At 41.4% G+C, this 1,089,409-nt stretch overlaps 5 protein-coding genes, 2 long non-coding RNA genes and 2 pseudogenes across 30 annotated transcripts; 5 read left to right on the forward strand and 4 right to left on the reverse strand.

The window, feature by feature from the left end:
• The first annotated feature begins 145,280 nt into the window (after nt 1-145,280).
• On the forward strand, nt 145,281-145,406 carry LOC114690760 (annotated as a pseudogene).
• A 29,977-nt stretch (nt 145,407-175,383) lies between these two features.
• LOC114690655 lies at nt 175,384-185,813 on the reverse strand. 3 transcript variants are annotated; one of them, XR_005092990.1, is made up of 5 exons: nt 184,149-185,813; nt 183,207-183,352; nt 181,396-181,544; nt 179,507-179,688; nt 175,384-176,812 (listed from the first exon to the last, which is right to left on the reverse strand). It is a non-coding gene; the product is annotated as an uncharacterized LOC114690655 (long non-coding RNA). The 3 variants fall into 3 exon arrangements; XR_003734111.2 differs by having other exon boundaries at nt 175,384-176,985; XR_005092991.1 differs by lacking the exons at nt 175,384-176,812; nt 179,507-179,688; nt 181,396-181,544 and adding an exon at nt 182,103-182,537.
• A 6,818-nt stretch (nt 185,814-192,631) lies between these two features.
• On the reverse strand, nt 192,632-201,109 carry Zbtb18 (zinc finger and BTB domain containing 18). 5 transcript variants are annotated; one of them, XM_028865506.2, is made up of 3 exons: nt 198,595-200,429; nt 195,640-196,327; nt 192,632-195,527 (listed from the first exon to the last, which is right to left on the reverse strand). In XM_028865506.2, exons 1-3 carry the CDS (start codon nt 198,605-198,607, stop codon nt 195,518-195,520), a joined length of 711 nt encoding a protein of 236 aa, XP_028721339.1. In that variant the 5' UTR covers nt 198,608-200,429; the 3' UTR covers nt 192,632-195,517. The 5 variants fall into 5 exon arrangements, with proteins under 5 accessions (XP_028721339.1, XP_028721336.1, XP_028721337.1 ...); XM_028865503.2 differs by lacking the exon at nt 198,595-200,429 and adding an exon at nt 200,809-201,109 and having other exon boundaries at nt 192,632-196,327; XM_028865504.1 differs by lacking the exon at nt 198,595-200,429 and adding an exon at nt 200,632-201,048 and having other exon boundaries at nt 192,632-196,327.
• A 68,647-nt stretch (nt 201,110-269,756) lies between these two features.
• LOC114690604 (splicing factor U2AF 26 kDa subunit-like) lies at nt 269,757-270,510 on the forward strand. The gene is given in 2 exon segments (XM_037211078.1): nt 269,757-270,185; nt 270,187-270,510. Coding segments are annotated over 2 exon segments (753 nt in total).
• Nucleotides 270,511-407,697: 137,187 nt separating this feature from the next.
• Akt3 (AKT serine/threonine kinase 3) lies at nt 407,698-652,580 on the forward strand. Of its 4 annotated transcripts, none has more exons than XM_028865526.2 (15): nt 407,698-407,856; nt 417,408-417,589; nt 480,820-480,933; nt 532,782-532,907; nt 554,797-554,908; nt 564,756-564,900; nt 571,249-571,380; nt 587,434-587,499; nt 589,011-589,079; nt 606,263-606,385; nt 615,793-615,921; nt 626,826-627,040; nt 635,482-635,569; nt 646,141-646,243; nt 652,318-652,580. In XM_028865526.2, exons 2-15 carry the CDS (start codon nt 417,544-417,546, stop codon nt 652,401-652,403), a joined length of 1,554 nt encoding a protein of 517 aa, XP_028721359.1. In that variant the 5' UTR covers nt 407,698-407,856; nt 417,408-417,543; the 3' UTR covers nt 652,404-652,580. The 4 variants fall into 4 exon arrangements, with proteins under 4 accessions (XP_028721359.1, XP_028721361.1, XP_028721363.1 ...); XM_028865528.2 differs by having other exon boundaries at nt 407,699-407,856; nt 480,856-480,933; XM_028865527.2 differs by lacking the exon at nt 407,698-407,856 and adding an exon at nt 408,549-408,613.
• A 2,175-nt stretch (nt 652,581-654,755) lies between these two features.
• On the reverse strand, nt 654,756-859,744 carry Sdccag8 (SHH signaling and ciliogenesis regulator SDCCAG8). 6 transcript variants are annotated; one of them, XR_005092992.1, is made up of 19 exons: nt 859,356-859,538; nt 848,825-848,977; nt 847,180-847,265; nt 844,812-844,922; nt 842,549-842,674; nt 836,878-837,018; nt 832,557-832,621; nt 832,082-832,270; nt 824,872-824,959; nt 814,469-814,621; nt 807,127-807,261; nt 803,381-803,497; nt 765,553-765,695; nt 734,772-734,899; nt 732,601-732,709; nt 724,710-724,841; nt 666,163-666,289; nt 665,380-665,504; nt 657,377-657,663 (listed from the first exon to the last, which is right to left on the reverse strand). XR_005092992.1 is itself a non-coding variant. In XM_028865520.1 (18 exons), exons 1-18 carry the CDS (start codon nt 859,420-859,422, stop codon nt 657,634-657,636), a joined length of 2,151 nt encoding a protein of 716 aa, XP_028721353.1. In that variant the 5' UTR covers nt 859,423-859,744; the 3' UTR covers nt 657,377-657,633. The 6 variants fall into 6 exon arrangements, 3 of the variants coding, with proteins under 3 accessions (XP_037067092.1, XP_028721353.1, XP_028721358.1); XR_003734112.2 differs by having other exon boundaries at nt 824,821-824,959; nt 859,356-859,537; XM_028865520.1 differs by lacking the exon at nt 665,380-665,504 and having other exon boundaries at nt 824,821-824,959; nt 859,356-859,744.
• Nucleotides 838,216-838,861, forward strand: LOC114690661 (annotated as a pseudogene).
• A 680-nt stretch (nt 859,745-860,424) lies between the features above and the next one.
• Cep170 (centrosomal protein 170) lies at nt 860,425-962,532 on the forward strand. 10 transcript variants are annotated; one of them, XM_028865507.2, is made up of 20 exons: nt 860,425-860,507; nt 886,941-887,085; nt 887,908-887,997; nt 893,659-893,737; nt 901,702-901,760; nt 901,849-902,008; nt 903,641-903,775; nt 908,775-909,251; nt 913,972-914,129; nt 914,316-914,609; nt 926,582-926,731; nt 929,450-929,570; nt 930,781-932,598; nt 937,873-938,107; nt 945,414-945,591; nt 948,012-948,182; nt 950,779-950,867; nt 957,200-957,293; nt 957,950-958,001; nt 960,616-962,532. In XM_028865507.2, the coding sequence occupies exons 2-20, from the start codon at nt 886,981-886,983 to the stop codon at nt 960,903-960,905; spliced, it is 4,755 nt and encodes a 1,584-aa protein (XP_028721340.1). In that variant the 5' UTR covers nt 860,425-860,507; nt 886,941-886,980; the 3' UTR covers nt 960,906-962,532. The 10 variants fall into 10 exon arrangements, with proteins under 10 accessions (XP_028721340.1, XP_028721343.1, XP_028721342.1 ...); XM_028865510.2 differs by having other exon boundaries at nt 937,981-938,107; XM_028865509.2 differs by having other exon boundaries at nt 945,414-945,510; nt 960,616-961,009.
• Nucleotides 904,382-933,369, reverse strand: LOC119089150. The gene is made up of 2 exons (XR_005092994.1): nt 933,034-933,369; nt 904,382-904,983 (listed from the first exon to the last, which is right to left on the reverse strand). It is a non-coding gene; the product is annotated as an uncharacterized LOC119089150 (long non-coding RNA).
• Nucleotides 962,533-1,089,409: the final 126,877 nt, after the last annotated feature.

Below are 1,089,409 nucleotides of genomic sequence, written 5' to 3' on the forward strand. Positions count from 1 at the left end.
TTGGTTAGCTTGAGTGAATCTGAGATCCACACAGCACCGGAGAAAGGTAAGATCAACTACAACAACAAAAAAGAGCCATATTGGGCAGACACAAAACAAAGGTGTCGCAGGCTGGTGGTGTGATTTTAAATATCTCCTTTTGTTTTTAGGAGGCCCAGAGGCTTGGCACAACAAAGCTCAGCGTTCTGTGGGTTTCTTGCTCTAGTCCTTCAAAGACCTCACTTCCTTCTCATGCTGTCCCATCATTGAACTGGTCAGGATGACTTCTCTTCGCCGGGCCATGCTGCTGGGTCAAAGCGTGTCTCTATTATTAACCTGTCTAACAGCTGGGAACAGTGAAGTACCCCGAAGCTACGTGACCCACCCAGGATCACGTGGCAGAGGCGTGGCTTGGGCTCCCACTTCTGATGATGGTGCTGCCCGCTGCCTGCCCTTGGCTCAGGCAGAGCTAGCCACAGACATTCAGCAGCTCACATTACACAAGGGGTCAAGGTCTCAGCAGAGGCCGCCCCCCTTCCCCCGAGTTCAGGGTCAAAACAGCAGTAGAGAGAAGCGACGTGGAACCTTGGTAGCTCTGTCCTGGAGAGTCTCTTGTGGCAGAGCGTGGGGGCTGTTGGTGACATTTTCATTAAGTGTGGCGTTCTCCTGGTTGGGTTAGGAGGTCCCGGGTAGGTAACTGAATAGTTCACAGTGGCCCTCCGCTGACAATGCTGTGTTCCAAAGGGCACGGCAGCTGTTCAGCCTGAGGGCTGCGGAGAGAGGCAGGGGCAGGCAGGCCGGAGGCTCGCTCTAGGGAGTGCCTGCCACGAGCCCGGCACCTTAAGGGACCTCCCTGGGATGCTTTCCTCAAGACTTCTACCCACCCCAGAACCCGTGTTGGTTCTGCCGTTAAGCCTTCCATTGCCAAACTGCTGGTGAGCCGTGAGCCAGGAAAAACTTTTGTGATTAGTCTCTTTAGAAGGAGAACTCAACTCTCCTCTCCCCTCTCCTCCCCTCCTTTCCTCTCATCTCCCTTCTTTCTTTTCTTTTTTTTCTTTTTTCTTCTTTCTTTTTTCTTTTTTTTTTTTTTTTGGTTTTTCGAGACAGGGTTTCTCCGTGTAGTTTTGGTGCCTGTCCTGGATCTTGCTCTGTAGACCAGGCTGGCCTCGAACTCACAGAGATCCACCTGGCTCTGCCTCCGAGTGCTGGGATTAAAGACGTGCGCCGCCACCACCACCTGGCTCCTCCTTTCTTTTCGAGACAGAACCTCACATTTGTAGCCCAGGCTCCCAGGCTGGCCTCCAACCCCAGCTATCCTCCTGCCTCAGCCTCCCAAATGCTGGGACTGCAAACGCGGCTCCACTCGGAGCTGAGAAGTCTTTCCTTGAAGGGGCCCTTCTAAATCTAGCAGCGATACCGCACTTTCTTCTTTCTTACCCAATGAGTCACGCAAGGAGCGACTGCAGTCAGGCTTTCCCTCTGAAGCCCTTGCTGGGTTTCCCTCCCGACAGGCAGGGGTGCGGGGGCACCATTTTGGCTACAATCCCGTGGAGTTTCATTTTCACGTTTTTATTGAAAAATCGAAATCCGGGGAATTAGAGCCTTTCCATATTGATTTTCCAGGGGCAAGTGAAAATTGCATTTTGTATAAGACCAAGGCAGTGCCACCTAGAGTGGAGACGGGGCGGACACCGGAGATGGCGAGAGACCAGGGGAACCATGGGGCTGGCGGGGAGAGTCTCAATAAAATTTTGACATGACAAAACCAAGAACCAAGTTTGATCCATGTGATTTGATTTCCTGCATTATAATATTAATTTCATTTTGTTTTCAGTGGACAGGAGAGAGAAGCGGGAACTTTGGGCATAGAAAACTCAAGTTTCTCCTCTGGGCATGTTGGGGTCGGGCATCAAGTCTGTACACACACCCACACTTCAGCCAGGCAGGACGCTCTAGGACAATGCAGAGACCCTGCCAGAGTTCCAACCAGTGCGTTCACTTTGAGGCCCACATCTGCGTTCTGAGTTCAGATCCTGCTGTTAAAGCACTTTGAAAAATTAGTTAATGTTTTTGAACCTCAACTTTTCATCTATAGGTGGACGATAATAATAGCAATATTAAGTAAGATAGTAAGACTTAGGTGATTAATCGAAGAAATAAATATTACTTGGCTGACCTAATGAATAAGTAAGACAGCTGTTGTAAATCATTTGAATTGTTAATTTAGGTATTTTCTGGGTACAATGACAGTCTTTTGATGAGATGGAAATATTACTTATTTTTCTTAAAAATTTAAATTCTACTAGTTTATGGCCGGGCGATGGTGGCGCACGCCTTTAATCCCAGCACTCGGGAAGCAGAGCCAGGCGGATCTCTGTGAGTTCGAGGCCAGCCTGGGCTACCAAGTGAGCTCCAGGAAAGGTGCAAAGCTACACAGAGAAACCCTGTCTCGAAAAACAAAACAAAACAAAACAAAAAAAAAATTCTACTAGTTTAGTGTGTGTGTGTGTGTGTGTGTGTGTGTGTGTGTGTGTGCGTATGATGTAGTACACGTGTAGAGGTGAGAAGACCTCTACCTGTGTGAGATCTCTTCCTCTACTACATGGTCCTGAAGATCAAATTTAGGTTGTTAGGTGGCAAGTGTCTTTCCCTACTAATCCTTGCTAGTCTCAAGACTAAAGCATCTTTTGATGCACTACGAAGTATCACAGGGTTTGTGACATTGGGGTGACCTTGTAGAAGGTGTGCTCTGTCATGTTGGATTTTAATGTCTTCTGCCTATCAGGCTCAATGCCTTATCGTTGACTGAGAGTGAAAAACTATGATGCCCCCACAAAGTTGCTTTCTGGGAAAGACATTTTAGGAGTTCATATGCAGGAATAATTGGTTCTTCGTTTGCTACATCTTTTTCTGCCTACCCTTTCTAACACCTGTACAATGTCCCATCTCCTACCCCTTCTAACACCTGTACAATGTCCCATCTCCTACCCCTTCTAACACCTGTACAATGTCCCATCTCCTACCCCTTCTAACACCTGTACAATGTCCCATCTCCTACCCCTTCTAACACCTGTACAATGTCCCATCTCCTACCCCTTCTAACACCTGTACAATGTCCCATCTCCTACCCCTTCTAACACCTGTACAATGTCCCATCTCCTACCCTTTCTAACACCTGTACAATGTCCCATCTCCTTACTTCCTCTCTTACCCTTTCTAACACCTGTACAATGTCCCATCTCCTACCCTTTCTAACACCTGTACAATGTCCATCTCCTACCCTTTCTAACACCTGTACAATGTCCATCTCCTCCTTTCCACAGCAGGCTGGTCATGAACATCCACCAAAGCACTCAAAATGATTCTGGCAAGAAAATAAACATGTCTCTGCAAAGCAGATGAAAATCCTGGGACTTGGAATAGAGTGGGTGGGCAGCGGGGAGACACTGAGCCAATCACAGGATACCCCAAGGTGTTCCCCGGGCACCCCAGCTTTCAGGATAACCCACAAACGTTTCAGCCAGATGTGCGGTTCTTGGAGTAAGAAGTTAACAACTGCTCTGAAGATGAGAAGCACTCGGAGCCTGCTAAGTAACTTTATTGTTGCCTTGTAGTGTGTGTTGCTAGGAGAGACATCAACGTTACTGCTGGGGAATTGGTGAGAGGCAAGCTCAGCCGGAAATGCTGAGGGCCAAAGAAGAGAAGGAAATGCTGGGGTGGGAGGGAAGGGTGGGGAAGGGAAGACAGGGGTGGGTGCCTGGGCGTTGGAATTCTTCCTCTTCAGTGGATCCTTTTCCAACCTGCCCGAGTACAACAACTGGACATGGCATGTGACAGGCGCCACAGATGGATCACGTTTCCCCCACGCAGCTGTAGTATCTGGCACACAGGTGTTCGGTTGTCCGCCAGCTGCTCCGCAGTGGCCTGCTTCTCTGCTTGGGGGACAGGGGAAAGCTCCACACTTGTTGCTGCCGAAAGGATGGAGGGGCCTGGGAAGTCCGACTGCCACCGGGTACTCAGGATTTGAATTAGTGTGTGGGTCTCCACCTGGGTCTGGAACCTGACTCGGAGGTGTCGGGGCCTCTGCCCACAGACTTACTCAGGACAGGCTACAGGCAGGGGTGTGGGCATGGGGTGGGGTGGGGTACCTTCAAGCACAGCGGGTTCGCCGCCAGAGGCCCAGGGAGCCTGGCAGGGAGGTGGTGGGTCCAGGGATATGAGACCACTGGACTCTTAAGTCAGGTCTCATCTCCTCTTTTGAACAACTGGAGATCTTCTGCCAGGTTACTGACTTGGTCTACCCCTCATTTCCTCATCTGAAAGCTGGGTGTGTATTACCCCATCCTCTACCTCCTCACAAGGACTCTGTTAGGCAGAGTGTAAAACGTTTAGGGAAGCCCTGTCCCTTACTCCTGCTCTTTGCAGCTGGAGAAGGTAGGACAGGGTCAAGGGCTTGTCAGGCTCCTGGGACAGGGCCCCGGGTGCCTATTGTTCAAGCTTGGCTGAAGGGATCTGAGGTTCCAGGCTCAGATATCAGGAGCCTCCCAACCTGGATGACTGGTTTCTGGCCCGCCCCACCCCCACCCCGCCCCATGGAAGTAGAAGGCTGGCTTTCAGGAGCAAAGTTATGGAAGAAAGGGAAAGGGGAGACCCACGTGATGGCCTGTACCACAATAAGCCAGATTTGGCCGCTTGTCCTCAATAAGCCAATTGAAAGAACTAAATTAATGGTGACAGGTAGAGAAGGGAAGTTCAGTCAACGTGGCCACACTGGGCAGAAGGTCGACGAGATCAAGCAATCCTCCTCCAAAGCCTTCTTCAGGGTCCTGTCATGAGGGGAAAGCTTAAATAGAAAGCTAGAGACAGGAATAACCAAGCAGGTCACCGAGGTGTGGCTCTGTCCACTGTTGTCTAAGCTCTAAGTCTCCTGCAAGGTCCACGGACCAGCTGTAAATCTTTCTCCAGGAGACAAGTTCCTCCTCTGGCGTCCCCTGGATTTCAGCCTTTTCTTTTCCTGGGAGGCCATTCCTGGGGGAAATTCTAATTTCTTAGGGTCCATTGCTGGGTCATTACATGTGATAGCCAAAGGGAAGGACACAAGTCAGGCCCTTGCTTGCATTTCCACCACAGCTCGTCGGTCTGGCCCTTCGCCTGAGGTCTCTCTTTTCTCTTCTTAGCACTTACGGGTTTGAGTTCTTCATGGTTGCTGTTATTCAGAGCTCCTCGGCCACTGTGGATGCTCTGGAGGCCCTGGGTCACCTGCCTGCCCACTTGTCTGTCCTGGGCGTACGGAGAGGCTTGGGTAAGAATCTGCTGAAGACTCAAAGGAGGGAGGGCAACAGCAGAAGGATGCCCTCACTGTCCGCCACTCCCAGCTCTTCCAGTGGACAGGCATGGTTCACATCTGAAGCATGGCCCTGTGGGTACACGTCCCCCATCTCCTGTACCTCGACCGTGGGAGACGAGAATAAGACTGTGGGAGGAAGATCTCATGGGGTCTCCTGGAGGAAGGGGCCACCCCAGACTTTGTGGTTTGGACTCGGTGACTCACTGGTTGCCTTTCTGGGTTTGCTTAGGGAAGGGACATCACTAACTTTGTTGAATGAGTTTCGACTCTCGTTACTTTTCTGCGGCAATGGTAAAACACTGACCAAAAGCAATTTGGGAAAGGAAGGTTCATTTGGCTTACACTTCCAGGTCACAATCCACACACTGAGGGAAGCCAGAGAAGGAACTGAAGGCAAGAACCAGGAGGCAGGCACCATGGAGGATGCTGCCTGCTGGCTTGCTTTCTGCCTCGCTCACAGGCTCTTGGATAGCTAGCTTTCTTGTGCTACCAGGGCAACCGTCGAAAATAGTCATGCCCATGGTGGACTGGGCTCTTCTACACCAGTTAAGACAATCCCTCATAGACATGTCCACAGACTAATCTGGTAAAGACAATTAGTCAACTGCAATACTTGTGTGTGATTCTAGAGTGTGTGAAATTGAGAGTTAATGCTAACCCAGCCTCCTCCACTCCAAATCCCTCCTGTGCGTATTTAAAGAAATCGTCACAAGCTTATCTATTTCCAAGAGACTCATTCTCCTCTAGTTAGGCTAAGCAGGTGAGGTGGTCACTCCGAGGTCTCTCCCCTGGATGGGCCTTATCTGTACTTGCCTGGCATATGCTAACTAGATGTTTTTCCTGGAGGCGCCTCCTTCCCAGCCAAAACCCTCCCAAATACCCCTCTGCCATTTTTTGTTAGCATTCAAGCTACTTTCTCTTCTGGGCCACCCAGGAAAACTCCTGCCAGAGACTGTGCTAATTGCCTTATATGGAATGGGCCATTGAGGCGGGCACAGTTCACAGGTAGGAAAATCGAAGATCAGAGTGATGTTACAACTTTCTCAATGTCACGTAGTTGTAAGTGACGGGTCTGATAACCCAATAACATCCCTGAGCCTTTGCTCATTCCTTGCCGCTAGCTGTCGCTAAGCAACGCTTGGGATGGGATAACAACGTGAATTGTAGGACCCTGCCCTTGCTTCCCAGGTAACAACATGCTCTTGGGGGAATAATGCCATTCTTCATTCATTCATTCATTCATTGATTCATTCAGTGAGTCGACCCTGGGCACCAGCTGAGTGCCAGTGTCTGTTCTTGTAGATGGAGAGAATCTCAGCTGGTGATGGACCCGCCCACCACTGCAGTACTTCTGAAACAGTGGAGAGGCAAATGCTAAATGGATGTGCAGCACACAACTTGATTTGCTGGTTACTTATACTTACATTAGGTGCTACAAAGGAAAATGTATTGTGTTGGAAGGGAAGCTTGTTTGGGGGGCAATTAAGGAGAAATTTCCTGAGGAAAAGACTGTATCGTCACCTTTGATCCAGTGAGGACAGTGTCCTGGCACTCTGTGGGGGCTGGAGGAGCACCCACATGGGTTGATTTCAATGGGTCAAGCAATTCAAGTTCTTGTGCTCAGCCTAGAACAGAGGAACCAGTATGGGGGACCTCAGGGAGGAGCCCCCAGCTGGAATAGATTTGATGCTAGCAAACTGCTGTCTGTGGGCCTGTATTTTTCCTGGTGCTCAAGGGACAGTCTTGGTGACCCTCACAGGCCATTTCACAAGGAATGGAAAACCACTTGTTGAAAATGTGATCAGAGTTTCAAGACCCAGGCAGCAGGTTGCCGTCCCTCCTCTTGCCCTTCCTCTGATCCAGCTGTGAGATATTCTCTGTGTTTCCTAGCATACGTTTGCTTCTCTCTCGAAAACAGACAGAACAGCTCCTACAACCTCTGGACCTCGCCCAGGTAGCGTCTCCCTGTGGGCATCGGCTGCAGCTCAGGCAGGTACAGTGTAGACAGCTCCAGAAGGGGGAGGCAGAGGCAAGCCTGTGGAGGTTGGTTTCCGATGGGATGGAGTGACGATCCTCCTCCTTACCATCCTGATACAGCTGCCCAGATCCCTTCACTGCACATTCTAGAACTTCCCTCAGAGCTGTTCCGGACAAGCCAGATACCACACATCCATATTTTATTCCCTCAAGATATGTGCTAGGCAGAGAAGTGTATTAAGCAGCAAAGCTACCTTCCTGCTCATGAGAAGTTTGGAGCACTCTGAGCTATGCAAAAGAAGCAAGGAGACATTTTCCACACAACCTCGGAGGGAGATCCCTCCAATTGTGTCCTCACTCAGATGGACACACAGCTGAGCCTGGCACACGCTGGTAGCTAATTATTGTTCCAGACCTCTCTGCAGCTACTGTGTGACTCGTGAAAACAAAATTCACTCTTCCTACAAGAATCCTGGACTCCCAGTCTGTGATGTTTTGACCTCTGGTCAGCCCACCCTCTGGATGAATTATAATTTGCCCCACGGGAAAGAATGCAGCAGCTCAGATTGGGAGACAGACTAGAAGATGGACTGGTGGTGGTTAACCTTCCTCCATCACCAACTTGATGCGTCTCCTAGGAGACATATCTCTGGGTGTGTCTGTGAGGGTGTGTCCAGAGAGAATAACTAAGGAGGGAAGATTCACTCTGAATGTGGTGGCACTACCACCTGGGCCACCTGGTCACCCACCCCAGAAGTTGCGTTCCTCCTGACTGCAATTTTCCTTGGGACTGTTCCTGTCTTAGGGAAGACTTGGTGAGTAGATAGCCGAGGATGCCGAGGTGCAGCCCCATTAAATCTCAAGACTCCAAGAACTGATTCAAAGGACATCTCACTGTTTTCCCACTAACAATCCTTTTATGCCTGAGAATTTTTTACATGATCCTGGGTATATGGGTATGCAAAATACATATACAAAGCAAACATTTACTGATATATAGAATGTAGTTTTCAAATAACATATTAACAAAAAGCAAATTCTCATACGAATGAGATGGATGCTTGTGTTTATTTTCATGTAAAGAATTAAACTGTGGCTGAATATTCAGTGCTGCCGGACACAGGGCATCTTTAACATTTTCAGAGTTGATTAATATTTTTGTATTGCTGCTGAAAATATGCTGGCTTCACACACACACAAAATATCAGCAGTGTGTTTAGAGCCGTTTCAGGAATTTCTAGAAAGTGTCCCCTAGTTCCAAACCAAAATTTATTTTTATGAAGCTTAAGTTGGAAACTCAGATAGGAAACTTTAAAGTAAAGCACTCTAACACATTACGACCCGGAAGTCCACTACTGTGCTACCTGCTGAGGACCGCTGACAGGAAAACGTGAAAAATCTTTGTTTTCTGTAATTAAACCATCATGCTTCTGCAAGAGCGAAAACTTGGTACGAGCTGTGAAACCCTGCAATTCATAACATACAAATCCGAGCCAAGGTGTTTCATTTGGAATTTGTTGATGTTGCATGTCACGGCACCGAGCACGGTGCAGAGTGCCTGTGGTGTGTTCAAAACCCAGACTCGGTGGAGTTGCAGGATGCGGCGTGTGTGAATGCTGCACAGACTTGTTACGTCTGCTTTCGGATTCATATTTGGTTGTTGCATGTCCAGAAACCTTTTACTGATGCCAAATATTTTGCACCCCCACATTCGCTTACACATAACCCACGGTTTAAGAACTTGGGGTCTGGGCTGGGGGTGACGGCTCAATCAAGAAGCAGGGGGACCTGTACCCTGTCCCCCAGAACACACATAAAAGCTGGGTGAAGTGGTGTGGACCTGTAATCCCAGCACTGAGGAGACAGAGACCTGAGGATCGCTGGAGCTTGCTGGCCAGCTAGTTTATCCTTCTTGCTGAAAGATCCTGTCTCACAAAATGATGGAGACACTACACATGTGTGGCCTCTACACATGTGTGTGTGCAAATGGGTGTGCATGTACACACACACACACACACACACACACACACAAACACTACACACTGGAGTCTAACTCACGTGCCTGTATCCTATCGAATCCACCCCAGTTTTAAGCAGCCATCTAATGTGTGCTATTTCAGCCTTAACGATGTAGAAGTTTACAAGGAAAATTGCTTTTAGGGTTGGGACGTAGCCTCATTTTCCTTTGCCACCCCTATCTGGGCAATGCAGGCTGTGGTCTGGCAGCTAGAAAGCGCTGTATAACTCTGCTTGCAGATGCCTCCTCCTTTAAAAGGGTTGTGTGTGCTCATGCAGGAGTGTGTGTGCATACACATTTGAATAAGTTGATTCTGTGGCAGCTGCAGATCTCCACCAGCAAACAGCGTCATACTTTGGAGCTGACTCATGCACCTCCCATCCTCCAGTGCTTTCCAATTCCTGAAGAGATCTCTACAAGAATCTGATCCCCCGCCCCCCCCCCCCCCCCCCCATCTCACCAAATCCCCTTCAACATCAAAATTCAGACTTTGAAAATGGGCTTCTCCATTTCTCGAGAAGAATGGGGTAGACCGTTCTTACAGGCTCCATGTTAAGAAAAGTGTTCAATACATTCAGGAACTGAAACAGACTCTTCCTGAAAGGTGCTGTGCATCTTGGGTCCTGTGCTAACGTGGGCACGCTGTGCATTGGGGTCACGAGCGACGTCCACCACTAGTGCTTGGGAAGGTTATGAACAGCTGCTGTCTGTTGAAATACAGGTTGAACGATTCTCAGTAGACCCTCAGTGACAGACAGCTCACACTGTTACACTCAGTTCTCTAAGAGTTGTTACAGATGCAGTGCTTCTCTTCAGCTCAGTGAGCATTGAGTCCGAGTCTCTCGTTTTTAACAGGCTTTATTATGTACAGGAGTTTTACGTTCACAGCAAAATTAAGTGGGAGGTCCAGAGAATTCCTGTGCCACTCCCCCACCTTCACACACGTGTAACCTTCCTCACTAGAGGGTACACCTGTTACAGTTGGTGAATTCCCTCAGCCCGTCATTTCTAGCTGACGTTCATAAGACCATTTTGAGCCTGAATTCCAGGCCACTCTTCAGAGCTGAAGGGAACCAGTTCTCTTGAATTCCTAGGTCTGACCCGATGTTGGAAACTGTTAGAAATTGCAAAACAAACAAAAAAACAAACAAAAATAGGTTCATAGGAATGAGCTGATGTGGAATTGCCCTTCTGATGAGCTTTGTTAGGAGAGAGAGCCTCATGACCACAGGCCTCAGAGTGGCCAAGCATTAGAAGAGGCAGCATCACATCAGAGGTGGTGGTGTGGGGTCTTGAAGAGCGAGAGAGGACTTTAGTTCTGCTAGACAAAGAGAGTTCCTGCCTCAGAGGTTTTCAGGTTGGGGGAAGGCATGCTCCTCACCACATGACCGCCTGTGCCAGAAGGCACTGATGAAAATAAAGTCACACTTCAAGGTTGTCCTGAGCTGCTGGGCAAAGGGAAGGCTGTGGCGTGCTTTATCAACTCTGCCCCAGAGAGGGCTGTGGTGTGTGTGTGTGTGTGTGTGTGTGTGTGTGTGTGTGTGAGAGAGAGAGAGAGAGAGAGAGAGAGACAGAGAGAGAGAGAGAGAGAGAGAGAGAGAGACGGGCATGATTTCTGGGAGAAGACAGCAAATGGTGGGTCTATAACCTAACAGAGACCACCATCATGTTCTCCAAGCTTACACGCGCCTCTCCAGGAGGGTTGTAGTCCACAGCTTCTAAAACATTTAGGAAAGGGATCTTTCTGAGAACCAGCTCCTACAAATCGTTCTCTAACCTCCATATCACATGCGCTGTGATGTGTGGGCCCCATCCCAAATAAACAAACAAATGTAATAAAAAAAATACAAAAAGAGAGGAAGAAAGAAAAGGCTCCTTCCCATCTTCTTCCTGATTCAGAATGCTGACCGCTGGCAGGAAAATGGCCCAGCTCCCAGCATCAGCACCTCTCTGTGACTCCAGCCCTACAGGGCAGACTTCCTGGAGTCCGATGCTTCCTCTCGACACACATACTGGAGAACTGAACAGGCCACGTTTGTCACTCATCGCTTTGGAGCTTGGGCTCTATCCCTGGATGTCTGTGAAAGTTCATTAAAATGTAAGAGTCTTCGGCAGTTGTGAACGCAGGAAAACAGGATGGATGAGGCATCTTCAGGGTCCTGTGTTGTGCCCGAGTAAGAAAAGGGAATGCTGGGGTGACTTGGCTCATTCAGTTTGGCACTGCTCCGGAGAACAGGGCGGCCAGGAGTTTTATTGAAGGATGTGGTAAAGTCCTACAGACAGATCCCCTTGACTGAGGAGACATCCACCATGGGTGTCACTAATAAAAATGTGGTTCCGTGCTAACAGGAGACAAAGGCCTTACTCACTAATTGCCCTCAGCATTTTAATTACTTTTTAATAACATGTCATTACTGTTATCAAAATCTGACATTTTCTCATCAGAAGTGTTTCTGGTTTTGACTTCCACTAAGAGGAAGGGACTGTGTGCGTCGAAAGGGCAGATTTTCTTCTATTTCTGGGCCCTGTTGACTTTCGGGGTAGTAGATATCATTTGTCATGTCCCCAGTGAGAAGTCTAATAAAATAAAACAGTATGATAATGTGATCCTGAGAGAGAGAGTCCATGTGCAGGGTCATGACTCTCATCGATCTCAGAGATTGCATTTTCTTGGAGGTACCAGGGACTGATGCATGCCATGAGGGCAGGGTGGAAGACACCACACAGCACGTTTGCGCTCCTTCCTGCCCACTGCTGCTGTGACCCAAATGTCATGCATCTCCGTGCCTGGATCTTATCTATGGCTCCTTCCTGGCTGGTGGTTCTTCCTGACCCATCCTTCCCAGGGGAATACTGTCCTTAAAGCTGTGTGCCTGTCACATCCCTTCTCACAGAGGAGATCCTCTTACACTCCATTGGGACTAATAGGAACCATGAAAACAGCATTTTATAGGCCAAACACAATTAAAAAGTTTCTTTACTGCAGGACTTTTTGGAGCCTTAAGATGCTAATAAGCATTGCAAATTTTCAAACATGTCCCCCAAATTTACTTGACTGCGATCCTGGCAGGAAACAGATGGCCCATTCAAAGGAGTAATTGCAGGGACTATTAACAAAAGTATGAACAGATTAAGGAAATCAACAAGGGGATGACGAAGTACCCAGGAGCCCTGGCAGCAGCCAGGAGTTGCTTTTACCTGAGGTTTGAGCTAAAGGAAGGGGGCAGACGTGCCAGGGGTGGGTACAGCTTGGGAAAGGACACCGCTCATCAGAAGCTGGGACCTACCACCGAGGGCCATGTCACTGGCAAACACAGCATTGCAGAGGAACAGTGCCCTGGCGTCTTCCTTCTACTGTGTTCTAGAGTCAACAACGGTATCCAACCCAAAGCCAGAGGCCTGGGTCACATGATTCAGAGACGCCAGCCTCCCCGGAAGCAGTAGAACCAAGGAAGACAGAAGGGAGCTGGGGAAACGGCTCAGGAGGTAAAATGCTTGCCATGTAAACACGAAGACCCAAGTTTCCATTCCCAGCCCCTGTAAAAGCTGGGCATGGTGGCCTAGGCCTGCAATCTCAGCACCGGGGAGGTGGAGACAGGAGATTCCTGAGCTTGTTGGTCAGCAGTCTAAACCAATAGGTACCATGTTCTGAGAGACGCTGTCTCAAAGAAATAAGGAGATGCAATTGAGGAAGATACCTAATGTCGACCTCTGCTCTCCAGACCCATGTGTACCTACACAGATGTGCGCGTCCATGATCACATACACAGGCACAGACAATGAGGAAAGCTGGGCTGTAAGGACACCTGCGAACAGCAGGTAGAGCACCACCTTCTAGGCAAAGTTGGCATGAACCATCCAGTCTACTCACTGGGCTGGGCACCCTCATGCCGTCTGTACACATGGAGCTCCTCAGCCCTCCCCCCACCCTCTGCTGCATTCCTACATATCTACCCATTCCCACGCAACCTCAGAAATACAGTCCGGGCTTTCAGGTCATAACTGTGGCTGCACGGGCCTCTCGGTGGAGACTCCATCGCTTGACTGAGTGGCCATTCCTTTTTCCTCCTCTCTTAGGGGAATTCTCTGGCCACCTCAGGTCAAGTTCATTTCTGTACTGTCCTCCAGAATGGGGGGCGGGAGGGGGAGTCACTGTTTCCGATAGGTGGGACACATTCTGAAGTGATTTTTGTGTGGCTTTCAGAGTGAGTGGTGACCTGGGGAGGGGGTAGTGTTTGGGGAGCTTCAGCATATCAGAAGACCTGGAATGCCGTGGTGGCCTTTGTGATTGGAATATTTGAGACCAAGCATTCCTGGGTGACTTGGAGGCTCTGCCTTTGGGGCCTTCAACACTTTCAACCCAATCACGGATCTTACAGTAGAAGTGGGGTTCCAATCCCCCACCACCCTCATTCCCTTCTCTGTGTGACTAGCGTCGTGGTCCTTGAGTCCATAGCGCCTCCTCCTCGCCCCAATCTGTCATCGAGACAGGAGGATGGAGCAGACAGCTGTGTGCCGGGGCAGGTCATGAAGGAATGAGCTGAGAGCTACTTCTTGGGGTAGAGGTGCCCTTCGTGTCTGGGGAGCTCACTTTTCTGGAATCAGGATGGAGCCACACCTGGGTTCTCCTTGGCCAGGGGCACGTGGCTGTGTGCTGGACCACCCCTGCACAGGGAGTGGGGAAAGGGGCAGGCAGGATGGTGTTCCCTGGGCAACGCAGGTGCCTGGGCAAGCCTGGCCTGACACCCCAGTGATTGCACCCTCCTTTCAGCTCAGAGCTGGAAAACTGCTTCCTCACCAACCAGCTCTTCCTCATCTGTATCTTCTTGTCTGAGTTTCAGTTGAAGTGGGTGCAGGTGACAGGGCCCTGTTCAGCAAGAGGAGGAGAGTGTGACACTTGTGTGAAACGAGGACATGGTACGGTACCTGCCCCGGGCTCCGCTCCATCTTTATCCAAAGGCAGCATGCCAGTTTCTGCATCCTGACCACCCTTCTCCCCTTGAGCTGTTCAAAATGATCTGACTGGTGGGCATGCAAGGCCTTGTCAGCGCAGAACCCAACACCAGCTAGAGAGACACCCACCCCTCACCCTCTTGGAGACACCGGGCTCAGATTTGAAGGGAACCAATGAAAGGACGGTATCTCTAGGAGTTTAAAGTTGCAGTGAGGCGTTGGTCTTCCACTCCTTTTGTCTGTTTTGTCTAAATGTTCACCTTTTAAAGATTTAAATAGCATTTGTGTGTGTGTGTGTGTGTGTGTTGTTTGTTTTTTTTTTTTTTGTTGTGTGTGTGTGTGTGTGTGTGTGTGTGTGTGTGTGTGTGTGTGTGTAAGAGGACAATTTGTAGGAGTCAGTTCTCTCCTTCCACCATGTGGAGTACCAAGGGATTGAACTCAGATTGTCAGTCTTGGTGGCAAGCACGTTATTCACTGAGCCAGCTGTCTTGCCAGCCAGCCCCTAAATATCAGTCATGACATGTCTAAGGGTAGGCATGTTGCTTTGCAGTGTGCTAACAGTATAAGACGTGTGTGTGTGTGTGTGTGTGTGTGTGTGTGTGTGTGTGTGTGTGCATTGCTGGTGTCAGGGAACAGAAGAACAAATATAATTCAGAATAACTGTAGATCCAGGGATTAATTTTCAACAGCGAAAACATTTTAAAAGACATGAACGCAGAAGGGAGCTTGTTGTAAAGAAGAGTTGTGGTAGAAGGGGAGGGGCTAAGAGAATGACTGACAGGTGTGGTCAAAGCACATTTTATCATGCATATGATATTGTAAAAATAAATTAATCAAAATTTAAAAGTTAAAGGCTTCATGGGAGGTCATTGGCTTTTAAAGAAGAAAAGAAGGAGGAGGAGGAGAAAGAAAAGGAGAAGAAAGAGGAGAAGATGGAAAAGGAGAAGGAGGAGAGTATGCTCTGTTTCCATCTCTTTACATGTCCCCTTCTCTTTCCCTTGAGTGAGTTTAGATCTGGAGAAGCCCATTGGGCCTGGGTGGCATTTCTAGCTGCCAGCTGAACTTTCATCTCTGGATCTACAGATCTACATCCCTGCTCTGTCTCCCATCACACTCCGAGGCGGGCGTTGCTGCCCTCGATGAGCCCAGAACCTGGACTCAGTGGAACGGAGCAAACTTGTGACCCTGTAAGGCCAGGGATTTCTTTGTCACCATCTGGGCGCCCTACAGGGTCAGAGGGACAACAGAGGTCATGTCCTCCTCTCTGCACACGCTGCTGGGTCCTCCCACCAGCCCCTGAGGACTGATGAGCTACACAGCCATTGGGCTTTTCTCTGTTTGGGGAGTGGGCTTCCCTTTCTGTGCCGCGGGAATTGGGGCCTTCCTTCCTTCTTTGGTCACAGCCTGGTCAGTCTGCCCCCTGTCTCTCGGCACCAGCAGGGCTATACCTCCTGGAGGTGGCTCTTCCCCAACCAGCCCTACCCCATCTGCCCTTTGCTCAGAATAGACATGTCCTTTTTCTCTTCCTCCTCCCCCTTTTCTTCTCCCTCCCTCCCCTCCCCTCTGGCCATCCTGATTTTCCAAGCATGGGACCCAACACTATCACCCTGGCCTCCTTGAACTTTACATTTCTCATTGCAATATTAGTACTTTGATCCAAGGGTAAAACCCAAGATCCATTTTCTTCTGGAGACTAATGGACTCTAGACTGTAGATGAATTTCTAAACTGTCTTATTAAATAAAAAACGCAGAGCCAGAAATTGGGGTTAAAGCCTGAGAGAGATCAGAGGAATAGGAACAGTCACAGCTAACCTTACCTCACCAACTCTGCCATTTCCAAATGCAAGATACTTCCTGTCTACCCATGCCTATATGCCTTGCTGTTCTGCCATCTGATTTGCTCTCTCTGTCCAGCTACATCACTTCCTCTTCCTGACCATTTCCTGTCTGTCTGTACAGACCTCCAGGGTTAACTAGTGTTGGAATTTAAGGCGTGTGCCACCACGCCTGGCTCTGTTCCCAGTGTGGCCTTGAACTCACAGAGATCCAGACAGATCCCTGCCTGCCAAGTGATAGGATTAAAGGCGAGTGCTATTGTTGCCTGACTTTTGTGTTTACTTATAATGGCTTGGTTTTTCCTCTGATCTCCAGGCAAGCTTTATTTATTAGAGCACAAATAAAATATCACCACACTGGACTCCATTAACTGTCTTCCAGTATCCTATTTTTCCCCTAGTCGAATTATGATGTTACACAAGAAGGGCAGAGAATCCACAAGGAGACTCTTTTGCAATGTATCCAGTTCCTTTTGATTTAACATATTTGGAATGCTGGCCATTCACAGGGCTCTGAGCTCAGAATGTCAGAGAACCCCAACATGTTTAAGACACAGTTTCTGCTTTCTAGAAGCTTTAACCAAACCAATATGCTAGTGCTCACGGGCAAGGCAGGTCAAGTGGTTCAAGAAAAGGCTACACCAGCCCCAGTGGTGACAGCCTGCACCAGGCGGGGACCTTAGAGAGTTAGCTAGAGGGAGATCCAGGAATATCTGGCCATCTTTCCTAAAAGAGTTTACTGGATAGATCGGGGAATTCCAAACTTGAATGATCATTCATTCTGTAGCATCCCCACCCCCAATTTCTTCAAGTTCATGCTTGGTGCTGTTCATTAAATCGAGGTGCATGGTTGGTCCCGGGAGTGCTGGGATTACAGGTGTGTGCCGCTGTACCTGGTAGCCTCCTCGCATCTTGCTATTGTTTCTTCTTTAGTGGCAAAAATATGAGCCCATTTCCCAGAGTTCCTGCGGTATGTAGATCTCTGGAGGGACGCACACGTGTAACTGGTTTCCGGCTCCCATTGTGCAATTTATTCTGAATCCGCAGAGGGATCCTGGGAGGGTCCGGGCTTGTTAGGTTTGCCTTCCTTTACCCGTGGTGAGAAAGCCGCGAGTCCCCGCAGCAAACAAAGGGTCTGAAGCCCCTGCTTGAGCTCAGGGCAAGTTGGGATATGGGTGGGGCTGGAGGGCCGTGGTGGTGGCACTTTCCAACTTCTCCTCCTCCCTTTCCTCCACTGCTTCTGGGTCTGCTGTGTAGATGAGAGACAGAGATGGGCAGAGAGAGTGAAAAACACTAGGAGGAAGTCACTGAGGCTAGGCAGCTGCACGGGGCTGTGGCGTGAGCTTGCTAGCGGCGTGATTGGAGGCCTCACTCCCATTTCCTTCAGCCACCCAGGCTGCTGTGGCCTCCCTCCTGAGAACTTGTAATGTCACTCCCCTGGCCAGTGGGAGGCTGGCCTGGAAAAGCAGGCACCCGTCTTGGTGGTGGCATTCCTGGGCTCAGGACCGGCAGGAGTCTGGAGCAGGCAGGGTGCCTCCGACCTCAGCTCCGCTCTTCCCTCTAGCTGGGAGGACGCAGGCCTGGCTTATTGATTTTGATCCTGGAGGCACTTAAACAACTGATTTCCGATGGATTCTCCCCTTAAAGAACCCTTGGCAGCCATGCTGGCCTCTAGGTTCTGTTTTTAGAAATATGAAAGGAAAGCACTTTTGTGATAAGGGCTCACCTGATCCATCTCAGCCTGCCTTCTGCAGCCCACAGCAGGGGATGGGCGGGGAGCAGCCGCTGCTTCACTGGCTTAGGTGAGCGGCATTGCATCCCGGCTGCCTGGAGCCTCCTCTGCACTGCCTGCCTGCCCAGCTTTCTACACACACACACACACACACACACACACACACACACACACACACACACAGTGAGCAAGAGAGACAAAAAGAAAGGCGGTCATATGTATACATAGACTGATCTATATATTATGTATATATGTGTTTTTCTCAGGTACATATTAAGCATATATGTGAATAAACAAATATTGGTGTTTATATACATAGATACAGCTCAGTGTGTATTTATACAAATTTATACACACTGAGTTATATTCATGTATAATTTGCACCTGCATGAGTAGGCGTATTTACATGTACATACATGTGGGGACATGTGTATATCTTTGGGTGTATATGTACGTTTTAATCTTTACTGTGCCTAGTACTTCACCCACTGGTTATCACGGCAACCTATCCAGTAGGCGCCATTCTGCAGAGGAGGAATTTGAAGCTAGAAGACACCAGTTAGCAGCCCATGGTAATGTGGCTAGTCAGTAACAGAGCAGGGATTGAACCCAGGGGCCCCTTTCCTCTAAGGACTGTGCCGTAGTCTGCGGTTGGCTAGTCTTTCCTAGCCTGGTGTACCCTTGGGATGAAACCCTCAGCCCTCAGTACCCCTGGCTTGGGTTCCCTTTGAGATAAGCCAATGTGGCTATACTCTTGTTCTTTTCCCAGACTTGGCCCATTTTTTTTTTTTTTTCCTGGCTTCGTATTTTCTGATGTTATCAAAACAAACAGCACGGTTCATGGTGCATGGGTCTTAATTTGCCTTATTATATAGATGGCACATATTCCTTAAGAATCCATTAGCTTTAATGTAGCGCAGGCTGAGACCACGTCTGAGGAAGGGCCAGGGTTCATCCACAGTTCACGTGGCAGAAATGAGTGAGTCACTCCTTAGTGGCACAGCCAAGGCTGGATCACCCTGCGGCTTCCTTCCTTAAATGGACAGAGATTCCAACTGCTGCGTGAATAACAAAGACCTTGATGTCCCACTGGCCAGTGGAGGCCAGGCCAGCCAGCAAAGAGACCGACCGCAGCAGCTGTTTTTTTCCAGCATGCTGAAGGCTGCAATCTTAACCCTGCTCAGCTGTCACGGTGAGACCTTGTGGGGGTCCAGCTGAGAGGGCACAGATGGCCCAGGGCCATGGGTTCCACCCCTGGAAAACCACTCTCTGACTCTGTCCCATGGACAGGAGACTCCCAGTGTGCTCTATAGTCAGCTCCCTGCCCAGAGAAGCATTGCTCTCTGGAGGAAGAGCGGGCGATGCTTTGGGCGGAGGACATGACAGTGTTTAAGAATTCAAGGGAGACAAACCTTATCCTCTATGTGATGCCTTTAATGCCTTCTCCACCCTCCACATTCTTGTTCTCCCCTTTCCAATCTTGACTCTCTATGTCTGCCTTTCTGAACCTGGCTAAACACTAGATAGATGGAGTTGTTGAATGGTCATTATGCAATGCACTTCTTTGTTAATTAGGGATGCAAAAGGTCGAATCTATGCGAAGGTCACTCCTCTAGAAACTTCTAGTACTTTCCTGCACGAAGTGCAAGTCTATTAGAAAAAAAAATTCGGTAAGATTCCACATTAATTATGATCACCTGGAAAAACTCATTATTTTCCTGATGAAAGGGGAAACGAATCAACAACACAGCAGAAAGAAGTCTGAACAAGACGTTGGGACCGGAGTAACAAGACCATGAGTTACAGGAAGCGGGCCACAGGGCTTCTGGTGCTAACTGCTTTCTTAGTGCATACCAGGTAAGTCCCCAAAGCAGCCTGAACCTCAGCTTTCTCATCTAAGAAATGGGAACAGCTTTCTCAGGGCTATTGTTAAAACTAATGAGGTCATGTGGAATGGCCCACAGCTGGCCAAAGTTTAGGAAATGGGAATTCTGTTTCTCCTTATTTTTTTTTCCTTCATCTCCACCCCCATCCCTTAAGGAATCCGTGTTTTCCACTTAGGGTACAAACATCACTCAGATCGACTTTGGCAGATCGTTGAAGGCACAAGCTGGCTACCCAGAAGAGTTTGCTCTGTCCCAAGACCTCTCTACGTTACAGGGTCGATTGTGTGACGGGTGCCGGTGCCTCTGGTTCCCAGCCAGGCTGGGGAGGCATGAGGGCCTCTTTCATGCTTATGAATGACTGGGGCTGGTGAGCTCCGTGGATGAGCTTCTTTGTCCTCACGCAAAGGAATGGGGTCAGTGTCCCTCCCTCCAAACACTGTGCCCACATGGCCGCCCCATAGAGACTGCTTTGTTGCTGCTGCTGCTGTTTTATCTAAACTTTCTTTAAACTGACCTCCTTTCTCCCCAGTGTATGTGACAATAATTGGCCCCCTATCAAATGTTTCTGAAAGGAGCCCCAATGGCCTTGGTCAAATGCCAAATAAACAGTCCCCACCCCACTCCCGGAAGGGGATCCTTCTCTGACAGAGTGTGGGGGCACTGACCACTGTGGTGTCCGCAAGATGGGAAGAATCTTAGGGTTCCTCCCAGCTGAAGAGAGGCAGGACAGTGCCTGGTCATATCTGAGTGACTATGCCCCCACTCTTTGTCTGCCTCCCCTGTGAGGCATCCCTGTCCTCTGGCTTGGCAACTGGTCCAGAATCAACAAACATGTTGACTTATGCTAAGTCCTGTTGGCTTCTGTTCCCCGGCTCTTGCCTGATGCCCAGGGCTATGACACAGAATTAAAATGTGGCCAAGCACCCAAGGAAGCAAGCTACTGTGGTTTGAACCCACAGAGCATGCCCTGCCCATGCCCAGGCTGGTTGGGTTTCAGGACTGAAACTATCCAGTGTGCTCCGAGTTATTTCTTGACACTATTTTTTGTCATATAAAGTGGCCTTGAAAGTAAGGACGGTGCACACTGTAACCTCATCCTGTGAATGAATTTGAGACGGAGACCGAGCTGGAAGAACACGCATCGACACGCTAGGAAAAGTATCCATTGTAGCTCTGTAGTTTACTGTATTGTTTTATTGCTTGGCAGATGATCATGTTCCATTTTCAGAGAAAAAACGATCAAAATGTGTTTTGAAGATTACAAAAACAGTTGACCACAAAACACATCATCCTTCCCTCCTCGATGAGCTCAATGGTGTCCCTTCCCCACCCCCGGCCCGCTTTTTCAGGTATAAATCCTTATTTGCTTTGTGTGAGCTGCTGAGTGCTATTTACAAGTCTATTTTCAACTAACAAGCTTACTTTGGAAGGACAGGGTAGACTTAGAGGGAATTACAGGATTTGAGTTGGGCAATGTCTTGGATGCCGTGCCTGTTTTTGATGGACAAGAGGAGAAATGACTAAGTGCCTTTGGCTGAGAGGAAGCCCAAGCGAGCCACTTTAGGTCTGCGATGGGCTCCAGTAATTGCTTTTTTCATAGTCCGTTAAAAAGTCGGTACCCCCTGAGGAGCCTAAGCCTGATCCTTTCCCTCCCACTTCTCCAAGACCATTCGGTTCAGAAGAATATTTGTATAATTAGGACCCTTGGTGCTTGTGAGCGTATGTGCTTATGTTCTACCTGCGTTTAAGGACATCAAGGCTCTGTTTGCGACATAAGAGACCTGCTTGGTGGTGTCTGACCCGAGTGCCTGTATTCAGCACAGGGAGCCGCCGCCGCAGGACCTGCACTGACTCCAGCAGGAGGTAGAGGGCGCTGTACTTGGACCTGCCATTTGTTCCCATGTTCCCTGTGATGAGGGTCCCCCATTCTTTCAGCTCCATTGCTTCCTCTCTGTCCATGAGTGATGGACTTACTGATCCAGGGTTTCAGTGAGTGTATTCTTCCTTTCCCCCCTGTGCCCCAGAGAGATGCGAACGAGCCAGAGCCGGCCCAGGGCCTGTGTGCAGACTGCGGCTGCTGAGGGCTGGCACGGCCTGCTGGCCCGTGAGCTGCAGCAGCGGAGCAGGGGCATGCCAAGTCTCAGCAGAGCAGACAAGGCTTGATGGACGCTGGCTCGGTGCAGGCAGGGTGAACATCCTCCGTTTTGGAGAGGATGAGGAGACGCTGGAGGACTAAGGCCCAGGTCTGTGCAAACACCATCGCTTCCCTCCCTACCTGTTTGGATTTGGTGATGAGCATTTGGGGTTCGGAGGCTGGTGGGGGACAAGGAGCAAAGGGATTTTCAAATACCCCGGAGCTAACCTAGGGAGCGGCTGGAGATGAGCTCCGAGGATGCGGAAGAAGGAAGCAATAAACCAACCCCAAAACCTCTAGTGCGACCACGTTACTGTTGTCCCTCAAAAATGGCTCTGGGGCAGAGTCAATAGTATGCTCGGGGGTCCAGTGCTGAGAAGAACCAGAACTGGGCCCACAAGATGGTTCAGTCGGTAAAGACACTTGCTGCCAAACCTGACAGTCTGAATAGGCCCCCTGGGACCCACATGGTAGAAAAAGAGAATCCACAAGTTAACCCTCTGACTTTCATACTTGTGCCCAGTGACTAGCATGTCCACACGTGAACAGACACACAGAGATGCATGGATAAATAAATAGATACATAAATATAAAGTTTTTCCTTTTTTTTTTTTTTTTGAGGCAGTGTCTTAATAAGTAGCCCTGGCTATCCTGGAACTTGTTTTGTAGCCCAGGCTGGCTGGAACTCACAGAGATCCTCCTGCCTCTGTCTCTCGAGTGCTGGGATTAAAGGCACGCACCACCATGACCAGGCTAAATAAATGTAATTTAACAAGTAATTGAAACCTTGAATCTAAAGAGAGCATTAAAGATGAGGTACTGGGAAAACAGGCCAATCTCGAGTTCCCAGACACGCAGCTTTGCTGAGGGTACAGGAGTCCCTGTCAAAGGTACTTACAGGTTGTTAGGTAGCCTGCCAGCTAAGCCAGTTCCTGATCAAAAGCCTGTGGGTTTCCCCCTTTTATTGAAGACAGATCTTCCTCACATAATATATCCTGGTTACAGGCCCCTACCTCTTTACCCCTCCCAGCCCCTCCCCACATTCCCTCCCATCCAGATCCACTCCCCTTCTGTCTCTCATTAGAAGACAAACAAGCTTTTAAGGGATAAAAATAAAATAAAACATGATAAGGTGAAACAAAAACAAACACACTGGAACTGGACAAAACAAACAAGGAAAAGAGCCCAAGAAACGAGGATTAGAGATCCACTTGTTCCACTCTCAGGATTCCCATGAAAACACTAAACTGGAAGCCATGATACAGACACAGATGGCCTGTGCAGACCCGTGCAGCCTGTGCATGCTGCCTCAGTCTCTGTGAGTTCACACGAGCTTTGATCGTGTTGGCGTAGAGGGCCATGTTGTTTTCTCGGTGTCCCCCACCTCTTCTGGCTCTTACACTCTTTTTGCCTCCCCTTCCGAGGGGTTCCCTGAGCTCTGAGGGGAGAGATTTGATGGAACATCTCCTGTAGGGCTGAGTGTTCCAAGGTCTCTCACCCTCTGCATAATGTCTGGCCCTGTTCCCGTCTGCTGCAGGAGGAAGCTTTTCTGACGATGGCTGAGCATGGCACTGATCTATGAGTACAGCAGAATGTCATCAGGAGTCATTTTATTGCTTTTTTTTTTTTTTATAAAAAGAATAGTAATATTTCATTTTATGCTCAGTCCCTGGCCTATCTAGTCTCAGGTTCTTGGTCACCCAAGTAGTATTGGGTGTGGGCTTGCTGTCACGGAGTAGGCCTTAATTAAATCAGAAAATGGTTGATTTCTCCCATGAGCTTTGTGCCACCATTGCCCAAGCATTCCTTGCCAGTGGGACACCATTGTAGATCAAAGACTGGGTTGGCGTTTGTTTCTTTTTTAGCAGTGTGCAGAGTACCTTCCTGTACCAAAGATTAGCACATGGGGTGAAGGCTTCTCCATGTTCAGCTCAACTTCTCCATGTCCAGTGAGTTGTGTAGATGTTATCTTTAGCAAAGGGGCCTTGCCTCCGTTTTCGGAGAGCAGCCCTATAGCCTTGTCAACAGCCCGGGTTATTTAGGGATTCCCATGAGACCTAATTACAGAAAAGTGACATCCCTAAATCAACCTATGCTGAACGTTGCTGGTTTTCATGGGGTGGAGGTTAGTGGGGGAGCTGTGAAGGTGTGTATCACAGGCTCTGCTGATAGCATTCAAAACCAGCAGTATCCAGGGTGGCAAGATGGCTTCGGCAGGCCAAAGTCTGCGGATGCATCTCATCATGGGAACCTGTCGCTGGAGTTTTCTCCAGTCCCGCCTGGCCCACGGTCAGGACAAATCTCTCTCACCCGCCAGTCCCATAGCTGCTCAGACCCAACCGAGTAAACACACAGAGACTTACATTGTTTACAAACTACAAGGCTGTGGCAGGCTTCTTGTTATCTACTTCTTCTATCTTAAATTAACTCATTTCTATTAGTCTATACTTTGCCACGTGGCTCATGGCTTACCGGTACCTTACATCTTGCTTGTCATGGCGGCAGCTGGCAGCATCTCTCTGCCCCAGCCTTTCTGTTCCCAGAATTCTCCTCTCTCCTTGTCCCACTTATACTTCCTGCCTGTCTATTGGCCAATCAGTGTTTTATTTATTAACCAATCAGAGCAATACATTTAACATGCAGAACATCCCACAGCAGGAACCCCTAGTGGAAGGAGAGAAATGACTCCTGAAAGTTGTCCTCTGACCTCCACACATGCCTTGACATGTGAGTGCTAGAGTACACACACACACACACACACACACACACACACACACACACACACTAAAAAAAATTTAAAAAATTAAAAAAAAAATAAAGCCAGTGCTATAGACTTAAATTACCCCAGTATACAACAGACCAATCTAATCTAAATTTTTAACTGTATTGCTTTCGGGCCCACGTTCTCAAAAGGAAAAGTCACAGTTCTGATGTGTACCTCACAGTGACCTGTGAGCCTACCAACTGGCTGAAATCTACTGGCAGTCTTGTTGCTCTGGGCTTTGGTGGCATCGAATGCTATCGCCTGTTTTCAGCCTCTTGTTTGCAATCATCCCTGCTCCCTTTCTCAGCCCAGTCCAGGGGTATTTTTCTGAGGCCCTCCTCACTTCTCTCCCGGTCTCCTAGCCCCACTCTTCACTCAGGGCTTCATCTCACATTTTCTCTTTTGTCCGAGCGCTTCTTCTGCACATGCTCATAAGCTCCCAATGACCCAGACAGACAGTGAGTCAGAAATAAGTGTGAGCTGCCTCACCTCCAGAGCACCAAGCAACTTAGAAGAAGGCTATTCTCCTAGCAGCGCAGAGAAGAAGCTAGATGTGGTACAGCAGAGGAAGCGTGAGGCTAGAAGGCTTTGTGTTCGGGGAGACGTTAGGAGTGCTTTCTACATCTTGATCTCTGGCACACTTACTTCCATTCTGCCTCTTGCTACAGCATTTTGAGTGATGGGTTTTTACACACACACACACACACACACACACACACACACACACACACACACACACCATTTCTAGTCTGGGAGCTATTTGAGAGGAAGGACAGACTTACAGCTTTATAGATTTAGTCTGCTCAAAAGAGAAATTGTGGTGTGAGTTTCAGCAATAGGGCAGCTGGGATTGGGAGGAGGGAGCCATCGGGACGCTGATGGCATCTGTTGATGGCGCTTGTAGACCAGTTGGATGTGAGGAGGTGGGAGGCGATGAGGAGGACTCAATGCCAAGCCAGGGTGGCTGGGGATGGTGACACCATTGGAGGAGAGAAGGTGCCCAGGAAAGAAAGGGACAGTGGCGCGGTGTGCTGGGCCCGGGTTGCAGACACATCAAGACGCTGTGAAATTTGGATGGGGAGATGTTTAGGAGGCAGATGGAAACACAACACTACGCTGATCTGCCGTGACTCATTCCAGGAAGCCAAAAGCAGCTGAACTGGAAACTTAAAAAAAAAATTATATCACACACTGAACACTGGCCTCAGGGGTATTAGAAGGGCCCTTAAAAATCACGAGTGCAATTGTTTATTGACCACTTGAATCCTCTCTAGAATTCACCTGCTGACCTTCCTGCATTTTGGTCTCCATTGGCAAGCTTTTTCTGCACTTACAGCATTTTTCTCTTGGAGTCACCTTCAAAGACTTCAAAGGTTCACTGAACTCACAGAATTTAGTCTCTTGCTTTTTCATCACAGATTTTTATCAGTCGTCTGTTTGGAGAGATCATCTTATCGAACATTTATCGCCCTGGCTTGGGTTTTCCCTAAATTTACTGTGGAGATTCTCTGAGACTGTTGTTTTAGAGTCTGTAGGAAGCTTTAAGTTAATGAAGAGTCCTCTTCACAGCTCCGGGGCTGGAGCACGGGCGCCTGACTCTGGGGAGAGCCGGAAACACCCCGCCGCGTGTGGACCTCAGCTGTCCTACAGTTGGGAGACATCGGGCAGGTGACTCAGCCACTTCGAAACTTTGTTCCTTTCTGGAAATGAAGATGCTGACGGTGTGAATCTAGAGTTCTTGGGAGGGTTCGCTGTGAAGGGGTTTAAATCTTCGTAAATCTTAGACATCATTCTTACGGTCTTAGACACAACCACCTGTAACACAGAGAGCTCGGTGAAGAGGGGAAGATGGCGGATGTTCCTCTCACCTCCCTTATTGACAAAGAAGGGATGACTAGACTCTCTCAGATCTAAACGAAATGTGTAGTGAGGAGGAAGCCACAGCGAGGAGCCAAGAGTTACAGTTTTCCCGGGGAGAGAGTCTCGGGGAAGGAGCGGCTTCCGGCATTTAGAAGTGAGAATGTTTGCGTCATCATTGGGAGGCCTGTTTGAAATACTTTGGCTAATTAGGTGATGATTAAATCGTGCAGCTCCCATATGCTGTGCCTTCTTCTACACAGAATACATCTGCTGGGAAAGTTCTAGGTCTACACATTCATGAAGGAACTCTTGCAGAGTTCGCACACAGCCTGCCCTCGTGCAGTGAATGGTAAATTACTGTCTAAAGCTAATAATCATCATAAGCACTGAGCATGTGCTTTGTGAAGTAATCTGATTTAAACCTCGTGATGTTGACACTCTTGTTATTTCCAATCCCCCCCCCACCCCCGCCTCCCTCGGAGAAACTGAAGTCTAGCAAGCTACACACGGATCCACTATGGGACCCAGACCTCCCTGACTTTATTTCTTTGCGTGAGTACGTGAACTTCTTTTCTTGTTCGGTGGGGTGTTATTAGAACAGAACACACCCACAAGAGAAATGACCCACAATCAATCTCTAAATAGATGTGGCCGCTCAAGAATCAAGAGGGACCGGCCTAGGGCTAAGCTGGTCGCCGCCACCTTGAGATGGTGGGATGAGTCCTGGATATGCTAGACAGAGGGCCGAGGAGGGAGGAGGAGGAGTGACCTGGAGGTGCCTGTGACGGAAGACTGACAGAGAGCCTCTGGGCAGGTCAGTCTCTAATCATCTAGAAGGTTCTTTCTTCTCTCCCTGGACAACACTGCACCCATTAGAAACAGACTCCAGTGGCCTGTCCATTCCCCTTTCCTATACTTTCTCTCCTTTCAACACAGACTTGTTGTTTCCAAAACCCACCATTTCTTTCTCCTGTCTGTCTTTCCACATGATTTACCTTTTACCTGAAATGCCCTACTTCACAGCCCTAGGTGCTAAATGCAAAAAAGCCAGCGTTTATTTTGCGTACATATACACGGGTTATCCACAAATTTCTATAACAATTTTGCAAGGTGATGACTCTTTACGTTTTGCAGATGGAGAAAGAGAGGTCCACTCAGTCTAATTAAAGAAACCAATTTTACATAATTAGATCTGGGGCTAGGATGTAGGTCTGACTGATTTTACAGGTGGTCTCTCTGTCATTTCCCGATGCCTGTTGAGACTTCTGGTTATCACTTAAGATGTGGACCTACTGTCTTCTTCCCTTCAGTAAAGTGTGAATGGGATCCTCAGGAACTGCACATTCCCTAGTGGTTCCCTCACAGACTATGAATGCAGCCAAAACCTGCACTTTTGTTTGTTTGTTTGGTTTTGGTTTTTGGTTTTTCAAGACAGCGTTTCTCTGTTCAACAGACCTGGCTGTCCTGGAACTGGCTTTGTAGACCAGGCTGGCCTCGACTCATAGTGATCTGCCTGCCTCTGCCTCCCAAGTGCTGCCACCACCATACCCCTTGGCAAAACCTGTGCCTATTAACGATATATTACAATTAGGTGTCTATACGGCTTTTGAAGTATAACTTAATGATAGAGACAGGTATATCTTCATAGATCTATGTAATAATACATCTTCTCCCTCTCTTCCATCTTCCAACCTAACTTTCTACACAGCTCATCATGTAATATGCCACTAATAAGTTATTGTTGAATTAATGAATAAATTAATCAATACTAAGGAGCTTGTTTGTAAAGCTGTGAACTTCCTCCTCTTTGCCAGATGATCGATTCTGTCTCTAAGGATGTTCTCTGTCTGCATCCCACACCAGAGTGATGAGCATGAAGCAGATGGCTGGCCATGGAGACATCCATCCTCGGAACCCAGTGCCTGCTTCCTAAGCCAGTGTGCTGGAAAGGATTGGAGATTGAACCAGGCCCTTGGCCACCTTCTTTGTGGCCCCAACAAATGCAATATCCGCCGTAGTAGCAACAACAACAGCGGCAGCACCTAACCTAAGGACTGTGTGAGACTCTGGTTCAAACCCATCATACAGCGCACACGAGTCCCTCACAGCAACACTATTCCACGGAGATGTGTGCTAAGTGCTTCTTCCACGGCTATCGTGACTCGTGTTTTCTCCCAGTGTTTGCTTAGCCAAATGTCCAAGCGGTTTATGTTTTAATATGAGAAGAATCGCTTGACCTCAGAGAGGTTCACTCACATTCCTTGTCAGTCAGTCATTCCCCAGCCTCTGTCATTCTCTGACCTACCTTCTTTTAGATTCCAGCCGCCTTTCTTCCTTCAAAGCATGATGAGACTTTCATCTCTGGAGTCTGAGCTGATTGCAAACTGGACTGAGCTGGCCTCTGGGTTTGAAAGAATGAACACATCTCCCCCAGCAACTGAGCAAAGATGAGTTGTCATCCAAGAGAGTGATACATCTGTACAATGAAGACAGTGTTAACAATGGGCACTCCGAGTCCAAAGGAGGAGGCATTTGTCCCAATGTTCTGGCCACAGTGTGAAAGGCAATAGGTCATTTGACTCTGATTCTCAGAGTGGGTTTTCAAGGAAATAGACTTCACACTGTGCATGTTCATCTTGCCTCGAGTTCGTCCACCTTGCTTTGGACTGGTTGCCCGAGTGTCATACTGTCTTCTATTTGACACAACAGAAGTGTCTGAGTTCAAGAGATAAAGGTTTCCTCACTCCTCTCTGCCTCCTCATTCCACCCCAGGATGCAGGTCCAGCGGTAACTATGTATTGAGCTGTGCATCTGAAGTAGGGAAGACCCCGGACATCCAAGGACAGCCAGGCAAGCAGATGGGTCAGACATAGGAACTTCTCCTCCATCACCAGATCAGGGCTCAGGAAGGCAGGCAGGCTGCTCCTGGGACATGACAGTCACCCAAGAGTGGTTCCTGTCACTGGACATGGCAGGCTCACCCCAGAGGCATTCCTGGGGGCCTCGGGGGAGATTACAAATTTCTTCAGGCTAAAGACATTATGCAAATGCTTAGGGAAGAGCCATTAACTGATTAACAGATGAGTGGGAATTGCCTTGTCTGATTAGGTGATTAATACCTATTGTGAACCAGCGGAGTCCAAAGAGAATACAGTCTGATGAAAGAGGACTAAATATTTGGCCTATACCGTTACAAGCCTTCTAGGTGGGTGTGTGCTCTCTCATTTTGATCTGCCATACAACAAAAACGATTTCATCCCAGGGACAGAAGAGGCGAAGGGTAGAGAAACCTAGTCTCCAGGAAACCTAGCTGTGTTTTCTCCTCCCGCACAGGGGGCTATGGCAGCATCCCCTAGGAAATGGCTGTTTTCCCATGTTGATGAAGAGTCAGGCTCGGAGCAGAGATCAATCAGTCCAAGGCTCAGAACCAGGATGGCGAGAGGGGTGGGGATGGACTCACAGCTTTCCTGAGGGACCAGCCTTCCACTGGTGTTGAGATGGGTAGCAGGAAAGCATGGCTTACTCTGGGGTCAGTTGTTCTTAGTGTGACTGTGAAGACGATGGTGATAAAAAAAAAAAAGAATTTGTGGCACCGGTGATGCTGCTGCTGAGCCCGTCACATTCACTATTTAATTTAGTCTTGGGAGAAACACTCTCAGAGTAGGCGTTAGGAACGTTATTTTACAAATGAAGAAATTGAGACTCAGAGACAGGAACCAAGTGTTTGCATCAGAATTTGGGCCTTTCTTTCTCTGATGAGGAAGCAGTCCCCTGTGGCTGGAGGAGAACTCAAGTAGGGTTGAAAACACCCATGTTAGCTTTTCCATGACTGTAACAACCCCCCCCCCCCCCCCCCCCCAGGTAATCAAGTTAAAAAGAGGAAAGGTACATATCAGTTCATGGATTCAGAGGTTTCAGTCCCTGGTCAGTAGGTCCGTGGTGAACTAGTATTTCCTGGTAGGGACTATATGGTAGAACAAGCTGTGTGTAGCGTTGTTGCTAAGAAACAAAGAAAGAGGTGGAGGGGACAGGGTACCAATACCCCCATTAAGAGCATATTCCCAATGCTCTAATTTCCTCTAAGCCCCACCTCCTAAAGTGGCCAACTTCTCAAGAGCTCCATGGGCTGGGGACTAATCCTCTAACACACGACTTTGGAGGATACTCTATATTTAAACTACAGCAACACTCGGAGGCAGTATGATGCTTCCAGCACCCAGAAGCTCTGAACTCTAGGACTTTAGGATAGTGTCTGCTCTTCATCAGGGTTTTGATTTAGAAAAAATCCTGAGTAATTTAGTACTAAAAGAAAGTGAAGCACTAAATGATGTCTAAAATATCACACATTAGCTAGAAGAATATCGAGAACATTTTCTCTGAGTTGCATTTGTTGTCACAATTTGGGCGCCATATTGATTACTCTTCAGACAGGACAAGCGACTCAACCTTTCTGAGGTTTATTCTAGGGAGAGACCGAATTCAGCAGACAGTGCAAGACCTTCGGGTGCTCAGGGCTGGGGACCCACAGAGAGGAAAGTAGAGTAAGGCTAGGGTGCTGAAATGGGATTTCCAAATTGTCCCAGGCGTCTTCCCTGAGACACGGGAATGGAGTGCCTAACTGTCCAGTGGAATGGCGGCAATTTGGTCACAGTGAGGCGGAAGTGGATCTGTTAGTTCAGTCACACACACCTCAGCGGCAGCAAAGCTGAGAAGCAGGGGAGCACTTCACAGTCTCCCCTGTTCTGGTTTTCAGAATGCCATTTCCTGCCGGTGAAGTCCAGGGATGCTAAGACAGCTTCTAGACATCCCAACGCCTTGATGTGGGTGGATCTCACTAGAACACTCCACTGCTTCTTCAGCCCTTCTTCCCACCCACATCACACACTGTCTTGGAGACCATTTTCAAATCAATTTGTCAAGTGAACAAATGCATGCGGACCCTGAGGAATTTGTCACTAAACTTCACAAGGTCTGCCTCAACTATTGCACATGAGCATTTTAGGATCTGGGGTTTGGATGGAAGGATCTACTTAGGAAGGGAGAAGCATATGGCTGTGTAGACCTAGATGGGTCTCTGGTGAGAGACCATGCAGCCCCACATGAGCATGGATAAGTGAATTATCTCAAGACAAATGACCATAGGCTGCCGAGTATAGTGGACCCTGAGAGAGAGAGAGAGAGAGAGAGAGAGAGAGAGAGAGAGAGAGAGAGAGAGAGAGAGAATAATCCTTTTGCTTCAAATTCCTGAGATTCTTGAAGGCAGAAACACATTTTGACTCCACATGAAGCAAGTGGTCATCGCACATATTGATCAGCACTACCCACAGTGGTGAGGAAGAAGAAATGTCCATCCCCGACCAGCTCACACATCTGTATTCCTCGTGGCTCCTCCGAGGTCTCTGAGTAACCCTACCATCCGTGTACCTGATGTGAGATCCTCCTTTCGTTTTACCTGTTTGGCCTCTGGTTTTTACATGCCTGTGTATTTTATTTTATCACATATATTTTGGTAATCCACTTGTGCAACAAGGCAGCCGGAGGTGCTCATGGTGACAGCGTAAGTCACTTGCCTGGCCATATCTCAACTCCTCTATACAGAACATGTGCAGTAGTGTAGCGGATCACTTCCTGCTGCCCACTGCCTGCAAACGGCCTTTCCCTGCGTCTCCTCTGTGCAACATTATGTCATAATAAGGGATCATCTAGATGTCAGTGTGGTTTATAACTTGCCCTTGAAGGTCCCTGTATCCAGGACATACTTTCTTCACTCAATACCTTTGGAAATTTCTGCTGCAGTCCTCTGACAATGAATTGAACTTGGATTCTGCAAATGCGTTTGAGCTTTGACTTTCTCAGTATTTGTAAATAAGGTTGAAAAAAGATTGCCCTCCCAAGAGAGGAACACATCAATTCCGTGGAAAACTGGGGCACACACACATTAGGAGACCTGGATCCAGAATCCCTGGGGCAGGAAAACAGGTAAATCAGAGCCCAGTTTGTGCCCAGTATTGGCCATGCTGCCCTGTCACTGGGGTTGGGAGGCAGCTGAAGCCAGGTGGGCGAGGAGCAGAGCGGCTGTGAGCTCTCTGAGGTGGCCAGATGGCAGGGAGCAGCCTGCTGGGCATGGTAATGGCCAACCGAGGCATGGGCACTTTTTGCTGGAATTTGCTTTCTGTTATCAGGACGCCAGGTGACATGGGTCATCTTCCGCTTCAAGCCAAGTTACAGGACAACAGGAGAAATCACCACCTGGCCGAGACACCTCGGCGAACAGCTCGCACACGGCTGAGCCGCGAGTTCATCCTCAGAGAACAAAACTCTAGCTTGTCTGATTTGAAAGGGCTCCTACTGTCCAGACCTGTGCAGGCCTTCAAGGGCTGATCCCGAAGTCAGTGTTCTTGCTGAGCTTTGCAGCTGACCCTGAGGGCTCTCACTTGCTCTGCAGACTGTGACTCCGTTCCAACCCACATTTGGCTCTCTGCCCCCCTCTCCACACACCCATTGTCTTGTGTGCCGTTTACTTATGGAAGGCTGGGAGCGATAGATTTTTGTAGGCGTTGAACAAAGAGACTTTATCAAAAAGTCATTTTATGTAAAGGAAATGGAGAAAGTAGGATTCTGGGTTGGAGGGGAGTACTTAATAATGAGCACGCCATGAGCATGGGCAAGCTCCTCCATGGAGTGCCCTCTGTGGCTGTAAGAACTGCCATCCAGCTAACTGGCCCTTCAAGATGAAAGACTATATCAGCCTTCTCACTGTTTCCCCAGGGCCCTGTACCTTTTAGGCCAAGGGCAGTTGCCACACAGCAACAGAGTCACAGAACTGAAGAGGACCTTCTGCTTGCTGCTCTTCCGTTAGGGACAGGAGGCCCATGCGAGTGGCAGGTGTTTGTGATGGGGTCTCTGCTGGCACACGTTATTAGCACTTCTTAACGTTTGCACGTATTTCCGGGCGAACCACGGCAGAGTGAAAGAATGGGCAGGTCCCCCAAAGGGCGATTCTGCATCTCATTTGTCCTGAACTCCAAGCTGGAAGCAATAAAGCTTCATCAACGACAGTGGGAGGGTTGACTCGGGGTAAAAGGCTGGTTCTTCAGCCTCTGAGATCAGTTCTTTGTTGTCCACAGGCTCAATTTCAGTCCCCTGTGGGGGCGGAGGTGAAGGATCCCACAGGTGTTCATCAATCCAGAAATAATACTAACATGGAGGACAATTCGGGATCCCTCGGGTACCCTGGAATCAAGGGGTATTGCAAAGAGAGAAGGAGAGGACCCCAAAGGCATGTGTAAGGACAGAAGGAGGCTTCCAAGGTGGAGGGCAGGTGCCCAGGGCATCCACATGCAAGCCAGGAATGAGGTGTGTGTACACCCCTGAGTGTCCTCATGCGTCCACTGTGGAGAGGAAAACTGGGCTCTAACTCCAGGCAGGAGCCCTGAATGAGAGAGACGGACAGAGCAACTCCACACACAATCCCAAGGCTGAGTGTAAAGAATGGCCAGCGGAGATCTGGGCTTGGAGAACACTCTCAGCTGGGCAGCTTTGGGTGGAACCTAGATCCTTGCCCTGGGCCATACCGATGGTCATCTAAAGAAGTCTGGGTGGGTTGTGGTGTACTAAGAGGACAGAGGAAGGGCCTCAAGTGAGAGAGGACAGTCAGATTCATGTCTCTCCCCTGGCCTTCTAGCCTCTTCTATTTCCAGCTTACTCCCTCTCCTAGATCTTGCTGAGGTGATTTCTCTCCACCAAACGGCCACAGATGCCGTGTTAGCCTGGCTTTCAGTTGTGTGGCCGTGAAGATGACCCACAGTTCAACGTGGCCCCAAGGCTAAAGTGGACCCAGTCCATGCTTCCCTATTTTCATGTCCTTTCCCACATGCAGGCAGCTCATAAAAACATGGTTGTAACATTGGCAGGGCTGGGATAGGCAGGGATTTTGCATTCTCAGTCAGTACCCAGTACTGGGTGGAGGACCTCACTGGAAAAAATGGAGAGCTGAGCCATCTTTGGGGGTACTTCTGAGTGAGAGGCTGGATGCTGTCTTTCATCCAGTGTCATTCTTAGAGATAAGAGACCCCCTCCTCCCCCAGAGTTCCTGATAGCTGGCGCTCTACAAAGTTGCCTCATGAGAAAGGACGTGGTAGGTCAAGCCAGAGCCACCAGCTCAGAGCTGAGGCCAGATGGTTCCCAGGAGGTCCTGAGGGCTTTGGGGATGATAGGACACAGAGTCAGGGGTGGGGTTAGCCAAGGCAAATCTTGCACTGAGAGGTGACGGGGTGTCCCTCATCTCCTCCTTGTATCTCTGTTTCACTTCCCCCAGAGCCTAGTGTTTCCCTTTTGTCTGTGGAAATCTTTTCTGTGGAAATAATTCTTCAAGATCTTAAGAAGGGCAAAACAGTCATGCACAGAAAGGGGTAGTGTCAAATCAAGTCCCAAACACTGTGCGGCTTGCAGATCTGAGGAGATCCTTATAGGCATGTGAGCCTCTGCCTAAACCAGGAGGGATGGATGCGCCCTGTGCCTGCAGAGGCCATGAGCGTGGCACTTAGAGGTGGGTCCTTGTCTGGTGGGATTGTGGTGCAAACACCGGGGTAGCAAGCAGAACAGCTTTTTGTCTAGGTTCTCATTCTCAGCCTGCAAAATGAGTGATTTGATCTAAGTAGAGGGCTCTTAAGAGCATCTTTTTTTTTTTTTTTTTTTTTTTTTTTCCATTTAATGTGGGCCATGTTGGCCTTGAGCTCACTATGTAGCCGAGGATGACCTTGAACTCCTTATCTTACTACTACTTCTGCTTCCTGGGTGCTGCATATAGACAGGCACCATCACCATACCTGGGTTTTTGCAGTGCTGGGGACCGAACTCAGAACTTCATGCATGCTAGGCAAATACTCTGCACATTGAGCTATATCCTCAGCCTGAGAACTTTAGTTCTTAAGGCCAGCATGAGATCCCTTCATGATGAATTGGAAGAACTCAGGATGCTAGACTAGGCGCCATCTAGAAGTAATTCCCATTCAAATGGACCACAGAGGAACTGCAGCATTAGAGGTCAAAGCCAGCAGTCCATTACAGTTGTTTTCGAAGCTGTGGGGGAGGAGAGCAGAAGCTAGCCTCCTAGGGAAGGACCAGTCTCTCTGTGGAGCCCCAGCGTGACCTCAGTCAGGCCAAGGCCAGCCTGTAAAAGCTGCTGTCTGAGATGTAAAGCTGGAGACATCCTCATCCTTTCCCAGGGAACCGAACGGAGGTGCCGTTCCCGAGAAAGCACACCCGAACAGACATTAGCCTCTGCCAGCTGCTCCTGCAATTACATTTAAATTCACTTAGACTAATTTCTCACACTTGATCAAAGCAGTTGTCTCTCCAAGTTATTCCCACATTCTTCCACTCCAAACACAATATGAAAAACATTGGGGCTCAGTGAGGGGGATCTTCCACTCCGAGAATCTCGGTTACCCTCCACCCTTCTCCACCTCCACCCTTCTCCACTTGGGACAGCTTCTGCTGCAGTTTTCGGTTGGGAGCCGAGAATGTGGCACAGCCCTATTAGCATAAGATGTGGTGACTCACTGACTCACAGATTGTAGATCAGACTCACATTGGGCTTTAATTAATTATATTAATTTTAGGGGAAAACAACAAAACTGGATTCTGCGGCGCTTCATTTACTGAGAAGCTCCAAAATGTCTTTTATTTTTAACCGCTGCCATAAAAACATCTTCACTGAAATAAAGTAAAAATCAAGGAAGGGCCTATTACTCAGCGTGATCGCGCCCTTTAAAAGGCTTTGACATTTTCTTTATTTTTCTAAGTTTTTTTTTTTTTTTTTGAGGAAGCAAAAAATATATGTATATGCGCTATTACATACACATCCATGCATGACACACACCGCACCAGCTCCTCCCTGTGATGCTGTGCTCTGCAGGCCCTGGTTTCCAATCAGGTTCTTCCCTCTCAGAGCCTCACAAAGAGAGATTCTTTACTGGATTCTCATAAAGAACTTGCCTTTACTTAGCTTCGTCTCCAAGAATGTTCCACGTCAGGGAACATTCTCAGATATCTGTTAGAAACACGCACGTGCCGTCCACTTTTATTTCTTGCTCATTGGCTCCAGCGAACATCTACCGGTGCCTCCCCTGTGTCTGGTGCCTGTGTGGGTGCTGGGAATGTAAAGAGGAGCCTGGAATCAGATGGCCACCGGCTAGGAGGGGAAGGAGATGGGGTTCCACGTGGTTTGTGGGGTGATAGATGAAGAGCAGGCCTGGGGTGCAAGGAGGGAGTACCCAGAACACCCGGGAAATGGGGAGGTGACAGGAAGGAGAGCTGCGGTGGAGGTCCGGAGCTCTCTACCCACGGAGGGCCAGACACCGACTCCGCTTTGGGGGAAACCATTCGTAAACAAGGTAGACACAGTCACAGCACTGGTGGACTTTACAGTCTGGCAGAGGGGTGACGGCTGGCCCAAAAGAACAGGTGTCACATTGCTATTGTGGTTGGAGCTATTAAGGAATACCACAGGTTTTCTTTGTTGCTGTTGTTGGTGTTGGGTTTGGGTGTGAAGAATTGAACCCAGGGCTTTATGCATGCTGGGCAAGAGCTCTACCACTGAGCTACATCTCCAGCCTTCCTTTTAAATTTTATCTTTTGAGATAAGGTCTCATTAAGTTAACCAGGGTGGCCTTGAACTTTCTGCTTTGTCCTAAAAGGTAGCTAGGATTACAGGCCCATGCCATCAGATCCAGCCCAGGTTCCTGGATGTTATATTACTGGAATGCTAAGCAATATGCTGGAAGTAAGGCCAGGCTTCCCTGAGAAAGGGACCAGTGAACCTCACAGACAAACAGGAAGGATGCACTAGGTGGAGAGGGGGAAAATGCATTCCAGGCAGAAGGAACAGGTATGCTAAGTATGAATAGGAGAGGAAACCTGGAGTTTCTAGAAGCTGATTGTCTTAGTCAGGGTTTCTATGCTGTGAAGAGACACCATGACCTCGGCAAGTCTTATAAAGGAAGCATTTAATTGGGGTGGCTCACTTACAGTTTCAGAGGTTCAGTCCATTATCATCATGGTGGGGAGCATGGCAGCATGCAGGCAGATGTGGTGCTGGAGCTGGAGCTGACAGGAGTGCTACATTTTGTGGTCAACAGGAAGTCACCTGAGACACTGGGCAGTGTCATGAGCATAGGAAACCTCAAAGCCTGCCCTCACAGTGATGCGCTTCCTCCAACAAGGCCATACTCACTCCAACAAAGCCACACCTCCTAATAGTGCCACTCCCTATGAGATTATGGGGGCCAATTACATTCGAACTCCCACACTGATAATACCCCACACTGGAGCAAAGGAAAGCAGGTAAAGGCACCTTGGGACCAGAGCTGGACAGTTGGCAATGCAAGAGTATATATGATTTAGACCTGGGTTAAGAGCAATAGGAGCATAACACACACACACACACACACACACACACACACACACACACACACACAGAGAGAGAGAGAGAGAGAGGATTTATTTGAAGAAGACAATTAAAGTACTTAATGCTGTACCTGAGGCCTAAGAAAATTAATTATGCCCTGCACACAATTTTTTGTCCTCAACTTTGATCCATCTACTTGGCTGGTCTCTGTAATCTGGATTTTCCTGGTCTGCTTGAGTGTATTCTGTCCTGCTCATTTCTAACCTAGTCTATTGACTGTCATCTGCTTCCATAACAACTTATGATGTACCTAACACTAAACCGTCTGACGGTGGAAATAGATCGTTCAGTTACCGTATAAAAGAAGCCTGTTGAAGAAGCAGGCACGCACATGAGGTGGTGTGAATGAGAAACGTCCCTCCTTAGGCTTGTCCCCAGTGCCATGTGGGAAGCCTTCCTGGGGGAAGTAAGTCACTGGGGGCAGGCTTGAGAATTCACAACCTCACTCCGCTTCCAGTTCACTCTCTCCTCAGTACTTACCGTTAAAAAAGATGTGACCTCTCAACTTCCTGTTCCTGCCAACGTGCCTGCCCCTTGCTGCCACGCTCCCCCCCAATCCCCACCATGCCATGATGGATGCATCCCTCGGAAACCACAAGCTGAGATGAACTCTTTTAAAAGTTGCTTTGGGTCATGATGTTTTAACCCAGCAACAGAAAAATAACTACCACACCATTCCTCCTGGAGCTGATCACACTGCACAGGGATAAGATGCATGCATAAAGAATCTGATAAATATGGCAGTGGTGGCTATAGAGCATGCATGAGAGAGGGGGAGGAAAGCAAAGTAAGAGTATGTTAATAGGAAACCAGATAGCTTTTTAGAATTAATAAGATATATTACCCAAACTGTTGGATAATGTGTTAGTCAACCCTGTTACTGTAACAAATATCTGAGATAGAGAGAGAAGAGGATATATTTTGGCTCACAGTTTTGGGGATTTCTGGCCATGGTTAGTTGTCTCCAATGCTTTGGTGAGGTAGCACATCATGGTGGGAGACACAGCCGAGCAATACTTCTCGCTCCATGGTCAGGAAGCAGAAGGGAGAGGAAGGAGCTGGAGATGCATAATTTCCTTTCAAGACACGACCTCATGAGTAGAGGACTTCCCACTGGGCTCTAGTTCTTAGGAGATCCATCACCTCCCTGTACAGTCACACTAGGTACTAACATGTGGGCCTTTGGGGTGAACAGCCATACTAGGTACTAACACGTGGGCCTTTGGGGTGCTTTCAAGATCCAACCTAGAGCAGATGCAATGCCAGCTGCATTCCCATAAAGGAGAAACAAAATATGTTTTAAGATATGAAACACTTAACATATACATACACAATACACACACACACACACACACACACACACACACACACACACACACACATATATGACGTGGCCTCTATGGACCACATTTTAAAGGCACATTGAGAGATCTGATACATGGAAGAGAAGAACAGCTCAGACTTGGTTTCTCCAACTACATACTCCCTTCTGTGACTTCTCGGAGTATAGGGCTTTTCCCCCGCTAGCAAGTAAGTAAGCAGTCCTGCTGCAGATACCACAGTCTGCCCTCTAATCCGGTTCATTTCTGACTCCGTATTCCTGGAGACAGTGACAGATCCCACACACTAAGAATCAGTCCCCAAGACAGTCCCCTGCCCACTTCAAATGCCAGTTGGTTTGTTGTTGTTGTTTGAAATAATAAATTTATTTCTGCTTTTGCATAAAAACTGAGTATTACTAAATACTTATTAGTGAGAAATGCCCAGGTTGCTTCTATTAGTCAAGATCCACAGAAGCCGCTCCTCTGATTCAGTTAATTTGCTGAGTGGCTCCGAGCAGCACTCATGTTCCATGGCTCAGTATAAAAGGCATTACAGAGGTCACAGACAGATCGAGACGCAGGAACCCTGGCCTTCTAGGTTTGCATGGAGACATCATAGCACAGGTGTGATTATCAAGCCAAGCAAGGTCTGCTTATGTTCAGAATCTTCTTGGCTTTTCTGCACAGCATTTCCATACCCAGGGCATGGGACAGGACCCCTCTGGAATGAGGAGGGTCCCATGGCATACTCTCCTACATGGGCACATCAGAGAAGTTCTGATGGTCATTGCTCAGACAGAAAAGTGTAAGAAGACTAGAATTTATATGGTTTGCCTTGGAGAAGAGAAATCCTCTGCCATGGGGAGGGAGCTGTGAACCAGGAACTACGAATGAAACCAAATACACATTTTATGGTATCACAAAATATTCAATGAAGCTGAAATTGAGAAGTGTACCAAATCTATGAATAAGAAGACCCAATTTTGTAAAGATACTTATGATCCTTAATTGATTTGTAGGTACCATGTTTTCTAATTTGAACCCAAATCTCAGCTAGACTCTGCTGTTAGTTCAGGAGGAGACAGATAGGCCAGTGGAACAGAACACAAAAGGCAGAAAGGGACACGGAACACACAATAGAGGCCCCCAGGGGGCCAAAGGGAAAGGAATGCCTTTAAGGTAACAGAGTCTAGGTAAAGACCTGAATGTGATGCTAATTAGACAGCAATAATGGATATCCAAAACCAGAGAGAGAGAGAGAGAGAGAAATTGTGCAAACTCCGGCAACTACTAAAGAAGACATCTACATGGCCAATCCATATGTGTAAAGCACTTTATTATTGATGAGGGAAATGCAAATTACGACCACAAAAAGATAAAACTCAAGATACCACAAAGAGATAACACCTCTCAGGCTGGCAAGAGTGTAAATTTGACAACATGGATTGCCAAAGTCTGTTGGTAACATTGTGTAATTCTCAGAAGTCTTGTGAGCTGCTGCTGAGGGAAGGGAGTAAGCTGACGTAATTGCTTTGGAAGACAATTGGGTGTTACCCACAACAGTTTAAGATGCACCCAGAAGTCAGCACCTCCACTAATCCCATCTTAGAGAAACTCATGTGTGTGTTCAAGGTCCTGTGAATCAGGCAGAGTTGTTTACAATGACTGAAAACAAAGGCAAGTGTCCTTCTACAAGAAAGAATAAAACATAATTTTTTTTGAATACATAATTTTAATTTCATTTGTAAATACATTTAAAAGCACTAATTAGCACATAGTAATTCCACTTATTTATGGAGAACACTGTGATGTTTCATTACATGTGTGATATAGTGATAGTTAGATATGAACAACTGGTATAGTTATATCTTAGATCTTTATTTTTGTGTTGGAAATATTCACAAGTCTCTCTACCAGCTATTTTGAAAGAATCCAGTTAATGATTATCAATCATAATTATCCTACATGAGAAGTTATTCATTCTACGCATTGGTTCCTCTGCACCCATTCATGGGCCTTTCTCCATCTCTTCCTGGCCCCAAATCCTTCACAGCCTCTGGTAACTACCATTCTATTCCTTACTTCTATGAGGTCAATTTCTTAACTTCCGCATATGAATGAGAGCTTGCAGTATTTATCTTTCTGTGCCTGGCTTATTTCACTTAACATGCTGTCCTCCAGCTCCTGTCTATGTTGCTAAAAATGACAATGTTTGTTTTTCAATGTCCAAATAATACTACATTGTGTGTCTACAGAGAGATCACATTTTCTTTATATAAATTGGGCATTCATGCAAAGGAAGAACAATTATCAATAAAAATAAATGCAGTTATTCACAACAGGGTGGAACAGCAGATCTAAGAATACTTGCAGGGGCTGAAGAGATGGCCCAGTGGAAAGAGCACTGGCTGCTCTTCTGAGGGCTCAGGTTTGAGATCCTCAGCATCCACAGGGCTGCTAACAACTATGTGTAACTCCAATTCCAGAGGATCTAATTCTTCTGGCCTCTGCAGGCAACATATACCTGTGGTGTGACATGATGCTCAGACATACATGCAGACAAAAACATTCATATACATAAATTAAAAATACTTAAAAATACATGTGATAAGGTTTCTATTCATGTTCCTCCTGCTTCCGCCTCTTCAGTATGTACTAACTTGGTTAGATAGTTCATGAACCCTAGGCAAGAACTACTACTATTTTTCTGCTAAATGAGCACAATATTGGAATAATTAATGACTTACTGGCATAGATCAGTGCATCTCTTAACCCTCATTAAAGGAGCTGCTTCTTGTAGTAGACCACACTTAACACAGAGACCCACTCCTGGTCCAGTGCAGAGAATGAGACTCTGAAGTGCTCAGCCCTAAGTGAACACCCTCTCCTCAAGGCTCCAGTGATCACTGAAGAAGAGGAATCAGGAAGATTGTCAGAGATCTGGCTCTCATGATGCTCTGGGTGGTGCATGGCCACAAGGAAACCGTTTTCTGGGCACAACTGGGAAGTTACACGTTTGACCTCAGCAATTGTGACCTGGGAAAGCTCACTCCGAGCAAAACATCCCAGCACGGAGGGGAGGAGGTGGGCACAAAGTCCCACCTCTAGCTGAGGAGCATATTGGCAATTGATAGCTTCTGGGTGAGGAAGAGTTAGTTTTCTTTAAGGATGTGGCCCCTGGTAGGTCAACCACTTCCGAGGGCAGGCCTCAGACCCAAGAGCATCTGGGCAACACAAATGGCTTAAAAAATAGACAAAACTGGGTGAGTGTGGAGGAGCAGAGGATCTGGGAGGAGCTGTGTGTGTGTGTGTGTGTGTGTGCAAATGTGATTAAAATACATTGCATGACATTCCCAAAGAATTAGTAATGCTATTATTATTAATAATAAAAAGATTTCCATTCATTTACTATGCAGTGTGTGTGTGTGTATGTATTTATATATACATACATATATATGTACTTTAATTTTCCTTTTTGTCTGAGTAGCATTTTTTTCAACGTCTTAAAAACAACTGTGGTATAATTTGAGTCTTCCTAAAGATTTCCCGTCTTCTGTAGTTCTTCTGTTTACATCTTCATGAGAAGGGTGAGGCCCCATTGTTAGTGAGTGAGAGGAATGCAGTTCCCATGGCCACAAAATGCTTTCAGGTATCCTGATTATTTTTAGTGCCTTCTCACTCCAGGCTGCTGTCCCAGGCTGGGCCACTGGGCCACTACCTCTCCTGCCATAATGCTACTGCAACCAGGTGGCATCACGACCAAGAACAGGTGCTTCCTGCCACTCACTCAAAGCAAGGACTTGGCAGTTACCAGGCTTTTTGATCAGGCAATCCACCAGTGAACTACTTTTGAATATGCACAAATACTTAACTATTTGCGTATTTATAACTTTTAGACATGTACTGGCCATAGTACCTAATATTTAAAAGGAACAGTAAGTCCATAATTAAAAAATGCTAGCCGGAGCATAGTGGTACACGCCTTTAATTCCCGCACTGAAGAACCAGGCAGATCTCCGTGAGTTTGAAGCCAGCCAGGGATACATAGTTAGACCCTGTCACAAACAAACAGTCCAAAACAACAACAACAACAACAACAACAGAACAAAAATGCTAACATTCTTGGCACCTTCACCAAATTTGATTAATTATTGGTATTTTTTCCTTTGAAATGTGTTCACTGAAGAGCCATTTTCTTGGGATCCAATTTGTGTGTACTGCTCACTCTAACCTTCATTTTCTTTGTGGGAATCTTTTAAAAATCATTTGTCCAAACTTAGGGCACATTTAGTGAAAACAAAGGGACATAACCCATGCAGTTATTCAGCTGCCTATGTACAAACGACAGCCTATCATCAAAGACCAGAAGACACGACTACCATTTTATAACAAACTTCTATAAATAAATTTCTAACTTAGAATAAACAACATTATCCCCGCACTGGATGTCAGGAACCCAGGCAAATGCTATCTGGGTGACTGTACAGCAAGGTCTCTCATGACGTTGACTGTCTCATCCAAGGGTGTCATCATCAGAAGGCCTGTTGGGAGGGTAGGAGTAAGGAGAGGTGTCATATTCTTCCACACTCACCCATTAACTGGCAAGCCTCCTTCCCAGTCTAGCGCAGGCTCAACTTTTATCTTATGAGCCACTCTCAGGCCAGGATGAGCAAGGGAGAGAAAACCTAGTGCAGTAGTTACGTTGACTTTAGCCAGAGACATCATGGGCACATGACCTATGTTGCCATATTGGGCTGTCTCTTTCTGAAAAGGCTCTCCACCCTCATTTAAGGCCCCACGATGTCACCCTGACATTTTTTAGTCATTGTTCAACAAGACACCACACATTTTCCTTTTGTAGCCTGCAGATTATGTGGTCAACTTTGCCTTTGGAAGCCTGGTTTTTGCCAAAGGTCACTGCCATCAGATTAGAGATTTATTTTTAGTGTTGGGAGTAAGACCTAGGACTATATGTATACTACGCAATGCTCTACCACTGAGCTGTACCCCCAGCCCAAGACACCTAGTGTGAGAACAGTCAGATCCTTTATCTGGAAATTCATCTAGAGTTGGAGATTAGGAATGGAAATCAAGTCACAAAAATGGTAGGACTCATGGAACTGGAAGGTGGCTCAGCTGCTAGAATGTCTGCCAAGTGTCCATGGGGCCCTGGGCTCCATGACCAGCACTTCACAGTGCATCCGTAATCCTAGCACTTGGAAGGGAGAGGCAGGGGGAGAGAAGTTTGAGCCTATGTTTAGCCAGTGAGTTCAAGCGTATCCTTGGTTACATGAGACTGTCTAAAACTAAACTAGACTGAATCCAAAATGGTAGAAGTCTGGAGAGGAGGTGCAGATGTGTACCGCACTGGAGATCACCAGAGCCTGTTGGCGCTTCCCGAGTTGCTATCATGCTGCTCTTCTTGGATTTCACTGTATTCCAGGTTTTCAGCAATACATTTCTCTGTGTGCTTGATCTAATTGTGTTTAGGTTCTATTCCTTGTGATCAACAAATGTGAGTGTGTGTGTGTGTGTGTGTGTGTGTGTGTGTGTGTGTGTACATACACACATGTATGTATGTAGAGGCTCAAAGTCAGTATTGGGAGTCTTCTTTTTTGTTTTGTTTGTTTGTTTTTCAAGACAGGGTTTCTCTGTGTAGCTTTGCACCTTTCCTAGAATTCACTTGGTAGTCCAGGCTGGCCTCGAACTCACAGATCCACCTGGCTCTGCCTCCCAAATGCTGGGATTAAAGGAGTGCGCCACCCCTGCCTGGCTGGGAGTCTTCTTTAATTGCTCTCCACATTAATTTTTGAGACAGAGTCTCTCACTGAACCTGGAGCTCATCAGTCTTGCTAGACCAGCAGGCCAGTGAGCTCCAGAGATATGTGTGTCTCTGCCTCATCAGCTTTGGGACTAGATACACACCACCAGGCTTGGCTTTTACATGGGTCCTACCTTTACCAACTGGACCATCTCTCCAGCCTGTAACCAGTGACTGCTAATGAACCACATACTTTACTACCTGGTGACGCTTTGGGTTGGACTGTCCAGTTGACTCTGACCTAGCCATGAGTGAGCTGCTGGTGGTTTGTGCACACATTCATGAGTCAACTTTGGGCATCTTTTTCTCACTACAAAGTCTATGGCTTCATGCACGTAGCTTGAAACCCACAGTAGTAGGAGTCTTTGCACTACAGAGTGCAAATTCTGCAGATGAGGAATCTGGCCCTCCACCCTTGCCGAGTCTGTTCTTAAACATTTACCAGCCTACAACTGGACCTCATCCTGTTTTAGATAAAATGAGGGAGTTACATGGGACTGGTCTCTACAGGAATGGAAGGCCACTAACGCATCAAAATCCCAAGTCCTCAAAAACTCTTGGTTTGTGGATTCTTTGGAGTTCTCTGTCCATCTTATAATGAACCCTGCTGAGAACCACCTTGGCAACTGTGAGCCCCTCCTATATTGCTTATTGGTCAGAGGTGGACCAATTAGATTCTCTGTTTTAAAACTGAAATTAGAATTAATAAACTCTTTTTCAAGGTTATAAGATGAGAATGTGCTTTTCTCTCCTCCTTTCTAAGAGCCTAATAAAATGTAAGAGACTAAATCTATAATATGGAAGCTATCATCAGTAGGCAGAGCTTTTCAACAAATTCCTGGAATTTAAAGAGAGCCTAGAAGACTGCCAACAGACACTGGTCTGGGCAATCCAGGAGGTTATTATCACAGGGAGCATTACCTGCTCAACAGACACCAGGAAAGCCTCTGTACTCAGTTGGTAGACACAGAATTCTGCACACTGATTGGCTGGCCATGTTCTCTCCCTGTGTCCATCTGCTGAAGGCAGCTCGGAAGAGACAAAGTGGTGTACAACCTAACGTGAACGACACTGCCCTGGAGTACATCCTCTCTGCTCCTTATTATAAGTATTTCCAGGCCGAAATCCGGTGCTGAAGCAAGCTACCTCTTCCTTGGCTTGTTTTGAAGTGAAGCCTCTCACTTAACAAATGCTCAGGGTACCGTAGAGATGGCTCAGGAGTTAAGAGTGCATCTCGCTCTTCCAGAGGACCCGAGTTCAGTTCCCAGCACCCATGCTGGGTGGCTCACAACCACTTCTAACTCTAGCTTCAGGAGACCCTATGACCTTTTCTGAGTTCTGTGGGCATTTGCACACACATGCATATACCCCCCCACACAAATAAATTATAAAAATAAAAAAACCCAAGTGTTCAAATCTACAATTTTTTTTCCAGTCAAGCATATCTTTTGTAAATGAGCAGGAGACTAGACATAGGCACACCACAGCGGGGGAAAGACACCCAACTACCCACAAATAAATCCAATATATCTCCCTTTGATTAGAAATAGACCAAGTTAACCAGACCTCATAGTTTAATGAGCAGCATTAAGAAGTGCAGAATGAAAACCAATAAGCTGAACCTGGGGGAAAAAGGAGAGAATTAAAGGCATACAATAGAAAGCTGAAAATTAAATAAATAACAACACAAACTTCACCAGATTAGTGTCAAGAGGAGAGATGAGAAACATCACATTCACAGAACAAGAACAGGATGCTTTGAGAAAGGAACAAGAGCAACCAGTTCAAAGGGGGCCACAAGAAGGAGTTCAGGGATGCCGATGCTTGTCATCTTTTTTTTTTTTTTTTCAATCAGAGTGAAACTCTAATTTGGGAGTGGACATTCTCTCATTGTGGAATGGGATGGAGAAATGGAGTTAGGTTCCCCTCCCCCCACACCGAGTGGAAGGGGCAAGAGAGAAAGCCAGCCTCCAGAGAAAAGCAGAGTGAACAGGGAACAGAGAGAAATGAACAGCACGAGGGCACAGCCTGGCTTCCTGACGACTTCCCAGTTCCTATTTGTGCTCTTGGAGGGGCCCCACTGCCTGTGGGTCCTGTGAGATGACCCAGTAACTTTTTAATAAATTCTCCTCTTGGTTCAAGAGGAGGTCAAGTTAGTTTTCATTAGAAGACAAAAAACAAACAAACAAAAACCCCAAAAAACCAAAACCAAACCAAAACAAACAAAAAAAAAAACCCCAGTCTTCGAATAAGACTAAGTGGCTGAGGGACCGGAGGGTGATCAAGTCTCAAGTCCCTTGGGATCAAATGAGACTAACTGGAGGGTCAGAAGCAGAATGGACTCCGGTGAGGACCTGCTACCCTTGTTCTTCTGCTTAACTTTTCCTAAGCGTTGCCCTGACATTCAGATTACGAATTTGGACAGCAGATGCCTCACATGCCGTGTTTTCTGCATTTACATTTATTTTCTTAGCATCTTGAAAGAAAGATGGGGCTGAGCCTGCCAAGTCTCTAAGCACCTTATAATAACCTATTCAGACATCATGTGGAAGGATTAATTTAGCCCTTTCACACATCAGTACAGTAGCAGACAAACCGACTCACCTTTTCATGGACCTTAGAAATGTGAACTGAAACTGTGGATTTACCTGACAAGAATACATTATATTGTTTTAATCCTTAAAGCCATAAACAAAACCCCAAAAACCCATTCTAGCAATTTGAATGGGAGACCACTTCAGCTTCTGGTCCTTTGCCTTCTCCCCAGCATCCCCTTGGGATGCCACTGGAAATGAGGTACCCAAGACCCTTTAAGACAGGGCATCCCGGATGGTCTCTATGGTGTGAGTCCACTAAAGAAGACAAAGACAGCTTTAGTGGGGGAAGGAAAGGAAACCTCGTGGAGGACTCCCCAAATGCAAAAACAGTTACTAGAGGGAGAGAGGGCGTTCCTCATCTTCAAAGTGGCTCTGCCTTTTCTGAGAGTACGGGCATTCATTTTTCTTTGTTGATTTTGGTCTTTTTATTTGTTTGTATTCCAGGCTGGGACAAGGCGCCTTCTCAACCCAGCCATAGTCCATGAATTGGTGTTTAACCCAAATCCCATTGAATGCTGCGGGAGAGAGGAGAGGAAACATCCCACACCCAAGTGGCCAGCGCCATGAACAAAGGGGAGTCTCGCGGTGCCAGCTCTTGGCTTCAGCTGGGCCCAGCGGGAATCTGAAGTCCCCGTGCCAGGGTGAGGGCAGCCACTGAAGCAGATGCTGGGCAGCCGAGAGGAGCGATGGTTTCAGAGAGACTCCAATTCTTGTGGTGGGCACCTTCCTCGTCTCTTGGTGGGAGGCTGAGGTGGCGGGGGGTTGTGCTGTCCACCGCTGCTTGCCAGCTCGGCTCGGCTCGGCTTGGGAAGAGTTGTCCCCGATCTCTGGCTCCAAGCAGGTTTGTTAGGAAGCAACACTGCCTACTTATGAAGATTTATGGAGAAGCCGACAGACATTAGGCTCTGACGCAGACCTCAGGTGAGCGCTCTCCCTGAGGTGGAGGGCTCAGGAATGATCGAGAGTGATTTACTCTCCCCTCTGGCTCCGTCAATATTCCAGCCCTGGGCCTGGCCCAGGAGGAGAAGGAAGGCTGAGGCCTGGCTTTCTGGCGATGTTCATCCTTCTTCAGAGAGAAAGAGAGAGACTGGCACCTTTTGTGGCATCTCTCACGGAGGGGGAAGGCCAAGATAAATGGATAGTTTCAAGGTCATTAGCTTTCTGAGCTCATAGGTTGCTTCCCTCTGCCAGAGGGCTGCTTGGAGAGGTTAGGATGCTTTGCGGCTGGACCAGGGGAGCCCACATTTGGATCAGGGGCCCTGGGACCTGCTGCCAGTGGAGAACCCAGATTCTAGGCCTGTGGAGTATGTTTTCTCTCTCTCATAAGTCTGCTTGCTCTGAGAGGGCTTGAGCTTTCAGACAGGGGGCCTGCTCTCATGGAAATCTCCAGAATCCGTGTTATAGGCAGTGTCAACCCAACACTGACATTCGGTCTTTCTCATCAAAGATGAAAAAATATAAAGAGAGATGAAGATGGGCACTGCCGGGGACTAGAGGAGAACTGAAAATCAGGACAAAGGTCAGGAGATGGAGGTCACTAGGAAATCCATCTTTACTCCATCCTGGATCTCCCACGTCCTCTTGGCTTACAGCATCGGCATCTCTTCTCCCTCATAAGTTCACTTGTATTGTGGCCTTAAATGCCTGACAGGGAAGTGACATGGAGTTAAAGTTGCACCTATTTATAGCTCTCCAAGTGTGTCTCCACGCCCTGAGATTGCACTTGTGTGCATTTTGACACCAGTATGTACCGACTACTCTGTGCGTCTCTTGGTTGTCCAATGTGATTTATGTACATGTTTTCATGTATTAGCGTAGAATACATTACTTGTTTTTCTGGCACTGGGGGGGGGAGTCGAACTCAGGACCTTGCACTTGACGGGCAAGCACCCCACCACTGAGCTGCAGCCTCAGCCTCTACCATTCTTGTCTCTTGAGTGGTTGACTAAATCACTCTAGTAATGTCACAATGGGCACGGCCATTCCGCTCTTCCTGGATATCTGGGTTAAATATCCATCCCTGCACATCTGTCCTATAATTCTGTCACTCTCTGCATTCCTAGACCAGAATAGTGTTAGCTGCCCGCCATTGTCTCCTGGAGCACACAGTTTATAGTAGAGCTCACTCACTCTTGGCATTGCTGTATGTTCTGTGGATTTAGACAGATCTTTAGTGCCATGTCTCCATCATTAAAGTACCTAACAGAGTGCTTTCACTGTCTTCAAAACATCCATGTATTTGGGTTATTTGTATATTTCTAGTTGCATCCCCAGATGTTAAATAATTCACCTTTAGGTAGTCTGTGGTTCTCTCCCCCCACTTTCACTGCTTCCCTCCCATGGATGGAATTCAGGGCATCAAACATTCCAAGCAAGCAGTCTACCTTAGACCAGAACCGTGTCTGCAGCCTTTCTAAGCTATACCTTTAAGAAGTCCAGTTACCTTCTCCCCAAACGTATCTTTCATAGTCCTTGGTTCTCTGAGCTCTAGAAAGCAAACCCTGACGTGTGGACTTGGTAGAGGGTGCCGATGGCAGGTAAGGCACTTTCTCTCATCGCTGTCACCTTGGAAGTTGACTGTCCCTTATTTATTTCCACAAAGGCTGCCTCTTCCGCCTCTCGTTCGCTCTACCTGCCCTTTCCCCCACAGTCATTTCCCATCTGCCTCCACACACACCCCGCTTCCTCTCCTCACCACTTGCGGTCTAGTGGAGCATCCAGCCCACTGTGTGGCTGGCAGATGACCGCCCCCACACACCTGCCGCCCAGTAGAATGGCCCAGAAGGGAGCTTGCCACCGGCCAGTTAAACAAGCACTTCTGAGGCTTGGCCTCCAGACACGGCGTTTCCGGGCAGGAAGGCTTGCTTACTGCTGCTGCATGCTGAGACCTGGGTGTTCTCCAACCTCACCTTCAGGATTCCCTTAGTGGGCTGCTGGGGGTGGAAGGGGAGGCTGTGACTACAGTCCAGCCTGTCCACCTGGCTTAGAATTATGGGTATGGAAAGGCGAGGAAGCGAGACTGCATGATTTCCTGGGGGACCTAGCTTGGAAAAGTCAGAGGAGTAGAAAGCCATGAAAATGGCTGCCGTTCTCTACCCCAAGGATTCAGGCACCATGCTTTCATGGTGACCAAGAAGGATATGTGTTCCCACACATTCTGAAGGACTGATAAATGTACCAGGATAGCTTTCCTTAGGTGAGGGATAGAGCTGAGGGGCACACTCAGATCAGAGCTTTTCTTCTGCCTGGATTGGCTGATTCCAAAGGGTATTGTGAAGGACACCCATGAAGAGCTGCACAGAGTGGGCCATTGAGGAAGAGGCACAGAGCTGCCAGGCCCTCTCCAGGAACAGCACCCTCTAGCAGCTCCACATTCAAACCAGAGAGTCCTTGTCATGTGGAGACTTTGGAGGGTCGTAGATCCTAGAGACTGGGTATCTCTCAAGGACCTTCTCACTTAGGGGTTTCACTGACGAGCAGACACTGATAAAATAAAAAGCAAAATGAAGTAAATAACATCCCTGGAAACAGTGTCGCTAGAGTTCTGGGAACCTGTTGGTCTCTCTATGCCACCTAGATCTGTCTGTCTCTGTGGGGTTGTGATGTCCATAAATGTGTTATCTGAGTGATTCCACTCATGGGTGCTACATGAAACAGTAGTTGCCACTTCTAGTTTAAAAGACCTGACGAGTTTCATCCGGAGCATATCCCGCCCCCTTTCTCAATGGTGACATTTCCGCCATGGCCCGGCAGGGCAGGTGGCAGAAAGGGTCTCTGTCAACAGGTGTGACCAAATGAACACACATGAGCTTACCATGACCACTTCAGTGATGAGGAGCCCTTGCTCAAGGAAGAGCTTGCGGAGGGTGGGGGTGATGAGACATACTTACTTCTTGGAAACCTGGACCAGAATGTGGCCTCCTGGCCCTGACTGGGCTCTTTCCCTTTTCCCTTCTTTGTAAGGTAGCAATGAACAATTTCTGCTCATTTTCTTAGGAAATGTTATCACTGAATAACACAGGTTGGATGACTGACTTATAAAGAATGATAAGGCTGTGCTTTGGGAAGGCTTTCTTGTTCATGGGCCCTCTTCTCTCACTACAAGGTTAAGACAGGATAAGCTTGTTGACTTGGATATATGTTCCTTTTATCTCTTACAAAGCCACATTGCCATCATAGGGCCCCACCCTCATGACCTTGCAAAGACCCAACCTCCATCATATGTAATGTTGGGGATTAATACTCCGCATGACATCTTTCATCAAGGAACCTTCTTTTTTACAATAGATGAAGACTTTATAGGAAGCCATAAGCCCTCAAAATGCAGTTGTAGAACTCAGTCCCATCCCCTGTGCCTAAGACTGAGGGATCAGCTCAGAGGAGGGGCGGAAAGATCGCAAAGCCAGAGGAACAGGAAGTTTTCTGTGAGATTGAGTTTCTTAGAAATGTCAGAGAAGCTACACCATGAGACTGTGCTTGGAGAAAACTTTCATGTTCATATCCCTCTTCTCTCCTACACCATGAGATCTCACTAACATGGCTGCCTAAATGTGAGCTGAGCAAGGACACCATCAATAGACACACTCATGTGGAAGAGGGACGCTCACAGGTCTCAACCCTACGCAACGAACTACAGGGATGCTGAGAACGGGAGAAATCACCTTCCCCAGGGTAGAGCACACCAATCGGTTACCCAGTACCAAACGGTCAGTCCTGAAAACATAGACATACAAGTAACATTATATGGACCTAGCAGGTTGTATTATACATTTAAGAATACACACACACACACACACACACACACACACACACACACACACGTAACAACAACTAAAGAAAAGGAGGCTATGAGTTTGTGAGACAGCAAGGGACGGATTGGAGTGAGGAAGGGAGAAAATAACATAATTATATTAATCTCAGAAAATAAAAAAAATTGACAATTTAAAATTTCAAACATGACTTTAGAAGGCTCAAATTCTGTGGCTTTAGCAAGAATCAAGTTTGAGAGATCATGTTAAAGGCACATGGGGAACTTCTTTACCCTTCCTGCAGCAACCACCAGCCAGCAGCCTGAGATCCCTTTCCAGAAGAGATATTCGACCCTCGAAAGAACAAACACATCACCTACTCTGCAGTATCACCCCATCACTCGGCCTTTGTATGGCTTCGTGCTGTCCACAGAGTGTTTGCATGGGTATGGCTTCATTTGGTTCCTCTAACAACTTCATAGCTTCAGCTATCGCTGTTACATTTGCCTGTGAGAAAACCGGGAAACAGGGCAACTTGGTCCTCTTCATGCTCACACAGCCAGTGAGAGACAGAGCCAAGGACAGCCATCTAGTATTTCCTCTAAGCAATCTTTAACGTCAAGGATGGAGACGAGGTCCTGGAGAATGCAGTGTCCTGGGATCTCACAGTCCTACATTGCTGAAACATTGTGTCACTTGAATGTGACTCATCTGTAGTAGGAACTTTAACTCCTGATCTTCTCAGAAGAAAGAAGCAACAGAAGGCTGGGGGTGTGGCTAAGCGATAGAGCACCTGCCTGAAAGGTTCAAGGCCCTGGGTTCCATCCCCAGTGCCATAGTAAAAATATTCTGAAATACAGCCACACACCCTAGCCAACAATCAGGTCTTGCGCATATCCCAGCAATGCACCTATGACTTGGCTCTGTGGAGTTTGCCCAGGCTGTTGAGGGCAGATCTTAGGGGTGGGTGTGGGACGCACTAAGAGGAAAGACAGTTCTACAAAGCTACAGAACCGCACACAACCGCTTCATCAGAGTCCAGAAATGGTTCTGATGCTGTGGTCATCGCCCTTAGCAAAGGGATGGGGTTGTTCTTTTGAGTTTCCTTGACCTTTCTCACTGAGTACTGGGAGTTGAACTCCACACTCCCAGTGTCGGGAAGGGATGGGGACAAGAGAATGCTGCTTGCTGTAGCGACTTGGCCCTGGTAGCTGAAGGTAGTTGGCAGGGCTCGGCATGGCCTGGGCTGCTGAGGTAACATGCGTGACTGCTCCCAGCAGTGGCCCAGGCTCTGCGTGGGGATCGGTGCCTGCAGCCTGGCCTTGGACAAGTGGTCCGCTTTTGCAGAAATCTGTTTCCTTTTTCAGAATTTTCTCTGGTCACAGTGTGCTTATTGTTCTGTAGGAGGGGTGAGACTGAATGTTCCAGGGTCTCCATTTCCCAATACCCAATTAATTAATTCATTGATCTGCTAACTCACCCGCAAATCAGTGGGGATTACTGGTGTGCTCAGGAACTGGCCCCTGACTGGAAGCGCTGCTTATGGCAGGCTCAGCAAATACAGGGCACACATCCCCTCAAGGAGTGCCTAGATCCACCTAGGTCAAAAGAAAACACAGCAAAGAATAAGGAAACAAGGGTCTGAGAGCCGCTGTACCCAAAGACAAAGAAGGCTGTCTGGGTCTGTGGTCTGCATGCCTCTCTGGATAGCCATGAATGAAGCCCAAACTCATAAACATAATTAAATTTTATGAGATGATTTTTGAGACTTAAAAAAACCTTTTTATTAGCATATAAGGTATTAAGTATCTTTGTGGTGTTTTTGAATAAGAGTTTTTTCTTTTTTTTTCTTCTTTTTCTTCTTCTTTTTCTTCTTCTTCTTCTTCTTTTTCTTTTTGTGTGTGTGTGTGTGTGTGTGTGTGTGTGTGTGTTTTGTTTGGCAAGCTAATCGTACAATTCCCAAACACAAAAATGGTAGATGACCACACCACTGACAGAAGGTTAGATGCCTGGAACTTTAGAATGTCTCCCAAAGGACACATGTAAAGGCTTTGCTCACCAGCCTTTGTCACTGTTGGGACGTGGTGGGACCTTTAGGATTTGGAAGGAACTTTGGCATATCATTCAAGCAGATACCAGGACTTCACTCCTTTCTGTCTCTTAGCTTCCTGGAGTTACGAGGTGAGCAGGTTCTCTCTGTCACATACTCTCTCACAGCCCCAAAGTCACAGAGCCAAGCCACCATGGGTCTGAAGCCAAAATCAAAATAAACCTCACCTCTGCCTTAGGGTTTCTATTGCTGTGAAGAGACACCATGACCATGGCAACTCTTATGAAGGAAAACATGTAATTGAGGCTGGCTTCCGTTTAGCCCGTTGTTGTCATGGCTGGAAGCACAGAGGCACGCAGACAGACATGGTGCTGGAGAGGTAGCTGAGATTTCCACATCTGGATCCACAGGCAGCAAGAAGAGAGAGTGAGCCACTAGGTCTAGCTTGAGCTTCTGAAAGCTCAAAGCCCACCCTCCAATGACGCACTTCCTCCAACAAGGCTACACCTCCAATAATGCCCTCCCTATGAGTCTGTGGGGGCCATTTTCACTGAGACCACCACACCCCCTTATAACTTACTTCTTGTGGGCATTTTGTCACAGTGATGTGACACAAACTGACACAATGTCCCACGAGGTGACTGCCCTTGTCCTTTCTTGTGTCTTCAGAGAGGTGATAAGGGTTACAAACTGGAGTGGGGTTTTGGTTCCCCAGATAGCCTAGTGACAACTTCTGGAGGCTTTTCTGGCTTTCTCAGTCCACACAAGGACATCATAGAGTCAAGGAAGAAGAGTCCATTAGCCCAGTAAGAAGGAGACAGACAGTTAGAAAAGCCTCTGCAGTGTGGATGCGGCCACCAGGGTTAACTATATCACAGACATTTTATCCAGTCAGTCATCCAGTCTTGGAGCAAGCCTGCGAGATGGACACCATCATCTCTATCTGCTCATACAGCAGCGTGCAGCCCAAAGAGGCCAAGTAACCCACAGCTGGCCTCACAGCTGGACACCTGGTAAGTGTTTGAACTCAGTATCAAAGATTCTCCAAAAATAGACAGGAAGGGAAGTTACGGCCAGCTGTTGCACTTGACGCCACATTCCTGGATGCCCCAGGACCTGGGGAAATGACTCACCAGAGGTATTCTGTGGAGGGATGCAGGAGAAAAGGCAGTGTCAAGGATTTGCTTGCAGGACTCTGGTTTTTGTCCAAGGATTTGTGGAGAGCTTATGGAGAAGCAAAGCTTTGCACTATATTCCTGGCTGGGGAGTGACGTGGGTCTGTGCACAGCCTTCTCTGCACAGGTGTTTGAGTGACAGATCACTCAGGGGAAGAACCTAAAGAAAGGCGATGGAAACTGGGTGGGGACCTGCTTGAGAGGCATTGCCTCTGATGGAAGAAGGGACTTTGTAATAATAGTGGGAGGGATGTTCCTAATGAGGTTACAAATTGGGAGGCTTATTATTAACTGTCTGGAGAGGGAGAGGCAGCAGGACAGGTCTTACTCATAGCTTATTGAATTTTTGTCTTGAGGAAAAAAATCCCAAAAACATATAGGCTACCTTTCTTGTTTTACAGATGAGGAATCAGGGAGATGAAGAAGGAGGAAGAGGAGGAGAGAGGAGGAGGAGCAGTAGAGAGGAAGAGGAGCTGGAGAAGGAGGAGCAGCTGGAGGGAGAAGAGGAGGAGCAGCTGGAAGAGGAGGAGCAGGAGGAGGACTATCTGGTGGAGGAGCAGGAGGAGGAGCATCTGGAGGAGGAGCATCAGGTGGAGGGGGAAGAGAAATCCCAATGCATCCAGAGCCATAGAGGTAACTGGAGCTGGAGCTGGGTCTTGGCTGCCTTTCCCTTCCTATCAAGAACTATTCCCACCATATGTTATTCATGTGGTACAGACAGAGGTCAGCAGACTCTTCCTGTGAAGGGCCAGGTAGGCTCAGTGGGCCACACAGCCTGTTGTAACCCTCCGTAGCCATTGACAGCACACAGACAAACGTGCGTGGCTGTGTTCCGGTAAAAGTGTATTTGTAAAAGTGGGTGGCAGCCCTCATTGGTCCCCAAGCCATGACTTGCTGACTCAGGTCTTGGTATTTTTCTTTCAAGCACACCTCTGGTTAGAGCCAGTGGTTGGTGATTTGGAAACTAGTACATTATCCTCCCAACGCCAGGATATCTGAACAACCAAGGCTCTGGGCTAAGCCCTTCAGAGAGTGGACAGATGTAGAATAGCAACAATGTAAACTAGAACAGGAAGAAGTCACCAAGGAGGACTGTGAGAGGAGAGAATGGGGGTGGGGGGCAGAAGCAAGCCTGCTGATTAGTCCTTCCCAGCACAGCGACAATCCCCATGTGGGCTGGTGATACCCCCAGGACGGCTCAGTGGGTAAAAGTGCTCGTCACCAAGCCTGATACCCTAAATTCAATCCTGGGACTCACACTGAGAAAGAGAACTGATTCAAGTTATCTTCTAAAATCCAAGTGTGCACAGTGCTATGAGCATGCATCATACACACACACACACACACACACACACACACACACACACACACACACACACAATGAGTAAATAAATAAATGAGTTTTTTTTTTTTTTTTTTTTAAGAATCCCCTATGAGGGTCTGTGTCCAGCGGTGGTGCATGCCAACTTTGTGATCACCACAGCCAACTTCTCCCTAATTTTGAGGGCATGCAGATTATAGCTGTTCTGGGAACTACAGTCAATGATAACTGCCCTTCCCCCAAAATCTCCACCTCACCCACTCAAGGGGAAATGGGCACATGTGACCCCAGGTCACTGTTTAATCCTGTCTGGCTACATATGGACTCAGCATGAGATGGGCAGAGATGGAGGGAGAGTTAATATGAGCCCCCAAAGCCCTTTGCTCAGACAACACACAGCAAATAAAGGGAAAGTACTTGAAGCCACACCCGTAATTCTAGCACTAGGGAGACTGAGGTGGGAAGACCATGAGTTTGAGGCCAGCCTGGGCTACATAGTGAATCCTGTCTTAAGAAACAAAAACAAAAAAGAGCTAAAAAGAACTTATTAATACCTGTACTGATGGGTCTGCATGGTTTTCCAGTTTAGAATCCAAGCACCTCGTCAGGAGAGATCTTCCAGACAGCCACTGTCTTTCTTTTAAGGATTTATTTTCGATTTGGATTATGATTATGTGTATGAACATGTGCACAGGGGTTCAGGTACCCTCAGAGGTCACCATACCACCGTTCCCCCGGGGCCTTCCAGAGCCTTTCAGCACATGCAGGAACAGCGAGGCAAATGGTGAGCAGGCTCCTTAAGATGACCCGAGTGTAACTTGGACAGGCTCAAGACAGTTTGCCAGGGTCCTTTCAAGAGCTGGGGGTGGCAGGGTAAGGGACTGGAGGTGTTATCTAGAGAGCCTCCTGAGAGGTATGTATCTGTGGTACTGGTGCTGACTTTCTATTATTCAATCAACTTCCTCCTAGGTCAGTGGTCTCAGACACCTAATGCTGCTGCTGGAGAATCTCTGGTACTCATGGTGTCCGTCCCCTGTCTTCTCCCTTTGAGATATTTTTGACTACTCCAAGAGGCAATTAAAAATGGCTACCCATGCCCATGAGGTTTTCTTAAATTAATTTGGATTGTGTGAAGTGGATTTTGACTGCTAGGAAGCTGGTGCCTTTTTATCTGAGTAGAAAGACTATGGGAACATTTCTGCCTTGCCCTTCACAATTTGATTGATACTTTTCACTTTGAAAGCTAATTATAGCCGATGTGAAAGAAAAATGGAATTCAGAAATATGGGTTCTTTTTATGAATGTTCACTCTGAAAATTCAGGTCATCTGGTTAGTTTTCTCATACCTCAGTTTACTCATCAGCCGTCAGCTTGCTGTGGGTGTTAGTCATCTTTCTGTGGCTGTGGCAGAATACCTGGGGACAATAAACTAAAAGAAAAAAGGTTTATTGGTTCGTGATTTCAGAAGTCTCTCAGTCTATTGCTGCTTGGCCATATTCCTTGGGCCACAGTGAGGCATGGTGGATGGTGTTTGGGAGGTGGAGGGGGGACACAGGGGAGGGGATAGGGGACAGATGGGAAATGGACAGATGCACGAAGGGGAAGTGACCTAACATCCTTCTGCTAAGCCCTACCTCCCAAAATGTGTCTCTCCAACAGTACCAGGGCTGGCGACACATGACTTTTTGTGACATCTTGTATCTAACCCACAACACTTATCTATGAACTATGGTGCTATTCTTTCTGACCTCCAAACACAGGAAGTTATGGGTCTGACTCACTATAACACATCTTGGTCTAACAGAATCCCAGTCTGTTGAGGATCTCTATGGTCACCCATCTGATCCCTTTCTCATAGCAGGGATGCTCATGTCATCCCTGAAAAGTGGCAGTCAGCCCCAAGCATATTCTTCCTGAGACTGGAGACCTCTATATTCCAAGTATTCAATTCATTTTGAAATCCACATTGTTGTTGAACATGTTCTTCCTATTCTGAGGCATCTTCCTATGCTCTCTACCTGTGTGTTGAAGCTCTGTTTTCTGAGTAGAGCAAAGCAGACAGACTCTTCCTGACTTCACAGCTGTTCGGGTCTGACTACTCTTTTATAGGCATTTTTTATAAGTTGTTTGAAGTACAAGAGGCAGAGCATTTTGAGAAAGGTAAATGTACCACTGCATCTGTGGTGGTTCCTCCTGCCATCAGCCAGTTCTCAGTTAAACAAACAAAGATGTGTTCCAGTGAAGTGGGAAACCTGTAGGGTGCACTTGTTCAATACATTAGGTTTCTGAGATGGAGGTATCCCCATTTCAGGTTCACACATCACTACACCCTGCCTGGATGATGATTTTTCTCTCATCAGGAGTGTTCACACAGCTAATGAGATGGCTACATTTTAAAGTCTGCCCAGGAAGCAAAGGACCTACTAGTCTGTTTAAGATTCCAAGTGGGATCCTTCGGTTCCGTTTATAGACATTAACACTTGACATCAAGAATCTATAGTAGTAGTTAGGAAGGATTTCTTGTAGTGTAGATCTTTACCTCAGTCACAGAAAGAGATATTATTCTTTCACTTGTTTAACACGTTTGTCAAGTGGCTATTGTATATCATGAACTGTTTGTAGATATTTGTGTTATGTAAGTAACAGAAAAAAAAACAAAACAAAACAAAACAAAAAACCCAGATACAATCCCCTGTTCTTGTAATGCTGACATCCTGGAAAAGGGATATTTTTAGAATGTGTGTTATGACACTATAATAAATTACATTGTAGGCTAAAAGATGGCTTGGTTAAGGTGTATCTTAGAGGTAGAGTACTTTGTCTAGTGTGTGGGGTGAGGCCTTGGATTTATCTCTAGCACCAGAAGTAAATTAAAAGTAAGTAAGCAGAGGGCCCACAGAGTCTGAAGTCGCAGTCTCAGAGCCTGCATGGGTCTGCCCTAGGTGCTCTGCATGTACGGTATGGTTGTTAGCTTGGTGTTTGTGTGGGATTACTGACAGCGAGTGAGGGTGTCTCTGACTCTTTTGTCTGCTCTTGGGGCCCTTTTCCTCCTCCTGGGTTGCCTCGCCCATTCTTGATATGAGGGTTTGTGCCTGCTCTTACTGTATCTTGTGCCGTGTTTAACTGATGCCCCTGGGAGGCCTGTTCTTTTCTGGGGGAGGGGGCTGGGGGAGAGTAGATCTGGGGGAGGAGCGGAGGACTGGGAGGAGGGGAAGGAGGGCAAGCTGCAGTTGGGTTGCATTGTATGAGAGAATAATAAATAAAAAAAAAAAAGAAGGCAGGCTAAGCAAGCTCCGGGGAACAAGCCACTAAGCAGCACCCATCCATGGCCTCTGCATCAGCTGCCCTGACTTCCTTTGAGGATGAACAGTGATATAGAAGTGTAAGGCAAATAAAATCTCCCCCTTCCAATAAAAGTAAAATATGGAAAGCTCTTCTTTAGTTTTTAAAAAGTTGTGTGTGTGTGTGTGTGTGTGTGTGTGTGTGTGTGTGTGTTTATGCACGTGCATGTGTACAGGCCCATGCACATACATGCAGAGGTCAGAGGAGGAAGTCGATCTCTTTCTCTATTGCCCTATGCCTCATTCCCATGAGACAGTGTCTCTTACTGAATGCAGAGCTTACAGTTTGGGGCTAGACTTGGTTGGTCAACAAGCGTCAATGATCCTCCTGCCTCTGCTTCCTCCTGCTCCCCTAGCGCCGGGGTTATGGACGTGGGCAGCCACATCTGGCTTTTAACATGAGAGCTCAGGAATGGGACTCAGTTCCTCACACTTGTGCAGCAGGTACCGTCACCCGGTGAGCCACCTCTATAGCCCCAAGGTTGTACGGTCTTTAAAGAAGAAAGCAACAACTAGACAAGGTCAGGAGCAAGCACACCGGGATGTAACTGGGGCAAGTGGACGATGGCCGAGGGTGATTTGGAGACAGCGCTTCGTCTTCTAAAGCCCAGGGCGTCAGAGCACTGAGACTGCATCCTTCACAGACAGGGAAGTAGCTAGCAGTGCTGGGAAGCTGGGATAAAAAGAGAGAGATCACCTGAAGAAGAGAGTGAGGGGATGGTGGGCGTTGAGTTCACAGCTAGGAATGGGGCCTTTGGGATGGCCTCCAGGGGAATGGGACAGTCAGACAAGAGATGCGCCAGAAGTGACCAGGAAGTCAGGAAGAAGCTAAGAGGAACTAAAATACAAAACGGATGTCTTGAGTATCTTGACAGTCATGAAAGGGGGCCTTTATTTTATTGTTATTCTTGCTGTTACTATTTTGGAGGTTTGCTTGTTTGTTGGAGACAGGCTCTTTCTCTACAGAGTTGGCCTGGGACACACTAGGGACTGGCCTCAAACTCAAAGCAGCCCTTTTGCCTCAGTCTCCCAAGTGCTGGGCTTATAGATATGGATCATCACACCCAGCAAGGAAGATTGCCTTTGTTTAGTGTGTGTGTGTGTGTGTGTGTGTGTGTGTGTGTGCATGTGGTGTGCGAATGTGGAAGCCAGAGCTGGTGTGAGGTGTCTTTTAGCACATTGCCTTGAAAATGAATGTGATTTGGTCATTGTGCACCATTGTTTTGGGTTAGGGATCTGATCTTGGTGGGAATTTGGGTGAGGGATATTTCTGCTGGGCTAAGAATAGATGATACCTAAAGGGAACAGAGATAGAAAGCCATGGGTGGTATGTGAAACTCTGGAAGATGGAGGCAAAACTCCAAGGGTCAGAGTCACAACCCTAATGAACTGCATGTAGCAGATCCAATATGGCACCTCACCAGAACAGGAAGCAAGACGAGACCTGTCAGCATAGCCAAAGACAAGGAAAAGGTCAAGAAAAGGCTCTTGCCTCTGCATATTTTACCTCAGGGTATTACAGTTAATGTACCTGCCATGGTTTATATCTCTGTACTATTCTAAGAGCAAACTAAGCCAGGGAGGCCACCCCAGGAGATGCCCCCCACCGCGTTCTCCAAACTGAGCTGGAGGAGGTGCCTGTACCTCCCCTTAGCTTCTGTTGTGGTCAGACACGTGAGGATGTCCAGGCCTCGGGCCTAAGTCCTAAGGGAGCTAATGATAGACTCTTTTGCATCTGAAATGCCCCCTCAGGTTCATGTCTTTGTTGGCTGTGCTATTTTAGGAGGCCACAGTACCTTTTGGAGGTATTGGGGGCTTGCTGTTAGAAGCAGGACACTGAGAAGAAGCCTTTGAAGGCTCTATCTAAGTCTGTTTCCAGCTGCTCTCTAATTCCTGGTCTGCTGGGATGTGGGAACTGCACACTCCCACCACCATGCACTCTGCCGTGCCCAGATCCCCCCAGCACAATGGACTGAAACCTTGGAAACCAAGAGTCAAGATGAAGACTTCCCTCCTTCCGTTGTTTTGGTCATAGAGACGCAACAGATAGCTTGAGTGGTGGACAGGGTGTCAGTTCCAAAGCATTCATGATGAAGGATGGAACTCTTGTCAGCAGAGACCATCCTCTCAAGGACTCAAGGTCTACTGAGAGAGGGCTCAACTATCAGGAGTATCACAGGACAGCAGTCTGGGCACCGTCATGAGTTCTGGTTGCTTAACTGTGAGGAAATTATAGAGGACCAGAGAGCTGGGGGGGGACTTAGTTCATAGAGATGCAGCATCAGATGAATGGAATCTCCACACCTCTACATGTGATGCTTTTCCTCTCAAGGGTTTGCGATTTCAGAGTCCATCCTTAGATACAGGTGTTTAGGAATCTATAAAAGTGGATGAGAACTGAAAACTTTATTGTCCCCAAAAGAAAACTATTAAATTGAATTAATAAAATTTTAATTTGTGGAAATGGCATTATAATGATTTATTTAATTGCTAACTTAGTGCAGTTGTCCTTTAGTATCCATGGGGGACTCACTCCAGGACCATACTCCCACATCTAAATCAGTAGACATTCCTGCGCTGTACAAAATGGTGAAATATTTGCATATAATGTGTACAACCCTCAAATAATTTAAATCATCTCTAGATGACTTTAAGCATCCAATGTAGAGTGAAAGTGCTATTGAAATAATTATTTTACTGTATTGCTTAGGGGATAATATAAAGTAAAATAAAATAAGGCCTGTATGAGTTCTTAACAGACACACTTTCTCCCAAGTACTTTCTATCCAGCATGGCATGTAGAACCTCCAGATATGGACAACCGACTGTTAATCAAATGACACATTTGAAACTGACAAAATCTATAGTTTTCTTTTTTTTATCCGGCAAGAATTCCTAAGCAGGCGTAAGAACTGCCAGGAAGCTGCCGCCAATCATCATTTAAATTACTCGTAGCCAAAACATTTCAAAAGCAAAAATTATCATTTTTAAAATGTGTTTTTGAGGCAAAAAAAAAAAAAGTACTCACTAGACTGGATATGAGATGTGGGGTTAGGGTCCATAACTCAGAAGTTGTCGGCGAGGTCCTGACAAGTGCTCACCTGATCTGTGCAGCCAGGCGGATAAAGGTGGAATGGCGGGCCCACTGCAGAGACCCGGGTTAGGAAAGCCTCTCTGCTCCAGCTCCGTGGGCACCCTGCCTCTCCCCACCCTGCCTTCCACACCATGGCCTCATTCATTTACTTCAGTAACTCTTTTTCTGGAACAAATTCTCCCGTAGCTACCCTTTCCAGAATGCTACAGTAACAAGAGTTCTCAAAGACTTTGATTGATGGGGTTTGAAACATGCTTTCTTTTTGGCAATATTTATATTTGATCCCTTTTGGACCAACTGCACATAACTAGAGCTTATCACATTGCTGGAAATTACGGGAAGACTCAGAAGCACAGGAACTCCGAGCCTGTCGAGCCCCGAGAGAACAAAGATTAATAACCGTTTCTGCTCCGCTGCCCCTGACCTCTGATATCTGTAAATAACATTTGGAAAAGATGGGGCACATCATGATCTATGATACAGTGGCGGCCATTCCAGTTGTTCTATCTTCAGATGTGATTTATCATTCTCTATGGTGACACAAATCATGGCCCTAGCCTGACATGCTGGAATGTTTGACCTACTGACTGCAGCAGCGATGAACCTGAACAATGAACATCCTAACATTTTTAGCCTGGGTTAGACCTATCCTCCTGCTTCAACTCAAAAATATGTTGCAAAACCACACTTTGCAAACCCTTTGGTTTTGCTGCTGGCAGGGAGCAGCGACTCCTTTCCAACTCTTGGGAGAACCAACGAGAAGGAGTACAAAGAGTGAAATGATCTAATTTTTTAACTTAAATATTTTCATATTTATTTTATGGGGCTGGAGAGACATGTTAGCAGTTAAAAGTGCCAGTTGCTCTTTCAGAGGACCTGAGTTTCATTCAGGCACCCATGTTGGGCAGCTTACAACTGCATGTAACTCTAGCTCCAAGGGATCTGACAGCTTCTTCTGACAAAGACCATTAGGTGAAATAGCTGTTCTGCTATGTATCTGTGTGAGTGTATGCACACGTGAGTGCAGGTGCCTGAGGATACCAGAAGAGGGCACTAGATACTTCAGAACTGGAGTTACTGGCATCTGTGGGATGTCCAGCTTGTTATATGGGTGCTGGGATGTGAACTCCAGTCCTCATGATTTCTCAGCAAGCTCTCTTAACCAGTGAGCCAATCCACCAGGCCAAACAAGGTCTAATTGTAGATGAAAAGTTATCCTCACTTTTATTTCTTTCCTGCCTTCCTTTCAGCACAAATACTATGCCAAGTGACCACTGAAACTATTGGAGAAATTATTTTGGTCACTCCACGTAGTTAAAAGGATATTTATTTAATGGTGTAACTCACAAATTAAGTAATGGGTAGGTCGGCAGGGTCTGGGGAAGGTGTAACGCAGTCCAGCGGTGTTCTCCAGAGCTCTGCACAGTCAACCTCCACCGGCACCGAGAGAGTGCACCGAGAGAGCGCACCGAGAGAGCGCTGGCCCATCCAGCTCTCGGGTCCCCAGGGTCCCCAGGCGCCTCCCCTCACCCCGCCTCGTAGGCGTGACAGTTGCCAGAGTCTCAATGGGGGTTGGAACTTCCAGATCCAAGCTGGAATGGCTACCCACTACAGAAACTAGCCTGGTTACAGCTATCTTCAGAAGCACTAAATGGAAGGAGGTCTTTCTGGTTTTCTATCTTGAGACCTGAAACTCAGCAGCATGCTAGTTAGCTCTCTGTCTTATGTGGAGGGCCTGTGGGCTACTGTCAGTGAGTGCTTGCCTCTGTGGAGGTATGTATTTGTCCCCCAAAGAGGATGAGCAATCAAACTCCACCTCTTCAGTCTGCCCCTCAGTACAACCATCTTCGCTGAAATGAATGGGGACAAGAAAATGTGAGGAGGTTCTATATGAAAACACCCCATCTATTTGGATCCTGTTCCTTTTTGTAAAGAGTGGCACCTATAGAAAGTAAAATAACTTTAATAGAAATGACAGTGTATCATTTCTCTTTGGAATGACCTTCATATTTTAGCCCAAATTATCATTATTTTTTATTTACTTAAGGAATCCAGGGATCTTGGATTTAAAAATAATTTGGTGATTTTTGCCCTCTCTTGGGACAGAGACTCACTATGCAACCGAGGTTGGCTTAACACTTGCTCTGTAGCCCAGGCTGGCCTCAACTGCCTCACCCTGCCTCAGTCTGGAAAGTTCTGGGATTATGGGCATGTACACCTAGTAAAAATAATATTTGAGTTGCAATGAGTCACACTTACATGATACCTTCAAAAGGCTGCAGCTGTATGTTAGATCAAAATCTTAAAAATTAAAAAATAATTTGTTCTAGATTCATGTTTTGTTTAGACAGAAATGCGGTGCCTAGCTTGACAGAGCAGCGAGGAGGATTTTTCTCCTCTTGGGTCCCACCTCGGTCAGAGTGTTGATGCTCCCACCAACCCGGGCTTGTCTTACCTGATGTCCTCCCAGTCTCCTTGCTTCACCCCCATATTGTCCCCTAGTTTCAAATGCCTGTCACCGAGCTGAGATGACAGATTTACCCGTCATGATATGCTCAAGCCTCCTGGAAGCAGCGTCTGTGGCCCTGCTGAGCCCCGCGGCGGGGACTTCGAGGGCATGAGTCGAGGTGACTGAATCCTGGGCAAGGGGAGACCAGAGCGAGCGGTCTAAGCGACCGCCATCATCTCACTGGGCAAGGAAGACACTGTCGCCTATCCTACTTTAATTTTCCAGTGTTTAGATGCCGACTTCTGAGCCACTCTAGAGACAATAGAAACTTGCCCGGTGCTGTCCAAAGTGACATTCATTTGCTCATCTCAAACCCAGATGAGAAGCGACAATGAACTTTCAGTGCATAGCAGCACTTTGTCATATAGAGTGGGTTATTAATACTACCCCGGAGCCTTGGCAAACGCTGTCCTCCATCACATTCCACATTCCACTTTTTCATAAACATCTTATCTCATCCAACCTAACATAGCTCTTAATTCTTTATATAACCATGAAACTCAACACTCCACCTTCGTTGGATGGGTCCTTTCGCAAACCCGGTCCCTCTTCATACTCGCTTTATATTACAACAACATTAATTGCTATTTTATGCACATCCACAGACAGACATCTTCACAACTTCTTGGTAACTTACAAGTGATCTGGTTGACAGCATCTTCAATTAGCAGAGTCATTTCCATATCCTGGACATATACATTGATCAGAAAAGATGACAATTTATTTTTAGACAGACGCAGCCTGCATAATTTAAATATATTTCCCATTTGGCAAAAATGGTGTTGTAGCTAATGTATGTTCAATATTTCCAAAAACATTGGTACTTTCCCATAAATATCTTCCATATTTTTTTCAGTGAGTAATAAAAAAGGTTGAGGTGGGATGTGTTTTAGCCCACCACATTATATCACTCCTATTTTTCCTCTTTGTTGGATGGCAATCAGGGGCCCCGATGCCAAGCTTTGGAAGCAACAGCATCTGGCTCCTTGGCAGAACCCGCAGGCAGACTTGTTGCCAGCCTCTAAGCTGTGTCTGGGTCTGTTGCAGGGTTTGGCTGCAGATGGACGCTCTGGGTTGCCTCGTGCTTCTGGAAGCTAGTCCTGGCTTTCCTTTGATTCTGAGGACTTTACTCATTTTTATTCATTTGTGAAGAAGGGCCCATCCAAATGTTTTATGAAACCAACACAGGAGAACATTAATGGATCAAATTTTGCCTTTGAAGAGGCAGAGGTCAGTGTGCGTCTGGGCAAGAGATACGACATGCGGGAGACATGTCCGCGCGTGGGTGAGCTTCGTCCCGTGAGCTCCTTTCTATTCCAGAGGGCTCTGAAGGAGGGTGGATTTGCATTCCTGCCTCTCCCTCCCTCAGGATGAGGCTGTGTGCTTACTGGAAAAGCAGAAACAGGGAGCGCTCAGCCACCCTCAGATGGAGAAAGTCCCCCGATTCTTTTGTCTTTTTAATGGCTCCAGACCATGAGGACAGAGGCCCCACGAGGGAGGCTCGCTCCATACTCCTCTCCTGTACTGTTCACCTGAGTGTGGAACTACGCATGACGAGAAAGAAGCATGCATGTTAAGTCTTAATTTAGTCTGAACTGAGCACATACATTGAAGCCAGATTACTTCTGCCAGCTTTGCCAAGACTGTGGCCTCTAGGGCAAGACTTCCCCGTTTTCTTAGGATTTTGAAATGCTGCCTCTAGCTCCATGGGGTAGTATAGTCCTGTGATACCAGGGATCGGGGAAGCAGAAGAACAATAGTGAGTTCAAGGCCAGTCTGGGTAACACAGCACCCTAGATGTCATCTCATGAAACAACAACAACACACACACACAAGAAAAAACATCGCAATTCATAGCAACCCACTGACAAATGAAAAACTCCTATCACCATCCATGTTATTTACCCCTCAGCTCCACTGGGGAGAAAAAAAAAAAAAAAAAAAAAAAAACCTCCAAGCCTGGAGTTCAATTTCTAGCACTTACAAGGTAGCTCACAACCAGTCCCAGGGTATCTGATGCCTTCTTCTGACCTCTGTATACACATGGTGCATGGATATGCATGCAGACAAAACACCATACACATAAAGGCAAATAAAGGGCAAAAAAAAAAACCAAAAACAAAAACAAAAACCCTCTGTCTCTTACACATACACAAATACCACTATTTTGGTCAACATATATTTTATGTTTGTTCCAAAAATGTAACCATTTTGTGGTGTTTCCTGCATGTACTCCTTCTCTCATTGATTCATTTGCTGGCAGCTTTTGATTGAACACCTACTTTTTTTTTTTTTTTTTTTTCAAACACAAAGTCCTGCTCTCAGAGTGTTGATTTCCTAATAGGAGAAGGGAGGGTGCTAACAAATTGACTACCAAGATCGCTGTAGACAGTGAGAGTGCTAGGAGGAAATAAGACTGTAGCATGCAGAACACCCCAGGGCAGGTGGACAGCCGTGCCCGTCAGACTGGGGCCCACTTCTGGGCACCCATCCAAAGGAGATACAATCGCTGTCTCAAAAGAAACCTTCAGAAGCTGAGGCTTGGTTAAGAGCACTGGCTGCTCTTGCAGAGGACCCAGTTCAGATCCTCGCCGCTATACTGGCAGGCCTGTAACTCCAGTTCCAGGGGATCTAATGCTGTCTTCTAGATTCTATTGGCACATGCACATGCATGTGAAAACACACACACACACACACACACACACACACACACACACACTCAGAGCAGAGGGGGTGGTGGTAGATAATTCTTCACTGAGGGTTGCCTTCCCCTGTTCACTGCAGCAGCATTTTCCACAATGGCCAAGCCATGTGTTCCTCCACACATGACTCAATAGAAAAAAATGTAGTATGCATACACAATGGCATCTTATTTAGCGTAATGAGAAGGAAATCCTGTTATTATTCCAAAATCGTGTGTGTGTGTGTGTGTGTGTGTGTGTGTGTGTGTGTGTGTGTGTGTAAAGATTACCCAGAATAATGCCCAGGAAATCATTTAGGGCACCATCAACCTCTAGGATACTATGCTAAATGAAATAAGCTAGGCATAGAAAGACAGATACCACATGATTATCATTTATTTCTACAACTTTAAAACAAGATCATAGAAACAGTGATTGCCAGGAACTAGAGGAATGCAGAGATATTGCCAAAAAGGATACAAAGTTTCTATAAGATGGCTAAGTTCCGGACACCTAGTTTACAGAGTATGGAGCAGGACTCACAGGCATGTGTTTCATGTTTGAAATTTGCTGAGAGTAGATCTTAACATGATCACACACACACACACCACCTATGTAAGGTGATGTATATGTCAATCTGTTTAATGTGCATAATTTTTCTTTTTTTTATGACTGTGTGTGACTGTGTGTGACTGTGTGTGTGTGTGTGTGTGTGTGTGTGTGTGTGCCCGTGTGTGTACATGCTGAGGCCAGAGGAGGGTACCAGGTGTCTTCCTTTGACACTTTGCTTTACTCTCTTGAGACAGGGTCTCTCACTCACTGGAAGCCTGTTGTTCTAAATAAGCTGACTGGCCAGCAAACGCCCAGCATCTCCTTGTCTCCATCTCCCAACATTGGGATAATAGTCACATGTGACTATCCCTGGCTTTTTCATGTGAGTGCTGGAGACTCAAACTCGGGTCCTTGGGTTCGCAGTGAAAGCATTCGTATCCCCTAAGCCATCTCCCATATTTCTGGATATATATCATTTGTTTTGGCAGTTCTATCACACTACAGCGTGAGAGAGGCTTGACCAGAGAGATTGTTTAAGGGAGTAGCATTAGGTCTAAGATCACATTAGCAGAAAACAGCCAGCCAGCGGTCTTCAGGGGCAGTGGCCTGCAAGAGGAATTAACAAGGAAAAGATATCAATGAAGAAAGACCCTGGCACAGCTGAGCCACAGAGGGCATGGAGTGGTAATCCTGCTGACTGCCAGGCAGGGGCTTGCTCACTGAGAGCAGATTTGTGAGTCCCTGAGTATAATCTAGCAGCAATGGGAAGGCATTGGTGCTTTTCAGTAGGGGAATGACATGGTTGGCTCATAAGTTTGAAAGGTCACTTTGGCTACAGTGTACAGGGAGAAAAGAAACAGAGAAGTAGGGAGTCTAAGAGATGACATTCAGTAATAATGATTATGTTGGGTAATCTTTACACACACACACACACACACACACACACACACACACACACACACATACACACACACACACACGATTTTGGGATAATCTCCTGCACCTAACAGGACAAACTGTAGGATTCCAACTGCACATCAAGAAGATATGTTACTTCCTTGCACTATGAAAGCAGACTAGAAAAGCATTACCTTTTTATTTGTCTTTAAGCAAGAACAAGACAAAGTTAAGCCTAGGTATAATAGTGTATTCCTATAATCTCCAAGTCTACTACAAAGTGAGACCAAGGGAGAGGAGAAAGGGAGGGAGAGAGGGAGAAGAACAGGAGGAAGAGGGAGATGAAAAGGATATATTCAGTGGGAAGTGATGGCACCTTTAATCTCAGCTTTCAGGAGGCAGAGGCTGGTCTCTGTGAGTCAGAGGCCAGCCTGGTTTACATAAACAGCTCCAGGCTATTCAGGGCTACTTAGTGAGAGCTTGTCTTTTTTTTTTTTTTTTTTTTTTTTTTTTTAAGATTCATTCAGATATCAAAACTTTAAATGTTAAGAAAATGAACCAAGGGGGTTGGAGATTTGGCTCAGTGGTAGAGCGCTTGCCTAGCAAGCACAAGGTCCTGGGTTCAGTCCTCAGCTCTGGGAGAAAAAAAATACTGAAGAAATGAACCAAATAATCTGGGGGATTGAAAATACAGCATGGTGGATTGCTCAGGAAACAGGAGGAGGTCAGGCAGAGGTCTCGGAACATGTTTCTGTGTGTGCTAAGGGTGGGAACACGGTCCTGGTCCTAACTCAACGAGCTGAGTTCTCCTTGGAGAGCTAGCTTCAGCTCCTCCCTCACCCCAAGTTCCAGTGCTCCCCAGATGCTCTAATAAGAGCATCTTGATCCACTCATGGGCCATGGAGGACGATCTCTTCCCTTGGGCTTTGCAGCTATTCTACCCCTCATATACTTTAGACTCCATCTGTTGACCTCCCTGAGCTGAAAACTTCCAGTGATACCAAGGAAACTGAGTTTCAACAGACCCAGGAGGAGGAAAGGTCTCTTCCAGCTAGTGTGGGGAGAGGTTCTTGTTTATTGTTGAACATGTATCAGAAAAAAAAAAAAAAAAAACAAAAAACCCAAAAACCTCAAAAGACTATAAGATGTAGTCACTGACTGGTGACTAATGTGGGGGATACACAACGCACACAGTCATGTGATCTATTGACCTCTTGGGTGTCTATGGCTGTGGTAATCTGAAGGACTCAGACCTCACATCTCTTTCCTCCTTTTAAAAATCACCACGAATGTCAAGTATCGGTACTTCTCTATCGCTTCCCAATTCTGGCATGCTATCATTTTCTATGTTAGCCAAAGGGTTTTTCTTTCCCCTCCATTTTTAGTAAACTGTTATTAAACATTGCCAAACCTCTTCAATTAGTCTAAATAAGTGTAATCTACTTAGTGTAAATTGAAGTGTTCTATCCGTTTTTGAGTGAGCAAATGCCTCTACCATGATGATATGTCCATGTGGACAGCAACTTTTATAAGTCAAATACTGGACTCAGTTGACCAATCATTTGCTTGAATGTATCCATCAATTTACAAAAAGAATATATGTACTCATGCATAGGTGCATGCGCGTGCGTGCGTGCGTGCGTGCGTGCATGCGTGTGTGTGTGTGTGTGTGTGTGTGTGTGTGTGTGTGTGTGTAATATGACCACAGTATTAAACTCATTTTCCTTTGAATCTACTTTTCTCTAATACCATATAGAGCAAACTATTGTACATTTTCCCTTTTATATGGAAACTCTGTATGTTCTCCCTCTAAATTCTGTCCCTTGATTTCTACCAGGTTTTTTTGATGTCTGTTGAAGGCCTATAGATTTGTCATTACAAGTTATGACTAGAATGTGGCTAGTTTCTCATCCTTATCATCGAAGGCTTTTAGGATGTTGCCAGTGACCTTGAAGTTCCTCATTTAGATCAGAATGGAGTGACTATTGCTTCTGACAGAAGAGGCAGCCTGGTGTCCCCTTGGCTAGATGGGCTCAGAACCTTCCTAAAACATCAAAGTGTTGTCTGGCCTCAAGACTAACAACTTCTGGGCTCCTGCTTTTTCCTGTGGAGTTCTCTGAAAGCACGGTGCTTGAGTTGTGGTGATTGGGGTCAGTTCCAGGACAGGAGCCTGGCTAGAGCTGGCTGCCAGGACCTGAAGCATCTACGGGGTCTTCCCTTCCTTGGCAATGAATTTGAGTGGGCACCAGCCTCCCCAGTCCACATGGCAGCATCTCATAGGCTGACTGGCGGCAGATCCAGGGATGGAGTCTTCAGAACCACATGATCTCTTGACACTCTCGAGTGTGGTGAAAGATGTGAGGCAGGTAGTTCCTAACCCCAGCACTCCCCTGGTACAAATTAGATAAAAATCTGTGATATGCAGAGCTGGGGAGGGAGATGGTTCATAAAGTACTCGCTGTACAAACTTCGGGACCAGAGTTCAGATCCAGCACCCATGTGAAAAGCCTAGCGTGGTTGCATGCACGCGTAACCCCAGTGCTGAGGCAGTCGGAGACAGGCAGATGCTTGAAGCTCATTGGTCAGCCAGTCTAGCCAAATCATAAACTTCAGGTTCAGTGAGAGAGACTGCCTAAAAAACAAACAAACAAACAAACAAACAAAAACTGGGGGGATGTAGCTCAGTGGAAAAGCACTTGCCTCATATATATGATGCCTTAAGTTCAATCCACAGTATTGGTAGCTGTTAATCCCAGCACTCTGGAGGCAGAGGTAGGCTGATCTCTGTGAGTTAGAGGTTAGCCAGGGCTGTTACACAGAGAAACCTTGTCTCAAAACACCAATAAATGAATGAATGAATGAATTAATGAATGAATGAATGAATAAAGAAAGAAAGGAAAGAAAGGGAAGAAAGAGAGAAAGAGAGAAAGAAAAAGAAAGAAAGAAAGAAAGAAAGAAAGAAAGAAAGAAAGAAAGAAAGAAAGAAAGAGCAAAAAACAACCAAGGAAGTTGCCTGTTTTTTACCTCTGGCCTACACACCTACACACACACACACACACACACACACACACACACACACACACACACGAATGCACATAGCTACATTAACAAGTACACACACACACACATACACAGGAATGCACATATCCACACTAACAAGTACACACACACACACACACACACACACACACACACACACACGAATGCACATATCTACACTAACAAGTACACACACATATACACAGGAATGCACATATCCACACTAACAAGTACACACACACACACACACACACACACACACACACACGAATGCACATATCTACACTAACAAGTACACACACACATACACAGGAATGCACAATCACACTAACATACACACACACACACACACCAGACATGCACACAAAAATTTTTAGTCTGTGCTATGTATGGAGATTTGTATTTTCCAGGCAAACAGCCATGGTGGGACTAGAGTCCATGTCCAGGTATCTCACTGCAGCTGTCCTTGAAGACATTGGAGAAATTCATCTATCCTTTCTTTTTGCCTGTCTGAAAGTCTGCTTTGCTACTGGAGTGATGTGTTCTGAGTTCTGACATGTTCTAAGGACCTAGCTGTCCCTGCAACTCTATATCTGTGGGTCACACCCTCAGAGGCACGCTAGCTACCCTGGTCTCTTTGCCGACATCTCTTTTCATCTTTCCAAACCCTCCTGTGAAGTAGATGAGCTCATCTGCTTTCCTCCCTCCTCCTTAGACCCCAGTCACCTCTGGCACTCAGGGAAGACTTTGACTCTTGTGTTCACAATGCCCCTTCCCATGGCCATCATTCCTGGACACTCCATCCTCCACAGCAATGATCCAGCTTACACCCTGGCTGGTTCTTGATCTTTGCTCAAGAGCGCTTTGCCTGAACTCCTATGTCCAAATCCAAGATGTCATCATTCACAAGTGTCTTCATGCAGATCAGCCTCAGTTTTTGTGCTTCCCATAAGAGGAGAGTCTCCAGGTTGATGGGTCTCCATTGTTTCCATATCCTCACCTCATAGGCTCTCCTAAAAACAGCCCAACCCAACCTCTGTCCCCTTCACTGAACCAGCATGGCTCTGGTCCTGGGTACCAGTGCCAATGCCCTGTAGTAGCTCTCTGCCTTCTCCTCCCAGATTTCTCAGCAGTACGGGGCAAGGGCGTGGCCGCCTCTGGAACCCTCCATTTTGGGGGCTTCCAGGGCGCTGTACTATCTGGGCTGTTCTGCTTCACTCTAGGCTGTGTTCCTCTGACTCTGGACTCCGCTCTTCACTTTCTGGCCACCTACATTCTCCCAAGGTGCTCACCCATTCCCACAGATTCAGGACACATTTATTCCTCCAACCATCACACTGACTTATGTAGCTCTGATATTTCTTGAACTCAAGTCAACACACATGACCCTCTCTTAAATGACTGACAGGCTCCTTACACTTGGCTGTGTCAACACTGAACCTTGTTTTTTTGTTTTTTGTTTTCTTTCTCGATATAACTGAGCGTTCGCGGCATCTCAGTCTATGTCACAGCCACCCACCCAACTGCTCCGACTAAGAGCCTTGGGGTTATTTCTCATTCTTCTCTTTCACTCAAACTCCCCATCCAGTCCACAAATAAGTCCTATCAATCCTGCTTTCAAAATACATCATGACCTCATCCCAGCACTACGACCCCTGCAGCCAGAGTATCAGCACTCATCATCCAAACCGCTGCTGCTGCTCTGCCTCCCTGCCTCCACCATGCCTCCTATTGTTCGTCTTGCACAGGGCAGATGGCAGATTTCCCTGAAGCATAAATCAGGTTACGTCACCCCATGCCTGACACTCGGTGCTGTCTTTTAATTAGGCTTCGAACTGAATCCAAAATGGCTGCCCTGATCCGATCCTGCCCTACCCTTTCCTGTTTCTCTGTATCCTCCAGCCTTTCTGTCCTTTCAGCCACACTCATTCCCATCTTAAGACCATCGCACCTGCTGCCCAGATGGTATGAAGCATCCTTCCCTCGGGTCTGTGTGTGCTTCCTGCTCTCCTTCAGGCCTCAGCTCACACGGCACCTCCTCACAGACTCCCTTGTCAAGCAGTGCCCTGTGTCCACCCCAGCCCACAGCCTCTCCTCTTAAATGCTCAATGTATCTCTCAGGGCACATAGAAAAACTTGAAGTCATCATGCTTGTTTTCTACATGTGCTCCTTGTCTCTATCAGATTAGAAAATTGCAACATCCCATGGCCTCAGTCTCAGATGATATTTCTGTCCACCAACCATGGAACTAATAAAATAAATATGCCTCCTTCCACGTGTTCATCACCAGAAGTAGTCATACTCAGAGAAATCTGAGTGCATACATACATTTATATGCCTATACATACATACATACATGCATGCATGCATGTGTATATATGACAATGTGCCTACTCAAGGTAAAGTGGTAAAAGATCATTGACCTACCAATGTAGACATGACTTCTCTTTCTCATGGTTCATGTTGATTAATTATCCAGAACAGGTGTCTGGAGCAGAGTGACAATCACTTTGAGAGGGTTTAGTGAATCTAAGGTTTCACTAAGCATTCACCATGTGCCAGCACTTGATCAAAGGACATGATGGGTCTGGGGAGAGCCTCATGAGACCTTTAAATGTGGCTCACTTCTAGTCCAAAGTGAAGCTTTTGTTTGGCTAACACTAGGGGTCATGGATTGCCCTCACTGGTTTGGAGGGGGTGCATCCAGATCTACCTGGGGTACAGGAATAGGATCTGAGGAGGTACTCTGAAGATGGAACTCCTGCAGGTGCAGATCACATCTATGGTAGGTGCTGCCCCCCCAGGGACCAGTCCAGCACTGAGGCCATTTTAGGTAATGCCAAGAGCTATGAAGATGGTGGTGTGTGGTTAAAGCACCCTCAACAAAGCCTGAAAACACCAAGGCAGTCAAATGAAAGGAAAGTGGGTAGCAGCAAAGGCATTCAAAGAATCTCGCTGCCTTAGGATTCACATGGAGGAAATTCTGTCCCAGAAGGGAAGAGAGTCGGAACTTGCTGAACAGTATCGCAAGAGGACAATTGGATTTGAGAAGAAACTTAATATTTTACACTGTTAGACTTTAAATTGTCTACCATGTTTTTTTCATGCTCCATTGTTGAATCCTTCAAAAGGTGTCTCAGGAAGGGTCTTCAGGTGAAGCCATCTATGACAAGAATAAGTCTAGGACACATTCTGATGGTTAGGTCACACTATGAAGAGGCCCCACCCCGACAAGGGGTTTCCGGTGTTCCCATAACCTTGTTGAGTAGCTGGTAACTACTTGAGAACTATATCTTATCCCGTCCTGTGTGAATGTGAAACCAGTGCTGGGTGTATGTGGTGCACAGAGGCAGGTGGTCTGTCTATAGTTTACATGTTACTTAAAATTCCCCAAGCCACCTACAGTAAGTGCTTGAAATAAATGGTGGGAATTCGTTAGAATAATCTTGCAAGCATCCATGTAACCCTTAAAGGCCACCCAAAGACCAGGGAGAGGCTGGCAGCCTGCTGTACCTGGTACCCCAGGAAGCATGTGGGAAGACATAGGAACTGCTCGTCTGAGCATCACAAAATCCATCTACTCTCCCCTCTCTTGTCAGAATATTTCACCTGCCAACTCTCAGGCTTCACTCAGAGGCTGGACAAGAACATTATTTCATATTTAATAAGCAGCCAATTAAAGCGCTACCATGAAGGGGGTGGGGGAAAATGCCACGAGTGCCAGGGGTTCTATTTCAAGGATAAACCATGAATGTCCCCATCGTCTCCCTGATTCCTGGGACTCTCTTGTTCTACTGTTTGGTATAAAAGTCTCCTTGGGACCCTTGGCGGCCTTGGAGGAAGGAAGGATTCTAATGCCACCACTCATCTTTGTACAAGGGAAATGGTAAATGAACTATAAAAGCAAGCAAGGAAGCAAGCAAACAAACCCATGCCCAGGCAAACAGTAGCCAGCATGCCAGGCCATGGGCAATTGGAAACAGCACTGTGCCCGGTCTCTGTCACTTCACAAGGGCTAGGTTGTTCCATGTCTCAGAGCTTCCTGGCTAGAATGTCATTTGCTCTTCACATCCTTCCAAGGGCTGATGAAAAGCTATTTATTACTCTGTTGGGTTGAGACTCTTGACATATACAATCACCTGGAAGGATTCCTTCAAGGATGATCTACTGGCGTTTATTTGATCACCAACCACTTGCTCATTCTCTATAGAGACCCTTGTGGGGTCTCTAAAGAGCCAGAGAAAGAAAAGATACTTCCTGCTCTCAAGGGGCTGGTGGACCATGGGAAATGCAGGCCAGCAAGTCCACAGTAGAAGTCCCAGGGGCTGTGAGGTATAGGAAGGACCATGTTGAGATAAGGGCAGGGTATCTAATTCAACCTCAGAGACCTCCAAAAGGAAATGCTTTCGAAGGGAGGGGACTTTCACATCTCCAGATTTCAAGGAGGAATAGAAGCCCAAAGAAATGGAAGACAAAGAGAAACTGAGGTGTGGTCCAGATAAGTCAGGCCCTCTTAGGCCCACCTACAGAAAACAGCGGGTGCGCCCATCTGAAGGAAGAGAAGGCCGGCAGGGCCAAACAGTGGAGATTCTTCTAGACGACTCTGTGAATGCTGCTATTTGTTGTGGAGGCTGTGGGAATGCTGGCCTGGTCACGGCTGAAAAGTCCTCCTCGAAGTAAGGACAGAATGCAAAAGAGCAATCCCGGGGGCTCGGGTGGGATGAAGGTGTGGGGTTGAAGCTAAGCAGAATTCACAAGCCACCAAATGTAAAGGAGTGTGGTGTGATGCCCAGCCTTCCGATACAGACAAGCCACTCTCGCTTTTCATGTACTACGGATAGTGCATTCCCCTCAATAGCTACAAAATTTTCTTTATTTCCACAGGAAACCCCCCTTTCTAGGGTTAAGCTCAAAATTATTTCAACTCAAGGAGTTTACTCTAGGCCACGCTTTGACTTTGAATCAAGAGTCAGAGTGTGAAACCCCAGGAGGACTCTGGATCACAGAGCTGAATTATGACGGCTTGATGTTCTCAGGGTATATTACAATTCTCGCTTAAATGGGGTGTGACCTGGGAGACACAAAGGATGGGGATCCCAAGAATAGAGGCTGGGCTGCCATGCAAGCAAGATATATAAATATGAATGTCAAGCCACTCGAATGCATGAAAGGCTTTTAAAATGCCAGAGAGTTCCAAAGTACACCAGGCCTCAGAGCCACAATGAGATGATAATGGGGGCGACCAGCGGCAGGGACCACCCACCAGTGGTTTCATTGCTGTAGCTAGGAGTGAAGGGTCTCCCTGGAACTATTGACACTGGATGGCATTGTCATTTTTAGCACATGCTAACTCTGGGCCTGTGAAAGGAATTGTCTCCGTTAAGCTGGGGCCAGACTATTTATGGACATCCCGGCTCCCACCACATTCCGGTGCCATGGCCATAGGTAAGAAAAAAATGGAAAATGCCTGCTTGGTTTCCACACACTGACCCATAAATTCCCTGTCTGTGCTTAATTAACCGAGGAAGAAATATGCTCCGGGGCTCTCTTTTCTTTCTTTTTCTCGTCTTTTTTGGGGGGGAGGGGGTGGTGGTGGTGGTGGTGGTGAAGCTTAAGTTCAGTACAAACTCCTACCTTCGTACTCATTCCCTTTTCTTTTGGCCAACCTTGGGTCACAGTGGACACTGGGGCCACCCACAAAGCAACAGGTCAAAGGCCTGCCCTTAACCCTTTCTCCAGCCGTAAAGAGAGACAAAAATCACTTGCTTTCTTTGCGGAATGCAAAGATCAGACAATAATTACTCCATTGTCCTTGCTTTAGAAATATACACACATGCACACATACATGAATACACACATACACTCACAGAAGTGGAGGCGTATGTGCGCGCGCACGCACACACACACACACACACACACACACACACACACACACACACACTGTGCTCTTACCATCTGTCCTGTGAGAAGTGAGCATGGTAGCAGGCCTGCTGATCTTTCTGTTACGCCAGAGTTAAGACTACCCAGCGCATGAGGGAGTAGGGGAGGCTTTTGTGATTTTTTTTTCTGTCCTGCTGGATTTCAACTCAGCACTCCACCTTTGTGACTGGGGCGGGCAGGGAGCTAAGGGGTGACAGTAGACAGTCGGCAGTGGCCTCTACGTGGTCAGCACCACCTTGAGGGTAGGCCAAGGAAAATGAAATCGTGGTGGAGTCTACAGACTCGTCCACCCTAAGAAGCTGGGTAATAGGTAGCCAACACGGGTTTAGGTAACAGCAAACAGCTCTCATATTGCACCATACGGTGGGGTGACTAGAGGTCACAACAGTCCAATCGACATTTTGTGAATAATGAAAAGGAGGAACTGGAAGGCTCCAAACACAAAGAAACAAGAAAGAAATGTTAATTACCTTGACTGGGTCATTATACATTTTATACATGAATTGAGAGATCACATTACCCATAAACACGTACAAATTCTGAGACAGGAGTTTGACTGCCCTGATACAGTATAGGGTAGGGCTCATGATGGATCCCTTGATGGTCAGGTCCCATGGTTAGGACCCATCCCCTGAATGGACGAGTTATGCAGTATTTTCACTGACTTGGCTCTTAAACTTTCAAAAAATGTCCAGTTTCAACAAAGTACCTCAGTCTTCATCTTGCTCTTTCTATAAATCCATACAAGATCACCGGGTGGGCCGGGTCAGCCTCTTTTCTTTCCTGGGCCTTCCCACATCTTCAGGAGTTTCTGGTCTAAAACGCTTTCTGTTTTCATAAATTTTTTATTTGTTGTTTTGTGTGTGAGTGTGTGTGTGTGTATGTGTGTGTGTATGTGTGTGTGTGTGTGAGAGTGTGTGTGTGGTGTGTGTGTGTGTGTGGTGTGTGTGTGTGTGTGTGATGCAGCATTTGTACAGAGGTCAGAGGAGACTTGCAGGAGTCGGTCCTCTTTTTCCACTCTGTGGGTCCTGAGAATTGAACTTGGACTGTTAGGCTGATCACCTTTTCCTGCTGAGCCATTTCAGGGCCCCTTTCTCACTTTTCTTAATGAATCTGTGTTAAGTGGCTTCGCTCCTTGTGCGTGTTTTCTTACCGTCTTGGGTATGAAACAAAGAACTCAGAAGCCACTGGTTAGGGATGGCTTTGGTGACCTTTAATCATCCAGTGCCTTAGATCCTTGAGGTAAGCGCACCAAGAGCTGAGCAGGCTTCAGCAGCACTCCAAGATCCCACATGAATGTTATATATTCATGAAAAACCATTAAGACAGGGATGTCAACATTAAGACATGGGATGTCAACATAGCACGTGCTTAGCATGTGTAAGGCCCTGGATTTCACTCTTAACAAGAAAGAAAGGGGAGGGGAGAAAGAATGAAAGAGAAATGGAGAGAGAGGAAGGAAGCAAGGAAGGAAGGAAGAAAGAGAAGCAAAGAAGTTTAAGGAGAATATTAACTACTCCTGATTTGATCATTTCATACCATGTATAAAATTATAACACTATACTCCCCAAATTAGTACAATTAAAATAAATAACTAAATAAAAGGGGGCTTGTGAGTTTTCTCATCCCAAGTCCATTTCACTTAGCAGCTGGCTTATTCTTATGATTTATTTTATGTTTGTTACCTGGCTGTTAGGAGAGTCATTTAAAAACAAAAACAAAAAAGGTGTGCTCTAGACACTGGAGAGAGTGGGGGTTGGCACAGTGCAGATTTCTTCACAATATAAGGAAGTAGGGCTCACACCACAGGATGTCTGGAGGCTGGCAGACCCATAGGAAAACATGAAGACCAAAACGGACTCCCTGGGAGGAGAACTGAGGTCAAGTGTGTGCTGATGTAAAAGAGATGAGCAGAGTCAGGTCATTGGAACAGCACATGAGAGGTTGAGGCATTGGAGGGGCGGGCACAGGATCCCAACAGCCTACATCTGAGCATGGTGTGGTTCCTAGGACACCCAAAGAACCATTAGTAATGAGTCCCAATAAGCTGGCAGGGTAGCTAGCTTGGATTTCATGCACCTCGCTTGGATCTCACCATTGCCCTTCGTGAGCTGAGTAACCACAGAAAGGTCAACCTTGTCAAGCTTCAGTTTCGTCATCAGTAAAAATGGGTGTGAACAGAATTCCTGTGGAATTATGATGCGATTGAATGAGATGTTTCGAGTTCCCCAGCATGCAGTAACGTGAGCCACTATGGTATCGCTAAGGGACTGGGGTGGAGGCAGAATACTGATACCTAACAGCTCTATGTCTGGGAACCCTGACTAGGGACTGTTACAACTCCCAAATAGGAAATAAGGAGTCTACTCTAGCAATCTCTGTTCTCATTCACCGCCAAGCTCCACCCAGCACTCCACACTGCTCACTAGGATGCAGTGCCAAACCAGCAGACAGGCTCACGGCATCACATCAGGCTCCCGTTGTCAGGGGACACAGATATATGGCATTCTCTCCCTGTCCCTAGACCAATGAGTAAAGTACATGTGTGGGAAGCCACAGTCACTACCCTTATTTCATTATGGTCAACAGAATGTGATTGCACCCCCTTGTACTCAAATGGCCTGAGGTTACAGCTGTTAAAACTATCCATTTACAGATGGGTAAGAGACTTGCTTTGTCTTTGCTGAGGGTCCAGGGCTGGCGGAGAAGGGAGCAGCTGGGAAGCAAGAAAGCAGAGAGACACAAAGTTGGCAGCTGGGAATGTCTCTGCATTACCTACCGACTTACTGCAGATGTGGCTTTCAAGAAGAAAAGTTCTCCATTGAGAAAAGAGGTTGGAGCCGGGCGGTGGTGGCGTACACCTTTAATCCTAGCACTCGGGAGGCAGAGGCAGGTGGATCTCTGTGAGTTCGAGACCAACCTGGGCTACAGAGTGAGTTCCAGGAAAGGTGCAAAGCTACACAGAGAAACCCTGTCTCGAAAAACCAAAGAGAGAAAGAGAGAGAGAGAGAGAGAGAGAGAGAGAGAGGAGAGAGAGAGAGAGAGAGAGAGAGAGAGAGAGAGAGAGAGAGAGAGAGAGAGAGAAGTTGGAGGTGTGGTGGGGCTTGAAGACAATCTGATGACGTCAGCTGACAAATGATCATTAGATGAGTAGATGCGACTGTGCTCAATGCCTATGGTTTAAAAGGAAAAAGGACTATATCTCCACCCACGAGGTACCATTTCTGTCACAAAATGCCAAATTAGGGGGTAGCTCATGGCAAATTATGTAATTCATGAAGAAAATTGTATATTTGTACTGAAACAATGGTCCCCTCATGTCTGGCATCATGTAAAAACTCTCAGGGCCTGTGGCTAATGTCTGGATGGTGCTTGTTGCGATATTGGCTGCCTCTAATAGACATGAAATTGTGAAAGTACATCTAATGATTCTTGGTATAAATTCTCTGCTATGTTCCGATTTTTAAAATAGCATTTGAAATGTAATGCCAGAGAGAGTCAGGGGAAAAGGAGGGGAGGGAGGGAAGGAGAGAGGGAGGGAGGGAGGGAAGGACTGTAAAGTTAATAGCTCCTCACATACACCTAAGGATTCTGTATACTGTGTGTGTAGTTAAAATGTTTCCACGAGTCCTTGTCCAAAACACATACTTCTGTGGCAAGTCAGATAAAAGCTGTTTACCCTCAAAAGGCAACCGCCATGGCACAAGGAAGCCAGACGGTGCTATGATTTGCACGTGAGATGTCCCCAACAGGCTCCTGTGCTTGAGCACCTGTCCCCAGGTCACAGTGCTGTTTGGGGATGCTGTAATACCTGTACGAGCTGCCTTTAGCCTGTCCAGAGGAAGCAGGTGGCTTGGACATTGAGCCTCTCTTGTAGCCGAAGCTCTCTTCCTGTTCCAGCCAGACGTAACAAGCTGTGTCCCCAGACACTACGCCTTCTCTGACACGATGGACAGGATCTCTTAACTCTTCTGTGCAAACAAACCTCTTCTTTAAACTGCTTCTGCTGGATGTTTTGTTGCTGCAGTGAGGAGAGTGGCTAATTCAGATGGAAACGTGTCCATGAACAAGTAAGTGGGTAACACAGCGTGGCACACCACACTGTGGAATATTACTTAGCCACCTGACTCAAGCTACAACATGGATGAACCTTGAAAACACAGTGCAAGAGATAAAGGAGATGAGCCGCTCGGGAAGGACAAATACAGTGTAGCAACTTAGAGGAGCGACTTAGACACAATAAAGATTCTCAAGGGCTGCAAGAGGATATTGCTTCATGGTGACAGTTTCTATTTAGGGCTGGGGATGGAACTCAGTGGCGGGGCACATGTCTCTTTAGTGCAACAAGCAAAACCCAGAGCTTCCATTTAGAAAGATTAAAAACTCCCCAGATATATAGACAGTAATGGTGACCCAGTGTCATGAACATACTTAATGCCACACAGCCGTACACTTTTAAAAGGTGGCAATATTATATATAGCTTTATCACAACTGTCAGCAAGCAAGCGAGCAATAGAGGAGTCCCACTTTGCCCTCTGCTTTTCGGCATCTAAAACTTGTGAAGAACAGAACTGTGCTTGGTGTCTCTGGACTCTAATGATAAACCCTTAAATTCCTGCTCACCAAATGCCCTGAGGGGCCTGTGGAGTGCCAGCCCAGGACAGGCATTGGGGTAAGGTAACATGTTTCTGAGACTTGCAGGTAGTTGCCTAATGAATGGGCAGGGGAGGTGGGGTGGGATTAAAATATACGTTAGAAAGTTAAAAAAAAAATTAAAGTTTCAAAATAGAAAAATATCAGTCAAGAATGACAAAACCGTGAATATGGAACTCGCCAGGGACAATATCAGAAATTCGATGCATGGGGATAATGTTTCCTGCCTGTGTGTTTCTTCTTAGACTCTTGAAAAGAAGTTGAACATTATTTTTTTTCTCCTTTCAAATGCCTAGAGCTGTGTTTTTTGGTTTTGACTGCAATAAGAAGTTAATGTATTATCTTTTCCTGAGCACTGGGTGTCGCGTGACTGCATCATGATGGAGGGAAAGCCGGCCCAACATTCTCTTGTAGTTGATTGTAGTGGGGTGGGGTGTGAGCCTCCCACACTTGGAGGAGATTGCAACAGAGCCCGTCAGCTTGGCCCTAATAAAAGGAGAACAATGTAGAAGAAAACAAACAAAACACCAACAGTGGCTGTTTTCAGGCATTCCCAGCCGTGCCAAGGAAGCACACAGACTGAAGGGCTGAGAAAAATGGTCTGATAGGCTTTCAGACTTCAGTGACCCCGTCACCTCACATCCACGGGTTTGGTTTGGGCGACACAGGGCAGCGACCGAGAGCTGGGGCCGATACCTTTCTGAGGGATCTGACACAATTCAAAGTCAGTTTCCAGTGGTGGCATCCCTGTATGCCTTACTCCTGCCGGCTTCCATTGCTCCCCATAAGACGTTCGGGTGGCCAGCGCGGCTCCACCAAGAGGGCCCATTTCTTCTGGGGTCCAGTTTTGAGAAAGACACCAGTGCAGCCCCGCAAATGGAGCAGAGAAGATAGGATCTGTACCTGCCTCAGCATACTTAGGTGGCCAGCCACACAGCTGGAGTCTCGTGTGTGTGTGTGTGTGTGTGTGTGTGTGTGTGTGCGCGCGCGCGTGCGTGCGTGCGTGCGTGCACGCGCGAACACGTGTTTATGCATATGTAAAGGCCAGAGGCAGATGTCAAGTGCCTTTCTCTACGACTTTTCAACTTATACTTTTGACATAGGGCCTCTCACTGAACCTAGAGTTTGCCAATTTGGCTAGAATGACTGGCCAGTGACCCCCAGCCATCCCCCTGTCTCTGCCTCCCTAGTGGTAGGATTAAAGGCTTTACATGGGTTCTGGGGATTGAACTCAGGTCTTCCCGGGGGCATAATAAACACTTTACTGATTGAGCCATTGCCTCAAAGCTGGAGTCTTGTCCACCAGCAAAACAGGGTGCTGCGGATTTGGACGGCACTGTACGGAAATCAAGCTGAACAGGGATGTCCTTCCAGACACTATCTGATATGATTTCAGAGCTCTGACTGGGCTAAGGAAACGTTTGTGTGACCTGTGACCAGAGCCCCATCCAGGCCATTCACATGTAAAGATCTCTTTGAGCAGGCTGTTGAATGCAGCTGCCCAGCCAAGCTTTGTGTGACTCTGCACAATAGCGTCATCCCACCCTCCCTTCCAGGGTCCTGGGGGTCCATTTGTTGCCGCTGCCCCGGCCGCTGCTGCTGCTGTTCTTCAGCTGTCTGCGTGAGGCCGCATGTTTGAAGTTGGGCACAGTGTGTCTTTGAGGTGGCTCTTTGGCCCGTCCGTTGCAGCTGTCCCACTTGCTCTGGCACCGGGAGAGCAGCTGCCCAGAGGCCCCCTGGACACATCCGGCCCACAAAGCCCAGCATAGACCGTGTGCCCTTCGGTTCTAAGAAGGGTTCAAGCCACACCCTGCCGGCCACCACTGACCTTGTCCCGTGTCCAGTGCTGGCTGCTGGTTGCTTTAGCATAACCTGGGCCAAAGTCGCAAGTCTGATGTCCACGTGGTCTGGCTCAGTCTACACTTTATTTGCGAGGCCCGACTAAGCCCATACCTCCTAAAGGTGAGCTTTGATTGACTGCCACAGAGACTGGACAAGAAAGCAGGGGCTGAACCCATAAAATGTCATGATGAAATCTGATTCTACGATTTTATTTTTTCATTCTAATTTGGTTTTATTTTATTTAATTCATATTTTGCACAAAGCCTCATGCCTGACACGCAGCTGTCTTACCAAGCCCTCTTCCCAGGCCCCTGACCCTGGAATTCGAGTGTAATCGTGCCACAGTTAAAGGTTTTTCTCAATCAACAGTTTTCTTGAGTGGCCTGCCTGACTTATTAAGGCTAAATCATTTGTGATTTGTGAAAATCGTAGCCTCTGTGGGGCACATCATTGAAAAGGACTGGAAGATAAGCTCGATTATTTTGGCCACTCCAGCATAGGGTACTGAACTTACAAAGGAGATGAAAACAAGCTCAGAGTTGCTATGTCCATGGTAGACTCAGGGCCTGCCTTGTTCTCAGGGGACTGACTCCGGAACTAAGAAGTATGCTTAAGGTGTCTTGATTAGAAAATACTTCCCACAGGTTCTGAATATTTAAATTTACTTATGCTTATTTTTTAATGTAATGTTTTGAAAATTTCACATCAGTATTATAGTTATATCATTTCCATCCGCTTCTCTCTTCTAATGCCTCCTGTGTCCCCACCTCTCAAATTCACACCTTTTCTTCTTCAATTTTTATTGTTTCTCACACACACACACACACACACACACACACACACACACACACACACACACACAGCCTGCTGAGTACGTTTAGTGTTGCGCAGCTGTACAAGTGTTTAGGGCTCACCACTTGGGATTGGATGACCTATCAGAAGGCTCGTCCTTGGAGAAGTCTGACTCTCTCTTAGCAGCTATTAATTGGCTGTAGCTCTTCATCTAGGTGTGGGACTCTGAGATTTCCCTCCTAAGATTCGGAGCCAACTTCCTCAACAAGCTGCTTTCCAGATTACTTCTGCCTTACAGCTTTCTTGAATAAAAAACAAGTGATGTTATCTTAGTATGCAATCCTGCTGATTTCAAATGCAAGGCCAAGCAGGAAGCCACTCAGTCGAAGAAAGAGGTAAAATGGTTGATGGGAAATCTTAATAAAAATAATGCTTTGGTGAGACTTGACCCTTGACCCAGAGTACTCGTAGAATAAAGGAGATTGACAAGTCACTAATAAATGCGGTTCTCAATGAGAATTTTTCTGGCTCTTTTTGAGATTTAAAGGTCTTAAAAATTAATACTTGTTTTACCAAAATTTGAAAGTTTCACAAAATTTACAACCTAATTTTTCCTCAAACCTTTAGCTTTAACTCACACATCTTGTTATTCTATTTGTACATTGCACAGATTTTTACAACCTCTTTTGAGATTTTTTTTCACTTCTGAATTAAACTGCCTTAAATATTTTAAGGTAATTTTAAGGCTGTACCAAATTTCCCTTTTAAATGTTTCAATTGTCTGATCAAAAAAAATTATCCCCAAGTTCATGAATCATTCCTTAAATCTAATAAGGAGGGATCTTCTACACGTGACAGATCTCAAGCTGGTTCAGTGAGGGGACCGAGGGGTAAAGGTGCTTATCATGAAGCTTAACTTGAGTTTGAAACCCAAATCCCACAGAGTGAGAGAGGAAAAAACCTGACTCCTACAGGTTGTCCTTGGCCTTCTACATGTTCCCTGGGGCATGAACTTTCCTCCACAAAAGTTTGTTATTATCATAAATATTAACTGTGTTGTTACAACCTTTGTCATATTTTCTTACAGTTTTTAGCTTATAATCATAAATCAAATGAATTAACTCACATTTAAATTGAATTGTGAAATTTGATTTTATATATATGTGTGTATATATATTGGAATGTGCCTATTCTTCCTAAAAGTTGCAAATATTTGATATAGCAAATATATACCTATTATCCAGAAATTTAGTTTAAAATATTAGTATTTTGTTTTGATTCATTTTTCAGGCTTTTAAATTTTCATTTATTTTTATTTCATGTGCACTGGTGTTTTGCCCACATGAATGTGTGTATGAGGGTGTCGGATCCCGTGGAACTGGAGTTACAGCTGGGAGGGGACATGTGGGTGGTAGGAATTGAACCTGGGTCCTTTGGAAGAGCAGCCAGTGCTCTTAGCCACTGAACCATATCCCCAGCCCTCATTTTCAGGTTTTAGTACTTAATGCTATATATTTTGAGCATAAGATCTTTAGAAAAATTTAAAACTTACCTGTTAATAAACCAAATTTGGGGCTGTGAATTGGCTCAGGGGGTAAAGGGCTTGTGTTCAAGCCTGGCACTTGAATTTGACCCCTGGAACCAACAAGAATGGAGAGAATCAACTTCTGGCCTTAACATGCACACACACATGCATACACACACAATCTTTCTAAATATAATCCATATTATATTACATATTAATATATTTATAGCTCAATCAATAAATAAATAGAATTTTTATCACACAAACCCATGCAAGCATATTGAAGTTTCTTAAGGACTTGGAGATACCTGTGAACTCACGTTTTCTATAATCATGGTGAAACACCATGAGATTGTTTATTGTCTGAACAATAGGCATTCGTCTCTTGTCCATGCCCCTTACCTAAGTCCTGTTGGGTCTCAATTTTTGTTCACTCTCTGAAATCTTCAATCTCTACCAAGATACAGCTAACCGTCTCCACCGCCTCTGTTGGACTTCTCTTGTCTTTGACTCTCGTGATACACAACCAACGTCTTACTGTATTGCTTGTATTTCCCCCCAAGTCATAGCCTGCCTGGCTCTCTATACACAACTAACACAAGGCTGATCGTGTCGGTGTGGCCTACTGAAGGCAGTACAGGAGAGGCGTAGAGGTCCTCTGCCTGAAGGGACCTAACTGAGCCTAAGGGAGAAATAGGTGCTACCAAAGGAAGAATCCAAGCTGCTTGGATACGTGCGTGTTTTTACAAGAGAGCATGTTGACAGCAGAGGGGACTGTCATTGGTCAGTCCTCAAGGCAGGGAGGTGACGGCAAAAATCCTAAGAGATGTCACTGGCCAGTGAGTTGTGGTCCATAAATGGCAGGGACTGAAGAGGACAGATCAAGAAGAGGCAAGAAATCCCGTGCCTTAAGCAAACTGCAGAAACAGTTGACTTCTGTCTGAATTTTTAAACAAGTGTCTTTAGGTAGCGGTTCCATGTTGCCATGCTGAAAGTGAGACAGAAGTTTCTGAGTGACAGCTGCATTGGGGTTGGGTAGGAGGACAAAGCTGTCATCTAGTTATGAACATTCGGGAGTTGGACATGTGTTCCCGCTGCTCCTGAAGGTCGTCTCCCTTAGCTTAACAAGCCCTTCTCCAAGAGGGACGGCCCTCTTCTCATACTCATATCCCTCCTGCTCCCTAGATTGTTCTTTGACTAATGCATTCAAATTGTGATTAAGGAATTATTTGTGTAATTACTAGGACGATATCTGTCTCTTCTCCCTGGGAACCAAGGCCAGGTCTGGTTTGCTCCCTGATCCATCCTCAGCATCTAGTTCAATCTCAAATCTAAAAGGTACTTACTCGTTCTTCATTGGAGGACAAAGACAAAGAATGCAGTTCTTCATTGGATGACAAAGAATAACTGACTTAATTCATCAGACAAAGTAATAGATAGTAGTCCCTGGAGGTAGCCACAAATCTGACACATTCTTTTAAGGGGTACTTAGGATGCTGTCCAAGCACACATGGACCACCATCCTACAATGCTCAAGGCCATTGCCTTTGCTCTAAGATTCATATTCATACACACACATACACCTACACATATGTCTTGGTTAGAGTTTCTATTGCTGCAATGAAACACCATGACTAAAAAGCAAGTAGGGGAGGAAAGGGTTTATTTGGATTACACTTCCTTATCACTGTTCATCGCCAAAGGAAGTCAGAACAGGAACTCAGTCTGGAACCTGGAGGCAGGAGCTGATGCAGAGGCCATGGAGGGGTGCTGCTTACTGGCTTGCTTAATATGGTTTGCTCAGCCTGACTTCTTATAGCATCCAGAACCACCAGCCCAGGCACAGCATCACCCATAATGGGCTAGGCCCTCCCCCATCAACCACTAATTAAGAAAATGCCTTACAGGCTTGCCTACGGGTTGATCTTATGAAGGCACTTTCTTAATTGAGGTTCCCTCCTCTCAGATGACTCTAGCTTATGCCAAATTGATATAAAACTATCTGGCACAATTGACTTCTTGTGGACCTGACACACAAACACATCACCATTAATCCACAACCATTCCTTTCTCATTCATCCCCAAGAGTTCATATTAAAAATATAAATAAGTTTACACATCCCCCAGTCTTTACAAATTCAAACACATTCAAAGTTCAGTCTCTTTAAACTAGCCAATCTCTTTTAAAATCCAAAGTCTTTTAAAATTCAAATTCTCTCAACTGTGGGTTCCTGTAAAACCAAAACTAAATTAAGTACTTTCTCACTTCAAGAGGGAAGAACCACAGTACAGTCACAATCAACCCAACCCAAACCAAACTCCAACAGTATAAATAACTCAACGTCCAATATCTGGGATTCACTCACTGGGCTTCACAATCTTCTGGGCTTCTCCAAGGGGCTTGGGTCCCTTCTCCGGCTCTGCCCTCCACAGCACACACATCTTGTCTTCTAAGCTCAGGCAGGCTCCACTCTACTGCTGCTACTGCTGTTCTTGGGTCAACCCATGGTACAACCCAAGGAGCTGGAGTCTTCTGCTGCAACTGGGGCCGCACTTTCACCAACAGCCTTTCCTAGGCTTTCTTCATGGTGCCAAGCTTCAACAGCTGCTGAGGTTGCCCCTTCACCAATGGCCTCTCCTGGCCTCTCGCAGTGCCAAGCCTCAGCTGCTCTCCATGACTTCATGCCTCAAACCCAGCAGCACCTGGGGGACTCTTACACTACCAAGTTCAGCTGCCAATGCAAGGTACAACCCTGGCCACCTCTGGAACACAGCTTCTGTGTGCTGACCCTGCAGAAACACGTCTCAGGAGATTTCACCTCGGTGATGCCGGTCTTTTTAATCACCTCTAAGTTCTTAGGTCCAGCTAATGAGCATCAGTTGTCCCAGTTTTTACTGAGATTTGACTTTAGTAGTTCTAGTCTCTTGTTCATCACAGCTGATTCATCAGCTCCAGCTGACCATAACCACAAATGCTTCACACAAATGGCCCGGTAGTATTTTTGCTTCCCCCTGAAATTTCATGAGCCAGGCCTCCATCATTTGCACTCAACATCCTTCTCCCTCAGGCTTCTACAGAACAGCTCACTGAGCTCTCAACACGCCATGGCTTTTTTAGCCTAAACTTCCAAAGGCCTTCCACAGTCCCCCCCAAACAACACGGTCAGGTCTGTCACGACTATGTCCCAACATCCTGGTACCAACTTATCTTAGTTACGGTCTCTACTGCTGTGATGAAACACCATGACCAAAGCAAGTTGGGGAGGAAAGGGTTTATTTGACTTACAGTTCCCTATCATAGTTCATCATTGAAGGAAATCAGGACAGGAACTCAGAGCAGTAGCCTGGAGGCAGGAGCTAATGCAAAGCGCTCTCTCTCTCTCTTTCTCTCCTTTCTCTCTCCTTTCTCTCTCTTTTCTTTCTCTCTTTCTCTCCTCTCTTTCTCTCTCTCTTTCTCTTTTTCTCTCCTCTCCTTCTCTCTTTCTCTCTCTCTTTCTTTCTTTCTTCAGGGAGGGATGCTACTTACTGGCTTTTCCCCCATGACTTACTTATTTGCTCAGCCCGTTTTCTTTCTCTTCCTCTTTCTTTCTTTCTTTCTTTCTTTCTTTCTTTCTTTCTTTCTTTCTTTCTTTCTTTCTTTCTTCCTCTTTCTTTCTTTCTTTCTTTCTTCCTTCCTCTTTCTTTCTTCCTTCCTCTTTCTTTCTTTCTTCCTCTTTCTTTCTTTCTTTCTTTCTTCCTCTTTCTTCCTCTTTCTTTCTTTCTTTCTTCCTCTTTCTTTCTTTTTTTCTTCCTCTTTCTTTTTTTCTTCCTCTTTCTTTCTTTTTTTCTTCCTCTTTCTTTCTTTCTTTCTTTCTTTCTTTCTTTCTCTCTCTCTCTCCCTCTCTTTCTCTCTCCCTCTCTCTCTCCTTTCTCTCCTCTCTCCCCCCTCTTTCTCCTCTCTCTCCCTCTCTCTCCCTCTCTTTCTCTCTCTCCCTCTCTTTCTCTCTCTTCCTCTTTCCTTCTCCCTCTCTCTCCCTCTCTCTTTCTCTCTTTCTTTCACAGGGTTTCTCTGTGTATTCCTGGCTGTCCTGGAACTCATTTTGTAGACCAGGCTGGCCTCAAACTCAGAGATCCACCTGCCTCTGCCTCCTGAGTGTGGGATTAAAGGTGAGCGTCACCACTGCTTGACTAAGCCTGCTTTCTTTATAGCACGTAGGACCCCCAGCCTAGGCATGGCACCCCTCACAATGGGCTAGGCCGTCCCCCATCAACCACTAATTAAGAAAATGTCTTACAGGCTTGCCTACAGGTTGATCTTATGAAGGCATTTTCTTAATTGATATTCCCTCTTTTCAGATGACTTTAGCTTGTGTCAAGTTGACATAAAACTATCTGGCATAACATACATATATACATACACACTTATACATACATATACATACATTCATCTCTCTCTATACATACATATACATCTATCATCTGTCTGTCTGTCTATATGCTGCATGATCACAAACAATTCACTTAAGCTCCGGGGCTACCGTTTTCCTCATTTGTAAAATGGGAATAATTATGGTTTAGTGTGTCGGGGGTCAGTTTGGTTTTATACAGGTGGGGATTACATACGAAATAATTTTCAGCAAAGCCAGTGTCTCAAAATCAGCTACCCGTTACGCTCATCACTCTTACTTTGCCTTGTGTAGAGAGGTGTAGCGTCTTCTAGAGTGCAAACATGCATGTCTATAGATAGGAAGAGGTAGGTCAGAGGCAGGCTGGCGGGAGATCTGAGATCCCAGGAAACTCTTAGAACCTTCGTGCAACTTTCAAAGAATACAAAGGAAAATAATCCCTCTGTGAACTGTGTTAGCCAAAGATTGCAATGAACACTACATTTGAAATGTTTTCAATGCTGTGTTGACATTGCACCTATGAGCCTTTTGACATTACAGTTCCTTCTACACGGTAGTCGTACGCATTCAGCATAGTAAGTGTCTTAGTCATTGTTCTATTGTCTGCTGTGAAGAGACATCATGACCATGGCAACTCTTATAAAGGGAAACATTTACTTGAGGTGGAGGCTTACAGTGCCAGAGGTTTAGTCCATTATCATCATGGCAGGGAGCATGGCGGCATGCAGGCAGACACGGTGCTGGAGAAGGAGCTGCTACATCTTGACCCACAGGCAACTGGAAGTAGACTGAGACTCTGGGTGTGGCTTGAGCATATATGAGATGTCAAAGCCCGCCCCCACAGTGACACACTTTCCCCAACAAGGCCACACCCACTCCAACAAAGCCACGCCTCCCAATACTGCCACTCCCTATGCGCTTTTTGGGGCCAAATACATTCAAACTCCCACAGTAATTATTTTAGATTGTTAAAAAGGATCTTAAGTCCAAGGTCAGTCTGAACTTCGTAGAGAAATCCTGTCTTAGAGAAAGAAACAATGCAAATTATAGAGTCTTATTACTGGGGAATTCTGACCTAAGCCTTACATAAAAGACAGCTTCTCAAGTCTGTTTGCAAGGTTTATGATACTTTGATTTAAACACAGACTATAGACCTGTTTGATTGCTAGAAACTTCTGACTCATAGTCTGAGGGTGAAGCTTATCTCTCAAGTTTATTGCCAGGTTTACAATTTTATGGTGATGTTTTATAATTGTAAAGTTACCATAAAACATTCTTGTTTCTTAAACTACAATTATCATAATATTGTGATTTGGTGTTTTTGTGCTTCTGAAGATTTTATGGCCCACAGGAGAAGAACCCACAGAGGGTCTGCTCTGCTGATAACCCCTGACCTTCTAAAAGGAAGCAGTCTCATAAGAACTCTACGAAATATTCCTATTACATCACATGAGACACTATGGATGGGCTCAGGGTTTTTAAAAATGAAGTATTTCATGAAAGTTCATTCAGACATTTGCATAACTATTAAAAGGAAGATGGACTCTGAAATCAATTGGCTGCATCTGTTCCAAGACTCTCATCTTTTAGCACTTCCTTTTAGTAATAGGAAGTGAGATGATTTCCAGGCAGGATTAGGGTGCACGAGGCATTCCAGGACTCTTTCACACCTTCAGTTTTGTGCTTGCAGGAGCTATTTCTACTCCAGGTCAAACTATCCACACAAAGGATGAGGGAACTTCACTGCTGGGAAGTACCTACTAATCGCGAGAATTCTAGAAAGTTCTGCATGAATCTACAGAGAGGAATACTGACTTAGGCCAAAATGTAAACTAAAACCAACGGCCATTCCCACTTGCCTTGTGGGAAAGCAAACAGAAGTTAGAATTTGCGATGTTGCCTGGCTGCCTGCATCCTCGGCTAAAGGAGAAAGGAGGCCTGTTTACCATTTTCTCATAAGTGTGGGCTTTCCAAAGATATGGCAGTCAGCTTACTTTCACATATATATATCTTGGTTTAGTCATACTGAAGAGGAGTTGGTTTTGAAATGTCAAAGCGCTGGCCTCGAGCAAGTGGGCGCAGCTCCATTTCTACTGCGGAGTGTGGAAGCCGGCCTAGAGAGGAGGCGGGGGCACTGAGCTGGATCCCTACCTGTGGGCTCCTCCTTGGGACTCAGGGGCTCCGTGCATGCTTTGCGGTGCGAGCAAAGCTCAGAACACCCACCCAGTCAGCCTGCTGGGTCTGCCTTGATCTTGGAGCCAGCTTCTGGAGTCGGCCTCCTGCGCACGAAGATTTCCACCGTGTTCCGTGGGGGCGAGTGCATAGTTCAAACTCTGTACAATGTGGCTTCAGCATGGTGGGCTAGAAGCACGTGGCACATATTCATACTGTGTCAAAAGAGTACAGCTAGCCCTCCCTTCATGCCTGCCCCGGGGACTGAATGACAGCCTAAGCGGTCCTTGAGAAATTCCAAGTCTGTGACTTTTAATTCCTGCTGTGCTGCATGTGACCCCAGAAAAACCCCTTCAGTATTCCATTCTGCATCAGTGTCCACATCTGTGGGAGCCGAGGCCCGACCACACAGCTGGTAAGTATTAGCAGCATGTTACTGCTGAACTGATGGATGAGAGCCCTTCAGAACTTTGCTACCTTTTCCTTAGAGAATGGGGGAACGTTTCTGAGACACGAATCCATTTAGGGCTTCGGTAGCCCCTCCACACAAGCCCTGGCCCATTTCTAGATAAAACTCCAGCCAGTTCCCCACTCACAGCCATCTGTGTGAGCCTTTCAGCAGCTGCCATTGGACGGCAGGGGTGGGCAGAAACCCCAGCAAGCAAGAAACTGAAGCAGGAGGAAAATGAAGAGATTGGTTGAGCTGGGCATGGCGGACCATACCTCTAATCTCAGCATTTGGGAGACTGAGGTAAATCATGAGTTTGAGGCCAACCTGGGCTATATATCTGGGCTATACCTTAGAACAACCAAAGCAAAAACGAGGAAGCTGGCACTGGAAAATAAACATGTGCCAGGGAAGAGGGGTTCAATATATATCTTAGGGACATAACGGGACTCAGACACCCAGAGCTGAGTTCACATGCCCCATGCAATGTTCTCTCCATCATTCAATGAAGACGAGCATAGGCTACCAAAGGTGAAGCCCATGGCTGGGGGCAGATCCCCTTGCACAGAGTTGGCATGAGTAATAGCCATTAAAATTCATGTCATGCCCAGTCTATCACATGGCATAATGGACACCTGTCTGTTCCCGTCTCTGAGTCACCAGAGCCTCAGAAGCAGGACTCCTACTTCCCAGGTCATTAAAGGGGGTGATGTGTACGGGGTACTTGGCCCGATAATGAGCATGTAATTCCTACTGGTCAGGCCTTAGGAGACATAGTAAATATTTGTTGAACCTAACTCTGTGGTGAGCATTTACAGTTTGTGCCTGGACTGCCAAGGTGGTTTGACATCCTTGAGCCTATACAGTAAAGAATGATAAGAAAAAAATATATTTTGTGTGAAACTCTAGGAAATGTTGTGGCTAACATTAGAGTGATGGTTTCCCATCATTATAGGCTGAAAGGGAACTCACAGGAGAGTTCCCACAACGGTCCCTGTGCCGCTTGGTGTCTGATACAGCCCAGAGAATGTGTTTCCAGCGAAGCTGTTCTACTCTCCAATGGACGTTGTTCTTCTCGGTCTGCTAGTGTTTCACTGAACCACATAGATCTTCCATTTCCGCTGTAGGCCGAAGATAGCCAGACATCGACGTCATAAAACAGGAGGGATGTGCAAAAATATTTATTTCATAAAACGAGGGATTGGCTGTCCACTAGCGACGCTTTCAATGGCCATTTTCTCAAATGAGCAAAAGAGGTCAGGAGTTCCCATTCTGGATCCTCAAAGTTATGGTCAAAATGAACCACATTTCTAGCTCTTCAAAAGCCTGTGCATGTGTTTAAAGACTTCAGCCCCAGAGTTGTGACTGTCATTTTCTCCCCAGGGTTACTCTGGGAATTATTTTATCACTAAGCAACAATAACAACAAAATAGTGTGTGCGTGTGTGTGTTCCTGCATTATATGAAGGACAGCTTTATCATTCTTCAGACACTCTCCATCATTTGTTTGTTTATTTCTACGTTCTGCCTCCCCACTGCTGGGATCACGAACACAGACCACCATGCCTGACTGTTTTAGAAATTTGGGTTCTGTCCATCAAACTCAGCAAGTACTTTACCAGCCGAGCTCTCTTCGGCTCTTTTGAAGTTGTTGTTGTTATCATATTAAAAAAAAAAAAAAAGACAGATGAGGTCATTATACGTCAGGCATTGTTCTAAGCACTTTAGACCTATTGACTCGCATTAGCCATTTGACTCTATTTTTAGTATATGTGCTGCTGGTGTGAGCATTAACCTCCTGATTCAAACGAGGTAGGTTCAATTAGTGTTCATCTTTTGCAAACAAGGCAAGAGAGGCAGAGTGGTTAAAGAAGCTTTCATGAACTCATACAGCTATGCCAAAGGGGAGCACTGAAGAAGGGGCTAAAAAACGACCCAACTTTCCTCTTAAAATTTTTATGTGTATGTATTTGTTGTGCGCGTTTATATGTATGGGCATGTCAGTCCACAAGGCATGTGTGGAGGTCCGAGGATCACTTGCAAGAGTGGGATCTCTCTACCATAGTGTTCTAGGGATTTAACTCTGGTCCCCAGGCTTAGCAGCATGCACCTTTACCCACGGAGTCATCTTGTTGCCCCTCCAAAGAACGTCTTGACTTAATATTCCCCCTTTTGTTAATGGTCAGGAACATTACTATACACATGCTTTTATTACTAGTATCTGAAACTGCTCCATACCTTTGAGATGTGCATGTATATAAATGTCTTAGTTAGGCTTTCTATTGCCATGATAAAGGCAATTACCAAAGGCAACTAGGGAGGAAAGGGTTTATTTCATCTTGTGATCTACAGTCCATTACAAAGGGAAGTCAGGGCAGGAACTCAAGGCAGAAACCTGGAGGCAGGAACTGATGCAGAGGCCATGGAGGAGTGCTGCTTATTGGCTTGATCAGCCTGCTTTCTTATCGAACCCAGGACCTCCTGTCCAAGGGTGGCACTCCCCACAGTGAGTAATGCCTCCCACATCAATTATCAATTATCAATCCCCAAAACACCCTATAGACTTGCCTACAGCCCAATCTGACGGTAGCATTTTCTCTGTTGAGTTTCCCTCTTCCCAGATGACCCTAGTTGTATCAAGTTGACAAGCAAACAAACAAACAAACAAAACACCCAACTAGAATAATAAATAAATAACATCTTAATGTCTTGTGTAGCTGAGACTAAAAAACATGATATAGGTCAGGACTTTGTTCTTATTCATTCTCTGTCTTCCTCCTTTGAGAATGCTTGTTTTAAGGGTGCTGGTAGAGAAACAGGTACTCACCACACATTTACTTGGCTGACTGGACACTTTACAGCCAGTGATTTCTGTTTGCATTTGTAAGTCTGGATTTTTTTTTTGTAGTGCTATTGAGCATTTAAATGAGTTTTGTAAATATATTCACATTTGCATTTAATATAGACAGAAATTAGCGTTTGGAAGATTGCATTTTAGCCTATGCTGTGCTCATAATAAACAGCCATAATAGCATGAAAGAACATTCTTCAAATATCTGTACAGGTAGCAAATGCTGCAATCATAACTTAAGAGTCAAGAAAGCAGACATGGAACACTTTCTGGGCCTCCAACTTAAACCCCAATCTACAGCACAATAAAGAGTGTCTTGAATACCGGTTGACAACTTCCCAGAGAAGAAACCGGCCCCATCGAACAAGACACCAATTTCTGAACAGCTTAATTGAATTAACGGGAAGATTATTCTCTTGGCAGGATGTTGTGTGTATAGTGGGGGGTGGTAGCTGTTGGTCGCAAAGCAGACTGACTCAGGCACAATTGGCCACTGCTGGCAATTTAATTGGTAGCGTAACTCCTGCCTCGAAGACTGCGTCCCGGCATTTGGTGTTAAAACAAGCATCGATCATCCTCAGTCTCTTCGGGTGAGTGTGTAAGTAACACCCCTGCTTTTCAAAGACATGGTGTCTTTCTCTGTCCTGTTTATTCATTTCTTCTATCCATAGTGAGTACCCGGTAGTGTGCAAGCAGGATACAGGACAGGTGTGAATCTCAAAGGGAGAAGAGTTTGAGGCCTCTACTGAAGGAGGCTTCCTTTTTGTACCTCCAACAGCTTTCCTTCATGGATAATTTGAGGTTTCCTTTGAGAACACATGAATAACCACGTCCTAATATGTTAACGGTAGAATCTGAGCATTTGAACACAGTGGCTTCAATCTCTGGTTTGTGGCATTTAAAGTTACATTGCCTAAAATGTAGAGAGTTGTGGGGTTTTGTTATTGTTTTGTTTTATTTTCTGGTTGCTTTAAAAAGTGTTTTTTTCCCTTTATTGAAAATATTTTTTCCATATAATACATCCTGATTATGGCTTCTTATTCCACTATTCCTTCCGGTTCCTCCCACCTCCCCTCCCATCTGGATTCACTAATGGTCTCATTAGAAAACAATATCCCTTCTATGGGATAATAATAAAATATAATATAATACAATAAAACAAAAACTAACACCCTGGAATAGGACAAAACACACAAACAGAAGAGGGGAAAAAAACCAAGAAAAGGCGCAAGAAACAAATATAGACACAGAGACCCACTCATTCGTACACTCAAGAATCCCATAAAAATACTAAACTGGGAGCCATACTATGTATGCAGAGAACCTATAGGGTAAAAAAAGAAAGGGGTAAATAAATAAATAAATGATATATGTAAAATAAAATAAGAATTAAAAACTAAAATAGATAGATGATAGATAGATAGATAGATAGATAGATAGATAGATAGATAGATAGATAGATAGATAGATAAAATGCCCTGATGGGATATTATGAGACAAGAAACTTCCAAAGAGGACTTCGAGTTTATTTTCTGTTGGCCATCTACAGCTGGGCACGTGGCCAACCCTTAAGAGTAGTTTGTTTCCCCAGTGAAACCCTTGGAGAAAACTAAATTTTCATTTGTAATTGGTTATCAATTGGAAATTGTTTCTGGGTTACGGACGGGGGCATGTGTCCACTTCTTTAAGCTCTAGGGTTCCAACTCGTGTGGACCTGTGCAGGCTCTGTGCATGCTGCCTCAGTCTCTGTGAGTTCACATGAGCTTTGACCATGTTGATTCAGAGGATCTTGTTCTCTTGGTGTCGTCCATCCCCTCTGGCTCTTACACTCTTTCTGCCTCCTCTTCCAAGGGGTTCCCTGAGCTCTGAGGGGAGGGATTTGATGGAACATCTCATTTAGGGCGGAGTGTTCCAAGATCTCTTACTCTCTGCATAATGCCTGACTGTGGGTCTCTGTATTTGTTCCCATCTCCTGCAGGAGGAAGCTTCTCTGATGATGGTTGGGCAAGGCTCTGATCTATGAGTATAGCAGAACATTACTAAGAGTCTTTTTTTTTGGCTAGGTTCTTTAGGTCTCAGCTTTTTAGTTGCCCAAGCCATGTCAGGTATGGGTTCCATCTCTTGAAGTGGGTCTTCAGTCAGAGCAGGTATTGGTTGGTTACTCCTACAACCTTTGTGCTACTATTGCCCAAGCATACCTTGCAGGCAGGACACCATTGTAGATCTCAGGGGTTGTAGCTGGGTTAGTATTTACATGTCTCCTTTGGTAGCATGTGGAGTACCTTCCTCTAGTACCAAAGATGCTAGCCAGGATGGGCGAAGGCTCCATATAGCCACCAGCTGACTTCTCCATGTTCAATGACTGTGTAATTTTTGTCTCCCTCAATGGGGCCATGCTGTCAGTGTGTGGAGAGGAGCCTATAATCTTGGCAACAGCCTGGGTTGTTTGGGGATTCTCATGGGATCCCTTTGGTCTGGTTGCTTTCTAATGTGGTAGATGACAGAATTGGGAGTTTCCACTTGGGTCATCCCACAGAGGAGGCTGGCCTCATGACATGCTGAGTCAAGCTGGCCCAATTCCAAGAGACTTTGGACTCAGCTATCCAATTCTCCCAATTCCTTGGCTCTCAGTTGAGTTTTCTCCACCGGAGCATCATTATTCTGGATCCCAGAGGCTGAGGTGACGTCAGGAATCCCCTCTTACGTGGGATCCAGAGGCCAGGGCTGGAGGTGTATAGCTCAGAGGAAAGAGTTACATGGCATGTGCAAGGTCCTGTGCTAGCCACCTTTCAAAATAAACAGAAAATTATCTATATCACAGAAAGGCTGGGATGGGAGCCAGTTGTGGATCAGGGAACCTGGAGAGGGAGGAGCTGGTAGAGGCATCTGAGACACATGCACCTGATATCACCACCTGGCCTGCACGGAGTACTCCCACTCAGAGATAGAAGGACGGAAGGCAGGCATGTGGGATGAACCCTCCCTCTTGTGCAAAATGGGGGCCTCCTTTTCTGACACTGGTAAGGCGTTTGAGGGTCCTAACCCCGCAGAGCCTCTTTCCTGGTTAGCTTCAGGCGCCATCTTGACACAGCCCAGAGTCAGCGGAGAGGGTCTCCCTTGGGGGTTCGGTTCCTGGACCAGATTGGCCTGTGGGCGTGGCTGTGGGCCATTTTCTTGATTCTAATTGATGTAGGAGGGGCTAGCCCACTCTAGGTGGTGGCATCGTCGGGCGGGACAGGCCGGTATAAGAAGCATGGAACCTGAGAGCGAGTCAATAGGTGGCATTCCTCCCCGGTTTCTGTTTCAAGCGCCTGCCCTGCTGGAGTTGAGTTCCCACCCCGACTTCCCTCAGCCAGGGACGGTAAGATGAAATAAAGTCTTTTCCCTCCAAGTTGCTTTTGATCGTGGCTTTTATCACAGCAACAGATAGCAAACCAGCACAGCCTCTGAAGACTCGCTATTTATATCCTAACTGTTACCCTATATCACAAGCTCCAGAAAGGAGCCTTCTTCTTAGGCAGGGAACTGAGCGAGTTTATCTCTGATGCTGGTCCCTGGGATGGTAGCAGATGAGCTTTCAAGGAAGCAGATTGTCCAGTGGGGCTGTAGTGTAGGCTGATACATTTAAACACGTGGTCCCAGGCTGGTGGTGCTGTTTGGGGGAGATTATGGAACCTTTAGAAGGTGGAGCCTTGCTGGAGGGGAAATCACTGTGTGTGTGTGTGTGTGGGGGGGGTTTGAGAATGTATAGCCTTGGCCTACTTCTGGTTCAGTCTCTCTGCTTTCTGCATGCTCTTAAAGATGTGATCTCTCAGCTTCCTGCTCAGGTCACCTGCTTCCATACGTCCCCACCATTATGGACTCTCTCCCTCTGGAACAGTAAGCTAAAATAAATTCTTCCTTCTAGAAGTTAGAAGTCGCTTTGGTCATGGTGTTCTATCACAGCAACTGAAAAGTAACTGATACAGGGGCTTGTGGCCACTCGTTAGGATAGGGAACACACACACACACACACACACACACACACACACACACACTTAATTTGGTATAGAGCTAGCCTCACCAATCTCTCTGTGAACCAAGGCACGAAACTTGCAGCCTAAAATTCTTTCAAGGACACTTCAATATCCTCGAGCCACCTACAACCCAATCCATGATGCCCTCTAGGAAGGAGTCCCGTCAGGTGCTGCTTCGTGATTTTAGTGTCGTCAGTCTCTATGGTCTCACATTTAATGGCTCTTAGCTAAGATGCACATCTTTATTTACATAGCAACTGATGAGGGTAATTTGCTTCAAATAGAAGTTATGACTTGCAGGACCATCTATGCACTTAAAGCACTCCAGAAATGTCATAATTAAGCTGTTACAAGGATGTCAGCTGGCAGACTTTCTTATATGCATCGTACTAGTCACATACATTCAACCTTTAAGATGTTTTAAGTATTAGTACATGAAAGTGATTTCTGCAATAATGTCAGTTCCCTGAATATAACACTTGGTTTGAATGTTCCCCAAGGGCCCATGTGCTATATAAAGGCTTAGTTCTCAACCTGGTGACATTGGAAGGTGATAAGGTGATGGAATGCTTAAGAGTTGAGGCCTAGATAGGGCGTGAGTAGCTTTAAATCATTGAGATATGGTCTCGAAGAGTGTAGAACCTCCCTCCCTCCCTCCCCCTCCCTCCCTCCTTCCCTCCTTCCCCCCTCTCCCCCCCCCCCCCGCTACCATTTCTCCTCTGTCGTGGTGTGCTACAGATCCAAAGTAATGGGTATTAATCAATCGTGGAATGAAACCTCTGAAAGTGTGAGCCAAATTATACCTTTCCTCTGTGTAAATTGATCATCTCCCAGGATCTTCTTATAATGATAGAAAGCTGTCTATAACACAGAGAGTGGTCTGGTTACCTACTGCTGTTCAACACACCACCAGGAGACCACCTGTAATCATTCACCTTTTCTCGTAGTCTGCTCTGGGAGGGGTTGGGGGGATAGGCACATCTCAGGTGTTCAGCTCTTGGCGAGACTCCAGTAGCTGAGGTTTCAGTCCTCTAAAAGGTTTTCTTCAGTAACATATCTGGAGTTGGCCTTGACAGCCAGCCAGCATCTTTTATTCTGAAGCTGTAATACCTGGGGTTCCATGGGCCTGAAGGAACACTTCTCCTAGGGCTGGTAGATTCGAGATGTACCCAACTGTTGAGAGTCCTTACTCCAATCACCCCCTTTATTAGGTTCCCTCAGACTGGGCCACTGTCCACCTGCCAGCATCACCATAGATGAAGGTACCAGACAACTAAAATGGTCTTTATTTTCTAAAGGCTCTTAAATTACACAAATAAGCCAAATTTAAGATCCTAAATCTAAGCCTCCCATGATGCTTCTAGACAAAACCATGTTAAAGGTCTTTTCTCCATCCCATCCCTTTGCTTCTTGACCCACACTGATGCACGCCTATGTGACCCCTCCCCCATGGTGTGACATGTCTTCTGAGATCTGCAAGCAGAAAAATGTCCTTCTTTCCCAGAGTCCTTTGTGTGTCTGAGTATCCAAGCGAGCATCACTCTTCATTCATGTAAACCCAACAAGAAGTTTAAAGCTGGGACCTCAAGTCTCTATGTCCAGGATCATCGACATAGAGCATCTCTGTGTGAGTTGGGCTTCCTCACATCATGGCCGCTGGGTTCCCAGGATACTTATCCAAGGTGAGAGAGCCAGGTAGAAGCTGTGTCGCCCTTCTCACCGCTCCTCAGAGTTACTTAGCCTGACTCACTGTGAAGTCCAAGGCGATGCTAAATCTGTCATCCTGCTGCCTCAGCTTCCTGAGTGCTGGAAGGCTCTGTGCACAGCTTTTGTCTTATTCTCATTGACAGAATTTAGTCTGTAAGGCAAACCTTCATTCAAAGAGAAGGCTATTAGACCCACCTCAATGGAAACGTGATGAGTTTGCAGCCCTGATCTGCTCCTGTGAGTCTCCAACAAACTACTTTATGAATAGTTCGGCTCGGTTCAGATGTTTCCACAAGTGTTCCATTTCCCATGGCTATTTTTTTTTCCTCTTTCCTTTCACTATTTCATGCTAGCAATCTGCATATTCAAAAACTGTATTTCTTTCAGTATTTTATGGCTCCTGCATAGTAATCTTTAACGCCTCAAATTTCTGGGTTAAATTGTTCAAAATATTTTAAGGTTTGAATTTGAAACTTAAGTTTGTCTTCCTGTCAAGTCATTTCCTTAACACAAATTTGAGGAATAATATACACTCAGAGAACTGAACTGTGGTCCAAAATTAAAAATAAAAATAGACACTCAAAAACCCATCAATTAAAATGTAAAACTTAGGCTGTGTGAATGTGGAAAGTTGTTAATGGGATTTTAGCTATGGTATTACTTAAATGACAAGAATTTATATTTTCCTGATCTAAATTTTACTTTAATTTTCATTAATTTAAAAAGAGGAAAAAAATGAAGCAGGGTAGATGGGGCATTCAATCAACTGATGTACAATAATTAGTTCAAAATTCTTGATAGCTATTTTGACCTAAAGAAGAGGGAGGGAGGAAGGGAGGGAAGGAAGGAGGGAGGGAGAGAGGGGGCAAAGGAGGGGGGCAGGAAGGAGGGAGAGAGAATGATTTGGTTTCACTGGCAAGTATGAACACGAAGCTGAGCCCCTTCTACATGTCAATATAATAAAGACATCTTGAATGGGCTAACGTCAGCATCAGGAAAGGGCAAACCTTTGCAACTTGGAACAGAATTAGCTCTTAAAAAATAACCAACATTAAATGAGAGTTTGGTCTTGGCACGAAGGAGGACTATGTAGGCATAAAAATGGCAAGATGAATGATAAAACCAAAGGAAGCAAGGGGGACAGGAAATACCCTTGAAGGAAGGGTGCGTGAGGAAAGGTCCCCAGGCCCACTCTCTTTTACAGATGGGTCCCATGCACAGAAACCATGCAAGAGGCAAGGTGAAGCAGCAGTAACTGGGACTCGCAGGGTCCTCTGAATCTACAAGTCCTGAAGTTTTCATCCCCATTGTAGAGGTCAAGCCGTGCACCGTGATGAGATTAAACAGCCACAGAAGGATCCATACCAAGTGCGATAACCCCCAGAAAGTGAAGGAGGGACCTCTTAGATACTCAGTCCTCTTGTCTCTAGGAAGGACCATATAAACATCAGCCAAGCATCTACCCCCTTAAAAGCTGCAGGAGTGAATCAAGAGTGGGCCCTGGGAACAAGCTCCCGCAAGCCACCCCTGTGGCATTCAAAAAGAATGCATGTATCGTTTGGCCCTTTGCTGAAACAATGTATTCCATTCATCTTTCTTAATCAGCAACTCTTTCCTGTTGTCATTTATAAAATGACACATCTCTATTTCCTCCTGTTTTCTCAACTCTCATCTAGGCAGTGCTAATTCCCTTACCATTCATGTTTGCTGGAGTCACAGCCATTTAAACTTCAGGGCTCCTTGATGGTTGTTATATAACTCCTGGGGCACTTTGACCTAGAATCATCTTCTATTCCATTTTGCACTAACAATAACCACTTGTAGGATTTTTCTTCCCCTTGCATTAGACATGGGAACTGTCCCCAGTTTTAAAATGCTATAGATTACAGTGTAATTTAGAGTGTGTAAATGGCACATTCTTCTTTGCATGAGAGATATTCATTCAGTGTTTTAGCTCTCCTATTACTTGTGGTAAAACACCGTGACCAGAAGTAACATGGCGAGGAAAGGGTTTATTTCATTTTACACTTCTACATCACAGTCCATCACTGAAGAAAGTCAAGGCAGGAACTCAAGGCAGGAACCTGGAGAAAGAAACTGATGCAGAGGCTGTGGGATAATGCTGCTTGCTGGCTTGCTCTTTGTGACTTATTCAGTTTGGTTTCTCATACCCTGCAGGACCTCCTGCTTGGGGGTAGCACCACTCACAAGGGTCTAGGCCCTCCTATGTCCATCATTAATCAGGAAAATGCCCACAGGCTTACCTATAGCCAAGTCTTATGGAGGCATTTTCTCAATTGATGTTCTCTCCTCTCAAATAACTGTAGACTGTGTCAAGTTGATGAAAATCCAGCCAGTACAACATGCTAAGCCTTCATGAGGCCCTGGGTTTCTTCCACATCAGTAAAAGAATCCCTGCACTCATGTGACACCTACTACTTTCCTCCTCCTCCTCCTCTTCTTCCTCCTCCTCTTCTTCTTCCTCTCCCTCTTCTTCCTCTTCTTTCTCCTCCTCTTCTTCTTCCTCCTTCTCTTCTTCTTCTTTCTCCTCCTCTCCTTCCTATTCCTCCTCCTCTTCTTCCTCTTCCTCCTCCTCTTCCTCTTCTTTTTTCCTCTTCCTCTTCTTCCTCCTTCTCCTCTCCCTTCTCCTCCTCTTCTTCTTCCTTCTTCTCTCCTTTCTCTTCTTCCTCCTCTCCTTCTTCTGCTTCTTCCTCCTTCTCCTCCTCCTCCTCCTCTCTCTCTTTCTAATCTCATGGTGTCAGGGAGATGTGTGCATTTTGTCACAGCTGTCTTCTTTGATTTTGAACCATCATAAAATATGAGTCAAGGAAAGATGATTGACAGATTCAGGAAGAAGGAAAAGCAGCATCAAAATTGGGGAGCTCACTTGCATAAAATAGGAATTGTGTCATTTGGCTGGGAAAGAGAGTAGCAGGGAGACAGACATTTCTCTCATTATTTTTTGTTCACAGTCACTCTCGCTGTTCCACATGTCACCACCTAAGAGGCCCACCAGCGCAGAGCAGGACAGCTGTGTGCTGCCTGTTCCTTGTGACGTCCACCAGAGCCCAAGTTAAGGAGGCATAGTTTGAATTGTTTTTGTCTTAGAGTCATGGCTCTTAGTGTACATGTGTTGAGCAATCGTATGTTCCTAACCTCATGAGACAGCACTCAACTATCCTATCTCTGTAACATAGCATCTTTTTAAGTGGCTCTTTGTGGGTAGACATTCAGTAAGAGACTGAAAACCAGGCAAAGAAAATAGGTGAAAAATTCCAAGTCTGAGTTTCTCTTCTAGTTTACCTTAATACACACACAACAAATTTATGTTGGGTTTTTACTTCATACAAGCACCTTTGGACCTGGTGATGACTTTTCAGCTTGCTCTCGTGCCTCCCCCTCTGCTGTGTGGGCATTGTATTGTGTGACACACACATGTCTACATGTTCATGTTGATGCGTGCATGTGTACATGTACACGCGTGGAGGGCAAAAGTCAACACTGAGTGTCTTCTTCCTTTTGTCACTTTTCACCTTATTTTTTTAGGCAGAGTCTCTCATTGAACCTAGAGCTCATTCATTTAGACTGCCTGGCCAATGATCTCTGGGGATCTGCCTGTCTCCAAGCTTCCAGGCTCTGAGCTTACAGACCCTGGGCACTGTGCCCAGCTTACAGTGGGTGCTAGGGACCTGAACTCAGGTCCTTGTGCAGCAAACACTTTCCCGACTGAGCCGTCTCTGCCGCCCTCCAGTTTTCTTGGTCAGAGAATGTGGGTATCTTTTCCGGGCTGACTCAAGCCCACCCTTGCAAACACACAGAGCTCCTGGGAGTCCAGGAAATGCTGCATTCTTGTCTGTGTTGGGCAGGATTTCCTGCAGAGGTCAAGAAAACATACTTTTCCAATTCTTTGTTTATATTGCAGAGACATCCTTGCCTCCAATTGGAGAAGCTGTTAGTTGCTGTCATGGCAACAAACGAAGATGGGCAGACCACTCTTTGGCACTGTTCACAAACCCCTAATCACCTCCTCAACTAAAGTAATTGAGAAGCCTACCTGTTTCTGAATCTGTCCACGGCTTGCCACAATGCTGCAGTTTACCTGGTAGGTAAAACAGGGCAACTGGAACCAGGAGAAGCAAGAAGAGATGAGGTGACATGCTGTAGGTCTAATCTGGTCACTAGTGTTCCTGCTCAAGACATCCTTACCCTCTGTCTCCTTAGGAATGATGGAAAGGAGTACCGGTGTCCAGCAAAATCAGGAGGCAGAGTAGAAGTAACACTGTGAATCTCAAAGTGACCGCCTCAGTGTCTTGCCTGTCATAAATAAAGTCCTAAATGGGTTAGTAAGGGAGAGCCAGCAGATGGATAACTGATCTAGAAGATGGGATGTCTGGTTCGGGTGTTAGACCTGAGCTGGCAACAGTGAAGGTAACAATTGGAGCAGTAAGCAGAGGGTCTCGGATGTGACTCCAAAGATGAGTAGAACCCAAGCTCTGGCCTCCACAGCTAGAAGCTGCTGGCCTCCTGGCTGCTGGTGTCTGGGACTTTACCACTGTTCACCCTCTGTCTTCCTGCTCCCTATAGGCCCTTCAAGGAGCTTGCCCTGTGGTGATTTCACTGGGTTTGTTTGTGGCTATTTGGAGTTGGAAATCCACAGTGAATCCCGAGGGCCATTTTCTCGGTCAATGTTTCCCAGAATGGGTCCATTAGGAAGCTGCCTTTCAAAGCCTCCCTTCTCTGTGTCTCAGAACAGCCCATTTGCTGTGGAGCTGAGTGCACCGTGAAGGTCAGTGACAGCCAGAATACCAGGCATGAAGGAAGCTTCTAACGAGGCTGAAAGTGAAAGTAAGTGATACAGAAAAATATTGTCAGAAGAGCGGCATGCCACTTGCCTGGCTTTTACAGAGTTAATAGCAGTCACCTGTTGAACAAACAAAAAAGAAATACTGTCGGTCATGGGCATAAGAATCTTTGAATAGCGTTATGGTAGTTCAGAATTTCCTAGGCTAGGTAGAAAGGGACCTTCCTGCCCATGTGGCCACTGATAGGACCCTTTGATCAGATTGATAGGATCCTCTATCAAGCAATGATGTCACTAGAGAGAAGCTATGTGATTAGCTAGCTACCTTGAAGGGCAACAGTATGTCAACTCCAGTCTGGAGAAACTACATTAATATAATTAAGATGGGGGCTTATGTTTTCATTCATGCACTGTTGCAGAAATCCTGGCTTATTTAGATATTGTTAAGTTGACACAGAAAAAAATTGACACACGTACACACATAAACATATATTCACACACACATATACTCACATAGTTACACACATATACACTCACATACCCATATACACACACTCACACATGCTCTCACACACACCACACACACATACACTCACATAGTTGCACACACACATATATATCACACACACACACTCATACACATGCTCTCTCTCTCTCTTTCTCTCTCTCTCTCTCTCTCTCTCACACACACACACACACACACACACACACACATCTTTTGGAATGTTGACTAGAGTAGAAAATGGGATCCTCATTTCAGCCAAGTTCGCAGTAAAGTCTTAAATCTACATCCTCTTGGGCTCAGGTCAACTGAACGATCCAGGCACATCAAGTTTAATATATTTGGTCGCAGGTACTGTTTCAGAGTCCATTCTCCTCTGCCAGGAAGTTAATTAAGGAATTCAGTTTGGGTCTCTGAAGACACACAAAACTTATAAAAAACAACTACCCAGACAGCATGTTATAAATGCCTAGAGATAAAAGCATTATGATTCCATTTATGTAGATGTGAAACAGTTAAAGCTGTGCTTCCAAACGGTGGGATAGCAGTGACCCTTATTGGGAAGTGAGAGCTAGTGTTCTAAGAGAGACTTCTGGGGTGCTGGTAACATTAGCTTATTGATCTGGGTATTGGTTATAACAGAATATTCAGTTGTAATCATGTGAATTTGTGCACACAATTTTTTTTTTTGCAAGTTTCATGGTAATAACTTCTTATTTAAGCTGGTAGGTAATGCAGAACTGAGGTCAGAGGTACCCCCATATCAGGGTACAGCCTGTTTTGGGAAGTGAAGTTGAAGCTGGGTTGAGATTGATGGAAGCCCTGTGAATCAGTGGTGCCCACTCATTCCTAGAACCTAGAACAATTCTTGGCACATACCAGGCTCTCAACAAACACTTGTCAAGAAAGTGAATGGATTGACGAGTTAAATATGCACATTTTCCAAACAAAGGATTCAATAACACAGTTGTGTAGATCAGACAGCAGGGTGATGCTTCCATCTTGTCGTATCCTGAACTTACCTCTCAGAACCGCATTATGGTAAGTCAACCTAATGCTGTAATGAATTGGTCCAGGGCTTAAAAAGTCACATGATGTGTACATGCATATATGTCTGTGGGTGAGGCTTGGATCTTAAACATCCTCCAAGGCTATGTGTTAAGGGGTCTGGTCACTAGGCTAGACACTATCAGGAGGTGGCAGGCCTTTAAGAGATGTGACATAGTGAAAGGAGGTTAGCCCATTGGGGGCAAGCCCTTAAAGGGGATTGTGGGACCACAGACCCTTGTGCTCATGTTTTTTTTTTTTTTCTTGTCTCACAGCCATAGTGAACTAAGTAGTTTGGGCTCTGTACGACAAGACACCAAAGTAATGGAGCCAGCTGATCACGGACTGAGGCCCCAAAGCTGGGATAACACAAATCTCTCCCTCTTTAAGTTGGTGATCCCAGGTAGTCACAGTGGCGGAAAGCTGACTAGCACAACTGCATGCTTGCCAGTTCTCACTGCCTCTCACTTTGGACCCATTTTTGTTTGGAGGATTCCACAAAGGCTATCAATAAATGAGGCAGAGAGCCAACCATTCCTTCAAATAGTTAAAAACCTCAGTTTGTTCAAGTGCGTTCTAGAGTATGAATTGGTCCAGGGCACTTCCCATGTTTACAAGGACCCAAGACAGAGGTTAGCACATAACTGATACACAGGGAATTTCACTCAAAAGAATGAATAAATTCAGGGAAGTCACCACATGGCTTACTCTACACAGAGATCTCTCCGTGCCTACTCAGTGGTTTTGAACACTAGTCAAGTTCTAATCTGCTTTTTCAGGGCTAAGGCACGCAGAGTTAAGGATGAGGGAGAATACTAGCTGATGGATTGAGTCTGTACCTCTGAAGGCATATGCTTTTGACATGGTCATCATAGATCTGGGCCTGGTCCTTATGTAGCTTACAGGTCAAGAGAACAGGTTATATCATATTAGTTCACGCAGGAACAATGGCCTATGGAAAGTGACTCATAAGAATCAAGGGGCACACCTATGTACACACTTAGAAATTATTTTCCACAGCTTAGAAGCAGATAGCTGCCTACTTCTCAGACCTCTGTGTTCAGCCTGCACTTACACTCCAACCATCAGGGTGACCCAAGTCCTACAAAGTATCTACCTTTGGCCCCAGAGTCACCAACCCCTATATGAGTGTGTCTGTAGCTTGAGTTTTCCTGCCTTGCCCACAGTCAGGACAAATCTTTGTCACCCGCCAGTCCCACAGCCGCTCAGACCCAACCAAGTAAACACAGAGACTTATATTGCTTACAAACTGTATGGCTGTGGCAGGCTTCTTGCTAACTGTTCTTATAGCTTAAATTAATCCATTTTTACATACATCTATACCTTGCCACGTGGCTGGTGGCTTACCGGCGTCTTCACATGCTGCTGGTCATGGCTGCGGCTGGCTGTGTCTCTCTGCCTCAGCCTTCTTTTATTTCTCCTCTCTGTTAGTCCCGTCTATACTTCCTGCCTAGCCACAACCAATCAGGTTTTATTTATTGACCAATCAGAGCAACTTGACATACAGACCATCCCCCAGTACAGCCAAGTGCAGACCATCTCAGACACCTGCACTCAGGCCCATGGTCCTAATCATCCTCTATGCAGACCTGCTGGGTAACGCCACAAGGAACCCAAGAAGGGCTCCCACAGGACATACATTAACATCCCACAGCACTTCCCCTTTCTTTTTTTTTTTTTAAAAGGAAGGTTTTAACTTTTACACATCCCCAAAGTCAGCTTGGTATATTTGGGAATTTGGGCATAGCTTCTCTTACTACTTCCTGCTGAAGGGGGGCGCTGTATCTTATGGGGACACAAAGAAAATTTTAGGATCATGGAGTAGTCCGTGAGACAGTATCGTCTGAGCCAGTTGCCTTGAAACGATTCTGGATGTTGGATCATCTGGGCCATGGTGTCATCGGAGACCTTTCAGGTGGTCTTGGCTGGTCAAACCTGATGTATCTTAATCTGGAACAAATCCATAGCCTCTGGCTTTCTGTGGGAACAAAAGCAGAGTCTCCTTTCCAAAGCAAAACATCCTTAAACATAAATTTCAAAATTGAAATACCTTTAAAATATACACATTGATTTAACTGAGCAGTCTTTACAATCAAATGTCTTTCTGCAGTTAAAAATCCCAAAGACAATATAATCCAGACTCTCTGTGTGATATCCATCTTTACATGGCTTATTTTTTATATTACTTTTACTTTCTCTTTAAAGACTTTATTATTTTAAAACTTTCTATTTCTTTATATAACTGTCTATGTTCCTTTTCCTCTCTCTTCCAAGCCTATGTACATTTTTACTCACATTGTAAAGCATTTTAAGTCTTGTTCCATCTGAATCTGTCTTATTGTGAATCTATTGCTTTAAACTGCAGCATTTGTAAGACTAAAACGGTGCTATGGCTGCTGGCTCCGCCCACCTCAGCTTCCCAACATGGCGGTGGTACATTCACCGCCAGCTCTGGGAGCTATTGAGGGTCTATGCTTTTATCCAAGCAGCGTGTAGCCCAGAAACCTTTTTGTTTTGTACTAGCAAAGGCTAAATCCACCACACAGCTTAATGTGCCACTTGCAGAGGCCTCATTCCCGCCATACTGCAGGTCGAGCACACACGCCAGGAACCTGCCAGTAACTCAAACCGGCAGCTGCTACTCATTTGAGAGAGACAATTAGGAAGCTGTTTTTAGCTCCATTTTAGAATCTTTTCTCAGGTTTTAGGTAGAAACTTTTGCCAACACGTTGGGCGCCATTTGTGGCTTGAGTTTTTCTGCCTTGCCCACAGTCAGGACAAACCTCTGTCACCCGCCAGTCCCACAGCCTCTCAGACCCAACCAAGTAAACACAGAGACTTATATTGCTTACAAACACTATATGAGTGTGTCTGGTGAACTTATCAGCTCCCTTAGGCGGACTTGAGCTTCTGGAGGAGCTTGAACACCAGCATGGGTCTGGGCAGTGGCTATATCAGGGCCAGTGTGCGGTATGGTCATGGTGAACCAGAAATTGCTGTGTTCCTTGGAGCTAGATATGGACTCCAATATCTAGGTCATGCACACCCAGGAGAAGGAAAAGATCAAGACCCTCAACAAGAAGTTCCCCTCTGTAGTTGGATATTTCTCCAGTCCCGCTCAGGCCTGCAGCCGCTCAGACCCAAGTAAACACAGAGACTTGTATTACTTATAAACTGTATGATGTGGCAGGCTTCTTGTTGTCTAGTTCTTATATCTTAAATTAACCCATTTCTATTAATCTATAAGTTACCACGTGGCTTGTGGCTTACCGGTACTTTATATCTTGCTTTTCATGGTGGCAGTGGCTGGCAGTGTCTCCTGACTCAGCCTTCCACTTCCCAGCATTCTCCTTTCTGCTTATCCTGCCTATACTATACTTCCTGCCTGGCTACTGGCCGATCAGCGTTTTATTTATCAATCCACCAGAGCAACACATTCACAGCATACAGAAAGACATCCCCAGCACTCCTCCTTCACCCTCAGCAGCAGAACAAGATACTAGAAAGCAAGTGGGACCTTCTGCAGCAGCAAAAAGTGGGTGAAGCAACAGGGCTAACAAATGTAAAAGCTTCATCAATAGTCTGAGGTGGTAGTTGGACACCTTGGGCCAGAAGAAGCTGAAGCTGGAGGTGGAGCTTGGTAACACGCTGGCTTAGAAAACTCTAAGAATGAATAGAAGGATGAGATCAAACAGACAGAGATGGAGAATGAATTTGTCCCCATCAGGAAAGATGAGGATGAGGTCTACACAAACAAAATGGAGCTGGAGCTGGGTCTGAAAATGCTAGTGACTTTCCTCTTGCAGACCCACTTAGCGAAGGTGCATGTGCCACAGTCCCAGAGCCTGAAAATGGTTATGGTTCTGTCCACAGACAACAGCTGCTACCTGAACATGGATGACATCATGGCCAAAGTCCATGCCCAGTATGAAGAGATCCCAACAGCAAGTAGCTAGGTTGAGGCTGAAAGCATGTACTGGGTCCAACATGAGGATCAACAGATGCTGTCTGGGAAGCACCAGGGTGACTTAAGAGTTCTCCAAGATGAATCATCAGCCATTTGCAGCAGAGATCAAGGCCCTACAAGGCCATGTCTGAAGGCTTCCACTACTGGTGCTAAGCAGAGTGTGGAGAGCTGGTCATTAAGGATGGCAAAGCCAATCTGACCAAGCTAGAGTCTACAGGCCAAGCAGGTCGTTGGCTGGAGCTGCGTGAGTGCTGTGAGCTTGTGAACTTCAAGCTGGTTATGGACACAGAGATTGCTACCTACTGCAGTCTGCTGGAGGCCAAGAGAGCTGGGGAATCTGGGATGCAGAACTGGGGGTTCCATATGAACATCACTGACGGTTACTCAGGAGGGTCAAGCTCTGTCTCCAGGGGCCCCAGGAGGCCAGGCTCCAGTGATGGTGTGAGTTCTTTCCATTTCAGCTTCAGTTCTGCTGGAAGATCTGCAATACCAAGGCCATGGTTATGAAGACAATTAAGAGAGAGTCACAACAGGCATCTAATCTTTGATGTCTTCTCCAAAAGAAGGTTCACAGCAAATCCCCCAAGCCTGTTTCCCTCCTGCATCTTTATTTAAGCCCTGGGGCCTATCGGGGGACAGCTCTTTGGGTTAGTGCAGAAAACAAGGGGCTCACCTGAAGCTTCAGTCCATGATCAGGAGAAGTCTCCTGCCTGGGATACCTGGGCTCATGTTTTCACCAAAACCCAACTTAATTGTCTCTCCTAAAATAGAGTTGCGGTTGGCTTTGCCACCCCCTCCCCCAAAGTGGTGTTTTAAGGTCAGCCATGGCAGTATTTATACTTATAATCCCCATGTTTGGAAAACAAGACAGAAAAATGGCCAATTTGAAGCCAGCTTGTGCAATACAACTAATTCCAGATTAGCTTGGGCTAGTGAAATCCTGTCTCAAACAAACAAACAAACAAATCTTTTAAAGATTTTAATCTTATTTTTGTTTGTGAATGTGTAATGGGTGTGTGTGTGTGTGTGTGTGTGTGTGTGTGTGTGTGTGTGTGCACATTAGCACCTGCCACAGCTCACGTGTAAAGATGGAGAACCTTGAACCTGTCCTTGCCTTCTCTCTTGATGGAGGAAGGGTATCTTGGTTGTTTCCTCCTGAATATGATGGTCTATCTAGCTCCAGAGCTTCTGAGGACCTCCTAGTACCATCTCTTGCTTCCTGATAGGAAGGCTTGGGTTTCAGATGTCTCTCTATGTGCACAGCTTTCTGTATGCATTCTGGGGATCCGAGCTCAGGTTCCAATGCTTGCACAGTGAGTCTTTTGCCTACTGAGCCATCTTCCCCAGGCTCCAAACACGTATTTGGAGGCATGTATTGACTAAAATGAGGACCGTACATCAACTCCTTTGTTCTTTTCATTTCAAATCAAAATTTTCTTGAAGGATTAAATTAGCATGACAATGTTGATTGATGAATACAGTCAGAGTGAAGGGAGTGAGATGATCTTGAGTATGCATTTAAATTTTATCAACACCTTCTGTGTATAGAACAATGTGATAGAGTGAGCCTAGATGGCTTCTAACCTCTAATATTTGTGTTATTTTGTGAAATTCATATTAATGTTTTCATGTTACAGATGAGTTAACCAAGGTTCAGAGGGGGTAACTAATAATCCTGACACCATGAACGGGAATAAATACACAAGTTACCAGTGCTTACAGAATCAATGCATAAGTTAATAAGTCACATAGGTTCTGAACTCAGGCACCCTGGTTCCAAATTCATCAGTCTGGAGTTTGGATGTGATAGGCTTTATGGACAACATAAAGACTAATTCAGCACGTCGATTGGAATGTCTCTATCAAGGATCCTTCCCTGGCTGGTGGTAGAGCTAAGTGGACAAGTTGTTTTTCTCATGCCCACTCTCATTCATTCTGTCAACTAATTCTAATAAGCATGTATCATGAAGCGGGTACTGCTTATTAATTACTCTGAGAGTTAGATAGGAGGTGTGCAAGGCAGAATGAGGAATTTCTACCTTGTTTGTTTTGTTTTTTGCTTGTTTGTTTGTTTGTTTGAGACAGGGTTTCTCTGTGTATCTCTGGCTGTCCTGGAACTCACTTTGTAGATGAGGATGACCTCGAAGTCAGAAATACGCCTGCTTCTGCCTCTTAAGTGCTGGGATTAAAGGCATGCACCACCACCGCCCGGGCTGAGGAATTTCTACCTTACATGGTTATTATGAGAAGCCATTGACTCTGGTAGGGACACAGGAATTCAGTCTAGTGGAGAAAAGACAAGAAAGCAAATGGATACAGTAGGATTGCATGGGAATTCATGGGTGAGCCTTAGAAAAAAATGTCTTCTAAAAAAATTTCACCTTTCAGTTAACTTTGATAATTAATTTCCTTTACAAATGGTGCTCAGGGACTGAGGAAATGGTTCAGCTGGCAAAGTGCACGTCGTGTAAGCATGAGCTTCTGAGTTCCCTGGATAAAATCTGGACGTGGTGGTACCCATCTGTAATCCCTGTGTGCTGAAGGTAGGAGGGGGCAGAGATAGGAGGATCTCTAGGACCCATCAGCTAGCCAGCCGGCTGAATCTCTGAACCAGGTTCATCAAGAGACCTCAAAAACAAAGCAGAGATTGATGGAGGAACACGTGCACTCAGCCACACAAACCCATGCACATGCATACACTATACACAAACATATACCACATACACACACACAAAAATAAAAACAAACAAAAGTAGTGTCATCTTACTTCAAATGTGCAGGTGCCAAGGGAAGTAATTCTGCATGGTCTTGGAGGGCAAGCCCAGCCATCATTACCAGGGTTTGGCAAAAGACTCATCCCCTGCAGACAGTAATGAAGGGGGGTGGAGCTTGACATCTACTTTCCCTGTAGGCCTGTATTCAGCTGGGAAACTGTCAGGAAAAACCCTAAGGTGTCTGTGTCTTTGTCTCTGCATTCATGAGCATCATCAGCTACAAAGCCATGGTGTTCTCTTGTGGCTCAGACCCTCCCAGTGGAAGCAAGAATCTGACAAAAGCTTTCGTCTTCTCAGCATGTCAGGCAAGGTAGATATTTTCGGTTGGAACGTTACCAAAACACAGCTTTGCTTCAACACACACACACACACACACACACACACACACACACACACACACACACTTTGTTTTTGTACATCTCTCAAAGCTGCTTATAATACTCCTCAGGAAAGGGATACACACACAATGTTGAAACCACATGTCTTGGAAAAGAGTCAAAAGATTTATAGCTTGGATTGGAGAAGTATTAAAATAGCGTCTCTATCAACCATAACCATCCACTCCAAGATCACACATGCTCTTTCAGTCCATGGGTGAAGTCATGCAGGGGTTGGCTAACAAGTCATTTTCCTTGAAGATAATTGTGGACACCTTCCAATGCATTGGGGCACACCAATACTATCAGAAATTCCTACTTCATTAATTCCTTTTGGAAACATCAAAGGCCACGGACATCTCCAAAACCATGGTAGACTGTACTAATCAGACATCTGACATAGGTATAAAACCTTAAGGCTCACTGATGTATGATGTGCTTGCTACATTTAGCTTTGATATATCTGGCTTATTTTCTTGGCAAATAAAGTGGCACAATACACCATCATGTTCAAATACCCTCAACACCAGTGTGTGCTCACCTCTGAGACTTGACCAACAATTTTGAAATCATGCCCATTGCTGCTTGACATTTCTATTAATTTCATCAGCACCAGAGCTTTGAGTTATCCATTAACTAGCTAAGAGACTTTTTATTAAGGGCATAAAAGAGAGTATGATATTCTTTATTCATCCTCATGAGGATAATGACTTTCTACATGGTAAGTTTAAAGTTTCAACTTCAGACAGAAACGTTTGGGGATGGGGAGATGGTCATTTGATAAAATGCTTGCATGCATGAAGACTTGAATTCAATTCTCAGAACCCAAATAAAAAGCTGGGCATAGTGGCATCAGCTTGTAATCCCAGTACTGGGGAGGGAGAGACAGGTAGATGCCTGGGGCTCTCTGGCCAGTCAGTCAAGTCTACTTAGTGAGGTCTAGGTCATTAAGAAACCTGTCTCAAAAAAAAAAAAAAAAAGTGGACAACGTCTGAGGAATGACACCCGAGGTTGTCCTTTGACCTCCACAAGCATGCACATACACACATGCACTACTTACATTCATGAACATGTACACAAACACACATACACCCATACTCACAAAAGAAAACATCTTGTTGTCGTTTGCGAAAGGCACTAAGAAAATAGAAAGGTTTTCCCCAGAACATGGTGCTGTGCTAAGCACAGCTTTCTGCTGTGACAAAACACTGGAGACGTTCGCTTAAGAAGAAGAAAGGTCTGCTTTGATTCATAGTTTCTGAAGTCCAGAAATTTCCTGTTTCATGAATTCCTTTTGGAAACCTCAAAGGTCATGGACATCCCCCAAATCACAGCAGACTCTACCAACCAGATGTCTGACATGGACACAGATACTTTGTTCTATTATAATGATGTCAGTCTTCCATTCAAATCAGATCCTTAGGATCCTGGGTCTTGTCACTCTGAGAGAAGAGGGTAGTCAGTTGAGTAAATGTCCTAACTTGGTAGGTTGAAATTAAAAGTGCCAAGCCTGATTGAAATCTTCGAAGAAAAACAATCTCCTGCATGGTTGACAACAGCTGAACTCCTAACATCCCTGTATGTTCATTTCCTAGCTATTTAATTCAGTATATGGTCATATTCATTTATGTGGATCTGTACTAGATTCCATTTCTTTCTTGTTTAAAATTTTGTGTGTGTTTGTGGGCATATTTGTTTGTGCACATGTACGTGCATGCATGTGTGGGTGTGCATACATGTGCAAATATGTGTGAAGAGCGGAGGTCAACGTTAGGGGTCGTTCCTTAGAAAAACTCCCCTTTTGTAAATTTTTTTTTTTAACATTTTCAACTATTTCTTTTGTGTGTGCTTGCAAACGCATGTGTTATGGTGTGAGTGTGGAGGTCAGACTGTTAGTAGGAGTCGAGTTCTCTCTTCCACCATGTGGGTTCTAGGAGTTGAACTGAAGTCATCGGCCTTCAGCAAGCACCCTTACCTACAGAGCAAGCTCACTGACCCCAGCCCTTATCTTTTGAGACTGAATGTGGTGATATATTGTGTACCCTAATAAAATTTACCTGAAGATCAGAGAACAGAACAAGCCACTAGATTAGACATAGAGGCAGGCAGTGGTGGCACACACCCTTAATCCCAGTACTTGCGAGTCACACGCCTTTAATCTCAGCACTAGGAAGGTTGAGACAAGAAATGACATGGTTGGGTGGAGAAAGGTATATAAGGCACGAGGAGACAGGAAGCCTTTTCGGCTGAGGAAGCTCATTCAGCTAGAAGCCTATTGGCTGAGCCTTTTCAGGCTGAGGAGTTGGTGAGGTAAGAAGTGGCTGTGGCTTGTTCCTTTGTCTCTCTGATCTTTCAGCATTGACCCCAATACCTGGCTTCCAGGTTTTCTATTGATAAGAACTCTAGAAATTCGAGCAAAGGTGTCCAAGTATGCTTCCGGCTGCTGCCATACAGCATTGACAAAAGCAATTTGGGGAGAAAGGGGCCCATTTCAGCGCTCAGTTTACAGCCTGTCATCAGAGGAAGCCAAGGCAGGGACTCAAGGCAGAACCTGGAGGCAGAAGCCAAAGCGGAGACCACAGAGAAACACTGCTTACTGACTTGCTTCCTCTGCTCGCTCTTATCTCATCTTCTTACACAATCCAAGATCACCTGCCCGGGGGTGGCACTGCCAATAGTGGGCTTGGCACTCCCACATCAACCATTAATCAAGATAATGCCCCACAGACATACCCACAGGCCAATCTGATGGAGGCGATTCTTCGACGGAGGCTTCCTCTTCCCAGGTATATCACGTTGACAACCAAGATTACCCACCACAAGTGCAGACCATGGCCTTTCCAGGCCAGAGCTCCCAAATCTTCCATTTTCTTCCCACAAAACAGTTCCAAGCATAAAAGCCACGTGGTCAGGTTCTTTGCAGCAACATCCCACTCCTACCAAAAGCAACTTATGGAAGAAAATGCTTATTTGGGCTTACGGCTCTGGAAAGAGAGTTCAGAAGCTGCAGGGAGGCATGGCAGCAGATGGCCATAGCAGGAAGCTGAGAGATCACATCTTCAACTGCAAAGCAGGTGCAGAGAAAAATCCATGAACTCTCAAAGGCCACCTTTCTAAAGGTTCCACGACCCCCTGCAAACAGCCCCATCAACTGGACCAAGTGTTTGAATAAATGAGCCTATTAAGGACTCAATTTCTTATTCAAACCACCATACAAGGTCTCTCACTGGCCTCGAAGTTGCCAAATTAGGCTAGGTTGGTTATCCAGTGAGCTCCAGGGATCTGCGCATCTCAGCCTCCTCTGCAGTGGGATTACAAGTGTTTGCTGCCACCCCAGCTTTTTTACGTGGGTGCTGGCATTCAAACTCATCTCATGCTTTAAAGACTGAGCCATCTCCTCCTCCCCAGGAGCTTCCATTCTAACTGTACCCCATAGGGTTATGTCCCATTCGAGAGGAATACTATTTCTGAGGTCAACAGCTCCCCATACTGTAGCTGGAAAAAAAAAATCAGAATATCATGCCAAGGTGCTGGGGGAAAACAAGAGACAACCTCATCCACTATCCGCACTTACGGACTTCGTCTCATGACTCAGCATCATGGGAAATTCCTGCCTGCTTTGAGGTTGCCTAATTCAGCCTGACCCTTGGTTAGGGGTAGAATTTGCCTAGAGTTTTGCTGCCCTTTTTGGTTTTTAGAGGTCTCTGCACCCCTTGGTTATGGCCCCTTCCTCCATTTTCAAAGCCAAGAACTTGAGTTGGGAACCTCTCATGTTACATCCCTCTATTATTCCCCCCTCGTCTTGCTCTTTTTAGCCTCCTTCCTCAGTTCTAAGAACTCTCATGATTACTCTGTCAGGCCACCTGGATATTCAGGATCATTTGTCCATTACAAGACAGTCACATCTACAGAGTCTCCCTTTCCGTGTAAGGTCCTGTGTCTGCAGGAATTTAGGATGCAGACAGACATTTGTTCTGTTTTGTCAAAATATCCTTGGGACTGTGTAAAAAGTAATGTCCCTATGCCTGGGATGGTAGAAAACTTAGACAGTAGATGCAGGGTACTCAGTTTGATCTCCAGTGTCCCAAAACAGTAGCAATGTTCTTCCCCCTGAAAAATGGTGTTTCATCAGTTATGTGAAGCAAATGAACTTCCCCCAAAACTGTACCCAGAATGTTGAGTAGGCAGACATGGCAACCAGCAGCAGGAGCACCTCTTCCTGGGTCATGACCTTCCATATAAAGGACAGGGAATCCACAGCCCACGAGCAAGCTCTGTCTAGCAGGAACCGTGTGTTTCCCAGAGTCCCGCTACTGCTATTCTAAGGCTCCTGAGGCATTTAGCATTAGTCCTCTAAGAGTTACTGTTACATTTGGACAGCTTTATTTTTAAGAATATCTGATCCTTAGGGAAGAAAGGTATGTCCTAAATTTGCTACACTTGAAAAGAACCAGAGGGCAGCCAAGACTCCTTCCCATTTGACATTATTCTAGTCTCTCCTCCTAAGAGGCAGACACTTCGTCGATCCGTCGATCCACATTTTGGATTTTGTTAACCATTTTCCCCTCAATGATCATTGGTTTTAGATTTCAGCAAGCAGAACATTTTAAAATCATGCTTTAAAAACAAAACAACCTTCTAATCTTTATAATACATTTTCTTATCCAAATCTTTTCTTTCTCCCTTCCAACTTTCTCTCATTCTTTCCTTCCTTCCTTCTTCCCTTTCTTGGCAGCTACAAGGGCTTGAACCTAGGTTTCATGCTAGGCAACCACTCTGCCACTGAGCAGTACCCCCTGCCCGAAATTCCTATTTTCTTACTTTCATAATTTATGATTGGTATTATGTAGAACTGGGATGGTTGTGCTCCATAATTTAATAGCTTCATCAGACGCATCCTGTTTTGATCAGGAAACTAGATGCAAACAAAGTAGTTACCATCACTAAGGGCACGTGTTGCATTGGTCAGAAGCTTCTGTTAAACAAGGCCTTCCACATGGGAACTTAATGCACCTGAAAACGCTACCTGGCATTCCCCACTTGAAATGAGCGGAAGCAGTGTCCTTTTGGGCTCCTTAGATAGGAGTCAAGACTAAGGCGAGTAAAGGAAGATTTATTTCTCTGCCGGGCAAATGGCACAGAATTCCTTTTGATGGTAGACCTGTTGCCAACCCAGAAAGAGACCCAGTGTCCACAAACGCTGCCCTTGATCATGGATGCATTCAAAGCCACAGTAAGGATAAATGTAAGACATGTGCGGCCCACATTTCCTTTCCTCTGGAAGCATCTTGGACAAACGAGAGGGAAAGACGCAGTATTTTTTTTTCCACCCCCGCAGGTGGTTTTAGTTACTCAATATGTATGTCTAATTGCTCAGATGTTACCTGAGTGATGTGGAGAGCACATCGTCTTTGGAAAAGTCTCTTCACCCCGCCCCCCTCCGGAAGGTTGCCTGCACCTTCTCCAGCGCATGGCCCTTTTTCTGCATGCAGAAGCTGAAGCGTGCCCTGCTCCTGTCTCACCCTCTGCCATGGAAGTCTCAAGAAGCTGGGGCTGACGAGCGGAGCCGCCGCCGCCAAGGGCTTGGGGGAGGGACCGCCACCAGCTGTTGCTAATAAAACAACTGCAGCCCCTGCCTCAGTAGCCTCCTCTGACTTCACATCCCTGTGGTGTTGGCAGTAATTGGGAGGGGAGTTAAGGGAGCATTCCTCTCTCTGGGGAGACAGCAAGAATATTAATATTAATGTGATTTTCTGTTCCCTTAGATGGGAAAGGATAGGATAAAATGTTTTAAAGGAGGCTGATCAATCATTCCAATTCTGGCAAGAAAATGATGCCTTTGCATTTAAGAAAAAAAAAAACCCACATCTGGGTGGAATCAGGGGTGCCTTTTTTTTTTCCAAAAGGGGGTGTTGGCAATCCCAAATTCATCTCTCTAATAGAATAAGCATTTGCCCCTTCTGAGACCTTTGGCCCCACGGGGGAGAAAGTAAAACTTTGAAATGCATCCCTTGAAAAATTAGCACTTGTATTTCAGCGCTCCTTCTGTGTTCTCCTGCTTCACTGAGTTATTACCAGAGTCCGTGAGGGCGCCTGGGGTGGTCAGTCAGTGGTCAGACGCTGAGGCAGAGTGGATGAGGCATTGAGAGCCTTTCTGACCCTGTGAACCCACATCTGCCCCAACCAAGACTTCCTGATTTCTGGGCAGCTTGGGAAGTGTCTGCGACTACAAGCTCTTCAGAGCCATGAGGACTCGGAGCCCCGCCTTTCAACGTCTGGGAGGCTGCTGCTGGCCTGTGATCAGGGCACCAGGGAGGCTGCACAAAAGGCTTTGGAGGTGGGCAGATAGACATGGGTTTCTCAAGACTTGAAAGGTTTCAAGGTTTTGTTCCTGGAAGTACAAGTGGAGCCTTGTGTGGGAGACAAAGATGTGTGGGCTTGGGGAGGGGGTAGGGACAGCCTGATCCTTTCACTGTCCTCTTGCTGAATAGTGACGGGCCCAGCATGGAGACATTTGTGACCTCCATCCCCCTTGCCAGATGCCAGACGGCCATTAGTTAACCAGAGAAGCGACCTTTCCAGTGACATTCCGCCACCCGTTCACTCCCCCTGAGGAGGCTTTGGGCGTCGGAGCTGGAGTCTCAAAGCAAGGTGCGGCTCCGTGGGGCACAATAAGCTCACAGAACGAGTTTGGGAAAGCAGAGGAAGGCAGAAGCACCAACTCTAAGACAGAATGAGGAGGAGGCACACATTCAAAGAGGCTTTCTGTCTAGTGGGAGTTTTTAAAGATCACTGTGCGAGCCCGAGGGGATGGCTGGTTTTCCTGAAGAGCTTTACGCACATGCTGTCCACCCCCAGCCTTTATATTTGTCTGTGATTCCTTAATTATCCAGATCCCTGAGACCCTTTCTGCTGCTTCAACAGTGAGCCCCAGCCAGGCCTTCCCATCACAATATCTGGCAGAGCGACCTGGGGGACCCCCTCTCATTCTCCACTGTCTGTCGCCCGCTCCCTGTGTCCTTTATCCCATTTCCTGTTCAATTCTCGAGGAAAATTTAAATCAGCATCAACCTCATTGAGAAGGCCTTGCACTGGGTGACGTGGCATCCCCTGTTGTTTAGAGAGACTTTTATTTTTTCCCCATCAAAGTGTCACCTCCCTACTGCCAAGAAGCCCCATGTAAACTGGCCCTGCGTATATAAAGTTTCTGATAAGTTTTCAGCTCAATGAGTGAACACAGCTTTATTGCTCATCCACTAAGATCACATCCCAGGAAGGTATCATACAGTGCCCCAAGGAAGAAGGCTGGCCTCGTTTAAGTGCACAAATAAATACCTGCTACGTTACTTTTTCTAAGATTCATTACCATTGTTCCATTTCTGGACCACACGCAGGTGAGGTGCTTCAAAACCCCTCCTGGGAACATGCATCCGTGCACGTGGTTTCTAAAGAAACCCCATTCTACTCTTTAGTACATTGTGTTATTGCTATGGAAACGACGATATTTTAAAGAAGAACACTGGAACTTTCCAAATACAGTATTTATTCTTCTGCTGCTAGCAAAATAATGTGTTTCGCCTAAGAACTTGTTAGGTGGCCTGCAGCTAAATATAAAAAGACAGATTCTCGTTGTGTATAAGTCTATGGGAAAATTTGGACCAGCAGCTTTTCAGGATACATGTGAAAATAAACTCCCTGCAAAAATTCTAAACGTAACCGGGGCCTTCACTGAAGCACTTAATATGTCAGATTTCCCTTTTGAGTCAGAGAAGCAATTTAGATGTGGACCCTGGAAACACCCTCTGCAGGTTCCAAGCTGGTAGTGCCCTGGGGTTTTCGAGGATCAACGTTGCTTATTACTTTCATCCATCTGGTTCAGTGGCCCCAGCTTTCCTGGGCTGATGCCTTATTTAATCAAGATGTTAAGGGACAAAGTATGAACTCTTCGGCTAAAAGGAACAGAACAGGACGGCTTGGGTGTTGCCAAGGGGCTGCTCAACTCTTACGTGCACACTCCACTTTCAACATTAGCAGATACCATCCACTGAGAGCCTCGCCCTCCTTCAGGGTGATAGTTTGTAAGTCCGTGTGTGTTTGTGGTGCTGGGTACTGAGCCCAGGGTCTGGCACACAGTAGGTACGTTCTCCATAGTTCTGCTACACCCTGAAGCTCCTGAGCACACCTTGGCACTAAATAGCTGGTGCAGCTTAAATGCCTTTGCCCTCTGCCAAGGCCGCTGCACTGGGGCTCGGTCCTCAGCTTGGCATTCTGGGGGATGGTGGATGTTGAGATGGGGCCTGGCAGGATACCTGTAGGTCAGATGAAGGCATGCCTCCAGGCGAATTGTAGGACCCTGGTGTCGTCCTCTTTCCTCTCTCATTGGAGGTATGTACCCTCGACACTCCAGCTTCACCGAGTTCTCTGTCCTGTTAAAACAATTGTTTTAATTTATAATTACGATGATCGTGGGGGTGTGGGTAGAGGTTAGATGACCACTTTGAGGAGTTGGTTCTCTCTTCCCACCATGGGTTCTGGGGATCAAACTCAGGTTCCTGGGGCTTTGCTGCAAGGCCCTCTGCCTGCTGAACCATCTCACCAGCCCGAGTCCCCCATTTTACAGGGCTGCCTTGAGGATTAGGGGAGAATGCACACAGGAGGCCTAACGGGGCCTTAGTAAATGTGAGTTTCTTCTCTTCCCTGCTGGTTAACATAGCCATCACACTTTCTCCTGTCCTTTATCTCCTTTTCTCAGCCTGTTAAAAACAAGGTGGTTGTTTGTCTGTTTATTGTTTTATGCTCAGCAGCAGGAGGTGTCAGATCAGGTTTCCATGGACATAGTCCACTTTAGCAGACACTTCTCCTTCGAGTAGTTCAGTCTGGGTACGAGATCAGAGCTCATTGGACAAAATCTGTCAGTTCATACTCTTACAGTCCACAAGCCTTTCAGGCAAGAACTCTGAGCAGAGTCAGGAGCGGGGACGCAAGTCTGTGAAGTTTTGCATTTTGGAGCATTCTGAAGTTTTCAGATCAGAATTGATCTAACAATGCACCAATGTGCCCAACGTTGCATGCCACCTTGACGGCATAACTGAGCAAATGGCAGAACTGCCGGCTGACGGTGTGGCACCTAGACCCAGCGTCTCCCGGGACCTGGCCTGTGGACCCAAATCCATCACAGCCATGTCTCGTGTTGATCCCCAGAATTTTCAACACACAGAACTCAAGGTGACCTCCATCAGGCAAGAGGAGTTAGTTTATTAGTTTAAATCTCTGAGTTAGGTGGTTTCCCCAAGTTTTGATTTCATTAAAGATACATTTCCATTTCCATAGGGGAACTAAAAGGGTTATTTGGATACTTTCACGTTCACTTAAAAAAAAAGTCAGTGAAAATGTACTTAGTTCCCATTTTTAATTGGGCCAGACATAATTAAATTCCCAGGACAATAAGCCTAGAGGAAATCATATCCATGTAATTCTCCAAAGCTTTGCTCAGGCCACCATGAGGCCCATCCCTTTCATTCACTGTATTTTACCCCTCGCTCCTCTCCGACTCCCCTTCATCATCAAGCTTTCTCTCTCTTACTGTCTCTGTCTCCCAGATCTTTTCTTGGTTGGATTCTCTGAGGAAGTCCCCACCCTGTCTGGCTCCAATATACATTCCTGACTTCTGATCACACAAGCTGCTCTGTGATCTGTCTCCATCACCAGAGCTGGCCATTGCCCCACCCTCCCATCCTTCCCAAGCATCTCACCGAGCTTCTGAATCTTCATTTTTTTTTTTTTTTTGGTCTATCCCTCCAGCTTCCTTAACTCAGCAGATGCCAACCTGTCACAGAGGATTCAGATGCTCTCAGCTAAAGTCAGCCACAGCAGACTGCAGTCTGCTAGGGCTTCGGTGGACGCCTCATCTTCTTCCCTTGCGTCTCCCGCCTCCTCTTGGCCCCATGTCTCTCGTCTGATACAGGACCCTGTGCCCGTTCTTTTCCTGCCCCTCTCCTAGCATACCTTTAGGACCTTTCTTTGAATTCTCTTAGAGATAGAAATGAGATCTAAAGTATGACAGTGCCAGGCATGATGGAACACGCCTGTCATCCCAACACTCGAAAGTAGAGGCAGGAGGATGAGGAGTTCAAGGCCAGCCTCAGTCCCATGTAGAGTTTGAGAACAACCTAGGCTCCCCGAGAGCCTGACTCAAGAGACAAATAAACCGCAGCCACACAGAGCACGGCCCACACAATTCCACACAATTCAGCTCGGCAACAAGCAACAAGAAAACGGGCAGCAGCCAGGCCTTCCACAGACCCCAAAGGGCCATGCAAACCTTTGTGCTTCATCCCTGTCCCGTGGCTTCGCTCCTGCTCCGTCTACCTGGGGTGTAATTCTGCCTATTTCTGTACCTCCAAATCCTGCCCTTCCTTAAGACCCAAATCGAATGTGTTTTCCTTCCTGATAATCCAAACACAAGTCGTCCTCGGCTCTGGCAGCATCCACACCCTCCCTCACTTCCTTCCTCACCTCTTTCTTCCATGTGTGTAAGTCCATGTACAGCTTGTCTCGTAACTCCTGGAAATTGAGGAAGGGTGGAATCGGTGCCAGGTGCATGTAATTGTGTAAGCTGTATTTCGGAGGGGGTAGCTACTTAGCATCGATGACAAAACTGTGTCACAAAAGGCTCCACGATCGTTTCTAAATGACAAAGCCTTAAGGGTCAGCTTCACCATTCATTTTAATGTCCTTTTAACTCTGATACACAATCCTGTATTCTCTATTTTTTTTTTCTTCTTCGATTCAGTCACCACGATACCACTTTTATGGACTGCAGCAAGTCTCTTTGGGCACCAGCTTTCCGAGGGCATTTTAAGCCATGTGTTTCATGATGTACACAGTAGGAGCTAAATCAGCATTGAATGAATGAGTGAGTACATTTTGGGGATGTTATCCAGGAAGCTTGATTTTGTTAGGTGAAAAATCTGAAGTTTTTGCTAAGTGTGGCCGCACACGACCACAAGCCCGGTCCTCAGGAGGCTGATATAGGCAGGATGCAAGTTCCAATCCATTCTGGGCTACTTGTAGCAAATTCCGAGCCAGCCTAGGCTACAGAACAACAACAACAACAAATCCTGTTTTACACCCCTACACACACACACACACACACACACACACACACACACACACACACAGGGAAGGTAAAGGAGGTAAAGGAGAGGAGGAGGGAGAGGAGATGAGGGGAAAGGAAGGAGGAGGAGGAAGAGGAGGAGGAGGAGGAGGAGGAGAATTTGAAGTGTTTGAGCTAGAAGGAACATATTTGTTTTTCAGTTCTGGGGATGGCGCTCAGGGCTTCACTCATGCCAGGCAAATGTGTTTCCACTGAACTAAAGCCCCAGCCCACATAAGCCGGCTCCCTGCCAGCGCTGCAGCCCTGCAACCCAGCATGCACCGCAACCCAGCATGCACCGCTCTAGACCTGAAGATCTGGGAAGAGTAGAGATTTCTCACTCCAACCATGTGGCTCCATAACCCTATTCTCCCTGTGGTCTCTGTCTCTGCCTGTCTGTGTCTCTGTCTGTCTGTCTGTCTGTCTGTCTGTCTCTCTCTCTCTCTCTGTGTGTGTGTGTATGTGTGTGTGTTTATATAGGGGAGCACATGTGTGCACATATGTGTGGAAACCAGAGGTGTGTCCTTTTTTTTTGAGTCGGTGTCTTCCACTAGTCAAGAACTCACAGATTAGTCAAGGCCGGCCAGCCTGAGAGGCCCCGGGAGCCTCCTCTCTCGGCCTCCAGCCCCGGGTTAGAAGCATGCACTTTTATGTGGACTCTGTGGGCTCTCAGGCAGTCCCAGCTCAAGCACTTCCTTGTCTCGGCCCCTGCCGCATTCTCTTTGTTATGTCAATTCCATGTTTAGGATTTTGGCAAATTAACATATTTTTTAGATTATAGTGTAAACATCATTTGTTCTCAAATTCTAGCTGCCAAGTTCTGATTCTCATGGTCAAAGCAAAACCCTTTTCCGGTCATAAGAAGCTACTAGACGGTTTCTTTGTGTTCCCAAAGTTTCATCCCAATAAGCATCTCATCGAGCCAGGGGACCGAGTCCAGATGATTCTATTGTTTCCTTTGTTTAGAATGACATGGACTATAAATTCCAATATGCATCCAGTTGGGCACAGTTCTACTGAAGGGTTTTCAGGTTCCTCTCTTGTTCTTTGTGAGATGTGCAATAACTGATACTTACCTGGAGCTCAGTTTTATTTAATTTGACAATGATAGGATGATACAGAAATCTCCAGGTACCACGGGTGTCTTCAGGTCAATGCACGACCCTTGGGTAATAAGTGGTTTGAAAGTGTTGAGGGGTGGATGCATACTTGATCACTGCAGGGCACACTGTGGTTCTTATTAGAGCTGGAGAAAACAATCACTGGGATCCAGAAGAGTCTATTATCCAGGAATGTAAGGACCCTTGTATATGGCTTAATAGCCACCACAGATTACCACACTCAAACAAGGAAAGGAGGCATTAGCCTCCAGCAGAATTTTCCAGCAAACTTTATGGGACCTGTAAGCATATAAAGGTAGACTTAAAGATGTACAGAACAATGGAGCACATGTAAGTGCACAAGGTAAAGCTGCATGTATTTGCATTTTGTTACTCTCCTGGTTAGGTTTCTGTTACTGTGATAAAACACTGACCAGTCAACTTGAGGAGGAATGTGGCGTATACATCCCCATTACAATCCACCACTGAAGGACATCATGGAAGCCATTCAAATAGAAACAGGGATCTTTGAGGAAAGCTGCTCGCTCTTCAGGCTTGCTCAGCTTGCTTTCTTACACAACCTAGAACCACCTTCCCGGGATTGGCACTGTGGACTGTGACCCCTCACACCAACCAGTAATTAAGAAAGTGATCCACAGACATGTCCACAGACCAATCTGATGGAGGCAATTCTTCAACTGAGGTTCCCTCTTCCCATATGACCCACTCTGATGGAGACAATTCTTCAGTTGAGGTTCCCTCTTCCCAGGTGACCTGGTTCATGTCACGTTAACAATATCCAGCACAATATCTGTGCAAAGTAACCGTGGGATTGAATACAAAGGCTAAAATATATCCCAATTGCTTTAGTCAAGCGAACAGACTCTGTATCTCACAGGGACCCGCACACATCACTGAGGGAGGGTTGTGCATTGAAATGAGGCATCAGTGACAACTCTGGTTTGCAGCTACCTAACACAACTTGTCTCCCCAGAATGGATATTTTAATCTCTAATTTATTAAAAGATGAAATGTTGGAATGTTGGAGAGATTGAAATCATTTGTCAGATCACGAAGTCCTCAAAACATTTCTCAGCCTTAATAACACATCTGCTCTTAGAATGTGGTCTCTTGGTAATAGCTGTCTGAAAGTGTCTGAATTTAGGGATTATTTGAGACAACAGATTTCCTTCTATTTGGAATTGAATGAGGCATCTGCTCCCTCCCCTGTTAGCTTTGTGCGATAGTCTCAAGGCATTCATAAAAGGCCAGATCATTTTGAACATTATGAGAAAGAAAAAAAGACCCCTGTTGATGGTGCAGATTCAGAAGGAGGAATTAAGAACTTTAAAGGTAGTGGTTCATGCTTGGAGATATTTTTCTGTAGTTTGTTTTATAACCTGGGGGGACTATTATATCTCCTACTAAAGGAGAGTCACGGTATTCCAAAACCAACAGTTGAGGGAAATTTTTGATAGGAATCTCAGTAGACATTCACATTTTTTCTCATTTGATTCACCACAACCAACAGAACTCAGTGGGAATGGGCCTCTCTGATCATACCAAAGACCATATGCCAAATTAATGCCTAACTGAAAGATGAGACTATACACAATGAAAAACCACACATGCAAATCATGCTCTTGAGCTCACTGCCCAGAGAGCATCTTCTAAAAGATGAACCATCACCAGCCTCCAGAATCTCTAAGAACAAATGCAATGAACCCAGAGCAACTCAGGCACATTTAAGGGAGCTTACCTGATGAAAGAGTCTGGCGTAGCTTGTTAGTTGCAGTTATTTGTTCAAAATCACCATTTAAAGATCTGATGAAATAGTGCAGTTGGTAAAGTGCTTGCTGCCCACAAGCGTGAGGACCCGAGTTTGATTTTCCAACACCCATGTAAAAAGCTGTGCTTGGTGGCCATGCTCATAAACCCAGCATTGGGAAGGTAGAGGAAAGCAGATCCCCAGAGGTCCCTGGCCAGCCTAGTCACATCAGCAAGCCCCTGATCCTCCCAAAGACACCCTGACTCACAAAACAAAGACAGTTCCTAAGAAACAACACCCAGGATTGGATTCAGATGCTGCCAAGAGACCACCATGTGGCAGAAGATCTGAAGAACCAGGGCAAAAGGGCCCCCAAGGGGAAGGTGATCACTGGCAGCAAATATATAAAAGATGCCAGCAAGTAAGGACACCCTGGAAAAACAGAAGGCAATTGGACAGGTGTTCCACCTCTGGTTATTCTGAAACAACTACTGCTGTCCTGTATGGGCAGTGATCAGCCAGCTGTATTGTCCTTAGGCAGGGTCCATCGTTACACTTCACTGTTATACTCATGTTTGCAAAGTGCTACCATCTGAGAGTCTAGCTCATTATTATGCACATTGTGCATGTGTATTTGTACATGTACATGGGCTGATTTATAGGAAGAGTGGTTTTACAAGCAACAAAGTTGCTGTCTGTGAAGCTGTCTGCTGGACCTTTCTCCTCTTCCTGACCTTTTCTGGCATGAGTTTGTCTACTCTTTCCTTGTCTGATACTGTTCCAAATTCATCTTCAAACCCTCACCAGGATTCCAGGATGACAAGATGCAAAATTTCAAAATTCAAAATGAATGTGTCCAATGATAAATGTTCGTGTGTTCGTGTGTGTGTGTGTGTGTGTGTGTGTGTGTGTGTGTGTGTGCACTTATGATCATATTAGGGTGGGTGTGCATGCATATTCATGTGAAGGTCAGATATCAATCTTGGGTGTTGTTTCTTGGGATCTGTCTTCTTTGTTTTGTGAGACAGGGTGTCTCACAAGGATCTGGGGCAGGGTGTCTCACTAGGACCCGAGGCTTGGGCTGGAAGATCCACTGCCACATCCAGGGCAGTTTGACTCTAAATGTGGCCTTTTCCAGTTTTCCCTATGGCTGGAAAGTACCACTGGCATTTAATGGGGAGCAGAGGGAGGAGGAGGCGTGGAGAGGAGTTAGAGCCGACACTGTTCTGTGGGAACACAGATGGATGCTTGCTATGGCAAAATGCAAACAGCACCACACTCCTGAGAAACAGTCTTGAGCCCCTTGCTTCCACTGGGGGTGAGTCTCCTACATATTCACAAGGCAGCCTCCCTTCCCACCCGGACATCTGTCTTATCTCCTCCTTTACTGCTCTTCTGACCCATCATGCCGGTAGCTGCCAAAGGACTCCTGATGGACAGTTCCTGCTGCCATCCTCCCAGAAGCCTGGCACCTGTCGTCTTCTGCCTGTCCTTTCTCCTTTACAGACCCGAGTGCTTGGGCTCTGCAGATCTGCTCACCTACAGCGTCTTTGGACCCGGTTTCTTTGTCAGGGTCACAGCTGGTCCTTAGCAGACATCTTTGGAACCTTATGCCTGTCCTGATGGCCTTCCCCGTAGAAAGCCTCCCTTTACAATACGCCTTTCACTCAGTGTAACATTGCCCTTCCTGAGGACTCACATGGCAAAGCCTGCCTATTGGTTGTCATGTGTGACCCTCCCTCCTCTCCTCCATGATCTCCCCAGCCTTCCTCCATTCCACTTTCCCCCAGTTGAGGATCCTGTCTGTTGTGTTTTCTCCTTCAGTGTTTTTTGACACAAGGTCTCACTAACCCAAGGCTGGTACCTAACTACAATTGCAGCTTCAACCTCCCCATGCTGGGATTACAGACAGGTAACCAGCAGAGCCGGGCTGGCCAGGCTGGAATGCACTGTTAGGCACTTGTTCCCACTTAGACGATGCTGTGTTGTGATAAAAGCCTGAGCCAGCCCTCAGTGGTCAGGAGATGAGTCCTGGTGGGGCTGCAGGGGCCACGTCTAAGGATGGAGTCTGGAGGAGGGAACGTCGTCGGTACAAAAGCCACACTGGGGAGGGAGGAGGGAGCGAGAGCAGGGTGATGGCTGTCTGGTCGCTGGGCACAGGCTTTTGGACTGTTTTGATGTTGCTGTTCTGATACTAAACATCTAACCAGCTGTGTCAATCACACTTCTGGACTTCATCGCCCACCGTATTTGAAGCCATTGCTGAGCGTGAAATGAGTACGCCTTTCACGTTGGCAAGCTGAACACAGGCCACAGTTTACAACAGGGGCTCCTGATAACTGCACTGGAATCATGGAGGAGCTTTACAGTGATGGACACCCCGATTCTAGCAGTTGGCCCGTGTGTAGCCTGGTCACCTCAGGACTAATGCTTGTTAGACAAGCAGCTGCTGCCTGTGCTTCTCTGGCTTTCTCGTCTCTCACCCCGTGAAGCTACCAAGAGTAGGTAGCACCGTCCAAATCTAGTAAGGAAAACAGTGGTCCTGACCGAGACAATGGCCTCAAAATACAAAGAGCAACAAGCAGTAAGACTAAATTGAGAGCGGAGGTTCATGTATACAACCCCAACACTCACAAGTCTGAGGCAGGAGGATTTACCACAAGCTTGAAGTCAGCCTGGGCTACACAGTGAGTTCTAGACTAGCCTGGGCTACAGTGTGATGTCTTGTTTCAAAAACAACACACACACACACACACACACACACACACACACACACAGAGAGAGAGAGAGAGAGAGAGACAGACAGACAGACAGACAGACAGACATACAGACAGACAAATAGAGGCAGACAGAGATAGAAAGAGACAGGCAGATGGATGGATGGAGGGAGGGAGGAAAGGAGAGAGAATATGAGACCAAAATGTTAATTTTTAAAGGGTAGGAACATTGCTTCTTATTCTTTTCTTTTTACTTTTTTACTTTCACTTTTCCTGAGGTGGGGGAGGGGTCTCACTACGTAGTCCAGCCTACCCTGGACCTCTCCACACCCTTGCTTCTGTGTGTTCAGGGCTAGGGTTAGAGCATGAGCCTCCATGCTCAGCTACCTTCACCTTTCAGCATCGCCTTCCCTAGACCTTCTGTCCCAACCTGGTCCATCTCCCCTACAGGATTGTCAGAATTTGCATATTTTGTTGGCATCTTCCCATCTACCTCTGCCATCAACTCCATAGTCTTTTCCTCCCACTCACAGACTCTCAGGGGAGCCTGAGGGGAAAAGGAGAAATCAGAATACTAATTGTGTCTTTCTTTAACACTGTGGCATTTAACTCGTTATTATTATTATTATTTCAGTTGTGATTTAAAAACTACTGCATTCAAATAATCTTTTTCTTGGTGCTCGAGGTTTTTGGTGCCCTCCCTAAGTTTTGCACAGGAGCCCAGTGGTTCCTGCCTCCTCTGCTCTCCTCGATGACTTCCTCTCCTTTCGTACCGCTGCTCCAAAGAGGAGCTGCTGGAAGTTCCATGTGGATCCCACCCTTGGAATCCACTGTGAGCACCGACCTCACACTTTGCCACAGGATATCTCTGCAGGTCTGTGGTGGTCGATCCTCTCCAGAACCAGGATTCCCACGCTACTCTCTTCAGTAGAGAGAAGGGGGCCCTCCGACCAGTGGATGCTCGATAAAGATCCACGCTCATTCCAGAACACAAGAGCTCATTGGATCTAAACCTAAGCTAAGGCATCAAGATGCAACAACAGCCTGCCAATGTTAGAGACATAGAGAAACAAATCGAATATCCTTAACATCAGTGCACTCTTAGTTTTGCTCTGGATGTAGCTGAGACTGCAGCTGAGCACTTACTTACCAAGCATGGGAAATCACCTGCAAATAAACCTTCGCTACTCAAAGATCTGGGAAGTACATAGATAGGAAAGTTCAAAGGACATTAGACAGGTCAATGGCGGCTTGGAGGTAAGTCTGTGCAGCACTTGACTTGTGCTGAGCAGCCACCTCCACGACTGCCATTTGTCACTGCGGACCCTCTCTGTTCGCAAGTCTGTCCTCTCATAGTGAAAAAGAGTGGGTACTGGTCCTCCCCCCTTAGTGTGAACCACTCAGCTATCAGGCAGCAGGGTCAGTATTCCTGAAGCACGTGGCAGAAGAGATTAGTTTCATCTCCCTAGAGGATGGAAACATACCCTGTAGAAAGACAGGCAGATGTGAACCCAAAGGCAGCCCTTCGGGGGCTGAACAGGACCCGCTGATACCGTCTGGACAATCAGTGGGTCAAGCATTTGGACCCTTGGACTTGAGGCTTCTGGAAGTTCTGGGTTCTCCTTCTCCCTGGCAGCACTGAACTGAGTTCTGATGTCCAGAGAATGGGCAGCTGGGAATCTGGGTCAAACCTGCTTTCTTTCTCCTCAGCGTCCTTTTCTCTCTCCTTCCTCACATATCTCCTGTCCAGACACTTCCTTTTCCTTTCCCACCCAAATGCCCCTCCTTATCCCTTAGATGAACAACAGCCTTCACAGCACAGGAGGGAATATGAAGCAAATTTTGTGGCAATAAATTATTTCTCCATGTGTATACCCTGCTAGTTTCTCTCTCTCTCTCTCTCTCTCTCTCTCTCTCTCTCTCTCTCTCTCTCTCTCTCTCTCTCTGTATGCAGAGCAAACACATACTTTATACACAGGCTGTTCTTCTAAAATGCAATGATTTCTCTGAGATATGGTTATTTTGAATGCTCAATGGGCCAATAAGAAATATATTTTCAGTATATCGTGGATCTTGAATGTCTCAGAAGCCCATTTGTTCAAGGGCTGATCCCCATCATCACGCTCTCTGGAGCTGATGGGACCTTTAGAAGTTGGGGCTCAGTGGGAGGTCATTGGGTGATTTAGGGTGTGTCCATGAAGGGAACTGTGGGACCCCAGCCCATTCCTGTTTCTTCCAGCTCTCTTTCTTTCCAGTCATCGTGAAAGATAGGACCCCTCTTACATATGCACCCACCAAGCTTTACTGTGAAGCCAGAGGTACAAAGTAACAGAGCCAAGAAACCAGAGACTACAACCAAGACCCAAATAAACCTTCCCATCTTGGAAGCTGCTTCTGTCAGGTGTTTTTTTTCCTTTTTTTTTTTTTTTCTTCCTTTTTTGTCACAAGGATGGAAAGCTAATGAATACACATTTTCAACAAGAGAAAGATATAGAAGTCATGGCATCTGAATGTTCTGTGGGCATTCACTCAGCTGCCCTGTCAGGAAGATTACAGATGGTGACAGGGTGGTTAAGGATCTGGAGGGATGGATCAGCAGTGAAGAGCAAGCACAGCTCTCACAGAGGACCCAACTTTAGTCTCCAGCACCCACATCGGGCAGCTCACAACCACCTGTAACTCCAGCTCCGGGGGATCTGATGCCTCTATCTTCCTCTGGTACCTGCACTTACACACACACACACACACACACACACACACACACACACACACACACACACCTATAAAAGAGGAGTTGAGGTTCCCTAGGGCCGTGAAGGATGTTGGGATGCAGAGGAAGCTTCCCATGGGTCACAGGTTGGCCCTATCTTCTCCCAGCAAGGCTTCTCCTTGCACCATCAGCTTATTGAACTCTCAGTCATCAGTAGATCATCTAGTCTAGAAACATTTCGTTTACTGGACAAAAGATCTCCTATGTTAAAAAGTAACAGATGAGCATTCGTGGGGCGAGGTCCGCTGTTACAGGAACACATATGGAATGTACTTTACAGAAACACAAATAATATGCATAAAGAACAATAAAGTGGGGGGTGAAGGTTCAACCCAAGAAGTTGACAAAACAGAAGCATGAAGAAGATGGAAGGGGGTGTGTTAGTTACTGTGACTGCTGCAGCAAATTGTCCAGTGATTTAACGGCTTGCAGCCATGGGGATGTATAGAATAAGACTCCTTAGGGGTGTCAGCAGCTGTCCACATCCTCCAAGGGACAAAAGGACTCTTTCCCTGCCACTAACTGTCTTGTAGTTCTGTCGCTCCAGCCTCCCGTGGGAATCCACGGCATCGCCCTCTTCTGTCTGTGTTAGATCTTCCTCTGCCTCCTTTTCACAAGGAGGTGTGTGATTACAGTTGGGGCCCACCAGGATGATCCATGCCCTTGATGTAATCATGTTTGCAAAGTCCTGTTCCCCACATACGTAATATGCACAGGCTCCAGGGGTTAAGGCTGAAGCTTCTGTGAACCTTATTTTGTCTACTGTAGGAGCTGAGATTCAGGATAACAGCGGTAGCAGCTGGACATATTAGAGGCAGACACGATGAACGAAGAAAGGCAAGGCTTATGTCTTAGGGGTAGAAAAGGATGAAACAAATGACTTCTAACTGCTTCCAGTTCCTCCAAGAGGGAGAACTGCCTTCCTGCTTAAAATGGTTGCACACTAACTGTTTCCATTAACTGATAATTAACGACAAAGTTGAGTGAGGAGCTACTGTGTGCACATTTGGCCATGTGTGCGTTCATTGATGTGTGTTGCTTAATCCAGATCTGCATGCCAGGCTCTCGAAGAGGTGGCAAATACAATCCCAAGACTCTACTAGGAAGAAACAAAAACCAAACCTTATTTGTTGTATAATTGGTTGTTCTTCGGGATGTGGCTTGAACATCACTTCTTGTGGAAACTGATCACCCTGAGGTTTACCCCCATCACACACACACACACACACACACACACACACACACACACACACACACACACTGCTGCAGATCCATGGGTGATGCACTCTTTCCTATTAGTCACCAGCATATACCAGCACCTGTCGCAGTCCTTGACACACAGGACTTCATTGGTGTTTGTTAAATGAATAATCGTAGTCCATATTTTGGGTACTTCATTGTGTCGAGCACTTTAATGAGTGCTTTTTATTTGTTAATCCTCTGAGGAGAATTAGGAAATAGAGAAGAAAAAAATGAGAATAAGAGAAGTATGGGAAGACAGATGAACAAATGTCTCCATTTTTACAAGAGGGATAACAAGATATAGGAAAGACGAAAAAAGTGTAACCCTGATGCCTATTCCATATGAAGATCGTGAATGAATTATTAAACAGATATGGGGTGTGAACAATGTCAGATCACTTCAAGCTTGGCACAGATCTTGAATTTGGGTTCCCCTACACCTGTCATGTGAGTACATGAGCAGAACAGGAAACAAAACATGAGTGAGTCGCTCAAGCCCTGAGCTGCTGCAGGTTTAATACGGGCTGGCGTCGTGCTCCGCAGGGGAAATGTCACCATCTCCTGCTCCCGTTGCAGAAGCAGAGCACACCAGTTGTGGGAAGAGTAGAAATCACAGGGAACGTGATGCAGCAGAAAGACCACGAGTCCTTCGACACTGATGATACGAGCCGATGACTTGAAATGTCGAAGTTTTTTTGTTTTGCATTTTACTTTCCCAGCAAAGTGCATGCCTGGCCTTGGGGTTACTATACTAATAAAGGAAGAATGGAGGGTCTGGCTGTACCCTCTAGTGTGTATTTTCTTCTCCTTTTCCTTTCGATTGTACATTGCATGAGGCCAACAATAGCCGAGCAGCAAATTTAACCTAGGCAGCCTGCTTTAGGAGGACAGGACCAACTCTAGAAACTGGCAGAGGAAGGGTACTAGCCTGATGAATTAGCTAGAAACTGTCTTATAATAATACTATCTTTTGGTGGTTATGCAATATTTTTAGTAATTCTTTGAGAATTTCATACATGCATGCAATGTATTTTGATCATGTTCATCCCCCCAATCCTCCTGATAACTTCTTCCAGATCTACTACCCTAACCCCCATCAGTCTTATTGTGTAAAAACTGGTAATTCTTAGAGGGTTTGACTCACCCAAAAGTACTACCACAGAAGCAGATGAATGTCAGCATGCCGTCTTACGTACATCATGATCAAGGGACTCACTGAAAGTCACATCACTCATAAAATCCAAGGTAAGACACAAATGTATGCTAACTGAGCATTCAATCTAGAAACTCATTTCTAGTGAAGCCTCCCTTAAAAGCAATAGTAGAAGGTTCTGGGAAGTGTCATTCTGGAGATGCCTAAAGAAAGACACAGCAACTGTCAGAAACCATTTATTGGACTGTCCCGAGCTAAAGAGAAGAGAATGCTCCTGCATGTAGGGACCAGGAGTGCTGGGTGACCATTACAGGCAGACAGACTTTGGCTCAACTAGGAGGTGGGGATGGAGGCAGGGCAGGGGGACTCCAGAGCCCTTGGAGGTAAGCTGTCATAACAAAAATGGACTAGGGACTAGTCCATCTAAGAGGAGATGCCTGTCCTGGCACATCCATGGAACTCAGTTCGTTCATTTATTCCAAGGTTGAGCACAGAATGATTGAACCCAATGCAGCACCGGGCCTTGAGGGAGATGAGTAGATTCTTAAGATGTTGTCTCTGGGATGGAAATCACCTCAGATGCCCTCCCCAATTTTAGAAACCATGAGTGTTTGACATTTTTATTTCAACAGATTTTTGAAGACATTTGGGAAAACACAATTGGCATCAGCAGCGGAGACCTTCACAACTGCCAGATAATGCTTATACTCACCTAAATGTGGCCTCACTTTGTGATATTCCACGGACATACAAAAAGAGGGTGCAGCTCTGAGAACCTTGTGTTCATCTTCCCAAACCCGAAACAGATGATGTGACAAGGTGATGGTGTTTTCTCTTTCTCATCTCCTCTCTGAGAGAAATCATTCCCTTTTTCTCACACAATCTAGAATGTGAGCTGAAATTCTGAGAGAGGTCGGGTCAGGTCAGTTCCCAGGCCTTTGAAATTTTGAAAAGGTAGCCACGTGCTAGCCCAAGGCCTCTCAATATTTGCACTTTAAGCCCTATGAATTATAAGCATTTGTTTTATGGAACTTGGAAAGATTAGTGTTTGTCTCAAATTGCACCGGTTCTGCCGGCATCCCACCAGAACACAGAATGGTGGAGCATATGAGAGAGAAACCTGACACCCAGTTCTGTGCGATGTGTTAAACAGAGGGGGAAATGTACTGCTGTACAAAAAGCTGGATAATCAGTCTCGAGCTGCAAATTAAAAGATTAAATCAGTCAAAGGGACAGAAACGATGTGAAAGGTTCCCTTAAATCTGAACCTCTGAGAGAGTCCAGGAGCGGAAGGCAGGGGGAGCAATGGAAAACCAAATGCTTTTAACATGACCTTGAGGTTATTTACTTATTTTAATTTTGTTTATTTAGCAGTGGGGATTAATTCTAAGGCTTTGTGCAAGCCAGACTAGTGTGTTACCACTGAGTTATAACCAAGCTATTGAATTTATAATCTGGATTCAAAGTGGGGTTTGTGCGGCTCCATAGCTCATGTCTAATTCTCCTAATGTGTTGAAGTATGTTTGGGGTATTGGGTAATTGTTGTTTTTTATTGTTAATTTAAAAAATAACACTATTGCAGTCCCTGCCATGTAGAATAGTTTTTTCTATGATTGAACAGTAAAGGAAAAAAGAAAAGGATGGTCTTTTCCAATACATTAGTTTCAAAATTAGAGCCTCACCAAACAAGCAATTTTCAGCCCACAGTGTTTTCTCAGACCATTCTGCATATTTAAGTGTTAAAATAATGATACCTCTAATAGCAGTAGGCCATGAGAACCTTAACGAGCCACCAACGAGGCCACGAGAACCTGAATAAGCAGATCAGCTTCCCGAGTCCTAGGAGAACTCCCACTTCCTACACAGACCTTGTTTGAACCTGACTTATCAGAGGTGATCCCCCCAGACTCCCATGTCTCCCCAAAGAACTCAGACACAATGAATCACTAGATAGAGCAGATCTTGAGTTCTTGATGAAACTGATGTATTGTTTCAAAAACAACACACACACACACACACACACACAGAGAGAGAGAGAGAGAGAGAGAGAGAGAGAGAGAGAGAGAGAGAGAGAGAGAGAGTCCCCTTACTTGCTCACAGCCTTCCCTGGCAGCGATTCATCTCTGGACTGTGCTCTTCCAGTTGAGGATAATGAAATGAGACCACTTTTGATTCTCAGAAGTCTGCAGATGTGTGGCTCCCATGAGCTCAAATGACTTCCTCCAAGAGGATCATAATTCCAGGGGACAATTTACAAAGGATGATAATTACATAGTCTTAGAGGGATCGAGTCTTGGACCTTTTCCTGTGGACCTGCTCCATTTCTGTTTAAAGGAAAACCTGCCCTGTTAGTTTTTTTTTTTTTTTCATTTTTCTTTATTAAGAAATTTTCTACTCACTCTACATACCACCCACAGATCCCATCTCCTCCCTCCTTCCACCCCCAAGCCCTCCCTCCCAAGCCACCCCACATCCCCACATCCCCCAAATCAAGATCTCCCATGGGGAGTCAGCAGAGCCCAGAAGACGATTGTTTGGCTCAAACTGTTTGGGGGCACCCAGACAGGGGGATCAGGATCTGTCCCTGGTGCATGGGTAGGCTTTAGGAGCCCAGTGCCCGTGGTGTGACGCCTTACGCAGCCTTGGTGCAGTGGGGAGGGGTTTGTGCCTGCCTAGGCTCAGTGTGCCCTGTTTTTTAAAAAGAACTTCTGCAAGATGGTCTCACAGTTCTCTATGTAGGAAGATAGTTTGTACATTGAACTAAAATCTTTCATATTCCTGGTAAGATCACCTCTTAGAACAGTTGTATGGGTAGTTCTGTGACGCGTCTGTGACAGCACGATTCTGAGAACAGAACCAATTAGCACTCAGCCCTTTCTCTTCCATAGCTTCCTCTTCCCCCACCGTCCTGCACAAATGCTCCCATTAGAGATATTTGCTACATTAAGAATCTGAGTTTGGAGGTTGGGGAGATGGTTCCGTGGATAAGAGGACTTGCTAAGCATGTGTGAGGACCTGTGTTCAAATCTTCGGTACCCACTGAATGTGGCAGGGAGTACCTGTGACCCCAGTGCTTAGGGAGCAGAGACAGGTGGATTGCTAATTACCAGCCTGGCTCCAGGTTTAGGGAGAGACCTCATCTCAGGGAAGAATGAGGAGAGTGATAGATCAGAATGCCCTGTGTCCTCCTCTGGCCTACATGCTCACACTTGAGCACACACACACACACACACACACACACGTACACTCACACATGCACACGCACACACGCACACACGCACACACATACATACACAGATTTTTTTAAAGAATCTGAATTCAATATTGCCATGTCTCACATGGGGATCAGAGGTTCAATTTTAGGTGTCCCAGCTCTGGTCCCTTCTCTAGCCATGACTTTCTTGGACATGTGATCAGGAGCCAGTTGCTTCCTAAGGGGGAAACTCCTAACACTTCCCTCAGAAATCTGTTGCGAAAGCTGGCCGTGGCGGCACACACCTGTAATTCCATCACGCAGCACCCAGGAAGTAGAGACAGGAGGATTCTGGCTTTAATGGCAGCTTGGGCTGCACACTAAAGTCCTGTTTGAACAAAGAAATAGTGGGAAGGTTCAGTTTGATAGTGCACAGAAAATATTTAGTTCACCGCCTATGTACAGGCAACCCTTGATACATGTTAACTAACACCCACAGATTTAGACATTGAGCTGCGATGGGAATAACCATAGATAGTCCCGAGAGCTGGCTGTTTTTATGTACCCTCAAAACCATGTGGTATCTAAGGTTCTGTTTGACACCGGTTCCTGAGAAGCCTGGTTGATTTCGTTTTTTGTGTCTGCGTCATTTCCTGTAGTCCATAAAGCCCCTACGATGCCCTGGTGCCTTGGCAAGGTTCACATGGACAGAGGGAGAAATAACCCAAGGACTTTGGGAGAAGGGCCTCATTGGGGCAGAACCCTGCATGCCAAGGGGCAGAAAAAGGCTAGTGTGGGAAGAGCACAGTTGTCAGGAGTGAGCGTCTAAGAAAAAGGTGAGACTGATGTGTGCGAAGCCGCTGGTCCTGATGTGGATACTCTGGAGTGTGGGATGATCAATGGAGGTAAGCGTGGGGCTGGGACACACCAGGATCATCTACACAGGCAGCCTTCGTGCTGAGGAGAGTTTGTTCAATGCCCCTTTCGGAAGGCTTCATGGTATGCATGGTGTTGAGCAGGAGTCGGGGAACACACTTCCCCAGTGTTCCCCCACTTTCCAAAGTGCTGAGGATCAGAGGACATTTTAAAAGGACTTTCTAGGTTACATCCCATAATGGGCACAATGTTCTCAGTGTGCTAGGAAAGTACCTAGCTTCCCGTATCGCTGAAGTTTCTGCATGATTGGCTTCGGGGGTTGTAATGGAGATGCCTCAGACACGGGTACCATGATCTTACTCTGAGTGCACACATGCGCTACGAGCTAGCAAGCATGCCTCTCTGTCCCTCCTGGCCGTGTCCTTACCACCTCCTCTGCATCTCCTCCCCTCTCCTGCAGGAGACTTTGCAGTTTTCCTCTTGTTCTCGGTCCTCTACAGTTTCACAAGCAGATTTGAAGTACATGCCCAGGATAAAAACTTACCAACGCCAAGTATCAAGTGAGGTATTTATTGAAACAAAACGAGAAGGGAGTCTCCTCATTGCATTTTTAAATAGTATAATCCATGTGTATATAGTGTGTGCATAGATTCACAGAAAGGGGGCAGTGTCAGGGGATCCGACTGTAGCTGTGGAGTCAGAAAGAAAAAATTCGCCTTTCAAAGCTGCTTTCTGGGGCAGGGGGATGGCTTGGTTGGTAAAATGCTTGCTGCAGGAGCATGAGTCTGGACCCCGGCCCCCACGTGATGAAGCGCCGTGGCTGTGTGCGCCTGCAGTCTCAGTGCTGGGGGCTGCAGACAAAGGGTCCCTGGGGCTCGGTGGACCGAGGAGCTGAGTCTGTGAGTCCAGGTTCAGCGAGAGACTCTGCCTCAAAAAATAAGGTACGTAGTGAATGAAGGAGACGCCGGGGCTGACCTCTGACCTCAGCGTGAATGTGCACCATGTATTTCCATACTCACATGCACATGTACACACACACACACACACACACACACACACACACACACACCATTTCTCAGAGTAAGCCTCACACATCATAATCTGCTCCAATCAAGCAGATACAATTACAAGGCTGGCCATTTCTCTTTTCTCTGTTGCTCTTCACTGCAGAGGCCTTGCCATAGAAGGAGCGGTATTGATTTCAAACTCAAAACCACCAGTTTCTTCAGGGAAATTGCACTTGTGATTAGGTGTTCTTCCTAAAGAAACAGCGGCACAGGGGGACAGATTGCTGTGATTTCAGGGCAGAATTTCAAGGAGGGAGAAAGAACCTGGGTTGTTTGCTCAGCCCCAGCAAACCCTGGGTGAAAGTTTCCTTTGCAGGGCTCAGGGTGGGTCAGAACAGGGAGGATCTTGGTGCTCATTGGACAGGACATCTAGTTTTATGCTGGGGAACCTGAGACATTGAAAGGGTTAAGTGACTTGTGGGTGATGCCCAGTTATTAATTAGCGAAGTCAGGCAGAGACATCTTTAGGGTCATTGATTCAATGCCCTTTTCCCCCCTACAATGTTACTGCCTCTCTTGACAGAAATGGAACCTGCATGTAAAAAATCTCCTGAGAGATGTCATGTGGAATATATATATATATATATATATATATATATATATATATATGATGCATTTTTATTCCACTTTGAGAAAAATGCTGCCAAACTGCTCTCTGGGGAATGGAGCCTCTATGAAGAGAGGAGGGCTTCTGTGCTTGAAGATCACAATGAATAATCATTCCTTTCACACCTAGACTGCATCCCAAAGGCCACAGCCACCCTGGGGGAGATGGTCACGTGGAGGAGGGGATGTGAGCTGGTTAAGGAGGAAGGTCCCCTGAGTAAAACAGAGGAGTAGAGCAGTCAGGGGACCCTGGGGAGAGACGAAAAACAAGGAAAACTAGACACCGCCAGAGAAGCCTGATCAGCTATAGCTCATATCGATATTAGATTATTTTTGTATGTGTGGAACATCTTTCCTCATAGGCATTGAGAGACCTATAAAGAACTAGAGAGATGCCTTTTGGCTAGGCTGGGTGGGGGGAGGGCTTCCAGCATCTCTGTGTGTGTGTGTGTGCTCTTTAATTCGCTGAGCCATTGGGCAGTAGAGGCCTGTGTAGGAGACAAGAATCTAGATGGGTTCAGGCCAAGATAAAAGCAGAAAAGAAATAGACTTGAGATGCCGATGGGCAAACACGGAGAACTCTGTTCCCAACTCAGTGACAAAGGGCGATCAGTTTCTTTAAGGCAGATGCATTCTCATCTCCTCAAATTTCGTTTCTCTTTGGAAAACATTTAAAATAATAATTTACTCACTACTTAGTCATTTATTGAAGCTTTGCGCAGTGGCAGTATCGTAGCCAATGAGGTTTATCCGAGACGCAATTATTGCTAATTGAAAACTAGATATTTATTGAGACAAACCTCATGATGTTGTCTAGGCTGATCTCCATTCCTGGACTCAAAGGATCCTCCTGCTTCGGCCTCCGTAGTAACTGGGAGTGCTGGTGTGTGCTGCCACACCCATTTGTTGTTGTTGTTGTTGTTGTTCTGGAAAAGTCTTGGTTTCCACCACCACACCACCCCCTCCACCACCACTACCACCACCTCCTCCTCCTCCTCCACCACCACCACCACCTCCACCTCCACCTCCACCACCTTCACCACCAAAGTCTAGATATTCTCAGTACATCAAAGTTTCTGATAAAATTATCTTACTACTCAGATGTCAGTAGATATTACAATACATAGTGTATTTCTTCCCTTAGTAGGTACTGAGGAGCTATCCACATGCCATGCAACTCTTTGCTAAAGGACTTAGCACAGCACTCATGGAAAACCATGTGACCTGTTTGCACAAACCCAGGGAGGAGCATCTTGTTGGGCTTTCTCCTGCTCACACAGTCTCAGAACACCCAGCATCTCAGGAAACCCAGTCAGGTCTCACGTCTAATTGATGGCAGTTTTTTTTTTTTCTTCCCCACTTTTCACTCACCTTGAAAAGAATCCTTTCAGCTCTTCCTGAGAATAACACAGTTTGACACTTAGATCTTTCTCTCCTCCACCTGAGCACAGAGCAATTCGGGGACAGCAAAGAGCGCATTCTTCCTCTGAACTAGCGAACATTCTTCCCATGCTGAGTCCAGAGATGAGGGAGAAGAAGCAGAAGCTAGTCTCACTGAGGTGTGAGTCTCCCAGCCTCGTGTCTGAATGCACACGGCCCAGAGGCTTTCACCACAAACGCCTTCAGCTTCCAGAGAGTTCCACACACTGCTCTGAAAGAGCAGTCCTCATTTCTAACCAAATTTTCATTTACAATTTCATCATGAAGAACATCTAAAAAAAAAAAAAGAAAAGAAAAAGAAAGAAAGAAAATCCAAAACCATGTCTCCTCACACGAAAAGAAATATTCAACGGAAAGAATACACATCTCTCAGCTCATCAAGTATTCGAGTTCCTTCAGGCCTCTGCAAACCCCACAGCACAGATGGCTTGTGGGAAATGTGTCCCCTGCAGACACAAGCGACCTGAGAGTTACGGAGGGACCACACCCTCTCGTGAGCGGGTTTTCCTAGGGAAACTGTAAGAAGAGGAGGACATCACATGTTGTTCACAAGAAGCAGGATTCTGGGCACAGATTTCTTTGTCATATAAAACTCCCTTCAGGTGACTCCTGCTTTGTTTCTTTTGTTTTTAAGATATGGTTTTGGATTAAAAATTTATCATTTTGAAATATGGACTTTCAACAGTCCTACTGTTCTTATCAAATTATGATAGTTGCCATTATTATTATTATTATTATTATTATTATTATTACTTTTAAGACCAAGGCTCTCCATGTTATTCACTCATGGTAGCTTAAGCAAGGACTATCCTTGAAAAACGCTGCTCCATTTCACTGTTCATCTGAATGAAAGTGCTCAGAATTCAGTATCAACAAGCACCAAATGACCTTTCTAAATACACCCAATTTACTACATCCATTAAGTTTATGATAATAAATAAAACCTCTGCAATGCCTCATAATAGCAGTAACGCCTTTCAAACGACTCTGCACTTAATGGCCAATTTTAGAGCATTAAATGTTGTTAACAATCAATTGACTGGATATCACTGTGCTTCCGTTTATAAATATCAAATTATATAGGTCACAGTGTTACCTTTGCTGGCTAGTTGCAGAATTTATATCAATGTTCTGTAGAATAATTACTAGACACTTGATCACGGTGATTTTTTTTTATTAGAAATGAGAAAACTCTGACTTTCCAAAGGTCCCAGATTCTCCCTCAGATACTTTCTCTAACACCCCCCCTCCAACCCCAGGATCAGGTAATTAAAGGGGTATTGATGCAGAGGGAAGCAGAGCACCACATGGCTTGGCAAAGTGTTTCCGTAAAGTTCTGTCCTGTAGCTGTGGATACAAACTCAAGCTGGTCATGTGCAGAATTCCAGCATGTCAGCCCACTACCCCTCGGCACAGCCAAATGCTTCAGCAGCTGCCCTTTTGTCCTGTTTCTTAAATAAACAAAGAACAGATACAAATTAATGACCTAAATTTATGGCAAAACACACTGCCTTCCCAGAGCAAACAGCCTTAAAAGAACAGATGCTAAACTAACGTTTCTTACCCACAGACCCCCAGAGATCATTCCGGAGAGCACTCCTAGTCCATAGAAGTGAAAATAATCATGTGTTAAAATGTAACGGTTTTGTGCAAAGTCACGTTCACAAGCCAATTTCACAAGCTTCCGGGTGTGGTCAGTGGGGTGGGTACCCAAGGTTTGCTTGGTGGTCTGATGCCCCCCGTTCTGCTCCAAGGGTCTCAATAGCTTTATTTCACTTACATTTTATTTGGCTCCCCCTCCCCCCCCCCGAAAGATGAAAAGACCATTTTCTTCTAGAATTCTAAATAATATGGAAAATGGATGTGGTTAATAGTGTGTCACTGTGGTTTCTAAGATTGTCGGGATGGGATGGTAGAAAACCTTTGTTTTAGTGTCTTCACTGTGGAATGAGGGTTGTGTGTGTGTGTGTGTGTGTGTGTGTGTGTGTGTGTGTGTGTGTGTGTGAAGATGAGTTATTTCTGTGGAACTCAGTTCAGAATTTGGTTTTTTTTGCATCTTTCCTTGCTTTATGTTTTACCCAATGCCAGCCATACATCACCACCGCTCTCCCCCCCCCCCCGCCCCCAGCCCCCTCCCCAGGAACGATGAAACTAAAAGTCTAAAAGTCTCGTTGCTAACTTTGCATCCAGGGATGGAGCTAGGTCACCTCCAAGCAGACATTGGCGTGGAAAGGTACAGCGTGTTCATTGGCCACACGCCGTGCACTCTCTTTATCCCACACCGTACAACATTTCCAATCTTATTCAATAATTTAATATACATTTTCTTGTCAAGCTTCTTGGCAGCCGGTTATGCAGCTTGCAAGATGGACCGAGAATGCTACAGGTGGGCTGATTAGCGGGTGGCATTTCTGAATTCGAACAAGCTGTTAGCATTATGTCTGTTTGCTTTAGGTACAGATGTGAAATGATTTGACAGTAGATTTCAAAAGTGTGTGAGTACATTTTTTTGTATGTCAAACTATGGAAATCTGTGTGTGTTTTTTTTAATTTCACACATTGATAGTATGTATTGTATTTATTAATTTCAGAAAGTATATGCCACTGGCATGGTATAAAAATTAAAAAGCAGTATCCATAATGTATAAAATGAACAGATTGGCTAAACATCCCACCCCCAGTTAATCAGAAAGTCTTATCTCGTGCTTCAGAAAAAGTCAGAGGTTGGAATATTGGAGCCAGAAATGAGAATCTTTGCAAAGTTTGTTTTAATTGGTTTTATAGTGCTATGGCGATTTAAAAAAAAAAAAGAAAGAAAGAAAGAAAGAAAAAAAAGCGGGGGGAAGAAGCAAAAGGAATAACAACGACCACACACAACAAATGGCGTGTGGAACATTTGCCAGTCACATTAAGTGACATCTGCCCTTGTCTAAAATTTCAAAGGTGATTTCAGGATTTATAAGGGAAAGTCTGCTTGACATATAAAAAGAAAAGTTAAAATAAATCTTAGGAATTTAAATTTCCATGTATGCTCAGGCTACAAGATGAATGTGAAAGCTGAGATGCGGGGCTGGTGAGCAGCCCGGGTGGCTTCTACAGCCAATTCCAGGTGACTGGGGGAGATAGGGACTTTTGGTGGAGGGGTCATTCACAGCAGTTGAGGAGTTCAAAGGGAATATTCATGATCAAGGCTGGTGGGCATAGGTTCACTTTGAAGCTATGAACAGTTAGGACGGCCCATTGTTCTCTCATGTATCTTCTTCCTCTTGGAGAGTTCGTTGTTAATACATCGAGCCTCATCTCTACCCACAGAAGAACTCTGTAGAAGCAGTAGATGGCAGAACTCCTCCATCCTTCCCAGTGCCCTGGTCCTGTTCCAGTGTCTCCAGGGGAGACTTGAGCCCAGTAGAAGCTATACTAATCCATTGTCTATACAGATTTGTGTGCACAGGAATGTAGGACATGGGAAGGACCCCAGAGAAGCACTAGCAAGAGCCCTCACACCTGTAAGGACAAGAAGTGGAGACCGTTGGGTAAAAATGCCACTCAACCCATCACCTGTCATTACAGCTAGTGCCAGGCAACAGGAGAGAGGCTCTCATCCTGTTTCCCTCATCACCATGGTGTAAATAGCACTAGGCAACCTTGAAGAATAGCTCACACGATGTTCCGATTTTTACAGATGAAGACCCACGGCTTGGAGAGGGAATGTGTCAAGGCATTTTACAAACAGACTCCGTTTGTTCATCTCAGCAGATTTTGTGGCAGGCTGGAAAAGCCTGCTTCCCTAGGGATAGAACAGATGTGGGGAGAGCCATTTGCTCATGGCCACACAGGTGGATTTTCAGGCTCCAAGTTTTGCTTAAGATATATTTTCCCAAGATCGGACCCATTCAGCATTGTTTTCCGGACAGTCGCTCTGTGTCTCACACCATCCTCTGTGCTGAGAGTAAGCAGAGACTGAACGAGAGCAGCACCTCTGCCCATAGGAGCCCACTTCCTGGTGGGGGAGACCAACAATACACATGGACAGTGTCTAGGGTGGTGACAGAAAATGAAAAAGTTGAAAGGAGGTGAGCAAGGGTGATGTCAGAGGTGAGGTGGGCTGTGCCCAGTGAAAATCTCTTTGAAGGGAATGAGGCAGCCACCTTGATTGGGGACTCACAACAAAGGCATGGGGCTGAGTACAAAGTCCTGAGATGGAAACAGCCTAGTGAGACCAGGCAACAGGGAGTCAGCTTGGCTGGACCAGCATGAGCTAGGAGTCAGCAGGCAAGAGGGCATGGGAGGTGGAGCATGGGGCTCCGAGGCCATGCTAGAGAGGAAGAAGGCTTTCTCAGGTGTTAGCAGAGAAGCCCTGACATTGTGAATATTCCTCATAGTCATGAGGCAAAGCTTCCCAAATTCTACATAGCAGATTTCCAAACCAGCTTTTGGAGCACAGCTCATTGAAAACTGGGTGCAATTATGCAACAGGCCAGAACTTGCTGACTTACCTTGGGTTCAAGTCCTTTGCACATAACATTGGAATATTGCTTTCAATCCCTGCTCTGGTGTTCCTGGGCGCTTGTCTCTACCTCTTACACTTGTATGACCATCATTTCCATCCATTTGGACAGTCAGTAATTTGAAAAAAAAAAAGTGATCGCTTTAGCCCCTAGACTTTCATTAATTCTGTTTTTCTGATTATTCTTATAATATATCTTCAGTTATTAAATACACACGAGTTTATATATTCTGAAATAATAATCAAAATAAGTAGTCATAAATAAAAAGGCATATGATATGGAATCCATATGGAAATATTTAAGGACCCATCCCACATGAGGGTCTGTATTGTCACCCCTTGACCTGGCTTACTGTAGGCACCTAAGCAAAATCAGATGAATGTTAAAAGGCATTTTCATCAGAAGAAGAAAAAGTGGACAGCTAAGAAAACTTCTTTCACATTTTACCTTTTTGATATGATTGGAATGTGGGTCATTTTCTCCTCCATCAAAACCTACTTCTAAAAATAGCTCATGCTAGAAGAAGGTGGCTCCATCTTGGATGCGGAGCTGAAATGTTCTCCTGGAACAGCATGCTGGGAGTGGGGAGCGTTATACAGAGACACTGGCCTGGCCATCCTTCCTGGGTGCAGGGCTTTGATGGCGCCCACCCACGGTTCAGAGCTGAATAGGAAGAAGTCAGGGTCCACAAACACTTCTTGACCTCTTGCATTTGTCCAGCTGTGCCAGCCCCCCACTCCCACCCCCCGCTGGAGCCCAGCTGCTCCATGCTGCCCTTGTGTGCCTGGCATCCCCCATCTGCACCATCAGGTCTTAGAACCTGCAAGTATCCCCTGAACTTGATACTTATCCTTTTTATCAATAATATCCCATAAACACCACCTGTGTTCATATATACATATGCCCTTCAAAGACCCCAAGCCATGAAGTTAAATACCAATCTATGTTTATTTGCAGGACAAGAAAAAAAGAGTCTCCTTTAAAAACCAACACAAAAATTGAAAAAACAAAATAACAAACTTCATTGCAACGTGTGCATCTCTGCTAGGAGGTGGATGCTGCTGGCTTGTCATGATGAGGGCCAGCGCCTGAGTGATGCATGCGGAGAGATGATGGATTTGAGCCGATCCATCTCCACTCCCAGGTTGCCTGGTCCCCCCTGTGACCAATGGCAAGCATTCGTGAGACAGCTGGCGGGGTGAGGGGTGCAGGCGAGGCTGTGCTTCTAGCTCACAGGCCTCTGCACAGATCAAAGGCTCATTAGCATTTTCCTCTCTCCAGATCAACTTATTGGCTCCCATGATCTGTATTGCTCTGAACCTTTCGACAGCTGTAAAGTTTGTCAACCAGGCGGGGTGAGGATTTGGCTTTTGACACTTCGGGACACAATCCCTACCCGACATGTATTATACCTGTGGTGATTCAAGGGGTTTGTGTTTGGTTTTGTTTGTTTGCAAGGACAACTTTGAAAAATTATTTCCCAAAGTAGCAAAATACTGTTTGGGTTACACATTTGACGTCTAGGTCAGAAGAAAATGGAGGGAAATGGTCTCATCTCTCGCATCTGGCAGCAAACTACGCAAGAAATGACCTCAGAATCTGTGGAAAGACGTGCAAGGCTGGAGATTGCACGCAGTGTTCCTTGTGCTTCCTAGGCTACACATTGCTGCCCATGGGCTCATCCAACATCACCAAAGTGGGGAATGTGAAAGCCATCACCTTCCAATCCCAATTCATTTTTGCTATCATTTACTTGCGTTTTTATGTATTTATTGATCGATTTATGTTGGATACAGGGTCTCTTATGTCACTCAAGCTGTATAACCGGCTTTTTCTTTGGGCCACCAGCTCACAAAAAATGACATGGAGACTTATTATTAATTATAAAAGCTTGGCCTTATCTTAGGCTTGTTTCTAACTAGTACTTATAACTTAAATTAACCCTATTTTTAATCTATGTGTTTTATTTTTGTTTTTGTTTTTTAACATGGCTCAGTTATCTTTACTCTGCACTGCCCATCCTGCTTCCTCCACCTCTGCTGGTGACTCCTTCTTCCCAGAGCTCTCTCTGTCCAGAAGTTCCCCACCCCATACCTCCTGTCTAGTTATTGGCCATTTAGCTTTTTATTAAACCAACCACAGTGACACATCTTCACACAGTGCACAAAAAGATTATTCCACAACATTTCCCCCTTTGGGTCTATATAAAAAGGAAAGTTTTAACTCTAATATAATAAAACTATAAGCAATAAGAACAATTATCAGGTAAGAATTACGTTCATAATGTCCAGTACATTTGCATTTGGAAAATTCAGAGAAAAACTCCTGTGTTCAAGGGACCCTCCTGCCTCAGCTCACAAGCAGCTGAGAAAGATATACGTGTGTCACCAAGCCACTTGGAATTTAACCCCGTCTGCTGACTGCCTATGTAACAGCAAGTTCATTTCTGTGTGTCCCACAGTTACCAGGCAGAAAACGAGTTATCAGAACCAGATATATGTCCTTTGGATCAACTTTGGAATGAATTCTTTTTAACTCAGAGTGCTTTTTACAAACGGTTTAGTTAAGAGTCCATGAGACTCTCTTTCCCTAGAAGGGACATGTGTGTGGAAATGGGAGCTCTCCATTTTGTCTCTGTTCAATGGAGACTCTCTGGTCCTCTGCGTAGGGTGTCCAGTCTTTTGAAACAGGAAGCACATGGAACTCTTTGCTGTTCATTCTCCTTTAAGGACCTCCTGGTTCCCTTTTTAGAGTGTCCTGGAAGGGAAGGAAGACACCAGCCTGCATTCCACGTGGTTCCAGACATGTGTTTTGTGCATCCCACTTTCTAGCAAGGCCCCAGCATGATGCTGACCATGGAGCTCGCACTATGGGAAGGGCTGAGGGGGCTGTGCCCTCCTCAGCCTCAGTGACCCATCTCTACCTGTCCAGTTCACTGAGATGTCTACCCCGAGACATCCAGATGCTTAGACTCATGGTGTCAAATAAAGTCATGAGAGCGGCCATTTAGTTAGTCCCAAAATGAAATCATGAAAATGGTATAAACATCTCTTTTTTAAGGCTTAAAATAAAATTAAAAAACCTTGTGGTGTGTGGAGTGCAAGCAAGAAACAGCTGTTGAGAGGATGGGATAATGGATAACGGATCTGGCGAGCAGCTTGGAGGAGATGGCTCTGTGGTCCTAGGCAGGGGCGAAGATGCTCTGGCAGGGAGAAGGTAGGGCGCCAGTATCATCAATCAAGTCAGGAATGCCAACCATTTCATTTTACAGCGAGGACTTGCTTCTCAGTGGGTTGCATTTTCTCACTCATAATTCTCTTCAGTGGAAGAGAGGGTGAGGGAGGAAGGGAGGGAGGGAGAGAGAGAGGGAGGGAGGGAGGGAGGGAGGGAGGGAGAGAGAGAGAGAGAGAGAGAGAGAGAGAGAGAGAGAGAGAGAGAGAGAGAGAGAGAGAGGAAAAGAGTCTATTTTATAGGCAACTTTCAAGGAAGGACCTTCTTGCTATTCTTTGCTAAGCATGCAGTCAGGCACGCGAAGTCCCTCCCAGTCACACTGCCTTGGAATGCGTGGGCCTACAGTTCATGTAACTTAAAAATGACTTTGAACTGTGGTCCCAGCTACTGAGAAAGCAGAGGTAGGAGGATTGCTGCTTGAGCCCGGGATTCAGAAGCCACCCTAGCCAACATATCAAGACTCCATCTCTTCTGGTAAGAATAAAAGGGCTAGAGGATCAATGTGGTGGCCAAGCAGATTCCAGAGGAAGGGACCATTGATCAGCACCGCTGCCCCACCCAAAGGAGAAGAAGGAGATGAGCACACCAGACATCTTGGTGTCTTCTGAGCCTGGGTGTTTCAGAGGCTCCATCATGACATCTCTTTTCTGTTCTGTAATGACCCCTTGCATAGTGTTTTTATATGAATTAAATAGTGTATCCACTATTTAATGTCTGTTCACATTTCTAACAGTTTGAAATCTTTAACTGGTATATTTGTCAAGAGGACAGCCATACTTATTTATATACAAGGTTAAATTGTTCTCAGATTAATACACCAGTACATGGCTTAAATGATGTTAACAAAATGTGTCAAGGATCTTAGTTAACAGCATGCCTTCACATCCAGATTGAGCATATTGTTAGCACTGGGTAGGTTTTTTTTTTTTTTTAATCCTATGCATTTTACTAAAAATAGTTTACCAAAGGAAAATCTGCTTTAATTTAATTGTGCTTAAAAAAAAAATCCATCATCTGCCAGGAATTAGTTACATTAACATTAGCATTTGAAACTATATAGTCAGTGAAAGGAAACTCCACATAAAAGAAATCTCACCGGTGCTGAAGATGTAGCTGGATGGAAGCATAAAACAAGGGCTTCCACTGCCAGCACCAAAAAGAGGATGGGGGATGCACAAATGTGTTCGTACAGTTTTACCTATCTATCAACCTTCATTTCTATGGGAAACAGAGATCTAGAAGCAACATGGAGCTCCGTTCGGTGGGGTGGAAGGCTTTGCTGGGCACATGGGATGACCATATCCTCTTGATGCTGATACAGAGAGAAGGGTCATAGCTGTGCCAGGGCAGTAACAGCAGGGGCAGCAGCCTCCCCCACAGGCACATGATGCTCAACTTGGTGTCTAAGGCAACGGAATCGAGCCATAGAAAGCCGGAAGACTTCCCTTACCAGGAGCACTTCGCTTCCCAGAGGTGGCCTCCCCTCGCCCAGAAAATGCAGGGACCGCACAGTTTTCCTCCATCTTACGAGCTCGTTCTAAACCATCGGCATGTTTGATGTGTACTGTTTCCTCGCTTGCGGCCATGCTGAACTAGCAGCTTAGAGCACAGCCAGAAGTGGGGGGCTCCCTTCCTCGGGGGCTGGCTAAACATTTAGGAGTGGAAGGGAAAAGAAGCAAGCTGAATGAAGACCAGAGGGGTGCAGAGAGGGAAAGGGGTCAAAACGACAGCAAAAACCAGACAAAAGGCAGTACTGCCTTCTGGGGAGGGGTTCTTGGTTTAGCGTGGAAGAAGTTTTTAAAGGGATCTTTTTTTTTTTTTTTTTTAATGTGAAGGAAACAATTCTCTAAGTGAGGATGCACCAAGATGTTCTAGACAACTATGGAAGGAACGACAACAACATTTTAAGGGTCACAAAAGTGAGAAGAACAACCAGACCCCATAGGGCAGGGCAATCTTGATGGCCAGCTGGATACTTGATATTCAAGGGGCACTAGAAAGATAATAAAAGGAATATGTGCTAATAAATCTGAATTATTTAACCATATCATCTTCAGTCACTTGAACTTCTGAGTAAGTCAAAGGTTGGCTGGAAACCTCAGACTGCCCAGATGAATGAATATAGTGAATGCTTTTCTTTTCTTTCTTATTCCATTTCTTTCTTTCTCTTTATCTATCTATCTATCTATCTATCTATCTATCTATCTATCTATCTATCTATCTATCTATTTGTCTGTCTGTCGTTCTATCTATCCATCTATCTCTCTATCTGTGTGGATAGGTGCACACATACCATCATATGCACGTAGAGGTCAGAGGATACCTAGGAGAGTCGTTATTTCCTTGAACCAGATGGACTCCATGGACTGAACTTGGGGACTTGGCAACAAGTTCCTTTACCTGCTGAGCCGTCTTGCCAGATGATGGCAAGTCCTCCTGAACCTCAGCTCTTCCCTGTTACTAGAAACTTCCTTTCTGTAGTTGAGAGTCATGCTGAAGGACAGAGTGTGGGTTCTGGGACTGTACAACCTGGGTTCAGACTGGAGCTTTGTCTTTGAGCAAGTTGCTTAAAACTCACCTGCACAGAGGACAATAGAAATGATGACGTAGTCGTGGGATTGCCATGAGGCTAGCCAGAGGCAGTGACGTAAGCCACTTAGCACAATGTCTGCCACATAACAACTGCTCAACAAGACTTAGTTGTGTCACTATTATTTATGAGGAGACATGAAGCGAGTACTCATCAGTCTGGTCACATTTCCCATGTCACAGCTATGATAAGTTAGCTTTCTTGGGCTCTACTGTCTCTGCCTTGAATATAGAATATGTTAGGAGATGGGGTTAGACAGGCCAGCAGGGTAGGGAATTTGACCAGTTGAGGATCCCAGGTAGACAGGACTAAAGTTCATCATTTTGTCGATGTCTCTGATTTGATAAATTATAATATGCTTCACCTCAAAGTCACATTTAGAAACTTCCTGTCATTGTACTAACTGTAAAATGGAAGTCTATGACCACCCTCTATTTTCCTACCTCAAGGACTGGGGTTCTAATTCCCTCTACAATAATATTTGATCAACTAGTCCAGCACATGCATAAAATCTTCACATCATTCTTCTATTTTAAATGTATTTATTTATTGTGTGTGCACATGTGCATGTGGTATTCATGTGTGTGTGTGTGTGTGTGTGTGTGTGTGTGTGTGTGTGTGCATATGCCTCTGTGTGTGCATATGCCTTTCTGTGTAAGTGCATGGTGGGGCGTCAGAAGACTTGTGGGAATTAGTTCTCACCATGTGAATTTTGGGAGTTGAACTCAGGTCCTCAGGCTTGGCCTCAAATACCTTTATCAACTGATCCCTTTCGCTGGCTCCTTCAAATCATTTAAAAAACACTGCTGAGCCTTAAATTTCTAAAACTAGAGAAAAATAATAAAGACAAAGCTTTGAAGAGAGGATTGGCTGCAGCAGCTTCAGACAAATTGGTTTTACAAGATTCCGGAGTTGCTGAGAAGGACACCAGTGTGCTCAAGAAAGACCACAGACACCCAAGTCTCAGTGCAGACAACGACGATCAATTCTGCCGATGGAGTGGAAACTTAGGTGCACTCAGTATGAACACATGTAGGCAGGGAGGGTCTTAGAAAGGGAGAAGACGCTTGTAGATTTTGTTTGGTCTTTTAGGATATGAAGTTCACCATCTCAGAGTCTGCTCACCCAGTAGCAAGGACATCATCCTTCAGAGGCCCTCAGGTACATCTTCCCAAGAACTGACCTTACCCAGTGTTGATGAGCTGACAGAAGTCAGGACCCGAGATGGGAGGATGGCAGGCAGCTTGACTAACCGAGGTTATCACAACAGATAGAAAACCAGACAAAGCTTTCCATAGAAAGAGACTACCACAAAACTGCTTGATGTGACAGAAAGATACTAAGAACTGCCCCTTCTTAATGGAATAAAATTGCTGGAGTTTTAGTGACCACCCCTTTTGAAAAATTTTAAATTCAGGCCCCTCCATCACGTGTAAAACTCACTACCTACTACTAGGATGTGTGACGATTCCTGGTGCGAGGAATGGCAGGCTCCTCTTTAAATGCATGCTCCTGCTGTCACCCTGACCAGGGACCTCTCGTGGGTACTGCCCAGCAGTCATCTTCCAATAGGTGCACACACTTGGACGTGCCTTGCCGGGAGAGCGTGTTTCACACCCTCCGCCAGAATGCTTTTTGATCATTTCAGTTGTTTTGTTTCATCTCTGTTTTTTGTTTAATTTCGTTTACAGTGCAAATAGCCTCAGCAGAAGCCGACCATTAATTCTGGGAAACAGAGCCAGCTTCTAGTCTTTCCCTCCCCCATAGACCAGCTCTTCATGGACTCGGAGGGGCCTTACTCACACTCCTTCTCCTGTTGCTGGAAGGAGGAAGAGCCCCGTGTCCCTTCACGTCTGCTGCAGGACAGGGGCCCGTGAGGGCCTCAGCACACCGGCTGTGAGACAGAGGGAGGTGGTCAGAGCCAAGGCTGCAAGATGCAAGAAAAGCTCCCTTTTTCAGATCCAAAGAGCCTTCCAGTGCTGGGTAAGGGTGCCAGTCAGTGCTGGAGCCTTCGGATGCTGCTATGATTTCCTCCTCCCCTTCCCCATACCAAGGGAGCCCCCTCCAGCAACTTCGCTTAATTAACCTGTTCTGAGATGCTGGAAAAATCCCCTCAGCTGAATTAGCCTACAAATGGAGCCTGAACGGCCAGCAGATTCCTGTCATGTATGCCATTCAGAGTATTAATTATACTACCAAACCCTCTGTGTGCCCACCCTGCCATTAAAGGACCAGAATTAAGAGGAGTACCCATTTGCTAAAGCAAACCCAGGCACAGGAACTGTGTCCGGGGAGGCTTGGAGCGGCGGGAGCCAGTGCACGCCTGTACACTCAAGTTTCAAAGGATGAAAGTCGGGTTGGAGAGATGGTTCAGCGGGTAAGAGCATGAGCAGGAGGACCCGAGTTCAAATCCCCAGCACTAGTGAAAACTAACGCAGCTGCACATGCCTGTGGCTCCGGTACCATGGCGGCGGCATGGAGATAGGAGGATGCCCACATAGTCCCAGGTTCAGTGATGAGCCTGTCTCAAGAGAACCAGGTCAGAGAGCAATAGATTGGGACAGACAGTTCCCTCTGCACAGATGTGCATACGCACAAGCAAACACACACGCACATAGTGTAAGTTACTCTGTGGGTGTAGACCCAGCAGAAGGCACTAATTCTCAGGTATGCTGTTCAGGATTGTATCTACAACTACGGAAAGAGTGATTTATAGATTAGGTCTGGGAAAAAATATTAATTAATCACAGGTACAACAAGGGGAACAAATGCCATAATTAAAAGTTACATTTATGCGAATGTACTTTTCCCTCACTCTCCAAATACCTTAACGAGACACATCCATCCTTTCTCCTGTGATGGGAGATGATACAATGGCTACGTGAAGAGATGTGAGCTAAATGACGTAAGTACCACGCTGTGGCAGTAAGTTACTACGACAGGCCTCCCTGAGGACCGTGTGACTAGGACAGTTGACTTGATAACGAAGAGGGCTCCCGAGTGACTAGCAGGTGGGTGGTGTGGACAGTGTGGACAGTCTGAACCAAGGGAAGACACTCATGTCTAGAGATTTTAACATGCTATGCAAAATGGCCTGCCATTTAAGACTTACAGATTGTTTCTGGAACTTCCCATAAAAAAAAAAAAAAAAAAAAAAAAAAATTTTTTTTTTTTTTTTTTTTTTTAACTGCGGCTGGCTGTGGGTAACTGAAACCACAGAAAGTGAAACTGTGGATAGAGTGGCTACTGGCTTTGCCTGCAAATGGTCCTGGAGGATGGCTGGAAGGCCAAGGGCAGAGCACACTGGGCTGGAGGTTTGCGGTCTAAGTTCCCATTTCTGCCTTGATTGGCCACCTGCCTGTCTCTCGGGGATCTTTCACTCACCCTCCCTCAAAATGAGTGTCCCGTGACTAAAATTCCAGGGAGGAGATTTTGGGGATGTTACAAGAACCTGTGACATAACAACACACGGGAAAGCAGAGGGCTAGTCAAACACAAGGGACAGAGGCATGCCCTCCATCTCCGGCCACCCGCTCCGTGTCTCATGAGAAACGGTTGTCTGCTAACCTGTTTCCATCAGTAGTGAGATGATTGACTCTGGCTCCATGGGTAAGTCGGGCAGCATGGATTTCATATGAAGTAGAGAACTATGAACTGGTTCAAATTAATTAAATTAAACTAAATGGGAGTTTTGGGGTCAGAGACCAAGTTCAGAACCTTTTTTTTTGTTGTTGCTGTTCTTTGCCATGCAACATTGGATGAGTTATTGATCCTCACAACTGCCACTGCCGTATTACCTTGCTTTCCACTGCCGTGATAAAACACCATGACCAAAGCAACTTGGGGAGGAAAGAATTTTTGGTTTACGATGAGTGTGCATTCTAGTCCATCATTGAGAGAAGCCAGAACAGGAACCTGGAGGCAGGAACAGGATCAGAGACCAGGGGCAAACGCTACATACCGTTTTCTCCTCAGGGCTTACTCCCCCTCCTTTGTTATACAACCCAGGACTGTCTGCCTGGGTAGGGGTGGCACCACCCACAGTGGGCTGGGCCCTCCCACATCAATCATTATTCAAGAAAATGCCCCTTGCCGACTTGCCTACACGCCAATGTGATAGAGAAATGAGGTTTCTTCTTCCCAGATGGCCTTAGGTGAAGCTTCTGTCCCAGTGCTCAGCAAGTGGTCAGCCCAATAAATATGACACAAACCTGTACTCTGGAGCCCTTGGCACACACCCAGATTCTAGCAAGTATTGTGGGAATAGCGTGCTCACCATTCGCTGAAGCTACTTTTCCAGACTCCACTCAAGTGCCACAACTTCCCTAAAGCTGTTCTTGACTCAGTTTCAACTCAGCCAGGTGAGTTAAAGTACTGTTGGCCATGAGCTCAAAGTTAACAAATTGATAATATATATAAATTAATTTGCATATACATGGAAACATGACAACAAGGATGTGTCCTGGTATCATTTCTGATGCTGTGGTAAAACACCCTGACAAGTACTTTAGTAGAAAAGGGTTACTTTCAGCTCACAGTTTAGGCTGTAGTCCATCACTGCATTGACATCATAACTGCAAGAGCTTGAGTTAGCTGGTCATATCAGATCTAAAATCAAGAGCAGAGTTATATGAATGCATACATGCTCGGTTGCTTTCTTGCTTGTGCCCAACTTGATTTCTCCACTCTTCTACAGTTCAGGATCCCTCGTCTAGGGAATTGTACCACCCACAGTGGGCTGGGTATTCCCACATCAATCAACTTAATGATAACAATCCCCTCCCACAGACCTGTCCACAGGACAACCCAATGCAAACAACCCTCTTCGAGATTCTCTTCCCAGGTGATTCTAGGTTGTGTAAAGTTGACAATGAAAGCTAATAATCACAAATATAACGATCAACTGGTAAAACTGTGAGAAGAAGCTTGAAGAAACATAACCTGACATTTCTCGCTTGGAATAATTACTCAGTCCTCACCGAATTCAATGCTTACAGCAAGTTACCAAACGTAACTATCACTTGTCACAAGAATTACCTCTAACGTCTTTTGAATGATGTAATAAATGTAATAAAACCTGGCTTTATTAATTTTCATATTTTCCCATTGTCACCACCCTCTGGCTGACTGCTAAAAACATAGTGGTAGTCACAGAAAGTTAGCTGACTTATGAGGTCCGAAGAAGCTTGAGTAGCTACTTCTGGATGCTGGATGTCGCTGCTTCTTTTCTACATAATCGGAGTCTACTTGTGATGCTGTAATTATCCAAAATGGCTCTACTCTGCAAGAATTGTCGGCTACTCCATCCTTTCCTCCCTAAGATGAAATTGTATGGCAGCAAATGGCCATGGCCTAGTTGTCCCAAAATGTTTGCAGTTCTCTGGTAAAATCTGGAAAACCTAGATTGAATATGTGTCAAGGAAAAAGATATCACAAAGTTCCAAAGGGGTGGTTAGCCAACTAAAAGGTCTATATTTTACAGGGATTTCTGGATAGGGGAGAGATCTGATTCAGAGTCCCTCTGAAATGAAGCATTTGTCAAAGGTTATCTGGGATAAAGATCCTGGTGAGGAAGAGTACCCACCACTCAGGACAGGGCTGACAGATGTCTGGGATAAGTAATCGCTTTTGTATTTAATGCAGTTAAGTGTGCTGGATCCCAGACTAAGAGCACCCTAGAGTCTACACAGTACAGAAAGGAACAAGGTGCTTTTGTTAGTTACTAACAGGTCGATGGTAAAGGCCATTCTACTCTCTCACAGGTGAGCAATAGCTGAGTGTAGTTTTCCAAATACAAATATCATCCATTCTCTATTGGATGAGTCCAAAATCTTCTGCTCGGACTCGCCACGGCCCTCTTTAGGAGGAAAGTAATCAGTCGCTTTATTCAAGGTACTTGAAGAGCAGCACATATATTGCATATATTAGGGCTGAGAAAATGACTCAGCAGGTATAGCACTTGCCCAGTGAGCATGAGGACCTGATTTCAAATCCTAGAAGCCACATAGCGCTATTATGGTAGCATGCATCTGTAGTCCTAGTGCATCTCTATGATGAGATGGGGGGCGGGGAGGGGAAGAGGGAAGGGGAGGGGAGAGACACAGGAAAATCCCTGAAAGCTTTTAGATCAACTAGCCTGGCACATGTGGGGGGTGGGGGTGGGGAAGAGAGAATGAACAGGAGACCTTGTCTCAAGATGGGTAGGAAGGGTCAACACCCAAGGTTGCCTCTGACCTCCACGCTTGTACTGTGGTATGTGCACACCCACATTTACACACATGAATTGAATGCCTGTGTGCACACACATGTATCTACACACTTCAAAAAATCATAGGTGAATCTAAAGGGGTCAAAAGGAGAGACATCTGGCACTCCCCCACCCACTCGGGACCCTCCTTTCATAAGCCAGACAAGAGTCTCCAAGGGGGCCTTCCTCAAAAGCAGACAGCCCAGGCTGCTAAACAAACAAATAAGGCTGAGGCAGACCTGGCCCTAAGATGGCGAAGCTTAGAGCTAGTCCACAACCTGTTGATGTAACAGGCATGAGAGGAGAGCAAGTAATGAGGACACCCCTGGTGTGCCCTGACAGCCGCTATAATGTCTAGACCATGCATCTCTTCCGAGAAAGAAATGAAAGGACCCCCTTGGCCTTTGGTTGCATTTCTTTGGGTTTGCCTAGCAAGGGTCATATAAGACTGGAAAGACTTCCGGGACAGACAGGCTCCAGGAGAAGGGAGCAGAAATCTTCAGGGACCAGGAGGGAGGAAACAGGAACACTCGTGGGTGAGAAGGCAGAGGGTGACGGGGACTATGGGAGGCGCAGGGAGGACAGAGCCCAAATTGCTCAGTGAAGTCCAATAAAAGCCCCTTGAACTGTGGTAAAGGGGTCTGTAAGCCAAGAGACAATGGGGACCCACTGTCATCTCTCAGCAGGAGATCACAGTGCTTAGAACAAGATAAGCACCTGAGAGAGGCTCAACCATGAGGAGGTTTAACCTCTGTAGGCAACAGGGAGGAAAGGTGGACGCCGCAGCCGTCAATCACGGGCAGGAAAGCTGGGTCTGGGGTCCTGGGGACCGAGCCAATGGGGCAGGGTGCTCAGGGAGAGGGAGAGGTTTGGGGCACAGCAGCTGGGAGGTGGAGGTGTATGGTGAGCGAGGTGGATGGAAGGGTTTGGCTTGTGGTGTTTAAGATGCTGGAAGCAATTGAAAATTGGCAGGGTCTCCATATGACTTCATCTGAATTGCATTTCAGATATTAACTCACCAACTGTTCCGACTTGGTTTCTTTGTTACCTACCGGTATTTCCCAAAAAGAGTGTGTCCAGGCCTCATTTCTCAGACCAGGGCTAGCCGAGCGGAGTTTAGTCTATCCCTGACAGCATGCTTGTTAGAGAAAGTGCTTCTCAACAAAGGCTGTGTGAGGATCGCATCCTCGGACTCTGGGCGGCTGATGCTAGCAGCAAAATCCTGATCTGATCTTTTTTTTTTTTTTTTTTTTTTTTTTACCCCATCCTTCCGTCAGTCTCACTTCCACATAAGTACACACACACACACTCACACTTCCTGTTAGAGTAAACCCGGATGCTGTCGACTGTGAAGGACAGATGATACACAGGTGAAGAATCACCATGTGCCTGTAACAGAGCTCACAGATCTGTCGAGGACTCTCGCGGCTGGCTGTATTTATGGTTCCAGAGCACCCAGTGTGCCTAAAACAGTGAGCCAGGCAGTGTGGAAACATGCACTCTTCACTGCCGAGCCACTTCTCCAGCCCAGATTGGCCTTCTTGTCTTTGTAACCAAATTCCTGACAGAAACGATCTGAAAAACTTATTGGGTCCACGGTTTTAGAGGCATGGTTGCTTGGTCCTCTTCTATTGGGTAGAACACCGGGGTAGCGCAAGTGTGTGGTAGAAGAGATTCTTTACCTGGAAGCAGAGAGAGGGAGACAGGAAGGGGCTAGGAATACCATACCCCTCACTCCAAGGAGCCAGACTAATTGAGCTACTTCCTCCTAAACTTTTCAGAATATCCCCAAATAGTACCAACAATAACAAGACAGATAGCGGAATTCGAAAGTTGTTGTACTGCTTATTAATATTGAGAATTTCAATTAAATGATTAAAAGTTCTGATGATGCCTCAATCTTATTTGTAAAATGGCAGCAAAAACCTTGCTCCACAGGGCCTTACGAAAATTAAATAATAACTGTGACCTAGCTCAAGGAACTCACTTATGGTCCCGGTATATGTTAAGTGGTCAGTACATCTTGGCTTTTATTAATTGGTAGTGCATTCAAATGGGCTATGTGATTTAATCCTTGCTGCAGTTCAACAAAACCAGGATTACTTTCTCCACTCATAAACGAGGACTTCAAGACCCAGAGGAAAGGGCCAACCTGCCCCACGTGGCTGGCAATGCCATATGTTTTGTTTCAGGGCAGAGCGAATTAAGGAAGGATGCTGTGACTCTCAGTCTGACCTGTAACCTCAAAACTGGAGACAATTTAAAACTGGCCAATCAGTAAATAATCAGCAATAATGAGCGCTGCTACCAGCATCCCCTAGCTTAAGCTTATCCCACAGATAGCCAGTTAGCATTATTTGATTGTGATAATAAATTAGATTGGCCAGGTATTTTCTTCTTCGATTTTGTGAACTGTCCTCAGAGACCAGGTTTATTGAAAAATTAGCTTCTAATTTCCCACAACTGAAACAGTTTGCTGTAATTAATAAGTGGATTGATGGAGTTTTAGACAATGTCAGCTTATAGTCAGAAGGCTCTGTGAAAATGTTCACAGGAAGTGTGCATACACAGAGACACGCGAGGGCAGTTAGGAGGCCGCAAACAAATGCTCTGGGCTGCGCAGAAGTGGGTGGCTTCAGAGGGGTCCGCTGCCCACCAAGCCCCTGTGAAGACACCTACTCCAGACTGGCTCTCCTTAAGCACTTTATCCTTCCTCCTTGAAGACATTCTTCCCTTTCTTTTCTTTCTTTTTTTTTTTCTTTCTTTTTTAGACAGGTCTCACTACTATGTAGCTCTGGTTGGCCTGGAACTCGTTATGTAGCCAAGGCTAGCCTTGAACTCAGAGAGATTCTCCTGCTTCTGCCTCTTAAGTGCCAAGATTAAAAGGGTATGCCACCATGCTCAATTTTGAAGTCTTTTTTAAACAAGATGTATTTATTTTTATTTGGTGTGTATGAGTGTTTTGCCTGCAGTGCCTGAGAGGAGGCTGGAAGAGGGTCTTGGATCCCCTGAAACTGGAGTTACAGATAATTGTGAGCTGCCATGTAGGTTCTGGGAACCAAACCCAGGTCCTCTGGAAGCACAGCAAGTGTTCTTAACCACTTAGACACCATGCCAGGCACTAAAGAGTCTCCCTTTTTTTTTTTGTTTGTTTTGTTTTATTTTTAGAGACAGGGTTTCTCTGTGTAGCTTTGTGCCTTTCCTGGAACTCGCTTTGGAGACCAGGCTGGCCTCAAACTCACAGAGATCCACCTGCCTCTGCCTCCCGAGTGCTGGGATTAAAGGCGTGTGCCACCACCACCTGGCCCTAAAGAGTGTCTTAAATCTCTAGTTTCTTTGCTTTCTAGTTGACCTGTCCGAATGAGTTTGGGGCCAGATTTCCTCTCAGGGTAAATCAGGTAAAATGTTTACTTGGAGTGGCCTCAAATCACATGATCGACCTTGGCTCAAAATGAAAGCCACTGGTCAATATAGACAGAGTTGCAACAGGCACCAAGATGAAGAAACAAGAGTAAGACCACAAATGAAAAGTGAAAATACACGTGAGGTCAAAAGGACTCTGGGGCTGAAAAGATTGCTCAGTGGTTAAGGGTGCTCACTGCTCTTGGAGAGAACTGCCTGTATGTCCAGTTCCAGGAGGTGTAACACCTCCATCTGGCCTCCAAAGGTTCTGCCCACACGGTAGCTCACATAAACTCACTTATATACACACACACATGCACACAGATGTGGCGGGGCTGGGAAAATGTCTCAGTAGATAAAACGCCTGTTGCACAGCATGAGGACCTGAATTTAAATTCTCAGGACCCACATAAAAAGCCGGGTGTTCCTGCAGAGGTCTGTGACCCCAGGCCCTGTGGGGCAGAGACACACAGATCCCTGGAGCTATTGGCTAGCCAGCCTAGCTGCATCTGTGGGCTTGAGGTTCCATGAGAAACCCTACCTCAAAAATAAGGTAAAGAGCAATGAGAAAAACACTCACTGGTCCAGAAAGGAGAACACTGAGCTTGAGATGGTAAATGCCTCATGGAGCATGCAGGAGCATCCCAGGCCTGTTCCTATAGGTGCTCACTGGATCTGACAGGAGCAGAGCAATTGGTGTGTGTGTGTCCTCTCTACAGTAATGGAAGCCTTTGTCATGGCTTGTCATTTTGTGCTCCCCATAGGGTCTGACATATGGCAGACACTCAGCACATATCTATCAAATGGGTGAAGTAATGATTAATGTTGGAATGTTGGAAATGTACCCTGTGTATTGCTCTAACCTCATCCTGCAGTAACCACCTGTCAAGGGTGAGACTCTTACCACGTGTCCAAAATTGTGCAAAGCATAATGCATCGATATATGTGCGCGAGTATGTCTGTTCATTGGTTCTCACAAACATGTTTATAAGGGAGATTCTCTTAGTCCATTTTTGTAAAGAGGCAAATTGAGAAGTAGGGAGGGACTGAGGCAGGGTCTCACGTAGCCCAGGCTAGCCTTGAACTTGCTTTGTAGCAGAGGATGGCCTTGACTTCCTGGTCTTTCTGTCTTCAGGTGTGAGTTACCACACTCAACCTCACTGCACTTTCTCTGCACTCTTTAGGTGTGTCTCCACCAGCACACTCAATACATTGTCAACTAATTAATTATCTGGTTAGCTGGGCATCCTGACAGCGGGGACTCGTGTTCACTTATGTTCTCCCATTGTGAATAGCGAATGCCTGGAATACTCTAAGGGCTAAATAAATGTTTGTGGAGTTGATTAATTATCAAACTCTGAATAAACATTGGTTATTTAGAAGACACGTTGGCTGGAGACAATTTTGACTTTGATCCAGGGATTCCTTCATGCAAGACCTGAATGGTCTAGGTGATAAGATAGCACAATGGTTTCTCTACTTCTCAGCAGCTCATGTGGAGCACAATGCTGACCTTCAATTTTGCTGCTCAGTCAACCAGTGTGAGGCTGTTGACTGGAAGCCTAAAGCTCTGCCTGGTACTGGAATGGGGGATTTGTTATGAGGTGTTAACAGGACCGCTGGGTCCCCAACGAGGGTGAGCAGAGGAGGCCAGCAGGAACAGGGAACATGATGCTCCACTTTAAAAGTTTTAACGGCAAAATAAAGGATGACTTTTTAAACTAAAAAACATGAAACTCTGAGTAAAACACGAGCTACACATTTTAGAGCAGTGGGTAACAGCCCAGGCTTGGGAGTTCAACTGCAAATAATCTGTTTCCTTTTCATTGTCATAACAAATATCTGAAGTGAATCCGTTTTCTAAGACAAAAGGTTTATTTTGCCTCACTATTTGCGGGGTTCAGTCTTTAGTTGTTGACTCCCTTGCTTCGGGGCTTGTCTATAGCATCGCCTCATGGCTAGGACACAGAAGACAAAGAGGAAGAAACCTCTGTGCCATAGTCCTCTTCAGGACACACCCCCAATGGCCTGTCATTGCCCATTAGGCCTCACTTCCTAGAGGTCCCACGGCCTCCCAGGAATAGCAGACTGGGGACCCAGCCTTTCATACACTGGCACTTGAAGGGACATTCAGTTCCAAACTGCAACATACAACTGAGTAAGCATCAGATACTGCATGCGAAGTTGTGAAGGTCAAGTCCATAACAAAGGCTCAGTCAAAGAGATACTTGCTTGCATTCAAGCAGTTAAAGATACAGTTGGGTCTGGAGAGATGGCTCAGCGGTTAAGGGCAGGCCCAAGCTGGCTTCCCAAAACTCACACTGGCAGCTTATGACTTCCTATAACTCTGACTCCAGGGAATCTGGTGCCTTTTTCTGGCTCTGCAAGCATCTATACACGGGTGGTAGCCGCGCCCCCCTCCCCATATACATAATTATAAATAATAATATAAATCCTTTTTAAGACACAGGGGCTGGAGAAATGGCGCAGCAGTTGAAGTTGGGTACGATTCTTGCAGAGGATCTGGTTTCAGCTCCCAGGACACACAATGGGTAGCTGTCTCACAACCTGCTGTGACTCTAGCTGCAGGGGTCTAATGCCTCCGGTCAGTCACTATGCTGCCCACTTCTCCAGAGAAAGATAAGCAAGCACATACAGGTTCTGTACTCCCACTGAACTTGGAGAGTGAGCCTGAGCCACAGGCTCTTCTCCCTGTATCCTGCGTTCCCTGCCAGCGCTGCCCCCGTCCCACCATGACCATGAACTCAGTCGTTACCCTGGCTCTGATCAACACAATGTGTACAGACTTGAAGCATGCCGTCTGTTGGCCGCTCTGACCGTTCACAAAGCCACCAAAACCACATGAGAAAGCCAAGCTAGCCCCGTGACTGAGTGCCACTGTCTCGTTGGCCAATATCCATGAACTTTAAAAAAAAAAAAAAAGGAAGACTATTTTCATTAAGATCACTGCCAGGTGTGGTGGCACACTCCTTTAATCCCAGCACTCTGGGAGATAAGAGGCAGGCGGATCTCTGTGAGCTTGAGGCCAGCCTGATCTACATAGTGAGTTGTGAGTTCCATGACATCTAGGGCTACACAGAGAGACTTTGTCTCAGAAGAGGAGGAGGAGGAGGAGGAGGAGGAGGAGGAGGAGGAGGAGGAGGAGGAGGAGAAGAAGAAGAAGAAGAAGAAGAAGAAGAAGAAGAAGAAGAAGAAGAAGAAACTACTGCTAGTCGATCTAACAGACACATCAGAGATCCTACAGAAACTGGTTAACTAGGCCCAGATCTGAAAATATATCAAACCAACTCATAGAACTGTAAGCTCAAAAAATTGTAGTTGTTCTAAACAGTTAAGTATGGGGGGCAGTTTCTTATGCAGCCAAAGCTAACTGATACAAGCTTTCAGCCTACACTGGGACTAATAAGCTTTTTTTTTGTAAAGGGGCAAATGGTAACAATTTTAACTTTGTAAGCTAAAGGCCTTTATTGAAACTACTCAAATCTGCCACTGTCACCAACAAGGAGCCACAAGACAACATGGAGGACAGCCATGCCTGAATTTGGCCAGAAAGCTGTTTCCTGACCCTTGTTCTAACACCACACAAATAGGCAACAATCACGCAAGAGTGTGTCCCAGCCAACCGCCCTTGGATTTGAGCAGCTGGGTCTTGTGTTCTATTAGAAAGAAACATCGGAGAGCCCATCACAAGTCTCGGCAACTTGAATGAGGTGATGCATTCAAATGTACCTTCCCCTGCCCCAAAGAGACCCCCAGATACCGATACAGGGGCAAACAAACTCGAGCAGGGAATCTTGACTTGGGAGCGCGGTCAGAGAGTGGAGATGTGAGACAGGAAGAACATCAGTATGGAGTCAGTATGGAGCAGGGGAGCACAGGCAGGGGAGGTCAGGAGATGGCCAAGGCCCTAGGAGGGGCAAGGAAGCTGGGTCATATGCCCCCCCAACCCCACCGCTGTAACAGAGTGCTCCTGGAAGCATCAAATCTACAGCATTCTCGCCTGACCCCAACCTAATTACTACAGCCCGAGAAAGTCCTGGAACAGAGGGTAATAGCATAAAGTAAGAAGCTGGCCTGGAAATGAGGGGGCCAAGAGGGTGGGCCAGCATCCTCTGATACAGAAGGCTTCCCTATGGGGATGTCTGGATGGGAATACGATGGGATTTATAAGTGAGAGAAGCTACCACTGGAGGGCAGGTGGAGGAGGTCACCTAGAGGGGAGGTATGCAGAGAAGCATTAGGGGCAACAGTTTGACTGAAATGTGCCCTGCAGACTCAAGTGCTGAAGCCTTGGCCCCATTTGGTGGCACTGGAAAATTGGGGAGGTGGAGCCTGGTTAGAGGATATAGTTTACTGGTGTGGGGGATATGTCCTTGGGCCGTACCTTGGCTTCTTTCTCTCCCCCTCCCTCTCTCTGGTTCCTGACTACCATGAAATGGACAGATCTGGCTCTATGGTACAGTCCCTCACCTCGTCCAGAAACTGAACCCTCTGTACGTCAGAATGAACCCTTCACAAACAACACAGTCTATGAAGATCCACATCTGCTGTCAGCTGATCCTGGGGTGGGGACATATATCCAAGGTTGCTTTAACAAATTGCCACAGACTTGGGGACTCACAGGACGGAAATGTGTACTCCCACAGTTACAGAGGCAAGGAGTCTGAAGTCCTGGCATGACCATGAGTGTGCTTTCCCTAAACGCTCTGGCCAGGACCCCGCTTTGCCTCTGCTTGGTTTCTGGCGGCTCCACTAGCACTCCTTGTCTTGGGGTGTTCCACTAGCTACTCCCTCCATCATCCCTTCCCCCAAACACCCCTCTTCTTACAGACATTTGGACTCAGATGTCCCCTAACCCAGTGTGACCCCATTTTAACTGGGTTATATCTGCAAAGCATCCATTTCCAAACAAGTTCTTGTTGTCAGGTAGCAGGACTCAGATCTGTCGTTTTAGGAATGCAGCCCAAACCATGAGAGAGAATGAGGAGGCACAGCCACAGGAAGATGAAAAAGCCAGAGACTGTTTCCCACAAACCCCTAGGACTCACCCATTGACACGTTTTGAGAAGAAAAGTGTGATTGTCATAAATAAGAGGAAGATGGAACTATGTCTGTGGGACTTACAAGTGTGGACAACATGGTTCTTCTAAGAGATGAGAGAGAGAGAGAGAGAGAGAGAGAGAGAGAGAGAGAGAGAGAGAGAGAGAGAGAGAGAGAGAGAAACAAAGGAAAAACAGTCAAGGATCACAGTGGTAGAGATGAAGACCAGCAAGGACCGACATGAGCTCCTGGAGACAGTGCCGATCCAGCCCCATCAAGACTGAACTGTAAAAGGAAGAAGCAGACGGAGCATAGTTTGATGAGGCCAAGGGAGGTTTTTGCTTGTTTTGTTTTGTTTAAGATGAGACTGAGAACATTAGGAGAAAGGACACAGTTTCGAGGGGGGTTGATATGGAGGTATTGAGCCAGGTGCTGTGACGTGGTGGTCGCTGGATTACCAGGTTCTGGCTTCTCTGGAAGATGAAGGAGAGAGGAGCCTATGAGCAAAAGTTCTGGAATCCCCAGCTTGCTACACGAATGACCCTGTCTGCCATCATTACCACCCTCTTTGCAACAGCCACGCCCCGCAGGCTATCATGACTACATTTTCCTAGAATTGCCCTTTTGTGGCCCTTTTACTAAAACATCAATGAGTGCTTTCCTATCTGTCGTGGGCTGTGTGTCCTAAGCACTAAGAGGAGGAAGCATCAGGTTGCAAGGCTGGATAATACAGGCCTTACTCTGCTGATCTTGACTGCAGCCCCTTAAGGAGGCTGGACAGGATGTATCGTCATCCTACACATAGAAAAGCAACCTAGATTCAGAGAGGAAACCACTCTCAGTACCATGTGAATCCACAGCTGTTCTTGACACCATGTGGATCCTCAGCCATGTTTTCAGAAATCTGGTTGATGCCTAAAGCCGCCACCCTTATCATGGGACAGCCATGGCCCTTCTAAGTCTAGACAAAAACAGGAATTTTCTTTTCTTCAAAGGGAACCCAGAGGGAAATGTGTTGCTCTTTTCAAGATTTATTGAGTAACAAGAAATACTCATGGCCTCGATGTCCTGGAAGGAATAAAGGATGATGGTTAGTGGCTTAGGACTAACTTTGCCTCCCTCAAGAAGGCCATACAACTGAAGAACACAGAGAAAAGGAAACAAGGACCATTTCTCCATCATATGTGAGCATTCTCTGTCCAGCAAACAGTTTTCTAAGCTCTGCTCTATGCCAGGAATTATTCTCAAGACTTCAGGTTGAAAATAAGTCAGACATTCTTTTTCCTGTTCCCAAAGATCCAGTGCCATAGTTTGTGTCTAGACCCTTTCCCAGTGTTCAGGGATTGTTCCCAAGCTAGGCACTACTGAGTAGTGGGAACTTTAGGAGGGGGTGTCTGGTTGGAGGTAGGGATTGAAGGACCTCTGTAGCTCGAGTTTTCCTGCCTTGCCCTCAGTCAGGACAATTCTCTGTCACCCGCCAGTCCCACAGCCACTCAGACCCAACCAAGTAAACACAGAGACTTATATTGCTTACAAACTGTATGGCCATGGAAGGCTTCTTGCTAACTGTTCTTATAGCTTAAATTAATCCATTCCCATAAATCTATACCTTGCCACGTGGCTCATGGCTTACCAGCATCTTCACATGCTGCTTGTCATGGAGGCGGCTGGCAGTGACCCCTTCTGCCTTCCTGTTCTCTCCATTCTCCTCTCTGTTAGTCCAGCCTATACTTCCTGCCTGGCCACTGGCCAATCACTGTTTTATATATTGACCAATCAGAGCAATTTGACATACAGACCATCAAACAGCAGACCTCTTTCTTCCTTCTGCAGTGATGGGAACAGGCTTGCTTTATACCACACACTTCCCCCAAAGCAATGAGTCCAGCTGATAATGGATTTAAGTCTCCAAACCCAAGAGCTCAAGGAAACCGTTCTCCCTTTTACGCTGGTGCTGGGGTTTTGTTATGAAAGTAGAAAGCTGACCAGCATACCCAGGATCTGAATAGGCAGATACTTCCTGGTACAGATAATCTTGGTCACACTGGTCACAGGGGTCAAGGAGCACATATGTTTGTGGAGTTGAGGACATGTCAGGTAAGCTGGTAGGACATAGGGTCTTTAAGAAGAATGCAGAGGTGAGGAGGAGGGAGTCCTAGGAGGAGGAGAAGAGGAATGAGTCCAAAATGGTGATAATAGTAACAGTAACATACAACCTTTATGTGGTATTTATGGCTTACAACATGTTTTTACATAATTTTTTCTGCATGTAGTCTTTATAATAGTCCTTGAGAAGCAAACAGAAAGGTACCTTCCCTAAGAAGATTAAGTCTATGAAATGACTGCTCCCTAAGCAGCAATATGGTCAAAAAGAATAAGGAGATTTCCACCATTATTCCATGACATGGTCATCAGACATAGCTTCCTGAATTCCACTTGACAGTCTTGTCTAGTTTGGGCACATGCTAACGTATCCTAATTAGCCCAAGCAGGGTCTCCCCGATTGCTGTGTCAGAGAGTTTCCCACCACCCCAGCTGATCTCCACTTCCTCAGCCAGATGTGTATCCTTCCTGCCTTTTTGTTGACTGCCACCAGTGAAGGACGAAGAATGAACAGCCCCCACTGGAAAACTCATTTAGGTGGAGTCCCAAGCTGTCTCCCAAGGATGAACTTCCTTCTTGACAAAATGACTCATCCACCCACCCATTCATTCAGTAAACTATAGAATGCCTAGTGTATACAAGACTTGGGATAGTTTTTGTAGAGGACTTAAAAAGTCCATGAATCTCTTTGTTTCTTCACTAGTTATGAGGAAGGGATGAGACCAGGGCATACACGTTACCTTATTGACTCCTCCCAGACTGTCGATAGATGCTCTTACCTCCACATCATAGGATACGTCAAAGCTCACCTCTCTGCCTCTTAACCCAAGAGACTTCATAGAAGTTTTCACTTTTGTTCAGTTTTCTGCCTTTGTTTAATTTTACTTCCTGGTGTTGATTAAGCTGAACTTTGGATCAACTTGTAACACAGAGGCCTGTGCAGGTGAGCCTTCAGGTCACCAAGCTAACATGAGTCCTTACCAAGTTCCTAGGAGGGATCGCAGAGATGAGTTCATATCTCCACGTGTTTTTTTTTTTTTTTTTTTTTTTTTGAGGTTTCCCCAAGTAATGCATTTTTTGGGGTTCTTTTGCTCAAAGACACTGCCCTGAGTCAAGTAACCTCCAGACCTCATGTGATCAGGATACATCTCTGCATTTGAAAGAGGAGTAGAGGACACAGAGAAAGAGGTCAGGGCTGGGCAAGCAATGGAATGCAGAAAGGTGGACACTTGTGGAGTCCTATCAGCTTGCTGTCCCTGTAACAAGAACACTGAGATAATCAGCGTCTATGAAGGGAAGAGTTCTTTCTTCGTTTTTGCTCTCAATTTTTGAAATCTCCAGTTCATGGTTCCCTTGCTTTGGCGCCTGTGCTGGGGCGGCACATCATGGGGGGAACGCTTGGCAGATCAAACAATTGTGAAACAATTGGGGACTAGGAAAGGAGCCAGGGTCCCATTCAAGGTCACACCCACAGGGACCTAGCTTTTTCCCTACTAAGTCCCACTCCTAAGGGTTCCGCCTTAACCCAGTATCAGCATGGACCGCTAAAGCAAGCCTTTTTGTGCATGGGCCTTCTCTGTCTTAGTTACTTCTCCTGTTGCTGGGACAAAACACCTTGAGAAAGGATGGGCACCTTCAGGCTCACAATTTGAGGGACCATTTTCTAGTATGGTGGACAAAGCACGGTGGCATGAGCAGGAGGCTCATATTTCATCAGCAGTCAGGAAGCAGAGAAAGAACAGGAAATGGGGCTGGATTATAAAATCAGAAGGGGGAGAATTGCCATGAGTTCTAGGCCAGCCAGGGCTACATGCAGCAATATGATATCTCAAAAGAACAAACAAAATAAATGGAGGAAAGGAGAGAGAGGCAGGGGAGGGTGCAGGAAAAAAAGAGAGAAGAAAACCTGTGTAGAACCCTTACCCACGGTTACACAGAGTATAAATGAGATACCTAGTGTGGTGGTTTGAAAGAAAATGGCCCCCAAAGGGAGTGGCACTATTAGGAGGTGTGGCCTTGTTGGAGGAAGTGTGTCACTGTGGAGGCGGGCTTTGAGGTCTCATATATGCTTAAGCCACACCTACTGAGACAGACCACTTCCTGTTGTCTGCAAGCCAAGATATAGGACACCTGGCTAATTCTTCAGCACCATGTCTGCCTGCATGCCACCAGGTTGCACTGTGATGATAATGGACTGAACCTCTGAAAATGCAAGCCACCCCAATTAAATGTTTTTCCATTATAAGAGTTGCCGGGGTCATGGTGTCTCTTCACAGCAATAGAAACCCTACCTAAGACAGCTAGTACACTGTTAGTGACCACTGGTAACGCAGGCTCGTTGGAAGGTATCTGGGAAGCCCAGAATCTAAGAATCGCAAAGGAGAATCACTCCCCTCCCATCAATGGCAAAGTGTCGGTGAGTGTGTCTGGTTCTCTGCAGCAGGCGTTCCTAAGCAAGCAGATGCAGTGCCAGCTTTGGGGCTGGACACAGTTCAACCCATCACTCCGTATGACCTTGGGCATGTCACCTTACCCTTGGGAGCCTTGCTTCTTCGGTATCACAGTTCTTGGGAACCACCACGTTCCTGAAGCTGATGTGAGTCACCGTCAAATGTCCAATTCGCAGTAGGTCTCGCAGTCCCCAAAGTGAGTGGGAACAGACACTCAGGTCGCAGGTAGTGAATGCCATGGTGTGTAGGAATGACCTTGCAGAGGGAGCAAGGGAGGCTGGGAAGGGCGGCAGGGTGTCTCTCCAGGCCAGGCCTGGGAAGGCAGTGACCTCCGCACTCCATGGCTCCTATCTCCCATCTCACTCCCTCCCCACCAGGTCGCAGCTCTGGCAGGAAGCAGCCTGTGGGAAGCTGTGACAGTAATACCAACAGTAGCTGTAGTAATAGCTGGCGCCTTCCCGGAGGATCGCTGTGTGCCAGGCACAGAGCCAAGCCCCTTTCTCACCTCCCCCTCAACTCCAAGAAAGGGGGATGGAGAGGTGGGGGGGTTCTGCTACAGCATCTAGGCCTGTGAGCACCCTCCTGGAGATTGGGAGTCTGCATGGAAGATGCCTGATCCACATCACCAGGCGCACCTCCTTGAGACCTGTGCAAAGAGGTGCTTCTGAAAACAACCAAGTTGGTGGCAAATACAGAGAGTCTGATACACAGTCCAGAAAGGCTCCAGCGAGTGAGAGGCAGTTTCCTTCTTAGATCGGAACCTGCTCCATGAACCTCAAATCCACATTCCCAAGGAAAGCAAGCACCTCCCACCCCCTAGCTCAGGACGCCAATGAAATATAAACTGAGTCCTCAACACAAAGAGGAGATGCGGTTGGTCGGGCTGAGGCCGCTGGCCAGGTTTTGTCCACGTGGCCCCGGGGAAGTCTAGCTCCCATTAGAAGGCACAGGTACCCCAGAGCACATGCACAGTCAGAATAATTACACTGTAGTTTTCTCCACCAAACATGAAGTGAATATGAGCATTTCCCTGAGCCAGGGTGATGTAGGGTGCAAGCATCCCCTTTACCGCTCTGAGTAGCACCAAGAGTACATGGTACATGGACATGGAAGTACATGGGGGAAAATACCAAGTCTCATGTCTTCACTAAAAGCCAGCTGTGTGACTCTGGGCCAGTCACGTCTCCTCTCTGAGCCTCATTTTTCTTACCTACAATAAACAGAAAGTTGACTGAGTCGACACCCTGCTTTGTGGCTTTTCCAAAGACTCTCTTTAGGCACTTCAATCTGAACTCCTCGGCCGCCAAATCGAGGCAGAATTTGGTTGGTTCTAGATGCCGCATCAAACATGGTGGCAAAGATTTATACGGTAAGTTGGTGTATCTGTGAGATTGTGGGGGAAAGTCAGCCAGTTGAGAACTATACGGTAGGGGGACATTAAACCAGTGCGGGGGCTGGGGGGGGGGCATCTACTACCAAGGAGAGGAGGCTACAAAGAAGAATGAGTGAAATGCATCAAGAGGAAACCACAGTTCAACTTGCCTTTTCCAGAGCTAGACAGGGCCAGCCACCCCTTGGAATGTTTGCTGCGTGAGCGATGTAAGAGAACGAAGCCACCACCACCAAAGGGGCAAGCTGAGTGAGTACTCCAAGTCTAGATGCCCAGACCGCCCACCTCACAGCTTGTTGCCTTTACAGCCAGCCAGGCCAAGAAGAGACATTTACTGAAAGTTCCAGGTCAGTGGAGAGGGTCCCTCTGAGGACAGGTCCCAGGAGACAGAGGCTGCAGGTGGAGTGGGAAAGAGAAGTAAGAGCTGGGCACAGCTGAGCCCTGGGGAAGTACCAGCCGGAAAGGGGACAGGCCAAGCAAGAGGAAGGAGGGGGAGCGAGCACATCGGGGTGCTCGCAAGATGCCAAGTCACAGACCCATACCCTACTCATAACATCATTTAATTCTTTCAAGAGATCTATGAAATGGAAGGAAGCTCTGGGACTTGAACTCAGATTTTGCCAACCTTCTTCCCATCTCCTAGGGCGGTCTCCTGGGGAAAAGCAGTATGTGGACTCAGATCAGGATGGTACATTCTGTCTACAATTCCCATGCCTCCACCATGCCAGCCACCCTACTGCCCCACTACCTCAGGTCTATTGACTGAACAGACCTGTGATCTAAGTGCTTTTGTCTATCCCTTGCTCTGGTGAGAGCTTAGCCAGCTCCCTACCTGCTCCGGACCCCAGCAGTGATCTCCAGCAGTGTAGATACCCTGTTGCCACTTACTATCAAGATAGCTAATATTTCTTCTGGAATGTACATGGAAATAATTCTGCTTTCCTGGCTCCAGAGACCCCGAGAGTCGTCCAACAACCCAGAACACACTCCCTATTCACCCTTCTGTTGTGGGTTGGAGGCAGCTCACTAAAAGATACCTCTTCATCTTAGCGCCCAGATCCTGTGAATGTTTGAGGCCAGTCTGGGGTACATGAGACCCTGTCTTAAAGCAAAGCAAAACATCCATGCTTTCTACTACACCCTTCTTTTTCCTACCTTCCCACACCCAAAGTTCCTTTCTAGAGGAGGAACTCTGAGTAACTGCCTTGTAAAATTGTCTCTGTTCTGACCTTCAGAACTGTCTAGTTCTAGAAGACCTAAAGTGAGGCTTACATATGGTCCCCAAGCTGTCCTAAGCATAGCTCCCTTCCCCAGGTCACAGGGGAGCACACTGTCTAAGGGAAGCCTAGGTAGCTCTCCCCTTAGGAGTTAAACATAGGCACTCAGAGGGTGCCATCCCCTACCTATTGGGGCCACTAACTGAGGTATGACCATCTTTGTCCATGTTTGATTATCTCATCATAAAAAAAGAAGGCCTATTTTCAGCTGGAATTATGGGGATAAACCCAAGAAATGTGGGAAAGGAGGAAGGAGAAAGTGAGAGGAATGCCATCACCCAAGTCTTGTGCATCACTCCTTCCCTATACCTGGTTACCACCAAGACCATCGTCACCTCTGGACTCATCAGTTACATGAGTTAATAAATCTCATTCTTTTCTGAATCTGGTCTGAGTCCATTTTCTGTTCCCTGAGACTGCCAGTGTCTCAGCTGAGACAATACTTCTACTTGGACAAGAAGAGGGTTGCTGAAATTTCTGTTTTATCACAGAAGACAGATTTCAAGGCTTGCAATGACGAAAGTCAATGCTTCTCCACCTTCAGGGCTCACCTTTTGCATCTTTAGAGACAGGACCTGGGGTGGTTTGAATGAAGATGGCTCCCAAGGGCTCATAGGGAGTGGCACTATGAGGAGGCGTGGCCTTGTTGGAGTGAGTGTGACTTATTGGAGGAAGTGTGTCACCGGAGGCGGGCTTTAAGGTCTCAGTTGCTCAAGCCAAGCCCAGTGTGGCACTCTCTTCCTGCTGTCTGCCAATCTGCATGTAGAACTCTCAGCTACCTCTCCAGCACCATGTCTGCCTGCATGCCACCATCCTTCCCGCCATGATGACAATAGACTAAACCTCTGAACTGTCAGCCAGCCCAAATTAAATGCTTTCCTTTATAAGAGTGGCTGTAGTCATGGTGTCTCTTCACAGCAATAGAAACCCTAAGTCAGGACCAAGGGCATCTAGGGACGGGCACAGCCTGTCTGTCTTCCGATTTGTGTGGCTCTTTTCCTGATCACTAGACAGCAGGTCTCCCCTAAGCTTGGTCTCCCCTAAGCTCTTTCCAGGAGGCAGACAGACACAAGAAGGTTTACTCATAAGCAACAGAGCTCAGTAGCTAACCCTCTGACTGTGGTCAGTGTGCTGTGCTCCCAGACTCTTAGGACTTGGTTCACACTAGCTCAACATCAGTATTCCTAGCCCCTCTGTGGGTCCCTGCATCTCTACACGGAGGACACGCCTTTCTCACCTGTGCCAGGGCAGAGTTCTTCGTGGACACAGAACCTCTCTTCTGGGCCCCAAACAAGTAGAGAGGAGGTGCTTTCTCTGTTCTCAGCTCCGACTGTCTGACTACCCACCGCTGAGCTCACAAGGCACATCGGTCAGTATTCAATAAAGGAGATCAGTATTTGCAGTTGGGTTCCATGGACTCTGCAGAATGAGCCAGGTAAGGACGTCACAAACATGCACATGGAAATGCTCCAAAATTATGAAATGATAAGGGAGGGAGTTGACACGAAAATTAATTTTTCACAGTGCTTTATCAAACATACATTATTTCACTTAGCGCTTGACCGTGGGTTATAAATTAACTGCTGTTCCACCACAAGGGAGAACATATTATTCTCACTTCCAAATAAATATCTTTTCATAGTTTCCCTTTAAATTCAGTCCAGAAACATGATGGGCCCCTATTGTTTGTCAGACTAGCATCGGCCTCATTTCTGGGAACCGTGTCCCTGGCTCCTGGGAACTATTCCTCTGCCCCCGGCCCCCTGAACATGCAGGCCCCTCAACATGCATATGGCACCACAGGAGGCTGCCTGTTGGCACAATGGGATGCACTCTTGGCCCTGGCCATTGGTGGAGAGGTGGGCACCTGATTCAAACTGACCAATCAGAGCCCTCCCCCAAGATTTGGGAACTGCAACTGACAAAAAGAAGTCAGTCTCCCTCCGAGTGTCTGAAAATGAAGACATGTAAATGCAGAAGCAGTTGGCAGCCCCGTTCCACCATGTGGACTGAGGAATAGAAAATGCCAATCAGCAGAAAGAGAAGCAGAGACAAGAGAAGGCGAAAGAATCCAGACAGCCACTGAGCTGCGCGGTCTAGCCGCTCCCCCAGGCCCAGCCATATTCCTCTTTTGGATCCCACCGAATCCACGGAGCCTTATGACAAAAATTCTTTTTTGGCTTCAACCAACTTAAGTTGGATTTCTCTCCTTTGCAACCCCAAGAGTTTTAATGAATATGAGCACATAGCCTTATTTCAATCTTGCCTCTGTGTCAAGCTTGAATTTCTCAATCATTTTACTTTGTGACTTCAGAATGGAAAAGAGAAAAACGAAAATATTTTAATTAGACTCCCACACATATTAATCTGCACTCGTTCTCCTGGATGGTTTCTACACAGAAAATTCTGGAAGAATTTTCTTCCACCTGGAGTGGATTAATAACACCCTAGATACACGGGTGTGTCATGAGAGTCTTCACTAAGAATTTAGTTTTCTTAGGATCTGGTTGGAGAGGTGGCTCCGTGAATAAAGTACGTGCTGCAGAAGTATGAGGACCCGAGTTTAATCCCAGAATCCACATAAAAAAAATCTAGCATGGTAGCAAGCCCTTCCAGCCCTGGGAAGGTAGAGACAGGCCAGCGGATCCCTGAGGCTAGCCAGTAACCTAACCAGCAAGCCCCAACTCCTAGAAAGAGACCCCACCTCCAACAAAGCAAGAGTTGGTTGTGGTGACTCAAACCTGTAATCCTAGCACTTGGAAGACTGAGGCAGGTGAATCGCAATAGGTTTGGGGCCAGCCAGTGTGGGCTAAGTAGTGAGTTCCAGGAGAGTCTGTCTCACAAAACAGTAACAGTAACAAACGAATCAAAAGCAAGGTGGCTGGCTCCTGAGAAATAACATACCAGAGAGAGGGAGAGAGGGAGAGAGGGAGAGAGGGAGAGAGAGAGAGAGAAGAGAGAGAGAGAGAGAGAGAGAGAGAGAGAGAGAGAGAGAATCTGCTTTTCTCTAATTTTAAAGCTTATCTTTGAGAACAGCATGTTCTCTTTTGGTAATCTGACTTCATGTGGCCTCTGACCTCTAGATCTATAGGAATCCCTTTGGCCGCTTGTTGAAGTCCCACAAACCTTATGAGAGGGGCCGTAGTCTGGGCAGCAGTCTGTTGTTGCGTGCTTTCCTTTGAAGGCTGCTTAAGGATCACAATTAGCCTTTTCGTATGCAAGGCCCTGTGATGCAAGGTGGCTGAGAGCTGTCCAGAGGAAGCTCTGTGGAGAAACTGAGACAGAAAATCCCTTTGCAGAAGGAACAGAAAGAGCTGCTTAGCTAGGCGAACTCTCTATATGTTCCGTGGTCCTTAAAATAATCAATAACGAAATGTACAACATGGCCGACTCTGTCTCCATCCACGTTCTTAAGCGTGGATACTTAGTGTCAACAAGATAAAACAAACCACGAAATAAGTTCTTGCTGTGTATTTATTTAGAATCTCTAGGGGTTTGCCTGTTAAAAAATAAAAATTAACCCTAAACCCACTGGACTTGACCACAGACAAGAAAGCATATGCTTAGCACATGGCTGACATGTGTAAACGTGAGTGCAGTTAGATATTAAAATCTCGCCAGCCAGGAGAAGCCCTCCCCATCCCTACCCCCTGCCCGCCCTTATCGGAGCAAGCATGCCTTTGATCACACAAGCCTCAGAAGCCTAGCGATATATTAGCCACCATTTCTACTCTAATTGGAAAATATTTCCCTGTTCAAGTTCAATCAGCATTTCAGTTAAATAGGTAAAGGATGCCCAAGAACTTAGAGCCGGAAAGAACCTCAGAGGCATATCTGGCTCAAAAGGTTTATTTTAAAGATGAAAAGATAAAGTCACTTATTCAAGACAACACGGCTTAGTCAGCAGAGAGCAAGAGGGCAGATTTCTCATCACCTCCCTCCCTCCTGGTTTCCGGTTTTTAGAAGCAAGACCTTTCCAGAAAGCTCCCAAGCCCTTTCTCCTCAGCTCCTGGTCCATCCTGCCTGAGGCAAGGCTGTGGATGCTCCAGAAATCAAGGGCACCCCACCAGAGAAAGTTGCAGGGCACTGGGGGGCCAGTGCTACGGGGTTGTAAAGGCACGCCTCAGGAGCTCTGCTTGCAGGGATGCAGTCCAGATGTCCTCACATCCCCTTTGCACACGCGAGCCTCATACTGCAGCAGTCCCGCCACGCGACAGCAGAGCTGCAGGAGGGTTCCAGGAGCCCCGGGGGATACATTTAAAGGATACCTAGGAAAGCAGAGCAGAGGATGTCACCACACCAGAAAGAAAGGCAGCCCGCTGAAGGGCAGGGGGATGGATGCAGGGACCCTGCCCTCCTGTGCCCTGCCAGCTTCCTCTCATACCCCATCATTGGCTGTGGTGGGGCACGAGGAAACCGCCAAGTGGAATGGCGCACCGTAGTCACACTGACACAGCCACCCGTAGAAGAGAGGGCCCAGTTGCTCGGCAGCTTGAGTGGGAATGTGAGGAAAATCATGGGGATTTCACAGCGCAGGTGGAGTTCAGCACAAACAACGTAGAGTGTCTCGCTAATCATTAGAGATGGCACCTCTGTACAACATCAAGAAGCGGGGTTTCCGGGGCCTTTTTGAAAAAGACAACTGTACAGATAATACAAATTTGTTTAAGCTCAAGAAGAACAACAGGTCAGCTCCAGTTTCCCAGGTAAAGGGTTGGGATGGGAATTTGGTACCACATCTCATTGCGGCATCACACCCTCGTTCAGGATTCACACGCACACGGAGAGACAGGCACCCTGCTCTCGGCTCCATCTTTGGAACAATAGGCATGCCCAGGACATGTGGGTTTCAGAGCTGCTGTTGGAAGTGTGTGGAAAGGCGTTCTCCATCCCTGACATCTCACTGCCTGTGAATGGTTTTTCACATCAGTTGTTACCTGAACAGAGGTGTCGATTCCACATAGGCTGGCCCTGAAAAGAAGACAGCTCTCACGCAGCTCCTATAAATTACCCGCTTCTCACTTTAATATCAAGTATGATATGTATTAGAGTGCAGGCTTTGGGCTAGACTCAAGTTGGAAGGCTGTCAAATAAAACACAAAATAGAAAAATAAATCCAAAGTGAAATTTATGACATGATTTTTACTCCCATTACATTCCACTTAACAAATGCATATGTTTTACAATATCTTTAATAATAATTATTAAACATAGTAAAATACTTCCAAACTTGGCTCATTGCATAATTGTACTTCGAGTGAAAAAAAAAAAATGATCTGAGGCCTTGTCAGGATGCCACTGCCTCCTCCCCCAGCTTTTAACAGAAGCAGCCTCCAGTGGGATAATCCAAGCTGTGTTCAAGAAGTTGGCAAGTAGGTCCAATTAAATGTGGTTTTACTGTATTCTGGCGTCTGCATATCTAGTTTGCCAAGAAGTAATCTTTCACAAAAAAAAAAAAAAGAAAGAAAAAAGAAAAAAAAAGACGGAAAGAAAGACAGAAAAAAAAAAAAAAACTGCACTGGCCCAGAATCAGACTGGATGGTACAATGTATCATATAACTTTACCTCATGACTAAGATAATCTCTTTTTTCTTAAATAGCTATGGAAAATGTATCATCTATCCATCATACTCCTGTATGAATCACAAAACACCATCCTGTGTGGGACATCTTACATTTATACATGACAAAGCTGGAACTCATCTCAACAGCTCTGTTTATTTTAATTATTAAACTCCGAGGGGTTAGTGCTCAGCCACCTGAGCTTGATGTATTTATTCAGGTGTACTCCAGTCGGATTATCTGAATGAGGCTGTAAATGATCCTATTGACTATTAAATACCCACTTGTCCAAGCAGGAGTTGTACACAGTCACAAACCTGGGTACCTGGAGCTGGGAGGGCCGCCTCTCTGAATTTGCAGCTGAAATGCTAGGCAGTTCCTTTGCTGGAGTTTTACTGCCCCCGGGCCTTCATCGAGGAGCTGACTTGAGCAGACCTTCCCAGCTAACCCAGGCTCTCCATGAACGGCCGGCCGTATCCAAAGTCCAGATGGAAAGCTGTCAACAAAGAGAGTCCTTCCGCCCTGCCCACTGCATGATTCATCCCTGGCATGAAGACAGGCCCGGAGATGGCCCCACCGCCGTGACTCCCATAGGTGAGCCAGGCAAGGAGCACAGGTGCTCACTCTGCAGGTCAGCGGGAAGCGATCAAGTCCGGAAAAAAAAAAAAAAAAAAAAAAAAAGACTGCAAACCTTACAACCTGGCCTTTGTTACGAATCATCATGAGCTCATTAAAAACACATGCAGAAATGGTTAAACAAAACCCTCTCAAACCTTTTACAAAATCGCCAGTCTATTAGGGAGACAGAGCCCGCAGCAAACTCTGCCTCCAATGTGTGCAACGGAGCAGCTAATGTCCTTTGGACTCTTGTCTATGGCATCAAGCAGAGGGAAGGTTGGTTTTTTTTTTTTCCCTCCCCCAAGGGGGGGTGTGCTTGTTTGTTTTGGGTTGTTGTTGTTGTTTTATTTTTTTTTCTTTTTAAAGACAAAATGATTAAATATAGCGACAAAGAACTGTTTTTACCAAACATGTATTGTTACGCTCATTGCCTTTTACAAAAACTAATGAAAATGATAAGACTGAAAAGGGAGATTGTGTCATAATAACAAGGGGGGGGAGAGAAAAAAAAGATGACTGTGGCCCGATTGCTTTTGTAACGTGGCATGGCATCAAAGAGGGAAGTGGACAGATTGAATGGGGCACTCTGAAGCCATCCAGTGCTTGGCCCTGCCACACACACACACACACACACACACACACACACACACACACACTTGGATCGTATCTTAGTATAAACACAACTCACAGTTGTATTCCGCTGCTCTGTGGACGTCACCCAGATGCAGTGTGTCCCCCCCCCCTCCCCCGTGGATGGACTCACACCTGTTTGCACCACGTATGCCCACAACAACACAGGGCACATCCGAGACACGGGGGCCTGTGCACTGAGATGCTCTGGCTGTGACCTGGCGTGTGCCACCTTCTCCTGGTTACAGGGAGTTGTGTCTGTTTTCACTCTGTGTATTTGTCACACTAGTTTTTACACTTAACGATACTCCAGTGAACATCAATCAGAGCTTTTGCTCTTGATTTCTTCAGCATTGGGGGGTATGTCTGGGGAGCCTGTATCCAGTGCAGGCTTTGACACAGCAGATTTTCTCTGAGAAGTCAACGATGGTGTATCTTTATCTCCCCTTTACACCCCAAAAGAAATGATACGGACGTGGGACCCTGTATTAATTAATGGGCACAGAGAAATTTGTCGGAAGGAACCAAAAGTGTGATATCAATGAGAAGAATTGCACACCTGTTCGTACCTACAAGCCTACCTGAGAGTGTGTAAGCTTTCCTCAAGTATGACCCTTTCGTTTTCACACAGCGTGCAGAAATTGCTGAAAAACCTAAGTTAAGTTTGAAACTGTTAGTCCTTGATGGACTTAAACTTTTAAAAGGAAAAATCGAGAGCCACATGGTGGTGGCGCACACCTTTAATGCCGGCACTCGGGAGGCAGAGGCAAGGGGATCTCTGTGAGTTTGAGGCCAGCCTGGTCTACAAAGCGAGTTCCAGGACAGCCAGGCCTGTTACACAGAGAAACCCTGTCTGGAAAAACAAAAAAAACAAAACCCAAAAAAAAAAAAAAAAAAAATGAGAGAGAGAGAGAGAGAGAGGAGAGAGAGAGAGAGAGAGAGAGAGAGAGATCGATCTACATTAAAAAAGGAAGGCTGGGAAGGCTTGTGATTAAAAAAAAAAACTTTATCTTGGTGTAAAAGCAAATTATTTTTATAGTAGTATTGCTCCCTAAAAATCTACTGAGCATCTTTCCTCTACGAGGAAAATGATGTGTACATCCATGTTCACATTGTGCCAAGGAAAAAGTGATAGGGTATTATTCTGTTCTTCTTAGAAATGAAGAAATGAATGTGGCAGAGGAGGACCTCTCCTCCTGCGTGGCATGAATATGTCTTCCTGACTTTGCTTTGAAGCTTCTTTCCGGTAGATGACGGTGAGAGGGAGTGAGAAGTAGTCTAAGAAAACGGGGCCAGGAGGGGAAACACGGAGTCTCCCACTTGGGCAGCAGAGGAGCTCTGAGGATCCCGAAGGCTGGCACCTCAGCACCTGACCAACGCTTTTCTTCTACCTTCCTATGAAGTACTCTGGTCATTCCCCGGCCGGATCTGCCAGGACTGAGTACTGCCTCGTTGTGGCTGAACAAATAACATTTTGTTGTTGTTGTTGTTTTGAAACCCAAGCAACTCTTTCCTAGCTGGGGGCATGAAGGGAAAATGTGAGTTGGGGAGATGCTGTTGGGTTTCAGTTCTTGCGGTGAAGGAGAGGACGTCAAACAGCCCAGACCCCAGCAGAGAGTACCCTGCCGTATTGAGACCAGTTGGATTGGGCCAAAGTCGAGGAAAAGACAGCATTCCAATCTAGATTCCAATAGTAACAGTGTGTAGCAGACCCCAGGCAAGGTAACCGTGGCACATATTACAAGTGAGAATTTCATCACAGAGGTATGGCCAGGGTGGAGATTCAGATTCAGCCTTGATGAACCTAAAGCAAGGGATTTGACCATCCTGTGCCTCTAAAGAGAGAAGATGTCCATCTGTAAAATGAGACCCACCTAAGGTTTGGGGAATGTGTGAAGTATGTGCAAAGACCTGAATCCGCTTCTCTCTCCCACATCTTGCCTGGGCTGGTTTCTTACCAGAGTGAATGACATGGAAGATACTTCTGTGCCTGCCAGCTTCGAGTGTTCATGATTCTAGGTTAGTCCCGATGTGAGAGAACATGCACAGCAGCAGCAACCCGGGAGGAGAGACAATCAGACAAACACCACAGATCTTGACATCGGGGAGAATTTCTGAGCCATTCAATCCTTAGATTTTCATAATTTGAACAACAAAACTAATTTATTATTTTAAAGACCATCAGTCCAGAATGCAAATATTCAGACTAGAGATGCAGACTTAGGTTTCGATTTGTTTCTTGCTTATAAAGCTTCACTGTTATTTTTGGAGAGATTAAAAAATATATATATATGTATTAATACATTAAAAACAACATGAGGATTGATAGCCTCATTCTTGGAGGTGTTATTTGACTGACTTTTAAACAACAAGCACGTCAATCATTCAAAACCCTTGCATGCTGGTCAAGCCTACAGAACGCCTGTCATATTTTCACTACAGTATTATTTTTACTGCACCTGACATAGCAAACCGAATAAATGACGAGGCACTCCCTCCCTCCCTGAGCACAGAAGTGGTTCTAGCACCGCTTCAAGGCATCCCTCAAGTAAAATAACATATAAATAGAACGTGAGAAATCACCACATTTTTCTAGACTTCACACTTACTATGAAAAGCAAAAGTTCTTTGTGCCCCAACATATCCTCTAATTTCTCTGCCTTTTGCTGAAGGTTTTCATCCAGTTTGATGTCATTTATTGTAAGGAGCCCCAGAAATGCCTCAGCTCCTTTATCTTCAGGCTCAGGACCCCCCACCTCACCCCCTGGCCGGGGTATATTAACACACAGCTAGCTGGTACCCAGGGTGGTACATAGGCCAATCTAAATTGGAGTTTTCATTTCAAATTTGTTCCCCCCCCCTTTTTTTTTTTTTCAAAATGGTAGAGAGACATGAAAACAACTTGGCTGGAAAACTCAGTTGTGCCATGGTGTCAAAATCACTCAGTGAATAAACTTTACCCTCTTGTAAATAAAAGGCCACGGAGAAAACTACAAAGTAACATCCGAGGTAAGAATTGCAGTTTGTGCTTCGTGAACAGTCAGACCTAAGGAAACACTCATCCAGCAGACATCAGCTTCTCTTGAGATTATTCACTTGCAAAATCTTGGGATTTTGAAGAGATCTGAAATTTTACATAAGAGACTCCGGCCTTATGACTGTACGTTGGCTATAAACCTCTGTCGTTTCTCCCTCCTGCCATACTGAATCTAGAACCACCTTTGTCAAAGCCAGGTAGAAATAACTTTACAAATCTGATTTTCTTAAGATATAGTTTGTTTTTCCTTTGCTTGCTTTCTCTCTTTTTTTCTTTTTTCTCCAATTTCTTCTATTTGAAAATGATTTTAAGTAATGAAGAAACTGTTCTAAATTAGAAAATGGGATTTTTTTTTTTTTTTTTTTTTTTTACCAAATACACATAAATGTCACTAATTTCTATGGTCGCTCCAGCTCCAGCCATACTTTCCTTCAGTATTTTAATTACTGTGCTATTGTGCTCTTCCCAAAATGGTCCACAGCGATCTGCTCAGGAGGCATTGCTCTCTAGTAAACATGCAAATGTTTCAGTATTACCAAGCCGTTCTATGTGCTATAGTTTCAAAGAAAAGGTTTCCAGAAAAGGCCCATGTATATTTTCAATCTCTTAAAAATTTTTTTAAAGAAAGAAAAGTTTAAATGCTTTTACTATGATCAAAGCTCATCTCAGATCATCAGAAACACAACATGTTAGTCATTAATAATCCCCTTAGATTTTAAGGTGACCCACATTTCAATGAACTGTATGTCTTCTTTTTATAGGTTTGAGTAACTATATTCATACATGCATGATTGATACGTATCTTCTAAGTTCAGTCACATATCAAAAGTTAGCTCTGGTCTGGCATGACACATAAATAAAGTCATGCTACTCTTTCAAGTTCAATGGCATCTGCATACTTTCTGTATTAAAACAGATTTAATCTACTCCCACACGTTTACCAATATTAAAGCGCATTCTTTATGCTCCACTTCATATGAACTACGAGGACACTTCTGACAAACTTGACTGTTTGGGACGATGACTTTTAAAAATTCCAGACTCACATTAAGCATGCATATTGACACCTAACAAAAGCCACCTCATTTAATGATTAACTGCAGAGATCCTAACAGACTGCACGCGGTGCTTCCGGTGAACGGACTCTCTGAGTGTCCCAGGACTCTCAACCCACCCTGCACACACTCGGGAAACTGCTCCTGACTAAAGGTGCTACACTCTAAAGCCAAATGGGTTTGGGTTGTTTTTGTTTTGTTTTCCCTCTCCTTCCCAAAGGAGACAGTTTCCTAGGACCTAATAGCAAATCCATTCCTAACGTTTAGAGAAGGAATACCTTATTGAGGGAGTAAGTGACCACAAATTCAAGACAATCTTTGGTTTTAGAAGATATTGTTAAAGATACCCTTCCAACTAAAGAGAAGCATCATCCCACATAAAGCTAGAAATTGAAATGAAATTAGTAAATACCAGAATAGAATTAGGGAAGGTAACTGGATACTTCATCCCTCTCCTTAAAGCCCCTGGTCCAGGTTTTTTGTTTTTTTTTTTGTTTTTAAACAAAAACAAAAAACAAACAAACAAACAAAAAAACCTAATTTCTTTCAAGGGCTTGAATGTGCTAAAAAAAAAAAAAAAAAAAAAAAAAAGCTATTCTATATGTCTGAACTACCTGGAGAATTAATTACAACTTATTTAGCATAAGCAGAGACATGATAAAGAATTTTGATTTTTAAAGAAAACAAAACAAAACAACTGTTCCACTATTGCTAGTCATTGATTCATTTCTACCCAGGCAACCCTTCTCCTTAGTGTGGCGCATTTGGAGTTCAGTTTCTTCCACAAGAAGTTACGAGAGTCATCAGGTGAGGATTTTTATTTTAAAGGTACTGGTTTGCAAAACTGCCACAAGCTTCATTCTGAAGTTTCTCTTCAAACCAATTTCTAAAAGTTCTCAATGTTGTCCCCAAGATGCCACTTCTCTGCCGCCATTCTGTAGGCTGATGAGCAGGGTGGCGAAGGCTCCAGACAGAAAACGGCTGACAGAGCTAGCTTGACTTCAAGTCTGATAAGTGACTGTCCGTCTGTCTGGACCAAAGGATCACAGATAATATGCCAGGATTCCGCAGGCAAAAGGTAGGAAAAAAAAATCTAACATAAGGGGACAAAGTCCTGTCAGTGTAATAAAGTTGGACTCTGGCCAAAATGAAATTCCTAAAAGCTTAAAAAAAAAAATAATAAAGCCACTGCTTTAATTTCAGATGGCATTATCTCCAGTTTTTAACGGCAGAGGACTCTAGTGGAAATGACAAGCTTTTCTGTCCCGAACTTCAAACCTCAGCACTTACTTCATCCACTGTACCTTATCAGCAACTTCAAACATTGCAATAAATAATAATCATCAATTTAGGTCATTATCAACAATTAAAGATTTTCTACCCAGAGGCATGTGCAATTTCCATTATTAGGTTAGAACTCGAATTTCTCAACTTTATAAGAATGAACTAGTCAAATGGTGCAGAAAATTTTGAGATCTTAAGATATTAAAAAATTTTGTATTGGATTTTAAAAATGGGATCTCTCAAGGTTTGTTTTTTTTAAAAAATGTATCTTATGTGTGTTTTATCTGTAAAACTAAGATGTTCAAGATTTTTAAAACAGAATTGCTTCTTAGTTTAAAAAACCCAGCTATTTTTATAGTACTTCGAAACCAAAATTTACTTGAAAAAAACAAGCATTTTTTAATATGTATTAATTTAACGTGAGCTCATCCTTACTAATATAATGTTCACTTTCTTTCTAACCTTCCAAAAACCTGTTTTTAGAGACTCATGTAAAATCTGTTAAGGGTAAACTCTACTCAATTCACCTATTAATCCGATAGCATAATTAACCAGGAAGGAAATCCCCAACTGGCATCCTTAGTGTCCTCTCCTTGTCGGCTATTCCCCAGGGTTCACCTAGCACACAATGCTGGGCCCACAGCAATCCAGGCCATAATTGATTATCTGAAAGAAACAGATGTTTTCAAAAGTAAGTGAAACCATATTTTTACCCCGCATTTAGGGATCAGCCAGATGTCACTGGAGGGCCTGATTGTACAGGTTTCCAACTAGATTGATTGCATGACAACTTTCTTCAATGTAGTGAATAAACAATGGATTCTTGCATATCACTCGCCAAATGTGACCATTTGTGTAGTAACATTCTATGTCTGTTCTACGGTATTTTAAGGAGTTATTTCCAAGTCATAATCAGAACGCTGTGTTAAGGAGTACATCCTGTGAAGGATGTACTAAGGTGGTTCTCACTTAACATTAAGACAGTCAATGGGACTGAATGATACGTCAACCCTCAACATCTTCGGGAAGCTTTAACGTACAGAAAGATGAAAGGCATCTCTCCTTCTCACTTGCTAACTGCTCAGGGAATTGGGGAGGCCAAATGAAAATGTTCCCTTCAAGTGAAATGTTGTTTAAAACCAATCGTGAGTTGTTACATTATTTTTTTTTTCAGTTAAAAATTGAATATCATTCCAAACTGCAAATTATTGCTTGTATCTTATGATAAAATCTTTATGGATTTCTAGCCAAAGCCATCAAAGACCTTCTAAAGGGTGTGTTTCACACTATAGATCCCCCATAAAATATTAACCTTACCATGGGCTTTTTGGTGTAATATCTTAAGACAGTAGTTGTGTAAAACTATTACTTCCACATTTGTCTTTAGGATTGGGAGTTATGGACAGTTCAAGATTTAGTATTTATACAACCGCAGGACCTGGGCCCCACTGCAATCTAAGGCCAGTGTGACAATTCCCCCAAGTCCTGCATATGTGTGTTCTGTCAATTCTGCGGGCCAACCAGCCCTTACCAGACACATACCCAACAGGACAGGGAAGAAATTGGGGCAGGGCAATGACTAAGAGGAGGAATAGTTCTTTCTAATGATGCACTGCTTAAGTATGTTTTAAAATTAGAACTTAAACACTAAGATCTTTTGAGTTCTGGTAAGAAAAACGGACATACACAGCTAATCTTAACAACCGAATGCCTGCTAATTCGATTGCCTAGACTTCCACTCATTAGCCAAGCAGTGTTCCAAATTAAGACATCCGGTCTCCTTCAATTTTCCACTTAAGCCAGAACATGGGAGAATGGATTTGACCAATCAACTTAGGATAAAACCATGCATGGAAAGTGACTTGCAATTGTATATGGGTTAATAGCTGCGTGTCTTATGAAAAACCTACCTCGCCACTTGAAGTTCTTTGTATTCACAATTATCTAGGGAATTACCTTAACAGTCTTGATCTACACTGTAGAAATGGGTCATATTTTTAAATGTGTATTTAGTGTCTTCTTAAATGATGAGAACATGAACATTTCCATTTGGGTGATCCTAAGCATTCTAATAACTTCATAACCTGAACGAAACTGATATTAAAATGAAGATGCCACACACTATACAAACTTCAAAATCTGTTATGCAATCATAATACAAAAACCACACAGGGAATTCTCAGTTCATATAATTTATTGCAGTTAGCACACAGTTTAAAAATTCACCAACACACCAATAGTACAAAACTAAACAGCATTATAAGTTATTCCCCCTCAGGAAATAAAACATACTATGATTGTCAAAGCTAGATGTCAGTCTAAGATTTAGAACAAAGGAAGAATGTGAAACTAAGAAAAAGAAAAAGCAATCACTCACAATGACCACAAAAAAAAAAAAAATCCAAAAAAGTCCGTTCTCTCACAGACATTGATTGTCTTCTCTAAATTAATAAAGATTATTTTAACATAAACTGTATTAAAAAAACAACAACAACAACAAAAAAAACAACCTAGAAACTCTTCAAGTAACTAAAGATAATGCTCCAAGGCCATTTTCACAGCTTTTTTTGTTTGTTTGTTTGCTTTAAATGCCATTACAGCCAAATTAACATACATTTGACCAAATATTTCCAAAACAGTCCAGCAACACACAATGGAGTTTTCCATTCAGTATCTTAAGCACAAAAATAGGCTATGTTTACAGTAGTTAAGGCGATCAAATTTTAAACAAAAGCAATTAAAAAAGAAAAAGGGAAAAGAACAAACATTTTCCATGCTACTCCCATAGACCTTATTTGTAAGTGCAAGACAGGAAAACAAACACTGTGCAAAATGCTTCTCCCTTGCGTGCTGGTCATTAAAACCACACGTTGGGCTGCAGCCTGTGCTGCCGATACACATAGTCTACTAACCCCCTTCCCCACGTCAATCAAGGCAGTTCAGTCCTTTCAGCCTGGGGCTTTTTCAGTCCATAGAATCTTTTCATGAGTTAGGGGGTAGGGGGAAGGAAAGGAAATAGGGAGAAAAAGAAAAGGGAAGCAAAAAAGGAGAGAGAGAGAGAGAATGACCTATGACCTATTGTCAATTTGTGCAGTAGTTATTCTAAAAACGCTCAGCTGGGTACATGTGTACACCTAAACTCTGAGCTGGCATGGGTTCTGTGCAATTACAAGTGTGTTATAAATGCACACTGCACATGCAAATCTTTAAGCCGTTTGTAAACATTTATATGTTCCTTGTAATGTAGCGAAGTTATCAATTTGCAGCTTAAGTTTTTATTCAGCTTAACAGTTTCAACTTAAAGACAGTGGGAAAAGTCAATTTAAATTATATAAAATAAAAATAAAAACAGTGCATTTACGTTCTTCGTAACACCAGTTTTTTTCCCAAATGGTGCTATTTTTTTTCTAAGGAAATTAAATAATTTTAAACTCACTCGTTAAAGTTATACAATGCAAACAAAGACAAAAAATATATTGAAACTCATGCATTTCTGTAGCGTTAATATTTACTTTTCAAGACTCAACTAAGAGCATCAACACAACCTGTCAAGTTCTTTGACACCCCCCCAGCCCGTGTAATCAATTACAGTATACAAGAACAGTAATTCACATTTTAACACACAGTTCAACACTGCTGAAGCTGCAATATCCTTTTTCATCCCAAGCAAACCTTCCCAGACAGCCCCAGTGACCCAGTGTACTGTCAGAATTTCTCTCACTGGGAACTGTCAGAAAACCACAAGTTGCCACAGAAAGTTTTAAGTCAACTGCTTGTTTAAAAATAGATAATCCAGCATTTCAGAAATTTTCCATTTGGGTCTAAAAGCATTCAGGTTTCCAACAGCCAGAAAATATTCATGCAATTTGAGACATATAAAGAGGCTAATAAAACTGGAGGGAATTTCTACTTTGAAAACCAAACAAAACAAAACAATGTGGGGCACAGGAAAAGCGCTCAAGACAATGCAGTGTTTACAAAATTAAGCCATATGAAAGCATTTTGTGACAGAACCATTTGTTGAGAAGGATTTATTGGCTAACTTGGCCTACCCCTCAAAGGAAAGACACCTCTCTACTTCTGACTTGCTCTAAAGTTTCTTTTATCAGAATGCTAAATTAGTGAGATTCTCATGCTATTATTCTAAAGTGCAAAAACAAGTTAAGATCCCAACTTTTCAGTTCCAGGAAACAAGACTGCTTTTAGACCGTACCACAACTATATAGAGATCTATGTATATATATGTATATGTATATATATATATATATTATTTATATATATATATAAAATTATTTCCAAAGTTCTTGAGAGCTATCTTCTAAGGTCCAGTCTCTGACAGTGGGCAAGCTCAGCGCTTCGCTTTTGACCGACAAGGAGTTCACCAACTCACAGTGGAACTTGCGGATGTGTCTGTACAGGTCTCCCGACTGCGTGAACCTGCGCTCACACCACTTGCAGGCGTGGGGCTTCTCTCGAGTGTGCACCACGGCGTGGCGGCTCAGGTTGTGCGAGTACTGGAAACTCTTGCCGCACTGGGTGCACGTGTAGGGCTTCTCCCCCGAGTGAGTCCTCTCGTGGCGCTTGAGGGTGTACATGCAGGAGAAAGTCTTCCCACACAGGGAGCACGTGGGCACGTTGACATCGGCGGCAGGCTTGCTGCGGATGCCATCCTGCTCGCGGAAGTGCGTGCTCAGGTGGATCTGCAGGATGTGGGGGCTGGGGAAGACTTTGTTGCACAAGGGGCACATGAAGATCTGGCCTGCGGGGCTCAGGATATTGGAGACATAGGGAAGCAGACTGCTCTCCATGCCCCCTTCCACCTGGACCCGCTCGCTCTCTGGGGTCATCATCTCATCGTCGCTGGCTTTGTCCTCCCGATCCAGCTCCCTCAAGACCGAGTCCTCCCTCAGAGGAGCCAGGTGGGCCGGCTCATACTGTACCCTGTTGTTAGTGCTCACACTCTCTTTCACAGTGCTATGTTCCATGTCATAGTCATTAGTGCCAACATCACTCTCATCACAGGACGCCTCTTTCTCCACCTTCACCTGCACCAGGTTGCTTCTCAGCACGTCCTGTGAAGAGAAATAAGAGCTGTTCAGATTTTCAACTCCTGAAAGGCTGGACTTGACAGACAGGTCCAGCACACAGTCAACATCTGCCGAATCCCTCACGGAGGTGACAGACCTCTGGGACAAAGACTCTGTTGAGCTGCAGGGGCTGGCTACTGTTTTTCCAGCTGCTGTGGCGTGTGGCTCGGCCTCTCCGCCAGCCTGGGGGATGCCTGCTGAGTCTGAGGGCAATCGCATCCACATGTTCCCAGGCTCAGCTGCCAAGTCCCTTTTGCTGGGTAGAATGTTCAATTTCTCATCTTCGCCTTCATCTTCATCACTGGGCAGGTCACCTGCCATGTGGCTGCTGCCGTCTGAGAGGCTCTCGACTTTGTCCGAACAACTTGAAGCGTCTTCTTCTTTTTTGGTGCTGTCTGCTTCTGTGGTGGCTTTCTCTTTCAGCTTCTTTTTGCAGACTTTGACAATGTCATACATGTGGAGATAACTGGCAGCTGCTAGCACGTCCTCAATGGGCAAGTCTTTGAACTGGAGTTTCCCTTCATACATGAATTCAAGCAGGAGAGCGAAAGCGGGGGCTGTCACAATGTCGCTGTTCAGATGAACAATGTCTCTTTTGTCCAGCTGGTCCTTGTAAAAGAGGTGGAAATACATGCTGCACGAAGCCAGCACAGCTCGGTGCGCCCGGAACTGGGCATCTCCCACCAGAACAGTGCAGTCACAAAGAAAGCCCTGGTGTCTCTGCTCGCTCAGACACTGCAGCAAATGTCTGCTGTGGTCTGGAAACTCCATGCTGTCTTCATAACCTGGGGAAAGAGGAGGTTCTCATTAGAGCCTGGTTAGGAGTTTAGCCTCTGGTCCCCACTTTAAAACAAATCCGCCTTAGTGGAGAGTTCCATGTCTATGAATTTTAAATCAGGCTCACACCCCACAGGACTCCCAAGTCACACATGCGACCTAAATGCACTTGCCAAGGACTCCCTCACCCTTCTCCGAACTCCTGGTCAAGTTTTTAAAGACTTCCTTTAGCTACAGCTTATTGCTGAGGACAAGAATCCAAACCTCTTCCAGAAGAAATTTAACCAACTACTCAGCAGATGACGTTCCACAAAACCTACAAGACAGCTTTAACTTCAAGAACTCACAATAACAAAGCAAAGTTCCACACAAATTCTGAAGGACTCAAGGAAACTTGCCTAACCATTCTTTGGATTTGATCACTTCTCATACCTGACTACTTAAGAGAGCAAACTGAACAGACACATTTGGCTGAATTGAGGAGAAAAAAATGAAATTGCATAATTAGTCCAGAAATCAGCAAACAACTTACTTTTAAAGTCAGAGTGTTACAACAACAAAAGCCCTGTGTGTAAGAACAGATGTTGGTGCCGTAAGATTTGCAGGTAGTACACACGCCGGAGATCAGACAGAACTGCACCCCGACAGATGGAAAAGATCATCTTTACTATGAACAAATGCAAACATTTTAAAATGAATGGGGGGGGGCTGTTTCTTTGTAGAACAATATTATTAGCACCCAGAGAGGCTGTTAACTCTGAATATTCTCATCTAAACTTTGATCTGCTACAGGGCAAAACAAACTCCATATTAAAATGAATCAAACTTTTACCACTATAAAATGAGGTGCAAAAACTTTATAGGTTCAATATTTAGTATTTTTAAAAAGCCTTTCTAGAAACACAAAACACTTTTTTTCCCTGGCTCTGCCTTCCCTCACCAACAGAAAATACTTTGTTTCAATAATAACTTGATAGATCTTGTTTTCCCAGCAGTTCTGTTCTTTCAATTATGCATCTTTGCCTTGTTTTCCGGCAAGGGAGGAGGTGAGGGAGGGAAGGCAAAGAAAGGGTCAACATTCAACTGCAGTGGCTACAGATAAAGAGAGCCCACTTCCCCATCCTGGGAGCAGAAGCAGGGCTCCCAGGCATCCACCCCAGCAAGTGCATCTGAGGATGGTGGCTACGGAGTTAACATGCAGAGCCAGCTTCCCTCCTGTCCACACGCTGCTGAGACAGTCAAACTTTCATCCTAAACTCAGATACCTCCTGAAAGACACACCGACAGAATAAACCAAGATTTACAATACAATCACTTTAAGTGCCCCACAGCTAACATCAATCCTAATCCTGGAGAGGGCTAAAAATAAAGATTGGAGGGCAGCTCACAAGGTAGCCGTGATCAAATTAGGAGGCTGAGAGGACAGGGAGGGCCGAAGAAGGAAGCTTATAAACATCTGATCCAGCTGACTGTGGCCATATGGCAGCTGCTGCCCAGATAAAGAGATTAAGAATAGAGGGTGCGATTACAGCTGTCTGGCCAATTCAGGCAGCTCGAATCTACAAGTTCTAAATTAGTCGCTAACACTGAAACTCCTGCAAATAATTATTGTTATGCTGAAATAAAAGATCTCTTAAATATATATTTGAAAGAGAAATGAGGAAACTGGTCAAACTATTCTCCTAGGGACAAAAGTTGTCTTTCTTTCCCCCCCCCTTCTTAAAAAAAAACAAAAAACAAAAAACCCAACAACAAAAACCCTCCGGTTTCAAAAGCACTACAGCTGTATGCTGCTTTCAGTAATGCCTGCCGAATGTTTTGAGGAATAAAGTTTCACAGTGGAATTAATTACACAACAACCTAGCTTCTTAACCAGAATAATCTTCTCATGTAAGTTTGAAAGCTGGATTCCAGACAGTTTGCTGTTTCTGCCCCCCTCAAGCAAAAGGAATCTAAACAGCACCGAACAACAAAAGGCACCTTAATCCAAAGTGATCTCAAAAAGCCATATTCCAAAGCCTTTCTTACCATCTGAAAACTTGAAATATTTCTGTGTATTAAAGTTATTTACTTCCTCAAAGGGAAAAAAAAATAAAAATTTAAACCAAGCAAGCCCAAGACTTTCAACTCCAGTAAGACCATCACTTCATGCTCAATTTCACATATTATTCATAAAGTGGATTAGAAAAGTAATGTGATTTTTTAAAAAAAAAAAAAAAATTAAATAAAACACCCAAACAGAAAGATGCTCCATCTAATCTCTTGCTACTCCTACCTTTAGGACACATAAACTTGATTAAGTCCTTCCCTCGGAGTCTTGCTGGCTCCAGGTCTGTTACATCGGTGGAAAAAAAGCAGACTAAGAGAGACAGATGCAAAGTGGAGATGATGTTGGAGAGGAATGAGATACCTTCCCCACCACAGATCCGCACACACTAACTCCCTGTCTGTGTGTTAGAATAAAAGGCTGAGGGATGGCAGGCTGTCAGCTGCTCTGACATCATGTTCAGATGGAAATGCTACCTCCAGCTGCGCTCCTTTAATGCCATATGCTACTCCTCTACACTCCTGCCACCAGCTTTTTCTTAGGAGAACTTTTCTCTTCTGTTAGTATAAACAAAATACTTCAAAGTCTTCCTTTTCCCCCCCAAACTTTCTAACAGAAGAAATTGAAAAACTCAGCATATGGAGTCCTACTGTATTTATGGAATCGCAACACTTCTGCCTCAAGTTGGTGGACTGGCTTACATATGACAGCACACTCGAGCTCAGTGCTATTCAGGAAACCCACATTCACTTTTATTCAACTCCAACGTCTAGTTTCAAAGGCAGCTTAGGGATATTTTTAAACCAACCCATTTGACATCTCCAGTCCCATTTCAACATTATTACAGCATGTTTTTCCCCCTGCGGAGATAATGGTAGACATCTCCAAAATGTTGGCAGACTTATTAAAAACTATTACTTCAGCGTGGCTCACCTTATTATTTCACTCTTACTTAGCAACTTATCTGCAACTACCTCCCAGGAAAATAATTCACACTGCCACCGTGAATGCAAATTTCCATTCTCAGCATCAACAAACTGAAACTGCACTTTCTGAAATCCTGGAAAGTATTTCAGCTCAATAAGGCAAATTAATAAACCAACACAACCCGCTACAGTCACTTAGAGTGACCACATCTCATCTTTCTGCTCAGAAAAGGCGTCACTTTGTTTTGCCCTTGGTCTCTATCACTTTGGGGAAGGGGCTGTAATCACCAGGAGAGGTGGGAAGCCAAGTGTAGACTTTGGGAACTTTCTTGGCTAGAGTTTGTGGGTCTTTTCTAATGGCTGATGAAATGTTAATGTAACCGGGGCTGGGCCGCCCGGTTCCCTGCAAGGTGCTGCGACATCTATGAATGTCAGGACACATCTCCACAGACTTGGAAGGGTGAAGAGTAGAGAAAAAGAAATCGGGGCCGGAGGCGCACACGTCCCAACCCAGGCGACAACCACTTGGGCTCGCCTTAGAAAACCGAGGCAGGGAGCTAGAGAACAAAAACCCCAACTCTGTCCTGCCCTCGCTCACGACTCACAAACCTAACTTTCTCTAACTTCGCCGTGAATGACATAATTCTCAACTCGTTCTGGAGGCACCCTGTGCAGATACATTACTTCCCAGCCACACACACACCCTCTTCTCCGCAGATGCCCTCGCCCCATTCCAATATATCCGACATTAATCACCCCGTTTACCCAGTGGGGTGGTGGTGGGGGTGACTGACAGTTTAATGAGCCCCAAGCACCGCAATGGCCCGGAGACATCCACTCCACAGACCAACCCGTCCAAGTCTCGCTACCGCGGACCCACGGAGGTTCTGTGAGGTTTGGGGTTTTGTTTCTCGGAGGTGGGGGCAGGGTGCCCCGGGGTGTGTGTGAGGTTTGAGGTGGGGGGGGGGAGATGCAAATCTTCGCGCAGTTCGCCGTGCATAAAGCACTCAGGGAAAGAGGAAGGGTGAAACCACCGGGAAGGAGGTGCAGGGCAGAGAGCCGGTGCAGCAGGAAAACACCTTCCACAACGGCCGAGAAAACAGACCCGGGTCGCGGCAACAACAAAAGAAAAGTCGCAAGAAGCGGCGCGGCGACCGCTCCCCCGCTGCCGCCGCGCGCCAGCCCCCGGGGCCTCCCGGCAACCGCAACCCGGGCGCCGCGCCCTCCCCCTCCCCCGGCCCTGCAGCTGCACCGGCCCCGGAGCCGCGGCCGTCCCGGGCGCTGCAGCTGCGGCGGCCCGGACCCCTCCCCCGCCCGCCCGCCCGCCCGCCCTCCGCACCGGGAGGCGCCGCCGCAGCTGCACCGAGTCCGCCCCGCGCCGCAGCTGCACCGGCCGGGGAGCGCGGCCAGGCGAGGCGAGGCGAGCCCGCACCGCCCGCCCTCCGCCGCACTAACTAACTCCGCCCGGCGGGAGCCCCGCGGCCGGCAGCGGGGCAGGGCGGGCGCGGGGACTCACACGGAGCGGCCCGAGTCGCCGCGTCCCCGCCGCGTCCTCCTCCTCCTCCTCCTCCTCCTCTGCCGCCGCCGCTGGACTTGTGGGCGTCCTCCGCCGGCCCCCGCCCGCCCGCCGGCCCCGGCCCGGGCCCCGCGCGCCCCCGCCGCCCCCCGCCCGCGCTGGCAGCCTGAGGCGCGCGGCCGAGCCACAGGGCCCCACTCTTTCAACGGCTCCCCATGGCAGCAGCCCAGCGGCGGCCGCAGCCTGCCAGACGCACGGGCGGGAGCGGCGGGCGGGCGGGCGAGCGCGGCGCCGGGCCGGGGGGCGGGCGGGCGGGGCGCGGGCGGGGGGCGGACGACGCACACGCACGCACGCGGCGGCGCGGCCCAGATGTGGCCCCGCCCGGCCGGGCCGCCCCGCGCCGGCCGCTCTGCGATTGAGCGAAAGCGGCGGGCCCCGGTCCCTGGCCCGCCCCCGGCCGCAGCGTTGCCCAGTAGGAGAGCGGTGTTTCGAGGGGGGCGGAGGAGCGGCGGGACTGACGGGGCAGCTCGACCAATGGCAGTGGCGGGCCGGAGCTGCCGCCTGCGCGCGCCAATCGCAGGCGGCGACTGTTGGGTGGGCGTGGCCTCTTCGGGGAGCGGGCCGCGGCGCGGCGGCGGCGGCGGCGGCGGCGGTGGCAGCAGCGGCGCCCCTCTGGGTGACTTGGCCGTGAGAAAGTGAAAGGAGCCCGCAGGCGGCGGCGACAGCTGCGCGGGGAGGGGCCTGTTTCCAGGCTGGAGACGAGCGCGTTCTGGGGGTGTGGAGTGAGTGAGTGAGTCCGCGTGCACCGCGACGGCCATAAGTATACTTTTACACGGGGCAGGTGTCCCGGGGAGGCCGAGCGCGCGGGGCCGCAGCTGGCCGGGGCCGGCCTGGGGCGGCTGGGTCTGGCCCTCCTGCGGTGCACGCTTGGGCCGCGTCCGCGGGGACGCGCCGCCTCCGGCCTGCCGTGTCTGCCGCCAGGTGCACGGGGGGCCGCCAGCTCGGAGCGGCTGCGAGAGGCGCCTTTTCCCAGCGTCCTCCGTGCAAGTTTGCAGCTGCGTTCCTCTTCACGATCCCCGCGTCCCGTCTGTACTCACGGTGATAAGCAAAGACACTGCCCCGAGACCAGTCTTAGAGTTTTCCAGGGAGATTGATACTTGGAGCCGCTTTAGCTTGCTCCTTAGTGGTTACTTAACGAGCCACGGCTTTACTTTACGGAGGGGAGAGGCGTTATTTTGTGTGGCGCTTTCCTCCCTTCAGATAAACTTCCTCCGTCGGTACCTGTTCTTTGTAGCTAACCTGTGCCGATCGCCGCCGCAGCAAGGAGGAAGTGGAGAAAGGTTCTGCTCTCAAGACAGTGGAAGGCAAGAAAAAAGTTGAGTAATAAGTGGGGGAAAGATGATTCAAGACAATAAAACAGAAAAACTGCCTAGCGAGGCAGCCAACACACTGTCTACACGGGGTGTGTTTACTCTTTGCGAAGTGATCCCAAACTGGCAAGTCCTGTTGCTAACCAACTCGCCAGGAGACCTTGCTAGCTGAGCAAAATCTGCTTTCGCCTTCTTCCAGGTCAACCGGGTAAAGAAGTTGAAAGTAATTGTGTGGGCAAATCAGACATATTGAATTGCTAATGAAGAAACTCAAGAGTACACAAAGTCTCTAGAACTTTGATATTCTGTTAGAAACGGTAATGGCTTCTACTCTTTGCTCAGCCCTCTTAGGTTCTCACGATGGGTGTCAGGGGGGGTCACAACGGTTCAGATCTGACTCAGACTTATTACTCCATGCTTCCCAGAAGAAAAGAGACCCAATCTCAGTCTGTTTCAAGTTAGATGAGTCTACAAGTGTTTTTGGTTTGGTTTTTTCCAGACCATGTCTCTATACTGTCCTGGAACTCACTGTGTAGACCAGGCAAGCCTCGAACTAAAGAGATTTGCCTGCCTCTGCCTCCCAGACTCTGGGATTAAAGGCATGCACCACCACACCCTGCTACAGGTATTCTTGATGAATGAAACACACTTAAAAAGCATAAAAAGGAATATATATGTTTCATGGAGAATTCATGAGGATAAAAGGAAAAAGACGTTTGTATTATTAAAGTAATTTCTCACCAATTTTTTAACAAGTGAATATGTAAATAACTGATAATGCTAGGATATCAGATCATAAATTTATAAGAAAACTGGGACATTCAGATTATCCACCAAAGCTTACACGCGGTTTTATGGTCCCCAGAGGGAAACCACAGCGCTGACAACAGGTTTATAGAATGGACCTGGAAGTGGAGCTGAGGGTCCCAGAGATGGTCTGCAGACACTGGTGGGTCGAAAGTCACAAATGTCGCTTGCTTTATTTGGGGGCTGTTTTCCTCCTAAGCCATAATTAGTATCCATTTTGAGAACTGAAAAAATATGTCCAGGAAATACAGACTAAATGGATATTTTAGGAAGCCAGTCTGTCACCCCTTATTGCTGTGACAGTCTTATCCAAGGTCCCTGGTATAATTGTATTTTCTCTCTCCCCCCACCCCCCAGCTTCATTTAAACTATCTTACAAACTTAATGCATGAATGGTATTTTCAATTTTGGTTGAAAAATCATCAACATACAAACAGTATGATTGGTGTCATAGGTGCCTATACAGAAGGGCTACTGTTGGTATTCTGCATCCATTGGTTCCATGGCAGGTAAAAAGTCAAGAATCCCAAATAACTCCTCTGAAGGATGCCCCACTCCTGTACAGTAGTCTAAACACATTAACCATGAAGCAGAGAGACTTGACAGTTCATTGTTTTAGAGCTGATAGACTGCCCCCAGCGCCCACCTCACACGGTGAAAACAAATAGGCAAACAGTACCAACACTGATCTACCGGAGAAAACACAACGCAGTTGCTTTCTCTCTGAAGAGTGGCTTTACTGCACGATTATGATTCACTCAAGCGTTTCTGGGAGTTCTGAAATTTAAAAAAAAAATGGTAGTAGAGATTTCTTGCTAGGGGACAAGTTTTATGTTTTTATGACGTACGTGTCAAACAATAACAATCTAACAGAATAAACGTTGACGGATCAAATAAAATTTGATTTGATGAGCAGCTCCATAAAATGAATGTCTGGTTTTTTTTTTGACGTGAATCACAAGTTAGAGCGTTGAAACGCCATCATTGATTTTATTGCCGGTAACATAACCATGTTGAAAGGTATGAAAGTAAATTTTAAATATTGCGTTTATGAACATCAATTTCATGTATAGGTGGAATTTTTACTAAAAAAAACAGAAGTAAACAATAAAAGATCAAGTAAGCCGTGTAAGATGTATAACAACTGTTACAGGTATCGAAGTATGACTAGAATTTAACACGATTGTTTGTTTTAGGTAAGCACTTCCTGTGTTTGCTTAGGCTGCCCTTGACCATCTAGAGTCAAATAACCACACTGCATCCCAAACAGCAGCCATGCTTGGCTCTGACTTTAATCTATAGATCTGTAGAGAAAAGGCACACTAAAATAAAAAGTTTGTTCAAACTTCTGTTAAACTCACTACTTTCCATACATAGCATGAATGAGACTCTGTGAGCTTTCTGTTTCTTTTTGAGACAGATAGCACTCTATGTCACTAAGCTGCTTGAAATTTGTAATCCTATCTCAGCCTCCCAGGTGCTGGAATTACAAGCAGGTGCCACAACCCCCAACTGACTCCCCCACCCCCACCCACTTCTGTGGCTCTTAGGAAAGAGCAGGTTTATATGGTCTGAAGGGAAGAACGGGCACAGAAACACAGCGAACGAACTGGAATTCACACCGCAATGATGAACAAAGAATGTGCTCTCTCTCTCTCTCTCTCTCTCTCTCTCTCTCTCTCTCTCTCTCTCTCTCTCGTGTGTGTGTGTGTGTGTGTGTGTGTGTGTGTGTGTGTGTGTGTGTGAATGCAAAATACACTTGGGGCCAGTGAGATGACTCAGTAGGTAAAAGCACTGGGTGCATAAGCCTGCCTGAGGACCCACATTTTTAAAAAGCCTGATGGGTGATTGCAGTTGATATATTGTGCACCCCAATAAATTTATCTGGGCGTCAGAGAACAGAACAGCCACTATATTAAACAAAGGTTTCAGCAGTGGTAGCACATGCCTTTAATCCTAACTTTCTAGAGGCAGAAATCCATCCGGATCTCTGAGTTCAAAGCCACACTGGAGAACAGAGCCAGGCCTGGTGACACACACTTTTAATCCCAGGAAGTAATGGCAGGAAGCAGAAAGGTATGTGAGGCATGAGGACCAGGAACTTGAGGCTTTTAGCAGCAGTTCAGCTGAGATCCATTTGGGTGAGGACTCAGAAGCTTTCAGGCTGAGAATTCATGGAAACAGGATTAGATGAGGAGTTGTTGAGGTGAGGTTAGCTGTGACTTGTTCTGTTTCTCTTACTTTTCAGAATTCATCCCAATACCTAGCTTCCGAGTTTTTTTTTTATTATTATTATTAATAAGATCTTTTAAGATTCGTGTTACAGATGATAGGGTGAAAGGTGTCTGTAGCTCCAGAACTATAGTGAGAGGCTAGGGAACCATCCAGCTTCAGGGCTGGCTAGCCTGGAGCAGGCTGTATAGCAGCAAAAGAGGACAGACTACCTCAACAATATGGAAGGTGAGAGCCTGCTTCTGAAAGTCCTTCTTTAACCTCCACATACATAGTATGGCATGCACTCACCTGCATTCAAATACATACAAAATAAGTAAAAATATTTCTCTTTAAAGATAAGGTCTCGGGGCTGGAGAGATGGCTCGGAGGTTAAGAGCACTGACTGCTCTTCCAGAGGTCCTGAGTTCAATTCCCAGCAACCACATGGTGGCTCACAACCATCTGTAATGAGATCTGGTTCCCTCTTCTGGCCTGCAGACATACAGGCAGACAAAACACTGTATACATTAATAAATAAATAAGTAAATAAATCTTAAAAAAAAAAAAAAGATAAGGTCTCACTACGTAGCACTTACTAGTCTGGAACTTGCTGTGTAGACCAGGTTGGCCTTGAACTCACAGAGAACTGCTGCCTCTGCCTCCTACGGGCTGGGATTAAAGGCTGTAACACCATATTCAGCCAATAAAAATGCTTTAAAACACTTAAATACATATGCACACATTTATAATTCTATAGAGCACATTATGTACCAAATCATTTCCCAGGCTATAGATTGTGTGACTAGGAACCTACACATTAAATACTTGAACTATGATTGCCCAGCATTGGAGATAATCCCTTCAGATTGTCAGCCCCAAAGCCAGAAAATGTGTTAGAAACTCTTGAGGGAAGATGCTTGCACAAGGTGCAGGGGCAGTGGGATCACCTCTGTGCTGAGAACAGAGCGAGCTACACCGGTAATTCAAAACAGCTGAGGGGTAAGAGAAGCAATGCTTCTTCCGGGAATGGTTTTTCCTGTGTAGCAAGTTCTCGGCTGCCCTCTGTAGAGTGGGCTCTGATAGTGTAGTAGCTGAAGGAGGTCAATAGTTCAGGCTTGCTTGGGACCAGGACTGGTTACTTAGAGACCTTAGGAAGAAAGCAAATGTATTTCAGTAGTTTTTCAACCCACGATCCCTCTTCTCGGTTTCTTTTCTCTCTCTTTCGTAAAATATTTTATGCCTTATGGCATATGGAAGTTTAAAAATGCATACAGTGGTGCTTTAATAGTCAACCTTGTTCTTGCTTTCTGTGTGTCCATCATCTGCTTCATAAGTAACACAGGGCCACCACCACCCCCAACCCTCCCAGTTACACTGGTAATAGAACCCAGGGCCTTGTGTATGCTAGGCAAGTGCTGTACCACCCACCCACATCCCTCACTCCACCCCAAGCTGGCTCCCTTCCTTGCTAAACAGAAAGTCTGCCTACCATCTCTTAATGGGAGTTCAGTCACTTACTATTTATTAAATGTCCACCTAAACAAAATAAGCTGGTACAGGCAAGGCTACCATCCTTGAAGATCACACAGAGCCTCCTGAAACCAGATGTTGAAATGTTGAAGGTACATTAATTTGGATCACTAAAAGACGCATTCATTTCATCTGCCTGTTTCTTTTCCCTAGACTGAATTATTTGTAATAATCTTACTTACATAACTTTTCCAAATGAGTATTCTAGCAAGAAAGATTTAGTATGAACTTAGAGACTAAGGGGATCAATTTTTCTAGAGTCCCACAAAGTATGTAATAAACAAGTGATTTGTTTTGTTTTGAAAAAAGAATAAAAATTCTAAAGACGTAAATACTAATGTTCATGATTGTGTTTGGCCACTTCTGTTGGATTGTGTCAAAATACAGGGTACAATGAACCCAGAAGCCAGTGAGGTCTTTTCTTCACTTTAGAGGGAAGGCAGCCATGGGGGTCTGAGGGAGTAGGAGGAGTGGGGATTGGGAGGGAGTAGGGGGCATAGGACATGGGGTGAGTGTGTGTGTGTGGGGAGGGGTAGACCATACCCTTGTTCTACTCCAGGTGCTGAGTAAATGACAGAAACAGTGTCTACCCATCTGCATTCCAAATAGGGTAGGAAGGCTCTCTCTGATCTGTTTTATTTCTATCCTTCATGGACTCAAACAGGCAAAAAAGAAAAAAGCTAAAGATACATTCCAAAGTTATTGATCGAGCGCCTGCAATGAGCCAGAAAAACAAATATGGACCCACATTCTCATGGGTCCTGTAGAATTTCTGCTGTGTGCTAGGTGCCAACCACACACGGATTAACATCACCCCTTTTATTTATTATGTATAAATGTCATCATGAGTCTTATTTCAGTGGCTAATATATTGATGTCTGATAAATGTGTAGCAATCCCAACCATCATAAAAAAAAATCTTTTCATTAAAATCTTTGGTGATAAAGAAATTCTAAACCTTTAACACAGAATTCTTGATACCTACCAGATTCAACCTAGTCTCTGTAATAAGAGCAGACAGAAGGTTAAATCTCACTCCAGAATTTCCTTTGCCCTTAGCGATCACATGCAATTCAGGAAGTTACTTCCTTTACAAAGAACCAGCATTTATGCTCAAGACTAAAATGATTATTTTTAAAGAACCCATTTTACAATGCAAATGTGTATCTAAATTAAACTCAGTAAAAAAAATAAGCATCTTAAATTGAATCTACAGTAATGACTTTATGGGAGACAATAGGGAAAGTGGTTCTTCAGTATGAACTCAGGGAAAATAGATTTTATATCCCTCTTTGGGACTTTTTTTCCGGGTAAGTTAATGTCTGGCACAGCTTGTACTGAGAACCCATTGCTCAGAAGTTACTTTGTAGCACTGAGGCTGTTCAACCGGATCATGTCTGTAGGAAACATTGGGTAAAAAATAACAAGCAATCTGGTTTGGTGGTCAAGGGCAGCTGGCACTCCCAGCACTCAGGAGATGGGCTGGAGAATCAAAGTTCAAGGCTAGCAAGGTCTACATAGTGAGTTCCAGGTCAGCCAGGACTAAGCAGAGACCCTGTCTAAAACAACGGAACAAATAAACCCAACTGACAGCAGTCTACAATGCCAAGCCATACCTTAGCACTTGGAATAGGGGACAGTCACAGAGACACCAGCTCCCTAAGACACAACAGCCAGCCACAGAGACCAGGGCACAATGACACACAACAGGACATTTAGACAGAGACAAATGCAGGCCGAAGAGGACAGCGGTAAGAGGCACTAGCCTCTCAGAGTGGGAGTGAGGAGATGGTGACTGGAGGTTGACTGAAGAGATGGAGAAATGGCAGGCCCCCAAGGGAAGCGGGAAGTGGTCCTTGCATGGTGAGGAAGGAGCACAGAGAAGCAATGGCCACAGCAACATATATAAAGCAGACATCAACCCTCCTTTCAGGGCTCTGCTCATCACCGCCACTAATTTTTTTTTCAACCCTTGTCTGCTAATTGTCTTTAAAAAATGCTTTGTGAAGTTACTAGCTCCACCCCCTCTACCCCCCACACACAAAAAAAGACTAGAATACACTTTGTATTGAACATTTCCTAGGCACAAAGTATGTCTGTGTTGGTTCGCACACACTTGTATGCCTTGCTCATTTGTTAGGTTGATTTTCCTGATGAGATCTGCTTAGTACCATCTAGAATTCTTAAGATGGGTTCATTGATTGTTGCTTTAGATTTAGCCTACGGGGAACATGTGGGCCCGTGTTTGTTTGACTTTTCAATGAGAAATATGAACTTCCTTTTTGTTTTTGTTTTTTGAGACAAGGTTTCTCTGTATAATAGTCCTAGCTGTCCTGGAACTAGCTTTGTAGACCAGGCTGGCCTTGAACTCACAGAGATCCGCCTGCTTCTGCCTCCTGAGTGCTGGGATTAAAGGCATTTACCACCACGCCCAGCTGAACTTTTTTTTTTTTAAACATAACTAACCATACTTTAAAATAAATTCATTAATTTGACCGTCACTGAATCACTATGATACAGGGTCTGGAACTAGGGATATTGATGTAATTGTTCAACGTCAGTTGCTGAGCAAAAGACAGAAATAGTGTCTACCCATCTGCATTCCAAACAGGGTAGGAAGGCTCTCTCTCTGGTCTGCTTTATTTTGATCCTTCATGGACTCAAACAGGCAGAGAAGAAAAAAACTTAAAGATACATTCCAAAGTTATTGATCGAGCACTTGCAATGAGCCAGAGAAACAAATATGGACCCACATTCTCATGGGTCCTGTAGAATTTCTGCTGTGTGCTAGGCAGTACATTTGACCCAAGGGTTCATCCTAGGTGCATAAATCAGCTTTCGAAAGAAATACGTTTGTAGAGGCTAAAGCTGTGGTTCTCAACCTGTGGGCCATGACCCCTTTGGGGATTAAAAGACTCTTATATGGGGGCCACCGCGGACCATCAGAAAACACAGATATTTACATTACAATTCATATTACTAGCAAAATTACAGTTATTAGGTAGCAATGAAAGTAATTTTATGATTGGGGGTCACCACAACGTGAGGAACAGTATAAAAAGGTCATAGCATTGGGAAGGTCTAGGACCACTGGGCCAGAGCCATGGCTCAGTAGTTAAGACCTCCTATGGCTCTTCTGGAGGACTGCCTCTCCAGCTCCACAGAATCGGCTGTTCTCTTCTTGCCTCTGAGGTCACCTGTCCTCAGAGACACACAGCCATGCGCACGGCCCCCTCCACATACACACAAACACATAATAATAAAAAAAATCAAATATGTCTTTAAATATTTTAAAAATAAAGAATGTTGAACTACTCTGTTAACAATTCAGGAAATTTGTACAGCCTCGGATACTTTTCCACTTTTTATTTTCATTTGGTTCTGTTTTCAGTGCTAAGGCGTGTGCAAGCTAAGCTGTGCTCTACTCTAGACCCACCCTCCACGTCCGGGGGCTGTGCTCTGCTGCAGACCCACACTCCACGGCTGCAGACCCACCCTCCACGTCCGGGGGCTGTGCTCTGCTGCAGACCCACACTCCACCTCCAGTGGCTCATTTTCTTCCTTGTCTTCTTTGTGGGATTTTTTTTACGGTTTGGACATTTGTGCCCTTAGCATGTAGGATGCTACTTGACATACAATAAGCATTCAAGAAATATTTTCAAGAAGAAGAGGGAAAAAGAACACACGGAAAATAAACCTCTTCATTTGTCTGGAAGCTTCAGGGAAAAGTAGTGTTTTACACAGCCGGAACTTCCCTCAAAGTGCAGAAGTTGGGACAGGGTGAGAAGCAGAACTTTCTTTGTAAAATACGCATCCAATCTCTTTCCCTCCCTCCCTCCCTTTCTCCCTCCTTTTATCCACCAGGGTTTCACTCTGTGGCCTCAGCCTCCAAAGTGCTAAAATTACAGGCATTCTTGACCTCACCCAGCCAATTTGCATTCTTGGAAACAACAACAACCACCTAAATTCTGGAGGGGTGATTGGGGACAGGAGGAGTTGGAGGGGGAGGGAGGAGTGTACTCATTCATGTATGAAATTCTCAAATTAAAAAAAAAAAAAATATATATATATATATATTATTGTGTGTATGAAATTTGTGCATGCTATGTGGGTGTGTGCATGCCATGTGGGTATGTGCACGCCACAGAACAACTTCATGAAGTGGGTTGTCTTCTTCTTTTTTTGAGACAGGGTTTCTTCTTGTATCCTTGGCTGTCTTGGAACTAGGTTGGTAGATGAGACTGACTTCAAACTCACAGAGATCCACCTGCCTCTGCCTGGGATTAAAGGTGTGTGTCACCACTGCTGGCCTCTTCCATTTCTAGAAGCATTCTGGAGATTGAACTCAGGCTACCAGGCCAGCATCCCCTTTACCCACTGAGCGATCCCGATGACCCTCCGGTTTGCTTTCATGAGTGGACTGTAATCCAACAGAGAAACCGCCCTGTGCGTGTGGCAGAGGTGTGCAGGATCTTAGCATCTCTACGTATTAGGAACGGAGTTCGGAGTTCGAGGGCTCAGGAGGCCCAGGCAGGAAGACACTTAAGCTCCTTCAGGTGTTTGGAGGTCAGTCTAGGCAAATTAGTTAAGACTCCCAAGGGGGAAAATCCTTTCTCTTTATAGATGAGTTAGCTCTCAGAACTTAGAGGTGTAAGGGTGTTCTTTCCATCACCTGGAGATTGTCCTAAGTAAGTGACTTTCCAAGATCCTAAATCAAATCGGTGCTCCTGAGAGCTGGCCCATCATCATCACTGCTGTTCCATGTAGGATATCGGGAAATGAAAAAGAATCCCCACCACCACGACCACCACGGTAGTCCCATCCATCAGGGGAGGCCAATGCCCAAGGCTTTTCCTGGCCAACAGAGTGGGACTCTGTTTCTTTACAAAAAAAAAAAAAAAAAAAAAAAAAAAAAAAAAAAAAAAAAAAAAAAAAAAAAAAAAAAAAAAAAAAGCACATAAAAAACATTATTATTTTTTTTTAAAAAAAAAAAACCAGAATCAGCTGTACTTTATAAAGAAATCATCTATCGAGTTCCTATATTTAAGGGAAAAGCCCACAATCTGTGGTGATATATTGTGTACCCTAATAAACTTTGCCTAAAGATCAGACAAAGGAACATACCACCTCTTACCTCTAAGACTCCTCAGCTTGAAAAGTCCTCTAGGTCCTGTCTCCTCACGCCTTATATACCTTTCTCCTCCCAGCCATCACTTCCTGGGATTGAAGGTGTGTGTTCTTCCCAGTGCTGGGATTAAAGGTGTGTGCCACCACTGCCTGTCTCTGTTTCCCTCCTAGACTGAGTCAATCTCATGTTGTCCAGGGTGGCTTTGAATTCACAGAGATCCAAATGGACCTCTGCCTCCCGAGTGCTAGGATTAAAGGTATGTGCCACCATTGCCTGGCCTCTATGTTTAATCTAGTGGCTTGTTCTGTTCTCTGATCTTCAGGCAAAGTTTATTAGGGTATACAATATATCACCACAACAATCTCCATTGAACCAGACAGACAAGCTAAAAATATAATAGAATAAACAATTCCTGACTTCTCGGGTGAAAACATACACTGGCAGTGGATTGAAATAAAGATGTTTTCCTCTTTGTAGACGCTGCTGAGACCAGAGGGTCCTGAGACCAGAGAATGCAACACTGCAGAGGACTGGCTAAAAAAAAACGCTATCTGGGTGCATCCTGTGACTACGAGAGATAAAAGATTATATTTTCATTTGCATGGTTTGCTGGCTTTTATTTGGCAGATATAATAACACAGGCTACGCGGAGCCCATAAAACAAAGTGAGAACAGCGGCTCATTCGGTGGCAGAATGGAACGGTTATGGCTAAAGGGCTTACATAATTCATTTCAAACCCTTACGCCTGTATTTATTGTTGTTTAAATGAAAATTAAACTCTCACAGCCATAAGGAGGGATCTGGTCAGCAATGTGATTGAGATGCTTTCTTCTTGCGTAGCGTCTGAGATCAGCCGTCTGTGGTACTTAAAAACAGCCATGGAGCTAGAAGGAATACACTAGTTACCCATGCCTCCCATTCTGCTTTGCTAATGAGCTCAAGAACTCCTACCTAGCATTAAAACAAGGCGCAAGAGAGGTCCTACACACTAGCTGTTGTGGAGTTGCTGGTTTGACTTGGAGCAATTGGTATTCGTGGCTAAGGGGCATTGTTTAACATCCACACAGAGTTAGCCTAGGGTAATACTCTAGGAGAATGCCACAGAAAGGCTGAGACTAAAGACACCAGCCCCACCATTTCACAGGAGTGGAGTGGGTTTTAATATTATTAAAAGCTCTCCTATTACATCACACTTCTAAAATATTTTTAAATTCATGAATTTAAATCACTTTATTTTCATAAGAGAGTAAACATTTTAACCTTGATTGTGAGCCCTAAGACCATGGATTAGCTATTAAAGAATAATTTGGGGCTTTGAAGAAACAAACTTGAAATATAAAATTTTAAATGAAAACCTACTGCCCTTCCCTCAGCTGCAGGCATTGAACCCAGGTCTTCACACAGACTAGGCAGGAGCTCTGGATAAAATTCGAAAATATCAAAATTCCAATGCCAATTTAATTGAATTTCAATGGTATGGCTTACAGCAAGCATTTAAAATAACATTATAGTTTTACTTTCTTCCTATTTCATTGAGGTAATCTATAATACTACCATACAAGGCTATAGCTTACAATAGTTAAAAATTGCAAGTCATTCAATATGCTAAAAAAGCTTAATATTTTTAGACCATTATAATACCTATAATCAAAATAGGCTTGAGGATATTAATTCTTCATTTTTATATTTTATGTATTTATTTCTCTTTTTGAGACAAAGTCTCATTATGTAGCCCTCATTTGCCTGGAACTCCCTATGTAGGCCAGGCTATCCTTGAACTCACAGAACTCCGACTGCCTCTGCCTCCCAATCACAGAGATTCAAGTTATATGCCACTACACCTGGCCCAACTCTTTTTTGGTTTTGTTTTGTTGGTTTTTTGAGACAGGGTTTCTCCGTGTAACAGTCCTGACTGTCCTGGAACTTCCTTTGTAGACTGGTCTGGTCTTGAGTTCACAGAGACCTTCCTGCCTGTGCTGAGATTAGAGGTGTGTGCCACCATGCCTGGCTTCTTCATCATTTTTAATGACAGTATTTTTTGTCTATGCAATTCGAGTTAAAGTCATAATGGTTTATTTACTTAAGAAAGTCAACCAAATAATGCAGCCTGAGTTTTCCGCCAGTGCTGTTTTCGAGGCTGGGCTGTCACTCTTGGTTTGAGAGCTGCTGCATTCTTTTTAGGTAAATCAGTATGGATGTGCAAGTCATCAGCTTGAACTTTCCAAATTTGAAGACTTTATGCCATGTAGGCAGTTACTATCTATATACAGAAACCAATTTAGAGAGAAAGATAAATACAAAAGAGAAAGTTATTTTAAGCCACTATTAAGAGTAAGTAAATAATTCATTTTCTAAGTAATGAGATAATTGACGGATTTCATTGTCCTTTGGTAGTAAGCCCAAGCAGAGAGTGTGTGTGTGAGTGTGTGTGTGTGTGTGCGCGCGCGCACATAGCTTTAATTGTATATTCTTCTAGTTTAATAGGACTCAACTAGGAGAGAAAAAAAAACACAAGAAATATTAAAAGCAAGAAGAATATTTTGCCTTTGAGTTTAAGACCAAAATGTTACTGCCATGCATATACTGTAGCCTTGCGCATTTACTCTCCTTGGGAAGATGTTTCTTTGGTAATTCATAGTCATTTTTCAATCAGCTGACCATGATGGCTTCCCAGTGGCTGCAAGAAAATCTGAGAATTAGACAGAAAAGGTAATTTAACCCTGATTAGAGGAGAATTCCAGAAAGAGAAGGCAAAAAGGAGGAAAAGCAGATGGGGAGAACCAAATAAGATTAGGCAATATTCTAGAAACAGCAGTTTTACCAGTTTTCAGTTACTTCATTTTTCACCAATACACATACATACACACACACACACACACACACACACACACACACACACACATTGCATCTTAGGGGACGGAACTGAACACCTTGTGAATTTGAGGTAAGTGCTATACCTAAACTAAGTTACAATCTTCCTTTTTTTTCTTTTTAAATGAGAAATAATGTGTTTTAACGCGTTACTTTTAGAAAATTTCCCTTCACTAAACTACAAACAAGGGACCTGCTATGGGCAAACCTGAGTATTCAATACCTACTACCATATTGATCCTAAGATGGAAGGCACTGCCCTGTATTTGGGATTATCGCTCTGCTAGGAGGTGTGCATGCTGTTGAAGCAGGAAGACCTTTTAAAATAAGAGGATCTTGTGAGAAAAGTTTTACTTTCTTTGAAAGACGCTGAAGCCTGAAGAAGCATCCCTTTCACCAGGGCCTCCCGTCAATGAGAGTGGATGTTGGTTTGCCCAAAATGGGAACACCCAGATCCCATTTTCCCAAATGGTTTGCATGTTTCCTACCTCCATGCCATGTGCCTCAAACCTCACCTTCACCCCAAATGTTTTTCTTCATGCTGTTTTTTTACACTGGAGCTCTCACAGCGTAGTATTATTATTTTTAGGGTTGCAATCTCCCATAGTCCTTATTTTCACTCAAAATTACAATACAGGGGACTCTGGCCAATGCTATGCAGATGGCCAAATAGATAATAAAGACTCGGTTCATGAATAATACCCACTCAGAAAGAGGACAAAAGCAACAGGAAAAAAGAGACCAAATTGGACAAAATGTGCATGCTATATTTAAAAAAAACCACACAGGCGATCATTGTCAGAGATCATTAAGGGTGCCCTGTAGTTTTAATTATATGCCAGTGGCACCAATTTGATGTGACTGTTTGCTCCTGTAGTCAATAAAAAAAGTCATAACTGCCATCAAATTTAAATTTAATTTATTTTCTACACAGCCCTTTCTGTTTTCCTTGTTTTTTTTTCTTTTATAACATTAACACTTTTTTTTTTGTTAAAAAATGTGTGAAAGATTAATTTGTAGAATGAGGGAGCTGAGGGTGCACAGCAAAGGACAGATGGAGTGGGTGGGACATGACAGTTTGTGTCTGTGGCATCGTTTTGTTGTTGCTATTGCAAGGGAAATGAAGCTTACCGCTACCACGGTCCTTCTTGGGGGGGGCGGGATTGGGGGGGGGCTCAGAGAAGGTGTGCTACCTGCTGGCCCCTGCTGTCGGAGACCACAGACTCCCTACCCCCTGCGTTACCAGCCTGTTCACGAGCGTTGCCTGCCCGAGTGCACTTTCGTTGCACAACTGAGATTCACATAGAATCCCACCCGACTTTTGTATAAAGCAGACCGAAGCATCGCTGCTAGGTGAATATGCTGCAATAAATCCAAGACTTAGCTCCTCTGGATGCTGTATCGTAAAGCCAAGTGCACACAGGTCTGGTGGTGGTGGTGTGGATTATTCTTTAAATGTAAATGTTTGGGGCAGAAGTCAAGAATTTTACCTCATGTTGAAGGGGGTCTTTTTTTTAAATGTCAAAAATCACAATGTAAAACTTTCAACTTGATTTTTTTTTTTTTTTTTTTTTTTTTGCCTTGAAACAGCTCTAATTTATACGTGTAAGTGTTGTGGGAGCTCACTATTGTAAAGTTTCTTATTGAAGAAGGCAATTACCAGAGAAAAATCACTGTCATACGGCACACACAGACACTCTGAGAAAAAGTAAAACTTGGAGAAGGAGGAAGAGGGGAATTCAGGACAGCACGTGGGAGGGGAGATGGGAGTTCTTTTTATGCACAAAGAGATCCATTAACAAAATCTTTATCTGTTTCCTTCCCCTTGTGAACTGAACCAACTTGCAGTGCCCAGAATATGCGAACGTGATTGCAAATAAATGGCTCGGGTGGCGCGGAGGAAATGAGCGAGCGCATGCCGATAAAGACCGGCGTTTGATTCCGTGACAAGAGAAAATTTACATGGAGGAAAACCTCCCCAACATCTTTGCCTCGAAGGTTCCCATCTGCCTTTTCGAGGCAAGGCAGGGCAAGGTGGTCCCCCAACGGATGTCAGCGGCGCCAACTGAACCCCCCAGTGCTAATTCTGCACTCCCCAGGCCACTGCAGCAGATGACCCCTGCTCCTATGGATAGGGGATTTGAGATTCAGGTCATGCTATTTTTCCAACTAGATAGTAGGCTGTACTCGAATCAGAGTATAATCTAAGTGACATGGCCGTGGTCTGCAAATGTGCCTCGTCTACAAGACCCCTCTGCTCAGATCATGGGATGGTGTGGAGGCCATAGGAAACAGTGTGGGGCCTACCACCCGCGTCTAACATCAGGCTAGCTGCCTCGCTGCACCCCAGTGACCAGTACACCCACTCTGTTTCTGTTTTTATAAAAGCAGTCATGACATTAACAGCATGTGCCTTCAGTGGAATTCAGACCCTATCTGGCAGGGAGTTCATTAGCTCTAGCTTGCAAAGAGAGTCAGGCTTTGGATGTCTCCAACACCCTATCCCTGAGGGCACGCAAGCCCCCAGATCTTCAGTATCAAAGAGCTATTCTGTGTCATTAGGAAAAATATGGTGTTGAGAATAGATACAACTTAAAAAAAAATACAGCAGTGTGATGCAGGCAGAGTGAAACTAATATTGTAGAAAATGGGGCGTGGGGGGGGTGTGAGTGGGCAGTCTGGTGTATATGCTCTGCACCAGTAAATTACAGTACACAGAAAAAAACCACAATGGTGTCCATTATCTAACTAATCTAAAAAGAGTTATTTGGTCTTTCTTCTCCCATACTTTCTCCTGGATTCTGTATGGTAGTTGGCATGACAGAAACGGAAAATACAGCATGTTTTTGTCCAACACATGCACAGACACAAACATGCTCAGGAGAGAGTATCTACCCACAAATGAGTACCCCAATCTCAGCTCTAGCCTTGCTGGTAGTGGGACAATGGCAGCCTGATGTTATATGCCTCTAGCTGCGTGTCGTTTTCTCTCTCCACAGCAATGAACGAAATGGAAAGTGGCCTCCTTCCTCCTTTCCTGTAAGATGCGTGTAAGTCTGTTCTTCACTCTGGAGGATGGTTAATTCACTGACTACAGAGGGATTCTGATGGGCTAAGAATTGGATAGAAATGGCAGCCATCTGCATTCTGTCTTACTTCTTTTATGGTCCTGAGGATGGAAGCCAGATCCTCATTCATACTAAGCCAAGAGCTCTGCCATGGAGCTACCCCCTCAGTCTGCTTATTTTCTAAAATTATAAACAGGAAAATGTCCATATGTATATGTATACAGATGTATATCCAAAATAGAACTTTGTACAAGCTGACTCTTCTGTACAATGATACATTTTCAGTGATTAACTTGAGTAAGTTTTTCTGGTCATTACCCTCATAGCAGTTATCTCTTCCTTAGTGATAAAACTCAAGTACATGATGCCCTCAAGTAAACTGTTTCCCAGCTTCCTTTGCAGCTAGATATCCATATGGCAAGCTCTGGGTGTGTAAGTGAAAGCATTTTGTGTCCTCATTAAAACATAGTCAATATACTTTTTGGTGTTTTGGGGTTTTATTGCTATATAATGTCTGAAATACAAGTGTTATAGATGGAGCTTAGGCTGATATAACGGACCCTAGTGATGAGATGTATGTATCTGTGATAGTTTATATTGAATGTAACTAGATGGGATATAGATTTACCTAGAAGGAAGCTTCTAGGCATGCCTATGAGGGATTATCCAGATTAGATTAACTGAGGTGGAAAGAGCCACCTACTCTAGATGGCAACATTCATGGGCTGAGGTCCTGGACTAAATAAAAAGAAGGCATTAAGCAGAAATTAAGGACTCATCACTCTGCGTTGACTGTGGATGCAATGCAGCCAGCTGCCTCAAGCTCCCTGTCATGGCTCCTCTACCAGGAAAGATTATGCCCTCAAACAGAGAACCAGAATATGGTTCTCACCAATTAGACTAGACTAGCTGGGCAGCAAGACCCAGGGATCCTCCTCTGCTGCCTCCCTGGTGTGGAGATTACAAGCATAAGCTACCATGGCCAGACTTTTCCATGGGTTCTGAGGCTCAAACTCAAGTCCTCATGAGTGTGCAGCAAGCACTTTATCATCTGCACTGTCTCCTCAGCCACCAGTGCTGTGTTACATACTTGAAATTTGCTAAGAGAGTAGATCTTAAGTACTCTCAAAAGCCGGGCAGTGGTGGCGCACGCCTTTAATCTCAGCACTCGGGAGGCAGAGGCAGGCGGATCTTTGTGAGTTCGAGGCCATCCTGGGCTACCAAGTGAGTTCCAGGAAAGGCGCAAAGCTACACAGAGAAACCCTGTCTCGAAAAACCAAAAAAAAAACAAAAAAAAAAAAAAAAAAAAAAAAAAAATACTTACAGGATTACATTCTCAACACAGCACGCAAAACAGCAACACACAGCACATTCATCTGAGAAATACACTTATACACACACCTACTCACATACATGATACTTTTATTAGAGCTCGCGACTCATTGCCACACTCTATACAATATAAGCGATTCAAATCACATGATAATATGACACGTACATCAATGCATGGCCATATCACACACAATCGCAGATATACATGGTAACTAGTAAGCAAGGATATATATGACATGTTGAGATTAACCGACTATGGTGCACATACGATGCAGCGACGTATAAAAGAGCAAATATAACTGATATGCCAAGTCGTTAAACGATGGTCCATCACTTTTTTACTTTGATAACGAAAGATAACGAAAAGAAAGTTAAATAAAAGGCACAAATATGGATGCTCCACACCATCACCTCTAGAGGTGGGATATAGAGTATATATGGCCACTGGTGTGTGCGTGAGTGTGACTATTGTGAGTGAATACACTGGAGTACTCACACAATGGAGATATAAAAAGTTGAAAAGTTTTAGCTTCGCACCTCGAAGAATCTGAAGAAGCGATATTATCATGCAGACGAAAATTAGTAGTCAAGTACTCTTTGGCTGAGAATGTCTTCGCTAATTTGGAAGCATATTGCGGCGGAGTGTGCGAGTACCAAAGTTTTCTTTCTGGCTGAGAATTGGATAATGTAAACTGTCTATCGAATCACACTCCACGCACTCGCTCACGCGCGCGCCACCACTTACCAACCTGGATGAAACAGGAGGTTGTTTCCACCTTTAAAGTGATGTCTATGTAAATTATAACATCAGAGCTAGAGAGACAAGAAGCGGAAACAAGTTTACTAAGGGAAAGAAACTCTATATATTTACGTTGGTTGTAAAGACCATGTGCGGAGCGAGGAGAGGAAGTTAAATCAGGCAGAAGGGTATGTGTGTGGGCGATACGTTCTATTGTGTGAAACAGAATTCGACTGTCATACTCTCGAACTGTTACAAAGGAGTCAAACGCGTTTTGTTACCTGAGTCAAAAGCTTGATCCTATCACCTTTATCGAGCACGAAGGGGCGCAGCACACCAATGCCATAGGGATTTGAGAGCACAGAAATGGTGTTAAGCGAGGGGTTGGAAGAAGGAACTAGCACAGTCAACTCCTGGCAGACCTTAGGAAGCAAAGGAGAAAGAGGAATGAAGAAGGCTGGGATCCACACTCACTCTTTCAAAGATGCGAATGCGGCTCCAGGTGACCCACCAGGGCCACGATCAATGCAAAAGTCTCATGCATTCTCTATGGCGTCATAGATTAACGTACTCTCGATGCATTCTGTGAGGTGACACGTATTCGGCCTTCCACGACACAGACCTCATGTGGGTGAACAATATTTAAGGAGTCCACACGTGGTTAACACAGATCCAGTAATGTAGAGCACGCACGACCTAGAGGTCAGCGTAAATTAGAGATAAAACTGCGCGAGCGCCAGCAGCCTCAGCACGCTGGAGACAACAGGCCATTAGCTCAGTTTCGTCTGAAGAGTCGCTGTCTGAATGATGGGAAGTCCACTCTAGTCCCAGGCCGAGGATATATTGGGTACCAAGACTTTCTGTCTCTGGCAATGTGCATCTCTATATATCTGTTAGATCCGACGTAAGATAGCTCCCAAGATCTCACTAAAAGTCGAATAAGCTAAGTAAATGTGAATTAGATCATGAACGGAGACAACATACTAGGGTAGCGAGAAGTTCTTAATTGGGTCAGGCCTCAGTGATTTAATCATGCAATACACCCACCTCCTGCCAACCTTGGACGCATAGGGACCCGGGATCTGAGTCCGTCATGATCCGCAAACCTCACTCATAGTGAAGATATCCTGAGACAAATAAGTGACCGGCATGTGCATTGCGCGAAGAAAGGAAAGAAAAGAAACATAAAGCCCATAGATGAACCATGTCTTACTGACTAGTCCCAAAAGTATGTTGAGGAAAAGTGTAAGTTCAGTAGCTCGTGTTTATTCACCTAACTCTTGCGCTGTCGCTCATCTCAGTCTATCCTCTGTCTGAACTGTCTCGTCATCATCTCTCTGTTCTCTGTGTGAAGGGTGCGGTGCGTGATTATGCGGTGCGTGTGTGATGTGTGGTGCTAGTGCTGTTGGTCCGTGTTGTGTGTAGCAGGTGCACTCACACTCGTGAGGAAGATCAATGGATTGACGACTCTGGATCATGAGATGTCTCCGTACCACACAATCCTCCTCTACCATCTTAGAGTGTTTGAGTTGTTGGGTCGTCGGAGGCACTGAATCTATGAGGGAAGCTATTGCTCACTTTCGTCCTATGACTATTAGCTCTAACGATGCTTGGTGCCGAAGAGGGGCCTTTCTGACAGATAGAGATGCCTATCAGGATACCACATGTTCAGCTGGTCCGACCTACTCCCCTGCAGTGCGTAATTACACATGAGGAGAGAACTGCCCAACACGGAAAGTGATGGGACGCGTCATGAACGCGATGTTACACTTTGGTTACGTTGGCGTGCTGGAGGAGTCATGAGAGACATCACGGGTGTCCCACGCGGTCGGCAGAGAAGCATTTATCCCCGGTGATTGGAGAGTAAGTCCAATACCGTCTCGCGCGAGCGCAGCCGTAACATTAACCCGAATACACTGCGTGTTAATCCACCGGAGACACGCACTCCACGCCCTGACAGGCAAACTATAGCCTCATCGAGAGCGGCGATTTTCCAAAGCACCACTCATGTGTGCGAAGTTATAGGCCACAGAGCTTAAGTATAGTCAGTGACATCAGACATTCTAAGTGCCCTGGGTGCGAGTGGCGTGAGCCGATCGCTTGGAGAGAGGAGCGTGAGAGTTCAACATATTCTCTTACTTTGTCGCCACGCTCGCGCAATCTTCTATTAGTTCTCACAGAATAAGAACTGGAGTATAGATGGGTGTAGGCATTCAAAGCACATGGGGAACTAGATGGCAAAATTCGGTACCCGAGTGACTTATCCAGCCCTAAGGTATTGAGCTAACTGACATACCATGATTATATCTCATTTTAAGGTGCCTTTCCCACACACGAGAGAGATTTTTTGAAACTCCAAATCAGCGAGTGAGATATCACGTTTAGACCTTCGATATAGAACTAACGGACAGGCTAAGTCTCATTGTATATGACCACAAGAAATTCACGGTTCTATCTGTGAGGCAGCTATGGATGTTTAAAAGATTGCGTGCGCACTGGTTATTTCAGTGTTCTCTGCGTTACAGGAGCTACTGCAAGTTGACGTGAAGTGATTTCATGGGCTATAGACAAAATAAGATCAGTTAAGGAGTTTTTGTAGTATATAGTGTGGTAGAAATACCAAAAGTGGACAGGGAGGATGGGAGAGCGAGGGAAATGAGGATAGGGAGAGGCCAGAACAAACAGAAGAGGGGGGCGGGGAGGGGGGGTGAGGGGGGGGAGGGGGGTGGGGGAGGGGGAAGAAGTGATCGCTCGCATGAGACGAAATACGATGGTGTATGATCTATATCCTTATATTTTGCGTGTCAGTTGATATATAACACGAATAAACGTTTGTGTAGAAATCGCACTGCTATGAGTAATTCACGCATCCACATGTAGGAAACAATTATCTAACTAAAGAGAGGTACCATCTGTGATGAACAGTATTGGCTGAGGAAGCGAGAAGTAGCGAGAAACTAGCAGAAGCAAAAGCAAAAATAGAGAGCGACATCTAACAGCATTTACACAAGAAACAAGATTGTCGCAAGAGTGTGTATAGGAGAGACCATCTCTAAACGCACTGAGTTACTCTCTCTCTATCTTCTGAGCTGAGGTGCATGTTGCGCGTGACATGCATTCCTATATTAGCCACTCATCTGTCAGTGACCTCTGTTCTACTAGAGGAGTGGTTTGGATAGCGATCTTCCCGCGCACGTGAGAATATCAAGCCTGGCCTTTCTTTGAGTGTGCACTATTAAGCAGTAGTTACATAGCGTTTGGGCGTAGCTGAGATGGGGCTATAACCTATACGAGGTGGTAAAAATTCTCAGGGAAGAGGAGTCCTACTTGGAGTAAAGGTAAAGGGCGCCTCACACTGCGTTCACAGAAATTTCATAGCCAGCCTGCATCTGGCTCTTTTCACTGCGAGATCCTTGGTCATGCGCTATATCAGGCATTTATCGGGCTTTCACTTACGTACGAGCGAGAGCTGCCACTGCTGGTGTGATTATGTGTATCACTCAGCTTGAGCGCGATAAGAGCGACAGAGTGCAAACTAGATATTCACGAAACCCAAAAATAAAGACTCTCTTCGTGCACCTTATTTAAGGCTGATGTCTCAGGTATTTTTTTCCACTCCAGCAACGCAATGGAAAGGACTGACAAGACCAACACCTACACTTAGGGAGATCAGAAATCAGGAGAAGGAAGGGACTGAGAGAAGAAAAATCGCCCACGTACGACACTGTAGACGATTGGGTCGTAGGAACAGGTTCAGAGAAGAGAGATGTGTTCATCAGGAAGGTGCATCCAAGAAGATTTGGTGGCTGAGTGACACGGAGAGGAATATGGGAGCTCAAGGCATTCTATGCTCCTTGCGGGGAAACCAAAGATATGAGCGTCGAAGGTCTCACACTTGTTCTTCGTCATTAGGCGCAAAAGGGTACAGGAATGACCATATCGAGCATCTAAATAGAATAAAGTTGGGTCCGAAGTCGCAGGAAGATATATTGCGTGTGCGCGCGTGTGAGGAGTGGGACTTTTTGAGAATGCTGCAGCCACCTCTAGTGAGGGTTAGAGAGGCCACACCACAGATAAAGTTGTATATATCTCTGCAGTGTTATGTGCTGATGTCTAAACAAATTAGTTAAAACAAGTTCGAGTAATGCTTCATTGAGTCCCAGACCTGATTCTGAAGGAAAGACAATATTATTAGAGAATACTAATTGGCTTGTAGACGTGACGAGAAATCTGAGAGCCGCAAGCTCGATGCTGAGTTTACGTATAAGGCACAAAAAATGCACGCACCACAAAAAGAGCGCTATTCGAGTAGAGAGCTCAGACAAGAGTTATTTCAGGAGCCTAATAAACTAAAAACACACTTCAGTATGAATATTGTCGTATTATAATGCACAAGGAGGACGCGTATAGACATATACTTTGGATTAATGTGTGAGTGGAAGACTCTGTAGTAACAAGAGCCTCGAGCATAAAGCAAGTGAGAAACGACGTCAATCATTTTGCAATGCTGAGTTTGATTTACTAAAAGCACCACCAGGAGGAGTGGAGAGTAGAACGAGAAAAGAAGATGAGTCATTGAGGGTGGATGATTGGCCTCAAACTATTATCAAGTGGAGAAAGACAGTGGATTGCACTATGGCGGTGGTCCCTGCAGCACCCGAGAGAGGTGCGCGACCCCTTCTATAACCCACTCACTCTCCAGAGGAGTGAGAACTATACCCGTGAATATGGTGAGACTATTATGCACACATCTCTATACATACGATGCATGAAAGGAAACCAGCCTAGTAGTCGCTTGAGCCGCTTTAGGATGATAGAGGGCAGGAGGGGAGAGAAGGAGGAAGGGAAGGGCACACGGAGAGAGGAGGATAGGAGGAGAGGGAAGGATGGGAGAGAAGAGAAGAAAGAAAGAGGGTGAAGGAGGAGGTTGAGCCGATGGGGGAGTGTACGTATATTATCACGCACAGGGAGGAGGAAGCCAGAGGGAAGGTATTATTATTATAGGAGGAGGAAGACAGTGAGAAGGAGAATCAATGGGGTTATCACGGAAGGCACTAAAGTGAAAAAAGGAGAGGCGGAGGTAGGAGGGGAGAAGAGAGGAGCGGGGCACAACAGTAGGAGAAGGAGATATATGCCGGAGCTGCCCTTGTGAACCGCGTGAAAGAGCGGTTCTGCGTGCCGATGATCTATATATTATGCAGACAAAACACAAGCAAAGCTCTCCAGGCCTCCGGTTCGTTGTACTGTGGTGATAGGCACATAGGCCCCTAAGAACTTAGTCGCGAGTCCTATTTCTGTCTAAAGGATGCAGGTAAGATAGCCATAGGTCATCCACGCCTGAAATTAGAAGCCCTGAGTCGGGCGTTCAAGTAAATGCGAGTGGATCTTGGAAAAACTCAAGGTACACGCGCGTGACAACTCTAATGTCGTCTATCTGAGTATCTCACCAGGCACTGAGGAGACGTTTTAGAATATTCTAGTCGAAAGCCAATCATCTGGGACTGTCTAACATCTCGGGGGAAGCTCTAATAAGGAGTGATGCAATACCCAAAATTAAGTAGAGCATTCTGAGCGATCGGAATCTGGAAATTCGAGGATGCTATGGAGGGCTATTGTGCCTTCAAACGCATACTGGACTGTTGAGGCTACACTAATAACTTATCACAGATAAGAGACAAGTTTATATTAGAGAGCCCGCACCCTGTGTGAGTTTCTCTGGGAATCTGCGGGGTGATAGTCTGACATGGTAGTTATGGGAGAATTTACTTACAAAACATGTGCAAATTAGGATCGAACTTCTACGCAAGAGAAGACCTGTAGTGCGTATCCACACGCGCTGAGGTCACCTCAGTCAGCAAATAGAGAGCTCAGCTGCCGATTGCCTATTTTGTCAGATGAGTAGTTATGGGGATACTGATAAATTGACGGGACTCTCCTATGAAGACACTATGGATAGTGAACGGAAGATATTGGGGGGCGAACCTTAGAGCCAGTAAGGGAGGTCCTATTAAGTGAAGGAGGATCATAGCTTGAGTCCAGACGGTGAGAGGGGAGGGGTCATTGGCCCGTTGAACTAAAGGGATTGCGCATCCGGACTCACACACAGGGGAAGCCACCTACATTACCTTTCGATTGCTCCTGCACATCTATGAGCCAAGCACAATACACTTTATCCAGACCGCAATGCTGTTAAGGACTGTGCGAATGCTGCAGAGGTCCAGAATAGGCCATGGGGGGCACCCCGGAGACAGTACTACGCAGTCTGAAATCCCTGGTTGAAGAACGCGATGCCGTGAGCATCAAAGAGAAGGCGCGTGGTGGTGTGGTCGCTGTATCTAAAGGGAGGGTACTTTATACCGGTCCCGCGTGATGAGTTGCTGCATACGGCTATCAAAGAAACTGGCTAACAACATGGGAAGCTTAGTGAAAGAGACCGAATGTCGCGCTCAGTCAGTGTGACTCATCTTTGCCGCACCAGTAGGCTGGACACTCCATTCAAGTAATAAATTCGACTACCTTCAAATAGTCGTTCTCTCGACAATAGTACACAAATCCACCTCAGGGATAGGAAAGGGAGAAAGAAGTTGGGCGTGCCGGACAACGTGGCCTCTAAATAAAAAATGCGCAGCATCAGACTTAACAGCACAAGGCGCAGATCTCACTAAAGCCACCTGTGACGCCGAGTTCCTCGTGAGAACGATATGCAGCCAACATGCAGAAAAAGAGAAAGGATCGAGAATATAAATTCGCCAGATGGAACACGAGATTACACAACTACACGAAAATGGCTAAACACTGAGAGCTCAATCACAAATAGCCAGCCAGGATCCCTACTTAACGATCAAAAGATTCATAAGCATTTCTTCTGGTAAAAGCGTAATGGACTAGAGAGTAATGTATGAGATAGGATTAATACTGATTTCTTCTTCATTTACGAGGAGAGACAGAGCCAAAAAAGGTGAGATTCCTTATTCCAGATTGATTTTGCGGACACAAACACTAGGTACTAAAAAATAAACCTAGAAGTAAGATGTTAAAAAACGAGCGCTGTATCGAAATCCGAATTACCGTGATATCTGCAAGCTCTGAGGGCTATTAGCACACTGGGAATGGAATTGTAAATGTATAATCTCTCTCTCTTATGAGCTAATTGGCGGCTGAAAGTCTGCACACTGAGTGGCTACTTGATTTAGATGATACTTATGTCATATCGTAAGCTTGAATTTGGTACAAGCTGATCTTTCTACGATACTGCAGAGCGATACTTCCATGCTACTGGTCTTTTAGTGACAAACTCCAGCCAAACCAAACAGAATGAACACAAAGGCGCTTGTAGTGGTCTAAATTTGCTTGATTAAACGTAATACGCCAGAATGGAGCTTCATAGGTTATAGCTTTTTTTTTCCCCGACCCTTGTGCGAGAGGTAAAATAGACTATATCAATTAAACCACCCACTTGCATACTAGACGCCAACTCTTTTTCAACTATGTCAACGAGCCAGCGGATTGCGTTTATATTCAGAAAAACATCACCACCCATCTCTCTCCACCACCAAGGCCATTGGACCATATAACATAGAGCACAAAATGTAGTCAGTTTTGAACTTCAATATTCAGTGGCCACGGCAAAAGATCAGCAAGAGATACTCAATCGTTCAACACCATCAAGGCGGCAGCCTGACACCGACACATAAAATATACTGACATTTGGCACACGACAAGATTTTTTGCATGTGCACGCCCAATCCTACGGGTGTACAGCTCAGAAGGAAAAACCAAAGTCAAAAGATTTACCCTGAGAAGTAAAAGAAATGTGTCCTCCTCAGTATTCCAGTTAGTAGGTAACTAGGGGCTAAAGAGTCTACAGAAATCCCAACATTGTCTCAAGCCTCAGCAGAGGATTAACAGCACAGCAAACACACACATTTCTAGCTTGATCCCCATTTCCTTAGTAATAAATATCACCAACTTTGCCATCTGATGTCCCAGTAGCAGGCAAAACAAATTATTTTGGGGAGTCTGGCCAAACAGCATTTACTCATTCATGATGGTGTGGTCTAAGAAGCCCAAAGCCAAAAACACCAAGAAAGGCCATTGTCAGGGCTATGGTTGCAGAACCAAGACACTTTGTAAGGGAAGTGCCATCACCAGAGACCTAGAAGAGGGATGATGTGTGGGTACCACGAGTCTATCAGGATTATTTATGAGAGAAATACGCAGAAGCATGCAAAGCAATGCATCCACATGGCGGCGGGGGATTTGACATTCAAAGGGCTGTTTATCCATTGGTTTGGCTGAAGTTTTGATCAAGGGATGTAACAGGCAGAATTCACCTGAAGACAAATTTTCTTAGGCAAGACATTCAGGCAGGGAGACAGCGGCAATTCTGTTGAAGACAGAATGGCTCCTTACTTGATCCCTAGCGTTTCCTAACTGCTCGAGAGAGCGGTGAGACCGCAGCTCCCCATTCTCACCAAAATGAACTGCAGCAAGCCAGCAGTGACGTGGGGGCTGCAGAACGCCCTTCCGGTGTGGGATGCGGGGAGAAGCTAGCCACAAGAACTGCCTGGTGAACTTGCGGACGGACGTGGGATGACTCCTCAGCCCGTCCCACTCTTCGGCGAGGCTCTGCAGCGCTCCTCTCACCTGTTCCGTGCTGTGCCAGGTACCAAGGTCACCAGGACGTGTACTACCCTGTCCCAGAGAGCTTACATGCCTGTTACTTGTAAATAATAAAAACGCCAACGACTCTTGCAGTCGGAGTACATTTCCTTGGGCTTTCTGGAAGAGGACGGGTAGGAACCTATTCACCATGGGATCAATGATTCTCACTACAGGGTGACAGCGTTGCTCACTGCATTTTGTCCTTGGGGAGTCATGTGAGTCTCACAGGTTGAAAGGAAGGTGAAGTACCCTCACATCCATCTTCAGCTGTCTCCTCCCTCATCAAGGTCGTTAGAGACAAGACCAGCTTTGCTGATGGAGCCATAGTAGGAAGACAGACACCTAGCAGGGGAACCCAGCTTACCTCAGACCTCCCAAAATAAGGAACAGTCCACTGCGGTGTGAAATCACTGAGATCTGGTACCCCCTTTTCAAACCACAGCATAACATTAGCCTATGCTGTCCGAGGCCACTAATGAACATCTGTTTCACTCAGGACTTTCAGAGGAGGCAAGAAATCACAGACTGTAGAGACATTCGTCACCCAGGCGGGTACAGCTCCAGGCAGGAAGGGATCAAATTCTCCCCATTGTGTTTTTTCCTCTCAGTCAGTGTAGCTGTCACAGTGCCTTTCCCAAGATGTCAGGTACCACAGGCTCTGCTGCCTTCCATCCTGGTTCTTGCAGCACCCACTACCTGGAAGAAGGTATTTCCCAGGTTAGGGCAGACAGCAGTGGGGTTTTCTAAGCAAACTTTTGTTACTAAGAAGGGAAGATAAAATTCAAGTATATAGGGCCTAGAGAGATGACTCCGTAGTTGAGAGCAAGCATTGCTTTCCCAGAGGATCTGAGTTTTCTTCCCAGCACTCACAGCAGGTAGCTCACTACTTACCACCTGTAACTCAGCTTCAGGGTGGTGGTCTGTGTCCTCTGGCCTCCACCGTTTTGACTCTTGCATCCTGAATCCATCCCGTGAAAGTCTACCTGGAACCAAAAGGGAAAGATTCGAAGCGGCTCATGTCTTGACCAGATGCTAGTTTCCTTTATCCCTCCAAAATGGGGCCATGTAAGCTCCTTCTTTTCTGTGGAGCGATCATTCTCCCCATGAACAATATAACTCTTCAGGAGCAATATTCTCATTAGCAATTAATTTGTGATTTTAGAGTGTGTTGTGTGCTCCTTGTGAGCTGCAGGCGCATGAACAATGCCACTCATCACCATATTTTAAGTCTATTCATGCACAGGAAAAGAGTGAGGAAGTGCTTTATAATGGAAATCATTCCTAAATTCTAGACATTCAGTTTACCCTGATAAACATTACTTAATTTCAAATTCTCCTATTAAAATATGGAATTGTTGGAGCAACAAGCTCCCTACATAATTGTCAATTCCTTGAAGCAAAAAAGAAAAAAAAAATGCCAACTGAATCTTGCATTGAGTGAGAGGAAAGTGACCGCAGACAGGAAGTTGATGCTTCCAGGGTGTGCTTTAACCATCTGGAAGAAGTCAGCTCTATTTCATTTACCCTGTTTCTTGTTTTTTTTTAACTGATTTTTCTTCCTTCCTCCCTCCCTTCCTTCCTTCCTTCCTTCCTTCTTCCCCCTCTCTCTTTCTTTATTAATATGTGTGTGTGTGTGTGTGTGTGTGTGTGTGTGTGTGTGTGTGTGAGAGAGAGAGAGAGAGAGAAGAGAGAGAGAGAGAGAGAGTTATTTATTAAGCAATGCAATTTTATTTATTAGGCAACGCTGTTTACAGTGCAAGAAAAGCCAAGAGGTACAACAAAACCCACTATAAGAGTTTATTAAGGGAAGGGAACAGAAGGTGTGTGCATAGACTTATGGAATGATCATGTAGGAAGAGAAGGGGGGGAAATAGGTGGAACTTTCTTTTATAAGTTCCCTTCACACATGTGCATATGGGCTTATGTAGCTACACCACACATGCGCATAGATTGCGATCACACTGCACTCAATTACGTGCTCACACAGAGCACAGATTATGTAGGACATAAGGCCCTGGGATGACTAAGCATCTTGCTTGCCTACTGGACAGTGAATGTGCGGACGGTGGTATAGCTGGGGGAGTGGCTAGGAGTTCTAACATTCCAGACTCTTTGTTTTTATTAAAATGGCGGGTGAACGGGAATGGGGGTGCTGTGTCTCCCGAAACTGCTTCCAGCTGACTCAGTGGGCATCAGTTAGTTAACTTTTGGGGGTAGGGAAGGGGACTTTTGGGGTAGCTGGATGTCCTGAGGTAGTGGATTGTCCTCTGCTGCTTTGGGAATCGTCCATCGCCTTCCACTGCTTTGGGTTCTGTGACTATTTGGGCCTGCCAAGGTGCTGGTGTGGCAGAAGAGGGAGTTTAGAAAAAAATTTACCTTGGGGTAGTCCCCAAGGGGTTCCAGAGGGAGGGAGGAGGGTCCTGGGACAAGAAACGTTTGAATTATACTTATCTGGAGTGGATCTGACCTGTCCAGGTGGATTCAAGCTAGCTCTGGAGCTTGGAAGAATTTTTAAACATATTAAGAAGCAGCTACAGGGAATTTAAAATCTTGAGCTGGTAGCCATGATGTTATAATGTTTAGTACTCTGCTATCAGAATTTTATTGGTTAGTGTTAGCAAGAAAGAGAGAGGGACTTAAGTCCTCTAAGGCTCTGGAGTGAGAGAGGGTACTAAACTTGGGTAATGTACCTGGTAGGGTCCTGCAACTAGATGCACTGCAGATAAGTATAATTCAAACTTTCTGGTCCTGGGATCCCCCTCCCTCACTCCGGAACCCCTCGGGGACCTTCCCCAGGTAAAATTTTTTTCTAAACTCCTTCTTCTGCCTCGCTAGCATCTTGTCAGACCCAAACAGTCATAGAGCCTGAAGTAGCAGAAGGCAATGGATGATTCCCAAAGCAGCAGAGGACACACTACCTCAGGACACCTGGCTACCTCAAGAGCCCCTTTCCTATTCCCAAGAGTTAACCAATGCCCACTGAGTCAGATGGAAGCAGTTTCAGGAGACAGGGTGCCCCATTCCTGTTCATCCACCATTTTTTTTTTTTTTTTTTTTTTTTTACAAGAACAAAGAGTCTGGAATGTTAGAATTTCTAGCCACTCCCCCATGACCTTGTATGTGCTGGTAAGATGCTTAGTCATCCCAGGGCCTTATGTCCTACATAATCTGTGTGCTGTGTGATCACTTAATTTGAGTGCAGTGTGATCATGTAATCTATGCATACGTGTGGCATAGCTGTGTAAGCCCATATGTGCTTGTGGCGGTGGTGGCGGTGGCGGCGGCAGTGGCGGCAGCCGGGGTGGGGGGACCTATAGAAGCAGGTTCCACCTATTCCTCCCTTCTCCTCCTACATGATCATTCCATAGGCCTATGCACACCCCTTCTGTTCCCTCTCCTTAATAAACTCTTATAGTGGGTTTGTTGTACCTCGTGGCTTTTCTCAAATGGTAAACAGTGCTGCTCAGAAAATAACAGTGTGCATGCTCATTTGTGCATACATGTATGGTGGCTAGAGGTCAACACTCAGTCTCTTCCTCTATAACTCTCCATCTTGTTTTTGAGACAGGGTCTCTCATTGAACCCAGACCTCATGGATTGGCTGGGTTGTCTGACTAGCATGCTCCAGGAATTTCCCTGTCTCTGTCCCCCTCAGCTCTAGGGTCACGGACCTGTGTGCTGTTTCCACCTGCCAGCTTTCCCATCAATAGTGGGGATCTGAACTCAGGATCTCACACTTGAGCCTTCTCCCCAGCTCTAAAGTGCTCTTCCTGTGTGCACTCCTGCAAATCCACAGTCTAATAGGGAAGTGTAGCATAACGGGTAGACTCAGAAGTTAGAGCCCTGGGTTTGAATCCCTCCTCGGCTACTCAACTAGCTCTGTGAACTTCTTCTCTCTCCTAGGAGGCCTCACCTTGCCCATAAGAGAAAAGATTATGCTCCTGTCCCAACTCAGTATCTGGTATAGCATATGCAGTCACAATGACTACTGATCAAAAATAAATTTCTAATCTAGTTCTGAAGCAGAAGTCCAGGCATGCCAAGCCACGATACTCCAAAGCAGAATGCAGAAAAGGCAAGCTCCCTTAGCCGACAAAGGCCACAGAGACTGGCTATTCTGAGAGATGAAGCCCTCCTGATTCCTGGGTGACACTACCCCACCCATATTAGCTCTTCAGGTATAGCCTAGGAATCTGAGTTAGCACACAGCACACATCTGCAGGCACACACCAGGCAATCGTGAGGCGAGCCTGGCTTCAGCGTCTCTGCAGGCCTCCGCTGGTGAATGTGACCATTGTCTTCTCTGGGAACTTCATTTTAAAGACACTGCACTGTTCCCAGCAGGAGGCTGGAGGGGATAAGAGCAGGAGGGCCAGCAGTGTTTCAGTCACATCAGGCATTTCCACTGCTCTGTGGAAGAGCAAGCAAGCTGATGAAATTGACTTGATCGACACCGGTCTTCACTATTATAACTTACTCCGCGCCTGCCTTCTTTGGGTGATTCAGGGCCACCCTCTTCACTGATAAACTCTGCTATGGATGAACGTGAGAGCGACTCACCGCAGAGGGAAGGCTGGCTCACAAGCCTGCTGGGGTAAGAGGCAGAAAAGGAAATTAAGCCCTTAACCCATTCGTGTTTCTGTTTGTTTCAAACCAATCACAATTAGGAGGCAAATAGAAGATTAATCTATCAGCTCTGCTTTGAGCTGTCATTCCAGTCATCAAGCCATGTGCCCATCATGCCTCTAGGATAATGACTGGGCTCAAGAATGGGAACAAGAATGAACTGCTGAAATACTGGAGAAAAATGGCTTTTCTTCTCCATAAACCCAAACTTTATCACTTACTTGAATGATAAAAACATCAATGCTGTGGGTAAGGATTTTATTTAATGAAAAAAAATAATGGGAAACACATTTAAATTTGAATTTCTGATAAATAATTTTTTGTATATGTATATTTCAAACATAAACATTGCCCAACACACTTGAAAATGATAGGGACATACTTACATAAAACAATTATTAAACATTCTTTTGATATGTGAAATTCAGGTTCTAAACAGGTTTTTGATGTTTTATCTGACATCTTAAATCACACAGTATTTTTACTTATGGATGCTAATCTATATTCTTTTTCTAAAGTAGCATTAATAGAAGATGAAAATGAGCACCTGTACTGTCTGGTTGTGTGTGTCAACTTGACACAAGCTAGAATCATCAGAGGAAGGAGCCTCGTTGAGGAAACGCCTCCATGAGATCCAGCTATAAGGCATCTTCTCATTTAGTGATCAATGAGGGAGGGCCCAGCCCATGGTGGTTGGTATCATCCCTGGGCTATTGGTCCTCAGTTATATAAGAAGGTGGGCTGAGCAAACCATGGGAAACAAGCCAGTAAGCAGCTCCCATTCATGGCCTCTACATCAGTTCCCGCTTCCAGGATCCTGCTCTACTTGAATTCCTGTCCTGACTTCCTTCAGTGATGAACAGGAATGCTTAAATGTAAGTCAAATAAACCCTTTCCTCCCCAACATGTTTTTTTTGGTCATGGTGTTTCATTGCAGCAATAAAAACCCTAACTGAGACAGCATGTAACATAGATACAGCCTTCTTTAGTTACCATCTCAGAGTTGTAGTTTGGGTTAGAGAATGGAGCCCAGGAAACCCTGGACTGGGTATGATACCAAATATTTAGCAAGGCAGAATTCAGCCCAGGTCCCTGGGAGTCCAAAGGCAGTTAGTTCTTCTTCCCCACCCTGTTTACAGGGACTCAGACATCCTGTTACTAAGACAGGCAACCTTTGTTTTTAAAAAATAATATGATAAAATACGTATAATATTACATTTACTATGTTAACTACTTGCCCCTGTGTCTCCTCAGCCCCTGGCAACTGTCATTTTATTTACTGTCTGCAAATTTGGCCACTTGATACTTCTGAAAGATGGCACCATGCAGTGTTTGTCTTTCTGTGTCTGGCTTATTTCACTTTGCTCAGTGTCTTGAGGTTCAGTCTCATCTATGTTGTGCCATAAGCCTAATCTTTCTTTTCAAGGCCAAGTGGTATAATATACACTATATGTAACTATTCTCATTTTTGCATTTTCATTACCCATCCATCAGTGGACACTTGGATCACATTCAACTTTTGTTTATTATGAGTAATGTGGCTTAAACAAATATCCATTCAAGACCCTATTTTTGGTTCTTTGGGGTTTATACTTAAAAGTATAATTGCTCGATCATACAGTAATTCCAGTTTTCAAAATTTTGCAGCTCTAGGGCTTGAAGGCATAACCTTAAGTATGCTAGGCAAACACCCTACACTGAGCTGCTTCCTAATCATAAACTTTATTTTTAATCTTTGGAGAGACCATCACATTGGTTTTCAGCATGAATGCAACTCCCCGACCCCCTTTTTTTGTTTTTGTGAGACAGGGTTTCTCTGTGTAGCTTTGCGCCTTTCCTGAAACTCACTCTGTAGACCAGGCTGACCTCAAATTCACAGAGCTCAGCCTGGTTCTGCCTCCCAAGTGCTGGGATCAAAGGCGTGCGCCACCACCACCAGGGGAATGCAACACTTCATGTATCCTTGCCAACATTTGTACTTTCTGTTCCTGAAGTATCCTTTCTAATGGAAGCAAAGGAACATTGTTTATTATTTCCATGACAAAATCAAATGAAACGTTATAGTTAATTTTAAAAAAATAACTTGACAAGTTTTTTGGAGTCTGAAGAGCTAATTTTATAGATCTGTATATACTCTTTATTCCCTGAGATTTATTTTTATTTGTAGATGTGTGTGTCACATCTGTATATGCCCAGAGAGGCCAGAAGAGGGCATCAGGGCCCCTGGAGTAGCATTTTAAGTGGTTGTGAACAGCCAGATACAGGGTGTGAGAACAGAACAGGAGTCCTCTGGAAGACTGGCAAGCTCTTTTAACTGCTGGGCTATCTCTCCAGCTCCTAGGTCTATATATTTTAAATCATTTCCAAATTGCTGACTATATAGTTGTTTAAGTAGGTTGGGAAAAAATGGCAAGAAAAAAAATAATATACAGACCCAAGTTTTTAAAAGTGCTTTCCAGTTTTGGTTGGTTTTATCTTTGGATATGGGATCCATAGAGGACCAACTAAACTTCATTTTTTTAATGGCCAAATAAAATTGTTTTCTGTTGGTATACTACAGTTTATCTATTCAGACATGATGGGCATTTGGATTGTGTCCATCTTTGTCCGTTGTAAATGTTCACATACAACGTTTTATGCTGCCCCGTGTTTCCATTGTCTCTTGGAGTACTTTCTTAGTCTCCTGGGCTGCTGTAACAAAACCCCATAAACTGGGTGGCTGCGGGGAAGTAAAGTTTACTTCCCAGAGTCCTAGAGGCCAGGAAGTCCAAATTATTAGACATCTGATGGAGACTCATTCTTCCCGGAGGGGAGGAGTCGGGAGCTCTCGGAGGCATCTTTCATAAGAGTACCGAACCCATCTGTAATTGTGGCGCTCTCATGACCTAATAACCTCCTGAAGGCCCCACCTCCAAGTCCCACTGAGCTTCTATTGGTTCAGTATATAAACGGTCAGTCTGCAGTACCTACCTAGGAATGGAACAAGTGGATCCCAGGATAACTCTGGGTCGAGCGAGTCAGGAGCAGCCAGGGTGCTTCCCAAGGCCCCTGAACCATAGGACATTCTAACCAGAAACATATGAGTAAAACGCAAGGTCCTGTAGTGTGGCCCATAAGACACAATCTTGATCTGTACCTACCATTAGAGTTTTCCCTCCTTGCAGATACACCCTGAGCTTTATCAATACCCCGCCATGTCACGCCATAGAGAATTAAGTAAGTACTGAACTGGAAGCCTCATCACTACTGGCCAGCGATTTTTTTTTTTCCTGGAATGTGCCATACACACTACTGAAGAAGAAGAGTAATCATCAGTCTTTCTCAGCTTCAAACCCTGTGAACTGCAGCAATGATTGTTCTGACAACATTGTACACTAGTGGTACAAACGTTATGGGAGTAGCCAACCACTTTCTGATTGGCTGTAAGACCCACTCACAGGAGGAAATACACACCCAGTACTGTAAATCTGGTCAAGAACCCAAGGTTGGAAAGTCTCATAGGTCCTGAGGATGAACCTTTTACTATTCTTTTGCTAAAATGGACATGGAACCAAACTACCCTCTAAATTCATATCTCTGATCTCATCAGAGATGTTTCTTTGTGCCAGGGACAGCAGTTAAGGCAGAAACTCACAACTGATCAAAGTGCACAGAGTAAGTTTCTGTGGAGTGCTTGGCCAGTCACAATGGGCCGTCTAGATCACACCCCCTCCCCAAGTTTCACCATTATAGACTAGGGAGTAGAAATGGAAGAGCCAGAGATCCGGAAGGGCTGGCCTGAAAGAGTGCTTGATTCTGGACACAACAGGATGGCTGCACTCATGAATCCATAGCAGCTGTGGTTGCCTGCATAATCCTAGACAAGATCAAGCTGGTCAATATGCCAACACAGAGTGGGGAGGCTTTCATGAGCCCCCACCTTTAGTGGAAGAGCTATTGACAACTGATAGATTTTTGGTTGGTGTGATGGTATACACCCATAATCCCAGGACTCCTGAGGCTGGGGAGGTAAGTCTGCTTAGTGTATATAGTAAGACACACACATACACACACACACACACACACACACACACACACACACACACACACACAGAGAGAGAGAGAGAGAGAGAGAGAGAGAGAGAGAGAGAGAGAGGAGAGAAATAAAATATAAAATAGTGTCAACAAACACTGCTTTCTTCCACAGGTGCAATATAGTTTACCTTTAAACTACAAGGTCCCAGTGCTAAATTATTTTCTCCTTTAAGGAGGATATGCTCTCATATTTAACCAGCACAGCATTTTCTGGCTTATAATTAAATCTGCAGAAGCAATTATTATCACCCTTATGGTTACAATCTCCCCAACCTAGCAAAAACCCAAGGATGAAATGCAAACAAAGCCCCACCTAGAAAGGAAGGAAGCAGGCTGCTAGAGTGAGCGAGCCTCGATGCTGACTTTGGAGAGTCCCACATGCCCTTGCCAAGCTGGGCGTTAATAAGTAGGCGTCACACACACACAGAAGGACATTTCTATGTATCTTGGACTTGGGCTTTTGAATTTGATTACATTCAGAGTTCAGTTTTGCCTCGTAATCTCTGTTGGCGTTCCCACTGAACTTGGCTTTTCCTGGCTGGCTCCATCAAGCAGTAGAAGTAACCATTTGAAAAGTCCAGCGACAGGAGTGGGGTTTAGAACCGCAGCAGCCAAGCTGATTCCCAGCATTGGCTGCCTTCCCAGGGAGAGAGTTGCTGTGGGCTGGAGCAGAAGCAGCTCTGGGTGTGAGAGAATGGAGAGCCTGATATGGAACGTCTACTAGAGAGTGGTGACTTCTGGGCTAGAGAGAGCCTTGAATTAAGTTGGTACATTCAAAGTTGCCATAGAAACCCTGTTGGAATGCCCTAACTTTCTGCAGAGTGGATTTCATGTTTAAATGTTAGTCTTTTACATTGAATGGTATATGAAATAGAAGATTAATAGGAAAGAAAGAAAACACACTCCGAGGTCTGTGTCACCTAAGATACTGAACGGTCTTCCGATATTAAGCCACTCTGTCCAGTGGACACACCGAAGAGGTGGGTTGCTGCCGTTGGGAGCTGCCCAGGAGACTCTGCATGCCTTTGCGTGAATGCTGCACCCTGAAAGGCCCCCGCTGCAATTCAGCAAACCCAGCTTGCACTTGAAGCCAAATGAAATGCAAAGATCCTTTCAACAGCAAACCTCACTGGAGAGGAAAATGCCGGTTAGCGATTGTGGGAATTCCAGCTACTGTATTTCCCCCACCACTGACTGAATCTTACCCCTCAACACCCGTGAGAAAAACATCGGGAGGCTCTTTTAAAAAATGGTTACATTATCAATTAATCTATAGTATGTTTCAAATAAATATTTCCAGTAAATGGAACAAAACCCAACATTTATATGGCTTGCACCTAAATTATCATCATCTCGGAGCAGATGCGGAATGCAAGACAAGGCGAACAATCCACACTGTAATTTGCCCAGTAACATTGTCTTAGATCTAATTAGTGCTTATGCAGATCCTTTACAAAAATGTGAAAACGGCACCAGGATGTAATTGTTTAATGAATTTAGTGCAAAGCACATCTGCATAAATTCCATTTTAGCTGAAAAAACTAAGTTCAGCCGCTATTTGCTCTAGAGCCAAAATATTGTGAATTGTGCCCACTGTGCCGTTGCCTTGCTCTGCTGGCTTGGAGATTTCAAATAATCCTACGGAGTTAAAGCCTCCAGCTGCAGACCAGCCCATCTGGAGATGTTCGTTAGAGTTGGCAGTACTCTAGAGTGATTGTGCCTTACTGCTCAGAAAAGGGGGCAGGAGGTAACCCAAAGTTTCGTCAAGAAAAAAAAAAATGGGGGAGATTTGAAATATTTACTACCCAGAAAAAGTAAAAATTTTGAAACTGAATCTCATCTACTTAGTAAATTTTCAACATCTATTGTTGTTGATTCTTGTATGAAAATTGGAATGGTGTTCTGTCCAACATCTAGTTTGGGTGAAAAGAATCACAGAAAGTTGAACTGGGAGACATAAGTTTATAGAAATTGAAGTTTGAAACTGCCCGTCTGCTTTTCTGAGATTTGACTTGACTCATAGTCAGGGTTTCATACAAAATCCAGTAACTTCTGTAACAAAGAGATGAGTCAGTCACGTGCATTTGTGCCGTGGTTAGCAAGGGACAGCTCCAGGGTTGGTTGTATTTTGTTTCTTTCTTTTTGTCGTTGTTTTTAGGTTTGGTTTATTTGATGCAGCAGAAATGAACTGTGAAACCCAAACCGCTTTTTCCTCTTTGATGGCTTCTGCTGCAGATGGAGTGGGTGTGGGCAGGGTTTATGTATATGTGATATGACGATGTTGGTGCCTGAGTCAGCAGAGTTCTATAAAATGATAAACTAACTTTGTCTTTATTCATGGCGGCGATCCAGTGTAGGTATAATCAGCCTGGAAGCAGCATGTCCTGGTGTCCTGACTGAACCAAATACCACTGCTCTGTCTTTATTGGGTTTCTATGGTAGATCAACTTTCAGGCAAAGGTTCCCTGGAAACACTCTGAGGCAGAGAGATGTCTGCAGCACACTTACAGTGAAGCACCTCGGAGGGGTGGAGCCTAGAACTGTGCAGAAAAAAAATGTTTCCCAGAGCAGCCACGGATGCCTTAGCGACCATGGGTACCAAGGACTGGGGATGTCACTTCATGCTGGGACTGAATCGAAACAAAAGGACTTGACCCTAACTCCTCCTGTTCCCCATCAATCACATGGTGGATGTACAAGGGAAAGGCATAGGCTTGTCTGAGCTCTCTGGGGGGAGGGGACACAATTCCCTGTGGCTGAGGGATATCTGTGAACTGACTGAACCTACACCCTAGAGGCCGGGTCCCGAGTGAGGACCTTGGCAGTGAATTATCACTTCTCCTGCAGTCACAAATTTCAATCTACTTATTTTGTATAATAATTTTGCCCCATCTGGGAATCGTGCCTGCAAGACTCTGGCCATCTCTTCTCCTGGAGAAACTGAGGGGAAGGCCAGTGGGGTGAACTGTAGGAGTTAGTCTTGGGACTACACCTGCTAATCATCTCTCCATCTCCCCCCCCCGCCCCCTCATCCTACGTGGCCCTCTCCCTCAGCTGGCACCCCCACTGACAGAGCTTATCTACTAGGGTAAGCTAACCTTGTCCTTCAGCCCTGTCACCCTGTGCTTCCCAGACTGTGCAAGCTGCACTTATCTGTTGTCCAGATTTGCCAGGGGAACACCAACAGATCTTAACACAGGCCACCAGGAAAGTAGGCACACAGTCCTTTGCCCTGTTATGTACCAACAGCCCTACCTCCTCCTGATGATCAGAAACAGTTACTCCCGTTGAGATGGCACCTCTTTCCCTTGCACAGGGTACTGAAAGGACTGTTAGCACTTCAGTCTTGAGGTATAAGGTGACTCTTGCTCTGCCCCCTGGTGGAAACATTCTCATGGGAGCCAAACTTCTAATCTTGCAAAAGCTGTTAGTAGTGGGTGGGAAGTGCAAATTCCCCAGGCAGAGCCTCAAGAGCAGGGGTGGAACTACACCTCCCTCCTATGTTTTGGTTTCCAGGTCCTCTATTCCACATGTTGAGGAAATAGAGTCATGAAATGGTTGCTGATTTAAGGTCCTAGAGATTGGTGTCCCACCCTGGCAGCCTATCACCAAGATGCTTCATAAACTCCTCCTTGACAAGCTTGCTTCCTCTTCCCATCAGATGCTGTCTTCTATGAAAGCTCTGTTACCAGTCATGGTCAAATGCTTCCCATCATATCTTTAATGCTATGATGTAGACTACAAAGTGCAATGCAGTGTTCTGTGTGATCCCATGTCAGTGCCACAAATACCTAGTGGGCCTCCAAACAGTAGTTTAGAGCCTATAAGCAGAAAAACAAAACCTCTATCTGGAATAAGCGTTGATTCCAATCAAGATAAATCAGTTCTCTTTCTGAGGTAGAAATACACAATGTGAGCAACTCCTGTTACATGGTCACTTGCTTTCTCTGAGGGATGATGCTCCATGTGAGAATTAGTGTTTGCTTTTGGTCTATAGGTTAAGACACTTATCAGGGTAATAATCAAGTCAGCCTTGATGAGCATGAGTCCATGAGTTCGAACATCTACAGGGTCTCCAATCTTGTGGAAGTACCCACCATGTTCATGCACCAGTTGTACCGTCCCTTAGGTGGCCAGTGACAAAAGGTGGCTAATATTGCCTGGTGAATCATCTTGTCTGTTTGGCTGGTTTTCTGTTCTGCAGCAGATACTCTACTGTGCTAGAGAGGGCATAGTGGAGTGCTTGCCTAGCATACAGGAAGCTCTGAGTTTCATTCCAGAACTGGCTTCAAACTCCCGACAATCCTCCTGCCTCAGCCTCTTAGATTCTGAAATTACAGGCAAAAGATGCCTAGTTAATGTCCCTGATATTTATAGTCTTGTTCCTTCCAGACCCTTAGCCTAGGCTTTTGCCACTGTCTATGAATTCCCACACGGGAAAATTTTTCCTCTTCTCAAAAGTGCATAATCCAGCGCATAGTCTGAAGTGCTTCCTGTGGGGAGACTTTCCTTTGCCTGTCTTTAAAGTCAGTCCTAGGAGGGCTCACTATGCAGTCAGTGTGTATCTCAGGCTAGCACTCACAAACTCCTCCATAAACTAAGCCTAGACTTTTTTCCTTTTCCCAATTGCCCAATAGGGGATGATGTAACTCTTGTTATCCTGCAGTCAACCATCATATATATGAACTGAGGAAGAGAAGCTGGTGTGAAGATGATGGGTAACATGGGGACCTAAAACTTTTCTTGTGCTTTCTTGCCCTGCTTTTATCCAATTGGGACGTACCATTTCTGCCTAGTGAGGGATGCTCCCAGGCCCACCTGACCTTATGAGTTGATGGGTTGGATAGAACTCAGATTATTATGGACAGTTTGGCCACATGGTCACTTGATATCCCTTGTTAAGCACTTCATCTCAACTGGGGCCCACTGGCATGCCAAGAGCTATTCTTTCAAATGGTATATAATTCTCCGCTGCAGATGGCATGGCCTTGCTCCAGAACCCCAGAGGTCTTCACTGTGAGTCTCTTATTGCCATAAACTCCACATGGCATCTTTTCCCACCACAGATACCTTGAATCACAGAGTCTGCTTGTCATGGGGTCCAACCAAGGCCTCTCCTTCCTTACCACATCTTGTTAATCTGAACCCATTAGCATAATGCAGTAGCTCGGCAAATCAGTGTGTTTCCCTTAAACAGACAGACTAGTCCTTTTAGACTGAAGAACTGCAGACGACAGGAGAATTAGCCCAGGGCTTGGGCAAGAGGTAAACATAGAGTAGTATCTACTTCATGCCAATGTAAACTGCTTCTGAACTCGCTCCTAGAAGGAATGGAAAAGGCTACCTTCTCTGGACCCAAGCTCATTTTTCTGTGCTCTGCAAAACAATTATATACTATATCTGTAGTAACAGTAGTCATTAGGGTAATTACTTGCCTAAGTTTGGCTTGTAGTACCTAACATCCTTCAGAGTCTATCCGGCTTCTGTGGGACCAAGACTGATAAATCATACCAGGGCTATGATGGGCGTGATTCTGCCTGCATACCTTAGGTCTTTATGCATGGGACTAGTCAGCACTCTCCTGGGGATGCAATGTTGCTTTCATTATAATTCAATCTTTGGTCTAGGGTAGAGCCCCTTCAAAGTATTCTCATTCCCTTCCTTTGATTTGTGACTCTACAAACACACAAACTAAAAAATCATCAGTGAGTTCCGTCAACAGCCAACCACGTCCCTTCCAGGGACATATTCACAGACTAAGGGAGTGCCCTTTTGTGGGTCCAGGGTTCCAGTGATTCTGTTATAAATCATTCAGGCCTGGGTTTCTACTTAATACCTACCTGGTTCCAATATGCCCTGTTCCAATAAGAGAAACATGAAGATTCTCCAGATCCTGGGCTAAATTAAGAAAAACTCAGAACCTATGTCCAACAATCCTGGAACCCTGTGGGTATGCTCTCATCCCTCTGTGTGATGACCTGAGTAGAGAGACATAGGTGCCCAAAGGGAAATACTATTTAGACCACTGTCGTATGTAGCTGCTGTGGTGAGTCAGGGTCTTTCCTCCTAAGGGCTCAAGTGCTTTTTGATTAGTAAATGCCAATTCTGAAGACTGGCTCAGGTAGACATTGGATAAGGGCTTATGATGCTATTGGACAGCTACTCATGGCCTAGTATCCATTCATGATTTTAAAAAAGATTTATTCTTTAATTCCAGCACATGGGAGGCAGAGGCAAGTGGATCTCTGTGAGTTTAAGGCCAGCCTGGTCTACAAAGCAAGTTCCAGGATAGTCAGGACTATGCAAAGAAATCCTGTGTCGAAAACCAAAAACAAACAAAGATTTATTTGTATTCTCTCTCTCTCTCTCTCTCCCTCTCCCGCTCTCTCTCTCTCTGTGCGTGTGCGTCTGCGCGTGTGTGTGTGTGTGTGTGTGTGTGCGTGTGTGTGTGTGTATGTGCATGAATACAGGTTCCTGAGAAGCCAGAGGGATTAGGTTTCCCTAGAGCTAGAGTTATGGGTAGTTGACTTACTTGACTATGGATGCTGAGAACTAAACTTGGCTCCTCTGCAAGAGCAGAGTGTCAACCTTAACCACTGAGCCATCTCTCTAGTCTATTTCTTTTAAAATATACATAGAGAGCAATGTCCTTGTTGGGTCCATCTTTTCTGCTCCTAGGAGCACCAAACACTGTCAACCATTTGTACCCACCTTGATTCTGATGGGCTAAACCCAACATTTAACCTCCATTATTTGGGGTCCTCCCCTGTTTACTGCTGTCAGGGAGTGGGATCCTGTAACCATCATGTTCACCATCAGTAGGTCCCACAGAGGACTGTCACTCCCAGGTTACTCAATGCTGAGGCCTCTTCCATCAATGTTTTCCATGCTGCACTGGGGGCCATGTCTTCACATGCCTGCAGTACTGGGTTCCTTTTTACTCAGGGATGTGGATCTAGATGGCCATGAGATTTCCTTTCCACCCTTCGGCTCGTCTTCTTAGGCTTCTCATGTCAGTAGACGGTTTTTCCTAAAGTAGCGAATCACACCCACCCACTCGTCTGAGCCTTTTGAGCTCTTGCTCCACCCGTTTACACAGGAATCATTTAGTGGTTCTGTTTCACTTGGTGTGGATCATATTCTCTCCATGCTTCTGGGTGCAAATCTGATAAATATATGCGCAGGGCATAATCTCCCAGGGTCCTGGCAGGGTATATAGTTCTGTATCAAAGGAGAAGGGAACCATATGGACAAGCTTTCTTCTTAAATTTTGTCATTCTATTCCTCTTAATCAAGTGCTCTCAGGGGCCTGCTCTATACATCCTTCTTCAGTGTCTGGGTGCACATTAGCTGTCCCATAGCTTTGTTGGCCTTTAACCCCCTTCTGCACTCGTCAAGGCGGATACATCCTTAACCACATAATGTTCTGACTTGATTCTGGTCATTTATATGGTAAGAATTGGACCTGGGATAGGTTCTGAGGTGGGAAAGGGCTACCTGTCACCTTGAAAGGCAGAGCTCTGTTCATTATCCCCATGGATTTAGAGGCATTTAATAGCTCAGTAAGCCAAGGGACTTTAGATGTTCAGGGTTCTGGAGTGTCTAAACCAGGAGTTCTCATCCCAGGCCTGAGACTCTCTGTACTGTACTTTAGACAGTTTCTCAGCCTCTTCAAAGGGAACAGAAGAGCCCAGCTGGTTCAGAGGCTACCTACCATACGAGACTTAGGGAAAACCCTGGTTCTTAGGGGGTCTTGAGATGGCCTCATCAGCAATGGTCTCCAGAATCTGTAGGCCACAAATTCTGGCCAATGGTTTCCAGGGAGAGTTCCTGGAGACTTAGTTGCAGTCCTCCTGTAGGAAACTGTCTTGTCTTCATGGGTCACACATGCTGTGGCCATCTGCTCACAACTGAGACACCTACAGACTGGGGGAGCACACTTCAGGGAGCTGAGTCACTGATACTGCTGATCTCCCCAAACAGCTGGCTCCTGTCCCATCTGTTCTCTCTTTTGAGGAGGTGATAACCTTTTAAAAATACTTTTTAAAAGTAAAGTTATACCTACATTGAGACTATAGACTTTCCACAAATCTTACTCAGCTTCCCTTAATATTAGCACCTTCTATTAGTGTGGTACATTTGTTACAATTCATAAGCTGATAATAATATATTCTTACCAGCTCTATAGTTTCTACAGCTATCTTTAGATTTGCCTAGTGTCCTTTTTCTGTTCCAGGCTGCCATCCTGCACACTATATTACATTTTGTATTCAAGTCCCCCTGAACTCCTCTGAGCTATGACATGTTCTCAGATTTCCCTTAATTTGAATGGTTTTGACAATTTTTATGGTCATTAGAAAGATTTTTGTAGGTTACATTTTTTTCCTGCAGTTAGACTGAGTTTTCTTATTATTATATTGAGGCTATCAAGCTTTGGAAAGAAAGGGCACAGGACATGGTGTCATCTTTATCACATTATATTAAGGGAATTGTGTCAGTCAGCTTTCTATTACTGTAACAAATGCCTGAGATAAATCAATGTGTAAAGAGCAAAATTTTATTTTGACTTGTGGTTTTGGAGGATTCAGTTTATGATCAATTGTTGTGGGATAATCTTTTAGTACACTGTGAAGATGTGTCTCTGCCAAGGCACCTTCTGATTGGTTTAATGAAAAGCTGAATGGCCAATAGCTAGGCAGGAGAGAATAGGTGGGGCTTCCCGGAAGAGATAGGAACTGTAGGAAGAAGAGAGGTGGGATTTGTCAGCAAGACACAGAGCAAGTCAGATGTACAATATGGAGGAGAGGTAACAAGCCATGTGGCAGAACACAGATGAATACAAATGGGTTAATTTAAGTTTTAAGAGCTAATTGGAAATAAGCCTAAGCTAAGGCCAAGCTTCATAAGAAGAAGCCTCTGTGCCATTATTTAGGAGTTGATGGTCCAAAGAAAGTCTGACTACCATTGGTGCTCAATGAGAGGCACCAGATGATGTGTTTATCTAAGTTGTTCTTTTTTTTTTTTTTCTCCCCTTCGGTTTTTCGAGACAGGGTTTCTCTGTGTAGTTTTGGTGCCTGTCCTGGAACTCACTCTGTAGACCAGGCTGGCCTCGAACTCACAGAGATCCGCCTGGCTCTGCCTCCTGAGTGCTGGGATTAAAGGTGTGTGCCACCACTGCCCGGCCTAAGTTGTTCTATTACCAGTAAAAACTCAGGAGTCAAATATAGGGGTGAAAACCTGACAGATCAAAGAGGCGGCAAAGGAGTGGCCAGCTGACCTTCTCTCCATACTTCCCAGACTGAAGAGAGGTGAAATCTCTAAGTCCCGCCCTCCTCCTTCCTGTGCATCGTCTCCATCTGTATTTCTGGCTTCTCTATGGCTAACTCTGGTCAGCTAGTCACTGGTTCCATCTCCTGATTCAAGGTTCACTCTATCAACAAAGTTTCAGAGTGTCACAGTGCAATCAAACATCCCACAACGATCAGTTGGCCCTGTCATTTTGGGACCCATCACAAGTCAGCATGTGACCGTCAAGAAAACAAAAAGAGTGAGAGGAAGAATGCAGAGTCCCACACTAGCCTTGACAAAAATGGTCCCAATAACCTAAAGTCCTTCCGCTGGGTCCCTCCACTTCCCAGTAGTTCTAACACATGGGCATTTAGGGGACACACAAGAGCCAGACCTTAGCAGGTCCACACTTATAGTAGGATTTATCACTGTTGGTACTGGCTTTGACCTCCAGAGTACAGCCCTGTCTGTCATGGTTTCCACTGTGAATTTACTTTCTCTCTATATATACTGCCCTTTTGAAATGGTAGTTACTGTGTGCAACCCACACTTGAAGAATGATGAGTTATGTTTTACCTCCCTGAAGGTTGACTATTGACATGAAGTGTCTGGAATTCTTCTGCATAAAAGAATGATCTTTTCTCCCTCATTCATTTATTCAATCATCTATTTGTATTATTATTAATTCATGAATGTTTGTTTTATGCTGTAGTCAGACTTTCCTTGGACCACTAGCTCCTGATAATAACATGAAGACGTCTTATAAATTATGAAAACTTGGCCTTAGCTTAGGCTTGGTCCCAACTAGCTCTTAAAACTTAAATTAACTCATTTAAACAACCTACGTTCTATCACGTGACTCATTAGCTCTCCTCCATACTGTACATCCAACTTCCTCCATGTCTCACTGACAAATCTCTGCTTCTTGGATTCCTCCCCCGAGTTCCTCTCTCTCCCTGGAAGTCCTGCCTATCCTCTCCTGCCTAACTATTGGCCATTCAGCCAATTTATTAAGTTAATCAGAAGGTGCCTTGGCAGAGACACATCTTCACAGTGTACTAAAAGATTATCCCACATTATGCTTTGGATTATAATCCCACCCTACTTTATTTTGCTTTTAAAATTGTTCCAACTTTGGCCATTGGGAGAGATAATACATTTTAAAAGCTATATTCACTTTGATTGGCTTTTCTATTTCCTGAATTAGCAATGGAGTGCTACGAAAGCTGCACAAACCTTCACAGCTACTCTTCTCTGTGTACGGCTCAGCCCCGCTAACTAGGAAAAAATATCATTCGACACAAGAAAAGAATTCCAGTCTTTGATCTACTAACCATCTGAGAGCTATCATAAATATAGTGGTCAGATGAATGACAGCCAGCAAATCCTACTGTAAACTTCAACCACTTGTGCACATGTCAGTGGTGGTGAATCACTGTGTTAAAAAGAGGACGAAGTCACCAGGAAAGAGAGGAAATGCATGCCAGCCAGTATCGTATTTTAATACTTGACATGAGAATTTCCTTGGAGATTTCCATGTGTCTAATAGCCAGCATCATCAGACAAGTCTCCAAGCCTTCCTGACACAAGCGCTCTTGTCTACTCAAAGGAGACTCAAAGACAACACAGTGGCTTAAGAGATGGCTCAGAGCTCAAGGGTGTCTGTTGTTCTTTCAGAGTTCCCAAGTTCAGTTCAACCTCCAATAACTCCAGCTCCAGGGGGTCCTATGCACTCTTCTGGCCTCCACCAGTACCACCCATACATGGTATTCAAAACACGCACACACATGCACACACACACACACACACACACACACACACACACACACACACACGATAATGTCACTAAAAGTGAATGAATTGGAGAAAAACTCAAAGAAATCTGATTACTAGGTCTATTTAATTGTTACACATGTCTTATTCATATTAATATTCATGAATGTTCAGCAAATTACATAAAGTATAACTATGGAGGGATAAAGACGATCTTTCCTTTATTACCAGGTTTTCTTGGAAACTTGGCCCCACATTGAAAGTGGGGGATTGGGTTGTGGGATACATGAGGGTCCCAATTCTTCCCCTTGCTTCTTTCTCAGGTCGCTGAGGCTGTGACATATTGTCCGTAAAATATTCAAGTTTACCATGTTATACGTTGCCTAGAGAACTGTGAGAGCCTATTTTTGCTGTTTATCATATGTTCTGTGCTCTACGAAGATGCCTCATTCTGACTAGCTGAAATTTAGAAATGTTTAACCTGAAAAGCGTATTAGAAACCACACAATGAACTTTTCAAACAAAAATGAGCCGGTTGGTGGTGGCCCATGCCTTTAATCCCAGCACTCGGGAAGCAGAGGCAGGTGGATTTCTATGAGTTCGAGGCCAGACTGGTCTACAGAGTGAGTTCCAGGACAGGCTCCAAAACTGAACAGAGAAACCCCGTCTCGGGGGGGAAAAAAAAGAAGAAGAGACAAGAGACAAATGCTTCCCCAAATGCCAGCTCTTTGTGAGGAATAGGTGAGTTCAGCGTTAACCTAATAAAAACGTTGTTAGCTTGGGAATGAGGTGGGAGGGGAGAGGATATTTTACTGGTGGAGCCACAGGCCTATTTGTTAAAGTGAAAATGAGATAATAACTACAAAAACGCTGTAAAGTACTTAAGTTCATGTACAGATCTCTGCTCAGTAAAATCACTGCCATGAAAACAGTTATGTCAAGTGCTATCCAAGTCCTAGAATGATTACAGTAAATGACTGGGTCTGTGCACTAATTGGAGCATCATGACAAGATCTGTTTTGGCTGGTGGAAGTACCTCACACCCCAGAGCTATTAGGTCTCAGGCTGCCCAAGTATCCAGAAATGAACTCAAGCTGAACTATAGGATTTCTGGCAGCTAGATAAAAGCCAGCATTCCTCAGGAACTTGTGAAACTGGTTCCCATCTGCCAAAAGGTCTGGCAGAAGGGACATATGGCTCCTTTGACCTGTACCTATGGCTGCATATCAAAACCCATGCTGGCCTCCAGGCTCCCCATGCCAGTCTCCTGGCTCTTCCCTCCCCCAGCTACTCACTCTCCTTATAACCCTGGCCGTGTCCAGTCTGTTTTTCCTTCTCTCTGCTCTGGACCCTTCCAGATGCCTCTGGATGTTCTTTCTCTCCCATATCTACAATAAAAAACCTTCTCTAGGAATGGAACAGTCATGTTGGGACTTTCTTTACAGTGCCCGCTCACATACAAGAATGCATTTCTAAGACCATTTTATGCCTACATGTTAAAAAGATTTACTGATGTGTAGGGGTTTCCCATGCCTTGTTGTAGGGCACTTTATGTGGCATTCCTCCAGGCTATTGGAAACTGGGATACTGCAGCAGGAGAAGGGCTCTTGGTGAGAAACTGGCTCCTCCTAGAAGCCCTAGAGATGATAGCAGGCATTAGGAGGATATTTGTGGTATCTTCCAAGACAAGGACATGAGCATCAGCATGACCCAGGACCCCAGAGAAAACACTGCCTGAGATGAGCCAAAACCTAGCCCTCCCTGGAGTGTCCAGGGGCTGACTAGAGTAGCGGCCCTGTGGAAGGGCTTGTCTCCAGGCCTGCTGGAGGGACTAAGGTGATGTGGTGGGGCAGAACTGAGGATACCCCTTCTTTAGTCCTGTTCACAGCACTGGAAATCCTAGACAGGGTGTATTTTTTTGTACAGGTAAATATGAACATCAAGAGCAGGCAAGAAGAAAATGAGCCAGGAAATGTGTATGTGTGTGTGTGTGTGTGTGTGTGTGTGTGTGTGTGTGTGTGTGTGTGTGTACATGTGTGTGTACATGTGTGTGTGCTTGGATGTGTGTGTGTGTGTGTGTATGGATGTGAATGTGCATGAGTATATGAGTGTGAATCTACGTGTGTGTGTGTGTGTGTGTGTGTGTGTTTGGATGTATGTGTGCTTGGATGTGAATGCGCATGGGTATATGAATGTGAATCTCTCTCTCTCTCTCTCTCTCTCTCTCTCTCTCTCTCTCTCTCTGTGTGTGTGTGTGTGTGTGTGTGTGTGTGTGTGTGTGTGTGTGTGTGTGTGTGTGTATCTGGACATGAATGTTTGAGGATGTGTTTTTTTCTTTCTCACCCACCTTTCCTTGACCTCCTGAGCTTGACATGAGGCCAAAGGAAAACTCACACCCAGGGAAACTTGCAGCCATTCAGCCTTCCCCAGGAGCTCTGGTCCTGGGTTTGGAAAGGCCATTTGAGGAGCAGCAAGCTCTCCGACACGAGTTTACCAGATGACTACCAAAACTTGCAAAATCCCTGGACAAGCACATGCAAGGGATGAAAATCAGTCTCTCACAGTCAGTACATTTTAACACCCAAGTAAAAGAATTCCCAAGGATGATAGGATATTTGTTGGCTTTTAAGGACAGTGATCTTAAGGTTTTTTTTTTTTTTAAAGAACCGTAGTTTCTAAAGCTGAGATTTATTTGTTTATTATTTATTGTTTTATTTATTTATTTATTTATTTAATTGTTTGTTTGTTTTGCTAAGGTCTGAAGTGTGGGCTTGTCTTGGAAGTGGGGTCTTGAGATTCCAGTTTGGAAATCTTTCCTGGGGCCTGGGCTGGAGGTGAGCAGAGGCGACCTTCTCCCTCACAGCTCTCCGGTTTCCCCTTACTCCAGCACGGGCCTTTGCTTCTCATTGTTCTCTGCTGGCACATTTAAAGGCTCACCTGACCTCAGCCGGGGTTTTGAGCCTCTCCCTGATCTACCCAGGGAGAAAAGAGAGCACTAGTGACAGATGAGAGCGGACACTAAGGGGCTGACAAGGGAGCAGGGTTTACAGGAGTGAGGACGACAGGAAGGAAGGAGAATGGAGACTTCCGAGAGAGCTAGCCTATGAGACAAGGAGTATAAAGTCAGTTATTGGGAACTAATCCTGACTAAAGACTCTTGAGGAAAAAAATGTTAAGTGGGAGGTGCCAAGTTGGATTTCTGTGGTGCTTAATCGAATGCAGCTACAAACACAAACTACATATGCTTTATAATGACAGATTTTACAAACTGAACATTTATAAAATTTAATTAAGGCCCAGGATTCTAAGAAACTCTGGGACAATTCCTCCCATTAGGAGAGCATTTTAAAGTCACCCAGAGACCATTTTCCTATGCATAGTACAGTGATGGATTCAAATTCTTTGGGTATATTTCAATTTCTGGAAGAAAAAAAAAAGAACCACGTGGTGTGTATCTACCCATCTTTTAAAAATGATTAAATGCTAGTCTTGGAGATTAGAATTGTAAAAGAAAAAAAAAAAAAAAACGTAAAGAGGGAAATGAGATCACATGGATTTATCTAAGTGAAACAGCCGAATTTGACTTCAGCTATTCCAAACAGGCCTCCAAACTCTTGAAATTTAAGAATAAAAATTACTGCAAATGAGCCAGAGCCACAAGTGGTCAGAGAGGCTGACACTGAAATCAGCAAGAAACTGCTTATTTTGCCTCTTCAAACAAAAATGAATTGTTTTGATGAATGGGAATTCCTTAATGAGTTACCATATGACATGCCAGCAATTTTTTCAATGTCAACCACAGAAAGTTTTCATTTGTCTTTTGTTCGGCTACAGCTGCTTAAAAATAATAGAAGGTCAAGGCCACCAACACAACACTTCCCATTGTGGCCGTGGAGAGGCAAGATGTGCCCACACTTCACCTCAGGAGAGGAGGACCAGACCTCCTCGCCCGCCAATCTCCCTCTTGCCCTTCCTTTGCCTACACAGACTCCAAGCAGACACCAGTGGGCTCATACATTGTGTAAGCGTGGGGTCGGGTGGCCTCATTAAACTCTGGGCTCCCAGGACAAGGATAGTGTGGGGAAACCTCAGGAGAAGGCTTGGCACCAGGGAAAGACGTTGAGTTAGAAAGAACAGAAGGGTGTCTGGGGGCCATAGTGAGAAAACAAACAAACTGGAAACAGAGTCACTGCGTCTTACTCCACAGCCCTAGAGAGTTCTTTCTCTGTACTCACATACACTTCAGTGCTGATGCCAAATGGGTGCAGAGGAAGGAATACTTTCTCACACCATCCAAGTGTGTCCTTCAGTTTGACTGATCTTCACTGGCTTCCTAGAGCTAGCACAAGCCCCCGGGCCCCACAGGACTATCCACACCACAGATTGCTGGTTTTGTACAGGCCTACCAAACTTGTGCCTGACCGGCTATAAATCACGAGTTCCCTACATTCATCCTTCCTGGGTTAGGTAGCTTGGTCATGTTTACTGGTTCACTATGAAGGGTACGAACTCGGGAACAGCCAGAAGGAAGGGGTGCATAGAGTCAGGTATAGGGGAAGGGCTGTGAGTTTCCTTGGGGCCTTGACCCTCCCAGCTCCTCTGTGTTCACCATCCTGGAGTTCTCCAAAGCCTGTGGTTTAGGGTCTTTACGAAGCATATTAACTAGCTTCCTCATCACTTTGCTCAATATCTGGAAAACGACAGACAGACAAACAACAAGGAAGGAAGGAAAGATTGGTTTTGAGCCATGGTTTCAGAGGGATTCAGTTCGCCAGGGAAGGGAGGGGACCATGGAGCAGGGCTGCTCATGTTACAGTGGCCAGCAAGCAGCAAATGATAGGAAGTATCCAGGGATGAAACACCTGAAGGTCAGACCCTGCTGCCCAGCTGCCTGTAGTGGGTAGCCATTTCAGCTTGGATCTGGAAGTTCCAACCCCACATTGAGACTCTGGCAACTGTCACGCCTATGAGGCGGGGCGAGGGGAGGCACCTGGAAACCCGAGAGCTGGATGGGCCAGCGCTCTCTCTGTGTGCTCACTCTGTGCCGGGACACTGTACTGTGCAGAGCTCCGGAGAACACCACTGGACTGCGATACACCTTCCCCAGACCCTGCGACCTACCTTTCACTTAATTTGTGAGTTACACCATTAAATAAATATCCTTTTAACTACGTGGAGTGGCCAAAATAATTTCTCCAATAGCTGCCTGCAGCTGGGCACCACCCTCCAGAGTTGTAGCAGGCAGTCAACATTTCCAGTGGGGGCGTAGTATCCAGACACATGGGGACCTTTCAGGTTCAAACTGGAACACAGCGGCTGCACCACCACCATTCTATAGACATGACTGATGAAATCATTGGCCAAGGGGGAGAGGGCTGAAGGTGATAAGGCACATTTGTCGGTTCCCTTAGCAACCAGCTCCCATCCTTCAAGGCTTTCTCACTCAGGCATGGTTGAAAGAGACTTACCTCCTCCACTCAGGAAATTCCAAGGGGTTTTAGGAGCTCAGTACTAGGACCTGGGGATGAAGACCAAATTTACTTTCCTTATTGTGTTGTAATATCACACAGGGTGAGGGCGTAAATGGAAGAGACCATAAAACCAAAAGCATTGGGTGGAGGCGACCTAGGGCTGAGATGTGCCAAACAATCCAAGCTCAGGAACTGCAAAAGTCAAATGGACTTGGGGTTTGAGGACAGCAACTACTCAGGAGCTGTTTCTGCTAAAAAGCCATCGGCTCCTCACATGGCCCCATGAAGTACTGAAAACAAGACGAGGACTTGGCATCATTGCCTTTATTTTGAATCTATCTCCTTTACCTGGAGTGATCTGTTTACCTCCACATGCAGGCATGTTAATCAGGCCCAGGAGTGTGTCTATCAACAACAACAACAAAAACCAAGTGAATCCTAACCTATCCCAATCCTCCTTCAAGGCCAAAGGCACAGAGGTAAAGAGCAATAGAAGCATCTCACTGTCCCTTTTACAAGGTCCCACTCCAGTATGGTAAAGGATGCTTCAAGACCTCCAGCCATTGCTGAGCCTGGGTTCACCTTAGCTTCTAGGAATAGCAGAGCTTCACAGATAGTGAAGTGATGGGCTAGAACCCCACATCTCACCCTGTCTCAAGCATAGTCAAAAGCACTTGTGGGAACTAGATTGTCGTCTCAAGCAGTAAGGACTTCTTTGGACTACCCCGAAAAATAAGTACCAAGATAATGAACATCGGCCCACACTTTAACCAAGGCTGCTTACTTACACATACCCTCACCTTCCATGAAGCTCATGCCAGCATCCCCATCCCCTACCCCAGAGTCACAGGGTGCCTTTATCTGTACCTCCCAACATAGCCACATCGATTAAGTCTTTTCTGCCATTCATCATTTCTAGTCTCTTAAGTTGGGATGGTAGGATGGGTGGCTGGACCTAGTCTATCAGTATCCCAAGAGATTGGCCTTGTGCTTGGATACCCCAGAAACATTAGCAATTGCAATTCTGGAGATACATGCTCAGATAGTCCTGAATGTGTGTTTCAAAGATGGCTTTACAACTAGGAGGTTTTTGTTTGTTTGTACCTTAGTTTTAAAGATGTTTCCTAGGTTGGACCCAACTTCTGGGCTCCAGGAATCCTCCTGCCTTGCCCTCCCCAGCTACTGGGATTTCTGATGTATATCACCACCCTTGGGTTATAAATTTTCTTTCATTTCCATGTGTCCAAACAAGAACTTCTCCAGGGTAAGCAGATCTCAGTGCAATGATGGGCATACACAGTGTCAGGCAGATTGGCTAGGTATATCCCCAGCCTTTGGAAGGCTCCAGGCTCATCCTTATTAGTGCTCCAAGGGACATTTGTGGTCTTTCCTGCCACTCTCAGTCCACCTGAGTTTTGTGGGACTGATCCTATCTTTGGCTTGCATGAGTGATATGAGGCCCAGGCTTCCCAGCCACAGAACCAGATGCCGTATTTACAATGACATCAGGGCAGTCTGACCATCTAGATCAAGCTAGTTGGAGCCAGCAGGGCTCAGTTCTAGGACTTCTACTGCAACTGTTGGGAGGAGGAGAAAGATTCTTCCTGCTGGGCATACAGAGGTGAGGCTAGGTGAGGCTGGGCGAGGCCATCCTTCTAAGCCATTTGTCCCTGTGAATAGAGATCTTCCCAAGCTTTTAGCTGACCCACAAGAAATGTGAAAGAGCTTCTGAGACCAGCTAAGTCTGTGCCCCTAGGGTTTAATGTGCACACTCCATCCAGTGGTTCCTAATTGCCATCTTCCTGGGAGTCAGCTGAGTTGGCATTCCATTCACTTAAAATTTGGAATTCTGGGATGGCAAGACAGCTCAATGTGTAAACACACACATACAACAACAACAACATTGTAACAATAAAAATAGTAATAATGATGATAATGATAATAAAAAACTCTAGGGTCCTGACCAAGCCTCCTCGTCTTGAAAATAAGGAGTCTTAAGTGTGGTCCAGAGACCGTACAAACAACAGAAGGAAACTAATAGTGACTGTGAGAGACAGAGATGGAAACATGTGCGTCTTGGTACCATGACATTATCTCAGAGGGTCTGCTTTCTGTTGGAAGGAGTCTTTACCCCTTGGAAAAGTCTTCACTCTAGATCACATTAGGCTGATCAAATCACCATACTCCCATCAACTTTGATACCAGACCTGAATATTAAGAAGGTTCAGGAGAAATGGACACCATGGAGTAAGACATAGTGATCGCTTGGCCAAGCGTTAACTTTCCTGTTTGTTAGAGACAGGCTAACTGTTTAGACAGGGTCGTGTGTTGACTAATAGAAGATATTGGTTAGAAAAACCAGAGATTAAGCTGTGTATGGTGATATTCCCAGCACTCAGGAACCTGAAGTAAGAAGGTCTTGGGTTTGAGGCTGATCTGAGTTGTGAAACCTGTCCAAGGAGAAACATGTGGACCAGGAGGATTAAACAATAGTTAAGATTACTGCCCAGTATAAAATACTGGTTTTTATTTTTCATCTTTTCTCTTCAAAACTAAACACCACCACCAAATCCGAGGCTCAGCAAGAGCCACATGTTGCCAGTCAGCCTCTCCTGTGCCACCTTATCACCACAGAACCAAAAGCAACTGGGCCACCAGTCACGGGCTTTAACAAAACACCCAAGGCAATCTGGATAAAGAAAAGGTCGACTTCTGATTCACCAGTTTGACTCAGAGTCCACGGTTGGTGGCTCTGTTGCTTTGGGCCTGTACTAAGATAACACATCATGGTGGGAACACTGTGGAGCAAAATGCTCACCTCACAGCCACAAAATGAAAGACAGAAGTGGGAAGGGCCAGGGTTCTGCAATCCCTGTGGAGAAAACACCCTCAGTGACCTGAAGCTTTCCCATAGGCTCCAGCTCTGAAAGGTTCCATGACCATCCAATAGCACCAACCCAAGGAGCAAGCCTTTACCACTCACTCATGTCCTTTAGCGCCCATACTATCCATCTTTCTCTAATTCAGAGTGGCAGTGAAGCCTCTTCTTATGCTTGCCACCACTGGTTCACCCCTGCTTCTCAGTGAGTGCACACCCTCCCATCCTTCAGCCTGAGGTCTGCTTCTCACCACCACCCTTGGCCTGCAGGACCCCTCATTAGAGGAGCTTGCTGTACTCCACTGTGCTCACTCTCTGCCAGGAAGAGGATGTAGACACCGAGAGGACAGGATTATCAAAGCCCCATCTGGACCGCTCAGCAATGCGGGACTGCCTTGCTACCAGGAGAACCGGCTGACCCATTTTGTAACACCCAAAGTGAGCCAAGGCTAGCTTGCTCATTGAGACGAACCATCCCAGGAGATGTTCTTTCACGGTCAGGCACAGGAATGGCAGGTCCTGGTGGTCACTCCTCTCCACCCCAGCTCCTTAACTCATATAGAAGCACCAGAAGCAGAGGTTCCTGTTAGGTTCCCATGGAAATGATCTGCCCCGGAGAGCTGTGTTAGTCTTTCCATTACTGTGACAAACACACGAGAGAAAGGTTTAAAAAGAAAAGATTTATTTTGGCTCATGATTTCAAAGGTTTTGGTCCATCATCAGCTACTGCCATTATTTCTGGTCTGTGATGAGGTAACCCTATCCTGGTAGACAGTGTGACAGTTGCAAGCTTCATGGAGATCAGGAAGTAGGGGGAGGAAGAAGGAAGGGGAGAGGAAAGGGGAGGGGGAGGAGGAGAGGTAGGGGTGAGCGGTGCTGAGGTTAAAACCCATCTCCCCCGTTTCTGCCCACCGAAACCCCTGAACAGCAATAGTGACACACACACACACACACACACACACACACACACACACACACACACACACACACACACACCACCCCCCCCCACCACCCCCGTTTCTCCCCAGTTGACTGTACTTAATCTGTGTGGAACCACCTAGCACTTTTGTGTCTATCCTTTTCCTCGGGGAATAATTTGTTTTTCACTTCTTCAGGACAGCAGTAGAGTACTCCATCCCTCTTCCGGGTGGTAGTAGAGTCCATATTCACCAGCTCAGTAAATATCCCTGTCTGGCTGCGGGTGGTCTTCTCGTCGGCCTTTTTAGCTCCAAAGCAATATGAAAAAAAGCAAAGGGCACTGAAACCAGGCAGGCTTCATCAGCCAATGCCGTGCGGAAGGGCGTGTCAGGAGGAAAAGCTAGGAAAAGGTGACATGGTTGATGCTTGGGGCGTGGTCACACAGGGACATTTTTCCGAGACTAAACTACCCAGAATCTTTCTTTCCTGCCAATCGCTGGGGCAAGACTTTCATACCCTCCTGTTACTTCACCTAAGGCTCTTGCCATGCTGGTCACCAGTTAGTTTAGAAACTCTCTTCCCCTCTGGAATTGGAGTCCTGGCAGCAGAAGGCAGTCATCACCAGAGGAAAGGGCTTAGCTGTGATGACAGACAGGTTCACCACCTGTCACCTTCAGGTTCTGTCTCCGTGCTCAAGCCAGCACTCAGGAACATTTCTGGATCGTCCCTCTGACGCACACCTTCCCCTCCCCATGCCTCACCCACTATAATGTCCTACCAATCCAGCCTTACTGCGTGCGTGTGTGCGTGCGTGCGTCCGTCTCCTTCACATCGGCCTATTTCCTGTTGTTCCCATACCGCCTCCCTCCAAGCTGTGCCTCTCACCTGCACACTATCCATTCCCCTCCTGCCCCCTCCTCCACACGCGTCTTTCCACAGGTCCTTTCATTTTGAAATCCGGATCTGGTGGTTCAACCCTGTTATCCCAGCTACTCAGGAAGCTGAGGCAGGATTACCACAAGTTCAGGGCCTGCCTAGGGAACAGAATGAGTTCAAGGCTAGCCTGGATAACTTAGCAACACCCTGTGTCAAAAATCAATCAGTTAATCATCCACCAGCAGGGAGCTGGTGAAATATAAAAGGGTCTAGCGTCTGCTTAGCGTGATTCAACCTAGAGAAAGAGAGGGAAAGCAGGGTCCCATTGTTCCTAGTGACCTTACTTCCTCCCGCTGGTCTTTCCTAAAGATTCTGCCAGCTCCCCACACCAAGTTTTATGGATGTGTGCCTCTGAGGAGTTAATGTAGTTACTTTTCTTGTTGTTATGACAAAACATCTGAAAGACGCCACTTGAAGTGTGTGTGTCAGCTCAGAGTTGGAGGCGCAGTCAGTCCATCACGGTGGGGAAGGTCTGGCGTCTGTAATATGAGGCGGTTGGTCACACAGCATACATAGTCAGGAAACAGATGAATTTTGGTACTCAGCTAGCTCCATCTTCTCTCTTTTTATTTTATCTAGAACCTCAACCATAGGATGGTGCCATCCACATTCAGGATAGATTTTCCCTCCTTCCCTAAACCTCTCTTGAAACATCCTCACAGAAGTATCCAGAGGTATGTCACCTAGTCATTCTAACGCCAGTCAACCTGTTCCAGGGTCCAAACTATAGTACTCTGGTCTCTGCCCGACTCTCCAGTCTCGTCAGTGGCACAGTGCCTGGTCCACAGAACGTTGATGTTTGGCGACTAATGAAAAGGCCACCTATAGTTGTTAGCTAAATGTCTACATTTAAGAAATGAATTCGTCTACCTTCAGACTCCCCCGCTAGGACTGTGCATCACCTCCCACACCACGCCTTCACAGATGCGTAACAACAGATACAAGGCTCTATTAGAAGTCAAGTGCCACCATGGGCCAGAGTTGCCATCCCAGGTAGCTAAGCACCTTTCATCCATCCTACACCAACTCTTGTCTTTCTTCTCATAGCTCTTCCTGACAAGGATTCCATAATCTTGTGCATTTATCTTTTTTATATACTTCAGCTGAATATGTTGAGTGAGAATGAATCCAATTGAGTTTTTGATTAGTTAATTATGGTTCTCTTGATGTATAATCTAATTTCTCAGGACTTAGGATATTGGCTATCTTAAGAATATTTTTTTCATTTGCAGTGATGGTTCCTATACCACCCCACTACTATGCATCTCTTGGGGCCCTCTTCTCCTTCCTTGTATCTGCTGGTCAGAATGCCACCTGTTTCTATACTGTGAGTTTGAATGGGTTATCAGCCATCTCTCTAATACACTATTCTAGAATCATAGTTTCATAGTTAACATAGACCAAGCTTTATTACAGACCCAGAGTTTCCAGAAAACAAGAAGTTAGTAGGGCCTCTTTTCCTAACTGAACTCTCACCATTATGAAATGCATGATCAATTTGCTCTTTGAAGTGTGACTAACAGTCACATAGAAGAATTCTAGCTCAGAATAAATCATTTATGAATGAAGAAACGATTCAAACTTAACCTTCCCCATCAAACACACCCTTTCTGGATGTGTTTTCCACTAGTTACATTAATGGATTGTCTTTGTTTGTGTGTATTTGGTGTTTTTGAGACAAGGTCTCACCCTGTGGTCCAAGGTGACTAGGAACTCAATTTGTAACCCAGTCTGGACTTGGACTCACCACAATCCTCCTGACTCAGCATCCTGATGGCTGTGATTATAGACAAGAGCCACTGTGCCTGCTTAATGGGTTGCCTTTGAAACCAGGGCCAGTATTTGTACAAACAGGCATCTTCCCGAATACTTTCCACTTTCTATATTTGGAAACTGACAGCCAAACACCAACCAAAACCTGTCTGACTGGAGGCAGATTTACTCCATGTCTGATCTGAGTTTCTATTGAGATGAAATATTCAACAGATCATTGATTGAATTCCGAAGTAGTCTCATTTTGTATGTAAAAGCTATTAAGGTACATGGAAAACCTCACAGCCTACACATTTCCTCTGAGTGCCCTACCAATCTGATGTTAAAATAGCCTTGGCTGGAGTTAAATTAATATTTCTTTCATATTTGAAAAGCCAAATGAAAATTAGAAAATTAGCATGGAAGTCGGTGTGGAGTCTTCTTAAAAGACTGAAAAAATAGAACTAGCTCATGATTTCACTATAATGCTCCTGTATACACCTAGAGGGCTCCAAGTCAGCTTATCATGTCAGAGTAGATAGCTGTAGCGGTAATATTAGCCAGGAAATGGGACCAGCCAAGATGTCCACCAACAGATGAATGGATAAAGCAAATATAGTATACATATACAGTGCAATTTTAATCAGCCATAAAGAAAAAAATAAGACATTTTCAAAGAAATGTATGGAACTGGAGATCATCCCATTAAGCAAAATAAGCCAAATGTAGAAATATGAATACCTGTTCTTTTTCATATTACAATCTAGATTTAGATGTGTGTATACATGTGTGTGTATGTGTATGTATCTGTGTCTCTCTGTGTGTATGCATGTATGCATGTGTGTGTGTCTTATTTAGAGTTTCTATTGCTGTGAAGAGACACCATGAGCATGGCAACTCTTATAAAGGAAAACATTTAATTGGGTCTGGCTTACAATTTCAGAGGTTTAGTCCACTATTGTCATGACAGGACATGGCAGCATGCAGGCAGACATGGTGCTGGAGAAGGAGCTGAGAGTTCTACATCTTAATCTATGGCAACAGGAAGTGAACTGTCACACTGGGCATGGCTTGAGCATAGGAGACCTCAAAACCCACCTCCACAGTGACACACTTCCTCCAACAAGGCCACAACTCCTAAGAGTGCCACTCCCTTATGGGTGTCATTTTCTTTCAAACCACCACAGTGTGTGTCTGTATATATGTGTGTATGTGTGTGTGTATTTGTCTGTGTGTATATGCATATATGTGTGTATGTGTCTCTGTGTGTGTGTGTCTGTGTGTGCATACTCGTGTGTATGCACATGTATTTGTTGTGTGTGCATGCATGTGTATGTGTATTGAGGTATATGGATGTGAGTGTGTGTGTGTGTGTGTGTGTGTGTAGGTCATGAGAGTAGAAAAAGGTCTGTGAGAGGAGAGGAAGAGATATTAAGGGATAGAGAGGAAGGAAGAGGAGAAGAGAGGAATTGGAACATGTGGTAAGAAAGCAGAAGGGGGGACTGTTTGGGAACAGACCTTGCTGAGGCTCTAAACAGACACCCCACTACTGAATTTCACCTTCACCCATAGACAGGAGACAATATTATTTGTTTATCTTAGGCCATTCTTTCTTTTTTTTGCATTTCTTCCATTTATTATTAGCGTGTACTCACTGTATAAAATAATGAAAACAGTGTCACATTTCCATACATACATATCATTTTATGTTACTTACTATCTGATTACTTTCTTTTTTACCCTTTATGGTCTCCTGCTTCCTTTTCTGGGCATAGTTATTTTAAAATATATTTTTAGCTGGATGTGGTAGTGCACACTAGCAACTCTAGCACTCAAGAGGCTGAGGCAGGAGGATGGCATGCTTGAGACTAGCTTTAGCTACATAATGAAGCCTTGTCTCAAAAAGCAAAAATACACATGTAATGCTTTCAAAATGTACTTCAGGCCACTTTAGTATAGTCACAGAGTCATGTGACCATCTCCACTCTCCAGTTCCAGAACAATTCGTTACCCTGTATCCATTGGTGGTCACTGTCCCTCTGTACCACTCTCCCTGCCCCCCACAGCCTGCCAGTCATTACTCTGGTTTTCATCATTATGGATTTTCGTAACTAGGGAATCGCCTATAAATGGAACCACACACGTGTGGCTTTCACAGATCTCTTTTTTCACCTGGTGTTTTCAAGGCTCACCATGTTGCATCATGTGCCAGTAGTTTTTATGTACTGAAACATTATTGCTTTTTTTTTTTCTGGATTGATTTCCATTCTTAAAGAATTCTTTCAAAAGTGCATAAAACATCGGCATGAATTTTCCTGAGACTCAGTGTGCTTAATCACACCTTCATTCATACTCATGTTTAAATGAAATATTGGCTAAACATAAACGTTTAGATTCAAAGTTCCTTATCTTCAGTCTTTTGAAGATTGTTTCTCCATGACTGTCAATAATCCTGCTACCCATCTGATTCTTGTTCCTGCTAAGGATTGCTTTTTCAGTACAGATAATGGAGTCCAGAACCCTATATCCATTATGTAGATGTCAGGTGATTACTCTACCATTTAGCTCCAACCACTGCCTCATTCCTGGGCCCGGTAAAGTGATTTGCCCTTTCCATAAACTTGGAGAGTTTTCTCTCTGGCTTTGATTTTCTCCATTTGAGTACAACACATCTCAATGCATATTTTCCTCTCCTTTGATGGGTTAGCATTGGATACGACCTTTGACTCTGAAGTTTCCCTTCTTTCTCTAATTCTAGAAAATTGTTTCTTACATTGTTGATGTCACATGAGGGAATGGAGAAAGAGAGAAACTTCCTTCTGGGGTGATTTAGACCAGGAATGAACCCAAATTCCAATTCTCTGTTTCTCTCTGATTTTTCTATCCGTCTTTAGTTTATGGTCTGAGGCCTGTCTGTAGTCTGTCTGTTGTGTGTGTCTGATTGTCCTTGCCTGTCCCTGTTGCCTGCTCTATATTTATTGAACAGCACAGAAAACATGATGTGGGAATGAAATGGGGAAACTCTTTTTTTTTCTACAGAGATCTTTAACAGAGCTTCACAAGGAAAGAAGTAACTTTATTGACCCCAACTGACCCAGAACCACACTCAAAACTGCAAACAGATGTTTCCACCCTACATCCACATGTTGCTTCTAACATTTATGGGATATTTGTTGTTCAAGGTTGCTTTCAACCTGATGGCTGTTTTCAACAAATGATGAATGACTCTCTCTCTCTCTCTCTCTCTCTCTCTCTCTCTCTCTCTCTCTCTCTCTCTCTCTCCTCTCTCTTCCTCCCTCCCTCCCTCTGCCTGTTCCTGTTCCTCTTCTTTTCCCTTTCCCTCTCTCTTTTTTTTCTCTCCCCCTGCTCTGGTCAGGGTCATGGAAGAGTACATAACATTAAAGCTATGTTCTCCAGTCCTGTCTGGCTCATGGTCAGAACAAATCTCTCTCACCCACCAGTCCCACAGCCGCTCAGACTCAACCGAGTAAATACACAGAGACTTACATTGCTTACAAACTGTATGGCTGTGGCAGGCTTCTTGCTATCTAATTCTTCTATCTTAAATTAACCCATGTCTATTAGTCTATAAGTTGCCACGTGGCTTGTGGCCTTCCAGTACCTTACATTTTACTTGTCATGGCTGTGGCTGGCAGTGTCTCTCTGCCTCAGCCTTCCACTTCCCAGAATTCTCCTCTCTCCTTGTCCCACCTATACTTCCTGCCTGGCTACTGGCCAATCAGTGTTTTATTTATTAACCAATCAGAGCAACACATTTAACATACAGAACATCCCACAGCACTATGCATTAATTTAGGTTGTCAAAGCCGATTGTAGGGGAAGTGCTGCAAGGCATAGTAAGGTTGTTACATTGTTCTTTTAAAGGCGGGTTAAACTTAAACACACAGAGCACACAGCAGAAGAGCAGGTAAAGAACATGCTCTTAAATGATCTCAAGGCATATTACTAACTTGTTTGCAAAGTCTTGAAAAAGATCAGTCTCTTTGAAGGGAAAAGGTGTTTCCACAAAAAAGACAATGCCACAGTTTCTTCAGCTATTTTTCTCCCTGTTTGGTTTTGTTTCTTGTTTGGGATTTTCTGTGACGCTCTCATTTTGCTTCGATGCCATTTCCCCTTTCTCTTCTCCTTTCTCTGAGAATGCCCAGCTTGGTCTTCTGGCTCACTGGCCCTTCCTTCATGTGTGTCCGTTCTGATTATTCTATCAATTCTGTTCAGTGAACATTTCCTTGATGACTCTGTGTATTGTATTTCTAAGATTCCCAATAGTCTTATTATAGACACTTCTCTCTTTTGGAGGGATATTAATCACACGCATTTAAAAAAATGGTACTCAACCTTGCCATTCTTCTATTTTCCTTTTGGTCCTAGGGATTAAACATAGGGCCTCTTAATGGGAGCTGGGTGCTTTACCACTGAGCCACACCTCCAGCCCTTTCCCATTAATTTTGCTTTCTCTAGAAGCAAATGTGCACTTAGTGAGGGGGGAACAGCAATGATCAAGAATTAAGTACAATGATACATACATCTGAAAATGTACAATGAAGCCCATTACTTAGTACTACAACATAAATTTTTCACTTAAGGGCTATGGAGATGGCCAAGTCTCCAAAGGCTAGACTCACAACCAAAAGTTTCATCTAAAAGTTTTAAAATGGAAACTGGCATGGGGCTTTTATCCCTTTGGGTAAAGGTACCACAAAGGGGATGGGAGGTTGAAGCTGGAGGACCTCAGAGCCTAGCCCAAAACTAACGCGGTGGGGTGTGGTCTGCGGTCCAGAGCCTCTTGATTCTTTCCTTCCGTTTGTTCCTTCCTTTGCATGTGGTGTGGGACACACGTGCAGTGCCTGGGGAGCCTGGGGCTGAGCGATAACTCTAGGACAGCACTAGCACAGAGCACAGCAAGGCGGTGGTGGACTGCTGGCAGGAGCATCTTCCTGTTCTGTCCACACCTGAGCCTTCCTGGGACAGAAATCCTGGAGGACAGCTAACACCCAAAAGAGGGAGAAGAGAAATAGGTGAGCCAGACCTCAATACAGGGAGTGGCTCACCTCTGAGACAGACCCACTTCCAACCCCGAACCAGCCTGGAAAGCACAAGCAAGTCTTTCTTCTCTCCTCCTCCCAAAGCAAAGCCTGGGAGCCAACTTCAGACAATAAGGCAACTGTTCAGAGAAAACAGAAGTCACGGGAGAGGAGTCGAAGGTATGGCTCTGGTCTGTCATGCAGGGGAGCCACCACCACAAAGGGGGTGGGGGATAGGGAGACATCATAGGAATTTTAAATGCATATAATCAATGGCCATGAAAGGAGAAAATATGTTTAAGGTAACTGGTACTGTGTCATTAATGGATAAAGCATGGGTGTGTCTAGTGCAGAATCTGATTCATGATTTCATTTTATTGGGAGCAGTTCCTGGGCTAGGGAGATGGTTCAGTGGAGAAAATGCTTGCCTTGTAAACATGAGGACCTAAGTCAGATCCCTAGAGTTCTTGGATGAGGCGGGGAGTGAGTGCAGTAGCATGGTCGTGTAATTCTAGCACCAGGGAGGTGAAGGCAGGTGGGTCCTTTGGGCTCACTAGCCAGCCAGGCCAACCTAATTGGTAAATCCTAGGCCAGGAAGAAAATTCTGTCTCAAAAAATAAACAAGAAATAAATAAGTAGGTGGGAAGCTCCTGAAAATGACACCCACATCCAAGGTTGTGCTCTGGCCTCCACACCCATGTGCACACATGTGCTCTTGCACACAAGCAAATGCACCCACACCCACACCCACTCCCCCACACATAGCTTTTTAAGGGTAATACAAAACAGAAGGCCTAAATGGGAAGTAGGAGTGTTAAGAACAGCAAAGAATTACTTCTACAAAAGTAGATTTTATAATAGATAAATTCATTTGGGGAAGATATCTTTATTTGATGGAGTGTTTTCTTACTTGACAAAACATTCATCATGGGATTGCCTTAAAACTGAATCTCTAAAAATATGACTTCATATATCATAAATGTATTTATACTCCACTTCCCTGAGCTAATTTATTGCTTTGAGTGAGTCTCATCTGTATTGATATTCTGAGTGTTATCATAATGTAAAGGTGGCAAACAAATGTTCCCACTTCACCGGGAAGAAGAATCCAGCTTCGTGACAGTGTGAAGTGTTAGCACGGTGATGAGGAAGAACATGAAGATGGTAAGGGATGTCCCCCACACAGCGACACTCCCCATTCAATGTGTTGTTCCAACATCTTCATAAATCATTCAAGATTCCGGCTGAAGCAGAGTATTTGCAAAGTGAGAGAGTCAATGAGCCAAGGCCCTGGGATAGCCAAAACTTCTGTACTTTACAAACACCCCCCCACCTTGTCATTGCACACTGAGATCTGAGAGGGATTCCCACGGCCGCTTCGCTAAGTCCTTTCCCTTCCCACAGGTGGGGTCCAGGTTCCCAGGAAGCTGCAGACACTTGACTATGAACATGGGACCAGGAATATGCTCTCTGCCATGTCATTTCAGCCTTCTTTCCACCACCTGGTGTGGTTTATTCTCCAGTGACATCTTCACAAGTCTTTATTCATTCAGCTACTCCTTTATATTCAAGCTCAGCTGAGTCTCCTGACCATTGTTTTCCAGGGTCAGTGGTCTACCATGTACCAGTGCCTCTTCTCTTTGTTGAGACACCCATCTCACTGGGTAAAGACCGCATCTCTTCCAGCGTCACATTGGACGGGACATATACTCAACATGTTTAGAAATAATATTCATGATATTCAATTCTATTAATGAGATGGTACAGGTGTCATTTGTGACTTCTACCACTGAGACCATAATTTTTAGAAATAAGAAGCATCGTGTGGGAAAATATTCTCACCGCTGGTGAAAAAAAAAATCACGTTTTCACAGAGTTTGCAAACAGGGAAATATTTGTGGGTTTGTCTCATATGTTTTGCTTTTTTTGGCAAAAGCAAAAGGCAGTTTTCTTTGCAACGAAAACGGCCTTTCGTTTTCGCCAATGCTGCACATCCATTTTTGCCAAGCAAAAAGCTGTTTTCCCAGGAGAAAACAGCTCAAGCTGAAATAAAAGGGAAGCACTATTTGTGAAAATTTTCCCTTTTTGAAGACAAAAATCACTTCACTCAATGCAAATGTCACCTGGGGGACTTCGCAGGAAGGAAGGTAAGGGGAGGGGGCTGGCTAGGACACACATTGACATGAGTGTAGCTGGGAAATAGGAAAACAAGTCCAAGGTCACATGGGGGGTTGATTTTAAATCATGTCCAGAATTAAAACACACACACACACACACACACACACACACACACACACACACACACACACCTCATACATTCAAAACAGTAAGGGTTTGTAGCAAATTTCCTATATATATTTACCACAAAAGGGGGAAAGAAAGTGGTTTTTATTTTAACCAAGGCTATGGTTAGTATTACCAGTCTTAAAAATCAAGTATTTGCCACTTCCCTGCATGTGGCTTAGGTTGTTTCTTGGGTGGCAAACATGGAGTCTCCTTGACAAGATCGATCATGAATTTCCTGGAAACCTGAACCATGTCCATCCCTAACCTAAGTCCCTCCCAAGACTTACACAGCTAGCAGACCAGAAATCAATAATTATTGATTGTCTAAGAAGGATTTTCTTGTTTCTGAATACATTTAAATTGAATGCATTTTTAAAAGTTTTAAATACATACAGAAAGAACAGCTTCGTGGAAAATCACAAGATCACATCTTACTGTGTTATATCTCAAAACTGCCTGGGCATACAACCTCATCAACTTTATTTGTGTGTGTGGGTGCCGTTCTGGGGATTGAATTGAGGGCCTCCTCCTGCATGCTAAGCAAGCACTCTGCCACTGGACTTGAACTATAGCTCCAGGATCTCACTAAGCTGCCCAGGTTGAAGTTGAACTCACTCTATTGTTAACCCAGAAGGATCCTTCTTCCTCAGCCTAGCTTGAATTACAAGCCAATCACATCACTTTAATGTTTATTCACCGTTATCCTTTCTATGTTTAAGGAGATTTCAAAGAACCACAATGCAGCATGCAACCAGCTCCAATACCTTGGACAGCGCCTGGGCGCCCTGGGTTATCCTACGCTTACTCAGTTGACTGGGATGTTCGATTAAGTGAACCTTCAGAAAACAGACGACCAAGAAAGAGAAGAAGAGTCGGCAGGGAAGGAAGCAGCATGAAAAACAGCACACTCCTGTTACTCAATCAGAGAATCAGAGCACTCTGGAAACCCCTAGGGCACCACTTGGAAGCCTTGGGCTTCCTGTCTCCTTGGGTGTCCCCGGAGGCTTGGCACTCCTGTGAGTCTACGTCAGCCAGATGGTAGCAAGACATCTGGAGTGTGTCTGGAGTGTGTCTACGGGTGCTCAGTTGTCCCTAACCAACAAAGGAAAATGGGCTGTGGCTGCAGTGGCTCTGACGTGTGTGTGTGTGTGTGTGTGTGTGTGTGTGTGTGTGTGTGTGGTGTTGCTAGCCCTCCAGTGCTCTAAGAAGGGGTCTTGGGCTCAGCAAGTTCAGGACCCTTGTCTGTCACCCTTTCCTCTCCAAAGCGAATGTTAAGAAACTGACATTTATAAACATGACAAACACCTGCCACCAGTGAATCGTGCCCTGAATAAGGACACACGGGAGAACACCAGGAGTTTGGAATGAGAACTCGAGGCTGCTATACTGAGTGTTACCAACAGCAGGCATTCACTTACACTGAGCATGGCATTTATCACCCTCAGCCCCACAAGGAGGGACCGCTGTTATCCATGCTTCGCCACACAGACAGCGAGGTAGGAAAGTTTATCCTGTTTCCTCTTTGAGGTGCAGCCCAGAACCTCTGCTTCTCAGTTCTCATTTGTGAGATGCAGCAGGTTCATTTATATTCTGCTGGGCTTCTGCACATAAAATCCATCTCCGAGTGGGTGGAAGTAGCCCCAACTTACTTCCATGCTGTTCACAGAGTTATTTTCATTATTGGTACATTACATGCTATCTCTGTAACTCACTGTACTTGGAGAAACAAATGTTGGACTCTGGAAAGAGGAAAATCAGCTTAATTGCCTTAACTCTCTTGCCACCGCCAGGGTGGGCATTGTCTTCCATCATCACTCATCAAATGCATGCATCACTAAGCCTGGGTCTGAACCTCCAATAATCCTGGTGGGAAAATAGTCTGATGTAGATTTCAGCGGCAGAATTAGTATTCTGCCCAATGCCCTCCATTCCTATGCACAAATTATGTAAATTAGGAAATGCATGTGTTCCACATCTTCTGCTGAACACTTACTTGCATATCGTGCAAAGCTGCTTTTTGTGTCTTGTTGGTGTTTGTTTTTTTTTTTTTTATAATGCTAGGGATTAAAGTCAGTACCTTCCACATCAGTGTACAGTCCACCATTGAGCAATACCCCGACCCTCCTTTTTCCTATGTTTAAGATTTTTGTTTCGAGGAGCGTTGGAATGTTCAGGTAAAAATGGCTGAATGTTTAGCTTCGATATTCGGGACTGAGAAGGACAAGGTTAACTGCTCTTTTTACTTTAAGATCGGAGCCTGCCGGCACGGGGACCCGTGCTCCCGACTTCACAACAAACCGACTTTCAGCCAGACCACAGTGCTACTCAACTTGTACCGGAATCCACAGAACACGGCCCAAACCGCAGATGGATCACACTGTCACGTGAGCGACATGGAGGTGCAAGAACACTATGAGAACTCCTTTGAGGAGGTATTCACAGAACTGCAGGAGAAGTACGGAGAGATTGAAGAAATGAATATGTGTGACGACCTTGGAGACCACCTCGTGGGCAATGTCTATGTTAAGTTCCGCCGGGAGGAGGATGCAGAGCGGGCTGTGGCTGAACTCAATAACCGCTGGTTCAACCCGCAGGCTGTGCATGCTGAGCTGCCTGCCTCCTGTCACTGACTTCCGAGAGTCCTGCTGCCAGCAGTATGAGATGGGGGAATGTACCCCAGGTGGCTTCTACAACTTTATGCACCTGCGACCCATATCCCGGAACCTGCGCCGGCAGCTCTATGGGCGAGGACCCGGGCATAGGTCACCTCCAAGATCCCATACAGGCCACTGTCCCCAAGAAAAAAAACCGATGTTGTTCCCCAGCATGGTCACTTCTGAGACTGGTGCTCTTCACCTCTTCCTGTGCAGGATCCCTTCTCAAAGCCTTCTTCACTTTCCAGCTCCATCATCCCCAGGCTTCAGAGCTTCATGATACAAACTGTTCAACAGAGTAACTTCCTCCTCCCATCCCTTCTCTAATAAAAAGTTTGTCTAACAAAAAAAAAAAAAAAAAAAAAAAAAAAAAAAAAAGATTTTTGTTTCAATCCTTAGCACTGGAAAGAAGATTTTAAGCATAGTTTAATTTATGCATAGGTAAGGATTTGGTCCAGTTTGGGGGAGAGAAAGCTCACACTTATCTGGGAACCCTCCATATGCTAAGCATTTTCACAGCTCTATTTCATCAGTTTTGTCTTGTGATGGTTAGTGTTAATTACCAGTTTGATCAAATCAACAATCACCTAGGAAGGGGACTCTGAGAGTGTCTGTAACAGATTATTATGATTACATTAATTGAGATGGGAAGATCTATCCACTGTGGGTAGCATCATTCCCTAGCCAGGGGATTCTTGACTGTGTAAGAGTGGAAAAGAGAGTCGAACACAACTACGCACGTATGTAGGAATTCATTGTTCTTTGCTCTTGACCGTGAATGTCATGTCAATTTTTTCAAGCTCCTGCTGCCTGTACATCCCCATCATGATGGACTGTACCTGGAACTATGAACTAAAATAAGCTCTGCTTTCCTGAAGTTACTTTTGTCAGGGTGTTTCACAACAGCAAAAGAAACTAAGGCCAGCTCTGGGTGGCGAATCTTACTAATTGTATGCTACGGATAAGGAAAGAGAGGAATGGAGAGGTGAAGTCCCTTGTCAACACCTGCGCAGTTAATAAGTGGAAGAGCCAGCATCCAAACCCAGGGCTGCCACTTTTCATATCTGTGTCCTTTCTGATCTATTGCACAACCTTTCCCAGTGTGCAGGGCCCATGGGACAAGCGCTGAAGTCCAGAAACCTTTCAGAGTGCAGCAGAAGATAACAGCTGGACCCTGTTCAGGAAATTGTGAATGCAGTCTGTTCTGAGCCACACATCCACCTGGCTCTTGCTTTATAGATAACAGAAACACACCTGGATCATTACACATACTTTCTCTCATGTTTATCATGTGTTTTAATGTCCCATTAGCCTTAAATTATTCTTTCACATCTGGCACGAGTTTTCTGTTTCTAGAGACAACAGGATCTACTGAGATGGCTGCCCCAAACATCCATCTTTAACATCAGGATCTCAGGGCTTTGGGATATAGCTCAGTGGTAGAGTGTATGCTTAAGTGTTTTAGCTATAGCAGAGATAGAGATAGAGGAGATAGATAGATAGATAGATAGATAGATAGATAGATAGATAGATTGGTAGATAGATAGATAGATAGATAGATAGATAGATAGATGAAAGATAGATAGATAGATAGATAGATAGATAGACAGATAGATCCTCAGAGATGAGAGTCGTTTCTCCATAGCCACATGGGTCACGTGTTGAGCGTCAATGATAGGCTCTGTTACTTACTGATAAATCTTAGACAAATTGCTTCTCTTTGTATGTTTTAGTCATCTCATCTGTAAAATTAGAAATAGTAACAGTACATCCTTCACAGGCTCATCTGGGGACATCATGAATTAATGTACCAGCCCTTGGGAGACACCTTACCTTTGCAAGGACCCTCAATCTTTGCTGCCCTGTGGCAACAATCCTAGAAGGGAGTCCTTTCTTCCCGAAGAGCCATGGCATGACTGGCCAGGAGTCTGAAGACACGTACAATGACTAGGTGTGGGAGATGTGGTGCTTTTGTTTTCTGTTTAGTGTGCCTTGAGACAGTCTGTGTTCTTCCTGTGTAGTTATGAATTTATTTTTGCTTTCATGCCTCTGTTACTCAGGAAAGGTCAAGGTATAGATGCTGATTATACTCTTTGACTGAGAACAGAATCTACATCAGAGCCTTCCCCTTGACTTCCCTGGCATCTGTCTTGACAATACCTCAGTCCACTTCACTGTTAATAACTTACATAGTGTGGTCTACTCAATAACCCACACCATGGTTCTGGGATGTGTTCTGTGCCCTATAATAGTTTTACAGGACCCAAAAGAATTACAGAATGAAAAAATGAAGCCAATGACCTCCCAGAGGCATCCTTTCATTAGTTTTCCAATTTCTTCTATACCTACAAGAACCAATCCATTGATATGGTGCCCTTTTCAATGTAGAATCCATAATACATATGCATATTTAGATGGCTTTGCTCAATCTGATGATGCTTACTATATTCTGATAGCTCAGCATACTTATAGTTAAGAAATGTACTTTATCTACGTGTGGTGGCACATGTCTTTAAACCCAGCACTTGGGAGACAGAAGCAGGCAGGTCTCTTGTGAGTCTGAAGCCATGCTGGTCTACATAGTTAGTTCTAAGCCAGACAGAGTTACATGGTGAGATCTCAAGGAAAAAAAAAAGGAAAAAGAAGGAAGGAAGGAGGGGGAGAGAGAGGATGGGAGGGAGGGAGAGAGGGAAGGAGAAAAGGAAGGAAGGAAGGAAGGAAGGAAGGAAGGAAGGAAGGAAGGAAGGAAGAAAGGAAGGAAGGAAGGAAGGACAGCTTATGACACAATGCTGAGGACTCTATCCCCAGCACAGAAGCCCCAGACAAAACCAAAATAAACACGTGTAATGAGATCTTTTTTTAAAATGTTGCCCAACAAAAAAATCTTGGCCCACCTTTAGGGCCCAGTGTCACTCTCAGCCCTGGAGGAAAGCCCAAGAACAGAGCAGACATGCCTGCTGCTCTTGTAAAATGACACGTTAGGGGAGGGAAGAGTCAAACATAGGCGGCCATACACAGACTATTGTACTGGGTGCTCTGGAGAACACAGAGGAGGAGGAGAGAGGAGGACGTGGGGGAATATGATGGAGCAAGTCATGAGGGTGTGTGTACCAGGGCTGTCTGAAATGGGCAATGTCCTTTCGGCAGCAATGACCTTCAAGATGGCGCCTAGAGAAAGTGAAGAACCAGCACTAAGATAGAAGGCAGAAGAAACAGTACAGTAGAGGACAAGGTAGAAAAAGATCGCAATATTAACGTTGGAGAAAGCACACCCATGTGACCAGACCTAGGAGGCCAGGGGCAGAGCCCACGGTTGTCACTGTAGACACTTGTGACAGTGTCTGTAAGGCAGGCCATGGTGGCCATTGTCAGTCTATGTGGTGATGACTAACATGTCCAGACCTTGCACTGCAGGCTAGATCCAATGACACAAGGGTCCTTCTTTCCCTTCTTAGGGTAGATATTTCTTCCAACTTTAAACACCAGAAATTCCCAACAATGCCAAAGAAAACAGAGAATCATCGGAAGGAATCACTTCCCTTATATTATTATTTATTGTTTTTGAGATCAGGTCTCATTGTGTAGCTATGAGATCCTCAAGCTTGCTATTCTTCATCCTCTACCTCCCGAATTCTGGGATTCCAGACAGGGGCAGCCAATCCGCACTCAGGAATCAAGTTTTAGATACTTTGCCAAGAGCTAGATGGGAAGAGAAGAAAATAGATCTTCAGTTCTGGTGCTCCTATTTTTAAAGTTGTGGTGGCTTTCATCTGGTCTGTTATGAAGACAAAGATGGCCAGGGAACGGCGATTCAAGCTTCTTTGGGTAACGCGTTTAATTGCTTTAACATGAAGTATTGGTATCGGAAAAGGAAAGTTAATCTGTTACAGACACATTCAAAATTCCAGACACAATCCATCAATTCTCTCACAGAAATAACAGCTTTCTCCTTGTCTGGCGATCGGAACGTAAATGAAGATGAGGTGCTTAGAGCTAGGTTTGCTGTTATGTGCTGAAAATTCAAAGGCCAATGTTAACAAGCAAAAGCTTGAGGAAGGGGTGGCACAAGTCCCTTTGACGAAACTGAGTGTGAAATGAGACTTCAGCTAACAGCTCCGTACAACTCACTCGCTTAAGCGCTCAGTGTCACTGCCCAGTTTTAGAGCACTGATTTCTCCTAGAATTCTGTCCAAACTGTTAGACTAAGTAACTAATGGAGGAACAGTTAAGAGATGAATGCAAGGTGTTTGTGGGGTCTTTTCCTTTTGTTGCTTCCATTTTTTTTTTCTAAAGCTTTGACTCTGCTCCTTCCAACACCTCAAAAAGAAAAGAATGGTGAGACCCTCTTCTGTGGAAGACTATACGAGAACACTCGCGCACCTCCATGAGCAGGAGGAAGAGAAACCCAGTGATTTAGGAATCAGAGCTTCCTCTCAGCCAGATTTAATTAAATACTGAAATGTTAATGCTCACTTGTCAGTGCACTCTTTAATTACCTCGAAAGCAATACACTCCCCCACGCTCATTTTCCAGATGACAAAATTGAAAATCAAGATTTATGAAATAACCACCAGGACAATTAGGACAAGGTCCCCTACAATCTCTCGTCTGGGGCAAAAATCATCTCACCTTCCCTCAGTCTTATGAGGCCAGTGCTCATCACGGAACCTTCCCTGTGAACTGTCCTAGAAATAATGACCTCCCCAACCTTCCAGAATAAAATCATTTTTTTTTCTAATACTTCCTGTGAGAATGAGCTCTAAATAAAAACTTAAAAAACACACCACACATTGCTTCTCCATATTTACATCTTCTGCATTTACATCAGAAATGAATTTGAATTTAAGAATCACAGCAACTTAACATTTTAAGGACACATTAGCCTCATTACCTAATACAAAATGCTGCTCTTCCGGCTACCATTCTGAGCTCCCATGCATTGATCTTTTCTTTGTCACCAGAAGCCAGTCTTCTGAGGGAAGGGCAGCCGTGCACAGAGGTGCTTTGGCAGGCTGGCTGCTGCATTCACTCACCATCTTTTGCAGTTACCAAGAGGGCCGAAATGAAAGGAGGAGCGCTAAGGTGACTGAGGAAAGCGTTTGGTGGGTAGACTCTAAAACCACGTGGCAAATGGCCACCTCGGTGAGGAACTGTGTCGAGAGAAGCCAGGCTCTTGTGGGACTTCTGGGGTTTTGACAGATGAGTAATTTCATTTCACTCTTCAGTGGCGAAGGGTCACAGCCAACGCCAATCTAAAGACTTGGGAATGAAAAGCATGCTAGGAATGCATTCTTATTTTGCAGCCAGGAGCCTCCTTTCACTCCCAGAAAAGACACTTTAGTCAGTGACTTGTCACCCTCTCAGTCTCAGGAAGTGCTCCTTCATGTCAATTTCAGCCTTCCATTTTTTTTTTATGACAATTACATTTGAATCATAAATACTCATAATTTTTTTGTGGGAGGGTTTGGAGTTTTTGTATTATATTTTAATGTTTAAATTTATCATCTTAGAGTGATTATACATAATAATGTGTTTTGTGACATATCCTTACCCATATATGATGAATTCTGGTAATATTCACCTCCATTACCTGCCTTTATGTCCTCACACTCTGCTGACCCTGTTCCTCCTCTCAGCTGATTTCCTTCTATTTTCGTGTGTGTGTGTGTGTGTGTGTGTGTGTGTGTGTGTGTGTGTGTGTGTAAATTATTTTAATTAGTTGGGTTACTCTTGCTGTGATAAAGCACCATAGCCAAAGGAACTTGGGGAGGAAAGAGTTTAATTTGGCTTATGCTTTCACATCACAGTTCATCATCAAAAGGAGATAAGACAGGAACTCAAACAGGGCAAGGACCAGGAGCCAAAGCAGAAGCCATGGAAGGGTACTGTTTACTGGCTTGCTCCTCATGGCTTGCTCAGCCTGCTTTCTTATAGAACCTAGAACCACCAGCCCAAGGATGTCATCATACATCATGGGCTGGGCCCTCCCTCACTGATCACTAATTAAGAAAATGTCCCATAGATTTGCCTATAGACCAATCTTATGGAGGCCTTTTCTTAACTGGGGCTTCCTCCTCTCTGATGACTCTAGCTTGTGTCAAGTTGATATAAAACTAACCTGTAGGAACATGGGTAAGGGATTATTTACAGGAGCATGGAAAATTTACCAGAAAATGTCTCTCTCTCCCCCAGCAACCACAGACTGGTCACAGATGATAAGGGGTGAGCAGACCCTTATGAGTCCTCTGTGCTCTGTGGTGAGATGTTAAGAGACCCAGTCTAGCATAAGGCTTGTGCAGGTGATCACAGCTGCCAAGCCGTCAAAGGTACAATGGCCATGCCATGTTGGGAGACACATTCCACAACATTCCACCCTTTCCTCTGGCTTTTGCATTCTGTCTACTCTCTCTTCTGTGCGGTTCCCTGACCTGAGGAGGGTGGGGTGATATAGATGTTTCATTTAGGGCTAAGTATGCAGCAGTTGGTTATTTGTAGCATTTTGACCAGTTGTGAGTCTCCCCAGTAACTACCACCTATTGCAAAAAGAAGTGTCTCTGACAAAAACTGACACCATTATTTATGAGCATACACGTGCATATTTAGAAAGCAATTCAGTAGACATGTCTCATCCATTTAGCCTAACAGCAGCAGTAGCCTCTCCACTAGGGTCATTGACCTTCCCAGCCACAGGCTTATGATAAGATTTGTAGTACCAGACATGAAGTTCCTCCTGTGGCCAAGAACCTCAAATCCAATCAGAAAGTGGTTACCTCATAACAATCACACCACTACAGCATGGTGGGCACACTGTGCCTAGCAAGTCAGGATTGCAGCACCCAGGGTCCACAATTGAGTAAAACTGTTGATGACAATTCTCCCCGATGGCCTCCACGGCACCTTCTGGCACTGTGAAATCTAGCCAGCAGGGAGGAAGCTTCCAGATGAGTTCCAGCTTTATTTCCCCATGTTCTGCAACCAAAGCATGGGCTGTCTTCAGCATCAGGGCTTACCATCTAGTTTTCGTTGGCAATCAACGGCAGTGGAAATAGTTGGTACTGTTTCGGCAGCCAACCACTCATAAGGAGGTAGCCCCATCTCTGGCACTGGGATTTTCATTTAATAACCTTATGGCTTCTGGGAACAGCTTTAGCCAATCATACAAGGTTCCCCCAATCCAACTTGCTCTTACTTTTAAAGCTTTCATACATGTTTATGTTGTGTGTGAAGCATATTCCCCTCGTGTCCCTCACCTTCCTTTTTCTCCCCCGTCCCTCTTCCCATATGGGTCTCCTTAAAGTTTTACTCATATTTTCAGGCCAAGTACACACACACACACACACACACACACACACACACACACACACACACACGCACACACACACACATATATAGTAATGGATATATGATTTTGTGTATCTATATAAAATCTAGGAACTACAAACGAGAGAACATTATATTTGTCTTTTTATGATTGGTTTAATTCATTTAATATGTTTATCTCCAGTCACATCCATTTTCCTGCAAATGACATGACTTCTTTATAACAACAACAAAAACCCACAAAACAAAACAAAATAAAAATCCATCCCCTACATACCACCTATTCTTTCTCCTCCTTAGATGGACATATACACTAGTTCCATAATTTAACTATTATAAGTAGTCCTGAAAAAAAAACCCTGATGTGCAGATATCTCTCTGACACATTGATTTAGAGTCCTTTAGAACACTCTTAAATATAAGTGCACAATTCTTGTGGCTCATTCAAGCCGAGTCACACAGTCCATTTCCCTCATAAGCCAGCCATTACGTGTTGATCAGTTTTGCTGTCCTATGCTGATTTTACTATCTTCCTTCATATCTCCCTACTTCCAAGACCTGAGCGCAATTTTCCAGGGGTCTTCTTGCCAAATACACTAAATTACTCCATGTCTCCCTCACACAGCCCCAGATCATGTTAGCGTCTATGGTATATTGCAAACACGTCTAATTCGGTGTCTTCCACCCCACTGACCTCACTGTTTTCTGGACCTTCCTTTCTCGATGCTCACTTTTGCCATCCCCCCCCCCATCACTCCACCTTCAAAGCATCGGGGGTTGTACCTGTCTGATTTCATTCTCACTTTATTTGATCCTTCCCATATTTTTAACCTCAGAAATCCCACATAGCACTTCTCTTGATTCACTGGTGTGTTTCCAATCCTTTCTGATTTAATTTCATCTGCAAATCTAATTAACATGCTGTTTACTACATTCCCACCCCCCACCCGCCTGCCCCAGGTTACAAACAGAAATGCTCAGGGAAAAAAAAAAAAAGGCAAAGCCCAAGTAGCATTAACAGGGGTTCCCGGAGCCCTTCCCGGCGCCTCTCCTCCTGGGATAGCCTGAGAAAATGCAATTAACTTTCTCCAGCTCAGGGGATGGTTGTTTCAGCCACTTTACACCATTTTGACGGACAGCTGTGTCTCTTCCCTAATCAGCCAATTTGGAGGTAGAACAATTACAAAAGACGGCAATTATTGAATGCAGTCTGTCATTTCGAAGATGGAGGCTGAGAGGAAACGGGGGGAAGAAGAAATGGCCCGAATTCTAGTCAGAGGGGGATAAAAAGATCTCAACTCTTGAGGGAGTGTACTCCCACAGGAGGATGCCAAAAAGGACGACAGAGAGGTGGAAACACAGGCTGGGTTTCCAGCCCCTCTCGCAGGCTACTCCTCCTAATCACAGGCCAACGGTGGCTTTTTCTGTGTTTTGTTTTGATTAAAGACTCCCAGAGTTTGTTTTTGTTTTATTTTTAATCACACCCTGGTATTTAAACAATTGCTTGCAAGGCATTCACACCCCCCCCCTCTGATTTTTTTGTTGTTATAATTTAAATATATTTCACTGTTTTTTTTTTTTTTTTTTTTTTTTTAAAGCAAATGAATTAAGTGGCAACATCTTTCTGATAATAACCAGAAGCCACAGGGCTTTGAATAAATAGGTTTCTGTTCCCTCTTTCTTCTTCGGCCTCTGTAGTTCCAAGTTCCTCCTCAATTCACTTAAGTAGCTGTCTCAAAACACCATATACTTTCTCTGTATCTAATATGGAAAGCTAGAAAATGAAAATGTATCCTCTCCCGAGCCTAATAAGAATAGTTTTTGTGGTAAGGTTAAGAAAATATCACAAAAAAGAATATATCCATTTAAATATGAAAGATTGGAGTGATTCCTATGATTTATAAGTGGCTTTAAAAAATATAGGAGCAAGAGAACAAGGCAATAAAATAACATGTTAAAACTTATCAATCTTAGTAAAGAAATCCCTCCCGGCATAGGCTGTCAGAATATCCTGAAGGAGAAGGTACAGACCACAGTAAACAGATGGAGGCCAGGAAAAGTCTTTTTATATTTCAGAGGAGAGACTCACATTAGAAGATCTTAGGAATATTTTACAAAAGCCTTTGCTTCTCTCTAACTTTTTTTTTTTTCTGTTCTCAGTAAGAAGGTAGAAAAAAAATCCCACATAAAGTTCCACCCTTTTGGTGAGGGAGGGAAAGGGGAGAAGAAAAAAGCGTGGCTAGAGACGTCCAAGGGAGCTAAGACGTTGTGAAGTCAAGCAAACGCAAAATCCACCGTCAAGTCAACTGAAAATAGACCATGGGAACCTTTAACACCCGAGCTTCTTGGAGCCCTGACGGGGGTAGAAGAGGCTCCTACTAGAAGCTTCCATAGTGTTTGTACAGATGCAGCTCCAGAACATCTGCAGACAAATGTAAGGTAGAAGAACAACATGGGATAAGGCCAAGGGAGGTGGATTGCTGAGCCTGGTGACTGGCTTGCTTTCCCTCAGTTGTGTGATCTTACGTATGTTGTCCCATCCTCATCTCTCCCAACTTTGTTGTTCATGCGCCTCCTCCAATCAGGCTGCGGCAATGATCCAATTGAATGATGGCAACAGAACCTCAAGCTTCATTCGCATAGGTATCAGATATCTCATAACCAAGATTTCACAAAACCGTAAATATTTTATGGTCACTGAGAGAGTCTAGAATGACTGTGAAAACCCCCTGGAAAACATTCAGTTTTGTACTCATTAATCCCCATCTAGTAATAGTACTGCTTTAATTTTCAAACAAATAAATTGATAAGAACATAAAATATGAAATGATGGCTGGAAGTATCACTTGATAGTAGAATGCATGCGTAGCATTTATGAGAATCTAGGTTTAATCTTCAGACATCATCATCATAATAATAAGCTTAAGAACTAAAATTACTAGTAATACTTAATTGTATACTTTTGTTGTTGTTTTTTGAGACAAAGTATAGCCCAGGCTGTCCTGGAAATCACACTGTAGACCAGGCTGGCCTCAAATTCAGAGATCCGCCTACCTCTGCCTCCCAAGTGCTGTGATTAAAGGTATATACCATCACTGCCTGGTTTCTTTTCTTATTCATTCAGCAGTAATCTATTTCAAACAATCAAATTTTGTAGGTATTTTTCCATAAGATTTCAATCTTGAAACTGAAGTTTATATTTTGGAATTAGTCTGCCATTTAACTTCTAAATATTTTGCTCTATTTTCCATTTTCTTAATCAATGATGTGAAGTTAAAAAAAAAACAAGTAATTTAATACTTGATTTAGTGAAATGAAAAAAAACATTTATAATCAAATGATGAATTACTAAACAATAAATAACAGAGTGGATGTTAATTCAATTCACTTAGGCACAAGGATTCCTCAAACAACAATACCAACTATTTGGGAAGAGGCTACATATCAACCTACTTTGATTGCAATGTAACTGAGATTAACCAGACTACAAATATTCACTCTGAAGCCTGCAATTGCTAAGAGATCCTTCAGTGAACTGGGTTATTACTCATTGGTCAATCTGCAAAGGGCCTGGGCATTTGAACATGGAAAGCATGCTATTATCTATACTCAGCCTCCAGTGATAGATAGGTGACAAAAACCGCATAAAACGTGCTGTGGAAAAACAAGACTCTGTGAGTGGGTAAGTTGATACTGCCCCTTGGTAATGGCGCATCAATGACTTTTCTTGTTGCTGTGGCAAAATGGGCTAACAATGGTAACTGAAAGGAAGAAGAATTTGTTTTGTTTTATGATTTAAGAAGAGAAACAGTTCACTGTGGCAGGGAAGCCATGGCAGCGGGAGCCTCAGCTGGTTGTCACCGTGGCAGGAAAGCCGTGGCAGGAAAGCCGTGGCAGTGGGAACCTCAGCTGGTGGTCACTGTGGTAGGAAAACGTGGCAGCGGGAGCCTCAGCTGGTGGTCACTGTGGTAGGAAAGCGTGGCAGTGGTAGCCTCAGCTGGTGGTCATATTGTATCTACAGTCAGAAAGCAGAGGAAGATGGACGACCATGCTCAACTGGCTTCCTCCTTTCCTTCAGTCTCCCACATCCAGGATGGGTCTTCTCTTCTCAGTTAAAGGTCTCCAGAAGAGGTCTCAAGGACACATCCAGAGAGAGGTATGTCTCCTAGATGACTTCAAATCCAGTCAAGTTATCAGTGAAGATCGAACTATCAGGCATTTTGCTAACAAGATGAATATCAAAGGATTATTTGTTTATAACTGAAGGGCTCCTTGGTGATTATACAGAGATGCTGAGATAAAATTAGCATATGTGGAGAGAAGCTTAACGACCAAGACTTCATACCATCTGGACTCACGGAGGAATCACAGCGTCACTGAAAGTGAGACAATCAGGTAGCCTGCCCCCACACAAAGGGATGCACTAAGAAATAGATAGCAAGCACCAACCGTGAGGTGTTCTTGTCTAAAAATCACCTCCAAACCTAGTAGGCTCAAGATCTAAACACCAGTTTACAGGAAGTACCTGCAGAAACATCCCTGTAGAAAGTGTGTAGGAGACCAGGCTGTAATAGGTGCTTTTCTCATGGTCCTGACAAAATCAACTTTAGGGAGGGAGGGTTGATTTTGGCTCATGGTTTGTAAGGGCACATCCATCATGGTGGAGAAGGCATGGTGGAGGTGGGGGCAGGATATGGACTCTACAGTCTCAGTGGATAAAAAGAAGAGAGCTCAAAATGGGCTATAAACCATAAGTTCCACCCCATGACCCTGTATCTGTCAGCTGGACCCTGTGTCCAAAGGCTCCTGCTACCTACCACCCTACCAACCAACCTTCCTACCAGCCAGCACCACCACCTGAGACTGTTAAACACAAGAACCCATGGGTGCATTTCACATTCAAACCAAAGCACTGTCTAAAAGTCTAGGGACAAAAGACCTGACTTCACCCAGTGAATGCATGAAATAATGAAAGGAAGGGAGGAAGGAAGGAAGGAAGGAAGGAAGGAGGGAAGGAAGGAGGGAGGGAGGGAGGGAAGGAAGGAAGGAAGGAAGGAGGGAGGGAGGAAGGAGGGAGGGAGAGAGGGAGGGTGAGAGGGAGGGAGGAGGGAGGGTGAGAGGGAGGGAGGGAGGGAGGATGGGAGGATGGGAGGGAGAGAGAGGAAGAAATGTAGTTGGAAGTTTTCCTGTATCCTTCCCGGGCCCTGCAGTCAGGATGAATCTTTCCCACCCATGTCCTGTAGCCACTTGGTCCCAAATAAACACACAGGGGCTTATATTATTTTCAAACTCTATGGCCTAATGGCTCAGACTTCTCGCTAGCTAGCTCTTACATCTTAAATTAACCCATTTCTATAAATCTATACTTTGCCACGTGGCTTGTGGCTTACTGATACTTTTACATCTTACTTCTCCTGGCAGTAGCTAGCAGTGTCTGCCCCACTCTCCTCTCTCTCTCTCTCTCTCTCTCTCTCTCTCTCTCTCTCTCTCTCTCTGATTTTCCCGCCTGGCTCCATTATGCCCTGCCATAGGCCAACATAACTTTATTTATCAACCAATCAGAATTGCAACACATATTCACAACATAAAGAAAGATGTCCCACAACAAAGGAAGGAAGGAAAGAGAGAAGGAGAAAGGAGAAGGAAAGAAAGAAGGAAAGGAAAGGAAAGGAAAGGAAGGAAGGAAGGAAGGAAGGAAGGAAGGAAGGAAGGAAGGAAGGAAGGAAGGAAGGAAGGCAGACAAGAAACACTAACCCTTGGTGGATCCTGAACAAGCCAGCGGTACAATCACACCTCTCTGATAAGCAGGGGCCTCTCAAGATGGATTAGGAATTAGATAGTACTGAAAAAATGCTGCCTTGTCACCGTTCAGTTGTTAGAATTTTAGGCTGCCTCTGCTCATTAGGAATGAACACTGTAATCTTTCAGAGTGAAATGACATTTGAAGTTTGGTTTAAAATACTTCAGGGAAGGAGAAGAGAGAAGGGCATGTGTTGGGGGGTAGGGTGGGCATGGCAGAAAGAGAAATAAAACAAAATTACCAAAATGTTGTTAAGAATTGTCTCAGGCAATCAGTGTGGGAGATGCAAAACACTGGCTACTTATTTTGTATGTTTTAATTTTTTTTTTCACACTGAAACATTTTTTTTTTAGAAAATCAGTGGGTCTACAGTCCATTTAAGGTCTTTGTTCACATCACACCCCATAGGTACTTGCACAGCAGTTTTGGAGAATCAGCAGTCTGATCAACCACTATTAATCAGGTCAGTCTAAGCTGCAATGAAACAACAGCCCAATGACCTCAGTTCTGAACTACTCTGATTAAAAAATGAACAAGATGTAGTGGTTTGAATAAGAATGGCCCCCACAGGCTCATAGATTTGCATGCTTGGTCACCAGGGAGTGGAACTATGAGGAGACATGGCCTTGCTGGAGTAGGTGTGGCTTTGTTGGAGGAAGTGTGTCACTGGAGGTGGACATTTCAATGCTTTCAATGCTCAAACCAGGCCCAGTGTGACTCTCTCTTCCTGATGCCTGTGGTTCTGGATGTAGGACTCTCAGCTACTCTCCAGCACCATGTCTGCCTGCACGCTGACATGCTTCCTGCCGTGATGATAATGGACTAAACCTCTGAACCTGTAAGCTAGCCCCAATTAAATGTTTCCTTTTTATAAGGGTTGCTGTGGTCATGGTGTCTCTTCCCAGTGATTAAGACACAGACGACAAGCGCTCACTCCCTGTTCACTGACCTTGAGGAACGGTGGTGGCATCTGGCAGAACCCGCGGATGTCGAGGTCTGTCACTGCATCCCAAGGGATGACGCTTTTGCCCCATCTGGTGAAAGATGTGGAGAGTGTACAGGGAAGCAGGAAGCTCTAGCTACAGAGATGGTGTTACACTCTATTCTTCCTCTTTCCCCATTGGTAGAAGGCTCATCCTTGCTCCTGCATGGTCACAGCCGCAGCCCAGGACCCTAGGCTCTGGGATGCACTGGATAACAAAAAGCCATCGAATTATGAAGAATAAGATACATACCACCTGTATATGACTGAAGAGCAAACCCCGCCTAGAGCTGGACCTGGGGGTGCACATCTGTAATCTCAGCACTTGGGAGGTAGAGACAGGAGGACCAGGAGTTCAATGTCATCCTCAGCTACGTAGTGAGTTGAAAGCCAGCCTTGGCTACAGGAGGCCCTATCTTAAGAAAAAAAAAAAAATCACCTAATTTTTACCTGTGTCTCCTTCCCTGCTTCCAACAAGAGTAAGTAAGCCACTTTATAGTTATGCCATTGTGTCTCTGTGTATGTGTATATGTAGTGCTGGGAAACTGATTCCTAGGTTTCAAGTCTGCTAGGCAAGATCTCTACCACATGGCATCCCAGCTCCAATCTGTGCATCTTAGTCAACATACACCTTCTATGGTAGATGGAGGGAGGGAAAACATCCCTCTGTTGGGAAGGCCCTCCACCCCATGCATGAGTTCTTCACTCCAGAAGAGCTGAGCCTGGGGGTAAGGGGCTGTGAGGAATGTACGGGGCTGGAGAACAGGGAAGGTGGAAGACAATGTCTGGATGTAAATATGTCTTGAGTTTTCAACTTAATATATATATATAATTTCCCCTGGGTCTTTGTTTTACAGTGTCAACGGTTTTATTTTAGGTGGCTATGCAGTCTTAAATTTATTTACTAGCTCCCCAATACAACAGATTTCTTTTTATGCCCAGGAAAACGTGTCTCTCAAGTTACCCTGTGCAGAGAAGTAAAGCTGCTGCTTCGTACAAAAGGACCCCCTGCTCCCACCCCACCCTGCAGATCCAAGCACACACAGCTCCCCAAACCCTCTGGGGAGGGCAGAGAGGCATAGCACGGAGCAAATGTTGGGAGGGTGGAACAAAAGCTCATCCCCATGTCTTGGAGCTAACAGAAGGAAAAGGACATTTACATAAGACGAGACGCCAATAAATCGGAAAGTTCAATGTGCTTAGACGTAGACAGTGGCGGGGACAATGACAGGAATCAAACCGCGGCAGCAGATTGCATCTTTCATGTTTCATTTGCGTTTAATTCCTAAAGAAGGCAGAGGTTCAAAGGAATGGTTCACCCTCAGACTCCTCCTCCTGACAAACTTCTGCCCACCCCTCAAATGCTGAAGCCTGGAGACACCCCTGTTGGTTACACTCGAACCGATCATTTTTCATTAGATACTTATTGATTAGAAGCAGTGTTCATCTGAGCCTCAGCCACAAAGTAGTGTTTCAATCAAGCGAAGATGGACATTTCCAGCCTGTTCCTGTGCGCTGACCCATCTGTCACCGTCTTCGTGCCCAGAGGGAACGGGAAGCTCTCCTGCCTCCTCTTCCATCTATTCATTGCTCTTTGTCATACACAAAAATATACGGGCAGCACATGAATGTGTTTTATCTGTTCGAAGCAGAAACTTTTTTTTTTGTCAGCTCAGTCAAAAGATTAAAAAAAAAAAAAATGGATAGAATTAAATCTCTGAGTAGCCAAGAACTGTTTCATTGGGTTCAACACGAGGTTAGAACAAAGTAGAAGCAATTGGGGAAATTGAAATCAGATATGTTCAAATGACTTTAGACAGTGTTTTTTTTATTAGTAAAGGTAACAATATGCAGAGCCATCTGGAAACTGAGACCACATGTTTTTGATGGTCATGAACTTGACACCCATCGAGACAATTAACCCTTACTGTACCGGTTTCCTTCCTGATGTCTCAGGATTGTTGTGTTGTGCGAGTGATGGATGGAAGCTGATCTCAGTCCGGGGTGAACCAGGAGAGTTAAAGAACCTGGGGCTTACTCCGGGACAAAGAGAAGGTGACGTCAGCTAGTGTTCCCATCTGTGGTTGCCCTTCAGGGAAGGAACAGAGTTAAGCACTGAGATGTAAGGATTCTTATTATAAAATCTGAGGCCTTAAGCAAGACTGCAGGCTGACCTGCCTTCTTTTCTTCTAACAGAATGCTAGTCATTCCTGAGGGTGGTTACTACTGCTTAAAAATTCTGAATATTGATATTTACTTAGACTAGAGGTTCATTCATTCAACAAGAATGTAAGGAGCACCTACTATATTCAAGCAGTGTTATTTGAAATTAAAAAACATTATTTACTCCCATATTAGGTTTTTATTATTTTATAATTAGGCAATTTTTTAAAAAACTTTCCTATAAGGGGAACAGATTTGGGTTATAATAGAAAGAATTGTGGCAAAACATGGAGCCTGAGATGGCTCAGCAAATAAAGGCACTTGCTGCTAGGCATGATAACCTGAATATGATTCTCAAGACCCTCACAGTAGAAGGAGAGAAATTTAACTCTGAAAGAGTTATCCTTTGACACTCTATGGCACAAGTGTGCATATACACACACATGCATACACTCCCATACACACACATACATTCCACTCCACAATACACACACACACACTCCCATACACACACACACACACACACACATACACACACTCCCATACACACACACACTCCCCCCCACAATGCACACACACACACACACACACACAAAACAAACAAATAAATAAATAAATGTTAAAAAAAAAGAGAAATGTGATTCTACTAACAACAAGCTGCTTTGTTCTTTCAACTTTTCATCTGATATAAAATACCATTGCCCAAAAGATTATGTTATATTGTGTTCTTAATTTAAGCCCCAAATTATAGCATTTTTAAATGAAATCAGAGCCAAATCCCACTGGTATTTGAGAGTGTCAAATCATCATTTCTCCATATTTTGTATTCCAGCGTTTGTTTTTTTTTTTTTTCTTTTCCAACCTGTTCTGTAGACAGGTTTCCAATTTCATACCCCATCTTCAAGTGAGATTCTACAGGAAATTGCATACAAATGGGAAATACTCATTCTACTTCAGAAACAAATAACCCTCTAATTTGATAACAAATACATTGCACTTAAATGCAAAGCTCACTTTCACTTCCAAAAATCTGACCTTTATTTCCCACAAAACTCCTATGAAGAAACCCCATTCATGAATTTCATCAGTACCAGAACAAAAAAATATCTAATTGCCTCTTCTATGAAATCTGTATTTATCAATTATGGCTTTCTCGGGGAAATTCTAATTTGCAAAAATGCTCTGCATTCCAAGCTTTAACAGTTGGAGGTGGATGTCCTTAAGGATGGAGGGGAGAAAAGTTCTTTTTTAAATGGCACATTTACTAATTATAAAATGCTCTTATCTCGCTGTAGCCGGCGCCAACAGGAACATGTGCCTTGCACTCAGAAATCCCAGGATTGTCACAACTTGTGCCAGCTGTGGAGGTTACGACACCTGTGCCAGCATCGCCAGCTCTGCCCACTGTCATCTGTTCCAACTGTTCCATCTGCACTGTTTGTACCAATTCTCCCATTTCTGCATCTGTACCTTCTGCAGAACCGTTTCCAACAATGCCAGCTGTGTCATTGGTGCCAAATATGCCAGATGTTCTATTTGTCCACCCTGGGCCAAATCAATGCAGTTTTGTGCTCATTAGTTTTAGCTGGTAGATTCTATTTTACAATTTTTTGAGATGTATTTAGATTGAATCCAGGCAAATATCCCCCTTACAATGACAGCACATCTCTCTGTCCATCTTTTTTTTTTTTTTTGCAACCCCAACTTTAGATCTGACAGCGTGAACTTGGTTAGCGTTATCTGCATCTTGTTAAAACAACTCACCAGAACCGGTTCAATATTAATTATGGTAGAGAAGCTCCTACAATGTAAAAATTATACACCGCAAAAGGCCGTGGAACACAGCATCACATTTCCAAAGTAATTAAAAGAGAATAAACTTTGTTCCGATAAACAAATCGAGAATGCTCAGAAATCAATATGGTGAGCCGATTAGAGTAATCTGCCACATAATGTCCCATTAAGCTGCCTGTTTATTGGTCTTTTAATTGACAGGGTTATGCATGCGAATCAACAGTTATGTCATACCCTCCCATCCTCCCACTTTCTGAGTTCTGCTCTGGAGAGTATTAACCAAGGATGTGCTCGGATGGCAGGGTGAGACCCAGTAACCTTGCTACTTCCCAGTTGAGTGACGCAAACCCAGGGTCTAGTCCTCCGGCTAGAGTCTAGCTTCTCTACTGTCCCAAATGTCACTTCCACTGGGGCCAACACAAGCCATTCTTATTCATATGCTCTTCCAGCTTTTAAAATTGGAAGGGAAAAAAAAAGGACTCTTGTGCCCACAATCTCAATATTCCACATCACCACAAACCAAACCCTAATTCTTTTCTCATCTGGGAGGTTCTTTTAAGGAGTCACGATGCTTAATCTCTGGATTTCCCCTCAATTCTTTATTCTCCCATCATTCTTGAGGGAAGAGAATGAGCTTGTTGACATTTAAAAACTGATGGCCTACCAGGAATGTGAAGTCCAAGAAACACGAAACTTCTCATTTGTTGACTGTAGATCATTTAACTGAACCCTTCAGATGAAGTAAGTTTCACCCACTACCTAATGCCTCAGACTGTTTGCTATGAAATTCTTGACAATGGGTAGAACGTCAGCTCACAGACAGAACCACAGATCTGCACTCCATCTATGTACGTGATGACATACGCTCAGAATATGTCTCACCAGCTTTATTGGGTTTTCAAATTCCATACAGAAAACTCTAAGCTTGGAAGTGTATCCATCACTAGTGAACTCACCTAGTTATAACTTCCTAGACTGGGGCCTGTACACTGAGGTCCTAAAACCTACAAGACAACAGTCCCCGCATATCCCTGGTTGCTGACAACACCCTCCATTCAACATCGTCTTCCTTTATAAGGCCAGTGACTATGTCTCAGTATACTCCTCCCTTCCTCCCACCTGAGTCTGACCTGTTTCTGACCCTTTGCCTCAGAACCTTTCCCTATCCTTTTCTGAACATAGGGAGGAGACTGGATAAATATCAATTTATTAAAAATGGCAGCTTCTTAACAAAATATGCCTAGTTCTGAGCTAGAGAGATCCAATCTGAGTCTGCTGACCCTACTTCTAGAAATGTCACCAACTTTTTTATTCTAATTTTTCTGTGTTGCAAGATGCCAGGAAGGAACATCTTAATTAGGATTAAAATAGTCTGTGACTCGTCGGGAGTGCACCCTGTACCTTCTTGGTACATTTTAATTAATACAACTTCTGCTCCCTGCTGACAAAGATGTTTCCGATGGTGTTTTGGCCCAATGTATTTGCCACCGTCATTGATGTGAGTCACTTAAATACTTGGAGGAATCCACACACTTCATGGTTTCATGTAAAACAGATTGAGCGTTAAAAATGCCAGGTGGGCATACACAGCTCAGAATACTTCCAAACATCTCTCTGGCCTTTGTGGACACAGTCTCTTAATACAAACACCCCAAGACCCCTAAGGGTTTGCACATACAGAATAGGAAAACCTCACATTTCAAGATCCCAATGGCAAAGACCTGAGTGCTTTAGAAATCTGTCATTGTTGCATTTGCTTCTCTGGAATTAGTAAGCCATCATGGAGAAGAACACTGGCCATTGTTCCCTTGTGGTTTGGGGTCAACAGAGAACCACAGGCCTTGTATGTGTCTGGAGTATTTGTCTTCCTACTGTTCCAATCTCAAAGTCCACACGTTTAAATCTGGAAGGAGAAAGGGAGATTCCATCCTTGTCCTTGCTTCATAACTGGGCACCTTGGTTTAGCATGCTGTGTCCTTCCCTACATTAGAATAGAACAGCAGTTTTATAATCAATATCCATTAAGACAACATGGAAGGGGCTGGAGAGATAGCTCAGTGGTTAAGAACACTTTTTCTTGCAGAGGACCTGGGTTTCCCAGAACCCACATGAGATCTTAAAACTCTCAGTAACTCCAGTTCCAGGGGACCCAACACCCTCTTCTGACTTCTGAGGGCACCAGGCATACATGTAGTTCACATACATACACACAGGAAGGCTACTCGTACACATAAAAACAGAATAAATAAATCTTTTAAAATGATATTTAAAAAGACAGCATGAAAGGAAGCAGTGTCTCTCCCTGGGGTACCATGGCCCAGCAGTCACTATCGGTTGCTATAGTTGCCGTTTTCATTAGTTTCTCACTCATTTCTATATGGCGGTGTTTTCAGGAAATGTCGTGTCTTGATGCGCTAGTGTTTCAAGACTTGTACTTGGCTTCTAAGTGACAGTCCTCAAGTCTAGGAAGGATTTATCAGATGAGCTAGTTACAGCTAGAAGAGAAGTCTGCCCACATGTAGGAGCGTTTGAGGGAGCAGGACCAAGGTTGACAGAAGAGAAAGGAAGGTGAAAATAGAAAAGGAGTAAGTCATTGCAGCAACTGAGGGTGACCAACGGGAAGGCGTAGATGTGTCTTCACCTAAATGGAACAAGGTCAGGCAGCATTAGGAATTAATGACTCACACATTTACGGACCCATCAAGTCGAAGGCAGCCAAGACGATTCACTCATCTAAGCATAAAACTGTGAACCCAAGAGTAAGTAACATAGCCACATCCACCCATTTAATTGATAGCAAAACCAAGTCTAAAACCAACCCGTCAGCCAGGCGTTGTGGTCCATGCTTGTAATCCCAGTCCTTGGTAGCTGGGTAAGAAGCTACTGTGAGTTCAAGTTCAGCTAGAGCGTCACACTGAGTTCCAAGCCAGCCCAAGAAACAGTTTGAAACCCTAAAAACCAAGTTAATTGATTGAAAACAGTATCTTTGACCAGATATGGTGGTGCATGACTTTAATTCAAGTACTTGGGAGGCTGAGGAAGGAGGATCACACATTCAAGGCCAGCCTGACCATGCAGTGAGATTTTGTCTCAGGAAACCAAACAACCAACCACTCTGTGCCTTTGTTTCCTAGTCTGCAAAAAGGGGGTGTGTGTGTGAAAACACTCCCACCTACCAAATCAAAAGCATTCAAAATGAGATCTGACAGACTGCCAACACTGCATTCACTATCATCATCATCATCATCATCATCATCATCATCATCATTGATGTTGTTAGGATTCCTTTCTAGAAAGCCCCCCCTCTCCTCTCTCTCTCTCTCCTCTCTCTCTCTCTCTGTGTGTGTGTGTGTGTGTGTGTTGTGTGTGAATTTCAGGAGGTTGTGAGCCACCATGTGGGTGCTAGAAACTGAGCCCAGGTTCTCTGCAAAAATCAATAAATGATCTTAACCACTGAACGATCTCTCTCCAGTCCTGTCATTAGGATTCTTGAATGAACCATATGATCTTAACTTTCCTAGGTCATACCAACTAAATCTCACGAGTTACAACATCAATTGAAAGCTACGCTGTCATCTCGAATCTCATTTCTGTATTTTTATTTTGATGATCATATTTATGAGAAAAGAAGTTGGATGAGCCTGGAATTAAGCATTGACCCAACAACTTGCTTTCTGACCCTTACTGCGAAGTGCAGATTCAATCCATGTAGGGAATGAACTCCAAAGGACCCAAGTTAATAGAAGGGAAACAAAGACATGATTAACCCAGAACAATAAAGGACACCAACACTGTCATTTAGTTTTAAAAAGAAAGCACATCGTCCATTAACAGCAGCCTCACCTGGACTTGCAAAGACATTTTCTGGGGTTGGGGATTCAGCTCAGTGGTAGAGCACTTGCCTAGCAAGCATAAGGCCCTGGGTTCAATCCTCAGCTCTGGAAAAGAAAAAAAAAAGACATTTTTTTTTTAATAAAAGTAATGTCTCATTTAATGTCTAAAGCACTGTGTGTGTGTGTGTGTGTGTGTGTGTGTGTGTGTGTGTGGTGCTGAGGATGCGGCCAAAGGCCTCTAGCATACTAAGTACAGATTCTACAGCTGGGCTATGCCCTGTCTCCTGTGAAGTAACTGATGCCTCAGATTTTTTGTTTATCATCATCTGAAGCTTCAGTATTCCACCAGGATGTGAGGGCTTTAAGAAATAGAACATCTTTCTGAGTCTGGGTTACCTCACTCAGGATGATTTTTTCTAGATCCATCCATTTGCCTGCAAACCTCATGATGTCATTGTTTTTCTCTGCTAAGTAGTATTCCATTGTGTATATGTGCCACGTGTCACAATTTATTTATCCATTCTTCAGTTGAAGGGCATCTAGGTTGTTTCCAGGTTTTGGCTATTACAAACAATGCTGATATAAACATAGCTGAGCAAGTGCTCTTGTGGTATGATTGAGCATTTCTTGGGTATATGCCCAAGAGTGGTATAGCTGGATCTTGGGGGAGATTGATTCCCAATTTTCTAAGAAAGCGCCATATTGATTTCCAAAGTGGTTGTACAAGCTTGCATTCCCACCAGCAGTGGAGGAGAGTTCCCCTAGTTCCACATCCTCTCCAGTATAAAGTGTCTTCAGTGTTTTTGATCTTAGCCATTCTGACAGGCGTAAGGTGGTATCTCAGAGTTGTTTTGATTTGCATTTCCCTGATGATTAGAGATGTTGAGCAATTCCTTAAATGTCTTTCAGCCATTTGAGTTTCCTCTGTTGAGAATTCTCTGTTTAGTTCTATAGCCCATCAAATGGAAACACATGAACTATGAACCAAAGGCTGAGGGGCCCCCAACTGGATCAGGCCCTCTGAATAGGGGAGACAGTTGATTGGCTTGATCTGTTTGGGAGGCATCTAGGCAGTGGTACCAGGTCCTGTGCTCATTGCATGAGTTGGCTGTTTGAAACCTGGGACTTATGCAGGGATGCTTGGCTCAATCTGGGAGGAGGGGACTGGACCTGCCTGGACTGAGTCTATCAGGTCGATCTCAGTCCTCAGGGGAGGCTTTGCCCTGGAGGAGGTGGGAATGGGGATGGACTGGGGGAAGGGGAGGGGGCAGGAGGGGGGAGAACAAGGGAATCCGTGGCTGATATGTAGAACTGAATGGTATTGTAAAATAAAAAAAAAATGAAAAAGAAAAAAAGAAATAGAACATCGGCCGGGCAGTGGTGGTGCACGCCTTTAATCCCAGCACTCGGGAGGCAGAGGCAGGTGGATAGATCTCTGTGAGTTCAAGAGAAACCCTGTCTCAAAAAACCAAAAAAAAAAAAAAAAGCAAGCAAGCAAGCAAGCAAGAAAGGATGGGATGGGATGGAGGGTGGGAGTGGGGCTCTATACCAGAGGACATGCTTAACATGCATGAAGCTCTGGGTGTAATCCCTGGTACCAAAATATTTTGGTAAAATATAGAAATTGAATGAAAATCGCTTGGGGAAAAAGGTCAGGTATTGGTTTTTGTTTGTTTGTTTGTTTTGTTTTGTTTTTATGGTGCTGGAGAATAGCTGAGGATTTCACACATGCTAATCCACATAACACCCCTGGGCTACACCCACAGCCTTCAGGTATCTCTGTTTACAGGCTGCTCTAATGCACTGTGAAGGTTGGAAAGCCACCCTGCTCTCTCTCGCTCTCTCTCTCTCTCTCTCTCTCTCTCTCTCACATACCACACACACACACACACACACACACACACACACACACATGCGAGATATATATAAATATATATATATACTTTTATGATTTACTTATTTATATACTTGGGGTATATATATATATATTACTTTTATGATTTACTTATTTATTTACTTGGGGTGTGTGTGTGTGTGTGTGTGTGTGTGCACGCGCGTGTGTCTTTGTGTGTTTATGTGCACCATATGCATGCAGGAGCCAGAGAGGATTAAAAGAGGGTGTCAGGGTCTCTGGAATTGGAGTTATAGAAGCTGTGAGCCAGTCTGTAGGGACTGAGAAAGAACTCTGGGTCCCCTGCAAAAGTAGGGAGCACTCTTAACCTGAGTCATCTTCTCAGCCCTGAAAAGCCCCTTTTCTAAGGCTAGTCAGTATTCTTTCCTCTTCACGGAAGCAATCCCCTGGCTGGGGTGGAGTTCAACAGCCCAGCAGCTGCATGTATGCGCCCCTAGTACCAGAGGGAAAAATGGCAGCTTCTAAGGTTGGACTTTGAGGTTTAAACAGGAAGTTTTGTTTCGTTTTGTTGTATTTACAGAATGTTAAAAATGCCAAAAAGGTTCGAGTGAAACTGGCTTTACTTTTCCTGTCTGGGCTTCTGTTTCCAGACTCATTTCTTGCCTCATCTCAATCCATTCAAGTTGGACGGAGTCACAAAAGCCAGAGATAGAGATAGATTAGCCCGAAGTGTGCTCCGAATGCTCCTGTAGGAGTTGCCTGACTGTTAACCTCGCTCTGACTCCAGATCCATCAGAGCAAGTGTTGGGATGATTGGTGACACAGACAGAAGTGTGTGAAGGAGATGGATCGTGGTGCTGGTATTTAGTGGGATCACAAATACACAGTGTATCTAAGCTCCTCTTAGTATGCTAACTCGGGATCCATAGGGATTGGGTGTACAACAGATAAGCTTTTTTCCTCACTAAGGCAATGTATCAAATCATGTTAAAAGCAATACATAGCACGTTTGCTGTCCAACTTGTCGACAATGGCAAATGTACGTGGCCCAGATGGCTCACCAAGACGAACAAGCTGGTGACTCCTTTATCCTGAGGCAGCAGTACTTCTGGGCTGGTTACATTCAGATATTAGCAACCTCATCTATTGGTCATACAGATACTACTATGTGTGTACTTTGTACACACAAAGAATTGTTAACTGAAATTCCTAGAAAGAAAATCCACCCCTGTGCTGAGCATTCTCATAGGCTGATTAGCTGATTAAAAAGCCAATGGTTGTGGAGAGGTTGGGATGTTGGAGGTCCAGAGCCTGATTCTCTTGGGCTACCATTGCTCCCTAGATGGTCATTTACTATTCACCTCTGGGTATGAGCCAACATCCTTGTAACTATTGGATAAATCCTTTTGGGAGGTACAAACAGATCCTTCCTGCCCACCAATCCAACGACTACGAACAGTTTCAGACAGCATCAGTTTCATCTCATCTAGGTGAGGTTTCCTTCATGTGCTGCGACCCACCATCCTGATATTTACATCAATGTATTTTTATGACTGTGTTTGTTCTGTGACTGTAAAAAGCTTGGCGAAACTGTCACCACATTTGAACACGGTATTTGGGGCAACTAAATCTGTGTTCCTAGGCCTCAGTCACTCATATTTGGCTCCAGAATAAATCATTCTCTTACTGTCTTTGAGGTAAGGGTTGCGTATTTTTTTTTTAATGTTGACCAAATGCTGAAGAACACTGAACAGAACAAGCCAAATACTTAGAGCATCACTCAGGAGACATCTGAGCTTCAAAGGAAAACAAAACAAAAAAGACTCATGACCCATGCTTAGAAGTCCAGCACTTGAGAGGCTGAAGCAAAAGCATCGTGAGTTCAAGTCCAGGCCCCACTGGTTTGTTCAAGACTCCCACGCTGTAATGATGTCTAAATCCTTCCCAGGGAGACTTATTCATATTCTCCCTTTCCCCTCCCTCCCTCCCCCTCTTTCTCTCCCCATCCCTCCTTCCTTCCCCTTTCATTTACAACTGCTTTCCTTCTGATGTGCATAATGCATTTTAACAAGTGCTTTAAAGAATCACATTGAACAATGTTACAAAAGTACAATCAGCAGTCTACGACAGAATGACTAAATCATAGCATTCTGGAGAAGACTTCAGGGGAAACGTGATTTTACAGTTTTCAAAGACCCACTAACACCAGTACACCCTCTTCTCTGTTCTCATCCCTTTCAACATTCAAAGCATCATGAAGGACAGGCCCTCTCTCTAGCCGGATTACCAAATGATTATGCAGCATCTTAGGGCCCCACTCTGAGGCTGGGGAGAAAGCCACATCTTTTGACTACAGTTGATGTTCTGAGTTCTAGATGCATCCTGACTTTAAAGCCTATAGACTCCAGATTCATGGTAGGTTTAAACAGCTCAGAACATGAGTACCAAATCAAGACTTAAACATCAATTTAATACTTGAGACTGTTACAGTTTTAAAAAATTGAATGGAGTGGCCTGTATTTTCTTTTCATTTGCTGTAACTTTAAATGGCCAGTGTGTTTATCTGTTTTTAAAATGGTAATTTGGGGCTGGGAAGATGGCTCAGTGGATAAAAAGATGGTTCAGTAGGTAAAGCCACTTTTCATCAGGCCTGACAGCCTGAGCTCCATTTTCTGGGACTCTCATGGTGGAAGGAAAGAAATGACTTCCACAAGCTGTCCTCTGACGTCTAGACAGTGTGCACACGCATGTGCATGCAAGTGTGTGTGTGAGAGAGAGAGAGAGAGAGAGAGAGGAGAGAGGAAGAAAGAGGGAGTAATAAATTTTAAAGGTAAATTTTGCAAACTAGAGTAGAATATGATTATCATCCAGGTCTTGGATGGAACACATGGGCTATCATTTCAGTGGCGATAACAGGGTCCCTCTAACCATCTCATGGCATCCTCTCCTACCTGAGAGGCAGGTTAGGGGCAGGTGGTTGACAGACACTCCACCTGACAAGTGAACCTTTCAAACCACAAGTTATTAGGCAATAAAATCATCAAATGCCACCATGTCCTTTAGAGAATGTGTTCAAACAGTGCTATGTTTGTGGAAGATAAACCAAGCAACTGTTTGTATCATCATTTAATTGAACTCAGACCTTTTGCTGGAATCCCAGAATGACCAGATGCCTTGCATTAGCAATCTCTAAGTTGTCAACAACACAGCCATATAACTTTTGGTACCTGAGTTCCCAAGTTGGTAACAGTGTCATCTTCCCGGACTCTTTCCTTAGGCCTTTTCCACTTGGAACCAAGACTATACTGTAGCTTGTGGTTGCTCATATTCTTCTGGGATTCTGTGTATCCAGAGACCAGGAATCATTGGTATGATCCAACCTGCCTGTCTGAAAATGAGAATATATGTTCATAAGCTTCCAAAGGCAAACACCGTGCTAGGGACCACCCACCTAAAGAGGAGATACAGAGAGTCTCCTAGGATTAATGAGCTTATTTGGAAGTAGTGGAGTGCCGCAAAGAACACAAGTGACCTAGGAAACTGGGGGAATGGTCTCAGAGGCGGAGGTGAGCTTGGAAAGGTCGTATGGGGAAAGCTTCGTAGGTTCAATTATTTGTGGACACAAGGATCAGTAAAAAGGACAGCATTAGTCCAAGGCTGGTGTCTTCAGATGTGTTTTCTGGGCACGGCTGGGGTCCTATCAGAGTCTTCCATGGAATTCCTCACTGCCAGGCACCTCCTGCCATGGTTTAATTTTGTGCTAAGGTTGAACATGAGCAACTCCATTTTAATTTTGATTTTCACAAGAAGAAAAGTCTTAAACTTACAAGAAAATGTGCATGCTTATGATGTTCAGACATATTCTTAAACGTTAAAAGCTCTGTGTATATGAAAATGTCAGCGGCATCATTTAATTTTATTTTGGGCTCCACTGGTCCCCTGAGCCACAACTCAAGCCCCATCTGACACGTTTAACAACCAAAGGAAGCATGTTAGGACTGATGAAGACTAACAGCTAGTAATATCATACAATGGCACCGGGTTAGAGAACTATGCAGATATGAAGGTGGAAACAGAAACAATTCTCTGCTCCCCGAAGAGTAGCGATAATGTTTTTAGCACAGACTGCCTTTTCAGATATTTAGAACCCTCGTTGCAGAAACACGGCACATAGGGTCACCGAGCTGAGGTCACACAGACATTTGCAGTCTAACAACGGCAAACTGTCCTTGTGTTGAGCAATGGTCATGCAGTAGGTGCTTGCTTACATAACCAAGCTGAAGGTTCCCTGGCTTGGATTTTGTGTGTCTCCTGCAAACCCATGTGTAAAGGCTTGCACTTCATCATGGCACTCTTGGGAGACAGGGAGGACCCTGAGAGCGGAGACTAGTGGGAGGTTTTAAGTTGTCTGTGAGACTCCAGGCTCTTCCTCCTCATCTCTTACACATCCCAGTCATAATGGGCTGTCGTGCAACAGATCTAAAAGCAATGTAGCCATAAACTAAATCCTCTAGATCTGTGGTTCATAATAACCTTCTTCTTTATAACCTGATTGTCTTGGTTATTTCACTACAGAACTAGAAAGCTGACCATCACATTTTCAGCTTCCTCAAAGCCAGCCTCGCTGCTCTCCACTAAATTAGGACTCAAGAATAAATTGGAGTCACTTTTTCTACCATCCAGCCATGCTTCCATGATGTAATTGCAATCTAAGACCTTCTCAACTAAGAGCAAGAAGATAGGCCATATGAAATGGTATCAGGGTGGAACATGTGTGATTAGATTTGCCTTGGTCAAGCCCATGATAGCTGGGAGTTTTGTATATGTTCTTGTTGAAGGCAATTAAGCTAATGACTTGATATTTGTCTTATTTGCCTTTTATTAACTTTAGTTTAAAAATTATTATTATTAGTGTGTGTGTGTGTGTGTGTGTGTGTGTGTGTGTTGTGTATATGTGAGTGCAGGCACACAGCCACTTCATTCATGTATAAATCAGAGGACAACTTTGAGGGGTCTGCCTTTCCACCTTTATGTGAGTTTCAAAGATCAGGCTTGTGAGGCAAGTATCTTTACTCACTGAACCATCTCACTGGTCCTGTTTGATTTTACAGATGGGGTTCAACTGGCCTTAAACTCACTATATAGCCCAGACTGACCTCAAACTCACAGCCATCTTCTTGCCTCAGCTTCCCGAGTGCTGGGATTATATGAATATAGGCCACCATACCCAGCTATTCACTTGTGTTTTAAATGCTATTTTAGGTGATATGAAAATAAACATAAATTTTCACTGTGTTTAAGTTTCTCTCAAGATGTACTTGATATACAAAAATTACTCATTTCTTATGCTGTGGCTAAAAATATTGTGCATTGTGTGTGTGTGTGTGTGTGTGTGCAAGGTCAAAGCTCTCACGTGCGTCTTACTCTCGAAACACACCAGGAAGAAACAGAAAATAAAGTAATTAGTTAAAAGGAAACCAAACTGAAACAAGATCTCAGAAATATGATTTAGGACAAAGTGTAAATTGTTGTGCTTTGCACCTCTCCACAGCCTGCCCCGTGAAGGCTGTCTCTTCTTGAGCGTCCTGTCAGCTGCTGCTTACCCTTGAGAGTCTCAACATTTAACACCCATTCCCTGCCTTCTTCCCAGAATGCTTTTCCAAAATGCCCCAAGCATGCGGTATGGATCACCAAGTCTACGTTTCTGACAAGGTGATGGCCATCTCCATGGAAAAGCCTTCTCTTATCTGCCCCTGAACCCTCAGAGTGTGCCTCAGTGTCTGTGCACAGCACATGCGCAGTAGGCTCTTTTTCTAGCATAGTCAGTGCTTGAAGCCCGCCTTTCCGGTCAGAATCATTCACTGCATTGAGGTTTTTCCTGAAGCACTTGTCTCACAAGGCATTTGAGGGGCTGAGATATGACTTGAAGGGCTATGTTTCCAGAGGAATAACAGAAAAGATGGGGTTGGGCTTTGGGGGTCTATTTAGAAAAATCATAGGTATAACCGTAAATTCCAATCATAAGCATGGAAGAATAGGGTATTTTGCCTTTAAAAATTATTACCCCCCTTTCTTTCTCTTTCCTGTGTGTGTGTGTGTGTGTGTGTGTGTGTGTGTGGTGTGTGTGCATACTTGCATGCATATGCATGTGTACACTGTTTAGACGTCAGAGGACAACTTGTGGTAGTAATTTCTTTCCTTCCACTTAGCTGCATGCCCAGCTAAGGTCACTGGACCCTGCATAGGCAAGGTTGTGTGAACATTTCTCCATGGTCATAAGCCACTTGGGCAGTTCCTACTGTTGTCCTTCTTAGATAAGGCTGCCTCTGTTTTATGACTTTGAAAAAGGGACCTTGTACACACAGATGGCTGGGTCACATGCCCACAAAGACACCAGGATGTAGACGAAGTTTAAGACTCAGGGGTCCTCTCCTGCCTAGAAATCTTGTTAGACTCTAGAAAGATCCCAGACAATTTTGCATTTGTCACTATATACGCTGTTCATATACATGGATGTATAGATCCACTTTCCAGTGTCTGTCTCTGGTCTTGGATAAAAGTCCTGTGCAATTGAAGTTCATTTCAAAATAACAACATGGACACTCCAAATCCCATCCCTTTCTCTTCCCAGCACCCCAGCACCACCTACAGTGGTCCCCTCTAACACCCCCCATCCCTGCTTAGTCTGATCTTACTGAGCTCTTCTTGACCAGAACCTGGGATTGTGCAGACAAGAGCCTTGTCTTTGCCTGGACGCTCTGCTTTATGTTCCTGGGACATCCTCTTGCTAGTCTTTCTCTCCCACTTCTTAAATATAACACCAGTAGCACAGACACTGAGAGCAACAATTAATAAATGGGACCTCCTGAAACTGAGAAGCTTCTGTAAGGCAAAAGGACAGCCTACAGAATGGGAAAAGATCTTCACCAATCCCAAGCTGACAGAGGGCTGATCTTCAAAATATATAAAGAACTCAAGAAACTAGACATCAAAATACCAAGCAATCCAATGAAAAGATGGGCTACAGAGCTAAACAGAGAATTCTCAACAGAAGAATCTCAAATGGCCAAAAGACATTTAAGGAATTGTTCAACATTCCTAGTCATCAGGGAAATGCAAATCGAAATGACTCTGAGATGCCATCTTATACCTGTCAGAATGGCTAAGATCAAAAACACTGATGATAGCTTATGTTGAAGAGTATATGGAACAAGGAGAACTCTCCTCCACTGTTGGTGGGAGTGCAAACTTGTACAGCCCCTTTAGAAACCAGTATGGCAGTTTTTCAGAAAATTGGGAACCAATCTATCTCAAGATCCAATGATACCACTCTTGGGCATATACCCAAGGAATGCTCAATCACTTGCTCAACTATGTTCATAGCAGCATTATTCATAATAGCCAGAACCTGGAAACAATGTAGATGCCCTTCAACTGAAGAATGGATTAAGAAAATGTGGTATATTATATATACACAATGGAGTACTACTCAACAGTAAAAAACAATGACATCATGAAATTTGCAGGCAAATGGATGGAACTAGAAAATATCATCCTGAGTGAGGTAACCCAGTCCTAGAAAGACAAACATGGTATGTACTCACTTATAAGGGAATACTAGATATAAACAAAGGATAATCAGACTACAACCCACAGTTCCAAAGAGGCTAGCTAACAAGGAGGACCCAAAGAGGGACTCATGGATTGCCCTGGGAAGGGGGAATAGATAAGATCTCCATGAGTAAACTGTGGGGTGAGTGGGGCAATAGAGGGTAGGGGATGTGGGATGAGAACATAAGGGAATAAGATGGTCGAGCTGTAACAAGGACAGAGTAGGAGAGCAATGAAAGAGATACCATGATAGAGGGAGACTTCATGGGGATAGGGAGAAACCTGGTGCTGGGGAAGTTCCCAGGAATCCACAAGGATGACCCCAGCTTAGACTACTAGCCATAGTGGAGAGGGTGCCTGAGCTGGCCTACCCCAGTGATCAGATCAGTGAATACCCTAACTGCCATCATAGAGCCTTCATCCAGTAACTGATGGAGGCAGATGCAGAGATCCACAGCCAAGTATCAGGCCGAGCTCCACAAGTCCAGTTGAAGAGAGGAAAGAGGGATTCTATGAGCAAGGGGCATCAAGATCATGATGGGAAAACTTACAGATACAACTGAACCAAGCTAGTAGAAACTCATGAACTTTAGACCAACAGCTGTGGAGCTTCCATGGGACAGGACTAGGCCCTCTGCATAAGAGACAGTTGTGTAGCTTGGTCTGTTAAAGGGGACCCTGGCAGAATCAGGATCTATCCCTGGTACAGAAACTGGCTTGTTTTTTTTTTTTTTTTTTTTTTTTGGTTTTTCGACAGGTTTCTCTGTGTAGCTTTGCGCCTTTCCTGAGCTCACTTGGTAGCCAGGCTGCCTCGAACTCACAGAGATCCGCCTGGCTCTGCCTCCCGAGTGCTGGGATTAAAGGCGTGCGCCACCAACGCCCGGCATAGAAACTGGCTTTTTGAAGCACATTATCTACAGTGGGACACTTTGCACAGCCTTGATGCATGGGTGAGGGGCTTGGACCTGCCTCAGCTGAATGTACCAGGCTTTACTGACTCCCCAGGGGAGGCCCAACATTTTCAGAGAAGGGATGGAGAGGAGGCCTTGGGAGGGTGGGGGGAAGGGTTGGGAGGAACAGAAGGAGGGATGAGAGGGGGATCTGTGATTGGTATATAAAATGAATAAAAAATTTCTTAATAAAAGAAAGCATAAAAAAAAGTACAGTTCTCTCCTGCAGAACTCTATCTGGTGGTGAAAACAGCACAGGACTCCCAGAACTCTTAATAGAAAAGATGGTCGCAGAACTCAAGGTCATCCTGGCAAGGGAGACTCCCAGGGATCTGCACCTACATCTGATATAATAACTTTTGACTAAGCTCACCAGTACTAGTTAACTTCAGTTACTCAATGAATCCACCTTCATGCGGGCAATTCCCCCACTACTGACTAGTGTCAGGTAGAGGTAATTCCTCTGACCTCCTCTGATACAGGTTATTAGAATTCTCACACAATGAAGGTCTTTCCAACCCCAGGACACTTGAACTCTCTTTTCTCTGAGCCCAAATCACCCTTATCCCACGCTCAGGCATAGGTTTGTGACTTCTCATCCATCACAACAAGGTGTTAAATAACACTTCCTTATAAACAGTCTTCCCGTGCTCTCTACCTTCTTGGAATATGTAATTACATACGTGTTTATTTACTCCCTGCCCAGACTTTCCTTCAAGCCACAGGCTGCACAGAGGGATGCACCATGACCATCTTTACTGTACGGGAATCCGTATCACAAATCACAGCCCCTAACTCTGATTACACCCCTCTGCGGATATCTAGGGGAGAATTGCTATTGGCATGACAACAACCAGCATAATTTCTTTCTTTCTTTATTTTTTTTCCTGGCTGTTCCCACAGTGCACAGGAAGGCACAGAGCCCTTCAAGCATTTCTAGCAGGCAGGAGCAGAGGACCTGGTTAGGAAGCAGTCTCTGAGCTCAGAAGTTTCCTCCTCAAGCACACAGGGGATGCACGCCACCCCCAAGGTTCCTATATTGTCTGCCGCCTATGACTTCCCCAACAGCTAGCTCTCATGCACTTGGTTTGTGAGCCAGCCTGGGCCAGCCAAGGGCAACTCACCAGTGCCAGTGAAATGCTCTTACCGAGTTTCCTGTGGCAAGTCTTTTCCATAGGGTATTTGGTTCTCAGACACAGGTTCTCCATTTATATATGTCTCCCCCATTCCCACTGAGGAGGCAAAGCAGGCAGACAGTCCTGTCAACAACTTCTCCAGGCCTGAAGGAAGAAGCAGGGAGACTTCCAGGGTTCTGGTCCCAAAGGATGTCTCTGAGATTCTGCCCTTTGCTCCACTTTCTCCTCTGCGACAGCCTTGAGCCACAACAGTAACCCCAGAGGGCCATCAGAAGCTTATGTTGAGTTCAGGGCCGAGTGTCACTCAGCCCCAAAGTTAGGGATCTCCCCATAAAACCCAGTACCACAGACTGTACACACCAGAAATATAGCATAGGAGAGAAGAGAAGAGGATTTGGGTGATGGGGGAGGGAGGATCCTAGTTTCCACCAAGAATTTATAGTCTTGTCCAATCTGGGTTAATCTTGGTAAAATATTAGCTTGGAAGTTATTTGTTCTGGCTGCTTTTTCCTTCTCTTCATTCCTACACAGCGGTATATTTAGGTGGATGCTCACTCAGGCTACCTAAAAGACAGGAGTTTGCATTTAAGATTAATTAGAACAAGGCAGGTCCCTCATATGTGTTACAAATCTTTAGATTCCTGTCTTCCATTAGCCTTTAATGATGTGAACAGTCAAAACAGGCTCATGTGTTAGGTCAAACTTTTGGTCACAGTGACAAAAATACATGAGAGGGTCAATTAACTAAAAGGAAGAAATGGATTATTGGAGCTCATGGTCTAAGGCTCTGATCCATCGTTGCTTAGCCTTGTTACTTTGGGCCTGTGGTGGTACAGGACACCGTGGCAAGAGGTCTGTCCACCTCTTAGTATGCAGAAGGCAGAACCAGAGAGAGGAAAGTTGCTGGGATCTCAGTACCTCTACACAGGGATGCCAGTGATGAATGGCCACCCTGCCTTCAAAGGTTCCACTCAACAGCACCAGAGACCAGAGACCAGGCATCCATGCAGGAGCCTTTGGAGAGATACTTCCAGCCAATAACAACTCAAGGAAGGGACTGTTGTCCCTCCCTGGAGATCTCAGGAGGAGACAGCTGTGACCTGCTTCCTAACTCAGGACAGACAACTATGCAATTGACTTGCTCTGAGGGAGCTGTGGCGATTGTTCAGCAGGGCTTCACCCTGACACCCTTGCCAATTGCAGCTGGCAGGAAAATTTCCAGCAAGATCTGCATTTAATGTAGAAAGAAGTGTGTGTGTGTGTGTGTGTGTGTGTGTGTGTGTGTGTCATAGGTGTGCATAGGTGTGCTGCCATGGCATGCACGTGGCACTCAGAGTTGATTGTCTCCTTCTGCTAGGAGAGCTGGAGACTGAATCGGGGCGTCAGGTTTGCATGGCGAGTACTTTCACCCATGGCGCCATCTCACTGATGCAGAAGAAACTGTTCCTGAGGAACTCCGCATCGCAGGTGGAGCACTGGAACCCAAGGAAGTCAGCGACCCGGGTGGCGGGCGAGGAAAATGACAGCGAACACAGCCCTGCTCAGGCTTCCCCCATCATCTTACGGTATAGGCTTGTATTTTTGGTATCCACTGATCAATGGAGAAGATTCGTGGTGACAAAAAGCTGTCATGAATTCAGTCATGCTTTTAAATAGAGCCCTCTCTAATTAAATTAGATACAGAAGCATCCACACACATTTTAAAAACATAATGAGAATGCTTATATAAAGCATTCTACATTGGGTCCCCAGACATGGTGAGATGACTGGAGTCCTTGTGACATACCATTCCTTGCCAGGTGTTGACAGCCCTCATATTTTAGCCACTGGCTTGAGATACTTTCAGGCAGGATGCAGAAAACCATGAATATGGTGACAAGCCCAGGCATACCTTCAAGGATCATGAACCAGCAAACCCTGAGTCTGTGACTGGGTGGGAGGAGGCATATGAGTGAGCCCCAAGGGGCAAGGCCACAGAAGTCACCACAGTGGTGTGGAGAAACCTATCCAGCAGGTTGGTTTAGTTGAGGTGGCAGAAGATGCCAGTGCCTGTTGGTGGATGGAGAGACACAGGGTGTGATCCAGGATGTAGTAACTGGAGGGCATGCAGGGAGTCAGGGGTCATTGTGGAGCTGTAGGACAATGAAGGACACTGGGTGCTGAAAGGTTAGCAGACATGGCACTTTGTGGCATCTTGAGTCTACAGAGGCTTTTGACTTCATTCATTTGATACTATTGAGTCTACAGACATCTTTTCATCATCAGGACTGATTCCAGGACCTGGGGCTAGATGGAGGAAGCTGAGAAAACAGAACATCTGCCAGAAAGATGCTGGCAGGAGCGATGGATTGTGGGCTTCCTACAAGCCTAAGAAAATGGCAGAACATTCCAGTTCCTAATGCAGTATCATGGAAGTGGGGTGGGGCAGAGCTGGAGAGGGATGGTCCGGCAGTGAAGATTACTTAACTGATTTTCCAGAGGACCAGAATTCTGTTCCCAACATCCACATTTGCAGCTCACAACCACCTTATCTCCAGCTTCAGGAAGATGCTACACCTCCAGTGTCCTTCTGCACCTGTGTCCATGTACATACTTGCATGTGTGTGCATACGTGTGGGTGCAAACACACGCACATGAGTTAACGCATTTAAAAAAAAAATAAATAAAAAGCAAACAATATCCCAGGGACTCAGCATACACTCCCGGAGACCCTGAGAACGTAAGTAAGTTATGTGTTGGGGTGAGGAGGGAGAACTCTCAAAGTCTCCCCTCTTTGTGTACTCCACTTGCAAAATGCATTCCGTGGGGGTAAAACATTAATACTTGGGGCCTCACTTCCCAAAAAAGAAACTGAGAGTGGAACAGCTTTATGGGCAGAATCTTTGTGGGCTCTCTGGATTCAAATCCTTATTGTAATTCAGGAGCCAAAAGCTTTTCCACACCGCCCCCACAACTCATCCCGAAGCTGCCTCTCCAGACTGGAGGAGCGCTCCTAGAAACAGCCCCTCCCTGGGCCCAGCAGAAAAGCTGTGAAGCTTTTGTCTGTGCCTCAGAAACAGGATGATTAATTTGTGGAGATGGCAATGCTTTAAAAAGGATCCCTGAGACTGGGGATGTTATCTAACTACACGTTTCTCCAAAATGCTCTCCACAAACCTCAGAGCATTCCCCACCAAAGATACCCAGTGGAGCAGAGGAAGAAGACCAGGACAATGCAACACAAACACACAACAGTGGTGCTTGGAATAGTAAAAAGTTCCAGTAATAACCTAAAGTCAAAACAATGCCTGGTAGCTGCGGGAGGATGGCGGGGTGGGGGACGGGGAGGGGGACCTCTGCCCCGAGACTAACCTTCTTGCAAGGCAATAAATAAAACCTTCAGAATGAAGAGGAAAGGCACAACCTAAGACAACAGCAAGCACATGGTAGACTAGGAGTCTAGTCATCACTCAAATGGGTGGCACATTTTTGTCAACTTCCCCCTGAGAGAGACAGATTCTTGGTGAAGAGGATTTTGGTTAATTCAAGGGGAGAATTATCAGACGAAGTCCTTAATCTTCCTTCAGGTCTGTGCTAGCCCAGAAAAGTCCTTCAAGTAGCAGTGGACCTGACTCAAACTAGTCTCCCCCCCACCCCCAGCTCATGCCTCAGGCATACAAGTCGATCTGGGAGCTTCTTCATCTTTCTTCTGTCCTGGCCACTCTCAGTGTGAAGTAAAATTTCCACAGTCTGGAAAGGCTGGACCAGTTTCCTTCCCTACTTCACCCCTTCCTTCCACAACATAGGCCAAGTTCAACACATGTTGCTAATCCCGTAGGTGCCCAGGCCCTGATAAGCAGAAATAACAGCATGCCATCTACTCTCTACTGCATGTGGCTTTGTGCCAATGGTCCCTGGGATGGAGTGACCCACCCACTCCTTCTTTCTTCCCAACGAAATCCTGGTCAACCTCCTCCCCCACTAAACTCAGGTGACACATGGGAAATTGGCCACTATCCCCATCTCTAGAGACAGGTAATGCCAGTTCTCTATGAATTACACGATTTGCTAGGGGTTGGCTTTGGAACACAGGCCTGTTTTAGCCACTGTTACTAGCTAGGGGTACGCACAGGATCTAAGTTGGCGCCATCAGCTTGGGACCCTCTCTTCTATCCACGTAGCAAAGAAGCATGTTCTCCCTGCTGCTGTGGGTGGCTATCTCAGAACCATGAGCAGAGAGCTGACGTGTGCAGATGGGTTGAGTGAGGGGTCCTGGAGAAGTGGAGCCAGAAGCCTAATCATTGCATACTAGAAGGCTGCTTGACTCAGGACTTCCTGGGGTGTGAAATAACAGATGCCATGATTTTTTTGTAAGCAACTTTGGATTGAATGTTGTTTCTTACAGCCAAAAGCATCCTAACTGATAATAGTTTATCTCTCTTCTCTTCCCTCTTTCTCTCCTTTTCCCTCCCTCTTTTTCTCTTCTCTTCTTCTCTTCCTTCTCCTTCTCCCCCCCTCTCTCTCACTTCCTTCCTTCCTTAATTCCTTGTCTACCTCTGCTGCATATTCTAGCTGTGTGATGTGACCTTAGGCAAATTCTTTACCCTCGCTAGCCTTTGGTGTCTACCTGTTTAACGAAGGAGCTATACTAGAATGATCTGTAAGATCCTTTCAAATTTCACCACTGATAGCAGAAGACCGTAGCGTTTACAGCAGGTCTACTGAAAAGACAAATGTCATGTTGAGGATGTATCCATTGAAACGAGCTTGAACTAGTTCAAGCTGAAAGCAGAGAGTTGCCAAAGCAGTGAGAAGATGCCTGGAGAGGCCATGAAGCAAGCTCCTGCAAACAGCAGCCTTCAAGTCAATGAGCACAGAAAATCAATGAGGCGAAAGCTGTGGACCCCTGAGAATGAATGAGGTGAAAATAAACTGACCACAAAAATTGTATGTTCTCTTTTACACTCAGCCAGATATACACTCAATTGCCCATCACTCTGTGTGCCTGCTGGATCTGTCTACCTGGAGAAGATAAGGAGAAGGGGCTTCCATAGCCTTATTCATGAGGAAAGGATAGTAGAAAGTGCTGAAACAATCAGAGACAGAATGCTGCTGTACGAGTCCAGGGGTTCCGACTGTCTATCTTAGAGATATTTTTATTGATGCATATCCATTGTGCATTGTATTGGGTTTCAAGAGGACATCTTCCTATGTCTACAATGTACTTTGAGTGCATTTCCCCCACACTAATCCACATTTTTCCCTTTCATATTCATGTGGATATTTTGCTTACTTTGAGTCTCTGGTTATTATGTGCTATAGTCACCAAACCCTGGTTCAATTCAGAGCAGTTTTGCTTCAGTAAAACAAACAAAAGCCTTCTTGTTTGCAGGCCTGGGAGTGTAACTCAGAAGTAGGGACATGCATAGCACACCCAAAGCCCTGGGTTTGATCTCCAGCAGAATAATGAGGGGGGGGGATAATTGTTTGTGGAAGATTTCTGTCTCTGCACATCTACTGCTAAAAAGACAATAAAGACGCAGTTTAAGTATTATATTATTTTGTGTGTGTGTGTGTGTGTGTGTGTGTGTGTGTGTGTGTGTAGATCAGAGGATAACTCTAGGAGTCAGCTCCTTCTACTATGTGAGCATCAAATTCATGTTGGTGTAGGGGTGTCTTTACCCACTAAGTCATCTTGCCAGCCCCAGATTGAGACTGATTGATTGATTGATTGATTGATTGCCTGAGTTTTACTATGTTGCCAGAACAGCCTCAAACTCCTGGCTCAAGAATCCCCTTGCCAGAACACTCCTCCACTGTTGGTGGGAGTGCAAACTTGTATGGCCACTTTGGAAATCAGTGGGCAGTTTCTCAGAAAAATTGGGAATCAATCTTCCTCAAGACCCAGCTATACCACTCTTGGGCATATACCCAAGGAATGCTCAATCACACCACAGAGACACATGTTCAACTATGTTCATAGCAGCATTATTCATAATAGCCAGAACTGGGAAACAATGTAGATGCCCCTCAACTGAAGAATGAATTAAGAAAATGTGGTACATATACACAATGGTGTACTACTCAGCAGAGAAAAATAATGACATCATGAAATTTGCAGGCAAATGGATGGAACTAGAAAATATCATTCTGAGTGAGGTAACCCAGACTCAGAAGGACAAACATGGTATGTACCCATTCATAAGTGAATACCAGAAGTAAAGCAAAGGATAACCAGACAACAACCCACAACTCCAGAGAAGCTGGCTAACAAGTAAGACCCAAAGAGGGACACATGGATCACCCTGGGAAGGGGAACTAGATGAGATCTCCACGAGTAAACCAGGGATGAGGTGTAGGCAATGGAGGGTAGGGGAAGGGGATGAGAACATAAGGGAATGGGATGGTCGAGCTGGAACAGGGATGGAGTAGAAAAGCAATGAGAGAGATACCATAATGGAGGAGACATCATGGGGATAGAGAGAAACCTGGTGCTAGGGAAGCTCCCAGGAATCCACAAGGATGACCCCAGCTTGGACTACTAGAAATAGTGGAGAGGGTGCCTGAACTGAACTGGCTTGTCCCAGTGATCAGATTGGTGAATATCCTAAAGGTCATCACAGAGCTTTTCTCCAGTGACTGATGGAGGCAGACGCAGAGATCCACAGCCAAACATCAGGCAGAGCTCCAGGAGTCCAGTAGGAGAGTAAGAAGAGGAATTCTATGAGCAAGGGGCATCAGGATCATGATAGAGAAACCTGCAGAGACAACCAAACCAAACTAGTGAGAACTCATGAAAGTTGGATCAATGGCTGTGGAGCCTGCATGGGACTGGACTTGGCCCTCTGCATGGCTAGACAATTATGTAGCTTGATCTGCTTGGGAGGCCCCCTGGTGGTAGGATCAGAATCCATCCCTGGTGTATGAGGGGGCTTTTTGGAGCCCACTACCTATGATGGGACACTTAGTGCAGCCTTGAGACAGGGGGAAGGGTTTGGACTTGCCTCTACTTGATGTATGTCCCCATGGGGGGCCTTGCCTTCTTGTGTGGGGGGAGTGAGGGGTTGCGTTGGGAGAAAGGCTGGAGGGGTGGGAGGAGGGAAGAGGGGGATCGTTTATTGGTGTGTAAAATGAATGAAAAAATTTTCTTAATAAAAGAAGAGGAAGAGGAAGAAGAAGAAGGAGAAGAAGAAGAAGAAGAAGAAGAAGAAGAAGAAGAAGAAGAAGAAGAAGAAGAAGAAGAAGAAGAAGAAGAAGAAGAATCCCCTGTCTTGGCCTCCAGAGAAGCCAGGACTGTAGGCATGTACCACCGTTCTTTGCTGTAGAACATCAATGGAGTTAATGGAGTGGCTGTCAACTCAGGCATTAGAACAGTGGGCACTTGGTCTTGAGAATCTCAAGTAGCAACGGTCATGAGAGCTTAGGAGCAGTGTTACTAAGACCTATAGTAGGAAGGGAAAGAATGCTCCTTACACTGACCCTACAGAGCCCAATGTCACACAACAATACCCTGCCATAAAAACCAAATCAATGCTACATTGATAAATTTGGTAAAAATACATCTTACAAGAAGACACTTCATGTCAACAGGGATTGGGACACTGAACAAAGGTGGTGACAGATGGGAAATGTGCCTGGAAAGGATAATGGACTGGGGTCCAGGCTAGCGGCAAAATTTGTATATTAGTAGTTGTCAACTGTGGGTGACTTTGGAATCATCTGGAGAAACTTAAAAATGTCAACCATGATGCCTAAACCTGACCCGAATCTTTTTTTTTTTTTTTTTTTAAATTTTGTTTTTGTTTTTTGAGACAGGGTTTCTCTGTGTAGCTTTGCACCTTTCCTAGAACTCACTTTGTAGACCAGGCCAGCTTTGAACTCACAGAGATCCGCCTGCCTCTGCCTCCCAAGTGCTGAGATTAAAGGCGTGCACCACCACCGCCCGGCTCCGAATCAATTTTTATTCAGCTGCTGTGTGGTGGAGCTGAAGATTTGAAACCATGAGGGGGAAAGAATGGTTTAAACCAGCTGCCGACGTTCAGGCACACGTGTTCCCCAAAGGCCCATGTGTTAAGGCTTAGTTCTCTGCTCGGCAGTACTGGGAAGCAGAGCCTGGTGGGAGTCTTCTGCTCATGGGGTGTGCTCCTGGAAGGCATAATGGCTCAGAGGTTAAGAGCGTCTGCTGTTCTTGCAGAGGACCTGAGTTCAGTTCTCAGCACCCACACTAGGCAGCTCACAACTGCCGGTAACTCTAGCCCTAAGGGATCTAACACCCTCTTCTGGGGCTGAGAACATTCATATGCATATGCAAATACAAGCACATACCTACATAAATGAGAAATAAGATTTTTTCCCTTAATTTATTAAAGGGAGATTCATAAATTTTAAGGGCAGTGCCATATTTGCAGGCTCTAGAAAGCAGTCAAAAAACACCCAAAGAGCCCAGGAACTTTGTCCAAGATTATATGCTAAGTAGGGCATTGAGGGTTTGAAGTCATGGAAAAGGTTCATGATTCTTTTTTTTTTTTTAATATATTTTATTTTACAATACCATTCAGTTCTACATATCAGCCATGGGTTCCCCTATTCTCCCCCCTCCCACCCCCTCCCCTTACCCCCAGCCTACCCTCCATTCCCACCTCTTCCAGGACAAGCCCTTGGTTCATGATTCTTGAGGTTGCATTTTCTAACTCATTCACTCAACAGGACCAGTAGCATATTTATTCTTGTTGTTTGAAACTGGGTCTCTCTCTGTATAGCCCAGGCTTTCTTTGAACTCACAACCCGCTTGCCTCAATCAGCCTCCTGAGTGCTGTGATTGCAGCCTATACCATCACACCCAGTTCATTAGAACGTTTGTTGGAATTCAGTTCACTGAGTAGATGCATATTGAGCCGCCTAGCAGTGCAAGCAGAGTTCTGGACACTCTGTCTGTACATTTGTTGAACTGCTTTCATTCACATGTGTTTTTTTTTTCTCAGATTACCATAAAAGCCTATGATGGACACAGATTATTCTCACCAGTGTACAGAAGAGGGAACTCGGAGCTGGCAGGGTAAACTGTTTTGTCTAGAAGTTAACTCTATAAAGCCAAGATTGAAAGGTGGCTCTTTGAAGCATAGTTTTTGGAAGAAAAACTGAAGAATGCAGAAATGTGATTAAAGATCCACTACCCAGTGGCCTAGAAGAGCTGCCAATGAGCCCCAAATGTATGTGCCCACTGCAGGCCTCCAGTGTGCAACCCTCACAGAATCCGATTCTCATCAGTAGTTCATCACGCACCATGTGCCAGGCATTACGCCAAGGAGTGCATTTTTTCATTTAAGTTAATAATCTTTGTAAACCTGTGTAGCAGGCTTTTCCTTCCCTTACACACAAGCCCTTCCTTCCCCACCTTTAACCCTTCATTTTCCTCTTTCATGGAGAACTCTTCCTTTGGACCTCACCACAGACATTGCCACCTCAGAAAGAGACATCCAGAGAACAACCTATTTCAGGGCTCTCAAGTATTTAAGACCCTTCAAGACCTTTATACTTCAAAGAAAAAGAGATTTATTTTATTTATGTGGATTATATTCACTACCATTTCCACATGAAGAATGCAAAACATTAATTTGTTACTTCATTTAAAATAACAATAAAAATTTCATTGCAAGGTAACATAAATCACATATTTTATGAAAAAGAAAACAAACCCTAAGTTTTCCTAAAAGGTTATTTAAGTGGCATTGGTTTATAGTTTTGCAGTTTTCTTTAGTGTTCAGTCTAAAAAAGGGATCTGGATTCCATAGCTCCTTCACCATTCAGCCTGTTGGGATACACTGTGTTAGTTGAAGTAACTGAAGAAAATCTGACCTTGTAGAGTTAAGCAGTTAGAAAAGTAATGTTAATAGACCTTTCAGATAGTTACCTATATTCTTCTTTGATGTAGAAGTTTCTGAAGGCACTGGTGGCAGTGTGAAGTCTAAACTCAATCATGTCTATGACTTTGTCTGCCTATGATATTAAACTATGTTGCCAGGAAGACACTTGGAGCGGCCCTCTCACCCATTCCTGGTTTTATAACAGTCGGCACTGGTCATTTAGAAAACAGTATTTTGCTGAGTTCTGTTGATCTCTCAAATGTTGACATATCTCATTACACCGAGTCAAAATCAAAGGCATTAATGTCAACACTGACCTCATTAAAAAAAAAATTGAAATTCTTACCAAGTTCAAAGTGGAAGAGAGAAGTTTTTCAAACAGCTTAATTTTTACTTGGGAGCCTGAACTTTATTATTGGTAACAAATATTGTCAGTTATTGCCCTCAAAATAGCAGGCTCAGTACTTCTTTGTTTTTTGAGAAAAAAAAATTACCCAAGTCTTCCTAACAGTGATTTTTCCCATCAATCATCTTTTAAGTAAAAGATGATTTAACCAAACAAAACAAAACAGCTGGTTTCGCTAATAACTCAAGTCATTCCCCGAGTGCTTTCCCCGAAAATACACGATAACATTCTGGTTTGCAACAGAAGTGCTTTATGCATCCTTCCTGCTAAAATCCCTGTCTGTAATGTTCCCAAAGGGCCACGCGCACAGAGTTGTTTCCCAGTCCACAGAGCTCCTGGGCATGGGTAGGACCTTGAAGAGGCGGGGCTGAAGGAACTTTAGGAGACTATTCTAGATCTTAAGTCCTGAGAGGTGTGCCCTGGAAGGGGACACCGGGACCCAGCCCCACTTCCTCTCTTTTTCGTATCCTGACTGAGGTGAGCAGCTCGGCCGTACACTCCACCAACAGTGCAGTGTGCCACACGCACCAGGAGCATCACGTATTGAAATCTCTGAAACTAGAAGCCCAAATCAACCTATTTGTAAGTTGATTATTTCCAGTATTTGTTACAATACCAACACACTTCTGGTTTTTATACAAAGTATTGCTAAATGTGAAGCAACAACAACCAAATAGAACAATTATACCATGCTGTCATAAAAGCTGTGGGAACACTTTTTCTCCATCTCAAAAGTATTTTAGTGTGTGGTACTTAGCCTTCTTCCTGTGAATGATGGGGGAGGAAGTGACTTGGGGGACATGGCCACTGGGACACAGCACCAGAGTACTTTACTAGGGTTATTGGAACACAGGCTCTGCGATATCTTGGGAGCTGATCTGCTAATCAATATGGATACTAAGTTAACAGCAGGAGGGTAGCATATGAAGTGCAGATACCCTCTCTCCAGTGTTCGTGAGACTTCCATGATAGGGAATTTTCTTTGTTTCTCACTTGGTATCTATTTCCCACATGTGAACATTAGTTCCTCTTGAGTTCTTAGTAATTGCCCCATTACAGGTGTTCAATCTTTTTGTCTTTGAAGGTTTTGTTTTTCTAGACTAGCCTCAAACTCACCCTGATCCTCCTGCCTCTGCCTCCTGGATGTTGGGGTTACAGGCATGTGGCATCGCACCTGATTGATCAATGGAAGAAGCCAAAACTGGAGGGATCAGCATGCATTCAAGTTCACGCTGAGAGGAGGAGGCGAGTCTCAAGTCTGTAACTGAGTTTCCTGCTGACTTATCATTAGTCAACCAAGAGGGGACGGTGAATCAGACAGAAGGTTCTACAAAGTAACATTGTATTCTTGACTACACAAAGGAATAGGTTTCAAGTCTGTCAGACCTGAAGGATGACTTCTTGGCTTTTTTTTTTTTTTTTTTTTTTTGGTGTTTTGTTCTGTTCAGCTGGTTTTGTTGTAGCAAATAACACAAACTCTAGCCTTTGCCAGTAAGCTTGAAGCAGAGGTGTGAATGGGGAGCCGGCTCCATGCCCAGCCCTCTGCAGGTCAGCCTCACCCCTTCCCTGCCTCTTCCTTGTCCCACCCCATGCTGCTCCCAGCCTACCATCTCTGCCCTACTCTTCCTGTCATCGAAAGATACTTGACAGCTAGGACCCACTGAAATTTAGCAGCATACAGGCAGTTACAACTCCCCTAGTCCACTCAGACACTGAAAATGTCGAGCAAAACCCTGCATGCCTCACCCACTCCCACCCAGAGATGGCATCGCCACTCAACAACTGAACGGCCAAAGGTGATGTTGACAGGGACGCAAAAGGACCCAATGCCACAGCTGTGGCTCTGCCTGGGGTCTCAGCTAACGAGGAGGTTGAGACAGGAGGATCGAGCCTAGACAACAGCAAGACCTAAAAAGAAAACAAGAAAGGCGCTGAACTCATGTGCTTCCAGTGAGAGCTTTCACGTTCATGTTCATGGGTGTAACAGAAAGCCAGAGACCCAGGTTCTAATCCCAGGACTACTTGCAATTATTTTCTCAACCTAGCCTTGTAAAATGACAGACCGTGTGCCCTCCTAGGCCTAGCACCAAATGCTTTCTTTCTCAGACAGGTCGCCTGCCAAGGTCACGGCAGAATGAGATTATTATCCCTGCTTACTAAGGACTAATAGGACCTGCGCCTGTCTTTGGAGCTGTCCTGCTTTGTACAAATTCCTCCACCTTTTACAGGAACAGCCTCTGACCCAGTGGTTCTCAACCTGTGGGTCGAGACCCCTAGGGGATCCAAACGACCTTTCACAGGGGTCGCCTAAGGCCCTAAGACCATGGAGAAGCACAGATATTTACACTACGATTCATCACAGCGGCAAAAATTACAGTTATGGAGTAGCAATGAAAATAGTAGGTCCTTGGTTGGGGATTTAGCTCAGTGGTAGAGCGCTTGCCTAGCAAGTCCAAGGCCTTGGGTTCGGTCCTCAGCTCTGAAAAAAAAAAAGAAAAAGAAAATAGTTGGTCCAAGGAAAATAATATTATGGTCACCACAACACGAGGAACTGGATTAAAGGGCCGCAGCAATGGGAAGGTTGGGAACCACTGAATGCACCATTCAGCAGTATGGCTGCTGTGTCTTATAGCTGCCAGTCAACCCAAGCATTCAAAAACGAACAAAAAACAAAAAAAAAAAAAACGAACAAAAACAAAAACCAGGGGTTGGACCCAGCATCCTCTCCTTGAATCGGAGTTTGGGGCGACCTGGGTGTTGGGGTGCAGAGCACCTGCAGCTCTGTGCAGGGCGATGGGGCGGGAGCGGGAGGAGCAGCTCCATGCGGGTCTCCTGATTCGGGTGGTTTTCCTGCGCTGGCCCCGGCAGAAATCTTCAAAGGCACGAGAGGAATGAGCGAGGTTACAGGGGCGCATTATCAGCCGCTCGCCCCCTTTCACTAGCGGGACCATAATCCCCTCTTTGTGCTCGCTGCAAGAGCCCAGAGCCACTTGTAATTCCTCTCCCTTTTCCAGGTCCGCCGTGGAGACCCGCCTGGCTCTCAAGTCCCTCGATCCTGCACGGGGCAGCGCCGGGAGGGTGGCGGATTCCAGCGTGGCCCTCGGCCCACACAGCCGCGGGCGGGCAGCGATTCCCACACTCTCTGCCCGAGGGTGGCGATGCATTCAGATGAGCAGAGGAAGTGGCTCAGCCAGGGCCTGGGGCAGGCAGAGCCGATGACGCCTCTCATCTGAATCCTTCAACGAAAACACTTTCAGGATTCTTAAAAGCGAAAGTGGCATTGCTCAAACAAGCCAACAGCCCGCTGAATCCACACTAGGGGCGCCCGGGGGAAAGTACTAACGTGAGCTCACTTTCAGATCTACTTAGGGCTCAGGATTCCAGGAATTGGTCCAAAACTTCCTCGCGTGAGTAGAATGCGGAATGGGAATTTCCTACTCTAGGGACAACTCTTGGTCTGTAACCGTCCACCGGATGCTACAAGGTAAAATTAAAGAAAAAGTAGGTCCCCGGTAGAAAAAAATGGTGAGGGAGTTTCTCTAGGCGCCAGGCCTAGCTGGACACTGTTAATCTCACACAATCCCCGGTGTTGAGACACATGTTATTACTTCTCTTTTGCAGATGACACCAGAGCATGCACGCATACATATACATACATGTGTGTTTGTACACGTATACATATATGCACATATATGCGTATGTATACATACAGACATCTCAGTGATATCCGTCACATCCAGGACCCTACAGGCTAGTTTAGAACCCTGAATAGCTCGTTTCCAGACCAGGTGCCCAGCCCAGAGGTTTTCAGCAAACTCACATGAAAGGAGAACCACCCCACCCCACCCCACCCCGGAAGGCTTGCTCCTATTTGCAAAACAAGGCTACAGGGCAGGCCCTTGGGAATTTACCTGGTTTCAGGTGAATTCCAGCACCCACCCGGTCTTTTTATCTCTCTGAGCCCCAGTTTCTTTAACAAAGCTGAGCATGATCACTGTTGACTTTTCAGGAATGTTGTGGAAATCAGGGTGTTAAGTACTTTGCCGAGTAGAAAGCACCTCTCAACTGTAATTTCACATTGTCCTAGTGAATGGAGGCCCTAATCTCCATCCCTGGAGAAGGCCACCAGTGTGTCTCATCACCCCTCAGAGACACTTCTGCCTCCTTTATGGATTATACAGACGATGGGAAATCTCGTTCCAAGTACCCAGCGCCCCATCCTTTATTAGAATTCTTTCTTCAACATGTTGAATTTGGGTTGCTTCCCACAGGCACGTCCTTTGTAACTTAGAAACAAATTACTAGGCATCGTGTTGGGTCTCTGGTTAATATCCTAGACCAGAAGAGGAATTTCTCTGTTAGGCGTGGGGACAGCTGGAGAAGGACCAGCTCTCCTCCTTAGCCGCCTACCTAAGTCATGGTATACAGGAATTCTGGTGAGACTTTGCTTGAGTCCATAGTGCCTTTTAAATTCCTCTGTGAGGATGCGTTCATGGACATCCTTCTGCAAAGGAAGAGAAAACGTGCACGGCCCTGAGCACAGCTGGCTTGAGAATCTATGTGTCCCCTGCACACAGTGGAAAGCAAGAATTTCTCGGGATTCTAGAACCAGCATGGGAAGATCTAGCCCAAGCAGGGGAGTGCGTCTGAGAGAAAGGCCTTCTGTCAGGTCCAGGGGAGCAAAAGGCTGCAAGGCTAGGGCTGTTGTCTTGCTCCAGTTTAGAAATGTCCCCCAGACCTGAGTGCTGCGCCATTGGCACATGGCTGAGTTTGGTAGATGGGATCTCGTGAAGCAAGTTGGCCACTGAAGGCATGGAGCGGGCATCCTGACTCCAGCCCTTTCCTCCGTCTTTGCCTCCCTGACGCTGTGAGGAGAACATCCCACCGTGACACTGTGCCACCACACAGCCAAGGCAACAGGGGAAAATGACCATGGACTGAACCTCTGGATCCATGAGTCAAAGCAAACCTTTCCTTCCTTAGCACTTGTTTGTCTTGGGTACTTGGTCACAGTGATGAAATCCCGCTAACAGGTCTGTTGCCTGAGGCGAGACTATCCACAACCTATGAACCCTGATTACCTTGTCAGGAAGAAAACTTACATCTTTCGGGAAAATAGAATTCTTTATTTACTTTAAAACTGTAAATTCTCAAAGAAAGAATAGTTCCTTTGACTTCACAAGTCACATTTCCCATTTTACTCTACTAATCAGAGAACTTTGATATAAACTTGTTCTTTTTGGTGAAGGTCTGAGCGTTCCTGATGTATACGGCCACACTATCTTACATTGTGATGTTCTGCAACCCTGACTTAATAATTTCTCTGTTATTATACTGTATATTCTAGGTGCTGTATCTGTATTGTGGAACATCAAAAATATAAATAAATAAGATAGTAAAGGTTTCTGAACACTAGCTGAGACCTGAGCCTTAACCAAGACCAAAGGAACAGAATCACATATTAATGTATGTTAATTAATTAATATTAATGACATATTTGCTCCAGAGAACTTGAAGCTACTTCAGAAGCAGAGAGCTTGTCAATGTAGCTGAAACAATCAAGGAAGTTAACACTCTTCCAAAACCAAGCAATGTTCCATCTCTTGGTGAATATCATGTCCCGACAGCCACTGCCCTGGTTCAGCTGCCTCCCTCTGCCGGATCCACCCAGCCCCAGCCTTGAGACTCCCCTTGCTTTAGATTCACAGGTTGCGTCTGCTTTGTTTATGTTTTTAACGGCTTTTAAAATATTTAATGTAACTGAATGTCACTTCACTTTGACTCTGGATCCCCAGTTACCTATGAGGACATACACACAAGAACCAAATATCTTTTGTTAACATATTTTTTGTGGCAATACTCATTATATTATGCAAAGTGTCCTGCTACTTCCCCTTTGCTTCTTATATTCTTGGACATTTTCCCATGTCAGTACTTAAATTATATTGTCCTTAAATGGAAATACCATGCTGAGAAGACTAACTTAGTTAATCCGTGTAAGTCATATAAAACAGTGTCTAAAAAGAATTTTGTTTCAGATAACTTACAAAATTGTCTCTTGGGGTTCTAAATTCAGAATACCTTCTTGGCAGAGCAGGGTCACAATAATCAGATGCAGTCATATTTGGAGCTGTCTTAGTTGCTCTACTGAAAAGCCCTTTTTTCCACAGTAAAAGCCAGGAAGGTAAGTGCCACTGTCCAAATATTTTCCATTATGGAAGCAGGAGACCAGACAGACAGCACTAGGGTCGGTGCCACCTGAAGCTAAATTATCACTTAATATACATAGAGAACAGCTGATGTCCAGAAGTGAGCATCAAGCTTCTTGCTAACATGATGAGCAATGGCCATCTGTCCCCACAAAGCCAGGCAGCGTGACCTTCAGGCCCAGGCACTGCCAGCATCCCTCTTTCCCCATGATGAAGGATGGGAGAGAGAGCGAGAAAAGGCCTGAAGAATTTTCTGTTATTGGCAGCAACAAAGTTCTCGTCCCTGTTATGTTACAAGAATTTTCAAAACAAAACAGCACACAGCAGCCACAGAGAAAGCAGCAACAGGAATCTGGGCAAAAGTTAAAGCACAGAGCTGAGTGATTCTGTTTTCCTTATAGGGAGATAATGCACATAATTAATATGCACTCAAAGAGCAAAACGGGATGCATGCATTATGCTAGAAATTCCTTCATGTTTCATTAATCTAAACTACATGAAAATATTAAGCTGGAACAAAAGGCACAGAGCAAAACCTCCTACCACCAAACGTCTATTGACAAACAGCATCTGACACTCGGAGGTGACTGCTGTTGTTGGCATAAAGTACACACTCGTAGAAATAGGTGGGGGCAAATCACTGCAAAGATACAACCTTGCAGGCGAGGAGCTGGTGCTTTAGAATGAGTCATTAAATCCTTATGTGAATTGAACGCATTCCCCCATTTGTCTGTCAACTGAAAGCATTCTTCGCTGTGTCTGTCATACAGGGATCATTAGCATCATCCGAACAAAAAAAAAAGGCTTCTTCTCAGTGGGACTCCACCATCGGACAGAGAGTGAGATAACCACATCCAAGATCAACACCACCAGACATCATATAATGTTTTTCAAAGCCAATGCCGTTCTCATGGTATCTAACAAACATGGATGTAGCCTGTTATTTTTGTAAAGAACTCCATTTTTTCCATAACCTTTTGCTTAGCTCTTGGGATTTTTCAGATTCTTAAAAAATATGTGTCATTTCTTAAGAACTTGGTTTGACACATTTAAAGAAACAGGAAACATTCTAGATAGCAGTAGGATTGTCATGGTTGACAATTAATAGATAGTTTAAAACAGCTAGTATAGCAGATCCTCAATGCTCCTAGCACAAAAAAGTGCTGAATATCTATGGTGACAGATACACTAATTACTCTGATCTGATCATTACATATTACATACAGTACATGTCATACTGTGCTCATAAATAGGTAGAATTACTATGTGTCAACTGAAAACAAAAATATACTTTAAAAAAAACATAAGAAATAGGAACACATAAGATAGGAATCAATTGTTTTCTTAGCCTGTGTTAGATTGTAAGGAAGAGAACACTTCACCACAGTGAAAGCCATAAAGATTAATCATTGTTGGACCTGGGGTGTAGTTCAGTGGTAGATTGATAGTATAGCATGCTCAGGTCTCTAGGCTTGATTCCCCCCAATATCATAAAAGAACAAAGATTATTCATTATTTCCCCTAAAGAGTCTGAAGGAGGCATTGCTTCAGGGAAGGTAGGTGCTCTAGAATAATGCCTCTCTTTTCTCTTCTCTTATGCTCTGTGTACTGTTTTTCCATGGAAATGTTTGTCATCTCAGACTCTAAAGCTGGCTAACAATACTTCATTTACCCTAAGATCATACTGGCATCGCAACAAGTAAGAAAAGGTAGAGGCAAAAGTTTTGTTTTTCCTCCTTTTTTTTTTTTTTGTTTATTTGTTTGGTTTTGCTGATGTTGTTGTTAGCAGGGCTACCTATCTAACCCAGGCTGCTTTCAAATCCGAAATCTTCCTGCTTCTGCCTTTTCAATGTGAGAATTAGAAACCGTGGGTCACTGTGGTGATGCCGTAGGTTCTCTTTTGATTCAGGAGGGGATGTTCTCTGTAAATTTACCCTTGTGTATTCTTTGTTTTTCTCCTCACACTCACCAAATACCCAACAGAAGCAACTTATGGAAGGGAAGATCGACTTTGGCTCACGGTTTTAGAGGTATCAGTCAGTCACGGTGGAGAAGACCTGGTACAGCATGTCAGCTCACACCAAAGTAGCCAGAGACAGAGAAAGGGGGGCTAGAGGGTAAGGACACACCCATTGAACAACTTCCTCCAAAGGCCCTACCTTCTAATAATGCCACTGTCTTAGGAGTCAGTTGAAGGACTGATGCATTGATTAGGTCAGATCCTCAGGATAGAATCATCTCTGGAAACAAAGTCACAGAAACACCCAGAGCTGTGCCTCACTAACCTCTTACAGGCCTATTGATCCAATCAAATTGACAGCTAGCGCTAACCATCACACCTTCTATGCCATTGGTGACAAAGTCTCAGGTCCATCTGCAAACCAATCACTGTCAAAATGAAAAGGAGCTTCTGTTAATAATCACAATTGACTCTTGAGATGAAATCCCAACAGCCACCCAGAGTGAAGATGTGGCAAAGGCTTCTGGGAAGATGAAGAACACTATCTCAATGTCTAACCCAACAGGCCAGGCCTCATTTCCTCCCCGTGCTTCAAAACATCTTGTATCACGAGGAACTGCCAGGATGTGGACAACAAAGAAGTCCCATTTAACATAGCCATGGGTGGGGTGGGAATTTATATTGAAAGTCTGCTTTTATGTCTTTTCAGGCATTTCCCTGTGGTTTTTCGTCGTTCTAATGTCCACCTTCTGCAGTTTTTCTGTCACCTGTCAGCACCTCTCTGTTAACTCTTAGGGCTAGCTCTGGCTCTTCTTTCATAGCACATCCTATGTCTGAATACCTTTGCGTGGATCAATCTTACCCTTTGAATTCTTTTCCACGACAAAAATTGGAAACTCAAGTGAGTCTACTTAGGGATATTCAATTCAAAGTGATATTGTCGAAAGGTGCCTTCAGATTCCGGTATCAGAACTGCCCATAGCAAGACCATCTGGGCAACTTCCCCCAGCAGTAACAGCTGTATGACCCAGCAGCGGAGGCATTTACCTGAGGGCGGAAAGACAATGGTCTTTGAAAGAAGGGTTCTTGTCTGACCACCCAGTGGCTGACAGCTACTTTCTGCCTCTCCCCCCAGCTCAGCTCTACGCTAGGTGTCAGGTTCAAGGCTGACCTATGTCAGGATATGGTCAAGCAACTGCATTCCCAAGCTTTGCACTTATTGTCTGCCCCACCCTTGTAAGACCTTATAAGGACACTGTTGACCACCCCACAAAGGAAAATGAAATAAAACCAAGCGTGTGCCATTTGACGAAGAAGGCAGTATTTGAAATTTGGATTCTACTCTGTGAATACGCCAAGACGATTTAGGTCTCCACACCTAAGGTTGACCTTACCTGGCAGATCAGGGGAGAGAGCATAACCTTGAGGTCCAAGTGTGGCTGTCTCTATCTTGCTCTCAACCTTTGGGGCTGCAGCTGAGGCCAGGTTGCAATGCACCAACTAAACCTTCACAATAAGAAGGAGGTGTCAGTTTAGCTTACTGTAAGTCTAGGGGTCTACCTCCAGCTCACCTTCCCATGTCGGAGGCCATCCGCAACAGAACAATCAAAGGGAGTTCTGTGTGAGGAACCAAAGGCTGATTGCATCTGAAGACTCTCGAGCACTGGTTCTCAATGTTCCTAATGCTGCAGCTTTAATACAGTTCCTCATGGTGTGGTGACACCCAACCATCATGGAGTTGAGACCCACAGGTTGAGAACCACTGTTCTAAAGCAATCAATCTTCAGCAGAGGTGATGTGCTCCCCCTCCTCTTTCCACCCCTATCCGTATCTCCATCCCTATTCCAGGGAACACATGGCAATGCCTAGACATGTTTCAGCTGTCACAATTAGGGGAGGAAACAACACTGGAATGGGGTAGGTAGAAGCCGAGGTGTCGCTGAATACTCGGCAATGCAGAAGCCAGGTCTCATGGCAAGGAATTCACTGGCCCAAGTGTCCCTCATGCTGTAGCTAAGAAGCCTTGCCCTAGATGGAGACAGTAGCCCGGATGGAAGGGAAAATACGGGCTTGGGGCATATGGGGAAGAGGACAGGGCTGCAAAGGTCAGCATTGATCTCTACAGCTCTAGGGATGGTGCCAGCACATCATAGTCAGAGTGTGTGGTAGAGCAAAATGACTTCTCTCCCTGCTGGAAAACCAGAGCGAGAGACAGACAGACACACATACTCAGAGAGACAGAGAGACACAGAGAGAGACAGAGACAGACAGAGACAGAGACAGACAGAGATTGGAGTGCCAGTGTCTTCTTCTAGTGGCCAGAAGGCCTCTCAAGAGACATCAGTGTTGAAAGCTTCTTCACCCCTCTACAGCCACACTGGGGGAACTTAGGGCTACAGCAACCCACCCCTTGCTTATTACCACACTAGGCATCACAGCACAGGTAAGGAAGGCCCAGGATGGACACAATTCCTCAGGAGCTGAAGTATTGCCACCATTTTCCTTCTACACCAGAAAGTCAACCCACGGGTTTGAAAGTTCTTGAGTGACTTTACACAGACAGAGCCAGGAATCTATCTTCACGAATTTTCTTAAGGCGTCGCCGCTCTGCTATCGCTCCTACATAGCTACGGGTGCATGACACGCCGAGTTTTGACAACCGGGAACCAGCACTAGTTAGCCGAGAGACAGGCTGACCGGGCTTCACTTCCCAGCTGTCGTACTTGCTAGCAAGGCCTTGCCCTTGCAATCCTTTTGCTGCTGGTTCCTCACCTGATGATGAAGAGGCCTCTAGTTGTTATGGGGACTAGTGAAATGAAATGCTTTGTAAAGACTAGGGTTTCCGTAAATGTCAGCCTTCTGTGCACAGAGAGGTGGCCTGGAATGCAACTCGTGGTACGGGAACAAACCTGATTTTTGCTAATTTTACCTGTATTCTTGTACACATGTGTGTGTATTCTTGTGCACATGTGTGTGTGTATTCTTGTGCGCATGTGTGTGTGTTCTCATTGTAGAAAAAGAACTATGAACCTTTCTGTTCTTATAGCAGGACTGATGTACATGTCACCTTGCTTTCTGCTCCATGCATCTGTTGGGTGTTTTCTGTTGCAAGCAAGCTTTAGGCTTTCCAGAGCATATTTTCTCATTCTGGTGTCAATGGGTGACTAAACCATGGTCATGCCATCAAGAGCCCCACACTTCCTTCCTTCTGCTCTCTCATGCTCAGCGTGGTTGTTTTTGGGTTTCAGGAGTGTTGTTTTCCAGTCACAAGATTACTGTAAGTAGCTCTGAGACTTGTATCGTTATGCAATAACATTAGAGGGCTAGAAAAACGGAGAGTCTCTTTGCTATTTGCTTTTGAAAATCCTAAAATCCATTTGTAGAAGGTCACTTCTGGGCCATCTTCCTTTCATATGTAACTGCCCAGAACTGTATCACATGTTTATGATTAACCAATCACTGGCCAGAGTAATGACCTGACAGGAATGGCTTAGACCAATCAGGATTCACCCTGGGAGTATGGAAGAGTACAAAGACACTAGAGAATGAAGAGATAAGCAACAGTCAACTCCAACATCCAAAGCATTATATCTAGGCTAAGATGTATGCTCTTTAATCTTCACCCTCATTTTGACTGAACTTAGGATCATGCAGAGATTGGTGAGGCACACTCTGGGCTTGTGTGTCAAAGCGTTTCTAGAGAGGATTAACTGAGGTGAGAAGACCCTCCCTTGATAAAGGCAACATCATCTTCATGCTGGTGGAGTACTCAGGAGAAAGACATGTCACACCCCCTTCTCTCTGCTTCCTGTCGGTCATTGGCAGAGAAGCAAATGAAGCCAAGTGGTCGAGAACAGAAATCTCTGAAGCCAGGAAAGTTGTTTTTCTTTTCTTTCTTTCTTTTTTTTTCATCACAGCAATGAGAAAAGTAGCTCATATTGACACTGTGAGAGTCCCCTCAGTGCCGTCCCCGATGCTAGGTAAGTACCACATGTAGTGGCTGCATACAGTGATGACATCCAGTGTGAGCTTGGGGTTGCTTCTAACCAGCTCATCAGAAAAGTTCACTTCCTTGGTCTCTTGACTATCCCTTCTCCCATGCTCCTGTCATGTTTCTGACATTCCATTTCAACTTTTATCAAAATAATTATGCTCATATTTTTACTCACTTTTAAACTGAACAATTCAAAAAGAAACAAGGAAAAAGTTAAAAAAAATCACTACAAATCACACTGCTCCAGACTAATCGATATTAAGATTTGATTAGCATGATTGGAGGCATCTCTGTCCATGTGAAACGAATACCAAAATAGAGATACATTTAATCCAATGGTTTTTGAAAGAAAGGTTCTTGTCTGACCATTTAGGGACCAACAACCACTTTCTGCCTCTCCTTCCCTCCCTCCCTCCCTTCCTTCCTCCTTCTCTCCTTCCCTCTCTTCCTTCTGTCCTTTCTTCCCTCCCTCTCCCCTTCCCTCCCTCCTTTTCTCCCTCCCTCCCTTCCTCCTCTCACTCCATTCTTCTGTCCTTCCTTCCCTCTCTTCCTTCTGTCCTTCCTTCCCTCTCTTCTTCTTCCCTCCCTCCCTTCCTTCCTAAGGGTAAGTTGCTTTCATCATTTGTCATAGCAACAAGAAAAGCAATTAATTCACTGTCTGAGAGCAGTGGCTCCCGAGCAGACTCCCTGCATTTTCTCCCTGAATCAGGCAAATGGTGACCGGATTGCTGTCTAGCCATATGCTGCAATTCCTTATTCCGGGCTTTGCTGGGATACTCCTTTCTCACGGCCTAACCAGGCTCTACCTGCTCTTCAGAGGTCATGGCCAACATCTTTCCATCTCATTGCTGTCAATTCTCTTTTCCTCCACAGCACCTACCTCTTCCCAGGTGGCTCCGATTTGACAAACTGACAAAATTTGACAAATTGACAAAAACTAACCAACACAGTCCCACCAGGACTGAATAAAAAAGGGAGTGGTGGGGGGCAAGCTGAGGACTTACACTCAGCTCATTCTGCTTCATGACTGATGACACAACCTGACCAGCTGCCTCATACTCCTGCTACCAAGACCTCTGCAACATGATGACCCCACCAAACTGTGAGCCAACATAACCCCTGCCTTCTTTACACTGCCTTTTTTTGGTTTGGTTAGTTTGTTGCTTCTGTTGTTGTTGTTTTGAGACAGGGCCTCACTGTGTAGTCTTGGCTGGCCTGGAGTTTGTTCTAGAAAACAGACTGGCCTCAATCTCTTAGTGATTTCTCTGCCTCCTGGGTGCTGGGACTAAAGGCATGTGCCACCATGCCTAGCCTTAAACTGCTTCTTGCGAGGCGATTAATTGGTCACCATAATGAGAAAGTAACTATCACTCACTGTTTGCTAATCATGGACAGCTGGTGGCCTTCAAGCCCCTGCACCCTTTAGTAGAAAATATGTCTTGCCGGACAGTGGTGCATGTACCACCACCTCAGCACTCGAGGCAGAGGCAGGTGGAGCTCTGTGAGTTCGAGGTCAGCCTGGTTTACAACCAGAGCTGTTACACAGAGAAATGCTGTCTCAAAAAACTAGAAAAAAAATTATATATTATACATACACACACACACACACACACACACACACACACACACACACACACGGTTTCACATGTATAACCATGTTTTTTAAAAAGATTTTGTATGTCTGGTGGTGCTAATATTCGAACCCAGTACCTCGTATTTGTTGAGCAGGTGCTCTGTCACTGAACCCCTAGTCCCAAAAGACTTAAAGAGTTATTTAGAAGGATGGTATTTTCAATTTGTAAAAAGTCCGAGTTTATTCACTACTTGACAATTGATATTGATCAAAGGTTATGTGCTAGGTCCCGGGGATACATTATTGAACTTGATTTAACAGACTCTCCTTGGGAGAAAGGGGCAAAAAGGGCAAGCATTAACTAACACGCACCGTTTCGGTGGGCAACTCAACAGAAGAACTGCAAGCGTTAACGGGGTCAGCGAGGAAGCCTCGCTGAGTCAGGGTTCAGGAAGGCTGTACTTCGAGAGGTCTGTTTAATGCAAGAGCCGAGGGAGCTGCGGTTTCTGTCCTTTAACTTGAAAACGTTCTATTGGAAGATTATTTTAACTTTCACAGTACATGCTGAGGATTGACAACCGGGGCCTGGTGCATGGTAAGCACATGCTCTACCACTGAGCTGCATCCCAGTCCAGAGTGAAGTAAACCTTTGCACGGAGGTGTGACACTGAATGTCGGTGCTCACAGGAGGGGTGACTGGACAGGAGGAATGACTTCTTGAAAACATTTGCCAGTGAGTTACAAATAAGCACAAGAAAAATAACCAGAGCTTCTCACTATGAAACAGAATGCACAAGGCTGAATATCCCCTTTGATAAGGAAGTCAATACACCTTCCCATTGGCTGGTCCAGTAGCTCCTAGCGTTGCCTGGTCGAGGGCTCAAGATGGAAGGGCCAGTTGCTTACACACAAATTGCCTGACACAATTGCTTTTCCTCAAATGAATCTTGAAGGCTTGCTTTTTATCATTCTGTTTATGTGAAAAGCGCCCCTATGTCTTTCTATTGATTTTCTACTCTGGCGACACAACTTTCCGGCTAAGGGAACACATACATAAACTCTAGAAATAAATGCTTCCTACATAATTGTTGCAGAAATATCGAGCTCATGTTTCCGAGACAAAAGGCTCTGCTGGTCACCATTGACAGAGTGAGGTCCCAGCCATCCCAGCAGAGTTTGCAACTGCAGCTTCCCTTCACCAGCTCCTCCCAACCACCACCATTTCTGGTCCTTTAAGCACAACCGAACTCCTGGCTGAGTACCATCGAATCAGATAAGGTGCCCGGGTAGAGGGTGCGTCTCAGAGGAAGGGAGTTTGCCTAGTACACATTAAGGCCAGGAACAGGGGAGACTGGGAGGGAAAATAAGAACAGAGAGCTCTGGGTTCCCTGGCCCTTGAAGAGATTCTAACTGCAGCGACAGAGTGGGAGTTGGAGAGGATGAGTTTTGTCAGGGTCCTTGCTAAGTCATTCCAGCATGGGGCCTATGGCCAACAGCTTCTTCAAAGGGGCCTCATCCTGTCCGCCCCCTTTCATTTCCCCGAAGTGTTGCTCTGTCCTGACTCTCCTCGCCCTCTCCTCAAGTCCCCCAACTGCAAGCAGAACATCCTATTACTTTTTCTCGTCCCAACAAGAGGCTCAGAATCTCTTAATCATTTTTAAATGGTTGTAGAGTGAATTAAGAAATGAACAAATCAGGAAAAAAAAATGTCTTCACTCTTGTTTTGTTTTGAGAACAAACAGGTTTAAACGGGCCTGGTCCTTTGGCTCCCATAAATCTTCAAGAATTCCCTGTGCCCTTTTAGGGGTGGGAAGGCATCACCATGCCATGAGGAGCTCTGGCTCCTGGTTCAACTCCAGAACGTCGGTGTAGTTTGTGGCTTCGACTAGGAGTGTGTCGCCCTAGACTTCACCATCAACAGATTTTTATAGTTGCACAGACTCACGGGCCTGAGATTGTAGGTTCTGAATAATATCAAATTCCAACGAAAGAGAAATGTGTTGTTTTGGGAATCTTAGCAAGGTCCTACCCATACGTTTCTCTCCTGGCTTCTACAAACACCACGAGGAACCTAATTTTCCTCCTAAAAACTCGTTGTTGAATTAGCCATGTCTGGATAGTTTTACATTAGTATCTTCTGGACTCCTCAGTCATGGGAGGACTAAAGAAGAAATAAACCAGGGAAGCAATCGTGTAAACAAGAGGAATAGACAAGGGCTAAATGCGGGTTCTGTGGGCAGAAAGGCAGCCTCGGCTGCGCTTCTGTCGCAGCCCTGGGTTGGGACCGAATAAATGGGAGGCAACAGTGCCCCTTCCCCAAACTACAAATGAAAAGCAAGCCTAGGACGTAGCTGTTTAGGAATGCCTGCATTGCGATGCGTATTCACCATGGCCCTGCTTAAGCCTCGCTGCGGACGCGTTCACAATATAAACAGGAAGGATTAGAGTGACCCGCGTCCCCAAAGACTGCGGCAGCCCGGGAAAAGCTCCGGTTACCTTGCATCCTGCGCAGCCTGCCCCTTGATGACAAATGCCCCAGATTCGAGCATTCTTTTGTAGTTCATGGGAAAGCAGGCTAATCCGTGCCAGCCCGCCCGCACACAGCCCAGCTCCATTCAGCGCTCCCGCACAATGCGCTCTCTGGCGCCCGGCAGCCCGCAGCCGCACTCCTCCACCGCGACCTGGTCCGACCCGCGCTGCCCGTTCTGCTGCTTCCACTCCACGTGCGGGGCTGCCGCTGCAGAGAGGGTGGGAGCGCAGCGTGGGAAAGTCTGCACCGAAAAACCAAAACCAAAAAAAAAAAAAAAAAAAAAAAAGCCCCAAATCCAAGACATAGCAGGCTGGCCTTCTCCTTCCAAGAATTCGGGCTGGCCTCTGTGTTCTACCTACCACCACCCTCCCCATTTTTAAACCTTTCCATCCATTCCCACCCTTTCCCACCCACCCTTTCCCATTCCTTTGCTTTATTAGTTTTCTCTGTCTCTGTCTCTCCATCTCTCTGTCTCTCTGTCCCGTCCCCAGCCACATCCCTAGCCCTCCATTAGCATTTTAAACATGCCAGGCCATGGGAGCTTTTCTGGAGTTAGTATCTCTGTAAAGGAGGCACATTTCACGGATGAGGACACTAAGGCACAAATAAGCCCTGTGGGTACTGAAGATGGAAGCAGATCCCTTAAGCTACAGGTTGCCTTGGCTGTTGACAGCACAGACCCACAGATCCATCCAACCTACAGCAGGAGTCAGTGTGCACACACACACACACACACACAACACACACACACACACAAAAAAAAAAAAAAAAAAAAAAAAAAAAAAAAACCCGTGTTTTCGTCTCAACTACCTCCGTCAGAGAGAGAGGTCACATGCCAATCAAAGGGAGTATAGACCCATGGTTGATTCACAGTTCACTGAAGCATTTGTCACCGGCAAAGATCTGCTTGTCCAGGGTGGGCATTCTCTTCAATGAGAGCCTCCGCTTCCACCACCTGCTCCAGGTTCTCCTGCGGGAGTTCCCTCAACAAAGAAGTTGCAACTGTGAGCTGTAACCCGGCAAAATGGAGCAACCCACAGTCTCATTACAACCGAGGCTGACGTGGAAGGATCACTCGGACCCAGCAGTTCTAGGCAAGTCTGGTATCAGCATAACACTCACAAGGCAGAGCTTTAGAAACATGAACCAAGCTTGGCACTGTGGCACCAGTCTTAATCTCTGCCAGTGGGGCTGAGGTGAGAGAATCAGCTCAGACCAGCTGGAGGAAGTCATCAACAAAGCCATGAGCTGTCCACCTAGGCTATTTTTCAGTGCCATGGCTGAAAGGAAGTTGGTTTACAGGAGTCTACTGATTGGCCTCAGTGTCTTGGGAAATGCCTGAAGTAGTGGGCCATGTACCTGGGAATAAGTGAAGAGTATAGAAGACAACCAGAAAGTATTCAGACTCTAGAAGGCCCAGGTAAATGGTTTAAGGGTTTTGGAGCATGATAGAAAACCAAGCTGAGTATGTTGAGGGTCAGGGAAACTTCACAAGTGATTACAGGGATGAAATTATGAACTAAGGTTGTAGCTCACTAGAGACTGGTGTGCTTAGCGTGTCCAAGGTCCAGTAACACACACACACAAACACACACACACACATACACAATAAAATTAAATACCGAAAAGATTCCAAATCTTACCCCTGCAATAGCGTGGGAAGAAATAATAGTTAATAATATAGAGACTAGCTTTGTAGCTTTTATTTTATTATTATGGTGTGTGTGCGTGATGTGTGTTGGTGGGCGCTGGTGTGCATGTGGCGATCAAGGTTCAACTTTGTGGACTTGGTTCTTTCCTTCCACCCTTACGTGTGATGCCAGGGACTAAACTCAGGTTGCCAGGCTTGCCCATCACGTGTCTTTCCCCACCTAGCCTCTTAAACTGTGGGCATGATCACCCATAGGGTTTTATAATCGAGTGTGTGGGAATTCCACAACAATCAGCAACAGTTTTCTGAAATCAGAACGGACAGAAACGAATTACAAACCAAACCATAAAGAAGCCAAAGTATCTCCTGGAGCAGTAGCTCACATGGCATCACACAACTTTCCTGCAGCCTTGGTTATGAACACAGAACATGGGTACTTTGCACTGTGGATGTCCTCATACCACACAGTGCCAGCGTACACGGCCTGGAATACCTCTCGACTCAGATTTGAGGCTATGATGCTATGAATTACAGTGTGTTTATTGCACACACCAAGTTTTCTGCTCTTCTAGTAACATAATGGTCTGATTGCAGGAAAAAGACTTTAGTAATTATTTTCCTGCCATCATTCCGCAGCATGTGTTACATTACTGTATCTTTGTATTGTGTTAGAATGCTGGATTTTTTAAAATTGCCATTTGGGGCCTGAGAAGATTGCCCAGCAATAAAAAAAAAGTGTGTGCCTTAGAAGCAGGAGAATATAAATTCAAACACGCATTTATTTAAAAGCTGTACATGGTGATGCTTGCTTGTAATCCCAGCATAGGAGAGGAGAAGATAAGAGGACCCCTGAGTCTCACTGGCCAGCCAGCCTTGCCTGTTTGGTGAGTTCCAGGACACACAGAGACCTCATAGGGAAACATAAAAGGTTGGCCGCGCTTGATGATGACACCATTTGTTCTTTGACCACGACAGGCACATACATGTGCATCAGCACACACAATGAACACACACACACACACACACACACACACACACGCACACGCACACGCACGCACGCACGCACGCACGCAAGTTGCTGTTTTAGTGGCTGACTTGAATTCATAACAAATCATTAAATGAAAATTTGGCTTGGGATTAGGACAGAATGTCTAGCAGTTCCTGAAATGGCTCTAAACATACTTCTGCATTTTTGTACTATATGTTCATGTGAAGTGGTATTCTTAGTATTGACAAATACAAAATCAAAATATTGATCAGCTTTACAAATGTTGAGGAGGCTGGGGAGATGGCTCATTGTTTGTTAAAGTAGTTGCCACATAAGTGTGAGGACAGGGTGGGATCCACAGAAATGTGCGAGGCAGCCTCCAATAATTCCAGCATTGGAAGGTGGATCCTAGGGCAAACCGGCTGCAAGAGGAGCTCTGTCTTTGAGCTTTGAGTTTGACTGACAGACCCTGCCTCAAGGATTAAGGTGGAAGAGCAATGGAGGATGATTCCTGCCATCAACCTTAGGTTTGTGCATGTGTACACACACACACACACACACACACACACACACACAGAATTGCAAGCGTGTGTGAATGTATAATCACACAAGTGTGTGCCCCTACAAATGCAAAAGCTTTCATACACACACATGCATAGTACACACACTCACACACACACACACACACACACACACACACACACACACAAACCCAGAAAAGAAAAAAATAGAATTAAAAACATTGAAGATTCTCTATGTCCTTCGGGTATTCAGTTAAGATTTAATTCTTCATGTCAAAATGAGCACTCGCTAGGATGTAAATTTTCTTTTATCTTTGATAAATGTGGTGATATTATGTTCCCCAAAATATTGTGCACCCTAATAAACTTGTCTGGGGTCAGAGAACAGAACAGCCACTAGATATAAAGGCTAGAAAATGGTGGCACTCACACCTTTAATCCTAGCATTCCAGAGGCAGAGATCTACCTGGATCTCTGTGTGTTCAAGGATAGAGCCAAGCATGTTGTCTCACGCCTTTAATCCCAGGGAGTGATGGCAGAAAGCAGAAAGATGTATGAGGCATGAAGACCAGAAACTAGAAGCATTTGGCTGGTTAAGCTTTTAGGCTTTTGAGACACAGTTCAGCTGAAATTCGTTCTGGTTGAGGATTGAGAGGCTTCCAGTCTGAGGAAACAGGATCAGCTGAGGAACTGGTGAGGTGAGGTGGCTGTGGCTTGTTCTGCTTCTCTGATCTTCTAGCGTTCACTCCAATACCTAGCCCTGGGTTTGTTCTTATTTATTAGACCATTTAAGATTCCTGCTACAGATAAACAATAAAATTATATTTATACCAAAGAATTGTTTTAAAACGAATTTCTTTAGGATTTATTAACTTTTGATTTGTATACCTGTTTTATACACCCACTTTCCTTGGGGTTTCTAAAAGTTTCTCAAGCAAAAGGAGTGTGAACAGAAAAAGTTTAGGATATTGAGAGCCTTCTCATATTGTTGTGGGGTACAAATGGAAACAAAGTTATGAGATACACTGGAATTATGTCTCAAAAGGCATAAAATGTATATGTTTTATCACATTGGTTCTATTTGTAGTTTTCTCTTAAGGCATTTAAGAGAATTTAAGATTTCTCTTAAATCTGTCAAATAATTTAGGTACAGGAGTTAATTAAATATTGTTCACAACAGCACAAAAATAGATCTAGATATCCATCAACAAGGGATGGCTTAGTTAACTTATGGTAATCCATAAAAAGGGAAATTATAATATATTAATAATGGGACACAGCACATTTTGAGAGTATGATAGCACAATACTTTTTTGGGGGGTAAAAAGAATACAGAAATATGTCTTAGGGGATAAACAAAAGTTGTGCTTAAGGACCAATGATTGCTTTGTTTCCGTGTGTGTGTGTGTGTGTGTGTGTGTGTGTGTGTGTGTGTGTGTGTTTTAATATTTCCTAATGGACCTTCAGTTAATACATACTATATGGATGATAAAGTAAAACAAACTTGCTTTTGAGTTAGGGTCTTCTATGTTGCCTAGGCTGACCCCAAACTCCTGGCTCAAGTGATCAGCCCCCCAAAGTAGCTGTTTACCTCTGTGCCCCACTGAAGTATTTATTTTTAAAGAAAGAATTCATGTTTCTGCTCCCCTGATGATGATAAACTAGAATGGTTTCTGATCTGAAAGGGGAACAGTCCTCCAAGTGAGTGAAAATGCCCACCAGGCTTCAGAACGTTCATAACAGAACATGACTTTTGCTATCCCAGTGTCTGGTCTCTCTGCATTAATAAGTCCACAGAGAACACGGCCTTCCGTCCTCACCAGGGAACTTCACTGGAGAGCGTTGTCACTAATGCTTAGCACACGCCCATCCGGGAGAAGTGATGCTTGCGTCCCAGTTTGATCAGCTTGCAGCTGTTGCAGGTTAGGGCAGTAGAATGTAACTGCACACCAGTGAGACCATGAGCTCTAAACACTACATTACTGCTCCACAGAGGTACCTTTGCTGAGCCGTGTCTCATGTTCTACCCTCGGTTTCCAGCTGAGCTTCAGGTGAAGTGGTCACAAGCAGAATAGCCTTTTAAATGTCCAGTGCTGCGTATGCTTTTCATGCTGTGTGATATCCTTGTGTTGACTTCCTCCATAGACTCCCTCCAGCTCCCAGAAGCTATTGAGGGACCCAAGGGACCAAGCTCCTCTTCCCTTTGTACTGCGAGGGCAAACCTATGGTGATGTTATTCCCCTCTAATAGGAGCCCTCAGGAAAGAAGTTCCCGCTATATTTATTCCCTTAACACCTCTCTCATATCACAAGGTACTGAACTAATTACCATTCTTTTTTTTTTTTTTTTTTTTTGCATTTTTTTTTTGAGACAGGGTTTCTCTGTGTAACAACCCTATCTGTCCTGAAACTCGCTTTGTAGACCAGGATGGCCTTAAACACACAAGGGATCTGCCTGCCTTTGCCTCCTGAGTGCTGGAATTAAAGACATGCACCACCACACCTGGCTTAATTATTATTCTTAACTATGTTGTTCAAGAAAGACTCTCTCTCTTCTCTCTCTCTCTCTCTCTCTCTCTCTCTCTCTCTCTCTCTCTCTGTGTGTGTGTGTGTGTGTGTGTGTGTGTGTTACTGAGGACTGAAATAATTAAGAACCTGCACATGTTAAGCAAATACTATACCACCAAGTTACAACCCTAGTCCTGGGATTTTCAAGATAGGGTCTCACTGTGCTGACTAGATTGGATCTGAATTCACAATCTTCCCCCTTCCACTTCCCCCCTCAACCCCGGAGTACTGAGACTGTATACATGCTCTACTTCCCACAAATGTCAAAAACAAACAAAGAAGAAAAAAAAACTAGTAGAAGCTAGTATTATTTTAAAAGAAAGCAGAGAAAGTCAGCCTAGATGTAAGTTGCTTTTCCTAGAGTTATGTCCTCACAATTGGAAGTTTCTGGATGCCACTGAAATATGCCTTTTAAAGGGCATTTTTTAAAGAAGTGATAAAATAAATGACTACATTGCAAAAAGACCACAGACATCACTATATTTGTTTCCCAGGACTGTTGTAACAAAGTACTGATTGGCTTAAAACAGCATGCATCTATTTACTGTCTTCCAATTCCAGAGGCTGAGATCTGATGAAGGTGTCAGAGCCTTGCTTCCCTGAAACCTGTGGGGAGAATCCCTCTTCACCACGGTAGCTCCTGGTGTCCACTGGCAACTCACAGCATCGTCCTGATTCCTGCTGCTGTAACTGCATGGTGGTCTTTGCCTTGTGTGTGTCTCTGCTTGTCCTTTGAGGCTATTAGTCACTAATGGCTTAAGGCTCTTTCCTACCACAGTATCATCTCCTTGGAACTGACTGCATCAGCAATGACATAATTTTCAAACAAAGTCACATTCCAAGATACTAGGGTTTAGGATTTTAACATATCTTTTAGAGAGAGACAGTTAAACCCCATAGGTACGTCTACAGAATTAGCTTCCTACAGCCCATTGTCTGGTTTTGTATAAGTGATATTTATGCCTTGAGGTAAAATTATAATGATTATATCACACGCAGATTCAAAGACTGCCGTATCACGAATATTTTAGATGAAAAGAAAACTATTCTAGATGACTCAAAAGGAAGTTCCACTTGAATGACGAGCTTCATGTCAGCTTTCAGTTTCTGTAACCGAAACGTTTCCTCTGGCTCATTGTTCGGAGGTCCCAGTCCATGATGTGTTTGGTGCTGTCACTTTGGGACAGAGGTGAGACAGCCCGTTATGGCGGGAAACACACAGCAAGCTCTTCACTGTGGGGTAGCCCAGAAACAAAGGGAGGAAGAAGTACGGTACAATTCCCTTTGACAGGCAGGGTACTCCCAATAATTAGCCAGCCTCTCACTAAACCCCATCTCTTCTCCCAGTCAGCACAAGGAACAGAAAACAAACTTTTAAGCCCAGGGCCTTGGGAGGACGTGCCAGATCCAAAGGATAGCAATACCGATATTTTAAGTTTCACTCAAGCTGGAAGTGGTGGCACGTGCGTGTGGTCCTGATGATCACCAGCCCCGTCGTTCTGGACCTGTAACAAGGCGGAGCATCATGGCGCAGGGCCTGGAGAAACACAGCTCACAGTAAGAGGGGGACAGGAAGAGGCTAGGAACGAAGGTCTCTCTTCCCAAGCCATGCTCCCAGCGACCTACTTCCTCCAGCGAGGCCCTGCCTCCCCAAGTTTCAATGATTTCCCAAAATAGTAGCACCAGCTGAGGGCCAAAGCCTTTAACATGCAGGTTCTATAAGAAATGTTTTGTTTTCAGACTCTAACACTCCCCTGTTTTAACTAACCCAGCAAGACACGGTAACAAGATGTGTGTCCTTAGCAGCAACACAAGCCACAGGGGTTTGGATGTTAACATTAGTTTTGTCAATGTCACCAAATACCGCTTAAACTTCATCCCGACTTAAAAATTACAGCAGTCACCAGACATACACACATTACTGTGAGAGAAGCCCGTCTCTCGTCTCACGCTGCCTCCCCTTCCACCTCAATGTTACTGCTGATTTCCTTTTCAAACTTCAGAGTCCCAGAGCCAATGGCCTCCTGATGTCACTAACTGATTAACAAATGTCTCAATGCTAAAATATCCAAAAGAGGGCTCCAGCTCTCCCCGCAAACGTGTTCTCCTATCGTTTACACAGCTGCTTACAGCAGCCCTTAGAAGTCGGTCTTCCTCCTTCTTCCTCTCCTCTTACTCCTGTTAGGTTACCTTCCCTCCCCTCCCCTCAACACAGTTCTCCAGACAACGTGTCATTTCTGACTCTCCTCCAGGGGGCGCTGCACTCGCTGTGGCTTCCATTGGCCCGTTCGTTCAGAGACAAGGTCTCTCTGTGTGTAGCTCTGGCTGTTCTGGAACTCAATCTGTAGACCAGGCTAGCCTTGAACTCACAGAGATCTGCCTGCCTCTGCCTCCTGAGTGCTGGGCTTAAAGGCGTGCACCACCATCACTTTCCCATCCTTCCATCTCAGTTCCAATGTCATCCACAGCGTATCTCCCTGCATCCATGTTTCATGCCCGTTTCATGTCTCTCCCCTACCACGGCACGAGGGCAGCAATCTTGTCTGTCTTATTCTTTGACCATACAGTAGAAGGAGAAAGGGATTTAAGGAGGCTGGGAAGATGTCTCTGTGGGTAAAGTGCTTACTACAAGGATAAGGACCTGAGTCTAGATCCTCATAACCTACATAAAGTCAGGTGTAATTCCAGGGCTCCTGTGAGCAAGATGGGAGATAGAAACAAGAATCCTATGAAGCTTGCAGGCCAGCTAGTCTGGTGTATGTAGCAGCAAGAAAACGAAGAGATTCTGTCTCCAATAAAGTGGTAGGTGATAATCAACGCCTGAAGTTGTCTTCAGACCTTCACATGTGTGCCATGGCACACACCTGCAACCACACACACACATGCATGTCCACATTGAAGGTTCTGGGGAGACGGCTCAGTGAGGAAAGCACTTGCTGCTAGGGCAGGCGGGTGTGGAGGTGTGAACCTGTAATCCCAGCATGCTTACTCACCTGCTTTGTGTGTAGTTCTCTTGAAGCTTAATAAAAACAATGCAAGATCATCCCTCAGAACCATGCCGCTGTGCGGAGGTATTGATCAGCTGTCCTCCACAGAGTCCTCACTTTGTATCGACTGTCACCTTGGTGACAATCAGTGATGACACAAACACAAGGAGAAAATCCTGTTTAAGTCACGATAGAGGACACTGTGCGCAGTCAGAAAGGTAATTGAGGAAAACCAAACAAATGCGGATCCACTTAGGACAAGAAATACAAGCCAAAAAGAGCAGGAATTTTGGAGGAAGTAACCTGCTTGGCTCAAGCTTTACCGTTTTCCTGTCTAGCATCATGTGTTGGCAATATATTCCATGCCTTTGGGCTGCACAGAGACAGCAGTACCTGCCTTACGGGTTGTAAAGCCTAGATGGTAGACACACAGCAGACCCTCTCCATGCTATCACTTTTACTCTAGCAATCTCTCCTCAAAAGGAGAAGCCCCTCGAGTTGCAAGGATCCTTACAGAGCTCCGATTGTAGTGTTTAGTGTTAGACACGGTAATATTTTTTGTTGTTATTATCTTGTTTTGTTTTAATCCACACACCCTTTGCAGGATAGACTGTTACATACAAGGAAAATTTATACCAGATTCTTTACGACATATTTTTTTTTCCCTCATCAGCAATATGTTTGAAAGGATCCTTTCCCAGGCAGTCGTGCTGACACAGAATCATATCTGTATTCAGCTGGGACTCCCACTGTTCTTTAGGGGTAATTTTCAAATCTTTCTACGCAAGTTGAAGCATAGTCCCCATTGATAAATAACAGCCTCAAGCTTTTACCTCCACACACTATTTTGACAAATCACCACCCCAAGGAAGGTTTTTGTATTTGAGAACACTAATTCATCTGAAGGAAGAGGGTATTTTCAAATCACACTTGGAAAAAAATCATGTCAAAGAAGAGGAATAAAGGAACAAATGAGCTTTGGAGTTGAGGCATAAAACAGGGATGGGAAACTCTGTGATAAAAAAGAATAAGAAGATCAAAGGTAACACAGAAGGGATGGTATTGAATACAAACATTTCTTAGGTGCAGAAAATAAAGGGATAACAGCATTTCATGCAATTCTGAAAGTATTCAATGACATAAATATTAAGGGGACCAGAAAAGTGGTACTTTGGACCACAGTATTGACATGTACTAAGGATGTGGTCCCCAGCTGGAGGAGCTATTTGGGAAGGTGCTGGAAACTTCTGGAGGGGGCCTGACTAGAGGAAACGGAGCACTGGGGTATATCCTTAGGGCTCTTTCCCCGGCCTCTTGTTTTTTTATCTGTACTTCCTGGCTGCTGCAAAGTGAACAGATTTATTAAACCATACCCTTCTGACACCCTGCTCTGCTTCACCACAGCCCAGAAGCAGCAGAGTCAATGGCCACAGACCATCTGAGCCCACGAGAAAAAGGAAATTCTTCCTCTGCCTATTTTCTCAGCGATTTGGTCACAGCAACACAATAACCCACCTCTGAAAAAGTCTCTTGGGTGTGGTACACCTATGAAAGTTCAGCAATTCAGAAGACTGAGGTAGAATGGTCGTGACAGACAGACAGAGAGGGGAGGCAGGGTGGGGAGACAATTTCCTAATTGCAGCTAAGTCTGCCTTCGTCATTTTAATGAGCAAGTATTAGAACTTCAAATAACTTGCAATAAAAGGCTCAGCTATTGACTCCATCAAAACGTGGCTCAGCGAGACACTGCTCACTGAACTTCTAGATCATTTGTTGCTACTGAAAACTAAAAACGGAAGCTCAGAAGCCTCCTGTAGCAACATGAACCCGAGGTCCCTGTTGCTTGGCAGATGAAGCCAGGAGCATTTCCTGAGCCCAGTAGTTTAAGATCAGCCTGGGTAGTATAAGGAGTCCCCATCGAAAGGAAAAAATGTCAACCCCAAAGTAACTATTTCCACCTGATTTCTTTTTTTTTTTTTTTTTTTTTTTTTTTTTTTGGTTTTTCGAGACTGGGTTTCTCTGTGTAGCTTTGCGCTTTCTGAACTCACTTGGTAGCCCAGGCTAGCCTTGAACTCACAGAGATCCACCTGACTCTGCCTCCCGAGTGCTGGGATTAAAGGCGTGCGCCACCACCGCCCGGCCATCCACCTGATTTCTTATGCAGCACCCTTTATAATAGAATCTGTTAAAAAAAAAAAAAACAACAACAACAACAAAAAAAAAAAAACCTCCATTTAGCCATTCACTTTAGAAGGGTGCTTCTCATTGACCAAAGCTCTTAAATTCATTTTTCTTAATTAAACTTCATCCCAAGTAACCTGTCCCTGTGGCTGTCTCAACCACCACATTCTGTAGTTGTTAGCCTATTGTGGAGCTTTTACTACTCAAGCTCTGTGGGTCTGGAGGCTGGCTATAAGAAAGATTCATTTAAGAGAAGACTATTGGGCACCCAATAAGAACTTTATCCTTCCAAATGTTTCTCAGTGAATAGATACTCGAGGGTTTTGTTTTTGATGTATTTATTTGCTTTGTTTTTGCCTGGAGTCAAGACATCTTAAAGGGTTTCCAAAATGTTATTGCAGAATTATTAGTCGTATGCAATTTACAACTACCACACAGACTGTGGGATGAAGTAATCTGGGGAGAAGGGGAAATCAACTGTGTCAAACCATAAAGCAAGGCTATATGGAATCCTCCCCTCCCTCCTCCTCCTTCTTATCCTCCTCCTCTTCATCCTCCTCCTGCTTTGAGACAGGGTCTCTCTATGTAGCCCTGACTGTCCTGAAACTCACTATGTTGACCAGGCTGACCTCTAACTTACAGATATCCACCTGTCTCTGATTGCACCTGCTTGGGATCTTCTTTTTGAATTTACAGTGATGCTGGTTTCAGGCAAAAGTCTAGGATATTAATTCTACCTCCCTGGCTCTTCCGGTTCTTATGAAAAAATATCTCTTGAGACTGACACATACTAACAATACTGTCACTTCCATGACCCAGTGATGATCTGAGAAACACTTCATTTACGTTTTCCACCTGCTTTCATACCCACGATCATAGATGAACAACATGAGGCTTTCAGAGAGTAAGCTAAATGCCTATAGTTACCAAATATGGATCTCTGGCTCTCTGGAGAGGCAGTCACAATTCTTAGTTAAAAAAAAAAAATAGAACACCAAGTTTATAAACTGCAACCAATTCTTCATGAGTTGGAGCGTGACTATGCAGCTATGGACTTCTTAGCACCCCTCCACACCATTTTCTTAGGGTGCTAGGGATTGAACCCGTGTAGTTGTACATATTAGGCAAGTACTTTACTACTATATCCTCAGCATTATTTATCCTCTTAATTTTCTGGCAGCACACGGTAAAAGCAGAGAAAGGAGCTGGCTTCTTAGAGGACAAATCATCTTTATGTACCAACAAGCAAGTTGGCACTTAGTATGAACTCAATGAAAAACTCAGTTGGTAGGGTGCTTGCCCACCATGTGTGAGAGCCTGCATTTGATCCCCAGCACTGGATAAAGCCAGTGTGGTGGCACAAGCCTGTGATCCCAGCACTTCTCAGAGGTAGAGACGAAACAGATCAAGAAGGTCAAGGCCATCTTCAGCTACCTAGTGAGTTCAAGGACAGCCTGAGCATGTGACCTTATCTCAAAATAAATAAACAAAACAGATATGTGTGTGTGTTGGGGGGGAATGAATAGTTATTTTCAGCAAAAACAAAACAAAACAAAAATATTAGAAAAATAACAGGCTTTCTGCTAGGGCAACAGAACATAGGAGAGGACTGGGGAAATGGCTTCGTGGGTAAAGTGATTGCTATGTAGGTGTGAGGACCTAAATTTGGATCTCTCATGTAAAAACCATGCAGGGTCACGCACATCTATAACACCAGGGCTGCGGAGGCGGTGACTGACATAGGTAGATCCCAGGGGCTTGCTAGTCAGCCAGTCTAGCCAAAAGGGTGAGCTCCGGGCTCACTGAGAGACCCTGTCTTAAACTATAAGGTAGAGATAGATAGAAGAAAGCACTCAACCTTGTTCTGTGGCTTCTCTAGGAGTGCACCTGTAGAAGGGACCTACATACACACACACACACACACACACACACACACACACACACACACACACACGTTATTAGAAATAGCCAGGAGAAAATGAACACTTGTAAAAGGAGGTTACACACATAGAACCACAGCCAACATCACGCCATTGAGCTCTTCTGTAGATCCCACGTGGCCACGTCAGACGAAAAAGTCACAGCAGCTCCATCAGAACCAGTACCGGGCACTGGGTACTGCTGCTATCACTAACACTCTTGGAAGCCAGGGCAATTGCTCTTTGCTGCTGTAGCTGAGGCGGCAGGCAGTCTCTTGCCTGCTCTTTTGAATCACCAGAGCCTCATCAGAAGTCCAGGGCTAGGGAATCTCGCTCATGTGCCAGGGTCCCCTGCATCAAAGAGGACTAAGAAATGGGCTGTCCGGCAGCCCTTTAGCTTCCTAGTAATGGGAAGTGTGCTCAAGATTCCTGTGGTGAGAAATTTCCCTTTAGGAACAAAAAGCCCACGCTGTTTATGCCGCACCCATCTCATACATTTGCATTACACCTCCCACCAAGTACATTTCCAGTTAGTACATGTGTTTTGGTTTTCAGTATTGTTTGATTGTTTATTAGTTTTTTTTGGAACTCCTTATGTAGGCCAGGCTGGTCTCCACTTACCTTTTCTCCCAAGGGCTGGAATTAAAGGACTGAGCCACCATGAGTGGGTGAGATAGCTGTCTCTGGGAAGAGACTATGGAGACATAGAAACCAAAGGAACACATTACCACTGGGTGGCAATGCCATGGACATGGGCAGACAAGTAACTTTCAAGGAAAAGCCCAGGGTAGGTAGGGTATGAATAGAGCCATACTCAAGAGCACAAAGCTTCAAGGCTGAGGCTGGGCCACTTTCCCTTCCAAAGTATAGTCTCACTCTTAGGGTCCTGTTACCCCAGCAAGAGAGCAAATTTAAAGAGCCCCAAACCCTCTGATCTACTTACTGGAACTATCGCCAGCCAGAGGAAGTGACCTAGTTGGAATCAGTGGGCAGCTGCCAGCTGCCCAAGGTTCCTTGGGCATTACATCAGTGGTTACTTTTCTCATATAACAAAAGCCACATAAGGAAGGAAGGACTTACTGTTCAAGAGAGGATACATTTCAACATGGCAGAAGACAGGGCTCAGAAACATGAGATCACTGATCGGTCTGCATCTATAATCAGATGCAGAGAGAGATGAATACTGGTGCTTAGCTTCCTTTCTCTTTTTCACTCAGTTGGGAGCCTAGCCCATAGGATGATGTGTCTACATTCAGGCCTAGACTTCCATCCCCCAATTAAACTTCTTTGAAATAATAATCCTCACAGATACACCCATAGGTATGTCCCCTAAGTAATTCTAAATCCCATCAAGTTGACAATCAAGATTGACCATTAGAGTCATGATTTCATGTAATGAGAATGCACCTTAAGAATTAGTCACTCTTATTTAAGTGGCATCATATTAGGAATAATAGCTTAGGACCAGACAGACCAGGGTTCAAATTCTGACTTTCTTATCTCATCAGCTGTGTGGTCTTGAGTTAGACATTTGCCTCTCTGTGTCTGCTTCTCCCTCTGGAGATGGCAGAGGTAGGTAGAGAATGCTCCTGGACTTGGATTCATCATGCAAAATAAAGAAGAGAACAATTGTGGAGATTCCCCTTGTGCCCATGTGCAGTAAGGGCTCAGCATCTAAAGTTTTTAAGCCATATTCTGAGGCAGATAGAGCCGTCTATGTCTTCCTCCCTTGTGAGAAACAGACTCCTCTATGGGCAGCATCTGTGCTCTGCTTCTCTTGGCCCTTCTCCTGACACAAGTCATATACACAGAAGAGAAAGCCTCCTGGATCATTGGCTGGGTGGGCGGATGGGTAATTTAAAGACGAAACACATATGCAATCCAAAAGAATGAAAGCAAAGAAAAAGGGAAGGAAGCAGAGAAGGAGGGAGGGAGAAAGCTGTCGTATGCAACTCCATTTTACAGATGAAAATAGCTAAGGTGTAGAGAGTTAGGAGCCGGTAGAATCCAGCTTTGAATCCATGTCTTGTTGACTCTGCACCCACCTTCACAGACGCTCAGCACAACACAATACAACATGACTTAATCACGAAAGTAGGCCATTGCGGAAGACATTTCTGTTGCAGAATTCACAACTTTCCTGTCAATTTATTATTTATTATTTCGCTTATCGTCTAAGAGAAATCGGCGTGCACTTGAACTGGCTAGGGTAAAGGGAATGGAGGGCTGGGCTTGATGCTCTCCAAGGTTCTGAAAAGCAAGGTTTTGAAATTCAAATTTTAACTGCCAGAGGAAAGGTAGCATCATTTTATATCGGCTCTTCAGTTTTTACACTCAGGGCAAAACCATCTGTGAGCGGATGAAAATGAAATAATTATGAAATTTAGGCAGTTCTTAAAAGATGAAGTTTTCAACACACCCACATCCATTCACTAAAATTAAGGGATATGAACTCTGCAAACAGACTTCCTTTATGCAGTTTTGGCTTTCCTCCACAGTTATGAAAGTCAATCCATGCCAGTAATGTCTAAATTCACGATGGGGATTTTTTTTTTTTTTTTTTTTTTTAGTACTGCAGTGAATATATTCTTCTAGTGAGGCATCGTTGGCCCTGGTACATGGCTGAGGCCAGGGTAAGCATCTGGAAGCAGGCACCTGGTGGCAGAGGTAAGAAACAGCCAATAGGGTAAGGATCAAAGTCAGAATTGGCAGGATGGAGTCTGGAAGAGGAGAGGAAATCAGAAGGCGAGGAGGGGAGTAAAGATCTGAAATAAGAAGGTAAAAACAAAACAAAACAAAAACCCCAAACCCAGAAAGCTTGAATGGGGCCAGTCAGACGGACAGGAGGCTGTGGCTAGTGGCGAGGCAGAGCCTTTAGCTCCTGGGGAGCAAGGTATCGTTTGCTGTCTCTTCCTCGTGATGCAACTGCAGCAATGCTGTTTCTTTCCAAGTCTTTCTACAGCTCTCCACGGGGGTTGACACTGGGCTGGACTGACATCTGCCGCTACTTCTTGCTGCATTCTGTGCTATTTGGAGATATTCTATTGATATCATCTTCTTTGACCTTGCTTCGCTTCCCCCCTCCCAACTCTCCTTCCGCTGTCCTATTTGTAGCAACGGCTCTCGTCCACTAACAAGGGCTCTTTTATCTATTGGTCTTGCTCTTGCTTTTGTTTCTCTTGTCTATTTGGAGTTAGCTTCTTGATAGAAAGCCAGCACGGATTCACTCTTGTCCTTGAGAAACTGTTGAACGCAGCCGACTTGCTAGAACCAGCATGTGAAAGTATAAACGAATCCTGTATTTCATAGCAGTATGCCTAGCAGCTTTTAGTTTGAGCTAAGCAAATGACCATTTTCCTTGGCAGAAATTGTCATTGTGCCCTTATAATGATGATCCCAGGCCACTGAGTTGCAAATACCACATGCATTTAGAATAAATAAATAAAAAGAACCAGCTCCTGTCATATGGACCCTGGCTCCGGCTGTTTGGATGATACCATAGCAGCTGAAGATGTTTGCTGCTTACAGAATACTAATGGCTCTGACTATTCTGAACTGAGCTTTCTTGTGAAAGGGAAAAAAAAAAAGATATGAAAGGGAAGCTTATTTTGAGTTGGTCACTTAAAATCATAAGCTGAGTTGGGAAAAATTCTGTGTCACCAATATATGGATGAATACAGACAGATCTGCATACATATAGATATATAGACAGAATTTTTCTGAGATGCTTTTGGGTTTACACCAAGTCAGAAGTATCATGGCTTTTTAGTTTATTTAAGTTTTGTGTGCTAACTTTGTCGCAGCAGTCTGTCAACAGCATTTGCTGATGTAGCCTTCTGAACAGTCGGAGGCTGCTCTTGTTTGTCTGGTGCAATTTAGATAAAACAAATTGACCTAAAAGTCCATTTACCGGAGAGTCACCATTGATCATGCATACTTTGATGTACTATCCATCTCTTTACTGTTAACATGGGGTGTTAGGGAACTTGAAGATGAAGAGAATTGATCCTGGACTTAGATAAACAGTTTCCTGCTTGGTGGGAAGGCTATGAACTTGGAGTTAGGAGTCCTAGGAAGGAGTCCTGGCCCTGATACTTATAAGTTGCTGGAATAGAAGCAAATCATTTCCTATTTCTTAGTTCTAGTTTGCTATGTCTTAAGTGAGGGGAAAAAAAAAAAACCCAACCTGGCTATATTGCATTATAACCATAAGGATTAAGTGAGGCCATGAAGGGAGCCAGGCATAAAGACTCTATGGTGCCAGAGATTAGGAATCTTGATGATAATTTAATACTGAGGTTATGAAACAGTGACCACAATTCAGAAGCTAGCCACTTGAAATGGTAGTCAACCTATTCTCCCAAGTACAAGTTAATACAATTAAAATACATTCAAAATGTGCCTCAGCCACCTCCTATGGGGATTTCATTTCACCAGATGAAGTATTGTATTCAGAACTGAAAGACAAAACATTTGTAGGGGCAAGAAGTAATTTGGTTCAACAAAGGTCTTTTCATTTTTAATGATAATTTTTATAATGCATATACTGTAAAGAGGATCGTTTAAATAATCTAGGATCTGGAAAAAAATAAAACAGTTCTTCATATTTTTGAATTAATGGCCACCTCCCAGGCACAAAGTCCATAATAGGACCATTGGGAGGGACTTACTGAGAGACACATCCTCATGGAGAGTTAGCACTAGGACATTCTGAGACACACTGGGAGCATTCAGAGTGTGCTCCGATGCACGCTCTCCAAGGGAAAGAACATTTCCTGCTGGACTGAATTCATCATGGGCCTGGAGTAAATGTTTCAAGTGCCAGGCCAGTTATCTCCAGGTAAGGACTGCCAACCCGTTCCCCAAAGCTAAAAAACAAACAAACACAAACAAACCCCCCAAACACTGCGTGAACTGTCATAATTTGATATACCTTTTCAAAGGAAGAGCGTTATTACAACACCAACAAAATGTGTCTGGCTGGAGGGCTGCCGGAACTCACTGCTGTGCCACCCACTCAACAAGTGTGAGGCCTTTGATTCGACCCCCAGAAGGACAAGAAACAGAAAGATAAATGGTGAGATACCACACTACCTCATCATAAGCAACCCTGAAAATACAATCATTTAGCTTATTGGAAAACTAAAAATATTGTCCTTAAGAGTTGTCATTTTCTTGCAAAGTGGAAAAATGTCCCTCAGCCTTCTGGTGCCAGTTGCTATGTTGATTTATGCATTGAGGGTTGTCTAGACACCTTTTACCCTGAAGACACCATGATCACCTACATGTATTTAAACAAAACTGTTTATAGGCCTTTTAGCTCAAAACACTACTCTCCAGTTGGAATATATGAGCAACTATTTGTATGGTGATTGATAATTCTGTCCTCTCAGGGCCTCGAACTGTCATGTAAAGTTTTGATGAAATGATAATTTGATGCTTTCTTCAATGAATTCTGGTCACTCATCATCATCCAGTGATTTTGCTTTAACAGGAAAAAAAAATCTATTGATAAAACTGCACACTTTTTTTTTTTAAATATATTATAACAAGCGCTTGACATTTCTCCAGGTGCAAGGAGGTGGCATGCTCCATTTCTGTTCAGAGAACCCAGGTGCTCTTTGTCAGGGCTGTGGGATTCATCTGCTGTTTGCTATTTCTATTAGCTGAGACTCTCTGTTCGAGTTCCACCTCGAGAGCCTGACTAAACTTAGCTCATTCCAGAGAGAGCAGCTCCCGCAGGGAAGGTGCTGCTGGATTAAGTCTCATGACCTAAGTGTCTGGGAAATACAAGTTCTGCAGCTTTTCTCACCTCAAAACAGGAAAAAGATCTGCATTATAATTTGTCTTTGTGTTCCCTGGCTATTACCAGATTCTTACTAGACTGAACCTTGTTATGTGGAAGCTCAGGATCAGAATAAATGGTTTCTTAACAGAAGAAAGAAGTTTAAGAGAGAGAGAGACACACACACACAGAGACACACACAGAGAGAGAGAGAGAGAGAGAGAGAGAGAGAGAGAGAGAGAGAGAGAGAAGAAAGGGGAGAGGGAAAGAGAGAGACAGAGAGAGGGAATGAGAGAGACACAGTGAGACAGAGAGACACAGAAAGACACACACAGAGAGACAAAGAGAGACTTATTTCCTATAAATGGAATGAACAAGATTGTGACTATATGATAACATTTCAAACTTTATAAATGTGCTATACATAGCCTTTCCATTTAGCATGCAGGCTGCCTCTGCCCAGTAGAGTGGCTGAAAAGCGTAATAATTGTTTCTGTCTAAATCAGGTTTCCTTTTTTAAAGCTCCTGGAGGGACTGAGTTGATTTCTTGTCCTTATTTTCTCCCTGTCTCGCAGCCTATCTTGAGCACCAGCAAATGCAGATGAGTTCAGGGAGAATTAACCCACACCACCCTAATGCTCACTCATCCATCCACTCTTCGTGCTGACCATTTGTCGAATGTCTACCCCCTGCAAGGCACTGTGCTAAATTTTGTGATTGCCAAGATGAAAAACCAACTTCACAGTGTGACAGGATCCAAGGAGGGACCTAAGTTAGCATATATCAACTCAGAGGTGACGAAGTATTTCTCAAAAGCTTTTAAAATTATAGTCTATTTCTCACTAGAAATAGATATATCCTGACGCTGGACTCACAGAGTACACATAAATATGTGGTTATTCAACTGATGAACTAAACTGTTCTTTCCGTATGTGTTATACTGAAATGTTTCCTTTCCTAGTTGATGTAATTTTTGAAAAAAGACTCATGTGACCAACTAAAGTGATAATGGATCATGATTTGCAAAATAGCAGCCCAGGGGTCTGTGGGGAGCTAGCTCCATATGTAACAAAATAATGAATAAAACTATGATAACACACCATAGTGGAAATAAAGCAAAAAATAAAAAAATAAAAAATAAAACAATGTTGAGACAATGTGGCAATGCCCCCGCTGACTTTCCTTAAGAAAGGTATTTTCTGCCAAAAAAAAAAATGGGACATTCTTTCACCTGGAGGAGTTAAGAACTGATGAAGAACAACTTCATAAAAGGTACTAACTGGTGGGCAGTAAATTGAAGGCCTTTGTTATGTGGTAAGAAGTGGTAAATATGAAAAAAAATGGAATGATAAAAATTTCTTGACGTTAATCTGTTTTACTTCCATCCACCATGTTTGCATCCTGTACTTGCTGTAGTCCAAAGACAAGTGGAAGGAGACACAGATATCTGATAGTCGTTTCCAGAGATTTAAATCTTGCTGAGAAAAATCTGAGAAACAAGTATATGGACTATTAAACACAATCAGAGACTAATTGGTAAACTTCTTTATGAAGTTTTAAAATGTTGGTGCTTTGACTGCATCATATATTTTCTCAGAGATTTGTCTGCCTGGTCACCTTTGCAGTCCCCTGGCTTGCCTGGGAAAGCTTGTGTTGCTTGGATCCTATATAGGGAGGGTGATCATTTCTCCCCCCCTTTTTTTTTTTCAAGATGGTGTTTCTCTGTGTAGCCTTGGCTGTCCTGGAACTTGCTCTGTAGACCAGGCTGGCCCTAAAATCACAGATATCAGCCTGCTTCTGGCAGCACCAATCTGCTTACAAAAAAAAAAAAAAAAAAAAAAAGATGATGGGTATCAAAGAACCTCTATATGGAGTTCTCTTTCTTTGTGGCAAAAGCTAGCCATCTGGGCAAGAAACTGCCCTTGCCTCAACTGCTAACAATAGGCTGTACCAAGTGGACAAATAGGACACAAAAGAAAGTGACTGTTGAACTTTGCCAAGAAAGAATAAAACAGTCCTTCAAAAATTCCTGCTTCACAGAAAAGTCCGTCAGATATTCTAGGTCTATAGGCCAAAGACGGATGCCTGTTGGAGCCACAGAGGTTTCATAGTGAGATCTGAGCTTGCTTTGCCAGAAGGGCTGCATAAGAGGATGATTGGACCACAGGCCTGGGTACCAGGTGTCTGGAAGGGTCTACACTTAGTTATATCTAGCAAGGGGGAGGTCTTTTGTCTCATGCCTTGGCATTGTTATAAAAAGCTCTTTTGAATAAAGTTCTGGACTTGTGGATAAGGATCCATGCCCTCCCGAGGCTATCCTATGTTTCTGTCTTTCCTCTCATCATCTCTTTCTATCTAAATATTTCTAACTTCTCCCTCCTCAAGAGTTGCCTGGACATATATGTGGGAGCGGGTCTCCCATAGATGCTCCAACATTACAGAGGAACTTGGGGTGACTGTCCAGGCAGCAAGATGTCTCTGTTGTTTCTTAGCTTTGGAAGTTACTTGCTCTGCACTTCCTGTTTACTCAGGTAATATTATATCCTTCCCAGGTCTCTGATGGGGTTGAAGGTTAGATAGTTATAGTTGCAGATTTCCTTAGTTATGATAGAAAGTAAACTAGGTACAAAACTTTGGACTTACAAAGATAAGAGATAACAGAGTATTTCCTCTGAATTTGCCAAATACTAATGGACTGGACCTTGTGAATGTGTTTCTTACTTGATAATTATTCTTATTGTATATGATTTTACATTGATAGAGTTAAAACCTTTCCTTTTTATTTAGACAGAAGGGAGAAATGTTTCCAAATATGCCTTTAATGTGTCACTGTGATTGTTTAATAAAGAGCTGAATGTCCAATAGCTAGGCAGGAAGAGGTTAGGCAGGACTTCTGGGACTCTGAGAAGAAAAAAGGCAGGGTTGCCAACCAGATAGAGAGGGTGCAAGACATGCAGAAAGAGAGGTAAAATCCATGAGCCACGTGGCAGCACACAGATGAGTAGAAATGGGCTACTTTAAGTTATAAGAGCTAGTTAGAAGCGAGCCTAAGCTATTTGCCAAGCTTTCATAGTTAATAAATTTCTGTGTCGTTTTATGTGAGCTGGTGGCCCAAAGACTAACCTGGCTACATCTCCCAACATGGCTTCATTAAGGAATTAAGGTCCTGAAGGGAATTTGTAGAGACACATGCAAACTACAGCAGGACCTTTCAGCTTCTCTTCTCTTAGAAGACTTAAGAGTATCCATTCCTAGGTAGTTCTTACCATGAGTGCCACACTGTCCTTGGCTGATAAAGGAACCAGACTGCACAGCAGTTGACTTCAGGCCCGTGAGAAGACCCAGCACCAGAGATCTGCCAAAGCAAGGGATTCCTAGTGCTTCAGGGCAAAAGTCCAGGCTCAGGGAATCTCAACACAGTACTGGCCACTCATCCCAATACACCAATTAGAGAAATGGTGAAATCAAAGAAAGGAGATTGAGGCAACATAGTCACATTGGAAGGTACAGACAAGGGTTTTTACTGACCCCAAGGGCATATTCCAGGCACTAACACCAGCATGGATTTTAAATGGTAAGAGAATTGGGGCAGGGAGCAGAGGACCGAGGCTAACAGACGTCCTTCTCTGGACTTTGCATGTGTGTACAGTGTGCATACAGGCATCACTGTGTGTGCATGTGTGCACACCCCCCCATACCCATACACATGAAAGCAGAGATGCCAGGCTCTGATATTGCTTTGAGTTACCTTATGGAGTCAATGCTTTGGGAGAAAACAGTTTTTGAGTTACAGAAACAGAGATGTTCTGCACTGGATTAAAAGTTTTGCCAGTCAAATTCTCTATCTTCAAGAATGGAGACACACAGAGGGCCTGCAGAATAGCTGCATCTATACGAAGAGGCAACCAGGATCTAGCTAACGCTGAATGGTTGACAAGGCAACAAAGGGGCCAGGGATGTGGATAATTTTGTTCTCATTTGATGTGCAGTGGTTAATGTTGTTCCTTGTCCTCTCCATGTTCTCAGTCAATCCTGTCAGTCATCTACCCTGCATCATAGAGTCTTGATTGCTCAAAACTCTATCTAAAACTGCCCACTTTCTCCAATCTACCTCCTACATGGTTGCAAATGATTCTTCAAAAATTCAAACCTGGGGCATTCCTGCCTCATGATTCTTTAAGGCTTCTGGGCAAAAGCCTCAAGTCCTGAACGAGGCATGATCTCTAGCCTTTCTTATTGCTCTGAGCCTCAACTTCTGTCTTCATACTGGCCTGCATAACTCTGGTCTAGCTGGGTACCAATGCCTCTTGCTTCTCCTCCTGTCCCTCTGGTAAACCTAGTACTTGTCATATCTCAACTTACATGCTCTTCTCTTGGCAATGCACTTCTTGTCTCCCTGACGGTTCCTTCTACAAAGTTCTATGAAAACAATGACCAGGCATGCCTTAAGTCTTTCCACCTGTATCTAGTCTATCTTCACACAGAAAAAAAAAAAAGGCAGGGGTTTCTTGTTAATTCCTAGCATTTTTCATTTCCATTTTGATTCAATGCTGTGTGATAAAACATTTCCTGGGGAGATGCAACACACAGGTCTACTCACTGCAGATAGGGAACCCACGACAGACCTAAGTATGGATACCACCAAAGTTCAATTTGGTAAACTAATGAGTTCTACTGGGATTACCTAAAGGGATATGGGCGATGAATTACTTAGAGGAGCAGAAATGACTCAAAGACAGCTGTATCACCAAAGCCCACCCCAGCAGGGGTGACAGTTCACAAAGGTGAGAGCTTGGAGTCCACTGCACAGCCTGCAGGCAGCTCAACAGGTTGGAGATCATCCTTTCAAGGTGCCCGAGTTGGTCTAAATCTCTTCTGAGCAGTTCAGCTCTCTCTGCTTCTCCCAGGCAGCTGGGCTGGTCTCAGTCTTTGCAGACACTCTCCCCAGAAAGTCTTCTTTGCAGCTCAGCTCCACTTCATCTAAGATGGACTCTCAACTTTCCTTGCTTATTCTGGCAGGAGGAGCTGAGTGTGTCTGGTCAGTTTCATGGACCTTCTGAAGCTATTTTGAGTTATTTGCCTTCCTGCTTAAGGATCTTTCTTGGAGGATAGACTATTTCAATCTTGGAACGCAGTTGAGAAAGTCCTTTGTGATCTAGTGAGGGTCACTTGGGACCTACATGAGGAGCAGGGTACCATGGGAAAGAGTTTGGATGGGAGGAAGGATGGGGAAATGTTAACATCAAAGGAAACTGTGTGTAAAACCATGAAGGTAAGATAGAGCTTGGTGGGATTATAGAAGAAAAAGTGTTGCAGATCTTAGTGTCCACGTGGCAGATAGGAAGGTGGGAGAGGAGAACAGTGGTCAGCTCGGTGCCTTGCTTTTCAAGAATTATAAAGAAAAGTGTCCATGATGATGAGTAAGAAGAGGAGGAGGTCATGACTTCTCTTATATCGACTACTATACTTAAACTCTTAATATAATTTGTTTGCTAATAAAAATAACATACATTCACAGTTCGTGATGTAATATTTTAAATGTATGTGTCTTAGTTAGGGCTTCTAGTGCTGTGACCACAGCAACTCTTATAAAGGAAAACATTTAATTGAGGCTATCTTACAGTTCAGAGGTTCAGTCCATTATCATCATGGCAGGAAGCATGGCAGCGTGCAGGCAGACATGGTGCTGGAGAAGAAGCTGAGAGTTCTACATGTTGATCTACAGGCAGCAGCAGGCGTCTGTATCCACACTGGGCATAGTTTGAGCATAGGAGACCTCAAAGACTGCCCCACAGTGACACACTTACTCCAACAAGGCCACACCTCCTAATAGTGTTACTCTGTATGGGGGCTGTTTTCTTCCAAACCACTACAGCATATATAATGTAGACTGATTAAGCTAATACGCTAAGTAATGTAGACATATTCTGATATATTTTAATCTTTTCTTGTGATGAGGATATTAAATTTCAGCCCTAGCCATTTTTTACTAGAGTCACCACAGTGGACAATAGTCTCCTGAATTTATTTTCTTGTCCAGGTGAAACTTTGTACCCTTGCCCAATGTTGATCTCTCCATTCCAACCCCCTCCTATCACATCCTCTATTTCTTATATTTCTTAGTCAATTGTGCCCAGAATTCTTTTTTTCTCTTCTTTTCTTTTCCTTCCTTCCTTCCTTCTCTCCTTCCTTCCTTTCTTATTTATTTATTTTTTGAGATAGGGTTTCTCTTCGTAGCCTTGGCTGTCCTGGAACTCACTTTATAGACCAGGCTGGCCTAGAACTCAGAGATCTGCCTGTCTCTGCCTCTCAAGTGCTGGGATTAAAGGTGTGTGCCACCCCCACCTGCTCGGAATTATTTTCAACCTCAAGTCTTTGGGTTATAATGCCCCCTTTCCAAATGACAACAGTCTAGCAACTTGTCTGAGCTGCTCTGTGTCTCAAGTGGTCACACTAGTGGAAGGAAATGACAGCCATTCAAATAGCAATCGCTTGCTGCATCACACAGATGCTCTTGAAATTCCCTTGGTTGCTTTAAATAAAAAATTTCATGGATCATACTGGTATGTAGTTAGTTTCAATGTTAGGACTGTGTTGTAAAACTACAACATTCAAAACTACAAATTCAGCATAATAAGAAGCTTAAAGCTTGGGTTTTTTTAGGTCAAGTTTTGTGTGGTGAAAATATTACACATGCTCTGGTTCCTCTGTAATATGAGGTTAGTTCTCACTGCTCTGCCTGAGATAGGTCAGTATCAGCACTCATGGGCACCCAGGAGGAAAGAGCAGACAGAAGTCAAGTCACAAGATTACACAGCAGTGGCGTCAGAACTACAGCGTTCAGTTCTAAATATCTGGTCCTCTCAAGTCAAATTCTGCTTTTCCAGCAATAGATGTCAACTATATTATATATCTGAATTGTAAAATTGAATGTATTAGAGAATTCTGTTCACTGTTTTAACTAAAATCCTGGAAAACACAATTCCAGAAGACTATGAATATTAAAACTATAGATAATTACAAATTGAAAAAACAGTTTAAACTAACTGAGCAGCTAGCAATTTTGTTCTTCAATGACAATCCACAGCTGTTTGAAACAATCATCTCAATAATCAATGATGTATGGAGACTTACCTAGCATGTGTTTTAAGGGATGTCTTGTTTTAAACAATCATTTAAAACCCTAGTAAACTGAAGAATTAATTAGCATGTATAAGGGCTCAGCCAACTAATGCTTTAGTCTGTCAAACCATCTGCTCGGGACCACCCTTCTCAGATTTTGGCATTGTTGAGGAAGGGGGAGACAGCACTTCTGATGCTGATGCTGGTAGATAGGTTGCTCCTGGATATTTAACCATCCCATCTTCCAAAGGCATTGCAAGAAACAAGACTATACAAGTCCTGGCTCCCTCTGCACTTACAGTCCAGCCACAGGGTGAAGCCAAACTTTACAAGCCAGGACCAGGACTATTGATCCTCTCAAGGAAATGCTAAGAAGGTTCTACAAAAAAAAAAAAAAAAAAAAAAAAAAAAATCCAAGAATTCTCCTATCTAGATCACATCTTGAAGTTTCATTTTGGAATTTGCGTTTGCACTGTTTTACATATTCACCCTCAAATAGCCAAGAAAGGATCCTACTCTGTGTAGAAGGGAAAGATATTTTATGTAAAAACATCGCCTGAAGGTAAATTAATAAGACAGATTTTATGGGTTTTTAATTGGCCTGGGAGGCAATTTAAAAAATAAAAATCTAGAATTCCTAAACCATGTTGAGTCACAGACAATGTCATTTGAAGCTAGACTTAGTGGTGCAGACTTATAGTCTCAGCTACTTAGGAGGCTGAGGCAGGAGTATTATATGTTCAAGTCCTACCTGAGTTACAGAGTGAGTTCAAGGTCAGCCTGAACAACTTAGTGTGACTTTGTCACAAAATTTAAATGTTTTCAAAGGGCAAGAAGTTGCAGTTCAGTGGTAGAGTACCATGTAGTGTACATGAGGTCCTGGGTTCGATTCCCACTATGGAAAAAAGAAATGATTTGAATAAGCATGTGGCTTTCTAAGGTGGTTGTTGTATTTGAGTATAAGAGTCGCTTTAAAGAAGAAGAAGAAGGGAAGCAGGAGCAGGAGGAGGAGAAGAAGAGGAGGAGGAGGAAGTCTCTTGCTCTGAAGCCAACTTCACATAGGACTGAGGGTGTCTCAGTGTGCTTAGCAGGGACTCAGGCCTGGAATCAATCATCCTCACCAAAACAAAACACAACATTTACCAAATGAAGTATAAACCTGTTTTTTTGTTTGTTTGTTTGTTTTTGTTTTTGTTTTTTCTGCTCAGCACTAATTCTTTCCTCTTGTGATGACTGAACCCTGATTTCCCTCAGGGAGCCAGACCTTTAACCATCCTCAGTTCATTTAGCCCTAGGGAGAGTACACAGCCTGGACCAGACCTTGGTTGACAAGTTGCATCACCATGAATACAATCATTGGTTGAGAGATGAGCCCCAGACCCAAGCCAGGCTAATGAGGTTTAATTCCAGGACCTTGGCTTTGATACTGGGGAAGAACGATTTGTTATCTTTTGTGGTTATCAAGAATGTAAAACTGTAATCGCTGAGAGACATCAGAAGAGGAAATCAAACTGAGTAAGAAAGAGACAAAAGATATTCTTGACGGCACTGTTTCAGTAGCTAGATGCAGCTTAGCCTGAAGGCACATCCCTGGAATTTTCGGTTATATGAGCCACAAAATTCATTTCTGGATTTATATTCACTTTAGTGCATTTCCATATATGTAGGTTCAGCCAAGAAAAAATAAACCCGCTAGGAAAAGGTATAGTTTATATACATATAAATATAGTATGCCTTACATTGTGCCTTACCTTGTCATTTTTATCTTGCTACCATTAATAATTTGCGTATTTCATATTTTGTTTTCATAGCTACACAAAGTATTCCCAATTTTGGATTCTTTTACAATTCTGAAGACTTAGGGATAAGACTGGGGAAGAAAAGATGGTCACTCTTTAAGATACCCTTCAATGGTGACTTCTTAAGTTTGGGATGTGATGATTGTGAATAAGAGATATCAAGTGCAAGCTTATCAGACTAAGAGAACGGAAAAAAAAAAAAAAAAAAAAAAAAAAAAAAAAAAAAAAAAAAAAAAAAAAAAAAAAAAAAAAAAAAAAAAAAAAAAGAGAGAGATATCCAAAGTCAGCAAGCTTACCTCAGAGGCTAAGAGAACGGAAACAAAATCAACCTTGACATCACTAGGTTTCTGTGTGCTTGCCTGCCCTTTGCCTCAGAGGTCGGCAGTTTCTGGCCAGATATGCCCTGACTATCATAAAAGACACTCGTCTGTGACATCCCAGACCCGTGAAGCCATCATAGGCTGCTCTTCTCAAAAAATCAGATCAATACATCTGTTTCCCCAAGGGTAGAGAAAGACAAACACCGAGTTCTGTTAAACCTTCACTGATATCGTTGACTTCCTCAAGCGCTATCCTCTGCACACAGTACTCCAGTCCTTTGCTATTAATAAGTCCCTCTTGGGGAGAAGCTAAAAGTTCTAATTTTATCCAGATGCAGGCAGTGTGCAGAACCAAAGCCACTCGCCCCAACATTGTAGCAGAACTGCAGAAAGCATGGCGTGACTCACTGCCGTCTAAAACGTCCCTCCCTGTCCTCCAGCCGAAAACCAGGTTTGGAGCAGGATGCCCCGGGCTATTGACTTTTCAGCTACTGCAGCTCGCACTAAGGCTCTGTGATGTATTTCCTCCGCTCAAAGAGAAAGGCAGTTACAGATGAAGAATCCACTCAGGAGTTCAGTACCGCATCCTTAAGTCCCTCCGAGGCAAATCACAATGAGGCTCGCTGCAAACTCTAAGTATCTTCAAAAGATTTGTAAACAAGTCCTTTGCTGCAGTCTCCGCTCCTGGAACTTCTGCAGGCAGAGTCTGGAACGCATTCTTCTTTCAGGCCCAGTGGAGAGAAGGAGCATCAGGCAACCTCTTACAAGCTGAGCTGAATCTCAGCAGTGTCCTGCCTGGGACAGCCATCTGTTCCTTTCTCTGCTAGGAACCCACTCATCAGGGCCCCAGTTGCTCAGAGAAATTGCCCCCACCTCCACTTTTCTCTCTCTGTTCCTCTCCACAGTGATGTTCTGGATAGTGAGTGCTCCTAAGAGGCAATAGTATCAAATAGCTCTAGTAAAATTTTCAAGAGTGCTATTCTGGAAGTTTTGTGTTTGAAAGTTCAAGGAAAAACATTTCCACTATTTAAAAGTTTACATATGAAGAACTTACCTATCTCAACCCTACCTCTCTTCTTGATGTAAAACTTCATTAACCAAATACATGTCTAGGAGAAAAGTAAGGGTGGTGGTACATTAGAGTGCCGATAACTTGTCTAGCATGCACAAGCCCTAGGTTGGTTCCCAACACATGCACACGAATGCGCGTGCATGTGCACACACACACACACACACACACACACACACACACACACACACACACCTTACCCTAGGGGGAATAAGAAAGGAAGGAAGAAGCTGGGAAAATGACTCAGTGAGTACAGTGCTTGTATGGTTCAGATCCCCAGCCTCCACATAAAAATCTAGGTATGGCTGTGCGTAACTGTGATCCCAGCACTGAGAGGCAGAGGCAGGAGGCAGATCCCCAGGGCTTCGTGGCCAGGCTGTCTAGTAAACTGATGAACTCCAGGTTCACTGAGAGACCCTGAATCAAATAATAAGACGGACAACAATAGAGGAAGATACCCAGTGTTGATCTCTGGTCTCCATGCACACACATGTATACGTGAGACGGAGGAGAGAGAGAGAGAGAGAGAGAGAGAGAGAGAGAGAGAGAGAGAGAGAGAGAGAGAGAGAGAGAGATGGGAGGCAGAGAGGGAGGGAGGAAGAGAAGAAGCTATTGTTTCTGTCTTGGAATTGGAAGTTTGAAAGGGGCTAAATTTTCTAGACCACCCTCCTCCCAATTATAAACGTTCTACTAAAAGGATGGGCGTTTATTTCAAATGTTAAGGAAAACATTACTTGGTCAAAAGCTGTGTCTCCTTTATTTTAAATAACATCCTCTAAGATCCTTTAAAAAATGTATACATATGACACAAATATTTGGTATTTTCTTTTTTTTTTAATTTATTTATTTTCATTTTATGTGCATTGGTGCTTTGCCTGCATGTGTGTCTGCATGAAGGTGCCAGATCCCCTGGAACTGGAGTTACAGACAGTTACGAGCTGCCATGTGGGTGCTGGGAATTGAACCTGGGTCCTCTGGAAGAGCAGCCAATGCTCTTGACTGCTGAGCCATCTCTCCAGCCCCATATTTGGTGTTTTCTTTTGCCATTATGTAATTTCCAACATTGAGGGATATTCTAATATGTATGGACAGTATTCACAAATTATGCAAATCAAACATGAGACCTTTAGTTGTGATGTTCAAGTCACCACACAGAGTGACTAATTTTTCCAAGTTGGTAGAAAAAGGTAGAACTCTGAGTCAGTGAGTGGCTCGCCCTGACGAATAGAATTAAAACTTATGCTTCTCCCAGATGGACTGTATTTTATTTTTAAAATATTTATTAAGGCTTATTAGTCTTGTGCCTGAATTTTGTTAATAGATCTTCTCCATATGTGTTTTAACTCTTCAGAGTGCTATAGTGTTTAGACATGAACAGTCTAATATTGAGTCATAGGCATGCAATGGACTTGGACAGCTAATACACACAGCGATCTAATTCACTCAGAACCATAGACATGCCACTATCTTCTGTTGCGACCCTTGAAAACCCTTCTACTATTTAACACAGACCTGAGGGTCAGAGACTAGTTCTGCACCACTTGTTTGAATACCATCGACCACACTGTAGATGCAGTAATAAGAACATCCTGTGCCTACTGTTCGGACCTTGTCAAATGTCACACATAACAGATCTCCCTCAGTGTCAGGAAACAGTCTTCTTCGAGATGGCAACAAATAGATAAACAATCTTAATTATCAATTAACATCAATTCAGCAAACCTTGAGGTCATGGTAAATATTGAAACGAGTCTCAAGAATGTCAGCAGAACTCAGTGGCCTGTCTGTGACTTTGGGATGACACATACATACATACATACATACATACATACATACATACATACATACCCCTGTATATGATACTATATAATTTGTATGTGTGTGTTACCTTCCAATGTCTATTTCATGTCTATGAATTAATATGAGATGGTTCATGTATAATTGCTACATGATACTGAAGAGTCAAAATACATATTATATGCCCAGCACTGTTTAGGAGCTATGATGACTAAAGAAAACACACACACACACACACACACACACACACACACACACACACACACACACACATTTTTTTCCTTCAAGGCAGTACATTCAGATGTGGCCTTGTTAACAGATGTGATATGGGAGTGTCATGCTGATGGCTTTCCAAAAGTATTATGTACTGACTAAAAAATTATGGAGCTGGAGAGGTGGCTCAGTGGTTAAGAGCACTGACTGTTCTTCCAGATGACCTGGGTTCAATTCCCAACACCCACATGACAGCTCACAACTGTCCATGACTCCAGTTCCGGGGGATCTGATATCCTTGCACCGAAGTACATAAAAGCAAAGACACAGTGCATATAAAATAAAAATATATAAATTAAAAAAGTATAAGGCTCTAATTTTAAAATTTTAAAAACATTTTAATTTACTCATTTTGTGTGTGTGTGTGTGTGTGTGTGTGTGTGTGTGTGTGTGTGTGTGGTGGTGGTGGTGGTGGTGGTGGTGGTGGTGGTGGTGGTGGTTTGAGCATGCCATGGAACTCCTGTGGAAGTCAGAGGACAACCTGCAAGGGTCAGTTGTATTATTCCCATGTGGCCCTGGGTGTCAAAGTCAGGTCACCAGACTTGGAGGCAGAAGCCATTACCTGTTGATCCATCTTGCCAACTTTAAGGCTCTGGTTTTAAAGGACAATGACTTATGATCAAGAGAGGAAGTAAGACCTGTGAAGAAATACTTTTAATTTAAAAAGCAATAAATTATTATGAGTTTCATGTGAAGGCTAACAGTACAGTCACAGTTCCTCCAAGAGAAGCACAGAGGTGCAGAGAAAGAGCTACTAAAATTCTTTGGAGATTCTTGTTCACAGCAAAATTATATAGCAGCCAAGAGCTTGAACATGTGCTATGAATGAATCCACAGGGGTTTCAACACCAAAGTTCAGCAACTATGTAGAAGCCTAAGTAGACAGACACAAAAGAATCACAATAAAGTTACCATGGACACAACAGAGAATGATAAAGTCACCATTTGAGGAAGGCAATTGAGAACTCTTTCAATGTTAACCTGGCAAAACATCTCAGAATCTCACAGAAGTTCTTTGATTCCAAAAGAGACTTGGATGATGGACATGAGCTTCGAGGGGAACACAACTGATTGTGTATATTTGAGTGTGTTATAACATAGGATAGATTATCTTACAGATGGGAACCGTGCTGTGGAATAATTTTTTTGTACACTGTAAAGATTTGTCACTCAATGCCTTGCGCAGCCTTGGTGCAGTGGGAAGGGGCTTGGACCTGCCTAGGTTCAGTGTGGTAGGCTCTGCTGACTCCCCATGGGAGACCTTGATTTGGGGTAGGTGGGGATGCGGTGGCAGTGGGGGTGGGGGCTTGGGAGAGAGGTCTGGGGGTGGGAGGTGGGAGGAGGGGGGATCTGTGGGTGGTATGTGAAACGAGTAGGAAAATGAAAAAAAAAATGATTTGTCACTCAAATGGGTTTAATAAAAAGTTGATTGGCTGATAGCTAGGATTTTCAGGGCAGAGAGAATGCTGGGAGGAAGAAGGGTGGAGTCAATGGGGGCCAGCAGATAGAGAGGAAGCAGGACGTGTAGAAAATGAGGTAATAGTATGGATCGCCCCGGGAAGGGGAAGTAGATGAGATCTCCTGGATAAACTGGGAGTGCGGGGTAGAGGGGAGGGGATGGGAGATGCGAACATGAGGGATTGGGATGTTTAAGTTGGAGAAGGGATGGAGAGAGAGAGAGAGAGCAATGAAAGATATCTTTATAGAGAGGGCCATTATGGGGTTAGGGAGAAACCTAGTGCCAGGGAAACTCCCAGGAATCTACAAGGATGACCTCAGCTAAGACTCCTAGCAATAGTGGAGAGGGTGCCTGAACTGGCCATCTCCTGTGATCAGATTGGTGACTACCCTAATTGTCATCATAGAACCTTCATCTAGTAACTGATAGAATGCAGAGATCTACAGCCAATTACTGGGCTGAGCTCCGGGAGTCAAGTTGAAGAGAGGAGGAGGGATAATATGAGCAAGAAGGGTCAAGATCATGATGAGGAAACCCACAGAGACAACTGACCTGGGTCATGGGAGCTCATAGGCTCTAGACTAACAGCTAGGGAGCATGCATGGGACTAACCTAATACCTCTACATGTGGGTGATAGTTGTGTAGCTTAGTCTGTTTGTGGCCCCTAGCAGTGGGACCAAGATCTGTCCCTAGTGCATGAGCTGGCATTTTGGAACCTATTCTCTATGGTGGGATGCCTTGCTCAGCCTTGATACAGGGAGGGGGGAGGAGAAGCTTGGTACTGCCTCAACTTGGTATGCCATACTTTGTTGACTCCCATGGGAGACCTTACCCTTTCTGAGGAGTGAATGGGGGGAGTGGGGGTAAAAAAGAGGTAGGGGAAGGAAATGGAATGAGAGGAGGGAGGGGGAACTGTGTTTGGTATGTAAAACAAATAAAAAATAAACTCAAATTTCCCATCCCTTCTTCCAAAAAAGAAAATAAAATGAATTAACAAGCCATGAGCCATGTGGCAAAGCATAGATAAGGAATATGGGTTAATTTAAAATGCAAGCATTAGCTAGTAACAAGCCTGAGCTATTGGCTGAGCATTTATAATTAATATTAAGCCTCTGTGTGGTTACAGAGTGGCTTATGGGACAGAAATTTCTGCCTACAAATGGCACCCAAAGTAGGAAACTACATCCACATAAAACCTGAGAGATCTTGGAAAAGGGTTCAAGACGCACAGAAACAGAGCCAAGAGTAGCTTCCTAGTCTCGTGTCTCTCCTGCCAGCTGCAGAAAAGGGACAAGTCTCCTGGCCACTTGAGCAGCCAGTGCACCATGAGATAAGCCACATGGTGGGTTCCTGCAGCCTCTCACACCAGCCATGAGCTAAGCCATGTGGCAAGTTTCCACAGTCTCTCATGTGGGCCACAGTACAGAAAAGCATCTCCTGGCAGCTTCCTGCTGGAGGGACTCAGCCACCAAAATAGAGGTGGAGGTCATAGCCACACCACTTAGCAGTCTAAAGGTTCATGAGGTCAGAAAAAATATGACAGGTATACAATAAAGACAGTTTCAGATGGAAAAAAAAAACTTCTAAATGGGTTACAGTGTGTTTAAAACTATACATAGTGTAGCTAGAGTTTTCCTGCCTTGCCCACAGTCAGGACAAATCTTTGTCACCCACCAGTCCCACACCCGCCAGTCCCACAGCCGCTCAGACCCAAACAAGTAAACACAGAGACTTATATTGCTTACAAACTGTTTGGCCATGGTAAGCTTCTTGCTAACTGTTCTTATAGCTTAAATTAATCCATTCCATAAATCTATACCTTGCCACATGGCTCGTGGCTTACCAGCATCTTCACATGCTGCTTGTCCTGGTGAAGGCTGGCAGTGACTCCTTCTGCCTTCCTGTTCTTTCTTTTCTCCTCTCTGTTAGTCCCGCCTATACTTTCTGCCTAGCCACTGGCCAATCAGTGTTTTATTTATTGACCAATCAGAGCAATTTGACATACAGAACATCCCACAGCAACAGGCTTGGGAGAGAGATGAAAAAGAGCATATGCAGTCTTAGATTTAAAAACATAGTTTTAAAATAATAAAGTCCTTAAAAAAGGAATAGAGTAATAAAAGTATAATAAACCACATAAAGATGGGAAGTACACAGAGAGTCTGGATTCTGTATGTTATTGTGTTGTCTTCAGATTTTCTGATTGCTAATGAAGGAATGACAACTGCTAAGACACATTGGATTATGTAAATTGCTGGATTAAACCAACCTATATAATGTGAAAATGTCTTAGCTTCAAAATGGAAGTCAAGAGATATGTTACTTTGGGGGAGAAGTTATGCTTTTATTTTCACGGGAAATGAGAAGCTGTGGATTCATTCCAGGTTAAAGAAAATAAAGTTTGATTGGGGAAGACCCCTCCTGAAATTCTGGCTACAGATGTAAAAATAAACCTAGAAAACAACAAGACATATAATGTATATTTTATCTGCCCAAACATAAAACAAAAAATTATATTTGGGTAACTTGTGTACAATACACAGTCTATACTTGTATTAATACAAAAATGTATGTTACTGTTAAAAGTTTATATATTTTCAGAACAAGGAGACCAAACACCAATAAAAATGGATGGCCCATATGATCCAACATCTCAGAGCACCTCTGTTATAATTTTCTCATATTTCAGCATCCAGAAGAGCTTCAAGGCTACGGCTGAGATGATCCAGCTTCACAGCCTACTTCGACCAAGATTTAACAATTATCCTCATTTTCTCAATGTTCCCCTAAAGATGTCAGTGCCCACAAACAACAAGAAGTAGTCTAGAGAACAATGCCCACATTCCCAAAAGATGGGTTATAGATGTTTATTATTATTTAAGGGGGGTTGGTTACAAGTTATTATTGGTCATAGTCAGAAAAAGGATAGACAAAGGAATTAAATTCAAAGATCTCATTCTAAAGGAATAGAAATGATGATGAGATAAAAGAGTAGATTATTGGATACTTTAATCCAACAAACAACTATTAATCTCAAAATACTTTATATTGGTATGGATTTTGGTTTATTGATGCAAATTTAAAGTTAAATTTGTTATATGTATGTTTCTATTCTTGTTTAGGGTATTGTGTTTGTGTAGCTCATTTAAAATGTAATATATAATTAAGAAATAAAGATTAATAGTCATCTATAATAGTGAAACTTATAGTCCTGTTAGGTTTGTTTTCAAGGTCATACACAAATATATTTAGATAAATAGTCTTCAAACATTTCAAAAACTTACAGAATATGGCATTTAATATGTTTAATAACAAAAGACATTTTATAACAGTAAGACATATCTGCTCCTGACAGTACTGATTTACTTCAAAAGAAGATGATGGGCCTTGAAGGACTTCCACATGGAGTTTGCTTTCTTTATGGCAAAAGCTAGCCATTTGGGCAAAGAAACTGCCCTTGCCTCAATTGCTGACAGTATACTGTCCAAACTGCAGCAGGATGCAAAAAAGGTAACTGCCAAACTTTGCCAGGACAAGGTAGGAGAGTCCTCCAAAATTCCCTATTTCTCAGAAATGTCTGTCAGATATACTAGGCCTGTAGCTCACAGTTAGATGCCCCCAACGTTACAAAGAACATAGGTGACTGTTCAGGCAGCCGGATGTCCTTGTTATTAGGTAACATTTCATCTTTCTGGGGTCTTTGAAGGAATTAAAGACTAGATAGTCATAGTTAAAGTTTTCCTTAGTTATGATACAAGGTAAATTAGGTATAAAACTTTAGAGTCACAAAGATAAGATAAATAATAGAGTATTTTCTCTAAATTTGCCAAGTATAAATAGACTAGATATTGTAATTGTAATTCTTACTTAATAATTGTTCTGTTGTACATAATTTTACTATGTTAAAGTTAAAAGCCTGCCTTTTTAATTAGACAAAAAGGAGGAAAGGCTGTGGAATAATCCTTTTGTGTACTGTAAAGATTTGCCATTTTAATTGGTTTAATTAAAAAAATGATTGGCAGCTAGCTAGGATTTTGGGGGTAGAGTGATTGCTGGAAGGAAGAAGGGTGGAGTCAGTGGTCAAGCAGATGAAGAGGAATCAGGGTGTGTAAAAAATGAGGTAACAAGCCATGAGGCATGTGGCAAAACATAGATAAGAAATATGGGTTAATTTAAATGTAAGAGTTAGCTAGAAATAAGCCTGAACTATTGGCCAAGCATTTATAATTAATATTAAGCCTCTGTGTGGTTACTTAGGAGCAGCTTACACAACAGAAACTTCCTCCTATAAGGACTGGGTTGTCCAACAATGGCTTTTTGCATGCTGGAGAGACTGAGAACCTGGTAGCTGCTTAGTTCAGGAGACTGGATGCCTCCGCAGTCCCACACTAGCTCTGAAGGACTGGAAGAGTCCTCGGTAGTTGCTGTGTTCAGTGTGAGTTGGAAGTTCAAGGGAGCTGGAGTCTGATGTCAGCAGCAGTGTAAAGGACAGATGTTCACTCAGCAAGAAGTAAAGGCTTTATAGAACCCAGAACATCTGATGGCCTTCTAATTATAGCAGAATGAATAATGTGGGGTTTAGCTTGTAGCAAAGTAACATGTTTATCTAAAGAATTACAGAAACTTCCAAAGTTCCTGGTGATGTTCTGGTCAAAGAAAAAAGACATATGCCCTGGATGAGGAAGACTCAAGTCAACATGTAGTCTTCCTTCCCTCGGCCCATTGAGTTGCCTTCCCTCCCCATAGAAGCTTTTTTGTCTACTTGGGTTCCCCAAGATGATGTCTTTTCTGTTGAGGGAATGGTAGCCTCTCTACCCTCTCAGGGTGCTGGATTTCTTCCCATCAACCCTTGTTTCACCAGGACTGGCTTTCCCACAGTACACATACAGACATAGGTCTGGTGATAACCTCTTCTCTTATACTCAGAATTTATATTTTCTTAGGTGTCAAGACCCAGGACATACAGAAGGGAAGAGATGTGTTTAATAAGAGGACCACGGAGTTGTTTTTATATCGAAGAGAGATTATTGTGAATAGAAGATCCTGTCTCTGTGGTCTTTCAATTTCTCATCAAAAGAGTTTCAAAATTTCTTTCCCTAAAAGACCCAAGTCTTTGGGAAAGGATATATAGGAAATAAGTTGATGTCAGATGGGGAAGAGAATTTTGTCTCCACCGTGTGAAGCCATGTGGAGGCACATGAGGAGGTAGACGTCTAAAGGAAGAGTGGGAGTGTTAAGCAGTTGTGATTTGAGAGTGGAGGTAGCAAGTGTGGGAAGAGGAGGAAATGACAGTGCTCAGTTGAGCAGTGGGCCTAACAATCTGGCAGTAAACTGGGAGCTAACAAGGCCCACCTGCAGTGCTTAGTGACAAAAGAAACATTTGTAGCTCACCCAGAAGATTTAATTGAGGAGAAGATAGTATGGTGCTTGGCTAGCAGGAGACTCATGCTGCATCCTGGACCCAGCTTCTTTTGGAATTTAGAAATGGGCAGGAAGTGACTGACAGGTTTGTGCTTCTGGGCTGGAAACTATTTTATGTGTGTGTTTGTGTGTGTGTGTGTGTGTGTGTGTGTGAGAGAGAGAGAGAGAGAGAGAGAGAGAGAGAGAGAGAGAGAGAGAGAGAGAGACACAGAGACACAGAGACACAGAGACACAGAGATTTCAGCAATCCTGCCAGCATTCAGGTTATCTGTACTGTAGAGATGTTGCCTTTTCTCTTGTGTTTCTTATTTTGAGACATTTCATTATTATGTGCCTTATTAAAATTGTTCCATTTCATTCCTTGATTAAGTTCTTGGCACAGATGTACTTTTTTGAGCTAATCATAGATTTGTGCCTTTTAACTTTTTATTTTCAATCTTTTTCATGAAAAGTTCAACTTTGCTTTTTTCTCTGTATATTTTTTAAAACCTTTCTTCCCTGGTTAGTCATAAGAGATTCATTCACCTTAGAGATTCCAGTATTCATTTTTTTTAAAGCCTACAGTCCATCTGTTACCACCTTCCCTGATAAATTGTATTACCCTTTGTTGTTTCTTCCAACTTTTGGCAGAGGAGACTCTTCTCCAGCAAGCCCACTTGCCTCATATGGCAAGAAGTTCAAGTTTGTGCCGGTTTTGCTGAAGCCAAATCTTGAAACACGTCCAGAAATGTCTACAACGGCTATTTGTTTGTGCTGCTGGTACACTTATGGAGAGTGCTGAAGAATTAGATCACAGATATGAAGACCTGGATATTGAAATGCAGTATCAGTTTTGTACGGCGCTGCAACAAATGGCCACCAGTAGTGGCTTGAAACCTCATGCTTTCCTTCTCCCAGGCTTCTGGAGGTCAGCAATCCAGGCACAGGCTAGCTGAGTCCTCGTGTAAGGGTCCTTCAAGGCTGAGGTCAAAGTGCCAGCAAGGACGCATTCCTTCTCAAAATTTGACTTTCAAGCCCAAGTGGCAGTTGGCAGAACTCAATTCCTTGTAGCTAAAAGACTGAAAAGCATCTCTGTCTCACTCTGCAGTCAAGTCAGAGGAGGCTCAGAAGAGAATCAGGAACCTAACCATCCAGCTTGCCACCCAGTTCATATTAGGAACCATAATCTCTATTGTGGCTATATTTAGAGACAGAGTCTATAAGGGTAAAAGTAAGGTAAAATAGGGTTATAAGTGTGGATATCATCGTATTGGTGCTCTAATAAGAAAAGACATCAGAGAGCCAGAAGTGGCTGAAACAATTGTCCTTCAGCTCCAGCCCTCAGGTGAGGTCCCACCTTCTCTAAGGTAGTGAGGATACAAGCAGTCTTTACAATGTGCTTGGCATTATCATCACCCTATTTGATGTTAGTGGGGTATGCTGGCTAGTTTTATATCAGCTTGACACAACTATAGTCATTTGAGAGGAAGTAACCTCAATTGAGAAAATGCCTTCAAAAGACCTGGCTGCAGACAAGCCTGTAGACCATTTTCTTAATCAGTGGGGGAAGAGCCCAGTCTCTTGTGGGTAAGGCTACCTCTGGACTGGTGGTCCTGGGTTCTATAAGGAAGCAGGCTGAGCAAACTATAGAGAGCAAGCCAGTAAAGAGCTCCCCTCCATGGCCTCTGCATTAGCTCCTGCCTCCAGGTCCTTCCCTTTTTGAGTTCCTGTCCTGATTTCCTTCAATGATGAACAGTGATGTGGAAGTGTAAGCCAAGTAAACCCTTTTCTCCCCCAACTTGCTTTTGGTTATGGTGATTTATCACAGCAGTAGTAACCCTGACTCAGACATGGACTTTCAATCCTGGGAGAGGGAGATGGCCTTCCCCTTAATGACAAGCTTCTTGTTCTTTGCCTCAACTGTGGCATGGACTAGTTGTGAGTGGAATCATACTAGAACATGAAGACCTTGCAGTTGAGATCACAGAGAAGATGCACTGGTAGTTACAATGTCCTCTTTGCTGAATATAAAGCATGTTTGGTGACCAGGTGCTCCACACAGACAAACCCAATCACTCCTGCCTCACCATCATGCCTTGGGGATGCAGCTGGTACTGCAGGAAATGGTACCACTGTCTGCCAAACAGGGAGGAGTAAAAGCTAAAATGGATTTTTGAATGGAAAAATACAACCGAAATAAGAGTCAGTTGATGAGCTCGACAATGATACAGAGGAGACAGAGGAGAGAGTCAGTGAACCTGAATGTGAACCACAGAAATGAACCAATGTGGCAATGAAAAGAAAGCATAATGAAAACTTAACTTAACAAAGCCTCAGGGACCTGTGAGATCAGGAGGAAACACATAATATTTATGCCATTTGAGTCAGAAAGAGAAAGGAAATAAAGATAAGGCAGAAAACATTAGGCATGAAAAAAAATCTCCCAAACTTAGCAAAAGACATAAACCTGTATGCTCAGGAAGCTGAACATTCCAAACAGAATAAATGTGTATGTGTATAAGTTTATGTATATTTTTTCCTGGTAACACTATGTATTAGTGTGTTAGTAGTGTTCTCTTGAGAACAGAACTTATAGAATGAATCTCTATATGCACATATAGAAAGGGGATTTGTTAGAATGACTTACAGGTTGTGGTCCAGCTAAACCAACTATGGCTGCCTATGTATGGAACGTCCAAGAATCCAGAGATTGTTCAGTCCACAAAGCTGAATATCTCAACTGGCCTTCAGTATACACAAGAATCCTGAAGAAGTAGGCTCTAATGCCAGTGAAGGAATGGATTTGCTAACAAGGTGAAGACAAGCAGGCAAAGAGCAAAAGTTTCTTTCTTCCATGTCCTTATATAGGCTTCTAGTAGAAGGCATTGGTTAGATGTGTCTTCCCTCCTTAAAGGTCTGGATTATAAGTGGGTTGTCCCATTTCAAATCAAGCAAAAGTCCCTTGCTGTGGATATTGTTCTATATAAATAAAACACTGATGGCCAGTGACCAGGCAGGAAGTAGGTTGCCAGGCAGGAAGTAGGTGGGACAAGGAGAGAGGAGAAATCTGGGAAGCGGAAGGCTGAGGGGGGAGACACTGCAGCCACCGCCAGGATAAGTAGCATGTAAAGACTCTGGTAAGCCACCAGCCACGTGGCAAGGTATAGATTTATAAAAATGGGTTAATTTAAGATAAAAGAACAGTTAGCAAGAAGCCTGCCACGGCCATACAGTTTATAAGTGATATAAGCGTCTGAGTGATTATTTTATAAGTGGATTGTGGGACTGCGGGGCTTGGGGAACCTGGAGAGAAGCCCTCCAGCAACAAATGGCGCCCCACGTTGGGTGCCAGATATTGGAGAAATTATTTTGGCCACTCCACGTAGTTAAAAGGATATTTATTTAATGGTGTAACTCACAAATTAAGTGAAAGGTAGGTCACGCGGGGTCTGGGGAAGGTGTATCGCAGTCCAGCAGTGTTCTCCGGAGCTCTGCACAGTCCACCATTCAGAGTCCTGGCACAGAGAGAGCGCACAGAGAGAGCGCTGGCCCATCCAGCTCTCAGGTCTCCAGGCACCTTCCCTGGCCCCGCCTCGTAGGCGTGACAGTTGCCAGAGTCTCAATGGGGGTTGGAACTTCCAGATCCAAGCTGGAATGGCTACCCACTACAGTCCCTCACAGGAGTGCCCCTCCATTTTAAGGTTTTTGTTAATTCCAGATATAGTCAAGATGACAACCAAGAATCACCATCACAGATTACTGTCTTTCAGGTGCTCTGTTTTGTTTTTGTTTGTTTTGTTTTTAAAATAAAACCAGTTTAAGAGCCACTAGTTCAGGAAAAGAATATTTTTGTGTTGGTGATATTACCTTCAACAAATTTCTGAACTTCTGTGTCCACACTCCTAGGCTGGAATAATTATGATTACTACACATGTGAACTGGGCTTTTCTAAAAGTCAAACAAGGCAGCATGTGAAACTCCAACCCTCTACCTGGCAAAGAATAGACATCTGATTAACATTCATTTCTTTCCTTCCCTCTTGCTTTTCTTTCACTTTCTACCACAATTTTTTACAGATCCTTACAATTAGTTTTCAGGTTCACTCAGCCTGTGATATAATGTTTGCCCCTTTTTCTTTGTTGATTTCAAGATATCATATTCAAGATACAGTAGTCTTAATGGAGATTGTTTCTGCCATTAAATCAAATGAGGGGGGAACCTATCTTTTCTTGGGGTGCTGAATGGTCATTAAGTACTGATAAATTTTAGGCCTCCTGAAAACCTCTCTACCATCGCAACAAACAGAATCAGACCGAGTTAGGAAAAGCCTAGGTTTAATGAATAAAGAGCTCCCGGGCTATTCCCCGGCCCACAGAGAGCAGAAGAGGACAAGACTGGAAGAACCACCAGTCTGTTTTCTGGGATGCCACTTATATATCTCCTGTGGGAGTTGTCCTGATCCTCTCTCGGGGAGGAGCTGTGTTTGGTGGGCTTTGAAGGGGCAGGCTTGGAGGGGCGGGTTTGAGGGGCGGATGGGGAGGAGCTGTGTTTGGTGGGCTTTGAAGGGGCAGGATTGGGGAGGAGCTGTGTTTGGTGGGCTTTGAAGGGGCAGGTTTAGGGAAAGAGATGGGGAAAGGGACCAAGGCGGGTCTTGCACCAGACTCCTTCCAAACATTCCAGACTCTTTGGGTATAGGGATGCGAGGGTGCCAGGGGCTGAGGCGGAGCGCCCACCCGAACAAGTACTTTTAAAGCACGATTTAAGTCTGATACAATTGCTCTTCATGTCAGCAAGTTATTTCTGCTCTTGTTGAAGGAACCCCTGATGTCCAGAAGGCTGCAAAGAGCTGAAGCGAAACTGCAGTTACTGGTCATTGGAAGAGTTCCAGACAGCTAGCAAATCTTTGGGAGCAAAAACTAAATCTTCTCATAAAACAAAGTCCCCCATTGACGATAAAATGTTTAAAATAGAATCCATAGCGAGTTGGATGCAAACCACAGCAGCAAATTAAGAGAGGATCTACTTAAACGTTAAGAGGAGAGGCAGCATGCTGTCACGTGTAATCCCAGCTCTTGGGAGATAATGGCAGGAAATAGTGAGTTCAAGGCCAGCCTGAGCTATAGGCTGAACACATAAACACACAAACAAGTTGGGAAGAGAAGCAATTCTCTTCTAGTTATCATAGAAAAGAAAATAATACAGAATTTCTGTATCTATAAATAATTATCTTCCATGCCTCTTCTGAAAGCGCACACACACACACACACACACACACACACACACACACACTCACTTCACAAAAGCAAAACAAAGTCCAATAGTTGTGATCCTCCTGCCTTAGTCAGCCAAGCACTACAATTAAACACAATGCACCATCACAGCTGACCTGACACCATGACACTGTCTCAAGTCCTAAGTGTAAATGCTACAAGAACAAAGATCCCGTGATTCTATGGCTTGCATGTCATTTTCCACATACTGAGTACAAAATACATGTTAAGTGAGCAGATGAGAAGTAGTTGAAGAAAAAGAATCCAAATAGGGTGCAAAAGAGAAATTAACCAGTATCAAGAGTTTATAAATGAGTATTATCCTGGTTTTGCACTGGGGTCACCAGCAGGACATTAAGAATGCTGTCTTGGGGCTTAAGAGGTGGCTCAGCAGTTAAGAGCATTAGCTGCTCTTACAGAGGACCTCAGCTAAGTTTCCAGTGCTCACATAGCAGCTCACAAGTGTAACTCCAGTTCTGGGGCATGTGATGGCTTCTGTTGGCTTCCAGGGTACCAACACTCATATACACATGCCTGCATGTATACGTAATTAAAAATAACAAAAATAACTCTTTAAAAATGATAAAAGCCATGCTCTATAAAAATATTTTAAGAGAATTTTCCTCTCATGTTTATAGAAACTGAAATATTTGCTGAAGGTTAACAAGGCTGTAATATGACTAGGCAAAAAGGAAATAATGAAATTAGCATCATCACGAATGAAAGAAGGCTATTATTATATATAGGCAGACATTAGAAGATATTATGATTAGCTTAACACCAACATACAACAGTTTATGCAAATTGAGCTCACTCACTAAGGGATGTGAGTCCAAACTGATACAGATGAAACAGAGATCAGAAACATCCGATATCCAGTAAAGAAATTTAAAATTTAAAATCCTTCCTATGGGGGAAAAAAGCAAAACTCAAAAAACTCCAGATCCAGAAAGCTCCATTAGTGGATTCTATTAAATATTTAAGACACAGAAAGTATTAATTTTATGCAACCTCTTTCATAAAACAAAGCAAATACTTTCTAATTCATTTTACAAGATCAATATATCCCTGAAAAGAAGACATTACAAGAATATAAAACTATAGAAAAATATATATTATGGTGAGAGATGTGATAGTCTTTAAAGAATAAAATTCAGCTGTGTGGTGGTAGTGCACACCTTTAATCACAGTACTTGGGAGGCAGAAGCAGGTGGATCACTGTGAGTTCAAGGCCAGCCTGGTTTACAAAGCGAGTTCCAGGATAGCCAGGGCTATACAGTGAAACCCTGTCCCCCAAAACAAAACAAATGAATAAAATTCAGCAATATATAAAAAGAATAACACAGTATAACTAAATGAGTTTAGCCAGGAATGCAAGATTAGTCTTAACATTTAAAAAAAAATCAGCTGGACAGTCGTGGCACACACCTTTAATCCCAGCACCTGGGAGGCAGAGAACTCACTCTGTGAGTTTGAGGGCAGCCTGGTCTACTGAGTGAGTTTCAGGAAAGGCTTCATAGCTACACAAAGAAACCCTGTCTTGAACCCCCTTCCCCCCCCCCCCCCGGCCAAAAATGTGACCTTGGGGTGGCTCAGCAGGTATAGGCACTTACCACCAAGCCTGACAACATGATTTTGATCCTTGGGGCCCACAAGGTGGAAGAGAGAACCCAGGCCAACAACTTGTTCTCTGACTTGACATGAACCCTGTGGCATATGCACACCCACAGAAATAAATAACAAACTGGCACAACTTACTATACTGATGGGACAAAGAAAAAGAAAGTAACTTTCAATGGATGAAAAAAAAAGCCTTTAACAAAATCGTACTAAATTTATGTTAATAATTGTGATTAAACTAGGAATACAGAGACTTTCTCAGTGTTACAGAAGGTAGCAATAAAAATATTACAGTTAACTTTCAACTTAGTAGTGGAATATCCTTCCCTCTCTGATCGTTTCCATCAGTCCTAACCAACACAAACAAAACAAAGGAATACATGCATACAAATTAGGAAGAAAAAAATCAAACTTTTTTTTTCTTTTTGCTCATGAGATCATACACACAGGGAGTGTATTAGTTGGAGTTCTCTAGAGGAAACACATACACATATTGTTGTGGAATAGAATATTTGTTTAACTATGTAAAGATGTGTTGCATTTGTTTATGCTGCATTTGTTTAACTATGTAAAGATGTGTTGCTGTTTCACCTTGCTTGCCTAAGGCATCTGATTTGTCTAATAAAAAGCTGACTGGCCAATAGCTAGGTAAAGGAGGGATAGATGGGGCTGGCTGATAGAGAGAAAAGGGGAGCCATCCATCCATCCAAGGTCAGCCAGCCGGGTTCAGACAGACAGACAGACACAGAGGAATCAGGAAAGCAGGAGGGAGAGTAAGTAGATGAGGTAAGCAAGCCTGAGGCAGCACATAGATTAATAGAAATGGGTTAATTTAAGTGAAAGAAAATAAAGATAGCTAGGAACAAGCCTAAGCTAAGGATGAGCATTCATAATTAATAATAAGTCTCTGTGTCATGATTTGGGGGCTGGTGGACCAAGAAAGCCTGCCACAATGTGTGTGTGTGTGTGTGTGTGTGTGTGTGTGTGTGTGTGTGTGTGTGTGTGTACATACACACATATATATTACAGAAGAGTTTTTTGTTTGTTTGTTTGTTTGGTTTGTTTTTAGGTTGATTTACACAATGCTATGTGCCTGCTAGAGAATCCAGCAGCTTAGTCCAGGACACTAGATGTCTTGCCAGTCCCCATCCAGCACTGAAGGCCTGGAGGGTTCCTGGAGAGTCACTGGTCTCCAGTCCATGTTGAAAGGCTGAAGAAGCGATGTCAGCAAAGAATAGCAACAGTAGCAGCAGCAACAGAGTGGATTCACTCACCAGCAGGGAGGGAGGAAGGCAGGCAAAAGCAGACTTGCTTTCTCCTCAGACCCCTTTTCATCTGTAGTGCTGGGGGAAGGTTCTGTCCACTCCAGGGGAAGGGTCTATCCCATCCTCAGCTAATCCCAGCACCCCACACACTAGCCCAGAGGCATGTCTCTTAGTTCATCTCAGATCCAATCAAGTTGACAGTTAAGATTAACCATTACAAGAAGTTTATATAAAACTACTAGAGATTCACAAATTCAAACAGCTACATTCTATTATATAAGATCGACATATAAATGCTAGTTTCATTTTTATATGCTAGCAACAAATAATTATAAAGTCAAATTCATAAAGAAACACTGTTGAAGAAGGCTTAAAAACAATTAGAAATAAAATTAAGAAATATATAAGACCTGAACATTGAAAACTAAAAACTATTTGAAAACTTACTAAATCAGTGGTAAGACAATGCTGTCTTGCTCCATTCTCAAGCCCCTATAGCAGCATATTTGAAACTGGGTGATTTATAAAGATGGGAAATTTATTTCTTATAGTTTAGAGGTTAGGAATTCGAAAGCCAAGAGAGCTGCATTTAGGAAGGATCTTGATATGACATCAGCATATGGTGGAAAGCTGAAAGGTAAGTGTTGGGGAATATTTATTTTAAGATATGTTACTTTTGTTTACGTTGCATTTGTTTAACTCTGTGAAGCTGTGTTACTGTGCCTGTGTAGAACACCTGATGGTCTAATAAAGAATGGAATGGTCAATAGCAAGGCAGGAGAAAGAATAGGTGGGGCTGGCAGGCAGAGAGAAGATATAGAGGAAGAAATCTGGGAGGAGAGAAGAAGTAGCCAGAGAAGGAGGAGGACATCAGGGGGCCAGCCACCCAGCTGCACAGCAAGTCATGGAGTAAGAAATAATGAAAGATATATAGAAATAGAGAAAGGTAAAAGCCCAAATATAGCTGGAGTTATCTCCAGTCCCAGCAGGGCCGGCAGCAACTCAGACTCAAATAAACACACAGATGCTTATATTACTTATAAACTGTATGGCCATGGCACGTGGTAGTATTGTGTTCCCCAAAATATTGTGCGTGCTAATAAACTTATCTGGGGTCAGAGAACGGAACAGCCACAATATTAAACATAGAGGATAGGCAGTGGTAGTACATGCCTTTAATCCTAGCATTCTAGAGGCAGAGATTTACCTGGATCTCTGTGTGTTCAAGGATATAGTCAAGCATGTTGACTCATTCCTTTAATCCCAGAAAGCAAGTCTTTAATCCCAGGGAGTGATGACAGAAAGCAGAAAGGTATATAAGGTGTGAGTACCAGAAACTAGAAGCTTTTGGTTGGTTAAGCTTCTAGGCTTTTGAGCAGCAGTTCAGCTGAGGTTCATTCTGGTTGAGGACTCGGAGGTTTCCAGTCTGAGGAAACAGGATCAGTTGAGGAATTGGCAAGGTGAGGTAGCTGTGGCTTGTTCTGCTTCTCTGATCTTCCAGCGTTTACCCCAATAACTGGCCTCAGGTTTGATCTCATTAATAAGACAATTTAAGATTCATGCTACATCAGCAGGCTTCTTGCTATCTGTTCTTACATCTTAACCCATTTCTATTCATCTATAAGTTGCCATGTGGCTTGTGGCTTACTGGTACTTTTATATCTCACTTTCTCTGTGTCTGGCTGGCGACTCCTGACTCAGCCTTCCTGTTCCCACAAGTCTCTTCTCTGCTTGTCCCACCTATACTTCCTGCCTGGCTATTGGCCAATCAGCATTTTATTTATCAACCAATCAGAGCAACACATTCACAGCATACAGAATGTATCCACAGCACCCAAAGGCAAAAGCTAGATAGGATAATTTAAGTAAAGCTGGCTAGCAACAAGACAAGCTAAGACCGGACATTTATTATTAAGAATAAGCCTCCACGTGTGATTTATTTGGGAGCTGGGTGGTGCCCCCCCAAAAGAGAAAAACAACCAATAACAGGTAAAGGTGCTTAAAAAGGAAAGGCGGGGGACAGAACTCATTCTTTTTATTAGAAACTCAATTCTGTGTTCTGTGGATGGAACCTAGGGCCCCATGAATGTCAGGTAAGTGCTCTATCACTGAGCTATGTCCCAACCTGATGCTAAAGGATCCAGCCTGATCCTTATCACCATTATATTAGAAATCAAATTTGTACCCACGATCTTCATACTAAAACATATGTCATGATCATGGATTGGAAATGTTAGTGTTTTAAAGATGTTGATCCTCTACCAATTTATTTTGGGATTCTGGAAGTATTAATAAAGATATCAGTGGTTTGTGTGTGTGTGTGTGTGTGTGTGTGTGTGTGTGTGTGTGTGTGTATGTGTGTTCATGCACATGTGTCTGTGTGTAAACTGACAAGATGATTCTAAAGTTTTTATGGAAATGAAAATAATCTAAAATAGTCAGAATAATTTTAAAGAGCAGCAATGTTTGAAAATTTACAACTACTTGATTTTGAGACTTATAAAATTACCATAATCAACAGAGTGTGATCTGTACATATATATGGATGGACATCTGAATCAATGAAATTAGAGACTCCAGAATAGATCCATGCACATGAGTATGTGTTTATATGTGTGTGTGTGTATGTGTATGAGTATATGAGGAAGGAGGTGGGAGACAGAGATCTGAGGATAATATCTTTTCAATAATTAATGCTATGATAACTAAATATCCATATGTGACAAAAATAAATTCAATCATCAGTCCTTGCCTTACACTATATAGAAAAACTGATTCCAGAGTAAATTGGGCTGGTGAGATAGCTCAGTGGATTAAGGCACTTGATATACCAAGACTGATTACTTCAGATGGAGCCTCAGAACCCACATGATAGGAGAGGAGTCACCTTTTCAAGCTGTCCTCTGACCACCATTGTGCATCCTACAGGGAAGTGTGTGCCTCTCACGTACACTTCAAATAAATATAAAAGAAATTTTAATAAAAAAATTTGGAGACTCACACTTTTTTAGAGGAAAAATATACACATGGAAGGAAGGTAGAAAGGGTAAAATACCCATGACCCAGTTCCCCAGAGTAAGATTGTGGAATCCAAGAAGCTCCATGTTCTGATATATACAAGCAAGGATACCGGGGACGATGCTTTAGTCTGATTCAGCAGGTCTAAAGACCAGAGTGGCTAATGTAACTACCAGTAGGTCTCAGAAGAAGTGAGGATATGGGGGTTAGGAAGATGGGCAGGTCTTGGTTTCAAGGCTTGAGAACCAGAAGCAGTCATAGATGTCTCCAATGGTCATTTTTGTCATTGCTATTGCAAAAATCTGACAAAAAAATTCAGGATAGAAGGGTTCATTTGGGCTCAAAGATTGAAAGTCCAGTCCATCATGGTGGGGAGGCATAGTGGTAGGAACTTGAAGCAGCTGGTCACATCATGCCCATCGTCAGGAAGTGAAGACTAGTGGTCCTCAGTTTACTTTCCCTCTTCTACTAAGTCTAAGATTCAGCCCATGAAATGGTACTGTCCATAGTTAGGTGAGTCTCCCTACCCCTGTGAACCTAGTGTAGAAACCCCTTCACAGATTTGACCAGAGGTTTGCCTTCAAGGTGATTCTAGATTTTTGTCAAGGTGACAATCAATATCAAATATCAAACAGAGTAATAAAAATAAGAATACTGTATAACCTGTGTTTGAACGTTGGGTCTGATGGGACCTATTAAACAGAAGGAAGTCAGGCCATTGACAGTATTGTCCTTGGAAGGTATTATGGGTTCCTGGTCCTTTTTCATCTCTCTTTTTTGCTTCCTGGACCCCTCAAGGTAAACAGGCCTCCTCTAACATGTGGCCTTGCTCACCTTTTAAAGTCTATCAGGCCTTCATGGGGCTGGATGACAACCATCTGCGTGGTGGGAATAACCTTTATTCATTATACTGAATAAGTACTGGGAACATCCCCACAGATACACCTAGAAAACATAGTTCACTTGTTATCTGGGCATTTCTCTGCCCAGTAAAGTTGACATATAAAATGAATCCTTATACTGACATAAATACTAGTATTTTCTTGATTTTTATGGTGACAAAGAAGTCTTACTACATATTTCTCTGTAATTTCACACAGAAAAGCTGAGACTTGATCAAAAATCCCACTGCTTAGAAATCTTTCATTAATTCTGCTGTATTACATTTTTATTTATAGACTTGTCTAGAAGACAAATGAATAATCTCGGGTGTTCTTTCATAATACTCTGATGAAGTTTGTGAGCAAGTGACCTCAAAAGACATTTCATTTCCTGTTTTTCTATTATTCAATGTTGTAGAGTGGTTTCCTTTGAGATGAAAACCTTTGCATCTCAGAGGGAAACTCCTTAAGACACAGGATGTGAAAACGGAAGTGAAACAACAGGATATTTTAAGACAGGATGTTTATTGGAAGATTAAAACAAAACAACCCCAAAACAGGATGTTCTAAGGGAAGGTGCATACTCCATTCTGCAGGGAATCTCATTAATAGAAGAACTCAAAAAAAATCTCTGGGAAGTCCCTGAAACTGACCGTATTTACTATGCCCTTCCTTCTTCAAGAGTATAAAAACAATAAAGAATGCTGAGCATCATTCTCAGATGAGTCCAGCTACTGAAAGAAGCAGAAATAAAACAAACTCCCTGGAAGAAACAAAGACCAACTGAGCTGCCTAGAGGAGACTCACACCAACTGAGCCACTGGGAAAGGCCACCCTCCATGTTTAGCTGCCTGCAGGCTGTATGATGTGCTCTAGGCTTCCAGCTCTGTGAGCTGTCAACTGTGCTGGGATGGGCTTTGATGATGCAGCTGCTTTGGGTCATTTCTGTTCCTGTAAGTAACCTCTCACCCATATTTCTATAAGTAACCTCAATAAAACTCATTGGTTCACCAAGTTGGACTTTGGTGGTATCCATACTTTGGTCTGTCGTCAGATACCTATTTGGGTAAGTAGAAGTTCATTCACATTTCCTCAGGGATAGTGCCTCCCAATATTCCATAAGGATAGACTTAATGGTTTGGTATTGATATACCTCCATTGAGTCCTCTACTTATCTAGTAATTTATAGTGGTTCCTTAGATCAAGTCTTACCCCATTCCAAGTTCATTCCTTAGGAATCTCTTAGGATCATTCTTACTTAATACTTACAAAGTTATATTCATTTTGAAAAAAATGCTTTATTTTTCAAACTAAACTTATATTAATTGGCATGTTTTATAAAAATATAAGATCTGTCCATATTTTTCGGGTATTGTGATATTTTGAAGTATATATTCATTGTATAATGTTTAAATCAGTTAAATACATCTATCTTGGTGGTTAAGAGTGTTTGCTGCTCTTTCAGAGAGAAACAATGCTCAGTTCCCAGCACCCATACTGGGCAGACGACAACCAGGGGAGCTAACACCTCTTCTAGCCTCTGTTGTCATGTGCACACACATAGTACATGTGTACACACACATGCACATGCAAAATGAAATAAAAATAAATCTTTAAAAAAGTTAACTGTATGTCTTTAAACATTTATCTTTTTTTTTTTTTTTCAAGACATTTTCTGTTATTTCGCTTTTCTGAACTCACTTGGTAGCCAGCTGCCTGACTCACAGAGATCCGCCTGCTCTGCCTCCGAGTCTGGGATTAAAGGCGTGCACCACCATGGCCCGGCTAACATTTATCATTTCTTAATGCTACAAACTTTTAAAATCTGTTCTAGCTTTTTGAGGGGGTACAGTGAATTATTGTTACCTGTAATCAAACTATAGTACAATATAACAGGACTTTTTTTTATTACCATTTGCCTAAAACTTTTTTCTTCCTTCTCTCTTCCATTAATCACCATTCTGCTCTCAGTTTCTATGAGATGAGCTTTTTTAGGTTCCATGTAAGAGTGAGGTTATGTAGTTACTTGTATCCCGCTTGTCTTATCTCTTTTAACATAATGATATTCGGCTCAATCCATGTTTCATAAATGGCAGAACTTTGTAATACAATAATATTCCATTTTGTATATACATCACATTGTCTCTCATCAGTTGATGGATATTTATGGATCTTTTGACTATTTTGAACGATTTCATACTCTTTTGTATCATATGTTCTCATCATGGCAGCCATTATTCTAGTTTCTATATGCCTAAAGAGTAAAGAAGTATTAAATATTACGCAATTACTTAATAATTTCTCTTCAGAAAAACCACTATCTCTCCATCCTACCCCAGTGAAACTGAGAAACTGGGAAGGAGTTACTCATCAAATGGCAAAATAATACAAAATAAAATTCACTAATAAGACAAATATAACAATTTATCTGTAAATTGTTATACTCATAAATATGTATATACATATGTGCTGCAGAATTACTGCACTCAAAATGGAATTCAGCAAAATTTATCATGAAGTTCTGAATATACTTGTAAGAATTATTAATCAACCTTGAAAATGACACATTTTCCTGCTATGAAATACAAAGTGATAGCAGAAGTTCTAGCTTGTAGCAAAGGTAAGTTTCCACATGAGGAAACTTGAACAAGAAAGTCAAGCACATATACATTTTAGGAGCTAACGCTTTTAATCTTAGGCATTTATCTAAAAAGAAATGCATATGTTTGTGTGCTAAATGGCATTCATGTGCTCATAAAAGCATTTTTATAACTATCCCACAGTGAAAGCAGCTTAAATAGCCAGGCAAATAGACAAATGGAATGGGCTTTCTTTACGCTCTATCTATCTATCTATCTATCTATCTATCTATCTACCTACCTATCATCTATCTATCTTTATAATTATCTATCTATCTATCTATCTATCTATCTATCTTATCTATCATCGATCCATACATCCATCATCTGTCTGTCTGTCTGTCTGTCTGTCTACATATCCATCTATCTCTTGTGTGTGGGGGCTGGCACATTCTATGCCACACCTATGAAGGTGAGAGGACAGTTTGTGGAGATTAGTTCTCTTCTTCTACCAGGAGGATTCAGGTCATCAGCTTGGTGGCAAGCACCTTTACCCTCCGAGCCATCTTGCCAGCTTAGCGTCCCCTTTTAAAATGTGACATGGTCATACAATGGGATCCTACACGGCAATGTGCTTGTGTCTTGAATGTCCCCCAAGGCCCGTGTGCTGGTGTTGAAGGCCTGGTCCTCAGCCTGCTGTTCTATCGGCACGTAGATGGAATCTCCAGTAGGTTAGGAGGATGGGTTATTGGGGGTGCTTCCTAAAAGGGAATTATGGACTCTAGCCTGTCACTGTTTCTCTGTTTTGCTTCTGGGCCACCATGAAGTGAGTGTAACCATGAAGTCTGTCACTGGTCTAACTCACCACAATCTGTGAAACCATGAGCCATCGTGGAACTTCCATTCCTTTATCTCAGGTATTTTGTCACAGACAGACAAATGCAATATTGAGAAAACAAGCCAGACTTTAAAAATTATACAGCATGTTTACACCTATATGAGTTTTTTTCAATGGACAGAATTGGTGTCTGATGTTAGTAGTTATGACTATGTTGCTTTTGGGATAAGAGATTATGGCATGATGTGTATATGGGATCCTGCTGCTTTATATTTTGCCTAGGTGATAATGACATGAATACTTGTGCTTTTTTCATAACTTTCTGAGGATCATGCTCATTGGATTTCTGCTGCTATGACAAAATGCCCGAGAAAATCGAGCTAAAAGAGGGAGGGTTTGTTTGAACTCAGCTTCAGGTGCGGTCTCTGGGCCTTCTTGCTATGAGCTTTAGCAGCGTAGTATATCATCATGGTAAGAATGGATGGCAGAGGAGACCTGCTCAGCCCATGGTAGGCATGAAGCAAAAGAAAGAAAGGAAGAGGCTGGGGGTGGGGAGGATGTTCTAATATCCCTGCAAGGACACATTCCAATGACCTAACTTCCTTTCACTAGGCTCCACCTCTGAAAGGATGTATCACCACCAGGTAACACCACAGTCTGGGGACCAAGCCTTGAACACATGGGTTTTGAGGGAACACTATAGACTGAAACTCTAACAGCAGCATCCTTAGTAATGAAAACATCGCTCCTCCTTCGGTGTTTTGCCTATCTCTTGCCTCTTCTGCTCTCCTCTCATCTTCCAATGCCCCTCCTTCTCTTTCCTTCCTCTCTTGGTCTCCCTCTCATATGTTATCAATAGAAGTTTACTTTATTAAATTAAGAGTTTAAAACGGCATTTTCAAATGTATAAAAATTGAGGCAATATGTAACTAGCAGGCAGGTTCTCACTAAGGAAAAGTGTTAGCTGAGTTACTCAAAGCGAGATCCACAGACTACAAGTCTGCAGGTGCTTGCTACTAGATGACAGAAGTCCAGGGAATGGGATTGACTGTGCAGGACATTTTATAGCACCAAACAGAATGCTTTTATATCTTTTGACTCTAATAATAAACACACAAGGTTTGAATTGTATATGTCCTTTATTTTTAGTGTAATTTTCCTAGTAATTCAAGTTGGTGCTTCTTACATATGTAGTTTGTGATGATTAAAAAAAAGACCACCCTTTCACAACACAGCTTAAGTCTGCTAAAGGAAAGGTGATCCAAGATGAACGCAAGTGATAATGTCTTACAGAGCAAGGCACGGCACGGTGAACTCTGGGGCACAGGTAGGATGATGTAGGATGATAGTGAGTTCAAAGTCAGCCTCAGTCTTAGAGTAGGAATCCACAGCTCAAGGTTCAGATGCTTGTCCCTGACTGGTGACACAGTTTTTGAAGGTTGCAGAACTTTGAGAGGTGGGATAAGACTGGAGGTAGTTGGCTACTGTGGGGTGGGTCCTTCAAGGCATATTATCCCCAGGTGCTTCTGGTCTTGTTCTCTGCTTCCTGGCACTCCATGTAATGAGTTCTGCTGCTCCATCAAACCCTCCCGATCATGATAAACTGAATCTCCTGAAACTATGAGCAAAAATATATCTCTCCCCCTTTAAGTTGGCCACAGTGACAAAAAGTAGTTAATAAACTGGGCGACATGGGAAATTTTAGGCAAGCCTGGGCTCCACAAGAGATTCTGTTTTAAAAACAAAACAAACCATGACAATATCTTTCAAAGAAGAGGAAAAGAATCCCAGGACAGGCAGAACAAATGGAAGCCACCAATTAAAGTAATAACTAAATCTTGCAATGGTTATAGTAAATGTAAATGAACTACATCCTCAGTTAGAAGGCAGAAGTTGCAAGGCTTCATTTTCAAAAAATTCAAACAAAAACAAGTATACAGAAAAGTGTAAAGAAAAAGACACATCTGCCATCAGGAGAAGAGAACAGTGAATGCACATGTGCTGTGTTCAGTTTGTTTCTCCACACTTACCTGAGACGTCATCAAGCACAGGAGAAGCTGATGTGCTCAAGAGGCAAGCTGAGCATGAGCTATACAGAAACCCACCCTTCAGTTCAGACTTAAAGGACACAGGGTGTCGTTTTATGGCACACTTATGCTCATACATAATAATAAGAGTATACTACATAAACGCATCAAGAGCATCAGCCACAGTTGGTACCATGCTTTTATCTGCTTATGATTTTGTCCTGCTGTAGAGAGATTCCAGGGCTTCATGCTTTCTAAGCCAATGCTGTACCAGTGAGTTACACCCAAGCTTATGAGTTATGTTTTCACATAATTGGAGGTTCAGTTGCCATGTTTACACCAGCATCACCACAGACACATGAGTATTGTATTGTACTCAGTATGTCAAAAGGAGAGAAAAATGCAAGTGTCATGGAGCTATATGTATAAAAGAATGGATCTATTTGTATATATGCTTGTATGTTGATATTATGCATGCATATGTAAGTGGCTGCATCAGTGTGGTGGTATTGTGTTCCTCAAAATATTGTGTACTCTAATAAATTTATCTGGGGTCAGAGAACAGACAGCCATAGATACAAAGTAGAAATGGTGCACTCACACTTTAATCCTAGCATTCAGAATAGAAATCTCTGATCTCTGTGAGTTCAAGGCCACATTGAAAAAGCCAAGCATGGTGACACACGCCTTTAATCCAGAAAGCCAGCTTTAATCCAGGAGTGGTGGTAGAAAGCAAAAAGATATATAAGCGTGAGGACGAGAAACTAGAGGCATTTGCTGGTTAAAATTTGGCTGTTAAGCATTCAGCTTTTGACAGTAGTTCAGCTGAGAGCCATTGGGATGAGACACAGAAGCTTCAGTTGAGAAACAAGACCAGCTGAGGATCCGGCAAGGTGAGATAGCTGTGGTTTGTTCTGTCTCTCTGATCTACCAGCATGGACCCCAATAACTCGCCTCGGGTTTGATTTTATTAATAAGAACCTTTAAGATTCCTGCTACACATCAGCTTTTTTTTTTTTTTTGGTTATGTTTACATCCAACGTTTTTGTCCTTCCCTAATATCTTCTTGTCTTTTTCAAGCTCCTGATGCTTCCAGCACCTCCCAGTGGTGCCCTCCTGGAGATTAAGCCTTTACCATTCATGTTGGCAATAGGCATTTGGCATCCCTACCGGAGCAGTTGCCTTCATAAATTTTTTAATTGAAAATATTGCCTTAGATAAGCATATGCAATAATATGTAGCGAAATTCTAATTCCAAAAAGAGGCAAAGTTAGCATAACTTGTGTGACAGGCAACTATATTTTTTAATTAATTTGTGTGTGTGTGTGTGTGTGTGTGTGTGTGTGTGTGTGTGTGTGTGTGTGTATGTTGGAGTTCAAAACTAGGAACATGTGTGTGTGCGCATGTGTGCATGTGTGCATGTGTGCATGTGCGTGCATGCGCGTGCGTGTGCGTGCGTGCGTGCGTGCGTGCGTGTGTGTGTGTGTGTGTGTGTGTGTGCGTGTGATTTTGAGGTTTAAAACCAGGACCTTGTATATGTTCAGCATGTGCTCTATATGGGTTACATCTTCAGCCTTCAATTATTTTCTTTTATTGGGTCATTATGATGGTTTGCAATAATTGCCATATACATCTATAATTTCTTAAAAGGTCACTTATTTTGTAAATCTCTGTGGCAGGAAAACGTGTCTTCTAATTGGAGTATTAGCAAAACAAGCCTTTCTTCTAGATACTGATGTGATTCCCATGCCAATCTTATTATTCACCTCTAGTAGGTTTTCTATTTAGCCTTTGCATTTCCATTACACTGAAGTATCTTGTGGCTGGACTTTCTTTGGACTGCCAGCTCCTGAATAATGACACAGAGACTTCTTATTAATTATGGAAGCTTGACCTTAGTTTAGGCTTATTCCCAAGTAGCTCTTAAAACTTAAATTAACCCATTTATGTTAATCTACATTTTGCCACATGGTTCATTACCTCTCTTCAGTACCGAACGTCTGACTTCCTCCATGTCTGACTGGTGAATCCCTGCCCCCACCAGTTCCTATCTCTGCCCAGAATTCCCCCCATCCTCTCCTGCCTAGCTATTGGACATCCAGCTCCTTGTCAAACCAATGAGAAGGTATTTTAGGCAGGTGAGGTAAAACAGCAACATATCTTCAAACAGCGTGATCAAATATCCTGCAACAGTATCTGGTGCAGCACATGTCACTGACAGTTTGGAATTTGTTTTCACAGTCATTAGTCATACATTAAAAATGGTGTCGGTGGCTCACGCCTTTAATCCATCCCAGCACTCAGGAGGCAGAACCAGGCGGATCTCTGTGAGTTCAAGGCCAGCCTGGTCTCCAAAGTGAGTTCCAGGAAAGGTACAAAGCTACATAGAGAAACCCTGTCTCAACGCGCCCCCCTCCAAAAAAAAATTAGTTGAATTAGAAAAGTCATGTTAATCATGAAAGAAATGGAGAGAAAATGTAAAGGTTTTGAGTTTGACCTGTTTTATTGAGATACGTTCTATGAGTCAGAACTGAAGGGTGGACTTCTGTTTTGTGACTATAAAATAGAGTGTTCTTGTCTTAATCACATAATTGGTAAATGGGTTTAAAAAATTTGCTTTGGGGTAAAAATTAAAGAAAGGCTCCTGGTCACTATAGTAACAAAGATGACACAGAGGCAAGACCGTTCAGTGTCAGTTTCAACTCCGATGTGTTAGGGGCAAAAAACGCTCTGTGAGGGTCCTGGGCAATGGGTGTGTAAAGGCCCATCTTCCCAGTTTCGGTGGGTCATTCTGGAATTCGCAGCGAAATGAACAACATAGTGGGATGTTGAAATATCTCCTGTTGTTGCCCACAGCATAAGGATAGTCATTTAAAAATGACTGGCACATTCTAGAACATTTATTATTTAATGTATAGCGATTTTCTTGACATGATTTGGGTTTGATAAATCACTTGTAAGTTTTTAACAATCATCTCTTCCTGTTTCTCAAGTTATGACAGGATGATTTTCAAAAGGCATGGATTGAACTCGGGGAGGTTCTCAAACACCACTGGAGCCGACTGCCGAGTCGATGGCTTGACAAATGAGGACACTGTTACCAGTTTAATCCCCATATGGGCCAATTAGTTTCACATTGAGAAGAACTCTGTTCCAAAGCCACAGATTGCACCATTAACCCCAGTCAGTAGTCTTCAAATTGAGTGCCATTGATCACAAGAGGCCCAGGTTTGAGTGTCAATAGCTCAGCACAAACCCATCATCACCTCTGAGAGTGGAGCGCCCTGTTACCTCCTCCATTTCTCATCGTGGATGTCACAGAAAATATGACAGTACGATAAAGAAGTTCAAGGCCCCTTTGCCCTTTTACACTTCCTGTATCCTGCTATGTTACTATGAAAGTGTAAGTCACCTTTGCATAGCTTCAAGTTTTTTTTTTAATGGAATCTGTGTGCTGTAGTAAAAACAGATAATAGCATTATTGATTAGCAATACTAAGGGAAAGCAACAAATAATGAATGGATTCATTTCACCGATACTTAATGGTACCTTAAAAATTTTAACATTGACCCAAATACATAAAAAAAAAAAAGCCAAATACATATTTTCTAGTTTCTGAAATCTGTAACTTCTGGCAAAAAATTAATATTGAAAGTAAAGTTATTTCACATATGACATTTATAAAAGGCAAAGCCTAAAGCAACTGATGGATCCAATGTATAAATTTGACTTCCTCTTCTCAAAACAAACGAAATTTTACCTGACTTCTTGCTCTGGAAAACTTTCAGAGCTATCCTGAAGTTTAGACTAAGACTAAGAAATTGGGGTAATTTGAGGTAAAATGAGGTCACATTAAAGCAATTTAAAAATAGGCATTAGTACAAATAGTGTCATTCTTACAGTTACTTCTGCAAATCCATAATAGATGTTTTGATATGAGGATTCATTTAGCATACTTATCTTTTAGTCATAAAATGTAATTAAGTTAATGGTAAAAACTGATGTTAACAAAAAGCTGGTTTAGTTCTTCTTTGTAACAAAGCCAACACTCTTGAATCTTTATGAATCTTTTGAATAAAGCCAAAAACGTTGAGAATAAAGGAACAATGATTTGAATGTAATGCCTGGGAACCTGGGTGAATTCCATTTGTGGTTTACTCCTCAAACAGGAACTGCTGTATGTAGGTCCGGAGATCAGGAGCATTTTCTAACATCGGAACTCATGCTTCTCATATCATATATGTATATATATGCTGCAGCATGTTTATTTTCACATCCTCAACACCCTTCACTTGCTATTTCTCACTGTCAAGAACCACCCAAACACCTGGCAGCATTCTCTTTCTCTTCCAGAAGTACAGGAGCAAAGATATCTGAGAGTAAAGTTGGCCCTTCTGTCTTGTCTTGTGAATGTGGGTCCCAATTGAGAAATACAAGGGGAACTGGAGATAAAAACAACTCTACATTGGTAAAAGCTAGAATGTGAATGTAAGGGAGCTGACCGAAACTTCACTAGAGACTCAGAGAACACAGGCTGCTGTAGGAGTGGGCCTCTTTGGGCAGAGGGGAATAGGAAGGGCCTGTGATGGAAACTCCACTGTGGCAAGTTTTCTGGGGAGTGTTATTGGGATCCGGACCTGTGGGGAGTAAAGGAGGCCAGATGATGCAGGTGGTGTCATCAATATAAAGACCCTGCTGCTCCTTGGAGGACCAGGGCAGGTGAGGATTGTGAGAAGCCTGTAGATGCATCCTGCAAAAGTTGGGGGAACTTAAACCTTCCACCCTTTAGTGGTATCATTGGGGTGGTGATGCAATCTGTATAGTACAGTGATTTTTTTTTTTTTTCAGTAGAGGGAATTCCCGAAAAAGCAACTAATGAGGTATCTGTGGTCAACATTCCCAGCACTGAGAAGATGTCCAATTTAGTCTTCTGAGGAATGTTTGAAGATCTGAGCACGGACTTCAGCAGTCACTAGTATGTTGTCTTAGTTATGGTTACTGTTGCTATGCTCAAGCACCATGGTCAAAAGTGAGTTGGAGTGAAAGGGTTTATTCGACTTACACCTCCACATCATCAAAGGAAGTCAGAACAGGAACTCAAACAGGACCAGAACCTGGAGACAAGAGCTGATGATGCAGAGGCCACAGAGCACCTTAGGGGTGCTACTTACTGGCTTGCCCATCATGGCTTGCTCAGCCTGCTTTCTTGCAGAACTCAGGACCACTCATCCAGGAATAACATCACCCACAGTGGGCTGGTCCCCTCCTCATCAGTCACCAATTAAGAAAATGCCTTACAGGCTTGCCCACAGCCCGATCTTATGGAGGCATTTTCTCAACTGAGGTTCCTCCTCTCAAATGACTTTAGTTTTTTGTCAAGTTGACATAAAACTATTGTTCACAATATTAATGTTCCCTCTTGGGGATAAATGAGAAAGGAAAGTTTCTAATTGAAAAGTAATGTGCTTGTGTGTCAAGTTGACAAGTGGTCAGTTGTACTGGCTAGTGTTTTATGTCAATTGACACAAGCTGGAGTCATCAGAGAGGAGGGAGCCTCAACTGAGAAAATTCCTCCATGACATCCAGCTGTAAGGCATTCTTAATTAGTGATTAATGGGGGAGGGCTCAGCCCATTGTGGGTGGTGCCATTCCTGGGCTGGTGGTCCTGGGTTCTATAAGAAAGCAGGCTGAGCAAGTCATAGAGAGCAAGCCAGTAGGCAGAGCTTCTCCGTGGCCTCTGCACCAGCTCCTGGCTTCAAGTCCCTGCCTCATTTGAGTTCCTGTGCTGGCTTGCTTCACTGATGAACTACGATGTAGAAGTATAAGCCAAATGAACCCTTTCCTCTCCAACTTGCTTTTTGGTCGTGGTGTCTCACTGAAGCAATAGAAACCCTAACTAAGACACATGTGGAAGAAACTCAGATGTAACATGTACATCATCTTATGCTCAAGGAATTAAAATGTAAAGGTTTTAGCCAGTCTTTATCCTCCATACATCTAGCAAATATTGTCACGTCATCCTTCCTCTTTCAAGCCATGAACCATGAGAGATGCCAATTTTTCTACTGCCTGCTAAATACTTTGTATCTATACAAATACTTTCCCATTCCTTTTCTTCCTTCTTTTCCCTTTCTCTCTCCAGTGCTAGAGATGCAACCCAGGACCTTATACATACTGGACAAGCACAACTTTCACATTAGTCGTCATGCTAGAGAGGTACCCACCCACCTTCCCGTCAGTATTTACCCCTTTATGTTTATTCTTCACTTGAGACTTTAATAATTCTAAGAAATGATCCACTTTTCCCTTGTTTTCAATCTTTCTCTCTTAGCTGAATCTTTTCAAGCTACTGTTGCATTTCTCTCACTCTCAATAATAAATATGTTAATATTAATGATAAAACTATATACCATGTCACCTGGATCCCCTGGGGGCCACAAGTTAGTTTTCCTTCTCTATTAACAGACTTGAGGAACAAAATATTTTTGTCAGAAAGAACACTGGCAGCGGCAGTATAAAGCTGAACTTGCATGAGAATCCTGGCTTTGTAGCTGGCTGATCCGGGAAGGTTTCTTAAGCCCTCTGAACCCTTTTCATCATCTATAAATGTTAGAATGATAATTCAAGTTTTGTGAAGCTGTAAATGAGGATTAAGTGTCATAAAATAGATGTCATCAATTTCATTTTCCCATTTCAGTCAGGCACACAGGAAACACACTATTTTTAGAACTCAACTTTATTTCCATGTTGGAGCTCCGTATTGCTGGGTGACTGGAAACTTCCTTTCTGCTTTGTGTTATGCTGGTGCTCTGAAGGGAAGGCTGAAGGAAAATGGTTAGTGATTCATATGTCCCCCACACAGTAATTCACGTGGACAGAGAGGGGCTATAGTTATGCATGGACACTGGCATCTTCTCAGGTGTCAGCCACTTCAATTGCCCTTTGACTCCTAGTCCGTGTGTTGCTGCTGAGTTGCCCTCCTGTGGTCCTTGAATCCTCATTTGATGGTAGGCTGGAACAGGATGCTGATCATGCATGAGGAAGGATTCTAAAAGTCTACATAAAGTCTTGTGCAATCTCAGAAATCCTGGTCACCCAGGAATCACTGTTGCTGACTTGTTCACACCAGGCTCCAGGATATGGGTAGACCCTAATAAACTCAAGTTGAAGAAATTATTGTTAAGTGGAAGGTGCATTTAGGAAACCTAAGCTACAGAACATCTGTGCTTGGCACCACAATGCACTGTTAAGTGACTATTGTTTACAATCATGACTAGTGGCTAGTCTAGTGACTTGCAGCTACTGCCCAACATTGCAAGAGAATATTGTACCATGCGTCACTAGCCTGGTAAAGATGAAAATTCTAAGTACAATTTCTACTAAATGCACCTTGTTTGCACATAGTCATAAAGTTGAAAAAAAATTGCAAGTCAGGGACCATTTGTACTGTCCTATACATAAGCCATGTCCTGGTACAGAATTTGGGGCCCAGTAGGTAGGGTTCAAGAAATAACACTTCCTCTCCACATCTTTATCCTACCCCTCTTTCTCAATTTTCCATTTTCTTTCAACTTCAGTTCAGTGAAGATTACAACTCCATTATACCACAAAATTGCTTCAACCTAGGAAACTAGCATCTTCCATGTGTCCAGTAGGCACTCGCCAGATCCGTTCTTTTATTTGACCTCTGTGTGACATTCATACTACAAAAACCCTGCTTTCTTTCTGAGACGCTCTCCCACCTTGGCTCTCATAACTCTTTCTGATTATTTTCTTACCCATTTATGTGTTTCATTCCATCTCCTTCTGCTCGCTAATGCTAGTTGTTTCCCACGGTACATCTTATGTCTTGGTGCCATTTACCCCACAATGTTGATACAGGCCTCCATCTCCATATCAAAATTTATAGTCATACCGAGTTTATATTGTCTAGTTTTCCTCATATTTACCTCTGACAGTAAATCAGTTCATTCTGATAGAGTGCTCAGGATAGTATTTGGCACAGAGTGAGCATTCTATCATGCCACCTTTTAGGTTATTGCTTGGTGAGGTAGCTTCTGTCAGGAGGGCAAATACCCGAGATAATACATTTACAAAAAGACTTATTTTGGCTTACAGTTTTAGAGGTTTTATTCCACTGCTTCAGGCAAGACAGCTCATCATGACAAGGGCACATGCTGGAGTAAAACCACTTATCTCATAGACTGGAAAGGAAAGAGAAAAAGGATTGGGTGAGTGTCCCATAATACCTCTGGAGAGAACACCTACCATGAGTTAAGTACCTCCCATTAAATCTAATTTCTTAAGTTTTCAACATCTCTTAACAGTGCCATAGGCTAGAAATCAGGACTTTATTACATGGACTTTTGTGGGACACTTTAAGATCAAATTTTCAATATCTAGTAAATAAGAATAATACTTAAAAAATCAAAGTTATAGGACTGGGTTCAATCCCCAACAACTTATAAAAAATTCCATCCCAAACTATAGCATGCTGTGGAATAATCCTTCTGTACACTGTGAAAATGTGTTGCTCTCTTTGTTAATAAAAAGCTGATTGGCTGATAACTAGGCAGGATTTTTTGGGCAGAGAGAATGCTGGGAAGTAGGGCAGAGTCTGAGGAGTCTTGAGCCAGATGTGGAAGAAGCAACAAGGGAAGTTCACAGATGAGGTAAATAGCCTTGGGGCAGCACATAGATGAATAGAAATGGGTTAATTTAAGTTATAAGAGCTAGTAATAAGTCTAAGCTACAGGCCGAGCATTTATAATTAACATTAAATCTCTGTGTGGTTATTTGGGGAGTGGCTGCCAGGACACAGATAAACTCTGCATATAATAGCAATTACTATATGTACCTTAAGGTTTCAAAAGCATAATTTGATTTTACCAAAAGTTTATCTTCTCCATTTTATACACATGGTGTATACTTTTCTTTCCAAAATTTTGTCTCTTAATAATTTTTCCTACAATAAACAATAACTATCACACACACACACACACACACACACACACACACACACACACACTGATTGTCTGTATCTAAGACTTTATATAGCTCAGTGGAATCATTGTCTAAGTGATCTTTTCTCCCAGAAAATGTGTCTTTACATTTTCACTCTTGATTTTGTGGCATCTGTATCTTGGAATCTCTGGAGATGAAATTCCATTGTGTTCAATTTTAAACTTTCTATTTTCTTAAAGCAATATCTCATGATGTAGCCCTAACTGGCCTGGAATGTACTATGTAGACCAGGCTATCATTGAACTTACAGAATCTACCTGCTTCTGCCTCCTAAATGCTGGGATAATTTTAAACCTTTTAAGAAAAACATTTGAGGCATCAATCCAGGGTAAGAGGCTCTAAAATATTTAATAACATTAATGTAAACAACAATGTATAAAAATAGAAAAATTTGGCACATATTTGTTAAACAAAAATACAAACAAATGCAGAGAAGATATTATTTTAATTAATTTTGTGTCTTTAACACCTGTTAACCTAAATATATTTTATTCTGTATAATGTAATACCCTGTATATTATTCATATGAGCAACATATCCAAATAAGAGAAAATATTTACACAACAGAATCCACTTTGTTTTGAAGCGACTATAAAAACTCCTGACTTGGTCTTCATAGCAAAAGCAGCTTAGACCTATATCACATGTTGGCTTTTTGCCTTCTTATCTCTGCCCGGTTCAAAATGGTTGCATCTCCTAATCACTAGCATTCTTCTGGATCTCAGTTGGGCTTAACACACACAAGCCTCAACACAGACAGCATAATCCTCTTTGTAGTCTTAGCCTTTTTCCCCCAGAAAATAGGCTTAGACTGCCCACCATAGCCACTGTGTTTCTTGTCCTAAGACAGCCTCCCCTGGGTGGATAGAGCATCCTTACCTGTTGGTGCACTGTGTCATTTCATTTGGTCAGTCCTTATTACATTTCTAGCAGAAAACCCAGCATGTTTTAGGAATGTTTTCCATGTTTGCAGGAGGATATTTGTTTAGAAGGAGAGAGACAGAGGCAGAAACAGAAGCATCGATAATCTACTTTTGAATAGGAATTAAAAATTGAAGTTTCAGCTGAGAGTTCAAGACATAAAAGGAACCATTTTCCATACAAGGCCCTTATTATGAAGAAAAATAGTTCAAAATATGATTCAGATGCTTTCATTTGTTTAGGGATACAAAATGGTGGAGAAAATACCAAATAGAAGAGATTTGTGCAGGAAGTTGGGTTCACCACCCACAGTGGGGAGGGGCTGGAGGATACTTCTTCGGTTCATGCCACTGGGCTTCCCTGGCATCAGCTAGAAAGCCTGAGATATAATCCCCCAATGAGGGTGTCCTATGGACTGAGATCTAAGTCCAACTTGAGAATTTGTAAATAAGCTGCCCAACTGCTCCCATGCAGAAAAGAGAGGGAAAAGGAGAAAGAGAACAGAGAGAGAAAGTCCTGGTGGAAAAGAATTAGCCTGGAGCTATTTCGCATCCTGGATAGGACCTTCTGGCAGAGTGAGAAGATTCAAATAGGCTGAGTGAACAGAAGCTAAAAGGTGATTGGGAATAGCCAGCTGTGTAACACCCATGTCACAGGGAATGCAGGTAGAGGAGCTGGTTGGAACATTCCTAAGAACGCCTAGACACAGCCTACAGCACTCGCTAGCCTTGCCATGGATGTGGATGTGCAGGGACCTGTGCTTGGTTTAGTACATCACTGTCACTGTCTTGAAAGTCCTAATTCTTCTCCAACAAAGAGGATGACATTTTAATTTTGCCCTTGGCCATGCAAATCACCTAGCTGCTCCTTCATGCCATACTGAAAGAGTACAAAGATGGCTAACTAACATGTGACCATCTGGGTGAGGACTGTGTAGTCCTTTACTCAGACTGACTTTGAGATGGAGGAGACATACAAGTTGGAGAAATAAATAAACAGAACCTGTCTGTTTTCTCTTCTATGGCTATTAGCCTAAAGAAGGCTCAAATTCAGAGTTTAAATTAAAATCACATTACTAATTGAGTGTTTGCAACTTAAAGTGGCCATAGTTTTGTCTAGTAACCAAAGGCCAACTGAAAATTTTGCAACTAGATTTCCTTCCATCATAAACAAACTTTTCCAGAATGTCTGTCTATTTCTACAATGTCAGAATTTGTTAATTAACAATACATTTGAAAGCTACTGCAGTTTCAATGGCTTTACTTCACAGAGTCCTCTTGGTTTTGTTTGATAGTCAAGGCCATGGTGCTTTCAGTTTTACAACCCATTCTATCCCTGATTACTAAAGTATCTACCAATCAGATCACCCTTCCATGTAACCCAAAGGCTGAGAAAGGGTTAAGAGTGGCCACAAGATTTCAATAGACTTTATCCTGGAACAAAGGTGGAGAGCTGATGCAAATGTCTGGTCATCTCACAGGCATCAGATCTATCTAGGGCAGAGCTTTCCAGGCAGGTCAGGCTGGCTTGCAGTTTCAAAGTGAACAGTGTAAAGCAGAGGAATAGGACTGAGCTAAAGCCAGGGACAGAATCACAAGTTCATTGACTCGAGATCTTGTAATATGTACACACACTGGGAGGTTTGGCAAAATGGCAGGTAGATGTGTGATATGATGCCACATTCTTAGGCATTTTATGTTTTACATGAGGAGCTCTTATTGTTCGCTGATCTGGTATATTTGATAAACTCGCAATTATGGTGTTTCTGATATGGTTTGATAACTCCATGTGTCCATGCACTGTTGATTTAATTAGAAGTGTAAGTGGTATTTTTTAAATTAACACAGTAAGTTATCTGTTTGTTCCTTATGATTATGCTGTGCAGTTGGTGGCTGTAATTTGTAAGTTCTGTGTGCCCAGCATCTTGAGGCATTACTTGCTCATATAAGTTACCAAGTCATTGTATCTTACTTAGTATTTGTACTAAAGTCAGGTAAAATTGCTTTTTTATAACTTAGGACAAGGCACAAGCCTGGTAGCTGATGTTCCATACAACATGGAGTACCCCAGAGCAGAGTACAGCCCACCTCCATAGCTCCTACTAAAAAGAATTAAAAAGTATTTATTTAATGAAAGCATAGAACCAACCATTGAAAAATAAATATATGAACAAAGTTGGGGCAGATTTGAAACTTTCCATTTGATTCTGTGCATTTTTTAATTAGTAGAAGAAACTTTTTAAATGAGTGAGAGAACTTTCTGGAACAAGACTGTATTTTCCTGAGATTGTTAGAGAGTTTGAGTAACTACCTAAGTGAAGGTTAGAAATTTACTCCTATTATTTCTCTGCTAGTTGTTGGTGCATAGTTCAGTCAACACAAAGCAGACTCTCTAGAAACCAGAGATTCATCCCACCCAAGGAAGATAGGATCATATATTAAAGCAAGGCTCTGGGATGGCACTATGTATATGTATCTTTGCACACAAAGATTCCACTGCATTACCAGAAATAATGACTATGTATGCTAGTTGCTTTAGAATTAGAACATGAATCCTAGCTGGAAGTTCCAAAAGCAGTTAATTAATTGTGGCTACTAACTTTCTGTGACCCAAGTGTCTTGAAAGACAAATGTCTAGAGATTGCTTAAGTTGGTAGCAGATTTATCTAAGAGAATGAAAATATGGATAGAACTTTCACTTATACTCTAGTAACATACCAGGAAAAATGCCTGGAAAGAGGGAACTCCCCACAGAGGTTTAAGGGTCCCACTTCCATATAACCCCATAATAGTGACATAATCTGTCTTTGGGATTGCTCATATAGGCACGTGTTTATGCTTTATGATTAGAGGAGATTAAAAAGACAGCTCACACTGGTCACTATTACAATGGAGCCTTCTATTAACTCACAGTCAGTTCATGCTGTCACAGCAAAGTCTTAAAGACTGGGTGACTTAACCAACGGAAATTTGTTTCTCACACAGCTCATGTAGTGTCTGGTAAGGGCTTCAGTTTGCAATCTTCTTGTTAGGATACAAGCTCTAATGTCTCTTGTTCTTTCATGTTTTGATTTGGGTTAGCATTTTTGAGACAGTGTCTTTATCTAGCCTAGGATAGCATTGATTGGTGATCTTTCCACTTCCTACTCCTGAGTGCTGCAATTACCAGTATGTACCACTTTGTTGAGTGTGGTGAGTCTTCTTAGAAGGACACTAATCTCATTCAGAAGGGGGCTCACTCATGAACTTAGTACCTCCTAAAGGTGTCATACAACCATCACATTAGGCTTAGAACTTTAACATACAAATGTTTGGGGAGGGCAAAAAAATTTTGGTCCACTACGCATTATTTATGCCTCCGTGTTAATCACTTTTCTTCTTCTTGTGACCAAATACCCAACAAAAGCATCACTAAGAAGAAAGGTATTTTGACCCACAGTTTGAGAGTACAATCATTATAGTGGACAAGTCATGGTAGCAGGAGTCTGAGACAGGTGGTTGCATGTATTGTCAGGAAGCAGAGAGAATGTCGGTGTTGTGTTTGCTTTGTTCTTGCTATTCAGGCTAGGACCAGAGCACAGGAAATGGTGCTGCTCATAGTTAAAATGGGTCTTCCCACCTTAATTAACCCAGTCTAGGAATTCCCTCTCACATGCCCAGAGGTCTGTCTCCCAGATGTCTGTAGATCCTGTTAAACATCAATGGTAACCATCACAAGTCAACCTATTGTCAATCTGACATCAAAACAAACATGTTTAAGCCATCTCTCTACCTCCTGACCTTACAGGCTCATGACCATCTCATGATATAAAAATGCATTAAGTCTAACTTCAAAAGTCCCCATAGTCTTTAGCAGTTCCAACACTGATCTGAGACAGTCTCTTAACTGTGAGTCCCTACATTACAAAAGAAGATACACACTTCCAACATAAAGTGATGCAAAGTAAACATCCCTGTTCTAAAAGGCAGGAACCTATTAGCAAGGAAATGTTGGACCAAATCAACCCAAAATACAACAGGGAAAATATAATTTCTTATACTTCATGGTTAGCATCTGGGAATTATGATGGCTTTAATCTGGACCCCAAAGGACTTGGGTATCCCCTACTGTCCAGCTCTGTTTCCCATAGCCCACAGAGGCTCTCTCTTCATTCAGATCTACTTTGTGCAGGAAACGGTCATCGGTGAACACCCATGGTCCTGACATCTTCAGCATCCTTGAGTCTCCATTACAACTCAGACTCTACCTTCACATCTTCACACAATGGCTCCTTAAAGCCAAGGCTGACAATCAGTACCAACCATTAAAACTAACTTATCATCTTGGGAATTTCTTTATTAATCGTCCATGATATTCATTAGTTACATCTTGAGCCATCCTCATTTCATGGCCTGCCTTATGGTTAGAGGGCTTGGGTGATTTCTTACTAGTGCAAAGTTTGTGGGACTGATTTGCATAAAACTTTCTTTGAGCAATCTTCCATGTCTTCCAAAACTCCTGTGTGAGCTCAATGGACCTGTCAGAGTTCTAATATGAAAGAAATTCAGGATATGCCTGTCATTCAGGACTTTAAAAGAATAAGTAATGTACTTTCTTTTGTGAACGTGTACATTGCTGTGTTTGTGGAAGCAGTTATTATTCACTAATCTGAATATTCTCACATTTAGAGTAAAATAATTTTGGCTTGCTGACCACTCACTATTTTGGGGTATTAAAAAAAATCAACTTTAAGTCACATAAGTTATTGAAGCAGTAGTAATTGCCATTTCACAAATGAAAAAATTACATTCTAGAAAAACCAACCCAGTTACTTGAGATGACACAAAGTATGTAGAGAGAGGCTTTGGACTGAAATTTGTAGCATACTTTCTTTTGGCCACCAACCAGCTCCCAAATAAAGACACAGAGACTTAATATCAGTTATGAATGCTCAGTCCTGGTGTATGCTTTCCCCATTAGCTCTTATAACTTAAATTAACCTGTTTCCCTTCATCTACACTATGCCTCTGGCTTTTTTACCTTTCTTTTATTGTGTATGTCCTACTTCATGTCTGTCTGTCCGCTGCCTGGTTGGCCCAGGGCATCTCCCTCTCTTTCTCCCTCTTCCTTTCTTCCTTCCTCTTCCTCCTACTTATTCTCCCTGCCCACCAGCCTCACCTATCCCTCTACTGCCTAGCTATTGGCTGTTCAGCTTTTTATTAGACCAATCAGGTACCTTAAGGCAGGCAAGGTGAAACATCAACACATTTTTACATAATTAAACAAATGCAGCATAAACAAAAGCAACACACCTTTACATAAAGTAATATTTTGCAACAGACATTTACAAATTTCAAAGCACCCATGTTCTTTCCAATATACAATTTGCATCTCCATAGGAAAACACGATATAAACTGCATACTATAGGAAGATTTATTTGTCCTTTTAGTTCTTCTGTGTTTTGTGATATGTCTTTTCATAGGAAAAATACTCTTTTTTTTTTTTTATTAAAATAGAGAAACATCAGTTTAGTTTGCTTTGTTACAGGATACTCTGGTCTGAATGTTTAAGTCTCTTCCCATGCCTCAATTTATACGTTGGAATTCTAATCACTATAGTGATTGTATTAGCAGGTGGGATCTTTAAAGGTAATTAAACCCTAAGGTTGGAGCCCTCAAGAACGGTATCAGGTCCTTTTAAAAAAATGCCAAGAGCTACAGAATGAAAGAAAATCTTTACCAGTTATGTATTCAATAGAGGATTAATATATAGGTCATATAAAGAACACAAAAATTAAACAATAACCAAGTCATCCAATCATCTGCACCATAAATGTGCAGATTAATTGAACAGGGCACTTTACAAAGTACAAATGGCCAATAAATGCATGATAAGTATTCAATACCCTTTTTAAAAATTTTTTTTTATTCTTTTTATATACTGAACATGGATTCCCCTTTCATCCCTCCTCCCGCTCCTGCTCCCGCTCCCCCCTCCCCCTCTCATTCCCCTCCTCCAAAAGGGTAAGTTCTCCCATTTGAGGGACAGCTAAGCCTGGTACATTCAGTTGAGGCAGGACCAAGCCCCTCCCTGTTGCATCAAGGGTGAGCAAAGTGTCCTATCATAGGTAATGGGATCTAGAAAGCCAGCTCATGTACCGGAGATAGATCCTGAGCACACTGCCAGGGGCCCTCAAACAGACCCAGTTACACATCTCTCTCCAGTATGCAGAGGGCCTAGTCTGGTCCCATGTAGGTTTCACAGCTGTTAGTCTAATGTTCATGAGTTCCTATGAGCTTGGTTCAGTTGTCTCTGTAGATTTTCCCATCATGATCTTGACCCCCACCCCCCTTGTTCATATAATCCCTCTTCCCTCTCTTCAACTGGACTCCTACGAGAACTCGGCCTGGTGCTTGTTTGTGGATCTCTGCATCTACTTCCATCAGATACTGGATGAAGGCTCTCATGGTCCAATTGGAACCGTTAGAGTCTGTAGTTAATATCGTTAACCACTAGGTAAATGTAATTGAGGTTCATTTCACCTTGGTCAGAATGGCTAAAATTATCTGTGGTGATATATTGTGTATATTGTGTACCCCAATAAAGTTGCCTGAGGATCAGAGGACAGAGCCAGCCGCTAGATTAGACATAGAGGCCAGACAGTGGTGGCACACACCCTTAATTCTATCACTTGGGAGGCCACACTGGAAAAAGAGCCAGGCAGTGGTGGCACACACCTTTAATCCCAGCACTGGGAAGAACACATGCCTTTAATCCCAGGAAGTGATGGCAGGGTGGAGAAAGGTATAAAAGGCGTGGGGAAACAGGAACTAACGCAGTTCAGCTGAGACCCTTTCAGGTGAGGACCTAGAGGCTTTCAGTCTGAGGATTCGTGGAAACAGGATCGGCTGAGGCGTTTACAAGGTGAGGTTGGCTGTGGCTTTCTTTTCTTCTCTGATCTTTCAGCTTTCACCCTGATATCTGGCTCTGGGTTTCTTATTGAAAGACTGTCTAAGATTCGAACAACAATCACCAAGCAAGCAAACGAGTTGGAGAGATGGCTCAGTGGGAAAGAATGAGCATTTGCTTGTCAAGTATGAGAACCTGAGTTCAGACCCCCAGCTGCTTACTGTGGTCTTATGTGTCTCTTACTCCAGCACTAGTTGGGGTGAGGACATAGAGATGCTGGCAGCAAGTTCAGTGAGAGCCTGTCTCAAGGGAATATGGATGGAGCATGTACATACCACCCCCTCCAAAGAAATCAAACAACTGCCAATGCTGGTGAGGATGAAGAGGGGAGGTATACACAGAAAGTAGTATGGCAGTTCCTAAAAAGACTAAAAAAAGAACTACTGTATGATCCAGCCTTATCACTCCTTATTGTATATCACAGAAATACCTGCATATCTATATTTATTGCATCATTGGTCACAACAGCCAAGACATGGAACATCCCTAATTTTCCATTAGTGAATGAATGAATAAAGAAAATGAGGTGTATATACACAATGGAGTTTTATTCAGCTGTAAAGAACAAACATATCATTTGCAGGAAAATGGGTGCAACCAGAAGTCACTGTGTTAAGGGAAATAAGCGAGACTCTTAAAAATGAATGCTTTCTCTCACATATGGAAACTAGATTCAAATAAATATTTGAACATTGAATACTGAAAGTAAAAGGAGACTCTTGGAGTAGAACAAGAGAGGGGAATGGGGGAATGACTATGAACAAAGTACCTGATATGAATGCATGAAAGCCAGAAGGTGGTGGCGCCTGCCTTAAATCCCAGCACTTGGGAGGCAGACACAGGCGGATCTCTGTGAGTTCAAGGCCAGCCTGGTCTACAAAGTGAGTTCCAGGATAGCCAGGACTGTTACACAGAGAAACCCTGTCTCAAACAAACAAATAAACAAACAAACAAACAAACAAACAAAAACCCCCAAACCCCTCATGTAAGTATGAAGATATAATGAAATCCACTATTTTGTATGTTCACTGAAACAACCCCTCAAACAATTTTGTGATGGTGAATTTACAGTAACTGGCTCACTATTGAATGGGTCAACAGTAGAGAGCAAAGCTCACAATGAAATAACCTTGTTAAGAAAATGACACTTCAAGCAGTGATGGCACACAGCTTTGTGTTGTAGAATATTATTTTAAGACCTTCTGGGTCTTTGATGGACTTGAAGACTAAATAGTGATAGTTGCAGTTTTCCTAAGTTATGATAGAAAGTAGATTAGGTGTAAAACTTTGGATTCAGTAAGATAGGGTAGATAATGCATTATTCTCTTTGAATATGCTAGCTACAAATGGACAGAATATTGTAAATTCTTACTTGATAACTGTTTTTGTTGTATATAGTTTTACTATGTTACAGTTTAAAATCTTTCATTTTTATTTAGACAAAAAGGGGGAAATGTTGTAGAATATTATTTTAAGGTATGTTACTTTTGTTTATGTTGCATTTTTTTTAACTTTGTGAAGTTAAATGAATGCTGTGTTGCTTTGCCTGTCTAAAACACCTGATGGTCTAATAAAGAGTCAAATGGCCAATGGCGAGGCAGGAGAAATAATAGGTAGAGGCAGAGAGAATAGATAGAAGGAGAAATCTGGGAGAAAAAGAAGAAAGAGCAACAAGAAGAGGAGAGGAGGATGTCAGGGGCTAGCCACCCAGAAACACAGTCAGCCACAGAGCAAGAGTGAAAGTAAGATATTCAGAAGTAAGGAAAGGAAAAAGCCCAGAAGCAAAAGCCTGATGGGATAATTAAAGTTAAGAAAAGCTGGCAAGAAACAAGCCAAGCTAAGGCCAGGCATTTATAATTAAGAATAAGCCTCCCTGTGTGATTTATTTGGGAGTTGGGTGGTGCCCCTCCCAAAAGAGTAAAAACAACCAATACCTTTAATCTCAGCACTTGGGAGGCAGAGGCAGGTGGATTTCTGTGAGTTCGAGTCCAGCATGGTCTACAGAGCAGGTTCCAGGACAGCCAGCGTGGACACAGAGAAACCCTGTCTCAAAAAACTATCAAGCAAAAACCAAAAATAAATAATAAAATAAAATAAAAAAGGCAGGGGAAGAGAGGGGAGGAAAGGGAAGGGGAAAGAGAGAGGGGAGAGAGCAGGGACACATGAGCAAGTACAAGGATATAGTTCGGGTGGTAGAGTGCCTGTTTAAATGTACAAGGCTCAGGTTCACCCCCCACCCCAGTACTGGTGGTGGCAGTGGGGAGTAAGAGCTTGATATTATTTGTAGCGCTGCTATTATAGAGACTATTTTATTTTAAAAATATTTATTTTTATTTATGTGTCTATGTATGTGGAACTGGAGTTACAGGCATTTCGAGTGGCTTGATATGGGTGTGGAAGAGTAGGGATACCATCTCTCCATCCCCAAAGGGACTGATTTCTTAAAAAACCAAATGTCTTGGGCTGCTATCAAATGACAATCTGACCCGCCTTTGTTTCTTACACCAGGACACTGGAAACCCCATCATTTTGTCAACAGTTAATGTTAGAGGTGTGATGATTGTGGACATGTGTACTTTTTGGACAAACTGAACAGAATCAGGACTTACTCATTCAGAATTAGGACTTACTCATTCGTACCCACGACTTTTAGGAAACTATGGAGAAATGAGAAGGCCCATGACTCCTGCTTCACAGGTCTTTCCCCAGTCAACATGATTTGCATCAGCCTTGGAAAACAGTATTCCAGGCAAGACCAACCTTGATGAACTGTCTTATGGTGCTAGGTATTGAACCTGGGACTCAGTGCACCCTAGGCAATTATTTATAACCTATATCACCAATTTATTAATTGTTAAGGGGTGTTCTCAGGCTAAATGGTACTGGTCAGCATCTATGTTTTAAAAGAAAGGACAACTGTCCTAGAAGACTTGCTACATAGTAGCATAGAACAAGTACTGAATTAATGAATGAATAAATCAATGGATAAGCCTGTGAATTATACAGAATTTGGCAAGACAGGATTCCTCTATGCAGCCTTAACAGGCCAGCCTGTCATTGGTGGAACTGGAAGCTGTGTTGTGGTTAGTACAAATATATTCCTTCATTTCCACACCCCTAGAGTCATCCGAGTATTTTGGAGTCAGTCAGGAGACATCCTTGTTTTTTGTTTTTGGTAGCAATATTAGGCCCAGTGAAGGATTTCTCAAATGGTCTTTCCATGCTTCCTTGGGATGTTTACCATGGGTAGAGTGGTCGGAAGTAGTAACAGGAAGAGGAAAAGGCAGCTCCAGCTCCAGTGGCAACAAGCCATGGCAAGTAGGGGCAGCATCCAAATAGTCGGGACCAGCATAAGTGAGAGCAGGGTGGTGAGAAACAGGCGGTGGAGAGGGTGGTCATGGCAGTCATGGACCTTAGAAGTCCAGGGACTGCAAGTCTGTCACCAGGTGCCAACACAACTCAAAAGGCTGTAATCGCAGCCGTTGCTCATCGCTGCCAACTGTTGAGCTTCAAGAGTTCCGGGCCACGGGAAACCAAAGCCAGAGCAGTTAAGTCTTCACCTAAGTTCTTTTTTTTTTTTTTTTTTTTTTTTTTGGTTTTTCGAGACAGGGTTTCTCTGTGTAGCTTTGTGCCTTTCCTGGAACTCACTCTGTAGCCCAGGCTGGCCTCGAACTCACGGAGATCCGCCTGCCTCTGCCTCCCGAGTGCTGGGATTAAAGGCGTGCGCCACCACCGCCCGGCCACCTAAGTTCTTAAGAGCTGTTTGATTCTGGTTTTTAAGATTCAGAGACATGAACAATAGAGCTATGCACTTCTGAAGTCTGTCAGCCCAGCCCAGCCTTTGCAACTCGAGGACCCATGTCTTCCATTAGAAGACCAACATCACTACCAGTGATTTTCATCCTGATGGGGACCCAGCCAGCTCACCGGTAACTGTGCAGCACGCACAGACATGATGCACTCTATAGACACCGGGGAGATACAGTGTAAAACAACAGGGCTAGAACAGTGGAAGATACGGACGACAGAAGAAATGCTACACAGGAAGAAGCCCAAGGTACTAAAACAGATTCTTTCATTGGGAGAGAATAACAGGTTCTCCCAAGACTAGAGCCACCGGGATGATGTTTCCAGAAGTGACGAAACAGTTATCAGCAAAAGTAAACTTTCATGGTGTCCTGGAGTGTGTGATATGTGGTAAAATATGGTCACTTTCTAAAAACCAGTCTCCACTGGACTCACTCCCCTAAGCCATGAACTTCAAAAGAAACGTCTTCTTAGTGCCCCCAAGTCCATGAAAGCAACACCCCTCACCGGGAGGTGATTCTGAGGGACTCGGGATGTCACTACAACCTCAAGCCCACATGTGGCGCCTATGGACCGGACAGCCACGTCTCCGGGACGGTCAGATGCACGGTTTTGCACCGCCGCCGCCGAGTCCGCCTTGCTCAGGTGCGGGTGCAAGCGAGTTTCCTCGCCCCGGGCCCGCACAACCGCGGCGTCCCGGTGCGGTGGGTGGGGAAGCCGAGCCCGGCCTCGGGTGCCCCGTCGTCGTCGAGGGCCCCGCGGCGGCTCGGGGAAGCCCAGAACTTCCCGGCGGGAACGCGGGCCCCGCGGCGCGGGCTGCCGGGGAAGGTGTTCTCGCGAGAGGAGGCCGAGGGGGCGCGGGTCGCCGCGGGTCGGAGGGGCGCGGGGCAGGCAGCCTGGGGACGAGCGCCCGGCTGGGGCGCGGAGCCGAGGCGGCGAGCCGGGGCCGGGGCGCGGGGAAGCCGCTCCCGCCAGTCGCGGCGAGCCAGCAGCCCTGACGTCAGGAGTTTTCCTCAAAGTCAACAACAAGCCCGCGGCTGCGGCGGCGGCGGCCAGGAGCTTCGGCGGCGGCCCCTGGAGGGAGGAAGGAGGGGGCGGGGAGGCGGCTGCCGGGTCCGCGAGGCGAGGCCAGGGGAGGCCGCAGTCCGGGGTCCCCGGCCCTGCACGCTCGGCCCGGAGCCTCCGCCCCGCCGCCGGGCAGCACAGCCCGGCCCCCCGCCCGCCCGCCCGCCCGCGCCGGGCTTTTACTGGTGATGAATTGAATTTGTAGCCGATATCCGATTCCCAAGTAGAGTCTCCGCCTCCTCCTCCTCCCCGCGCCGCCGCCGCCGCCGCCCGCCCTCCTCCTCCTCCTCCCTCCTCCCGCTGCCGCCGCCGCCCGCTCCAGCGCCGCCGCCCGCCCGCCCGCCTGCCCGGCCGGCTCCCTCCCTCCTCCCCTGCAGCCTTCGTCTCCCCTCCCGCCGGCTGCACCGGGCTCCAGGGGGCCAGAGGCTCAGCGGGGTGGGGGGGAGGACAGGAGGGGAGGAGGAGGGAGGGGGACCCCCGAGTCGCCCCCTCTCCTCCCCCCGTCCCCCCCGCTCCATCCTCCGCCACCGCCCGAGCAGCTGCGGGGCTGCCGCCACCGCCTTTGCAGGTAACAGCCGCCGCCCCCAGCTCTCGTCTCTCCCCCCCCTCCCCAACCCCCTCCACCCCTACTTCCCCGCCTCGCCGAACTCCCCGAGGGGCCCCGCGGCTCCCTCCCTGCCTCCCTCGGGAGGGGGCGGCGGCGGCGGCGGCGGCGACGCGGGTGGGTGAGGTGGGGGCGTCTGGGTGTCACCGCGGCCGCCGCCGCCGCCGGGGGCGTGGGCGGGGGGACCGGGTTCCCCTCCCTCCGGAGGCTTCGGGGCTACGGGTGTGGAGGTGGAGGCCGGGGGATGCCCCTCGCGCGCGCGCGGGTGACACCGACACCCCCTCGCTTTTGGGGGGCGGGGGAACGGCGGCAGTGCGCGGGCGGCCGGGGAGGGGGTGTTCCCGGCCTAGCGGTACCGTGTGCTGCGTGTCTGGGTTGCCCGGCCGCCGCCGCCGCCGCGCCTTTTGGGGCTCTGCTTAGCTCCAAGCCCGGTCCCTTCACCCTCACTCGTCTGGCCGCTCGGCATGGGGAGGGGGCGGCGGGCCGGGGCGGGGGGCGGCGCGCGGCGAGGTTATGTAACGCGAGCCGCCGGTGGCGAGTCGGTGTTTGGGTTGGGGGGGGGAGGGGCCGTCTGCGCATGTGGCGGGAGTGCGGGCGAGGATGCACCGGCGTCCCCCGGGTCTCCTTCCTTCGCCAGCTCCCCACCCCACCCCACCCCACCGCACCCCGCCGGCGCCCGGGAGAGGACGGTGCTGATGGGGTGCGGGTGTGCGTGTGCGAGGTGGGTAACGTGCAAGTCTGTGTTTTTAATAGTAGTGGGGTTTTGATCCGCTAGGGAGTTGTGTGCTAAGAATAGAAATGTGCGGAAGATGCTGGGTTTGGCTGATCCACTGATGCTGTCGCTGCTGGTGGCGGCGGCGGCGGCTCAGGCTGCAAGTAAACAAACCAGCTTCTTCCTTGTCCACCTCCTCCGCCTCCTGCGCATCGGTCTGCATCAGCCATGATGCTGGTGAGGCCCTTTGGAAGCCCCAAGTTGAAGCTTAAGCTGGTGGCAATGATAGTCCTGATGCCGAGGCGGGGTCGCCCCTTGTATGGGATTTCCTGGGAATTTACACTTAGGTTAGAGATAACTGAATCTCTTTAGGGCCAGGTTTTTACACTTAGGTTAGAGATAATTGAATCTCTTTAGGGCCAGGTTTTTACAGCAGTGGTGTTTACTATTATCTTTAGAAAGCAGGAAAAAAAAAAATGCTTACCCATAAGTTAATGCTTGGATTCTCTCATGTCTCCATCAAAATAATGTTATGAAAATAAAAGTCATTTTACCAGTGTGATGTATTTTGGTTAAAAGCATTGATGGATTTTAACTTGATAAAGTTTGCAGATAGAAATTCAACAATAAAACCTGTGTATGTGTATCGATTAATTTCTGTCATTAATGGAATCATCACACTTTCAGTGTGTCCTGAAAGAGATATAGAACAAGGACTTCATATGTAATACATTGACACTTGTCTCAAATCATCAGTTTAGACATGTGGTCCGTATTTGGTAAAGTCCAGTCATATTTTTTAGTAGACCTATAAATTTCTAGACAGCCACTGCAGTTTTTTTATGGTAGGAACTCATGATATTTTACGTTATATATTCACTTAGGAAAACGTTGAAAAAGCCAAAGGTGCAAGAGTCCAATAAAGATGGCTTAAGGCATGAATATTCCAGAAGATGGTTGTCTAAAACAGTTTTTTAAAAGTATCTTCATGAATTACTAATTTTCCAGAATGTATGACCAGAAACATTCAAACTGCGTTCAAGATGCAGTTCAAGACTGAATTTTGTTCCTTTTGTTAATATGAAATCTGGTTCTGTTTAATGATAAAGTTTTTTAAAAACAGAGATGACCTCAGTATCTGTAACGAGGTTCTAATTTCAGAGTGGGGGAGGGCATATGTCACTTGAATGTGACAACTTTGGATGAATGTAGGTGTAGAGTTTTGTTTGTGTTTGTTCTGTATATTTGCAGTAGCATGTTTTCTTACAGGTTTTAAAAGTTATTACTACAAAAATGATGAAATTGTTAGCCATATTCATCTTGTCACCTACAGTTAGGCTTTCTGTAATGATGAGTGGATAATTTTCAATTAATTTATTTTTAAACTTGACATTGTTAGTTTTGCATTGTATATACATGAATACTTGGAAAATTCTTCTTTGGACTTTTTATATTTGTAATTGTATTTATTATGATTTTGCAATAGAGGAGTCTCCCTGTGTAGCTTAGGCTGCCATGAAACTCTGTAGCCTAGGCTGGCCCACTAGGGATCCTCCTGCCCCAGCCTCCTGAGTGTTGGGATTACAGGTGTGTGCCAACAGTACAGGTGTGTTTATGTCATTTTTCAACTAAAGTATTTTAAATAAGGTTCAATTCACTGGACAAATATTAAGGATGAAGAATGTGCTTTGGAGGGATAGGGTTTTAGCACTTCATTCAGAAGATCACTGTCATTAAAGTTTGTGTTGTAGAATCACTGTACAACTAAAGTCATTTGGTAAACTTCAGGGACAAATGTCAGCATGGATTTCAGTGTAGGAGTTTAGGAGTGTTAAACTCCAGGTTTTGATTTTAACGTGGAAATTTCTGAATGTTTAAGCGTCTTTCTAAAGAGGAACTTGTCTCATAAATTGTTGAAGAAGTTTAGCTTTTATTTAAACTTTGCTTATTTTCATGAAGAGATAACTAGTTACACTTTATAATATTTTTAAGTTTAAAAAATTTGTTCCTGGCATGAAAAGGTGATTCCTGTTAATGTATGGGATCTGAATCATGATTTAGTAAGATTTTGGGTTTATAGTGATTATGTTTTATGGCATTAAAAAGAAGACCAATTTGGGATCATTTTAAATTTGTACAGTTAAATGCAAGACCAAAAAGTCATTTTATTTGGCTTATTTTGTAATTTGTGTTTTCAAGTTACTTTGAATTAATAATGAAAATATTTTTAATGGGAGGTTTGTGTTAGAATCTTTGAGTAATTTAAAAGTTGCTGCTGAGCTCTGTATTTCAGCAGCACCTGTATTTGTAATTTTGGTTTAATGCAGCATGTTCTTTTGCAAAGCTAGGCTAATATTAACAGATGTGTTATTATGGTTTTTAACATCTGATAGGGTTAGATTCAGTTTCCAGTTAATTCCAGCTACTAACCCTTGAGCACTTTCATGTGCCAGATACTGCTCTATGTGCTCTATTGTCTAATCTTCAGAACAATCTTGATGCACTTTTGAAAGTGAACTTCACAAGAGAAAACACTCCATACAGTATAAAAATCATACAGTATACAATCATTTCACTTAACTTTTCCTATTTTGAAACACTTTGTAGCCATTTTTAGAGTCCACAGTGACCTTGTTAAGTAGTATATAATAATCTATACCATAGTAAGTTCCACAGAATCAAGTTCATAATAGTTTCAAAAGCTGTATTGATTAAGCTGCTAACATTTCTTTCATTTTAATTGTTTCAAATGCCAAAATAAATACCTCAACTGTTTACATATTTAATTGTAGTGTCTTTCATCAAATTACAGGTACATTTATTTCTTCTGCAAAGAAATCTTCAAATAGTAGTTGGTGAATACATTAATATGCTTTTTGACTTATAAATGTGTTTTTAGTTCTTAAAAAACTATTTAAATATATTTATTTAAAGATTGCTTTCTTAAGGTACTTGAAGGGAAAGTAAAAAGGTTTACTAGACGAAAACAAAAGATGTTCAGATGAGAATTTCTCTCTTCTGTATTAAGAAAGCCCCTGACTATATCTGGATGTTGGGGGATTTGGAAAGGAAGGTAGAATTTAGCCAATAATGGAGGTTAGCCCAGATTTGGTTTGAGTTGAATGGCTGCTTGATGTTTTGTATTAACTGTATATTCAATTTTGATAATATAGCTGTATGTAATCATGATTGTCATCTGCAATACCATTTCTGTATGAAGTCAATTGAGAATTTCAATGTGATGAATCTTAAATATTAGCTCTGAAAGAGCTGTGAAACATCTAATGCTACATTTTCTTTGCAGCGAAGGAAATTGAGGCACAGAGAATTAAAGGGACATTATCAGCACCAGTCTGAATGAGGCAGAGTTGATTCAAGTTTTTTGGTCTGTCTGGTGCTCTTTCAAAAGGCAGCTTTGAGATGAACTTTGTCAGGGATTCTAATCCTGGGGTGTGTGTGGAGGAGAAATCTGGTGGTAATGTTTAGTGGACTGTAGATAGGTCTTGTGTGTGTGTGTGTGTGTGTGTGTGTATTAAGCATTTTCATTTTACAGTTTGAGAGGTGCCTGGGGCAGATTTTAGAATTTTATGTGTATATTGAATTCAATGGCCAGCTGAGCCAGTGTTAAGTAGCAGTCCTCAGCCTGTTGTCATAGGTGCCTTCACAGATAAGCAACATTTTCTAGTAGAGGTAGCTTGTTTATTGGTTTATGTGAAGCAGCGGATAAGTAGTAGCATATCCCCAATGTTTTCAGTCAGAATGTTAGGTATATCACCTAGCACAAGCTTTTTAATAATGGACATGTTGGTGGAGCTTGTACATTGATGCCCTAAGTAGAGGGAAAGGGGAAAATGCTTTCTCTTTTTGTAGATATATTTTTAAGTTTATAAAGTCGATTTTTAAGAATTAGCAGTTTGAAAGATCTTGATAGTTTGTCTAAAAGTTCCAGGTTTTGGGAAAAAAAATTCCACAGTGTTATTAATGTATTCTAAAGAGAATTGTTAACAGGGTATCAACTCCAAGTAGGAGCAGATTACCTTGGAATTATTTTAAATACAAGACAAATTGGCTTGAATTTCATTTCCACTTTTGTGTGTTTACTTTCCTGCATATCCTTTTGAAAGTTTGATACAGCCTTGTGTATTTGTCCTGGTATATAAATCATTTTTTTTTTTTGTGGGGGCGGGGGACGGGGGACGGGGAGGATACGTTATACCACCTTTCACAACTGCCTTTTACTATTTTTGAGCCGTGGTCTCACCAAGTGGCTCAGACTAGTCTGACTAGGCTAGCCTCAAACTTGTGATCCCCCTGCCTCAGCCTTCAGAGTAGCTGGGATTGTAGTCATGTGCTACCATTCCTTGGCTTAGCATTTCTTATCATATAGTTATTGCAATCTGAAACTACTGTGGAATCTAAAGTAGTTCCTCTTGCTCATCATTTATGTTTTAAAATATTAATTGTGTTTGAATTAGTTTTCTTTATTAATTCAGTTTGGTTATCATAAATAAAGTCTATAAAATGATAGCATAGAGTCTTATAGCCGAAGCTCAACTATAGTTTAAAGAAAATTATTTTGGATTTTAATTTAGAAATAAGCCTATAGGAAGCCAGATTTGATGGGTCGTGTCTGTTATCCTAGCACTTGGGGGTTTGAGGCAGGTTCGAGGACATTTCAGGATACATAGTTGCAGGGTAGTCTGGCCTACAGGTCTCAGAGATCCCCCTTTCCCCACAAAAAAGAGATAGTTAACATACAGGAAATTATTAACATATGAACTTTGCACTTGTGTGAAAGAAAATTACTCAGTGCTTTTTTCATCCTGAGTTTAGTTCTATGTTATTTCATTTGTGATAGTTCTCTTGATACTTTTAGTTTTACTTTATTTTTTTCTTGGGTTTACTTTAAAACATTTTGATAATTACATTTGAGACTACATATTTTGTGATTTCATATAATGCAGATGAAACTAATGGAAGATCTTAATTGCAGGTGATTACTTTTATTGATTGTACCTATGTGTGGTAACTATGGGGAATACTGTCATTATTACTTTTGGCCACAGTTTTCTTAGTTTCACAATTAAGAGTCAAATAAGGTGATATAAATGACAGATCTTAGATAACAAGTATAAAATAGACTTGGGAAAGACTTAAGATACTTTTTTAGTTCTTGTCACGGAGTAGACAGAAGATATATATATATATATAAAACTTACTGACTGAGTAAGTATAGGTATAGTTCATGATTTTTGAGTGAATGACATTCTAAAACATGTTTGATATTGTTGCTTTAAGTTGCATGACTGGTTGTTACTGAAGTCTTTAGAAAATTCTTTAAAGCATTAGTAAGAAAATACTCCCTTCTCTCCTTTTTCTTCCCATAATGAATAATTTTGAGTAGCATTGAGGGTTTTTTAATTTGGAGTTGAAAATTGATGATTTCAACCAAAAGTGATTTAAAATGTCAAGAGAAAAATAGGATAGTTTTAATGTAGTCTAGTCCTTGTACTTTATGGAAGACCATAGGAAACATGATTTAACATATAGGAATTTTAATTATGTATATATAAATAATTCCATAATGTTTAAACTTAGTTTTGTTATAAAAATGGCACCATGCCATTTTTGCTATTGGCTTATTAAACTTGTTTGCATAGCTTATTTTTTATTATCTAAAGCTGTTACATCTTTGTTCATTCATCCACTTATTCACTAATTCTGTATTTGTTGAATAAGTGCCAGGCACAGTCAAATTACTTTAATAATTTATATTGTGATTCAATGGAATTAAAGATGGGAAATGTTTTGTACATTACAAAATGATATTCAAATGAAGTTATTATCATATTCTTTAATAGTGAATCATGAATGAAAATATCTTTACTATTGAATCCACTATGAATTTTGTGTGTAACTTTTAATAAGAATGATAAAAATTAGATTGCCTAGCACTAAAATATTGAATTCAACAGACTTAAAAATAAACCAGATTTTATGTTAACTCACTGGAGAGAACATATTTCCACAGAAGTTACTATGGAAGGAGGGTGAAGTTTGCTTTACATTGGAAACAGGTGACAGAACTTTGGCTCATCTAATTGATTAGTATTTAGGTAAATGTGGGAAAACCAGAGAATATGCTTAGTGCTTAGGAGCCAATCAAGTTGCTTTTACACATAAAAGACAGGTTTCCTGCTAATCTAATGATTACATTTTAAAAATTATGTTTAAAGATGGTAACATTTTAGCCATTAGACACAAGAACAGGTTTTAAAGCTGAAAGTTGTGGTTATGGGTAAAATTTGGTAATTGTTTAAAATATAATGGGATAAGACCACCTCTAATAGTTAGGTTCAGTGGCCCTAATAAAGTTTGTGAATTTTGTTTTAATTTAATGTACACTTGAAAAGTTCAGTCTTAATACGTATGCATTGATTATTCTCTCTCTTAATCCAAGAAACTAGTTTTCATAAACAGGTCTGTTATGAAATAAGATTAATTGATTTGGGTTGATCTGATTCAATTTCAGGAAGACTTCTATCCTCTCAGAGTTCTTTGTAAGGGTTATTCCAGCACAATTTACTTTAACTGGAAATATCTCTTGGATATGTTCTTTTTGATATTACCCTAATATTTATTCTAGTTTTACTCCCAAGAATGACGTACATCTTCGTTTGTTCAGATTATATAGTTTTATAGTGAGAAAAGCAGACTCTTACTAGAGATGGAGCCTTTTTGTTTAAGTAGTACCAAGGAGAAGAGCTCAGTATAGCTATGATGGTGACATCATTTTGCATTAGTGTTTTCTAGTATTTAACTTAAAATTCTTTATGCAGTATACACAGATAACCCTTTGATTTATGGAGCTGTATAATAATGTTGGGTTCTTCAGGATACGATGCCAATCAATCAAAATAAAATGTTTAAATGCTGTAGTTTAGGGCTTTTATTTTTTTTTCTGTTTGTCCTGTTTTTAATGTGAAGTGGGTATTATTTTGAATAATGTGACTTTCCCCTGGCAGTATTTAGTGTGAGATTGATTGTTGGTGGTAAATTATATCTTATTTTAGAATATTTAATGTTAGTAGAGATGTTTCAGGAGGACAAAATTATAAAATTTCCCCAAAGTTCCTTCAATAAAGGATTGATTTTCTCAAATTTCTTTTAGTTTTTAATTTTTTTCAAGCAATCTTAATTTTGGGAAAAAGACCCAGATTACAGCATCCCTCTTTATTCTGCAGCAACAGGTTCCCATGACTATGGTTTTGAGTAGTCCTATCCCTTCCTGCATGTATTGCATACGACATGTTTGTACAGCCCATGACAGGGTGGTCTCCTGGTTGAGCCATTGTAGCCTTTCTGAGATTGTTCAGAGGATGTTTAGTTTTGATCACTGATTGATAAATGGTTAGGCTTTGCATATAATTTGTGTTGGAGGAAGATTTGTAATCAAGTTCAGTACTAACTGGGAATCCAACCTTGAATTTAATGCTGTGCACTATTTATGAAAACCAACTTCATAGAATAGCACAATTACTCTACGTACCTATTTTTTTCTGGTTACCTGAAGTTCATGCTGTTTGTCCTAGGCCACTTAACACCAGCATATCTGGTCCATATTTTTGCAAATGTAGAAGCCCTTTCACAAAGTTTTGTGGAAGCATTTCCTTTCTAGATTGGGAGGGACAATAATAAAGAATTCATTAAGCTTATTGCTATATATGCAAGGAAGCCTTTTTACTCTAAATTCTCATATAAAGACCCAGGATACATTTCTAGTGTTTGCCTTAGAAAACACTATATTTCTTCTGAGCAACTATATATATGTATATGTATATGTATATGTATATGTATATGTATATATACACACATATGTATATATGTATACACACACACACACACACACACACACACACACACACATATATATATATAACAGATACTGTTAATACAGAAACCTGTCATGTTTTCAAATTTACAAGTTTCCTAAAACATTTCATTCCAAAAATTTGGCTCACCTTTCACATGTAGAGTTTTGAAATGAGAAGAGCATACTTCAAAGTCGGGCACTCTGAATTCAGATTTTAGCTCTACAGTTTACTACCTTGAAATCTAGCAAGTTACCTATTTTCTGTGAGCCCCAGTTTCTCTGGTCTGTGATGAAGTTAATGGTGCCCTAAGAGAGTTGTGAAGATTGTCAGGTTTTATGGTAGATGAACAGTTCTTGGCATGTCTTTTCTACTTCATATTCCCTTTGTTTCACTTTCTTTATCTACCAGAAAAATTTACTTAATGTTTTGTACTTAATGTAATCTACCTAAAATATGTTCTAGAATAAAGCAGATTATATAAATGTTGCTTTCTTGGCACATTGTATTTTACATAAAGTGCAGCAATTAAAAATACTTAAAGATGCTTTGACATAGCTGTTTTTGAAATTAGAGGGATTCGAGCCACTTAACTTTCATTCTTTCTCCCCATCATCTCAGGTATACATTACAAAACACGCTGTCTGTGTGTTTGTGTAGGTCTGACAGTAGTTTTGTTAGGACATTTTATTTCAGTCTCTTAAGTTCAATGTTTCACTATCACTTCACATTTGTCACAAGACCAGAGCAGTGTACTCATTATGGAGCTATTTAATAAATAAGCCCCTCCCCCACCCCCATGTTTGAAGAGCTAGACTCTATGTGAAGTCAGGCCAATTGAAGGCATTTACAAAGACTTAGTTGTTTGTTATTGCTATGTGAGTTCAAGAATGGAAAAAAAAAGAAATTCTTTCTTCAATACTTCCTTCCAGGCTGAGTCATCACTAAAGAGTGGGAAGGGCAGCAGCAGCAGCAGCAGCAGCAACAGCAACAGCAAAGAATCCAAATACTAAAACTGATCCTGCAAAGCATCATTTCTCCAAGTTGGGGGCTCAGAGGGGAGCCATCATGAGCGATGTTACCATTGTGAAGGAAGGTTGGGTTCAGAAGAGGGGTAAGTGAAGTGGTCAGCAAAACTGCAAAGAGTACGGTTGGTGACAGTGCTGGACAGTGAGTGGTGTGCTGAGAGTTACCTTTCCCTGGTGCTGCTAAGGGAAACCCTGAGGAAATAGTGCTCAACGTGGAGGTTAGGAATTTGCTTATTAGGGATTCCCTTCTAATTCTTGATTTGTATAATTTGAATTACAATAGATTTTGGACGCATGCATGTTAGTACTGTAGTTTTCTGTGGTGTCCAGATTCTACAGACTTCACAGAATTATTTAACATATAGAAAAGGACTCTTGTGTCTATTATATAATGTATAAATACTTAGGTAAAAGTACTGTATTGATCAATTTGCATGGTAGCAGAAAGGCTTAATGTATAAGGGGGAGGCTTAGTCCATACACTGTTGGTCTAAACAGGCCTATAAATTAGGTAAGTTAAAGCTCTGATATAAAAGTTCAAATGTGGACAATGATTTTCTTGGTGTGTTTAATTTGATAGTTCTTGTTTACATTATCTACCTTTATTGTGTATTTCATATCCATTCTTTAGATAAATACATTATTTTTATTAGTAAATAACTCCTGTAAAACTTAGTTTATAATCTTAGTGATCACCATTTTATATCATCTATATGTTTATTAGAGATCTAGACTTTAGTCTCGTTGCCCAGCCATTACATCTTTCTACCTGCATGACCAGTTGAATTGGATGAGGGATGCTTTTGAGTTCCATATTTTTATTTGCTAACTGAAAGTTACCTCCTAAATGCCAATTTTCATATTCTTTTGGAGTTCTTTGGTTAATACCTATGATAAAAAGCCATTGCATTGTGGGATTTTTAAATAGTCCTCATTAACTTGTATAATATTTTAATGAGTTGTGCCTAATGTTTATGGTGATGTAACAAACACTACTGTCCTGATATAGAACATGTCCACTCTAAAAGTTTCTTTCTGCTTCTTTTTGGTTCAGTGCTTCTCTTTCAGCCTTGGCAACCACCGACTGTGCTGTCTGCTATTATAATTATGCTTTTCTGAGATTTCAGTTCAATAGACTCATGAAATCCATTGTCTTTTGTGTCTGATTTCTTTCCTGTACATACATCAGTGCTTTATCCATATGGTATATGTGAGAAGTAGAATTCTGAGGTCTGGAAATACAGTTCTTCATTTATTTGTTTATTTTCAATTTTCTTTTTGAAACAGAATCTCACTTTATACCCAAGGCCATATGTAGCTCAGGTAGTCACCTAACTTGATGACCTTCCTGCCTAGGCATCTTGAGTACTGGGATTACAGGCATGTTTTACTACTGGCTTTGTCTTTTTAACTTGTTAGAAATTGGGGCCATCTCTAGAAAGTTTTTATGAACATTGAGTACATGCCTTCTTATAATGTGTTTCCATTTGTCTGGGTAATAACCTAGGATAAGATTTTGGGCTATATGGTAAGTGCCTGTTTTAAATTTATAATAAACTATCAATTTGTTTTCCAAACACACACTCACTCACTCTCTCTCTCTGTCTCTCTCTCTCTCTGTTTGGGGGAGGAAGAGAGACAATGGCAAGTCACTTTTCAATTTTTATTTATTCCTAAAATCTGCTTTTGTAAGACTGTTTTAAAACTCAAATGAGATAATGACTATGGATATCTTTATATTCTGTTTGTCTAAAGCTTAAGCCCTTGAGTCTGTTTAATTAACCACATCTTTCCTGAAATACCATGATGGAAGGTTGGTATTTAGTACATAGAATATATAATAGAAAATAAAGAAAATGATATGTAAGAAATTCTGTTGTTCCTATACTGGTCAGAGAAGCACACACAGTCCCTGTGTCTGTGTGTCTGTCTATATCTATGTTCATGTTTATTGAGAACTTGTAGCCATCTGAACATAATGTGAGTAGTATTTATGAAATGTAAAAATTTTTCCATGCTTTACCTCTTCAGCTGGTTCCTTTCTTTAGAGAAAATCATTGTAGACTTTATGTTTAATTCTTCTCTCTGTTGATCACTTTCCTAATTGTACATACAGTATACAATACTTTATTTTTAGATAGCTGTTTTTACATAATCTGGTGTCTCTGTTATGAAAATGAAAAAATTAACTTTGAAGACGTAGTCACCTTTTCCTCTTTTTATTTTTTGTCTTTATGACTAAAACTTAGATGTTGGACCATCACCTTTGAGAACATTGTCTCTAAATTTACTTTTGTAAACTGTGTCTTGACTTCCTAACATTGCCTTCATAAATTGTGCTAGCTATAATATTTATTGTATATTGTCAAGGTTTATAGTAGTTAAACTTGTTGATTATGAAGAGCAATGAACAACATTTTGATTATTTAATGCTAGTGATATGATGGTATTCTAAAGATAAGAGGGATTTTTTTTGTATCTCCTCAATTCTCAATATCATGTCTGTCTGTAGTTTGCAATCATGATTATTTTTCTTGATTTTTTCTTTTTTCTTTCCTTTTTTTGACTTTTGAGACAAGGTCTGACTATATATCTCAGGTTGACTTTCAACTTGTATTCCTCCTGCCTTAGTCTCCCAAGTTTGGAATTTTAGGTATTGGCCACAATGCCTGGCTTTTCCTTGGACATTCTTATGGCCATGTTTTCCCCCTGCTGATTGAAGAACTTATGCTTTAATTATTGATTGTTTAGGTTTTTAATCATAATATTTGAAGTACTAATGTACTGTTTTCTGGATTTGATGCTAACTAACACCATGTAATTCTCTATCAAGTTCCATGCTTTCTTGGATCCCATGTTATTATTTTGTTTTGGACTCATTTTACAGTTTCCTAGAATGTCTCCTGTGCTGATACTTGCTTTCAGGAGGAATGTGTATGGGTGCTTGTCAGTGTAATATTAAAACTGTCTTTTTGACTTTCATGTCTGGTACATTCCTTGGCTGGGTATATCATTCACATTTAAATTGCTTTCATTCAGAAATTTGAAGGTTGCATTCCTTTGCTTTTAGTAACCAGTTTTATTGAGGAGAGGTGTGATGCTCATGAGTTATTTCTTTGTAGGAAACCCATTTTTGTTCTCTGGAATCTGTTGATGCTTCTGTGTCTTTGGAATTATGAAATTAAAGGAGGGTGAATTACAGTCTCATATTTGCTTACTATATTAAAAGGTTTAGTGGACAATTTGAATATGAAAGTTTAGATCTGTCTTCCTTTCTCTAGTTTTTTTTATGTCTTTTTTTTCTTCTTGTATATTCCCTTATTTCCTAGAGCTTCTAAATAAATTTGATAAGTAAAAAAGTTTTTTTGTTTTCCACATCTTTCTAGGAAGAGGAGAGAAACTTTTTCTTGGACATTGCATTGACTTTTTCTTCCAGTCTGTTACTGAATAGTTTCAGGTGTTACTTTATATTTCTCGAAATTCTTTGTAGTTCATAGTTACTTTTATAATTGTTCAGAACATGAAGTTTTATTTTGAGTTTTCCTCTTCATTCAGTTAAGTATTGGTTTGTTGACTATGGTTCTTTTATGGTGGTGGTTTCTTCAGGTGTCTCGTGATACTCTTTGTACAGTTATGAGAGAAGATTGTTACTGGTAATGCTCTCTCGTGCTCTCTCTCTCTTTTATCATTTTCTCTGTATGTTTGACAAATACGTTTGCTGAGTTAGAATTTGTGATGATAATTAACTGTACTCTTGACAGCATTAGTTGAAACACGAGAGTAAATAAATTCTGGCATGCCCCCTCCCCCCACTATTTGTTCTTTTAGACAATTTTAGTACCATTTGAATAATAATTTTATGTTCAGTCAAACATATTTCACAATATAGACTGTTGCTTATCTTTCATTTGGCTCCAAGAATTTCTCTTTCCCAAAGCATTGTTATTTATCTTGGACAGATAGTTATAACCTGAACTTTGGTGTATTTGTTTGGAAATATCTGTCTCCTCTACCTCACAATGTGGTTTAATCATTATTATGTGTAAGTGTAGAGGAATGTATTAAAATTACTTGCTATAATGATTAAAATATAAAAAGTTGCAATGAAGTTAAATTCATTGCTGAGAGTGTTGCTTATTTGTTGTTGGAAAGCACTGAAAACAACCCATAATACAGTTCTTAGTGTGAATATTAGTTTAATTTTTCTATATATTTGAATATACATATATGTATATATATGTGTGTATGATATATATACACACACACACATTTGGATCAGTTCTTAATAATTTAGCTCCTTTCTAGATACTACCTGATTTTATTTGTACCCTTAATATACATTGATTTTTCAGTAAATAATTTCCCAAACAATGGGGAAAAGGTGCTAAACAATGATATTCAAATAGGGTAAATTCTTAATCTTGTTTGGTAGAGATTTATTAATAATGAAACTATATTCTTGTGGACTTTTCTGTACCAGTTGAAGATGATGATTCAGATGACACACAAAGATAGCATTACTAGTGTAGAATTGACAGTTATTACATAGCATGGGTTAAGTTAATATCTGTACTTTCCTCTATGGTGGACCTAAGGAGCACTTTATATCCTGGCTTTGTATTAGCATAGTAACCACCTGTATGTGTAGCAAATTCTTACTGTATTGTTTAAAAACTAGTCTATTCCAAACCTTTTAAAGTAGTTGGTGAGTTTTACTTTTGGGTTTTCTGAGTTTATTATAGCTACTGGTAATATTTGCTATGTAGAAATTTAATACATTAGTACAATAAGAAATCCAACAATTTAAAAAGGTTTACATAATAAAATTAAGCTGCAGTAATAATAGTGTTTTGTAATTTCTAATTTTTTTTCATTTTACATACCAACCACAGTTCCCCCTCCCTCCCCTCCTCCCACTCCTCCCACCCCACCCCACCCTCCATCTACTCCTCAGAGAGGGTAAGGCCTTCCATGGGGAGTCAATGAAGTCTGTCACATCAAATTGAGGTAGGACAAGCCCCTCCCCACTGCATCAAGGCTAGAGAGATGGCTCAGTGGTTCTTCCAGAGGACCCAGGTTCAATTCCCAGCACACACATGGCAGCTCACAACTGTCTGTAACTCCAGTTTTAGCGGACCCAACACCCATGACAAAACACATATAAAATAAAAATAAATAAATGAAATAGTTTCTAAAATTTTATGTTTAATAATACTGTTTCTTAAAAACCTAAATGTTTTAGGCTACTTTTTAATTCTACAATGAAATACCTGAAATAAGCTACTTTGTAAAAAGATGAGGTTTTTTTTTTTTTTTTTTAGTTTATTTACTAGTTTGGAGCCTCAGGGGCATGGCACCTACATGTGCTCACCTCTGTTGGAAGTTCCCTGTCAGGTGGCAGATGATAACTGTGAGTGTGTAAGCCATCACATTTGGAGACAGGAGACAGGGAGAGGACAACAGGGGCTGTGCTTTGTAGCAGGCTTTTTCTTTTGGGCCACCAGCCACCTCGAAATCATGACACAGAGACTTATTCGTTTTGAATACTCGGCCTAGCTTAGGCTCTCGTTTCTGGCTAGCTTTTTTTTTTTTTTTTTTTTGGTGTTTTTGAGACTGTGTTTCTCTGTGTTGTTTTGGTGCCTGTTCTGAATCTCACTCTGTAGATCAGGCTGGCCTTGAACTCACAGAGATCTGCCTGGCTTTGCCTCCTGAGTGCTGGGATTAAAGGTGTGTGCCACAGCTGCCCGGCTCTGGCTATCTCTTTTAACTTAACTTGTTTTTCTTTATCTACCTTTTGCCTCAGGGTTTTTACTTTTCTTTCCTTCTGTATATCTTTCTTTTACTGCTTCTTGTGTCTGGCTGGGTGGCATCTGCCTGGCTTCTGGCCCCAGGTGTCTCACTCATTCTCTCCTCTCTTCTTTCATTCTTTTCTTCTTTGCTTGAACCTAGATTTCTCCTCCTATTTATTCTTTTTGCCTGGCAGCTCCGCCTATCTCTCTCTTGCTCAGCTATTGGCTGCTCAGCTTTTTATTAGCCAATCAGGTGCCTGAGGCAGGCAAGGTGAAACAGATGCAGCAACATGTCTTTACATAATTAAACACATATCCTTACATCATTAAACAAATGCAGCATAAACGAAGGTAACACACCTTTACATAGTAAAAGTAATATTCTGCAGCATAAACAAATGTAACATATCTTTGCTTAGTTAAAATAATATTCCATAACAGTGCTTATTTTATAATCATTCTCTTGCAAGAACTGAAGGGCTCTTCTGAGAATCACCAACCAAGAGCTTGCCTCCAGTGACCTAAGGACTTTTCTTCAGGTGTCAGTTACTCCCAAAGCATTTACCATATCCCCACACTGCCACCATGGGGACCAAACCTAACATCACAAAGGATGCTTGGCTGACCTTTATCACACCCCAAGTATAACTCTAACTAGTAATTTATGAATGTAGAAAGTCAGTTCTTTGGTAACAAATTAGGATCTTCATAGTCTATTAATTCATAATGTAACTTTTGGGAAATTAATACAAATTTAAGAAATAACTTATTGAAAACATTTTGATTGATGAAAATGATGCCTATGTGAATTTGTTATACTTGTTGTAGTCGTGTCATCAAATAACCACTCTTGTTATTTAACTTGTATTCATAATACCCATAAACTCCATCAATGGAATACTTGTCTTGTATTCTGTGAAATGGTTTAGTTAAAGTAGATTTGGTAATGTAAACATTTTGTCTATTGTCTCATAGGAGCTAAATCCTGTTATGCAAAATAGACTGTAGCAACATAAGGATTGTGAGCAGGTTATGTTGTGATTTGTAGTGTAATAAAATTGCATAATTTATTTTGTGGAAAGCAAAACAAAAATTTTTAGGTGCAAAAGTTTGAGAGCTTTTCTTTTTTCTTTGTATTTGTGTTCTTTGTTCATGTTTTATTTATGAAGTAACTTTAGAAATAAATTATGAAGTGGTTATAAAGAGAAAGAAAACGACAACTTGATTTCCTGTTTACTACCTAGCAGTGAGCTTTTTCCATAGAGAGAGAGAGTAGCTGTGGTGGTGACTGTAAACCACATTACAGGTTAGAGAAGTATGCTATGACTGTTGAAGTTATAAAACAATGAATTACCTTTTTTCTCTTCATGGTTTTTGAGACACATCTCACGTAGCCAGCACTAGCCTTGAACTTGCACTGCAGTGAAACTGGCTTTGAACTTCATTTCTCCTGTCTCCACATCTGGGATTACCTGTGTACACTACTACCAAGTTTAAGTTTATTTCCTCATGGCTTTGAGATTCAGAGAACTAATTTATTCGTAATCTGGAATTTATTTTTCTCACAGATTTTCATACACTTATTTTGAAAATTGTAAGCTTTCGTACACTTTCTGGAGTGAAGGAATTGTGAACTGCTATGACACTGACGTGTACTTATTTTCAATGAAGAGTGAAGCTGTGTGTGTTGACTTGCAGCTTCATTCAGTTTACTTACAAATGTTAGTTTGTTTCAGGGTGCACAAGGTAAATACTTTACCAGGGGAATATGTATCTATTCCTTAATGTTAAAGATTTTCTACCTAGAAGGGCAAATTATCTGGGAAGAACCAGAATTCTTTTTCTTTGTTTCTACAAATCAGACATAGCCAACTTGTGGCCCATGGGGTGCATGTGGCCAAATACAGCTATAAATACTGCCCAGTGTTATAAGCTTAATTAAAACATGGAAACATTGAGGTTTTTTTTTTTTTTTTAAATTTAATTTGTGCAGTTTGCACGTGAACTTTGTAGATGATAAAATCATGTTGTAGTATCTAAAGGCTGGAAATATCTGCATGTCTTTTAATTTCCTTTCCTGGCCATATTTTACTAAGTATGGTCTCTAATATAATGTCCAATAAAAGTGGTGATTGTGTATTTTTGGCCTTCTCATTTTAATAGGAAAATGTGTATTTTACCACTAAATATTCTGTTACCTATTGTTTCTCCATTTCTGCTATTTGGAATGCCCTTCTTCCTGGTGTGCTGAATTTTATGAAATTGTTTTCTAGTTTTCCCAAAATATTTTATTGTTACTATGGTTATATTCCAGAATGACCATAATTCACACATTAATATATTAAAACAAAAATAAAATTCTTATTTATTAATGTGTGAATTATGGTCGTTCTAGAATAAATCCCATTTAATTGAGATGCATTTAAAATATGTTCCAAATTTAGATTTATTATCTTTTTAAGGACTTTTTTGTGTCTGTTCGAATACAGATTTCAAGTTTTGGTACTAATTATGGTGGATATATAATAGTATTTAATATTTATGTATGACAAGTTCTCTCCATGTAGCCCAGACTGGCCTTGAACTCACTGTATATCCCAGGCTGTCTTCAAACTCCAAGCAGTTTTCTTGTCTCAGTCTGCTGAGTGCTGGTATTACAGATGTGTGCCACCATGCTCAAATATAAAGTAGGTTGAAGAGTATTTCTCCTCTACTTCTGAATGAATTTGTGTTAGATTAATTTCTTCCTTAAATGATAAATGAAGGTAATTTGTTTGTATGAACATTTTGATAATCTAATTTCTTTAACAAATACAGAATTACTAATACTTCTTATTTTATCTTGTGTACATTCATTAAATTGTATTTTTTAAGGATTATTTATTTCATCTAAGGTATTCATATGAAGTGTTGAACATAAAGTTTTTTTTTTTAAAGTTTTCTTTTTAACAGTCCTTTATTCTTTTAATGTCTGCAGGTTGAGTAATAATTTACCTTCTTTAAAATCCCCCAATATTGGGAAATGATACTCTTTTAAAAATAATCTTATTAGGAGTTTATTAGTCTTTCAAAGAGGCAAGCCAGTGTTTAAATTTTCTGCAATTGTATATTCACCTGTTTTTCTCTAATTCTGTTTTTTGAAGATTCTTGATTTTTGTGACTGTATGAATAAATATTCTTTATGTATCGATTCCTTTATATGTGTCTGTCTTCAGTGCTTGTCTTGAAATCAGTGGGAAATTTGTATCACTATAACTACTCCAGATTTTTTATGACGATTGCTTGCATTTTTTCAAATGACCTCTTATAATTAGCTGATGAGTATTTTGTGTATAAACTGCTTCTCTTGTAGACAGCACATATTTGAGTCTTTTAATAAAAGAAGTCCAATTTGACAATCTCTTAATTAGGCTATTCATGTTGAATGTGATTATTGATATAATTGAGTTTTCTATTTGTGCCATTTAAACTTTATTCATTTTCCCCTATTTTCTTGCAGTGTAAAAATTTAGCATCTTTTATGTATTTTGTTTTATTGTCATTATTTGCTTGTTAGTTATGCTTCTTAAAATTTTAAAACATTTATAGTTGATGCTTATTAATTGGTGATGTAGTTAAATTAGTAATTGATGTAATCTTGTGTGATTCAGTTTTCTGTGGCTGTGACAAAGCACCCAGGAAAATCAGCTTAAAAGGAAGATTTATTTTGGCTCAGGGTCTTAGGGACTTGATGTTACTTGGCCTCGTTGTCTCTGGGTGTGTAGCAGCAGCACATCATGGTAGGGTATGTGGTCGAGGAAGTTATTCACCTCATAGTACCAGGAAATAAAAACAGGGAGAGAAAGAGGGCCTAGGGTCTCTAATTCAAAGACATGTTCTTAGTAACCTGACACACTTTACTAGCTTCTGCTTTCTGAAGATTCCTCCCTGCTACAGACTGGATTTATTTTTTTCACGCATTCTCTATAGTAGTGGTTTTCGCTTCAAACTTCTGAATTTTTACATTTATCTATATATGTATTTATCATTCAGGAGTGTGTGTGTGTGTGTGTGTGTGTGTGTTTTATTTTTTATTTTTTTATACAGGGTTTTTCTGTGTAGGTCTGGCTATCCTGGAACTTACACTGTAGACCAGGCTGGCCTTGAACTTGGAGATCTGCCTGCCTCTGCCTCCCAAGTGCTGGGACTAAGGGTGTGTATCACCACTACCCAGATGGATAGTGGTTTTAAACCAAGATGCCTTTGTTCTGAGGTGACGTTTGGCGATACTTAGGATGATTTTTGTTGATACAATGTGGGCTTGAGGTTGCTATTGGCATTTGATAGGGGAGAACAAGTACAAGACAGTCTCCCACAACAAAATTGTCAAGTTAAAAATGCCACCAATTGTACAAGGTTCTTCTGCATTCTCTTTGTGTGTTTGCAGGCCAGAGGTCTAGGTCAAGTGTCTTCCCCTGTTGCTTTCCATCTTTTTTTTTTTTTTTTTTTTTTTGAGACAGAGTCTCTGCAAAACTGGAATTCATCGATTGACTAGACTGGCTGGCCAGCGAACTCTGGAGATCTGCCTGTCTCTACCTTAGTGCTAGAGTGCTGCCATGCTGGGCTTTTATGTGGGAGCTGGGGATCTAAACTCAGGTCTTCATGCATTTTCAGCAGGCAGTTTACTGAGCTATCTATCTTCTTAGTACCTATCTCCCCAGCTTGAGACAGGATCTTATGTAGCCCAGGCTGGCCTTAGAGCTCACTGTATAGCTATATACCACAATGCCTGGCATAAAATGTGCACCTTTGACAGTTTGTATAGAATTAATATTTTCTTACATGCGACATAGTAATACTGTAGTTCGTTACATTTACCCTCACCTCTGAGTATCTTGCACTATTGTTTGGTTCATTAGTTTAAAGTTACTTTTTTTCTGGCCACCATGAGATAGTATGAGCTGTTGTTGTTTTTGTATTGCCATTCCTTATAATGTCATTTGTGTTTGGATGGTTTTAAATTTCTTTCTTGGATTTTTCAGCAATTTGACTATGCTGTACTAAGATGTTTTCTTTATATTTATGCTATTTGGAATTTATTGAGTTATTTAGATCAATAATTACATGTTTTTCATCAAACTTAAGGAATTGTTGGCCCTTATTTGTTGAGAAATTTTGTGTGTGTGTTGTATCCTCTTTGCTTGTGGAACTGCTGTGATAACTGTGTATGCCACTTAATAGTGTTTCAATAAGTCAGAAAGTTGTGTCCTCCCTCCTCTTTGAAGTTCTTTAAACTGGGTTATTTCTACCAGTGTGTTAAATTCTGTCCTCTTTAGGTTGTTAAGCCACATCTTGACGTTCTTGCATTTTATTTTTCACAGATTCCATTTCTGTGCTGTTCTCTGCTGCAGTTCCGTTTATTAGGACCATATTTTTTGTTAAGTCTGAATATTTTTCATGATGTCTGTTAGTAAACTGCAAAAGTTCTGGGTTTGGTGTCCCAGGTTTCAGCACCAAAATGTTAGTAAATTGATGGCTGAAACTGGGAGGAGACAGTTCAACCCTAGAGGGCGTGGTATCCCGGACACCTCAGAGCTACTTAGGACAAGAGCTCTGCCCTGAAGGTGTCCTGGACCCCTGAAGCTGTTTAGCAAAGCTTTGATGGCTGAGACTGCAAAGAAACAGCCCAACCTTGGAAAGGAAGGTTTTCTGACTTCTCGGGAGAGTCAGGCCTGGAACTGCTTCAGCAAGGAAGGGTATCCTGACTCTTAGGGAAGGTCAGGATATACCTGGTGTGATGGTGTGATGGGGGATGGTTTCCCCGCAGGACACGGCAATCCTGCTCCTCTCCTGGAGAGCCACAATCTCTGGCTCAGTGTTACCAGCTCTTTCTCGTTCAGTCTACTATGGGACGTCCTGGCAAGGTTCTTCTGTTCAGCTCCCCCTTGCTCAGTCAACTATGGGATGTCCCAGCAAGGTTCTTCTGTTCACCAGTCAATGAAGGTCTTCACCTAATACTCTTTTGAGAAAGAGGTTTATTTGGGAAGGAGGAGTTCAGGAGAGTAGCTGCCTCTACCAGGGTGGAGAGAACAGCTCACAACTGACCAGGCAGGGCGGTTTATATAGGTTGTCTAGGGGGTGGAGTCAACTGTGATTGGTTAGTTTATTTTCTGCCCAGGGATTGGCCAGTTTTGTGAGCAAAGGGCAGAGATGGCCCTGATTTCAGAGCCAAACTGTGTTTCTTTCACTGGCCTTTCTTAGCTTTTTGACACTACCTCTAAGGCCAGGGCACATTTCTTTCACTGACTCTGATTCTAGAGGCCAAGAGTGTTATTTTGGTACTAGATCTTGCTCTGTAGACCAGACTGGTTTTGAACTCACAGAGATCTGTCTGGCTCTGTCTCCTGAGTGCTGGGATTAAAGGCATGCACCAATGCCCCCGGCTCAAAAAATTGATTACTTTTATTTACTGTTTGTTTGATGTGTGCCCACCATGGCATACATGTGGAGTTCAGAGTACAGCCTGCTGGAGTCCATTCTCTCTTTCTACCATTTGGGTTCTTGGGATTGAACTCAGGACATCAGGAGTGCTTCTGCTGCTGAACCATCTCACTGGCATAACCCATTGTTTTGGTTACTACATATTAATCTTTTTAGTTTTTGCTATTACATTGCTATTTTATTTTACATTTATTTACTTCTGAGTTTTTAACTTTTAAAAATGAATTGTTTTTAATCCTTAGACAGTTTTCATACACCTGGCCTCTCCTCATTCCTAAAGATTTTTGTAAGTGCTTTTTATAAGTTCTTAATACTTTATCTTATTATTAATTTTTTTCAAAATATATTCTTTGGGTATGTCAGTAAGACCTAGAAAAGCTAAGTTTTAACTTTTGTGGTAAGATTTAAGGAAAGGTAGAGGGTGGGAAATCTGTTACAAGGATGAGAGGTTGTAAAGAGCTTGTTGAATCGTGTAGTAGAAATGGTAGTTCAGGTGGCCCCATGATCCCTATTCCATGATGTTTATACCTTCAAATAACCCATTTTGTTTGAGTGTAAGAACAAGCCTTGGCTATCTTCTAATCAATACAGTAATACACCTGTTGCTGTGTAATATTTCCTTAGTGGTTTTAAAGATGTAAGTAGCCTGTTACTTTTTCTTTAAGACAGGAATCTTTCTATGGCTCAGGCTGTCCTTTAACTCTGGATCTTTCTATGTTTGCCCCTTGAGTTTTGGAATTTGCATTACCCCATATGTAATTATGTAATTTATATTTAGATATTCTTAATGTGTATTATTTGATGATCATTATGATTAAGAAAATGCTTTTTTAGTTAAATAATACCCAAATTTCTCTTGGGGAAATTTCAAGAAATACACAGTGTATCATAGTGTATGATGGTGAATCCTTTACATCCTATTTTCCTTCTCAGAAGTGTTTGGGCCCTCGATAGGATTTTTTTTTTTTTTAATTTATGCAAGTACTATAACTGTTTTGTGTGTATGTGATGTGTTTCATGTGTGTACTTGTTAGTGTATGTACATATGTGTATGTAGGTACAAATATGTATGGAGGCCAGAGGTAGATACCAGGTTCTTTCCTAGATTGCTTTTTACCTTTATATTTTAAGGTATTATCGAAGCTTATTGATTTGGCTAGGCTGGCTGACCTTCTTCAAGGACTGTTGTACCGCTCCTCTCCTCAGTGTTAGGGGTTATAGAATGTTCTTCCATGCCCAGATATTTACATGGGTTCTGGGGACATGAACTCAGGTCATTATGTTTGGTTGCCAGGCACTTTATTGACTGAGATGTTTCCCAACTCCTAGAACTGTTTTTTAATTAGAGGAATTGTATAGGGTAGTCTTGAAATTCTTAGAAAATTAAAATGTTGGCTTCTGTTGACAATGACAGAAAACTCAGATCACAGTAAGAAAAGCAAAGAGCCTTTCCCCTCACACTTAAAATATAGAATAAAGATAGGTAGTTATTGGCTACTTAGCATATCAAGAGAGAATCCTTCTGTAGTCAAGCCTGTTTTATATGCTTCACCTCTTACCTTGTTGCTTTAACATTTCAGTGACAACAAGTATTATGTCTTCAAGACACACAAGTGAGAGAGGGCTGGCGCTGGTTACATCGTCCTTGATACTAAGGAAACAACAGCTTTCTCAGAAACTCGCAGTTCTTTTGTGTGCAAGGCCAAGTCTGTATGGTATACTACTTGGAAAAATACCATAATTGAGCTATATAATAGGTAACATATAATAATACATACATATATACTACATATATATATGTAGAGTGCCCTTAAGTTCATATTATGGGGGAGGGGCTGGAGAGATGGCTCAGGGATTAGGAGCACTGGTTGCTCTTCCAGAGGACCCGGGTTTAATTCCAAGCACCCACATGGCAGCTCACAACTGTTTGTAACTCCAGTTCTAGGGGATCAGACATTGTCACACAAATGCACATAAGATAAAATTAAATAAATCATTAAAAAAGTTCTTATTATGAACGTAATGACAAGTGTGATATTTTTAGTTGTCAAATTGACACAATATGGAATCACCTGGGAAAAGATCTTGATGGAGGATTTGATGTTATGTAACCGTTCTAAGTTTCTGCATCATGACTTCTACACATGGATGGATTGTAACTTTGAATTGTAAGTGAAAGTAAACCTCCCTTCCCTTGTAGTGTTTTGTCATGTTGTTTTATCACAAACATAAGTAAAGCTAGAAGAGTAAGTCAAAAGCTAGCATGAATTTTCAACCATGTGAGTAAGACAACTTGCAAGTAAATGGAGCCCAGGTGGAGCCCAAGATGATAGTACAGATCAACTTACTGCATGCAGTGCCGTGCGAGATTTAAGTTCTGAATCACCCAGTGAGCGTTTCCTATCCACTGAATGAAGTTATAGATGAAAAGTTTGTAGTGTTGAAGGTGCTAAAGCTCTTGGAGTAATTGTTACTCAGCAATAGAGAATTGATTTTAGCAGTGGAATGAATAGTTTTGCTAGAATGGTTTTGATTTGCTACAACAGAATTGCAGGACTATTCTGAAATTTCTGAATGGGACAAAAGTTTGAAGAATTTTGAGATACTAGAAAACCATCATATGAAAAGTAAAATATGAAAGCAAAGAGAGAAATTAAAATTTCCATCTTTGTATACCCAATTTAACTATAATAGAAAAAGATTGTGTATGTAGGAGACAAGTCTGGGCTCTATAGTGAGCACTTCCTGAAAAACCCCAGTCTTTCCTAACTTAGCCCACCCCAAAATGAAAGAAAAGGAAATAGTTTCTCGAAAAGAGCACATCTAGAACACTTGTGAAAAAACATAGTTACATATGAAACTGAAGGTGTGACATTACAATCCTCTTGAGAACTTTGAATGAGCCATGGTGCTGTTGGTTCCTTCTCACAAAATCATAAAGGACCACCTTTGTCCTTCCCATCCTTCCTTTCCCCTCACCTTCTCCAAATATGATTAAAGCCATGTCCCCTCTCCCTGTAGCTACACTGCTGTGTCAGTAGAAGGAGGTGCTACTTGGTTCACAGGTAGCAAGTTTTCTAGTCTTCTAAATCAGTGACTGGGAATCCTAACAATCTCATTCAGTATGTCTGGTTTGAAACCCAGAAACCAATCTGTCCCCCTGTGCTTTCCTTTTTCTGTCCTTTATACAGTCTCATTATCGTGCTCAGGCACTCCCTTAGCCTATGCCTCCTAGTACCTGGGCACTTAATTCATTTATTAATTACTAAATGTTTATTGAGTGATTTCCTGTCATACTCTTATTACTGTTTGTGTAGTTACTGTTGGAATGTGTCCCAGGTGCCTACTTTCTAATGGGAGGATAGAGATAATAAACAAGTAATTAACAAGAACATTTCATGTAGTGATAAGTGTTATGAAGGAAGTAAACCATGATATGTGTTAGAGGATTGTGGGTAAATAAGATGACTGCAGGGGTGATCTTGGAAGGAGTCTGAATAGGTGAGTCTATTTTTTAAACTCTCAAATTTACCGTTTTAAAGTGTTTTAATTCACTGCCATTTGTTAGTTCTATTGTTTATGCAACCATTCCCTCCTAGTAATCTACAGAACTTAATTTTTGTCTTGGAAAACTGAAAGTTTGTATTCATTAAACATCAGATTTTTACCTTTTTTCCAAGCAACCACTGTCCTTTCTGTATCTATGAATTTGGCTCTTCTAGGTACCTTGTATAGATAGACTCTGATGCAAGTTTGTGATGGTATAAATACTTTGAGGAATTTTCACGCTTGTGTTGAGCCCTACAGCCGGTGTCCTGATTTCAGAGACAGTCTAGCAAGTCTGAGTAACAATCAGACATATAATAACAGACATTTATCTCCTTTCTTTCCTCATTTCCTACCAAAATGGAAGAAATAGAATGAGACAAGGAGAGATTAGCACAGAAGACAGAAATTGCTATACTTGAAAAGTAATGCTGGTGGACAGGCACTAGTCAACTCTAATGAGCAAATATCACAGCCTATAAGGGACAGTGCTAGCCATAAGAAGTACAATACTGTGCTTTTCAGAACTTCCCAAGAACTTCAGCGTTTGGAGACTCCAGATACTAAGGAGGGTAGGAGTCAGAATAGGGCTGAAAACCGGTTTGATTGAAAAAACTAACAAATGGGGGTTTTCTAGTTATTCTCACAGGTTTTTGTAGATGGATAATTACTTTGAACTCAACCTATAGATTTAGGAGGTTTATTCTTTGCACAGTTACAGAAAAGGTGCCTGGATTGAAAAACAGAGTAGTAGATAGCTGAGTAGGTTAAAACAGGGAGCCAAGTCTAAATATACATATGAATGGAGAAACTTGAGGCTGTCATTTTCTACTTTTTATCCCAGCACTCCAGTTATATCTGTCCTAACCATCCCTTGCATAAAACTGGAGATATACCAACATCTTCAGATGCTGGTAGCTTACCACTGGAGCCCCTGTTTGCCAAGCCTTTTCTTTACATAGATATTTCAACTATTTCTTTTCAGAGTCATATGTTTAAATATAAGCCCAACAGTTCAAGACCATTGTACATTTGGAGGAAACATATATTAAAAATATATATAAAAACACATATAAAACATATAAAAAAGAAAGGTCAAACCAAACAAGACCTGGCAGAGGGACTCATAGACAGTTAATTATAGTGGAAAGAAATAGACATCATAAGAAAGGTCAAAAAACAAAATCCCCAAAACAATGAAGCAGGGCTGGTATGTGTGGCTCAGCAGGTAAAGCATTTGCATTAGCCTGATTGCCTGAGTTCAGTCCCTGGAACCCACGTAAAGGTGGTTGGAAAGCATCAACTCTACAGTTGTCTTCTGACCTCCACATTTTGCACCATACCTGTACCCATGCATTATACACACACTAATGATAGTAAACTTAATTTAAAAGAAAGCTGAAAAAGCAAGACTTCGAGGATTTTCAGAAAAGACACATTTCTCTCTTCATTTAAATGATATTAGAACACAAAAACATAAATGAATGAAGGTCAATAGAACAGGTGATAACACATGGACAACACCTACTAAATATTGAAAGCCAAAGAAAACCCTGATGCAGAGAAATACTTTATATAGCAAAGCTGACAACTCAAGAATGTTGTCCTAAAGAGTGGGTAATTGGCAACTAACCCTTGATTTTGCTCTAATGTTCTATTTAGGCTTTAGGCTAGTGGTTCTCCTCCTTCTCTCCCTTCTCCTCCTTTCTGTTCTGTTCTTTTGTGTTCTCTTTCGTTTGTGATATTTAGATTCATGGATTCTGTTGCTATTTTTCTGTAAGTCACTTTGGATAAATAATTTAAATTTACTGGGTCTCAATAAAATATATTAGAGAGTAGCTGTGATGATTAAGTGAAATTAAAGTAATTAAATCATTCAAACTAGCTATTGGACTTGATGGGATAAATACATTTGGTTTTACTTTTCCTATTCTGTGGCATGTATTAATAGATTATTTCTAGATCTTAAGTGTGGTGATATATTGTGTCCCCCAATATATTGTGCATCCTAATAAACTTATCTGGGGTCAGAGAACAAAACAGCCACTAGATAGACAGAGAGACCAGAAAATGGTGGCACATACACCTTTAATCCTATCACTTGGGAGGCAGAGATCCATCTGGATCTCTGTGAGTTTAAAGCCACACTGCAAACAGCCAGGCATGGTTACTCACGTCTTTAATCCCAAGAAGTGATGGCAGAAAGCAGAAAGGTATATAAGGCATGAAAACCAGAAACTAGAGCTGGTTAAGCTTTTAGGCTTTTGAGCAGCAGTTCATCTGAGATCCATTTGGATGAGGACTCAGAGGCTTCCAGTGTGAGGAAACACGAATCGGCTGAGAAGTTGGTGAGGTGAGGTGGCTGTGGCTTGTTCTGCTTGTCTGATCTTCCAGCATTCACCCCAAACCTGGCTCCAGGTTTAATTTTATTAATAAGTCCTTTACAGATTCGTGCTATACTTAAGGCAAGTTGCATATGAGTTGATGTAAGTTTTTATTTATTTTTTTGGAGTGGCAATCTTGTGCTTTGATACTTACTTATCTATCCAACTTGTCATGCTGTGAGCTAGATGTATGTCCTTGTGTTTGCTATTTCCGTAGTTTGGGAGTCATTCTGGATTTGTAAAGTAAAAGTTTAATTCTAAAAGAATTTCAGAAAGTTTGCTCTGGTGTATTATATCACTCTTTAGTCTCTGAGGCAAAGACATCTTTGTGTGTGTGTTACTTGGATTATGTGACTGTTGCAAGGACTTATGATACAATTACTGTTATAAGAGCTGCTTAAATATGTTTGGAGGATTTCAGATAATTGGAGGTTACTTGACTGTTTGACTTTATTGTTAGAAAATGATCTGAATTGTGAAGTCTAGTTCTGAGTGCAAATTGAAAAGAGGTGGTCATTGCTTTTCTTCCTACAGTGATATAATGGATTTCTTGATGTCTGCTTGAAGCTGTCATTTTTATTTTTAGAGCCATGTGAATTTTATGCTTATTTCTATTAACTCTTCTCTTCTCCCATAGTTTGACCTTTTTTATTCCTGGGGTGATAGAAAGGGGTGTGTGTGTGTGTGCACGCGCGCTAGCGTGCGTGTGTTTACAGTTGTGATTAGTGGGCTAGGGACATAGCTCAGTTGGTAGAGTGATTGCCTAGCCTGCACAAAGATCTGGGTTCAATCCCCAGCATTGCCTAAACCTAGCCTAGTTGCACACGCCTGCAATTCCAGTATAAAGGAGGTGGAAAGAAGAGGATGAGTGGTTGAATATCATCTTGCTATAGTGTAGGTCAAGTTGGAGGCTAACCTTGGTTACATGAGACCTTGTCTTTAAAGATCCTCCCCTATTTCTAATTAATAGTTGCTAAGCTAATTTCAGACTGTCATTGCCAAAGGAACGCTTTGACTTCCAGATTAAATTGTGTTACTTGCTTTCATAGTTTCCTCTTTTTGTGGCCTAGATTATGCATTTGGATAATTCTTAATCTCAGTCAGACTAAAAGCTCTTTTGTTCACTTTTATCTTTTGTATCTAGTATATAATTATCATTCAGGACATATTTTTATAAATAAATTAACAATTCCCCACAAGTAAATGAATGGAAATATAATGACAAATGAAAGCTCAACCTGTTAGGATTATAATCATAGACTTTGCTTTGGCCAAACTGAACTTAAAAGGAAAGTAAAGACTAATCAAGGTGGTTGTAGAAATGACTTTTATTATTGTTTGTTCAAGAACAGTGAACATTTCCTAGTACAGGAAGTGACTTTCAAAAACTGTTGCCAGAACTAAGAAGCCATACTGTTGTTGACCCTTAGATCAAATGTTTTAGAGCCTGAATTTCCTTAAATCTTAATTAAAAAAGAAATCAACATATTGACGTAATGGAAGATTTATTTCATTAGTATTTAGCCTTCAGATACAAAGAATCTGACTAAATTTGCTAATAAAGCAAAATCTAATTTTTACTAGTTCCATTTTAAAAAGGTTTTCTTTCGAGTACATAACACTGTCAAATGAGCTCAGCTGTGGATTAGCAGATAAACATGTTGATTCCTTCAGCCCACAGCGCCTGGATGAAGCCTGGAGGGGCACAATTTGTTCTTTACTCTGCTGCCCTTTGGCAACATGTTTTTCTTCCCTTTGTCTCTGCAGAGGGAAGGAGACTAGAATAAATTGCTCTGGCCAGCTTTACCTGAACTGTTGAGAAGGGCAGGGAAAAGAATTTCCCATCACTTCTGTTAATTTTGTCATTAGTGTAAAGCCAGTGCTCTACCCCATGTTTGTTGTGCAATGCCCATGCTGAACAGCGACTTACACCCCGATTTTGCTGACATTTCCACAAAACCATTTTGCTTAATGCTTTGTTTGGAATAGTCTGTTTAAAAATATGTGTTGGGCATCCTCAAATGTAGTCCATTTTTAGGACCTATTTGAGTTTGAAAGCAGAATGCGGTTTGCTATATCCTGCAGAGTTTGATATAATCACATGTATAAGGTTGTGGTAGAGATTTTATAGAGTTTATGTGGGATTGTTTTAATAAACAGTACAATCCTTGGTATTTTGGAGTAGCTTTTAGAATATAACCAAGACATGTAACAACTAATATAACAGAGCCCTGTATGTTTTTGCATATTGTACTGTTTGCAATGAGAAATGCAAAGTTTTCACTCCCTTCAAGTAGCTCACTGTCTTTGCACCATTTCCCCAAAGGTATATTATTAATAAAGTTTTTTCAAAATTATATTACTATCTGAGAAATACTTAGACTAAAGAAAATAAAGTTGTTTGAAATGTAGAAATTTAAAAAGATTACATTGTAGAATTTCAAAAAGTGATCTACTTAGCTAGGTTTTCTGGACTTTTTTTTTTGTCTGTTGAACTCCTAGAGTGGAACCTGGTGGAAATAAGAGGTGAGAGGGAGAGAGAAAGTACCATATTTAGTTAGAGCATAATGGTTATATTTAATTAAAATTTTTATTGTGCTAGTAGTGATTATATTTGACTAATGTAATATTCCTATTCAACCCGTGCCTCTGCTGTCTAATGTTTGCTGTAGGATCCCTGTGTTTAATTTTTTATAGGTGGAATGAGGACCCTTGGATCTTTTGATTGAATTATTAAATTCAAACAGATTAGTAAATAGGAGATATGGAACCTGTTGCCTTTAATTTAGTCTGATTTAAAGTAGACTGATCCTTTCTTTCAAAACAGTTACATGTGCTAGCTTTTCTGTTTCAGTTCTGCTGTTTCACCTTCTGTAGGTACTTAGGCTTCAAGATAGTTATTATTAACCTTTATTTTCCTTATTCAACCCTACTCTTAACTTTGGTAATGAAACACTGGCTAAGGTTTCATCAACTTCTCTCTCATTTTCTGAGCTAGTCATCTAGCTGAGAGTTATATGAAGGGGATGATTACTAAGTATTAATGATCTGGACTGTGTGATATGTGTGCTTTTAGGCCAGTGGTTCTCAACCTGTAGATCAGGGCCCCTTTGGGGGTCATATCAGATATCCTGCATATCAGATATTTATATTACAATTTATAACAGTAGCAACAGTACAGTTATGAAGTAGCAATGAAATACTTTTATGATTGGGGGTCACCACAACATGAGGAGCTGTGTTAAAGGGTCACAGCATTAGGAAGATTGTGAACCACTGCTTTAGGGTGTAGGTATAATTTGTGGGGCTTATTTTGTTTGTTTGTTTGAGGCAGGGTCTCATGTATTCCAGGCTTGTCTCAAACTTCGTATATTGCTAAGGATGAACTTGAACTCCCAATTCCCCTGCCTCAACTTTCCCAATTTTGTGATGAGCCATCTCATCTGTCTAGGCATGCCCTATTGTTTTCTGTCCTGTACTACTTTTGGTTAAATAACACTGTGTCACAAGCCATGATATAAATACAACAGATGACAATTAATAATTCAGGTGTCGATCCATCAGATGAATAACTCTCTGATGGAGGAATCTCATTAAGGAAGGCTTACGAGACCACAGACTCTGAAAACCTGTTGCTTCTGTCTGTAATTTTTTTCATGTGCCACTGCATTTCTTCCCTAAAAATAGCTATGGGTCTTTTCCCCACTGCTTGTGAGCTTATCTTGTGTATTTATCCATCTTCTGGGCTCATATATATCTGTGGATGGTTTGGAAGATGATTTCTTCTTAAATTGTATAATTTTGATGAATAAAAATAATAGTAGGATATTTTTCATAACTCAGACTGACGTAGAAAAATGACAGGATTCTCAACTACAAAGACTGCCTTTTACACATTTAGCCTAATTTAGAGCAAATCCAAATAGACTAGTTGCCCCTGGAGATGAATTGCCCAAGGGCGAGTTCCCAGGTGTCTGTCTGTTGAACCAAAGTCAGGCTCATAACATTAAAACGTAACTCCCTGCAGCAATTGGCTTTCTTCATGTACTCCTAACCTCAGTTTATGATATAAGACTCAAGGTTCAACCAACTAGTTGTTTATTGTTTAAGTCCTGAATTTCAATGTCACTCTCTGTTGGGGAATGCTGACCACTTAGAGCTACGTGTTTGCTTTCTTATTGGCCAGTCAGTGTAACATTCCAAGCCTGAGAGAAACAGTGTGATTCCTTATGTGTATCAGAATGGCTCTGTTTCTTATTGTTTACTTAAGTAATGCTATGTGTCCTGAATATGTAACTCATTTATTGTCCAGAGTTTGTTCTAGGGAAGTAGAGTGAGTGAGGAATGAGTGAGTGAATGAATAGAAAATGAATGAGGAATGAGTGAATGAGAAATGAATGAGTGAATGAATAGTGAATGAATGAATGAATGAGTAGTGTGTAAATAAGTAATGAGTAATGAATGTATGAGTGAGTGTAGCTGGAGTTTTCCTGCCTTGCCCACAGTCAGGACAAATCTTTGTCACCCACCAGTCCCACAGCCGCTCAAACCCAACCAAGTAAACACAGAGACTTACATTGCTTACAAACTGTATGGCCATGGCAGGCTTCTTGCTAACTGTTCTTATAGCTTAAATTAATCCATTCCCATAAATCTATACCTTGCCATGTGACTCGTGGCTTACTGGTGTCTTCACATGCTGCTTGTCATGGTGGCGGCTGGCAGTGACTCCCTCCGCCTTCCTGTTTTCTCTGTTCTCCTCTCTGTTAGTCCCACCTATACTTCCTGCCTAGCCACTGGCCAATCAGTGTTTTATTTATTGACCAATCAGAGTAATTTGACATACAGACCGTCCCACAGCAAGTGAGTGATGTAGAAGAGAAATGTAAGTTATGAGTGAAGAAATACATCAGGTAGAGAGATATGTGTAGAAGAGAGACATAGAGATCTAGGGGGAGAGATGGGTAAAAGAGAGAGCTGTGTGAGAGAGCTGCTGTGTAGGAAGAGCTGTGTAGAAGAGAGATGTGTGGGGAGAAGAGATGTAGCTGTTGAAAGAGTTGTGGATAGAAGAGAGCTATGTGGGTGAGATGTATAGCTATGTAGAAGAAGTACGAGGAAAATGTAGCTGTGTGGAGACAGATTTTCAGAAAGGGATTTTTCAAGATGAAGTAAAACAGAAAATTACCATCAGAAAGCATGTGTTTCCTTTTTTAATTCCCCTCAGATAGAAAAAGTCTTGCCCTTGCCACCTTTGTGGATAAGCATGCATTGACAGGAACCATTTGCAGAAGAAGGGCTGGAACCACAGAGAACCAGTGTACCAAAGATGTGATGATCCAGGACCATTTGAAGTAACAATGCAAATACTTTTCTTATTAGTTTCTCAGTAAGTGTTGGCTGTCACCATCATCCTCAGTAATATATCTTTGTGCAATAGACATCTTGATATGTATACATATATGTGGGGGTTTTGTTTGTTTGATTTTTGAGGCAGGTTCTTACTATGTAGCCTGGGCTTCCACAGAACTCAACATGTAGCTCAGGCTGGCCTGAAACTCATGATCTTCCTGCATTAACCTCCCACGTGCTTGGGCTACAGATGTGAGACTAGCTAGGTGTCTATTCAGTAAATATTAAGTGACTTTAAAATGACTGGCTTGAGTTTCTTGTGTTACAATTCCTTTTCTCTAGGTAAGACTGTGGTGAAAACTACCAGGAGATCTATTCATACCTGAAGTTGTAACTGTTATATTTATCTATTATATTATTAATATTTCTTAAATATACTTTAGAAGAATGAAAATTATTTCTGGAGAGGTTTGAAGATGAAGCAGGAAGAACTCCTAGGTGGTAAAATAAAAAGAAAGAAATGGGGACTGGAGATGTGACTCAGCTGGTAGAGTGCTTGCCTGTCATGCACAAAAACCTGGGTTTGATCTAACTGAGAGTGATGGTGCATATTTATAATGTAGACACTCAGGAAGTGGAGATTCAGAAATTCAAGGTCATCACCCTACTACTTAATGAGTTTGAGGCTAGCCTGGACTCCTTGAGATGGTGCCTCAAAACCAACAACCAAGCCACATCAAAAAAACCCAAATAATATATAAACAATGTAAGAGTTATTGTGAGTTAGGCATGATGGTGCACACCTATGATCCCAGTCCTTGGAAGGCTGATGCAGGAAGATTGAGTGTTGGAGAATAGTTTGAGTTATATGGTGAGACCATGTCAGAGAGAAGACTCACGATGAAGAGAGGGAAAGGAAGAGGGACAACAGAAGTAAGAGAAGCTGAGAAAATCAGGAACTAGTTACAGAAGCTTCCAGTATCACTATTTCAGCCTATCAGAGAGACGTCAGAGGCAGCAAAGTGACATAATTATTGAAATAAATGTTTTAGAGTTGAAGTATATAAGCTTTTCAGATTAAAAGGATCTGTTAAACACCTTACACAATGGCTGTTGATAAGACCTATGTGAAGGCAAACATGTAAAGAATCAGAAATTAAAATTGCTTTAGACCTCTTGAGCTACCTTGTATAGCAGCAGTGTCTCAAATAATTCTGGAGAAAAATTGTCCAAACTAATGTAAATAGAATATTAGTCAAGCTGAGTAGAATTAAAATACTGAGAGAGAGAGAGAGAGAGAGAGAGAGAGAGAGAGAGAGACAGAGAGAGACAGAGAGAGACAGAGAGAGAGAGACAGAGACAGAGACACCCACAATTTTGTCTCCCACAAACCCTCCAGGATGCTGGAAAACATAGTTTTACCAGAACAAGGGGTTATAACAGTGAAGAGGAGGACCTGTTAGAGAGGCAGGAGGCATTCAGAGTAGTAGAGTGATAAAAACACCTGGCTTGGTATCTGTGCTCCGACTTTAGGCTCCCCAGTCTAGATGAGCAGTCTTAGGGTAGGGAGAAGTTTCTTCTAGAATATGAACATGAAAAACTGTGGTGGGAATAGGGACACTGTATAGCTTAATGTAATATCTGTTATTCTAAGTAAAAAACTTTTAGGGAATTGAATATGATCATCTTTCAATTTTAGTGGATTTTGTATGTTGCTTTCTAAAGTGATTCCTGTCAGTTTACATCCATGAGTAATTATTGGGAATTACCACTTTTTTTCATGCATTTACCATTGTGTTTTTCAATATGTAGCTATTTAATGTTTAAATTTGCATTCCTGTAGTTAATAGTGGGATTTCTTATTTTTTTTCTGTTTATTACATATTAATTTTCTTGTAATTGCCTTTTTGTCATTTATATTCCAGTCTCGTATGCTTGTAGTACTAAGTGATTTATCTTTTTTAAAAACTTATTTACTGGAATCCTGGTATTTTAGATATTAGCCATTTGTGATTTGAATGATAAATAACATCTTTCAGTTTGTGACTTTTTTTGTTACATACATACTTTTATAATGCCAATTTTTTTTACTTTAATATAAACATATTTACCTGTCTTTTGTTGTGATTCTGGTGTCCTATTTAATATTATAATTTACATTGAGTTTATAATGACAGCCACTTTTTTATTTATCCTTTTTGGCAGATTATTATCAAAACTATTTTATGAACACAAAAATATCATTTTTATTTCTCTCCATTTCTCTGGACAGGAATATGGAAGCAACCAGGCTGGGAGATACCTCATAAAATCTTGGTCTCTTGTTAGGTTGCAGTTAAAATGTCAGGCAGGGCTGAAGTCATCTTAAGTATTGTTGGAGGATCATCTTGTAAAGGAGTTCATTCACATGGCTTGGTAACTAGTCTGGCATTTGGCAGGAGGCTCAGTTCTTCAGATAGTCCTTTCTGAGGGTTACTAGACTATCCTTACAAGATGTATTCTTTCTTCCCCCAAGAGAGTAATCTAGGAGGTTAGGGCAGAACTTAATGTCTTTTGTGTCCTAGCCTTTGAAGTTTCCGTCATCCCTGTTCATGGTATGAAGAGACAGACCATTTTAGTCTTCTCTTTTCTGTGTTTTTACCCACTTTTCCAATTCTCTGAGCATTGGCTGGGAGATAGAGTTAAATTCATTCTGAAACCACCTAGAATTAGCACAGAGGTTAACTTCAGAGGTTAAGAATTCAATCCCACAAGATTACTCCTTTCTTATCCTTTTCAGGTGTTGATTGTAAATCATGGCCACCTATACTTTGACTTATTAGTTATGCATAGAGGGTTCCCTCTTCCCTATCCTTAGGTTTAGTAATATGTTAGAATGGTTCACAGTCCTTAGGAATCTACCTTGCTTATGTTTATTGGTTTATCATAGAGGATGTTTCAATGAATATGGGTGAATAGCTATATAAAGATACAGGGTAGGATCCAAAAATATATCAGAACCCAGTATCTTCTGTCCTGTGGAATTAGTGTCACTCTCTGAGCACATGGATGCCTTCACATTCCCTAAGCTCTCTCAACCCTGTAATTTTTCTTTCTTAAAAAATATTAAAGTGTGTATGTGTGTCTGTCTGCCTGTCTCTGTGATGTCTGTGAGTATGCACAGGAGTGTAGGTGCCAGTGGAGGCAGGAAGAAAGTATCATATCCCTTAGAGCTGGAGTTAATAGCTAATTGTGAACCACTGGAAATGGATGCTGGGAATTGAAGTATGGTCCTCTGCAGGAGCAATATGTGTTCTTAACTGCTAAACCATCTCTTTTGCCCACCTTTTCTATATAGGTATGATTGATTAAATCTTTGGGTGTTAATTTGTATTCCCTTCTTCCAAAAGGATGAGTGTAGTCAGAAGATTTCCTGTGTCCTGCCTGGCCTGTAGTCAGGACAAATCTCTCACCCACAGTCCTGCAGCCTTTTATAAAATAATCACACAGAGGCTTAAATTAATTATAACTGCTTGGCCATTAGCTCAGGCTTATTACTGACTAGCTCTTAGGTTTAATTTAACCCGTAATTCTTATTTATGTTTAGCCACATGGCTTGGTACCTTTTCTTAGTTCTGCCTTGTCATCTTGCTTCCTCTGTGTCTGTCTGGCATCTCCTGACTCAGCCGTCCTCTTCCCAGAATTCTCCTCGTCTGCTTATCCCGCCTATACTTCTGCCTGGCTACTGGCCAATCAGTGTTTTACTTATCAGAGCAACACACATTCACAGCACACAGAACAACCTTCCACAGCAGATGAGGATGATGAGGGGTTAAAAAGTAATAACCTTGAAATCCTATATTAGCCTATTTGGTAACAAATTTGCATTATGGAGCTGTCTAGGTAGGAACCCTAGCCGCCAATCATCTGATTAGCATACACAAGTCCCATCACTCTGAGAATTTTAGGGATCTTAGAAACTTTATGTTAGGAATGAGTACTGATACAAATACAAGAAAAGATGCTGCTACCAACCAGGAATTTACAAGTGTTTTGTGCTAGAAACCTTTGAGCTTGGGATGAAGATCACAGAGGTATTTAATATTGAACCACAGGCTTTAGTACTGCAGTGTGAAGATCACTGGCAGCTATCTGCTAGACTGTAATAATTATAGTCTGATGTATTCTAATGGACAATCTATAGTTCTTTCATATTTAGGTCTTTTTTTCTCCACCTGGAATAGAGTGTATGTATTTGATGCTAAGTAGGAAATCTTGTTTTACTATACTTCCAACGGTATAATGTTTATTGAAAATCTGTTACCATTGTTAATATGCATAGATTTGTTTTGGGGGTCTTTGTGTACTTCTCTGCTGTGATCTGAATGTTTGACTTTCCTCCAATTTGTATATTGAAGCCATATAATTCTGGTGTAACATAGGGCTTTTATAAGTTAACTAGGTTATTAAGTGTAGCTGGAGAGTTTCCCAGCTCCCGCCAAGTCCGGAGCCCACTTATAAAATAAACACACCGACTCTTATATTATTTAAACTCTCGGCCATTAGCTCAGGTCTACCATTGTCTAGCTCTTACTCTTACACTAAGCCCATTTCTGCTAATCTATGTGTTGCCATGTGTTCCATGGCTTTACCTGTTGTCTCTAAATGATGCTCCCTGGACAGCAGCTGGTGTCTTTTTCCCCTGCCTTCCTGTCCTTTTCCTTTCTTCTCTTTGCTAGTCCCGCCTATACTTTCTGCCTGGCTACTGGCCAATCAGTGTTTTATTTATCAAACAATCATCCACAGCAATTAAGTGCAGTCTTCATGAGTGGAATTGTTGATGTCATAAAAGAGACCTCAGAATCTAGATAGCTCCTTTTATCATATGAGGCAGAGCAAGTAGGGGACAGATATGGACAATAGTTCTTTGGTGGACATTGAATCTGTTCTTGTCTTGATATTAAACTTCTGAACTCCAAGACTATGAAAATGAGTAAGGTTTTTCCTCCTATCTTTATAAGCTATTTAGTTTTTATTTATTATAGCTGTCCTGACAGACTTACTCCTTTACCTTGCTTTTTGCTTTCTTTTTGTTTTGTGTGCATATAATTTTTTATCTTGATATAGGAGTCTCACTATATAGTCCTGGTTGTTCTGAAACTCACTATGTAGTCCAGGCTGGCCTTGAACTCTCAGAGATTAGCCTATGTCTGCCTCCCAAGTGCTGGAATTAAGGTGTGTGCCACTACATTTGCTAGTACTACTTTATAGCAAGTCGTAATCTGAGCTTTCTTTTCACGTTTACTTGCTACTCTGTTTCTAAAAGACATTAAAAGAGGAATAATTAAATACATCTATAAATCCTTCCTGGATTATAGTTTTCCAGGTTCTATGAAAAATCCTGTTGAAATCTTGCTTTATAAAGAATATGTAAATAGCCCTGTTTCACTAAGAAAGTAAAGAGTGAAGATTTGTGAAATACAGGTATATTAAAAAATGTCTACATCATCATTACCTGAATGTCACTGTTACTAGCATCTGAAATCCTTAAAGATTTGGCACTATAGAAATAATTTTTTTTTTACATAAGTAAGAATAAATTAACTTATATAATAATATTCACATTGCAAACCTCTGGGGGAAACAAAACAAGAAACTAACTTAACCTCAGGAAAAGAATCAGGTTGTGAACTGAGCAGGTACTAGACAGGGGTCTGATGGTACTTTTTATTGTAGACCTTTTTAATGTTTGAGTTTTGACAAGTGGACATAGGACCTGTTTAAGCAATTATAATTTAAACCTAGTTTTGACAGTACACAAATTTAGACTAAGTTCTTAACTACTGGCCTACAGCACAATCTTACTAACGGTAAGTAACAGCATATAAATCCATTATTTTTCTTTATAGGATAATCCTTTTCTAGCCAAGTTTTTTTTTTTTGTTTTTGTTTTTGTTTTTGTTTTTGTTTTTGTTTTTGTTTTTCGAGACAGGGTTTCTCTGTGTAGCTTTGCGCCTTTCCTGGAACTCGCTTTGGAGACCAGGCTGGCCTCGAACTCACAGAGATCCGCCTGCCTCTGCCTCCCGAGTGCTGGGATTAAAGGCGTGCACCGCCACCACCGCCCGGCTCCAGCCAAGTTTTATACTTGATATTCTAGAACTGTTTTGTATAGTTCTTTTCCACAAAGCACTATCTCATATTTGTGTTTTTCCTGTATCTTCTTCATATTCATCTTAAAGAATCAGTTTGTGTCATCTTCAGCTTTTTCCAGATTAAGTTAGGTTTTTGACCTCCCTGTGTATTTTCCTATTACTCTTACCACATTGTATTTAATGATTGATTTCCTTATTGTCTGTACACACAGCCACCAAAAGACTTGCTTTAGTCTATTTTTTAAAACTATTTTTACCTATAGAAGAGGTGTCACACTTCAAATAGCCTACAGTCTTTAGTGGAGACAGATGTTCAGGAATACAGTATAATAAATGAGGTAATACAGTAGATAAGAGCTCTACTTTCAGAGGAAGTCTTTGACATGAGTAGTGATGATGGAAGTCCAGATGGAAGCATTTTGACAGGTTTTGCTTAAAGCAGTAAATACCGTGTAGAGGATATTGAGGAGTCATGACTTGTGGTAAATAGGGGAGAAAAAGAACAATGGGCAGATTGTGACAGGTCTAATTGGGAAAGTTACATATTACCTTATAAGGAGAGTTAGGCTTTTGAGTGCCCTTGAACAGATTTAATGTGATCAGTCAGTGCAAAATGATTACTTTTATACTTGGCATAGGGTCCATTAGAAAAGAGGGAGGTAAGAGGTGGAGGGACCTGCTAAGATATTTTATATTGCAAAGTACGGTGTTGACTAAGGTATTAAATACAGAATAGCCAGCCATAGTTGAAGTATGTTTTGGCCATGTGGTTCACTTAGCCTAGATTTTGCTGTTACTCTGTTAATAGGATTCTTAATCATTTAAAAAGATAATTTCTATGTTAGTGAAATCGTTGACAAGTTCATTCCAAATGTAATTGACTGTGTCTTGTTCTAGCTGCATTGTGTTTATTCTGAAAAATCTTTGCTTTATCTTGTTTGATCCACTAACATAATGCTTACTATGTACAGTGATTATCATTGATCATTTTCTGTTTTTTTTTTTTTTTCAGTAAAAGTTTCTTATGTTTCATGCTCAAGGAACTGAGTCTTTAGCAGTCCAACTGTTTGTCTATATCACATGATTAGTTAAATGAATTCCATAGGGGCAGCCTTTTAATTCTTGTGAGTAGCAAAGTTGTTAATACCGATGAGGCACTTTGTATGGTAAGAGGTATTTGTGGAGCAATATTGCTTGAAAGCTGCATTTAAAATCTGGCTTTAGTTTCTTTAAGCTATATTTTTCTCTTCTATGAATTGTATTTGTCTGTTTAGGTTGTCATAACAAAGTACACACTGGGTGTACAACAATTCTGAAAGCTGAATGTTTGAGATTGAGATACCAGTACCATAGTTTGGGGGAGCCCTACCACCCTCTTTCCTGGTTTCTTGCTTTGTTTGTACATAGTGAAGAGAATATAAAAGAGCAAATTTGGTTGTGTTTATTCTTTTAAGGGCCCTATTTCCATCACAAGGACCTTACTCTCCTGACCTCATCTAATCCTAGTCCTCTCCCAAATGCTCTATTTCCAAATATATTACACTGAGGATTAGGGCTTCAATATAGACACATTCAGTCTACAACACTGTCTTATGTTGCCCTTATGGTAATTTAATGGGAAGGATTCACGTCTGTGTCTCTAACAGAAGAAGTGATATAATTAGTCTATTACAATTATTTCCCCTTGGCATAAATTTTACTTATGTGGTGCTGGAAGAAAGTTGTTCTTTGATAGTCTATGATAACATTAGTTACCAAGGGAAATAGAGGAAGAAGAGCAAAGTTGCAGATGTAGTCTTAAGATGTTTCTTTCACTGCATCATTAGGTTTATAGGTATGTACTAATGATGCTAAGTAGAATAGAGAAGCTTTAATGTTGTTTAGACATACAGAACCTTCAAATCTCAACTTCAGTGATGGGTGTTTTTGTGAGCTTGGGGAAGCAGAAGTATCATTTAGATAACTGTCTATAGATAATACTAATTTATTTTGATAGATTTTTGAGTAGTTCTATTTCAGATATTTTGGATCCTAAGCATATTTTGGTATTTTAAAATCAGTGCATATTACTTGCTTTTACTTTCTGGTCTTTGCATTTGACTTTCTGTTCTCTAAGTTAGTTGGAGGCTCATTTTCTTAGCCTTTCTGGAACTGTGAAGAATCTCTGTTCTTGCATAGTTGGCAATTATTGTCTCCACATTTACTTTATAGAGTCCTCTTTGGTGGAACCCACAGGAGGAGAGGAAGCACAGGATTCATAAGATGGCGGGCGGGTGAGTGACTGAGAATTTGGGGTAGAACTTGATAGTGGTTCCTTTTATAATAGTAGGAATAAAACATTTGACCATTCCATTGTCTGAGTGAAAACTAAAAGGACAATAGATGGTACTAGGCTTTTTAATGTAAATTTTATCAGTAGTTTACGTGGAATACCTAGTTTGCTACCTTTCCTATGATTTTCTCCCATTTCATAATGACATGGCATAGAGACAGTAGTTTGGAACAACAGTGAGCAAGTAGTGTTTACCAATGTGGATGTTTGCTTGGGGAGGGTGGTCAAAGATGAATCGTTCCACTGGGGTTGGACTTTCTTTCCTGTTTAATAAAAATTCAGTTCTTTAGTATAAATATATTTTAAATATTTTAAGGAAATAAGCTTCTAGAACCACAGAATTCAAACTTGACTAAAAATACAAAAGTCTCTTAATTTATATGAACAAAAAATAGTTACAACATTCAGAAGGAAAATATCAGTTTTTTTATACATATAAGTTGATAAGTGATTTTGAACGGATGATGTAAACCAAGATGAAGAGGCAGTAAATAGTCGTGGAAGGAGAGGTGCCTGTAAGAGTGAGAACTCTAGTAGGTCTCTCTGTAGCAAATATTCTAGTTCTCGTTGTTAAAATAACGTGAAATTGTGCACTACCCTGGTTTACTCATGAATTTCTGTGTACATCATAGAGTGGATTTTTTTGTAAAATGGGGTTGATTGTAGTACTGAAGTGGAAAATGTTTCTAGGAGCGTTTCCCAACTTGAACCTTGCTCCTTCAGTCTCCTGTAATCCAAGCCTTTTCCTGGCCTGACAAAGGAGAGCTCTAGGAACTTTGAAAAGAGTAGGCACAGTGAAGTATTGATATGAATATTTTACACTTAATTGGAGTGATTGAAAATTCAGATGATTTGCACATAGTAAATTTGAAAAACTGACTTCTCTTGGGGGTGGGTGGGGTGCATTATTTTAGAGAAGCAAGCTTTTTGAGTCTGATCCTTAGGTCCAACCTGTTTTGTGTGGGAAGGGCACTAACACTGTTTTGGTCCTCTCTCATGTTAGTGTTTATATCTGTAAATTCCCCTACTAGAGTGAGCTTGTGAGGACTAACTAGCATTCTTAATGACAGTATACAAAAGATGACCTGAAAGAAGCGTGGAGAGACAGAATGGGCTTTCTAAAGAGCTCATAGTGGAGGGACACTGGAAAAATTGTTACTTTTAGACTTGAAAGGCTTTTGCCTTATAATGAAATCATTTTATAATAATTTTATTCCTTTGCTCTACTCATACTTAGTGAACCCATAATACTAGACTGATTTTTTCTGCTAGATATGTAAAAATGCCTAATTAGTAGAGATGGTCAACAACTTCAACTTTAATTTCTGAATACATTTGGCTAGCTGATAGGTTGTTTGCTTTTCTAATCAGGCTAGCTAATCCCAAGGTTTGTGCTTAGGACAAGAAAAGACTTATGTGAACTGCAATGTTTGAGAATTAGCACAGCACAAATTAATGAACTTCTTACTATTAACACTTTTGAGTATATTTATTTAGTATTATGGTTTAACAATATTCATTTAACAACGTTGTAAAGTACTTGCTATTTGCGAGTGCTATGCAGTGCTGTCTAGTGGTTCCTTTCCCCATAGGTGATCACCCAGAAGCATGTGTCCATGACTTGATTGAGCGGGGCAGTTTAGAAAGGAGACAGACCTGTAGGGTAAATTACTGTTTGGCATACACTGAATGGAATTGGGTAGAAGGAAGAGGACAACAGCTGTTAACTGTGCTGGAATGACAGACAGAGAGGTTGTGTCTTAAATTGTGTTTTCTTTCCCTTACTAACTTTAAAATTAGCTTACAAAACAATGGTTTATACTGCTGGCTTGCTTCTTTTTAACTTGATGTGATCTCATTTGTCAGTTCTTGGTGGTGGTGTAGAGGTCTTTTACTTCCTTGGTTATGTTTATTTCTAGTTATTTTATTATTTTTGAAGCTTCTGTGCATGGAGTCATTTTTGTGATTTCTTTCTCAAGATCATGTTCATTATTAATATGTAGAAAAACTAGTATTTTTTGACTGCTATTTTGTTGAAACAGCTTATGAGATCAGCATCTTTAGTGTGTTTAAAGCATAGGATTTTATCATCTGCAAATAGGAATAATCTGAGTTTTTCCTTTCCTCTTTGTGTGTCTCTTATTTATCTTGCCTTACCTCTCTGGCTGAGATGTTAAAGCATTGTACTGAGTAAGTGTGGGGAGAGTTGGATACCCTTGTCTTGGTCCTGATTTAAGAGGAAATACTTGCATTTTCCCCCTGTTGAGTGTAATGTTGGCTGTATGTTTGCTGTATATACTCTACATTATGTTAAAAGGTATGTTCTTTCTATGCCTAGTTTCTTTGGGGATTTTTATTATAAAAGGATATTAAAGTTTGTGGATGTCCTTTTCTGTATTGAGATGATCATGTGATTTCTGTGAGTATTTATATGCTGTATAAGACCTATTTTATTGATTTATATATTTTGAACCATCCATACTCCTTGGAATGAAACCTTCTTGATGTTAATAAAGAATTTTGAAATTGTATTGTTGAATTACTTTTGTAAGTATTTTATTGAACATTTTTGTGCCTATTTTCATTTAGAAAAATTAGTCTGAGTTGAGGGCACAGAGATCTTGTACTCACAGAGAAGCACTAAGAATCAGGAATGAATGTTAATCACTCAGGAGGAGATAAAATCAGATACCTGCATTCCATCCAGAGGAAAGCTGAGAATGGAGGTTGCTAACCACCTGGTAACCTTTTTGCTCTCTGAAGGGACAGACCTTGTCCAAATTCTTCAGAATGGTTATTCTAGAATTTTCCCTCCTTAGACCATTACCCATCCTTAGGGTAGATGTCACATGTACTTTATGGCCTGTTGACCTCTAGACTTAGTCAGAGACCACACTAAGCTAAAGAACCCACCCTCGTGGTCACATGTACTTTGTAAAGGAGTCTCTATGTAATCACACCTTAAGCTTTATTGTGCACCAGGAGTTGGACTGATTGTTGCCTGGAAACTTTTTCCCAAATTGTCTTGTATTTTAAATATGCTAACAATGAACTACCTGACTTTAGACTCCCTGAATTCAATCTGCACTGGGTTTTCATTCGTATCTCTTCAGATGCTTTGCTTCCCTGTATGACACCTGTAGGGAACAACCTCATGTCTGTAATTTTCTGGTTTTGTTCTCCCCTTCTGTGGTCTGGATAGCTTGGTAGTAAGTACACATGAGTTGTTACCATTTTCTACTTCTTAGCTTATGGGATAATTTGAGGAGGACTTGAGTTAGTTCTTTGAAGGTCTGACTAATTGACAAGGAATCCATCTAGTATTGGACTTTTCTTTTTGGGAGACTTTATTCATCTAATTGCTCACTACAGATCTATTTAAGTTATTTGCTTGTTCCTGATTTAATTTTGGTAGGCCATACATATCTAGAAATTTTTCCGTTTTTTTCTAGATCTTACAGTTTTGAGAATATGTACAATTTTAAACTATTTTCTAAAGATCCTTAAGACTTAATTTCATCTTGTAATATGTCTGTTTTCACTATTGATTTTAATTTGGCTCTTCTTAATTGTTGTGGTTACAGGTTTGTAGATCTCAAATGTTTTAGTAAGTTATATTTTCATTTTATTACAGGTTTTTAAAAAATTACTTCCCCCACCCTAATTTTAATATGATCTATTGATCAGTCAGAATTATATTATTCAATCTCCATTTATTTGTATAGTTTCTATCTGATTTCTAGTTTTATTCTATTATGATCTGATAAGACACAAGAAAATACGTGTATTTTTTATTTGTTAAGAGATTTGTCTCATAGCCTAAGATATGGCCTGTTTTAGAGAAAGATCAAATGGGCTTCTGAGTAAAAATATAGACTGTTAATTGTTGGATAGAATGTCTATAGATGTCAGCTCAGACCACTGGCTCTCACAGTCCGCCCTTCCACCCATCACTGAGAGGGTCCAGCTATGCGTTGTCATGCTCAGCCTTTTATATGGATGCTAGAGATCTGAACTCAGATCATTGTGCTCGTATAGCACATACTCTTAGCCGCCGAGCCATCTCTCCAGCCTCTGCTTTATTTCTTTTGACTAATTTTGAGGTAACCTTTGTGAGGTATGAGGATAGTCATCCTTGCTTGTTGTCAGCTTCCAGTGGCTTAATATATTGTTATCTTTATGTATTTCTTTGCCAGTGAATTATTATTGTAGACAATAAACAGAAAGTTTTAAAATATTTTATTACTCTTTTTTTTTTTTTTTAAAGATTTATTTATTATGTATACAGCATGTATGACTGCAGGCCAGAAGAGGGCACCAGATCTCATTACAGATGGTTGTGAGCCACCATGTGGTTGCTGGGAATTGAACTCAGGACCTCTGGAAGTACTCTTAACCTCTGAGCCATCTCTCCAGCCCAATATTTTATTAGTTTTAATTAATTGATTAATTATTATAGTGTATGTGTGTGCCACATACTAATGGAGGTCAGAGGACAAGATGTGGGAGTTGGTTCTCTCCCTTTACTGTATGAGTCCTGGGTATCAAACTCAGATTATCAGGCTCAGTGGCAAGAACTTTTACCCACTGAGACATCTTGTTGGCCTGGATTTTGTATTTAATCCAGTGAGTTAATCTGTTTCTTTTGATTGCAGAAATAATCACCATTTACCTACTAGGGTTATTATTGATGTTTGTCAATTCCTTCAGGTTTTTTCCTAGTTTGAGTACTTCTTTGTTCTATTTTTTTCCCCTATACATATAATAAGTTTTCTGATGTGGTGAGTTGGACATTATTCATTTCTAGTTCTCATTTGCTATTCTATTTCTCTCATCACATTATTCTTTCCTGACATCTTTGTTTGGGAGTGACTGCCTTCTCTGTGTGTAGAATTCTTGTATGTATTATCTGAGCTGCTGGCTTAGTGGTTTTGAATTGCTTTGGTTTGAGCTTTTCTTGGCTAGTCTTTATTTCTCTTTTAATTTTAAAGCAGAACTTTGCTAGATATAGTAGTCTTGGTCAGCAGTTTACTTTCAAGGCTGAAATATATATAAAAAAAAGCTGTTTTCTGGCTTTTAGGGTATCTGTTGAAAATTGATGTTACTCTCATGAGTTTGCCTTCATAATTGAGTTTCAATTTTTTTGTTATAGCCTTTCCTATTTTTTTCTTTGTTTTATGTGCTTAGGACTTTAACTCTAGTGTGTTGTGGAGAGGTTCTTTAGTCAGGTCTTTGGAGGGTTTTCAATATTTCTTGTGCTTGAATGGCCATTTCTTTCCCTAGACTTGGGGAAATTTCTGTTACAGTCTCAACGAAGAATTTTTTTTTAAATACCTTTAGTTTTTATTTTAACGCCTTCAGTTTCGTAGATTCTTAGGTAAAGTTTGCTCTGTCGTTTTTTTGCAGTTACACATTTGAATGTTTTGGTGTTAGAGCTGTTTCATTGTCTTTGGATTAGTTTATTTTGAGGGAGTATGATTTTTTTTGACATTTTGTCTTGTTTTTTCATGTTCCTTTTGAATCTGTGTTGGAATTTTCACATCTGTTTGGATGGGAATCTTCAGTTTTTATTTTGAGGGTATTCTTATTGTTCAGGCATCTTTTGACGGGATTAGTCCCTTGTACCACTCACCACAGATGAGAAAACAATTTGTAAAATCAATAATACCAAACCAGGACAGATAAAGAAATATATTTGAAGTTGATTAAATCTGACTTCCATGCCAACAATGATCACAGAAACAAAACAAAACAAACCCAGCAAAAATAATGTAGAATAAGGCATGCAATTGATGTTTAATTATTTAAAAAAAAAAAAAACAAAGGACAGAGGTAGAGGAAAAGATGCAGCAAGATTACACAAGAGAAAGGGAAAAAGAAATTAAAAGAATCTTAGAAAGATGGTTAAAAAAGAGGATTGGCTGAAACAAAACAAAACAAAACCCCAATTGCCCAATAAAGTAAACACAAACAAATAACAAATGTTAACAAAGTTAGAAGAACATAGGAATAAAAAATAAAAACAAAAAAATGAGGTAAAAGTGGTCCTAAATAGTAGTTTAAAAAAAGTGGATTGGGGGAGAGGGCACAACAACCACTAGAGTAGCTTCCTTGGTGCTCTTCTGAATATTGGAGTCTGCCAGGTAGGTGGAGGGTGTCAGTTAGATTGGCGTCTCTGCTCTTTGATCTGTTCAGGCTTATGCTGACCCTGGACCAGTGAAGGGTCAGTTGTTCTGCAGAGCAGTAGTCCTTTCTTTTACTGTGCCAAGAGCTGCCTCATCTTGCCCTGGAGCTTGTGGGCTATACATATTCTCTCTCACTGCAGATGTTCCCTAGTTTGTACACTCTGAGGTGGTTAATGCTCAGACAAACCCTCTAGTGCATTGAAGAGTATGGGAAGCAAACAGAGCTCTTAAACACCTGTATTGGATGCCTGGCTTCAGGGCTTTCAGATCACACCCAGCATTAAACATTCTGAGGGAGGATACAATGGAAATCAAGTTCTCTGCTGGAAATGAACTCCAGAGTTCTTAGTCCTGCTGGCAGCTAATGTTACATGACAGAGAGGCAGCTGTTTGGGCTGTTAGTTTCTCCAGTTACCCTAAATTGATGTAGTTTTTACTCTTTGCTACAGAGGGCAGAGCCACCAGTTACTTTGCCCCTCACAGCTGGAGACTCTTGTTGCCTGAACTCAGTGTGAGGCTACCTGGCCCTCCTCCTCTCCAGGACTGACTCTCATCAAAATAACCAAAGCAAGATGTGGCAGGCTTCTTGACTTGTGATTGATGATTTCAGTTCCCTGAAATAGCCCAGTCTCAAACGGTAGGTCCCTAAGCATGATGACACTTGGCTATAGCTCTCTGAGACATAGGGAGTCATAAAATGGATTTCTTATCCAGTGCTGACCTGTCACAGCGAAGACATTGTTACACTCACACCCCCCACTCCACCCCCCTGCAATGGGATTTAACCGTTGTGAGAACTGTGGGATAATTTATCTTAAGGACAGGGATGTCAGCTTCATCACTGGCTTACGTTTATAAGTCTGGCTCACCTCCCTTTCTGGGGAACTGGGCCTCTATCCTTGAGATTTATTTTTTCTTCTTTCCTCCCCTGCATAGTTTTTCTCCTCCCTCCTTCCTTCCCTCCCTCCCCCTGTCTTATTTTCTTTCTCTTTCTTCTGCAACCCAGGCTGGCCTGGAACTTGTGCCAACCTTCCTGCCTCAGCCTTTGGAGTGCTGAGGTTACAGATGTGACCCTCCACACACACAGGTTTGCATTGTTTTTCTGTTGATTCTTACTCACTGTTCTATCACTTCTCTTGTGATTTGTGGTTCACTATCCAGGGTATAGAGCCCATCCTTTGATACTATGCCTCCTCTCATTCAGGTAGTCACTTGTAGGCAGCTTCTTTATATTTTGCTATATTACTCTGAACTTAATGTTTTTTGATCTTAAGAAAAATTCTAGTCTGTATGTTCATATTGCATTACTACATAGTATATTTTACTCACTGTGTTAAGATTGAATACTCACTTTCTGTTTTTCTTCAGATCATCCATTATGATGCTTATTCCCCTGTTCTTAATAACGTTACAGGTTTCTCTCTTTAAAAATTTTTTTTTCTTTTGTACGCCAGCTCTTATATGTCTCTGGTTTTTAGAATAATGCAGACCCAATTTCTGCATTCTTTAAAGCACTTAGTGGTAAGTGATGCATTGTAGTTGTGGGACAACTGATTATGTTACCATTTTCTAATTGTTACACAAATAGTTTTCTTCTGTTTAGAATAATCTGAAGACTAAAAGAAAAACTAGCTAGGTTATTGAACAGAAAATGAAATTTAGAGAAGAGTTATGTGGAAGAAAACATATGCTGTGTCATAGTATTTTCTGGACCAATTTGATTATAAGGATTTTTGGCCAGTTTTAAAGAGTCCAGCATAGTTTAACTTCCCTATACATACATATCTCTGCTCTCATATACATGCATATTTCCGTACATATACATTGTGGATGCTAAAGTAGCAGTTAGTTTTATTTGAAAAACACTATGAGTTCTTATAAATGAAATGTCTAAAATAGTTTATTGATTTCCAGGGTCTGAGGGGAGAAACAAATGGGAATGACTAATAAGAGATTCAGTGTTTATTTTTGAGATGATGAAAAGCTCTGAAATTAATGGTGGTAATTGTACACCTTTGGGAATATATTAAAATCCTATGTTCTTTAAAGTGATATATAAGGAATGTAAATTGGTTCTCCACTTAAACAGTGATTTAGAAATTAATCCAAGAGAACTATTTATAGTAGACTTGTAATAGAAACAGTTCTGTGTGAAGATGCAGGCTGACATTCTGCTCCACAGTTGGGGTTGAAACAGTCTCCTGACATAGGTAATATTTAAGCAGAAACTACAAGAATGATTTGGAGTAACTTAGGTGAAATAACTGGTAGCAGTGAAAATAAGGAAACAGGGATGAATGTATCAATTACAATTGCCAGCTCAAATGCAGTGTCAGCTCTGACAGGTATTTCCTTTGTCACTATATTAAATTTAAAGACTTTGTTTAGGTAAACTATTCTGTAGGCCAGTGGTTCTCAGCCTATGGGTCGTGGGGAGTGTTGACTGATCCTTTCACAAGGATTGCCTAAGACCATCAGAAAACATAGATATTTACATTATAGTTCATAACAGTAGCAAAATTACAGTTATGAAGTAGCAATGAAAATAATTTTGTGATCAAGAGTCAACACAACACAAGGAACTGTATTCAAGGGTTGCAGCATTAGGAAGGTTGAGAACCACTGCTATAGGTAGTCAAACAATATAATGTTTATTATAAAAATATATCTTAATTTTCTAGGGAAAAGAGATCTTTTATGTTTCATAGTTAGATTATAAATATTTAGAGCATGGCATTTTATAATTTAAGTATTTCATGAAGCCAGAATTAAATCCTGACACTTGTTTATGAGACTTCTATCTTTTTCCCCTGTTTATATACTTTATAAATCAAGTTTTCATCGTTTTACTATGTAGAAACTCTTATGATAGATGCCTTTTGGCAATCTGAGGTTAATAATCATAGAAACTTGTGGACATTATCTGTTGTATCTATTTGCTGTTAAGTTGAAAACCCATTTGTTAAGAACATGTTCAAGGAATTGGAGAGATGACTCAGTGGTTAAGAGCATTCACTCACTGTTCTTCCGAATGTTCCACGTTCAATTCCTAGCACCCACATGGCAGCTCACAGCTGTCTGGTGCTTTCTTTTGGTGTGCAGATGTACATGCAGACAAAGTACCTATATACATAAAATACATGAATAAATAAAATAAGATGCTCTTTATAAAAAATATATGAAAGAATAAAAACATTGAAAATACTACATTATAACTTTGACTGGAGAGTTTGTAAAATTTGGCAGTCATATTCACAAATTTCAATAAATTGCCACTTTGGCTGTTGAATAAGTTAAAAAGTTGAAATAAGTACTGAAAAAAAGAAGAACTAGCACCCATACAATCATTACCAGTTTAAACACATTTCCCAGCTAATTTCAGACACATATTTCACAATTTTATTTATCCTTAAATGACAAGAATTCTTTAAAAATATGCTGCATTAGTCATTTTTTAAACATTAAACTTTGTAAATGAAACATTAAAAAACTATTGGTAAAAGTGAAGTTATTCATTAATGAACTAATTTAAATACATATACATTTATCAAAATAAATATTAAGTATTCTTATAGAATAAGTTGTTATATAACATCAGTTATAAACTCAATCAGTGTTGGAAGAAAATAGTTTATGTCCAAATACTCATTTTTGTAGTTAATAATGATTTACTCGGACTTGATTGTATTCAGACTTTTTGACAGGACAATTGTATTCAGACTTTTTCATTGGGCCCTTTGGCTACCAGTAATGACATACAGACTTATTACTAATTATGAAAGCTCAATTGATAGCTTAGGCTTGTTTCTAACTAGTTCTTAAACCTTAAATTAACCCATTTCTATTCATCTACATATTGCCACGTGACTCGTGACTTTGACCTCTCCTTCTGCATGTCTGATCCCTCTGTATCCACTGTCGACTCTGCCTTTCTTCTTTTACAGGGTCCTCTCTGCCCAGAAAATCCTGCCTAGCTATTGGCTGTTCACCTTCTTATTAAACCAATCAAAGTAACACATCTTTACAGTGTACAAAAAGATTATTCCACAACATTTTCCCCTTTTTGTCTAAATAAAAAGGAAAAGTTTTAACTCTAACATAGTAAAACTATAAACAATAATCACTATGAGGTAAGAATTATATTTACAATATCCAGTCCTTTTGTATTTGACAAATTCTGAGATAGTACTGTATTATCTATGCTATCTTGGTGAGTCAAAAGTTTTGTACCTAATTTACTTTTATCATAGCTTGTATTACCAACATAAAAAAATAGTTTTAGGCTTTAAAATATTTTCTTAGATAAACAATTTAAGTGTTTTAGTTTATGTATCTTAAACTTATAAACTTTACATTTTTTACATAAGTTTCTTTTTTGAATTTGGTAACAAGAAAAACTGGAAAACTGTAACCATCTAGTCTTCAATCTTCATTAGAGGCACAAGAAGGATAAAATATTACTTGAATAAATAGGAAGTACAAAGAAAGCAACTTCCAAAACTGAGAAACGACAGAGACAGCTGGCTGCCTGGACAATCACCCAAGGTTCCTCTATAATGTTGGGGCATCCATCTTCTGCCTATAGGCCTAGAATATCTTAACAGACTTTTCTGTGAAGCAGGAATTTTGAAGGAATGTACTACCTTATCTTGGCAAAGTTCGGCAGTGACTTTCTTTTGTGTCCTGCTTGTTCAGTTTGGACAGTATACTGTCAGCAGTCGAAGCAAGGGCAGTTTCTTGTCCAAATGGCTAGTTTTTGCCACAAAGAAAGCAAAATTAATATGGAGGTTCTTCAATATCCATCATTCTTTTATGAAGAAGTTTGGTGCTGCCAAGAGCAGACGTTTCTCACTGTCATGAAAAGCCTTATGTTATTAAAACATTAAAATGCCATATTCTGTAGCTCTCTGAAGTGTTTTCAGGCCATCTATTTATTTAAAATATATCTATGACCTTGAACACATACCTAACATGACTATAAGTTTGATTGTTATTGATGACTATTAACCTGTATTTCTTTATTATCCTAAATAGCTTTCAAGGACTAAAACTTTACATTATTAAATAAGCTGCATAGGTACATTACCTTAAAGAAGAAATAGAAAATTATGATACAGTCTAACAAAAATAATCTTAAATTTATGTCAATATACAAACATCCATACAAATGTAAAACATTTGAGACTAGTGGTTGTTCAAAAGTAGTCGCAACAATCTACCCTTGTATCCCATTATTTCTATACTATGTCCCCCTTTTTCCCTTCAGAAAGAGATCCCTGAATCTAATCTCCTTTGTTTAGCTTTTTCCCTGACCATGACCAGTAAGAACTTGTAACCAATTCCCTTAACTGATGACAAACATCCCTAACCCAGTGAATGAACAAAAACCACCCACCCCACCCCCACCTCTTGGGAATGTGGGTGTCGTGTTCTCTAGACTGCTTTTTGTTGTTTGGGGGCAGTGGCATCTTTGGGGGACCCTGAGAACTAGGATAATGGTCAAGTCCTGGCTAGAATAGTCTGTGAGGCTGGACCATCTTAGCCAGCAGCCTTGAAATTGTTCTGGATGCAGAATTCTGAAGAAACTGTAATAGAGGCGTCTGAGAGCCTGGGTCACCCGGGCCACCCATTTTCATTGGTATCTGGTCCCCTTGCTCTGAAAACACATAAACTTTCAAAAGTAACATGTATATCTGCATTAACGCAAGTATGGAAAGTTAAAGGTGATTTTTTTGTTTTATGTTTGAGCAGGTAAAAGGCATCTGTCAACTTGATAAGCTCATTTGGACAGCATAACCAAGTATAATATAAACCTCTATCCATGCCGTATGAAAGGATGTTATGTAATAATAAGTCATTAAGACTGTGTAACCAACAGAAGGATCAGCTTACATGTCATCTGTCCTGTAGTCTTTCTTGGCTTTCTCTCTCATGTCTGTAACCAATATCCTCAGGAATTCTCCCCTGGTCAAATCTGATCTCTATTAACCCGGAAGGAATCCACAGCCTTTCATTTCCTGTGGAAACAAAAGCGTAACCTCTTCCCCCAATGTAATATAATTTTGACTTCCATTTTAAAGTTGTCATTCCTAAAGTATATAACTCAGCAGTCCCTTCCACAATCCAAAGGCTCCCAGCACCTGTTGTCTGTTCATTAGCATTCAAAAAAAATTCAAAATTAACAAAGCACTATATAAGGTCCAAATTCCCAGTGTTATACTTCCCATCCTTAAGTGTTTTATTCTTTTTTTTTTAAACTTCTCTTTAAAAATTCTATTATTTTTAAACTGTTTTTTAAATGACTGTCTATAGCCTTATCCTTTTTGTTTCTTAAGCCTAGGTACATGGTTAAACACACTGTAACCTGTTTATAGTTTTTTTTTTTTATCTGAAATTGCTTTATTGTGTGTCTGTAACCTTTTCTGTCAGCATGAGTAAAACCTTAAACCACCATGCATCTTAACAGCTCATGGCGTGCTGGCAGCTCAAGCTCGCAGGCAGTGGCCAGGAGATGCGTCTGTACCAAGGCCAGCGTGAGAGACTATGGGACTAGGAAGCTGCACTGGACTCTGCTTTTGTGTTTGGAACCTTTTTTTTTTTAAAGCTTTTTCTCGGGTTTTATGTGGAAATACGTACCCCCACCTTGGATGCCATTCGTAGTTGGATCTTTTTGTCAGGACCGTTGGCTCTTCAATAATGACACAGAGAAAAGACTTATTAATTAGCAAAGCTCAGCCAATAGCTTAGGCTTGTTTCTAACTAGCTCTTATAACTTAAATTAATCCATTTCTATTTATCCATGTGTTGTCATGTGACTTGTGGCTTTCCTCTCTCCTCCTGCCTGTCTGTTCCCTCTGAGTCCACTGGTGACTCTGTCGTTCTTCTTTCCAGGGTCCTCTCTGCCCAGAAAATCCTACCTAGCTACTGGCCGTTCAGCTTTCTATTGAACCAGAGTGACACACCTTCACAGTGTGTATAAAAAGATTATTCCAGAACACTTGATTGTTTTATGTTTTAGTTACCTGTTCTTTATTGAAATGTATACCTTATTTGATTTCCCAGATATTTTACTTTCCAGATGCCATCTCTTTTTTACAGTGCTGTTTTTGCTGATAAGAAGATAGCCCTTCCTGAGTCAGTTTTTGAGAGTCTTTGGCTCTCTATAAAGTTTTGGTTTTTCTGCTGTTTTGGCTATGCATTTTGTTTATGAAGCAGTGAGTTGCAACTATTTCTTAAAGTACAGTGATTTAGCTTCACACCACTACAGCAAAATACCTGAAGTACTTACAGAGAGAAAGGACTTACCTTGAGTCCCAAGATGGGAAGAAGGTTGTAGTCTGAGATTGAGCAACCACATTGGTTTGGTCTTGTTACCAGGGTGACATTTATGTTGAAGAAAATCTGACAGAGCAAATTGTTTACCTGGAAACAATGAGAATGTGACTAGAATTTCATTATCTCCTGTGAGGACACATCTCCACTGACCTAAGGACTTCCCATTAGGCTCCTAAAACTTGGTAGCAGTTACCAGTAATAACACCAGCCTTATAAAACACCATTTTTAGTGGCTGGCATTCAGTAATCAACTGTAGTTACCAATGGAGAGAGAAACTTCTAGTTAGTATTGAAAACCTTTTCATGAATGACTTATTGCCACCATAAATTTACGTCCTCAGCACAACCTTTCTTCTTTTGGTTAATACTATTCTCTTTCATCTTTCCTGGGACAAATCACTAGGCTTCTTCAGGCCACTGTGCTAGAAATACCCAGATCTTCTGCCTTCTTTGCATTTGATATTCTTTTGTGCTGTTAATTTCTTCAAAATATGTACTATTTTGACCAATTCTAGGACTTTTTCTCACCAAGAAAGATTATACTCTAAGGTTAGTTATATCTCCTCCTCTGTGATTCTGTAAATCCATGTATTTTCTGTAGTAAAAATAAGGTAGTTGCTGTTCCTTGTAATTAAAAAACAAAACAGTAACTACCTTATTTTTACTACAGAAAATATAAAGAGGCAGACATCTTTGGCTTCTTGGACAGGCCATTGAAAGCTTCCTAGAGGATATCTGAATAATCAACTGTAACACAGCAGGACCTTAATAAATACTCACTAAATTTGAATGGGTGCTTGTTTTCTTCCTCAGTTGAGAACAGTACACAAATACACAATATAGTTCATCTTATGACCTTTATGAATTGTAAATTTTGATTCTGCTATATTGATAGCTACTATACTGGTATTTCTGAAGTAGCACTTCTGCAAATGAAAAAATATAATCATATTCATTCTTTACCAGACTTGATAGGTTTAGATACTTCAAAGAGAAATAAGGCATCAATCTGGTTTTAAAAACCATTTATTTTATATTTAGGTATATAAGTGTTTTACCTGTATGTATATATACGTATACAGTATACTTTGTGCATGCAGTGTTCATAGTGGCTAGAGGACGGTATCAGATCTGCAACTTGAGTTAGGGTAAGGTAGCATGTGAGTGCTGGGAACAGAACTCAGGTCCTCTGCAAGAGTGGCAAGTGCTCTGAACTGCTGAGCCACCTCTCTAGACCCCCATTACCCCGTTTCTGTATTAAAAGATGGAATTAGGGAATATAAAGAGGCAGACATCTTTGGCTTCTTGGACAGGCCATTGAAAGCTTCCTAGAGGATATCTGATATCTCTAAAAATTTAATTTTAATGGAAAAGTATTAATTACCATATGTGTACATGTATGTGTATGTATATTTTAGTGTGCATGTGAAGAACACAGTACAGTTAGTGGGAATAGGTTCTTCTTCCACTCTGTGGATCCTGGGGGGTGGAATTTAGGTTGTCAAGCTTGGCTCATGTGTTATTCATTGAGCCAGCTTGCTGGTTCTCTAAAGGTATTTTCCATTAAAAAAAATTAGTATGTTACGGGTGCGTTACCTGGGTAGCTTCAAAGAGGAAGATTGAGAGTTACCAGCAGGGAATTATTTGCTAGTCATGAGACTGCCTTCATTCTGATTAATTTGAACATTTACTTCAGTCAGAGGAGTGAAATTCAATTCTAATACTTTTTGAAGTAGAAATTATTTTTAGATTATTACTTTGCTACCTGAAGTAATTGAAAAGAATGTTCAGTTATGTTCTTTGTGGCCTCATAGAAGCTAGGTCAAACTTTGTTGTCTATGCTCTTCAATTTAAAGAAATCATTGGCGTTAGCAGTTAGCACTATTAATATTCGATGTAATTTATTACTTACTATAAGAGCAAGGATTTGTATAACTCATTCATTGCTGATATTTGCTGACAGAGAAAATTGTTTATCTGAAAATCCAGCAAACAGTGAGAATGTGACTAGAATTCCACAGTTTATTTTCAGAATGAACACATAAGAAACAATCGATAGAAGTAACAGGTATTTTCAATACATTGATGGAAATAAAAGTTAGTTTACATGGTTGAAAGTAGCCTAACTTTGGCTCAGGATCAAACAGAATGGATTGTTCTGTAGTTTGGTGGTTAATGAGTATTTATGAAAATATTTCTCTGTATCACTTTCAGTTCTTCCTATTAATGGTAGTTTATAAAGTCTTTAATATACCTCATAGATATTATAGGATTTTAAATATAAATTTTATAATCATTGAGTTCATTATTACTATAAGCTATCTAAAGTAAGTTTTTTTGTTTTGTTTTGTTTTGTTTTTAGAGAATGTGAACATTTCTGGTTATTTTCTTCTCTACTACAGCTGTAAAATGATGGGTTTTTAAATGTTAGTTTTATTTTGTAAAATCACCAACCAAATATGCGCCAAGAATAAATAAAAGTGTAAATGAATTTACATTATTCAAAATTCTAGAATTAGACATCTGTCTAATGAATGCTGTTCTAAATGTTGCTAAATGATTAATAGTAATTAAAAGGTTAAATACAAGCTGAAGAAAGCTTTGAATTTTGAAATGTTTGCAACAGCTAGTAATCTGACTGATGCAGACGTTTTTGTCAAAGTTGAAAAAGTTAGAGCTAATTAATTTCTTGGGAGACATATGATGAAATTGTAGGTGTGATAACATATTTGAGTAACATATGGTGGTTATGGGGCACCTTTCTAATGACTGAACAGCCAGTTAAATATAGACTTTTCAGTTTCTTTTCTTTCATTTCCATTCTTTGTTACTATGTATTTTTAAACTAATTTTGTTCTAGAGGTCAGTACTTAGGATTTCACAATTTGTATTTAAAATGTTAATATGAACATGTAATCTTCTTCTAAATGGGCACACATTTTTGTCAGTTTTCTTAAAAATATAGCCATTTACCTCAGCATATGTGTATATTTTAGTTAATGCTATTAAATAAATCAAAGATTGGAAAATTGTACTGACAGTCCATACTGTTTCATTCTGATCACTCTTGAATGAAGACAAAAATGTTACCATTGATACACAGCATAGATGTATTTATCTTTCTTAATAGTTAACTATTTGTCTTTTGAGTATAGTAATTTCATTTTTATGCCCTTTAAGGGACAATATAAGGTTCTTGAATATTGCTTGATAAATCAGATTTGGGTATGGAAGGTTTTTTTTTTGCATTTGTTTAATGAAATTTCAGTCTATTACATTTATATTTTGATGAAGAATTTTTAAAATAAGACTTTCCCAGTCAGAGTCAACATAACACAGTTACATATAGCATATATTTTCATTTTTAATTTTTATTTGTATTTTTACCCAAATATTATATTTGTAACGTGCATATAAGTGTGAATTTTCATTTATTAAATTATCAGTGAAATAAGAGTTAAGAGTGTAAGAAGTTTGAATGTGTTGCAGAGCTGGGTATCAGAGGATGTTCCTGTTAGCTTCTTAATAGTCTACCAATACAATTGATGAATGAAAAAGAAAGGGAAGGTTATAAATTTCCAAGTCTTCTGAATTCAAAGAAAAAGTAGTATTTGTGTCTAAAATAAAAATAAGTGGAAATAAAGTATAATTTTGAACTTCAAAGGAAAATGATGGATAAATTCTAGAATTATTTAGTACATATAAAACAATTCTAGTTTTTGCTCAAACATACTGGTCAAATATTAATGTATTTTAAAATATATTTAAAATATTTGCATATAGTTAAGAAATTCTAATCGAGTCTAGAAGTGCTCCAAATTGGTCTACTTTCTTTTTGTATCACCACAATTGTTTTTATTTAGGCCGGGTCCTGGGCTTGCTGCATGAGTTGGCTGTTTGAATCCTGGGACCTATGCAGGGACACTTGGCTTGGTCTGGGAGGGGGGGACTGGTCCTGGCTGGACTGAGTCTACCAGGTCGATCCCGGTCCTCGGGGGAGACCTTGATCTGGAGGAGGTGGGAATGGGGAGTGGGGTGGGGGGAGGGGGGGGGGGGCGAGAGTGGGAAAACAGGGGATTCTGTGGCTATTATGTTGAACTAAATGATGTTGTAAAATAAATTTACTTTAAAAAAAAAAGAAAAAAAAAAGAATTTTGGTATGAACATCTGTTGTATGAATCCTTCTTATTTCAGTCCTGTTGCAAGATTTCCCCTTTCAGTTGACATGCTTATAGCCAATGAGGGGCTGGTGAAATCTTTTATCCTGAGTATAATATAAACTCGGGTCTTCAGGTAGCAAAATGGTGGACTTTCAAACGAGTCTCAATAGAACATTAACATTAGTCACTTAGGCTACAATTTATAAGATTTGAATTGTCACTTACCATGTGTGAGCCTCTCAGTTTTACTACAGCAGAACGCTCTGAAGTAATGGATTACCAGTTCAAAAAATAACACAGAGACTCTTTCTGAAATTGTAAATTTTAAATTGATAATATTGAGAATGAAAGGAAACTTGAGAAACAAAAATCTTGAATAGGCTTATTTACTTTGTAAAACTTAGGAGTTTCAGTAGAGTAAAAGGATTAGAACTTGATTAGTTTTCATTATCAAACTACAAGTTTGATCATTTTTCTTAGAGTAATAAAGTACACAATCTGTATGGTTTAATTTTGAGCTGGTTATATATTTGAGTCTATTAGATATTTTGTTTGTTTTTATAAGTTATTAAAGTGTTTTCTGCTCTGTTAAGTCTGGCTTATGTCATAAGTTAGTAAATGACAGAAATCAGTGCTGTAAACCAGCATTAAAAATATCACTATAAAGTATTTGGCCTCATTCCTCACCTAAGGTTCATTCTGGAAATGTTTCTGAAATTGTGAATGAATGATTTTGGAATATTTAAAAGATTAATATCCTAAGAACAGTGTCAACAATCCTTACCTTCCATGCATGATTTACATTGCAAGATGGGCCAAGGGCAGTGTTTGCAACATTTTCTGAAATTCCTTGGTAAGTCTTGAAGGAACTTATGTCTGAAAGTAGGGTTTGAAAATAAAAAGAAAGGTTTGAGAGAAAGTGTACTTGATCATCTGACCAAGAGCGTGAAGTCCATTTCCCATGGGGCATGACACATGCTGTTGTTACTCAAACAGTTTGTTGGATGCTTTTATAGCTATTTGTAGAGGGAAGATCATTGCTTGTGTACCAGTCAAGTTTAAAGATCATTCTGACTTCACTCTTCATTCTCTAAATAGCTTACAATACAATTGCATGTATATTAGCTTGGTCAGATCATAGCAGACAAGTGCCAAGGAGGCAATTAAAATTTAGCAAATTCACTATCTATGATTTTATTTTAATATATGTGGTTGACATGAAAACATTTAAGAACAGATGATCCACAGTCTAGTCTGAGAATAAATGATTAATTTTCCCTTCTAGGAATGAAAGATTAATTTTTAATAAACATATTGTAGCTCTATCCATTACACATGGTTTAAATCCTTGCAAAGTGTCTCAAAATTCAGATTTGTTATGAAGATACTAAACTTCTTCAGAATATTATGGAGTACTCTTCAGAAATACAGGAGTAACTAAAAGATTTTATTCATTTATAGTTGCCAGTTACTCTGAAAAAAAAAAGTTTACTTTAAGATAATTTCCTAGAGTCATAATTTTTCTTTTTCTCTTCCTCTGTTTTTTGAAACTAGGTCTCAATGTGTATCTCTGGCTGATTTTAAACTTGCTATGTAGTTCAGGTTAGTCTTGGACTCATAGATATGTATCTGTCTCTGCCTCCTGAGTTCTGGGATTAAAGAAATGGACCACTACTCCCAGCTCCAGTTCTAATTTCTTAAGGGTTCCGAGATTTGTGTAAAAGTCAGTAATTGAGTCAACATGAGGGACTCCAGGATAAAGAAACTAAAATTCTCTTGGCTTTTGCTTCAATGAGAATACTTAACTAAACACATTCATAATGTATTCCTTTAAGTACATTTCTATTGTTTTCCTAATAAAATTTAATGTTTAATTTAATGCTAATGGATACCTCTTCCTAGCTAGCACTTAGTTTTTAATTGTGTATAAGGCAGAGTTATGTTCTTTGCATGAAATTGTATTTAAATGGTTAAGTGAGGTCATAGAGTTTTTCTTTTTGTTACTTGTCGTATGTTTTCCAGGTTTACCTGGTTGTAGTGTGTATGTTAAAAGTTCCCTTTTTAGGGCTGAATAGTGGTATATGTATGTACAGTTTTTATTACTATTATTATTACTATTATTATCAATTCACTAATGTCTTAGATTTATATGAAAAGTTACTTATTTACCTTGTATATTTGAAATTTTTTCTTTTCTTTTCTTTTTTTTTTTTTGAGACAGGGTTTCTCTGTGTAGCTTTGCGCCTTTCCTGGAGCTCACTTGGTAGCCCAGGCTGGCCTCGAACTCACAGAGATCCGCCTGGCTCTGCCTCCCGAGTGCTGGGATTAAAGGCATGCGCCACCAACGCCTGGCAATATTTGAAATTTTTTCCAAGCAGAGAGCTCTATGTCAGGTTTCATTCTGTCATACTCATCCAAGATGTTATTCTCTGTCTTTGAGTTTCTACTCTAAGTCCTAAGATGCTTGTTAGCTATTGAGTACGTCCTGTATTTGGGAGGTAATATTCCCATTTCTTAGTTCTTTAAGATCTTCTTTGCTTTTTAAGACTTGAAGTGTGTATGTATTTTATTTCTGTTTTGTTTTTGCTTTTTCCCCTTTTCTTTTCCTTTTAATTTCATCCAGGCACCATATTTGTTAGTGATATTTATAGATATCTTTAATCAGTTCAGGAAATTCTTAGCCACTAACTCTCTGATAATTCTTCTGACCTGTGTTCTTTCTCATCTTGTATAATGGCAGTTAAAAACTGAAAAAACTTTTGTGTATCTACTTTACATCTTATGACCTAATATTTAATATTGTCCATCTATTTTTTTTAAGATTTTTTTTTGTGGTGTGTGTGTGTGTGTGTGTGTAGTTTTCCTTCTTTTTTTTTTTTGTTGTCTGATGTGGTACTACATTTTTCTGTCAAGTCTTTTCATCTCAGTTTTTGAGTTCTCAAATCTTTTGCTTTTTCCTATTACTCATTTATTTTAATTTATTTCGTGTTTTGGAGGGACACTGTGTACATGAGAACTCAGAGGACAATTTTTGGTAGTAAAAGGGTCTGTTCTCTCCTGCCACCTTGTGGGTTCTAAAGATCAAACTCAGGTCTTCAGCCCTGCACCAAAGTGCCTCTGCCTGCTGAGCTTTGTTGTTCCTCTTGTTATTTACACAGTTTTCTATTTTACTGATGAAAACTCCCAAGTTTGGCCTTTGTCTTCTTTCGCATAAGATAAACATACTCATTTAAACTTATAATCTATCTGATAACCTTGACCATCTGAAATCTCTGAAGGTGCATTTTTTAATGTTTTGTTATCTTTGTTTTATTTTGCTTCTGGTATCTTGACTTCTAAGGTACCAATCTTAAATGATGCTGATTCTTGTTATTCATGGTGACCATGTTATAAAACCTCCCCATGCACACTGAATCATTACCTCTAAAAGGAATGATTTCAGGAGCAGGTTCCTTCAAACTTCTGCTTACATTTTTTTGTCAGCTGATCATGTATAACATTGTTACATGTTTGTTTCTTTTTAAATATTCCTTATTTAATAAGTATTATTTCTACAACATTGAATTTATAGCCACCGGTACTTTAAGTCATGACTGAATGAAGATTATTTAAACAGCAGGTATTTCAGAATAGCTTTCTTGCACAGAAAAACAGTATCAGTACTTAAGCTTATATGTAGGGACTATTTTAAACAATAAAGTCATTAAGATAAAGCAAAACTGTGAAGAGTGTGGCCCTTATTATACTCTTCATAATGACATAGTTTATAGGGAGTGAGTGAAAGGAATAAGATAGAGTGATACCTTGTTCACTGACATCTGGAAACATAGCATTATTAGATGTTTGTACTATTTGCCTGTCTATATGTAACAGATGACTATCAGAATAACTAGAGTGTTAACTGAATTTTGGGTTATAAATATTGTTAATGAGTAGGTGACTTTGCAAATGCAGAATCCTAGAAAGAACAGTCTCTGTGTGCTAGACATGATAATAGAAAATCACATGTAGATTCATATGCTTTGAGTTAAGTAACTCCTCTTCCCTCCCCACCTGGAAAGAGATTTTATATCTGTCAGATAGCTTGTAGTCATTAAAATTCTGGAATCAGGAGCTGAGGGTGTTGGGTAGGTTGTAAGGTACTTGTCTTGCAAACATGAGGACTTGAGTTCTTCCCTCAGAGGCCATGTAAAATGCTGTTTGGAGGTGTTCCCTTGTAGTTCAGATGCTGGGTCAGCGGGCCTGGGGAGCGCCCTGGATCTTGCCTCATTTATGAGTTTCAAGCCAGTGAGAGACCCTTTCCAAGGGAGGTGGAGAGTACTCCTTAGAACGATTTCCAAGGTTGTCCTCTGGTCTTATATCATATTTTACACATGTACAGGGACACGCACACAGAAGTACTAAAATACAAGCTCAAGGACTGATTTCTTAGTTAATTTAAATGGTGTGAATTTATGATACAAGATCTAGTTTATTTTTTTTTATTTTTATATTTTAGTGTCAATAAAATACATTTGTTATTCTTTTGTAGGAATTGATTTATCAGAATCATTTTATCTAGCATTTTAAATTGTTCTTCATGGACTATGGACTATGCCTCTGAGCAGCCTACTGAAATACGCAGAAGTAGAACTTTTCTTTCTGCCTGACTCTTAATAATGTTTCCTGCTATTACATGGTTTTTATATGACTAATGCCTCTGTGTTGTTTGTTTTTCATTATCTGAGGTATTTTCTGTAGTTATAAGATTGAAAAACTTGCTATTTAGTATATTACTTGGACTTACACTAAGGTGTGTCTTTTATATTTCTTTAGTAATATGAGAAATAAACTTGTTCATTTTTTAATACAAAAATTTGATTAAAAGTTAGAATAAAACATTGGATGTGTTTTTGTCCTCTCTTCTTTTCTCCCTCCCTTTCCTTCTAAATTTTTTCTCTCACTCCCTTCCTCCTAGCCATAACCATCATATTACTTTGGAAAGGTATGATGTAGTATGCTTGCTTTTTTTTTTTTTTTTAAAGAAAAACTTATTTAAAAATTTTTGTGTATGCGTACATATGAGTTCAAGTGCCTTCAGAGGCCATAGACTTTGAACCCTCCAGGACAGGAGTTGTGAGCTGTCTGATGTAGGTGCTGGGAACTGAACTTGGGTCCTCTGCAAGAGCAGAATGGCTCCTAATGACCACACCATCTCTCCTGTCCCATACATGGGCTTCCTGAAGTTAGCTCCCATTGTAGTCTTGTTTGTTTTGTGTGGTGTTTTAGAGAGAACCTAGTGCAGCAGTTCTCAACCTGTGGGTTGTGACCCCTTTGGCAAACCTTTTCATCTCCAAAAAAATTTACATTATGATCCATAACAGCAAAATTAGTTTTGAAATAGCAATGAAAGTAATGTATGAATGGAGGCTACCACACCATGAGGATCTATATTAAAGGGTCACAGCATTAGGAAGGTTGAGAGCCACTGCCCTAGAGCCGCATGATGATACGCTCCGTCACTGAGCTGTGCCATAGCTTAGGGTTTCATTGGATTTCATAATAAAAGACTGGATATCATGGAGAAATTAAATTTTACTCTTGTTATCCTTTTTTTTTTTTTTTTAATTACATCTGTCTTTGCCACCTTTATTCTGTTTTCTAGGTTACAGCCCTAGTGATCCTGTAAGGCATAAATGATGTGAATACCCTATTTTCATGCTCTAGCTACATCTCTGTATTAGGAAAGTTCTTTAACCTATTAGCCATAATTATTAGGGATCAAAATTAGCAAATATTTGTTAAAATTATCTTCCTTAAAGAAGCTTCTTTAGTTACCCATAACCAGAAGAGTCAGTTTTCCCTTTAAAGCTTTACATCTATGCCTTTTCTGTTCTGTATTTTTCTTCTCAGCATGCTACTTATTTCTCTTCTGTCAGGATACAGTCTCCTGAAAGCAGTGATTTTTGTTTACTTTTTTCTTCAGTGTCCCCGTTCTCTGTCCTAAGAGCAGAGCACTGAATATTTATGTGGCTAACAAGTGAGGAAAGGAGATTTATCACCAGTACTTGTTTAATTAAAAGTCTTAAATGTTAGATTAATCTACAAAGTACAAATGAAAAACAATTTTCTTTTTATTTTATGTTTTTGATTAATTTCCAAATTACAGATAAGTTGTAAGAATGCCTTTTTTCCTCCATGACTGAGTAAATGCTGTGTTACTCCTACTTTGGCTTATTTTTGTAGCAAAGAAGAAAATTCTTTTTTATAAGAGTATCAACTACCAAGTCAGAAATCAATATTGGTACACCAGTCACTACAATTGACTCATCATACCCCAATCAGATCTTTCAATAATCTTTTGCCAGCTCTTTCAATAATCTTTTATTGCAGGATTTTAATCCAAATACATACATTGATTGTTAAGACTCATTAGTTGTTTTTATTTAAAATGGCTCTAGAGGTTTTTTTTATGACCTTGATCCTTTTTCAAGACTCCATACTAATTTTGTAGAATGACTGCATTTTTGGGTTTGTCTGATGCTTCATCATGATGGCATGTAGATTACATATTTGGACAGCATCATCACAGACTTGATTGTAACAGGTCTTTTTTTGGACTGCCAGCTTCCAAATAATGACATGGAGACTTTTTTTCTTCTTCTTTGAGACAGGGTTTCTCTGTGTAGCTTTGGCGCCTTTCCAGGAACTCAGTTTGTAGCCTAGACTGGCCTCAAACTCAGAGATCGCCTGCTGCCTCCCGAGTGCTGGGATTAAAGGTGTGCGCCACTACCACCCAGCTCAACTTGGAGACTTCTTATTAAATATGAAATCTTGGCCTTGGCTAGTCTTGTTCCCAATGCTCTTAGAATTTAAATGAACATATTTATATTAATCTACATTCTGCTACACCGCTCATTACCTCTCATATTGTATGTCCCACTTCCTTTGTGTGTGGCTGGAGAATCCTACACCTCTGATTCCTTGCCAGAGTTCCTGTCTCTTCCAGGAAGTCCCACTTATTCTCTCCTGCCTATCTATTGGCTGTTCAGCTCTTTATTAAACTAATCAGAAGGTGCCTTGTCAGACACATCTTCATAGTGTATAAAAAGATTATCCGACAACACTTCATGCTTTATTTATGCCTTTTTTTTTATTATTTTTACTTATGTATATATTTATTTGAAACAAATTTTGCTTCTTAGCCCAGGTTGGCCTTGAACTTGATCCTCCTAACCAAATATCCCCATTGTTAGAATTTTAGGTATTTATTTCCATATTCAACAGTCATTTTTGACCACAGATATTTTGATGTGCAGATTTTTGCACATCTGGCTAATTGAAGATCATTAGAGTCATGTGATTTAATATGTCTCTATAATTCTTTGAACAACTTTTACTATTTGGTACAGTACTATGTTCCAGACTCACCTTGTAAAATCTCTGTCTGGACTCTGGAATCAGAATCAGTTGTTTTCTAGGGAATATGTTGGATCTTTTGCTTTTGCTTTTGCCTTTGCATTTGTTTTGTTTTGGTAGAGAAGGATACTTAGAACCCCAGATTGGCTACTAGATCATTGTATTGGGTGTCAGTGTTATTTGGCTCTTAAAGTAAATAAAATTAGGAAATGTATGTATGTATACGTTTATACTCTAGTTCTGCACCTGTAATTGGAAACCTAGTTAGCATTTATCTCTCAATTTCTGACTTACAGCAAACATTTTCTTCTAGCTTCTCCCATCTACATTTGTAACTTGGGGCAAGAAACTGAGATCTGTAATTAATCTATAGTTAGTGTTTGGTATATGACCAAGCTCTTATTTATGTAAGCAAAGCTTTATAATGCCTTTGGTCTTGTCTAATGACTTCAGGAAGACAAGAAGCATTTTCATACTTAATGTAAACTATATGGGAATCTTAAAGTTTGTTTTAATGTTTTACTAAGGACCTTTGATAATGTGGGCAGTCTTATACTTGTATTCTGGTATTTATGAGCATGATTTGTTGCATCTAGTACCTGTCCTATGTATAAAACAGTGTATAGAGACTCCCAAGTATTTCTTTGTTATTTGATTTCAGTTTTTGTTAGCAGAGTATATGATGAAGCACATTTATCTAGTAGTCTTGGCACTTTAAGAACTAATCTATGTGTAAATTTTAAGCCCTTTATATCTAGTCTTTTATGTGGGTTTGCAAATGTGACTAAAGGCAAGGAACAAGAACAAACCTTGAGAAGAACTAATAACTCATCTTGAGTGATGTGTTTATCCACTGTTTCCTATACAGTTAAACTTGTACCAGGCTTTTCTTGGACCATCAGTCCCCAAATCATAGCAAAGAGACTAATTATTAATTATGAATGCTTGGCCTCAGCTTAGGCTTGTTCCTAGCTAGCTTTTTAAGCTTAAATTTGTTTCTATTCATCTGCATTCTGCCCTCCCCCTGCCCCCCAGGCTCATTTACGTCATCTATGTGCCATCCATACTGCTTCTTCCGTGTCTGTCTGTTCGGGGCCCAGCTGGCTGGCACCTGCTCCGTTCTCTCTGTTCACCACCCCTGCCTGTCTCTCCTCTGCCTAGCTATTTGCTAGTCAGGTGCCTTAGGCAGACAAGGTCAAACTGAAACACATCTTTACATAAGTTAAACAAATGCAACACATCTTTACATAGTTAAACTATTATTCTATTTCACAACACAAACTATTCTGGGAAGATGTGAGTTGAAACAGACAGTGTCCTTGCCCTCCCAAAGTAGTTCCTCCTCCTCCTTCTAAAGTTTTATTTATTTTTATGTGTATTGAGTGTCTTGTTTTTGTATATTCCTGTATTTACACCATGTGTACAGTGCTCTAAAGAGGGTATTTGATCCCCTCAAATTGGAATTAACAGGTGGTTATGAGCTGCCATATATATCCTGAGAGCCAAACAGGGACTACAGATCCCTGTAAGAGCAGCAAGTGATCTTAACCACTGAGCTGTATCTCCAGCCCAATGAAATAATTTCTTAATCTTAGCACTTGAACCAAATAATTTTTGTTATAGGAGGCTGCTCTGTGTTCTAAATTATCTTTCTTCCTTGTTTTCCCAGCTGCAGTTAAAAAATGTATATATATACACACATACACACACTACTAGATATTTATTGAGGATGAGGAGCAAAATTACCATTCTGGTTGTGTACTGCTCTTGACAGTACAGTGAAATACAGATATATAAATTCAACAACTAAATGTAATCTTTGCTAAATATGACAAGTAAAAGTTTCATAAAACTGAAACCAAGAAAATGTGGCTATAACAGAGTTGGAGCTCAAATAGATCAAATGTTTTTATTGAGTCTATTTGATGTGCTAAAAGGAATTTAAGGAATCTTTTGCTTTAAGGACTTGAAGGTTATAACACACTACAGACTAGCACCTTTTTGATAATGTGAGTTCAGTAATAATAAGTACCCTTATTACCAACAGTGAGAAGTAAGGCAATTATTACAAAAGGATTTACGTACTGTATTTTTGGATTTTCAATGTTCACTGAAACAAGAACATGTAGGTACACGGACTAAATCAAGACAAGTTGTAAGTTAAGTGCTCTATTATATTTTTGACACAAGAAGATTCATTATTATTTCTCCATCTTGACTTTGATAAATGGCTTCAGTGGCATCTCTGTCTTTGTTTTAGATGTTCTCTGTAATGTTTCAATATTCCTGTTCTGATAGAACATTCAACTGCTTAAGCTTTGGGCTGTTGAAGAGTTAGAGTTTCTGGAGTAGACAGCAGAGAATCACTAGGGATTCTTGAGAAGTCATATTACATGGTGAAACATTTACATGCTCTAGAGGAAACCACGTGTGTTTAATTTTGATATTTCCAACATTGGCTTACAAAAATATCATCATCAAATGCACAGCTTTAAGTGGGATGTCTCCATCAAATATGTCCTCTCAGAACTCAGGGAACCCCATTGAAGAGGAGGTGGAAAGCATGTAAAAGCTGGAGGGAACAGAGGGCATCAGGAGAACAAGTCTCTCTAAATCAGCTGAGCAAAGTTCATGTGAACTCACAGACTGAAGTAGCTAGCACAAGGGAGTACATGGATCTGCACCAAGTCCTTTGTGTATATATCATAGCTTTCAGTTATTCTTTTTATGGGACTCCTCAGTGTGAACAAGTAGATCTCTGATTCTGGTGTCTTTTCTTGGGGTTGTTTTCCTTCTGTTGGTTTGCCTTATCCAAGTTGAATGCAATGGTTTTTGTTTTATCTTACATTTTATTTTGTTAAGAATAAATAAAAAAGATTAATTATCAAACACACACAAACACGCACACACACTTCTTTCTCAAAACATGTCTGCTTCTTATCAAAAACATATTTCCTAGGATTATTGAGATATACAAATGGATATCGTGTGTGTGTGTGTGTGTGTGTGTGTGTGTGTGTGTGTGTGTGTGAGATTTTAACAATAGCAGGACATTTGAGAACCAGTATGCCTAGAGAAAGGGAAGGAAGAAATCACATGGAAGTGAGGAAGTTCCTGCTCGTAGGTCTGCTTCTGTACGCGGTCCTTCCAGTTAAATACTCGGCTTTGTAGTTTTGACTTTCATTTAATTTCAGTCATTTCCTTGAATTTATTCAAGTTAGGGAAGGTATTTATTTATTTATTTTTGGTTATCTTTTGAGAAGTAGAAGTCTTCCTACCCATTCCTTTCAAGCATTTTGTACTCTTGTTGCCTGCTGAGATCTAAGACTGGTGGAGGGATAGTATTAATCCTGAAATGTGTAGAACATTTGGGCAAGTTAAGGCTGACCAAAATGGTATGATGGAAAAAGTGTGAAGAACGTGAAACTGGTACAAGTTAAAGTTAATTTTAAAAAAGAATATATAGATAAAGGGTCTGTTAGGGAATTAGGAAGAACTTGCTAAAGGTCCCCATTTTAGATAGTACTTCCCTTCTTCTGCCTTGCCAGTTAGGCCTAGATGTAGGGCTAAGGGTCTTAGTTAGCCAACCCTGATCAAAACTGTTAACAGAGTTAAATGAGAGTTTTCACAACTATTTAGTTATAATTCTTGGAACAAAGCATTCAGACTACCCAGAAGTCACTAGCAAATTAAGGGAGCATAGACCACTTATAAACCTGCAAAGTAATTCTGTTATTTAAAAAAATGACAGTTTTCTTGAGTTTGGAGAAATAAAAAGTTGAAAATGCCAAATCTAAGACTTGTGTATAATTGAAATAATATTTAGAAAATTTGGCAAGTGAGTAATCCTTAAGATATAATTGTTTTATTTGTTTTTGGAGGAATTTTTTTTTTGGTTTTTCAAGATAGGCTTTGTCTATGTAACAGCCCTGACTGTCCTTCAGGCTGGCCTCGAACTCACAGGGATTTAACTGCCTCTGCCTCCTAAGTGCTGGGATTAAAGGCGTGTGCTACCAGGCCTGGCTTGGAAGAATTAATTTTAACAGATCTATTACTATGTGAAATTTGGGTAATGAATGTGGATAGTATAAAATTTTCATAACATTTATATTGATCACAAAAGGCTGAATTAGTATCATCAAATACAAAGATTGTTCATTTCAGTGTCAAAGCTGTTTAGAAAGCACTGTTTATGGTTACGATAATTGATTCGTTGTTTTAGGACATTTAAAATGACTGTGCCATATCACTTTAGTAAGTATACCTGTCAGGTGCATAAATGCTTGATTTTGTATGTATATAGGGTTTTAGAGTTTCCAGACCTGTTAATAACTTTGTCTCAGCCAATGATTATTGATTTAATACCTAAGGTAAAAGCTACCATCAGTCATGTTAAATCAGTTAAAAAGTATACTCTAACAAGCTGTGTCAGACATACACAGCACTAGGCCAGCTCAGCTGTGACAGGCTAGCCAGATATCTTTCTTTTCCCTGGAGCTAGTAAAGGTTTGGTTGGGTGAACTGTAGATTGGCTAATCAAAGTCAGTTTATTAGATAACACTAGAGCTGAAGTTTCTGGAGGCCATATGACCCTTGGAAACTCCCTGAACTAGCTTCTGTCACTGCTTGAGCTGCTTCTCCCCCTTGTCTCTCTCCCAACCCTCACATTTGTGCAAGCCCTTTCTTCTATAGTCTAGATCCTTTTTCAGCCCTTCCATGGATGCCATAGTTCTGGTGCTGACAAAGGTCCATTCAACAAGGAGTATATTTGCTTCCTCCATTTTGCATTAATGAATCTGGGTCCCTCAGTACCTCCTCATTAAAGTGTCTTTCATAATAATGGACAAAATTTTGTTAGGATCCAATAACAAAATATTCCGACTATTCAGTGGACTAAGAACAACAAAAAAAGAAAAAATAATTATTTAAAACACGAGTAAACTTCTGTCCATTCCCACAAGAGACTATTATATACCTAAAATTTAGAGTTTGTATTAAGATATTTGTATTATAATACAAATAAGATATATTTGTATTATATATTAAACTATATAAATTATTGAGTTTCTTACCATATTACTCATTTAGGATTTCTTAATTCTCAGCATTTGGTAAGGATGACTACTTTATTTATCATTCTTTTGAACTATTAATGGAATTTTGTATATCCTAACATTTAGCTTATGTCTAGTGGTCAATGTATTATACGTTTGATGCTTAAAATGTCATGGTTATGATTCTGTGTTTATAATACTTTTGAAAGTCTTTTCTGCCTTTCATAGCTGCTTTTTTATTTTTGCTTTTTAAAAAGAATCATTTAAATTTTTTTAAAGAAAATCTTGTTTTGTATAAACTAAACTAGACTTATGGAAGTTCATATTTCACAAGTAAAATTGGTCACGTACCTCAGACTTAGAGACAATACTTTGCAAAAGAAATTAATCTATCTATAGCCTAATAGGATCAATACCAACAAACAGCTAAAATAGATCAACTTGAAAGGTTTTTTTTTTTTTTTTGAGACAGGTTTTATCTGTGTGGCCCTGGCTGTTCTTGAACTCACTCTGTAGACCAGTTTAGCCTTGAACTCATCAAGATCTGCCTGCCTCAGCCTCCTAAGTGCTAGAATTAAAGGCGTATGCCACCACACTTAGCTTAAACTTTTATATATATATATATATATATATATATATATATATATATTCACTTATGTGCATGAATGTTTTTTGTGCATGCATGTCTATGCAGCATGTGCATGTCTGATACCTGAGGGAGTAATGAGAGGGTGTCCAGTGCCTTGGATCTGGAGTTACAGATGGTTGTGAGCCTTCTTGTGGTGCTCAAAATGAAACCTGGATCTTTTTCAAGAGCAGCCAGTTCTCTTGATCATTGAGCTATCTCTCCAGCCTTCGATTTGCTTTAAAAAAAATACAATTTTATTATTTCAGTGAGTTAGCCTGTTTTAAAGCTATAGTAGATGCTGTAATTGATAGATATTACTAACACCATATTGTATAAAGAGTAGCATGTTCAAAGTCAGAGAATTTTGAAGAAATATCCAGGAAAGGAAGACAAGGACACTAAGCTTTCTGTGCTTCTAAAGCACACGTGTAGGAGAGTGTAAGGAGGCAATGAGAGGACTAACAATAAGTTTGTAGTCTGTCGGTTTGGGCTAAATGTATAGGCAAGTTAATTGTCACTTACTAAATGAGCTACTTTCTTCACAGAGACTAAAGCATGTATGGATATTGTATTTGATTCAGGCTGTGTAAGAAGGCAGAGGAGTTGGAAAGGAGCTAGAAAGAGCACAAAAGGATTACTGTGCTCTTTCCAAGTCAAGGGTGAGTGAAACTGTTTCAATTTGAGAATATAAAAAAATAGTATTGATAAGGTCAGTGATCACCTCTAAACAATTAATGTAAATAAAATTGTAATGATAAAAACTAAATTGTAAAAAAAAAAACAAAACAAAAAAACCCCCCAAAACCCTAAATTGCCTGGAGTTCAAGAAAAGAATATTGAGGAAATTGAAAAAAAAAAAAGCATAGAGTCTTCTTTTAGTTGTTTTTGGTGAAAGGAAAGAAAATTGTAGTTGGTTGTTTTTGCTTTTTTGGGGGGCCTGCCACTCACCTCCAAATAAATCACACATGGAGGCTTATTTTTAATTATAAATGCCCCAGCTTTAGTTTGGCTTTTTTTTTTTTTTTTTTTTTTTTTTTTTTTTTTTTTTTTTTTTTTTTTTGGCCAGCTTTTTTTAACTTTATATTATCCCATCTACCTTTTCCTCTGTGCATTTTCCTTTTCTTACTTCAGTGTATCTTACTTTCTTATTCTGTTGCTGGTTATGTAACTGGGTGCCTGGCCCCTTGTGTCCTTCTCATCTGTCCTCCCAGATTTCTCCTTTGATTCTTTCTGCCTGCCAGCCCCGCCTATCCTTTCTCCTGCTTCCCTGTTGGCCGTTCAGCTGTTTATTAGACCATCAGGTGTTTTAGACAGGCACAGTAACATAGCTTCACAGAGTTATACAAATGCAACATAAAAGAATGCCACACATCTTTGCGTCACTAAACAAATGTTCCACAGCACAAATGTAACACACCTTAAAATAATATTCTACAACAGAAAATAGATTGTAGTAGGTCAGAGAAAGATCTTTTGAGGTGGAAACATGTTGAACGTACGAAATGCTTCCAAACTCATAAGGAAATTCTGAAGATTTAAGGGGAAGAAATAAAAGACATTAGTAAGTATTGGAGAAGGAATAAAAACAGGACACATGAAAGGGAGCTAGCCCTTGAAACGGTCAATTGTTTCTCTGATATGGGGAAAGGAGATGTATTCTGAATGGACTTTCAGATGGAGAGCTGAGACCTTGAACCTGGAAGTTACATACACTCTTGTTTCCTAATAGGTAAGAAGGACGGTGTAGGGGAGAAGATTTTGAGTAGGTTAAAGATGCCATGGTATGATACTTTGGGTAATAATCATATAGTTAAGTCAACTAGAAATGATAAATAATTTCCCAGGGTTGCATGAATTACAGTGGACTCATTTGGCTTAGGTTTCATGACCTACTATATTTACCCTAGAAGAAATAAACAGAAGTTCATGAAGTAGGGTAGAGAATGATAAAGATATATACAATGAAAGGAAAAGTAAATGAGAAAAATATGGGGTAATCCTAGGTTCTGAACAGAACTGGATAAATGAAGAAGAACTTAAGGTTTGGGAAAATAGGGAGAAAACAGAGGAGTAGAGGTGCTGGGGAAATGAAGCAGAGCTTCAGAATACATGAAGGAATAGGAATGTTAGCTTAAAATATCAGAGTAGAATACGTATTGAACAACATCCCCCTAGGTACTGTTCCTTTGTATCGACAAGTGTTGCAGTACCAACTGCTAACTTACCACTAGATGTCACTGTGACTCATATGGTAAGTCTAGCTTTGACTTAAGATTCAGGATGTTGGAAAGTCACACAAATACAGTATGTCCAAATATATCCTGGTGATCTGTAAGAGCCTATTCTGTAGTCAGTTTCTTATGCAGGTTATCTTAAATATACAGCTACTTTGGAGAGGATAACTGCTTTAGAACAAAAACAAACCATTAAATTTAGAAATTTTGGATTTCTGATGCTACCTTTATGTTGCTGATTTGTTTTGTTTTACTATATTAATCACATTAAATAGTATTTTTTTTGGCCTGTGCACTTTAAGAAGTTTAAAACTTTTCTGAAATTATGCATCAAAATTTATAAAGATATTTTATATCCTTAGTATTGTTTTAATTATTTGTTTGCAGAATTGGTTCTGGTTTTACATGAACTAACATCATTTTATTGGTACTAACAAAAGTATTTGTTTTTAAGTGGTCAAGATTATGCATGTTGACACCAAATCTGTGAATGTAAAGTTTTTATTTTTTGCAATTTTCTAATAGAATAAAACAGTAATAACTATTGGAGTCATATTTAGGAAGTATGTCAGATTTGTTGCCTACCCACAAATTTTTCATTTGCTTCTTTCAAAGTCTCTAAACTATTTGGAAAGCTTTGCAATATGAGTATTTTAAAAACATGTAATCATACAAAAACGAACATACAGATATTCCCAGGATCATAATAAACTGTTCAGATATATGATGTACATTATAAAATATATTTATGTTCTATCGATTTATTAAACTTTTTCCACTGGTAAAGAGTAGTTGTGAAATATTATACTATTAGAATTGTTTTTGAGTTGCAGGTTATATGGTAGAAAATATGTCCCAGGTTTTTGCCTATGATTTGCCTAATGATATAGCCTAGTATTTTCTTACAGTCCTCTTTTCATTGATACCTTATTTAACTTGTGATCCATTATCATATTAAATAATTTTTAGCCATATTGGCAAAGTGCTATTCTATAATTGTAAGTAAGCCATCTTATATGATCCTTTTTAAATTTTAGTAAGTTTAATCTTCTTGGTGTCTCTTGATATAACACCCTTTCATTTGGAAAAGTGCTTGTTTGTTTAATCTACATTAAACTGTATGTTAATCAAGAAATCTCTTTGCACCAAATTCAGAGATTGGTAAGACACCGGGAAGGGAAAATATACCTTCTTTAGCATAATTAGAGATAGGCTAAAGATATCCTTGATATTTGACATAACATTGCTTATAATACTCACCGATTAGGAACTTGCTAGAATGCAGTGAAACTTTCCCAGAACCACATCTTAACTCTTCTTCTGCAAAAGTATGTGGAAGCAGTCACTATGAATTATACATTCTGATTTTTTAAAAAGCACTTCATATAACAATGCTCAGTATTGGCAATATGACGTGAAAGTGCTTTTTAAATTAAGGAATTACTCCTGAAATTATCCTAATTTCTCTTTTTTCATCCTCAAATACACTTTGTCTTGCAACTTTCAAAATGACCTTTTTTCCCCCATACAAAGAAAACTTATTTGTTTTATTTCTTAGGAATTTTACAGTTAAACTAGTATAACTTCCTTGATACATTATATGCCCTTGTTGTGCCAGAAATAGTAGTTGAATAATACTAGATGTCTATACCCTCTATTTCTTATCTCCAGAGGCCTTAACCTCCATTAAAACAAATGTAGTTTGTTTGTTTGTTTGTTTACTTGAAATGGCTTCTCAGGAAATGTAAAAACCCTTTTGACATTATTTAGGGCCTCCTATCCCTCCAGGGAAGGAATCACAACCTAACACAAAAACTTTGCAGCTGGTGAACTCCCGAAGAAGCCCCGTTTAATGATTGTTGTTGAGCTCAGCATGGCAGCTTGCAGTTGTTCTTTCCTGTATGGGCCCACCCCACCTCACATTCATGTTCTTCATGACAAAGAATTCTCCAGAGGCAAAACACAGGCCAAGATTTCAGATGCATTCCTTGTATCCTGTTCTTCCTGATTCATTTTTGCTGTAATATTAGGCATATTCACAAAGTTTACTGGATATAGTCAAGGGAACGACCACCCTCTCCACTGTTATGATAAACTTTTCATTTCTTACAAAACCGATCAAACTATTGGCTACCAAAGAGTTGAATATGCAAATATGCTATGGTACCTCATCTTTATGTAGAGTATGCTAGTTTAAAATAGACCCAAGCCAGAAGTTCAATTCACACTTCTTCCTGTGACCTAGTCTTCAAATTTTGACATTTCCCATTTTTTTATGTTCTCGGTGGGTGAATAAATGTGAGAGTATGTCTAACAAAGATAATGGCAATTAATGACCTTGTAACTTATCAACAAACTGATTGGCAAGTTTTCATTTTAACTTGTAGCTGGAAGTTGCTCTGGTCTTGCCCAGCCCTGTGGTCAGGATGAATCTCTTCAACATCAGCAGCCTCTTGGTCCCAAGTAAACACACAGAAGCTATCTTACTTATGAACTGTATGGCCTATGGGTCAGCCTTCTTGCTAGCTAGCACTTATAACTTAACTCAACCCATTTTTATTAATCTATATGTTGCCACATGGATGTGGCATTACCAGTCTACTGACATGTGGCTCCTTCCACAGCAGGCTGGCGTCTCCCCTGAGTCTGCCCTTCTTCTCTCTGTATCTCTGCTTGGATTTCCCACCTGGCTGTAAGCTTTCTTGCCATAGGCTAAAACAGCTTTATTTATTATCCAGTAAGAGCCACACATATTCACACCATTGAGAAAGACATCCCACAGCATTAACTTTAACTAGTTCTTTTAAAAATCAAATATAGGCTTGGTTTAGTGTTACTTAGATGAAAAAGGTAAACATGTTTATTGAAATATAAGTATGGAATCCATTGCATTTATCAGCTAAATAGGATATGATACATTAGTTGGTGCTGCATATGCTTGCTTAATATATATAATAATCATGTCTTGAATTAATTGAATTTAACATAAAAAACACAGTATGGTACATTTCTTTATATAGTAAAATTTCCAGTCTTAGAACCAAGGCTTAAGTATGGCAGAAGGATGGTCTAAAAAAGAGTAGTATTACCTATTACTGGCTAGTTTTGTGATCCTGGAAGGCCACTTACCTGTTATTTGTTTTGCTTTTTTAAATTGGAAGGTCACTAAAGTCTCTACATGTTTTGGTAAGCTGCAATGTTTTAAAATTGTTTTTTTAGTGTCATATCTTATTTTCTGTTTTCTCATTGAAAATAGATTTTTTTTCATGCAAATCATTCTGATCATGGTCCCCCCTCTCCCAGTTCCTTCCAGCTCCTCTGCAGCTTCCCATCCATTCAAATGTACACCTTTCTTGCTTTCTCTTCTTAGAAAACAAGCATCTAGGAAGAGAGAAAAAAAATAAAGTAAGAAAAGTAAGATAAAATAAAAACAAACCTGAATAGGACAAAACAAACAAATAACAAAACAGAGAGGCAAAGAAAAAGCATAAGAAATACATATAGACGTAGACACATGTATTGGTATGGACACAAAACCCCTAAAAGCACAAAATTGGAAACCATAATAGATAAGCAAAAGACCTTTAGAAACAAATGCCCCGACAATTACAGAAAGCTTCAGAAAGCTTCCAAAAATATCATTTGAGTTCATTTTGTGTTGGTCCTCTACTGCTGAGTGGAGCCTGGCCTTAAGAAAGATTTGTATACTCAGTGACACTCCACTAGGGAAACTTGGTTTTTCATTTGTGCATGGTTATCAGTTGGAGATAGCTTCTGGTTAAGGAGGCTTGGGTCAACTTCCACTCTCAACACCGGGATCCCATCAGGCCGTGTGCATGTTGCCATAGTCTTTGTGAGTTATGTTCACTGGTCCTGCTGTGTTTAAAGGCTTTGTTTCCTTGGTGTCCTCCATCCTCTACAATCTTTGTTTTCTTTCAGTCGAGTGTCCTGAACCCTGAGGGGAGGGATGAAGACTTGATGAAGACATCTCATTTAGGAATGAGTTTTCCAAGGTCTCTCACTCTCTGTACACCATCCAGCTATGGGTCTCTGATTTATTCCCATCTACTGTAGGAGAAAGTTCTTTGATGAGAGCTGAACAAGACATTGATCTATATGTATAGCAGAATATCCTTAGGAGTTCTTTTGTTACTTTAAGAACAGGAGTAGTTGGTTTTCTCCTGGGTCCTTGACCTATCTACTTTCTTGACCTATCTACTTTCAGGTTCTTGGCCACCCAGGCACTGTCTGCAATGGGCTCCATCTCATGGAGTGGCCTTCCATCCATCAGAGAGTGGTTGGTTACCCCACAAACCCATGCCACTAGCCCACTAGTACATCTTGTATACAGATTGTATACTATTGTAGATCAGAGGGTTTGTTGCTGGTTTGGTGTTTATTTTTCCCAGGTAGCATGCAGAGTATCTTTCAATTCCATGTGTTAACACCAGTCAGTAGGGGTGAAGGCTCTATAAAGACACTAGCCCTATTTCTTCGTGTTCATTGAGTTTTTAGGTGTTGTTCAGCAATAGGGTCTTATTATTAGTTTGTAAAGATCAGCCAGTAGTCTTGAAAATAACCTGTGTTGTTTAGAGTTTCCCATGGGACCCTTTGGCCCAAAACTCGATTAGATATAACTCATTACTAGAATTGGTTGCTTCATTTGTTGATAATAGATGTTCATTTAGGGCTCTGTTACCTCTACTGTTTGGTGAATCCGTCTAGATAACTTCATATATGTATATATTTTAGAAAGATATATAATATATATATGTATATATATATATATATACACACACACACATATATATATATATATATATATATATATTAGGTTGCCATACACTCTTTCAAATGGCCCTTAGTTTTAACTTTCCCTTCCCATATTCTCTTCTGTACTCCATCTTCCCTTCCACTTCCTGTTTGATCCTCCCATTCTAATCCTGGCCCTATCCATCTATAACTCCCTGTTTGCCTTTCCTTGGTGATCCAATCCTACCCCGAGTCCCTTAGTCTATACGTGATCTCTGTGGTTATATATATGGATTGTAGCCTGCTTATCAAAAATGGAACAGCTAACATCCACATAGTAAGCAAATACATGTCATACTTTTTGCTGAGAACTGAGAAACTGTCAACAAAATAATACAAGAAATATTAAGAGTCAAGGTGTAGCTTGGTGGTACAATGCTTCCCAAGCATGTACAAGGCCCTGGGTTGCATCCTCTACTACACTATACTACCACCTCTACTACAGGGTGAAGGTAGGAGGAATGAAATGTAAAACTTCATGTTACATGTGAAAGAACATCCTTTTGAGGAATTAATAAAGATACACTTTTGTATGAGCAAGGACTCATGGGAACAATTATAACAAATAAGGCATTTTGCATTGTTTTGGTCTTTTGTTTGGAGGCAGTATCATCACCCTGTGTAGTTCAGAATTGTCTTGTTTCCAGTATTATCCTGTCTTAGGTTTTTAGGAGTAGGGACTACAGGTGTATATCCTATTGATACTGTGTTTTTCAGCCTGCATTCCCCTGGTGACTAATAAAATTGAGTGTGTTTTCATTCATTTGGTACTTATTTAGAGTATTGAAATAATTGTATGACAATTGAAATTAAAAAAAAAAATCTTGGACTGTGGGTGCAGCTCAGTGGTAGAGTGTTATTGGTATTTGTAAGGCCCTGGGTTTGATCTCATTGTTTTACACACACACCCTCGTGTTCAGAAAGAATATTTTAAATTAGATATTATCTAAAATATTTGGCATATCTTCTAGACCTGTATTTGATGAATTTTGAAATTCTTTGAAAACTCATTCTGTATTTCAAACAAATTAATGTTCAAGACATTTCAGTACTACTAAGATTAGTTATTGATATATGTCATTTGAAGAAAGGCTAACAAATTATTTTAAACAAATGTGTTAGCTCTTTTCCTCCTAGGAAACCATAACTAGACATTGTGGAAAGTGTATTTTTTTTTTTTTTTTTTTTTTTTTTGGTTTTTCAAGACAGGGTTTCTCTGTCTAGCTTTGCGCCTTTCCTGGGACTCACTTGGTAGTCCAGGCTGGCCTCGAACTCACAGAGATCCACCTGGCTCTGCCTCCCGAGTGCTGGGATTAAAGGCGTGTGCCACCACCGCCCGGCTGGAAAGTGTATTTAAAGTTGGTGTGCCTAACTAACTTAGTGGCACTGGTCAGTTACAAACTTAGGTTCGAACAGTTTCAGATTTCCCTGAGCAGTCTTGTTTCTGGGGTGAACACTAACGGTCTCGTGTGTTCCTGTCTTTTCTAGTTTCCTACGTAGTGCAGCATGAATGCTGTGGCTAGTTTCTGACCAAGGGTCCATGACAGCAAATATGTGGTACTCTGGACTGCAGCTCTTAAAACTGGTATACCTCCTCCCTGACCTCTTGCCATACTGAACACATTACTCCTCCAGAGTCTGTATGTTAAAGCTAGTGCTGAATAGCAGTCATTGCTAAGTGACCCAGTACAGTTTCATTTTTTTTCTTTTTTCCGAGACAGGGTTTCTGTGTGTAGCTTTGTGCCTTTCCTGGAACTCACTCTGTAGCCCAGGTTGACCTCGAACTCACAGAGATCCACCTGGCTCTGCCCTCTGAGTGCTGGGATTAAAGGTGTGTGCCACCACTGCCCGGCTTACAGTTTCATTTCTTAGAAACATTTTTGTGAAAAGACACCCTAGAATTCTTGAAATATTTTGTGTCCGTGATTTCTTGTAAGCAGAGTGCTTGCTTCCTTTCTTTTAAAGACTAGTGTTTGGAGAATACCCTTAGGAAGAGAATTAGATTTATGAAAATAGTAAAAAGTATAACTCTTTGCTTTTTATACTATTGAAAGAGAAATATAAAATATATGGTATCTAATTATTAAAGATATTCAGTTTTTATGAAATCCCGTAGTTTACATTACTAAGATACATTTTAACTATGAGTTTGCTTTTAAACTATTTTTTACTTTAGGAACATTATCAGATACAGGGAGGCATGTAGCACAGACTACAGAGGGTTATAATTTATTAAATTGTCTTTGGTAAATATTTTTTGAATATTGTGACCTCAGTCTACTGCCCAATTGGCATGAAAAATAAGAGAGGGAAGTTCTTTTCATCTTAAAATTTCTCTTTTTAGTACTTTCTCCAAAACACTAGTGATTAAAAAAATTCAACAACTTTCATTTGTATTTTTTTCATACTTAATTTTGTTCTAGAAAGAACTAACAGAACCTAAAATAAACTGAATTAGTAATAAAGTAAGAAGTAACCTATGTTGCATTATATCTGCTACTTTTCTTGTATTAAATTACTTAAGCTTTAGAAGAAAACATACAAATGTGAGATTTTTTTTTAACATTTTAAATAAATGATCTTAAATAGGACAAAATGGTTAAGAAATTTAAATAAACATGAATATGTGATGAGGACTGGGGTACTGCATGGTGGTGGAGTATGTATTTAGCATGTGTAATGTGTGAGCCCCAGAAATTATTTGATGAAATGTGCAGCACTTTTGACTGTCTATTAAGAGTTGGTTGTGTTTTTAACTTCCCTTTCATTATTAATAAGCGATTATTTATTTGTGTGTGTGTGTGTGTGTGTGTGTGTGTGTGTGTGTGTGTGTGTGTGTGTGACAAGACCTGACTAGGTAGCTCAGGCTGGCCTGAAACTCAAGATGTTCCTCTCTCCCCTTAATGATCAGATTGCAGGTATATGCCACTATGTGTAGACGAATTTCTAAACAGAAACACAGAGCCAAATATAGGGGTAATAGTTGAAGAGATCAGAGAAATAGTGAGAGCCACGGACTAACCTTAACTTACCCCTTTGCCATCATTTCCCAAGAGAGCTTCTTCCTGTCTAACCTGTGCTTTTGTTGCCTTCCTGTTCTGCCTTCTCATTGGCTCTAAGCTCAGCCACATCATTTCCTCCTCACTTCTTGTCTATACAGATCTCCAGGTCTCTATGGTTGGTACTGGGATTAAAGGCGTGTGTCACCACACTTGGCTGTGTCCTTGACCACACAGAGACTCTGCCTGCCATGTGATCGGTTTAAGGGCGTGTGCTACCACTGCCTCACTTCTCTTTATGGCTCGCTGTGACCTCTGATCTCCAGGCAAACTATTTATTAGCATACAAATAAAATATCACATTTCAGCACAAATAAAATATCACCACAACTATGCCCAGTATAAGTGTTGTTTTTATAGAAAAATATTTGTAAGTATACATGACAGAATTTACCACTAGTAAAAAATTAGTTTAATCAACATTAGCATGAGAAAATAGATGAATATACCTTAATACATTTTTGGCATAAAATTAATATCATTGAAAATAGGTGATCTAGTGCATCTTCTTGCATAATGTTGGTTTATCTGTTTTGAGGAAAACACACAGAAGCATAGAAGAAACATATACCAATTTCAAAGACTAGGAACATTTCTACAGAAAATAGAGATCCATATTTTCATAAAACAGTGGACCAATATGAAAAGTAAGTCTCTGAAGGACTAGACTGGAGTTCATGTTGCTAGTTCTCCTTATTGACTATTAGGAGCATGCAATTAGATATGTGATGAAGTTAACATTAGTGATATCAATTTCCCTGATGAAGGGCTAACATTTGCTTCAAGAACACATTTCCATATATTTCATAGCTTGAACAAGCATTTGACTGAGACTGTTCCTTTTAGGCTTTGTATGTTAGAACTTAATAAATATGCATAGAAGATATACATAGATGAAATATCGGGGGTTTCTAAAAGATTGTTTCCTCCTTGGCCTTCTCAAGACAGTTAGATATAATAAGAAGAGCAAAGATGGAGGCCAAAATGCATTTGCCCCCTCCCTGCAGTGCATGCCTTAGAAAAGCATATAATCTAATATAGAATTTATTAACCCTATAATTCAAAAATTTCCCATACATCTGATTACCTACCATGATGTTTAACTTAGAAATTACACTGTCTATCACTGTTCTTGTGATAATGGGATGTCTCTGTGAAGAGATGGAGTTAAAGTAAAATGATTATTAGAGGTATTATGAAGCATTAGGCTAATGCAGGATTACTTGAATACAAGCACTGTGATACCATTGTAGTATACCTTGTAACTGAGACAGCTACCAAGTACATGATGGATATATAGCATGATACACTGGGCAAAAGGATGATTCACTTCCTGGGTGGATGAAGCAGATGGTGCAAGATTTCATCATGCTAATCAGAACAGAACAAAATTTATCAACTCTTTATTTCTGTTTGATATGCCAGACTGTTACTGACCATGGGCAACTGAAACTGCATGGAAAGTGAAACCATGTGTAAGGCATCAGCTGTACTGTGATAGCAGTTAAATTGGAGGTTTTACTGTGAGAGCCAAGTGACCTGTTGAATTGCAGAATTAGGCAGACTTTCTCCAGCACATTTCAGGCTGTTCAAGCAGGATAATAGGCTAGAGCACAAAAGTCTTTGTTGGTAATTATCTTTGCAGATAATATGGCTTTTTAATGTAATTGCAGCTACTCATCTCTGTGACTGTTGTGCAAGAAAATAGCCATGAACAACATGTAAAGTAAAGGTGTGTCTGTTCCAATAAAACTTAAAAAGAGTTTCTAACTTCTTGCTGTTCCCTTGCATAGAAGGAGAGTGATAAATTGACATTTTCTACAACCTACTGCTTTCAAAAGGAAGACAAGGCTCTGAACTGAATTCTTCAAATTAAGATGTTTCTCCCATGGTTTGTTTATTCATCAGAATTAGAATAGTAAAGACAGAAATCTGGAATGACATGCTTCCTCTTATGGAAAGTAGGGGGGAGCTTTCCTCAGTAATGACTGGGGAAATTTCCCTGACCATCAGGAGTCCTGCTCTTCCAGTGGGCTTACAGGAATAGGAGCAGAGCACATTGTTTGTACTTGACATTTCAACTTTGACTTTTGAGTTTCAGTACTGTGATACTGGGATGATTTCCCTTGTATATGGTTTATTTTTAGTTAAATGATAGTAAAAACCATGTAGTGGGCTCTCAGAAAGAAGTTATTTAAGAATGAAAAATGTAGCCTTCAGACTCTAAAACACAGTTAAAGCATAGTAAATAAATATAGCAAATAAATAAACTGAAAATTTAAGCGTGAAGACAAAAGGCAGTATAAATTAATTTTCATTGACAGTGCTCATCTTTCTGGCACCTGTGGATACATCTTCAGTGTACTGAAAAAAATCTCAGATCATTCTTAAAAATGGTTCATAATTCCTGAGTACCTGCAGAATGCTTTTTTCTCACTTTAATAAAAGCAGGAATGTGGGAGCAGGAGTAACATAGTTCCTGACCTCCTTAAGAGAGAGCTAGTGTGTTGTGTCTCTAAGAAGAGGTGGTCTCTAAACTGAAAGCTGAAGAATGAGCTAGCCTGTTGATTGGGATGGGCAACAGGGGAGTTGTGCAGATCCAGCCGTCAAACAGGGTCAGGGTGGACAAAGCTCATCATGACCCTGATCTGGAAGAAGCATTGTATAAGAAGGGAAAATGGAGCTAGTTGAGACTGAAAAAGGAAGAGGAGACCAGTGTTAGAAGACCCTTGTAAGTGTTTGGGTTTTCCCAGGAGATTAGTGGAAAGTAGTGAAAAGGCTTTTAAGTTCTAAGATGATGTGAATAATTTTCAATTGTAAATCTGTCAAGACTGGCTTAGAAGAGGCATATTGAGAACTTACAGCTATCTTGTCCAGCAAGATAATCCTAAGCTAAGTATGGCTTTTGAGCTCTTGAAGTATGGTTGGTGTGTCTAAGAAGCAATTTTAGATTCTATTTAAAAAAATTATAATTTAATAGTTAGAGCAAGTTAAAATATGTTTCAGGTATTTTTGAGTAGGTTGACATGTCCATTAAGGTGCTGAAAATTTGCGGTCTAAATTGAGCTTTGTTGTAAGTAGAAAAGGCACAATGGATTTTGAATTCATAATGTGGAAAATAAAATATTTTTCTATGAGTGCTTGTTGAAGTCATATTTTGAATATGTTTGATTAATAAAATGTCACTCAAATTAATCTCATCAGTTTCCTTTTGCTAGCTCAAATATGGCTTTTAGAAACTTTGAATTTATGTATATCTTTGACATTGTATATTAGTAGCCAGAAATCAGCCTGGAGGCTTGCCCAAGAGTCCAGTGAGGAAGCCTTATGTTTGAGTTGGGGTTGCGGCAGCAGGTAAGGAGGATGTATGAGAGAACCAATCACTAAGGAGCTAAAATTGATAAGATAGGACATTTAAGTAAGAGAATGACTGCTAAATTAGTTGTAAGGAAGAGAACAGGAGCCTCAATTCTAAAATATGAGGAAATGAATAGTAACTGAGTGGAAAATCCAAATGTGTAAACAAAAGTCATAAATATATTTTATTAACAATTTAAGCTAAAAAGTTCATTATTTCTACCATTGGACTTTAGTTTTGTTCAGGATTGCTGTGTAGAAGATATTATCTATTAGTTGATTCTTTAGTTATATAATTTTCCATTTCTTAGATAGATGAACACCAAATTTATAATTTAATGGTTTACTTTCTATGTTTCTTTGGCTCTGTTTATCTCCTTTAACCAACTACTAAGTAAAGAGTAAGTTCTGAGGTCCTTGCATACTTTTGAACATGTAAATTTTTTATGTATTTTTCACATTTAATAATATTTAATAATAGGAAATTTTTATCAACCTATATTTTAATTTTAGATTAAGCTTATTTCTGTTTGAAAGGAAAAGTACTTGGTTTTTATGTGGTTTATTAGACCCTCATTGAAACTTTTGAATCTCTGGGGTATCTGATGTTGGTTAAATGTTTAGTACTTTCTGTTGTCAACCTAAGAAATAAGATGCATGGCTAGCTGCATTTTCTAGTCTTTTAAGCTTATAAAAGTAGTCGAGACAGTTTGTTGACCCCAAGGAGACCTTGTAGTCTTTGGCTTGTTAGCCAACAGGGTCTGTACTCTTCATTGGCATTCAGATCACAGACAGCCATTGGACTCAGTGCAAAGCCAAGCACAGCTTTAGGGTTTAGACAAAGCCACCCTGGCAAAGGAACCTAGTTGTCAGGGTAGCTGGCTGGATTGTAAGAACTGTTGCATAATGGGGAGACCAAGTAGAACTATTAGGATGCAAATGTGAAGAAAATGGTGGCGCTAACCTGCAAAAACAAACATTTCTTTTTTGGTGAAGAGTCTATTCATTGTTGCTTTCTTCTGTTTAACTTCTCTGGGCCTTAGATGTAGTTGGGGCAATTGGGAGTATATTGGTTTATCTTAATCTCTGCCCATAAAGCTGGTCTACATTTAGAATCAATATCTAATTTGTGGGAAGAGACCACAGTACTTCAGTGTTTGGATTCTTTTTGTAGTACACAAATGTGTCCTGGGTCAGTTTTATATGTGTTTATTCTGGGTTAGGAAGAGGAATCTGTTTTGCTGTTGATCTTCTTACATTTATAACAAATTATTCTTATTTCTACCATGTAATTTCTGGTGGTGGCCTTTTAGAAAGGTGTCTTATACATAGTGTAGCATTATGATAGATGTTAAGAGTAATGCTGTTCAAATTCTTAGGACAGTAAGAACATTTTATTTTAATAATATCTGTTGGAAATCTGACCTTCTTGTTTTTGTTCCTTTCCATCTTGAGTACTAGCTTTAGCTTTCCTTTTTCTTTCCTACCTCTTTATTTTTAGCAAAATAGAATGCCATCTATGCTTTGGTGGAATGAGAAAGGGTAGCATAACTAGTGGGACAAGAGGCTTTTAACCAGGCTCAGAGAGTGCAGTAGTGGCCATGCTTTATTGACTAGTTATTGAATTTTCTCATTTAATTCCTAAGTACTGCCTTATGAGGTATAACATATAACCCCATTTTGCAAATGAGTATACTGAGTCAAAAAGAAATAAAATGGCTTGCTCAAGCTCAGTTTTGTTTATAGTAAAACCAAAAAATGCTTTGAGGACCTTGAGGTTAATCTGACCTGAAGGAAGAGTTCTCTGGTGAAATGTGAATGGGAGCAGGACCAAAGGAAAGTGTGATAAAGAAGAAATCCTATACCTACCAGAAGACAACATAGATGTGGCTGCCTGGAGGGAGTCTGAGGAGGAGGCTGGGATGGTAATTGCTTTGTGTTCAGATATTTTAAGTATGCTGTTTAATTGTACAAAAGTTCATTGCCTTGGCTTATCGAAGGGACTTTGAGGTTGATTTTAAAGTAGATGAATTTTTTGTATTTGATACCTCTCTTGTTTCCGATGGGCAAATCTCTGAGTTTCTTTCAGTAGTCACACTCTAGCTTTTGTACTTTTCAAGCAAGGTTCTTACCTTATTAGAAGTTGTCTTGTATTCCTGTATTTCCCATTCTTACTCTGTTTTGCTTTCAAAATAACCTTTAAGAAAAACCATAATATCACTGTTGCTTTCCCAGCCAATTAAATACTAGCTGCATTTGAAGCCATTTGTCTTTGTTTTTCTCTTTGACTTGAGTTTTATTGAAATCTGATACAGGTGATATGAAAGGAGAAATGGGAAAAATGGGGAGGGGCTTGAGTTTGTGAGAGGAAGATCAAAATAGGAGAGGGAGTACAGAGTTTGAAAAAGCCATAAGGATCATATTTTATATTTACCAAGAATTACATATATATATAATATATTTAAGTGTATGTATATAGTTTAAATGAAGTTATAACACTTGGGTGATGATATTCTACACAAGAGCCATAAACTACCTAACAAAGATGAAGTACCAGATATGAGAAACCTTTCGAGTTGTTGGTTAGGGGAGTCCAAGAGACTCTGAGAGCAGTATAGGCTGTTGCTGTAGCCCATGGTTTCCTCCTAGAAGTTGAAGGTCCTTCATTCCCTGTTCCTGAAGATACCATACATTTTGGACACAGGACTCAGAAGAATTGAGCTGGATCTTACCTGAAGTTGCTGTGCAATCTGTCAAGGGAGAAAAGCAATCAGTAGTTCTACTCAGTTGTGACACCTTTGAACCACAGCAATGACAAGCATGGCAAGATAACACTAAAGGTACAATAATGGCACTCTCATCTTCACAATAACTTGGTGGTAACTAATTGGACCCAAGGCCAGCTCAACAGAAGGGAAATGATGCCCGGTACTGGAAACTTAGACAGCTACTCATGGTCAGTGAGATCATAGATCTCACAGGAGAACCTACTACTTCTGCTTTACTGAACCAGTATAATTCCTTGCTGCATTCTAAATGCTTCTCCTTATACTCACAAATAAGTGTAGCACACATTATTAAAGAAGCTTCTCTTCATAGCAGATGAAGACCATTACAGAAAACCAAAACTGCTCAAAACTGATCTTGGGGTGCCTAGCCCCCGTTGATATATTCTACAGCACATCACCAGAACTGAGGGTGTAGAGAACATTGAAGAAGGAAGGGTGGAAAGAGTGGAAGAGCTAGGGGATCAGAATCTGCCAGGAGACCTCAACAACATGGCTGCCTAGATAAGACCTGACTAGGCACACCACCAACAGACAGGCTAATGTGGAAGGGTGAATCTCATGGACCCCTCCCTAGACAAAGAGCTGCAGGCATGAGCTACAGACTGCTGGGAAGGGGGAGATCAGTTTTCTCCATGGATGAGCCTCCTATTGGTTATCTAATACCAAGTGGTCAGCCATGATATCATATACATATAAGTGACACTAAATGGACTCAGCAGGTTGTATTTGTGTATTTATGTACACACACACACACACACACACACACACACACACACACACGAGCAACAAGAGTGGTGGGAGGAGTTAAAGGAGAAGGATATAGACAATGATGTAATTATATTTTAATTTTAAAAATTGCAAATAAATATATTAAAAGTTTGATATTTTAAAATATTTTAAAGTGATAGAATGACGTTTTTTTAAAAGTTCTTTTTTTGGCAAATAATGGTATAGGATTTGGGTTTATTTATGATCTTTGATTTGTATATGCCTTCAGTCACATATATTCATGAATTTTTTTGTTAATGAAATACTCTGAGGTGCTGGCTAGGTACAGGAGATACAGTGGCACATGGGGCTGATACAGTCCTGACGTTATAGTCTTGACAGTATCTTTGTCACTGGATTGGATTTATGAGGCTCAACTCTACCACATTTTTCCTGTTGTGAAATTACAGACTTTTCTGCTTTCTAGGTTGTATATTAATGCATTTGAAACTCTCGGTGGTGGAACTTACATTATATTTGGGGTTATATAGATATTCATTTGGCTATTTATATTTGTTTATTATGGTTAGCTATTATATTCGAGTGTTCTAAAATGGCCTTTATTTGATTTAGTACTGTTTTCTGCCATACCCAGGCTATGTAATTATGGCTATAGCTATTGGCATGCCATGCCTTTTAATTGCTATGTAGTATTTCATTTTATATCTAGTTCCCCATTTACTCAATCTTTAGTCTGTAGAAGTAAATATTTTTCTCTCTCAATTCAATCAACTCTACAATAACTTTAGTCTCTTCTGATACAGTATTATAAAACAGATTTTAGAAAAGCTTTAGCTTTTTGTCTCATTGATGCATGGTTTCAAAACAGAAGTCCTAGCTTTTCTTTCAGTATTTTTGATTGAACTGTTTTACAGAAGGTTCTAGTTGAATTAGTTTAAATTGAGTTTGAGTTTTCTTTTTGTCATACTTAAGAGGTAAGTCCTAAACTGGTCATTTTACTTGGAGTGTGGGACTTGGCATAGCACAGTATTGAACAGGTAAAAGCAAACAAAAGTGTAGGAAAGCAGCTAATTATAGTAATTGCAGCTGGTTTCAAAGTACTCCTAACAGTTTGTGTGTACTGCTTACTTGAAAGCATCAAATGGGTGCTAGTTGTGAAATAGAACACCTGTTTGTTGTTGAGCATGTGTTTATGCAGATGATTGTTGTTGTCAAAGCACCTTGATGTAGAGTAGTCCTGTTTACATTTACATTCTCCCCAAAGGATTAACAGTGTTCTCTCAATAAATTTGCAGTCTATTCTCCTCTCAAAGGCTGCTGTTTGGAGGGTGGTGTGAAAGAGGCAACAAGTGCTTGCTAATCACTTGAATATACATAATTAGCTACAGTCTGGTGCACTGGAGTCTTTGTAGGACCATAACAATACTGATTGGCAAATGCACACAACAATAGATGTGTCACCATATAGTTGTTGAGAGTACTTATTGTCTTTTCATTGGCATTTATTCTTTAATTTTCTGAACTTAGGTTTCATTACAAGCCCCTTTTTATTCTTTTTTATGAACCAGTGTCAGGTATCTAGAACTCTGTAAAGTCACCATTAAGAAATAATGTTTCAGATTTATTTACCAGGGTGAGTTTGTTATTCAAAAGACACATTGGACGTATTTAGTAATTATAAAAATTGAGAGATATCAAGTTTGTTGGATAGTTCAACTTAATTCATAGTGGAAACTGTGTGTGTGTGTGTATGTGAGAGAGAGAGAGAGAGAGAGAGAGAGAGAGAGAGAGAGAGAGAGAGAGAGAAGGAGAGAGAGAGAGAGAAGGGGAGAGAGAGAGAGAAGGGGAGAGAGAGAGAAGGAGAGAGAGAGAGAGAGAGAGAAGGAGAGAGAAAAGGAGAGAGAAAAGGAGAGAGAGGGAGGGAGGAGAGAGAGAGCAATACATTTTATTTACTTATACTCTAGTTTTGTAATTAGATTGTTAAATGGCCCTGCTCTAGGATATGTAGACCGCAAATCCTAAATTTTGGGTCTTGTGATATGATGCAAAGAAAAAAAAAGGGACTTCCTAAAAGCTGTTAGGCTCTGGTAATTGCCTCCTTTCCCATTCCCATCACTCTCACATCCATGCAGGCATCTGTGCCTGCTCCCATTAAAGTTGGAGACCAGTGGTCACTAAACTAGAGATTTAAGTGTGGGTTCTCTGTCCTCTGAAAACCACTTTAATTGCACCTCAGAAATCCTGAAATCCTGATATGGGGTTGTTAATAGAAAGGACAATTTGTATACAGAGTGAGAAAAAGCCAGTTTCCTTTAGCTCCCAGAAGATTGTATTGTTGGCTAGTTTGCCTGAGAATTCTACATTCTTGATTATAACACAGGTGCAACGTGATATTTATTAGAGTGTGACATTTGAGATTCAGGATGACACATAAGGGAAAAATTAATGGATATGACTTGGGGTACGGCTTGTGACCCCAAGTTCAATAACAATGTAAATTTTTATTAGTTATTTTTGTGTATTAGAAGAATGTAAATAATCTGGCAAACTTTTCCTGATGTAGAAATCCATGCAGACCTCCCAAACAAGGACAGTCTGTTCAGAGTTTGCATAGGGAAAGCTGCTTCCTAATGTCTTCCCTATGTGTGAGGTTCAAAGGCCAGCAGAGGAGGGAGAAGTCTTGACTGTATGGCAAGGGGATGCCTCGTAAATGTTCTCTAATTGGAGGACAAATGAACACCCTTAACATTCTCTCTGGTGAGTTCTGAATTGAAAGCATTAGTAGAATCTAGGAAAACTAGCAGTTTCTGCTTAGGCCTTGGTCTTTCTGAGCCCTCTGCTCACTACAGCTTGTTGTTTGGTTTCTCAGGCTTGTTCCAAGCTGGTTGAAAGTCTACAGGTCCGGGTGTCTGAAAACAGGAGGGAACTGCTAGGACAGCATAACATATCATTTAGTTACCTTGGAATCTTGTAGTTGTGTTCTTGTTCTTTGATTTTGGTTTGCAGTGGATAGCTTTTAACGTTCTGGTTCCTTACAAACAAAATTTATGCTATCAACAGAAATAATACCAAGATATTTTTATTTCCTAGACAAATCTCTGATTTCCCCAGTCTCATTGGGAAAACTGAAAATAATACATGAAGAAAATTATAATCTGTTTATGGTCAGCAGTGTCACTAATACTTTTGTCCTCTTAACTTTTTTATGTGTGTACATAGTTGTGAGTATTTGAAATCCAGTATTTTATACTGAGAATCAAAGTTTGGTTTAAGGTCTATCATTACAAGTGTGTATGTGCATGTGTATATAAATCTGCATTTGCTTAAAGATCATGCTGCAGCAGTACAGGAGTCAAAGAATTTTATAAACCATTGATACTATATATTAAGTGGTTGATGGATGTTTAATTTCTGTAATGGATAATCAAATAATTTACTGGGGTTATATGTCCTGGAGCAGTAAAGTTATATTGATACAGACAGTAAGTTGTTCAGGGAGTTAATAGTTTCAGTCTTCACTGCTCAAGCAGTGTGTTGTTTCCTTAAACTATTGATGTCATAGGGTGATACATATATACCACTTGTTAGAATGGAAATTCCCCCCTTATTTTAAAGAAAAGGAGTTTAGTTCCATGTCCTAGATTAACTTTGTGGCTAACACATCAGTATTGCAATTTTCTCTTCTTGTGTCTGTGTTCGCTTGTGTGGGCAGAGAATCTATGTACATGACTATGCACATGATGTGAGGAAGCAAGAAGAGGACTTGGGTATTTACTCTATCATTTTGTCCTACTGAACCTAGAGTGCATGTCACAGGGTCTCTCATTGAACTTAGAGTGCATGTAGTGGCCAGAAAGCGATCCCCCTGTCTCCACACTGCTGCCCACAGACTTGTGGTTAGGGACAACTATGGCCAAGCACAGTTTTTGTTTGTTTGTTTTTAATATAGGTGAGTGGAATCTGAACTTAGGGTCTCACACTTGTGTAGTTATCCCTTTGACTCACTGCCCACCACTCTAGCCTCATCCTTCACAATCTGTTTCCTAAGTGAGACCTATATAGTTTTTTAGTCTGATGTTTGTACATTGCTTACAATATATTTTTTAATTTTTTAGAAATACTGCGAAATACACGGGTGGTAGAGTTTCTTTTCCATAGTCTAAAAAGAACTTAAAAGCTCCATTAAAGAGTGGAGTTTTCAACTTTGAATGTTTTGATGTATAAATTGTAAATAAGGCAAGAATACTTAAAATAAACCTAGTGTTAAAATATGATTTATGCTCACTGACTCTATAGTTAAATGTCCCCTGGCTGCTCTTTATTTTCACTTCTTTTAACAGAAGCTTTCTGGTTGAGCTGCTGTAATCTGCTTTTGAGCAGTAATGTATATGCCGTGTGTGTATGTAGGTTAGGTCCCTTTTAAATGTTAATATCTCATTTACACTCACTTGAACAACAACAACTACTTCATTTTTCTTTGTTCTTTTTCCTGTTGTTGTCCTAATCTGGGGTGTGTGTAGGCAGCGGTAGAAGACTGAGAAGGCCGGTTTTACACAGCACTGACATCTCTGCATTGCCCAGACAGCAGCCATGGCTGGGCTGTCTGTGCCGGTGCTTGAGCTGAATGCACTGATAGAACCATTTGCTTTGCTTTGATTTGGTGTTGCTAGGATGTGTTGAATGCCAAATGTTTGGGTAAAGCAGGTTCTTTACTTATTCTATCCCTGTCTTTACCAAATCTTTACCTGTTTCACAAGGATTTTCTACCTTCGAGGAGCTACAAGAATAATGATGGAGGACTAATAGTACTCTTAATGTGGCTTTCTGACCCAGTTTTGACCTTGCCCCCCACCCCCAGTTTAATTTTTATTTTAGTTATCTTGGCAACTCTTTGGGGCTATAGGACTGTTTGTAGATAAAGAACTTTCTACTGGGTGAAGAAAGAGAATGTTGATTGGTAAACCTGGAAAAGTACAGTATGTTTTTCAATAAAATTGAAGCTTATTATTTTGAGAAATTTTACTTGTAAGTTATAGAAGTTGAACTTATACTCAATATGGTCATTTAATTCCATATGTGACATATTTTTAGGTTGTTATGTATATTGAGTTTGCATTTGTAAAACATTTTTAGGTTTACTAGGTATATCAAATGATTTTAAAATTATACACAGATTTAAAAAATTATTGTTATATCTAACTTAAGCATCATCTAATATGAACATAATCAGTACTTGCCTAATACTGTTCTGTCCAAGCACTAACCTTTTAAAGAGGACAGTAGATTTTCTGGTTTCCTAAGATTCTGATAAGTGCACATGAATACCTTTCTTTGTATATTGATTCTATGACTTTGAAAATTATTATACATGGAAGCACTTAGTAGTTGTAAAATTATTTAAATAAAATAAACTTTTCACAATAAATAGCTATGTGGTGGTATTGTGTTCCCCAAAATATTGTGTACTCTAATAAATTTATCTGGGGTCATTGAACAGACAGCCACTAGATACAAAGGCTAGAAAATGGTGGCACTCACACCTTTAATCCTAGCATTCCAGAGATAGAAATCCCTCTGGATCTCTGTGAGTTCAAGGCCACATTGGAAATAGCCAAGCATGGTGACACACGCCTTTAATCCCAGAAAGCCAGACTTAATCCCAGGGAGTGGTGGTAGAAGGCAGAAAGATATATAAGGCGTGAGGACCAGAAACTAGAAGATTTTTGCTGGTTAAGCTTCAGGCTTTCCAGCAGTAGTTCAGCTGAGACCCATTCCGGATGAGGACTCAGAGGCCTCCAGTCTGAGGAGACAAGACCAGCTGAGGATCTGGCAAGGTGAGATAGCTGTGGCTTGTTCTGTCTCTCTGATCTACCAGCATGGACCCCAATAACTCGCCTCAGGTTTGATCTTATTAATAAGAACTTTTAAGATTCCTGCTACATAGCTATTGCTTCTTCACATTCTCTGAGTCAGTTTTAATGATTTTTTCTCTACCCCTAGCCAGCTCCCAAATAATGACATAGAGAGTTCTTATTGATCATGAAAGCTTTGCCTATAACTTAGGCTTGTTCCTAACTAGCTCTTATAACTTAAATTAACTCATTTATATTAATCTGCATTCTATCATGTGGTTTTACCTCTCTTCCATCTTGCACTTCCTGTTTCCTCTTCGTGTCTCCTGGCATCTCCTGCTTAATCAGCACACCTAGATTCCTCCTCCTCTTCCTCTCTTCTGTAATTTCAGTTCTATGTGATCCAACACCCTTACACAGATGCACCAATGCAAATAAATCATTAAAAAAAAAGAATGGCATAATATTCCTTCCCCCTACTCCATCAGAAGTAGCACTATGTTTTCATGGATTCAGATGGTAAAATGCTCTTTCCCATCCTCAGACAGTAGTTCACTAGTCTTGATTTATCCCCTTAGGAAAGGAAAAGCCCCTTTGGAACATTGCCAGCACTTTATCATAACTTTTCTTAGTATTTACCATAGTTTTACTACTTGTGTACATGGCTCCTTTTCATATTATAAAATATCTCAGAAGAGTAGTAGTTTTTCATCCCTCTCTGAACAGTATCCAAGAAATTTGTTGACCAGAGCTTTGCTGGACGAATTTTATCTTGAATCCCCTAAAATATGTGTTAAAATTTCAATTTTCCAGAATTAGAATGTTTAGATTTGGGATTCTGAAAGGTACAAAATTATTAAATCCTTAATACTTGCATTAAGTAATTTTAGTCTTATCTCTACAAAAACTTAGACTCTTAAGTTATTATAGAAATGAATAAGAATGTATTTTAGTTTTAGAGGAACTTACTTTATAATTGTGAAAAATACCATACTTTTTTATAAAATATAGAAAGTATCCCTGTTGTATTTGATTCTTTGAAACTTACCTTATTGATTTTCATTTTCTGTTTGATTACTGATTGGTTTACATAATTTTCTGTGCAACAGGCCTACATAACTAAGAAATCAATCAGCAGGACTTATTACTCTGTAAAGTAGGAAAGAGCAGTAATCTGCACATTGAGCAAAAGGGTAGTTTTATCCTTTGAATTTCTTCCCCCTCCTCAGTTTTTCTTGAATTTTGTTATCCCTTGTATTGTTACAGGTTTTTGTTTTACCTCTTTTCCCTTCCAGACTTACTGAGATGTTGAGTTCAAACCTAGAGCTTTGCACGTGCTAGGCAAACACTCTTCCACTTTCCGATCGCCTTCCTTGTCTTGTTGACCGTGTGTAAACCTCTGCAGGGCCTTGGGGCTGAGCTCTTTGCTGTCTGAGCAGTGGTATAGTAGTGCAGAAAAACATTTCTACATACAGTAATCTGTGGACTAGGTATATGTTTTAAAACTTATGTTTTATGGATTTGACTTGAAACATAAGAGATTCGTGTACCGTTTCTGTAAGTGTTGATGACTAGTCTGTACTTTTTTGTACTTTTTGTTTTTTAAAGACAGGGTTTTCCGTGTTGACTTTCCGGGAAATTTCTTTGTAGACCAGGCTGGCCTCGAACTCAGAGAATCGTCTCCCTTTCCCTTCCAAGTGCTGGGATCAAAGGTGTGTGCTACCACCACCTGGCTTAGTCTGTACTTTTTAAGTATGGGAATCAAATCCTTGAGTTAGTAGCATTACAAGGTGAGAACATTTAATGCAGTGTAATGAATGAGTCTGTACTTTTTTAAGTATGGGGATCCAATCCTTGAGTTAGTAGCATTACAAGGTGAGAACATTTAATGCAGTGTAATGAATGAATGAGAATGTCTATAAAAACTTAAACTTGAATTCCTAGACCTGGAGATGGAGGGGTACTTCATTCACAATAGCTGCCTTCAAAGTGATAATTTTTATATTTATTAAAACAAAAAATAGGTTTAAATCATCTATAACCCCTCCCTCCCTCATTCCCTCTCTCTCTTTCTTTGTCACAAAGATGTGGCAGGCATGTATGAATAGTGATGAATTCAGGAAAACTCCTAAGCTAGACATTATCTTGACAGTTGGTAGACAGATGCTCCTGATTGGAGTGTGAGACTGAGGTATTCAAAAAGCACTTCAAAACACTCTACTATGCCAGCCAACATTATTTTTCTTATATTAGGATAGTGTTTTTAGCTACTTTGTAATAATGTTTATTGATAAAGTACCTAGTAATATCTGGATAAAAATTTGTGGGTCTTTTTTTTTTAATACAGCAACATGTAGTCACTTTTATAAAGTTTATTTTAGATCTTAATGCTTAGAAACTGATGCTTTTCTTTAAAGAGAGGGAACATGAATCTTTCACATCTTACCATGCATACTTTAAATGAAAATGAAAAATGTTGAATTCAAAAAGAAGTTTTGATTTTGGAAATAGTTACACAGGACTGGGGATGTAGGTCACTTGATAGAGCATTTAACTAGTATGTATGAGGCCCTGGGTTCAATTCCTAGTACCGCATCAAAACAGCAGTGATGGCATATGTCTGTGATCTCTGCACTTGGGAGACAGAAGCAGGAAGATCCCAACTTCAAGGTCATTTTTTGACTGCATAGCACATTCAAGGCTAGGCAGTTCTACATGAGATTTGTTACTTGAGACACATTTCCCCTTTAACTGAGGTTATAACCAATTGCTTTCATATTGCTTACATTTAATATACAATATATGAGGTGTGGCTTGTCATATTTCTTTCTCAGTCAAAGGTATATTAAAGAAACAAATCATTGTATATTTCTACATTTAGGAAGATATTTTCTAGTGGGATTGGGAAGGTCTTCCAGAGTTCTCCGTGTGTGTGTGTGTGTGTGTGTGTGTGTGTGTGTGTGTGTTTAACTGGAGTGGTTTGTTATTTTTCTTTGTAGTACAAAGGCTTTCTTTGACTTTATTACATTTTTAAAATTTATTTGCATGTGTTGGGGCACACACATGCCTGCTACAGCACATGTGGAGGTCAGAGGACAGCTTATGGCATTTAATTCTTTTCTTCTAACATGTGGGTTCTGGGGAACAGACTCAAGTTGTCAGGCTTAGTGATGAGTACTCTTGCCTCCAGAGCCATCAGTGGCCCTTCTGTGACTCTAGGCTTTGGTCTGGGAACATGAAACTTCCTGAAACTGTCTTAACAGTGCTGGATTTGAGAAGATACCTTTTGTAAAACAAATTTTGGTAATTATGTTGTAACATGAATATAGACAGAAATATGCCAGACTGTAATAAATGTTCTTAATGTTAGACATTTGGCTCATGAGAATAACATAACACCTGAGACCTTTTAAACTATGTAAATTTTAGTGAATAGAAAAATTAAAATGTGTTCATTTTCAAAATATGTTTAGAAGTTACTTAGAATATTTTTTTAGATGCCAACGTCTTATTTATTTATTTTTTATTTTATAATTTAATTTAATTTTACATATCAGCCACGGATTCCCTTGTCCTTCCCCCACCTTCCCCCTCAGCGCACCCCCCATTCCCATCTCCTCCAGTGCAAAGTCTCCCCTGGGGATTGAGTTCAACCTGGTAGATTCAGTCCAGGCAGGTCCAGTCCCCTCCTCCCAGGCTGAGCCAAGTGTCCCTGTATAAGCCCCAGGTTCCAAACAACCAGCTCATGCACTGAGGACAGGTCCCGGTCCCACTGCCTGGATGCCTCCCAAACAGTTCAAGCTAATCAACTGTCTCACTTATCCAGAGGGACTGATCCAGTTGAGGGCTCCTCAGCTATTGGTTCATAGTTCATGTGTTTCCATTCGTTTGGCTGTTTGTCTCTGTGCTTTTTCCAGTCTTGGTCTCAACAATTCTCGCTCATACAAACCCTCCTCTTTCTTGCCAATTGGACTCCTGAAGCTCCACCTGGGGCCTGGCTGTGGATCTCTGCATCCCGTTTGTTCCCTCAGTCATTGGATGAGGTTTCTAGAATGACAATTGGGGTGTTTGGCCATCCTATCACCAGAGTAGGTCAGTTCGGACTGTCTCTTGACCATTGCCAGTAGTCTATTGTGGAGGTATCTGTGGATTTCTGTTGGCCTCTCTAGCACTTTGCTTCTTCCTATTCACATGTGGTCTTCATTTAAGGAATGCTCAATCATACCACAAGGGCACTTGCTCAGCTATGTTCATAGCAGCATTGTTTGTAATAGCCAGAACCTGGAAATAACCTAGATGCCCTTCAACTGAAGAATGGGTAAATAAAATGTGGTATGTATACACAATGGAATACTACTCAGCAGAGAAAAACAATGACATGATGAGATCTAGAAAAAAAATCATCCTAAGTGAGCTAACTCAGAAAGACAAACATGGTATGTACTCACTATAAGAGGATACTAGATGTAAAACAAAGATGACTAGACTGCTACTCACAACTTCAGGGAGGCTACCTAGAAAATAGGACCCTAAGAAAGACACAGGGATCGCCCAATGACAGAGAGATGGATGAGATCTATATAAACCACCTGGACGTGAGTGGGGACAATGAAGGGCAAGGGTGGAGGGAAAGAGAGCTTAGGGGAGTGGGAGATCCCAGCTGGATCAAGAACAGAGAGGGAGAACAAGAAATAGAAGTCACTTACAATATTTTATGTTTGGCTTGTTAGAGATTTTGTTATGTAGTATTTGATTTGGAAATGGAAATCCATAAAACATTTAGGTTGCCTTTTATAATCTTACTTCTCATTTACCTTGTCCAACAGCAGCAGAAAGTTTATGTAATGTGACACTAATATCTGTATAACTCTGATATTGCATGAATCTTGAGGTTATCACATGGATAGAATAATACTTGAATAATACATTTTACAAAGAATAATGAAAAGTTAGAATTATAAGAATATTGCTTATGAGAGTATATTGTTGGTAATCTTATTTTCCATTTTAGTATGTTATAGAAAATAATGATTTTATATGCTCACTTTTTTGAGATCGATATTGTGATGTAGATATATACTGTGAGGTTTTAGAAATGGCAGAAACAGCTGGGAAGATGTAAAAAGTAAAAAGGGGAAGGTAGGTGCTGTTAATAGTTTGATTGGCCCCAAATTATCTAACCCCTTAATGTTCATCTGTGCTATAACTTTTAAAGATACTCATATTTGGAGATAGTACCTCTTTAGTTAGTTTCATTCTTTAATTAAGGCAATATTGTAATTATTGCCAATTCTGTATGTTTTAAATGTATCTTTAGATACAAACAAAAAGTTCAAGTCAGATTGAGACTCTGTTTAGGATAAAATATTGTAAAATTTTATGTAATGTGGTAAAACATGATTATTTTTAATTTTATGTATTTTGACGATGATTTAGTACTTATATTGAAATACCTTTTTAATAATTTATGCACAAATTTTATCTCACTAGAAATATTTAGGAGAACAGACTGTTCTATCCCTATATCCCTGCGTCTTTCCTAAATATATGTACCACAAAATTTATCATTTTAGTACTTTTAGACATATAGATGCTTTCATTTCCAACTTGTCTGTCATAAGGCCAAGGAAATTAAGGATGAATCTAAGACTTACAGTAGATGTTAGTATAGCCAGGATTGGCTAGCTGTTCACTAAATTCCATTTGTATCTATCATATTTACTCAAAAACCTTTCCTTTCCACAGTCTATTCTACCTTCTAGTCACTTGGAAGTTAGGTGTAGTTGTGAATATGTGTTGTAGCTACTGAAATCTGAGCAGAGATAAAGGATATTACTTCTAATCTTGGCTCATAGGCAACTCCTGTGTTTAATCCTATTTGTATTTTCCCTTTTGGATGCAATCAGGAAACCAAGCCTCTAGGAAGACCACGTCTATGGACTCTGAGTCATTATGTGGGGTAGCATGGTGGTTCACTGAACAGGATGATCCGTTTTGAGTTTACCTGAGCCAAAAATTTGAGCTAAGCCACTAAGATCTTTCTGTTAGTCAAGACTTCTTGTCACTGTGAAAAATAACTGAAAGAAAACTTCAAAGGGTAAAACATTTAATTCATCTCACTTTTTCAGAGGCTTCATTAGTCCATGCCTAAATGAACTCATTGCTTTGGACCTCAAGTGAAGCAGAATATTATGGCAGGAGTATGCAGTAGAGGCTGCTACCTCATGTTACATAGCCAGAAAGCAGAGAAAAGACAAGACAGGTACAAGATAGACATTTTCACGGTATACCTCAAGTGACTTACTTTCTTCAAGTAGCCCGCATATCTTGCTTCTCACCATCTCCCGGTAATGTCATCATGATAAGAATTTGTCAAAGAATTAACCCATTTGTTAGGTCTGAGCCCTCACTTTCTTAAACCTCCCACCTGGCAGCCAAGTCCACTGTACTTGACTTTTTAACACATTTCATACTCAGACCATAGCACTTGAGATTTATCTTCTTCAGCAGGTAGCTTATCTTTACTAATTCACTCAACAGTACTTAGAATGAATAGATTACTCAAAAGTAGTTCTTATTTGTTTAGAATGTAATTACAAGTCAAGAAAACGAGTCTGAATCGAGAAGTAAGAAATTGGGTATGGCTCCATTTATAGGAGCAGTCAGTGTGGAAGCCAATGACAGAACATGAAGGATAGTGAGAAAACATCGTATGTTGTGCTGTACAATCGTTTTAAAAAACAACAACTTAGAGATAACAAGTACTGTAAACCAGCATGGGAGAAAATTCTTGGGAATTGGAAAAACGGAATATTATGAGTAAGAAAATCTATCTACGAAATAGATTTTTAAGCACTGTTGGTTTGATAAAAAGGAAATTTGCCATCCTATATAAAGTTTGCAAGTGTAAGTTTGCTTATTGTGATGACTATCAAAGCATTTGTGATATACAAAAAACATGTACTGGCTTATAGCTAAAAGAACAGAGTTGCAATCCTATACTGTAGGCTGAAATTTGGACTCATTACTTGAATTATTGAGCCATGCTCTAAGGTACATGAATGAATTCTAATACCACTGCTTTATATGTATATAAAGTTGAATGGCTTGCATTCCTGTGATGCCTAAACATAGGTGATATTTACGTTGTATTTTGAATGTGTGAAATATTGGAAAGCATATTTTAAGAGACAAAATTCATTCCATTTTAACTAATATTTGCTCTTCATATTGAAGTTGATGGAATTTAACCCATTGGGCCTCAAAATTGGATTTTATCAGATGTTAAAAGTAGAAAAGTAAAATGTATCTTAGGTTGCTTTAAAAACAGATAGTAGCTATAAATTTTGGGTTGAACGTAAGCTCTGAAGTTTCAGTGAAATAATGGTGGGCTTATAGGTACAATTATACTAACCAAAATTTAAATCCTTGGCAAGATACATGGTAAATCAAAGTAACCGTGAACATTTGAGATTGCTGCTTTTTGTCAGGTGGAGTTACTGCTCCTGCTTCCAGTATTCTAATAGGCTCTAGTCCTTGACAGTTAGAAGTTGTACATACTTTAAAAACCAATAGACAAGACTGTTCTTACAAATGTGCAGTAATGTTAAGTAAAAGACGATAAAATAAATTGTAGTTATATGGAAATCACTTGTATACTTCTGCTACAATATTTATGTTTTTCCTGAACATTTTATGTATTAACCAGTACAAAAAACATGTTGCATTTTAGAAGTAATGGTGAATGATATATTCAAATTTGTCCTGCTTAGATGCTTTAATGGCTCTGTATAGTAGTTAGATGAAACATAGGAGTTGGGGTTTGTTACTAATACATTTAATGATTTATGCCACACAACCTTTAGTTATTTGCAAAGTTTTCAACAGCTAAGATTAACACAGTAAACTGCAAATCTGTTTGTTCCCTTTCTCCTGCTCTCTTTACTCTTCCTCTTATCCCAGCCATCCCATTCCTTTTCTTCCTGTGTTTATTCGAATTACCAGTGATTGTTGCTTCATCCATACTTAGCACTTTCTAAGGGAAGGTGGCCTTCCTACCCATCCTGTTGTTTTAGGAAGATTTGTCTATTCCCAGGCAAACTGACTGGTGGGCATTTGACCCAGGAACTAGAAGGACTAGAGGATATAGAAGACTGAAGCAGCTAAGAGATGAAATAAGCATTTTGGGTAGGATTGCCAGAAGAATTAGACAAGCATTTAGGATAGAATTAAAACCTCTGAGCAAGCTAAGGAGTTGGTGGTAGAGAGCTTGTGCCTAATACTTCAGACGTGCTGCACAGAGAGTGCACCTGGGCTGGGGGAGGAATGGAAGACAGATAAGGAAAGTGATGGACGCCAGACCTCTCACAGTCCCTGAACAAGACAAAGGGGTTCTTTTCTATCATGTTCCAGATCTCACTTGCAGGAAGTTGGGTCAATAATGCCACATCAGTGTAGCCCCCTTCCTTGACTAGTATGTATTCTTATAATAAATATTTCATCATTGTCATGGTCATCATCATTATTATTATTAATATCATCTTCATGGGTGAACTTTGTTTCTAGTAATCAAAAGAGTGCTAAGAAAGCATTAAGGTTAAAGACAAATGTCAGGGTACTTTTGCGATAAGGGACCTACTCTGGACACTGTAGGACCTTTCCTCTTCTCATTATTTTTATGTCCTCCTTAGAATAAACTCCTGTGTGACTTCTGGGTCTTTCAGCGTGAGAGCTTGTGATAAATATTCTTATTGCTTAATTTGCCTTTATTATAGAAGTCAAACATTTATAGTAAACTGATACATTGCTCAAAATTTTGCTCTGGAAGTCTGTGTGAGTATATTAGCTTTTTTGTATTACATAACCTTACATAGGCATTTATCAATATTGTTAACAAACCAATAGACCACTGCATTCTTATCTAAGTACTTTGTCACAGTGCTGACCAAATATTCAAGAGTACACCATATATTATAAATTGTGTGTGGCACTTAAACACCTCAAGTGGACTTCACTTATTCAAATTTAGTAAATTCACTTTGGTACTTTTGTGACATGTATGATCTCTTAGATTTACATTTAGGTAAATAGTAATTAAGATGTTTATCAAGCCTAATATTGGGTTCTATGATTATATGCTAGGAAAGTTTCTTGTAACTTTGTCTTGTATAATGTTCATTCTCCTTCATCCTTTAGGTCAAGAAATTGCTTACATGAAGGACACACTCTCCTTAAAATGCTATCTGGTCTCTTGGCAAATACTTAGAAAAAGCTTTTAAAGTGGACAATGAAATTTCGGAGGTTCTGTCATTCTCATTATCCCTAACAGTTTCAGGTACTTTAGAAATGGATAGACTTGCCTAAAAACCTTTTGATCAAATGCTGGAACAACACTGTTTCAGAAGCCATACCCATCATTATTCCATTAAAACTTCAGAACTTGCTTTCAATTTAGGTTTTACATCTTAAGTTGAGCTCTCAGCCTGTAAACATACCCCTAATTTAATATTCCTAAATTAAACCAAATTCTTTGCTTCTCCACCAAGAATAGCTTTCTATCATTATGTGGGGGAAGAGATCAGTCTCATCTTTGGAGGTGTTTTCTAAAACAAAGTTACTCATTTTTTTTGTCATTCAGTTACATCAATAGTTACATTCAGTTACTATATAATGTTTCTCTGCATATTTTTGAAAGGAAATTATTTTATCTCCTTTGTTGATTTATACCTTTTTTGTTGTTTTGTTTAACACCAGGTTGTGTCTTGATCTTGTTAATGTAGTTGGATTTACCTGTCCTGAAAGTATATAGGATCACAAATGATGCTGATTAAGTATTTCTCAGACAAAACAACAAACCAACCCTTTAAGAGTCATTTATATTTGACAGTGTTTAATAAACTGTAAAGCAGTATACAGAAGTGAAATACTTTTATCCAAATTAAATTGGTTGTATGGTCCAGTAGTAGTGTCATTAATGGAAGCTACCACACTGTGGTAGAAGATAAAATTTATCTTTTTTAAGCCAAGGTGGAAATGTATTATAGAAATTGGTTGTTGGCATTTGTTGGATGGAGTTCCTTATTTCTTCTGAATGTAATTATGTCTAATTTCTAGAGTGGGCTAATTCTTCTAGATTACTAGGATAGTATTACTATTGATAAATATATTTCAAAGTCAAACTTAAGTAGGGATTTGGGGTTTTGGGTTGGGATAAAATTTTCTTTAAAATATTTTACTTTAATTGTCCCCCACATTTTACAGAAGGATACTTGTGGCAGATTGTAGGAGTTCAGATTTATGCTTTTTCTCTAATAGAAACTTTGAGGATTCCTATGAGTTCTAGTTGAATGCCACAGTGTTTAGAACACAGCTGATAGTAGTTAAAGAAACACATGACATTATATGAAGAAAAACATTCATCACTTTTAAATAAATTTACCTGTGTTTAAACTAGTAAACTAATGGAACATAATTTTCTAGATTTTTTTTCAGAAGAAAAGTTGATAGATACAGGACCTTGATAAAAAGTGCACTAATGCTGTTAAAGTCTTTTTTTTAAGCAGTAAAAGATGTTACTGAATTTTGAAGTAGACAAAAATGCTGTCAATTTATGAGTGTGTGTGTGTGTGTGTGTGTGTGTGTGTGTGTGAGAGAGAGAGAGAGAGAGAGAGAGAGAGAGAGAGAGAGAGAGAGAGAGAGCGAGCTGTTCTATACTATATCCTCTTAGTCTAGAACAGTGCTTAGCACTGTTGCATAGTAATCTGGTGTTACATAGTATGTAGTATTCTGTTATTATGTATAACTATGTAATAAAGGATTTCTAACAAAACAAACCAATCCTAGGCTGTGTACAAGAAAGGGTTTCTTATAGTTTTACTGTGTATATGAGTGAGAGTTCTATATGTATCAGTGAAATGAAACAGAGGAGTTTAGTACAATATCATTTTCATGCATATCTTATTTTTGTGGTTGGCTATAGAAATCTTATCTATCCACTGTCACAGTTTATTCTATTGGAATTTTCAGAAGTACTAGAAACCCTTCAGTGAACCTGTAGTTATTAATTTCTTTTGAGTTAAGAAAGACATTTTACAAAGTGGACACATTGTTTAATTTTGTTTTGCATTTTACTAGATTGCAGTGCTAGGCCAATAAATTAAACCTAGGCAGTTCTGTTGCTAATTACACACAACTTCTCTTGGTATCAGATATTCAAATCCATTTTATGAATATGGTAGAGAGAATAACAACTGTAAAACAAAGCAGTGTGCATGTAAGTGACTGTTAGCGTGCATTTCAGAAAGGATAAATGCTCACCATATGGTACAATTACTGTGTCCAAGTTTTCAAATTAGCTTCTCTCATCCTCCTTATTACTGTCTTTAAAAAGAGAGGAAAAAACCCAACATGATTTATCTACTCTGCAGCAGAACTCTTGACGCAAAACAGCAGCCCAGTTCTGTCCAGTTTTTTTTTTCCTTAGCATAATAGAGGCTGTCGGACTTTTTTATACTAATTACTGTGTGAGCCTCAGATGAACCCCTTCAATTCACAGGGCTTTGTTAAGGGAGGAGCTGTCAATGTGTCTGCCCGTTTGCAGCTGTGCTGTGGCTTTAGCTTGCTTAACATTATGCTGCTTTTTAGACTTGACAGAAGGGATTTTTTTTTTTTTTATTAAGGCAAAGCAGCCTTGTAGCGAAATGGTTTAAGCAGCTGCATTGTAGGGAAGCACAAAGAAGTTATTATTGTGTCTGTTTAGGAGGGGGGGATAAAGGGGGAGATATTCGGCTGCTGTTGATGCCGATTGTTGACTTGCCATCTGCCAGATAGGAGAAGAAAAAAATGACAGCTCCAGCAGGGTGTTCAAGAGGTTGTTTGGAGAGACGCATAAACATGTGCAGATGTCGAACTGAATAATGGCTGGAGCTGGAGACGGTTTATGATGTGCTGCTGTTTGTGCATATACAGAATGAATGTATGTGTGGATTTGGTTAACCAAGGGTACATACTAATTATCATTGTTTTCCTGCATACCCCCCTCCTCTGATTTTGTTAATTAGTTTAGGGGTGTAATACTTCCTCTTCCCTCTCTTGTTCATGTCTAGGTTTAGAAAACAACTTCCTGAAATGGTAATACAAACTTTCTTACTCTCTATAATGAAGGTAGATAACCCATTTGGTTAATGTCAGATATGAATTCCTAACTGGTAATAGGAACTTTTGATTAAGTAATCTTTTAGTTCCAGTACCATTTTCTTAATGATTCCACTGACAGTTTAACTAGCCAGTACTTAAAACTATCATTTGAAACTGGATTGATTTATTCTATAGTTTATCATTAGAGGTAACTTAATACCATATTTTTAAAAAGTAATTATATAAAACATTGAACCTAAGTGTTTCCAATTATGAAAGAAAAAAAAAAGGTTATACAGAAACCTGGCCTTTTTCTATAATACCCTTTCTCTTGTTTTTGTTTCTGTTAATAACAGGAATTTTCATCAAGCATTGATGAATTGTTTTTCTTTCGTGTCCTTTCATACCATTTGGTCTTAGAGTTTTGAATATCTAGAATTCTCTTTGCACATAGATAGAAATAACTCTTTATCCAAATGTTTTACTTTGATCTCAAATAATTGAGATGATCCAGTGATGTTACAAAGTTTTTTTTTTTTTTTTTAGAACATCTCAATTTTTGGTAAAATTTTAAATTTCAATCAGTGTGAATGAAATGAATGACTAGAAAAGTGAGCCCTGTTCTTTTTTCTTTTTTTTTTTTCTTTTTAAATTTCTTTTTAAAATGCTGTTTGGATTTTTAATTAAAAAAAAAGAAAATGTTAGGAGAATTGCTAAGAAAGATTGTTTACTTTGAGCTTTGGTACACTCTTGCTTTTCTAAACACATAAGGTCTTGTTGCATAATTGTTAAGAAAAAAATGCCTAAAGTGGTTGAAAGGCCAGTATCCTGGCAGCTCTGGGTCCAAAATAATGTCTTTCTGAAAGGGTTAATTTCTACTCATAAAGAAGTTGAGTCAGTTCTTTCTGGCGGGGAAAAAAAAATGTGTTTTATTGTCAGTTTCTTCTCCAGCAACTCTAATCTGTGCTTGCTGGGAAAGCACAGCTAATCATCAGTTTCACTCGGCCTCACTTTGTCTCCTGTATTTCTTTCATTTGGGAAATGTGGAATTATGCACGTATTGTTTGTAGTTTCACAGTCAGTACGGCTATCCCTCCTAAGTTTGGGACAAGCAACTGACGTTTTCCACATCGAGGTTTTGTTAAATTGAGAGTGTGATTTGCCAGAGGTCAGTATGTTAATGAGCAGCTGACTGAAGCAAGCTTGAAGAAAGCAAACTTGCTGTCTGCGATATTAGTCATTTATTTTCTCATTTCTTCAGAGCCAGTTAACAAACCTTAATGCAGGCAAGTACACACAGAGGAGTGACTGAAATATTAAAGACAGTATTTTTGAAGTTAAAGGGACTAGATAAGTGAGCTTATAAAAGTCACTTAAACTGTTTGAGCCTGAATTTAGTTTCTAAAAGAAGGAAACAACAACAGCCATTGAAGAAACCTGAAAAGACTAGTGAGATAGAAGGTTTGTCTGGGACAAAGTCAGTACTAGCTGGTAGTAGTACTTCATTTTTGTTAGGTGTTGGTGAAAGTCGAGAGATGATAGCTGTTGCAGTTAGTATTTGTAAATTGTTCTGTTGGTAAATGAGTGTACCAGTTTCTAGAGGCTGGGTTAAGGGAGTAGTCACAGAAGATTTTTATCTCAGAATCCAGTGTTTAGTGACTTACTGTTGTTCCATAAATGTGAAGGGAAATCATTTGTTTGAAGAGAATGTGGAGAAAACTGTTGAATGTAAATATTTTGGCTATGTGGTTTAAGTGGCTTTTCACTGATTGTTTCATAGTGCATACTGTAGCGTCATTTTCCTATTTAAAAATAAGTATGCAATTGCAATTTAATTTAATGGTAATCTCAAAATTATTTTTGGAGGTACGTTATTTTCTACTAAGGCAAATACTCATAGTGAACAAATAGCACTAAAAGTATGGCTTCATCTCCTGAGGAGTTTTAAAACGTTATTTGATTGTCAGAACTCTTTACTTTGCAGAAGAAACAGGCTGTCAGTTTCCCTTGGCGTAAAGTGCCAGGGTGAATAGAAGTGTCTCCTTGGAGGAATTAAGAGGAAATGTCTTTATTGAGCTGAGTCAGTGAATTCCCCAGAGGAAAAGTAGTTCCCACACAGATGTAGCTGGCAGTTTTTAAGGTTTTTCTTTTCAAATGTTGTTTTTATTAAGCATCTACTCTATTAGTAAGTATGGTGCAGTAACTTTGGATGATGACTGAAGCAAGGTGTTTTGCACCTTGGAGAGTGCCTTACTCAGCACTAAAGAGTGCTCCTTAGGATTCGAGAAAATGACAATGGAGAATTTCAAACAAGAAATTGGTTGTACTAGGAAAAGTGGTGCATGACTTTAATCCTGGTACTCAGGAGCGGGAGGCCGAGGCAGGTTGATCCTGTAAGTTTGAGACCAGTGTGGTCTACGTATCAAGTTCCAGAACAGCCAAAGCTACAAAGAGAGACTTTGTCTCCAAAAACTAATAATAATAGTAATTGTGGTGATGGTGGATGAAGGTGATGCTTTACTGACATGATACTGTAAAAAATAAAAAAGCTGTTTACCAGAAGTAACTTACAAAAAAAAGGGGGACTATCTATGTGTATGAACTGTTGTATAACAGATGAAGACGCCACCTAAAAATGACTATAAAGACATTTTATAAATGAATAAAATTGTACTGCATGTATTTCCAGGACAACTAAAAAAAGATTTAGGATAGTCTAGCTTTTATGGTATATGGATGTATTTGAATTATGTTTCAAGAAAATACTACATGAATAGTAATTTTAAAAAATATTGGCCAGTATGTTGAAAACAGAAGAATATTTCACTGTCTGACATATTCTTTAAGGCATCTTGCAAAATGTTTTGGCTTAAAGTTTTTAATGTGTTTTTAGTCTCAAGGAAATCTGATTGAAGATGTTGGTAAACTTGGTAGCACACTTTTAAAAACAGAAGATGATTAAACAAAAAAAAGTGGAAAGGCATAAACCTAAGTAGTTCAAGGGCATTTCCTTCGTTCCTCTTTTTTTTTTTTTTTTTTGAGACTGGGACACGGCATCAAAGTTCATAATTTTATACTTTTAAGTGAAAACACATGGAACAGCAGCTGTCACTTCCTGGCATCTTTCTGAAGAGATATTAGTGTGTGTGTGTGTGTGTGTGTGTGTGTGTGTAAAACATAAAATGACCATTGTTTCCTTCTCTGTGTTTGTGAGGTGTTAAGACACAAAGTAGTTAGCTCACTCTACTTTCTGGTTTAAAGAGGATTTGGAATTTAATTTTAATTTCTTACCTCCCCCCTAAAATATTCATGAGATTGTGTAGTTTCAAAGGAATAAAATTGTTTAAATGTTAAAGTCCTAGTTAGAGAATAACATAGTTGGTAAGTGGGAACTAATACCTTAAGTATAGGGAGAAAAGGACTTGTCTGAAAGGTATATATAAAATCTACATAAAAACTCAATTCATGCATATGACAACTGATTGGCTGTATAAAAGTAAATTGTCACTTTCTTGTAATATTTTATCTCCCTTCAATATGACATTTTTTTAAAAGCTAGGGTTTTTATCTCCTTTTTACATTGTGTGTGTTTGTGTGTGTGTGTGTTCATGTCATTGATGTGAAATTTAGGCGTGGATAATCAACAATTAACTTACACATAAAACTGTGACAGTAACATTAGCATTTTTATTATGCTAAATAAAAGATCTATCACACCACTGGATTTTACAGGGTTATATTCTGTTTCATGAAAATGGTCAATAAATTAATTGTAGAAAACATTTTCCCCCATAATGTACTTTTTAAGGAAAAGAAATAAAATGTCCAAGGAGCATTAAGCTAGTGTTTTACCCTTTTAGAATTAGTTGTGAAAACTCTGTGCTTTGCCAGTACAGTTAACTTATTTTTGCATTATCGTTTATTAATGACTGATTTATAACAAACTTATTGGCTGTTTGCTATTTTCTTTAGAAGAAACTTTGGGATTAATCTTAGTTGTTAATCTGTGAATTATTTTATTCCTAAGAATGTACGTTGCCTTATAATTTAAAGACCATAAAACCACTGTTCTACAGAGAACAACACAATAGGCTACCTATATTACTTTAAAAAATTTCTTTTGGGTGACTTTTATGTGAGACTTGCAGACATTTTTCTTCCTGATATGTTTTGTTTTTGTTTTTTAAAGTTACTACAAACATTTCAATATAACCTATATGATGTCCAAATACAAATGATGATAACGATAGAAATAATTTTAATGTATAATGAGCAAATTTATGTTCGTTTCCAGTTTTTAAATCTGATTTTTTATTAGAATGATATATAAAGGTTGTTTCCTGTAATTTCTGGCTATGTGTTAGGTAATACTGCCCTCAGAGGGCCAAGGTAAGTAAATTCATTATTAACATTGAGAAGTGGCTTCTCTGGTATTTATCCGATGTGCAAGTTTGATTTGGAGAGGAGAATGAGTTTATTTGAATAATTGAATAGTGTTTGATTTCTTGTTGCTTTTCTTATTTTCTCTTTTTAAACATGATAAATGTATCTGAGCTCTTCAATTTGATGAAAACATTTAAGCACAGTTCTTTCTTGAAAAAATAATTAACAGCTGACTGACCACAAATATTACTTAGCTCCATATTCAAAGATGATAAGAAAATCACCTACTTGGGAAACACCAGGTGATTTTTACTTGTGTGTGTTTTGCTTTTTCATGCATTTAGCAATAGATATTAAAGTATTTTAAATTATTTGTATTTAAAATAATTTGCATACCTACATTTGAATCTATATATATAAAATAGGATTCTTTGAAATGGAAGCGTATTTTCCTTTCAATTTAAAAAATATAAAATGTTTAAAATTTTAATCAAGAATGTGTACTTTACTAATATGTAATGGTTATATATAAGATATTAGCAGTTAAAAATGTACTTTTTCCAAAGTAATTTTAATAGCCTAGTCTAATGTGTAGTTTAATATGTTTCCAAATTCAGAATGAGATTAAGTTGTACAATAAAAGAGGGAGCACAGGAAAGGAAGAACGTTAAGAATGAGACCCAGCCTTTGCTTTGTTCTTTTGGCATGTAGCAATTTTAATGAGATTAGAAAGAAATGAAATGCTTAAGTGGTCTGTCCACTTTATTGCCTTTCATGGATTACTTGATACTGAATTAGAAAAGAGGATTTTTATGAGAGTATTGGCAGTTTTTTTTTTAATTGAGATTATTGTTAATGAGAATGGTGGATAAAAACAGGAACAAGTTCAGTAAATAATGAAGTTTTATCATGTATGGTGTTGCATGAGTGTACTGAGATCAGAGGTTAACATCAGGTGTCTTCACCACTCTCCATCACCTTTGTTTTGAGGTACAAGTCACTCCTTGGAAGCTTCCATGCTCAGTGAGACTGGCTGGTGTGAGCTCCAGAGATCACAGTCTCTGTTTCCCTGGGCTGGGAATACAAACTGTGCCATCATGCTCAGGGTTCTTAGGCAGGTTCTGGAGACTGCCACAGAAGCATGAAGCCTTGAGTTCAAACACTTTATCGAGTATCTCTCCAGCCCCTAAATTTCTTTTACTTGCCTTGTGCACACCTTTAATCCCAGCATTCAGGAGGCAGAGGCAGGCGGATCTCTGAGTTCGAGGCCACCCTGGTTACAGAGCGAATTCCAGGAAAGGCGCGAAACTACACAGAAAAACCCTGTCTCAAAAAGCCAAAAAAAAAAAAAAAAGATTTTAATGCATGACCACAATGTATCTTCAGATCCTTCCCTACCCCCTGAGTCTTTTTCTTTTTGATTAGTTTTCTTTTTTATACCATAGGATGTTTTAGTTTATTAGCAAACAATTATATAATTCTTACTGTGAGTAATTTGTTTATGTTGTAAATATTAATCTGTTTTTCTATTAGTCTTGTCCCCATTTTTCAGAAGAGGAAACTGAGGCATAGAGGGATTGATGTGCCCAGTTTGTCACTCACATACTTAGTATAGTAAGTGACAGAACTGTCATTTGAATCTGAACAGTTGGGTCTTCAATCACTGTGTGAACAGGATGTTGTTTATGTAGCTGTCTATTCAAGTATCATCTCTGCCCTCTACTGGCCTTTCCTTGTGTCTCAGTTTCTTGTGACTATCTCTGCAGGAACAATGCTACAATGCTTGCCTGAAGACATCCCTTGGGGCGAAACCTGAACACAGGGCTTTGCTGAGGACTTTCAAGTTTTTTTTTTTTTTCTTTCCCGAGACAGGGTTTCTCTGTGTAGCTTTGGAGCCTGTCCTGGAACTCACTTTGTAGCCCAGGTTGGCCTGGAACTCACAGAGATCTGCCTGCCTCTTCCTCCCAAGTGCTGGGATTAAAGGCGTGCACCACCACCACCACCACCACCACCACCACCACCACCACCACCACCACCCGGCGACTTTCAACTTTTCTTTGCTTCTGTCTTAGCCTTTCTTCCCTTCACCCTGTAACCTGATGGTGATGAAAGTCTAGATTATTGTTTAAGAAAAGAAGAAAGAGGAGAGCTTTAAAGGACATGACTTTACTCTTAAAATGATAGCTGCCATGGTTTTGAAGTTTTTACATGTTTAGGATTCCATGCCACTAGAAGTTGATCACTGGAGTAGATTCCGAGGCGAAGGTCTAAGATAAAGCAGTACTCTTTCCACTCAGTTTTTAAAGTGGGGGTGAAATGAGGGACAGGTTGAACTACCTGATGTTTTTCCCCTATATAACATTAACAGGCCTCCTGATCAGCGAGCACTACAGTTTCATAGTACTTGCACAGTGGACACTAAAAGGGAGACTGAGATTCATTCCAGTTTGTATTAGACTGAGATGTCCTGAGTTTTTCTGCCATGAGTGTAGTCCTTTAGAATAGTGGTAAGTTGTTTATGTATTCAATTAGTAGTTATTTCTTACCCTGATCTGTTCTCGGCGTTGAACAGACATGGTGAGTAGGTTTATGCTATGGTTACATTGTTTCCGTATTTGATTTTATGAAGACTATTTACTATAATTAAATTATATATATATATATTACTTAGGCATAAATATTTAGAGAGGTGATGTGATAAAAGTGGAAAATATTTACAGTATAGATGTTAATTTTTTCTAATAAAATTACATGTTTAAATTAGTCCATTCCTTTGCAGATTTTTTTTTTTCTTACTGTTTTGTTTTGAGGCATGGTCTCTCTACATAGTGCTGACTGTCATGGAGTTCACTATGTGGATTAGGCTGGCCTCCAGAGATCTGTCTCCTTCTACCTTTGTAGTACTTTTAACATTTCCACATTATTAAAATAGTGTAGAAATGGAGAGGTTTTCCAATAATGTAGAAAAAGAAAGCTGTGCTTTCACAATCTACAAGGGCGTAAGTGAAAGCAAAATAATAATTTAGCTCACATTTAACACAGCAGGAAGCTGAGTACAGATTGAGTAATTCTCCACAACATATCTCCTTCTATGTAAACTAATGTCATGGTTTATTCTTCATTAAATTGCCAGGATGCTGTTTTCTGTTGGCGAGAATATGTGTTCTCTATTCCCCCTGGATTTCTCAGTAAAATTTGATACTATAATACGGTTAGGATGTTGTTGTGTTTAAAAGAGTAATTAAAAAGTATTATTTCTTGGTGTAAAGGGTGATGTTGCCTAAGAACAATAGGAACCTTGGTTTCATATACCAGGTTCCTGAGTATCATTAAACAAATACCAGAATGGTTAAAGGTAAAGTGGTAATTGTTCGGGTTTTGGAAAAAAAATTAAATAAAATACTGACAGATCAACCACACTGAGGTCTTAGAGAAGTTGAAGTTCTAACATCTTACAGCAGTGGTTCTCCACCTTCCTAATGCTGCAGCCCATTAATACAGTTCCTCATGTTGTGGTGAGCCCCCCAACCATAAAATTATTTTTATTGCTACTTCATAACTGTAATTTTGCTACTGTTATAAAATCATTATGTAAGTATCTATTTTCCACTAGTCTTAGGTGACCCTGTGAAAGGGTCATTCAGCCCTCAAAGGGGTTACAACCCACAGGCTGAGAACAACTGTCTTACATTATTCTGTTCCTAGATTTTTTTTAAGGGCTTTAGCTTCAAAGCAAAACATGGACCCTAGCCTTCCTTAGGAAGTAGACATGAAAACTATACTTAATATAAAAACGACAAGTTCATGCATTATTCAGTGGAAGCAGAATTTCTTGACTATAATGTATTTCTCAAAATAATCATGAAGGAACATATGGAAAAGCAGAGAAATGTGGGTACATCTGGAAAGCTTCTAAGGCATTTTGGAAGTACAAAGCAGCAGAGTCACCAAAGTTGTAAACAACTTCTATGTTGCCAGTTGTAGTGGTGATAATGTCCAGTCCAGGAGCAGACAAACTTCTGCAAGATGAGACCAGGTAGTGCCTCTTCATCTTAGAGTTAGCATAGCAGCAATAGAATGCTGAAATGTTGAAAGATTGTGTACTAAAATCACCCCCAGACAACAAAGAGTATCAAGTACTCTTTCTCTAGGCACATGTATAGATATTTGGAAATGGCAGAGAATCAGAGATAATGTTGTTATTTACTGTGGTTAAAGTCATTGCATAGATCTCATAGTTCAACACTGGTTAGTTAAAGAAGGAAATAATTCCTTCATTGAAGGAATCAATGAAGGAAAATGATACAGCTGTTCTTCATCAAGAATGAGTAAATACATTTTTATATAGAAAACTTTTTTTTTATTATTTTGAGTGCATCTGTGTCCTAAACTATTTTGTCAAAGCTGACCTCAAACTTCTGGGTTCAAGGGATCCTCTTTCCTCAGACTCCTGAGTGTCTGGGATTGCAGATGTGTGCCAGAGCCCAGCTTTATTTCTCACTAAAATCTCTCCCATCTTCTCTTTGTACATTTCATTCTTAAAAACTTCTTACTAGACTTAAAATTTTATGAGTGTTGGACTATACCTGCATCATTCATTTCTACATTCTTAATACTTGCATGTATTTCAGCACTAAATAATGTTTTAAGGCTTTTTTTTTTTCTCCTGTGAATGGGCGTTTTGTCTGCATGTACGTCTATACACTATAAATGCAGAGGCCAAAAGAGGGCGCTAAGTCCCCTGAAACTGGAGTTACAGGTAGTTGTGAGCCACCATGTGAGTGCTGGGGACTGAAACTGGGTCCTCAGGAGTAGTCAGGTCTTTAACCTTATTATACACCTTTTCTTAAATTCTAAAAACATGTTTTCAAGCATAGTCTGTGATCTGTGGTGCTCATTGACCACTTAGAATGAGTGACCTGGAGCCCATATTACCTTTGTTGTGTTTTGTAGACAAATCCAGTTTTCCTTTTTTAGCTTATTGAAACTAACACATATTCAAGCCAGTTAATTACAGTTATTTAGTGACATTAGTAGAGATCACAAAAGAATTTATCACTTTTCATTTACTGAAGGGCAAAGAAATAACATATTTGAATGACTTAGTGAAAAGGAAGTGACAATCTAACATTAAAATTTTTAAAAATTGGAAAAACTAAACTATATATGTGTATGAGTGTTTGTATACATTCTTATATAATATCACTGTGCAGATATAAGGTGATTAATGTCTTAGGCTATATGTTGAAATATAACTAAAACCTCTTTAATTTCTTTTGGATCATCTTTGTCTCATTTAACAAGTTGAATAAACATGAGAATAACCTACTGAGCATCATTCTTAACGGAATGATTTACTATTCTCTGAATTATAAACGATATTCCTTAAATTTCAATAATATATTTTATAAGGACAAAATTTCACTTTTAAAAATTGTATTTTTATATAGTCCTTTGCAATTACAAAGTACTATGATACTTCATTATGAAGAATACAAAATAAAATTATCAGGATTATTTTTAAGACATCTACAAAATACGGTAAGTTCAATGAGAAACCTGTTTCTTCTCCCTGAGGACATGAACAGACTTCCATTCATAGCTTTTTTGACTCCTTTGTATAGAAATGAAACAGGCAGTTTTAAAGATTGCAGATGTCATGCTATATTTAACATAATGTACTTTCCTATATAATATTTGGCTTTAAGATAGTTAAGCTATATCATATAATGCTGCATTGTACAATATTTTTTGTTTAGGGGGATAACATTTACTTACAAAATACACTGTAGAAAAAAATTCTGCTTTATACATTTAGGAAGCTCAGGTGTTTAAGTTTAGATTGCATCTGTCAAAAAAAATCTAAATATTTACTATGATGTGAACCATGAGGTTAAACAGATACTTATTCTAATGTTAGCATTAAGCATCTTTTTGTCTTCAGTTAAAAAAAATGAAGCCCATGAAGACTTTAAGCATACTGTTGCAGACAGTTTATGGAAAGATGTAAGTTTTGTCTTTAGTGAAAGGTGCTAGGTTGCAGCAGGGTCCTGTGCTGTTACTCCCTTTGGGGGAGGGGGCCAAGTAGGCACAGAGTCAATGATACAGACTCCGGGAGAATGTTGAAACAACAAGCTCAGTTTATTCAGAAAGAGGCAAGTGTTATATACCCTCCACCCCACCCTGGGGAAAGGTCTGATGAATATGCATTTGCTGGTGTGACCTGCCTGCTTCTCACTGGTCCAGGTTATCTCTAAATCATGTCTCAGCTGCTGTTGCTAAGCCCCTTAGGCAGACCCAGGTTGGCTCTCAGAAAGACAACCAGTGTCTTATTACTGGTTGGGCTTACTGTCCCTCAGGCCTGTTAGGGATGAGTTATCCCACACCAGACCCCCTTTTTTAAATATATAAAAGCATTTATTAGAATTGAATGTGTGTGTGTGTGTGTGTGCGCGCGCATGCGTGCGTGCACACACTCACACATGTATGCATGCATGCATGAACAAGTATGAGAGTGAGCACCCAAGTATGGAGATGAACACACATTTGTGTGCATGTGAGTGTGGAAGTCAGCTGCCTTCTCCTACCACTCCCTGCCTTATATACTCAAACCTAGAGCCTGCCGGTTCTGCTAGTTCAGCCATGCTGGGATCACAGCCTGACATTTATGTAGGTTCTGGGACCGGAACTCTGGTGGTCAGGTTTGTACATCTCCTGAGCTCCTAGAAAGTCTTAAATTTAATGTTTATCAGTTCATAAAGACCAGGTGGTGTGTGACTAGGACTTGGGAGGCTAAAGCTAGAGGATTGCTTGAGCTCTGTTCAGGACAAGCCTGGGAAGGTCAGGGAAATCCCATTAATAAAGGAAAGAAGTTGTGAAAGCTGTGAGACTTCTGTTTACCTTTCTGCTGTTTTATCTTTGTCTTAAAGAAGTGTTATGATTTGAACTAATACTGTAAGTTAGACATTGCAAATTGCATAATTTTTTCTTTTTCCTTTTTTGTTAATAACAGTATTTCAGGGCTAGAGATAGCTATTCTGTGTTGAAAAGCATGCATTGCTCTTGAGAGGATTTGAGTTTGATTCTTAGCACCCCTGTCAGGCTGCTCCCAACTGCCTGTTTCCGGCTCTAGGGGATCTATCATCCTCTTCTGGACTCGAAGGGTACTTGCACTCACCATGCATGTATCCTCCTCCCGTACTTGCACTCACCATGCATGTATCCTCCTCCCTTATGGATTAAAATAACAAAAATTAAAATTAAAAAAAGTTTTATATACCTGTCACCAGTTCAAAAGACCTTTTTTGGTTGATGGTATACATTTATTAATGTTTTGTGATTCTATGAATATTCCTGAATAAGTACAGTGCTGATTATAAGTTATATTAGTTAGTGGTGGCTCCATTTATTAACAAAATGTAGTACTTAATGTATGCCAAGAAATATTTCAAGAGTTTCTATATTATGTCCTTACATAATTTGAGTAGGCATAGTGATGATTCTCTTTTTCCAATTGAGATGTGGACAGGGTAAATTCTCTTAGTTTAGTGATGTAATCACAATTCACATCTAAGTTGTGTGCCCCCAGAGTCTTGCTCCAAACCATTACATTACAGTGTTTTACTTAGAGATTTTTTTTTTTTTTCCTCTTTGGAAACAGTTGCACTGTGTAACTCAGGATGACCTCAAACACAAAATCCTGCCTCAGCCTCCAGAGTATAAGTGAGTACTACTATGCCTAGCCACTGAGAGAATCATGAAATAGAGTATATATTTTAAAAAGTCCTAAAAAAATTCCTGAAGCCTAGCTTGAGAATTTTGAGTAGCTTTTTAATTTTTGATACATCAAGTAGGAATGTCCACTGGAAACTTAAACAGCAATATCACATGTATATCTTAATAATTTAAGTTTATTCACTGTTAGTAATTAGGGTCTTTAATTTCTATGGAGGAAATATGAAAAACTCATGTCCCATCCTATGTTATAAGTAGCATATTCTTAATATGATGATTTTGTATAATTGAATTCTAAATGGTTATTTTATGAGATTTGTGAAAAATAGTGCTAAAATATCAAATATTTCATCTGGATTTCATCTGTATTTGTTTTAATAAGGTCAGAATTATTTTATCTAGTTATTATTCTATATTATTAGGTTAGTCCATGTTCACATACACTGTTGAAGATAGGTTTCCAGCACATGAGTATGCAGTATTCTCCACTGGCACATCTTTCATCTGGCGTCTAACTTTGTGCTTCTCATAGCCTAGAGCTATTATCAGGTTCTTCAATACAACCTAACCTTAAGACAGAATCAGATATTTACCATCCCATTTCATTTTTAAGAGGGGAAGCCTTGATTATGTATAAGCATCTTTTCCAGTTAGATATCTGAACAAATATAGACATCTCCAGGAAATGCAGATCAGAAGCTATTGGAACATTGAATCTGATTTAGGTCCAGGCACATATGCTCCTAATTCCTACTTTGGTAATTTCTGATGCCTTCAGCTTTTAAAAGTTACAGTGATGATTCTCAACAAAGTACTAATGAATAATGAAATAAGGTTTATATGTGTGAATTTAAAATGAAGGTATCAAATGATATAATTTGACGCTAGATGGAACAACTGTAACTTTGGGAGATCCTGAGTTGAATGTATATCACCCTTCCTCCAATATGGTCCATTTGAATAGGATGTCAGATTTTAGGTGGAAAATCTGTAATATGCATTGAAACAACCTGAGAGCTAAAAGAAAATAGCATTTATATTATTTTTTAAATAGTGACAATCTACTCAAAACTGGATTATTTGTTGTAATACAAGAAATAAATTATTAAATAATAAGAAAGTTGGCAGAGACTCAACTCTAGAAGCATCATAAGTTAGTAGAACTCAGAACTCTCAAAAAACCAAAAAAACAAACAAACCATTTTCTTTCAATCCTACAGTACACAAATAGAACTCTCTATTTATTGCTTATAAGAATGGTTTAGAGCTTTTCCTTTGCATTTACAAGAAATTGAGTCTGGATCCTTCTCTCTTATGCTGAAATCATAATAGATCATTAGATTTACTTTTGTGGTTTTTGTATAGCCAAGTCTTTGATTATAGTATATAAGAGTGATCTTTAATTCCTTGGGTTGGTACATTAAATAATAAAAATGATGACGTACAATAACAGAACATTTTCTGTCATAGTTGCAGAGGCCAGAGCATAGAAAACAAGACATGAGCAAGGTTATTCTTCCTTCAAAGGCTCTAGGACAAAATCTGTTCTTTATTTCTTTAGTTTCTGGAGGCTCCAGGTATTTCCTAGCTTGTGCTGAATCTCCTGTCATTGCCCCCATGGTCACCTGCCTCCTCCGTTGCTCCATATGTCTTGTTTACTCCTCTGTCAAATCTGTTTGTCTAAGAGCACTTTAAACTTGATATGGGCTCCACCAGATAATCTAGGAGAAGCTGTTCTAAAAATCTGTACTCTCTTTGCCTCTCTTAGAAAATGAGATGATACTGTCTTCTGTTGTATAAGGCAATATTCACAAGTTCCAGAGATTGGGATTTATACCTCTTTTGAAAATCTATCATTTAGCTCATTACAGAACCCCAAAATAACAGAATCCTTTTTGGGAAATTGGAAGACCATACATGGAATTGTGGTCCTATGATACTGATAATAAAACTGAGAAATCCTGTTGCCTAATAGCGTAGTTATAGTTAAAGTCATTACTTATGTGGTTGTGGTGATTTTGGTATAAACAAATCTTTGCAGTTGATTGTGCAAATAAATGCCATAATTATATATAATGTATAATTCTTGTTAACAATTTGACTTATTGGCTTATAGCAATTGGCTTATATTTTTTCTCTACTATGCTTTTAATCATTATTTTAGAGTTACTTCTACTTAATTAAAAAATGCATACTGTAAACTAGTGCACTTTGTTCGACCAAGAGTAACTTGTGTTTATTTATCCTGGCTTTCAGTTGCATCATTTCTTCTTGATGTAATCTTACTGTTTTGTTCATTGTAATCCCAAGAGCAATAGGCTACACACATATATTATACACACAGACACAGGGATTAGGTATGTGGTAGACTGTATGATCTAGAATGTATGGTAGATAATGTTTATATAGTGACAAAATTGCCTAAGGACATAATGGAGAACACCTCTGACAATAGGCAAAGCCTGACTGTATGTGTTGGTAACAGTGGATTTCAAAGTAGATACAACCTCTATTCAAAGAGGGTAAGAAAGAAGTAGATGCACAGGGAATAGTAGCTAATAACTTAGGAAAACATTGTGCTGGAAATGTTATCCCTGGTCCCTACAGTGTCCAGCAACAGTTTACCAGGAGAGTTCCTCCAAAATTTGAATGCATGTTAGTGACTGACCACAGAAAAACTTCTTGTTGCTTTTTTTTTTTTTGACATTTTGTTTCAATCATAAAGAAGCTATCTCCTAAATTAGTTGAAATCTATGAGCGTAAATACAAAAGAAAGATAACTTGGTTTTAATGTATTGAGTATGAGCTCAAATGCAAGTTCTATCTGTAAAAGTAAGATTATGGAGGCTAGGAAAGATGGCTTAGTCTGTATAGTACTTGATGTACAAACAAAAGGACTTGAGTTCAGATCCTCAGCACCCATGGCAAGAGCTGGGTGCAGTGGTTCAGACCTGTAATCCCAGTATAGCTAAGTGTAGATGGCATCGGGTGTGTGTGTGTGTGTGTGTTAAAATTTCTTTCATCTACCTATATACATGTGTCAAATATTTATATATGCATCTTTCATTTATTTAATAGGACTATTAGTCAAGTGATAGTAAGTAGAGGGTACTAGAGTATATCACTGCAAGTAAACAAAGATTGGTATTTGCTAGGATTATGAAAATTGATCTTCAAGAGCAAAGATTAGAATTTTCAAAATATGTCCACTCTCATGAGCTTTAAAGCTTCCAGTACTTTAAAAAGAGATTTTAAAAAATGAAATCGGTTAACAGTAACAAATATAACTAACTATATATAGGGTTTCAACTGTGAAAGTTGAACTGCTTAAATCAGTAAACTAGTATCTGTATGACTAATGCATGATTTTTTAAATTGTGCACAATGTACAAGAGTTATTCAAAGTGGAATCTGAGTAAATGGGCATTCATCTAACAGAGTGCATTGGTAAAGTTGCAAATTTCACATCACCATACATATTTGAGAAACTACCCCTTATTTTGAATTCTAGTGTAGTAGTAGTCAATACTACTGTTCTCTGAGCCAGCATAATGGCATGTACTTGTAATCCTAGCATTGCCCATAGCTATTTGAATAGTCTTCCCTTTTTCAGTTGCATTTCCCCCTTATATTTCAGCCAGAACAACATACCTTCATAGATTGAATGTATTAGTAGAAAATAAGCCCAATTACTTATATTTAAGAGGTAGGTAGAAAAGCTATACAGTGCTGCTTTTCTTACTAAAAGACAGGTAGGTGTAGGCTTCAACTTGAGGTTTTTTCTTTCCTAGTGCTAGGATTACAGGTACATGCCACCACACTGGCTCAGAAGATAGTTTTTTAAATGTATATATGTTACATTAAATGTAATGAGTTTGTTTTTATTTTTTTTGTTTTTTGAGAAAGGATCTCACTATGTAGCACTGGCTGTCCTAGAACTTTCTCTCTATAGACCAGGCTGGCTTTGAACTCACTGAGATCCATTTGCCTCTGCCTCTGCCTCTTCCTTCTGAGTGCTGGGATTTAAGGAAAGCTCCACATGTCCATCAAGTTGTGTTAGAGCAGAAGAATGATAAAATCCAATGAAATCAAACATAGGGAAGATTAATTTGGAGGTGGTTTGTTAGTAGAAGCTGTGGTGAGTAGCCTGGAGAAAGCAGTTAAGAACATTAGTAGAGTGGATGTAAGGCAATAACAGGCCAGCTTAGGTAAGGCTGGCAGGAGAGACTTCTTGGGAGTCCATTCTGACTTAGCCCCTGGTCCTGTAAGGCATGGCAGAGGTCAAATGCTAGGTTTAAACTTGGTCAAAAGAAGAAGCTGCTTTGTAGCAAAAGTAAACTTTTCAGATTTTTGTAGTTGTGAGATTCAGCATTTGAGATTTAGTATCAGGAGACAGTCACATGATTCCCTCCTCCTCCTCCTCCGCTTTTTCTTCTTCCTCTTCCTCCCTTACTCACTCACTCTGTAACGCCCCCAACCCACCCCATTTTGCTTCGTAGCTCAGGAAAGCCTAGAGTTCATGGTGATGCTTCTGCTTCAGCCTCCCCAAGTGCTAAGAAAGAAGTGGGAACTGCTGTGCCTGACGTGCCGCCATTAAGTTAGAGTTACCTCCGCTATTTCAAAGTTGAGCCTAGTTTGGTGGATAGAGAGGAGCAAATATGTAAATTAATAAAGTGTACGTTTATCTACTGTTAGTCATGCTCCATAATGGCTGTGTGTTGTATTTGTTTCTATATGTTAAGTATGATGTGGTTTTGGGCTTTATTAGCTCATGTTCTTTCATCTTTGTGACTTGTCTATAGCATATGTGAAACATTATTTTCTTAGAAAGAGGAAGTTAAGGTCAAGATTTAACAAGGAAACACACCCTATAATAACCCCATACCCTGGAGGCTGAGGCAAGAAGATTCAGAGTTTGAGGCCACCTTGGGCTATATAGCAGTGAGACTCTGTCTTAAAAAAGAAAAGGAATTAACTCTTCATCCTTTTTTGAAAAACAAAAAGCAATATTATTGGTCATGAAGATGAAACATGTCTTTCACACTCTGCTTATGTTGTGTTTTTCCTTGAAATTCATAAACACTGTGGGTTATTTACCAGGGCTTTCCGAGATGGCTGAATAGATGCTTTAGCAACTGTCTGATAAGATGAAAAACTGAACAGAATGTGTATTCAGATGAATGATTTTCTGAAGGAGTAATGGTGCAAATGAGTAAAGTATGAAATTATTAAAAACAGTTTTTACTGAATCTTCATGATAGACTGACTTACTGTCTTTTATAAGTCAAATTAAAAGAAAATTTGCCTCACTAAAATTTGGGAGGCCAATATTCAGGACATGTTCTATCATAATTTATTTTCTAAACAAAAGTAACTTCATTTTTTTTTTTTTTTGCATTAACATGTGTGCTTTCTTCATGTAGGAGAATATATAAAAAACTGGAGGCCAAGATATTTCCTTTTGAAGACAGATGGTTCATTCATAGGCTATAAAGAGAAACCTCAAGATGTGGACTTACCTTATCCCCTCAACAACTTTTCAGTGGCAAGTAAGTGTATATCATTGTTAATTCACCTTGGGTCTATTGATTTGCATGGCTTTATGTGTCATGTATGTTAATGTTCTGAAAAACAGTGCAAAAGTTTATATTTAATTGCAAAGAAATTACCAATTCTGTAAGATTTTTCAGCTCCTTAAGATAGAGACTTAAATTGTGTGCAGTGCAGTATCGTTTACTATTTTTCATATTTAGAGTTTGAATATGATAAATATAATCGCCCAACTATGTGCCTTATGTTTTTCACACAAGGACCTGTGATCTTGGTTGTAAGGTGTTATGCTACTTAACTACATTTCCTTCCAGAATTCCCTGTCACAAAGGTTGGTTGGTTAGTTGATTGAGTATATAAATGTTTTCTATTAGAAACCTTTTCTGGGATTATTTTATGTTTTTAGTCGTATTTGTATTTCTTATGAATATCTAACAATGCTCATAGTTTACTTACAAATGTTGTCTTTTTTGAATTTGTTTACTGAAAGATGACTATGATAATTGTTACTTTTATTCTTATTTTTATGTTATGATCAAGCTTTTAGATACTTTATCCTTACCGATCCAATGAAAAGATCTTGCAATGTTAAACTAGAAGTAAAGCATTTTCAAGTTCAAATTGGAGTATGTAAGAACTAGGCGGAGTCTATAGTGTTAGAAATTTTAACTAGACAACCTGTACTGTGTGTTGGTTGAATGTTATCTATTAGATATAGTTGAAAAAAATAGGGAGAATTGAACTTATGAACATAATTAAATCACCAAAGAAAAATCCTAGAAAATTTTCAGTATTACAAAATTCAGTTTACCATAAAGGAACTTAAAACTTTTATTTTCAGTTTTAAAAATAAACTTAAAAGAATATAGAGTTACAAATAATTGAAGAATACTAACTTTATTTTATTTTTCTAAGTTTTTTATCTAAAAATTTTTTATATGCAGCATATTTTGATTGTTCCCTTTACCCTCCTGGGTATGTCTCTCAGATCCTCCCTGAGAATTAATTTTAAAACCCTCTGCAGTCATGTCAGTGAATTTTTGTGTAGGGAATTTTTTTATTTTTTTTGAAATGAAGCTCCCTATCGTTATATGAAGTATACATGCACATATATATGTGCATGTATATTTATGTATTAAAGAAAACAGCCTTTTCCCCATCAAAATATGTTCATTATATATTAATTGCTCTAGTAAGTAAGAAATTATTTAAATCATTTTGACAGTTGCAATAGTATCTTCTGAGTTTTTAAATTGCTTTAAGATATGCATTTTCAGTCTAAAGGTATTGTGGTTGAACATTTGCTTATTAAAGTGATAGAAATTATCTTTTAAACAATTGCCATGTCCTGCCTAGTTTGTCCATTTTACTAGCAATTCTATTGGTTTGTCTGAAATAATTTCTACGAGTACAGAAAAATCTCTATCTGCTGATCAAAATGCAGCATTTTTTGACCTTATGAAATTTCACACCCCAGCAAGTTTTAAAGACATACTGTATGTCACAGTCTGCCAACATCTGCTCTAACACTTCCACTGGCAGAGGCTGAAATAAATGTGTACTTGTGGAGAGAGACCCTAGCTAGTGACTGACAGTTTCTCCACAAAATAAATAGCAGTTGACATCTGTAATTTTTACTTGCACAACCAAGTACTTGTTGGTACTTGACTTTCACAGGTAAAGTTGTAGTTGAACCCCTAATTTTCAGGATTCTTACCATTATTTAAATATTTTTATTTGTAAAGCTTTACTATAACCTTAAATTATATAAATAATTAAGGAAATAATACTTAATTGGAAGGATATGAGTGAAAGAAATGGCCCAGACTTCAACTTTGGCACATGTTCTAAGTATGATTGGAAGTAACAGATCATGTTTTTAAACTTGGATTGTAACATTTCCTTCATCAGCATACTGGACTTCTGTGTGCTGCTCTGTAAGGTGGAGTTTGAGGAGGCCCTTGACGATTAAGTAAATCAAGAGCTAATTCAGACAAAGAAGGAGGTATTAAAAGCAGAGAGTGACAATGCTTTTGAGGCATTAATGGAAAAAACCTGCACACCCTCTTTTCTTTGGCCCATAGTTAGTTCCTCACTCGCCTTGGCCCACATTAGAGTATTGTTCTCAAAGAGGCTAGAGAGATGGCTCTGCAGTTAATAGCATTTGTTGACTGTGGCTCACAGCCATCTGTAACTCTGGTTCCAGGGGATCTGACGCCCTCTTCTGGCCCCTGTGGGCACCCTCATGCATATGACACATATTCAGGCAAACAGGTGCACACATGCACATAAATAAAAATAAATTTTAAAAATTAAAATACTTTAACTACCCTTAATATTTCTCAGACATGTAAAGAAATACTATATATCTCATTGATAGCTACAATTTGAGTCCCCCTTTTTTCTACTAATTAAAAATATTCCTGTATGGGCTGACTTAGGAGGTACATCAATTGGTTATCTGCTTTCTATGCTCATGTAAGTCCTTGAGTTTGACTGTCTAGTGACCATATAAAACAGGTGCATCAGAGCATGCCTTTATCCCAAGTCACCAGTGGCAGAGAAAGGCTGCTTCATGGAGCTTATGGCTTGGCCATCCAGCCTAATCTGTGCAATCTAGGTTTAGTGGGAGATTACCTCTAAAGTAGGGTGGAGAGACATTGAGGAAGGTACTTGACATCTGGCCTTCACATACAAGTGCTAATATGTACATGTGTGTGGATTCACACATGAACATGTATACATCTATATGAACTTCAGTGCAATTTCACAGAAATAGGCTTTTTACTCATTTGAAAAAATTATAATATGAACTAGAAAGATTTAAAATTTTTTCCAATCTTCTATTTGATTTTCTTTCCTTCTTCATAACATTGTCCTGGTTAGAGGTATAACTTAGTGGTAGAGTATATGTTTAGCATTCATAAAACCCTAGGTTGAGCCAAGCTGTGATGGCATACACCTTTAATCCTAGCACTTGGGAGGCAGAGCCAGGTGGATCTCTGTGAGTTCAAGTCCAACCGGGTCTACAAAGTGAATTCCAGGACAGCCAGAGCTGTAACACAGAGAAACCCTGTCTTGAAAAAAAAGGGGGGGGGGCAAGACCCTGGGTTTAGTCCCAGTATCTAGAAAAATAATTCTCAAAGTCTGTTCTCACTGATTCCACTTTTTTTTTTCCTTTAAAGATTTATTTATTTTATGTATATGAGTGCTCTATCTTCATGTATACTTGCATGCCAGAAGAGGGCATGCAGATCTCATTACAGGTGGTTGTGAGCCACCATGTGGCTGCTGTGAATTGAACTCAGTACCTCTGGAAGAACAGCCAGTGCTCTTAATCTCTGAGCCATCTCTCCAGCCCCTGATTGTACTTCTTAACTACTGTAGTCTAATTTCTTCCCTTACCTATTTGATTAAAACCACTTTTGATGATTTCTCCAGTGGCCACCTCATTTCTAATGTCGGGGAGGGGCAGAAGTAAATAATCTTTTCTTCCTTTGTTGGGTTCATGGCTAAGGTCCCTATAAGCAGAAGACAGGTAAACAAAAGAAAAACATACATACACATTTGTTTAGCATTGATTTTTATCTAGACTTTGGAAACTAAGACTCACTCAATGCAGACTTGTGTGTTTTTGTGCTTTGGGTCCCCTATCAAAGTTTCATTTTACAACCCTGATTGGCTTGGATCTTGCTGTGTATACTAGGCTAACTTCATACTGACAGAGATCTTCTTGCTTCAGCATCCCCAAGGATGGGATTCAAGGCATATGGATTAATGGAGTAGATAATCATGGGGAAATATGACTGGGAATATATGGGTTATAATAATGGTAATAGGCTGTGGAGAACTGAGCAAGGCCTGTTGTTGAAAACTTCAGAGATGAGAATGTTTTTCCAGGAGTAGGAAGGGTATTTGTTAAAAGAGGAACTAAGACCTGTTGCAAAGGCGAGCCAGCAAGTCTGTACTAGATTGGCTTTTTCAGGAGAAATGGGCATGAAAACATGGAAAATGACCTTTTTTCTTCAAATGCCAAGGTAATATACTTGGCTAAAGTCCCTCATTAAACTTAAACTTAATTTTTAGTTTTAATTTGTTTCCTGGATTGGCATCAAGGCTGCATTTTATCTGCTGACCAAGATTTTAAGATGGCCTTTCCTTCTGTGCTGTAAGGTTTGTCTCTGTCCTTGTGTTTTCCTTTGCATAGTGTATAATTTGTGTATAGTATAGTATTTAAGAAACTTCTGCCTCAGGACTTAATACTTGGTACATTACAGCTGGGTGGTCACCTTGTTCCTGAATTTGTAGTTAAAAAACTGTCAGCCATATTCCTACTTTTTCATGTATTCAGACCAAACTTTTCTCCTGAGAATTATGTTGTCACATTAATTTCACTATAAGTTATTGCCACCATAGATGTTTTACAGCCTTTACTTGTCCTAGGTTGTCTTCAAGGCGGTTGTCTATTTTGCCTGGTTATTCAGTATTTCAGTTCTGCCTCTGCTTGGGCAGAAACCTGGATCCATTCCCCTTCTTTTCCTTTCCATCACATCTTTACCACACTCTCAGTACATTTCTGGTTCTGCTGATTTTATTCTGATGTTTGAACCTATGAAGTAGGCTCATGCATAAGAATTTTAACTATTTTCCTGGAAGGGATCACTCTTTTAATCTTTGATACAGATTCTTAACTAGAATCTCTGCCTCTAGTTTGTGCCACTCATGTTCTTCCTTTACTTGTCTGTCAAAATGATATTTCTAAAATTATATCCTAACTATGCCATCCATCCCCCCATGAAAACCCTGCCTTGGATCTTCAGTGCCTCCTGGATGGCTTCCAGCTTCCTTACTGAAGCATACCAGGATCTCTTCAATCTGGCCTCTCCTTTCAGCTCCTGCTTCATGTCTCCTCTGCTCCGCAGTTCTGCTTCAACAGGGCTGAGCTTTTTATAACTCCCCAAAACTTTGCTGCTCTTCTGCTCCTGTCTTGGCTTCTGGTTGGAATGTCTTTATCGTCTATTTGTCTGTATAGTTTTCTTTTTGTCCTTTACTTCCTATTTAAATTTCTTTCCCATTCATTCCTTCAAAACTATTTTTTTTTTTTCTGGTTTTTCGAGACAGGGTTTCTCTGTGTAGCTTTGCACCTTTCCTGAGCTCACTTGTAGCCAGGCTGCCTCGAATCACAGAGATCCGCCTGGCTTTGCTCCGAGTGCTGGATTAAAGGCGTGCGCCACCCCCCAGCTCCTTCAAAACTATTACCTTGCCTTTCTCAAACTGGTGGTGGTGGTGGTGGTGGTGGTGGTGGTGGTGGTGGTGGTGGTGGTGGTGTGTGTATCATGTTTTTTTTGGTTATCGTGTTCATGAATATGTTCCACTTACTAGTCTGAGTTATATTAGGTGAAGTAGTTTAATCTTATCTCCTTGTATCTGTATATTAAAACTTTAATAGTTATTCTTGAATATCTGAGAACATACTATATAAATTTCCCCTTTTTAGGTAAAAAAAAAAAATGAAGCCTTTGGAGGCACTGTTTTGTTTAAGAATCTTACTAGGTATTGGTATTTAAATATTAGGATTAAAACTATATTACTATAGACCAAGGCTGAAGAGATGGCTCATTAGTTAAGAATGCATAATACTGACCTGAGTTTAACTCCCAGGCCCTGTATCAGTTGACTCATAACTGCCTGTAACACCAGCTTCAGGGAAATTGACGCCTCCCGCCTCCTTGAGTACCTGCATTTACTGGCACAAAACAACTCCCTCACATACATAAGTAAGAATAAAATAAATTCTTAAAACAAAATTCTTGCAATACTCTTGTAGCACAAATCCTAATTGGTCTTAATGGTAAAAACCCAGATTCAGATATAAGGGTGAAAGCTGAAAGATAAGAGAAGCAGAGCAGCCAGCCACTAGTTCTCACCTCTCTGAAATCCTTAGCCAAAAGGGCTCTCAGCTCTTGTCTCGTCTCCTTCCTCCTTATATTCCTCTCTCCGCCCAGCCATATCACTTCCTGTCTCCACCTTCCCAGGTGAGATCCCAAGTGCTAGGATCAAAGGTGTGTGCCACCACTGCCTGACTCTGTTTCTCTTTTAGACTGGATCAATCTTGTGTGGCCCAGGGTGGTCTTGAACTCACAGGGATCTGTCTACCTCTCCCTCCTGCTGGGATGAAAGGTGTGGCCACCACTGTCTGACCTCTATGGCAAGCCAGTGTCTTAGCTCTGCACTCTCATTTTCAGGCAAGCTTTATTTGTTAGAACACAATCAAAATACCACCACATACTCTGCCATCATTTAAATGTTATTCTTTTTCCTCCCTTCATACTAGAATATTATGTTAGTTAATGTATTATGTACTTATCTTCTCATTGTGATAAAATGCCTAAAAAAAGCAACTGAAGGGAGGAAGGTTTCTTTTGGCTATGTCATGACTTTCGAGGTTGTCCTTTATGATAGGTTCATCCTTTTGCTTTGAGTTCATAGTGAGGCACTGCTTTATGGTGGAAGCATGTACCAGAGTAAAGTGCTTTACCTTACGACCAGGGAACAAAAAAGAGGAAGGACCAGGGTCCTATAACTACCTTCAAGAATATGATACCAGTAGCATAAAGACTTCCCAGCAGGCCCATCGCTTAAAGTTTCCACCATCTCCCAAGGGCTCCAGGCTAAGCACCAAGCATCCAATATGTGTATTGGGGGAATGTTTAAGATCTACTAATAGCAGATAGTTTTCATCTTCACTTTTCATAGATTTAGAGTAATAAGAACCAGTACTTAAATTGCTAAGTACCCATTAGCATGCAGAATGGAAATTCATGAAGGACTAAAGGATGTAGATAACAACAGTTGACCTTTTTTCTTATTTGAATGTATTAAATCAAACATGGATTGTGAATGAGGTGCCTTCTAAATGCAGTGAAGTAGAGATGAAATTTATATATTTTTTAAAGGAAAGTGTAACTCAGCCGGGCAGTGGTAGAACACACCTTTAATCCCAGCACTTGGAAGGCAGAGGCAGGTGGATCTCTGTGAGTTTGAGGCCAGCCAGCCTGGTCTACAGAGCAAGTTCCAGGATGGGCTCTGAAGCTATGCAGAGAAACCCTGTCTCCAAAAAAAAAAAAAAAAAAAGAAGAAGAAGAAAGAAAGAAAAAGAAAGTATAACTCTAAAACTTGACTTATTTCTGATAATCTTAGAGTGAAGTCACCATTGAGAAAATATATGTATTGGGTTGAAAAATACTGCTAAAACCACACATTGTTACAGGTATTTTAAGCAAAGTAGCTTTTCTATCCCATAGCCATGGTCTCTGATATTTACAGCTATCATCTTTTCACTGAATTTTTAGATTCTTAAACTTCAGAGTGTTAATAATTCCTCTATGGAAGACTGAATAACTGCCTAGATATCTTCAGGTTCATCCAGTTTTACATGCTTCCTTCTTACTATGCATGGTGTGGGAAGCAGGGTGTACCACCAACTGTCCCAAGAAGCACCTCTTAGAACTCTGCCTGGGCTGGAGAGATGGCTCAGAGGTTAAGAACACTGGGTGTTCTTCCAGATGTCCTGAGTTCAGTTCCCAGCACCCATATGGTGGCTCACAGCCATCTGTAATGAGATCTGGCTCCCTCTTCTGACCTGCAGGATTACATGCAAAACAGAATACTGTATATATAATAAATAAATAAATCTTAAAAAACAAAAACAAAAACAAAAAAACCCTCTGCCTTATCTGTTGCAAGTGTTGGTCCATCCTGAAAATGTCTCTTCTAAGACTTTCCTTTAATATCTTCTATAAAAAAGAGGACAACTACATTTCTAGACAATTTTTTAAAAATGAATGTTTCCCTTTTTTGTTTGTTTGTTTGTTTTTCGAGACAGGGTTTCTTTGTGTAGTTTTGGTGGCTGTCCTGGATCTCACTCTTTAGACCAGGCTGGCCTCAAACTCACAGAGATCCACTGGCTCTGCCTCCCGAGTGCTGGGATTAAAGGCGTACGCCACCACCACCTGGTTGTAAAATGAATGTTTTCTATATAACCTATTTTTTCCTTGTTTTGAAAGTGGAAAATTATAGTCTTAAAACCACCCAAATCATCTTTAAGCCTGAATAAACATTAGATATAGATTTCAAATATGGATAAAAAATTAGTTCATGGTTCCAGTCAAGATATATGGGGAGAGAGATTTATGACTTAGCAATAACCCGGTACATCTAGAGAGCCATAAGCTGCCTACATAGCTGTGGATTATGAGAGTTCAGAAGAATTCATATTTAAAGGTTTGTTGATGGTTTTACTTGATGCCTACAGGATTAGAGCATGAAGTTTTTTATATAGGAATTTGACATAGAGACTGGATAGTATTAACATTGCACACATAGTAGGGGAAGAAAAAAATGGGTTAGTTGCCAAAATTAATTTTTATAGAAAACAAATGCCATAGAATTTAGGAAAGAAGCATCATGTATTAGCTATGGTTACTTAAGAGTTTATTTTTGAGTTGTTAACATGAGCCCTTGTAGCTCGAATTCTAATTGGTCTTAATAATAAAAACCTGAAATCAGATATCAGGGTGAAAGCTGAAAGATCAGAGAAGCAGAGCAGCCAGCCACTAGAAAGACTACTTACCTCTAGGAATCCTCAGACTGAAAGGGGCCAAGCTCCTATCTCCACCCTGCCTTATCACTTCCTCTCTCTGCCCAGCCATATCACTTCCTGTTTCTTCCTCCCAAGTGCTGGAATTAAAGGTATGTGCCACCACTGCCTGGCCTCTAGTGGCTAGCTCCGCACTCTGATCTCCAGGCAAGCTTTATTTGTTAGAGCACAAATAAAGTATCTCCAGAAGCTCTGGATGATAGGGCTTTGGAAGAAGGAAAGGTATTATTAATTACATAAGCATTTAAGTCAGAAATTAATACCTTGCTTGAGCAACTGGTTATATTGTGTGGTGGTAGATGTATATCTTCAAGCAAATAAACAGTCAGTCAGCTCTTTCTGTTACCAGCCAGCTCAGGTCTTTATTAATTTTCCTTAGATTATGTTAACAGTCTTCTAATTGGTTTCTTATGTTCAGATAGTCTCTTTTCTGCAATACTTGGAAGCAATGCAAGAATGTTGTGCAAATACCATAACTTCTCTCAGAAAAAAAAAATCTTAGAGTTGCTCCATTTTTCACATGGGGAAGCTGAATTATTACTGTTTTTTTTAATTATCCATACACACTTGTAAAAATAAAAATTATATCAATATTATATATTTTCAATATTTCTATGTTTTTAATATTCCATAATTTTGTTGTGCTAGTGGTGGAGATCGAACCCAGGACCTAACACACATTTGGAAACTGCTGGTGAGGTACCTAGCCCTCCACAAATGTTTTTTATGTAGATTGCCACATTCTGTTAAGTTCAGTGCCATGCACATTCATAAGTGGTTTTACTCTGAATTCCTTCTTAGACTATTTTATATACTTAATCCTTTGAAGACTGGATGTGTTCTTATTCCCATTTGTGAGTAAACTTTTAGATAAATAGGAAATTAAGTCTAATAGTAGGTATATCTCACTATAAGAAATAAGATGCTTTATTTAAAAATAAATCAGAAAGTGACAGTGTAAGTCTAGTCAGATGGCTTTTGAAGGATCAGGTTTCTGCAGATTGAGTGCCCACATGACAAATGTTGCCCCTGGATAGTCAGAAGTTGCCTTTTTCTTTTCACAATATTTCAGTGTCTTTCTGAATCTTTTAAAAGAAACTCTGGCTTACTATCTATTGGGAAGACATTAAAATTAAATTGTTTGTAATTGAATCGCTTACTGTTGCTTTAGAAAGGGAAAGGATGTGATAGGTAATGGTTTTAAGGAAAGCAGGCCAGGACTGGTAAGCCCCATCATTTTGCAACCTGTGATACCAGGATGGAAGTAGACTCTAGCAGAAGCAGCTTCCTCTGTTCCTAGTCTTGTCTTTCTGCCACAACGTTCCCACAGTGATCGGTCTGAAATTGTTACTGAATTACTTTGAAGTACTTTTGACATTAACTTTTTCCTTGTTTGCTCTTGTGTTCCTAAATAACAACTTTGCATACATATACTCTGTGAAACTGCTTATCATGTGTGTTAACATAATATATATGTATTATCAAATTTAATCTCTATAAGAACAGAGCTAGGAGAGTGGAAACCATATTACGAGACCTATTAGAGTACTTTAAGGGGTGATCCAGGTAGTCAATGGCTGTCTCTTGATGGCAGTTACCAACAGGATAGATGAACTTGCTAGTGAGAGTGAAGGCAAGCAAGCAAAAAGCAAAAGCTTCTTTCTTTCCTGTCCTTTTATGTGGGCCACCACTAAAAGGTGTGGCCCAGATTTAGGGTGAGTCTTCCCACCTTAAGTGATCTAATCAAGAAAAATCTCTCACAGGTGTGTCCAGCTGCTTGGTGTTTTAGTTTAGTTGAAAACCAAGATTAGCCATAACAATATGTAATATGTAAATACGTATTTTAGGAAACATAAGTTCTAGTGAATATTTAGAAAGTTTTTATTGGGAGTGTTGTGTTCTCAACATTGTACTGAGTACTCAGAGAAATAAAGAAGGAAGAAACCGACTTTTAAAAAAATGTTACTACGAGCCACACCCTTTTAGATAATGTTATCTCATTTAATCCTTCCAGCAATGCTATGAGGTAAATAACAGTGTTTTCCATTTGAAAAGGTTCATAGAATTGTGACATGCTTATTTGATAGTTTTCAGCGCCAGAAGTTCTGTGCGTGACTAGCACAATGCAAACTTGGAATTCTGTGTTAACTTCAGTACTCCACAGATAGCAGGTAATAGTCATTGGATCTAAAGAATTTGGAATATAGTAGCAAAAATGCTCTGTGACACTTGGGATTAGTGCTTGAAATGTTTTATGATTAAAATCTGGAGTAGGTTTTATAATTAAAACACGAAGTTTAAGAAAGGAAGATTCATTAGAGAGTGAGATTGTTAAGAGAAATAGTAACATTTTAAAGGACAGACTGAATATTAGGTAACAGTACTAATCTAATTAAAAAAATAATTTCTCAGAAACTTGGGCTGAATATCTTTCCTCTTGAATTAACTGGATATGGAATGCTCAGGAATGAATCAGAGCTCCATGGTATATTGTGGCTGCATTCCTGCTGGGCTACTCTTGGCCTGGCTCCAGAGAGTAGCACCTAGCTGTAATTTTTTTTTTTTTTTTTTTTGTTTGTTTAACTGATACCTTTTGTTTCTCTTGCCACCCTATGTGAGTCTTGTGTCAGAGTCTCCCAAGGATACAAAGGCCTATGCAAAACTTGGTTCAGGAAACCTGGCAAACCATAGTACCTGGTAAATCCAGGAATTTGCACTTGGCATTGTATTTTTGGGAGCTCCTTTCAGGTTGTTTTGAGCGTGTGGAAATCAACTTGCTAAAGTGTAAGTAAGCATTGAGAAAAATAAATGCCCTGGGCCAAGGGAAGTGCTTCAGTCCTTAGAGGCTGGATCCCCCTGCATCTTCGAAAGACTAGATTCATTCTTAAGGTGCCTCTGAGTCTTCTTTCCAAGTATCCATGTAAATCCACACACCTGTGCCGCAACACTTCGTGACAGTATGTCGTTTTCCTGTTTATATATAGAATAAAAAATACTGGAAGAAAAGGGTGTCTTAGGGTTATAATTGCTGTGATGAAACACCATAACAAAAAGTACCTTGAGGAGGAAAGGGTTTATTTCACTCACAGTTCCATATCACCATCAAAAGTAGTGAGGGCAGGATCTCAAGCAGGACAGGAACCTGGAGGCAGGAGCTAATGCAGAGGCCATGGAGAGGTGCTGCTTACTGGCTTGCTCCTCATGGCTTGCTTAGCTTGCTTTCTTATAAAATCCAAGGCCACCTGCTCTGGGGTGGCATCACTCACAGTGGGCTGAGCTGTCTCACATCAATCACTATTTCAGAAAATGCTCTACAGGCTTGCCTACATACTAGTCTTATGGAAGTATTTCTCACTTGGCATTCCCTCCTCTCAGGTGACTCTAGCCTGTGTCAAGTTGACATAAAATTAGCCATAGCAGTGGGATACCTTAAAGAAATAAACATGCCACTTGAAATAGTTAATAGATTGCGTTAATTACCCCAGATATTTGTTTTTCCAGAGCCAGAGTTAGGCCCTAGGAATTCTGTTAGCTTACCTGGTGTTTCGTATACAATTTCTCTAGTATCATTATTTATTGTCTTGTTTAGTAACTTATAAAATAATTTTATTGACACAGATAAATACTGCATTTCAAATCCCATCTTAAGGGCAATGTTTTAAAACTAAAAATGTTTTTAACTATAGTTTTTAGCTTAGAAAGGATAGATATCTCTTGAAATATTCCATTCATAAAACAAAACCTTTCTTTTCTGTAGGAATGGTGTAGTAACGTGGGTAGAGAGAGGATTTGAGCACTATCTAACCAATGTGTACAAAACAAGTTTCACATGGTAGACTTACTGTAGAGTTTGTTTTGCACTGAATTTCTTATTGATAGGTCAGTATATTTCAGTATTCAGGCCAGAATTTATTAAATGTATAAAGCCAACTTTTGATGCAGAGCAGGATCCTTGTATTGTTGTCTTTATGATACCCTTTCATATTTGAATGGTAAAAATAAATCTGCTTGTTACTTTCCAACTGCATTCAGTTCTGACCTGATAAAATCTATGTAAGATGTTTGGTTGAGTATATATACTTTTATCTGATTTAGTCCTTGACTATTGGTTTTCAGTAAATCATTTTTGCAGCTTAAACTTTTAGTTTCTAGAAAGTAGAGATTGTGTATGGTTTAAAAAATAATAATTAGAATCATGATTATATACCTATCATAATTGGTGCTTTAATTCCATATTAAAGTTTGATACATAGGGGATTTGGGAATTGAGTATGGAAAGAATTGACATTTAAAAAACCTACTATGTATTACTTATTTTACTTTTTATGAAGATATTTACCATAAGAAACATGGCTTAAATACTATTGCTTTTAAAGAAAAACTAGATAATAAAGCAGCTGTATAGAGAATTAAAATGTTCTTAGAGTCTCAAAGCAAGTAACTTTAACTCTTAGCTTTAATTCACTTTGATTATATGTGGAGTTACGATTCTTCAAGTAATGAGTAGTCAATACGCACAGAAAAATGTAATCTTCCTGGTATGATACATGGTGCATCCACTCAGACTCTTATATACTCAAAATACATTTGCGTATATAAGCCTATTAGGGTAGATCAGGGTGAATGTAGATATCACCATCAGGTCTCTGATTATTTTGTTTTTTTAAAAAAGAAAATACTGTGTTATTTTGAACAGATCGCATAACTGTCCTAAATCAGAATTTTGTCATATGTAGAATAAAGGAGTTAGTTGAATCATCTCAAAAGTCCTTATTTAAAAAAAAAAAATTCTTGATTTTAAATTTTTAAATCATTATACAATAGAGACTAATAATAATAAATTACCACGAATTAAGCACTTGCCTGTTACACATTGTACACATTCATTATTGCTTTTTTTTTAAAGCCATGTCTGCAGCATGGTGCTACCTGTCTGTCCCAATGATAGCTCTGGCCTTTGGGGACAGTACTCTGTTCTCCCTCTTTACTGCAGCATGCCCACCTGCCTAGAGCTTCAGGGTGAAGATTTTCTAGTGGGGACTTGAGAAGGTGAGGGCTTTCTGAGCCTGCCTCTTCACTAGTTTGTCAGTGTTAGGATCAAATCTCGTCACTCTCATCTAGGATATAAAGATACCTCTCGGAGTTTTCAGTTCCTCCCATTTGAGGCAAGTGAAACAATGCAGAGAAATCACTAATACATAAAGCTTTTAGCATTGCTCTTCCAATTACAAGAGAAGTCACAGCACAGACATTAAGTTTCAGAGGAAAGACCCTATGGATATTTGTGATAAATTTTATAGTTATCGTCATTTTTGCAAATTGTACTTGAGGTTCTCATGTTTTGTCGCTTCTCCAGAATTGTTAGTGCTAAATTACTGCCTTACTGCCCTCCTCCCATGTCTTTGTTGATTTAAAAACATTTGTTATATTTCTAGTAATGTTAAATGAGGCCTAAGGCCAGAGTGGAAGGAAGGGCCTTTCAACCTCAGTATTTAGAAACGATATAGAGGAATTGTTTTGGGTTGGAAATAATACATAATCAAGCAGATGCTAATGAAAAAATGCAATGCAGAGGAAGAGAAAAGAGATTGGGGTGCTGTTTGGAAGTTCCATAGAGGAGAGTACATTGCCCCTTTATTATAACAATGTTTCTGCACTATAATAAGGCCTTTCACTGCAAGTTCAGCCTTTTTCATTCATTTGTTTTGTGCTCTGCTTCCTCTGTTACTAATTGTCAGCACAATAGTCTTCCAACTATGAAGTCTCAGTGTCCTTTTGGACCAATTTGTCATTGTCTTTCTCTCTCACCCCCAACCCATGCACTCGGAATCTATTACCATGGTTGCATTTTTAGATATTTTGTATGTTTTAAAATGGCAGTGCTTTTGAAACATGCCAGAATAGTTCATGATAATTGAATCATCTAACTAGCAACAGTTACTGCTTCCAAAATGCATGCTGATAGTTTCTATTTCTATAGGCTATTCTAATAAGATAACTTAAAATATACATATAATATCTAAGCACTATTTCAGTCATTGTTTTTAAACTTCATTGTAATTTGTATTATTTACATATTTATTGTTTACCATGTGAACTGTTCCATGTTTTTGTGACTTTACAAAGTTGTATGTTACTTCCCCATCAATAACACCTTATTCTTACAAATAATTTTACTATGACTAAGCAATAAGCAAAATTGTCATAGACTGACAGAGCTGAATAAATTCTGGTGTAAGATCCAGAAATAGCTTAGTTGATAGACTTCCTTCCTAGAATTCACAAGGCCCAAGATTTAGTCCCAACAGCTTGTCACATTGGATCTGATGGTGCAGGGTTGTAATCTTAGCACTCATGGTAGAAATGCAAGATGACCAGAAGTTCAAGGTCATTTTCAGCTAAAAAGTGTGTTTTAGGCCAGCCTGGGGTACATGAGATCTTAAGGGGGAAAAGATACTCAACAGAAAAAAATATTTAAAGTAGTAAATTGCATTTTGTTATAAATGTCATTAATATATACACAAATGTAATACACAAAAAATACAACTTAAAGTTGTAGATTACTTATACATATTCTCAGATTTTTAAAGGCCATAGCTAGTCTATTGCAATAAATAAATTTAAAAAACACAAAAAAAATTGTGCCTAATTCCTTATTTTGAGTTTACTAAATGTTTGTGTTCTTATTAAGATTCTCTCAGTAAAGTATTGCATGTCACTTTTGTGTTTCAATTATTTTTTCAAACTTACCATAGTGTATTTTTTCTAGCAATTTTATATATGCAAAGAATGGTTATTCTAGAAAATTCTTAAGAGATGTGTTTATTTCATGAAAGGCAGGATGTGGTGGATAGACAGTATGAAAAATATTGATGGTGAAAATGCTGACTCTCAAAATGTGCTTTGGGTAAATAGTGGTGACTATGATAACCATATTCATTAAAGACAAATTTATTTTGAGAGGTTCAAAATTTAAAGCCACAAATAGTATACCATGCAACTCCCAAAATAGTAATTTAAATGGTATAGTTTGAAAAGTTTGGAATGTAGGTCATAAAGTGAAAAATACCTGCCAGAATAGAAAATAATGTTAGTAACCTGATCTTAGGCTCATCATTATTGACTATGTTATTCAATAAAGAATAAGGACTTATTTAATCCCCATTCTTCGATGTGAAAAAATATATGTTGTCTTTGGATAATAGGTAATTGGCTCAGATAGCTAGATAGCTCAGATAACTAGAAATGTAGACAAGTTTGGGAATCAGTTATTTGCCATTAGTAAGTAAACATGTTTATTGTCACCAACTTAATTGTTAATGTACAGGATGAGACCCAGCCACGAAAAGAATCCAAAGAGAATGATGTCTTTCTCCTTTACTCTACCTTACCTGAGAAACAATCAGTGCCCTGGAGCAGGATTCTGCCAGGAATATTCCAAAGAGAATGATGTCTTTCTCCTTGACTCTACGTTACCTGAGAAACAGTCAGTGCCCTGGAGCAGGATTCTGCCAGGAATATTCCTTACCCTATTCTTCCCTGTTAAGTATCAGAGCCAGGATTAAAAAAAAAAAAAAAAAAAAAAAAAGACCTCCAACCTCTTCTTTCCTCCAATATTGTTAGCAGATGAAAATTATCCTGGATTTCTTCATAAGAAAAAGATAACATAGATGGAGAGAAACCAAGCCCAGAGAAGGAACAGAAAGGGCAACAAGGTGGACTACGTCTAGCCTCCTTGTTTTCACAGATTACTCAGTTTTTTTTATTAAGAAACATTTTTCATTTACTTTACACATCAATCAAAGATCCCCCTCTTCCCTCCTCCTGCCCCACCCCCATTCTCTCCCCCTAACCTTCCTCTACTTCCCCCCACAAGAAGGCAAGGCCTCCCATGGGAGGCACATCCAGTAGAGGCAAGTCCAAGCCCTTCTCCCTGCCTCAAGACTGCATGAGGTATCCCATCATAGGTAGTGGGCTCCAAAAAGCCCCCTCATGCACCAGGAATGGATTCTGATTCTACCACCAGGGGCCCCCTCCAAGCAGATCAAGCTACACAGTTGTCTAGCCATGCAGAGGGCCTAGTCCAGTCCCATGCAGGCTCCACAACCATTGATCCAACTTTCATGAGTTCCCACTAGCCAACAAGGAAGATCCAAAGAGGGACACATGAATCACCCTGGGAAGGGGAAATAGATGAGATCTCCATGAGTGAACTAGGAGTGAGGGGTGGGTAATTGAGGGTAGGGGCTGGGAGATGAGAACATAAAGGAATGGGATGGTCGAGCTGGAACAGGGATGGAGTGGGAAAGCAATGATAGAGAGATACTATGATGGAGGGATATATCATGGGGATAGAGAGAAACCAGATGCTAGGGAAGTTGCCAGGAATCCCCAAGGATGACCCCAGCCTGGACTACTAGCAATTGTGGAGAGGGTGCCTGAACTGAGTGTCTTCACAGAGCTTTTCTCCAGTGACTGATGGAGGCAGATGCAAAGATCCACAACCAAACACCAGGCAGAGCTCCAGGAGTCCAGTAGGAGAGAGAGAAAGGAGGGATTCTGTGAGCAAGTGCATCAGGATCATGATGGGGAAACCTGCAGTGATTATCAAACAGGATTACTCAGTTTTTAAAGACAATCTTTTAGCACGTGTATTCTTTTCAGAAGAGCATGGGATTTGGATTCAGACAGCTCTAGGATACATCTTTAAACAGTTTCACACAAGCTGTGCATTTTGAATAAGTAGTTTAGCTAGTTGAACCTTATAGATTTGCTCATTTATAAAATGGAGCATAATAACAGTGTTTAGGTTTGTGCTTTGAGGTAGAAACATTCAGGAACCACTCAGTGTAGCATGTGGCCCATAATGACCATTCAGTGTTTGTGCTGGGATTGTTCTCCATTGGGCACCATTTTTACCTATCTTCAGTATATTAAATGAATATCTCTTAAGGTGGAATTATAATTGGACATCATGTCTTTTTGTCTGAACAGTAGTGAAAACATTAAAAGGAAATGTATTAAATAAAACGATATACTTAAAAGTTTAAAAATAAACTTTCAGTTGACATCATTTAATTATTCAATATAAACTATGTATATGTTTATGATAAATGGAATATATTATGATTTTTTACATTGGCTATCAGAATTTTTTGTTTAATCTTGAGTTCTTTGAGTGGTAGGAGGTGGTCTCAATCTGTATCCCTGGCTACCTTGGAACTCCCTTTGTAGACCAAACTAGCCTCAAACTTACAGAAATACACCTGCCTCTGCTTCCTGAGTAATAGAATTATAGATTTCTGCCACCATGCCCAGCCTCAGTAGAATATTTTTAAAATTAGTATTTAAAAGATTAAAAGGGTTGAAATAAAATCTTAAACTTTTTGATATAATCTGAACAGATGAATTCTCAAAATTTCTTTTGGAGATTATATATATTGATTTGGCATGTTACAGTCCTGTTAATTGGCTTTCAAGTTTGTAGAAAAATTAGAATTTTGAACAAACTTTGTCATCTGTGGTTCAGAATGGTGTAAAGTAAGCAGAGTATTTGAAATTCAGCTTGTAGTTGGTTACTCCCCAGAAGCTTAACTAGTGTAGCTGCCTAATGTAAGAGTCAGTTTAACAGACATTTGAAAGTAAGCTTCAGGTTGGAAGCAGATGCTCTTTGAGATGGTAAGACAGAGAGTGAGAAGAAAGATGCCCAGTGCCTTTCTCTGGGCTCCACATATCCACAGAGACACAGTCATACACATGTGTCACATATACTGTGCATACACACATGCCTGCACACAGGAATAATTTAAAAATTTGGTATTTGTATTCTAAATTCTAATATGTTTGCCTTTGTGAGTTGGAGGTTTTTCCCATACAGCTTTTAATATTGTTTCTTTGCATTGGATTATTTTACAGTTTGACTTTATTGTGTTTTGAATAGATTCCCATATCTGTTTGTGATTTTAAACATCTCTTGTGTTAGGCTATCTATAGATTTGGGAAGTTTTCTGCAATAATTTCATCAAATACATTTTTGGTACCTTTAATGTTTACCTCAGGTCTTTCTGTTCTATAGATTAATAGATTTGCCACCTTGATTGAATTTCAGAATTCTGAGATGTTTTGGTCCCCATTAAAATTTTCATTTCCAGTTTACCCATCCCCCTCATCAGTTTTCTTGTTGAGTTTTTCTTTTATTTTGCTTTTTTATAAATACTGTTGATTACTCCCCCTATGTTTTCTTTTTTTCTTTTTTCTCACATATTCCTGACTATGGTTTCTGGATTGAATTCATCTGCTTTCTTTTAATACCTTTTTGTGTCTTTTTTTCTGTAAACTTACGATATTTTCATCTCCCATTTTTATATTTTAGTTTATTGTACTTTGGTAGTTCATGTGTCACCAATCATTTCGGGGAATCATGATACCTTAGTTTTTCACATTTCTTGTGTCTCTGTGCTATAATTTGCATGTCTCTTAGTGTGGCTTTTTCTTATGGTTTTATTTGATGATCATATCCAGCAACTACTCTTGAAGGCTTAATCTCTAGTACAACTTAGAGAGCAAAAACCAAGCTACTTTAACAGCATCAAGTCATAGAAATACAGACATATGCTTAATGTCTATTAAAGCCTACTAATATACCAGTGGCCATAAAACAGCAAATGGAAACTACTATAATGTACTATCAAGTTAAAAATTTAGTAGAATAAGTATGGACATAATTATTACAGTAAAGTCAGTATCTTTGTTACTTTTCTACTGTAGTGACAAAACACCATGACCAAGGCAATTTACCATTTAATTTGGGTCTCACAGTTCTGAGGTTTAGAGTCCATGACCATCTATCTATACAGGGACCATGGTAGTAGGCAGGCAGGCAGGCAGGCAGGCATGGTGCTGGGGCACTAGCTGAGAGTTTACATGTGAACATCTGATCCAGAAGCATGAGGTGGATGGGAGGGAGGGAAGGGGGAGAGAGAACACACACACACACACACACACACACACACACACACACACACGCACACCACACCGAGAGAGAGACAAAGAGACAGAGACAGAGAGATGTAAGCTTTTGAAACCTCAAAGCCCAGCCCTACAGACATACCTTTTCCAACAAGGCCTTTCTAATCCTTCCCAACTTTGAACCAAGCATTCAAACAAATGAACAGATGGGGGTATTCTCAGTCAAGCTACTACAGTCAGGCACAGGACAGAAATAGAAGAGAAGAAAGGTTAAATAAATTAAAAGTAGAAATTGAAAAGAATATTATGAAGGGTTAGAAAAGAGCAAGAGATTAAGGGGAAAAAGAAGAAGAAAAGATTTACTAATGATGAAGTTTTCATAAACAAAATTAGGTAAATGAAGGAAGAGAAGTAAAGAAAAAATGTAAAAATGTATTTTTTAATTCAATGCATTCAAGTTAAAATATTATTAAAATTAGAGAATGGGAGTCAGGAGGGAATTATACAGAAGCAAAACAGAAGATCAGGAGAAGGAAAAAGGGTGAGCAACAATGAATTATATAAAATCAGAGTACTATATAAAAAGGAAAAGTCAAAAGCATAATGTAATAAATATACTAAATAAAAATCTTAATAAAATTTATTTAAAAAAATGGAAGGCAAAGATGAAAAGAAGAGGTGAAATATCCATCAGCTTCTTTGTGTGTCTTTGGAAACTGTAGCGTGCCAGGTGTGTATATAGGGAGGGTCTTTTGAAGTTCTGGTGTATGCTTTTATTGAGTCTGTACTGGATAAGTGTCTGATGTCTATCAAAACTGTCTTCACTTCGATAGCTTCCATTCTTGGTCATATGCTAGGATTTCTACACACCAAACTTAACTTTGCAGCCTGTGGGCTGGGCAGGTTATCACACCTTATCAAAATACTACCCTTTTCTTGGTTTATATGCTCCAGAAGTGGCTAATATCTAGCTAGTGGTTGTATTCCAAGTGTGTTGAAACTATTGGAGTCAGCTTTAATACTGGGCTTTTTGCAGGCAGAATACCTGCCTTTTGTACCTTTAAGATAGGTGGCTCCAGAGTTTTATTTCCTGCAGATCTCAGGCTTAGAGCTCTTGGTCTCTCCAAGGTGATTTTCAGTTAATGAGATCTGTTCCCAACACTTCCTCATCTTATTGGAGCCTCTTGCTCTACACTCTGCTACTTTTCAGTGTCTGATCCTTATTCTATATAACTGTCCTACCATGGGATTGTGGTAGGCCAAATTAAGACTCCCTGATCTATGGTTGCTCCCTTTATACAGTCTCCCAGGATAGCTCAGTTTCTTGTTTGTTTGTTTTGACAGTAGGTTCTCTTTTAAGATGGTGCCTTGCCACTGTCTTAACAGTCTAATAGAATAACACAATAGGGTTTCTCTCTACCCCTGAACCATCACCTGAAACAATCACTGTCTTATCAAACTCATAATTGGGTTCTAGGCTTGTGAGGGTTATGAGCTCTAAGGGTTAGACTACCCATGTCTTACTTGGCTTGCCTTTTAGAAGTGGCTTCTGCTTTCCTTTCCATTGTGGGACTCTAAAATTCATATTTTTAACCATTATACCATGCTTTTTTTTCTTTGAAGTTTTCCTAGATATTCTTTGAACAGAATCTGATCAGTTCATGACTGACTGATTCTAGTGACTGTGGATACCAAGAATTACAAGCAGTTTATTTTTTTTTTTTCAGAAGACTTCATAGGGTAAAATCTACCTTCTTAAGATGTTTGATACTATAATATGATGTCAAGTGAAAAACAAAGGGCATAATTATAAATAAGGAAACTATAGAGGGGGAAATGGCAAGTCTGTGTCCCAAAGTAAAAAAATAAATAAGTGAATAAATAAATAAGGAATAGGTATGATTTCACCTAGACCTTAAAGGGTTGGTTGGTATTGCTACGACAGTTGAGGCTTGCAGATTGATAGAAGTCAAATGAATAGGTGTTTCAGATAGTAGAAGCCGCTGAAGCAGAGTTAAGGGGACAAGAAAGAACAAGATGGGTTTGGGAAAAATTGAAGAGTGCCATTTAGCTGGTTGAACTGGTCATAGTGGTGATGGTCTGGAAAGAAATACTAAGGTCAGGTTGTGAATAACCTTGAATCTGTGAAAAGCTGTCAGTTGCAGTAGGTTCTGTTTAGAATAGCACTATGTAGTTGTTGTCTATTTACTTAATGGTTTAAGTACTTGTGTATTTAAAGAGATATTTGACTTTACTTATAGAATGCCAGTTAATGAAAACAGAGCGACCAAAGCCAAATACATTTATTATCAGATGTCTTCAGTGGACCACTGTTATAGAGAGAACATTTCATGTAGATACTCCAGAGGAAAGGTAAGAGACTTGTTTATTTATATTAGGTTAAAAAATAGTCTAAAGATGTGCTTGTAGCTATATTATTATTTGTTAGATATAAATACATTTGCAGCGTGTTATACTTTATTGTTCTGTTTCTGTTGTCTTGCATGTTTAACTGGGACTGGAAAATGATAAATCATCCTTGGACTACTTTAAAATAAACTTTTTCAGAGAAAACAGTTATACAAATATTTTTAAAACTTGAACACAATTATATACAAATTATCTTTTTATAATATTTACAGTTGATTATACTCTATTTTGAAATTCTGAATGAAATACAGTAGTAAATGGATTTAAGGAGCATTCCTGCCTGGATGCATATTAGCTTCAGTTGGTTGCCTGCAATATTACATTGAGAAGGATTCTGAGATTTGTGTCTTAAGTTTAGAATACTAGTAAATTATATGATCGGTTAATTGACTGATTGTCTTGTCACTGACGGGAGCACAGCAGCATGATACGGATCAGCTCTGTGCCGTTCATGGGGCCATAGTTCCAGTCTTTAGATCTAGACTGGTTTTGTACCTAATTCCCACTTTCTAGTTCTATCTTGTCTGATGGCTTGTTAATGAGTTAGGTCTGGCTACCTCAAGCACAAAGTTATTTTTCTACAGATGTTAGTATAATATATTTGACCCCAATCAACAACTTTTTAAAATAGGATGTTAATAGCCTTCTTTTCTAATGGATAACTTATTCTAACAGGCTTCTCTAAGAATTTAGTGAAAACAAAATAATCTTTTAAAATCCTAATAAATGATCAATGACAAAAAAGTTTTTGTTGTTTTTAAAATACTGTATATTGAACCAAGGGTTTGCACAGGCTAAGTGAGTGCTCTATCATTGAGCTACAGACCTAGCCCTAGCACTTTTTATCCAGAATTTTTATTTTAATAATACTTTCAATCATTAAATTGTGATTTGTCATTACTCTAGGGTATATAAAAAAATACTAATTTGACACTGATAATAGTTTATTTATTTATTTATTTAGTTTTTCGAGACAGGTTTTCTCTGTGTAGTTTTAGTGCCTGTCCTGGATCTCACGCTGTAGACCAGGCTGGCCTTGAACTCACAGAGATCCGCCTGGCTCTGATTTCAGAATGCTGGGATTAAAGGCATGAGCCACCACTGCCCCAGCTAGTTTATTTTCTATACATTTAATATTATTCTTTATTTTGCGGTGCATACAGGCTTGTGTGTCTCCCCTCCCCAATTTTCACTTTTGTTTATGTTGAACTTTATTCTTATCTACCCTAGGCCTTCTGCACACAGAGTTCTTCATTTGCTTGTGCTCCACATAGAGCTGTAGTCATGATTATTCTAGTATCTTTTGGGTCTTAGTGTCAAGCAACAGTTTTCCCCCAGCACTTACTTTGGTAGGCTAGCAATGTCCCTTGGCTGCATAGTTACATGGCTGTGTTTCTTTTTCTTTTTCACTTTATGTGTTTATGTATTTTGCCTGTATGCATGTTTATGTACCATTTATGTGTACTTCCCATGGAGACCTGAAGAGGGTTTCAGATCTCTTGGAACTGGAGTTACAGACAGAAGGTAGTTAGCTCCCCTGTGAGTGCTAGGAATCAAACCTGGGACTCGGGAAGAGCATCTGTAGATGAATTTTTAAACAGTTTTATTAAATAAGAAACACAGAGACAAATAAAGGGGTGCAGCCCATAGAGATCAGAGCAATAGCCACCAACTAATCCTAGCTCACCATGTCGCTGTAGCTTCCCAAGAGAGCTTCTTCCTGTCTAACCTGCGCCTTTATTGCCTTGCTGTTCTGCCTTCTCATTGGCTCTAAGCCCAGCCACATCACTTCCTCATCACTGCCTGTCTATACAGACCTTCAGGTCTCTATGGTTGGTACTGGGATTAAAGGTGTGTGTCATCACCCTTGGCTGTGTCCTTGAACACACAGAGACTGCCTGCTATGTGATTGGATTAAGGGTGTGTGTTACTACCACCTGACCTCTGTTTATGGCTGGCTATGACCTCTGATCTCCAGGCAAATTTTATTTATTAACATACAAATAAAATACTACATTTTAGCACAAATAAAATATCACCACAAGCAGCTAGTGCTCTTAACCACTGAGCCATCTCTCTAGCCTCTCCCCAGTTTTTTAACCAAGTATATCATTACTATAACCTTTATTTGCTTTTATAACCTTGACAGCAAGGATCATTCATCAGTTGATAGACATTTATCTTGTTTTGTTTTATTTATTTTTCTTGAAAGTATTCAGCACACAGTTCAGGATGTGATGACAAAGTGCTTGCTAGATGATTGAATTAATGCAATGCTACCCTGTTATCATATTTCTCGGAAAGTGTTATTTTGAGTGAACTTTTAACATTCACTGAAGCTTGATTTGTTTTTGAGTTGTTGTTCCCAAACCTGAATCTAAGCCAGATCTTTTCAATTTGAGGTGGGAGGACTTAGACAGTGTCTTGTTCTGCAGTCCAGGTTGGCCTGAAACTTAACTGTGTTACCCAGGCTCACTTCAGATTGTGATAGTCCTCTGCCTTAACTTCCTGAGGGCTGAGATAGATAAGAGATAGATACATCCTTAAACCTCTAAAATCCTTTGACTTTCCTGCAATATCAATCTACTCATCTGAAGAATCAGTTTTCACTTATATTTAAGGAAATGGGAATTAGTCTATTGAGTGTGCTGTTGGAGTATGCTTGTCTGCATTCCTGAGGCATCTACTGTCTGGAGGTTTCATAGAGCTCTCATCTAATGTCAGCAAGGACTTAGAGGTGCTTGGGGTTAGAAATTCTCTTTGTAATATTCTGGCCCTAGTCTGAAATTCTTTTGTGTTGTAAACTAGATGGATCTCTCTAGTGTGTGCTACATTTATTTCAATGGATAATACAAGATTATGCATTTTTTTCTATGTGGAGAGTCTAATGTCTCAGATCTTACTACTTCATTCTTTTTTACAATTATTAAATCATGTACATGTGTGTGGGGGGGCTTTTAGATTTTCATTTTCTTTTTTGCCTTCATTTTTCTGTTGTCTTTAATAGTACTCTTGGCTTTAATTAGAAAAACTTTATTAAACTTTAGCTTGAAGCAATTTTCCATATTATCTTTTGTTGTCTAAATAAAAATGTTGTTAGATATTTTACTGCATTTTTTTTTATTTATTTATTTTTTTTCGAGACTGGGTTTCTCTCTGTAGCTTTGCGCCTTTCCTGGAACTTCGCTTTGGAGACCAGGCTGGCCTCGAACTCACAGAGATCTGCCTGCCTCTGCCTCCCGAGTGCTGGGATTAAAGGCGTGCGCCACCACCGCCCAGCAGCATTTTTGTTTTTAAAATTAAGTTTATGTTAACTTATAGTTGAAAACATAAAATTATACATATTAGTGGATACAATCTCATTTTAATGCATATATAAATTTTTATATTTCCTCAAACATTTATTTAAGATAATTATTCGAATGCACAGTACATTCCTATCTGGTCATCCCACTGTTCACTACATGGTGTAACTTCTTCTCCAGCTGTACTCCTATGCAGTAATCAGCCTTTCACCATCCTCTGTCCCTTCTCACAGTCTCTGTAGCCTTTGCCCGTCACCGTCCTCTCCTTTAGACTCCTCATATCCATGAGATAATGTCCTTTCAGGGCCAGCTCTCTTAGCATAATGAGCTCTAGTTCCGTCCATGTTGCCTTAAAGGACAGGAGTAAAGAATATTCTACTGTGTGTGTGTGTGTGTGTGTGTGTATACATATATATATATATACATATACATATATACATATATATGTTGTATTTTCTTTATTCATTCATCAGTTGATAGACACTTAGGTTATTTTCACCTGTTGATTTGTGTGAATAGTACTACTATGAACATGGTCAAGCAATTGCTTTTTTGAATGACCACTTTAATTCTTTTAGATAAATGCCCAGAAATGGGATGGCTGGATCATGGGGTAGTTGTTAAAGTGTTGAAGGATTTGCATACTCCTTTCATGACACTTGCCACTAGTACCCCTACTGACACCTGCCTTCATCTTTTTCCTTATTACAATGTCCTTTGCAGCAAGGTGTGAGATACAGTCTACGACTTGTATTTGTCTGATGATGGAAATGCTAAGAACAACCTTTGTATATCTGGGGATCTTTTTTATGGCCTTGGAGAACTGCCCACTTAAGTCTTTTGTATGTTTTTAATTGGATTACTTATTTGGTTTTTGTTTGTTTTGGCCTATTGAGTTGTAATAGTTTCTAATCAAAATTTTAGAACTTATCCACTTTCTTTCTCTTTTGGGGAAAGGTGCATGGGGACACAGAGTTTCATTATGTCAAGGTATAGCTGTAGCTAGTCTGGAACTGGTTGTGTAGATCAGTCTGGCTTCAAACTTGGAGAATTTCTTTTAAACAAAACAAACAAAAACCTTTTCATGTATATATTTCTCAGACACTTTGACCCATTTCTTGGGTCTCATTTTCATTCTGCTGTTTCCTTTGCTTTACAGAAGATTTTTAAATTGGTGTTCATTTTGCAGTCTATACTTTTGGTGTTATAGTCAAAGATCACTGCTAAGACAGGTGTCATGAAGATAGCACCTATGTTTCTTTTAGCTTTGTAGCTTTTAGTCTTTATTTTGAAGTATGTATCTGTGGTTTAAAATAAGATTCATATTTTATCCTTTTTCATTTTGACACCCATTTATTCCAAAACTATTTGTTAAAGATGCTCCCCTTTTGGTTTATGTGGTTTTGGCACCCTTTAAAAGATGGCCATGTACGCATGGTTTTACTCTTCTATATCATCCTGTATTTTTATTCAGGCTCCATAGTGTTTCAGTTACTGTGCCTTTAAAATTGTGTGTGTGTGTGTGTGTGTGTGTGTGTGTGTGTGTGTGTGCGTGCGCGCGCACACGTGTGCATGTGCATGCACTCTTTGAGCATTTCATAAATGTATAAATTATTTTGATCACAACCACCCTACTCCCTGCTTCAAGTCACCATGGATCACCCTCCACTCTGTAACCCTTCCAAACTTCATGTATTCATTTTTTAAAAAAGTAATTCATTGAATCCAGTTAGTACCACCAATGTGTTCATGGGTGTGGGGATGTCTAATGCAGACCATTCTTCTGAAGACAACTGACTTTCCTTCCCCAGCAACCTTCAGTTGCCCAAGCTTCTCAGCTGGATATGAGGCCTCATGATCTCCCAGTTCATGCTGTGGTGTTGACTGGCCTTATCTTATACAATCAGCCATCATTGCTGTGAGTGCAGCAGGCCTGTCAGGTCCAGCAGGCACTGTTCTCCCCATCCTTCCCTACTTAGGACTCTAACAATCTTTCTGTCCTCAATTCCTCATTGTTCTCTGAGCCTTACAGGGAAGGGGTGTGATATACCTGTCCCATTTAAGGATAAGCACTCCATCCATAGTCACTTATTCTCTACATTTTTGACCAACAATAAATCACTGTTTTAATGTCTGTCTTAGTTAGGGTTTCTATTGCTGCGAAGAGACACCATGACCACATCTTATAAAGGAAAGCATTTAGTTGGGTCATGGGGGAAAGCATGGTGGCATACAGGATAACATGGTGCTAGAGAAGGAGCTGAGAGTTCTACATTTGCAAGCAGTAGGAAGAGAATGAGCTTCTAAGCCTTGCTTGAGTTTTGAGACCTAAAAGCCTGCCCGTAGTGACACACCTCCTTCAGTAAAGCCACACCTACTCCAATAAGGCCACATTTTCTAATAGTGCCACTCCCTATGGGCCTGTGGGGCCATTTTTATTCAAACCACCACAACTTCCATTCACTATAAAAAGAAGCTTTTCTTACGAAGACTGCTCTAATCTTTGAGTATAAAGATATGTTTAGAAGACAGTTGGATACTATGCTTAAACAAAATAACAATAATACATTCTCCCTTAGAGCCCGTGAGCTACCTGGCAGTGGTCCTTGGCTAGGTTTACAGCAGCAAACATGAGTTCCCTCCTGTATAGTGGTCCTTCAATCCAGTCAGAACGTAGTGGATTACTTCCGTAACATTCACATCACTATTGCACCTATGGGAATATCTTGTCAGAATGGTTATTGTAACTCACAGAGTTCAGTTTGGAAAGACAGTTGTTGATTTTCTTTCCCAGTAGACTGCATTGTCTCTTTTAGTAACTGTGAAAGCTAGCCTTTAGGAAGGACTTCTAGGTTAGTACCAGCTTGATTTCTCCTTGTCCTGTCTGAAAGTTATGAAGTAATTATAAACATTCTTAACAGTTACATTGTATCTAACTAGGTCTGAAATTGTCCAGTGTTTCATATATAATGTTGAAGAATCATCTAAAATTTAAGACAATGTGGTTAAAAATACAAAGACAAATATTCTATGGAATTAGATTCATAGGGGATACAGATAATAGAATTATTTTACAGTGATTAAAATTACTAAGCATGTATGTATGTATGTATGCTTAAGGCTGGGGAATTGACAGAGAAATTATAAAAAAGAAACAGTCTAAAACTGCTGTAAGACTTTTGTAATTCTGATTTCTAGTGAATGGTTTTAATTGTAAGTTATAGGCCTCACATTAGTGAACCTGAAGACCTATAAGAAGAGACTACCCAGCAGGAAGCATACAGAGATAGGACAGAAAGTAAAAACTGATAGTAGAATGGAGGGCAGATTATGCAATGAGGAGGTCTTAGAGATCATTGAACTTTAAAGTAATTTGAGAGAATGAGGCAGGAAGAATTTAAATTAACAGTGCATGAAATTTTTCTACAATGTCTAAAGATACAATTCTACAGGGCCAAAAGTTCTACAAATACCAAGTGAGTTAAATACAAAGAAAATTCCTAGTCCAATAAGATTGGTTGTTTTTGTTTGTTTGTTTGTTTGTTTGGTTTTTCAAGAAAGGATGTTTTCGTTATGGTTTCTATTGCTGTGAAGAGACACCAGAACCAAGGCAACTCTTATAAAGGGAAACATTTAACTGAAGTAGCTTACAGTTCAGAGGTTCAGTTCATTATCATCATGGTGGGGGAGCATGCAGTCATGCAGGCAGACACGGTGCTGGCTACGTCTTGATCAGAAGGCAACAGGAAGTAGTCTGTCTGTCACACTGAGTGTAGTTTGAGCATAGGAAACCTCAGAGCCCACTCCCACAGTGAAGCACTTCCTCTAACAAGGCCACACCTCCTAATATTGCCACTCCTTTTGGGGCCGTTTTTCTTTCAAACCACCCCCCAGGGTTTCTCTGTTTAGTCCTGGCTGTCCTGGAACTTGTTTTGTAGATCAGGCTGGCCTTGAACTCAGAGATAACGCCTACCTCTGCCTTCCAAGAGCTGGGACTAAAGGCGTGTGCCACCACCCCTGGCTGTCCAATAAGGTTGTTAAATACCACAGTGAATGGGAAAGATTTTTTTCTTTTCCTCAGAGGAGCAACAGTTAGGTCAAAAGGTAACATAACAATAGGAAAAGCTCATGAAGGAACCTACTGAATGAAATAGTAACTGGGGATAATGAATCATGCCCTCAGTGCTGAACCAAGTGAGTGCCACAAAACAACATGTTCCAAGAATGGAAGTAAAATTAAAATATTTTTAGTTAGAGGGATCACTGAGATGGCTCAGTAGGTAGACTTAAAAAAAAAAAACCATCACATTTTAGGGAAGAATTATATCAAATAGGTAGTATGTGTGCAAATAAACTTTAGTTGTAGTTTCAAAAAGCATTTAACTGAACTTCTTTACTTTTTCATTTTTTTAAAAAAATTGATTTTTTAGATAGTAATTTAATTTTTTAAGACTTTCATAAATGTATTTTAGTCATATATACTTTTCATTCATCCACCAAACCCCTCCCAGGTTCATGTCTTTCTCCTCCATACTCACTTGTATTTTGTGCTCTCTATTCTTCTTTAGAAGGTACTATATAGCAGTAAATAGCCTGGTCCTCCGGCTGCTGTAGTCTTTCCACCCTCTTTTCCATGATGTTCTGAGTCTGTGCATAGGAATTGTATTGTAAATGTATTAATTGCGGTTGGGCACACTGTGGTCAGTTGTTCTCTGAATTTGAACGAGTTGTGACTTTCAGTAATAGTCTCCATCTGCTGCAAAGAGAAGTTTCTTTGACGAGGGGGAGGTGAGAGCTGCACTTATCTATGGTCCTAAGGATAAGTATTTAGAATGCACTTAGAGGAAAATAGTCATAGCAGAGTCTCCTCTAGGGTCCGTGACCTCAGCAGCCACAGATAGATTGCTGAGTTTACAATGCAAGGCATAAATTTCCTAATATTGAGTAAATGTTAAGTCCAATTGGATGGCCATTGTTTACTCCTAGAATATAAGTGCCAGTATTGCACCTTTCAGAGTATCTTGCAATTTTGGTCATTGTGATTCACAGGCATTACAGCTAAATAGGACTGTTGATTACTTTCTCAATCTGGCAGCTTGTATAGCTCCTTTCAGAACTATGAGAGCTAGTTCTCAAGGAGGGGGCTTCCATGTTAGGTTATGGCTGATTACTCTAAATCCTGTGTCTTAAGTGTGTAGTGTCTTTAGCAGCAGAGTTTTGCCTTCCTTTTCTGGAAGGCAGTGAAGGGCTACAGCAATAGCCTATATTATCTGGGGTCTCTTGGACTCCTCTTCTAGTAGCTCAGAAGGGGGTTTTCTGAACCTGGCACCAAGGTAGGGGTGTGTGTGTGTGTGTGTGTGTGTGTGTGTGTGTGTGTGTTAGTGTTAAACTTCCTTTTATTTATTCTTTGTGTCTTTTACATCATACACCTCAATCCCATTCATTTCCCTGTCCCTTTGTACCCACCCCCACCCCAAATAAAATAAAATAAAATTTAAGAGATAAAAAGAAAAATCTAATCATGGAAGCTGGTAAAGGGGAGGGTCAGCTCCCTCTCCCGCTGGAGGCAGTAGGGGCAAAGAAGAAGGGCGTCTTTCTCTTAGCCCCATCACCACACCACAGACAAGGGAGGCAGTGCTAGCTGTGCCCTCTTATGCCCTCTGGGCTGGCTTCTGTACCCCTGTCTGCAGGGTCAACTCTACTGTGCTGCCCAGGCAAGGGAGAGGTCCTGTGCCCCTAAGTGCTTCAGCTGCTTCAGGTGTTGAGGGGTAAGGAAAGGAGGGCATTTTCCCTTTCCCACACCACCATATGGCGGATGAGAGGGGCATGACCTGCTCTCTCTCATTCTTACCCTTCAGAGCCAGTTTGTCCATGGCCCTGTGAACAGGGTCAGCTCAATTCTGCTGCCCAAATGAGGTGTAGGACTCTGTCCTGAGTGCTTCAGCTGGTGAAGAGCAGGACCAGTTCTCCCTAGAGTTGCAGCCAATTAGGGGTGAGGCCAGCTCTGTACAGCCCTATTAGTTCACCATAATAGTACCCTTCTGTAGGGCACCACAAGGCACCAGGTGGGCCAATGTTTTCTCCTCAGAGTCTAAAGTGTGAGTCTTCTTGGTCTACTCAGCCCGTCATGGTGCTAGGGGCACCAGGGTCTTTGTTTGACAGTTTACAGTTTGGGGAGGAGTACTGTCACCACAAAGGGTAGCTTAAATTGTGTGTGTGTGTGTGTGTGTGTGTGTGTGTGTGTGTGTGTGTGTGTAATATCTATTTGTAAGCAGATACATTTTGTGCAATAAGTGAACATCATATAAGTGCTACTTCTGACTCTAGGCCTGCAGCAAAAATGCTTTTAGGATTATTATCACCTAGAGATGATGGCAGAAAGGGTGGCTACACAGTAGACTATTTGTATTCATCTTATCAATTATAAAAGGTTTAATTTAAGTAACTTATCTTCTGTTAATGAGAAATTGTACTCACTTTTATAGAGAAGAATGGACAGAAGCTATCCAAGCTGTAGCAGACCGACTGCAGAGGCAAGAAGAGGAGAGAATGAATTGTAGTCCAACTTCACAAATTGATAATATAGGAGAGGAGGAGATGGATGCATCTACAACCCATCATAAAAGAAAGGTAGAAAATAATGACTTATTTTACTTCTAAATACAGTCTTAATATGCTTAAACTGCTTTTGAAAAAGATGTCAGCCAATTTTCTCACTGCATTTATTACTTTGTGAACCTAAAGGACCTGTTGTTTAAAACCTAATAATGCACTAGCACTCAAGTATTGAGTGTTTGTAGACTTACGAAGGAGTGCTGAGTGATGGACTTTAAAGATGACATTTTACCTTGTGGATAACAACATTTTAGAAACTTGGAAATTAAATGTTTTCCTTAAAGTGAAATATCTCTGTGATTTATTTCCATTGCCTTCAGCCTCATCAAAACTACCTATAAAAGTTTATTTTATAAATTATATTCAGGTGTGCAAAAAACAAATACTCAAAGTATTGCCAATTATGTTTTTCACTTGTTTAATTAACTAGTTGATTAATAAATTAATTAATTTTGCAGTGCTGGTATTTTAAACTATGGGGTATACAGATGTTCCTCTACTATAGAACTCTGCCATTTGGTGTTAATATAGTGAGCAGAATTGCTTTTCATGGTAGATTTCCTGTATTCAAATCCTTTCCTTTCCACATGCTATCTATCTATCTGTGAACTTATTGAAATTATATAGTCACAACTTAGAGAATTAATTGACTATGTAAAGTTTTTTCTTTAATTAACATTCTCTACTTGATGACTATGAACATTTTCTGTCTTTTTATTTTTAATTTCCCCCCATTTTATATTACATGCAAAATATGGATAGTTTGCTTTCAAGTGTATCTGTGAACCAAGTGTGTGCAGTGCCTGGGGAGTTGAAAAGAGGGGCATTAGATTCCCTAGAATTGGAGTTACAAATAGTTGTGAGCATCATGTGGGAATCGAACCAAAATTTTCTAGTAGAAGAGCAGCCCATGTGCTTCACTGCTATGTCACCTCTATATGCCCCCTTTTCTGTCCTTTATGTAGACGAATCCTCTCTTTTGTGGTTGTTGGTTTGAATATATATGTCATTATAAGTTGATTTCTTAGTCAGGAAGATGAACATAATCTATCTTGACCCATTTATTAAGATCAGAAATTTCCTTTTCCATGGATGTGTATAACTTGAAGTTTGACTGTGCTAATAAATTTGAATCAAGTTCCAGTTAATCTCGTCCTTTGAATTTTAAACTACTGCATTAAAAAGCAAGCTATACCAGCTCTACCCTGTTTAATTTTTCTGGAATTCTAAATATATGCTTAACAGATCAGTAAGATACTGTTAAGCCAGGAATTGAAAATGATGACTTTGTAACACTGTAAATTGATGTACTATATCCAATCAATGGAAGGATATTAACTATAAGTATGGACATTGATCAGCAATAATATTGAATAGACACACAATTTTAAAAGGTAATAGTGGAAATATGTGAGGGTATTTTCTTGAGAAGACTAGTTATAAATGATAACTGAATCATACTTTTTTCATAATTACTAAGTTGAATATAATTCTTCTTTATCACTAACCACTAATAAGTGTTTATTTTGTGCTTATTTTCCAGTAGGCTCTGAGCAGTACTTTTGCATATATCATAGCCATTTAAAAGTCATTTGAGGTATAGACAGTTAATATGCCATTTTATAGTTGAGACATCTGATAATACAAGTTAAATATCATACTCAAATATCTAAATCTTTTAATTATACATTATATAACCTCACTGTGTAACATTTTTTTGGATCATACATCAGCAGAACGTTAATATTGTAAAATAGTGGTAGAACGTGAAGATCCCTGAATCCTAATGCGTGGGTAGATCTCCTAACTCATCTTTTAGCTTCTTTATCTATCAAAATGGGGTAATTATTATACCTAACTCATGTACTTGTGAGTCTTAAATTGAGGGGATATTTTGCATTTAAATATAGTAAGTATAAAGTCAGTGTTAATGATTGTAGTTAGTATCCTACTTTGTCTCATAAAAGTAATTGTCTTTCTATAGATTGTCTTAGAATTATTTACTGAAACTTGAATTTAAAAATAAAAACTTAGCTGGGCAGTGGTGGCGCACGCCTTTAATCCCAGCACTCAGGAGGCAGAGGCAGGCGGATCTTTGTGAGTTCGAGGCCAGCCTGGGCTACCAAATGAGTTCCAGGAAAGGCGCAAAGCTACACAGAGAAACCCTGTCTCAAAAAACCAAAAAAAAAAAAAAAAAAAATAAAAAAAATAAAATTAAATTAAAAATAAAAATAAAAACTTGCTAGAATTTTTTTTTCAGTGTTGGAGATTGAACCTAGGACCTCATACATGTTATGCAAATCCTGTACTACTGAGCTGTATTTATGGTTACTTTTTATTCTTTTAAGTTTTTAGATAGGTTCTCACTAAGTTGTCTAGAGTGGCCCTGAGCCCATGCTCTATCCCAGATTGGATTTCACTTATAAAACCCCTGGCCCAGCTTCACAAGTAGCTGGGCGTACAGGTCTCTGCTACAGGCTCAGCTGATAGAAATATTTTTAATGTATTTGAGGCTCGAGGTCTTAACCATATATGACTCCCATTGTTTTTTTTTATATATATATATAATTTTAAGTGTATATAGTAATTTTAAATAAATTTAAATCACAGGAGTATAAAAAATGAATGTTTGTACCACTGGCTTCTCTGTATTAAGTCCAATAGTTTAAAGTGTCTAATATTAAAGTTACATATATGATAACTAGATTTAAGAACTGTTTCCTAGATGTGCATCAGTCACCATGAAAAGAATTGTGATTTACATTTTTTAAAAAATTTTGGACTTAAACCCTTTTGAAATAAACAAGTTTTCATACTTGGCAAAATACTTTTTTTTTTTGGAAAATGGACAATACTATTCAGAGGACACTTAATGGTCAAGGTAGCTATGCTGAGAGTAGTCTTGACTTCTGCCTCTTGGCCATGCACAATTTGATGTGTTTCCAGAGTAGAGTATTGCCAAAGTATTTGTTGAAACACCTAGGACTCTGTTGCCACAGTATTTGTCCAAGCACCAGGACTCTTGAAAAGGGAGACACTGCATAATGGAGAAAAGAGACAAGGTCTGACAATCAAATTTAAATACCCTTCTTTTTGAAGATGTTTCAAAGGAATGTGTATGATTTGAATATGTTTGTAAGGCTTTTGTTGTGTGTAGACACTGATTTCTTTGCTTAAAATGGCCAGTTTTAAGGGATTCATATTTCTGAAGATTATCCATGCCTCCATCTAGTGATGCTTTCTTCTGTGTCTCTGTAGATGTACGTGTGTATATTTGTGTGTGTGTGTGTGTGTGTGTGTGTTCTTCTGTGTATGTGTGTGTGTGTTCCTTTGTGTGTGTGTGTAGACGTGTATACCTGCTATGTAGCCCAGGCTAGCTTTGTATCTATTATGGGCCTATAATTTTTGGGTAATAGGTTTGTATTGTCATGCCTAGCCTTTTAATTGCTTCCTCTTTTTCGTTAATCATTAACATTTTTTTTTTTTTTTTGGTTTTTTGAGACAGGGTTTCTCTGTGTAGCTTTGCGCCTTTCCTGGAGCTCACTTGGTAGCCCAGGCTGGCCTTGAACTCACAGAGATCCACCTGGCTCTGCCTCCCGAGTGCTGGGATAAAGGCGTGCGCCACCAACGCCCGGCAATCATTAACATTTTTATCATATCTTTTTTTGTATCACCAAAAGGAAAACATTTTGGAATAGCTTCTATTTCACTTTGCAAATATTAGGTAGTTTCTGCGTATGCCATTCTGAGCATGTACATTTGCTATAAAGGCCCTTTTAATTTGTTGACGCTCTGTCAACATAGATACATTAACTGTTTTTGGTGATATCATTTAGAATACTACTTAACTAATATTAGTTTCTGTGTAAATTCCTTTTTCAGAAGATTGACAAACTGACAGAAACTGAAATTCAGTTGAAGACTGCTATATTATTTTACTTTTTTTGCCTCTTGTCCCAAAAAATTGCAACCTTCAAGGATCGTAGTAATGTTTTATGTATGTTGCTTTTCATCTGAAAATGTCACAAAGCAATTTACAAATTATTTTCCTATTTTTGTCTCCAAGACTTAGAGATAACAATAGTATTTAGTAATTGTGTGTATTAGTATCATTTTTAGTGGTTTTAGATGAAAAATAAAGAAGGTACTATATGCTATGTTGAACAATAAAATGAATTTTGGCTTGGTTACCAGATTTTACCTGTTTATTGCCATGAAAATAGCAGAAACAGTAGCTATGTTATTTCATATGGTTTTGTTGCTAGATGGGCTATTCTGCTGTTCTTGCATAGATCTTCAAACAATTTATTTTTGCCTGCCCATGTGCTGGCCTTGAAAAATCCAAAGAAAACTTTCTTTTATGTCCCAGGGTTTGGTGTTGACTTTTGCCTTCATGGTTTCTGCACTTTCTCTCTGTGCACGTGGTATCTTCTCTTACAGGCTCTTGGTGTGTAGTTCTTCCTTCAACAAGGTAACCTCAGCTTCCACACAGAAGGAAAGCCATCTCTTGAGAGTTTCTAAGAGAGAAAAATTTTAAGTGCCATGTCTAAAGGCTGGCTCTGGAACTGGCATAGACTATTTGATCAAATAGTTTAAGGAGCCATGAATTTGAAAGAGAGCAGGAACGTACAAGGAGGGGCTGGAAAGCGAAAAGGGAATGGGGAATTTGTGTGCTTACTTACTATTAAAAATGCCACGGGGGGGGGGGGTCAGGATCATGATGGGAAATCTACAGAGACAGCTGAACCAAGCACACAGGAACTCATGAACTTTAGACGGACAGCTGTGGAACCTGCATGGGACTGGACTAGGCCCTCTGCATACAGGAGAGAGATGTGTAGCTGGGTCTGTTTGAGGGCCCCTGGCAGTGTGCTCAGGATCTATCCCGAGTGCATGAGCTGGCTTTCTTGACCCTGTTACCTATGGTCGGACACTCACCCTTGATGCAACAGGGAGGGCCTTGGTCCTGCCTCAGCTGAATGTACCAGGCTTAGCTGTCCCCCCATGGGAGAACTTACCTTTTGGAGGAGGGGACTAGGGGTAGGTCGAGAAGACAGGGACGGGGGCAGGGGGGACATTCAGGAGGAGGGATGAGAGAGGGATCTGTGGTTGGTATGTAAAATGAATAAAAAAAAATTAAAAAGATAGAGACTGAGAGTTGGGGAGGGAGGAAGTGAGAGGAAGTGGGTGAATATAGGAAAGAGATGGACTGCTGCTTGGTGGCAACAAGACAGTCATATTTGGGGTCTCATAGTTTGGTCCTTATCCTCTGAGTTTTTAAATCTGTTAGTTAAATGAAATATGTCTAGCTATCTATCATTTTTCTAAATGACTGTAACTGTTTTCCACATATGTGCATCTACATTTGATTTATAATTAAATCAATAAGTATATGTTATTTCTCCTGCTCTCTTTTTGACATTTACTTTTCCTTTGAACTAGATGTGTTAAGACATTATAATTTGACATTTGGTTAAAATTACCCAAATTATAGGCAAGTGATACTAAAATTGAATGTAGCCATTCATTTATGAAATATTTAAAATGGTTTTTAATGTCAGAGTGATTCTGGCCTCAAGAAGTGAATTGAAAAATATTTTTCTCATTCTGGTTTTCAAGAAGAGTTTGTGCAGAATTGGTAACATTTTTTTCTTTAAATGTTTTGGACCTTTCCTTATTGTAAAAAGTTTTAGTACAAATTCAGTTCTTATATAGGGCTGTTCAGCTTATCTTTTACTTTGTCAGTGGGCTTTTACTGTTTGTGATGTAAGTAATTTGCTTACTTTATTTCAGTGTCAATTTTACTGGCATAAAGCTGCTCTTATGGTCCCTTTAATACCTGTAGGTTTTGTAGTGATGCCACCTTTATCATTTCATGTTGATAATTTTATTTTTTTTTTGTCTATCTTCCTGATCAATGGCTGGAAATTGACACTTTCTTTTGTTCTTTTCTCCTGTTTCTTTGAAAAATCCTTCTTTGCTTGTGTTTTAAAATGTTTATGTGTGCGTTCTTAGATATCACTTCTTTTGAGGTAGCACTTAATTTAAAAAAAGTCTGAGAACTGGGAAATACTTTTTAAAAACCTTATTTTTAAAAAACGTTCTGTCAGTTAACTAATAATTTGACTGATGGAGAAATTCTAGGTTCAAAATAATTTCTAAAAAGTCTGAAAACTCCATTATTTTCAGTATTTAAGGTTGCTCAAGAAACAACCAATAGTAGTATGTTTTTTTTTTTTTATTTTGAAATTGGTCTAGAAATTAGTAGGATCAATATCGAGTTTACAGTACAAGTATTACAAGCAGACTAACAATAAATTGTGTCAACTATTTGATTGTGGTTTTCTACTTTATATTTTTCAGACAATGAATGATTTTGACTATTTGAAACTACTAGGTAAAGGCACTTTTGGAAAAGTAATTTTAGTTCGAGAGAAGGCAAGTGGAAAATACTATGCTATGAAGATTCTGAAGAAAGAAGTCATTATTGCAAAGGTAACTTGAAAAAAGCTTTTTAGTATGAACATATATCTGTGCACATTCTTGTAAATGGTATGGAGATTTCATGAAGCAATCAAAACATTGAGTTTAAACTATTACCTGGTAGTAGACAACAGTGTTCGTTTTAAGGTTTTCAGCAGTGTATAGTATTATGTAAATTTTAGTGAAGCTGTTTTATTCCATTGAGGAAATATTTCATTTGTTAATTTGAAGGAATGTTTTAACTATATATTTATGATCCACATCACTAATTACGTTAGTGTTGCTTTCACTATTTTTCCATTATGTGTATGTGCCATATCAATTTCATTCCCCATTCATCAGTTGACAGACATGTAGGTGGTGTTTATTTCCTAGCTATTATGCAAAGAGCAGCAGTGAACACGGCTGAGCAGAACCTGTGGAGTGGGCTGTTGTCCTTTGGTCATATGCCAGGAAGTGGTATATGTGGGTCGTATGGTAGTTTTATTTTTAGCTTTTTGGGAACTCTACCACAATGATTTCCAGAGTGGCTAGATCAGCTTGCAACCCCACTAACAGTGAAGGTGGGTCCCTCTTTCCTTACATTCCCCCACCATTGTTTTTTCATTTGTTTTGTTGATCTTTGCCGACTGAGATTGGTAAGATGAAATTTCAAAGTTGTTTTGATTTGCATTTCCCTAATTGCTAGATAGTAAGAATGTTTTTGAGTGATTTTTTTTTAAGCCATCCCCACCCTTATTTTGAGAACTTTTTGTTTAGATCTCAGGCCTGTTTGTTTGTTTGTTTGTTTTTGAATGAGTCATTTGTTTTTATACTCTTGGTTTTTGAATTCTTTATATATTCTGGATATTAATCCTCTGTCAGATGTAGAGCTAGTGAAGATTCTCTCTGTTTTGTGTCCTCCTCTTCATCTGGTTGGTTGTTTCTTTAGCCATGCAGAAGCTATTTGGTTTTATGAAGTCCCACTTATCACTTGCTGCCCTTAATTCTTGGGCAAAAGGAGTATTCCGAAGTCCTTTCTGTACCTGTGTCCTGTAGGGTGCTGCCTGTGCTTTCTTCTAACAGTTCCAGTGTTTCAGGTTTACATTTAAGTCTTTGAACCATTTGGAAACAGTTTCTGTGCAAAGATGGGGGCTAATTTCATTCTTCTGCATGTGGACATTCAATTTTCCCAGCACCATTTATGAAGATGCATTCTTTTCTAGAGCATGTTTTTATCATCTTTGTCAAATATTAAATGGCTGAAGTTACATGTATTCATGTTTGAATTTTCAATCCTGTCCCAATGTCCTATATGTTTGTTTTTATGTCAGGACTATATTTTTATTACTGTGGTCCTGTAATATATCTTGAGATCTGGAATGGAATCCCTCCAGAATGGAATCCCACCAGAATTGTTTGTTTGTTTGCTTGCTTGCTCAGGATTGTTTTGTCTATACAGGGTCTTTTGTGGTTTCTTATAAATTTTAGGATTTTTTTTTCTCTTTCTCTGAAGAGGAGGAGGAGATTTTGATTGGGATTGAAATTTATAAATACCTTTGATGGAGTGGTAATTTTCACACCATTAATTCTACCAATTCATAAGCCTGGGATGCCTTTCCATTTCCTAGTGTCTTTATTTCTTTCTTCAGAGGTTTAAAATATTTATTGCAAAGGTCCTTCACTTCCTTGGATAGGTTTATTGCTAGATATTGTATTTTCTTGGAGGCTGTTGTGAATGGGAGTAGATCCATGACACCTTTTTATGGCTATTTGTTGTTGATGTATAGAAAAACTATTGATGTGTACAAGTTGATCCATTATCTTTCCACTATTGATGAATTTATCATTTCTAGAAGGCTTCTGGTAGAATTTTTGGGATCTTTCATATATAGTGTCATGCTGTGTGCAATGCAAATAAGGATGATTGATTTTAACTTTTTTTTTTTTTTTTTTGGATCTTTAATTTTCTTCTCTTACCTGATTGCTCCAGCTAGTACTTCAAGTGCAGTGGAGGAGTTGGGAGAGTGGACATCTCTGTGTGATTTCTGTCTTCAGTGGGGTTGACTTAGGTTTTCCATTTAGGTTGCTGTTGACTATGCGTTTCTAATTTATAGCTATAACTCTTAGTTTGGGTTACAATTGCTATGATAAAATACCATGATCAAAAAGCAGGTTGGGGAGGAAAGAGGTTTCTTTGGCTTATACTTCCACATCATAGTCCATTGTTGAAGGAGTCAGGACAGGAACTCAAGTAGTGCTGGTTCCTGGAGACAGGAGGCCATGAGGGGCATGACTTACTGGCTTGCTCTACATGGCTTGCTTAGCCTGCCTTTTTATAGATCCCAGTATCACAGCCAAGGGGTGGCCCCACCCACAATGGGCTGAACCCTCCTACTTCAATCATTAATTAAGAAAATGTTCCATAAGCTTGCCTACTACTCGATCTTGTGGAGACGGTTTCTCAATTGAGGCTCCCTTCTCCCTGGTGAGTAACTTGTGTCAAATTGAAATAAAAACTAGCCAGGGCAATAGCTTTTATTATTATGAGGAGTAGTATTTCCTTTAGTCCTGTTTTTTTTTTTTTTAATAGGACTTTTATCGTGAAGCCACATTGGAGTTTATCAAAGGCCTTTCTGCATCTATTGAGATGATCATATGTTTTTTTTTTCAAATCTTTAAGTCCATTATGAAGTTTGTTTATGTTTTTGTTGGTGTTTTTGTTGTTGTTTTGCTTGTTTGTTTTTGAGTGAGGGTTTCTCTGTCCTGGAACTGACTTTGCAGACCTCAAACTCAGAGCTCCACCTGCCTCTGCCTCCCAAGTCCTGGGGCTAGAGGAGTACTCCAACACTCGTGGCTACATATTTTGACTTTCTGTGTATAAGCCACCCTTACATCTCAAAGCCAGCTAGGCCACAGTTGATAATCTTTTTGCTATTTAGGTCTGTATTTGGTTTGTAAGTATTTTATTGAGCTCTTTTTGAATCTGTATTCATTAGGGATGTTGGCCTCTAGTTTTCTGTTTTTGTTGTGTCTTTGCCTGGGTTTGGTATTAGAGTGATATTGGTCACATAGAAGCTCGAATGCTTCTTCTGTTTGTATCTGTTTGAATTATTTAGAAAGGATGTAAGTCCGTCTGCGCCTGGACAGTTTTAGTTGGAAACTTGTTTGTTTGTTTTTGCTTTTTCAAGACAGGGTTTCTCTGTATAGCCCTGGCTGTCCTGGAACTCAGATCCGCTTGCCTCTGTGTCCTGAGTACTGGGATTAAAGGCATGTGCCCCTCCACAGGAAATCTTTTTTATTAGTATTTTAATCTCCTCATTTGTTATGGGTCTGTTTAGGTTGTTTACTATTTGGCTTAATTTTGGTGGTTTGGCTGAATCTACAAAGTCATCAGTTTCTTTTAGGTTCTCCAATTTAATGGAATACAGATTTTTAAAGTATTCCTTTATCTTATTGAAATTCTTTGGTATCTCCTGTAATGTTTCCCTGTTCATTTCTGATTCTATTCATTTGAATCTTCTCTTTCTTTCTTTTGATTAGTTGGGCCAAATGTCTGTCCACTTTTTTCCCCCTATGTTCTCAAAGAACTAGGTCTTAGATTCATCAATTCTTGATATTGTTTTATTTCTATTTCATTACTTTCTCCTTTTTTTCTTTTATTTCCTGTCGTCTGCTGGGTTTAGATTCAGTTTGCTTTTGTTTTTCCAAGTTTTCTGAGTTGCATCATTAATTAATTAATTGAATTTTTTGTGCTCTGATTTTTTTAATGTAGGCCCTTAGAGCTATATGCATTTCTCTGATGGACTGCTTTCAATGAGTCCTACAGGTTTGTGTTGCTTTATTTTTCTTTCATTTAGTCCCAGGAAAATTTTTCTTTCCTTCTTGATTTTTTTTATTTGACCCTTTTATCATTCAGTAATGGGTTGTGTATTTACTAGAAATTTGCTTTCAATTTTAAGTTTTATTGAATAATGATCACATGATACTTGGTGTTATTTCAGTTTTTCTGAATTTGTAAAGATTTGTCTGTGTATCAGGTCATACTGGTACACATAATTTTTTAAAAGAATTTTAGAGAAGCTTCTGTGTGCTGCTGAGTAAAATGTATATCTTTTGGTGTTTATTTAGAATATTCTATAGATATCTGTTAAGGCTATTGATATGTAATTCCATTTAATTCTGACTTTTTTCTGTTCATTTTTTGTCTAGATGACCTGTTTATTGGAGAAAATGGGGTATTGAAATCATGAACTATTCAAGGGTTGATGTTAATCTGTGTCTTTAAATCTAATAATACTTTTATTTTTTTTTAAATTACGTGAACTGGAGTGTGGTGCATATATATTTGGGATATTTGGTTAACTGTTACCTTCACTAGAAGGTAACAATAGATAGATGAAATGTCTATCTCTTCTGATTACTTTTAGTTTGAAGTCAGTTTTGTCAGTTAGGATAGTTATGCCTACTTACTTCTTGGTCCTATTTGATTGGAATTCTTTTGTTCATCCTTTTACTCTAAGGCAGCGCCTATCTCTTAAACTAAGATGTGGGCCTTGAGAGGTGGCTCAGAAGTTAAGAGCACTGACTGCTTTTCCAGAGGACTCAGGTTCAATTCCCAGTGCCACATGGCAGCTCACAACTGTCTGTAACTCCTCTTCCAGGGTATCTGACACCCTCACACAAACATACATGCAGGCAAAACCCAATGTACAAAAAATTCAAATAAATAAATTATAACACTAAGAAGTGTTTCTTGTAGACAACAGATAGATGAATTTTGTTTCTTATTACATTCAGCCATCCTTTGTTATTAATTGGATAATTGAGGCCATTGATATTTAAAGTTATCATTGAAACGTGTGTGTTGATCCTAGTCATTGTGGTGTTATATTTTGGTATTGTTATTTATGTTCTCAGTAGAACTTGCTTAGTAGTTAGTCTTCTGTAGCTAGAGTTTTCCTGCCTTACCCACAGTCAGGACAAATCTTTGTCACCTGCCAGTCCCACAGCCGCTCAGACCCATCCAAGTAAACACAGAGACTTATATTGCTTCAAACTGTATGGCCGTGGCAGGCTTCTTGCTAGCTGTTCTTATAGCTTAAATTAGTCCATTTCCATAAATCTATACCTTGCCATGTGGCTGGCGGCTTATGGGTGTCTTCACATGCTGCTGGTCATGGCAGCAGCTGGCAGTCTGCCTCAGCCTTCTGCTTCCCAGAATTCTCCTCTCTCCTTGTCCCTCTTACTTCCTGCCTGGCCACTGGCCAATCAGTGTTTTATTTATTGACCAATCAGAGCTCTTTGCCATACAGACTATCCCCAGCACTGTCTTCAGTCCTGTGGCTATGTTCACTTCTCGGTTCAGCACTAGATGTTTCTTCCTGTCTTTCCTTTAGGTTTGTTTTTTTGGATATAAAATTTTAGGCTACTCATATCATGGAACATTTTATATCTCCTTTAATTATGACAGATAGTTTTGCTCAACAGTATTTTAGGTTGGCTGTCATACTCTTTTAGGACTTACAGACTCTTCTGGCTTTCAAAGTTGCCATTGAGAAATCAGCTGTTATTCTGATAGATTTTCCTTTATATGTGACTTTCTCCTCCTGCAGCTTTCAAAACATTTTCTTCATTAGGTATACTTAGTGTTTTAAATGTGATATGCTAGGGGCGTTTTCTTTTCTGGTCTTGTCTATTTGTTGTTCTGTGTCTTTTTTGCATTTGTGTCTTTAGTTTGGTGAAAATTTTATCTTTAATCTTGTTGAAGATCTGGTCTATGTCATTTATCTGGGATTCTTCTCATTTATTGCTATAAATAGAATGTTTAGTCTTTTCGTGGTGTCCCACATTTCCTGTATGTTCCTTTTCTGTGTTTTTTTAAAAAAAATTTATATTCTTCATTTATTTGTTCAAGTTTTTCTATTTCATCTTTGAGGACTGATATTTTATCTTTTGCTTGATCCATTCTATTTGTAAGGTTGTCCTTTGAGTTTTCTATCTGGGTTCTTGGTATTTTCTTTTCCATCTTCATTTCAACTTGAGTCCTCTTCAGTGTTTCTCTTTACTGAACTTCATTTTAAAATTCTGGATTGTTTTCATCATTTCTCTCAGCCTTACATTTATGTTTCCTTAGGTATCACTCATGCATTTGTTTTAAGTTCTTTTCTTTTTAAATTCATTGAGCTGTTTATTTCTTTCTTCTTTAAGTTCCTTGAAATATTTAATGAAGTTCATGATTTTTGTTTTGTTTTGTAATTCTTTGACCTGGAGTTCATCTAGGTAATTTTCATTGGCACACATTTTTGAAGGATGGCTGGGTTTGGAGGCAGGTAGACATTGCCTTAATCTTTCATATTGTTTGTATTTGCTTCTTTTGTGGGCTTTTGTTAGTTCTGTGTCTAACATGGACAGAGAAGGTTGGGACAGAACAGAGGATGTGCAGATCCAGTTAGGCCTAGAGGGTAGAAGTGGCTTAGGTGGAATGCAGTCTTGTTGACACAGGGAACTGGGATGGTGTTTTGGATGTACATCATAGTCAAAGCCTGGAATGTGGAGGTAGATCTAGGGTTGAGAAAGGTATATGGGGGAGAGGATCAGACAGACTCATTGGAATAGACACTGGAAAATGATATGCAGGATCTGTCTGAGTAGAGAGGTTGTATATGGCGTGGGAAGAGACTGGGTGAGGCAGGGTGGGTCCTGCCTAAAACCTAGTGGTGGAAGGCTGTACAGGTAAGGATGGCAGAGTAGGCTTGAGCAGTGGGTGGGGGCCTAGGCTAGATCTCTACGTGGTTGGGGGAAGGTGTGTTGAGGGAAGGCTCATAAGGACTCAGCTGGAGACTGAAGAAGGATGTGTAGGATCAGGCTGGTTGGAGAGATTAGATATGGCCATTTGTTGAAATTTGAGATAAACACTTTAGTTCCTTCTAATTTCTTTGTGTGTGTGTTCTATAGTAGTTTTCTTTATAGATTCTAGGGTAATTATAATTACTATTTTGAAGCCAGAATATTCAGACTAGAAACATTTTGATAATGTACAAAAACTTTTTCAATAGACTTATCTTTGTCACCTCTCAGTTATTACTGTCTTTAAATTACACTTTTTTATATTATGTGAATGTATTTATTTCTTGATATTTACAAAAACACAAAGTGACATTGCAATCCAAGATAATAACTTCTCTAGTGTATTATTTCACACTCTTGACCTTTAGTAGAGGTCTTTCTCTCTTCATACAGCCTCAAGTTACTGTCTAATATTCTTTGATTCCACACAGAAAGATTCAGCTTTGTCATTTAGTATAGTGCAGCTTTAGGGGTAAAGTAGCTCACTCAGTTTATGGCGTATCTCAGAGACGCCATAATTTAGGCTTGGTTCAGTTTTTCAGCAAATGTACTGTCAGCTGTGCTGTAATTTTTCTTCTGAGTGCTCAACTTTGGTTTTGAGTTTCTTTCATTAATTTATTTTTTAGCTTGTTTTTATGCCCTTTGACATATTTTTATCCTTTGACTATTATAATCTCTCTCCATTTTTAGCAAGTAGGAGTAGATAGTAAAACATACAGAGTATTCATTTATTTTTTATGAGAATAGCTAGCTAAGTAAATCCCACTCTTACTCCTAGAGTGTTTTTATAATAAAAATAGAAATGCCCTTTGATACTAAGTAGTTATTTTTGGAAAGGTTTGAATCCCAGGTATGGTGATTGACACCTCTTGTTGGACATTCTTGGAGGCCAGAACTTTTTTCCTCCCATATACTGTTAAAGTAAAATATGTACATGCATATTTCCTAATGTATGTAGGAAAATTTGTGTTCCGTTTTTATTCATCAAGTAAATGCACACTCTGTTAGTTTACCTTTTCACACATGAATGTGAACAGACTCCTGAGCATCACCAAACAGATGAAAAAATTTGGAAGATTTAGAATAATTCATAAGCCACAGTAGAGTTGATGCTAGTGGAAACAACATAGAGAAGATGAGTTGTCAGCCGTGGACTAGTGTTTCATAGAGAGGTCTAAGTATGAAACAAAAAATAGGCTTGTGAAACAGCGTAAGAAAGAACAGTTGTAAATCTAATTATGATTACTATAGTGAAAAGAAAATAATGAAAGAGTTAGAAACAGATTTTGGAGTATATCTGGGAATGAGAAACCAAAAACAGAGAAATGGAGAATATTTAGAGAATAACTTCAACATGAAGACTCATTCAAACGAAATACAATATCTATGCGAGTTTAAAGTAAAAGTAATAAAGTCAAGATATACGATGTGCCAGAACTGAAGATTTTAGACTGGAAGGGTCGAGTGCATGCTGGCGAGGAAAGGAAGCAGCTCGCTTATACCTAGGTCTACATGTTCAGGATCCTCTGAATGTCAAGGCCATGTGCTTTGCAGCTGAAGAAGTGCTGAGGACTATAGTGACAGAATCTTGATGGCAGTCAAAGAGGGCATGACACTCCATCCAAGTAGTAGTTGAAACAGAAGCATCAAGAATAAATAGCAAACATGGTACTTGAGAATGGTGATTCACTGTTTATAGATACCCTCCCCTCTTCAAGTAGGTAAAAACATCTTGAGAAGACAAATTAAGGAATAATGTGAAAGCAAATAGAGAGGGAAGAAATGTTAGAAATTTGAAACTAGTCCAGTGCTCAAATTTTAGGATGCGGCGGGGGGCGGGGGAGGGGCTTAGAGCCATGATTTAGAGCTTGATAAGTATGGCATATCTCATAAAAAGCAAGCAGGCAAGTAGGACTAGGCTTGTGGAGACATTGAGCAAGTAAACAGTGATCCTTGGAAGTTACTGTGCTTTGATTAAAACAGTGTGCCTTCTGCACTTGTGCTCTTGTGTATAATACTCACTTCATTTTTTTCTTCCATTTCATTTATTACTCTGGAGGGAGGGAGGAAATAAATGCCTTCATACACAAAATATTCTCATGTCAGCCAGCTTGTGACAGAGTCAATCATAGGACACCTGTTGCCAATATACAGAAAATAATGTGAATGGAACAAGGATCTGGTTACGTAGACATTGAGATGTTTGAAGATAGGAGGCAGGTGAAGTAGAAATGAGCATTATATTGGAGGTACAGACGGACTAATACTGTTTGATCTATGCTTGAGAAATTATATTCTGTAAATTTCAACTTACTAATAAAATCATAATCATAAACCCAGGTTTCACCTTTGGATCTTTGTTAGTGGTATAAATGTATTCCTGTTTCATTTTTAATTAATATCCTATTTTCTTTCCTTCTCTTGTTTTTTCTCATTCACACAAACAACTGTCATAAAACTGAGTGAGCAAATGAAGGAAGAATTTTAGGCCATTTATCTTGGAGGGTTATTAATAAAATTGGAAAAAATGATTGTGCCTCATGCCCTCAGGAAATAGTCTCCTTCTAAACTTCTTACTCTGAAAGAAATTAGTCTTGAAGACTCATTGTTAATATTTCAGGATGGTTGAATATATGGAAATCTGTACTTCAAAGGCATTTTTATAAGAACATTATTCTTTTAAATTTTAGTACTTCTAAAACTCTTCATTTGTAATTATCATCAACAAATGAATTTTTAAATAAGCATCGCATTGTTTTAGCCACTAAGTTTTGCCACTGTTATTTTTAACTTCTTGTTTTGACATGTTTCTTTTAACTGTGATTAAAAATTATTGGCATCTGTGTTTACTTCTTAGCTTGTATGTACCATATCTTCATAGAAAAACTAATTAGTATGTGAAATACAGTACCATTAAACTTGCATTAATGGGAAATTTCTAACCTCAAATACAAATTATGATAGAAAATACATTTTAAAGTATTAATTTGTCTATCCTGTTACCTCTCAATTGTGTTCTTATATATATAAGATATATAAGAATATATATATAAGAATATATATATTCTATTATCAGCTTGATACAGTACAAATTCTTATCCTAATAGTGAAATGTTTCATTTAGGCTTGCTCAGTGATTGGGTAAAACCAAAACTTATTATAAGCCACAGTCATCCTAGGGTCCCTCCTGCTATGTAGCCTCCCTGGTTCTGTGGGTTGCAGTCTGATTGTTCTTTGCTTTATATCTAGTATCCACTTATGAGTGAGTACATACCATGTTTGTCCTTCTGGGTTTGGTTATCTCCCTCAGGATGATGTTTTCTAGTTCCATTCATTTGCCTGCAAATTTCATGCTGTCATGGTTTTTTTCTGCTGGGTAGTACTCCATTGTGTGTATGTACCACATTTTCTTAATCCATTCTTCAGTTGACGAGCATCTAGGTTGTTTCCAGCTTCTGGCTATTACGAATAGTGCTGCAATGAACATAGTTGAGCATGTATCTTTGTAGTATGATTGAGTATTCCTTGGGTATATGCCCAAGAGTGGTATGGCTGGGTCTTGAGGTAGATTGATTCTCAATTTTCTGAGAAATTGCCATACTGATTTCCACAGTGGTTGTACAAGTTTGCACTCCCACCAACAGTGGAGGAGTGTTCCCTTTGCTCCGTATCCTCTCCATAGAACATAGACTGTCATTAGTGTTTTTGATCATAGCCATTCTGACAGGTGTAAGGTGGTATCTCAGAGTCGTTTTGATTTACATTTCTCTGATGACTAAGGATGTTGAGCATTTCTTTAAATGTCTTTCAGACATTTGAGATTCTTTTGAGAATTCTGTTTAGCTCTTTAGCCCATTTTTAAATTGGATTGTTCAGTATTTTGATGTCTAGTTTCTTGAGTTCTTCATAGACGTTGGAGATCAGTCCTCTGTTAGACGTGGGGTTGGTGAAGGTCTTTTCCCATTCTGTAGGCTGTCTTTTTGTCTTATTGACTGTGTCTTTTGCCCTACAAAAGCTTCTCAGTTTCAAGAGGTCCCCTTTATTAATTGTTGTGCTCAGGGTTTGTGCTCCTGTTGTTATATTTAGGAAGTGATCTCCTGTGCCAATGTGTTCAAGAGTACTTCCTACTTTCTCTTCTATCAAGTTCAGTGTAACTGTATTTATGTTGAGGTCTTTGATCCACTTGGACTTGAGTTTTGTGCATTTGTAATCTTTTACATATTGACATCCAGTTATGCCAGCACCATTTGTTGAAGATACTTTTCTTTTTTCCATCGTATAGTTTTGGCTTCTTTGTCAAAAATCAGGTGTTCATATGTGTGTGAATTAATGTCAGGGTCTTCGATTAGATTCCATTGGTCTGTGTGTCGGTTTTTTATATCAGTACCAAGCTGTTTTTATTACTATAGCTCTATAGTAGAGCTTGAGGTCAGGGATGGTGATGCCTCCAGAGGTTGCTTTATTATACAGGATTGTTTTAGCTATCCTGAGTCTTTTGTTTTTCCATATGAAGTTGAGTATTGTTTTTTCCAAATCTGTGAAGAATTGTGTTGGGATTTTGATGGGAATTGCATTTAATCTGTAGATTGCTTTTGGTAAGATTGCCATTTTTACTATGTTAATCCTACCTGTCCATGGGCATGGGAGATCCTTCCATTTTCTGATGTCTTCTTCAGTTTCTTTCTTTAGAGATTTAAAGTTCTTATCAAACAGGTCCTTCACTTTTTTAGTTAGTGTTATCCCAAAGTATTTTATATTATTTGTGGCTATTGTAAAGGTTGATGTTTCTCTGACTTCTTTTTCATCCCTTTTATCATTTGTGTATAGGAGGGCTTCTGATTTTTTTTTTTTTTGAGTTGATCTTGTATCCTGCCACATTACTGAAGGAGTTTATCAGCTGTAGGAGTTCCCTGGTAGAATTTTTGGGGTCACTTATGTATACTATCATATCCTCTGCAAATAGTGAAAGTTTGACTTCTTCCTTTCCAATTTGTATCTCCTTGATCTCCTTTTGTTGTCTTATTACTCTAGCTGGAACTTCAAGTACTATATTGAATAAATATGGGGAGAGTGGATAGCCTTGTCTTGTTCCTGATTTTAGTGGAATCGCTTTGAGTTTCTCTCCATTTAATTTGATGGTGGCTGTTGTCTTGCTGTAAATTGCCTTTATTGTGTTTAGGTATGTTCCCTGTATTCCTGATCTCTCTAAGACCCTTATCATGAAGGGGTGTTGGATTTTTGTCAAAGGCTTTTTTCAGCATCTAATGAGATGATCATGTGGTTTTTTTTTCTTTCAGTTTGTTTATATGGTGTATCACATTGACAGATTTTTGTATGTTGAACCATCCTTGCATCCCTGGGATGAAACCTACTTGGTCATGGTGGAATTTTTTTGATGTGTTCTTGGATTCAGTTTGCCAATATTTTGAGTATTTTTGCAGCAATGTTCATGAGGGAGATTGAAATGTAATTCTCTTTCTTTGTTGCATCTTTGTGTGGTTTGGGTATCATAAAAAGAATTTGGTAGTTTCCTTCTGTTTCTGTTGTGTGGAACAATTTGAAGAGCATTGGACATAAATTCTACCAGATTTTCAAAGAAGAATTTTCATTGAAACCATCTGGTCCTGGGCTTTTTTTGGATGGGAGATCTTTAATGATTGTTTCTATTTCCTTAGGGGTTATTGTTCTATTTAAATAGTTTATCTGGTCTTGATTTAACTTTGGTATGTGGTATCTATCCAGAAAATTGTCCATTTCTTCCAGATTCAATTGTGTTCTTATCACAAATAATTTTATTAAATTTTATCTCTGCATATCTTTGCTTGCCTCTACACATGTGGTTAAGTAGATTGAAGAATTTAGAGGAGGAAAAGTCTTCTCCCATGAAATTTACTAACTGATCTAGGAAAATATTGTATGTAACATGGCTGTTTTACTAAAATAGTATGAAGTACCCCATAAAAATGTTTTCTAAAGCACCAGATTATCTTTTCTGATATTAAATTGGTTTGCTAGTCACTGTTTTTAGTTCTTCTCTAGTTTACTGACTCAGATTACTTAGCATACTATTCCATAGCAGTGAATGTTAACCCTTTCTGTATCTTTCTCACTGCATATAAAAACTCATTACTTTTGATTTACCTTTTTGGTGGAGGCATGTAACTTTTAGAATATTTCTTTTGATTTTAAATCTAAAAATTCCTCAGACTACCTCATTAGCCTCAATTATCTGTTTCTATCTTGGAGTACTTTATTGTTCTCCTAATTGCTCCTTTCTTTTTACTGTACCCACCAATATGGCATCGGTAAATTTTAAAAAGCATAAATCACATGGTGCTAGCCACTATGCTCTTCAGTTCCTATTGGATTACATTACTGATCTTATATGCCATTGGTTTTTCCTTCTCTGTCTCACTTATAATATCGTATAAATCCTCTTGTTAATAGTGTATTGCTCTTAAATTGGTGAGTGACTTACCTTCACTAGCTTGTGAAATCTGTGAATAAAGCACTTGCCTTTTTATTATAAAACAACTTTATACCTGTATTGTCATTAACATTTAATAAGTACACTGTGAGGAATTTTTAAATGAATTGGTTTAGTTCTATGTATCACTTGCTTAGTTATGTATTTCATGCAATTCATAGTTTTGGATGATGCTTATTATCCAATATCCACTTGGCTTTATCCATTATCACTGTTTGACTATTTAGAATGAAAGTTCTATGAGAACAGGGATTTCTCTGTTTTGTGGAAGGCCCTGTCTCCAGTGTGTAAGCTATACCTAGAGAATTCTGCATAGTTGTTGATGTAATGGTTGAATGAAGAAGCTTTTGGGTTTATGATATTCAGTTCAAATAGTAAGTCCTTGCTGTATGGTAGCCATTATGCTAGTTACTCCTGGGCATAAAAATCAGTAAGTTCATGTGTCATTTCTGCTTCTGATTTATTTTCTATTAAAATGTTACTTTAATTGATTTAGGCATAATAATACAGTGTGGCAGTGACTTTCAAATTGTTGGAGCACTTAAACCTGGCTCCTATGAAATAAGACTGAAGTGCTTTCTTTATCTTGGCTTAACTTGCTTTAAATACTACATTGTTAATTCACTTTACTTTTTGTTCATACACAGTTGGTATTCCTTTGCCCAAATTACCTTAGAGTAGTAGCTTCTTTTTTTTGTTTTTGTTTTTGTTTTTGTTTTTGTTTTTTGAGACAGGGTTCCTCTGTGTCGTTTTGGTGCCTGTTCTGGATCTCACTAAGTAGAGCAGGCTGGCCTCCTGAGTGCTAGGATTAAAGGTGTGTGCTACTGCCCGGCTTTAGCTTCTTTTATAAATCTGTTCCTGATTTTTCTTCTAGGCATAAACTAAGGTAGAATGCTTTTGTCAGATAATAAGTATAGTTCAGTGTCCTGCTGTTCTACTCTTTTTTTTTTATAATCTAATTTTTATTTGTCAACCGTATTGTTGATCCAGCAAGGTATTTATTTAAGAATTTCCTAGAAGCAAACTGTAGAGATGCCAGCTACCCTCTTTCTTTCTTTAAGATAATAGACTTTTGAAATATGGAACATGTTTTCAACTTTCCATATGTTAAAAGAAAATCCCTTTTAGTTTGCCTTTCACAAATCAAGATGAGAGTTTGATTTTTACAAATAAAGAACACAATTGGGGAAATACTTTCTTGTTTGTTTATGTTTTAAATTTTTAATTAATTAATTAATTAATTTTACATCCCAGCTGCACTCGTTGCCCCCCCCTTCTGTTTCCTCTCAGAAAGGGGTAGGCCTGCCATAGGTATCAACAAGCATGGCATATCCGGTTGCCACAAGACTAAGCACCTCCCCTTGTATTAAGGCTGGGCAAGGCGACCTAATATGAGGAATAGGTTCCCAATAGCCAGCCAAAGCATTAGGGACAGCCCCTGCTCCCATTGTTAGGAGTCCCACAAAAGGACCATGCTACACAACTGTCACATATATGTAGAGGGCCTATGTCAGTCCGATCAGGCTCCCCGGTTGTTGGTTCAGACTGTTAGACTTCCTAGCAGCCAGGCTAGGTTGTTTCTGTGGGTTTTCTTGTGATGTCAACTCCTCTGTCTCTTACAATCCTTCCTCCCTCCCTCCCTCTCTTAATCAGGATTCTCCTACCTCAGCCTAATGTTTGGCTGTGGGTCTCTGCATCTGTTTCCATCAGTTACTGGATGAAGCCTTTCTGATGACAATTGGGGTAGTCACCAATCTAATCACAGTTCAGGCTACGTATCCACTATTGCTAGGAGTCTTATCTGGGGTCATCCTTGTACATTTGTGAGAGTTTCCCTTGCATCAGGTTTCTACCTAACCCCAAAATACAGTCATCTTTTTCGGTACTCTCCCACTCCCACCCCAACCGCCCCCAGTCCACCCAGGAGATCTCTTCTAGGAGAAATACATTCTTTTTATGAAATGTGTTTGCATTTTAAAACTCACGTGAAGTAGTTTTAAAAAGAACAATATTAAAAAGTAACAAACAGGGCTGGAGAGATGGCTCAGTGGTTAAGAGCATTGGCTGCTCTTCCAAAGGACCCAGGTTCAATTCCCAGCACCCACATGGCAGCTCATAACCGTCTGTAACCCCAGTTCCAGGGCATCTGACACCCATGGCAAAACACCAATGCACATAAAATAAAAATAAATTAAAAAAAAAAGTAACAAACACAAAGATGTTCTTTTGGACTCTCTTACTTTTGGGTTTGAAATGTTTAATTTAGAATTAAAATATGTACTCCGAGGTTTCTTTTTAAATAACTTACTGTTAGTAGGAGAGTTTGTATTATGATTCTCAATAAATTGTATCTTAACATCTCCCTGAATAAAATGTATTATAACTGTGGGAATATTAACTAAGATGTGCTATAGTTATTAGCTGGTAAGTCATTTGTTTTAAAGAAAAAAACAACATATTTAATTTTTTCATCTTGAATAATTTTATTGTTTATTTTCTATCATTATTGATGTAATTTGATCAAATATGAGTGAGTTTGTATGAATTTATATCTTCTACCCCTCAGAATTACATTGTTAATTGGATTTTTGGGTGTAGTGGTGCCAGGGAAGCCAAGCAATAGAAGAAGTGTACCAGCATGTATTGATACTCTTCTTCATGTCTAAGCAGTGTCTTCTGATTTCTGAAAAGTGGAGAAAGTGTCATATTTGTAGCATAACACGTTTTTATAGGTTGTCTGTTTTTTGTAGGATGAAGTGGCTCATACTCTTACAGAAAGCAGAGTACTCAAGAACACCAGACATCCGTTCTTAACAGTAAGTGCTTAGAGAACTGAATTAATGACATTTTAGATAATGACTGCTAAACTATGGCTGTGTTTTAAGTAGCATTTATTTATCTGTGCCGAACTCTTTGTGGCAGACTGTAAGTTCAATTTCTTTGAAACTGTTGAAAACATAAATTAAGTATATAATCTATTATAGTATGTATTTATAATCCCTCCCATTTTCTGTGCACAACTTTTTAAAAATCTTTTTCTTTTTTCCCATGAATCTCCCAGTTGTAAATATATATATTTTTTGTAAATATATATATATATTTTGCAGATCAAGTAGGCCAGCTCTGGCATTTTAAGTTCACTGATAAATACGCTAGACTTTTAAAGCCTATTTTTAGTTTTAGTTTTTAACAGTGGCCCAATCCAGGCATGATGGCTCTTGACTACAATACCAATACTGAGGAGTCTGTAACAGGACGCTCTCCCCATGTTTGAGGCCAGCCTGGACTTCCTAGTAAATTCTAGGAGTGCCTGGGTTAGTGTCAGACCTGTCTCAAAAGAAAAAAACAAAAATTAAATGAAGTTTACTTTTTAAAATGACCACACAGCATGGTCTTCAGTTTTCAAAAGTCAAAATTTTAAATGAACAGACTTCACAGGAATAAGATAACTTTCATGATAGAAATACAGAAATGTGCCGGGCATTGGTGGCGCACGCCTTTAATCCCAGCCCTCGGGAGGCAGAGGCAGGCGGATCTCTGTGAGTTCGAGGCCAGCCTGGTCTACAAAGCGAGTTCCAGGAAAGGCACAAAGCTACACAGAGAAACCCTGTCTTGAAAAACCATAAAAAACAAAAACAAAAACAAAACAAACAAAAAACCCAGAAATGTGGAATGTGTTAAATACAGGATGAGTCCTGCTGTATTTTCTTCATTAGAAAAAGTTTAAACCATTCAGTATAAAGTTTCTCTGTGTTCCATACTGTACCAAGCATATTAAGGTTAAAAATAACAGCTACAGTTTAAAATTGAAACTTTTTATTAACATTTTAAGGCTATCTAAAGTAAACATTTTCCGAGTTATCAATAGATACTGGTCTTTACTAAAAAGTTTCAATGTCTATTATCTAATGTAATAACATTTTAGTGTCTTCTTATGACTTACAAAGTTACCAGGCCTGACCTTATTGAGTTGGGCCAGATTTTATCCTGAGTCTATACAAATTAAAAGCGACACTAAATTGACAATAATGAATAAAAGCAACTGTGTTCCTCGAGAAGTAGAGTTCCTTGTGGAGACTGCAGAGAGAACTAGAGTAATGAGTACTAACTCAGTCTCAGGTAGCACAGTAGGTTGAAAGTGCTTATTAATATTGCTAATTTATTTTTACTTAACAGATTCTTAGAAAGCACTCTTAAGAAGTAAATACACTCTTAAGGAACAGTGTCAGTCAGTTATGCTGACTGTTTTAAAGTATTCTATTTTTGGTACCATTATACTTTTAAGAATACAGGATTATAATTAACATTTCTTCTTTTTCATTTCAAGTCCTTGAAATACTCCTTCCAGACAAAAGACCGTCTGTGTTTTGTGATGGAGTATGTCAATGGGGGAGAGGTGAGTCAAGAAGTCACTCTAGCATGTTCATGGACTCTGATAAAAGCTTGGCAAGCAGTCTGAGTTATGGTGGTTCTCAACCTGATAAGTGTGTAGTTCTCCTGTTGAGTAATCAGAAGCTGAAGAGTTTCTAGTGGGTGTTTGGATCATTGGAAAGCATAGTCATATTCTTTATTTGACTGTATTTTTTTAAGGACATAATTCCCTTTGTTGATGGTTGATTTTAGATGTATCTTATGTATGAGTGTTTGGCCTGCATGTGTGCCTGTGCAGTACGTTTGTGCTTGGTGCCCACAGAGGTCAGAAGAGGGCATCAGATCATCTGGAACTGGAGTTATAGATGGTTGTGAGCCAGCATGTGGGTGCTGGAAATTGAACCTGGGTTCTCTGCAAAAACAAATTCTGTTAACCATTGAAACACTTCTCCAGCCCCAACAGTATGATTTTTGAAATTATGATATTAGAATGTGGAACCATAAATGCATAGTTAATTATGTTTTAGTTTTTCAAATAAGCCTTCTGTGAAACTTCTAAAAAGTTTTTTTAACCTGTTTTGAACTTAACCAAACAATATTCTATAGACACATTGCAGCTGAATTTTTCCCTTGTATGTATTATAGTGACCAAGATGATAATCAAGAGATGTAATAGATCTGACAGTTTTGGAGAGAAATTAAATCATTTCACTTGTGCCTTTCCTTTATATTCCTTCCAGTTTTGAACAAAATCAATGTGAAGGAAAAGTATAATGTACAGAAATAGTAACTGGAAATTCTTCACAATGTGAACTTTATGAAATGTATTAAAAGAAGCTTGTTTCTTACAGACTTAAACATTTGTTATTTCCCAATCAAAGTAAATACCTGCTGGGGAATATTTTTCATAAATATTATCTGGCATATAAAAATTACTTTATTTGAAAATTTTATTCACTCACTTGGTGAATATATTTTGAGTATTGAGACAGTATACATTTTTCTAAATGTATTAGAACATTGACTTTGCTATGAAGGAGTGTATAGTTTCTTTCATACAATATGTAGGAGTATATAGTTTCCATTGTGAGTATATTTTCAGTATGTCTAAGCTCTAAGTACAAATAAATTTATAAAGGACAATTCTTCATTAAAGATAGACTCTGAAGGAGATTTTATTAGTAGACTAACTAAGCTAAATGGCACTTCAGGTAGAGATGATTGTGTCTCATTGGAGGGTGAGCACAGAACAAAGAAAACTTGAGCAGTAAAAGAACAGTGGCCCAGTCATGGGAAACTTGGAAATTCAGTCCGATGTCCATGTAAATATGAAGAAGATGCATGGTTTGGAAGTGTGGTACTGGCATCTTAAGCGCTAGTTTGTTGGATGTAAGGAAAAAACATTATTGTAATCATGTGAAGTTAATGGATGTACTCAAGTTATAAAACATTTTTAGGGTGAGACTGTAAAGTTTATTTTTAAAAAGGCTTTACTTTTTGAAATAAAAGTTTTTTTTTTTTTTATCATTTTGAAGACTATATATGTTGAATTAGAAGAAAAAAGGAGAACAGATTTGGAAGCTATTCACCTAAAGGTTATAATTTTACTTGTAGAGACAGAAATGAAATTAATGAAACCTCCTTGTTGGTACCTGTCAGAATTTAAAATAAACATATTCTTAGAATCAGCGTAATGCTCAATTTTCCACTTGGTGAGGTTTCGAATTTTTTGGGAGATGGCCTCTTGGCATGTCTGTGAAGTTTATCTTACGTTAACTGCGGCGGCAAGACATACCCTCTGTGACTAGCACTATTTCTCTTAGACTGGGATTATGAGCTATATCCAAAGAACAACTGAACAAATACAAACATTCATCATTTATCACTTTTTGACTCTGAACTGTGGCTCTAGTGTGACTGTAGTGAGGCAGGCTCCTGTAACTTCCCCACCATGAGGGATTATAACCATGAACTGTAAGCCAAAATCAACCCTGTCTCCCTTTTGTTGCTTTTTGTCAGGATATTTTATCCCAGCAGCAGGAAAAGTAACTAAAACACTTAGCAATTCTATTTCCAATAATTACAATCCCAAGAAATAAAGATCTATGGCCAAATGGTACATGAATGAACACAAAAAACAGCTAGTATTATGCTGAAAGAAACATAGATCATGTACATGTGTACATGCCCAGTGTATGTGTGAATATCTCATTAGCCACTAGAATTTAGAATTGGCCTTGTGACTGAGTACAGAGTGGAAGGAAAGTTTGATTTTTACTCATGTATTCTTCTAGTGTTCTCATATTACGGATGCTGTGTATTTAATAATTAAAATAAGAAAATGGATGGATGACTAGGGAAGAGAGTGATAGAGAGGAAATGGTATTCTATGGGCAGAACTCAGAGCAGCATTGAGTGCATGCAGGCCACAAATCAGCATCTGTAGAATTGATTTTTAAAGTCTAATGATGTGAGATATCACATTGCTACTAATATGCTAAAGCCACTCTTAGTAATTTAGCTGCTAATGAATTTAAATGAGATAGAAAAATATCTCCAAGAAAAATTGTAATTTCTAAAACTAAATTAATGTTCAATTTGCTTAAAGAAGTCTCCACTTAGACCTTTTTGCAAACTGTCATCAGCTTTATATATTTTAAAGCCCATAAATTGGAATTCTGTGCTCTCTCACAGGCTCAAATTTCATCGGAGCTAGAGATTCTAGGCATGGTAAATCATGTGGACCTATTATGCATCTGATAAATTCTTACTGTTCTGTTACATTCTTTCTGTAGGTACTAATGAACCTACCATTTTCATTATTTACTATTCATGCTTGTTAGCACTGTATTAATGTCTTTGATAAAATTCATTTTAGTTTTTACAGATGACTTTCAGTTACATGTCATTCTTGAAATCTTCTCTTACTTATTCAGATTTCTCATTATTTGGCTGGCATTTTCTCTTCTGTGAACCGAAATCATCTCATTTTAAATTCACAGAAGACAGAAGTGCCGGCAGTCAGCATTTGAATTCTACTTACTAATTTGTGGAGGTGTGATTTGGGTGATTTTTAAGCTAAAAGTATTTCAGATTCATGGTTATGCTTTTAAAACTTGATTTTTTTACTAAATTTGTGGTTATATAAATATCTTTATTACCAGGAATCTTGAGTTATTAAGCTTTATGTAGGTTATGTCACAATTCTGTTGCTATCACCCAAATTTTTTAAAAATTCTCTAGCCAAGAAAGCTACATTACAATATTCACATTAACATCTAAAGTTCAAGGCAAAATGAGCTTTATTTTATATGCCATTTTATGATATAATTTTATAGTATTTCAGGGTCAGTTTCCTAACATCATTAAACAATCATAGGACTACAGTTTAAGTCAACAGGAGAAGACTTGGTAAGTTTCATTAAGATGTTGAGCTACCCAGAACTATAAGCAGTGTCCATGCGGCTCTCAGTTTTCTTGATTTCTGTGCATGGGGACTGTGGTACTCAATGCAATTTGATAGTAACTAGACTTAAAGGTTGCTTACCCTAGAGTGGCCCTTTTAAGGAATTACAAATAGGAAACACACACACACACACACACACACACACACACACACACACACACACCCCTGAGGAAGACAAGCAGGAAAATGACAGAAGTAATACTTAAATATTTAAAACTATGTCCTAAAACATAGTACATAATCTTTTGTATTCTGTATCTTTAACCTCCCAAAATCCTTTAAAAATCCTTTATGATGATTATAGCATATACCAGTAGTTTGTTTCAATTTATGGGGTTCCTACATGGCAGTTATGTTTCTCAGTGTTTGTCTCTAGCCATAAGACAGACATCAGAGTTCTTTGCAGTTTGGAGTTATTAGGTAAAGAGCTGCCATGAACATTACAGAACAAATCTTTTAAGTTTTCATTGGTTTTTAGTCATGTTTATTTTAAAAAATAATGAATTTCATTGTGACATTTTCTTTGTAATTTTTATTACATTTTAATTTATTTTGTGTACACACACAGCATGTATGTAGAGTCAAAGGTACAACTTTTGTGAGTATGTTCCATCTTGTGGATCTCGAAGAGTGAAGTCAGGTCGCCATGTTTGACTCTTGTTGACTTTACCTGTTGATCATCTTTCCAAGTGTTATGACATTTTCATGTATAAACAGGATAGTTGTATTGTCTTCCCCTCACCATTCACCCGTTTGTACCTTCTTTCTACACTGGTATTTCTCCTCAAATTATATCCTTCTAGGTTTGTGTTTTTAAATGTTGAGAGAAAACATACAATATTAGAAAATCTCCAGTTCTTTCTTATTGGATGAATAATATTACATTATGTATGTATGCAACATTTTTATTATCTGTTGCTGAGCATCTAGGCTTGTTTTATATTTTAGACACTATGAATCATTCAGCAATAAGTATGGATGTGTAAATTATCTCTATGGTGGTTTGGCTTAGACTCCGTTTTCTGTATACTCCATAGTAGATTAGCAGGGTCACTTGGTAATTCTGCTTTTAGGGGTTTTTTTGTGTGTGAAAAACTTCTGTCCCATGGTGGCTGGTCTGATCTACATTCTACCAACAGTGATCCTTTCCTTTCCCCTGCTCTCTTGATGATGACTATTGTTACTGGAGTCCAGAGGAATCTATGCAGTTTGTGTATACATTTCCTGTTTGGTTAAAAAAGTGCAGCATGTTGCCATGTAGTTATTAGCTATATCTTTTCAGTTCATTTGTGCATTTCCAAATTGGATTATTTCCCCCTTTGCCACTTAGTATTTTGAGTTCTTCATAAATTCAGATAATTAGGGGGCTGGAGAGATGGCTCAGAGGTTAAGAACACTGACTGTTCTTCCAGAGGTCCTGAGTTCAATTCCTAGCACCCATATGGTGGCTTACAACCATCTGTAATGAGATCTGGCTCCCTCTTCTGGCCTGCAGGGATACATGCAAACAGAACACTGTATACATAATAAATAAATACATCTTTAAAAAAATAAAAAAAATAAATTCAGATAATTAATCTCTGTTACATGAATAGTTAACAATGATTTTCTTCCAATTCTACAGGCTGTCTATTCACTTTGGTAATTGTTTCCTTTGATGTGCATAAGCTGTTTAATTTCAGGTAACTAGTTTGTCACTTCCTGCTATTACATTTGGAGCTATTTGAGTTGTATTCACACAGTTATTGCCTGTGCATATATCTTGCAGTTTTCTATTAGTGGTTCTAGAGTTTCGGGACTCTCAATTCATAATAGATTGAATTTTTTAAAGGTGAAAGATAAATATACAGTTTCCTTCTTCTGCATTTACAGATATCCAATTTTTTCTGCTACCATTCTGTAAATATTTATTATTTTACTTTATGTGTGTGAGTGTTTTGCTTGCATTTATGTGTGTGTACTGCTTGCATGCTTGGTGCCCATGGTGACTAGAAGAGGGTATCAGGTTTTTTGGAACTGTAGTTACAGATGATTATGATCTACTATGTATGTGCTAGGAACTGAACCTGAGTCCTCTGCAAGAGTATTAAGTGTACCTTAACTGCTGAGCCATCTCTCTAGCCCCTACAGTACCACTTATTAAAGAGGCCATCTCTTACCCATCTTGTATATTTTGGGCATTTTTGTTGAAAATCAGGTAACAGCAGTTTCAAGGGTTCCTTTCTGCTTTTTCTATTTCATTCCATTGGTCTGTGTGTCTGGTGTGTGTGTGTGTGTGTGTGTGTGTGTGTGTGTGTGTGTGTGTGTGTGTGTGTGTGTGTTATGGGCCTTGCTAGCTTTGATACTATGGCTTTGTGATAAAATCTAAACTCTTGCATTATTATACTTGCAATATTTCTCTGTTTTCTTAGGATTGCTTTGGCTATCCTTTGCATTGGCTACAAAAGTCATTTGTGCTTCCATGTGGGTGTTAGAATTCTTTTTGTAGGTCTGTGAACAATAGCACTAGAATTTTAGTAGAAAATGCATTCAGTACATAGAGTACTTTGGTAATGTAGCCATTTAAAATAATAATTATGTTGATTCACAAACATGGAAGAACTTTCCTTCTTCCAATGCTTTTTTTAATTTATTAAGTTTTGAAGTTTTTACTGTAGAGGTGTTTAATTCCTGGCTAGATTGTTTCTATGTAAATGTTCTTGTTGTTTATGCTTTTATGAATGACATTATTTCTCTAGTCAGTATTTTTGTTAACTGACATAGGAAAGCTGCTGATTTTTGTTTATTGATTTGGATCCTGCTCAAAAAGCATTTATCAGATTTAAGAGTATTTTGATTGAGTTTTTATAGTCATTTAAGTATAACATTATATAGTCTAGAAACAGATTAATTGAATTCTTTTCTCTTTATCCTTCTTTTATTTGTACTGTCTTAATGCTCTGCCTAGGAATTTGATGACTATAGTAAACATGAGCAGACAGAGTAGATACTCATGTCTTGTTCCTAATTTTAAAGCAATTTTTCAGTTTTTCCCCATTTAATGTACAGTTGGATATAATTTTGAAAACTGCCTTTCTTATGTGGTGGTATTGTACTTTATTCCTAGTTTTTCCAGGATTCTCATCATAAAGGGATATGAGGGTTGTCAAAGATTTTTTTGCATCTATTGATATGATTGTGGGATTTCAATTTTTATGTCATATTTATATTATTTGCATACCTTGACCTATCTATTTATGAATCATATTTCATTTATTGATTTGCATATGTTGAACTATCTTTGCAGACCTGGAATGAAATCTGCTTCATAGTGTAGAATATCTTCAGTGTGTTATTAAATTCTGTTTGTAAATATTTTATTGAATAGTTTTGCATATGTATTCTTTAGGTAAAGTGGCAGATTAACTTTCTTTTTTGCCTCCTTATTTGGATTTTATATGAAAGTAGTGCTGGTTTAGTAGGTTGATTTTGATACCATTCTTTTTCTAATTTTTGGAGCCATTTGAGAATATTACTGTTCTTTTTGAAAGATGTGATAAAATTTGGCAGTGAATTTTTTTTTTGGACCAGGCTTTTTTGTTGGGAGACTTTATCCGTATTTTAATTGTATTCCTTGTTATGGATTTGATTGAGTTGTTTCTGTCTAATTGCTTTATTAATAGTAGGTAATACGTTGAAAATCTCATCTGATTTTTTCATTTTGTTGGAAGGTACATTTTCAGCATTCTGAAATTTATTAGCATCTGTTGTAATATGCTTTTATTGTCTCAAATTTTATTATTTTGAGTCCTCTCTCTTGATTAGTTTGTCTGAGGGAGTTCCAAAGTATTTATTTTTTGTTTATTGGTTGTTTATATTATCCTTTTAGATTTCATTTCATTAATTTTTACCCTGATCTTTGTCATTTTTTTTTTGTACTAAATACTTTTGGATTGTGTGTGTTCCCTTTTCCTGAGAATGAAAGGTATTAATTTTTCATGAGCTCTCTGTATTTTAAAGTCTTTGGTATGTTCGGTTTCTCTTTTCCTGTGATTTTATGAATTTTTAAATTTTCTCCCTACCCTCTTTCATGACCCACAGATCACCGAAGAGTATATTGTGTTATCTTCATCAGTTTGTATAGTGTCTGGTGTCTTCTGCTATGCGGCTCATTTTAGTCCATTGTTATCTGATTGGACACAATGTTTCATTTTTTATTTGTTTAGACTTGCTTTTTGTTATAAAATGTTACCTTTTTTAAAGAATGTTTCATAGGTTGCCAAAAACATGTGTTTCACAGGATTTGATTGGAATATCCTATAGACGAAGCCTTTTAAGTCTTGAAATTTCTTGCTTTTGGGGGCGTGAGGGTGGGGTATGAAAGTAGGATGTTTGCATTCCTTACTATTTCAATATCAGGACCTAGCTTTAATACCCAATACTGTTTGCTTTGTGAAATTGATCATGGTGATGGATTCTCCCTTTATTAGTGTGCAGTAACCTTCTTTATCTCTAATGACTAATTTAGACCTGAATCTACAGTCTCAGAGGTATAGCTACTCCTGCTTACTCCCCTTTTCAACTATTTTGGCATAGTTTTTGTTGTTTTCTTTTTCTTTTTTTACATTCATTCACTTTTGGTCTCTGTTTTTCTTTGTAGTGAAGTGTGTTTCTTGAAGATGTCCAGTAGTTGGGTCTTGCTTTATAATCCAGCCTACTTGTCTGCCTCTTTTAATTGGACATTTTAGACCAGTAACATTTAGCATATTTATTGAGAGATATTTGCCATATTTTAAAATGTATGTATTTGTTATTGTTCTTCCTTCTCTCTGTGTAGGATTTCTCTTAAGTATCTTTTTAAATGCTGGCTTACCAGTTGTTAGTTACTTTAGTTTGTTCTTTTCTTGGGATATCTCTATTTTTCATCAATTAAAATAAGACTTTACGTATTATTCTTCATTGGTAGTTGTAGTTTGTTTTCTATTGCTGTGATAAACTCCATGACCCAAAGCAACTTAAATAGGAAAGAGTTTATTTCAACTTAAAAGTTACAGTCCATTGTTGAGGGATGTTAAAGCATGAACTAAAGGCAGCAATCTAGAGGCAGGAACTGAAGCAAAACCCATGGAGGAATGGTGCTTACTGGCTAGCTTTCCATATCATGCTCAGCCTATTTTCTTATACAACTCAAGACCACCTGCTCAGGTGTGGCTAGGTCCTCTCACATCAACCATTGAACAAGAAAATGCTTTCCTCCTCATTTTCTACCTTAAAGGCCAATTTAATGGAGGCATTTTCTCAGTTTTTGAGTTTCCCTCTTCTCAGATGACCCTAACTTGTGTCAAGATGATAAAGCAAGCAAACAAACACAACTATCTAGTAGTTAACTGCCACTGCTTAAAATGGTGTGTTTTCATGCTTTCCTGACTTCTCGGGTTTCTCCTAGATGTTATTACTTATAGTTAAGTTGGGATTTTCTCTTGCAGCTTTTAATATTGTTTCTTTGTTTGGTAGCCATGGTCTTTTTAAAATGTTGATTTTACCTTTTGAGATTAGACTGTAATTACTTCATTTCCCTTTCCATTTACTTCCTCCAAGCCTCCTCAGATACCCCTATTTGCTCTTGTACAAATTCATGGACTCTATTTTTTCCTCTTTATTTGTATTAATTGTTGTTTTACACATGCACACACACATGCGTGTGCATGCACACACAAGCTTACACACACTCCTAAATATTTAAGTACAACCTGCTTCAGTCTGTATAGTGTTACTTGTATATATGTTTACAGGGCTGACCATTTGGTATCGGGTAATCAACTTTGTTCTAACCCGGGGTGACTATTTCAGTTGCTCTCAGCCTTCCTTAGTTTCCCTTAGTTCTTTGTGTAGGCTTGAGATCTCCTGGGCTTGTCCCATTCATCTGAGCATGTTTATTGTTGCAGGATAACTCTAAGGGTTCAGTAATGGCATGCATTCCTCATAGTAACTAACAGCTCTCTAGTTAGACTTAAGATATGCCCAACAAGAGGGGAATCATACCTGGCACTGAAAACTAGCCAATACCCAGGGCTAGTGAAGTCATGAATCTTGGAGGAGAACTTAAAAACTGCCATTCTACTAAACCAGCGCTATTTCTAACTATATTCTAATACATACAGATAAATGTAGTCTTCACCTGCTTCAAGGAAACTTCTGTTTGCAAGAGACAGACCATTACAAAAACTACAACCAGTCAAAATGCAGTTTTGGAGCCCAATTCCAATGGATGTATCTGCAAAACAACTTCTTTACCTAAGGCTCAGGAAGCATTGTAAAAGGGGGGTACCAAGACTATAAGAGTCAGAAGACCAAGGAGTTTGCTGTGAGATTATGTCTCCTAGAAATGTCTGCAGCTAACCCCATAGAATTGCAGCAACAGGACTGCCTAAACATGAGATGAACAAGAACAATAGTTGTCATCTTTTTTTTTTAAGGTTTATTTATTGTTTACACAGTGTTCTGTCTGCATGTGTGCCTGCAGGTCAGAAGAGGGCACCAGATCCCATTATAAATGGTTGTGCGTCACCATGTGGGTGCTGGGAATTGAACTCAGGACCTCTGAAAGAGCAGCCAGTGCTCTTAACCTCTGAGCCATCTCTCCAGCCCCCAGTTGTACTCTTTTTATAGCATGATGTTAATGTGACATGGAGAAGTTATTTTTCTAGCTATACCTGCTTGCAGTTTTAAATACTTTAATACCCGTCTCTTCCTGTGATTTGGAAATCTTCTGCTCCTATTTCATTGAATGGACTTTTGTGGCTGTATTTTATAGCATAGCTTCTTCTCTTACCCCTTTAATTCTGAGGTTAATCCTTGGAGTATGTCTTAGCACTTTTGAAAGTTGTGGTCATACTTGTTTTTGTTCTTTTTTTATTATTATTTAGTGATATTTAATGTCATATTTCCTCAATCTTCTCTTTACTCCCTGATAGTCTTTATTCTGCTTGATTTAGCCTATTCACTGTGGTTTTTAAAATGTATTCTTTGAAAATTTCACACATGTATATAATTTGATTATATTTTCCACCCCATCCCTCTTCCATGGGAACCACCGAGCTTCCATGGCTGTTCCCCACAAAGTCATGCCTTTAAAAAATGAAATAATGTACTGAGTTTAACTAGTGCTACCAGTGTGCTCATGAATGTGGAAGAAGAACAACAACTAGTTCCTCCCTTGTAAAGAAAAAATATTCTCTCCCAGCAGCCTTCATCTGCCGGTAGTTCCTCATTTGAAATGAGGCAGTTTTAACTGGCTTGGTCTTATACTGGCCTTGTGCAGGTAACCATAGCTATTGTGAGTTCATGGGTCCCTGTGCAGAGGACAGTATGTCACTCTGTTACATTCCTTTCACACCCTTTTCTTTCATTTTCTTTGAGCCTTGGTGGGGGAGGTATTGATATCAATGTCCCATCTATGCCTGAGCACTCATTAAAGTAGCTTATTCTTAGCATTTTGAATAGTAGTGCATCTATATTAAACTTTACCCAAGGTCTGGAGTAGCAAAATATGTGGGTATAAATCTTAGCATTTAAAAGGCAATTTGACAATATGACCATTTAGAAAAACAGCACCAATACATTCTCTCTTAGAGCATATGCCTTCTCTATATATAGGTTTTAACCATGCTTATAGTACCAGACATGAACTCCCTCTTGTGAAACAGTATTCAAATCCATCAAAAGAGTGGTTGTTTATATCCACAATAATCTTACATTGTTATTCCAGTAGGCACAACTTGCCTGGCAGGTCTGTATTTTAGAATTCAGGGTCCAGTGCTGAGGTTTTAAATATTTTTTTGGGTTTTTTATTTCTAGTATTTCTATGCCCCTTCAGACCCCAAGTCTCAATTTCCTTGCAGAGATTCTCATCTGTGTTGCTGACTTGGCTATTATGTAGGTCTGGCATTAATGTTTTTATTTTATTTATCTTCTTGTTAAAATATTCTTTACATAGCCAGCATTTCTAACTTCAGTATCTTATAGTTGAGTTTTAAGCTTTGAAAGGCTTTATATTGTCTTGACTTTTCATATTTCTTGAGTATCTAGGTTTGAATTTCTGTATGTGTTAGTGTGGGTATGTCTTTGAGACATTCAGCAAATTTTAGGTGTTTTATTTTTATTGAAAATAGATTTTTTCACAATATATTTTTATTACGGTTTTCTGTCTCCCAACTCCTCCCAGATCTTCCCCCTTCTCCTTTCTCCTAAATCCATCCCTATAGGTGTTTTCTTAGTGAGTTGTCTTCTCTTGGGTTTGTAGTCCTATTATAATCATGTAGAGGAGATAATGTCAACAACAGTGGGAACACAGTAATTTGAGAAATTGGATGAACTAGTGCTTTAAATATTCTTAATGCTAGTATTAAAAATTTATTTCCAGATAACACTTACCTGTTGTACTCAAAATAATCTCAGTTATTTTCATTAGAAAACTCAATGCAAAAAATTAAAAAGTAGTTACTCTCAGTATCTTTTTTTAGATTGTTTCACAAAGGTTAGTGATATAGACATGGAACATAAATGTAAAGATAACTGTTTCTTATTATCAAAGTTTGATATGACATTTCTTTGTGTTATGCATCTAATCCCTGAGGTGGTTCTTGAGCCTTGCTCTGAAGCAGTGGCATGGCAGCTCTTTGCTGCTTGTCATTCATGATGTGAGCCCGTCAGGCTCCTCCCACCTCTGAGCATGTAGCAAGAACTGCATGTTATAGCATAGATGCTGGTCCAGACACTGGAGGGCGAGACCTTTAGAGATGTATTTCTTTACTTTATGAATATGAGGGTTTTACCTAGAGAGGTGTGTGTGTGTGTGTGTGTGTGTGTGTGTGTGTGTGTGTGTGTGTACACACCATATACATGAGTGCCCATGGAGGCCAGAAGAGGAGTTACAGATAATTGTTAGCCATTATGTGGGTGCTGGAAACAAAACCACAGCAGTAAGTGCTGTGAACTACTTAGGAATCTTTTCCAGCTCTTGGCAACTTTTAAAGAATTGGTGAACAGCAGGAAAAGATTAGAAATTTTCTTAGATTAAAATATCATCTAATATAAGAGGGGAAATGTGAATGGAACTAGAAGATTGTGCATTACATGAACTATGCCAGGCTTCTCCATTCCCCACCCGTAACTTATGTCGAAGCTGGTAATGTGGATCCCATGGAATTAGAGACCAAAAATGCTAGTCAAAATATGTTAAAGTACTAGTCTAGTAATAGTAGACTGGGAGTGGGAGAGGAGAAAAAGAAAAGAGTTGGTAATTAGTTACAAAAGCAGAGAGGAGGAATAGTTCCAGGGCTCTATAGCTAAGTGGAGTGACTACACTCAGCTGATTTATTTTGTATTTCATAATAGCTATAAGAATAGTTTGGAATGTTTTAAATGTAAAGAAATGATAGATGGGGCTAGGGAGAAAGCTCAGTTGGGAAAGTGATTGTCTCACAAGCACAAGGACCAAGGTTTGACTCCCAGAACCCAAGGAGAAAAAGCTGGGCATGGTGGCGTGCATTTGTAATCTTGGCATTGGGAATGTGGAAATAGAAGGATCCTTGGGGACCCATTGGCCAGCCAGCCTAGCCTACTTGGCAAGTTCTTGGCCAGGGACAGATCCTATCTCAGGTTCATAGACATCCCAGGTTATCTTTTGCTCCTTAGCTGCCCTCACACTTGGGTAGTGTTCTTCTGGAGTCATTTACTTGTTGGGAAAGTGTCTCATTTAGAACCCAGCGAACCCCAATTCGGCTAGGCTGGCTGGCCTGGTATCTACAACAATCCTGTGCCTTACTTTTCTAGATGCTGTTTTCTTCCTTACTTTGGGTTCTTGGTTTGTTTGTGCCTCTCTTTGCACTCCTTACCAGTATCCTGTTTTGCTGTTTGTCCCTGACTTTAAGTGTAGTAATACCCTGAGACTCTGCCCCTGGATTTTCTGCATTTGGGGATGGTACTTAGTTCCTTGGTTTTACCAATTTCCTTGGTATCCATAATTCTAAAAGTGGAATATAACATCAGTTGCATATTTAGATTTCAGTAGGTCAAAATAAAGCCCATTGCTCCTGTGTCCCCATCACCAATTCTTTTCCTCTATATTATTTTCAGCAACATCTACTCAGCCAGCCACAAGAAAACCTCAACATCATTGATCTCTCCCTTGGTCCAAATTCCTCTGGAGTACTGATTCTCCTGAAGGGTGCTTATGGTCTCCTTAGCCGATGGCCCTCAGAAGCACTCGTCAAGATCCAACATAACTTCTGGCGTTCCCAAACATACTTATTCTTCCAAAGCCTTTTATAGTATTTGCCATGTTTCAGCACATTCTCATGTCCTGTGGGTTAGTGCTATTTCCTTTAATGTCTTCAGGTTTTTATAGTAGTTAGTACTAAATAGGTGATGAGTAACTTTTGTGCAATTTCAGAAATTATTTACCTGAGTATAACCTCAGATCCTTTTATTTACTTATTAATATAATAATATTTCTAAGATTATAGTCTTTTGTGTGTACAATCTTTTGATATTCCTTATCTATATAATAGAATTCCAACATACCATCGTAGATTAAGTCCTAAATAAGCTGGCAATCTCTCTCTCTCTCTCTCTCCCTCCCTCCCTCCCTCCCTCCTCCCTCCCTCCCTCCCCTTTTTCATTTTTATAAATGTGTATTATTCTTGCCACATGTTCTCTGATAATATTTTTTATTTTATTGGGAACTTGTGGGTTTTGTAAAGAGAGATTGGAGAATAACAAGGGGATCCAGGAATGAAAGGAAGAACGATGATAGAGAGTAGAAATGATCAAAGCATATATAAGTATGAAAAATCACAATGAAAACCATTATTCTATATGGTGAATACACACCACCAAAAATTGCTGCTTTCTACAAATGATTATTCTTCACCTACTTATGTGTAGCTGCTATGCTGGTTTAAATAGAAGTACACAGGTGGATACATTTCAAGTAGTAATATTTTATTTCCCTTATGTTTTCCTTTGGTGAAATTCCATCTTTCAAAACTTAAGTGAACTTTAAATGTAACATATCTCAGATCATCCTATATAAATTAATCACTCTGTTTCTGAAGTGTTATTATCCACATCACAAAAATGTGTTACAGCCTGCTGTTTTTGTAAATATGCATACATCTCCCTTATCGAGCTAGAATTCCTTAATAGTGGGAATTATGTCTATTTTTTTTTGTCATTTTGTTGAAGTTTGATTACTATATAGAAAGCAACATGTAGTTAATAAGATATGTATTCTGAGGCCTTACCATGGGTGGAGCTGTATGTAAGAGTATGTCTTAATGGTTAATGTATCCCTCTTTTCCTTCTCCTACTGCCTCACAGAGTTACCTTAAAATCATTGATGGTCATTAAATAAACACAGATTGAATGTTGTTTTAACACATGGGTGGAAACTAAGAACAATGATCTAGTAAGGTAGACCATGAATCAGGAAAGCTGTGTGAAACTAAAGCCAAGAAACACACTGTGTGGAAGAGAACATGGGCAGTGTCCTAACCTCCAAAACAAGAAGGGGAGCTGATTACACATAGAGCATTGGATTTGGCAATTTCAGATCACGGCTTATCTTTACAGAGTGAATTCCATAAAGTAGCAAAAGTAGACATCATATGGCAGTGAGTTTTCAAATACAGAGCTCTTCCTCTTAATTATAAAACTTGAACTGATACTTTTATGGAAGTTGGCTGGCAGACAAATTGTAGCTGTACCATCCAAATAAAAACCTAGAATCCTGAATACATTATATTAATTTAGAGAGGCTCTATATCTCTTTTGTCTGTGGCTATCCAATGGTAGAATTGATTTTTTTTTATGAAATCTAGACACTTAGAAGACTACTGTAGCAACATTGTGATCACAGTATCCATCAGTGCTACTGGCATGTTAGACTCTTTATGGCAGGTATGATTTTTTCTGATTATCCATTCTTCAGAAATATAAAAATTGAATACAATCTGAATTTGTGGTGTTCCAGATTTGTCAAAACATTGGGATAAAGTAGGGAACGTCATAGTTTAGATATCTCTTAAATAATTTGTTCTTAATATAGCTAATGTTCTTTCAGTCATTTTTAGCAATATCAATACTCTTTTCTTTCTCTCCTTTCTTCACTTGGGCCAATGAGTCACATACAAAGCTGTCTTAAAAAGTAATTTAAATAGAGATAGGAGTAGAATAAAGGAAGAAAGAATGAATGTATAAGAAACCTATGTAGCCAGGTGGCGGTGGTGGCACCCCTTTAATCCCAGCACATATGAGCCTGAGGCAGCTCTATCTCTCTGAGTTAGAGGCCAGCCTGGCCTTCAGAGTTCGTTCTAGGACAGTCAAGGCTACAGAAAGAAACCCTGTCTCAAAATTGCTAATATATGTTGAAGAAGTCTTGGTAAGCTATAATTCTTAGCAATTTATTATGTTAGTGATCTATATGGAAATAGTTGTTTTTTGACCTTCCAGGTGAAGGCCCATTTTTTGATTGATTTTTCTTTAGTCACAGATTCGTATTGAGTACCCTCTATGACATCTTGGTAGTTTATTCAGGACTATAAATAATCTTTCATTCTTGGCAGATTTCTTTTTTTTTTCTTCCATTTATTATGTGTCTTTATTTTCCACAGAAACTTTTCTTCACATTTATATACTAGATACTGATACATTTATTACCAGACCTGCATAATTTGATTTTGTGAGCATATGCAATTCTTATAATTGATATTTTAATCTCATAATTGTGTTAAAATATGTATTATACAAATACTGAAATCAAACCTGTAGTACTTAATGTTTATACAGGGCAAAGATATTTTAGACTAGCAGTCTTTGCAGATTTCTTAATAAAGTATAATATTTCAATAGAGATCGATAAGCAGTTCATGTTCCTCAGATCTACTTTTTGATGTCTGTTGTTCTAAGAAATTAGATGATTTTATTTATGCTGTTCTTAGTGTTGTTTGTTTAGCTTTTTGTGGTGCTGGGAATGGAACCCAGAGCCTTGCGAGTGTTAGACAAACCCTGTCCTTCTGTGTCCCTGTTGAGAAATGAGATAGGTATGATGTGAATCACTGAGTGGTAGGACTTACAGTGTCATAAAGTTAGAGCTTTAGTTTGTGGTTATAGTAAGTGCCCAGGAAATATTTATCGACTGTTGACATTCCTTTGACTAACTAGGAAATGATTGGACTTATAGAGAATGTTATTTCAAACTTCGGAAGTATTTCTAGAAACATGATAAACAGCAGTTATAGACTGAGTAGCTCACATAAATGAGTTTAAGAAAATCCACGTTTTTCCTTGAAATCAAACATAGCTTAATAATTAAATAAAAGCACCATACCTATGCTCATGTTCATTTATTTTGATAATGTCAATATTTATTCCTTGTCAGAGTGGCACAGCAGCATTGTTAGAAGGAAACGCAATCTAACGGTGCCTGCTTTTTCCTCTGGTACCTGAAGGTTAAATGGGTACCAAGCAGAATGCCTTGAACAAGATTGGTATATTGATTAAAACGCTGATTTAACAGCTCGCAGTCTCCCCTTGGAAGCCTGGAGAAGATAAGCCAGCTGCTGTCTTAGAGTGCTCGGTGTCCACTGAGAGTACACTATCTATCATCACAATATGGTGATGAGAGGGGGTTTATGTTTGTGGTAATTTCCCCCACTAAATCAGTAATTATTACAATCCTGTCCCTGCTGTTTACCCTGCAGCTGTTTTTCCATTTGTCGAGAGAGCGGGTGTTCTCTGAGGACCGCACACGTTTCTATGGTGCAGAAATTGTCTCTGCTTTGGACTATCTACATTCTGGAAAGATTGTGTACCGTGATCTCAAGGTAAAAAAAAAAAAAAAAAAAGTAATCAAAATTTGGAGGTTTTTTTTTTTTTTTTTTGCAGAGACTGTAGGGACAAACAAAGTAATTACAAAGTTACACAGATTTGAGAAAAGCACTCTTTTTAGGAATGTTGTTTGCTGTAGTTGATCTGCAGTTTCATTCATTGATATGTAAGTATTTCTTTCATGTTTTGTTTTTTGGTACATAAAAATTCTCTTGACTCTGCAAAGCTGATCTACCAAGAGTAATTTCATTTTCCTGTAAATGCTATAATTATAAAAATGGTAAATATCTCAGTCAAAGTCAGATAATTTGCAACTTCATTATTATGTTCAAACATCATAAAATATTTATGAAGAAGCTTCAATAACAAGGTTATTAGAAGGAAAACATTCATTTTCATTGTGGTGTTAACTTCTTGATAGGATTATATTCTTCACATTTTCCTATAAACTTAGTAGTTTGCTTAGTTTTTCATTTGTCAAAACCCAGTATTGTATTGATAATAAAAAGCCTGGCCATCGCTGAGCTCTTTTATGATGAGGTTCTTGAAATAGCCAGAATAGGTACACATTCTGTAAGGCAAGGTAGTAAATAACTTAGCCTTTTCTACCTGTCCAGTCTCTGTTGGAACTATTCAACTCTTCCACTGAAAGGTAGAAGCAGCCCTAGCCATTATGTAAACCAGCGTTTGGCTATATTCCCACAATTTCTTTACTTACAAAAGCAGTCAGTAGTTTAAATTTTTTCTACACTCTGTAGTTTACTGTAAGCATATGGTAATTCTCATGATGCGGTCATGAATAAGGTTGACTGTGTTAAGGAATCTGATCCTGGCATATTTTCAGTAAATTCTTAGTTTTACCATCTTCCTTCAAATGCAAATCCTAAGGCCAGGAGCACAGCTCAGTGGAAGGGCACGTGCCCAGTTTAAGTATGACACTGAGTTCCACCCCAGCATTTCGGCACCCAGTGTTGCGGGGGTAGGGAAGCTAGAAGTAGTAGTCTATATCTGTACCCCACCTCCTTGGAACACTGAAGTGGGATCACAAATACGAGGGTACCTTGGGCAGTTGAGTAGGATTTTCCCTCACAGTAAAAACCCTGGACTGGGTGATAGCTTGGTGGGTAAGGACTTGCTGGGCAGCACTCGGGCTTGAGTTCTGAACTCAGGACCTACAGGTCTGTCAGTCCAGCACTACGAGAGTGAAGACAAGGGGACCGACTCGGGGATATCTGGCCAGCCAGTTTAGCCTGAATGGCATGCATGCTTCAGGTTCAGTGAGAAATTTTGTCTCCGAAATTAAGTGGAGAAGTGATTGAGGAAGAAATCCCAATATCGGTTTCTGCTTTCCACATGTTCTTGCAGGTACACTAATACAAATTAACCAAATGATTATATTTAGATTGAATTGCAGTTCACAAGATTATGCATGACAGAATGGGATCATTTCGGTATGATCCCAGAAATTCAAAGCTGGTCTGTATTCGAGACAATGTTCTGCAAGCCTAAAAATATTATCTACTTAGGTAACAGACTAAATTGACACCAGCAAGATGATTGTAACAGGGGTTCTTAGTCAGCTTTCTGTTACCATAATGTAACACTTCCAAAGAAGAGGATTGACTTCAGCCCATAGGTTCTAGTGCTTCATTCCACTCCAAGACCAGGCAGACCTTTGCGTTTGGACCGCTGCCGTGAGGAAGCCAGCCAGCAACACAGGAAGCACGGGGCAGAAGACTCTCTTGAACTCATTAGTGGGAGAGCCAGCGAAAGAGAAGGGCACTCACTCCCACTGTTCCTCAAGCATGTGCACTGGAGGCCGGGGCCTCTTGCTGGGCCCCATTTCCTAAAGGTTTTGCCCTCTTCCAACAGCACCAGCCTGAGCATGAAGCCTTAAAAGTCCAAAGTACAGCACCATGAATCTTATTTCCTAGTCCAATGTGCTTTTGTTTACATCATTCTTTCTAGAATCCAAATAAACCTCGATAAGAAAATTGCAAATGCATTGGATTATGTGTATTTAAAAGCCTTTGTGATAGGTATATAGTGGTTAGTGTGTGAGGTGACGTGTGGCACGGTAGACAGTTGGAAGTCAGATGACATCACCTTGTTTGTCTGTCCTCACCTTCCGTCTTGTTTGACACAAGGTCTCCTCTTTATGGTTAGGCTAGGTGCATCTTGAGTGTCCAGGAATTCTGTCTCCACTTACCTTCTCACTGAAGTATCACTAGAGTAGCACTTTCTCTGGGTCCTGGGAATCCAGACTCAGGTACTCATACTTGGATTGCAAGCCCTTTACTGCAGGTGAACGGTCTTATTTAATAAGAAACACAGAGCCAATGCAGAGATGAAAGCCCAGAGGTCAGAGCTAAGAGCTAAAAACCTTACCCTTCACTGCTGCTGTTGTCCTCTTCAGCAAAGGACCTACATCCTGTGTGTTTGTCCTTTTTATTGACTTTCTATTCTGCCTTCTCATTGGTTGTAAACCCAACCACATGACCTCCTCGTCACTGCCTTTCTGTACAGACCCCCAGGTCTTCTGTGGTTGGTATTGAGATTAAAGGCATGTGTCTCCATCCTGGCTGTATCCTTGAACACACAGAGCTCTGCCTCCCAAGTGCTGGGATTAAAGGCGTGCACCACCACCGCCCACCAATGGCTTGCTATTAGCTCTGACCCCTAGGCAACTTTATTTATTAACATACAAATAAAATCACATTTCAGTACAATTAAAATATCACCATATTCCCCTTATCTATTTTAATAAAAAGAAAAAAGGAAAAAGGTTATAACTAACATAAGAAAAACTATATGCAAAAGTACGATAACTATATACCATATGTACAAGTAATAAATACCTAAACAATGTCTAGTCCATTTATATTTGACAAATTCAGAGAAAATAATTCCATTATCTATCCTATTTTGGTAAGTCCAAAATGTACGTAATTCACTTTCTATCCTAACTAATCTTCAACTATAACTAACTAATCTTCAACTTTACCAATTGAACCATCTTCCTAGCCCTTATATTTATTTTTAAAGATTGAATATTTTTATTTGTGTGTGTGTGTGTGTGCATGCATGTGTGTGCGTGTTTATGCATGTATGCATATGCCCACAAAGACCAGAAAGAGCTGTCAAATCTCTAGGACCTGCAGTTACAGGTGTTTGTTAGCCATCATAGTGTGGGTTCTGGAAACTGAACTCTAGGCCTTTAGAAGAACAGTGAGTGGTGCTAAATGCTGAGCCATCTCTCCAGTCCCCAAATCCCTAGATTTTGTAAGTCTAAAATTCACTGGGGATATTTGAATGACTGTTTTAGATACTAGATGTATTAAAAACAGCATCACCAAAAACTGATTTAGGATAATCCCTGTACCCAGGAAGCAGAGTCAGGTGGATCTCGTGAGTTCAAGGCAGCCCTGTCTACACAGTAAGTTCCAGTCCAGCCAAAGCTACACAGTGAAACCCTGTCCCCTGTCTATTTTTTTTTTTTTAAGATTTATTTATTTATCATGTATACAGTGCTCGGCCTGCATGTGTCCCTGCAGGCCAGAAGAGGGCACCAGATCTCATTACAGGTGGTTGTGAGCTACCATGTGGTTGTTGGGAATTGAACTCAGGACCCTCTGGGAGAGCAGTCAGTGCTCTTAACCACTGAGCCATCTCTCCAGCCCGAGTGAAACCCTGTCTTAAAAAAGACAGCCCCCACACCCATTTAGGTACTCACTTTGATCATTCTCAGAGTGGACTCTGATTTTATTAATGAATTGGTAGCGATTTGTATGCAAATCAGTTTGAGATGCCTACAGTAGCTGGGCTTCTTTTTAAAAAAATAAGATTTACTTATTTAATGAGCGCGAGTGTGTGTGTGTGTGTGTGTGTGTGTGTGCGCGCGCGCGCGCGCTTTAGAGATCAGAAGACAACTTGTGGGAATCAGTTCTTTCCTTCCACTCCGTGGGCTCCAGTGAACAAGGGCCTTTACACGCTGAACTGTCTTTCTGGTTCCTGGATTTTTTTCTTAAACACTGCAAATAGTGTTTCCATTTAGCACTAGAAGTAAAGCCTCATGTCATATTAACTTAGGACATTTTATTAGTTTTTGTTTGGTTTCATAGTAACAAATAATTACTAAAACTTTTGTTACATTTTTGGAAAATAAATTTGCTTTAATTACTAGTGTATATCATTATAAGAAATTGTTTTATTAAGGACTCCTTAATAAATACTTAGGTTACTTAATAAAAACTGATATTGGCTCAGGATACCATAAAAATTTGAAGAGATCTCTTATAAGACTCTTCAGTAGTGCAAGTTGTATATTTTCTTTTCTACATAGTCCTTACTTACAAACACAATACTTATTTACAGTGACCATTACTGTCCATGTCCAGACAAGGCTAGACAGGGACATGTACAGATGTGAATGTAATGATTCTAGAATTACTCATTAATTTTTCATAGTGATTGTGAGGAGATAGAATGATCAGCACATTGCCACTGTATAATATTTTAGAATATCTAATTTTATTTTCTATCTAAACAGTTTTAGCTGTTTAAGACACTAATAAGAGCACCCTCCAATTGCCTTTTTACCACAGACTTATATTTTTCATAAGTCTTCCAGTGTTCTTCTGAAATAATGATACATTTTTTTAATAGAGAAAGAATGCCTTGTTTGCATGCTGAGTTGAAGACAGGTTCTGTAATTCTCACATCTTTAAATAATTTAAAAAAAATTACATATATGGGTGTTTTGCTTGCATATATATCTCTGCACCACATGCATGCCTAGTGCCCATGTAGGCTAGCAGAGGGTGTTGACTCCCCTGGAAACAGAGTTAGAGACAGCTGTGAGCCACAGTGTGGTTGCTGAGCATCAAACCTGAGTCCTCAGAAAGAGCAAGTGTGTTTAACCGCTAAGCAATTTCTCTGGCCTGTGTAACTCCCACTTCTGATAATACTCTAACTCTTCATTCCCCCTTTCTAGAAAATTTAAGGCAGTGGCGTTAAGAGCAGCTTCCATCCCTGCATTAACATGATACCATTGAGCTGTGCCCTATGTGTACATAGCAAATTGTGAAATAGTTTGGTAATGTGGGGCTAGAGTTTCTGTACTATTTTGCTTTTTTTTCTTTTAGTATTTCTGCTTACTAGGTTCCATGCTCAGTCAGCTCCTACAGGTCAGCTTATGACATGTCAACATCTATCTGGATGCACAGAAGCCTAGATCTGCTTGTGTTGAATTCTACCTTCTTGGGCCATAAGCAGTATTGATCTCTAAAACTGAGATTGGTGCATCTGTGCTAAAGTGAGGTGTAAGAGTGCATGATAAAAATTATTTAGTGATATTACATCTATGCATGTATGTATATATCTATCTATGTTCTGTCTGTTTATCCTTTCTGACCTATATGAGAACAGACCTTCCCAGTCTCTGTCTCACAACGAGGGTTACACTTGTGTTTAAGTAATGGCTTCCCTTGCCTTCAGAGGGTTCAGAAGCATCTCCAGAATATAATTGAATGAATGGTAAGTATTTCGCACACTCAGTTCCATGCTCATTCAGTGTGTTTTCTGGTGGTGGTGGATTTGTATGTCACCTAGATCTGCAATGTGCTGAGCAGGAATTCCTTGTTACCTTCTTGTGCCTGAGTCATCTTGATGCCTAAAACTTGAATTTCTCAGGCAGCCTCTCCACTGACCTTGGAATGTGTTATAAATTTTAGTTTCTTAGCTTCACTGTGAGCTATAAAAGCTTAGGAAGCACTGGTTAAGGATAGCTAAGACTTGTAGAGTTTAGTTTTATCCTAGGCACCAACAAAACAGAAAGAAACTTATTACTTAGTGTGTTATTGGTTTTTTTTTTTTTTTGTCCATGCATTACCATGAACAATATTTTTTTTGGGGGGGGGGCTGAGTGCTAACCAGCCCTCTACAACTGAGCTAAATCCTCAACCCCAAAAAATAATTTTAAAAAAGATTTTAAGCTTACAGTTTCTTCATATACAAATAGAATTAAGATGACTGTCAAATAATGTTTACCTCTTGAATTGGGCAACAAATGTTGCCATTTATTGGTGTAGTTATTCTGTAAGGCATTGTGTCTAATAACTCCCAGCCCCAAAGTGCAATATAACCCTCAGAGTGATACAAATAATATTGTCTAGATTTTTTATTTATAAGCATTGCATAAATTTTCTATTTGACATTATCCCTGCTTTTGCTATCTGTACATCCATTAGCTGTAAGCTACCATCACATTTCTTAATCTGAGAAGCTTACTGTGGAAGTAAAACAGATGTCTTTCAAATTTTAAAAATTGGAAGTGCTTGAACAATAACTGTAATGAATTTTGTCTTTACTGTTTATGAGGAAAAAGGAAAAGCATATGATTTGGAATGGAGGGTCAAAGAGAGCATTTGTAAATGTTCAGTTCCTTATTTACACAGCAGAAGGGGCTTTAACTGACCTAATACCCGAAATGTTGACACTTGTTGACGTTGAAAGTTGTGAGGTGGGCTGGAGAGATGGCTCAGCGCTTAAGAACCCTGGCTGTCTTTATGAGACCAATCAGGTGCCTTAAGTTGGCGAGGTCAAACAGATACAATGAATCTTTACATAATTAAAACAAATGCAGCATAAACAAATGTAACACATCTTTGCCCATTTAAAATAATGTTCCACAACAGGAAAGCTATTAAGTTCTCCATCATTAAGAAATGATTGTCACATTCTTACAGTTTTAACTCTGCTTTAACCATCTCATTTAATGCTTAAAACTCTCGTTTCAGATTGGTACTGTTATTTACCACTGTGTGCAAATGAAAGTTAGGTACGTAAAAATCAGTGTGTCAGAAGTCCTCAATGAGAAGGAGCAGAGCACTAATGTAATGGAAGCCCTCAGGCTTCACTCAGTGCTCTAATCATTATACTGTCTCCTCCTCCTCCCACTAGAGTGCTCCTGTGAACCTTCGCTGGGACTCCTGCCCATTTCCTACTGTCATCCTTAAGCTTAGCTCCTTAAAACAGCATCGTCGTAGTTTTGAGGAGACGTTAATATAGTAATATAAAAGAATGATAACCAGCGCCTTGAGTCACTCGGGCATTCCCAGTTATAGTGTTCTAAATTCCCATGTTTTGAGAACCAACTTCTGGGACAACTGGGAAAAATGGTCACCTTTGTTCTGTACTTGTCTACCACTCGCCTTACATTTCCTTTCATTCCTTATTAATAGATAGTGTGAATATCAGCTGATATATGAGGGTATAAATTTTGGTGCAATTTAGAATTTTTTTAAAAACAGATTTTACCCAAATTTAGAGAAAAACAAGTTTATTTTTTTTTTGGGTTCTTTTTTTTTTTAACTTAGTCATTCAGAATAGTTTTTTTTTTTTTTTCAAATGCAGAGAAATATGTTATATTTACATTCTGGGGGCTGTAGATATGGCTCAGTGGTTAAGAACATTGGCTGCTCTTCTAGAGGACCTGGGTTCAATTCCCAGCAACCACATGGCAGTTCACAACTGTCTCTACCTCTAGTTCCTGGGGATCTGACACCCTAATACAGACATACATTCAAGAAAAACACCAATGTACATAAAGTAAGAATAAATAAATCATTAACAAATTTTAAAGAATACTTTCTGATGCATATAAATCACATAAGCAGGACTGGTGTAATATATGCAAACTAGATTGTATACAGTATAAGATTTATTAGGTGTACAGTAGAAGATTTATTCACTTTTTTCTAATTGTTATTTATTACTTGATCTTTTACAAAAACTATGTTATGTTTATAAGAACTAACTATTTTTAAAGATCTTACTGAAGAATTTTTAAATTTTTTAACAAATTAATTGAACAAGCATTAGTATGATTATTAGTAACAAGCACATTTTAAAATAATTCAGAACAGGGAATACAGGTTTTATTCAGCAAGTCACCTGAGCTTCAGCATGTGTCTTTCTTTGTGCCAAGTTAAAGGAGGCTGGATAAGGAGTGTGTTCAGTAGAGGCCCGGAGAGAAGACGGACCAACCACAGCAGAGAAAAAGGAGATACTCTTGACATGTCTTGGTTGGAGTTAGTACGCAGGACTTAGTGCTGCTGTCTGTGCAAGTTAGGCTTTATTTCTAGGTTGTCGGTTGTTAGAAAATACAAGGAGGATGCAAGCAGATGTATCTGAATTTGGATAAAATAGTTTAATTTTTAGAAAATAGTTTAATGGTGTTGTGATGGTTCTTTTTGGCTTTCTGTAGATAAATTGAACAAACATTTACTCTTCAGAAGTACATTATGTTTGGAATGTATTGAACATTCAGTTCAATCAAAGTAGTCTGTTCAAGAGCTGCATAAAAAGACATAGCTGCTGTGGTTTCTGCTTTGAACATAACTTGTTCACATATTTTTGACTGTGTAAAACACGACCATATTGCAGAATATAGTGTCTACGTATTTGCGTCATTAGTATATAACCTACCTGTGTTCATATGTGGCATTCTCTACATTTTATATTAACTTCAGCATTCTGAGAAATATTTTGATTGTTATATTAAAGTATCTACTCCTTAAATAAAAGTTAAGTATTCTACACCTTCTTAAGGTGCTTTTCATACTTTGTATTTCTTATGTATGAGGTTGTATGATCATATCTCAGTCTACACAGGTCTCCATGTGATGATATCATAGCTTAGGTTTGAGTGGGAGGGCCAACTACTCTGATATTATTAATTGTGTTGGCTTTGCAAAATTTTCTGTTCCTTGGGCATTTCATTACTTTTTTCTTGAGATGTATGATTTTTGACAAAGGTTAAATCTTTACAATTCTTTTTGATATGTATCTGTTCAAGTTGAGTTCAGAGACTCCAGCTCTATTACATGTTTCACTTTGATATTCTTTTTCTTTTTATGTTTAAAAGAGTTGGGTTTTTTTATTAGTAAGAATTACAAAAGGAATTACCACCTTCTGTTACAAAAATTAAATTATCAAAAGAATGTTTCTGTAAGCAAAAGGCAGTATTATGGCTGTCAAGAGAAGTATCAAAACTGCCTATAGCAGGATGTGTAGCTTTGGGGATTATGTAAATGATACTTTCCATAAAAAGGAGTTGATATTGCTTTCAAAGATTGATTCTGTTTAGTCTTTTATCCTTAGAATTTAATCAGTAATTGTTCTTAAGGCTATGCTACTTTTTTCCACTGATGTGAAAGTCAGTAATTTTATCACAACAAATGTTTGATAAAAGATCTTTCATTTTTCATGTGAAGTTACAGATTTTCCAAGGACTGACAGCTTTGAATATAACTTTGTCTCTTTCCAGTACTCTATTAATCATTTTTCAAGACTATTCTCTCGTTGAAGCTTATAGAATAAATTATGCTGTTTTCACACACAGTTGGAAAATCTGATGCTGGATAAAGATGGCCATATAAAAATTACAGATTTTGGACTTTGCAAAGAAGGAATCACAGATGCAGCCACCATGAAGACATTCTGTGGTACACCAGAGTATCTGGCACCAGAGGTAGGCCTAAGTCCCATTTACAGGAAAATTAACACTAATGTTTCTCAAGGGAAAAAAAATTAAAATTTTTTTTCAAGTTGCAGTGTCTCTACTTTTTTTTTTTTTTAAAAAAGGTTTTAATCAGAATAATTTATTTTGCTATTAACTTATTTAATGAGATATTTTAAGGCCACAGATGTGGAAATTAAACTTTATATGGTCTGTAAGCACATAAGTTTTTAATAAAGTAGATTAAATCGTGTTTTTTCTTGGCTATACATTTTATTTCTTGGTTATATTAATTTTGTTTCATTTATTAAAATAGAGTAATTAAATAATGTCAGTAAGCATATTTATGATTTTTCAAACAATCTTGGACTTTACGTAGAAGCAGCGATTATAGTGATTGTTGGTGTTTGGTTTAACTACTGGAAATGGTTTTGTTTTGGAAACTGAAAAAAAAATGACTGAGCTCACAAGAAAGGATGAAGAGGAGGCTTCAAACTCATGCGGTGCTCCTCAGTTTATTCAAGTATCTGTTGTGTGTCTGCTCTGTGTTGAGGATTTTTTGTATGATATGCCAGTATAGAAGCAAGATAGAAAATGACTGTACTCATTGGACAGAAACTATACATATAACATAATACTATATATGACATAATACATAAAGTTCCATAGGGAAGAAAAATCAAAGGAAGAAAAAGGACAAGGTGTAATTTGGTGTAGTAGCTATCTTAGGTGTACCAGTTAGTCTTTCGGTATAAGAGCCTACTCAGATGTTCAGTGATGGGCATAATTTCCTGTAGCCTTGGGCTCCTTTACATGAAGATGGGACTGCACAGGTGACTTCTTTCTGTCCCACTCACACATGTGGCCTTAGCCGAAAGTCTTAGCAGAAGGTACCTTCTTAGAGAATAAAATTACCTACAAGCACCTTCGCTCTGCTGCTAGGTGTCCAATGACATGTCAATAAGGTTGTTGTCTCTGTAGCTCAGGCTTCTTCCAAATGGCCAGGGGCCTTTGGCCTACAGATCTAAGAGCAAATGACCTAGGAACAAATTAGAAGCAGTCTTAAACTCACCCAAGCCTTCCTCTTCCTTTTTTGTTTTTAATCTGGTAAACTGTTGGAAGTTTTTAAAAATACTTTTTTATTTTTATGATTTGTGTATAGTTCACATGCCATATAATTTTTAAGTCAATAGTTTGCATTTAAAGATGTTTAGAGTTGTGCAACTATTACTTCTAATTGCAAAATGTTTTAATAATTCCAACTATGACCTCATCTTCATCAGTTTCTCATCCTTTCTCTCTAGGCTCTCCTTGAAGCTTATTCTGAACATTTCATGTCAATAAAATTATATGACATGGAGCCTTGTATGTCTGGTGCTTTCCCTTAGCAAATTGTCTTTTAAGTTTCACCCATATTGTATCCATTTTGGCTGTATGAAAAATGCTGCTGAGATCGTTCATGTGTCATCTCATTTCCTGGCCTTTTTTTCATGAAATCCATATCACTTTTGTCATACGATTTTCTTTGCAGCAGTTGTAAGCCTTTATGGTTTCAAACAGTGCATACCGGCCATTACAGAGGAGCATGTGAGATGGGAGTTACTACAGGCATATTTGGGTAACAAACCTTCCACAGATTGATGGCTACAGAAAGGGGCGTTTGCTCAGATGTCTGAGTGCTAAGGAGGAGGAAACCAACACAGAGGAAGAGTATTTCACACAGGCAGTCAGAGGGGGCGGGAGCTGGACCAATGGGGCATCCCTCAGAGTGCAGCAAGGCCGGTGTTGCTGATGTTACAGGTAGAGGAGCCTTCCTTTGATGAGGAGGATTTCTGTTGTCAATCATCATCTGTTCCTGTGACATTTGGACTAACATGTGAAACATAGTGAAACTCATTTTTCATTTAGTAATCTGAACACAGCTAGAGGGTAGGTAATGTGAGGTAAACAGTACTGCAGGGTTCTTTTAAAAAAACAAAACAAAACTTATTTATTCTTTGAGAATATCATCTATGTAACTAATATATTTTGATCATATTACTCCTCCCTACTTTCCAGGAGTATGAGGATTCTAATTAGGGTTACTAGACCATAAAGCCTAACTTTTCATCTTTAATTATATGAATGATGGCGCAACAGGAAATGGTAATCAGACAAAATTAGAAAGTAGAATAAATTATGTATGTATTAACATGTTGCCTTACAGTATTAGTTTTTTTAAAACTAGGAGTTAAATTAACATTTCAAAGGGCTTAGTAATTATAAATAAGTGCCAATATTTAAAATGTACATTTCCAAGTATTGTTGTCTTGCCAGACATGTAATTTTCTCTGTTATAGAGGCTAGAATTAAAAATTCTGTTTTTGTGAAAGAATTAAATAAAATTTTAGAAATGGTGTTTTTGTTTATTCAAATATAAGATCATATTTTCTGGACTGGTTTGTTTTCTTGAGTGTCATGGAGACAGAGTCTTTGTTGTCCTGGCACTCAGTTACCCTTGCCATACATTTGTAATGAATGATGGCATCCCAGATTAGAATACCAAAGTTATTTATGTCACAATTAGGAGAAATTACTCTGGAGAAGATAAACGCATCTCATTTGAGAAGCAGATGATCTCCTAAGAAACAAAAATACTGTTTTCTGTGGAGACATTATCAACTGAAAGACAAAACCAAGAACTGAATGTAAAGAGACTTGTTTCTCAGAGTTACCAATACTTAAGAAACTGTTTCTTAAAAAAAAAAAAAAAAAGCAGTCATTTCTACATATTTAACATTTTTATTGCATTTAATTATTTTATGTGTTTGTGTATATATGTGTGTGTGTGCATGGGCTGCCATATGCATGTGGCAGTGAGTGGACAGCCTTCAGTCACTCGTTCTCTCATTCTCTCATCCCACCATATACATGTGGCAGTGAGTGGACAGCCTTCAGTCACTCATTCTCTCATCCCACCGTATACATGTGGCAGTGAGTGGACAGCCTTCAGTCACTCATTCTCTCTTCCCACCGTATACATGTGGCAGTGAGTGGACAGCCTTCAGTCACTCATTCTCTCATCCCACCGTATACATGTGGCAGTGAGTGGACAGCCTTCAGTCACTCATTCTCTCATCCCACCGTATACACGTGGCAGTGAGCGGACAGCCTTCAGTCACTCATTCTCTCTTCCCACTGTATGGATGCTGGGAATCAAACTGAGGTGGTCAAGTTTTCAGCAGGCACTTTGACCTCCTGAGCCGTCCCTTGATTGGCTGCGGCATATTTCTAAAGTATTAAAGCCTTTAAACAACAGTCTGTTTACTCATCTGTGATTGATACAAATTTTATTAATTGAAATCTTGACACATTTATAGAAAAACGTGATCATTACAGTTCTTTTTTTATGTAGATGATAAACTTTGAAACAACTAAGTTTTCAAGTAATTTAAATTATATGTCCAGATATCTACATCTTTTACTACATTTTTGTTAAATCAGAATATTTTGGAATGTATTTACCCTACCTGAGAAAATTTCAAATGTACTTTCTTATTCTAGTCATCAATTTGTGCCATTTCATTGAAGAATACCCATTTGCAGAGTAAAGAAATACTGAATACTTACTAGATGTCAGGCTTTATGGTAGGTGCTAGGCATAGAGAAACACTAGGAAATGATTTTCTTCCCTTAATGTCTGGAGTTATAGATTGCAGTGGAGGACAAAGTAAGCCCTCCTGGGGAGGGGTGGGACACGGAAACCCTAACACAACATAGGAAGGGAGAGAGTAGACAAGTGGATGGTGCTTGGGATGCAAAGGAACTAGTTTTAAATCGTTTGGGTAAGGGAGTATCTGAATTTCAAATCAGGAGTAATACAGTGGGCTTTACATGGTCAACTAGAGAAAGGTTATCTCACGTTGAAAATAGCCTTTCTCTATAATTTCAGATGGCATCTTCCATCTTTTGAAGCTTTCATTTCTATTTTGTACCATTATCAGTGTTGATCTTTTCTTGATAGGAAGATAAGATCAGTTAGACATAGAGTGCATTCTGGACTGCTGCTCATGTGCTATAACCACCTCAGTATTTATTCTTCCTCACTTCTGCTCTTTGAGCACTGTCTGTACAGAGTGTGGAGGTCATGCAGCAACCTTCACTTCAGCCAACATGCTCTTTTTATCTTTCAATTACATCTGTCTAATTGCAGTGGTTTGCTATTTAAACATGGATGGTGTGTCTATCAAAGATTCCTCAAAACGCATATAAAAAGTCATCTAAAGCCACTTTATGAAATGCTCTATGTGTCAGACTTACAGCATATTTGTAAATGCTTACATTTACATGGACTCCCCTTATTTTTTTTGATAAATATCACCAGAAAAGGTAAGTCTTCTAAGGTAAAATACCATTGATTGAAAAGTGAACATATAAATAAATATTTTCTCTTAACTTCTTTTGATGAATACTAAAGCTTACAGTATATTTTTTTGGTGGCAGTTTACTGGTAGGAAAAAGATTTTTTTTCAGGAGATTACATAGATTAAGTTCTGACAGTCCTGTAAACTAGGCATTTCCTTTATAGTATCTCTGAAAATGCAATGATGTTTACTGCTTTAAATGAGTTCTTTTTTGTTGTTGTTGTTGTTGTAGTCCAAGAAAATAAAACCAATCCTTTAAAAAATTATGGACCATATGAATGTCTTGAGAGGATTCTGTTTTTGTAGTCTGTGCTGTGTTAAACACCTATAAATTATAAGAGAAATTAGAAATCACATATAAACTCTTTTAAATTTAATTATTTAGTTTGGATCCTATTAAATCCAGATGATTTTATGCAGTGCTAATTATTTGGAGTCTCAGCTTTGCTCTTGAGTTAGCAGTACCTGCTCAACTTTCCAACTGTAAAACAGTTTGAAAATCAAATGTAGCTTACATGCAAGACCCAACAAAATTAAAAGTGTTAAGTGCGTTTTGGCAGTTCACTTTTATTGTGCCCAGTCCTCAAATGTACCAGCAGATAATCATCTGAACGTTAGTTATTTTTCACATGCTTATGTGATCACACAAAAAGTACATGCTAAAAAGAAGCAGATGGTGACAGATGGGCAAGGTTGAGGAAGGTGGTTTGGGGAACCCAGAGAAATGCACTTCTGTAATAGTGTAAAAATAAAACTATTTGATAACCAACTTAGAAAAAACACAGAGATTATAAAATGACTTGATTTTTGAGAAATGTATAATATCTAGCTATGGTTACTGTTGAAAATGGAACTATGAAATTTTATTTTATCTAAGTACAAAAGTGCTTTTTTTGTACACTGACTAAAAATGTAGGTTTTAATTCACTCTTACTTCTCAGAGCCCATTTCTAAAGCATTTGCTTATCAGAATTCGGTATATTTTTCTTTTGAAATCTTTGTCTAATATCTGATGTAAAATACTGAGAATATATGAAACGCTTCTAAATATTGATAGCTCTTGGTAAAGAAATCTGTTTTACTGTGATAAATCATAGTACAAATGAAAATTAACTACATAAAAATTTAATATCCAAAAAATACATTAACTTCCTAAGAAGTAAGTAGAAGCATGGGAAAGATGAGTGTGAGGTAATGTAGATGAAGGGAACAGACAGAAATAAATTGGATAAAATTTTGATCAGTAAGGATTAAATGTGAGGGTAATGTCTAGTAGACTCTTCCAGTATCATCTTTAGAAACTCTTCATGAGAAATGAATGTGGCAGTTACACATGCTTGCATCTTTAATCTGTAGGCAGAAATAATAAAGTACATAGTTATGTTTAGAGTAGCCCTTCAACAAGGTTCTGCTGTGTTCCTACAAATTATGGAAGTAGATTTCTAAGATTTGTGAGAAAGTTATTTTTGCTAACATTGTGTTAAACACCAACATTTTATTTAATTAGGAATAATTTTTCCGACATCTGTGCCTGTAAAGGACTTTGAAAACCTTTCTCTTTCTGGCAGTCTTCAAAGATGTCATCACTAGTATTAGCAGGAAGTAAATTGAAGTCCCATCAGGGCACAGTAATTAGTTCCAGTTGTTGTCTGCTTCATTGTTAGAATTCATATTTAAGAACTTCTATCAGAGGAGTTGGCTTGGTACTTGATTTATTTCTTTACTATGGTCCTATTATGCTAACATTAACAATTATCCAATTTGTCTCATAATTGGATATTGTTTAAATGTGAAGTAAAATAGAATAAATCCTCCTCAACTTTTACAGCTAGTGCTTTTTACTAATTTAGAAGTTACGAGTTCTTACACTAGCTGAATCTCACATAAGCTTCTTTTTAATGTCATGAATCAGAATATTTGATATTTTAGTGGAAGCGCAACGTTTAATTATAAATTTTCTGAATCCTAAGGATAGACAAGACAATAACCCTAAGTTATTTAAGAAACACGAATGATGCCTATTTTTACTTGAGTTACAGTGACCCAGTTTCTTAGAATTCATTAATATCTATTGCTTTGTGACAAAGCAATAGAGAACTCTAGGAAGATAATATACATTTGTGACTTGGTTACTGGTATTTATACATTTGGCTTTTGTCTTAAGGGATTTTCCTGTTCTGACTTTGGTTTGCTTTTGAAATTTTGATGTTAGTTGCCTTCAGGCATTTGTGCAATGCTAGAAGGTAACATAAAACTTAGAGCAAATAGCATTGACATTTATAGATGCTGTAGCTTAAGAATTAGAGCAGTTGGACGTTGATTATAAAATAGAATGTTACATAAAAAATAGTAATATGAAAAAACATTGACAAACCATGGAACTCAGAATTCTCATGGATTATATACTTCTCTTGAAACTGTAATCTCTTTTAAAATCTGAATAAGAAAAATTTTGTCATTTGTTTTCAGATACCAATTTGATAAGATATCAAATGATGTGAAGAATATATAAATAACCTTTGTAAGTGAAGACGTATATAGATGTTTCTATGTAGCATATATATCAGTTACCTGAAATGTGGAGTTACCAGAGAAAAAACGTGAAAAAGTGGTAAATTGGTTCCTCCAAGTTCACAGTTTACTTTCACAACATAGGTGTGTAGACAGTTTGTTTAGATGTTTGATTTTTCTCCCATCTGTTCTGTCACGATTATTGATTGAGCAGCAAGCCACTCCAGGGCATACATCGCCTCCTCATAATTGCTAGCCTTGGGTGCATTGTTTGGCCTGGCTAGCAAACTGAGAAAGACGTCCCTTTACTCTTTCAGTAAATCTTGTTTGGTAAATGGTACTGGAATTAAAATGTTTTTGAAAATGCCTATTATGTTAATATTGGAAGCCTTTACTTGATAGTGTCATTTTCAAATACATAGTTTTAAAGTATCTTTTAAAATTACTGTTTAAGAGCTTATTTATGGATTCAAAATTGTTTCATTTACCTACCACTTTTAAAAAAATAAGTATAAGTATTTTCATCAGATGTTACCAAATGATTGGTTAGCTTATGTCTGCTTTGACCTGCTTAAATATTGGGTTTTATTATGTCTGAGAGGAAAGCAGTTTCTGGGTTCTGGCAGGGAAATTGAAACGCAGCCTGTTTCTTGGAGTTTGTACTATTTGACACTTGATTTGATGTGGTTTCTCTTCACTTGATGACATATACTTTGAGTACACTTTCTTTTGCCCCTTGGCTTTGTGGAGACTGTGTTGAGTGCCAGGCTATATCTCAGCTTATTAGGATGGCAGGCAGCACTAGGTGGCTGCACCCTGCTGCATTTGCAGTTTGGGGACAAGTCTGGGTCGTTTTCAGGTAAGACACGCTTAGGTCATTTCATCAAAATCAGTCTCCTCTCGACTTCTTACCAGAATATGTTCTGATATGCAGTTATAGCCTAGTAATATGAAGAGCCAGTTGAATGGGGCGGAAGTATACTTCCCTATTACTATACCTTTAGACCACTGTACTTCATACCCTTATCAGCCTCACAGTGACCAGGGAATTAATGAGCTGGTTTGCTACAGAAAAGTCATCATTTGAAGTGACCAGAGAGATTTTTAACAATTAGCTTAAACAGTGCAAATTTTACATGCTACCAGAATTTTAGAAAAAGAAGTACTTTGAGGAAGAAAAACGTTTTTTCCAAAAATAATACAGAAGATATATTTGGAATAATTAATTTGATTTGGAAATTTGAGAGTATTTCACAGAAGTATGTCTTTAAAGCATTCTATTTAAGAGAGAAAATATATAATACGAAGGGTGGAATATATTTCACATTGTGTGCCTGTGTAGAATGTAAGTCATTTTTATTTTTATTTCTTGAACATTTCACCTCACAACCTACATAGAGAATTTCTTTGTAGTTGATAGCAAAGCCTCTTAAGAGTGTGGCTGAGTTGTTAGGGTGTGTTCTTAGCAATGCTGAAGTCTGCATGTCAGTAACACAGTGCATTCCATCAATATTGTTGACCACACAGAGATACAGCATACAGTTCCAGTTACATCATCTTGTATCTGTATGGAAGTGTCTATGTATCAGATGCAAAACCACCTATATTGAGAATTAGTGTTTATTTTGCAAAGCTAAATAAAATGTATTTCATTTTATCTAATAGATGGTTTTTTTTTTGTTTTTGTTTTTGTTTTTTTACAATGCAGTTTTGGGTTTTAGTTGCTATTCTCTTCAAAATGAAGCCCTCTTTTTCTGTACTCCTACCCTTCTGGCTGAAAACCAGGTATTTAAACAAAAATAAAGGATTGCCAGTTCTGCCAGCTGGGGATGAGAACCCGGCTGGTGAAATGTGGGTTCAGAAGGCAGTTAATCCAGCTTTTATGCTTTTTATGGTTTTATGAAAAAAGAGGTTAAAAACCACATTTGGCTCCTTTTCATGTATGCCACTGTTTTGTTGCTGGTGTAGGAGTCCAGTTAAAGATTTGTTCGATGTTTGTCTGTTATTGGGTGAAATCCTGTATCAGTTAGATAAAGGTTCAGAAAAGAGTGTACTCCACTAATGAGGTTCGAGACAGTCACAGTTACTTTAACAGGTACATAGTGTATTTCCTTTAAGAAATAAAAAATCCTTATGCTTCTTTGCTATTCTTTGTATTGTTTGTTCCCATGTTACTTACTCACATACATAAAGTGTGACTGTTTTGTCTATTAAAAAAAAACAAAACTAAAGTTTCTCATTCAGAAAATGTTTTCTTTAGTTACAATAACTAGACTTTTGATCTTAAGTTACAGATGATTTTCTTGTTTTTTTTTTTTTTTACAACAAAGCAACTATATGGTTGAGTTTTTAAAATTCTGTCCTTCATCTTTAAATACTTCTGCTCAAATGCCTTTTGAGGAGGTAACTTTAATGTGACTGTCAGAAATACCCAAAATTCAATAAAGCATTTGATTAATTCAAAATAAGAATTTTTTTAGTTGATGAAATTCATATTATAGACCAGATTTTCTCAAAGCTTGAAAGGGTCGGATAAACTGAAGTTTAATATTAATTCAAATGTAGTTACCTAAGTAAAGTGCTGGACATTGTCTCTAGATAATGAATATTCCATTGGGCAAGACTCACATTTGCAGTTGTGTTTTTAACTTAGTGGTAGAACACTTTGCCTACCATGCACAAGGCCTTGGGCTCTCTAATTGCACATCCATGCTGGGGTCAGTACTCATAGTAAATTCCTGTGTTTGGATTTGAAGAGATTGTTCTAATGTAACCAAAGTGATACCTTTATGCCATAACTAACTAGTTTTTGTATCTGATATATTTTGAGATACATATGTGGACATATGCCACAAGGATTCCATAGCTTCTCTCCTCTCTTTCCCTCTCCATCCTCCTCTCCTTCACCTATCCACCTCCCGCCCCCCCCCCGCCCCCCCAGGGTTTCTCTGTGTAGCCCTGGCTCTCCTGGAACTTACTCTGTATATCAGGCTGTTCTCAAACTCAGATCCACTGCCTCTGCCTCCTGAGTGCTGTTCCACCACACCTGGCTAAAGTTTGTGGCTTCTTAGGCTTCAGATATAAAATATATAATATTTCAAAATAGTAAATACTGATATTTATTTCATTCATTATTTTCTGAAAGATTTTAAACATAGAAGGAAGGGCTCCCAAGAGTTGCCATATTTATTATTTTACTGCCATACCCTATACTGATCATTCTTTAAATTAAATTGTTTGATGTTTTCATCTTTCACTGTTTGATTTGTATTATTGCACTTTTTAAAAAAATTAAATTTATTTTGTGTATATAAGTGTTTTGCCTCTCTTACGTGTGTGCATTATCATGGGCACCAGGTGCTCACAGAGGTCAGAGAAGGATGTCTGCTCACTTTATACACTGGAGTTACAGATGATTGTTAGCTACCATGTGGGTTCTGAGAATGGGACCTAGCTCTTGTAGGTACTCTTAGCTACTGAGACAGCTTTCTAGGCCTGTTTTCTTTCTTGTTTTAAACTTACTTCTCAAAGTAAAATGTATAATGCACAATATGTGATCTTTCACCAGCATGGCCTAATTTTAAGTTGTTGGAGGGACTCAGAATGTGAAATGCAGTAGACTTGAAAGAAAATAAGCAAATATCCTAGCTGATGCTTTTCATTTGATTATGTAGATAGAGATGTACTTCAAACTCATGTAACAAAATTTTCATGACTTTTGCTTTTTGTACATTGAATGTTTCTAATTATAAGTTGTTTTATATAAGTAATTGAAGTTGTATTCATTGTTATATAAAATTCACTTCTTTTAAATTATGCTTTAACCATTAATGTACATGGCCTGGGCATGGCACTCCAGAAGCAGACAGACAGACTTCTATGAATTTGAGGCCAGATCAGTCTATATAGCAAGTTCCAGACCAGCCAAGGCGATACAGTGAGGGTGTCTCATAATGTAATAATAATAATAGTAATAATGCATTTTGCTGGTTTCATTTCTAGGTATTAGAAGATAATGACTATGGCCGAGCGGTAGACTGGTGGGGCCTGGGTGTTGTCATGTATGAAATGATGTGTGGGAGGTTGCCTTTCTACAACCAGGATCATGAGAAACTCTTTGAACTAATACTAATGGAAGACATTAAATTTCCTCGAACACTCTCTTCAGATGCAAAATCATTGCTTTCAGGGCTCTTGATAAAGGATCCAAATAAACGGTAAGCCTTGATAACATAAGTTGCTGATGAATTTGGTTAGAGAATTCATGAAGTATAATCAACTCCAGGAAGCATTGTATTTGGTGTAGACATTTTCCCACTGAGATACTGACTTATTTTTAAGTGCATAATATAGAACAGTTTAAAAACACATCAACTCTTTCCTAACTTAAAAGTATTATACAAACTTTCCAAATAAGGACTTTTGAGAAATTCCTTATGTATATTATGAGTAAACAATGTCTTGATTACCCTAATGCTTGATCTTGTAGGCATTGGGATGTTCCCTTTTCTCCTCTCAGTCTCTAGGGCTTTATATTTCTACTGACTCACATAACAGAAAGAAAAGGCTTGTTTCTGCTCTCCCCTCCCCATACTAGTTAGGTTAACATTTCTATTTTTTGTTAAGTAATTTTTTTCCAGGTATGGCTGAAAAATTGTAAAAGCAAGACACTATAATTTTGTTTTTACAGATTTTTTTTGGTTATGACCTAAACTCTCCTATAGGCTTTACTGCTCAGTCACTGTATTTTGTCCATTTATGTATTAATACACAGTATACTCACTAGTTATATGTGAAATCATTTGTTTATAAAATGCCCATAACTTGAGATAATGTATCTTCTCCCCTTTCCCATAATGTGTGTGTGTGTGTGTGTGTGTGTGTGTGTGTGTTGTGTGTGTGACAGAGAGAGAGAGAGAGAGAGAGAGAGAGAGAGAGAGAGAGAGAGAGAGAGAGAGAGAGACTGAGATTATACTCTCCCCATAAGTATCAGAACTTCCTTGAAAGTTCATTAAACTCTAGGCATCTAGAGGATAGGTGACTTCATGTTTTTGGTCGTCCAGAACACCAGTGGTTTTTTTGATGTTTTTTTGTTTGTTTTGTTTTGTTTTTGTTTTTCGAGACAGGGATTCTCTGTGTAGCTTTGCGCCTTTCCTGGAACTCGCTTTGTAGACCAGGCTGGCCTCGAACTCACAGAGATCCACCTGTCTCTGCCTCCCAAGTGCTGGGGTTAAAGGCTTGCGCCACCACCGCCCTGCTGCTATAGTTTTTTTATGATTCATGATTAACATATATTTAGAGACTCTTTAATGAGTGAAAGAAGTATGTGAATTCTTAGTACTTGGTCTTTGTCTACTTTAGCAGAGATTTTTCACTGTAGGTATCTACTTTTTAAATTTATAAGAATGTGGGGCTGGAAAGATGGTGTAAGTGGTTACATGACTTGCTGCTGTGGCAGAGGGTCCAGGTTCTATTCCCAGCACCTACCTAATGGTTCACACCCATCTGTAACTCCACGTCACGGGCTCCAACACCCTTTTCTGACCTCCTGAGGTGCACCAAACAAGCACAAGATCCACAAATGTGCATGTGGGCAAAACACTCATGCACGTAGAGTAAAAAATAAATTTAAAAGTAAATAAATTTTTAAGAATACCATGATGCTTTAAGCAGAAATAATCAGATACAATAAAGAATTTACCATCACTTTTTAAAATTTATTTTAACTTTCTTTGATTCTTTGTGTATTTCACATCATGCATTCTGATCCCACTTATCTCCCTGTCCCCTCTCAACTGCCCTCTGCCCTTGTAACCTCTTTCCCAAAACAAAACCAAATTTAAAAGAAAAAACAAAATTAGAGCGAGAGAAGAATCTTGTTGTGGAAGCTGTAGTGTGGCTCATTGAGTCACAGTTTACCCTTTAGTCTGTTCATCTTTACTTGCAAGTGTTCATTGCCATGAGTCACTGGTCTCAGGGCTCAGGCTTCTGTTATGCCACTGATTATATGGGCTCTCACTGAGCTGCTCTTGGACACCATGTTGTCCTGTGTCATGGAGATCCTGCTGTTTTGGATCTGTAGGTTCTTCCCTTTCACGTGCCCTAGCAGTTCGTAGATGAGGTGGATGTTGAGGTAGGCTAACTCAGCCCTGGTTCTGGGCTTGGGTGGTAGTTGGATTGGTCAGCTTGTCAGGATTTCCCTATTGTTACCGCCTGGGCCAGCTCTCCTGCGCGGCCTAGGGTAGCTCACCCAGTGGAGCCTGCAGCAAGGAGTGGGCCAGTTCTCCTGCTCTCAGGGCCTCAGGTCCAGCTCCCCCACACTCACACCACGAGGGCTAACTCTACTGTTTTGCCCAGATGAGGTACAGGGCCCTCTCTCCTGATTGCTGTGGGGAGCATATTGGGGTGGCAGGTTCAGCTGTCTTGCTCTGATGGCCTCAGGGCTGGCTCACCTGTGTCCCACAGGGTCAGCACTAATGTGCTGCCCTGGCTGGAGGCAGGGATAGTCCTCTCACTCTTGAGACACTGGCCAGCTCTCTTGCCTGCCGCAGGTAACAAGAGGTGGAGGAGGGGCATCTTTCCCTCACCCATGCCCCTGCATGGCAGATGGGGAAGGGTTGGCTCACCTGTGTCCCTGACCACAGGATCAGCTCTAGTGTGCTGCCCAGATGGGGGCAGAGCCTGCTCTCTTTTGTGCTGCAGCTGGTGAGGGTCAGGGTTAGCTCTCCTACTCTTGTGATCCTGGGGCCTGCTCTCTCACCTGCTCAGGTGGTAATGGTGGTGTCTGAGGGCCATGTTACTGCAGGGGCCATACTGATCTGGGTGGCCTGTGCGGCCACGAGGGGCACTATGACTTCCAGGCCTGAACTGCCCCTCAGGAGAGCTTGCCCCTGCACTAGGGAAAGATGGCCCTACTCCTCACCACAGGTGTACACCTCACCTAGGCAACACACTAGAGCTGACCCTGTGGTCCGAGCTGGACACCCTCACCCTTGTCTGCCATGTGGAGGCATGAGTGAGAGAAAGATGCCCTCCCCCAAGACTTTGTTTTATGAAGACCAAAGAGCATATTAAATGATCTTAGTGACTGAGACGTTTCCTTAGACTTCTTTTTGTTTGTTTGTTTTTTGTTTTTGTTTTTGTTTTTTGAGACAGGGTTTCTCCGTGTAGCTTTGGAGCCTGTCCTGGAACTCACTCTGTAGACCAGGCTGGCTTCTAACACACAGAGATCTGACTGCCTCTGCCTCCTGACTGCTGGGATTAAAGGCAAGGCGTGTGCTACCACTGCCTGGCTTCCTTAGACTTCTAAAGTGTTTTTGTTTTTGTTTTTCCTTTTTTCTCCTCTGGGTACTTTCCTGTGAATTAGGGGCCTTCCAGGGTAGATACTTATAAGCATTTCATATACAGAAGGTGAGTGATTTGTTTGTGGTCTCACTGAAAGTTCATGTGGAACAGGAATAGAAATCCAGATTTCCTGATATGTGCATAGTGTTTCTTATATATCTTGTATACAGTGCACCAACTTCTCAGTATAGGTTTTGAGATGTATTACATTTATGGTGATTATTTCACAGTTAAGTAATGAGCAGAGTTTGCTGAAAGATTGTTCTTAAGCAGAGCTATGCCTACCATTTCATCCTTTTGGGTCAGGGAGAATTTATTATTTGACTTGGTTTCAAGGGTAGTGATTTTTTATCCCATTTCTTTCTGACTCTTCCAGATAACTTTGGTCATTCTTTGTTCTGTGGGTTGTCTCTTCAAGTGGCTGGCAAAACAAAGTCTTGTTTGTGTTTTTTGTGTATCATTAATTTATCTACTATTGGCTCATTCCCATCATACAGATAGCACATAGTAGTTGCTTAGGAACTTTTGAATATATGTTAGGTAATTTTCAAGAATGTTAGGGCCCTGATACTTATTTTCTTCTCTCAAGCTTATAAAGCTCTTTTATATAATGTGTCAAACCTCTGTACTGCTGCATCAAAGTACTGAGGATGCAAAGATGAATAGTATGAGCACATCTTTTTATAGATTTGTAGAATAACAAAGGGCACAAACCTACACATGTATGAAGCGTGATCCTAATTAGTGTTCACAATGAAAGCCTGAAGTCAGATATGGAGGGTGAAAGCTGAAAGATCAGAGAAGCAGAGCAGCAGCCAATAGAAACTTCTTACCTCTCCACATCCTCAGACCAAATGAGGGGGCTGAGATCCTGTCTCCACCTGCCTTATATTTCTGTCTTCACCTCCCGAGTGCTGGGATTAAAGACTCTGTTTCTCTTTTAGACTGGATCAATCTCCTGTAGCCCAGGGTGGCCTTGAACTTCTGATCTTCCTGCTTCCTCCTCCCAAGTGCTGGGATTCAAGTGTGAGCCACCATTGCCTGGTCTCTGTGGTTAACTAGTGGCTGCTCCACCCTCTGATCTCCAGGCAAGCTTTATTTGTCAGAACACAAAATATCACATAACACCTGGATATTCTTAGGCCATACTAGGTGCAAATGCTCTTGAGATCATTAGCTTAGCCTAAGAGGCTGTGAGCACCTGAACTGGCTCCAGGCATTATCTGCATGTAAATACAGCTAGGATTGTATGAGAACATAGCATTGGAAAAGTTCAGTGACTAGACTGTAGAGTATGAGCTGAGCTCTAGTGAATGATGAAACAAGTGTATTAGATGTAAGGATTTTATGTTTCTTAGGAAGTAATCTTTATTCAGGGAAGGATGAGAAACCAGAATTTTTTAAAGAAAGATGGTATAATGAGATCTGTGTGATGAGAAGGCAGCCCTGGCAGTTGTGGTGTGGTCTGATTGGAAAAGCAAAGGGCAGGAATGCAGAACACTGTGCAAAGCCTGTATGGCAGATACATCACTTAGGATGCTGAGGCAAGAGAATTTCGGGTTTAAAGCCAGCCTGAGCTACATAGGGAGATCATATTTTAAAAACAATTGACAAAAATTTTTACATAAAGTAGATTCTTTTTGAAGCAAAGGTTTTGTTTTTGTTTTTTTTTTTGTTGGTTTTTTTTTAAAGTAAAAAAGCAACAAATACAGTTTTGAATAAGTAGAAATGGTAAGGAAGTTGGTGTGGGGAATCCTAGAAGTGCCCAGCTAGGGTGATTAATTTGGGGAACAAAAAGGCAGAGTCTGTAGTGGTGGATGCTGAGAGGAACTTTAGACATACCAAGTCTGAGGTTTCTTTGGCAAACCAAGATGGAAATGTCAAGTAAGCATCTGGAGGAAATGCAACCAGTGCTTAAAAGAGTCACAGTAGGCAGCTGTGATTTGGGTGGCCACTGACATCTGGGAGGTCCCTGGAGGTGGGCAAGTAGCACAGGAAGGAAAGGGGAGGAAGAGGAGGGCCTGGGACAGAAACCTGGGAAATGATCAGTTTTCCTCTAGGAAGCAGATAAACCAGCAACAGCCCCCAAAAGGCTTTGAACATAATCAGGTATTGAAATTTCTTTTTAAATTCAGCCACTTTAAGTGATGCCTGAATTTTTCTAATTTTCTTTACTGAATTGATGTGAGTTCTCCTAAAGGATTAACCATTGTTGGGCTTTTTTTTTTTAACATAATATTTTTATTAATTATTATTTGGGAATTTCACATCATACATCCTGGTCACACTCACTTCCCAATCCTCCCAAGTCTGCCTGCCTACCCTTGTGACCTCCCTCCCAAAAAAGAAGAGGAAGAGAAAGAACTACCATATGTTCAATTTCTGTTGCACATATACTCACTGGAGCATAGTCCAACTCCCATTGGCCAGCCCCTTAGAGAAAACCGAGTCCTTCCTCCCTCACCCCCACCAGAAGCTTATTCTCTGTTGCTGTGTGACCCTTCTGCATGTCTTTCCTTTATATCCTCCAGCACAGCTTACATGAAGATCATCACCTCATGCTGGGTATAAGACTATAGGAAATGGGAGTTCTGTGATGTTCCTCAGAGAACACACGGGAGCTAAAGGTTTATTTGGTGTTGTGATGTTGAAATGTAATGGTCTTAGGCATGAATGAGTTCAAAGCATCAGTTCAAAGCATATTTTGACACCATTTTGAAGTCTTTAAATTATATATTAGGGAGCCATTGACATTGAAATGTTTGACAGCTTCACACTTTGAAGAAACTTATGCTAATTGATTTCAGCTTCTAAAATGAAATCTACAACTGCAATCTCAGATTGCATAGCATTCACGAGCACTCTTTTGTGTATTTTGACAAACATGCTAGCTATGTTCTAAGCCAATTATTGCAAAAGAACTGAGGCTTTATATAAAAATGAGTAAATCCAGATTGTTGTTTTAACTTGTAGAATGGCTGCTTTTCTACTTCATGTACCTTCTCAAGTACATATAAGATGTAAAGAATATTGTAAACTATAAACAAACTATAAACTGTGAGAAAATAAGAGTTCTGCTTTTTTACGCAAACTGCTTTGATTTATACTTTGAAATATTAAATTCCTTTCAGAAAGAAATATTTTGGTATTTTTGTTTTTCTTGTTCCTTAAGCCAAGCTTAGAATGACTTACGAACCCAGTACTGATTTAGAATTACTAACCCAGTACTGATTTCTGCCTCCCAGGGGTGCCAGCACACCTGGAAAACAGTGAGTGTAGAGATCAGATGCTAAATCTGAAATAAATGCAAATCACCAGACTGAAGGTTCCAGATAAGAACTCTGCTATCATATTTTACAATCTAATGTCCATCTCTCTAGTGGAGTATAGTTAAAGAATTCTCTGTAGATCCTAGAGTAGGCTTTCTTGCATTTCACACCAAAGCTATTTATGTATCCACTAGTTACATCAGGTTTCATTTGACGAGTTAGGTCCTTCTCAGATGTGGAGCTCTTACCCCTGATAACCACAGTTCAGGGACAGTTGATCTGTCCTTATTTTTCCATGTTTAGTTTTTTCCTCTATCTAGTGGTGTGTTAATGTTAGTATGTACAGATCACCGGAACTAGCTGTTTAAATTTCCAGGGATGTTGTAAGCTGTACCTGTTATTCAATAATCATTGATTTTTTAAAATGAAATTATGCAAATTGAATCAAGAATAGTGAAAGCAAAGTAATATCATACTAATCACTCTAATGATTTTGTTCCATAGTATTCTTGTCTTGTTTCTGAGTGGTGTTTGTGTGGAAACAATAGGTGATTTGATTTTCTACTACAGTGTTTTAAAATTGGCTATGGGGGTAGCATTTCTACTACTAAAACTGACCAGTCCTCCAAGTCAGTGTTTGTTGCTTTGATTCTTTGGAGCTAAGAAAGTGGTGAAGGAGAGGTTAATAGTACAGACTCAGTTGGAGAGCTTTTGGTCTGTGACATTGTGAATGCCAGGAGAGGAGAGTCAGTGCTCTTCCCTGTGGAGAGTTTCACATCAGCCAGCTCTCACTGACAGAAGTCATATTTGCAGTTTCTCATGGCACTGTCTTCTCTGTATTTAATATGAACAAATGAAACAGTGCCCATGACAGAAATAATTAGAAAGCATACACATTGATAGCTGAGTTTGGAATTGAGCAAAAATGAAAGATTTTCCCTGATAATTTTGTGGCTGATTGATAATGGAAATATTCTATACCTTTTTTTGTATTTATTACACTTCACATCCTTTATAATAGTAAACATCATAATGAACTCATACACATATATGTGTCTGTGCATGATTAAGTACTCAGAAAGTTTACTGTGTTAGATCCAAACTCCATTGTGGAAAAGTTCCTTTACCTTTTTTTTCTATTGTTTATTTATTTTGTTTTCCTTCTTATCCCTCCTTTCCATTCTTATTTTTTCATGTATGCTTTAATGAATAGGTACTAAATTAAACCATAGTAACTAGAAAACACTTGATTTTTTTTTTCCTATCAGGTCACATATTGTTTAAATAAAAATAACTTTAAAACTTGGGGTGTATTTTTAACTTTTATTTTTATATTCTTAATTGCATAGCAAATTGACCTGTAAGGATATTTCATAGATAACAATATTGTTTCTGCAATTCTTTTGAGATATGAAAGCAGTCTGAGTTTTTATTTGGAACAGTGCTCTCCAGAGATATCTTACTTGTTGTTCTTTTTGAGACATGGTCTCAGTCTCTCTCTGTAGCCTTGGCTGTTCTGGAACTCACTATGTAGACCAGGCTGGTCTTCTCAAAATCAGATCTGTCTCAGCCTCTCCAGTATTGGGATTAACTCTACCAGGATCACAGATATTTCTCTAACCAATTGTTTACTTTAGGATTTACATTAGCAAAGGAACATTTTGACTCAGTTACGCAGAAAGGAACAGTTATTATGGCTTCCCTTTCTTATAACATGACCCCATGTATTTCTAAATCTTGAAGCCCCAGAGGGACTGTATTATCTCTCTCTCCTTGAGAGTGGGAGCATTGGCCACTTGTCCCTTCCCTCCTCCCTAGAAGTACTTGCCTCTTCAGGGCTCTCTCCAAAGCCTTTGTCTTTTACCTCGATCTAAGGGTGGTTCTTATTTAGTAGTATGTTTGGAAATGGTAGACACTAAAGTTATTTAATTTTTATGACTATTCATTTAAAAATTCTAACAATAAATTTTATCTGCACAAAAGTTTTTATTGTGTGCCTTACGTCAGTGTTATATTTTCATTAAATTGTATTTCTATACTCACAGCCTTGGTGGAGGGCCAGATGATGCAAAAGAAATCATGAGGCATAGTTTCTTCTCCGGAGTAAACTGGCAAGATGTGTATGACAAAAAGGTAAGATGTCTCTGTGGTACTGTACACAGGAGAAAGTTATGGGAATAGACGTTAATGATGCAATGATACTTTCTATTTTACTTTGTGTTTAAATGATGACGAAACTTCTCAGCGCAAATTTTTATTTATAATTTTGTGCATCTTGAAAACCTCAAGATTGTCAAAGAGTTTATCTTTTCTTCATAATAATTTATTCAGCTTCATTTCTTCCAGTTGAAAAAAAAAGACACCTGACATTTTAGTTTTTTTCATTTAGATAAGCCAAAAAAGAAATAATTTATAAAAATTGCCTTTATGTCTTTAGTTCAAAACATTTCACATTCAAATATATAAATCCTTATTTTTAAAACAGTTTGCAGAAAAAAAAGTTTTTGTATTTAACAAAGTAATGTTTTATGGTCTTATTTGTATTCTTTCTGTTGCTTGTAACGTAACTGTATTTCCCACAGAAATGATTGCTACCAATTATGTATCTTTATTATTATTATTGTCATATGCATTTTCCTGTTGGTTTTTTGTTCATTCTTTGAGACTGTGTGTCACACTTGGCTCAGGCGGTCGTGGAGCTGCTGTGCATTCTGGGCCTGCCCTCAGCCACAGTGGCTATCTACTCTGGCCCTCACAGTGCTTGGCTTCAGATGTACAGCACATGCCTGCCTCTATCAGTTTTAGTATTTCCTTTGCCTTCAGATATTGTTAATACTGACTTTGATTTTTAAATGCTTCCATCATTGTGTGTGTGTGTGTGTGTGTGTGTGTGTGTGTGTGTGTGTGTGTGTATGTGTATGTGTGTATGTGTGTGTGGTGGTGGTGGGAGGTTGAAGTCAGATGTCAAGTATGTTCTGCATTCTCTTGCACTGAGCCTGGAGCTCACTGATGAGGCTGGCCTGGCTGGATTGAGCTCCAGGGACCTGCTTCTCTCTGTCCCCCAGCTGTGGGGAATCACTGTGTGCTACCGTGCCTAGCTTTTTACATGGGTGCTGGAACTCTGAACTCATGGTCTCATGTGTGTGTGCCAGTTACTTCACCTCATGAGTTATCTCCCTAACTTTTTACATAAAATTGTAATGTGAAATTTGGATGAAGTTTAATAATTTACTAGATATTTTATCTCATTATTTTGTCTAATACAGCCATTTCTGGATTTCTTTATTTTTTATCTGAATCTTTGTTTTGTGCTAACTACTTTCTTTCCTCTTTGAGCCCCATGAAAGGATGACAGTACAAATCACATGGGAAATGACCGGTGCTTCCTTTCTATGTCACATTGGTGGCAGTGGGAAATTTGGTGATTTTCTTTCCTTTTCTGTATCCTAATGATTGTCCATTTAAACACTTTGCTCAAATCTTCACTTCAACAAAGCTCACGTTTTGAATTCCTAGTTTATGAAAGCACGTGTATGTACTAGGTCCTTCACAGCCTCTAGGAAACTCAGGAGCATTGTGAAAGATGTGAATGTTTATTGACTTGTTATAGACAGTTGCATCCACTTCATAGCATAGATAATGACTCTTAGGAGATACACGTGTACCCAAGAAAGCCTTTGTGTATTGTGCTCTTGTTTTATCATGTCTCTGCACTACAAAAGAACTGAGAGAATGCATGGTCAGGTGTAAGCACCCTCACTTAATAGTCGAAGGGCTACTGATTTGAACCCGAGGAATGCAATCAGGTCACATTAGAGGAGCCACAGCACAACTGAGGCTGTGACAACTTTATTGAGAGCAATCCGACATTTTATACCTTTGTTAGAAACAGAAGATAATGGCAATTGCCCGGATCAATACAGTTGCAGTTGCCAAGATACAATGACGTTTGCAAGTCATTATGCAAGATTCATGTCTAAGACCAATTGTCCTGTCAAGTTTCCATGCTTCCTTGACTACTAAGGGAACATACAGAGACAAAGCAGCCTGAATGTTTCACTGCCTGAGGGCATGCATCAGTTTTTCAAGAACTGGAAGGCACATTGTGCCCCTGGAGCCATGGACTCTGAAAAACCTCTGATACATGCCTGTCAAGGCAACTAGGCCTGCAGTAGCTGGGAATATAAAACAATAAACTGTAACTTAATGTCACCGCTTGAATATACCCTCTCCATGAAGTACTCCTTCCCAAGAACAAGAGATCATGTGTGGTTTAGTGGCAGGACTCTTGCTTAGCATTTATAAGGGTGTGCATTGCACCCCAGTACCAAATGTGCAAAATAAAGAAAAGTAACTAAAACTGGAAAGAAGGAAGGTAACATTACTCTAAGAGACAGTGGTCAGGACACACTGTGGCTCTGCTAACCAATGGAAAGAGCTTCTCAGTCCTGTGAAGAAACTTCTGTGTGGAGCATGGCTTTCCTTAGCAGTGCTCAGAGGGTCGCACTAAATAGCTGTTGATGAAACCAGAGAGAGCTTTCAAATCCAAGCAGTGTTTCTGTGAAGAAACACCCTGCCCATCTACTGGGAAACATATATTCAGAGTAAAGATGATCCTCCAACTAAAATAATCAGATACCCATCTTGTGAGGATAGAAATTTGATAAGAACAGAAGCTACCAAAATGTAACTTTGTGAAATTTATGTAAAGAAATTATTTTAAGTGTAAAGCACATTACAAGAAATACAAGCACATAAATGTCAGTTTCTTTAAACAGTAGATTTACCATTGACTCATGCCTTCCCTAGGTGTCTTCTTGTCAGGTAGGCAGCTGGTGTTTTCAGACAGCCTCATATACTCGGGAACAGTCTTACCACAGCTCTCTACAGTGTTGTATCCTGGGTTCATATAGGACAAATAATAAGAAACCAACTTTCAGGTCTTCGGATAACGTTAGCAATTTTAATGAAGTTAGTAAGAAGTCAGGTGTTTTGTAAATATGAATCATGAAGTAAACTAAAGTTGAACAATTTTGTCTTTAAAATGTGTATAAATTGGGCTATTGAGATGGCTCAGTGGATAAAAGGCATTGTCCCCAGGCCTGCTGACCTCAGTTCTGTCCCCATGACACACATGGTAGAAAGAGGTAACTTACTCCTGCAGGCTGTCTTCTGACCTTCTTCCCATGTGACCTGTGCCACATGCAGACCCTTCTACCCACACTCAAATAAATAAATACAATAAAAACTAAAATGTGTAACATGCGTAACTAGGTTTTTCATCTTTAATTTGGATACTTTGTTACTTATTAGTAAACTTTGTGTGTTTATTATTTCATATATCAGTCCACAATTAATGCCCAGTTTTCTAATTAAAATTTCTTTTGAGAAAGTCTCACTGTGCATGTGTGCATGCGTGCATGCATGCATGCATGTGTAGTGTCCATGACTATGTAGTTTCCATGGAGGTTATAATATTACAGATGGTGGTGAGCTGCCATGTGTATCCTTGAGCCTGGAGACCAAACTCCAATCCTATACAAGAAGAGCAGCTACTCTTCACCATGAAGTCCTCATTCCAATCCCCAGCCTCAGATTTTCAAAGAATCAAATTAATTTAGATTTTACTGATTTTTCTCTATTCTGGGTTTGTTTCTGATTTATTTATTTATTTATTTATTTGTTGTGGGGGGGCTCTTAAACGCAAGGTCTTACGTATGCTAGAGAAGTGTGCTGCCACTGTGCTACATCACTAACCCCATTTGATTATTTCATTATTTTGCTGCATTCAAGTTTACTTTGCTAGTTTCCTTGGGTTAGAGCCATAATTATTGCTTTTGAGACCTTTTTTGTTGCTAACGTATGTACTTAATTAAGCACAAAGTTTTTCTCTAGGCCAACAGTTCTGACCCCTTTGGGGGTTGACGACCCTTTCACAGGGGTCGCCTAAGACCATTGGAAAACACAATATGCATTATGATTCATAACAGTAGCAAAATTACAGTTATGAAGTAGCAACAAAAAAATTTTATGGTTGTGGGTCACCACAACATGAGGAGCTGTATTAAAGGGTCGCAGCATAGGGAGGCTGAGAACCAATGTTCTGGGGACTTTTAGGTCTGGGTTGGTTTTTTTTTTTAAGTACATTTTCATTTAGAAAATGTTTTAAATATTTTATTTATATAACATGTAGAAAAGAAAAAAGAACAGCTAAATATTAGGGGGTGAGGAAGAGCCAAATTGCCGTTCTAACTATAGAAGTTCATTGAGTTGGCTTTGAGTCTGGTTAATTACTTTTTTGTGTGACTTTTTTTTTTTTTATAACAAAAGTTGAAAAGTTAAAAAAAATTAAATTATCAGGGATAGAGCAGGGAGGAGAAGAAGACAACACAGATTCTGCTCTAACTCCATAGCATGTTTTACCGAGATGCTTCTGTGGCTGTGGGACACATGTTCTGTTAAGACAGCAGATGGTGCGGTTCATGTCGGCGGCGTTCTTCCCGGGGCTGGTGCTCTCTGTTACTGACAAGCAGTTGTGGAAATCTTCAGCCACAATTGTAAACATCTTTTTAAGTTTGCGTTTCTTTTTTGGTTTTGTTTGTTTGTTAATTTTTTTTCAGTGATCCTCCTTAAGCCCAGATCTCTCCACGTGCCAGGCCAATGCTCTGCAGCAGAGCTGCATTATATATATATATATTAAATATGTGTGTGCGTGTGTGTGTGTGTGTGTGTGTGTGTGTATAATAAGTCTTTGCTCATCAATTTCCTCTTGTCTATTTAAATTATAAATAAGTAGATTCTGTTTTAGCATGTAGCTTATTGTTGTTTTCTCTTACTCACTGGATAACATGACTTAATGAAATGTAATGTATAGCTATCTTCATTTAATTCATTTATTGATATAGTTGTCTGGCTGATTTTTAGTTTGTGTTTTTTGCCTTTCTCTTTGCCTACCTCTTTTGTGATTTGGTGGGTATCTCTAGTTCGCCTTTCCCTCTGTCACAGTCTGACTAGCCATCTCTGTTGTTTCACTGTTGGAGGGCTGTCTAGACTCTGCAGTGTGGGTTTCACCCCGTCTGCTTTCAGCTCCGACTGCATCACATTCAGCAGCAGCCTTTCCTCTCTTCCGTTCTGTGCTGCCATTGTCTAAGATCTGTTTCCTTTCACACGGTAAACATGACAGTAGATGATAATTATAATTTTTGCTTTATAGATAACTGTTCTGATGTTTGCGGTGTTAGGAAATAAACCTAGGCTGCATGCTTGCTAGGGAAGCTCTTTACCATAGGGCTATACTCTGGAGAGCACTGCTTAAAAGTGGTTAAACATGCTGTAAATTCACCATCAACCATAGGTTCATGCATCTACCTGATGTGTTTCCTGTGAGTTTTTCTGAGCTTGCATTCTAATGCTGACTTTAGCTCTACACTTTAGTCATTGACCTTTCTGGCATTGATAACATCCATAGAAAGGAAATATAATACTGAAAATAATGGAAATGTGACATTGAAGAAAGGGAGGAACAACAATTTAAGGAAAGATAAAATAGTAATAAGTGGCATGCCTGACTGGAGAGTTGCCTAGTAACATACTTAGTTTTCAAACAGCGTTGCTCCTGTGCTTGGTGTAAGGAGATGACATGCAGTACAGGGACCTTTTCTAGAGTTCTTGGTATAGCAGTTGGGAGAAGCATCTAGAAAAGAATCCCATTAAAGGTCTGTCTCAATGATTTTCTTAGTTGGGGTTTTATTGCTGTGAGGAGACACTATGATTACCGTAACTTTTATAAAGGAAAACATTTAATTGGGGCCAACTTACAGTTTCAGAGGTTTAGTTCATTATCCCCATGTCAGGAAGCATGATAGCATGCAGGCAGACAAGAGTGCTAGAAAAGGAGTTGAGTTCTACATCTGGATCCTAAGGCAGTGGGAAGAGAATGCCACACTGGGCATGGCTTGAGCATCTGAGACATCAAGCCCACCTCCAGTGACACACTTCCTCCAACAAGGCACATCTACTCATATAAGGTCACATCTCCTAATAGTATGCGTATTCAAACACATGAGTCTATGGAGGCCATTCCTATTCAAACCACCACAATGATGTGTGTTAACTTGCCTTGGAGAATAGAATGGAGGCATCAAGAAAGGAAAGGGAAGTGTAGATTCTATAGATAACTAAGAAATAGGAACTGATTTTAATCTAAAAAGTATAAGGAAAAAGGCTCTTGCCACTTGAAGAGTGTTTAATCCAAGAAAAAAAAATGTCTAAGGAACCAACATTTGCGTATGAACAGGGAAGAATGTGAATGTCTGGGGAATCAGAGTATATAGTTGTAGGATAGATTGCCGCTATAGAAAAAAAGGTTGATAAGTCAGTGGGAAGTGAAGGTTTAAAGTGGAGAATAAGAATGCAGATGAGTGGTACTAAATATTGGGAAACATGCATGGTCAAAAATGGAGTTTGGCCGGGTGGTGGTGGCACACGCCTTTAATCCCAGCACTTGGGAAGCAGAGGCAGGTGGATCTCTGTGAGTTCAAGGCCAGCCTGGGCTACCAAGTGAGTTCCAGGAAAGGCTCCAAAGCTACACAGAGAAACCCTGTCTCGAAAAACCAAAAAAAAAAAAAAAAAAAAAAAAAAGAACACAGACAGCTGTCAAAAGTAACATTAGTTATTCCATATAATATATATAGCATAAGCTTTAATAAATACCTGTGGACAAAATAGACATAGATTGTTTTTTATAAGAATCTCACCTAAAACAAAATCTGGAAAAAAATCATAATCAATAGATATATTTAATGGCCAAGTGTCAGAGCAGTGCAGACGGGAAGCAGTGTTTGGCTCTGAGTGGATGTCAGTACAGAGTATATCAAATGTGACAAATGACATACATAGTTCAGGTGTAAATGTCAGTAGTGTAATCTTTAGTGAACATACATTCTGTACCAAATTATATGAAGAACCGCTTAAAATGCAAAGAAAACTGATAGAAGTGCATTAATTTAACACAAGTAGACCCATCCTATTAGTTTTATTAATTATTAAAAAGATTCAGCTTTTGGTTTTATTTTCTTGATTCCTGATCTAATTTTTGGTTTTCTTCTTTCTATGGATTTAACTTCCATGCAATGCTTGGTGTAGCTAAAATACCCACTGTGGTGGTTCAAGTTTATGGCATATGAATATTTATGGTATATAAACATGGTATAGACCTTGAACCCCTTGATACATTTTGCATAGGATTGAGGTCAGACATCTGAACTTCAATTAATATCATATGGTTATGGAAAAATGAAATACACTTATTTCAAATTTCTATTTTTATGTCAAGAATGCATTGGTATTATAGAGCTTTGTGTATAATATAGTTAAATAATATATGCCATAGGTGGATTCATTTTATGTGCACATATTCCCTATTCTTGCTTTTTCTAGTACACGTACACAGACGTACACAAACCATAAAGTGAGTTTTTTTTTTTTTAAAGATAAACAGGGATAAAGTAAATCAGAATTCCTACATAAGATTAACTACTTTAATCATATTGCTTTAAAGAGATAAAAATATAGTAACAGACTACTAAACCTAAGAGTGCTACCCATTATTTTTTGTTGTTGTTGCAAATGTCTTTCTTCTGGTATTTTTGATCCATATATACAAGCACATAATGATTGAGATTGCTATGGCTTGTAATGCAGTTATGACACTATAATCATGGTCTGTCACAGGAAGAGCGAGGTAATACTCTATTTCTTAAGCACCACAGCCTGAAAATAGAAAACAGACAAACAAACAAAAATTAAATGTACAGGTACCTGCTAGTCACAAGTGATTTGATGCTAAGGAAAGCCTGAGGAGACTTGCTCTCAAACATCTTAATCCTACACTCATGTTGTATTCCCAGTCCAAGTGGAAATAGGGATTGTGATTTACTCTCACGAATTTAGGAAAATTGTCTTTCCAATGTATTCCTCTACTTATACTGTAAAGAAACATAAATGTTTAATTTTAGAAAGATAGTGAATGTTAGTGTATAACTTGATAGAAAAGCAATGTGGAAATAATTTAAGGGGTTGTAATTTTCCTAGTATTTCCTAAATGTATTTGAGTTTGTACACATAAACCTTGCTTTAAATAAGCCTTTTCAATCATCTGAAGTTAATGTCTTGAACACATGTTAACTGTCTATTATAATAACAAAATAATATAGATAATCAGCACAAAAGGAGAACAGGCTTATTTGACTTACAGTTTTGGAAGTTTCTGCATATGACTGGCCATTCCTATTTCCACTGGACTTACAGTGAGACAGACGGCGGCACATCATGGTACATGGTACATGGTGGAACAAGCTGCGCAGTATGGCAGCAGTGAAGGAGAAACAAAAGGAAGAAACTGTAGGTCTGTGATCACTTTCAAGAGCACAGTGATCTAAGACAAAGCTAGGTGTCCCATCTCCTAAAAGTTCATCACCTTTCTGAAACCAAGGACTTAAACACATGGACTTCTGCGGACATTCTAGATCCATACTGTAGTAGCCTATAATCTTGATCCTACTGTTTTGATCAGTTAGAACATCTTCTAAAAATACAATGACTTTAAAGAAAGATCTGCTTCAAGTATAATGCATTTGTTGGGAAAATATATTGTTTATACTTTAATGATATGGTTGTTATTTATTGAATTAGCACATAAGAGCTAACTAATTTATAGTTAGGTGATTCTGATTTGCTAGTAATTACCGTTTCTAAAGGGAGGTTTACTGTGCTAACTGATAGAAGACTGTTTTGAAAGAGGTGCCTAGAGGAAATAGATGGAGTGATACTATTGGCTTAAGGCCAACATAAAAAAAGATCATGGAGTTGGTGAGTACTAGGGTGACCATAACAAAATACCACAGACTAGGAGGTTGGTTTTTTGTTTTTGTTGTTTTTTGTTTTGAAAGAAATAAGGGGGTGGGGGGAGCGCGAGCGATTGTTGCAAGTCCAAAGTCAAGGCTTAGTTTCTTTTGTTTATATTTGGTGAGCTTTTCTTGGGTTTTGATATGGTCTTTCCTTAGTTCATATATTTCCTTTTGTGTCCAGATTCCCTGTTTTTATAGACACTTAGGAGCAGGTTAAAGCCACTTTAATGCTATTATTTCTTTGAAAGTTGTACTTAAATAAAGTCTTATGTATTTGAGACAGGGTCTCTTTGTAGCCCAGAATGGTCTGGAACTTGCTCTGTAGCCCAGACTGGCCTCAGACCCACAGTTCTCCTACTTCTGTCTCCTGTTGGTGGGTTGTAGGCATGTGCCAGTAAATCTACTTCAGATTTTTATTGTTCTGTTTGCTTTTGCTTTCATTGTGCTGGATATCAGACCCCATTTTCCAACTTTAAAAAATCGAATCTGTCTAGAGAATAAATATTTTGTTTCTTTTTCTTTTATTGTTTTTTCAAGACAGGGTTTTTCTGTTGTTCTTGAGCCTGTCCTGGATCTCACTCTGTAGACCAGGCTGACCTTGAACTCAGAGATCCGCCTGCCTCTGCCTCCTGATTGCTGGGATTAAAGGCGTGCACCACCACCGCCTGGCTTGAGAATAAACATTTTACTATAGATTTGCTGACAGTGAGAATGAAGACAACACACTTCTCTCAATCCAATTTTGTATGTGTGTTAAGATTTTAGCAAAACATCCTAATTTCTTCATCCTGCTTCTCATTTTTCTATCCCTGTAAGAATTATATTCTGTTCTGATGAAACTCACAAGTTCTGGGACTGAGCACCTTGTTTTCAAAAGGAGACCCATATGTCTCTCTTGCCCTTTGGGGTCAGAGCTCTGACAAGTGAGAACCCTGTCACAGCCCTGCTTACTCACAGCCAGTACAGGGTAATGTGAATCAGGCTTCTATACCTTTCAGCCAACTGAGGCTTCCTTCCCACCCTGTTCCTGCTAAAGTCAGTCCAGCTCTGTCAGTGCTTCCGTAGTTCCTTCTGACTGCCTGCAGGACACATCCCTTGTGAGGAGGGAGTGAAAGCTGTAGATGCAGTTTTTCTGCAAACTTAGATCACTAAGAATTCTGATCTAAGGAAAGGTAGGCATCAATGCCTATTCCATAAAAGCAGAATTCTTTACAAATTATAAAGGTAGGGGTGTGGTCTGCTTTTCAGAACAGCTGTGTTAAGTTGACTTTTGCTTTTCTTTGATTGTTTATAGGTTGGCTTGTTGGTTTTGAAACAGGGTCTCACCATACAGCCCAACTGGGCTTGTGATCCTCCTGCTTCAGCCTTCTGAGTCCTGTTATCACAGGAGTATGCACTATTCACAGCTAAGTTATATTTTTAATATTAACCATTGAGCCAAGTACCAGGAAAGAAGGAAAGGATAGCAAGCAAGATTGCATTCTTGCTGCCCTGGGAAGAGCCACCATCTCACCTGGTGGCCAACATCCAGCACATAATTACAACCAGCTGTACAGTGTAGTTTATGACCTCCCCACTGCTCTTTTTCACATAATCAATTGTTTATGGCGTAACCAAGACCTCACTAGTCGATCTTTAGACGAGTGACAGAGGAAGCCACACACCTTGCCCACCTCACACTGTGACTCGCCTTCTAGTCTTTTGTACCATTCATTTCACTGTTTGCTCTCTAATTATTTCCTAAAAGGAATATTTCCTAAAGGGAAATATATTGACAGTACTCTTTTTTTCTTACAGCTTGTACCTCCTTTTAAGCCTCAAGTAACATCTGAGACAGATACCCGATATTTTGATGAAGAATTTACAGCTCAAACTATTACAATAACACCACCTGAAAAATGTAAGTAAATTTATTAGGCAGTTGATAACTTTCTAAAATAATTTAAAACAGTCTACTTCAAAATCATTTGCTACTTGAAAGATTAAATCCAACTGTGGCTTTCATTCCATTTCTGTTGAGGATTTGGAGCTCTCCTGTGAGGAAATGGGCAGAACATCAGGAACAGTCCTGGGTAGGAGAGCTAGAGGCCAAGTGAGTGACAGACTGACTCCTCTTCACTGCCGTCTCAGCAGGGCTTTGCTGCCTGTTAGGAGCATTCCTTAGTCTAGACCTTGTTTCTTCACATCCTCCTTACTCGGTCATTTTTAACTTTACTTTTAAAATTAGGCTTTCCTTAAACAGTAAGATCTTTAAACACAATTTTGTTTGATATTTTTATTTACACACTTTAAATTAAAAATGCATTAGGCTGTGTGTCCATACACCATTTCATGTCATTCCATATACCTTAATATATGCCTTGTACTCTGAGAGATGCCATAAATAAGTAGGTTTTGATGCAGAACAAAGATAGGGTAGAGTTTTGAGGTGATGTTTGGAAAGCTGAAAGAATCCCAGGCATCCATGTGTAGCATCCTTTAGCATTTCTTCCTTTCTTTACCTTTGTTTGAACATTTTTCTCTGCTGTTAGTTGGTGCTTCTCAAATACACTGAATGTCTGTGAGACAGAAAAAGAAAATGAAATGCTATCCCCATAGTGGTCATGGTTGACTAATTTTATTGTTGAAACAGAAACTAGGACTCATCTGGGGTCCCAGGAGAGGATATGACCTGAGGGGAAATGTCTGTGTGTACATATGTGCACTCTGGTTCTTTTGTGCCTTTAGATTTACCAAGAAGAAGTGCTTAGCTTTTATAAGTGAAGGCATTGAAGCTCAGTGTCACACACATCTAGGGCAGGGCTTACCAGCTCAGCTGGGACACCAGCCCAGCGCTTAAGATGCCCACATGCTAAAGAGAGCTACAAATGGTATTGGTAGTCTTTTAGCATCACTAAGAAGTCGGAGACTAGTCAAAAGCCTGTGGAGTTGCAGGCAATTAGTTAAGGGTTATCTGAGTAGAAATTATGGGCACAGGCCTCGGCCTCTGGTTTCAGGATAGGACGTAGCAATATAATTGTTCAAAATGTTTGGAAACACCAGTGAGTAATTGAGCAAACCAAGAGAAGTGCCTACGCTGAGTTCTTGCTGGACTCTGCCATTTGGATCTATGGTTGTTTGTTTGTACACCATCATTCCCTAGAGTAAAGCTCTCTACTGACTTCTTTTTTCAGTATACATACCCATTCAGTACACATTCTTTCCCAGAGAACCACCTTTGGTGTCCGAGCCTGAGGAATATTGTACTCTTAACAAGCTCCATTCTACTGTAATGCATCTGTGTTGATGATGCCTTTATTTGCTATTTTTCTTGTTAATTTGTTTTCTATTTTTGTCAGTGTAACATAATATTACTGAAAGGATCTCATAACTTAATGACTGTCACAGGTCCCAGGATAGATACTTGTTAAGTATTTATTAAACGAGTGAACATAAAATGTGACTAGAGCCTGGGACAGTTCGGGTCAGGAAAAGGTCCTGCTCTTAGCACAGTGCAGTTGCCTTTGGATGAATATCTGGGCTTCCTTTCCTCCCAGTTGGCATCCAAAGTCTACATTGGGATAGGAAGATCTTAGTGTCTTTTTGGAAAGTGGGTTGGAGGAACTCTCACAAGCCTAGCCTGGTCTGTAACTCAGAGGATCCTTATCCCTCAACTTCCTGAATCTAGAAGTAACATGCCTAGGCCTTAACGCCAAGCTTCATTCATGACATGTCTCTGTCCTTTTCAAGATGGTTCTTTTCTTAAACATGTTTTGGCATTTGAGGATTATTTTTAAGACAGCTGAATATGTGATTTTGGGGAAAAAATAGAAATAGGTAGGGCTTGGAAATGAAGAGGCATGAGTAGATAGTTTACTTCAGAAAGTTAAAAGTTAAAGCCAAGTTTGCAAGATAGAAACTGTGAAAACATGGACTCCAAGCTGGGGAGCCTGCTTTGTGTCTTGTCTCTGCCACTTACTAGTTCTGAGATGTGGTGCCTCAACTATCTCCTTCACAAGGAAGTCCAGGGATTCTGGAATAATCTCCAGAGCATGCGTTTCTCTGGAGTGTGCCTGACAAGCCAGCTCTTAAAGTCTCTAGATGACTCCAAGCTTGAGTGACCTGATGAACTGGTCCTTATGATCTACATGAGAAGTGAGGGATAGGTCCAATTTAATAAATCCTTGAGTGGAATGAGCATGAGAAAATGTAAGACTAAATAAACAGTAGCAAAAACAGTTTAAAAGTCTACAGAGTCTCAACCAAGTGATACTAGAAGCTATTAAAGATATTAGTGTGCTTAGTCAGGCACTGTTTCATGATTAACTTACCTCAGGAGTCAAGGACCAGGACATCTTAACTGATCCTGTCTTCATATTTGTAACTGTTCACTTACGGCTGCTCTCCTGATGAGAATGTGTATGTTGATTTCTCAGTTCTCAAAACCTCTGAAATGATGCTGAAATGTTGAAGATAAGATGCTTTATATGCTCTGCTTCTAGAATTTAACTTTCACCACTTTCCTCACCTCCACTAATCAACAAGAGTTGGCCATGTTGCATTAAGCCTCAGTGTTGAAGAATGATGGGTTCATTTCTAGGGAGAGGGGGCTGTACAGAAAGCCCTTAGGTTAGCATAATTTCCAAGGTGGGTGGTATTAGTCTGTGGGAATCTGACTTCTGTGGGCCTCAGAAGTGGAGTATGGCTTTGCTCTGCTGCTGGTCCTAGATAGTACAGTAACAAGTGCCCAGCCAGTACAGTCCATGCCTCACGAGGTATGCCATAGACTAGGGTTAGGGAGAGCATACAACTCGGCCCCCCCTCGCCTCATTCAGGATCTCTAGGATGGAAAGGCAAGTGAGAGGATGGCCAAGCCTCTCTCCGTCTGGGCTTCTGTTGGAGGGGAGGGGTCCCAGTGGCTATTAACTGAAGTTCTTGGTTCTAAGGGCCAAGGCAAGAGCTTTAACTTTGTCAGTCCATAAATCCTAGGTTTCCATTATGGGAAGAGAAAAGAGGCAATAAACCATCATTACAGAGTAGGGCTTTTTTGTTGTTGTTGTTGTTTTTTTTTTTTCCTGGTGGCCTTGTTACAGCTCACACACCCAGATTTGGTTCAGAAGTCCGTAGAAATGCCATTTGTTAACAGTTGTCTTCCCACTTGCCACCTTGGTTTTGTAAATCAAAAGAAGTCTTAATTATTTTTTAAGAATAAATCAGCAGTTAAGAAAGAAAGCAAAATGTTCCATTTTCTACAAACAGCTGCAGCAATGTGCCAGATTGTCCTAACTGGTGTTAATTAATGGAACAGATTTTAGAATGTGTTGTCTTTCATTACATCCATCAATGGTCCTATGCTTTCCTCTCACAGAAAAGGAACATTTCTTTGAGAGCGATCTGGTCACTTTTGCTACTGTCTAATTACATTTGTTAAATGTTCTGAGAAAAGCAAGTGCCTGAAGCTGCTTGGATGCAGAGATTGAGATGCAAAACTGTAGGGTTGAGCGTTTCAGTGTAGTGCATGTTCGTTATTGCTGTCACTGTGTCTGCAAGGTCCTCCAGAGTAGGAAGAGGTTCACATACATTGACCAGGTGCCATGTCCCCCAGCTCCGTTCACTGCAGCCCCCTGCCAGGGCATCACAGGTGCCAGGGAGCTGCTGCCATCCTGTCTCAGTTGGGCATAGTCAAAGAACCAGCCTAATTGTGATCAATCCTGATGGAGCAGACAAGAGCTGGAGTGGGGGCCTCACAGCCAGACTGTGGATTCAGATTGGTTCCTAGTCACAATTGCAGAATGTGTTACTCAAGTGACAGTGGAGACTGTCTTCATTCTCTGGGGGTACCCAGCAGTATTCCCTCCCTCTCCAGGCAAGACCAACACCTGCCATGTAAAGCCCTTCTGGGCTTGGGACAAGGTCTGGTTTCAGCCAGGAGCCAGGGCAGTCCTGTCATCTGGAGTAGAAGAACACAGTCTTTTGTCACACGTAGTGTCTGGATCTTGTTGCAGGTTTGCTATGCAGAAACACTCAGAAGAACAAAGCTTTTAGTGAGGAAAACTTTCTCAGATGTGATTGGCACATGTCAGAATTGCAACAATATGACTTAAGCTGACTATTTTATCAAGATTTTATGCTATGTGACTCAACAATGGATACCGCCAACCCCTCCCAGCTTTCAAACAGCTGAAGAATTTGATCTAGAAGATGCATGTAATTGGCTTGGTTCTGAACTCATATTTTCTTTTTGTTTTGTTTTGTTTTTCAAGACAGAATTTCTCTGTGTAGCTTTTGGAGCCTGTCCTGGAACTCGCTTTGTAGACCAGGCTGGCCTCAAACTCACAGAGATCCGCCTGCCTCTGCCTTCCGAATGCTGGGATTAAAGGCATGCGCCACCACGGCCTGGCTGAACCCATCTTTTCTAAGGAGGCAGATTTCCCTCTACCTAGGATTGCTGCCCAGCTGTTTGCAGAGGGGATTTGTGGAATGTCCTACACAAACTGTATGTGATGTGTTTCTACCTGCTACAGCAGTTGTTCATGGTACATTTGAGCTGAAAAATTTAGGTTAATGCCAGTTTGGTTTCACTTCTGAGGTCCCTGTTCATTAAGAAGGAATATAGGAAGGAAAAAAAAAAGCAAAGAAACAATACAAAAGTTGATTTTTCAGATAAAAGCAAAGCCTTTTCTGGGGTGCAGTATAGCCTCTGTTGTTGCTGTTACTACATGAAATCAATGCTCCTTAGGAAGGCTGGGCAACAAAAAGAATGGAAATAATCCCTTTTTAATGGATTTGAGGAAATGGAAATATTTTGGGGAAAAAAATGGTTATAAGACTGGAGAGAGATGATGTCCCAGTAATTAAGAGCACTTGCTTCTCTTATAGGGGACCTGGGTTCAGTTCTACACGGGGTGGGGTGGGGTAGGGGGCTCACAACCAGTGCTTTAATTTGTTTATATTGCTATGATGAAAACCATGACCAAAAGCAGTTTATTTGGCTTACGTGTCCTGATCACAGTCCATCATCAAAGAAAGTTAGGAAAGGGGCTTAAGGAAAGAACCTGGAGGTAGGTACTGATGCTGAGGCCATGGAGAAACTGCTTCCTGGATAGCTCCCCATGGCTTGCTCAACTTTCTTTTTTATATAACCGAGGACCACCAGCCCAGGGGTGACATCATCCAGCGTGGGTTGAACCATCCTATGTAAATCTGATGTAAGCATTTTATCAGTGAAGGTTTCCTCCTTCCAAATGACTTTAGCTTATATCAGACTGACGAGAAACTAAAGAGCCCAGTCTAAAGCAGCATACAGGGAATCTGAGGCTTCTTCTAGACTCTGAGGATACTTGCATTGCTGTGTTTCACATAAGTTCCTCCCTCCCTCCCTCCTTCCCTCCCTCCTTTACATACTGGAGAATAGAGATAGAGAGAGGGTCAGGTTCGTGCAGGCTCCCTTTCCCCATGTCTTTCAGATCCCTCGTTTTCCTGATGAAATAAGACTCGAATGCTGCCCTTTGTGTTTCTTCTTTTATCTCGTTCTCTTTATTCTAGTTTAAAGTTTTATCACAGGATAATTGAGAAGAGTGAGTTCATTGGTGGTAGATATTGACTAATATTACTTATGAAGATTAGTTTGCAGTCTTACTAGGTCACCAGAAAGAAAGAAAAATACAAGCCCTTTGAAGACCTAATGGATTCTGTAGAATTCAATGACTTAAAATTTAGAACTTCATGTATCTCTGAAATACATAATTCTTGAAAGTAGAATTCTGTCTTTTTAATAACATTTTTCTTATAATTATTGGATCTTGAAATTTTAATGTTTTAAAGATGATTTTATAAGATTATTTCTTTGTAGATCATGTGCATTTAGAAATCACAGTTTGTCTTGAAAAAGTGAACTAAGTTTTGCCGAAGTTCCTATGATTTATTGTCCCGATAGCGTGTAGTCGAGAGCTAATCCTGCGACTGTAAGTGACAATAGCTGTTTGCTGCCCACAGATGATGAAGACGGCATGGACTGCATGGACAACGAGCGGCGGCCACATTTCCCTCAGTTCTCCTACTCTGCAAGTGGGCGAGAATAAGTCTCTTTCGTTCTGTTTCTACACTGTCATCTTAGAGTTCTGTCACTGAGAATGATTCCTGGACATCTCCACCAGTCCTCGCTCTTACAGATAGCAGGGGCACTTCTGACATCCCTGACCAGCCAAGGGTCTTCCCCCGCACCACCTTTCACCCACATGAAAACATATACACAGACACTCCAGTTTTTGTTTTTGCATGAAATTGTATCTCAGTCTAAGGTCTCATGCTGTTGCTGCTACTGTCTTACTATTATAGCAATTTTCAGAAGTAATTTTACAATCTGGGAGTCACGAGCCCATTGTATCGTTCATTGTGCATCAGTTGTCATCTTTCAGTTTCTGTTCTTCCCTAGCAGTGAAGGCTAATTGAGACACACTGATTCTAGGTACATTTTTACCTTTCTAGAAGATGCATCAGGAACTAATTAGACTAAGAAGAGTTAGTTTCTATTTCTGAACAAGCAGTTGTTGAGGGGTGGTGGCGTGCGTATGTAAGATTAGCACCGCATGTCTGGTCAGTGCATAAAGTGTGTGTCACTGATATTTGCCTGGATTCCTTAGGAAGCATTGAGAGGACTGAAGGGCTGATGAGATACACATGATTTTTAATTCCTGCTGGATGTTGTGGAGGAAGCCCAGTGTCGCCCACGGACACCCAGACTTCACCAAGTACTGAAGGTGCAGAGTCACCTAGAGGGTCTTAGGATCTACATTGTACCAGAGAGTATTTTTCCCCTGGGCTTGGCAACCTTTTCCCTTGATATTTATCACCTCTGATGGCTGAAGAATGTAGACAGTATAATGACCCTGCTGTCGCCAAAATCTATACACCAAGGTGAACAGGTGTTTGCCTTACCAGTTTTGAAGTTTTCCTTTCAGTTATAGGTGAATTAGCTTTTTCTCAGATGTTAAAACTTTGAATGTCCTTTTATGATTTTGTTTCTATTACAGTAGTATTCATTTTTAGTGATAAGAATTGTATTGTCATGTTAACAAACGCAGTTCCAACTCACAGGACACTGACTGCGGTTTCTTTTGAACCGTGTGCAAGGAATGTACACACCCATTAGAATCATGCACTTTTTCTCCTTTGTATGAAAATTGGTAAGGCTCTGGAATTGTATCTGTTGGTTAGAATCTGGCTTTGGAAGAAGAGGTGCTGTAATTTAACCCCTTGGTGCCGAAATGAGAAAATCCCCAATGCCAAGGGGTTGGTGGAGCAAATGGATGTTGATGGTTGCTCACTTGAGTGGATGTGTGAGTATAGCCTGGCATAAGGTAATGGAGAAAGCTGAGACCCAAATGATAAGAAATGCACTTTACTTGGCAAAATGAACACATCACAAATATTTACACAATAGGAAGCAAAGGACAAGAAGCTGGTGTGTTTATTCTTATCAAGGTACATTCATTACTGAATCAAGCCATCAGGGAAAACAACAAAACAAAACACCTCTAGCTTTTCGTTTTCTGTACATATTCATGTCTCCCAATCCCAAACATTTCTCACTGAGAGGGGACATGTATGCAAACCTCATCTTTCTCCTTCATTAATGATGATCTTCAGATTAAACCCTTTGGTGCTAGGAGCTGACACTTTCCAAAGCAGACTATGAAGTCCAAGGATCAAAGCCTTTCTTGCAGCAAGCAGGAGGGCGTGTGCTCCAAGGAGTGATCATGGAGATGTATTAGTCTAGTCACTAACTGACAGCTCCCAAATGGAAGACTGCAGCGTGGCATAGTAGTGTTCCTGCATTGTCTTTTTGAGTAGGAAGTCATGTTCTCATGCAGATGTCTTAGCCTCTAGGCTCAGACTTGGGGAAGCAGAGCCGCTGCTGGCAGTGGCTGGCCGCTGGGACTGCTGGGGTTTAAAGGGTATTTACTAAGGCAGCTAAGACGGATTCAGACATAGAGTTTGTCCTAATTTTTCATGTTTCTACGTGAGTGAGTTTATCTTTAGTGTGGAGTAGGAAGTTAAAGTAAACAGATGTTCATTTTTACATCTGTAGTCTTCTTTTTTCCTACTTAGAATTATGTTGAATATTTCACATTGGCAGGAAAGTAGATTTGATGGTATGTCCTTTAAGTTATCTTGCATCCACTCTGTAAGAAAGAAATGTGAGAGGAAGAAAAGCAAGCTGAGCTTGGCTGATGTCAGAGCATCTATCCCTCAGAGGGAGCAGACCTGTACACTAAGCACACAGCTTCTTTTGTTCTGTCTCTCCTCACCAAGTCTTAAGGTGACTTCATGACCTTGGCCAAGGATACTTTCTAAAGATTAATGAGGGACACTGACAGTGCCTCCGGCTGGCTATCCTCACACCTGGCCTTTGGTCCCCAGCCATTCCAGGGCTTTCTCTTTCCATCCCAAGGCTCCCTGAGTGTCACAGCAGGCATATTCTTGGCTTTGATTTCCAGACTTTTTTCCCTTGCGATCCCAGATGTCAGTTAAATGGCAGAAGTCGAACAGAAGAGGTGTGGGGAAGAGATTCCTGTACCTAAGCTTGGGGTTCAGGCCACTGAAGTGGCCTGTACCCTGGAATCATTATGTCCAGATGCAGTCCTGGCTTTGTGACTCCAGCTCCTCCCAACTCCAGCTTGACCTCTTGTGGTCATGTAGGGCTGTCTTGGAGGAAACTGGCCACTTCTGCTCAGACTGCTGGCTGGGTTGCTCACAGCTTTGCTTTCTGACATAGCATTATTCCAGTATTGTTTCCATTTCTCACACCTAACCTCGAGCTTCTCTGAGCTGACTGTTCTCACAGGGACCACATGCTTCTCCTTTCCTCACTGACTGCAGGGTCTCTACCACACCTCAGTGTACACACTTTGCTGCTACTGTCTGTACTGTCCACATCACAGTTCCCTTAGCTTGCTCCTGGCAGTGCATTACAGGCAAGCATGAAATGTAAAGTATTTATTGAAATAAAAAGAAGCCTCTGAATTGGTCATCGAGTCACCTCCCTGTAGACTTGTAGTTTGTGACCTCTTTTAACTTCCTAGTTCTGCTAGATCCATGCAAGATCTGGTCATCTGGTTAAGGGTGTGGAACAGACACAGCTATGAACTTAGATGCTGTATCATTGTCACTGCTGGTCATACTACAGACGTCCCTTTCCTTACATATCTGACCCATAGGGTATAAAATAACTACAAAAAACTGGCTCTGTACACTGTACACCCTTAGTATTTCACAGGCACCTGGCAGGGACACACATTCCTTCCTTCGTCCAGACAGCTTAAATAAAGCCCTGTGTCAATCTGCTGCTTCTCTGTTGTTGTTGTTGGATATGGCTCTGGAACTTCAGAAAACGACATTTTGTTCTTTTCTGGAAAAAAATGATTATGGCCACAGCTGGAATTAAACAACCCTGTATGACGGTGTGACAGGAAAATAGGTAAATTCCTCTTAGATTAAAAACACCTAAGGGGTTATTTTTACATAAGCAAAATGCCAATAGCATGCTCATACAAACTGATGAAGGGCTAGGAGTGGAGTCACTGGCCAGAGCACTAGGCTTCAAGGCCCATCTGCTAGGATGCCAGAGACAGAATATGGTGCAGACCCTAAAGGTCTTACTAAGAAATGGTGTGGACCCAGGATTCTCAAGGAATGTAGCGTATCACTGATGTCTTCCTGATAACATACTGCTCCACACACTACCTTTGCAAGTGTATCTTTAACCCTTCATGGCAGTTTATAACTTAGGCATGAGTAATCAATGGCTAGAATGTCTGAATTACATTGACTCATTTTGGATGGGGCGTATTTCTGATTTTACCTCATAAGCTACAATTGTAGAATTTGGCTTTGCTCTTGTGATTTCAGCAGAGAGGCATGACTTTTGGGACCAGTTTATCAGACATGCATGTGTATTTCTCACAGCCAAATTTGGGGACATTCTTACATGTGCTGTCCTGAAAATCAACTGGGGTTGACAGATCCAGAAGGCTGAAATAAAGTGACCTCTATAACTCTTTATAGGTGCTATTTTTAGAATATTGTATAATTTATTCATGGTATACATAAACTAGAAGTGAGGACAGTTAAAATATGTGACAGCTTTACGTCTAGCATATTTGATGAAAGCAGAACCTTGTGACTCAATAGGAGTTCTGTCTGAGGCTTGCACCTTTGACATGCCCCGGAGATGAGGACGGCCTGTGTGCTGTCACCACCACCACCTCCTTGGCCTGCATGATTGTGAGGGGCGGGCTGAGCTTGGAGAAACCAGTCCTCTGCTGAGAGCCCTGGGCTGCTAGCTTGCTGGCTGGGAAAGGAGATGAGGTTGGGCTTGTCCCACACAGCCTTGCTTGCCCTTAGTGTCTCATTCCACCCTCAGACCCCATGACCATCTCAGCATCCAGGCTTTTTTTTTTTTTTTTTTTTTTTTTTTTTTGTGGTGCTGGGGAAGGAACCCAGGGCCTCACACATGTTGGGCAAATGTTCTACCACTGAGCTACACCCCAGACCTTCCAGTGTCCATTTGTATTCCTTTAAAGCATTTGAGGGCTTGACTGTATAGTAAAAATACTATTTTAGACTAAAAATATGATCTGTGTACAGATATTTGATATACTGTTAAGTAAATTTTCTAATTTCACATACATTTGTTTTTAGGCTCCTCTCAAATACTGCTATTGAAGACTAAAATCTGACACCATCGAGCCAAAGATGCCTTTTTTTGGGGGGAGGGGGCTGTTTTGTGTTGTTCAGAGAACGGAAAGGATAATGCAGAGTGCTTCCTGAGTACATACAGTTCAATGGTAAATACTGGATGCTGGCTAAGGGTACACATAGTCTGTCTCACAAAGGGGAGGACAGTGGCCGGCAGCAGCAGAAGTGGTCTTCAGTGCACTTTGGCTGACTCAAACATGTGCCTTTGTGTGTTTTGTTTGTCACTGCTACAAAATGAAAAGGAAACAGAACAACTCAAGTCTTTAGAGAGGTCATTTTATTAATCCCGTACGTACTCTAGAGTAGAGACAACATAAATCAGTGACTTGATGCTGTTTTGAGCACACACTCCAACTAGCCCAAGCCAGTTCATGCTGAAGCACTCCCTGTCTGTAGCCCAGGGACAGAACCATGGCATGAGGACCAGCCCCCCTGCAGTCCCAGGTGGTGTCTCCCTGGGGAGGTTTCGGTGCACTGTGGCACATTAAGTACAAATCAGATGAATGTAAATATCTCTTTGTAAATCATTTATTTCACTCTGTTTCATCCAGGTCAGCAATCAGATTGTGGCATGCTGGGTAACTGGAAAAAAAATGATAATAAAAAGTAAGTTTAAATAGATCATGGGTATTTGTTTTCTCATTTGCTAGTTTGGTCAGCTGTAATTACTGAAGTTGTGGAGAAAAGGTTTCTGTTGCTAAAAGTGTGGGAACCACATGTAGCCAACTGTATTGAAAGTTTGCCTCACCCCTTGCCTGCGGAGACCAAAGCAAGCCCTTTTTGTGTCTGAGTGTCAGGCTGTGTATCTCCAATGGTTTCCTTCTGAAAGCAGCCTGTACTCCAGGCCTGTGTGTACCTCTCCCTGAGGACAGTGGACATGATGACAGTGTGTCCAGCTATTGGTTAGAGAATGGATCTGACGTTACAGTGAGCTTTAAGGTAGGGAAGAATGAGGACGTCAGCCAGTGTCTGTATGGAAAACCCAGAGGAGCCTCTGTGCCCTGCAGCTTCTTGAACATATCTAGATGCAGTTTGACATACTGACATTCCACCCACATGCTGGAAGGTGGGACCCACGGTACTGAGGTTCCTTTCTAAGATTTTGCACTTACTGGTATGGGGGAGAAAAGGGTTGGGAAAATGCTGGACCCCATTCCCCGACGACTACACTGACCTTGCACACAAGTTCCTGCCACACTAGGTCTATCAGATGTCTCCCTAGTTCTGCGGTGCCTTCAGTGGAAGACGACCAGCTACAGTGCTGTGGGAGGCTGAGGAGGACTGTCTGTGGTGGTCCTGGAGCTGCAGTTTCCACTGGGCCAAGAGGATGGAGCACAGGCCAGGGCCTGCCCAGCTTCAGTAACTAGAGCTAGAATCCAAGGGAGGGCTCGCCTGGTGGAAGCCGTGATTATGTGTTGGGGACTTCTGAGTTGGGAGCCCAAGTGAGTCATATTGGAAATGCTCTTCTATGTTCTCTCCTTCCTTCTTCCTTCCTTCCTTCCTTCTTCCTTCCTTCCTTCCTTCCTTCCTCCCTCCCTCCCTCCTTCCTCCTTTCTCCTCCCTCCCTTCCTCCTTTCCTCCCTCCCTCCTCCCTCCTCCCTCCCTCACTCCCTCTCTCCTTCCCTGGAAAAGGTCATGTGTACCTTTCAGGTACACGTTACCATGTATGAGTAGTATGGTAGTGAATTTTAATTAACTATTAAGTAAGCAGAATGGTTTCCACACCAGGAATGCAGATGGGGCTGTGGCAAAAGACAAGGCCAGTGCAGGACAGCCTAAGGTTAAAGATGAGGAGCCTGTCGGAACTCATGGGAGCTCTGTTCCCAGACTCTTCCAGAGGGGCTCTTGGAACTTCTGTCAGTCTTCAAAGCCTGCCACCAACTGTAATCAGCAGACAGAGGCTCCAGTAGAGCTGACACCAGCCCTCACTGAGCAAGCAGATCCTGGTCCTGAGAGTGACTTGCTGGGACGCCCTCCCCAGTGCTCTGAGGATAACCAGACAGGACAGGCTGCCTGGTATCCTGGGTCCCTAGACACTGGTCTTCTAACCCAAGAAAGTGGGTGATTGAACAAGAATCAGCACAAACCATGGTAGGCACGTTTCAGAAGACAGAAGTGAACGCACTTGGGCACAAAATCCCCGCTTGAGTGCAGACAGTGGCAGAGACTCCAGTGGCAGAGGGGAGCTTGCGGCAGGGTCTTTAGTAACCCAGCTCCAGGAAGTGCATTTCTGTCTTTGAGTGCCTGTGGCTCCAAGGTCATCTAGCGATTACTGGGCTCCCTGTTGATTCTTGACCTGCTCTTCTGAGGCAGGACAGGAACCCATGCAGTCCCCTGCTCCTGGAGTCAAGGGGCTGTCCCTCTCCTCAGTGTCAGGCGTGAGTGTGGGCAGACAGACCCCCTGCATCCTTACTGCCACGGCACATCTTTCAGCGCTGCACTGGCCCTCAGTGCGTCCCTGCTACACTGTCTCCTGGAGTGACGGCTCTCAAGGCTGCCTCAACTGTGCACAGTCACCCAGAGACAGAACCGTGAGTCACCATCACTCTCGTGTATCTGCTGTCACTTACTTGTCAGGGGTGTTACTGATGTGTATTTCTGTCCTCAACACCACAGCCTTGGTGGTCTCAGTCCAGAAGAGAAGATGTGTGTCTAGGGAATGAGCCTGGGACAGCCATCTCCCCTCCTGCCACTCCCCCGTTACCATGACCCCTGGTGTGGCCCCCCTGGATCTGTGTCTGCCCTGGGAGTAGAAGAGACAGCCCTTTGATTTTTCTGGCTGTAGCCCGATGCTCCTGACCCACATGCTTCTTGTCACTTTTAACTCCTACCACAGCCTTTCCCCAAAACCTTGGGTTTTGTGCCTAATTTATTTCTCACGTTTACTTTAGGCTTGGAGCTTAAGAAGAGAGTTGCATGGGGTGACCCAAACTGTTGCCCAGTTGACCATGCTTTGGGGTCCCCAGCCCTTCCTGCTGTTGGGATAGATTCAGGCTGCCATTTCCACTTCTTTCCTTTCCTTTCTCTTGAGATAGACTGGCCCACAGGCCTCTCGGCCTTTTGATGCCAGATCCTATAGCCCCTCACTCTTTCTGGCTTTCTCTGTGCTCGTTATCCTATGTGGCCATGTCCCCAGACACTCTTTGTCTATGTGCCTCTGGCAGTGGGCATGTACTTTTAAAAGGGTGACCATTTTCTCAGTGGTCCTTCAAGCTTGTACTGAGACGACAGAAGTACCCAAGCCCCAGGCTCCTCTTTGTGGCTTGCCTTTTGTTATGGTGCTACGGAATACTCATGGACTCTGATTTGCTATCACATCACATATTCCTTGGGTTATAATCCTCCATCTGCCTGGGAGGATATGAAATGAATTCTCTGTAGTGGCCCCATGATCCTATTGTGATGTTGACAATAACTATGTGAACTTTAGTAGTACCTGGACTGGACTCCAAATGGGACCTACCCTGTACTTGAGGTGCAGAGCTGAGATCTGAACCTAGGCATGTGGTCTCCAAGGACAGTTTCTACCATGATTCTCCAGGCCTGCTTTGAATGCATGAAGAACTGAGAGGCTGGCACAGCAGCATTAGAAGTGCAATATGGGTGGCAATCCAGAATAGATCGACCCAGACAGAGCAAACAGTACTCTGTGTGCCATGTGTCATCAGTGGGTTATGGAAGTGAAGGCCACCTCGCTTAGCAAGCAGTAATATTCACCAAGCTCACATTTCAGCAGTGCCCCCAGTTCCTAGAGCAGTCTCCCCATCACAGGCCAGAGCTTCTGCCAGGAACCACCAAGGCAGGAAGTCAGAAGTCACCATAGAGCATCAGTGACTCCTTGCTAGCCACCTGTGTGGGCTTCTGAAGACGGCTGTGTCTCCCTTCCACTGATGGCCTGGCTCTGCCCCCTCTGCAGAAGCCAGAGCAAGGACAAAGCAGAGGCTGAAGAGGCTGCACCTCTGTGGACAAGGTCGAACTCCCACATGATGGAGGCAGCTGTGTGCAGGCCAGGCATGCCTGCACTCTTGTAGGAGGGTGCGCAGGGTCTCTTCTAAGAGAGCCATTTATCACCAGAGCTCTTCAGGGTCAAGTGTCCGCTGGTTCCTAAGCACTTGCTCTGCACGGGGGCAGGTGTCTGTTTTATGTGAGTCGTATTTCCATGGGAAATAAATTTTCAGAATTCCCAAAGGACAGACAGTGTCACCAACAGCAGGGAGTGGAGCCTCTGGTTGCCTCATGTTTGAAAGCGTTAAAAATGAAGACAACATTGACATTTGGGGTTGCAATGTGACGGGATTACAGTCTTTTAAAGGCAAGAACTACTTATCTCCACAGCATGTAATATTCAGTGTTTTGTTCACTTGTCTAATTGGATTAAAATATTTAGCTCCCTTTAAAAACTCGATTGTGAATTTATATTGCAAAATGTAATGTCTAACTCAGAAAGCAATAAGAGGAGCAAATGCATCAGAAGCAATATAAAATTTAACATTTTCCATCCACGATTCCTATTCTGGAAGTATGCACTTTTGGACAAAAGGAGCCGTTCGAACAGGCCTGCCTTCCTTCGATGGAGCCTGGTGTACTTTCCAGGACTAAGGACACACACGGCGCCTAGATGAACAACTACGCTAAGTGCGTGCTGTTTCAGATGCTTGGGGAAGTCTCTGTGAGATTTGCAGACCCTTGTGTTAGAAGTGCAGCCTGGGGTCTTATGTCATTCTCTAAAACACCCAGCAGCAGGGAGTTAATGACATCTTAGCTGCATATGTTCAAGTTGATTTCAAAAAATCTGCAAGTCACTTTGGTTGACAGTGTCTTGTACACAGTTTTGAAAGAATCAGGGCAAACTTTAACAGAGTCAGTTTTTATTTGAAAAATATTTTCTGGGAATGTATCAGTGTTTATTTTTGAGACTGACAATTCGGGTGAAAATCAGGATAAAAACAAAAAAACAACAATTTGGTTGAAATCAAATTGTTTGTTTTCATCTATTTAGAACTCTTTCCAAAAAATCCTGGTTTCAGAGGAGGCTTTGTAATTTATTTTATTTAGTGTATTTTCTGTTCTCGTCATAAGACACCATCTGTCTTACAGGTAGTTCACTGTGTGTGGGCCCTGAAGTGCACTAGGCAAGGCCCCTGGGTTCAGGAAGGACAGATTAAGAGTGACCACCTCTAGGTCCACACTTGGGCTGCCAGCTCCCTCGTAGCCAGGATGTCTGGGAGACGGTCACTTGAGCCGCCCATCCCTAGCCTCCATCCTGTGTCTGCTGGTTACAAGCAGGCCTCTCCTCCCCAGCATCTCCCTCCTGCTTGTTTTCAGCTCTATTCACCGAGTCCTCTGGTGGAATGAGATAATGTCGAAGATCTTGAATATAATCACATATGGCTGCTGGATCCCTGCACAACTTTAAATCAAATTAGAAAGTGCATTTGCTGCCAAGAATGCTTAAAAGTCATAGGGCCAAGAGATGAGCCCCTGACACGGCAGCTTCCGACTGTTTTCTAAACTGTGAGTGATTCCGAAGAAGGGACTCAGGGAATCCCTCCCCAGCCTGAATGCTGAGGACTCAACAGGCAGCCTGCGCAGGGTGACAGCTATTGGTGGATGCCAGGCAGCTGAAAGCAGAGTCACTACCCAGTAACTCCCAAACTCATCTTGATGGGGAACAGCCCTCCAAGTAGACAGACCATTTGTGTTTCCTTCCGTCTCCCAGACCCAAGGACAGACTCGGATTTCCTCACCAGCTGCCTCCACCCTTCCTGGCCAGATGCTAGAGTTTCTGGGCTTGGGCTGCTGACCCCTGACCCTGCTCCAAGCTGTCAAGCCTTGTCTAGTACCCCTAGGCCCCATCACCCTCACCTGCAAGCTATCTCCACACTACTACTATGGCATTTTGGCCTCCCCAGCCAGGCAAGTCTGCCAAGGAGAGAGAATGGGTAGCTGGTCCAGCCTCACATGAGAATCAGGCTGTGAGAGAGAGCTCAGGCTACAGCCATGATAAAAAGATTAAGCTAGTATGGTCATGCCCACACAGGCAATCATTTGATGGCCGTCTAGAGGCCCGTTTCTAAAAGTTCCTTTCAGTGTGAGTCAGGAAGTTGAGAGCCACCATTTCCAGTCACTCCTGCGTTCGGAGCACACTGCAGACCAGCTAGAGGATCATCCTGCACTCTGGACAGTGACTTCCCTGCCACACAGCAGCCGTGTAAGCTCTCCAGCCGCAAGTGGCATTGGCACATGGTCACAACCAGGACCGGTTTCCTCCATGGGCATGAGGCTGTGTGTGACTCAAAATCTAAACAGAAGCCATTTAGAATAATCAAGGCTTAGAAACAAGGCATTTCCTGTTGGAGCCCACCCTTCCTCCTCTGCATAGGCCAGGACTTAGGACGTAGAGCCAATCTGGGGGACGTGACTAAGCTCCCAAGCAGCTGTCTGGTCAGAAAATGCTCATTCTCTTTTGGGTACTGAGCAGACAGATTTTCAGAGTTGGACATGCAAAATTAAGCGATTATGCTTAATTCATCCAGGCTGAGAAAATGGAAGCCTTCACCCTCACCATGGCCACACTGCACACACAGGCGCTGTAAGCCTCAGATGCCCCACAGTCCAGATGAGAACAGGGTAAGGCACAGCTGTCCCCTCCAGGGCACCCAGGAACCAGTCCCCTACCAGTTAGTCAGTCAAACTTTGGCCTTCTTACTTCAAGGGTTCCTTTAAAAACTCAGTTTATTATAATTCATGTTTATTTCAAGACCAAAATGCCTCACAGAGGCCCCCGAGTGCCAGCACACAGGGACCAGTGCAACACTTGTGCCAGAAGAGCAGACTCTGGGTTTAGAGACCGAGCACAGCTTGTAGAACCAGACTGGCCTCTCGAACTGTTCCCAGCATTTGCTACTGGGAGCCAACATTATCTCTGCCAAATTTCTTGCATCTTGGTCATCTTAAAAGTAACTCCTAAGATAGAATTTCAGTATAAGAAGCCCCTTCAGAAATGCTCCAGATAGACCAGTATCGGAGAGCAAGGGGCAGACAAGTCATTCTGTTGTCACTGGTAAGGGAAGAAAGGCTTTTTCCTGTAATATTTTTTTTTTTAATGCATTCTGTGCAAATCCTGCAATGAATCTGGCAATTCTCAGGCTTTTAAGGTCCAGGAAACAGCTTCTAAACATCTCTGTTCCATGTTAAGATCTGTGTGTGCAGGTGAAGGCAGGTGAGAAAGAAAGCACCCCTCATATGAGAGGAGGCCCAAAGTCCACAGAGGGACAGGTTCGTTCACCATGGATCCCAGTCCTCCATCACAGGTGATGGAGGCCCAGTCAATAAAGGGGGCTTTGTTGACTTTGGACTTGGATTAGCCAGATCTCCCTCAGATCTGCCCACAGACCTGGGTTATGACCAGAATCAGGCTCCTTGGCTGAGAGATGGGACTCTGCACTGGGCACATCAAATGGTCCTGTCACTGCTGGCTCTCTAGGACCTCCTCCAGAAGGAGAGAGGGTGACCTCGAGTATGGGATACTTCAGCCTGCTAAGTCCCCGAGGTCCCGATGAGTATACCACTGCCCTTGTCGCCCAGCTCCCCTGATTCCCATGGTGCCCATGAGGACAAAAGCTCCGAGAGCCCTGGGTGACCTGCTCAAGGTCTTCCAATAGAGCTGTTCCTGGCTCTCACACCAAACTAAGATGTCCTTTATGGCTTTCTTTCCATTTATCCCAACAGCTTGTAAATGGAGGCCCATGGGTCCTGCTTTCAGACATGCCCAGGAGTGTCAGGGATCACCAGAATATCTCGTCCTCCCCTCTCTCTGTGTTTACACACATTCTAGACAGTTGTCAGTGCATGGTGAGCTCCTGCCGGCCTATGACCCTCGAGCCCTCCAGGCCATATTTCTACTCATTGCCAATGCCCTCTGCCTGGTGTCCAATTTGGCTCCTTCACAGCTGTGAACTCCAAGCAATTTATAGAGGAACTGAGCAGGCTGAGGTTCAAGGCAGGTCAGGATTATCAGCTCCAGGTCATTTTGAATGGAGAATGAGAACAGTCTTTCATCCTTTCATTTCTAAATGCTTCCCACTAATCATAGCAAGCACTTGGCACTCGAAGTTCCTTAGAGGCCTCTCAGAGTACCTGGGTGCTCCAATTAAAGGCAGGAGCCACCCACAAGTCTAGCAGCCAGCTCTTGGTCTTAAATTGCTTGATGGGGCAAAAACAACAAACAAAAAACCCTCTCTGGTGCAAGGAGAAGCTGTTGAAGAACAGTGGTTTTGTGCCATCCATCCAACTCACCTGGACTCTTCCGCCATTATCTAACCTGAAGGGAACAGCTTGGGCTCTGGAGTCAGACTTAGATTCCATTTGCTGTGCCCCTATTTGCTAGCTGAATATGCTTGTTTGAGCCTCAGTTTCCCTATCTGCAAAATGGAGACAATAATATCAATCTTGCTGGCTTGCTTAACTGGCAGAGTGAATGTCTAGGCTTCCTGCCGTCGTTCCCCACCCCCAGACCCATTGTTACTGAATTTACTGAATTAGGATAGGACATCTGATTCTATTCACAAGACCTTCCCTTCTGGGAACACCTCTTCCTTCGACTGTTAAAGACCTCCAGTCCTCAGGGACAGTCCGCAGCTGTCTCCTCCACATGCTGGGCCTGACCACTGCTGTCCCCCACCCCCACTTTCTCTGTCTTCCCCACTGCATGGTGTGGCTGCCTTAGGTATGACTGGGTGATCCATGTGCCTAAGGCTGATGGGAGACAAGCCTGGGTCACACTTTTCCATGCTCATTCCAATTGGCAGCCCCTCCCTCCCAGCTTATGACTTGACCCATGTGATCAGCAGGGGTTTGGGGCTGTAACCGTGCAGCCTAGAAAAGGGGAAGGAGAGGGTTCATGTGCGCTGCCACGCTGCACTAGGCCACCCTATCCTGGAGCTAGAGTGGGCTTTGTGTGTGCGCTCGCATGGTCCTGGCCTGAACTTAGCCTATCCTGGTCCCTGTGTGCACTCCCACTCTGCACTGGGGTACTCGGTCCTTGGGCTGCAGCTCATCTCCTACGTCCTCCCACCCTACCTGGGCCCGCAGACGGTCCACCTCCTCTGACAGGTTCTGTCGCTCCAGGAGAAGCTGATTCTGCTTGTTGAGCAACTGCACCAGCTGCTGGGCTGTGGCCTGGCCATGCTTATCCAGCTGCCTGAGTCTGCAGAAAAGAATTGGAGATGGGTTCTGAGAGCTGGTTGCTTTGGAGAGCACCGAGAACAATGACAGGTGGTAGCTCCGTCAATTATATGTGGTAGCATTCCAGTGCTATGACAAATACTTAAGAAGAAATGGCTTGTTTGGGCTATGTATTTTTAAGTTTCTGCCCATGATGAGTTACCTGCATTGAGCCCACAATTGCTTAGCTGTATCTCTCTGGGTCTGTGGCAGAGCAGCTTCCCCTGTTCAGGCATAGGCGGTAAAAGAAGTCCGCCCTTCAAGGAGGACGGGAAATGCAGAGAGGAAGTCAGCATCCCAAGACTACATTCGCCATCACACCAACAACCCATCTTCCTCCCTTTGCATGGGGGCTGGGAACAAAGCCTGCAAACAGGAATCATGGGAGTGGGGTGCAAACCTCCCTGGGTAGCTGAGGGGAGCTCCTGAGAGAGCTCAGACAGGGAAGTGCAGGGGAGAAACCCTTGGCTAGCACCGGGGCCACTGGCCAGCACTTGGCAAGCTAGATCGCCTTCTAGCCAATGACCAGGGACGCAGCAGTCAGCCTCACATGTTCTTGGTTAGAAAACACATAGGGGAGCTGAGTATAGAGGAAAAGCTGAGGCCTTAGACTCCTAAACAGAGGTAAAAAATGAGGGGCCTCGATGCCTCCATTGTTCTTCTGGGAGCGGCTGGGGCAGATTGCAGTCTGGCTAGGGATGGGGTGAAGCTCCAGAAACCCTGAACTAAGGGCTTTCCATTATAATCCCTGTCAGTCACAGGCTGTGGCACTGCTGACCAGATGTCTTCAAAGATCCTAAATTTGTCGTTCTGCTGATAGGCTCTCCTCCCCAGACTTGCTAATTCACTCCAGCCATTATCCTCATCTGTCCAGACAGCCCATGCAGTCGCTAGCACATGTGCCCATGGAAGGCAGCTCTGGGTTAAATTTAGAGCTGCTCTGGACAGAGAGGCGCAGCACAATCTTCCTTGACCTCCACAGTCAGGGGCAGCGCTACGGAGCGACCCCTTGTGCGGCATTGGATGTCGCGAGCTCCACGTGCAGTTCCAATGCCAGACTCCTGTACCCGGTGGCACCTGCATGCAGCTGCTGACCAGGAGACCCCTCATTTCAGGCTCTCCTCAGGCAGTGCTTCTGGTGGGCTCCAGCACAGGCAGCATTACAGAGCCACGCCTTAAGTAAGGCCTTGGAACATTTTGTTTACTAATGTAAACTGGCTATAAGCAAAATGCATTTCTGGGAACCTGGCAACAGTCCAGTATTTTACACACCCACCCACACACACACAGGGACACACACACACACACACACACACACACACACACACACACACACACACACACAATGCAAAGCATGGTATAACCTGCCCCCATCTCCCCTTCTCTGCATACACTCGACTGGCCAGAGTCATTGCCTCAGAGTTCCAGCCCCACCTCCTCTTGCCAACACTTAAGTTAGCTCCCCACTTGCACTCACACCAGGCCAGGGGGCTTCTCAGCTGCGGCATCCTGCTGTGCCAGATGAGCAAGGAAGGCAGAGCGGACTGCACACGCACACACACGCACATACACACACACACACACACACACACACACGCACACACGCACACACGCACGCACGCACGCACAGTGCCCCCTCCCAGGCTTCCTGGTCCTCTGCTATTGTTCAGATGATGAAGGACCAAGGGGCCTAGCGTGGCTTCCTCCCCAGTTGCCCCATCAAACCGGAGCAATGGCTCACTGCCCAATAAGGGTTTCCTGCCAGTGTCTGTACTACATCCTTCCTCTGCCCTTGGAGAAGGAAAACTCAAGTCTCCCTGAGTAAAGCCACCAGCACTCAGCACTGGGATGCCCGCGTGCCTCCACTCCAACACAATGTCGGAGGACCTGGTTTTCCGGGGGACCATTCTCTGTGCTAATCCACGAGGGGACAGACCTGCCTGGAGCTTGTGTGGACTGCTTTGCCTGGGAGTACTGCTATCCAGGCACTCTGCCGACACTTACATACATCCCTATCTTTGCAGCACGCTGCGCTGCTGGAGCCCTTGGAGTGGCTCCCTCGGGCCACTGACTTGTTTTTCTGAGAAGCAGTTAACTGTCCCGTGCTCGGTCAGGCAGGTGAGAAGCACCATGGTGAGCAACTGAGCGGCATAACCACAAAATGGCTTCCCTCAGATTCAGTCCTATGGAGGTCGTGGCTTTGGGCTTCCTGCCTCTGAGAACAAGTGGGACAAGAACATGAGTTAATGAGCAATCTCTAAGCCTGGCAGGGAGGTGGCAGTTCGTGGAAGGCAGACGCCAATGATGGCTGAGCACAGGGGCTTCCTGCATCGCGGCGAGGAGGGGTGGTCCCGAGATTGAAACCCTGACCCCTCCCTCCCGGAAGGAGGCATTCCTCTACCCAAGCCTCTCTTTGCTCAGGCTGGTCTCAAACTCACGGGCTCAAGGTTCAAGCCATGCTCCTGCCTCTGCCCCCAAGTGGCTGTTGCTCTAACTGCACACCTGTGCACCAGGATTGGCTAATGGTTCAAACCCACTCGATCACTCAGTGAAGCTGCTCTCCGGTATGATTTTCCCCCATTAAAGAAATAAAAACAATGGGCCCCTTCTGTTTGGGGGGGGGCAGCTCATATACTGTCATATACAGCAAGGAAGTCAGACCTAGAAACTTAAAAAGATTTATTTATTTATTATGTGCACAGAAGAGGGAGCCAGATCTCATTACAGATGGTTGTGAGCCATCATGTGGTTGCTGGGAATTGAACTCAGGACCTCTGGAAGAGCAGTTGATGCTCTTAACCTCTGAGCCATCTCTCCAGCCCCCGAGTGGATGCTTTATTACCATCAGTCGGAAGCAATTTCTTGGACAGTTTTATAGACAAAGCAGCTCTATTTCAGATTTCCTGGTATGGGTCTTTATACTCCTTTTTTGATGACCTAAACTGGCAGCTGATGGCAGCCACCAATGTTTGCTGAGCCCGTGTGTGCGGCTCCACACCGGTTATTCAGTTAGAACTGTGGAGTCACCACTCCCATTTTACAGATGGGAAAACTGACGTGATGAGTTAGCACGAATCCTGTCCAGACCTGGCAGGGCCTGGAGTCAAACCCGGCGGTGCCCGCTTGGCTATCTCAGCAGGCTAGCCAACCTTTGGCGAGCATTCCCTGAGTCCAGCACTGCTCTCCAGCTCCAGATGGCTGAGACAAAGACTGAGGTCAAGAACGGGAAGGAGGAATGCTCGGCCTCACGGTTTTCCGGGTTTCAGATCACGGTTGGGGGAAGGGACGAGTTATGCCGAATCAGACGTGCAACTCTAACAGGTACAAATGTGTGCCCTGGAACGGCACATGCCAAGCCCACCAGTCACTGAGCACCCACTGTGCAGGGCAATGTGCTCGGTGCTTTGCAAAAGTGAAACCTAGTGCTCTCCACGAGTGAGCTCTAACTCCACGTTCAGGATGAGGAAGCTGAGCCGTGGAAGTTCCAAGTCACCTGGCTAGCGGGCTATGATGTGAATAGCCCCTCAGCCTGTGGAGACTCCAGCGCTTTCTCTCTCCTCATGGGGTGTCTGCACAGGGTCTCCCCTGCCTGCTGTTCCCGTCAGTGGCAAGAGCTGCTTTTCAGTGTCAGATCTCATACCGTTCTGTCATTTGACACATGGAGGCACCATGGTTTTAGCCCTCTCCCCACAGGGTGTTCAACAGTAAAGCCAACATGAGGGGTGGTGATCTGAGGCCCGTGCAAGAGGACAGTCCTTCCAGAAAGGCACCCACAGGCTGCGAGCCACACACAGGCTCCACACTCCTGGGGAGAGACAGCCACTGCTCTCAGGACGAAGACCTGTGTTCAATGTGTCTTCTCCAGGCCTTATCCTCTCTCATCCTAACCATGTGCGGTCATCGGCCTTCACCTTGTCCTGGGGAACTGTGGCTGTCAGAGAAAGGACACCTTTTCACCAGGCAGGTGCTGGTGTGCCATCTGGGCCACAGCGCCCACATTTTTGGGACTCGCCTAGGTAGAAGTCCCACCTCTGGGCGGGATGGAGACTCACTCGGGCAGCAGCTGCCTGGGCTGCGTCACGGGCACAGGCTCTCTCCCGAGGCATCGCTGGGAATTTCAGGTGTATAAGGGACAGCGATTGTCATGACAACAAAGAAGCCCGGGGCTTCTAAAAGGACAAATGCAGATGAAGATCATAGGAGACCCCTGTGTGCTGGGCCGAGCGCATCTCTATTGGTCCAACAGCCCTGGTCGCAGCCACACTGCAGGGACGTTATCTGAAACAGCACTTTTGAGAACGAGGCAAGGTCTCGTGATAGGCTGGGACAAGTGGTAAAATACAGAACAGCTCTGTAAAGCAAGTGGGCTGGGAAGAGCGTATGCAAAGTGGCAGCAGGGCAGGCAGGCTGCCAGCTCGGGTCCTGGGCTTCAGACCCCCCTCTGCTATGAATACTGTGAAAGCCAGTGAATACATATACTTCACTTTCTCTGTTGTTTGTGAGATGGGGGATATATGTTAGCATGTGAGGTCTGAAAACTGAAGGAAGGCTTGGGTGCCTGGGGAGGTACTGCCTGCCCTCTCCAGGCCGGTCCTGCTCCTCTGCCGGGGGCGCTACCCATGTCCTGCACAGGACTCCTCTGGGTGCCTCCCACAGACAAGCTGGCGGGGATTTGTGTTTGGTTTTGAGAGGCTGGTTTTTCCGTTTTGTTTTGTTTGAGTTTTTGGTATAGCGGTAAAGTGACTTTTGTTCTGAAATGTTTGACCACAGCGCCTTCCCCACAGTGGAGATTTTGAATCCAACAGGTCTTCCTTCCTCTTCTTAGACAGGCATTCCGAGAAAGTTTAGATCCACAATTTCCCTGGGGGAGGAGTCTCCTCATAAAATTAAGGACATTCCAAACAACATACGGATCTTAAAACTGTAAATATTTTAACTGTAAAGTATGTTCGGTTCCCCCCTGCTCCCAGTGAGGCTTTCCCATTGACTGAGCACCTTGGGACTGGGCTGTGAGCATCCTGCAGTCATCAGGTCCCTCAGTCCTCTCATGTGTAGATGAGAGCAGAGGAGGGGTCAGAGCTGCCGGCTCTGTGTGTAAGGGACAGAAGTCACAACGGCAGCCAAGAGACCCTCTCCACGTCCGGTGCTTTTATTTCAGCCCCTGGCTCCAGGTGGACATGTGCCTTAGCAATCGATATTCAGGCCCGAGCAACCTCCCCAACTGGCCTCCAACTCATTTTGTGACACTCTGGACTCATTCCCTCCCCAGGAGTCTTCTCTATGGTCCTCTTCTACTTTTGTGTATCCCATGGTCAGCTCCACCTCCTTCTGCCCCGCCACTGCCCACATGAACTCAGGTGTCTTTTACCCTCTCATGCCTCTCTTTTCTCCTCTTCCTATAAACCCCGAAGTTGGACTGAGGACCAGTGCTCCACATCCAAACTGCTCAAGCATCTTTTGCAATCTTAGCATTTGCAGCTGAGACAAAGACAGCAGGATCAGGAGTTCAAAGCTAGCCTCAGCCATACAAATGTGCTGCCAGCCTGGGCTACATGAAACCCTGTTTCAAAGTAACACCACCACCACCACCACCACCACCCCATCTCTGTATCACCTTCCCCAGGGTCTTCTGCTTCTACTTGCCTTTCCAAACCCAGAGTTCCCACACTAGCTGTACCAAAAGGATCTTTCTAGAATACCACTCAGATCATGTCTCTGCTTGCTGGAAACTATTGCTCCAGCTCTTTGGTGATGTTCCTTTGCCATGGTAACAGGGCCTTTCATTGTCTGGCCCCACGCAGTCCTCTCTCCTCACACAGCAGGTACCTCAGCCCTTCCAAAGCACTCTGCAACAACGCCCTCTCCTGCACAGACCGATCTGCTCAGCTTCACACCTTCTGTCCCAGGTCCTGGTCATCCAAGGCTGATTCTCATTGTCTCTTCCTTGCAGAGTGTGACTAGAGCATCCAACCACACTGGCAGTCACTGCCCACCCCACTTACACTGAGTAGTGACACTCCCAAGGGCGGGGGCAATCTCATTCCTCTCTCCCTCCAGCCTGGGGCAAGGTGCCGGCTGTTTAACTGCAGGGATAAGCAAACAGCATACCTGTGTACAATATTTATACTAAATACGAGACCTGTGATTTCATTCACAGTGTGAGTGTGCTTTAATTCATCGTAACTGTTTTAGAAAAGTATTGCATACAAATTAAGCACTCTTAGTCACCATTGGAATCTGAAAATCTTAAAATAGGTGAACAACAGTAGACTTGGATGCAAGGATACCTCTTCAGAATTCCTTCATACTGGCTACTCTAGCCTGGGCTTGACTGTTCTCAGTTCAGTCTCTCTATCTAGAAACCAGGGTCACACTTCCAACCTGACCCCAAGCACAGAGGTTGAGCCAGCATAAGTTGTGGGCCAAAGTGAGCTATTTTGAGGAAAGCATTTGTGTGGCTTCAGTTTTTGGTCAAAACAATGGACAGTTTAAATGAGAGCCATCTTTCTCTGTTGCTGAAATATTTGGGTGTCAATCACAAGAACTTGGGCAAGTCCTGGGGCCAGTCTGAACTAAGGAGAGACACCAAATTGGGGCAAGCAAATTCAAGAGAGGTGACTGGAAAGTCAAGAGGAGAATAAAATGAAGAGTGTGTGGGACCCAGCCTGTTGTGAGTACAGCCTTGCTGAAAACCATGCACACACACACCCTCCACCTATTCTCAAAAAATTAAGTAGGTATGGAAGGCAACAGAGACCACATGGCCACAGAGCACAAAGCAAGCAGCACCTGATGAATTAGCCTAGGAGACAGCAAGTTCCCTTCCAGCCCTACAGATCCCCAAGACCACAACTGCACAGGATCTGCTGCATTGTATCTCCCCACATCACCAGCTACACAATTATAACAATGCACCGAGTGGAAGTTTTGAAAATCCAATTACCCTAATTACTGTTCGAGGTAATTAATTTTGGTGACTAAACAATGCTAATTTAAAGTTGTATACTTTGTTCCAATACTTAAAAATTGCTGCTGCATTTTACACAATCCCCTCTCATTAATGTGGGCACACAGAACCCTGGATGAAGACCTCATGCCCAGGGCTAGAGTGGTATCAGTGGCTGCCTTGAAATTTAACATCTTTGGCCTAAAACCAGCCAGGTTCAAAAAACGGTTTCAGTAACTCTGGGGAGGGTTCACACCTTTGATAAAGAGGATTTACATTCCCAGAACTGTCTGTCGGTCCTCTCTCTTTCTCAGAGAGGTTCTCCATCCGTCCTGCAGACACGGAACAGAGCTGGAGGGCAGCGATGGTAGCAAATGCCATGTTGGAGCTGAGATGTGACTAGTAATCTTACTTCAGCCCACTAGGGGGTAACTGAGGCCAGAGTGTAAGAATGAAAGGTGACTTGCCCGAGGTTCTGCAGCCTATGGAAGCATTTAGGACAGGAACTCGTTTTTTGACTCTGGACTCAACCCTTGCAGTATTTCAAAGTCCTAGGGTAAGTGTGTGTGTGTGTGTGTGTGTGTGTGTGTGTGTGTGTGTGTGTGTCTGTGTGTGTGTGTATGTGTGCGCGCGCGCGTGCTCTATCTATCTATCTATCTATCTATCTATCTATCTATCTATCTATCTATCTATCTATCTATCTATCTACCTACCTACCTACCTACCTACCTACCTACTACCTACCTATCTATCTATCTATCTATTTCTATCTATCTATCTATCTATGTGTCTGTCTGTCTGTCTGTCTACTGTGCTGCTGTGATGGAGTTCGGGGCTAAACTTGTGTTCTACCACAGAACTACAGCCCCAGCCCAGACCTTTAAAGGTGGTATCTTTAGGGCTGTGCGTGCAGCTAAAGGCTGTCTAGCAAGTGAAAGGCTCTGAGTTACATCCCATCAGTAAGATAGACAGACAGAAAGGAAAGTAGGAAGGAAGGGTGGGAGGGGGAGTCAATCTGTGTCTTCTGTGGAACACTAAGCATAAGAATTTAGCTAAGGACCTTGAGACAGGTGACACTCTGCAGTGTTCTGGAAAACTGACCCAGGCTCCTTTTCTGAGACCGGGGAGTATGAGAAAAGAGGAAAAGGCTCCTGCTCTGCACTTCTCCAGCTAGCTCAGTGAGGAGAAACAGAGTTGGTTTTGTTTGTAATTCTTTCTCAGTCTCCGACCTATTGCAGGCTGCTGGTCCTGCGCAGTGAATGTGCTCCCAGCTGCATTTTACCATTTCTGTGCTTTTCCTGGCGACCCCAGAGCAGCTAGCAAATCATCTGAGGCCAGCCCAGTAGCTCTCACTGGGGCCACAGAATAGTGCTGGCGGGTGGGAGGGAAGTTGTGAAAGTGAGGGAAGCTGTAAATCCTCAGGTGGCCTCCACGCTTGTTGAGGGTGGTCTCACTGTAGCCTTCCTTGGCTACCGGGCTCACTGGGCAGTGTTCAAGGTAAGGTGTTGGACTGCCTGAGTGCCAGCGCTCTAGCAAGTCCCCTGTGCCTCCGACAGAGCCACAGAGCTCTACCACAGATTTCTGCTTGAAACAGTGTTTCCACCAGAACCCTTCCCCTCAGGGAATTTAGGGACAGGCATTACATCCCTACTCTATCACCTTCTTAAGAGGGTCAAGGGCTTGCTGTCAGGCCGAGCCCCAGTACCTTTGGGGGACTGGCTAGGAATGACCTCAGTACATGAAAATAGGGTCAGGAGGTGAGGGCCAAGCATTTCAGACTCTGGGTTGGGGTACAGCTGGGTAACAAAGCCCTTGTGTAGCACATACAAGGCCCTGGGTTCCATTTTAGGGTCTTGAAAAACAGAATTGTTTTCTTCTGAACCTTAAAGAACCCAGAAAGTTACTTGCTCGAAGCCTAAGTTACCCCCCCCCCCCCACACACACACACTGGTTCTTTCTAAAGTAAGAGCAACGCTGTGGTGAACTCCGCTCCCCTGTGCAGACAACGGGGCATGAGAGAGACATGGGCTCAACAGTCTGCAGCGTTGAGTCCAGGGCTCAAGGCCATCCAGAGCGGAGGCAGGACAGCCCTCCTCCCCCATTTCAAGCTGGGTCTCTGCATGGATGCTCCTCCTCTTATAAAACAGTTCCCCCAAAGAAGCCAAACTTGTAAAAGTTTCCAGAATACCGCCAAGAAAGCCCACACCCCTCTTCTCCAGGTTCTGCTGTGATTATCTGCTCCGATCCCTCCCCCAGCTCTCACAATTGTTCCTTTTTCTCCTTAAAACATTATTGTATTTTATGTATATGGGTGTTTTGAGAGGCCAGAAGAGGGAGTTGAATCCCCTAAACTGGAGTGAAAGACAGTGGTGAGTGACCGTGTGGGTGCTGGAGACTGACCCTGGGTCCTCTGGAAGAGCAGCCAGTGTCCTGACCTGCCGCGCCGTCTCTCCGGCCCCTCTTCTCTTATTCTCTCTGTTCCTTGACACATTGGTTATGGAGTCCAGGTTGGTACTAACTCCTTCCTTGGTGTCCCATGTCACCTACCCTGCCCCTGCTCTGACATCCAGGCTTTTCCGTCTCATTCCACAGTGAGGCACACACCACATTGCTACCTCCTCTTAGATGCTGCAGTATGTTCCCTAAAGAAAAAGCTGTCCCTTACAGAACTGCTCACCAGCAGCGACATCATTACTGGTGTGCTGCAGAGCGGATCTACCCAACCAGCAGCTCCTCGGCTGACCCAATGCGGCCGCCTCTGCCCCTCGCAGAGGAGACCCTCTGCACTTAACTGTCAGGTTGGCTTTCCAATTTGGATCACTTGACGTCCAGTTCCACTTTGGTGAATGCTCTCGCATGTTAAGCCAACAACAGTCCTAAAGGAAGCTGTGTGACTAGCAGTGTGTGGGCTCCGATCCGCCTCCTGCCTCAGGTCTTGGAGGCACAGAGCCCTGTTTGGGGAAGATTCTCTCTTAATGAGGTCCCGCTGCTCCAGAGACCTCAGCCCTCACGGAGGGTGTCAAGTTTTGGCCCTTGCCATTTCCTTCACATTGGACCATCCTTAAGGTGGCCAAATGGCCACAGAGGTGTAGTAGAGGAAGAGTGAGCCCATGGCAGCTAAGTAACCAGATTCAGTCACTACGGTGTACCTATTGGCACACGTCTTAATTAGGTTTTAATGCTAGTAATTTGATAACAACTCCTGGCTATGGGCTAGAGAACTGTCAGTGTGGAAAGCTTTTTATTTAGTTTTTCTTCCCTTTCCACTGAGGCAGCCTCCCTGCTGACCCTTGTCGAAGACCCCCATCTGCTGGTTGCCACGGTAACTGAAGGAGACCAATTGAGCTGAACACAGCGACTCAGAAATAAAATCTGCAGCCAGAGGAATTCTGCTAAGAGTAATAAATCATTTAGTAAAAGGGGGTCCTCCACACGGTGATGAGTGTTGGGATAATACGATGGCATAACTCTTCCAGCTAGAAGGCCCATGACAGATCGGGGTGATTAGGCCGGCTGGAGGGCTCATTTGGTTTCCAGTGGGCTCCGGCATTGCAAGAGACAGATCCTGCCCAGTTATGTGCCACCGTCGGGGGAGGGTTGAGCTTAACATTTGGCCCACAACATGTTCCAGTTTTCAGGGGTGGCAAGAGAGCCAGCTGAGGCTTCCAACATACCTCATTCTTACTTCACTTTTTAAAGGTGGTATAAGTTAACCTATGTCCCGGGGACCCATCTCGGATGTCAGTCAGCAGCAGCATCTTCCAGCCTGATGCATCTGTGAGAACAGGCAGCGTCCTTCTCGAAATGGCAGGACACTTTCTAATTAGTTCTGACCCAGGATGGTCAGACAGGGGCCAAGGGCTTTGAGCCCTAATTTTGCAAGGCTCTTCTGCCTTGAATTATGGGCAGATAAAGGGCTCTTGTGCCCAGTCCTGGGAGTCCCCTGAGGCCAAAGGAGCTGCATTTTCAAAACAAAAGCTTGAGATTGTCCTAATAGTCAAGCATGTCCCTCCCTACCAGCTCCTTCCTTGGTGTGGGCAGAGAGAGACTGTCCTGACAGCAGATCAGAACAGGAAAGAGCCATACTGTACAATTAGTGTGTGAAGCTTCACCCCACCTGCCGGCCGCTCTCCTCACTGGCTACCTGACACCATGTTAAGAGGCAATGGTCGGGAACTTAGAATACTCCCTGATCCAGAGAATTCACTAACCAGTCCCTTGGAGATAATTTTCAGCCAAACCAAAGGTAGATTTTTGTTTCCTCCCTTCTGGATGCTGCCAATAAAATGTGTCTGTCTTAGTTTGCGGAGAAGAGCAGCCATCCACTTAGACCCTGCAGCCCTGAACCCCGGCTTCCACCGCCCAGGCAACCCCAGCAGCCTCCAGTGCGGATGGCCACCCCTTGCTGGGCAATTGTCCCCCTGCAGGTGCTGCAGGCCACTCTGCTCGGCATGGGCCACTGAGGCATGCCACGCCTGCTCCGCCTCTGGACACCTGGGGCTTGGCCAGCACCCCCTGCCCACCATGACAGGGCTGGCACCTGGCAGGAGTGGGCGCTGGCCTGCAGGGGCCCAGCTGGGTGGCTAGCATCTGGCTAAGGAGACTCCACAGGGGCTCCCCGGGCCTCTGGACTTGGGCAGACGGAGGGGATTAAAGAGAACTGGCAATTGAAGGAGGATGGGTGAAAGGTTCATTAACTCCATGCTCGCGGCCCAATTTCCTTCTTCTGGGAAGCCATGAGAAAAACAGGTTGATTTCCCTGCATCCACGGCAGAGGTGCTGCAGATTTTATTTGCTGTTCTTACTTTTAATTCCTTATTTGTACACAAATAAATGAGTCATTGTTTGTTGATGATCATAGACGACCCAAATTTTAATTAAAGAGAAAAAAAAATCTTGGCTAATAGGCCAAAGAAATATTACAACCCGTTTTAATTTCTACAAAGTGATTAAGCTTCTCATGTGACTTAATTGAAACTGGCAAGACTTAAGAACTCAAAGAAGTGAAAATAAAACAGCGCTGGACACCACTATGTGGGAAATAGGACTTGTGGGTCCATAAACGTACTTTCAGTGGGTACCGCTTTATGCCATGGCATTCATACTTGATTTCTGCCCCCTCTTTACAAAGTTACCATTAGTTTCACTTCTAAGCCCTGCTTAGAAATTCTCCTTCCAAATGCTTTGTCTCTGCTCACTCTCTCGAATTCCCCTCATATTTCAATTCCCAGACACTCTTGAACTTTGCACACAGTGCCAGTTTGAGCCTGCACAGAATAATCAGTGTATTAATTCCACTCAGAGACAGTGAGATTTCTCTAACACAATCTGCCCAACCTGAACTCTTTCCTTCAGAAACATTCTGCGTTTCAAAAGAAACTCCCAGCATGAACCTCATAAGGAGCGACATGTAACAGACAGTGCATGTGGCGCTGAGCACGCAGCTCAGAATTCAAAGAGAATTTGGTACTTTGCTTCTCTGGTGCCATGTGCATAATGTACATGTGGCCGAAACTGACATCAGACATGGAAAGTAGAAAGCCTGGGGGGAGGGGGATGTGAGGGTGGTGGGAAAGACAGGAAATATGTTGATAAAAACAGTAACTTCTGTTAATCTACATTTTCCAGTCACTGTCTTAATTAAGAATGTTAGGAAATATGTTGCAGTTTAATTGCATTGTTTCAAGAAACTCCAAGGCTGACAAATTCCAGGCTGTGCACACTTGGAAAGAAAAAGGGATCAGAGTGACAGTTTCTTCTAATTGGTGAATAACAATCAGAATTAGACTCCTCACAGATACCGGCCCCCATTGAATCCCGAACTCACAAGACAGTGTAAGAATAGCCCAACATTTAACTCGTTAGCAAGAAACAGGCTCTGGAAAAAAGGGAAGCGGAGTGTTTCATATGTGTAAGAACACAATTTAAAACACAAATACCAGGTACATCAAATATAACCATGGATGGTACTTGGCATGAAATCGCAGAGAAACATCTTATCTTTGCAAAAGATAGTTATTTATGAGAGAAGAAGTTGGTCAGAGTCTCTTCTGATTTTTAGATGGCCCCATTTAATGGGAATGCAGAAATGATGCCAGTTTGCAGACACATTCCCATCTCTAAAGGGTCCCTTTCTCTTACTCCAGCCCAGTGACACGGGTCCGGGGTTCTACTTTTCTTTCTGAGGGAGGCTGTGTATTTCTACAACAGACAAGGTAGAATGCACCGTAACTGTTCCGTGTTCCTCTGAGAGAAGCTGTACTAGACACACATTGCTCAGCTTTTTATTTAGTTATTTTTTATTTATTATGATGTGCATGTATGTGCATGTATATGATATGTGTGTGTGTGCATGCATCTGTGTATCTGTGTCCGTGTCCGTGTCCGTGTCCGTGTGTCCGTGTCCGTGTGTGTGTGTGTGTGTGTGTGTGGTGTGGTATATGTGGAGGAGTTCAGAAAACAACTTTGTGGAGTTGATCCTCACCATCTACCTTTGTGTTGGTTCTGGGCATCAAACTCAGGTCTTCAGGCTTACACAGTCGGTGGCTTTATCTGCTGAACCATCTGCTCAGCCCAGGGACTCAGTTTTAACCCACAAGTTGCATCCCGTCCTTGGTTCCACGTATGGGGAGGGCCTGTGCAGCTGGACTCGGACACGAAAGTCAAGGCATCAATATTCAGTGTGCTCTGTTCCCACAGGGCTCAGCACAGACCAGTCAGTCTCACAGGATCTGGAGACTGTTTACTGAAAACTTGAAAAGAACCGTTTGTTTACTGAAAGAGGATTACTTATTGAAAATTGCTGGATGAAGCTCTCACGTCAGCGGCTGCTTCTTTGCCCGTCCCCAGCTAGTTTACCTTCCATTAACCAACTCAGGACACTGAGCCCCAGAGTTAGCTATGGTCTCCAGAGGAGGTGGAGCTAACTTTTCTAGTCACTCTAGACTTTGCTGTGTGTGCAAGGGCCTCAAACAGCTCCAGAGCGCAATGCTTGCATGTAGAGACCGACCGTGTGCTGCCAGGGCCCCAGGTCTCACTTCTTAGACTCATGCACATTCTGCATTTCAGAGTAGCGCTCTGAGTTCTCAGATGCTCCAGTGAATGGCAAGCATGGCTCAACAGTCTCCTGACTTCACTGTTCCAGGCTGGCTTTAATTTTTTAAAGGTTACACTCCAGACCTACACTAGTAGAGGGTACACTCTCACGTGCTCACCATGAAGTGCACAGATGTGTCTGTCTCTTGGAATCAGGATGGGGGACACAGGCCCCCCCGGGCTCAGACAGCCTTCCTGCAAAAGGCATTTGTGGAGGCCTTGCAAACTGTAGGACTGAGCCTGGAGCCCTGGGGAGGGCAGAGAGAAAGCACACAAGAGGAGTGCTGCAACGCAACTAATTAATTACCAAATTGGGGGCAGAGACGAGAGTTCACGGGGGCCTAGAGCCCAGAGAACCCAGGCTTGTAATTAACAGTCGAAAAGTTCTAGTCAATTCGCAGAGTTCGAAGAACATTGAAAGGATACGTAATGCTGGGGGAGTGAAGCGGCACCCGCCCCAGGGCCAATTGCCTCTCCAGCAGTGGCAAGGCTGTTCCCCGGCTTCCAGGACCATTTGTTCCATTACACAATCTCCTGAAGCCATTTAGAGAGAGCTCAAACAACTGCCTGTACCAACGCGACACATGGCTTCCCATCCCGACTCTTTGCTAATCCAGACGCTCCAACCATCTTTCTTTAAGATGCCATATGGTTGGCAGAAGCCTGTAGATCTAGCAGCACATCTGCTTGTGCCTTTCTCCTTCCCTCCATCCCCCAACAAAAGAGGGCTAGCAAGACAGCCCGAGAGGAGGGCTCAGTGTGCCCATCTGGCTGGAGGCTCCTCTTAGGCACTCTAACAGAACAAGGCTTTTAAGGGATGACTAGGAATTACTTGAGGCCCCACCAATTTTAGCTGCAGGGCATGACTTTTCTTTTCTTTCTTTCTTCCTCCCTTCCTTTCTTCCTATCTTTTTTTTTTTTTTTTTTTTTTTTTTTTTGCCTATTGATGATTTAAAAACAAGATCTAAAAAGTAAAAGACAGAGTCTTACTTTCCCAAAAGTTGATTATTGAAAAGCCAGGTCAGAGCGCTCTCCTGGGATTTTTGCAATGCTATCTTCTTCTACCAGAGACAGCCTCCACCCTTGCCTGAGCAGTTTCTTTTTGGTCAAGGCAGACAGACACACAGAGAGGAGCAGAGCGGGCTTTGTTAGCTAGCAGAGCGGCTGGATGCTAATGAGGCAGCTCCACAAGGGGCTTTGTGGTGTGAGGAGCAGAGACTGTTGACACTGTTGACATCCGGGCTCTCCTGGCCTGTGAGGCCATGGGCTGTCTCCTTGGAATCTGGCCCCAGTGAGACAGTCTATTCAACTGTCTGCTGACTGAAACCTGGCTCCCAGTAATGTGGAACAGTTTGGGGGTGGGGGTTAGAAAAGAGTCTCTCAAACTCAGGGTCAGAAAGCACAGTGAAACTGATTGCTTCTGCCCAGAAAAACACTGCAGATCCGTGAGTGACAAAGACCTGAGGAGTGGAAGTGAGGGTTGGGGGAGTGGCCTCTGTTTTGGGGTGCCCCACCGGTGGTATTACCCCACATACAAGGGGCAATCAAGGGTCTGACCTTGTAAACTGGTTTGGATCTTGTGTTGGCTTACCACAAACAGTTCCTCATGTTTGTGGGAATGTGGTACAGGCGGAAAGGAAGTGGCCATCCTGCTGAGGCCAGGCAGATAAAGAACAGTGGAGGGGAGGAGGCAGGCCTTGGGCACTGTGCATGCTGTCTCAAGCACCTCTTTCCTGGCCCAGAGGCCATGAGACGTAGATGGGGGACAGGTGTTTAGAAGGAGGAATGGGAAACAACCTCAACAAAAAACCTTTAGCAATCTTCTGTAGGTAGGAAGACATCAGACTCAAAGGCCCAACACAGGTCTCTCAGGGGAGCCTGGGTCTGGTTATGAAGGTGAAGTTGCTACACAGATCTACCAGCTCTAGGCTAGGGTCCAACCCTGTGAGCCAGTGAGCAATGAAGCTAGCTATCATCAGTATGCAGGCAGGGGTATCGAATTGTAAATTCATTACTTATACTCTACAATATGAATGAAAATTCATGTAACTGAAATGTAAAAACACGAGGAATGACTTAAGAAGTACGGGGATGGAAAGTCAGCCTCACGGGCAGGTTCAGACAGCAGGCGCAGCCACCTTGAGGACAAAGTGTTCCTGACGCATTCTGTCTTTAGAATTGTCTTTGTGCTCTAGGACTGAGTGTTACAAAGACCTGTAGTTTTTAGTAAGTTGATGGTCAACTTTGTGAATGAATATAGCTTAGGTGCATTTCATCAAAGTTATGTCTCAACATAAGATTCATTCAGTGGATGTGATACTACTCCAAGAAAATATACCAGCCTGAACTAGATGGCAAGAGCTAAGTTCTACCGACCACAGTGAACACAAACTATTATTAACACTTTGGGACTATAATCATGGAGATGTGGGTGTGCAGAATGACAAGTTTGCAGTTAAAATAAAACAGATCTCAACTGAAATCTGAGCAGGAGCATGAGCCTAAGCAAATTCTTGGAAGGCTGTTGCTGCCTACCCCACAGGACTGTTAGAAGAATTACAGACAGGAGGTAAAGTGCCCAGCACCTTGTGGCCCCTGAATAACTGACCCGCGGTTCCTGCAGTTGCTATTTTAATGGTGTGCTGCGGAGCATACACCAAGTTCTGTCTACATGCATTAGCTCATTCAACTGAAAAGAGCTCTGCGATGGAGGGAGGGTCTCTGCTCTCCAATGAATGAGGCAATGAAATTCAATAACAAAGACAAGATGGCAGACAGCGTGAGGCTCTTTGCTTCTCCGTATTCTTCTTTTCTTTTCCCAACAGGGTCTGACTCTGTTGCCCAGGCTGGGCCTAAATTCCTGAGCTCAAGAAATCCTCCTGCTTCGGCCTCTCACAACTAACCAGGACTGGAGCTGTGTTCCACAGTGCTCAGCTATATCTGGAACCCTTCCCTAGGCCCAGTGCTTGGCCAAGCCAGTTTCAGGCTTAACATTACACATCATCACGATGCTCACTTTATGAAGGCCGAGAGACACTGTCAATATCTCCTCTCAATTCCTACTCAAAAATAAACCAGTGTCACGGGTTGGCCTGGGTCTACCTCTTAAGCACACAATGCTAACAATGAAAATAACAAAATGAAGATAAGATAAAAAGGCAAATTTCTTGAAAAATCCTGGCTCTGGTGTCTATACATCTGCCACGTCATCCTCTGGTGAAACTTAACTAGAGCATTTGACAAGAAAATTCCCTAGTACAACAAGAATATCTTTACCGAATATCCATGTGTGCTACCTAATTCTAAAGAGTTCTAGGGTCGCACAGCCTTGGTGCAGTGGGGAGGGGCTTGGACCTGCATAGGCTCAGTGAGCTGGGCTCTGCTGACTCCCCATGGGAGACCTCGATTTGGGAGATGTGGGGATGCGGGGTGGCTTGGGAAAGAAGGCTGGGGAGTGGGAGGAGGGAGGGGGGGTCTGTGGATAGCATGAGGAGTGAGTAGAAAATTTCTTAATAAAGAAAAAAAAAGAGTTCTAGGGTCAAGCACCCATGTTTACATACATTCATTTGGCATATGTGCTGGATGCTGTCCATACCATAGTTAAGGATAGCAGAACATGGCACATGTACTTGAATGCATCATACATGTAAGCACACACCAGCAAAGCTGTCATTTCATATTTGGAACCTGGTTTAATACTGCTATAATTGTCAGAGGTTTCTTTTCATGAGACTTTCACTAAAAATTAGCTCTCGATAGAAAGTTTCCAAAGTGAAATTATTTGCAAGGGATTCTGGAACGTTCGGAAGTTGATGATCAGACGCTGACATGAAGAATGTGAACCGACAGTGAGATCTGTATTTGTGGTGCACATATGTGCTTCACCAGACAGCACTCTCCAGATATAGCCACTGCACCGCTCTCCAGGCTCGCCTCCCGCTTCTGATGGAAGAAGGCAGGAAGCCACTGTCTCAGGTGTGTGTGCTCTCAATACTTCCGGGGACTTCTGGGTCTACTGGCCAAGCCTCTCTTGGATTCCCCTCTGGGACCACATCTTCCAGCCTCCAGATTGCACTGTGGATGTCAGTCCAATTAAAAGTCAAATAGGAGTTTAATGTAAATGCCTGTAACCACCCATAACTCTGGGGTCTACTGTCAGATCCCTGGTGTCTACTCCAGGAAGGCATGAGCCCTGGACGCTGAGCGGGGATTCAGTGAAGCCCAGTGCTGTCTCAGCACAAGGTCTACCACGGCTTCAGGTCTTTAAGGACAAAGTCCTGTAGGTATCTCTGCAGTGTTCTTGCGGGCCTCTTTATGAAGGAGCACCCCATCTCTCGGGCACCTGCAGGGTGCCTCTCCAGTGGATGGTCTCACTCTGTTCTCAGAGGCAGACATTTCAAATGACTTGTCCTTAATTAAGCCCATAGGCTGGAGCAGTCCCAGCTTGTCCCAGGAGATCCAAAGAGCTTTAAATTCCAATGTTGCTAACGGTGTGGGCAGGATGAACTTCCTCCCTACCAGAAGTGAGAGTGCTCTCTCCTTAGCCAGCCTGTCCACTCTGGGTGTGACTCTGAGGAGTGATTTCCTGTGCTGCCCTGTGTCCTGGGCTGCAGTCCTGACTCACAGAGTCCTCTTTAGTGAGCACTTACTCTAAGCCAGGCACTGTTCTGAATGTTTCCATGTCATGCTCATTCTTACAGACGAAGTGGAGGCCACACTGAGTATCTTGCTACAAGTGACAGCGTAGAGTACAGAACCTAGATCTGAAGAGATGACTTTTATTTTCTTTATTTTTTTATTCTTATTTTTTTGTTTTTGTTTTTGTGACAGGGTCTATGTAGTCTTGACTAGCAAGGAGCTCACTATGCAAACCAAGGTGGCCCCGAACTCACAGAGAATCCCCAGTGCTGGACTCAAGGTGTGTGCCACAGTGCCTGGCTGAGACCTTGCGCTCTTATCTACTCTTCCTTAGGAATCTTAGAGTCACTAAACAGCAAAGTGCATGAGGCCAGTTCACAGCCATTGGACTTGTGGCCTGCAGTGGCCTCTCTGTGCCTGGATTTCCTCAAAGTGACACAGAATTACAATACTTCCGTCTATCTCACAAGGTCGATAGGAAACTATATACATTAGCTATTAAGTGACACCACACATGTCAGTTGTCACCAGCGTCATCACAGCCCATTCGCTGCCCTCTTTTGGTGCCAACTGGACCACTAAATGGAACTACGATCCTTTGTTCTGCCAGTGAGAGATGGGACGACAACTTGCCCATGCTTACATCCTTACTCAAAGGGTCTCAGACGAGCTGCAAGGGCAGTGAAGGGCCAGACCCCAGGAAGATGCAAAGCCGTGGCCACCACAGCGGGAAGTGACGAACAAGAATGGTCTTGTCTTCTGCAGACCCCTGGGTCAGGCTGACTGTCTGAACGTGGAACACGGACTGTTAACACAATACCACAATAGCAGATGAACACAACTCAAAGGATGGAAAGGAGGGTGGCATTTTATATAAAAAGAAATGCTGCCTGTCTTCTAGAGACGGCGCAAATTGTTAATGCAAACAAACAGCTGTTTGGAAAGAAAACATTATTTCTGAAACCCAGATGAAGCTCTATTTATTACATTTCAGAGACATTCAAATTATAGTGTCTGAAAACTATCCTACCCTGGATATCTGTGACACCTAAATTATCTGAAAATTGGAGAGGTTAAGCCAAAATGGAGACTTCTCCATGAGTGAGACTGAGAGGGTCAAGGGCCTTTGTGTCCCCAGAGGTCCAGGAGGAGAGATCTGGGCCCAGGATGAGCAGTCAGTGACAGAAGGCTAGGCCAGTATTTACTCCAAGATATTAATACACACTATCTTCAAACCCTAAATACAAAATCCATCACTCCCATGTGTATGGCTTCTCTAGGCACTCCAGTGCACTTAGCCCCAGGTGCATGCCGGGAAGTTCTGGTACTTTCTGTACTCACTGCCACTAGACCAGGCCTGTCACAGGAAGTGCTGGACGTGGCAGCCCCTGCGGCAGGCCTGGGCTGAAATCTGTCTCCACTCTCCTGAAAAGAGGAGGGTCCACTCTTGCCTTTTCCAGTGACCAGGAAGTGCCTGCCCATTTCCCAGTATTCCCAAGGACCGGGCTGTCACACTTCAGCAATATGTTCTGGCTAAGGAAATAGAAAAGAAACCATACTTTACTGGGCCTAAGCAGAGTTCATCTGTGGGTTAAACGACCGGGTCTGGAGTCACACCCCCAACCCCGTACAGACTGAACTCTGTATGCTTGCTCATTCAGCTCAAATCAGAGTAAGTACATAGACTTCAGGTTGAAAAACCAACAACAGACACCCAGGAACAGGAGTAAGTCCACAGGTGCCTGTGTCCTCCACAAGCTCTTTGGATGTATTTCCCCAGTCTGGGGTGATCTGGACCTGAAGAGCCAGAACAAGCCAGGGCTAGCTGCACTCTCTCTGCCAGAATGCCTATCAGTCTCCCTCCAGGCACATGCTTCCTGCTCTCCCTCACATCCTACATACCTCACAGGGTGCCACACAGTTTGGTTAGTTAGTGAAGGCTTGAGATGTTCCTAATGAAAGGTGTTACGGTGTTATGTAAATACACAGTATTATTTTGTCTTTATTCCAGCATTACTGGTTTAAAACAGTTCAGTGTGTATAAATATGTCTAATAATGTGTATCTGGTTTTTTTAGTAACTCCTTGGCACTCCAGTTTAACTAAGTCATACAGCCTTACGTGCACAACAAAACATTCAGTATCCTCTCAGACGCTTTTTACTGGTCTCTTTCAAATCGAGTTTCTGCTAGATGAGTTCATTCAACATTATGAATATTTGCTTGACTAAACAGAATCGCCAAGCAGATGCAAAGGTTAAAGCCCACAGGGAAGCACTGGCCTGTCCCGGGGATGGGACAAGAGTGTAAACACCTGTGCACAATCAGCACCAAAAAGGCCCAAGGTGACAATAAGAAGAAAAAAGTCCAAAAGCTTTACCAATCCTACCACATGCATTAAGCTTCAATTTATAAAATAAATATCACCCGGAGGATTCAGGCTTAACTAGGGCCATGTTAGCTACTGGCAGCCATTCTGTTCCACTCCTGGAGGACCTTTTTGTTCAGGCACAGTAAGAGCTTTGGGTTAAGGGAATACTGGGAGGTCTGACCCTATAGATGAGAGGATGATGAAGGCTTTCGGGGAAACGCTTAAAAATGCATCAGATGGTGAGTTTAGTGAGTAACACTGTCATGAGTGACACTTTTTGTTAGGCATATTATTTGTCCCTTTACAAGTTGAAAAATCTGCCTATAGATTCACACCATGATTTGATGATGTCCTAGAGGCAGAGAACCTGGTTAGTCTGGAGGTCACACAGCTATAGAAATATTCCAGACTGGGCAGAGAGGAGACTCAGCAAAGCCCAGAGCCAGATCACGATATTGGGCACACATGGGTAGCCAGCCACAGGCAGGAGCTGCCCCCAAGACAGGAAACAGTCTAAGGTTGTTTTCCAAAGAAAATGGTGAGCAGAAGAGCCCACCATGCATCCACACTGCGTGGCCTCAGGAATGACATGTGAGCATTTTCTAGTTTCCCATCTTACCCACTCCTGTGATCGGCAGCTTCTGCGGCCGGCCTGGCTCTCCATGCAGTACACTGTGTATGCCTAATCCTTTCTACACCAACACGTGACCTTCTTGAACCTCACACCTAGGGGACAGCACTTTGCTGGTCCCTTTGGCACTCAGCAGGTGCCCAAGACATGTAAGTATTGAGTGAAAGTGAAGGTTGATGACAACATCATAGTGGCCTTGACTGTGTTTCTAAAGCTCCTGCCTGCCGTAGACCACAGGGCACATGGTACAAATGCACAGACCTGTTTGCCTTTCAAAGAACTCCTGCCATTTCTCTGTTCAGTTAAAACAGAGTTGTTTGAATCTGTGATCATTTAAATAGAGTTAGTTTTCCCATCCAAAGAACACCCCCTAAACCAAACCAAAAAAAAAAAAAAAAAAAAAGAAAAAAAAGAAAACTGGATGAAAGAGGGTAATGTCTTGGTGCAGAAAAGGCCTTGGGGACTTTCCAGGAAAACCATCTCCTTGGCAGCAGCTGGGAAGCCAGCAGCACTAAGATGTTGCTGACGCTCGGTAAGTGCAAAACACAATACAGATGCTGGTGCTTCCTGACTGACCCAAAGACAGGCCCAGGAAGGCAGCTGTGCGGGAAAGACATCAGTGCATCATTCTCTTTTCACTCCTTCACTTGTTCATCAAGTACTTTCTGGGCACTCTCGGTGTATTCTCTGCTGAGTACTGAGATACGGCAGCAAGCAAGACCAGACTCCATTCCACGGTGGTAGAGCAGCAGTCAGCAGGGGCCACACTTCTGGGAATCTGCAGAGAGGCATCTGTCCAAGTCTGCATTTCCATAAGCTGCATCCAAAGAGATTCTCTGCCAGGCGGTGGTGGCTCACGCCTTTTATCTCAGCACTTGGGAGGCAGAGGCAGGAGAATTGCTGAGTTCGAGGCCAGTCTGGTCTACAAAGTGAGTTCCAGGACACCCAAGGACTAAACAGAGAAACCCTGTCTTGAAAAGCCAAAAAATAAAAAATAAAAAAAATAAAATAAAATAAAAAAATAAAAATAAAAAAAAAAATCCTCTCTCACATCCATGTTACCTCACACAATCATTTATATTCTGAAGGTGTTTGCTGGGAGGCAAAGGTGATAGAACAGAGAATGCTGGGCCTTTCCACGATATGTGTCCCACCCCGCTAGAGGGGACAACTCAAAGCTAAACCTTGTGCTAAGGGATTGTTTAACCGGACAAAACTTCCTCGCAAAGAGGCCCTTCTCTTTAAAGAGGTCACAACTGCTTTGGGTCTACAAAAAGACTTGGCCAATGGGAAAAGAAAGAAGGAAATGTGGTGATGGGGAGGGATCCAGGTGGTGCTGAGGGGGTCTTAGAACTCAGAAGAGGAAGTCACGGGAGAAAGCATTTCCATTGTCTACAAAGTATTATGTGTTGCTGATGGCAAACAACAATGCTGTGTAGCTATGTTCAGATGCCTTGGTAACGGAGAAAGAAGAGATGGCTGAACAGTAAACCGCCTGTCTCGTTGGTAACAAGCATTTCTATACAATACACTCCAAGACAGCGGAAGAGTGATACAGCTCAGGGCAGCTAGGCAGCGCCAAGAACAAGAAGGGTTTCCAACGGGTTTCCAACGGATGCGAATGATCGTAGAGATAAGAAAGCTGGCTTGCAGAGCTTCTTAAAGATTGCCAATCATGTCACCAACAGGTACAGAGAAGCGAGTCCTGAGAGCCATGCTGCAGAATTAACCCAAAGACTTTGAGGGCTGCTGGCCCCAGCCATACCTAGAGGTCAGAGACAACCTTCAGAGACACCTGGGAAGGTCAGACTGACCCAGTGTACTTTCCTTTTGATCAACCTTATATTTGACTGTATTTTAGTAAATTATCCATGTAGTTGTATTTTGACAGCTCTCTTTACAGCAGTAAAACAAAATGTGTGCATCGCAAATGGCAAAGATTCAAATTTCAGCTATGTTTATCCAAAATAGCACTGAACTGCTTCTGTACTTATGCTATACTGCCTACAGCTTCACGGAAGGGGAGACAGATGGGATGAATTTAGCAGGGAAACAGCTGTGGCTTGAAGAAGAGACTAGCAAAGTTCTGCTATCAGGCTTCATTATGCATCAAGGTACCAGTGAAACGTGTATCCGTAAGGCAGCCAAAAAAAGTGTTTCTCATTTGACTCGTGATAATTACCTTTCCTCAACAGCTGACAATGTTCTAAGTAGCATTAAATAGGTATAATAATTAAGCAAAAATACCCAACAGGCAGTGTCTTGCTTAGGATGGAAGTTTCCTTCAGGAGTGCTGGGAAGCTGGGGCTGAAGAGGCACAGGCACCAGCCACCCAGGAACGGACAGGCCCATCCACACTATTGATGAGAGTACGTGCAAAGAGGAAAAGGAGTCGGGGACTGCCTAGGGGTGCTGGACATGGATCTGGGTGACTGTAACATTACCAAGAGAGGTCAATGAGCCCCTGCCTCGAGCAGGCCTATCTGTCTTCACATGAACACGCCTCACTCACACTCCACCCCACTGCTTGTAGCTACAGTGTCTTCAGCAAATATAATGGTAAACTTGCATTTTTTATTTTCAGAACCATCTTCATCCATGTTAAAATGGCCAGTCAGATGTTCTTCAAGACTAACTGGCTTCAGCTTACCAAGAACTGCAAATGTCCAGTTCCCATAATATTGGTGTCCATTTGGAGAGTGAGACCCATGCAAGTGACAATCCTGGCAGGCATCAGTTCCATTCTCCAAGGAGGCCCTCCCAGAACACACACACACACACACACACACACACACACACACACACACACACACACAGTTGCAATCCTCCAACATATCCTTCTAGAAGACATTATGCTATTATACATAATTTGTATTTAGAATAAGAAACCTACACTGTGTGTGTGTGTGTGTGTGTGTGTGTGTGTGTGTGTGTGTGTAGGGGAGGGGGTTGCCTGTTTATCAACAACCTTACAGAGAAGCTTCAATATTGGGTGATCCCAAAATAAGAAATATGTACACTACTAACACCCAATATACCACTCTGCAAACAGATTCTTACACATCTGACATATGCCACAGGGTTGACTAATATCATGTCTTACCCAAACGAGTATCATTAATATTACCATGGTAACAGAAAGGAGAAAATCAGAGAAAGTCTTTATTTTTTTTTTAAAAAAAGAAGAAACAAGTAAGACAAACAATAGATCAATGGGAAGTGATCTTTGTTAGGACAAAAGTTTCCTAAAGAGGAGCAGTACATGACAGCATTGTCATCCTCAGAAGTAGGTCCATGGGAGACTTACTGGGTTCCTGAATAGTTCACCATCTATTTATATTCCTGCTGTGAAGAGGTGGTACATCTTATTTCCTCTAATGCCCTGTGGTTCCCGCCTTGACCTGTCCACGAGCCTATGCTAGGCAGTGCCAGCGGCCTCCAGCTGGCCCACCTCTCCACTGTCAGGGAGATTCTGGTTGTCCTTGTCCTCAGGGCAGCAGAAGGAAGTACAGTCTCCTTGAAGGAGCATATACTTTGCTGTGACCTGTGGCCATTTCCCTTCCTCTGAGCCTCAGGTTCCTCAACTGTAGACTAGAGGAAGCTTGTGGGATGTGTGGAGAGCACCATAATGTAAACATGAGTGGAAATTGTCAGTTGCTGTGGGATGTCCTATATGCTGTAAAAATATGTTGCTGTGATTGATTGATAAATAAAATGCTGACTGGCCAGTAGCCAGGCAGGAAGTATAGGTGGGACTAGCAGAGAGGAGAATTGGGGAAACAGGAAGGCGGAGTGGGAGGAGACGCCAGCCTGCTGTCCAGGGAGCAGCATGTAAAGACAACAGGTAAAGCCATGGAACATGTGGCGACATATAGATTAACAGAAACGGGCTGAGTTTAAGTAAGAGCTAATGGACGAGCAGTTTAATTAATATGAGCTTCTGAGTGATTATTTTATAAGCAGTTGTGGGGTCCGTGGGGATGGGCAGGACTGGAGAAAACTCCAGCTATAGTCAGTGACTGAGAATGATTGCTTTTGTGATAGGAAAGGAAGGCTTTCCTGAATTGCCCTCTCCTCCATTCCCTTGTTTAAATCATTTATCTTTCTTTTCTCCCCATCTCCAACAATCTACCTCAAATTCAAAGCAACTCAAGTAGATCTGAAATTCAATGTTTCAGTAACTTCATTTTTTTTCTAACATAGCAAACACTATTTAACTCTGCTGGTCACAATAAAGTGTGTTATATGAGGTAGCACAATGTTTAATACAATTTCCAGTACCCTCTCACTGTACAAATTGAGGAATAAAACTGCATAAATTGGAAAAATCAAGAAGACAGCCAGTACATGAATGATGGGATGCAGAAGACTAAGGTAGGACCTCAAAAATTGAGGGCAGCCTCAGTTACACAATGAGACCCTGTGAAATGAAAAAAGAAGCCAAGGAGTCTTGAACACAGAATGACAGCTAGAGAGAGGGGGATCTAAAGTTGAGTTTCCCTGACAGCAAGGTCACATGAACTTGAATGTCACCAGCAAGAATGCTCCTAACAAAAACACTGCTGGATCCTCATAAAGATCCGAGCTCAGATGGGCCCAGAAGGTGTCTAGAAGGCCTCCATCCGTACCAAGACACCTGGCGATCATTTCTGACAGAGACAGTTGTCTTCTATCTTATTAGAAGAAGAGGTGAAGACACAGGCTTGGCCTAGCAGTGGGGTAGGTCAACACTGTCCTAGATACTTGGTGCTCTTGCTTTATCAGCAGGAACAGCTATCCTTGACAACCACTTAACATTCTGGTTAGAGGATGCCATGTGAAACACACAAAGTCTGCCTGGGGCTGCAGTTATGGGTGTACAGATAGGACCTTTTCAGCAAGCATCAATCCTGAGTGACTCAGATCCAAGTACTAAGGAGGAAAGCATGTACACCAAAGGAGAAGGTAGATTAGGTGCTGTACCTCGCCAGCAACACCAGCGACATTATCAGCACATCTGTGTAAGATGCTGCCAGACACCTGTTCAGAAACAAATGGTTTAGTTGAAAAATTATCTGAAAGGCATGCTGCCAGTCAATACGAAGACTTGTATGGGCCAAGTGTGACAGACATGGTTATATGAAGAGTGCAATTGTTCTCTGTGTCTTCCACAGTTCCTATATTACACTTCAAAAGGCCAGCACTGGACGGTGGCTTTACAAGAAAGGACAGTGGTAAGATCAGTGAAGAATGTGGACTTCTGAGTGAATCACTTTTGGTGTATGACACTTGCATTGCTGAGATGACAGTGAGAATGTAACTCTTTCCTGTCCTCAAAATCAAGGGACTGCACAGGCTCAATCTGGGTCCTTAAAATAATTCTACATAAAATTATAAAGCAGTCAATCAACTAATTGTTAAAAAGTGGGATGGACTCTGCCCCAGAGAGAACTAGAGGTCCATTTCTTCTGCACACAGCGCTAGTATCTGTGGCATGTGTGATCAACACCTATGCTTCCCACCGCTTTCCGTTTTCCAAGTTCATTACTGTGTGTTTTGTGACAATCTGCTCCCCTAGAATTCTGAATTTGAATAAAACAGATTTGGTTGCTTCCTCTGCCCAGGGTAATGCACAAAGAGCCTTAAAAATGAATATTCTTTACAAGACAGCTTGATGAGGGTATTTTACATCTATTAAAGACTAGCATCTACACAAAGGCATTCAGGTTGAACTCTAGCTCATCCACTCCAACTCCCTAATACAAAGTTAAATATGATCAGAATACAAGGTGCAAGAAAAGCACAATTACAGAGAGAGAGACAAGAAAGAAGGCTGCCCTTAAAGGAAAAAGGGGGGGAAAGGCATAATTCCACCACCAGAAACTGACAAGCAAAATATCCACTTTCTTTTCATTTATTTATTACTTTAAAAATACATGTGTGCATGTATGTGGTGGCACACACGAGAGACTATCTTGTGGGAGTTGCTTCTGGGAATGGAAGCAAACTCCTTTACCTTCTGGGCCATCTTCTACCTGCACTCTGTCCCTATAAATGTGGAGAGTGACCTTTAACCTGGGTTGTCCCCCCAGGAGTGTTCCACATCTTTTACAGCTCAGTGACTCAGGTCTTCTGCCTGCCCCAGACCGGACACAGGCTAACATGAACTTCTTGACTGCCCAGTGCAGGATTGAGAATAAGAACAAGGCCTAAAGAGTTTTCCAGACCCAATCCCTGTGAGTGATATCAACCTAGAGTGAAAGTCAAATAGCCGGGGCTTCCACCATGACACTCCTGCCTCATCCAATGGGCGAAGGGTAGGAAGACTTGGGCAGCTGGGATGATGCGATCCAGGAAGAACACCTGTGATGCAGCTCCCTTTGCCCCTTGGCAAAGAGCTGACTGCCCCACTAATCCTTACTCTGGAGAGATGTGGCTGAAATGCAGAGACCGTTCTAACCCATGTGCTTGTTTCCTAGTAAGTACTGGACAAACAGGGAATGAGTGCCTTGGTGGGTAATGTCATTAAATGGACTTTGCACTTGAAATGTGGCGAATGCAAAGGGTTCTAATAAGCTAATTCACATTTATAAGCATTGCAAGGAAATTTACTATTGCAAATTTGGTTGCTAAGTGAAGAATGACTGCTTATCTAATCCATTTTGTAAATCTGGATTTAATACATTGGGTTTCTTGAAGTGAGATCTAGTGGTAACAGCTTGGTTTTCTATCAGCTGAATTTTGAGTCAGACATTTTGAATTGGGGGTCATTTGTTAAGTCTCAGAGTCTCTGGTCTCCCAGAGTTATCAATATAATCAAGATGACAAAACAAAGCCATCAGTGTTTACAACCGGCACACTTCTGCATGGACAGGCAAATAACCTCATAATTCCCCAGGAACTCTACAAAAGCGTTTGGAAGTGCTCATCCCCTCACCAGAAAATAGAAAGACCCCCTTCTTTTACAACTGCTGTAATTCTCTCTAAAAACATGTCCCAGATTTTTCATGTCTAGTGCATTATGGCTTCTAAATCCTATGTATTATATACAATTTTAAAATTAATGCTGATTTGGGGTATTAAAATAGTATTATGTGACGGGGCTTTAGCTGTTTGGAGACAGGGCCTCTTTAAGCAGCCCATGCTGACACGAAGGCATTAAGTGTTCAGGCTTCCCATCTCACCTTCCCAAGGATCACAGCCATGTGACAGCAGGTGGTATGTGATGATGGGGTCTACTCCTTCACCAAGCATCTCACTCCTCATGGCTGAGAAGTTTTCGTGGCCACCAGGCCATGGTTATCACAGTTATTATATGTACTGACATTTTGGCTTGCTGAGTAACTACTTTGTTGTGAGGTACCACAGGCTCACTGTACCAAATGCAGAGACAATGAAAGAATTCTTCTCTGGAGCTGTCCCGGGAGAAGGTGCAGGCCTTAGGCCGTACAGATGCTCAGTATCATATCTCAGTGACTGGTCACTTTAGCTTCTCTGAGTCTTGGTCCTCTGGAGGATAATATTATTACCAAATGAGATAACATGTTGCATTTCACTGCACCCAAATCCACATTTGGCCACTGAAAATTAACCTCTCTTCTTAAAACTGATCTAACAGCCTGTGTCAGTCACTATTGAGATAATCAGCTTAGATGTAGGGAAGGCTGATTCTTGTTAAGGATTTCAGAGGTTTCCGTCTGTGGTGGCTTCCCTCTGGTGCCGTCACGCCTTGGCACGGCAGTACCAGATGGCAGGCAGTAGGCAGTAAGGTAATCCACTCATCTCATGGAAGCAAAAGACAGAGGAAGGGGCTTGAGTCCGATATCCTGGCCAAGGGCACACCCCCAAATGCCCAATGCTGGGAGCCTCCCAATAAGGCTTTACTACCTCCCATTAGCACTACAGGCCCATGAGTGAGCACAGAGGCCTTTTGAGGACACAGCCCTATTCATGGGCATGACAGCACACATTGTTGTGCCCTGGAACAGCAGCGCATGGAGAGATATCAAGAGTGGACCCAGCACTTCCCCAGCTTCAGGATAACCAAGCATGAATTAGGCCTCTCTACTCAGTTGACTAGGTATGGGCAAGTTCTGAACTCAGTCCCATGGCTCCTGGGTCTCAGAGTCACAGTCTCAAACAAAGATATCACTAATAACCCGCCTTGTGCAGTGTACATGGTGACATCACTAATAACCCACCCTGTGCAGTGTACACGGTGACATCACTAATAACCTGCTCTGTGCAGTGTACACGGTTACATCACTAATACCTCTCTTGCAGTACACAGTGACATCACTAATAACCTGCTCTGTGCAGTGTACATGGTGACATCACTAATAACCTGCTCTGTGCAGTGTACATGGTGACATCACTAATAACCCACCCTGTGCAGTGTACACGGTGACATCACTAATAACCCTCCCTGTGCAGTGTATGTGGCGAAGAGTTTCTGTTCTGTGTTTTAAAGGTCACTGAATATATAACAGCTAGATAGTTGAAGCAAAATACCATATTCATCAGTGAAATGGGGAACTTTAGCAGCATTCATCTGTTCTTATTTTAAATTTACCACAGTATGCAAATTAGAGGATTTAAAAAAGCATCAGGCAAAATCTCAGCTAGGTGCGAATGAAAAGCACAATCAGAACGAGTTTGTGACTGCTTCAAGTGTGAGAGTTTGCCAAATGGAGAGGGGCTTAGGTTTTACTACTAATCTGAGCTTACGCAAAGCCAATAGAAAGATCTCAATTATTGTTAAATACCCAGAGCAGGAATTTGCTGCTAAACTGCCGCAGAGTATTGGTCTCAGGTTGGCTTTTGGGAACATCTTACTGTATGTACTGAAATCATCGCAGGAATACCACACACAAAGCTGAACTTTAAATACACAGTGCCAGTCACACAGCCCAAAGAAAACAAACCAAGTGCCGTTGAGATTAGAGACTAAATTACCTGGTTTAAAAAAACATTTTTTCCCCCGTAACTGAATCTTTTTAGCCAGGAACAGCAGTTACTCCACCAACTTCACATTTCAAAACACGATTGATAGCAAAATGAGATAACCTGATCATTCCTCACAGGATTTTCTTACACATCAGAACATTCACACTCCATAGAAATGTACAGAGGCGGGTTTGTGATTCACACCCTTGTGGATCTCAGTGGGCCAATATGTTACATTGAGACATCAGCCTACTATTTCAACAGCACCCTGTCTGGTTTCCATGGAACAAACTACCTTCATAACAAAATGAGCTACATTACATGAAGCCAAGGGGGGAGCAAACCTCGGGTGCCACCCCCCCTGTCACATAAGCTTCGTTAGAGCTGGGCCTTCAAGCTGCACAGATCCTGCAGGCTCAGGCTAGGGCCTTGAGCTATCTGAGAACAGTCTCTGTGTATTTCAGTCTCTGAAAAGACCTAGGTCACCACAGAATATAGCCTGTGGGACAAGGAGACAGACACGCACCAGACCAAATCAAACCCTGATCTCACATGAATTTTGTGACTTCCAGCCTGAATTCCCAGGCTTAGAATTCTTTTGATTATCTCCTGTTCCACCTAGCAATATGATGATATTTAATCAAGTCTGAAAAATTAAAGTACTATAAAATCAATTCTTTCGTGACCTCATGGCGTGCCCATTCAAAATGTACTCTGCTAGGCCAGGGAAATCAGCACTGATCAAGATGAAGTCTTCACCTTGAGGCACTTAGATTCTAGAAGGAAACCACTGAGTAGGGAGAGTGCACAGTGCAGTAACTCAGCACGCTTGGATGTCCCCAAGGTGAGAAGGATCGGACCCAGACTCCAGCCTGGCACAAGCAAGCCTCTCAAAAGAAAAGAAAAGTGAGATGAGTCTGCTTGCTTCCCAGAAAAGAAATGATTCAGTACTAAATTCTGCCTGTTTTCTGAAGGTAGGAGGCTGAACTATAAGAATCCCACTGTGGGGTAGGGGGTACATGACAGCCTTGAGGAAAACACAGCAAGGAGGAGGGGGACTAAGAACCAGGTGAGATCATGAAGAAAAAAATCCAAAACCACACAGAGTTACAAAGCAGCAGTGGGGTTTGGGGCTGGGGGAAATCCAAAAGGCCAAGTGTTAGAGCAAAGATCCCAGGCTGCCTCCCAGACAGCAGCACCCACGCTGATCCTTCGCCCACTGTTCGCCTTTCCCTTTGCAGAAGACACACAGACTCAGTGCCGAAAACAGGGATTGTTGTGTGTGTGTGTGATGGTCAGAGCAACAATTCCTGTGGAGTCAGATTTATCCCTTCTCATGTGTTGATGTCCTGTGTTGTGTGTGATGGTCAGAGCACAGTTTTGGAGTCATTTTCTTCCTACCATGTGATTCCATGCACATCGTCTAACTTGGCAGCAGACACCTTAATCTGCTGAACCCACCCCCTTTATTTTTATTTATGTATATAAGTGTTGTACATAGGGGGCACTGAGTTCACACCTGTGAGAGAGTCAGGCTAGAGAAGAGGAATATTCTATTTTGGATGCAGAGCTATGTCTACTTACATGTTATGTGGGCAAAAAATTGGAGCATGCGTACACACACACACATAGACACACACATACACACCAGTTCTATTGTCTTTCCTTTTGATATATTTTGAACTTTTGGCAGTTAATGTCAATAAACATTTTTTGTTCAGCAAGTCATTTTCTTGATACCTTATGATTCCATCGTAGAGAATTTATGTAATTAATCTCTTGATACTTGACCCTCCTTCCCCATCCCCCACACAAGTTTTCTCTGTGTAGCCCTGCCTATCCTGGAACAGGCTCTGTAGAGCAGGCTGGACTCGAACTCAGAGAGTTGCCTGCCTCTGCCTCCTGGGTACTATGCTTGACATTTTTATGACTAAATATTTTATTTAAAGACTCTCAACATTCTTCTCAGAACTATAATCCTGAGGTCATAAGCAGTACAAGAGGCCAAAGTGAAGGTTGGTTATACTTCTCCCACAGAATGCCATAGTTAAGCACCTAGCACCAAAGACAGCTCCTGTGCGCACAATGGGACTCTTGTGACTCAGCAGAGCAGGGAGGAAGTCCCTGACTGGGTGGTGGGGGAAGAGCAGGTCAACGTGAAGAGATAGATGTCAGATAACGTCTCCTAGACATGACAGGGAAGAGCTGCACCCCTGAAATTGTGACAGTATGGTCTCAGACAGAATTAGTCAACATGCCACCGGGAAAGGGGAACTCTCACGAGGCCTCACCCACTCTTAGAAGAAGAGCTACAGCCATTTAATGGCTGATGAAAGAGGACGGGTCCATCTGTTCTAGGGAGGAGCTCCTGTATAGATTCCCCATCCCAGCTGGTCAGAACTAAGCCCAGCACATAAGAGCAACACGAGTTAACCTCAGCACTTGGGAGGCAGAGGCAGGCGGATCTCTTTGAGTTTGAAGCCAGCCTGGGCTACATAGTCAGTTCCAGGACAGCCAGGGCTATGTAGAAAGACCAGTATAAAAAACAAAACAAACAAAGAGCAACACTAAATAGGCTTTGTATATTTTATGTACACACAGCATGTATATGTAACAATATGTATATGTATGTATGTTTATGCATGCATAACAAGTATGCATGTGTGACTATAATAATAACAGTAGGAGAGGTCATGAATTTGAGGAAATGTAGGGAGGAGCTGGAAGGCAGAGAAGGAGGGATGGAAAAAATGGAAATATAGTATTCATACATGAAATTCTCAAAAACTGAAATTAAAAAAGGATGTAATTTTGGATACGTCAGAGGTCATATTTCTTCTGATAAAATACTTCATATCCATTTTTTGTGATTAAATACTTTTTTATAACAGCTATAAATCTGGTTTGGTCATATAAACAAGATTACATGGCTAGTGTGGTGGCGCACACCTTTACTCCCATGACTAGGGAAGCAGAGGCGAACAGATCTCTGTGAGTTTGAGGCCAGCCTGGTCTACACAGTGAGTTCCAGGATAGCTACAGCTGCACAGTGAGACTCTGCCTCAAAAACAAACAAACAAACAAACAAACAAAATATATGTACATTTTAAAATAAAAATGTAGACTTACTGAAAAAAATTTAAACTCAATGAGGCCATGGCCAACAATGGCCTTTGTTTCTTTTTTCCTTTCCTTTCTTTTTCTTTTCTTCTCTTTAGACAAAAATAAGACGTAGCACAGGATGGTCTGGGATTTGTTGTTTGCAGGATTGCTCCTCCTGCATCCACCTCTCTGAGTCCCTGCTTTTCAGAGCATTCTGCAAGCTCATTTCCAGGCATCTAAGGAGGTCATTAGAAATTAGACCAGAGACAAACATCCCTTGACTCTCCTTCACCCCCCATGGACTGTCAGACAATTTTACTTCCTAAGATCTTCTCCAATCCTTCCACTTCCTCTTCCTCTTTGGATGCCAGGCCATGATCACTTCCTGTTTAACTTCCCCACCTGGATTTCTAAAGTCCATCCATCTTCATGCTGCTCCAGGGTGAGCTATCAGAGCAGACCTCTGTTTTCATGCCTTACTTCCAACCTTCTATTAGCTCCCCATTTCTGCCATGGGCCAGGGCAACCTGCTTCCTAATTCCCTCTGACTCTCTTACCTGTTTGCAGTTCTCCTCTAATGGGATATCAACTCATTTTTAAGATTTATTTTTACTTATATGCATATGAATGTCTGCTTATGTGTATGTGCGTGTATCCAACTCCTGGAGCTGGAGTCACAGGTGCTTGGGAGCCACCAGATATGGGTGCTGGGGACAGGACTCAGGTCCTCTGGAAGAGCAGTAAGTACTCTCAGTGGGTGAGGCATCCATCCTCTCCCCCAGAGAAGTCTTCCTCTCTGCCTGCATCTGCCCTTACAAGTCCTCTAAGATCAAGCCCTGGTGTCCCTTCCTCCAAGGTGCTCCCCAGTGACGACTCCCAGTCGGGACTGTATCTCCGCTGCATACAAGTCTAGACTGGAAGCAGGGGCCAGTGGGGCAGAGAAATGTGCTACGATCCTTTCTCATTCAGAACAAGAATCTCCCTGAAACTCCTGGCCATCTAATCTATCTTCTATTGTGGTGGTATTATGTTCCCCAAAATATTGTGTACCCTAATAAACTTATCTGGGGTCAGAGAACAGAAAAGCCACTAGATACAAAGGCTAGAAAATGTTGGCACTCACATTTTTAATCCTAGCATTCCAGAGGCAGAAATCCATGTGTTCAAGGATACAGCCAAGCATGGTGATTCACGCCTTTAATCCCAGGGAGTGAGGCAGAAAGCAGAAAGATATATAAGGCGTAATGACCAGAAACTAGAACCTTTGGCTGGTTAAGCTTTCAGGCTTTGGAGCAGCAGTTCAGCTGAGAGCCATTGGGATGAGGACACAGAAGCTTCCAGTCTGAGGAAACAAGACCAGCTGAGAAGTTGGCCAGGTGAAGTTAGCTGTGGCTTATTCTGCTTCTCTGACCTTCCAGCATTCACCCCAATAACTGGCCACAGGTTTGATTTTATTAATAAGACTCTTTAAGATTCCTGCTACATTCTATATTTCTAATGCTTGAAGAGTTATCATGTGATAAGATTTTACTTTAAGTTGACTTTGGCTTGGTTTTTGTTTTGTTTTTTAATTAATTAATTTTTTTTAAGTTTTTTCCCCCCACTCCCACCCCCCCATCCACTTCTCAGAGAGGGTAAGGCCTCCCTTGGGGAGTCAACAAAGTCTGGCATACTAAGTTGAGGCAGGACCAAGCCCCCCCCCCACCGTGTTAAGGCTGAACAAGGTATACCACCTCCAAAGAGCTATTTCATGTACTGCGGATAAGTCCTGGTCCCACTGCCAGGGGCTCCCTGAACAGATCTAGCCACATAACTGTCACCCACATTCAGAGGGCCTAGTTCGGTCCCATGCAGGTTCCCCAGCTGACAGTCCATGAGCTCCCACCAGCTTGGGTCAGCTGTCTCTGGTTTTCCCCATCATGATCTTGACCTCACTTGCCCCTGTGATCCTTCCTCCCCCTCTTCAACTAAAGTCTAGGAGCTCAGCCCAGGGCTTGGTTGTGGATCACTGCGTCTGCTTCCATCAGTTTAGGGTTTTTGTTGTGAATGTACCAAACTATAGCTTAAATGGGCCAGAAAAAGTCAATAAAGCCAGGTGAGGTCAAGGCTGAAGGCCTGATGGAAGGAACTAAGGATACGAGTGGGCTTGTGCTAATCCTACCTGCTGTCTAAGGAATGGTCACCTAAGACAATGGCAGCTTCGAGTGGATTATTATCTGGAGCAATACAGTTTCCCACTCCAGGACTTCGGACATTAATAACGGTTCATGCTGGAGACAACAATCTACTGAGGAAAGACCACAGAAGACCACAGATGTACTTCCTGGGTGATAAAAATGAGGTATTTACTACAGAAGCAAGAAGGAGACTGTCTACATTGAGTTGGGGACACTAGCCTTCAGTGAAAGGGTCCTTTTGGCAGCTTTACCCCTACCCAATAATGAAAATCTTGCTTCAACAAAATTCTTGAGTAAAAATGTCTGGAGAGCAAGCCCAAACACATTTTCAAGCCTTTCTATGAAGTTTTTTTCTCTCTCTGCATTGAACAGGAAGAATTCCAAGATGGGAGCGGCTGAAGAGACTGCAAGGGATGCCCTACTTCAAGTCACTCTAGTTAAAAAGCCACAATGCCTATGATTCTGTGACCCAGCTGGGCCCAGCAGTAGACACCTGTGTGCCCAGGAACATAGGGGAGTTATTCAAATGAGAAGTAATGACTAACACACTGGCATTGCTAATATCACTGCAACATAGAGCACTTCTAGACACAGCCAGAGAAGTTACTTTAAAGGCAAGAGACATAGACGTATGTGGGTTTGGTTAGAATCGGAAATGCAGAACCTCCTTCCAAGTGCCAGTTTTTAAAGGCTGTTCTGCACGGTCAGCTGAAAGAAGACATATTCCAATCCTCAGTTGTATGTTGTTCTTTTACATAGAAATCATTAGCATTGTAGAAAATTCCATTTTAGCTGGTTAAAAAAAAACTGTCATAATTTGCACTTCAACAAGCATGTTTTAGTATATCAGGCCATTAGGGGAAAGCAAAAGCTTGAAAAGTATATAACTCTTTCCAAATGATTGGCATAAGATTGGTAAAGTCAAAGTCATTTACGTAACTGCTAACAACCTTAGCAAGCAGCTCCATTAAACATGACCTACAAAACCTTCCCAAAGAGGGGCCAACTACAAACACAATGAGCTGCTCCACGGCCTCTGTGGACAGCAGGAGCCATTTCTGCCTAATGAGATCAAATCATCTTTACCAGTTGTAGTTAATACTCAGTGGGTGCCCACTGGGTGCTCATCACTATGCACACAAACTTTAGGTTTATACTAATGGCAGTAATTAGAGACACATGGGCTGGGGAAGTTTCCCAAATGTGAGGTTATAATTAAAACCTTTTAACAAATGTTACACAGACATATCAAGTCTGTATTTTTCTCACCTTGGCTTTTCCATAATTTGAGGAAAACTATAAAAGAAAATTTGTAGGTGCGTGTAGACAGCAGAGGCCAACCCTGAGTATCATTTATCTGCTGTGGGATGTTCTGTATGTCCTGTGGGAGCTTGTTCTCGGGTTCCTCGTGGCTTTACCCAGCAGGTCCGCATAGAGGATGATTAGGACCATGGGCCTGAGTGCAGGTGTCTGAGATGGTCTGCACTTGGCTGTGCTGTGGGATGGTCTGTATGTCAAGTTGCTCTGATTGGTCAATAAATAAAACACTGACTGGCCAGTGGCTAGGCAGGAAGTATAGGTAGGACTAACAGAGAGGAGAAATAAAAAAAAAAACCAGGAAGGCAGAAGGAGTCACTGCCAGCTGCCACCCTGACAAGCAGCATGAAAAGATGCCGGTAAGCCACGAGCCGCGTGGCAGGGTATAGATTTGTAGAGATGGATTAATTTAAGCTATAAGAACAGTTAGCAAGAAGCCTGCCATGGCCATACAATTTGAAGCAATATAAGTCTCTGTGTTTACTAACCAGCAAGGCTCAGGAGCTGTCTCCATCTCCCCAGCTCTGGGATTACCAACACATGCCACCATGCCTGGTTTTTATGTAGGTGCTGGGTCCTCATGCTTGTGTGGCAAGCACATTACCCCCAGCCTTGAAAAGATGATTCATAGAATGTGTATCAAAGTGTTGCAGTCATTGAGTGATGTCCTTCTGAGTTTAGACACAGTATTACATGCAAAAGGCACAAAAATGACTAAATTTTTAAGGAGTCCATAGTCTGTTGAATCAGACCTTTATTTTTTATTTTTTATTTTTTTGAGCAATGCCTCCCAATATAGATGCCCTAGGTTGGAACTCCCAATGTAGACCTGTCTGGCCTCAGATCTGCAGGGATCCTCCTCTAGATTGTTGAACTTACAGGCATGTGTCACCACAGCCAGCACAAGTCAGACATTCTCAGGACAATTATGATATCCTGTCCATTCGATCAAACTATTGTTCGAACAAACTGGTGGGTAATAGAGAGTGGTGTCAGGAAAGGCTGCCAGCGAGCGGGGCCTGGGAAGATGGACGAGCAGGGAAGAGCACTTGGCATGCAGGATAAGGACCCCAGTTCAGGTGCTGGCCGTCGGGGAGAAGCTGGGTGTGGGGCTGTGGCTCCAGCTGTGCGGCAAGCACCCTGGAGCCCCAGTGCTGTGGACGCAGTGACTCTGTAACCAGGGCATCCCCAGGGCGTGCGTGTCTCAGCCTGGCTCTAGGACCGGTGACAGACCCTGTGTCAAAGGACATGTGCCAGCCTCTGGCCTCTGCCTGCACTCAGGGGTTGGCATACCTGCATAAACACGAACGTACAACACGCATATGCACACTCACACACAGACACATACACAAGTTATTTCAAAAAGGAAAGAAAAGACTGTACATGGAAAAGGCTATGATGGCTCATGCTTGTAACCTCGGGACTCAGGAGACTGAAGCAACAGGGTACAAGTTCAAGGACAGCCCGGGCCTTACTGCAAACACCTGTCAGAAAAGAGAGGAAAGGAGGGAGGGGGAAGGGAGAGGGGAGGAGGAATGCGGGGGTGGGGTGGGCGGGGCAGGCAGGCAGACTACACAGGAGATGAGACAGGGGATCCTGGGCTTGACAAATAAGAACTGCAGGCGGTGGGTGGGGGAGTAGGCATTCCAGGCGGTGAGAAGCAGAGGCGGGGTTCCTGGGCTGCTGCTTCTGAGGGGCCAAGCTTCAGTCTCACCCTTTCAATACCTAAGCCCACGACTACCTCACCTGGGACTCAGTAAATATGTGTGTGTACATAAACAGTGAATGGACTGGTAAGAAATGAACGAACACCAGTCTACCAATTCATATTTAGAAATGGTTCTAGATTTCTGGAAGGGATAACAAAACAATAGCAGAGAAAGCCTTTTGAGAGCCCATGAACTATGAAGGAAAATGATTTTCACCCTCTTAACTCCTCCAGGATTTACACTGTCTGAACCCATTTGAGACTGTCCTGGTGGCCTGGATTAATCACAGCACAAGCTTTGCCTGTGGGCATTGGGCTCCCCAGAGCACACACAGTAGACAGAAACAGTAGCTAAGGCTGTGAGTAGCTCCTCCAGCCCACAGACTAGAAAGCAAGGAGCACACACACGAGTATAAAGGAACTAAAACCCAGTGCTGGCAAGCATGTGATAAACGATCAGGAAACCTATCAGAAACCATGCCCATCACCCAAGAGCTGGGACATGTGCAAATTTAGACTGGTGACTCGTTTCCAACGTGTCACACTGCAGTTTATAGCTGTCTATACCCCAACCTCTTAGCCTTACCTGTTGGCTTTAAATTTTTATGAATGAATTTAAGTTGTTACTCAACTATAACTAATTTAAAGTTAAAGAATGATTAATGGCTTTTAAAAGTCAAAGTTCTTAATATATGAATGTATATTTTGATCTTCTAACAGATGGATATTGCATATGATATTTCTCTAAACCAAAATATGCAATCTTTTTTTTTCAGGGCCACCTTCTCAGAACTGGGTCTTGCACAAAAATGTGCCCCCCACCCCCAGGCTACAGCAAGTGCAGCAAAGGAGCCAAGAGTCAGGGACACATAGCACCTTCCCCTAAGTGCAGCAGCTATGTGCTGCAGTCATCAAATTTGATAAACACTAAAACTAACTGAGAAAGGAAAGTGAGCTGGATGCTGAGATTCATCCCCAACTTAAAAATGAACCAAAAGCAAAAGTCGAAGGACCAGCTTCACTTAGCAGCTACTCAGAGTCACACTTAGTCTGCTCGTTCGGTAGGTATTCAAGAAGGGTTTAACACCCTGAAGGAATTAACTTTACACCTGACACATCAGGAATCAACCTTAATCCATTGTGAGGGTGTTTGTTCCAGTGACTAAAGGTTCTTATCACCAAGCCTGGTGACTGTAGATCCCAGGGACACAAACTGTGGAAATTGAAAATTAACTCCTACAAGCTGTTCTCTGACCTCCACATGTACATACACACATACTAAAGGAACAAATGATGTTTTTAAAAAAAGAATGAATTTAGCTGAATATGGTGACACATGCCTTTGATCTCAGCACTAGGAAGAGAGAAGCAGGCAGATCTCTTGAGTCTGAAGCCAATTTGAACTATTTAACCAATTCCAAGCTGACAAGAGCTCATACCGAGACCCTACCTTAAAAAAAGTAGAGTAATCTAAATCCACTTATATTAGTTAGGGTTTCTATCGCTGTGAAGATACACCATGACCATGGCAATTCTTATAAAGGAAAACATTTAATTGAGGTGAAGGCTTACAGTTTCAGAGGTTTAGTGCATTATCATCAGGGTGGGGAGCATGGTGACATGCAGGCAGACATGGTGCTGGAGAAGGAGCTGAGAATTCTTATATCTCAAAAAGCAACAGTAAATGAACTGAGACTGGGCAAGGCTTGAGCATATATGAGACTTCAAAGCCCACCTCCACAGTGGCAAACTTTCCCCGACAGGGCCACACCTTCTAATAGTGCCATTCCCTTTGGGGACCATTTCCTTTCAAATCAGCATACCATTTCAAAATCATTTATATTTGAGCAGCATATTTTTCTAACAAAGTTATTCTCCCATGACCTTACTGAAAAATTAGTTCAGTTTCTTCTTTGTGACAGCACGGCTGCCACCCTTACCACCTTACCCTATGACCCAGGCCTCTACCATCCCCACTTATCATCCCCAGTGGGTATCAGGTCAGAAGAAACCAACATGAAGGATGACTCCTCAGGCTCTGGGGAGTTTGCTTGGTGTAAGAAATCTCCACCAGCCCAGCTTCTGGGCAGGATGAGGTTGTTATTCTTACTCAGGAACAGAAAGCCGGAGATGAACAGAAAAGGTCCCTGTTTTGTGCTTCCAGGTTGGCTTTTTTATGGCTTTACAAAAGGAAACAAAGGTTGCTTGTGGAGAAAGTCAACCTTTATACATACAAATGTTATGTTGTACATTTTCACTCTGACTCCAGCAATGTCTTTCAAACTACAGGAGAGGTGCTCCAGATGGACCACCTTCCTCCAATGAAGAGAAGGACCAACACCACTCCTCATTTCTGTGTCAAAACACACGGACCGGCCACCACGTGCGCCCATGCTCGTCAGAGCACTCAGCACACGGCCGCCGCTCTCCGAGTAAAAGGCACTTCAGCTCACTTCTGCTCTCACCAGTCTCAGCCGGCTTCGCGTCTTCCTAAGTGTGCTGATGCCACTTACATTAACACAACGGAATATTCAGTGAACTCAGGAATATAATTGCTAAAATACTGATTATCTGAAAACAAAGAGGAATGGTTTAAAAAGATTCAAGAAAACTGGATATCCCACACACAAGGTAAGGTGTGCACAAAATAAATCGAAAAGAAATGTATGTCTCCGAAGCCACCAACTGCAGATTCCACACACATGCTGCTTACCAATGTCTACATGATTGCAGTTGGTTTAGGAAAACCAAAGTTGAGTACAGGAAAAGACGCAGTTTGGGTGTGGCCTATCTGAAAAAAACAACAAAACAATAACATTGTGCCTGAAACAGTTTTCCACACACAGAGAAAAATGTCTTGATAGTCTCTCTCTGTGTGTGTATGTGCATTAAACAGACACCTGCCCATTCAATATCTTTCTCTTGCTTATTATGTTAGTCCACGTGTACTCCTCAGAGCACAAGAGTGAGTGAGAGAGTTCAAGAGAGAACAGGAGGCCAGAGTGAGAAGGCACATTCTTTCTTTTCAGGCCGCAGACTCTTCCCCTGGGAGGTGTGGACTCTGAGAAAGAGGGTATGGAGTGGGTGTAGAAGACGGGAGAAGAAATGGGGCTACGCAATCATTCAGGCCCCTTCTGAGTCTTCAAAATGTCATTCTCTGAAATTTGACTCATATAAGATAGGCAGAGCTCCTTAAAACAGTTATTAGTAGTTAGGTATATAACAGATGAAAATATTTAGGAGAGAATATAAAAATTATTAATAATGAGAATAAATAAATTTGAGAAAAGTAAAATCATTTAGAAATTTTCATTACAAAGAAAAGACAAAATTAGCAACCTATATAAAATGATTAAAATGAAACTTAAGTTTCCAACATAAAATACTTGTTTAATTTGAGAATGAAAAGGGACCTACTTTATATCTTAAATATCTAATAAGTGAAAACTTTTGTTTAATAATAATTTAAAAACCCATAAAACTAAAAAACAAAACAAACCAAACACCACCATCATCAACAGCAGCAACAAAGTAAAACTAATTATCTCAATTTAAAGTTCCAAAGGAAACTGGGCTGTGGTGGAGCATGCCTTTAATCCCAGCAGAAACAGGAAGCAGGTGGATCTGTTCCAGGATGGACAGAACAATTACACAGAAAAACCCTGTCTCAAAAGAAGAAGGAGGGAAAAAAAAGACTCCAAAGGAGATCACAGACACAAAGGAAGCCACAGCCCTTGGGGGACCTGATTGTTGAGCCTGCTGGTGATGGAGGACATCTTTAATACCAGGCAGAGGCAGGAGGATCTTGAGACCAGCCTGGTCTACACAACTCGTTCCAGGATGGCCAGGGCTACACAGAGAAATCCTGTCTCAAAAAAATAAAATAAAATAAATAAATACCCCAGCCATGTTCTGAATCATTTCTAGAGGCATTTTAACGTTACAGATATAAGACAAAAACCTGTCAGTGGAAGCAAGCTACCAAGGAAACAAATGCCACCTCCGCTGAAGTCTCTAGGTCTCAAAAAGAAGCAAATTAAGGTTAAGTCTGAGTGAGGGTCATAAAGCCAAGAATGCACCCAGTGGCCAAGCGTTGACCAACACTGCTTGAGGCCCGGGTACAACCCTCAGAACAGGCAGACAACAGCAGCAAATTCAATGCAAATTATACCGGAACTGCTTTGCCAGCCGTGGGGCTTGTGAAAATGTGTGTTTTTAGACAGAAAGAAAATTAACTATCATATTAACTTAACATTTCTTTAAAAATTGCTAACTAAAACGGTGTGTAAACTGCCCCCTATGCTGAGGTTACCCAAACTAGACCCTTTACAAGCACAACTGTCTTGCATTGAATTTCGCATCTTCTTTCAACACTCTCATTTGCCATTCATGAGGAGGCAGAGTAACCCCATGCAATAGTAATTTACATGCTGCCTGGGAGTTTATATAAATTTCAAGTTTCTTTTATGATTCAGCTATTCCAAGAGTCTCAAAATATTTCATTAAAAATTAATGTGTTATCCACACAAACGGCAAATATTGAAAACTAGGAATATAAATAAAAAATAATAAAAATAGTAAGTCTACTAATACTGAAGGGGAAGGAGACAGGAGGGGAGAGCACGTGAAAGGCAGGGCGATTTTAAACATCCGGTTTCTATTCTGGACCATTCATGGGAACAGACAGACACAGCAAGCGGAAGCCAAATATATTCCCGGCTCTGACAGGATTTGTTTTCTATCTTGTCAGTATTTCTTACTGTATTCTTCCTAATAATATTTCTTCAGTGTTCTCGATTTTCTGACTGACACAGCAGCCTCTTCTGAGCCTGTGAAGGAGAACTGTGGCAGCCTGAGGCACGTTCACAGAGCCAGGCGGCTTTGCACGGCTTCTGGCTGGGGTCTGAGGCTTTCCCTGCAGTGACTTTCCATACAAAGGCATGCACCATGTGACTTCGCCCCATGTTATACATAGTTCTCAAATTCCCTTCAACCATTTTCTTAGGATCCAACATATAAGTGGTCAAGCAATAGGTGCCTGGTCTATGGCAGCAGGTCAAGATGGGAGACTGGTTCACAAAAAACACACAGCAGACATTTGCTTCTGCCCATGTTACAAGAATCACCTCATAGCGAGGAGCAAACAAATGCTACCTTATTCTATGTCCACCCTCTTTATTTAAATGAGAGGAAGTCACACTGCTTACCCAGCATGCAGCATGGCACATACTTGATCCTACATTAGAATCTAACAACAGAGCTCCACTTCATCCAAGAGAATTCAGGGAGGATTTTGAAAATATCAAAGATTTGTTTAATGCCGACTATAAAACACCCCTTTGCATCAAAATAAGTGTCCCTCTTTATTGCACTCTGATTATTTTCTATAGAATTTAAATTGTACATAAAATTATAATTGTGCCTTGTTTTATGTAAATTGATTGTCTCAATTATTGGGAAAGGATTGGAATGTTAATGGACTATTTTGCTGGAGACATGCCAAGAAAATCAGCAAAAATTCTAACAGCTCTAACTAGAGGTATGCAGCCAAACATTTACATAAATTAAGAGACCAATGTGGTCTCAAGAATCAATCTTACAGTCTAAAACAAGAGTGAGCTTTTCTCCAGGAAGATTAAATTAGTGTTACCGTTCAGTGTTAGAAGGTTCTGTGACTGCTGAGACTCTAACTTGGATTTATTTTTCTAAAAATACTAGAAATAAAAAGCAGAAGCCGTATTTGTAGAAAGGACATCTGCAGCACCGCCCTTTCTTCTCCTTGCTTCTTACAGAACAGCTTAGCTATGAAAGCAGGGCTCTCGCCTGAAGACTGAGCGATATGAGATCCAGTGGCGTGGTGACAGACTTGAACGGTGTGGTCCACTTGATTGTCTGAGGGAAGACCACCTCAGGAAGCTGGCTACAGACACATGTGGTGTCTATAAAGTCAAACACATTTTTCCACACTTAGGATCATGGGTTTAGGCAGATCTCAGCCATTTAGTTACCAAGATGGTTACATGGTTTTTACAGTTAAGTTAGCCAGGGATGCCAGAGTATGGTTACACATCTGCTTCAAACAGCCAGCCTTCCAAAATGGCTTCCACAAACTCTCACCACCAGGAAACACTGTCCATGTAGGTATAAAAATCACCTCAGGCTAGAATACCACAAACCATTTCCTTCTCAGCCATATTTATAACTCAGATATGAGCATGATGGATTTACTTTACTGACCATTTGAAATATTTTAGGAATTGAAAATTTAAAGTTTTAAGCATCTTAGACTTGAAAAGAGCTCTTTGGCATTATTAATATAGGCATACATACAGAGACGTATGTACAGAATATAATTTAAGATTTGAAGCAGGAAATAAAGATTTCTGCTGATTTGTAAGCTGTTTAGAATGGAGTTCTACAGTGGTGAAGAATGGAGCTGAGTTTGAGACCTTTCTTTCCGTACCAAGTTCAGTATCTCTGGGGCTGGTCAGTTATTCCCAGTGACATCAGAGACTGGCTTCTTCTGGCTTATATCAAACCACTCAGCACAAAGAAAGTCTAAAGTCCACAGGATAGGTTTGTGGCTATACATTTTACAGAACCCAGGGTTTTCTGACAACAAGATGGATAATTAAAATTCCTTGTATCAAAACTGTAGATGCAGTGTGCTTGTCCAGTATGCAAGAAAGCCTGGGTTGGATCCTTCCTGGCAGTACATAAACTAGGTGTGAAATAAGGGCACTTAATGCCTCCGTTAGATATTTATACAAAATGTCTTTAAACACTTGCTCTTAAAACTGCTATTTATTTACCATGGATGAGAAGGAGAGAGTGGACCTGCCAATGTTCATATAAAAAATTATTTTATAGATAGTATTTTAAACCAATACATTTTTCAGAAACAATGGTCCAGAAATGACTGCTATAGAGCAACGAGACATCATAAAGCGAACATTCTCTTTAATCTTAACTCTCCATCCCCAGCAGAATGCCTGTTACATTTGGCTGAAAAGAGAAGCACGAAATCGCTCCCTAGGAGTCCACATCTTCACCTACACAAAGGCCAGCATCTTTTAGAAGTTGTAAAGGCATCAGTCTCCTTGTTTAATCCCCAGACATTATTCTGTTCATCATCACCAAAGGAATACCAAAAGCAAGGCACCCAACAGAGCGGCCAGTCCTCTGGCCCAGTGAGCAGACGGAGCAGGGCTGTGCACAGGGTACATGCAGTTCCAAGCCCGAGCCCGCGCCTTCCACTGCAGGTGACCCCACAAGTTCCCTGGATGAGTGCTGCCCATCCAAGCCAGGAGAAAAAGAGTGACCTTGTGGCAAAATCCCACAAAGGTGGCCTAAAATTAGAATTTCCTAGAAAGAAGCGTTCTCAGCCCTATGTGTCTATCAGGAAGCTTACTCAGCTCAAGGGGTGTCCTGATGTCCTGTTTTTCTTTTCCTCTCTGGCTTACTGTCACTTACTAAGTACTTACTGTTAAGTCCGAATGGTCAAATAAAACCCCTAAGTTCCTATTTTGCTTAACAAAAGCATATATCCTCTTCCATATGCCAGGCACACACAATTCCAGGAGCTGGGGAGTTTCTTTCCTCTTCTCATAGATGAGGCAGCTGACTAGTTACTGGAGGAAGTTACTTGCCCTAGGTCAAGAGCAGGTTCAGAGGCTGGGATCAGAACCTAGGCAGAGAGCCTGCAGAACCTGCCTGTCTATAACCACTAGGCACCATATTCTCCATGAGGAGTTAAAGTCTTTATAAAAGCTCACTGAGTCCTGCTGTAAGCCAGGGGGCCCTTGACAGCTAATTAGTCTGAAAAGTCCCAGGCAGAGAATTGGACTCTTAGATGTAGCAGCAAAGTGGGAAAGCTGCTGGTGAGCTTTGCAGAGGTGACTGTGGGCACCTGGAGTCCACATGCAGCTCAAATACTGACAAGCTGGAGAAACAGGAGATGGCAGTGAATTCAGAGTGTGGGCTGGGTTTGGCTATTTGTCCCTGTGCTTCCTCCAACCACGGTCTCAACATCTCTCCTCCATACAATCCCTCCTCTCTCTCACAGATTGGACTCCCGGAGCTCCACCTGGGGCTCAGCCATGGATCTCTGCATCCGTTTCCATCAGACACTGGATGAGAGTTCTATCATGACAGGCAGGGTGTTCGGCCATCCAAACACCAGAGCAGGTCAGCTCAGGCACTCTCTCGACCATTGCCAGCAGTCTACAGTGGAGGTATCTTTGTGGATTTCTGGAGACCTCTCTAGCACTCTGTTTCTTCCTATTCCCCTGGGGTCTTTATTCATCATGGTATCTCCCTCTCCATTCTCCCACACTGCTCCTGATCCAGTTGGGACCTCCCTCTCCCCTAAGCTCTCTTTCCCCTGACCTTGCCCTCTATTACCCCACCCCCACCCCCAGTTTGCTCTATTAGTGGAAACACATGAACTGTGAACCAATGGTGGAGGAACCCCCATGGAACTGGACCAGGCCCTCTGGATAAGTGAGACAGTTGATTAGCTTGAACTGTTTGGGAGGCCCCCAGGCAGTGGAGCCAGGACCTGTCCTTGGTGCATGGGCTGACTTTTTGGAGCTTGGGGCCTATGCTGAGACACTTTGCTCAGCCTTGGTGTAGGGAGGAGGGGACTGGACCTGCCTTGGCTGAGTCTACCAGGCTGGGCTGACTTGCCAGGGGAGACCTTGCCTTGGAGGAGGTAGGAGTGGGGAGTGGGTTGGGGAGAGTGCTGGGGGGTGGGAGGAGGGAGGTTGGGGGAATCTGTGGCTCATATGTGAAATTAAGTTAATTATAAAATAAAACTATTAAAAAAAAAAAACAAACAGTGTGGGCTGGGGCGGTAGACAGCCTTGTGTTCCCAGACTTGCCTATCACACATGCTCGACTCAGGCACCGTGCACTAGTTCTCTGAGTCCCAGTGCCTCCTGAAAACACCGCTAGTACTCAAAGGAACCGCCCGGCTCACGGGCCTACTTCCACTCTGGGAAGGACTTTCCTTTTCTTAATAAAGTGTCTCTATTTCTACTTTTAATATAAACAGGCAAAGACAAGGCAATGGGGCCATTCCATCTTCAGCGGGGTGTAGGAAGGGGCTGAGAGGCACAAAGGAACGATTTTAGTGACTACCTTAGAGTGTGCCTAGAGGTTCTGAAATGCCCCACAGGAGGGCAGGAGGAGTCTGCACTTCAAGTTCTCTGTAGACTTCCTTCTGCTAGTTCCTCACAAGATTGGGGCTTGCTTCTTGAGAATGAGCAAGGCCTTTTCAAGGTCAACGTGGAAAGCAAACTCCTGTCTGCAGGAGATATGTGGGACCTCCTGCCCCTGGTCGAGTCACTGAGGGACAGTGGGAAGAACATCTCTCAGCCTGTGGTGTAATAGCAACTGTCAAAACATCAGCTCTTTGATGAACAGGAAGTTCTGATTCAGAGTGTCTCCAATTTTTGTGACATAAATATTTCTACCAGGGTCAATTTTAAGCTAGATATGTAATGCAAAATGGCTCACATTTCAAAAGATTTATTACTAGCTCTAGCATACTTCACATCTGCTACTAAGGAGGCCACATAAAATCCCATCTCCTTCCCCATCTCCACCGTAAGCCATCTGAGAGTCAATTGGAAGTTCTAGAAAACAAAACAAAGCGAAGCAAAACGAAACAAAACCCACACTGAGAGAAAAACCACAGCAGGAAAAAAGAACTTCTTTGATGGGCATATCGGAGAGTGAGGTCAGGGAGGGGACTGTAGCAGTCAGGTTACTGTTGGCGAAATACATAGATCATTTAAAGGGGTGGATTACTCATTTGGACCAGGTTTCAGAATGTCCAATCCACATTGCCAGGCTCCACCGAGTCCAGGCCCATGGTGAGCAGAACGTCACAGCAGTGGGAGCACACAGCAAGCTGCTCACCCTGTGACAGCCAGGAAGCAGAAGAAGAGGCTGAGCACCAGGTATCAGGTTCAAAGGCGTTCTTATAAGTCCTTGAGGTCCTTAAGTGACCAGGCCCTGCCCCTGAGGGCCTGTAACCACCAGGCTCTGCCCACAGGACACTCTAACGGCCATAAAGGCGGGACCCAGCCCCCCAGGATGCAGGTGGCCAAGCTCGACTCTACAGAGTAAAAAGCACAAGATCAGGCTACAGAATCCCAGCAATCCCAGGCCACCCTGGAGAGGTCTGTCCCAAAGAAGCCTACATAAAGCCTGCTCCCCACTCAGTTCTCTGCTGCTTCTCTCCTGAGCAGAGGCAGCCACTCTCCTGTGTTTCTCCCTGCAATATAAATCTCTTGTGTGAGATTGCTGTGTGTGTGACTTGGTGGTATTCCTTGGCTCCCAGCTGTCAAGATTCCTTCCCCTCAGAGCTGCAACACTTAAAATGCTGCCTGTAACCACTTCCTCCAGGCAGATTCCAGCACTTTTCCAAAAGTGACACTAGCTAGGGTGAAGAATTCAACATACAGGCAGACACCTTTGGCCCCAGCACTGAGAAGGCAGAGGCAGGTGAATCGCTGTCAGTCTAAAGCCTCTTGTCTAGATATAAGTTCCAGGCCAGCCAGGGTACATAAGAAGATTCTGACTCCAAATATCAAATCAAAACAAACAAACAAAAGGATTCAACACAGAAACCTGTGGAGAACAACCTTACTCAAACTACTGAAGAGAGCACTAAATTGGAAGGTGGGTCACTCAAAACTATCTATGTGGAAATATCTATAGGGATAGGGGAGAGGATAGAAGAGTACATGCATCCAGGAGCTGCCAGACACCATGAAGTCCAGCTGGTGTAAAAGCCTGCAAGAGGATGGGATGACAGCTCTCCTCCTGGTCTCTGCCTCTGCTGCCGCCAATCTCCTGTCACACTTAAAGCCACAGTGCTATGATGTCCTTGGCCGTCCTGAGAAGGTTCTCCCTTTGCTCTGTTATGCGCACCTTTGCCTCTCTCCTCTTCTCTTCTCCTCTCTTCTCCTCTCCTCTCCTCTCCTCTCCTCTCCTCTCCTCTCCTCTCCTCTCCTCTCCTCTCCTCTCCTCTCCTTCTTCTTCTTCTTCTTCTTCTTCTTCTTCTTCTTCTTCTTCTTCTTCTTCTTCTTCTTCTTCTTCTTCTTCTTCTCTCTCTCTCTCTCTCTCTCTCTCTCTCTCTCTCTCTCTCTCTCCTCCCTCCTCCTCTCCTCCCTCCCTCCTCCCTCCCTCCCTCTCTGTCCTGAAAGTATTCTTTACCTGCAAGTCCAGGCAAAGCTAGTTTGGGCTCCCTAAAGGACCTTGGGTCTATTTATTCGTGCAGCAATATTCTACCTTTCCGGTCACCCTCTGCTTCTCTGACTAGACCAGAAGCTGCTTTAAGATCTCAGTCACTTTTGCTTTTGTGTGGAGTGCTAAAGGAATGCTAATTAGTGTGGTGATATAAACTAGAAGGTAGAAAAGAGAGCTCAAACCAGGGAATCAGATTAAGGAGCTGACATTGAACATCTAATGTTTAAAACTACAGAAAAGTCTCAGGCAAAGCAGCACACCTGACTCAGAAATGACAAATAAACCCCATTCAACTGAAAAATGCTAAATTTAGGATAATGAAATTTCTAAGCAGAGTTTATCAACTCACCCAAAATGTAAACTGGAGAGAAAAAGCTTTCCAGAGTTGACTCTATGTGCTTGGCAAATATGGAGTTCGAGGTAGCCTGTGCTCTAAAGCAAGGAAGGTTATATTAGCTAGAGGGGAGAAATTCCATATTAAATACCGAAACACACTTTCCCCTGCAATATAAGAAGAATAGACATCACCTGCTCAGAAGCCGGGGCAAATGAGAGAGGACTAGGCCAAGCACAGGGAACTCACAGGCCACTGACAACACTGGGTATCAATGTATTGATAGACAGATGTCCCACAACTAAAGATGGAGCCAGAGGAATGGGGATAAATAAAGGTGCTTGCCACAAAGCCTGGCGACCCGAGTTCAGTCCTTGGGGTGGGAGAGAACAGACTCCTGCGAGTTAAGTTGTCTTCTGATGCCCACACCAGTCCCATGACACTCCCACCTAAATAATAAATAAGTAACGTTAATAAAATAAAATTGAGAACCGAGTGTGAGGCTAATGTGAACAATGGGGTGTGGTGGTCACGCTGACGAAGGTTTGTGAGCTGAAGGACAGACTGCCTGTGGGAGACGTGACAAGAAGGGAGACCGTGCACGGAGAGGACAGGAGGGGGCAGAAGAAACTCTTGCCTTTTTTGTGAACCTAAAACTTCTCTAAAAAATAGTCTTTCAAGAAAAAAAATGAGTGCTCCTAATTTCCAACTAAGCTCCAAATGTGATTTTTTAAAAACAACTAGGTAAATATATCCTACTTGAAAGTTTGACTTGGAGCCGGTTTATGAGCTGACACTGGCTCACACTGAAAGTCTACAAACTGAGCACACGGAATGTGCACACACATTCACATACTCACACAGCATCACAGCTATATTCCAAGTTACAGTCCAAAATGTTCAAAATCAAAAGTTACATTCAAAATTCAGAAGGCATTTTCCCATAGAAATAACATTATGTAAACATGGTATTTTTGGTTCACAGACTAAATCACAAGAACCAATTTAACCCATAATGTAAATAAACAATGATCTAGAACGGAAGCCTCTGCAGTTCCTGCTAATCCCCAAACCACAGCTGAGAGGCTGGTGTACACCGGAGGTCTAATGAGCGTGTTGACTATGGGATATTGAGTAAATTCCATGCTGATCATGGTTCTACAGATTTTATTGATCATGTTAAGCAATTTTCACAACCTTACAAGGTAGCACTTTACAGAAAAAAATGAGGAAGATGAAACTTGAAGAGGAAAGAGCTTGCTAGACTACAAGACTAGACAGGAAAAGGAGAGAAACCTGGAGCTTGCTTTTACCTACAACAACCCCCCCTCACTGTTAGGTCTTACGAGCCTAGCAGTCAAACCAAAAGGAGCTTATGTGACTGTATAACTCACCAGGGCAGGGTGTGTGATCAGGGCTGCATCCAAGCACATCCTAGTAATGCTTTAGTTCAGATATGAATGTGGCCACTGCCCCACGTGACTAGGGCTTGGTCTCTAGGGTGGCACTATTGGGATGTGGAGGAACTTGCAGGAGGTGGGAAATCACTGGGGTGGGGTGTGTTCCTAAAGGAATTGTGGAATTCCAGGCCCTTCTCTTCCTCCTTCCTGCTTTCTGGACATGGTTGTAAGTGCATTTGCTCTGCAATGAGCAACGATTCCCAACAAGCAAGAAAGAGGCTACATCAGTCATGGACGAGAACCTCCACACTGAGATCAAAATGAACCTTTTCTTTGAATAAATGAGCTGTTTTAGAACTTGTGTTAGGTGACGGAAGGCAGGCTAACGAAACTAAGCACCCAAGAAATACCAGGCGATTAAAGGAAGAGCTGTCTTTCTCCTTCGCTGAGTGTTGGGCTTATTGCAGCCAAAAGTATAAATGATATAATTATGCCCTTGGTATTTTCCTAGGCTGCTTCTGTTGGGTTCCTTTCACATTTCATCTACTCCCAGGTGGTCAGCTAATATAGCATCTGCCCCGTTCCATGAATGTAACTGCACAGGTTGTTTAAAAGAATTCATTAACCCAAAATAAAATCTTAACTCCTGAGAGGTGGGACATCCTGCCTAGGGGAAGGCAGCAATATTATTTGAGGTCAAACATGGCTTCTTGAACTCTTAGGCATATTTTAGCACCACAAAGAATAATGCATTTTAGAGAGATTGCTTGTGAACCACAACTGATTTATAATTCTGGTGCAATTTTAGGAAACTAGAACTTTTTTAAGCAGTCTAATTATCATAGCTCCCTCTTTTCCTATACAACATTCTTGGACTTCATTGGTAAGGCAGAGATCTAATTCACACAGCCCTGTGGCCAGTGAAATCAATAATTAAGAAAAGTTGCAAAAAAAAAAAACCCAAAAAACTAGTAAAAAACCAATGTTTAGCATGATATGAATCACTTACCACTTTCTTCATAAAAAGAACATAGTTGTGTGTTCTAACACAAAGGTATATAAATCTAAAATAACCCAGACATCTTGAAAATTCACATTTACTAGTATGCTGTCAGTTATAAAAACAGACTTGCAAACAGCATAGCCAAGGAGGCCTTCTCTATGGAGATTGGTGGTGACAGGGTAGGAGGCAGAGGATCACACATCCATCTGCTTCAGCAGGAGATTAGATAGATGATATGCTTCTGAATTACAATTCATACTGCTTACAATTCATACAGTGTGTGTGTGTGTGTGTGTGTGTGTGTGTGTGTGTGTGTGTGTGTGTGTGTGTACCTATTCAGGTACACTCACGTGTGTGAATACAGACATGCATGTGTGGTATGTATATGAAGGTCAGAGGACAACCCTGAGTGTCAGATCTCACCTTTTACCTTGCTTGAGGCAGGCAGGCTCTCTTGTGTTTGGCACTGCTCTACATTGGCCAGCCATGAGCATCCAGTCTTTTGTCTCTGCCGCATCTCCCCATGGCAGGACTCCCAGGATGCTCACACTGTCTGGCTTTTACATGGGTTCGAAGGTTCAAATTCGGGCTCTCACTCCTGAGTTGCATGTGTTTTTTTGCTCATGTGGCCATCTCCTCAGCACTGAAACGTAGTCACTGAGAGGCCAAGTGTACATTGCTGTACTGCAGTGGCTTAATAAAGCAACCCAAAGCAAACCGAATTATTATAATAAAGCTAAATCTTTAATTAAAAGCAAGAACAGAAACATGAGAACCAAAATGATTTCAGCACAACCTTGATAATGAGTGGTACCTAAGTGTCCTTCCCAAGGATGACAGCAGGTCAAATGATCAGAGCGTGTGCTGTAACGCAGGAGGTCTGTGGGCCAGGGCATCACCAGTAGAATATCAAAGCAGCATTCTCAGCAAGTTGTTCTGGCTTACAAACACTGAATTTCGGACTCTCTATGACATTGACTTGAAAGTCTTTTAGAGTGTGTAATAACTGATGACAAACACCTAGAGTTTGGTTCTGTTGTCTGCTCATCACCACCCAGTGAGGGGCACTTGTGATGACTCCTCTAAATTAGAATGCCTAACTCAAGAAAGGATAGCAGGGATAGGGACATATTTTGAACCTTGGGCCCCAAACTTAACATTAAGATTTTTGGTTTATATAAATCACAGACAGCAGGGTGTCCTTCCCAGGTGGCCAATGGAGGCCAGTCCCCTGGGGAACCATTTCACCTCCTCCCCTCTACGGTTTATAGAGGCCTTGGAGCAGCCCAGAGTGACCTCATAGGAGACAGTGAGTTGTGCCATAGCATCGCGGATTCACAATGCCCCAACTCTCTATTCTGCGTGGATATGTGTTCAAAATCTCAATTCCCAGATTGGCATTCCATGAGTGGAGTCTCCTGGGAGGTCTTCAGGTCACAGGAGTCACACCCATGAAGAAGACAGTGGCCCCCAGTCTCCCTTTCCTTCCCATCTCCATTTCTTCATTGTTATAATTTAGATCTGAAAGGTTCTCAGATCTCATGTGTTGAAGGCTTACTGACCGCTATGGCAAGGTGACAGGGCCAGCAGAGCGCAAACCTCATCGACAGGCCGCCTGGGGGGTGGGACCTCTTTATAGGCATAGGTTCCTGAAGGCTAAATTTTGCCTCAGGCTCTGGCCTTCTCTGCTTCTTGACCCTCAAGAGACAAACAGCTTTGCTCAGCCATACTCTTTCATGCTGTTTAGCTTTACCTCAAAAGCTAAGCCAAAGACAGACTGAAGCCTCCAAAACCATGATGCAAAATGAGCCTTTTCTCCTTTAAATTGTATTCTGAGAATCTTGTCACAATGATAAAAAGCTTACTGAAAAGACCCACCATGGGGTAAGCAGCTTTTCTTTGTCAAGTGCTTTCACCACGGTGGCCTCGCCACAGGCCCAAGCAACAGGATCAGCTGATTTGGGACAGAAACCTTTAACACTTTGAGCCCAAGCCATCCCATTTCTTCTATAAAGTGGTTATTTTAGGCATCTGTTAGAGTGACGGAGAGCTGACTAGCAGCCTGCCCCAAGTACAGAAGATGACCTGTAAGCGCGGTAGTGAGCACAGTAGGTCCATCATACCCGTGAATCCCTTGGAGAGCAAGGTACAGAATAGACAAGATCCTCACTAACCACACAATCAATGGATCTGGCCTCAACCCACCACAACAGTAAAGCCATCAGGCTGTTCTGCAGTTATGCAGGGTTGGGAAGGAGGCTCCCACAGACCAAGATTAATCCCTGCTTAATGCTTGGTGTTTTGACACCTGTCTGTTCTCAGAACCCTTACAACCTTGCCTCTTTTCCTAACTCAGCATCCTCAGATTTCTCTAGACTCTCAAATCCTTTCCATAGAAACACATCTTTGAGAATTCTCCTAGGGATTGCTAAAACATTCTCTTATTATGGCATGATACCACAAGCAGGGAACTTTCAAGTAAAAAATTCATTTAAAATAGTCATAAATGTGAAAATTTATAATAAAATTTCCTATTTCATAAATAATGTCACTATTTCATATATATTGCTTAATGGATTATTATATAAGAAAAGGACATGTTTTGCCAATAACATAAAATACATTTTAGCACCAAAATATACCCTAAATGTCAAAATTGAAATTAAATTCATATTATAGAATCAAACAAATTAAAATAGCTACATTTTTTGGAATTCTTGTTTTCTGAATATATAATCTGATACTTTTATAGAAGTCCTCTTTTGTCTGAAAATGAGGGAGTACAGATTATAATTTCAGGTTTAGATTCTAAGTACTTCTTGGAAAATTGTGAATAGTCTTAATTCCACAAAATCAAACGCTGCATTATATAAAATCCAATATTGTATTTTCTATTTTTAACAGTGGCTTTTAAATGAAGTTTCCATTAGCATAGCATAATGTAGGGGTTTCACACAGATGATCCCTTCAGTTACAGAATTACCAAGTTTAACCTCATTATTAGCTTGCAGAATCGGAAGCTTCTGAGGCTTTACGCACACACTTAAACAAACTGCTCACTTATCCAGAAAGAAATCGGCCCAGGATGGCCTCACAGCACAGTCAGGTCTGCTGGGGCTGGAGACAGTGTGTGGCCAGATGGGAGAGCACAGCCTTCTACAGCGCTCTACTGACGGCCTGGATCCTCCGCATACTGAGGGGCTTGCATCCTGCTTATTGTCCAGGAGAAACACGTGACTAGGTACTCATTTTAATACAGAAGAAAACAGCCATTGTTTTAACATGAAGTTTCAAGACTATGTTCACTCCAGAGGAAAAATCTAATTTTCTTTCTTGTACACTGAAACTTTGTTGAGCTTTACAATAATAATACTCAATGCATTTACATCTACTCCAACTTAAGACAAAAGCCTCTTTGCTCTAAAATATGTATGGTCCACTATGAGCTGGCTGGTCTGGCTTTCTGTATTTCCTTGCATCTCATTTCATGAAAAAGTGATAAATGGCTATTTCAGATTCTCAAACCACCCTAACTTTCAACTCACTTTAATCTCCCATCTGCACCTATTCTCCACCAACAACTGCTCTTGCAGACTTAACTGGTGATGTGCATGGTACCAAGGTTAACACGTTTTCTGGCTTACTGTGTGGCTAACATTGACTTGAATGCTTCCTCTACCCAAGGCAGCTTGATCAGCAGAATGAGTAGCAGTCCTTTCCATGCATTGCTCAGGTTGCTTTGTGGCAACCTCTTTTGTTGGGTTTTAACCTTATTTTTGAAAGTATGGCTGCTCTTGAGGGTCAGTGACCCTTCCTTCCTTCTTACTACTTCATCCTAATGATACATTTATCCCTAAAGGTTTCAAATATTCTCCACAAACCAAGGGACAGTTCTTCCTCCAGCCTAGACCTAGCTCTCAAGTTCAGCTTCCATAAAAACATGCAAGCTCCACCAGAGGGAGCGAGCACCATATCTGCTTTGCTGTTTTGTTCTCAGCACGCGATGGATACCTCATAGCACATGACATGTAGTGGTAATCAATAAGTATTTGTTGAAGAGACCAATCATTCATTTGCTCTCTGACCTCCAGTTGGCACATTTCCCTCTCCAGGCCTTAGTTTCCATCTGGAAATAAAGATGACAATAGCAGCTCCTTTCCAGGTTTGCCTCAAGGCACATCACAGTGAACATGAGTGCAGTTTATGAATTAAAAAGCAATATGCCAGTGTAAAAGACGCACATGCGCGCGCACACACGTAGCTTGTAAAGGCTAAAATATTTACTCCTTGGACCCTTATGAAAAAACCAAGTTTGTTGACCTCTAACATAGAAGAGTATCTGGGTTTAAGTAAATATCACGAGTTAACGAAAGAATGGCTAATTCCTTGCAGGTCTATGTGTACTGTAACATGCTATTAGGGGAAGGCAATCCTCCTTTGGGCTGGTTCCCCCTCTACTTAAAGCAAGTTGTCAAGGTATCAACACATAGCACCACCGTCTCCCCCAATGCTGTTTGCCTTAAGTTTAAGAAAATGCAACTGATATACATTTCCACTTTCCCCTAATTATATCAATGGAAAAAGAGAAGTCACAGGACTCTGGAGGATGGAGTAGAGATGGAAGTTTGGAAGGCATGAAGCCATCTCAACACGAAAGCTGATAGCTGTTCAGTACCCAAGTCCAAGTCTACAGAAATCTACTTACTGTTGCTACAAAATACACAGATTTTATTCTTGGGGGAACCCTATGACCAGAGTTTAGAAATGGGATATCCATAGAAGGGGTCTATATTTATTACAACAAAATAAAACACCAACCCAATACTACACAAAAGGGAAAAGGAATTTGGAATCAGTCACTCAAGACTTAAGTTTGAACCCTACCATGTGTTCCGAATGTGACTTTGAGCAAACCCGTTACTCCCTGTGAACTGAGTTTCCGTCTCCAGAAAAGAGAGTGGCACCATGGGTGGTCCCAAGGAGGTGGCTAACATGAGCCAGCAACTCACTCCATCTTGTGATAAAAGCATCATCAGCAACAGCATGTGGGTAAAGACATGGAAGCTCAGACATGCTGACCGACTTGCTTAGAGAAGCATTACTTAAAAGGCCCGTGTCTGCATAGTGCAGCCTCAACCAAGGCTCTACGTCAGCTACTGCATGCTTTATCTTACATATATTAGAGCCTACTAGCTAGGAGGAAAGGTCAGAATCTTCTTATGCTATGATACTGTCAGTGTATACTCAAAAGGGGGGCGGTTCCTCCAATGTTCTATAGTAATTCTGGGCTACTATCTTTAGAAAATAGTGGAAGAGAATGTGTGCCTTTCTCTGCATGTAATGAGAACACCCCAAGTATCAAAAGCAAAACTATAGGAAAGTATTATGTGCTGAGCATACAGCCGGTTAGATTAACAATCCTAATGTCCATTTACTGCACAGGAACTCTCCTGTCTGTGACGCTGCCACACTCAGTGTGCAACTGAAGACGCACATTACCTTTCCTGCATCGTCTCATGAACCCTCCCGTGTTGGATGCACTGTTCCTCCAGTTCATCATTTCTCTTCTGTAACTTCTCCAACTTGTCACACACATATCTTTTCTCTTGACTGAGGCGAACTATTTCCGATCTAGAGGGGGTAGAGAAACAGAAATAGTAGATGGTAAAGAGTCACCTTACTAGATTGTATTTTTATTGCACAAACCTTTGCACTCTTAAGCTCTATATACAAGGAATAATAATGAAGGAAAAATATTTTATATATCAAAGAAAATATTTCAGCAAATTCAAAATGCCACGTAGAAGAGTATGTACATCAAAGGGACTGTCGTTACAGCACTGTAGAGATCCAAGCGAGCTCTAGTTACAATAGGGACTGACCTACCACAGAAGTCTATATTCTGAAAAGCACTGTCTGCCCTCCTTTTCCACCCGCTCCTAGACCGCACACAGTTGTCAGGGCTGTAATGGAGTGGAGGATGACCTGCACTCAGACCCAAATCCCCAGGTGTCTCCATGGTGACAGCTGATGTCTTTCAGGACACAAACTACATCTTCAGAGTCTTAGATGACAATCCCAACTCTTAAACATTTGCAGATCAGGAAGATACCCAAGGAAAGCTGTGTCCTTTTTAAAAAGCAAGTCGCCAGCATTGACACCATTTCCTCATGTCTACTGTCTCATCAGGTCGAAGCCACAGTTAAATTTCTCTACATTGAAAGTCATTTTTAAAGTAATCAAAAATACTTTTGACATGAAATTAGATCCTCCCCAGAAAGGACTGCTTTATGATGCAAGAGTGCCTTTTGCTCTAGTCAGGAAGACTTTGGATTCGCTAGGGGAAATCTTACCCCACGAACTGTTCATCCAAAGTCCATGATGCTGGCAGGGGAGGAGCAATGTCAGTTCAGCCCACCTTCCCTTTGTTATTATCTTTGCCTCACACTGCAGGGAGCTTGCTCAGACCAGCACCGTCACCTTGCACACCTCGGCATGGCTGTGAAACCACCTCTGTTCACCCAGACATTTCCTCAGAGTTCCCTTTCTCAACTGTGCTCTATGCCTCACCGATAAGACAGAATATAGCTCAGCTTCCTTTTAAGTCAGCTCAGGTACTCTCTCTGCATTTGCCTCTCCTGCTATAAGTACACCCTCATTGACTGAACTAGTCCACATCCCCGAATAAACGACTCATGTCTATCCATTCAAAATCACACACAATACAAAAAGTAATCTAGAAGCTATAATAATATTTGAATTTAGTATTTCCACAACTAGCATCTCCTGTCATATACTGAAATAAATTCCAAAAGGAAAAAAGTCCTTAAACCAGATTAGGAAAATAATAAAATCCATGGTCCGGTGGTGGTGGTGGTGGCAGTGGCGCACGCCTTTAATCCCAGCACTTGGGAGGCATAGCCAGGCAGATCTCTGTGAGTTCGAGGCCAGCCTGGTCTACAAAGCAATATCCAGGACAGGCACCAAAACTACATAGAAAAACCCTGTCTTAAAAATCAAATAAACAAAAATAAATAAATTAAAAAAATAAAATAAAATAATAAAATCCATGGAAAGGAACCCAGCACCTAGCCTCAGGCTGCTTCCAAGAAAAGAGGTGCCATTTTCAAAGAAAAGCACAAAGAAAAATAGACAATATCAAAATATAAAATGTTCACATATAAAAAAATCATATATTTGAAAAGCCATATGTTTATGTTTATAATCATTGTAGTACTCCTTATAGAGAGAATCTTTGTCTAAACAGAATACATGGAAATTTAAAATTTAAAATTTAAAAATAAAAACAGAGCATTGGCTATCTTGCTCATATGATAGAAGTTATTAATTGATCTAAAATGTAATATTTTGATAAGAAAGGGGAAACATTAAAATCCGCATGCATAATGCAATTCTACTTTACAACTAAGTTATTTGGGCATGCACCAAATATTAATACTGATAATTTCTGGATGGCAGAATGTTTTCCCTTTTGTTTGTCTATATTTTCCTTATTTTATCAAGTTTTACAATGGACTTGTATTTTAAAGGTTATTTTGAAAGCAATTTTTAACAGCAAAATGAAAGGTGAACAGGAACAAGGGGGACGTTTTGAGAAGGTCAGGGCTGTTGGTGAAGTCGGGACTGTTGGGGTGGGACGGGCAGGGAAGGCTCCTGGTGAGGATCTGCACACTCAGGACTGTGCACTTACTGCTTGATTTTACTATGAGCCTAAACTGCCCTTAAAAAGTTTATTAATTAAAAATAAAATATTACAAAAATATTCATGAAAATCAGACAGATGACAGCATTAAAGTGCTGTAACCAACAAATTTTCTGTTCTGAAAAATAGACGAAATATGCAAAATTTCCCTAGAAGGCAGAACATGAAATGATATTTATAAAATGATCAATTTTATTACCATTTGAAGAAATGCATAATAAGATTTGATATTACTGTCAAATATTTATTTCATCCCTACTCTGTACCAAATCCATCTTTTGATGATCTCAAATACCCTAGGAAGTAGTTGTGAATTTCCTTTCTCTGTGAGGGAAATGCAGTTGAATGAGTTGTCTAAGGCTAGCAATGGCCAGTCCTGTGTGTGGGTTTCTTATTCTATGTGTCCAGCTCTGAAGGGACAGTTCTACCCACAGTGCAATGCTCATGGTCATCCTTTTTTCTTTGAACCTTTTACTTCTTGCTGTCACATATTTATATAGGGGCATATGTACTGAGAAGAATTTAATTCAACACCTACGCAAAATAATACACATTAGCAGCCTTGAAGAGTGTGTCTGGCTTTTGAAGTAACAATTCCCTTTTAAAAGAATCATCAAAATTTGTGTACAAAGTTATAGTTCTATTATTACTACAGTAGTTAAAAGTTGGAAATGCCATAAACATCGAATGAACACAAACAAGTGATTGATTACAGTCTTGTTTCTGGGGTATTCACTGACAGAGAAACATGTTCATTAAGGAGACAGGTAGAAAGCAGGTGTAAAACTGCATAGACTGCATGAACCTATCATGATAGAAGCTGTTGTAGAGGACACATTTACATACACATGACAAGAAGCATATAAAAAATAGCAGTGATTTTCTTGAGATAGCAATGTCACAGGAAAATGTTTCCTTAATTTTTCTTTATGATTCCCTACAGTGAGATGTCTTCAGTAAGCACAGGAACATAAATGTTGTTTTTAAAGTATAGATTACTGTAATATGTGCTATTATAACTATCTTCCCTGCCTTGTATACTTTGGGATTTCCCCCCTTTATTTATAATGGCAACTTGCCTACCAGCTTCTGTCACACAATACAGCTTCGCTCTGTGTGTACATACAACATTCTTTATTTGGGTAGTGCTGACGATATAGTAATACAACCAGTGGTCTGCAAAGTGACAAGAGAAAACAGAAAACCAGATCGGCCCTACTCCCATATAAAAGGAGAAACGACCCTAATTCATTTTCATAGAAACGCAGGTACTTTCTGGTTTTTTAGAAGCATGAACTTGCCCTGCATTTTATGTAGCAGCTACAGCATGTAATTGCATTTGCATGAATGGAAGACATTTTACTACTATAATTCAGATTAGAATGATAATTGCTTTTAAAGGAAAAATATGACACCTTAATTTTTTTATTCTTTTGGATTCTGGTTTGACTTTTGGTAACAATTAACAAAAAGAAGGTCAATGCCAGTCTCCTTTTGTAGAATATAATTTTTGTAGCAGCCCAACCTCACATCATCTAAACATGCAAAGAGAAAAAACTAGTTCAACCGGGTGTGTGTTCTTTTACTTCAATTAAGCTCACACAGTTGGATACCTACTGCTGCCAAAACAGTAATATAATTTATACATTATAGTCCACATAGTAAAACTACACTAAAAGTCATTTAACAATATTTATAACACCATAAAATACAGTGTTAAAATATATGAACTGCAATATGTACCAAAATTATAAAATTTGTTTCTCATCATCAGTGATTAAAGCCAGGATCATTACTCTAGCCTCAATACTCACAACCCTGGTGACAGATTAGAATTCAAATCTTAATGATCAATTTACAATTAACAAGATAGAAGTGAAACAAATTAAACCAACCATTATATATAACGAGACCCCATGGACTCCCATTGTTCCTCTTAATTACAAAACGCAAATCACAAATACACAATGGGCAGTGCTAGACATCAATCCCCGGCCTAGCAACCCAGCAAGTGACAGCGACAGGCAAAACCACAGACCCAGCTCTGTGCTCATTCCTATCCTCCCAGCGTGCAAGGAGAGAGGGACTGAGACCGGGACAAAGTGTGCTTCATGCCCACCATGTAAGGGCTCCGTCAGCCTGGCCACAGGCTCATCTGCAGCCAGTGCCCAGCATTTCCCAGGGCTTCCCAGACCAGGTTTTCAACCAAATGCAAAACGGGAATTTTAATGTGGATTTTTCCAAATGTCTAGGGAGAGAGAATACTTGCTTCACTTTGATTAAAAAAAAAAATTGCATGAAAGATATTTAAGTCTATCTATTTACCTGCCTCAACAACCTCATAATTATGTAAGTTATCATGTACTAGAGGATACAGAGGGAAAGGGCTAAAGTTTACACTTCAACTAAAACCAGCCAGAATGTCTGCCTAGTGTCAATTAAAAACAAAAGGGAATCAATTCTCTTGCCTTGTGATCAAAAACAAGCTATGAAAGATGTAAAGTATGAACCAGGATTTCAGTCTTCATTTTAAATGGGGCATGCCATTCACAACGCTTGCGGTTTCAGGCACCACTATATGCACAGTGTGGAGTATCACACCGCTAAGTGTCACACCTCTATGGCTTCAGAGGCTTCCGAGACAGATGCAGTGTCATTGTCATAATGCGATGTACAGTTTACTCTGGGACAAAATGTATCACAACACACACACACTCACACACACACACAGACACAGACACACTAACAGCAGACACACACACTCACTCACACACACTCACACAGACACACACGCACACAGACACACACACAGAATTTCAGTACATTTTCCGAAATCAGCCTTGCAGGAGACTGGGCAGAGAAGCAGGATGTGTGGGCATGGAAAGCCCAGACTGTCAGCTTCTCTAGTGATGAGCTCTAGTCAAATGCCTAGATCTATAAGTGAGAAAGCATATTTTCAATGCTGAGACCATTTGTTTAGAGTGGCATTCTGAATAACACAAAATGCTTACAGAAATTTTAGCAAGAAAACGGGGAAATATTTTTTATTTATAATAAAAAAATCATGTTTTATTTTCATTAAAATTTTTCCTATAGTACTTTGAGAAAAAACGGAACTGAAATGACTACATGGATTAAACAATTATTCTGAAGACTGAGTTTCTATAGTGAGAGAACTTTACAAGCTAAGAAGCCCTCACTTCAGAGGCCAGCTGAAGTTCTTTATCCAAAAGTTTGGCACAGAGCGCATAGATGCATGCCCCGAAGTGATGTCTTATTACATTATTATTCTTATTTCAAAAGAAACATTCTGAGTTTTTTGGGCTTTATAGATGGTTTCTCAGCAGAAGGTAACATCAAAATGGAAGGTCAAATGGGGCATAAAAGAAAGGGTGAAAAAATGTCTTAATTCTTTGGAAATCGGGGGAGAAACCAGGTGGGGCTGACAAGAAAACACACACAACCTTAAAAACACAACTTATTTCAAATACTGTTTTGTGAAACACATAAAAAGTATCAAAATAGAACAATTTATTCATGTTCACCACTTGTAAGGCCTTGGCTTTGAATGAATTCATGGGTTAAGACGCAGAACCTGGTGTCAGCGCCTGCCCCACAAAGTCAAACCTGTGTTTCCGGTTTGGTTCTGTTTGGCCTACAGATATTTTCATTGCAAAACAGACTTTGGCCATTAGAAAATCTTGCTCAGATCTTGCCAAGTTATGAAGCATGTGCTTCGAGAGCAGCTCCTGTCCCTTACGACGGGGTTGGCAAGCACCGTGCTGGTCTTCCAGCTGCCTTCTCCAGCTGTGGGTTCTTGGGCAGCTCGGCTGACCACAGATGGAGATGCTGGGTCCGCACTGGGCAGGCACACAGTCCTGTGGTTATTTTGTGCCCAGTACAGTTTAACAACTAGTCACATGGTGTCTGCACTGTACTGGGCACTACAGGTAATCTAGAGGTAATTTCAAATATATGGGAGACGGCTTAAAGCGTTGTTCTGTGCTGGACTACTGGCCTAGCATGTGTTAGGCCCTGGGTTCCATTTCTAACGCCACAAAAATAGGAAATAACATAAAAAATAAAATACGTGGGAGAACATGGGCAGGTTCCGTGTACCTACCACATCGTTTTATGTTAAGAACATGAGCATCTGTCATCTGTGGATTTTGGTATGGTGTCAGTCCGGCAACCAACACCCTGTTTGTCGAGGGGTGACAGTACACAGTATGGGTGCTTGTCATCCTGTCATTAAACGTCCTTTTCACTCCCACAGCCCCCCTGTGCCGTGGCTGGAGAAGTACTTTCACAGCTGACAGAGCTGAGGTGCAGGGAGACGGCTCCACCGTCAAGATCACAGACAGACACAGCAGAGTGAGCGACAAGCAGGATTCAAGTCCAGTTCCTCCTGAATCGAAAGAGCTCCTTCCTGCGCCTGCCTGTCACCCACAAAGGAACAGGCTGGCACCAGAACCAGACCAGCATGTGGAGGGGAGCAGCACACCTGTTCTTTCTAGTCATTTATCATTCATTCAATAAATATGCATTGGCTGCCACCTATGTGTCGGATATGAAGGAGCATGATCAGTGCACAAAGCCGCGGTCGGGTGAGAGGTGCTGAGGCTCAGGCTCACTAGGCTTGTCTCGGGTTTGACTGACTAATTTAAAGTAGGAAAGTCAGAGCCCGGGGCCTAGTGCGGTGAGCCCTGGCTCTTAGTTTAACTATTACATCCCAAGAATGTCGACTTGCCTCAGGGACTGAAAGGTTATTTTTTTCCTTCTTAGCCTCTCCAACAAGTAACACCGTCACTGAGTAATCCTCTCCTCTCCTTTCTTCTCTTTGAAGAGGCAGACTCTTGCTATGATGCCTAGGCTGGCCTAGAACTCCTGGGCTCAAGAAATCCCCCTGCCTTAGCCTGCTGAGTTGAGACTGTAAGTCAAGTCACTATATCCAGCAAGTCTGAACTTTCTTTAATGGTATGTATAAATATCATCACAGACTTAAGACTCTAGACATTGGTAACAGGAATACCTAGGCAAAAAACTCCCACCCAAAAGCTATTCCAACAACTATGTTTTTTTTTTTTTTTCAATCTGTAAAAGAAGCGAATACTGTCATATGCTGTGGTGAGAGTTAAGTATGTATTATTCCAAGCACCTTTGCCTCCTCAATGTCCGGAATGATTAGCATTAAAGACAGCTTCTGTGTGTTCCCAAAGAACTGTGGAAATAGATTAAAATGCATTACCAATATCGACATAAGATTGTAAAACTGCTTGACCTATCTGTATTCTTTATTACGGTAATGGTTATTTTGGCCTTTGTTCCTGAACTTTCATGGTTTTAAAGTCTAAACATTATAAAAGCCATATAAGTAAGTACACATAACCAGGAAAAAAATCGAAGTTGGGAAGCGGGTAGAGCTAGGTGAAGAGCGCTTCGTTACTGTGCACAAGGCCCTGGAGTCCATCCTGGGACTCAAAGGTTGTCTGCATGGACAATCACAAAAATATCATATAGGAACCTGTTTTCACAGAAAACTTACATAAACAGATGACTAATTTTGAAGTTAGATTACAGTGTATAAAATGCAACTTTAAGGCTAAATTTTAGCTATCAAATAAACAGTCTTCTGAGGATATTCTGTAATATTGCCCAATCACCTACCTGCTTTTGTGTGAGATTTTCTCCAGCTTCTTGGCTAATATGCAGCATTCTTCCTTTAGCTTTGTCAGAAATGTATTCTGGGAGGTCAGCAACGAGTACTGTTCATTTTCTAGAAATAACAATAACCCCACCAATATAAGATGTTTGTGGCTTTGCTCTGTAGGCTTCCAATGCACAGTGAGTGCTAAGTGCTTCAGAACACTGCGTCCTGCCTAGAGCCACCAGACCACTGCCAGGGTCCTGAGTGCAAGGACTTATCATCTGGGGGGACACTGACTCTTGTGAGGCGTTTATTTTCATAATATATTTGTATACCCGGAATAATTTTGATCATATCAGCTTGTGTAACATTTTAGCATGCTCATAAACTGTCAAATATCTCAAATGAAGTCATAAATGCTTATATCTTTGAAGTATGCAAGATATTATATTTTTATTTTGACAATTTTACTATAAACAGTGTCAAAAATTCTCACAACCAGATAATTCGAAACTAAAACCGAGGAATTCTCTGTTACACTGTAGTTGATGCTCGACAGTTCTTATCTCATATTTTACCCCTTGGAGCCTGCATATTCTCCAGTTATGAGGTGAAATTACACCACTGCCCTAAAGACTAGATCATACTTTAATAGTATGTGTTTCATTAAAGCTCTGGCTAGGGACTCAAGAGAATGTGACTTGTATTTATTTGCAAAATAAAAGATTTTAAAGACGATTTTAACTGCTAAAAACCTTACCCAACCCTCAGATTCTGCCCAAGACTCTTGGACCAGGACGGTTCTGCTAGCAGCAGCCAAACGACAATTTCTCCTATGAATTCCTCTTTGTGTTTTAGTAAAAGAAATCTACAAAATCTTGAGGGCTTTCCTTTCTTCTGGCTAAATGCTGAGAAGAAACTATGTGAGGCAGCATGATAGCTGCCTTTATAAGTAAATAAATCATTTAATAAGTAAATAAATCATTAATGAACAGAATATCCATTTGTTACCAATAGGTGGAATCATTTTTTACCATACCATTAAATATAATATGCATTAAATCCTGTGAAATTCATTTTCAAGTAATTTTTTCCTTTTCAACTTAAGCTAATGGTCTCGAAAAAAAGCATATAGCATACAAAGCAAAATAAATCAAGGCACTAAAATTAAGCAACATTTTTTTTCTAGAAGAGACAGGATCAATTAAACTTTTGTTTTAATGGTACAATCAGCGTGGAGTATGTGGTGTGGAATTATAATGACTGACACTGTCTTGTTTTGACTAACACTGTCTGTGAACACACAACTCAAAAGCGAAAGGAACTACATAACGCTCTGACTGCACCCATCAAACTGCCTATTTTCAAAGTGCATTTTACTTTCAAATTAAAGGTAAAGAGTTACTGGCCAACTCAGTCTGCAGAACAGTGCCAATGTGATGAAAGATGGCGATTTTTAGCCAAGCTGCCAGCTGTGGTCCATGCCTTGTATTAGCGAATTTTAACAGCAGTTGTGAGAAGCTGAAGAATGCAGAGGATTAAGCATCACTCTCGACTGCATTGGGGGAGGTGGGAAATCATACAAATGCTAAAAATGTTCGAAGCTGCAAAGATTAAATAAAGGAACATATCAATTTGGAGCCGCTGAATTACATCCAGCTGCGACAGTGAATTAAGAACCGATTAATGGCTAAAGCTTTTCTCCAGTTTGGATGCTGAGGCAAACTCATTAGGCTTTAGAGTAGCTATAATGTGTGTACTGTGGGAACTGTTCAATGCTATTCAGGAGACTCTAACTGTAAGCTCAGAGCATTTCCCGCAGAGCTTCTGATGCTATTTTCTTTATATAACATGTGTGCCTGAAAACCCAGCCAAAAACAAGCCCTTTGTTTTTCTACTTTGTTGTGGTCTCTCTCAGCTTTACGTTTCTTGAACACAGGTAAATAAACTCATAATCCAGATGGTGCAACAGATGTGAGAGCAGCACTCTGAAATCAACAGACAGTGGGCAATACTTTCCATTTTCTCTTTTAAACGCTAACTAATATGTAATTCGGAATCTCTGGTGTAGTTAGCATCTGCTCCCTTCGGCCAGCCAAAGGTTACAGGTGTTCCTGATGTCATTTCACAGTAAGGCGTGGGCCTGGCTTGTGAGCAAGTGCCCAAGCTCTAATCTCTGCCTACCACCCACCAGTTTGGTCGTGCTGGGCCTCCATTTGCTGTATCTTCTGTGTCAGCTCCTGCTCTCTCTGCTGGGCCTGAAGGGCTCGGGTCTTTGCTTCGTTGCTAAAGCTTTGCTGAATGCTATCTTTTTCCAGTCTGCAAAACAGAGAGACGGGCAGAGACGTAACCTGCAGGTGCACAGACCTCCATCGTTGCCCCACAGACCACAGACATCAGACAGGGAGGGAAGTAAAACAGCACAGGCTGATCTCCCTGCGGTCTCTCCACTTTGCTGAAGACAGAGAATCCGAAGGACCATCCAGTGGAACCCAGGTGCCACAAGTCCAGACGGACTAAAGGGCGAAGCTTTAAAAATGAAAATAAAAATCCTAACAGCTACACACTTGTAGTTTGGAACCTGGTTGTGTGTGTGTGTGTGTGTGTGTGCAGGTGTGAAGGTCGGTGGACACCCAGTGGGAGAGGGTCTTCTGGTTTTCTCCGTTAGGCATGTGGCCCTGGGTCTGGACTCGGGTCCTTAGCTTCTCCCTTACAAGCACTCTTGCCTGCTGAGCCGTCTTGCCAGCCCTGGGTTTTGCATCTTCTCAGCACACACACACACACTCTTCTGTTGTTGCCGTTGTTCTATTCTTTCTGTCTTGTACTGTCATTAATCTTTCATCTTCTCAACGGTCACTATTTCCTAAGATTGTGAAATTCTAGGAAGAACGTGACTTAGTTCCTAGTTTAAGCAAAATTTATTTTAAAACTAAGCCTTGTGGACTACTTCTGGTTTTCTTCCAAGATGCAAGATACAGCTTCAAACACACTGGAGGAGACTGAAGAGGAGAGGCCAGCCCACATGCCTGCTTTCATTAAGTACACCAGGCTGCACTCTGCGAATGGGACAGGAAGGTGAACATGAACTACTTCCCTCATCACTCATGAGAAAACATCCTTTTGGGTCATGCTGTCAAGATCACGGGCTGAAGACAGCACCCTATCAGTGGCTCTCCTTAAAAGAGAACTTCCTTTGGTTGTTTTGTTTTGTTGAGCCTGGTCTCATGTAGGCAGGGTGGCCTCCAACTTGCTATGTAGCTGAGGAATACCGTGGATTGATGATGCTCCTGCTTCTCCCTCCTGAGTGCTGGATCATACACATGCACCATCGTTCCCGGCTTTGGGAGGTCTGGGCACTGACCCCAGGATTTGGTGCATGTCGGGCACTCTACCTCCTCAGCTGCATCCCCATCCAGAGAGGAACTTTCTAAAGTTGAGCCTGAGCAAGGGCAAGACCCTTGTCGCACCAACATTGTACGTATGTTGCAAATTACATTTGAAACCCTTGCTGGGTGGGTTCTTCAAGCTCTATGAGAAGCAACACAAGGGTTTCCTTCAATTAAGTGACTCAGTTATTTCAAACTCCTGATCTCCTTGTGGGCATTTCTCATCCATGCTGCTTTAGTTTACTAATTGAGATATTTACTGCCTAGCCTTTGCCAAACTAAAAATAAACAATTCCATAAAGCTATCACTACCAGTCTATGTACCGCTGTGGAACTTCAGTTCACTGGCTTCTAATTATACGGCAACATAAGGAAAGCCTGTACTGAGATTGGTCAATGCATGTGGTAATGTTGTAGTGTAAAGCCCCAGAATGAAAATACACCCACACCTCACTCAAATGGAATCATCAGGGGTCCATGCTAAATGTGAAATAAGGTCCCTTCTGGTACTTCTAACAACAACACCCCTCTGGATGTGGTCCAAGGTCTTGTCTCACACTCAGTTCCAAACTAGTATATCGCAACAAATGGATAGTCAGACGAGGCCACTTTTGCCTCCCCCTTCACACCACGTATTTTCTGGCTAAGGATCATTGCACATGTTTCTTCCTCTTCTTGGAATGCCCCGGTCCACCCACCCAACCCCCTCCATGATGCACACTAGCCCTCTTGCGAAAACCTCAAAATCCTGCCCTTCTTTCTCCTGTCTCTCCTAAATCAACTACTCAGCCCTGGATGCCCTTAGATGTGCTGTGGCCGTCCTATCGTGATATCATGTGTTTGCTATTGATTTACACGTCTTCTCCTTTATAATCTTTAACTTTCTTTACCCTAAGCCCAGCTCAGTGCTCAGCACATGGAAAACAGGCAGTGCGTATTAAATAACTGGTTTTTCTTATGCCCTGCCTAGGTTGTGGGGCTGCGGGTGGAGGAGTATTGAAGGGAAGAGGAACACAAGAGAGGGACAAGGCTTTAGGCGAAACTGGAGTCCTCTGTAAGCAGGCAAGACTTTCTCAACTAGGTTAACCTCAGCAGCACTGCATGTCACAGGCCATGCCGCCGACTTTAGAGTCTTCTGCATTCTCTCAGTAAGTAGCCATGTCCGAGTCTGAGCACTAGCTAGAATCCAAGACAGAGGCTGGGAGCGTGGAAATGAGATGGCTACAGGACTCTGCTGGACATGTATCTGAGGCGGGAAAGGGGGCATTATTCACAATGCCAGAAACAGAACAGAGATTGTATGATGCAAGCATGGACTAACGGTTCCCAACATAAACAATGGCAAACCCCAGCAGTGAGAAGCTGCCGGCACAGCACGTGACGTTCTGAACTGACTAGAGAAAGGACCACGGGCTGAGTTCTTTTCATAAAGCTAAGCAAAAGACCCCTCGCCACAAGCGATACTCTCCGAGAGAGGGTGGGTATGCATGCTGTTTGCCATGGGATGAAGTGTGGTACACTGCTGTTCCCCACCTCCTTCCCACACTGCCAGTCCTTTCTGCTGCCCTCTCCCCGTAGAAGTCCTTTCTGATTAGGTCAGCTTTTCATGAAATCCTGGAATATCAGACATGAAAGGAAATCTCATTTTCTTTCATGTAACCCTCTCATTTTAAAGCTGAACAACAGCAAAAACACAATCCACTTTTTAAAAAAAACCCTGAGGGCCATAAACAATTTGAAATCTACTCATAAGTTACATAGCGAATGATTTTAATGCATAGGTAGGAATAAAAATATCTTTGCTCAAGGAAACATATTTTATAACACTCTAGATATAATGTAATAGTGGACCTAAAGAATTAACAAAAACCACTCAGATATCCAAGGAAAAGATTGAAGAATTCAAATGAGCCACTAAGTATTTATTATTATATTTGTGGAAGACATTATAGGAGGCATTGTATTTAGTGAAAATAAACAAGGCTTAGTGAGCCTTGACTCTAGAAGGATTTCAAACTGGACGAACATTGTTGATGGCATAACACTCCCTGAGAAAAGGGCATAAGGAGGAAGGCTACCAAGGTGAAGAAAGCTGAGAAACCAAACTGCCGAGTGGCTTGCTCACATCATGAGGACAGCTCAACCAGCAACACCCCCCACCACAGTAGGCTTTCTCTCGATGCTTCTCTCAGTTACACTTAACAAAGCCGGTACTTATCCCTATCATGTAAAGCAGAACACAAGTAATAATGTTAAAGACTTCCTTAGTAATCATATTCACACTGGCTAAAAACTGGAAACAGCCAACAGGTAACAACCTATTACCTGCTATATGAATCAAGTGTGTGGGATAGCCTAGGTAGAGAGAACCAAGAACCTCAGCAAGAATGGGAGGAGCTACGGTACACACAACTGGACGAACCCTAACAGCAGTATGCCTAGAAGAACAGGACACCAAAACCACATTTATAATCTTGTGTACTTAGCAATCTAGATGAGTAACCCCAGGCGACAAAAGATCATCCATCATTCCAGGTCCCGCTGACAGGGGATGGATATGAGCGAAATTTAGGGCTGACAGGAAAGGTTCTGTGTCACAGCTGTGACAGCTCAAACACTTGACGCACTTCTTAAAACACGGTGAATTGCACACCTACTGTTTGTGACTTCTGCCATTTTGTCAGCTCATGGCTACGACTCCAGCATTGAAATGGTTGTGCCCAGTTTGGACTATATTGTGAGTCCCTGTCTCAAGAAAATTTAACTTTTATTGCACTTAAATTTAGTTCAAAAAAGCTAACTTTTAAAAGGAGCAAATACTGTAAAAGTAGGAACCTCTACCTTCGTTCTTCGAGTTACCTACAATAGATAGCTGTGATCTACGAGCTCACCATGCCCACACTTGCTTTCTTCTCTCTCTCTCTCTCTCTCTCTCTCTCTCTCTCTCTCTCTCTCTCTCTCTCTCTCCCCTCTCCTCCCCCATCCCTCCCTCCCTTTCTCTTTTTGTGTGATAGGGTTGTAGTACTTAGCTCCAGCTGGTCTCAAACTCTCTATGTAGACCAGGCTCATCTCAAACTCAGAGAAACACCCCCATCTTGCCTTCCAAGTGCTAGGATTAAAGGTGTGAATTGCCGCTTCAGGATTTTTTGTTTGTTTGTTTTTAATAAAGGAGAATAAAAAAGAGTGAACAGGTACTAGAAAAGATCCAAAAGTAAGCCAAGCTTCCCAATGTGCTATAGCACGCCTTTAATCCCAGCAACTCAGGAGGGAGAGACAGGTTAATTTCTGTGAGTTCAAGGCCAGCCTGGTCTACATAGCGAGTTCCAGGACAGCCAGGGCTAGATATAAAAAGCCTAGCTCAAAACAAGACAAAACAAAACAAAACAACAAAAATATCCAAGTATACAATTATTAGCTCCCTCACCTTTTCCAATTACAGTTCTGGCTGACTATATTTTCTAAAAAAGCCACAATGATATTTATAATTCTGCTCTCCATATTAGTTCCTATTTTCTTGGCATTTACATGTAACAGAACTAAAGTGACCCATTAGCTCTTCATTCAATTATTACAGTCCTCACGTTCAAGTTCAACAATATGCCTCCAGTCCACCTATGGACCTCCCAGTGTCACCAACACCACCTGCTGTACTAAGGTACCCCTCCCCTCCACCACACCTGTCACCTTCCCTCTGAGATCTGAAATGCCACTGTTAGACACACAATACCTTGGGTGAACAAGGTGTTTACTTTAAACATAGTATAGAGCACTTTGTGGTAGACACTGCTCTGGCTGAAGAAACCTCCAAGAAGCTGGGATTTAGTTTGGTGGCAGAGCGCTTGCCTAGCATGTCCTGACACTATCATCACCACCATGAAAGAGCATCGGCAACAACAGAACTGCACCATCTACGTGTTGACTAGCCAAAAACTACTCTGGAAGGAATGCGGAAAGAAGCAGAAGGCCAGAGTTTGGTGCAGGTAGTATTTTAGACACATAATACCCATTTTGTCTCAGGTTGGTAACACCAGCCTTGATCACTTGGTCTGTATCATTAACATGCTTGGGATAACTGTTCTGGGGAAGAAATCTCTCATTTGTAGGGGTAAGCAATATCAATATCTATTATAGACATTTTCACTACAACCTGTTTTAAACTACCAGAAACTCGTCACTGGCCTGATGGCTGGGAAGGAAAACACATAATTACCACATGAGCTGGGATCAAGCAGCCTCATAATGGATGGGGTTGAATGAGTTCTCTCAGGCTTCTCCTCTATGAATTTAAGGCTTTCTTCTCTGGAATTAGTAGGCAATCAGAAGATGCTGAGATTATTCAAATATCTCATTGTATAACAACATTTCACGGGCTAGCTCCACACCTAATGATAATGACTTTTCTATTCCATAGTTCTTTATGAATATTAGTTACTGCAAGTTATTCATTGTCCTAGATGGAAGAATTTTCCTTTCTCCTTAATGAGTTTACTGATTTCACTTTGGACTTCTGGATTCTTCCTTTACTTAGTGTATTATAATTTATTTTGACTGTTTATTTGAAGATTCAACTCATCCTGGAGTTGGGTAGTAGAGTCCCCTTCAAACTGAGATCTGTCACTAGGGCAAGCTCATCACTACTGTGGAGTCACTGTTTCTAAGTATCACCTGTGTAGGCAAAGACAGGGTATGAAACATACAAGTGTGTAAATGTTAATACTATTAATACGAATGTAAGTATGTGTGTACATACACCATCCATATGAGTATCTGAACACTTCAATTATACTCCAATAAAACAGATAGAATCTTGTCTCTCTTCTTTCCATAACTGTAATTTTTGTGCTCAATAGCGAGAAACTTGGCTCCTGTTATTTTAAAAATATTCACTGATTTGTTCAAACTTGGAAGCCACAGAAAGTTTCAAAACTGCTAACAACAGAGCAGATATACCAGTTACTAGAATTAAATATTTGCTTACAGTTCTGTTATGCACATTCTTGTGACTAACTCATACACATCATGAGGAAAGCTCACAGAACTGAAGACAGAGAATGGCATCTACCTCATTATTTGTGTGGCTGTTGAAAATCAAGTGTTTCTGTAATACCAGGTTCATCATTCACAACAGGCAAAAATCTCCTTAGGGAGTTACCATTTAATAAGGTAGCATTTATTAATGTTTATTATAAACTAAGTTCTTTCCATGTAATCATCTTTTATATAACCCTCCTACCAAACCCATTAGATAGATTGTTTTCTTTGTTTTCATTTTACAAATAAGGAATCTTAAAGGTTACATAATTTCTCTCAGTTCCTCAGTTAAGAGTGTAGCTGTAGGCAGAGTTTTCCCACCCTGGGAGTCACTTCCAAATTACCACACAGAGGCTTATATTAATGCTTATTGTAAATTCCTGGCCAATAGCTCAGGCTTATTACTAACTAGCTCTTGCATTTTAAGTTAACCTATATTCCTTATTTATGCTCTGCCACATGGTGGTACCTTTATTAGCATGGCATGTTCATCTCCTGCTCCCTCCGTGTCCAGCTGGCAACTTTTCTAACTCCACCTTTCTTTATCTCACTGTTCTCAGTTTGGCTTTCCTGCCTAACTTTATCCTATTCAGCTATTGGCCAGTCAGCTTGTTTATTAAACCAATCATAGTGACATATACTCACACAGTATAAAAAGGGATTATTCCACAGCATGTAACCTGCGATTCCAGCACTCTCTGCTTCTAATGTCCAGGATTTACTATGCTTCACTCATTTATAAGATATGTAGAGAAACTATAGAGGGTTAAAAAGACTCTATGAGTCTCATTTCGGTCATCCACACATGTGAGTCTCATGTGATATATCCTGAAGGTCAAACGAAGGCTAATTCTTCCTAATTTCCCGGCTGCCTGTATGTGTGGGGCTACTTCTTCCTAGTGTGTATATCTTGTACAAAGAAATACAGCAGTCTCTGCAATAACACTGGGAGGCATCATGAACACATTTCCTGACTCAAGCTGGTAAGACTTCTAAGAGAGACTGCATGTGAACATCTACCTGAAAAGGAAATACAGAGAAAACTGGCCTTGCTTTCTCCTCAGTGTATCTACAGAACCCAAAATTGTGTCTGATACAGTTGTGTAGTCAATAAACACGTAATGGATGAACAGACAGATGAATGAGTAACTGTTAGAGGAATGCTGTGAGGATCCACCCAGATGCACATACCCTTTTTACTGACTAGAAAAGGTGATGAGAAAATCCCCTGTTAACTAAGAATTTAATTTTGCTTTATCATCATTATTATTCAAAGTAATAGCAACACAAACCAATCATAACCTTAACAGACGGCATGGTGTTTTCCATGCTTTGGGATGAACCAAGTGACTGTTGCCAGTGCCTGGGTCCTGCCAACAGTGGCTGTATTCTTGTTTTTGAGTAAACATCAAAACTCTGGGGAGGAAGAACCAGGAAAGGCCTCAGGTTTCACAATCCTCCTTCCTCAGCGGCATCCCCCATCTTTCCTACAATAAATTACTTTCCTTTTCCTCACTCGAAACTGTGTCAGAACTTGAAGTGCAGTGTTGAGATCTGAGCCTCAGATCCAAGCATGAGTCAGTTCTTGGAAAGAAAGCAGAAACCAAAAGGAGGTCAGTTTCTTTCAAAGAAATATACACAAAGGAAAGGAAATGTTCAACAGAACATCTCTGAAAATACATCTCCCTCCAAAAACTGTTCTTACAGCATTTCCAAAACACTTGAGAACTCACCTTCAAGGCAAAGGAGGGTGCATGTATACCTAGATAGAGCCTGTTGCTATTAGACACATTCTATTCACATTTATTCACCTCTCTCCCTTCCTCCCTCCCTTCCTCCCTCCGTGTGTGTGTGTGTGTGTGTGTGTGTGTGTGTGTGTGTGTGTGTGTGTGTATGTGTGGCCTCAAACATACTAGGCAAGAGCTCTAACTTCAAGCTACAGTTGTCCTGTAGACTCTGTGGCTTCATCCTGCACATGGCTGTACCTTCTGTTTCACAAGACACAGTCAGACGCATCAACCTGTCTTTTCTTCCAATAAATTCAGAGGTATGGAAGAGATGCTCTTGTTTAACAGAAAGGATCTCAAACTTAGGGCACTAAGATATTTCCTTTCTTTTAAATATTTATTTGTATTTATATGTACGAGTGTATGGTGTGTGTGTGTGTGTGTGTGTGTGTGTGTGTGTGTGTGTGTGATGGTTGTGGGGCTAGAAGAGAATATCAAATATCCTGACGCTGTAGTTACAGGTGGTTGTGAGCCAGCTGACAAGGTAGGTTCTGGGAACAGAACTGGAGTCTTCTACAAGAGCAATAAGCTCTCTCAGTCACTGAGTCATATCCCTATCCCCACAGTGGGGTTTGCTCAAAGCCACCTGCATATCTGGTTAACTAGCAGAGTTGAACTAGACTTGTCTTCTGACTCCAAGTCCAGTGCTCCTTCCATTCCATGCTACTACCTTAGACGCAGAGAGCTCATGTTTAATCAACTATTGTAATGCTCATTCAGCAAACACTTGAGCAATTACTTTATGCCAAACACAAATGCATGGAGACAGATCAATACAAGAGACACACACCATGTTCTGAAAGAGGTTTTGGTCTAGCCAACAAAATAAAACAATGTTTTCACTTTAAAGCTCAAATAATAGACTGTAGTAACTATTGGAATAGGGCTAAATTTCTGCGGTCACACAGGTGGAATGGACAAGAGTGAAGGAGTGGCTGGTGACAGAGAGGAGTCTGTCTGGAGGCTTATACAACGAAAGCCTGACAGCGTAAGTAGAAATCCACCTTCCAAAGAACAGGAAGACTACTGTGACAAGTCAAGCGGGCAGCATGTGCAAAGACCCGGGGACGAGGGGGGCCAGGTGCCTCTGGAAAACTGCAATCATTGGCACAAATGGAGGTTGGAGTCTATATGTTGTGGGGTAGCAGTGAGCAGTTGGTGGAGGGGAGATTATTGAAGAGAGATGAGACTAGAGATGGAAGCAGGAGCCAGAACTGAAGCTATTTTTAAGGCCCTCATCCCGAGGGAAATAGGGAGCCAATGTAGGGTTTTAAGCAGGAGAGTGTTGTGATCACACCCGTGCTTGAGAAAGATCACTCTGGCGGCAGTGAGGGAACAGATGGGGAAGGGACAACATTAGAAGCAGGCAAAGCACTTATTACTACAGCAATAGTAAGAGCAATTTCTACAATGGCTTCTTTAGATGTGGCAGAAACCACAGGTAGATCCTTAGGCTAAACGGCCATCAAATGCCCATTTCACGGTTTTCCTGTTGAACTTTCACTGGCCCAGGCGGGGGTGGGGGGGGGGGGTGGTAGTGCCTGCTGCAGCAAGCGACTGTTGGACAAAGTTCCTCTGAACTGCAGAGCGTTTCTATGGCCTATTTTACAGCACCATGTGCCCAAATTTCCACACTAAAAAATGAATACAAATCTGCTACTACATAAATAAGTTAGATGATTTTGACTTTGCATCTTCATATCACCCAAAATTCCCACTTTTCATCCATAATTTGTCCATGTAAACTGATGCCTTTGGTGCATTTATGCTCCCCCCCATAAAGTATCAACTTATTTAGGTATTCCTCATAATCAATTCATCTGGTGAACAACTTCAAATCAGACATTAATAGGATCAATATATATATTACAATGACATTTCTATAACCAAATGAAGGATGTGTATCATTCTCAAAAAATATGGCTTACTGAAGAACTCCTGCTGCTAGTAAAAATCTTATATTATTTTATAGGATATGCAATTATATGGTGAAGATTTGGAGTCACTTGTAGCTATTAAATTTGTTGATAAATATGGCATAACATTACAAATTATTATTAGGTAAATTTTTATGATAACTTGTTTATCAAATGTGACAGAATAATGCTTATTAGTCTGGAGGGCCAGGAAAGAGGCTTTTCTCATGACAGAATTCTAGGTAATAGACTACTGGCCATTTGCAGTAGAAAACATTTAAAATATATTAACTATGCTGGTGCTTTCTTAAGCAAACTACACCAAATCAACAGGCTCTCATTTATAATTAAGGCTGATAAGTTGAATACAAAGTCCTCTTGAGAGTCTATCTCAGTGTCCAGCTATGTTTTAAGTAGAAGAATCAGCCAGGAGCTTGAAGATGTGAGGACTGCCATAGTAAAGACAGTAGAATTTCATTATTGCTTAACTTGTAGCCCTCTTAGAGAGTGTGTCAGTCTAATTATTGCTTAACTTGAGATCTGCTGGCCAAACATTCAGCGTGTCTGTGGATAGGACTCCTCACTGTGATTTACCGACTTCTAGTCTTGACTTGGTAACAAAAAGAGCAGCTCACTTTCAATGGTGGGGTAACATTTGTGTGAACTGTCCACCACAGAGCTGAGAAGTACTATGCTTCAATAGGGGGCAACAGACCTGAATGTCTTCAGATTGCCACTGTCTCGTTCTTCTCAATAAGGTAAACATTTCTCTTGCCTCAGCAATTCGGGAGGCATGATTTGCCGTTCTTTCTGTTTGGCTCTGTGACACTTGCTGGTGACAATTCTTATGGACACTCTTCAGTCTCCTCTACTTCATGGTGTAGGTGCTCAGCAGCCTCCTTGTCCTCTCACCTCTCCGTGTGACCTCATCAGCCTTCCCGCTACCTTTCCTCCATCTCCATCTTGATGACCTGCTCCTTTGCCTACCCTATAGCTACTTGCAAACTCACTTCTATATTTCTACTTGTTACTCATGCCCCAAGAAGAGGAATGTAAGCAAGTGAAATCCCATAATACCTCTGAGAACAGATGGCCTTTGAGCTACCATCTCACAGTAGGACTGTGGCATTCCTTTGTACACAGGGGCAGAATTTAAGAAAATGGGCTCTGATGTCTACCAGGCATGGAATCAAAGTCCTCTGTGTGTTAGCTGTGTGCCCTAAGTGTGTCTAACATCCTAGTCAATGAAAGAAACAATGGGGTCACTGTAAGGTACCTTTCCTTATAGAACTATACAGACATTGGCCATACAATATTTTTGGTTTACTGACAACACAGTTAAGTACAAAAATAGTAATTATACAATCATTGCATGTATTATTATTATTCCTTAGTAGAGGACTATTCAAAGTGAAGCAGTAATTATAATAATCTCAAGGACAGTCAACCTTGAGGAAAAAGAAAACCTTCCATCTTACAGCTAACAGCTAACAGGGAACGTGGTAGTACACAGTGGCTATGCAATTGAACTCCAGGGCACACACAAGCCTAGGCTTAAGGCCTGGTTCCTCTCAGACTGTGTGATGTTCAGGGGAACTTCATCTCAGTCAACATCATTGTTCTCACTCATAAAGTGAAATCAGGTTGCTGTGGGGTCTCCACATGAAGCCACCATGTTAAGGGTGGACCACCAGTTAAGGGATATCTTAACCTGAGCCCTGGACTAGCATCTAGTTATTTTCTTTATCAAGCTACTTTCAACAACTTCTAAAGTGTCACACATGGGGTGGTAAGATCTAGAACCTTTGTACTATGATGGTGGTATAGTCCATCTGCTCCTCTGTCTTATTCCTCCTCAAGTGATGGTGCATCAGAACAGAGACAGTTGAAATGGGCCTTGGCTACTGCCAAGAAAAAGCTGAAATAACTCTGTTTTATTAAAAGAACTTGTAACCACAGAAGTAAGAATCCAGGTGTAAGCTCATATAACACAACCACATCTACGTTATGTATCCAGGGTGTAAGCTCATACAATACAGCTGTATCTATGTTATGTATAATGGGAAAACTTAGGGACAAAAGTTCACAGCTAGCGGATGCTCGTACAGGAGGCTGTTGAGCATCTGAAATGGAGTTAATGGAATCAATGTGTGCTATGAAACAGACTCCGATGGGGAGAGGACACGGCAGGAAGGGAGAAAGAGAGGCAAAAATGTCTTCAATGTGTTAGCCTGATCTCATGTGAAAGTTGTAGTGTTTCCTTACTATTTAATTAAATAAACCACACCATTAAAATGAATGTTACCAGCTTCCTTTTACTTTTAAAAAATGTGGCTATTTGAAAAATTATAAGCATACATGTAACTTATTTGCAGTTTTTGCTTTCCATGTGGCTCCCATGCTGGTCTATCTACGCATAACTCCTTGGTCTACCTTCCATATCAAAGCATTATTTTTAATCCAGTGTTCCACAAATAAAAGTAAGTATACTGCTCAAATATACAAACTGTATATGCTTTATGAAGACATCAAAATTCAAAATTTATAAAAAAAAAATAAATGCTATTAAAACAACATTTTGTTAACCCTGATAGTAAGCCAGTCATTACTTAAAGGTAGAAGAAAGAATAAGTCTAACAGGACACTGCGAAGAGCCAAGGCTGAAGTATGTGCCAGATTCTATGAGATAAGTGACAGGGCTGGTAACGTGGCCCAGTGCGGCAGCATGTCTGCAATGTGTGAGGCCCTGGGTTCTAGCCCCAGCATAAGTCCCCACCCTCCAAAAAGCGATGATATCTCTGTTAGTTTTTGTAACTTAAATCTGATTTTAAGTAACTCTCAAAATATAATGTCACACTTAAATTACAAACCATATTAGATAATTATTCAAAGATAGCAAGATATCTATTTCTGTACATGGATTACAGACTGAAATACAGTTGGAAAATGTTTATTATTTAATCATCTTTCCGTAATTTTTAAGTGAGAAATAACAGGTTATCTGAGAGTTTTCCCAGGGATTTCTTGTTCAATTTCCAGCAATCATGTTCCCACCCTTGGACGTTTGTTTTTAATAAATGAACTCTTTCCAAATTCTCCCAGAGACCACATAGCTATCAACCTGCTAGCCAGTTTAGTGAACCATGCCTGCCTGGTGAGTTAATCTTCTGCCTTGGTAGTTAATTCTCTTCTTACAGGATGGTATCTGCACCTTGAGAAATACAAATAAGCCGTGAATGGTTTCAAACCTCCATAAAAAGCGGTGGGGTTGAATTTCTGGAAGGAATCTAATTTGAAAACCCAGAAAGAGGAGTGAGTAGAAAAGCTAGGGTGACACAGTCTAAGTCCTCTAGAGAGTCCCAATTCCAGGCATCATTATCATTTCAAGATGGTTATTTATAGAAAGCTCGCTGGTAGAGTCTGCTTGAACCAGGGATAAATGATATGCGCCTCCCACTGTATCTGCAGAGCTCACACACAGTAAATGCAAAGCTCCTGAATTTGAGAGCTTGCTTACTACTCATGGGGTGCTCCCCTTCCATGGAGTGCATAAATATGGAAGGGAGGGTGACCCAGGTGCTGAGGGTACAGGAAAATGAACTCTATCGCAGAATCATTTAGGGGTCTAGTCTTTTCAGTGTCAGCCAAAGACTGTCTAAATGTTTACAGACCAAAGTATCCACACTAATAGTTTATTCCAGGAAATCTCAGCATCACATTTGAAAACTATCTAAATTCAACCAAATGGCCACTAATTATTTAAATGCCAATGTTACCTTTAAGAACACTTATAGAAGCAAGATTGCAGTAGAAGACATGGAAGCCCTTCTAGTGAGGTGACTGGTGTGGGAGCAGCTAGCTACTCTCTGGGTGGTGGTAAAGAACCTTTGCATCTTGCACCCCATTTCAGAGGACTGGCTAAGCTTAAAGTGGATGACATCACCTTCCTTCTCTTTCTGTGAGCTGCACAGCTCAGCACAAATGGGGGAGCAGGAGGTCTGATGCAATGAGGAGGAAGAACAAATAATTTTATATGGCAGTTTATAGATTCCTACCATAAATTAACTCAGTTTTTCCTAATGTGCATCTTTAAAATCTCCCTCTGGGAGATACTGAGAGACTTAACAGAAAAGTTTCATAAGGTATTATGATGTGCTAGGGGCTTTTATATATTTACCTGACAAATCACACTGTCAATTAGTCCAAATGGTAGAACTTGTAGAATGCAGGAAGATCAGTACACTTAGTAAGGAGATGGATATTCTACTTCCTGCTGCCACTAAATAAGTGTGGCCTTGGGCAAGCCACTTAGCTTCAGTGCATTTCCGTTCTCACTATTACAGCAAGTGTTGGATTAGTTAAATGCATTTATTAACCCATTCATTTAATAATATTAAATTTATAACTGGTACATAATGTTTTCTAGATTATATGGACAAAGATATCCATACATAAACTGACAAACTTTATTGGCTACTGTGTCTGATATCTGTGAAGAAGGATCGTGGCTTCTTTATTTTAAAACATGAGTGGTGCCTGGTGCAGCTGGAATAGAAGATGTATTCAATCAAAGATGGTTAACAGCAATCAAGCTGTTATCCCTTCACTGAAAAGAATCTTGCAAGACCCCCTTAATGAAAGGCCTTAGATTCACTACGCAGGGTACAACTAACTTGACTTATTCAGGGGAGGTTACTTGTTCTATCCATGAAGGACAGGCAACTGAATCTATGGGTGATGTGTTATGTATAACACAAACTGCTGTAGGACTTTATTCTGTCTTGCAGTTTGAACTCCACAGCTCATGTGCATCCTAGTTACCACTTTCTAAGTGGTGCCATGCTACAGGCACTGACGGAGGAGACAGCCTGGCACTGTGATGGGAAAGGTGGTATACCTAGCTCATTGCAATGGAAGCAAATGGACTCCAGTCATTTTCAAGTCCAGTTTGAAATAACATCGTCTTTTCCCTCCCAAACACAGTTGCATACAGCCTTACCCAAACTAAAATGAGACCAGAGGCGCTCAAGTCCACAAACCAATAGAAATAAATGAACATCTTCCCCAATTCACAATCAAAGTCTGGCCTTCATATTTACTGACGAAGATGTATCACAGGTCCTAGGTTATCTGGAAATTCAAAGTGTCCCAAACACGCAGACTTAGTCCGGCACACTTGGCTTGATCCAGACTGTTCTGGGTCAGGAAGTATGAATACTACTCAACTTCCTGTGTCCCTAGTTTCTGTGAAAGCATACAGACATATGTGAGGATAAATTACTAAGTTCTGACAACTTCAAACTAATTATCCATTTTTGCTGTTGTCTTTGAGATTCCTTCCTGATAGCTCCTCCTCCACTGGCATCTTCTCGATGGCCACCTAACATAGGAAACTTCTCAAGATAATGTGAGAGACAAAGGCTCGTGGAAGCAGCATGTGTGGTGTGACCAGACAGACTACTAGCAAGGACGGAAGAAAGTTTAATTTTAAAATGTCCAGGAAAACAAGAAAAGCCTCTTTTCCTGCTCCACTGTATGTATGTCGTTCCTATGTCAAACTGATCCTCAGTGTGCAGGGTCTGCCTGGAGGCAGGTCACTAAAAGGCCATGGAAGCTGGGTAACCTCAGCAGGGAAAACTGACTGGCAGTTTGTGGCCAACAAATGTGTATTTTCAGGCATTCTCCTCGCTGAAATAAGACGCTGGACTTCACAAAATGAACAGAGACTCCGAACAACAAAAACAACCCACAGCATCGAGCCTAACATTGCAAATTTCTTAGATATTACAGATGTCACCCAACACTGCATGCATTTGCTTCCCATATGTGAACAAAACTGAAGTATCACGAGATGAATCTGAATGGAATGTTAACCTTCACTTTATTTTTTTTTTCTTTTCTTAGCTGACGACACAATTTTAGTATTATCACAACGGAGCTTCTGGCTGGAAAAAAAAATAAATTAATGGATGGATTTAAAAAAGCTTGGAAACTTAAAAAAAATAAACAACTTTCAAATATCTATACTTGATGGTGCAAAGAGCCAAGATGAATGTATTTCAATTGCAACTTCCAAACTAAACTCACAAATTACTACCATTATGCTAAGTGTTAGCTACCCCACTGTGCAGTTTTGCTTTGTGAATTTTTACCTTCCTCTATGAACACTTTTAGCCACTGATCGCACAGCCTTTCAATGTTTTCTGCCTTTTCCTTTAAATAAACTGGCTGTGGCTCCTTCCATCTGGTTCCCCTTCCGTCAGCAACCCTGCACCTGTTCACACCTCCTCTCCTGTTGGATTCCACTGAACATTTCCTCCTCTGCCAGGGCTATTCTGGCACTCGCAACCTTTCTGTCATTCAATCCATCTGTCAGAAGTGAACTTTGTTTACCGCAAGCTTCTGCTTTCTTCTTCAAGAAGCGAAGCCCCTCAAGGTCATTGTCAAATGAACTGTCGGCATGGATTTAAATCCTCTACTGCCAACCAGCAGAAGATGGAGTTCTGTTGTGTAATTTACTTGTGAAAATTACTTTTGGGTTTGGGAAGACAATAATTTGGAGTCAAAGTAGTAAAGACAGGGTATTTTAATGATCATTTGTAAAAAGCAGACAGCTGACATGTATTTTCTTCATGTGTGTCTGCACTTCTCATTATATTGAGTATGAACTATATGTATCAGAAGCAAAATAAAAGTTTTAAAGTGAAATCAAAATATCGCAAACAAGCTTACACTATGTAAAAATTGCTACATAGTATGTAGCATTAACTTGAGGGATAAATATTTTCACTAATGAATTAGCCAAGGGAGAAAGTATTCCAATTAAGAATTTTTACACTGAAAGACTTAAAATGTGCAAATATGTACCATTTCAATTATAAGCTAAGGATTAACACACAGCTCCATCACTGCTTTGGAAAATTTATAATCCAGAATATACACATTAACCCGTGCACATTTTAAATCTAGCACTGAAAAATAAGGTCTGCTTAAATAATAAGAAAAGCGAGGCTGCCAAGCGAGCACACAGTCTACCTACAGAAGTGTGAGCTGCCTGACGGAGGAGTCCTGTGAGGAGCAGCAGCCCACAGAAACGAAGTGGGAACTAGATGTTCGGGGGAGCGACTGTCATGTACAGCTACAGCACCAGCCTCACACGACAGACACACACAGAGCCTCTTAGGGTTAACCATGTACGAGTATTTTAGATACTATCACTATCCAGGAAAGGAAAAAATAGTGACTCTGTTCAAATTTATCAATTCCAATTTAAAAGGGGAAGCTATTCTTTAGGGATGTGACCAGAGCCCTGTCACAATGGACACCTAAATATGACATGGTGCCATTCATTCAGGAGGCTGCTGGATATTTTGTAGTATTACCTTGAGATTTAAACAAATCTCAGATGGTATGTTAAATCCAAAAGTCTGAAATTTCTTTTATAAATTCCTTATAAATTAAAGAATTCAACTTTTCTTTTAAAAACAGAAAGCATGTTTTAATTTATAACAAGTCAAGAAAACACAGGGAATTTAAAATTTGAACCTGAGGGTTTTGATTGGTTAAATATGTACAATTTATAAAACAGATTTTTCTCAAAGCACTTTTCTGGACATGTGAAGGAAAATCATCGTGTTACTAAATACAAAGCCAGACAAAATTTACAGTTTAAAAATCTAACTGAAGGGACATATTTAGCACCAATTCCAAATATATTACTGAACTTAAATATATTATTTAAATCCTTCTTATGTAATATATTTAATATATGGATTTTGTACTGAAAATATGGGATCAAAGGGGAGTATTCTTTTCTTATCTCCCCGAAACAGAATTTCTAAATAGTTTATACTTCGTGTGGAGAACATTTCAAAACTGCATCTGATGGACCCAGCACACTCAATACCTTTCTGGGCATTTTTTTCTCTTTAGTGTAATCTGTGTTTGATGGGAGTTTGGTCCTCTGGATCCCTGCTTCTGGATGGCACTGAGAGAGCACTGGTAATTAGATCACCTCGGTGGTGGCTATGCTTCATGAAAGGAACTAGCATTAGTAGAATGCTAACCTAACAGAGGCTGCTTGCAGGAACCCCTGCTCCTCAGAAAACTGTGTTTCAGAAAGACACCGGTCACCTTCTTTTGGAAATTGATAGAGAAGAACAGAAACCAATGAGAAAAATCAGTGAGCTTTAACATTGCTTCCAGACACACACGGGCACCGGAAAGCACACACACAAACACGCTTCCCTTCTGTAAAAGCACAAGGCGTAGAAAGGGAGCAGCATCAGGCTATTCTTAAGGACTCACTTAGGATTTCAGAGAACACAAATATTTGTCTGCCTAATACTCAGTGTGCTTATTTTATCTTCGAAATGGGAAAAGTAGAAAGGAGAAAGTTTAGTTTGATAACAACACCTGAGACATAAATTCCACAAAGAAAAAAAAAAAGCGCCACAGTAATGTTGCCAGGTTGCAGTAGGGAAGAGGAAAGCCGTTTCTAAGGGCACTGCTAGGTGAAAACGGAGCTGATGCCGTTCACATCTTTAATGCCAGTTTTCCTAAAACAGCATATGGGTGTAGGATGGAAGGTAAAACATTTAAGCTCCTTAATAAAGAGCTGATGTTAGCTTCTCTTCATTCTGAACGTGCCTGGCTGCTCAGCTTTTCTAAGAACTACGCAGGCTAGAGACGATACTGTCTCCCCTGGTTCCTTGAGTTCTGTCTGCCAGTGTTATTTTGACAACAGGAGACATTCACTTTTCACCCTTTTCTCAGTTACCTCAAGGCAACCGAACTTTAAGGCATAAAAATACTGCAGATCTGTAGGACAAAGACCTGAGACGTTTTCATAGACTCGATGAGGGGGGAAGACAGGTTTGCAAGATTCTGTTAAGAGTTAGAAGAGACTAAATGACAACTTTAAATCTGCCACAATCATTTACTAATGTGCTGCTATATCAAATAAGTCTAATTTTTTGACAGCACCAAATTAGATTTATTGCAGAAACTGCTGCATAAATAGCATATGGCTATGTTATACCACCTATTTCAAATCCTGGTAATGTTTCCCCCTCCCCCTTCAAAATGAATAAATTGAGCCAAACTATAAACCTTCTGGAAAAAAAGGAGAAAGATACAAGTTTGAAAACAGATGTCAGAGACCTGGATATCACTGTCAAAGTCATAGCAGTTGCACAAATATACTGACCTATCAAGAATGATGGTTCCTTTATGCACAATGAAATTTAACAGGTCAGGTTCTCTCTCTCTCTCTCTCTCTCTCTCTTTTTTTTTCAAAGTAATTTGATTTTTGTGTTAAGGTTTGGGCTCTAAAGTATGCTTAGGTTTTGATGGTCAATACATAATGACATGGGGCAAAGAAGGAAGGGCTGGTGGCTGAGTCACACACAGCTTAAACTAGGTTGTGAAGAATTATTAAGGAGACATGCCCATATCATCTGGTTGCTTTTAGTTTTCATTTGTGAGAGACGTATGTGGTAGAAATCACATCAGAAAGTCTTTTCTAATTTTAACTATAGTCCTGATGCTGCAAACTGATGCATAAAATATATAAAGTGATCACTCCGTGTGCCACAACGGAGACCCGAATGCCAGAGGCACACATGCTGCAAAAATCAAACTGCCACTGAAGCTGACACGGAAAACCCATGCGACGGATTCAGAGATGGACAGTCCCTTCTCAGTCTAACACGCAACCCCGCCCCCAAGTTTGACATAATCCAACTCGATTCTCCTTTTTGAACAAAAGTTTCAGTTCGTCCATCGATGGGAAAGACATTGCAAGGTCTTCTCTCAGACCAATGGGCACACCACTGCAAACATCATGGACTCAGCTACCCCGCAGGCTCCCTCTCTGTGGTCAGCCTTCCCAGCTGCCCTATCTGTTACTGTCTGATTAGTTCTGCTAAGGAGCCCCTCCCCTGCCAGCTTTCAGTGCCATCTGTTCTACACAAGATGGCTGCTGCCCAGCAACCTAACACTGCCCTCCTACCTGGCACCCGGCTACCATCCTTACCCCAAAGTGCTAACACAGGTTCTCGCTGCTGGCAGAGTCAGGATTTCATTACTACTACTTTGACAAGTGCAGGGTTGTTTGTAATTTCTCTTTTATCCTGATTTTGATTGTACAACCACCTCCCACTGATTCGGTTTGCTTCAGTTTTGTTGCTCACAGATTTCACTCTCCACATTAATCTCCCTCTGGCATGTTACTGCATCTGTTCCCTTCTTTATTATTAATTTTCAAATTCCCACCATTTTTGACAAAAAGGAGGTAATCTACACTCTGTTTCTGCCCATTTCATTTTCTTTAATTTGGAAGATAAGTATGAAAGCATGCCAAAGAAGTTAATTCTCCGTTAACAGTTGGCTTCCTGGCATCCCCAAGCCTTTGTATGTGAAAACCAGATAGGGATAAATGTTGACGGAATCACAAGGACAGAGTCGAACCATTTCTGACGCTAATGAAAAGCAAACGTGAAACACCATCTAAGAAGTGTATTAGTACACGGGTTTTCTCCTGTGCCATCATCCCTCTACTTTTAACAGACAATTCTTTGAGAAAATCAGTCTGGGTGCAGGAACAAAATGTGGGTTCCGCTACAGTCCTGACACGGGCTTTCTTTTACTGTAGATAGATTTCATTATCCCTTAATAGGATTATCATCTCTCCTCAGCCCCAACACTGTTGACCAATTCAACCACCAAGGACTCTGAATCCATGTCTCCTTTCAGAGACAGGGAAGGGACAGAAGCGACACCAGTACCCACAGCGGAAGTTAAGGAGCCCCTGGGTTGCAATGCTGCTTCCAGTAGTATCAGGAAGGGGCGGATGGCTTTCCCTCACAAGACAAAGACTATGTAAGGTTAGAAAATAGGAAGGAACAAATTTAGCAAAATAATCTTTGTAGCCTTAATTTGTTAACACTACAACCTTGTCAAGAGGGGCTCAATTGTTGCAAGTTCTCTAGAATGAACATTGTGACAGTTAATTAGATTATTTTACATGAATTCATATTAAAGCATTGAAGTCCCTGGACATACAGATGAACAACCCTTCCAATTTACACAAGTTTTTGTTAACATGATTTTACATATCTGCACATCCTCATCAAGCCACAGTTAAGATCTGTAGAAATAAAGAGCAGTTGGGGGTTTTCCCCAAGGTGAAGAAACAAGGAAGGACACGTGTCAAGAGCAAGTGAAGATCACACCAGATCAGCTTCTAGAAAGCCGGCGAGGGCCACCCACTTACAACACCTCCACCCCTCCACGTAAACCAACAGTGACATGCATATACACCAATAGTGACATGCTACTTTATTTTGTAGAAGTCTTTCGGTAGTGGAAGTGCATGTGTATAAAATCACTCCTCTACCTTTTGGTAACTCTCTTAGTCACAGACAGGATCGGGTAAAGACAACGCAGTTTTCAAGGCCAACTTCTTACAGTGTCCTCTTTGGAGAAGCAATCCCTCCTAGACCCCAGAACCCAAGCAACCCGTCTTTCCCTGTATACCCCAGGACATGGTCAAAGTGGGAGATACTCAGTTCTCTCCCAGATGATGGGATGCATGCTGGGGGAGGCCACACACAGCCATGGTGGAACACAGACTTCCTTAGCGAGATGTGTGCTTGACAGGCTGTTCTCCAAGGTCGCTTTCGCCCCCCACTTGATACTCGCTCTGAGCTGAAGTTGTCTGTTACCCACTCTGACTTGTGTATATGGCCTAACAGTGCAGCAGTGTGCGCCCCATGAGGCAGAATTTGAATCTGGTCCCTGAGGAAACTGAAAAATCTCCAGCCTCTTAAACCATCTCAGGCTTTTTAATAAAGCTTCACTTCTTGGATTTATCAATCAATGACTCATTGTGTAATAAATGTGTGGTTATTAAATAAAAAAAAAATGAGTAATGCCTAACAACTGACCTACTAAACAAATCCAGTTAGGAGGGAGGCGGGGGTTGAGAAGAAATTAAACATCATTAAGTCAACTGTTTTCTTCCTTCCTTTTTTCCTACAGTAATGCTGGGGAACAGAACTTTCTTTGAGAAATGCTCTGACTTGGGAGTACTATACTAACTACACACTGTTGCCTTTCTCCCCTTTCTATTTTCACTGAACTCGATGCTCGTTGTTGTGGAGTCGGGCAAGTGGTGTGGGCAATACTTTCTCGGTTTCCTCCGGGCTTCTTCAGAAAATGAGTTGGCTGCTGCTGCCACCATGCTCCAGGCTGTGGGCCTGTGTGGCAGGGGAGAAGAGAGCATCCCCAGCGTCGATTTTCATTGCACACACATTTGGGCGTTGCAGAACTGAGAGGAGCGAGCCAGGGAACGTTGAGCAGAACCTGCAGACACACATTTCCTGGCAGCCTCTGACTCAAGCCTCTTTGCCCTGGGCCACACTGAGACCAGGGGGCCTCGCCTGTCAGACAGGTGGAGAGACCACGCACAGGCAGTGTGGTGTCCACCAGAGAAAAATGGAATGCCTCTCTTTTCCTGGCTCCTTGACAGCCTGCTTTCCTTGATACTGGGTGGGGGAGGCAACGAGGATGCATTTATAACAGTACCAAGGCCATCTATTTTGGGCCTTAAAGATGCTGGTTGCACATATATTCATTTAAAATTATTTTTGACACGTTCTCTGCTTAATTTATTCATGAAAGGAGTACAAGAGGGGGAAAATGAGCTTAACTTTTAAATGGAAACTTTAGGCTAAAAATTCTTGAATAAAACTCAAGAGGAATAAAATGAAGTTAACTGTGTAACAGCAAGAAACACATTGATGCTACACTGTCTTCTCCAAATGAGCCCAGGGTTGTGACCTAAGCTAACTGATAAATGCACTTTTTCCCCATTTTTTTTCTTAGTGATAAAGAGCAGAGGTAAATTTATGCTAAACACTTGATGCCAAGCTTGGTGTTGAGGGACCAAAAATAAGAGAGGTCTGGGTCCTGGCTCAAGAGCTGAGATTTTACAACCCTCAAAGACTTTTTGTTTTTATACGTGTGTGTGTGTGTGTGTGTGTGTGTGTGTGTGTGTGTGTGTGTGATTGTGGCATCTAATGGACTACTTCAAACTCTGCTTTTTCCCCCCTTCCTACTTGTAATTACAAGCCTCACTCTTTGAGACAGCCTCTTTATTAAGGACTGCTCTCCATCTAACTCAATGTTAGCTCTTAGACAGGGAGCATCTCAAACTTCTTGTAATTAAACAAGTAGGTTTGAATTCCTGATCCTGCAAAGTACTAGTTTTGTGGAAATGCAACACAAATGAATATTAAATAAGAAAGGCACCCACTCCCACTTTTAAAAAGCTCACTCATCACCAATTGTTGCTATTTAAATTTACAAAGGTGCTGTGGGTATGCTTAGCTCAGTGGTCACTGTGTACATAGCATACTAAGGCCCTGAATTCAACCCCTAATACAAAGTAAGAAAAGAAGTGAGGGAAAAAGGGAGAAAGGAGGGGAAAAGAAACATGTCTTATACAGATAATATATTAGTTTCTATACTGACTCAATGTTTAAGTTTCTCACACTATACACTAGCAGCAAGCAGAAACTGATGTAGGGAACCAGGCAATATTGGTATATACTCAGTACATTCTTTACCTTTTGCTTCTTGTAGTCAGAGTTCATTCTCTACAGTAAATAACCAAGTGACCTTGTGAACTGGCCACGCCTCTTCAGATATAAATTGGCAATGGGCAATGCCAGGCTTGGAGCAACATGAACAGAGAAGCTTTCTTCTTCCTCTCTTCTCTCTCCAAACTTTCTCAGGCCAAGGAAAAAAATCGGTGATCATATTTTAAAATAAACAAGGATAACAGAGCAGACACCTGCTCTTTCCTTACCCAGGGTCCTTCACACCTTCCTCCTAGTAAAAGAACTTTCTCCCAGCAAAGTGTGACTTTCCCCTGGCTCCCTGGGGCTCTGCTGGGCTGCAGACTGCCATATCCCAAAGGCAGCCATGTGCATATAGACACAATCTGCTTCTAAGCAGGTGGTCCTGAAATTGGAGATTTTGAAAGTGGAGGTTGGGAGGTCATATACTTGAAGTCTGAAATCAAAGGCATCTCCATTCTTTCTCTTCAGTTTCAGAATGAAGGATTTGCTCTATGAGATGGAAAAATTCGAAAGAAGGAGGCATCATCACACAAGGAGAGCTCTGTCATGGACGGTTCCAACACCACACCACGGCACACGCCAGTCCCCAGTCAGAGAAACCAAAAGGCCAGCTTCACTTGCACTGTATTTCTTCCTTGGAGGATTTCTAAGAACTCAAGAGAAAGTCTTGACTCATGCTGGTAGTTTGAGCAGTCAAACTAACTCAGGGAAGCATTTATAGCAGTTATTATCTGGAAGCTCTAGAAAAGAAGTCTTAATCATCTGTTGTCCCAATTAACCTGTCCATCACAGTAGGATAACCTTGTGACTTCCCTGCTGTAGCTTTTCTCAATTTCAAAATGATATAAAAGCTGAAATGCAGCTTGCTAGCTATCTAGGTCAGAGGTCAGATCTTCCCATATGGGTCATAAAAGTAGGTCAGGGCATAATGATCACTTATTAGTCTCTCACTTATATGGCTGCTCTGAGAATTCTTTGAGAAGCCACTTATGTAAAGGAGAAACGAGACCTTTCATGGTAGTCACACTGATAACAGCGGGGGTCTGCAGGTTTAATGATAGGTATGTCTCCCATTTGCACTTAAGGCAATCCAGGTCCAAGGCTTCCTACAGGAGTTTCCCTCCAGGGCCAAAATGAGAAAAAGGTACAGAGTTTAAAAGAATGCATGTCAATGAGGTACAATACTTATGAGGAGGAGTGTCACCAGGGAAAGTAGCCATTAGGTCACATAAACATTCAGGAATGGTTGCTTTAGAGTTCTGTCACAAATTAACCTGATGCATGGACACAAAGAAGAGTTTTATGGAGGATTAAAATCTTATAGTTCCGAAGACGTCTGGATTTATTAACAATAAATATGTAAAGGAATTTCAACTTTTCTGTAAAAGCCTCCTTCCTCTTGATAAAAAAGAAGTCCAAGAGAGTGACAGTTTTATCACAAACATTAAAGGGAACGGCCACAAGAAGACCTAACTGTCATGACGGATATGTCTATCAGTACATGAAGGATCCGTGAACACTTATTTCTATTACAAATTAGCGCTACTGATTTTCTCAGTTGTCTTTTTGGGAACAATCACATTTATCCATTTCCCTAGTAATTTACATAGAATTACACCCTAATGGATAAGGGATTAGCTTGGCAGGCAAATTACTGGGGTTCAAATCTGCTTCTATAACATATCAGCTGAGCGACCTTAGATGACTCATTTTACTTCTCTGTAAGCTGGGAAAACAGGAGCCTATGTCTAATGAAGCTCCTCCAAGGACAGCACAGCTGCCTCCTGGCCAATTCCTGTGACACAGACTGGGGCTCAGTGAGTGCCAGCCTCCAGTGTCAGCTTTATTCTAAAAGCTATTATGGGGAATCATGGCACCAACCTATACAAAAATTAATATATTCTTAACCTAAGAGCTTTCCCTCAAGGGGGATGGAGGAATCAAGAGAAGGAAGTTCTCTCGTCTACCAGGAGTCAGCAGGAAGGGCCGCAGCAGGGAAGTTAGGATTCAGAGAGATCCTGAAAAGTGGTTACGATTAGGTGAGAAGAAGCCACGGCATGCCTCACTTGTAAAACTGGAGAGAAGTGCCAGCCATCACTAAAAGGGTTGCTACATCCAGCTGCCCACGGCTGGAAATCAGCACTAAGGGTTAGCAGGGAGGAATGGAATGGGAAGGCCGGAGTTTACCAGAATGACCTGAATGTCCACACTGAGTGATGCGGACTTCCATGACAGTCCGTGTGGTCCGATGAGAGCAAGGGGCAGTCAAGAGGGTGGCATGTGACTATTCCCTGTGCAAGGGTTAGCTGAAGATTGAACAGGTGTTAGGAGACTACCTCCATAACCCCTGGAGAGACTGGTGGAGCCTGTGTTACAACAAGCAGGAATGGAAAGCTGAGAGACAGTTCTGAAAAATCCCTGGGAAGTGCAAACTAAGGATGCATCTTATACAAAAGATATTTGAAGCAATCTAAGCACTCAGAAATGGGAATTCAAAAGAATATTCTTGTGCCAGGCGGTGGTGGCGCACGCCTTTAATCCCAGCACTCAGGAGGCAGAGCCAGGCAAATCTCTGTGAGTTTGAGGCCAGCCTGGTCTACAAAGTGAGTTCCAAGACAGTCAGGGCTATTACATAGAGAAACCCTGTCTTGGAAAAAAAAAAAAAAGAGGTAATTTTGGTAATTTTGTAAGTCCTATCAGAGTCACAATAAAAAAATGAATAAGTAATCTAGTCTCACCTCATTTTACAAGTAATTAGACCTAAAGAGTTAAGTAATTATTCTAAATATTGAAAAACAGTGCAATCCCTAAGAAGACACTATGGCCCGGGTTTTCTCCACAACACTAAACACTCCACTGTAGCCCTGGCTGGTCTCCACAGTCCCAGTACCCCACTATAACCAGGTTTGTCTCCAGAGTCCTAGACACCTCGCTATAACTCAGGCTCATCTACGCGGTCCTAGATGCCCCACTACACCCAGGTTTGTCTCTGCAGTAGTAGATGCCACCCAAAGACCAGTCTGTCTCCAGAGTCCTAGACATCCTCGATGACTTCCTTAGCGACCACGTGAGCTTTAATAGCACCTGGTTATTTCACCAAACTGTCTCACATCATCTTTCTTTATTCTTGTCCATCTGAAAGCCCCATCTTACTTTTGTTGGCCAGTGGCTCTTTTCCATTGAACTTTAAAAACAGGGTCCTTGGACTAGAATTGTATTTAGTGGTAGGGTGTATGCTTAGCATGCATAAGGCCCAAAGCAAAAAAAAAAAAAAAAAAATCTTTTTTTTCCTGAAATGGTTTCAACGCACTCCCAAATTTATATATTCATGTATACTGGTCCCTTATCATGAAGATTCATCATCTATCATCTATCTATTATCTGTCTATCTATCCATCCATCCATCCATCCATCATTTATAAATAACTAAATATCTCTGTGTAGCAGCGTCTAGATCGAAAGCTCTAGCCAGTACCTTTTCCTCACACAGAAGTTACATGACACTCAGGTTTCCCAATACAATATATTCTTTTCTTCTGTTACTTCTTTATATTTCCTGGTTGAAGCTAAGGATTATCCAATCAATCTAAACTAGGAATTATGGAGTCACTTTTGATTGATCCTCTCATACTTATTATCTAAAAAATGCCTCTTGAACACATGATTCCCCACTCATTTAGCTGGGACAGCCATTGGCCTCAGCCTTCATTACCATCTCCTGGACTTCTATGCTTCCTTTCTGATGGAACCCCCACAAATCTCTCTTCCCCAATCTATTTTTCAGAATACTTTTCACTCATCTTCTAAAAATGCACACTTGAGTCTGTCCTAAGCTCCTGACACCTCACTGGCAGCACCTGAGGAATCTAAGTTTCTCTGTAAATGGCCAGGCAGTAAATAGTTCAGGCTTTGCAGATCTCACTCAGCTCAGCTACCAGTCATCCATCACCCACAGGATAATTGTGGCTAGGTCCCACAAAAGTTCATTTACAGATGATTAGGTATGATAAAATATTAGTTTTACTTGCCCCAATTATTAAAACAGTATAAAACCATTCTCCATGCATGGACTACACAAAAACAGACAGCAGACCAGATGTGGCCTATGAGATTTAGATGATGACATTGTCCTAACCAGGTTCTCTTCTCCAACCTCATTGTCCACGATGCTACAGAGGGATCCTAATTCCGAATGCCCATCATCCATTGTGTGGACAGCAAGCTTAGTGTATCAAGAACTGACAACCCCTCTCAGAACCACCTAGTTCCACAGCATAGCCCACTACACTTTCTCTGGTCTCCTCTTGAGAATCTTTCGAGTCTTAGCTCCTACCTACCGACAAACCTTAGAGTAGAGTTTATGTTTTCTCCTGTAATTATAACTTTGTATACACCGGTTCCTTATCTAGAATACCTATCCTATCTTTTTCCGCTTTGGAACTCAACATAAACTTATTTAATCAGACTTTTACCAAACGCCCTCCCTAGCCATCAGCTTTCTCTATTGTTTTGTCCTGCAGTGCAGAGTTAGCCCATTCTCCTTTCTATGTGTTTCTGCAGTAGCCCTTCCTTCAGCACGGCATTGCATTGCGGTAACATCCTCCTGTCTTTCCATGTGAGAGCCGACTCCTCTAGCTTAGTGTCAACAACCGAACGGCAGAAACTGACTCTTATTTTCCCTCTCGATGCTTAAGGATGAGCAAATTACTTAAAACCTAGTAGGTGTTGAATAAATAATTGTGTACCAAGTAAACATTATACTTACCAGCTGGCTCTTCAGTGAAGGCTGAATTTCTATTTCCCAACTTTAATGCAATTTGAATTTAAATAAGGACAAATATCAAAAGTGGTAGATGATTCTTTCAGAATGATCTTCAGATTTCTACTCCTGCTTTAATTTTTTTATTTGCCTATATAGATTTGACTCATTATTTTACTATCATTTTATAAGATGGTTTTCATATTTACTTTTTAAAATTTGGCTAGAATATGTCACTGAAAATGTCTGAGAGTGAATGGCGAAATGCTTACTTGCAGGAGGGTTCTGTACTTCAGCTGACCTACACAAAAAAGAAAGGTGCCACTTCCCAGTCACACTCACGGGTATACTGAATGAATAAAGAACCGCGAGCGCAAAAACTCTAAAAAGACATGTCAGAAATACTCAGCCCAAAAGGCATGGCTGATTTCCAGTGTGAAGGAGAAATGTGTCTGGTTCCCTGGCGTTTGAATTGTCTTTTTTAAATTTATGATTGTGGTCTTTATCAAACATGAACATAAATGAAGCATAAAATGCATATAAAAAGTATTACACTTAAAGAGAGTCAATTAAGCCTTATTTCTATAAAGTGGGCTTACATTTTTACAGATTTTGTATAAGTGAAGCACAGCAGACAAAAGCTATCTAGGGAACCCAGCACAACCTCTTCTCTTAAGAACAAAGGAATTAGTTACCACGCGTCCACTGCAGCAGTGACTGTATCTTAATATGCTCCACTTGCAGGAACTGATCTTGTCAGACGGTACACACTGATACTGTAGGGAAACTCTAACGGACTTTGACTCCAGAAATTAACTCCAACAAGACAGAATCGCAAAGGGGCAGAAGCAGCATTAATATTTATTTACCAGAGCTCGGTCACACCAAGACATTAAAAGCTGTCCCATTTCTATAGCTTAGGAGTGTTTAACACACAAATGGTTGATTCTCAATAGAAGTCTGACAGAAAAGAAAAACTAGCAACATTATCATGATGAAGCTAAGTTTAAAATTTTGAGGATTAAATAACCACAGGAACGGGGTTAATAGTGTGTTCTCAGTGCCACAGTGACAATGCTTTAAATGGGCACTAAAAGAGCAGCTATTATTCTGCAATATTAAGCATTTTTCCTCACCAGAGTGTTTCATCTGTTGGGGCTTTCCCCAGGGACCATCCGTGTCTAAAGTGCTTTCTTTCCTCTCCTCTCTTTTGCTCTCTCCTCTCACTGCTTAAATCAGAAGGTGTCAAGCCATTTGGAAGATTATCATAACAAAATGTTTTTAACAAAGTTTGATTTGAACAGAACTGGAGGCATCTTAGCACTAACCCAAAACTTTGGGAGGTTCACCAACCTCTAGAATATTTTTTTTTCTCCAAATGCAGGCTGTTCAAGTAGTGCTTTTCTCCATCTGTTATCATACCGTGCTCAGAATTACATTGTCATATTTAATGCAAAAGGGATCATTCTCCTTTCATAGTTTAAATTCAACATCGTACTGCAACGGGAAGACCAGTGTTTTCTTATGTTGTAAATTAAATCAAATATCATAAACTTACAGTGACTGTAGACAAAATTCTCTCTCAAAACTGAGACCCTCTGAGAATCGAACAAACGCACAGGATTGATATAAAAACCGAAAGCTGTAAAGTCTGAAGTGGTGAAATGAAGTATTTACTTCTCTGTCTGGATTTTTCTTTCGGGGTATGTTTATGTATGTGCATATGTACACACACATGCATGTATGTTTATGTATATGCATGTGTACACACATGCACGTGCATGTGTGTGTTTCTAAATCAGCAAACTCACAATGCTTGCAACCTAGAGTCCTATTTTAATTCTGAATGAGCTATATGCTCACTTAAATGTGCCACAATGACGAATGCACTACATCTTATGGGGAAAACATCGCAACAAAATACCTTGCTGCACTAAACCGCTTATAATAACGATCTGAATGCAAAGAGTCTCAACTTCATCTCCAAATTTCCCAGCTCCTTAGGAAACACGTCCCTTATTTTTGTATCAACTCCATTGCAATCTGCTCTTAGCATGTCTCCTCCTTTGTCTCTCACTGCTGACAGAAGCTGGTGATTTTCGTAAATACATTTCCTCATAGTCTTCATTTTAACATTTTTATTAGACATACAATTAATAGGAGAGGTGGTGGTGGGAGAAATATGTCATCTTGCTTATACTGATAAAGCATCACTTAAATATTTGAGTACTGTAGACAAACGGTTTTGTAATATATCAGTGATTCCCTGCCACACTCATCATTCACGTGTCTGGGTGTTTTGCTTGCCACATATCCACTTTCTGTAATATGCCTGAAAGCTGTGTGCGAATTGAATGACTAAGACTAACAACTGTTTGGCAGCCTATGGCAGGAGCCAGTGGGACAGACGCACTGGGTGCTGAGTGCGGGGTGGGATTAGGGCATACCTGGTGAGGTGCAGCTGGCGCTCAGACTCGCCCAGCAGCTCTGTTACTTGCAGGCACTCCTGTCTGGCCTGAGCTGCCTTCTGCTGCTCCTGTTCCACATGCTGCTTGCTCTCGCTCAGTTCTAGTCTCAGTTTCTCTATTTCCTTAGGCAGACAGAGGAGAAAAAAAAAAAAAAACTATATCAAATATATACACGTGAATTCAAAATTAGTCCACTTTTATTTCTTCCATGAATCTTAATACAATAAAAGCTCATTGGAAAATTTAGACTAGCTTCAGTTCTTTGACAAAGAGAATTAGCACATCCACAAATACACATCCATGGAGTAGCTCTGGATTATGAGACGAAGTCAATTTAAAACATGAAACAACTGAATGTGACCAGTGCAAATGATTGATAATCCACTGTCATGCAAAGGCTTGTGCCCTTTAAAGAGCAATCCTAACCTAACAGGCACCCCCTTTAAAATGTGACGTTGTCTAAGAGGTCTGAACAGATGCTGACATGTGATGCTGATTGAATATGCCACTGTCTACTTCAAAAGACAGAGTTATGGTTTTACTTAGATGTCATAAAAACCAGATTCAAGGTTAAGACAATTTGTTTTTAGGAAAATGTGAAGTGTTAAAAAGGCATTGGCATGATGCTAATAGTATTTGTCAACAATGTTGGGACAGACTCAGCGTAAGGACCTTCAGCCTGCTTGTGTGAGTTCCAGAGCGCAGCACCTGGGCTGACCCGTCGGCAGAGCACTCTGGCATGACTGAGCTTGGATATGTACATGTACGAACATGCACACAGCTTATTATTGGTTTTGAGGAAGAAACTCCTTATCTTACTGATACTCATATTTCAAAGCAAAAATAACTTATATTTTGGATAGTTTGTACATTAAAGTAAAAATATTCATCACAGAATATCTACGACATTAAGCAAATCAAAGGAACTGGACATAAAAAATAGACTATAAAAAGATGAAAAACAAAAAAAGAACAGGAATATTTTCAACTTCATACATACTAAGTAAGAAGCAAGTTTGCTACACAAAATGCAATATGTTTTCACGTCTTACCAGAGCATTTTAAACACAGCATTTACACATATTTTAAAATTTTCTTATGTCATTTCTCAATATTCTGAATGACCTCCAACTACATTGCAAATATCAACTAAGATAAAGCAAATGATTCATTTTTCTTATATTTATAATGCTATATTCAGTTCATACCATCAATATTTGCCAAAAATAAAGTCATTTGCTATGAGTTCTCAAATATTATTTTATTTTTTGAAAATCCATATACTTATAGGTACATTACTTTCATTCAGAGGAGGTTTCTATATCTTTCAGACTGAAATACCAAGTAAAACTGATTTATTTCTTTAAAATATTTTGAGTTATTAAAGTTATACTAACATTTTTGCAGTCTTACAATTAAATATAACTAAAGATGTAAAACATAATAGAAAAGTCAGTAAATTTTATTTGCCTAGAATTTATAAAATTAAGAGCAAGAAAGTCTAGAACTGGAGTTATACGTTAGCTTTAAAACCTGAAAACTTCATTCAATATTTTCTTTTACATCATGCTACTTATAAAAATCTGTGCTTAATATGACCAACCCAGAGAATCCCCATCTTTTCTTGATTCAGCAAGTATCAATTCATGTGATAGATGAGAAACACACACACACACACACACACACACACACACACACAAAGACAATCAATATACAACATGTACACACACAAAAAAAAAAAGAAAAGAAAAGAAAAAACAAACCAGCAAATGAATTATAGAGAAAATCCATGCCTCAAAAGCATGGACAGAGAAACTGGCATGGGCAAGAAAAGGTGAAGCAATGTGAAGCCACAAAAGACCCATGGGTACGAGATGGGGTCACACCATTAGAAACCATGGACTGTAGGCTATATTTTTCTTATGAATGGTAGGAAACAATGGCTTAAATAGATATGCAATTTGAGAAGTTTAGTTTTAAAAACTGGATCAATGTGTATGATCAATTTTAGGCAGCAAGGAATGACAGATGGGAAACCCTGAACAGATAGCAGCAATATTCCAGACAGGGGTAGAAAAGACTTAAAACAGAAATATAAAAGAAAATGGTGATTTTATAGAAAAAATGAGATGTATCTGGCTGGAGGCATATCTCAGTGAGTGGAGTGTTTGTGGTGCAAGGCTGAGGACCTGAGTCTGGGTCCCTAGACCCCATGGGAAAGCCAGGCCGGTGCTGCCCTGCAACCTCAGAGCTTGGAGGACAGAGGATTCCAGAAGCTTGCTGGTCAGCTAGTCTAATGCACTTGACAAGCTTCAGGTTTAGTGCAGGATCCTGTTTCAAATAATAAGGTGGAGAGCTATAGAAGAAAACACCTGACATTGACCTACACACACACACACACACACACACACACACACACGCACACGCACACGCACACGCACACGCACACACAGAGAGAGACTCTACACATGCACTAGTATATTTCATTAAGAGGATACAAAAGAGTGACAGAAAGAAAACAAAATCCAAACTTCCTTAAAAAGAATAGATTCCGTTTTTGTAAGATTATTCAACAACAACACATGTACTTTACACCATTTTAAGTTTACAGCAGCTGTTTTCATATCCTCACGTAACTAAGCGGCTGCATTAACAGTTAGGCAAACCTACAGGCAAAGGACACCGTTTCAAGAGCCCACACGAATCAGAGCTTCGGGGCTTTGACCCCTGTGACCTTGGACAAGTCACTGGACTCTCAGACCCTCTCTTCAACCTACAATCAGAGTAATGACTGGAGCAACCTCCAGAGAATGTGGCGAAGACCCGAAAGGATGGGATAAGGAAAGAATAACGAGGCAGGGGACACAGGGCTGGCCCTAAGCATTGCTGACTGAGGGCTGAAGGTACAGCTTAGAGTGAAGCCCCTGCCTAGGACACGTGACACCCGGTGTTCTAGTCCCAGCACCACCAAGCAACAAAGTAAGTGAATCCAATAAACCTCCCTCCTCTATAGAAGCACAATCTTGGGATAAACTGAATAAAACTGTATCTATTCCAATTTCGAAATACCAAGTTCTTTTTTGTACGACGGCCTGCTTCGGATTATGTGTGCCAACAAAGGAGCTCTCTGGGACAGATAATCAAAACCAACAAATAATCTACCAGCTGGATGGAGGGTCAACACTTAGCTTCCCGAGTCAGGAAAACCTGCCATGGCACCAACTCCAACAGTTAGAAGAGAAATCTCTTGCCAGAAATGCCATGTTCCCACTGGCAGAATAACCCTGTGCCTCACCCAACTGGGTCAGGGCTGCTTCCTGGCTGCAGATTAGTGGCTCCGGGACGAAAGACCGACAACGATGGTCATAGGCCAAATGTCCATTCCTCTCAAAGTACACTATTAACCTGATGTCCACAATGCAGTCTGACACAGTCATCTTTCGGCCAGCTGGGTGACAGGAGGGCTACATAGCTTTACACCTCACCAAAAGACATACCTCAAATCATAACCACATGAGCTGGAAGTGTAGCTTACCGGTAAAACACTTGCCTAGCATGTGCACGGCCTGGGACACTATCCTCAGAAACAAAAGAATAAAATAAAAACAAAAGCATGAATAGAATCACCAGAATAACAAAAAAAGTAGAAGCCGTTATGAATGGCTGTTTTGAACCTCTGGTTATTTAAGTCATAGGCTAAGGGGAGAATTTACCACTACTATTCTGCTAAATGTATATAAGTAGTAAAATTACTCCCAATGATTATTGTTGCACCTAGAGATCAGAGACTTTCTCAAACTTCAATGAGGAATCTTCTTGCAGCAGATGGTAATTACCACAGAGACCCACAATCAGTCAATGTGCAAAGAAGATACTATTCAGTGCTCATTTATATTAAGATTTTTCTTAATCATATATATATAACTTTATGTATGTATGTACGTATGTATGTATGTATGTATGTATGTATGTATGTATGTATGTATGTATGTTTTTTTGAGACAGGGTTTCTCTGTGTTGTTTTGGCACCTGTCCTGGATCTTGCTCTGTAGACCAGGCTGGCCTCAAACTCACAGAGATCTGCCTGGCTATGCCTCCTGAGTGCTGGGATTAAAGGTGTGCGCCACCACCGCCCGGCAAAACTTTATTTTTTTTATTATTGATTACATTTTCTTATCAAAATGACCACCTAATCTCAGTCAAACAGTACTCAATCTTTTGTTATCTTCAATGGCATATTGTCAACTCTTCTAATATTTATCTTCATCTTAAAAAAACAATTTCTTTTTAGTGTATGAGTATTTTGTGTGCACATATGTATAGATACCATGTGAGTGCCTGATGCTTGCAGAGGTCAGAAGAGGACATTTGATTCCCTAGAACTGGAGCTTCATGTGGTGCTGGGAACTGAATCTGGGTCCTCTGCAGGAGCAGCAAGTGCTCTTAACCACGGAGTCATCTCTATACTGCCTATATTTGTATTTTAAATGACATATTACTATTTCTTGGTTTGTAATATAAGACATTAGCTATCATCTCCTTTGCTAGGGCACATGGAAGCATGTATCTACAGTCCAAGTTTCTTAGAAAGCTGAGCCAGGACGACTACTGGAGTGTAAGACTTCTATGACATCCTACACAACACTCTAAAAGATGCAATTCATGCCCTCACATAAGGTTTAGTTACTAGTCAGTGGTTCACTTACATTATAATGGAAAGTTTTCTCTCTACTGAGGCAAACATTTTTTTGAGTTAATTTTCTTCAACAATGTTTTATTATTTGGGAGATTAATGGCCTAGTATTGGTGTATGAGAGGCACTGTTTGCTCACTTCTGAGCTGGGGTCTTGCTGTGTTTTTGAGGCTGGCCTCAAACTCCCGGATGCAAACGATCCTCACTATCTCTATTGCATAAATAGCAGGTGTGTTTATTCACTCTGATTGCCCATTTAAAATAATTACCTTTCTAAGTAACTGACATTTCTCCACAATTATTTAAAAATAATTACCAAGTAGTCACACTTTTAAATACTGAAATATCAAAGTATAATTTTTCCCTTACTTCTGACCCTTTTGATCTGTCTTTTGCCAACTCTTTATGCCTTCCCTAATGTACCTTAAGAGTTCCTTGTTGGTCAAGCACAGTAGTATTTGTGGTTAATGTGAGCACTCTTGATGCTGAGGGAGGCAGATGTCTCTAAATTCAAGACCAGCCTGGAATCTATAGCTAGTTCAAGGCCAGCCAGGGCTACCTAGTAAGACCCTGTTCCCCTCCCCCAAATAAAGAGTTCCTACTTTTCTGGATCCCAAGTCACTCTGTGTCAAAGGAGTTTTTATAAGAAAGAAAGCCTCAAACCACAATTTGTGTGTGTGTGTGTGTGTGTGTGTGTGTGTACATGTGCTTTAAAAAACATTATTTTATAGATAAACTCAAGAGTTTGTCTGGATATGAAATCCTACTGGATTCAGAATATTACTGGCCCCACACCATCGTCTTCAGGATCATAATGTTACCACTAGAGAGCCCCTCTACCTTCTATTAATTACTCTGTAATTGGCTTTTTTCTCTTCCTGGAAACATTTATAATACTCTCTTTCCAATTCATTTTGCAATTTTATGAGTGTGATCTCAGAATAGATTTTCATACTTTGTGTCCTTGTTTTCAGTGGCCCCTTTCAATCGGGAGGCTTATCTAGGGTTTGGTTTTTAGTTTTGAGACACTGCCTTGAATGGCTATTTTTAATCTCTCTCTCTCTCTCTCTCTCTCTCTCTCTCTCTCTCTCTCTCTCTCTCTCTCATCCATCCATCCATCCATCCATCCATCCATCCATCTATATCCCTACCTCCCTTCCCCCGCCTCTCTCTTTCTTTTCTTTTTCTCCCAGAGACAGGGTTTCTCTTCTCTGGCTGTCCTGGAACTTGCTTTGTAGACCAGGCTGGCCTCGAACTCACAGAGATCTGCCTCCTGAGTGCTGAGATTAAAGGCGTGCGCCACCTTTAATGCCAGACGTTTTGTATTTTCTAGATTGCCCAGGCATTGATCTCTGGCCCTATCAGACTGGTTATCAAAATTATTTATATTTTCTAACCAGAGTCTAACATCTGGAATTACTTTTCTTTCCAAGCTCTTTATTAAATTTAAGGATATATTTTTCACATCCATCAATTATTTCCTGCATTCCCTTATCCTTGTACATAAAATTCATTTTTATTTTTTCAGGTGAAATATCTCATTAGAACGTACAATATTTCAAAAGTTCTCTTCAGTTTATCATGTACATCCCCTCGGTTTCATCCAGGTTTGTTAAAGGGTGCTTTTGTTCACATGATTTAACCGAGTGGGAAATCTAGAACAGAAAAGAGGTTCATCTGGGGTCATGGGTGCAGAGGATGGGAATTCACACTGGCAGCTGTGTGGACGGGGAAGTGTAGGCACAGAGAGAACATGAAGGGCAGGCAGCTGGCCTTTGTACAACTTCTCTCCTGCATAATAAGTCTAGTGCATGATAGCAGAAGCTCATGTGGAAAGACACTAACCCTATCATGGGGCAAAGCCTCCAGATCCAAACACCTCCCAACACTGCCACATAGACAATAAAGACTTCACAACAAAAGCTCTTGGGGGACATATTTAAAACACAGCCAGCTTCCTTTGGCTTTTTTTTTCTTTCTATTTGTCCATTTTAGATCCTCTGTCATATTATAGGCAGTGAATCAAAGTACAGACGTAATGAGTTTTAGATAACATATATTTTATCATGTATTGTTCAGCAAATACTCACTCCTAATTCCCCTCCCCTGAAGAGGATGTATTAGTTTCCCCAACATCTCTGGACTTAGCTATGTGATTTCATTTAGCTAATGGTATCATAATGCAAGCAGAAATGATTTGATTTTACCTCATGCTGTGGTGATTCTCCATGAGGAAAACATCATCTGGTGCTGCTGCCGCCACCCTGTCAGTCTGAACCACAGACAGAGCACACAAGGAGAGAGATAAAAACCAAACTGCGGCTAGACAGATCCTGACCTTTGTTCTGAAGCACACACTCAATGCTGTCCTGCTTAGCCAAACCTCCGCAGCCTAGCACTTAGGACCATGAGTACATGGGATCACTGCTGCAAGGCACTGAGCTTGCAAGAAAAAATCCCCAACTTTAAAGGAATAAGGACTGCTACACTATATGTTATTTTGGAATTTCATTTGAACTTTGAAATTACTACATGAAACACGTAAGGCAGGAATCCTGTACGGAGAAGAAACCGGGGATAAAAAACACAGTGTGAGTGTCAAGAAGTACGCCAAGGCTTTCAACCAGTGGTTCTCCACCTTCCTGATGCTGCGGCTCTTACTACAGTTCCTCAGGGCGTGCTGACCACCACCATAACGTTCTTGTCATTGCTACGTTAGAACTCTAATTTGCTACTGTTCTAAACTGTAATGTAACCATCTGATATGCAGGATCTCTGATATGCGACCCCTGGGATAGGGCCATTAGACCCCAAGATGGGGCAAGATCCACAGGGTGACATCTGCTCCTGTAAGCCAAATGTGACTCATTTCCTCCACATACCATAACACAAACTCTGCAGTCACTTTCAAAACATTTCTACCAAGATCAATAAAAATCAATTTGGTATCCATTTATAAACACACACACAGATTTTACAAACATGTATAGTTTAACAGTTATCTCATCAAGGAGGCTCAATCTTCACAATGTGAGATGTATGTTCATATTTTCTATTTCTTATTCTTATCCTCTTTAAAGAATTTCTGTTGTCAATTTATAAAATTAGCTTCACAGTCCTGTAACTTGAAAAATGATGTACTGTCTGTACATTTTAAATTACATAGATTAGTAACCAAATAGAGAGTTTTATTCAGAGCATTTCTCTTGTATACTTCTCCCAAATTTCTAAGAAAAAAAATACAAAGAAATGAATGCAAAAACTGAAAAATTGTGCATCACCTTGAACCCAAAGAATACCTTTGCCTGGATAGAAAATGAACTGCACAGGAGTTATAATATCTACCAGAACTTATTTAACCCTGCTACTGCTACTAAATATTATTGACTTAAAAATTATTTTCCATGCCGGGCGTTGGTGGCGCACGCCTTTAATCCCAGCACTCGGGAGGCAGAGCCAGGCAGATCTCTGTGAGTTCAAGGCCAGCCTGGGCTACCAAGTGAGTTCCAGGAAAGGCGCAAAGCTACACAGAGAAACTCTGTCTTGAAAAACAAAAAACAAACAAACAAAAAAATTATTTTCCCACCAGGTGTGCTAGCACACACTTGTAATCCTGGCCTTTAGGAGGCTGAGAAGGGAGGATATTGATAAGTCAGGGGCCTAACATGCTTATATAATGGATTCAAGGCCAGCCAGGATTACAAGACCATGACTCAAAAAAATTAATAAGTTGTTGCCATCTTTAATATAGGGTGACTGATTTGTATTAGAGAAGGTGAAAATGGGGATAAAAAAACAAAGTGTAGAAGAGTAGGGAGACGAGAATTTAGAAGGAAGAGCCTATGGTTTTGAGGCTGACATAATTTGATAATGTTAAATTGTCATTCAGAAACCAGTCGTCAAATTAAAACAACACATTTTAAAAGTAAAGCAGTGTATGATAATTAACATTAAAGCGGACAATCTGTCACAGAAATGGTTTCTATTCATCTTTGTGTGGACAAGGACCTACTCACTAGACACTCAGTACCCTGTTAGGACTGATTTTATCAACCTGGAAGCCAACGTCTAGAGGGCATGCATCTAAAGCTCTGCTGGCGAAAAGGCAGGACACAACGATCCCTTGTGTGCAGTCACCATGTTGTAGGTTTGCAGGGGTCACAGCTACCAGTCTAGATGGAGAGGCACCAAGTGTCTTCATTGTCACAGAAGGTTCTAGCGCCAGCACCAGAGTCAAGCAGAGACCTCCCAAGGAAGCAGGAATCTATGTGAATAGCAGAGCAAGTGACCCCTGAATCATTTTAGAAAGGACTCCTCACGGTGTCTTTCATTGCAGCAGCTCCAGAAGGCTTGCAGAGCCCATTCTAAGGGCCCTCTCAGAGCTACTGTTGGTGGTGGCATGTAACACTGGTTCATATGTTTTTATTGTGGGCCTGAGAACAACACTGATACCATATGTTCCAGGCACTGGCTTAGCATTCTGTATTTTAAAATCTCGTTTTGTGTTCATGACAACCTTGTAAAAAAATAAAGCATTCTATTACTGTTTCACAAGTGAGAAGGCTGAAGCTCACAGATGTCAATAACTTATAGAAGATTATATAGTGCAAAGCTAGGATGAAAACTGGGTTAGGCTTCTTTCAAATCTCAATCTTTCGATCATACCATACTGTCTCTCTACACATGCCTAGACATGGCATAAAATAAAAACCTCACAGTCCATAATTTGGCACAGGTAGAAGATACAAACAACAGGGTTGCTGGAGAAGAGAAAACTCAGATGGCCTGAATGAAATACCACAATTACCATTCTTCATACAAACAAAGCCATGGCCACAGTTCCCTCTGAAGACGTATTTTCATGCCAGTATGAGCCAGTGTACACTGACATCTTATTAGCCTCCAGATCAAACACATGTATTTCTGGGAAACATCTGTTTTTCTAGTTACTTCTAATCAGTTTCTATAGTAAGCAAATATTCCTTAAAGAATTATTTTTAAAAATGTCCTTCTCTATACATATACTGCTAGGAGAAATAGCAACTAATGAAATCAAAAGCACTTCCTGAGGGCCAATGTAGCTCTCAGGTAAAACCTGTGCCCCAAACAGATGAAGTGGGGCTAAGATAGACATTTGAGATGAAACAGATTCAACCACACTATAACAATGCAGCAGCAGATTTTTGGTTAAGCCAGACTTATACCTACTGTTCTGTCATGCTAGTAGACTCAGGGCAGAAATAAGAATGCCTGCAGCCCTCCAGTCCCTCTGCATGAGAGCTGAGATGATGGCTGAGCCTTCTGGACTGGTTAATAAAGGCTTTACACACGCTGCAAAGACAGGGAGGGCCGCTTTCCCGCTTCAGGAATGTAAGTCTGGTTCATTGTAGACAAAATATCAGGTCGTTCATAAGCTCTACATTTTTTCTTTAAAATGCAATGTGCTTTTGTCCCTAATTCTATCACACCCTTTTATTGTCCTAACAGAGTTCAAATATAACTGTCTTCAGGTATGGTATACTTATAGATTCATATTGCAACCACCATGGACAGAGAGATGTTGAATACACCCACTGTTAGAAATATAAAGGAACATTAAGATAACCTAAATGAAGAAAATTATCAAATAAGATGTGATTATTGAAAAGTTAGAAAAGAAAAATGAAGAAATATTTTTTCAATGATGCATGGCAAAGTGTAGTTAAGGTATCATGAAAATGACTAAAACCAACCAGTATCACAAATAGATATAAAGATGACCCAAAAGTACAGACTAAAAGAGGTAGCATTACATAAGATAATTCTTAGGGGTAAAGAGATGATTCAACTATGAAAAGTTAAGTCTCCCAACTGAAAGCACAGGACAATGGCAAAGCAAGTGGAAAATTCACAATAACGACAGAATCAAGACTATTTATCTCCTGATTGTTGAGGACACCATTTGTCATGCAGAGTTTTGCTTAGTTTTACAGTATCAGGTATGAGTTCTCTTCCTACTGTGGGAAGTTCATTCAGATAGCTGTTGGTTGTACATATCTTGCCAGAACAGTCATTACTGTAGTTTGCAAGATTTGTAGCTAGATAGGGTCATTGATAAAATGTGCTTAGCACCTTCTAACATTGTGAGGGGTAGCTACCAGGGAAGAGGTATTCAGGTCAACACCAGCTTGATTTCTCCTTGTCCTGTGACAAAAGTATGTAGAGTGTTTGGCAAAGTGCCTTAATCTCAAGTTCCAGCAGGCGGCCAAGAGCAATGCAACACCTTGCTATTGTTTGGGTGTCTCTTAGAAAGCCCTGGCCAACAGCTCTAAAGCAGCTATCCTACAACGGGCACTGGGCTTCTGTGGTGGTCTATGGATTTGGGGGCGATGTGCCCCATGTGAGAGGTCATGTTCTCTAGAGAACCTACTAGTACTACCATTTTGCTAAACTGATTGGTATCGAATTGCCATTTAAACACATCCTTATTTATAGAGACCAGTGCATCTCTCATCCTCATCAAAGAGTCTTCTTTTTGCAGTAGATGGAGGCTATCACTGACAGTCATAAATGGTCAAAGTACATAGAATAAGTGATTATGGAATGTTCAGCCTCAAATGAGACATGTGTAAAACAACTCCAATACTCAAGTCTTATGGAGCATCCAGGAAGCAGCAGCAGAAAGGATGTAAGAGCCAGAGGACTGGGTGAACTTCTGTGAAGAAGCATCTTCTGGACATGCAAGGATACTGAACTCATGAAGTCTCAACAGCTATGGTTTCTAAAAAAGACCTGCCCAAGACCCTACTGGTCAACATCCCAGAATGGATGGGAGAAGGGCTCATAAGGCCCCAACCCTAGCTGAGAGCTGAGGAAAGGGGAATCAGTTTTGTTCAGGGATGAGCTCCTTAATAGGTTGCGTATGCCTAAGTGATCAGCCCTATTATACTCATGTACATATAGGAAACACTAACAGGGCTTGGTAGGATTTTTATGTAATAATAATCACTATGTTATTAAATACTATTATAGAAGAAGAGGAAATGAATTTAATACAGGAATATGGGGAGCACTGGAGGAGTTGGAGGGGAAGAGAAGGGAATATGAAATGAAACGTACTTACTTGTGCATGAAAAAATGTGGAGATTTAAAATTCTTAGAATCAGTTATTCATTGCTTGAATATCAGAAAGTGCTTTGAAAAATGAATTATAAGAAGATAGCCACCACTCACAATGATGGTAGGAACCTACCACTTCAGAAGAACGCCTGTCTACAACCTTCCCAGGCTATATCAATCATTTTCTGTGTGGAGAATCCCCAGTGTCTGCCCTGGAGTTTAGTGTCAATGCCTTGTAAGGATGCAACCTCATATAATATGATCATTTCGTTCTTAAAGTCATTCATTTTGTTCATAGGCTCAAAGAATTTGTAACATTGAAACCATCTATTTGCATTTCAATGAGCTACAGCAAGAGAGAATGAAAGAAGCATGCTTCACTGTGACCACGACTTAACGTGATGAGTGAGTGAGGACTAGTGTAAACACGAGTCTACTGAGTCTGTAGGTCCACAGCACATGCACACTCCCATTCTACGAGCATCCCACAATACTCAATGTGATGTCATCCAAAACACGGCCCAATTGTCACATGAAAACATCTCCATTCACAAAATGACCTGTTTATCTCTGTCTGAATAAAGAGCCATCTCTCCCGAAAATGGTAGAGAAATTATATAATTTTTTGAGAAATAGTAAGTGTGCTGGTTAGTTTTGAGGGGAGAGGGGGAGAGGGGAGGTTGGGGCAACTAACTTGACACACACTGAAGACAGCTGTAAAGAAAGAACCTCATTTAAGAAAATCCCCCCACAGACTTGTGTACAGGCCAATTTAATTAATGATTGATGTAGGAAGGCCCAGCCCACTGTGGGGGATGCTACCCCTGGGCAGGTGGTCCTGGGTTGTGTAAGAAACCAGTTGAGCAAGCAAGGCATGGGGAGTGAGCCAGAATGGATACCCATTCCTCCACAGTATCCACTTCATTTCCTGCCTCCAGATTCCTGCCCTGAGTTTCTGCCCTGACTTCCCCTCATAATGGACTAGAAGCTACAAGCTGAAATAAACCCTTTCCTCTCCAAGTTGTTTTTGGTCATGATGTTTTATTACAGCAGTAGAAAGCAAACTTAGCCAGTATGAATGTTTGCAGTTTAAGAGAAAAATGTGGCACCAGACACAAAAATAAATATGTGCAAATCTATCTAGACTACTAAATAAGGAGCAACTTAGGAGATTTTTCAAGAGTAAGTTTGAGCAATAAGATTTCCCCTTCCTGAAATGACACTCCACTGTAATAAAACATGTTGAGTTGATTTTAGCAGAAGGCTATATTTCAATAGCCTATCTTGGCAGATTGGAAGGGTCAGTAATACTTGACTACGTCAAATGGGAAGAAATTTTTCCTCCTGTCATTTGTGAAGATCTTGGAATTTATCACCACAAATACCCAGGGTCTGTTGGAAGTGCCAAGATAACAGTTTCCTGAACTCCCCAGCCCAGCTGAGTCCTCAGTGATACCTGACACTTTAACAACTACTAAGTTTAATATTCCAGCAATAAAAATGCTGTAGGCTGGGGCCATGCCACCCAGGGCAGTATTTCTGTTTTGTTCTGTTCATGGCTATGTCATAAGATCTCTGTTCATGAAGTTAATACACTCAAAACACTCTGGGTCTTTGGCAGTTCCTTATTTTACATAGTGTTCTAGCTCACATACTATACTGTACTGAGACATTGGCTATCACAGTCTTACAGGGTTGTCTGTGAAAAAATATAGCTAAGAAGAGTAATGTATATTTTCATTTGTTTTCTTTGTGCTTATAAAGAGAATCTCCATGTTAGAACACTTAAACAAGAGGGCTCAAAACAGGAAATAGATAGGTTCCTTATTTTCTAGAAAGAATTTGTTACCAATATATTCAACATTCCAATTTAATACAAAGAGAAATAATTGCCATTTAAAATGCTAACATATAAAATTAAATTTATATGCATGTTTTACACATAATATCTAAATATAGACATATATTTAAAATATATGTATGCTATAAATTAGAATACATTACATATGCATGTATATAATACATTCAAATTAACTTGATGCTTTTTAATGAAATAATACCTGAAATGTTAGTGGTTTTTTTTTCTTTTCTTTTTTTTTTTTTTTGCAACAGGGTTTCATGAATGTTAGTTTTTAAAAAAGATCCAAAGAGAAAGCCTGGCATGGTGGTTTATACTTATAGTCTGGGAGGTAGAGGCGGGAGCCAGGCCAGGCAGGCTATGTAGTGAGTTCAAGGCCAACCTGGGCTACATGAAATCTTACTGTAAGGATTGAAAAACAAAATTAAAAAAAAAGAAAAAGAAGAACTAAGAAGATGTTGTGACTCATTTTGTTCTTCTATGAGAATAGGGTCATAATCCCTGGGCAGAAAAGTAAGAATGGCTGAGAGTAGCCAATGCAAAGGAGTCATGGACTTGTGTTTTTAGACAAATTAATGCAATTTTTAGGTGGCTGACAGGATGGCTAGGTGAACCAAGTTAAACCATAAAACCCATATAAAAAGGTAGGAGAAACCTGACTCCACCATGTTGCCCTCTGACTTCCAAATGCACACATGCCCAAATACTCACACCATGCGCGTGCGCGCGCGCGCGCGCGCGCACACACACACACACACACACACACACACACACACACAGAGAGAGAGAGAGAGAGAACAGTAACAAACAGTGCATAAATAATGAAACAGCCACTTTAAGTTGACTGCATATTTTTTTAAAAAGTCACACTAAACCGACCTAGTCCTTTCTGAAAGCATTTCAAAAGCATGTTGGATCTATAATAACTATGGTGAAGGAGAAGAAAATAAGTCTCAGGTTGTTTCTTTGAAAATGATCTGGAATAAAAAAAGGAAGTTCTAACAGAGACAACTTGCAGAGAAGTTCTCAGTCCTAATGGGACATACACATCACTTTCCTCTTGCCAAGTCTCCGGGAGCTACATGGAAGAGGAGGTGGAAAGATTGTAAGAGCCAGAGGTGGTCCATAACATCACGGAAACAGTAGTTTCCAGACACAACAGGGCACATGCACATTGATCTCACGGTGATTATGATAGCATACACAAAACCTTTACATGCTCAAGCTAGACAAAATCCCAGCCAGAGCGGGGGGAGAGGGGCACAAAACCTACGCCAGCTGAGGAGCTATAGGCATTTAATAGCTGCTGGGAAAGAAAGGGACTTGTTATTAATGATGTGACCACACACCAGAATGGGTCCCATTCCCAGACTAGCTGGGCAACACAAATTGGACTTGATGGGGAAAGAAGAAGAAATCTTACAGTTGGGTGAGGATGGGTACCCGGGCAAAGATGGCAGTAATGGGAGAGGTTGAAGGAAGAGACTGTGTTCCAAGTATGTTGTGTGAGAATCTCAGAGAACTAACACATATGCTGTTCCAAAACTGGGAGTTCTCTTTTCTGAAGAGACAACCCATACAGAAGAATGGGCTTTCCATAGGTCAAGACATTGTTTTACATGACTTCCACTTTTATTAATTAAAAACAATCTACTAAGTACAAATGCTATAAAGAAAACCCATTACTAGTGAAAAACCACCTACAACTGTGGCTAGAACACTTGCTTTGCATGGGCACAGCCCTGGGTCTTGCAAAGCAGAAAGTAGAAGGAAAGGGAAAAGCAGAGAAGAGTAGAGGAGGGAAGAGGATGGATGTGAGGAAGAGAGGCAATCTGTTTTCTAAACAGGAAAGCGCACCACAGAGTGAGGAGAGCTTCGGTTTCATTGCTGACTTGAATCAGCATTTGAAAATATTTATCACCAACTGAGAAAAATCATACAAAACAAAGATAAAATACAAAAATTTTAGCTTGGGAAAGCAAACTATGAATTTATTTCTTTAGATAATTCCTTCCCTTAAATAAAAAAAAAAATCATGGTTCTGGAGACATGGGTCAGCAGTGTTTTGAGTGCATACTGCTCGTACAGAGGACCAGAGTTCAGTTCCCAGCACCCATGTCTAGAGGCTCACAACCACTCATAACTTCAGCTCCAGAGCATCTGATGCCTTCTTCTGGCCTCCACAGGTCCCTACAGTCATGGGACAGACACACAGACAGACGGACATGCAAATAAATAAAATAAATCTTAAAAAAATTCCTTAATTTTTCAGGTCAGTATAGCAAATGTTTATGAATATATAGTATTGTCTACTATGGCTCACATTATATACATACTTATGTATATTTTAGATATCAGATATCCAATTATATAGCTATGCACACATGCATATGCACTATCCATGTAGACCATGCAGTGTATCTCAGTCTTCTGTCCTTTATAATTATTGAAACAAATTATTTATCATTTTGATGAAAAGGCAAATTCACTGATACATATAATTTATATAATTTCTCCTTCAAATTTACAACCACTAAGCTACAGTAAATAGGAGAAATCATTACAATATTCTTGTTTAGTTCTTAGAAAATTTATAGGAAGAAATGTCTCATAAATAATAAAATTAAAGCCACAGGATTCATGATACATTAAACCCAACCATCAATTTCATACTGTATCACTCTACTTTGGATTACTTTATGCCTCTGTCAATATTATTAATACTTTCCAACAGAGTAATTCAGTTGACAATATGTTGCAATTGAACATTAAAATAATTTCGTTTATATTGCCCACTACTAACTAGTGCTACTACTACAGCATCCACACGAATAGGAATCTGACTAAATACAGAAAACAAGGTAAATACAAAAGCCACACTGAAGCAGTGTTCATAGACACAAGTGTGAAACAACATGGTGTTTCCAGGTAACACTAAGATGCTCTTACTGCCTATTAAAATAATAAATTTCAGCTGAATATATTCTGCCCATAAAGTTGTATCTGACTTTGTTATAGGAAAACTTGCTCTGTAAATTTAAACATATAAAATGATTATATTTTCCAGTTTTGAAAATAGCTTTACTATGAGCTATATTTTCAATGCTTTCAGATTTTTTCACTATAGCATTAAAAATAATTGAGAGATACTATACATAATTATAAATCAAATAGTTTATTTAAAAGTTTGTTCAAAATTTGTAACACTTTAAATGGCTAGCTGCCTAATGGTCATTCAGTAGTGGAATTTTAATATTTAAATGTAGTATTTTCATAATCATAGGTATTGATAAAACATTAAAATACATTTTTAAATACCAAACGAACCTGGGGTAGGTATAAAATCTGTAAGTATTAAAACAACAATTTCCCAAGAAAACTGTACAATTAGTTATGACATCAGCCATTAAAAATTACTCTTTAAAGAATTAGTTCCTTTATATGTAAGCAGAAAAACAGACCATCTGGCAAAACTATGTCTCCTAACAATGCAATTTTCATTATTTTTCTACTACCATAAATTAATTCTTATATGCGATGTTACTTTTGCAGTTGTCTGGAAAACAGTCCATGAAATATTCCGAAATCTCTTGAGTTACTTGATACCCTATGCATATTTTTAAGGTCATCTGACTGAAATACTGTGCTGGTGAAATGTTTTGGAAAGTGTGCTCCTACCCTGCAGGCTTCATTTGTTTGTTTAATAAAGATGCAGGTATTTAGAAACAAATTCTAGGACTGCAAACAGAACCAGAAAAGTTGGGGGGCACAGCTACCTAAGGATGGCATTCTTCAATCATCACTTGAACCCATCCCGTCATTCATAGCTTGAAACCTACTCAGTCCAGTCCATTCTACCGGACGGAAACTCAGGCTCCCAGTTCTGCGATTACATGCTTCCTACAAATGTGGACTAATGCCAAATCATAATGCTAACTAGTCACACACACACACACAAACAAGCTTCAACAGACAATAATTAATTTTTAAAAGTAACAAAAAACACATCATTTGTTTCTCAACAAGAACTTTTTCTTCTTCTGTTTATGCTCTTAGCTAAATTTATCTGACTTAATGTACAACTCTGACTCCTTTAGCTTCTAAACAACCTTTGCCAGACAATGCGCAGTATATCTTCATGTAAAAATACATTTTCTTGGGCTTATTTATCAAATTCACTATTCAGTGCAAGTATGAAACCATTCTCCCCAAACAAAGAAACCTTCAACAGTTTACCCACTCAAGATCACTTAGCCTCTGACTTCAAAAGGATGATTTATTTTATAGAAAACAATATTTTAACTTTTGCTCTAATCAACTTCAGCAAGGACAAATGGAAACGCTCTCCATGTAGTCTGGGTTACAGGAGTACAGTGTGCGGCCTCCTCACTATAACACTGCTCTTTCGAACGTCACCCCCCAGTTGCTTTTGGTTTTGGGTGCCCTGGTTACAGGAACATCAGTCTCAACCATGGCTCCAAGTCCTGAAGAGAGCAGAGGAGGAGACATGCCTTGAGTCGCACTGAGGCAACCAAACCCACAGGCTGCCACCTGAATGCTTCTGGAAGGTTCGAAAACCCTGACCACCTCGAGAGCAGACCTGTGTCCAACTTACCTCATAGCGGCACTCTGCTGTGCACCGAACCACATGGGCCTTCCTTCACTGGAAAACTGGGCAATTTCATCTTATTTTGTTGGAAGGTTTTCACCAAAACTAATGAGATGTTCTTACGTGACGAGGAAACAGCAAATTTTTAACAACAAACAGTTTATTTATAGAGACACAAATGATTGGAGAAAAAAAAAATCCTTCTGTACTGAGACATGGTGTACGTGATCTCACCTTATGGGGAGTTTTTAGAAAAATTGACTTTAGCTGTGGGTTATAAAAATATTTCTGTAAAATTCCATTTGGAGAACTTACGAATTTACTGTACTTGGCTTTAACTGGAAAAAAAAAAGTAACCCATTTTTTCTAGCTAATTTTAACCAGCAGCCCTAAATGTGAAGTATATGATTTTATTAATAAGTATTCTGAGTGCAGTTCTTTTAAGTTCAGCCAAGTATACAGGAGTGAATGTATCCAGTCAGTTTGGGGACCATGCATCCAGTCACGAGTCCTAGATACACATGCGGCTCTTCATGGCTGGAAAACACTTTCATTTACATGACTGAGCTAGAAAACCAACACTGTTTCCTTTATTTCATACTAATAAGGAAAAATAAAATAGGCATAGAACAGAGCGCCTGAGGTAGTGATCAGGGTAGAGTGCTTTTTCATGAAGGGAGGCTAAACAGAACGAACAGACCTCCCAGAGAATGCCCTCATCTAGTCTGAACTTCCAGTTTAGCCCATGCATCTATATACTATTTATAGGAAAAATTAGAATGTCACACAAATCTACTTCAACTTTCTTCCCCTGGTAAATTCTCAACACATATTTATATCTTCCCAATTCTAGAACAATTTGTATTTTTTTAATTATATGTGTGTGTTCGGATATGTGCAGGTGAGTGTAGGTGCCTTTGGAAACCAGAGAAGGCATCATATATCCGATGCTAGAGTTACAGGAGGTGTGAGGCATTCAACATGGGTGCTGGGAACCAAGCTCAGGTCTTCTGTATAAGCAGTACTTGCTCTCAGTAGTGGAACCATCTCTCTAGTCCCACAATTCATACTTATCAAGGCACTTCCTTAGGCATCTCTGCCCAATTTCTTCATTATTTGCCATCAACATAAACTATTTCACAGATCAATGGTATCTGAGCATACTCCATAATGGGCAGAAAAAGAAAAGAAAGATGCAGAAACGATTTTTTTCTTATATCCACTTTGATATTTGTCCGAGATCAGGCAGCTGTCAGCACTGTGCAGCCTCTGTTACTGTGGCTCTGTAGTAGAGCTTGAGACCATACATTGCAATACCCCAGCACTGTTCTTCCTGCTCAGATTGTTTTAGTTATTTGGGGTCTTTAGGGTCCAGTATGTAAATTTCAGGATTTTTTTCTATTAATAATTCTGTGAAAAGTGTAGAATTCTAATGAGAATTTAATTGATTCTGCAAATCACTTTAGGTAATATAGTCATCTTCACACAATATTAATTCTGCCAATCTTTTTAAAATTAATTTATTTTCAATCATGTGTATGTGTGTCTATGTGAGTGTATGTCATGCATGTTTGGGTGCATAAGCAGGCCAGAGGCATGAGATCTTCTGGAACTGGAGTTACAGGTGGCTGTGAGCCTCCCAGTGTGTGGGTGTTAAGACTTGAACTCAGGTTCTCTGGAAGAGCAATATGTACTCTTAACTGCTGAGGCAGCCCCTATGAGGGCTTGAGTATGGAAGGATTTTCCATTCTCTAGTGTTTTCTTCAATAGCTTAAATTTTGTAAAATATTTTTATTGTAGAGATCTTCTACTTATTTGATCATTGTTATTCATATACATATACAGTACATATGTATATATATGCATATATATACAGTATATATATACTTCATATACAAATAAACACACCACACACACACACACACACACACATATATATATATATATATATACATACTATAAATGAGAATTTTTTCTACTGGTTTCTTTCTTGGCAAGCTCATTATGGCTATAAAAAAAAGCTTCTGATTTTTCAATATTGGTTTTGCATTCTGTAACCATGCTTAAAGTATTTAGCATGTCTAAAATTTTCTGATGGACTCTTTAGATAAGACCATGTTGTCTACAAATAAGGATGCTTTGACTTCTTCCTTTCCTGCTTTTATCCCTTTTGCTTCTCTCTTTTATTGCTCTGGCTAAGACTTTGAACATCATATTGAGTAAGAGTGAACAGAGAGTGGGCATTGTTGTCTTATTCATCATTTAAGAAGAAATGCTCTCAGTTTTTCCCCATTTAGAGTAGTGTAGGCGTATACATTTGTCATGCATAGTCTTTATTATGTTGAAGTATATTTTTTCTATACCTAGTTTCTTCAGGACTTTTATCATGAACATGCGTTGAACTCTGTTAAAGACATTTCCTGAATCTAGTGAGACGATCATATGATATCTGTCCTTAAGTCTATGTTGGGGTCTCTTTAACAAATAGTGCTGGGAAAACTGGATATCCACATGTACATGAATGAAGCTAGATCCACATATCTCACACAGTATATAGACAAGTTCAAAACAGATAAAAGAGCATAATGCAAGGTGTGAAACTCTGAAATGGCTAGAAGAAAACACAGGTGATATACTTTAAGACAGGAAGGACATTCTAAAAAGGACTCTAACAGTACATAAAATAATAATAGGAATTGACAAGGGCATTGCATAAAATTGAAAGGCTTCTAAGCAGCAAAGGAAACCATCAGCTGGGTGAAGAGGGAGGCTCCGGAGTGGGAGAAAATCCTTGCCAACTATACACCTGGCAGCAGATTGATATTTAGAATTTATAAAGAACCCTAGAGATAAAATGTAACCCCTCAAATTACCTAATCAACAAATGGGCCAATGAAACAAAGAGACAGAAGTACAGCTGACCAATAAGCATCTGCAAACATGCTCAACATCATCAGCTATCAGTCAACTGAAAATGAAATCTGCTTTGGAATTGTAGCTCATTACAGTTAGAATGGCTCTCATCATGAAAACAAATACCACAGATGCTGGTGAGGATGTGTGCAAAGAGGAACACATACATGCCAGTGGGAATGCAAACTCACATAGCCATTATGGAAAGCAGTTCAGACATCCTCGAAAATCTAAAGGTAGAACTACCAAGTGACCCAGCTATTATCATTCCTGGGTATACCTCTGTTTTTAAATCATCAAAAGATTTTATGTTGGTATCACACAAAGATATTTGTACATTCATATATGTATTCACAGAAGTCAAGCTAGATGGCTATCAACAGATAAATTGTATGAGAAACACATATATAAAGGACTTTTATTTACTTGCAAAGAAAAATGAAATTAATACATTTTCAGGAAAATTAATGGAATTGAAGACCATCAAATGACAATAATCCAGAATCAAAAGATAAATTTTGCCTTGTTTCCTCTCATATACAGAAAGTAGATCTGTCTCTTTGTCTCTTTTTGTCTGTCTGTCTGTCTGTCTGTCTGTCTGTCTGTCTCTCTCTCTCTCTCTCTCTCTCTCTCTCTGTGCATACAGAATATACGTTAGATGATAGGTAGATGGATGTGAAGAAACACAAGAAAAAAGACGGGCTATGAAGAGACCCTTTGAAAGGGATAAGGGAACGAGAGGATAATAGAACATGTAGCTCATATAAGCAAAAGGGAAAAGAACTATTTGGGAGAGAGGAGGAGCAATAGCAAAATTATGAGGAGATGGGAGGGCAGTGGGGATTGATGAACAAAGAGAAAGTATAATATGTATAAAATATCACAGTGAAATCCATTTCTTTAACCCCAAAAAAACATTTTTGAAAGATAAACTGAAAAAAAAGAGGATTTTTTGGCTTAACTAGAATTATGTTGAAAGTAAATGGTCTGGTTAAATGCAAAAATACACATGGGTTTTGTTTTTAAACACCAGCTAGAAATCATATGGACAAAAAGTCCATATGAAGACGTTAGGGGCCTCCAGTACTGGTCACAGGACTGCCCTGCTGTTCCCATGCTGTACTGTCCAAACCTTTGAGGAGGACACCACTAGGATGCTGATGAAAATGTGCATGTGTTATCAGCCTGAGAGGGATAATTTGTTATGATGTCAAAAACTGGATCTCAGAGGCCTGACAGAACAAGGACCCAACAAAAACGAGCAAGCTGAGAGGCAAATACAATTTACTGCCCAATTCTAGGGCAGCAGATACGTGCCATTAGGAATCTTAATTGTAATTTTCTTCAACAAGATCTCACAATGCAATGATTGGTAAACATATAATTCAAATGATAACTGGCTCTGAAAGCTAGACTAATGGATAACAACCCATTCCATGTGCTGGTCAAGTCATGTCATGTTCCCTTGTGAACATGACTCTAGAAAGGAATGGAAAATGGAACATAGGAGAGAGATGAGGGCAGACGATATGAACAAAAACATAACATTAGTAAACACAGTAAATGACTAATATTTATTGAGCAACTGTAGGCATGCATTAATCTGTGTGGGTCAACAGGGATTGCCTCTAACTTTACACAACTGTGAAGAGCAGGAGTTGTATCTATTCTCATTTTATAGAGAACTAAACTGAGGTCTGTCTATGCTCACCAGGTAGCACGCAGTAAATGAGAATTTCACATCAGGCAGGCTACTTTGGGGGCCTGAATTCTTGGCTCCGATCCTTCACCTAACCCTTCCCTGAGTCTGTATGCTAGGCACTGGACCACAGGAATGTAACAGTGATGGGGATCTGCAAGGGCCTCTGCCCTCAACGTACATTCCAGTGGAGGAGACAGATCTTTAAAATAAATAACTAACACCAAGATTTATGAGTGCAAAGAAGGAAGAAACAGGGCACTGGGAGAGAACAGAGACTGCTGAGTGGAAACCAGAGCGGGAGGAAAAGCAGAAGAGACAAAGGGGAGAGGGGAGGAAGAGCATGCAGGGAAGCTGATGCCTGGCCACTGAGGCTCTGTGTAGAAGAAGACCTTGTCTCAAACAACACAAAACAGCCACCACTTGCTGCCCTTCCTTACACACACGTGAGAATGGGTCGATCAAAACATCAAACATTTCAAGCAAATACAATTATGTAAAAGCTCTTTTACCTTTTTACGTGACACAGCAAGAACTGGGGGGGGGGGTTACTTAAAGGTCATTCTTTAGCTCATTTCTGCTATCACCCGTGCATCCTTTCAACCAAGGGATAACTACAGAACAAGGGAGAGCAACACAGAGGCGGCCCTGAAGTGAGTCACGGCCAGTTCTCACAAGGGGTTCGCTGCTCTGAGGCTGACTTCCGCCCTCTGGCCATCCAGACAGTAGTTCATGGTACCTTTGCCTCGTATCTTTTGTGGACTGGCCTTCGCTACCCACTCATTTTCCCTCCACACTAGACTAACCTATGACTTTTATGGTAAAATAATTTTCTAAAATAACAACTTAATACAGTACTTAGACTCCACCCATTTAAAGTTTACAAACAAATTGTTTTTAGTATATGCAATTAGGCAACCATCCCAACAATACATTTAGAACATGTTATCTTGCCCAAAGAAACTCGATACACATTATCAGTCACTCTTTTTGCCTTTGGTCCAGATCAATCACTGTAATTTCTGTCTATATATGTTTGACCATCTGGATGCTGCATATAAATGGGATTATACAACATGTTATTTCTTATGACTGGCTTCTTTTATTTATCATAATTCCTTCAAGGTTAATCCATGATGTCCTTTTTTTGAGACTGGATCTTACTATGTAGCCCTGGCTGGCCTATATAACTTGCATATCTAGACCAGGTTGGCTCTGTCTGCCTGCCCCTGTATCCTGAGTGCTAGTATTAAAGGTGTATGCCACCATGCCTGACTCAGTCTTTCATTTTTTTTAATGCCACAGGTAGACAGTTATACATATTTCATGTATCCATTCATCACTGATAGATGCTTAGCTGTCGCCATATTTGGGTACCAGGAAAATAAGACTATGAGCATTCAGGTGCAAGTCTGTGTTAGGCATGTTTTCACTTCTCTTGGGCATATACTGGGAGTCAAATGAGAATTCTACCTTGAACACTTCAAACAGCTACCAGACTGGTTTCCAAAGCAGCTGAACCACCTTATAAACCTCCAACAAAATATGAGGGCTCTGATTTCTACACATCCTTGCTAACATGCTACTATTGTCCCATTTAATTATTGTGTACATATGTATGATTTGTACATTTGCATGTAGGTGCACATGTGCTATAGTACTCATGTGGAGGTCAGAGGACAACTTTTGGGAGTCTGTTCTTTCCTTCCACTATGGGTTCCAGGCATCAATTCAGATCCTCAGGCTTGCATGGCAAGTGTTTCTGACCATTGAGCCACCCCACCAGCCCATTACTGTCTTTTAAATTAGAGCTATCCTTATTAGACGTGGTGTGACACCTCATGTTAATTTGGTTTACATTCTTCTGACAGTTGATGACGATTGCCTTTCCATTTACCTTTATCATTTGGTTATTTGCTCTAAAAAAATTTCTATGCAAATCTTTTCTCTAGGTTTAAATCAGCCTGACCTTCTAGCATTAAATTTTAAGCAGTCTTTACATATTCCCAATATAAGATATAGCCAGGAATGCAGCATATACTGTAATCCCAGCTCTTAGGAAGCTGAAAAGGAAGGATCATAGTGAGTTCCAGACCAGCTTGGGTTATAGAGTAAGGCTCTATCCCAAAACAATATAAGACAAAACAAAACAAAAAGAATTGTAAGTGCAGTAAAGACATTCTGTTTTTCATGGATCTCCTTTGGCCTACTTGTTTGTAACTATTTTAATAACTGTTACATTAATAAATACATAGAAATAAGGTAATTACTCACAGCTCACTTACAACCCAGTTGTCTATAAAATGTGGGCTAGGCTAAGTTATTACTCTTTTGGACTTTAGGGGTCCTTCTAGCCATTGTTTTTTATTATTTGAGATTTTTGTTCAATCGTTTCCCTGTGGTCACTGAAATAAGAGATGCTAATGATAAAAGTTGCTTTTTCTTTTTCAGTATGAGGGATGAACTCAGGGCCTCTTGCATGTTAGGTGAAGGCTCTACCACTGAACTGTATCTCAATCCAACTCTACCAAATTTATTGCCAAGGTATCTTAAAAGGCATCCTCTGAAATATTCCAAGTGAAATGAAATTATTATTAGTAAGCAGCAATCATAGAGGAAAAAAAAATTGTACCAGTCACAGTTTTAAAAGACCATTACTAGCCAGGCAGTGGTAGAGCATGCCTTTAATCCAAGTTCTTGGGAAGCAGAGGCAGGTGGATCTCTTAGTTCAAGGCCAGCCTGGTCTACAGAGAGTTCCAGGACAGCCAGGACCATGCAGAGAAACCCTGTCTCAAAAAACCAAAACCAAAACAAACAAATGAAAAACAATAAACCATTGCTATGATTTCCTCTGGAAATATTAATGTGTTATACTGATGGACTTTGGTCACAATTGCGCCTTCTGGGTCACAGGATGTTGGGAAGAGGTGTAAATAATGGCCAAAACACAATTCCTACTGTAACTCCATTAGAAGGCTTTCTTCTAAAATCTTTTCCATCATTCTTTCCCACTGTTTTCTCTTTTCCACTCTGCTGTTTGCTCTCTTGGCTGTGAGGTGAGTCTAAGGGGTGTTAACTTCAGTATCTGACACTTTAAACTTCAGGGCTTGCCCAAGAAAATAATCCCTGTTAGTCTCACTTCTTGGTTACAGATTACTGAGACCCCTGGAGGACATAACCACATGTAGACTTTCAACTGTAGCTATAAAACGATACTAGACCTAGTCATTAATGTGTTACCATCATGATGCCAAAGCACCACGTGTCACAGGCATGGTCCCCAGCCTACCATTACCTGAAAGTGGTGGGACTTTAAACAGGTGGGCTCAGTGGGAGATCTTCAGGTCATGGGGACATGGCCTTGAAGGGGCTGTGAGGCCTCCATATCTCCTCCTTCTCCTTTACTCCTTCCCAACACAGCGTGGGCCGTTTTTCTCTGTCACACACTCCCACCACAATGCAGGCCTCACTATACACCTACACAAGAAGAGGGCCAACTGGTAGTAGACTGAAATCTCAAAAATTACAAGCCAAGCAAAACTCTGTCTTTATAGGTTGATTATTACAGATGTTATAGTCAAGGGGAGCTGACTGACATAGTGGAGTTCATCCCTCACACTGAAAAAGAAAAAGCAACTTTTATCATAGTGGAAATATTTCACTGTCAGATGAAATACTTCTGACTCATTCTACAGACCCTTAATGGCTTGAATCACTATAAACCCTCGATAGCTCTAAATTGCAACAAACCCTGTGAAGGTAAGGGAAATACTCTGAGGACCTGAAATATGTTTTGTTTCCATTTTGATCATTCAAAACATACTTAACATGCTTGTATTCTAGGTCACCTGTTTCCAGTACAGCCATCCTTCATCCTGTGGACACATTTTGAAGATGCCAAAAAGAAGGTCATCAGCTGTAAACAGGTGCCAGCAGATACATCCCCTTATCATGAGCTCACACCCCTGGGAAACTCTGGCTGAGGAGGCTGCGGAAGCTGCCAGAGCCCCAAGTTCCATCTTTAGAGTCTGCTGGTGCTTAGCAGTGGCCTTAACTAATGTTGGGAGTTTAATACTTACAGAGAATTAAGTGACGGCTGCTTTGTAACTAAATTCAACTGTTGAAAGGGCTAGGCATTTGTTTCCTTATTAATCACAATAAAAAGAATCTGATCTAAAGATGCTGAGAATAAAACTTCATCCTTATAATCTCAACACAAGTGTCACTTTCATAAAATGAGAGTGAATGACTGGAAAAGGTGGATCGATATTCGAGACTCCCTATAGCTTCTATTTATTTTATTAATACTTAATTCAAAATTAAAAGGGGGGAGGGAATATGTTCTATAAATATAGAAATTTTGAACTAGAGAGAAAAATTTGCTTTACTTATCCAAGTGTCTCAATTCACATGGACAAAAACAATCCCGCATCACTGGGACTTTTGCCCCTTGCCAAAGCCAGGAGTTTTGAGGCAACTATGCAGCTGAGTGGTCCGATAACATGCATGAGGCTTCAACACTCAGCACCAGAAAAAAATGGTGTCTTTGGATTTATGGTACACAGGTAAACACTGCATAACCTGTGCCTCGTCTTTCATCATAAGTCACCTGTAATTCCCCACATATCAGGATAACCCAATTATTAATTTCTAGGAAACTAATTGGAATGTTGGAAATTTTAAATTTTCTGGTAGACATGGTAGAAAATGCCTGTAGTCTGCATTACTCTGTAGGCTGTGGGAGGAGGATCACTTAAGCCTAGGAGTTCGAGACCAGCCCCAGTGACACAGTGAGAATCAGTCTCTAAGAAGGGGAGAGGCTGGTCGATGGAGTTCAGGGAGAGAGCACTTGTCTAGCATAGATGAGGTCCTGTGTTCCTTCCCAGTACCACTGTAGAATGTGGTATGGCAGAAAATCATACAAAAGAAATTCAAAATGACTACAAACAAACACTTCCACGATGTAACACTCTACCAGGGCTTGACTATAGGGCGCTCAGTGTAAGCAGACAGTTAAGCTGAGATCAGCACGCTGTAGATGTCCAGCTCCACGGGCAGACAGCTATAAGATGGTGCTGGGGATATGTCAAACAATGCGAGGAGTCAGGAGACATGTATCTTCTGTGACTGGGTCTCCTTTTGCACTCCTCTGCTCAAGCTGCCATGTTGGGCCTCTAGCCAAATGCCTTTGTCTCCCATCTGTGCTGGGCAACATCCTGACCACCTTGCAAGGATGCCATCATCCCCTCTTCCAAATCCCCAGGTCCTTTTGTCGATGGCTGTTACTGACATAAGAAATGTATTTGCATAGCTACCTTACCTTCTCCCTTTTGACAGAAATTCATTATAGGCCAACACAATGCACAAAACATATGGCTGTTGGATTAGGGCAGCAAGTGAAGTCTAAGGCAACGGGGTTCTAAATCTGTCAATGTTTTGTTTTCTTCGGGATCTAACCTATCATCTTCCTTTAAAAATTCATGTAAATGGCCATATTAAGGAGATTAGCGTAAAAAATAAAAAGTGACGCAAAAAAAAATGCTTAAGATATGTTAACTGGAAAGAGAAAAACAAGATTATACCCAGGTTGTGTTTACAACATACAATATCATAGCTGTCTATGAATAAAAAAGCAGAATGTTAAAACAAAATAATTTGCTCCATTATATGATAGAGCCACTGGATTCCATCAATGTGCCTGGGTTTGTACAGTAAATACTGTTTTAAATGTATACACAGGTATTAATTAGTAGCACTCATGCTGGATATTGGTGCTAATATTTCTGAGCCATTAAAGCATGGTGTAGCTGTCCTATGTCTAATGCCTGTCAGCTTGCTGGCCTGCAGGGACACATTCAAATAACTGCTGCCACCTGATAGCAAGCAGACTCGCAGGCTTGGCAGGTACGTAGATACTGTGAGCGCCCAGCAGGCTAGCCTGGTGAGTCAACACTTCAAGTTACAATAAGTCTGCAGAATTCAGTTTACAGTTTTAAATTCCATCCAGAAGAAGTTTATTGACAAATACTTCATAAGGTGAATTACTTCTCAATGGTCATGCTTTGTTCTCTATTTATGCTTTTATCTCTTAGATAGCCTTAGAGCAATACTTTCAGTTGATACCAATACTGTTTCTATTTATCACACGTTCTTTAAAAATAACTATGGGAAAGAAAATGATCACCTTTTCTGGAAAGTTAAATAACAAGAAAAACCCAATCATATGAGCATACATAGGAAGAATATATATGTATGCTTCTGTGTTTTAGTCTGAGGTATACATATCCTGTCTCCCAAAACAACTGGGAAAGCATTAGCACTCAGCTGAGCACTGCAGACCTGGCCTTGACCCACTATTCCCCACACTGACTCTGAAGACAAAGCAAAAGCAGATTTCCTTTTTTAAGACTAATTTTGTGATTTTACCAACACAATGCTGACTTAAATGGAAAGCGTATTTGGCATAGTGCTTTAGAAAAATAAGCTCAATAAATTGAGACCTTTATTAAGTGGAGATATGTTAAATTATCTGCATAATCCAGTGAATTCTATTTTCCACTGCAGTATCACCCAGGATAAGAACAAAAGACGGTGTTTTATTAGACAGACGCTAGGTTGAAGAATTTTCTCAGAAATCTCAGTTAGGCTGTGATAGGAGCACAAATTTCTCTAAGTATGCTGAACAACGCTTGAGGGCATACTTAGGGAAGCTTTATTACATCGCACACGTGGAACCAGATTCTCCCTCGTGGGCTGCAGCCAGCGTGAAGTTCACACTACATTAATTTGCACTTGTCGATATGGTGCTTTGCAAGTATTCTTACGGCATGTTCAAATGTGTATTCTGACTCCTCGGCTAGAATATAAACTCCCCAAGGGCAGGATCTGGGCTTGCAGTAATTCCCTCCAGTGTCTAGTAAGCTGGTCTGGGTGAGCCATGCCCCCAGGAGCTGTCGTGTGACAGAGGAGAAGGGATGGGCATGTAGAAGACCGCAGCATTGAGGGAGTGTGAAGAAGACAGGCAAGCAGCGCTGTCATCACCAAGACCGCGTGACTGCACGCGCCGAAGCCATGCCCATGTGGCCCCCTCCCAGGCACTGTGGAGCGGGAAGCGCGATGGCAGGTGGTAGCTGACTAAGTCTCCGAAGTCTAGCTCTCAGACTTCACCCATTATCTCAGGCTGCTGGAGAGAGTGTATAGCTCCAGAGAGATCAGAGCTGCATGAGATTTACTCTAATCTGTAGGTGCTAAAGTCACAAGTGGAAAAGACTAACACTGCTGCTACCCACTTCCAACAGATACGAGGGTCTATTGCTAGGATGTTCCCAGAATTAGACAGTGGACTCCAGAGCCCATAACCTAGGTCTTGAGGTACATTACACTGTTACTATAAAAAAGAAAAGAAAACTGTTTCGGGGAGGCTCGTTCCATGGCCCGTTCTAACAGTCTACTCCATTCTTAGTGTCAGGAAAGTCTTACTTCAACTGCAGTCCTGACTTTCCACACTAAACATCGAGATCAGATCGTCAGAAAGAATCAGTCCAAACCCTGACGACGATGACTCGGGATTTCAGGCTCTTCTCCACAATAAGGTGCGGTTCTCAGACCATCCTTTAGTCTTCGCATTCCTCTGGTCTTAACTGAAAGGTGTGACCTTTCAGAGCTGCAGGGTTGCCCTGGTCTCTTTGCAAAGCTGTACCAAACAGACAGATTTCCTCCAAACACCTAATAAACTGATTTTAAAAACTAATTCCTGTGTTGACACACCCCATGCATTGTTTCAGTTCTAAAGTGCTGACTTATACTGGGACAGACATGAGAAACTTTTAAAGCACACCCCCCCCCCAATTTTTCCAAGCAAGATTTTCTGATGTTTTTATTTTGTGTATGTGACTATACTCTTAAATATTTTCTTTAATTACTACACAAAGGCACTTGCAACGTTAAATGCTTCCTTCTTGGTGGTAAATAGCACTCCAAAGTTCTACCACATGCAGTACAGCTAAGAAAAGCTATATCTGCTTTCTTATTTCTGAAAAATAAAATGTATACTAACCTATAAATTAAATTGTAAAGAAATAATAATGCTGTATTTATACTTTCATCTAAGCCACATGCCCTTATTAAGCCATGTGTCACTAATGTGGACTAAAATGGGGACACAGACAGCCATGTTCTCACCTGGTAATGCTCTTGGATGATTGAGAGAGCAGACATACAGCATATGCATTGTTCTGTAAAATATTCTAAAAGTAGTAAGTCACAGTCCAAGGCTAATGTTCTCCAGTAAGGCATTCTAGTAATGCAAAAGAACCCTCCCCCAGAGGAGGGCTAGCAAACTCTTCCTATAAAGGTTAGATAATAAAATAATATTTGGGTTTTGTGGGCTATAAGGTCTCTGCCACACCCTCTCAGCTCTGCCTTTTTTTCCCCCAAAAGATTTATTTTTATTATTTTTAACTATGTGACTGTAGGTTCCAGTAGAGGCCAGGGGTGTCGGACACCCTAAGCTGGAGTTTTAGGAGGCTGTGAGCTGCCACTTGGGTGCTGGGAAATGAACACAGGTCTCTGCGGGAGCAGCACAGGATCTTAACACTGAGTCCCATTCAGCTCTGCTCTTGTATCAGGGAAGAAGCAAAAGCAATCCATGAGCAATGTTCCTGTGTTTTCATAAAATGTCGCTAGTGAAAACAGGCAGTGAGCAGACCTAGCAGGAGTCTCAGTTGGCTAACTCCTTTGGATAGTGTCACACACCATCACTGCAAACCCCTACTCTGCAGAGGTGTGGCAGTTCGTGGCATGTTCTCAATGCAGTCTCACAGCACTGTTTAAAAAGTTCTTGCAGCTGGGTGAGATCTTGAGTTGAGAACAGCCTGGACTATATAGCATAGCAAATTCCAGACTAGCCTGGGCTGCATGGTGAGACCTTGTCTCACAAAACTAAAAACAAAAATGAAGGGCCTGGTACTTGCAACTTATGGCCCCACGATCAATGTTTTGCAATTTTGAATGACTTTTATTTGACGATTCATAGTTTGCCCACAGTCTGGTGGACCAATGGAGCATCAGTTCACCCATGTGGTCTTTCCCCTGTCCCTGCAGCCCTAGAAGAGTTCTCTGAAAGGTGTTCCCCTCCAGTTTTTGTCTTGTCCCAACATAACTACTGCTGGGATCCCCCCAGGGTGGAACCAGGTCCTGTAAGTGGGAGAAGCTTGTGGTCTGTAGCTGCCTTTGCCCCTAGCAGGAGCCTAGATGTGAACTTCGGCTGCTGGGATGTGTATATATATACACATGCACATGTCAGGAAGGACATAGAAGTGGCCATCTATGCCCTAGGCTTCAGTGCAGAGCCTTTTGCTCCTGGATCAGTAGCAAGGACAGGTATCCCAGGTAAGTGGAGGCTATAGTCCTTGTGGGCCACCTACCTGCCCCCTTTAGAATAAAGGAGACTGACTCCAGGCACAGTGCCTGGGAAAATAAACAAACCTGAGATGCTGAGGGAGATGGGTCAGTGAGGAAAGCACTCACCATGTATGAGGGGACCTGAACTGAATACTCAGAACTCAGAAAAATGCCAGGCTTGGTGAGCATTTTTTTTGTTTTAAAGTTTAAAATCCCTTAATTTTTTTATTCCTGGTACCTACAGCAATTTGCAAGGCAATATGCTTAATGTAACAAGGAAAAAAAAAAGACAAAGCCACAACAGATAAAAGACCTCAGGAATGCACATCTAATTGATACTACACTGCATGAATAAACAACTGCATGTTTTGCAAACTGTGTTATGATAGTCCTGAGCAAGAAGGGTTTCCTGTTTAAGCTGCAGTGACGTTTCCGATCACGGACCACCGTTCCTTCTGTGGCTGATATTTACAGTTCTCTAATGCGTTGGGACGACTGTCACAGAGTAACCTGTTGCTCCCCTGACAACTTCTCCTTCTTTCTCTGAGAACTGGAGCCTTTTCTGCTGTTTGCTAAACCTTCTGCTACCAGATCCACCAGATCCACCACTTCCTCCACCAGGTCCACAGCCTGATATCACCATAGGGATTGCCTGAGTGGCCTCCACCAACACTGCCCACCTTCATGGATTCCTAATTTGATTGCTGGTGTTCACCATAATTTTCAAAACCTTTGTACTTCCCACTATCACAGCTATCTCCACCAAAATTTCCTCCTTCATCATAGTAGCCATCATATCCTCTTCCTCCACTACTGCATCCACCACCTTGGTTTCCATATCCTGGTCCGCCATCACCATAGTCTCCTCTATTACTATAACCAGGACCACTACCATAGCTGTCACCATCACCTCTAAATGCATTAAATCAACCTCCAAAACTACCTCTGCCACCATAGCCTCCCCTTCCACCAAAGTTTCCACCAAAACCAAAATTACCTCTATCACATCTCAAATGTCCTCCATAAAGCTGTCATCCCACCTCCCTGACCTGAGGTCAGTGGACTGCATCTTTTGTTTAGAAAGAGCCCTTTTCATGTCACAATTACACCCATTGACAGTTGGTAGCTCATGATTACCAAAATTCACCAAAGCTAATTCCCCTTTTCCCACTCGGCTTCACTCCCAGAACTTGGATGGTTTCAATCGCCCATACTTTTCAAAGTAGTCTTTCAGATTGTATTCTTCTGTATTTTCTTTAGTACTACCAACAAAAATGTCTTCTTTATTAAATGGGCACCAGGCTTTACAGACTCCTCTCTAGAAATGGCTCTCTCTAGTTCTACCACATGCCCATCAACCTTGTGTAGTCCAGCATACAATTGCTTCTCCAACCTCTTCAACACAAGAGCCAGTCATAAAACCAAAGTCAACTGACTGTTCTGTTGAGGGTTTCACATCACCACAGAGTCTGAAAAAGTGCCCCATTTCTCAAAGGTTCTCTGAAGCTATTGTCTGTGGTTTCAAAGCTCAGATCACCAATAAACAGCTTCCCCAACTGCTCTGGTTTCTTGGACTATCTCCCCATCCAGACTCCAGCTTCAGCAACAATGGCCAGAGTCAACTGGGATGACTGGGCCACAGTTTACTTCTATTCTGAGAAGGGACTCACGTCTTTCTACTGGAGTTCTATATGGGAGCGAGAGGAAGACATGGGAGGCATTTGTAATCCCCCTACTGGTGAACAGAGACAGGATGATCCCTAGAGCTTGCTGGAGAGCCAATCTAGCACTCACTGGTGAACTTCAGACCAGTGACCCTATCTCAAAGGAAGTTGATGGCATTCCCGAGGATGACATCTGGGGTTATACTCTGGCTTTCACACAAATGTGCATACACATGAAGAAACACACACACACACACACACACACACATACACACACACACACACACACACACACACTTATATGCACACACATATAAACAAAGAAAACTTAGAAGTTGATGGAGTATATATGTACCCTCAGTTATTGGGTACATATGAGGACCTACACCCACTCTTAATTCTAATGCTAAATATAGTTTCAAATTAAATAACAAATTTAAATTATCATGATGGGGAGCAGGAAGCAGAGGAGAAAGAAGAGGAGGAGGCATTCAAGAGACTAAAGAATAAAGAGAAGAAAAGAGAAGAGAAAAGAAAGCTTCTTACTGTAGCACCTTTAACATCACGCTTCTCTCTTCTGAACAAAAGGCCCTGCATTCTTACTTGCACTGGCCCTGATAAAGGTTAGGGGCTATACAGGCACATCTTTGAGACTCAACTATTAAATTCAAAATTGACAAAGAAAATTTCCAAATGTACCTTTCATTTCTGATCAGTTAACCTAACAATGCCAGGGTCTCCTGCAAATTCCTAAATCTTAAATATAGGGTTCTGAAATGATGTAGTTTGTATTTCAGAGTCTCTGGCCTCCTTCTTGAATGTGATGAAAATCAGTGCGGCATGGTGGTTACGTGCTCCCATAGTGTGGCAGAGGATGAAGGCGTAGCTCTGTAGAGGGCAACCAGATGTTTTAGAAGTACAGAGCACAAGCAAAGCCTTCCATGGGAAATTTAACAGATAATAAAGACAGGTGAGTTTCTTACTAAATTTTCCTTTCACCTCCGTTTCATGAGGGAAGGACCTTAGCATTTGAATAAACAAAGACACATCTGCCTTGCATTTGGAATAAACCAACTACAAGACATTTTTGAGATAAGGAAATGTGAACCTTGCCTGAGTGACACTTGCTACTAATTATTGTTAATATTGCTCAGTGTGATAATATAATAATATAAAATTTTCCTTCATGGATATACAATAAAGTATTTGTAGGTAAAATAATAAATATAATATCTGATATCTGTTTTAAATATTTCTGCAAAAGGAGATGAGGTAGAGGAAGACAATGAGAAAGAGGAAATTGATATTGGTAAGATGAAAAAATAGGACAATGAAGGTGAAGTTCAGAGAAAAATTGTGAACTCTATGGAACAGCATTGACACAATAATGAACATAAGTACTAGAAGTGCATAGATTGCTTATAATATTCCCTTTGTTTCATATGCTTTAAAGTCGCATGATGGTGTGTGTGTGTATCTGATATTTACAAAAAAAAAAAAAAAATCAAGGCACAAACATCCCAATCTCCACACCGAATGCCTTTTGTTTTTCTTGTGCAGAAGCATCCCACGAGACTGACAGCAGTTCTCTGAGCTGGAGCGATACAAAGGAGTCGATGGGAAGGATAATTCACCCATGGGTCCTAACACAATACAAAAAGAAAGAAGAAAGTGGGCGGAAGAGACGGCCATTGTTCCTCTTCTAACCTTTCTTTCTAATTACGCCAGAGTCAAGGCTCAGGTCACGAGGAAAATCATTTTGGTGGTCAACCATTTGCCCTGTTTTGTATACATCAAAGAGGCTCTTGTTCTCACCACATTCCGATCTCACAGTTTCCCACCTACTTTCAAAACCCATCAAGTGACCAGATTAGCTAAAATATGAATAAAATGACTATATTATGGGGAACACCTGTTTGCAAACCAAGAGACAGGCTTCTGGTTCCGATGACTGTATGATATATCAGGCTTTAAAACTAAATATGCTTTATATCATTGTAGGTATTTCAGATAGATGCTCTCCATGGCCAGCTTTTCAAAGCTAAATGTAAATTTCTCTCCTGGGTGCAGATGGTGGCCAAGCTAAATAGCTCTCCAGTCTTAGAGACAGAAGGTCAGGTCATGGCTGAAAGACCAAAGAACAATCGCTGCTTTGCTGCTCCAAATCACCCAGGGAATGAGAAGCTACCGCTTTCGGAAACTGTTACAGAGAGTACCTACATGATCTCCTCACAGTCTGTCCCGGGAAAAAAACGGTACCAAGTACAGCCTCCTGCCCCTCCACAGGCTTACTCCCAACGACTGTGCCCTCCCCAAAGGCACATCTCCATCTACACTGCATCTCTAAGGATCATCAGGGAAACAATATTTCAGACATCAGGAAACAGTGACAAAGGAAAATCATTCCTTACAACTTTGGCCTTTGTACGTTTAAAAGAAGCTAGTGAGCTTTAAAAACAAAACAAAACAAACAAACACAAGACAATAAAAGTGCTTTTAAACTAGGTTACTCATTTCCAAGTGATCTCCTCTTGTTAGCATAGGGTTTTTTTAAATCACTAAAACATGATAATATAATTTTAAATCATCCCAAAACTCTTTGCTTCTGTGTTCTATTAGTCAAAAACACCTTTTTGTTTTTTTTCTGGAGTTCTGTATAACAGTTCCACAGATACTGACTAATGTTACAGGGTGTGCCGCCATAACTGTAAAGCCTGTAGGATATCAGAAAGGAAAGTCCCAGGCTTTCATTCCTTGATGGAAAGAACTTTCCATTCCACTATCAGGGACGCCCCCAACTGGATGAATGAAGTCTGTACACATTAATATTAGACCTAAGATGTAGAACACATCATAAAGTCTGCATCTAGTGGTATAAAAACTACTTTATTCTAGTTGTCTGAGTTTCAATTTAGTCCTAAGGGTTTCAGGCACGGTTGGACTTTTTTTGCACAAACTTCATTCTCACTTTCTTATTTAACACTTTCCCCAGTTGCCTTTGTGTCATTTGTCATCACAGCTGACGGGGTGAAAGGGAAAATATGTTGAAAATATGATAGAAAGCCTTGATTAGAAATACGTTGTAAAATTATCTGGAGCCACTTACTTCTAAATTGTAAGGATATCTCTAATTATTGATACTGATACCTCAGTCTTATTATTTTAATAGAATACACTGCTTTTCTTGGCTATAAGGAATGCAAACCTTCAGTGACCTATAACGTAACATAAAAATAGAGCGTCAGGAGTCAATCTGCCATAACTTTCTCTTTAGAAGTCTTCTCCAGAGTCAATTAAAACTGGAGTATCTATACACTCTCAACAGAGTTCTAACAGAAAACATCTGTTCAAAATTGAAATTGAAGCAAGTAGCATTTTCCATAACATTTCTAATTTCACTGTATTTAGGCTTCCTGAGCAAACATATTCATGGCTATCTTAGTTAAAACTGGTTCCATTCTGCCAACAATCAATTTGATTGACATATTTACATATCAACTCATCTCATCTTACAAATTTTAAAGTTTTTCATTTAAAATTGGATGCAAGTTGGCATCTTTCAAGAACTTTGTATACGTATATTTTAGGTTCAAACTGTGCATTAGAACATTTTTTAAACTTTTCTAAGTAATAGATACATATCCAAATGTATATTTATGAACTGTCAAATTGGAATTTCATATGCAAGCAGTTGTATTCTCACCACTTCATGTCAGGCAACTATAAATGAAATTCTTTTAATAGTATAAACTGGGTCCTTACATTAGTTAGAAACAATACCAGAGAAACACATAGCTTCGGGATAAAACCACACCAACTTCAGAAAACATGTTACTAATATCTTAATAGCTGTGCTTGTGTCTTTTCTTACCTGATCTTTAATTTCAAGATCCTTTTGAGATTTTGCTTTGTATTCTCTGTGCTCCTTTTCTGCTTCATCCTTCTCCATTTTCGTTTTATTCAACTGAAAGCGCATTTCTCCACACACCTGTTAGAGCGTAAAAACAGATCAATAGCCTCTGGAATCGGCAGAGCAATGCCGACAATTAGATCTTTTGGTGCCCCCTAGAGGACACACAGATAAAGTACAGCAAGACTTCTCTAAGAGTCTTGAATACAGTTTAAGACTTGAAGGCAATACAAGGAATTACTAAGGTTAACATTCCCAATTGCAACAAGGAAATGTTAAGTCAGAAGGACCAGCAGGTAATGATGCTTGATTACCGGAGCCCAATCCCAGGATGCCATGTGGAAGGAGAGAGCCTGCTCCTTCCCTTCAAATTGTTTTCTGACTCTGAGTACCATACATAGTGAGGGCACACATGAACACACACACACACACACACACACACACACACACACACACACACACTTCTCTTTCTCAAACAATCAAAAACAATAAAATAATGAAATGCATAACTAATTGAAGTAAATTTTCAAAATTATTTCATATAAAATAGTTTCAAATGACAGCGGACACCTTTAATCCCAGCACTTGGGAGGCAGAGGCAGGTGGATCTCTGTTTGAGGCCAGCCTGGTCTAAAAAACAAGGTCTAGGACAGCCAGAGCTGTTACACAAAGAAACCCAGTCTCGAAAAACAAACAAACAAACAAAAAACCCAAGAAGTTTTAAATAAATACCAGCAAAAGGCACTACCATCTAAAATTATACTAAAATTCATAATTAGAACAGTTAAAATATGTTATTATTCACACATATGGTCAAACATCCTCTCTATATTATAAAATACAGCCCTGGCTGTCCTAAAACTTGCTCTGTAGACAAGGCTGGTCTTGAACTCAGAGATCCACCTGCCTCTGCTTCCTGAGTGCTGGGATTAAAGGCAAATGTCACTACCGCCCCTAGCTATGAAATATTTCTTTAAAGACTTCATCAGTTAAGTTTTTAAGGAAAATTATAAAGATTTTTCTTTGCTAATACGCTATATTATTGATATTTAGGCATACAATACCAGAATTTACTGTAAACATTACAGACAGCATCAATCATACACAATATGACTTAAACACTGTAAAATAACTTCCAATAAAAGTCATATATTGGCTTTAAGCATGCTCTACAATTATAACTGTGGCCTTCTATATAAGAGAAACACATACACTCAAATGAAGTAACTATGATATATTATTAGATAATTAATACATATAACATCTTTAAAATGTTGCAAAACATCATGTATGCAATATTTTCTTTTTTCTTTCTCTAATCCAGGTCACTGCACATAGAGAAACAAATTTGAGAAATAGAATTACCAGGAAAGTCTAGGTAAAGAACTAATAAGCCTTTGCTGTAACTGAGAACCCATGGAAAGTAGAGTCAAATTACAACTCTTTCTGATATTCCAATGCAGTCTTAACAGTTGCATGCTATCTAATGGTTATTCTTGCCTGCAACTTTTCAATTTGGCATTTCTTCAAAAATGATGGCTTTAGAAGCTTCAAAAATTAGTTCCATCATTTTTGAGATATTAAAATATAGTAAAGTATGAAATCTACATGCCTTCCTTTGCTCAAATAAAAAGCTCTTTAGAAACAATAGGCACTGCAGCAAGACCGGTATGTAGTGAGCAGTGAGAAAGCAGAACAAGAAAGAATGACACACGCATACACACCCACACCCATACCCATGCACGCACACACACATGCACGCACACATGCACGCACACACGCACATACACATCAATCTTCAATGCATGAGAGTTGATTCTTCCATTCAAAAAATTATAAACTGAGCTGGGTAGTGGTAACACACACCTTTAATCCCAGCACTCGGAAGCAGAGGCAGGAGGATCTCTGTGAGTTTAAGGCCAACCTGGTCTACAAAGCAAGTTCCAGGACAGCCAGGGAGGGCTGTTACACAGAGAAACCCTGTCTTGACACCCCCTCCCTGAAAAATAAATGAAAAAGAAAAAATTCTAAACTGAAAATACTAAATAAAAATGAAGAGTTACAGAAAAATCTCTCATTCCAAACTGTTTGGCTTAGGTAGGTCTACGAATTAAGTGAAAAACTCTCAAATTTCTAACATTAGAAAATAACAGTTCTCAACTGTGATTAGCAATGACATCTATCTACGTGTACTGGATAACGAACGTCTGAGTCTAGTCTTCTAAATGATCATTTGATTTTATAATTTTAACTCTCACTTTCTTGGTCCTTTCAGCTCATTGCTTACTGTATTCATCCACAACACTGCGACTTCTTCTAAAACAAGTCAAGATATAATACTGAGCCAGAATTATTCTCTCAGGGTTGGAGACTATTTCACAGTCACTTAGTCTAATGTGTCACTCTCTGATGTTTGAGTCCCTTTGGAGAGTTGTAGGGCCAAGAACTCATTCATTACATCATGACACTTCATAAAAAGGTGTATCCTGTAATGAACCGCAAAGCAGTACCATGGATTTCACCTGCAAACCTACACGTCTATTCCTCGATTCCTTGGCGGATCTCACTTCCATCTCATCTCCAGACAGACACAGAGGTATGCTAGCAAACAGGAGCTTCTTAGATCTCCATCATCAAGCATGAATGTTAGGAAGTGGAGAATTAGAAAGGGAAAAGGGAAATAGCTCTTTTTGTAAGTTGTATGTATAAATTAATGTATAAGCCAAAATAATTCTGATTAATTATAAAGCAACAATGGAATAAAACGTATCAGTATTGGTTATCATGTTATAAAATTATCTGTAAATTTAGTGGTAAAGAATGAATTGATTTCATTTATATATTACCTATTCCAATATTCAGTTTCTTACTAGTCAAGTGATTTACTTGAAATCCAGATAACTAGCATTCTAAAGTTAGTTAAAACCATTAAATGTTTTAGTTCTCACTTCACTGACTAGTGAGACCCAGAGCACAAATGCTGTAGTATTTAAATGTGCACCTTAAGTATCAATAAAATAGGAATTTATGCTAAACTTAAGATTTAACTAAGAATTTAATCTAAACCATTGGTTTCAGAAGCAGATCTAAAATAGACATGAGAGATAGAAATGTTTTATATCAAACATGCCTTTCAGAATATCTTAAACTGTTACTGGGATGGCCAACCTCACACTGTCTGAGGAAAAACAATCACTCCTAGTTAACTAACTCAGAAAGGTAAGTTTTGTTAAGGATTCAACAGTTAAAGCAATATAATTCCCATTCACAAGTCTGTCTTTGTCAATTATTTGGTACAAATTATCTTTGGATTTGCAGTACCACGGAGGGGGGATAGACTCATTAAGTTGACCTTTATTATTCTTGAAATAACAAAACTTTTTTTATTCCAAACTTCTTCCTGACCACACCAGGAGCTTTGGATATTAATAAAAATGGTTTCAAAGTGGATGAGATGGCTCAGACAGTATCTGAAAACCAGAGGGAGAGCCCACAGTGGAGAGAAAACTAACTCTCACCTCCACAGGAGCACCATGGCATGTGTGTGCCTACACACACACACACACACACACACACACACACACACACACACACACACACAGAGAGAGAGAGAGAGAGAGAGAGAGAGAAATAATAAATAAATTTAAACAAAACTATTTTCAAAGAAAATATGTACTTAAGCAATTATTAAACCAAAAAGTTCAGACCTTTGTGACATCCACTTCCTGAGAAGCAAGCTGGTTCTGAATTTCCTCTAGTTGACTGACAGCTGAAATTTTCTCCCTTGTAATCGTTTCTACCTGGGCCTCCAGCTTGGCAATATTCTGAGACAGGATCAACATCTATAAGAGGAAACAAAAAATTCAGCAATGGTATTTGAAACTATGAATATTAAAAAGTCACTTCAATAGTTCGGTGTCTGCACAGCTACTGGGCTCTACATTATTTCTCTGTGGGTTGGATCTGTCCACTTCTCTACATCCTCAACTCGCCTCATCCCCTGAAATACCTCCATCACTCCTATTCACTCCCTGGACTCTAACTTACTGTGAAAAGGCGTAAAATGATAAAAGTGTAAAGGTTGGTTGGAACCCTGAGATAGCAAAGATGATATGGTACGGAACAGACTGAAATGGAGACATTTCAAAGAGGGTGGGGGAACTGGGCAACTCTTAGGTGCTTTCCCACATGGACATTAAACATTAGAGAGGATAATTTAAAGAGAGGAGATGGAGATAGATATAGAGAGAGGAGCTTCCCTTCCCCAAATCAACACAGTGGCTCTCTGCAGTTTCTCTCTCCTGGCAAGTCCCACTTACCCTTCCATTATTTACAGCTCCTCAGTCCTGTCAAGAACCGGATGTGCAACCATCTCCTGGCTTCCAGGAAGCCCTCCTTGACTTCCAGTTCCCAGCAGAGAACACTCCAGGGCTGCGAATCAGCTGCTGTGCCTGGGAACACTTCCACCTGCTCTCTGCACCTGCTTCCATTCTCATGGTCTGCCCATGCCATCCTGCTTGTTTAATGCTCTGAGAGTTACTCTGGCATGTAATCCTACAGCACCTTCAGAGTGGACACCTCACCACACTCTACCTCTGTGTACCACTGGCATGGTACTTAATTATACCGTTTCATTGTTTCTAGCTGTCGGTTTGGTTTGGCTTGGTTTGGTTTTGTTACTTGAAGTTCCTCAAGGGCATGTTCATTAAAAGGCACCAAATGGTCCATGAGTGCATGGATGAATAATTAGGATGAATGCTTTTCTGAGGGAGTCTGCAGGTAGCATCGGGTCTTATTCCCTCTCCTCAGGACTGAAAATGCTTCCTAGTCCTTAGACTTCATGGTTGTGTTGTTTCAGTGATTCAAACTTTGCTGTGCTAACTTCTTAGTTGAAGCTACTAAGAATGAAGGAATGTTACCCTGACCCAGAACAAAGTGTATGGGGATATCTACTTTATCTGCTAAAGAAACGACGATGCTTCAATTCTACCACAGTCCCTGATATGTGTTACAATGTTCTATAATTGAACAGCTAACTAAAATTTTGTCATACAAATAAGCCTATACGAGGTGGAAGAGATGGCTCAGTGGTTAAGAGCACTGGCTGCTCTCCCAGAGGACCTGGGTTCAATTCCCAGCACCCACATGGAAGTTCACGTGTCTGCCACTCCAGTTCCTGGGCTTCTGACACCCTCACACAAACATACATGCAGGCAAAACACCAATGAGCATAAAGTAAAATAAGGAAACTCAACCAAACAAAACCAAGTAAGTCTAATTAAACTCACTGGTTCATACATGCAAAAAACAAACAAGAGGCCAGGGGAACAAGAGACAGTAACGGGAATGGGAAGATGAATATGATCAAGATATATTACATGCATGCATGAAAACATCCGGGTGAAACCATTATTGTGTGTAATTAATATATGGTAATAAAAACTCTCCTAAGTTGTCAATATTGAACAAAAGTGAAGAGTAAGTGAAGAGCTTTACAGCGATAAAATGATGTCAGGTGCCTGCATTTGATTATATAAATAGCATACTCAACACACATGCAAACAATGAGTCCTATAGATACGTTGTAATTTAGAATGATCAACTAATTGACTTTTCTGATATTTGACTTACAGTTATTTACATGTCCTGAACATTAAAAGACTGTCCCAAAACTTAATTTGCACATAGCTTTGCTAATACCAAACTACAAAGTATCTTTATGCATATTACAATCTGCACCAATAATTAAAGGTCAAAGGAAAATAAACAGAGCAAATCAAGTATCAATTTAATTTCCTTAGTTTAAGAACTCAAATTCATGATTATCCATATCATCAACCTGTAATTATAGGTCTCCTGGACCCACATAACAGCAGTAAATTTTAGTGACAAGCTATTAAAACTAATATATTACATATTTATGTGGAGATAAATCTGGTAAACATATTGAGAATGCTGTGTTTCAAGTAAATGTGCAGATATCTATTTTGCTAACTGTAAATTCTGTGTCAGTTTCTATCACAAGGCATATACCAAGTCCTCCCTTCCTAGAACTCCCTTCCTCCAGCACCCATCACTTAGTTCCTCTGCCCATCCCTGTCTGCTCCCTCCTGTCACCAGCTTCCTGAGGCCTTCCCTCCTGTTGTCTCTCAGTCGTCTTCCCCACGCCCACCATCTGGAAGTCAGCGTCAGCCTGCAGGAGCTTCTCCATCCACATCTGCTGCAGAGCCAGAGGTAACACAGACAGCTGCAGCACTGCTGGATGTCCAAGGTACTGACATCAGGTAAGTCCTTTAAACTTTGACAGTGGCAAGGAAGAGACAAGGACACCTAGGCTGGGAAAGCTTGATAGAAATTTCTGCAAAGCGGTTTCCAGGACATTGCATATTGCATGAAGTGGCAGAAAAGAGGCAAGAAAGTAAGGATTCTGGCAATGGGCTACTGTCAAGGGAACCAACTAAGAAAACGTGTGTGCTGTGGGGGGTCAAATAAGCATATGATGAATGATGGGGTGAGCTAACAAACCAGAGCGGCTCAGAGCAAACCAGGACCACTGCTGAAAGCAAGAGACAAACTCACAGCAGGTAATCTTCATGGGGTGATGCAAACATGGGCCGGTAGGCAGAGACACCTGTTCTCCCAGAGCTTCCCACACAAATGGAGGTGGGGGAGAAGGCTGATGATTAAGTCTCTTGAGTGGCCCTCCTGTTAGGAAACCAAGAGCACCTGCTTCTGCACTAACTTTACCAACCTAAGACTCACAGGGTAACGAGTAATTTGTCACTGTCCCTATTAGACTGTATTCCAAAGCTTGGCTCTGTGTGTGTGTGTGTGTGTGTGTGTGTGTGTGTGTGTGTGTGTGCGCGCGCGCGCATGTGGGTATGGAAATACATGGGTGCACATTCACGCTGAGGTCAGAGGTCAGCCCCGGTGTCTCCTTCATTCACTACGTACCTTATTTTTTGAGGCAGAGTCTCTCGCTGAACCTGGACTCACAGACTCAGCTCCTCGGTCCACCGAGCCCCAGGGACCCTTTGTCTGCAGCCCCCAGCACTGAGACTGCAGGCGCACACAGCCACGGCGCTTCATCACGTGGGGGCCGGGGGCCAGACTCATGCTCCTGCAGCAAGCATTTTACCAACCAAGCCATCCCCCTGCCCCAGAAAGCAGCTTTGAAAAGCAAATTTTTTCTTTCTGACTCCATAGCTACAGTCGGATCCCCTGACACTGCCTCCTTTCTGTGTATCTACGCACACACTATATACACATGGATTATACTATTTAAAAATGCAATGAGGAGACTCCCTTCTCATTTTGTTTCAATAAATACCTCACTCGATACTTGGCGTTGGTAAGTTTTTATCCTGGGCATGTACTTCAAATCTGCTTGTGAAACTGTAGAGGACCGAGAACAAGAGGAAAACTGCAAAGTCTCCTGCAGGAGAGGGTGTGGTGGTATTGTGTTCCCCAAAATATTGTGCACCCTAATAAACTTATCTGGGGTCAGAGAACGAAACAGCCATTAGATACAGAGGCTAGAAAATGGTGGCACTCACGCCTTTAATCCTAGCATTCCAGAGGCAGAAATTCATCTGGATCTCTGTGAGTTCAAGGCCACATTGGAAACAGCCAGGCATGGTGTCTCACGCCTTTAATCCCAGGGAGTGATGGCAGAGAGCAGAAGGTATATAAGGCATGAAGACCAGGAACTAGGCTGGTTAATCTTTTAGGCTTTCGAGAAGCAGTTCAGCTGAGATCCATTTGAATGAGGACTCAGAGGCTTCCAGTCTGAGGAAACAGGATCAGCTGAGGAAATGGTGAGGTGAGGAAGCTGTGGCTTGTTCTGCTTCTCTGATCTTCCAGCATTCACCCCAATAGCTGGCCTCAGGTTTGATTTTATTAATAAGAACCTTTAAGATTCATGCTACAAAAGGGAAGGAGATGGAGAGGAGGAGGCAAGGACACGGCCAGGAGGGACAGAGAGGCATGCTTGCTAGCTCATAGCGCATGTGTGCACTCAGAGTAAGATCATGGTACCTGTGTCTGAGGCATCTCCATTACAACTACCTAAGCCGATCATGCAGAAACTTCAGCGATATGGGAAGCTAGGTACTTTCCTAGTGTTGCACATGTATGTACATTTTAGTCCCTTTAGAGAAAGAAATGCATCAGATTTGGAATGATGGAAATTGGATTACTTGGATTAATTTTTCAGGCCCCTGAAATGAGATTAAGAAAACTAAGCTACTTTCCCAAGTTCATTCCCAATAACACATAAAAGGTACAGCTCGAGTTTGTATTCAAGCCTATCTGTCTATACTGACACACAGGTACAAGAAAGCTGTGAGAGTATGCTTACTCTCACACTGCTCATCCCCTAAAATAAAAATGATAATAGGTACAGGCTCAGTTTTACCCAATGCCCACCATAAGACAAGAATTACGACATTTTCAAAGTGTCATCACATTTGATCCTGTCAAGTGCTTGATACATTCGTCACCCTGAAGATTAGACAAAGTCCCCGAGGGCCTTTGGGCCAACTGGACTTACTCCCCCATCTTTTTTCTCTGAGGCAGTTCTCCCTAACGAGAACACCCGGGTGCTAGGGTTGGCCGCCCCTTACTCTCACACCTGTACTTGTCCTCAGGACCAGACCTGAGCTCAAATGTCTGCCAGAGCTCACTCCACTGGTGACAGGTCTGCGTCGGCTGACACCTTTCCCCAGGAAGTGCCCACCAGGGGCAGAGTCTTGTACAAATGCACCTGGCATACCTCCATCACAATTCATTGCTCTTTTTTCCTTCCTTTTCAAAATTCTCATCCAAGTGTTTCCTATCATGAAGCCACTGAGTCAAATGGTTTCCATTAAACAACCCCTTCCCAAATAAAAATACCCTAGGTGTGAGCAATAGCTGTTTGTGTGTGTGTTTGATTCTATTTTCTCTCTCACACACACACAATAGCCAATTCAAAACTACCTCCCTCCATGCCTTCCTCAGGCTGAACAGAGGCCTCTTCCTTCCTCAGCTGCTAGGATTCTAAATCCTACCTATTCTTTGGAACTCAGCTAACTAGCACCTTTCCCACAGGGCTTGCCAGGATCACTTGCAGGAAGGGATCAGGTCTGACCTCGGCCTTAGCCCTGCCTTCCCAGTGCCATGGGGCCTTCTCTCCCTTCCTTGTACGCTATTTGTACTTCATTCATAAATATCTATTTGCACATGTGCTAACGTGCCAAGCAATGAGGATGTTAGTTCATACATGCAGAGACTCACAGAAAGTCAGAGAAGGCAACGAGCCACAAGAATTTGCAATCAACTGAATTAGGGGACTCCATAGAGCAGAAGCTGGGTTTGCTTTGGGAGGCTCTGATGGAGCCTGTTTCAAGAACTCTAAGAGACCAACAAGAACAAAGAAAGACTCCTCTGGCTAAGAGGTGAAGCCCACTCAAAATCTTAAATAAAACCAGCCAGGAGGTGGTGGCACACGCCATTAATCTCAGAATTTGGGAGGCAGGTGGATCTCTGAGTCTGTTCTACAGAGTGAGTTCCAGAACAGCCGAGGCTACACAGAGAAACCCTGTCTTGAAAAACAAAAACAAACAAACAAAAACTCAAAGCAACCAAACCTAACAAACAGAGTAGATCGGTCTGTCTGAACGGCTGGAGAAGGGCAGGGAGGTCAGTGTGGTAGGAACACAAGGAAGGGATGAGAATGAAGAGCCGGAGGGGAAAAATGATGGCGACTCTATGTTTTGCTAAAGGATCCTGGTTTATCTGAGGCTGCAAGGAGACAAGGAAGGCTTTTCAAGTAAGAAACTGGCACACTGAGCTGTGCACCACAGAAAGATCAGGCCAGCTGTGGCTTAAGGAACAAGTGAGTTGAGGATGGTGGTGAAGACGCCACAGGGGCTGCAAGTGCCATCGGGGCGACAGGGAGGGCGATGGGAAGGAGATGAAGATCAGAAGAGCCTAGACAATGACCGGGAAGGGGCTCCGTGAGGTGGGAAAGGGCAAAGGAGGGAGACAGCACAGGAGGCGAATAGTTTAACTGGTTGCCACCCACTGCCTTCAATTCTCTTTACTAAGTTTCTCTGCTGAGAGTAAGGGAACTTGGGGAGAATAAGCACGACCTGAAACAGTTCTGAAAAGCTGGGACCATGATGCTATCGCTGACTGGTTGCCATAACTAACTCCCAGTGATCCTGGAACCATGATGCTATCACTGCCCCTGGTTGCCATAACTAACTCCCAGTGATCTCCTGGGACCAAGATGCTATCATTGTCCCCAGGATGCCATAACTAACTCCTAGTGATCTCCTGGATCCAAGATGCCAAACCTAACCCCAACCTGATCTCCTGGCACACAATTCTAATTTATTAACAAGGTGATTTTCCTCACATATTCATATCATTACAAGACTGTAAAGCTATTCAGTGGTTCAATGTCACATTTGGATGAAATATCTAGTACTCATGTGGATTTTAAGAGCATGGGTGATTTATCCCCTATATACTTCACACTTCAGAATCCACCGTTCCTCCTAAGTCCCCTGGCTCTGCTGCCCGGCGGCTCCAAACCCCGACCATGCACAGAGCTTCAGTTCCTGCAGGTGTGTGTTCTTCCTGGACGTGACACTTTCTTCCCCTGAACTCAATTCTTCCCTGACCGTCCCTCCACCTTTCCAGGCCTCACTTCAAAATCCTCCTGACAAAAAGTCTCGCAGGACTGTCTAGGCTTGAGAGACTTTCACTCATGGACGCATCTGCTTAGCAGTCACCTTTCCCTGAAGCCTGTACTTTAGGAGACAGCAGCATCGGCTCCGTGACTGCATCCCCAGAGCCTCCAATTCTGCTGCTGAGGCTGCAAAGGTCAGAGACGCACAGGAGGCCTGCAGAAGGCTCCAGGAGAGCTGGCGTGAGACGCAGGTGTGCACACCCCCACTGCAAGGAGCTCTGTGATGCCTTCCCGTGACTGACTCTGTGAGCCAAAGCCAGCCCTCCCCTCAGGTGCGTCCCCACGGTCATGGGAAAGTGTCTGCACGGTACCTTAGACTCAGCATCCTCCCTCTCCTTGGCTACTTCTTTCTTTATCATCTCCTTCTCCAGAGCCCGTTTCTCTTGCTGAGAGGCAAGTTCCTTTTCCAGTCTTTCTGTCTGCCTCTCCAGTTCACTCTTCAGCTGCTCACACTGGATCAAAGCCTGCCAGACAAGAGCATGAGAAGGACCTCAGGAGTGAGAAAACGCACCAGGGAGAGATGAGACAATCACACTGGAGTGCTTTTAGTTAAGACAGTCAAACCCTCTCTGCAGCCCACTCGGGTGACTGTTTGCCCACACCACTGACTGCCATAGCAGTGCGCCACCCATCACACTAGCTCACAGGTTTCCATTTCACAGCTGAGGCTACGAGCTACTTCTTTGTCATTAAAAGTATCTTAATTCTTTAAATGACAAATAGAAAAATTTAAAGCAGATGTTGAATACTGTATTTTATTAGCCATAGACATCTATTAATACTCTATTAATAAAGCTTCCTTAATACAACTATGATTTAGTTCACTCCCTCAAACACAAGCTTACTATCTGCTGTCATCAGGATGGATATCTTGCAACAGCAATAAAAGTTCATAATTGAAAAAAAATCACAATTTTCCTTTGATCAAAATCACCCACTATGTTTCCAGAAAACAAAAACTCTCTCCCTTCCTTTGGCCATTATCTATAATGTCCAACAATGAAATGGAACTTCAAATTATAATAAAAATACCTCAACCTAATTAAGCTGCTATGGTATCTCAGTCTTATGATAGCACTAGCCTAACCCAGGTCTCACAAAGCTCACAACCTATATGATTATAGGTTGGACAGTCACATTGATTGATAATGGAAATTGCTGTAGAATAACCCTCTTGTACACTGTAAAGATTTGTCACTTGAAGCCAGGCGGTGGTGGCGCACGCCTTTAATCCCAGCACTAGGGAGGCAGAGGCAGGCGGATCTCTGTGAGTTCGAGGCCAGACTGGGCTACCAAGTGAGTTCCAGGAAAGGCGCAAAGCTACACAGAGAAACCCTGTCTCAGAAAACAAAAAAAAAACAAAAAAAAGATTTGTCACTTGAATTGTTTAATAAAATGCTGATCGGCTGGTAGCTAGGCAGGAAGTTAAGCAGGAAAGCCAAACTGAGGATGATGGGAAGGAGGGTGGAGTTAAGGAGTCTCCAGCCTGATACAGAAGAAGCAAGATGAAAATGCCCTACTAAGAAAAAGTACCAAGCCATGTGGCTAAACATAGGTAAGAATTATGGGTTAATTTAAATGTAAGAGCTAGTTAGTAATAAGCCTGAGCTACTGGCTAAGCATTTATAATTAATAAAAGCCTCTGAGTAATAATTTGGGAAGTGACTGCTGAACGGGGTGGGGCAGAGAAAAGCCTCTGACTACAGGAAATAGTCTCCATGCACATTGTTAGACTTTATGCACAGTTATACTGCTCTTTGCTAAAAACTAACTATAGACTGAAAATATCTAGGATCTGTGAACTCTCCTTCCTCCATCTAGAAGAGATTCACCTGTAGTTCTTTATTTTGGAAAGTATCTGCTATCCTAAAGTATGACAGCCAATTTCAAATGTGTCTGGTTAGCCAAAACAAATAATTCTGATTTTAAAAGGTTCTCCAACAGAGTTAATGCCAAGCTAAATCCCAGCAGAATGCCTCACAAAGGAAATTTAAAACTAGATCGTAAAAGAAATGAAGAAGTATATTTTTTCATAACTGAATCCCTTGGAGCCTGAAATACTAGGAACTACTGAATTCTGTGCTTCAAAACACAATTGTGTTAGTAAAAATTACTTTCCATTAATCAATCTAGTAAAAACAAACAAACCTATAACTTTTACTATTATAATGAACATTACTGGTCTGAGTAAATAAAATCAATATATCAAAAAAAAAAAAATTCCCAACTGAACAACAACGTAGGCAGCAAGATCATTAAGTATAAGACAAGCAAGAACACCTGAGAAACCAGCATAACCCACACAGCAGGGGTGGAGGGATCCAGTCAGCAGGACAGGAGGAAATGGTCCTCAGGGCGGAAAGGCCAAGCCATAGGCTGTCCAATGGAAAGCACAAAGTGGAGTTGTAAGTCACATAAGCAACCGTACTGACCACGACTGTGTGACAGCCTTCTGCCTCCTGCCAGCCCATCAGCAAGAGGAGCGCTGAGGAAAACCTTAGGTGACAAACTGGTTATGACATCACCAGGTATGTAATCAATGGTCACACATTTTAAATAGCTCTCATTTGATTTACCTTTTTTTTTTTTTTGACATTTATACCTGGTTACAATGAAAAAAAGCAGTAAGATTTAGTAACACTTGGAAATAAAAAATTTAGTCGTGTGTACATGTGTGTAGTGAACATACACATATATGTTGCATATGGAAGCCAGAGTCCTCCTCAACCACTTCTCTACCTTAAATTTTGAGACAGGGTCTCCCACTGAAACTGGAGCTCACCAACCAGACTGGTCGGCTCTCATGGCCCAGCAATCCCTGTCTGCCCCACCCCAGCCCCACATTGGGAGCACAGATGCATGCTGCCTCATCTGGTTTTTGATCGGGTGTTGGGATCCAAACTCAGGTCTTGATGCTTGAGCAGCAATCATTTTACCCTCTGGACCTAAATCAGGAGCTTGGAACCCCTGAGATCTAAAACTGTCTCTCTCACACTGGACCTCACCTGAAGCTGAGGGGTTCCTAACCCAAATACTTACAAACTATTGCAGGATGCTACTCCTTGTAATTCAAGGCTCTCATGTATTAATTTTGAAGACCCTCAGCTGACATGAGGAAACTCAATTCTCAGAGGGCCATGTCACCACTAAGATGACCAGGTCTGTGGGTCCTGCGCTCCATTTTTCCTGGGGGATCTGGTGTGGTGGCTTCTCCTTTTCCTTACAATGGCTGCCAGCCTTGAGGATTTGAGGAATTAAGCTTTTCCAAGCCAGTAAATTCAACCCAAGATTCTTCCTCTGCAGTCATTTCATGCTGTCCCTATCAACATTTATTTTGGAACATAATTTATTGGACTTAGTATTTATAATTGTAGTTTTATTAAGCCAAAGGTAAATATTACCATTATAAAGGAGTCAAACATTTTCCACAACAAAACTGACATCTGTCAACTAAATTTTAAAACAGGAAACCTATTTAATGCCATCTTTAATTTCCCTTCCCAACTGTTATGGATAGTTTCCTAGAAATCCCAGGGAAAAACTCATGAATAATAAATTAAGATATTATGAGGATTTACTGTTTACTGCTATTGAACATAAAATTTGAAACTTATGAATATGAATTTATTTTTATGAAACAAGCCCATTAAAATATTATTATCAACATTCTTAAGCTTCTTACTTATGAATAAAACAAGGTATTGATTTTAATTTATAAATACTTGTTTATCAGAACTGTGTCAATAAGTCTACACTGAGACTATTTGCACAAGCATGCATCAGCGACCATGTTCTGAGATATTCATCATTATGTAATTTCACACTTACATAAGCCTAAATGTTCTAGGTCATGTGACTACCTCTGAAGCAATCAAGAAACACTCTGAATATGAAGTGGATGAGGCTACTGCTGGTGTACTACTACACAGTTTCACAGTGATATATTATATATATGTAGAAGGGATACATTCTAAAATAATAATAAACAATAGAACAAACATGGACGCCAATAACACATTGCTTTTTATTCCTGAGGCTTACTTACAATATATAACTGTATATGTCACATTTTAATGCATCAGTTAGTGTGCGTATCCCAGTACTATCACAAACAAACCTGTTAATACTACTATTTCAGTAGGTGATAGGAATCCCGTCACCTCTCTTACGATCTTCTGGGGGCCACTGTCCTGTATGTGGTCTGTCTTTGTCAAAGGCATTCATGCTTGCTTTTGCTTTGCAGCAGACAATGAGCTGCAAGGAGCATTACCTCCGTGCCCGCGACTGAAGTCCAGTGCTCAATGCTTTTCTCATCATTTTTTTCCCACTCCAAGTGCACCAGGCTTGTTCTTTTGGGCCACCAACCAGCTCCTTTGAATGCTGTCTAGCTTAGCACATTTCTGGCTAGCTCTTTTAACTTAAATTAGCCTGCTTTTCTTTACCTACCTTTTGCCTTGGGGCTTATTACCTTCCTTACTTCCTGTCTATATGTCTTCCTGTCTCTGTCTGACTGGCTGGCAGCTGCCTGGCTTCTTGCCCCGGGTGTCTCCCTCATTCTCTCCCCCTCCTTCCTTCTCCAGCCTAGATTTCTCTCCTGTTTATTCTCTCTGCCTGGCAGCCCCGCCTATCCTTTCTCCTGCCTTGCTATTGGCTAGCTTTTTATTAGACCAATCAGGAGCCTTAGGCAGGCAAGGTGAACCAAATGCAACACATCTGTACATAATTAAACAGATGCAGCATAAACAAAAGTAACACATCTTTATACAGTTAAAGTAATATTCCGTAGCAGAAACAAATGTAACACATCTTTGCCTGGTTGAACAAATATTCCACAACATCCAAGTTTCTTATTCCTGCTTTTTTGATTCTACCACAATCCAAGACACAGAATAATGGAGGTTTTTTTTTTAATAACACAAATACTTATTTAGTCTACTTAGCCAATTTTAAAGGAAATCTTCCTTAGAGTGTTCTCTCACTTCCAGTGTGCTCATCTCATTTCCTGCCTGTGCCTCCACACCTCACCAGCCACTGTTCTCCTCGGACAGGCGGGCAGGTGGGAGGCCTGAACCTTTGCCAGCTGTTTCTTGGAGTTTCATCAACACAGTACCACAAACCCCCTGCCGCTCTTTTTTCTCTCTAAAAATTATCTCCAGGTGTAATAACTTACACTTCCAAGTACAACCTTTCACTGAGCACTTGCTATGCATTAAAAGCTTTCTAAGTGGCTAGCATAGAATCAATTTATTAACCCCGTTAAGAAAATTTAAATGGTTCTTATCACTTAGGTGAAAAAAACCAGGGCTTTCAAATATGAAATAATTTGCTCAAATCACAGATCTAGAAAGTGGAACAGTAGAGATTTGATGGACAGTAGTTTCACACCATTACCTGAAAATGACATTGTGGTCTTCTCATATCAGGTATTTGTTTTCTTATAAACATGACAGGTATTTCAGTCACTACAAATAGTACAATAAAGCAATGCCTTTTACCTGCCATGCAATACACACAATGCCCACTAGATGGCAACAAACACCAAGAAACTAAGACGCTAACCCCCCTCCCAGCTTGTATTAAAAAGCAGTTACAAATTGAAAATATCCATACTCACTATCTTTTAATACTCCCCCAAAAGAAAACTTCATATGTCTTATCAGAACTATAGGTAAAAACTCCTAGACTTTCATCACATCACATCAACCACGTGACAACCAGTTATTTCCTTGATTCCCGTCAATTCAGTGTAAATGCTGGATTCACAACATGCAATGCCTCTCCCTCCCTCCCTCCTTCCCTCCCTCCCTCCCTCCCTCCCTCCCTATTTATTCTTCTCTCACCATAGTTTCCCTCCCTTCACTCTTCCCAGTTCTCACCACCCCCACCCCTTTCCTGCAGACCCACTGTTTCCCTTCAGAAAGGAGCAGGCCTTCCAGAGATATCCACCAAATGCAACATAACAAGTTATAATAAGACTAGGTACAAACCCTCATATCAAGGCTGGGTGAGGCAACGCAGTTGGAGGAAAAGGTCCCAAGAGCAGGCAAGAGTCAGAGACATCCCCACCCCCGCTGTAGGAGTTCCACAAAAACACCAAGCTACACGACCATCACAAATACACAGAGGACCTAGAGCAAAACCACGATGGCTCTGCAATTGTCGCTTCAGTCTCTGTGAGGAGCCCTTACGAGCCCTGCTTAGCTGATTCTGTGGGCCCTGTTCTGGTGTCCTCCATTCCTCTGGCTGCTACAGTTTTCCCTCCCTACTTCCACGGTGTTCCCCAAGCTCCAAGGGTAGGGACCTGATGAAGATCTTCAATTTGGGCTCTCTCCCTGTGTCATGTTAGGCTGTGGGTCTCTGCATCTGCTCCCATTAGCTGCCACAGGTAGCCTCTCGGATGACAATCGGGCTAGGCACCAATCTTGCTCATTCTTAGTCATTAAATTTCAAAAGTCATTAATTATATGAGATCACATTTATATTTAAAACTACTGACTAATTTCGCTTCAACAAACATTAGTTGTGCAATGAATATGCAAATGACATGAGAGAAAACCCAGTGTTAGACATAACAGTCTTTCCAACAGCTACAGGAAGTCCTGGAGACTTTGTAACAACAGGGGGTGTTCGGAGGAATCAGAGGTGAATTCAACAAGAAGCAGGGGCGTTTCTGCGAAGACTGCCACCTGAACTGAGCCTCCTCTGACAAACACGCATGTCACAGATAAGTACCAAGTCGTTGGTGCTGGCTCAGGGAACTCATGAAAACGCTGTTATAATTCAGGTTCTTCAGCTGTCTGGGTGAGGTGAAGAGGAAAGCTGGAGAAGGGCCAGACTGACAGAGCTGCGAGGCCAGCCTGGAGAATTAGCACACTTCCACAGGGGAGTTCCCTAAGTGGGGTATTTACAACTCAGAAAGCCTAAGGCAATGCAAAGGGCACAGTTCGGGAAGGGGAGGACCCTGAGAACGCAGCTAGAGGCGACCGACCGCCACACTCTGCACAACACACATGGCTAAGAGCACAGCAGAGGTGAGGAGGAAAGGTGGGCAGAGGGCACCGTGAACAGGGAACTCTGCAGAGAAACAGCATGGGGGTGAGAGTCACGGGCGGGGCGGGGAAAGCGGAAGATGTTTGAAGGCTGTAATCTAGAGTGGCTGGTCAGGCGAGAGGGCATTACTGAGCAATCTGAAAGGACTGGTAGGTGGAAAGCATGGCCATGTGGAAGATGCCAGCAGAGTATCATTCATACGAGGTCTAGGAGCAGCAGGAAATGCAGCTCAAGCGAGCAGTGCCAGGAAAAAGCCCCATGAGGTGAAGGAAGGAGAATGAAGCCCAAGAGATCAGGCGGTGTAGGGGGCAGGGCCAGGAAGTCACTCTGAAAAAGGCCTAGTAAACCAGACCCAAAAGGAGTTCACAGGGCCTCTGAGAGAAGACCCACAGGAGGAGGATGCCAACTAAAGCAGGGGCAGAAGCCTGATCGTCAAGTCTGGACAGCTAACGCGTCCAAAGCTACAGGGTGGGTGTGAGCGGATGAAGACCACAGGAAGGTCTCTGAACTGGCAATCAGGAAGTGAACAATTCAATAACATGAATTCAATCTAGAATTTGCTGAAAGCCTGACTGCTCTGTGACCAGAAATGATAGTGGAGTGACATGGACAGACAACTCTTGAAAAGGCTGCCACCCAAATGATGGGAAAATTAAGGTTGGGTGAGGAGGATGCTAAGGTCCAAACAGCAGGAACAACACTAAAGTGCCAAGGCTTCTTAATTTCACTGAGGTTGGAAAAACTGTAACTTTGAAGTCCTGTTTTATTATTGGATGCTACAGATAATGGTAGCGACAGGGTTTTTATTTCTGGAAACATAGTGGGCGATCTTGATCAAATGAAATTGTAATTTTTTTCAACTATGAACTTTTACTGCTGTTGTGAGATGTCCATGCCGAGAATAGGATGTGGTTTTCTGTTCAATGGGAGTGAACAAAATTTTAGTTATATTACGGAAACTTTCCTAACTTAGTATTCATAGATATAATATATAGTATAAAATACAGTATTCAACATCTGCTTTAATTTTTCTATTTGTCATTTAAAGAATTAAAATACTTTTTTTTTGGGGGTAGGGTTTCAAGACAGGGTTCCTCTGTGTAGCTTTGCGCCTTTCCTGGAACTCACTGTGTAGACCAGGCTGGCCTCGAACTCACAGAGATCCGCCTGGCTCTGCCTCCCAAGTGCTGGGATTAAAGGCGTGCGCCACCACCGCCCGGCTTAAAATACTTTTAATGACAGAAGTGAGACAGTAGTATATTTTCCATGAAGTGCTGAGGCCACGTAACTAAACATGCCAAGGCACTTGGTTTTTCTGAGCTCATTTTTCACATTCTGAGTGCTCTCTGCCCACCATGAAGGCCACCAGAACTCTCCAGCTGACTAGCCTTGTAGCCTCAGCTGTGAAATGGAAACCTGTGAGCTAGTGTGACAGGGGTGGCGCGCTGCTATGGCAGCCAGTGGAATTTATGATCTTAGTTTGGGAGAGTTACAGAGAGAAAAGGATCAGGAGTTATAGGGACCGGTGTGGGCTGCTGTTGCATATATTAAATGGATCTTGAAACCTTTGGAGACAAGAGGAGATGCTACAGCTCCTCAGTGTCCAGAAACATCTTCTAGATTCAGTTTCCACTGAGTAAGGTTAGAGAAACTTCCAAAAGAGGGTCCCGAAAAGCAGGTGCCAAAACAAAGGCCTGGACCTGATGAGTGTAGTGAATGCTAATCCTCCATCAGAGTCACAGGGACAAAGTGAATGGCAGGAGGGTCCTCAACTGGAGAGCTGGAAACTCATGATGTCAGGAGACAGGGGAATTCAGAAGAAAAGGAATATGTGAGGGAGTTGGGTCATTAGTGGACCTTTTGAAAATGATATCGGTAAAGAGTGAGGGTCAACCAGCCTAAGAACATTACAGAAGAAATGGAGAGGGAAATGGATAGGCAATGACTGTGACTGCCCTGAATACTGAATTGATCAGCTCTGATATTTTAATAAAACACTGATAGAAGTACATATTGAGTGCCCCTTTATCCAAAATATCTGGCCAGAGATCTTTCAAGTTTTGTATTCTTCATACTTTACAGTATGTGGTAGTTTGAATATAATTGGCCCCCATAATCTCATAGAGAGTGGCACTATTAGGAGGTGTGGCTTTGTTAGGTGGGTGTGGCCTTGTTGGAGGAAGTGTGTCACTGTCGGGAGGGATTTGAGGTTTCCTATGCTCAGGATACCGCCCAGTGTCTCAGTTAACTTCCTGCTGCCTGCAAGATGTAGGACTGTAGTGGGCAGCCATTCCAGCTGTGATCTGGAAATTCCAACCCCCCATTGAGGCTTCGGCAACTGTCACGCCTACAAGGCAGGGCCAAGGGAGGCGCCGGGGGACTGGAGATCTGGATGGGCCAGCACCCTAGCTCTGTTCCTGGACCCTAGACAGTGGAGGTTGACTGAGCAGAGCTCCAGAGAACACCGCTGGACTTCGATACACCTTCCCCAGACCCCACAACCTACTTTTCCCTTTTTTGTAAGTTACCCACTAAATACATCTTCCTTTTAACTACGTGGAGTGGCCATAATAATTTCACCAATATAGGACTCTCAGCTCCTCCTCCAACACCACATCTGCCTGCATGCCTCCATGCTCCCTGCCATGATGATAATGGACTAAACCTCTGGAACCGAAAGTGAGCCACCCCAACTAAATGTTTTCATTTAAAAGAGTTGTGGGTTCATGTTTCTCTTCACAGTGATAGAACCCTAAGACTTTGTGTAGAGTTTACTAGATGAGCACCCATATGCCAAAACCACAAATCTAAAATTTCAAAAACTTTTTGAGCATATTAGTGCTCTTAAACTTTAAGTTTGGGGTGTATATAAGATTAGGGCTGTTCAATGTACACATGGGTTAGACACATGTTGTCTACTATAGCCTCCAGTGATGATGACTGGTTCTACATCTGCTCTACCACTGAGGTCATTTCTGGCTACCTGTGCCCATTAAACACTTGAAATATGGCCAGCAACACATCAAAGGAAAATACAGAACAACTTTAATTGATTAAAGTGTGTTCCTCAAACACAATCAATCAATCAATAGCAACCTCCAATTATTCAAAGTGTCTAGAACGCTGATCACTTAGTGTGAACTATTATTTTATTAGTATTGTCAGGTACATCTAATTTAGCTCACAATGGATCTAAATTCACATCTAAAGATGCTCCTAGACACACATGTGTGATTAACATTGGCTTATTTACTTATTTATGTGCTAAAAGTTCCTCCATACAGAGGAGAAACATTTGCCTGTAGCTATACAGGAACATAGATAAACAAGTGAGTCAGTGCTGAGATTTCCACAGCACTGAAAACTCTCAGTCAACAAGATTAAGCACTTTCCCATATCGTTCTACAATCTCTGAATAGTGATAGGACAGAGATATTTGCAGAGGAATAACAATTCTCCAAATAGCAAGTTTGTTTAATTCCAAGACATCAACATTAGTGGACTGGCATCTGTTTTGGGTATTTGGAATTAGTTTAGTTATGAAAATAATCAAAGAAATACACAGGGAACAACAGTGGCTGTGAATTACATCCACTTCCATCGTTAGACTTGCCTTGGTCTTTTCAAAGTTGGCTTCTTCGGTCATCTGCACAGCATGCTTGACCTGCTTATAGGCACTCGTCTCTCTCTGCTGCACTTCGGCCAAGCTGCTCCGCACGGAAACTAGCGCAGATATTAAGTCGTCCCTTTCTCTGTCAGCACAAAAAGAACACCCCAAATGAGACGTGACCATGTGATCATGTACTCAGAAGTCAGAAGAAAAGCATTTGTGTGCATTAGAAGGACAGCCATGGAGGGCCTGCCCGGCATGTACTAAAGCACAGCCCAGAGAATGGTCCTCTGTCCTCCCTCAGCGAGTGGCAGGCAGAGCGGCCTGAAAGACTGAGGCCTTCATGGCAGGACCGCAACTGCATGTGACAATGCCCTTCTGTGGACAGGGCTGGCACACACAGGGCCACAGCATAAAGCCTCAGCAAGAGCAAAGGACTCAGGAAAAGGAAGTGGACGAACTGGGAAAAGCAGCCCATTCAGAAGACGGTGCTGCACATCAAAGGCAGCTTTGTGAACAAGGAGCGAGTGTGAAGACGTACAACCTCTGAAGAGAAACTGGGGTCTCCCTCCTTAGCGGCGGATGCAGAGGAGGCGCCAGGGCATCTACTCTCCTTGCCCTTCCTTTTACATCCTTCTCACGGGCCTCTTTTTCTTCCTTCTCTCCCGATTGAATTCTCTCAGCTGGCTATGAACAAAACCTGCAGTCTGTCCACTTGCTCTTTTTATTTCAGTGGGGAGTATTATGGGGTTCGCAAGCCCTCTGGTCATACATTTGACACTCAAGTTTAACAAAATCTTGGCCACCGGTTTTGATCCTAAGCAAGCTTCACTCACTCCTAAACAAGTCTCCGATGTCACTAAGCTGATTATTGGGGGCAGCATTAAACAGAATACTAATTTTGAGACATGTAAAACAGTAAGGATCAATTTCACGGGTTAAATAAAATCCAGATCAAATTCTCAGGATGCTTTGGAATTTATCACTATATAAAAAGCTCCAGTAGAGGGGGCTGGAGAGACAGCCGAGGTAAGAGAATTTGCTCTTCTTGAGGACCTGGGTCCAGCACCCTCATTAAGTGGCTCACAGGCAGCTGAAAGCTCAGTTCCTCAGGATCCAATGCCTTCTTCTATCTGCCACAGACACCTGTGTGCATGTGGTGCACACGCGGACAAGCTGGCACACATATATGCGAAACAAAAATAAAATGTAAACCATCACATATCCAGTGGCCAAAGAGAAAGATGAGGCGGTAAACTCTCTACACATACAAGGCTAAAGGCAAAGCATGCTGCACTGTACATATGCCATGGTGTGTACATCGTCACGATGACCAGCTTTCCAATGCAGCACCAAAAACACTGAAATAAACGTGCACTGTTTGCACTGCCAGACTCCAAACTGTCAGAGAAGAAACAACTGGGATTAAAAAGAAAACCAACCATGAAAGAGCTGTTTAGAGGATTGCAAACACTGAGTTTAAATACCCTTCCAAACTAACCAATGACTCCTTTTCACAAATCTCCTGAAGACAAGAATTTAAACTATTTGTGGTATTTGGAAAACAGCCATATTTTAAGAAACATGTAATGCTGAACACATTCATAAAAGCTCTTTTGTTAAAAAAAATTGTTACAAATAGCATAAATTCGTGAATTATGATGAGCTTCCCTTTAGAGCTTCCTGATTTGTTTTAAATTGATGAAAATTACTCAATTTTTATTCTAAATGAAATAAAAAACAGTTAATTGTTCTGATTGAATATTATGAAGCACAATAATTATGTGGAAAAGTGGAAGACTCAAAAGCAGATTAAATTATTCTAAAGTAAAAGATAAATTGAATGCAAGCAAAATAGAATTTGTACTTATTTGAGTTGCAAAAAAAAAGAGTCTAACATAAAAAGGCAACTAGCTTCATAGGATACACAATCCAAAAGACTTAGGATTCTAGAAGAAAGTCATCCTTTAATGACCACAGTCAATCTGAGAATCATAGGGTCACCTCCCTTAAGTTCCTGAGAGTTTCTGAATAGCAAAAGTTATAACTTAGTGACATCTTTCATTCCCTGATTCTACAGTGTCGAAAAAAATAGCTCCCCAGCTCCAAAGAGAATGGCAAGCATTTCAGTGTGTGGAAAAGAATTAGCAGATACCACAAGGCCAAGGTCTAACAGATCTGCTTCTCATGGAGACATCTTTAGTCCACTTACTTCATTTTGGGGGCATCCCCTTATCAAGAGTAGTATTTGTCCTCTAGCAGATGCTCCACAACATAAAGGACAAAATGACAAATGTATAGCACCTGCAAGGTGGCTCCCTGGGGCAAAACACTGAGGTCAAGGCTGACAAGCTGAGTTTGCCCAAGGACCTACGTGGCAGAAGGAGAGAACCAACTCCTGAAAGATGTTCTCTGACCTTCCCATGGGTGCCATGGCATGCATGTGTGCTCACACAAACATATGCACACACGCAATCAGTGTAAAATTAAAAACTTAAAATTTAAAAACTTTAGAATAGCTTAATCTGCTTTTGAGTCTACTATTTTTCCATATTTAAAAAAAAATAAACAGCTCAAGTGTATGAATATGGAAATCCCAGCAGGAAGACTTCCAAAGTCACACCAAATGAAAGCCCCTCTCAGTCATGTTGTGAGATTTAAATGGAAAAGGTCAATATTACTTAAAGAGCAAAGAAAAGTTAGTTCTTCTAGTTCAAGATGTTTCGGAATGTAAATTCATCCCCTCTTAAGCCATGGAAAATCATTAAAGATGATTTCCAAACACAGATGTTTCATTAGATCATCTTTCAGGAGAGGGTAACAGGAGTACCTGAACATCTGCACAGACTGGATTGACCCACTCCAGCTTCCTACCACGACCCACGGGGAGGTAATGGACAGCCGTCCAGGCAGCTCAGGATGCCACACTTAACGCTGCGTCTCGCCTTTGGCTGTGTTCCAGCTCTGCTCCCCCACTTACCCAACAGCGGATACTCAGGAAACAAAGAGCTCTGGGTGGCGTCCAGGCCTGTCGGTGGGAAGCCTTGCTTCCTCCCACCCCGGCCTTCATCTGCCTGTCACTTTCTTAGCTGATCCCACACTTGCCTCTTGCGTCTAATGAGGCTCCTGTTTTCTGCTCTTGAGAATTATGAGGCCCCCACGGCAGGCACCAGGTGGACTAGTGGGCAGTTGCACTCCTGCTCCTGAAGCTGTGTCAGAGGGCAGATCTAGTGCTGGGCCTGAGGATGCTCTCACAGAGGGACAGACACGGGTGACATCACCTTCCAAGGCAAAGTTCTGCAAGCACTTAAAAACAGCACACGGTGGCTTCAGGGACTCGGCCAGGGAGTGTCCGAGGCAAGGGGCTGGCCCCACAATGGTAAGCTCGTGCTATCCCACAGCCTGGTCTAACAGCTAGGGCAGAAAGAAGACAACTGGAAGTCCCGGCTGGCAAGGCCTGTGCGGGTCTCACTAGTGACTGAGTCCATTAGGCGCTTACTGCAACACTCAGCGCAGGGAAAAGACCCGAACACCTTTAGCCATGGGCATAAGTACACAAAGGAGCGGGTTGCTTTAAGAGATACGTGTCAACTTTATCTTGAAATACAGAATAACTAGGAAATGTCATTGTCAATTTTAAAATAAGCATCGTTTTAATAAGCATTATTACCACCATTTTTAAGGGAAGTCCATCAGCTGATGAAACATTTCTTTGTCCCCAGTTCTGAAAGCTCCCCGCTGCCGTCTTGCAAAGCCAACTAGACAGCAGCCTGCCAAGGATCACAAAACGGACCAAAATCCCAGAAGAGCACTACGGGAAACAGTTCTCCAAAAAAAAAAAAAGTAACCAGGATTTCTCTGATAATTCTGAAGTACCACCTTGATAACCTTTAAATTTTGATTATTAAGAAAAAGAAGAAGGAAGTTAATATTACTTTGGCCTACTTTACAACACAAAGCAGACCAAGTGGGAGGCACTTCAGATCAATTTAAATCAATTTAAAAACACAACCAATATCAACAAATATTAAGTTACTCACTACAAATCCCTGTACGCCCAATATAAAACACACAAATATCCGGGTGGTCTGGATGTTAGGCCTCATCCCGTCCTTGTCTATCACACACGTCACCCCTGAATCACACATCCAAACAGTACTCGCTGGAGGTGGAATGAGTCAGTTGACAACCAGTTTCACAAGGCATATTGCACAAAGGCTCCAGCAAACATTTAAGGTCCAATTCTGCCTAGAACCATGTAACATGAACTGCCTTTAAATACACAAAGCTAGAAGTCCAAACCTGAGACACGCTGGATGCTTTTTCAAAGTCAATGTGACACTCAGTAGGCAACATTGTTCATTAATAAGTCAGAAAGGTCTAAATACCAGATCAGACTAGGGAGCCATACAACCCAAAACTCCTAAAAATAATCAAGGAGAGACTTTCACCCTACTCTGTCACTGAAACGGAACACAAAGCACACTGCTGACGAAACAGAGACAGGAACCAAGCAGGCTGGCACTTCCTTTCTGAGCCTGAGGTCAAACTGAAGATAGGGACAACAGCATTCATAACTGACAAGAACATAATGTCTAAATGAAAGCCAGATGCTCAATGAATGGAAACACTGTAGGCCTGTTCGACACTCTGTTCCCAACCTAGAAGGCTAATGGAATAGAGGGTACACCCTCATTTTATTGGCTGGGCGATTTTACTAGACTAACTAGTTACTTCATTTGAATATCACTTAATATAAAATACATTTATTTTTTATAATATTTCACTGTAAAATTAGTTACCCAATAGGATTAAAGACTATTTGAAACAAATCTTGAATTTTAATGGCCTTTTTATACTTTAACCATTGTTGAATATCTGGTGTCTACTCTTTCAAATCTTTTCCTATGAACCTAAAGAAAATATCTAATATTGAATTTGACCTAGAAAATCAAATGGCTTTGTGTTGGTGTTATCTTTAGTAGTTTTATTTACTTTGAGTTAGTCTCACATAGTTCACGTGTGTCCTCTACACTTCTTTATGTGTGTGAATGTGTATGTGCAAGTTTGTGTGAACTATGTGTGTGGGTGTGCATACAATTCTTACTTTTTCATATTTATTTACTCTGTGTGTGTGTGTGTGTGTGTGTTTTACACATGCGTGTACCAGAGCACAGCTGTGGAGGTCAGAGGACAACCGGCAGGAGTTGGCTCTCTCCTTCCATGATGTGGGGCCAGAGACTGAACTGAGATGGTCAAGCTTGGCACCAAGCAGCTTTGCTGGCTGAGCCATCTCTCCAGCACCCCACCCCTGGCAATTCTTTTTTTTAAAAATACTGTCCATAAATCATCACAGTTGACATAAACCACAGTTTAGTTATTCCTTTGAAGGATACTCAGGCTCTCACACCATTACAAATAACGCTACAGAAGCATTCTTTATGCATGCTCTACTGTGAGCACATATGAGCTTTTCTTCACAGAAAACCATAATGCATTATTTAAATATTAACAGAGAGAGCTCCATCGCCCTGCGAAGTGGCTATGCTCATTTCATAGTGCCACCAGCAGGACATGAAAAACGTTTGCTTAACCTCGGCCTCACTGCAGTCACTGTGGATCACTAATCTTCACCAGTCTGATGGATTGTTTTTTTTCTTGACTGGAATTTCTTTAAGTACAAACTGAGTGAATATCTCTATATCCTGACAGCTTCCTCTCCCACAAATTGCTTTCTTTACTCACAGAGCAGCTAGTCAGGGTGCCATTTCTTATTTGAAAACTGTGTGTATACTCTACTGTTTGTTATACATGGCAAGTGTTTTCCCAGCCTTTTACTATAATTTCCAATATTTTCTTTTAAGTAAATTAAATTAATCAATTGAAATTATTTTACAGTGCTGGGAACTAAACCTTGGGCATGCTGGATCAGTACCAAACCTCCTAGCTACATATCCAACCTTACGTTCTGTGAGACAGGATCTTCTATATAGTTCAGGCTGGCTTACACCTCTCAGTTCCTCTGCTTTAGTCTACCAAGCACTGTCATTATAGGTGTGGGCTACGATGTCCAGTGCCCACGAATTAATTTGTTAATGGATCAAGGGAATGATTGTTTTTCTGTTTATGACTTTCTCTTTGCATGCCATGCTGAAAATACAAGTTCAAGGATTTCAGTTTACTTCTAATACTTTCATGGCCTGAATTACATTTGACTCTTTATACATAATTCATTTTTGTAAAGTATTGCGGGATATTTAATCACATGTGACCTTCTGAGACTATTAAGAAGGTTAACCTTGAATCAGGGGTGGAGCCAGAGATCAACTGACTGGAATTAGCCTTAGAGAAACTAGGAATTTGGATAGAGAAGAAGAGTGCCCACCTGAGGCAGACACTCTGACAGAACCCAGAGCGGAAGTATCAGTGCTGCTTTTGTGTGTACATGATGTATTCTAAAACTACTGAGGAAATCATGAAGTCAGTGGAGGACCAAGTGGGCGGGGTTTAGTGAGAGAATAACTCTGAAATAGATGTTGCTTGGGCTTTTGGATTGAGCAGAGAAGAGAGGGGACAAGAGTCATCAGCATAGGAAAACACAGACTGCAAGCCAGCACTGGATGCTCTAATAAACAATAATTTTCAATTTCGAATGAATGAAACTTTACAGAAAAAAAAAAAGACTTCTTCCAAAGGAAACTAGAACATGAGATGCACGCAGAATACTGTAGTGTTCTGCTGGGTCAGTAGTTGGAAAAACGCTCCTCCATAATCGCTCCCTAGTCAGCCTTCATCTGCTAAAACTGACAGCTGCATCCTTCCTGCACTAAATCAGAATATACCTAGCAATAGGCACACAAAGAAGATGTGTTGAGAGTCCATTCTGCCTAAACCACACTGGTAAAACCCAAGATACGGTGAAATCTAAGGAATTCCCATCCTACTCAGTCTTGTAAAGCATAGTGTTAAAGGTAGAGTCAGTGAACTGGGTGACCCGTGAAGATTATCTATTTCAGTTCTCTTACTTCAAATGAGATTTGAACTAAGAGGTAAAATGATCTGTTCAGTGATAACGGTTACCCACAGCTGGCAGACCAGAGCCTAGCCATTCTTTCTTCAAGAAAGCCACAATAAAGGAACCATCTAAAATCTGGTTTATTTGGAGCTTAACCACATGTGACTTAGCATGGGATCAAAGGACACCATGCCCTTAGAGACATAATACCCTCCATTGGCAAAGACTCCGGACACGATGCATACTTACTTAGTCAGTGTCTCAATGGTCTGGATGTGCACGTTGCTATGGGTCTGGGAAAGAACAGCCTCATGCTGAGCACATTTCAAACAGAGGCCACCCACACGGCTGGATGCACTAGCAGCCAGAAGAGACTCTTTATGCTTCAGTCTTTCCTTGAGGTCCTCACAGTTTTTCTGATATTCAACTAAGTCTTTCCTAAAAGAAAGTGAAAAATTTCTAAGCAATGTCCAGGGGAAAGTACTTTCAAATGCAGCCTTAGAGAGAATTTTTACTGCCATGTGTCGTGTTGACATCTGTATGGTATGTTACTAATTCTTATCACAATCTTGAAGCACAGAGTGATTGCTTTATTGTTCTACTACATATAAAATGCTATCAAGTAACACTAATTTTGATAACACCGTCAGCTCATCAAACATTAAAGTCTATCTTAAGAACCCCATCCTTTTGCTCTGTCTGTAAAAGGATAACCTCACTTTACCTCAGAAGCATCAACTGAGACTCCAGAAGGTCACTCTTCGCCTCATATGTGAGTTTCAGCCTCTCCTGTGAAACAGGGCAGGAAAGCACATTTTGACCATGTCTTGGTTTCATAGGAAAATTTAAATTCTAAATATGAACTCGAGTTTTTCTTTCTTACCCACAGGAGGAACAATGCTGTAGGGACATTTTCAATAGTTCACTCTAACTCTGCTGTTCTGATTATTAGATGAATGTCAATAAAAAACCACTGGCTCCCCAAATGGTATCTGCCTACAATTTTGATTTTCTTTCAAAACTGCACATAGCAGGTCTTATCCTTAAAAGTGTGACTCTGCAGAAAATTGATAGGTTCATGAGGGTAAAGCCCAAACCTCACCAGAATCCCCCACTGTACACAAAGCACGTATGGCATGCAATATATACATATAACGAATCGAGGAGGCTGAAAGGTTCATGCCTACCACGATAAGCCAAATGGCTACCCTATCTGTCGTCAGCTCTGTTACGCAATTTACCATTTAACAAGTACTTTTTCGGGGTCTACACAAAGCTGCCTCAAACCTCAGCAAGAGCTTACACTCTACAAAGAACAGAAAGGCACATGAATCTCTGTGAGGTAAACGGGAGGGAAAACAGAATCGAGCTAAAAGAAGTCCATCAGGCTTCCCAGAGCAGGTGTTAAGACCTGAAGGATGGTTTCCAAGATGTCGGAGGCTACGGAATCTAAAGACACCACACCATATCTTTGGGTATCCTGACCCTAGCATCAGAAGGTAAAATGATAAGAGAAAGAGTGGCTGGAATTGGGAGAAACAGGAAAACTTGGGACACAGGAAGAATATAAATGTTAAGAAACTTATTTATCCAACCTAAGTAGCTGAGGCACTGGACATACATGGAAAACTTTTTATTGGATTGAATTAAATACACATCAGAATAAAGGGGAAAGAATGCTTATAAAGAAGTAACTGCAAATCTATAGTAAGAGGTCAAACTGTGATAAGCACCAAAAGCAATAAGCACCAAAAAGCAAGTTTTTAATATAAAGAGGCATTTAAGAGGCAGGTTAGGCTAATTTTATAATTGGTTAGATATGAGATGGGAAAAGACCCTAAGACAAAACCCAAGGTTTCTGAATTGAGCAATAAAGTGAATGCTTGTGCTAACTGTTATTTCAGATCAATTACGGAGAGAAAAGGAACTCACAAAAGTATTCAAACAATGACAAAAAGGGGAGTAAACAACAGTACAATAAAAAGAACTCCAAAGCAAGGTGGTCATGTTGAGTGCAAACCAACTGGATGGATAATCCTGTTAATTAACAAGGCACAGGTACCATATCATAAAACTAACACTGGAGTGGCTGAAAGCTAAAGTCCAACTATGTGCTTCTCAGGAAAACTCCCCTGAGATACAAACATACAGTCAGATTAAAATAAAAGACAGGAAAGGAGAAATACCATCATGCTAATGCCAATTCTTAAAAAGCATGACTTAGTAAAATAGCAAAATCTGTAAGATTTTTATCATGTGAGGAGTTAGGAAATGAAATATGAAAATAAGTCTCATTTATGATTGCATCCAAACCAAGTTAGGACGAGTCTAATGAAAGATATTTACGTCCTTTACTCAGAGAAACTAAAACCAGTCAAGCATGGTAGGACGTTCCATATCCCCTGCACTCCAGAGGTACAGGCAGGAAGATCATGAGTTCTAGACCAACCTGGGAGAGAGCATGCCCCAGGGCATCCTGGGCTAAACTGAAAGACCCTGTTTCAAGAAATCCAAGGGCCAGGGATACAACTGAGCAACACAGTGCTTTGTCTAGCTGTGTATGGCCCATGCTTTGGTTCTTAGCACCTCAAAGGAAAAAAAAAATAATGAAAACTAAGGGTGACTTAAATAAATGGAGTTGTATGTAGTTCACGAGGATGGATGAAATGGTATTAGAAGGATATTAATTCCCAAATGACACATACTCCAAAGACAATCTAAATCAAACTCCACAATGTATGTGGAAGTGCAAAAGGTCAAAATAGTAAAGGTATTCTTTTGTACAAAGAATAATGACTTAGGAGATGTGGTCTACCAGATTCAGGCTGCCACAGCCAAGACAGCAAAGTATGAGCTCAATGAAACAGATACTGAAGCAGAGCCACTTGACCTGTGGAAAGGGTGTGTGATACAGGGAAGGCTTCACAAGAGTATGCTCCCCTTACATGTGCAAGGTCTTGGGTTGAACCCTCAACACCACAAAAACAAAATGCAGAAAGTAAACCATGAAGGCAAAAGACGACCTTTTCAATAAATAGAACTCTGATATATTGATAAATGCATGAGTGAAAAACAAAATGTGATCTGTGTGCTTCACATCACCTACCAAGATGAATTTTGGGCAGATTGTACATCTAAATGTAAAAGACACAGCTAGACTCTCTGGAAAACACTTTAGGAAAATATCCTCATGTCTGGGTAGGAAGGGGCTTTTTAAAGAAGATACAGAAGGTATATACAATGAACAAACAATGAAATCTCTATAACAAAAGCAAGCAATTAGTTACCAGAAGGACTAAAAAGTAAACCACTTACTAAAAAGTGAGACTACAAACTTACTTTACTATACATAGTAAAATGTGTGTGTGTGTGTGTGTGTGTGTGTGTGTGTGTGTGTGAAAAGCCTTATACCTGAATATACAAAGAACTCCCCCAAATCAACATATCAGATAAATGTAATAAAATAAGGAGCAGAAGCACTCCAAGGTAGGAGGTTTGCAACAAACTCAAGGACAGCCTGGGGTACATAGTGAGTGTGAGACCAGCCTGGGCTACATAGAGAGACTTTATATGAAACAAAAACATAAAAAACAACTAAACAAAACTCTCAAGCAAATGCACACAAATTCATCAGACAAAACTGTCAGCAGCATGTAAAGCAGGGCGTGGGATGTCAGGATCACTCCTGTGTGGTTGACAGGGGGTAAACTGGTAAAGAACTGCTTGGAAGATGACCACATTCAATCCACATTTCGTTCACATTGAACACTGACAGCCTAAGCCCAAGAGTCCCATCCTCAGGGACATACACATACAGATGTGTGAGGCGCACTCCCACAGGCATAATGAACGTCCTCTGCAGCAATACACCAGTATCCAGCGACACTAGACAAGTCAACTGTGGTATATGCATCCAGTGGCCCCTCAGTGAAAACAGACAGGTGCTTCTACCACACGCAGTAACATGAATAGAAACACAATGGTGGGACACACATGTAATCTCAGCACGTGTGAAGCAGAGGCAGGAGGGTTGAGTTCAAAGCTAGATTTGGTACCATGGTGAGCTCAGGGCCATCCTGGGCTATATGAGACCCTGTCTCTAAAGCCAAACTAAATTCAGAAGGAAAAGGGGAGGGCAGATAGGGAGCATGGGGGAAGAGAACAGATACAAAAGAATATACACCATTGTAAGATTCTATCTTATATACATTTTTTTTAATTGGCAAGATTCAAGTACAACGTTCAGTAATGCGTTCTTGGCAAATGTTCATGAAAGTCAGGATGCTGATTAGTTATGGGAATGGAGAGACAGTAAATGGCAGGGAGCACAAAATCTGTAGAGCACAAGAGTGGGAAAAAACAATCTTGACCCAGAGGATAATTACACGAGTGTTCTTTCAGAGATAAAACACTGGGCCCTAAAACTTTGTTTTGAGTACCTTAATGAATGTATCTTAAGTTGTGCCACTATTAGAAATGTTGAGGAAGAGCCTGTTGAACTGGTACAGGGTAAAGCTCTCTTGCAACCTTAGAAGAGCAGGCTGAATGCATTGTCAGGTGTCAAAGTGAAAATGGACAGCAAGGAACGCAGATACAAATGCACTCAACTGTCTGGGAAAGTTTGGAAATAAAGGAGATAAAAATGTAGGGGCATGAACAAGATAAACAGAAAAACAATCTTTGAGAAACCACACACACCAGACTTCCTAAAGAAATGGCTTTAAGCAACTGCCTTGAATGTAACCAAAGAGCAACGAGAAGCATAGCCAAAGAACTAGAGAAAGCAGGGACATTACAGAAAGGAGCGAAGAAGAACTCTAGAACAGAAAAATACAGTAACCAGCAAGACAAATCCACTGGAGGGTTCAGGAGTGAATATGAGCAGGCAGAGCAACCCTGGGTGAGCCGCAGGGTGACTGAAATGGTCAGCTGAGGAGCAAAGGGGAAAGGTGAAGAGTAACCATATGATCCGACAAGTCCACTTCCAGGTCTAAACTCAAGAGGCTGAAGGGAGATGCATAAAAACACCCCCGCCCCCCACTCACCAGCTCTAGTTTCCACTTTTCAGCATCACCAGTGGATGTGGTTTTGCCGGTTTCAGCATCACCGTGAGAAAATGGTCTCTTTGCAGCTTCATCCACCCTAGAATCTTCTCCTGTCTTCATCCAAGAATCCTGAATGTTTCCCTAAAATAAAATGCACCATTAGTTGCAGCTGGCATTCAACATTAAATAAATATGCAGACTATAAATGGACTCATGATTCCCACCCATGAGGAAAATGCACATGCTGAAGTCCTAAGTCACACATCACTTTGCATGGTCGTGCTATTAGGACTATGCTGGAAATGGGTATTACAGGGTCAAGTGCCCACATGTGCAGAGAGTAATCCAAATATCCACAGAGGAGCCGTGATGCCTATGCATTGACCATTCTCCTTAGAAGACAGACATTCTGGAAACTGATAGCTCAGTCTCAAGTTTGTCTTTCATTTTCATATTCTGTGGAGGCTAATGCAAGGCCTGAATGCCATTTTCAGTATCAAGAAAGAGAGAAAAATAGAGCACATGTGGCAGTAAACAGAGCCATGAACCACACGCCAGGGACTCAAAAAGGAATGGTAGGGAACAGGACACATAGCTAAAATGTGTCACAAGCAACCAGAAATAGCCACTACTGTGTGGGAACAGAAATCCACATCACCATAAAATTAAAGGTAAGGCAGGTTATTGTTCTTTGTTTAAAACACTACTAAATTCTGGCTCACAGATAGTCAACTTTGATGAACCTATAACCAATTTATAATCTCTGCTTTCAACATTCAAGGAGATAAGCAACTTAAGGATCTGGGAAATGTACGTGGGTGGTAAGAACTACCATACTTCTATTAATTTAGAGCAGCCAATAATCCCTGAGCCTTGGCTAAGTGCCAGAGGACACAACAGCCATAAGGAAGGAGAGGCCCCCAAACACTGAGTTATATATGGCAGTGCCATAGCGACCGGCAATGACGTTGACTGCATTCTAGAGCAGTGCTGATAATCTTCTCCACATTCTCTTGCAAGCTCAGTTTAATGCACGCATGTATACAGCACCTACTGTGTTGTTCAGACGTGTGTGTAGCACTTCCTGTGGTCAAACGTGTGTAGCACTTACTGTCTTCAGACATGTGTATAGAACCTATTGTGTGCATACAAGTGTATACCATGAATTATGTTAAAAAAAACAAAACTGTGCTAATAACTTGGAATACAAAACTAAAAATGGCGAAGCTTAGCTCCAAGGGGTTTACAGTCTAATGAAGGAAGACATACACCAAAGCAGATAATTAAGAGTAAAAAAGGGCTCCTTTCCTCCTGTGCAGCTTGGGCACCGTAGCTATCATGAATGACACGGTAACGATTCGGACCAGGGGTTCATGACTAACCGTCTGCTTCAGAGGAAACAGATGGTTATTGATGTCCTTGACCCTGGGAAGGCAACAGTACCAAAGACTGAAATCCGGGAGAAGCTAGCCAAAATGTGCAAAAGCACACCAGATGTCATCTCTGTGTTCGGATTCAGGACCCACTCCAGTGGCAGCAAAACAGCTGGCTTGGGCATCATCTATGATTCTCTAGATTAATTCTCTAGATTATGCTAAGAAGAAGGAGCCCAGACACAGACTGGCAAGATATGGCCTCTGTGAGAAGACCTCCCGGAAACAGCGGAAGGAGCCCAAGAACAGAATGAAGAAGGTCAGGGGCACTGCAAAGGCCAATGTTGGTGCTGGCAAAAAGTGAGGGGAGATAGATACAGTCAAAGGAGTAGATCTGCGGTGATTTGATCTGCGGTGGTGTGCAGACAATTTCAGAGAGAACAAATAAACTAAAAGCTTATATGTTTGGGAAAAAAAAGTTAAAAAGGTAAGTTCTGGGCTGAAGGTGTGCCTGGAGAACCTAGTAAGGTCAATTAGACTTCCATCTCAGCTCCTGCCCTCATACCTCACCCCAGCTTCTGCAGTAAGTGCCTTAGAAAGCCCCAGACCAAAAGTTTGATGGTTTGATGATGAGTTTTGTGTTTTTTTTCTCTCCCTCTCCCTCTCCCTCTCTCCCTCTCTTCCTCTCCCTCTCCCTCCCCCCTTCTCTCTCTCTCTCTCTCTTCCACTCTCACCTCTCTCCCCTCCATCCCATCCATGAACCTATAACAAACTTTTCTGTAAAACTGACCCTCTGTGATCTGTGTTACTCATTTCTCTAATTTACTAGACCAGGACTTGAAAGCCATTGCGTTTTTCCAGGATCGTAGCTCTTCAAGGCAAGAAAAGCTCAGTTGTTCACAAAGACCCTGCAATACTCCACATGAGGACTGAGCCAGAATAGTGGGGGGATGTTGAGAGGATTCAGAGATTCAAATTAGTTTTCTGGAAAAGTTTTGGTCCTGGTGTGTCATTTAGATTGGAAAACCTTCCAGAAAGAGGCCGCCTCCCAAGAAAACTTGGAGTGGGAATGCATGGTAACCGCAAGGGTGTTCATGGAAAGTTCGCCGTCTCTATTACAGAGGTAAAGGAGAAGGTGGTGAGAGGAGGAAGCTGGACAGTCAAGAGTGGTCCCAGGCTACAAGTCTGCAACCTATCATGTAAGCAGGGCCGGCCGCAAGATCTGCTTGTATTCAGAGTTGCTCTGGAATCAATGAAGGATCACGGTACTAATCTCCTCTAGAGAACTTGGCTAAAACACATAGACTACAGATGCAGACTCATGATATAAACTATTATTATTATTGCCTTCTGCAGATAGCTTTAAAAAACTTGAATAGTATTTAACCAATTTTTTTAAATCCTTAAAATCATTGAAAATCTCTTATTTACTTATTGTCAGAAACATTAATAAAGAAAATGACTCAGAAATTTTCTACTTAAAAAAATCCTATCCTAGATCTTTAAGTACCCAAATTTCTAATAACTAACATATTTTAATATTATTATACTTTTTAAGTACAGAGAAAACTTTCCTGGAAGGGGGATTTCATGAGAATTAAAAAATGATTTTAATTGGGTTTTTGCCTGTATCTGTGTCTATGTAAACATCTCAGATCCTCTGGAATTAGAGTTACAGACAGTTGTGAGCTGCCATGTGGGTTCTGGGAATTGAACCTGGGTCCTCTGGAAGAGCAGCCAGTGCTCTTAACTGCTGAGCCATCTCTCCAGCCCTGCATAGTTTTAGTTATAAAATATCATCACCATTCTTCTATAATATCTAGGTCATCAACTAGGCCAAAAGTTCCAAGGCTTGTTGGCTAGCCTCCAAGTACAGAGATATAATGGAGAACAGAGACGATTTCTTCTCTGGGAGGAACCTCGCATCAATACGGTCTCATTCAGTATGAGCATCTCTCGCTACTTTATGCAGACAGGCAGCGTAATATGAGACTAGGTAAATGAGTTCAGGATCCAGACAGTCCTGGGCTCTAGTCCTTGCTTTACCATTTTACATCTCTGTGACAATACACCAGTTACTTAGGTTACTTAACTACTATGTATTTTAAGTTTCTCCTTGGAAAAATACAAATAATAACACCTGCCTTATATGGTTATTGTGAAACTGAACTAACACAAGATAAATAATAGGCTTGATACAGTGCCTGACAAACCCGTGCAGTCACAACAAATGATAGTTATTACTACATCAATGTTACAGTTATTCAAAAAGAGGACATCACACAACACCAGGAAATCTAAGTTCAAATTAGCCAATAGCATTGCTGAGACTTGGTATGAACATTTGAGTCACTAAAAAAAGCCCACTCTTCCTTAGAAAAAATATCTGTCACCTACTGACATTTAAGATCTCCTACAAAGTTGTATTCATCTCAACTGGAATACGGTATGCATGGGTGACACCTGTTTACCTACCCAAGGAAAAAGCAGGGGCAACTGTTCTGTAAGAGTGGGCACCACAGAAGGCTACGGGGGGCAGCTGGCAAACCTACACGAGTTATTTCAATCTTTTCATCACTTTTCCTTTCATGTGAAGGAGGAAGATGGACAACGCAACCTCTCTGGAACCTTGTTTATTCTAAGATTATGGCCAGTCTTCTTTTGGCAAATACTCCTTGCTCAGACTGCAAGGCAGATGTGTGTGCCCATCACTTCCTCCCCAGGCATTGCTCACTTCTCCTGGCTTCTTAGTCACTTGTCTGCCTGATTTCCTCTCTTACTTCACTTCCTCTTCTCCCACTTCTTTGCCACTGTATAAATATTGAAGACCATGAATAATTGACTCACAGCTAAGTGATTATATAGTTATAAGAAAGCACAAGACTATTTTTTAAATGGGCTATTCCTAAGTACTTTTTATAGGTTGCTATCCTTTTCAATCTGACATTCAAATTATAGGCACTAAGATGGAATTTTTAACCACCAATATTAACTATATAAAGCTTCAAAATAATTACATATCAATGGGTAAGTAACTTGTCACAAATGTAAATGGAAACAATAATCATCAGTCCACTGGTGAGTTTTCAAAGTTAACACAATCAGCTGCTGATCTCAACAGCAAATTCTTACACACACGACTCGAGGATCAGAAATGAAATGCTGGGTCAGACTGGAGCAAGAAAGCTTCAAAACAAAAATCAGAGAATACATAAGTACATCATCAAGACTCTCACATATTCTTCTTAATAGAACTGATTCACTAATGACACCTAAAGAAAAAAAAAAGAAAAGAAAAAGAAACCCACCAAAGTCCATGACAAAGTAAGCGGCAACCATCAAGCATTGACACTCTCCCACGGAAGATAGAATTTGTCTCACAAAGAACAGGCTATGATCAGCTGTGTCCCATGGTAAAACACTTCTAATACAAAAGATCTGTGATAAGTAATAATAAGATATTAAACTTAAACACAATTTAAATGTAATTCCAAGAGCTTTGTGTCAAAGAATTCTAAAGATAACTTCACCCACTCTTCTTCAAAGTTCAGCCACTGATACTAGAATCATGTAGGCAACTTGAAACTGATGTTCCTAGGACCTAACCAGACCAGGAAAATTAGACTCTGGGGAATGGAACCCAACATCTCCTACTATAGACCCTGATGTGGGTAAACCTTCTCATATTAAACCATGCAAGGCTTATTAAACTACCTACTAAATACCATGAGAAACTCAATCTCGAATCTCAGGTTCACAGAACTTTGTTCTTTCACTACACAATGCTGCTCATCATACTAAGATCTTAGAGCTCAAGAAAAGCTTAAGAAGGTCAACAGAGCCGGGTTTCTAGTTTTAGCACAGCTCCTACTATATAACACGTTCCATGCTTGCAGGTCCCTCTCTCCATATGGAAAAGGCACAAGAACACGCTCAGAGGAAAAACTGGAGGGACCTCCAGGCACCTGCTCTGGCACTTGCAGATCCACTCCACCACAGCTGATTCTAACTTTTGTGGCACCACGCAAATGCGAGCATGGCTCTCTCACCAAACTACAAAGAGATGGACCCAGTAATTCCGACCTGTGCAGAATAGCTATGGATGTAATCCAACACAAAATCAACCATAAGTTTTTGTTTTGTTTTGTTTCTTTTTCTTTGTAACTCAGCTTCACAGTTTTTGAGTATGAACTTTGTAGATGACAATATTATATCAAAAGGTTGGACAACGTTGAAAAACAGGAATAAAGGGAAGGAAACATTCAAAATAAAAGATTATGGTAATAAACACCACTCACAGATGCATCCAGGAGTGTTTGCTCCCTCAGTGTCTCCTCCTGCCTTTGAGATTTCAGTTCTTGCTGGAGCCTTTCATTCTCCAGCACAACCACTTGCACCCTATTTTTCATTCCAGATAATTCATCCTATAAAAGGCAGAAATCAAAATACGTTAAAGCATTTTCAACAATATTTATATTTATTAATTACTATGGAGTCCAGCATGAAATAACTATGGAAGACTTATCCTATCAGTTTCCTGACATACAACAATTTATTATGGCAAAAAAGGAAACCCAACATTAGGGAATATTATCAAGTATTTGGGTTACTTGATGGACAGTTGAAGGCCTGCTGATGGCCATATCACAAATGTATTCTTTTTCTGGAAGTTTGTTTCTTCAAGAAATCGAGGCCAGAGAAAAGTCTTATTTAAAATGGTTATCTAAGATTTTTTTTTAAAATGAGGCAGACTACTGAAAAGTAAGTAAATGACTATCAGTCATTTGCCAATAACATCTGAGGACTCAATGGAAGAGAGACAAAGACATAAAAAAGTGCAGTGTCTATGAACCAGTGCCCAGAGGAACCACAAATGAAGCAGGCTGCTCTAAAGTTTGAGCATTCTTATCTTACATACATCACTGTCCTAGCAGTGTGTAATATAAGGAATTATGGAAGTCACAACTTGAATAGCTATTAAGTGGCACCTCACTTTCTGAAAACAAAGATCTCAAATATATGAATGCTTAACCTAATATTCATTACTACTATCATCAAAAGCTATTATGCATAATATGCAGATTTCTTTCACCTTCTTTAGGGGGAAAAAGCAAACCTGATATTAAATGTTGTAATTTGAACAATAGTTTCAAAAGTCCAGTTTTCAGTCTGACATGTAATTGTGCTTGAAGGATATCAACTCAATCTCTCTAATAAAAAAGTTGAGCAATCTGAAAATCAATTCTTAAGTCAGAGAGAGAGAGAGCTGTTCCTCCAAATTGGAGAAAACATGCTTAGAATTGCAATACCTGAATAGAAACCCCGAAGAAACCTCTGCAGAAGCCAGTACTTATGAGGAAAATCCAAATTATAATTGATTAATGGTTCAACGCTCAGTGTGGATCAGTTTAAGATTTAAAAACTCTAGGGAGATCAAGGACCCCCTCAGAGTTTTAATTCTGTGACTACCAAGTTCTCAAAGTAAAGACTAGAAATAAACCCACATGCCAGGAAGGGCAAAGCAGCATTTTTAAACTATGCCCAGGAGCCTGTGTTCTCTGTATCAAGGCCTGTCTCAAACACTTTCAAGGACTTATAGACATTGGTTTTATTAAAGCCTAAAGAGAGTGGGATAATAAACAGACAACCCTAGTCCCCTCTACTGCCCCCTCCAGGTCACTCCCTCAGTGAAGCGTGAAAGGGACTCAAGGATTAGACAGCACCTTGCCCCTCCCATGCTTTCCCATGCCAACAGGGCGCCCACACCACAGGGGAGAAGTTCAACCTACGGAACTTAAGGATTCGCTAGGGAAACTTGAGGACAGCGAGGAGGCAATTCCAAGACCACAGAAGAAATTTTAGTCTGATGTTTATAGTAAAAGCAAACTGTAAAAACAGCCTAACTTCTAGTCATAAAAACAAGGCCTCCCAGTAAAGGCTTATTGTTTAGTTAGGCCTCTGCTGTGTGGGAAATATCAGAAGCAACTTGTGGGAGGAAAGGGTTTATTTAGCTTACACGTCCTGATTACATCCATCAGTGAAGGATGTCAGGGCAGGAACTCCAGGCAGGAACTTGGAAGCAGGAGCTACAGCAGAGCCACAGAGGACTCACTTACTGCCGTGCTCTCCATGATTCACTTGGTTTGCTTTCTTAAGCAACCCAGGACCACCTGCTCAGGGATAGCACCACCCACAATGGGCTGGACCCTCCCACCCCAAACATTAATAAGAAAATGCCCCACAGACATATTCACAGGTCAATCTGATGAGGGCAATTCCTTGCTAGGGTTCCCTCTTCCTGGAGGACTCTATTTGTGTGAGGTTGATAAAAGCTAACCAGCACAGCTACTCAACTTAGTTACTACTAATTACTATACCATGTACAACATTCAACAGAGAAATAGCAAGGACTGCTAGGAGTTAAAGAATCAGAGATGGCATGATGGAGAGAACCACATAAGAACAGTCATTTTTCAGTGGATCGCTCTAATCATGAAAACTAAGAATAGCAAACTTCAATATAAGGTATAATTGACATTGAAGTCCTAATGAGTAACTTACCTTGCAGAATTTAACTTCCGCTTCTAAATGATGAATGTACTGAGACTGGTCATTAATGATAGGAACGAGGTTGTGCACAGTAGGCATGCTATTGTCCTCACATTCTGGCCGCTGAGGGAGAAAGGACAAATTAAGCAGCCCCACATTTAGCAGAGAATCATCTGGTCATCCTCTCTACAAGCAATTTAGTGCTGGTGTGACATAAGTAAAGACTGGATCACAGTGTACTAGATCACAGAATGCACAGACTATTTATGTCTTTATTCTATAAATTCCACAAGTATAAGGATATGAATATTATTTTTGAAAAATAGAGAGCAAACAGTTATTAAAAGCACATGACACATGGAGTTTCTTTTTCAGAGCAGGGCACTATAACCGGCTTGGAATGGCTACCTGCTTAGCTCCCTAACAATGTGACAGCCCATTCAGGAATGCTGAGACATAAGGGACAGTCAGTTCTCTTCCAAACACTGCTGGAAGACGAGTGCCATCAGCAGCTGCACGTCAGCTCACCAAGTGAGAGCTTCAGACACGGATGTCAAACGCATGTCAGTGACACAAATCTGCTTCAGAGGGGCGCACTGAAAAAGCGAGAGCTTGGGCTTTCACTTTGTTGTTGCTGTTGTTGTTGAGTGGATTTTTTGGGCTTGTGCAGTGTATGCGAGGTGTGTGTGTGTCTGTGTGTGTGTGTGTGTGTGTGTGTGTGTGTGTGTGTGTGAGTGCGCGCACGCCCCTAGTCTAGAAACAATTCAAAACTATGCATTCTTGGGCACAGATCCTCTAAGGCTAAGCAGTAAAAGAGACACAAGCTGCCCTAAGGAGCCCACAAAGACATTTCAGAAAAAGTTCTACTGCTGTTGGTATTTTAAGGAAGAAGAAATCAGGAAAAGGGAAGTAAGAATCAGCAGTCAGCCTGACAGGAAGGCCTGCAAAGAGAACATTTCTGTTTCTCACTCACTTTCTATGGCTTTAACAGAGCATTATTCCTGACTGAAGTGTTTTCTGTCCTAAGAATAGGGCTGAGTATAAAAGAACAAACTCTGAACTAGGCCAAAATCATAATCTAGGCCTTAAGTCCACCTAGTGCATGTCACAGACTTGCTAAAAGGACACTGTGCCTAAGTCCTGGAATTTTCATAATCATAGGGAAGATGATATATTTAGAACTCTTTAGAAAGCCATGAAGTTGGACATAAATATTAAGCACAGCAGCAGTGGCCACCTTACAATTCCAGTATCTGTGACAACTGAAAGCAAAGCCTGCATGCTGCACTCTAGAAACATGTGGCTTGCCTTGACTCACAGGAGGCGTGTCATAATGGCTCCCTCCAGGAGCACTGCATTCTTCTCAACACATTTATGCTTAATTCTTACTTCATAGAAATATACTTCATTCACATATTCAATATTCATAGCTATTGATTACAATTTTAATAAGGTATTTTATCACTCAGTGCATTTACTACTGCTGGACTTTGGTTTCTAGAATGCTCTTAAAAGCACAAGGTGAATGGAGTGCTTTCAAATCAATTAGAGGAAGTTGCTAGAGCTGTTGCATGTTCAGATACACTCATTATCTTTGAAGACAAAGTGAGCACTAGCATTATGGAGCTTACTAAATCAGGGTGGGTAGAAAGGTATGCACCAGGAGAGTTTATTTACCATTGCTTTACAAATGCACAGGTCCCTTTACAGGAACATATATAAAAGAGTGGTAAGCTGCACTGTGTATTTATATGTACTAACTATGAGGCACACTAATTAGAAGTCCCTTTCAGACTGCACCATGAAATACCCTCTCATAGCCAGTACTATGAGCCAGTAGAGCAGGTCAGAAGAATGAGGCTCTCCTGAGAGTGAAACTCAGACATTGGTGGGATGGGAAGTAGATCTAGTATTTTCTTAAGTTCAATATATGGATATCCAAACTATAACAAACTCCTAAAAGAATATACAAAATCAAAGAAATGCTATATAATTTCTCACTAATTGTACCACTAAAAAAAAGAGCATTCAAGAGAAGGGGTCTAACATTACAATTAGTAACCTACAGATGACTAAATATACACATGAACTTCTAAAAAATATTATTAAAACATTATGCCTTTGCATTGACTGTCATTTTTATATATTCACTAACAGTTGCAAAAAACATTTCTGAAACCATTCTCTTGACTACACTTTTGAATCTAAAAAATAAATAAAAAATGTCAAGATTCTCTCAGTTCAAACTATCAGAGGTGAAGGAAATAAAATTCCTATGACTATAATCTGGAATGTGTGCAAAATGCTCAAAATGACACAGGAAAATAAAGCAAAGCGAGGAACCCCATGCTTTTGTCAGGCTTCAAAGGGTGACACTTACCACAGGGGACATCTTTCGTCTTTGCGGTGGAGACATCTCATTGTCCTTACTTGCTTGTTGGCGCAATAAAGCTTTGAGTTGATTGACTATAGAGCAAAAGCGATGAATTTATTGACCTTGCTAGAAACCCATGGGTTATGCATAGTTTAGGTTATAAATGTCCCCCAAAGACCATGCATCAAAGAAAATGCCCCTCACTTAACATTAATGGGAGATAAACACAATTAGAAGAGGTAGGACCTAGTGAAGAGGTAGGGATTTGATTATTAAATCAAATCATTAAATGTGGGAAGTCTTCAAGTTACTAGGGAAGTTGGGATCTGCCTCTTCTTCCTCTTTTTCCCTTCCTGGAATGAGGTAGGTACCTGGAGGAACTGCCCTACCACATGGCCAAAGATGGGCTAAAACATGTAAAAAAAATATTAAACAAAACAAACTGTTAAGATATGTTGGCACACTCCTGTAATATCATCACTTGGGAGACACAGGCAGGGGGATGACCACAAGTTCAAGCCCACCTGGCCTACACAGAGAGTTCCTGGCCATTCAGGCATTCATAGGAAGACCTTGTCTCATAAAGAAAAAGTATCTTCTGCTGTGGATACACTCTGTATGCTGTGAATGTGTTGCTCTGATTGGTTAATAAATAAAATGCTGATTGGCCAGTAGCCAGGCAGCAAGTATAGGTGGGACAAGCAGAGAAGAAAATTCTGGGAAAAGTCAGGACACAGAGGAAGCAAGATGTGAAGGCAGAACTGAGAAAAGGTACCAAGCCATGTGGCTAAACATAAATAAGAATTATGGGTTAATTTAAGTGTAAGAGCTCGTCAATAGTTTAGCCTGAGCTAATGGCCGAGCAGTTTTAATTAATATATGCCTCTGTGTGTTTACTTGGGTCCAAGCAGCCGCAAGGCCACTGGAGCTGGGCAGAACCAGGAAAACTTCAGCTACAATATTCTTTACAAGTTTGTTTATCTAAGATGTTGTTATAGTGAGGGAAAGTAGACTAACATTTTATTACCAAACATCAATCCAGCAAATATTGCTTAAACTATTAGGCAATAAGAACTTTGTATTGGCTAAGGACACAAAGAAAAGAATGAAAACTTAAAAAACTACTTTTAAGTAGGAATTTAATAAGCAAAAATAGTTAGAGCAGTAGATACAAGGTTTTAATGCAAACCTAGAGCGTGCACAAAGCTTCCTGGATAGGGATCACAGCATTATGCACTTGCTTTCACATAGTTACTAACAGCAGTAGTGAAGAGGACTTCAGCACGAGGGAAAGAATGGACAGGTGTCAGAAATTACAGTCATGAGGAACTGCAGTATAAAGGTGTGGATGCATAGTCAGGGGGTGCTAAGAGATGGCTGCTTTCTAAGACAGATGGTTCAGATGAGGCCTGTGAAAAGGATGGTTAAGAGGACAGCATGGAAAAACCTGACTGGAGAAGTAGGTTAGGAAAATGTTGTTATTCCATCCCAAAGATTTTGGACTTAAGTCCATAGGATTTGGGAAGTCAAAGGAAAAAAGGTAAGTGAAGGAATTGTCACACAGCAAAAGAAACTAAGCAGTAGAGTGGCCAACTGAACTCTGTGGAGCTGGGAGAATCCACCATGTGCTCAGAGTGACAGTCACACTCACCAGCATGGCTGTGCTGCAGCTCATGCCAGGCCACCCCGGTGTCCTCATTTTCTACATTGACGCTGGGGGAAGGATCCAGAGCATCTTCTTCCACATTGACATCAGCTTCTCTCAGGGCACATTTCAGTTGGTGAAGGCTTCTATTGGCACGTTCTGCAACAAAAGCCTGATGAAAGTCAGGGCCAATAAAATGGTGGCAATCACAGGTGGCATCCTCAAAATGAGTGTCAGTTTCAGGGGGACCTTATGAGAAAAAGTAGAATTCTAGCTCCAGCTAGCTAAGGACTACATGAGAGGAGGTAAGAGAAGATGAAGTTCACAGAAACTAAACTTGGGAATTGCTACAGTTACTGCTCACACTATTATGAACATTCTGTGAATATGACTGCCTAGTTAGGGTTTCTATTGCTACAACAAAACACCATGACCAAAAAACAAGTTGGGGAGGAAAGGGTTTTTCTGGCTTACACTTCCAGATCATAGTCCATCACAGGAGGATAAGAACTCAAGCAGGGCTGGAACCTGGAGGCAGGAGCTGATATAGAGGCTATAGAGTTCTGCTTAGTAGCTTGCTTCCCCCTGGCTTGCTCAGCCTGCTTTCTTATAGAACCCAGAACCACCAGCCCAAAGATGGCACCACCCACCATGGGCTGGGCTCTCCTCCTCTGATCACTAATTGAGAAAATGCCCTACGGCCAGATCTCATGGAGGCATTTCCTCCGCTGAGGCTCCTTCCTCTCTGATGACTCTAGCTTGTGTCAAGCTGACACACAAAACCAGCAAGTACAACCAGAAAGAAGGACTGAAGCTCCCTTTATGGTAAAAGAGTCACCAGCCTAAAGGTTTCTTCCTTTCCCTCAGTGCTTGAGACTTGCCTATCCCACCCAGAGACATGAGGTGAGTGGACAGAACCATTCTGGCCCAGGGAAGCCTCACTTTCTCTGAAGACCTAACATCCCTGCCTCACCAAAAGAATTCAAACTGCCTGACCTAGTTCTGATGACGAGTTGGACAGCTGGGTGCTCACAGTAGCAACCACTACCATACAGTACTGGCTCACTACATCTCACCCACAGACACTAGGTTAGTACGTATGACCATCCCAAGTCGAAACTGAAACTAACCAGCGTATAAGTGACAGAAACTGTCTATGATGGAATACTTTAAGGTATACTGTTATGATAGCTCATCTCTAAAAATAGCCTCAGGGTCACACTGCACTTCCTCACAGGCCTCAATTTGCATTGACAGGCTACAGTGACAGTTACATCTCATCTTTAAGAAGGGTCAGCAAGGTTTGCTTTCTCTGCCTCAAACTGTTTATTTAACAGCTGGCCATACTACTGGAGAGAAATATAAAGAAGTTAGTGGTTGGGGACAGACCCTGAGACTATAAGAAGCTCCTCTACTCTACCTATCTTCCGCCTAAGTGCTCAGTGTAGCCTCCAAAAGATTCCCGAGACCATTTCATTGTAATGGCTTGAAAATGAAGCTAGAGAGAAAACTCAATTGGTAGAGTGCCTGCTCGAAAACATGAGGATCTGAGTTCAGATCCCCAGAACCTTTACAAAAAGCTGCATGTGGCAGAGCACACATGTAAGCCCATTGCTGATGTGGGAGAGAAGAGGTGGATCACTGGGGGTCATTGGTCAGCCAGTCTAGTTGAATCCATGAGTTTCCATCTAAGTTTCAAAAGATAAAGGTAGAAAGCAATTGAGGAAAGATATTCATGGTCATCCTCTCACCTCCATAAGCACACACACACACACACACACACACACACACACACACACACACACACACCTAAGCACATGAACATACCCACTAGCAAGTACATACAACACACACACACACACACACACACACACACACACATACACACACACTTCTAAAAGGCTTAATTCATTATCAGTCATCCATAAAAAACACATTTATAAACATACATTCTGCAATGTTTCCAATGTCATTAACTTCTAAGTTTAGAACCAAATATAATAACCTTATTACTTAACAGGAAAAAATACTCCATGTTACAAAATATGTACTACAATTTCTTTACTTAGAGAAACTCACCCTCTACATAGATAACACTAAAAAGAAGCAGCCTTTCCTGTCTGAGACGAATGGTGAAATCCTATTGTCTTCATGGTGAATTTATCACCACTGTTTTCTCCATAGCAACCCGATTTGCCCACAGACCTTCCTCTGAACACACACCCGGTGCTGACTGATAGCCAGGTCTGGTCTCTTCTTACTCACTCTGGGTTTCAGAAAGTCCACATTAGATACAGTCCTGGTTTTAGCAATACAAGGAGCAACAGCAGTTTTCTAAAACTCAGTATTTTCTGAAAAGACTTGTCCATAGAAAAGGAAAATCAAAGTGGTCTATGATATGCAATACAGTTTAGACATTTAGATTTATGCCCTTAAATCTATAACTAAAGCACTTGCCTGTAGAGCATCCATTAGAAAGGAAGCAGAGGGTTTGACTAATGTTAAAGTATATTCCACAGAGCTATCAAATGACTTCATTTCTAAGACAAAGAATATTTATTTATTTATTTTATTAGGGCAGGTACTCTAATTAAGATCTAAGAAGTTATATTAGGAAAAGGGGAAACCTTACATGAGGAAAAATACACAGTGGAAGTCCCTGTAGGTCGAGCTCTTTCAGGAGACTACAACAATGGCAGGTTCTGCTTTATATATTGATTTATTTTGTGGTCCTAGAGATTGGACACTGGGCCTAAGGGAATTCTGGGCAAGATCCTCATACTGCACGTCAACTTGCAGTAACCCTTTAAATCTTGTTTCTAATATTCTTATTCAGTCTTTCAGAACCACACTAACATTACATGCTAAAATGCATCAAAAATATTACATGAAATTACAAGACACTGAGATCAACAATTCACCTCCTTCAAAAGGTGAATTTTGGTCTATTTGCTTTGTCTTTGCAACTACTCACTCAGTTGTAAGGTTCAGAGAAGAGATTTTTGCAAGAACTACATCCTAAAACCAAGATTAAGGAGGTAAACGACATTTTAAAATCATTTTATGTAACATTTCAAAGCACACTAAGTGTTTTCAATTCCCGACAGCAGCATGCTTGTGATATGACAAACTGACTTAATCCTGAGGGATAAATTCAGACAATTCGCCGAGACAGATGAACTGCCATGACTCTTCAGCTGAAGCCACTGCAAGGGAACCTCCCATAATCCACCACTCAGCAGATGCAGCTCACTGCTCCTCACACTTAGGGAAACCAGATTAGACGGGAGGCTCCCGCTATCATTTCCTACCTGCTGCTCATGGCCACAGTTTTATCTAACCAAGAGCCAGAAAGACTCTCCACTTCCTCTGTTCTCAGAGGACAGTCGCCTATTTTTGAATACATTCTGATTTCTTCTCTCCAGCACTAACCGCAGGCTGTCGATAAACTTAATTATGAAGATAAATGCAAATAGAACCTCTGCATCCTACAGATCACATGAAAATAATTGAAGTGAACGTTACTTCTGCAGTCCATTATCTGAACATCAATCCATACAATGAGCAGGTTCTTAAAGCCAAAGACTGAGATCAAGGCGTGTCTTACTCATTTCTCAGTCCAATTTCTCTTCCTCCTAAGTTTTAACTCCTGGCTCACCATTGAGCTTCTTTTCATCAACGTTAACTTCTTAAAAGATAATTTAAACTTCAATAGTCATGTGCATGCATATGTTTTCTGGTCATATTCAACATCCATTACTCTCCCTCACCCCTCCCACTCCCTCTGGACCCCTTCCTCCTCCCCCAAAAGTCCTCTCCTATTTAAATGTGGTTTATTTTGTTGTTGTTTTAGGAACTCCTGGGTTTAATTAGGATTGCCTGCGTGAGCATGGGTGTGAAGCTACTTAGGAACATGGCAGCTTACCAGTTGCTACACCACTGGAGAAGAATGACCCTCCCCCAGCCACAGGACCTGCCAACAGCTCCCAGCTAGGAGTGGCGTTGACATGCTTTTGAACAAAACACACAAGCACCACTCAGTGTAAGACCAGCAAGTACATTCATCTAATCAATTATTAATTTCTACATTTTCCATCTGCCTAGGTGATGTGAAAGAGAAATGTCCTGGTGTCAGGGGTGAGGACTCATCCTGTAAAGTGCCCAGCTGTCTCTAAAACACATGCAATTAACCATTTCCTCGCCTGAGATATGAGATGCCCTGCAGTTCCTGACACAGGCTTAGGCTAGGCAGACAAGCAGAAAAAATGAAACCACAGGAAGACAGGAAAAACGTGCCTGCTCATACTTGACTGGACCACAGCCCACTTTAGAGGACAGCTGTCACGGTTTACTAGAGAACCAACAGGTAGCAAAACCATGAGAGAAACAGCCTCCTCCAAAGTCAGACAAAGCCAAGTCTTGTAAGCAGCCAGCACAATAGTGAAAGCGAATAGAAGATACAGAAATAAAAGAGTCTCAACAAATCCCAACTCTAATGGCTGAAAACGTGCTGAAGCAGATGGCATCATAGGGAAAGACAGTCTCAACAACAGTGTAATCTTTGTAAGGAAGCAGGGCCTGCAAGATTACCAGTGACAGATGTGGGGCAGCCACTCTGAGACTGCTATGTCCATCCTGTGGCATGCACCGGGCACCTCCTTGGCACCAGCAGGGTGGACTAATGCACCTGGGCCTTTCACCAATAGCGAATTCACTCTACCCGGGCTGGCAGAAGACTGGGGGTAGAATCACCAGACAATACAGTCTGCATTCATAATTGTAAGGACTCTTTCTTGAGTCTCTTGCAATGGCTGCAACATTGTTTCTGAACACAGTGCTATCAGTGTTTCAGACCTGATAACTTGGTCACAGGAATCATACTATGCATCTTCGCCACTGTCCCTGGCTTCTATTCGTGGGATGCCAGCAACACTCCCCTCCACCCCCAGTCATGAAGATCAACAATGTCTGTAGACATTACTAAATGGTTGCTTGCCAGACAAATGGACCCTGGTTGAGATCAACGAAGCAAGATTGCTCCTGCTCAGCCTTGAGACGCTAGTCCTACTGTCAGTGTCCCAGCCACCACATCCACCACACTGTTATACTGCAAAGGCAACAGCCTTTTGATGGAATGGGCAGCTCAGCACACCGTTCTTAGCACTAGTAGAGCAGGGTATAACCAGAGGCCACCACCGTCAATGTAGGAGTCTTTCAGATTTCTATCGTAATAAAGAGATCAAATTTTGTATTTAGCCCACTTTATTGCAAGGCTAGGGCCTGACGCTGCAGTGTCTGCTCTAGGCCTACTCCTCCAAACCTCCCGGTGGGATTAATGAACTCCATCATGGTCCAGGCTGCCCAGATGTGTGCAGAGTGCACTGCAGGTTACTGTCGTTACCTCTGGACTCACAGGAAAACTTGGCCATGGGCTGGTAATGTCACTGAAGTACAAATCTTTAAAGATTTTATTTGTTTCTTTGTTTTCAACTACCCAGGGTAGCCTTAAACTAGAGCTCCTCCAGCCTCCTCAGCACTGGAATGACAGGCATATTTCACCATGCCTTGCTTACTGATTTTTGTTCTAGTAAAAAAAAAACAAAACAGACAAACCAAAAACAAAGGAGCCACTAAAAACAAAGTGAGTATGTAAACAAAAACACTCATAATTATTTTTACATCCCCCCAAGGTGTACGAGTACGTGTGTGTGTGTATGTGTGTACCTACAGACATATAAATACAAATAACACATGGCAAAGAATAAAAAAAAATCAGAAAAATATTTATGGAAATAGAAAAGAAGAAATGTACGTTTTATGAGTAAATCTGAGAAAAAGAGAAAACTTTCCCTGCAGATAAACGTGTTCTTAAGTGAGCCAAAGGTCCTGATGACATCACTGCTCGCTGGCACACAGGCAAACCTCTCAGTTAGCAGTGTTGTTACACAACCCTCCTGCAGATGTGAATTCTTCCCTACATCCAAGCAAAACATCCTCCATCAACATTCTGTCCAGTTTTCTCCGCCTACATCAAACACGAAGAAAGGGACCGTCCTCAAGATTGGTGTTCCCGCCACAGCCCCCCTCACTTCCAATGCACCTCTTCACCTCCTTCCTTCCAGTTTCCTAAGACATGAGCACAGTCTTCAGAGCAGGGAAAAGGTCACCAGCACTCCAGGTGACAGAGGGCACACTAGGCTCTCAGACGTGCTTATGCTCGGCTTGCTTCTTCGAGAAAGAGCAGAAGGGAGACGCGGGGGAGAAGGAAGCCAGGAAGAACATGAAAAACACAGGGCACAGAGTCTGACCACACACCGACCCTTCCCTAGTATGTGTCCTCGACACCCTTTGTCGTCTTGGCTCCCACAGGCAACAGTCCTCACATCTAGTTCAAGCTTCTAACTTGCAGACAAGGAAACAGAAATCCAAATCCAACTTATGAACTTGTCCCAGGTCACACAAATGTTAATCGGCAAAGTGACAGGAAGTTCAGTGATCTGGCTCCTAGTCACACATTCTCTCCTGCCTCTGTCATAGTCTCCTCCGAGTGCATCTGGAGGCTGAAATACCAATGTTCTGAAGGGAAAGGGGAGAATTGCATACAGAATGTATATAAAAGAGAAAGATTGTGTTCCTGTCAAAGACAAGCTTGTTTGAACAGTATGCCCACTCAGCCAAATTTGGGTGGCTAGGAGTTATCTGCTTAGGTGAGAACGATGCCGCCACTCAACTGCATCCACACCCCACTGTGTACCAGGAGCACAGCCTGGCTCCGTTGGTAGGGACAGACACCACATTACCTTGCGGTCTCCCTCCTCTTTAATACTGGAACAGAATGCGCAGATGTGTAACACCCAAAACTTCCCAGGTTGACTGTAACTCTGACTTCCTTCCACGTTCTTGGCTATAAACTACTTATTTCATCTCATGTCCTCATTCCATTATGCACTGAAATTGTTTCCTCGTTTATTTCAATGGTGGGGGTTAAACTGACCCTTGACTCACTAGGCTCTACTGCTCTACTGCAGGGCTACCCCTGAGCAATGCACAAAATGTAAATGAAGGCTATATTGGTTACCTTTCTCATTACTGAACACCTCACGGAAGCAACCTGAGATGGAGTTTTGACTCACAAAGGTCCCTATGTATCCTGGCTGGTGTGGCACAGAGTCGCCTCTCAGTTTCTGGTGGTAGGAACTCTCAGCTTGCTCACACTGCAGCCAAGCGAGAAGCAAAGAGCTCAGCCTCCTGCTCCAACCTCCCAAGTAATAGGATTGCCAGGTGTGTGCCACACAGAACCCTCCCCAGTTTCTCACCGAGGGCACAGGCAACCCAAAGTAAGGAATAACTGGGGAACATAAGCTATTGGATAAATAATGGAGTGATGCTAGGACTCTCCCAAACATTCTGCAGCTTCCCAAAACAGTGCCACCAACTGCAGACCAAGTGTTCAAGCCCATCATTTTGTGGCGGCTATAACAGAGGAAGCAGATGCATTTGCTATATTCCCTAGTTACAAATAAGTCTCTCAGCCACTGTGTACTTTGACTGATGCCTACCTAAAGTAAATGGACACCGAGCCACACTGCCAAGAGGCCTTCAAAATCCTTCTAGTCCTAGATTGAGCTTTGTGGTTCCAGGACACCAACGATACGCTCACTTTGACTATGCTGGAAACTTAAATGTTCGTATGGCTATTTCATAAAAATGAAGAGATACTACCAATTAGTGAATGTACACTTGTTCTAAAGTCTCAGGAATAAATAGGAATAAAAGACCATTACTTTACTAGTCTTCCAGTATGCATGAACTAGGAAAGACATTTTATACCACAACTCTTAAATATTGGGCACTCTTGAAATAACAAATGACGTCATATTCAACACAGTTTGATTATTCAGAAACAAAAGTTTACTTGAAAGGGAATTTTTCTCTCTGAAAGTGGTAATTGATATTTGACTCTACTCAAGTTCAGGGATACTCCTGTTTTGTTTCCTTCTAAATATTATTGTATATGCTAATACAAGTAAGGAGTCATTAAATCAATAAGCAGTACATCCTGAAAACCAGGAGAAAAATCAAGTTCCATTTCTTGAATCACTGCTAAAATTATGGCTTAATTGTTTTTAAATGTTCACCTTTTTTTCTATACCTCACATTTGCCATTGATGAAAAGTTTTCACCTTAAGTGGCTGTCACATTAATTATAAATTTTAAATTTATTTTAATTAGAACTTCATGCTATAATTACTGGAAGCAATAGCAGTACTACTACACTATTACTACAAGATTTATTTTTTTATGGTGCTGGGGATTGAACTCAGGACCTTGTCCAAGTGCTACTCCATCAAGCCAAGTAACCATTTCTATAAAATTAGTTTGAAATTAGCCCCTTAACTATGTCAAAATGCTTAATATTAAATCACCCCTCAAAGCATGGGGAGCAGATGAAATCTTGAGTGACTGTGTACTTTAGACATGAGCACAGGCATGTCAAAGATTCCAATGTCTCAGACACATCGGAATGACAAGGCCTTCCCCAGGTCAGGCTCTGGAGAATCAGTAGTCTTCCCCTGGTCAAAGTAGGGATACAGCTGACCTTTAGCTAACACCAGTACACACAGGAAGTACAGACCACAGCTTCCTCATCCCAGATGACTACAATCCCATACTGCTCCCCTATAGAAACCCCCTATTCCTGCTGAGTTTCCAGACCATGGTTGCTGTTTCTCTATCTGAGCTCATGGCCCATTCCATCCCAGCTGGATGTTACTTGTATCTGTCATTTCTACATTCCCTTTGTCCCAGTCAGATCAACCACATGACTACATCAAAATGATTAATATTAAATAGTCCCCCAGTGGTTAAATAAAGGCCTAAAATTATATCACAGAAGTACTAAATGAAACAACAAAAAAAATCGGAAAAATTTATCAATCTAAAAAAATTACAACCATTTATAGTATCTTTCTTGATCCCAAATAAAGAGGTAGAAGCAGTTACTTGGGTATTCAACAACTCTTGAAATATCCATAGGCAGAAGACCACATTTAATTCCTTCATTCCATAGTTTGAACACTGAGGATGCTGACAATCTTTAACACCATCAATTGATACAGATGATTAACAATAGGCCTACAAAGTCAAGAGTCATGAGGAAACCAACTTTCCAGGCTACTCAAAAGAACTTTAAATCTTGAAGGAAGCCAATGTCAGTGGCTAACACGTAAAGTTTTTATGTGTCAGACATTGGTTGTCAGTCTCATTTGAAAACACAGCAACCTGCAACTGTGTTGCTTATTGTCTTTCTCACTAGCCCAAAGACTCCACAGCGACAGGGACTCACTGCCAATCCATGCCCTCGTATCAGCAACCCAACTCGGGCATCCAATTATTATTTGCTGATTAAATCAGGTTATCCATGATTCAAATATTTTAACTGTTGGCCATAACCTATGGGGTTATAAAGATGCAGACTAGGAAAAGGTGCGTCACAACCAATAGAATCAAGTCTTTAGTGAATTTTTTACTTTCTATGTCTCACATTTATGACATGCCCTCTCTTCTCCCTTCCTTTCCACATGCCAGACAAGCATTCTAATACTGAGTCACATTCCCAGCCCCTAACACTTTTTTGCTATGGATGAACACTTTTTTAAGGTCTAAAAAAAAAAAATCACCGTGTTATGTTCATAGTTTATTTTGTTCATTTGTTCCCCACAATAATCATGGTGTAATTAACACTACAACTTCGATATAGCAAAGTCTCAAGTTTCCAGAGGTTATATCTGTTTTCAAGATGACAGAGCTAAATATAAGTATAGACACCACCTGGCCAAATAATCATTCCTCTGGTACTTTGCTCAGAAAACGTGACTTAACTAAATAGGGCTTCAATTATAGTAATTATGACTTGATTAATAAGAAAGACATAGGTTTTGAAGGTGGATAGGCCTGAATTCAATACCTGCCTTTGCCACTAACCAACTGTGTGGATTTGGACCTACAACTCGGTGTCTCTGGGCTTTGATTTCTTGACATGTAAAATTGGGAACGTTAGTAAGATAAAGTTTTAAATGTTTTGCTATATGAAAATAATGTAGATCAACAAGTATCATATTATTTCAAATAACTATTAAAGTTATGTTTCTGGTCTCATAAGTAAGATTCAGTATACTAAACCAGAATTTGAATGTGTAAAACATTGTGAATGAGAAATGTATGGGATTAAACAGCAAAGTATGGCAACAGGGTAAAATTGGCATAGAGATGTCCACAAGTTTGTAATGGTACTAGTTGACACACACCTAAATCAAGATGTAGGTAAGTACCCTGATGGGTCAGGTTATCATAAGAACAGAGGTAACAACGCTGCTTAACCCTACAACCAAAACCAAACTATTTCATCCTTAAGATCAGAGCAACATCCGTCTTCTTCCTCCACGGCCTGGCTGGTGCTCAATGAAAGTGTTAGGAAAACCACCCACTACTGCCCAGGGTACCCTGGAGCTAGGCACTGAGATTCGGAGCAACTCACCCCGGAGACTCCGCTGGTATTGCCCCAGACTGTCCTCCAGGGTAGAGTTCCCTGGGGACTTCGCCATGGGGTCAGAGATGGGAGTTATGCGGGAAAGTGTCCAGTGCACCCCTCCAGGAACAGGCCTAGCGCTGGGGGTTGGGGAATGCCTGCCTGCTTCCTGTCGCTGCTGTCACTAGGGAGCCAGGAACCCCGGACCGAGCTCCTGGGGGCTTTTCCTACCCCCTGGCCCTCATGATGATCGTCGGGAGTTGTAGTTCGCAGGCTCAAAGCCTGCACCCTCGAGAGTCCTATAAGCCTTCCAGCTACACTACGATTCCCAGAGGGCTATGCGCTCGGGGACGCCACTCCGGCAGTTTAGCGGCCTGAGCCCGTTGCCAAGAGACGGGCTGGCAGGCCGCGCCCTTTCCCTTCTGCCCAGTTTGGGTTAGTCCTGCTGTCTTGCCGTCCTCCAGCCACCTGGATCGACCCGCTGACAGGAGGGGCCCGGTGAAGGCCTAGGCTCTGCAAAATGAGCCCTCTCAAGGATTGACTGTAAACTCTGTTTGAGTTAGGATTTCCGTCAAAATTGTTTTTCCCTAGAAAACGAAGCCGTACATCTTCCCAGCAGCCGGACTGTGAGGGCGGCGGACACTACAACTCCTAGCATGCCCAGCGCCCCGCCCTCCGCGTGGAGTTGGCGCACTGCCCGCTGGGAATCGTAGTCCTGGTTGGTTGCGGTCCTCCTCCAGCCAGGCAGCTCTCCATTGTTCCAGCGGGTCTTGAGGGCACGCCTGCGCAGTGGGCGGCTGAGAGAGCGTGTGGGTGAGACCCCCTCCTCAAAGCCCCCTTTCATTGTCTGGGTCTGGCGCCTGCGCAGTGAGGCATCGCTGGGCCCCGGCCGGAGGAGGGAGAGGACCTGGCTGGTTGCCCTTTGCGGGGCGCCTGCGCACTGAGCCGCCGCTCACTGCCGTTCCCGCTATGTGTGGGGCGTGTGTGGAATAACGTTATTGCCCAGCGGAACCGAGGGGGCCGGAGCTCCACCGCGGCGGCGGCGGCGGCGGCGAGGACGACGACAACGGCGACGGGGTGGGGGGTGGAGGACAGCGTGGCAGAGACTGACGGGACGCGCCGCGCCCCGCCTCCCGGTCCGGTCCCTCTCCGCGGTGAGGGGTAAGTGATGCGCTCGGGGTCGGCGCGGCCCGGGGGGTTCTGCACAGCCTCGCCCTCCTCGGTTCCTGCGGCCGGGGTCGGGGCGCGGCCCGCGGCGGGGTGCAGTGCGAGCCTGGAGGCCGAGGGGCGCTGCCCGGACGCCCCGCGCGGCCGCCGCCCTCCCCTCCCTTCTCCCCTCCCCCACGGACCGCGGCCCGACGCCCCGGGCCGGCTTCCCTCCCGTGCTCCCCGGTCTTCTCCAGCTGCCTCCCGGGCTTTGTGCAGCCGCCGCTGCGGGCGGAGCGTCGAGGGAATGGCTGCTCGGCCGCCGCTAGGGACCGAGTTTTGCAGGGCGCCCATCCCTTTTGTAGGGTTTGGTTTCGGGGGGTGTGGGGCGGGTGGCGGTGGGGAGGTCGGACGACGACGACGAGCCTTCGGGTGGTGTCGCGGGAGGGCGTGGAAGACGTGCTGTCAGGCAGGCTGCCCCGCGCGCCACTGCTCCCCGCGTCGCCCCGGGCTGGGTAGTAAACCCCCCGCGGGAGGAGCGAGCGGCTTCCTGTCGGCTTCATTGTCCCAAGATTCAGTTGTAGGGTTTGGATCTGTTCCCCTTCCATTTTACTCAAGGGGGAGAAATAGCAGCTGCGTTGACACGGAAGGGAAAGACGAGGAAATGTGTCCTAAGTCATATGATCTCTGTTTTATGGTCTTGAGTAGTTTTACTGGTTTTTGTTGTTCTTTTTGCCCAAAATATAAAGAAGACGGGCTGTACCTGCTAGAGTCCAAGCCTGCCAAGGTGATCAATACAAATTACTAGGTGACAATGAAGGCTGGGCTAGGTAGGGCCTAAGAGCGAAGCTGTTGTTTAGCGGGGAAATGAACCAGCAGAATTATTTTTTCCACTGGGTGGGTAATGCGTTCATCTTCCTAAGGGAATACATTAGGATACGTTTAAAGCAAACAAAACAAAAAATAGGCCGGGTATATTTCAGATTCTGAAATTGATTGGTTTTTATTCTGTTGATGAAATTTCAACCGTTGGAGAGGAATTTGTTGATGCAGACAATACATTTAGTTGAAAATGCATCCTTTAAAATGATTTGAATCTTAAGGGCATGGTATTTGCAGTGCTATGCCAACCTTTCTGCTTAAAACAAGCAGATGATAGGATGAAGCAGGATGAGGGGCAGGTGGAGGGATAATGTGAGTTACATTATAAAGACAGAACCTAAATCTTTATGGATATAGTCCTATGTACTTAGCCTTCAGAGACCAAGAAATTCAGCACTGAGAAATAGCAAGGGTTTTTGGGTTTTTTTTTTTTTTTGTCACAGTTTTAAAACAATAAAACCAGGGATGCTTTTCATTTTTCCTTTTGTAAGTACTACAAAACTTTGGTGTACCAAAACGGGAGTCTTAAGCGGGCCTAACAGAAGCTAAGAAGATACTAACACTGGCAAAGTGGGCTGCCTTGTCTGCCTCCTCAAAGCGATGGAAGGCAGAGCTGAATAAAAGCAGGATCTCTACTGCAGTGTGCTCTCTTCTGTGTGCCCAAGTCCCCTGCCCTGCACAAATATATAGAACATTTCCTACATGCTCCTAAGTGCTCTTTTTTTCTTTTTTAAACGCGATTCTCAACAATTGTATTAATTTACTCCTCGTGTTGTGTTATAAATTATTAATTATACTGAAGTGGAGCTTGAGTTTTATAGACTAAGGGAAAATGTCTTTAACATGTGCTTTTTGTAAAAACAGACTGGCTTCCCTACTTAATAACGAAGTATGTCCTGACTTTCAGTAATACTGTATAGTGTGGTCAACTCTATAACTCTATAACCTGTGTTACAAATAAAAAGTACACACAAGAACTTAGTGATGTTTGTTTTTCTTTAATTAGTGAATCATGTTCTTCTCGGCTTACAGTAGAACTTACCTTTTGATAACATATTTTGGGAGGCTTATTTTGCTATAAAATGGAGGTTTTATTAAAATACTTTTGTTCTTTCATTCTGTTCAAACAATGTTATTTTTAGAATGTATTAAATTTCAGCCAATTTTTTTGTTTGTTTTGGGGGGTGGGCTCAAGACAGGTTTCTCTAAGTAACCATGGCTGTCCAGAAACTCACTCTGTATGTAGTTCAGACTGGCCTAGAACTCAGAGATCCACCTGCCTCTGCCTCCCCAAGTACTAGGATCAAAGGTGTGTGCCACCACTACCCAGCTTTGTTAGTTGGTTTTTTAGAGACGAGGTTTCTCTGTGTAGCTCTGGCTGTTCTAGAACTTGCTGTGTAGATAGGCTGGCTTCAAACTCAAAGGTCCACCTGCCTCTGCTTCTTGAGTGCTGGGATAAAAAGCCAATATGTCAGGCTTAGGTTTCAGCCAGTTTTTAAAAAATTCATAATTAGATTCCATGTGTGAATTTTATTCAATAAAATTTTAAATATATTTTACTAATAAATTTCATGGTATCCTAAAATTATTTTGTGTGGAATACATGTGTGGAATCTTCATGTTTCTTATTTTAGCATTAGAATAATGAAATCTGCATTGTGAACTTTAATATTAGTTCTGCATGCTAATGCAGGTATCAGGTGTTTTTTAAAATTCTGTACTTAGTAACTTTTTTCACTTTCTCATTTCTTTTTATTTACTGTGGTTGGGGATCAAAACTCAAAGCGTATTACTGCATCTGCTAGTAATCAGATATTGCTCTTCTGGTGATAAAAGCTCTATATTTGAGCTTCTTATTTGTATGGCTTTACATTTGTGTGTGTGTGTGTGTGTGTGTGTGTGTGTGTGTGTGTGTGGTTGGTTGTGTGGTTGTTTGCATGTATGTCGGTGTGTTTACACGTGTCAGGGCATGCATGTGTCTGTGCACATGGAGACCTGAGGTTAAAATGCTTTTCTACATTGCTCATTTTGAGTCAGGGTGTCTCTGTTGAACCCAGAGCTTATGGATATGTCACTAGCCAGCTTGTTCCAGGGATCCCCCATCATTACCTTTTGAGACTAATGTACCTTCCTACACAGGTCTCCATACCCACTCAGCATTTACATAGGTTCTGGTGATCTGAACCCTGTCTGGTCTTGTTTGCCCGGCAAGTCCTTTAACCAGACCCTGTATGGTTTATTCACTCAACAAAATTCTGTTCCTGATAAATATTTTTACTATTTAATACATCATGACTTTTTTCTTCTGTCTTAAACATCAGGTTGTCAAGTAGTGTACTAGTCTAGTAAGAATATGATAGGTGATGGTAAGTTGTAAAATACCTGTATAGCTGTAAGTTATTCTGAATTAGCTCTATACCACCAATGTTTGATGAGTAGCTAATTAATAAAGCATTAAACACTGATCTCTTTCACACAAAAAAGAGGGTCATGTTTAGTGGAGTAAATGCCTCAGACCATTTTTTCTCATTTACTTTTCCTTAACAATGAAGATTTCTAGTAATTACTCATGGCAAAGTGAGCTTTGATTTATTTGCTCTAGTGTTTTATGAGGGATGTGTTCAGTAATGAGTTCACTTTTTTGTGGTATAAAAAGAATAGGAAAACATCTGTGATTGATTAAACTGGTTATATTAACTGGTTTGGTTGAAATGATTGTGCAACAGGATATGTACTTTTTTAAGGCAAAGTAACAGCCAAAATGTATGAAACCCATTTACATGTGAAACAAAAGCATAAAAGAAACTAACTGGAGGAGTGCTAATGTCATCTAAATTACTTATATACAAATGGCAACTGAATAGAAGTAGAAAAGAATCCCAAGCGTCGCATAGAACTGAAAACCAAGTGAGACATGGCAGAGAACAAGGAACCATTTTAGTGCACTACTAATAAGTGCTGTAGAAACCATTTCTCTTTGGGGGCATGGTATTATTGAGAAAGTGAAGAATACCTACATTGCATGGAACACCTACTAAATGGCAGTTTTTGCAACATTTTCTTTATCAGGGTATCATGTGACACATTTAAAGTTGAAAAACTAAGGGTTGGAGAAATGGCTCAGCAGTCATGACCACTAGCTGCTCTTGTAGAAAACCCAGGTTTAGTTCCCAACATCCATGTGGTAGCTCACAACAGCCTGTTACTCCAGTTCTAGGGAGTCAGTCACCCTCTTCTGGACTTGACACCAGGAACACACATGGTAAGTATCTGTACATGCAGGTAAAAGACATAAAAATTTTAATAAGCTCTTTTACAAATTTGATAAAACTCAAAGCACAGAATTAGTTAATAATTTTCTATGACACACATTACAGAATTATTGAGTCTTTAACCAAACCTTTGTCTTTTTGACCAAAGTCAAAATTCTTTTGACTCATCTTTCTTTGTAAGTTTAATGATGATACTTATTCCCTTACTGTCATTAATAAAATGCTAGAGTTAGAAGCGTTATACAAGTCTTCTGTACAGTATGCCTGTAGATGTAACCGTCTTATTAAAATAGAAACAGAGCCAAATGCAGAGTTGAAAGCCCAAGAGGTCAGAGCGATAGCTAAGAGCTAAAAACCCTTTCTCACCCTTCGTTGCCACTGCTGTCCTTCCCTTCAGAAAGAGACCTACTTCCTGTGTATCTGTCTTTTTATTGACTTTCTGTTCTGCCTTCTCATTGGTTGTAAACCCAACCACATGACCTCCTCGTCACTGCTTGTTTATACAGACCTCTAGGTCTTCTTTGGTTGGTATTGAGATTAAAGGCATGTGTCTCCATGCTGGCTGTATCCTTGAACACAGAGATCTGCCTCCGAAGTGCTGAGATTAAAGGCATGCACCACCACCGCCCAGCTTCTGCTATGGCTTGCTATTAGCTCTGACCCCCAGGCAACTTTATTTATTAACATACAAATAAAATCACATTTCAGTACAAATAAAATATCACCAAATGTGCCCACACATTGCTAATATTCTTGAGATCCAGCTTCTCCATGAACTCTTCCCTGGACTTGAAAGGAAGCCCAGTTAACTTTCAGAAAGTTTAATGAAAGATTGTTACCAGAGTCCTAGGCCAGAAGAGGTCCCAACTAACCCAGATTGAGCCATCTGCTGCATGGGGAGTAGAGAGGAGTAAGGTAAAACCAGAAAGGAATTTTTTCAGTGTGGCTACACTAGCAAGGCACAAGAGAATCAGCATACTAACTCCTGTCTTCTGGATGAAGACTAAAGTAGCTCTGGAATTATATAAGATAAAGGCAAAGTGGGGGCCAGGGATATTCATAATCAAACAGTATTAGCCACACTGATCTGATAGATCATTATCTAGTTCTGCTGTGTCCTGTTGGCACCAAGAAATCAATGTTGCTTGAAGGGACAGTTCAGTTCCTTTTAGGAGATGATTGCTCCTTTTTAGGAGAGCAGCCTAGGATCCTTTCAGAACGTGTAAGACAACAGGGCTCAGTGTTCCTACAATTCAAGATATTGTGGAAAAGGGACTCTGGAGAGAATAGGCTGGAGGGGCAAAATAAGATCAATTGGGACAGTAACTGTCTTTCTTCTGGGAGAGCAAAAGATAAATTCAGATGAGCCCTATTATAATTTTTACTGTTTTTATATAAGCGCATTTATTAATTATAATAATGGCTTTTGTTATGACATTTTTATACAAGTACATAATATATTTTGATCTCTATCTTTGTCTCTCTGGTTTCTCTCTCTCTCTCTCTCTCTTTGTCTCTCTGGTTTCTCTCTCTCTCTCACACACACACACACACACAGAGAGAGAGAGAGAGAGAGAGAGAGAGAGAGAGAGAGAGAGAGAGAGAGAGAGAAACGAACGAACCTAGGGCACTAGAAAGGAGCCCATGAGAGGAAAACAAGATTCTTTAGGGGACAGGGAAGATAGTAGAACACATGTGAGTTGGAAGAGTTGGAATACTGGAGATGGAGAATAGGCAGTGAGGACAAAGGGATGGGGGAGAAATTGAATGGAAGTGATAGTCAACCATACCAAGGTATAAAAAAGCCCAAACTCTAGTGCTGGTTTTCCTATCTGACTACTTTCTGTTAGTTGTAGCTCTGTCTTAAGAACAGTAACAGTAAGACTTTTCTCTAAAATTTTTTCAAAATTACCATTCGCAACTTCATATTACACGGCTTCCTCCATCTTTCTTGTCTCTACCAACTGATTTGAGACAGTTGAGTCCATGCTTGTTTTCCAGTTTAATTTCCATATCATTCTGCAGTTATGGTCTGGCTGTGCAGTCTAGTGACCGATGGCTTATTTAAAGCCATGCACTTTTGTTTCCAGTCTGAGTTGTGTCATATCTTTAACAACAGTAATGTTTTTCTAATTTCTGAGAGATGGGGAGGAAGGGGCATCATATGGTTCTTAAAAGTTACCATCTTGTAATTCAGAGTGAAATTCTATACTTCTGCTTTTCTAATATTAAGGTTCTTTCATAGGAACTGAGATTGTTAATATTGTTCTCTTTGATATTAGTTGTGGGTTTTGTTTTGTTCTAGTGTTTTTAACCATTAGAAAATCAGGAGCCTTAGGGTTCTCAGTTTGTTTTTTAAAATGTTTTAAAATAACTGATGGAGTCTATATAAACATCCTTAGATTTACCTAGGTCTCACATATTCCATTTATAACGTAGGTGATATTTCTGAAGAAATGATTTACCCTTACCTGCTACTAAATTTTATCTGTCTTAATGTGCCTATAGTTAAAAATCTGTTGAGATTTTCTTGAGTCTTGATTCTGTCTTGTCATCTAAGGGATTAGCTTCCCTTCCTGGCTTTTGGGCATTTATAAATTTAATAAGCCATATCTCTATTGTCATAATCCTTCCTGTCTATGTTCTTGTCATAGCCAAGGATAAAGCCATCCAGATTTATAAATAGAATCAATGCCACATAAAATATGCTGGGGGTGGCGAAGTGATACAGAGGTAATGAAAATTATTTGCATAGTTTTGGTTTGTTTTCTTATTTCCCTGAGTAACAGAGGAGCTAGATGAAACTAGGAGTTTGGAGGCTGTGGATAATAGTATATGATAATAAAGCTGAGTAAGGAAAGATATTATGAAAAGAGTTCACCGGAACCAAGAAAGGTATTGCTATTGTTAAGAATGTGACAGGACTTGAGACTGCATGGCTGGAAATGAGGACAACAGTTATACAACTGCATTTAGACTGTAGCTGCACAATTAAGCATGGAAACTAGATCAGAATAGAAAAATAGCATTGACAGAACATACCGCCATTTGACAGAAAGGAAAGGCAAAGGATTCTGAATAAAATTATCAAAATTAAAGAAAGTGAGTGGTGGTCGACTTTCCTTTTTCAATTTTCAAGGTGTCTACATAAAAATGGTTGATTTTTTAATTGATGGTTTGTAAATTCCTTCTTACCCCTGGTTTGTAAATAAAGAATTACCCTTACTAAGATGCAATTAAGTAACTTTATTATATTTTATGTACCCCTCAATTCAAACAAATACAAATATTCTGAACCCTCCTTCCATTTTTGATAAGAAAGAAAGCCTCACTACACACTGTGTCTTGAATGCTGTAATTTCTGAATGTTTGAGAAGTCAGTCTTCAGAAACAGTGCCCATCACCCACCCTACCCCAGGTATTTACCATTGCAGTTTAGGTAGGCAAAAAAAGGCCCGTAGGTTTCTGGGTAGAGAATACTCTCATATGCAGTGTGGTTCTCAAGGAATGGGGTAAGTGACTTTGAGAACAAAGAGACCACTATGACTGAGGTGAGTGAGAGGAGGGAAGAGTAGGAGGAATTAAGATTGGAGAGTGCTTTTATTGGTTGATGTTATTTAAGTGCCGTGGGAATTTATTGAGGGCTTTGAAAGGATTGTCCTGTTTTATAGAGAGTAGCTAGAGGGGAGCGAGTATGGGAATAAGATGAACTAAGAAGTAATTGGAGTGATCTAGACTAACTTTGTTTAGAATAACTGTGATGGTAGTAATGAAAGTTGTCCGTGTCTGGCTTTACAGAATCAAGAGCTGGGCATGTAAAGTTATGAATCTTTATTGAACATTTCAGTGAACATGTCAAGTAGGTAATGGGATATATAAGACACAGATTCTGAGGAGAGGAATATATATATATATATATATATATATATATATATATATAATTTAACTACCACTAGTATACTGGAAGAGATCACTTAGGTAGGAAATTAATTAAGATGCCAAGAGGCCCAACATGTTGGGACCCTTCATGCTCCTACATTGGAACATTATTAACATCAGGAAAGATTGAAATGCTGTCAGAGATATGAGAAGATTACAAGTGTGTGATGCCCCAGAAGCCAAGGGAAGAAAGGAAGTTTGAAGGTAAGAGTATTTGATTACTGTGGCATGCTTAATCACTTGAATAGAGCTTAAGAAATAAAGTACCCTCTCACTAGTGGTCTCTGAACAAATAACTTTAATAGACCTCTCTCCATTCTCACTTATTAATTAGGACACTGGCAATCCTTCTTCCTGTAAATTAGCTGCCTGTATCCTTGAACAGAGTTTGTTCACAAATAGGGCACTGCTGATTTTAGGGGGATTGGCAGTGGTGTTCTGTTAGGTGAGGATTGATCAGGTGGTGCCGAAGTGTTACTAGTTGTGTGATATTGAGTCTATTACTTTATCTCAGAAATTCGGTTTCATCGGGTATGTTGAGTTAGTAATGATAGGCTACTTTCTCAGAGGCTTATTATAAAAAAAATCTCAAATATTAATAAGGACCAGTCTTAATAACTTCTCCCCAGGGGCCCAGAAGAGAAGCTACATACGAATGGCGGGAATTATTTTCAGGAAAAGAATCTAAGTATACCAAGCTCCTTTGTCCATCTACTTTATTCCTCTGGGATAAAATTCTGTCTGCACAGCTTCAGTTCTTCTCCCATGCCTAGCTCCTTTCTTGCCTCATTTCTCTCTACCTTTATCTGCTGTCTCCTTTACATTCTAAATTCTCTCATCTTAGTTCTGCCCCATCTTGGTCTTTCTCCTCTTGTTCTTCCCCATCTGGCTCTTCCTCATCTTCCATCTCATTCTTCTAGTTCTCCATCTAGTTCTCCAGTCAAAATCCTCAAAAAATCCTCTTAAGTCTCTGAGGTTTACAGCTATATACTCATGTAATAGCAGTGCTCTAGCTAAAGCAAGGTCACCAGGCTTGAATTCTTACAGGATCATAAAGGCAGACAAGATTTTTCCTCAGGCAGTGACTGTCAGGCTTTCTTTTACAACCCAAAAGGGGAGTGGTAAAGGAGGAGGTCAACTAAGAGCTAAAATTGGTTAATATATCTGAAAAAGGTAATTTATGTGCTCAGACTACAGTCCTTGAAGTGGTTAGGTAAATGTTAGGAGTCTATAATGTGTATAAATACCACTAAGACTGTATGAGAAAAGAGGGTCTGAGCTATTTTACCTTAATTCAAGAGAGCATTTGGCCTTGCATGCTTGATAGGTATTTCAGATAAAATACACTGTTAGGAGTTCTTGGAAGCATACATAGCATACAAGGAAATCATTGCAGGAATGAATTAGCTAATATATATACAAAAGCTAAAATATCACCAAGACTTCTTAAGCCATGGCTTTTCCGAGTAGTAGCTTTTGTGATAGTAGATGAATTCCATTACATTTTCATGCTGCTTGCAGCAAAAAAAATAAATAAATAAATAAAAATAAACGTTTAAGCCGGGCGGTGGTGGCGCACGCCTTTAATCCCAGCACTCCGGAGGCAGAGCCAGGTGGATCTCTGTGAGTTCGAGGCCAGCCTGGGCTACCAAGTGAGTTCCAGGAAAGGCGCAAAGCTACACAGAGAAACCCTGTCTCGAAAAATCAAAAATAAAATAAAAAAACGTTTAATCACAGATATCTCTTTCCTTATAACCTCAAGTAGGATGCCACCTCATTATTGTTGGATGTGAGGAAACACAGAAGTTGAAGTAAAAAAATACTTTTCATTGATTCTGTAGAAATACTATTCACCTCTCGTGGGTTCTGTCTCATTGAACAGTTTGGCATACCATTTTATAGCATTCTTGTGGTGTAGAGAAAGGGGCATGATGCCAGGGAGAAGAAGAAAAGAACAAGCAAGCTTTGAGCTAACACTTTCTCCAACCCTCAACTAATCCCCTCCAAACTAACCTTATTCTGTTAGATGGTCTGCTGGGTAAAGGCTTGTTACATGTTACATGGAATAAAGGTTAGCAAATCAAACCGTAAAACCTAAATAGAGGTCTTATACTCCAGGCAGAGCTAGAAAACTGATCTGAGCAAATTCAAGGAAAAGGGAAGAGAACCTACTTGAGAGGAAAGGCATAAAATATAAAATACTCAATTTGGTGGAAAACACATTGGAAATAGAAAGCTTTCTGGGGTAAGCATCATGAGACAGTGGGAATATATGATTTAAAAATACAGGAGCTGAGGGTATAGCTTAGTGGTAGACTTTGCTTAGTATATGAGTTGCCCCTGTCTTTGGTCCTATGGATCACAAAGCAGACAAGCACACACAAATGCAGTCATCCCCTTGGTATCCAAGGGCAATTAAAACTTCCAGTGCTTTAAATAAAATGATATCGCATGTAAGACAAATTGCTAAACTGTCTTATTAATTAAAAAAATCCAGAGCCAGATAATGGGGTAAATGCTGAAACATCAGAGAAACAGAACAAGCGACAGACAACCTTGCCTCGCCAGCTCCTCAGCTGATCTTGCTTCCTCAGACTGAAAGCCTCTGAGTCCTCACCTGAATGGATCTCAGCTGAACTGCTGCTAAAAAGCTTCTAGTTCCTGGTCCTCACGCCTTATATACCTTTCTGCTTCCTGCCATCACTTCATGGGATTAAAGGCATGTGGCCTTCCCAACCAAAGACATGAGATCTCAAGTCCTGAGATTAAAGGTGTGTGCCACCATGCCTGGTTCTGTTCCCAGTGTGGCCTTGAAACTCAGAGAGATTTGCTGTGGTTGCTCAAGAGAAGTCTTTCTCATTGTACAACTAACACATTGCAAAGTGAAGGCTACTTACTGTTTTTTTTATTCTTTTACAGATTTAAAGGTAATTCTTATACATTGTAGAAAGTTCTAAAAGTGTTGAGTCAAAAAGCAAACACTTTGATAACGCAGCAGCCATTATTATCTCTGTTAACATATTGTCTATTATTTAACTTGGCGTGATTCTATCTTGGGAGTAGACTTTATGACTAATTTTTTTATTTAAATATTTTTATCAAGTTGGAAAAAATTACAAAATTTTTATATAGACCTGGGGGTGAGGGAAGAAATTTCACTTTAAAATTAGTATGAGTTTTAGAATTCTGCATTTGTATTTGCATTGGAGCTAATACAGTTCTTTCAAACCAAAGGAAACAATGATTTCCATAGAGATTAGAAATGTCCATTGTAATGTTTACAATTAAAAAAACTATTTACATAAATTATAAATAAATTACATGTTTGATAAGATGAACTCATAGTTGTGAAAACTCCAAAAGCTATTAACTAAGTTCTAGTAGGTTAAATACCTGCTGAATGTCTTTTCCTTAGAGATAGCATCATTTAAGTATGCAATGGATAGATGGGCAAGAGGATCCTCCCTCAACTTCTGTCTTTTATATGAGTACTGATTCTTTTCCCTCCCAAAGGCCACATCTCTCAGTTGCATTGAGGATGTACTTTCAACATGAATTTTGAAAGGGATACTATATTAGTTTTTTTTTTTTTTTTCTCTCATTGCTGTGTCCAACTACCTAAAATAAAGAAGGGAAGATTGTACTTTCTGTTTTTCTTCTCAGTTTTACAAGGTATAGTCCTATCATAGGCCTGGTAGCTGAAATGGCCTGGCTCATGGTAACAGGAGCTTAGGGTATGGCTTTTTCATGAGTTGGCATATTTGAAAGCAGAGAGCTAGATCATAGAGGAAAAAATTCTCTCAAAAGCCTTAGTGGCCTTTGCCATCTATGCCCCATGCCTCAAAAGTTTTCATGAACTTTTGCAGACAATATTCAGACACATGAGACTGTTGGAGGGTAGTTAAGATCCGAACTAAAACAAATACCTTTATTTAAACTATAGCAGAAAGTCAAAGCAATTGAAAGATATGCATGCTATGTAGCAGTACATAGAGATTGAAATAAGAAAAAGAGAAAGGGGTTGGACAGGAGGAAAGAAAGGTGGGGTTGAAGTCCATTTCTTGGAAGGTAAAGAGTTTTGTTTAATTGGTGGTAGGGTTGACATGAATTCATCCAGGGTTAGTATATTATTTCCTAACAATAATTGTTGTAAAAATTATTAATTTTGGGGCTAAGGAAATGGCTCACTGTAGCTGAAAGGTTTCCTGTGTCCCACCCAGTCCTGCGGCCCCATGGTCCCGCAGCCACTTGGACCCAAGTAAGCACACTCAGGCTTATATTATTTTTAAACTATGGCCATGGCAGGCTTCTTGCTAGCTAACTCTTATATCTTAAATTAACCCATTTCTATAAATCTATATTCTGCCACGTGGCTTGTGGCTTACCAGTATCTTTACATCTTGTTTCTCCTGGTGGTGGCTAGCAGTATCTCCCTGCTCTATCTTTTTCCTTTCTCTCTCTCCAGTTAGAATGTCCCACCTAACCTTATTCTGCCTCACCATTGGCCAGACAGCTTTATTTATCAACCAATCTGAGCAACACATATTCACAGCATACAGAACAATATCATCATCATTTCCCCTTTTCATTCTATTTAAAAGGAAGGTTTTTAACTTTATCATAGTAAAATTACGTATAACAAAACAGTTATCAAGCAAGAATTACAGTTACAATATCTAGTCTATTTGTATTTGGCAAAATTAAAGAAAATAATTTATCCTATATTTGTGAGTCTAAAGTTTCATATCTAATTTATCTTTTATCATAACCAAGGAAAATTTTAACTATCTAGTCTTCAACTATATCAAAGACCTCAGAAGGATACAATATCATCTAAGTAAACAGGAAGAGCATTGTAAGCAACTTCCAAAAATTTAGAATGACAGAGACAGCTGTCTGCCTGGACAGTCATCCAAAGTTCCTCTGCAATGTTGGGGCATCCATCTTCAGCCGACAGGTCTAGAGTCTCTCAGTCACTTCTTCCTGTGTTCTGTAGAATGTCTGGCAGTTTCTTCTGTGAAGCAGGAACCTGAAGGACCATCTCACCTTGCAAAGTTCAGTGGTCACCTTCCTCTGGGTCCTGCGTGTCCAGTCGATACAACATTTTGTCAAGCAGTCCAGGCAAGAACAGTTTCCTGCCCAAATGGCTATTTTTGCCAAGAAGAAGATAAACTCCATATGGAGTTTCTTTGATGCCTATCTTTCTCTCTGAAGTAAATTGGTGCTGCCGGAGCAGACGTGTCTCATTGTCCAGAAAGTCTAAATTTTTAAAATAGTTTAAATGCCATATTCTATAGGTCTTTGAAGTGTTTGTAGATTATCTACCTAATTGAATTATATCAAATTATACCTAGAAAACTTAACTAACATGACTAAAAGTTTGATTATCATGGATGACTAATTATTAATCTATATTTCTTAATTATCCATTACAATTTAAATGAGTTATATAAACATAATACCTTAAACAAGAGTAGAAATACATACATAGTATAACAAAATCAACTCTAAATTTGTATCAATAAACTAAAATCCATAGCAATGTAAAACATTTTTAAACAAGTTGTATTTTAAAAGTAGATTCAATAATCTACCCTTTCATCCTATCATATCTATATCATATCCCCTTTTTTTCTTTAGAAAGATATTGACTATGACCAATAACAATTTGTAACCAACAACCTAAACAAAGACAAACATCCATAATACATTTTTGGGAAGGTGGGCATAGTTTTCTAGGCTACTTCCTCCTGATAGAGGACGCTGGTAGTCTTAGGGGGATACTGAGAAAATTAAGAATTATGGTCAAGTCCTGACTGGAATAGTCTGTGAGACTTCATTGTCTGAGCCAGTTGCCTTGAAGCTGTTCTGGATGTTGCAACATCTGGAGACTTCTCAGGGGGTCTTCCTTGATCAAACCATATTAGCTTGGAAGTAATCCATAGGTTATCGTCTTCTGTGGAAACAAAAGCAGAACCTCTTTTTCCAAAGCAACGTATCTACATTGTGCGTCAGTTGCTCCGTCTGCAGGGCTACAACGAGTTCTCGACCACCTTAAGGAGGGAATGTAGGGACAGGAGATACAAAGGAAAATACACCACTTAGACATAGATTTTAAAATCAAGATATCTTTAAAATACACATATTGGTTTAACTTAGCAGCCTTTATAATCAATGTTTTTCTGCAGTTAAAAATCCCAAAGACAATATAATCCAGACTCTGTGTGTGATTTCCATCTTTATGTGGCTTATTTTTTATATTATTTTAACTCTCTCTTTAAAGACTTTATTTTTTAAAACTCTTTATTTAACTGTCTAGCCCCCTTTTCTTCTTTTTTACAAGCCTACGTACATTTTTACATGCATTGTAAACTGTTTAGGGTTCATTTCATCTGAATCTGTATTGTGAATCTATTGCTTTAAACTGCAGAGTGGTTAGGACAGAGAAGCGGCAACCTTGGCTGCTGACTCCTCCCACCTCAACTTTTCAACATGGCAGTGGTGCATTTACTGCCAGCTCTGAGAGCCATGCATACCACCAACCCTACGAAACATTGGGTCTATGCCTCCATTAAAGCGCCCCGCCCCCTTTTTTTTGTCTGTACTAGCAAAAGCTATATCCACCATGCAGCATACTGTGCAGCTTGGAGATGCCTCTGTGTACTGCAGCGGGAATCCACCAAGCTGCATTCAAGCCCACACACCCCTGTGAACCCGCCATACTGTAGCTCACGGTTTGCCTGAGAGACACAAGTAGGAAGCTGTTTTTAGCTCTGTTTTATAATCTTTTTTTTTTTAAAGCTTTTGCAGGTTTTAGGTGGAAACTTGCCCCACGTTTTGGTGCCATTTGTAACTGAAAGTTTTCCTGTGTCATGCTGGGTGGGTCCTGTGGCCCCACAGCTGCTCAGACCCAAATAAACACACTCAGACTTACATTATTTTTAAACTATGGCCATGGCAGGCTTCTTGCTAGCTAATTCTTATATCTTAAATTAACCCATTTCTATAAATCTATATTTTGCCATGTGGCTTGTGTCTTACCAGTATCTTTACATCTTGTTTCTCCTGGTGGTGGCTAGCAGTATCTCCCTGCTCTGTCTTTTTGCTTCCTTTCTCTCTCCAGTTAGAATGTCCTGCCTAACCTTATTCTACCTCACCATTGGCCAGACAGCTTTATTTATCAACCAATCAGAACAACACATATTTACAGCATACAGAACGTCATCCCCATCACTTCACTGATTTAAAATGCATTTAACTGAGCAAGCATGAGGAATGGAGTTCAGAGTCCTAAAACCCTGCAAGTCTGCTTGTAATTCAAGCTCTGGAAGCGGGATTACAAAAGTAGCCATATTGGTGAACTCTTGGTTTAAATTTCAGACCCCACTTCAATAAATAAGGTAGAAGAGCAATTGAAGATGATTCCCAGTACTAACATCAGGCCACTACATGTATGTGCACCCATGTGCACTCACATCGACACCACACACACGAGAAATGGGGGAAAGTAACATTTCCCCAATTAAAAATTATAAGAGACGTATTTCATACCATTTGCCATCTTAAGCATTTAAGTCTAATAATACACTATACTAACCAACCATCACCACCCTTCATCCATAAAACTGAAATATAGAACTATTAACCAGTAACTCCTTCAGTGATTCCCATCCCCAGGCCCTGACAACTACTACTCTCTCTTTAAAATTTCTGCTACTGAAAGTACCCCTTATAGTTGAAATCACATAGTGCTTACCTTTTTGTGAATGGCTTATTTTACTTAGCATATTGCCCTTGAAGTTGATCTGTACCATAGCAGGCATCAGAATTCTCTTCCTTTTAAAATTTGTGTGTACCATCTTTTGTTTGTTTATTGGCCCATGAACACTTACATTATTTGCTATGTATTGACTATTGATACCAGTAATCATTGATCTACTTAAGCTGTTTTCTGCCTCAAAATTATGGAAGTTGATGTCCAAGTGAAATAATACAGCCATGTATTTTGTGCTGACTGTGTTTGGGGATTATCCCTTTTAACAAAATCTCTATTGTACCTTCTCAGAAATGATCACATTGTACTGTTTTCAGTGAATTCTTAAATAGGTACCTCATGGACTTGGATAATGATGAGCCTAATCACCTTAAGGTGGAGAGCCAAAAGAATACAGTCTAGTCTATGAAAGAACAGACTAATAGATGATTCAGAATTTAGCTGAAATAGATAAGAGTTCATTTGTTTTCTAATTTACTAATTTATTTGTAAATTCTTTGCTGCTACCTTTGGAAATGAAAGCACAAAGCTCTTTCTGCTCCTTTGGTTAGGACTAAATTTCCTTTTCTACATAAATTATCAACTTATCCATATTGCTATTATAGATAAAAAAAAATACATAACTGAAGCCCTCCTTCATATAAATAAGCATGTGATTTCTGTTTGTGGAGCTGAGTAACTATAGTAGCCACTAACCACCTGTTTAACAAATGTTAGATGGTTCTAAAAAAAAAAAAAACTTTACGTTTTTCGTAAGCTAGCACAGAGTTCTTGGAAAGAACTTTTAATACCTCGGTCATGCAAAGGTGTAGCATTTTTCTAGCAGGACATTGAGGATTTAATAAAAGTGATTTTAGGAAGGAAGTTTATTAAGTTGCTAGCTTTTATTATCAAATTGACGTTTTCTTTTGAAAATATATACTGAAGTTAGATACATCATAAGGCTCAATACTTAGAATGCCATCATAATTTTTATTGGAAAGTAGGACCTTTTAATATTAATGCTATTTCAAATATAAGTTATAGATTACGTTTGTTCTTGGTCTATAGTTATTTTAATTGCTTTTAAAGAAGAATCCTTGATTTACTTGGCAGATAATAAAGGTAAAATTTGGAGCATTTATTCCAAAATCATCATGAATATGAGAGCAATTTTTTGCAAAAACTATTCTTACTGCTGAGTTTTTCACATGAGTGTGGAGTCAGTATCTTGGTAGGAATCCAAAAACAGCACAGCTGCAGATTTATTTTTTTGTGAGGGACTGTACAAATGAGGGTGGAGTTTAAAGTAAATGAAGTTTTCCCAAGAGTATTTTTCATTATCTGTCCCAGCTTAAGTTAATTATACAGCAGAGTTGAAATTTTCAATATTGTATGTCTATGTTACTTCCCAGAACTACGTCATCCTCTGAGCGTCCAGCCAAAAGAGTACCACCCTAAACTGCTACATCATCCTTTTCTGTTTGGGTTGTTTTCTTTGTTTCCTTGTCTACTGTCAGAGAGACTGCTTTAGTTTAGTTAGCTATTTGTTTATCTTTGCTTCTATAAGATTAGGTATTTTTTCTGTCTTGATTCTCCACTTTCCCCCTTATAGCTGTAATATTTAGAACTTGGAAATGAAGAAAATGTATTAATTTTTTCAAATATCTGTAATGCTGAAGTATTCTTGGGAATTGATGTATAATATTTGCGTTCATTTTCAAGAAAACCAGGATTTTGTTAAGACAATATATTTATACTAATATGTGTTCATTTCTTACATATAAAATTCCTAGAAAAATGTCCAGTACATGGTAAATGGTTAAACAGTGCTATTCTCTTATATTACAGGATCACAGAAAATTGTGTCTATTTGCTTTTGAAACCTGAGTGGCATTTTGTTTGATCCTTTGTCCATATGTGAAATCTAGCTATAGCCATTTCTTCCATTTTCAAATACATGACATCAGAATCAAAGAGTTTCAAATATATTTTCTGTTAGACCCTGAGCTCAGGGCCAGAAGTGTGTGCCTTTAGTTAAAGTTTTTCATGTTTCTTTGAAGTGTTTGACATGATGGGGGAGAGTGACGTAGTACGAGTTATAAAGTCTTATGAGCTAGTTCATGCCGTGGCTTACTACATTTATTTAATTATGAGTTTTACTGGTGGTCAAAAGACAAGTTTGGAAGGTAAAATTTATCACTTTTTCCTCTTTAAATTTTCATTTGTTTTATTAGGGAAAAAAACATATATGCTCTGCAAACAGGGAGTCAGTGGTCCTTAGAGGTCATTGTCTCTCCTACCTCCTAATAACTGAAAAAAAGTTGTCACATGATAAATGATAATACTTTATTAAAATAAAAAGGTTAGAGAAAAGCCCTTTCTGCTCTGAAGACTGATAACCTGCTATTTATTTCTCTGCAAGAGCAGAAATTGTAGGGTAAGATGAACATTATTCCATGTAAAGCCATCTGGTGATGAATCAGCAGCTGATTTCCAGAGCATAAGGATGGACTATCCTTAACATGTGACTTAGCTCAAGTAATTGCATGCATCAATTATACACTAGGTATGTATTGTAAAGACGTCAGTTTTTTGGCATGGATTGCACAATACACTATTTCCTAGTTCATCTACACAGAGAAACCCTGTCTTGAAAAACCCCCCAAAAATATAATAAAATAAAATAAAAATTTTAAAAAAGAGAGAAAGTAAACCCATTGTTTACTCATCCTAGTGGCAATGCTATTGTCCATCTCAAAACTCCATTATAATAATTTACTTCACTCAGACCCCTCTTGACATCAGTTCTCAATTTGAATTACATGTAACTATAAGCAGCATTTAAAATTTTTTTAATAACAATATGGTAATGGGTTTCCCTCTGGCATTTTCATATATACTTTTTTTCATTGATCTTCCTTTATTCCCCTCACCTAACCCCCGCACTTTCTCTTTCTCTACCTCCTAGATCCCATTCCACATTTTTAACATATACTTTAGTAACCTGTTTTTCCTCCTACCCCAAACTCCTCTCCCCTTCATAGTCCTTCTCCCAGTCTCATGTGCCACATGGACACTAACAAAATTAAAATCTAGAATCCACATATGACAGCAAATATGGTGTTTTTCTTTCTGAGTCTGGGTTACTTTCTCTCTTTTTAAAATTTTTATTTTATTTTATTTTATTTTATTTTATTTTATTTTATTTTAGGGGGGGAGTTTCAAGACAGGGTTTCTCTGTGTAGTTTTGGTGCCTGTCCTAGATCTCACTCTGTAGACCAGACTGGCCTTGAACTCACAGATGCCTGCCTGGCTCTGCTCCCAAGTGCTGGGATTAAAGGTGTGTGCCACTACCGCCTGGCTTACTTTCTCTTTAATATAGTAATTTCCAGCTATATTCATTTTCTTGTGAATGACATGGCTTTATTTTTTTTATGGTGAATAAGATTACATTGTAGACATGTACCACATCTGTTAGTGGACACCTAGGCTGGCTTCACATCCTAGTTGATTGTTAATATAATAGTGCAGCAGTAAAAATGAATACACAAGTATCTCTGGGGCTAAACTTGAAAGTCCTTTGAGTATGTACCTAGGAGTGATGTAGCTGAGCCATATGGTATTTTTATTTTTATTTTTCTAGAAAACCATACTGATTTTAGTGGCTATATTAGTTTATACTGTCATCATCACTAAGTAAGGTTTTGGCTTTCCTCATATTCTTGCCAGCATTTATTTGTGTTCTTAATCAGTCTTTCTGACTAGAGTGAGATAGAATCTGAAAAGTCATTTTAATTTGCTTTTCTCTGATGACCAAACTGACAGCTGAACATTTAAAAAATGTTTATTGGCCATTTTTCTTTCTACAACTTTCTGTTCAGTTCATTATTCATTTCCTGATTGGAAGATTTGTTCTTTTGGTGTTTAATTTTTTGCAGTTCTTTGTATTTTCTAGATATTACTCTTCTGCTCTGAGTATAACTGGCAAAGGTTTTCTTTTGTTCCTGGACTTATGTCTTCACTCTGCTAGTAGTTTCCTGTGTTGATCCATTTGTCAGTTCTTAGTATTGCAGCCTGTGCTATAGTCTTTTTGGAAAAGTTCAGCATAGGAAGGGGATGTAGCTCTTTGAGTTGAGTGCTTTCCTAGCATGTAGAAGGTCCTGGGCTTAGTCCCAGTGTGGTAGTACATGCCTGTCATCTTAGCACTTGAGAGGGCAAGGTGGAAGTTTCAGAACTCTGTTCAAAATCACTCTCAATGTGTGATGATTTAACTTGGCCAACTCATGTGTGTTTAGGATTTTATCTAATTCTTCTGGTTTTCCTGAGTATTTCAGATGTACATTTTATAAATACCTAATGATTCTCTTAAATAAAATTGGAGCCTCTTGTAACAACAGCTTTTTCATTTGAAATTTTATTGACTTTGATCTCTCTTTTTTTGTTAGTTTGACTAGAATCTAGTTTGTCATGCTTGTTGAGTTTTTCAATGAACTTACTCTACTTGATTTACTGATGTATCCTTTCAGTCTGTATATGTTTTCTGCCCCAATCTTGAGAGAGAGTGTGTTCTACTGAAATTGAGTTTAGAGTATTTTATTTTTAAAGTATGGATTCTTTTTATCATTTATTTTACTTTTATTAATTTTTGAGATTAGAATGATTACATTTCTCCCTTTCCTTCCTCCTTCCAAACCCTCCCATATACCTCTCCCTGCTGTCTTTCAAATTCTTGGTCTCTTCTTTCATTAATTGTATAGGCATTTATATTCCTACATATAACCTCCTTAGTTCCTGTAGTGTTGCTTGTATGTTTTCAGGGCTATTTGACACTGCACACCTAATCAGTGTGCTCCTCTCCCACTTCCAGCTTTCCTCAGTTGCCCAGAGTTCTTTGTGTAGAGTTGAGGCCTCAAAGGCTTTTCCTCCATCCACTTGGTCATTTTCTAAAGCCTTGCTTGTGTGTTATTTTGGTCGGTTGTTCTTGAGGGAGAGTATAACTGCATAGAGCAGGCTGGCCTAAACTCGGAGATCTGCCTGCCTCTACCTCTGCCTCTGCCTCTGCCTCTGCTTCTGGAGTTTTGGTATTAAAGGCATGTCACCACTCCTGGCTCATCTAACACACACAAAATAATAATGATAAAAATAATAAACTTTGTTCTTAGAACTGCTTTAGCTGCCTGCTAGATTGCCAGATGTTATGATAGGTTACACTATCATTTCATTTGATTCTAAGAACAACCAACATTTTTAACATAAACAGAATTAAAATATAAATTATTGGAATGTACAGTGCAGTGAAGCTGTGTGTTCTGCTTGACAATTGCAGAGAGATTTTGATTGGTCTCTTTAGGCTTCAGAGTTTAAGTTTTAAAATCCTAGTCCATTGGATCCTAAGATGAACTGATCCCACAGGAAAATCCAATTTTAAAACTTACTATAGTTCTAGGAAGGTGAAAGTGTAACTGTGATGCTAGGTAGTATTTACATCTACTTGAATGTTAAACCTTTGCCATCTAGTTGCTGAAAAGCCAAGTCCTATATGGCAAGATAAACTTGAAAGATTGCTTGCTAAAGAGGAACATAACTAGAAAGTAAGGATGAGATTTACTCAGTAACAGAAGTTAGGTGACCCTAAAGAGTTCCAGGTTTCCTGCTCATTAAGACTTCTGGTAGAATCATCACTGCTCCTTCATTCATGAAAAGTAGAACCTGCTGTAGATTAGATTTGATCTCTTACAGAGAGAAGGGGGGGGGGAGATGCAGGTGGGAAATGGTGAAGAGAAGGGAAGAAGGTTGTCACACAGTTATGGTGGGTGAAAGGTTGTTCTCACGGCTAGAGATGAAGAAACTCGTTTTGGCCTTCTGCTGACACAGGTGGGATCATCACATGTCCTCATCCAGTTTAGAATAAGGACAGCTTCCTGTTTCCATCTAACTGCACAGCATTCTCTCCGGGACTTAGTTCCCTAAAGCAAGATTCTTTTGTTTGTTTGCCCTAGCAACCCTGGATTTGGTAGTCTTCTCAATAGGTGTGTTGTATATATTTAAGTATATCTTATGTTTTAATACATAGATACTTGGTATATAGCATTTAAATGAGTTGAACTTGTCTCAACATTGATTTTTTTTTCTTCTAGTGTTTTGGAATTTATAATATCTATAGTCACTTTATGCAATGGCATATCAGAGTTTCTTGCTTCCATTGAACTATAAATTAGATGGTCATTGATCAACTACCTTCTCCTCATCTCCCCTCTCCTGGCCATTCTTAGATTCTGGTATCCATCATTATATCTTCTACTTCTGTGAGAGCGATGTTTTCGGATTGTACATACCAGTGAGATTTTATAATACTTGCTTTTGTGTGCCTACCTTATTTCACTTAACTCAAGAGCCTCTATTTCCACCAATGCTCTATCGAATGCCAGGATTTTGTGCTTTATTATAGTTGAACTATATTGCCTTCATGAGTGTGTGGACATTTGGGTTGTATTGTTTCTTGGCTGTTGGGGTTAGTGCTGCAGTACACTTGGGAATGCAAACGCTCCTCCCATCTATCTCACTTCCTTTGTGTATAAATATACCTGTAAATGGGGCTGCAGCACCAGGCAGTAGCTCTATTTGAAAAAATTTAAGAACTGCATAATGCTTTTCATAATAGCTGTGCTAATTTACATTCCCATCTACAGTTCCTACCAGCACTTGTTATCTTTTGGGGGTTTTGACAGTACCTATTTAATGGATTCAGGTGGTATAGTTCATTCTGGTTTTGACTTCCATTTCCCTGGCATTTACTGTTGGCCACTTACGTGTCTTCTTTTGAGAAATGTCTGTTTGTGTCTCTTGCCCTTTTTGAAATTGCTTGAGAACCCACATGGATGACATACCTATAATCCCAGCATTTAGGAGGTACATGCCTGGGATCCCTGGTGCAAGTCTGGCTAGCTCAACTAGCTGGAAAGTTCCAGGTTCAGTGAGAGAACCTGCCTCACTAAATACTGATCAAAAAAGATAACCAGCATCAACCTCTGATTTCTACATTTTGTCTTGCCATATAACATGTCAACACAAATGTACCACATATACATATACACATGGAAAAAAAAGATATAAGTACCTGGGGGAATGATAGTAAATCTATCTTAGAGATACTTAGAGAAAAACAGAGAATGTAGCCTTATGTTATATTATATTCCTCAGAAGAAGCAATATTTAGCGAATAAAGGTCATTGCCTTAGCCCACAAAAGAATATAATATCCTGTGTATTGAATATTATATTTTGTTTCATTTTAGAACATGTCTGTTCTCTAACTTTAAGCTTCATAGAAAGACAAATAAGATTTATAAAAAGCCATTTAAACTAAATTATTTTATGTAATTGTAATAATTACATAAATACAACTGTCATATATTACATAATTATATTAGGTGTCATGCTGTAGAAATGTTTAAAGACTGTCTTATAGGAGATGAGAGTTAAAAGCTGTTTTATAACATAAGAATGGTGCTTGTTTAAACTGATTTTTCTACATTAAGAAGTTGTTCTTTTTGTCCATGTTTGGTCCTTGTGGTTTAGATTGCTGTTTAAGCTGAGTTGATTTCTTTTGAATATGTTGTACTGTAGTTTTCATTTTTGTTCCCTTTAAAAAAGTATGTAACTATTGACCTACTTACTATTCAGTGTTTTAAAATTGTTCTTTGTTGTAAATGGAGTATATAAATTATGTAATGTATTTCCAGAAAAGATTTTCCTTTAGTTAAGTTTTGGTTCTCTGTTGACATGGCCATGGAGACTGTATTCTGAAGTAGTGAAAGAAATGCTAAACACCAATTTGACAGAAAGAATGTGTAAGACTAAGATCATCTATCTGCATTGAATAGTTGGGGACTGGGAGACTTAAACCACTTAAGTCAACCAAACTGATTAAATAAGCTGAGAAAGTATTAAGATTTGATTGTTTTAACTTATACAAAGTTACTTGCTAATTTTGGTAAGCGTTGTGTGCATTATATATGTGTACATGACTGTGGTGGTTAGTTTGTCTGTCAACTTTACACAAACTAAGGTCACCTAAGAAGAGGCACCTCAATTGAGAACTTGTAGGCAAGCCTGTGCAGCATTTTCATGATTGGTAACGGATGTCGGAGGGCCTATCTTACTATGGACCACCCCTGGGAAAGTGGTCCTGGATTGTGTAAGAAAGCAGGCTGACGAAGCCTGTAAGGCATATGGCCTCTGTTTCAGTTCCTGACTCCAATTCTTTCTTTGAGTTCCTGTCTTGGCTTCCTCCATGATGCACTGCAGTCTATGAGCCAAATAAACATTTTCCTGCCCAGGTTGCTTGTCTTCTATTTTATCACAGTAACAAAAAACAAACTAAGACAGTGACTTTTAACATATAATAAACAAGATTTCCCCCAGAACATTGTACAGTGTTTGCTTTAATGTATGCCTGTATTTTATTGTAGAATGCTTCCTTCCATTACAGTTTATTTCCTATTCAAATGTAGCATAGTATACATCTTAGGAAAAAAAAATGAAAATATTCTTTGGATTCCCAAGACAAAACTTGAGTAGGTGATATCATGACTGTTAAGTGTAGAAGAGGAAACGAAGGAGCATGACACCTACCTTGCCTAGGGCTATGCAGAGTAAAAGTAGTAGAACAGGATTCAGACTTATCCACTGATCTGCTTGACTCCAGAGCTTGAGTTTGTTCCTGACACTGCTACATTCCATAGGACAGTAATTGTTAAAATCTCAGTCTACAAGTCCTTGGGGGATTCCTGAAAGAAATCCCTTCAGTGGTCCGTGGGACCAGATGTTTAGTGATATCAAAGGACTTTCTGCCTTTCTTGTTGCATTTCAATTAGCACACATGACACAGAGACAACTGTGGTACACTTAAGCTCAGTAGCACAGATTAAGGCACTGGACCAGACTGTACCAGAGGTAGCTGAAGTCATCCTGTTGTACAGCTGCAACTAAAAAGTTTTTAAAATCCACCAGCTTTACCCAAAATTACCTCATAAAATAGTAACAGTGAGTGACTATTTTAAATCTTGACCTTGAATTTATACCTTTGGAGTATTCTCAGAACCAGAGGAAAGTACCTAGAGAGAGCAGTTACACTCTGTGCCAGACTATTGTGGTTGTCTCCAAGAAATAATTTGTGTTGCTGTGTAAGTTGTAAACTGAACTAGGGCCATGCTTTCATAAAACATCACTTTTATGTCAATGATTGGCAGATTGCTAAAGTAGAGCTAAGTATTTGTCAAAATGAACCCAAGAAAAAGTGACAGGATTTTCTTTTCAGTGATAAAATTTTAGGTGTCAAGGACATAATTTGAGATAATGAATTCTTCCTGTGAGCTTAGTAGCAACCTACTATTAAAGATTTTTCTCTTGAGATGGGTGGTAATATTTAATGAGTTTTAAAGTAGTGTAAATGAAAGAGTCAAGCATTTTGAAGATCTACATAATTCTGAAAACCAATTTTTTTAAAAGACCAATGTATGATGTATGAGTGGAAGATGAATTTGTGTATAATTCATGCGGAGTTCCCATATTACATATAATCAAGAAACTTTGGCTTTGTATAGTTATTAGTATCTTTAAAAACTCCCTACAAATTTTTTAAGACAAAACCCTTTTTTACCACTCTAAAAACAGCTTTCCTTCACATATTTTTAGTTCAAAATTATGGTGGTAGAATAAATTCAAGAAGATAGGAAAATTTCTCTATTAATCCAAATGTTTAAAAGATAACCCATATTTTAAGTAGTGCCATTTTTCTCATTGGAGAGGGGGTTAGGAAATGAAGTTTTCTACAAATATTAGTAATTTTAAGTGAGATTTCCTTGTTATTTTTTAAGTGAAACAAATACCAACTTTTCAGGTATACCATAACCCATGTAAACAAGTACTCCTGGGGGCCTTTTTTTGTACTAGAGTCCTAAGAACCAAAAGTTTTAAGAATTGCTACTCTAGGAAAAATGTATTGAGACAAATAAAGTAGTGGCTCACCCCTGTAATCCCAGCACTAAGGAGGCAGCAGCAAGAGGAAAGGCCTGATCTCAAGGCTACCCTGATCTGTTTAGCAAGGTCCAGGGAGAAGGGAGTGGAGGGGAGGGAGGACGAAAGGAATTGGAGTTTTATATTGTAGAAATTGTGTTCAGTGTCTCTACACTTGGTAGATAAGCAATGTCTTTGAATTCCAGAGTTAGTCTAGTTAGATTTCAGATTTACTTTCTCAATTTCATTCTTTCTCAAACGTTTTCTGTAAGACGTATTTGTACAACACAGCTGCTTTTTATGTTATTATACTACTAGATGTATTTACTTGGAAATTACAGATTGAGTCTAGAAGCCTTTTAGAAATACAATAAAAATTTATTAATTGACCACCTACTTACTTGCTTTAATTCTCTTTTTTAACTGGACTGTTTAGTGGAGTTTCTGGATTAAAATACTGATGAGAATATGGTTTATATTGGGTGTAAATGTTGATGAAGGCAATTCTGTTTTAGGCCTACTTACAGGGATGCTGGCTAGATACTGAAGAAAGAGTTTCTAATGTGCTTTTCTTCATCTGCAGGATGATGTAGCTTTGCTAAGGATTCAGAAGCTAAGCAGAAATGAGCTTAACATCCTGGTTTTTGGTGAGCAGTGGAGGCACTCGCCACAGGCTGCCACGAGAGATGATTTTTGTTGGAAGAGATGACTGTGAGCTCATGCTGCAGGTAACGTGTCAGCCTTCTCTGTATGCAAGCTCTAAGCTTCAGCTGGGCATCAAGAGCTGCCTTCCCCTTTACAGAGTTACAGTAGTCAGTCAGATAGCAGATACACTTTGTAAAAATCAGACTTGAATTTTCTGGCTCACCTAACTCGTGTAGGTTTAATTAATTTTCACCCTCGTATTATCCGTAAATAAGTTCTATGTTTTGAGGATTATATTTTGAAAAATGAAAGGTTAAAAGAGAGAAATGTGTGCACCTGTGGGATGAACATGTATATATAGGTACACTTAGCTATATTTATAGAGAAATTCGTTTCTAAAAATTCCAGTTTTAGAATTTATATTGAAGTGGAAATAAATTTGCTCAGAGAATGCCTCATTTTATCCCTTTTTATCATCTAAGTCTTTGGGTTTCTTATGCAGTTTGTGTTATATTCAGTATTAAAGGAAGAAATCCTGCAAGATAACATTTTCTTAACAATAAGATAGGTAAAATATAAAAGAATTTATTGGATTTTTGTGTAACAATTTCACAATTTTTAAACTATGTAGTTTGATACATCCAACAAAATTAGTTAATTTAAATTCAGATTTAAAATGTGGATTTATTGGAAGGAGTATTTTAGAAATTTAGTTACTTTATGTTTTTAGGGAATGATACCAAATTTATGTTGTATTATAACACAGTTAGATTTCATTTAATCTCCTTTTTTGATCTATCCCTATATTTATTAACTGTCCTATTAATGTATATAAAGGTAAAAATCTTTTTTGTTACTTATTTTAGTATTTTTTGTAGTTATTAGCTTAAAGTTTTTCTTTTTAGTCCCGTAGTGTGGATAAGCAGCATGCAGTAATCAATTATGATGCATCTATGGATGAACATTTGGTGAAAGATTTAGGCAGCCTTAATGGGGTAAGTTAACTGTGTAGTTTTTACTTTGGTTGAATACTTGTTTAATGTTAATAAAGTTGTATTTCTTCTTTGTTATATTCCCCCTTTTTTGTTTGTCTTTCCCTTTTAAATTCCGTAAATGGTGCTTTGTACATTGAAGCCATATGTAGAAGAAGCTAAGGAGTAAATAGAGGAATTAAGAAAGGAATTCAACATGATGTATGATAAAGATTTCTTAAGGGAGATGAGACCAAAGTTTGAGCTCACTATGTGATTGCAGTTCATGTGTGGGGAAGCAGAAAAAGGTTCTGGTGGTAAGAATGTATAAAACACTTTTGGGTGCAAGAGATACAGTCTCACTTTTAGAAAATAAGACAGTGATGGCACATGCCTTTAATCCCAGCACTCAGGAGGCAGAGCCAGGCAGATCTTTGTGAGTTCGAGTCCAGCCTGGTCTACACAGTGAGTTCCAGAACTGTCAGGGCTACACAGAGAAACCCTGTCTCAAAAGCTGGAAAGAAAAAAAAAATAAGAATGGAAAGGTAGATTTGATGCTACATACTGTTCGACCTCTTGTAGTCTAGGGCTGGAGTCAAAACAAGGAATCTAAACATTTACTATAACACACACATACATTATCAGAATAATAGGATTTGCTTTTGCTGCTTTTTCTTTGTCTTTTTAGATATCTTTGTGTAACTGTGTTAGTTTTTTCTTATTTCCATATTATCTCTCTACATTTTGCAGAATATTTTATAGTCACAGGACATGCAAGACTATTGATGTATTGAATTATTTCAATGTCTTAATTTTCTTGTAGCTCTTCTAACAAGCAAATATTTTATCTTTGATATTATATCCTCCTGAAATTTAATGAACCGCTTGTATTTTGAGTGTTGCAAATTGCTGCCATGAAAAATGCACACTAAACATGAAAAGCATATGCATGAATAAAACTTTTTTCAGTTTTTAACTTGCCTACTACTAAAAGACTTATATATTGATTATTTGAAGTTTTTTAGTTAGCTATTCTGTTGATTCTAGTACATGTAATTAAGTTTGCATTCTTCAAATTTGTACTGAAATTCTTCCCATGTGACTTGAACCATTATATAGACTGTCACCTTTCCCCTTGGCATACCTCCAGAACTTCTTGCAGAGTCTTCCTGCTGTTCTGTTCCTCTCCAGACAGGAGTCCAAATGGGTTAGACTTTCTTTGGCCTATTTGTCTTGCCATTCTCTATTCTTTTTAAAGGTAAAACTTCTTTAAGCGATCAAAGAGAAGGCCCTTGCATTTAGGAACATAAACTGGTTAATGTTAACATGCTGAAAGAATTAAAACAAACAAAAACAAAGTAGGCAGCACATGCTATAGAGTAAAGGATGTATGTTAATAGTGTGGATTCACAACTCCTGTTGGCTAACTTTTTTTTTCTTTTCTTTTTGTACACTGAAAACCTGTGTTTTAATATCTATTTTGTGCTTGATTATAAATTCCTGGGTGATTTGTATGATTTTAGCTTTTATAATTATAATCACAGTACCTGGACCTTCACACAGTTCATGAATCCCGTGTGTGTGTGTGTGTGTGTGTGTGTGTGTGTGTGTGTGTGTGTGAGAATTATATTTATGGTAATTATATATAATAATTATGTATGATATATATGATTGTATATATGTAATTGAATTAACTTTCAATCCAAAGGACCTTGTAGAAGAAAATTTTAATATTTTCTGTATGTGGAATAGTTAAATAATATTATTCAAGTTCAGAAAGTTGCCTCTCAACCACAGTGCTATTCTTATATGTCTTGATAGAATTGTTTAAATAGTTAGATCAGTGTATTAATCTTTCAAAAGAATGATCAAATAGAATTATTTGTTATCTTTTAATATTGTTATTTGTTATATTTAATATTCATTTGAAATATGAACTTCTAGGCTTATCTTTTTATCAGTTGATAATATGCAATAATTTTATGAAAGATAGTAACTTATGAAGAGGAACATCCCCAGTTTGAACTTAAGATCAGCCTGTGAATGTGAATTTCATAGTTAGACTTTATTAACAGAATAACTTGTAGCAAAACATTTTATTTCATAAAAATTTAGTTTCTTCATATAGATTGGTATTATCTCCTATATTGCATAAAATGTAATGCATTTAAGTTCATTAAAATGAAGATACCATTTAAAATATATTGTCCTTCAACTATAAAATATTGGAGATAATTGCTTTTCTCTAGTATTGTTGTAAGGATCTTAAGTGTGACTGTATATGCGACTGTGTTCACTAGAGAACTCTAACATATTATAGGAGTGATGAATGTGTCACCTGACAGCCCAAACATTCCGTAAAGGACTCTATGGCAAATACTGTAAGAATTCTATGAACTGCTATCATGTATTATTCAGGAGAGTACTTGATCCACAGTCCATGTACTTTGGGGGTGGGGATTTTGCTTTTATGTGTAAGAGTGCTTGCTTGAATGTATGTCTGTGCACCATTTGCATACACAGTGCCTACAGAGTCCAGAAAAGGGCATTAGATCCCCTGGGACTCATGTTACAAATGATTGTGAGACACCACATGAGTGCTGGGAATAGAACTTGCCTCTTCTACAAGAGCATCTTGTGCTTCTAACCAGTAAACTATCTCTCTAGTCCAGTGTACTTTTAATACTATTATAATTCCAGAATTTTCAACATCAAAGTAAAGGTAATGCCAGAAGTAGGCTGGAAACAATGAAGTGCTTTTTGCGAGCCTAGTTTTAATTTTAACTAGTGGTGTAACTTAGGAAAAATTACGTAGTATCTCTGTTCCTTGGTTTTAAAAATAGAAATAAAATGATACCTCATAGTTTGCTGTAAAGATGAAATAAATAATTTTAAACATCTAAACTAATATACAGTAAGCATTCAAAAAGTGTTAATTTATTGCTATTATTATTTAGTTGTTTTAGCTAAGACAATTTTAATATTCAGAAACCTATATACTTTTCAATGAATCCATTATTGTACATATATTGTTTTTTTAATGATTTTTTTTAAATTATGTACATGTGTATGTGGACATGTGACTGTGAGGATACCCATGGAGGCCAGAAAAAAGCTTTGGATCCCTTAGAGCTGAAGTTACAGGTCGTCATGAGTTGCTGGATGTATTGCTGGGATCTGAACTCTGGTCCTCTGCAAGAGCAGCAAACATTCTTACCCTCTGAACGACTTTATCTTGCCTTCATTATTTTACTTTTAAGAAAAGCATTTACCCTCTAAACTCAACTTGGAAATATCACTTCCACTCTTATTCCTTTTACCTTGTCACAAAACATATTTCCAAGGGATCTGAATATGTGTTTTTACCACCAGAAATGATTATTAAAATAAGGCAGCAAGAGTTGAAACTGATTTTGTTGCTGTGCTTTAGTGGCCCACATTTCTGTGAGCCTGTTGAAGTGTCTCTGTGAGAGCCTTGTTTATCTTCAGCCTCCTTCCACTAGGGCACCTGCCTCTGTCCCCTACCATGCGATCACTTCCTGTCTTTTGTTACTACACAGCAGCCTAGGTTCCAGCCTAGGCCTGTTTCCCTTTCTTCATCCATGAGGACTTGAGTTCAGTCCCCAGCACACACATAAAAGGGCAAGAGACACAAACAGACATTTCTCAAAAGAAGACACGTAAGTGGCCAACAGTAAATGCCGGGGAAATGGAAGTCAAAACCAGAATGAACTATACCCACCTGAATCCATTAAATAGGTACTGTCAAAACCCCCAAAAGATAACAAGTGCTGGTAGGAACTGTAGATGGGAATGTAAATTAGCACAGCTGTTATGAAAAGCATTATGCAGATTCTTAAATTTTTTTGTAATCCTAGCACTGGAGAGCAGAGACAGGTGATTCCCAGCACTTGCTGGCTAGCACAACCAGCTTAATCGGCAAGTCCTGGTTCCCAGTGAGACACTTTGCCTCAAAAACAAGGTAGATGGATTGTGAAGAGCAATGTCTGCAGTTGACCTCTGTCCTCTGCAAACAGGAGCACTGATGAGCACATACGCATGCACACACAGAGAGAGAGAGAGGTGGGGGGTAAATAAAACATTAAAATGTAAAACTATAAATTATTCAGGTTCTTGTTGGGAAATACTGCATGGTCCTTATTAAATGACTAACAGGATGAAATTGTCTTGTTTTCTTTTTGTTCTTATAAGTACTCTTTTCTCTTGTTGATTCTGGATGAAAGAAAAGTGAGCTAGAATTATCTTCATTTCCTGAAGATACACAGTGTGATAATTTTGTCTGTGCTGTGATCATATCATCATTGTCATCATCTGCAGTGCTCTTGTCTATTCATTGTGTAATTGAGTTGTATTTTTTTTTTTTCTATTTACCTCCCTTTGCTTCAGTGGACATTTAAACTGGGTGTTTCAGCTGTCCTCTTTAATAGCATTTTTAAAAAAAATAGGAAAGAAAAAAAAAACCTATAAAGTAGCATCTCCAGATGTCTTCTTGGAAAGCTAATGCATGTCAGGCATTGCAGTAAGAAACTGAAGGATGACAGAATGATGATTTATGTCTCCGTTGCCTTATTCTTCTGTCTGGGCTTTTCACTATCCTTAGCCATTAGCGACCATTGAATACTTGAGATATGACTGACTAGTCTAAATTCCAACGACTTACACATATCTGTAAAATACCTTACTAATTTTACTTCTTGAGCTAGTATGTTTTAAATACACTATATTACATTTACAATGCATTATCAAAACTAATTTTAATTCTTGTTACAAGCCTACAAGAAAATACAAATAGTGTATGCTGTTTGATTGGGAAATTGTGACATATTGGATAGTGCCTTTCTAGGTAATTCTGCTATTTATCTTGCTATTTTGTTAATTTTCAGCATTGTTAGAAATAATTGAGTAAAAATAAAATACCGTGGTGAAGATAAAGCAGAATTTCAACACAAAGAAAAAATCCATTTACTAAGATGCCATAATGTATCTTAGATTCATAGAAAGATCCAAAGGACCCACATGGCAGTTGTAAAGCAACCACAAGATGCCTCAGCAGTTAAAGATGCTTGTGGCTAAGGCCAATGAAGTGAGTTTAATTCCCAAAACCCACATGGTGGAAAAGAGAACTAATTCCAGCAAGATGTCCTGACTTCCACATGCATAGAATTGTACATGTGTACACGTACACCACACAATAAATAAACAAATGTAATAAAATGTTTTAAGTGAAATGTTTCTGAGAATGATGTGATAAAATGTTAATCCTTGCAAATAAAATTTCTAAAAATCCCAAAGCTGTTTAGAGTTTTGTATTTTATTCTGTACAAGTTTCCAGCTTCAGATTAAGAGCTTTCCTGACTTCATTTTTAGAAAAATTCCAAGTGTCAAAATTCCTCCTGGTCTCACTCTGCTTTTTGTTACCAGTAATATTAACAAAGGGTTTAGTATAAAATAATTATGCTGTAGGCTGCTTGGTACATGTTAGGATGCACTTCACAATAAGTACTTTTGAGTAATAGGTTGATAAATTTGAGAATTAATACTTCATATGTAATATAACCTTTTTTTCTTTGACATGTTAGATCACTTACTTTTTGAGTAATAGGTTGATGAATTTGAGAATTAATACTTCATATGTAATAAAACCTTTTTCTTTCTTCCTTGTAGACTTTTGTGAATGATGTAAGGATACCAGAGCAGACTTATATCACTTTGAAACTTGAAGATAAGCTGAGATTTGGATATGATATCCTTTTTTAATTTTGTGTATTTATTACATGAATTAAAAATATATACTATGCTACAAGTTAATATCTTGTGATATAAGAATTCACAATACTAGAAGTTTATGCTCATTTAATGCTTTCTGCTTCTTTTTTGGTTACTGGTTCCTAGAAATGATACTGGAAAGCTTGGTGAGACTCGACTTTTTCCCATCTTTTTGTGGTACTATTATGTATATAATTGAGGTGTTAAAGAATGGAGCTGGGGGGGCGCAGTGAAAATCTTAGTATTGTCTACCTAGGGTTCTTGCCAGGTGAATTATGAGGGCCCAAGTCAGTCTCTTAGGAGGATGTAAAACATTAGCCTGCCTTCCCTCCCATGCTATACTGCTGCTTTAATACAGACTCATATATCCTATGTTTTCTGACACCAAGTTTACTTGACATGCACGTTGTCATTTAGTGTGTATTTGAAGTTTTGTTTAAAAATCAGAGTCTAATAATTGGACAGTTATATGATTTTACTGTAGTGTAAAGAATAGTATAAAGGAACCTAGTAAAATGAAGAAATAGACTAAGCAATACTAAAAACATTTCTGGGGGGTGTGCGACGCTTTAATCAGCACTGGAGGCAGAGAGGTGGATTCTGTGATTCACAGCCTGTCTAAAGTGAGTTAGAGAGGCGAAATAACAGAGAAAGTTCAAAAAAAAAAAAAAAAAAAAAAAAAAAAAAAAATTCTGTTTGTATTTAATAAAAATAAAAATATTTCTCATTATGATGAAAATTTCTTTTGAGATTAAGTTTTTAAACATTTACCAAAACTCAAATAATAATTTAAAAAGTTAAACATTAGTAATCTGGTAGACCTAGATCACTTTATCAGAGATATTGCCTTAGGTAACTCTAGTTGATACTTAATGCACTAACATAAATAACAAAAGGTAGAATTTTTAAAGTTTAAAATTTAAAGTTAGAATAGTTTTGTAGCACATAGTACATTTATATTTGAAAAACTGAAAAAAACAAATTAAATACTTATTTGTTATATATTCTAAATTTTTTTTAAAAATATGTATGTTGAGCCTTTGAGATGGCTCAGCCTGTAAAGTTACTTGCTTCCAAGATTGGCAACCTGAGATCAATCCTCAGGACCCACAAGGTAGAAGGAGAGAACAGACTCCTACAATATATTGTGTGACCACTGCATACGTATCTTGGTGTACATGTATGCACACACACACCAAATAAATACATGTAAATGTTTTTAATTACATACAGTTAAAAATTGTTTCAACCAGCTTAAGTTTTATCAGAACTTATGTGCAAGTGCCTCCTATAAATAATTTACTATTAGCCATCTTAAAACATGGGAAAATTCTAAGGAATTCAGATTTTAATAACATTTTTTTAAAAGTTACTCTTGAGTATTAATTTCAGAAGAAACTAGCAAATGCAATAGAGTATACTTCTCATCCTTGCTTCTCAAGAGGCTGGATCAGGAAGATGGCTTGAGTATAGTGTGAAAGCACTCTCAAGAAGAGTAGGAGGAAGAGTAGGGTGAATAGGGCATGAAAGAGGAGGCATAAGAAATAACTCGTGCTTTTGCAGATTGTTGTATATTAATAGCAAGCTAACCTTTTTTTTTTTTTTTCCTAACATGTAACTCACAATACATCTAAAATTGGATAGGGCTTTTAATTTTTTTGTCCCTAAGGACTTCCTCCAAATTGTACAGTCAGTATTGAGCTACCACTGTTATTCAAATGTCCAGTTAATGCTCATTTAGTTGTTTTCATTTAGTGTTTCATGCTGATTCTAATACTTTTATATAAAGCACTGGTTCTCAACCTGTGGGTTGTGACCCCTTTGAGAATCATATATCAAATATCCTGAATATCAGTTATTTACATTACAGTTCATAACAGTAGCAAAATTACAATTATGAAGTGGCAATGAAAATAAGTTTATGGTTGGGATTCACAACCTGAGGAACTGTATTAAAGGGTCACAGCATTAAGAAAGTTGAGAACTGTTGATATAATGAACAATGGGCTGTTAATTGGCAGAAATTTTATACCATGGGACAGAATTTTTAAACCATTTTATGTGATATATGTATTAGTGATAGTAAACTAGGGAAATTGTCATGATTTATTCATACATAAAATTAAGTTAATAGTCACTCTATATAGACTGCGCTCTAGAGTGGAAAGTTCTGATTAACAACATGTCACCTTAATGGAGAGACAACATTAAAATAGCTTAAGATTTGAACTAGAGAACATAATGTATATGCAATAAGTCTGTTTTCTAACTAGAGAAATTTTTTGAAAAGCATGAACTCAGTGAAATATTCCAGTTTTCAAAATGACCATAACCTCAAGACAAATGACCACAAATGTGTCAGGTAAGGAATCCTGATAAGTTCATTCATTTTATGTTTGTTAGCTGCTTCCTATTACACGGGTGTAGTTTGTTGGTCGGGGATATGCTAAATGATTTTTACACAATATGATGTTATTCTTTGAAGATGTCATGCAATGTATTTTGCACATACTCACTTTCTCTCTCCCAGCTCCTTCCATAACCACCTCCCTTCCCTTCCCTTCCCTTCCCACCCAACTTTGAGTTGTCTTTTTTTGTACCCCTGCCCCGCCACCTCCCCACCTGCGTTTGTGTGGCCTAGCTAGCCAGCCTTGGGATGGGCCTGGCCTGGGGTGTGGTTAAACTACTAGGGGCTGCATCTTTAACGAAGCTGACATAATCCTTTTGCCCCAGCTCCCTGAATGCTAAGATTATAGGCAATGCTACCATATCTGACTGTATTTTTCTTTTTTTTCTTTTTAATTGCTGTATGAAGTACTGGGTTTTAAATATAGTTTGCTTTTGTTTTTCCTCTTTATAGTTCTACATTCCCAGTGACCTCTTTTCCTGCTTTCATGTTTGTTTTTTTGTGTGTGAGGGGGTGGGGAGGGTTGGTTTTTTTGAGACAGGGTTTCTCTGTGAAATAGTTCTGGCTGTCCTTGAACTCACTCTGTAGACCAGGCTGGCATAGAGCTCATCTAAATCCACCTGCCTCTGCCTCCAGGGTGCTTAGATTAAAGGCGTGCGCCACCACTGCCTGGCCCTGCTTTCATGTCTTATATGTTCTATTACCATCCTCTTCATTACTACTTTTTCCTACTCTCTTGATCTTTCTAGTTTCATGACCTATACCCTTACCCCACACACATATATACATACATATGCACATTAAGATCCCAAGTTCACATACAAAATAGAAAATGTGGTATTTGTCTTTCTGAATTTTAAGTACCTTGCTTAATTACAGATCCATCCACATTCATGCATACTTTAGAATTTTTTTGCTTTATAGCTAAGTAAAATTCCATCATGTGTATGCACTATATCTTCATTAAACATTGACTGTTGACAGACATCTGGGCTGGCTTCATTTCCTTGCTACTGTGAATAAAGAATAGCAAATATAGATGTTCGAGTACCTCTTTGGTGGAATGTAGAGTACTTTGGGTATATGCCCAGATGTGGTGGATGGATAGGAGGATCATATAACTGTCTTTTTGTTTTTTGCGACACCTTGGTACATGTGCCTATAATTTTTCTATCAGTTTACACTCCTGTCAACGATGAATAAATGTTTCTCCTACCCCATATCTTCAACCAGCATTTATTGTACTTTATTTTGCGAATAATAGTCGTTCTGATGTGGTGAGGTAGAGCTCCAAGTACTTTTGATTTTTATTTTCCTGATGGATGTTCAATATCCTTTGTGTGTTTATATATATATATTTGTCTTCAGAACTTTTTTAATTCATTTAATGATTTGCAGTTTGTCCTTTGGTGGTCAATTTTTGAAATTCATTATATGTTCTAGATATTAACCCCATTCTAACTGTACTGAAACACGTTTTCTCCCATTCTGTGGGCTATCTGTTCACTCTGCTGATAGTTTACTTAGCTGTTAAGAAGTTTTCATAATTCCACACAATCCCACCTTTGGCTGTTTGCTGTGCTATCAAATCCTGTTCAGAAAGTTTTAGACCATGCCTTGAAACGTTTTACCCTAGCATTATCAGCAATTCAGGTTCTAAATTAAGACCTTTCACCCACTTTGAGTTGATTTTTGTGCCAGATTTGGTTCTAATTTCATTCTTCTGAAAGTGGATATCCAGTTTTGCCTGCAGCACTGATTTTTAATAGACTGTCTTTGTTGCAGCATGTGTTTGGGACAACCTTGTCATATTAGCTGTCCAAAGCTATGGTCAGTATGTCTCTCTATGCCAGAGCCATGCTGTCTCTGTCACTATTGCTCTGAGGTGTACTTTGGAGACTGTCCAGAGCTGTGTTCCATGGGTCAGTATGTCTCTCTATGCCGGAACCATGCTGTCTCTGTTGCTATTGCTCAGAGGTATACTTTGGAGATCAGGTGTGGTATATCTAGCAATGTTCTTGTTACTTAGACTCATAGCCTTTTGTGTTTTTGTGTTTATTTCTAGATTATTTTCTAGTTGTATGAAGAAAGACATTAGGATTTTGATTAAGATTGCTTTAAGTCTGTAAATTACTTTGGGTAACAGCCATTTTCAAGACACAGTTCTGCCAGTTTAGGAGCGTTTCTATGGTCAGCTATTTTTCCAGTGTCTTAAATCTTCATTGAAAAGGTCTACTTCCTTGATTAGGTGTATCCCTAGGTACTATTTTTTGACAGATGGATGAAATGTTTTTTCATAACTTTTTCTCAGCAGATTTGTTATTTGAGTATTAAAATACTACTGGCTTGTCTTGTAAAAACAGTTTTATGCCTTCCAACATTTCTGAAAGTGTTTCGATCTGATGGAGTCTGTGGAGCCTTGCAGGCATAGAATCGTCATATGTACAAATGAGGATAATTTGACTCCTTCCTTTTGTATTTATATCTTTCTCTTAATTTCTGAGGCAAAAAAGTGCTAGACCAGTAGTTTTCAACCTTCCTAATGCTGTGACCCTTGTGACCCCCAACCATAAAATTATTTTGTTGCTGCATACTGTAATATTGTTACTGTTATGAATTGCAATATAAATATATGATATTCAGGATATCCAACATGCCACCTCTGTGGGAGTTGTGACCCACAGGTTGAGAACTGCTTGCTAGGTGATTTCCACTAAATGTTTACTTACATGTATATTTTTATATGTATCAGCAAATATCTATGTAACATGAAAGGGAAAAGTTTTAATAGTGCAAAGCAGTAGGAAGCCACTTTGTCGACAAGAAAGCTCAAGACAGAATTCTATAAGTAAATTCTTTGGGGGTGGGGGGTTCTGTTCACAATTATTTACTGGAAAAGAACCAAGATTAGTCTGTCCATCCCTTCCCTCACATTTAGTATCCACTTATGAGTAAGTACATACTGTGTTTGTCCTTCTGAGTCTAGGTTACCTCACTCAAGATGATATTTTCTAGTTCCATCCATTTGCCTGCAAATTTCATAATATCATTGTTTTTTTACTGCTGAGTAGTACTCCATTGTGTATATGTGCCACATTTTCTTTATCCATTCTTCAGTTGAAGGGCATCTAGGTTGTTTCCAGGTTCTGGCTATTACAAATAATGCTGATATGAACATAGTTGAGCATGTGGCCTTGTGGTAAGATTGAGCATTCCTTGGGTATATGCCCAAGAATGGTATAACTGGGTCTTGAGAAAGACTTATTTCCAATTTTCTGAGAAATCCCCATACTGATTTCCAGAGTGGCTGTACAAGTTTATATTCCCACTAACAGTGGAGGAGTGTTCCCCTTGCTCCACAGTCTCTCCAACATAAGCTGTCTTCAGTGTTTTTTTTTATCTTAGCCATTCTGACAGATGTAAGATGGTATCTCAGAATTGTTTTGATTTGTATTTCCTAGCTAACAGGGAAAGACCCTAGGAGGGACACATGGATGATCCTGCGAAGAAGTGGATGAGATCTACATGAGTGGACTGGGTGTGGGGGGATGGTAGATGGCGAGGAGTGGGGGATGAGAGCATGGGGAAATGAGAGGATCAAGCTGGAACAGGGACAGAGTGGGAGGGCAGGAAGGAAGATACCATGATATATGAGGACATCATGGGAATAGGAAGAGGCAGGGTGCTGGGGAGGCTCTCAGGAATCCACAAGGTTGACCCCACCTTAGTCTGCTGGCAGTGGTCCAGAGGGTGCCTGGATTGGCCTACTCTGGTGACCGGCCTAGCAAATACCCTAGCTGTCATCATAGAGCCTTTGTCCTGATGGAGGCAAATGCAGAGATCCATGCCAGGCACCAGGCTGAGCTCTGGGAATCCATCTGATGAGAGAGAGGAGAGATTCTGCAGGCGAGGGATGTCGAGATCATGGTGGGAGGATGTGCAGAGATGACTGGCCATACTAGTGGAAGCCCATGAACTGTGGACTGGTGGCTGTGGAGCCCCCATGGGACTAGACTAGGCCCTCTGGATACAGAAGATGGTTGTTTGGCTCAAACTGTTTGGGGAACACCCAGGTAGGGGGATCGGGATCCATCCCTGGTGCATGGGCAGGCTTCTGGGGATCTGGTGCCTGTGGTGTGGCGCCTTGCACAGCCTTGGTGCAGTGGGAAGGGTCTTGGACCTGCCTAAGTTCAGTTTGCAGTGCTCTGTTGACTATACATGGGAGACCTTGATTTGGGGGATGTGGGGATGCGGGGTGGCTTGGGAAAGAGGGCTGGGGGAAAGAAGGAGGGGGGATCTGTGGATAGTAGGTGGAGTGAGTAGAAAATTTCTTAAGAAAAATGAAAAAAAAAAAAAACAAAGATTAATGGATTGAACAGGTTGTTTATAGCTTTAAGAAGTTCTTTTAATAAGTTTACTGCTTCAATTACATTTGGACCTCTCTCTTCTCCTCTCTCTCTTCTCTCTCTCTTCTCTTCTCTCTCTTTCTCTCTCTCTCTCTCTCTCTCTCCCCTCCCTCCCCCCCCCCCTCCCTCCTCTCTCTCTCTCTCTCTCTCTTCTCTCTCTCAAACACACACACACACACACACACACACACACACACACACACACACATCACAGTGATTACAGTTTTTCCTAACCTTGAAGTAATTGGTAATGCTTTAAATTAGTAAAGGAGGGTAGAATTCAGTACGTGATTATAAAATTTCTTTCATTGTAAGGTTAAATGGTAGGAAATAAGACCTCTAGTGAATTGATCTTTAGTAAGAAGCCTTGTTGTTTTGGCATAATAATGAAAGCATTCATTATATCTAGCACTTGTTCTCATGTGTATAGAATCATTGTTTTATTATGTAATATGACCTTATTGCAGTACATGGAGGGAAGGGGGTGGTAGGGTTGCATATGAACCCTAATTATAGCATTCATTTTTTTGTACTTAGAAAATGAACCTCATTTTTATCAAAGTTTATGGCAACCTGAGTAATCAGTTCCTTTAGGATTTGCTGTTGGGTATTGACTCATGAGACATTTTTACACTTTTGTGACTAGGTATCTATAAGTTTCTTCATTTTGTTCCTGTCATATTCTTGTTTGTGAAAATTAAAAATGTTTGGGCTCTAATTGTTTGAAGACTAGTAATGCCTGAGATTACAAATACTTATTAGAATTTTAAGGTTCTTAATATTTTTAAATGACAAATTATATATTTTAAATACTTTTTAATATTAAAGGGAGTATTATGGGCACATTCTACATTCCAGGTACTCTGTGAGCTGTCAGAAGAATGTCAATTTGAGGACAGCCTAGTGACCTTGTCTATAAAAAAATTTTTTTTTTAAACCTGAGGATGTGGTTCAGCAGTAGAGTACTTGTTTAGCATATGCAAGGTCCTGGGTTTAATCCCCAGTACCTGTACAAATAGATGGTAAATAAAAATATTCTATATTTACTCTTGAAAAATGTGTCTAATGACCATTTTCAAGCACAGTGACCAAAATTTTGGAGTTCTATTCTTCCTTAGCTCTATTTACATACAAATCTCTTCACTGTAGTTCGAGGAGAAATGAGGGTCCCTGAAGAAGCTCTTAAGGTAAGAGTTTATCTTTGTTGTTAGCCTATTACTCCCTACATTTGACTTCTTTCATGGAAGCTTCCTTTTGATTTGAAATGTTTTGTAGCATGAGAAGTTTACCATTCAGCTTCAGTTGTCCCAGAAGTCTTCAGAATCAGAATTACCAAAACCGGCAAGTGCTAAAGGCACAGATTCCAAAGTGGATACTACTCCAGAAGTGCAGCACAGAGCTACAGAAGCTCTGAAATCAGAGGAGAAATCCATGGGTAAGTGGTCTGTATGATCTGGAGAATGATCTACAATAGCCATAGCTATCTATCTTTTCAGAGAGAGGGAAGGAAGGGGAGGGGAGGAAGAGGGGAAGCAGGAAAGGAAAAGATCATCAAGTTGGGTACTCAGAGAAACCAACTGTGAAGCAGCTTTAAAGCAGCCAACTAGAATTCCCAGTACAAGTCCCAGGCCGAATAGACTGTCCCTTGGGGTGAGGCTTCAAAGTAACAACAGCTAAAACATAGAAAGGTAGCGTCATCTAGTAGGTTGCTCACAATATCCAGCAGAAACTAACTGGGGAAACTGAGGCAGTCAGCTGCAGTTCTCAATTGAGCTGTCTCAGTGGCTCAGCTTTCCAGAGTTCTGTTTCCAGCTTCTCTCTTCGTCTGCAGACACTTCCATATTACGGGATAAACAATAATAACCTGTCTTGGGAATAGTTTACCTTTTAGCTGTCCTCAAGGACACATGTTTTACTTTTGGGCTCTTTTATTTTTCTCTCCCTCCCTGTCAGAGTTAGGGGGACTAGTCCATCCCTAGACCTTAAAGGACACTTTGAGTCAAACCCACTTGGGGTCTAAAGTGGGGATTGGTGTCTTCCCCAGTTCAAGAGCTAGCTTCTCAATGACCTGAAACAACACACGATAAACAGTTTGTCAGTAATAATGTACATTACAGTAACAGCACATGATCATTGTCAATATAATTTACATTACAATAAGCTAACTCCTTTGGAAATTCTGAATTTATACTTGGTTTTGAAGATCCTACATTCTTTGTTCTCATTTGTGTCTATACCTTTATAAAAATAATGTATACTAGTGATTGATCCCAGAGTGCATTTTTATATAGCCAGTTTTTCCTAGAAATAACCCTTAAATATATAACCCTTAAATATATTAAATATTTAAGGAAAGTGATTTCAATACTTGAAGGAAATAATAGTTTATTATTTCATATTATCTATATTTCTCTGAATTATAATTGAAATAAAAGGGGAAAATGTAATACTACTACACCATCCTCATATCATATAATGCTTACAGTTTTAATTTGTAGATTAAATATTAAATTTAATAACTACAAAGATGCTTTATGTAGATAATTCCTTCATATAACAAATGTATTAAATTGATAAACAGAACTACAGTTACTGAAACTAAAGATCTGTTAGTATTGAGTTACAAATGTAGTTACTGTATACCCTTATGTTGTTGCTCATGCCAATATTTGCTTTAGTTTCATCTTTTATATATTTAGATTTAATGACATTTTTGATCGGAATGGTTTCATTATTCCTTTGTTAATTCTAACAAAATCCTTTTACCTAAGATACTTCCTGTCTAAATACTCAAAGATCATTTGTTACCTAGGTTCATTTACATATCAGAGAGCCCCTAACACTTAACAAAAAGCTTTTGGATTTTATATATAGCAAGTTGTATTTCTTAATCATTGCTGATCTTCATTTACTTTGTCATGTCTAGTGCTGTTTAAGGTCATGTTCAAATATTACATTAATGGAAGTAGAGTACTTTGAGTCAACTAAGTAAATCTAGAGTCATGCAAAATATATTTTCTTACTTCATTTGCTTTAGAGAGATTTTTTTCCCCCCTGCTTCTTTTAGATGTTTCTGCTATGCCCCGTGGCACTCCATTATATGGACAGCCATCATGGTGGGGAGATGATGAGGTGGATGAACAAAGAGCTCTCAGGTCTAATGGCAAGCCTGAAGAGAAGCATCAGGACGCTGGGGCTTCAGGTAAGACCTCCGTGGCTAGGATACCCAGTTCATATTGGGCAAGTGTTATATTCCAGACAAAAGTCAGTCTGCTCTGAAAATGATCTCTACCATAGCTTGATTTTTTTAAGGGTGATGATGGCTTTGCTCTTGTAATACATTATGAATCTAACATAAAATACTACATACAGTATCTTTATAAACTCATGTTATATTTTTCCAGCTTATGAAATTGTGAAAACTGTAACAGATTAATGCCATAACTGGACATTTTAAGTATTTTAAAATATTTAATTGAATTGATAAAATAGTAGGGACATGTGAGTTACATGTTTTTACTTGATTCATACTCATATACTCACTGTAAAATAAAAAAATTCTGTTATGTTCAGAAATATAATATGAAATTGTACGTTCTTTAAAGTCCCAGCATGCTTACTTTATTGAGGTAAGATAGCAATATGATTCAGAGTTCAGCAGCCAAAGTGAAGAGCCTCACTAACTAAAAGAACATGGTTCTTTTGTTGGTGGTCTGGTTAAGTGGTGACCAGTGTCCAGAAAAGTCAAGATTTCCAAGATAAATGGAGATACTGATTATCAGATAAAGTTGCTGAAAGACATCAGAACTGAAGGATGGAGCAACCAGTTTCTTTATTAACAGCAGATAAGGATCCAAAACTGGAGGAATTAAATACAGACACCAAGGATCAGTTTGGAGACATAGTGTTTCTCTGAGGCAAGGACAAACCCCATCAGAACTCTTTCAAGAATTTTTTTTTTTTTTTTTAACTTCATTTATACAAAGTCAGCAGGACAGTTTTCTTAGTTGGAGAATTATGAACATTCTGTCTTTTGATATAGTCTAGTTAGACCAGAGTACAAGTCTTTAAAAAGCTGTCATGATCAAGTAGGTCTTATGACACCAAGCTTTAAAATAACTTTCCATCGCAGCTTTGTTTCTTCACCAGTGCTTTTTCTTGATGTCATTTAATATAATTTAACATGCCTTCAGATGTAAGTGAAAGAACTGCTGTCTGATACAAAGTAGGAAAGGAATCTATTGGCTCCCATCCTGATTTCTCTCAGGGTGTAGTGCAATAGACAGTATTGTTAGCTAGTTTTGCCATCTCTGTCTTGCTATCCACAGTACTTAACATGTTGATGTTGTTACCCTCATAATCAAAGCTGCTGCCATCAGCATTCAAAGTTATACAGTTTTTGGTCACACCCTGCAATAAGGAACAAAAGTTGTGTTACAGAAGATCTCCTGGGATTTGGAAGAAGACATTTCCCCAAATCTTCAACACATCTCTCATTAGCTTCTCACAGATTCAGAAAGTCACCTGCTGTTCTAACCAGTCTCTGGCAGACCATTCGAGATTGTCATTATCTTGCTCACCTTGGTGTGGAGTTATTTGTCCCTAAGGCATATGAGCAGTGTCAGAAGAGTGGTACTGGAAAGTATTGAAGTTCTTTTAGGAAAAAGTTCCTTTAGGAAGGAAACTGGATGTCAATCAAGAATGTCTTTTTGGTCTTTTTCTCTCTTTAACATATTATCTACTTTTGTTGTTTTTGTTTTCACTGCTTAGTCATTACTAAACTTTTGACCTTAAGTTTCACCCTCATTTCAGTAAACTTTGCATAGCAAATATGAACTGATCTTTAGTTCTAAGAAGAGTGACTTTGTTTTACCTGACAAGTAGATTTGGAACTTTTTGTTCCCTAGTGCACCTTGTATCTGATTATTATTGTTTTAGTGTTCTCTCCCAACATACCACCACATAATTGTGCTAATTCCTACCTCCTCTTCTCCCACAATATGTGTAGTATAAAGTACAAAATGATACTATACTGCGAGTGTACAGTACTGCTTCATTTACTATTTTTGTGTAAATCTTCATGACTGACCTCTAACTTCCTCACCTCAAGTACCATATATTCTAACCTCATTTGCACTAAAGCTAACTGTCTGTTATGGGATAGGGGGAATAGAACCAATTGGATGGGTTAGGAAACAGATGAATTTAACTGTTGCAAAATTTGGAAAATAATTGCATGATCGTGAAAATTAAGGAGCCATAAAAAATGTAGCCTTTGCTTCCTCACACAACTTTGAAATTCTGCCACACATAGCTTGTAAAGTATAATGACACATGCATATGACTATGGTAAAGAGTAGAACCATGACAAACAATGGCAAGCATTCAGTTGCACTTACTTTGTCCACTTCTTCCAAATGATTTGTATGCATCTCCTTATCATGGTAATATCTAAAGGTGTAGTTACTGGTTTTTGTTGTTGTTGTTGTTTTGTTTTTTGCTTTTTTTGAGACAGGGTTTCTCTGTGTAGCTTTGTGCCTTTCCTGGAACTCGCTTTGGAGACCAGGCTGGCCTCGAACTCACAGAGATCTGCCTGCCTCTGCCTCCCGAGTGCTGGGATTAAAGGTGTGCGCCACCACCGCCCGGCCAAGTAATTACTGTTATTTTGCCTATTTTATAGAGAAAAGAGTTGAGGCACAGAGTGATGTTAATTTACTTATCGAAGAGAGCACTGTTCATGAGATTCCAAAAATAGACACACCAAATTCCCATACAGCAGGTACAGAGCATGCTACATGTACCATTGAATTTGATGACAGTACACCAGGAAAAGTAACTATTAGAGACCATGTGACAAAATTCACTTCTGACCAGCGCCACAGGTCAAAGAAGGCCTCTACAGATTGAGATTTATATTGTCTCAAATATAAATAAATAAATAAAGCCAACCTAGACTATGTAAGACCTATCTCAGAATAAACAAATATATATGTATGTGTGCATCTATATATATGTATACATATACACACTTAGCTATTAATATTGACTATATAGGCATACAAATTCAATTCTAGCTTAGTTACTAAATTACTTTTTAAATTCTTGGTAATTGAGATTAATTATAAAATATTAGTATAACAAATACTACCCCAGGTAGTTTAATTTGGTTTAAATAAAAATGGCTGTGAATAGAAATAATGAGATTCATAAACTCCAGACTGTGATCTATCAATGTTGTAAGAGAAGAAAGCTGTTTAATTTTTCTAGCATGATCTTAAAACTCCTTAGCAATTTCTCTAATATGTATTTCTAGTCAGACTAGAGTTCTAAAAGGACTACCCCTTTCATGATTTTGTCTCCAGAGAAATTAATCTGTTCACATACTAAAGTTTCCAGATGATTGAACTTTAATTTTACAACTGAATTATTGAAAACTAAACATTTGTCATAAATCATGATGAAATGTAATATCTACATCACCACCTTCTTAGACAGAGAAAACTGAACAATTTAAGTTTTTCCTTTATTACTGAGAATCATCATTGTGTAAGTTATTAAACAACAAAACCTTACAGTAATGTCCCTCCAGAGCCTGAGCCTTTAAGGTTCTTGATACAGAATAACACTGGGATACTGTTTTCAAGGTCAATCTGCTCTTGATTTTCATCTTACCTCTCTTCCTTGCTATAATAATTTCTCTGAAATACTTTGACTTTTCTTTGTTAAACCAGATGGAGTAATTTTTGAAAAGAATAATTTTTACTTTTAAAGTTTCTATTCTTCAATAGTATCTGCCTTTTGTGTCACTTTTTGACAGTATGACCATGGCTATTGTGATCATTATTATTGTAGTAGTGGAGCCTGATACCTTTTATATCATATCCCACGTATTTAATGACAAGAATATTACTCTGTAACATAAAGATGGTTTTGTTATCATTTCATAATCAGTGTATTATAAAGAAAGCAATTATAACACCTAATGAATTGTACAAAGATACAATATTTGAAAAGATATTTCAGAAGACTAAATACTGTGTGTAATTAAAAAATGATTGGAAACAGCCTCATATGCCTGTATTGCCTTGTTTTCCTAGTTAATTGTAATTGATTTACTATGAAATCTGCTTAAAATAAGGTTGATACTTGAGCCTTACGGAAATTTATTTCATATTCATTTTTCTATGATAGTAGACTGTCTTGGTAATAGATACTGTATTTTATTTTCTCAACCAAAGGGCAGCTTAATATTCCCCTTTTTTCTTGTACATTGTGCTACCAGCCACACCCCTCATCACGTCTTTATGCAGTCAGTGGCTTAAGCAGTGGAGAGACTGTCACAGTGTTCCAGGTTTGCCTGCTCTCCTTGCCACTCACTGCTTGTTACTCAGCTTTCACACATGACCTTTGGGCAGGTGTGTACATTCTGCTCCACAGAGGTCTAGACTAAGTTTCTCCCAGACTTCCTAGATGACTACAGAATTCCTAGTTTTGTGTTATTTCTTTCATACTACTGCTTGAATTGCCTTGTTGCCACAGCCACATGTTTTATCACTAACCACTCTTACCTTATAACGTGTGTCATCTCTCAAGAGTCCATATTATCAATTTTGTCCTAAAGTAGAGTCTCTGAATATGATAGAGACTGCTAAGTGGAATTGTTACTTCCAAAGCATCGTTTATATATTTACTTTCTATCTCCATTGTCACTAGATTGCCTCTTCACTGTTAGAGCCCTACATTTGTTCTCAAGTGTTTCAAATAGCTTATTCTGGAAACTGGATTAGGTAATTCATGCTTTTTCTATCCTACTATGTGTGTGTGTGTATTTACACACATGTGTATGGATGGAACATCTCCATCTATACGTTAATTCTTTCTCATCTTGATGATTTCTAGATTTTCTAGTTGAAAAATGTATGGGCCTGTCCATGCAGGGTCTATCTTTTTCTCCTTTGATTTTTCCCCCCATTGCTGCTGCTTATCTTGCATCTCCTGTTGGTAATTGTATCCTAGTCAAGATTGTTTCATCTCTGTGACTTTTTTCTGTCATATATATAATGACATATATAATGCTGTTGTTTTTCATCCACATTATCATCTGCCTTCCCATTCTCAGAATAATGCAGATGGTCATTACCAATGACTCTCATACTACAGCCTCCCAAATATTTTGAATTCTCTCTCATTTTTCTCATTAGGGTGCAGCATAGATGCCAAGCAAGTGGAGGAACAGTCTGCAGCTGCAAGTGAAGAAGCACTTTTTCCTTTCTGTAGGGAACCAAGTTATTTTGAAATTCCTACAAAAGAATTCCAGCAGCCATCACAAATAGCGGAGAGCACTATTCATGAGATTCCAACAAAAGACACACCAAGCTCCCATACAGCAGGTGCAGGGCATGCTTCATTTACCATTGAATTTGATGACAGTACACCAGGAAAAGTAACTATTAGAGACCATGTGACAAAATTCACTTCGGACCAGCGCCACAAGTCAAAGAAGGCCTCTTCTGGAACTCAAGACTTGCCAGGAATTCAGACAGGAATGATGGCACCAGAAAACAAAGTAGCTGATTGGCTAGCACAAAACAACCCTCCTCAAATGGTGTGGGAGAGAACAGAAGAGGATTCCAAGAGCATTAAAAGTGATGTTCCTGTGTACTTGAAGAGGTTGAAAGGTAAAGTGACTCAGAGATTCCTATTGTATCATAAGGAAAGTTGGTCATCAGAGTTACCAGACTGCTATTACTTCATTATACAGTGGAAAATATCTGCTTTTTCAAGTTTACATTTAATTTTGAAGCTCAAAAGCAAACAACACTGTTATGTTCAAATTACTCATTCAAAATAGCCTTTCTTCATTTTCTTCCCAATGTGGTTACATTGGTTTTGGGGGGAGGTGGTTATTTATGTCATTCATTATCTTTATTTTTTTTCCTACAGAAATACAAAATCTATTAACTATACAAAATACAGTTTCCTAGAAGATAACCCCCATCATTTTCTTGATTTAAAGAAAGGATACGTATAGTTCTTTTTTTATGTATCATGCTTCCAATAAATATCATATCTAGGTTTTGAAAACAAAATTAAGCTAGTTGGTGTGGGCTGAAAGTTCTGTTTAGATCAGATAGTCATATTACTGATGAGGTGCTCACAAAACATACAGTTTAGATGTATTTACAAGGTATCTATTATTCTGACAAAATTTGTGCTATCAAGAATTATAATTTAAATGTTTATTTGTAGACATTAATTATATATTACTATATAGTAACATTAGCTATTGTATATACTGTATTCAACACTTGATTACAATCATTAAAAACTTGATACATGTACATTGATTGTAGCAAATAATCAGCTTCATTTCCACTGGTTTTGTGAATTGAATTTATTTTGAAATTTGTGTTATTCTGTCTTATTTTTAAGTATGCTATCAGTACAGGAGTGGTTTTGACCAAATGATGATTGTATGTAAATCTAACCATCCTATGGCTTTTATTAGGAGCTTATTAATTCTATTTTTAAAAAATGCTTTTTGCAGCCGGGCGGTGGTGGCGCACGCCTTTAATCCCAGCACTCGGGAGGCAGAGGCAGGCAGATCTCTGTGAGTTCGAGGCCAGCCTGGTCTTCAAAGCGAGTTCCAGGAAAGGCGCAAAGCTACACAGAGAAACCCTGTCTCGAAATAAAACAAAAACAAAAACAAAAAAATGCTTTTTGCGGTAGGGATCACATGTAACCTATTCTGTCCCTTAATACTTCTGGATTTCAGCCTATGGTTTTATCTAGTGACTTCGTTAATGACAGAACTGACTGGCTTAATCCATATCATATACCCTGGAATTCTGGTCAAGTAATGAAGAAATAGGAATTTATATGTAGTTCCATTGGTTTCTAAGACATTTCAGGATAGTGAGATCATGTGATTACCTAATTCTTTGTTGTCACCTATTACAATATTTAGTCATAGTCATCAGTAGTCACCTGGCATAAAGGCTTTTGAGTTCTAATGTGATATATTTACTCCTACTAGGTGATATTTACACATAATTAAAAAATATGCATGCACAGGTTAAAGGTAACATTTGTAAACTGACCGTTAGTGTAAATTTGATGAATAATATTAATAAGCTATTATGATATCAGAGGTAGTATATACCTTGAAAATGAGTTTTCTTAAAATTCATACCATTACTAAATATATGAAGGTTGAATTGAAAAGATCCTTTAGGAAGGTACCATTTAAAAACCTTTGTTAAGAGGCTGGAGAGGTAGCTCAACAATTAGGACCCAGGTTCAGTTTCTAGCACCCAGATGGTATCTTCACACCATCCATAAAGGAGGAGTCCAGGGCCCTCTTCTGACTCTTCAGGAAGGAGGCACTCACAGCTTGAACATACATACATGCAGGCAAAACAATCATAGACATAAAATAAGATAATTATTTAGGGAAAAGAATTTTTAAATCCTTTCATAGTAGTGCCATTGTTACTGTTTCTTGTATTAACAATTATTTTAAGCCATCATTTTAGTATATTCTCTGCTCTTCACCAAGACTGTTTTTGCCTAATTGATAGTAGAATCATTAATATCCATATGAACACTATCTCTATACTGATCAGTATATATTTTAAATTTTTGCCAAAAGTTGGTCAAATCACTATCAATTTCGAATTTGATTTACAGGTAAAGCATTTTGCGGTGTGGTACCATTGCTGGGAACTCTTCTTTCAGATTTAACATGATCCTGTTTTTAAAGCCCTTCAAAAAAAATCCTTTCACAGCAATAACTCACTTTGTATCTCAAATAGACCTATGTTATTTCTTCATACTTATTCACAAATGATGTTTGACTTCCTTCAGAAATGAGTGCTGCTATCAATAGATAACAAGTTTCCCACTGTTTAGGTTATGAAAGGGATACATTCAGATTGTGAATAACTGAAGGAAGACAGGAGTTAATAACAATTTCTTAAAATTTGGATTTTTTAGCAAGTATAAAATCAGTTAAACAATTGATACAAGATAGATAGATAGATAGATAGATAGATAGATAGATAGATAGATAGATAGACAGACCGACAGACAGACAGACCGACAGACAGACCGACAGACAGAGACAGAGAGACAGACAGACAGATGCCTTGCTCCTACAAGAGTAAAGTGCACGCGCTTTGGGACAGTGAGGAAAATAATGTTCACAAAGCCCATACACTTTCACCCTTTAGGAGAGTTGCAGCTTCTTTAGCCATAGCTTCTTGCGGAGTACAGCCAAGCTAACTTGAGAGATAGTAAATGAACTTCTAGATTTAGGCATAATTAGTGGTGGACAGATGCCTCAAGAAGTATGTCGAGCATTTCCTGGTGGTCTTTTTATTAAGTAGAAACAAGATTACAGCTCTGATCTGATGACTCACCTTCTCACCTTGTGTAATATACAGAAGCACTAGAAGGAATAGTAATTTTATAAGAAACAAAATGACTAATCTCCAACAGATTAGTAACAGGAAAGATATGAAACTGATGTTTTTATTAAAAATTCTGGTTGTACGTTTATTTGGTCTTGCTGTACAGGAAATACTATAATTCGTTTCTTTGGACCTTAGCAAACTGACTTCCTGTTCACTATATCCAACCCAAAATGTTTTAAACAGTGCTATAGTAAAAAATTATATTTGAACTAGTAGTTATATGTGTATTTGCTTTCCACATGTTACCCATGATTCCTAGATTAATTATCAGTGGCAGAGATTCTGCTTATTAAACACATTTTTTTCAGATTACATTTTAGATAGTAAATAATTTGAAGAGTTTTACATTTGTCACATTTGTTTTTTATATTGGTATATCACTTCGAATGTGCCCAACCCCCATTATTTTTACCTTAACAGTGCTCTGTTACTCTTTTCAAGATGTCAATTTTACCATTCCCTTGTCTGTCCTCGTTCCTTTTATGTGTTACATTTTGCAGGTAATTCTCTTGTGTTAAATTATCAGCACTGTTGGCAGCTTCCAAATTTACTACAAACAAGCCCATGCACTTTATAAATCCTTTCCTAGACATACATCTCATATTCTTTCAGAAACATCAAGTCTTTTCTTTGATTGTTTCTCTTGTTGGCTAACACATTACTCACAGGTGTTCATATTAGAGTAGACAGCCTGGGAATGTTCATAATTGGATTACTTCTGCAAGATTGGAATCTGCCAACATACATTCCAGTGTACTAGATTCATTTATAACTTTGAAAGGTTTTAGTTAATCCTTGATTGGTGAATCTATCTGAATCATTCCTAGAGTAACTCTTGCTCTGATCCAGAAAAACTTTGGTGAGGAGGCTGGTGTTTCAAAATTCACGTATGTTTTAATGTGACTGTGTTTTTTGGATATGACATCTGCCTACATGTGTACCCTGTCGTTTAGCAGATGGAAGGGTGTCAACAGATTTGTCTTTGTTAGTGCTCTCAGCATCCTTTAACTCTTTCAAGCCACTAGAGTTTAGAAAGCTCTGCTAAGAAAACATTTGTAAAAATTATGTCATTATTAATAGAAGCTATAAATTTCAATCTTTTTATTGAAAGGTATGCTGAACTTTTAAAAGTAATAAATATCACAATTTAGATATATTCCATTTTCTGACATTTATGTTCTATTTAATAATAAGTTGTTTCAGTTACACCAGTCTTTTTAAAAATTACTTTTATCTTTTGAGATTATAATGACTTCATTTCCCCATTTTCTTTCCTCCCTCCAGACTCCCATACACCCCTTCTCAGCTCAGTCTCTTTCAAATTATTGCCTTGTTTTTCATGAATGCTTGTTACAAACATAATTCCTAATACATAAACTTAACCTGCTCAGTTTACGGTCTTGCTAGTGTGTGTTTTCAGTCAGGGCTGACCATTAGTATTGAATGACTGATTGGTGTGTTCTTTCTTGGGGAATACTGTTTTTCCCACTCTCGGCGTTCATTAGTTGCCTATAGTTCTTTATGTGGGGTTGAAGCTTTGCTTATTAATGTTAAGAGTCAGTTTTATTTGTGTTTTTTTATTGTTGTTTTAACACGGGGTTACGATTCAGAGGCAGAACTAATGTGTTTTGCTGTTGTAAGTACAAACTATGACAGATGATGGAACATTGCTTATCTTTTAAGTCTTTTAATAAAGTTAGGATTTAGAGAAAGAAAAGCAAATACATCCAGTTGTTTATGGAGGACCTCATTGTTGTTTGATTAAATATGAGGACAGTGTGCAGAACCTGTTACAGAAAAGAACATACGATTTTGTATTAGGAATGGGAAGGGTGTCAAAACAAATAGCACTTTTGTATGTGTTTCTGATTTTCTCCATGGCATTTTTTTCTTTTCTACTATATCATTTCTTTCTTGTGTCCAGGAAACAAACATGATGATGGCACACAGAGTGATTCAGAGAATGCTGGGGCACACAGACGCTGTAGCAAGCGTGCAACCCTTGAGGAACATTTACGACGCCATCACTCAGAACAGAAAAAGAAGGTTCAGTCTACTGAAAAGCATCAAGACCAGGCTGTTGTAAGTCAAACTGCTTTTATGATTGCATTCTTTGATGAAGATCATTCCAGAAAGAGAAGGTCATATTCTTTTACTCAAAGTTCAGGAATCCTATGTCAGGAAACAACTTTCTCAACACCACATACAAAACTTAAAAAAGCAAACTCTCCACCAGCAGATGCCAAAGTGGTTTCTTTGTCTTTACAGACTAGCTCTACGCATCACAGAGGGGGGCATGGTGTTCCACATGGGAAATTGTTAAAACAGAAATCAGAGGAGCCATCGGTGTCAATACCCTTCCTACAAACTGCATTGTTAAGAAGTTCAGGGAGTCTTGGGCACAGACCAAGCCAGGAGATGGATAAAGTGTTAAAAAATCAAGCTACTTCTGCTACTTCAGAAAAGGATAATGATGATGACCAAAGTGACAAGGGTACTTATACCATTGAGTTAGAGAATCCCAACAGTGAGGAGGTGGAAGCAAGAAAAATGATTGACAAGGTAAATAATTGAAATTTGAGTATGTTAGTTTTGTGGGGCTTTTGACTGTTGGACCTCATTGGAGAGTTGATGTGAAATGTTCTCATGCAGTTGGTGGTATTGGAACTTTAGGGTTTTATTAGGGACCTAGAAGACTACAACAAGAACAAACTATTTCCTGCTTTCATTTTGTTTATATTCTGAATTTTCCTGAGTTTTATATGTAAGGTCCTCTACAATTAAACTGCCTGGGCCTCTTTAAGGTATATAAATTTGATTGGCTTTAAAAGTAATGTCATTTATATCAAAACTGAACAAAGAAATAGACTGCTGTAATTATTAAATGAATATAAATATTAGCAGGTTTTCAACCTACTTTCATTTTGGAAGCATATAAAAAACACATGTTGTGATTATCTTTGATTCTTTGTTTCTCTTTACTACTATCTTTGATGAAATCAGAACAAAATCAGTTTTTATATATTCTGTTCATTTTAGTCAGGTTTATACCCAGTCCTAATCATTATCTATATTTCATATTTTTTTTATGTTACTGGTTTATTTATATGTTGATTGTTGTATAGTTTAAAAAGTACTTCCCAATGTTGTTGTTGATAGTGAATAGTTGACCTTAGAATGAGCTATTTATTTTACCTCCTTGAAAATAGCAACCTAAGTTTGGCTATAAACATTAATCTCTCATTTAAATTCTTGTTACTCAAAATGTACTTATGAGTATACAACATTGATATCACTTCGGAGGCACATACAGATATATTGAATCAGAATATGTGATTAAAAATAAGATAACCATGTGGTTCATATCAACATTAACATTTAGAATATGCTAGTTTAGGTGATGAGTTTTCATAATTGCCTGTCAGAGAAGTGGGCAACATCCAACCCTCTGGGATGCAAGAAAAAAAATAGTAGGATTCTGTTTACTCTTAATTCTTAGTATATTATTTCTATTTTAGTCTGTATTCTGCAGTATTTGTGATGCCTTCACTGGAATATATGTATAATTTGTAGACATAAACTTATTGAGGAGTCTAATTATTCTACTGTTAGAGTGGCATTAATGCCAGACTTTGAGACCCGTTAGTCTTGGAAATAATTGTTATATGTAAACAGTCCTTTTACTGTTCTTAAAAAAAGAAGTATAGATTTTAGCCGGACGGTAGTGGTGCACGCCTTTAATCCCAGCACTTGGGAGGCAGAGGCAGGTGGATCTCTGTGAGTTCGAGGCCAGCCTGGTCTATAGAGCGAGATCAGGATAGGTACCAAAGCTACACAGAGAAACGCTGTCTTGAAAAAACAAAATAACAAAAAAAGTATAGGTTTTAAAAAGCCTTAGATATTTTACTTGGCAGTGATTAATATTTTTCCATTAAAATATTATTTTTTTGGTTATATATTACAGAGGTTAAAGACATGGCTATTTGCAAGCATCTGGAATTAAGTGTGTAAACTTTACATGTACTATGCTCTTTGGGTAAAGCAACCACTTTATTCTTAAGTGTCATTTCTGAGATGAAAAAATTTTTTTAAGTTTAATAGGAATTAAAAAACACATAGTATGCTTATCATGATGTCCATCATGAGAGCTGTATGAAAGTTATCTCTGATTATTACTTTTTATATTATTCATTTCTACATATGACTCTCTACCCAAAGGACTGGCAAGTCCTGGAAAGTTCTTTCAACACTAAAAGAGTTAACTGTGAAGCCAAAGTGAAAGTTACAGAGCAGGGACCAGCCTGGCCTGGGCCAGCCAGCAAGAAAGAAGGCGCTGCTGCAAGTGGGCTTCTTTAAAACCTGATAGGCAGGAAGGAGTTTACAGAGTGGTTCTCAGTTACTGTCTAAAAGTATCCTATGTATCCTTTGCTTTCTCAGGAGCCCTGTATTTGACAAAAGTAATACATCATCACTTTCAGAATGGAGAAACCAAAGATTTTAGAGCAAGATCCATTAAAAAAATAATGGTATTGTGTGACTGGATAGCTAATTTAGCCATTCTTCATTTGTATAAACCAGAAAACTAAAACCAAGACTGCTTCAAAGAAAACAAGAGTCACCCCATTATCCTGTAACTGCCACAGTAAGATAGCCGAGAGTCTAATAGGTCTGCTGAAAGCTGGAAGCCAGAGTCAGGCCAGCTTAAAGTTAGCTTTGCAGGAGCAAACGTGGAGATATGGATTCAGATATCTGAAGAAGACCAAGTAACCTGTAGATCAGAGACAATGAAGGGCAAGAATAGCCATACTGAGGCATAAGCACTACTTTGGAAGGACCAGAGTAGTAAACAGACATGCTCAGTCATCTACATTCCCCTTTTGAGGTTTGAGTATGTATGATCAAAGTTGGAGCAGCTGTTGTCCAACTGACTTTGTTTGGTACCCAAAACTTTATATAGCATCTTTCCTTTCTTACTCCATCATTTAAGGAGTAATTATTTCATTGACCGTGTGCCAGACTTTGTATGAAGAAAGGATTATTAAAATTTGAAAGACTGTATTCTTTGTTTCAAGAAATAAGTATAGTGGAATATAATTATAAATAAATTTAAAGTAGTATGTTGAATGCTTTGAGAAGTGTAACATGTTGAAGGAAATGTTACAGTAGCTTCCAGGATGAGGTCTCAGGTTAGACATCTCTTCATCAGAGAATTAGCCATCTAATAGCTAAAGCTGTCTAATCTAAAAAGGCTCCCATAAACACTCATTTTGTTGAATTTTAACCCAAAGCATTATCATTACTAGTTCTGTGTTTTTTGTCCTTATTCATCTGAGTAGGAAAGAGAATTATAAACTCCATGGTTATAGGAACTGTCCTCAATTAATTCTAGGTTTAACTGCCAGATGACTTATTTTTCACCATACATAATTAATGCTGTTATAGGGATAACAGAGTTAAAAAAAAAAAAGTACAGACTAGTCTTATTGAGAAAATAAAGGGCAAGAGTAGCCAGATTATCAGATTATCAGTAAAGGAGAAAGTAAGTCTTGTTCAGAGGACCATAGTTACTTTTAGAGAGAGAGAATCGAAGTCCCTTGTATCTGACACGGACACTATCCTTTTGTTTTATACTGAAGTCAGTGGAGATTCATTGAAAACTTTTCAATGTTTACTTATTTGGGAGGGAGGAGTAAAAGTATGAACTTCATACCTTCAAAGAACAATTTGGAAGAGTTGGTTCTTCTCCCACTATGTTAGTCCCAGAGATGGAACTCAGGTGATCAGGCCTGGCAATAAGTGCTTCTACCCTGTAAACCATCTCTCTGGTCTATGACATGGTCAAATCACTGTCAGAAGTATGAAGTATGGCTTGAAGTTGGGAAGGCCAAAAGGAAAGCAATTTAAAAAACAGCTACTATAATCATGAGTTAACCTGATTATGTATACCTGGATCTTAAATAAGAGATTTAGGCTAAAAATAGAGATGGGAGTTATCAGAGAGCAAAGGGCTGAGAGGTGTGGTAACTGGAAAACATACAGGATAAAAGGAGACAGAATAAGAAAGTTTTAGCAACACCAACATTGCTGGACCAAAGCGCATGAACCAATCAGAAGAGTAAAGAAAACCAGACAATATGACATCACGTAGGAACGAGTGAAAAGCTGTGTCCAAATGTGTAAGTAATAGTATCTCAGGGTACAATGATGATGAGTGTGACAAGCACAAAGTGTCCTTTTGTTTTCCCCAAAGTACACTGCATCCTGAAAATACAAATCAGTCTGTGTTTACATTTTTACTTAGTTTGGTATAGTTAAAATAAGATGTCTTTAAAGAGATGACTAAGCCAAAATGGCTTTTTCCTTGCTTTTCTGTGTTGTACTGAAATATACCCTCTTCTCTACTGCTTAAATTACTACAATTTTGTTTATGTTTTGTTCTGACTTCAATAAATAATTTTATAAGTGTTATAAATTCACCTTTTATAATCTTAACACATCCTGGTGGGTTTTATATCTAAGCTTGTGGAGAAATGTGCTGTTTATTTCTTGAATCAAAGTCAGTCATCTCCCAGTGTAATAATGGTCTCCCTGTCCCTCCCCAAGTTGACTCTGTATAGTTCACTTTCCAAAGAACCAGTCAGGTAGCAGTTTGCCCTCCCACCACACACCTTACCCAGTATACTGCATCCTAGCCTTCCTAGCTAACTGGGAAAACCTGCTGTGAGAGTAGAAGATAGACGTTAAACGAAAGAGAGAAGTAGAGATTGTTTTAGAGAGCGTTTGAAAGTAGTATTTCTCCTCTTGAATTTCATTCCATACATCAGTTCTGCAAGATGGGATCTATATCAGAGCGAGGGAAAACATAATATAAACCAGAATCAGAAACTTGGAGGGCTGGAAAGGTCACTGTCAGTAAAGTGATTATTGGACAAGCGTGAGGACTTGAACTTGGATCTTTAGCAATCATGTAAAGCCAGGAGTGGCAATACATTTCTGTAAGCACAGAGCTAGAGGTGTGTTGACAGGGCAGAGACAAGAGTCTCCTGTGTTAGAGCTCATTGGCCAATCAGTCTAGCTTAATAAACTCCAAGTTTAGTAAGAGTCCTGTCTCAGAAACTAAGGTAGAAGGGAATCATGGAAGATATTCAATATTGACCTCTGACTTCCATACATGCATGTACACCTGAATGCATACATACACATGCCTAATGAGCACTTATTTGCACACACAAACACACCACAGAGAATTTGCATTGACAGAGCCAAATAGATGCAGAGACTGAAATATACTTAAAAGTCTAGATGTATATGGAAACCAATGGAGTAATTCAAAGAGCCTCAGATGTTATCAAAGTGCCTTCATAGAGATTTCACATTTTGAGTTTTGATGGTAACACTTTTTTCCCCATTACTGTTTTTTGTTTGTTTTATTTTTGAGAAAAAAAATACATTTTTTTTTCTGTCTTAATTCTCAAACCTTTTTAACCATTTCAGTTTCCTTATGGGTATAAGGAACTATCCTATGCTAATCCTCAGAGCTGGCTGAGGGAATTCTGATTTGTCTGTTAGAAGCCTAACATTTAGTAGATTACCACGTTTCCTTTTGTTTGTTGTTTTATGGAGTCGATTTATTCTTCTGCGTCAAGAGTTTTTTCTCTTATTGTTCAGTCTTATATGCCTATTTCTTCATAATTCATCTTATTCTTTGAATATTGTTTTGTAGTAAAATATATAAACATTAAGTTTATCATTTTAGCCATTCTAATTGTATAGTATAGTGTTTTTAAATACATTTATAACATTGTACAACTTACTACCATCCATTTCAATAACAATTACTACATGTGTCTGTGTGAGGTGAGGGGGTTGTGTATGTACTTGTGTGTGTGTGGGGGGGAGGAGAGAGAGAACGCATGGATGTAGAAGTCAGAGGTCAGACAAGCTGGAGGGGATTCAATTCTCAACCTTTTGAGGTCATGGGATTAAACTCAGGTTGTGAGGCATAAAAGCCTTTACCTGCTTAGCCATCCCACCAGCCTCCTCCCATAACTCATTTTTGTCTTACTAAAACAGGAATTCCATTCTTGTAATTTGCTTTTGTATTATTATTATTATTAAGAAATTTTCTATTCATTTTTCATACCAACCACAGATTCCCCCCCGCTTCCCGTCCCTTAGTCTTTCCCCTACCCCACCTCCCATTCCCACCTCCTCCAAGTCAAGGTTTCCCATTGGGGAGTCAGCAGAGCCTGGTACATTCAGTTGAGGCAGGTCCCTTCCCACTGCACCAAGGCTGCACAAGGTGTCACACCTTAGGCACTAGGCTCCAAAAAGCCCACTCATGCACCAGGGACGGATCCTGATCCTGTGATCCCGTAATTCACTTTTAAAAGGCTTTATCTGACTCTCCTAGAGTAACCACTAGCATTCCACCTTTCTTTCTATTGGTGTCTGTCATGTGCTTTTTCCCTATAGAAGTAACCTCTGTCAGATTTAATTCTGTCTGGCCTCTCTAGAATGATCTCTCTTGTTTTGTAGTAGAGCAAAACTATCTTTTGAAAGCATGAATGTGAAAGTTTGATGTGCTTTTTCATTTAATATATTTATATGATCTTTGATATATTAGCTAATGTATTCCAGTAAATTTATAGATTAGTTAAACCCAACATGATAACCCCCAAATTTTTTTCTTTTTTTCTTTTAGTTATTTGAGACAGGGTTTCTCTGTGTAGCTACTCTAGCTGTGCTGGAACTTGCTCTGTAGACCAGGCTGGCATCGAATTCATAGAGATCTACCTGTCTCTACCTCCCAAGTACTGGGATTATAGATGTGAGCTACCACTGCACAGCAATTATTTTTCTATATTTTTATGCCTTAATCTAGTTTTTAATGTCTTGATCTCAAAATAACTTGTCTGTGTTGCAAGCTTTGCTTTGTTAATAGTTTTGAAAGCTGCAAATGAATAGAGATTGGGTCAGAAGAAAAGAAAATATATTAATTTCAGTAAAAGTACCTGTGTAGTGGAAGACTAGAGGGCCTGCTGAGCTCTACCAATAGATAAATACCCCTAGCTTAAAATCTGTTTGGCACAAAGGTAAGAGATGTGGTTATTGATAAACAGCCAGATTTTGTGAAGTGGGATATGAAAAAGTAGAGAAATTAGAAATTTTAACTATACCAGTAAGATGAAATATATCAATAATTTGAACTTATCCAATAAGCTAATGGAACGTTGTGGGAAATTATGGAGTCAATAGAGAAAGATATGGGAAGTGATGGAAAGCCATGGGGTTGAAGGAAAACGAAGCCTATAAATCAAGAAAGAAAACAAAGAAGTGAAACTGGTTTTATTCAGAAAGAAGCACCAAGGAAAAGATAGAGTTATGTAGTACCTTATTTTAAAAATGGCAGTAAAAATTTTAAATTTTACACATCACATAAAATTGGGTATTTCAGTATTGACAGTGTGCAGTTCAGTTAGGTGTTATAATATGTATCTATAATTCTAGGACTTAGTAAACTGAGGCAGAATGATGATTAGTTGAAAGTCAGATCTCAGAAGTAAAATGTAAGTGTACAATCTAGAAACTGTGGTAATTTATACTGTTGTGTGATGATTGTATTGTCCAACTCCAGAATGTGTTCATCACTCTAATGAGAAATTGCACTCAAGTAGTCTTTTCCCGTTGTTCTGACTCCTTGGCAACTAACTATTTGCTTTCTGTCTCTGTATATTTACTTAGTCTGGATATGTCATATAAACAGTCATTCTATATGTGGCGTTTAATGACTAGCTAGTTTTACTTTGAATATTCTCTTCAAGGTTTATCTATGTTGTGATATGCATTGCTACTCATTCTTTTTTATCATAAATCATTCTGTAATAGAACCTTTTATCTATTCATCTATTGGCAGATGCTGAGTTTGAGTCTATCTTTGATTAAATAATGATGCTGTGAACAAAAATGCATGTTTATAACACAATAAATGGTAAATGGTCTCTCCTAACCCCATTCAGAACTCCTGTAACAATTTTATCCAAATTTTATATTTGAAAAGGTAGTTACAAATATCAGAATCAGTGTTAAATAATTTCATTACATTTATTCCATTGAATTTAAGGTATTTTTCTTTTTAAAAGTTAGTTATATTTTCTTGGAAAATACTATAAATTTAGATACAAAACTTTTTTTAAAGTCATCTTGAGTTCTTTGACACTATATGCTTGGAGTTCAGAATAGTTCTTTTTTTTTTGTATTTATTTTACAAAACTATTCAGTTCTACATAATAGCCACAGATTCCCTTGTTCTCTCCCTTCCTGCCCCCTTCCCTTTCCCCCAGCCCACCCCCCATTCCCACTTCCTCCAGATCAAGGTCTCCCCCAAGGACTGGGATTGACCTGATAGACTCAGTCCAGGCAGGTCCAGTCCCCTTCTCCCAGATTGAGCCAAGCGTCCCTGCATAAGTCCCAGGTTTCAAACAGCTAACTCATGCAACGAGCCCAGGACCTGGTACCATTGCCTAGATCAGCATAGTTCTTAATGGGTTATTTCTCAAATGTTTTTTGTAAGGTATCAGACCCTATACTAATGATTTAACTTATAAAGGGAGACCTTACTCATCTTACCCAGTGGACCTTGCTCCTTGGGGAAAGAAATTTTCTGGTTTAAAACTTGACTATGTTTTTATTTTTGACACCTTGTTAGAATTAAAATCTTAGTGCTTCACCATCCTTTAATAAATGTAAGCCTACAAAAGCTCGTTGTTTACTGTTAGCTTTCTCATTTCTATGAGAAAACAGATTCTAAATTTTAATTGATTAGGACTTTTTTTTAGTGCTGGGCCTCATTCATATTAAATATGCACTCTGCCACTAATCTATACCTATAATCCTACTTTTAATTTAATAAATGAAGTATTGTGCAATGAAATTCTCATTTTATCCACATTTGTGTTGTTCTAATTATGATATAGTTTTCTCCTCTTGTTCCTTTGTTCACACTGGGCTCTGTTTCCTGCTACAATAAGCAAATCTCCTAAATCTGATATTACTATGTATAATTTTGACCTGTGCACCTGTTTAGTAGGTGGGATATAAGTATCCATAAAATATCCAAAAAATATCAGCTCTTTGAATAGAGTACCACTAGTCCCTAGCCCCACTATTACCATTTTAAATTGAAAGGTGTGAAACTGTGCTCTGTAGTTTGGACTTTTAAATAGTGACAATAATAACCTGGTAGTGGAAAAAAACAAAATCATGGGCTTTGCTTGTGTTGTATATAGCACAGTCCGTTATTATCTGTAGTTTTTTTTTTTTTAAATCTATGTTAATCTAAATTGAGACAGGAATCTAAAAGTCTGGTATTCACAGGAGTTTGGTTTAATAATAAGAGTGCTTCTGCATGGTTCTTTTAGATTGGTGTGTGTGTGTGTGTGTGTGTGTGTGTGTGTGTGTGTGTGTGTGTGTGTGTTAGACCCTAGCAAATTTTTAAATCTCCTGTAGTGCCTACCCTAATTGCCTACAATTAGTAAGTACCATGCCTCAGTAGTCAATTGTTTTAATTGCTTAGAGTAGCCACTGAGCTATAGGTGGGAAATTCTATAGTGAAAATGGTATGTCCATACTGTGAGGTAAAGATTGAGAATGTGTTCATTGAAATGTGTGATAGTGTGGAGTGAAAGGTGCTCTCCTCTTTCCCCAACACTAGAACATGTTGGAGGGATCAGTTACAGGTGTCCCAGATAGATACCTACCTGGGTCAAGGAAATAGTTGTAGGTAGCATATGAATGTCATTCTTCTCTTCTAAGATACATGAGTCATCTCACTACTATGTCAGACCCCAAAGAGCTCCTTTTGTGTGTGTCCTGGGAGAATTAGAAATGTAACAGCAAGCCTCTGTGAAGATTCTAGGAAGGAAGGACACAGATTAGACAGGATGTCTAGCCTAAAGACAGGATGTCCTGGCTGAAGGACAGAGCCAGATTTTGTTAGGAACAAGTTTGAAATTGTAGTTGACACCAAGTCAGAGTAGAGCAGAGAGCAAATAATGAGCTTAAGGCTAACAAACTGCATTTGAAGTATCTTGAGCTGTCCATGATGACAGGTAAGCCACTTTCTATACAGTTGGTAAATTAAATAATGATATGCCTATGGATGAAATCTCCTCGTGACAGAGTCTGGAATGAAAGATGGAAAATCTTGTAAATTTGGTCTTCATGTTTGAGGCACTCTCGAGTTCTAGACCATTATTATACCATATGTCAGAATGTATGTATTTTAGAAATGCAAAAAACATGCCTGCCTTGGAGTATATAGATAATATAACTGACTGCATTGTGTTTCTACATGCAAGATGTCACAAGCGAATGTCTGTGTGCCTACAGACATAAATGCATACTAGTTTAAGCTGGACTAGCCATGGCTATCTTACTCGTTTTTTCAATATGTTTTAAACGCTGGCTATGGTGGCTTATTCATGCCTGTAATGACAACATGTGAGAAGCTGAGGCAAAAGAAGAATGTGGTGAGTTTTAGGCCTCAATTATTAGTAAATTAATTAAACTAAATCATAACTGTGAAATCTCAAAACTTTTTTGCCACACTGGAATCTTTCCTGCCCTGCCACGTGTATGTAAAGAAATTGGCAATTCTCTAACAGATAAATGAGTAGGTATGTCTCTGATACTTTAAAGGGGATGTGTAGAAAATCGCTGGGAGTACTATCTGTTGCCTTCAGCTCCCATTAGAGCACAGTTCTGGGTATAATTTGTTACCTTTTCAAAATACTAGTCTATTAACAATGTAGTAGCCAAGTCATTTTTATTAGAAGTGTTTTGAAGTTTACCATATTTATTAGAAACCACTAATGATTGTATTTTAAGAAGTGAAATTTATGACTGATGCAGTTAACTATCACCAAATCAGAAAATATAAATTGACATGCCACAGTGATGCAAAATGTAAGGAATCATATGTGGTTGTTTTTGTACTTCCAAATTTGAGTTACTATTTTTTTCTGGTAATATAAACATAACAAAATGAATCAGTGAATTTGGAGTGAACTGTTTTGTAAAAACTATTTCTACCAGCCACTTCAGCTCTAATGTTTTCCTTACAAATCAGGGTAAAGTCACAAGACAAAGGTATACATACCCTCTTTGCTTCACTGTCTTAATTGTCTAATTCACTCTGATGTTTGGCAGGATGAAGCAGAGAATCTATTTTTATTTCTTCCCATCTATACCTTGGTTTCCATGTACTATTAAAGGTCTCATTTAACTTAAAGTTAATAATGTGCAACCTGTTCTTAAAGCAATGATAATTCTAACCAAATTCTTCAAAAACTGTATTTAAATTAAGTTAAGCAATAAAGCCATTTAGTGGCAAATTTTCCATATTTCACTGAATTTAGAGATGTGGTCTCTGTTTTACTAAATGCACATTTCAGAATTCATCAGATTATTATATGACCATCAATTTCTTTTTCTGTATGTTGGTATAGCAAGCATTTCCATCCTACAACCTGTGAGCTACATATGTCCCAGTAGAGCTGTTAATACCACCCAACACATTTGTGATGAAAATCATCACATGCATCAGCGTGAAAAGAGTGGGCCCCACTGAAAGTGGTTTTCCTTATAGGAAACGAAGGTTCCAAAGCTTATTTCCACAGATTGCTAGTTCAAGGACATATTTTTCTGTAATGATCAATGCCCCCATACAGTAAGTGTATTGAGTAAAGCTAGGGGACATTTATCCATTCGGCTGAACAAAGTTTAAACTGAATAAAACATTAAATGTAATTCACTTTAGCTTTTTTCCAGTTTGTTTGCAAGTTATTATATTCAGGTCCCTTTATGTGCCAGAAAATGACTAACTCTGGGGTCTTGCTTGTTGGGAAAATACGATTACATGACTGTTCGTCTCTGTGTTGACCATTGACAGTCATTTACTTATTGATAAAGTTGACCAATGTGAGTAGGCCAAGAACCTACTATAATTAGGTAATCATAACCTACAATTACAAGACAAAATGCTATACTTTGTGAAAATCATACAATAAAATCTTGTTTGGCACCTTAGGAAATTATATGTATAAATGTAAGTTATATATGTACACAAAAGTACAAAAGTAAATAAAGAAGAGGCATATGTTTCTTTTTTTTAATGTGCTTTTCTAAAATAGAAACAAGACACAAGCTGAAGTACTTTTCTGACTCCTCTCATGATTGGAATGTTTACATCATTAAGTCAGTCAATAAATCTACTGTATTCTGGGTATTTCGTTTTGTTTTATCAACCAGAATATTTGCTAACTATTAAAGAGGATAGCCACATCTGCAGCTGTTGGCTTCTTGTCCAGTCCAGCTGGGGAGTCACCCTGTTGTTAAGTTTCCCTGTTTCTGAAATTGCTAGGTGAGGTTAATTTAGGATATTTTTATTTGCTTCTGATGCTGTTGATGATATTCACATACTAATCTGGTACCCACACTTTCATTTTCTCTATGAAATAAAATTTTCCTCCTAGGTATTTGGAGTAGATGACAATCAGGATTATAATAGGCCTATTATCAATGAAAAGCATAAAGGTCTGATAAAAGATTGGGCTCTCAACTCTGCTGCATTAGTAATGGAAGAAAGAAAGCCATTCAGCACACCTGGGTTTCATAACTCAGAGGTATGCAATCCTTTTTATATGCATAAAATGTAAGTTTTCATCCTTTGGAAGTTATTTTAAGTGTTGATATATATCCCCTTGTGAAATAGTTCAAAAACTAAATTTTGACTAATTTTTTGTTTTGAATGAATGAAAACATAAAGCAGTTTTGGTCTAGTTCTTAGTTTTCATTGTTCTATCAAAGTTAGAATAATTACAATTCAGCAAACAAGTAATAAACTACATATCCCTTTTTGTAAGTAGCACAACGAGACAAAACAAGAAATATACACTGCTTATACTTTCTAGGAGGTATGTCTTTGGAATTAGAGGACCGAGCTCAGCAGGAAACATGTGAAAGGTACAACTTATACACTGCAGTAAGAGCCATTGTGGTACCAGCCAGGATGTAATGAGGACAAAATGACATCAAAATTCCACTCGATTTTATGTAGCAAAACTTTGCCTTGGAGGAGGTGGAAATGGGGTATGGGTTGCAGGGGAAGGCTGGGGGTGGGAGGAGGGAAGACAGGGGTGTCTGTGGTTGGTATGTAAAATGAATAGAAAAATTTTAAAACAGTGAAAAAAAGAAAATATAAAATATTTGTAACAAAGTTGCATGAGTTATTTAGATATTAAGCAGCAACTTTCAGTAGAAGGAAACCTTCAAGCTGTTTTACAAATAAGGAAAATGCAGTGCATAGAAATTAACTTGGCTGGACTCTTAAATCGGGTCATTTGTGGAGCCAGAATTTACACCTTTGGTTTTTTTTTTTTTTTAATTTGGGGAGAGATTGTGTGTGTGTGTGTGTGTGTGTGTGTGTGTGTGTGTGTGTGTGTGTGTGTGTGTTGCACTTGCATGTGGGAGCCAGAGTAACACACAGATCTCTATTACCTCTCTGCCTTATTCCTTTAGGACAGGGACTTTCACAGGCACACACAGCCATACCCAGCTTTTTATGTGGGTGCTGGGAATTTGAACTCTGCTTGTCAGACTTATACAGCGCAAATCCTTGTAATCACGGAGCCATCTCCCCAGCCTGACCTTGCTTTCTTAGTTTATTATCTTACTCATTAGGTTATGTTTCTCAAAGGAAGAGTTAGTTATAATAGTGAATGATGGATAAATATAAAATGTAAATAAAAGAAAATCAAGTTATGTAGCTTTACTATTTCATTTATATTCCTACAAATATAAATGGCTTTAGAGACAGATAAATATGTTCATCGAATAGTTAAAGCTATTCCTCTGTGATTTGCCATTTTCTGAAAATTGTCAAAGCATTTACAGCTTTTTAGTGCCCTGTATTTTCCCTTTAGAGAGTTTTCTAGTTTCTGTTTGATTTACTCCTTGAGAAAAGGTGATAATAGTAAGGATATCAGGCAGTGTGTTGATATTTTGATAAATCCAGGGAAAGGTTTTTGTGAATTACTTTAGATTACTTTTTCTTTCTTCCTCAATCCCTGCCAAGTAAAATTCACGTAGCTCCAATAAGTTCCTGCCTTTGCAGCCATCAACTAACAGGCTATTAGAACAAAGAATGGCATGTTGTAAGTATGTAGTGGTGAAACCGCTGTGTTGTGGATTTTCTCAGCATAGTACAGGATGATTGGGCACTGCTTTTAGTGCTCAGAGTTGTGGGCAGGTACTGCAAGGCTTGGAAGGGAGTTCAAGATGTCAGATAGCTTTGGTGTCCTTTTATCTACATACATTATTTTCTGTACTTGACTATTTTAATCTATTCTTGAAACCATACAATGTATTATCCGCATGAAATCATTACTTTACCAGTATCTAACCTTAGCCTGTTCATAATTAACAAAGTAACTTGGGCTTTTTTTTTTTTTTTTTAAATAAAGTATGTTTTCAGTAGCTCAATACAGTTTTCCATTTCCTACTTGGCATTTCAGTTTGGTGTGAATGCCAAGTTTTGGGTGAGAGGTGTCATTTTATTGTTGTACTACTAGGGATTGAACCTGGCCTCAGGGTGAGGGGGGTGCTGAGCAAATGCTCTACCACAGAATTAGATATCCTCAGCACCACCACCACCACTTTTTTTTTTTTAAACTTCACTAGGTTTCCCAAGCTGCTCTCACCTCTGGTTAAGGCTTGAGAGATATATTATCCCTGGCTTAAGAAATGCAGTGGTGTGTTCATGAGTTAAGGGACCTCTACACTTGTAGAAGGGTTCAAAAAACATTTGTCTTAAATACAAATCTAAACATAAATGGGTCTGGATATAGAAAAATTCTTAGAGAGTTATTTTCAGCTTAAAAAAATCATAAAAATCTCAGGCTTTGGGTTCTTGAAATCTGTTAAGACATGATCTAGCATATTTGATAGTTCCTGAGACCTGGAGTCAGCCTGAGTTTCTAGAAAGTAGAGGACTAGCTGGTTACTTTAATAACTCTTTAAACTCTGTTCCTTTTAATGGAATCAAACGGACTCTACTATTCTAGCTGCAGAGCTATGATGTTTAGTAAACTGGAGTGGACCTGGTACTCTCATTGTCTAAGAAGCACAGGAAATGATATACTAAATTCAGTAATGATAAAATCTGCTTGAAAGGGGCAGCTAGAGAATCTTCCTCTTAGACATGAAGAAATTTAATGAAGCATGACAAGCTGAGCTTCAAATATGGCTTCGGTGTCACACGATGTGACTGCATGAAGTTCTCTTTCATGAGACTCAACATTGGCAGGACTGCTGCATTGTCTCATTCTATCTTCCTCCTTTAGGAAGGGATATCTTCATCTGGAAGCAAACGGTGGGTTTCACAATGGGCTAGTTTGGCTGCTAATCATACAAGGCATGATCCAGAAGAAAGGTTAATGGAATTGTCTGCAACTGTAGAAAATGGTAATTTCTTTTTTTTCATCCTACTCCATTTTTTACCTTTTCTGTCTTTTTTTTTTTTGTAATAGATCATGTGTGTTTTAAAAACAAAAGCTAAACTTAATATAGTAAGTAAATTCAGCTTAGCTGAACATATTCATATATCCTCATGTTTGAACAGTATGTTGAATTCAAGGAAAATGCTAGGTTTTAATTAACATTTTGTATTTTAGGGAATTATAAGCAGTAAAGTAAATAATAATGTCTTTTTCTGCAGTGTTGGAAGTAAACTGAGGAGTTCATGCAATATGTTATATAAGATGCAATGTTACACTACCCACACCCAAGGCCTTTTCCCTTAAAAACTTTGGTGTGGTTCATAAGTTGAACCTTCCAAAGACAAAAGGATACTTATTAAGATTTAGCAGTTCATTTTCACACACTCTAGTTTTGTTTTTTACTGTAAATTCTTGCTATTCAAGTATAACCTTAAAGCTTCATGTTTTTGCTTTTCAGTAAAAAAAATTCCATTCTTGACGTGCCAGTCTATTAGAAAATATGCAACTATCGTTACAGTATAGTCAAAAACTAAAGATAAGGTGATAATATGTAGATGAGCCATGTATGTGTGAATTTATATTATGAATTAGGTTGTCAAAATACTGATTTAGTTTTTTTTCATTATGTTCATAAGTAATAATGTCACCCTGTGTGCTCCATAAATATGTAGAATTCTAAATTGTCAATTTACACTTGAACTTTTTACACTTAGTTTTACACAAGTCAAGACTCACTTATAGAGCCCCCAAAAGTTTTTAATACGAGCAAATTTGTTTTGTCTCTGCAGTGTTGCTTCAAAGTATTTACTTTTGAGGTGGGATCTGCTAAGTTGAGAAAAAGACAGTAGTCATTTACTTTTATAAGCTGCACTAATATACCAGAAAATTATAATTTGAAACTCACTTGGTATATAAAATTATGACATATTTTGCACTTTTTTTGTTAGTTCACATTTTTTTTTTGATTGATAGATTTCTATTAATGTGTTGCTGGGGGCTAAGTTGTTTTGCCTACCACCTCCCCCCGGGAGTACAAATTTTCCATAATGATGGCATTCATTTTATACTGAGGTTATTTTTAAACTTATATTTCAAACCCTAGTATAATTTAGCATTCCTTTTATTTGTGTCCTTTTGCACTAATGACCTCCTGCTTTGGTGCTTTTGTTTTATAGAGACAGATACTGGTGTTTCACTGAGAAGTACTAACTCTGCAGCTTCCCTTGGAAGTCAGGGAGAGAGAAAGAGGCGAACTCTTCCTCAGCTCCCAAATGAAGAGAAGCCTCTGGAGGGCTCCAGAGCAAAGGTAGTAACACAGAGGTCGGAGATAGGAGAGAAGCAAGACACAGAACTGCAGGAAAAAGAAGCAGCTGCCCAGGTACACCAGAACGAGAAGCACGACACAGACAGAGGCCTGAGTCAGCTGAGCAGGGCGGTCAATGGTGAGATTCCTAACACTGGTGGCGACAAGAAAGCCCTCCTTCACTCAGGTAGCTCTTCTAGCAAAGAGAAGAGTGGAGCTGATAAAGAGATTTCTGTGGTAAAACAAACATTAGCTAAAATCCAGCAACAACAGGAGCAGAGGGAGCAGGCCCCATGGACTCCTACTAAATTGTCTTCAAAAAGTGTTTCAGGCCACATAGATCAATATAGAGAGGAGTCTTCTAAGCAAGAGTCCCAACTTGCAGAAAAAATTTCAGGACATTCTACAAGCAGAGGAGAAAGAGTAATACAAAATGAAAGCAAGAGAAGAAAAGCTGAGGAAATTCCAAAAAGTCAGACTTCAAAAGGAGACAAGAAAGAGTCCTCCAAGCCGTTAGTGCGTCAAGGGAGTTTCACCATAGAAAAACCCAGTTCCAACGTACCCATAGAACTTATTCCCCATATCAATAAGCAGAATTCATCTGTTCCCACTTCCTTAGCATTGGCATCTGCAAGTAGACTTCGAGAAAGGAGTGACTCTTTGGATACTGATTCTAGCATGGACACAACCTTGATTCTAAAAGACACGGAAGCAGTGATGGCTTTTCTAGAAGCTAAACTGCGTGAAGATAATAATAAAACTGATGAAGGCCCAGATACTCCTAGTTACAATAGAGACAATTCTATTTCACCAGAATCTGATGTAGACACAGCCAGTACAATTAGTCTGGTTACTGGAGAGACAGAAAGAAAGTCCACCCAAAAGCGGAAGAGCTTCACTAGTCTTTATAAAGACAGGTGTTCCACAAGTTCCCCTTCCAAAGATGCTACAAAGTCAGGCACTAGGGAGAAAATCGAAAAGAAGGCAAAGAGCCGCTCTACCGATATAGGTGCAAGAGCAGATGGTCGAACATTTGCACAGTCCAGTGGAAGAATCCGACAGCCATCCGTAGACTTGACAGATGATGACCAGCCCTCTAGTGTCCCTCATTCTGCTATGTCTGACATCATGTCATCTGACCAGGAAACATACTCCTGCAAATCTCATGCAAGGACTCCACTTACCTCAGCTGACGAGCACAACATACATTCCAAACTGGAAGGAGGCAAAGGAACCAAGTCAAAGACTTCTCCTGTTGCCCCTGGCTCATCAAGTAAATCGACCACTCTCCCAAGGCCACGGCCCACCAGGACTTCCCTCCTGCGTCGAGCCCGGCTAGGTGAAGCTTCCGACAGTGAACTTGCTGATGCTGACAAAGCATCTGTTGCTTCTGAAGTCTCCACCACAAGTTCCACATCAAAACCACCCACAGGAAGGCGAACCATCTCTCGGATTGATTTATTGGCTCAGCCTCGAAGAACAAGACTTGGCTCATTGTCTGCCCGTAGTGACTCTGAAGCAACAATATCAAGAAGTAGTGCCTCTTCACGCACTGCAGAAGCCATCATTAGGAGTGGAGCCAGATTAATGCCATCAGATAAATTTTCTCCTAGAACTAGAGCTAACAGTATCTCACGGCTGTCAGACTCCAAGGTCAAAAGCGTGACCTCCACTCATGGCTCTCCATCAGGTAATTGGATCCAGATTTCTAATAACATTAGCATGTTCTCTGTGTGTGCTCTTTATTTAAAAATAAGATTTCTAGTTGTCTTAGCAAAGTAATTCAAGAACAAGGTTAAAATTAGAGGGTTAATGTCCCCTCCTCCATTAAAATGTAAAGTTCAGAAGTCAGTGTACTTCCAACTGAAGTCTTAGACAAAGTAGTGATTTCAAAATAAGAAATTAGCTGAACAGACTTAGGAGTTTTTAATTTTTTATTTGATAATAATTGGATTTGCTTGTCAGAATTATATTAGGAATTGCAGTCTATTCTAAAAGTAATGTTATGCCTCTAGAATCAGGTATTTCAAATTTCTTATGAACCCAAAGAGAAGCAATAAACCTTTTTTCAGTCCTTTTGGAAATAAATAGCTGATTTAAAAAAAAACATGTTTCATATACTTACACATTTGTGGTTGGCACTCTTGAAAACTAACTCTTCACTTATTTCAGTGGAAGAAAGCAGATTCATGGGGCAATCACTAAGTATATGTGAGCTAAACTAAATTGGAAAGTTAATTAATTGTGAGCATTATCTCACGAAGTCCTGTTGTAGCATTTAACTGTAGTAATTACCTAACGATATGATTGCAATCACTACTTACGGTCTACCAATATTGAAATGCTATTGGCTTAGTTGTGTGTACTTCCCCTGAAGCCACTGAGAGTGTGTGACCACAGCAGTGAGACAGCTACCTATTTGTGTATATCCTCATGTAATAAGCATGTTCTGATTACCTCACAATCAGCTGCATGTATGGGTGTGGCTGAGGCGGCCACAAGGGTCGACCAGTTGTTTGAAGACTTGAAGGTTTATGATTATTTCCCAGCAAGTTAAGTGAGCCTGACTCTTGAGTTTTTAGTGGAGGAACATTGGTATTTAATCTTCCTTTATTTTTGCTTATTTGTAATACATCCTCCATGACTGAAAACCAGTAGCACTTTGTAAATGTTATTTTGGTTTGTTGTTTTTGTTTTTCTCACTTTTGGTTCCTCCTTTTCACTGCTGCTTTCATCCACTCTAGTTTCTTTCCATCCCCAGTGGTCAGTGGCTTTGGTAATGACAGTCACAGAGTGTGGTAGGACTGGATGTAGTCAGAAACTAGAGAATATACAGTCGTGCTTCTTGAAGGATCAGTGATATTTTCTTTGTTATTCTGGTCTCTTTCTGCATGCCAGTCTTGATTGTTAATGAATTGATTGCTAGGTATTGTTATTCATTGTTTCTTACGGTCTCCCTCCTGAGTTCATTCCCTTTGTGCTTCACATGCTGGTGTGTACACTGATTTCCTCGGAAACACTGCTTGTTTTACCACCTCACCTCCATTTAAGCACATTCGCATAATTACGTTTCCTTCCATCCTAACGTGAGCAATGATGTAAGTTGTGTGTTACCATGGAGCATGAAGTAACTTCTCTGCTGGTTGACTAGCTCTTACCACATGGATAATCTAGCTTTATTCCTTATTCTTTAGCATGAGGGGCTATTTAAGGTGTGGTCTAAATAGAACCACTTGGCAAGTCTGAAAAACAAATATTGTCTATATTATAGACAGACTAATTTTGATTTCTACTTTGAATACAGATCTTGATACTCACTTTTCTTTATCTAAAACAAATCAAAAAGCTTGGAATTCCTTAATGAAATTCCCAAGGGAAATTTGTTACTTACATTCTTTATACTTAGCAGTCGGACATTATATAATTACAGTCATGGAATTTAAGAGCTAGCTAGGCATCTGGGGCCAGGAGATGAAATAACCTCCCTGGTCAATATTAGGGCAGAATGAGAATTCAAGGCCTTTATTACTTAGCTGTTACTATTCTACTGTTAAGAAATGGAACTATATGCTAGCTTCCAGAAGACAGCTAGTATCTTATTAGTAGAAGTATATACAAGGTGAATATGAAATATAATAGTTTGGGTGTTGTTCACTTAATCATTGAAATTCTACTATATTATCCAGTCCATGTCAGTGAAGAACATACTAGTTGTTGCATGGAATGATTACTAAAAGATTTATGTTTGGTTTTAACAGTTGAATTTTCAAGTCTTTGATGCTATAACAATTCTATTTAAGATAATTGTATTATCTTGAGTGGGAAAAGAGAAGAAAATAAGGCTTAAAAGAACATGGAATCATACTGGTCAATGTTTCTATTCTCCATGTGAACTTTAAAGATCTTGAAGTTATCTACCACCTGTGATACTATATATACTGACATATGTAAAAATGATTTTGATTCAGTATTTTGGACTAAGTCATTAGCAGGTTTTTCTTTCGTTTAATATGGTAAGCATTGATGATTGAAAATTTCTAGCAACATTGGTAGCAATTCTTTTATGTGTCCCTGGTATATTTGCTTCCACGGATTTAATGACTTGCCTTTCTCCAATATTCTTTTGGTGACAGTGGAAATACCCATGTTTATTTTGTTCAAGATTTTGGTGTTTAAAAGTAAGGGCTATAAGTGATCAAAATAAAGAAGCTGACCAGCTGCTGTGGGTGAACACCCATAATCCCAGGACTTCAGTAAAGTCTAGGCCAGCCTGGGCTATTCAGTGTGTTCCAGACTTGAACTGTAGAGCAGGACCCTGTCACTAAAGGCTGTATACTGCTATGAAGAGCTGTACCACCACTACTAAGAAAGTAGCTGGTGCTCATTATTTTGAGTGTACAGTTTAGAAAGTGATGTTAATATTTTTAATTTTTTTCTTTAATATTTTCCTTTTTATTCTAAATCTCAAAATTAAAATAGTATAAATTAAACAGGCATATATGGCTTTTGTTAATTCTTCCTTCCAGTGAAGAACGAAAATACAAAGTATTCTCAGAGAATTTTTTTCTCCCCAAATATATACAATGCTTGTACATATATACAACAAAATTTGTTTGTGCTTTAATTCCCCTCTAAAATACTCTGATATATAATGAAAATAAAATGTGTTTTCTGACCTTTTTTAAAAATCTGTAGTTGCATTTTAAGATCAATATAGCTTTGGTTAAATTAAAAAGGACCATTCACAGCTATGTACTAATAAACCCTTTTTTATTCTAGATATCATGGATAATAGTATTTTTGTAGTAAACATAGTTTGCACCTTCAGCAAGAAAAAAAAATGTCAAATTAAAGAACAAATAATTTCATCTCAAAGGAATATATAAATACATATATGATATGCACCTTCAAGACACATTCTCTTTGCTATATTAAAATAAATTAATAATGTTATAAATAAATCAGTTTCTTGCAACTTCCAAGTTTAAAATGATCTTGCTCTCATTTTAATATGTATAATAAACTAGTGTTTCACCAACCAACAAATTAGAAATTGATTATTTCAAACATTCTCAGTATAGATATTGAATTTAGTGATCTATTAAGTGCCTTCATAAGATCAGTCTGTCAAATGAACCTAATTATATAAATCAAATGTATTTCTGTAAACAGACAATTCAAAAGAATGAAAGTATTTTTTTTATTTAATCTGAATAGGTAAAAGTCAGAAAACCTTTTATATTCTATTTCCCCTGTCATCCCACTTTCTCCTTTTTTTTTTTTCTCCCATATCGGACTCCAGCCTATGAGTTTGGAGTCGCTCTTCCATATTCAGTCAGACCTTTCTAGAAACATGCTCAGAAACACCCCAGAGTTGTGTTTCCATGATGATTGGAAATCCTGTGAAATTAAAAATGAAATATTAACTATCACATCCCCCTTCAAGAAAAACAAGCAAGTATTATATACTTTTTACAGTGACCCCTGAACTTTCTCTACATTGGCTTGTTCTCTTGTACCCATCAATCTAGATCCTAGCCCAGGAGTTGAAAATAGGAATATTAATGAGTACACGTGGGTGGGCTCTGATTTATTACATATTCTTCCTGTAGATTTCTCTGCTTTAATCCATCTCTGGTGGGTGGCACTGATAACAGTTTTATCTACGAATCAGCTGAATTCAAGAAAAATACAATTTTGGGAAGAGATATCAGGAAAAGTACAAAATTCTAGTGGGGGATGAGGAAATTCTGGGCTTCACTTATATATTGTATGGAGTAGGCCAAGTTCAGGATTGAGGAGAAAGGAGAGAACATATAATATTAGTGGCAGTTGGGAATTGCAGCAGTTTCTGAATATTTTTTGTCACTTTGAATACCAAAGGCATCTCCTGATTCTAGATTTTATAAATGCCAATGATATCTATCCAGGAATGTATTCATTATTCAAAACTATTAGCACTTGCTAGCCAGATATTTGACCCAAGTGCTAGCTATATATTAGTTATTAATTAAATATTTCCTGCCCTTGTGATATTTACCATGAATTAGACATTATCTTCTCTGTTCTTCACTTGTTTCTACTTTACAAATTTCTTGTATTAGTAAAATGTCTACATTAATTTGTCTTCTGATTTTCAGTGTGTCAGCAATAACATTTTTAAATGTCTTTACTAACTGTAAATGAGAAAGTAATTGCCACTTACTTTAATGTTGCTATCTAAATGATCTCTTGTGCCTTAAATGTCAGTGGTTGTGAGAGTAGCTTTTGTAGTTTTATGCTTTGTAGACTTTACACCATTGTCTATTTTGATCGTGTGTTTTCGGTGTTAAAGCAGCAAAGAGTTGTATTGAACATGCTTTGTTGTGTTTTTTACCATGTAAAAAGATTTTTTCCAACCATAGCGTAACAGGATGTTGAATGACAGAGGTAATGTTTTTTTTTTTTTTCTGCCATAAAGACATAATTTCTATCACAGGAATTATGCACATTTGTGTGTTGGGAAAAGAGGGTTTTCATCATCTCCGTGTGTCCATGTGGCATGAGGAAATCTTTTCCCTTCTTATTTTTGTTGTGTTAGTGTTGTTGCTGTCATTTAAAAAGCATCCATATCTCTACTCAAGAAATATTTGCAACTGAAAAACACCCACATTAAGCATTTATGACTAGAGCTTGCTTAGTAGTTTATCATTAGTGAACTTTTTCATCTGAATGTTTATTCACTACACTATAAAAAAAGGTCTTTCAATTGTTTTTGATTATTCATTGTTTTTAATTTACCAGAGTATAATGTTTCTATCTTAAGGAGTAGTAGACTACAATTTTTTGTGAGGTGTGTATATGTCAGTTACTGAAAATTGTGCTGTGTGTGAGCTGTCATGGTGATTTTGAAATCATGATTTTTATTTTAACTTTTTAAAATGATAACATAATAATTCTTTTTTTAATAATTAAACTAATTTAGTAAATTCAAGATGGAGGCGCTTTCCTACTGATTATGCTTCCACCTCAGAAGATGAATTTGGATCAAACCGTAATTCCCCTAAACATACTCGTCTACGTACTTCTCCAGCCCTGAAAACCACTCGCATGCAGAGCACTGGATCAGCAATGCCTGCTAGTTCTTCATTCAAGCACCGAATTAAAGAACAGGAAGACTATATCCGAGACTGGACTGCTCATCGAGAAGAGATAGCCAGGTTGGTTTTCAGTCTTGTATCAGCATTGCAAGTTGTTGGGAGCTAGAGACCTGGCTAAGGGCTAGTGGTTATAGGCTAAGTAGATGACCTGGGTTTGGTTCCCAGCACACACATCTCAGCTCATGGCTGTCTGTAATTCCAGTTCCTGAGGGTCTGATGTGTCTCCTGACCTCTACAGGCTCGTGCTTTATGTGATGCACAAACATACACTCAGAAACACATATACACATAAAAAAAAGAGTTAAGGGGTTGGTGATTTAGCTCAGTGGTAGAGCACTTGCCTAACAAGCACAAGGCCCTGGGTTTGGTCCTCAGCTCTGACAAAAAAAAAAAAAAAAAAAAGAATTAAAAAAAATAAAAACATTAAAAACATTTCAGGTTGATAACAAAAGTTTCCTTATTTGTTCTAATTATCTAAGAAATGAAATCTTCTGGTCTTAAAATGTTTTATCAAAAGAATTACCCTCTATCAGACCTATCAGACTTTCCCTTTTATTTTCATTTTAGATTATTTAATGTTTGTGCTATATATATCAATACAATATCAATAGGGCAGAACACATCATATACCCATTTATTTTGGCTCCCTTCCCCCTTTTTAAGATTTCTAATAGAGATGCTGGCAAGGATAACTTTTGAAAGATGGTCTAAATCCACATAGTTAGCATTAGTTTGGGCAGTGTACAGATTACTCTCCTTTTAAACCAATCTAAATGAACAGTCTGTTTCAGATAGGCTACTAATGTTACTGGGCAACTTTGAATAGGTATGTTTTTACCCTTTTCATTGTGGTTTGGTTTTCGAGGCAGTTTTGCTATAAAATCTAGGCTAAGTTAGTCATGAATTTGGGATCCTCCTTGTAGGCCTCAAATGTTGGGATTACAGGTATGCTCTACCTTGCCTGGGTTTGCTTAAATTTTTATAAATTTATTAAATGTAGTTATAGTTCAACCCATTAGTCAAAACATGATTATTTTGAATATTAAATGGCTGCTGCTTATAACGTTTAAATATGTACAGAAAGTAAAACTCACATTGCACATATAATAACACTTCAACACAAACATTTTAGACTCAACAGAGGCCATAGTAGCTAAAATCTAAGGATTTTCTTTTTCCAAATCTAAGATTTTGAAATTTTACTGGAGTATGCTTTTGTTGCCTAAACACTTTTTACTATGTTATATGCTAATTATGTTTGCCTTTCCATTAAGATATTAAATGTTATACTTGGCAGTATTTTCAGACAATGTATGTACAGTAGTCCGTAATGCTTTCAGAGCAGCAGCAGCAGCAGTAGCTTTTACTGTAATTTGATGTTTTTTTCTTTCTTGACTTTTGTGATCAGGTTTTTAAAATTAGTTTCTCTAATTAGAGAAAAGGAATCTGTGAATAGTGGGCCCACATATACTTGTAGTCAAAGAATGCTGACATGCTCTCTGTTCTGATCACAGCTGCTGCAAGCCGTGCTTTGATCTTTGATTGTCCCCTCTGGCTGTACAAGGTCAAGTGGTACAGAAGGGAACTAGAGCTTGTCTGTCTCCTCAGACTCTCTCTGCCATAATTAGAAAGATCAAATCCTTTTACTTTTGAGGGTCAGACCTTTCATTGATCCAAACAGAGAAGAATGAGCATAAAAGAAGGCAGACAGTGGTTCCAAACATTGTTTTTCCTCAGTTTTATTATTGTCTGTTGAGATTGCTGTTGTCTCTAGGTTCTCAAAGAGGGTTCGAAGTCTGCATTCTAACAATTTTCATCCCTGGCCACCTCTGTTTTGTCAGTTGAATTGCGCTAATAGTGTCTAGCCTTTGAGAGTCTAAGTGTTAAAAGAATATAAGGCAGAGAAGTGGTTTTTCCCCCATGAAAAATAGAGGAAGGACGAACAAAACTATTGGCAGGGAAGGGGGAGTTAATGTTTAGTGTTCTAATAGAGTAATGATAAGTTAGAGTAATGTGAAAAAAATATTTTCAAAGGCTTTAAGCTAAATAAGAGAAATATTGTCTTTGTATGGGATATTGCTGTCAACTAAACAAAACTCACTAAGCATTAAAGAATAGTTGAGATATTTGTAATAGAGAAGTGTAATTTTAAACTTTATTACAAAAAATGGTTTATGCTCTGGTGGATTGATCTCTCTCTGTTTTCAAATGTAGACCTGTTTAATTCATCGTTTTTGTTTTTTTTTTTTACCTGTATTTAAATAAAAACAAGGTTAATCCAGAATAGAAAATATATAAGCAAAATACAGCATAGTTGGTCTTTCAGTTTGTAAGGGAAGATTTTCTTCCAGATATTCTTGATCCATGTGCCTAAGTACAGCATAAGATAAGTTTCCTTCCAGTAGAACTTTGCTAGATTTTAGTGGTTTTATAAATACTAAGGTAAACAAAGCTAGAGTTTTACTTTTGCAAATGACTAAATACTTTTAACAGGAAAGGTTATACTGGAAGATTATATAATTCACATTTGAATCACAAGGAACTTAGCATTATTGTATTTTAAATTCATTATTACATACGCATCGTATCATTTAATTACACTTGAGAATTCTGGTTGACAGTGTATTAAGAGAAAACAACCAGTTCATTATAGATATTACACTGAAACATTTAAAAATAAAGCCAATATAATAGTTTATCTCAGCTCTGTAATTTGTAGATATTATTTTCTTTTTATATACCTCTAGAATGATATTTTGCATCATATTTATATTTACTTGAGTTTTTTATATGTGTTCTATATATTAATTCAAGATTCCCATGAGGATAACGTCATTTTTTAGTGCTGAAATGGAAGAGGCCAGTCAGAGCTAGAATCATAGTTGTAGAAGTCATTCACAAAGAAAATAGTTAAAAGCCATGGTACTAAATGGTATCACAAGAGATTGTGAGCAGACTGAATACTGCTGGCTCTAGGCAGTAAATTAAATTATAGAGCTGAAGTGTAACCACGTGGTCCAGAAGTGGACTGTAGGATCAGACATGGATTCATATCCTTTTGTACCATAAAATTTGTGTAAGTCTGTGGTAAGCATAATACCAGTAGAGCATTAGTAATAATTTTACTAATAAATGTTACATTTTAAAAACGACAGAGAAAATAGTGATAGTTGATTTTCATTAGGACTTTAGCTTTCTGTTTATCCCATAAACTTTATGAGAAGTCACTTATAGTTGGAGTTTAAGGCCAACATTGTTTTTAACAGTTTATAAAATATTTTGCTAGACTGTTATAACCAAGAATCCGAACCAAGGAAGGTTCATATCTTCAGTCCAAACTCAATTTTATAATTTTATATTGCTCTTATAATAAAAATACTTTATAAGTTGTCTATGGTTTCTTAGTACTAAAAATAGAATTCTTAAAATATTTTCTTAACTTCCAATATACCTTTAAGTCTGTAATAATGTATTTTACAGGATACACTCTAAAGATAACAAACCTCTACTGTATTAGTAGGGAAAGTGTTATCACTAAGCACATGTATGAAAATCACAAACGTTCTGACCCAAAGTGCTTGGTTCAGCTTGCTTCCTTCTACAGAAGACATGAACTTTGATGGCAGCTTTTGTCACTTGGTGTAGAAGGACTAGCAGTGTTCTTGATCGATCTTTACACTTGGTTTATATTTTTCATCGTTGCAACTTTTTTCTCTTAAAATTTTGTAATAAAGAAAACAGAGGGGTTGGGAATTTAGCTCAGTGGTAGAATGCTGGCCTAGCAAGCACAAGGCCCTGGGTTTGGTCCTCAGCTCCAAATTAAAAAAGAAAAAAAAAAAAAGAAGAAGAAAATGGAGTAAATGTAGAATTGTATATTAGGTTTTAAAATTGACAAGTTTAAATTTTTGATATTTGCTAAGGAAACATTATGTTATATAGCCCCAAATAGAATGTTTGTACTATTTTGGGATTTCTTCTAGCAGATTTGAAGGAGATGAAAAATGAGAGGAAGAGCAGAAACTGTAGGCTGAGAATTTAAAAGCAGACACAGCACTACATGTAAAGACACACGTGGCTATAATCCAGTATATGCAATCGAGCAACTTTATAAAGTTAAGTTGAAAGCTCGTTTGGTAACTGCATGACTTAGACCCATTATCTAGATTGAACAGGTGCTTTATTTCTGTTTGGAATAGTTTCATAAGTCTTTTCTAGTATTTTTATTTTCCTCTCATTTTCTTGTAGTGATTTTGTAGTAAATGCCAAGGGCTTGCTTGTGTCTTGGTGTTTGAGACAAGGTCCTTGTAGTCCAGGCTGGCCTCAAGCCTACGATGAGGATGACCTTGAATTCCTAATTTTCTTGCTTTCTCTTCTCAAGCGTTTATATTACAGACATGTGCCACCACACCTGACCAGCTGCTTACATTTTTAGTAATAGATTGTTATCATTGAGTCAGGTTTAAGACAGGAATTACCTTTCTAAGATACAGCAAACATGTGCAGAAGATGCAGCACATAAAAGAAATACTTCCTGGGAAGTTGTTGTTTGAACATTATGTGGTGTACATAATGAGAATCTCTTGTTTTTACAGTTTTTCCTTCTAACACATGAGGATAGCTTCCTTTTTAACCTTACCATTTTCAATAAACATCATGTTTCATTATATAAATATCTATAAAGGAAAAGTACATTTCTTAAAAGTAAACTAATGCTTATTTTTTTTTTTTTTGGTTGGTTGGGTTTGTTTGTTTGTTTTTCAAGACAGGGTTTCTCTGTGTAGCTTTGTGCCTTTCCTGGAACTAGCTCTGTAGACCAGGCTGGCCTCGAACTCACAGTGATCCGCCTGGCTCTGCCTCCCAAGTACTGGGATTAGAGGCATGCACCACCACCGCCCAGCAATGTTTTTAAAATCATAAGTCTTGTTATTCTGTTTCTCAGTGTAGTTCATTTATTTCAGGAAAGAATTTATAACCCAGATTGGGCATCTTATCCAAAGTACTTGAAACTAGAAGTGTTTGTGGTTTGAGTTTTTGGGTTTTTAGAATATTTTTATATACATGATGGGTATCTTCAGAAGGGAACGCAGTCCTAGGCACAAAATTTATTTCATGTGCTTTATACACCTAGCCTGAAGATAATCTTATCCAATATTTTTGATATGCCTGAGTTTGACTGAAACTTAGGACATATCAGGTATAGAATTTTCTATTTGTGCTGTCGTGCTGATACTTAAAAGCTTTGTCTTTTGAAGCATTTTAGATCCAATAACTTCAGTTTAGGGATATTAAATCTATCTCACAAAACATACACCCCAGCTTATTCTCAATCACATCAGCAGTTAAGTTTAAAAAATTGCATGATAGAGTGGTATAATGCAAAGGTCTAGTGATGTCCTTCCTCCTTGTGTCGATGGCATACAAAGTTCACCTTGACTTCTGAATGCCACCCTTGGAAGGTATTTGTGAGGAGTAGATGGGAGAGTTAATATGAAAGGTTCTTATACTGGTAATCTATTTATTCTAAGCTCCAGAAGAGCAAAGGACCCTGGTACTTCTTCAGTGCTGTCCCCTCAGAATGCAGAGTGGTACCTGGCAAATAACAAGTGATCAGTAAATACTTGTGGGTGTTTTACCTATCTTTTTGTACTGGCATAAAAAAAGAAAAGCTGCAGTTTCTTACAAGGAGTACGTACACACACACACACACACACACACACATACATATTAAATCACCTTACATGTCTGTCGACCTATAAACTTCAACACAGCTTCATTTTAAATTTGGTCCAATTTTTACACAATTGCTGTACTCCTTGAATATCTTTTAAACCCACATTTTGGGACTAGAGAGAAATCCTCAGTGGTTAAAAGCATTTGTTGCTCTCACAGAGGACCATGATTTATTTCCTTGCACCCACATGGTGGCTCACAACCTTCCATCAACACTCTCTTCTGACCTCTGTGGGCACCAACTTGTATATGGTCTGTGTACACACATGCATGTACATACTTGAACATTTGTGTATGCATACATATACACACATACATACATATATATATGCATACATACATACACATAGGCATATAGGCAAACACTCATACATATAAATCTAAAAGAAATTTTTAAGAAAAAATTAAGCCCACATTTTATATAACTTTTTTAAAAAAATTTTTGTACTTTGAAAGTTATTTAAGCTTTCTCATGTGTTTTAAAGTGTATTCTATCATTCTAGAACCTTCTGTATGGAAGAAGCCCAATTTTTATTTTATGTCCAACAAATATATAATATGGAAAAATTCTAAGAATTGAAATCTTTTTTGAGATGTATGGGAATATCAGTGACAGAATTCTGCTATTTCTCTTTCTTAAAGAATTTCTTTAAATGCTAAGAGAAAACTGTTTTCAGTTTTAATTGCCACTAATAACCAGAACTGAGCTGGAGGTGTGACTGGTAGAGGTCTTGCCTGGCATGCTGGTAAGCCAGATGTTGTCATGCATATGTGTCATCCCAGTACTCAGGAGGCAGAGGCAGGATGGTTGCTGAAAGTTTCAGTCTTGAGGCTAGCCAAGTACTGTCTCTCAAAAAACAAACAAACATCAAACAAACAAACAAGCTCTTGACTTCTCAGTCCTCTTCGGTGAACCTTAGGAATCCATCTTAGCGTTTCCAGTTGTATGATTTCAATTGCATAAATACTTAGAATTACAAAAATTTTCAGTAATGCTGTAATAGTTATCAAAATATTTAACAAGATAGTAGCAAATAGCTCTTTATTAACATGTTTAGTAAATGTCACTAGTTTGAAAAAGTAATCACTGTAAATGATGTTTTGAGATGCCTGTAAACAACTGTCATGCGATTTCTGTTAGTGACAAAAATCTCTAGTGTTGTGAACTCCGTTGTAGTCTGTTGCTTGTATTTATTGTTGAAATGATACGTATCACTTAGGTTACTGAAAATAATGTCCTTGTTTCTTGTTATTCATGTTCAGATACTTCCTGAATTCTGTCATTTCCAAATTTAAGATTTCTGTGACATGTTAATGCCAAATCATTTACATTAACTGTATTTTAGAGTATTCAGAATGCATTTTTCAAGATAGATTATTTGGAACTTAATTCATTAATGTTAGTATTTGAAGTAAAAGGTAGCAGTGTGGGGTGTGTGTGTGTGTGTGTGTGTGTGTGTGTGTGTGTGTGTGTGTGTGGTGTGTACACCAAAATAGTAAAGAACATTTCCAAAGAATCTTAATTTTAGGATATAAATCTGTAATTAGATATGCAAATTTTATGACTGTTAAAACTGATTGTTGCTAAAGCTGTTATTTAAAGGGAATGAATTTTCTTTTCTAATATTCTTTACAGGATCAGCCAAGATCTTGCTCTCATTGCTCGGGAGATCAACGATGTAGCAGGAGAAATAGATTCAGTGACTTCCTCAGGCACTGCCCCTAGTACCACAGTAAGCACTGCTGCCACCACCCCTGGCTCTGCCATAGACACTAGAGAAGAGGTAGGAGATCTTCATGGAGAAATGCATAAGGTTCTTTCTTTTCCTCATTTCTTTTGCTTTTAGCTTTTTACGTAGTTTATTTTAGTTATGTCCACCATCCCTGTCTGCATGCAGCTCTGCATTTTCCAATGTTGCTTTAACAAATTTATTTTTTGTAACAATTAGTAAAGACTAAAAGGCTAATATTTGGTCTACTATTAACATAAATATGGAAAATTATTTAACTATAAGCACTTTGCCTGTTGATTCCTGATCTATGACATTACTTGAAATGTGAATGTAAATGTTACTTGGAAAGCAAATTGAAGTTCACCAAATGACTATATAAGGTGTCAATGAAGTTTGACATGAAAATACTCCAGTTAGAAGAAATGGTCATTAATAGCAAATAAAGTTAATAGCAAAGAAAGAGAAAAATTCAACAGCTCTTAAAAATAGTAATTCTGTTGACAGATATACACAGTATTGTTTTTAGAAACTGAAATGTATGTTATACAAGCGCTATTTCTCTCACTTATACACCTAAATACTCCAAATATCCTTACAAACTCTGGAATATACATTAGAATTTGTACTGTTGGCCACCTAAACCATGGCCTCCACCAGTACAATTACAGGAGATACCACTTGCATAACATTGCTCCATAGAGTACCTTTCACTTAAAATTGATGATACAGTGGCCTCTTATCCTCTGTAGCTATGAATATTTGGTTCCAAGGCACACATCAAAACCTGAGAATACCCCACTCTCTTAGCTAAAATAGTACAGAGCTTAAATGTAGGCTATGGGCATCTTTCCTCTTTATACTCATCCATGGATTATTTATAAAACCTACTATAGAATAAAAGTAGTTAGGCTGTATTGTTTAGAGAACAGTGAGTGACAAGAAAGAGGTCCATAAAGCTCTAGTAAACAGCATTTAAAAAATTACTTTCAGTACTCAGTTGAATCCCCAGATAAGGAAGGTTGACTGTACTCTCTAGTCATGTTGACTATATTTATCCTGAGCCAAAGAGTAAGCCAAAGGTTAGCCTTTAAAGGAATAAGGTTGTCTTTATATGGCCTAAAAGCTAGAGATCTGTTTTATGTTTTTAAATGATTGAAAATATGAAAAGAATAGTGATTTATAACATGAAGATCATTTTAAATTCACATTTCAGTACCCATAAATTAAGTTGTAATACAGTGTAGCCCTTCTCGCTTGCCTAACTGTTGTCTGGCTGTTTCTGTGTTGCAGTGCAAAACTGATTTTTCAAACAGACTGTGCGGTTGCAAAGTCAAGACCATTTACTATCTGCCACTTTACAGAACAGTGCTGCCAACCCCTCATACTGATAACTCCACTTCTTTATCTTATTAAATGTTCTAAATAGTAACCAAAAATGCCTAGCCTTTTGGACATTTAATCCTGGTAAACTGTGCTGATAATCTTTTTCTTCAGTTGCTTTTTGTCACATTTTTTTCTTATAAAGCTACTTAATGGTCACTTATTTATTTTTTGTTTGTATGTTTTCTAATTTAATAAATGATATTTCATTAATCTGTGTAGAGTTTTGTTACCACACTGATCAATTGTAAATGTATATAAAATCATCTTTGTTGGTTTAAAAAAACAAAAACTAGAGGATCTTCATGGTGGCAAGACATACACATGTCTCTGGTACATTTAAATAATATTATTTTCTCAGCTTTCTAACTCAATTTTACCTAACATGGTTATTCATCCCTGAGGCCCAGTAGAGTTACTGAAGTATTTCATGGAATAGATTTCCATCCCCTTTGTTTGATTTCAGAATGTTATGCTGGTTGTTCTCTTGTCGGTAAACCCGTTACTCGGTGTTGCATGTCCATAGCCTTCACTGTAGGTGACAGGACAGCCATCATTTTTACTGTAGGAGCGTGTATGTTTTCTATCACTGTTAAAAGTTTGACTAAGGCCAAAATACTTACTATGTGGATTCATTTTTGTTTCCTTTCGTAAACTTAATTGGAATTTGCCATTTATGTATCTTGTGAAGAAATTTGGCACCTGGATTTGGGGAGGAATAAAGGATAAAACAAGATAGAAAACTAAAAGAAAAAGAAACATTGTTTTATACTGGTAAGGCAATGTGAGTAAAGTGAACTCATTGTCCACCTACATGGCTCAGAGTCTATTCTCTTTAGCATCTGTTTTTCCTTTGAAGAACATCTTAATCATCAGAGTTGAATTTAGCATAATTAAATATTTTTCGATTCTGAAAATCAAATCAGTATACATGAACATCTACTTTATGGAAGAAGCCTGTTTGGCGTGCTTATTTTAAAATAATTGGTTCATTGAAGATACCATGCTTCTGTTACTACTCGAAAATGAAATAACTTCTTTCTAATATAAAAAGTATAATGCCAGTATCTCTACACTTGCTGTCATTCTGTTCTCATAAGGGTTTGCTTTTGTCCTACTAGTTGGTTGACCGTGTTTTTGATGAAAGCCTCAACTTCCGAAAGATACCTCCAATTGTTCCTTCTAAAACACCAGAAGGAAATAATGGTCGATCTGGTGATTCAAGACCTCAACCAGCAGAGCCTCCTGATCACTTAACAATTACAAGACGGAGAACCTGGAGTAGGGATGAAGTAAGCAAACTGCAGACTTTTAACATATGGTGAAGAGGCATCCCTACTGTGCCATTAGGTCCCAGTTACTTTAGGGGTATCAAGTCAAGTTTGTAATACATTATTAAAGAGAAAGAGTTATCCAAGCTAAACTAATAATGTATACAAGAGTCAATATTAATTCTAACTTAACCTAAAAGCTACTATTTATAAAAACTTTTAAATCTTTTTTAAAAATTAATATGGAACTAGAAAGATGGCTTGGCAGTTAAGAGCTCTTACTGCTATTGTACAGGACCCAGACTTGGTGCCTAGCAATCACATAGTGGCTCATAACCATGTCCAGTTGCAGAGAATCTGACTCCTGATCTCATTGGGCACCACGCATGCATGTGGTGTACATATGTAAAGGCAGACAAAAGAACACTAATACACATAAAAATAAACCTGTTGTTGTTAATGAATATGCTAGCAGGTGCAGTGGTATACACCTGTGTACAGTTCTTTGAATCACTTGAGCTCTGGAGTTGGAGAGCAGGCTCGGTAACATGGAAAGACCTGTCTCTAAGTGAATGCCAGTGAAAAACCAAAAAGAGAAAGGTTTATGCCAGTGGGAAAAATCGATGAAAGGGCTTAGGGAAATAAAATATCAGGAATATAGAGGGGGCTTTAACACACACGTGTGAGCACACACACACACAAGTTATTTGAAATAGCACCATGCCATGCAAAGGGCTAATTGAGAACAGTGTATATATAGACGGTAGTAGTGGAAGTCTATATTAGTGAGCCATTCACAAAAAGAAACTAATCACAGGTCTGTACTTTTGGATCTCTGGATTCAAGACCTGAATATTAGTGTGTAATAATGGTTGTGGTGCCAGGTGTGGTGGTACACACCTTTAATCCTAACACTTGGAATGCAGAGGCAGGCAGAATTCTGAATTCAAGGCCAGTCTGGTCTACATAGTAAGTTTCTGGACAACCAGGGCTACACAGAGAAAACATGTTTCGAGGAAAAAAAAAAAAAAAAAAACAACTGGGGGAAAAAGTGCTTTGTGTTTTATTTATTTGCTTATTTCTTTATTCATTTTATAGGTTCTGGAGACAGGGTCTCATGTAGCCCAGACTGGCCTCAAGTGCCATGTAGCTATGGTTAATCTTCAGCTACTGTCCTCCTGCCTCTACCTCACTGTCTTGTAGATGTACCCCACTATGGTCAGTACTCAGTGTTGTTAATAATGCTGAACAGAATATTTACCAAATGAGAAAACTACAGAGTTGCAATGCCAGTCCATGAGAGACTTACAACATAATTTTTCTGTTGTACACTGGTAGTGGTTAATTTTGTTTTTGGTATAAATAAAATGATCCATTCCATTAATTTTACCCATATTCATTGTATATCCTCAGGTATGAGGTGACAAATTCCTCTAAATTAAAATTTTGAGGGAGCAGTTTATATTTTCAGTGAAGTCATCTCAAGGTGATACCAGAAGTTGAATACATTTTAACACTGACCTATACTTTGTGGAGTAGAAATGAGAGAAACCTTTTCTGTGTGGTGATCTTTCCATAGAATGCTGTACCCTTTCTTCTTAATATGTATTTTCCACTTTTGCTTCACCGATTCCTCAAGGCCCATAAATCCCATGATTCCCACTTCTCCTCTCCTTGTCTTCTTGTGGCTTTCTGTTTTTACTCACTCAGTCTCCTGTCCTCATTGAATCCAGACTTGTGTCATTGTGAGCACTTCCTATTCCTGTCACACTCATTGAACTTCCTTCACAGTTCTTACAGTACCTGCTTTCTTACACAATATTTAATAGCATCACCTGTGGTATCTTGTTATACCACATTCTGTTGCTTTTTTAAAGCATTTTGCTGTTCAAAGTCATGGCTTATCCTTCTGGGTCCCTTTTAGAGAATCTGCATGTAGTTGTAACAGTATAGGGCTATTTTGGAAACCACATCTAGAATCAAACTGAGTCCTCCTTCTCCCCTACACTAGCTCTGTCTTCTGTGATTTAGGCCTAACTCAGCCTGCCACCTGTCTGAAACACAGCCTTCAAGCTCCTCAGCCTCATGCTGTCTGTGGCTGTCCTCTCTCTGCAGCAGAACTGAGTTGTGCCGGAGATCATGTGGCCCTCAGAGCTTCAAATCTCTCTGTGCATTGACAGAAGTGTGCTGACCCCTGGTTCTCAACTGTGGCAATACCAATCTCCATCATGAAAATTGACTACTTTGAGTCAATTCTTTAAAATTTATCTCCCTCATTAGTCTTAAAGAATAAGTAGATAATATAGTACTTTACTTACATTTTCTATTTTATGATAATGTGAACTATAAATATGAGAAGCAGGATCATGATAGTAAATAAAAAGGATAAAATGGGTTATTTTTGAAATGGGATGACCAAAATAATAGGGAACTTTGACAAGTTATTTAACAAAGGAACTCTTTGTTGATGTTTCTTCTGTTTTCTCAACTTAATTACTGTTACATTGTTTATTTCTTTTAAATTAAAATTGGCATAGATAGCATTTGTATAGTGAATTGCAGCTAGTATCTTAAGTTATTCAGTAAGTATATATTCATATGCTTTTTTCTGTTGCAGGTCATGGGAGATAATCTGCTGCTGTCATCCGTCTTTCAGTTCTCTAGGAAGATAAGACAGTCTATTGATAAAACAGCTGGGAAAATTAGGTACTTGTGTTTCTCTAATCACTGCTTTATTTCCTGTTCCATTTTCTTCAACCCTGTTGCCACAGCTGTGAGGAGCTAGGGAAGTCACTGATGTGGATTCTTACTGCTGTTATCGCCAGTTACTTTTGAGCTATAAGGAGTAGTCTTGGCTAAACAAATGTCCCTTGTCATGAACCCATTTGTAATTGAGAATTAACCCTTTCAGTTATTAGTAATCAAAGCCATTTTCCTTCTTCACAAAATATTAGTAAATATTTTGAAGTTAACAGACTTTTGAGGTTTCTCTTACTCAGACTGGACTCCAGTATCTGCTGCAGTCTGAGCTCTTCAGACTCGGGAAATCTGTGGCGCAGCAACCTTATTGATTCAAATCTAAGTACACTAGTGATTCAGCTCTAGGTTCACATTCTTAATTTAAAAAAAAAAAAAGTGACTGAGACACCTAGTGGTGGTGCACACCTTTAACGCCAGCACTCGGGAGACAAAGGCAGGTGGATCTCAGTGAGTTTGAGGCCAGCCTGGTCTGCAGAAGGAGTTCTAGGACAGCCTGGACAGAAAAACCTTGTCTCAAAAAAGAAAAAAAATAAATAAGTAGAGCTGGTGACAGAGCCCACAGCCTATGATGGTAGGGTGCTTACCTGCCATTTTTGAGGCTTTGGATTTGATCCCTAGCAGTGAACATAAGTGAGTAAACAAACAAATAAATGTAGCAAAAAATGCTCATTAAAAAAAAATAATGCAGTGCTTAGTCTTACTGCAACTTGACATGCCGTGTTTTATTGATGCTCATGAGAGACCTGCCCTTTCCTGGATGGAGAAAGAAGAGGAGGGTCTAGGGGAGTGGGAGCCGGGGAGCTATGGGGCGAGGTGCCATGGTCAGGATATAAAATAAATAGATGAATAAAAAAATAAAACAAAAAAAGTGTAATCTGCACTGTCCATTTTCCTCTTTATTTTTAGTAGTTTTTGGTTTAAAAATACAAATATTTAAGATATATTTATTTTATACATAAAATAGCTATCCTGTGTATATGCATTTTCCCCTTTAAGTTCAGCTCTCAAGAGTCTCCTACAGATGGAATCATCATCACTTGCTCCTTTTAAATTAATACTTTTAGTTTTTCAAAAGTATCAGTTAAATGTATTGATAGATCCTTAGTATTGGATTGGAATATGAGGCAGAGTGCCTTCAGGAATTGAATATTTGACTTTTCTTAATGAGTACCTTTAAACAGGTTTTTTTTTAATTATTTTAATGACTACCTTTAAGTAATCTGCATTTTTAAGAAAATTTTTCATTAATTCTCATACACACCTGAGAATAGAATTATTCCACAGAATAATAACATCATATTCATTAACAAGTAGTTATGGAGAACACAAATATCTCAGACTTCATCAGACAAAGGCACACAGGCCAGCTTGTTTACTTGAGTGTGTCAGCCTAGCTTAAGCTCTTTCTGCACACTCACAAGACTTGTCTTTGTTTCCTTTGCTTCATTTGAATATTAACTGTACTTTACTATTCACAATTTCTCTTCCCTCTAAAACTAAGTTGGTCCCCTTTTTGTTACTGAAATTACTAATTAGATAAAGGAGATAGAAATTATAAATTGTACTAATTTCGGTGAATTAAATTGAAACTGAGTTGAATTTTAAAAGTTACAGTTCACTCTTGATTTTAGAGAAATTAATTGCATGCTATTTATAAAATACTGCATAAGTCTGATCTTACATATTTATTTTATTTATTTTTACATATTTATTATTTATTTATTACTATTTTATTTTATTCATACTTGAAAATGATGAAATTAGCATTCTGAAACTGTCTTACATGAGGTTTATTTTCCCTATGATCATATCAGACCTAAGTTTGTTGATCTCATTTTCTTTCACAAGCAAGAGCTCTCCTCACAAGTCATCCCATCCACATCTGATACCCTCGAGTCAATTCATACCCACAGGCAGGTGTACCCTGTGGTAGAGCCCATTTAAAATTAGTAGGAAAAAGTAAGCCTAACTAATTAATTATTACACATAAATTAACAAATCTCTAGGCCTTGGTTTAACAAATCACATGCCTCGCTAATGAATCACCAGAGAAGTCATGCCTCAAGCTTGACTCCAGTATTTGGTTTAATTGATGATGATAAAATTGCTGCTGTGGTGGTTTTAATTCCACTAAAATTGTACTCTAAAATTGAACATGGAGGTATTAACCAAAAGACTATCTAAATGAAATAAATGTTGACTATGACAGTCTTATATAGGAATTGAAAAGGGATGCGCAAGGCCCTGGGTTTGATTGCCAGATTATCACCAAGGGGTGATGTAGATGTAACCAACCATCTTATTAAATAAGAAACACAGAACCAATGCAAAGAAGAAAGCCAAGAGCCTTACCTAGCTAGCCTCTTCAGCCAAGAGACCTACTTCCTGTGTGTTTGTCTTTATATAGTCTTTCTGTTCTGCCTTCTCATTGGTTGTAAACCCAAACACATGACTGCCTCGTCACTGCCTGTATGTACAGCCCTCCAGGTCTTCTATGGTATTGAGATTAAAGGCATGTGTCTCCAATGCTGGTTGTATCCTTGACCGCACAGAGATCTACCTAGCTCTTCTACCAAGTGCTGGGATTAAAGGTGTGCGCCACGAACGCCCAGTTCTGCTATGGCTTGCTATTAGCTCTGACCCCCAAGCAACTTTATTTATTAACATACATATAAAATCACATTTCAGTACAAATACCACCATAGGTGGAGTGCTATTAAAGTCACCAAATATATTCATTGATTGATTTGTGGCTGTATGTTATTTCCAGCATTCTTTTTGACTCCTTCACGAAGTACAGAAGGCAGATATGGGCTGGGCGGTGGTGGCACCCGCCTTTAATCCCAGCACTCGGGAGGCAGAGCCAGGTGTATCTCCGTGAGTTCGAGGCCAGCCTGGTCTACAGAGTGAGTTCCAGGACAGGCTCCAAAGCTACACAGAAAAACCCTGTCTTGAAAAACCAAAAATAAATAAATAAAATCCTGAAATAACATTAAAAAAAAAAAGAAGGGAGATATGAAAATGTAAGATTATAGTTCTGAGTGACAGTGTATTGGGAAGGAAATACAGGATAAGATCGTATGAAAACCCATACCAAAGACCTTTGGGGAAATTCATAGAAGAGGAGTGAATTGAAGAGAGACAAGGAAGGGCAAGGGGCATGGTGGCAGCTGATACTGTATAAAGGCAAGGAAGGGTCAGCTTGAGTAGACCCTAAAATGTCATGGGAAGGTAATAAATGAGTGCTCTCTCTATATACTGTTGTTTATGAAAATGTCACAGGAGTCACATTGTATGGTCATATGTGACTTGCTGATAGGAAGGCTTGAATATATCATACAATTTTATCCCTACCTTACTGAATTAAAAATCCCCTCCCCTAATAGCTAGATCCTTATCCAGGTAGTCACTCACAGAACATAGTATCCTAGACTGCCTGCCTTGTGCCTTGCATCTAGCATCTGGCCCAGTCTGCACTGAACTCATTCCCAGACTCCCTCACAGGAAAATACTGTGGATTTCACATTTAAGTGAGTCCAGATACTACATAGTTTAATTAAGTTAATTAATTTATTTTACTAATTTTGAAATTTGATGGTTGGGGAAAACTTTAAAGATCTCTATAAATGACTTAGTGACATAAATAGCAAATGTTACATGTGTTTAAATTGCCTTCCATGTGAGCTTTGAGTTTTTGGTATGTGTAAAGCTTATGGCAGACTTTATAAAAGATAATAATGATGATAAAATGTCTTGATTATTTTTATGAAATTTATCGCTGAATGCCAAGCTTGAGGCACAGATACGATGAACCAGTGTATAGGATCATATATGATGGATTTATGTCTAGTTAAGAGTAAAAGGAAATGGAAGATTGTAGCCGAACTTTTCTTTGTGCTGCCAGCTCACAAGAATCAACACAGAGACTTAGTATTAATTATGAAAGCACAGTCTTAGCTTAGGCTTGTTTCTAACTAGTTCTTATAACTTAAATTAACCCATACTTTTTAATATACATTCTTTTATGTGGCTCACTTACCTTTACGCTGCCCATCCTGCTTCCTCTGCATCTGGCTGGTGACTTCGCCTTTATTCTTCCAGAGTTCTCTCTCTGCCTGGAAGTCCTGCTATTGACTATTCAGCTTTTTATTACACCAATCACAGCAGCACATCTTCATACAGTGTACAAATATTCTACAACAGAAGGTTTACTTTCACCTCAGCTATTTGGAAGGGGAGGTGGTGGGGAAAGTTTTAAAAAGTGTGTGTGATTTCTGATAACCAAATCTAAAGGAAACAGATTGGCCTTCTGCATGCGAATTGCCATGGTGGTTTGGGGAATGACCACAGCTTAGAAACAAACTCAGATGCCAGTGAAAATCAAAGTGTATGCATACTTAAATTGACTGTTCCTGCTGTCCAGCATTCTTGCCACTTTCCAGCCCCATGACAATTGGCCCTCAGGTGGTAAACTACTGTTTACATCCCAGACTGCTTGTATTAAGGATTTAGACATTTTTCTCCCAATGCCAACAACTTCATTGGAAAGGATTTTTAGTTTACTAATTTTAAATGAAATAAGCTTTGAAATTTACTGTTTTCTTGGTGGAGCTTAGCCCAGCTACTCTTTTGAATGTAATTATAATGTGATGGCCATTGTTCAACAACCATTTTAAGTAAAAAAGTTTTGTCCAGTATAGCATTGTCTAAAATAACATATTGATGTGATTTTCTGCTTCCTTGGCATCCACATAAGTGATTAGAGTTAATTTCCTAAAGCCAGAGTGTGACAGGTTTGACATCTTATTTTTAAAAATAGGCTTATTCTTCTAATAGGACATTGTTTTCAGTGAATCGGGAGCCTTGAGTAGCTGTCCTATGTTCTTTTCACCAACAAGGAAATGTTTAGGAGTTCTAGAAACCATGCGTGTTATACTCATTCATTATCTTCTGGAAAAATTCACTGACTTTTTAGCACCTCAGTATCTCTAAACACATACTTCTTTGATTGTACAGGACCATTGTAGTTTTCACTTTGCCTATGGAGTCCTCGTTATTTTCTTAACTTTCCATAAGCCTTGTTGCTAAGAAGACCATTTAAAAAGGCACAATACATTTCTTAGTCCTTGATATCATAGTCATTAGATGAAGCTTTTAGGTGCCTGGCATTAAGATTCAGTCTCTTCAATTTGGAAAATTTCAGAGCTCAGAAGAATTTTATTCTGCATGCTTTTCACCTTTCTTAACCTGGTTATGAAAAATTACAGATGTTCACAACTTGATTTTGATTGTGTGCTTTTAAATAACATTTGAGGAAATACCATTTATACTGTTAATGTGAGGGCTGGAGAGATGACTCGGAGGTTAAGAGCACTGACTGCTCTTCCAGAGGTCCTGAGTTCAATTGCTAGCAACCACATGGTGGCTCACAACCATCTAGAATGAGATTTGGTACCCTCTTCTGGCATGCAGGCAGAACATTGTATACATAATAAATAAATAAATCTTTAAAAATTAAAAAAAAAGACTGTTAATGTACAGGATTTAGTTAAAGTAGATTTCCAGACTAGATTTATTGGAAAACTTAAGTAGAAAGATGTTTAAATCTTTCTCAAACTTCTGACTTGTGTCTCAAAAGATTTTAATGTATTGGAGAGAGAATTCTGCATTTGGTTGACAAAAAGTTGTAAAACTAAGAAATTTGAGTTTAGTTTCTCATATAGAACAGTTATCAGTTCTTTTTGTTAGAAATATATAAAACTTTACACTGTCTTAACTCCTAAGTTATGTACATTAACATGAATTAAGAATTTGAATAGCAGTATAGTAAGTAGTCCAATTTTCCATCTTTAAGGTAATGTTCAGAATTTGATCCATCAACAAGGTTGATGGTTCCTGTGTAAAGAAGTTTTAACCAACAGTTACATACCTAATTAAGCATATTTAATTAATTTTGCTTTACTTATACTTTACATTTCTACCACAATAAAGTTAAGCTTTCTTAAGCAGTGGGTATATCATTAGTTACAAATAATAACACTTCTATTCAGTTTTCAGCTAAAAATAAGATGAACATTAAAGAGTTTGGGGCATTTATTAATACCCAGTGAGTTATGTTTTTAATGGGTTTTCACATGCATGAATTGATAGTATTAACTAATTATTAATTCTGAGTTCATTCAATAATTGTTTTATTTTTCTTTATGTAGTTTTGAAATGATATCTTGATTTTGATAAAACCCTGAAAGGTTAAAATGTGCTTGTGTTTTGATCTGTAGAATATTATTTAAAGACAAGGATCGGAATTGGGATGACATAGAGAGCAAGTTAAGAGCTGAAAGTGAAGTTCCTATTGTGAAGACCTCAAGTATGGTATGGTGGTTTTTCAAAAGTAAACATTTCAGTGGCATGGCTTCATTTGTAGGGAAAGAAATAGTTTTGAATATTTGTTAGTTTACATTCTAAAAGACCGTATGAATGAATAGACTCAGTACATTTCAAACAGTGCTGTTTAAAATATCAGTTGTTTCAAGGTTGCAGAGAACACTATGGAGGGTCTTCTGTGTTTCTCACTGTGATGCATCTTGTTCACATGATAATTACACATTATAAAGAAGTAGCTTTGAATTTAGAACTTGAATTTTAAGTTGACATATTATTTCTATTTACTTAATACAGTATTTGTCTTTTAAAAAGCATGGATTTATCATATTGTTCTCCTATGTTGATGTTTCACTTTATATATTTTTCCAAAGAAAACTCATAGGCACATTGTTAAAATGTTGCAAAATTGATTGAAACGGATGTTTGAAAACCTTCCTTTCTATAGTAGTAGATTGCCTTGAACTTCTATTAGTATTATTGAAAAAAATTACTCCATTTCATTATTAAAAATTCTAATTGGGATCTTGTTTGCTGGGTGTCCTTTGACATAGCTACTAATGCAGTACTATAGAGATGATGATATGCATTGCTTGTAATCTGAGAATGTTTTAGTAAGCTAATTTGGAGTATTGCTTTCCCTGCAGGAGATTTCTTCTATTTTACAAGAGCTGAAAAGAGTTGAAAAACAGTTGCAAGGTAAATTTACTACTAAATGAATTAATTATGTTTCTGGATGTGGTAGTGTAGGGTGTTCTAATGGATGTCTATAATCCCAGCATTCAGGAGGCAGAGGCAGGAGGATTGAGTTTGAAACCAGCTCAGTGTATTCTATTTCTGAAAATGTATTTCTTAACATATTCTTAATTATTGAGACAGTATTTGACTAAGTGTACCAACTAGTACATATAAAAGTATAGAGCTGAATATATCCAAATTATTCATAAAAGGGGAGTTTTACAACCCTATAGAAAGGACTGGAGATGTGCCTTAGTCCTAGAGTTCCTGCCTCACATGTGTGTAGGCCTACCTTCTGTCCCAGCTGCATATAGTGAATGGATGTAGTGCAGCTCAGGAGGCCAGCTCCCAGAACTGCTGCAGGGTTGTGAGTATAAGACCTCACAGTAGCGGGACTTTAGGAAACTTTTTTATGTGAAGACCTTTAGAACTAAGTGTCTGTCTATCTGAAGAGAAAAATAAGGAAACACACATACTTTCTGATGGTAACTTTCTCTTTTACTTCATCTTAAATAATCCCTTCTGAGAATCTGTCTCCACACTGCTACAGTTTTTACATACAGCTATATGTCTCTCTCTACGTACATACATCTTTCTCTTACATGGCCATGCATTTCTGTACACAGTTACATCTATTTTCACACAGCTACACATCTTTCTTTTACATACATTTCTCTTCTACATCTCTTTTCTATACAGCTTCATCTTCCTTGTCTCCAAATCTCCATAGCCACAAATCTCCACACGGCCACAGCTATACATCTCATTTACATAGCGCTCTCACCGTTCAGCACTTTACACAGTTCCTTCACACCCTCTCACGCAGCTCTTTATACAGTTCCTTTTACATAGCTCCTCTACATAGCAGCAGGTCTTTCACATAGCTCGCTCTCTGTCTCTCTCTCTCTCTCTCTCTCTCTCTCTCTCTCTCTCTTTCTCTCACACACTTCTTAATTCACTCACTTCTTAATTCACACACTTCTTAATTCACTCAATCTCTCACACACTTCTCTCATGCTTTTTCTTCATCTCTCACATTTCTTTCTCTGCCCATTCAACTACATCCTTTACTCAGTTCTCTCTCTCTCTCTCTCTCTCTCTCTCTCTCTCTCTCTCGCTCTCTCGCTCTCTCGCTCTCTCGCTCTCTCAACTACATCCTTTACTCAGTTCTCTCTCTCTCTCTCTCTCTCTCTCTCTCTCTCTCTCTCTCTCTCTCGCTCTCGCTCTCTCGCTCTCTCGCTCTCTCGCTCTCGCTCTCTCTCTCTCTCTCCAGCTCTTACCTAGCTTTACACAGCCCCTCTCTCTAGCAGCAGCTCCTCTCACAGCCAAACTCTGGACAATTATGTGTTACATTTTCAGGGCCTGACCCATTCTCATAGCACAAGGTAAGTCACATAGTTTCTCTTAGGTTGGGGATGTCACATTGATTGGCCAGTGAGTAATGCTTAGCCATGCACATAGCTTTAAGTTGGTGAGGATTCTGAGACAGAAAGTAAACAGTTGGCTGAACCTTAAGCCTGTAACTTAAACTGAGGCTGGGACTACCTGCAAAAAGCCAATTACTGTAGAGGGTTATATCTACAAAAGTTGCCTCACGTCTGACCTTGATTCAGTAACAAACAACACCTAGGAATTCACCCTTGGGTATTCATCTCCAGGGGCAATCAGTTTGCTTTGAATATGTTCTGAAGTCTAAAATTAGCTGTCTTTGTGACTGAAAATATCATTACTTTCCTGTATGAGTTATGAAAAATATTCTAATATTATTAGAATTATACAGGTTAAGCAGAAATCATCTTCTGGACCATCCCCAGCAGTGTGTGTGCCCAAAGATGGAATATTTTTAGGATACAAACACACAAGCAGTGGGGAAAATACTCATAGCTGTTATTAGGGAAGAAATGAAGTGGCACATGAGGAAAATTACAGACAGAAACCACCAGTCATTTACAGTCAGTGATTGCATGGCTTTGCCAGGTGGGGCTCCCCATCAGGTGGGTTTGGTGGGTTGACCTGTCAGTACCAGTTGTCACCTGTTGTGTACTCCCACAGCCTCCCGCACATATGGATAGCTCCCAATATAAAAACTAAAATATTAAAAAATTAGATTTTTAAAAAATCTTTCTGTTTTGCTCTTGATGCAAATTGGTCTTAACTACTCTGTAGCTGGGGATGACCTAGAACTCTTGATCCTCCTCCCTCCCTCTGGTGCCCCCACACCTGGCATAATTATAGTGAGATCATTAACATATATGACAAAATCTGTGTGTTAAAAATATAAGGATTTTCAGTGCTCTTCTGTGAAGGTAAAAGGAAGTTTCTAAAAGCTCTTGGCTTTTACCCTTCTAAGTCCTACTCTGTTCAATCTCCTAAAGTGTCTATTGGAACCATAGGGGATACCTAGGAAATGCATTCAGGTCTGTGTAATCTACAAGGTAGATTAACCACAGAATTATTAAATCAGGTTAAGTACAATAGTAGAGGACTAGCGAAGTCTGTCTTAACGATAGACAATGCTCATATGCACCTCTTACTGAAAATAGAATTACATCTTTTTATTTTTTATTTCCTTCAGTGATCAACGCCATGATTGACCCAGATGGAACCTTGGAGGCTCTTAACAACATGGGATTTCCCAATGCTATCCTGCCATCTCCACCCAAACAGAAGTCCAGTCCTGTTAATAACCACAGCAGCCCTGGTCAGACACCAGCACTTTGCCCCCCAGAAACCAGGGCTCTGCACCCTGCAGCAGCTGCAGCCTCAGCTGAGTTTGAGAATGCTGAAACTGAGGCTGATTTCAGTATCCATTTCAATAGGTTCAACCCTGATGGGGAAGAGGAAGATGTTACAGTACATGAGTGATGTTCCCTTGGTTGTTAGAGACATTACCTACCGGTGGAGTGACTAGGGGTATTGGAAGCAGCATGATGTTGACATACAAAACAAGAGAGCTTGGTCAGCAACAATCTTGTTATCTTTGTCTTGTTCATTTACTTATTTATTTTTACCTCTAATGGGTCATACCAGTCTTTTCAAACCACTCAGACAACCGCTTGAAGCACACTTAGCAAAAGGCAGCTTGTTCAGTTTTGCCTTCTGTGGTTTCATGATTTTCAAATTGAGTCATATCATTGCATCCTTTCCCTTCATAGATCTTTGTGTTTGTTTGTTTGAAACTATGTTGTGACCTACAAACAAACTAAAATCTCCAACATTTCTGAGCTCCCGTGTCTCCTGTGCCAAGCTACTCCCTGAAATGAACTTCTTATCAGCTGTACAGATTGTTTAACCATTCAGTTTGCTTCTTAATAATAGGGTTTATAATTACTCACTGTCATTGGACACAGTGACACCGTGCTCTGTAGAGTAAAGCAGACCCTCCACAGCCGTCATCCTGTGTCCTAAGATTTTTTCCAACATAGTGTGATTTATATAACTGTTGCTAAGTAACTTGTCTTGGGGTTTACGGAAATTAACTATTATGTTTGCACTAAGGGAATTACTGGGAGTGATAGATGGACATATCTATATATCATTAAGGACTGACTTGTCTTTCTGTACATAGGAAGTTGACAATACTGTATTTGTTTTAACCCCACAGTGTTTTACTCCACATTTCAAAACGATCATTTGGCACTTTTTTTCTTTCCCTCCCTCCCTCCTCCCTCCCTCCTCCCTCCCTTCTTTACTTCCTTCCTTTCTATTTTAAGGAAATAAGATTTTTGTCTCTCCTTCTAGATGAAATGACAACTAGAAAGGTTAAACTTGACAGATAGTTTAGGTGGAGTATATTTTTAAAATTAAGAACATGTATATTTATCCTGTGTTACCAAGTTTTTATGTGGCAGTTGGAGAGGGAGATCCCTCTGAAATGATCATGAGGTTAATTTTTCTTCATTAGGAGATGTGGAGAACCAGTAATTGTGAGAGTAGTTGATAGTTTCGCTCCCAGTCCTTGAATTGCTTCTGTGTGTCCCTGTAGGTCCATAGTAACCCTGTGTCAGTCTCACACATTTGTGAGGACCCAGCAAGACAGCAACGGCGACAGAGGCTTTGGCTAATAGCTACTGTAGAGAAAGCCTGTGGAAAAATACCTTCTTTGTTTTTGTTACTGTTTTTTGTTTTCTTTCCAGGAAGCTCACATTTCAATAAGTTTTTAAATAAAGGAATTATTTTTGTGTTTCCAGAACACTATAATTTGGGTGAATCTTAATTCTTTTATTAATAGGCCTGGGTTTGCTTCAATGGCCCCGTCAGTCTATAAAGAATAAACTGCAACTTTTATGATATGGTCTTTGATATATTAGCAATAACCTGTGCTACATTTGTTTTATGGGATGGTTAACTGTATACTTCAAGATTTTTTGGGATCTAAGTAATCCTGTGCTTTTGGATCAGTTAATAAAAATGCAAAATCTTTTTGTAAAGATATAAAAGCAAAAGTCTGCTGTATAATGGGTCTTGTATTTTTTCTTTAAATTAAAAAAAAGAAAAGGAACTGTTTTCCTTGTAAAGCTAAATTCACAATTCTCATGAAGTAAGGCTTCAAAGGGGTTTCAAAGACTGTAAGGGGAGTGAGATGCTTTGAAGAAGCAAAACATAGAAACAGGGTCAGTCCATTTGAAGAAAAAGTTATGCAAAATAATCACCATTGTTCCCTCCTTTAGTTAATGTCTGGTACTGAGTCTGTCCACATGGAAGTACATGATAAGGAGTCTAAGGAAGTATTAAAATATATACTTACATTATTGTTTGTTTACACAGTTTTGTTCAATTATAAACATTTGGCCTTTTACTATGTTATTTTTATTTTGTATGAATACATTCTCCTTATTTATTTTTGTTACATTTATTACGTTATTTTGTTATGCATTTACAACTCCATTTTTAAATAAAGTGTTTCTGGAACTTTACATGGTGACTATAGATTTCATATCTTCTACCATCTGATAGATCTACATTTATCAGTTTACCAAACAACTGTTTACAGAGCATTTTCTAGTGCTCTAGCAGAAGAGCTTTCCAGTGTTAATGAATACATGATCATCCAAAGAAAACCTTCTTAGAGAATTACAATAAATGTAATACAGTAGCTCAATACTTCAGTGTGACACACACCTATGTGTCATTTGCAGTCAGCCTTGGATCATCCAAAAGCTTTGTGATGGTAGTGTATTGGGGGAAAAAAAGGAAAAGTGAGGACTATCAATTTAGATTTTTTTCTTCATTCTCAGTAGAGTCTTGAATGCCACCCTGTTACTAATCAACATCACAAATTTCCCAGCTTGACTTTCCATATTCTAACCCTGTTCACATTTCTGTGTATCCAGTATAATTTCCACCGGCTCTTACAGGACTCTGGACCATCCTGGGCATTTCATCCCTCTGTCTGCTTGTTCTTTCTTCCCTTCACTGCTCACCCACAGCCCTCCCATCCTCAGTTTCCACCTACATCTTCATAAAGTTTCCCTCTGATACCATAGCAAAGTGTTTTGCATACTTTCATTTTCCCTCCCCATAAGACACATGTATATGTACTTCTCTTTAAGTCTCTCAAATTGTCTCCTGGGTAGAACTTTGTGTCCTTGGACTTGCTTTTCCTGGGTAGATATATCCTTTCCAGCTTCTGTACCATTTAGCTTCCTTCATGTCCTTAGACTTGCTTTCTATGTCTCTAGCAAGAATAACTCTTGGAGAATTTTGGATTTAATATTTTGAGATCCAGGCATATTCCTGTGGATGTGGTCCTTCAACTCTGTTCTACAAAATGAGGGCATCATACTTACCCAAAGCTCTTGTAGCTCAAGGGGCTATGAAATATGCTCCTTCAAAAACACTGCAGGATTCCTGTATAAACTCTTCTCATCGAATTCTCCTAGCCCATCAGGTTCAGTTTTGCTCAGACAGATCTGATCCCTTCTATAGTTACTGTCTTAACATACTAAGTAGTAGTGTCATCACTGAGGCTCCTGGCAGTGAACAGACACAGATTGTCCTCAATTCTACAGTGAGAGGGAGACACTCTAGAGTTAAGTGAGTAAGCAACATCAGGCGAAAAACATTTTTCTTCTAGTGCCATGAATTATTCACCGGCTGTCCCTTGGCTGATCTTGAAAGGAGTACATAGTGCTTTCTGTGTGCAGATTCCTTTCAGTTCATTTTGTTTCTGATCTGGTTGTAAGAACGTTCCATGTTCTGCCTTGTAGCCCTTCTCCTTTGCTTCCCTGTGTGCTCTTAATTCACCTGACACTCACTGTGCCACACAGTCCAATTAGGAGGTCTTCAACGGGGTTGGAGAGGCTTCCCAGTCCACCTCTGAGGTGCTCTACTGTGAAGTTGAGCTGGACCTGTAGCTGCATGTAACTTGCAAATCTCCAAGAAACAATCCACAGCCTGTCTAGATTTGAGCAACTTTTACGGTCTGTGAATATGGAAGTGTCCAGTACAACAGGAATCCAGCAGTAATATCTGTGGCCTGCGGCTCTGGATTCAAAGCTTTGTTTCAGCTCCCTGAGCTGACCTAAGTCAGTTCTCCTCCCCACGTCCTTCCAAATGCAGTTTCCTCAGTCATGAAGCCAGCCCCTTTCTGATCCCTGTATCTAGCCAACTTCAACACCTGGAGCCATTGCTTATTGGAATGTTTGCTCTTGTGCATACTGCAGTATACTGTAAACATTTGGTCATTGACATCTTTTCCTTATTTTCACCACAGCTATTCAAGCTATTGCAAAGTCTGGTTTTTAACTGGATGAAATTCTTGTATTGAGGTATGCAATATTAGATCTAGATAAAATTGGCAGACATTTGCTACATAGTTCAACTACTTCATATTTGATGTAGTCGAGGTATAAATAAGAGTATGGGCCTTGTTGGACAGTGTACCAAGTGTGTTAGCTGTATTATCTCAGTTCACACAACTCTAAATGGTTTATCTATCTTTTAGAGATCAAGGAACCACAATCTGAGAATAAGGAGCTTACTCAGTAGTCCAATTGGGATTCGAATCAAGATCTCCTTGACTTAAGTGTTCAGATTATTTATAGTCACCACCACTAGTTTTCAGCTTATAAACAGCTGGTAGAGCTTAGAGCTTGGGCAAGCCGGTGACCCCTTATTTCAGTGACTACAGCCCCAGAAAAGGTCATCAGATCTTACTGTGGAATAGCAGCAGGGAATCCTGCTATTATAATAATCTGGTGGAAGCAAGAACCATCTACAGAGCTGGATGTGAGTGCTTCAAGGAGAACCATGTCAGCAGAGGAACTGTCTCACTTTAAAGATGAAAACCCAGGGTTACAATAGAAAACTGGTGGCCCTGCATCCAGGCTGCCACCCAAAATGTGCTTCCAGCACTTCCCACATATCTCTGAGTAAGGCAAATTAAAACAGAGGAACTGTGCCTTGGGACTAGGTGAAAGGCAGCTGGAACTGCTGGCGGAGGAGGAGGAACAATGCCAGCACGGAGTTGGCCATTTACAGATACAATAGCATCGGGGTTCCAATGTCACATTAACAATACTCAGGGTAGTGTGATGGATTTCTGTTGAAAGTTTTGAGACAAAATACACCCATACACCTTTGTGGTATTTACTTTTCAGCTTTTATGCTCTACCCCCAGAGCTCTCACTCTGCCTACTTCCTCCTTGATTTCCCAGTAAAGCCATCTTAGTAACCAAAGAAGTCTCATGACTGCCACTCCAGTTTCCCAGATTTTAGTCCAGCACAGGGTGGGTGGATGAACTGCCACATCGGCTTTCCATTGCCAGTTCATGATAGTATCCCCAGTCTCCAAAAGAAGAAAAACACCAGTTGATGTTGAAATTTTAAATTACCCTATAAAACTTCATAATATGTAACAGCAGTTTTGTTTTTAAGACAGGAAAATGGTAGCATGGTTTCAGAAAATGATGTATAAATTTCTTTTAAAATTGTCCATCCTGCAATCCAGCCATTTACTTTCCAAGAGAAATGAAATCTTATGTCCATGAAAAAGCATACACAATGCCTTTGTATTTATAATAGCCAAAAACTTAGAAATGTAACCAATGTTCATCAACAAATAAGTAAGCAATTATACATCCGTAAAACGAAGTTCTGTTCAGCAATGGGAAGTAGCAAGTCAGGTACAGGCGTAAGTGGAAACATCAGTTTAAGAACACACAGAAAGAAGGTGTCGTGGCAGAATACATACATTAGGACTCAGGTCATATACTTCTAGGAAAGGCAAAGCCAGTAGCCACTAAGCCCAGATAGAAGGTTGGAAGGGTGGAAAAGAGGGAAGTGGCCGAAAAGGGTGAGTGAAGTAAGGAGGGTTAGCACATTGGATGAAATTCACCAGAATGTACATGTGAAAACATGCTTACCATGTAAATTATTCCTCAAAAAAAGATAATCAAAAGACACTGACGTTTCCTTTTACCAATGGTGTATATGATTCTTCCAAGTCCTGGGGGTTGGGGGCGAAGATCTCTTCTTGCTTCCCAGGCTGATTAGTAGCTGCTAAGGAGTCTTTTAAATGGGAAGGAACCATTATCCTTTTCTCCAAGTCTGCTGTCTCCGACTCTAACCCTAATTTTCAGAGAAGTCAAATTTTCAAAAGGCATAAACCAAGCAATGGTCATTGCAAAAGTTCCGTGGAACTGAAGGCTTTGCCTTTGGCTCCTGCAGGTGTAATAAAGTGTTCCAGTAATCTGTGCCTGGTCTTGCTTCTGTGGTCTGGATGGAGAGATGCCCAGTATTCCAGTGAGCTTCCTCCTTAAGCCCACCCACAAGCAGTGGGCACTCTGCTGGCTTACATCCTGGCAGATCTTCAAGTATTTAATCCCCAGAAAGATGCTTCTTCTCTTAAGAAGGTAGAGGTTCATAGTGTACCAGAGGAGGCAAATAAATTATTTCCAATATGATGTTTTTTAAAACAGCTTTGGTTCCTAATTGCTCTCCTCTCCCCTAGCACTAGGCTTAAAGACTGACCAAGTCACATGAAATAGATGTTTGTTGGATGAATAGATGAAAAAGGAGCAAGAATCTGAGGGCTGAGCCTTCTGCTAAGCCTATGCACTTCATTCATCAGGGAGAGACCATAGGAAGCTCCATTGCTAGAGACTCTTGACCAAGCCACACAGTCTTCCCTTAAGTGTCAGCTCCCCAAAGAAGCACTAATTTCTCAGGAATTAAGTGGTCTGCTAGAATACTCTAATTTGAAGGAGAGGCTCTCATTCCCGAAGAATGCCAATGACAGCAGGCAAAAGAGCCAATAGATGGAAGAGCAGGGCCGGCAGATTCCTTAGGATGTAAACACTTGTGCTTTGGGGTGATGTTTATGATTGCTATAGTGTCAAAAAGCAAGAGAGCAGGCCACAGCAGAGGAGGGATGATACCAGGTAGTGTCTTTTTGGATTTAGCTGTAAGGGTTGCTGGAGCCAGAGATAGTACAAAGGGTTATAAAGCAAGGCAAAAGTTTTGTGCCATTTAGATTATGGCAAAAATGCCAATCTTCTAGATTATATATTTTTTAAAAATCCACTTTTTTTTTTTTCTGAGGTGGAGTCTCATGTAGACCAGGCTAACCTCCAATTCACTTTGTAGTTCAGGCTGGCCTTGAACTCCTCCTGATCCTCCTGCCTTCACTCCCAAGTGCAAAGATTACAGGTGGGCACACCACATTGAGTCTAGCTGTCCTTTACTCATACAAGAGACAGCACTGGACAACTACATGTTCTGTTTCCATCATCATGCAGGGAATGAGTTGTCAATCCCAGTTAGCAATCCTAGACTTCTAGCTCAGGGTGCTGTTTTTCAGTCCTACCCGAAAATGTTGTAGGAAATAGACCATGCATGGTAGTCAGAGACTTGCCTCTGAATCCTTGGTCACTGGGACAATACGCTCTCCACTGTAAGCTATTAGTGGTGTTTCTTAAAGTAATAAGGAAAAGGGGACTCATCCTTTCAAATGATATAAGGATTTAAATGCAGCAATGATTTAGACATTCATTAGCATGATGTATTGCTCAAGCTGCATTATTTAAACTCATTTTCAACTTTGAACTCTAGTTGTGTTAAGCAGCCTTCCATTTCTATCACAAACATCTGAAACAATCGGACAGGTTTATTTTTGGTTCACAATTTGAGATGACTCTCGTACCCAGGATCAGTTTGGCTCCAGGTCTGAGGTAGCACCTCCTGTCATGAGTATGTGGTAAAGTAAGTCACTCTCTTCCAGGCCAGGAAGCAAAAAAAGGGTTCCCATGGTCTCCTTTGAAGGCACTTGCCCAGTGTGCTAGGAAGCTCCCACTTGGCCTTTCCTCCCAGTCTGCACTGCCTCCCAGTAGTGCTGCCCTGGGGACACAACATCCTAACTGCTGAAGTAGCCAAGGTTCACTCTAGTTGAATTTGGACAATGCAAAAAGCAGAAAATGTTTTTCCTCTTAGACCCCAAGATTCCAGTGCTGAAATTATAGTTAAAGCTGTCTCATAAATGTCAGAGATAACCCACCAAAGACCTCTATTGACAGGCTGCACCAACACGAGCCTGTTTGTTACAGTGGTGGGCTGTCCACTGGAAAGAATGAGAAGAGATTCCAGGCAGCTCACTGTCCCAAAGAGAAATTACCTCTCACTAGGCCAAAGAGAAATTACCCCAGGCTGGCCTTAGTCTTCCCACAGAACAAACTCTCAGAATTACCACCTGCTGCTCAGGAGACTTTAGGGTGGCTTAAGTTTCCCCAAGAGGATACATGGGCTGCAGAGACCGAAAGAACCAAGCAGATGCCGTAACAGGCTGTTCAGTCTTCTCTCAGAGATCAGGCCTCAATTTCAGTTTCCTGAGTCTTGAGCAAGCAGTTTCTGGGAGGGCTATGACATAGTCCTTGCAGTAGCTCCCTTTCTGCACGTACTCTGACTGCTCAAAGTTCAGCCAGTTGTTTACTGTCTGGGACCCTTCACCAACTTAGAGCTACGTGCATGAGTCATTGTGAACGCACAAGGCCAGCCAGCCTCCATGACAGCTCAAGAACAGAGCCTGGGCCACTGAGTCAGCCCCCACAGTCAGTACAAGCAAGGCCAGCCAGCCCCCATGGCAGCTTAAGGACAGAGCCTGGGACTTGTCTAGGCCTGCCCCCCAAAAATGATAACTGTAACTCCCAACCAGTAAGTTCAAAGGTTACACACCCTCACCCAATCATATGATGCCAAGGCTTGTACCTACTTGCAGTTTTTCCCTTTAAAACCTCCCCACCCTGAGAGCTCAGGGCCATCCTCCTCCACTTGCTGTGTCAGATGCTGGACCCAGACCAAGCCCGGACTTGTTTATTATCAATAACCCCTTGTGTGTTTTGCATCAGATATTGGCTCTATGGTGGTCATGTTGAGGGGGGGGGCGCGATGGGAGGTCTTGCGACGGGGCCACAACAAGACATGTTTAATTGCTTGAAGAAGGAAATCACGTTGTCCTTGGCCATTGGAGTCATAATATAATTTTGTAAGAGAAATAAAGATCCCTTGGAGCCTGTGGTGACTGACACTGTGAGTTAGCAGTACGATGCTCTCACAAAACACTTCAGTGACCTCAAATTCAGAGAGTGTTGCCATATCTGGGCTGAGCCTGAAGAAAAGAAGAAAAATGTACACCAGCCCTGGGCCAGGCACCTGATCTCCCAGAGTTTTACCAAGGTTCCCCCTCAATAATCACCAATATGGTCATCAACAGAGGTGGAATGAAGTCTAATGAAGCTGAGCCACTTGCCCAGGCCTGAGCTACAGCTGAGTCTGTGGACTTGCACCTCTGAGCTGGATTTGATCTGTGTTTTGCTCTGGATTTGATCTGGATGTTTTCCAAACATCCAGAAGGGAGCAGGGGTATGGTTAGGCCCTGAGGGTCTACAATCCAACCCCAGCATCCAGAGGGCATGGGACAGTTTCCAGGCAAGAGCCATAAACAGTAATTTCTGATTTTCTTTGAGTGACCAAAAGGTTTCATGTTATTTAAGGAATTCTATAGGGATGTCTATAAAGCAAAAATCAGCCTGTCAACAGAAAAAAAAACACTCAATATGTATAGTGTTCCAAAATACTTGGGCTCTTGGGACTCAGCTGTGTGTTGTGATCATTTTGTAGTGTACTCCATCCTGAAGTAGTCATCTGGCTTCTTGTCTTGTTTGGTTTTGAGACAAGATCTTAACTTGGTAGCCCCAGCTTAAAACCATCCTACCCCCTGCCCCCAAAGTGCTAGAACTGTGGGTGTGGTCTGTCCTGCCCAGCCAGTTGGCCCTTTGGGGACAATCACAGTGACTGCAACAGTGGCAGTGGGCCCCCTTTCTTCCCTGTGTTCCAGTGGCATTTTCACTGTGCAGTATAATGAGCATACTACAGACCGCTCCAAGGTCAAAGAGCATCTCAGTGCTCAGGACCCCATGGCCAACCTTGATCTGCTAACCATAGCTTCAGTGGATACTCTGGTCCCTGAGAACTGAGGCCTGCTTATTCCAGTCATACTGGGACTCTGCCTGTATGTCATAGAGACTTTTCAAAATGAGTAGGATCATACATACACCTGATACCAAACCTGCTCTACCTACAGCTCCCCCACCTTATACTCAAGCATGCATTTACTTTTTTTCTTGACTGGAGTGTGAACCGCACCAGGACAGAAATTATGAATAATTTACAGGTTGTCCCATAACAGGTGTTCCTAATGTATCCAAAAGGGATAGATTGCGTTGATATGGCTATCTAAAATGTAAAATTAAAGACAGCCATTCTAATTCTCTTGTTTCTGCATTCTCCAGAAGGTTTTAAAATGCAGTCCTGATCTAGCTCTGTGGCTGTGTGTGCATTTCCTTGATTCTCCCTCTGTTCTACATAATATGCACTCTTTCTCTGACAATGCATGGGATAAATGTTAGCTGTCCAACAAAATTCAGGGTAATGTCACTTAGACAATACCCCAAGAGAACCTGTTATTCTTAAACACAGTTAAACCCTTTCAAAAGCTGATGCATGTTTTCATTTAGCATTTCTTGGTACCAAAGACAGGCATATGTCCCTTAGCTTATGTTTTAAACAATATAAATTGTACCCTCAAGACATTCATCCATTTAACAAACACGAGTGCAAGCTAAACTCAGGGCATGAGATAGGTGCAGAGAGAATTCAATTGTCAGGAATGCCTGCACTATTCAGAGATATGATCAAGCTACCTACAAACATTTGAGCAAATACAAAGTTATCATGCATCTGACAAAGTGTTTCATGTATCCATATTACTTAGTGTCTAGCACAATGTATACTCATCACACACACTGTAGGAGAGTTTTCAGTTTTACAAAAGTATTTGTCATAGGAATCCTCTAAATATCATCTTCCTTATTAAACTAAAACTATCATTTGATCTACCATAATTGACTTATTATAAAACTTGTTCTAGTTAACTTTCTGTCACAAAACAAATAAATACCCAAGACAGTAGATTTAAAAAGAGGAAAGGTGTATCAGGCACATAGCTTTGAGATCCTCACCCAGGTCTCACTGATCCTGTTGCTTTTGCTCTTGGGGTAGGTTCTTCACACACCAGGACAAAAGATGAGGTTGAGTAGGACCAGTTACCTCATGTACGGGAAGAAAAAAGATAGAGTCCTGCAGCCTTTGAGGGCACATTCCCAGTGATCAAACGACCCCTCACTAGAACATGCCGCAATCTTCCAACAGTGCCGTCGGTGCTGGGACCAACCAACCTTTTTGGGGAAAATTCAAAATCCAAACTGTAGGCTAATTCTTTGGGCTTGTGTTTACTTAGAAGGGTGTCACTTTGTAACCCCCATTTGTTTGTCCTCTCTACTGAGTTTAAGTGATAGTTAAGTACCCTCTAGAAAAGGCAAAATCCTGGAGGCGGCAATGACAAAATAGAGAATTCAATTTGCAAAGCTAAGGATGGCCACATTCTCTTCCACACCTGGAAGCAGTTTCTAAGCATGCAGGTCAGACTTTAACTTCATTCTCTTTTCAAAATAAGTTTTTTCAAAATATTCTTTGGTGCTCCTGAGATGCTATGAAATCCTTTAAAGACAGGCAAGTAAAAAATGTAAGTGCATCAGGTAGCTGGCTTCTGATCAGCATGTGAACACACAGTTCCGAGTGGCAGTGCAGTTTAAATCCACCATGTGCCAGAATATTTTATCGATCTCCACAGCAGCCAGTAGCTCTGTGTTCTGGGAATGCAATTCCATCATTCTAATTGGTTTTTATGTGGATTGTCAACCTGCTTGTTGTACCATGACTGTTGACATTTCAGAGATGACATTTGGTTCTGCTTTACCCAGGTCTATACATAGGCAGCTAGTCATTCATTACTGACAATTGGAAGCCAGGTCTCAGTTCCTCCTTCTCCATTCCTCCTTAAGATGGGTTGAGGTGGTGAAGGTTTGCTCCATCAAAATGATAGCAAAGAAACTGGCCTGGGCTGTACATCTCAATGAATGGAAAGCCATTTCCATTAGTTAGTAGACCAGAGAGTCAAGCGAGGTGGTTATGTGTAGAGGAGGATTCAAAGTCCAGATGTAAAGACAGATGACTTGCATAATACTGAGTACTCTAGGGGTCAGTGGGGTCAGAGGTCCAGAGGATCGGGTAGGGTCTGGATCTAGGCAGTGGCAAGCTGATCAGTTACTTCAAAATTCACTCACTGATCACCTATGAAGTACATAAAAATATCCAGATATTCAGGGTGGTGAGGACAAGAGGTTGTGAAATGGAGCAAGGTAGCCTGCAGAGCTTAAGAGCTAGTTAAACAGCTCTTCCCAGAAGACTCCATAGATGAGATTCACGTAAATTTATACCAAATTAAATATGTTAAAGGACCCTAAGAAAAGCTTGACTATTTTTCCTTAGAGACGGAGTCTCGCTATGCTGCCCAGGTTTATTTTTAATTGATGGGCTCAAGTGATTATCTGATTTCAACTTCCAAGTTGCTAGAACGTTAGGCCTGCCCTGGTGTATATAGCAAGTTTGCTGTTTAACAGGGCTTCTCAACTATGATCTATAGACTTTTAATGTCATAATTTTGTGGACCAAAAGTGGAAGAGACTGGACATGAACAATTCAGATACATACAATATCCTAGACAAAGAGAATGAAAATATTCACTTGCATGGAGATTCACAGGCAGGTCTTCCAGAACCTTGTGTTTAAAGGGATCTTGTAATGACTTTGGTTTTAGGAGGAAAAGAAGCATTCTTTAAAAATTGGGCTGCCAAAACTTAAGGGTGGTATAGAGATTGTGGGAATGGCCAACCAATGATTGGTCCAGCCTGAGATCATGCCACAAGAATGAGATTACCCCTGACAATGCCTGGAGTGCCAGGCCCTAGAGGCTGGTTGGCCCAGAGACCTAGAATAGAACCAAACATGATTGGAGAGAAAAATTGCCAATGTAATAATGCCTAATGATATTCTGCTATACTCATAGATGGGCAACCACCCCAATTGTCATCAGAGAGCCTTCATCCAGTAACTGGTGGAAACAGATGCAGAGACCCACCATCAAACATTAGACCCAACTTGGGGAATCCTGTTGAAGAGAGGGAGGAAGGATTGTAGGAGCCAAAGGGGTCAAAGTCATCACAAACAAACAAACAAACAAACAAACCAAAAAAACCACAGAATCAGTTAACCTGAGCTCATAGGAGATCAGAGAGTCTGAACCAACAACCAGGGAGCCTGCATGGGACTAACCTAGGCTATCTATATATATGCTATAGTTGTGTAACTTGGTCTACTTGCTGGACTCCTAACAGTGGGAGCAGGGCCTGTCCTTAATGCTTTGACTGACTTTTGGGAACATATTCCTCATACTGGGTTGCCCTGCCCAGACTTAATACAAGGGGAGGTGTAGCAGGCTTTCTTTTTTGGGACACCAACCAACTCCCAAACCATGACATGGAGACTTATTATTAGTTATGAATGCTTAGGTTTAGCTTAGGTTCGTTTCTTGCTAACTCTTATAACTTAACCTGTTTCTGTTTCTCTTTCTCTGTTTTGCCCCAGGACTTTTTACCTCTCTTTCCTTCTGTATATCTTACTTTCACTGCTCCTTGTATCTGACTGGTGGCTGCTTGGCTTCGGGCCCCAGGTACGTCCTCTTTCTTCCTCCTTTTCTTCTCCTTCTCTCTCAACCTAGATTTCTCCTCCTACTTATTCTCTCTGTCTACCAGCCACACCTATCCCTCTTCTGCCTAGCTATTGGCCATTCAGATTTTTATTAGACCAATCAAGTGCCTGAGGCAGGCAAGGTGAAACAGCAACACATCTTCACATAATTAAACAAACGCAGCACAGATTTACATCACTAACAAAGGCAGCAGAAACAAATGTAACACGCCTTCACATAGTTAAAGTAATATTCTGCAACATAAACAAGTGTAACATACCTTTACATAGTTTACTATTCCACAGCAAGGAAGTGCTTAATTCTAGCACAACTTGGTATGCCATGTTGCCTCCATGGGAGGTCAGGCCCTTTTCTGAACAGAAACAGAGGACTTGGGGGAGGGGGTAGCAGTCAGTAGAGGAAGGGAGAGAATGAGAGGAGAGGAGGGATGGGAAACTGGTGTCGGGATGTAATATAAATTTAATTAATAATAATAACAATAAGAATTCCCCTAACATTTTCTTAGCTTTCTTGATTGGCCTTGTGACAGCCCCCAATTCGGAGACTGCTATGGAAACTGTGACCTAAGAAGATGATGTTAGAGCAGGAGTCTGGGAGCCTGGAACTCTGCACCCTTCTCCCAGGGAATATCTCATTGTGAGGAGACCACAGCGAGACCATCAGGAGATAAGCCTCTACTTGGCACATCTATGTAGGCCCTGCTACTAATCCATTTCTGGAGTATCACAAAGACTCAATAAATGATTGGCTTTGTTTAGCTGCTTCACAAACAGCTCCAAACAACTGACTTGCTTGGGAACTGAAGTTAGCTGATCTCAGCTCAGCACTGCTTGACTGAGAGCTGGAGGCAGGCCATCAGTTCTCTGTAAGTCCTTTGTCTTCCTTGCGCTAACAGGCCAGCTGAGTCATGTTCTACTCCCAGCAATGGCAGAAGCCCAAGTAGAAAAGGGAAATACATGGACCTTCTTAAAGTTCACTTGCAGAACCAACCAAAACTCTCACCTTTGCCCCTATCTGATCAGTACAGGCACTTCCACAGCCAAATCCAAAGCTAAGAATTAGGGAGGTTTACAAGTGTAGTGGGAAGAACTGGAAATGTATATTCTAAACTGGATAGCCTGATGGAGGGATGAAAACTTATGTCCCATAACTCAGTTTCCTGAAATCACTGATCTTCGGAAAAGCACATTTTTGTATTTGCTTGGGTGCAGAATTAGCAAAACAAGGAAGTTGGCTGCAATGAGGCAGGGAATAGCTCGCATCACAGATTCATAAGGAGCCTGACATACAGAGCCCTATTTATGCACTTAATGACTGCTACTGACAATTCATAGCATCTGACATTCTTCCACAAGCCAAATAATATCAATGGACAATCATAATTTTAAGCAGGGGATATGCAGAGAAAAACATTTTTCTATTTTCTTTAAAATTTCTGTGTGTGCGTATGTGTGCAGATGCAAGGGTATGCGTAGGAACATGTGAATGGAGGCTAGAGGCCAACCTTGAGTGTCGTTCTTCAGGAGCTATCCACTTCATTTTTGAGACAGGGTCGATCTCAGGGACCTGAGGCTCATGAATTTGAGTAGGGTGGTTGGCCAGCAGGTCCCAGGGATTCTCTCATCTCTTTTTTCCATGCTGGGATTATAAGCACAAGCTATCAGGCCCAGTTTTTTTTTTTTTTTTTTTTTTTTTTTTTTTTTTTTTAACGTGGCTCTTGGGAATTGAACTCAGATCCTCATGCTTGCATAACAAGCAAGCACTTTCCTTTCCCCAACTCCCAAAGCACGGTCTCGAGCCTACATATTACAACCCTCTACGGTTTGTCTTCGAAAAAAAAAAAAGTGTTTTCCCTGGAGAACTACAGCAAAATCCAAGCACCGGTGTCGCTTGCTCGTGCCTAAAAATTAATCATTTGTTGCTTAACACTTCATGAGTAGCACTAAAACCTCATTCATCTTCAATTAGCCACAGACAGGCACCTCACAACTCGCCACAGTTTTCATATCGCGAGAAGCCATTAGTCATTTCTGGGCAAAGGCGTTATGTCACCAGGTAGAAAGCTCCCTGCACACCATTAAGTGCAGGTCCATAATTATTCTAAAGAGGTGGGCTGCCTGTGATTTTGATTGATGTTGGTTGATGACCTGGGCCTGTTCCACCATGCCTGGATCCTCAGCATGTCCCCATCCCTACATTGCTTCTACCAGCTTGATCCTTCCCATAATGCCACTCACTGTTTACTTTAGAATAGTGCTTCAAGGATGGAGAGGGTATATTTTGTGATTTTCACAGACCGCGGGAAGCTGGCACTGAAATCTGAGTTTCTGAGACGCCTGTAATAAATTGAAAATGCATATACATTAAGAACTGAGAATGTAGACATGGAATTACACAATGAAAAGAGGTCCCCGTGCCCACCCCCAGCCCTCTGCTTCTTCTGCCAGCTGTCTTTACCACGTCCATCTGGCGCACTTTGACCAAGAATGGCTTCCAAGTTGCACTCACTGGACACTAGTTGAGTTATCAGCCTCTCCCATGGATCCCTTTGCCACAAAGTCTCTGGCCGCCACCACCCTTACCCAGTGTTAACACCAAAGAAATGCTCTAAGGTCCCAAGTCATCAGGGTTTCAGATCTCCCTGGGAAAATGATACTTAAACTACAACCAAGGAATTGTAATTGCTTTGGTAAATCACATTTTTGTCACCAGTAAGAAACTCTTCCCCATCCAGCTAAATTAGCCTTGAGTTCCTCCTTGTAAATCACACTTTTGAGACAGCTGCCATTCAGGTTCATGTACCTGCCTAATTCTATTCTGGCTCATTCTGTAGTTGGCCTGACAATGGATGCCCCCTAGCCTTGTATAATAGAGATAGAAGTTCTCTACAGGTGGATATCGAGTCGCTTTCTTCTCTTGGCATTATATTCACAATAGGGTTTATTTGCTCTGTGATAATTTCATAGGTGTACGCAGTATATCTTGATCAAATCCAACTCCAACTGCTTCTTCCAGTTTCTCTAACAACCCCGTCCTGCATTCATAGCTTTAAAAAAAAAAAAAAAAGGAATTTCTTTGTAACCAAGTCCCATTTGTGCAGAGTTGACAGTACTACGTCCATGTCCAAAGAAGTGGCATAACTCTCTCTCTTCTCTGACTCTGACAGCCTTTCTATCTCCTCTCCTTAGATGCCCCCTGAGCCTTGGAGTGTGGGAGGTTGTATACGGACACCTCATCAACTTTGACCAGTTTGGAGTCTCTACATCCACTGCTACCCAGGCAGAAAAAGACTTCTTTAGGCAAGGTTGAGAGCAGAACTTTTCTGTGGCTCTAAGCATAAATATTTAGAAGGCAGTTTGACAGCATGTCCATCAAAAACCAACAGTAGCAGGGGCATATTCTTGCCCCCCTCCCAATGCCCAGTGCCCATGACCTCCTGAGGCATGGGATATTGACCAGGTTTACAGAACTATCTTTTTTCTTTTTTTAATCCCATGTGTTGTCTCATCAGTGAAAGGCAGCTTGGGCCACTTGTACATAGTGAATTCATCACAGTGTTCAGGCAGAATTTCTAAATACAGAGAAAGGTGATTACAAAACAATTCATTATGTGACAAGCTTGGCTAGACTTTCCCACAGACACCTGTTTGATTGTTCATGCTAATCAGAACCAGAAAGAACATGGGTAATTGAAATTCTCTGGTGGTTTTTTGTTTTCTTTTTCTTTTTTCTTTTTTTTCTCGAGACAGGGTTTCTCTGTGTAGCTTTGCGCCTTTCCTGGAACTCACTCTGTAGCCTAGACTGACCTTGAACTCACAGAGATCTGCCTGCCTCTGCCTCCCGAGTGCTGGGATTAAAGGCGTGCGCCACCACCACCCGGCTGTTGCTGTGGTTTTGTTGTTGTTTTACTGTTAATGTGTCAGTTTAGCTTGGCTGAATTTAGCTTGAATTACATTTCGCTAGACTCCTTTTCTTATTGGCTGGGTCTCTGGTAAGAATGGACCCCAGCATAGAATTTTCTGGGAACTTCGTGAGGGAGCAAGTCCAATAGTACTCATTTCACAGGTCACACTTCACTTCACTTACCTGCTGGCTCAATTCGTTGACACGAGACAGGACCATTCCTATGGAGCCCCCTGTAACTTCTTTTTCTGCCTTTATGTTCAGCTCTATGGTGCATTAGCTTTGACAGGAAACCTACACCATCAAATGAGTGCAGCAAGGATGTGGACTTCAGTCCATTGCTGTGGACTTCAACTCAAGCTTGGGTATTTCAGCTAGGTTTCAGTCTTCACCGGACATCTCTCTCTCCTCCCAACTCTGAGCTCCAGGGTCTGGAGACTCCAGCATCAGACATGGAAACAGCAGCCTTTCAGAGATGATTTAACCACCAATTAACCTGCAACTATACAAGGTAAAAACCTCTGTTAAAATCCCTGTCTCTTCTCTATCCCTGTCATCATTGTCTGTAACCCGTGTCTTTGTGTCTACACCTTGACATATGTCTCTGCTATCTCTAGTGCTTTCTGTCATCTGTGTCTCTGTCACCTCTGTCTCTGTCTTTATCTCTTCTGTCTCTGTTTCCACCTTTGTCCCTGTCACACCTGTATCTATTTCTTTCATTTTTTTCCATCTCTGTCTGCATCTCTATCATCTGCATCTGTATCTCTGTCTTCTCTAAAATCTTCTGGTGTTTCTGGTCCTCTGGCAGATGTGGACTACTGTGGTCGATATGGTCGAATGCTTCCCAGTGGAATGACAGAATGACAGACAGAAGTGAGGGTCACATTCTGGAGCCTCTGGATAACAGCAAGAGGCCTGAAAGGTCGAGAAAGGCTGGCTGCTCTCTTCTAGGTTAAAGAAGGACTTTCTTTGCTTTCCCAATTCACAGACTACTTTTAGAACCAGACAACTGATTCTAAGTAGCTTGGTTATGATGTACCTTGATGTAGCTTCCTTCCTGTTTCTACTGTTTGGAGATTTAGAACTTATGTCTATGAGCTGATAATTTGCATCAACTTTTGAACACTTCTGATTGTGGCTTCTGCAAATACTTTCCCCCCATTATTCCTACTCACCTCTCATTCCTGGAATACAAGCAGATGGATCTTAACCTCCTTAACTTTGCCCTGAGGCTATATTCATTTTTTAAGAGTTTTCCTCTTGTACTTCTTTTTAAAGATAGTTTCTATTATAGCCTTTAGGTTGACTAATCTTTCCCCTCAAGTGCCTCTCTACCATTAATCTCTCTAATATCTCTTTCATCTTAGATTTTACAGTTTTGATCTTCAGTAGTTTGATCAATGTCTTTTTAAAAATATCTTTTTATGGGTCGGTGAGATTTCTCAGTGGGTAAAGGCATCTGCCCTAAGCCTGACGACTTGCGTTTGACCCTTGTGACCCACAGGGTGGGAGAAAATCAAATACCACTTATTGCCCTCTGACCGGGAGTGTGCCTCCCATAGATAAATATGGGAAAAAACTTTCAATATCTTTCACGACTACTTAATATGCTCCATCTTTTTACTTTCTTGAGTAAATGGCCATAGTATTTATAACTAGTCTGATGTCCATCCCCTACCAGTTCTCCTCTCTGCCATTTCAGGGTCTATTTCTATTGATCGGTTTTTCTGTTTACTGTGGGCCACACTTTACTGCTTCTAGACATGTCTAATAATTTTGACTAAATACCAAACACTTTTCATCCAGTGTAATGAATAACTATGTATTTCTAAGACATTCTTGAGAAGTATTCTTAGACAACTCTTTTTAGACTAACATTCATTACATGGGGTCACAGTGGTTTTTCAAGTTATTTTGTCTCTACTGATATTACTGATATACACAATTCATGAATTATGGGTTTTTTTTGTTTTTTGTTTTTGTTTTTTTTACCCTAGCTGGAAGCATTATATTTTAGATTCTGAATATACCCCAAAGGCCCATGGTGGCTACACGGTGGCACTCTTGGGAGGTGGTGAAACCAATGGTAGGAGGCCTTAGCAGAAGGAAGCTGGGTCCCTGAGGTTGTGTCCTTGAAGGAGATGTTGAGACCCTGGTATGTCCTCTGCAGGTTGCACACATTTGCTCTATGCTGCAGTCTTTTCCACGATGCTACCTTACTTCAGGCCTGAAACAGCAAAGCCAACCAAGCGTGTACTAAAACCCCTGAAATCAAGGGACAAAATAATTTCTTTAAGAGACAGAAAATATTCCTTTTTAAGTTGATTGTATCAGGTATTTTGCCACAGTAAAAAGTGGATTAACACCAGTGGGAAAAAACAAAACAACAACAACCAAAAAATAAAAATAAACCCACCTCTATTTCTCTTATTTTTAGACAATGAGTCCTAGAGTCTTTTCTTCAGAAATGTGTCTCAGTACTGGCTTAAATTTAGGGGAATCCTCTCCAGTCATCTCCAACACTCTCTCTCTCTCTCTCTCTCTCTCTCTCTCTCTCTCTCTCTCTCTCTGCTTAGCTCTCTCTTCCCTGAATACTTTGTGAACATTAGCTGCCTGGATCTGAAGTCCCAATCCTGCTAGGCCTTAAAAGAGACCTCCCCTCTGCACCAAAGCCTGGAAACTCCTTCTGGGAATAAATGAGAACATTTAACTCCAGGATACAACTTGCATGAGCCCTCTCAGGCCAGGCATCACTTTCTTGTGATTTCTATGTACACATGAAAGCTATTGCTTCATATGCTGTATCTGCTGTTCTTCTGATATTTGGGAATGATAAATCTGGTCCACGTTACTGCACCTTGGTAGAAATAGAAATTGTAGGCAAACTACTTGAAGGATAAAGGTTTTCATGATAAATCTGCTTAATCTGAAAATACCTTTAGTGCAAGTCAACTACTAAAACAAAATGCACCAAAAGCCCAGATATTATATCAAGTCACTTACACATATGAGCTATAATCTTTGATACTTTTCACAAAAAAAAATCAAACACACACAAAAAAAATCAATGGTATCCCCTGTTTGAAAAGTTTGTTTTTTAGTTATTTTCATTAATTATTGTGATGATAAACCAATGTCAGAAAGCACATAATGATAAGATCCTGTTTTCAATCCCTATAACTGAAGAGTGTTACATTTTGCTATAAGAATCCCTTTAAAAACACACTCTAATATTTAAAGAAAAATTTGAAGTAATTGTTTTAGGCTTTTTTTTTTTTTTTAAATAAAATCTGTCCTTTAGGGGTTGCTACAAATGATAACAGGGTGAGGTGGTTGAGGGCTAAGTGCTGAAGTATGACTAATGATTGAAGTGGACATCATCTTCAAAGTAGCACACAGCCTTAATTTCTAATGCTGTGTCCTAGAATAGGTTCATGTCCAAAGTGGCTCTGTGGGGATGGGGAGGTGGCTCAGTGGTTAAAATCACTTGCTGCTGTTCCAGAGGACCCGACTCCGGTTCCCGGTACCCAAGGCAGCTCACAAACATCTGCAGCTCTAGCTTGAGGGGCATCTTCTACCCTCTTCTGGACTCTGATGGCACTACACTCAAATGTACATATACATATAAATAAAAATAAATCTTTTAAAAAGAGTAGTACTGCATAGGTTTTAGATTTAAATCTCATTGTGTCCCTTATCCCATACTGACATTTCCCAAACTGTGTTTCAGAAAGTCTCCTGAACATTTTCAGGAAATGCTAATATGGACTTGGTGGATAAAAGAATCTCAGAGAATAAAGAAGTTCAGCACAAATTCTGAAAAGACCTGCATGCAGTGGTCTATTTTCAGATATGTATAATGCACAGTCATGCTAAATATGTGACAGGCCCTGTTTTGGTTTGTTTAAACCAACATTTTATTAAATTCCACACATCTTGAGGGAAATGAGTTATTTGAGAAATCAATTTGGCAAACTCTGGTCCAGGTATATAATTACAATGTGATGGTATGACTTTTGGGATTATTAGAACCATGCCATGGGCTGGACTCTGCATATTAGATATTTCTATTTGGTGGTTATTTTAATGCTCTGCCAAGTAAAATGTAGCCACGAGCCAGGTGCAGCTATTTAAATTTCAATTAAGATTAAAAAAAAAAACTTAAAGTCCAATTCTTCAATTACACAAGCTATATTTTTAAGTGTTTCATGAAAGTCTTCTAGATTTGTATTTCTGCTTGGTCCATACTAAATATCTCAAAAATGCAAGTTTTCATATATTTCTAAAGCACACAATAGCAACACTCTTGCAGAGTTCCCAGTCACCACTGAAAACATTAATTCATTAATCTTCATAAAAGCGTTGTGAAGTAGAAAGAAAATGCCTTCCTGCAGGGAAGCCCACAGGTGTTTCCATTTAAGGGAAACTTGAGTTGTTGGCTTTAATGGAATTGTTCCATTAGCAATTCACTGACGTCCCCTGTGGTCATCTGTATGTGCTGCAAGCAGATGTTATGGGCATTCAAAGCTGCAGCCTGAAGCCTCACCACTTCATGATAGGAAGTGAGCGAACCACACAGACACAGGCATACACAGTCTGTGACATGTGCCCCTGATCTCAGGTGCAGCTCAAGAGGGAACACGCCTTCTCCTCTTCGTCTGTTCTGTTTTTCCACACCAAACACCCATTTCAGTGACCAGCTTAGCAGGAACCAAACTCACACTAAGGGCTGGAGAGATGGCTCAGTGGGTGGTAGCTGATACTGTGCAGACACGAGGACCTGAGTTTAAATCCCCAGCAACCACACAAAACATTAGGCAGAACTGTGTGTGTCTGTAATCACACACACGGGGAGTGGAGACAGGTGGTGGACTTGGGGTTCAGTGAGAGATTCTATCTTTAAAGGAATAAGGTGACAGTGAGGGAAGACACCTGACATCCTCCTCTGGCCTCTGTGTGCTTGCATGCATGTGGACATACACACTGGCACATGCAGGCACACATATTTTAAATGTATGTTTAAAATGCATGTGCAGATGTCAAAGGGGAAACAATGCTCCTCACGTTTTTATAACAAACTCCATCGAACACAGGAGCCCCCATTGCAGGAAGACATGGGAACAATAACCCTAAGCTTGCTACTAACAGTGACACAAGTCTCGTCCCTTTTAGATGACTTGTTATACAAATTGCTAATTGGTCTTTTAATAAAAAACCTGGAGCGAGATATTGGGGTAAATGCTGAAAGATCAGAGAGACAAAGGAACAAGCCACTGCCACATCTTACCTTACCTTACCATCCTCAGCTTGAAAAAGCTTCTGGTTCCTGTCTCCTCATGCCTTATATACCTTTCTCCACCCAGCCATATCACTTCCTACCTCAACCTCTCTGGGCTGAGATTAAAGGCATATGTACTACCCAAGCAAAGGCATGAGATCTCAAGTGCTGGAATTAAAGGTGTGTGACTCCCAAGTATTGGGATTAAAGGTGTGTGCCACCACTACCTGGCTCTGTTTCTCTCCTAGACTGAGTCAATCTCATGTAGTTCAGGGTGGCTTTGAACTCACAGACATCCAGATGGATCTCTGCCTTCCGAGTACTAGGATTAAAGGTATGTGCCACTGCCTGGCATCTATATTTAATCTAGTGGCTTGTTCTGTTCTCTGATCTTCAGGCCAGTTTTATTAGGGTACACGACATATCACCACAATGACTCAGTTTGGCTAACACTCTCTTCTGTATTCCTCAGTAGTTCCTCTCCCGAACAGTGCTGGGAGACAACATGGAGGGAACAGAAGGCTGCTTCAGGGTCTACCCTGAGGATAGTCTCTGTGGGTTATTGGATTGAGTGAATGGCACTACAGGACGTCTGCTTGCATTTGAATTTCAGACTAGGGACAACTTTTATCCTAAGGCTGGGCATTGACTTTGCCTGCTTTACTATAGCTTTTCCTTTTCTTCTTCCTATCTCTTTTCTCAGGATGCTTTCCTTAACGCTTTGGCTTCCCCTCCCCCAACACGTGGGGCTTCCTCACTCTTTCTCCAAGCCTCCTCCCCACCATGTGTCTGTTTGTTGGCCATGTGTCTAACCTCCATGACTACTTAAATGGCATGGCTTTTTCCCTTCTCTCCCCCAGGCAGCTGCTGAAGTTTATAGTTTGATGGCCCTGGAGCTTTGCTTTTAAAATCTAATAAAAGAAATGGGGTTGGGATTTGGATCCCTGCCTCTCTCAGCCATCATCAGAGAACCTTTTTCTTTCAGTAGGTGGGAATTAGCACAGAAACCCACAACTGGACAGTATGAAGAGAGTGGGAAGCATTGGAGTACTCAGTCCTAAATAGGATGTCTTCACCAAACCCTTCCCTCGGGGCTCAGGGAACTGTGTGGAAGAAGGAGCAGAAAGATTGCAGAGCTGCTAGGTGACCCCGAAGAAACAGTGCCCTCCAGACACAATAGGACCTGTTGTAAGCATGGACTCGCAGAGACTGTGGTGACGTGAACACAGACCGCACAGGTTCGAGCCAGACAGCTCCCAGCACTGACACTGGGGGAGTGGACACAGGTTCCCGCTCCTAATCAAGAAGCTATCTGCAATTGATAACTACTTGTAAAGGAAAAATTAGTCTTCTCCAGTGAGGTTCACTGGGTATATTAACCACACTTCAGAGCAGGCCTCATGCCCAAGAGCAGATGGTCAACACAAAATGAGCTCAACGGTGTTTTTGTAGACTTTTGTCTAGTATAGCTTTGTTTGAGCATTTTTTTTTTTGTCTTACTGGTTTTTGCTTACATATTTTGGTTTCTGATTTTGTGATTCTGTGGGGTGTGTGAGTTTCTTATTTTATTTCTCAGAGAGAGAAAGAAAGGGTCTGGAGTTGGGTGGGTAGGGAGGTAGGGAGGATCTAGGAGGAGTTGGGAAAAGGGAAAAGTGTGCTCAGAATATACTGTATGAGAACATTTTTTTCATTTAGAAATGTTAGTAACATTGTTCTTGAGCTTTCAGTTGGGTTCATTCTTAAATTCTTTTATTAACGAGACTAGGAATCTCCAAAAGGAGACATCTATTTCCCCATAGCATGACGTCAGCTAAAGATTCCAATCTGACTTTGTGGGTGAATGATTGTTTTTTCCTCAGGAAGGTTTTGGTACTGAAGTTGTGAAAATATCATGAATTTTAAAATCAAGTATGTTTGGGCTTGGATCCTGGCTTTTCTTGTAAAGCCATGTGGTTTTGGCCAAGTTGTGTGATTTCCTATCCTTACCAAACTTAATAAATCTAGTTTAGTTGGCTGAAATAATTAAGCAGGCATGATCATTACTATTGCCAATTTGACATGGTCTAAAATCACCTAAGATACAAGTTGCTTAGCATGCCCATGAGGTTGCACATAGATTAGACTAATGGAGGTAGAAGAACCCACCTTGACTGTGGGTGACACTATTCCCTGGGCTGGGGTCCCAGACTGAATCAGAAGGAGACAGAGAGCTGGATGATCGTATGTACTCATTGCTTTCTGCTTCTTGACTGCCGATATAATGTGATTTACTCATCATGATAGGTCACACACTCAAACTGGAAGCTAAATCTGTCCTTCTTTAAGGTGCTGTGATTAGTGTGGGGGGCCCAAAACAGCTTGACCACACAGCTGCCATGACAGGCTTAGAGGCCCAGACACAACTGCCATGACAAGCTTACTGGCAGATAACACCAGGATACAGAAAAGCTATAAACTGACACCATCCAAGGATCCACCCAGGGATGGGCCAGCATCTAAGGGAAGTACTCGACATCCCAAACATTTCAACCATTAGATAAGATTAGATAAATCTGCCAGATGTCCCTGAGCCTAGCACACACCTATTTCCCCTTTTTACAGATACCCTTAGACAAATGTCAGCGAATCAGGGTCCTGAACCCTGGAAATACCCTCACCCCAACCTCTGCTATGATAAAACCCCTACCCTGCCTGGGATCAGGGCTCTCTGCTATTACCGTTGCATTGAAAAGCCTGAAATAAAGGCTCTTTGCTTTTACATATGGGATTCAGTCTCCATGATGATCTTTTTTTTTTTTTTTTTTTTTTTTTTTTTTTTTTCCTCTGTGTAGCTTTGTGCCTTTCCTGGAACTCACTCTGTAGACCAGGCTGGCCTCGAACTCACAGAGATCCGTCTGGCTCTGCCTCCCGAGTGCTGGGATTAAAGGTGTGTGCCACCACCGCCGCACGGCTTCCATGATTGTCTTTTGGGGATCCCTGTGATCTGGGCATAACAGTTAGAACATTTTATTTCAGCAATAGGAAAAATAACTAACAGAGTGAAGTAGTATTATAATGTTGCCAGCACCTACATGGAATGAATAAAGTGCGTAACTTAAAAGGTCAGTGGACTGCATTGCAGAAGAAATTTGCTTTGTGTATTTGGTTCACCTTGGTTCTGACTCATGTTTTTGGCCTATGGACTGCAGAACCTTGGGAGGTTCTGATTTGCGGTCCCTATGTGCCATTGACTGGTTTATTTCTACCCAAGGCCAGAAGCACAGAAGACTTAGGGGTTTAGCCACATAAGGCTGATCCCTTCATTTTGTAAGAAACCCAGGCCTTGCTCTCCAAGTTGTATGGGTCACTCAAATGGCATAAAGAAGCCTGACACAGAGGAAAGGCATGGGTGCATCCTAGGCTGGGTCCAGCTGGATGAACTCACAGTGCAATGGGGCAGCTTGGTACAGGTCCACTGGTGACTGTCATTCCCTAAGCTGGTTGCTCCTGTGTCATGACCTTCTGGGGCAGCTTTTCTTATTCTTGAATTTGTATTTTCCAAGTCTCAGTCTCCAGACTTCCTGTCAATTCCATGAGCTACTAAATATTCTCTTAATAAATTCTTTGTACCTACTATTTGTATTAGAAAGCACCCATATTTTAATATTAAGTGGAACCCATATTTTATATTTTTTTGGTTGTGAGCCTAGCCTTTAACAGCTGAGCCATCTCTCCAGCCCAGAACCCATATTTTAAAGAGGTCAATTAGGCTGGTGAGATAATTTAGCATTTGACGCCAAGACTGACGAGCTCTATCCTTGGGACTGAAATGGGGAGAGAGAGAAAGGACTCTTACAAATTGTCCCCTGACTTCTACACATGTGTGGTGACACATGAACACATACACACAAATACATATACCCCTACAGAGTACATGTACACATGCTTCTAGAGAAGTTCAACGTATTTTAATTAGTTTTATTTGGTAGCTCTAGAATTTCTTTGAACTAAAATGGTCTTCCTAGGCAACTGCATACTCTTTCACGAAAACATGAAACTGTCAAAAGAGCAGTGGGTTTAACTGAAATAAATTGTCATCTCCCAGGAAATTCTGAGGCCAGTGCAGAGTGGGCAGACATTTTTCATGGGCTAGCATTACCTCTCTGCAAAGCTTAACCTAATATCCCTCCAAATTAATGTTCTGAGAAAGACCAGCCTTCCCAGCCTGCTTGGTTAATCCAATTCCTCTCCTACTCTCTCTGCCTCCTGGTCAGTTGAAGATGCTCTGACTATTTCTCATTTGCCAATTACTGAGGAGACCCACATTCTCTTTGAAAGGTGGAACTCTGCCGTCTTTGGATGATCCTGACATTCCGGGAGCCTCACATTTGCTCAGGTTTCTATCCTGTCCCCAGGCTCACACTGTGCCCACTGATGGCCTGTTGGAGCCTGCACTTGAGCTCAATGTCCTCATGTTCTGTCACTGTGCTGTGGGGTCTGCTACTTCCTGCCCATCAATCATATTGACAGCTGGTCTCAGAAATAGTTTTTCTTGGGGCTTGAGTCCAGAGTATGGGCTTTTTTTATCCTCTCTTTCAGGACTCTATTTAATAGAAAATACATAAAATTGGGGAGGATGGAGAGAAGAGGAGAGGACCTCATAAGCCCCCTATTTTCACAAAGCATTGGAGTTCTAACCATGGCAGTATGATCATAGACAACATTGCCATTTATTTAGTAATTGCTCTGGGCCACACATTTAGTGAGGTGCTAAGCAAGGGTTATATAATATGCTTTAATTCTCTTACTGACAAAGTGAAATAAATATTACCATTTTACAGAGGAGGGACCAGAAGCACAGAGCAGTTAAAAAAAAAAACCAAAAAAAAAAAAAAACCAAAAAACAAAACAAAACAAAACAGACCACTTCATAAAAGGTGAAAGCGTTCCTCTGAGATTGCTACTCTCAAGCATCCTCATGCTGATCCCAAAGCTACTGGATCATATAACAAGAACTAAAACTGGGTTAACCCAAAGGACCTTTGGAATATTGAAATATCTTCTCCCAAATATACCTAATTCCTGGAGGTTAATATACAGAGTCACAAGTGGCCAAAGTGTAAAGATAAGTTCCTGTGGAGTCCTCAGCTGTAAATGAGACCTGTGTATCACACCTCCTTCCTTCAACGCTTAGGGAACATTGAGCAAGAGTGGGAGGAAGACTGTAAGATTCACAGTTTGGGGAGGGTTGAGGCAAATCAGTGTCTTCTAGCTATGCTAGGGCCACTTCACTCACAAACTCACAGCAGATGGTGATCGTCTACATAAGACGTGCACAAGATCAAGCCAGTCAACCTTCCAACATGAATGAGGGAGTGGAATACAAGCTCCCACCCATACTTAAGGAGCTATTGAGAGTTAATGGGTGCAATAGAAAAGTCAGTTTTCTTTAGGAATGAAGTTCCTGATAGATTGGCCATGCCCCAAGCATATAGGTAGCACAGATTTTGGACTCAGTGGATCATAAAAAATATTAAAAATCCCACTTAGTTGGTAGGATGAGAGGGTGGGTTCCAGGGAGTTAGGCACAGGGTGAATATGATTTAAATACATTATATTCATGTATGAATTCTCAAGAAAACCAATAAAATATATTAAAAATAGACTGTCTGCTTTCTCATCTCCAGATCAACATGCTAGATTACGTAGAGAATGAGTATTGAGGTTATGGATGGAACTAGGTTTGCCGATCTGCAGTTTTTAAAATGGCGAGATTGTCTTGGGTTTTCTAGATGAACAGAAAACAATCACAATGGTCCCTTTAGCAGTTGAGACACAGAAGTGAAGATGCTACCTGCCTGGCTTTGAAGGTAAAGGAAGGGAGGCACAACCCAGGGGTGCAGGCAGCCCCTGTGAGCTGAGAATGGCGGGAAACAGATTGTCCCCTCCAGTCTTCCAATAGAATGCAGCCTGATAGAATGTGACTTTAGCCAAGCAACTCAACATGGACTTGTGACTTGCACAAGGGGACTCATGTGTACCTATAGATATATCTGTCTGTCTATCTCTCTGTCTACCTGTCTGCCTATCTTTCTATCTGTCGTCTGTCTATCTTCATATAGCCCAGGCTAACCTTAAACTCCCTATATAAGCAAAGTTGAGTGTGGTGGCTATGAACCATTGGTCTTTATGTATTTACTTCTCAAGTGCTGAGACTAAAGGCATGTGCCACCATGCCCAGCTATTCGTATTGTTTTAAATCGCAAATTTTCTACAGATTTGTTATAGTGATGGGAGAAATCTAGCACAAGATCCATGTCCTGGGAGATATTCAAAGGATGGGAGGTAGAGAGAGGGGGAAGGAAGGACAGAAGCTACCTAGGCTGGATCTGGATGGGATGGATGGGGATCCACTGGGAACAAGCTGGAAATGGATCTCCTGTGCTATGCTAAACACATTTTACCTGGAAAGAATAATCTAAATGATGGCAATTAAATTTTATTAGGGCTTTGTCTTAGGATTCCTATTTTTGTGGTGAAACACCATGATCAAAGCAACTTGGGGAGGAAAGGGTTTATTTGACTTACACTTCCACAGCACTGTTCATCATCAAGGAAGTCATATGGGAACCCAAACAGGGCAGGAATATGCAGAGGCCATGGAGGGGTGCTGTTTACTGGCTTGCTTCTCATGGCTTGCTCAGCCTGCTTTCTTATAGAACCCAGGACCACCAGTCCAGAGATGACACCACATAATGGGCTGGACCCTCCTCCGGTGATCACTAATTAAGAAATGCTCTATAGGCTTGCTTGTGGAAAGATTTCCTCAGTTAAGGTTCCCTACTTTCAGATGACTCTAGCTTGTGTCAAGATGGCATAAAACAAGCTAGAATACACTCTATTATACATTAACTATTTATGTACATTTTAATGTTTATTGTACTTATTTAAGGTATACAAAATGCTATTTTGGTGTACATGCAAACAAAATTATTAGTGTGGTTGGGAAAATTGACATATCCATCTCCCTTTATACTTCGTGTGTATGTGTGTATATGTGTGTGTGTGGTGTCCAGACGCATGCATGCATGTATATTTGAGAGCCTCTGAAATCTCTTCTTTCAGCAAATATTCAGTATACAGTGCAACATTTTTATCTGCAGTCCTGCTAGAGTAAATTAAAATGTAGACAGAGCCTGAAGAATCCTTGAACACACAAAGCCTCACAAATGACCTTAACCTTGTGTGATTTACAAACATAAGTGAAAGTGAACTTGGGCTACTTCTTATATATGCTTCTCTTAAAGAAAAAATGAAACTCCTGACTAATCAATCAAAACCCACCAACTAACTTATAGTAGAGACACTTCCCACAGGCCTGACTCAAATAAGGCAACTGTACACCACACCCTTGTGATGATTATTGAGGCTCCACCCTGAAAGGAAGAGAGAAGATCAACAGATAAAAGAGAACTTCTCCAGTTGAGCCAGAAGGCAGAGGAGCTACCAGGCTGGAGTCCTGGTAATGCCTATATGGTGAAGGAGACTTCTGGAAATCCCCCACGCAATTTCTGCTTATTTGATTTAGTCAGAGCTATTTATATGACTTCATCTGACTGCAGGGGAAATTAGTCATTTATTTTACTGTCAAAATTCTCAATTGCAACCACAATCGATCTGTTAGTAAGAAACAGGGGAGACTGGTTATTGAATGGTGTAGTCATCGAAAGAGGACATTTAGCCCTAGAGGGAAGTTCTCTTATTGACCTCTATACTTATCCAAGGCTCCTTGTTATGCAGATGTTCATTTAATTGCCTTAAAATCACAACCAAGGTGGGCGTGGCAGCTCAAGCCAAATTGCAGCACTCAGGACACGGAGGCAATATTGTTGAGTTTCAGGCCAGCCTGGGCTACAGTGTAAAAGCCTATCTCAAAGCATCTACAGACAGCCAGGCATTTAAGTGACTTTCTTAAATGGTATAAATCAGATCAATAACCAATACTGGAACACAATGTTTAGTATAGAAACACCACTTTTTGGTTTGGTGTAGAACACAGTGAATGGAGTCCAGGGCCTCACACATGCTAGACAAATGCTCTACCATTGAGTCACACCACTCCTAGCCTGTGGCACTTTTTTATGGGTCTCAAAGTTATGTACAACAATGAGCAGTCCTGTCAAATTATTCAAACTAAGTTTGCTTATTATATTTTTTTTTTAGGTAAAGCAAACATTAAACTTTGTTCCTAAGGTATGTTTCCATGGGTACATGGAAACATGTTCCTCGTTTTCCTCAATCCAGAAGTGATACAAAATGATTATAACCCAGAATTATTTTAAGAGTTAAACAAAGTATTTTAAGAATTAAACACAGCATGTAACATGTGCTTGACACGGAAGACATTGGTACAAAGCAGCAATTGTCAGTTTTCTAACAACAATAATCTTACTCATTTTATAAATTGGAAAATGAAAATAGCAGAGTGTTCTGATGTACAGTGTGATATTGTGACATATACATACATTGGGGAATGGCCACATTTAGCAATTATCTTGTGTGTGTGTGTGTGTGTGTGTGTGTGTGTGTGTGTTAACATACACATTTACTTTTTGTGTATGTGGAAATATTTATAATCCACTCTTTCCGTGGGTTTGTGACTACTCTAGTCATGGTAAATTACAGCAAATCTTTTGAACTTAGTTTCCTTGCCTGCCTGAGATTTTGTGACCTTTGATCCACATATCCCCAAACCTACCACCTTCCTGGTGCACTGAGTAATCACCATATTGATCTGCTTCTAGGATGGTGATGATTTTTTGAAAGAACGTCTATGTAGGAATATAATGGTATTGAAAGGTGAATTCTTTGAAATTCTTTGCTTGTATGAATACTTTGTAGTATCATTTGTTCAGTGATTGACTACTCTGATTAAAAAAAAAGTCATACAATGGAATTGTACTGATGTCTCAAAATAAACTAAAAGAAGAGGTAGAATCAGAGACCTAGGACTCCAAGTGTGACTGTGCTAGTTAGCTTCAACTGTCAATGTGGCACAGCCTAGAGACACACCTGAGAAGGGAGTCTCAGCTGAGAGATTACCCATATCAGATTGATCCATGAGCATGTCTTTGGGGGATTGTCTTGCTCGACAATTGATGTAGAAGGTCCACTCTGGGAAATACCACTCCTTGGGTGTCGCTAGGTCTAATGGCTCCCTCGGGGGAGGGGGTGAGAAGGCACAGCGTCAACAACACAGACACCGGGAGTCAAATGAAAGAAGAACAGCAGACTCATTTATTCAATAATGGGGAAGGCCTTATATACCCTCCTTCCAGCACCCAGGCTGTGTCCTGATCTGGTGACATTGTGTGGTTGCCCTCATTAGCTAGGCATGATCAGGAACTCTGACAGTGCCTGTTTCTAGGCCCTCAGGCAGACTCCAGGTTGGCTCATAAGGAAGTACATTATGTACATGTCTTGGCAACTGGTTTGAGCCCATTTTCTCAACCCTATAGGCCTGACCTACTACACTTGGGCAACTCATTGAGTAGCATAAAGTGAGTTAAGCGTGAGCCTGAGAGACAGCCAGTGGCATTCCTCAATGGTTTCTGCCTGAAATTACTGTGTGAGTTCCTGACTTGACTTCCTGCAATGATGGAGTGGGACCTGTAAGCTGAACCTCGTCCTTTCTTCCCCAATGTTGCTTTGGTCAGAGTGTTTCATGGCAGCAGCAGAGATAAAACTAGAACAGTGACTCAGTATCCCTAAGACCTTCCTTTCATGTCTAGTAACACAATGGCAACTCGAAGAAGTCTGTCCCATTATCCATAAGTAAAAAAAAGTGCTTTATGTATTTGTTTTCAAAATGAGTCACAGTTGGGTGCAGCTGGACTCAAGTTCCAGGTTTTCCAAAGTCTTGGTGGTCCCCACAGCCATGTGTGTCATCTTGGAATTTTGGAGTTGGTGTGAAGCTACCAAAATCTTTCCGTATCTCCATGCTGTTGCCATTAACGTGAGATCATGGCTGCAGAAGTAGAACAACAGGAATGCAACAATAGAGTTGTGACTCTCAGTCTTCCCCCTGCACTTGGGATTTGACCTTACTGTAAAAGAACGTCACAGCTAAAAATACCACTTGAATGAGAATGGAGAGCAAACATTTGTGAATATACTTCAAGCTCTGTGCAGTGTTTGTGTACATTAACCTCACAACCTCAGAAATGTAACAGAGAAATGCTTAGCCTTGCAGTGGCAAGGCTACTATACATACAATTCTAATAGCATGATGGCACAAAATGGCTTTGATGTCATCAAAATAATACACAGTACATGCAAAATGAAATTGTTTGAAGTGTTTGTCTGTGAGTGATCACTTCTTAGCACTGGCAAAAAACTATGTAAATAAAGGAGGCAGGGAGGAAGAAAACTTAATTTTTCAAAGAGGAGGAAATTTAGGGGACTTTTAAATGAGGAAAAAGCAAAATGAGTCTAAAATCCCATTAAGGTGAAATATACAAACGAAAGAACCTACGTTGTTCTGTTAAGATCAGTTTTGTGCCAGAGTCTTGGGTCTTGTGAAAGGAATACAGATTCCATCCCCAGTAAACAAGCAGTAAACAGTATAGGAAGGAGAGGGGAACTGTTAAGAAAAGGAGGCAAATGAAGAAGAATGAAAGGAATAGGAATTCCCAACACCATAAAAGTTTATTTTCCCCAAGACTGGAGAACTTTGTCCTCTTCCCATCATGGACTTCTCCACCAGGGTGTTTATGGGGCCCTGTGCTGAGTAACAAAGGGGCAGGTGGCATTGTTGATATAAAGTGATTTGTAAAAAGTAGATGCACCTTTTCTTAGTTGTACTATTTTCATTTTTTGTAATGCTGAGGATGGAACTCTCTCCTATTTTAAACACTGACAGCTAACTATAATTGTAATAATTTGATTACCAGAACTAAAGTGACTTGTTTTTCTAGATTCTTCTATCCTTCATTGCCCCCTGGTAAATAGCCAGCCAGAGAAGATATTTACTTATATTATATATTCTTAGAGAAAACTGAGTCTTCCCCTCCTAGCACCTGAGGACTGTCAGTTGCTTCTCATCTGGGGGAGGAACTCCATACCCAACTCCCTCCCTGTACTGGAGTTCATTCTGGATTGAGTTGGCATAGGTCTTGTGACACTACCATGAGTTCATATGAGCAGATGCCCTCCTGTGTCCAGAAGACTCCACCCCCTTCTAATCATCCACTGCCTCTAGCTTTTACACTCTTTCTGCCCCTTCTTCCTCAATGATCCATAAATCTTCAGGGAGTCGTGGTGGTAGTGTATATGTTCCACTGAGGAGGCAAATGAAGTATTCATTCTCCAGTATCATATTCTCTTCACTTTGGCCAGTTGTGGATTTCTGTATGAATCATCATCTACTGTAAACAGAGCTTCTCTCATGGGGACTTAAAGATGCCTTAATCTATGGGTATAATGATATGTTATTAGGAACTGGTTTAATACTATGTCAATTCAGCAGAATAATAGCTGTAAGTTCTATCCAAGGGTTTCTAATCTATCTAGCCATCTGTTCATAACCTGATAATGGTGATGGATATTGGTTTTATCTTGTGGAGAAAACTTATTAAGAAGACAAATTAAGCAGAAAGTGGTTGATTCCTCCCACACCATACATGCCACTGTTGCACTAGCAAGCAATGTCTTGTCAGGCCAGTGATTCCTGTAGCTCACAGAGTTCACAGTTGAGTAAGACTGATGATTACTTTTCTCCTTCAGGAACACACATAGCACCTCCCTGTACTATGAAATCTAGCCAGTAGGAATATTAGCTTTGAATATTTAGATATGTTTCATCTGCATAGAGGCCAGAATATTACTAAGGGGCATTCGTGGTACTAGAGATAAAATGCATTGGTCTAAATGGGACTTTTGGAACAGAAAGGCACAAATCTGGGTGAGGGAGAGGAGGGTAGAGGAAGGAAACTGGGAGAATCAAATAATACTAATCTTGACAAAGAAGGCATATGGAAACCTATGGCTGTTGAAGCTTCCTAAACTATATCTATGTACATACATAAAAAGAATAAAATGCAGTTACCTTACAACATTGATCCTGACCTCCACATGTACATGCACACTCCATATACATATCCACATGCACATGGACATATCACACACACACACACACACACACACACACACACACACACACACACACATGAATGCACCAGAAAAGGCTTAATTTTGTTAAAAAGTTGTGGTTTTGCTAAAATAAAAAGAAAAGAAAAGATACAGTAGGTCAAAGAAGACAATAGAAGGCAGCTCAGCTTCTCCTAGTTAAAGGCAACTGTGGTTTCTGCAGGTATAGTTATTTCCTCTGTCTCTGCAAACTGTACACAGAGCACCCCGCCTGGTTTCAGGAACTCTGTCCCTGGATAAATGAACGGCTGTCTAGGTTATCAATATAATTCTTTTTCTTGAAAATCATTAGGATTTAGCCTTTGATTTTTAATCTGGGGACACAGGTCATTGTCCTGACCATAGAAAAATATGGCCCCACCCATAACTATTGCTGAGGTTCAACATGAGGACTAAAGTTGAATGAAGAACTCTTTCATTTGGAGTCATATTATGTCATTTTGAGAGAATTTAGGAATACGATGGACTTTGGGATATTTGACTGAAACAATTTGCCTTGCTGACAAGTGGTAATAGCCATACAAAGATTCTTGACTAGTTGCTAGTCATCTTTCCAATGACTGCAATAATCAGCTCCTGGGAGGAGAGTTATTTATTTTATTATTATGACACATATGTGGTGATGGCGGTGGTAGTGGGGTGTGTATGTGTGTGTGCTTGCACACATGTCATGGCATGCACGTGAAGGTGAAAGAACAGCACTCAGGAGTTGGCACTCTCCTCCCATCTCGGGTACTCAGGCACAATTCTGCAGCAAGCACTTCAATCCACTGGGCCATCTTACTGATTCAAACAAATTATTTTAAAGTCACAATCTAAAGATTTTCAGCCCATGGTTCCTTATTCCTGGTGCTTTGGGTCTATGGCAGAAGCACATGGAAAAAGATGTTCATCTCATGGTGCCTATGGAGCCAAGAGGAGGGGAAGGGCTGAAATATCAATGTCCATTACAAACGATCACTCTCCAAAGACCTCACTTCCTCTCCCTACACCCCTCCTCTCAAAGGCTCTACTACCTTTGAGCACCACAGAATAGGAACTGAACCTTGAACACAGCCTTTGGGGAGATATTAAAGATTGAAACAACAGCATTGAAAGGTTAATGGTTTAATGCCCATGTGGCCATGAGACAGAAAATAAATTAGAATATAAAGACTATTGGGGTCCTACTTTCATAGGCTGACAAGTTGGTTAGTCGTCTAGGTAGATCTTAGTTTGGCTCTGGCATAGGGATGCTGGGTCAGAGTTTTAGAGCCCTTAGGAAAGTCCAGTCCTCTGCTTTCTAGCCTAAAGTTCTGCCCAATTCAGGCATTTCTACTGCAGCAGCCCCAGCAGCAGATGGCAGTCTTGCCCATGACTGAATTTTCAAGGTGCCAGGAAATCAGTTTTTCCACCTAGTTCCATGCCACTGATAGATTATTTGAGAAGTAAGGATCTTATTAATCGTGTTGAAATGAATTCTTCTCTCCAGAAATTCTCTTGCATATTTCGTGTCTGCTTTCTGGACCACTTCAATTTAGTCTTTATACTTTCTTACTGACATTCATTAGCTTTTACAGTGGTTGTCAGAGCAGCTGGCTCTTTCCATCAGCCTAAATTCCCTTCCCTGTGAGGCACATGGACTGAACATGACATCCAAGAGTGCTCTGCTTTGTGGAGAGCCTCCATAGGACCGTGATTCCTGACAAACATGATGCAGAGCACAGGACGGGGGATGCTGCTCTGTGGGAGAGCACTGACCCGACATTCACAGAGCCCTGGGTTCTATCCCAAGGGTGAAAGTAGAGTATACATGAATAGTACATGAACAGATCCTGAGACTGAGTTAGAATTTGGGTTTCCTGTTGGGGTGCTTTTTCCTCTAATGGATTCTCTACCTTTTGTCCTCTGTGCAGGGTACTGAAAGAGGCTACTCTTGACTAGTACTCCACTCAGGTGTCCCTGCTGTTTTGATCCTGGTTTATGTGAGCCAATGAGAAATGTCTATAGAAAGAGAGAGAGAGAGAGAGAGAGAGAGAGAGAGAGAGAGACAGAGACAGAGAGACAGAGACAGAGAGACAGAGAGACAGAGAGGGAAAGAAACCAAGGAGATACTCCACAAAGCCAGTCCCTAGTACCTATTACTTATTAGTTCCCTAGCTCTGTAATAGACTTTTACTCAAATCCTCCTAGTTAACTCTTGGAGAATGCAACCCCTTTTTCTAGCACCCTGGTGGGCACTGAAAGCACACAGACATAAACATGTTGAAGCACTTGAGCTGCACAAGAGCAGGTCTCCTTGAGTCTGCATGTGTAAACCAATTTGTCTTAAGCTCCCATATGATTTTTGAACACGGCCCCCAGGGAGGTATTAAAGTTGGTGCTGAGGACTTGTGACTCTTGTTTTTATAGTTACCTTAGCCTGCCTTCTCAATGACTTGCCAGCAGTGTGCAGGTTTTATGATCCTGTGATCTTCATTTCTATCCATGGAGAGGCAGTATAGCATCGTGAGGAACGCTGAACTTTTGGAACAGGGAATTCAGTTAGAATCATAAGCCATGTAATACTGAAAAGGGAACCTAAACTCTATGAGCTTCAACTTCTTTTTAATACAGGGAGTATCTGGAAGATTTGGTGTGCACTTAGCAAATATGCCTGCCCATCTCTTATACTCTGTTTGGCCCACAGTAGGGATTCAATAGGTGGTGATTCATACATAGAAGGGGAATGATGACTATTTCAAAAAAACATAATGGGAATAAGGATCCCTCCTGAGCTGTGCCACTTGAGAATGGGAGAAGCATGAACAATGTATGAATGGTGGTGGTGGTGGTGGGGGACAGACAGTAGACAGGAAATTGTTTGCATGGATTTCCAGAAAGGAGAAAATAATCTTACTGGCAACTGCAAACATTTGAAAAGGTGTGAATGGGACCTTTCTTTGGACTCCTGATTATCTCACTGCTTCTTTATTTCTCCCACTGGCCTTGTTCACTGAGTTTTTTCCGGTTCTCTTCTCTACACCCAACACACACACACACACACACACACACACACACACACACACACACGAGACAGATAGACAGAGACAGACAGACAGATGACACACAGAAAGATGCACATACAGACACACAGAGACACAGAGACACATAGAGAGAAACAGAGACAGAGAGATGGAGAGAAACACAGAGAGACAAAGACAGGGAGAAGGGCAGAGCTCATTTGGAGTGAGCACTGTCCCTCTGAATTTGCCAAGGTATTTCCCTCCTCTTTGCCAAGGCATAGCTTTTGATATGGGTTAGCCCTATTTGTTTCCTAATTCATTAGTTCCTGCTTCCGTATGCACCACTACACTAGTGTCGCTTTCCTCACAGTAGTTAGTCTTTTATTAGTATTGTTCAAAACAATCATTTCTTTTCATTCTGCTCTAGTTTTTTTTTTTTCAGAAGAAGTCTTTTGTGCTGTCCTGTTCTCTAAACAGTCTGAAAATTTTGTTTAGATTTTTCTTTTGATACGATGATTATTTAGGAGGGAGCTTTAAAATGGCTGTGATGTAATTTCTAACTGCATTGCAATCAGAGAATAACATCAGCACACATTCTTTTGATGTTGTTGTTTAAGCCTAGTATGGAGTCCAGGGAGGCCTAGAACTCTCTACATTGCCTAGGGTGACCTCCAACTTCAAATCACCTAGCTTGCAAGTATGCACCACTGCACAAAAATATAGGGAACATTTTGTGTGTTTGAATTTGTTTAATAATTCAACGTTTTCCTTTTCTGGTTGCAGGCACTGCTACATAATTATGTGTCAATGCACTGAGGGCTCCCATAGAGTTTGGTTACCTTATTGCTATGCCACAAAATTAGAGGGCAAATTGAATCTTATTTCATCACAGTTTTTCTTCATGTAGCCCCTTGCATTCCAATATGTCACCCTCATGAAATGTTTTATAAATAACCGTGAACATATTGTTCGTGCATGGTATCAAGGTTTTACCTTTTGTAGAGAACTTTCATCTCCTCATTGAGCCTTATCTGTCTTGGTGTTAAGTGTGAGTTTTAAAATACCAGGGAAAGATTTGACTAGGATTCTAGTGGATCTCAAGGTCGAGAATAGTAGTTCAGGACCATGGACAGCTCCCACACTGTGGCATGCAGATGGATTGTGCAACTTTCATGTTTTAGCTCAAGGGCCCGAAATTAGAGGCGTGGAGAATCACCTACAAAAAGTCGAATTGGCTTCTGGTTTTACACAAGCCTTAATCAAAAGTTAATGAACCTTCCAAGATACTGTAATTTGAATATGAACTGTCCCACGTAGACTCACCTGTTTGAAGACTTGGTTTCCAGCTGACGGCTCTGTTTGGGAAGGTTGCAGAACATTTAAGATGTGGAACTTTGTTGGATGAAGTGAGTTACTGGGAGTGAGCCTTGAGATTATATACCCTGATCACTCTTGCTATCGCCCCTCTGCTTCCTGAGAGTGGTTACAGTGTTACCATCCAGCCACTGAGGAGTGGTCAAGTCCAAACTGCATTGTTATCTTTGCCATAGTAGACTGAATCTCTCTGGAACCTTCAACTAAAGTAAGCTCGTTATGGGCTAGTTGATTTGTCAGTATATCTTGCCACAGCAAAGAGAAAAATAACCAAGACACAAAATCAGGAATTGTCTAAAGCAGATTGTTCATTACGTCTTTAGTGTTACTGGTCTGCTGGGCAAGGTAATCTCATGACAAGGGGTACCTCATGCTATTTTGGCTGAGGTACATTCTTACCAATGTATCCAATTAGGATGTGAGGACAATCTGGCTGCAACATTTGTTACCACATTGATCCCAGGGTTGATTCAGTTGATCAAGTTGGCTAGGCAGGTGTCCCTTTCCTCTCTCCATGTACATCCCTCCTGAAGCTGTTTGACCAGTAGAAGATGAACTTCCTTTCCTGACAGGAGGCTTGGTCTTAGACCGAGGGCATGTATGGCTGCACTCCCCTGCTGGAACCTCCACACAAGCCTCCAATTTGTCCAATTAACTTCTCTCGTTGTGGGTCCTCATTCACCCAACATGATTCTGATTATAAATCAGCATTACATAAAAGTCCCTCTGTGTGGAGAGGATGTGTGTGTAAGGCATGGTGCCATTAGACAGTTCAGTTTCTTCCTGTGACTACAGAAAGGCCCAGTACAACTTGGTAACTCATTAACTTTGTTCTATACAATTAGTGTGACCATGACTCCATCTCCAGAAACCCCCATCCTTTCTCAGTGTCAATAGAATCAGTCTGCTCTCTGTTAGGTTGAAAATTAGAGCTTAAAACTTCACAGCTTTGCTCAGATACTGCCCGAGTGGCCATCTTCCAATGAGCTGCATTCTGAGTGCTCTAAGGTCCTGTTGTCCTCCCCATAAAAGCCTGACAAGACAGCGAGTGTGCCCTGTGATGCTCCACCCAAGTCCCTTCTCTTAGTTCACAAGTTCCCACAGACTGGTTAGCCAACTCACAGCCAGGACACAGCATAACTGTTCCTGGGTGCCTGGCAAGATGGAAGACTGGCACATTCAAGCAGCAAGGTGGGTATTCAAACATCTGCTTAATTCCTGGGAGAACAGTTTTGGTTAAAGGAAACTATCTGTTAACAAATGTTCGTATATGACTAAAGAAAAGAGGGCAAACAATTTATGAATATGGTGATTTGTCCTCTCAATTGATAACAGCCTAGCTGAGTACTCATTGTTATCATTCAGATTCAGCACAGAATAAGTCTTGGGCTAAACGACAGTGGGCATCCAGGGATGGCTACAAAACAACCAGAAGGCCACCAAAACTCTCAACAGTGGCTTGTTTTTCTCTTAAAAGCTGGAGAACATGTTTTCCAATGATAATAGCATAATAAACTCTCTGAGTGTGTGTGTGTCTGTCTGTCTTTCTGTCTGTCTGTCTCTGTCTCTGTCTCTCTCTGTCTCTCTCTCTCTCTCTCACACACACACACATACACACACACACACACACACACACACACACACACACACACACAGACACACACAAGCTTTATATTTACCAGTTAAAATGCAGCCACTAGAAAGGCACATCAGTGCCTTTCTTCTGGTACTGATCGAGGCAACTCAGCTTTCTTTAGGTAATTCCTTATATATTTATTCATTGACCCCCAAAAGCCATCCCTAACTTTTGTGAAGACCCCTTCTTTATGAAGTCAAGTGTCCTTGGTAGTTAATTAGTTAGCCAGTTAGTTAAAAAACCCATACAGCAGAAGTGAATGCAGACAAAAGTCACATCTTATGAAGCCCTTCATTGAGTACTTAGCCTGCCAGTCCCTACTAATTATTGTGTTCCCCTTCGTGGTTGTGCTTAGTCTCTGGACAGTAGTTGGGGGAATTCAGGTATCCATATAGTTTTCAGAAAGTGCCTGTAGATTTTTTCAGATGTGAGGTCTCTGTGTAGAGATGACTTAAAAAGAAAAAAAAAGGCCATGAAATGAGTCAGCAGCAACAGCAGAAGAGTGAGGTCTCTGTAAGATGCTCTCTGGCACATGGAGTTCTGAGGGAAATTCCTGGCTTCAGAAGCATGGAGTTTGCATTGGTTCCAATAGAATGGGATAGTTGAGGACTGGAAATCCCAGAGGATAGAATTTACACACACACACACACACACACACACACACACACACACACAGAGGGGGGGAGAGAGAGAGAGAGAGAGAGAGAGAGAGAGAGAGAGAGAGATATCATGGGGGCTATGTACCTCACGGATGTGTTCATCCATTCATGGGTTAACTAGTGATGTCAGCAATAATTCTATCAGGAAAGTCAGTTGGGTGCTGTTTCTTAGCTGTGTACGTAACTCTTGCCACATTAAGTTCTGTGCCATCTTGGGACATGGCGGAATCCCCACCAGCAAGAAGACCTCTACCAGATGGCACTCCTGAAAATAAACCTATCCAGTATTCAAACACAACAACAGAAGATGGACTAAGATGCTGAAATGAAGTTTACTCCAAAGATGTCACTGATGTTTTTAATATAGCTTGTCCTGTTAGGTGGAAGGCCCTGGGATGGGCATTTTTATTCTTTATAAGCCCCCCTCCCCCATAACTCATACACATAGCACAAACCATACAAATTTAACTGTACTTGCAAGCAGGTTTGCTTCTACTAGGGATTAGCCTACCCATCTGTTTTCTCATTAAAGAAACAAAATGGAAAATGAAACAAAACCAATTTCCACCCACTTCTCCTCCCAGAACCTACACCTGTTACAATAATGTTAAGAACAATAAAACAGAACATATGAGTTTGTTTCATTCTCAAGTCTATAATTTGTGGCTCATCTCCTTTTTTTTTTTTTTTTTTTTTTTTTCTTAGAAAACAATTTTATTTTCACTGTGTGCATGTGAGTGTTGCTTCTGTGCACACAAGTGCAGGCGCCTGCCTCATGTCCTGATGGTCTCAGGGTGACTGTGAGTGGAGAGCTTCTGCAAGAGCTGACTCGTTCCGTGTTTCCTTTGTATTATTATTTTTTCCTTCCATGTTTTCAACACTGCATTGGCCCTAAGGGAATTCCAATTTCCAGTCATTTGACAAGTTCCATCCTTCCACCCCACTGTGGTGATATTGGAAAGTGAACCTGGGCCTCATGTGTGCTAGGCTAGTGCTCTCCCACTGAGACGAGCTGTGTCCACAGCTCCTTTTATATTAATATATATAATATATAATAATATTATGTTTATATTAATAATATTAATATATATTATATATAATTATATATTAATTAATGATATATTTATACATAATATATTAATTATATATTTATATTAATATATATAATATAATAAAATATATATATATTTTTTCTACAGTTCAAGGTAGGCTTGAACAGCTTCAGTCTCTGGAGTTGTACCACCAGGCCCAGCTCAACACTTCATAGATCAACATTCATCTCCTTATCAGCAACTTCTATTTTCCCAGAGTCTATAACTCACGGCTTTTTGGAAACTTTCTTGTTGATGTTGTCTTCTTTGTGAAGCTATTTGCCCCATACCTGAGACAGAGTGGGTCCATAAAGTAACTGAGAGGTGTGGCTGAATACCAATTTATTCTAGTTGTCAGCCACCAGGACTCTCCAGCTGTGGCACATGAGACCCACCAGTGGCTGTGTGGTCTCCCTATGGTCCTTCCAGCCTTTCTGAGCAGCATAGGGAGCTGGTGACAAGTGTGCAGTGACTTCCTTAAAGTCATTGGTTTATTGTCCTTGAGCGTCCTTGGATGGGTCTGCCCTCTCCCTGTCCAGTGTGATGTGGGCAGCCTGATGGCTTATCTCCGTGTGAGAGCTGTCCTGACTTAAAGCAGATAATGCAGGCAAAGGACCTCTGTAGCTTTAGGAGACTGGAGATGCAGGTGTTACACGCGGGGATTTCAGGAGGCTGAAGCCTCTGTTGAATGTATCTTTACTAAGTAGCTCCAGGCTGTGGGTTTGTTGGAGACATTTTTTTTTCCTTTCTCAGATTCTTTCGTATTTTCTGCAATGGACATGTATCAATAATACATGTGATGCTGTTCAGAAACTGTTGTCTCCTGCTGCTTTTATAGATGTGGTGTTTCTGATTAATCGAACTCCAGGTCTGACATTGCAAGCAATGGAAATGGCATTTACTCTGAAAAGCATTCTAACTTTTTAGTTCTTGGGAATTCTGAACATGTTTAAATCATGTATTCTATGTGATTAAGTGAAGAGGCTCAGAGACTGGCTGAATATTCTGATAACTTCCTTTGTCCTCTTCCTGATAGCTGTCTTGGCTTATTACACTTTGAAAATGGAGATGATGTAGTCATGGGGGCTGGGGATGTGGCTCTGGAGGTAAGAGCACTTACTGTGGGAGAACAAAGACCTGAGTTTAAATCCCTAGCGTCCATGTAAAAGGCTGGGCATGACTGTATTTGCCTGCAATATAACTCCAGTGATGGCAGGTAGAGGTAGTTGGACTGTGAGAGCTCATGGCCAACCAGTCTAGCTGATTCAGTGAACTTCTGGTTCACTAGACCTTCTATCAAGATGATGAGGTAGAGAAGGATACAGGAAGATGCCTGATGGCCTCTGGCTTCTGTGTGCAAACACAGCTGCACACTCATGCACATGCATACACACAACAAATACCAATCAATTAATTAACTAATTAATTAATTAATTTAAAAAAGCTATGATGCTTTCTTTTAAGAATATCCAGGTTCTCTTAGCCTCTCTTTGCCTCAGGTTAGCCATAGTTCTAGGCTTTCTTGATTTGTATCACAGCCAAATGAGTGTCTAGAGTTCCTTTTGTCTCTACCCCTTTAGGAAAACATCTACTTTATGTCCACATTACAGATTGCTAAATACAGGCCTATGACCTCAGGGACAGGCGTATACAACATTGCCTATTCTCCTATGGGAAAAGAAACTTATTCACTTGGAATTTAGGTAAGGCTTGAAGTTAACATGTGTGCACACAGACACACAGACATGGGGGAAGCAATGTTAGGGAACTTTCAAGACTGAACCATAAAATGCCTTGGAGCATCTGCTTCTCCTGTCTTCAGATACAGCCTGAGATGGCTGCATGTCTAACCTGCTGGAGGATGAAAGCTCAGTGGAGAGAACTGGGGCTTCTAGCCAACAGACTGATCTGTGCATGGAGCTTACTGTCCTTCTTTGCTTTCTGTTGCTGTGATAAACACCATGACCAAAGGCAACCTAAGGAGGTGTGAGCTCACTTCATTTATAGGTTATACAGTCTATCCAAGGCAGGAGCTTGAAGCAGAAACCACAGAAAAATCCTGCTTACTGGCTTGCCCAGATACCCTTGTTATACAGCTCAGGCCTGCATGCCTAGGGATGGTACCACTCACAGTGGACTGGCCCTTTCTACACCAATTAGCAATTAAGAAAATGCCTCCTAGTCATGGCCACAGGCCAATCTGGTCAAGGCAATTCTTCAGTTGAAGTTCCCTCTTCCCAGATAATTTGTGTCAAGTTGATATGAAGCTATGACACTCACCATGGATGAAGATGTCTTTCCACACAATACAGCTGAATGACATATAGGTGTCATGTGTTATGTGGTGTGTGTGTGTGTGTTGGCCAGAAGGAGATGTTGAGTGTCCTGCTCATCACACCCTACCTTGTGCCTTTGAGACAGCGTCTTTCACTGAAAGTGGAGCTAGGCTAGTGGCCAGGAACCCCCAGTGATCCTCTTTTCCTTATGCCTTGGGGTTACAGATTCATGTAAGCATGCTTAGCTTTCCTCATGTGTACTGGGATCCGAACCAAGGTCTTCATGCTTACACATCAGATGTACTTTTACAGGTGGAGCCTTCTTTCCAGCTGCCAAATTTAGTTTTTTTTTTTAAACAATGTTGTTTCTGAATGCATTTGGATGGAGAATACTAATGGGCAGATCCATATAGAAGACCACATCTAAAGAGAACAGGAGTGAGCAGATACTTACATGGGGGATGAACAATGTCAATCAAATGAAAAAAAAACTGTATTTTCCTTTCAGTTGCAGGTAATATACCTGTGGTCAGAAAGCTGGTGTTTCATTATTTTTTTCTGGGCAAAAATTATTGCAGAGTCTATAGAACGGAATGCACCACTGATCTTTAAAATGAATCCTAAAGTTCAAATGAGAACAAGGAAGACTGTGTTTCATAATTTACGATGGGGAGCATTTCAGAGTTGATTTCATGAGAGAATTCATTAAGTCAGTAGCATGCCATGCCATTTTAACTGTAGTGTTTAAGTATCTTTAGTTCTGATTTTTTAATTAGCAGAAGCAAATAAAGAGAGTTTCTTTTCACCTGTGGGGACTCCTGCTTCTGTATGTCAGGTGACTTCAGATTTGTCCTGATGCAGCCGTTCTGATAATCACAGTGATTACTAGCATATTGTTAATTTCCTGAGACATCCGCCCATCGCCTCAGTGTTGGCTTTTATATGATCAAATGGGACCAAGGGCATAAAACCTCATAATAAGTATTGATTACTTCTGGGAAAGCTAGGCATGGGAAGTGTCAGACAAAATGCGACGAAAAGAATTCTTTTGGCGCCAGAAGAGGCTTTATCGATTGTTTGTCTACCTGCTTCTTTCTCTGTAACACACGTGCATGTGCACATATTCCCACAACCTGGGTCTTAAATGTCAACCAAAGGTCAGTGTGCTGAAGGCATCAGCCCTGGGGTGGTGCTGTTTGGGAATGGTGCCTTGCAGAGGACAAGGTCTAGGGAGACATTTTAGAAAACCGGAGGCACCCCCTTCAAGGGGGTAGTAGTGCCCCCCCTTCCTCTTTCACTTCTGTACTGTGTTCATGCTGTGAAGGACTGTGTCACTCAGATCAGAATCCAAAAGGCCAAGCCATGGACTAAATCTATAACTAAGTTGATTGTCTCGGGTATTTTGTCACAGTGGTGGACGCTGACTAACATGGACACACACACACACACACACACACACACACACACACACGCGCACACACACACACACACACACACACACCGCGCACACACACACACACACACACACGACACATAGGACATTAATAGAGAGCATATCTGTGCCTTTTATGTCTCAGGTTCAGCTTCTAAATGTTTTATATTTATTAGCTCAGTTGGCCCTGAACACAATCCTGCAGACTCAATTACTATGTACTACTTTGTTTATTTATAAGACAGAATTCCCTTAGCCAAGACTGGCCTTGACTTAGCTGTGTAGCTAAGGGTGACCTTGAACTCCTGATCCACTTGCCTTTGCCTCCCCAGTGCTGGGATTATAGGTTTGCATTGCCATGCCCAGGAGTCAATCCTTCTTACTGTAGCTGGGGAACCCAGAAAAGTGCAGACCAAGGCTGCACACAGGAAGGTCGCATGGAACACTGCCTGAGCACTGATTCCCACTGGGAGATGCTTCCTTCCCTCCTGTCTTATCCCAAGCCCATGAATAGAGGCCTGGGTAGCTCTCTGCACAGAGCTTCCCTCTATCTCCAGCCCCTCTCTTTTTTTGGCTGGTGGCAGTCCTAGAGGGTGGTACAGAGCCAGGCCTTGGCTGGCTGCAGGTGTAGAGCTCAAAGACCTTGTAGGTGACCTCCAGATGGCTTTTGTTTGCTGCTCATCTTACCTTATTTAGGTTCTGTGCCCAAACAAGTAACCTTTTCCTGAAGAATCACCAGGAGCATCCTGCAGTCATCGACCCTCTTATTCACCCTGGGTTTTCCTTCAAAGTGTTTGTGACTTCCAAGTAATAAGTAATGCATAATGGTTTTCTATTAATTCTCCTCAAACTTAAAAGGTAGTTATGAGAGGTCAGGGACTTTCCTGGTTGCATGCACTTGCTGTACCTACAATGGTACCCAGCATATGGTAGGCACTCATTTGTATGTGTGATACTACTGTGTTAGTTAGCTTCCCATCACTGTACCAAAGTACCTGAGGTAATCAACTTATGAAAAGAAAAGGTTTATTTTGGATCACAGTTCTTGGAGTTCCAACCATGGTACAATGTGACCTCTGCTCAAGGTCAGTGATGAGTAGTCCATGACAGCAAAACTGCTCATCTTAAGGCGGGAGTCCTGTAAATCCCCAATGACATGAAGATCTCCCACTAGACCCTTACCTTCAAAGGTTGGACAGCCTCTCATAGCTCTGCCCAAGGTTACAAGTCTTTGACACACAGGCCTTTGGAGACTGTTTAACATATGATCTGTAAAAAAATACATTTTTGGCATTTGGAATTGGTTTCCCTGAGGTCAGAAGAACTGGAGTGGAGTCTGTAACCAAGTTGCAGAAAGAGAAAAAAATTTGGTAGCTCTAAGTACAAAATAAGCCATATGCCTCTCAGGGTATATGGTCAGCGCCAGTTGGAGCCGTTCTGTACACTTCCTTGAGTTTGCTGATTTGCTCTGCACCCCGAACCACTAGCTTCTCATTGGGAAGGAGAAGAGCTTGGATCTTGATACTGTGGCTTGACAAAGAAGGGAAATCAGTGAGAAGACTGTGCATCACCCAGGCTCAGCTTTACCTAAGTGCAGGGACCAAGTCTGACCTGAGTTCTCCAAGCTGCCCTGATGGGGCTCTGAAGAACACGCAGTTCCTAGTGCAGGCAAGCCTCCTCCCACAGGCACAGCAGCAGCTTCAGCAGCTTCAAGGGCCTGAGCTTCTGGCTTAGACTCCAAAGTTCGGCTCTGTCTCTCCTTAGGAAGGTGACCTGGGGAAAGTCCCCGACCCCCTGTCTTTGTTACCATCCTATCGCTACAATAAGACATCATGACCAAGGCGCCTTATAGAAGGAAGCGTTGCTTTGGGGTTTACAGTTTCAGAGGCTTAGAGTTCATGATTATTGGGTAAGGAAACATGGCAGCTAGCAGGCAGGCATGGTGCTGGAGTAGTAGCTGATACAATCACAAGGCAGAGAGAGAGAGAGTGGGCATAGTGTAGAGTTTTGAAATCTCAAAGCCCACCCCCAGTGACACCCCCAACTAGGCCACAACTCTTAATCCTAATCCTAAACCCAAACAGTTCCACCAACCAGGCACTAATTATTCAAACATATGAGCTTACAGATGCTATTTTCATTTCAACCACTATCTCCCACTGTCCACCCTGACCCCAAGTCTTTAATGAAGAGAATTACACTCACCTTGCCAGGTAGCTCCTGGAATTTAATGATACAACATCTCCCCTCACTCTTACCTTGTATTACAGTGGGCATTTCAGCCTGTTTCTGGGACTGTTTGGTGTGATTTTGTAAACGGGATTAGTATATGCAATGCTCTATGTTCCACAATTGTAGAGAATCATGTTCCCCAGAGTGTTATCCATAGAACATTAATTTCTACACAGTCTATAATGAACCAAGCAGCAATTGGGAATATTGAAGGGAGGGCTCTAATACTTAGCATTTTCCAAATGTGTTCATTGGCAGAATTTTCTTTTAGCTATATGTTGGATACAATATAAGTTCTTTTTATATTATGAAACTTTTATTTTTCCTTTTTACTGTTTTTTTTTAATTAACACCCTTTTGACAGTTTCCTATGCAGAGACTGTATTGTGATGGCATTTGCACCCATGATCCCTGTATCTTCCTCTCGCTCCTACTGACTTGCCTCATGTTCCCAACTAGTTTTTCTCCCACTTCTGTGCCCTTTCTTTTGACCCACTGAGTTTAACTAGCATGGATGAGTGAGCAGGGGTGAGGTGTTATTGACTGGTGTACGGGCAACTTACCAATGGTTACACCACCGAGGAAAATGACACCACCAACCCTGTCCCAACACCAACCACCAGTAACTGCCAGTAGCTCCTTAGCAGTGGGTGAAACCTCATGAGCTCTCCCCTCCCCTGGCCATGATGGAATGTGGAAGGGCCCAATGGTTGTGCAGGCATTATATTGGTCTCTGCCACTGCTGGCTGAACTTAGGGTCTATAGACAATGTTTTGAGAAATATTGCTTTGAACGACAACACTCAGCCCTGACATCTTTGACATATTATACTGAAATGTCAGGCCTGGGGGTTTGGGTGGGGGGCTGAGGGATTAGTTCAGTTTTAAAGTGCTGCGGAGCAAGCTTGAAGACCTGAGTTTGAGCCCTGGGTACAGCTAGATGTGAGCCAGGTGTGGCTAAGTGTGATGGCATTCACCTTTGATCTTAGCACTGGAGGGGAGGGTGCAGAGGCCAGAGGCAGGAGAATTTCTGAGTTCAAGGTTAGCCTGGTCTACATACAAGTTCCAGGCCAGCTGGACATAGAAATGCATAGTGTGATCTTGTCTCAAAAACAACAACAACAACCAACAAACAAAAAGCTAGCTGTGTGGGTGGCCTGTTCTTAGAATCCCAGCACTAGGGAGGAAGGCAGAGACAGGTGGATATCCTAGGCTCTCTGGCCAGTCAGCCTAACTGGTGAGCTCCAGGCCAAGGAAACATAACAAGGTGGACAGCTCCTGAGAATTACACCCGAGACTGGCCTCTTTACACTTACACACCTGTGCAACACACATGTGTGCCCACAGGTGTGTGAACACACACTCACCAAATCTGGCCCAACACAGCAGTCTCGTGTTTCATAGTGTTAGCTTGGGTAGTAGGGTGAAGGCTAGGTAAGCATCTTGAATGATCCCCTTGTAAGCCAGCACCACAGCTCAGAGTCTGGTCTGACGGGATTGAAAGGAAGGCAGTAAGATTCTTATGTACATTTCTCTTGCTAAGAAACCCTGGGATGGATTTGTAAAGTCAATTCTGCATAGTGACTACATTATAAATTCAAGAGTCTCCCTTGTCATTTTGGTACCCATTAGCATTTGGGCCACAGGGAAACTTTAGGGAGAATCAGTTTCACACCTAAGTCACTCTGACTCCAAGTGAAACATCTCACTCCATGGTTGAAATCACACTGTTGTCGCTAGCCAGCAGGTGAGGCCGAATACTGGTTGCTTTCCTCAAGCTGACGCATATTGTCTGGTATTTTCTGATGATTTTTGGTATTGGGATCAAGTCTCAAGCATGCTGAGTGTATGCTCCACAACTAAACTACACCCAAACCCTCTGCCCGCACACACACACACACATATATATACACACGCACGTGTGCAACCACACACATGTGCACACACACTGCAATTCTTTCTCTCTTTTTTCTCTCTCTTTCATATACACACAGAGAGAGAAAATTAAAAAAAATTACTTCTATTTTCTTAGTGAAATCAAAGCCAGAGATTGGTATTTGTAGTTTGTAATGTAGGTGCTAGGCCTGGGAGAGGGGAACCTGAGCAGGGAAGTGGGAGGAAGCACAAAGTGAAGGGCGTGGGAATGGGGGAGTCTGACCAGCCTTTCAGGGGAGCTTTCATCTCTTGAGGAAGTATCAGAAAGTCATGACTCCGTCAATTCCTTCCTCAGCAACAGATGGCATTTCAGGATAAGAACTGATTGTTGGAATTGATGAGGAGAGACTGCCAGTCCCTGAGATTTCTCACTCAGAGTTCTGCTCAAAGGAGTCTGGTAGCTCCTTGTGGGGTCTGGTGTATAGACAATGCCTACAGGCCTACAGAGAAGCTGACTCTGTGTCGGGGATCAGTTTCCCCTGCTAGGCCTAATCTCAGAGAGCTACTTGCAGGGCCCAGGCCCAAGAGCCAAGGTTTCTTCTGTGTGGAGGAGCCCTGTTTGTCCTATCTGGCTGGCTTCTGACCTGAGACATTGACTCTCCAGGGTACCAAGACAGAAGCTGGGAAGGGAAGATGAATGAGACACCATCTCTGTCCTCCAGGGGCTCTTGATTTCCACACATGTGCACACGCACACCTCATACAACTCAAGACTGTACACAGGTGTATTGCATTCTGTGTCAACCTAATATCCTTCCTTCAAACCAATGCAACTGAGACAAGGGTAGCCTGGAAGCAGCCCTTTCTGCGACATTCTCCTCAGGAATGTGTGGTTGCTCTCTGGAACTCACCACAGTGCTGTCTGTCAGGAGCTCTGCAGCCTAGTTGCAGATCAGCATATGGCTGCCTGTCCAACAGGTTTCCTCAGGGCAAGGACCCTGTGGAAATGGTCTCTCACCTGGCAAGGACCAGTAGTCCAAGGGACAGCAAAGGAACTTTCGAAATCCGTGTAGCTTGCAGGCTCTTTTCTCTCATTATATGGGTAATTCTTTGGGTGATTTTTAGTTTTACTTTGTCAGTCACACATGCAATAGCTGTATTTTTTTTTCCTGGAAATTCTGTTCTTTCTCAAATATTTTCCCCAAGATTCGACAGGGAGCTGGCTAAAGCTCTTATCTGATTACTAGCTACAACTCATAATCCTGGGAACTTTTCTGACTCAATAGAGACAGGTAGGTACATATGAGAAAAAAACACTTGGAACATTAACCCATATCTCACAGTTCTAGAAAGGAGTGTAAGGCATACACACCCAGAATAGGGAAAAGCCTCAGGAACACACATAGTGCCAATTGTTGAGGGTAAATTCCCTGGGCATCAAGCATAGAATCATTGGTAGGATCTGGTATTCTCTAAGAGGAAGAAAAATAATACAACTGGCATAAATATGTAGGGATGGAAAATAGATCTCATCTCATGTTACCCAGACACATAGTGAGCTTATTATTATTGGATTGGATTGATTGTCTACAGATAGTACTTCTTGGTTTAGTTGAGTACCATCATAGGAAATAACAGATGTACTTTGTTGAATAGCACCTGAGCCTTCTTTTACAGAGAGATTGAGAGAGACATGGGACCTGCTTGGAAAAAAAAAAAAAAAAAAGCCTGTATAAAAGCATATCTTGGTAACATTAAAGGAATTGTCTGTGTTTGAGTATTGTTGTCCTTAAAGCATTGTGCCCATGTGTATTACTTTTTAACTTTGTAACCACAGTAGTTGACATAAGTGCTGGGAGAGCAGGATGTGTCCGGCTCCATATTTAGTTAAGCTGCAAAAATGCTGACCTCTGTGTCTAGAAGAAGGTTGTGCAGGCGGTAGGAAGGTGTGTTTGGGGAAGCATAAAGGGCTTTCATAATGATATGATGTATTTTTAAAATTGTGATGTAGTTCTTAAGGTCAAAAATAGAAGCTAGTAAGAAAGCTGTTCACGTAACCATGATAAGAAACATGTTGTTTTAAGGTGTGTTACTTTTGTTTATGTTGCATTTGTTTAACTCTGTGAAGTTGTGTTACTGTGCCTGTCTAAAATACCTGATGGTCTAATAAAGAACTGAATGGCCAATAGCGAGGCAGGAGAAAGGATAGGCGGGGCTTGCAGGCAGAGAGAATATATAGAAGGAGAAATCTAGAAGGAAAAAAAAGATAAACAAAGAGGCAGCCAGTGAGGGAGGAGGACATCAGGGGCCAGACACCCAGCTACGCAGCAAGCCATGGTAAGACAGTAAGATTTACGTAAGTAAGAGAATGGGAAAAGCCCAGAGGCAAAAGGTAGATGGGATAATTTAAGTTAAGAAGAGCTGGCTAGCTGGAGGAGGTGGGAATGGGGGGCAGGAGGGGGGGAGAACAAGGGAATCCGTGGCTGATATGTAAAACTGAATGGTATTGTAAAATAAAAGAAAAGAAAAAAAAAAAAGAAAGAAGAGCTGGCTGGAAACTAAGCCAAGCAAAGGCTGGGCATTCATAATTAAGAATAAGCCTAGCTGGGCGGCAATGGCGCACACCTTTAATCCTAGCACGCTGGGAGGCAGAGCCAGGTGGATCTCTGTGAGTTCAAGGCCAGCTTGGTCTACAGAGTGAGCTCCAGGACAGGCACCAAAACTACACAGAGAAACCCTGTCTCAAAGAAAAAAAAAGAAAGAAAAGAAAAGAAAGAAAGGAAGAAAGAAAGAAAGAAAGAAAGAAAGAAAGAAAGAAAGAAAGAAAGAAAGAAAGAAAGAATCCTCTGTGTGTGATTTATTTGGAAGCTGAGTGGTGGACCTCCCAAAAGAGTCAGAAAACAAGAACAGAAAAACTCATTTTAAATATAAATAAAGACAGCCTGAGCTTTTTGGGGCCACTTGAGTGCAATCCACTTGGTGGTCAGAAGTTTTCCTTGCGCTGACTCCCCCTTCTGTCTCAGGACCTGAACCCAAGCTGAGGCTGGACCCTGGCAGCTGACCTTATGCACTGATGGCCTCCCACCCAGGCTCTTGTCTGCTTTTCCATTTTATCTCATTGCATCCTCGTGGTAACACTTCCACAGAGATGTTGTTTTAATTAAATTGTTATTGTTATTTCACAAGGAAAGGTGAGTCTCAACACAGAGTAGGAATTTGCCTCACACAGCTAGTCTTTGGCAAAATCTAAGAGTTTGTCTCGTTCCTGATCTTCAATCTTTCCCCGGTTTATTTCCCTCCCTGTTGATGTCCTATAAGCCCATAGCAGAGAAGGGAGGTGTTGGGGGAGAGCAGCCACCTACTTCATATGCATCCAAATCAGAACTGGCCAGAGTCGGTGAAAAACCAGCTTCACAGATTAAACAGAGCCCATCTGAACTCTGAAGGACTTCCTATAGGAGTGGAACTCTCACTCCTTTTTTGGTCTGAGATTTATTATTATTATTATTATTTCATTATTTTATTATTATTTTTTATTTTACATACCAATGACTGTTCCCCCTCCCCCCCTCTCCTATTCCCCCTACTCTACTCCCATCCCATCCCCTATTCACTCCTCATAGGGGTAAGGCCTCCCTTGGGTAGTCAACACCAGCTGGCATTTGGTCTGAGATTTTTGGTGGCTCCAAGGACTTTGTCTGCTGGTAGCAGAGCTTCCGAGCTGGTGCAGTTTTTCTCTGACGCTCAGCTGATGGTTGTCTCAAGAGCCAGAGTCACTACCCCGGCCTCACCTCACAGTGTTGCCATTTCTTCCTATTCAGAGGATGAAATGAGGGCTGGCGAGATGGTTCAGCATGTAAAGATTCCTGCTGCAGACTCTGACCACCTGGATTTGAGCACTGGGACCCACAAAGAGGAAAGGAGAGAACCGGATTCTCCAGGTTGTCCTCTGACCTCCACAATACAATATACATAAAAATAGAATTAAAAAAGATAAAAATATTGCTTCCTACCCTCTCCAGGAACCATGGACTCAACCAATACTCAACATGTATTCTAAGTCCTTGGTGGGATCTGGGCACAATGCTGAGAGTCCTCTGTCTGCACTAGAGAGTCTCCCTTCTCTATATGAAGCTGTTAGAAACTGTCACTGTATGTGATGTGTTGGTTGGGGACACCGGTGACAATGCTAATTCTATAATTACACTTTGCACTTCTCGTCTCCTCCTGAAATCACAAAAGGATTTATACATCCTCACTCTGAATAGATCCATTAGTTAGGCTAAGATAAAAAGGCTACAGATAAGGCACCTGCCATTGGAGCCCGGTGGGGAGACAGCCAAGTGGAATTAGAGAGCCTTGTTCACTGATCTCTTCCCTGAAAATGCCATTTACTGCAACTTTCTAAATGGCAATTTTGGCATGAGGTCTACGATAGGTTGTGAAGGTCACTGAAGAGGTGATCTTCCCTACATGGGCTCACTCCTTCACGAGGATAGGATGGATTCCAACCTGCCTCTGTGGCTACTAACAGAGGTTGCCCTGGGATTTCTGTCACTCAGCTCATGCTGCCCTCTCCTGGGACAACATGGAAGGAGAAGAGGTGCCCTAGGTTCCTCTTATAGACTCTTCTCTGTCCCAGGGCGATTCCCCTTCTTGTAAAGTGACATTGTAATCTGCAAACTGATTGTCCTCCAAGGCCCACATACCAGAGATTTGGTTCTGGGTTTGCACTGTTTGGGAGGTGGTGGAAACTTCCAGGGTAGGACCTAGAGGAAGGTCTTTAGGTCACTGAGACCAAGTCATTGAGGGGGAATAAAGGGACCCTTCCTGTTTATCCTAAGATGCATAGCTTTGCTACACCAAGCACACCCACTGTGATGTGCAGGCTCAACTCCAGCCCCAAAGGAGCAAGGCCAACTGAAACCTCCAGAGCTATAAGGTGTTGGGAAATATTATTTTAAGCTGTGTTGCTTTTGTTTATGTTGCATTTGTTTGACTCTGTGAAGCTGCGTTACTGTGCCTGTCTAAAACACCTGATGGTCTGATAAAGAACTGAATGGCCAATATCGAGGCAGGAGAGAGAAATAGGTGGGGGTGGCAGGCAGAGAGACTATGTAAGAAGATCTAGGAGCAAGAGAAGGAGGAGGACATCAGGGCCAGCCACCCAGCTACACAACCAGCAACAGAGTAAGAAAGAAAGGTATACAGAAATAGAGAAAGGTAAAAGCCCAGAGGCAAAAGACAGATGGGCTAATTTTAAGTTAAGAAAAGTTGGCACCCCCCAGACATTACCCGTCTCTGAATACTCATTATCATATAGGCTCAATCGTGTGTGAGTTGCAGAGTTAACTGCTGTCAAAGATCTCAAAGTGGCGCTGGGCTTGTAATCTGTGTGTTCAACACAGAAAAGACCAACAGAGGTCCTATCCCACCCATAGCCAGTAGGCTAAAGGCAACTGAGCCATTCCTTCCTTAATGAGCCTTACTGCAAATTGGAGTCCTTGTAAGATGGTGTCCCAAAAGCAACTGGAACTTGAGTTTATAAATTTATAATTTTCAAAGCCAATCGAAATGTATATAACTATTGAATTAAATTTATCATGCCCAATAGAATGAAAGATTAATTAACTGTTGTAGCTACTTTTTGCTGCCAGGGTCTCCACTGTGCTAGCTGTAGTAAGCAATTATGAAATGGTAATCCCAGAAACAGTAGCAGTGGTGGCTGCTACTGCTATAACAGCAACAACAGCAGCAGCAATGTTAAATTCTCTTCTGGAGCATGTGGACATCCACTGGCATGGATACAAATCCAGGAACACAAACCGCCAAGGCCCATTTTTTCTTGATCCCAGCATGTCTTAGCTGGCAGCTCTTCTGGAGAATCCAAAGGCATGGCTACAGTTCCTAGGCCCAATAGGTCTCTATCATGTTGGGTTTCAGCAGCAGTCAGAGTGCGAACACAGTGCTCAGGAATCCAAAGAAGAACCTCATTGTCCTGAGGAAAGACATAAACAGAACCCTGGCCTACACCAACACCAGATTAGGTCTCCTTCAAGTGCTAGTAGAAAGATCCTTCCATCGTTCCAGAGGGTGATTTGCAACAGAGACCCACAGCTGGACAATGTGCAGCGAGTGAGAGATCTTGGATTACTCAGTTCTAAATGGGATGTGCTATCAAATCTCTCACCTCAGGGTTCAGGAAATGCTGCAGAAGAGGAGGCAGAAAGACTTTAAGAGCCAGTGGGATGGAGTACACCAAGGGAAAGGCCTCCTAGACACAACAGGACTGTTGCACACATGAACTCAGAGACTGTGACAGCATGCACAGGGTCTGCACGGGTCCCAGCTGGATGGGGTCCCAGTGCCGAGAGAGGAAGTGGACACAAGCCCAGAGGTAATCTCCAATTGCTAACTGCTCACAAAGGATAAAATGTTTTGTTTTTTCCAACGGAGTCTCACTGGTAAACAAACCATTCTTAAGGGCAGGCCCCATGCCCAACAGTAGATGGCCAGCAGAAAATTAACTCAGAAAAAAAAAAAGAAAAGTTGGCAAGAAACAAGCCAAGCTAAGGCCAGAATTCACAATTAAGAATAAGCCTCTATGTGTGATTTATTTGGGAGCTGGGTGGCAGGCCCCCCAAAAGAGCAAAAACAAACAATAACCACAAGAAAACTTAACCCTTCTGCTTTATAAGTCAATCACCTCAGGTATTTGATACAACAGTGGTGCACTAATTAACACAGAAGTTACAGAGAGGGAGCAGCCCTGTATACTTGGTAAGCATCTCTGGGTGCAGCTGACCAGGCCAGGGATAAAGTCCTAAACTATCTGAACAGGTGCTTTCTTTGGATAATTGAGAATTAGCAGGAAATACCTGGCCTCTAGAGCACAACATTACTTTCAAATACTGTTTGACTCCCCACCCACTGGGCTTTGGGGAACCAACTCTGTGATGGAAAGTAAAGGTAGAGGACAGTTCAGTGTTTAGGCCCGAGGATGTAGCTCAGCGGGGAGAGTGCTTGCCTAACAGAGACAAAGCACTTGGCTCTACGCCCAGCTTTACATAAAACAGACAGGGTAGTATGTGCCTGAAGTCCCAGCACTAAGGAGATGGAGAGTGAGGAGGCTCAGAGGTTCAAGCTCATCCTCAGCTACTTGATAAGTCTGAGATCAATCTGGAGTACAGGAGAATATTTTCAAACCACATGTGTTCCCAGTGCCATTCCAGAACATTCTGAAATGTTGCCTACCAGCCCCAAAGACATCTAATTCTCTAGGGAAATAGTCTTTGTTTGACTTCCTATTTGCTATTGATTACGGTCCAGACTCTATGAGGTTACATGGTGATTTTTTTGTCTGGCAAAGATGCTAATGACTTTCTTCTTGCAAAAAGATTTTATTGCCTCCTAGCACATTAACCAGTGTGGTCTGCAAATCAGCATACGTTTTCAGCCGTTCCTGATGGCCCATTGAAATCTTTGCCCTTCAAACTGTTCTTGAAATAGTGTTACCCTCTTGTGGTTCTCTCTCTTATGAAGTCAATAAATCTCCACAATGCTCAGAGAGGATTGTTTTCACTTTTTGAAAGTTAGGCTTTGACAATTTAACTAAAGGCCCCAAGGGAAAATTCTAAGCATTGTTGGGTCTTGGTCAGAAGTGAGGCGGGGAGGGGGAGGCTATGCTGGCGTGAGGTTCATTCTCAGGTTCATTGAGAGTCCTGGGCTAGGATCCTCTATGGAGGTGACGTGAGTTCGTATGTATCATAAGAAACAATGGGACTCTAGTAAAGAGAACCAAATTAGGGTAGATGGGATGGGAGAGAAAAGAGTAACACGCACTCTGAATTCAGCAAACAGATTGTTGGTATCACTGGGTAGGGACCATGGGGACACGGTCGGCAATTTGGTGAACATCCTCACTTAGGATGCACCTGAGTATCAATACTCATGTCTTAGGTCAAGAACATCACACGGTAGCATTAGTAAAAATAGTGTGAAGAGTTAAATAAATTTCTACATTTTAGTTGCCCAGAAGAGCTAGGAGCCTTCCTCCTGTGATGACCACCTCTGCCATTGATGTTATGAGGAAGAGACTCCAGGAAAATAATTAACTCATCCCTTCTTTGTCTTTTTGACAGAGGGTCTAACCATATGGTCCTGGCTGTCCCAGAACTCACTCTGTAGACCGGGCTGACCTTGAACTCAAAGAGATCTGCTTGCCTCTGCCTCCCGAGTGCTGGGATTAAAGGCGTGCGCCACCATACCTAGCCCTTCATCCATTGTTTTGCACAGCTATAATTACTACAAAAGGATGTATTTATTTATTTATTTATTTATTTATGGCTTTTTCAAGACAGGGTTTCTCTGTGTAGTCCTGGCTGTCCTGGAACTCACTCTGTAGACCAGGCTGGCATCAAACTCACAGAGATCCACCTGCCTCTGCCTCCCGAATGCTGGAATTAAAGGTGTGCGCCACCACGGTCTGGCATAAAAAAGAATTTAAACCCAGGATTTTTGGTTTCTTCATTAAAAAAAATCTCAATAGTTTATGTGACTCCCTCTCTCCCTTCCTCTGCTTTCTCCCTCTCTTCATTCACTCTCTCCCTGTGGTGATATATTGTGTGCCTTAATAAACTTTACCTGAAGATCAGAGAACAGAACAAGCCGCTAGATTAAACATAGAGGCCAGGCAGTGGCGGCACACACCTTTAATCCTAGCACTCGGGAGGCAGAGATCCATCTGGATTTCTGTGAGTTCAAAGCCACCCTGGACTGTATGAGATTGACTCAGTCTAGGAGGGAAACAGAGCCAGGTAATGGTGACAGGGACACACACCTTTAATTCTAGTACTCGGGAAGCACACACGTCTTTAATGGCTGGGTGGAGAAAGGTATATAAGGCATGAGGAGACAGAAACTAAAGCTTTTTCGGCTGAGGAAGCTCATTCGGCTAGAGGCCTATCGACCGAGGCTCTTTCAGGCTGAGGAGTTGGTGAGGTAAGAGGTGGTGGCTGTGGCTTGCGCTGTTTCTCTGATCTTTCAGCTTTCACCCCACATCAGGCTCCGGTTTTTTTTTTTTTTTTTTTTTTTTTTTTTAAATGACAAGGCCTTTAGAGATTTGTATTATACCTCCTTCCTGTTTTTCTCCCTCCCTTCCTTCCCTCTATCTTTTCTCTTTAATTTCTCGAACATGTCTTTAAGGCACTGTGTAGGCTCCTGGGTTAAAACAATAAACAAAGTTCTTGCTCTCCTGAGTTTACATTCCTGGGAGAAGGGGACACACACACATACACACACACACACACACACACACACACACACGATATGAAGAAAGGAAAATTCTCCCAGGACAATAAAATGATATGGAAATTACAGTCTTCATATTTGTTGCCGTGTGACGACATCACCACCACCACCACCACCACCACCAAAAGTGTCCCTCTGGCCCGGAGAAGGCGTCGGAGACACATCTGCAGCTCTCCCCTTCCAAGGCCTTTGGCACGGGCACTCCAGCTTGGAGCAGACAGAGCCGCTGGAGGAGGCAGCCTCAGCCTCAACACTGGTTTATGACAAAGACAGCGATTGCTGTCGGCGACCGGGCGGCAGGAGATAAACGGTGTGGTGCACGCAAAGTAGCAGCAGCCCTTTGCGAAGTTACTCTGTATATTTGATGACTTAAGTCCTTGCTGAGAAAACCTGGGTGGTATCTATGAAGTGCTAGGAATACGCCTCCTCATCAGCAAAGCAGGGGGCGGGGCTGGAGGTGCGGCTCAGGAACCGGGCTCCTGCCCAGCTAGCTGCTGGACAAACACACACAGCTACTTGCTTGCCTCAGCTGGACGCAGGGGTTCTGAAGAGGGCAGAAGCAGAGGACCAGGAGATCAAGGCCGGTTGAGTCCATGATGAGACCCTGGTTCAAAGAAACAAACGAACAAGTACGCAGGCGGGGGTCATGAAGGCTGAGAAGGAGAGAAGAGGAGGTAGGGCATGGGATGAACTAGCCGTGTCACCAAAGGACTAGGGGACTTGTTTGCTTTTTCCAGAGAGGCAGGGAGAAGCTCCTCGGGTGCTAGTCTTTGGTCCTGTTTGTGGACCTTGGTGTTCAGGCAGCGGTGAGTGGGCGTGGCATCGGACAGACGGGGACAGCAGTGGGTTGCGCCTGTTAGTAGCATCCTTGTGGAGGCCTGAGCCCTACGAGTGTCAACACTCCCGTGTCTGCCCAGGAAGTTAAGATTCCTCAGGCCTTGGCTGGGTGGCCTAGGTATTGGGGTTCCCCTGCCTTTGGCAAAAGTCAATGTTATCTCCTGGCTGGGCCTAGGAAAGTACAACTGCCCAGCCCTTGACATTGGCCATATGACAGCTCTTATCACCGAGACCTGTGGCCCTCAACATGTGACATTCCCTGAAACTCTTACTTGGCTCCTCTTAGCCTTCTTCAGCCTCCGCCATTTACCCTTTGTTAACGTTTCTCTACTTCCTCCGCCCTTTCTCCTCCCAAGGCTGTTCTCAAGCTGTGCGGCTACTTGGCTCTTCAACTGCGAAGTAGCCCACTATCTGGCCACGTTCACAGTTCGGCCTGCCAACTGCGCGGCTGTCCAGTTGGCTGTCAAGCCAACTGCGGCTCCCGTGACTGCAGTCACCTCGACCACGGCTGTCTCCGCTGCTTCTTTCTCTGTGTTACCCGGTTGAGCCCACACCACGGAAAGAAGCCGAGAGAAGACCACGCGAGCAAGCCCCACGGGGCTTCACGTTTCAACACCCAGAGAGGCAGCCCAAGAGTGCGTCTCCTAGGTAGGAGTGTCAGACAAGAGATGTTCGGTCCCATCACAGCCGCCTTGCCTCTTGAACACCAATCACAGCTTGTCTCAGCAGCGCCCCTGCTGGGCACCAGGGGAAGCGCTCCTCCTCCAGCATGGTGGAAATAGTTATCTAGCGTTCCCAGAGGCTTGTGAAAATTGCAAGACGGCTGGTGCAAATCGCTTAGAGCTGCCCTGGAGCTGGGACAGTTTGCTTTGATTGTTGTGCAGTTTTTAAAACGGGTCTGCAGAAAGACCCAGTCACTAGCGCTTGTACAAAGATTGGCTGGCCGGCCCCACGAGTGACAAGTCTTTTTACTCAAGGCATCCAGGAGGGTCCGGGAAAGTGCAACAGTTACAAATTAGGGGATCAGATTACTGTATTCTCCCTCTGTTTGCTTATTTACAAGAAAATGGACATCAGCAGTTTTTACAGTACAAATTTAAAGAACTTATCCTTAACACTAACTGATATGAGTAATGCTTAATGCTTGTCTGGGGGTCCCCAGGAAAAGTGGGTCCTTCTCTGTCTCAGCCAGAGTGGGGGGGTGTATCCCCATGGGTTGCTGGGGTCAAGAAGTGACTGGCACAGACATTCAGGTAATATAGATAAATCAAGAACAGATCAGGGATAGTGTGTGTGGGAGGCAGAGACAGCACATACACCTTTGCCAGTCAATAAAGCCGTATATACAAGTGATAAAGATCCCATGTAGCTATGCAGAGGTGCATCACCATGTTCTCTGATCAGCCTCCCTGGGTCTGCTCCTGGGAAAGCCACCTCAGTGTGAATCTTCCGAGGCTTTCGATAGCATAGAATGACAGAATCATGTCCGGACCCTGGGTTGTAGATTCAACCCTTTGCACAGTTCAACCTGCCTCTACCTTTCTGGAACTCTCTCTCACCAACCTGCTACCTACCCTGGTCTTCAGCTACTTTGTTATAATCACTGTGGCCTGAACATTCCCCAGGTGCCGTTTCTATTCTGACTGGTTCCCCACAGACAACTCTGTAACTAGAGTTTTCCTTCCTTGCCCACAGTCAGGACAAATCTTTGTCACCCGCCAGTCCCATACCGCTCAGACCCAAACAAGTAAACACAGAGACTTATATTGCTTACAAACTGTATGGCCGTGGCAGGCTTCTTGCTAACTGTTCTTATAGCTTAACTTAATCCATTTCCATAAATCTATACCTTGCCATGTGGCTCGTGGCTTACCGGCATCTTCACATGCTGCTTGTCATGGTGGCGGCTGGCAGTGACTCCTTCCACCTTCCTGTTCTTTCTTTTCTCCTCTCTGTTAGTCCTGTCTATACTTCCTGCCTAGCCACTGGCCAATCAGTGTTTTATTTATTGACCAATCAGAGTAATCTGACACACAGACCTATCTCTGTGTGTGTGTGTGCCCTCAGCTCCTTCATTTTGGGAGGAACAAAGTATCCTGTATAGATGAGAATTCATGACACGAACATGGCCATGTCAAGGATGCCAAGGCCTACCCCAGGTCAGGCTCAGGTGAATGGCAAGGACTTCTGGTTCAAGCATAGATACTGATATATGTTTGACCTTTAGCTAAAAGGAGTGCATGCAAAAAATACAGAAGGCAGCTTCTTTGTCAGGGATGATTGCATGACCACACTTCCTGGAGGTTTCTCCCCTACTGATACCTCTTACTGAAACATCCTACCAAGATTAGCTAGTCCACATCCTCATTCATGCTGTATATAATAAACTCGATGAGTATCGAGGCTGCTGGTGTATCTCCATGCTAGTGCATGGCCCACCTGATCCCAGCTTTATATTACATGTCTGTGTGTCTTTCCTTCCTTCTTTCCTTCCTTCCTTCCTTCCTTCCTTCCTTCCTCCCTCCCTCCCTCCCTCCCTCCTTTCCTTTCCTTTCCTTTCCTTTCCTTTCCTTTCCTTTCCTTTCCTTTCCTTTCCTTTCCTGTTCTCTCCTGTTCGAGAGAGAATATGTAATAGCCCTAGCTGTCCTGGAACTCAATTTGTAGATCAGGCTGGCCTCAAACTCACAGAGATCCACCTTCCTCTGCCTCCCATGTGCTGAGATTAAAGGCATGTGCTACCATGCCCAGCACATGTTTCTACTTTAATCTCCCATCCCTCACAGTCAAGTCTTCAGGACCCAGCCACATGGGCTGTAGCACTGACCTGGGCACTTGGCAGAGGGTCCTGTGCATGTTTGAAGCCTACAAATGGGTCTCTGCATAGAATCTTCTTGCTTTTTGTTTCTAACTCTCCCAGTCTCTGACCCCTAGATCCAGAATTGAAGGGTGTACTGGCTGGTTTTGTGCGTCAACTTGACACAAACTAGAGTCATCAGAGAGGAAGGAGCCTCAGTTGAGGAAATGCCTCCATAAGATCCAGCTAAGGCATTTTCTCAATTAGTGAACAATGGGGGAGGACCCAGCCTGTTGTGGGTGGGAACATCCCTGGGCTGCTGGTCCTGAGTTCTATAAGAAAGCAGACTGAGCAAGCCATGGGAAGCAAACCAAGTAAGCAGCTCCCCTCCATGGTCTCTGCATCAGCTCCTGCCTCCAGGTTCCTGCTCTGCTTGAGTTCCTGTTCTGACATCCTCCAGTGATGAACAGAAATGTAGGACTATAAGCCAAATAAACCCTTTCCTCCCCAACTTGCTTTTTGATCCTGGTCATTACAGCAATAGAAACACTAACTAAGACAAATTGGTACCAGCATGGTGAGGTATTGCTGGGACAGACCTGACCATGTTTTGAGGAGGATTTTGGAAGGACTTTGGAACTTTGGGCTAGAAGAGCCACTGAGTGTTAAGAGCTCTGTGGGAGCTTGGAAGATAAGAATGTTGAGAGCAGTGCAGAGGATGGAGGCCTTGCTTGTGAAGTTTCAGAGAGACTCTATCAGGGTTATTTATTATTTTGAATTAAGATTCTGTGGTTCTGGTTAGCTGGGACTGAAAAATCAGCTGTAATTAACAAGATACCAGAACTACTAAATCGAAACTTTGCTGGAATACTTGATGTTTGTCAGCTGGAGCTAAGAAATTAGTGGTGATTAAGAAGAGACCAGCATCACTGAGGTGACATCTTCTGAGAAGTGTTTCCCTGAGAAAACAGAGAAGCTATGCTCCAGAGGAGGCCAAAGTTGTGCCTCATGTTGGCAGCTGGACTTGGTAATGTGTAAGAGTCACCCAGGTGGTACTGGTTTTGAAGGCATAAAGGGGTCATGGAGAGCAGCTGAGGCTTGGCACTGTGAGAGGCCAGGAGAGGCCATTGGTGAAGGTGCAGCCTCAGTGACAGTTGAAGTCTTAGGACTGAAGGGGTCATGCAAAGGAGTTGAGCTTGGCACCATGAAGAGGGCCTATGAGAGGCCATTGGTCAAAGTGCAGCCCAGTTGCAGCTAGGGACCCCAGCATTTTGGAGATGGCAGTGCCATGGGATGACCACCAAGAACAGCAGCAGCAGTGGAGTGGAGCCAGCTGGAGTCTGTGGAAGACAAGCTGTGTGTGCTGCAGAGGGCAGAGCTGGGGAAGTGACCCAAGCCCTTTGGAGGAGTCCAGGAGATGGTGAGTAAATTCCAGACCCTGGGTGGTTGGAATTTGGTTTTGCTTTGATTTGATTGTGACTGTGCCCTGATTTTCCCCTCTTGAAGTAAGAAAGTATTTTACTGGAGCCCACAGTCGAGAGACTTGAATTTTAAAAGACGTTGGATTTTAAGAGATTGGCTATTTTAAAGTGCCTGAAATATTAATGTGTTTGAATTTGTAAAGAGTGCCCGACTTTTAAAGTTATTTATGTTTTTAATGTGAGATCTTAGGGATGAGGAAGAAAGGAAGGGTTGTGGCTTAATAGTGATGTGTTTGTGTGTCAAGTGGACACACTAGGGCATTTCTCTCGTGCTGTGTGCTCTGCCATAACTTCATCCTGGGATTCGTTCAGGGTTCTACCCACACTCAGAGGTGTTTGGTATAAGTGTGAGAGAGGTCAGGGTCATCTTTGAATCACGATTACTCTATGTATTTATCAAAACGCACTTGGCGGCTGTAGGCCATTTTGATTCTGTTCCTTCTTAAATTGTATTTATAATTTCTTGTGCTCACATGTGAGCCCCATTTTCTGAGAAATTGACCTATCATTTTCATCAGATTCTTTTAAGGACTGTGCGATTGTTCACCTACCATAGAAATCCACACCTAGAGAATTAAGTAGGAACTCTGGTGAACTGGACAGACTGTGTGGGAAAACCCACCTTGGTAGAAGGAGCATGGGTTTGGGAAATAAGTGACCATGGTTTTTTATCTCATTCCCAGTGTCTTCTTGGTCATGAGGCTTTAGATGACTCACCTTCTCTGGGCCTCATTTGCAAATGGAGATAATAATAGCAGATCTAATCTCTCATCATTAGAAGGTTGAAAAATGTGCCAAGGTGCCTTTCAAACTGCAACATGCTAGTGTCAGCGTTTGCCAATTGAAGAGACATTGAGAAGTTGGTGGGTGTTATGGTCGCATGGAAAATGTTCTTCACAAGCTGCTGAGCTTGAAAGTTTGGTTTCCAGTGGGTGGTCCTATTTTTTGAGGTTTTGTATGATTAGGTGATGAGACCTAGATGAAAGAATGAGTCTGTCTCATGGTCCTTAGAGATGTATGGCATCCACTCTACCATGCTTTCCACTCCACAGTGAACTGTGCCCTCTCAAACCGTGAGCCAAAACAAACCCTTCCTTAAGTGACATCTTGTCAGATGATAAGAAAGAAACTTATACATTGTAACAGAGCATTAGTATTGAAAGAGGAGCTAAGACTACTTTGATCAGAAGTAAATATCAGATACTAGGGGCTTTGCCAAGTCTGTTGCTCATGCAGACCAGGGACAATCTGCAACCTTCATGGAAGGTTCAAATATTTATATCAGGAGTTTAAAATCATCTAAGCCATTTGGACAGGAGAGATCATTTTTAGAAATGTCCCTTAGGGATATAACTAAGGATACATACAAAAATTGTAGGAGAACAAAATTGGAAGTAATTAAATATTTAACAATAGATATTATTTAATGATACTGGAAATATTATTTAAATATTAACATTCCATTGCCCTTAAATATTTAATATGGAAAGATGCTAATAATAAATAGTTAAGCATAAAAATAATATATAGTCTGTTCATTCTTCAAAGACATCTAGAAGAATTTACACACAGAAAAAAAATTGAAAATGGTTGACCTCTTGTGATGAAATTTGGGGAAAGGCACATTTATATATTGATTTTATATTTTTTTCATTTAAAAATGATCTTCAGATAATCACTGAGTCCTATTTTCATATTAGTTAGCTATCAAGTGACAAAATGTGGCCTGCAGGGAGGTCCCTGGAAGTCACTCTTGGTCTCAGTTCTAAGCTGTGTTTTGGTGAAGATATTAAATGACCTGCCCTTAGTACTGTCACCTCTCAGGACCTGTAGAGAATTCATGCATGAACTCTTTCTTCTTCTAGTCTTCCTTATGAGATCTCTCGCCTACTCCCCTTAACAGTCAGTTGGGGAGTGCTCCTCTAGAAACTTTCTGAAACCTTGTGGTTGGACTCTGTGCGTCTCCCACTGCTACTGTACTTACTACTTAGCTGTGAAAACCGTACTTTTCACGCCACCACATCAGCACTCCCTTCAAATGCAAGAGCTATCATTTCATCTAAGAATCCAATGACCTGGCACAATGGCCATCACAGGTCTGGCACTCTGCTCCGCAAAATATATTGTCCCAAAGTGATTTAACACACAGAAGGGGTTCCAGGATTTTGAGGATCAGGGTGATGTCCTATCTTGCTGTGGGGTGATGCTTTAACTCTAAGCTTACTGCTTGTGAACTAAAGGCTCTCTGAGTATCTAAGTCACTCTCTGGACTTCTACTTCCAGGCTTGGCCCCGAAGCCTTTCCCACCCCACTCCTGGAACTAAAGGTCTATCCTTTAACTATCAGTTCTCAGTATAGAATGGGGCCTTCCAACGTGAACTCCCTGTATCAACTGTTCCAAATTGGTGGATACTGGTTGAAAATCAGATTCTTTGTTCCTACTTTACATTCAAGGATGAAGACTGGCTGTGGGAATGTGTGGGGATCTGTGCTGTTGATACATTTTCTGTGTGGCCCTTTTGTTCCTAAAGCTCGAAGATCAGCAGTCCAGTAGGGATTTGGGGACTGGTCCTTCCTACTTCTGGTCTCTGATACCTGTCCTGTAATCTCTTGAATCATTGATGTCCTTTTACTTATGAGTAAAAGACCAATCTAAAACAATTTCAACAAAAACAGTGCTTGCTGTAAGACTTCACAAGTCACCACCTTCAGGCCTGGCTTGATCTAGGGGCACACATTCTGTCACTAGGAGTTGATTTCTTTCTATTTTCATCCTTGACTGTACCCTGCTCCTTGTTGGCTCCATTTCTGATAGGACTGAGTCTGTTTCACAGAATTACTGAAAAGGCTGTAGATCGATCCTTTTAAGTTTTATTATTATATTTTATTTTTTGTGTGAGTTATATCTGTGTACATGTTTGAGGTATGTGTGCACGTGTGCACTTGCAAGTGGAGGCCAGAGGTCAATGTTAGATGGCTCTCTATTTTACTTTTTAATTAATTAATCAATTAACTTATTTTTTTCGGTTTTTCGACGCAGGGTTTCTCTGTGTAGTTTTGTGCCTTTCCTGGAACTCACTTTGTAGACCAGGTTGGCCTCGAACTCACAGAGATCCACCTGCCTCTGCTTCCCTAGTGCTGGGATTAAAGGTGTGCACCACCACTGGGCCTTCCATTTTATTTTATTTTTTTTTTTTTGAGATGGGATCTTTCACCAAACTTGGAGCTTAGTAATTCAGCTTGGTTGATTGGCCAGTGAGCACCAGGTCTGGAGTACAGGGATTTCCAGTGTACAGCTCCACATTTGGCTTTTTGTGCTGGAGATTCGAACTCAGATCTTCATTACTTATTTAAGAGCCTAGCTCTTAAATACTTACCCAGCTTCAGGGAGAACAGGTACTGAAATGCCCTTCTGTAAACAATGGGTTCTGCACAGACCATCATGACACAGGCAGTGATCGCTCTGTCTTCCAATCCAACCTTTTGTGTCAGTTCCTGTGTCTGAGATGGGCCGGGGGTGGGGTGTGGGTGTGGGTGGGGGGTTGGTTCTGTGTAGCCCAGGGCTTCCCCTACTCTGTTTTATTTGCACTCATACCATCCACGTGCCGCCCATCTCAAGAGGCCCTCGTTCCTAAGTACCACCCACCAGCAGCCAGGTCCCACACCCAGAAGTAAAACGGAAATTTCTTTGGACAGCCAGAGGGGGAGATGATCAACTGAACTGAGGTACAACCAAGCCTGTGAAAACCTCTCTTGTAGAAGCCCTTTGGCACTCACTGACAGAGGATTGCGGTCCAACTCTTAAAAGCACTGGCTAATTCACCCCTACAGGCTGTGCAGCCAGTTGGGCTCAGGGCCCCATGCAGAGAGTGGATTGGAGATAAGAGGCTCAGCTTTGTTCCTGCAGGAAAAAGCTTTCTCCTCAGGGCTGGGGCGAGCTGACAGCTCCTGCTGGAGCTGGAGATAATGAAACCCGAGGCTAGGTGAGAGCCAGCCTGGGTCAGCGACCAGCCTTTGTTGATTGGACCACGAGCCAGAATGGGGGCTTTGAGGGGGTCCCAGTGTGTCTGGCTTTTCTGTGTGAGGTGTAGACTGGCTGTGTCCTTCCTTTGAGCTGAGCCAGATCTTCACAGATAACATGCCTCCTGGATGGGAATGTTTCACTAAGAACAAACGCGTGACGTGAGAGAAAAGCAGAGCTTTGAAACCCCGATAAAGGGGCAGCTCCAGACAGGCACACAGAATGAGCATACACCCCAACAACTTGGGCATGCACCCCAACAGCCTGGTCATGCACCTCAACAACAGCCCAGGCATGGGGAAGAGGAAGCATGGGGCTTGTCTTGCCTCCCTTCCTTGTCAGGTGCACGAGCCCCTGAAGGTATACAGACTGCACACTCAGCTCTGCACCCTTCCCTCAGCAGCCAGGGAGCCCTCACTCTAATTCGCTTATGTCTTCTGAGTCTCCAGGGCAGAGATCTGACAGTGCTTGAGATGTGTGTTACTTCAAGGAATTGATGCAGGATGCCAGTTAAGAAAGCAACATATGGGTGCTCCCTCCCCAAACTGTAGAGGCTACGGGAGGCTGTCACCAACCACAGGTTGTCTAAGCCTCGGCCCCACAGCTGGGGATGTGGGCTACTCAGCTATTAGGAGATTTGACACAATGCAACACTGGGGCCCCAGACACAGTAACACACTTCTTTGCTTTGCATTCTGGGATTTTCCACCGTATCGCTGGGGGTGCGATTTTCCAGTCCAGGTACATTCAACATGGGTCTGAGATGACTCAGGCAGCTGGGTAGGGGCCAGTTCTTCAGATGAGCTTGCCTCACTCTTGCAGTGGGATGGGTTCCTTAGAGAGACAAGAAACCTGTAAGAAGTGGCCTTTTGGAGCCACTAAGATTCTACGTTCAGGGCCCCAGCTCTGTTTCCAAATCACATCTTTCCATCTGCTAAAGCTTGGAATATCAATAAGGACTCTGGTAAAGCTGCCTCTGGTCCTCTTGCCAGAGAAGCAACATTGGCTATGAACAATGAGGACACATCTGGTGTGTGTGTGGGGGAATATGAATTGTTAACTAGTACTTTGTGGAATATCTTAGGACCTTAGAGAACGGGACACATTTAGAGGGTCTGCAGAGGATATCAGAAGAAGGCATGGGAGTGTCTGAGCTTGTGAAAAACATCCAGGTAGGAGAGGAGGATGTGTGAGAGCTCAGGCTCCTTACTGCATGCCATGGGCCATCAAAAGTATTTAAGTTGGTTTGTATGTGTGTGGTGTATGCATGTGTATGTGTTCATGAGTGTGCACGTGCCTGGGCATGTATATGGAGACCAGAGGTCAACATCAGATGTCTTCATCTATTGCTCTTCATCTTTTCCCCCCTCAAGACAGTCTCTTCCTGAACCTGGAGCTCACCAGCTGGCTAGGCCAGCAAGTGCCAGAGGCCCTCCTATCTCTGCCTTCCCCAGGGCTGGGCTTACAGGTGCATACCACAGGTCCTGATGCTTGCGCAGCAAGTGCTCTACCTACTAAGCTAGTTCCCTAGCCATTTTTGGCTGTTTTTGTTGTTGTTCACCTCCTGCTTCTAGCCCTGATCTAACGTAGCCATCAGGGACATCTGTTTTATTGTAACCATCATAGGACTGCTTTTACTTCCAATTAGTGGACTCCAGTGGACTTTGTAAAACCAATTGAAAAACAAACAAACAAACAAACAAACAAAACCCAAAAGATTCAACTGGACAGGCTACAAGGCAGTTTTCATAATTGTCACACCATTGCTTTTCTGTCCCTCTACTAAGTTCAGGTTACCATAGAGCTCTTCTCTACTTATAAAGTTTTGCTCAGAGATTTTGACTTAAATGTAACTGTCATGGGTTTTGTATTCATAGCACCCAAAACCAATGGATCAATGTCAAGAAATTAGGTCAGCAAGCAAAATGTTTAGTTAGTTGTGCCATGCGAAATAATCATCTCCACTAAGTCTTTAGAGAATTGAATGGTGGGGCTGGAGAGATGTCTTAGGGCTTAAGGGCACAGACTGCTCTTGAAAAGGACCCAAGTTCAGTTCCCAACACCTTGGTCAAAATGCACATAACTATCTATAACTCCATCTCCAGGGTATCTAATGCCCTCTTTTGGCTTCTGTGGGAACCTTCACTCACATGTGCATACTGACATACAGACATATATACATAATCAAATATAAAACAAATCTTAAAAAGAAAGAATTGAGTCATTTGATATTGTTTATGTCAGTGCAACTTTTATTGAGTCTTTCTATTACACATTAGAGAATTAAAGGGTCCCTGGGGGTTGTAGAATATTATTTTAAGGTATGTTACTTTTGTTTATGTTGCATTTGTTTAACTTTGTGAAGCTGTGCTACTTTGCCTGTCTAACACACCTGATAGTCTAATAAAGAGCTGAACAGCCAATAGCAAGGCAGGAGAAAGGATAGGTGAGCTTACAGGCAGAGAGAATAAATAAGAGAAATCTGGGAGGAAGAAGAAAGGGCAGGAGAACAGGAGAGGAGGATTCTAGGGGCCAGCGAGCCACACAGCCAGCCACTGAGTAAGAATGAAAGTAAGATTACAGAAGTTAGAAAAGGAAAAGCCCAGAGGCAAAAGGTAAAGGGGATAATTTAAAGTTAATAAAAGCTAGCAAGAAACAAGCCAATCTAAGGCTGAGAATTTATAATTAAGAATAAGCCTCCCTGTGTGATTTATTTGGGAGCTGGGTGGAGGCCTCCCCCCCCAAAGAGCAAAAGCAAAACAACAACATCTTGGCACCCAACATGGGGCTTGAATTTCCACAGTGCCTAAAAAAGTTTACAAAATAAATAAATAAAGAAAGAAAGAAAGACACAGCTCCTTTAGGAGGTGCTGCTATTCAACCTGCAGTGCTAAATAAAAACAGCAAGCTAAGTAAAAACCACAGGTGCCAGCTTCCTACAGCTAGGAAGGTTGAATGCAGTTCCTGGTCAAATGTACTAGGTTGCTAGGTTTAAGCTTGGCTCCCCTCCGACCAGGCCACAAGCTTTAGGCTTAATTTTCACAACTGGAGAGAAAGGGAGCTATCTGAGAGCTGCTCAGAGGATCAAGGTGTAGCTTAGCAGTCTAAAGTTTGCTCATGTGGTCAAAAAGGCTAACGATACTCAGTAAAAGAGGTCAAGATGGATAAAAACCTCTTAATAGATTCCAGTGTGTTTTACAACGGGCGTAGGCTTAAGAAAGAAAGAAAAAGGGTATGGACAGTTATAGAAAGAAATAAATAGCTTAGAGATAATAAAGTAAAGTCTTTAAAGAGAGAGTAAAAGTAATATATATAAAAAAGTCATGTAAGATGGGAAATACACAAAGAGTCTGGGTCCTGTATGTTATTGTGTTGATTCTGAATTTTTTGATTGTTAAGAAGCAAACAGCGGCTAAGAGACATGGGATTGAAAGAGGGACTGATGAAATAAACCAGCCTATACTTTAGGAATAACTTACCTTTAAAAAAGTAAAAAAAATGTATTTGTTAAATGGAAGCAAAAAATGCTTTGGAGAAGAGGTTTTGCTTTTGTTCCCACAGGAGACAAGAGGTTGTAGATTCCTTCAGGAATAATATTGATCAGATTTGATCAAGGAAGACCTCCTGAAACTTGACAGGTGATATCTATCAACAAAAATAATAGATGGTCTTCCCAGGACTTGAGCATTATCTAAAATTTTCTCTCTGGGACCCTAAAGATGCTTTGTCCACAGACAACAGGAAGCAGTTTGGAGAATACTACACCCATATTTCCAAGAGATGGGGCAGGTGGCCTTTGGTTATTTGTTAGGTTATGGATGTTAGTTATCATTTAGGGAAATATAGTATATTGATACAAATTTAAAGTTATTTTTGCTACACTGTATATATGTTTATACTCTTGTTTAAGGTATTGTACCTATGCAGTTCATTTAAAATGTAAGGTAAAATTCTAGTTTTTGAAAGCTATTATTATAAACTATCTAGGATAATCAAGAAACACAAGTTAGTAGTTAGTCATTTATAACAATAACATTTGTAAATATGTTAGGTATGCTTTCCAGATCACATAGAGATGTATTTTAGATCAGTAGATGGTCTTCAAGCCTTTAAAAAAGATCTACATAATATGGCAATTTAAAATATTCTGTTAACTTAAGTTTTTTCATGACAATGAGACACATCTGCTCCTATCAGTACCAATTTACTTCAGAGATAATGGGCACTGAAGAAACTCCTTATGGAATTTGCTTTCATTTTGGCAAGGTTAGCCACTGGGCAAAGAAACTGCTCTTGCTTTTGACTGTTGACAATGTTCTGTGCAGACTGGGAATGCAGGACACACAGAAAAAGACTGTTGAACTTTGCTAAAACAAGGCAGGACAGTCCTTCAAATTTCCTGCTTCATTGAAAAGTCTGCCAGACACTATGGGCCTGTAGGCTAAAGATGGATGCAACAATGTTGCAGAGGAACTTTGGGTGGGTGACTGTCTAGGCAGTCAGATGTCTCTGTCATTTCTAGAGTTTTTGGAAGATGTTTGCAATGCACTTTTTGTTTACTTAAATAATATTACATCCTTCTGGGGTCTTTGATGGAGTTAAAGACTAGATAGTTATAGTTACAATTTTCCTTAGATATGATAGAAAGTAAATTAGGTATAAAATTTTGGATTTACTAAGATAGGATAGATTATGAATTGTTTTCTTTAAATTTACCAGATGCAAGTGATCTGGAACTTAGTACATTGTGAATGTAATCTTTACTTGATAATTGTTCTTATTGTATATAGTCTTACTATGTTAAAGTTAAAACATTTCATTTTTGTTTAGACAGAAAGAGGGAAATGTTGTGGAATATTATTTTAAGATGTGTTACTTTTGTTTATGTTGCATTTGATTAACTTTATGAAGCTGTGCTACTTTGCCTGTCTAAAACACCTGATAGTCTAATAAAGAGCTGAACAGTCAATAGCAAGGCAGGAGAAAGGATAGGTGAGTTGGCAGGCAGAGAGAATAAATAGAAGGAGAAATCTGGGAGGAAGAAGAAAGAGCAAGAGAACAAGGAGAGGAGGACTCTAGAGGCCAGCCACCCAGCCACCCAGCCACCTAGGCAGCCACAGAGTAAGAGTGAAAATAACATTACAGAAGTAAGAAAAGGAAAAACCCCAGAGCCAAAAGGTAGATAGGACAATTCAAAGTTAAGAAAAACTGGCAAGAAAAAAGCCAAGCTAAGGCCAGACATTTATAATTAAGAATAAGCCTCCCTGTGTGATTTATCTGGGAGTTGGGTGGCTGGTCCCCCAAAGAGCAAAACAAACAACACCATCTGAGTTTGCTCTCTGTAACTGTATCAATGAACTTAAAAAGAGGAAAATTTTATTTTGGCTCAGAGTTTTGAAGGTTTGAGGCTGAGGTCAGTTGAGCATGTTGCTTTGGGCCTGCACCATTTCAGAAGCACAGGAAGTAGGGAAGTGACTTATTTCATGGCTCATGATAGAAGAGAAAGATGAACTTCTTCCTCTTTGAGATTATACCCCCAGTGCTCTAAGAAACACCTCAGGACTCACTTCTGAAAGCTTCTCCCCAAAGCACGAGAGCCTAGAGACCAAGCCTTCGACACGTGGACCTTTGGAGGACACTTACCCAGATCACAGCCACCCTTATTTTGAAATATTGGCAGGCATTGTACTTGATTGTACTCTCTGAAGAATCAGGGTGTGGTCCAAGAGAGAAGTCCTTCTCTTAGGAAAAGATAACTCTGTCCCACATACAGAGCAAGAGTGGGGGGGAGAAGACATTTTTCTTTATTTTCTTTTGGGGGAATAAACAAGCATCATTTGATACTATCTCTGAGAAATAGCTATCATCTAAATCTACATAAGAATATGAAGCAAGCCATGTCTTTCCACTAAGGTTTCATGTCTATTCTCAGAATCCTGCTTCCACTAATACCCGTGAATAAAGCCTGACACTGCTTCCTGTGATGCATCTATCAACATGACATTTATAAACCTGCCTTTGGCCTTTTGACAGTTCAGCAATTTGATGAGACAGTCCTGATACTGAGGCTGTGCACTCAGGTCCATACATCTTTAGAAATCAAAGTAATATCTGTTGAATGCAAACACAAGGCAAGGGATGCTTCTCTAGAATCTTCCAGCATCAGGGTTTAGTCACAGGTGGGATAAGTTCACATGCTATCACACCAAGAAGCTGCTAGCTTACCTTTGCAATCTTCTTTATAACTTTGGGTTGATTCCCTATTTTATTCCAAAGACATGAAGATCAATACAATAGAGTAAAATACCTATCACTACTTTGAACCCCAAAGAAATGTCTGAATTAGATACTTATGGTGTCCCAGTCACTCTGCTAGCACCTGCCCATTTCAGCCATGCCATCCCCTCAATGGATCCACTAAGGCACCTGTCACTGTCTATGATTGTAAGTCCTGAAGGCAAGGATGAAAGAGTCACAGCCAAAAAGCACATTGTCAAAGCAAGATTCTAGCAAGCCTCTATCATTGCTGCCCTCAGAGATGCTTCTTACAACCTGGGACCCTTGGAAATGCAAGATCAAGGATGCCTCTTCTCTCACAAGGCATTATATTGCCTTTTTGTGTTTCCTCTAAGGCCAGCTTTATTCCTTAAAACAATCCCAGATTAAACAGAGTCCCTGAGATGAGCTGTCTTAAGTTTTCTCTTTCACTTCAGTTCACTTAAACTTGGTGGCTCCATACACTGTTGCTGGGTACAGAACAGGCATCCTCTGAACTCAGAAAGCATCTTTTCCTATGCACATCAGGGCTCTAACTGAAGACTCAAGAACAATTTTGTGAATTGTTCTATCTGAAAATTTCTCTTTTTGTGATTTCAGTTATTTACAGTCAACTATGGTCTAAAAATATTTAATGAAAAATTCTTAGAGCAAACAATAAAGGAGTTTCAAATCATGTGTTTCTGAGTAGCGTGGTGAAATCCTGTTCCCACAGAAGCATGAATCAACCTCCCCCAGTGTACCTACCCTGTATGCAGTACCCTCCTGTTATCACTCTGTAGGTGTCTCAGTTATCAGAGAAACTGTTGCAGTAGCATCGTGTTTTGGTTGGAGTAATTCTTGTTTACTTAATCAACAGCCTCAAAACGCAACAATAGTGATGTTGGAAACTATTACAGAGTATTGTCCTTACGGCCCCACTGTGTTAAGCCACAGCTGTTCTTGTACTATGCCTCATTTATTGTGGATGCATAAAGTGGGCTCATATGCCTGCATCAAAAACCCAGTGTTTTTCCATTCAGTTTAGTTTTTAAATTTGCATAAAATAGTAGATTTCATTATGTCTTCATACATGTACATATTGCGGGCAAGAAATCTGAGGCACAGAAAAATTAGATGATTTTTCCTAGGACACCCCACTAGCCAAGGGCAAGATGAACACAGAACTTCAGAGCATCCAATTTCCAGTTCAGTAGTTTTTCCTTTCTTAAGTTTGCCTGAACTTGCTTAAAATTTAACTCCTGTCATTTTTCATTAAGAGTCCAACTTTCTCTCTCATATGGTTCCCCAGTAATATTAATATATATATGTATAATATACAATGAAATAATATCACACACACAAACACACACATATTCAAAAACATGAGTGTTGAAGTGAGAGCTCACATTGTCTATTATAGAACTATCCTCAAGACAAGGACTCTTGGACTCTTGGCATTCACAGATGCCCCATTGAGAGGTCACAGAACCAGAAGGGCAGCTCTCTATGATCATCACTGGGGAGTGTTGCTGGGCTCTGCTGCTGCTTACCTTTCCTTTCTTGTCCTGTTAATGAGTAGTCCCAACACACTGTTACACTGGCTCACCCAGTCTTGTAACATTCTTTTTGTAACCCCAAACTGGATCCCTACTCTTTGCACACACTGTCATATCCAGACATGAGGATATGCTCTGTGCTCTATCGACCAGCAAAATGAATGATCTATAAGCAATGATAACTGGTACAACAGCAAACTGATATAGAAGAGGAAGCAGGAGGGAAGGGGTTAAATTTGTCTTGGGTTGGGGATATAGGTAGGCATGCAAGTAGGTCTAGAAAGGGAGGTGATCAAGGGGGTGAGCTATGGTTATGCAGCCAAAAAGGTATCATCACTGTAGCAAAGACTGGCTGATCATTTAGGATTCTGTCCTAGGCTTCCTGAGAAATTCTCTCTGTGGTCTGGAGCCACAGGGACCAAGTAACCAATAAAATATGCTAGAAATGATGCATGCTACTTCAAAGCCTGGCCTGTAGACTTTCTCACATGCAGTTCTTCATGTGTATTGTAGACAGTACAGCATCTGTAAGCCATATGTAGAAGATGGTTACTTTGGCTTGGGTCTAGAATGCTCTCTAAAGGCCCATGTGTTAAATGCTTGGTCCTCAACTTAGGCCCATTAGAAGGTAGACACCGTTAAGAGGTAGGACTTAATGGGATGTCATTAGGCCCTGATGTCTGTGGGTAATAAACTTCTATGATGTATGTGCACACACATGTGGTGTGTATGTCAGGGAGTGGGCATGGGTGTGGAGGCCAGAAAATAACTTTGCAGAGTCAATTCTCTCCTTCAGTTTTCACATGGATCTCGGGATCAAATTCAGGAGAACAGGTTTTTGTATCAAGTGCCTTTATCCACTGAATCTTCTTGCTGGCCCATTTTATGGTATTTTGAGCTATTCTGAATTTAAGGGGGATTTTTTTAATTGGGACAGTATAATTTCTTTTTATTTAAAAAAACAATTTATTTTTATGTATAACAATACAGTTTGTACAGCAAATAGTGCTGTTACAGACTGATTTGATATGGCTTAAACAAGAAAAAAAAAAAAAGAAAATTTTCAGCTTACAACCCCTCCAACAACAAATTAAAGTATCACTTTTTCTAAGTGGGTCAATATGATGAATGTATTCAGTGACTTGCCATGGTAACTAGTCATGGCTAATCCCTATTGCATGACTGGTCAATGGAATTGTAAAGAAACCACTGCCTCAAAGGAGTAACATGTTGGATTCTTTGGGGATTCAAAAAATGTTCTCACTATTTCAATATCCAGAAAGTGGAATTTACATATCCAACACAAAAAAAGAAAACAAACAAAAAAAACCAAAGACCAAAAAATAAAAAATAAAAATAAAAACAAAAATGTATGATGAAATAGAAACTAGAGAAATAGGAAAAAACCCATTATATCCTTTATACCCAGGGTATTTCTAAAGCTGCAATTTGCTAAACCCAGAATTCTGGATTTAATTAAACTATACCCAAACAAATCAAACTAGTGAAGCTGGTTTAAAAAGATACAATCAATAATCCTGGCTTCTTAGTTACCTGGCCAATGAGTTGGCAGGGGAGCTGGATGCAACATACACTGCTTTCTTGGAAAATTCCATTCGAGATATATTTGGTGCTTTATCCGCAGAGAAATCACTTCAGCCCTGATTGGAACATTGCTGTTTCTGCCAGATAACATGGCCTGCTCCTCAGCCCGTGGTTGCTGCAGCAAGCCCCGTTTGCCTTTTAGTGCTCAAGCGAAAAGGAAGGCTGAGGGTAGGGTGGGATGGGGGCGTGGTGGGGGCGTGGTGGGGCGTGGTGGGGGGAAGCAAGCCTTTTCCCTATAAAGAGAGGACTGGCAGTTGACAAGGAGCCAGGAAAAACAGAGAAGGAAGAGCGCCGTGTGTCTAGATGGTGTTTGTGGGCTTGCCCACCAGTGGCCTAGGGTTCCATGCTCTAACCAGGTCACATCGCACTTACTTCCATTGTTCTTTCCAGGTCAGAGAGTTGTGACACAAAATAACCCACCAACTTTTATGTTTCCTGACACATTGAAACAATGGAATACGTTAGAGAATTTTAAAGAAAAAAAAAGATGTCTAGGCAGCTTGCCGTCACTCATGTAGGCATCTGTGTTGGTTATCTACACAACAAGTAAGTCTCAGGCTTCTGCTGGCCATGCCAAGAGTTCCTTTCCTGCTGAGGTTTTTGAGGGCAGGGAAGTGAGGATGGCGAGGATGGGTGTCCTGACTCAGGGCCTCTTATGAGGCAGTGAGCCGGATGCTGACTGGGATGGGGCTGTGTGAGGACTGGACTGGGTTTGGCAATCTGCTTCAGGAAGGTTCACTCAGTATGGCTCTAGGCTGGGTTATGCTGCAGCGCTGCACACACTACGTCAGCTTTCTTCACACACAGTGAGAGGTTCATGAGAGGATGAAGAAAACTGGATGTTTCAGGGGAGAGCTGTCATGAGCTATGACTATATGTTATGAACTATGTTATAATTATTACATAGTTGGACGTGGAGATATTTTCCCAACTTTCCCTTCCCCACTGATATTGTAGACTACAAAAAGGCTACAGTAGCAGTCAGGCAGACGGACAGACAGACAATTATCTTTGAACTGACCGATTGTCCTCAATATCCCAGACACAGCAAAAAAGTCAAAGTCCCAGATGAAGTGTCTAGTTGAGGACATCCTGGGCTTATGGCTTCCCATCTGATAACATGCATAATGGGCTACTCTTTATAGTGTGCATTTATCAGCATCAAATAGACCTTCATGCTACTAAACGTTGGCATTGTTTTCCTTGGAAATTTTGTTTTCTGGCCAGTATGCTTGTTGATAAATTGCATGGGCCATAAAAAGTAGAACACAAAGAAAGCTAGTGCTGTGAGTCACACGTGATTTGTAGGATTAGTGACATAGTGTAAATTACAAACTCACAGTGGGATTGACTTACTCAGGAGCTCCCTTAAACTGCTCCCTTTGATTAACGAAGAAGTGAAGGCAACTTTAGGTAACCTTGGGTGCTTTGATGTGTGTTGACTTTGATTGACATCAGGGAAGCATTAGTTTTAAGAGCTGACTCTGTAGTATACCACAGTTCTGAAGAGAAGACACTGGCTTCAGCATCAGCTCCTAGAGAGGCAAGGTCAGAGTGGAAGGGCCCTTGGTCATGAACTAGTACAATTCCATTTTTACATCGCAGAGGCTGAGGCTCACAGAAGGGGAGGGACTCACTCTGCATTTCCCAGTGGTTGGTGGCAGAGGTGAGATGGCCCATCAGATCTCCTGGTTCCTGTCCTGACTTTTTTCTCTGGAGTCCATGTCTCCTCTTGCAATAGCTGCCACCAGCCTAGTGAGCGGGAGCCTACTGGCTGTCATTAGCTTTTCCAGCACTCTTTTCTTTGCAGATTGTTCTTCAAACATTTGCAGGATGTAAGAACATGATGATAGACAATTTATGTGTATGGTGTGTGTGTGTGTGTGTGTGTGTGTGTGTGTGTGTGTGCACGTGTGCAGTGTGCACGTGTGTGCAAAGGACAACTAAGAGCTCCATCTACTAAATCTGTTTTTCTAGATGTGGCCTTTCAGTGGTCTGGAACTTGTCAGGTAGGCTAGGATATCTGGACAGGGAGCACTAAGGACTTACCTGTCTCCGCCTCTCCAACACTGGAATTACATCCACATGATACCATGCTCGGCTTTTTAAAAAATAGAGTGTCTGGGGAGTCAAACTAAGAGCCTTGTCCTTTCAAGGCAAGCATTTTGCTGACTAAATTCTCTGTGTAAGCTGAGAGACAAGATTTTTGTAGACTTACTATTTCTAGGAATTGTTCCCAGACTCATCTAATACTCCCAAACCCTATGAGGTTGGTATTACAACCACTCTCCTCTGATGGCAGAGGCAGTCACTCAAGGTTGCATAGGTAGTAAGTGTTAGCCACGACCTTGAAATCCTGGCAGGTTAGCTCTGGCATTCATGACCTTTGGCAGCAGGCTATAACTGATTGTGATGTTTACCAACAAAGCTTTTCCACTGAGCTGAGGCTATTTGAGCACACTTCACTTATGCAGTACATAGACTCCTCCTATGGATTCCTATTTAGGCGTAAGGATCCACCATAGTCCAAGACATGTTTAAGCACATCTTCCAGGACTGCCTCTAAGATGGAAGGTCATTATTTTGCAGCCAGATTCTGGGATGACATCTCATTGAGCACTTTCCTATTCCACAGTGCGGTAGCTGCTCTTTTTAGCCAGCCCAAGGCAATGGCACGCAGTGGGCTAGAAAGGGAAGCTCTGGGTCTTTGTCCCAGGGTAGCTGCTGGTTCTGCTACCAGCCATGAAACCGTCTGAGCTTTGAGTCTGCAGAAAGAAATGTCAGCCATTCCGTAATCCTTAATGGAAGTGCCGATACAGGCAAGACTTGTTAATGTATGCTGCAGCCCAGCATCAGATATTGGGGAGAACAGCTGGTCACTCCCAGATTGCTTAGGGCATACAGGCAAAGCTTACTTTTCTACCTTAGAGACCCAAAGTTAGATGGTTTACGAAGAAGCCAAATGGAACTCCATGCACCAATTACACCACCAAAACCCACAGGCCTCACAGTGAGTTACAAGGCAAAGCACTGCACTATTCCTGGGGATTTTCCTTCCATTATTTTCAGCAGCTAGATCACGCCTCCATTCACACACCGTGCAATTCTCTGATTTGAAGCATGCAATTTGATGTTGTTTTACAGCCACAAAGCTGTGCAGGCACCGCCACAAGCTAATTTTAGGATATTTCATCACCCTTCCCCCTAAAGCCATGACCATAACAGTCACTCCCACACTCTGCTCTCCTCCCCAGAGCCACAGGAACCAGACCCCTTTGCCATTGCCATGCGTCTACTTTGTCTATAGCCCTGTTGGTTTGGGACGGTTCGTCCATGCAGAATCATCACTGTGGCCATCTCTCACCTGGTGTGTTTTTGATGTTCACCCAGATACTAGAACTAAATTTCTTTTTTGGGTGGCTGTACTAACTTTCACTTGCCCATCAGTGACTAGACACCTGGGCTGTTTTCAAGGTTTTCTGTATTACATGCACATGCCCCATTGTATTTCTCTGTCAGTTTTTAGGCACCCCAGTTGTTCCCCCCTTGGGCTTCCATTAGCAACGTTGCTATGGACGCTTATGAACACATTTCTGTTTGGACCCATGTTTTCATTTCTCCTGGGTGTGCACCTTAGAATGGAGTTTCTGGCTCCTGTGGTGAGTCTGTGTTTCTGTCTGAGGCTCTGAGACTGGTTTCCGAAAGCCACTCTGTATTCTTACCGCAATGGCAAGAAGCATTGAGTCTTCTTGTCAAGCATGTTTAATCTGCTTAATGAGGACTGGGGTTTAACTTCCAGTGTCTAGAACACGTTGGGAGGGAACACAGTTAACGAACTTGCTGAAGAAGCAATCAGAAAGTCCAGAGGTGGCCTGTGCAGACCTGGCCTGCTCTCTCCACAAAGTCAGTGTGCAGCAGCCTGGACTAGAAGGATTGGTCATGACTTTCAGGTTGAGGAATGTCAAATAATCTGATGTGTGCATCTTAATTAGGTTCTGGTTAGAACAAAGCACTCTAAAATAATTCTTTTTTTTTTTTTTGGATCAAGTTGGGGCATTTAAATATAATGGAACTAGGAAATTATAGTTTTCTTAGATATGATATTTGAATTGTAGTTATGTGGGATAAAGTTCTTTTTTAAAATTCTTATTCTTTTTTTTAAGAGTTATGATTGAGTTAGGGGCCTATGTGTTATACATACAGCTTACTTTTGAGTAGTTTAGTAACCCTGTCTGTCTGTCTGTCTCTGTTTTGGCCCACCCCTCTTGTGTATACAAAACAAAAGGCAGCAACTGTTAGGAGTCTCAGTGAATAGAAGGGTGTTCAGCCCATACTCCGAAAGTTTTTCTCATGATTGACAGATTTTCATAATACAAGTTGGACATGAAAGAGATTATTTGCTCCATGATTTAAAGTCTTAGCCATGTCATCCCAGGAAATGAATTTGCAGTCATTTCAAGGGCAAGGCCCCACTTTGTATGGCTGTAGCCTTAGTACCAGGGACAGACAGTGTTTGGGGCCTTACAGGCGTCTATCGCTAATGTCTCCATACAGGTGCCTGTCATTAACCAGGGCAATAGAGAAATTCACACTGATGACTAATTCTAAAAGAGTTGCTGGAGTAGAAGACGGCCGGCCTGACATCCTTCACTCTTTATAGCTATAGCTTGGGAAATGAGAGGGTGGTAATTGCAGTCATGTTCCCGAAGCCTACCAGCAAAACAAACTTTTCTAGCTTTGCTCCCAGAGCAGTTGATGAAAAAGAAAATAGAAATCGGCCAGTCTCCCAATTAGCATCACTCAAGTTCACTGCTGTTTCTGCCCAAGCTCAAGCAAATCTAAGAAGAAAAATCCTGAAGCAATAAAAAAAAATGAAACAATCCTGAAACCCCTGGGGTACTGAGTGCTTACTATTATCCTAAACAGGGGGTTCAGGAAGCTTCTTGGTAGACATGCTCCATTCGTTACTCACTGGTCACTTCAAAGACTGGCCTTGGTGGAAGGTGGCTTTCTAGGGGCTTGCAGTAATAACAAAGATATCCGAGCTAAGGAAAAGCAATGTTAACCTAGCACTGTTTTCAGAATTCCATTCACCCCTGCCACTACCAGGAGATGGGAAAGAATTGTCTTCTATCACAACATAGAGTTTTCCTTTTGAAATAAGGACTTTGCCATTTCTTCTCTGTGGTATTAGTTTTAGGACAGTAGAGTAAATGCTAGAATTGTAACGTGTGCCCTGGGAGATACTGAAGAGTCAGTGTGGATGGGAGGGATGTCTGTGAGACCACTCCTCATCAAAGATAGTGCATCTCGATCCACTTGAAGATGTCTGATTTCAAACATTTGCCTTGTTATTTCTACAAACAAATGAAAAATCTCAGACAATCCTTTATTTTTTTGTATGCAAGTTTGTATTTCTCAGCTCTCTTATTTCCCACCTGTGATACAAAAATTGTTGTTTCTGCTGGGCAGTGGTGGCACAAGCCTTTAATCCCAGGACTCAGGAGGCAGAGGCAGGTGGATCTCTGTGAGTTCAAAGCTAGCCTGGTCTACAGATTGAGTTCCAGGACTGGCTCCAAAGCTACACAGAGAAACCCTGTCTCAAAAAACAAAACAAAACAAAATCTCTGTCCTGTGTTGTTCCCCCCCCCCCCCCCCCCCCCCCTGCTGTAGGATGTTTTGTATAGCAAATGTGTTAATAAATAAACACTGATTGGCCAGTAGCTAGGCAGTAAGTATAGGCAGTACTAACAGAGAGGAGAATTGAGGGAACAGGAAGGGAAGGGGAAGACTGTCTGAAGCCATCACCAGGACAAGGAAGATATAAGGTACCATTAAACCACAAGCCACGTGGCAAAGTATAGATTAATAGAAATGGGCTGAATATAAGAGTAAGAGCTAGACAATGATAGACCTGAGCTAATGGCCAAGCAGTTTAAATAATATAAGCGTCTGTATGTTTATTTTATAAGTAGACTAAGGGACTGCCGGGGCTTGGCAGGACACAGAGAGAAAACTCTAGCCCCCCCCCCTTATGTAGTAGATTTGACCAGGTTTTGAAAAACAATTCACAACAGTTGTTATACTGCAAGAATGGGCTTATTTCCTGAAGGAGAGCAGTTTGGTTTCTTTTTTAGAAATGTCTGACCAGAGGCTCTGCATTGTAAAAACAAGGTTGGTTTCAGTACTCCATGCTTTTGATAAGTCATATATTCCAACCATGCATCTGCCTATTACATACTAAACTTTTCTCTCCCAGAATGTGGACCCACCAATAGTTGCCAGTAGATCTGTAACCAGACTTCAGGATAAGCAGGCTCCTAGAGGGGAGATGGAAAGTATAGTTCATGAGGAGGTGGGCTATACCACTAAAAAGCTTAATGAGTTTGTGAATTCATTCAAGCAGAAATCTGGGGACTGTGTGGGGATGAATTTTAAGAGTGTGGGATGATGATGGGAGAATATAAAATTAGATCAGGTTTATTCATATGGGTCAACCAAGTGGAAATTCTAAATTGGAAGCTCACACAGTTTTAAAAGGCATCAAAAAATTGTTTGATTGGTTGTCTGAAGCATTTGTCAAAAGATAGCCTACCGAGAAGGAGCTGGGATTCTTGATCTCTCTTGGATTAATGATGATGGAGGGATCTTAAGGCTCAGGGAAACATGCTAACTCTATAACTACCATCCTGAAAATACCAAGTGTTAATGGCATTTAGCCATTATAGGAATGGAACTGGTCCCCAGTAATGTCTAGGATAAACCAGGCTTGGTGACTGATATCCTAGACATCCAGGAAGCACAGGCTAGATTATAAAGTCAAGATCATCTGGGCTATAGAATAAGTTCAAGGCCAGCCTGGGTAAGTTAGCAAGAACTTTCTTAATAAGTATGTAAATAAATATTAAAAACATTTTTTTAAAGATCTGAGACATAGCTGTATTTATTTAGCATGTAGGAAGCCATAGGTTTAATCTTTAGTATCACTATCAAGAACAAAACCCAAAATCTCAGCGCATGTGTGTGTGTGTGTGTGTGTGTGTGTGTGTGTGTGTGTGTGTGTAGGACAGGGCCAACCCCACTGGAATTCATGCAAGGAGAAGAAAATGAAGACAAAAATTAAATAGTTCCTCAGATCTACTCCAGGAGAACACCCCCCGCCCTCCACAACAATCCAATCAATAAGTAGGCAAATGAATTGAACAGAAACTTCTCAAAGAACAGGATGGGTGTTGTGGTGCACACCTGTAGCCTGAGCACTTGGCAGTTGGAAGCGGGATGATCAGGAGTTCAAGGCCCATTTTGTTACATAAAGAATTCAAGGCCGGCCTGGGCTACATAAGCCCCTATAAGAAACAAATACACAAAAAGTACAAATGGACAGAAATTACATGTAATCACGCCTACTGTCTTTAGCCACCAAAGTGATGCAAATCAAAACTCCAGTGAAAGTCTACTTCAGGCCAGTCAAGGTGACTATCATCAAGAAAACAAATAATAACTAATGACAGCCAGTGAAACATGTCAAAAAAGAGGCAGTCTTCTTACACACCACTGGTGGGTATATGAATTAGTGCAATTGCTATGGAAATCAGAATGAGGGTGCCTCAAAGCATTGAAAATATAACTACTGTAGAATCCACCTATTCCATTCTGGGTACATTCCTGGAATATTCTACCTTAGCAATACCTGCACACCTGTACTGTGTCCATGGGAAAATATTTTGAAAAATGATGATTTAATAATTACCATAAAGAAAAATATCATGTTCACAAAATATTAGGAGGCAATCACTTGAATGCTGGTTGCATTTGGTTGGATAAATGATTATTAATTTTTAAAGTGTAACAGTGAGGTTCTGGTTCTCCTCTCCTTCTTTTTCTGACTGCCACATGCAGAAATATTTACAAACAAAACCACTTAATATATGAGCTCTACTTTAAAACAATCCAGAACAACATAGCTTGGAGCATGTTACCACAATACCCAAGATGGAACATTGTGTGGTACTCAAGGGTGTGCTTTCTTTTTTAAAGGACAGGTTCCTGTTTCAAAATTTCTTTTCTAATGGTAGAGATCTGAGGGCTATTTTGATGATAGGAACACACTTAGGGAAATATCTCCACTTAACTTGGAATCCAGAGTCAGAATGAGACAGCTGACCCCAGAAGGTCCTAAGTCCTCAAAAGATGAACACGTGCCAGCACCACTCAGGGCTTCCCCCATACTCCCAGCACTTGCTTGTTGGCACACTGACACAGTAGAAGAGCTGACGCATCTCACTCATGCACACTCCTCATCTCCCTGGATGGCACTTGCCGGGATCCCGGCATCGCAAGCCAGCGGTCTCAAGATCTTGTTTAACAAGTTATGACAAGGAGTTGCAGGGCTTCTCTGCAGCGCTGTGAGCTCCAGGGACTTAGAGGCTCAATGGAGCAGAGGACCAGGATCTGGAGCTTGACTAAAGGATTAACCCATGACTCATCACTGTGTGGTTGGTGAGGTTTGAACAAGCTGCTTTGTTCCTTTTTGTTTTTATTTTTCTGTTTCCTCATCTATTAAATTAGAAGAATAGTTGTAATGATACCCCCCAAAGCAGTTATGACTATTCAATGAGATACTGTAATGTCCTTAGGGACTTTTTAATAACTGTCATTACCATCAGCTGATCTTTCTGGCTGCTTGCTTGCAGGCATGGTTTCCTTTCTGAGTAGCTCAAACTCAAGTCCTTTGACAGCTTACTTTCTAACAAAGACAGGAAAACAGATCAGAAATGAATGGAAATCTATACCTTTCGGGCAGTCATAACATACCTTTCCCCAAGAAATCAAGCACCTTAAAATTCCCCTAATATTATGAGCTTTTCAGAGCACTGGGCCATTTCCTCCATTTGGGACTCAGGGAATATGATTTAATGTCCTCTTAGATTGAGGGATGACAGTTAATTTGTATTAAATGTATTAAATCAAGGGAAATTACGCTTGGATTGAAACTCAAAAGAATACTGTTCTTTGGTCACAAATTAGAGAAATCAGATTTCTCAGAAAAACCTCAAAGCAAATGTGTTGCCTGATACGAATGGGGAATGTCTGCGTTGATTTGCTTCAGGAATTTCATTTAGTATTGCATATATACATTTTTCCATATCACTGGAATCAAATCATTAATTTATTAAAAGCACTTTGATAGCTGTTAGAAAATATGTCTTCCTTTTTTTGAAAAAAAGAAACTTTGTTCAAATGAGAAGGGCAAATGACACTACCTCAATTTAGTTAATTTAAAGAGGCATTGGTTCATTTATGTGTCCCTGTGTGTATGTGTCTCATGGGTGGGGTGCCCTTGGAGACCAGAAAAGGGCACTGGATTCCTGGAGCTGGAGTTACAGATGGTTGTGAGCTGCCTGACTTGGGTGTTGGCAGGTGACCCCATGTCCTCTGAAAGACCAGCAAGCATTCCTAACTGTTGAGCCATCTATCCAGCCCCAACATTTAAAACATATATTAACATGTATACTGACTTAAATACATCACCTCAGAAAAGAGAGAGAGAGAGAGAGAGAGAGAGAGAGAGAGAGAGAGAGAGAGAGAGAGAGAGAGAGATTCTGCAGTGAAGAGCCCAGACTCCAAAATACTTTATTTTCATGGACTTCTAGTTCTCTCACAAGTCCTTTAAGAACTCAATCAGCCAGGTGCTTTGGGGAGGCTAAGGAGGAAGAATGAATATACCTCAAAATATTCATATACTTTCAATCCATGTTATTGTCACTATGACCTCTTTGACTTGAAAGAAAATCTACCTCATTTATTTAGAAAAATTAAACAGTGTAAGAATATCCCGATTTCATCCTGTGAATAGCTATGGAAAAAGAGTGTGGTCTGTTTGGGCTGACAGTTCTGTAAACTAGTCTGTATGGGGAATATTATTTAACTTTTTACCAAGTTTTGGTTTTGTCGTTGGTAAGCGTTTGCTGTGAAAATGTCAGAGTGAAACCCATTTCTTTGTATATTAACTAAAACAAAACAAAACAAACATGGATCTGCAGTAGCAGATTCAAGAATTGACAGGTATGGAATTTGGAAATGTTAGCATAGTACACACTAAACATTAGCTGTTACTGTTATCCTTAGTCAATGAACAGTTATCAGGTGACTAATGGAGTTTTAAAAAGTGGTTCTGCTTGATAGGACATTTGGAAATAGAGATTAATTCCTCCAAATTTCCTTTTTCTTCCTCTGAGAGTCAACCCTCTTCTGCTCTGACAGCCAGATATGAAACAGTTCTGTGGCCTCTCTCTTTGGAATATTTTTGTATTAGGTTGTTTTATAACCTCAGCTCTCTGAGGGCCTGAAAAGGTGTTTCTTTTGTAGCCTCTACCACTTCCTGTGGCTGCCAGTATGGGAGTGGCATTCTTGGGATTTAGTTCCTAACAGCAAGAGGAGTCACCTCTTCTCCCTTTGACTTTCTTGAAAGAGGCTCCCTTAACCGCTGCTGATGGACACAGACCTTGGAGTTTTAAACTGGACAGTTGGCTCCCTTAGCCATGGCTGAGAGACAAAGACCTTGGACAGTTAAACTGGACACTGTCTAGTTATGTAAATCGCCCTGAGAAATGAGCATCTTTAAAACAATGCCTCTTATAGGTTCCTTTGCAGCTTCTTCACTGCTTCTTCACTCTAAGGCTTTTGGCCAGAAACCAGATTGATGGACATGTTTCCTAATGTGTCTCAAATCTGGGAGTGCCAAATTGTGTGAAAATGGACATAGCTAAGAAAAATATGGTCCTGCTTGCCTTATGAGCTGTCTGTAGAAGGACAGTGTGTTTTCTTTCCTTCTTATCCTCCTGTTTTATTCTTTTGTGATTAAACAAACAAACAAATCAGGAAGCTTTCATGTGAGTTAAAATGACAAGCGTACATAGACTGGCTTTCCCAGTTTTACCCAGTGTGAATAGTGAGTAGACACAGTTAATTTTCTCACTGTATAAGCAAGTGGTCCCATGCTGGAATGAAAGGTGAATGAATGTACATACCCACAGCCTCTTGATGGATGACATAGTTACTGTCTCTAAGGAAATTTTCTAATCAGTTTAGCGCTTAAGATTGCTAGTGGTTCCTCTTGATGTTAAATGTCAGGGAGTTTATTACTCTGTTTTATTACTCTGTTAGAATGGTATTGTATAATCATAGCCACATACATTCTCTTTATCCCTTTGACCCCCTTATTCTCCTGAGTAGAACATTTAGATTAGAAATAAATATACTTAACTGGTAAATGTGCCACCACTTGTTATTAATCCTCCATTGCAGGCCCAAAAAGAGGAATGCTGTATATTCCTGTAATTTACTATTGAGAATGGGGTTATGCAGAGAATAAGTAGAGGTCCAAAGTGACTTGTGTCTGATGGTGTTTTATTGTCAGAACTTGTCTCAAGGGAAGGTGAGAGCTGATAATCCTGGCTTATCTCAAGGATGCAATTCTTTCCACAGATGGGGAAAAACTGACACTCATTGAAACAGATCAAGTAGAAGTTGAAAGTATTTAGGGTCATAGAGAAAGGCACCTCTTACTGAGACCACAGTGGGGTCTAATGATAAATGAAGGTCAGCTGTATTCATTTTCTTCCAAGCTATTCTAGAAACCCATTCCCTTCTGGTCCATTGAACATCAGAAAAAATAAAGAGATCTTAGCCAATGACATGAGAAAGACCAGCATTTGGGGTGTTTACTTCTAACAGTCTAAAGTCATTGACTTAAGGCTAGAGTTGTGTTTTTTTTTTTTTTTTTTTTTTTTTTGTGTGTGTGTGTGTGTGTGTGTTTGTTTGCTTTGTTTTGGCTAACCACATAATTAAAGAGGCTTCTATACAACAACAGCAATATTGCAAGGACAGGGAAAGAGACTTAGTTCTATAGTAGAAGCAGGACTCTACTTCATGTGCATCTCAAGGACCGAGATATAAGCTGAAGACCAAAATAAGAGGGAGAGAAAACCCTTTTTGTTTTACAGCAAGGCATTCCCTCACTGTGGGTCCTCAGTGGCCTGGACAGCAAGTGTCAACCTGTGATGCAACATGCATCCATCCAACTCACCAACCAGAAGGTCTGAAAAGAGCGGTAACTGAGTGTTTTATCATTGCATGCCACCTGCGTGATATCTTTAAGGATCTGGTATGCCTTAGTGTTACTGCTGTTGGCATGGTGATGTATAACCTGCCAGCCACTGGGTAAGGAGCAATGAGAGCTAAACCTGGCACAGAATGAGAAACCCATCAGGGGAATAAAGCTTGGCTAAGTCCTGGGCTAGAGCTATTAGTCTCAGGCCAGTGGTCCAAGCCTGTTGGTCACTCTTCCCTGAGTTGGAATTGGATCCACAGATGCTGGATAACATTGAAAAACATATCCCAGAAGAGCTTTTCAAGCTATAACCATCATTTACATGGTTTGCTATGTCTAGATACATAGGCACCTTATTTTCCTAGTTGGCTCAAACACAGCCTTGGTGTGTGATTAGAGTAGGCAGAGGATTAATGCCCTTTTTAACAACACCAGTCAGCCACATAAGGCCAAGAGATAATTTCTTTTTAAAGTGTGCTATCAATCTGAGTGTGATGTGTGGCTAGCTTTCCAGTTGGAGTATAAGCCTCAGGAAAAACCCTCAACCCAGCCCCCTCACAGAGGATTTTGCAGTGAGTTCTGATCAAAGAACAACCAGAAGCCAAAGAATCCCAGTGCCTCCTCCCAGGCTCTGAGACAGAGGTGCAGAAACATATAAGGGCAGGACCAATGGTGGGACTGGTTATGCCTGCTACTCTAGCACTCAAGATCCACCCTACATGCAGTCAGTCCTCGACTTCAATCGATGAAGCCATGGTTATCAGGGATAATTGAATCAACAAGTATACATATTTAAAGAATCAATTTTAAGAGTATTGAAAGCTTGTTAGTAAATCTCTACCCAAATAATTCTATTATTTATAGCACTTGTCTTCAGTTTTCCTGAGAATGTTAAGAGAACAATTAGTGAAAAAGAGGAGTCATATGGGAAGGCTTTTTTTTTTTTTTTTTTAAATCAGAGAATCAGTCTTTAGTTTTCCTAGAATGTCAAAGGCAGTAGTTCTCAAGTCTAACTAGTCCCTAAAAACATCTGGAGAAAAAATTTAAGCAGATTCTTTATAACACTTAGATATTTCTAATTCATTAGTTTGAGGTACTTCCTAGGCATCCCCATTTTAGTTAATTCAATATTAAGATGTTCTGTTGTTGAGTTTTCGGACCAACTGGCCCAATGGTAACTGAGAACAGACAGTTGATGTTAAAGTTAAAATTAAGTCTATTTAGTCATCATATACCTTTGACATACTAGCAGACGTTAGGCAGTGGATATACACTGTTTTGTAAACAAATGTAGCTATAGTCTGTGATAAATGCAATTGGATATGAGATATGATGAGGGAAAGCCTTTAGGACATAGCTATGGACTGTGATAAATGCTACTGTGTGTGTGAGATGTGATGTGGGTAAGCTAACAGGAACACTCTATTTAGAACCAAAACTTGGAGAAGAAAGTTTGAAAAGTTGGCAATAAACTGGGACCTGATGGGTGAACTGTCACTGGCCAGAGGAGAGAAGGTGGAAGAATGTACCACTGAAAGTCACGGCCAACGTGCAGACCATGAAGTAAGAGTCTCACATCTAAGCACAAGGAGGAGGCAGTCAGCATGGCCAGGGAATGAGTTGAGCAAGGGTGGTGGCAGTGGGACGTCCAACATTAGATATTCATTAACATTATGGGGTTCTTCCTTCTAATTTCTTCTCTTCCTTCTTCGAGGATGTGGCTTCTGGTCTACCTATCTTCTATGGGTCTCTCCCCTGCCTAGCTCATGCCTGCTTTGAACTCAGGTGGGACAGTCCTTTAAGACCTGAGAACTAGTCAATGCATCTTTATGTAGCTAATCCTATATTTCTTCAATCTGTTCTTTCTTTCCTTGTAGCCTTCTGTCATAGAAGATGGGATTCTCAGCTGAAAACAGCACATTTACAACCATAGGAAACCAACCTTTGGTTTGTGTCACACCTTATTTCTACTTTTGATAATTCCATGGCCTAACTGAACCTAATCAGGAGCTCATTTTCTACTTAAAACGTTATGTCTATGTCTTCACTCCCATTCTTGACACAGCTCCTGGGGCAGGAGCCAGGTTGTTTCATACCCAGCACAACAAGCCCAACCAGAGGCTGGGCTGGAATCTCTTGTTTTTGTTTTTCTTCTTGATTTTACTACCTGTTGGTGCAGGGATACCATCTGCACAGAGTGAGTGTAGGCAAATGATGGAGCTAGTGTAAATGTGAAACAAAGACACAAAGCCATGATGAGTGTGGGCTTTGTCTGAGCTGTGGTTTTTACTTGTATATCTGCCTTATGGAAGCTGCTAAATGGCTTGTGTCATTTGAGTCTTGCTTTTGGTTAAAAAGAAACAGATCAATTAAGGTAGCAATATGATAACCTGGTTTAGACACCAGCAGAAACACTGAATCTTAATGGGACATTGTTGATTATGTCATTGTGTCTTATATGTGTCTTTGTGATAGTGTCTGTGTGTCTTGTGACAGTGATTGCTCTGGTTTATGGTTTGCTTTGGTTCATTCAGAACTAGACCATATTTGACAGAGTTTTTATCTTATTTCAGTCACTACCATATTTTTACTCATCTTAAGGCAAAGATGTATCCTTAAAGAAATCATCACATCTCTCCCTTCACTTTCTTGCTCCTAAACCCTCCTATATACCTCTCGGCTCCCCTTCAAATTTATGGCCTCTTTTTTTCACTAATTGTTATTACATGCATATATGTATGCACACGTATATCCCTAAATCTAACGTGTTTAGTCCATATAATTTCACTTGCATGTGCGTTTTCTGGGCTGGCTGACCGGCATTGGATAACCAACCAGTGTGTTTTCCTTAGGAAAGACCACCTCTTCCACCCCTAGCTCTCCTTTGTTGCCTGTAGTTCTTTGTATAGAGCTTTGGACATTGTGGGCCTTTCCGAATTCTGTTTGGCACATCCATCAGTGTCATTCTTGTTCAACTCATGTTTGGGCAGTCATGTTGGTGAGACTTTACAGGTATAGCTTCAGAAGACACTAGAAGACACAATCTCACAGCAAGGCTGCTGATCCTCTGGCTCTCACAATATTTCTGTGCCCTCTTCCACTATGTTGTCTTGAGTTTTAGGTGTGGGAGTGGTTTGTAGATGTAGCCACTAGGGCTGGGCTCCATACATTTGCATTTCAATTGGTTGTGGATCTTCTGTACTGGTTTTCATTTGTAGCAAAGAGACGTCTTTCTCAATGAAAGGGAAAGACTCCATTTACCTCTGGGTTTATCTATGGGTATAAGAACAAATGTTCATAGGTCATTGTTAGGATTGTTCTGGTTTAGTAAACTAGAGGTTGTTGATCATCCTTAAATAACAATGACATCACTAGCATTGAGTAGTTAGCTAGGTTTCCAGTACCAGGCATGATTTCCTTCATTAAGCAGATCTTAAATCCAATTAGAGAGCTGTTGGTGGCTGCCCCCAAGTCTGCATGCCACAACTGCACCTGTATGGCTATCCTGCCATGTTAGTTACTGATGTGCTTCATCAGCATCATAACTGGGTAGGACTTCTTGCTGCTTTCCTCCTTAGGAGCTTGCGTGATACCTTCTGGTATGAAAGCTAGTCCTCAGGGAAGGGACATTAATGTCAGTTACAGCTCAGCAGTCTCTGGACTCTTTTTTTTTTTTTTTTTTTGAAGTGCATGGTGTCTTTAGCAATTGGGACTTACCTTCTACTTCTGGGCAGCAACCAAGGTCAACAGCAGTAGGCTATATGTTTTGGGAGTCTCTTAGACAGCCTTGGCCAACAGCTCAAAGAGAGGGCTTCTCATGTCTGGTTTTGGGGTTTTGGTTAGGTTGTCTATGGCTCTTGGAGGGAGCACCATCAGTTCAGAAGAGGAAAGTTCATTAAAAATATACATGTACATTTACTAACAGAAACATGTGTATTATAAATTTTGTTTTGTAAATAGTTAATAATATGATTTTTTTGGGCAGAGGATATGTCATATACAACATAGTATTCCAATACTGAGCACAGAGAATGGCTTATGAATATTATTATACTTTATTCTTTAATTTTTTAACTGTTTAAGATTTATTTTTTATTATTTCAAATTATGTGTATTGGTTCAATGACATAATCATGAGACAAAAAGCAGTCTACTCATAGTTCCACATGTTTCCTTGGAGTCATATTCTAAAGCTTCTATCATCATTTGGGCACTGTAAATACTTTGGCTTAGATCATTAAATCCACCAGTCAAAGTGGATTGAACTTATGTATTGATAGGGATGTGTTATCCTCCTCACTTGGGCTTGTAGCCTGAAAGGTTGCTTCCCACTGCAGTGATCTTGGGCAGCCTTGGCCAACCCCACCCAGCATCAGAGAGTCTACATCATGCTTCATCATGCTTCAAACACAACAAATTCCTAGAACTCCTGGGAGATTTCTAAAGCAAAGCCAGAAAAGTCTTGTCTATAGTGGGACCTGTCAAGATGTTGTTAGAGTGATAAAGCCCTTGATACTCCCCACTCACCCAAGTGCCTCCCCACATGAGGGATCCCACAGTTCTCAGTACCTCTTGCAGACAGCAAAGACCAAGGAAGGGAACCTAGAGAGAGTGGCACACTTGCTGGTAAACACTGGCAGGTGTTAGTTCTCATTATGTATGGCAGATCCTGGGTGCTAAAGTCCTGCACTTGACTGAGAGAGTGGATAACAACAGTAGACACCAGCAGGGTCATGATTAGGGGGCAGAACTTAAGAACTGGAGAGGAGAGAGTGAGAGAAAAGAAGAGAGAGAAGAAGAATACAAATGTGTTGTGTGTGGAGAGTAGCCATTTTAATGCTAAACAATTAATGAAACCCATAGGAACCAGAATATTAAATTTATATATACCTTTATCCCATGCTTGTTGTTATTGTTGTTAAGTCTTAATGTTAGGAAAGGCAGAAACACATACAATATTTGAGCTTCAGTTATCTCAACAGCCCTCCCAAATTAGAAAGATATCGGCCTTTTGAGGGTAGGAACTTCTTTGCTTCTGTCACCCTAGTGTGTGGGATAGTGCCTGGTGTCTAGTAAGTCTTGCATAAATGCTTATGAACAAAAATCAGAACAGTTCTCTAGCAAACATTTTAAGATGAATTAATATCAAGTATTCACAAACTGTCCTACAAAACAGAATAGCAAATAACATTTCCAAACCCATTCTCTGAGGTCAGTATCTCTGTGATGCCAAACCACAAACATCAGAAGAAAATGAAATTGCAGATAACTTTGAATATAGACATAAGAATTCTCAATACAATGCTAGAAAACCAGCACACACAAAGCATTATGCACACAGTGAAAGGGCTTATTCTAGGGAGGTAGATTTGGTTTAACATTTGCAATCAACTTAGTGCAATTCACTACATCAATAGAAGAAAAAAAAAAAAACCTTGCCATCTCCATAGAGGAAGCATTTGACAAAACTCGGCATCCTTTCACAATTGAAAATAAAGCAATGAAAGGATTGAGAAAATTTTCTCAACTCAGTAAAGGGCAATTACAAAATCTCACTGCTATTTGGAGGAGATGGAGCAGCAGGAAACAAAATCAAAGGCACCCAGATGAGGGAGGAAGAGGTAAAACTCTTTATTCATGGGTGACTGGATCATGCATGTGGAAAATCCTTAAGAAATTCACTAAAAATCATTAGAACTTATCAATGACTTTAGCAACATTTCAGAATCTAAGCCAATAAGTAAAGATTAAATGTATTTTCAGATACTTACAATAAACAATATAAAAAGGAAATTGGGAAAATAAATTATACAATGGAGCCAAAGAGAATAATATATGTAGGAATAAATTTAACAAAAGAAGTGCAAAGCTTGTACTATAGAAACCACAAAACACGGTTGAAGTAAATTAACGAGTAGTTCAAGAAATTAAATGATATTTCACTTATAGGCACTGGGATATTGCCAAGAAGGCAGGACTCCTCAAACTGACCTCCATTTTAACATAATTTCTGTTCAGGTCTCAACTGGTGTCCTTAAAGAAATTATCCACTTGATTCTACAGCTCATAGTAGCATTACAAGGGACATTGGAGCAGCATTATTTACAGTACCCAAAACAGGCAGATCTGGAGCCAAATCAAATATCCATCAGTTGATGAATAAATAAACAAATGTGGTATACCCACACAAAGAGATAGGTGACCAAAAGCATACATAAAAATTACTCACAAATTAAAGCATGAATCCTTGGAAATAGTATGCTAGTGAAGGACCACACATTATCATTCTATGTGAAATGTCCAAAATACATAAATCCAGGTAGCCAGAATGTAGACGAGTGGTTGTCTACAGATGAGAACAGTGTGGGGAGATACAGTTGGAAGGTGACAGTCAGAGTTCGGTTTTCTTTTTGGGGTTATGAAAATCTTCTAAAATGGATTGCGGGGGTGGCTGTACAACTTTGTGAATACATTGAAGACCCTTTAATCTCTTTGTGAACTTGACTTTAAATGGGTGAATGGCATGGTATGTGAATTGTATCTTAAGCAATTCCCCAAAACTGAAACAAAAGGATGTTAATGAGTTCCCTTAAAGACTTTAATGTAGTCTATTTATTATAGAGGCAACACAGATTTCATCTGCATTAGAAAATAATCTAAGTAGGGTATGATGGTGTATACTAGTAATCCAACAATCTGGAGGCTGAAACAGGAGAATCCTAAGTTAAGTAGATCCTATCAAAGCAGGGAAAACCCCATTTATTACTTACAGTTGGATTGGATTTATTCTGAAACCCTGTCCAGTTTCCACATTCTGTGGGATGAAGTTCTCACAGGGAGCTTCTTATCACCCTGTGTTAGGGCAGTAAACTAACTGACATTGTGTGTTTAAACACATCTCCAACTGCTGGTAGGATTTGGGTGAAACTGAAAGCTGAGCTCCCTGGTGGCCCCTGCTTAGCACATATGACATTGTGACATTTAGCGACAATATCTGAAAAGCCATTTTGATGCTATGAATATTTCCCTAGATCATTCTTAACACAAAGGGAGCTTATTAAAACCTTTCTCCCCTTTGCCTGCCTCTCTCTCTCTCTCTCTCTCTCTCTCTCTCTCTCTCTCTCTCTCTCCTCTCTCCTCTCCTCTCCTCTCCTCTCCTCTCCTCTCCTCTCCTCTCCTCTCCTCTCCTCTCCTCTCCTCTCCTCTCCTCTCCTCTCCTCTTCTCTCTCTCTCTCTCTCTCTCTCTCTCTCTCTCTCTCTCTCTCTCTCTCTCTCTCGGCATCTCATGAACATGATGACATGGTGGTTAGCCCGGGACAGCTCCCCCTGCCCTTGTCTGTACTCCCTCTTCCTTCTGCCCCTCAACCAGCCCTGTGCTGACGGCAGCTGACTTTTCTACATCACGTCGTTCTCTATGTCCGCATTCTACTCATCAGCCCCAACTTCTGTCATTTCCGGGGGAAACCAACTCAGCCCCACTTTTAACCTCCTGTCACTTCTTATCCTGTTTTGGGCAGCAAAGAAAGATCATACACAGAGTTCACACCAACAGATAAAGGGAGGAAGGAGCTGTGTGGTGTTGTCACTGGTCACAATGTCCAACATGCTTAAAAACCAGAAGTGACAAGTTAGGACTGGAGGTGGTATTGGAACTTGTGGAAGAGAATGTGGATTTCATTCTGTGCATTCTGGGATCTTCTACCTACTGTGGCAGCCTGAACATAATTTGGTTGTTGGTCTTCGTCATCCACCTGGTTTGAAGCAGAATCTCTGGTTGAGTGTTGAGTGTACCAGCCTAGCTGGCCCGTGAGCGAGCCCCTGAGGATTCTCCTGCCTCAGTTTCCCATCTCACACAGGCATGCATATGTGCTGTTACATGTGCCTTTAATCTTTAGGTAGCTTCTAGGGGGGCTGAACACTGGTCCTGTTTGCACACAAGCACTTAATCCTCTGTGCCTCCTCCTCATCCTCAGAGAATTGTTGGGAAGCTAAGTTATTTCTGTACTTGGTGACTGGCATTGTTTTAAACCTCAGAAGCCAGGACTCCTCCATTTCCAGTAGTTGCCTCTGATGTATTGACCCTCAAATCCCAAGGTCAATAGAACACAAAGGACTGTAAAGATCTAAACGAATCCTAAATGAGTCTAGTCTTTAACACAAAAACCTCAAGAACAATTCTTTAAATACCAACCCTAAACCAGGCTGAAAGGGGTTAAGACATCATCAATGCCACCAGCATTCTGATTGCTTTTCAAGTTATTTGCCAGTCAATAGTATTTATTGAGTGATTGTCCTCTGTGTTTCAGGCATCAAATAAGCTTGCAAATTGTGTGTTCTGCAAAGAGAACTCTCTCACCCTTTGGCCAAGGCAAGTATATCTTTCTCTGCAAATGAACTCCTTCTGGGAGTTTTGTGGCTTTCTAGATGCCTCTGTTCGAGAGTTGAAGAGATCAGTACTCTAATCTCATATAAATAGAAAAGGCAGGCAGATCTTACCCCACCCCCATCTCCATTCATTCTCTTCTAGGTTGAAAGCTGAAGTACAGTTTTGAAATGCACATTGGGACAGCCCTAGACAGACTTTGGCAGTTTCTTTTGGTGGGAGATGACTTCCCTATGTGCCATCTACCTCTTCTGCTGTCTAAGGGTGGTCTTTCTACCTTGGAGCATTTCTCTGAGAAAGGCTGACCTTAGGAGTCTTGCACAGGTATGTGGGAACCCCTGTTGGGAATGATAGTTGAGTTCTCCAAGGAGTAATGCCAGGTAAGGTTTCATCAACCACTGAATCAAAATCATTTGGCCCAAACACTCATTGAGAAAATAACTTTTTAAAAAGAGGCAAAGAATCAATGCTTCCCATTTGAATTCTTTTCACCTTCTCTTTTTTTTTTCCTCTCAAAGCAAATTTTGGGCTATTTTTGAATCCAGTAAAAAAACAGTTGAGGGGGAGGAAAAGAACAGGTACTCCTGCTTAGTCATATGCAGGTGAGATGCTCTGGGAGAGTGACTTCAAACAAATGGCAATGTTTTAGAAAGTTTGGAGTTTCCACACTGGAGTTAGCTAGGTAATGAAGGGTAGGGACATGTAGCAAGATGGATTTTACAAAAATATATAATGTGAATGTTTTGCCTGCATGTATTTCTGTGCATCACATGTGTGCCTGGTGCCTTTGAAGGCTGGAAGAGGGCATCAAGTCCCCTGAAATTGGAATTACAGATGATTGGGATCTGCCATGTGGTTACTGGGAATCAGACAGGATCCTCTGGAAGAGCAACAAGTGCTCTTGACATTTGAGCCATGTCTCCAGCCCCACGTGCAGGAAGACTGAGGAGTCTGGTTCCCCATCCTCATCCTGCCTGAGGACTCATGTGCACACTGCCTGGTTCATTCTTCCCTGGGAGCCTCCCTGAGGTGCTATATTCATCCTTCCTATCTCACATCCTACTTGGCCAAGGCTGACCTGAGGTAAATGTATTACTGACATTGAATTCTGAGGAAAAAAGTCTCTCCCAGAACTCTGCTGTACAAATCTACTCATTTTGTTTCCTTGTCAAAAGAGAAAGGAAAGTCTTATCTGCAACCGAAGAGAGGCTGTCTTGTTAGACAGGGCTTACGCTGTGGACTGGATATCAAGTTCAATCATCCCTTGGGAATTTCCCAGCTGTCTTAACAAGATCAGAGTCTCCATATGTGTAAACTGTAACCTGAAGGCAGGAGGGGCTCAGATATGCCCCCAAATTTCTATTTTCTAGCGTCACCATGCATTTTGAACTTGATTGGATATGCATCTCATAAAGAATGACACCAAATCTTCAGGTCTGAAAAAGCGGGTGCTGTAGAAAATACATAGCTGGGAAAATAGAAGGAAAAGAAAAAAAAAAAAACAAACCTTCCTTGGGAAAACATCAGATGGTGAATCTCAGGGACCCAGGCTTCTGAGGCTACAAGAGCTTCTGAGGAGAATTAGACAGAGGTCTTAGCCAAAGATGAGGAGTGGATCTCCATCAGTGAGCTGGGCTCTCCCATTAACAACACAAAGATCAAGCCCCTGGAAATATCCCTGTTCTCCTTGGCCATTAGGGCATCTGAGATGGCTGACGTTTTCTCCTGGGAGCAACCCTACATGATGAGGGTCTAAAGACCATGCTAGCACAAAAGCAGACTTGAGATGGCCATGTTCAAGGCTTTGACACTGCTGGGGACTACAGTGGTCATGTTGGCTTGGGTATTAAGTGCTCCATGGCGGCAGCCATGACTGTCTGAGGACCCATCATCTTAGCCAAGCTTCCCATTGTCCCAGATCAGAATGGTAATGGGGGAACAAGACTGGCAAGGTGACAGGCCATGGTGGCTTTGTGCAGATGAGTCCTATTCTACAGAGGCACTATCACATCTTTGCTCTTGTGCCCATGTAGTGGCTGCTGATGGCCAGTGTTGATGGCAGCTACACATGAACTGTGCTGTTACCCTGGGCAACTTCACCAATGGCACCTCTGATGCTATCTCCAAGACCTACTGATAACTGACGGTTGACATCTGAAAAGAAAATGTATTCACCACGTCTCCCTATCAGGAATTCACTGACTATTTTTGTGGAAACCCATACCAGAATCTCCACTCAAAGGACTCAAACTCCAGCTGTGGCTACTGCATATGATTTTTATTCCAGATAAATAAAGTAAATTAAATCTGGGGGAAGAAAAGGAATGACTATCAGCAGTGTCTTTGGGTGCCATGAAAATTCTTTAAGAAAAAAAAATTCATTTTAAAGAATGCAAAGCACTCTTAGTTCTGGCAAGGGAGCTAAGTGTGCTGCTAAGAATCAGAATTGGCCTAGACAAGATTAATCACTGAAGAGGCCACAAGGAACATATTGTCCACAGAGCATATCACAGTCACTGTCCAATAGCAGATGTAGCCAAGGCAGGGACTCTACAGTTTGTCTTGTGTTTGGGGAGGTATGGGTGACATGCAATCCTAGTTAGTCTTAACAATCAAAACCCAGAGTCAGATATCGAGGGTGAAAGCTGAAAGATCAGAGAAGCAGAGCAACAGCCACGGCACTTTTTACCTCTACCAATCCTCAGACCAAATGGCTGCGATCCTGTCTCTACAAATCCTCATACTGAATGGGCCAGGATCCTGTCTCCACCTCCTGATTGTGCTGTGATTAAAGGTGTGAACCACCACCACCTAACTCTGTTTCTCTTTCAGACTTACTCAATCTTGTGTAGCCCAGGGTGGCCTTGAACTCTTCATCTTCCTACTTCCTCCTCCCAAGTGTTGGGGTTAAAGGTGTGTGCCACCATGGCCTGGTCTCTATGGTTAACTAGTGGCTAACTCTGCCTTCTGATCTCCAGGCAAGCTTTATTTGTCAGAGCACAGACAAAATATCATACAACATAGGGGGGAAGAGATAATGGGATGAGAGCATTCCACATGTGTGAAGGATCTGCCTTTAGAGGTTCAGGACAGAGAAGACTCTCAAGTGGAGACCCACAGAGGTTTCCTGGTGAGAACTTACTCAGGGTCCAAGAATCTGAGCTTGCTTTACTCAGCAGGGCTGCATAAAGGGATGATTTGACCACAAGCATGGTTACTAGGTATCTGGAGGGGTCCTCATTTGGCTGTATGATGTGCATGTCCTTGATCTAGCAAGGGGAGGTCTTTTGCCCTGCCCCTTGGCATTGTTATAAAAAGCTCTTTTGAATAAATGGAAAAGGCCATTGGGTATTGACCCAGGTCCTCCCAAAGCTACCCTGTGTTTCTGTCTTTTTTTTTTCTGTCAGCTAGGTCTCTTTTTCTATCTAATATTTTCTTATCCTTCTCTCCTCCTCCTAAGAATCCTAGAAAAGGTGGAAAAGACAGGAGCTGGACTTCCACAGTCTCTCACACTCCCAGTATCTCAGGATACTGAGTTACCCCAGTTGCCCCAGTTACCACCCCCCATCCCCAATTCTCTCCATCGTAGGAGCTCTGAATGTCCTAAAGCCATGTTTAATGAAAGGCACAGTTTCTGATAAATGCTTTCCAGTTCCATTCTGTGGCTAGCCATAACCACTAATGCGGCTTAGTAGGTACCTGTTATCGGTAGATTCGATAAAACAGTTGATTCCACATAGTGCTTCTTTCCAGACTGCCTTGGATTTTATTATTCCCACTTTTATTATGACTGTTGCCTGGATTCACTGTGGCCATTGGGTTACTTCCTAAGCATTTTCTTGGAATAGAATCATGAACAAAGCATAGGCTGTACCCCTGGAACCCATGGTCTAGTGGGGAGGGGAATAAATAGATAACCAATTTTGAAGCAAGAATGTAAGTACTGTGGTGTGGACAGACTACTCTGTGAAAAGACACAGGGAGTAGGTTCTCTGAGATCTCTTTTTCTTGGAGGCTTAAGGACTCGGCCTCTAAAAACAAACAAACAAACAAAAACAAAAACAAAAACAAAAAAAACCCAAACCAACCATGTAAGAATGCTTGAACCATCAGGAAAGAATATCCCCACATTAGGGCATAAAGTGTTTAACCATATATTCCCTACTCAGGGGTACGATCTTCAGGTCCTAGAGGGTTACTAAGTCCCTAGTTATTTTAGTTATTCAGAATCATATATCTTAGATACACTGTCCATATGCAAGAAGTTATTTTCCTCTTCTGGAATATTCTGTCCTCTCTTTGTTCAGACACTATAGGCTAACATGTTAAATATTTGGTGCTGTGGATATGGCTCTATATAAATAAAACACTGATGGCCAGTGAACAGACAGGAAGTATAGGTGGGACAAGGAGAGAGGAGAATTGGGGAAACAGGAAGAAGGAGGAAGAGACACTGCAGCCACTGCCAGGACAAGCAGCATGTAAAGATGCTGGTAAGCCACCAGCCACATGGCAAGGCATAGATTTATAAAAAGGTTAATAAATTAAGAAAAAAAAAAGGTTAATTTAAGATAAAAGAACAGTTAGCAAGAAGCCTGCCACGGCCATACAGTTTATAAGCAATATAAGCATCTGAGTGATTATTTTATACATGGATTGTGGGACTGTGGGGCTTGGTGGACCTGGAGAGAAGCCCTCCAGCAACCATTTGGTGTATAACCTACCACTGTCTTAGTAATGGATTAGCTCCAGCCGAACCAGGGGGCTGTGATCTTACAAGTGGAGAAGGTGTTTTGTTTTTTTTCCCCATAGCAATGCTAGTATAACAGAATGGTTGTGGTTTGATCAATATACATACAGCCTCAGCAATTGGGGTTTATAATTAGATGCAGCAAGCAAGGAACTGTTGACCAACATAGAAGTTGGAAAGTATTCTGGGAAGCATTATGTCCTGTTAATCAGAAGCTGCCTAGAAGTGCCCTTATTGATCTGTCATAGAGGATGGATTATCATGGTGCTGGTTCAGAGAAAGGTTACGGGGTAGGCTTTCCGGAGCACTTTCAATCACTGTAAACCTCTTGTACCAGCGATGGTTTCCTGTCATCCCAAACAAGGACCCTTCAGAAACTTAGAGGCTCTAAGCCCTCTTCTGGAGGCTCCTCTGAACTCTGTAGACCATGTCCAGCCTGGCAGGGGGTAACTTCCAACAGGTAACTGCCAAGATTACCAGCTTCTAGCTAAGCCAGGCTCTGAGTCCTATTCTTACCATGATGGCAGTGCCAAAGACAGAAGCTATGCATCTGGGAGAAGACTAGCCTCGGCCCTCAGGCGATGCACAGAGCCTTAGAGGTGGGGTGGCCAGTAGTTGGGACTTGTAGAAGCATTTTGCCTCTGGTTATAATTGGGGAGTATAAAGAGATGTTTTCTATTCACTCCCAAGCACACCTGAGCATGTCTACCTCTGTTGAGCTCAAATAACTTATTTAATTGTTTATTCTGTCAACAAATATTATGGAACAATATCAACAGGTATTATGTTGGTTAATTTTGTATGCAAACATGTCTGGCCAGGGAGGCTTGGATATTTGTTCTAAGCATATTCTGGACATGTCTGTGGGGGTGTTTGAGGATGAGGTTTCTATCTGAATAGACAGACTGAGAAAAGCTGCTGCTCTCCCTGATGTGGATGGGGCTTCTCTAGCCAGTATGGAACCCAGGTGGAACAGAAGGCTGCCAGTGTGAGCACTGATGTCCTGCCTTCAGCCTTACATTTTGACTGCAGCTTACACCATTGGTTCTCCTGGATCTGGATGTCTTAGCCTTTGTCGCCTGTGAGGCAATTTCCTTGCAATAAATCTGTCTCCATCTAACACACACACACACACACACACACACACACACACACACACACACACACACACACACACACACACACGGGGGGGGGTGAGAAAGGGGGAGAGAGAGATTTACATGTGTTGTTAGTTAACTTTTCTATCATTATGAAGAATATCAGATGTAACCTAGAGAAGGAAGAAGGCTTTATTTGGATTCTGTTTCAAAAGCTTTAGCTCATCACACCGAGGAGGGAGTGGTGGTATGTTGTTAGAACAAAACGTGTCACATAAGGGTGGCCTGAAAGCAGAGAAAAAGAGGTACTCTGGCCAGGCATAACCTTTTAAGGAGCCTGATCCAAGTTACCTGTTTCTGCAGCAGCCAGCCAGATCTCACTTCCTAAATCTGCTGTGGCTTCCCCAAATAGCACCATCAGTGGGTGCTGTGTGTGTGTGTGTGTGTGTGTGTGTGTGTGTGTGTGTGTGTGTGTATCTGTGTAGCTGAATGTGTGTTGGGGAGCTTTTCACACTCAAACAACCACACTAGTTGAACATCTCTATCTGAAAATCTAATATCTGAGACTTTTAACTATCATGTCACTGATCACACAATACTCGATTTGCATGCATGTGTGCATTCTGTTCTCTGAAGGACTCGACTAGAACAGATAACCCAGTGATGAGAAGTACAGGGCGCCTGCTCTCACTGGTCATCATCTTTCTTTCCTTCTGTGTGGAAGAGAGAAACAAGCGAATAAAGTGAGTATCCAATAATGAGTCCTCAGCAGAGAACTGAAACAAGAGAGTTTAATAACAAGTGGCTGATGATTCCTTTTGATTGGGTGCTCAGGAAAAGTCTTGCTGAAAATGTGACATTTGAACTGAAAACTGAGTGGTAAAGACCAGCCCCAGAGAAGACTGGGGTGAAGATGGCAGGGGGAAGAATTTCCCCACAGTGAGAAGAGGAAGTGCAAAGGCCTCTGGGAAGAATCTAGTGCACAAGGGGTGAGGGGTGGGGAAACGAGGCCAGAGATTTGTCAGAGCTGGCGCAATACAGGGTTGTGTGAACTGTAAGCCAGAGAGAGTCTGAACTATATTATAAAGACAATGAAAGGCCTCTGACAGTCAGGATTCCTGGTAGTCATAGCATCCGACTTGAGTTTTTTCATGCTTTTAAAATGAATTATTCTTTGGAAACTTGATGCATGTATATAATACACCCCTCCCTTCACCCTCTCTTATCTTGTGCCTACCACCAGATCTCCCCATTCCTCCTACAAAGTCCCAGGCCTACCTTCATGTCTTTATTTGTTTCTAGCTTTGCTTTTGTGACCCACTGAGTCTATCCAGGGTGTGATGCTGTCCACTGTGAGTGTGAGTAATTCACCAGTAGCTACATAACTGAAGGCAATGATTTCTCCTCCTGACTTGAATATATATTTAAATCAATGGAGATGTTTCATATAGGACATTCAAAAGGTGATGGGTTCCATTACCCATCATTTTCTACTCCAAATATTCCATTAAAAGGGTTATAAAAAGTTAAATAAACTGATAAATCTCTTAAGCATGATATGGATTTACATGGTCGCAGTATTAGTTTGGAAGTTGAAAAATGGGTGAGATTGTATTTGTCAGCTGTGAGAAAATACTTGGCTTTGTTGGGCAAAGATGGCCACATGTGAACTTTGGGAAAATACATTAGATGCAAAGCATAATTGTCTGTCTGTCTGTCTGTCTCTCCATCCATATATCTACTGATTGCTACAGAGGAGGAAAAACTACAGAAGTCAAGTTACTTCCAACTCTCAACAACCTAGCCTCTGGTCCCTCTCTGCTGCCTCTAGAGGAACAAGTGTAAGGCCAGGGGAGGAGAATGGATAATAGAAACCATGGGACATTAGATGTTCCAACTGTTTCTTCTTCCTTCAGGACTCTAGGTGTGGCCTGAGGCTAACCATGGCAGACATGATGTCAAGAGCTCTTGACTCCCACTGCCATGGGAAGGTGTATGAGTGGAAGGGCTATTCCTCCAGCTGTTCTACATGGATGCTCCCAAAGGTTCAAAGAGAAGAAAGAGGAGCAGGACTGAGCCCCTGGCCACCTTCCTAGTGTGAGATGAGCTGCCCAATGAGACATCTATTTCAGACACCTGTGCCCTGAGGAGCCATCTCAGTGTGCATGGTACAGGCAGAACACTGGCACTGGCCATTTGGTTTTTGTTAAGTGCAGGATCTTCATGTAGGTATTTCCCTCTAAGCACACTTGAAAATAAACTCATCCCACGAATAGTTTGGTCTATATTTCCCAGATTTTGTGTCTTTCCTGACACAAGGGAGATCTCACTCGTTTCCCACAAATGCTCCATTTCTTAACTCTATTCTGTTATGCATTGTATGAGATGTTTTACATAGATATAAAACTTTCTGTAACAATGTAATCTTTTCTCCATGCAAAATATTGAAAAATGACTTAGGAAATTACAAGTAAGAAAAAAATAGAAGCTCCCCATAATTCCATTGCCTAAAAATAAACTTTGCTTTGAGCTGGTGGCATCCATGTTATACTTGTGGGGACTACTGGAGGTAACATGTCCATCTACAATTGATCTCAAGTGCTAGGTGTGAGACAGAGCCTATACTCAGTGACAACTTAATAGTTAGGTGTCCAGCTAGCACAGTGGAGACCCTGACAGCAAAAGTAGCTACCACAGTTAGTTAATCTTTCATCCTATTGGGCATGATAAATTTAATTCAGTAGTTATATACATTTTGATTGGCTTTGAAAATTATAAATTTATAAACTCAAGTTCCAGTTGCTTTTGGAATACCATCTTACAAGGACTCCAATTTGCAGTAAGGCTCATTAAGGAAGGAATGGCTCAGTTGCCTTTAGCCTACTGGCTATGGGTGGGTTAGGACTTCTGTTGGTCTTTTCTGTGTCGAACACACAGATTGCAAGCCCAGCACCACTTTGAGATCTTTGGCAGCAGTTAACTCTGCAGCTCACACACGATTGAGCCTGTATGATAATGAGTATTCAGAGATGGGTAATGCCAGGGGGGTGTTCACCAACCTAAGACAGAGCTCCTGTGTGGCCTGGGCAGGCGTCTCCATGACGGGTAAGGTGACCTGCCGATGTCCCACACAACCTAAGTCAGAAGCTCATTTTTTTAGTAAAAGGGGGACCATAGGTCCCTGGCCCCCGTTTGGGGTAAATGTTGTCTTGCTTGCTAACCTTGACCTTGATATTCTCCCTATGCTAATTCCCTGCCAGGTTCCACCTCCTGAATGTTTAAGGGAAGATCCTTGTCTGTGTATCCTGCATAATGGGCGTTAACAGCTTAGATGCAAGATTGTAAAACATCAGTAGTGAACTTCTGCCCTCCAGGGTTCTCCCATTGTGCTGTAAGCCTGTATTTAAGACCTCCTCCCTCCTTCAATAAACGGCATTTGGCATTAAAAAAATATAAAAAACAATTTTTATACTAGGGTGGATAGGAAAGGTAGCTTTGAAAATCCACATGTGAACTCATATTCAATATCCTATTATGATCCTTGTAACCCTGAAGACTCCAAACCTACCCTCTCTCCGGCCCAAGGGCAGCACTCTTCTTCATAATTCATGGAGAATGAATTGACTATTCATGTTCCCATATTCATGCCTCCTACTTTGTGTCTAGAATGTTCATTCCTCCTGCAAATATCTATATCTATATGCCCCATCATTTTTTTTTTTTTTTTTTTTTTTTTTTGTTTCACTCCAGGCCTCATCCTCCAACTAGAAGTTGACTTCACTTACTTCTGTAGTAGTGAAGTAGTAGTAGCTGTTCCAACATTGACCTGGAAGTACTATGAGGCTCCCAGTAACTGTCATGCCTACCTATGCCTCTGAGTTGGCACAAGATGGGAGCCCTTAAGTCCTGAGATCCAGATATGCTGGCTCTCTTGGTGCCTGTCCTGGATCTTGCTCTATAGACCAGGCTGGCCTCGAACTCACAGAGATCTGCCTGGCTCTGCCTTCTCAGTGCTGGGATTAAAGGCATGTGTCACCACAGTCCGACAGAGCGAGATCCAGGACAGGCACCAAGAGAGCCGGCTCATCCAGATCTTGGGACTTAAGGGCTCCTGTCTCAGCCCCGCCTCAGGGGAAGATCATAGGTAGGCACAGCAGTGACTGGAAGCCTCACTGGGGAGTAGTACTTCCAGGTCAAAGCTGGAACAGCTACTCACTACATACTTCTCTGCTTCACAGAGTTTAGCATTTCCTTGTGACGTGTACGAATCACAGGGCATCATTGTGAATGGGCTGGCCTTACATCTTAGCAGAGGGCTGGGTATAACCCACATATGCCAAAGAAAGAAAACTGCATGTTATGGTGTTTATTTAGAACTATATGCAAGCAGCTCCTCTGAAGGAGAGGGACTATAGTTTCTAGACTTTGGGGTAGTGTTTTTATTCTATCATTTTAGAGCTCAGCAATATGAAACATAAAGCTGGCTTATTTGGAGTCTGTGGGTTTCTTACAGTCTAACTCACACAGGAGCTGAGGGCAGTTTACCCTCATGATTATGATTTGGGTATGAAATGTCCCATAGCCTCAACATGTGGTCTCCCAGCCAGTGAATGCTGTTTTGGGAGGCTGTGGGATCCTTAAGAGGTAAATCCTTGCTGGAAAAAAGGGATTTCTAGGAGACTTTAGAAGGTAATAGTCATGCCTTGATTCTAGCCTGATCTCTTTCTGCTTCCTGGTCAGGCTCTGGGGCTGCCCCTGCTGCCCTGCTTTTCCTGGTGTGAGACCCTGAGCCCAGATAAATCCCCTTGTTGTGTGTTAGGTTGCAGAGATGAGAAAAGTAATTAGTATTCATCCTGAGATCTCCATGTACCTAGTAGGACTAGACAGCTATGGTATAAATGGGAAAAAGGTTAAATAATGTAATTCAACCCAAGGTCTTCACACAAGACATATTTCATTACATTCTCACAAAACATCAGCTTCTATGAGAACATATTTTATTTATTTATTCATTTATTCATTCATTCATTTTTTTTATTATATGTGTTTTTCACATCATGTATCTTGATACCATTTATTCCTCATCCCTTCGCAGCCACCCTCCTCCCCTGCCCACCCCCTCCTGAATAAAACAAAATGGAAGAGAAAAAAGGAAGAAAATAAAATGAAAAAAAGGGAAGGAATCAAAAATCTCATCATGGGAGCTGTAGGGTGACCCAACAAGTCACGTCATATACCCCTTTGTCCATACATCTCTCCTTGCAAGTGTTCATTGCAGAGTCATTGGTCTGGTTCGAGGCTCCTGTTCTTTACTACACATTCAATGCTGGGCCCCCCACTAGGACACTTCCTGGACATCCCAACACCACCCTGTGTTATGGAGATCCTGCAGCTTTGGAACCATGGATCAGGTCCCTTACATGCTCGAGCAGATCGTAGATGGGGTGGATATTGGGGCAGGCCAAGTTATAAGCTTGGGTCTGGGCCTGGGCAGCAGTAGGGTTGATCTGCCAGATGGAAAATGGGGACAGTTCTCCCATGGTCTCAATTTTGGGGCTGGCTTACCTACACCTGCCCTAACTGTGTTGGCTCTATTGTGCAAGGTGCAGGATCTGCTCTCCCAAGTGTTGCAGCTGGTGGGGGTCAGGGGTGGTTCTCCTACTCTTATGACCACAGGGTCAGCTCTCCCACCTGCCTCAGGTATTGTAGCCTCATGTACCTCAAGACAGATGAAAAGTAGGGACATCTCTCCCATGCCCACAACTTTGGGGCTGGCTCACCCACACTTGCACTCTCAGGGTTGGCTCTATTGTGCTGCCCTGGCAAGGTGCAGGGCCTGCTGAATGTTGTAGCTGTTGGAGGTCAAGGATGATCCTCCTGCTCTTATGCTCACAGGCCAACTCTCCCACCTGCCCCAAGGGATGATGCATGGGAGGCAGGGAAAGGCATCTCTCCCCAGCCCATGGCGTTATGTGTCAGATGAGGGGCGGGGCTGGGTCTCCCACACTCCATCCTCAGGGTTGGCTCACCTGTGCTCTCACCAACAGGGTCATTCCTGCTGTGCTGCCCAGACAAAGTGCAGGGCAAGCCTTCCCATGTATTGCCCCTGGTCAAGGGGTCAGCTCCCTCACCATCTCAGCCGGCTCCCTTCCTCTCTCATCTCTTCAGATGAGATTTGCCTCTGTCCACGGGACCTGAACCATCTGTCTGTCTGTCTATCTGTCTCTCTCCATTAGACACCATACCATACCTCTGCTCACTCTAAGAGTGGCCTTCTGGTGGGTGCTGCTTGGTACTGGGTGGGCCTGTGTTTTCTCTTGGGAGCCTGGGGTGGGCAGCCCTAGGGCTGCGTGCGGGGCTCTCTGTCTCATTCAGGTTGCCATGATGCAGGACTGGGACATGCTTCCTTATCACGAGAAGATCATTATAGTGCCCACCTGCCTGGTGCCATGGTGCCGAGCAGGCTCCTGGTTGGTGGGTTTGGCTGTGAAGAAAAGACATTTAAGACTTAGTATTTTAGTGTTTATCTCAAGAGAGTAAGATAAACCCAACGGACTATCCCATTGGCTCCTTGATAACATTGCTCTCATGGAAATCAAGAGCTGGCCATCAGAGAGAAGGCTCATATCACTTTTTTAGTTTCTTCCTTATTAGACAGTTTGCAAATCCCCCCTCCCTCAGATTGGTATTTAAATCTAACAGCAGCACAATGAAAGGCGTTATTGGGAACTGAGGTTGCTCCTGCAGCATGTTTCGAATTAGACCCCATGGGTAGCATCTCTCCCAGGCACCATCCTTGCAACTCATCTACTTAATTGGCAGTGGTTGGAATTTACTGATTCTAATATGATGTTTACTTACAGTGTCCTTTCTTCTCCCATAATTCTTCTTTAATATGTTTTTACTCCACAAAATAGGCAGATTATCCCCAGGGACAAGATCTCAAAGTGGCAACTTGGGAAGCTCATTGGTATCCTGTAGAATACAGGGATGCGGGAAAGGGTTAGTTACAACAGTGACGTCAATGGCCACAGGGGTGCTGGGAACTGATGGGCACTGCTGATCCCTGGGGTGGCGCTGGGAGATCTGTGATGAAGCAGGCAGTTCCTGGCCAAATGGGCACTGGGGAAATTACCAGAGTAAATGTGATGGATTCTGTCAGTGGAGCTTCCTGTCTCTCTCTTGTTCACTTAAACCAGGGAGCAAGCTAGCTGTCTGCAGAAATGAGCCAATGTGCAACTTAGTCATGTGGTGTGACACATCTGTCTTCTGAAGAAACGCCTCAAAGACTCTGTGCCTGAGGGGTGGAGCTAGAGGCAGCTGCAGCCCATGCTGCCTTGCGTACTTTCTCTAAGACAGGCACCTTTCCAGTCAGCCTGGTCAGTGCCTCAACCTGGAGCGTTCAGTACAAAGCCTTGTCCTGGTGGTGATGAGGTGTGCTGGAGTGAGTTGGGGAAAGAAGATGCAACAGTATTTACGCCGTGAGGATCTCAACTCCTAGAGGAAAAAGGACCGGCCTACCCAGCTCTCATACCAAGCAGAATTCATTTGGTATAGCTAAAGAGCTTAAGAGGCCACGGGAATGTCTTCACCCACTGGGGCAGCTAGAACAAAATTATGGCTAATTAGGTAGGTGACTTAGAACCAACAGCTATTCCCACCCTCACAGTTCTAGAAGCTGAAAAGTCCAAGATTAAAGGCATCAGCAGATTCAGTGTTCAGTGAGGGCTACATTCCTAATTCATAGATGGATATCTTTCCTTTGGGAAGTCACATGGTATACTCATATGTTGGAAATAGCCGAGGGTCTTATGTACAAGGGTGCTAACCGCAATCAGAAGCTTCCAGCTCTCATGACCTCTCATCTCCAAAGAGGACTCCCTTCTCAAATTGCCCCATGCTAATGACCTTAGGGTGGGGTAGGAATTTAACATAAGCATTTGAGGCAGTGTATGTAAGCATGTTGCATATTGCAAGGGTCAAGAAGGGAAAGGATGTTGAGGCCTGAAGGACTAGGAAAGACTCAGCAGAGAAAGAGGTAGTGTTTAGACATGGCTGTGAAAGTTGAGCCAGGCTTGGACTGGCTCCTCAGTGAAGCCCAACTTGCTCTAGCTGTCTATGAGGAAAGGGGCTATACAGAATCACAGTTTAGGGACACAGATTCCAGAATCAGATGGTGGCATTCCAGTCTATTTCCAGTACTCCAGCCGTGTGACCATGAGCAAGCTACTTCTCTCAGCTGAAGTGCCCCAACCTATGTGGAGACCACCCTCCACCTGGGGCTCTCCACAGTGTCTGTTGGGTCTTGTCATTCATGTCAGGATAGGAGACTGCCCTGACATTAGCTGAGGTGGGGACCTCTCATCTCGATGATGCCTCTTTTCTTGGGATACTCTTCTTTCCTTGATCTTATTTTCCAGTCTCTCCTCCCCAGCTTACTCTGTCCACTTGGAGACCCAGACCTCTCTGCTGGGTGACTCCAGCCTTCATGGCAGTGTTTCTAGCTACAGTACTGTTGACAGATGGACTTAGGGCTTTCATTCTCTCTGTAAATTGTAGCATTGGCAAGACAAGCTGATGGTCAGAGACACTAATAGACTCTCTGTCTCTTTAAGTCAGACCTTCTTTCTACTCAGAGGGGAGGAAGGGGAGGAAAGGAGCGAATGTGGATATGTATAAAAGGAACTAGAATGCCAATCTTCTACGTGCAAAATGGACACAGTGGAAGCACATGTCTCACAGAGGCCTGTGGGAATCTAGTGAGAATATAAGCCAGGTACAGATCAATCCTTCAATAGTCATTGCTTGACTAGCATTGTAGCTAGCCCTGAGGCGTAGTCATTGGGGGCTGAAAGACCATAGAGAGCCAAGATGGCTGAGTAGCAAAACTCGCCTTGATTCTCTCTTGTAACTCTCTTAGGGCATTTTAAAGTCACTTTACTTAAGCATTATGATATCTATCCCTGATGTAAGAATTGCATTCATCAAGCTCCTTTGTTTGATCATTTGCATATAACATTTTATATGTAGAAACAACCTGACTCTGGTGAAAACTGCCTGGAGGAATTTTTTTAAAGGATCATTGAGGGCTCCTGTAGAACCTACACAGTAGAAGCTCGAAGACTGAGAGTCTTTGTGTTCCAGAGACTTAAGCAAACATGGCTTTGTGCATCTTTCCCCAAAGAAATTCTGTTAGTGTGACTTGAACTATAACTCTCTGAGCCTCAGTTTCCTCATGTGTTAAATAGGGGAAATAGTTATGATGGCACACAGCACATGGGTTGGTTGTTAAGATGTATACAAGTTAATGTTTATACTTGCATTCAATAGTCTCTGACACACAGTATGCCCCATGATTACATCATCATCATCATCATCATCATCATCATCATCATCATCATCATCATCACCAGGGCCTATGTTGGGCTAAGTGTCTCCTTGGGATACATCAGTTGTAGCAGGTATGGACATGTGATGGTTAGTATTTCAACTTGACAGACTGTGGGAGATTAGTCTCTGGGTATGCTTGTGGGGCATTATCTTGATTGTGTTGATTGACATGAGAAGACTTGCCCACTGTGGGTGGCACCATTCCCTGGCTGGGATCCTGGATGGTATAAGTAGAGAAAGGGATCTTGAGCAGCAGCAGGCATCCATTGTTGTTTCTGACTATGTAGGTGATGTGCACAGCTGCCTCAGTTCTCTGCTGCCTCGACTTACCTGTCCTGATGGACTGTGCCAGGGACCGTGAGCTAAACTAAATGCTTTCTTCCTTAAGTTGCTTTGTCAGGGTGTTTCAGCATAGCAACAGGACAAGAAACTAAGACAAACATGATTCCTGGGTACAGTTGTGACTTGTGGGGAGCTATACCCCTGTTTTATGAGGGGGGTAGCCCGGGTCACTGCTCCCACTGTTCTGATGAGACAAGGAAAGATCAACTGCACCAGGTTATCCACTATGCTCAAGGTCACATTGCACCAGTGAAATGGAGAAACTGGATTGAACTGTAAATTTTAGTCTTTTAAGTCCAGGCCCATAACCATTCACTAAGCTCCCTGGTGCTCTTCTGAGCCATTTTAAATAGGTATTTTCAAACCAAACCCATGAGATGGCAGCCTCCTTTCACTGGAAGGAACTATAAATGATGAATGATAGCTATAAGACAATGAGATGCTAAAATGCCTACTTCACAGTAAGCTGAAGAGGGGAAAACCTGAAGTTCACTTTCCCACTTTCAATTAGGTTACACAGGCCATTAAGTCGAGTAATAGGAGCTTTTTGGAGCTTTTGGGCAGAGTGTACAGTAGCCATATCTTATTGTTATGCAAACAAAAACGGACATTCAAGGTTAAAGGCCCAGAGCCCAACTGAAAACTAACCTCATCTTCAATACTAGCCATGTAGGAGAGAATGGAAAAAGCATTTAGACGTTTGTCTTGGCCTTATTTTTATCACATAATTATATTGCATATACTATTTGTAATGGAACTATCTAATTGATTTCTTAAAAGAAATGTTGTCAGTAGTAAGGTTGTCTTGGCTTTGGAAGATGTGCTAATGATGGGCCATTTTAATTATGAAAATAATTATCTTGGTGTAACTTTGTCCCTTTATTTTAATTATGTGAATGCAGCCCATTCGGCCTGATGATGTGGCATTGAATAGATTTCAGGAGTCTGTGTGCAAAATCCTGCAACCTCTGCAGGTCCACAGATTCTTTTCTAATTCTCTACATGGCCAAGGAGTATTCTTGAGCAGAAAAACAGCAGCAGCAATTCACAGATTGCTTATAGATTTTTCCTTCTCTGAACATCTTTCTTTTTATGATAGACAGGACACTTCTCATAGCTAGGGAGGGCCTTCCCTGTCCCGCTCATGATTCTTACTCCAATGCCTGATGGAGGTTCCATGTACAGCCAGTTTCTCTGGGTGAATTGGATTCCAGGAGCCTTGGCTTCTGTGGCCTGTATAACCACCAGCACATGAATAAGGAGCTGTGTAGGCCAGCTGTGGATTTCAATGAAACAGGATGGAAAAGAAATGTGAAGGAAAAGAAACCCTTTATCCTGGAGTGTGATTGGACCCTCTCACTATTAGAGAATCAAGCTTCTAGGACAATTACCCCCTGCTTATGACCTTTCACCCTTTCCAGCAACAAACCTGAGTTTTCCTAAGGACCTCCCTGGAAACCTATACACAAGGAAAAGTTATGTACCAACTCCCTTGTGCAATTCGAGTGTCTCTTGGTTTTATACTATTAGATTATAATGCCATACAAGGCATCACCCTCTAGTCTCACTTAGAGAGAGAGGCAGGAGAAGGATTCTTAAAAAAACTTTTGAGGTATGTGCTGGCTAGTTTTATGTCAACTTGACACAAGCTAGAGTCATTTGGGAAGAAGGAGCCTCAATTGAAAAACAATGACCCTACCAGATTGGACTTTGGTGCATTTTCTTGATTGATGAGTGAAGTAAGAGGATCCAGTTCACTGATGGTGATTCCACCTCTGAGTTGGTGATCCTCAGTACTACAAAAAATGTAGACTAGGCATGCAATAATGAGCAAGTGTCTAGGTAGCATTCCTCCATGGCCTCTGCATCAGTTCTTGTCTCCAGGTTCCTGCTCTGACTTCTCTGTATAATGGACTACCAGTGGTAAGATGAAATAAACCCTTTCTGCTCTAGAAGAAAAAAAGAAGCCATACCCAAAGGAGTACATGGCAAGAAATAACCAAATTATCAAACTCAGCCTAAAATCAGTGAAATAGAAACAAAACAATACAAAAAAAAATCAATGAAGCAAAGAGTTGGTTCTTTGAGAAAAATCAATAAAGTTGACAAATTCTTAGCCAACCTAACTAAAAGGCAGAGAGAAAGAAGATCCAAATTAACAAAATTAGAGATGAAAAGGGGGACTAACAATAGACACTAAGAAAATCCAAAGAATCTAAAGAATATACTCTAAAAACAGTATTTCACAAAACTGAAAAGTCTAAAAGAAATAGATAATTTTATTGATATATACCACTTACAAATGTTAAATCAAGATCAGGTAAGCAATTTAAACAGACCTATAGCCTCTAGTGAAATAGAGGCAGTCATTAAAAGTCTCCCAAACAAACAAACAAACAAACTTAGGGCCAGGTGGTTTTAGAGCAGAATTTTACCAGACTTTCAAAGAAGAGTTAGTGCCAATACTCCTCAAATTATTCCACAAAATGTAAATAGAAGGAGCATTGTCCTATATGTTTTATGAGGGCACATTTTCCTTGACACCCAAACTACATGAATACACAATGAAAAAAGAGAATTACAGACCAAATTTCCTTATGAACACAAATGCAAAAGTTCTCAATAAAATATCCACAAACTGAATCCAAGAACATATAGAAAAGATCACCCACCATGATCAAGTAGGCTTCATCTCAGAAAGACAGGACGGTTCAATATATATAAAATGATAAATATAATCCACCATATCAACAAACTGAAAGACAAAAACCATATGATCATCTCATTAGATGCAGAAAAAGCCATCGACAAAATCTAACCCCTTCATGAAGAAAGTCCTAGAGAGATTAGGGATACAAGTGACATGCCTCAACATAGTAAAGGAAGTTGACAGCAAGCCCATAACCAGCATCAGCTTAAATGGAGAGAAACTCAAAGCAATTTCATTTAAATTTGGAACAAGACAAGGCTGTCCACACACTGCATATCTATTCAATATAGTGCATAGAGTCTTAACCAGAACAATAAGACATCAGAAGAAGAGCAAAGGATACAAGTTGGAAAGGAAGAAGTCAAAGTTCTTCTATTTGCAGATGACAGCAAAGTATACAATAAATGACTCTGAGAATTCTACCTGGAAACTGCTAAGCCAATAAACACTTTCAGTATAGTAGCTGGATACAAAATTAACTCACAAAATCAATAGCTCTCCTATATAAAAATGACAAATGAACTGGAAAAGAAATCAGGGAAAACAATACTGTTTACAATACCCTCAAATAATATAAAATATATTGAGGTAACTCTCACAAAGCAAGTGAAAGACCTGCATGATATGAACTTTAAGACACTGAAGAAAGACATTGAAGATATGAGAAGATGAAAAGGTCACCCATGCTTATGTATCTGTAGGATAATATTTTACTGTATTAATATAGTAAAAGTGCTATCCTACTAAAAGCAGTCTAGAGACTCAATATAATCTTTACCAAAATTCCAGCACAATTCTTCACAGAAATTGAATGGACAATTTTTTTTGTTTTATACAGAAACACGCACACGCACACGCACACACCCCAGGGTAGCTAAAACAGTACATAATAATAAAAGAACTGCTGGAGGTATCACTGTCCCGGATTTCAAGTTTTACTACAAAGCTATATAATAAAACAACATGGTATTGGCACAAAAACAGACACATTGGTCAGTGGGATGGAATCGAGGACCCAGGCATAAATTCACACACCTATGGACACCTGCTTTTTCATAAAGAAGCCAGAAACATATACTGTAAAAAAAAAAAAAAAAGAAAAAAAAAAAAAAAAAAAAAAAAAAAAAGACAACATCTTCAACAAATGGTGCCAGTCAAATTGGGTGGCTGCATGTAGAAGAATGCAAATAGATCTTCACAAAACTCAGCTCCATCTGGATCAAAGACCTCAGCATAAAACCAGATACACTGAACCTGACAGAAGAGAAAGTGGGGAACAGCCTTGAACTCATCAGCACAGGAAAAGACTTTCTGAATAGAACACCATTAGTACAGGAACCAAGGTCAACAATTAATGAATGGAACCTCATAAAACTGAAAAGCCTCTGCATGGCTAAAGACATCATCCTTTGGACAAAGTGGCAGGCCACAGAATGGGACAATACTTTTACCAACTCCACATTCGATAGAGGGCTCATATCCAAGATATATAAAGAACTCAAAAAACTAGATATCAAGAAAATAAATAAACCAATTAAAAATGGGGTACAGATTTAAACAGAGAATTCTCAAAGGAAACTCAGATAACTGCAAAACGCTTAAAGAAATATTCACCATCCTTAGTCATCAGGGAAATGCAAATCAGAACTACTTTGAGATTTCATCTTATACCTGTGAGAATGACTAAGATCAATAAAAGCAGGTGACAGCTCATGCTGGCAAAGATGTGGAGTAAGGGGAACACTCATCCATTGCTGGTGGAAGTGCAAACTTGGCCACACACTATGGAAATCAGGAATATGGGAATCAATCTACCTCAAGATGCAGCTATATCAGTCTTAGCCACTTGCTTAGCCATGTTCATTGCTGCTCAATTCATAATACCCAGACACTGGAAATAACCTAGTTATCCCTCAACAGAAGAATGGATAAGGAAAATGTGGTATATTTACACAATGGAGTATAACTCAGTCATTAAAAAAATGAAACCATGAAATTCACAGGTAGATTGATGGAACTAGAAAAAAACCATCCTGAGTGAGGTAAGCCAGACCCAGAAAGAAAAATATGGTATGTATTCACTTATATATGGATAATAGCTGTTAAATCAATGAAGATTAAGCTGTATAGAATCAAAGAGGCTAGGTATAGAGTAACAGACTATGGGATACAGGCATGTCTCCCTAGGAAAGGTAATAGAATGGACAGCTATGATGGAATTGGGGAGTGGTGATACTGGAGCAGGAAGATCAAGTGGGAAGAGGTAGGGAAGAGGGAGACAAGGAAGGGAATATGGAGAAAAACAGCTAAAAGGAAGAACCATTTGAGAGGTAGTGTGGAAACTAGTATAGTAAAAGCTTCCTAAAATGTATACATATATGAAGGCAATCTAAATGAAATCACCAAATAATGGGGAGACAGAGTCCCAGCTGGACATCTTTTGTCAACAAATGAAGCTTTCAATACTGGGATTGGGTTACATCTAATTGAATTGTTATCCAAAAGAGTCCCATGGGAACCCTTAAACAATCCAGGCTGTTGTCAAGACTATAGGCTCTTCTCCAAACACTGACAGGAAGGCCTCCTTGCTGAAGACAATGTCTGTACAACTAATTGAACATGGAGAAGTCCAGCTGGTGCCTATATAGAGCCTTCACCCTTACATGCTAGCATCTTTGGTATAGGAAGTTATTCTGCATGCTACCAAAGGAGAAGCATAAAAACCAACCCAGCCCCAAATCCTTTGATCTACAATGGTGTACTGCCTGCAAGATATGTCTGGACAATGGTGGCACAAAGTTTGTGGGAATAACCAACCAATATCTGATTCCAATTAAGACACATATCCAACACTGCTTGAGCAGCCAAGAGCCTGAGACTTGGTAGCTTAGGCACCTGGGGTAAAAGCAAATACTACTGTTCTACTAAAAGAATGTAGCAATAAAATGACTCCTAATGACGTTCTGCTATGCTTAAAGATCAGTGCCTTACTCAGATATTATCAGCAAGGCTTCACCCTGCAATACATAGGAACAAACACAGAGACTCACCGCCAGATATTATGTGGAGAGTGAAAGACAGCCCCAAAAGGGACATCTCCATCAAATACCCTCCCTCAGGGCTCAGGGAACCCCACAGCAGAAGAGTGTGCAAGAGCCAGGGGTGGGTTGGAGGACACAAGGAAACAAGACCCTCTAGATCAAAAGGATTGACACACACATGAACTCACAGAGATCATGGCAGCATGCACAGTACCTGCATGGGTGTGCACCAGTTGGGGTCCTAGAGCTGAAAGAAGTAGACATATGCCCCCATCCCTAACCCAGAAGCAATCTCTAATTGATAACCGCATGCAAATGAAAATTCAGTATTCTCCAAGGGAGTCTTACTGGAGACCCAAACGACTCTTAAGGATAGGCTCTGTGCCAGGCAGTAGATGGCCAACAGAAAACAAGCTCAGTGGTGTCTTTGGAGCTTCACTGATTTATAATGTCACGTCTGGGCTTTTCCTTTTTTGTTTTTAATTTTATCTTACTATATTATTTTTTTAATATATACATATATATATATTAATATATGCTTGTGTGTATATTTCTTTTACAGGTCCTTTCCCTATACATTATGGCTTCCAGTTCAGTGTTTATATGGGATTCCTGAATGTGTGAGCAAGTGGGTCTGTGTTTCTTGGGCCTTCTCTTGGGCTCTTTTTGCTCTGTTTGCTTTTTGTTTGTTGGTTTGCTTTTTCCCTATTCTGACTTGCTAGTCTTTGTTTTATCGTATTGTATTTTATTATATCATATTTGATTTCCTTTTTAGCCCTTAGAAGCCTGTTTGTTTTCTAATGGGGGAAAGAAAGGGGGTAGGTCCGGATGGACAGGAGGCGGTGAGTATCTGTGAGGAGTAGAGGGAGGGGAAACCATAATCAGGATATAGTATGTGAGAAAAGAAAATTCTATTTTCAACAAGAAGGGAAAAACAAAAGGAATAAACTCCTTTCTGCTCAAGCTGTTCTTGGTCATGGTGTTTTAGTACAACAACAGTGACCTTCAACCACAGTATGACTTGAATGCCATCAAAATGGTATAGAAGACTCATGCTAAGATGATTAGTTGCTAAGCTTCTTGAGGAGGCTTAGTCACATTTGGGTAAGCCTTTTTGTGATGATTGGAGAATTCTACACTCATGCTCTTAAGTATGCTTTTATTCTCTTTTGGGGAGTCTATTTTAAAAAATTTATTACATTTATGTGTGTGTGTATATGTGTATGTGTATATGTGTGAGTGTGAATGTGTTCGTGTGAGTGTGTGTATGTGTGTGAGTGTGTGTATGTATAAGTGTGTATATGTGTATGAGCATGAATATGTGTGTGAGTATGTGTATCTGTGTGTGTGAGTGAGTGTGTGTTAGCACTTTGTGCCACAGCACTCATGTGAAGGTCAGGAAACAGCTCTCAGGAGTGGGTTCTCTTCTACCATGTAGGTACCTAGTATGGATCTCAGATCACAAGGCTTGGTAGTTAGTGCCTTTACCCATTGAGCTATCTAAACTGCCCCCTCTACATTAAAAACAACAAAACAAAACAAAACAAAAATCTAATTCTGCTTCATACTGGCTAACCCTGATTTTATTTTTTATTTTTATTTTTTATTTTGCATTGAGCCGTGAATCCCAGTTTGGCCTGAGTAGAGACCCTGAAAAGGTTAGAGCATGTCCTCAGAATGCTAAGGGCTACAGTGTGTGCCACTTGAATAATCATCAGTATTTGGGGGAGTATATAAGTGGTGGTTAGGTAAAGTCAGTTTACTTGTCTCCAGATCAAAAAAGCTGGGAAGTGGAGGAACAGAGGCTGGGATCCGGGGTCTATGCCTCTGAGCCTGTACTATGCACAAAGCAGTCCCGCCCACTCCATGCTGGTCTCTGGTTGTGCTCCGTGACAGTAGAGGTTACAGATGCACCACTGTGTTCTAGCCCCGACACCAGAGGGTACTGCTCTGAAAATTTGGGGGGAATTATTGTCTTGACTCACTTCAGTCCTCATAGGGATGTTTCAACATGAAATGTTGAAAATTTAATAGCAAATTAAAAAGTGTTTGTCATTGATGTGGTGTCTTTTTGTGTCCCCAAACCGAGCCAACGTTCTCTAAATCCAGAGAAATGGTGGTCATTATTATTTCATGTTTTGTCTTCATAAGAAGTCATTACGTTCACATTGTGTTTATAACTCCACAATGATCAATAAATAAGCAGCTACACAGTTCTCTAATCACTTTGTCTATTGAGCCAAGTTCAGAACTCTTGATGAATGCATCCAAGCCCAATGTAATCACACTGCTTAATATAAAATCTTTGCCTCCTCCGTCTTCAGCCAGCTTATTGAAGTTGTGTTTTTCTCCTTCTCCCAGAACATATTTCTGATTTTCTTTATTCCCTGATGCTGTTTCCTTCCCTGGTTCCTCTATGTCTGGGTTATATTCATGAATGCTGCAGAAGGAGTTAGTTGTATGCTTGATAGAGAGGCTTATATGCGTCCATTAGAGTCAGTTGTTAAAATTCTGCACACTGGCTATTCATTAAACACAGCTTTTTGAAAATTTAAGTTGTTTATACTGTGAACTAAATAGCATTTTTTAAAAAGTAATAAATATTACTCCCTTTGCTGTACTCCATTGTTCGTGCTCTTGGGGTTATTGGCCTGTTGTAATTCTGGTGGACTCATTTGCCCTCTCCATCTCTCCTCTCTCCTCTGTGTGCAATGATATCATACTGAGGGTTTGAAATCTGTCTGTGGGATTTATTCTGGGCACACATAGGGGTTTTCCTTGTGGAGTATAGTCAGTCATTGAAGAACTTCAGGCTATTGCTAATTTTTGACTTTGTTCTTAGTCCTTCCTTCCCTCTCAGAATTGTGGAGCCAATAAGAAGAATGAACAGTGAAGAAGATTTTCATTTTTTGGCTAATAGTAGGGGAAATGGAAGACAGACTCTCAAATCAGCTTCTCCACATGATAAGGGTCTGGAGGGCATAGATTCAAAATGGAAGAAAGGAACATGTGGGATAGGCTGGTCAAGAGGATGGGGTATTCCGTCTTGTCTGGAAATGGACAGAGATTTTTCAGGAATTCAGTTGCAGCTCATTATTGTTCCCTTTATGGTTCTTTCTAGCCATGACACAGTGTTGTGTCAACTGTTGTGGAACTTGGGAGGGGGTCATTTGTCATAAAGATGGGTCTACAGTGAAGTTACAGGTTGTCTAATGACTACTCGGGCAGCCCCATCTTGCTCTAACAAGGGCCTTTTCTATGTCTGTGTCATGATCCTGTTGCCTCGGGAGAGACACCTCATCTTTCTGCATTTTCATATTTCTTGCTGTAAGTTATGTCTATTGTGACATCACTGACCTGCTTTGACTAAAACAAGCCTAGTTGGGAATAAAGGAAGTCACATTTAGGGGCCAATTAGAATTCTAGCCTGGGAAAACAGACTCAACCCATCTTAAAATGATGGTGGCCATATTTACAGCTCTAAACCATAATGGGGACTGGTAACCCAGGAACTGTGGCTGCTGCTGGCACCACAAGTTAAACTGTCTTTGTAAGAACGGGGTTGGTGCAGTTTCGGACTCTGGATATTTTGGAGGAGGGTTCCTTTGTGCCCAAGAATGGCTAGTGGTGCTCCAAAGGTCAACTTACATCTGGAGTTTAGCATGCCCCTTCAAAAGTCCCACTGGCCCCAATTTTGAGATCCAATTAATGCTGGCCTCCAGAATCCATTAAAGGTCCTCCAGCAGTGTTATTTCATTTTGATTTTTTTCTGTAATATGATCAAAGGGATCGTCTTATGGAATGTGGTTGAAAGTGATGGCCGTTACAATAAACAGCAACACTACCCTCCTTTAATCTTTCTGTGTTCCAGGAGGAAATACATCTGTCCATGGGCAGCAGCTGCTGCTTTTGCCTTGTGAAAATAGTATGCCCTGTTTTATGCTGATGTGTTTCTCTTGAAGAATATGCCTTGATGGGGCTTTAGGGATCTTAATGGACAGAAAAGCACGTCCACACCAGACTTCCTTGTTTTAACTAATTATAAAGCTGGACCGAATCCATCTACACAGTAAATGAACAAGAATTTTGAGATTCATCATCTATCCAGGAAGAAGAGTGGACAATGAAGCCGAAACAAGCAGAGAATTGGAGAGTTCTAAGTGGGTGCCTGCAAATGGACAGGGGGCTGGGGACAGCTATTATCTCTAAGAGCGAAGCAGTCAAGGGCTAACAAGAAATCCATCCAGTGAGGCAACTTCCTCAGTAATGGGTGGGGTGAGCAAGAACCCATTGTTCCTGCCTTTGGCTTTACCTGCTCCTCACTGCCACGTGGAGTAAAAGTGGGGGGTACTGTCTTAGTGTGGTGAGCTGTGAATCAAAATGAGCCAGTCAGGAGAGTCATAGAAAATCTAGTGAAAGTAAAGGAATAAGGCATGAAGATACACACTCTAGACCCCATCCCTTGGGAATTCACTGACATTTCGGAAAGTGAGCCAGCTTTGGTTAAAATTGATTGTTACCAAGCCTGATGACCCAAGTCCAGTAACCAGGACTGACATGGTGGAAAGAAAGTATGCTGCCTCTCTGCCTTCCATAACACCCATGCCATAACACACACACACACACACACACACACACACACACACACACACACACACGTATACACACACACACACACACACACACACACACACACACACACACACACACACATATGGGTATATGTATGTATCTTGTAGCACTGGGTTTCCTGTAGCTATGAGATGGGAACAATCCGCTTTCTTTAACCATTAAAAGTAAAGCCAGAAAGCTGAAAGGCAATTGGGCAGCAGAATGCTGAGCCGTGGGTGGCAGGCTCATCTGAGTTTCATACAGATATTTATTTACCTCAAATATTTTGCTCCATGTATGTTCATTTTCACGATTCTCAAACTACTCTGCCTGTCCAACTACCTGATCTCCCTCTCCATCCTCTTCCTCTTCTACTTCCCACCCAACCCCCTTTCCTGATCTGGCTGATCTTCTTACCTGTACCTCAAAAATAATGTATGAAAACTGGATGTTGGTAGGCCTCTCTCATAAACACACTTCTCCGGGCTGTTCATTTTTATCATGTACCATTTCTCTCTGTGGTGTCTGCAGTAAACAACTCCAGATGCCCCTTGACTCGTGATGGGAAACTACATTCTGATGAACTTAGTACAAGTTGGAAATAGTATAGGTTAAAAAAGCACATTTATTATACTCGACCTGCCAAACATCATAACACCACTCATTCAGTGAATCCATGAGAGTCTGTTAAAGGGTATCAATGGATTAATTAAGACATAAAATGGGGAGAAATATACTCACTGATACAGAACAAAGTAAACAGCCATTGTTATCCTCCTTCTGCCCAAGGGTGAATGGAACCAGTATCTGGTTTTCAACCACTGTAAGAGAGAGAGAGAGAGAGAGAGAGAGAGAGAGAGAGAGAGAGAGAGAGAGAGAGAGAGAGAGAACAAGAGCTCACATCTCCTCTTCAGTTTTAAGCAGTCATGTACCCAGAAAAACCACATCTCTATTGGGTCAGATATCCCAAGGTCATTGGCGGAGCAAATTTCCATAACACCACAGTGCTCTTAGAGACTTACTTGTACATCCCCAAGCTCTCATGGCTGATTGAGTACTGGCTGCTGGCTGCTGCCCAGCACAGAGCATCACCTCAAATCTCAACTCAAATACTCATAGTGTAAAAAAGCCCTTTCCCATCTGAAGGAGGGGTTTCCTGAGAGGGCAAATCTGGATTTTCTGCACAGAGATTGAGCCTTGAAAAAGATTTGGAGTGGACCACTTGGAGCTTCTAGCCTGATGTTAAAACCTCGATGGTGCGGATCCCAGTGCCTGCTGCTTACTTACTCATCAGAGCTGATTCCCTGTACCTGCTCTGTTTTCCTACCTGCTAGATATTTACACCACCTTCAGACTGTAGCCCCTTACCTCTTTTTCCAAGAGGACTCTTCTGTCTTACTGAGGCTGAGTAAGTCTCTTTCCTTGTGTTTCTGTACTGTCCCATAGTATATTTTTCTTCCACAAGGGTTGTACTTTTGTGGTCATTCCTTCTAGTGTATGGGTTTCTGGAGGATAGGTATGATTCATTCTCATGATACAAGGACTTTCCGGTGTCTCCCACATGGGAGATGCCCACAATGTGGCTGTTTCAATGGCTGGATGAATGAATGAGAGGGTCAGTCAAGCTGGATGGAGGTATGAATATATAGGAAGACTTGGAAAAGAAGTGTGCAAGCATCTGTGGGTGTGCTTTTCTGGTTAAAAGTGTATCTTGAAGACTAATGCTTTTGAATTGGGAAGAGAAAGCAGTGAGCAGCCAGTTCCAAGAGGATCGTATGAGTCTACCTTCTGTAACTCAATAACTCGCTAAACGGCAGGGCTTTGTGTGGATTGTCAGACGTGACACTACAATGGTAGACTGAGAGAGGAGAAAGGAACATCAACTATCCAATCCATTTTTCCAGAAATGTTATACAAGTGACCCAAGATTCACTGCCTTTACATGACTGTCTCAGGTGAGGTAACTAATGACATTTTCCTCAAGATACAGATCCATGCTGGAGAGATGCATCTACAGTTAAGAGTACAGGCTGCTCTTTCAGAAGACTGGAGTTCAGTTCCCAACACTCATGCTAGGTGGCTCAATAACACCTGGAACTCCAGCTCTTATGGACTGATGCCCTTTCTGGCCTCCTTGAGTACCCACACATATTATTATGTATATACATATACACATTACTAATAAAATAAAAATGAATCTGTTTTTTTTTTTTAGAAAAAACCTGAGAGTTAGGATCTATTAAGTGACCTCGGTAAGAAACAGAAAATCAGTCCCCATGCCTCTCACCTTTAAGAGAACTCTGCTCATATCCATCACTCTTTTCTAACTGAACTGCACTGGGTTGCTTTGCTAATTTATCAAGCCTGCTTACTTGCAAATGAGATCGCAGGAAATATAAAATCAGTTTTTAAAAGTGCCAAGCAAGGGTGTGATTCATGTTCAGATTCTTACACTTACTTCTACATGTGGGAGAAGACATATACAACAGTGTTCTTCAGAGGCTGACTCATCCTGGCTTCCCACTGGTCTGGATTTTCCTTTGGTTTGAAATTTGCTATGTCATAGGTCCTCTACCTAGTTTTTTCATATAGAATCTCTCATTGGCCTGGAACTTGATAAAAAGGCTAGGCTGGTAGACCAGCAAGCCCAGGGATCAACCTGTGTCTGTCTGTATTGGGATTGCAAATCCATGCCACCATGCTTGGCTTTTGAAATGTGGGTTCTAGGGGATCAAACTCAGATCTTTTGATTGTAGTGAAAGATCTACACTGACTGAGCAGTCACTAGTTTCCAATTCATCTGAATTCCTAATTAAAAAATCTTTACTTTCCTGGCTAGAATTTTATATATATATACACACACACACACACACACCAAGATAAGGATCTAGGGAGAATGACTGAATTAAACATAATGCCTATGGGAGTCAGGATTGGCCTGGCCCTAAGATAACATAGAAGTCACTTAGGCTGTTGTAAAGCACAAGTGACATTACATGTAGGAATGGGTTTTATGGTCTAAGAGCAATGCTCTAGACTTAGTGGAAGGGATCTGAGATAACTAAATACAAAAAATTCTGGAAGATACGAACAGAGCCTGTCTCATCAGACAGCAAAAGATCCCCAGGTTGTAAATTACATCATTCCTGCATTCCAGGAAGAGCAGCTACACACCTCACCCCATTGAAGAGGAAAGCTGTGTGCTTAACTTCCTGGCTTATCTTTGTGCACAAGGCTTTTTTGCTCTTGATGTAATATGTGTGATATGAGGAATCTCTCTCTCTCTCTCTCTCTCTCTCTCTCTCTCTCTCTCTCTCTCTCTCTCTCTCTCTCTCTCTCCTCTCTCTCTCTCTCTCTCTGTGTGTGTGTGTGTGTGTGTGTGTCTGTCTGTCTGTCTGTCTGTCTGTATGTATATACCTGTGTTGATGTGTCTGTGTCTCTCTCTGTCTCTTTGTGTGTGTGTATATATATATGTGTGTATATATATGTATATATATATATGTATCTATGTGTGTCGGTGTGTTGTATATATCTGTGTTGGTGTGTCTGTCTGTCTATGTGTGTGTGTGTATTATATATCTGTGTTGGTGTGTCTGTCTGTCTGTTCTCTCTCTCTCTCTCTCTCTCTCTCTCTCTCTCTCTCTCTCTCTGTGTGCGTGTACGTGTGTGTATGGATAATGGTATTTTCATGCCTTCTATATGGAGAACAAATCACCCTATACTGAGCTTCTCCACAGAGACATATTTCCAGAAAGATGCAAATCAGGACTGTTTTATGATTGTATGTTTTAGGACAATACGATATAGTATATACTATGGTTTCCATATGATATATCATGGCAGCTCAAAAAGAATTAATGGGTAAAGGATCTAAAAGGAGACAGTATAGGAAGTAGTGCCAGATGTGATGTTTCATGCTCACCCCTGATAACTAGAAATGTGTAGTTTGTGGTTATAATCTTTAGATGCATAAAATCCTTTGCTC

The sequence above is a fragment of the Peromyscus leucopus genome, chromosome 15 (genome assembly GCF_004664715.2).
Source record: "Peromyscus leucopus breed LL Stock chromosome 15, UCI_PerLeu_2.1, whole genome shotgun sequence".
NCBI classification, from domain to species: domain Eukaryota; kingdom Metazoa; phylum Chordata; class Mammalia; order Rodentia; family Cricetidae; genus Peromyscus; species Peromyscus leucopus.

Coding starts and splice junctions, on each gene's coding strand:
- Akt3 (XM_028865526.2), top strand. CDS start 417,544: ATGAGCGATGTTACCATTGTGAAGGAAGGTTGGGTTCAGAAGAGGG. Junction 417,590..480,819: donor AGGTTGGGTTCAGAAGAGGG/GTAAGTGAAGTG, acceptor CTTTCTTCACAG/AGACTAAAGCATGTATGGAT. Junction 571,381..587,433: donor AAGAAGTCATTATTGCAAAG/GTAACTTGAAAA, acceptor TGTTTTTTGTAG/GATGAAGTGGCTCATACTCT.
- Cep170 (XM_028865507.2), top strand. CDS start 886,981: ATGAGCTTAACATCCTGGTTTTTGGTGAGCAGTGGAGGCACTCGCCAC. Junction 887,086..887,907: donor ACTGTGAGCTCATGCTGCAG/GTAACGTGTCAG, acceptor TTTTCTTTTTAG/TCCCGTAGTGTGGATAAGCA. Junction 901,761..901,848: donor TCCCTGAAGAAGCTCTTAAG/GTAAGAGTTTAT, acceptor AATGTTTTGTAG/CATGAGAAGTTTACCATTCA.
- Sdccag8 (XM_028865520.1), bottom strand. CDS start 859,422: ATGGCGAAGTCCCCAGGGAACTCTACCCTGGAGGACAGTCTGGGGCAA. Junction 765,696..803,380: donor ATCTTGAAATTAAAGATCAG/GTAAGAAAAGAC, acceptor TGTCTGCCTAAG/GAAATAGAGAAACTGAGACT. Junction 734,900..765,552: donor CGCCAGCTGCACCTCACCAG/GTATGCCCTAAT, acceptor TCTGTTTTGCAG/ACTGGAAAAAGATAGCATTC.